The sequence below is a fragment of the Phocoena sinus genome, chromosome 6, assembly GCF_008692025.1.
Source record: "Phocoena sinus isolate mPhoSin1 chromosome 6, mPhoSin1.pri, whole genome shotgun sequence".
NCBI classification, from domain to species: domain Eukaryota; kingdom Metazoa; phylum Chordata; class Mammalia; order Artiodactyla; family Phocoenidae; genus Phocoena; species Phocoena sinus.
Window position 1 is genome coordinate 51,308,402 of NC_045768.1, and position 1,153,433 is coordinate 52,461,834.

General features: G+C 42.0%; 7 protein-coding genes, 1 long non-coding RNA gene and 2 pseudogenes across 23 annotated transcripts; 7 read left to right on the top strand and 3 right to left on the bottom strand.

The window, feature by feature from the left end:
* Positions 1-1,825: 1,825 nt before the first annotated feature.
* PGM5 (phosphoglucomutase 5) lies at positions 1,826-200,787 on the bottom strand. Its single transcript, XM_032635313.1, has 11 exons — positions 200,464-200,787; positions 175,786-175,948; positions 168,940-169,086; positions 165,446-165,571; positions 161,013-161,203; positions 151,647-151,801; positions 75,608-75,723; positions 57,884-58,019; positions 54,202-54,385; positions 37,779-37,913; positions 1,826-3,330 (listed from the first exon to the last, which is right to left on the bottom strand). Exons 1-11 carry the CDS (start codon positions 200,722-200,724, stop codon positions 3,241-3,243), a joined length of 1,704 nt encoding a protein of 567 aa, XP_032491204.1. The 5' UTR covers positions 200,725-200,787; the 3' UTR covers positions 1,826-3,240.
* Positions 200,788-250,207: 49,420 nt separating this feature from the next.
* On the bottom strand, positions 250,208-306,774 carry LOC116755611 (COBW domain-containing protein 2-like). The gene is given in 15 exon segments (XM_032635314.1): positions 250,208-255,804; positions 256,333-256,462; positions 258,577-258,642; positions 258,745-258,813; positions 273,665-273,726; positions 276,521-276,576; positions 281,612-281,656; positions 284,721-284,807; positions 286,669-286,715; positions 292,179-292,216; positions 293,407-293,466; positions 299,519-299,610; positions 300,743-300,839; positions 302,691-302,777; positions 306,506-306,774. Coding segments are annotated over 15 exon segments (1,200 nt in total). The 5' UTR covers positions 306,663-306,774; the 3' UTR covers positions 250,208-255,697.
* A 136-nt stretch (positions 306,775-306,910) lies between these two features.
* On the top strand, positions 306,911-308,902 carry LOC116756107. The gene is made up of 3 exons (XR_004350530.1): positions 306,911-307,017; positions 307,110-307,142; positions 308,199-308,902. It is a non-coding gene; the product is annotated as an uncharacterized LOC116756107 (long non-coding RNA).
* Positions 308,903-327,114: 18,212 nt separating this feature from the next.
* DOCK8 (dedicator of cytokinesis 8) lies at positions 327,115-554,215 on the top strand. 4 transcript variants are annotated; one of them, XM_032636094.1, is made up of 48 exons: positions 327,115-328,456; positions 384,551-384,653; positions 397,015-397,190; positions 400,328-400,399; positions 415,916-416,039; positions 420,564-420,776; positions 425,124-425,209; positions 428,967-429,033; positions 431,125-431,274; positions 434,745-434,825; positions 438,162-438,321; positions 440,438-440,568; positions 442,176-442,269; positions 442,994-443,156; positions 466,746-466,863; positions 468,296-468,366; positions 469,454-469,592; positions 470,196-470,297; positions 473,424-473,519; positions 474,210-474,444; positions 477,003-477,167; positions 479,569-479,738; positions 482,384-482,479; positions 486,197-486,292; positions 492,120-492,269; positions 493,551-493,664; positions 500,107-500,262; positions 502,083-502,222; positions 507,843-508,012; positions 511,460-511,602; positions 513,506-513,688; positions 514,019-514,151; positions 515,118-515,205; positions 520,066-520,162; positions 521,756-521,890; positions 522,949-523,101; positions 524,165-524,323; positions 524,975-525,075; positions 526,154-526,346; positions 531,248-531,391; positions 532,946-533,077; positions 533,546-533,680; positions 535,109-535,198; positions 539,158-539,394; positions 542,108-542,251; positions 543,476-543,582; positions 552,540-552,710; positions 553,107-553,167. In XM_032636094.1, the coding sequence occupies exons 3-48, from the start codon at positions 397,063-397,065 to the stop codon at positions 553,165-553,167; spliced, it is 6,093 nt and encodes a 2,030-aa protein (XP_032491985.1). In that variant the 5' UTR covers positions 327,115-328,456; positions 384,551-384,653; positions 397,015-397,062. The 4 variants fall into 4 exon arrangements, with proteins under 4 accessions (XP_032491985.1, XP_032491983.1, XP_032491987.1 ...); XM_032636092.1 differs by lacking the exon at positions 327,115-328,456 and adding an exon at positions 331,223-331,599 and having other exon boundaries at positions 553,107-554,215; XM_032636096.1 differs by lacking the exons at positions 327,115-328,456; positions 384,551-384,653 and adding an exon at positions 331,453-331,599.
* Positions 554,216-566,064: 11,849 nt separating this feature from the next.
* Positions 566,065-569,676, top strand: LOC116755574 (annotated as a pseudogene).
* A 171-nt stretch (positions 569,677-569,847) lies between these two features.
* Positions 569,848-782,527, top strand: KANK1 (KN motif and ankyrin repeat domains 1). 11 transcript variants are annotated; one of them, XM_032634663.1, is made up of 14 exons: positions 569,848-569,898; positions 570,935-571,056; positions 656,135-656,259; positions 722,949-723,068; positions 754,452-757,106; positions 768,098-768,295; positions 768,948-769,056; positions 770,247-770,489; positions 771,897-771,984; positions 774,990-775,209; positions 777,788-777,930; positions 778,567-778,767; positions 780,848-780,946; positions 781,520-782,527. In XM_032634663.1, exons 4-14 carry the CDS (start codon positions 723,032-723,034, stop codon positions 781,580-781,582), a joined length of 4,056 nt encoding a protein of 1,351 aa, XP_032490554.1. In that variant the 5' UTR covers positions 569,848-569,898; positions 570,935-571,056; positions 656,135-656,259; positions 722,949-723,031; the 3' UTR covers positions 781,583-782,527. The 11 variants fall into 11 exon arrangements, with proteins under 11 accessions (XP_032490554.1, XP_032490553.1, XP_032490556.1 ...); XM_032634662.1 differs by lacking the exons at positions 569,848-569,898; positions 570,935-571,056 and adding an exon at positions 584,897-584,914; XM_032634665.1 differs by lacking the exons at positions 569,848-569,898; positions 570,935-571,056 and adding an exon at positions 584,897-584,914 and having other exon boundaries at positions 754,452-757,094.
* Positions 782,528-844,219: 61,692 nt separating this feature from the next.
* Positions 844,220-951,242, top strand: DMRT1 (doublesex and mab-3 related transcription factor 1). Of its 2 annotated transcripts, XM_032633840.1 has the most exons (6): positions 844,220-845,421; positions 848,973-849,128; positions 854,369-854,410; positions 889,849-890,133; positions 909,184-909,328; positions 950,189-951,242. In XM_032633840.1, exons 1-6 carry the CDS (start codon positions 845,074-845,076, stop codon positions 950,341-950,343), a joined length of 1,131 nt encoding a protein of 376 aa, XP_032489731.1. In that variant the 5' UTR covers positions 844,220-845,073; the 3' UTR covers positions 950,344-951,242. The 2 variants fall into 2 exon arrangements, with proteins under 2 accessions (XP_032489731.1, XP_032489730.1); XM_032633839.1 differs by lacking the exon at positions 854,369-854,410 and having other exon boundaries at positions 848,973-849,162; positions 889,847-890,133.
* Positions 951,243-958,825: 7,583 nt separating this feature from the next.
* Positions 958,826-972,366, top strand: DMRT3 (doublesex and mab-3 related transcription factor 3). The gene is made up of 2 exons (XM_032636337.1): positions 958,826-959,282; positions 971,402-972,366. The coding sequence occupies exons 1-2, from the start codon at positions 958,826-958,828 to the stop codon at positions 972,364-972,366; spliced, it is 1,422 nt and encodes a 473-aa protein (XP_032492228.1).
* A 74,170-nt stretch (positions 972,367-1,046,536) lies between these two features.
* On the top strand, positions 1,046,537-1,053,388 carry DMRT2 (doublesex and mab-3 related transcription factor 2). Of its 2 annotated transcripts, XM_032633916.1 has the most exons (5): positions 1,046,537-1,046,927; positions 1,047,683-1,048,252; positions 1,049,845-1,049,947; positions 1,051,570-1,051,650; positions 1,052,040-1,053,388. In XM_032633916.1, the coding sequence occupies exons 2-4, from the start codon at positions 1,047,725-1,047,727 to the stop codon at positions 1,051,623-1,051,625; spliced, it is 687 nt and encodes a 228-aa protein (XP_032489807.1). In that variant the 5' UTR covers positions 1,046,537-1,046,927; positions 1,047,683-1,047,724; the 3' UTR covers positions 1,051,626-1,051,650; positions 1,052,040-1,053,388. The 2 variants fall into 2 exon arrangements, with proteins under 2 accessions (XP_032489807.1, XP_032489806.1); XM_032633915.1 differs by lacking the exon at positions 1,051,570-1,051,650.
* A 71,090-nt stretch (positions 1,053,389-1,124,478) lies between these two features.
* Positions 1,124,479-1,124,824, bottom strand: LOC116754999 (annotated as a pseudogene).
* Positions 1,124,825-1,153,433: the final 28,609 nt, after the last annotated feature.

Below are 1,153,433 nucleotides of genomic sequence, written 5' to 3' on the forward strand. Positions count from 1 at the left end.
GAATCACTGCATTATATACACTGGTGCTTGTCATTGCTCTGGAAGCACGCGGTGCAGTGAGTGGACACCTCAATCCCAGCCGATCACAGGAGTGGCCTGACAGCTGCCATACTCTATCCACAGTCCCTCCCACGATTCTCTCCTGTGGTCCCCACGACATTCGTGGACCTCTCCAGCCATCTACTCCTAAGAGAGACTGGTGGCTGAAGCTCTGTCTTTAAGAACCAAAGAACGTTATGTGCAGAAGGGTGACCTCCTGTCTTTCACTTCTCCCGAGGGTAAGGCAAGAGGATGTGCATGTATAGCTCAGCAAGAGAAGCTTGACTTTTATGTAAAGCGGAATTCATACCTTGGCAGTGAGATCTGAAGCAGGTTCCAGAGGCAGGCTGTGTCCTGAGCCACTAGAGGACCTTCCCTTTTGCAACCTCGCTGAGAAAAAGCTCCATAAAAATAGGTGGCTGTGCAGCTGCTTCTTTCCGCAGCTGGGCCCAAGAATTTGCTTTGTCTGATATTTATAACGTTGTGTCTGCTTCAGCCCCACTCATGCAAGCCAACCTCTCACTAGACCCAAAGCAAGCCTCTTCTCCAGCCATCCTACCCCTCCACTTCTAGTCTTTGTTCTTGCTACATTCACCCCTGGTGAAATTATAGAAATGGTTACCAGGCCCAGGAAACTCCACTCTCTGGGAAATCCCTTAGGTGCTAGTGCCTTCCATCTCTGAGTCAGTCTCTCTGTGTGTTCCCACAGCCGGTTGCTTGTGCCGCTGCTGTAACCTTCATGTCTACCTGATTCATTGTGCACGTCTGCCATAGCCTCCCGTTCCCAAACTACAAACTCACAGAAGCAGGGATAATATTTTATGCATCCGTTTGCTGCACCGAAGAAACCCAGGACTCTGCACACAGTAGTCGTTCAACTGGTGTTTGCTGAATGAATGAATTGTATTTGTGTTGCTGGACACACATGACTCCATACTGAAATGAAGAAACAGGATTTTAAAATGAGGATTAATTTACATTTGAACTTCAAAGTTCGACAGGATGAAAAGTTCAGCAACTTGAGAAAAAATATTGAAAAATAGGCTTAGCTGTCTAAGCCTGAGTGTATCTAGTTGTGCTGTCATCAACCTCCACTTTCTTTTTTTTTCTTTCTTTCTTTTTTTTTTAATACATTTGTTTATTTATTTTTGGCTGGGTTGGGTCTTCGTTGCTGAGCGCGGGCTCTCTCTGGTTGCGGTGAGCGGGGGCTACTCTTCGCTGTGGTGCGCAGGCTTCTCATTGCGATGGCTTCTCTTGTTGCAGAGCACGGGCTCTAGGCATGTGGGCTTCAGTAGTTGTGGCACGCGGGCTTAGTAGTTGTGGCACACGGGCTTCGTTGCTCCGCAGTATGTGGGATCTTCCCGGACCAGGGCTCGAATCCGCACTGGCAGGCAGATTCTTAACCACTGCGCTACCAGGGAAGTCCCATGGATCTCCACTTTAAAGATGATGAGAACCAAAGCCACAAGGCAAGTTGTATTCCATTGCTGATAAACTTCATAACTAGTTCCTTAGAATCTCAGCTCAAAGCCACCCTACTATTATTTTTAAATCAAGACACTTGTGATGAAAGAGTAGATGCCACATTCGTTTCTTCTGACGCCCAAAGGCAGTTTTGAGCACTTTGCCTTCTCTGTTCCATTTATTTACTAAGTTCCCGAGATCATAATGATGAATACCAGCCCTTGCAAGTGTTCTGCAAGGCAGACTTATCAGAAGAGTGACCACTACCGGAGTTTCTCAAATGGCAAGACAAACAAATAAGCAAAAATCCACAATTCTTGTGTAAGGTTGAAATCAGAAATTTCTTTTTTATTAGCTGCTAAAGGTCCTAGCAAGTTTCTGACAGAAGCATAGATAGAAAATGGAAACAAATACCTTGCTGGGAATGTCTCCCTGCTTGCCCTAATCTTGACTACAGCAATAATGCATTTCTGAACGGTCAAAGTGCACCATGTTATCTGTGCCAATGACATGATAAGTGGGTGCGTTCCCAAGGAAGCAAAACATATGCAAACAGGTCCTGTGCACCCAGGGTTCTGGCTGAGGACTGACGGAGGCTGCCAGGGACACAGTATCTTTTTTCTGGGCAAATAAAGCCAGCTGTGACCCTCTGCTTTCCAGCAGGGGACCCCACCCTCCCTGCCATCTCATCAGGCCCATCACTGTGCCACCAGCAAGGTTCTCTTCCAGCATCCACTTCATCTCCTACTTTTACAGCATTTCACTGTCTCCTTTTACAGCCATGACCAGTAAGATCTGAACTGTGTCCAAACAAGTGCATGAAAACAGGCCCTTATTGGGAGATAAGCTAGCAGAGTGAGAAAGTCAGAGAGACAGCCAACATGGTGGTATTTTGCCTTCTCAGCAGGAACTAGTATCAACTCATGTACCAACCCACGTGATATAATCAAGGCGGGGCCCGAAAATGTTCAGCATTCATTCTCAGAGTCCTGCTAAGAAATGACCTCCCACCTGTGTAATGAATGGCTGAATTTGAAGGAATGCAGCCTGCTTAACAGCTAGTATTGATATTATTTACAAAATAAGAGAGAAAAACACCCTTTGATATGTTTTGTTGAAAGTGTGTCATTGTGGTTTGTGGAAAGCTCTTGAAGATGTGAAGGGGGTGGCATGGGGACTTTGGAGATGGGAAGGAGGGTGAGTGGCCATCAGGTGGTTGGTGGGCATGAGGTGGGCTATTAGGAGTTCTACAACTTTCACCCATGGGAGACCTGACCTGGGATGAAAAGTTAAATCCTCCCGCTGCTGAGGAGATCCTTCTTAGGTCTGTCCGGGAGCACCTGGGGCTCAGGGTCAGCTGACTTCTGGCATTGCACGCTCTTCCGTTACTCCAGAACCTTCTCTCACCTGACACCAATGATGCACAGATGCCCTGACTATTCCCAGCCCACTGACTCTCTCTCAAAAGGGCAGGTTCCCTTGTGTGATAAAGCAAGATATCAGATGACAGTGCAGCTTTCAGAGACAACCGAAGACCCTGTTGCATTTGCAGAAACTGACTAAAACCCAAACAAAACAGACATTTGTTTCTTTCCCCACCTACCCCGCCCACCACCAAATCAACCTTTGTTTTTTTTTCAAAGTCATAAGAGGCACAAACAGGTAGCAAGAAGGCATGAGTGAAGCGTCCCCCGCCGAGCGCGTTCTTTTGGCTGTGGTGAGTGATCTGCCCTCCGTTCAGGTGATGACAGTAGGGCCCCTCCGGCCGGTTCTCTCGTGAATCTGGGATATTTTCAGCGCGATGGCTATGAGAGGGCTTAGCACTGCCTGGAAAAGGAGGAAGAAAGTCTGTGAACAACTCGAGTCAGTCACAGGAGGGCCGCAGGGATGGGTTTCTATTCCAAGCATCTGGATTCAGTTCTGGTTTGTGGATCTGGACAGCTGTTCGCTGGTCCCTGGTTTCCTCTTCCGCAAGAGGAGACTCAGTGGGCGGGGGGGGGGGCGGTTAGGGAGAGGAGAGGCAGCAGTTGATCTCCAAAGTCTTACCTGGCTCCCAAACACATTGCTCTAAGACAGGAACTTGCACAACCCAACTACGAGAGTATTGAAGCATTTCGGGAACAGAGCGCCGTGAATCAAGTAAGTTCAGAAAACCCCACAGTCTTCCTCTGCTACATTCCCTCCCCAACACATACCCGCCCCCCCCCCCCCCCCCACCACACACACGTGCGTGAACTTGAGGAAAAACACTCATTCTACATCCTAAGTCCATGGACCTGATGAACCTACTCTCCTGATGTTTTGGAGAAGACAGACCAATCCATCAGCTAGCGCTGCAGAGAATAACTGCTCATTTCTTCCCATCACATAACACAGTGGCTCATGGGGCACCTCAGCGTCCCCTAGAAGGAGGTGGGGAGGTTTGGAGGCCTAGGGAATAGATTCTTGGAAAGGTGAAGGACACGAAGGGGAGTGAGAATCACGTCTTGCCCTTTAGCTGCTCATCATTTCATGAGACTCAGACAGCGTTTTCCAAAGTGAGAGCACACACCACTCAAGATGATTTTAGGTGGTGCAGGAGATGATTTTAGATGGTGCATGGGCATGGCACCGGAACACTGAGAAAGTCAGTCTATTTTCCATTCTTCTTCAATCCTCCTACTTTCATCAAAGAGAAAATCTATTTGCTGCCAATCTTTAACACTTTTACCAGGACAGAGCATGCCTCAGGCAAGAGTTACCTAGATAGAAGGTAATATCATTGTATTTTTTATTGCATTTATTTTTTATGATGAATTTTATTTATCAAGGGATGCTGTTTTATTTATCAAGGGAGTTTACCTAGGGATACTGTTTTTTCCATGGAGAGCACTGATGTAAACTTTCTAGAATAAAAAAATTGTTTTAACTGAAAACAAACTTAAGTCCATTTAAAGACGAATACTAATATAGGGGTACTGGCAGAAAAGAAGTTTGGGAAATACTGGCATAAGGGGAAAAAAGATATCATATCGAGGAAAATAAAACCTGTATTTCTGGAGGGGAGAGAAAGATTCTATTACTTGCAGCCTTCACGTATTCCTAACAGATAGAGGGACGGAGGGAATGCATGCATTCTAATCAGACAGCAAGGGCCCAAGCAAACACCCAGGGCTCCAGAAGCACAAGTAGCCCAGTTGTCCTGAGTGGAGTGTGGACACAGGGCATTCCTGAGCCATAACCACCAGGGCCAAGTGTAAGGTTTTAATTCATTAGGTAAGGGGAGATGTTGGAGGTTTCTGAGCTAAAAGATGACACTGTCAGAACTGTGCTTTGGAAAGAATCCTCTAGCAGCAAGTCTCATAGTTTAATACATTTATGGCTAAATGTATTACATTATCTCACTCTATAAGGATGATGAGGTGAAGCAGCACAGATGTAATCTTGGAAGCCAGAAGAGAGATGAAAATCTAGAGCCTTTTCACAACTACACAAGCAAATACTGCTTCCTTCTGGTTCCACGTCCATAAACTTGATACACAGAAAACAGAAGCATTTCTTTTCCTTTTAATAACCCAACCGGTGCCCAGAAAACTTTTCCACTGGCACATTTTGCCAGGCCCTGTTCCACAGGATGCCCACAGGGCAGCATCTGGATTCTTTAAGGGCCAAGCACCCACTTTGTATAGATGTCAGAGTATTAGCTTTCCTCCTCTTCCTGTCTTCTCTCCCCTCTTTCCTTCTTCCCCCCTTTTCGGCTATCTAAGTCTACATAAAACCTATAAGAGAGGTAAAGTGAGGACAGAGAAAGAGAATAAAGCTAAAATCAATCACTTTGAGGCCCTGGAGGATGAATAAAGCTAAAATATCCTATCAATTTAAGAAAATGCAGTGAAACTGAATTTGAAACCCTAACCCTAACCCTCACTTTTTTTAAAACCGAAAATTAAGACCTATTTTGTTTGACGGCATTGTAAGTTTCAAGATTAAGGATTTTCTACTCCTTACCTTTAAGTGGTGGTACCTATTGGCAAGAGGGTAAGGGAGCACAGTTGTAACCGATACTGTAAACACTGCAGGTGTTCTGTTAACTGATCTCTGCTGAACTCTACAGATGAACCTATGGTGCCCATTTCTTCTGTAAACCATCCTGACTGAGGTCCACTGCACACTGGATGTCTGTGACCAACAGATGACTCTCTAACATGCTCACCTACTTCTGCCTCTAGCAGTTATGTGCTTATTAGGAGTCAGTTACGTTTGTTCCTAAATATGTTAATGCCTGTTGTACTTGTTATTGAAACTATGAATTTATTAAATTATATGTAAACCACGGAAATGTGAGAATAAATAGGAAGAGTTCTTTCTATGAAAATTAAGTTGAATGTTTTGGAAAGAGTTAGATAATGGTGATTAGCCATGCCTGTCCAATTAGATGTGAGTGAGATGCTGTAAAGTACTGGGGAGAATTTTTTAAAGTATAGAAAGTTTGTTTTGCAGATTGCCTCACAAGTGGCCTTAAGTTCCCACTGACAATAAAGAAATTAAAGGTGAACATTACAGATGATGAATTATGAGTGGGAATCTTTTGTAGAAAGATAATCACAACACCAAAGAGTACGCTCATATTCAAAGAAAAGGTGTTGGACCAAAATTAAAAGATTGACAAACAAACATACATTTATATGTTTTGTGCTAAAAAATAGAATGGTCAACATATGTGTACATTTAATTACCCCTTTTAACTCTCTTTTTGGAGTAGTGAATTAAGTACCTGTCCCTTATCCTGACCATGTCAGAGAAGAAGGCTTCCATGGTAATTATGCAAACTGAAAGGAAGGAAACACATTTTTGGAAATTCTCTATGAGGAAGACCTTGAACATGGGAACTCCCACCCTGAGCACAGTTCCAGGCCAGCCTGACACAGAAGCTGTGGAACAATCTGCCCTCAAGAGACCGTGAGGGTTTGGGAAGAAAAACATCAGTGATGATCACCATGGACTGAATACTACTGAGGTCCTTTCACACATTTTTCAGGAACCCAGAAAGTCTTCAGATGCTTGTAGGATCCTAGGGAATTCTGGGAGAGATCCCTAAAAGTGCCCAAGTTTGAATTTTTTGCCAGCCTTGTGAAATGGGAGCTTCAAGTCATAATTTAAGGATCATAAAGTATTTGTTTTTCTTGCTTGAGTGTGCATGTGAATGTGTGTGTGTACACAGAATGCATGGCCTAGAATGAATGGTTACACCATGAGAGCACGAGCTTTGTCTAATTTAGGGCTAGAAAAGTGCTGCTACGTCGGAGGCATTGAATAAATATTGGTGGAATAAAAGGATGCTATGTCAGTTTGATGAAAAGAAAATGATGAGGCTGATAGAGACTTTTGTGGCCATTCACGAAGGGCACTCTGGGTGAGCCGGAGGGTCAGTAGTACCGAATTTTTACCGTCACGTTTTTCTTTAGAAATCACAGCTTTGGTACGTGTGACTCCCAGATACTTTTCTCATTTCATCAACCATTCATCATGGAAAGGAGAGAGAGGGAGATTCATTTTTCTGAAGCAATTGGAAAGGCCCTCAGACTGCGGAGTGAGAAGAGGGGTGAAAAATTAGAAGCCTGCGGATGTGAAATTTCTGAGAAGAAGCTGGACACAGAGCTTAAGAAACAGAGAGGAGCACGGGATGATGTAATTTGATTCTTTCACGTGACAGATGAGGAAACTGAGCCCAGAGAGGAGATGCGATTGGCCCAGGGTCACACGTCTGTTGGGTGGTTGAGCTGGGATAAGAACACAGTGATTCTTCCTCTACTGCTCTTTCCATGACACAATTCTGAACACGAGACCCGTGAATGACAAGGAAAAACAGAGCGGATAAGATGAGCCTAAGAGGAGAGAGAAAGAAAAAGTAGGATCGTCATCCCACTGTACTAGACCAGTCCCACATCAGATGAGGGGTCAGATAGGACTGATTAGCCATCCCCACTGACCAAGAACAGGTGGACAGTGGGGAGAAGAGCATTTCCGGTTTTGTGAATGTATTAGACGTTCCAAGATGACTCTTGGTGAATGAAGCAAATAAACTAATAGAGACTATAATCTATTAGAAATACAGCATCTTTTTTCTAATTCCAGTGCTTCTTAGAGCGCTTGACATAGCTTTTCTACACTCAGGAGTAGGACACAGAGAGTGCTCATCCCGCAGCAAATGGCATCGGCAATGCCTCCATTCGAGGGTACTCACACCGCGGCTCCATTCAACCTTGGAGGTTTGGGTGGCTTTTGCTGTCATCTCAAGTTAATAAGCCTAGAGAGGGAAATGGGGTCTGTCTCTATTTCAAATTCTGATACTTAGCTCATCATGGATTTTTTTGCATTGGTTTCGATTTTTTTAAGTATTGCATTACAATATTTATCTTGAGTACTGAATTTTTTGGCACCCCCTTAAATTCTACACCCTGCTAACCTCAGCCTCGTCCTAGCCCTGTGTTAGGCTTTAACCTGTTCAGACACCCCGGAAGGAAAGAGGTTTCTTCTTTCCCTTTCTTTTTCATCTTCTCTCTTGTTCTATATTGTTGTTGTTTTTATTCACATTCATGTAAACTGGAGCCATAAAAACAAGCCCCTAACAAATGAACTTCTTACCCTGACCGGCAATAGACAGGAGAGGTGTAAATGATCTGAATGTCACAAGACTCGAAGTAAACAGTTAACTGATTTTTTTGGGAGAAAAACAAATGCTAACCAGAAACACAATCACTTATTAAGTAAAATTTGTTCGAATCTGTGGAGGGAGCCCAGGGCTTGGCTGGTGCCAATGAGGACTGTGCATTAGGAGAGTCAGAGAAGTATCCGTGTGGGAAGGAGGGCATGGGGAAGACAGTACTTATCCTAGTTCATGGTCTGAGGCAGGTAATAAAACCTGGAGAATGCAGATCATTCAACAACATAAAACACTGACATTCCAACATCCATAAAATAGGGATTTACAACAAATGCCACGTTCGCCTGACGCTTAGAGGCAACTTGCATGAACACTCCTTCTTGGGTTAAAGTTGAACCACCTTTCTCTCATGATTTCATCCAAACATTCATTCTTAGTCCGTGTGCAGTCTGCTTAGTCTAAGGCAGTGGTTCTCAAACTTGAGTGTGTAGCAGAATCACCTGGAGGGCCTGATAAAATGAAGATTGCTGGACTCCTCCCCTGGAGTTGCTCATTTAGGACATCTGGGCTGGGGCCCAAGAATCTGCATGTCTCACAAATTCCAGGTGATGCTGATATGCTGGTCCAGGAACCACACTTTGAGAACCACTGTCCTAAGGAACGCCCATGAATGTGCCTGTTAAATTCCTTGCTCCAGCTAGAGCCTAGGTTGCCTTGTTTGTTCACAGGATTCCACTCCTTGGCCACAGCTGACTGGACCAGGAGTAGGTGCCTTACCTACAGGCAGCTGACCCATAGGCTGGCCAGTGACTGAGCAATAGCCCGAGGCAGCTGATCAGATTTTTTCTGATCAATTTTTTTAAACTGGTAAGTAATGAAAGAATAAGCCAGCCAGCAGTGGGAGCTAAATTAACCACGAGGCTATAATTCACTAATCACAAGGGCATAAGGCACCAGGGTAATCCAGGATTACGAGAAAGCAGAGATTCTGAGAAATATGAAAAATTCTAAGAAATTTAGAAAAGATCTTGGAGAAATAAAAATTAAACAGAGCAGAGGGAAATAACAAAGAGTTGGTAGAGAGAAAAGGATGGCGTACGTCGCAATAATCTCGAAAGTAAAGATCCACTAACTCCTGCCGGGCGGGCCTGAATCAATAACTTGCTCGAGGTCTAGTGTCTGAGACCTGGCCCTACTCTTGGATTTCTTGAGTTACCTTTGGTCTGTTTGTGCACTAAAATAAATCAAAATTTTGAAACAACAAAATCACACTAATAAACAAACTCCGAGTATGTTTCTCTTGGATCATTTTGAGGTACCATCACTATCCAGCTTTCTACCACCAGTGAGAAAAAGCGTTTTTTCCTCCTAAAACTCAAGCTCTTGCAAATTGAAATTACCTTCCTCACCAAATCAGCTCATGGCATCACCTTCCCCTTTCTGCTACTAGCAGATCCCACCAATCTCTCCACCAGCTGGGCTGGAAGTGCACTTTGGTGAGTCTTTCTCTCTTTTCCCCACATCTAAGCAGTCACACACTCCTCATCCCATGGCTCCTCCCTTTAACACAGTCCCCTATTACCCCTGGCTTGCAGGAGTCTGCTAACTCTTCTCAGGCTCACCAGAGTGCACTTTTAGGAACCCTAATGTAAAAGTCCTGGATGGTTTCCTCAGCCTAAGGTCTGCCCTCACAGTATGGCTGTCAGCTTCTTGACAGTTGGGTCTTACCCTCTGTGGTAGGCAGAATACTATGCCTCAACCCCCAAAGATATCAGGTCCTATCCCCTGCAATCTGTGAATGTGACCTTATTTGGAAAAAGGGTCTTTGCAGATGTGGTTAAGTGAAAGATTCTGAGATGACAAGATTATCCTGGATTTTCCAGCTGGGCCCTAAATGCAATCACAAGGGTCCTTAGAGGAGAGCGGGAGATCATATGCACACACAGAGGAGAAAGTGATGTGGCGATGGGGACAGAGATGGTGGTCACCAGCCAAAGAACGCCTGCAGCCACCAGAAGATGGAAGAGGGAGGAAAAGATCCTCTCCCAGAGGCTCCAAAGGGAGTGTGTGCCTGCCGACACCTCGATTTCAGAATTCTGGCCTCTTGAACTCCGAGGGAATACATTTCTATTGTTTTAAGTAACCCAGTTTGTGGTAATTTGTTACACAGCAGCCAGAGGAAATGAACACACCCTTCCTTTCCACCATTCCTCCCCAGTCTTCTGCCTGCTCCTTGTCTCACCCCACCGCACCCCTTGAACAGTGACCTCTCAGCCCACGCTCTTCTCCACTTTTACATGAGTTGTTCTTTCATTTTGGACCGATGCTGAAATCTCAGCCATCCCTCAAGTCCTTTTTCATGAAATCTCTCTGATAGTCCCAGGAAGGATCTCTCCATTCTCTGACCCCTTCACTTGCTTCTCTGATGATTCCTTTTTATCTTGATTTACAGGAATTTGTAAGGGTTTTCTTTTCTTTCCTCTATCACATTTCAACTAAACTCTAAGTTACTAGAAGGCAAAATTTTTCTTAAATGTGTCTGTTTCCCTCCCTATACTATGTGTCTTGCCCATAAGAGATGCTGAAAGAAATGGTGGGCTTGGGATATTGTTTCGAGTGCTTAGTGCAGTGGGTGGTATACTGAGAAACTAACTTGTGCTTTGCACCCCCTTCCTCAGGAAGGTTCACCAGGACGAGATGAGACTGTCCATCCAGTCTCCCTCCTGCCTCTTCCTCAGCCCAAGGGGAAGCCAGGAGCTGCTCTGCCTGTGAAGGGTTAGCAGGTGCTTGGGTGGTTCTAATTAGCACTAACTGCTAATGTGGAGATAGGGTTGAATGAAACCTTCACAATTCAGAGTTCAAAGAAAAGGAAAGCTGTCCAATCCGAGGAAGCAGGAGAGGGAAAAGAACTCTGAGAAAAGGATGGCCTGTGGCAGTGCAAAGGACTATTAGGGAAAAGACTCTGTGCCCCTGCCCAGAGCAGTGCCCCAGACAGAGGACAGGACAACAGCAGAGGTGAAGGCAACCACAGAGACCTGCGCTCTCCCTCAGGACGGCGTGTGCCCTCCCCCTGCTCCATCCCCTCTGAGCTGTTTTATATGATCTGGAAAAGGGAAGGAGCCCCAAATGGCTACTGCTGAGCTTCTTGCCAATTCAGACGGGAGTTAGAGATCCATACAATACAGAAATGTGACATTCCTTGCATCACAGGAGTCGTGGAAATATCCATACCTGCTATAATTATAAACGTGGAGGCATCCTCTGGCTTTGTTTCCAATACATTTCAGCATTGGAGAAAGTTTCTTTCTTTTCTTTTTTTTTCTGAAGTCTTTTTGTAATTGAAGTATAGTTGATGTACAATGTTGTGTTAGTTTCAGGTGTACAGCAAAGTGATTCAGTTATATATTCAGTTATACATATATAATTCAGTTATATATATATATATATATATTCTTTTACAGATTCTTTTCCCTTATAAGTTATTACAAAATATTGAGTATAGTTCTCTGTGCTATACAGTAGGGAGAAAGTTTCTGATTACATTGCCCTTCAAATCTTGAACACTTACACAATGTAACAGAGAGAGCCAAGTATAGGAATCTGTAACTAACTGTCAGGGCAAATTTATAAGGGCCCTGCCCAAAGAGGCAAGCAGGGGTGGAAATCTATGCCGGCTTCTCTCAGCAAGCCAGGCATCCTGGCAAGGGGCTGCATTTTCCCAGAGGAAGGGTGCCTTTGTCTTTCCACAAAGATGCCATCCCCTAGCCTCACCACCCTGTACATTCCCGCTGAGGGAGCCTTTTTCTAATTTGCACAAAGGGGCCCTAGGGGCGAGATGCTGCCCTGTTTACAGAAGCCCAGATTTTGGGTAACAAAGATGACTAGCTATTTCAAATCCACCTGAGAAGTGTCTAGAAGAGAAATTGTAACAAAAAAAAATCAAATACATTTGTTGCTAATAAAAGTTAAGTGAGGGCTTCCCTGGTGGCACAGTGGTTAAGAATGTGCCCGCCAATGCAGGGGACACAGTTTCGAACTCTGGTCCGGGAAGATCCCACATGCCGCAGAGCAACTAAGCCCTTGAGCCACAACTACTGAGCCTGCTCTCTAGAGCCCGTGAGCCACAACTACTGAGCCTGTGCACCACAACTACTGAAGCCCACACGCCTAGAGCCCGTGCTCCACAACAAGAGAAGCCCCCTCTGGCTGCAACTAGAGAAGGCCCGCGCTCAGCAACGAAGACCCAATGCAGCCAAAAATAAAAATAAATAAAATAAGTGATTTTTAAAACAAAGATTAGTCCTTAAAAAAACAAACAGTTAAGTGAAAATGCTAAACACTGCAAACATTTTGCTCTTTAATATGATACATACAACCATGGTCCTAACTTTAATCCCCTTTTCATGTAATAAATCTATCTATGCATCTTGATCCAAAATGGACCTAAAATTAACCAAAATAGAGGATATGAAAAATGACTATAGATAAATCTGAATTCCGAGCCCAACCCTGAGGGAACCCATCTATTTTGTGAATGTCAGAAAACAGGCCTCCATAAAAGCTCTCTTCTTAGGGGGAGAAAGCCATTCCAGGATATAAGCGATGAGATACTCCCAAAGAAGTTCAATCAAAGCAAGAACTAAGCTAGCGTTCTGGGAATGCAGTGACGAGCCTAACAGAAACCACACTGACCCGGCCAGCTGGGCCTCCTTCTCCGTGGCCCTCCCCACCTTTGCAACTGACTTGGGACTTCAGGAAGCAAAAGGCAGTGCTTAGGTTGCAAATCCAAAATAAATCAGAGGAGTCATGAAGCCATTTTTCCTAGTTATTCCTATAAATTGGAGCTGCGTTCAGTCTCTCCTCAGAAGTATCGTGTCGGGCTGGAGAAGGAGAGAAAACAAACATGCTGGCCAGCATTTGGGGGCATAGCCAAAAGGCACTAAGCAGAATCTTGGTGGCCTTTCACTGTCCTGTCACGCAAACACAGACCAACCTGCGAGAGTTCACAGCTTCCATTTTATAGAACCGTTCCCCTGGTCACTCTTTCCCTTTTCCTCTTTCCTCTCTTCTCTCTTTCTATCCCCTCATCTGCCACGAAACACATTGCAAAAAGGTGGGAAATGGCCAAATGGTTCAGATCGTCACAATTTCTGCTTTCCTCCTCCAATGTCCCTATCGTGTCTTCACGTTTCGACTCCACAGCAGACTTCAAAGGTTTCCCTGATGTAGAATGCACTTTCCAGTTTAGAGGGAACCGGGAGTTGCCCACCTCCCTAGCGCCACTTGCAAAACTGTTACCAGAAATATAACTGCAAGACTGAAAGCAGAGGTTTAGAAAAAAAAAGAACTACTCTCCAGTTCAAGTTCTCAAAGGACTCTCCTTGTAGCCATTTGCCTCCTCTTTTGAAGCCAAGGTCTAGGTTATTAGTAGTCGTCATTTTTTAAAAACTAGGTTCCTAGGGTTGGAACAATAATGTGATTCAGCTTGGCTTTCTGCGTATAGATCCCAGAAAGCCTGGCTCCTTGGAGATGGATTAAAATCATCAACAGAAGTCTCCCAAAGATTGGTCAGCAGACTGCTACCTGAGGACGACGTAAGAATCACCTGGGGATGCTGTTGTGGGCTCCCGTCATGGAGATGCTGTTTCAGTGAATCTAGGGACCAGGAATGGAATGTGTAGCTCTACAAGCTCCCACAGTGATTCTGGTGCATACCCAGGTCTCGAAAGCACACTTATTCTAGAATCTGCAGTGAAGAATGGTGGTTATAAGCATGGACTCTGAAGCCAAACTGCCTGGCTCTACCCCTTATGAGCTGTGCAAGCTTGGGCACGCGCCTTAACCTCCCTGAACCTTCATTCTCTTGCCATGAAAGAGGGAGCACTTACCTATTGTGATGGAGCTAGACTGGGGCATGCAAACTGGAGATCCATGGCCACCAGATCCACTCAACCATCTCTTATTTTTGCTGGCACAACTTAATATATACTTTAAAAAATATGAACTGAATGCCTTTAGATGGCATGCCAGTTCTAACTAACAACTTCCTACTGTTCTATGTCCTGCTGCCCTATTCACATTGGTGAGTTATCTGCCTGTCATTTGAATTTCTGACCCCAGGGTTTGCCATGGGGTGCATACCCTGTAGTCACCCATCCCTGTCACAGGAAGCTGGCTGCTGTCAGCAATGTGGGTGGTGGGTGTGTTGGTGAGAGGATGGTACACGCCCCCAGGGCTGCTCCTAAGGGTGGCTTAGCATGGGGAAGAAGAGACCTATGGATACAGTACCAAAAAGCTCCTGACTGAGTTTCGAGGTGTCCTGACCCCAGATCTTACACCCTCTCCACCCTGGAAGAGCACCTGCAGCCAGCCTGGGTTTAGTGGCTGTACAACTTGAGGCCCAATATGGAACGTCTATCAGGACTATAGGGTATCCCTGGAGACCTGTGATTCTTAGATATAGGTGGTCATAGGTTTTTCCTCAAGGTGCACTTTAGGATCATGAAACCAAGCTTGGAACCTCAGCCAGCTTCCCTGTATCTTCCTCAATCTGCAGTGTCCACTGGACTTTTTTTTTTTTAAAGAAGATGTTGGGGGTAGGAGTTTATTAATTTATTTATTTTTGCTGTGTTGCGTCTTCGTTTCTGTGCAAGGGCTTTCTCTAGTTGTGGCAAGCGGGGCCCACTCTTCATCGCGGTGCGCGGGCCTCTCACTATTGCGGCCTCTCTTGTTGTGGAGCACAGGCTCCAGACGCGCAGGCTCAGCAATTGTGGCTCACGGGCCCAGTTGCTCCGCGGCATGTGGGATCCTCCCAGACCAGGGCTCGAACCCGCATCCCCTGCACTGGCAGGCAGATTCTCAACCACTGCGCCACCAGGGAAGCCCCCTCCACTGGACTTTTGAATTTGGTTCATTTAACAGAAATTGAACACGTTTGCACACTGTTCATATTCAACCAAACTAACTCACCTTTCCAAACTTCCAGAAGACCAGTTACAAATATTTGGTTCCAAAGCCCTCGTAGGTCTAGGCTCAGAAAGACTATTCCAAATAATACATTTAAGCTTCCTTTCTTTCATGGCATTACTGGATCACTGTGGTGTCATCAGTGCCACACACCGATACCTACTGTTTCTCTCCTCCCTGCCACAGAAGGCTGAGCTTCCAGGCCTTCTTGTGGTAAGGCGGGGGCCCTTTGACAATTTCCAGGCAGTGGGTGGTCACTTTCAGCCAAAGCTCTTCCTCTCCTTACGGTAACCAGCTGTTGGGGAGCAAATCTGCCACTCCAAAGTGTCTCTTTAGCACGTAGGTTATTTCGAGCTGAAAACAATGAAGGCCCGAAAGACTCAGGAAGAAATTTTGACTTTCCCCCTAACTGCCTAAAAAGTAAATTAGATAGAGGGCCTGTTCCCAGAATAGAGCTTTCACCAGAGACATCTGCAAAGAATATGGGCTTGGTGTCGGGGGAGAAACAGGGCCTAGAGATGCATCCACTCTAAGTCCCATTGTTTCTGCACAGCCCAGAAAACATTTATTTACCAAACCTTTGCTTTTCCATCTCCAGGTCAACTGCTTTCCCCCTTTTTGAAGTCCCAAGCCCTTACAACATCTTCTTTTATCTTTAGCTGAAGATGGTATTTAAGGTGAAGGTTTCAGCCATTTGGGCAAGTTACTCAGTTTTTCTGGGTCTCCCCAATTGTAGACATGCTATTAAAATGTTGTCTGATTTTCTCCTGTTAATCTGTCTCACGTCAGTTAGACCAGCCAGAAGAACCTAGAGGGTAGAGGACAATTTCTCCCTCCCTAACACAGCGATGTTCTAGACACCTGTTCTGTACACTTGGACCCTGGAGTAAGAACACAGAGGCAAGCACCCAACCAAGCTGTGCTGAATATATAATAGGAATTAGAAGTAAACCTTATCTTCAGTGGTGGTTTTAAGCCGGTGAGATTTTGGAGTTGTTGGTTACTATGGCACTGGTCTAGCCCATCTGGACTAATGAAAATATTATTCACTAAAACGAAGTGGGAAATGCCATTTCAAAAACATTTTCCAAATCAGAAGGTGTGAAGAAAGAGAGTATGTCTTGGAAACTCTATACTGCTGAACTATTGTTTGCCTTTAGGCCTTAGGCCATCTTTATTATATTGGATATTCTGAAGCCAATTAAAAGGATAAGAATAATGAATTAGTTTTCAAACATGGCTGCAAATTCTTTGAGATTCTTTCCATTAAGAGGTGGGTCTAGTCCCTCTTCCCTTGAAACTTGGCAGCCTTATTCAACCAATACAGTTTGACAGAAGTGCTGTTCTGTGACTTGTGAGCCTGGGTCACGAAGCCCGGCAGCTTCCCCACATTGCTCTCAGCAATGTTATATGCAAGAAGACTTACTATCTCGAGGCCAAAAAGGTAAAGAGGCCTCCAGAAGACTCCAGCTCCCAGCCATTTGAGTCACTCCCAGTTTTTCTAGTTTTCCCATCAGAGACCCCAGACATCAGGGAGCAGAGGCAAGCTTTCCCACTGTGCCACGTCCAAATATTCCTAGCCTACAGGGTCCATGAGCGGGCAGAAATCATTGTCGTAGGGTGCCACCAAGTGTTAAGGTGATTTGTGAAGCAACAATAGGCAACCAGAGTGAAAGGTGAGCCGTCTAAACAGAACTTTAGGCTGATACATTGCTTGACCATTCATGAGGTGGGGAAAGAAGTTGCGGCTTAAGTACAGTGAGAGAACTTATAGTATGTTGGTTAAATGCGTGGATCCATTAGGCTTGGGCTTAATTCCATCTCCAGCCCTCACTAGATAAGGTTCTTAATCTCTCTGTGCATCACTGTATTTTACTGCACATCAATTTTGAAACTGGGACGCTAATAATCGTTCCTGCTCCACAGGGTGATAAACATGAAATGAGATACAGCATGGCCCTCAGCAGCATCCCCAGCCCTGCACTTGTGACTCTGTCACTGAAGGCTGCCAGGAGGCCTCACCCTGCTAAATATGCAGCTTGCACATATGAACATCAGATAATTCCCGCTCTTGCCTAAGCAGTCTTGGAAGCCAGAAGATGTTATGTTTCCTGGCTGGGTTTAGGTCACAGGCAATAGAACTGGCTACACAAGAAGACAGAGAATTGATTTACTGGCTTGCAACAGTCTTGGGAAAAGGAAATTCCTTTCCTTGCTCTCATCTATAGTTTGTGCCTCGGGTTCTGAAGTTTTAATTCTTCCTCAGCAGTTTTTAATAGCTGACACTGAATATGTACCATGTGCCAAGCACTATTCCAAATTCATGGGTTGAGTTAATCTTTATAATAGATGGTTATATTTTATGTAATCTCTAACAGATATATCTATCACGTGAGGTAGGTAGTATTATCCCCATTTTACAGATGAGAAAACTGAGGCTCAGAGGCGTTACATCACTTGCTCAAAGACACACAGCTGGTAAGTGGCAGAGCTGAGCTCTGAATCCAGTTGGTGCCATGATTTTAACAGCAAAGCTGGGCTGTATCTCACTACCCTAGACTGCCCTTCTACTGAGGGAAAAGTTTCCATTTTCTGAACATTTAAAATATTTGTCTTCATGCCTTTACTGTAAAAGGTTTCTCTGTTTCAGGTACGCTATTTGAAAACTACCTTTTTAAGAACTGTGAAATGCGGCGATCACAGGGAAGTGCATAAACGTTACATACTTGAATTACATGTAAAGCTGGTGCTTGTACTTCTGAGGCCCTCGAGCATTTGAGTTCTACATGAACTCATCAAATTTTTTCCCTAGTTAGCATGACATACTGTCAGCACATATAGCCCATGTCCAAGATTTTTTCTTTAGCAATGTTCTTTATGAGATTAAAGGACTTCCTTTTGATTTCTATCTGCAGAGTTTTTATCATGAATAGATGATTTAGGAAAGCATTTTATCAAATGCTTTTCTGTATCCATTTTGTTATTATTGATACTTTCTAACTTAATTGCCCTTGTGATAATACTCTGCATTGTTTCAATGCCTAGTTAATTTTTATACATAGTTAATTTTTGTTTTGTTTTTTGTTTTTTTGCGGTACCCGGGCCTCTCACTGCTGTGGTCTCTCCCGCTGCGGAGCACAGGCTCCGGACGCTCAGGCTCAGCGGCCACGGCTCACGGGCCCAGCCACTCCGCGGCATGTGGGATCTTCCCGGACCGGGGCATGAACCCGTGTCCCCTGCATCGGCAGGCGGACCCTCAACCACTGCGCCACCAGGGAAGCCCCATAGTTAATTTTTATAGTGAATTTTCATACATGTTCCCTGTGTCATGAAAACAATTTATATGTTGATATTGTTTGCTGTAGTATCTATATGTCCATTAAATAAGGCATGTTAACAATGTTGTTCAAATATTCTACAGCCTTATTAATTTTTCTATCTCCTTGTTCTAATAATTCCTGAGAGGGCTGTTAAAATATCCCAGGGCTATTGTCAGTTTCTCTATTTCTTCTTATAGTTTTACCAATTTTTTGCTTTATAAATTTAAAATTATTAGGTCTTCCTGGGAGGAGTTAAAGTTTTGATCATTTTAAAGAGTCCCTCTTTATATTAAGCAATACTTTTGACCTTTATCTGAAACTAACAGAGTCAGATTTTTGGTTGTTAGTTGTATATATTTTTCCATTTTTTTAACTTTCAAACTTTCTGTATTTTTATGTAAAATGTGTCTCTTATAATGAGCTTGTATTTGTCTTTTTAAAAAAATCCAAACTTTGTCTTTTCCCTGGAGCACTTAGTTCATCTATATTTAAAGTAATAACAAATACATTTGTGTTTAAATCTACCATCTTATATGCTTTTTATTTGACCAACCTGTTTTTCTTTCTTCTCTTGGATTGATTTTTTAAAGTTATTCCCTGTTTTCCTCTCTTAGGTTGGAAGTTATATTCTTTCTATTTTTGTGTGTATGTCTGTGATGGTCACCTAGAAACTACAACATGAATCCTTGACCTATCAAAGTCTAATAATGATCCATAAATTTACTTTCTTCCAAAATATGCAAGGATCTTAGTATATCTTAAGTATGATTACTCTCACAGTTCTTAGAGCTATTATGGTTGTCTATTTTAGTTCTTTATAGTATTAATATGATAAAAATTTTCAGCACCATAAGACATTACTATTAATGTTTTATATAGCTAATGTTCACATAAACCAACCCCTATTTTTAATTTTTCTTTGCTTTTTGTTCCTTGATGCATCTCTGAGGTTCATGGGGGATAACTTTCCTCCTAACTGAAGAATATCTTAGAGAATTTCTTTCTGTATGGGGCTGCTCATAGCTCATTCTCTCAGTTTTTGTCTGTCTAAAAACGTCTTCATTTTGCTTTCATTTTAGAAAGACTGTTTTAGACTGTCAGCTATTTTACTTCAGCCTTCCGATTGTCAATGTTGCTGTTGAAAAATTAGTTGTCAGTCAAACAACTTGTCTTTGATCTTCTGTAGTTTTAGTCTGATGTGTCTAGATGTGCATTCATTTTTATTTACTCTGCTCAGGCTTCTAGCACCAGTGGATTGCTTTCCTTCATTCGTTCTGGGAAATCCTCAGCTATTATCTTTTCAAGTTTTACCTATACGCCAGTCTCTCTCCTCTCCTTTTGAGACTCCAATTAAATTATGCTGGACCTCAATGTATCCTCCACGTGTCTTACCCTCTATTCTATATTGTCTATTGATTCTGGTACACACTGCTTTGTCTCTTCAGGTGCTTTGTAACCTTTTACCGTTTGCTGGCCATTTTGTTTGAAAAAGTTATTATAGAAATAACTTGAGACCTAGGATATCGCTAGCATCCTTCATCACCTCCTGTGAGATGCCTGAGGGCACTAGTAGTTCAGTGCCGTGGCTTTATAACCTCTGGATCACAGTCTGTAGCCTACCTTTGGAATGATTCCCTTCAAATTTACAGTCTAGAACAGGGGTTACTGTACCAAGATCTCTGCCTTTGGCGAGTTCTTAGCTCTAACTATTTTTCCTTCGGCCACAGGAATGTGCCACACAGGTCTGCCTCTTAGCCTCCTTTGGTTTGTCCTTTGGGTGGCAGAGGCAGGTGGAAATAGACCAGGTTCTGCCTTGGACCTGATGCCTGTCACCGACACCTTGTGTAATTTGCCAAAAGCAGCTCTTCTTAGCCCTTCGCCTGGGTAGGCAGATGCCCCGGGATAGAGAGAACTCTGGCTCATTTCCCTGAGCCCCAACCTCCTTCCTATTCATGTTGCTATCTTATTAGGTCATTGGTCATTGATGCTTTTCCAAAGATACTTTTACAGATTTCTTTCAGCTTTTCTCTTTTAAGAGGGAAGGTTAGTTTGAATCATCTATCCCACCCATACTAGAAGTCCTTCACACAGACAGGGTTTTGTTTTGGTTTTGGTGATCACTTTCCTGCCAATATTAAATTTCATATGAAATCTAGATTTCTGAAAATTCAGGGGATCTGGCAACCCTGGGCTCACAGATTAACAAGGCAGTAACTGGAGAGAGCTGAGTGTCACCAGAGTTCCCACTGTGCTCTATGGTCTTAAACTAGCCCCAGTCTAGAATTGGCTGCCTGTCTTGATAGGCATCTGAATTGGCCACCACTGAATAAGCAGTAATGAAATAGAAGCAATTAGATGATTTCAGTATTAATGAGAATACATCTTACCTGGATAGTTCTATATCCAGGAATCTAGGACATTCTAACTTACATGTTTTCTTTTTCTGAAATAGGCAGTCTCACTGTGAGGGGCTTGAAGGCTGTGAGTGAGGGCCGGCAGATTGGCACGGGGAGCCAGAACAGTTTTGGGGAATGAAGGGGCTGAGGTCGTCCCCAGCCCGCGGTCTCTGAGATTCAGATTCTCCACGTGGACTGAGCTGTCTCCTCTCAGCCCAGCCCTCCCAGGGGCACTCCCGAGGCTGGCAAAGCAGCGTGCAAAGGAAGCTACAGAGAGACATGAGGAGACTCTAGGTCCACTTTGGCAGGGAGAACCCCTGGCTGAGCACAGTTCTGAGAACACAGGCTCTTTTCCTTTCCCACCTTGAGAAACCACCGAGGCCTAGGGGGATCTTCAGTGGCCTAGCCCATCATCTCCTTTCAGGCCCACCATTGGGGAGCACACCCTGGGGTGGTGACACTACTTCTCCAGGGGAAAAGTTAACAGTCTCTTTGCATGTCCCATAACTGCCACCCCCCAGCCCACTTGATGCAACTGGTCACAGGTAGCATTGTGGCATTCTCTAGCCTCTAGAAGGTACAGCCTTCTAAGAGAGGACTAGTTCTTTGGAAAGGATTTGAGGACATAAACAGGGATAGGAAGTCTAAAGGAGAAACTAGACTTCCCACTGCTCTGGAATTGTGGGGCTCAGGGGTTGCATCTGAGAATACTCTTAGAGGATGGGTTGGGAGCAACAGTGATATGCCAGACTGAAGACGGGCACCCTGATTACTCTATTTTTTCATAGCTGGGTGCACATCCCTGTGTGTGTATATGTATATATACGCGGGCCTCTCACTATTGTGGCCTCTCCTGTTGCAGAGCCCAGGCTCCGGATGCGCAGGCTCAGCGGCCATGGCTCACGTGCCCAGCCACTCCACAGCACGTGGGATCTTCCCGGACCGGGGCACGAACCCACGTCCCCTGCATCAGCAGGCAGACTCCCAACCACTGCGCCACCAGGGAAGCCCACCCTATATTTTTTGATACCACATAGCATAGCACCCTAGCTAAGACCATGGGCTCTGGGGCCAGAGCCTAGGTTCAAATACCAGCTATATCATTTAGAAATAGTAGGTTATTCAAATCCTCAGGGCCAAAGTTTTATCATTTGCATAACAAGAATGGATGAGTACGAATCCCATTGGACTGTGGTGAGAATCAGATATAACTCACACAAAACACTTAGCATTCTACCCTAACCCAATACAGGCAGGCATGTAACACAAGCTCATGAATATATTATTACTGTTGTTATTCTTGAAGCAGGAAGCCTGGCTTGCTAGGACCGCAGGGGGCGGAAGTGAGTAGACCAGCATTCCAGCCCCAGCGTGTTGACCTTTGATAGACAGACAACAACTCCTCTGCCTTGTGCTTCCTTGTCCATAAAATGAAGTTCATACGATCTTTTCTGACGGAAGATCAGATACAAAAAGATTAAGAATATCACCAGTGTTCTCAGCTCTTTGAATGAAAGACACCCAAAGTCACTCTGGTCAGAACTAAGATCTCTCTGTATCAGTCAGATGCTCTGGGCCCCAGGAAATCCCTTCCTTTTTTGTTTGTGTGCAGGGGGGACCCCTCTATCCAGCCAGAGGGAACACAGTCAGATGGCAGGTGGACAAGACAAAGCTGAAAACAGACGGAACAGGCGTGCCTACACTCGGAACACATTCCTTCAGGGTGTGTCTGTGTCTAAAGCAGTAAGTTAGCGAGGACCACCACAGGGAGAAAGGGCAGAAGCAACCGGGGAAGAAAGAGAACTTGGGCTGTGAGGCTGTCTGAGCAGGGGCGGCACAGCGGAATCCTCAGCGCCAGGCTCTAAGGCGACAGCAGCGAGCCCTCTACGTACAGCCTTCCCTGCGATATAAACACCGTGCCTGGAATTTATGGGCGATGAATATACATTTTACGAGTGCAGTGACTGAAAGTTTCTTCCACTTTTGACAAAAGAATATGTTCTTCCGTGGACTTTGCCTCTGTGACGTGGCTGCCATACTGCCCTTAAGTCCTTGAAGGATGCTGTTGGCCTTTTCATCGAAGTAGTGCTAGACTGTCTACCTACAATTTTGGCAAGGCTTCCTATCTCTGTAAAATCAAATCAGAACTTTCTTCATCCCCAGGTTATTCTGAATCTCTCAGTTTGACTAGTGTAATTGTGTGAAGAAAACACAGTCTAACACTACGGAGTTGATACTGAGGTACGGTTTCTATGGTGATGCAAAGTAAAACTGATTTTCTTGTTTTGTTAAGTTTCTGAGAAGTGGAAACAGGTCTTCAAAGGTCTCGGGACATTTGTCTGGGTTATTTTCTGCACTTTTTGTAGTCTTCCAGGAGGAGAGAATAGCAGAGGCCAGTTACCCCTATAAATGCCTCCTAGTGGTTTGGATTTAGAAGGATTTATCTGGTCTGGAGGGCAAGTCAATCCTGCCAAACAGAGGTGGAAATAAGGATGCTGAAGGTTACCAGAGCAGGAACGCTCAGACTTGAATGTGGACACAGATCCCCTGGGGAGCTTCTTAAAATGCAGAATCTGATTTGGCAGGTCTGGGGTGGGGCCTGAGATTCTGCATCTCAGAAGCAACCAGGTGATGCTGATGCTACTGAACCAAGGACTACTCTTTGGGTAGCAAGAGTTTCAGGTACTGGTAGAAACAGTATAAATTATATCTGCTTTTAAACTGCTTAGTGAATCGTATTCATTACACGGATGGTGAATTCATCAGGACTGCAAATTCTGAGCAGTATCAAAATGAAATACCCTATGTTGATGTAAGTCGGGGTTAGCAGTTAGATTCACCAACAGAGAAATGCCCAGGTGGTTAAAGACAGCACAAAATGTACAGCTGGAAAATCTTAGTCAGTTATCAAAGTACCTTAGCTTTTGTTAAATACCATACTGCCCATCCTCATTGTGATACCTGAGGCTGTAACTAAAAGCAAACCAAGAACAAAAAGCAACAATAGACTTGGCTTCCCAAGGGATGTGGGGCTTCTGTGGGTGGTGGGTTTGAGGGTCACTGAGAAAGCATCTGAAATGCAATCATGCCTTGTGAGCCACTCCCGGGAGCCCCATTCACACCAGGACACAATGTCAGGGCACTCCTGGCTTTGCACAAGTAGAAGTGGCCCACGCTTGCTGCCCATGTGTTCTAGGTACTGCCCAGGACTCTCTCTCATACCTTTCTTTTTTCACACCATTGTTCCACAAGTTCCTCCTGAACAGTTCTCCTTTGTCTTCCAACATAGTTCTAAGGCTGCTCATCTGAAAATCATTTGTAAGCAACGCTTTAAATAGAAAAAAGAAGGAATCCTTCCTATAAGAAACCAAACACCTGAAAAAGGAATTCGATCTCATGAAACAAACACACTCGAAGACATTTTCCTTTCAGGTTTTCTTGCCATCAGATGCTGGGGATTCAATCTCAGAAGGCCAATTTTGGAGATTTCCAGGGATATTTGATACTTGTTTTGAAAACATTAAAATTCATCTCTCTGTATAAACACACATGTGAATACGAATGTAATTGTACCTTTTACAAAATGTGTTGTTGAGCCAAACTCATTTGGATGTATGCTTCCCTGAATATAATCAGAAATTGTGCCTAATGTTCAAAAAGGCCAGAGTCAGCAAACTAGAATCCTTGGGCTAAGTCTGGTCTACCACCTGCTTTTTGGATAGCCTGTGAACTAAGACTTAGCTTTACGTTTTTAAATCATTGAAAAAACAATCAGAAGAATACTTTGTGACATGTGAAAGTTATATGAAATTCAAAGTTTAATACCCATAAATAAATTTACTTATTCATTTATGTATTATCTGTGGCTGCTTTTATGCTACAGTGGCAGTTGAGAAGTTGCAACATGGACAATATGACTAGTGTTATGGGTTGACTCGTGTCCCCCACTCCCACATTCAGCTGTTCCAGCCCTAATCCCCACTACCTCAGAATGTGACCTTTGGAGATAAGGTCTTGACAGAGGCAATCTAATTAAAATGAGGTCATGGGGGTGGGCGCTACTCCAATATGCCTGGTCTGCTTGCAAGGGGGGAAATTTGGACACAGGTACACACAGAGGGAAGATGATATAAAGAGACAGAGGGAGAAGACAGCTATTTACAAACCAGGGAGAGAGGCCTGGAACACATCCTTCCCTCACAGCTCTTAGAAGGAACCAACTCTGCCAACACCTTGATCTTGAACTTCTAGTCTCCAGAACTGTGAGACAATACATTTCTGCTGTCAAAGCACCCAGTCTGTTGGACTATTACATCAGCCCTAGCAAACTATTACAGCGAGCAAAACTTAAAGTATTTACTATCTGGTTTTTACAGAAAAAGCTTGCTAACACCTACTCCATGGGACTAATTTAAAAAAATTTTTTTATTGGAGTATAGATGATTTACAATGTTGTGTTAGTTTCAGGTGTACAGCAAAGTGAATCAGTTATACTATATCAATACATATATCCACTCTTTCTTATATTCTTTTCCCATATCGGCCATTACAGAGTATGGAGTAGAGTTCCCTAGGTCCTTATTAGCTATCTATTTTATATATAATATAAAATAGTATATGTCAATCCCAATCTCCCAACTCATGGGACTAATTTTTTGCATTTAATGCTTTGAAGCCAGCAAGCACATGCCTCATAACAAGCGACAGAGACTCCAGAAATCCTCTCTTTATCTCACACCTACCCTAGTCTTTAAATACTTTTTCTCTGGCAAATGAGTTGGGAACAACCAACCAATGGCACATTATCTTGGATAAAACAGAATTATTGAACAACCCCAACTCAGTACCTCTCGCTTCAAGCCAGGAGGGCAGCAAATTTGATCCACTAACTCCATGGATGTAAGAATTTTAAATAATGGGAGGAGGGAGAAAAGGAAAGGAGAATGCACAGACAGGAAGAGAATTTCAAATTCATTTTTGAACCTTTCAATATAGTATTATGTAACTAAAACATTGTGTCACAGGGCCCCGGCACCCTCTTATAAGACCAACATCTTTAAAAGCTGCCTGTTCGCTTGGGATATCTCCCATAGATCCAGTTGGCCCTCAGAGAATTTAATGGCAGATGATAAGACAAGACAAGTCAATTCCATTATAAAACAAATTGCTAGTTAGTCTGGGACTTTTTGATCCTCGCATGATCAAAACTCTGGTCTACATTGCTATTAATAAAAATAATGGCAAGAACGAAATTATTAATGACAGCAAACATTTAGTGAGCATTTTTTATGTACCAGGCATTGTCCAAAACACTTTAAATGAATTATTTCATGTAACCATCACAATAATCCTATGAAATAAGTATTTTTATCCTCATGTGACTGATAAAGTAACTGAAGTTTACAGAAATTAAGTTGCCCAAGATTACAGAACTGGAAAATGGCAGACCCAGGGCTCAAGACCAAGGATGTGGGTGGGGTTCCAAAGCCCAGCCTCTCAACGTGGGCCACGTGGCCTCAACGGTATATGAAAAAAGCAAAATCTTGGTGCCTCCACAGTTTCATTCCCCTGAAAAAGTCACTGTGTTTTCTTCCTCTTTGTATTAAGCATGTCTCCATTCTGATGCTTTGACATTTGGGACCTTGCTGACACTGGAAGGGACAGCTCCTTCAGGATTAGCTAATTTCTAGAGAGAGCAGAGAGCTCTCCTGGGGGCCCCCTCTTTTATAATTAGAGCAACGAATCCAGAGCTCACTCCCCAACCACCTGCTTTGTTGGGCTCTCACACTCAGACCACTAGCCACCTGCCCTAATCACCCCAGGGCCAAGTACCTGACAACTAGGAACGTAGGAAGCCCTATGCCCCAGAGCCTGCTGAAATTGTTCAAACTAGCTAATCCTAACCCTACGAACCCTGCCTCCCTTCTTCCTTTCCATGGAAACCACAATAAAAGCTCTTAGCTACATTTCCCCCTATTCCTTCTGCCTCATAACCAACCCTGGTTCCTCCCCCGCCCCGCCCCACCTTGGCAGTGCATGGAGTGACTTGTCTCACCTCTTGGGAATGGTGAGTAACAAGCTACCTTTTCAATGACAATCCTCTCCTCACCTACTGGCCTCACCATACCCCAATAATAATAAAACCTACATTTTAAAACACTTTTATAGCCTCATCTACCTCCCATGCCCCTATAATTAAGTTTCGAATACCAAACAATGCCTTACATGATGACTTCTACCAACAAAGGTGCTCGGAAATGAAACCAAGCAACCAACCACCCGCTCCTCCCCTAAAAAACAAACAACGAAAAACAGTGAAACAAGAGTTTCATAAACCTTTCGTTGTTTCCCCTCCTGCCTAAGGCTGAAGCATTCTGCTATTGATATGCCGCTCTCCTGAAGTTTGCGTCATACCTCCCAACTTTCCTGGGAAGCGAAAACAAAGGATGCGGAACCCCCCCCCCCCACCTGCATCTTGAATAGGGTTTCTCTTTTGGGGATTAGAGCATCAAACTTAAAATCAGCCAAGAGCAGACAGGAGAGCTAAAAACAGCCACATTCCTCACCTCTACTGCCCAGATCCCGCGTTCATCATGGGAAAAAAGCGTGATCGTGGTGGGGAAGCCAGACAATGCCGCCTCCTTCTCAGGCTGCTTCAATGCATGGTCTCGTCCTGAGCCTTCTTCTCAATGTCACAGGCAATCTCAAGGTTCACCATCAGTGTTTATTTGCCAAGGTACACTCTTAACTTATGAGTAAAGCAAAGGATTTACTCCCCACCAAAGAAGGGCACTGATTCAAAGAAAGCCTGAAAATCACCGCCAGCCTATGAGCCTTCAGTAGCTTTCTGCTGAAAGGCATGGAAACTTGGTTGTGCTGTGCGTCTGGGCTGGAACAAAGAGGATGCTGGGAAAGCCAGATTGTGCCGGCCACTGCTTGTCAAGCCCATTCACCTGGCAAGAGGAGTTATGGCCAGTGACCCTCTGTACTTGTGGGACCAAGGCAAATTCATTCATGCTCCCTTTTCAGGCTGAGTAAACAAGATCCAGCAAGAATCTAGGTTAACCAATAGCTGGTTAAGTACGTGCTTTGGGCACAATAAAGCAGAAGCACCAAAATAAATAGCCTTGTAAGGAAAAAAATACCCAAGTTTTGTTAGATTTCCTTACCTTTATTTTTAAAGCTGATTTTGTTTTTATTTTGAATGACACGCGGGGACGTGGGGAGAGGAAATCTAATTTGTTTTCAGAGCTCTGGGTCTGTAAACCTTAATTCAAAATTGACCCAGAGCCAGGATCAAGGCATGACTTTTGGCTGTTCTACTTCTTAAGACCACTAGGTTCTTGGGATAAATTAGCAATATCAAGACAGTCTGACAAGATTTGGAGCAAGGGTCTTTTCTGCATATACTGCAAAAAAAGGAGGATTTAAGATGGGCCCTATTTGTGGGATTGACATGAGTGACAGCCAGCTGTCATCAAGGCACACGCTTTCCCACAAGTCCCTGAATGTCCACAGTGTGGGGGGACAGGGTGAGTCTCGGCCCCAAGCCAGCACACACTCAGTACCTTAAAGGGAGTTGTGACCCCAGCAGAGGCCGAGGGAAAGGCGCATTGTCGTCAAAACCCTAAACAGCCCTGGATTGAGACAGTCACTAGCCCCTTCAAAACACCCGCCAAATTCCAAGCCCAAGGGAGTTTATCACACACCATCAGATGACCATCCCAGGAAAGGTCCCTCAGTTCCAGGGAAAACATTCCACAGTAATAGCAGAGCGTGAGTCCAGATTTCAATATCCAAGTGAGAAAAATAAGGACTGTTTGCCCTGTCTTTTTTTTAATGGGCAATTCACCTAAATGAGTAGAAATAAAGAAAATCCATACATGTTTGCTTCTTTCTCAATTTTAATTCAGCTCCAAGTGACTCTGATTGGTGAAAACAGTTGTACTAAATTCCTTTCTAGGCCACTAGAGGGAAATCTAACCCACCTCACCAGAATTTGTTTCTTTTCTTTCTTTTTTAAAAAGTAATAATCACAGAACCAAAATGTTTAGGCTGAAGAATACGCTGAAATGTTACCTTTCTCTGTCCCTTCCACCCTTGCCCATATTTGAAAATTATTTGAATCTTTGTGGTCATGGAGACTTCTAGAAAAGCACAAACCAGCCATCTTAAGTTGGGAAGTTGTTCTAACAGGCAATCTGAATCACTTCCAGTTCAGCTTGAATTTATTTCCTCAAATTACATATTCATCAGTTATGGAGAACAGCTGGTCATCTTTCTCTGCATCACATTATTCTTTAAATTCCTGAAGACCTCCAGGTCACGCCTTTCTTTCGAGCAAAACGAGCCAGCTCTTCAACTTGGCCATAGAGTTTACATCCCAACCCTTTAACCACGTGCCGCTCTTCTCCACTCTCTCTACATCACTCCACCCTCCCCCATACCTCCAAACTACAGCAATACAGACTAAACTCTGAGGAGAAAAATGAAGTATTTCATGGTTTTCCTTGCATGTATGGCTATTAATACATCTGTGTGCTGGTTTTCTTTTTGAATATGACATACTGTTTTTGATATATATTTATGTAGTATGATTTCAAAACCATGTGTATATATGTGTGTATATGTATATAAATATACAAACACATACATACATAAACACAGACATATGTATACATACATATACATATATTTTTTTTAATCTTGTTATGAAAATTGAATGCCTAAGTTAATGTCCATTTATGTGTCACTTTTTTTTTTTTTTTTTTTTGCAGTACACGGGCCTCTCACTGTTGTGGCCTCTCCCATTGCGGAGCACAGGCTCTGGACGCGCAGGCTCAGCGGCCATGGCTCACGGGCCCAGCCGTTCTGCGGCATGTGGGATCTTCCCGGACCAGGGCATGAACCCGTGTCTCCTGCATCGGCAGGCAGACTCTCAACCACTGCACCACCAGGGAAGCCCTATGTGTCACTTCTGAATTCCATTCTATTTCCAAGTTTTCCACAACACGCCCATTATTTCAATATCTAACTTTATTCTCCAACTGTTTAACCACTTACTTTAGATCCCTATTAGCTATAAAACATAACTGGTATGTATTTATAACATTATTCTTTTAATAATTTTTAATAACCTATTCATTGCTAATTCAAATTAAGGAGGAGAAAACTGGTTGTTCTCAAAGCACTCACCGTTATCAACATTTGTAAGTGCAGTATAATAAAGAATAGATTCGGTCTTTGTCCCTGGCACAGAACTTCTAAAATCCTTTGAATTTCCTGAGTGACAGGAGTGTCAAGCATAATAAGCCCGTTTCAACCATACCTGAGTTTATGTTAAGGAGGTGACTCTTGGTGAGCGCCCAGACAGCATCAGAATGAGGACTGTAGCCCAAGGAACCAACCAGGTGATGAGAGGATTGGAACCCTCCACCCAACCCCCCCATGTCCCAGGAAGGGGGAGGGGCTGGAGACTGAGTTCAATCAGGAACACTCAGTGATTTAATCAATTGTGCCTAGGTAATGAAACCTCCAAAAACTCCTAAACAACAGGGTTCAAAGAGCTTCTGAGCTGGCGAAGACCTCAGGGCGCTCCGGCAGCAGCATACCAGAAGAAGGCGTGGAACTCTGAACACCCTTCCCTGTGTACCTTGCCCTGTCTCTTCCATTGGGCTGTCCTCGAGTTGCATCCTTTATAAAAAATCACTGAGAGTAAGTAAAGTGCTTTTCTGGGTTCTGTGAGTCATTCTAGCAAATTATCAAGCCTAACGGGGAAATCATGGGAACCCCTGAATTTGTAGGCAAATGGGTGGAAATGTGGGGAGCCTGGGTGCCCATTTGCAGCTAGTGTCTGAAGTGGGGGCAATCTTGTGGGACTGAGCCCTTAACCTGTGGGTCTGGGCTAACTCAATGTAGTTAATCTCAACTGAATTGAACTGTTAGACACCCAGGTGGTGGCTAAGAATCAGAGAATTGGTTGTTGGTGTGAGAAAAAAGTCTCTCAGTAACACTGAACCGAGGCTCCAGGTGCAACCTTGGGTTCAAGCACAGGTAAGAAGAAATTCTCTCTCCTTGGGACCTCCTCAGGACCTCAAAACATGGGTTTTATTAAGACCTAGTATGAATCTCCAATCCAGACCTTACCTGATCCGTGGGACTGAATGTTCCCTGACTCAGTTTACTCACTTGCAAAAGCGGGACGATAATTCTACTCTGGAGGCCACTGGAACCATTAATAAAATATTGGATACATCTAAAATACTGGGTTGGCCAAAAAGTGTGTCTGGGTTTTTCCATACAATGTTTTGCCCTTTGGGCCAACCCAATATGTAGAACGCACCTTTTGGCCAACCCAATATGTAGAATGGTGCCTGGCACATTGTAGACCTTAAAAATGACAACTGGTTTTATTCAAACCCTCAATCACAGAAGAAAACCTGATGGCAGCACCAAGGTTCATACTGAGTACAGTTTCCTGTGTGATATAATCAGCGTGAGATATTGCAAAGTAATTAACACTGAATACAGATCTTCCTTGATTTACGATGGGTAACCTCCTGATAAACCCATCTTAAGCTGAAAATACCGTAAGTCAGAAATGCATTTAACACACCTAACATACGGAACACCTTAGCTTAGCCTGGCCTACCTTAAACGTGCTCAGAACACTTACATTAGCTTACAGTGGGGCAAATTCATCTAACACAAAGACTTAATAAAGTGTTGAATGGCTCATGTAATTTATTGAATACTGTACTGAAGTGAAAATCAGAATGGTTGTAGGGATACAGAGTGGTTGTAAGTGTATCCATTGGTTGTTTTCCTTTGAGATTGTGTGGCTGACGGGGAGCTGTGGCTCAGTGCTGCTGTCCAGCATCACCAGAGAGTATGGGACCACGTATCGCTAACCCAGGAAAAGATCAAAATCAGAAGTACGGTTTCTACTGAATGCTTATTACTTTCTCACCATCAAAAAGTAGAAAAATCAAGTTGGACCATGATGAGTCGGGGACTGTTTGTATTTTCGTTCATTTGGCAAAATTGTACTGGACATTTACCATATGCCAGGTGGTATTCTGTGCATTAGGGATACAGTGAAAAAAAAACTAAGCGCTGGCCTTCTGGTGTTTTATTCTACTGGGTGGAGACAGACAATAAAACAAATAAACAAGTAAATATATATGTGATGGGACTATGTACTATGGAGAAAAGTAAAGCAGGGCAAGGGAGCTAAGTCGCACTCGGGTATGAGGGCTATTTTATGTAGAGTGGCCACAGTAACCCTCATTGAGGAGTGAGGGGGAAGACCATGCAGATATCAGAGGGAAAAGCATTCCAGGCAGAGGGAACAGCCACTGTTAAGTGCCCTGAGGCAGAGTATTCTTGGCATGTTCACCAAACAATGGCTGCAGTGGAGAGAGAAACAGGATGAGAGGTAGGAGGTGAAGTCAGAGGGAGAAAAGGGGCCATTTCCAGTTGCGTCTGAGACCACAGGAAGGGTTTTGGCTCTTCTCTGAGTGAGCTGGGGACCCACTGGAGGATTTCAGAGTCATGAGGTGATCTAACATGTTTTTTAAAAGAGTCTTCTGGTTGCTGTGCTGAGACTAGGGTGTGGGCAAGGGAGTGGGCAAGACTGGAAGGAAGGATGCCAGTGAGGAGAGCACCGCAATCGTCTAGAGAGGACAGTAGTTTGGCCCAGGGTAGCAATGGTGAGGATGGGAAGTCGGGGTCAGACTCTGGTTGTGTTCTGAAGGTCAAGTTGATAGGATTTGCTCTTGGATGTGGGGTAGGAGAGAAAGAAAGGAGTCAAGGATGAATCTTAGATTTCTGGCTGAACCTACTGGAAGAATGAAACTGCCATTTACTGAGATGAAGAAGACACTGAAAGAAGCAGGGTTTGGTGGGGGAGGGGAGCAGAGCGCTGGCAGGCGTCAAGTTGGAAAGACCCACAAGACATTCACATGGAGTCCACCGGGCAACTGGGAAGTCTAGAGGACAGCGGCCCATGCCTGCAAGGGCACTAAAAACAGGTGTTGCCCCTTCGACCATTTTAAAGATTTCAAGGTCGATCAAATATACTTTAATTTTTTTAAAAAAAGTCTAATTCTGAAAATGGAAAAAGTATCTAAATAAAAATCAAATTTCCCCCTTAAAATTTTTTTTTCAAGGTCCTGTTTTTAGGGCTTCACAGTTCATGTAACTCTTAGCTGTTCAAGTGCGGCCCTTGTACCAGTAGCACAATATGCCTTGGGGTTTGTTAGAAATGCAGACTCTCCAGGCTTCCCCAAACCTGAGTCAGAATCTTCAGCTTGATAAGATCTCCAGGTGATTCATATACACCTTAAAGTCTGAGGCACTCGGCTAATCAGGATCATCTGGGTAGCTTTTTAAAACTATAAGTCCAGGCGGAATAATTAAAGTCAATCTCCGAGAGTGGGGCCAGGCGTGTTATCCTCACCAAGGCCCCCAAATGGTTCTGACGTGCAGTCCGGGTTAGAACCACTGATCTAACCCTTCCCTTCCTGGCCTGCTCTCTCTGTACTACTGGGTTTATATTGCTGACGCTCTCAGAAACCCATCTCCAAAGAGGTGTGCAGATCTCAGAGAGCAAGAAGGTGTGTAGCTAGAGTAACCAGCTGTTTATCTGGGATCAGTGCCCCCTTTCACTCTCAGAAGTACCGTGGTTTAGAAGATAAATTATATGCTCTCCCAGCATAGTGCAAAAGGGCTCTGGGCTTTATATTGCTGGATTATAAAGTCAAAATAAGAACAGCTAGGACAAAACACCAGATGGCCTTTGGTTTGACAGATGAATCCAGTGTAGAGAGACTTCTGGTGCTTAGATATTAGTTTTTAAGGTGTTCTATGTACAGCTTATCAGAAATACATACATAAATTCCCTCAATTTGTAAGGAGGGTTAGAGAAGATCAGTCCCCTTCCCGGGGCTGGATGGGGTGGAGCGCGGTTACAACCTGCAATTATAGTTCCAAAGCCAACTGCTGATTAGTAGGGAACTGATTATCAGCCTGTGATTACCCCAGGCCTTAGCTAAACTTCTCTTTCCTTTTCCTTTTGGATCTTTTATTGTTTATTAGCTATTCCACCCTCAGGCTCAAAGGGACAAGGAAAGAAGGTGAAGAAAAAGTGAATTTAGCGGTCCTGTTAATAAGCTTGGTGGGAAAGAAAATGGAAATAACTGGACTGTTTCTGGTTACCTGTGAATTTAAATTCTTTTGGCTCATCCCTTTTTCCAAATTATTCCCAGCTGGTGTGAGGGCTCATTGAAGGCCTACTGATTGCCAGTAAAATTAAAGCAATCTTGTATTTTGAAAACTGTGTAATCTCCAAGGAATAGGCCTTGGAAGCTTTCCTTCCTAATTTACCAAGGACACAGGGTGAGGGCAAGGCAAGCACCTCTGCAACTCATCAGAGCCCTCCCCACCCCCCTCCTCCCCTCACCACCAATTCTTAGGTGCACCTGAACAGAATTTTTTAAAAAATACTTTCTGATGTAGATAAGAAATTATTTTACATCAGCTTAAGACAAATAGCATAATCACTGTTAGACAAAAGGACTCAGATGGGGCTTCCCTGGTGGCGCAGTGGTTGGGAGTCCGCCTGCCGATGCAGGGGACATGGGTTCGTGTCCCGGTCCGGGAAGATCCCACATGCCGCGGCAGCGGCTGGGCCCGTGGGCCATGGCCGCTGAGCCTGCGCGTCCGGAGCCTGTGCTCCACAACGGGAGAGGCCACAGCAGTGAGAGGCCCGCATATCGCAAAAAAAAAAAAAAAAAAAAAAAAAGGACTCAGATGGAAAATCTACACTCAGGAGTAGAGACTTTTGTGCATATAGATTGTATCACAAGTTTTCCTAGTTGCATCACTAGGATAGTTATGAATACTTCCACAAGGCAACCACAGTATAAATGTTTAAAACATGTTCTGTTCACATGTGTCTAAAATGTCTGGAAAAGAAACTATCCATGTGCAAAGTAGAAGAGCCAGATGCTGATAAGCTAGTTAAAGGGAACTCTTGTTAAATAACAGTAATAAGGGAGTCTTCTTGTTAAATAACTTGTTAGCGTGGGTAAAACATCCAAAAATACCTGTTGCATTAGAATAAGATTATCAATGGAATCTCTACAGACCAGAGATGTACTTTTATGGGCTTCTGAGTGCAAGTGGGACTGTGTGTGGGGGGGGGATCTCTGCTTTCTGGGCTCTAAGTCAGAACAAGCTAAAAAGGTGGAAGAGGGACTTCCCTGGTGGCGCAGTGGTTGAGAATCCGCCTGCCAATGCAGGGGACACGGGTTCGAGCCCTGGTCCGGGAAGATGCCACATGCCGCAGAGCAACTAAGCCTGTGCACCACAACTACTGAGCCTGCGCTCTAGAGCCAGTGAGCCACAACCACTGAGCCCGCGTGCCTACAGCTCGTGCTCTGCAACAAGAGAAGCCACCGCAATGAGCAGCCCGCGCACCGCAACAAAAAGTAGCCCCTGCTCGCAGCAACTAGAGAAAGCCCGCGCACAGCAACGAAGACCCAACGCAGCCAAATATAGGTTAATTAATTAATTTAAAAAAATAATAAAAAGGTGGAAGAGGTCTCTGTAGCTAAGAAAGCACCACACGCTGGTGTTGCCCTGCCAGGCCCTGGACCAATAATAATATTAGCAGCTTGAGCAGAAGGCCTTATCTTTGATCTCTGTTAACAGTTAACCGCAGACTTTTCCTTCCAGAGCTCTTGGAAGGCAGAAGCAGGTGGTCCTGGAAAGCAGTGCTGGAAGGAGGCCCCCCAGTGGTTAAACTTAGATGCCTAGGGACAGTTCAGCAGTAATTGAGACAGGTGGGCCTGTGGAGAGATGCTGCTTCCTCTTCCTTAGGGGTTTAGATGCCTTTTAAAATCTTACTCTAAATTGTATCTTGACTGAAATATATTACACAGTACGGCTTAAGATGATGAGCCAGTGATGTCTGGTCTTTGAACAAGGCGTTCTATTTTCATCTAAAATTTTTAGCTAGATCATAAGCTCAGTATTCTGAGGCCCACCTAGCTGGGTCTGGCAAAACCCTCACTTAGGGTTACAAAGGGAAGGAATACCAGCGATCAGAAGAAGAGCCTTATCAATGAAGGGATTTCCCAACCATTCAAAGTGGCAAACTTTAAACCAACAGGATGGGAAATACACAGCAATGGCGATTATAACCAGCATTACTTATGGTTTCTTTGAAGTATATACTTACCACACAACCTTCTAGCAGCAGACCTGTGGTGGTTTTCAACTTCAAAGTAAACCTTAAAAACAAAGTGGTACCACTTGGCCTTTGGGGACCACCTCAGAGAGAGACTCATATGTGTATAGGGTATTTTTACATGTGTCTAATGGCTTGGACATACTTCTGCAGTTAGTGCAAAGGTAAATAAAAATAAGCAAACATCATAACCACTTATCCCGTGCAAATAGGGAAAGGAATGTTGAGGAAAAAATAGCCTCGAATCAGAGTGAGTCAGAGTTGATGAGGCCAGGAATATCATTCCTCACCCTATACGTAGCTCTGGACTTTCAGGCCCTTGCTTTAATCTCACTTCCCAACATGAGATGTAGAAGAGTTTTATATGGAAAGACAGTGTTAGCCTCCAATTCTTGCATGATTTGGTACTATCTTGGGTGAAATATACTCAGTAACAAATTATGCTGGCAGAGCGTGGCACATCCCTGCGTGGAGAGCCTGGAATCCTGAGAAGGAAAGGCCAAAGTCTCAATGCTGGCTTCGTGCTCTGCCCCTTCACACTCTCAGTGACCCAGACAACAGAGGCCTCCCAGGCCTCTTCTTCCCCATCTGGGGTAATTTTACTCCAGATAGATCCACTGGTTACAGAGTCAGGTGTAAGGTTCTATGGTACCATTTTCATCGAGTTCTTTGAGACCCTCCAAAGAAAGATACCATTAAAAACAAAAACAAAAACCACTAAATTACTTACAAAGAAAGATAACCCTCCCTGGTATCTTATTCCATCCATGGTGCAACTTTGGCAAATTATACCTGAAAATCCTGGGCAACTCTACACTGAGAAGCAGTGAGTTTTTCTTTGTTTCTCTACTTCTCCACAAAAGAAGCATTGCAGATGGAACCAATGGTTTCATCTCAAGGAACCATTTCCTCAAGGACTCTGCCTCAAAACCCAGGCTGAACTAGAGACCAAGGCAGGAAGGGGCAGCTAGCAGTGTAGATGGAAGTGCCCAACATTATAATGGGTACTTTCTGGTATTCAGTAATGTTGCCTGGAGCTTTAACAAATACAGGGGTGAGGATACGGTTGTGCTGTTGCTTTTCTAAGTGAGTTTTTAATTAGCTCTGTGCTGAAAACTTGAGGGGGCTCTGCCATACACAGGCCAGCCCAGCTGTGTCAGCGTCCTCCCTTCACTTTAAATTCAGACCAGCCATGGCCCCTCCTCTCCTCTCACAGTGGGCTATGCAGCAACCTCAAAGAGGAAGCCCTGGGTAGCATCTATGGCACCTCACGTGGCACCTCACGGACATGGTCCAACCCAGAGTTTTCCGAACACTTGGGAACCCATCATTTACATGAGTATAGACAAGGCTCTGAAGAGTTTGACCCGCTTGACTCTAACTCAAATTTTCCTTAACTGGTGTATACAAGGTGCCTCTCTTGAGGTTACCACAATCAACAAACTGCAGAACAGTCAAGAGAGGCAAGTGGTTTCGGAAATGCTGGTCTAAACTCATAGATGCTTGAGAGCAATTTTTCTGTTTCAAACACTGCAATAAATGAGTTAAATCTGCTTAGAGTCACTCGCAGTTTGTCCTTGATAGCTGGAGCTATCAATACACCTCTCTAGAAAGTAAAATCACCCCCACTAAAGCTCCTTAAGTTTTCCAGGAGCAGTAAGACACACAGTACTGAGAGCACAACTCTGTTCAGGTACCTGGGGCTCCTGGTCATGACCACTGGGATCCCTCTCATAGCTTTCTGCATACAGTCTGATGGTGGCCCGCACACCACTGGAGGAACTGAGCCGGAAGATGAGCCGAGATGCATCTGAGAAAATGATCCTCAGGCCCTAAGAGCAAGAATATCAAAGGATGGATCAGTGAACAAATGAATACACAGCTAAAAATGACGAACACCAACCCTGGAGATTAGCGTATTCTTAGCATCCAAAGATGCTCGGCATTGTGACAATTTATAATTGGCTCTCTACACGCACCAAACAGGACAGTGAGGTAAACCTAGAAGTTACTTAAGGTTATCTATTTGTCTCTATTCTATTTCTGTTGTCTTCTGGTTCATGTTGGGGGAGGGTTAGGAGCAAAACTATGAACAGATGCTCAAGATCCCTTGGTCTGGTGATGTAGAAATAAGAAAGCGGTAAATGTAACAAGAATGGGGTGATATTTAATAAATGTCCCAGGGGTAATACCTAGGAATAAACCTACATAATGAGACAAAAGACCTGTATGCAGAAAACTGTAAGACATTGATGAAAGAAATGAAAGATGATACAAACAGATGGAGATATATACTATGCTCTTGGATTGGAAGAATCAACATTGTGAAAATGACTATACTACCCAAAGCAATCTACAGATTCACTGCAATCCCTATCAAACTACCACTGGCATTTTTCACAGAACTAGAACAAAAAATTTCACAAATTGTATGGAAACACAAAAGACCCCAAATAGTCAAAGCAATCTTGAGAACAAAAAACGGAGTTGGAGGAATCAGGCTCCCTGACTTCAGACTATACTACAAAGCTACAGTAATCAAGACAGTATGGTACTGGCACAAAAACAGAAAGATAGATCAATGGAGCAGGATAGAAAGCCCAGAGATAAACCCATGCACCTAAGGTCACCATATCTTTGATAAAGGAGGCAGGAATGTACAGTGGAGAAAGGACAGCCTCTTCAATAAGTGGTGCTGGGAAAACTGGACAGTTACATGTAAAAGTATGAGATTAGATCACTCCCTAACATCATACACAAAAGTAAGCTCAAGATGGATTAAAGACCTAAATGTAAGGCCAGACACTATCAAACTCTTAGAGGAAAACATAGGCAGAACACTCTATGACATAAATCACAGCAAGATCCTTTTTGACCCACCTCCTAGAGAAATGGAAATAAAAATAAACAAATGGGACCTAATGAAACTTCAAAGCTTTTGCACAGCAAAGGAAACCATAAACAAGGCCAAAAGACAACCCTCAGAATGGGAGAAAATATTTGCAAATGAAGCAACTGACAAAGGATTAATCTCCAAAATTTACAAGCAGCTCATGCAGCTCAATAACAAAAAAACAAACAACCCAATCCAAAAATGGGCAGAAGACCTAAATAGACATTTCTCCAAAGAAGATATACAGATGGCCAACAAACACATGAAAGAATGCTCAACATCATTAATCATTAGGGAAATGCAAATCAAAACTACAATGAGATATCATCTCACACCAGTCAGAATGGCCATCATCAAAAAATCTAGAAACAATAAATGCTGGAGAGGATGTGGAGAAAGGGGAACCCTCTTGCACTGTTGGTGGGAATGTAAATTCATACAGCCGCTATGGAGACAGTATGGAGGTGCCCTAAAAAACTAAAAATAGAACTACCATATGACCCAGCAATCCCACTACTGGGCATATACCCTGAGAAAACCATAATTCAAAAAGAGTCATGTACCACAATGTTCATTGCAGTTCTATTTACAATAGCCAGGACATGGCAGCAACCTAAGTGTCCATCAACAGACGAATGGATAAAGAAGATGTGGCACATATACACAATGGAATATTACTCAGCCATAAAAAGAAACGAAATTGAGTTATTTGTAGTGAGGTGGATGGACCTAGAGTCTGTCATATGGAGTGAAGTAAGTCAGAAGGAGAAAAACAAATACCGTATGCTAACACATATATATAGAATCTCAAAACAAAAAACTGGCTCTGAAGAACCTAGGGGTAGGACAGAAATAAAGACGCAGACGTAGAGAATGGACTTGAGGACACAGGGAAGGGGAAGGGTAAGCTGGGAGGAAGTGAGAGAGTGGCATTGACATATATACACTACCAAATGTATAATAGATAGCTAGTGGGAAGCAGCCGCATAGCACAGGGAGATGAGCCGGTGCTTTGTGCCCACCTAGAGGGGTGGGATAGGGAGGGTGGGAGGGAGATGTAAGAGGGAAGGGATATGGGGATATACATGTGCATATGGCTGATTCACTTTGTTATACAGCGGAAACTAACACAACATTGTAAAGCAATTATACTCCAATAAAGATGTTTAAAAAAATAAATAAATGTCCCTGGGGCCAAAGTTTGTCCCTTATGAACCTGCTGAATGCAGTCAGGTAGGCAATTTATCTATTACAGTATGACAAATTACCTGTGTTAAAGCTATCCCCACATGATGTTAGACTTTGCTTAAGTTCCGCTCTGTTTCCGTCCTCATTCCCACATTCCTCTGGTAGCCATGGAAGCCTACAATGAAATGCTCAGGAGCATCTGCCAGGTTCTGAGGGTTTCTGTATACGTCCTCATCCTCTTGGTTCTCTCCTTCCTTCCTACTGGTAAGACCTGGCCACCAGGGTGGGGTCGGGGCAGAGCTGTGGCAGCACCTCACACTGCTGCCCAGGATTTGATTTTTGGCTCGGAACGTCACTATTCTCTATGCATCTCTTCTCATTAGTGGCAGCAACATTTTAAAAAGTATGACTGGGGCTTCCCTGGTGGCGCAGTGGTTGAGAGTCCGCCTGCCGATGCGGGGGACGCGAGTTCGTGCCCCGTCCAGGAAGATACCACATGCCGCGGAGCGGCTGCGCCCGTGAGCCATGGCCGCTGAGCCTGCGCGTCCGGAGCCTGAGCTCCGCAACGGGAGAGGCCACAACAGTGACAGGCCCGTGTACCGCAAAAAAAAAAAGTATGACTGTAAGATCATGTTGTGACTTCTGTTGAAGGAAATTGGTTTTCTTAAGGCAACTGTGAAAGTTATTGTTATAAATAAGCATACTGGCAGGGGCGAGAAGAAAGAGAGCCGGGAACAAAATAATATGTCTGGTCACTTGTTACTTCTGAAAAAACAGAAGTCTCAGGCAACTTTGATACCAGTCATTTTCCCTAAGAAATTTACCCTGGAAACGTCTCTGGCCTCAAATCCTGCTTGTTAAGAATGGCATTATTAAAAATATTCATACATACCACGTGAACTTGATCGCTAATCTCTTACTCCCTCCCCCATCTGGTGATATCTGCTGGGAAACACTACGATTCCATCTGTGTGGTTTTCTGCTTTTTAAGTTGTGTAGGCATGGTTTGTTCCAATGCCCAAACAAAAAGCTTAGTCTCTTTTGGAGGGTTCAATGTCTGCCACAATTTGTGTAATAAAAAGGAGCCATGTCCTTTCCTGGCAGCCCATCACTCTGTTAGCTATGCAAACAGGTTGATTTTGTCTGGGATTCATTCATTAGGCACACATTTTACAGCAACCCTTAGGGATCTGGTACGGGGCTAAGCCCTGGGTATATGAAGATAAAGACAGTATTTGCTCTCCATAAGCCTGAAATATTCTATCACAATGAGCAAAATTATTTTCTTAACCACTTTATGCTGCTGGAGAAGTGAATAGTTAGGAAATTCCCAACAGAGCAAACAAAACAATTCCCTGCTATCCAGAAAGTATGGTATACCAAATTCTGTTCAGACTGACAATGAAGCCCCAAAGGTTGGTTCCACCATTGTATTCACAGCCATGTTTTTTTATATATATATATTTTAAAAAAATTTTTAATTAACTTATTTATTTATTTTTGGCTGTGTTGGCTCGTTTCTGTGCGAGGGCTTTCTCTAGTTGCGGCAAGCAGGGACCACTCTTCATCGCGGTGCACGGGCCTCTCACTATCGTGGCCTCTCCTATTGCGGAGCACAAGCTCCAGACGTGCAGGCTCAGTAGTTGTGGCTCAGGGGCCTAGTTGCTCCGCGGGATCTTCCCAGACCAGGGCTTGAACCCGTGTCCCCTGCATTGGCAGGCAGACTCTCAACCACTGCGCCACCAGGGAAGCCCCACAGCCATGTTTTTACAGACTTTAAGGCCGAAGCCCTAAAGCACCTGTTGTTGCAGATACTAAATCACTTGAAGCCACCTCTTCGGAGGACTTCCCAGACTTAACCCTTTAAAGTAGCTCCATTACACGATTAACTTCCCAGATTAGTTTATGGCCAGTGGGGGGTACTTAAGAATTCAGGCCATGATAAACCTTCAACATGTATTATCTGCTCATAGCTAAGCCCCTTTTACAGTGAAATCATGTTTTGTTTTGTTTTGTTTTTTCTCTAAGTGTAGCCATATCTTTGGCTGTACTCATGGAAGGTTGGTTAGAATCTGTATTGGGTAGCCTGGAATAGATTTTGCACTCGAAAAGATGATAAGGGAGTGAATAGCACACTTCAGCCTGCTGGAAATAATCCAGTGTCTTCTCTCTGTCCTAAGGAACCATGAGATCTTAATAGAGAATCCATGTTGCTTTGTGAGACCTCCCAATGAAGACCATAACAATTCTCCTTCTCCACATGGAACAAAAAATGTTTAGACCCAGCCCAGCTCTCTTCTGCAACGACCCTAGTTCCATGTCTGCTGAGCGTCACTTGGATGTGTGAATAGTTGTGCTGGATTGCTTTGGGGTCTGCATGTTGTGCCAATGAGCTTAATGAATTTGTAACCTCAACATGAACCATGTTCTCTCCAGCATGTATCATCACCTGCTATCAACTAAATAATAAGGCCAAAGCACCCACTGACCAAGACTTGCCAAGTTTCGAAATGTTCCATAATTCCAACAAAAGAATACCAATAATATACCTGGCTTTAGAAAATTTTTTAGGTTAAACCAGGGGTTGGCAATATAGTTTGTCAGCCAAATTTGACCTGCCACCTGTTTTTATAAATCAGGCTTTACTGGAACACAGACATGCCCGTGCACTTCTGTGTTGTCTGTGGCTGCTCTTATGTTACAACTGCAGCACTGAATTGTTATGACAGAGATCGTCTGGCCCACAAGGGCTTAAATATTTACTATCTGGCCCTTTACAGAAAATGTTTGCTGATCCCTGGTAAAAACTATTCCATTATCCACAACATGGAACACTTACCCTTCAACTCTACCCCAGAAAATGAAAAATATAACCGTATGCCTATGGAAATCCCAGTAGAGAGAAACTATGAAGACTATTATAAGGGTATCCCCCAGGCACTTCACCTTCCAGTCATAGGTTCATCTGGACATATATTTGGCCCAAATCAACTTACTTCTGATCACCTACTCATGACAGAAACAGATTTATTAAATCGCATTTTAGTTTTATATCCTCACTTTTATTGCAGGGTCTGCAAGGCACTGTTATAAAATCCATTTTTCGCAGTCACTATAGGAGACTGTATGAAGCTCCACATTAGACATCCCCTCAAGAGCCAAGTTGTTAGGAAAGCCTTTCCTTCCCCGAGGAAATGGTATCTTTTTTTTCTTTCTGACAACAAGAACTTTATAACTAACCATAGTTTCCTTTTTAATATGCCTGCCAGGACACTTAATGCCAAATTTGAGGTTCAGCCCAAGTGGATCCTTATGACTTGCATAATTTAAAATTTTTCTTCTTCTTTTCTTGACTCTCTACTCTTATTTATATTTTCCCTAGTCTTGATTTCTGTTTCTTATTTATATTCTAACAACTTCATTATGTGTGTTTGCTGCCACAAATCCTCTTGAAGAAACAAGACCCAGTACAAATGAATAAAATAAGTTCCCTTTACACTCTTAACCCTAAAGTGTTGGAATCACTGAATTATGCCGTTGGGTCCTTCATTAGCTGATAAGCTCTGGGAGGGAAAACCCTTACGTTCCTTGTTCACCGTTTATTGATACAGCCTAGGACAAGCCTGGTACACAGTAGGCCCTCCATAGACACTTGTTGAATGAATGTCATTACATGTCCAACAGCTGGTGTGAGCATTACTGGAAGGCCTCCTTCCACATGTAACAAGGCCAACTGGAAACACACTCATATTCTTCACTAATGAACTGGGGCTACATATTCACCTTGAAGGGCAATTGTGAAAGATACTATGTCTACTCATCCTTCATTTTTAGGGCAAGGGTCGGTTTTAGCTAAAAACAGTGGAGTTGAACCATGGTAAGTTCCTGTCCCCAGCTGTGTGATCTTGGACAAATCATTAGCTAGCCTATTGACTGCAAATTTTACTGCACACTGAAATCAGCTAGGGGTCTTTAAAAAAATTAGTGGTACCTGGCTCTCACTCCAGACATTGTGATTTAATTTGTATGGGGTGTGACTTGGGCACTGGGATTGTAAAAGCTCTCCAGGTGATTCTAATGTGTAGCCAAATGAGGACAGCACTGTCGTAGCCTTTTTTTTCTAGGTCACCTCCCTCATGTACCAAGTGACTGACTATACCACACGTCAGTCTTCAGGAAGATGCCTTTAAGATCTGAGGTTTCTTGCATATACTACCATCAGACTGGGATCTTAGGAGGCCATAACGCAGGGGCCTAATAAAACATCATGTTGCTGCTGAGTCCTGAAAGCCTCCTCCTAGCGCCTTGTCAGCAGCAGAACCACTAGAAGCATCTCCTCTTGAGCATCTGACATTAATTGTTTCTAGCACAATCTCCTAAGGAATTCCTGAAGCAACAGTGAAGGAATCCACGATACCACCGTAACCATAGCAGCTATAGGAGCGGGAATTTCCAGGATGACACAACAGCCCCAAGCTCAAAGAAGGGATGAAGATGCTCTCCTCCATGAGAAGATAACGTTAAGTATGGGGTGGGGTACACAAAGGGCACTGCACTTCCAGCCCAGGGGAAACCCTTTGAGTGGCCATAGTTGTATGCCTCAGTGACCAGGGTGGGGTTTTGCCCACCTTAGCTCTGTCCCAATGAGAAAGAATTGTTAAAGAACTGCTCCACACAAAAATCCTGCAATCCGCTTCCAGTTATCTCTGTAGCATTTCTTTTCCTCCCCAGATTTGCCCCCTCTTTGGTTTGCCGTTTGCGGAGTTTGGAAACAATATAGGAATAACTAGAGAACTGGGCTAAAATTCTGGCTTGGCTTGTTAGCTGGCGGTCTTGAGTAAGTCATTTAAGCTCTCTAAGCCTTAGTTTCCTAAAAAGCGGATGAAAAATAATACACCCTGGCTTACTGGATTGTTGTGAGCAACAGATCAGAAAATGTATGTGAAAAGTGCTTTGAAAATTATAAATCACTATATAAATAAAGCCTAAATGGCGATGGTTTGTGGTGCGATGCTACATACTTATTTTTAAATTAGGCAGGATTAACATTAATTTTATTTTTAAAACTTTGCCATGTCCTCTGAAATCACTACTAAACACAAAGATCTGTTACCATTTATCTTCTCCATATCTCCCACTGAACTGGCTTCCTGGCAATAAAATTCTCTTTCCTGGATGGTCAATTTACAATCCTAAGGTCTTGAAAGGAGGACCTCAGGGTCATCCAGGCCATCTCCTCCTTTTACTGAAAAGAACAGGGAAGTCAGAAAACCTGCTCAAAGTAACACAACCAGTAAATGGAGGAGCCAGGGTTTCAGCCTATGTCTTCTCGCTGCAGGCTTATAATTTTAGGTTGAACCGTATGAAACCTCTGAGAGCCATACATTGCTTCTCATGTGAAATATTTGAACAATATCTCATATGTTTTGTATGGTCCTGCAAACTGGCACAGAGCCTTTTGTAGAGTAGGTATCTGATAAACGTTTGATAAATGAATCTTGGGTTGTTTTTCTTTTTCTTTATTTTTTTTAAGCCCTTGTGTAAATCAACGCAGGGAAATCTGCAAGTTGCTAAGTACAAGCAGAGCTGCCAGATGTGAGTTTGGAGACTATAGGACATGTTGCAGCCAGGCGGGGAAGGAGGAACTGTACATTACCAACAGTTATTTGGCAGCATCTGACCTAGTTGAATACCGACTCAGGAAGAGTTCCAGGGGAAAACAGCATATGGCCCTGAAATCTGGTACAATGTCGCATATACAGTCAGTTGGCCACCCCAGGCATATGAACCTGGAGACAGGACAGGCTTGGAAGAGAGTGACTCTGTGAGATTAACTCAGATGTTATCTCCCACAGGAAATCCCAACGATTTATCTGGAACGCTTCAAGGTGAAAATATCGCTGTGTAACATCTGAACCATATTTTGTAGAAGAAAGCACACAGCTTATAAAGCAGAAGATTTGGATTGGACAGACATTTCTTGCCACGAAAAAAATCACCTAGAATTACCCCATTTTTCTTTGTTTAAGTCACAGACTTAGCTGTGAGCATGAGTTCACAGTGGCTGAGCTGGGCAGCTGCTAGTGAATACCATGCCCTCATATAAATTACAAGCAATGCCCTCTCTGGGTGGACAAATTACAGGAGAGCATCTTTCCTCTTGGCTGGTCTGGATTTCAGCTTCTTCTCCAGCATTAGGCCCCGTGCCTTTGTGCAGTGCACTGACTACACAGCCATACCCAGCTGCCCTACCCTTGGGAGCAATTCTCATCTAGCCTTTTTTTTTACAACCAACCAGCACTCTTGGGAGCCAACAATTGCAAATAATTATCTGGGGAAATCAAGGTCAAATGGCTTCTTAAGTGCACTTTTACAACACACATCCAGCAAAAACCACATTAGGTGATGAGAAGCGAAGTGGGAAGTGAAGACATAAATTAGTCCTCACCCAGATTCTAACTATCAAGTCTGGAACAATGGAACTAGGTCACACATGTTCCATTTCCCTGGGTCTTTGGCCAAAATGGCCAAAATGGCTGCTGATGCCTGTTCGCTCAACACCAGGCCCGGTTCTGGGATATTTGGGATTCAGACATACTTCACCCAGACAACAGGGGTTGCTTCCTCCCTCAGTTCCTGTGATAGCTTGCAGCTTTTTCCTTTAATATTTATGTTTCCTGGTGATGGTTGCCCTCCGGACTACACACAGACATTAGTAGTTCAGTAGGAAGTAACTGGGATGCCATTCCAGAATGCTTAGATTCTTACCACACATCTTAGCAGGATTCTACTACCAACATTTTAGAAGATAGCCCTAAAGCAATCAATTATGTCAGGAGAAGGTAATTCATTATAACAAAACTCCAACAAATCGGAAGCAGGGGAGTCAGAACTTCCCAACTAACCAAAAACAGTGTCTCCCTCTCTCTGTTTCCAAATCAGCCAACAGGTCATTACAAAGCACTGAAAATATATTTGGTCCTTGGAAGGCAAATAGGCAAAATCACAGGAAAAGTAGCCGTTAGGAAAAAATTTTCTTAATCCATAGTTTTCAAGGTATCCTACTAAGAGGCCCAATTGTCTCTATTTCCCACAACTACAGTGTTGTAGAATGAGCACTAGAGTTGAGAATCATAATCACAGCTATTGGAACACCCCATGGGGAATGTGATTGCCCATAGGAAACCCAGCTCTTTCTCTGGAAAGCTAAACAACTGTCTAAGTACATATGATGGAAGAAAAGCATGTAGTCTGATAAGATAGTTTCGCCAGAGCCAGCTTCCAACCATTCTTCAGGACCCAGCTGAAGTATCATCTCCCCATGGAGAGCTTTCCAGAGCCCTAGTCTAGGTTTGTTCCTTCTCCTATGCACTTCCAAATAAGTGATTTCTCTGTAATATTGTTAAACAAACTCTGTAGTCGTTACAAGATTAATGTCAGTCTGCCTTGCCTGCTGTCCTGTCCTGTGTGCTGTTTTATCCTCAATGCCCAGGAAGCTGACTGCATGTGGTAGGTGTTTGGAAAATAGTCATTAAATGGATGCAGACATGAATGAATCAAACTTCTACTACCTTCACCATGTTGTACTAAGGTGGGAAAGGAAGGTGTATTTATTAAGGGAAATTTTTTTAGACATCACAACTTGCAACGTAAAAACGATTTTTTTAACCCAGGTTTGATCACAGTATACATTTAACGATTACACCTCACTCCCTAAACATTTCTGTCACTCAAGGACTGTTAATAGGTACTAACATTCAGATTTAGCTAAATGCCGTAGGTGGGATAACCAGTCTGACTGAAGTGATTTCTTAAATTCTACTTCTAGATGCCCAAAGCACACTCTAGCAAATGGCATATTATAGGACAAGGATTGTTAATATGACAGTCTCTCACTTGGTTCATTGATTGGAATGTAATAAAAGTTGAAGCTTGAAGTTAAAGGATGACCAGTTAACTCTGAGTAGAGAGCCCCTCTGGGGCCCCAGATTTTCCAGCTGAGACTGTTCAGTTGCCTTCATGTGAGGCCACCAGGGACGAGGCCTCAGTAAACTTCTCTATATCTGTTGACCAGGAGTTGGCAACACCACAGTATATACTGAAGCACCACATGTCAGACTGAAATGTGATTTCAAGATTGCCAATTCACTTTCTTTATTATTTCTAAATACCAAAATTAAGAAGTACAGACACCTTCTTGTATATTAAAATAACAACACTAAAAGCAAACTGACTTCAGAATCAGTCTTCAAAGTGTGCTTTGTCTCTGAACTAATTTCAAGTGGTTCTTTTTTCCAGGTTAAGGACAACATCAAAACTGTTTCCACACAGCCTGCATAACTTGAAGAGGTATTAATAAGCTCAAAGTTAGTCTGACATAATCAAATTGGATTTGGTTTTCCACATCAGCTAACTGGTATGCATTTATTTACATCAGTTTTTTTTTTTTTTAAATATCAGCTGAACTTTTACTTGCAAATGACTTCAGCACTCATAGAATTTAATGAGTTTTGATCTTTTAAATAGAAATAAAGGAGTTGGATGAGACATAAAGAGAGACTTGTTTGGTTAAATATTGCTCCCGAAGTATCAAGGTTTCTCATTTCAAAGCTAATCTTCAAAATACAGGTCATAGTTCTGGACTGATGCTCACCCTGGTGGCAATATGCCATCACTCAGTGCTGGTACCATTTGTGAAGTTGTCTTTCTTTCACAGCACCGGCATTGGTGCATCCGTTCTCCCAAAGCCGGAGAGTCTCATAGTCAGGGCTAGAAGGATGAGATGGGGAGGAAAACACTAACAGATAATCTGGGTATTGATAATGTTCCCGGGGAAAGTGACAGCTGAGGGAAGAGAGAGCATGCCAAGCACCATGGAAAATCTTGATATTTGCACAATGAATCCATCTTTGAGGAAAGACTGGGCCACCCTTCATGCCTTAAGGGGCCGTCTAACCTTTCCTCATCTCTCCCATCTATTTATAAGGCATAAATCAAGAACCTCTTAAATTAGTCAGCAGTTTGATCCAACTGCTCCCCTACTCTCACAGTAGCTACTGGCTATTTTTCCCACTCGTATTTGAAGAAACCATCATCATTCATTCATGTGACTAGATTTTACCAGAAAATAACAAGTGACACATCCTCATGGGACCACAGAAAGACGAGCTGCAACTGTTGAACCACGCCTCTCAATTGCTATTTCTAAATCAGAGCCTCTCTTGGGTTCTGTTTAATGGAAGACACACATCAACTTTTCTCCTGGCACCCAAGGTCACAAAAATATCAGACACTTGGAGGCAGCCATAGTAAATTCCATGAGACCCGACAGGCCACAGTGAGGCCAGTGAGGTCCCTGGGAATTCACATCAGGGGATGAGTACTTCAGGGGCTTCCTTCTTGCTCTTTGAATGACCTCCACAGGATCTCACAGGCAGAATAGATTTTTTTTTTTTTTTTTTTTTTTTTTTTTTTGAGGTACGCGGGCCTCTCACTGCTGTGGCCTCTCCCGTTGCGGAGCACAGGGTCCGGACACGCAGGCCCAGCGGCCATGGCTCACGGGCCCAGCTGCTCCGCGGCATGTGGGATCCTCCCAGACCGGGGCACGAACCCGCGTGCCCTGCATCGGCAGGTGGACTCCCAACCACTGCGCCACCAGGGAAGCCCGGCAGGATAGATTTTGCTGAACATTTCCATAGGAGTGGAGTAGATGGTGGGTGCGGGTGGGAGGGATGGCTTATCACCACAACAGGATTTTCATTTCATTTTGGATGGAGAAGCATTTCTTCTTTATCTCTAGAGATACATGTAAAACAGCTTTTTTTTTTCCCACGGTCTGTTTCCTGACTCTGACCTCAAATCAAGGACAAAGAGGGGACAGAGCTGCCTTAAAAAACCTTTTACTTTCTGAAGCAAAATGTATGTGTGATGGAGGGTGGGGGGCCATGGGGGGAGGTAGAGAAATGTGAGTTAGAATCAATTCACAGATAGCTCAGAAACTGACCGGGCCTTCCCGTATCTTCGCGTGACACCCTGCAAACTTGTTGTTGTATATGCTCTTCCCCACTGCTTTGCTTATCATTTATGGTTCATTAAATGCCAAAATCTTTCTTTCCCAAGGATGCTCTTTTAGCATAACTTATTTTAGTTAACCAGTTATTAATGTTTATTAGGTACTAGGACTTTATATCTATTATCTGATTGAATTCTCCCAATGGCCGTATGAGTTAGCCACAATTACTATTCCTATTTCCACAGACAGGAGAGAAAGGCACAGGGAGGTTGAGTAACTTGCCTAAGATCACCCAGCCAGGAGGTGGCAGAGCCGAAGCTCAAATCCAAGACAATCTGACTTTAAGCCTATACACTTAAATGCCACTCACGCCCTTTCCTCAGACCGACATGCAGTCAAGTTAAGGCTTCTGATAAGGGGGAAGGAACTGATATTTCTTGAGCATCAAATGAGTACTAGCTACTGTGCCTGGGGGCTTTATAAGTCTTTCTCCTAAAACCTTCTCCATAACCCTATATGGTAATTATCAGCATGTCCTCCCCCTCCCCTTCACTGTGTTGAGTAACATGCCCCAAGCCACAAATCTAGGCAGTGACAAAGTCAGCCTTCAAGCCTATGTCTGTCTGACTCCAACATGACAGAACACTGGAGAAACCATAGCAATCGGCCTCCGACAGCAAACAGAGGTGTTACATTATTATGTTTCCTTTCAGTTTTGCTAGGTGAAGCACACTTCTGTTTCTCCTTGTGGAGGTTAAGTCTCCTTGTATCTTAATTTTGAAATAACCCATAATATAGTAGACTATTTTTAAGTTACAGTATTCTATAATTGAAAAAACATAATAACAAGGGTTGGTGGATGTGTGCAGAAATTGGAACCCTCATACACTGCCAGTAGGAGTGTAAAATAGTACAATTGTGTTTGGAGACTATCTGGCAGCTTCTTTAAAGGTTAAACAGAGAGTTAACCATTTGATCCAGTAATTCCACTCCTAGGTATGTACCCAAGAGAATTGAAAACCTACGTCTACACAAAAACTTACATGAATATTCACAGCAGCATTATTCATAATAGTAAAAAAGTAGAAACATCTCACATGTCCATCAACTGAGTGGATAAACAAAATGTAGTTCATCTACACAGTGGAATTCTTATTCGGCAATAAAAATGAATGAAGTAGTGATATATGGTATAGCACAGACAGACCCTGAAGACATTGTGCTAGGTGAGAGCAGCCAGTCACAAAGGACCACATATTATATGATTCCACTTACGTGAAATGTCCAGAATAGGAAGATCTATAGAGACGGAAAGTAGATCATTGGTTCCCAGGGGTTAGAAGGGAGATGATAGCTAAAGAGTAGATGGTTTATTTTGGGGGAGGTTGATTTAAAAATGTGCTAAAATTGATTGTGGTAACAATTGCACAACTTTCTCTATGTACTACAAACCACTGAATGGTACACTTTAAATAGGTGAACGGTATGTTATGTGAATTATATCTCAATAGAGCAGTTATATATTTATATTAAAAAACTGCACCATGAAAAAAACCAATACTATGCATTTGATAGGCTCTCAAGAAATACCTACTGAATGAATGCACTTTATGACTATTTAAAAATAATACTAGTTTATTTAAATTCAAATATGTCTTTTAGGAATGGATAGTTTATTTTGCAACAACGTTGCATAAACTATGCCCCAGACTCAACTGTCCCCTGAGGTGAATGCTGATAATACTGACATCCCACGAGTGCTGAAACATGGTCCTCAGTGGTGAAAGATTAGCAATGGCCACACCTGTGGAGGAATTTCCCCTCTGTTCCAACAGGAACAACTGTGGTGAAAGAACCATCTGTGGCTTGCTGACAATAGGGATGCCGCTGAGTGTTAACTGATCTCCCAAAACCCTCACTGAGCCAAACCCAGACCAGCAAGAATCTCTAGTGTGACTCAGGGCCACCAGCTAATGAAGGTATCGCTTGGGTCCTGGAATCCAGGAGGATGAACAACTACCCTTCCTTTGTTACTTGAGAAACTCCCAAGAGCAGGTCCTGGTAGCACTTATCTATTTATGGTCACCTTTGAGGACAGATGAAGGAGTATGGGGAAAACGTCAATAAATGCCGGAGTAAAAATAGAAACCAATATTCAGGGTTGAAGGGGAGGAACACAGAATGAATCGAAGTCCAAACTTGAGATCCAGTTGAGGACTTAGCCTGGTGTGAATGATTAAAGAAAAGCCAAGAAAAAAAAAGCACCCAAATGCTGAGTGCATTGAAGAAGAAACAAGGTAGAGCATTAGTAGATTTAACAGCAAAACAAATGAGCTCAACAAAGAAGGTCTGCATGAGTTGATATGGTCCAGAACCTACCAATGACTAGACATTCCCTTCAAGGAATAGTTTTCAAGCCTTCCTCATCAGGGAACAAAAAACCTCTCAGGGATACTTTAGAAAGCATGTATTTTACGACTCTTAAATTCTACAGTAACAACAACAAAATAAGTCTTGGATTAGGGAAGTTTGTTCTGAGGACCCTGTGTGAAACAGAAGTGAAAATATGGTACCAAACTGGAATAGATTATCTGAGACATGGAGGCTCAAAGATGCACATGTGCTATGTGCTGGCTTCATATCTCCAGGGATTCACTGGTATTATTTTGGAGAGAATTCAATCCATTCTACAAGAAAGCATCCTTGTGCAAAACAAATCACAACTACAAAGTCTTGCGTAAAGGTTAGGAGTTTTTATGTATGCTATTTCGTTCTATTTCTTAAACAACTCTGTGAGATAGATGTTTCACAGATGAGGAAGAAACTGTGGCTCAAAGAAATCCAACAACCTTCCCAACTAATAAGTGGCAGGGATAGGATTCAATTCTGGGTCTTCGAACTTCTTAAACACTATTTTCTCCACTACCCTACACCTTTCCAAAGTAAGACTGTAATGAATTTGTCCAGCCATGGAAGGCCTTCAAGAATGAAAGACTGACATTTTGATAGAGATGAAAGATCACTACAAAACTAAGCAGACCAGAGGGAGAATATAGCAAGAGTAACAGGAGGGTAATGGGCTTTGGAACATCGGCAAGTCAGGGGACCCTAGGGCAAAGACTATGTATGAAACACTAGTCAAAATAAAAATAGCAATATCTACCGTTACCTCGAGTCCCCTAAAGCCTACAGCTTCTGATTTATTTTGTTGTCTGTACTTGGTGAAGCACGTGTAAGAAGATAAGAATTTGGGGATTTTAGAATGGAACTTCTCTTAACATTACTCGGTGTCTTATTTAGACTATAAATGTTAAAATGTGCTCCCAGAGTGGCCAACATTGCCACAGGCAATAAATAAACAAAATCGAGAAGAAAAATAATGGTAATAGCTTTCAACATCTCTCATACAATTCACAGAGATGAGATCATAATAAAAGTTGTGGTTGATTTTGCCACTTACCTTTCATTTAATATAATTCTCCACCACAAATCTTACTTTGGGGTTTGTGGGGCAAAATTTCCAATTGTTTCTTCCCCTACCAGGAGTAACAAACCCATCTGGCTAAGCTCCTATCATTGACATAAGGTAATGACATAAGGTAATAAAAGGTGAAACATCCCTGTACCTGGGGGTCCCAAAGAAAGGGATCCCTTGCTCTTGGAAACTTTTCTGAATCTGTCACCAGTCATGGCCACTATATAGAGGGACTGCAGGCTGCAAACATTTCAGAAAGAAATGTTGGGTCTAAATCTGTTTGTGGTGTTGGCCCATCAGTTACCAAGTGGAGAGAATACTGGACAGAGAGCCAGGGCCCTGTATTCTAATCCACTCCCTGCCATTAAGGAGGTAGGTAACCTTCGCCGACGGCTTTCCTCTCTCCTGGCCACAGGGCTCTCGTCTGTAAAATGAAGGGCTCGGAGCAGATCACCGCTGAAGATCTCTCCAGTTGCAGGATATTTTGCATCCCCACCGCACACCACCCCTCCTCTGCTTGATAACCTGTTCTGGCGATTTCATAGCAAGTACCTGTTTCTTGGTCACAGTGCCATCCACGGGGTCCACGTACTCAAAGCTGTCTGTCTTCGCCACACTGTAGACGTGGCTCCCCACAGCAAACTGCTGGCCGATGAAGGACTTGTCTGTGACCAAGGCCTCCAGGTCCCTCATGATGTAATAGGTCGTCTTGGGCTCTAACCCCTCGTAATCAAACCTGGTGAGGGAGGAGCAGGACACGGGATAAACACAAATCTTATCAGAGAACCAGCAGCTGGGTGGGCCTCTCAAGGTCCTTTAATCATTGGTTTTGTTTAAAGAAGAACAGCACAGAGAAGCATCTGCAGCTGGTCCCCCCTCTTCCCCCTGCCAGCCCTCCACTCATTCCCCACACAGCAGCCAGCATCATCTTGTAAACATCAAATCGTGCCAACCCTTTCCTTTAAATCCCTCCAAAAATGCCTGTCATGTTGACAGCAAGAGTCAAAACCCTAACCACAGCCTACAAGGCACCGTGGGATCTGACCTGCCCACGTTCTTGATTTGACTCTGTCCCACTCTCGCTCTGGTTCGCTATGCTCCAGCCACATGGGCCCCCTCTCCAGTCCTCAGAGACACTTTGCCCTTTCCCTTCGTTGGGCCTTTGCTCTTGCTATCTGTTTCCTTTCCCTGGTACAATCTTCCCCAGGCTACTCAAATAGCTGACACTTTCCCTTCCTTCAGCTTCCAAATTTAGTGTTACCTCTAGAAAGTGACCTCCTCTGACCAGTCATCTAAGGTAGCTTCCCTCTATCTCTCCCCCGCCTCTCATCATCCTTTATTTCTTCTTTTGGTAGTTACCCCAATCTGTATTTACTTTGTTTATATATTTGTTTCCTTATTTCTTGTCTTTGCCCCTGAGTACTGTAAGCTCCAGGAGGGTAGAGATCTTACCTGTTTTGTTCTCTGTTGCTTCTGACAAGTAATGTTTTTTGTAAGTGATGGAATGAAAGATGGGAGGATGTGAAGGAAGAAAGGAAGGAGAGAGAGGAATCAAGGCAGGGGAAGAGAGAAGGAGGAAGGGAATTCAAAGTACCATAAAACTCTCTTGGAAACTTGGAAGAAATATCACAATTGTTCCATTAAAAAGAAGGTCCCCCTAGCCAAGAACATCAAATATAACAATGGGGCTGGAAGGTGATTAGGGAAAAAAAAAAGACTAAAAATAACCCTTATCTCATTTGTTGTTGTGGAGTTTAAATATGATAATGCATACCAAGTAGTTGGCACAATGCCCGACACCAGTGCTTAAAACTATTAATTACTTTTTTTCTTAGTCACTGCCATAAGGAAGGGTCTTTCCCATTGTCAGATGGTTTTGACCAAGTCCTTATGGCACACCCACGGGGCTCTGTTTAAGAAGGAAGCCCTAGGTGGGGCAGCTGTGCTCACACAGCTGTGGTGGGATCTCACATTGGGCTCTCTGTAAACAGGAAAGAAGGTGAGTTCTCAGAGTGAACTACAGAAGGAAGATCTGAATAGTTGTTACTACTTTTTTCCACCCAAAACCTTTTGTGACTTCAGCAGACAACAGGGTATTGGCCAAAAGGAATGATACAATGGCTAACAATGGTTCCCCTGCACCTGCATCCCCCCTCTCTTCTGTTCTCTCTTACACAAGGTGTGTGTTCTAATCCTAGATTCTCTTTAAAGATTACTTTTTGGGAAGGTAAAACCTAGCGAAGCAGAGAGGGGCAGGAGGTTGGGATAAGAGGGTGTAGCAGGAGACAGAGAGGCACTGAAAGAGATTCAGAAGTTGAGAAAATACACTAATGTGACAGGTCACATCCAGTCTATGGCTGAGGTCATCAGACCAGCTGCTCATCTTCATGCACATGCAGCTTCTAGCACTACCTTCCCCTCACTACCCCAAAAAACCCCCTCTGACCATCACCACCACCAACACACTTTCGAGGAGAGAAATTTCAAAATGGAGAATTCCTTCTGGGGTCCACTCATACAAGGAAAATCATCTGGGTTCTCAGATACAACTTCAGGCTCAGTATTAGTTAAGCCAAAATTGTTTAATTATCTCCTCCCCACCAAGAAAGCAGTCAGGCTAGAAATCATTTTCTTTCACAAGCACTTTTAACCTATCTTTCCCAGAGGCTGAAGGAAATGTTTACTTTCATTCTACCTATTCCCATGCCTTTTTCTTTATCTCTGTGATCTCCTTGTACAGAAATCTGAAACATAATTCAAAGTCCTACAAGAATTTATACCTCCACTGCATTATATTCTCTAATATGGTATTTGTTATGAAAAAAGTAATTGTCATGTAACCTCTTGGCCACAAAAAAATGAACTATATTACAAATACACTTATCATAATACCATGTCTTCAAAATGCTAGCAGAAAGCTAGATAATCATTCCACAAATTACAAGGAGCACATCCCTGACTCAAAGCGATCTCACTAAGCCAGAGGTTGGCAGTCATAATATATTTTATCAGGTTGGATTTTTTGGAGCAGCTTCAGGCAATAAAACGATTCGCTGTGCCAACCGGTCCCTTTGGTATGCCAAAAAAGCCCACAGGAATCAGGATTTTTGGCACTTGTTAGAAATACTAGTGAATAAAACAAGTTCCCACCTGCCTTGAGAGTCCTTATTTTATAACACAATGAATAATTTGAGGTGATTTCCCGCCTGTCACATCCTCAGCCTTCTTAACTAAACAGGAACCAAGAATATGATGGCGCTGTCTACATTTCCCACAGTACTGCAGTCTCTTTGATTTTACTGCAAACTATCACAGGCTTCCTTATTCTCTTATATTTATCTAAGTAAATGACCTCTTAAGAGAAGAAACAATCACCTTATAAGGGAAGTCTACAGCTTTCTTTCTGTCCCTTAAGCTCTTGAAACGCAACCAAACATCCAAAGTAGTTAACTATTCATAAGCAAAGCCGATGAGGCACCGTCTCTGTTTTTAATACACAGAGAGCCGCTGAGACTACCCAAGGATTCCCTGCCCTAACCCCACATTCTCCACAGTTAACATCCTTTCCGACCACTGCTCCCCCTAAACCATGGCTTGGTACTAGCATATCTAGCAGGCAGCCACACAGCCAGAAGACTCTGCCCCCATCGCTTGCTTCAACAACAGGAAAGTGGTAGAAACCCCCAACCCTAAGCTCTTTGCCACTGACCTTTCCCCTCCCTCCTTCCCAGGGTAATATTTCTTTTTACTGTAACTCCTTTCATGCGGACAAAACTTTAGCAAAATCTGGGGCTCCTGAGCCATGTGGTCCCTTCAGAGGATGCCAGCTCAGGCATCTTGGTCACAGTTTGGACCATTAGTGGGAACTTCTGTCTTTCCCTCCCTTTCCTTGATAATTATGGGTGGAGAGCCAACAAGGAAAGCCCCCAGTATGACTGTACAACTTTCATGGCCACCAAAGGACCTTTCAAGGTTCTGTAGTTCAGATTCCCTGTGGGGATGGCTGCCCACCGTACAGGCAGGATGAAAAGATGACAGAGGGGTGTCACCAGGGGAGGGGTACTCCTTGACACCACTGTTACCACCTCTCAGGGTTATCTGGCTCTAGCGTCTGTGCTCCTCAGATCTTCCTGAAAGATGCCTCCCTCCTAAGGTTCTAGCCCACTTTTTTTAAAAAAAACCTTCTCTAAGAGCAGTTTCCCAGGGTCCATACAGAGACCCTTGCCCTTCTCACCTGCAGTAGTAGTGGCGGCCAAATTTGGCCCAGTGATCTCGGACAATTTCCTCCACACTCTGCTTCCGGGCAGCGATAATGGAGAGCCAGACCAAGACAGCCCAGAGGCCATCTTTCTCCCGGAGGTGATCAGAGCCTATGGGAGAAAGGAACAGTCTGCTGAAGATTTGTTCACGGGGGAAAAGTTAAAGCTAAATGAACTATGAAGACCAGTTAGCACTTGAGTGTTACATTGAAATGGTAGGATATATTTATCTATTGTGTGAAAAACATGTCCCACAGGACTTCCCTGGTGGCGCAGTGGTTGGGAGTCCGCCTGCCGATGCAAGGGATGCAGGTTCGTGTCCCGGTCCGGGAGGATCCCACATGCCGCGGAGCGGGTGGGCCCGTGAGCCATGGCCGCTGAGCCTGTGCGTCTGGAGCCTGTGCTCCACAACGGGGGAGGCCACAACAGTGAGAGGCCCACGTACCGCAAAAAAAAACAACAAACCATGTCCCATAATAAACTTGCATTTCTAAAAGTATGCAACCGAAATTCAAATAACATAAAACAATATCAAAAAGTAAAATAAAATCCTGGAAGTTGTTGAAAGGATCCAAGAGCCAAGCTGACATCACATTTGACTAATGGTATCGTTCATTCAGTAAATATTCGGTGATCTTTACAGTACACCAAGCATTGGTCTAGGTACTAGGGATACGGCAGTGAACAGGATAGCTCTTTATTCAACAAGTTTGAATTCAAGTAGGCGGGGAGTCAACAGAAGAGTAGATGAAAGAACAACATGCGTCAAATAAGGACAAGAGCTATGAAAAAAATTAAACTGGGTGATAACGTCACAGAGCACGATATCAGCAAAGACTTCCTTACTAGGGCAGTGCAGCTTACCTAGAGTAGGGTTGAATGGTACTCCCTGACCCCACTCTACCCGCCGAAGATATGGCCACCCAGAACCTGTGAATGTGACCTTATCTGGGGAAATAGTCCTGCAGATATAATTAAGTTAAGGATGTTGGGGTGAGATCAGCCTGGATTATCCAGGTGGGTCCAGAATCCAATGACAAGTATTCTGAGAAGAGAAGACACAGAGAGGAGAAATCCAAAGGAGCAGGTTATGTGAAGACAGAAGTGGAGATGAGAATTACGCTGCCACAAGCCAAGGAAGGCAGGGAGACACCAGAAATTGAAAGAGGCAAGGAAAGAGTCTCCCCTAAAGACTTCAGAGGAAGCATGGCTCTGCCAACACCCTGATTTTAGACTTCTGGCCTCCACAACTAGAAGAAAATTAATTTCTGCTGTTTTAAGCCACCCAGTTCTTGGTAATTTGTTATGGCAGCATTAGGAAACGAATACAGGTAGTCAGGGTCAGCCCCACTGAAGTGATGATATGTGAGCTGATACCTGAGAAGAAGGAGTCAGCCATGCAGAGATCTGGGGACAAAGCACAAAGTCCCTGAGGCAGGAAGGAACTGGGAAGCTTATTCCTCTAGCTATTTACATAGAAAGAGAGGCAGCTCATATTGTGGCACTCACACGATAAAGTGTGCAGGCTAAACAGGTAGCTTCCTGTGCAAAAAGAACCCAGAGGAATATGTTGGAGGCTCATTTAAGCATCTGTCTATTGGCCAATTGTAAGCTCTGTCCTGAATACAAAGGAATGTGTTGTAGTGTAAGAAAAGTGATATAATGGAAAAAGCATGGGGAAGGCTTTGGAATTAGGGTTTAAAACTAAACTCTTCTACTACCCCGGAATGTGAGAAGTTATCGCAAAGTTGTTAACCTTTCTGAGTCTCAGCTTCTCATCTGTAAAATGGGGACACCATCACCCATCTTGTTGGGTTGTCATATGAATTTAATCACACTCAGTGGGTAGGCTCTGGAGTCAGATTGCTCACATTCAAATTCTGGCTCAGCCACTGACCTTTGTGTGACTTGCTGTCCTCATCTGTAACATAGGGAAATAATAGCCCCTCCCTCATGGGTTACTATCATGATGAAGTAACTAAATATGCCCAGGTATCAATGACTGGGATGTCACAAGCGGTTGTCTTGTTGTCGATCTTATTGGTAATTCACATAAAGTACCAACCTGGTGCTGATTCCTCAAAACGTGCTTTGAGACAAATTGTTCTCAGTCATTCATTTAATTTTATCCTCTGACTCTAGCTACAGCAATGTCTTAAGACCAGGAGACTGGGACCAGGGGTTGGATCATTTCTTCTTGCAATAGAGCAGTAAGAATGGACAACAGTACTTGGGTTTCAGGGCTATGAAACATAGAAACTCAGAAAGGAAGACCCAATGACACAGAACTGTTTAAACTTTGAAAATGGACTGAAACAATACCTTAGTTAAGTTAGGCAGCTTTGAGAACTTCTCACCAAAGCTATGGACTATTTATACTTCTTGGTACATTTGCAGTGTTAAATGTTAAATGTTTTTCCTCAAAAAGAAAAACATACAACCTTGAGAGGACAGTGAAGATACTTAAAAGGAGAAATGATCAAGTCTTTGACTCCTCCATACACTGGTCAATGGTCTGCTGATGACACTTTTAGATGTCTGGTTGTGAGAACCAGACATCTTCTAGTTAGACATCTTCTAGCCTGAGAAGACCCTGGGCTTTTCATCATCACAGCATGTAGTGACTCTAGTCCCATCCAAGGCACTCTGCACACTGCTACAAAAATGGAAGAAATTTGGAAGATGCTGGGTTAGCTCCATGGCCTAAGTGCAAAAAAAGAAGTCTAGGAAGCCCTGCCCAGTGGGATAATTTCAAAATCCTTTGTCCTTTTACAGCTGAAAAAAAATCACTTTTATTGACTGTCTAGAGAGAAATACCTTTTTGTTTTAAAACATGGGCTTTGCATACCTTGAATCTCCAGCTGGATTACATTACCTAGAGATAGACCCATTAGATGATAAGTCTGACATCTGATAAGATGTCATAACTTAGGGGAGAGAGACATAAAGTTATTTTAGCAGAATCAAAAAAAAAAAAAAAAAAAGCCCACACAAACCCACCTCAACCCTTTGTCGCCAGCCACATAGTAAATTGTGAACTGGCTTGGATATTCTCACCTACAAGTTAAACATTGCCCAGATTCATAAGGGGCCAATGATCAAGAAAAATTAACTGTGCTCTTTACAGCTGTTTGAGGTGGGGGATAGAGACACTGAGGACTTGCAATTACACACACATGATTCCACTGAACTCTCATAATGTGCTTTAGAGGGGGTTTTGGGGAAACAACTTTCCTTTTAATAACTCTAAGGCAAGTGAACTATAATGCCGTATCCGTGACAGATAAATTCAACAGGAAGTGCAGAAAATACAAAGGCATCAAATGGTTTCCTAAAACCCCACTATAAACAGAGTGAAAATGGATGCGAGAAATGCTGACACTATATATGACAGGACTAATAGACTTTATATTAAATGCTTTTATAAGTTAATCAGAAAAAGAGGAACCCCAATAGATAACTGGGTGGATAGGCACAAATGAGCAATTTTCAAGAGAAAAACATTAACAGTCAAAAACATTTGAAAAAATGTTCAATCTCACCTCAGTCAAAGAAAAGTCCATAAAATGGAATCCCATCTGGGAACTTTCAAATTAGCAAGCGTTCATTAGGGGCAGGGGAACACCTAGTACTAGCAAAGTACCAGTGTAAATGTGTACAGTTTGGTGGAATAATTTGGCAATGATAATCAACAGCCTTAAAATAGCAACCAGCTTTGGACCCAGCTATTCTATTTCTTAAATTTTAGTCAAAGGGACATTCACTAAAGCAGCTTAAAGGAGAGAGAAAGTTGAAGAAATAATAAAAAGGAAAAAAAATTGTTTCTAAAAGAAGAGGGAAAGTTGAAAAACGAATACTAATTGTTAAAGAATAGGAAATGGTAGAAAATCCATACAAAAACTTGTGTAGATAGATAAAATATTGAATAAGAATCTTTGGTAGCACATGGAATGATGTTCATCCAATTTTAATACAAGTTAAAAAATCAGGTTACCAAAAAAGAGTATTCAGTATTTTTTTGGTAGAAGAACACATTTAGATACGTATTTATGTGTGTGCACAGGTTATCAACAGGATACACGCCCAGCTGTTAACAGTGTTATCTCTGAAGCAGTAGAACTGTGAATGTTTTGCTTCTTTTTCCTTTGCAGTATTTCCACAATAAATGTATATTATTTTCATTATAAGAAAAAAATTAAAATTTTAAAGTGGTCAACGGTGTGTACAAATTCACATTTGAAAACATGAAATCCCATCTACCAAGGGTTAGCTGGGATATTAAAGGGATCAACACGGCTGATGAACAAGTGATGAATTTTGAACCTATGGCTCATCCCATTTCTTAGATTGAGTAATAGCTATTTAGAGAATAGAGACTGGATCTGACTCCCTCGTGGGGCTCACAGGTTTGGGGATTAGGTTCAGGATGTACTGTAAGGCTTTAGGACTTGACAGAAAATGAGAACAGGGAAGGCAGTGCACTGCTGAGCTGTCAACATTAGCCTTGGGGGAAGCTGGGCTTAGGGGATGTGTTTTGTTCACCTCACAGGGAGACTCCACTAGCAAGGACAAAGCTTCAGATTCATCCCAATAGCCCCTAGGGCATTTCTACTATTGCTGACAGCCCACGAAGAGGGGCTCACTCAGCCTGTGTTTCACTCCCTATCTTCCCAGGCAAAATCTCTACACTCTGTGAACAGTTAAACAGTTGTTTGGGGGAAAACAAATAAAATAGCTCTTTTACTTCATATATTCACAGCTGCTCCATCTTTAGAACATGAGATTCCAGAAAAAAATTCTTCGGCACTAATATTTATACATGCATACTATTGCCTGTACAATTTTTAATAGATTTTATTTTTTAGAGCAGTTTTAGCTTCCTAGCAAAATTGAATGAAAAGAACGGAGAGTTCCATAAGAGTCTCTGTCTTCACACAAACACAATCTCCCCACCATCAATATCCTGCACCAGAGTGGGCTGTTTGTTACAAATGATGAACCTACACTGACACATCATCACCCAAAGTCCATAGTTCAGGTGAGGGTTCACTGATGGTGTTGTACATTCTATGGGTTTTGACAAACATATACCCACCATTACAGTATCATACAGAACAGTTTCACTGCCCTAAAGTTCCTGTGTTCTGACTATTCATCCTTCCCTCCCTCGTAGCCCCTGGCAACCACTAATCCTTTTATTATCTTTATTGTTTTGCCTTTTCCAGATTATCAAATCATTGGACTTTTTAGTTTGGCTTCTTTCACTTAGTAATATGCATTTAAGGTTCCTCCATGTCTTTTCATGTCTTAATAGCTCATTTCTCCTTAGCATTGAATAATACAGTACAATTTTTGAAGTTTGCTTCCTCTGGATTTCTGGCTGGTGGTGCAACCAGAGCTTGCCACCTGGTTCAGAACATTGCAAGAAGCTTTAACCCATATTTCCAAAGCCTGTAAGTACCACTCAACTGTCCTTCCTCTATCCAGGCTAGCCCAGCCCGAAGCCCACTCAGACTTGCTTTGACCAGCCTGGAAAAGCAGTCATCCCCACCCAGATACCAGAAGGAAGGGGCTCAGCTCTCCCTGCCACAACTCCAGGAAAAACTGACACCAAAATCAGGTCTATTTTTTTCTTATCAGAAACATCCCTACTCTTCTATTCCCTAAAACTAGACTTTGAATTTTCTCAAGCTTTAAACCATATTACTTTGAGCTAGGCAGTACACCAGTAAGTATACTGACATAAAAGAAACGGGGGAAAAAAAGAGAGTACTCAATCTCAAAGGAATTTTCCTCAAATGGAAATGCCAGCACGGGCAAATCAACTCAATAAAACACCACACATGTTACTAAAAGATCAAGTCATCTCAGCTGAAACTCAGATCAGGAAAGTCTGAATTTGTCATTTGGGAAAATATAAATCATTGTGTACCTGTTGCCAACTCCAAGCTAGAAATAAGTTAGTGGTTCTCAACCCAGGCTGCCCATTAGAATCTCCTAAAGAACTTATTAAAAATACCAATGCTCAGGCCCCACCCCGGACCAATAAAATCAGAATTTTTGGCAATGGGACCCAGGCATCAGTATATATATATTTTAATTCCTTGGGTAATTTTTATGAGCAGCGAGAGTTGAGAACCACTGCTTTAAGAGAAGCCTACTCAAAACAGTCCCATATCGGGGGCAGATTACTTAGGGGTAGTGAATTAGGCCTCTTCCTCTATTTGCTCAAATTTGGCACTAAAGGAAAGTGGTCATTGGTCTCTAGTTCGATGGATGCCCCTGGCCCTAGTCAGGGGGGCCCCTCTCACTGGAGCCAGCTTCAGTATCATGGTGTTCCCCCACCCCTTTTGTCTGGAAATCTTGTGAGGGCCTTGCCAAATGTGGGGTAACCAACTCATCCTGGTGTGCCTGGGACTTTCCCCATTTTAGCAGGAAATGAACAGTGTCCCAGGAAACCTCTCCATCCCATGCATACCAAGGTGGCCGGCCAGCGATAAGGAAGGCCACTTGCCCAAAAGGTTCCTGACGGTTTTCAGGATATGTGCATATACAGCACGTACCTAAGCACACATATTTCCTAGAGCCAGAAACGATAGGAAATATATCTGAATACTTGCTCTTGATGCAGAATTATACAGCAAGATAAATTCCATTTTTGGAAGAATAACAGCAAGGCACCAGGCACTTCACTCAGTACTTTATACATCTATTATCTAATTTTGACAATTTGATAGCTTCTCTTTACAGATAAGAGATTGAGATTAGGTCATCTGTATGAAGTCACATGGCCACTAAGGGGTGAAAAGAAGATTCACACCTGGGCAGTTTGGCTCCAACGCCTGTGGACATAACCACTGCTGGAAATGCCCAGTAAAGCCAGTGGTCCTCAGGAGCTGCAATGAGGCAGATAAAGTGCCCCAGGTGGTTAGACCTGAGGCAACCCTTCTGAAGATCTGGGTGATGGATTGGTATTTTTTCCTCCTCACACTAGACATTCAGGAAAAGTTGCCAAATTTCCCTTTACTTCTCCTCTCCTATCGATTTACCCTTTTCATTTACAGATGAAGTTTTCATTAATTTGCAGTGAAATTCTTTCCATCCTCTTTTTATCCACTCAAGGATTTGTCTTTTCAAAATAGTGAAGTCATGAGGGAACACTGGGAGGCACCCCTTACAGGGAATCGGAGATTTGAGAACATGCTATTGAACTGTGACAGGTTGTTGTTTTTGTGGCTTTTTTTCCATGTCTCAAACTGCTCATGTTCAGCTCTTTAAATCTGGCCAAAAAGCAGGGCTCATGGAAAAATTGTCACTTTTCCATGCTTAAAAAGAAATGCTTCTTGGGCTTCCCCGGTGGCGCAGTGATTGAGAGTCCGCCTGCCCATGCAGGGGACACGGGTTCGTGGTCCAGTCTGGGAAGATCCCACATGCCGTGGAGCGGCTGGGCCCGTGAGCCATGGCCGCTGAGCCTGCGCGTCCGGAGCCTGTGCTCCGCAACGGGAGGGGCCACGACAGTGAGAGGCTCGCGTACCGCAAAAAAAAAAAAAAAAGAAAAAAAAGAAATGCTTCTTAAAAAATTAATGCTCTAAAATGTTTACAATTGGAAAACAAAGCTGTCCTGCATGTAAGCGGGTCAGAGCCAGCTGTCAGCTCAGAAAGGTAGGATGGCAGTAACCGACCGTGTAGCTCATGCTGTGCTGTGGGCATCCTGGCTCCCAAAGCTATGTAACAATAAATTTGATGATGATGATGATAATAATAATAATAGTGCTTGACACAATAATGCAGCAGGGCTCTTGGCTAGTATCCTGACCGTTGCAACACCCTGTAAACTCCATGAGGGAAGGACCCGTATCTGAAATGACTCATCATTCTATCCTGGCCCTGGCTCATAGAAGGTGCACAGTAAACCTTCATTGAATGAGTAAATGAATGATTAGGTGAAACTCTAGTATGTAGTGTGATTCATCAGATTCACTCCTCACTAAAAGCTAGAAGCAACCTGAAAAGATATATGGGAAAAAACTTTATAGATCATCCCATTGAACAGATTCAGCTTACAAATTAGGAAACTGAGGCCCAGAGAAGTGATCTGTGTAAGGAAATTCAATGACAGAGAGGGGGAGTCAAGGTCTAACTGGGTCTAACTGGGACTGTCATCTCCTGGTGCTGTGCTGCTTACATGACACCATTCTTCCACATCCCCGGCATGCATTCCATCCCCATCTAAAAGAATTAACCAGATGGGAGAAAAGGACACCTTTGGCATGTCCTTAAACAGGAGCAGCAGAGTAAGACTGGGTTTGAATCCTGGCTCTGCCGTGTGAACTTGGCCAGTGGTTCGACTTTCCTCTCTAAGCCTCAATTACCTTATCTGTGGTCATTATGGTCCCTAGTTCATTTTAGAGTCCAGAAGTCTCAGTGAAATGACATATAGGAGGCCTTAAGAATGTACTTATCACTCAAAAGATGCTCAATAAATAACAAGTATTAGCACTGTTTCATTAACACAGCAGCCTACAGCAGCCAGGCCATCTATCCCATCTATCCCAGAAGAGGAGAAAGCGTTAACTACGTCAGGGCTGGTCAGCTGACACTTGTCCCTCACAGGAGCAAGCCAAGGTACGGGACAGTGGGACCTCCTGACTCGTATGTCCCATCCCATTTCTTTGTCTCCAGTGCTGATGGGAACAACACAACCCTCTAAGAATTGTTCCTTGCTTGGTCGTAAGCTGAACCAGAAATCTCTCGAGCAGGTTTAAAGCCTGCACCACAGGGTTGAGGACCTGTCACTCTTTAGGCATTGTACTTTGTTCTCAGTGGGGCTACCTGGCACCTGGGAGAGAGCAGCAGGGGAAGCCTCAAAGCACAACTTTAGGGACTGCATCTTAAATACCAAGGGATGGGCCCCCTTGTTAAAAGCCCCCTAGTAGACACTGTGAAAGGAAACCCTTAGTCTGTTTGGAATTCTTCAATCCGTGAAGATTGAAGAATGATTTCCCAGGATTCCCAGTCCCAGCATGCACGGGTAAGTGTGGACACAGCCTCAGAGGGAGGCCCCATTCCTTTCTTTCTGCTCCACACTTTGGTGTCACACAACACCCCCTCTTGCCACTTTTCATCATTGAAAGGGTCAGTGGAACGGGAACTGTGGCGACCCCAAGAAAAGGTTTTGTTTTGTTTTGTGTTTGATGGAGACATTCTTTCCACTCCAGGTGGGAGCTCTCTTTCCCAGCACAGGGGTTGAGAGTTTGTAGAGGGTCCAGAAGAGAGTTTCAGTTTTCAGAGTTTACAAGGAGGCTCTTGGGGAGTGTCAATCACAGCACCGCTGTGCTCTGGCCCAGGCCTAGATGGAACTGCACATGTGCACACAGCCTGTTTCAGCTTGCCCAGCAGAGACATTGCTCTCCTTGTGCTGATAATGCTGTCATCACAGCTTCCTCACGTCACATCTGCTACCCAGCCAAATTTACACAAATCGGCCAGAAATAAGGGAAAGAAATGTGGTAGAACCTCAATAATCTGAAACTCACAGATATATGGGCCTCCTTCTCTGGCCTAGAGACTGGACAGATGTGAAAACTGCCAAACGTAGAGTTAATGATTATCTAAATAGGGAATGAACTAAAGCTTTCCTTTATTGTACCTTAAAAAAATCTGGCATTAAATAAAAATAACTGTATAAATAAGAGACAGTTAAACCTATTCAATATTCAACAGCACTCCTGTGAACCTAATCTTGAGTTAGGATGTACATAGTTCATGTGTGAAATACAGATGAAGAAGCAGGTATGGAACTTGAAAGTGTTATATGCTGTTTAACTGTTATGGAAAATAAAATGTCCATTCACAAAGCAACCAGAGAGTAAGTCAGTAATATAAACCATAAGACAATAGAGCAGAGAATGTCTCTGCTAAAGGCTGTAAGAAGATCTTTACATACAAAAGATCACTAAAGCTGGAACCTGGCTGCTATTGAACACGGCTATTTACAGGTAACTGTCAGCAGCCTCCACTCCCCCCCCCAGGAAATAAATACGTTAATAAAATGAATTATAAATACTTAACAGGATTTAAATTTTTTAATCTGTTCATTAACACAGGTCTTGGGAATGAATTTTCCTAGAAGCACTTTGTTCGCTATTAATTTGTGCTAATAATGATGTGATAATTGAAAGTACCAAAAGTTTATTTCAAAATTTTATATAATTCCAATTTTAATATCATTCATAAAATCCTTCCTCACCGCCTTCCAACTGGTCTATATTTATGTGGTTTTGTTTTTATGAATTCTCCCAAATCTTGGGATACCCTAATGCCCAGATTTCCAGAAATATAACCACTCAAGAATGATAAAAATATAACTACTAACAATGCAAAGAAGAAATACCAAAATGGAAATTCTTTGTTTATTCCTCCCTTCTTTCCTTCCATCCATCTACCTTCCATCCATCTTTCCTCCCTTCCTCCCTTCCTCCCTCCCTCCCTCCCTCCCTCCCTCCCTCCCTCCCTCCCTCCCTCCCTTCCTTCCTTCCTTCCTTCCATCCAACCTACAATCACTCAAAGCCTATCATATATATAAGAAATAGAGCTGAGCAAGAGAGACATGGCCCCTGTCCTCAGGGCATTTACGGTTGCATGCCAAGTAGAGGGATCCAGAAAAATCTCAAAAGACTGGAAAGATACTCGAGATTTCCTGTGAATGAAACACATACATACTCTGGGCCTCTTCCTTTTGTGCTAGAGACTGGAGAGATATAAAAATAGCCACCGTCAAGAGCACCAGAGCTCACAGTGAAAAAAGTTGGTGTGACAATGGGGACAAGTCATGTTGGTGCCAGGAGACCTGGATTCAATTCCAAATTTCCAGAAAGAGATGGAGGTATACAAAAGGCTTAGCAATGCCCCCAGCGCATACTAAGTGCTCATTTAAAAAGATAACTGTTATTATTGTGAAGAACTCAACAGAGAGCACTTTCTTGGAAAGAGAAAACATTGTTGTATTGCCTGATTTTATTTGGCAAATTTATATGGCTACTGACATTAACTTTTTAAAAATACATAACAAAAGTAATAGTAATACTCAAGATGGTGATCAGCTTGGAGGTCTTCCAGGCATTCACAAACAGAGCAATTCTTTATGTTACCTGTAAAGGGACAAGCTTTGGCGTGATAATTCATACACTCCCCAGATGGCATGACTTCTTACAAAACTGATGACAATGATAGCAACCAACAGAGCATCATCAACAAATTGCCCCCAAACCTCAAAGTTTTTGGTTTTTTAGCTCTTAGTTTTAGTATTTTAGTACATCCCCTTTTGTGTATGGGAACAAGTCCAGATTCCTTCCAATTTGGAACTTGAGAAAGTTAGCCAGAATGCCATTTAGATGAACAGCTTTCTTCTGTTTAAGGATTTGTAAAATGTTCTCCTTTGTCTCGGAAAAGAGTTTTCCAAAGCCCTTCCCAGGAAGTGGATGAATATCTGGCTCTAGCACGAAAGATGATTTGGCTTCTGAAATGACCTTGGTTCTTTGACAGAGCAATAAATATAGGCTTCCTATTGTCCAGGACCTGCACCTTTCCACAGGAGAGAAGCCTGAACTCTGATCTTATCACCAGCTTGTTACCTTGGAAAGTTCTGGGAGCTCAAGATGCTGGCTGATTTTCCCCTGAGGGAAATTTCCACTCAGGGTATATCCTTCTTCTCTTGGGCAAAAAGCTTGGCATTCCTGAGCTTGAGGCAGATCCATATTTTCAAGGTTTCTTGGCACTAAACTATGCTTTCCTAGTTGGTAAACAGCTCCATGCCCCAGGGGCACTGAAAAAGGCCTCCACTAGAGAAAGCTTTGATAAGTTTTAGAAGTGTCTCCCTAGTCTCAGGTCTAAAATCTTTCCATCTCTCTGCTTTCTCCTTCCTTAATTAGCTCACTTGGTTTTGAGAACTATATCCTAAGGTAGATGGGGAGCTCCTGTGATCAGCTGACTTTTACAGGCTGGAATTGTAAGGGGTCAGAGAGACCATGTGGCTTGTCTGTAGGTGGCAGGTGAGGGTCTTGAACGTAATCATCAGCCTCACATTCCAGGCCTCTAGACTTCCTGAACCGAACTTGGGTTGGCATCTCAGACACAGTCTTTCTACCATTCCTGATGAAAAACAACTACTGGTTTTCACTAGAGTAATGTTTCCTACTCCTGACTGCACATCAGAATTACATGAGGATACTTATTTAAAATGCAGACTCTCAGGCTCTACCTTGCCAGGGATTCCAAGCAAGGGTAAGATAGAAAATCTATGTTTTTAGCAAGCTTCCCAGGTGATTCTTACACATTCAGCTCAGTGCCTCTCCAAGAAACGGCATTAATAAGGAACAGCATGAATCCACTTTTTCCTTCCAAGACTGAGTGGTCCAGTTCCTCAGGCCTTCTGGACCTTCATTCACTGTCGGGTGCTGGAGAGATGGAATTAGCCATTGCTTTCATCGGAAAGACTGATCAGCACAGTGGAAAGCAGCATACACCGTAGGGCAGGAGACCTTTTAGTTCAACTGTAATTTAATTCAAGTGGAGGCCTTTTCCAGGCTCTGGGGCCCTGGGTGAGTCACTTAACTACTTCTTGGGTTCAGGAGCTTCACCTGGCAAATCAGGCCAGTGTCACCAGAACCTGAAGAATGGTGGGGGTGGGCAATACCTTTAGAGCTCTACACATTGAAAAATCTCCTGTGCTCCTTGAAAGGAAAATGGCAAGCAAATATAACAGTGAGAGGCTTTTAAAAGTCCCTTCTAGTCCAGCCTACATGTTGCAATCAGCATAACAGTCTGAAAGCAAAGCTTGCTGGAAAGAGGCTGCAAGCAGACCTCCCCCCTGGGAAGACCATGGTTTCCTACTTCCAGTTGAGTCAAGTCTCAACGTCTAAGCTAGGCAGGCAAAGGGCTTCAGAAATGAGCCCCTCCCCACTGGTATTTCCAAGACTGTTTCTTGATACTCCCTTCTCTACCCTACGCAATACGTCAGAGGTTAGTGAACTACAGCCCATGGGCCAAATTTGGACTTAGGCCTATTTTTGTAAGTAAACTTTTATTGGCACACAGCCATACTCATTTATGCACTGTCTATGGCTGCTTTTGTGTTACAGTTACTGAGTTGAGTAATTGTGGAAGAGACCGTACATAGCCTCTCAGTTCACAAAGCCTAAAATATTTACTATCTGGCCCTTTACAGAAAAAGTTTGCCAACCCCTGATACAGACCAGTCTTTTTCAGTCTTTTGGCCATGACCCACAATAAATACATTTTACTGTGAGATCTAGCAAACACGTAGATACCTGTGCACATATTTACATATAAATATTTCTCAAAATAACATTTACCTTTCCTAAATACAATGCATTCTGATAGTTTCTAGCCTATTATATTTTCTTAAAAAGCTGTTCACGACTATACCAACCTCATGACCCCAAATTAGTCTTGATTTATGTTTGGAAAATACTTCTCTAGACAAACTGAACAGCTGGCTACTTACAACACATGGCCCCTACTCTCCCACTTCTATTCCTTTCTTGATATTGCTGCCCCCATCTGACAAGGTTCTGTCCTTTCATCTTTATGTGTGCAAATCCTTCCCATTCTTTAAGAACTATGCAAATTCCATCTCTTCCAGGAAGTCTGCTTTGAGCCTCCAGTTCCAAACCACTTTCTCCTTTTCTCATCTCCCACAGCACTTTTTCTATTCCTCTATTGTGGAACTTTAAAGTTTCTGCTTTGTAGAAAACTCACCTGTGCATCTTTCTAACTATGTACCCTAAAGATCTTGAATTTCTTAAGGCTATGATCTTTTTTGTATTCTACATACCATCCAATACAGTGCCTTGTACTCTGTAAGTACTTTATCCTTTAATTTTAAAGACTATAAATTTATGGTCTATTGTAAGCACTCAACAAATGTTTATAAAGACAGAGAGAGAGAAAGAGAGAGAGAGAGAGATAACCTGGACTTATCAGTTTCCATTCCAGTTGCTAGATTTGTGTTATTTTAATAACCAGCAGGGAGAATTATTATATACAATATACAGGGCTTCCCTGGTGGCGCAGTGGTTGAGAATCTGCCTGCCGATGCAGGGGACACGGGTTCGTGCCCCGGTCCAGGAAGATCCCACATGCCGCGGAGCCTGCGCGTCCGGAGCCTGTGCTCCGCAAAGGGAGAGGCCGCAACAGTGAGAGGCCCGCATACCGCAAAAAAAAAAAAAAAAAAACAAAAAAAAACAATATACAATCCCTGATTTTTTGAGTCACAGTCACTGGTTTAGACACACAGAACACCAAAAAGGATACACAGAACACCTATTTTTAGGGCCTCAGCAGAGAAAAAGTATAACAGTTTCAACTATCCCAAGCAGACCTGCCATCCATAAGTTCTGAGATCAAACAGTCGTGATTGAGAGAGCTTGATATGATCTCTCTTTTTCCAAGGAGAAAAAGGTGCCTGCCAACTCTTCTGCACCATTAATGCTATTAGCGTCTAGCTGATTTTGGTAAAAGGAGAAAACTTCCCAGGAGAAAATTCCTTCAGGAACCCTGACATAGCCTGAAATGCTGTCATTATGACTAGTTAGAGTGGTTTTACTGCAATCTGTTTAAGCATGACCAAATAAGACTTATTCTTAGGAATTCAAGGATGGTTTGGTATCAGGAAATCAATCGTACTTCATTACATTAACATAATAAAGGAGGAAAAACCATTAATATATCACTTGATTCTGAAAGGGCACCTTCCATCAGCCATTTATAATATGATTCTAAGAAATATTAGAATAGGAAAAAAAACTACATAAGCATGATAGGGATTTTACCAATATTAAAACGAAATCATCAAAATAGATGGTAAAATACTGAATTGATTTCCATTAAAATCATGAACTATCACAATTGTTATTTAATATTATTTTGAAGATTGCAGCTAGTGCCATAAGAATATGAAATAAAAGATCTAAATATTGGAAAACACAAAAAATCTTTAGTCCTAAATTATATGACTGTATACCTAAAAATGTAGACTTTTTAGAAAAGAAAATGTCATAATTAATGATAGAATCTGTTAAGGTGGCTGTGAACCAGAGAAAATGCATGTTAATCAATAGCTTTTCTTTATCTGTTATATGTTATGTAAACAAATTAGAAAGGAAAATGAAGATATTAACATTAAAATCAAAGCTGTTAAAAGCTCTGTAGGACATATGACCCAGTTTCTTCAATGAATAAATTAGAAAGAGAAAATGTAGAGGGGAGAAATGCAGATTAAAAGAGACTTAAGAGGTATCAATGAGTTATGATGTAAGATCTTTTGGATCCTAATTGTAAAAATTTATCGAGGGAAATGTTGAGAATAGGAGAAATTATTAAGAAATTACTTTTGGAGTTCCACTTCTGCACTTCTGTTTAGGATGTGGAAATCTATAAGAGAATGTCACTCCCATCCCAGTAATAAGAGAAGGCCAGGAAACTACAGCATAACTTTAAAAAAAAAAAAAAAAACAACCATCTGAGGTCACAGGAAATAAAGTGAATTCCAAAGAGTCTCAAGGCAAGACAGGACACAAACCATCTCACCTTTAGCAGAGCACAGAAGAAAGAGGATGCTTCCATACAAGTGAATAATAAGAAGTCACATAAGAGTTTTAAACATTCTTAAAGGCCAAGTATAGCCTATTATGATAGTTTTAAATTGCTTGGAGTCCCAGATATGAAGGACACATTCCAAGTTATTTCCCATAGGCTCCACTGGGTACTCACAAGAAAGACTGGAAAAAGAGAGAGAGAGACTTGGTGGTGCTGACATGCAGGAAATGATCAACTCCTGCCAAGAGATAAGCCTGAAACCCTTCTAGTTCCCCAAACATTTCTTTCATAGGAAACAAAAGCCTTAAGCTCCTGGATGAATGAGCTTCAAACCTTCTCATCCCTAGGATCCAGGCAGAGGTCCACTGCTTCTGAAATAGGGGTTGAAGTAAAAACTCTCTGTCCCTGGACAAAGAGTAGGAAACCTTGGGCCCAGAACCCTACACCAATACTAAACAGACCTGCTGCCACTAGAAAAGGGTCAAGTACCTAATAATAGAGGTCTATTTTGTCTCACAGACATGCAGTAACTGCTGAAACCTGTGAATGCAACAGAAACGCTGAAAAATCTCCTCCATCTCCCCATTATCACTTTCAGTACATAGTAAAAATATCCCACTACCAGAAGAATTTGAAGCCTGTGATACATTGATATACTAAAGATTATAACAGAAACAATAAAATCCAAACCCAGCTCAACTCCTGACTATATTTAATGTAACTTTGCACACTAATGCCCTGAGAGAAGAGGTATGCCCATTTCTGTGTATAAATATTATTTACCTGAGTCTCTACCGTTCTTATATACATACAGTCCAGCATTCAATGAAAAATTATGACATGAAAAAATCAAGAAAGAGTAAACCATTGCTTTATCAAAAGACAAAGCAATCAACAGAACTAGAGTTAGAAAATAACCAGTTATTGGAACTATCAGACAGAAAGTTTACAATAACTATGTTTAATATGTTAAATGATCTAATGGAAAAGATAAACAACAGACATAAACAGATCAGGAATTTCATCAAAGAGATGAAAATTATTTAAAAAGAGTCAAAGAGAAATACTAGAAATAAAAACTACAATATCAGAGATGAAGAAATCCTTCACTGGGTTCAGCAAAAGACTGGACACAGCTCAGGAAAGAATTCATGATATGCCAATAGAGATTATCTTGACTGAAACACAAAAAGAATAAAGAGTAAACAAAACCAAATAGTGCATGTAAGGGCTCTGAGACAACACATGGTCACAAATTATCTAACATTATGTAATTAGAGTCTCAGAGGAGAGGAGAGAATAAGGAAAGAGAGATATTAGAAGAGATAATGGCAGAGAATTTTCTAAAATTAATGAAAAACAACAAACAACAGATCCAAGAATCTCAAAGAACCCTAAGCAGGGTTTTAAAAAAAAATACATGTACCTATACATTTTATTAAACTGTTAAAAACAAAAGATAAAAAGAAAATGTTGAAGCCAGCCAGAGGTGGAAAGTAGGCGAAATTTAAATACAGAGCAATGGTGGTAAGAATTAGAGCCGACTTCTTGGAAACTGTGCAAGCCAGAAGACAATGGTGTGACATCTTTAAAATAGTGAAAGAAGAAATTATTTTTTAACATTTTAGGTGTGATAATGGTACTACAGTTTATATATATATATAATATATATTTTTTTCTTTTTTTCCCTCAGTACCCCTTATACTTATAAGATTCACACTAAGGATTGCTTCACAATAATCAGAGGGGAGGGCTCCTCTTGTGGATGAAGGTAGAGATAAAGTAAGATTGACCAGGAGTTGATGATGGTTGAAACTATGTGATGAACACATGGGAATCTGATATATTTCCTCTCTCTCTCTCTCTCTCTCTCTGTCTGTCTCTAAAAAGAAGAAGAAATAGGCAGAAGACGTGAAGGTGTCATAGCACATATCCCACTAGGTTTCTCTGATTTTTTTTTTTTTTTTTGCCTCTAACTCTTTCACCAGCCTTTCATTCACAGTGGACTCACAGGTCCCCAAACTAGGGTCACAGAGTTCTGCAGCCACCCTCTCCAGTAACACCAACCCAATAAAGCCTACCAGTGCCAAAGCTCTCTTCTCCACACAGAGAGCACCGGCCTGAGTCCATCAAATTTGAGAAGAATCTCCATCCAGCTGGGGTCTCATACACAGGGACCTTCATTGATTTGGCCACTCTGAAAAATGAAATTCGAGGCAACAGTTAATTCATATTTCTCCTTTCCTTTTTTTTTTTTTTGCTCAGCACATAAGGAAGTCTTTAAGATCTGTTACTGCCATAACTAGATTTTAGAACATCCTGAACAACGTGGACAGTTTTCAAGATGTCAAGCCATAAGGTAGAGAATGATAAATAGCCTATTCCAATGGTACTCAATTTTGCTTTCCCCACAATATAGAAGATGTTCAGTTAATGTATAGCATATTCTCACATTTATGTTTCACTTCTATATATATTCCTTTATCTTGGTGGTAAGATCCCAGTTGGGGAATCTCGGAATTTAAATTAAGGTGGTATTTGGGTGCAAACACTTTGGAATATTGTTTGACAGTATCTACTAAAGATGAATATACACATATCCTATGAACTAGCAATTCAACTCCTAGAAGTTAATACTAACGAAGTAGTAGACACTGTGGTACACTGCTCAGCTTCACCTCCAACACGCACACGCGCTCACACACACACACTTTAGGACTTTTAGGACTGGAACACTCTACCAGCTTCTAGGAATGTTGATGGCTTCTAGGAATGGTGACAGCTCACAGATGTGGCCCCCACTCTCTGCTAAAGAGAGATGTCTCACTCAAAATCATGCTCCCTTCCTTGGGTCAATCCACATCAAATGCCTGGCAAATGAGAGATGTATAAAGGTCTAGGCTTCTTGCCCCTATTTGGCACAACTCTGTAGGGCCATTTCAGCTCCAACTTCTCTGTCTGATCCTCCTTCCTCACTCCCCCACAGGTATTGCTCTTGAAGGAAACTTTGATCTTGATGGCAGAAAGGAATAAAGTTCCTGCAAGCGAATCTATCTCAGAGCTGCTTCCTGGGGAGCCCAGCAGGTGACATTACTCAACAGAGTATGTACACAAGATTTTTAAAAAAATGATCATAGAATCACAATTGGTAATAACTGAAACAAAAGTCCATCAAAGTAGAAGGGAGAAATGATTTGCAATATATAATGCAATAGCATAAATTTCACTGAACAAACTAGTGCTACAGGCAACAACTTGAATGAATCTCACAAACATAATATCACATGAAAGAAACCAGTATCAAAGGAATATACACTATACAGTTCCATTTAGATAAAATTAAAAAACAGCTAAAACTAAGCTTTACTGTCAAAACTCAGGCTCAGAGGGCCCAGAAGGTCAAGTATTTTGTTCAAGATCTCACAGAGAGAAGAGGCAAAGCTAGATTCTGGACCCAAGTCTGCTTAATTTCTGTCCATGTTCCATTCCACTACACCATGCTGTCTCCCCAAATGTTTTAGTGCTTCAAGACATATACAAACCTCAAAGTTGGCTGGGGAATGAGCTGCTGCCACAGACACTGGCCTGAAGAGTTTCATCAGCCCCACATGGAAGCAACCCAAAGAGAAAAACATCAAATGCCTGCCACCAGCAAGGTTTAGTCCTTTGATGACTATAGGTGCAGAAGGTGACCATGGAGAGGAACCAGTGAGGGTATCTCGGTGAAGAAGAGGAAGAAAAATACACATAGGACAAAGGACACGATGTAATAGTGATTTCTTCAGGTTTGTTTTGTGGCCACCTAGAGGAAAAAATATCTAGAACTCTTGCCAGAGGAACATAACACTTCTCTTTCCATTGAACCCAAATGTAATTAATGTGCTCACAATCTTGAAAAAACTGTGTGCCAAGTCTCTTTCAAGTTTGCTTTGAGGGACTTCCCTGGCGGCACAGTGGTTAAGAATCCACCTGCCAATGCAGGGGACACGGGTTCCATCCCTGGTCCGGGAAGATCCCACATGCCGTGGAGCAACTAAGCCCATATGCCACAACTACTGAGCCTGCGCTCTAGAGCCCACGAGCCACAACTACTGAGCTCGCGTGCTGCAGCTACTGAAGCCCGCACACCTAGAGCCCACAGAGCCCACAACAAGAGAAGCCACCGCAATGAGAAGCCCATGCACCGCAACGAAGAGTAGCCCCCGCTCGCTGAAACTAGAGAAAGCCCCCACGCAACAATGAAGACCCAACGCAGCCAATAAATAAAGAAAGAAAGAAAGAAATAAAGAAAGGTTCAACTTTAAAAAAAAAGTCTTAAAATAAAAAGTTTGCTTTGAAAACAAGCACCTTTTGGATGCTTGGGTGTTACATCAAAGGTTCTCTTTTCCTCAGTAGTCTAAGAAAGATATACAATCATGTTTACATCCTGGTAGGAATAATGAAATAAATCCTCTCCAAATTGGAGAGCAAAGGTAAGCTTTCACAGCCATTAATTTAAGGTCAGAAGTTCAAGGAAGGAGAAATCATTCACACTGAAGCCTTCTAGGGCAGAGCATAATAAAGCCGGGGTCAAAATTAATTTAGCTAAAATGAACGCATAAGATTATGAAATAGAATATGCAACATGGGGCAGAGGTGAGGGTAAGCGAGAGGCTAGAGGGTGTGGGGATATATATTCTCTGGCCAAAACATTCTTGTTGGTTCAAAGCCAAGTTGGCAGAACTGAAAGGAGGGGAGAGGATTTCCCCAGCTCCACCCTTCTCAGCTGACCACTGTCAGGAGGTCATCAGGCTGAAGGTTGAGGCTGGATTTTAAAGGACCAGATACTTTTATAACTATGAGCCACATTTGCAGCTGTACAAGCTAAGATAACAATATGGGTAATTAAATTCCCGGATCCTGAGCATGAGTTGATGTGTCCTACAGTCAGAAAGGAATGCCCCTCCCTTCTCCTTCTACTGAACTTGGGATCCATCCCAAGCATAACATTCAGCAGATACCAGGCTCTAGACTGGTTTCTGGCAGGAGGCCCCAGTGGAGTCTCTGGTACAAAAGCTAAAAATGAAGCTGCTCATGCTGAGGGTCTGCACCCCTCTCCTTGACTACCACCACCATGTGTCAGAGACAAACAAAACTCACTTTCTAGGAAAGACCAGCATATGAAGGAAAAGAAAGAAAATGAATCTGGGCCACAGTTTTCCTGCAAATGGGAGTGGCTTTGGTAGCCGAAACAAAACAAAACAAAATAAACCATACCATGGTGGGCTTCCCTGGTGGTGCAGCGGTTGAGAGTCTGCCTGCCGATGCAGGGGACGCAGGTTCATGCCCCGGTCCGGGAAGATCCCACATGCCACGGAGCGCCTAGGCCCATGAGCCATGGCCGCTGAGCCTGTGCGGCCGGAGCTTGTGCTCCGCAACGGGAGAGGCCACAACAGTGAGAGGCCCGCGTACCGCAAAAAAACCCAAAAAAACAAAACAAAAAAAACATGGTAGATATAAGCTTCTTAGTGTGGATTTTAAAACCTCTAAAAATGTGGCTTCAGGTTGGAAATAGCCTCAACCTATTCTGCCAATACTTTCTCCCATGATACTCCCCATATGCTGCTAAAAACGGAACCATCTCTTATTTCTAAATATGCTCTTGCATTATTGTTGTTGCTTTTTACAAGTCCTTCTTTATGCTTTTCATATTACCTGGATTAATCCTCCTTTCCAATCTCTCTCAAAATACTTCACTTTGCTTCAAAACCTATCTTAAATGCCCTGCCATCATGAATCCTGTGGCAAAGGCTGCTAGTGGTCAACAAAAGTATCTTTTCCTGGACACACAGCTGGACTACACTTCCCAACCTCCCACGAAGTTCACTGTGGCCACTTGCTGAGTTCTAGCCAACGGAACCCCAGTGGAGACAATGCACACGCTTTTCAAATCTGGTTATTAAAATTTCCCATCCTCCATGTTCTTTCTCCTTCTGCCAGTCTAATGTGGACAAGCCCAGCAATCCTAGAAGCCACATGTTGAAGATGGTGGACCTACAAGTTGGAAGGAACTGGATCTCTGAATCACCATTTGGAGCAGAATTAGTCACCAATCAGGAACACTTGTTTTTAACTTCTAATGACTGAGAAATAACCTCTTGCCATGTTTGAGCCATTGTACACTTTGGGATTAGTTCTGTAGTACCAGCTCCATTATCGTAACAAATACAATTCTTTTTTCATTGCCATTATCAATCCAAAGTAACCCTTCCTGCCCTAGGCCTCCTCTCTTGGTAGGGGGTTTTTATGTTCACATTGTCATTGTATATGTTGTTACCTTCTTAACACTCTCCCTCCATACACAGATACCACCACTACAACTACCAGTGTGTTAGTTCTTTGAGGGCAGGGGCTGCATCTTATATACCTTTATAGCTCTTCAATGTCTAGGATAACATAATACCTTGTCAGACTTGCCCTCAATAAATTCTGCATGATTTCAGTTGACTAATATCTATTGTTTAAGGAGTATTGTTGAATAGCAAGGGGAAAAGTAACTCTATTTTATGGTCTTTTCTCATTGTAGGTTCCTTATATTATATTAAGAAATAAGTAATTTCTGCATGTTTTATTTAAATTAGTCATTTTGAGCAAAGAGAATTTCTCCAGGTATTAATTGGCGGGGCTATCAGGATAAGACAAAGGCATTTCTTGAAAATAAAGATGTTACAGAATTAGGGCAGTGAATATATGAGAGTCAAAAGTCTGAGAAGCAGAAGGACAAATTATTTCTATTTTACCAGTCTGGTGGTCACCTTACCCTCATGTGCTCAAACAAGATAACAGATACAAAAGCATCCTGAAAGATCCCTAAAAGCTCACTACATGTAGAGGTGCTAGCACATCCACCTTTGCACCTCCCGCATCCAGCGCCGTGCATGCCCACAGTAGGTATTAAAATATGTATTAACTTAATTACACAGTACCACATCAGTGTATGTGACAATATTCTACTGGAATACCAACAGTTACTAATGACTCTCTTTTACCTTGCGAGAGAACAGCCAAATAAAAAATGACTAATTATATCAAGTACATGAGGCAGCATCAGCTACTCTTGGAATTCTACTTTAAGAAAGTTCCAGTAGATTTTAAAAAGACAAGATCCAGGTCGCTCTTCCTTCAATTATCTTCAAACACCCACTTTCTTAAGAGCTGAGCACACCCCTTGGTTCTATTTTCTACATACTGAACTCTCAGTCCCTTCTTAAAAAGCCTCCATCTACATAGATTAGGAGATATCTGCATCACATATATCCAACAAAAGACTTATACATGGTTTATATGTAAAAACTCTTACAAATCAATAAAAAAGGCAGATAACCTTTAAAACATGGGCAAAAATCTTGATTAGGCACTTTACAAAAGAGGATATTCACAACCCACAAAATGAAAAGACAACCTATGGAATGGGAAAATATATTTGCAAACCCTATATCCAATAAGGGGTTAATATCCAAAATATATAAGGAATGCTTACAACTCAATAGCAAGAAAACAAACAATCTAATTTTTAAAAAATGGTTAAAGGGTCTAAATAGGAAAATAAATTTTTCTGAAGAAGACACACAAATGACCAAGAGATACATGAAAAGATGCTCAACATCACCAATCATCAGAGAAGTGCAAATCAAAACCACAATGAGATATCACCTCACACCTATTATTGGGTTTTTAGCCAACCTGACAGAATGGCTATTATCAAAAAGACAAGAGATAAGAGAGCCAGTGTGGACGTGGAGAAAAGGGAACACTTGTGCAGTGTTGGTGGGAATGTACACTGGCACAGGTCACTATGGAAAATAACATGGAGGTCCTCTCCTCAAAAAATTAAAAAAGAACTATCATATGATCCAGTAATCACACTTCTAGATATTTATCCAAAGGAAATGACAACAGGATCTCGAAAGGATATCTGTACTCCTATGTTCATTGCATCATTATACACAATAGCCAAGATACAGAAACAACCTACATGTCCAATGACAGATAAATGGATAAAGAAGATGTGGTATATAAATACAATGAATATTACTCAGCCATAAAAAAAGAAGGAAATTCTGCTATTTGCAACAACATGAATGAAACTGGAGGCCATTCTGCTAAGTGAAATAAGCCAGAGAGAGAAAACCAAATACTGTAAGGTATCACTTAAATGTGGAGTCTAAAAACAAAATAAAGCTGAATTCATAGAAATGAAGAGTAGATTGGTGGTTGCCAGGAACTGGGGTGGGGAGGTGGAACGGGGAGATGGTGGTCAAAGGGTACAAATGTCCATTTATAAAATAAACAAGTTCTAAAGATGTCTGTATGTGTATAACTGAGTCACTCTGCTGTACAGCAGAGATTGGCACAGCATTGTAAATCAACTATTCTTCAATAAAAAATTAAAAGATAAATAAGTTCTGAAGATCTAATGTACAGCAGGGTGACTATAGTTATTAACATGTACTGTGTACCTGAAATTTGCTGAAAGCAGAATTCTCACTAAAAAAACATGTGAGGTGATGAATGAGTTAATTAACTTGACTGTGATAATCATCATTTCACAATGTCTATCAGTGTCAAATCACCACGTTGTATATTTTCAATATATTATAGCTTTATCTGCCAATTATATCTCAATAAAGCTGGAAAAAAATAACCAAAAAAGCTAGTCATTGGTGACAGAAGTCAGGATAGAGGTTATCTCTGGGGAGGAGGGGGAGGTAGTGATTGGAATGGGGATCAAGGGAGCTTCAGGAATGCTGTTCTCTTTCTTGATCCACAATGGTAGCTACACGGGTGTGTGCTCTTTGTAAAAAGTCCTTGAGCTACGCACGAGATGTGCCTTGTTAAATATACACTATGCTTCATTTAACATTCATTTATTTATTTTTAAATAGACCTTTACTGGAGTATAATTGCTTCACAATACTGTGTTAGCTTCTGTTGCACAACAAAGCGAATCAGCCACATGCATACACATGTCCACATATCTCCTCCCTCTTGAGCCTCCCTCACATCCACCCTGTCACACCCCTGTAGGTCATCGCAAAGCACTGAGCCGATCTCCCCGTGCTATGCGGCTGCTTCCCACCAGCTATCTATTTTACACTCGGTAGTGTATATATGTCCATGTTACTACTCTCACTTTGCCCCAGCTTCGCCCTCCCACGCCATGTCCTCAAGTTCATTCTCTATATCTACCGCTTTATTCCTGCCCTGCAACAAGGTTCATCAGTACCATTTTTTTTTTTTAGATTCCATATATATGCGTTAGCATACAGTATTTGTTTTTCTCTTTCTGACTTACTTCACTCTGTATGACAGACTCTGGGTCCATCCACCTCACTACAAATAACTCAATTTCGTTTCTTTTTATGGCTGAGTAATATTCCATTATATATATGTGCCACAACTTCTTTACCCATTCACCTGTCAATGGACACTTAGGTTGCTTCCATGTCCTGGCTATTGTCAATAGTTCTGCAATGAACATTGTGGTACATGTCTCTTTTTGAATTATGGTTTTCTCTGGGTATATGCCCAGTAGCGGGATTGCTGGGTCATATGATAGTTCTATTTGTAGTTTTTTTAAGGAACCTCCATACTGTTTTCCATAGTGGCTGTATAAATTTACATTCCCACTAACAGTGCAGGAGGGTTCCCTTTTCACCACACCCTTTCCAGCATTTATTGTTTCTAGATTTTTTGATAATGGCCATTCTGACCAGCATGAGGTGATATCTCATTGTAGTTTTGATTTGCATTTCTCTAATAATTAGTGATGCTGAGCATCTTTTCATGTGCCTCTTGGCCATCTATGTCTTCCTTGGTGAAATGTCTATTTAGGTCTTCGGCCCATTTTTTAACTGGATTGTTTCTTTTTTTGATATCGAGTTCCATAAGCTGTTTTATTTAAAAGAAAAAACCCTTGTAGTATTTATGACTGAGTACATGTTTAAATTAGCCTTATTTACATCATCCCAAGAAATAAACTACTGAAGATGGAGTTTAATAGCATTCTGGACATGCTGGTTAAGGTCTGGTAGACATGGAACAAAACTGCCTGCAAGTTTGTCCCCTAGTGTTTTCACATGGATGAGTTCACTCCCAGATCCCTTCTTTGATATCTGGCACTGCTGGCTGGAGCTGCTCTGAGGTAAAAGGCTTATGTGAGTTTGCACTTTAAATGCATTTCTAAGGAAGCCTACTCAGCTCACCAATAAGAATTAAGCAGAGTTCAACTAGGCCTTGTTTTCTAATACCAATCTCAAAGTTCACTCCTTCCTCATCCTTTGAATGGAGCAACTCACACTTTCAGGTAAAATAAATATAAAACATGAGGCTGTCACAATAAGATGACCACAAAAGTTTTTCAACCATATACATAAATATTAATATATGTCAACTTTAGCAGCGAGCTGCTTGTTCCTGGGGCCTGTAGTATCTCAGCCTGGTCTAAACCTCAAAACTCACATACTAAATAACACCTCCCTTGCCTGTCTTATCGGGGAAGTCATAAGGATCAAATGAGATGGTATAAAAAGAAAAGAAAGTGCTCTAACAACTGTGAAATGTCCTACAGTATTACAACACTATTACTGTTCTGGGTATTGGAACTTTCACTTAATACAAAGGGAAATGGACATATCATTTAAAGAATATTTATTAAAAAAAAAAAAGCAAAATATAGCTATGTTTCATGTTCCCTAAAAAATTCTAGATTTGGGGCAATTGTAAAACAAACAAAGGTGGACCCCAAACCCAGGGGCTTTTGCTGCTTTATCTAAAAGCTTCTGTACTTTCATTTTAGGTAAGTGTTACAGAGGAAAATAGGATCCTTCCCAATTAGATTTTAAGTTTTGTTAGGAAACATAAGGCAGGCATATTTCTGGGGATGTTCACTTAAAAAAAAATTTTGGCTTTGGACTTGCACCAAAGATCCAAGAGAAAAATACGTAAAATTGAAAGAATCACAGGTTCACTCTCTTAAGCTAGCAAATACTCGGGAACCCTATGTCTGGGAATCAACAAGTGTCTATGTTTACCATCTTGATGCTTGAGAACTTTGATGTAAATTGTTCCTGGTTCTAATTATTTTCAAAAAAGGAAAACTGTTGAGGGGCTAGGGCTGGCAAATATTAAGCCCCGAGTGTTCCAGTTAAGCTGAGAGATAAAGAGAAGACTGACTGTCAGTTGTCCTTCAGATTCCCATGAGACTGCTCCCTGAAGAGCAAAAAGTGAAGCATCTTCTTGTCTTTTTGTTTTGCTTTGAATTTTAAAGTATGTTGACACCTTACTGAAGCTTTTTTTAAAAGCCTATATAATACCCTTGGAAGATTTAGAATCAATTCCTTTACAACTGTAGACAAAAAGTAGTAAATACTAACTGATGTGACAGCTCTAACCCAGGAGATAAAACATCTCACTAAACAAAGCTTCTCTTTCTTAAAACCTTCTGTGTTTCCTCTTCTGGATTCAATCAGCATCTTTTCCTGGATGGTATTAAAAAATCTTATTGCTCTTATGTCATAAAACAGGAGAAATGGGACATCTGGGCATGGAACATTAAATAAATATACAGCGGCTGTAAAATGATACTCGTTTTTTTTTTTTTGGCAGTACGCGGGCCTCTCACTGTTGTGGCCTCTCCCGTTGCGAAGCACAGGCTCCGGACGCGCAGGCTCAGCGGCCATGGCTCACGGGCGCAGCCGCTCCGCGGCATGTGGGATCTTCCCGGACCGGGGCACGAACCCGTGTCCCCTGCATCGGCAGGCAGACTCTCAACCACTGCGCCACCAGGAAAGCCCGATACTCGTTTTAAAGGAAGAACAAAACCCAGAGAAAAGAAGTATTTGTGTAATGCTACATCACCATTCTATGGGTAATACCATGAGCAGAGGTAAACATTAAAATATCATGTCATTATCACTTTTCTCAAAGATCTGTGGCTTAATGTATGACCCAGTTTGCTGTTTCCTGGGAAGTCAGGTCAAGTCATCAGGCAGCCATCCCTAAATGGGCTCTGAGAAAACGAGTATTTATCAAGGGACACAGAAGCACCCACCCCAACTGAAAGATATCACATATTCAAGGCTGCACTTACCCTTCCAGGATGTCCATCCTTACTCAGGATTGGGTTTAATTTTGCTGATAAGTATAAAGAAAGCTCATGTCACATTAATTTATCTTTTTAAAAAGTTTTGATTTAATAAGACATAGTTATGTGGAAAGAAACTATTGAAGAAGTTGATGTCCTTTTGTGGGAAATGATGTTTACAGCACAAGGTAAAGCTGAGTGGACAGGAAAGGTAGGCAGACATGCACTGCCGTGGAATCAAGTCCAAACACCTTTGCGTGGACGAGAGGATGGACTCTGAATTCTGACTGCCTGAGTCCCCACCCAGCTCCACCCCTTCTTGGCTGAGTGACCTTGGCCAAGTTACTTAAACTCAATAAGCCCAGCTCTTTCACCTGTGAAATGTAATAACACTGAATCTCCTTATTCAGGGAGGACTAAATGGGGTGATCCTTGGGAAGCCCCAAACATTCAGAGAAGTGCACAGACAGCAGCAACAGCTGTTAGCATTGTTACCTCTCCAGCTGCTGCTCCCTGCATTTCCCTCTACCCTCCTGCCAGAGCACACTGCTATTTTGGTAGAGCCTCCTTAAAGCACTATGCAGCTTCAGATCCTGGCACACATAGTTCACATAGATGGGGATACTCTTCATATCAGTTAGAGTCCCAACAGGAATAGATGACACACTCAACTTGAGTAATTTGAGGAGAGTTTAACACAGGTGCTGGGCTTTCTCGGTGGCGCAGTGGTTAGGAGTCCACATGCCAATGCAGGGGACACAGGTTTGATCCCTGGTTCAGGAAGATACCACATGCCACAGAGCAACTAAGCCCATGCGCCACAACTACTGAGCCTGCGCTCTAGAGCCCGCGATCCACAACTACTGAGCCCACACGCTGCAACTACTGAAGCCCATGCACCTGGAGCCCGTGCTCCACAACAAGAGAAGCCACTGCAATGAGAAGCCCGCACACTGCAACCAAGAGTAGCCCCCGCTTGCCGCAATTAGAGAAAGCCCGTGTGCAGCAACGAAGACCCAACACAGCCAAAAATAAATAAATTTTAAAAACCAAAACACAGGTGCTATTTACGCAGGTGTGGGCAGTGGAGAAGGGGAGCACGACGGACAGTACAGTACCCCAGGGCAAGTAACATCAGGGCGAGCATTACGCCACCCCGTCTCATTCCTGGAACCAGAGACAGAGCTGGGTGGAGAGGGCTGCCTGGCAGGAGCCATGACCTTCAGAGGAGACATGTTGCCAGCCCATAGAAAACCGTCAAGGAGAGAAATCAATTCCTGACCCCATTCTCCTCCAGCTGCCTGACATCTGTAGTGTCCCCAATTGTCCAAACCCAACTGAAATCAGGAGGGAAGATGAGCCAGTTGATACAGTCCATAGCGGTCAGCCTGTGGGGCAGAGTGTAGGGGGAGAGTGGAGAGGCATCCCGGGGCAAATGGAAGATACCCAGCACTCTTTTCATCCAGCCCCCTACACTCAGGCTACTTCGACTATCCAGGTCAATGTGTCCAGTCCCTTCTCTGTGCTGCCACAGGAAACCCTACCAAATACACACTCAGCACAGGTTATTGCATTAGATGTTGGGACAGCTGACTGCCTCTAATCTGTGAGCCCCTGGAGGGTAAGGGCTCTGACTGGCACAGAGCAAGTACTTAATGACATTTGTTAATTCCATGCAAACATTGTGGGCTCTATTGGAACACAGACTTCTACATGGGTACAAACGTCATTTAGATTCCAGAACTAAGTCCTTCAAATACCAGAGGGAGCAAGTACATGAGACCATTGAAAGCTCAGGATAAAATTAAGTTACGGTGGACGAACTTCCACGTGGAATTAATTACAAAGAGTTGGCTGAAAAGATTGATAACCTTACTTCTAGGCAGTCCAGGGGCAGGGCCAGTGAGGGTGATTGACAGCAGGGCTCTTTGCTATCTAAATCTGGTCCTGGGGTTCTGTCCCTAGGGAGGCAGTAGGGGAAGAGGAAGGAGATGGGGAAAGCAGCTGTTTGCATTCAGGGTGACCCATGCAGTGGGACAGACTCTCTCTCAGAGGGCCTAGTGGTCTCTGGAGGATGGGGACCAAAATAGGTTGGTGAGAACACACAGTTCCTGAAATTAATTGAAGAAGTAGAGTCTCCGTGGGGAATTACAATGCCTCTCAACTGTTCTTTCCCCCTTTTCAGAGACTGAGCACGGAAATGTTTCTCTGTGTGGATCCATTCCATGTTTTTGGCTGATTGCTGGGCCTAATTGGGGACCCACAGAGGAGGGACAGAGTCAGCAGAGGACACGATGGCTTCTGGGCATTGAGAACCACTGCAGGGGCATAGTCTCCTGTGAGAGGAACAATTCTCTTCAGGTCAAGACACCACTTCCTACGGTGAAGGGATGATACAGATGAGTGGAGAGGTAGAAGCACTGCCTTTTCCATCGGCCCAGGCTGCAGCCCAAGCAGTGCCCTGGTGCTAAAGGTACTACATCATCTTTGAGACCCAATAATTTCCAGCTTTCAAAAAAGTGTGGTAGCACACTGCTTTTCTTAGAAGAGAGCACTTTAACGCCACCTGTGAAAACACTGTCATAATAAATATTTAAATGTAAGTGTCCTCAGTGTGAACACTGCCCCCTTGGAATGCGGGGCCCTTACACAATGCACAGCCTGTGCAACTGGATGCAGAATCTCTCCATCAGTTTCACCTGCGTGTAGCCAGAGCAGAAGCTATGGCTCTCAAGTCCCTTAAACACGTTCCTGGTGTAGCAAGGGGTGGATCACACGCTCCCTAATGGTCCTATGACTAAGGGTGGACCCTAAAGCCTTTTGCAGTCTTTGGACTGTTGAAGACACAGCTTTAAACAGCACATTTTCTTTTCCTCCAACCGTATGCCCTACCCAATAGCATTCAGAAGTGGTGAACTCTGTGAGTGTGTATGTGTGGGTGAGGCCTCAACCCATATCATACCAACCATATTAAAATATATCTACATCTCACATAAAAACTGACTTCTTGCTTTAAAAGAATCTTGAAAGGATTTTTATAATTTTGTTTTTGAAATGAGGCTAAAAGTCAATCAATTAACTATTGACAAGATTTCTCATCTATCATGCACACTTGGGAATCCTTTCAAAATGAGAAAATACATACTACAAATTATTTTCAAGTGTTGACTACTTGGATACTAAATTTAATAATAAAGTGACAAAATGTTAGATTTTTACATTAAACTAAGCAGTTACTCATGTCGATGTTGCAGTTTTCTTCACTTTGGAGTTAATACCGTTGACCCTTGGACAATACAGGGGTTAGGGCCACCTACCACCTGTGCAGCTGAAAATCCGCATATAACTTTACAGTCGGGCCTCTGAATCCATGGTTCTGCACCTGCAGATTCAACCCATCTCAGATCATGTATTACTGTAGTAGGTATTTAGTGGAAGAAATCTGTATATAAGTGGACCTGTTTAGTTGAAACCCATGTTGCTCAAGGATCAACTGTAATTGTTTTCAGGTCTCTATTTTTAAGGCTATGAATATCAAAGGCCCTAGGAAAGAAGCTGAGGATGCCAATGAGGGATAAAATGACCCAAGTGCATGTGGGCATGCGTGTGTATGTGTGTGCTTGTGTGTGTGTGGACATGTGGGGGGGGTGGGCATGTGTATGCATGTGTATTGTGTGTATGAGTGTGGGGGGGTTGTTGGGGGCAAGGGCAAATGGTGTAACTCTTGTCAGAATCTTAGGTAGTTTCTTGCACAATAAGGTTTCGGGGAGAATGCTTCATCTTCTCCTTCACTTTATCCCCACCACGTTCTGCATATACTATACTTATTTTCAGCAGGTCCTACAAATTTATTTCTGAACATTCCATCCCAGAATTCTCTCAGCCAGCTCCCATTTTCTCTGCCAATATCCAATGCAGTTAATAATGCCCATCTGGAAAGCCAGATATGGAGGCATGCAACCCCAGCACACTAACCTGGCACTAGGCTACTGACTGAGTTTCCTGGAAAAATCTCAAGGCAATGCTCCAAAGGTCAGAAGAAAAATATGGTCATTCACTTGTAACAGACTTTCTAGCTGGATGAAATATGACAGTTGGGGTTCTTTCCCCTAGTGAAACCAAATGTGCATATTCAACTCAAATAAAAGTAGCAAAGTGACTTCCTACGATGTAAACTTTTATAAACTTAGAGTAAGATGACATCTATTGGGTACCCAGATAGTGGTTTATTCTTTTTTTTTTTGCGGTACGCGGGCTTCTCACTGCTGTGGCCTCTCCCGTTGTGGAGCACAGGCTCCGGACGCGCAGGCTCAGCGGCCATGGCTCACGGGCCCATCCGCTCCGCGGCACATGGGATCTTCCCGGGGCGCGAACCCGTGTCCCCTGCATCGTCAGGCAGACTCTCAACCACTGCGCCACCAGGGGAGCCCCCAGATAGTGTTTTTAAAGGCCTCACCTGGCACACAGCTTGGACGAGTTTCCCTCTTCTCTTGTCTAGCTGGCGGTGCTTAATCACTCAGTTTCACAGAAGAAGCCAGTGCTACTCACACGTTCTTGATAATAACAATCATCTGGGGTACTTATTAAAGGTACAGATTGCTAGGCCCTTCCACAAGAATATCTTGAATTAGTGGGTCTTGGTGTCTATACTTATAACAAGTAGTGTTTCTTATTTCTAGAAGATTCTTATTCTAGGAGGGTTTATAAAAAGCTGTGAGTGAAGACACACGATATGCAAATGATGGTGATCCATTAAGCAATGCAACCATATATATTTGTATGTATATATATAGACTTTGGGCAAGATAAAAACCTTTATTTACAAACATTCTATTACTTTAAAGATATATACAGAGTAAAGGATCTGGATTAAATATGACAAATATATATACGATATATATATATATACATATATATGTGTGTGTGTGTGTATTCAAAATGCTAATAACCAAATTTTGCTGTACATATTGTACAATGTTTAAGAAGTCCTCATAGGATATTATTCGATTGGGAGTCCAGACTCAGACTGGCATTGAACATCAGGGTTAGCCTAGATGTGAGTCTGTCTCAAGAGAATACGGAAGCTGGCAATCAAACCCTGGCAGGCTGAGGTTCAGCCCTCGGCGCACTTGCCGCAAATGTGAGCGGGACATCTGGCCCCCTAGCCTGTAAGTACCGCACTCTCTGAAATCTGACAAGCCTGGGTTCAAAGTGCAGCTCTTATACTTTTCATCCTGTGACCCTGATAGGCCACTTATCCTCTTTTATTTGCGGTTCACATCCAAGAAACTGGAATAATAACAATACCTGCTACTGAGAGGAGTGGGTTTTACTTCCCCACTCACTTCTCCTGTAGTGCTCTAGCAGCGGTCCCCAACCTTTCTGGCACCAGGGACCGGTTTTTTGGAAGACAATTTTTCCATGGACCAGGGGTGGCGTGATGGTTTTGGGGTGATTCAAGCTCATTATACTTATTGTGCACTTTATTTCTATTATTATAGAAATGCCTCAGATGCTCAGGCATTAGACCCCGGAGGTTGGGGACCCTGCTCTAGGGAGACTGGGCAGCAGAGTGGAACAAGCTTGGGCTTCTTGGATGGAGCAACCTGGGTCAAAATCCTAACTCCATCTTTCACTAACTTTTGCTGGTAAGTCGCTGCATTTCTGTGCATCTCAGTGTCCTCACGGGAAGATGGGGGTGTTTGTGACACAGTAAACATCCCAGAAAAGCAGCACAATTTAACAGGCAGAAATCCTCACCCTCCTTGGGGTAAGTGGGTCTTCTGAAGGCTTCAAAGAAAAGTGACTCATCCATTAGCGTAGCCTGCAAGGAATCAGGGGCTGCCAGAGGGGTTTGAACCTGAGAGATGGCTGTGTGGGATCGGGACCTGCCACCACCCCGCTTCCCTCCACTGTGGACTGGCACAGAGTGTTTCCTGGGAAGGTGCTGCATGGGAACTAAAAGGGCTATGACCTTGGGGGCCCCAGGGCACTCACAGCCAAGCTTGGCCTCAAGGGAAAGAGTCTGTCCTCCCTTGAAGAAATACTCTGCAGTTTTACCTTCCAGGGACTCCAAAAGCTTGCAATTTCCAGATAAGCCATGCTTTCTGCCCCCCAGGACTCAGGAATACAGCTTCCCTCATTTCAGCTAGCTAACTCTTATATGTCCTTTAAGTCTCAGTTTCTGGGAAGAACCTCCAGACCCACAGAGGTTCCTTGAAGGCAACAAGATCACCCCATCACAGGTGTCTCTTCTGCTCTCCCACAGCCTCGTGCAAAACATCACTGTCCTGGCCCATCTCCTCCAGCAGCTTCAGGAGGACAAGGGCTGTGTCCTTCTCTGAAGACCAACTCCTAGCATAGGGCCAGGTACTGAACAGGTGCTTGAGGGATGTTTACGGATTGAAAAACAACCTCTGAGCTACATTCTAACAGGGTCAGGAGGGATTATCAGAAACTCAGAGGTGGGGAGATTCTACTAGGCAGAGCTCCACCTGCCTGAGAATCACTGCTGGGGACAACAGGTACTCCTGATGGGAGTGGGTTATGCCTGTGAACAGAAAAGCAGTTTGAGAACCTCTGACCTAACCCGAGAAGAGAAGGGAGGTCTGTTAGTGAAATTAGCAAGGGCCCCTGGGGTACTGGATAGAAGCCTCTGGATGGGACCAGGGCTCTGCCTTGAAGGCTCGGGGGCATCAAGGGACGTCCCGTGCAGGCTTCCCTAAGTGTTCTCCCCAACACCCCCCTGGCCTGGATGATGTAGCTACCTGGTTCTCCTGGCAGCATGGCTGATGCTGGACCTGCCTGAACAGAGCGGCAGGAGTTTGAAGGAGACCCACAGTCGTGTTACTGTCCTTTTGACCTATCGTGCAGGACTCTGTTTTCTGTGAAATGTAGCTCAAGCGGGTGGAATTCAAAGAAGGAAGTGAGTGTGATTAGCTGCACCGGAGGAGACAATCTATGTGCCTCCAAGTGGAAGCTCCCCCTCCTCTCAAGGCCTCTCTTTCTCTTCCCCAAAGTTAGCTATCTCTTTCCCTTTGAATTCTAACCCGGAAGTGACATCAGTGCTCTTTCCTCTCCCCATCTTTGTACCATGGCTCTAGAAGTGGAGTGTCTACTCTTGGGGAAGGGAGTTAGGGATGCGGTGGGACAGAGCGAACACTTAGCGAGCACTGACTAGTACCAGGCACCATGCTGGGTGCTTCCCTATGGTAATGCACTGACTCCTCCCAGCAATCCCACAAGGCATTATTTATCCTCCTCCTTGTGCTTCATTACTTGTTGCCTCTTCCAGAGAAAGTGCCCCAGCCCAGAGGCCCTGCGGCCGGGGTGATCTGAGCTGATGGGACCAAGGCTGAACTGGGTGTCCACCAGGTGGACAGAGCCAGACGAGACCTGAAGGAGCAGAAGGGTCTCCACCTCGCTCACTGTTGGCTCTTTTTTTTTTGGCCGTGCGGCATGTGGGATCTTAGTTCTCTGACCAGGGTTCGAACCCGTGCCCCCTGCGTTGGAAGCACAGCACCTTAACCACTGGACTGCCAGGGAAGTCCGTCCACCTTGTTTACTAACAGCACTAAAGAGCCCTCCGAACTGCAGTTTATTTCCATGAAATCTCTATAGAATTGCTATCAATCCTCTTTGTCCTGGTTCTATACTTGATTCATTTCTGCCCGGGGCAACCAAAATACCTGGATTTAAACAACCATTACCACCAGACTACACACCACAAAACTGAGGTACCAAGAGATTAAGTCGTTTGTCCAATGCTGTAACAGATAAGTGGCTGGGCAGGGATTCAGGCGCTGGCCTGCCTGATTCCAGAACCTATTCTCTGTACGATGAATTGTGCCAAGACATTCCTCAGGGCTGCTAAGAAGACTTCTGGATGTGTTTTGAATTCAAAGAAAATGTTGGTAAAAAGAGTGCTGTATCGGAGCAGCGGGAGCTATAGGAAATTCTTGCTGCAAAGAGCAGAACGGGGCTTCCCTGGTGGCACAATGGTTGAGAGTCCGCCTGCCCATGCAGGGGACGTGGGTTCGTGCCCCCGTCTGGGAAGATCCCACATGCCGCGGAGCAGCTGGGCCCATGAGCCATGGCTGCTGAGCCTGCGCGTCTGGAGCCTGTGCTCCGCAACAGGAGAGGTCACAACAGTGACAGGCCCGCGTACCGCAAAAAAAAAAAAAAAAAAAAAGAGCAGAACGATAGCTCTCTTCTGGCAGCAATAGTAATAATAGTAACAGCTAACAGGTATCAAGCATTTACTTACTATGCACCAGGCACTGTGCTCAACTTTAAAATGGATTTTACCGCCTTTATCTTCCCCATTTTTAGATAAGGATATTGGGCCTCATAGAGGTTATGTCACGTGTCCGAGTTCTCAGAGCTAGGAAGAGGAAGCTCTGTGGTTCAAGGCCAGCCTCTCTGAAGTCGGCACCTCATGCTACAGTGCAGACAAGACTCATCTGAAATCTTAAGGAAGCCGTGGTCACCTCACTGCAGCCATCATAAGAATTTGTAACAGGGAGCGGGGTGAGGGGTGTCCAAATGAACATCAGGATGTATAAGTTGTGAAGTTCTCACTACACGTCAGAAGGCCAAGTGGTGAGACAGGCTTTTAGTAAAAATGAAGAGGCCAACAGCGCTAGGCAGCGAGCGTGGTCCTCCGAGGTTTTCCTCCCCTGAGCTCAGCGCCAGCAACCCCCTGTGATTTATGTTTCCGAGTGACACAGAGCTTGCAGGCACCAGCCCTGCAGTAGCGAGGAAAATGGATGGACTGCCTGGGGATGTTTTCCCTGCACGCACCATGTTCCCTTAAAAGGCCCTGAGTGTATATACAGTTCTGACATGAGTGCAGGACCAAATAACATGGGGCCTCTCTTTCCCTTATATGGTCAAGTATGACAACAGCACCGTCCCTCCTAATTTATGAAGCGTACAAGTGGAGGAATGTCGATCAGGAGACATGGGGAAGTTTCACCAGAGAGAAGATATAAAGCTCATCTCGCTGGCAAAGGACTTCCAAGACCAAGTGGAACAGAATGCATACTTGCTGAGGTTTTGTTGTTTTTTTTTTTAACTCTGAAGAATAAACACTTTCATTCCTCTTTCAAATATCATTTCTTGAAGCCAAAGAATATGCTGAACTCCCCTCAGAATCAGATAAAGAGAAAAATAAAGCAAGAATTAAAACTTGTATAATGTATCCTTCATGCATACACCCCCTCCAGCCCTAGCCTTTGTTTCTCCATACAACACACACACACACACACACACACACACACACACACGGCATATACACAACCACTCAAGTATCTGAAAAGAAAGGACAATTTCATTTGAAACATAACACAGAAATGGGACACAGTCCTACTTAGGAACAGTCAGCTGCAAATACAGAGAGTTCTTAGCTACAAAGGGCCTTAGCCATTTTGTTAGAAGTTACAGATCAAGTTTTCCCATCCAATCTCTGTCCTAAGATAGGAACCAATGAAGACAAGAGGGTGCATCAAGTGGGAATGTATGGGAGAGTGCTTTGTACATCATAAATCATATGATATCCACAGTTAAATACTGTGTTAATGTCCTCATAGCATTGTTATTTTTAAATCACTATTATTTTGTGTATTATATAATACACAAGTAGGTTTCTTGGATACAACCAAGTATAAGTTATATCACAACTTAAAACTACTTTCACCCTGGCTATACTTCACTTTCATTTGGCCAGGACTCTGAATCTATTTGGACTACGGTCTGGTCCACATGACCAAATTCTTCCGCCTCAAAAAGCCAAGAAACCCTTGGATGTCCACTATAGGTTTTAATGGCACACTGTACAAGCCAGTAGAGAAGGATTCAGGCATTTTATACACATAAAGCATATTCCTTCACCATTTACAAATGACATGTATGCATGGAGCACCTTGAGTGAGATATTCTTAAAAAGCACTTGGAGATCCCCAGACAGAGGGTGCAGTACAAATTATAAGACTCAAGAAAACAATGGACTGTGCATCCTTCAACATAACTCCCCACATGAGATGTGTTTAATGTGCAAGTGTAGCCTGGAGGTTCAACTTCTGAAAACAGAAATTTAGAAATCAGACTCTGCTGACCCCAAACACATGTCCTCACCTAGAAAGGTCTATTTAAGAGCCTTGTAAGATTGGTACAATAAGGGAAACTCTCAAGATACTCATGGCCAACTGTCTACCCCACAGCTTTATTACATGGCTACACTGGAGGCAAACAGAGTGAGAGGCCTGAGGACAAAATGCAGGAGCCCTGGGTGGTTGTGACTCTTGTTCCCCAATGCAAAGGCAGTAGAGTCCCTGGCTACCCTGATGTCCACTGTCTTCCCAGCATGTTCACACTATCTAGTGGGCTTAACGAGGGAGCTTTCAGGGCCATGCCCGTTGCCCTACTTTGAATATTTTGTAATAACTGCAGCTCCAACTGAGAAGGTTCCCTTTCGTTTCACTGAAAACCAACCAGTAGGTATGCAAGTCTGCAGGCTTGATCAACTGCATCAGAACTACCTGACCATTTCGTTTAAAATGTGGATGCCTGGGCTCCACTCAGCATGGCTGAATCCAAATCTCTGGGGACAGGGCTTTGGAATATGCGTTGGAATAAGGACATCTCTACCCACCCAACCTCCACAAAGATTCTTATGCATGCTAGCATTTAAGAACCACTGCTATAAGCACTCAAAACATCCTGTTGAATTTAACACAGTCTTATACCCAGCTAAGGAATACAGTCATGGCCCTGGCCCCAAAATATACCTCTCTTAATATTTGTAGCAAAAAGAGATCTTAGGGAACAGCAAATCCAACCTCTTCATTCTTTAAATAAGGAGAGCAGAGGTCCAGGAAGAGTAACTAACTTGCCATGGCATCTTATTGCCACCTTACGGCAGAGTCCTTTGGGAGTTGGGATCCTGGTCCAGTTCCTAGACTACTGCTTGTTCTGCCGTAACACCTTCCCCACCCCTCCCTGCACCATACCCACACTCGGTCACACACTCTCCAGAGCTGTTTAGTTTAAAATGTAGAATGCCCGTACTCCAATAAAAATTAATTTTTAAAAATGTAGAATACCCCACCATGGTGATCTGGAAACTGTTGTTTCTGTCTGTCCAATATCCAACCCCTTCTCAAGGAAACACCTTTGGTAGACCTACCCCCTTCTCCCACTGCATGTCACTCAAGGTGACCCCCTCTTCCCTGGCCAAAGAGCAAGCATGTGATTCAACCTAGACTGAGCTCTGAGTGAAGTGACATGGGGAAAATGTATAAAGTTTCTTCCTTGATCTGGAAGGCAATTGTCTAACAAGATTGTCCATATATAATTCCTGGCACCCAGGTTCCTATTATTTTTTTTTGTTGTTGTTCTTTAATCTGTAGGTTTTTTCTTTTCCATCACAGTTTATTACAAGATATTGAATATAATTCCCTGTGCTATACAGTAAATCCTTGTTGTTTATTTTATATATGGTAGTGTGCACCTGTTAATCCCATACTCCCAATCTATCCCTTCCCCCTTCCCCTTCGGTAACTAAAAATTTGTTTTCTATGTCTGTGAGTCTGTTTCTGTTTTGCAAATAAGTTCATTTGTATTGTCTTTTAGATTCCACATATAAGTGATATCATATGATATTTGTCTCTCTGTCTGACTTCATTTAGTATGATCATCTCTAGGTCCATTCACGTCGCTGCAAATGGCATTATTTCATTCTATTTTATAACTGAGTAGTATTCCATTGTATATATGTACCACAACTTCTCTATCCTTTCATCTCTTGATGGACACTTAGGTTGCTTCCACATCTTGGCTATTGTAAACAGTGCTGCTATGAACACTGGGTGCATGTATCTTTTCAAATTAGAGCTTTTGTCTTTCTAGATATATGCTCAGGTGTGGGACTGCTGGATCATATGGCAACTTTATTCCTAGTTTCTTTAAGGAAACTTCATACTGTTTTCCATAGTGGCTGCACCAATTTACATTCCCACCAAAGGGTTCCCTTTTCTCCATACTCTCTCCAGCATTTATTATTTGTAGACTTTGTAATGATGGCCATCCTGACCTCAGGTTGCTATTATTTTTGAGACCAGCTTTTCCTTTGATTCTGAGAGTTACCCCTTATTCTTCTATTGCATTCCTTTTAAGTTGGTCTGTCACTAATATGCCAAGAACCCTACTTGACCCCTGCTTACTTAACCCAAAACCATAAATGGGCAAGCATTTGATTCAATTCTATGGAAAGGGAAGTTGGCGTTAAATATCTCTTTGCTGGAAACAGAAAGGATATGAGACTTTGCAGTTGGATGAGTGGGGATGCAATACTGAAAACCCCTGTCTCCATCAATAACCACCACTCTACTCTTTCAAAAAAGCCTAGTCTTTTGCCTTGATCCCCAAACACTCCATCTAAACTAAAGGGCTTAAGATACTATCTGTACAGCTGAAAATAGAAATAGTCATGAACCCACAACTGCAAAGTGATCTAAATGACCCTGCTAAGTAGTGCACTCAATCTCAAGATCCAGTGCCAAGAAGTTATTGGGCTCACCACATCTACACAAGTAGACAGATTCTCCTCCTTGTCAGTCTGGGTTTTATCTTTAATGTCCTCTCCCCAGGGCAGCACTATGGTCCCTGACATGCAGCACATTTGCGTGCAATTTCCACATAATAGGAGCAAGGCTTGTTATTTTAAAGCTGTAAGTGCCATTAAGAGGTCTTCCTGCCAAAACCCATATGTCTCTTTTGTTACAAAGCTATACAAATATTTGTGTTTTCCTTTTGACTTGGCAGCAAGGCAAACTTTCAGATTCTTTACTGCTCTTGCGTTGAAATGTCTTCTTGTCTCCTTTTGCAGGTTATTTACTATTTACTGTGATTCTCTAAAATGAGTTCTAAGTTTTTGAAGGAGAGTTCCAAAACTGTTGTTTAAGAGGCCCATCATTGGGTAGTTGCTCCAGAGAAGTACTGTTCAACCCAGACAGCAACTTAGCATTAGGAGAAAAGATTTTTCAATGTATTTTAATTTTTTTAATTAACCCACAATAAAATGGACTTTTTGGTGTGTTTTGAATTTTGACATGTAACTAGCACCACTATCAGGAGACAAAACATTTCCATCACCTTCAAGAAGCACCCTCATACAGTCACACCTATCACCCGCCCTGGCCGCTGGTAACCACTGCTCTGGGTTCATCTCTTTAGTTTTGTCTTTTTGAGTACCATATAAATGGATTCACACAGTATATGACATTTTGAATCAGGCTCCTTTTACTCAGCATAATCACCTGACAGTCATCCAAGTTGTGTGTACCAGTAGTTCTATTTTATTGCCAAGTGGTATTCCACTGTATGGATATATCACAATTTGTTTATCCAGTCACCTGTTGAAGGACTTTGGGTTACTTCCATTTGGAGAATATTATGAATAGAGCTGCTATAAATATTTGTGTCCAGGTTTCTGTGTGAACCTAAAGTTTCAATTCTCTAGAATAAATACACAGGAGTAAGATTACAGTCATACGATAATCATCTGTTTAACTTTATAAGCAACTGACAAACTGTTTTCCAGAGTAGCTGTATGTCCCATTTTGCATTCCTACAAACAGTGTATGAGAGCTCCAGATATGAATCCTCATCAGCACTTAGTATTAGCAGGACTTTTTATTTTAGCCTTTTTAATCATTATGTAGTGCTATCTCACCCTGGTTTTAATTTGCATCTCCTGAAGGCTAATGATGTTGAATATCTTTTAATGTGCTTATTTGGCATCTATACATTCTCTGTGGATCAAATTTTTTGCCCATTTTTAATTGGACTGACATTCTAATTCTTCCAATGTGTTTTAAAAATTATACTTTCTTCTATGAATTGCTTTAGCACTTTGGTCAAAAATCAACTGGCCATGTTTATTAGGGTCTCCTTCTGGACTCTCTATCATGTCTCATTGATCTATATGTCTGTCCCTTTACCAATGCCACGCTGCTTTATGCTAATTAGAAAATGTGATTCCTCCAGCTTCATTCTTCTTTTTCAAAATTGTTTTGCTTATTTTAGTTCCTTTGCCTTTCAATATAAATTTTAGAATTGATCTGTTTGTATCTACCAAAATCCTATGGGAACATTTACTGGAATTGTATTAAATCTAGATATTAATTTGAAAATAAATGACACCTTTGCTGTGTTGAGTTTTCCAATCCATGGACATGGTATGTCCCTCCAATTTAGGTATTTTTTCACCAATGTTTTGTAGTTTTTAGCATATAGATCCTTATGTGCTTTATTAAATTTGTAGCTAGGTATTTTATGTTCTGAGCATTGTAAATAGTACTGCTTTTTTTCATTTCGGTTTCCAACTGAACATTGATAGTATAAGGAAATATGACTGATTTTTGAGCATTGACTTTGCATCCTATGATCTTCCTTTATTAGTTCTGGGACTTTTTTGTGGCTTCCTTGGGATTTTCTATGTAGACAATCATGTCACCTGTGAATAGGAATAGCCTCATTTCTTCATTTCCACTCTCTATATGCCTTTTAATTCCTTTTCATGTCTTATCACATTGGCTAGGACTTCCAGTACAATGTTGATTAGTAGTAAGTGAGGGTGGACAACTGTGCCTTGTTCCTGATCTTGAGGGGGGAAGCATTCAGTTTTTCACCATTAACTATAGTTTTAGCTGTAGGTTATATTGTAGATGCCCTTTATTAGATTGAAGAAATTTACTAGACTGAAGATTATCAATTTTATTCATCTTTTCAAAGAACCAGCTTTTGGATGTTGATTTTTTAAATTGTTTTACTGTTTTTAATATCACTGATTTCAGCTCTTATCTTTATGATTTCCTGTCTTTTACTTGATTTATATTTATTTTGCTCCCTTTTTTCCCAGATTCTTAAGGTGAAAGCATAGATTATTGATTTGAAAACTGTCTTATTTTTTAATATAATCATTCGATGTTATAATATCCCCCTTCTGTAATGCTTTATCTGCATCCCACAAATTTTTCTGTGTTGTGTTTATTTTCATTTAGTTCACAATGCTTTAAATTTTCCTTGAAACTTTCTCTTTGACCCACAGATTATTTAGAAGCATATTGTTTAAATTCCAAATATTTACAGATTTTCCTCTTACCATTCTGTTACCAATTTTTAGTCTAATTCCTTGATGGTCAGGGAATACACAATTCTTTTACATTTTGTTATTTTTGTTTGTTTTAAATGGCCCAGGATATGGTCTACCTTGGTGAATGTTCCATGCACTTGAAAAGAATACATATTCTGCTGATGGTAAGACTGTTCTATAAATGTCAATAACACATGGTTGATGGATAGTGTTGTACAGTATTTCCATATCCTTGTGGATTTTCTGTCTAATCTATCTGATTTTGTCTGTTCTATCAGTTTCTGGGAGAAAATTGTTGATTTCTCCAACTAGAATTTTGAATTTCTCTATTTCCCCTTCTTGTTCTGTCCATTTTTGCTTCACATAATTTGAAGTTCTGTTATAGGAGCATATACACTTAGGATTATTATGTCTTTTTAGTAAATTGGTCTAACATAATTTCAGTTTTCAAAGACTCTGCAGTACTGCTGAGTTCTCAAAGCCAATGTGTACAGTGTAGGGTCAGATCCATGCATGCTCAGCTCAGAAGTGAACCCAGTAGCTCATACACATAACTTGAGGGTCATTTTTCCTGACCCCACCCTCTTTTTGATCTCCCTGATACTTTCCAGCTTTCCTGGAGTTCTTTTTGGTATTCTGACCAGAAAGCTGGCACTTTATTTACTCCATTCTGCCACACACTTCCCACGTCTGCCCCTGTTTCAGGGGATAGGGAGAGTCAAGCAGTGGGAAGACAGGGAAGAAAAACAAAGCAATGGTGTTTCTCTCTACTCTCTTGGAACTACTTCTCCAAGTGAGAGGAATGTTTCCTTCCCCCTAAGTTTTAGGTCCCTGCTGGCCACCTTACTACTATTGCTACTGCTACCCCTGAACTTCTTGGGAGCTATGGCATGAGAGAATGGGAAAAAAGGAGGAAAAAAAGAAAAATGGGGAAATTCCTCACACAAACTCTCTGTGTGTTAGGCTCCTTGAGCCAGAAGAAGAGGACTTATCCTGGAGTTCTGTCTGTGCTGATGTTCACTTCCAGGTTTTAGACTGCAATGAGTTCAAGCTGGAGGATACTAGATACACCCAAAAGGTAAACCCATTACCAGTTTGGTGGTACTTTAAGTTCTGGTCTTCCCCAATCTGTCTGCTACTATTTACTTTTTCGAGTCCTCAAACAGTCGTTCCATACTCCTGTCCAGATTTTATAAGCTACTTTCCGTGGAAGACAGGGTGTATAAAATGTGCTTACTTCATCTTACTTAAAATCAGAAACACGAGGAAAGCTTTTTAAACCTTCAGATTCCCTGGCTTCACACCAGACCTACAGGCTCTTAAAGGGGAACTGGGAAGTGGGGAACAAAATGTAGATTTTTGGAAAGCTCCACAGGAGATGTCGATGCACAACTGCTGTGGAGAGCCATTTCTCAGAATATGGTCAACCAGCTACAGATAACCTGCAGCTGCTCAGATTCTACTCCAGATCACTCTGATAATGGCTAAAGTTTAAGAACTCTGGGTCCTTAATCAAAGATTGCAAACTCAAATGCCGCCACAGGCCACACAGGTTAAGCAACCAGTTGGACCTATGACACCAGAGAATTATGGGGACTGTGGTGAACTAGAAAGTCCATGTCTGCTAGGGGTAGCCTCCAGTAAGCTCCAAACAACTACTCCTATGCGGGAATGCAGGCCCAGTAGCACCAGAACTGCAATTATTCAATAAAACAATAACAATCTGGATTTTTATACAAAATCTACCAATTTTTAAATGGTAGCAAAGTAATTCAAAAATATAACTGCAGGGCATCCATTCGGTCTAGAGAGAAACTGGTAGCATTTCTATAAAGTAATTTGGTTGTGCATTATATAGTATGTGTGTGTGTGCGTGTGTGTGTGTGTGTGTGTGTGTGTGTGTGTGTGTATTCCTTTGAAAAATTTGATGTCAGTCCTTGAATACCTGGAGATCCCCTACATGTAGCCAAACTATTCATTGTTTGGAAACTTTGTGGCGCAGCAACATGTGTAAAGTATATTTACTTTGGAAAGAGATATTTACCAATTTATAGACTGTTGCCCATGAACTGGGCTCCCTGGGGTATTACTAAGAATTCCCTTTTCTTTAAGGCATATCATTTAATGGAACTTGCCAAGCTTCCTTTTCCCCCATTAAGAATATTTTTTAGCAAAGCCTCTTCTTTCAACAAGAACCTGGAGGAAATGAAGCAAGGGGAGGAAATTAGTAAAAGAAAGAAAAATCTCAGAAATTATTGAATTTATGTTGCCAAGAATTTTTAATTTGCAAGTTACTGAAGGGTATGTGACATGTCTCATTTGATTTTAATTTCAAAGTGATGTGACCTGATAGAGAAAATGAAGTGAAATGTATGCTATAAACATTTTTGTATACAAACCAGTTCTCAGTTATTGTCACTACTAGAAAATCAGGAGTTAGTTATGCATAAATATGACACCATTTTTAATTTTAGTGAAGAAATTCATTAATAAAGATGAATTTACACTTAGTTCCAAGCTGGTTCACTTAACTGGTGAAAGCATATTGCTATCCAAACTGAAGTTAAACACCTGAATGTCAGGAAATATATCTGAGTACACAGTGTGGAGTAAAAAGATTGGGCCTTAGAGTCAAATAAAAGAGAATCCAAATTCCAGCCCCTTAACCTACTAGAATATGACCTTGAGCCTTGGTTTCTTCATCTGTAAAATGCAGTTAATAATGAAAGTTTTTAACTCGCTTTTCTGGTTTCAAGGAACAAAGTCTCAATTCAAGTTAACCTCAAATAATAGGGTAGGATTCTATGAGATGAAGTAGTCTATATACATTGCAGAATGAGAACACAGATATTTTGATCATGAGGCCAAGCTTTAAAAGAAATCCAGGAAACACTGAATAACCAGGCTTCACAAACATATGTTTTTCAAAAGCCAAGGAGGAGACATGGCTTGTCACCACCCTGACCCAGCTATTCCTTCTCACTGGCAGCATCATCTTCCATTCTATATGTTTTTTGGTTTTTGTTTTACTTTATCTTCTAGGTTCTGTTTTCTCATTACTCTGGGTCTGGCTTACCTCTAACTTCCACTCACTCATGACTGCCATAGCCCCACCAGATTCCTCTACCTTATGACCTAAAAGCTTCTGCTCCTGCTTAAGGAGGATTCCTACCTGGTTTAGTCACATTCACAGGACTAAATTCAAGATGACTAAAAAAAAGAATCTGATCGTGTTTTAATTTCCTGTTTATGAAGACCTTTTTCTCTATTTTAAGGGACACTGACCAATCTGTGAATAGGCCACATTTGAGCTGATCAGCCACCCTTGGCCTAATCTGTTATGGCTCAAATTCATTTAAAAGTCCAAGTAATATCACTCTTTGGCAAAATCTGTGATGCTCACTCACCCTGGTTAGGTTCCAACATCACAGAGAAATCAAAAATTCTAACACTACGTTTCAGACCTTTGGCTATCTAGCACATGGATTACTACAAACACTCTCTCACAGAGTAGGCGTAAATGTATCCTAGCAATGCAAATTCTAACCCATACCTGTGTTGGTCTGAACAGATTTCAAATCCACTTTGATATCTGCGGTATTAAACCAGGACTGTTTCCTTGAGGGACTCCTAAGAACTGGTGAGTAATATATTTTACAGGGGATGGTTCCAAACATCTGCAGACTTGTTCAGTTAAGTAAATAAAGAGTAAAATCCCCATCGTTCTACCTTTCCCCTTCTTTTGGCTCTGAGCCCTCAAAAAGCAGAAGGTTAAAAGAAACCAAAATAACATTTTTCCCAACCTCTTCATTTTATTTATGTATTTGATTTTTACAAGGTTCAGTGAGCAAAACATGGCCTTTAAACGAAAGATTACCATCACATGAGTGCTATATCTGACCTGGAACTTGATTCAAACCAAATCTGTTCATCGACCAACAGGTCAAATGTACCCGGTCCAAGTACTGGGGAATGTTTAAGAGCACACATAAACACACAGCCATCAAACTGACTTGAATTGGACAAAATAAACAAAATCTGGCCTAAATGGGAGTTTTTTCATACTGTCTCTCAGCTTTCAAAAAGCCCTGAAAGAAAAATTCACAGCTTGAATGTCTCAAAAGAATCCTCCAGCGGGTTAATGGATTTGTTTGCTAATCAAAGCTAAATCAGAAGGAACTTAAATTACCTTTGCTCTCGGCAATCTTTTAAAGAGGAGATTTTCATATTGGTTTGGGACTGTCCTACATAATTCTCTGAAATTGGGGAACATCAATTTATAAATGTAAAGGTTCATGAGCTACTGGAACTCAGAGATTGTCATCTGCTCCTCTTCCCTCATTTCACTGAGAGGAAGCCAACACAGAGGAGGGAAGAAGCAACTTGCTCAAAGTGCACGACTAGGGAATAGCAGCATTCAGATTAGAACCCATGCCTCTGGGGGCAAGTTTTTTCTTTGGAGAGGGGTGTTAATTCTGCAGCAGCAAGTACAACTTTGAAAGCATACTCTCTTTGACCTAGAAAGGACACTTTTAGGAGCCAATAGTATAGAAATACTAGTAAAATGTGCAACATATATATACCAGGATATCCACTGCACCATTGTTTGTAGAATGAAAAACTGAAAGCAACCTACATGTCCAACAATGAGTGAATTGTTGAGTATAAGATTCCATTATCACGCAATGGAATAAAACAGCTGTTAAAAACTGTACAGTATATTTAAATGTTCTGCCATGGATATTCGTGAAAAACTGTAAAGTGAAAAGGCAATTTTCAGATCAAAGAGCAAGTATGACCTCATTTTTTTGTTTGTTTAAAAAACAAATTAAAACTGTATGTGCATATGTGTTTTTGTGTGTGTGTGTATGTGTGTGCGTGTGTGTACAATGTCTGGAAAGCCACACACCACAGTTTAAAGTGGTTATGTATAGAGAGAGGAATTTTAAAAAACAAAAAGCAACACAACACAAAGGCTCCAACAAGAATAACAGAATAATCTGAGAATATGTTAGTAACCTGAGGCAGACTGCATTCAGGAAAGGCACCTAGGCTGCAAACAGCTAACACGTGAGCAGTGGGAACTCCTAGGGGTGGACTGGATGGAAGGGGGTGGGACGTGGGGGGCGCAGCTTTGGCACTGCATTGATCTTCAGTAGCCACCACCACCCTTGCATTCTTTGATGTGAAAAATGACGTTCTCTCCATCTTGTATAAAGTGCTTTTCAAACCTAAGTTTCATTCTCCCCAGCACTCGCCTTCCAGCCAGCTGCCTCCTTTATCTATTCCTAGAGGGAAATTCTGGAAAACCACAGCACAGAATCCTAGAAAATCCACCCTACTTATGAGATGGAACAGACTCAGACTCTTAATAGTGCATTTTGCCCCTGTATCTGTTCTTCTTCTAGAAGAAGACTGTAAATATATTATCAGGGGTTTCTCTGAGCACACATTCCATTGCCACAGGCTTGAGAACTGTGGACAAGTTGCCTGTTATGGAAAGCTTAACCTAAGCTAAGTAAAGCAAGAGCTTTAATAGCTATATTAAATCCCTGTGTCCTTTTTTAAAATGCTTTTGAGACAGAGATGAAATTTATTATTATGTGAGTATTCCTAGCCTTACTCTGAACCCTGGAGGCCTCTGTTCCCCAGTAAAGATAATATTGTCTCTGCCTGCTTAGTGTCTCCTCTTTGCCTAGCCTCTAAAGAGATTTTTTTCTTATCTTGCCAACTTAATCGCTGGGTTCCTGTGACACAGAGTAAGAAGAATGGGAAGAAAGAGGAAGGACTAGAAAGACAGAATCCAAGAGGTAAAAGAAGAGTGGAGAGCACTGGGGAGTCATGGAAAAGAGAAAGTGGAGAAGAAGGCTCCAGGGGGTCTCCAACAATAAGGAAATGGAAGAACAGGGTTATGAGAATCTTAGGCAAGATCTGTACATTGGATCCCCTTTACCATGTTCTGAGAACTGCAAGCAAAATTTAGAATCACCGTTCATTTGCTTTTGGTTGTTTCTTTGAATGTCACAGTGCTCTGAGACTTACTCACGTAAGGCCAGAATTTATTCAGGATATAATACATTCCAGAGGAACAGGCAGGTATGATATTCATAGAACTGTATTTAAAAGAACCATGGTGAGAACCAATAAGGAAACAGTGGATTGAAACAATACTATAGAGCAAATGCACTTAACAGACATATATAGAACATTCCATCCAACATCAGCAGAATACACGTTCTACTCAACTGCACATGGAACATTTTCCAGGAAAGATCATATGTTAGGCCACAAAACAAGCCTAAACAAATTTAAGAAGACAGAAATTACATAAGTATCTTTTCTGACCACAATGGTATGAAATTAGAAATCAATAACAGGAGGAAAGCTGAAAAATTCACAAATCCATGGAAATTAAACAACACACTTCTGACAAACACTAAATCCAAGGAGAAAGAAAAAGGAAATTAAAAAATTATCTTGAGACAAATGAAAATGGAAGCAGAAAAAGCATTTTTAAGAGGAAAGTTTATAAACACATACACTAAGAAAAAAGAAAGTTCTCAAATAAACAACCTAACATTATACTCCAAGGAATTAGGGAAAAAAAAAAAAAAAAGCAGCCCAAAGCTAGCAGAAGGAGGGAAATGATAAAGATTAGAGCAGAAATAAATGAAATAGAGAAAAGGAAAACAATAGAAAAGATTAACAAAACTAAGAGTTGATTCTCTGAAAAGATCAACAAAATTGATAAACCTTTAGCTAGACTCACCAAGAAAAAAGAAAGAGGAATCAAATAAATAAAATTATAAATGAAAGAGGAGACATTATCAGCTGATACCACAGAAATACAAAGGATCATAAGAGACTACTAGAAACAATTATTTGCCAGCAAATTGGACAAATTAGAAGAAGTGGATAAATTCCTAGAAGCATACAAACTACTGAGACTAAATCATGAAGAAACTGAAAACATGAACAGACCAATGAGTAAGGAGATTAAATCAGTAATCGAAAACCTCCCAACAAAGAAAAGCCCAGGACCAGATGGTTTCACTGGTGAATTCCACCAAACATTTAAAGAATTAATGTCAATCCTTTTCACATTCTTTCAAAAAGTTGAAGAGAATGGAACACTTCCAAACTCATTTTATGAGAACAGCATTATTCTGACATCAAAGCCAGATAAGGACACTACAAGAAAAGAAAACCACAAGCCAATATCCCTGATGAATATATAGATGCAAAAATTCTCAACAAAATAGTAGCAAACCAAATTCAACAGCACATTAAAAGGACCATGCACTTGATCAAGTGGGATTCATCCCTGGGACACAAGGATAGTCCAACATATGCAAATCAGTGTGATACATCCATTAATACAATGAAAGACAAAAATAATACAAACATCTCAGTTAGATGCAGAAAAAGCATTTGACAAAATTCAGCATCCATTCATAAAAAAACTCTTAACAGGGCTTCCCTGTGGTGGCGCAGTGGTTGAGAGTCTGCCTGCTGATGCAGGGGACACAGGTTCATGCCCTGGTCCAGGAAGATCCCACATGCCGCAGAGCAGCTGGGCCCGTGAGCCATGGCCGCTGAGCCTGCGCGTCCGGAGCCTGTGCTCCACAACGGGAAGAGGTCACAACAGTGAGAGGCCCACGTACCACAAAAAAAAAAAAAAAAAAACTCTTAACAAATGGGGTACAGAAGAAACGCACCTCAACGTAATAAAGGTCACATATGCAAAGCCCACAATTAACATCACACTCAACAGTGAAAGGTTGAAAGCTTTTCCTCTAAGATGAGGAACAAGACAAGGGTGCCCATTCTCGCCACTCTAATTCAGCAGAGTAGTTGAAGTCTTAACCAGAGCAGTTGGGCAAAAAAAAAAGAAATAAAAGGCATCCAAATTAGAAAGGAAGAAGTAAAATTGTCTCTGTTTGCAGATGACATTATCTTAAATATAGGAAACTCTAAAGATTCCACCAAAAGACTCTATGAACTAATCAATGAATTCAATAAATTTGCAGGATACAAAATCAACAAACAAAAATCAATTGTGTTTCTAAACACTAACAATAAATTATCTGAAAAAAAATAAAGAAAACAATCCCATTTACAATTGCATCAAAAAGAAAAAACATCCTTATTTGTCAAATCTTAAAAAAAGAAATCATTGAAAGAGAGAGTAGATTGGTGGTTCCAGGGGTGCGTGGAGGGTTGAGGGAAATGGGTGAAGATAATCAAAGGGTACAAACATCCAGTTATAAGGTAAGTAAGTTCCAAGGATGTAACATACAGCATGGTGACTATAGTTAACAATACTGTGTTGTAGACTTATAAGTTGCTAAGAGAATAGATCTTACAAGTTCTCAGCATAAAAAAAAGGTAACTATGTGTGGTGATGGATGTGTTAACTAACCTTATTGTGATAATTATTTCTCAATATATCTGTCTATCAAATCATCACATGGTGTACCTTAAACTTACACAATGTTATATGTCAATTATATCTCTATAAAGCTGGAGGGGAAAAAAAACCAGCCATGGAGTAAAATTCATTGCAAAAACTATTTACTGAGAAAATTTAAATATCTGACGCTTATGTGCATATTATGATTGATTATCCTAATTTCAAAAGACAAAGGACTTGAATTTAAGGAAAGAATTAAGTGAGAAAATAATATTCTAATTAGAAAAGAACAATCATCTAGAAGTTTTCAAACTTTCTGGCTGTCTTTATTTCTGACCATAAAAGAGACAAGATATGGAGAACTCAAGTATATACACATACAGGTATGAGAAAGGAAATCTGAGATTTCCCTTAAAATGAGAAAGTTGAAGCCATTTTTACACCTGGAAACAAGGGTTAAAAGTCCTCAAATTAGAAATAACATCCAAGGAAATTTGATTCCTGAGAAGTTGATGGATGAATTTAACGTCATTGGGTTTTGAGAAAATCAGGACTAAATAAGAATCTGTGAAGGTCAGTGAGGAAAGTATATAAATGCTCTCTTAATTTTTCTCTAAATTATTTACCTCTTATATTAATGATATGCTAGAAGAGATTAAAAACAATGAAAATATCTGTAAGTAGAATTTATTTTAATAGAGTAAACATTCTGGAAAGGAAAAGCATGAAATGTATTAATTTGATTATCCATGAGACATGGAGCAGTGCAGGCCCAGCTCAGGACTATTGCTCATACACATCCACTGCAAGCACAAGAAATGGAATAAGAAACAAAACTGTAACAGCCACTCTAATCTGGGCTGGAAAATTCAACTTGTAGAATGATGACAAATATCTCAAGGTTAAATTTCAAAACTGTAGAGAAGACAAATGGAAACTGTATATTTCCAAAAGAATTAATTTTTGAGAGTTATTTCAATAATGTATGCTTATTTTGCAGAGTATTTCTACATTTCAAATGATATATCTCAGGATAACAACAGAAGGTTTTCAATTGGGTTTTGCCTTTCAAATAAAGCCGAAGGGTGTTAAGTGAATAAAAGCAAATAATAACCAACCTCAGGTACCCAGAAACTGCTCCTCCCCCCAGCAATAACAACACTGAGTCCTATTCTAGATCACTGGCATTCTTCCCCGTGTAACAGGATCATGACGTTCAAGTCCATCCCTGGCTGTTGTTCAAAGGATGAGTGTGGAAGATAGGATAAAAAGAAACTGTCTTCAATTGCAACAACATAGATTATCTCTCAAAGAATTCAGAACTGTGATAGCCATTAAACTCTGGGATGGAGGCCTGAGTAAAACTGTGGCCTGTTCTTCTCCAGATGCTGGGACAAATAGGATGAGTACTCTTTAATCCAAGACTGTGTAATTCCTAGGAAACAATGAAAAACTGTATTTGGGGGAAATTTTTTACCATATTTCATTCCAAACATGTTTTATACTATTTCATTCCAAAATATACTTGTTTCATTTAACTTCCAAAAATACTGACCATGAACATTGTCAAGCAGTGAGTTTTGTCTTTTGTGGGATATAAGAGCAACAAATACTTCTTGAAGGGAGAGTATTAACTGGCAATTTGGATGAACTCTTTGAGGTAAGATTGTGTTTTAAGAAACTTGTGTTAGCAGGAAGTGCAGTTAAGTGTCACTCTACTGCTTTAAAATCTGAATTGATTGGTTTTATTGGCTGATTGATTGATTTTGTTGGTTGGTTTTGTTAGCTGGTTAGATGGTTGGTTGATTATTTTTAACAATTGATTGTATTTACTCTTGCAGAAATTAAGAAAATGGAAACTCCCCACAGCAGGCATGCATTTAGTTTAATTAGTGTTCTGTCTCATTTCAGAGGCAGAGCATTAATATTTTCTTGAGACCCTTAAGGTGACAATGGAAACTAATGTATACTAAAAGCCTATCATGTGCTAGGAACTATTCTAAATGTTTTTTTTTTTAACATCTTTATTGGAGTATAATTGCTTTACATTGTTGTGTTAGTTGCTGTTGTACAACAAAGTGAATCAGCTATATGTATACATATATCCCCACATCCCCTCCCTCTTGCGTCTCCCTCCCACCCTCCCTATCCCACCCCTAAGTGGTCACAAAGCACCAAGTTGATCTCCCTGTACTATGCGGCTGCTTCCCACTAGCATATATACACTTCCCATTTGGTACAAAGTGAGCCACTCTCTCACTTTGTCCCAGCTTACCCTTCCCCCTCCCCGTGTTCTCAAGTCCATTCTCTAGTAGATCTGCATCTTTATTCCCGTCCTGCCCCTAGGTTCTCCAGAACCTTTTTTTTTTTCTTTTAGATTCTAAATATATGTGTTAGCATACAGTATTTGTTTTTCTCTTTCTGACTTACTTCACTCTGTATGACAGACTCTGGGTCGATCCACCTCACTACAAATAACTCAATTTCATTTCTTTTTATGGCTGAGTAATATTACATTGTATATATGTGCCACATCTTCTTTATCCATTCATCTGTCGATGGACACTTAGGTTGCTTCCACGTCCTGGCTATTGTAAATAGAGCTGCAATGAGCATTGTGGTACATGACTCTTTTTGAATTATGGTTTTCTCAGGGTATATGCCCAGTAGTGGGATTGCTGGGTCATATAGCAGTTCTATTTTTAGTTTCTTAAGGAACCTCCATACTGTTCTCCACAGTGGCTGTATCAATCTACATTCCCACCAACAGTGCAAGAGGGTTCCCTTTTCTCCACACTCTCTCCAGCATTTATTGTTTGCAGATTTTTTGATGATGGCCATCCTGACCAGTGTCAGGTGATACCTCATTGTAGCTCTGATTTGCACTTCTCTAATGATTAGTGATGTTGAGCATCCTTTCATGTGTTTGTTGGCACTCTGTATATCTTCTTTGGAGAAATGTCTATTTAGGTCTTCTGTCCATTTTTGGATTGGGTTGTTTGGTTGTTTTTTTATATTGAGCTGCATGAGCTGCTTGTAAATTTTGGAGATTAATCCTTTCTCAGTTGCTTCATTTGCAGACATTTTCTCCCATTCTGAGGGTTGTCTTTTCGTCTTGATTATGGTTTCCTTTGCTGTCCTAAAGCTTTTAAGTTTCATTAGGTCCCATTTGTTTATTTTTGTTTTTACTTCCATTTCTCTAGGAGGTGGGTCAAAAAAGATCTTGCTGTGATTTATGTCATAGAGTGTCTGCCTACATTTTCCTCTGAGAGTTTCATAGTGTCTGGCCTTATATTTAGGTCTTTAATCCTAATTTTAATCCTAATCCTTTAATTTTGAGCTCATTTTTGTGTATGGTGTTAGGGAGTCTTCTAATTTCATTCCTTTACATGTAGCTGTCCAGTTTTCCTAGCACCGCTTGTTGAAGAGGCTGTCTTTTCTCCATTGTATATTCTTGCCTCCTTTATCAAAGATAAGGTGACCAGGGCTTCCCTGGTGGCGCAGTGGTTGGGAGTCCGCCTGCCGATGCAGGGGACACGGGTTCGGGCCCCGGTCCGGGAAGATCCCACATGCTGCAGAGCGGCTGGGCCTGTGAGCCACGGCTGCTGAGCCTGCGCGTCAGAGCCTGTGCTCCACAGTGGGAGAGGCCACAACAGTGAGAGGCCCGTGTACTGCAAAAAAAAAAGATAAGGTGACCATGTGAAACTGTGACCATAATCACAGTTTCAATTGCAGTGCTTGTGATTGGACTGTTTATATTTTCTATTTCCTCCTGGTTTAGTCTCAGAAGATTGTGCCTTTCTAAGAAACTGTCCATTTCTTCCAGGTTGTCCATTTAATTGGCATATAGTTGCTTGTAGTAATCTTTCATGATCCTTTGTATATCTGCAGTGTCAGTTGTTACTTCTTTTTCATTTCTAATTCTGTTGATTTGAGTCTTCTCCCATTTTTTCTTGATGAGTCCGGCTAATGGTTCATCAATTTTGTTTATCTTCTCAAAGAACCAGCTTTTAGTTTTATTGATCTTTGTTATAGTTTCCTTCATTTCTTTTACATTTATTTCTGATCTGATTTTTATGATTTCTTTCTTCTGCTAACTTTGGGGGGTTTTTGTTCTTCTTTCTCTAATTGCTTTAGGTAGTTTATTTGAGATTTTTCTTGTTCCTTGAGGTAGGACTGTATTGCTATGAACTTCCCTCTTAGAACTGCTTTTGCTGCATCCCATAGGTTTTGGGCCGTCGTGTTTTCATTGTCATTTGTTTCTAGGTATTTTTTGATTTCCTCTTGATTTCTTCAGTGATCTCTTGGTTATTTAGTAGCATATTGTTTAGCCTCCATGTGTTTGTATTTTTTTTACAGTTTTTTTTCCTGCAATTGATATCTAGTCTCATAGTACTGTGGTCGGAAAAGATACTTGATACGATTTCAATTTTCTTAAATTTACCAAGGCTTGATTTGTGACCCCAGATATGATCTATTCTGGAGAATCTTCCATGAGCACTTGAGAAGAAAGTGTATTCTGTTGTCTTTGGATGGAATGTCCTATAAATATCAATTAAGTCCATCTTGTTTATGTGTCATTTAAAGCTTGTGTTTCCTTATTTATTTTCATTTTGGATGATCTGTCCATTGGTGAAAGTGGGGTGTTAAAGTCCCCTACTATGATTGTGTTACTGTTGATTTCCCCTTTTATGGCTGTTAGCATTTGCCTTATGTATTGAGGTGCTCCTATGTTGGGTGCGTAAATATTTACAATTGTTATATCTTCTTCTTGGATTGATCCCTTGATCCTTATGTAGTGTCCTTCTTTGTGCCTTGTAATAGTCTTTATTTTAAAGTCTATTTTGTCTGATATGAGAATTGCTACTCTAGCTTTCTTTTGATTTCAATTTGCATGGAATATCTTTTTCCATCCCCTCATTTTCAGTCTGTATGTGTCCCTAGGTCTGAAATGGGTCTACAGTAGACTGCATATATATGGGTCTTGTTTTTGTATCCATTCAGCCAGTCTAGGTCTTTTGGTTGGAGCATTTTATCCATTTACATTTAAGGTAGTTATCGATATGTATGTTCCTATTACCATTTTCTTAATTGTTTTGGGTTTGTTATTGTAGGTCTTTTCCTTCTCTTGTGTTTCCTGCCTGGAGAAGTTCCTTTAGCATTTGTTGTAAAGCTGGTTTGGTGGTGCTGAATTCTCTTAGCTTTTGCTTGTCTGTAAAGGTTTTAATTTCTCCATCGAATCTGCATGAGATCTCTGCTGAGTAGAGTAATCTTGGTTGTAGGTTTTTCCCTTTCATCACTTTAAATATGTCCTGCCATTCCCTTCTAGCTTGCAGAGTTTCTGTTGAAAGATCAGCTGTTAACCTTAGGGGGATTCCCTTGTGTGTTATTTGTTGCTTTTTCCTTGCTGCTTTTAATATTTTTTCTTTGTATTTAATTTTTGATAGTTTGATTAATATATGTCTTGGCATGTTTCTCCTTGGATTTATCCTGTATGGGACTCTCTGTGCTTCCCGGACTTCAATGACTATTTCCTTTCCCATATTAGGAACGTTTTCAACTATAATCTCTTCAAATATTTTCTCAGTCCTTTTCTTTTTCTCTTCTTCTTCTGGGACCCCTATAATTCCAATGTTGGTACGTTTAGTGTTGTCCCAGAGGTCTCTGAGACTGTCCTCAATTCTTTTCATTCTTATATCTTTATTCTCCTCTGTGGTAGTTATTTCTACTGTTTTATCTTCCAGGTCCCTTAACTGTTCTTCTGCCTCAGTTATTATGCTATTGATCCCTTCTAGAGAATTTTTAATTTCATTTATTTTGTTGTCCATCATTGTTTGTTTGCTCTTTAGTTCTTCTAGGTCCTTGTTAAACGTTTCTTGTATCTTCTCCGTTCTATTTCCAAGATTTTGGTTCATCTTTACTATCATTACTCTGAATTTTTTTTCAGGTAGACTGCGTATTTCCTCTTCGTTTGTTTGGTCTGGTGGGTTTTTACCTTTCTCCTTCATCTGCTGCATATCTCTCTGTCTTCTCATTTTGCTTAACTTACTGTGTTTGGGGTCTCCTTTTTGCAGGCTGCAGGTTCGTAGTTCCCATTGTTTTTGGTGTCTGCCCCCAGTAGCTAAGGTTGGTTCTGTGGCTTGTGTAGGCTTCCTGGTTAAGGGGACTGGTGCCTGTGTTGTGGTGGATGAGGCTGGATCTTGTCTTTCTGGTGGGCAGGACCACGCCTGTTGGTGTGTTTTGGGGTGTCTGTGACCTTATTATGATTTTAGGCAGCCTCTCTGCTAATGGGTGTGGTTGTGTTCCTGTCTTGCTAGTCATTTGGCATGGGGTATCCAGCACTGTAGCTTGCTGGTCATTGAGTGGAGTTGGGTCTTAGCATTGAGATGGAGATCTCTGGGAGAACTCTCGCCGATTGATATTATGTGGGGCCGGGAGGTCTCTGGTGGTCCAATATCCTGAACTCGGCTCTCCTACCTCAGAGGCTCAGGCCTGACAGCCGGCCGTAGCACCAAGATCCTGTCAGCCCCACGGCTGGAGTGCCTTCAGAGTTGGAGAAGTTGCCCTGCAGTGGCTCTCCTTTTGCGCTGCGCATTAGAATCACCTGCTTCTTCCTTGTTTTGCTGCAAAGGCAGGGTTCCACAGAGAAAAACAGTAGCCTTGAAAATAGTCACAGCCCTGAGATGGCTTTCTTTTTTCCTTGGTGCTTAGTCGGGTTTCTCTTGCTCACAGGGGGGCTATGTGCAGAGGCCTCGTACCTGGCTCTTCCAACCCTAAATGTTTTAGATTATCATTTCATATAATACTTGCAGCAAGACTGGTATAATCCTTACAACAGAACAATTACTGAAGCAGACCCTAGAGTGTTTTATCCATATACCTTGAACCACTGGACAAACCTAAACTGAGACAATGTTCATCTTCATTTTGCATATGAGGAAAGCAAAGGACAGTACAGTTAGAAGATTTGTCCAAGACTACCCAGCTAGTAAGCAACGGAGTTGGCATTTGAACCCAGCCCTGCACCATGGATTCCACCTCCCCAGTTATGTGACAATGAGTCTATGCAGGAAATCTGAATTGTGGGGATCGTTCTCCAAAACACTCATACTCAGAGAAATTCCACCAGTTGCATCGGACTTCTGTGCATGTAAGGTTGCAGAATGTGAAAGACAGAGACAGCAACCTACAGGGGAAATTGGGTCTCCGGCAGCTGCTTTGAATTAACATTAAGAGCCAACATTAAGCAGTGAGAAGCACAGAGCAGAGTGTCCTCTAACAGACACTCCTGGAAATCCTGATTCCACGCAGAATCACAAACTCCAGATCTATATTTCCATACTCCTGACAGGTTGTTAGCTTGCAGCCGAAACACAAGATGTGATCCTGGCTCAGGAGAAACAGGAATTAGCACACCTGCCTGAAAGCCAGGGGCAAAGCAAAGAATACGCACAGGTACTTTTGAAATAAGAGCTGAAATCAAAAAGTTTGAAAGCATTTGCTCATTAATATAAATTTGGGATAAAGAAATCATCTATGGGTGGTCAAAAGCAAATCAAACACCCACCAAACCTCTAACTACATCTGCACATATGCAATTGCCACCCATACCCCACGCAAGACAACTGTGCTAGATCCATCTCCCTTTTGACTTTTAAAACTTGCAGATCATTAATACTGTCTGAAACATAGAAAAACTGTTTAGTCCCAATTGGTTAAGTGACAATCTTGGGCAAATAACATCTTCGTGGTCAAATTAGAACATTAATAAATATTGTCAAATTGAGTTTCATCTGTATGTGAGGTCCAGTGCATTTATTTTTACCAAACTCTACAGATGACTGTACTACAAAGCATAATCAAGTGTATAATTTTTAGCCAAATTTGGGGAGCTCTTTAACAGAATACTATAAAAGGAAAGCCCCAATGTTCTATCTCATAAAGGGAACTCCAAGTCATTGCTCAATAGTGCGGATGTCCAATATGAAACAATCTGGGGTCTGAAAACCCTATCAGAGTTCCCTGAGGGTTTCCACAGAAAACAACAGTAATTAGAATTCTGGAACAGAGCTGCTGTCTTTGACAATCTCTGCCCTCAGAGTTCAAGCTGAGCCAACACTACAAGAGGCTTCAGAGTAGACCCAAGATTGGCTTTCAGCCAGCCTTCAATAAATTACAGAGACTCCTGAGGAATCAGTTGCAAAACAACCCAGAGTCTGAGGCCAAGGCAAACTTTTCCGAACTGTTTATCAATTTCTACTCCCCTTATCAAAGTTCTCCAGCAATAGGCAAGTGGCATACACATGATATTTAGACATGGACTTATTCATATACAAGTCAAAAGCTCCGCACTCTGATCCTCCCTACATTGGCCAGAGACTCCCAGCATCCATACCCACAGCAGGTGGCCGTGTGACGCTCAATAGGATCAAACAGGGATCTTCTGCTCCAGAGGGGATTTGGATACCCTCCCTAGCCCTGCTGTGTCAAGGAACTCTGTTTTCACATCCTGGCTCTTAGAGCACAGTCTGGAGTTCTCGGACACAAGATATGGTTATCAAGCAACACAGCAGAGGTCCCTTCTGTCATCTTAACCTCTGTAACAAAATCTTGCTTACAGAATGACCGATATTAGGGGGAGATGATTAAAATATTTGACCAGAGCAAGAGCCTTCCCTGAAATCATGTTACATGGGTCAGGCCCGCTCTACCCTTTAACCCCTTCTTGGGGAATTCGCAGACTGAAGACCAAAGTCTTCCACTCCCACTGGGAATTCTGCTCTTAGGGCAATAAGGCCACCTGTGCTGCATTTGCCTCTCTAGCTCCAGTTTCTAGCACCAGTGTCTGGCATTTTTAACAACTCTTTGATGAATGAATGTTTTGGCAAGTCAGGTGACGGTAAGGAGCCTATCCTGCATTAGCCATCTGCTCGGTTTATTTCCACTGAACAATCACTCATTGAGATCTTATGACAGGCCAGGCCCCACTAGGATGCAAAGATGATTAAGGCACAGTCCTGTCCCAGAAGACCAAGTAGTCTGGGGGGAGGCCTTATAGTTGAATCGTTTTGATAGAGTTTAAATATGGAAATACGGCCACCAAATGCAGATTCTGAATCCTGCTGGCTGCTTTCAAGAGGGCATTTAAGCATTCTGACATTCTAGGAAAGTTACCAAAGGGAGGGGTATTTGGATGAAGGGAAAAGCTCAAAAGACAGGATAGAGTAAAAAATGTTCATTCACTTTGACTCCATAATCCCTCCTCTGGAACTAGTCCCAGAGCAATTGGTCAAAAAAAAAGCTTAAATGTACAAAGATGTTTTTCACCATATTATTATAATAGGGAACAACTGTAAACCATTTAAATGTCCATCACTAGAAGAAAAGCTAGTAAATTACAGCACAACATAATGTTAGATGTAAAAAGTAGAACACAAATTTGTATAAGGTACTGTGATTGGAACCATTTACACATAAACAAAGACCAGAAAGGAACTAAAAGTGATTACACAGATGTGTAAGGAACCTGAAAATTGCAAGCTGCTTTTACATATTCTCTTACTGGATACTCCCAACAACCCTGGGAAATAAGTAGTATGATTATGAAGCCACTTTTTTTTTTTAATGCCTAAGGAATGGAGATCCGGAGGATAAATGACTTGTCCAAGGTCAGAAGAGAAAACTTAAACACTAGAAAGACATCTACTCTCAAAGTCCTTCTTTCCATTATATTACTCTGTTTATGGAAAATGCAAATCATTGTTGGGCTAGTATAGGTGAAATATGTGCTAGTTTTTAATTACCAATATACATCTTTAAACAATTTAAAGTGCTTTCAGTAGTAAATTTAATTTAAAAAATATATCCAGAGTAGCATAGCGGGGTTTCCCACATCAAATAACAGCAATAAACAACTTTGTTGAGAACCAGGAGGTGTTTCTTTTTTTATCTAAAACTGAAAATCAGGAAAATGAGAATCCTAGTCTTCTTTCAATACAATTCATCTTGATCCCAGTTGCAGAAAGCCACTTTGGGCGTCCCTTGTCATTTTTTGTGTCCTGGTTTTACTGCAGTGAAAGTTAAAACTCTGCTTTAATTTATAAGTCAATAAAAGTTGCTAAGGTGTTATCTTACTGTTTGACCAAGGAATACAATTGCTTCAAGATGGTTTCCCTCCCACATGCCAAGCAGACGATCTTTTAACCTGAATCTGCAACACTGAGCTGAACTCTATCAAAAATATTTCTGGAATTTAGGTATCTTAACTGCAAAACAGGACAATGCGTAGGATAGGCTTTGATTCAACCGCAGCATTCTCTGAGAGTATGCTCTTGATTTTCTCTCTTCACTATGTATATTAAGGAGTGTAATATCAAACACACATTTGCAAAATTCCAAGCCCACTTCCCTCTAAGATACACACACCATTGAAAGCTTCCACAACTCCTTTTATCAGCAAAGTACCTTGGAATCCGAGTTACTCTACACTTCACCTCTCTCCCTTTCATGGTGGATTGGATTGTCATGACATCATTAACCATATGGGACACTGTCACCATGAGCCTTGCCTGTCACCTTTTGAAAACAATGTAGCTATTTGGATGTTTCTACCATGTCATCAAGGGAGTTGCCTCTCTTGCCTTCCTCTTGCTCTTTTTTTTTCTCACTGCTGTAGAAGTAAGTTCTGATACTCTGGATTGTTCCTAAGCTTGTCCCTTTGCCTGCCAAGGGCAGAAAACAGCATGCGGTGACCTTGACTACAAGGAGCATACAGAAAAATCCTCAAAAAACAGATCTCTCATTAAAATTTAATCATTTATTTGGAGTAAGAAACTTCATTTTTTTAATGAACAGCAAATGAAATGAGATTTATATCAAATTTGCCTTGCTAGAAATACGTTTAATCACATAATAACATTAATTTCAGATAGAGAGGGAAGAAGGTCAATTTTGGACATCAGAAGACATGTCTGAGTAGGGAGGGCAACGTGAAATCAGAGTGTCAGATTTTGGAAGGGATCTTTAAAACCAAATATTTCAACCTCCCTCCTGTAAAATGTATGACAATGGAGCTGACTAGCTTCTGTGGGTTTCAGGGCTTCCATTTCAAGCATGTCCATTTAATTCCTTTGCAGAGCAGAATTAATAATTAAAGTTTCTCTTATATTGAGTTAAATTTTGTCTCTCCCTAAAACTTCTACCAGCATCTCCCCTCTGATTAAATACAGAAACCCATTGCTTTTCCACTTAGTGGCTTAGGTTAAGATTTCTCCCAAGTGGTTCCCAAGGAACTCTAGCTCCTAAGAGATGTTAATAGGTTCACCTGGGTTGGGGGTTCTTTTCTCAAATAAGTTTGGGAAAGACTGCATTCTTTACCCCTCTACCGAAGAATCACAGCAACTTGTTAAAGGCTGTGAAAAGTTTTTTTAAAAACAAACAAAACACTCTATTCTACCTTTATTTCCTCCCTTTTCAAACTTATTTTGCCTGTGGAACCCCTCTGCCTTGCTTTGGAACACCAATTAACACTTCTCACGAGCAGTGTTGTTGAGAAACACTGTGGGAATTACAAAGCTGAGTCTTGTCTTTGCTAAACATCTCCGGTTTTGTCAAGAGCTCCACACGGGAAACATTTCAGACACTTCACACTCCTTGTTCATCATGAAGTCAGCGATGCCTGAAGGGCAGATCTGGGGAGGGAGGAGTGAGGAGTTCTGAAATGATGTTAGGAGAGAAATGGCCACAAACTGCATCTCCTTCTAATTTTGTCAAGGGACATGGCGGCAGTGATATCTGGATGAGTTTGAAAATAAAACTCAGCCTCCTCAAATTCAGCCCCATCTTCCCCATCTGGGTTAATTCTGTCTTCCCAATGCTGTCCTGTTTCCCTATCCACTTCCTCCTCCTCCCATGGCAAGGAGAGAAGAAAGAGAAGAAGGAGGTAGGATTATGTATCTGCACACCACACTTTGCCCGCTCCAAGTGTAGTGTAGAATTATTAATTATTCATGGAATGCTAATGGATCTCCAAGGACCTCAGCCCCTGAAGAAAAGGGAGAGTGAGAGAAATGGCCTGCCTGAAACTGTTACCATTCCCATATTATTCCTGATTCAAATCGTGACTGTGCAAAGCTTTGCAGCCCGGCTCCTTAGAGCCTTCTCCCTCTCAAAGAGGCTTTGCCACCCTAAGAGCTTTGCTACTCTTAAATTCAAATTATTGTGCATGTTTTTAAAATATGTTTACCTTTGCAGAATGTTTTTATACTATTACTGATTGTCCTATTAGTATGCTAATTTATTTTATTTCCTTTAATTATCTCATCTACATGTTTACTTTTTTACTCTCCTAAATGGGCAAGAGGGAGCAACAGGGAATCTTGAGGATCAGTGTGCTACCAAGGGGGGGAGTAGGGGAATTTCACCCCACTCTCATTATCTCCTTCAATCCCTCCCAATAATTTAACTAAACGTGAACAAAAACTGAGTCCTTACTGTGCAAATGGAGTTTCAAGACAATTTCTCTAGACCCCTTCCGAAAAGATTATGATGACTAAAACCCTCCTATACAGACATATTGGAACCAATTGATGTTAGTAAATACCTTGTCAAGTCATCAAATCATTATTTTATTCTTGTTGGGGATTTTTCCTCATACTTGTTCTGTCAAAAGTTAGGAGAATTACAGTAAGTTTTCTCACTTCTATGGAGTTTCTAAAAAAAATTATTGCATATTTAAGAATATTTACATATTTTGATGCTGATATTTAATACATAAATATTTATGAAAGCTATTTTAAAACTTATTGATCTTCATTACTTGAATGTTTTCTTACCTTGCTTTTTGCTCTTCTTTCTTTTTTTTCTCCTAATTTTTTATGTATCTTTGCCTCACAATTTACTTTTTTTTTTTTTTTTTTTTTTTTTATGCGTTACGCAGGCCTCTCACTGCTGTGGCCTCTCCCGCTGCGGAGGACAGGCTCCGGACGCGCAGGCTCAGCGGCCATGGCTCACGGGCCCAGCCGCTCCGCGGCATGTGGGATCCTCCCAGACCGGGGCACGAACCCGCGTCCCCCGCATCGGCAGGCGGACTCTCAACCACTGCGCCACCAGGGAAGCCCCCTCACAATTTACTTTTAAACATTTAAACTCCATTCCGAGAGTCTTTGTCCTTTAAAAAGATATATTAATTCATTTACATTTATAATCCATACATGCACACAAATCAGGGACTTCCTTCTGTCATCTTGCTCTGTACTTTCTGTACTTTACTGGTTGCTAACTCTGTCTACTGCTATAGTGCCTCAATTTTACTGCTTTATGTTTTCTTCAGTGATTTGGCAGGAGTATATCCCGTTCTTAATTCTATTTGTGGTTTATTCACTCAACACATATTTGTTGAGTACTTACAGTATGAAGGTACTGGACAACCTGCTTTAAACTTCAAAAAAATTATAATCAGTGTGCAATTTTTTAAAATAAGGTTAGGAGTAATTTCTTTTACACACTTATACTTTAAAAGTTTGGTGTTTTGGTCATTTAATCAACAGCCTTTAATTGCTCATTTTCATTCTTAATATGGATAATGTAAACTAAGTTAAAACTCATCACTTGACTCTCATACTTGTTCTGAACCTCAATACAGATGTTTAAGTCTTTTCCCAGATGTATCTGAAATGTTAAGATCTGAGGGACAAAAAACCAAATGTAGAACTGTCTAACTTTCTAAGATTCAAAGAATTCTTTACATGCTGTTTCAAGTGCCCTTTGAAATCGGAAAGCCCATTAATCACATAGTACAACACAGTACATCCCCAAGCCCTCCATGACTAAGAACCTGGGAAATTATATCCTATCCTTCATTTTTTTTTAACATCTTTATTGGGGTATAATTGCTTTACAATGGTGTGTTAGTTTCTGCTTTATAACAAAGTGAATCAGTTATACATATGTTCCCATATCTCTTCCCTCTTGCGTCTCCCTCCCTCCCACCCTCCCTATCTCACCCCTCCAGGCGGTCACAGAGCACTGAGCTGATCTCCCTGTGCTATGCGGCTGCTTCCCACTAGCTATCTACCTCACGTTTGGTAGTGTATATATGTCCATGCCTCTCTCCCGCTTTGTCACAGCTCACCCTTCCCCCTCCCCATATCCTCAAGTCCGTTCTCTAGTAGGTCTGTGTCTTTATTCCTGTCTTACCCCTAGGTTCTTCATGACATTTTTTTTCTTAAATTCCATATATATGTGTTAGCATACGGTACTTGTCTTTCTCTTTCTGACTTACTTCACTCTATATGACAGACTCTAAGTCTATCCACCTCATTACAAATAGCTCAATTTCGTTTCTTTTTATGGCTCAGTAATATTCCATTGTATATATGTGCCACATCTTCTTTATCCATTCATCCGATGATGGGCACTTAGGTTGATACCATCTCCGGGCTATTGTAAATAGAGCTGCAATGAACATTTTGGTACATGACTCTTTGAATTATGGTTTTCTCAGGATATATGCCCAGTAGTGGGATTGCTGGGTCATACAGTAGTTCTATTTGTAGTTTTTTAAGGAACCTCCATACTGTTCTCCATAGTGTCTGTACCAATTCACATTCCCACCAGCAGTGCTGGAGTGTTCCCTTTTCTCCACACCCTGTCCAGCATTTATTGTTTCTAGATTTTTTGATGATGGCCATTCTGACTGGTGTGAGATGATATCTCATTGTAGTTTTGATTTGCATTTCCCTAATGATTAATGATGTTGAGCATTCTTTCATGTGTTTGTTGGCTGTCTGTATATCTTCTTTGGAGAAATGTCTATTTAGGTCTTCTGCCCATTTTTGGATTGGGTTGTTTGTTTGTTTGTTATTGAGCTGCATGAGCTGCTTGTAAATTTTGGAAATTAATCCTTTGTCAGTTGCTTCATTTGCAAATATTTTCTCCCATTCTGAGGGTTGTCTTTTGGTCTTGTTTATGGTTTCCTTTGCTGTGCAAAAGCTTTTCCGTTTCATTAGGTCCCATTTGTTTATTTTTGTTTGTATTTCCATTTCTCTAGGAGGTGGGTCAAAAAGGATCTTGCTGTGATTTATGTCATAGAGTGTTCTGCCTATGTTTTCCTCTAAGAGTTTGATAGTTTCTGGCCTTACATTTAGGTTTTTAATCCATTCTGAGCTTATTTTTGTGTGTGGTTTTAGGGAATGATCTATCTAATCTCATACTTTTACATGTACCTGTCCAGTTTTCCCAGCACCACTTATTGAAGAGGCTGTCCTTTCTCCACTGTACATTCCTGCCTCCTTTATCAAAGATAAGGTGACCATAGGTGCATGGGTTTATCTCTGGGCTTTCTATCCTGTTCCATTGATCTATCTTTCTGTTTTTGTGCCAGTACCATACTGTCTTGATTTCTGTAGCTTTGTAGTATAGTCTGAAGTCCGGGAGCCTGATTCCTCCAGCTCCGTTTTTCGTTCTCAAGATTGCTTTGGCTATTCGGGGTCTTTTGTGTTTCCATACAAACTGTGCCTATCCTTAATTTTATACAGACACAATGACTCAAATATATAGGATAACATATAAGCAGAACTCAGAATCAATTGTATGTAAATGCAATATTGATGAACCCAGATTTAGATTACAACCTCTCTCAGCATGGTTTCTGTAAAATCAAGCTTGAGTTTTTATTTCATTCATGTTTATTACATGCCGATATAGCTCTTATCCCATTTTATAGACCCAAGCTGAGATCTGGCAAACTCAGGCAGCAGATATAAAATATCTGGTTGATTATTCTAAGTTTTAAAAAAGGATTTTAAGGGAAAAAACTTTTGTTAACTAAACTTTCAAAACATCTGCTCCAGAATATTAGATCCCAAACTTTGCTAAACTGCTTATTTTAACTAAGTCTTCAAGCAGATTCAGGGTACACTCAACACAGTACCCTGTTTTAAAATAGGGTAACCAAATTTACAGCCCTATAAGTTTGCTAAATATTCGTTTAAAATTCTATATAATCTTTCTTCGCTACAAATTGCTGGTACCCGTGTCTTAATCTAATATCCACTTATGAAGCAAATATCTTGTATCAGCCAGGGTCCAATCAGGAAAGCAGAATCAACTCTAGGTATTTCAAGCAGTAGGAATTTAATATGGAGAATCAGCTACCCAGGAGCTGGAGGAGTAAGCAACCAAACAGAAGAGAGTGAGACCACCAGAGATTTGCAATGTCAGGAAATGGTCACAACCTTCAGGGCTACAGGGGCAACAAGAGGATCCCAGACGCTGCAGCCATTCAAAAGGAACTAGCTCCTCACCTCTGGGGTGAGGTAGGAAGCTGGCAGTAGTCAGAGACCTAGGGAAACGTAGCTCCCTGAGATGTAGGGCCAAGGAGGGGAAAAGCAGTGAATGGATTTAATGCAAAAGTGAAGATGACCAGGACACAGGCACCCACATGTGTACATGTATGCACACACACACCCCCACACACACATGATTCATTCATCTATCTTTCCTCAGCTTTGCCTTCCAGAGAAGAAATCATCCATGACCAAAGCAGGAATCCCATGTTAATATAACTTCTTTCAAAGCTTCTATGATCATCATAATACCTTACACTTCTCTAACACTCCACTGTTTCATAGCACATTCAAAACCATCCATGCATTTTTATTTTAGTTTTTACAACCACCACATGAGGCAATTCATGTATTAACAGCCTCGTTTTACAAATGAGGAAATTTAGGGAGATTAAGGTATCTAACTAGTACACTGCAGAGTTAGATCTAAGTCCTGGATTCTCCAGGCACCAAGAGCAGGCTCTTTATCGTCTGCCTACTGATGAGTGCCTGAAGGTCACAGGTGAGCAAAGTAAAATCTCTAGGCTTTAAGTCACCACATCTGGCCACACACTAAGAAACGAGGCTATATTAAGCTGATCACAGGCAATAGCCTCTCTTAATCAACTTTATGCTTCAAGTTACCCATTTTAAGAAAAATTCATCATGGCAATAATTTGTATGGCGCATGACTGCTTACAAAGTGCTCCCCATTTCCCCATGTGATATAATAACATTCATGAAATACATCATGGTACCTAACCCATGTCTAATCTGCAGGCATTGTAAGTGAATAAGCTCAAGGTCAGTGAGGTGGTTTTTTTTCCTCATGGATAATATGAATCTTGTGACCTACTGCATGAATTCAAAGAGATCCATTTCCTTCATTTGTACTCAAAATCACAGTTAGAGGACTTTTCTTCAGATGTGACCTATTTCTAACTATTTCCCTGGCCCACAAAATCACAGACAACAAAGCAGCTCTGTCTCTGTTTGGAACACACCACACCTCAGAGGTTTGCTTCTGGGAGTAACAGAGTTTCAGGGTCTTCAGAGTCCCAGAGTGAGGGCTGGGCTATGCCTGCCACCAGTAAGGCAGGAATGGCCAATCCCATTAGATAGCTGGGATTCCTCCTGGTGTACCTTTGCACAAAGTGCTGGATGGTAACTTGATCTAGTCTGCAAGGCGTGACAGCTCCAAATACTGGAATCAAGGCACTTTCATGCATTTGGCAATTATTCTTAGCCGGGACTACAGATGAAAAGCAGCCGCGCCGTTCAGTACGGAGCATCACAACCTGATTGGAATCCGATTGTAACAGCAGGGCTAGCACTCGGCAGAACAAGGATTTCCAAACAATGTCAGACCCTGACAGAATGCTCACAAGAGGGGAAAGGGCCATCTCAAAAAAGACACAAAGCCTACCCTAGTTGTGACCCCCAAAATTCTCTCATTTCTACCACGAAAGTGTTCCGTTTGGGCTCTGAGAATATGCAGAGGGCATGGTTCCCTATGGGTGACGGACATTTCCAGACTGGGAGCATTTAAATGCTACATAAAAAGAGCAGCGGGTACTGGTTCCCAAGAAATGCTTCTAAACAAAGCTAAGCGTTGGAGGAGGAGATGGTTTTGCAGAGGAGCTGTGGGAGCCTCCCGGGTCCTATGTCCTCTCCCAGATCCTCTCAAGTATGGCTTCATCCACCTCAGCTTCACAATGCCCAGCTGGGTCAGAAGCAATACCCACTCTGGCCCTGGCGGAAGCCAAATCACCCCAGGCAGGGCTCCACCTACAACCACTCTTCCCAAGCAGGGCGCCCTCCTCTGTCTGGATGCCTGGCTGGTGGTAGAAATGGAGGAGAAGGAACAGAGCTGAGGTCTGAGAGCTGATCATTAAATCTACGTGTGTTCTCAGACACAGAAAACAAACTTACGGTTACAAAAAGTGGGTGGGGGCGAGGGGTAAATTAGGAGTTTGGGGTTAACATACACATACTACTGTATATAAAATAGATAACCAACAAGGACCTACTGTAGAGCACAGGGAACTATACACACTACTGTGTATAAAGATAAGCAACAGGGACCTACTGTATAGCACAGGGAACTCTACTCAATATTCTGTAATAACCTATAAGGGAAAAGAATCTGAAAAAGCATAGATATATGTATATGTATGTGAATCACTTTGCTGTACCCCCGAAACTAACACAACATTGTAAATCAACTATACTTCGATAAAAAATAAAATAAAATTTAAAGATAAATTAATTTAAAAATTAAAATGTACTAATTAAGTAAAAAAAAAAAAATCTACCTGTATTTTACTGCTTTGCCCATAAAATGTCCAGTGATGGGTGCTCCGCATATTTATGGAAAACTATGAGCAGCCACAAAGCTTGAAAACTTTAAGCAAAGCCCTCAAGACATTATCTGCTGTTCATCTTCTTCTCTCTCAGACAATTGAAAGTACACGGCATAGTGCCTGCATCTCCCTCCTAATTAAAGCAATCATAATATGCTATGGAACTGAGATCAATTGCGTGTTATAGTAAATCATACTAATTTCATAAGTCTTCTTTAATCTGATTCTTTTCTGTCAAAATCCCAAAGCAGAGGTTTATTTCTACATACACCGTGGGAGGTGGGGGGAGGCACCTGGTGAAGTATTAAGTATACAGCCATTTTAAAACAGGCCACCAAATCCTTACCACCTTTTCTTTTTTCAGTCGACTCTTAGCTCACATAAGCCTGGTTCCTCAGGCTGTATCAACCTCCCTCCTGAACTTGCATCTCCCCACACCTCCTTCCTCCCTTGGACTCACACCCAAATCAAGAGGCTGTGGGCTGGCAGGAGGGGTCCAGGCACATGACCTGGAGGGAGGGGTCCTGAAGGCAAAGAGAAGAGGGTCCTGAAAGGGGTGCCAGCCACGCCCCACTCCCACCGGCCAGTTGCTAAAACCGAGTCCCATGGGCTCAGACGGGATTAGGTGAGATGCCATCCAAGGCACGGCACCTCGCAGGGCAGGCGCGTCAGGAGCAGTGAGTCATCTGCACAAAGAGCGGCGGCAAGGCGAGAGAAACAGAAGCAGCCTGCAGCGGCCACGCAGAGCCCGGTTCTCTTCTTTCCTGAACACAAGGTATCCTTTCTTTTATCGCCCTTTCAGTTCAGGACAAGCTATCAGTGACAGGGTCTGATTTCCAAAGCGCTTCTCTCTCACACCCTCAATGCAACAGGATGCCAACTAAAAGGTCTGTAAGCTAAAAATAAGACCACTTGTCTGTCAAGTCGAGCACAGGGCCCAGTGGGTTCAGAGCCTAGGAGGCCTTTGTCTAAGCCGAGGCAGAGTGGGAGGCGGCAGAAACCTCATGGGGCAAATTCTCAGGGGACTCCTTCCTCTGAGTTCACAGAGGTAAATATAAAAGCCTTCCAGTAGGTTTGCCCAGTGGAATGGGGCACTGGGGTTTGGCAGGCAGATCCGACCTCTGGAGTTCATATAAGCCGGAGATGCCTTTGGTCAAACTCAGCAAACAAAACGTGGGACCCTGCAAGCAGGTGAGTGTGAGGAGACCATAATCCAGGGATGTGACAGAGAGAAGAACAAAGCAGAGAGAGAGGCCCTCTGTGACCCTAAGAAAAACAGCTCTGGCTCTTGTCAGGACAGAAACAGAGCAAAAAAGGAGAGATCAAAGACGGGAGAATTAATCCCCTCTCTCCAGTGGTGTCAGAGAGGGCTTTGGTAACTGTCTCAAATGAAGTGTAAAATCCCACTACTGGGCACATACCCAGAGAAAACCATAATTCAAAAAAAGACAAGCACCCCAGTGTTCATTGCAGCACTATTTACAATAGCCAGGTCATGGAAGCAACCTAAATGCCCATCGACAGACGAATGGATAAACAAGATGTGGTACATATATATACAGTGGGATAGTACTCAGCCATAAAAAGGAATGAAATTGGGTCATTTGTAGACATGTGGATGGACCTAGAGAGTGTCATACAGAGTGAAGTAAGTCAGAAAGGGAAAAGCAGATATCACATAATAACGCGTATATGTGGAATCTAGAAAAATGGTACAGAGGAACCTGTGTGCAAAGCAGAAGTAGAGACAGAGACCTAAAGAACAAATGCATGGATACCAAGGAGGAAAGGGGTGGGGTGGGAGGAATTCGGAGACTGGGATTGACACATATACACTATTGATACTATGTATAAAACAGACAACTGATGGGAACATACTGTACAGCACGGGGAACTCTACTTAATGCTCTGTGGTAACCTAAATGGAAGGGAAGTCCAAAAGGGAGGGGATATCTCTATGTGTATGGCTGATTCATTCTGTTGTGCAGTGGAGGCTAACACAACATTGTCAAGAAACCATACTCCAATAAAAATTAACAAAAAAAAGAAGTGTAACAGGCAGGGAGCAGTTACTGCCAGAGGTTCCATAACACAGAAAGTGAAGTTCAAGTCCCTAAGAAGCCAGGGGCAGTGGAGAGACATGGTTCAACTGAGGCAGAGCTAAGAGGCTTTCCCTGGCTTCCTCCAAAGTCTGGCAGACACCATCAAATCCCGGGAAATGTGGGTGTCAACACTGAAGAAAAATCTTTCCTGATGGCCAGGAAAAGAAGGCAGGCCTCAGTGGCTACAGCTGAAGTCAATAGGTTTTGAAGACAGATTCTGACCCCGAATTTAGCAGCATCTATATGCTTTCAGCTTCTTCTTGCCTGATTAGGCATATAATGTACCTTTTCCAGCATTCATTTCATTTCTCAATACACCTTTGTGGTTAAAAATGCCTATCCTCTATTTTGGATATTGCCCTGAATGATGGAAATGAGAGGATGTGTGACCCAATGGTCCATGAAAAAAGTCATCCAGGTACTTGATCAAAATTCTCCACAAATGGAGATGTAGCACAAGCATTTCACTCTCCCGCCAGGGCCCAGGAGAGTACACTCCCTCATTCTTTGACTCTCACTGCTTCTTCCCAGAGGTCCCCCAGGTTTGGCAGAAATCTCGGAGTGAGTGAAGAGCTATCACATGTGCTTCTCAGCAGAAGTAGCCTGAAAGGCATAACCCACTGTCAAAGAAGGGACTCCAAATATAGTCTGTCTCACCGTTTTTTGACAAGGAAATCCTATTTCACAGGAACCTTCTGCTAAACCTAATTTAAAAGCTGTATCTACTTTATCCATCTTTGCAGCAGACAGTATAAAGACACTAGCAGGCCTGTATCCCGTCAAGAGGGTGGTTATCTTATCAGGATGGAGGACAGCAAGAGGATGGCTACTCATGGGACCTGAGCTTGCCCAGTCTTCACACCTCCCGTTGGTATTTGATCCTGTCTTTCCAGCCAACCTGTTGAACCCCGTGAGGAAAGAAAGAATCTGTCAACATTCAGAGCTGAGGAGGAAACAGCGTTTTTGAGATAAAATTCCCTTTGTGGCAGATGTATATTTTTCTAGCTTTATCCAGTTGTCTTTCCTCAACAGAGTCGCACAGCAGTAGATTTCATAAAATAACAAAATCACATGTAATCATGAAAGCTAGAAGCACCCCGCCTTTGAGATTTCCTGCTTAGAGGGGCCTGAGATAAAGTTCTAGAGCTGGGCACATTTCTGAGTTAACTCACCATAATTGTGTAAGGTTTCTCTGTGTGCCTTAATTTTCTCATTCCCTGCTTTTCATAAGCCCGGCACAAATAATTGGATCTGCATATTCGGGGAAATTTTAGGGCTTTAAAATATATCAATACCAAATGAGAAGAAAGAGAATAAATATTCCTGACGTCCTAGTTTGTGTTCCCCAGGAGCAGGCTCGAATCCTGAAGCAAGGATTCAAGTGCACACATTGATCTGTGGGGGAAGGAAGGAAGTGGAGAGAGCACAGGTCGGGAGAAGGGAAGTAAGACACAGAAGGGAAGAAAGTTAATAAAGGTTGTGTTCTCAAGCCAGTTATCACAGGTGACTGAAACTTAATCCTGCAAAGATGCTCTAGGAACCTGTGAAAACACATGCCTCAGGATCCTGCTGAGGGGCAGGGGAGCTGGGGTATTTATACACCAACTCTCTTCGAGCACTCTTGCAGCAATCCCAACAGAGCCATGCATAACTCCCTGTGTGGACTCTGTTGGACTCAAAGTACTTCACCTAATATTTAATTTTTTCTTACTATTTCAGTGTGGGGTTTTTTGAAGACTGCGCAAAGTCACTGGCTAACCAATAATCAGATAGGCAGAGCATCTGTAGAAGGAATTCCTCAGATCTTACATCTTCCCAGAAGCATGCACAATTTATTTCAGACCTGATGGCAATTCCACTCTCTTTGAACTCTCCAGAGACAAACACCAACTTTACTCTTTTGAATGTCAGTTATTTTTGGACCGTGTCAGATACCAACTTTACTCTTTTGGATACTGAAAAATGAGGCAGTTTTCTCTGCAAACCAATTCGAATCCTACAGTAACAGCATCTTTAATTAACTCTAGGTGGTAATCCTGAAGGTGGGGGGTAGATGACAATCTCTAAAATGTTGTGAGTGTGAGTGGGTGTGAGTCTGTGTGTTTGCATTCTTGTTTCTGAGATATTTTGATATGTTTGGGGAGAATCCTCCTCCACAGGGAGCCATTCTTACTTCAGAGAGAGAAGGTGGTATAGAATGAAGGTTGAAAAGTGTGCACTCATCACTGAAACCCAGAACAGAAATGTGATGAGGGAGAGAAGACATCAAAAACGAAAGAGAGCGACAGGAAGAGAGAGCCAGACAGGTTAGAAATGGTTTGCTTTAAATAAGAAGGATTCTCTCAAACAATGTCGCTTGTTATGTCCATATTCTGACAAATGGAACCACGTGTGCTGCCTGTGTCCAAACAGTCCTGATCTCAGGCCCAGCCCTGGCTTGAGAGATGGAACCCACACAGTCACGACAGGTTTCCTACCGCATCACTCATGTTGAGGTTGGAGCAGATGAAGGCAGATGTTTCCTGTCAAACTGTGAATCTCTCCCCAAAGAACACAGCAGTGTCCTCCATCTCTTCAAGCCACACATAAGACCAGGGGCCTCCATGCAGCCGGATTTCTCCTTAACCTCACTGTTCCATTTGCTAGATCAGTTATCCCTAAACAACATGCTCTGGAATTCTGTGTTCTTCTCATAAATGGAACACGGCACCAGTTTTATAAAAGGGAGAAACTATTAAGAGAATGGCCCCCCGGAGCCAATTAGAGGAAATACAATCTCTGACACGCAGCTGCCATGACTAGTTGACACTCTTGGCTTAAAAATACCTAACACCTTTAGGGGATGGAGGGGGCACCCAGAGCATGAGCCCTGAGATCTAGAAATTCCTGTGGAAATGGGTCCAATCAACAAAGTGTGATTTCATCAATTAAGGAAAACCCGGCCACTTGTGGAGAAAATTTGGCAACTCTGCAGCAGTGCACCCTTTCCTATTTTAGGAAATAGAGAACACTGAATAAACAGAACGTAGGAAATACGAGCATGTGATATTTGTCAGAATCACACTATAAATGTCTGTTGACTCCATGACTCTCAACTAAAGTACCAGGAAGCATAATATGTGTAAGGCTCACTTTCAGTTGCCAGAAACATTCTGATTGAGGGAAAGAATTTTCTTCAACAAACAATTCAGGAAAACTGAAGATGTAGATGAGGGAGGAAAAATCAGGTAGACTATGTTACTAAGTAATAATCACAGCAGTACCCACTGAGTGCTTATTCTCTGCTGATCACTTCACATGTATCATCCCATCTGAGTTGTACAACAACCTAACACGGTTAAGTACTCTACTTTTCTTTTTCTTTTTTTTTTCTTCAGTTCCCTGACCAGGGATTGAACCAGCGCATCTTGCAGTGCGGAAGTGTGGAGTCTTAACCCCTGGACCGCCAGGGGAGTCCCAGTACTCTAATTTTCATTTAACAGATGAGAAAACAAGCAGAGAGAGGTTAGGTAACTTCCCTACATTTACACAGCTAAGTCACGGTAGATCTCTCACACTTGAATTCAGGTCTTCATGAAACTAAAGCTCTTACTCTTTATAGTCACACTGTAACACCTTTTTTGCTCACAGTGGATGGTTTGCTCCAGAATGTTTTCTGTTTTCCAGATCTGACTCATCCCTGCTTACCACCATGAGCGACTACTATGGTCAAAGCATTATACTCAGATTTAAAAAGAAAGATAAAGAATAAAATGTGGTCCCTGTGGAGCTCATTCAAGGGCTTCTCACTAGAGACATTCATAACCTAAGAGAAGAAAGTTCCATTACAGCCACAAGTCTTAATCCTGGTCCAGGCCAGCGTAAATGGTTTCCTCTCAGCACTTTCATGGCTCCTAGTATGGCATTCCTCACGTTGCATTGTAAGTGCTACTCAGGATATCTGTCTCTCTCACTTAGTCATAAATTTTTTGAGGGTAAGCATGAATTGTATTCACTTCTAACACCATCTCACCCGGAGAAGGTATTCAATAAATGTTATTGATAAGTAAGTGAACAAACTGTAACAAGCAAGTGAAATCAAAGGCATTTTCAGGAAACATCCATAATTCTACAATGTCTTTTGACACCGGGGAAACACTTTAAATGAATTAGCAGCTACTGACAGTTGCCCACCCAAAGTTATTCACAGTGATTTACTCATTAACAGAACAATGACTTTATTATTTACCCTCAGCAAAAGTGAATGTACTATAAAAAAGAAAAAATACGGCACTGGATGGTTTCCAGAAAAGTTTCCTTGACTTTCAAAAGACACATAAGTAAAAGACAGTCCCTTTTCTTCCATAAGACCACATCATATGTAGGGGAAAGATCTAGACTTGCTGGAGCCGACCCATGAGGAAAGCTCACCAAGAACAAAGACCACACCCTGAGGATGACAGAACCTAGCTCCTTAATGATGAGACCAAGGCAATGAGTTAGCCCCCTCCCCCTTGGAGCTAGTTCCTTCTAGACATTTTATTTTTATTATTATTTGTTTGTTTGTTTGTTTGTTTTGCGGTACGTGGGCCTCTCACTGTTGTGGCCTCACCCGCTGCGGAGCACAGGCTCCGGACGCGCAGGCCCAGCGGCCATGGCTCCTGGGCTCAGCCGCTCCGCGGCATGTGGGATCTTCCTGGACCGGGGCACGAACCCGTGTCCCCTGCATCGGCAGGCGGACCCTCAACCACTGCGCCACCAGGGAAGCCCCCTTCTAGACATTTTAATATGTGAGCTACACCTTTCCTTTACTGTTTATGTCATTTAGAGTTCAGGTTTCTGTTACTTACAACTAAAAATCACCTTGTTTCCTTCCCCAAAACCTTGCTTCCCAATCTTTGTTGTTATATCATAACTCCACAGGTGAGGATCAGTGTTAGTGGGCTTCTTCCATTCTGAGCATCAATTTACTTATTTATAAAATGAAGGAAATAAGACTTTTCTCATTCAGTTGTCCTTTCGGTTTATCTTTTCTTTGGTAGATTAGGAATATCATATCCTCTTCCTCCTCATCATCATTCATATCGTCATCATTTATGTCATCATCCTAACTTGTTCAGTAAAGAAAAGAATAAAAGATTTTCACCATGTCAAAGGTTAGAGAAAATAATATTTTATAACTGCATAGATTACAATGTTCTATACAGAATGTTTAGAATATCACCTAAATTAAACCCATGGCAGAGACTGCCAGTTGTCCCACTATAACTAATCTCCCCTTCCTTCTTGATAGAAAACCTTTGATTTTGAGCTGTGCACATGGCCATTCAGAGTGAAGACTCCATGTCCCAGCTTCCCTTGCAGCTAGGTGTTGCCATATCATTAAGTTCTGGCAAGTAGGATATAAGCAAAAGCATCAAATATCTAGGCTGTGAACCTCTTTAAAAAGATTGGGTATCTATCTTTGCTCTTCCTTTTGCTTGTCTTTATCCTGTACTCCAGTAGCTGCATAAAATGCAGACATGGTAGTGGGAGCTGCTGCAATCTTGAAACATGAGGGCACAAGCTACACCCACATGAGGCAGAGCAATGAGCTAGAAGGAGTGTGAGTCCCTGGGAGCTCTGTGGAGAAGGGCCGCTACACCAGCCCTGACTACTTCCCTTCTAGAAGGGGAGAGCCAGGCTTTGAGAAATGATAAGAATCAGTAGTACAGTCAGAAGTACCAACATGCTCACACACATATCTCCTTTTCTGTTTGATTCTACCATATCTCCGTGAGAGCTCCCTCTCGTCACCCCGCCCTGGCTCGATGTCATGCCCACCCAGAGCCACAACACAGCCCCTGATCTCTGATCTACTTCAGGAGTTGGTCCTCAGATGGAAATTTCCACCAAAAATCCAAATAGCCTTGTCCAAATCAACTCTCATTCTCAAATTTCTCATGCTCCTGGCACCCACCTGCTTTGATAATATTCATGTAAATATACCTCATTTGGGGAGGAATATTTACCCTTCCGCCCCCCAAGGCGCTCCCTAGTGCACCAGAGGACTTGGCTAATGAGTCTGCAAATAAATGGACTAAAGAGGAGCTTATAAACTTTTTAAAAGTCATTATAAAAGCAGGAAACAACCATTACAACAATAAATTGGGATTGAGATGCTAACTGTTAAGAAAGGAAGTAGCTAGTGGTATATTAATAACAAAGAAAGCTACCTTCACAAATCTCTCCTCTCTCCTCTCCTCCCCACACACGGGTATATCACAGAGCAATTGATTTGGTCATAATGTTTCTCTTATTTTACCTTTTTAGCTTTTGGCTGAATACTGAACAGACTGTGAAATGGGCAAGCGCTTATATTACGCACACAAACCACATTATTTATTTTAATGGGATGTATATATAACACAACACCAAAATCCCAGCATCAGAATTAGCAGAAGGAAAAAAACTTTGAACTCTGTATGGAGGTTTAATGGTTCTGGCCAAAATACAGACAGACACAGGTGTGTTTTAAAAGAAAAAAAGAAACCCTATGTTTTCCCATAAAGACAGTTTTTCTAAAGAGATGGGATTTCCAGGGTCCAACAGTTCAGGGTCCAAGTGCTTCTATGAACAAAGAACTTTTCATCTGTAACAACTTTAAAGGGTATTAATAAAAAGGGAAAAGATCAAATGGCAATGGGTCTAATCCTCGATCCCTAGTTGAAATGTTCCATTTATACACAGAGAAGAGCTAAAGAAAATTAACAATCATTACTTACAAAGTAATCTGAAAAACTACCAAATGCAGCTATTTGAGGGTCACACAGCAGTCTTCTAAAAGCTTGTTGTACTGTGAAATGTGAGGGACCCATAGAAGGAACACCACTCAATAACTGTTAGCTACATGGGGGATATGGGCTCTAAGTTTAGTCCCAGTTCCTTAGTGTGGAAGAACTGCAGACTAGTTATTAGAATCCACTGCCCATTCTTGAGTTTGTTATCTTTAAAATTCCATCATCATGATAATAATAGCTAACCTTCCTGGAGCTCTCACTGTGAATGGCACTCCTCTAAGCACTGTCCGTACATTACCTCATTTAATCCCAATGAGAATGATGCTGTTATTATCTCATTTAGCAGGGAAGACCCTGATTAGGGAACCAGCCCAAAGTCACAGAGCCAGAGAGCAGAGGATTCAAACCCAGGTAGTCTGAGTGCAGAGGCCAATGAAAGTCAAAGAGAACCACGTTCCACTCCAGGCATGCACACATCTGGGTACACCAGCAGGCAGAAATGTCTGCACTCCTTAACCTATGTCCTCTTTTTCTAGCACATGTACTCTCTTTTCTCTCCCACTCCTAAATTTAGTAGAATCTGTGTAAGGCAAGCTGCAGGATACAACGTCATGATTTGGAAACACTCTCCAAGTCTATCATTAACATTCAGACTGAAGTCATGAGCCTTTGTGAATCTAGCAGAATACCTTCCATGGAGAATATTAATAAATTTTGTTGATGGTGATGTTTGACAAAGGAGGAAAGGATGTGGAAGAGGAGATGAATTTCAGCAGCGTGTCCAGCACCTAGCAGCGTGCATGGCACATAGTAGGTGTTAAAAATGGTTTTTGAAGAATGACAAAGTGGCAGGTAGGTAAGGAGAGAGGGAGGGAATAAAGGAGGGAGAAAAGAAGGAAGCAAGGAAGGAAAGAGGGAAAGAGCAAGAGAGATGGAGGAAGGGAGACAGAAAGGAAGGAAGCGTAAAGAGAAGAGGATGGGAAAGAGGACAGATGAATCCTCAAGCATATGCTAGGATCAGGGTAAACACCACCACTCGAACACTGTTGCCAGTTACGTAAGTAGCAGAGGATCGGCTGGGGTATGAGGAGGTAACAAGAAGAAGGGCCTCTTGAGTTCTTAACCAGGTCCTGAATTCTCCCTCCAGAACTGCACCCCAATGCACTCACCCAGCTCACATCCCCTTGTCATCTATTGGGTCCTAAATTGCTACCACTACTCCTTCTGGAAAGAGAAAGAAAAGATCTTGCTTTGGAGGAAAACTGCATCCATTCTCTGTCATTTGGTACGGGAAGGAATGACTGTCCTCCCAGCTCCACTTAATAAGGGGAAAAGGCTTAAAACTTTCAGCATCTCCCACCCTTCATGGCCTCAGTGAACCGACGGATCAGAGATGATACAAACCCCAACCAAAGTCAAGACTCAAGGACATGTTCTCAGTTGCTTCTTTCTAGAAAAGCTTTGTCACACACACACACACACACACACACACACACACACACAGAGTTTCATCCTCCTAGTTTGGGATTAACATATACATAATACTATACATAAAAGAGATAACCAAAAAGGACAGGACCTACTGTATAACACAGGAAACTATACTCAATATTTTATAATAATCTATAAGGGAAAGAATTTGAAATATATATATATACACACATATATGTATATGTGTGTGTGTATGTACATATCTATCTATATATCTGAATCACTGTGCTGTACAGCTGAAACTAACACAACATTGTAAATCAACTATACTTCAATTTTAAAAAAACTCCTCTTATAGTGAGGTGGATGGACCTAGAAACTGTCATACAGAGTGAAGTAAGTCAGAAAGAGAAAAATAAATACCATATGCTAACACATATATATGGAATCTAAAAAAAAAAAAAAACGTTCTGAAGAACCTAAGGGCAGGACAGGAATAAAGACGCAGACGTAGAGAATGGACTTGAGGACACGGGGAAGGGGAAGGATAAGCTGGGACGAAGTGAGAGAGTGGCATGGACATATATACACTACCAAATGTAAAATAGATAGCTAGTGGGAAGCAGCCGCGTAGCACAGGGAGATCAGCTTGGTGCTCTGTGACCACCTAGAGGCGTGTGATAGGGAGGGTGGGAGGGAGACACAAGAGGGAGGAGATATGGGGATGTATGTATATGTATAGCTGATTCACTTTGTTATACAGCAGAAACTAACACACCATTGTAAAGCAATTATACTCCAACAAAGATGTTTTAAAAAATTAAAAATTAAAAATATTTTAAAAACTCCTCTTAGACAAGGTAGTGTAAGAGCGTGAGGCCTAGAAATCATGCAGACATTTGCTCCACCAAAGGGAGAGCCTGGAGAGCCAAAGGCAGGGAACACCTGAGGATGAAAGTAATACCTCCTAAGGCAAAGCAGAGAGGAGGGAATATTCAGGTATCACTAACCTGCTGGATCAAGGTTCACCTGAGGCCAAATCTACTTCAGTTAATGTGGACCAACACATTCCCTTTATTATTTAGGTCCCATTTCAGCTAGTTTTCTCTCATTTGCAGCACAAAGATCCTGACTGATACAATCTCTTTGTAAGTCCTGGATAGAGAACTTGCATTCTTAAATACAGGCAACAACTTACCAAACAATTTTCCTCCATGCTAGGATATAAACCACTGATGCAATCAGGGACTGTAAAAGAACTTGGAATTCCAAATGACAAACCTCAGGCAGAAACCTGATCAGAGATGAGATGAGTGGACTCCCAGGTCTGAATTCTATCCTCACCTGTTTGGGGCATACAGACAGGAGCTGACACCATTTCTTTTTCTTTTCCTTTTCTAAGCTTCGATATCTTATATACAACTGGCAGCACATCATTTACTAAAAGATCCCACTGTACTTAACTGGTATCTTTTATGTTTCTGCTCATCAGTGTTGTTTGCCTAAGATTAAAAACTCTTAGAAGGAATCATATCAGCTTCACCCACTTTACACAGAATGTTATGGAGAAAGGCTGCCGAAACCTGATAAAGGTTTTTTCGTAGAGCCACTGCTGATCTTACTACTGCAAGCAAATCCTGAGGTAAGGGTATAAAATTCAAATGCTGCCTTGAACTCCGGTCAACAGTTTCCTGGAAGTCTTAAATTAAAGCCAAGAACTGCTTCTTCCAGAGCTTTACTAAACAGCAGTGATGTTCAAGGTCAAATTACAAGACATCTTGGGGTTGAAACTAATTCTGCTTGTCTGATGTCATCCTCCACACACATAGGTCCCCCAACACAGACACACACACCAATAGACACAAATGACATTCTGATATAATCAGAATGTTCTCCTGCTCTCAACAATAAGGAACAGCAAAGAAATTAGGAGATTTGGAATTAGACAATCTGGCACCAGTCTTGACTGCTTCCTTCTTGATGGGCAACTGTAGGCAAGTTACTTAATCTCCAAATATTACATTTTTTCTATAAATAAAATGTTGATAATAGCACTTGATACAAATACTTCTGAGGGTTTGTGTGAATATCAAACAAGATACTGTAACAGAATCCACTGTAAATAAAAATGCATTCCCTCTTACTCTGTGCTGAGCAGGCAAAACTTTGGGGCAGTTTCTTGATTCCCCTGTGCATGTTTTTTCGATACTATTCTTCCCTCAGCCTGATGGGTAAGTGAAATTGAGGATATTTAGCAATTTAAGCAGCGTTCCAACAGGTTCAGCTTAACACTACCCTAACAGGTTGAGGTTTAAAATCCATTAGAAAACATTTTTTGGTGAGAGTTACAAAATTCATTTCAAACTATAAAGCGAATACAAAAAGTCCCTTTTTTTGTGTGTACAAAAAGCTCTTTCACTCCAGGAGGATCTTCAGGTCTGAGATGATTTATCATAACCTTCCATCATTTAAAAGCACTGTAAAGTGCCAAGCTTCTCTGGCTGCTTGACAAAGCATACAGTTACACTGACCAAGCAAAGAGTTACGCTGGGCTATCCTGTCTTCCTTACATATTTACGTCACTAAGAAATTTGACTAATGACCTTGAAATCTTAGAACTTTCAGCTCTAAATGGAAGTCTTTTGCAAGACAAACCTGCAGGTAGTACACTGACGTTCTGGCTCACCACAGAGAAGGAGACAGTGTACAGCGACTCCAAAGACCACTGGACTCACCTGAACCAGCCAGTATTTACTGACGGTCTGGTAAATGCAAGCCTTGATGCTGAGATCTGGGGTCATTCAAATAGAGTCACGATCCATGACCCCAATCATAAAGGAAGACCCAAGACAAGTTCTTTGTTTTGCTTTCAAATAAATAGGGTTTGATTATTTTTATCACTTTTATCAAGGTATAATTGATATAAAATAAAATTCACCAATGTTAACAGTATATAGTTCCATGAGTCTTGACAGATAAGGTAGACAGAGTTGTATTGTTACCACCATAATTATGATATAGAACATTCTTATCAGCCCAAAAAATTACCTCATGCCCCTCTGCATTAATGAATGGGATTGATTTTTAAAGTGTATAAATATTTTTAAGTCACAAAAAAGAAAGGAGGCTATTAACCAAATGCACCCGCCAAAAACCAAAATTGAGATAATAAATAAAAGCAGGTCGTAAAGTCAACATTCCCACTGGAGACCAACTGCATCCACTTAGCTCTAGACTGAATGGCATCGAAACCCCTGTTTAAAATGATCTTTAACCCCCAATCACCCAGAGTGGTGTAAAGGAACTTCTTTCAGTACTCGCAGAACCCACCAATGGTCAGACTTACTTACCAAGTGCCAACAAGTGCCAAGTCAGTGGAAGGGCTGAGAAAAGGATGCTGGACACCATTAACAATGACTATGCCTTTCTAGAAACAGAACCAAAGAGTGGCAAAGAGTCCTTGCAAATACAGCAGGCCAGAGAAAGCTGATTTCTAAAAATGGTTTGCCTGCGTTCACATGGAAGGGTGATGATGATTATATGCTTTGGAACTCAAGTCACTTAATGCTCATCCCAAATTGTTTTTCTGATCAACACGGAGAGCAAAAACCCAAGACAGCTCTGAACAACTGACAAAAGATGGTTTATCCAACATCTCCAAAGCTCTTGCAGCCTCTAGTCTTAAATGTTACCAATTTATTCCTCTCGCTTTAGCTAATTAATTTATAAGTGCCCTCTACTAAACGTAGGCATGAAATTGCTTTCTCATCTGACACCAGCTCTCAGAAATACTGACAAGCAGGCCTCAATCATTGCCAGCATCCTCTCCAATAGGTGAACACAAAAAGCATAGAGGAAGGCAATGCTAGGCATGCTCAAACTGTCCTACTTAGCTCCTCACGCCTCACCCTACTTAGCAGGGCAAGAAATAAAGAAACTTTGGACTTCCCTGGTGGCGCAGTGGTTGAGAGTCCGCCTGCCGATTCAGGGGACATGGGTTCGTGCTCCGGTCCGGGAAGATCCCGCATGCCACGAGGCGGCTGGGCCCGTGAGCCATGGCCGCTGAGCCTGCGCGTCCGGAGCCTGTGCTCCGCAACAGGAGAGGCCACAGCAGTGAGAGGCCCGCGTACCGCAAAAAAAAAAAAAAAAAGAAATAAATAAACCTGAGTTTAAGTTCAGGCTGTGGTTTTTAGTTATTGACTAGGAAATAACTGCTGTGTCGTTCCTTCCTTTTATCTCATCTTTATTGTTATAATCAGTACCCACATATCATTACTAAAATCCAACTCACTACAAACTTACCTAAATGTAAATTAAAACCATAAGTCAGGCACAGTTTTATTAGACCCAAAAAAAGACTGTGCAATTATACATCATTCATTTTCTTCTTATCATTCTTATCATACTTACTTTCCTGTGCAACCAGGTGATAGCAGCGACAAATTTAATTTGTAAAAATGTCCAAAGAAGCATGTTTGTTCGTAGAGCTGTGGCATTCTAGTTACTTTTTCTCCCAAATAAGAAGTATCCAAAACGGGAAAAAAATCTCATTCATTCATTTAATAAGTGCATACTGAGAACCTATTCTATGCCAAGCTACTGGCTAAAACCTTCACCTTTGGGGGGTTTGCAGGACATTAGGAGACAGACAAGTATATGTTTTCAATGTCTGTGACAGCTGTGATAAAAGGATCTCTAAAGAGCAAGTTCTGTGTATTGCTTTGGGGTAGAGAAACATGACATCAAAGGAATACTTACTATGAAGGTGATGCTGATTCAAGTCTTGAAAGATCAGGAAGAACAAAGTGGGGTGGGATGGGGCAAAGGGAACACATTTCAAGGAAAGAGAGCAGGATATGCAAGGGCACATCAGTGTGAGAGGCCATCAAATTTGGGAAACTGTAAGCAGCATAACACGTGTAGAGGGCAGGATAAAAATGGTAGGCAAGAGTGAGATGTAAGTAATCCAGAGATTATGCATGTTTTAGAATCAGGAGATAGGATCTCATTCTGCAGGCTTCTGAAGCCACCAAGTCTTTTTTTTTTTTTTTTTTGCAGTACGTGGGCCTCTCACTGTTGTGGCCTCTCCCATTGTGGAGCACAGGCTCCGGATGCGCAGGCTCAGCGGCCATGGCTCACGGGCCCAGCCGCTCCACGGCATGTGGGACCTTCCCGGACCAGGGCACGAACCCGTGTCCCTTGCATTGGCAGGCGGACTCTCAACCACTGCACCACCAGGGAAGCCCTCCACCAAGTCATTTTAAGCAAGGGAGGGAAGTGCATGGCTCTCTGCCTTAGAACAATCGCTCTTGAGGTGTTCTAGAATATGGAATAAAGAAGAGGAGGTCTGGGGCCAAGGAGACCAGTTCCCTGACTATTGCGATAGTGTAAGCAAAAGATTTTGAGAACCTGAAGTAGGAAAGTAAAAAACAGGGACGGAGAGGAAAGAATGATTCAGGAACTATTTAAGGGATTTTTCTAACAGAACCCAGTGACTAATGGTGTGTTGGGAATGAGGAAGAAGTAGAAATCTAGGATTATGATAGGTAATTCACTCAGATAATAAACATAAAAAAGAACAATTTTAGGGAAAAATTTTTTAAAATTGCTATTTACACATAATAAATTTGAGCTGTATATAGCAGAGCTGTCTACTGACAGCAATTTGGATATAGAACACAGGTTCATTTCTGTCTGAAGAAAAAAGATGAAAACTAGAAGTGCCTAAAATTAACAAGGGCCTAATATCCACAATATGCAATGAACTCATGCAAATCCATCAAAAAGGGGAGAAAACCCTGAACAGAAAAACGGGCAAAGGACAAGAAGAGACAATTGATAGAAAGGAAATCCCCAAGTATCTCAAGCATCTGAACAGATGCTCATTAGTAATATGAGAAATGAAAATTTAATACAGCAACGGTATACTACTCTCTATCTATTCTACTGGGGGAAAATTAGAAAGCTAGACAATAAAAGTATTGGCCTGGTCTTGAAGATGCAGGAACTGGTGGGCAAAGCAGGCTAGTGAAGCCATTCTAGAGTACAATCTAACACAGGATTTGGTCAAATTAAGTACACACACTGCCTCTGACCCAAAAACTCTGCTCTTGGATACACATGTGAAAGAAATTCTCACATAAATCCCAAGGGGCTATTCATTGTAATGGGAGGCAAGAGGCATGCTGAGTGTTCACAGCTGAGGGAACAGAGGTGACCTGTGGATACACACGATGGACTACTATGCAGCAGTTAGAAGCAACACACTAGATGCACACAGAGCCACTGAGAGGATCTTAACACAAAGTCTTTAGTGGAAAAAAGAAACCAAATACAATCTATTATACAGCACTAGTCACAATCATTTAAAATACATGCGAATAAAACAACATACACAAACAAAAGGACACCCAATAAACACACATTTGTGGTTGTCTCTGGGGGGAAAGGTAGTCAAAGAAACGAGAAATACATTAATTTTTTAATAATAAGAAATGTCTCCCACTGGACAAATTACGAAAGGATTATTCAGTGAAGAGCATGATTAACTCAACTCACTACACCCGAGTTCCAAGAAACTAGGACAAGGATAAGACTGGGAGACAAGTGGGTAGAGATTACCAGAAAGACTGGCCATTGTACTGGTTGCGCTGCTTATTCTTTGTTTGCCCCCTTCCACCTTAAGAGTCCCCATTACGTTCTATGCCCGTCTCTGCCCTATTCACTTCCCTAGGAGGCTGAGCTCTACAGGTTACCCTCTGTCTTCCACTTGGGTTTGGTCAAGAGGAGGTATCAGCAGGAAATCAGAGGGTGGGAAAAGAGAGAAGTTGGGGTATTCATACCTCCCTGACAAGCTCAGTCCCTGACAACTCCAAACCTCACCAGGCTATGGTTACCCTGATCCCTCCCTTGACCCTTTAGTCCTGGGAGAATTCATAGCTTTTTGATATTGTGAGTCCTGGGATAGCTCTCCATCACTTCTTGAGTTTTTTGGTTTCCTTCATTATCTTCACCCATACCTCTGTGGACCAGGTCATTAAGCTACTATTACGAAATTCTTTTTAGCAAACCCTTTTGAGGGTGCCGTCTCTTTTCTCCCTTGACCCTGACCTAAATACCTATGGAGAGTTTTAGGGCAATAAGTACTCCAATAAAGGGTTTTTTCCTCTCATAATTCCTATCACTCTATAGCACAAGGGATGTATGGGAGACTGAGTAATTACATATTAGCTCACAACACTATCTCTCCCCTTACTGCCGTGCATCCTGACTGACCTTGGAGACAAAATGGCACAGATCTAAAGGATGTAGCAAGGACCAAGGTCAGCGTAGATCAGTAGATACTTGCAGGATTAACACTGTTTGCATTCCAATGACCGCCTGAATATGTTTAAGATGAAGCTACAGTACACATTTCACATTGGGGATTGGCAACAAATAGCTGTAGACTACATTCTGAAAAAATAAGTATTTTCACATGTGTTATGGGCCATTTCTAATCTCAGCATCAAAGCCAGGTCCATCTGCACGTTTCCAATCTTTGATCCTACCCATAACCTCCTCAGCAAGTCCTTCCCTGGCTACCTTATCTTAGTAGGGTGTTCCACACCCGCCCATTATTACCACACCAAGTTCATTTCCCCTGAACATGCATTACAATTTGTGCTTATATTTTTTTCTTTACTTGTTATTACTCAAATTCTCCATTAGACTATAAATTCCATCAGGGCAAGGGACAGTTTTCTAGGACCTAGAAGGCCCTTAATAAATATTTCTTCAGTGAATAAATGGTGAAAAACAGGAGCGACACAAAATGCAAAAAGAGAGTAGAAAAGCACGAATTCCCTGCACCATCATGTTTATGGGTGGTGGACCTTATATGACGGACTTTGTAGTCAAAACATACTTTTCAGATCTCGCTCCCTTGTAGTGTATACAAGGATGCTCGCTGTGTTTGAGGCTCTAAATATCTCTAACGAGGAGACTTCAAGTCTGAGTGTGTTTGCCTTACTTAAAACTGCATTCAGCACAGCCCCAAACACAGATGGGCACTTCATAAATATTACTGAAGAATGATGACACTGAGGATTATTTAATACCTCCTCATGGGGTGGAGACAGACCTTGAGCCACAAACATAGCGTGAATGTGCTTTACTTCTCAAATAATCTGAAGCAAAATTATTTCATCTGCAACCACAAATCAGACACATTCAGAATGACAAAGCCCCAAAAGAATGCCATTTTCAAGACTGAAACTGTATTATTCTGCGGTAAATGGAATCCTTGTTTCAGTGATACTGTAAGAGCAGAAATTAAAGATACTAAAAGTCTTCCCTCGGGGAACAACTGTTATCTGTGAACAATGAAAGTTTGTCTGAATAATTCATCAGCTTCAACGATGCAGGCCCCCCTTATTGGGGAATTCCAGGAGTTTGGGCAAGTGCATCATTGAATGTATCTCAGCCACTCCGTTGCCATTCTGCCAGGGACTGGCATTTATGGGTATATTCCTATGATTTTATTAATTTTAAAAAATAACCTATATGGGAAACCACTGTCAAGATAAAATTTTGAGGGTGCATTTATTTTACTAAGAAGAAAGAAGCTTATAAAGCGTCCATCATGAGAATCCACCTGGGACTCCACAAGAGATCACATACCCAAAACAAATCACCACGTCAGAGCCCCACAGAATTCTGAATCCCAACCAGCAAGCATGAATAATCCTTTTAAATGGTCACTTACATATCAGAACAGGTCCTTTGTGAAATTTCTAAGCAAGGCCTCTGGTTTCTGACTGAAACAGAGATTTATTGGGAAGGGGGGATGAAGTGAAATCAAGAACTACTGGGAAATTTCCACGCGAAAAGAGGACAAATGGTTTTTGTTGTCAGAATAAAACCAGCCTCTCCTGGCCAGGGTTCAGAAAGCTGCTGACTACCCCACAGGAGAGTTGAGCAATATTTTCAACTGGTTTCTCAGGGACCATCCTGATTAAGTTGTAGTTATGGGGCAGATGCAATAGTTTCAAATCCTGGGTCGCTGTCTTATTAGCTGTGTAACCTTGCACAAGTCATTTAACCTCTCTGATAACTGGTTCAACATCTTTAATATGTTGAGAGTTAATGCCTACCCAATTACCTTACTAAATTATTGCAAAAATCAAGTGAGTTCAAATTTCTAAAAGTTCTTTCTAAATTATAAGGTTCTATATAAGTGGAAGGTGTTATTAAATATGCTCGCACAATATTAAATACCCCACATAGGACTCAGAAGACTCTATGACTCTGGGTTCTCCATTTCTAGCGATGGTCTGGTTTTTGCTTTGCTCTCTACAGTTTCACTGAATCTTTTTTTTTTTTTTTAAAGAAAGATATAAACAAAGGCAAAGGGGAAAAAATGGAATCATACATCCTACTTTTTGGTGCTGCTAGGCAAGAATTTTAGGCTGAGGCTTGGTTCATTACCATGACTTGATATCAATATCACCTGAGGGATAGAAGTAAAATAGGGAGCATCCCAAAGGCATGTGATTCATCTCCCCACTGATGGAAGAAGAAAACATCAATTTACAGGAACCAGTTATATTTCTAATTACTAGCAGCAAACAACTGGAAAACTAAATTTATAAAACTATTCCATTTACCATAGCATGAAAAGATATAAAATACTCATGAATCAATTTAACAAAAATTGTGTAAGACTTCCACACTAAACTATAAAACATACATAAGAGAAATTAACCTACAAAGTATGCAAAAGAAATTAAAGAAAACTAAATAAATTGAGAGATATATCACATTCACAGACTAGAAATCTCAATATTATTAAAATGCAATTCTTCCTAAATTTCTCTATGGATTCAACACAATCTAAATCAAAATCTCAACAGGCTCTGGTAAAAAAATGACAAGTTGATTCTAAAATGTACATAGAAATGCAAAGGACCTAAGATACATAACTTTGTCTATATGGAGAAAAAGAAAATAGAGTTGGAGGAGTCACCTGATTTAAATATCTACTTTAAAACTTCAATAATCAAGACAATGTAATATTGGCATAGGGATAGACAACAGATTAATGGGACAGAAGGGAGAATCTTGAAATAGACCCACATATATATGGTCAACTGAATTTTAACAAATGCATCAAGGGAAAAGTAAATTGTTTTCAATAACAACTGGATATGGGGAAAAAGTGAACCTCACACAAAAATTAATTCAAAATCGGGACTTCCCTGGTGGCACAGTGGTTAAGAATCTGCCTGCCAATGCAGGGGACATGGGTTCAAGCCCTGGTCCAGGAATATCCCACATGCTGTGGAGCAGCTAAGCCCGTGTGCCACAACTACTGGGCCTGTGCTCTAGAGCCCGCTGGCCACAACTACTGAGCCCGCATGCCACAACTACTGAAGCCCGTGCACCTAGAGCCCATGCTCCACAGCAAAGGGAAGCCACCACAATGAGAAGCCCACACACTACAATAAAGAGTAGCCCCCACTCACAACTAGAGAGAAAGCCTGCACGCAGCAACGAAGACCCAATGCAGCCAAAAATTAATTAATTAATTTTCAAAAATTAATTCAAAATCATCATAGACTTAAATGTAAAAATTAAAACTACAATGATTCTAGAAGAAAACATAGGAAAAACATCTTTTTGACCTTTGGGTAAGCAAAGATTTCCTATAGAGGATAAAAAAAGTATATACCAACTATATAAGAAAAAAAATTAGCCATCATCAAAATTGAAAACTTATGCTCATCAAAAGACACCATTAAGAAAAAAAAATGGTTCTGAAGAACCTAGGGGTAGGACAGGAATAAAGACACAGACATAGAGCATGGACTTGAGGACATGGGGAGGGGGAAGGGTAAGCTGGGACGAAGTGAGAGAGTGGCATGGACTTATATACATTACCAAATGTAAAATAGATAGCTAGTGGGAAGCAGCCGCATAGCACAGGGAGATCAGCTTGGTGCTTTGTGACCACCTAGAGGGGTGGGATAGGGAGGGTAGGAGGGAGACGCAAGAGGAAGGAGATGTGGGGATATACGTATATGTATAGCTGATTCACTTTGTTATAAAGCAGAAACTAACACACTATTGTAAAGCAATTATACTCCAATAAAGATGTTAAAAAAAATAAAGAATTTGAAAAGGAAAGTGACAGACAGGGAGAAAATGTTTGTAATACATATATCTGACAAAAGACTTATTATCCAGGGAAATCCCTGGTGGTCCAGTGGTTAGGACTCTGTACTCTCACTGCCAAGGGCCTGCTTTCAGTCTCTGGTCAGGGAACTAAGAAAGATCCCACAAGCCGACGGTGTGGCCAAAAGAAAAAAAAAGATGTATTATCCAGAATATATAAAGAACTTCTATAAATCAATAATAAAAAGACAAACAGTGCATTTTTAATTCAGCAAATACATTCTGAACCAGTACATAACAGAAGAGCTCACAAGTGGACAATAAGCATATGAAAATGAGCTCAACATCACTAGAACGATGTAAATCTAAACCAAAATAAGATAATATTTTGCACTCACTAGAATGGTTAAAATAAAAAAGACTGACGACACCAAATGTTGTTGAGGATATGAAGCAACTAGAACTCTCACACATTGCAAATAGGAGTACATGATGGAGAATATCTTGGCAGTTTCTTGTAAAATTAAACATACATCTACCCTACAATCAGGATTCTACTCCTAGATATTAACTAAAGAAATGTAGATGTGTCCACAAAAAGACATGTAAGAATGCTTATAATGGCATGATTCATAGTAGCTAATAAGTGGAAACAACCCAAATGTTCATCAAGAGGAGACTGGAAAAGTAAACTGTGATATATTCATACATTGGCACACTACAGTGCAACAGAGGAGGATGAACTAGTGACAGATGCAATGGATGTGGATGAATCAAAAAATATACATTAAATGAAAAAACCAGTAACAAACGAGTACATAGTATATGACTCTATTTATGTGAAGTTCAAGAACAGGCAAAACCTAAATACGGCAGCAGAAATTATGACAATGGGTGCCTAAGGGGCATTGAAAGGAGGATGGGGGAACTATAGGGGGTGATGGGAATGTTCTATATCTTATTCTGGATGGTTGTTACCCAGATGTATACATTTTTCAAAACTCATTGAATTGTAGCCTTAAGATTATTTATTTGACTGCATATAAAATGTACTTAATGAATGATTGAATGAATGGTAACACCATGGGGAGATAACCACACAAATCCAGAAGGTGGGATTCTGCAGGACAACTGGTCAGGTCTCTTAAAAAATTACTGTCATTAAGTAAGAGATAAAGGGATTGTGGTAGATTATAAAAGACTTAAGAGATGTAACAACCAGATGCAATGTATGGTGTTAGACAGGATGCTGCTTTGGGCAAACCCTCTATTAAAGACATTCTGGGGACACTTGGAGAAAATTTTAATATGATCTTGGTTTTAGATGACATAAAAATGTATTAATACAAAGTGGGAGAATGTTGATAGAAAAAAAAACAAGTTACAAGGCAGTATGTACTTTCAGATCCCCTTTTGGTTTTTACAAAAAGGCAAATATATATTATATATTGCGTATATTATATATGATTTAAAGCTAGGTATGTATATTATATATGTTTATAAAGAGATCCAATAAGGAATATCAATTAACATAAGTAAGTCAGGCAGAGAGATATGGTGTTTATATTTTCTTATTTTTCTGTCTTTTCTAACTTTCCACCATAAACAAATACTGCTTCCACAATAATATATGTTGCTTGAAAATATTAGTCTCTGAAATTCACCGTTTTATAAGACAAGGTAAAAGATGGGTGGATAGGGCCAGGAGAAAGAAACCTCAGACTGTTCTATCTACTAAGTGAGTCTCCTATTGGGCATTTTCCACGAGTATCTCATTTCATTCTCACAACAAACCTATGATGTATCTTCCCCGTTTTTACATAACTGATGATGATACAAATGAGCATTTTAACATAATATTACCTGACCTCAAGACTCATGTTCTTTCCACCTCACTTACATATTTAGTAAGTTTTCTCACTAAACATTTGTGAAGTATTTACTATGAACCAGGCATTCTGTTACATGTTTTACAAGAATCACCTCAATCCTACCTCATAACAATCCATGTAAGGATACTGTTATAACCCTCGTTTTAAAAATAAGAAAACAGAGGCACAGAAATCAAATAAGTCCCCCAAGTTCCCAACAGCTAAAAAGTAGCAGAACCAAGAATCAAGTTCAGGCCACCTGATTCTTCACACGCCTACCCAGTATACTACAGCATGTCTCTAAGTTCCCATGCTTTCAACAAGTTCCCAGTGGAGTAGGGGAGTATGAGTGACAGCTACCAGCAAAGGGAACATTGATATCAGAGGCCTGCCATGAAGGCTTTCATGGTGACATCCTTGCTTACCTGTCCAGGGCTGTGCTGGTGGGCATACTCCTCCCAAATCCTCGGACCCCCATCTGACGGAAATACGGAATGCAAGAGAGGTTGGCGGCAATGATGGCCAGGGAGTCGGAAGGGCTCACGAAGAAGCCATTTTGGCCTAGGATCATATAACGGTCCTGTGGGAAAGAATGTGTGAAAATGTTCAGGCAAAGGCATCTGTCGCCAGCAGCCCATTCCCATCATCATTACAAGCCACTTTACTGCCATTCCACATTTAAACAACATAAAACAACTTGAATGAGGCCAAAGAGGGCATGGGAAACCAACATCTCTGAATATTACAGGGCCCACGATCTTGACACGACTGGGAATATATCCCACCTGTCGAAATGTGGATGACTTCCTCAGGCTTCAGTAGCCTCTATATTCTTAATTCACACTTTCCCCCAAACATAATGGAGAACAGAGATTATTGCTAAAATAGCTCGCTTCTTAACAAGGTGATTTCAACAAAATCAGCCATAATAAAGATGTATTGCGGGGGTCGGCGGGAAGATGGCGGAAGAGTAAGACGTGGAGATTGCCTTCCTCCTCACGGATATACCAGAAATACATCTACACGTGGAACAACTCCTACAGAACACCTACTGAAGGCTGGCAGAAGACCTCAGAGCTCCCAAAAGGCAAGAAACTCCCCACGTACCTGGGTAGGGCAAAAGAAAGAAAGAAAAAACAAAGACAAAAGAATAAGGACGGCACCTGTACCAGTGGGAGGGAGCTGTGAAGGAGGAAGTTTCCACACACTAGGAAGCCCCTCCGCGGGCGGAGACTGCGGGAGGCAGAGGGGGGAGTTTCGGGACCGCGGAGTAGTGCACAGCGACGGGTGCGGAGGGCAAAGCGGGGAGATTCCTGCACAGACGATCGGTGCTGACCGGCACTCACCAGCCCGAGTGGCTTGTCTGCTCACCCGCCGGGGCGGGCGGGGCTGCGAGCTGAGGCTCGGGTTTCGGTTTTGGAAGGAGCGCAGGGAGAGGACTGGGGTTGGCGGCTTGAGCATAGCCTGAAGGGGTTGGTGCGCCACGACTAGCCGGGAGGGAGTTCGGGGAAAAGCCGGCACCGGCCGAAGAGGCAAGAGACTTTTTCTTCCCTCTTTGTTTCCTGGTGCGCGAGGAGAGGGGTTTAAGAGCGCTGCTTAAAGGATCTCCAGAGATGGGCGCGAGCCGCGGCTAAAAGCGCGAACCCCAGAGACGGGCGCGAGCCGCGGCTGAGGGCGCGAGCCCCCGAGACGGGCGCGAGCCGTGGCTGAAAGCGCGAACCCCAGAGACGGGCGCGAGCCCCCAAGACGGGCGCGAGCCGCGGCGGGAAGCGCGAGCCCCAGAGACGGGCGCGAGCCGCGGCTGAAACCGCGGACCCCAGAGACGGGCGGGAGACGCTGGGGCTGCTGCTGCCGCCACCAGGGGGGCTGTGTGCGAGCACAGGTCACTCTCCGCGCCCCTCTTCCGCGGAGCCTGTGCAGGCCGCCACTGCCAGGTTCCCGGGATCCAGGGACAACTTCCCCAGGAGTACGCACGGCGGGTCTCAGGCTGGTGCAGTGTCACGCCGGCCTCTGCCGCAGCGTCACGCCGGCCTCTGCCGCAGCGTCACACCGCCTCTGCCGCCGCAGGCCCGCCCCGCACGCAGAGCCCCTCCTTCCCCCATCCCCCAACCCCCGGCCTGAGTGAGCCGGAGCTCCCGAATCAGCGGCTCCTTTAACCCCGTCCTGTCTGAGCAAAAAAAACAGACGCCCTCCAGCGATCTGCGCGCAGGGGCAGGGCCGGGTACAAAGCTGAGCTCCTGTGAGCTGTGAGAGCAGGGAGGAGAGGGGGAGGTCTCTCCCGGCAGCCGCGGAGGCGGCGGATTGAAGCTCCACGATCAACTTGATGTGCCCTGCATTGTGGAATACCTGAATAGACAGGGAGTGATCCCAAATTGAAGAGGGGGAATTTAGGAGCGAGATCTGTGATTTTTTTCCCTTTTCCTCTTTTTGTGAATGTGTGCGTGTATGCTTCTGTGTGAGATCTTGTCTGTATACTCTGGCTTCCACCATTTGTCCTAGGGCTCTATCCATCCATGGTTTTTTTTATTTTTTTTTTAATTTTTTTTTTAATAATTAATTTTAATTGTAATAACTTTATTGAACTTTACCTTTGTTCTTTCTTTCTTTCTTTCCTTCCCTCCTTCCCTCCTTTAGACAGCGAATCACCCCAGGTTGAGGGGGTGGTCTCTGGGAGCAGGATTTATGATTTTTCCCCCTTTGCCCCTCTTTGTGAACGTGTATGTGTATGCTTCTGTGTAAGATTTTCTCTGTATAGCTTTGCTCCCAACAGTTGTCCTAGGGCTCTATCCGTCCATGGTTTTTTTTTTAAAAAAATTTTTTTTTCTTAATAATTAATTTTAATTGTAATAACGTTATTGTACTTTACCTTCGTTCTTTCTTTCTTTCTTTCCTTCCTTCCTTCCCTCCTTTAGACAACAAATCACCCCAAATTGAGGAGGTGGTCTCTGGGAGCAGGATTTATGATTTTTCCCCCTTTGCCTCTCTTTGTGAACACGTATGTGTATGCTTCTGTGTAAGATTTTCTCTGTATAGCTTTGTTTCCAACATTTGTCCTAGGGTTCTATCTGTTCTTTTTTTTTTTTTTTTTCTTTCTTTCTAAATATTTTTTAGTACAATAACTATATTATACTTTATTTTATTTTTACTGTATCTTCTTTCTTTCTGTCTTTTTTCCTTCTTTCCCTCCTTCCTTCCTCCCTTCCTCCCTCCCTCCCTCCCTCCTTTCTTTCCTTCTTTGCTTCTTTCTTCCTTCCTTCCTTTCCTCCTTTCCTTCTTTCTTTCCTCAAACTTCTACTAATTCTCTCTACATTTTCTCCTTCTTTCGCTCCTTCCTTCCTTCCTTCTCCCCTCCCTCCCTTTCTTTCCTTCTTTGCTTCTTTCTTCCTTCCTTCCTTTCCTCCTTTCCTTCTTTCTTTCCTCATACTTCTACTAATTCTCTCTACATTTTCTCCTTCTTTCCCTCCTACCTTCCTTCCTTCCTCCCTCCCTCCATCCCTCCTTTCTTTCCTTCTTTGCTTCTTTCTTCCTTCCTTCCTTTCCTCCTTTCCTTCTCTCTTTCCTCAAACTTCTAATTCTCTCTACATTTTCTCCTTCTTTCCCTCCTTCTTTCCTTCCTCCCTCCCTCCCTCCCTCCCTCCTTTCTTTCCTTCTTTGCTTCTATCTTCCTTCCTTCCTTTCCTCCTTTCGCTCTTTCTTTCCTCATACTTCTACTAATTCTCTCTACATTTTCTCCTTCTTTCCCTCCTTCCTTCCTTCCTTCCTCCCTCCCTCCTTTCTTTCCTTCTTTGCTTCTTTCTTCCTTCCTTCCTTTCCTCCTTTCCTTCTTTATTTCCTCATACTTCTAATAATTCTCTCTACTTTTCCTCCCTTTTATTCTGAGCCGTGTGGATGAAAGGCTCTTGGTGCTCCAGCCCAGGAGGCAGGGCTCTGCCTCTGAGGTAGGAGAGCCAACTTCAGGACACTGATCAACAAGAGACCTCCCAGCTCCACATAATATTAAACGGTGGAAATCTCCCAGAGACCTCCATCTTAACACCAGCACCCAGCTTCACTCAACGACCAGCAAGCCACAGTGCTGGACAACCTATGCCAAACAACTAGCAAAACAGGAACACAACCCCACCCATTAGCAGAGAGGCTGCCGAAAATCATAACAAGGCCACAGACACCCCAAAACACACCACCAGACGTGAACCTGCCCACTAGAGAGACAAGATCCAGCCTCATCCAGCACAACACAGGCACTAGTCCCCTCCACCAGGAAGCCTACACAACCCGCTGAAACAACCTTAGCCACTGGAGACAGACATCAAAAACAACGGGAACTACGAACGTGCAGCCTGAAAAAGGAGACCCCAAACACAGTAAGATAAGCAAAATGAGAAGACAGAAAAACACACAGCAGATGAAGGAGCAAGATAAAAACCCACCAGACCTAACAAATGAAGAGGAAATAGGCAATCTACCTGAAAAAGAATTCAGAATAATGATAGTAAGGATGATCCGAAATCTTGGAAGTAGAATGGACAAAATGCAAGAAACAGTTAACAAGGACCTACAAGAACTAAAGATGAAACAAGCAACGATGAACAACGCAATAAATGAAATTAAAAGTACTCTAGATAGGATCAATAGCAGAATAACTGAGGCAGAAGAACGGATAAGTGACCTGGAAGATAAAGTAGTGGAAATAACTACTGCAGAGCAGAATAAAGAAAAAAGAATGAAAAGAACTGAGGACAGTCTCAGAGACCTCTGGGACAACATGAAACGCACCAACATTCGAATTATAGGGGTTCCAGAAGAAGAAGAAAAAAAGAAAGGGACTGAGAAAATATTTGAAGAGATTATAGTTGAAAACTTCCCTAATATGGGAAAGGAAATAGTTAATCAAGTCCAGGAAGCACAGAGAGTCCCATACAGGATAAATACAAGGAGAAATACACCAAGACACATATTAATCAAACTATCAAAAATTAAATACAAAGAAAGCATATTAAAAGCAGCAAGGGAAAAACAACAAATAACACACAAGGGAATCCCCATAAGGTTAACAGCTGATCTCTCAGCAGAAACCCTACAAGCCAGAAGGGAGTGGCAGGACATACTGAAAGTGATGAAGGAGAAAAACCTGCAACCAAGACTACTCTACCCAGCAAGGATCTCATTCAGATTTGATGGAGAAATTAAAATCTTTACAGACAAGCAAAAGCTGAGAGAGTTCAGCACCACCAAACCAGCTTTACAACAAATGCTAAAGGAACTTCTCTAGATAAGAAATGCAAAAGAAGGAAACGACCTATAATAACGAACCCAAAACAATATAGAAAATGGGAATAGGAACATACATATCGATAATTACCTTAAATGTAAATGGACTAAATGCTCCCACCAAAAGACACAGATTGGCTGAATGGATACAAAAACAAGACCCTTATATATGCTGTCTACAAGAGACCCACCTCAGACCTAGAGACACATACAGACTGAAAGTAAGGGGATGGAAAAAGATATTCCATGCAAATGGAAACCAGAAGAAAGCTGGAGTAGCAATTCTCATATCAGACAAAATAGACTTTAAAATAAGGACTATTAAAAGGGATAAAGAAGGACACTACATAATGATCAAGGGATCGATCCAAGAAGAAGATATAACAATTGTAAATATTTATGCACCCAACATAGGAGCACCTCAATACGTAAGGCAAATACTAACAGCCATAAAAGGGGAAATTGACAGTAACACATTCATAGTAGGGGACTTTAACACCCCATTTTCACCCATGGACAGATCATCCAAAATGAAAATAAATAAGGAAACACAAGCTTTAAATGATACATTAAACAAGATGGACTTAATTGATATTTATAGGACACTCCATCCAAAAACAACAGAATACACATTTTTCTCAAGTGCTCATGGAACATTCTCCAGGATAGATCATATCTTGGGTCACAAATCAAGCCTTGGTAAATTTAAGAAAATTGAAATTGTATCAAGTATCTTTTCTGACCACAACGCCATGAGACTAGATATCAATTACAGGAAAAGATCTGTAAAATATACAAACACATGGAGGCTAAACAATACACTACTTAATAATGAAGTGATCACTGAAGAAATCAAAGAGGAAATAAAAAAATACCTAGAAACAAATGACAATGGAGACACAACGACCCAAAACCTATGGGATGCAGCAAAAGCGGTTCTAAGGGGGAAGTTTATAGCAATACAAGCCCACCTTAAGAAGCAGGAAACATCTCGAATAAACAACCTAACCTTGCACCTCAAGCAATTAGAGAAAGAAGAACAAAAAAGCCCCAAAGCTAGCAGAAGGAAAGAAATCATAAAAATCAGATCAGAAATAAATGAAAAAGAAATGAAGGAAACGATAGCAAAGATCAATAAAACTAAAAGCTGGTTCTTTGAGAAGATAAACAAAATAGATAAACCACTAGCCAGACTCATCAAGAAAAAAAGGGAGAAGACTCAAATCAGTAGAATTAGAAATGAGAAAGGAGAAATAACAACTGACACTGCAGAAATAAAAAAAATCATGAGAGATTACTACAAGCAACTCTATGCCAATAAAATGGACAATCTGGAAGAAATGGACAAATTCTTAGAAATGCACAACCTGCCAAGACTGAATCAGGAAGAAATAGAAAATATGAACAGACCAATCACAAGCACTGAAATTGAAACTGTGATTAAAAACCTTCCAACAAACAAAAGCCCAGGACCAGATGGCTTCACAGGTGAATTCTATCAAACGTTTAGAGAAGAGCTAACACCTATCCTTCTCGAACTCTTCCAAAATATAGCAGAGGGAGGAACACTCCCAAATTCCTTCTACGAGGCCACCATCACCTTGATACCAAAACCAGACAAGGATGTCACAAAGAAAGAAAACTACAGGCCAATATCACTGATGAACATAGATGCAAAAATCCTCAACAAAATACTAGCAAACAGAATCCAGCAGCACATTAAAAGGATCATACACCATGATCAAGTGGGGTTTATTCCAGGAATGCAAGGATTCTTCAATATACGCAAATCTATCAATGTGATAAACCATATTAACAAATTGAAGGAGAAAAACCATATGATCATCTCAATAGATGCAGAGAAAGCTTTCGACAAAATTCAACACCCATTTATGATAAAAACCCTCCAGAAAGTAGGCATAGAGGGAACTTTCCTAAACATAATAAAAGCCATATATGACAAGCCCACAGCAAACATCATCCTCAATGGTGAAAAGCTGAAGGCATTTCCACTAAGATCAGGAACAAGACAAGGTTGCCCACTCTCACCACTCTTATTCAACATAGTTTTGGAAGTTTTAGCCACAGCAATCAGAGAAGAAAAGGAAATAAAAGGAATCCACATCGGAAAAGAAGAAGTAAAGCTGTCACTGTTTGCAGATGACATGATACTATACATAGAGAATCCTAAAGATGCTACCAGAAAACTACTAGAGCTAATCAATGAATTTGGTAAAGTAGCAGGATACAAAATTAATGCACAGAAATCTCTGGCATTCCTATATACTAATGATGAAAAATCTGAAAGTGAAATCAAGAAAACACTCCCATTTACCATTGCAACAAAAAGAATAAAATATCTAGGAATAAACCTACCTAAGGATACGAAAGACCTGTATGCAGAAAATTATAAGACACTGATGAAAGAAATTAAAGATGATACAAATAGATGGAGAGATATACCATGTTCTTGGATGGGAAGAATCAACATTGTGAAAATGACTCTACTACCCAAAGCAATCTACAGATTCAATGCAATCCCTATCAAACTACCACTGGCATTTTTCACAGAACTAGAACAAAAAATTTCGCAATTTGTATGGAAACACAAAAGACCCCGAATAGCCAAAGCAATCTTGAGAACGAAAAAAGGAGCTGGAGGAATCAGGCTCCCTGACTTCAGACTATACTACAAAGCAACAGTAATCAAGACAGTATGGTACTGGCACAAAAACAGAAAGATAGATCAGTGGAACAGGATAGAAAGCCCAGAGATAAACCCACGCACATATGGACACCTTATCTTTGATAAAGGAGGCAGGAATGTACAGTGGAGAAAGGACAGCCTCTTCAATAAATGGTGCTGGGAAAACTGGACAGGTACATGTAAAAGTATGAGATTAGATCACTCCCTAACACCATACACAAAAATAAGCTCAAAATGGATTAAAGACCTAAATGTAAGGCCAGAAACTATCAAACTCTTAGAGGAAAACATAGGAAGAACACTCTATGACATAAATCACAGCAAGATCCTTTCTGACCCACCTCCTAGAGTAATGGAAATAAAAACAAAAATAAACAAATGGGACCTAATGAAACTTCAAAGCTTTTGCACAGCAAAGGAAACCATAATCAAGACCAAAAGACAACCCTCAGAATGGGAGAAAACATTTGCAAATGAAGCAACTGACAAAGGATTAATCTCCAAAATTTACAAGCAGCTCATGCAGCTCAATAACAAAAAAACAAACAACCCCATCCAAAAATGGGCAGAAGACCTAAACAGACATTTCTCCAAAGAAGATATACAGAATGCCAACAAACACATGAAAGAATGCTCAACATCATTAATCATTAGAGAAATGCAAATCAAAACTACAATGAGATATCATCTCACACCAGTCAGAATGGCCATCATCAAAAAATCTAGAAACAATAAATGCTGGAGAGGGTGTGGAGAAAAGGGGACACTCTTGCACTGCTGGTGGGAATGTGAATTGGTTCAGCCACTATGGAGAACAGTATGGAGGTTTCTTAAAAAACTACAAATAGAATTACCATATGACCCAGCAATCCCACTACTGGGCATATACCCTGAGAAAACCAAAATTCAAAAAGAGTCATGTACCAAAATGTTCATTGCAGCTCTATTTACAATAGCCCGGAGATGGAAAGAACCTAAGCGCCCATCATCGGACGAATGGATAAAGAAGATGTGGCACATATACACAATGGAATATTACTCAGCCTTAAAAAGAAATGAAATTGAGATATTTGTAATGAGATGGATAGACCTAGAGTCTGTCATACAGAGTGAAGTAAGTCAGAAAGACAAAGACAAATACCGTATGCTAACACATATATATGGAATTTAAGGGGGAAAAATGTCATGAAGAACCTAGGGATAAGACAGGAATAGAGGCGCAGACCTACTGGAGAACGGACTTGAGGATATGGGGAGGGGGAAGGGTGAGTTTTGACAGGGCGAGAGAGAGTCATGGACATATACACACTAACAAACGTAGTAAGGTAGATAGCTAGGGGGAAGCAGCCGCAAGGCACAGGGATATAAGCTCGGGGCTTTGGGACAGCCTGGAGGGGTGGGAGGGGGAGAGTGGGAGGGAGGGAGACACAAGAGGGAAGACACATGGGAGCACATGTATATGTATAGCTGATTCACTTTGTTATAAATCAGAAACTAACACACCATTGTAAAGCAATTATACCCCAATAAAGATGTTAAAAAAAAAAAAAAAAAAAAAAAAAAAAGATGTATTGCATGAATTTTTTAAAAAAAGAAATAACCTCTTTATAACATAAGCTTACTTGAAAAAAGAAAAGTAATGGCTATTTAAGCGCAATACTTGGCCATTAGATAGAAGGGCAGATGCAGAGCCAGTTAGGGCTCATATGCCCCATACATGTCAGCCCCAGAGGTATCCAATAGCTCTCTGGTTTCCAGTGCTTGGCTCATTATACAGCAAAAGGACCAGTAGGCAGAAAACTTTCCTACTTACCCCATCAGCATCAAATGCAGCTCCAAATCCATATTCCCCTCCTTTCATAGCTTCCAGAAGGGTCGTTGCATATGTCAGGTTGGGGTCAGGATGCTGCCCTCCAAAATCTTCCAGGGGAACACAGTTGATTGCAGAATTGGCTGGGGCCCCCAGCTCATCACACAGGACTTTTCTCACATAGGGTCCCATAACTGAAAAAAATACACAGCAATATGAGATCTTTGCAGAACCTCTGCCCCCACCCCACCCCCCCACAACCAAGGGTGTTTTGCTCTGCTTAGAACAAGAAGGTTACTTAATAGCTCAAGAAAAAAAAAGATAAATTCTACAAGTTTTCTCAAGACACAACACAGAATAATATTTACTTCAACTACTACTCATTGAGCATCTGCTATGTGCCAGTGACTGTGTCAGGCATATAGAAGTTGTATTCAATAATCCAGTTCCATGAAATTTCTCTCCAAAACTTATCTAAAATATTGCCAGAAATAAATCAACTACCTAACAATGATTTATTGACTGTTACTTTTTATGTACGAAAAGCTTCAGCTGAATATATGCAAAAGCACTAATAGGCCCTAGCAACATTCTTTGTCTCTACAGTCGTTTTAACTCTGCCAAGTGTATAATTAAACACTGTAAAACACGGAAGCACATAAAACTAAGCACATTTTACAAAATAAATGTTAAGGAGCTGTGTTTTCCAGTTCAACACACAGTCGTGGAGTGCCTAACACGGAACTCCTATGTGAAGAATGGAGGGCATCAAGGGACGCAAAGCACCCAATTCCGACATTACTGGGCTCTCAATCTAGCAGTGGGATGAGCCAAATCTACAGGTGAGTGACTGCAATGGTAAGACTAGTTCTATTCAATGTATATTTATGAAATAATACGATCCAATGGCTTGAAAGAAGAAATGACCACAGGCAAGGCTTCAAGAAGAAGGCAGCATTTCTGGGAGGACTTGGAAGAATATAAATTTAACAGGAGTGAGGACGCCATCCAAATGGAAAGAACACTATAAGCAAGGGAACGGAGCCTGGGGTAGAACATACAGCAAGCACACTTGGGGATCAGCACATAATCCTGTTGGCTGAAATATATCAAAGTACTGCTTTCCATTTATTTTCCACTAATATAATTCAAACCTCAAAGAGTGAACATCTTTTGATTTTTCCTGCCAGCACCCCTTTCCCCTTCCTCCGGTAGCAGCATCTGGGGTTTCCTTTGGAGAACCAATCCTTTTCCCGTCTCAGTTCATGTGATCAGGATGTGGCTAAACCCTACTGACCCTAAGGCTGGGGAGGTGACCTAGGTCTGCCACTCAGTATCTTCCATCCCTCAACCAGAGTGACTGATTCAGAGACGAACGCACAGTACAAGCTAGGCAATGAGGCTCAAATCCAAAACATCGCTCAAACTGTTTGGAAAGAGAAGCTGTCTTCCCTCTAGGCCAGATAAAGCTAAGGTAAGAAACTGAAAGAGCCTTTCCTGGGGGAAAAAACCAGCCCAATAGGAAAAAGCAAAACAGCCCAGCCAGAAGACCTCAGAGTGAAGCCCTTGGAAGATAAGTTCCACACATGGGCTCAGAGCTCCCAACAAAATTTTTAGTACCTCCCTCTTAAACATGCCAGGCAGCCAACGACCACCAAACTTTTGAGGAATGCATCTAATATGAGACCAAAACAAAGAGAGTAAAGAGCAACCTGGAGAAAGCAGAAACTACACAGAGAGAAAAAAATATTTTAAAGTATATTTCAGTCATATCCTAATAGAGATCAACAAGATGTGACAGAATGGCTAAAACTGAAGAGACTGACAATACCAAGTGTTGGCGAGGGCATGGAGAAACTGAAGCCTTCATACTCTGCTGGTATTGCAAACGGTACACTTTGGAAAACAGTTTGGCAGTTTCTTATTAAGTTAAACATATACATCATATGACCCAGCATTTCCACTCCTAGGTATTTATCCATCCAAGACAAAGGAAATCATATATCCCCATAAAGAACTTGTTCATAAATCTTTATAGCAGCTTTGTTTTGTAGTAGCCAAAACGTAAAAATAACCCTAATTGTATCAACTGGTGAATGGATAAACAATATGTAGTACATCCTTACTATGGAATACTACTCAATAGTAACAAGGAATAACTACTGATATATACAACACCATGAAGGCATCTCTAAAACATTATGAGTGAAAGTGAGTGAAAGAAGCCTGAAGAAAAAGGCTACGTATTGTATGCTTCCATTTAAATGGCTTTCTGGAAAAGGCAAAACTGGGGCAGTTGGGGGGGGCGTAGTGGACAAAAAGCAGATGATTGATTGCCAGGGACTAGGGGAAGGAGGAGGGTTAAGACTATAAAGAGCCGCAAAAGAACTTGTGGAAGTGAGAGAAATATTCCATATCTTGATTGTCAGAGTGGTTACATGACTATATGTTTGTCAATCCTCATGAAACTGTGTACCAACAAGGTATCAATTTTACTACATATAAATTATATACCTCAGTAAACCTGACTTATTAAAAAATGATATGGCATTCATGAAAGATGAATAGGAAGCTATTTTTAAAAAGAGATTATTTGGAAAACAAAACAAAAGTTTTGGGAAATTAAAAATATGATAGTGGAATGAAAAACTTAATAGAAAGACTTGGAGATAAAGCTGAGGAAATCTCCCAGAAAGTAGCAAAAAACAAAGAGAAAGAAAATGGGTGGTGGGGGAAAGAATAGGATAATTAAAGGATCAGTCAAGTAGGGCCAATATCTAAACAACAGCCATTCTGGAAAGAAAGGAAAGAGAAAATAATGGAGGAAATCATCCAAGAAGTAATGTAAGAAAATTTCCCAGAATTAAAGGACACAAGTTTCTAGATTAAGAGGATCCTCCAAGTTCTCAGCACAAGAGAGGAAAACAGTCTCACACTAAGACTCATCATTGTGAAAAGAAGGAACACTGAAGATATGTCAAAGGCCCTAAAAGCCACCAGAAAAGAACAAAGAAAGATTTCATACCATAGATTAAAAATCAGAACAGCATCAGATTTCTCAAGTTCAGTAGTAATAGCTAGAAGACAATGGAGCAATGCCCTCAAACTTCTGAAGAAAAGTAATAGCCAACCTAGATTTCTATATCCAGATAAATAGCAATTCAGAGTGAGCACAGAAAAAAGGCATTTTCAGATATGCAATGACTCAAAACAATTACCTCCCATGAGCTTTCTCTCACAGAGCTCCTGGAGAACTTGTTCCTCCAAAATGTAGGAGTAAATCAAGAAAGTGGAAGACAAAGGATCCAGAAATAGGAGCGTCAGCCTAAGAAAGGGGTAAAGGGAATTACAGGATGATGCTAAGTGGAGATTCCAGGACAACAGCAGCTCACAGAGCAACCAGTGCAGAGCAGAGGAGATCCCAGGTCTCCAGGAAAATGAAGTGAGAGAAGATTTAGACACTGGGAGAATATGAGGGTTAAGAGTGGTAAATACGCTTCACAAAACCTAAAGAGTGAGAAAACAGGACAATTACTAATTCCACAGAAGAAGTTGTATGTAAGGAAAATATAATTACAGTATTTTTCATGGCTCAGCAGTGTTATAATAATGTAGACAGTAGATACTGATCTTCCCAAAATGATGATATAATTAGTTTAAGGAAGTGTGCTTGGATTTAGTGACTGGAGAAGGTGAAAAAGAGCTGCCACCTCATCTTCCATGGTATGAAATCTGTAATGCCCCAAACTGAAAAATCAACAAGGAGCATTATATTCATAGTATTTAGTAACAGGAAGATCAATACTTTAAAAAAAAAAAAAAAAAAAAACACTGAAAGAGTTTAAAAAAAAAGGTAGCCTCTGAAAAGTAGGAAATTGGGGGAAGGAGTTGGGAATGGATTTTTTCATAATAAACTTTGAACTATTTGACCTTTTAAACTGTGTACGTATCAAAAACAATTTTAAGGGCTTCCCTGGTCGCGCAGTGGTTGGGGGTCTGCCTGCCGAGGCACGGGACACGGGCTCGTGCCCTGGTCCGGGAGGATCCCACATGCCACAGAGCGGTTGGGCCCATGAGCCATGGCCGCTGAGCCTGCGCGTCCGGAGCCTGTGCTCCGCAACGGGAGAGGCCACAACAGTGAGAGGCCCGCGTACCACACACACACAAAAAAAACAATTTTAATAACTACAGTTTTGCTATCTCCACTCTAACAGGCATAGCCTCAAAACCTTTTGTTCAAGCTTTGTTTTCATTTGCATCAAAAGAGAGAAATTAAGCCCTCAAGTTTTCCAGAGCATCCCAAATACCTGAACACACACACACACCGTATGAATATCTATAAATCCAGCCTTCCTCTTAATCCCAGAAACCCAACACACACTGAGGTCTCCTTTACCATTTCTTGCCCACCACTTGGTAGGAGAACACGCATTTACCTCCGTGCATGGCATCAATTCGGATCTTCAGTTGGCTGGGCCCAGTCAGCAAACTCTTGATGGCATTAAAGTCAAAGATGGTCCGAAGGAGGTTGAGATAGATATCCACTGGGTCCACTATCTCCACTAAGGATAGGAAAGCAAAAGGAGACACCAGTGACTACCCATGAAGGATACTTGGAAGCATAAAAATGCATGAAATTAGGATCACAATCACATCATAACCCCAGACATTTACATGGGAAGCGAAGCATCCATTTGCAGACAAAATCACAAATTAAAGCACAATCAAGATGTTGCAAAGTTTGCAGGTGATCAAAAGGTGTAAAAATTCTCAAGTTAGAAATTCTTCTTTGCAAGTGAAAAAATCAACCACAAGAATAAAGTAGTTAAGATAAAACTATGCCTATTGTCGCTACTCCCACCGTCTTTCCCTCCCCCAAACTGCAACACCTCAAATGCTAAGAGGCATCTTGGCACAGCCGGTTGCCTCTCCTGTGGGGAATGGCCAAAGAATGACTCAACTGGCCTGAAACAAATCAAGAAGTGACCTCCGCAATGACCCCTACTTTCCAAATGCCATGGTGCCAACCAGATCCAGGTTCTGAATTGGTGGTGAAGGATATTTTTCTGAGTTTGTGTGAAGTCTCCTGCATGTCCAGTCTAGTACCAGTTTCAGGGTGAGCGCCAGCTATTTAGAAATCCTAATTAAACACAAATGTTCTCCAGTGTCCTGCACCACCCAATGACCAGGCATGCAAAACAAGTCTTTTCCACTTATTTCACAGATTCATAAAGCCCAGAATACATCACATTTTTCAACCTTGGCAATCAGTACATAATTAATACTCAGAAAGTACTTTTCCTAGAAGTAATAAATATTTTATTTTAGGCACTAAAATTTGTTCACAAGCCCTGCTTTTTAAATTCGTAGTTAAATTTTGAAACTTATGTATGCTGTTCCTCAAATTTTTCAAAAAACATACTACTTTAGAATCCTGAAACACTTAAACCTGCACTAAAGATATTACCAATCCACCTTTAATAATTTTTAGTAAATCCAGGTGCAATATTTGATGGATGAAATTTTATATGTAATATGAAACTGTCCCTTCGTCTAGTCAAATACATGTCTAAAAATATTTTTTCTTGCACTTAAATCAAGGTAGTATGTGCGTCCATTCAAATATAATGTAATTACCGTTTACAGAACACAGTTTTTAATCATCTTTTGATATTTGGAGGATATTAATCTATAAGATAAATTAAAAGTTAATCTATATGAACTGTACATCTAAAAATGATTAACATGATATACTTTACGTTACATATATTTTACCATAATTAAAAAACTAATCTATAAAATAAAAGGTTATGGCTTGAAGTTTTACTCACTCTACAATTTAGGATATTTTTGGCAATTATTTCATTCTGGTTCTTTTCAGAAATTCCTGAACCATTTGTCTAAATACATTTGGTATTTATAGCAGATAACACATAGTACCAAACAGAAATGTAAAAAACAAGGAAGCAAGTAGAATTCCATGAAAACTGAAAGTTCACATCACATAGTTCATGCTCTTCACCCTTTAAGGTGAAATGTCAAAGACTGATTTGTTTCCAATTAACTCAAGCCTTGCTCAACATTTAAAACAGCAAGAACACAGTACATAAATTATCCCAAATAATTATCTCCAAATTCTTCTTGGGAGCCAGGGAATGTCTCTATCTACCTCGTGGTATCTGTAGCATTATAGAAAACTCATCAAGCTAGCAATGTGGCTGGAGCAGTGGGCCTGAATCTGAGCTCACCAAATATCTGGGTCTCTTGGACAACAAATACAATTGTGAAGACACCATAAATAAATAAATAAAATTTCTTCCTGATGGTAATACCTGCTTTTTCTTAGTCATCTTATTTGCCAGTCCTTCTAAACATATGTAATCAAGTACACTTAAATCATTTGTTTAACATAAAATATCCCTTGCGGACTTCCCTGGTGGTGCAGTGGTTAAGAATCCACCTGCCAATGCAGGGGACACTGTTTCGAGTCCTGGTGCGGGAAGATCCCACATGCTGCGGAGCAACTAAGCCCGTGTGCCACAACTACTGAGCCTGCACTCTAGAACCCGCGAGCCGCAACTAATGAGCCCGTGTGCCACAACTACTGAAGCCCGTGCACCTAGAGCCCGTGCTCCGCAACAAGAGAAGCCACTGCAATGAGAAGCCGGCGCACCGCAAGGAAGGGTAGCCCCCGCTCGCCGCAACTAGAGAAAGCCTGCGTGCAACAATGAAGACTCAACACGGACATATACATACATACATACATACATATATACATAAATAAAATTTGAAAATAAATAAAATATCCCTTGCTTTTAGTTGTCAAGCGATTGTGCAAGCGTGTGTGTGTGTGTGCGCAAACTCTCAACTAGATTAGTAAAATCAGGAACTGTTGCTTCCAATAAATATCACATGGTTTTCAATTAATTTCCGCTCACTAGCTAAGCAAGCAATTGACTCAAAATCTTCCAAGACAAATGTGGTAGAGTTGGCCCAACACTGTGACTCCAAACAGTCCATTTCAACCTCTTTTCTGTCCCTAAAATACCATGTGGCCATGAGCCAGGTATTTCACCTTTTTAACTAAATTAAATTACTTGTAAAATAAGGATACCATCTTAACACAAACTGGATTTAAGCTTATAGGGGCATTGAAGGAGTAAAAAATTGTTAGTTTTATTGCTACTTATATGCCTTCTAGGAAAAAAACAATAGGATAATATAAAGGGTGAAAAAATGATATGCATATACATGGCATTCATGTTGTTATATGGTTCAATATTAATCCACAAATTGAAAGGTTATAATGGAGGGCTTAGAGGCTTTATTCACTCTACAATACAGGGTAATATTTTTTGACAACTTCATCCCAGTTTTTCAATTCTTGAACCATTTTCCTAAATCCATTTGGTACTTTGTAAATTCCTTTGTAAAATCTCCTAACACGGAGTGTAATATAGAGCAGGTGATCATCAATTGTGCATTGAATCAACATGAACTGCGTGGTTCTGGCTTGGAAAAGAAATGCTTACCTTCCATGGGAAATTTTAATAACCCCACTACCTTTTAAGGTCTCTTCTTAATTATCTAAAGTATTTCGGTATGTTCACCTTAATTGCTTAGAAAAGCAAAGACGTTTTGGCTTCACAGCCTATTCCTGGAACACTGTAAAAGAGTCAGCCATGAAATGTTCCCTATGTCAAAAATGATAGAGTTTGGAAAGTCGTTTTTGAAAGTTTGCCAGTTCTAAATATCTTGGCGGCCTTTATTTCTCTCTGCACCACACTCACATTACATCTAATTATCAAGTGCCACTCCTGAGATTGATAATTCCATCACTTTTGTGTGTGCTTTTCCCTGAAGAAAAACCCAGAGTCACCCCCATCCACGGAGTTATTCTGATTTCTTCAAAATACAGTTTCTCTGTTACCTCTAAACGGTTTGAATTTGTTCTCCAGGTCAAACTCTTGTCTTCCTAGTCGAGACAGGTCGATTCGTAAATCAGGGCATATGGCGTATTCCTCGATTGTTTTGCTGATCTGATAGATTTTGTCTGAGACGACATCTGGCGCAGGACCTAAAATTTGAAAATAATGCACCACCGAAAATAAATCTGCTTAAAAATTAAATCAGAGAAATGTTAGTTCTTCCTCCACCAAGCAGGAGAAAGATTCATTTTTGCTCTAGACAACGGTCACCAGTGCACAGTTCGATGTACCTCGATATTTCTTATCCTTCCACTCTGGAGGAAACGTGGCCAGCCTCACCTGTTCCATGTAGGCCAATAACCCACATGTTGGTTTGTTTTAATCCACTTCTAAACAATGATATGTCTTCCCTAAAAATAGTTGCACACCTGCCAGGGAGACCTGGTTATGTCATCAGCTTTATTCAGGATATGAGACACAAACAGGATATGCATTTGACAGAACTGAGGGATTCCAGATTTTAACTGCAAACTGCAGCTTCCCAAGTGCACCTAGAGAAAGAAAATACGATTTCTACTCCCAGATCTGCTGCCTATTTGATGCATAAGCTGACCAGGGTACATGATTTTCCCCAACTCACACTCTCTAGTGACTCCCAAGTTTTTAAAGTGAGGTTTAAAATATCTGATGCACTTCCTCACAAGGTCAAGCTGACAGTTAAGGTGAAGTGATAGGCTTTAAATGAACTGAACATGAAATCAATGGTTGTCCTCCTTTAATTTTTCTTTTCTTTTTAATTTTTATATCTTCATGCAAGCAACTTTAGGTTTTTTACAACGAGTTTGGGAATCAAATAAATAAGTAGATTGAAAGATCTAAAACATAAATAATTGATAACTTTGTATATTGATCTCACTCACCAACTATATTATAACTTTCTACCGAACAGAAATTATTTCTTGATTTCTTTTATATCCCAGCGCTTAGAGCTACACTGTCCAATTCAATAGCTGCTAGCCACATGTGGGTCTTGAACATTTGAGATGTGACTAGTCAAACTGACATGTGCTGCAGTTACAAAATACACATCAAATTTTAAGAGTTAATAGAAAAATAGAATACATTACATTAATAATTTTTATAGTAACATGTTGAAGTGATAATATTTTGGATATATTAAGTTAAATAAAATATATTATTCATTTCACCTGCTTCTTTTTACTTTTTTAGGTAGCTACTAGAAAATTTTTAATTACAAATGTGGCTCACAATATATTTTTCTTTTTTTTTAACATCTTTATTGGAGTATAATAGCTTTACAATGGTGTGTTAGTTTCTGCTTTATAACAAAGTGAATCAACTATACATATACATATATCCCCATATCCCCTCCCTCTTGCGTCTCCCTCCCCCACTCCCTATCCCACCCCTCTATGTGGTCACAAAGCACCGAGTTGATCTCCCTGTGCTATGCGGCTGCTTCCCACTAGCTATCTATTTTACATTTGATAGTGTATATATGTCCATACCACTCTCTCACTTCATCCCAGCTTACCCTTCCACCTCCCCGTGTCCTCAAGTCCATTCTCTATGTCTGCATATTTATTCCTGCCCTGCCCCTAGGTTCTTCAGAACCATTTTTTTTTATTCCAGATATATATGTTAGCATGTGGTATTTGTTTTTCTCTTTCTGACTTACTTCACTCTGTATGACAGACTCTAGGTCCATCCACCTCACTACAAATAACAATTCCATTTCTTTTTATGGCTGAGTAATATTCCATTGTATATATGTACCACATCTTCTTTATCCATTCATCTGTCGATGGACACTTAGGTTGCTTCCATGTCCTGGCTATTGTAAATAGAGCTGCAATGAACATTGTGGTACATGACTCTTTTTGAATTATGGTTTTCTCAGCGTATATGCACAGTAGTGGGATTGCTGGGTTGTATGGTAGTTCTATTTTTAGTTTTTTAAGGAACCTCCATACTGTTCTCCACAGTGACTGTACCAATTTACATTCCCACCAGCAGTGCAACAGGGTTCCCTTTTTTCCACACCCTCTGCAGCATTTATTGTTTGTAGATTTTTTGATGATGGCCATTCTGACTGGTGTGAGGTGATACCTCATTGTGGTTTTGATTTGCATTTCTCTAATGATTAGTGATGTTGAGCATTCTTTCATGTGTTTGTTGGCAGTCTGTATATCTTCTTTGGAGAAATGTCTATTTAGGTCCTCTGCCCATTTTTGGATTGGGCTGTTTGTTTTTTTTGATGTTGAGCTGCATGAGCTGCTTCACAATATATTTCTATTGGACAGTGCTGCCTTAGAGCACAGCACTGCTACCGTCTCCCAAAGAAGGTTCACTGAACATATAAAAAGGAATAATGACCAAACTCATCAAGTTGCATACCTTAAATATGTGCCGGTTTTTTATATATCAATTACATCTCAACAAAGCGGGGGGGAGAGGGGGGGAAAGGAATAACAATAGCACCATTTCAGTGGATTGAAAAGAGCCTCGTAGATTTTACCCACGTTTTCTCACATAGGAAAAGTGAAGACCACAAAGAAGTAAACATAGCCCTTCTCAGCTTCACTCCTTACCATTTTGTATTCTTTTGCAAAACTTAAAAAGTAAAGAGTGCTATTTACTTTTTGCATTTGTTTATGCTTGCCAGATGATACACGTCTATCCCTCTGCCTCCCAGGCACCACACTATGTTCTTGGGATGTTTCCATCACATTTTAAAAGTCTCCGTCTGAGTTTGTTTGCCAAAGCACACTGATTTCCAAAAGCAACACTGATAACCTCTGAGTTCATGAGCATCCTCTGCATCCCTTTACATCTTCCCAGTTCTTGGCATCTTCCACTCCAGTGACTTCCCTCTTCATTTTAGTCAATTCCTAGTACAGTCATACCATAAGTATTATTGTCTTTTGATATGCTTCTTGCAAAAATATCAAATTTGAGTATCTTAATCCCACAAATTCCTAATCTTTCATCTACCCTACTTTGTACCCCTGTGAACCTGTTCCTCATTCCTATACTGATGCCCAACATCACTTGATTACTCCCAGGCCATCGGTCCATTTCATTTCACTGGTCTCTTATCCCAGAAGGATCCTATGGTCTAGCAGTTGAGCCTTGCCTTTGTTAGTACAATAAGACAAGTCAACATTTGTTGAAACTTACGCATACCACCTTTCACATGGTACGTGGAATTCAGCATTCACAAAAAGCAGATGAAGTAAGAATTATTAGTATCCTCATTTTCCAAATAAGGAAACTGAAATTGGAAGAAGTGACCTTAACAAAGGTCACATCACTCGTGTGACAGAGGCTGGGTTTGACTCCTAATAGTCTGATGTCAGCTCAGAGACTCTTAACAACTACCAGCCCACCTTATGCTCTGCCATGCCCACACTGCCATTCCCCAGTCCCGGGACATCACCATCATCTGCTCCATTGCTGCTATTCCCACACTCCCCCCATGCATTGCTGAAGGCAGTCATGAAATTACACCAACTGGCTCCCCCGAAGAATGAGACTGCTTAACTTCAACTCGGTCCTCACAACCCCTCAGGAATCCTCAACAAATTTCCCAGAGGACCTTTATGAAAACATCTCCATTTATCCCCTTCTCTATCCTTTCCCCATTATCTTAGCAAGTTACATTTCCTCTTCTTCTTTTTCAACAGATATAGGCAACTATTTCCCAAAACTTCCACTCTGTACCCTCAAAGTGCTTCTTTCCCTCATCTCTGCCTCCTTACTCAGAAGTTCTACCTACTTCTTGGAATCTAGGTTCCAAATGAGCTCCACAGATAATGAGTTCTGTGACACTGGGCAAGGTTTTTAAACCATGAGGATTAAATGAGAACATGTATGTAAAGTTCTGACTATGAAGCTTGGCACACTGTAATTATTCAAAAAAATCAGTATTTTTATTACTGATTCCTTTTGCTCTCTAGCACCTTCTCCCCTATTTAAAAACATGCTCAGAAAGGTCCTGTCCTCTAAATAATTTAAAAGCAACATAGCTTTAGATGTGTCCTATTTCCCTGGATGTGCCTACTAATTCTATAGACACTTAGCTTTTAACTTATGCCATAAGATGTATTTGTATGACACCCCATAGAAGAGATGAATGTCTGCAACTTCAGATGAAGGATAACATGGTAAAAGTCACTGTAAGTGGGAAGAAACCAACTGAATCTCTCCATGCCATCAGGAATGTTAGTCTCATTAATGATGCCAAGACATGTAAACATGAAGAATTAAATGTAAGAGGAAGGACTTTCAACAGAGTTAAAGGCTAAACGATAAGTTCAACCCCCTCCCCCTATTCAGTATATGACTGAACAGGTTCCATAACCTCCTGTAATTCGGTCTGCGAAATGGTTATTTAAATAATATCTTCCCCTTTTGTGCCTCACAAGTTATCATAGAGATGACTGAGATTCTCTTGCAAGACACGAAGTCAGGCATTAATTTAAATGCTTAAATACATTATTTAGTTTGGCAACTTATATATTACATTGCTCTACAAATTCCCATTTTCTGAGCTCATGAAATGGCCTGTGTTATCAGTGTGCAGAACACCTACGCATTGCATATTTTTTCCTGAAATATTCAGTAGCTGCTGCAAGACTAGATGTTGGCCCTAGGTGTGCTTCTTAGTGAAGCAGGGTTTCTTGAATCACACTTTCAAGAATGAGGCTCCTCATAAGGTGTTTTTTTTTTAACACGATGTGAGTAATGTTCTTTCTTTGGATAATGTCCAAAATGGCTGCAGGGAGGGGGCAATCATGTACTTCCCCTTCAGGACGTGCTATTGCCTGGGCCAGGAATGCTTCATAATGGCAACAGTTGTTGGTTAAAATTCAGCTCCCACCCACATATACACGAAGACTCAGTATTCTAGATTAAAAGAGATTTAAGAGACTTAAAAAACAAATGCAGGGGGGTGGGATGAATTGGGAGATTGGGATTGACATATTTACACTACTATGTATAAAATAGGTAACTAATGAGAACCTACTACATAGCACAGGTAACTCTACTCAGTGCTCTGTGGTGACCTAAATGGGAAGGAAATCTTAAAAAGAGGGGATATATGTATACGTATAACTAATTCACTTTGCTGTACAGCAGAAAGTAACACAACATTGTAAAGCAACTATACTCCAATAAAAATTAATTTAAAAAAACAAATGAAATGCATGGTTCTGGGATAAAACTTGGTTTGAACAAAACAGATGTAAATAACATCTGGGGGATACTTGGAAAATTCTGAATACAGATTAAGTTTTAGATGATATTAGAGAATTAGTATTATTTTTGTTTGGTGTGATCATGCAGTTATATAGGAATACGTCTTTATTTTAAAGAGATGTCAGAAATATTTGGGTGCAAAATATCTTTATGCTGTAATTTACCTTAAAATTCTTCAGAGGAAAAGAACTAAGCAAAATGGAAAAACAAAGTAATGGATACATGGTATCCACTTATTATCCTTCCTACCTTTACATATGTTCAAAAAAATTTTCAATTCACCCCTATACATGTATCCCACCCCACTAGGACTTCTAAACTATAAATTTCTATAAATATAAGAAAAAGTGAAATAATTCTAGGCATGTCAGTGAGAGAAAGTCAACACTATAGGAAAGAGAGAATGTAGGACTTATGCTAAGGAGCCATCTGTCTGACCATGGGACCTTGAGCAAACAGCCTCTCAGGGCTTTGATTTCTTCACCTATAAAATGACAGGAATGACCTAAATGATTCTGAGGGTCTGTTCCAACTTTAAAATCCAGAGTCCTTCCATGTCAGATAAGCATCAACATTCAACCGTTTCACTGTGCTGAGGAGTACAGAGGACCAAAATGGGTTTGAGACCCCCTTATGCCATTTCCTCGTCATGTCACCCTGGGCAACGTGATGCTTAATTTTATGTGTCAACTTGCTTTGGCCACAGAGAGCCCAGATGTTCATTTAAACATTGTTCTGGGTATGTCTGTGAGGGTGTTTCTGGATAAGATTAACATTTGAATCAGTAGACTGAGTAAAGCAGATTGCCCTCCCCAGTGTGGCTGGGCCTCATCCAACCCACTGAAGGCCTGGACAGAACAAAAAACTGAGAAAGGGAGAATCCACTCTCCGCCTGACTGTTTCCAGCTGACACACTGGCCCCTCCTGACTCAGACTGGACCTTACACTCTGCTGCTTCTCAGGCCTTCGGACTCAGATCAGAACCCTAACATCCATTGGCTCTCCTGGGCCTCCAGCTTGCTGACCAAAGATCTTGGGACTTCACAGCCTCCATAATCACATGAGCCAATTCCTTATAATAAATCTCTATACAGATCTTCCTCATCTTACAATGGAGTTATAGTCTGATCAACCCATTGTAAATTGAATGGGTACAGAACGGCTGTAAATGTACTGGCTGTTTACCCTTGTGATTGGGTGGGAGCTGTATTTGCTGCCCCTGCCCAGGATCACGAGAGAGAATCATACCACGCACACATTGCTAGCCCAGGAAAAGATCAAAATTCAAAATTCAAATGAAGTAGCTTCTATTGAATGCATATTGCTTTTACACCATTGTAAAGTCAAAAAATCTCTAAATCAAACCATCGTAGGTTGGAGCCCCCCTATGTGTCCTATTGGTTCTGCTTCTCTGGAAAACCCTGACTAATACAGGCACCTCACTAGATTTTTCTAAGCCATTTTCTCTCTTCCTTGCTTGTCCACCATCAGTGGGTCACTGTAAGACTATGACAATATAAAAAGAAAGAAATCATGACAATTAAGGCATATTCTGAACCACATACCTCCATTGGCAACATTAAATTTCACTCCAAACTCTCCCCCTGGTCCTCCAGGGCAGTGGCTGGCTGTCAGGATGATTCCACCAGCTGCCTTGATCTTTCTTATAATGCAGGATACAGCAGGTGTCGACAAGATGCCATTCTGTCCAATAATCAGCCGACCAATCTAGATTAGCCAAGGAAAAAAAATCAATCCAGTTACATGGGATTGAAGTGCATTTCAATGAGAAAGTGTCCCAGGCTCTATTAGCACACACTAATCACCTGGCAAAAAGAACTGAGTGGGGCTTGCCTGGTGACACAGTGGTTGAGAGTCCGCCTGCCGATGCAGGGGACATGGGTTTGTGCCCCTGTCTGGGAAGATCCCACATGCCGCGGAGTGGCTGGGCCCGTGAGCCATGGCCGCTGAGCCTGCACGTCCGGAGCCTGTGCTCCGCAACGGGAGAGGCCACAACAGTGAGAGGCCCGCATACCGCAAAAAGGAAAAAAAAAAAAAAGAACTGAGTGGGGTTAAGGTGGGGGGCATGTGTAAGGGGGTAGGGGGAAGGGTAGCTCAGGCGTTGTCTTTCCTTCCCCATGTCTTCAAGACCATTTGGGACACCCACATCTCACAGTCAGTTATTAACCTGTAAATGGGATCTGCCTCATTGATTTTCAGTAGTTTAAAACACCTGCTTTTGCTGTACACCTGAAACTAATGACATTGTTAATCACCTATACTCCAATATGAAATAAAATTTTTTTAATATATTAAAAAAAAACCCACTTCTGATGACCAAAGGGTTAGCTTGAATCACACAAGAAGTTCTTAGTTTGTTACTGGCTTAGAAACCGCACGTGTACATGCTGGAAATTAAAAGAAAAAAAAAAAAAACAGAGCACTTGTCTGCTTCACCTTCCTTCTCTGCCTCAGCACAAGCTCATACAGTGGGGACCTGATCTGCTACATCCTCATTGTCTGCAAGTGTATTTTAGCTGCACTTGGAAGGCCCAGTCTCCCAAAGGCAGAAGTCCTATTTTGGCAACGTGTGCTAGGGACATTGGAGAAATCCAGCCAAGCTAGGCAGAGATCTGGAGGTCATCCATCAGTGTGGCCAGACTCTCTATAGCTACAAAACTGATTTTTTTAAAAAAGAAAGAAAACAGCAGAGCCCTGCAGAGCATTACTCCATATGCTTTGTTTTAAAATAAGGCCCAACGTCATCCAATCCAGTGGTTCTCAAATGTTGCTACAAATCAGAATCATTAGTGAAGCCTAGAAAATTCTAGGACTAAGTAGTCTAGTAGTCTAGTCCAGTACTAAGACTGCACTCCAGACCAATTATATTGGAATCTCGGGGTGGGATCCTGAGCTCCACAGTTGTTTCCAGTATTCAGCTAAGTTTGGTGATCAAACCCCCTCGCTACTCAAAGGGCCAGAGGCATGGGCATTACCTGCGAGGCTGGGAGAAATGTTAAACCTCAAGCCCTACCCCATACCTACTGAATAAGAATCAGTATTTAGCAAGACCCCACCCCTTCTCCACATAATTCATTTGTCTATTAACGTTTGAGAAGTACCGACATAGCCCAGCAACCAAAACCAGCTCCCGTGTCCAGCTCAACAGCAGTTACCCTGGCACCAATGATAGCATTGCTGGAAGTAGGTCACTGACCAGATATGACAATGAGAAAATATACCAAAAAAAAAACCTTTAAAGGGCAAACAAAAGAGCTCCAAAAACAAAGCACTCTTGCAATAATTTAGTATAGAAAGGGCTTCCCTGGTGGCACAGTGGTTGAGAGTCCGCCTGCCGAGGCAGGGGACATGGGTTTGTGCCCTGGTCCGGGAAGATCCCACATGCTGCGGAGTGGCTGGGCCCGTGAGCCGTGGCCACAGAGCCTGCGCGTCTGGAGCCTGTGCTCCGCAACGGGAGAGGCCACAACAGTGAGAGGCCTGCGTACCGCAAAAAAATAAATAAATAAATAAATAAATAAATAAATAATTAAATAAATAAATGGAGGCAGGGTCAGAAGAAGCCTCGCTAAAACAAAAAAAATTTAGTATAGAAAGACCCACACTCTCCACAACCTCCCCAGAGTACATATTTTCAAGTGGATGAGGCAGATTATAAACAAATAAGCCTAATAGTAGTAGTGGTAGTAGTAATTACTAGTTGGGTACATATTGGAAAAAATCAGCAGGTTTTGATGATAGAGAATAATGGGGTGTCAATTTTAATAGTAACAGTAACAATTATAAGAGCTAAGGGAGCTTGGATTTTATTCTAAGTACAAGGGGAATCCATAGAAGGGTTTTAAGCAGTGGAAGTGACCTGATATCAGTTACATTTTTTAAAGATCATGGGCTGAGCAATCCAAAAGATCGTATTAAAAAGCAAGTCAGGGCTTCCCCGGTGGCGCAGTGGTTGAGAGTCCGCCTGCCGATGCAGGGGACACGGGTTCGTGCCCCGGTCCGGGAAGATCCCACATGCCGCGGAGCTGCTGGGCCCGTGAGCCACGGCCGCTGAGCCTGCGCGTCCGGAGCCTGTGCTCCGCAACGGGAAAGGCCACAACAGTGAGAGGCCTGCGTACCACAAAAAAAAAAAAAAAAAAAGCAAGTCATTCACATCAGCAAAGCATTCCAATGTCTGTCCTCGTCTCCCACCAACCCCAGGTAAAGTCAAAGTCTTCATGGTCTACCAGGTCCTACATGATCTGACTGCCATCACCTGCCATTCTCCACTTCCCTCCCTCCCTCTGCCCCGGCCACACTGGCTGGTTTGCTGTTCCTCACACATATCAAGTGTGCTCAGTGCCTTTCCATTTGCTCTTTCCTCTCCTTAGAGCACTCTTATCCAGGTATTCATAAGCCTGCCCCACCCCATCCTTTGGGTTACTGTTTCAACGTCAACTAATCAAAGATAGCACCCTTGACAGCCCTATACAGTAGGGCACCCATAAGTCCCTAATTTCTCTACTGGCCTCTATTTTCTTTATCCTGTTTAGTCTTCTGTATTACACATATTACCCCTTAATACTTTCCATTTTATTTGTTTATTTTCCCACTATATATAAGTTCTAAGGACTTTGGTTTTTTCACTGCTATACTCTGAGTATCTAAAACAAACTTAGCATATACTAAGTACACAATAAGTATACGTTGAATTAATTAATTGAAAAAAATGAATGAATGATGAGGGAGTGGCTTCAATATGCAAAATGCATTAGAGACTGACAAGAGCAAAAGGAGAAAGATCAGATGGAAGGCTCTCACGGCAGATCTGAGTGTGGACAACATCTTGGACTAGACCAGAGGCAGCAGAAATGAAGAGAAGTGATTACATTTGAATATATTTTTGGAAGGAGAATGAACAGAACATGTAGGTGGAATGAAATATGGAAGAGATATATAGTAGCCAGCCCCTAAGATGGTCCCCAATGCTCTATGCATTCTGGCATTCATGCCTCGGTGCAGGACCCTCCCACAGCGAATAAGGCAGATTTGAGTGATTAGTAGAACACTGCAGAAGTGATGGTGTGTAACTTCCAATAAATGACATTGCTGCTTCTGCCCTGCTCTCTTGGATTGTTCACTCTGGGGGAAGCAGCCACCATGTCACCAGGACACTCAAGGAGCCCTGTGTAGTCACCTGAATGGAGAGGACCTGAAGCCTCCCACCAACAGCCAGCACCCACAAGGTGAGCCACCTTGCACTAGACCCTCCAGCCCTTCAAGCCTTCATATGACAAAGCCCCCACCAATATGCAACTGTGACCGAGTCAGAACAACCTACCTCCTGTCCCAGAGAAACTGTGAGTAATAGTAAATATTTGTTTATTTTAAGCCACTAAGTTTTGTCATAATTTCTTACACAGAAATAAATAACTAAAACAGGGGCAGTGAGGAAAGGAGCCAACTCACAGCTTCTACCTTTAATAACTTGATGGATGGCGGTGCCATTGATTGAGAAGGGAAAGACAAAGGACAAAAATTTCACTCATATTTTATCCAGAGCCAAGATAAATCATGTTCCACATGCTTCTGTTAAAATTTATTTAGTCATTCAACTTATTTTATTGAGTATTACCATGAAACAGGTAATGTAGAAGACCCTGCAGGTACAGTAATGAATACAAATTAGTCACTACCCTCAAGGAGTAAACCTGCAGATTCAAGAATGTGAAAAATATTTGTAACTTTTCTTCATGATTTTCTCTCTCTCCCATTTTTCAGGATTATTCTTAAAGAAATAATCTTTAAAGGGGAAAAAGGTATTATGTGTAGACATTTCCTATAGTGGTATTCATTAGAGGTAAAAAATTTTTTAAAATCATTATAAATGTCTAATAATGAAGAACCTATAAAATAAAGTGTGATGTATCAACTTATGGAATATTCTTCAACCATCTAAAAGGATTATTATGAAGACCGAGCACCTGTGGCAGACTTGGTGTGCAGTCCACAAAAAGTTATGCTCCCCTTTCACAGGGCAGAACTGTTGCTGGGCAGCAGCTGCCCAGCCAGGGGCTACATTTTCCAGACCACCCTTTCATCTAGCTGTGGCCACATGACCAGTTCTCGCAATGAGTGATAAACTACTATGAGAATGAGAAAGAAGTAATGTGTGTTCCTTCTGGGCTAAGGATGTTAAGGAGTAGATATGTCTTCTCCTCACTGCTTATTTCCCCTGCCACAGACTCAACACAGGTGAGCACATAGCTCGAGGAGATGCCAGAGCAAGAAGATGAAAAGAACCTGGGTGCCTAACTCACAGGATGGGCAAGAGTCTTTGTTCACCAGCAAAATCCCCATTGGACTGTTACGTGAGTGAGAAATAATTTTCTATTGTTTTTAAGGGAATAAAAATTGCCGAGGAGACCTTCAAGTCTCCTGGCAGAGGAGTAAGACATGGAGATCACCTTCCTCCCCACAAATACATCAGAAATACATCTACATGTAGAACACCAGAACACCTACTGAATGATGGAAGAAGACCTGACTTCCCAAAAGCCGTGTGGCTGACAGGGTCTTCATGCTCCGGCCGGGTGTCAGGCCTGAGCCTCTGAGGTGGGAGAGCCGAGTTCAGGACATTGGTCCACCACAGACCTCCCGGCTCCACGTACTATCAAATGGCAAAAGCTCTCCCAGAGATCACCATCTCAATGCTAAGACCCAGCTCCACTCAATGACCAGCAAGCTACAGTGCTGGACACCCACAGCCAAACAATTAGCAAGACAGGAACACAACCACACCCATTAGCAGAGAGGCTGCCTAAAATCATAATAAGGTCACAGACACCCAAAACACACCACCGGACATGGTCCTGCCCACCAGAAAGACAAGATCCAGTCTCATCCACCACAACACAGGCACCAGTCCCTTCCACCAGGAAACCTACATAACCCACTGAACCAACCTTAGCCACTGGGGGCAGACACCAAAAACAACGGGAACTACGAACCTGCAGCCTGCAAAAAGGAGACCCTAAACACAGTAAGTTAAGCAAAATGAGAAGACAGAGAAACACACAGCAGATGAAGGAGGAGGGTAAAAACCCAGCAGACCAAACAAATGAAGAGGAAATAGAGATTCTACCTGAAAAAGAATTCAGAGTAATGATAGTAAAGATGATCCAAAATTTTGGAAATAGAATGGAGAAAATACAAGAAACATTTAACAAGGGCCTAGAAGAACTGAAACGCAAACAAACAATGATGGACAACAAAATAAATGAAATTAAATATTCTCTAGAAGGAATCAATAGCATAATAACTGAGGCAGAAGAACGGATAAGTGACCTGGAAGATAAAATAGTGGAAATAACTACCACAGAGCAGAATAAAGAAAAAAGAATGAAAAGAATTGAGGACAGTCTCAGAGACCTCTGGGACAACATTAAATGCACCAACATTCGAATTATAGGGGTTCCAGAAGAAGTAGAGAAAAAGAAAAGGACTGAGAAAATATTTGAAGAGATTATAGTTCAAAAGTTCCCTAATATGGGAAAGGAAAAAGTCAATCAAGTCCAGGAAGTGCAGAGAGTCCCATACAGGATAAATCCAAGGTGAAACACACCAAGACACATATTAATCAAACTATCAAAAATTAAATACAAAGAAAAAATATTAAAAGCAGCAAGGGAAAAACAACAAATAACATGCAAGGGAATCCCCATAAGGTTAACAGCTGATCTTTCAACAGAAACTCTGCAAGCCAGAAGGGAGTAGCAGGACATATTTAAAGTGATGAAGGGGAAAACCCTACAACCAAGATTACTCTACCCAGCAGGGATCTCATTCAGATTCGATGGAGAAATTAAAACCCTTACAGACAAGCAAAAGCTGAGAGAATTCAGCACCACCGAACCAGCTGTACAACAAATGCTAAAGGAACATCTCTAGCAGGAAACACAAGAGAAGGAAAAGAACTACAAAAACAAACCCAAAACAATTAAGAAAATGGTAATAGGAACATATATATCGATAACTACCTTAAATGTAAATGGATTAAATGCTCCAACCAAAAGACATAGACTGCCTGAATGAATACAACAAGACCCATATATATACTGTCCACAAGAGACCCACTTCAGACCTAGGGACACATACAGACTGAAAGTGAGGGGATGGAAAAAGATATTCCATGAAAATGGAAATCAAAAGAAAGCTAGAGTAGCAATTCTCATATCAGACAAAATAGACTTTAAAATAAATATTACAAGAGACAAAGAAGGACAATACATAATGATTAAGGGATCAATCCAAGAAGAAGATATAACAATTGTAATTATTTATGCACCCAACATAGGAACACCTCAATACATAAGGCAAATGCTAACAGCCATAAAAGGGGATATCGACAGTTACTCAATCATAGTAGGGGACTTTAGCACCCTACTTTCACCAACGGACAGACCATCCAAAATGAAAATAAATAAGGGAACACAAGCTTTAAATGATACACTAAACAAGATGGACGTAATTGATATTTAAAGGACATTCCATCCAGAATAACAGATTACATTTTCCTCTCAAGTGCTCATGGAACATTCTCCAGGATAGATCATATCTTGGATAACAAATCAAGCCTTGATAAACTTAAGAAAACTGAAATCATATCAAGTATCTTTTCCTACCACAATGCTATGAGACTAGATACCAATTACAGGAAAAAATCTGTAAAAAATACAAACACATGGAGGCTAAACAATACACTACATAATAACCAAGAGATCACTGAAGAAATCAAAGAGGAAATCAAAAAATACCTGGAAACAAATGACAATGAAATCACGATGACCCAAAACCTATGGGATGCAACAAAAGCAGTTTTAAGAGGGAAGTTTATAGCAATACAATCCTACCTCAAGAAACAAGAAACATCTCAAACAACCTAACCTTACACCTAAAGCAATTAGAGAAAGAAGAACAAAAAAACCCCAAAGTTAGCAGAAGGAAAGAAATCATAAAGATCAGATCAGAAATAAATGAAAAAGAAATAAAGGAACAATAGCAAAGATCAGTAAAACTAAAAGCTGGTTCTTTCAGAAGATAAACAAAATTGATAAACCATTAGCCAGACACATCAAGAAAAAATGGGAGAAGACTCAAATCAATAGAATTAGAAATGAAAAAGGAGAAGTAACAACTGACACTGCAGAAATACAAAGGATCATGAGAGATTACTACAAGCAACTATATGCCAATAAAATGGACAACCTGTAAGAAATGGACAAATTCTTAGAAAAGCACAACGTTCTGAGACTGAACCAGGAAGAAATAGAAAATATAAACAGACCAATCACAAGCACTGAAATTGAGACTGTGATTAAAAATCTTCCAACAGGTTTCCCTGGTGGCGCAGTGGTTGAGAGTCTGCCTGCCCATGCAGGGGACATGGGTTCATGCCCCCGTCTGGGAAGATCCCACGTGCCGCAGAGTGGCTGGGCCCATGAGCCATGGCCACTGAGCCTGCGCGTCCAGAGCCTGTGCTCTGCAACAGGAGAGGCCACAACAGTGAGAGGCCCTAGTACTGCAAAAAAAAAAAAAAAAAAAAAACCCTCCAGAACGTAGGCATAGAGGGAACTTACCTCAACATCATAAAGGCCATATATGACAAACCCACAGCCAACATCATTCTCAATGGTGAAAAACTGAAACCATTTCCACTAAAATCAGGAACGAGACAAGGTTGTCCACTCTCACCACTCTTATTTAACATAGTTTTGGAAGTTTTAGCCACAGCAGTCAGAGAAGAAAAAGGAATCCAAATCAGAAAAGAAGAAGTAAAGCTGTCACTGTTTGCAGATGACATGATACTATACATAGAGAATCCTAAAGATGCTATCAGAAAACTACTAGAGCTAATCGATGAATTTGGTAAAGTAGCAGGATACAAAATTAATGCACAGAAGTCTCTTGCATTCCTATACCCTAATGATGAAAAATTTGAAAGAGAAATTAAGGAAGCACTCCCATTTACCACTGCAGCAAAAAGAATAAAATATCTAGGAGTAAACCTACATAAGGAGACAAAAGACCCGTATGCAGAAAACTGTAAGACATTGATGAAAGAAATTAAACATGTAACAAACAGATGGAGAGATATACCATGTTCTTGGATTGGAAGAATCAACATTGTGAAAATGACTATACTACCCAAAGCAATCTACAGATTCAATGCAATCCCTATCAAACTACCACTGGCATTTTTCACAGAAACAGAACAAAAAATTTCACAATTTGTATGGAAACACAAAAGACCCCGAATAGCCAAAGCAAACTACAGAAGGAAAAATGGAGCTGGAGGAATCAGGCTCCCTGATTTCAGACTATACTACAAAGCTACAGTAATCAAGAGAGTGTGGCACTGGCACAAAAACAGAAATACAGATCAATGGAACAGGATAGAAAGCCCAGATATAAACCCATGCACCTATGGTCAACTAATCTATGACAAAGGAGGCAAGGATATACAATGGAGAAAAGACAGACTCTTTAATAGTGGTGCTGGGAAAACTGGACAGCTACATGTAAAAGAATGAAATTAGAACACTCCCTAACACCATACACAAAAATCAACTCAAAATGGATTAAAGACCTAAATGTAACCACACACTATAAAACTCTTAGAGGAAAACACAGGCAGAACACACTATGACATAAATCACAGCAAGATCCTTTCTGACCCACCTCCTAGAGAAATGAAAATAAAAACAAAAATAAACAAATGGGACCTAATGAAACTGAAAAGCTTTCGCATAGCAAAGGAAACCATAAACAAGACGAAAAGACAATCCTCAGAATGGGAGAAACTATTTGCAAATGAAGTAACTGTCAAAGGATTAATCTCCAAAATATACAAGCAGCTCATGCAGCTCAATATCAAAAAAACAGACAACCCAATCCAGAAATGGGCAGAAGACCTAAATAGACATTTCTCCAAAGAAGATATACAGATTGCCAACAAACACATGAAAGAATGCTCAACATCACTAATCATTAGAGAAATGCAAATCAAAGGTACAATGAGGTACCACCTCACACTGTCAGAATGGCCATCATCAAAAAAATCTACAAACAATAAATGCTGGAGAGGGTGTGGAGAAAAGGGAACCCTCTTGCACTGTTGGTGGGAATGTAAATTGATACAGCCACTGTGGAGAACAGTATGGAGGTTCCTTAAGAAACTAAAACTAGAACTACCATATGACCCAGCAATCCCACTACTGGGCGTATACCCTGAGAAAGCCATAATTCAAAAAGAGTCATGTACCACAATGTTCATTGCAGCCCTACTTACGATAGCCAGGACATGGAAGCAACCTAAGTGTCCATCGACAGATGAATGGATAAAGAAGATGTGACACATATATACAATGGAATATTACTCAGCCATAAAAAGAAACAAAATTGAGTTATTTGTAGTGAGCTGGATGGACCTAGAGTCTGTCATACAGAGTGAAATAAGTCAGAAAGAGAAAAACAAATACTGTATGCTAACACATATATATGGGATCTGAAAAAGAAAATGGTTCTGAAGAAACTAGGGGCAGGACAGGAATAAAGAAGAAGACGTAGAGAATGGACTTGAGGATGTGGGGAGGGGGAATGTAAATTGGGATGAAGTTAGAGAGTGGCATGGACATATATACACTACCAAACGTAAAATAAATAGCTAGTTGGAAGCAGCCGCATAGCACAGGGTGATCAGCTCAGGACTCTGAGACCACCTAGAGGGGTGGGATAAGGAGGATGGGAGGGAGGGAGGAGATATGGGGATATATGTACGCGTATAGCTGTTTCACTTTCATATAAAGCAGAAACTAATACACCATTGTAAAGTAATTATACTCCAATAAAGATGTTAAAAAAACATCAAGTTTTTTTGCTATAACAAAACATTTAAGTTTTGTTAAAACATTTAAATATTCAAGTTTATTTGCTATAACAACTTACACTTTCTTAAGTAGTACAGAAGGAACATAGACAATGCTTTAATGCTAAGTCAAAATGCAGATATCTAAATAACTTTTAAGCTATTACAACAATGTACAATTACGTACACTTTGGGGCTAGCACTTAGAAAAATACAGAAATAAATATGTACGGTTTATTTGTTAAATAGGAGAGATTATAGATACAGTTTATCTTATTAAATTTGAATTTTTTTAAAAGGTAATATCTTCTCTGTTTAACATTAAAGTGGGAAAATACACTTGAATAAAATTTCAACCTGAAACATTTTAGTTGTCAGTGGATGATTAATAGGAGATTAAATTCTAGTTATCTGGAAATTTTTGCTCTGTGGATCTGCTCATTAACCCACCAATACCAAAAAAAATGAGGTAATGCTGGACACTGTATATAACTCTAGTTGAGGGACTTCTGAGAGGAGACAACTGCTGCAGGGGATGCAGGAGAGCGGGTGATGAAGCTTCTAAGATAAGACATGGAAAATCGTGACGATATTTGTGCCCCGTGGGAATGCTCACCAAAAAGTGACCTCAGCAAAGGAGGATTTAAATAATCAAGTGGCTAGAAGGACCAGCTCTGTCAAACCAGTCTGCCTCTTTCCCCAGCCACTCCTGTCATTGCCCAATGGGCTCGTGAACAGGGTGGCCGACGGCTGCAGGGAGGTAGATCAAGTGTGGGCTCAGCACATGGACCTCCACTCATCAAGGCTGACCTGGCTGTGGCCACCGCTGAGGGCCCTATGTGCCCCCAGCAGAGACCAGCCCTCAGCCCAAACTCCACCTCTGTGTTCACATTACCCTCTCTGTGTGTCTGTTTTCTCCTCTTCTGTCAATTCTCCCTCTCCTAATTAGCCCAAGGCAAATATCATCAGAAGAGCTATGACTTTCAAGATCTAGTAATTGATCAAAGAAACATAACCTTTGGAAGCCCTGTTGTATAAAGAAAAAGCAACAGCAACTTAAAGTTAAAAGATCTAGATATGAGTCTTTGCTCCACCCCTGACCTAAGGCAAATTGCGTCACTTGTCTGAGGCACCTTGTCTTCATCTGCAAAGTTGAGAGGGTTCAGGGTCATGAAAATTCATGTAAGATGAGATTATATAAACTCTTCATGAAGCTCAACATGACCCAAATCATGCTATTGCCTTCCCCAAGCCCCCTCCCCTCCCCCAACATTTAAAATTCAATTTTAGACCTTAAATTAACCCTTAAACTACCATTTCCCTTTCTGAAAAAGTCTTAGAAGTACTATTCTCTGCCAATGTTGCAGACTGCTACCTTGCAAGAAAAAGATGGTCTACTTACATCATTGGCTTTGGTTTGGTTTACAGCATTGAAGCAGGCAACATCTGACTTCTCTTCCTGAGTGAAACCCAGACCACAGGCTGGGGAGGTCTGAGCCATGGCACTCTGCTGCTCCCTCGCTGACCCTCCCAAAGGGGCACTGGAGGAACTGTCATGCCCATACCACAGTCTGTCTTTGACTGGAGGAAAGGAAACCCCACCCAGCCCTGCAGATGGTGCACCAACCTGGGTGGGCTTTACTGCTACTGAGAAACATGTCCTTCAGTTCCCACTAGGAAAGGGGGGCAAAGTAGACCCCAGTCCAGTGTTGCTTACACACACACACACAGAAGGCACACAGATACAGACAGATATCAGGATCCACAGGTAGCCATGAGAACACTGTCACACCAGCACCTGCAGACACATACGTGAGGCACACTTCCCCAGACACCCAGATACACAGACCCAGCATTAACTTGTTCTTATCCAGTCATGACTGCTAAATGCTAGGGAAAGGGAGGATGTAGCAGGTAGCCATGTGCAATTACCATCAATCATTTCCCTCAGTGCAGTTACTTATAATCTCTCTGAGTTTATTCTTCTAACTAGATGCCAGCATCTTCCACCAACTCTTACGCCTCACCTAGATTGCATCACCATTTACTCCACCCATGAGTGGGCACAGCAAGTGCCTCAGGAATCGATATGCCCTTCCACATACCACAGACCAATGTCCTGAAATACAGAAAATTTATTTCGTGAAGCTTCTCCAAGCACATCCATACTTTACACCACGTGCCATATACGATGAATTTTTTTTAATGATTTTATTTCTGATGGCTCCCTCTTTTCAGAACACTAACAACTACTCTTCTAACTTAGATTTAGTATGAGTTCAGTTTCTAATTACCTCAGATTAAAGTCCAGAGAGCAGCAATATACAACTTAAACCCTCAGGGTAGACGTGGAATTTTGATACCAAATGATTTTCCCCAGTAACATAACACTAAAGAAAGCAGGATTGTTTTCATGTGCGAAATCACTAAAATAAGATTTCCACTTTCTGGTTTCCTTTTAACTTTAAGTAAGTCATAAAAAAAGAGTCCCACAGAGAGAAAAGAAAAAGTAAGCATGACATTCTTCAATAACCTCTGGTCACTGTGTCACATCCCTGTCATTCCCAAAGTGAATCAGAGAGAGTAAAAAGGGCACTAAACAGAAACTTCCTTGATGCTTCACAGACAAGAGTGCTGTACAGGACCACACACAGCCACCACCATGTCCCACCTACAAAGTGGCATGGAAAGCCATAAACACAAGATGCCTGTTTCTCATCTCCTTGGTTAAACAAAAAACAAAAGCCATGAAGGAAACCCAGAGCCACGCTGCTGTGGATGGCCAGGCTTCAGTCTCTCGTCCCTGCTGTCAGAGAGGAGTACCAGCCCCTGATCACTGCTGCACGTGAGTAAGCAGGAGATGGCTAAGCGGAATTTTGAGAAATAACAACTCAAGACATGGATGTAGTTATCCAAACATCAAGGGACTTCTCCATTTGCACATGGATAATTGTGCAGTTATACGCTTTGTTGCACGGAGACCAGATGGGAGCAACCGAGCTCATCCTCAGATGCGTGTTCCCCTGGAAGCCTTGACACACATACCCAGGGGCTGGAGGGTGAGACGAGAGTTCATTAGAACCAAACCAAGCCAATGTGGGTATCACATTTGATTCCCAACATCTGGACAGGTGCAGAAAAGTCACAGGCATCTGGAAGTTTGGCCCAAGTTCTATTCCTCAATCAGCCCACCGATTCTCAAGGTCTCACTGAGAAGATCAGGCCCTCTAGCTTTCCTTGGGTGCAAAATGGGGGCAATGAAATTGGAACTTATGTTCCTACTGGTAATTCAGTGCTTGGAAGATACTGAAACCTTTACCTTAAGATATAGAACTCGGCTCACTGAAAGAAGAAAGGGCTCTATCTGCTGCCATTTTATGAGGTGATCAACCCAACCAGGTACCAGGATAAGAACTATTGGCTCCATCTGGGTCAAGAAAGCAGGGCTGAGTGCCCTGAGATAAGCTGAGGATTTTGGCATTCAACGGGAAATGATGCAAAAATGGACTTGCCACCTGCCGGCTATATGACTTTGGACAAGATCCTGACCCTCTGTATTTCAGTTTTATTACCTGAAAGATAGAGGGTGAAAGAAAAGTAACACAGCCAAGCTCCAGCTCAGCATCTGACACCAATAAATCTTTGATATATTTCCCTTGCCTTCCTTGCTGGTGTCATTTCTTGATTCTTAATTATGAATTTCTAATTCATAGTAATTGAATGCAGTTGTTGTTTCACCAACCTGCAATGGTTTTCTAATTACAAATATATATATGACTTTTATATATATGATAAATATATGTATATATAGTATATGTATGACATTTAGAAAGTACTCATAAGCAAGAAGAAAGTAAAACTCATCTGTAAACCCTAAAAGTGACCACAGTAAACATTTCAGTGTCTAACCTTTGTCTATGTGTCTTGGATATCTCTCTCTCTCTCATTTACATATTTATATTTTTACAAAAAGGGATTGTCGTGTAGTCTACATCTTTCACTTAACATATCTACCCCTTCCGTGGAGTCTATCTCCTCTGTCACTGACTATTTTTTCACAACATGATTTTAGTGGCTGTATAGTCTTCCATTATTTAAATGTACCATGGTTTACTGACCAATATAAAAGTGTTCTTTTACCTAAGTTTTTATATGCGAAACTAAAAATGTTTGAGGACTAAACCCATCCTATGGAATAAAATTTAACTCAAAGTAGCTTGCCACCAATTAAACAGAAAATTAGTTGTAACACACCTACGTAAGTGCAATGTCTTCTTCTTCTTTAACCACCAGAACTGCTCATTAAGAAACTGCTGAAGTCCATGGTGATTAGTGACAGGACCTCATGTCTGTATCCTCGTCTTGGCCCGGATCTTCCTCTTTTCATTGCCCCATTTATGCCTCTGACTTGCACCGTCCACTGGTATGTCCCTGCCAGAACTGCTAACTTACCCACGTTACTGAGCTCACAGCAGAGAGCTGTCCGTACAAGATCCTGCCTGGAATGCAGGATTTATACTACTTATATTTCTTACTATTGGTCCATCCAACTCCAGCACAAGTTCTATTTATTATCATAGAAACATAGGTCATTTGGAACATTTAGTCACCTCCTTCAACTCTATGCTGTCTCAGATACTTCTGTCACCTGGGACTCTGCTCTACTCTCTTTTGAATATATCCAGGGAAGGAAGATGTATCTTCGGCGAGGGGTGTCCTGGGCACCATGTGCACACACATATGCTATTTGATAAACTATCTAAATGCTTAAGAACACTTTCCATCTGGAACCTTTATAAGTAGACAGTATAACACACACACACACAACACACACACACACACATATAAAATCCCAAAAGAAAAAAACTGACTATCTTTGGCTCTTTTATAGATAGAATACATATATAGAGATTTCATATACATATTCCTCTATATATGTGTGTGTGTATTTTTTCCCGGAAAAATCTCAGTCTCTCTTTATAGCTATGTGTTTTTCCCTGAGTAGTTGTCACAGTCAATTAAAATACATATATGCCGATCTTCAAATAAATTCCATCAGACCAATATCTGTCTGGTTGGGAAATAATTACTGTCCATTTGCTAAATGCCACCAACCCTTATACTATGTTCCAGTGAACTAAAGACCTCTGGCAATCACAGATTTACAACTCAGCACGATTAAACAATTTACTGTTATTTATGACAGCAAAGCTAGGTCTTCTGTATTATATTCCACGTTAGCATCTGTCACTTTACATTTGGAGATCCTGTCCAAAAAAAGATTATGCCATCCTAACCAAACATTCAGCAGGGCTGTAGGAACAGGCACCCTGACAAACATCCTGACAAAATGCTTTAAAGCATTGCTAGAGCTTGCAGCTGTGCATTTTCAGACTACTCAGCAGATGAGCGTGGAGTCTCTTAGCCTCTGCTTCGTCTGTTCCTCTCAGTAATCCCTCACATGGCCCAGTCCATTAGGCTTGAAAATCCGCATGAAATGAGCAGACTAAGATCTGGCCTCAGTTGGGGGCAGTGGAGCAGGTATAGAAGGGTGGGTCTGCTCCTAACATAGCCTGAGCCTCAGAAAGGTTTAAGATTGAAAAGCATGGCTTTGACTCAGCTGATCCATAATAGGAAATATTGCACAGACCATGCAAAAAGAAGTCCTTTACGTTGAGCTAAAGTCTATGCCAGAGCAGCTGCTGCCACCTCAAGTACCGTGACAGGGTGTGCACACATGTGTGTTTGTGTGTGCATGAGTGAGTGTGTGTGTGTGTGTGTGTGTGTGAGCGTTCATGCTGGGAGAGGGGAGAGTATCATGACTTCGGCAGTCACCACCCAAGCCTAGCCAGCAGCCTGCAGAAATGCCGAAAGTCTTACTAAGCAACTGTGATCACCTCATGGACGGGGCGCCTTCGATCAGTAAGGCTACTGAGAATAAAAAGCATATATGCACATGTCCTTTTATTTTAATCAGAGAAAAATAGTTTGGTAATAGTGGTGCTATATGAATCAATAAAATAATTGACAATAATCCATTACCTCATTCAATCCTCCCCAAACCCCTGGAAGATGTGGGAGGCAAGTATTACGACAGTGCCCATTTTTATAAACGAGGAAACAAACCCCAGAAAACAGGTGACTTCCCCACAGTCATACACGTTGCAAATGATAGTATAATGATTCAAATTCAGAGCTTCTCCTTTTTTTCTTAACTACTCTCTAGTGATGTGTTTAATTATGAAAGCAAGGCATATATACATGTGTAATTACTTAATAAAGAGAAGTATATGAGTAGAAAGGGAAAGGATTCCCCTCCCCCACCAAACACACCCACATACCCCAGATATATTCACTGCTAACTGTCTGGACTATGTTCCTCCAACCCTATTTTCTATGCCTAATTATATACACAAAAGTGGGATCATGCTACACATGACCCTCTACTAATTGCTTTGTTTCACTTTAACAAACTATCATCCACATCTTTCTCATGTCACATATAGATCCACCTCCTTCATTTATGGATATTAATGCATTCCTAGTGTGCTTGTGTCATAAATTATGTACCTGTTCTCTACTGCTGAACATATAAATTGTTTCCAAGTTTTTTTTTTAATAAAGCTGTTTTGTTTTTTTAAGTTTTTTTTTTTTTTTTGGGGGGGGGTGGCCCGAGCTGAGCAGCATGTGGGATCTTAGTTCCCCAGACCAGGGATTGAACCCACACCCCCTGCATTGGAAGCGTGAAGTCTTAACCACTGGACCACCAGGGAAGTCCCTCCAGGTTTTTCTTTAGCAAAATGCTGCAGTGAGTATTCTTGTACATAAATGTTTCCACATTTGTATTAGAAAATTTACAGGATATATTCTTAGAGTAAAGGATTCTTAGATTATTGGACAAGTACTCTATTAATTTAGATACATACTGCCAAATTGCCTGATCAAAAAGTTGTATCAATTTAACTTCCACCAACAGTGTACAAACATGACAATTTTCCAACACCTATGCCAGCTCTGAGTATTTTCTGTTTTTTTCAAATTAATGGATTGTTTTTATTTGTATTTCTTTGGTTACTAATGAGGCTGATCACCTTTTCATGCATTTGTGGTTGCTGTTGACAATATTTCTTTTAAACTGTTTGAATTTTCTTATTGATTTGGGAAAGCTTTTCATATATTGTAGATATTAACCATCTGCTGTAAAACTCTCCTCCTAGTATTCTGTGAGGTCTTTTGTCAAGCAGGATAAACTCTGGTCCTATGATTTCAAATTCTTTTCTATTTTTTATTATAAATGTCTAAATATAAAACTACATATCCCTAGCTACCAAACCAGACTCTTATTAGAGGAAAACAATAGAAAGGCAGTAAGTATTCTATTTGTACAAAGCATCTATTAGTAGAGACTTGGAAAGGGAAAGAAAATTGTCTGTGACTTTATGCCAAGAAAAAGAATTTCTTTGGGGATTCAGTGTTCCTAAAAATTTTTTTTCTTCAAACAAATACAGGCATTACTCCAAAATTTGACGTCACTAACAATGCAGGAGATGAAAGATATTGAAAGACTCAGAAAATGTGGATTTTAACAAGTCTTGTGTATATCCCAGATATCCTCTTATTCATAAGTAATTCGAGTCAAGTCAGATGAAAGAACCGAAAACTTTCCCTTTGGCTATGCAAGTATAAACAGTAAAGGCATACTGGCCAAATCTTGAGTGTTTGCAATTAGCTGTCAAGGCTGTAGGCTAACAAAGGACATTGCAGCCCTAGCTTTTTACCTTCAATTTAAAAATCCCTGGGAAATTCAGACCTTTTTTTTTTTTCCTGCTGCCTATTATTCCCAAATAATCCTATTACAGTGTCCATTCATGTCACTGTTGTCTAACAGAAGAGTGGCCAGAGCCCAAAAGATGAACGGTAAGGTTGGTAAAGCCAATACCTCTCCTGAGATTCCCCCCAAATAGGTTCCAACTTCTATTCCTCAAGGCTGTACAGAAACTAGCAAACTTCCAGAGTTCACAAAGGGAACAGGTGTTTTATAAAAAATTCTTAGGGCAAGTTTCAGACATAATGTTGCTGATGGGTATCTGTCTTTTCAATAAACATCATTATACTTTATCACAAGATTTAATAAAGCAGCTTAGTTAAAAATGCCATCTGGGTCTCTGGACACATTAAACAAAGCTTAAAATAACCCACCCCAGCAACTGGGAGGGCCCAGCTGTTCTCAAAACCTCTCCCACTCCTTTTACTTCCTCATAAAAAAGTGAATGAGGACTTGAGGCTAAAAGAGTCAAGAATGAACAGACCCAAACAAGGAGAAGGGTGGAACCAAGGGCTCCCTAAAATTTGCTATTTGCTCAGATAATAGATTTTCCATCTCCACAATTCAGGGGATGAGGATTTGGGAAGGGAAGCAAGATAAAGTTATGGGAGGCTCTTTAGGGTTTCCTAATATATTACAAACCAGCCCTTCCTAACATCTGGGCCATAGTAGCCCATTCCATTCACCTATTCTGTTGTGAACACCCATAGAAAATACAGAGCAATCACCACCCACTTCTTTTGCCTTCTAGAGATAGGACCTGGAGCTAGCCATGCCCAGATTTCCAGATCCATTCCAGGAAAGAAGCCTTAGTGTTAAGTACGTTTCCCTCTCTTGCTTCCTTCTTCTTTCATCACTACTGGCCACCCACCACCATATCCCACTCTGCTTCTCTTCCAAATATATGTTCCTTGTCTTTGGGACCAAACCAAAATTTGTTGCCCAGATAGTTCCCATAAATGCCAAGGCAAGTGTATTCTCATTCTTTGGAAACAGACACGTCTTTATGACCTGCTGGAATCAAATACAACCTGTGCCAGCATCTATCCAGAGGGCACGCCCAAGCCCCTCACTGATCTAGCATTCCTCATATCATTTCACTTCATTTGCTACCTCTAAAAGATTTCACAAGCCATTGAGGAGCTCTTGAATCCGGTAAGCTGCACTGTAGGCCAACATTATTATCATCAATGCTGATCATCATATGGCCAGTACAGTGCATGGCTAACTGGCAAATGGATTTTCTCTTGGCTAAAACTTGTTACAGAGCTCTAGGTTAGTCCATACATGCAGTCAAATCATTATTATCTGAGATGTATTCAGTTGACCATAGTAATACTCCCCTGCAGTTCTTAGTGCTGAGGATGTTACCAAATGCTTTCATATGCAGTGCTTCATTTGATTCTCAGGATAATTCAGAGATGCTATCATACCCAATTTATAGATGAGAAAACAAGTGGTTTCTTGGTATGTCAAGAGGCTAAAGCATTTGCACTGCAACTGGTATGTCAGAGCTAGGAAAATAAGGCAAGCCCTCCAGCTGCTGACACAGTGCTGTTTCTACCATACCTCATTGCCTCCTGGGCTAAAGTCAAAAGAGAGTGTGGTTATTGTATGAAGAAATCTGGTTTGGGTTTGCCAATTATGTACTTGTAGTATTTGTCGACCTCCCTTTATTTAACCCATAGTTGCTTTTGATTGTAACAGTCTGGCTCCATTAAACACACACACACACACACACACACACACACACACACACACATTTTAAATGTTAAATTATAGAACTGTGCTGTCCAGTAGGGTACCTACTAAGCACTTGTGGCTATCTAAGTTTCAATCTTAATTAATTAAAATTAAATAAAATGTAAAATTCAGTTCTTCAGCAGCATCAGCTACATTTCAAGTATTCAACAGTCAAGTGTCCTAGTTGGCTAGGACAGTAGAGATTACAGAACATTCCCATCATCACAATAAGTTCTGTTAGACAGTGCCAATATACAATGTCATCTCAGAAAAAGAAGACTTTAGAAAAAGTCAGAAACATCTTCAGGCAGATACAGTTCTGTCACCTGTCCAATATTAAAGGTAGTTTAGGACTAAAAAAGAAGATTTTTACAAAGAGGAGGAAGAAAGACAGATGCCCTTAGCTGCAAATGGATCTACCCAGAGAAGGGCAAAGGCATTCCTGTAGCCATTATGATGCATTTGGCTTTTCAGTTCTTTAAGACATTAGAATAAATTGATACACAGAGGATCTAAATCCCTGAGGAGGATCTAAAGCAGATGGAAATAGAAATAGGATAAAAAAATCAATTAGTTTCAAACTAAGTCTGATCTCAATTCATTTAAATGACACTATTTACTTCATATACTTAGTTTTTTGTTGTTTGTTTGTTTGTTGCTCTATATAGCATGACATAGTTTGTAACTTCAAAAGGGGATTAAAATACTTCTGGGATTTCTTAGATAAATCCACATAGCCCCATAGAAACTACTAAAAAAAAAAAAAGGTAGTTTCTTTTCATTCTTCAATAATCTATTAAATTGATTATATAAAAATCCAGGAGTCCATAGTGATATTCGAAAAAGTGAAAGCAAAACAAAACAAAATTCATGTGTCATCAATGGAGGTGGCTATTTCACCAAATTCTTACTCTGAAAATTGGTAATTAAAAAAGAGAGAGAAATAAACACATATTCTGCCTTTCCAGAAGGACCTATATTACAGAATAATCAAATAGCCTAGTAGTGAGGAAAATACCCAGTTTATAGAAAAATGCCAACTAAAACATGTAGATGGAATTAGAGAATTTGAAAATCATCATTTTGAAACCCCTAATGAAATAATCAACTCAAGCCAGTATCATTAATGGATGCTAAAACAATTGGGTAAAAATTGATAAGGAACTGAATATTCACATGGTACAAAGTACACCCCACAGCCTACTGCTAGTCCCAAAGGGGAAAATAATGGACCATACCACCATAGCGCTATAATTATCCCAGCATCACGGATGATGGAACAATCAGAGACTATGTTTCCTTGTATTATGCAACTGAATACACACCATCACCTATGAAATAATCTTATAAAAAAATACCGAACTTGACTCTAATTAAGCCTTTAGACTGATTTCTAGTTCACACACACACACAGGGAATAGAGTGAAAAGTTAAATGACACCATAAAGAAGTAATCAGAAAATTCCAGAAAGGAGGTGGAGGAGACATTCTATAGAAAAACCAACCGACCTAGTCTCGGCAACAAGTCAATTTCGTTAACAAAATAAAAATAAAAAGGGAGGTACTTTCTAGGTTAAAAGAGACTTAAGACAAATGTAATGTGTGTTCCTTGATTAGAAGAAACAAGCCTGAACAAATTAGGTATAAAAGACATTTCGGAATAATTGAGGAAATCTGAATGTGGACTGGGTCATAAATAATGTAAAGAAATAATTTTTTATTTTGTTTGGGATGTTAATGATACTGTCACTATCAAGGAAAATGTTCTTCTTTTTTAGAGATCCATACTGAAGAACTTAGGGTAAAATGTCATGTTCTTTAATATATTTTAATATACTTTAGCCCCTCGAAAAGATGAATCAAACATAGAAAAATGTCAACAATCTAGGACAAGGGCATATGGATGTCGTTAATCTATTCTCTACACTTTTCTGAAAGCTTGAAAGTTTCATAACTTTATGAGAAAGTTTTTTAAAATCTCCAATTGTACAGGTATTTGTGTAGGAATCTATTTCAAACTTTATGAGATATTAAAATATTAATAGTGTAGTTTATTGTTTTAGAAATTCCAAACTTCTGTTTTCCTCCAGCAATTTCATAAGCGAAGAGCAACAACCATTTTTTATAGAAAAACTGCTTTGTAAAATTAACTTTTTCAATCAAAACCAAGGTTTTTCAGAGAGAGAGAATGCAGCCCACCTGGTCATATTCAAGTCAGTTCAAAGAGAATAAATTCTATCTTCTACTATTTTCTTTTTTTTTTTTTTTTTACTATGAATATCCAATGGGAAATCAAAAAAAGGCCAAAGCATTTGGAATTGAAGTTCCCCATTCCTGAGTATAATCAGCAGGCCAAGTCAGGAGGCAAGTGCATCTCCATCAATTTGCAATCATGCAAGACCAATTTTGCTTACTGTGGTCCCTTTTAAACCGCTTCTCTCCTGAAGTCAGCCTTCTGATTATTCACTTTGCTTTAGCAAAAGCTCCCACGAAGCTGAACAAAATGAGGAAAAGACTGGTGAAAACTAGCTGTTTGAAATCGTTACAAGAGTCAACCATCCCTTTCCCCCATGCCCGTCCATCTTAGAATTAATACTTTCAGATTATTTAAAAGACAGTGCGGGCTTCCCTGGTGGTGCAGTGTTTGAGAGTCTGCCTGCCGATGCAGGGGACACGGGTTCGTGCCCCGGTCCGGAAGGATCCCACACGCCGCGGAGCGGCTGGGCCCGTCAGCCTGCGCGTCCGGAGCCTGTGCTCCGCAGCGGGAGAGGCCACATCAGTGAGAGGCCCGCGTGTAGAAAATAATAATAATAATAAATATATAAAAATAAAAGACGGTGCTTCTGTGTGGACTTTACTTTGTCTTTCTGTCCTTCATAACAACTGGTAGATTAAATTTGACTCTATTTTAGGTATATATTAACGTATGCTAACTATCTCCTAAAATAAACTCTACTCTTAAAGTCAATGAAATGTGTTTACAGAGAAGACCCACTGAAGTTAAGAGATTGAAGAGTCCTTAGGGTAAAATGTGCCAAGAAATAATAAAGCATAATAATAACGCGTCCATGCAAATCAACAACTGTAACTCCAAAACTTTCCTGACCCGCAATAAATATTGGACAGGCCATGTTTTTCTCACTCCTTGGAAAACCTGGCCCAGGAAGGAGTATGAAAGCTGCCACAGCTCTCCCAAGGCTCATTATTCTCCATCATTCCGTGGGAACGGCTTTGTCAGACAAGAGTAAAAGACCATTTGTTAACCTCTCTCCAAATCCCTGATTCAGGCCAACTTTCATCAATCCCAAGTGAGGAGCCAGAGAGAAATACAAGTCTTATACCTCCAGCAGCAGCATCTGCTGGGGCTGGAGATCACAGTCCCACCACCCAGCTCACCCTCACCCCAGCCAGGCCCTGTTTCACCCAACTGCTTTTTGGTTAGTAAAAAAAAATATCCTCTTTCCCTGTTCCAGAAACACTGAGAAGGGGGAGTTAGAGTAGACAAATGTGAAGCATGGACAACCCCAAAGTTGTCTTTTTAAGCAAGAAATGAGAAAATTAAAAAGGATAGGGTTGGAAAGGAGGGAAGGAGGGAATTCAAAAGCCAGATCATTGTTTAGTTTCTCTTTTTTAAATGTTCACACTCACTTATACATCTGCAGAGGTTTCACTTAAAGGGAAGTTCTATGTGTGTGGATCTGACTGCATTAACAAGGCTTAAGTTCCTCTTTTAGACAATGTTTCCCACAGAGAATTCAGGGACCCTTGAAGTCAGTATCCCTCTTGAGACGCTGCTGGCTTTGGAAAGGAGAAAATCAGGGTATGGGGATATGTCAAAAGGTGCGTCTAGTTGTAGGATAGGGAGAAAGGAAGGAGAAAGAGAAAAACTCAAGGTCTGAGAATTCACATTGCAAAAGAAGACTACTTAAGTGGTGCGGGAAAGGAGGATGAAAACTGCAGGGGAGAAGAGGCATGAAATGTTGTCAACTGCCAAAGGGCATCTTGGAGAGAAGTTGGGAATTGCTTCAAGAAAAGCATTGCAAATCTCATTTCTGACCATTTAGAGATTTGTCTCCCCGGAACCGAGAGCCCAGTCTGTATAGGTTCACACTGATTCCCGGCCCATCCTTTCCCTAATCAAATCAATTATGAAATATAACTCCATGAACCAATGATATTAAAAACCTTCAGGGTCCACGCTTGCTAAATATGTCAGTAACCAACACTGGTGTGTGTGTGTGTGTGTGTCTTCGGAGCCAACACTACTGTTAAATTTGGCAGAGCCAAGATGTGGAGTAGAAGAAGACTGCAAATGGGATACAGAAGTGGGGTGGGGAGGGGGACAACTATCAATATATTGGTAGCGGGAGGGTAGTGAAAACGGTCAGAGCAAATATTTTTAAAGGGTTGGGGAAGAGAAAGTCGAGAACAGCGAGCAGGTGCAGGACATGGTCAGAGTCCAGAGAGAGTTCAGGGCGATGTGGCAGGTCGGTCGGGATGCCCGGCTGGGCTCAAAGAAGGGCGAGCAACCCTTAAGGCCTTTCGGAGCGGCGGGCGCGACACAGCCCGGGCGTCCCGGGTGCGCCGGGGAGGCTGCGGGGAGCTGCGGTGGCGGGACGCGGGCGGAGGGGACCTGGGGGAGCGGCCGAGCCCGGGAGCAGGGTGGGGGTCTCGGCTGGGCCTGGGGCGGGCCGGCGGAGAAGGCAGGGTGAGGAGGGGGACTGCGGACGCGAGGGGCGGCATGTCACTCACCCCGTTGGCCGCGGCCATCTGCACCACGATCTCCGTGGCCGTCCTGCTGAAGTACCTGCCGTCGCTGCCCACCACCATGGTGCAGCCCTGGCGGTCGCGCAGGTCGATGGACGACAGCACGCTCTGGATGAAGTTGGGCAGGTAGTTGCGCTGACCCTCGAAGAGCCCGGTGGGCCGTCGCAGCCCCCCGCCGCCGGCCGGCCGCTGGTCCTCGTAGGGCGCCGTCGGCACCGTCAGCACCGGGATGGGGCTCCCCTCCATGGCGCCTCCTGGCCGGTCCTGCCGCGGCTCCGGGAGCCGGAGGGAATCTGCAGCCCGACGGGGCCCCCACCAGCTTGGCGGCGCGCCCGGGCTCCGCCTCGCGCCGCGGCCCCCTCTGCGGCCGGCCCGCGCCCCGCGCCCTCCTGCCGCGCCGACCGCTCCTCCCTCTGCGCGCGGCCCCTAGCTGCCCCCGCAGAGTTTGGCCTCTACCTTCCAAGAAAAGTTCGCACCCGCCCAACTTCCTCTCCGGCCGGAGCGCCCGACGTGCCCGCAGCTTCTTCTCCCAGCTGGACTCACTTTCGGGGTGTCCCAAAAGCCCCTTCCCAGTGCCAACTACCCCGATCCCGTGGACGCCTCCTCGCGCGCCTAGCCCGAGCCTTCCCCGGTGATCGCGTCTCCCCCAGCACACCCTCCGCTAGAAAACAGCCGGGGAAGGGGTGGTGAGAACTTGACCAGGATTGGGGGTCCTCTCCCCGTACCCGCGGCCCCTCTCCCCTCCAACCCGCAGCCCTGCCTCCCGGCCTCCCAGGGAGTGAGCGGTTTACAAGCACCAGTTTCTCTTTTGAACAAGGACAGGGGTGGAGTTGGGAGGGGGCTGAAACCTTTTGCCATCAGAGAACAGCCCCAGCCAAAAATAACCCTGGAAGAGCGAGCTGAGAATTGTTATCTTCTGCCAGCGCTGAAATTGGAGGCTGGGCGCTGCGAGTGTGTCTGCGTGTGTACACACACCCCACCACTACCATTTGTTGCAGGGAATCACATACTGTCAGGCCCTTCAATCCAGCAGGATCCACCCAGCCATCCACACTTTTCCCCAGGCTCTCTGAAGGCAGCACACTTCTCAGGAAGAAAACTTTTTTTTTTTTTTTTGCTTGTTTGTTGTGGTGGTCACAACAGCAGCAACACAGATGCGTGGACGCGTATTTCCTTATTCTTCTTGCCCTTTCACCCTCCCTGGCCCAGCTCCTGCTTAGAAACAGGCTGTCCCACACTGTACGTGTCCACACTGCGGAGCTCTTACCAGGATTCATCGCTTTCACTAGGAGGAGGGTAAAGCCCTTTGTAAGGCCCTACCAGGAATGAATGAACAAACCCAAATTAAACAAGGACAGGGTACCAGTAACTGGGCTTGCTCCTTTCACAAGCTTTCTGGCATCTGGGGGTGGGGTGGGGAGGGGGCTGGTGGTCAGAGATGTGCTGCCTTCTCTCCATAAAGCCCACCAAAAATCCCAAATCAAGAAATTCCCCATAGAAAATCTACAGGCAAAAAGGATAAAGCCCCAAAAGGGAAGAAACAATTCTCATTTTTGCTTCTATCTCCTTTCACCCTCAAAGCATTTTTGCACCCACTAAAGTCACTGAAATCTCCTGCTTCTTCTCCTCCTCCAAATATTGTCCACTTCCTGGGACTAAGCTGGATTTGCTGCAGGATTATAAAGTGTTTGATCATAGTAAGATGACTGTGAATAACAGCTCACACTTATATGTTGTTTTGCAGCTGACAAAAGGCTTTGCATCTGTTTTCTCTTTGGAGGCTCAAAACAACTAAAAGAAGTAGTAATGGCATTCATATCATTCCCATTTTACAGATGAGAAAAAGGAGGCTTTCTGTGAGGTTGAAGGAAGTGGCCAAGATGGCACCTACATTCAGTACAAATTCTTATGTGGCCCCTCCCCTTTTTATTAATGTCATTAAAGTGTGAAGTCATCAACTGAATCCTATTGAGACTCTAGCTTTTCTCTTCAACAGTGAAGGTTGTGTGTGTGTGTGTTGTTGTTGTTGTTTTGCCTCTACTCTCTCCATTCCCCTGTAAAGTTCCTGACTTTATGGTTGAGGGAGCCTTCTCTTAGCACCAAATAGAATGTCAACACTTCTAAGGACCTGTGCACATCTCTATGATGGGGGATTTTTTTAACCACTTTCTAATCACATTTCATTTTGCAAGGAAGGACAGTATCATTCCCAGGAGAGGGTGGTAAGTCCTCTGTCCCAGACAAGAAGAAAAGGATGCAGCCTCCAAGCCTCAGACATAACCAGAAGGTCTCCAGGACTCCATCTCTGCACTTCTAGGACCTGCCTCTCTCTTGACATCACCATCATTCTCTCCTACCACAGCCCAGCTCCTTCCCCAGGGCTGAGGACAAGTCAGGCACATCTCAGATAAGATTTTACAGCTTTATCAGCCAAAAGGAAAGTCTCTTCCCTTGGTTCTAATCCCCAAATTCCCAAAGACTCTGGTCCAGTTTGAGGCAACACAACCAACCACAAAGCAGGAACCCCACAGTGAAAGGGACAAAGTTCCTCCAAAGTCAGGGGGTGCTGGTCCCCAAAGGCAGGAGAGATGGGCAAACAAACCGTAACTGACCACCACATAATTGACACTTTTGCAGATAAAGTCTTTTGAAAATTATTTTTCTGTTTTCTGAATTCACATAGCACTTTGTACCACTCATAAGGAGTGTTTCATGTGCTGCTACACCTTTCTATATGTCTTCTCTCCTCCAGCTGTATGTGGCCTTGGAATAGTTCCTTACCCTCTCCTCACCTCAGCATCATCATTGTGAAATGGGGAATATTATAACCCCGACCTCATAAATTGTTGGGAGGATGAAAATATATCAGTACAGTGCCCGACAAACAGAAGGGCATTCAATAAATGTTAGATATTCATATTATTGCCGTCTATATAGTATTTGTCATTATTATCAATGTCTTATATACTAAGAACTACATTTTATATCTTTGTAGACCACCACTGTACGTCAACATCTTTGGGCAAAGGTAATATTATATAAAGTTTGGTTGAATTAATCTGTGGCTTTTGACAATGGAAACTCAAGGTATACAGAGTAACTTGCCCTTGAAACATACAAAAAGGGCTTATGAACTAAAGAAATCTCTTCAAAGCTGCCCCCAATTTTGATCAAGTTAATTCCAACAAATGTGTCACAGTGATGGAGAAAAGGAACCTGAGAGGGCTCCACAGGTAAGAAATGCCTGCCCAGAGTTGCTCACTGGTAAAATGAGAAGGTCGGATTAGATCAGTGTTTCCCAAAGGGTTTTCCTTGTAACACAAGTGCCTCCCAAATGCTGCATAAACGTTTCATAGTCAAGTAACTTTTTAAAATCCTGCATGCTCTATCCCATTCTTGGAGTTTCATGATACGCCTTTTCACACTGACACCTCTGAAAGTGCATCAGTTTAATGTCTTCTTGAACCAGTGCTTTTCCCAACCTAAACGCACACAACTAGTTTGCTTAGGGAAAGGGACTCAGACTAGCTTTGGAGCTACAGCTAAGACAGTCCCCTCCCCACTTCATGTGTCCTCAGTGGGCTAGGTCAGGGATAAATACATTTTCCTGATTCTAAGGGGCTGGTCATCCTTCTGTGCTGAGTTCAGAGCTTCTCTATAGCGTGGGTCACAATGAAGTGGGCCCTGTTCGCCTACAGATGCCTTCCAGGCTTCTCTGAGCCTCCAGGGAAAGGCCTCTCACTGAGAATTCTTGGCATGAAACAGGGGCAACCGATATATCCTTCCTTCCCCTTGGGATTTCCTTGCTCTTAGAAAGGTGTCAGCTGCTATCATCACGTAGAGACTACACTAGCTGGCTCACCTAGACCAGCATTTCTCAAAAAGAGAATGTGGGGTAAAATAAATCTTGAAACACTTCAGACTTTATCCACCCTCTTGGAGATTCACAAAGCACATTAGCATATGAAAGACTCCGTGAAGTTCCGCAGGAAAAATACCTGTTTAACTTGAACCCAGCATTCCCAAATTTTATTTGACCATGGGGCCCATATCCAAAACACCTATTAAGAAATCAAGGACATTAATATTCCATGAAACACTTTAGATCTCTGGGATCCCTTCGAGCCATATCATTTCTATGATTTGCTTTTTTACTTATGAGGCATTAAAAGATTAACTTCTATCAGGCTTCCATTTAGGAACTTATCAGAACGTACAAGCGGGGGCACTGGTAAAATTGCCCAGTTAAAAAAAATACCCTTGAGTGATTATGAGACTTAAAATGAATTTTATACACACACGCACGCGCGCACACACACACACACACATATACATTTACATATAATTTTATTCTCTATACTCTGTTCTTCCACACTGCCCTGCCCCCGATCCCCTGGCTGGCAGAAAAGGCTGGCACAGGTCTGGCCCATGGTAGTTTTATATTCTTGCTGAGTCGGAGTCCACTTCTGTGCACACAGGGCATGCTAAAAACACACTGTTGACTCACTGACTCTTAAGAGCAGAAGAAATGCCAAAAGTACAGGACAAGAGGCAGAAAAGCAGGTGGAAAATGTCACGGGAGAGTCCTCTAAGGAAGCGCTAGTTCCCTTTTTAATCTGCCCAAACACCTTCTGGTGGTACGGAAAGTCAGTTATATATTTCTCCTAAAACGCCACCTTCCACTAAGCCTTCTGTTCCCCAACAAATGAAATAACATATAGTAATTCCAACAGAACTTTGTTTCTCTACTTCCTGTAAGGCCTTCAGTGTAAGGCCACTAAAGTGAATGTTCAAGTGATGGAAATGTGCATGTCACATGTGTATCTTATAAATGGTTGTGAACTTGTCTCTGTGTTCTCACATCTAGGCTTCAAAACTTTGTCGCCCACCTTCATCAGTGACTACCCAGTCGGCCTTGGACAAGTCGCTTACCCTCTCTAAAGCTCACTTTCTGCATCTGTAAAATGGGCATAATGCTATCTACCTCCTAGGGTTGATGATCATATTCAGAGACCTAATATGTGAAAACTGCTTAGCACAGGACCTGGAACATAATAAGGGCTTAATAAGTGCTCGCTGTAATTATTATGATTATTATTATTACTATCACTAAAATAGTTATTATTGTTATTATAATCATTACTATAATAATTATTACTATAATTATTATTACCATAATAATTCTTAATCTTTGTATCAAATAGTATTGTCTTTGAGGCATCAATGGACTATGTCTGATTAACTTCCAGCACAATATCTAGCATAAGATCACATGCAAATTAGGGAACTAGTGTTAAGGATGAAAAAAATTATCTTTATTGACCCTTAAAGACTTCATACGTAACTGGGCAAAAAGAGTCATCCATCTCACACATGGAAAGTCCAGTTCCTCTGGAGTTTGTTTTTGGAGGTAATTACAGGATGCCTAGAAACATTGAAATGCTGTTTATAAATCTCCTGAGACCAGCACAAGGTGATGGGCACAACCAATGCAGACGTGGCCTCCTGACTGCTGCATGCACTGGCGTCAACTTTGAAAAGCACTTGATGTTAACTAACTTGTAAAAACTGTGCTTTTTGGAAAGCAAAAGGTTTCATTTTAAATCAGTTTTACCTAAACATAATAGGCCTCTGATCTGCCAAGAATGAAGATTTGATTTCCGTGGGTCCCCCACAGTATCTAGAAATATCAATGATATACAGTAACAGATTATTTAAAACTTTAGAGTCTTATCAAAGTTCTTTATTCTATAAAAGGCAAATAAAGTTTACTTTTCTAAAGGAATCTCAATACTTTTTAACAGCTGAATTTTGTTTCTAAAGGCTTCAAAAAGGAACACAATTTAGATCTTTATTAAAAAGGGAATGTGGGCTTCCCTGGTGGCGCAGTGGTTGAGAGTCCGCCTGCCGATGCAGGGGACACGGGTTCGTGCCCAGGTCGGGAGGATCCCACATGCCGTGAAGCCGCTGGGCCCGTGAGCCATGGCCGCTGAGCCTGCGTGTCTGGAGCCTGTGCTCTGCAACGGGAGAGGCCACAACAGTGAGAGGCCTGCGTACCGCAAAAAAAAAAAAAAAAAAAAAAGGAAATGTATTTTCCATGTTTTACTTAAATTATATTGCATTAGTCATTTGCAATCATAGTCTATATGGAATTTTCCTTTGGTGGTTTTTATGTTTGGGTTTTAGGAAGGGACCCCCAACATATGGCTAATCTCTGAATAAATATTTTAACATTCCTAGGTAAAGTCAATTTTTAAAAAGCTGTTTTATATCCATCTATGTCATGGAGCTAAGTAACATGGCTTGCCGTACAAGCCAGTATTCCTGCCGTATGAATGGGTTTTTTTCAACCATGAAGTCCGGGTGAATTTGCATGACTGGTAGTGAAATACTGTGTTATCAGACCCAGCCAGTTTGATGCCATCCTCAAGTCCCTCTAGCCCAGCCCAGATCCAGCTCAGGTTTTACTCACACACTTAACCAGGAACTGCTATCCCCAACAATTCTATGCACCCTACCAGGCCAATTTTCTCTGTGAGATTCTTCCAACCTTTCCCCCATTCCCTCAGAGTGCATCTACAGAGGACACACACATTTGAAAAGTAACTCAAGCAAATAGAGAAACAATGCACACAACCACTGCATTTTAACCTAGGATTTTCTGGACATGCTGTTTTAACCCAAAAATGATGCCAGTGGTTGGAGTTTCATAGATTAAACTATGGCTCCCAACTTCACAGCCATGCCCATGGGTACCTTCACTGTTTTGGCATTTTTCTTCCCCCTGTTTCTAGTTTTCTTGGAAGCCAGAAAGTAGTCACTTTTCATTTATCATGGAATTGATTTTTTCCAACTTTCCGTAGGAGCCAAAATCAACCTGGAGATTTGTATCCAACAACAGTTCTGTTTGTGCATCTGAGATCCCCAACAAGTGTGACTGACTCAGAGACATCATTCATGACAGCAGCTCAGAGCTCAACAGTAACGTTTTATCATTGACCCTGCCAGGTGTCCAACATAGGGTGTTATTCCCCTTTACTGTGTCCAAACTTCTGATAGATATTAATCATTGGGATTCAAGAATGAGGAAATGGACTTTCTGAGAATTCTCAGCAATTCCAGAATTCATGTTAGTATTCTGTAATTTTCATAAAACTTGCACTTACATGTTTTTGAAAAATAATAAGTGACCATAATAATAAGTAGAGAGGGGCTTCCCTGGTGGCGCAGTGGTTGAGAGTCCGCCTGCCGATGCAGGGGACACGGGTTTGTGCCCCAGTCCGGGAGAATCCCACATGCCGCGGAGCGGCTAGGCCCGTGAGCCAGAGCCGCTGAGCCTGTGGGTCCGGAGCCTGTGCTCCGCAACGGGAGAGGCCACAACAGTGTCAGGCCCGCGTACCGCAAAAAATAAATAAATAGCTAAATAAAAATAATAAGTAGAGAATCGTTTTTCTGTGATAGGATTACATGAAAAGTTTTCATGGTCTTTTGTTTAACAAGATATAATACCAAATGTATGATTTATTATTATGATTAACCAACAAATTGTGACAAGATTATTGAATTCAATAACCTGTAAAAATGATCTCTACCTGATAGACACAGGATCATAGAAAACATTAAAAAGAAATGAACGTTAACACAAAATAAATGCTAAATAAAAATAATTTTTAAATTGGAAGATAATTCCACAAATATTTAAAGATTCTCATTCTTTAAATGAAATTTTTAACCCCACAAAGCATCAATTGTTCTAATAGAATTCAAATAATGCAATATTTGGATCTCCTGGCAAGGTGAAGAGGACTACAGAAGTAATTGTCAGAATAGCCAATTTAAGGACATACTTTGCTTCCAAAACCTGGTATTTCTTAGAACACCACTAATACGATTTGTGAGAAGTATCCTAAGGCCTATAAACTTACTAATATTTATCTGCAGGAATTATTCACTGTCAGCAGTGGACAGAGCAATGAAGACACTTAGAGCAACAGACACAAGAGAGTCTCCCTGATGCTTCTCTTCCACTGCTCATGTCCCGGTTCCCAAAAATGCTGACCTGGACCTTTGTCTCTGTGCATCAATATTTCCTGCTCTTGCTTTCAACTTGAAGTCAGTGAATTTCTTCAAACCAGTAAGGTCTCTATACGGACTATTAAGCTTTCATTCTCACAGGAGAATTATAACACTTCTTCCAGTTTTCTGGATTTCTCAACTGATAGTTCTCAGAATCTAGAATTTGGTAGTCCATATAAATTTCCCTCAGAAATGCCAGAAGGGAATTCCCAAATGGACAAGTGTTTTTCTCTATATTCCTTTTCACAAGAAACCGTAAACACAGAGGTTTCCCTCTCATCACCAAATTTTCTCTGCTCACTATCGTTGTCACTTCTTTAGATGTCCTACTCACAGTTTCCCCTCCTCTGGAAACAGCCCCAATACCATGGGACAGGTTCTCGGTGGTTATGTCCTTTCTGCATTACCCTGCATTCTTGACCATATACCGGCAGCTGACCTAGGGAGGACACCTGGCCCAACTGGATTCTCTTACTGTCTCTGGAATTCGAATATTGGAACCCAGACATACAAAGACTGGGGGCCACTGTGGCCATATTGATATTGATATTGATGACAGGTGTGGGAGGGGTTGAATCTGTACCTACCTGTTGCTCAAATCCCAGGAGCTGTCCTGAATTCCTCTTTCCCAGTCATGGGGTACTTAAGATGCCCCAATAATCTTTATGAAATCCCTCCCTGGTTTAAGCTAGCCAGAATTAGTTTCTGTTGCCGCCAATCAAAAGCAAATACATAATTATTCCTTGGCCCTAGTTCCTTTAATTTTTCAGGAAAAGAAGTAAAAAGTGACAACATAAGATACCATTTATCTAACATTTGGAAACACACAAAGGAATACTTTGTACAGTTTATGATGCACTCATATGTAGTACGGACATAAATCATCTACAATGTGCACATGTATATCAAGATCAGGGCTGCCTTGGGGGATGGGGGAGAACATGGGCCCGGAAGAGGCACAAGGGGAGACTTCAACAGTTACAATAATGCTTGATTTCCAGGTGCCCATACGACCCAGTTAGCCTGAGGCTGTTGAATTTACATTTGTTAACCCAGCATAATTATCAACAGAAGGCCCTTCTTTCTCAAGAGTATCCCAGTTTGGATACTAAGCTCTATGACCATGCTTTAAGAACACTTTAAATAATTATAGAAAAATACTTCTGCATATTTTCCTGTATGGTTGAAATATTTTATAACAAAAATAATTCAAACTTATTACACATACAGAATGTAGCTGCCAAAGCCCCTGCTTTGATATCCCAGCCATGAATCCCTCTAGAGCACCTTCCCCATACAACACTTGTGAGGATTCAACGAGACCAGCTCTATGAAGCACTCATCAGTGACCTGAACTAAGAGACAGTCGCCATTAAGGTGACATTTCTTTATTCTAACCAAACTCCTGGTAAGTTATTTAGGGACATTTTAATTTTATTTTTTTTCTTTTAAATTAGTTTTATTAGTTATCTATTGTATACAAATTAATGTATATATGTCAATCCCAATCTCCCAATTCATCACACCACCACCCGCCCCCGACTTTCCCCCCTTGGTGTCCATGTTTGTTCTCTACATCTCCGTCTCTATTTCTGCATTGCAAACCAGTTCATCTGTACAATTTTTCTAGGTTCCACATATATGTGTTAATAAACAATATCTGTTTTTCTCTTTCTGACTTACTTCATTCTGTATGATAGTCTCTAGGTCCATCCACATCTCTACAAATGACCCAATTTCGTTCCTTTTTATGGCTGAGTAATATTCCATTGTATATATGTACCACATCTTCTTTAACCATTCATCTGTTGATGGACATTTAGGTTGCTTCCATGATCTGGCTATTGTAAATAGTGCTGCAATGAACACTGGGGTGCATGTGTCTTTTTGAATTATGGTTTTCTCTGGGTATATGCCCAGTAGTGGGATTGCTGGGTCATATTGTAATTCTATTTGCAGTTTTTTGAGGAATCTCCATACTGTTCCCCATATTTACATTCCCACCAACAGTACAAGAGGGTTCCCTTTCCTCCACGCCTTCTCCAGCATTTGTTGTTTGTAGATTTTCTGATGATGCCCATTCTAACTGGTGTGAAATGATACCTCATTGTAGTTTTGATTTGCTTTTCTCTAATAATTAGTGATGCTGAGCAGCTTTTCATGTGCCTCTTGGCCAACTGTATGTCTTCTTTGGAGAAATGTCTACTTAGGTCTTCTGCCCATTTTTTGATTGGGTTGTCTGTTTTTTTAACACTGAGCTGCATGAGCTGTTTATATATTTTGGAGATTAATCCTTTGTCTGTTGATTGGTTTGCAAATATTTTCTCCCATTCTGAGGGCTGTCTTTCATCTTGTTTATAGTTTCCTTTGCTATGTAGAAGCTTTTAAGTTTCATTAGTTCCCATTTGTTTATTTTTGTTTTTATTTCCATTTCTCTAGGAGGTGGGTCAAAAAAGATCCTGCTGTGATTTGTGTCAAAGAGTGTTCTTCCTATGTTTTCCTCTAAGTGTTCTATGTCTGGTCTTACATTTAGGTCTTTAGTCAATTTTGAGTTTATTTTTGTGTATGGTGTTAGGGAGTGTTCTAATTTCATTCTTTTACATGTAGCTGTCCAGTTTTCCCAGCACTACTTATCGAAGAGACTGTCTTTTCTCCATTGTGTATCCTTGCCTCCTTTGTCATAGATTAGTTGACCACAGGTGCATGGGTTTATCTCTGGGCTTTCTAAACTGTTCCATTGATCTATATTTCTGTTTTTGGGCCAGTACCATATTGTCTTGATTACTGTAGCTTTGTAGCATAGTCTGAAGTCAGGGAGTCTGATTCCTCCAGCTCCATTTTTTTCCCTCATGACTGCTTTGGCTATTCGGAGTCTTTTGTGTCTCCACACAAATTTTAAGATTTTTTTTGTTCTAGTTCTGTAAAAAAAATGCCATTGGTAAGCTGACAGGGATTGCATCAAATCTGTGGATTGCATCAAATCTGTAGATTGCTTTGGGTAGTATAGTCATTTTCATAATACTGATTCTTCCAATCCAAGAACATGGTATATCTCTCCATCTGTTTGTGTCACCTTTTATTTCTTTCATCAGTGTCTTATAGTTTTCTGTGTACAGGTCTTTTACCTCCTTAGGTAGATTTATTCCTAGGTATTTTATGCTTTTTGTTGCAATGGTGAATGGGATTATTTCCTTAATTTCTCTTTCTGATCTTTCATTGTTAGTGTATAGGAATGCAAGAGATTTCTGTGCATTAATTTTGCACCCTGAAACTTTACCAAATTCACTGATTGGCTCTAGTAGTTTTCTGGTGGCATTTTTAGGATTATCTATATATAGTATCATGTCATCTGTGAACAGTGACAGTTTTACTTCTTCTTTTTCAATTTGGATTCCTTTTATTTCTTTTTCTTCTCTGATTGCTGTGGCTAGGACTTCCAAAACTATGTTGAATAATAGTGGTGAGAGTGGCCATCCTTATCTTGTTCCTGATCTTAGAGGAAATGCTTTCTGTTTTTCACCATTGAGAATGATGTTTGCTTTGGGTTTATCGTATATGGCCTTTCTTATGTTGAGGTAGGTTCCCTCTATGCCCACTTTCTGGAGAGTTTTTATCAAAAATGGGTGTTGAATTTTGTCAAAAGCTTTTTCTGCATCTATTGAGATGATCATATGGTTTTTCTTCTTCAATTTGTTAATATGGTGTATCACATTGATTGATTTGCGAATATTGAAGAATCTTTGCATCCCTGGGATAAATCCCACTTGATCATGGTGTATGATCCTTTTAATGTGTTGTTGGATTCTGTTTGCTAGTATTTTGTTGAGGATTTTTGCATCTATTTTCGTCAGTGATATCGGTCTGTATTTTCTTTTTTTGTAGTACCTTTGTCTGGTTTTGGTATCAGGGCAATGGTGGCCTCATAGAATGTTTGGGAGTGTTCCTTCCTCTGCAATTTTTTGGAAGAGTTTGAGAAGGATGGGTGTTAGCTCTTCCCTAAATGTTTGATATAATTCACCTGTGAAGCTATCTGGTCCTGGACTTCTGTTTGTTGGAAGATTTTTAATCACAGTTTCAATTTCATTACTTGTGATTGGTCTGTTCATATTTTCTATTTCTTCCTGGTTTAGTCTTGGAAGGTTATACCTTTCTAGGAATTTGTCCATTTCTTCCAGGTTGTCCATTTTATTGGCATAGAGTTGCTTGTAGTAGTCTCTTAGGATGCTTTGTATTTCTGCATTGTCCATTGTAACTTGTCATTTTTCATTTCTAATTTTATTGATCTGAGTCCTCTTCTTTTTCTTGATGAGTCTGGCTAAATGTTTATCGATTTTGTTTACCTTCCCAAAGAACCAGCTTTTACTTTTATTGATCTTTTTTTTTTTTTCTGCAGTACATGGGCCTCTCACTGTTGTGGAGCACAGGCTCCGGATGCGCAGGCTCAGCGGCCATGGCTCACGGGCCCAGCCGCTCCGCAGCATGTGGGATCCTCCTGGACCAGGGCACAAACCCGTGTCCCCTGCATCGGCAGGCGGACTCTCAATCACTGCGCCACCAGGGAAGCCCAGTTTTATTGATCTTTATGATTGTTTTCTTTGTTTCTATTTCATTTATTTCTGCTCTTATATTTATGATTTCTTTCCTTCTGCTAACTTTGGGTTTTGTTTGTTCTTCTTTCCCTGGTTCCTTTAGGTGTAAGGTTAGATTACTTATTTGAGATTTTTCTTGTTTCTTGAGGTAGGCTTGTAATGCTATAAAATTCCTTCTTAGAACTGCTTTTGCTGCATCCCATAGGTTTTGGATCGTCGTGTTTTCATTGTCATTTGTCTTTAGGTATTTTTTTATTTCCTCTTTGATTTCTTCACTGATCTCTTGGTTATTTAGTAACGTATTGTTTAGCCTCCATGTGTTTGTGCTTTTTATGTTTTTTTCCCTGTAATTTATTTCTAATTTCATAGCATTGTGGTAAGAAACAATGCTTGATATGATTTCAATTTTCTTAAGTTTACCGAGGCTTGATTTGTGACCCAAGATGTGATCTATCCTGGAGAATGTTCCTTATACACTTGAGAAGAAAGTGTGATCTTCTGTTTTCAGATGGAATTTTCTATAAATATCAACTAAATCTATCTGGTCTATTGTATCATTTAAAGCCTGTGTTTCCTGATTAATTTTCTGTCTGGATGATCTGTCTTTTGGTGTAAGTGAGGTGTTAAAGTCCCCCACTATCAGTGTGTTACTATCAATTTCCTCTTTTATAGCTTTTAGCTTTTGCCTTATGCATTGAGGTGCTCCTATGTTGGGTGCATATATATTTATAATTGTGATATCTTCTTCTTAGATTGATCCCTTGATCATTATGTAGTGTCCTTTCTTGTCTCTTTTAACATTCTTAAAGTCTATTTTACCTGATATGAGTATTGCCACTCCAGCTTTCATTTGATTTCCATTTGCATGGAATATCTTTTTCCATCCCCTCACTTTCAGTCTGTATGTGTCCCTAGGTCTGAAGTGGGTCTCTTATAGATAGCATATATATTCGGTTCTTGTTTTCGTACCCATTCAGCGAGCCTGTGTCTTTTGGTTGAAGCATTTAATCCATTCATATTTAAGGTAATTATTGATATGTATGTTCCTATTACCATTTTCTTCATTGTTTTGGGTTTGTTTTTGTAGGTCCTTTTCTTCTCTTGTGTTTCCCACTTAGAGAAGTTCCCTTAGCATTTGTTGTAGGGCTGGTTTGGTGCTGCTGAATTCCCTTAGCTTTTGCTTGTCTGTAAAGCTTTTGATTTCTCCATTGAATCTGAATGAGATCTTTGCCAGGTAGAGTAATCTTGGTTGTAGGTTCTTCCCTTTCATTACTTTAAATATATCACGCCACTCCCTTCTGGCTTGTAGAGTTTCTGCTGAGAAATCAGCTGTTAACCTTATGGGAGTTCCTTGTATGTTATTTGTCGTTCTTCCCTTGTTGTTTTTAATAATTTTTCTTTGCTTTTAATTTTTGTCAATTTGATTACTATGTGTCTCATCATGTTTCTCCTTGGGTTTATCCTGTCTGGGACTCTCTGCGCTTCCTGGACTTGGGTGGCTACTTCCTCTCCCATGTTAGGGAACTTTTTGACTATAATCTCTTCAAATATTTTCTCAGGTCCTTCCTCTCTCTCTTCTCCTTCTGGGACCCCTGTAATGTGAACGTTGATGCATTTAATGCTGCCCCAGAGGTCTCTTAGGCTACCTTCATTTCTTTTCATTCTTTTTTCTTTATTCTGTTCTGTGGCAGTGAACTCCACCATTCTGTCTTCCAGGTCACTTATCCGTTCTTCTGCCTCAGTTATTCTGCTATGGATTCCTTCTAGTGTATTTTTCATTTCAGTTATTGTATTGTTCATCTCTGTTTGTTTGTTCTTTAATTCTTCTAGGTTTTTGTTCTTTAATTCTTCTAGGTCTTTGTTAAACATTTCTTGTATCTTCTCGATCTTTGCCTCCATTCTTTTTCCGAGGTCCTGGATCATCTTCACTATCATTATTCTGAATTCTTTTTCTGGAATGTTGCCTATCTCCACACCATTTAGTTGTTTTTCTGGGGTTTTATCTTATTCCTTCATCTGGTACATAGTCTTTTGCCTTTTCATTTTGTCTATCTTTCTGTGAATGTGGTTTTCATTCCACAGGCTGCAAGATTGTAGTTCTTCTTGCTTCTACTGTCTGCCCTCTGGTGGATGAGGCTATCTGTGCAAGCTTGTGCAAGCTTCCTGATGGGAGGGACTGGTGGTGGGTAGAGCTGGGTGTCGCTCTGGTGGGCAGAGCTCAGTAAAACTTTAATCTGATTGTCTGCTGATGGGTGGGGCTGAGTTCCCTCCTTGTTGGTTGTTTGGCCTGAAGCGACCCAGCAATGGAGCCTACAGGCGTTTTGGTGGGACTAATGGCAGACTCGGGACTCCAGGAGGGCTCACACCAAGGAGTACTTCCCAGAACTTCTGCTGCCACCGTCCTTGTCCCCGTGTGAGCCACAGCCACCCCCCACCTCTGCAGGAGACCCTCCAACACTAGCAGGTAGGTCTGGTTCAGTCTCCTATGTGGTCACTGCTCCTTCTCCTGGGTCCTGATGCGCACACTACTTTGTGTGTGCCCTCCAAGAGTGGAGTCTCTGTTTCCCCAAGTCCTGTCGAAGTCCTGCAATCAAATCCCACTAGTCTTCGAAGTCTGATTCTCTGGGAATTCCTCCTCCCGTTGCTGGACCCCCAGGTTGGGAAGCCTGACGTGGGGCTCAGAACCTTCACTCCAGGGGGTGAACTTCTGTGGTATAAGTGTTCTCCAGTCTGTGAGTCACCCACCTAGTGGTTATGGGACTTGATTTTATTGTGATTGCGCCCCTCCCACTGTGTCATTGAGGCTTCTCCTTTGTCTTTGGATGTGGGGTATCTGTTTTGGTGAGTTCCAGTGTCTTCCTGTCGATGACTGTTCAGCAGTTAGTTGTGATTCGGTGGTCTCGCAAGAGGGAGTGAGCACATGTCCCTCTACTCCACTATTTTGAACCCAACATCGGGACATTTTAATTTTAATTTTGTATTTAGGTTATACATTCATAGGTTCCAAATTCAAAAACTACAAAAGGGCAATGAGAAGTGTTCCAGCCCTGCCCTTGTTTATCTCCCTAAAGACAACTAAATGTTTCTAGATTTTTTAATACCCTTAAAGAATATCCTGTGAAAATAAGAAAAAAAAAAAAATATATATATATATATATATCTGTATGTGTATTACCCCATTAGAAGCGCACCAAAAACTCTTTGAAAAGATATCATTATTACTCTCATTGTACATGATGAAATTGAGGCTTGGAGCAATTAAGTGACTTATGTAAGGTCACACAGGTGGTAAATAGCAAAACTCAGGTTTAAATCGCCTAACCACTACAAGTATTGTCCCAAATTTTGAAAAAGAGGAAGTGGAATTAACCTACTAAAAAGAAGGCATATTTCAGGTATCAAAGAAGCAGGCACCCACATTCCCAGCTCATCTGGAAAGCTCAACTTGCCCCAAAATATCTCCCCTTGTCATAAGAAATTCCACCTTTTCAGATTTTTACTTAGGAGCTTAGAGTGCTCACCTCTTCTCCTAGGGCTCCCTAATTAAAACAGAAATAGAAATCCTGGAAGGCTAAATATATGCTAACACTTGGAAATTTGTTGGCTCTCCTTCCTAAGGCAAGGCACTGAAAGGGAGAGTCAGATGGGGTGGGCAGGGGGCATCCTTGAGGAGTGGGGACAGGAAACTGAAAGGCAAGACAGGACGTGACAAAGAAAACCACCTCATGGTTTCTCCTTGAACCTGCCCTAACTTAGGTTTACTAGGTTCAGCCACTGATCACCATCAGAAGACCAGTCAATCTGAGTTGTTTTTAATATGATGACGAACATCAGTTTCATCCTTTCATCCAACATTCTCATCTGGCTCTTCTTTCGACCAAGGACATGCAAATTGCCAGGAAGAGTGTGGGCAGTTAGTTCTCCCGTTCAGGAATCTGACGGTTCTGAGTTACCCAGGATCACCCACCTTAACACCTGCCAGTTTGTATCCTGAGTCCTAAGTAGCACTCCCCCTCCCCCCATGCCTCAAGTTCTGGATATAGCACAGCCTTGAACACAGCAACATCCAGCCCTCCAGCAGGAAAGCCCCAGGTATCCAGAGGCAAGAAAATGCGAAGATGAACTCAGGAACGATGAGCCGAATTGTGTTTCTGTTTGAACAAGGATATTAAGGGCTGCACTCAGGTTACATCAGAGCCAATCCTCAGAATCAAGAGGAAGCTCATCCCTAATACACAGAAGTTATAAGACGGAGGGAAAGGAGAGGTCAGGCCTCACCTTGGTAAGTGCTGATGACTGGCTCAGTATGGTATAAAATATTTGTTCTGAAGCCAGATATTTGCCTGATCATTTGGACACTGCTTGCACAACCGGAAAAATCAGTTAGGAAAATGTGTTGCTATGTGAGGCTTAGAACTCAGTTATCTAAAATTGCAAGGCAAGGCAAAATTTTCATCCAAAGTGAGTGCCTTTGTTTGTCTTGACTGATTATTCTAACATCAACAGCCTCTAAATAAAGTGTTGAAGATCATGACATAACTCCATCTTTCTCATCCCTCCCATACGGTTTCAGTTGCCCAAAGTCCACCATTAACAACTCTTCCTGCTGAAATCTGGCTCTCTGAGGAAGAGCATCCAGAAACAGAAGACACAGATCAGGGAGTTTCCTCCTACTAGAACTGCTGCTTCAGTTTAACTTGAAAAAACCCACACCCAGTTCCTAATGTAAAACATCTGAACCACCAGGTCTTCCACAAGCAAGACGGTGCTTAACGCTCTCAGCGCGCTCCATCCTACATGCAACCAACAGATTGCTTGCCGAGAAACAGAGCCTGGCTGCCAGGAGAGCAACATTCCACCAGACCCTGATTTAGCAGGACATTTCCATATCATACCCCCAACCAGCTGGAAATCTTCCACTGCTTTTGTGCAAAGATCTAACTCATCTCGCTGAATTTGCTGATTTAAAAGTCTAATTCATTGCACAAAAAGTGTGACAGAAGGAAACCAAGCATACCAGCCTTCTCCTGCCAGATTGCCCCAGACTAAAGCTCTTGCATGTTCATTCTGTAAAAAATGGTCCAAATATGCTCTGCAGGAGATGCTGGTCCATTGGTCATCCTCCTATTCTTGCTGCAGAACCTTGGCTGACGGCACTGGAGGAAAAACAAGTTTATCAATTACAAGAGCAACTAAGCTCACTCCTCCGTGAAAAATATTAACAAGCCTAATGTCTCTTAAGCTTATGAAATAAGCACTGAAAATCACAAAGGACTCACAGTTTTAAAATGTGACATACTTTCTCTAAGCAGTAAGCTACCTAGAGATGCAATGTTTACATTGCAAACCCTCCCAGAGCAGGGGTCATGAGGCTCAGCTGTCCTTCAGTGTTCAGGAATGAGCCATTAAGTGCAACGGAGCCTGCCAGGGGACAGTAACTTGGAGAAGAAGCCCAGGGAAAAAAACGAAGTGAATCCATCTGCTAATTATAAAAATAACACACACATACATGTAGCTATACACACACATTTTTTTTAAATATGGCTTTTACACACGTAATCGGCCCATAATGACTTCTCCTGGCTAATCATCAAGGCAAAAGTCTTCTCTTTTTTCCTGCACCTTTCTAGGCTCCTTTTAAAAAAAATCTTCTTCTATATATAAATGATCAATTCATTTTCTGTAATTTGTAGTCCCCTCCCCATTTCCCCCACACTATCTATTTACACCATTGTCTGCCACAGCTCCTGGGCATCCTCAAACCCCACAGCTTCTCTCTTAGGTTAGGACAGGCATGTCCGGTAGGCACCAAAACCTCATCCCTACTGCTTTAGTTTTTTTATTGCCTCTAAGAGAAATCTCAGGATTGCAAACTAGAAGGAGGCAGAGCTGTCTCCACATATCTCAGTAGGAAGAGAATATCATATGAAAAAAGATTATACTACGAGTCAAAAGGAACAATCCTTCTGATAACAAATCATCCTCTAAATGCACTTAGGTACCGATTGGAAGTGTACATGGGAAAATGATCCAACAGCACCACTTACAGTAAGAGCTGTTAAGTGCAACACTGTTGGTCCATGTCAGCAAAGAAAAGCAAGCCAGCTCATCAGAAAGGTTGACCTCCCCCATTCTCTGCAGAAAGACTGTGCATGGGACAGGAAGCCAGTGCAATTAGTTTGTCATCATTTGAAGGGAACACACAGATTCCAGCAAATCCTGGGGAGGAAATGTTCTTATCAGGCTCTGCTGAAATGACTCCCACCTGAGACAAAGTGATTTTCACCAGAGGCTCCTAGTTCCTGGAAAGATAGACCAGGGAATCCTCTATTACATCTGGTATATATAAATAAAGCATTTCTTCCTTTGTAATCAAGGCTCTCCCCAAAACTCAAACCAATCCAGACTTTATGAACTGCCTCTTCCAACTTGCTTTCAGGGTCTCCAGTTCAAAAAGAAATATAGCACAAAGATGCTTTCTCCTGAAGGATCATACATAAATTCACTCAGTCTGTTTCTTTTCCACATAGAGCAACAAAGCCATAAAGACTTCCATCCACTCTTTGGCTCCTTCTTGGTTAAGGTAAGATAAATCTTAGACCTCTGTCTGCATATGGCAGGTTACAGGCGAGTGAGGCTTGGCTAGGGAGATTTGACTTGGAAAAGTCCTCTCTAGGCCTCTGTATGCAAGCAAGCTGGCGTGGAGAGGTGCAAGCAATTATGGCTGCATTTCAATTCCCCAAACCCTACAATTAAGAAGAGGGAGGAGATATGGGGATATAGGTATATGTATAGCTGATTCACTTTGTTATAAAGCAGAAACTAACACACCATTGTAAAGCAATTTATACTCCAATAAAGATGTTAAAAAATTTTTTTAATAAAATAAAAAATCAATTTGATAAATAATAAATTATATTGTTATTCTTAAAAAAAAAAGAATGGAAAATTTTGTCTGTCCCTTCATATATGTGTGTTGATGAAAGAGAGAGTTCCAACTATCCTTTTTATTGACTACATTGTTTAAATTCACCAGACAGTGACTCCATCTTCACTTTGCCTGGATAGACCCAATTCAGGACACATTTTCAACAGCTTTAACCTCCTCAAATCAAAGAGAAGAATCAGCAGTATTATTAAGTTCAAAGTTCAGATAAGGTCTTTTCTTATCTCATTTTTATTTGTAATGCGCCCATTCCTCCAAATGCCATAATCAGGTAAGATCACAAACCCTGAATGGGCAACCATATTATTAGAAAATGCAATTCTTACAATTCAGTGTGTAACTACACTTTTAATAAGCCCTCCACTCTTCCCCATGTATTCTCCATTAGACACCCCTTCTCAAATTTAAAGTCATAGATACGAAAATGTTATGCCTTTAGAGAGTCTAGTGACTGCCCAATCCTGTAATTTGATGGGTGAGAACACTGAAGCCCAGAGGAGGTTGCCATTTGTTCCCAAAGCCTTAAATAAATAAAAGGGAAGATGATCAGTTGACAATTCCCATTTGTGTCCAAGGGCAGAGGCCTGCCCTTGGACATGAGTCCAAGGAGAGACTTAAGAAATACTGATACCTGGGCTCCACCTCCCAGAGATTCTGGCATAAGTGTCTAGGGTTTGACTTGGCCCTAGGTATTTTTTTCAAAAGTCCTCAGCTTATAAAAAGCTGGCAGGTTGGGCTTCCCTGGTGGCACAGTGGTTAAGAATCCGCCTGCCAATGCAGGGGACACGGGTTCGAGGCCTGGTCCGGGAAGATGCCACATGCCACAGAGCAAATAAGCCCGTGTGCCACAACTACTGAGCCTGCGCTCTAGAGCCCGCGAGCCACAGCTACTGAAGCCCGCATGTCTAGAGCCCATGCTCTGCAACAAGAGAAGCCACCGCAATGAGAAGACCGCGCACCGCAACAAAGAGTAGCCTCCGCTCGCCACAACTAGAGAAAGCCCACACACAGCAATGAAGACCCAACGCAGCCAAAAATAAATAAAAATAATAATTTTTAAAAAGCTGGCAGGTTATAAGCGAGCAAAGCCTGTACAGCCTGGTTTAAGAAAGAGGAGTCTAGATCAGTGGTTCTAGAACTTTAACTGCCTCAGAACTATCTGGAGGGCTTGTTAAACTACAGATGGCCTGGCCCCACCTCCAGAGTCTCTGGTTCAGGGGATCCTGGTGGGGCCTGAGTATTTGTATTTCTAACAAGCTCCATGCTAATGCTGCTGTTCCAGGGACCACATTTTGGGAATCCCTGCTAGTTAGACAGACCATACGAGATCAAAGCTCAAACTCATTCCAAGAAATTTTCTGGACCCATAAACAAGCTGGAGTTAAAGCAAGCACCTTAAATATGAAAAAAGTTTAATTATGAACACTTAAAGTATTTCGTCTGTTCCCTCATATACTCATATTTTTCTCAATGTATAATACTCCCAGCTTGCTTGTTTTCAGCCTCATAAATAACTTTTCCATCAGAACAAGTTCTAAACATAAGCTGTAAAAATATCTTGGGATACAGCCCCTGGAAAAACCCTGAGGGAGTCTGGCTCTCGGTTCCAGTCCAGATGGGCGGGTTGCAGCCATCCCTGCTTGTGTGAAGGGCGCCCCCTGGAGTTCTGCCACAGATGGTGCCCGGCATCTGACAGATGGCGGAAAACACAGCCTCTTTGCTTTCCCCTCAGGAAGCCACCCCAAACTGCTCTGAGGAATCCCTTGAAACCCATGTTACCTCTAGGACAGCAGGTTTTCCCAAAAGCACTTTGCCTTTGCATCAGAGTTATTATACGGCAACAAAGAAAAGAGCAACGCCTAAAAGATTTCTCTCTTTTTAAATTCATACTCAATTCGTAGCACACTGTCGTTATCAGTCTGTGCAAAGCCTCTCTCGTTTTATTTTTTCCCTCTTATTTCTGATCGTCACACTCATCCTCCCTAGTTTTTAGGCAACCTCTCTAATATGTTAGAGATATGTCCTTCAATATGCATGTATCCCTGTAGAAATGAGTAGGGCTGCTTTATATGTGTATGTGGCTTTAAATTACATAATGGCATCGTAATAGAAATCTCATTTCTTATCGTTACACTCAACGTCATGTTTTTAAGACCTACCCATGTTGCTTTGTGTCCACCTAAGATGCACCCAACCACATTTTGCTTATTGAGAAGTTGCCTTTACACATGTGTTTCTCACAGTGAAATCAGGATGCTGTTGAGTCCGAGCGTTTCAGACCAAGCGAGATCGTCTGCTGGGGTTAATCTAACACCAGATGCATTTATCCCTGTTTTAGGACTGTAACTAATTCCTTTCCGCTCCATGTGGTCCTGCTCTCTAGCTGGCATCACAGGTGTCTTCTTTGAAAAGAAAAAGATTGTGTCCCTTGGTTTCCTGTCAGTCTCTCACTTTTTTTTTGGACGGGGGCTCTTTTTCAAAGAGTTTACACCAAAAAGCATAGAGATGGACTCCTCCGAGGGAAACGTCTCTATCATCTACAACTTATCCTTGCTTAAACAAGATCACTCCAGCCTATGGAAATCGTTTTCTTTAAATAAGAAAAGTTGCCTCAATTTTGGATTACAGGTTTCAGATCAGAATGAAAAAAGAGTCAAATAGCTAATCAGAGAGTCTTCTGTTCTTACTCTGCTTACTTACTCCTCTTGCAGATGTAAGTAGTAAATCCAAAACCAAATTCTCTCTCTCGAGATGTGAACTCCCACCAACACCCATGAGGAGGCAACTGGGCTCACACAATAGCACTTAATTAAAGTCTATAATTTCCACATGTACGTGAGAGATTAAAAAGAACGCATCTTTGGGCCTAGTTCCAGCCCAGGCCTTCAGAATACGTGAACTTGTACTTCTTTATCAACTGGACCCCATAAAGTGATAAATATAAAGTACCAAGATTTAAAATGCCAGTAATACTTTCCTCAAGACTCTGAGATGAGCCCTTCACAAGTTTGTAGTAAAAAATATTGAAAATAACTACCCTATATTACGTGTTTATAACGTGCCAGGCACCGTACTAAACATTACTCGTGTGTTTTCCCATTTACTCCTCATAAGCCTATGACATAGATTCTTTTTAATCCCCATTTTCAAGATGAAAGACCTAAGATCCAGAGATGAAAGAAAAAGAAAACTTTAATCCCATTATGCGAGATTAACTCATTCCCCTGAGCCAAAAAATACATCTCCCTTCTCCTAAAGAAATATTGTTTAACTTGTTTCTCTCTCAAGCACCCATCCTGTCTCTCCTCCCTGACTTCAGCCAGCATCTGGAATCATTTGGGGCGCCCATCTCCTCCGTGTTCTCTCCTCCCTTGCAGTCTGGGTGCCTCTCACGCAGTGACACAGAAAACCATTTCCTTGGTCCACAACTAACTCAGACTCTGAATCTCTTTGAACCCTCGGCCGCCCCGTGTTTTCAATCCTCTCCTGCCTTGATTTCTCTGGCGCTAGATGGTCTCAGTTTCTTGTGTCTCTTTTCACATCTTCTGACCATTTTGCCAATTCTTCTTCCTTTGCCACCCTCATGCAACAAGGCACAGCACAACTCCTGCCTCTGCCTGTTTCCTTAGTCCCTGCTGGTGTCCCAGGAGCTCCCCTTGCCCCCAGACTGGAGCCTGTGTCTGGGGTAGTTCCCCTCCCCACCCAAGAACCCTCAGCCCCTGCCCGCCCGTGGTTACCCCAAGAGCCTGCCAATTCCTCAAACTCTGCCCCTTCCACAATTTCCCTGTGTTGGCCGTTTATTGCCTGTGTGAACCTAGGCCTCAGTTTCCTCCCATATAAAACAAAGAGCGTGAACTCAATGATCTCTAGTGTCCTTTCTAGGTGTGCCCTTCTTGCATAGTTCCTCTCCATAAACAGAGCAAACTCAAGCCTCTTCAGCCTGGCATTCAATGCCCTCCACTCTCTGCCCTCTCCTCACCTGTAATACCCTAAAGGTCTCTCAGCCTTTCCCTGAAACAGACCCAGAGGTGCTTCTCTGCCGGTAAGCTCCCTTCTTTATCTCCAATATCTGCTTGCCAAAGTCCCGGGTCAGCTCCAAAAATCTTCAATCCTCGAGCAGTTCTCCTGGTTGAAAACCAGTGCTCGCACTGCACCTGAGAGTCCACCGCAGCACTTGTGACGGTGTACGTAGTTTCAGAGCCCGGTGAATGCGTGCATGGCCCCGCCATCTACCTGCAAAGCTCCGAAGGCAGATTAGTCTCCAGACCTGGAGCCAGACAGCTTAGGTTTGTTTTGTATTTGCTCTTTATTTTCTGAATATTATGATGTTTTGACATCTTCAAACACCTTTCTAGTTGAGGAGAGACTGCTCCTCCCAGGGTCAGCCAGTTCTTAGAGATGACAAAGGGCCCAGCCAGAGCACACTTTTGATAGGCACACTAACCAATCCAGAGCCATCCTTTTTCTGTCTGGCCCTTACAACCCAGGAAACAATATTCCTCTGGCTTAATCATCCCAGGGCCAAGTACCAGGCAACTGGAGACCCTCTAGAGCCCAAAGCCCACCAAAACTTCTCCAAGTAGCCAGTCATAGATGGGAACCCCAATAAAAGCTGTGGCCTAAGCTCTCCCCTCGCAGCTGCCTTCTGCTTCTCTGTACTATGGAGGCCGGTGAAAGCCTCTCTCATAAGGGGATTTTTGACAGAGATTTGAAGAAAGTAAAGGAATGCCACTTGGATATCCAGGCAGAGGGATCAGCAAGTGCAAGGGTTCTGAGGAAGAAGAGAGCTTGGCATGAATGAGGGACAGCAAGGATAGCCTGGAGTCTTAAGAGATGAGGTTTCTGGTGCCCTTTGACTGCTGCAGAGAGCCGTGCCCTCTACCACACAGCCCCGGCAATGCTAAAACATACCTATGCTAGGGATTTGTCCCCAGATTTCCTTTCATCACGACTTATCTTCCGGTATCCTACCTCAGAAAGCAAACATTTCCTGCTTTCTCCTAGTAATTACTAATCCAGCTCCTTCCCAAAATGTAAGGCTAGTGAGGACACAGACTACAGCTCCTATTTCAGGGCTGGAAACCAAACAGGCCCTCAATAAATATTTATTATACAGATGAACTGGAAAACCTAGCCCTGTGACATGGTAAGGAGGCAGCTGACCCTCTTGAAGGCAGGAGATTTAAGTTCTAGACGTGTTGACACAAAGCAATAAGGAGACGACCTCTAAAAATCACACATGTCTCTGAGCCTCACTTTCCCCCGTAGAACTAGAACTGGGCCTGGCAAAATCCTGCTGCAGGTATGACCACGCCCATCCATGTGCCCTCCCATGCCCAGCAGACTCTCCAGTGGACCATGGCTCTCTCTCTGTCTAGACAAGACATCGGAGTCTTTTCTAACCCAATGCTCTTAGCAGCCACTACCAATTGGCCAGAGACGATCCTTACAATGAACCCAATTTGCCATCCTTCATAAGATTCCTTTCAGCTTTAACATCCTATGATTCACATTTAAGCAAGTCCCTTTCTTTGGCCACACGGAGGCACACGTTACTGCAAACACAACCAGTCCTGTACTGCAAGAAATCACACTGCTCAGGGTCAGGTGAGCCCTGCTGGCTCCCTACCAAGGCTCTTCTCAAGCAGAAGCAACCAACTGGTAGTGCTTGCTTTAATTCTAGCAAATATTTTTCACCCAAAAATTCATTCAATGCTAGCTTTTTCAGACTCTTTCAAGGCTGCCAGGGTTGATCCTTTGAGTAAACTGAGCGCTGTGGTTCCCCTCAAATCCTATCCGATAGGGATTCATAAATACTCCACTCATAAATACTCAAGCCCTAAGGCTGAAAACCGGAATAGCCATCTTTGAGCCTTTAAATAACTCTGTATCTCTGGCCAATAAGAGGGAGTTGCTGGGCTTCCCTGGTGGCGCAGTGGTTGAGAGTCCGCCTGCCGATGCGGGGCACGCGGGTTCGTGCCCCGGTCTGGGAGGATCCCACATGCCGCGGAGCGGCTGGGCCCGTGAGCCGTGGCTGCTGAGCCTGCACGTCCGGAGCCTGTGCTCCGCAACGAGAGAGGCCACAACAGTGAGAGGCCCGCGTACCGCAAAAAAAAAGAGGGAGTTGCTGAGGTCCTTGATTTGGTTGTGATCTTCTGGGTCCCAAACCCTTTGGCCTGACCTCTCCTCCTCAGGCATCCATTCCTGACCTGCCCCTGACCTCTCTTCCTGTGCCCTAAGTTTCCTCGCCTCTCATCTGACTTGGATGTTCCTCTTTCTTACAGCATGCACTTGCCTCTCAGGATATGTCATCTTTCAGCCACTCCGGGTGACAAGTCCAGCCCAATCCATCCTGACCTCATGCAGACCCGTGACGATGGCATTTCTGCTGAGGGAGAGAAATACACAAATATCCAGATACAGAGCAGGACCATGAAGGTCCCCAAAGTCACATAGAGGAACGTGGAAGGCAGAGCACACCTCTTTGTCTCAACTTCCTCCCAAAACCACCGAGGAAAGTGTTTTAATGACTCAGACCCATAAGGACAAAGAAAATTGGAGAAGAATCAGCAGCAGAGACATTAACAAAATTTTAAAAGCTGAAGATGGATGAACGATAGCTGTCTTAGTCAGCCAGAGAACATCAGGTAAAATAAAGCTTTATTACATGGGCCCTGTAACAGGGGACTTATAAACATTATGGAAAATGTCTTCAACTCTGTTTTCTAAAAAGTCACCAAGACCTTGGTCAGATACTTGTTATCAAAACAACTTCCTTTTCATTTGTTCTACCAAAATGTCTCCATGTCATCATCAATGACTCTATACTCTTCTTCTTACTCCATTTCTCACAATGAGGGTGCCTTGGGTGCCTGAGGGGCTCTAAACCCCTATAAACTCCAGGGACCCACTGCCAAAGCCATCTCAAATAAACACACAATGGAAATGAAAATGGTGTGCTTGCTTTGCAAGCACTGCTCCAAGACAACTCCCAACCCTCCAACCCTTCACCCCAAATCACCATCCTAAACATTTCTTCCTTCTGTACAAGTTTTGAGCTGACTGCTGGGGCCTCAGCCACTGATTCTTACCCCTTATTATTCTGCCTCAAGATTGCATTCTTTCCTCCTTTGAAAATAATTCTCATGCCTATTCTGAGGAATCATGCTTTCATTCTTTTTTTTTTGTCCCTGGACCTTGTTAAAAGCTGTTCCTCAAGCTCCCAGCCCTTTGTGCTACTTGCTGCTACCTGGTAATACACTTTCAGAGCTAGCTCTCGATAAAATGGAGGGCGTAACCATAATAGTTATTCTTATGAAGGCTTTTCTGGAGTAATACGTAAGATAACCTCAGCAGAGATACAACTTCTGAGGCTATAGTTTAGCAGAGACAGGGTTTAGGGAAGCTTGAGCCCTTGAAAGTTAATATACCCATGAGAGGGTCTTTCTCAAGAGAGTGGTGGCTGAGGGCTTGATGCCATCAAAAAGCCTAAATGCTGCTGCTGTAGGGTAAAGAGGAAGCCATGAACATTATTCTCAGATACGTATATGTCACAGCTGATATTTTGGGAGTAAAGTCTTGACTCCAAATTGTACTGATTGCCCTGAGTTTATGCTGTGTGATGTAATAAAAAGAGCAAGAGTTGTGAATTTTTGATAGGGGTTTGAAGCCCAAGTTTACAAATTACAACTTGTGTGATCGTCCTTAGTCTTTCTGGACCTCAGTCTCCTCAGCTGCAAAAGAGAGGTGATGGTAATACCAGCCTCACATGCTCGTGTCAAGAACTGCAAGTTCTCATCAGGAGAAAAAAGAATTGGTAACTACGTGTGGTGATGGATGTTAACTGGACTTACTGTGGCGATCATTTTGCAATATATACAAATATCAAATCATTATGTTGTACACCTGAAACTAATATAATGTTATGTCTCAATAAAAAATCTAAAATAAATTAAAAATGGAAAATATATATTGGTCTTAGGGGAAAAAATGTTCCACATTTAATAGCAAGGTAAAATAAAAGCTTTCTCTTACTTTTATGTGGCTTCCATGTAAATTGTCACACTGATAATGGGTTCAAACTGAAACTTTAAAGAAAAGAATTTTAAATAATATACGTAAAAGTGTTTCCTATGATGCTCATTACACAGTTGCCCTTCAGTAAGTGATGAGTATTGTTTTTATTCTCAGTTGGACAAAGGCCCATTTCATTTCCACGTGGATGTGAGTCTCAAGAGCACCTCTGCTAAGGGCAAGGTTTTCCTCATAATTAGTTTAAAATCTTCCCATACACTTGAGTAAATTTTGATTCAATTGAGGTCCTCTGTTATAACAGAGAAAAGACAAAAAAGTTTTAAGAACAGGAGTCACTAATCAATGCCTTATCAGATCAGAGAATCTGATTTCTATGTCTTCATGGGACCAACCAGGATGAGTTTCATGCAAAATGTGCTCCAACAGAAAAGATAAAACGATGATTTTTCAATCCTGGCTGCACATAAAAAATCCAAACAATTAATTTAGAATTGCTTGAAATGGAGCCTGGCCTCAGAGTATTTTCAAGAGCCCTCCAGTGACTCTAGTGTATAGCCAGGATGAAAAACCACCAGGATTTTTTTTTTAATGACCTATTGGATGGAGGGCAAGAGTTTACTCATGTAAATATTTGAAATGTTTTCCAAACCACCTGAGTCTCAGCATAGTTGCCGTTAATCATTTTCTGAAAAGTGGCCAACAACCTGGAAGCAACCAAGATGTACTTCAGTAGGATGGAGGAATAAACTGTGGTACATCCAGACGATAGAATATTATTCAGCACTGAAAAGAAATGAGCTATCAAGCCATGAATGCATATTACTAAGTGAAAGAAGCCAATCTGAAAAGGCTATTTACTGTATGATTCTAACTATATGATATTCTGGGGAAGGCAAAACCATGGAGACAGTAAAAAGATTAGTGGTTGCCAGGGTTTAGGGGGAGGGAGAGATGAACAGGCAGAACACAGAGATTTTCGGGCAGTGAAACTACTCTGCATTACACTATTGATATAATGGTGGATACATGTCATTATAGAGTTGTCCAAAACTATAAAATATACAACACCAAGAGTGACCCCTAATGTAAACTATGGACTTTAGGAGACAATAATGTGTCAATGTAGGTTTGTCAGTTGTAACACAGGTACCTCTCTGGTGGGGATGTTGATAATGGAGGAGGCTATGCATGGGGAGGGGAGGGGGTATGTGAGAAATATATGTACTTTCCACTCAATTTAGCTGAGACCCTAAAACTGCTCTTAAAAAATAAAGTCTGTTAAAAAAAAAGAAAGAAGAAACCAACAGTCCGATGCAAGAGCCTTTAGGTCAAAGTCATGAAGATTGAGATCCCAGGAAGTACCAGGATGCCCCAGGCATAGTTGCTCATTACCTGAGCCCAAAAGAAGAAGTGGGTTTGCAGGTGAAGAAGCAGGTAGACTAAAGCTCCAAAAAGGAGATGGAGGAGAAGCAACAGGAAATCTGGAAGTGGAGCAGCAGCCAATGTGACAGCAAGACTTGAAGATGCAGAGCAAGGTCGTCACCGCATGACCCTAGTGGGTGCACGTGCAGCCACAGCTTCCCTTGACCTTCAGCCTGAGCCCTCCTGCTGGAAGGCTTGCTCTGGATACCAGCACGTCAAGCAGATGCTGACACCATGAGGGTTATTTTTTTTTTAACATCTTTATCGGAGTATAATTGCTTTACGATGCTGTGTTAGTTTCTGCTTTATAACAAAGTGAATCAGCTATACATATACATATGTCCCCATATCTCTTCCCTCTTGTGTCTCCCTCCCACCCTCCCTATCCCACCCCTCTAGGTGGTCACAAAGCACCGAGCTGATCTCCCTGTGCTATGCGGCTGCTTCCCACAAGCTATCTACTTTACATTTGGTAGTGTATATATGTCCACGCCACTCTCTCACTTCGTCCCAGCTTACCCTTCCCCCTCCCCGTGTCCTCAAGTCCATGCTCTATGTCTGTGTCTTTATTCCTGTCCTGCCATTAGGTTCTTCAGAACCAATTTTTTTAGATTCTATGTATGTGTGTTAGCATACGGTATTTGTTTTTCTCTTTCTGACTTACTTCATTCTGTATGACAGACTCTAGGCCCATCCACCTCACTACAAATAACTCAGTTTCGTTTCTTTCTATGGCTGAGTAATATTCCATTGTATATATGTGCCACATCTTCTTTATCCATTCATCTGTCAATGGACACTTAGGTTGCTTCCATGTCCTGGCTATTGTAAATAGAGCTGCAATGAACATTGTGGTACATGACTCTCTTTGAATTATGGTTTTCTCAGGGTATATGCCCAGTAGTGGGATTGCTGGGTCATATGGTAGTTCTATTTTTAGTTTTTTAAGGAACCTCCATACTGTTCTCCATAGTGGCTGTATCAATTTACATTCCCACCAACAGTGCAAGAGGGTTCCTTCCTTCTTGAGGGTTTTTTGGGTTTTTTGGGGGTTTTTTTTTGCGGTACGCGGGCCTCTCACTGTTGTGGCCTCTCCCATTGCGGACGCGCAGGCTCAGCGGCCATGACTCACGGTCCCAGCCGCTCCATGGCATGTGGGATCTTCCCGGACTGGGGCACGAACCCATGTCCCCTGCATCAGCAGGCAGACTCTCAACCACTGCGCCACCAGGGAAGCCCCATGAGGGTTATTTTTAATTGCTATGTGTTGGTTGCCTTTCTAACAGGCATAGAGGACAAAGGTACTTCCTCACTCCCTTTGAAGTGAGGCATGGGCATGTGATTTGATCCGGGCAATAAGATGTAAATGAAAGTGAGTGGGCTCTTCCAATGGAAGCTTTCAAAGCCATCACACACTTACCATGCCTCAGTCAGTGACTAAGGGTACCTCGTGTTAGAGTTAAAATTAAACTTTTTTAGATTAAATCACAGAGATTTGGAGGTTGGTTATTACTGTGGTATGACCTGTATCTATTGATTAATATGCCACAGTTTGGGTTTATGAACGCAGCTCTTCCAGCTCAGGATTTCTCAACCTCAGCACAATTGATGCTTGGGGTTGGATGGTGTATTGTGGGGGTTATTCTGTGCACTGTAGGGTGTTGAGCAGCACCCCTGGCGCCCCATCCCCAGCTGTGACAATCCAAAATGCCCCCAGACAGTGTGACTCCACTTCGGGAGGTACCTAGTCAGATACATAGAGACAGACAGTAGAATGGTGGTTGTCAGGGGCTGGAGGGAGGAAGGCATGGGGAGTCATCGTTTAATGGGTACAGAGTTCCAGTTTTACAAGATGAAAAGAGCGCTGGAGCTGGATGGTGTGGCTTTAACCACAACAGTGTGAATGTACTTAAAGCCACTCAACTGTACACTTAAAAATGGTACCTTTATGTGTGTTTTGCCACAATTTTTTTAAAATGTCTCCGGATATTGCCACATGTCCCCTTGAGGGCAAAATCACCCCTGGTTGAGAACCACTGTTCTAGCTGCAGGGGCACCTCATTGAAATGTCTGTGTGAAAACGCAGGGCTAGGGCTCGGCTTGGTTTTACACCATAAAGGGTTAGAATTTCAGCCCTCCTCAACTGGCTTTTATCTGCTCTGATTTTCAGCCAGGATCTCCACAACAATTAAATAGTTTGATCCAGAAAAGGCTCCTACCTATAGACCCAAAAGTGATGTGAAAGAAATAAGCCCTGTGAAAACTCTTACACTGTTTTAAGCTTTCCCCTCCGTTTGATAAATCCTAGGGATTTTATTTGGACTAATTCTTCCTAAAACCTACTGGTTCCTCACGCAGACTCTAAGGTTAAAGGGCAAAGGGACATCGAAGCAAAAGAATGGGGAGACTGGAGGGCCTCCCCAGCAGGTGTGTGACTGTCATTCGGAAGTGCTCATGGGTTTCCCTTCTCGAGTTCACCTTGAGCAGTAGTCCTCACATCTGAGAATAAACTAAGGCCAACACAGGGGTCCAAATGGTGATTGGCTCTGCTCTCCGTGAACTGAATTCCATCTGACACTGAAGCAGCAGAGGGCTTCTTATGTCCACCCGCACTGCCACCACCCTGCCTGATTACCACGGAGAATCCTCTTTGTATCTCAGCACTGGGGACTTCATTCTTACCCCTCCATCCTTTTCCATAATGACTCCCCCCCACATTGCTACAGTCTAGAGCCATGACATAGAGGGCAGCCTCAGGGCCGGGCGAAGACTTCATGTCAAAGTCAGGCATGGGCACCCTTGATGGCAGGGCTTCTCTCTCCGGCCCTCAAGGACATTGTTCCAGGTTGACACTGAAACTGCTCCCCCAAAGCTCTCTAATAGGCATGAACAGATTACCCTCCTCTTCTTGGTTCCCATGGCCAGAATCCTTAACTAATCCTCTACCCACAAAGTAGGGCTAGTTTCACAAGCTGTTGTTTCAGCTGCTTACTTCGACATCTGCTCCTCGTTTGCTTACTGAACACCTCCTACACGCACGGAGCCACAGCGTCCCGCTGCGTCCCGCTCAGCTTTTTGCCCCCTCCATCCTCGAACACATCTGCATGTGCACACGCCTGCCCCACTCGCTCCCACCCCAGGGCTGCACACCATTGATCCATCCCCTCAGGAGCTTGCACCATCAACTCCTTGCTCTCAGTCCGGAAGCTAACCTTCCCATCCCCAGGGCGCCTTCATTTATTCAACACAGGTACATGTTTAAGCCTCTCTCATCTTGGAAAAAAAAACATCCTCCCTTTATCGCCATCTCTCTCTCTCCAGCTTTTTTTAAAATTGTTTTATTTCATTCATTTTATTAAAAATATTGAAGCAATCATAAGAAAGTGTAAACTATCAATAAAGTAGTAATCGAATTTTTTCATTTCTCAAAATAAAAGAAAAAACTTTCATTAAGAATGCTTCAACATGCCGTTCCTAGCTATATTACATCATTTTTATAGGGAAAACCCATAAAATTCATTTCTTCATTACTTCCACGGAATACAAAAGTCCCGAAGGACTTTGTCTAAGTTCATGCTAAACATCAGAGAAACAGTTCCCTCTCTAGCTTCTGAAAGCAGAGTCTGTAATATTCTTTGCTACTCATTTACCCCTGTACTGAGTTGATCAGTGCCCCCCACAAAATTCATGTCCTTCCCAGGAACCTCAGAATGTGATCTCAGTTGGAAATAGGGTTGCTACAGATTTAATTAGTTAAGTAAAGGATCCAGTGTGACCAGTGTTTTTATGAGAAGAGTCGTCACAGACAGCACACAGGGAGAAAGTTGCACGACAGTGGAGGCACAGATTGGGGTGATGTGCCCCCAAGCCAAGGAAGGCCAAGGGTTGCGGGCAGCACTGAAAGCTAAGAGAACGGCATGGAACAGATCCTTTCTCAGAGCCTTCAGAGAGAGCACGGCCCTTCTGACACCTTGACTTCAGACTTCTAGCCTCCAGAACTAGAGAAGGTAAATGTCTGCTGTTTTAAGCCACTCAGTTTGAGGCACTTTGTTAATGGCAGTCCTAGGAAACGAAAACACCCCTTAAGTCACCGTGGTTTTCCTTCTGGCTTCAGGATTCTTCTGCACGTGACCTGCTAGGGCCAAATCCAGTCTTCATTGTATGTGACCTTCCTGGACTCAGGCTACTCATTTATCCCCTGCCGGTGCTCTTCCGCATCTGTAACATCGCTGGCCCTTGGCTCTCCGCTGCATCCTTCTCAGTCCCTCGCTGCCTCCTACTCACTGACGAGGGGCATCCCTGGGTTCACCCCCTCTCTCTTCCACTCACCCCCTGTTGCGATCTCATCCAAATGCCAGCTCTCCTCCCGCCTACAAGCTGAGGACGCTGCACCCCTGCCTGCCAAACCGCTCTCCTGAGATCTAGCTTTTAATTTCCTACTGCCTCCTGGACATTTCCACCTGGCACTTGTACACGTACCTCAAATACTACACAGCTAAGATGGAAGTCATCGTCTAGAACTCCCTTCTCAAACAAGTCTGTTTCTCCTCCTCCAATGTGTCCACGCAGGGGCACAGGTCGGACATCAGACGTCTTCCTGGACCCCTACTGCACCCTTCACTGTGGTCATCAAGGCCAAAGGATGTTGCCCGTGAGGGTTTGGGGACTCCATGCCCTCTGTCCATCCCTGCCGCTGCTTCGGCTCTAGCTCAGACTGTCACCATCTCTGTGACCAAATCCCCCTTTAAGGCTGCTCACCGGAACTGCTTTCTTATGCCACCTTGAGGTAAGTCACTTCCCTGGTCAAATGCTTCAGAGGCTCCTGGTTACCTGCAGGACAATGCCTTCAGCACACCTCGGCTTGGAAAAATAAGGCCTCTTAGCGCTTGGCTCTCAGAAGTTTAGAGTGAAAGGACTCTAGATTCAATTCCAAAATGCACCACGTGCTTGCTGTGTGGCCTTGGGCAAGGTATTTAACCTCTTTGTGCCTCAGATTAGATTTCTCATCTGTAAAATGGGTATAATAATAGTACCTATCTCATTGCGTTGTCGTTGTCGTAAAGATTAAATGAGTTATGCTTAAAGTGCCAGAACTGTTTCCAGTGAGCACTGAACATTAACTGCTGTTGCTATGGAAACTGCGTTCTTCCTCCTTTCCTCCCAGCTCCGCATGTACCTTGTTCTCCAGCCAATCAGAATCACTCCCTCATCAGTTCCTCATGTGTTCCTCTGTCAGAGCACAGATCATACTCAATCATAACAAACTGTCTCCTGCCTCTCGGTTAAGTCCTCAGGCAAGGCCTGTGCCTTATTGATCTTGGCAATGCCAGCACCAGGCATAAAGCAGCTCGATAAAAGCTGTAGAATTAAGTAATGAGTAGTACAAGGCGGAGTAGAGGTGCGGTACACATATGTCCTAGGCCTCCTGGGATGGTCCAATTTAGGCGATGGTCCTGACATAATTATTAAAGCACCCCCTTTAATGCTTAACAGTGTCTCCACATGCATAATAAATTATAAAGTCATTCTAGGTATTAGAGCTGAGATTCTCTATCTGACCCAATACTCCCTTTGTCTAACGACTATTCTGGAATGCCCCACGTACTATCCTTAAATAAAATTGATAGATAATAGAATCTGAATAGAATTTCCAAATAATTGATGCAATGCCCTAGATAGCAGGTAAAGAAGACTTAAAATGAAAGTAGCTTAAAATAAAATTATATGTATTTTGATGTAATGTAATGATATATGTAATGATATAATTTTATATGTATTTATAAAGTACATACAAATATGTATTTATAAAATACATAAATAAATATGTATTTTATACATATAAATATGTATTTTATTTATACATATAAATATGTATTTTATTTATACATATTTGGGTAAATGACTTGCTTCTGGCCAAGACAGTAACAGAGACCAAAATTACCCTCCCACCTCAAAAAACTAAAAAACTGGACAAAAGGCATGAAACAATGGTCTTCAAGACACTGGAATTAAGCAACAAAGGACACTAATCCCCCAGATTCAGTAAACAAATGAGGTGAGCTCTTCCATTGTCCCCGTTTACTGCCTTGTGGGGCTCCCTGGCCACAACACAGGGAGGGGGATGCAGACAGAGCCCAGGGGTCTCCCTGAGGGCGGAGGGCAGACCTGGGGATCTGGGAAGGCCAAGGTGGCTAGAATTCACAGAGCAGGGTACTGTGGAGAGAGCGCTGCACAGAACTGCAGGGAACACTCATCCCCCTGTGTACCTAGCAGAGTACTGACTAGAGCATCCATGGGAGAAAACTACCTGAAACTGGAGAAAGAATGACCCATGAGGGAAAAGCACTGAGTGCTCACATGCGGCCATGAAGAGTGCCTGGTGCCATCAGTTAGAGTAGGAAACCTCAATTCATGAGGCAAGAGTAGAGGATGCAGATGGGTTTTGCCTCAGTAGGGGGCAAACAAGCCCTAGACTAAATGCTGTTCTTACCACCTAATAAAGCCAGATCTGAAAGGATCACACCCTTTCCAATTAGCTTAACGCTGTGACAGAACAAAGCTTAAGAATATTTATAGGAATACACATTTATCACATACCCAACAAGGTAAAATTCACGATGTCTGTTATCCAATCAAAAATTCTCAGGGCTGTGAAGAGGCAAGAAACTATGACACACAAAGATCAATCAAAACCAATCCAGAAATGACACAAATGATACAATTAGTATACAAATATATTTGAACAGTTACTGTAACTGGATTCTATATGTTCTAGAAGCTAAAGATTTAGCATTTTAACCAGAGAAATGGAAGATATAGGAAAAGACTCAAATTGACTTCTAAAGATGAAGACTATAATGTATGAGATTTTAAAAAATACACTGGATGGGATTAATAGCGGATTAGACACTGCAGAACAAAAGACAGGTAAATTTTAAAACACAGCAACAGAAATTACCCAAAATGAAACAGAGAGAAAAAAATACTAAAATAAATTAACAGAGCAGCAGTGAGCTGTGGACAACTTTAAGTAGCCTAATATATGTGTATCTGGAATCTCTGGGGGGGAGAAAGGACAGAAAGAATAGTTACAGAAATAAAGGTTAATAATTGTCCAAATGCTCAGGTAAGACCGTGAACTAGTTACACGCTTACGTTTAAACACGTAGATTACCATGACAGCAACAGCTACAAATGCAGACCATTGCAGAAGGTGATTCAAACTCAAATACCATGAATGGTTTTTTGCCTTGGGTGGGACCCTCCGGTATATTTCAGGATGTTCCTCAACCCTAAACCTCACCCGAAAAAATGTCAGTAATGCCTCCCAATCACTGCACCCAAAACACAAGAATCCCTCCCTAGAGTGAGGTGCCACTTCTCTGAGGGCCATTGGGCTACAGTAGACAAGGACCAGCAAACTATGGGCTGCATTTGTATGGCCTGTGACCTAAGAATGATTTCACATTTTTTAAAGATTGTGAAGAGAAGGAGAAGTACGAACAATAGTAGAAGGAGGAAGAGATGAAATAAAGGGAAAGAGACAGATTATAAGTGGCCCAAGAAGCCAAATATAAGATTTTGCTGACCCCTGGTCTAGACTCCAGAGGGAAAAGGACATCACGTGGCCCATTCCTGCAAGGCGTTTATAACCTAATGGGGAACGCATCTGTTAGGATTCAATCCAAGAAGCAGAACCATGATAAGCAATATGCAATAAGGGATTTAGTACAAGGATTAGACTTTGTGCAACTGTGGGAGCTGGTGAAGAAGCCCATAGCAGGCTGATGCCTTCGTGCCCAGTGAAGGCAGGAGATCACTGCAGGTAGACAATGCATCCATCTGGAAGAAAAGCTACATGCGATGTTGGGGAAAGCAAGGACAAACGGGAACCCACCAGAGCCAACTGCAACCGATGCAGACAAACTAGAATCTGCGTCTGTCTCTCTACATGTGCTAATTCTATTTTTTTTTTTTTTTTTTTTTTGCGGTACGCGGGCCTCTCACTGTTGTGGCCTCTCCCGTTGCGAGGCACAGGCTCCGGACGCGCAGGCTCAGCGGCCATGGCTCACGGGCCCAGCCGCTCCGCGGCATGTGGGATCTTCCTGGACCGGGTCACGAACCCGCGTCCCCTGCATCAGCAGGCGGACTCTCAACCACTGCACCACCAGGGAAGCCCGCTAATTCTAATTTTTAACGTGTTGTGGTGACGCCGTGTTATTATGCGGGGCTTCATTGACAGGCAAGAGCATTTCTCGTTGTAAACAAGGAGAGTTTGCCCAAAGGCTATGTACTTCACTATGCTGGTCCTTGGGAAGCAATGGTGTACATGCTTTTCCCTCACACCAGAAGGCTGAGCTAAGCTAGCAGGAGACCTACACTGGGAACCTTCCAGCAGGAAAGAAACCGCATGCCTTGTACATCACCCATATGAGGCAGGAACTACAGGACGCCCACCATGTAAAGACTGACCAGGACTCAAGAAAGAGGGTATCAGGGAAGGTTCCACCGATACTTAGGGACACATTACAGTTATTATCATCACTAAATAATAGCTGACATTTATAGAGCATTTAGCCCGTGCCAGGCTAACCATTCACATGCATTATTTCATGTAGTCTTTACAATGAAATCTATAATTATCACCATTGGATAGATGGGGAAATCGAGACTTTGAGAGGTTGTTTGTCCAAGATTGCAGCATTAGTAAGAGACAGAACTGGAATGCAAACCAACACACTTTTCATCCAGAGACCCAATTCCTCACTACCATCTATCCTTGGAAACTGGGCTAGTCCCTGAGAAAACTTGAGTCTAAGTTTTATTTTAACAAACAGAAGCTGTTTCCCTACAGTAGGTACTTTTTTTAAATTGGGGTATAGTTGCTTTACAATGTTGTGTAGGTTCTGCTGTACAATGAAGTGGATCAGCTATATGTGTACATATATCCCCTCCCTCTGGGACCTCCCTCCCACCCCACCCTCATCCCACCCATCTAGGTCATCACAGAGCACCGAACTGAGCTCCCTGTGCTATACAGCAGGTTCCCACTAGCTATCTATTTCATGCATGCGGGTGTATATATGTCAATACCAATCTCCCAATTCATCCCACCTGCCACCGCCCGTGTCCACATGTCCATTCTCTCCCTACAGTAGGTGTTTAAATGGTTTTAGTAAACATGGGAAATCAACTCCAGGATTAAAGTTTCAAAGCTATTGAATATAAAATATATACATATATTTGTATATGTCATATACAGATATGATATGTGATATCATATTAATTAAGTGCTGAATGCTGTGAATCTGGAAATTCAGACAAACAAGAAATACCTAACAGCATCATATAAAACACCAGCTGCTTACCAAACAGGTGTTGAATGGTTAAGAATGTGACCTATTCACAGGGATATCGGCTGGGTGCTTTGTGACCGCCTGGAGGGGTGGGATAGGGAGGGTGGGAGGGAGGGAGACGCAAGAGGGAAGAGATATGGGAACATATGTATATGTATAACTGATTCACTTTGTTATAAAGCAGAAACTAACACACCATTGTAAAGCAATTATACCCCAATAAAGATGTTAAAAAAAAAAAGAATGTGACCTATTAATTAAGGTATTAGAATATCCAAATCTAGTTCTACCTAAAATCTCTATTTGTTCTAGGCAAATAATACTTTTTGAACAACTATAATTTGAATAATATTTACATCAATCTAAACTTAAAGCAGAGCCCAATATATGTACCCCCCTTTTACCCACATCAATATTATAGATACAATAGATTCAAATTAATTTCACGTGTAGTTTTGAAAACGTGCTGGGAATTGTTTGAGATACAAAGATGACTAGAATTTGGTCTCTACCTACATAGGATTCCAGAGATTGGGGGACACGGAAACTTCTGCAAAGAACTGCAGAAGGAGACAAATGGTAATAAAAGCCCAATGTACAATGGAAGAATGGAAATGGAAATTGAATTTAGTACGCATACTCATTAAAAAAATAAGGAGCCCCCAAAGTCGGCTACTTTTAATTTTTATTAAACATGGTTCTTACATTAAAGTGAATTTTTTTCTGTTCAGTCTAATTTCTTTCATATCCTAAGTCTGTGCGATTTAGCGTTATCCTAAAATGAATTTTCTTCTCATGAGCACATTTATGAGATTTAATGTTACCACTTTTCGTTCTCAAATACGTAACAATATAAAACATAAATTTTTTTTTTTTTTTTCTTGGCCATGCGGTATGCAGGATTTTAGTTCCCCGACCGGGGTTTGACCAGGCATCAAACCCGTGCCCCCTGCATTGGGACCACAGAGTCTTAACCACTGGAGCACCACGGAAGTTCCTAAAACATAAAATTTTGCAACATAAAATGTCTTTGGAACTTCAATTAATATTTTAAAGGTGTAAAGAGCTTCATTCATGCCAAAATAAGACTAGATTTAAATTTTTAGATGAAGTATTTGATTGGTAATTTTATATTTCTATAGATACATGGGAAATAATCTCATTTTTAAAGTTGTAAGAAAATGTGATCTCTACATTTAGGAAAAAATTACAAAGCTTTCCCAGATCCATGCTTACCCTAATAATATAATATTTTCTCAACAGCTGACTCTTAAAGGTATCTTAACTAAGCCCTGCCCCTCTACAAACAATATTATTATCAATATTTGCTAGTATTCAGAAGTCTAAATAAATTATCCCCGGTAATATCTTTAAATATCATAAAAATATTGCTTGTAACCACAAGATCAAGAAAGTCAAATTCTTCCACCTAGAGGGGTGGGATACCGAGGGTGGGAGGGAGACACAAGAGGGAGGAGATATAGGGATGTAGGTATATGTATGGCTGATTCACTTTGTTATAGATATAGTTATATAACACACCATTGTAAAGCAATTATACTCCAATAAAGATGTTTTAAAAAAAAGTCAAATTCTTGAAGATAGTCCAGTTTCTTCAACAAAAACAAAAATACAATTTTAAAAAGAGGATTGATGAAACCTAAAAGGAAGAGACTATAAGAGACTATATCAGCCAAATATAATGTGTACCCCTTATTTTCATCTTAATTCAAACAAGCCAACTAATCAAAAACAGTTTTGAGAGAATTGAGGATATTTAAGTATAGCCTGGATAACTTGATCCTATTAATGAATTACTTAGGCGTGGTGATTACTTAGGTATGGTGATATTGTGGTTACATCAATGGAATTCTTATCTTTTAGAGAATTGTTCAAAAATATTTGTGGATGGAATGATAAGATATCTGGGATTTGATTCAAAATAATCCAGTGGGAGAGGACTGTCAGAGGGTAAAGATGAAACAAGATTGGCCTAACCAAGGGGTACACAGAGGTTAATTATATTAATCTCTTTACCTGTATATATGTTTGGAAGTTTCCATTAGAGTAAACTTTTTAATAAAGGAAAAAATAATCATTGCTTGAAATATAGCACAATATCTCTTATACAACAGATACCTTGAATAACATAATAATACAGTCACCGTCATTTTAAGAACAAATGGTCGTAAGCATGGCTTTGAATACAAACATAGCTATAGGTATCAAAATGACAGTACCTGAAGAAAAGGAACTCTCTCATGCTTAATTTAATCTCATTGTTCTCTTTGCCTGGAATTGGGAATAGAAACTGCTTCGCTGGCTGAATAAATCATAACTATCCCCAAATAGTCTTCATTACTGATTTCAATAAGCATACCCCTGCATTCTAAGGACAAACAAGTAAAGGAAGTTTATAACCAAGTACTTCTTTTATAAGCATTCATTTTAACATATAAATCTTGATTATGTTAAGGTAGCTGAGCAGCAGGAAACCGGTGTTAAACTGATTTTCAGACTGAGTCTTCAAAACCTTTTTTTCTGTCACCTAATTTTCCTGGGTTTTTATTGGGGGGGCAAATTTTGGTATTAATAGATAAAAGCTATTTAAGTTCTTTGCACCTAGTGATGTATATGACATCAATGAATGTTTAAACCAGAGAATAATTTCAGTGCTGATATGAAAATTAGGCCATTAAGACTAACCAATTTTTGTAGAAATTACAAGAAGGTGACATTAGCAATTAGAGTAGGATTACAGTTTAGACTGGAATAATATGTTAACGTGGGAAGACATTTCTGAACATTCTTACTAAGTGCTGGGGGGAATGAGAGCTAGGAGTTCCCCACACAATAAAATGTGAAGGACGGGTGCAAATTCTTAGAAAACAAAACTTGCTCTACCTCCCTCCCCCAGCCTTAGTTAAATCTTATCATCGTTTTGATTCTATTTATCCTAGCGTCTGCTGTGTCTCTAGATTTTCTGCTGTCAGTTATGGCATCCAAGTCAAAATGAAAGACAGGGGGTGTCCGGTTTAGGCAGACAGGAGATGAGAGAGGTTCCTGAATCACTGGCTACACTCCAATGAATACACAAGAACCATACAGCCGATGTACGCAGGAACAGGGCCAAAGTCGTGTTACCGCGGTGCCAGATCGCACCTGCGCGGGGCGTGCAAGCCACCGACAAGCGCCCAGGCTTGCAGCCTTCGACCACCTCGGGGGACTCCAGTCCGCCCGACCCACAGACGCCCTCCCGTCTTCTCTGCGAGGGTCCGCACCTGCACTCCAATTCCTGCCGGCTGGGACCTTCTAACCAGATGGTGACTGAGGGCTGGTCGTTCCTCAGTCCGGCGTCCCCCACCCCTCCCTCGCCTCTCCCCAGGCCGGTGGCGCCCAACAACCTGGGCACATCAGGGCCCCTTTCGCGCCGCCAGGATCCAGTGCCCTCACGGGGCGCGAAGCAGAGCGCAGGGTCCAGATTCCGGAGAGGAACTGTGGTTGGGCGCTTCGCGGGGCAGGAGGGAGCCCACCTCCACCGCCAAGGGCGGACGGCAGGGAGGAGGCAGCGGCTCTGGGCCTGCAGGCGGTCGGGGTTCGTGGTACCGCCGACGCCTATGCGCAGGGGTGCCTGGGCTGCTGGCGACCACGAGGGGAAAGAGCGAAAGAGGGAGGAAAAACTCACTCTCAGGACTCTGCTGACTCCTCACGGGCGACCTTGGGTTAAGCGAAGTCCTCGAGTTTGGCGAGGGCCGGTGCACTTGCCAGGGCCGGGCCGGCCGTGACCTTCCCGTCGCTCCGCTCAGGCGCTTCCTAGGGAAACGCAGAGCGGAGCCGGAGCGCTGGGCTGAGGATATGACCGTGCGCGACCTTGGGGCGTCCGAGTCTTGCGGAGAGAAACGCGCTTCCTGGCGCGCGAGGCTGGATCCGGGAGCCCGGATGTACGATCTGTGACCGCGGCCCTCTTCCTGCCTCAGCCTCGGCGACCCACTGGAAGCCCAGGCATAAGAAGGTTGCTGACGCCCAGGGGGCTAGTAGTTGAGAAACCCGACAGAGCCCGGTGCCACCGCCCAAGGTCCTCGGGCGAGTTTCTTAATTTCTCCAAATCGCAAATTTCTTATCTGTGTAATGGAGATTCCATAGTGTCTTCTTCATTGGGTGCTGGGAGGGTTAAAGGGGAATCCATTGCCCCGCAGAGAGCAGGAGATAAGGATTAGCCGCTATTGTTACTATTATTAGTGTTATTATTAGCGGGCTGGACCTGAGGGACAGTCACTGTTCTTTGTTTCTCCTTCTGCCCTCGCCCGGCCTGTCTGCGCCTCCCAGCTCCTTCGCACTCCGCTCGAGCCCTTTAGCTCCACTACTCAGGCAGCTCTGGACGCTTCCAGTCAACCCGTCCTCAGGAAGACGATCCCGAGCGTAGGAGACGACCCCTGACCCTCTAGTCCTTTGCGTAACTCGGAAGCGCCGTGCACGCGGGGGTTTAAAATGGACCAGCGTTCTTATCCAAGCCTGGGGCCGAGGCCAACCGCGGGGCGGACAGAAGCCCCAGACCCGGAAGGTGTCCTGACGCCCCTACTCCGACCCCCCGGGGCCTGGGAACCAGAGCTGCGACCTCGAGCTCGACGCGGTACAGGACGCGGCCCGACCTGCTCACCGTGCCGAGCACCACGCGCCCTCGGCCCATTCCCGCTCCCGGCCGCCCCTGACCCGGGCGCTGCGCCGCCACAAGGCCGGCCTGAACGCGCTAGCCCGGCCCCGTAGTAGCAGCGGCACCAGGCGCCGGTCCGTTCGGGCGAGCCCCAGTGAAGGCCGGAGCCCTCGGCGCGGTCGCGGCGCTTCGTGCAGGTGGACCCGAGCGCCACGTGCGCTAGGAGAAGAACGTTTAATTTATTCTTCGACGGAATCGATATTTTTCTTGAAGATTGATCGTTCGATATGGTTTCATTCGGTAATAATTAGGAGCTTAGGGGCCGGCTGGGGCCGGATTCCGGGCCGCAGTCACCCACGTTTGTGGCTTCGCTGGTCTGGCCTGGGATCAAGGGAAGGAAGTAAACGGCGTCTCCTGCAGGGGGCGCGGGAGAGAGAGCCTCAGGGTCGGCTCTGGGCTCATCCGCGGCTGTACCCGGCGCTCAGACGTTTGTTGATCGAATAAATGAACGAATGTAGGCCTGGAGAGTTTCCACACAAAGGGCAAGAGGAAATTGGAATGTGAACGGGTGTGTTGTTGGCATGAAATAGGCTCCCGTTATATTATCCCTTGTTTCCAAACTCTTAGGTGAGCCCCAACCCGCAGAATTTGCTAAAAGGATCTTAAAGCTGAGGTGATGAGGGCGAGACAGACTGAGTTCACGATTTGGCAAAGCCTAAGGAGGGAGAGGGGGATGAAGGAGATGAAGGGGGTTTGGAGGATAGCCTACAAGCCGAGGATAGGGGTCGACGTAGTCAACCGGTGGTGCTTGCCCTGCGGGCGAAGGCTGCAGGTGCAGAGCGAGGACAATTGAATCGGAAGCTCGAGAATGGCGGCTACCAAGGGTTGGGCTTGGGAACTTTCCAGAACACCCTCGGAACGAACTACTGCAAGCCAGGAGTCAGTGGGGGTCGTAGGCAGAAGTTCCGAGTGATGGGATGGAGGTGAGAAGCTGGAATAAAAATGGGCCAATTAAACGGCTGTAAAAATGTGTGTCTCTATATGTTCCCTCCCTCCTGGAATGAGAAATTCAAAACTGGGGCTGAAGAGTAGATGAGGGGGCACGAGCTTCTTACACTCACGGGGGCGGGGGGACTTCCTCCAAACCCGTGCGGAATACAGTTCTTTTGAAACGTGAGCCCTGGTCAGGACCTTGAGAGCTGCAGGGTCTCTAGAAATTTGCGTTCTCTGGCAGGAGTATTTCTTGATGGACATCTTCGTCTTGTTTGCCTCCCACCCAGTCACCTGAAACCGAATACAGTGAAACCTTTCTGGTTGCAAAGTCTTTTCAGAAATTTTTTTGAAAGAGAGAGAAAGTTCTTTCTGTTCTAAAGAAAAGGAATAGAAGTTCCTAGAAGGTACCTGACCTGGGAGTTTTTAAATTGCAAATGTCCGGGATCCGAGTGCTTCATTTGATATTCGCCTTTTCTCTGGGCCCTAGTTTTGACATTTCTAATTTTTTAAATTGCCTTTTATTTTTCCCGAATAAACTTTGGCCATTACATCTAAGATTCATGTCAAATCGCCCTTCAGCTTATTCAGGAGAAAAATCAACGCTTTAGAAAGATGGAAAGTAAATGGAGGATATATTTAGATGACCTCTAATTATTTTTCACTTATAGATTTCATACATACTAAATCCCATATTTTAAAAGCCAGAATTTTTTCAACTTCAAATATTCGGAAGTTTTAAAAAACATTTTGAAAATGGATTGTTTCTGACGTCTATAATAAATATGAATTGTAAAACAATTGTTTAACTGGGAGGAAAAAACTAAGTTTTAAAATAAGTTCCATTTAGAAGGCGAAATAATATAAAATAAACAATGTTGTGTAATGATTTAGCACTTTATTTAGTCCATATAGTTAGCTTTAATTTTAACACCTCTCCACGGAAGATGGCACATCAGACATACAGATCAGAAATAAATCCTCTGAAATTAAAATTCTACTCATATTACACATTGATTTCAGGAAGACAAAAAGGGCACAAGGATTCTGCACTGGATTTGGGAATAATACTTGCAGTTCCTAGGGAGTGAAGATGGGGGAAACGTTGTGCATTGGACGATTTATTTTCTTTGTTTTTCTTTTAACAACAGAACAAAATGCCCCACTCACGTTCATAGTTCCTCTGGAAATGTGCAAATCGGAAAAGCCTTGGAAGTCACGACTGGAGGCTGGAAAAGAAATGTTCGACGCTGACGCCATCGAACATTTACGTTCAGGTTGTCTTAAGGGAACAATAACCACTTTTCCTTTGTAAGTATTTCGCTGCGAACCGAAATTAGTGGTTGCTCCGCTGTAGGATGCAGGTACACACTCTTGGTCCCGGCTGTGGAAGGTGGAGTGCGCCAGGGCAGGCGGCAAGGAAAGCGTGACCCCGGGTGGCTCCGCCCTCCAGGATGGCTCCCTGTCCGCCCCAAGGAGTCGGGTCCAGGGCAGGTGTGGGTGCTATTCAAAAGGCCGGTGAGGTCCCCTCTCCGCCCGAAAGGGCGACCAGCGACGTCAGCCTAGAGCCCTCTACTCCAGGCTGACACCCCAGGAGCGCCGCGGTGGAGGACAGGTGCCGGCCCAGCAGAGCGCCCTTGCTGGGAGCGCAGCCGCTGGCAGAGTCCTGCTGCTGCTCCTGCTGCTGCTGCTGCTGCTGCTGCTGCAAAATCGTCCGGGCAGCGGATGCGGCGGCGGCGGAGACATGGAGCAAGGGGGCAGCGGCCTGAGGATGCAACAGGCACGACGGGCGCTGCAGCAGGTGGCGGTAACCCCACGGGGTCGGGGGCAGACTCTGAGCGGCGCCTGTACCAGCTCCCCGGACCCCTTGCAGGATACTCTCGATGCTAAAGGAGGTGCATCCGCCTGCTGGCCGCGACGCCGGCCCCTTGCCCTCCTCCCAAGGCTGGGAGCCTAGCGTGGGCTGCAGCGCCGGAAGGGCGCTGGGGGTCACCAGATCCGCGCCTTGCGCTTTCCTGGGCACCTCAGCGTAGGCCGGGGCAGAGAACAGCAGGTAGCGGAGGGGATGAGGATGCAGCAGCGCGCACGGGCGGCTCCCGGGAGTGGAGGCGGGATAGGCCCCCGGGACAGGCTGCGGCGGGGCCGGGGGCCCGAGCAGCATGCCCGGGTAGGGGACATGCAGGGCGGCGGGCGCAGCGGGCAGGGGGAAGGGGTGGTGCAGGTGGGCTCCCGGAGGCGGGTGGTGGCGCTTGAAGCGCTTCCTGCGCCGAAGGAAGCTGCCGTTGTCGAACATGTCCTGGGAGGCGGGGTCCAGGCTCCAGTAGTTGCCCTTGCCAGGGTGTCCCGGCTCCCGGGGGATTTTGACGAAGCAGTCGTTGAGCGAGAGGTTGTGGCGGATGCTGTTTTGCCAGGCGGGGAACTTGCGACGGTAGTAAGGGAAGCGGCCACTGATGAAGGCGCAGATGCCGCTGAGCGTGAGGCGCTTGTGTGGGCTCTGCAGAATGGCCATGGTGATGAGCGCGATGTATGAGTACGGGGGCTTCGCCGGCTGCGGGGCGCCCGCAGAGGCCGCCGCAGACCCCATCGGTGCCCCGAACTTGGGGCCAAACTCGGAGGAGTCGCTTGGGCCGCCGCCGCCGCTCTCGGTGCGCTCTCCGGGAAGCGCACCCGCGCCCGCGCCCCGCCGCGCCTTCTGCGGCTCCGGCTGGTGCAGCGGCTCTAGGAGCCGCTGGCTTCCCTCGGGTTCCTCGTCTTCCTCTTCCTCCTCCTCTTCTTCATCTTCCTCCTCTCCCAGGATATCGATCGCACCGTCTTCCCTATCGGAGCCCCGGAGGCTGCGCGGAGGTGTGGAGCGAAGGCGCTCCGCTCTTGGCAAGTTCATGAAGGAGCAGGTCTTGCAGATGCCGGAGAGGTGGCGGCCGCTCACCTGGCTCTGGGTGGGTTGGGCTGGAAGCCTGTGTTAAGAGCGTTCCAAGAAGCAGAGACGCTCGAGGTTACCCTTTTAGGTGGTGTTCTTTTTCTTCTGCCGATTTCTCCTTTCCTATACCATCCGGCAAAGATGCACTTTGCCTTTTATTGAGGCTTCTTCTGAGTCCTTGTGTGGTGGACTCCCCCGTCCCCCTTTATACCCTTTCTTGCCCTACCTCAGAGCGCTCTTCCTTCCTCCCGACGCCGTCCAGTGATGAGGGTCCTTTGAGCATTACCCGACGCGGCAAGAGCCTTCAGCTGGCCCCCTCCTTAGCCAGCAAGGAAGGTGCTTCACTCCTCAGGCTCAGCCAGCCAATTGCGCCAGGGGTTGCATAGGCTCTGTTAACGCACTTTGAAAACCGCGCAGATGAAAAAGGGGGTAGGAAAATATGTACCCGACAATCTAAGGCCACCTCCATATTCAGGCCTCTCTCCTGAAGGATAAAAATAGGAGGTGGGAGAGGGCACTAAAATATACACGGTGTTTGGCTGTAAAAGAATGTGTAACAGTAAATATGTTTTTGTGTTTCATAGCTGGTTAGTTACCCACTTTCACTGGCGGATTGTGTCCTCCACTCAGAATGAGGGGCTGAAATATTTTTAATGTTCTCACTACTTTCCCGAGCTCAGAGTGGAGTGTGAGAGGGTGTGGCCTTGTCCCTCCTACCCGCCACCTCAGCTTCCCAAAATGCTTTCCCTGACCCAAGTTTTCAGAAAAGACTGAAATGTCCTGTCATGAGGTTGTGGAAGTTCAGGGTGGAGAGAAAGCAGGAGGGCTAGAGAGAAGTCCCCTTCCGGCAGTGATTCCCAACTTCTTTGAACATTTAACCTCAGTATGAAGTAAATTTTACACCACGATCTTGCATAGACTTATGTAACTAAAATGAGTTTCATAAAACAAGTGATCACTGATATTCTTTCATTTCTTTTTTAATGGCCATGACCAACTAAACTGATTTTGCTGCATACCAACCAGTACAAACCCAGTTTGAAATATCCTTTTCACAAAAATGGCCCAACAACTCCAAAGTATACACCCAGTCTGAGACTCCATCTTTCTCTCTCTCCCTTCTTCCTTCTTAAAAAAAAAAAGCCAACATTAAGCATTTTTTCCTATAATAATAAATTCTAATCTTGAAACTTATAGGAGGCAAAAAAGGGCTGCAGTTTCAGTGTCTTAAACTAATTCACCAGGTCATCATTCCTTTCTCACACTAGAGAAGAACAAGATGACAGAGACGCTCTGTGTAAGTCACTTGACATCCTTGGAAGTAACATGATTTTTAGATTGGCTTCAGTTAAATTAGTTCAGAGAATAAAGTAGCAGTGCAGTGCAATATCATTTAATGTGTGTTATATCACTAGGTATCCTATGGTAAAATACTAACAGTATATACTCATAATTTAGTACCTACCTACTTGTGAAAAGAATTTGAGGTGGCATCTAATAAAAATTCAGCATAAAAATATTGTATTATGCCATTGATTGTTACATAGTAAATCTTCTATTAGAGTTTGTAAAATGACAACAAATTTTCAGTGAGAAATCAGAAGCCAGCTAATATAACAAAAAATAGCTTAAAGGAGTTAGTTTCTTCAGGATAAAATTTTGAAAACAGCTTTCTTACAAGTCTTTTTAAAGTCTTATCCTCTATTTCTGAGGTGTTTACCCGCTAAGGCTTCTCAGTTGTATGTAGTTTGTTGAAGTAGAACAAATAACAGAAGTTTTCGAGCCTAACAGATTTGTGTTTGAATCCCAAATTAACCAATTACTACTTGTGTGACCTATTAAACTAAGCTTCAGGAGGGCTGGGACAGGTGTCTTATTCAGCCTTAGATTCCCAGATGCCTCCCCCTCAACCCCCTGTAGGTAAGGCACATTTCTTCCATCAGCATAGGAATCCGATTACCTGGGAAAGGGAGCATTGTTAGTTTTCCTGCAGTCAACTTCTATGGGGATTTGGGTTATTTAAAAATGAAAGGAGAAAAGTAAGGGCACTAAATAAAAAAAAAAAAAAAAAGGCAAAACCACCCCCAATGATGGAAGTATGTCAAAGAGGGCACTGGGAGACAAGAAAAAGCTGCCAATGGCCAAAGCTGGGGCAATTAGAGCATCAAAATATAGTATTAGATTATTAACCAAAGCATAAAATATTCATGTGTCTATATTGATAAAAAATAGATGACTGAGTAAATTAATACATGGGGGAAAGAGGCAAATCTCCCTTGCAGAAAACTTCCAAATACATTATGTAGATATTCCACCCGCTAGGAGGTAGAGCATAACCCCCCAGTCTCTTACTGTGGGCAATGCACAATGACTTCCTTCCAAAGAGAACCATATGAAGTGGGGGAAGGGGGAATAAGTTACCGTGGAGAAGCCTGACAAAGGTTTCAGCCAGGTGTCAGGTAATCAATGTCAACATCAACAGTCATAAATCAGGTTGATAGTATGTACCCTTGATATGAGGTGATAAAAATGGGAGACATGACTACCCATGTAGTCATGGTGGGGGGGTGGAGGAGGGTGGATGGATATGGGAATTCCCTTCTACTATCTGCTCTGCTCCATTTTTCTGTAAATGTAAAACTGTTCTGAAAATTCTATTTTATCAAAAAATTAAATGGGAGAAAAAGGGCCTAGTAGCCAAAAAGTAGAAACTCAAATGTCTATCAACTGATGAGTAGATGAACAAAATGTGGTATATAAATAGAATTTTATTCAGCAATAAAAAGAAACAAAATGCTGATACATGCAACAACATGGATGAACCTTGAAAACATTACAGTAGAAGAAAGGAGTCCAAATAGGCAAATCTAGAGACAGAAAGTAGACAAGTAGCTGCTGGGGAACAGGGGCAGGGAGAAATGGGGGTTAACTGCTAATGGGTACAGAGTTTGAGAGCTATGAAAATGTTCTGGAATTACTGATAGATAGTGGTACTGGTTGCCACTACCTGTGGATATACTAAAGCCATGAATTGTATACTTTAAAGGGTAAATTTTTTTGCTAATTATATCTAAATAATATTAATATACAAAATATATCAATGTAAAAATAAATAGCTGTATCAAGGAAAACTAAGTTGAGTTCTTTGGAGATACTCCATTATGGCAAGTAATTCCTTAAGGAAAAAAAAAGGGTGGGGGGACTCTTTCTGTCCCACCTGATTAATTCTTTAATGTTGTGTTACTTTGTGCTCATGAAACACTAAAACATTTAACATGGGGTCCGGTGCATAGTGGGCACTCAATAATATTTGGAGATTACTTCTTTCCTAACACTGAATAGGTTTTTTTTTCCTGAACAAATCTATCAGGGGGTCATAAATGCCATCCATCCCACTTTGAAAAACCAACCTCTCTAAACTACTGTACAGTAAAGAGGATGTCTGATCTCTCTCCATTTTGCTCTGAAAGTTAAAGGCAATTCAGTTATCAACCAAGTTGATTCTAATTTTAAATAAGTTGATTCTAATATTAAGACTAATTCTGAGAAAAAAGTCTAGTTCTTCTTTCTCATCAAAGTAGGGCAAGTTGCTAGACATTCAAAGACAGAATTCACTTCTTTCAGTATCACCTCCACAATGTATGGCATTTCTAGAACTGGGAAAGTCCTTTCAAAGAAATCTTAAAATATAATTTTCCACCTATATTACTAATCCAAAGGAGACATTTATTCAATTTGTAGCAAGCAACCAAGCCCACAAATGTTTAAAAGCCTTTTAGCTTTATTTTGTTGATAATTCCCTTCAAACTTCATAATCTATTAGGAATTAGAGACCCTTTCAATCCCTGGCCTTCCCTCACCCCCTGGGCTGACCCTTCCCACAGCTATCTCACACTCAGTACTAATGTTCTTGCCCCTTTCACTAAAAGCTGGAAAAGCCTAGGAAAGAATCATGTAAGAAGCTGTGCAGAAGCTTGAATGTATTATCAAGTCTTGCTGGAAAAGGAGAATTTACATTTACTGAAACTCGATAGTCAGGGTACTTTAAATTTAATCCCTGAGAGATTTGCACCTGAACTTTATGAATAAGGAAGCAAAGGTTTAGAGAGACTTAGTAATTTATCCTACATATTACTCAGTAAACTATAAACTTACAGATGAACTATGCCTAAACCCTGATTATCATCATTACCATAATCATAATACCCTGAAAATTTTCTATGCTTAGCAGAATAATGGCCCATGTTATTTATTTGTTAGTGATCTCCATTATAAAAATAAAATCTTCTCTCGAGGATATCTATTGGAGGTTCCAAACCCCTCTGAAGTACAGGTTAAACTGGTAATGTCTCTGATCACTGAAAAATACTTCATTTTGGGAAAAATAAGAACGAAGAACAGGGCAATGCATATTTAAAAGAACTTATAAATAACATAAAAATACAGTAAAAAAAAATCTAAATTAAAACAGTGAGATGCCATTCCATCCAGAATGGCAAAGGTTAAAATGTGTTAGCTGGGTTTGGAAAAAAGGGTACTTTCATACACTCCTGTTTTACGGCAAGAAGGTACAGCCATTTGGGAAGGCAATTTATCAGTATCTGTTAAGAACTTTAAATGTGCATATCCTGGAAGCCAGTGATTCCACCCTTACATATCTCTTCCAGAGAAACATTCTCACATAAAAACAAAGAGGCGCACATAATGATGTTCACTGCAGCACTGTCTGCAATTTCAAAAACAGGAAACAACTAGTTCATCTGCCACGGTGATCACAACCACATCACTTGTCCAGCTCAAAGCCCTTCAGCCACTTCCCAGGGCTTTCAGAATAAACCAAATATTTTGCTCTGTCCTGTAAGCAAAAAGCCCGGCCCTGGCTCACAACTCCAATCCCACCTCCTACCCTGGCTTTCAAACCTTCCACCACACTTGCCTTCTTCCTGGTCTTCCAGCACACTATACGGGTTCCCACCTAAAGGCCCTCTCCACTGCTTGCTCCCTCTGTGTAGAATCTTCTCCCTGACTTTGCATCAATGACTCCTTTTAACTCTGTTCTCAACTTAAAAGCCACCTCTGGCAACCTGGATGAACCTTGAGGTTCATTATGCTAAGTGAAATAAGTTAGAGAAAGACAAATACTGTAGGATTTCACTCATCTGTGGAATATAAAAAAACAAACTAACAAAACAAATAAATGAGCAAAACAAAACAAACCAAAACACATGGATACAGAGAGCAGAGCAATGGTTACCAGAGGGGAAGGGGAAGGAAACTAAACTGTATGAAGAAGGATGGAAACTAAATTTTTGGTGGTGAGCACACTGTAGTGTATACAGAAGTAAAAATATAATGTTGTACACATGAAACCTATATAATGTTAAAAGCTAACGTCACCTCAATAAGAAATAAAGTTTTTTTAAAAATGACAATTTTCACCAAATTGTACTATAGATTGAATTCAATTCAGTTAAAATCCTAGCAGCCTTTTTGAAGAAACTGACATGTTTAATGATAAAAATTTATATTGAAAACAAAAAGACCTAAAATAGCTGTAACAACTCTGAAAAAGATAAACAAGATTGGAATATTTACACTACCTAATTTCAAAACTTACTCTAAGGCTAAAGTTATCAGGACAGTGTGGTAGTGCCATAAGGACAGACAAATGAAAATAATGTCCATGAAAACACACACACACACACACACACACACAACACACACACACACGCCACGTGATTTTCAGCAAAGGTGCAAAAAGCTCATTCAAAGGGCAAAAGAGTTTTCAAGACATAACGATGGAACAATTAACTTGAAATGGATCATGATGCTAAATGTTAAGAGCTAAAATTATTAAGTTCCTAAAAGAAAACATAGGAAAGATCTTTGTGACATTGGGATTATCAAAAAGTTCTACAACAGCCCCAACCCACCAAAAACAAAAAAGCCACTTCTCCTCAGAAAGGCTTTTCATGCCCACTCATTCTAAACTCAGTTTTGATTTTTATCAGCCTTCTTCAGGCACCTCGTATTTTCTCACTTATTTATATCCCTCCATTAGAATGTAAGCAATACAAACCTGGCTTTTAACCATCATGTGCAGTTTCAGCCCCAGCACTAATACTGGGCAAACTTGGAAGCTCTCAATGAATGTTTTTTTAAAGAAATGTATTCTATGCTATACTATGAATTTCTGTCCAGCAGTTAAAGACATATTTATATGCATTGTCATGGAAAGATCTAAGAGTAATAGTTTTTTTTAAAGAGCAAACTGCATTATAATATGTAAAGAATGATTTTTTATTTAAAACACACACTATAAAAATCTTTCCTTGAGGATATTTATGGCAAATTTGTAAGTTTCCCAAAGAAATTCTTTAAATGATAGCTTTATTATTGGAATATAATTCACTTTGGGAAACAATGTAAACCATAATGTGTGCATAAGTGAAAAGAACCTCTAAAAGGATAGACATTAAACTGACAACACTGCTTACCCAGAAGGTGACAGTGACTGAAGGAGAAAGGTCAGGAGAGACTGACTTCATCTGTAATGCTTGTGTTTTTACAACACAAATGTAGTCATGCAATACTTTTGTAAAGACAAAATATTTAAAGATTAATACATTATAAAGAAAAAAAAAAACCAAATATTTATCAGTTTAAAACAGATTTTTAGGAGTTTAAGATAATATTACTTCAAACATGTCTCCACAACAGTACCATTAATTATAAGCCCTTTCTCGATGGCCTAGAACAGAGTGAATCTAAATACTTATTATTTGCCAATAAACATTATGAAGTATTATCGTGACTACATTAATTATAAAACAAATTGAAAATTGTTAGGAAGGAGAAAACATTTTATGCTCTGTTGTGGGCCAGGAGCTGAGCTGGGTGTATTACAAACCTATTTAACCGTCACAACAAGCTTGAATGTTTGATATTATCACTGTCCACTTTAAAGTAAGAAAACTAATCTCAGAGAAATACTTTGCCCAAGATCATACAGCCAAGAAGCAGCAGAGCTGGAATTAAAGCCCTAGAATTAAAGATCTGACTCAAAAATCATCTGACTTTCTATCAGGCAATTGGCTGCCACAAATAAGCGTATTCTCTCAACCACAAGTTAAGAGAATAGATTCAGGAGGCGAAATGGATGAACATAGGAGAAGTTATATTAAAAAGGTACAGAACACAGGGGACGGGAGATAGATAATCTAATCAATTAGCCTGCCTCCAACTACTGAACCATTCAAGATACATAGATGTAATTTTGACTTAAAGTTCTGAAAAAAATATATTCCAAAAGCCATTCTGACAGCCTTCTGATATTTAACAACCATTAACTCTTCTTTAAATTCCATTTAATGCCTTTCTCTTACAATCTGAATATAGTTAAGCTGACCTGGCCTTTAGCAGGAAGAAGAGAAAAGTAATCCATTGTATACTTACACACCTACCATTTATATAAAGATTGTTAAATTATCAAAAGTTAAATGCATTTACATCTGAAGTTTTATACCTTGTCACTTTTTAGTTTATATTGAAAAATAAAGAAGTTTAAAAAAAAAGATGAATTTAATACCAGTAGTAAAATCTACTTTAAAACTAAAATCTACTCTAAAATTAAAAAGCTCTACAATTGAAATCTTTGAAATATATTACAAAGTGAATGGCTGAAGTTCCATTACACTGACTACCAGTAAGGCTTAGAATCTGACTAAGAATAAGAGAAAGTTTCAGTTAATTTCTTTGATTTAGGTTTCTTCCACTTATAAGTCTCTACCACTGTAAACCCTTTATTTCCTTTAATAAAAATGGCGACATTGTTTTTAAAAATGTTTGTTATTAACAATAAAATTACATCCACGCAATCAGCTGAAGTTCTAAGGGAAAATGACAATGTTGAAGTAAGTTTTCCCATTATTATTATTATAACTTCCATGAGTGAGAAATTCAGCATATGTAAACTCCAAAGCCAATTCTGCAAGATATGTTTATGAATCATCTGTCCACAAAAAAAAGTCAGAGGACAGTGTATTTTATTGTATGAATAACAAATGTTTTATAATACTGATTTACTATGTTGTATGTATTCTATAAAATAAATACTATTTTAAAGTTTACACTGGAATTCGTAAGAGAAGTAATGCAAAGAACAGATGCTTGAAATACATCCAATAGGAAACTTATTCCCAATTTTATCATCCAATCCTTTTGGTGATGCTTCTTGTGTTAAGGACAAACTTGATCTTCTTTGAAATGTGTTGTTCATTGATTTTCTGTTTCAGTCACAGTGGCTATAAATAGTTGTTTAAGAATATCCTTATCTAAATTCCTGCCTGCAAACAGAACAAAACATGGTATGAGTATATGATGCTTATTAAAATGACACAGTTTACCTATCAAGTCCAGATCATTAAATGCTTCATGAGCTTCAGAAATGTATAAAAACAACAGTAATTAATGATTCCTTCCTTAACTTTCTAATTAAGTCCCCTAGAACCAAGTTGGCATTTGGATTAATCACTTTTCTAAAATTATTTGAAGAAGAGTAAAAGGCTTAACAAGTTCTTATGATGTTATCTCATAATTAAGACAAATACATTAACCACAAGCTTATTCAGATTTACAAAAGAGGTTCAGATTGGTTAGTACTGCTTACGTAGCACATTATATCCCTTTCTCTCTCTCTCTCTCTCTCTCTCTTTTGCTTTAGAAATTTAACTGTCTATAAGGGAAAAGAATCTGAAAAAAATAGATATATATGTATGTATAACTAAATCACTTTGCTGTACACCTGAAAATAACACAACATTGTAAATCAACTATACTTCAATTAAAAAAAAAGTTAACTGTTTGTCACTTACCAATAAGGACCAATCGATTTGTTCTCTCACTGTCATCTTCCCAGCTCACTGGTGTCTCCTCCAGATCATACAGCTCATGGACACCCTGGACAATCACTTGTTGTGGTTTGTCTTTGATTGACACCAGCCCCTGCTCAGAGGAGAATGAGCAGTCAGCCACAGTTTGAATTTAAAAGCAGAAACCGAGCATCAATGTTCATGGATTAATTACTCCCATTTCTTTTTAAAATACAAACTCATAAAGGAGATGCTGTTAAAATTACTTAATTCCAGTTATTTGTGCATTAAAGTGTTTCCTAAATCCTCCAATTTTTGAAAAAGGCTTCTGCACACATTTTTTTAAAACAATCCCTATTTCTAATGCTAAAATTAATATATGTAATTAGGATGTTTATTCAGTGTTACCACAATGAAAACTGAAACAACCAAATGATAAAACATGTTATATCTCAAATTCTACCAATTATTCTACTTTTAAGGATTTTATACTTGTTTCACAGTTTTAGTGGGAAAATTTGAGAAGTTAAAGGATTTTGGTGATAATCTGTTTTTGAATGGGTTGTAATAAATGGAGTAGATAATGATGAAATAAAGGTAAAGAAAAACTATTATATTTATCTGAATAAAATTCATTTAACATTGCTTTGCAGAAATGAGGAACAAATTATCTGATGAACTGGCCTATGGGGATGAAATAATTTCTCTGAAATAATGTTTGTTATACATATTTATTATAAAAATAATATATATATTGAAAAATAGTAAGAGACAAACCACTGTCATTCCCACCACATAATTTTTGATGTATTCATGTATTGGGGGTACATGTTCTTCCAGTTTTCTTTTCTTGTGCAGAGTTTTGTTTTCTGCTTTTCAAATCTGAGTTTTAATATGTAACAACAAACTCCATGGACAGAATTACCTAAGCATCAATTTTATACTTGTATAAAGACTTTGAAGTTGTCAGCTGTTATTAGAGTTAACAGTTTAAACATGTTGATTATTTTCAGACTAGTATAATACTTTGTAACAGCAAAGAGAAGGAGGTCTATGAAGAGAAAGGCTGTGGTGCCTCAGATGTCCCAGCGTTGCTGTGATGAGAGGAAGGCCAAAAGAAGAACCAAGGAGGACAGCTGCAGAACAACTGTCATACACGAAGGACAAAATCCAGACTGGGATGGTGCAAGATGAGCCACTGAACTCTATACAGAGGTCTCGTTGCTGCATTAGTATAAACGCCCAAAGGGTTGCTTTTCTAGGTAACCACCCCCCATTCAGTACTAGGGGATAAAAGCAGTTACAGAATGAAATATGATCTTCCAATTAGGATCACAGATGTAGATGGGGACACAGTCATAAAGAAGCAGCAGGATCTGGCTTAGTTCCTCTGCGGGGAACGACTGGGGAATAGATTCAGCTGTGCTGCTCTGCAGCAACCAATCCCAGGTGGAACCAGCACAGGGAGTGAAGAAATCTAAGCCAAAATAGTTTCCCGGTCACTCTAGTGGCCCTAGGAAGTCGGCTGCTAGCCAGAGAATCTAGCTACTAACAGTAATGATAATAAACAGTAATAATAAAACCTTATGCACACTTCTGGAAACACAGGAGTAGACACTCAAATGACTGTTGATTCATTAAGCACACAGCCTAGAACCCACTGCTCCATGGAAAAAAACACCTTTTGTGACATAATACCCAAATATCAAGTAATATGAAGGGATTTCCAAACAGAGCAAGAATTCTTCTAGTCCTCTGTAACACTGTCTCACAGTATAACAAATGTTTAGTGTCCGCTAAATTCATCAAGAAACATAAGGTTCAGCTGCGGCAAGATTTCTAATATTACTCCTCTGTTAGATGAAGCTCTCTTAGAAAAATCAACACAAGAAAACTTTCCGTTTTCCTCTGACTAACCAAGCTGTGTGCCAAGGGGAGGAGAGTTTTAACAAGTCAAGCTCATTAGCCAGATAACTGCTCTGAGCACCGGCAGTAGGAGAGCAGGGGGTAACGTTTCAAAGCACACAGGTTGTTTTAGCTGCAACATTCAATGAAGCTGTGCAAATAAATCATGCTTTATGCAATGACTTCCAAAGCTTCTTTTCAGAAATGGAAATAAGGAAAAACAGACAAAGGTTATTTGGACTAAAACTAGTCCTTGTGTTTAAGGACTAAATATGGTTTTTGTGTAACAGCAAAGAAAGGGACTTTGTCCAAAAGTATAAAGCTGTAAGCTATGTACTGCACCTTTAGTCGTATGACCTCCATGCAGTCGTCATCCCTGTTTCTCACATTCTTTTCCCACAGAAGATTCTGTATCAAGTGACATATTTTAATAAGATCAACCACTGCTCATAGGAACAACTACATAACAAAACAATTGATAAATCATTAATCAGTTAAAATTGCATTCACCTGAATATAGACATTTAGACTTTCTTCCTTTGCATTTCCTGGTACTTCGAATGTGACTGTAATAATACTCTGTAAATCAAGAGATAGTCAATAATGATTTTTTTATAGCAATGTCAAAATATTTTTTTAAATCACAAGTTTTAAGATGAAAAGTAAGGAAACATTCATGGGCATTTGTGTTGCCTTAACAACTATATTAGGTATATCTTTTCCACTATATTTGCTGATTTTTGGTATCAGCAACTCCATGTTCTATATTCTGCAGAGTTAGTCAATGGCTTAGTATTTACACAGAGAAACTCTTATGAAAGGATACTCATTGTTTAATTCATTCTTTACAAGATTCTCAGCACTAAGAGGGAGGGTAATATAGAGAGCGTATCAACTATGTACTGGACGAGGTACTTTTGCCTGGGTCACTTTATTTCATCTTTTCATTTACTCATGACAGCAATCCTGTGGATTAAAGAGAACTATTTCCATTTTATAAATTGGGGAAGATGAGGCTTAGAAAAAATAAACTACAAAATGCAAACGAATTATGTTTGGGGGGGGACCCTGAAGATGGCGGAAGAGTAAGAGGCGGAGATCGCCTTCCTCCCCACGGATACACCAGAAATACATCCACACGTGGAACAACTCCTACAGAACTCCTACTGAAGGCTGGCAGAAGACCTCAGACCTCCCAAAAGGCAAGAAACTCCCCACGTAACTGGGTAGGGCAAAAGAAAAAACAGAGACAAAAGAATAAGGACGGCACCTGCACCAGTGGGAGGGGAGCTGTGAAGGAGGAAAAGTTTCCACACACTAGGAAGCCCCTCCGCGGGCGGAGACTGCGGGAGGCAGAGGGGGGAGTTTCGGGACCGCGGAGTAGTGCACAGCGACGGGTGCGGAGGGCAAAGCGGGGAGATTCCTGCACAGACGATCGGTGCTGACCGGCACTCACCAGCCCGAGTGGCTTGTCTGCTCACCCGCCGGGGCGGGCGGGGCTGCGAGCTGAGGCTCGGGTTTTGGTTTTGGACGGAGCTCAGGGAGAGGACTGGGGTTGGCGGCTTGAACATAGCCTGAAGGGGTTAGTGCACCACGACTAGCCGGGAGGGAGTTCGGGGAAAAGCCTGCACCGGCCGAAGGAGGCAAGAGACTTTTTCTTCCCTCTTTGTCTCCTGGTGCGCGAGGAGAGGGGTTTAAGAGCGCTGCTTAAAGGAACTCCAGAGACGGGCGCGAGCCGCGGCTAAAAGCGCGAACCCCAGAGACGGGCGCGAGCCGCGGCTGAGGGCGCGAGCCCCCGAGACGGGCGCGAGCCGCGGCGGGAAGCGCGAACCCCAGAGACGGGTGCGAGCCGCGGCTAAAACCGCGGACCCCAGAGACGGGCGGGAGACGCTAAGGCTGCTGCTGCCGCCACCAAGGGGCCTGTGTGCGAGCACAGGTCACTCTCCACACCCCTCTTCCGCGGAGCCTGTGCAGCCCGCCACTGCCGGGTTCCCGGGATCCAGGGACAACTTCCCCGGGAGTACGCACGGCGGGTCTCAGGCTGGTGCAACATCACGCCGGCCTCTGCCGCAACGTCACGGTGCCTCTGCAGCCGCAGGCCCGCCCCGCACGTAGTGCCCCTCCTACCCCCATCCCCCAACCCCCGGCCTGAGTGAGCCGGAGGCCCCGAATCAGCGGTTCCTTTAACCCCGTCCTGTCTGAGCGAAAAAACAGACGCCCTCCAGCGACCTACACGCAGAGGCAGGGCCAAATCCAAAGCTGAGCTCCTGTGAGCTGTGAGAACAAAGAAGAGAAAGGGAAATCTCTCCCAGCAGCCACAGAAGCAGCGGATTAAAGCTCCACAATCAACTTGATATACCCTGCATCTGTGGAATACCTGAATAGACAAGGAATGATCCCAAATTGAAGAGGTGGAATTTAGGAGCGAGATCTATGATTTTTTTCCCTTTTCCTCTTTTTGTGAATGTGTACGTGTATGCTTCTGTGTGAGATCCTGTCTGTATACTCTTTCTTCCACCATTTGTCCTAGGGCTCTATCCGTCCATGACTTTTTTTTAAAAATTCTTTTTCTTAATAATTAAGTTTAATTGTAATAACTTTATTATACTTTACCTTCGTTCTTTCTTTCTTTCCTTCCTTCCTTCCCTCCTTTAGACAACGAATCACCCAAATTGAGGAGGTGGTCTCAGGGAGCAGGATTTATGATTTTTCCCCCTTTACCTCTTTTTGTGAAGGTGTATGTGTATGCTTCTGTGTAAGATTTTCTCTGTATAGCTTTGCTTCCAACATTTGTCCTAAGGTTCTATCCGTCCCTTTTTTTTTTTTTCTAAATATTTTTTAATTCAATAACTATATTATACTTTATTTTATTTTTACTGTATCATCTTTCTTTCTGTCTTTTTCCTTCTTTCCTCCTTCCTTCCTTCCTCCCTCCCTCCCTCCCTCCCTCCTTTCTTTCCTTCTTTGCTTCTTTCTTCCTTCCTTCCTTTCCTCCTTTCCCTCTTTCTTTACTCATACTTCTACTAATTCTCCCTACTTTTTCTCCCTTTTATTCTGAGCTGTGTGGATGAAAGGCTCTTGGTGCTCCAGCCAGGAGTCAGGGCTCTGCCTCTGAGGTAGGAGAGCCAACTTCAGGACACTGGTCAACAAGAGACCTCCCAGCTCCACATAATATTAAACGGTGGAAATATCCCAGAGACCTCCATCTTAACACCAGCACCCAGCTTCACTCAACGACCAGCAAGCCACAGTGCTGGACAACCTATGCCAAACAACTAGCAAAACAGGAACACAACCCCACCCATTAGCAGAGAGGCTGCCTAAAATCATAATAAGGTCACAGACACCCCAAAACACACCACCAGACGTGAACCTGCCCACTAGAGAGACAAGATCCAGCCTCATCCAGCACAACACAGGCACTAGTCCCCTCCACCAGGAAGCCTACACAACCCACTGAAACAACCTTAGCCACTGGAGACAGACATCAAAAACAATGGGAACTACGAAAGTGCAGCCTGCAAAAAGGAGACCCCAAACACAGTAAGATAAGCAAAATGAGAAGACAGAAAAAACACACAGCAGATGAAGGAGCAAGATAAAAAACCCACCAGACCTAACAAATGAAGAGGAAATAGGCAATCTACCTGAAAAAGAATTCAGAATAATGATAGTAAGGATGATCCGAAATCTTGGAAGTAGAATGGACAAAATGCAAGAAACAGTTAACAAGGACCTACAAGAACTAAAGATGAAACAAGCAACGATGAACAATGCAATAAATGAAATTAAAATCACTCTAGATAGGATCAATAGCAGAATAACTGAGGCAGAAGAACGGATAATTGACCTGGAAGATAAAGTAGTGGAAATAACTACTGCAGAGCAGAATAAAGAAAAAAGAATGAAAAGAACTGAGGACAGTCTCAGAGACCTCTGGGACAACATGAAACGCACCAACATTCGAATTATAGGGGTTCCAGAAGAAGAAAGAAAGAAAGAAAGGGACTGAGAAAAATATTTGAAGAGATTATAGTTGAAAACTTCCCTAATATGGGAAAGGAAATAGTTAATCAAGTCCAGGAAGCACAGAGGGTCCCATACAGGATAAATACAAGGAGAAAACACGCCAAGACACATATTAATCAAACTGTCAAAAATTAAATACAAAGAAAGCATATTAAAAGCAGCAAGGGAAAAACAACAAATAACACACAAGGGAATCCCCATAAGGTTAACAGCTGATCTCTCAGCAGAAACCCTACACGCCAGAAGGGAGTGGCAGGACATACTGAAAGTGATGAAGGAGAATAGCCTGCAACCAAGACTACTCTACCCAGCAAGGATCTCATTCACATTTGATGGAGAAATTAAAACCTTTACAGACAAGCAAAGCTGAGAGAGTTCAGCACCACCAAACCAGCTTTACAACAAATGCTAAAGGAACTTCTCTAGACACGAAACACAAGAGAAGGAAATGACCTATAGTAGCGAACCCAAAACAATATATAAAATGGGAAATAGGAACATACATATCAATAATTACCTTAAATGTAAATGGACTAAATGCTCCCACCAAAAGACACAGATTGGCTGAATGGATACAAAAACAAGACCCTTATATATGCTGTCTACAAGAGACCCACTTCAGAACTAGAGACACATACAGACTGAAAGTAAGGGGATGGAAAAAGATATTCCATGCAAATGGAAACCAGAAGAAAGCTGGAGTAGCAATTCTCATATCAGACAAAATAGACTTTAAAATAAGGACTATTAAAAGGGACAAAGAAGGACACTACATAATGATCAAGGGATCGATCCAAGAAGAAGATATAACAATTGTAAATATTTATGCACCCAACATAGGAGCACCTCAATACATAAGGCAAATACTAACAACCATAAAAGGGGAGATCAATAGTAACACATTCATAGTAGGGGACTTTAACACCCCACTTTCACCCATGGACAGATCATCCAAAATGAAAATAAATAAGGAAACACAAGCTTTAAATGATACATTAAACAAGATGGACTTAATTGATATTTATAGGACACTCCATCCAAAAACAACAGAATACACATTTTTCTCAAGTGCTCATGGAACATTCTCCAGGATAGATCATATCTTGGGTCACAAATCAAGCCTTGGTAAATTTAAGAAAAACTGAAATTGTATCAAGTATCTTTTCCGACCACACGCCATGAGAACTAGATATCAATTACAGGAAAAGATCTTTAAAAAAATACAAACACATGGAGGCTAAACAATACACTACTTAATAATGAAGTGATCACTGAAGAAATCAAAGGGGAAATCAAAAATACCTAGAAACAAATGACAATGGAGACACAACGACCCAAAACCTATGGGATGCAGCAAAAGCAGTTCTAAGGGGGAAGTTTATAGCAATACAAGCCCACCTTAAGAGCAGGAAACATCTCGAATAAACAACCTAACCTTGCACCTCAAGCATTAGAGAAAGAAGAACAAAAAACCCCAAAGCTAGCAGAAGGAAAGAAATCATAAAAATCAGATCAGAATAAATGAAAAAGAAATGAAGGAAACAATAGCAAAGATCATAAAACTAAAAGCTGGTTCTTTGAGAAGATAAAAAAAAAAATAGATAAACCACTAGCCAGACTCATCAAGAAAAAAAGGGAGAAGACTCAAATCAATAGATTAGAAATGAAAAAGAAGTAACAACTGACACTGCAGAAATAAAAAAAATCATGAGAGATTACTACAAGCAACTCTATGCCAATAAAATGGACAATCTGGAAGAAATGGACAAATTCTTAGAAATGCACAACCTGCCAAGACTGAATCAGGAGAAATAGAAAATATGAACAGACCAATCACAAGCACTGAAATTGAAACTGTGATTAAAAACCTTCCAACAAACAAAAGCCCAGGACCAGATGGCTTCACAGGTGAATTCTATCAAACGTTTAGAGAAGAGCTAACACCTATCCTTCTCAAACTCTTCCAAAATATAGCAGAGGGAGGAACACTCCCAAATGCCTTCTACGAAGCCACCATCACCTTGATACCAAAACCAGACAAGGATGTCACAAAGAAAGAAAACTACAGGCCAATATCACTGATGAACATAGATGCAAAAATCCTCAACAAAATACTAGCAAACAGAATCCAACAGCACATTAAAAGGATCATACACCATGATCAAGTGGGGTTTATTCCAGGAATGCAAGGATTCTTCAATATACAGCAAATCTATCAATGTGATAAACCATATTAACAAATTGAAGGAGAAAAACCATATGATCATCTCAATAGATGCAGAGAAAAGCTTTCGACAAAATTCAACACCCATTTATGATAAAAACCCTCCAGAAAGTAGGCATAGAGGGAACTTTCCTAAACATAATAAAAGCCATATATGACAAGCCCACAGCAAACATCATCCTCAATGGTGAAAAACTGAAAGCATTTCCACTAAGATCAGGAACAAGACAAGGTTGCCCACTCTCACCACTCTTATTCAACATAGTTTTGGAAGTTTTAGCCACAGCAATCAGAGAAGAAAAGGAAATAAAAGGAATCCAAATCGGAAAAGAAGAAGTAAAGCTGTCACTGTTTGCAGATGACATGATACTATACATAGAGAATCCTAAAGATGCTACCAGAAACTACTAGAGCTAATCAATGAATTTGGTAAAGTAGCAGGATACAAAATTAATGCACAGAAATCTCTGGCATTCCTATATACTAATGATGAAAAATCTGAAAGTGAAATCAAGAAAACACTCCCATTTACCATTGCAACAAAAAGAATAAAATATCTAGGAATAAACCTACCTAAGGATACGAAAGACCTGTATGCAGAAAATTATAAGACACTGATGAAAGAATTAAAGATGATACAAATAGATGGAGAGATATACCATGTTCTTGGATGGGAAGAATCAACATTGTGAAAATGACTCTACTACCCAAAGCAATCTACAGATTCAATGCAATCCCTATCAACTACCACTGGCATTTTTCACAGAACTAGAACAAAAAATTTCGCAATTTGTATGGAAACACAAAAGACCCCGATAGCAAAGCAATCTTGAGAACGAAAAAAGGAGCTGGAGGAATCAGGCTCCCTGACTTCAGACTATATTACAAAGCAACAGTAATCAAGACAGTATGGTACTGGCACAAAAACAGAAAGATAGATCAGTGGAACAGGATAGAAAGCCCAGAGATAAACCCACGCACATATGACACCTTATCTTTGATAAAGGAGGCAGGAATGTACAGTGGAGAAAGGACAGCCTCTTCAATAAATGGTGCTGGAAAACTGGACAGGTACATGTAAAAGTATGAGATTAGATCACTCCCTAACACCATACACAAAAATAAGCTCAAAATGGATTAAAGACCTAAATGTAAGGCCAGAAACTATCAAACTCTTAGAAGAAAACATAGGAAGAACACTCTATGACATAAATCACAGCAAGATCCTTTCTGACCCACCTCCTAGAGTAATGGAAATAAAAACAAAAATAAACAAATGGGACCTAATGAAACTTCAAAGCTTTTGCACAGCAAAGGAAACCATAACCAAGACCAAAGACAACCCTCAGAATGGGAGAAAACATTTGCAAATGAAGCAACTGACAAAGGATTAATCTCCAAAATTTACAAGCAGCTCATGCAGCTCAATAACAAAAAAACAAACAACCCCATCCAAAAATGGGCAGAAGACCTAATAGACATTTCTCCAAAGAAGATATACAGAATGCCAACAAACACATGAAAGAATGCTCAACATCATTAATCATTAGAGAAATGCAAATCAAAACTACAATGAGATATCATCTCACACCCAGTCAGAATGGCCATCATCAAAAAATCCTAGAAACAATAAATGCTGGAGAGGGTGTGGAGAAAGGGGACACTCTTGCACTGCTGGTGGGAATGTGAATTGGTTCAGCCACTGTGGAGAACAGTATGGAGGTTCCTTAAAAAACTACAAATAGAATTACCATATGACCCAGCAATCCCACTACTTGGCATATACCCTGAAAAACCAAAATTCAAAAAGAGTCATGTACCAAAATGTTCATTGCAGCTCTATTTACAATAGCCAGGACATGGAAACAACCTAAGCGCCCATCATCGGATGAATGGATAAAGAAGATGTGGCACATATACACAATGGAATATTACTCAGCCTTAAAAAGAAATGAAATTGAGCTATTTGTAATGAGATGGATAGACCTAGAGTCTGTCATACAGAGTGAAGTAAGTCAGAAAGAAAAAGACAAATACCGTATGCTAACACATATATATGGAATTTAAGGGAAAAAAATGTCATGAAGAACCTAGGGGTAAGATAGGAATAAAGACGCAGACCTACTGGAGAACGGACTTGAGGGTATGGGGAGGGGGAGGGGGTGAGTTTTGACAGGGCGAGAGAGAGTCATGGACATATACACACTAACAAACGTAGTAAGGTAGATAGCTGGGGGGAAGCAGCCGCAAGGCACAGGGATATTAGCTCGGTGCTTTGTGACAGCCTGGAAGGGTGGGATGGGGAGAGTGGGAGGGAGGGAGACGCAAGAGGGAAGACATATGGGAACATATGTATATGTATAGCTGATTCACTTTGTTTTAAAGCAGAAACTAACACACCATTGTAAAGCAATTATACCCCAATAAAGATGTTTAAAAAAAAAAAAAAAAATGCAAACATTTTCTGGGAAAAATAAATATAAGTTAAAAGATTCAGTTTCTCTCTGACCAAACATGTACCATGGGAAGAAGAGTTCCTAGAGATGAGAATGATAATATAATGTCATCTTTGGTTTAGAAGGTTGACATCAACATTTATAGAATGTTAACTCTGAGATTTATTTTCCTCCTGAACTTGATAAAACCTCTCACTGTCCACTCTAAGGAATCAGAAGCTTAAGATTTCCTCTAGCTGAGCACATAATTAAAATCCAAACCTCCGTTTGCCACAGTAACCCAAAATTTCAAAATTAATGATAAAAATACACAAGGGCTAAGCATAACACAATAAAAGCGCAAACACCACCTTGGATAATAACATGCTGAAACCAAGCTTTAAAACAGGCAGGACGAACACACTAATGCACAGCTTTGCATAACTGTCCAGAACCACATATCTTAACAAATAATACTTAAAATTCCATACAAAATGTATAGCAAGTCATACAGCATATCAAAATATACAGCAAAAGGTTGCCAAATGAAACATAAGTTGTCAGTTTCAAAAAGACAGTAGTAATTCAACTTTCAAAAATGCTTAAAATGTATTTTATTCAAGTTGGATAACTTGGCTTTTAACGTTGGGAATGTCTCAGTATAGGACTCAATATAGTCTTATTCTTAGCTTAAAGAATTTTGTATCAGGAATGATTTTTGCTTTTGGCAAGTTAGAGATATGACAATATCTCTAAGGGGTACAATTAACTGCAATGTGAAATTTTAAAAATGGTTTTAAAAATTAAGACAATGCATCCTGGGGCTCAAGGAGGCAGAGATACTTTTAGAACAAGATGTTTTTCTGTACCAATAAACTCTTCTCATATTAGACAAACCCTAAAGAAAACGAAACCCATAAATGCCCAGTGCATAAGATAAGGGTCACAATGCATAGTTCACAACTGGCTCTACTAATAAGTATACATAGAATTCCACCTGGGTTTTCTCATCTACCTTACCACCTTCCAAACCCAGGTCCTCTTTATCAGGATGACCAAGAAAACCATGAAAAATAGAGAAATGCATTAAACATCACTCAGTGATAAAACTGTAATGACATACATAATATGTCCTAGGTATTACCCATTTCAAACTTCTTTTTGAACCTAAAAAATGTTTATTTTGAACCTAAAATTAACTCTCCTTTCCCCAGACACAGAAAGAAGCAGAAACCTGAGGCAATAATTCAGAAAACTGAAGCAAAATAAGGTACTGCACCTAAAATAAAATTTAGGAATAACTCCCAAATTTTTGTAGTTTGCTGTGTTTTTTCTCTAACCTACCAGGTTATTTCCCTCAGTTTTCTACTCTTTTACAAACAATACCTAATATGCAATAATTTCTATATATTTTTTCATCTGGAAAACTAAGCCCACTAACACGCTTGAACACAAAACCTCTGTCACCACACTCCACTCCTCTGCTCCTCTTTCCCTGTATCACCTCTGCTGTGATATCTTGCCATCAGGTACATAGCTAAATATTTGGTGTTTTCATCCAAATCAGTTTACCTTCTAAATTTCCCTATTTCTAGTAGGTTCCTCTTGTCTATCTAGGCTTGTTTCCCATCACTTCTCTCTCTCCTTACTGCTCACCATCAGTTACTCAGGCTATTCATGCAAGCCTGCCTGTGCTCGTTTTATACCATTTCCATTCTCACTGTAACCAGCATGGATCAGGCCCTAATCACAGGGTATCTGGACTTCTGCAATATCTTCCTGCTTGGTCTCCTGACTCCACACTCCAATCCAGCTCACCGGACACTGTCCAATAGCAGAGCATGAGTTCTCTTTGTCTGGCAAATCAAAGCCTAATACCTTAGGTCAGGATTCCAATACCAAGCATTCACCAGGACTTCTGCACTAGAATACTGCTCTTCTAGAGCACTGTCACTTTCCCACTTTTAAAGATCTGGATTGCTCTTTCCAGTCTAAAAAAACACAAAAAACAAAAAACCTCCTAGTTTAAGGCTACTTTTTAGTGTATAAATCAGAATAGCAGTTACATCTTTGGAAGAAGAAGGGTTACCAACTGGGAAGGGACACAAGGGAACTCTCTTAACAATTTTGGAAATCTTTATCTTGATCTGAGTGAGAATTACAGAGATATGTGTTCATGTGTACATATGGACAGCTATATAGGCACAAATGTAAGTAAAGATACATTGACTTGTACTCTAAAACCCTGTATGCTTTATGTTAAAAAGAAAAAAGAAAAAACTATCTTTCATGAAGCTTCAGATCCACTAAACCAAATGAGACTGTTCATGCTTCTGAAACCCATAGTCCTTGATCTGCAATATTATATTATACTCTGCCCTAGGTTTATATATCTAAAGCAGGAAAGTGCATCAGAATCTCCTGCAGAGCTTTTTTTAAAAAAATAGACATGCCCTATTTACTGGTAAAATAACTTGGTAAAATAACTTAATGTCTGGGATTTGCTTTAATACATACCAGCAAAGGTGATGGGTATTTGCAGGTTCATTATACTATTCCACTTTTATTTATGCTTGAAATTTTCCATTAAAATTTTTTTTAAAACACTCCAGCAAAAGAAATGTTAGGAAGATGGATAAAATAAAATCGGCAAAATGGTAAAAGCCATTGCAACTGGGTCATCTGCACAGGGGATTGATTCATTTTAATATTCTCTCTACTTTTGTATATCTTTGAAAGTTTCCATAGTAAAATGTTAAAAATATACATACACATTAATTTGCACATACCCAAGGTCTACTCCTGGAGATGTGAGAGATGGGGGCCACTGAATGTCCAATATTTTTTAAAAGCCTACAAGTGATTCTGACCTACATCTCCATTTGAGAATCACAGCTTTTCATTCTTCACTGAGCACCCACCATATACCACATCCTGTGCTAAGCAATGAGGAATGTATATTTAGGAATTTATAGACTACCATAAGGGAAAAGCACTTCAACCCAAACTACAAGACATTATAAATGCCACGACAGGGGTACATTCAAGATACTGTGGGTATAGATAATGGCCATGATACAGGTTCTTGAAAGTAAATACTACATATTCTTCATCTTCTACTCCTATGACTCCTAGTATGATGTCCTTCACCTAGAAGAATGTGATGTGCTTCAATTTCTTCTTTATGACTAATACTGAGTATCATAAAGAATTTTTCTAAAAATTCTACCTCTAGGGACTTGTAACTTCTCTCGTTCACTCATTTGAAAGATAAGTAAGATATACTGTGCTCACGGATTTGAAGAATTAATATTGTTAAAATGTCCATACCACCCAAAGCAATCTACAGATTCAATGCAATCCCTATCAAAATACCCTTGGCATTTTTTTTACAAAACTAGAACAAATGACCCTAAAATTTGTATAGAACCAGAAAAGACCCAAAAAGCCAAAGCAATCTTCGCCTTGATTTCAAACTATATTATAAAGCTATAGCAATCTAAACAGTATGGTACTGGCACATAAACAGACACACAGATCATTGAAATAGGATACAGGGCCAAGAAATAAACCCACACTCATATGGTCAATTAATCTATGACAAAGGAGGCAAGAATATACAATGAGGAAAAGACAGTCTCTTCAGTAAATGGTACTAGGAAAACAGGACAGCTACATGGAAAAGAATGAAACTAGACCACTTTCTTAAACCGTATAAAAAATAAACCTGAAATGGATTAAAGACTTAAATGTAAGAACTGAAACCAAAAAACTCCTAGAAGAAAACAGAAGCACTACACTCTTTGACACAGGTCTTAGCAATATTTTCTTGGATCTGTTTCCTCAGATAAGAGCAACTAAAGCAAAAATAAACTACTGTGACTACATCAAACCAAAAAGCTTTTGCACAGCAAATGAAACCATCAGTAAAATGAAAAGGCAACCTACTGAATGGGAGAAGATATTTGCAACTGAGTTGTCTAATACATGATTAATATCCAAAATATACAAAGAAATCACACAATTCAGTATCACAAAAAACCCAAACAATCTGATTAAAAAATGGGCAGAAGGTATGAAGAGACATTTTTCTAAGACATACAGATGGCCAACAGACACATGAAAAGATGCTCAATATCACTAAGCATCAGGGAAAAGCAAATCAATCACAATGAGATATGACCTCACACCTGTCAAAATGGCTATTCTCAAAAAGACAACAAATAAAAAGTGTTGCTGGAGATGTAGAGAAAAGGGAACTCTCATGCACTGTTGGTAGGAATGAAAATTGGTACAGCCACTATGGAAAACAATAATGAAGCTTCCTCAAAAAATTCAAAATAGGACTACCATACAATCCAACAATTCCACTTCTGGGCATTTATCCAAAGAAAATGAAAACACTAAATTGAAAATATATATGCCCCCCAATGTTCATTGAAGCATTATGTATTTACAATAGCCACGATATGGAAACAGTAAGTGTTCACCGACTGATGAATGCATAAAGAAGATGTGGTATATGTGTTGTGTGTGTGTGTATGTATGTATGTGTGTGTGTGTGTGTGTGTGTATGTATACACACAATGATTACTCAGCCATAAAAAGACTGAAATCTTGCCATTTGTGACAGTATGGATGGGCCTAGAAGTATTATGCTAAGTAAAATAAATCACACAGAGAAAGACAAGTATCTTATGATTTCACTTATATGTAAAAACTAAAAAGCACAACAACAAGCATACATAGCAAAACAGAAACAGACTCATAGATAACAGAACAAACTGGTAGTTGCCAAAGGGAAGGGGCAGGGGGATAGGCAAAACAGGTGAAGGAGACTAAGAGATACAAAGTTCCAAACTGTAAAATAAATAAGTCACAGGGATGTAATGTACAGCAGAGGGAATATAGTCAACAATACTGAAGTAACTTTGTATGGTGACAGATGGTAACTAGACTTACTATGGTGATCATTTCGTAATGTATAAAAATACTGAATCATTACGTTGTACACCTGAAACTAGTAATATCTTATTCTGTAATAACACTGTAGGTCAATTACACTTCAATAAAATAGATAAATGAAGATGAATATTCTATTAAAAGTTTTGCAGAGAAAAATGCCACAAACATGGTAGTATAGTTTCCATAAATATGAGCCAAAATGAAGACAAATGAACAAGTATGCTATTATCTTGGCCCTATTACAATTAATGACTCAAAAAATAAGTAACAGTCTCAAGATAAAGGAGAGAATGCCAGGCACACTGCTCACTCATATGCCCCTTTTTCACCGTGTTTTAAGAAGTTACCCTTTTTTTTTTCCTTCGATTCCACATATATGTGTTAGCATACGATATTTGTTTTCCTCTTTCTTCTTTTGCGGTACGCAGGCCTCTCACTGTTGTGGCCTCTCCCATTGCGGAGCACAGGCTCCGGACGGACAGGCTCAGCAGCCATGGCTCACGGGACTAGCCGCTCCACGGCATGTGGGATATTCCCGGACCAGGGCACGAACCCGTGTCCCCTGCATCGGCAGGCGGACTCTCAACAACTGCGCCACCAGGGAAGCCCTGTTTTCCTCTTTCTGACTTACTTCACTCTGTATGACAGACTCTAGGTCCATATACCTCACTACAAATAACTCAATTTCGTTTCTTTTTATGGCCGAGTAATATTCCATTGTATATATGTGCCACATCTTCTTTATCCATTCATCTGTTGATGGACACTTAGGTTGCTTCCATGTCCTGGCTATTGTAAATAGAGCTGCAATGAACATTTTGGTACATGACTCTTTTTGAATTATGGTTTTCTCAGGGTATATGCCCAGTAGTGGGATTGCTGGGTCGTGAAGAACCTAGGGGTAAGACAGGAATGAAGACACAGACCTACTAGAGCATGGACTTGAGGATATGGGGAGAGGGAAGGGTAAGCTGTGACAAAGTGAGAGAGTGGCATGGACATATATACACTACCAAACGTAAAACAGATAGCTAGTGGGAAGGAGCTGCATAGCACAGGGAGATCAGCTAGGTGGTTTGTGACCACCTAGAGGAGTGGGATAGGGAGGGTGGGAGGGAGGGAGACACAAGAGGGAAGAGATATGGGAACATATGTATAACTGATTCACTTTGTTATAAAGCAGAAACTAACACACTATTGTAAAGCAATTATACTCCAATAAAGATGTTAAAAAAAAAAAAAGTTACACTTAAGCTCCACCATCCACAACTTGCTTAAAAGAAAGATGGTTACAGTGAAAATATACTTTCTTTGTTCCCAGCATCTGCAATATCTACCTCAGGAATTATAGTGTTAGAACATGAAGAACACCTTAAAGAGTTCAAATTTACAGTGCTACCTGAAGGTGAAATCAAAGTCAATTTTTATTTAAATTAGCCATGGATGCCCGTACTAGACTTTTCCTTAATCAGTTAGTTAAATATAGTTAAAAATAGGCTGCATAAAGAACCCCCAGGCTGCTTTTATATAGTAATTCCCTTCAGAAGAACTAATCAAAATATGTTGACTGACCTGTGGAATGGAGAAGCTAAAAAGCACGACTTTCTAAGATTCTAAATAACTCTGGTTTGATGAACTCCTATTACGCATTTAAATTCTGAAAACTGTCAAAATAGTTCAAAAATGCTTTATAAAAAAGAATTCTAATAAAACAATCCTAAACAGAACAATTTAGTTAAAGAGATACTTTTAAAACATTTTTTAAAGATTTTTTTACCTGATCAAGGTGAGGTTGTGTTGTTGGCACATTCTGAAGTTTTCTCTGCAAACTAAGAATAACTGATTATAAATTCAGAGCTCAATACACTTCTGATTTAACCTTATATATTACTGAGAGATACAAAGCTAAGCAAGGGAGAGACTTTCCACAACTGAATCTATTACACAGCTCTAATTTTACATGCTGTTTACATATTCTAATAGACAAACACTGGCAGACTGTTTAAAAACTTTTCTTAAAAATGTATATACATTTACATACATATATATACACATAATAGAGATAAAAACTAACCTTTAGCAACACTATTTGGTGTGGTTAAATATGTTAAATAAATTTCTTTTTTATTTCCAAAAGATCTAATACAGGCCTAGGAAAATATATATAAGCATTTTACAATTGCTCAAAATTTCATCAACTCTCCACATGCTTCCTCAGATGAAAATAATGCTGAACCTAAAGAAAATTAGAAGGGTAAATTTTTCCTTTATCAATGTTTTCCCTTGAATATACCTACTTAAAAAAAAAACAAAAAACAGTATCCGTAAATGTAAGCCTTCTATACTGTTACCAGTAGTTGAGAGAAAACAAAAGGTCAGAATCCTAAAAATGCATTGTTCTGATCTGGAAAGAGCAAAAGATCAATATGCCATAGATTATAACTATAACAACTGCAGCATACCTTTAGAGACTGATGGGGGTAGGTCGGGAGGAGGAAAAGGACTTAAAACCTTGCAGATGTTTTGCCTTGAAGAACAGTGAGGGGTAAATTAGTAACAGCAAGTTTAGGAAAGAGAAAAGGCTCGTAGGAACTGTTGGAGGGAATGAGTCTCCTTGGGGGGTCTTAATAGGGAAAGTGTCAAATTAAATCCTTCCCAGCTGGTTGCTCAGGAAAGGATTCTCTTGTTGAGCATCTAAGCACAAAGAAAAGTTATGCAGAGGCGTTATCCAGAACAAGGCTTCACCTTAAACAGCTGCTTCTTTAAGTGTCACTAATGCACTAAGTGTGGAATGAAATGACCTTAGAAAATGTTTGAAAAATTCTATGTTCTTTCCCTGTGTTCAATATTTAATGTTGGACAGTGACTGCCTACAACTTCCACAGGGAAGGAAAAAGTTTTCCTCTACCTCTTGAGTCCCTGGCTGGGTCTGAAAATTAGACTGACGAAGATTAACAACAGAAAAGCATATACATTTATTTAATAAAGGTTTTATTTGACAAAGGAACCTTCATAGGGAAATGAAGACCTGAAGAAATGGTTAAACCTGAGTGTTTTTGTGCTAGGTTTGATGAAGAGTGAAAAGTCACAGAAAGATATGACAGGACAGAGGATGAGCCAAGTGTAGCAAACTAGGGGAAACTCAGAGAGGCCTATGCCTTCAGATTCCTCGTGTCTCCCTTTGTCTTCAGAGATAGGATGCTCTTTTCCTCTGGGTGGAGAGAGGTTACCTTTCACATAAGGGTGTTATGACTCATCTTACTTCAGAGGAAATGGGAGAACATATTTGCAAATCATATATCTGATGAGGGGTTAATACCTAGATTATTTAAGAACACCTACAATTCAGCCACAACAACAAAAAAAACCAAATAATCCAACTAAAATATGGGGAAAGTACTTGAACAGACATTTCTCCAAAGATAATATACAAATGGCCAACAAGTAAATGAAAAGATGCACAATATCTAATTGTTAGAGAAATGCAAATCAAAACCACAGTGAGCTATCACCTCACATCCGTTGGGACAGCTACTACCAAAAACAACAGAAAATGGCAAGGATGTGGAAAAACTGGAACACTTGTGCACTGTTTGTGGGAATGTAAAATGGTGCAGCTGCTATGGAAAACAATATGGTGATTCCTCAAAATATTAAAAACAGAATTACCATATGATCCAGCAATCTCACTTCTGGGCATATATCCAGAAGAATTTAAAGCAGGATCTTGAAGAGAGATTTGCACACCCAACCCATGTTCATAGCAGAATTATTCACAATAGCCAAGAGGAAGAAGCAACCTAAATGTCCATCAATGAATAAACAGATAAAGAAAAAATGGTATATACATAAAATGGAATATTATTTAGCCTTTAAAAAGACAATGTTGTCACATGCTACAAAATGGATGAAACTTGAGAACTATGTGAAATAAGCCAGTCATGATAAGACCAAAAATGTATGATTTCACTTATTTGAGGTACCTAAAGTAGTCAAATTCTTAGAAACGGATAACAGAATGGTGGTTCCCAGGGGCTGCAGGGAGGGGAACACCAGGAGTTGTGATCTGATTGGTATAGGGTTACAGTTTTGCAAGATGAGAAAGTTCTGTAGATCCACTGCAAACAATGTGAATATACTTAACACTACTGAACTGTACACTTAAAAATGGGTAAGGATGATTAAAAAAGATATCAATGTCCAGGGAAAAACCATTTGTTCTTCTTTCCCTATCAAAAGGATTCTCTCTGGGGAAAGAGGCAGGAAACTGATCCATCACTACAGGAAAGGGAGTATCTGTGGGAACATGCCGAACTAAAATTTTCTATGTATTTCATACATTTTCTCATGGAAAGAATTACACATAGTGGTTGGTAAAGAAATATTAACAATAAGTTTCTAAAGTTAACTACCATTTACACTATAATTTCTGTAGGAGAATACACGTGATTTCCGAACATACATTTAGCAAAACTTTCAAGAATGTAATCATTAGGAATGGTCGTGTATGCCAAAGAAATGACAGGAAGCATAAATCAAATGTGCATCTGTGTAAATCATTCCTGTAACTACCTATAACTGTGAAATAAAAAGTACATTATAATAAAAGTGACCAAAATAACAGGAAACATACCTTATTCAGAGAGACTGTCAAAGGCATGAAGATCTAATATACTTGAGAGATCAACTCTATAAGAAAGAAAAACCATTTTGAAGTGTTAATTTCTGTAAAATATGTTCAATTAATCAAGAAAGAAATCTCTATTCTGCTAGAAATGCAGACATAAATGTTAATCAGTATATACATTTTGGGAAAAATAAAATGACAGGCAAGGAACAAAACAGCTGTTGTAAAAAAATTTTTATGCAATTTATAAAATTTTAAAAATTGAATAAATGGTTTAGAGACCAAGGCAGAAAAATTACTTGGTTATTGCTTCAATAAATTGTAGTGGTTTTTTGGTTTGTTTTTACCTTCAATTATCTTTTCATCCTGAAAATTTGAGCTTTTCAAACTATATTTTATAAACCAAAAAAAAAAATCAGTTAAAGAACTGAAATTTTTTCAAAAGTAGCAGTTTATTACTCAAAAGATGAAATGAGGGAAAATTGAACAAATGGAAATACACAGTAGTATAGGTACATTGGAATTTCTGTATTTCTTTTACTCCACCTCCCTGCTTTCATGATACAACAGGTAGTATCATAAGAATATGAGGAGTCAAACAATCAATGTATAAAATATTCACTCTAGGACCCTTATCTACATCTAAAGAATGTGGTTTGATTTTATTTCCTTCAGATGGGGTTGCATATAGACTGAAACTTCTCAGTTAGTGCTCTCGTCTGAATAACATTATTTCTATTATAATTATTTGGTGGTAATTAAGCCTAATTTATTAGGAAAGCAGAGGATTAAATCAGAAGAGATTATATCACAATTAGCATTAGGTTTGGTTTAAATACATAAAAGTAAATTTATAAAGACTAGTGATTTGAGTTTCCAAATTTTACGTCAGCCTATGAAAACAGTAAAGGACAGTGATTTCTCCATAATCAAAGCTATAACGAAGGATGTTTGAAGAAAATGACAACTATAATTAAGTCTCAAAATCATACTCCAGGGATTTGCCAAACATTTATTAAATTTTCTCACAAGGAAAACAAAACCTTGCAAATTCAAAACTTTTTCAAATACAAAAACATGTAAAAGCCATCCCCTTTAACTTAGGGCTGACCAGCTGTGTCTGCTTTGTTCATTCTCAACAGGCTGCCATATATTCATACTTGTGGCAACGATACTGTTAGATTGTGAACACCTCTCCTGGCACAAGGCAGACAAATTCCCATCTTATTAAAAGAAGAATACTCCAGAGTTCTATATTAACAGACTGTAACATTTCAAATTCTGGACATTCTAGATGAACAGAATTAGGAAAATAATCAAGCAAAGAAGTAAATGTTCCATGAAGAAATTTTTGAATATCAATTTACATAAGAGACCAAAGCCTTAACATTAAACCTATTTCCTTTCACACCATCACAGTTGAGCAAATATTTATACTGACAGGTGCCAAATGGATGAAGTTTTCCACCAAGTTTATCACCTTTAACTTAGGAAATAGCTTAAAGTTTAAAAAGTTTACACATGCTAATTGTGTAAATACCAAAATTCAGGTCAACTGTGTGAATACCAAAAGTCAGTTTGAAACACAAGTTTCTAAATACACTACAATTTTCACTGCAACAGTGTCCTTGAGAATACATATCATAGATTTAGAAATAATTCTGCTCTGTACCCAGATTCTTTTGATATTTTCAAAACAGATAGGATCAACAAAAGACCTATACAGGTTAAATTCTACAGAGAATAATAAAATAGCAAAGTCTCTCAGTGTATCTCACCAGATTCTCAATGGAGAATAAAAGAGGAAAAAGTCTAAGGTTCCAGATAAAAGTTGCCATGGGGGCTTCCCTGGTGGCGCAGTGGTTGGGAGTCTGCCTGCCGATGCGGGGGACACGGGTTCGTGCCCCGGTCTGGGAGGATCCCACGTGCCGCGGAGCGGCTGGGCCCGTGAGCCATGGCCGCTGGGCCTGCGCGTCCGGAGCCTGTCCTCCGCAACGGGAGGGGCCACAGCAGTGAGAGGCCCGCGTAACGCATAAAAAAAAAAAAAAAAAAAAAAAAAAAAGTTGCCATGGACTTTAGTACCACCATCAAAAATAAATTCCTTCACTCATGCAAGGCATATAACTAGAAAACTAATTTTCATGGCATCAAATTTTATTTAACTTCCCCCTTCAGAGATAAAAACATCATGTAAAAACTGAATGGGAGAATGAAGCAAACAGAGGGGAAGGAAAAAAGTTCCAAAGCTCATCTTTTCTTCTAATTTCTTGAACTATCCATGCCAGGAGTATCTAATCTTTTCTCTATGAGGAGCTTTCAATTATCCGTATGTCTAAAGACTGCTTTAAGTCGCTTAAGACCAAGGACAGGAGAATGAAAAAGGAAGAGGGCTCTGGCTGTCTCAGGGGAGGGGAGTTCAGCTACTACTCCAGAGATATAGTCGTCTTTTCAAAGTTCAGTGAGTCTCAGAAACAGGGGCCACCAGACCACCCCAGACCTACGAGTTGTTGATACCATCCAATAGTAAGTCTTGAACTCTAGAGCTAAATTTCCAAATGCCCTCCCTAGTGGCATCTCAAACTCAATGTTTACAAAACGGAACTAATCCCCTTTACCAAACCCACTGCTATCACTACCCTACCCCAAAGTTGCCCCTCCTTCCTGTAGTTCCTAACTTGGAGATAGCACCACATTCAATCCACCTCCCAAAGAGTCATACTGCTTTTTTTTTTTTTTCTGGTACGCGGGCCTCACTGTTGTGGCCTCTCCCGTTGCGGAGCACAAGCTCCGACGCGCAGGCTCAGTGGCCATGGCTCATGGGCCAAGCCGCTCCACGACATGTGGGATCTTCCCGGACCAGGGCACAAACCCGTGTCCCCTGCATCGGCAGGCGGACTCTCAACCACTGCGCCACCGAGGGAAGCCTTCATACTGCTTTAAAATCCTTCATTAATTCCTTGCTGCCTACAGGAGAAAATCCAAAACCACATGTCATGGTGTTCAAGACCCTTTGTGTAATTTCTCCATCTCCACAGTCATACCTCTTTTTCTCTCCACAATATAACACAATGTGTTCTAGCCATTCTAAAACATTCACAGGTTCTGGAATACAAAATCTTCCTTATGTCAAGAAAGCCACTGCTACTCTTGTCCATCTGAAAAACTCCTATTCATTCTTCAAGATTCAAGTCAATGATAACCTTACCAGTCAAAATAGTCTGACTCTTTCATCAAGAAGAGTTGAACAGTTGTTCCTCTATCTTCCTGATCTTATAGGATCCTGTGCATTTAATGTTACTGTTATATTGATAATATTTAATATATTGATTTTTGCTTGTTTTCTTGTCTCTCCCAAATGAGTAATTTTAAAGGCAGAGTTTTTTACCTTATACATTGCTTAAATCCTCAACATTCCATGAAATTCCTAGCAACTAGTAGAATGATCAGTAAACTGTTGAATTGATTAACTTATTATTGATCAACTGGACTTTGGTTTTCCTCTATCCAGTCCACTTAATCTCCAAGATTCAAAAAAAAAAGTCTGGAAAAGATAAGAATGGCACTTCTTCTAATCTTCTACTCCTGAAGTCCATCAGAACTTCCATTTGCCTCAAAATCAACTTAAGTCTCACCAATGAGACCATACTACGCCATTCTTATTTCTTAACTTAAATACTCAAGGTAAGCCTTTTCTACACGTTTATAGCAGTTTTATGACTGTCATTTTACTATTGTAAGCGTTTGCCAAACACAAGATGCTTAAGAGATTAAAATTTTTTTAAGAAAGAAAATTAAAATTTTTTCTTTATTTAAGAAAGCTCCTAGATTCTCAGATGTACTGGCAAGAAAACTGATTTACAATATTTGTAAATACAAACTGAACAAATGCTATTACAACAAAACCACAGCTATTTATGGGTATGATTTTTAAAAACTTAATTAAGCATTATGTGGCTGTCTTTGTGTCATTTTGTAAAAAGCAGAAAATTTAAGAAGAAAGAAAATGGTAACGCAACAGGAAGAAGACAGATACCAAGGAATGGCTCATGGTATGAGTTAGGTTATCACAGGCCTTCTACACTGGAATTTGAAATGAAGGGAGCACATGTGGTATATGCTTATAGAGGACTTAACACTAAGGCATTCTTCTGCTACCTCTACCAGCAGAGTGGCTTCTGAGAATGCATGCCAAATTAATTCCCCAGCTGTTCACATGCATATAAGCAGCTGCTGCTGTTACTGCCTAACATCATGGTAGTCTGTCAGCACCTCTAATCTCTACCATGGCAGACAAGCCACTCAACTAAGGCCTTTGCTGTACTTCCGAGGACAGAATCTCTGAATTGAGAACTGGGTGGCACTAGACTGCCAGCTGTGAGCCTCAGAGCTTCTAGCTGCATGTTGCTGGGTCTATCAGCTGCTAAGCCATTCTTGCTAAAAAATAAGGTTAATAAAAATACCTCTGTACAGAAATCTTCTGAAATCATGATAGCACTCAATGCAAAATAGAGTTCAATCTACAGAAATTCACTTACAGATGTTTTAAGAACACATCTGTTTTATAAAGTAAGGCACATCTGTACGAACAAAATTAAAAAGAGAGAAGGACCTATAGGAAATCAAAATCAAAATATTTAAAAAGAATGCATCAGGAACTTAAATGTAAAGGTTCCATGTATTTTTAAATGACATTATTTTTGCAACTATTAAACACTCAGAAAGTTTTTAAAATATTAAAAAGCCATCTAAATATCTCAAATTAAGATAAGATTCCTAATAGTATACTTTTTCAGATTTCTATATTAATTACTTCCTTGAGTGGTTCAAAATCCTATGTTTTCTTCCTCATTAAAGCAAAAGCACAGTTACAGTGTAATCATGGCTCTGAGGTCTTAGTTACAAGACCTCAGTTACAATATATTAACTAAATATGCCAAACTAATTTATAAAGAGCATTCAAAACAACCTTTTTGGGCCTAGTTTTTTTAAATGCACATGTATCTTCCTTATATTAGAATCAAACATAGTTATCAATTACTTAATATTTATTAACTAAAATTATTTATTGTTAATATTAGTAACCTCTTTTAAAATTACCTTGATTTTTGTGTTTCTAAAATTTTTCCCAGTCCATTTGTTGATCTGAAATAAATATAAAAATGAGGAAAGTAAAAAAATGTTAACTTTTTAAAAAACCATTCTATCACATTATTTCTAAAACATGAAGTAAACATATACAAATATATCCTAAAGCTAGAGAACAATAAACAATAAAAAAACAACTTACATTTTTCATAGTTTAGTTTTTCCTTCTAATCATAAATCAGGTACATTCCACTTATGCATTAAAACATGATATGCAAAAATCTACTGCACAACTGAAAGATTAGGGGCTACTTTGTGATTTATATAAGGACCCTTCACTTTAGAAAAAATGATTTATAAATAGCCAGTAATTCTAATATTCTTAAAATGAGTAGATAAACTTTTAACTGACACCTAATTGTCCTCAACACACACTGTGGAAATGGCTATACACACACCAGATATAAAAACCTAGTTACGAGTGGCTTTGACCCCAGCCTGTCCTCAGTATTCAGCCATACATCCAGTTTTTTTTGGTTTGGTTTTGTTTTGTTTCTGCGGTACGCGGGCCTCTCACTGTTGTGGCCTCTCCCGTTGCGGAGCACAGGCTCCGGACGCGCAGGCTCAGCGGCCATGGCTCACGGGCCTAGCCGCTCCACGGCATGTGGGATCTTCCCGGACCAGGGCACGAACCCGTGTCCCCTGCATCGGCAGGTGGACTCTCAACAACTGCGACACCAGGGAAGCCCCACATCCAGTTTTTTAATAGAATACCTCTTCAGTTCTCTCGCTAGGATCTCTACCTACTCTGCCAGGCCTCCCCTTTCTGATACAAAGATAATGAAATACGGCTCCCTTTTGTATGGCGCCAAAAATACTTATTAAATCCTTTGCAGTAAACTGTACACCTCATCTATTTATATCATCAGTTCCATTGCCTTTAGGGTTACTTGATGAAGATATGTGCTATTTGTTCAAGCTTGTTCTCATGGGTAAGGCTTCCCAATGATTCTGAGGCAAGTCTCTCTATTAATTCACAAAACTCTTAAATCTTCTCTTTTGAATATACTCTATAACCTGAAGGCTATTTCCTCTCAAACATGTTTATCTTCTTCCAACTCTTCAAATCTAGTTCTGAGTAAGTCGCAAGTCTGAGGTACAATGGAGGGTAAAAAGCCCAAAGGGTCTGTAATTTATCAAAGTGCTTTGTCAAATTCTTTTCTGGTATTGCTATACAGTACAGGCTGGCAACAAGCTGGCTAATGTCAATACTGCTCGTGTTAGAGATCCAGCTTACATAGTCAGTATGGGGATAGAAATGTCCAGTAGTAACAATTTCTCTTTTTATGCCAGAAATGTTTGTGACATAGATTATGTTCCCCGTTCGACATAGATTATGTTCCCCGTTCAACAATCACAATGATGCATAGGATTTTGAAAAGAGAAACAAAATTTAGGAGACTAGTGTCAAAAGGGGTAAAAGAAATAATCTCCATTCACCACTTTCATCTTTCTAGACTTTTCAAAAATATCAACCATCTTTCTATTTCTTTCATTTTTTTATTCACTGTAATGGAAATTACTATGTAAACTAAGAAAAAAATCTACAATCTAATAATGATAATAATAGCTAACAGAGCACTTACTATGTATCAGGCACTGTGTGAAGCTTACCAACAACGCCTCAAACCAAAGGCAGATTCCGAAGTCCATGATTTTAAACATTATTCAATACTACACAGCACTACCTACCCTCCACATGGAGACATTCTTACAGCTTTTTATAGTAAAATCTAAGAGGATATTACTACTAAAATAAGCCAAATAAGAAGAAAAATATGAATTCTTTCTTCTGCAATCATTAACCACTGCAGCCAAAATCCTAATGAGCTTTACCTTTACTGATTCAATTCATAACATATATTATATGAACTGGCACTGACAAACTCAAAATCTGATGTCAGCAGATTGTACGCACTGAAGATGACCAATAATAAAAGCTATCAAACGTTTCTCTGTAGATGGCTTTTATCAGTTTAGGTCTTACAAAATAATTAAAAGTCCCTGAACTCTAACCTCATTTGAAAAGTCCAAATGACTGTTGGATCTTTTAACACATATCTGAGTACCATTCATATTGTCCTATGTTGATTGGCCTTGGCCACGGACACTGAAGACATTAAAGCTAGCTGGAAAACAGGCATGGTTAGATGACAGTTAAGGAAGACCAAAGTCAATGAGGGTTCAGGGAAAAGTGAAACCACCTGAGACAGGGAAGACTTCGCAGGAAGGAGAGAGAAAGAGGTGGGAGGAAGGGATAAGTTCCAGAGAATGGCTAAAATAGCTTAAAAAAAAAAAGAAAAACAGAGAAAAAGAAGGAATTCAAGGACTGACAGAGTGAGAGTTGAGAATACATTAAGAGTAAAGAAAGGATTTGGTAACATACCTCCATGAGAAAATAAGTAAACCGTCCTGGGTAAAGTTAGGGCACTTCATGTAGGGAAAGAGTCAAAGAGAAGACAGGAAAATGAGGAGGGAGTCAGAAGACCCTGAATATCAGTCATGAACTTTGAACTGTAGTTGACCATGGAACAACTTAGGGGTTAGAGGCACCAAGCCCCCTCACCATCGAAAATCCTCATACTGCTATCTCTGCCTCAAAAACAAAGGAATTGATAAATGACTTACCCAAGGGCAAGAAGCTGAAAGGGTTTGAACAGAATCAGGACTCAAACCCTAGTTCTTTTAATTCCACATATTATGATCTCTAATTGAACACAAACTTTTCCCCATACTTAGTTAACTTAAAGATCTGTACAATGAAAACACGGATACTATGTTTATTGGAAAAAAAATCCACGTATAAGTGGACCTGGGCAGTTCAAACCCTGTGTTGTTCAAGGTTCAACTGTATATTCTGTAAGCAATGGGGAACAATTTTATATATCACTATTTACATAACAGCCAATTAGGGAACAACAAAATATGTGATTCCCTAATGATACCTGAAGCAAGTCAACCTTGAACCTTAAATTTCTACAGGGCAATAGTCATGGTAAAAATATTCCGTACAGCACATTTTGAATTTGTAGGTACTTAACAAACATTTCTAATTTTGTACCTAACAGTTGTTCTTAATTTGCTTAAATCCTCTTCTGAAACCAAGTCTGTTTTATTGAGGATGATGATATCCGCCAAAGCAACTTGCCTAAAGTAGCAAACAAATAACAGATGTCAAGAGAAATGTTAAGAAATTAAAAATAAATAAGAAACACCTCCTCAAGATCAATTAGCAGCTAAGAAGGATATAGTACTCTATGTAATGATTTAATTTACTCCTAAACTATTTATCATCCTTCAAATAGTAAGGATGAATTATATTCATCACTATATAAACTCAGATTTCAAATTATTCATTCAAAAAATATTTACTAAGTGCTCTTACTTGCTACTCTGAAACTACAAAGATAAGCCTCAAAAAGTTTACAATCAAGGATAGTTTACAATTAGGATGATTTTCAACTCATGATTTTCTTTGTAAAGAAATGCATAAAATTCTGATATCCAATGTGGTACGAACAAAGACACTCTACTTACTAAAATATTCCACGTAATAATTACCATAATTTTCAAAGAAATACAAAGAACAAGTTCACTTAACATTAATACTACATTGAACAGTTTTTTTAAAAAAACTACACTTGGATCTTGAACAATTATCTTCATCACTACGAATATTTATTTTCTCTGTAAAACAGATAAACTACAGAAATTCAAGTTAAAGAATCCAGTTGACACGATGCTGGATAACAAAATAGCTTACTATAATTAGAAACTCTATTTTCTATTAACAGGAGTAGTAAAGCTGAGGATTCTTTAAAATTTCCTCAATTCTTCAGGAAAGTTTAATCACCAGACTATTTGTTCCCAATACTGGTTTTATGCTACCTGAAGGTATAGCTAATTATTTCAAAGAACAACCAAATTCTCAAAAATAAATCAACTTCAGTTCACTGAAAAGCGGGTTTCAACAGTATGTACATCACAATCCCATTTTTATTTAAGTAAATTTCGTAAGAATAAAGATTGAATGTGCACATCTCAAAATATAGACAGTTGCAATCTTCAAATTGGAGGGCTCCTATATTTAACTTTTTTTTGGCTTTTATAACATTTTGCTCTTTTCTATTTGGCTTATATTTTCTGTAACAAACATATTTTAATAAGGAAAAAGTTACAAAAATATTTAAGTTCAGTCTAATGTGAATCATAGCTAAATATCAAATGAAGTGTTCAGGCAGGATTACAAAACAACAGAGTACCATATTCTAAAATGATAGGGAATCAATCACCTCCTTGCAGTCTATTGTTTACGTCAAGATCATCTGTAGCAAATCTTGGAGTGGAGGGAGACCTCCCTTTTAAACCCAAGAGCATATTTAGTGACTGTTGTCTATCCCAAAACTCTTTTCCCATTAGCAAGAATATGCTTAGGGTAGGCAAACCAATTTAAATATTCATAAGTCTAAAGAGAACCCAATTAGGAACATATAGGTATTTAAACAAAAAATGTTCTAAATGCCAAATTGCAACTATTTCCATATTTATTCCTCTGTTGCTCTGAGTAACAGTGAACAGTTGAATCAACTGAATTACTGTTAAAGAAGACAGGAAGTGAATAAACTCTTTTTTTTTTTTTTTTTGCGGTACGTGGGCCTCTCACTGCTGTGGCCCGGACCGGGGCACGAAACTGCATCCCCTGCATCGGCAGGCGGACTCTCAACCACTGTGCCACCAGGGAAGCCCTCAACTCTTTTTTAATAATCATTTTCAATCCCAAAGAAATTGTATGAGAACAAGAAAATATTTTTAAACGTGAACATCTTCCAAGTTCCTCACAAAAAACTCCTGTGCTCAGCACTCACTTTATGCTATAATATAGTTTTAAATAGAGAAAAGATCTTCCTTGACTATGTTTTTATGTTTCTCAGCTTGTTTTGTTTTTCATATCAATCATTTTCTTTTTCCATTTAGCCAGTAATCAATATATACTTTAAATAAATGAATACCTAGAAGCTTCATTGATAAGGCCATCAGGTTTTTCTTCTGCTAAATGCTAAATAAAAACAAAGTTTGAACAAAAGTTACTGTGGTGTAACACATAACCTAATGTCAACACAAAGAATTTTACTTTAGGGACTCCTTGCTTGCCTCTAATAAAAACTTAAACAAGTTCTATTACTGAATACCCAAATTCAGGACTAACTTTTCTATCTGAACGCATTTTCCTCCTCATTTGTAATTTTCTCCCTACAGTGAACCTGTGAGGTGTGAGGGCTTAAACTTTGTCCCCTGACCTCTTTTTTTTCGTAAATGGAAAACCCTCCAGATTTAAATAATGTCATAAAAACACAGCACATTATAGTTCAGATTCTAGGCAATTTCCTTTTTACAAAACTGTCTTTGTTCTAAATATTCATTATTACTTATTTTAAAAAAAGAGATAACCACTGAAATTGTACTTTTAAAAAGTCTACTAGACTTTCCTTCATCCTACCCCACCCCCCAGCCCCCACCGCAGAACCATACACACCATGAACTCATACTGGGCCCTTCCAATTCCCTAGAAACAAATTAGCTGTGGGAAGGACACAGCCCTATATCCAGCATAAAGCAGGTTATCATTTTGAAACCCACACTTGAATGATTTGGCCTCTCTGGGCAACTGTTTAGTTTGCACCCTGCCAGAGTCAAGGTAGTGCCAAAAAATACTTTGATGTTGGCTTAGAAGCCCACGAGGTCATTTTGATCTCTCTGGAAGTAGTTATTATTTTTCCATAATCTTATTTATATCCCTAAAGTCACCAGTGTCATAAGGTTCTTCTCTGAAAAATGTTCCATCTTCATTACCTTAACCCTCAATAGATGTTTCCTGTCACAATAAAAAGCTGCCTACTGATGTCAGAGGCAATTTGATTATATAATACTTTTTGTATTTGAATTGAACTCCACAAATTATTAAATCCTTTTAAAAACATTATCTCATTTAGCCTTCATAACGATTATGGGAAATGGCTATTCTCAATTTATAAAAAAGAAGCTAAATCTAACACTGTCACCATCATGGGATACCTTACCATAGGGTGATTTTTCAAAAATGAAAATGGCCTCAATAGAAGGAAAATGAATATAATTTTAAAATCTTTGTGAAAGCTTTTTTTTTTTTTGCAGTACGTGGGTCTCTCACTGTTGTGGCCTCTCCCGTTGCGGAGCAAAGGCTCCGGACACGCAGGCTCAGCAGCCACGGCTCACGGGCCCAGCCGCTCTGCGGCATGTGGGATCTTCCCAGACCAGGGCATGAACCCGTGTCCCCTGCATCGGCAGGCGGACTCTCAACCACTGCGCCACCAGGGAAGCCCTGAGAGCTTTTGATGTCATATAAAATCAGTCTTGCAAACAGCATTACACAAATGTTAATAACTGCATAAAAGTATATGTATAAAGATTACCTAAAAGTTATATTCAAAATTATTTCATCAAATCAGTTTTACAATTCATGAAGAGGTAGATCATTAAGGTATTTGGATAGTTTGGGACCTAAGAGCAAGTTGGTAATCATTTTATTTAGTAGTCTTGGTAAAATCCATAGAGAAAACCTTTTTTCTTCTAAAAGTTTGCCAAATTTTATTTTTGGGGAAGCTAGCAGTAATGTTTTAGTTTAAACTAAATGTTTTAGTAAAACTAAAACTAGAGTAATGATGTACTGATCTCCACTTTAGGTACAACCTTATAAATTCAACTGCAGACCCACTCTGAAATTATGGAAATCACAGAACTTTAAGAATATTGTATTAAAAATTGTTTCTTATCAAAAGACCAAGTTTACTATTTTTGCTAATTACTGTTGGCCTGAGGCTATAACAAATCCTTTCATTACATCCTCTAGAGAATAAGGGCTATTACCATCCCAGGAATAGTACCTGGCACCCAGGTTCAACAAATACTTATTGAATGAATTCTAGTTAACACCTCCTATTTGTTGACATAGATACATGGATGTTGTTATCTGAAAAGTTCTACATAATGTGCAGCAACAACTCCCTTTCTTTTCAGCAGTAAATCTGTTTAGTAAAGATGGATTTTTAGCAAGGTATCTGTCTCTGAATGATCCTATAATATGGAAGTTCTTTTACATTTTTGAAATATTTGCAAAATATTGTATTTTTGACCTTTTGGAAGATTTATTTATATATGAATTTGGGACTTTTTGGCTGTGAGCTGGAGATGTATAAAAAGATATGGTAAGAAAATTAGAGATTTGTTTTTGAATATCCATACCTAAATGTAACTAATAAAATAGTATTAATATTTCACAAAGTAACTCATGTTTTTAATGCATCTAATCTAATCTCCAGAAGATTAGAAATTTTCACTCAAAGCTAACGGGGATGGACTAACATTTCATGACCTCTAGGAAGTCAAGAAGTATCAAATATAAAAACACATTAAAAGTCCCCATAATAAAAACCTGCCAATAGGTACAACTCTATTAAGAACATGATATGTAATAAACATATAAAAAAGCAGAAGAGATAAATGTCCCTGGTTCTATGCACATATGAAGGCTATACAAACATAAACAAATAATAAATGCACACTAACATTTATTTTCTCTGGATATCAGCCCATTTCCCTTATGCAACTTCTTACCTTCCCAAATCAAACTTTGCAAAAAGACTAAAACCAATGTCTTCTATTCAAAAGGACATTCTCCAGTAGCACATTATACACCATTAGTCATTAAGTCAGATGACTCCCATTTACAAAGTGAAAAAATGGAAATTGTGACATTCTATTTTACCTGTACAGGCAATGAAGGAAAAAATTTTTTCAAAATAGTGTGTGTGTGTGTGTTGTGTGTGCGTGTGTGTGTATATGTGTGTATCCCCAACGGATTCCTCATCTCTGCTTAGAGACTGTGGCTTTTGCTTATATATCAAGAAAAAGACCAGAAAAATTTTGGTACTAATTAATCCAACGTATCAAAAAGCTTAAGGTTCCACCCTCTAACTTAGCACAGCATAAGAAAGAAAGGAATCCTTTGAAATAACACCATCATATGACACAACTTCATTAAGGGCTTTTCTGCAGAAACAGAAACAAGCTGGAAAGAAAGAAAGAAAGAAAGAAAGGAAGAAAGAAAGAAAGAAAAAAACACTGTTGTTGACCAAAGTGGAAAGAAATCTAGTGTCAAAGATGTCAGTGACATTTTAAAAAAAAGAAGCAGCAGCTATTTCTTTCCAATGGATTGGTTATAGATCTAACACTATTTTAGCTTTTAAGAAAAGATTATTGCATAATGTCAGTCTATTTATTTTCTTGTCTTTTCCAAGCCAAACTGTTTTCTGACTGAACTGTTTCAACAGCTTGTGCAATATAACAGAAGAACCAAAAAGAAACCTCTGACTTGACCTTTTCTATTGACCTATTCATTGATTCTATTGCATTAAATGCTGTCACTTTTGTAGAACTGAAAAGGACAATGTCAGTAGCCTGGGTGTCAAGTCCTGAGAATAGAGAGCTGTCATTTGAAGTTGTCCAATTATTTGCCCATGATTAAAAAATGAATATTTCAGATCAATGGGTGACAATCCCATTAGAGTGATAGCCCATGATATCAATTACCACTTCAGTTTCAATTTGGCTGGCTGGCCACAAGGTACCATTTCTCAGCTTTACTTCTGATGGGCTGGCTCTGTGAAGCATGACACCCTTAAATTGCTGCCCATTATCCAAGTGTCATTACTTGTACTGCCTCAGAATTCTCTGAATCACAAGCAGCTACTGAGGCCAAGCTTTGCAACCAGAGGAATTAGACAAGTTGGCAAATCCTTTATATAAAGGAAAAGTTATTTATTTGGCACCTGACTTAGAAAATCTAAAGTTTCCATTATCCTGACAGTATGTCAGTTTTGTGTAGGTATATTGATTTAATAATTTAAGATGTTTTATCAAGGTGGGAGGGGGTTAAACGTTTGCTGTGTCTGCATTATTCAGAATGTTGGTTTGGGTTTTTTTTGGCCTCTATCACACTCATGGTAGATTCTATTTAACTCCTTTCCACATCCAAATATACATATAAAATTATTCCCATAATCATAAATACATAGAGTTTGATTTTGGGTCTGGTACTGTAAGTCTATCAAAAAAAAAAGATCCTACTATCCATCCTGAAGATATCCCAAATTTGGCAATAAATCTATATAGGAGATGGATTCAAACATGCCCTTTAATAAACATTCAGAGTAGAGAATTTGACTTTTTTTTTTTTTTGCTTCCTTTGTAAACATTTTGCTAGAAATATCATGATTTCAGAACAGTTGGAATATTTCTGAGTAAAAACTGTAACATCTGGGGTCTTTCTTTGGTTCTTAAGACTATTAATAAATTTTGACTTAAAAATCTAAAAAGGAATCATCTCCCAAACTTCTCAAATTAGGGTGCTCTATCCCTGAGGGAACTGAAGGGCCAATGAAGGGGTATTGGTAACCATTTGACAAGCTTGCCATACTAATTAAAGGTTTGGAAGAAAAACAAACTTGTTCAAATTAAGAAATTCAGATATATTGTCAGGTAGAATACAAAATGGACATGAATTTTTAAACATTAAATTTAAACTTCTAAGAAATGATTACTTTGGGCACTATTCATATCGCCAGACTAGTTCAGGAGATGGAGGATAATTTCACTCTTCTGCCTCTAGTAATTTTTCACTTGGAAAGTTGAGAAACACCACTTTACTTTATGCGGCAACATGCATTTTAAAATCTTACTAAGTGCATTTTGTGAACTGAAATTCATTTAAATGCATTTCAGGACCTTGCTAGTCGCAAAACATTCACAGCAAGATGCCTTTTAAAGGAGAGTTTCTCCTCCCTAAACCTAGGCATAAATCCTGATTTCTTCAAAATATGGGAAAGCAATATATTTTTTAAAAACTCAATCATCTGCAGCTTGTGTCTGACAGCAGTTTAACAAGAAAAATAAGCTCTCATATGCTTTATCAAGCTCAATTTCCTCTATCAAACAGTAAAACTTATCAACATTGGGGCTGAATCCTAGTGAGGGGTTACACATACCCAAACTTTATCCTGTATTACCCTTATTACAAAATATTACACTTCAAACTTTTATCACATCAAGCCAGAGAAGCAGAAAATAAACATTTAACTTAGAAACACAAAATAATAATTAACACACACAAATTTCATCTATTGATCAGGATACTTTAAAAAAAACTTTTTTTTTTAACCGTAAGTATTTGCTTTATTATTCTTCATGCTTTTTAAACTTCCAAAATATGATATATTAAATTAAAAATGTAACTCACTGGCATAAGACACACAGTTTCTGACAATATTACTGCCACTTTAAAAAGTACTATCTTTTACATTTACAGTAGAAAAATATTTTTGTTAAGGATATTTCAAACAGACACAAACATAGAAAAACTAATATAATCAATCCCCATACAACCAGCTCTTAACAATTAGTAACTCATAGCAATCTTTCAACTTACATTTAATCCATATTTTGCATCCACAACAGTTATGATACCTACAAAGGAATAAATCTTTTAATCATCTTTATTTTTAAGAATTAAAACTAGTCTATTTCAGTTCACAAATGTCGCTCAATAAAATACTGTTTTTTTTCCTCTTGCCAGCACAGCAATTTAATTCAATTCCATTAGTAAGCAGATGCATTTCAAACATGAACCTAGCACTATTTTAAGGCACTAGATGGGACATAATAAAAACAAATATTTAAAATTAAACAAACAAATAAAAAGGAAAATAAGATTTCTCTGGCCTTTAAAAAGCTTACAATCCAAAACATGAGACAAATTTCATAATATAAAGTGGAATGTGATAAATTACACAAGACAGCTTATCTTTATTTTCACATAATCAAAATCGAGACTTTTCTTATTTAAATTATTGCTTAACAAATCTGAGGCACCTTAGAATATCTCTCACCAATCTAACTCACACAACTGTTTTATCTAAGGTGTACCTAAGTTTCCAAATGATCAATTCGTTTGGCAATCTCCGAATTTATATGCTAAATAATTTTTTCGAAGGACAACAGCAGAATGAGTTTGATGACGCCTAAGGAATTTAACCAGCTACATTCCATATATATTAGGGCAAAATGATGAGGCCCAGCTTCAAACATTCTTAAAGTTCACCCCTTAGTCTATGAAAAATGTGATCTACAGAAAGGTGAAGAATCAGGTGTGGGGTGTTGCAGGGAACATATTTGCCTAATCCAGAAGGTTTCTAATGTGTCTTAAATGAAGTCTACGAATAAGATTGCCCAAAAGTGTTATGGTAAAGAGAGCAAGGGGTAGGGGGCTTTGTTTCATTCTTATTTTTAATGGAAAATGAAAGCAGAAATTTGATCCTCATACTACATATGTTATTTAAAATAAAAAGCTCTAATATATACTAAGCACATAAATTAAACAACAGGGAATATAGAAAATCTACATAGTATTTTAAAAGGAAAACCTTAATGGAAGCACTAAACTGGTAGTTGAGATTATGACTGATATCTAGTTCTACTACTGTCTGGGGCTTTAGAATCAGTATGAACAAAGACTTATTTCATCATCAAACTAAACAAGCTTAAAAAGAGTACCAATACAAGGAATTAAAAGTATAATATGAATAAACAAAAATGATCTTAACCATAACATTAACATTTTACTTGAAAATTTTTTAAAAATTCATTTCTAAACTTACCATCAAGATAAATATCAACCCCTAATTCAGCATCAACCCAAAACATAGAAGCTACAGCACCTGAAAATATATGATAATATTCATCAAATAAAAATATTTCTTCAAACTAGGAAACAAAATTCTATCCATAATGTTTTAATTTGCCCCAATGGAATTAGCAGGCAAACACATATATGAATTAAATATGGGTTTTCAATCTTAAGGAAATTACAGTGATAGAACCATTTACTATTTTATACCCATTTCTTCCCCTCTCTCTACTTCAATAAACAAAAAAAAAACAACTCTTATTACATACAAACCCAATATCAAGCTTTCACCAATGCCATAATAATTTACCAATAAATAATATCAAATAATTTGGGCAGAATGGCTGTGTGCACACAGGTCTTATTTTTATTTTCTCCCTCCTGAATATAATAATCATACAGTTCACAAATAATTATCTCCCTAAAGTAAAGCAAAGCAAAACATAAATCCAAAATCACTTGTCCAAAAATTTTTTTAATTTTTTAAAATTTACTTGTAAGTTTTACAGAAGAATAAAAGTAAAATTATACACTCTACGTCCTTACTAATAAATCCTTATACTATTTATTAGTACTGATATAAAATTTGGAAATTTTTTTAACTGAGGAAAAATAATTTCTAAATAAGATATTAAAACTTGTTTTTGACAAAAACTGGTTCAATACCAAACCACACACCCTGATTAATATGCCACAACACAAGAAAAAAGAAAACTGACAGTAAAGAAAGAATTTGATTTTTCAAAGCATCACAGGTCCAGTTAGTGACAGAGCTGTCTAAAAGGATGAGTCCTGGGGAAAAACAAGGATAACTGAACTCATTCCAATGTCTAAAGCTGTCCACCTACCCTGATGAGATGTGGTCTCCCAAGCATCACTCTGTGTCAACAATGAAATACCTGTCAGCAGTTTACAGTGATTACTCATGCAGGATATAGCAAGGGCCACAAGATCTAATGGTTTCCTGATATGTATTGATTTTTTTCCCAAAAACTTAATAGTTTTCCAATTTGACTGAAATAGGATTTGTGAGTAACAGGGGCTGAATCAATGCCTGTCCTTTTCAAGGAAATTACTTTACCATGACAATTATTTAGCTTAGAACTGGAGAGTGTCAGTCTTCTAAACAGGAAACAACTGAATTGTCAATAAGAATTTTCTTCACTTACTTGGCTAACAACATGATTTTAATTAATGGAGAAGAGTAAATCTATTGTGAGTATCATTACTCCAAACAATAAGTTATTTTTAAAAAGTATTAATTTTTTTCACTCAGTAAAATTCCCAGCACTGTACATAAATCTTTTTTAAAATTCATTGATTTCTATTCGGAGAGCTTATAAGTCCGATAGTTAACATTTGCCTAGCATTAAGTTGAACTGTAAGAGTGTATTAGAGCTTTTATTCTAAATCTGATGTGTATCTTTGGCTTAATACTTACTTACCAGACTACAAAAGAAAGAACTACTTAAAATTTGGATGCAGGTGTTTAACAGGGGGAGTAAAGACGAGAGAATGAAGTTAATTAGTGATTCTAAACCCAGGGTAATTTTTCTCCCCAGGGAATATTTGGCAATGCCTGGAGAAATTTCTGGTCATCTAAACTACACGAATGCTACTGGCCTGTAGTAGGTAGAAGCCAGGGATTCTCTTAAACATCCTACAATACACAAGACGGCCTCCTAAAATAAAGAATTATTCAACCCAAAATGTCATTTGTACCAAGGTTAAAAAACCCTGAGCTAAATTATAGAATCTCCCTTCTTCAAAACCTAACAAAACAAAAAATAAAAATAAACAAAATAAAAATTTGAAAGCCAAATTTTATCAGCAGCAACCAAATATACAGCTTCCTGCCATAATTTCTGAATGATAGTAAAAAGAAAAAAACACAAAGTTCTATGTGATGTATGACAGTTGTTAATTCTACCCCAATATTCAACAAGAGGTTATAGATAAGTAGTTTACAAAATCCTAATATTTATCAGAAATAGCTTTCAAAATGGTGAGAAGTAGAACTGAGGGAGAAATAAGCAATACAGGAGAAAGCCAACAAAGAAACTTCAAGGGTAAAATTTTCTAACCATCTCCACACTTTCACGGGAGGGGGTCACTTTCTAGGGCTCAGAGCAAAATGAAGAGAGAAGTATGAAGCTCAAGGATGTCCCTGCAAAAGGTACGGGAAATCTATTCATGAGTAGTTTGAGCTAAAACAGGAGGGGAACACTTGGTATTGTAGGAGAGCAGAGCCTAAAAATCATATTGCCCATCTGGCTCTCTCAATCACTTCATTTCTCTCTGCTTCCCCATCCCCGCTCCCAGCTATACCCAGCTTTCAAACTAAGGCTCAAGAGAAAAACAAGTTTAGGTAACATGGGTAGGGTATTTAAAAAATTCATGAACACCACATCTAAGTAGACAGTTCTCTGAGCCTCCTACATCAAGCATAAACATGGTGAAAAAACTATGCACGTTACTACAGATTAAAAGAAGCAAAAAGCAGATAAAAGGAGGGACAGAATAAAATGAACAAATGAATGGGGAATACAGATGGCAAAGAACCTGTTCTGGAAGGAAACATAATTGAAGAAACCAAAGAAAATTCCTAAGGGCTTCTTTATAATAAGAAAGATAAAAACAATATAATCTTAATTAAAAACAAGCTTTAGGGAATTCCATAGCAGTCCAGTGGTTAGGACTTGGCGCTTTCACTGCTGTGGCCCAGGTTCAATCCCTGGTCAGGGAACTAAGATCCCGCACGATGTGGCCAATAAATAAATAAAAATTTTTTAAAAAGATGAAAAAGAAACAAGTAAAACTATTTTTTTAAAAAAAGGAAAGAGCTTAAAAAAAAGTCTCCAAAGCAAAATAAAACAGAATAATATGAAAAGGTAGTTTATAATGCTGAAGAAATAAAACTTAGGGCCAATGTACCATTACTTAATCAATTAATTCATTTAAAACATCAACAGACATTGGTGGAAACAATTACAGGCAAAAAGGAAGATTTGAGATGATTACAGTAAATGCAGAGGCAAAAGACATATCAAAACAATTAGAAGATAATAAATATGGAGAACAAAAGAAAATTCAATATATGAAAAATTCGTGTCATAAAGAAGAGAACCCAATAATTTGACAGAAAAATTCTTCATGGTAATAAATAAGGAAAATATCCCTAAATGAAGCACTAACCCTACAGACTAAAGAGTATATTGTAATCCAGGAAAACATGATTATGAATGACACCTAGATGTATCTTGGTTATATTACTGAACTTTAAAAAGAAAGAAAATTTTTTTCAGGCATTTTAGATGAAAAAGCAAGTCACTTTCAAGGAGGCAGGAAAAAAATCAGATTTTTCTCTAGTAAAATTCATTGCTCCAATATAATAAAATGACCACAAAGTTCTAACAAAGGTGTTCTCTGAGGATATTATGTCCTGCCAAGTTGTTTTTCAAGAATGAAAACCACAGGCAGACATTCTCAAACACTAAAGGAAACAACAGCATTGAAACTCAAAGAATAAAGCACTCAACAAATCCTTCCCGATGAAAAGAGAAAAATACTGCACAAGGAAATCCAGCCAATCAAAAATACTATGAAATCATGATGCAACATTTTCAAAGTTCTGAAGGAAAGAAATTGTGATACGAAAATTTTATACCTAGCCAAGTAATCCTTCAAGTATAAAAAAAAAAAAAAAAGACAAGCATTCTCAAGCAATGAAATATGTGAGATCTAAAGGAATACAGCACTGAAAGCTTGAAAAGATTACCTGACCATGAAATTCAGTCAATCAAGAGATTGATCAACTCAGGAACGGAGGAGCCATAGTGCTGGTAAAACAGTTTAAACACAGGACTAAACAAAGTATGACAGAATATAAACGTAGAAACCTTGACAACATAGCAAAGAATACAATGAACCAAAACCAAATGGGAGAAGGCGGAAGTGTTTTAATTCCCTCATCCTTTATGCCAGAGAGTCAATAGGTACTACCCTGAAAATTTAAACACGTAATTTAAAAAATAACTTGTCCAATTTACGTTCTTTATAATTTTTTTTCCTTAACTCATATCTCTTACAGTGAAGAAGCATTTATCTGACATTCAGCAATTCTTTCACTTCTTTCAAGTTCTCTTCTTTTAGGTTCAAGTAGAACTACATTAATAATTATTTAGAATAGCACAAAGAATGTGATCCTATTTTATAAAATTACTTCTGCATATTTACACATGGAGTGGGGTTTCCCAAACTTATGTATGTGTAAGAATCACCTGGGGGGCTTATTAAAACAGATTGCTGGGTCCCACCCTTAGAGATTCTGATTCCATAGATCTCAGATGAGGCCCAAGAATCTGTATTTTTCCCAAGCTACCAGCTGAGGCTGATGCTGTCATTCAACATACCACAGCAAGTAGCCCTGGCACGGAGAAATCCTTGGAATAAAATTTACCTGCTTGTATTTTACAGTAGTGAGATATAGGACAACATTTTTTTTAACTTTCTTCTTTGTATTTTCTTAGTTACTGTTTAAATTTTTTTTAATGATCAATGTTTCATTTCTACCCAAACAACAAAAATCATTATTCTAAAGAAAGAAGAAACATCAAACTGTTTATACCACAAAAGCTTTTTGTACAAAAGCTTTCTCTGAGATTTTTAATTTTTACTTCCTCTGAAAAGCTACACTGTGTTTTAGTAAATTCACCTACTCTCAAAATTACAAGAATTTTTCTCTATGCAGTGGCTACAATGAAAGAAACTGATATTTTCTCTTTCAAAAAGAGGCACACAATATCCTTTCCCATCTTACCAGATTTAAATTAATATTTAACATCAATGTAATGGTCCAAGTCCTATCATCAGTCAGACCTCTTGGAAATGTACGAAAATGTATGAAAAATTCATGCCTACTGTAAGGACCAAAAGAGCCTAACTCAATCCTAATCTGAAAACATAGGGACAATGTTATTACATAATACTTCAAAATAAAGTAACAATTGATTACATTTGAACCTTCAGTACACTCCAATATTTCTTTTAAACAATTATGACCCCTTCAATAAATTATTCCCAAACAGTTCTTTAATACGGTTTTATGGTGCAATGCCATAGACCCAGATCAAAAAACAAATAATGGTATGGGTCAGCCTTACAAAACTAAATGTTCTGCATACTTGGAATAAAGATGTTAAGGAACAGAAACCCATTGTTAGAAACAGGTAGACTTTGTGTAGCTTTCAACAGGGAAGTTTGGATGTAATTCCATTCAGAGGTAAAAATTTCATAATCATTATTAATTGCACACCAGAAAAAAAGGCTTGATTTAACTCTCTACCTTATGACAATATTTACAAACAAAATTATTTCAAGTTTAATAGTAGAAAAACAAAATGCTAACAATTAATTTAAAGGGAATAAGTATTTCTGGGATTTAACTCCAAAAGTCCTTAGATATCTCTAAATGACCCTCTATGAAAACTGGATTAAAAAGCAATCAGGGGCTTCCCTGGTGGTGCAGTGGTTGAGAGTCCGCCTGCCAATGCAGGGGACACGGGTTCATGCCCCGGTCCGAGAAGATCCCACATGCTGCGGAGCGGCTGGGCCCGTAAGCCATGGCCACTGAGCCTGCGCGTCCGGAGCCTGTGCTCCGCAATGGGAGAGGCCACGACAGTGAGAGGCCCACGTACAGAAAAAAAAAAAAAAAAAAGGCAATCAGAATTAAGATCTCTGTAGAGCAGAACCAACCAAATATATACTAGAGGTAGAATGTCTCCTTTTTCCCTAAATTTTATTAGATTTTCCTAATATTTTTAACAACTTTTGTTCATGCCAATAACCCTAAATTAATCGATAGAACCTCAAATTTTATTAGCACGTTAAAATTACCAAACACTTTGATCATCATTCATCTGCCAAAGAAACATGACAACTCAGTATTTTTTCTCCTTTAAAGCAAAATAACAAATTTTTAATCTAGAGTAAAGCTTTAATACTCATTTTAGATATTCCTCTAGTCCATTTATTTTTAAATGTTTAAGAACTATATTCTGGTTATTAATAATGACATTTCTTACCAGGATCTGCTAATCCAGTGGTCTCTAACAGTATGTAATCAAATTTCCCTTTCTTCTGCATCAAATTCTCAATAGCTTTAAGGCCACTGTCCCTGGAGAATGCCAAAACATGATATACATTGATTGCCTGAATATTTTTAAGTGATCATCACAAACATTTAAAAATATATTTAGCAACCAGGGATAAAGATCTCTTTAGGCATGTGGAAATTTACCTCAGTCCCAAGCTTCTAACATGTCCATCCAGTATTTACCAGTCTGGGGGAGGGGAGGGAAATGGATGCATATATGCTGACAGGTAACAAGAAGTCAGATACTTGATGAGTTAATACTTTAATATTATTAAAATTAAAAGCAGAGGGAATTTTAATATACCTGACTAAAGTAAATCAGAACCTGTTATTTTTATAGCTTTATGAAAGAAAAAATCCATACAGAAAACGACAAAATTTAGGAATTACAGTAGCTTAATACAACAGCTAAAGGGACACTATAATTAAATACCTTTCAATTCTGTTCTGAATTAGAGTAGCAGGCTTTAATTTCCTTTTTTTCTTAATAATATCAAAAGTGCAAGAAAATATTTAATTTTAATTGTCTAAGAAAATCTGTTAAGTTTTAGCCTTGTTAATACACTTGACTCAAACACCTAAGATAGTAAATGATGTAGAAGAAATTTAATTCACTAGAATATACAAAATCAACCATATGGGTATTAATTTTCCTAATTTGCTCAACAAACATTTGAGTGACTACTATGTGTCAACTCCTTTTCTAAGAGCTGTTATATTGGTGAATAAAACACTGCCCTTGGAAACAACTGTAACTGGTGGAACAGGATGTGAGGTTTTTCTCTTTTTTCATGGTCATTTATTTTTGTTTTTAGAGGTTGAATTCTTGGAAATAAGACCAATGACTTATTAAATTCAGAATCATTTTTTACACATTAAATGAGACTTTCGTTCATCACAGGGATTATTAATTAAACCCTGACATCAAAAACAACAACAAAAAACTCAATAAAAGGAACCACAGCATTAGAGCAGATAGAAAAACAAGGCATCAAGAAATGCTTTAAGAAAATGCATACTAATAAGTTGTTTACTTGAAAATACAGTGAAGATTATGTAGATTCAGTTAATTTACATAAGGAAATCAAAGCTAGAAATATAACCAATAAACATTTCCAGAAGCCAACAAGCACACAGTAAAAACATTCCTCACTTTACGGAACAGCAGAGGCAACCGTTTCTAAGTTCCAGCCATTCTTCGTAGAGTTCTCCATCTTGGCTGACAGCTAAGGATTTCTCCAATGCACTTCCTAGAATGATTAACAAGAAGCACTCTTTAGATTATGTCCACTAGTCAACCAAAAACAAAGATGAATATACTCAATAATGGAGCAGATTTCAAAGCAGACAATACACTTCGTAACTTTTATTCTTTTATTCTATTCAGGCTGCCTCAATATTTTAAACTATACTACTCTAGATTATTTTAGCTTTTCTTTCTTTTAGAGAATTTAAACCCCTAAAGAGGCAAATGTAAAATCTACTTCCTCTTTAGGCCTCTTACTAGCCTGCTCCCATTTCCTAATAAAGTAGCTATTTTAAAGGTGTTCTTTCTTGTCCATGGCCAACTCTCTAGATAGACCAGTATGTTTATATATTGGTTTTTATATGCCCTTCAATCTCTTACCTATGTTTTCTTTTCATTCTTCCTCTGAATTGTTTCTGTGTCTACTAGACAGACTGTTCAGTATTCCCCATGAGTTATACCCTTAGTTCATTTTGAGGAAATTTTGCTTGGCCATGGTACCAATGTGCTCACTTAAAAATTAAATTTTAATCAAATACACATACGTTTCCTAGCAATGCTTACTTGAGAAAGGATAAAGTATATTTGAGAGCCTGAGACGCTTGTTATCAAATAAGAATTATTTAAAAGTCTTACTTTTCCTCCAGTAAAGAAACATACCCAAGCCGGGAAAGAGTTCTAAATATCCAGTAAAGCAAATGACCAACAACAACAACAAAAACCTGAATAATTTTTCACTTACATATATTTTTTGTTTATACTTCAGTTAGGCAATGATAAAGAGTTTTGAAAGGGGCTGCTACAGAATTCAGGGTGTAGAGAACGTTAATAAAATGAAAAGGAAAGTATTACAAATGCTGTAAAGGACAAAGTTGTGAAAAAGGTCCAGAAAGAGTGAAGAAAGATAGTAAGAAATAATAATAAATGTAATCAGTGTCCAACAGAAGATCAGTTAATAAGAAGTTAGAATTAAAATCTATGATTAAAAAAATCTTAGGATTTTTATTTTTGTCTAACAAGACTCTTTGGTTTACTGAAACTATCTTCAGTTTACTAAAACCAGAAATAAAGTTCAACTAACAGGCCTCCCATCCTGTTAATAATCCTAGCTCCTTTACCAATTTGTAACTGAAAAAAAAGTATAATTTAAGAAATACCCTAACTGAAGTTATATTTTTTGGCTAAACATGAGATTTATTAAAATTCACACTTGAGCAGAAAAGCTTATAAAAGAAATCAGAGAATTGTGTCTAACACTGCTGTATACATTTTTTTTAAACACAGTTCAATATTAAAGACAAAAAAACTGGAATGTTAAATATACACGTTTTCACAGATAAAGGAAGTTGCTTGAGGATGGAGACCACATGTTTAACTTATTTTTTAAATCTTCTGTTTTAACTGTTTTGCAGAATAATAAACGTTCAACAGGATAAACTTATAAGCCTGAAGCATTTTCAAATATATTTCAAAAGTTGCAATTATACAATACAATCAGTACAAAAGGACCTTCCTAGTTGGTACAAAAATCTTCCTGAAAGATATTCTTTCATACCCTTAGATTTTTATTTCTGGAGATATTTATTTTATGCAAAAATCTAATTTAATTCTGTTGGTATGAATTCTAAAGTTAAACAAAATAAAATTTTAAAGAAATTATCTTACTTCAGTATCTTGAATCCACACAAAATAAAGCTTAACATAAATGAATCTAATTTTTCCAAAATTATCTACAGCAATGTGTTCACATTATCATGTCTTGCCTTTTCATTTTAAAATATGGAATATCAATTCACCAGTTGAATTAACTGTCCAATAAATTCTAGCAGCATGGCATTTACTGAACTTTACTTACCTTCCCCGAATTCATTTAAAATCACTGCTATTCTTTTACTATGTTGCTCTGTCAGAATATAGTTCAGAAGTGTTGTCTTCCCAGCACCTATAAAATATGTTTTAAATAACAAAATTCAAAGACTAATTTTAGAGACACAAAAAAAGATATAAAGGGACTTCCCTGGTGGTCCAGTGGTAAAGAATCCGCCTTACAATGCAGGGGACGCAGGTTTGATCCCTGGTCAGGGAACTGACCCATGTGCCGCGGGGCAACTAAGCCCGAGTGCCACAACTACTGAGCTTGCGGGCCTCAACTAGAGAGCCTGCGTGCTGCAAACTACAGAGCCCACGCGCCCTGGAGGCCGCGTGCCACAACCAGAGAGAGAAAACCCGCACACCACAACTAGAGAGAAGCCCGAGCGCTGCAATGAAGAGCCCATGCACCGCAAAGAAAGATCCCGCGTGCCTCAACAAAGATCCCACATGCCACAACTAAGACCCGATGCAGCCAAAATAAATTAATAAATTAAAGTCTTAAAAAAAAGATATAAAGAGTCCTAACACTCTTTAAAATTTGCATGCTATTCAAATATTATTTAACAATGGTAAAAGAAGATTCTAGAGGAAAAGATTAAAGTATCCTTTGAAAGCTATTAAAAATGCTTTATGCTAACATAAAATTTTATAAATATTTACAAATACTCCAACAAGGTGCGTCACATAGATTTCTTTGACCTCATATGACAAAAAAATATACCTTCTATATAACTTACACAACTAATGTAAGGGCATCTAAATTTTCTATTAAATAAGGAATTATTGAAGTAAGGGCTCCTAAGGAATAAAGTATTTGTGTAGTTTATAAAACATAAAATATTTAAATCCCTTCACACGATGACAATGTTTCTTAGTCAAGAATATATGGTTTACCTCCCCAGAATTTACACATAAAGACCTTTCTTTTATTTTGACATTTACCATTAACCAGACACAAATTCAGAATATCTATATGGCTACTTTTAGTATGCTTAAAGCAATCTATAAAATTGATTACACACACACACACACACACAAAATGGAGAATGGATCTAGGAAATGTTAACAAAAGACACAATAATCAGTATTGGGAAAGAAAAGTTCATAAAGCTATGCTAACTCTATCCAGTAGGTGGCATATTACACCTAATACATTCAGCTCAAGCAGAAGAAAAACTTGTCTTGTGAACCATACATACCAAAGTCCATGGAGGGGAAAACAAACAAACAAACAAAAAACCCTAACTGCATGCACATACTAGTGCAGTTCAACTGTATAAATATGTCATTTATTTACCTATTTTTCTGCTGGTGCGCATTTGGGTTGTTTCTAGTGTTTTGCTATTACAAATAATGGTGCTAAGAACTTTTATAGGTAAGCTTGTACACATCTTCTGAAGTACATTTACAAGATTTCTAGGGTATAACTAGGAGGGATTTCCTGAGTAATAGGGTATTAATATCTTCAACTTTTTTGGGTCACATTCGTATAAAGCTATCAAAGGGATGGAAGGCTTGTATTTAGCGGGCTTTAGGAAGCTCAGTATCACTAAAGGTTGACATTTAGAATGGAAGGGACAGACCTTAAGGACACAGGGCAATGAGAAAATTCTTAAAACCAGTCCAAGTGTGAGACAGGTGCCCTGAGCATGAGTGCTGCACTAAGCAGTAGCAGTGAAAATGGAAAGGAAGGGGTGGCTGTAGGAGACCTAACAGAATTACTAGAGCTTCATAATTAACCATATTATGAAGCAAAAGACCTTAAGACACAGTTCCGTCACTCAAAAGTCTCCTATGGACCAGATTTTATACTGAGCCTTGGTGAAAAGTGTACAAGACACAGACAAACTCTCTCTACCTTCAGGAAGCTTAGAAACATTAAAGGAAGTGGGAGAAGGAGGGGAATTCAGAGCAATAAAGAAGCAATTATGTCACGGGATGACACATTCAATAGATATACAAGATGTCAGGGAGCACCTAAAAGGGACATCTAGCCAGAGGACTAACAGAAGAAAGAATTCCTGGGGCCAAGACACTTGGCACATTGTAGAAGTAAAAGTCGTTCAGTGTGGCTGGGCCACAGTTTCGCAGGCTAAAGAGGTGGTCAAGAACCAGATTGTAAAGCTCTTGTAATTCATGTTAAGGAATTTGAACTTTAACCCAAATAGAAACCACTGAAGGGTGTGACAAAATTGATTGACATTCATAAAGATCATTAAGGCTCAAATACAGAGAATATATCAAAGGGCAGCATGACTCAAGACCAGTTAGGAAGCTTTTAGAATATTCCAGATGGTTGGGCTCACAGAAGCAACCATCATTCATGATGGGATGGTAACATGAAGTTTTAGACATGCTGAGTTTGACATGTCTGTGGGACATCAAAATAGAAACCAGCTGGGTATGAAGTTAAAAGGATGGACAGAGAGGGAAAAAAATAAACTTTATAGGAGAAGCCAGAGAAGTAGGTGGAAAATCTGATGAAAAATGTGATGGAAACCAAGGGAACAAGAGTTCAAGAAAGAGAAAATGGTCAAGAATAAGTAAGGAAACTATCCCCTAGATTCAGCAACAAAGTTGCTGGCATTAGTCCTCACTCCTAAGCTTCAGACCATTATCTCCAATGCTCTTCTGATCTACCAGTGAGCAAAATGGGGAAAGACAGGAGGGCAAGTCTAAACTATACTGTTTCAGAAAAGAAATCTGCTCAACTTCGCAGTAGAGCAGCCTCTGAATAACAGTGGGAAATTCCTTTATTAATAAATAAACTCCTTTATAAAATTAATCCTGAGTAAAAATGAAAATAAACTTAGTCTACAAAGCAACAAAAGAGAAATGCCAGTGATTTAATTCCTATTTTTATATAAAAGGCCCTCAGGTGCACCAAGTTTGTACTTGTCTGCAGCAGCATCTAGAAGTGGTACTATTTTCCCCAGATCGTTTCACTTTATCTACATTTCTTAACTTTTTCCACACTTTTAATATGGTATTTATTCTAGCGTTTCTAGTTAACTGTAAAGTTTTAAAATAATACTTCTCAAACTTTTCCAGGAAAGTACCTCTAGTGTAAGGGCATAAACTGTCCTTCAGGAAATTGTACTATGTTTATAAAGCTATGAATTCAAGTGATCCCATGAACTCCTGAAAGTCCTCACTTTGAGAAATATAGCCTTTGAGGGCACAGTAATTTTATTCTTACTCTTTCTCCTACAGTACTTTACAAATAGACCTCAAAAAAAAAAGTTTGAGATAGGAGTACTTTACACGAAAGGCTGGAAGAGACTGGCTCATGAGGAAGAGAAATATACTGAGGAATGGTCCTCCGGTGTCGGGCATTTTCAGAAAGGTCACACTTTAATTGGAACAGGGTTATACGGTAGGTATTTCTTGCCCCACTAAGCAGAAGAGAAAAGCAAAGTCAGACAGGTGACTGAAACTATTTCCGTTTTCAAGTGAGGCAGGTGAACTTTAGAAATACAAGGTAACTTGTTAGAGGTCACATGCATAATGAGGGGTGGGTCCGTGCTTCACACTGCAAAGCCAGAACTAGTTTCAAAAATGCGAGGCGAGGCTAATTTTCAATCTCACTTGATAAATGTGACCCTAACTTAGAGGGGTCTGAGCATAACCTCTGAGATGAAAAGCAACCCAGCCGGAGAGCAAGTGACCCAGCCCCCACCTCAGAGACATTTGCTGTCGGCCAGAAGGCCCCGATGCCTAAGGAGAACAGGCACCGTCAGCCTCAAACTCACAGGACAGCAGCATTCACTGCATTTTCTGACCGGGACTGCTAGTTACCTAAATACCCGGTGATAACTGTGACTGGGATCTTAGCGCCGGGACGAGACGTTTCCTCCTTCTCCTCTCTTTGCTTCGTCTTAATGGGGACCAATTCAGGACAATCCTCCTCCGCCTTCTCCTCTTCCCCATCCGCAGAGCCAATAGCATGAAACATCCTGGCAAACAGCACAGCACACCTCTACCTAAGAGAAACACCTGGAATCAAGACGCCGGCCCACAGCTGCGCAGGGTAAGCGCGCGGCGCGTGCTTGACGTCATCATGCCGCGACGCGTGGCGCCTCCTGATGCCGCCCACGGTTATCACCTGGTCTCCGGCTGAGGACCGCCTCCCCTCTTAGACACGCCCCCAGGGGAACTGGGCAGGTCCCTGGGGCGTGTTCTCTGAACCGCACCCAAGCGAGGCGGATTTGTTGGGCCCAGACCTGACGTCGTCTCTGTGTGCGCCTTTATCCTTAAAAGCTAATGGCTGGTTGATGGTAGAGTTGAGTCACGGGTGGTTGGAACCTGGAGTGAGTAGCCTGTCCTAAACAGCTCTCATGAGGAATAGGCTTTATCAACTTGACATTTCTTAGTATCATTAAAAATTTTTTTTAATTCATAGGAGAAAGAATGGGAAGCTGTTAACACTGCAAAGGTAATTGTAATTTTTCTGCCTGAACTAGTGAAACTTTTTTCTTTTTTATAACTGCAGATTTTACATGTATATCCAAATTTTTACTACGTACATGCATTATTTTTATTTATTTTGTCTTCTCATTTTTTTATTTGGACTCAGGTACCCTGAGTTCATTTATTATATTCTTTAGTGCACGACACTCTCATCAATAATCCATGGATAGTCTGGACAAAGAATGTCACCTGCCATATCAGTAAACAAAGGCTGTTGCAGCCATCAAGCCGTTAGCCTCTGCAGCCAAACCAACAGTGCACCCTGAGGGGACTCAGGATGGAGAAAAACAGGATATGGGCCCTAGATAGTTAAGGTGCATATCAAAGGAATGATTTCATTAAGCCCAGACTCTTTCATCTTCCCATACACAGAAGAGCACTAAATTCATTAACTTGAGATGTCTGGCTTTCTTTAATTAACAGTAATCTTTTGACGTTCTAACTACCTGGTTTCGGTTTTTTGGTTTGTTTTTTTCTTTGTTTTGCAAAAACTCCTAGATCCTGGCTCCTCCCTTACATCTTCGGAACAGTCCCTTAGAGCTATCGGAGAGGCTGCTCCTGGGCTTAATTCCTCATGAATAAAACATAATTCTCAACTTTTAGTTTGTGCACTTTTTTTAGTCTACGGTAGTTCTCCTTTATATTTACATATATATTTATGTATATTTACAATGAACTCCTTTGACCTCACCTCTAACCCAAGAACATTACCAATAAGTTACACCTATTCATGTGGCTGTCTCCTATTCCAACCCTCTGCCTCTCCTCTGAGATAGTAAGCACTCTCATAGTGGTTGATCATAGGTGACTTACTTCCTCTTTTCTTTTTAGTTCTATCACACTTATATATGAACTTAGACAACATGATGTTTAATTTTGCTTGTCTTTGAATTTCATAAAAAGAGTATCGTACAATATATAATCTCCTAGGGTTAGCTAGTTTTCCAACTCCACTGTTGTATTTTATCATTATATGACTCTGCAGCAACTTATTTATCCATTTCCTGTCAATCATTTTCAGGTTTTGCTCTTATGAACAGCATTGAGTGACGCTTCAGCATTACTGCCTGAACAGAAGCTGTTACAGCTGTGACTTCCTTCTCTTACATACTTCTCAGGCAAGTTCTTGCAGATTCCCTTACATGACTCTGGCTGAACATTATACTAACATCTCTTATCTCTCACCAGGAACAACGTGTGCCCTTTAGCAGCTCAGTCAAGAGGATGGACAAGTACTGCTGTAACAGTGTGTAGCCTCAGTCAGGAGCAAAAAGAGTTTTATACAGTGGTCAAAAGTTAAAGGCACCCCAAATGTCCATCAGCTGATGAATGGATGAACAAAATATGGTATAATGGAAAAGTATCTCACAATAAACAGAAATAGAGTACTGATACCTGCTACAAGATGAATGAACCTCAAAAGCATTATGCTGAATGAAAGAAGGCGTTCACAGAACACCACATATTGTATGATTCCATTTACATGAAATGTCCAGAATAGGCCGATCTATAGAAACAAAGTAGATTATTTATTATCAGGGACTAGGGGACTGAAGAGTGACTGTAAATGGGTACATTTGGGGGGTGACGAAAATCTTCTAAAACTGACTGTTGATCATGGTAGCACAACTCTCTGAACACACTAAAAACCACTCAACTGTACACTCTAAATAGGTGTATTGTACCGTATGTGAATTTTATCCCAAAAGAGCTGCTATTTAAAAAAGCCTCCCAGGAGTTCCCTGGTGGTCCAGTGGTTAAGACTCCAAGCTTCCACTGCAGGGGTCCCAGGTTCAATCCCTGATCAGGGAACTAAGATAAATAAATTAAATAAATAAACATTAAAAAAAAAATAAAATAAAAGAGTCTCCTCTGTGCATCAAAATGTGGTGGTGACAGTGTGCATTTGCATAGAAACACTGCCTTCAGGTCTTGCCTCCAGCAGTTTCAAGTTCTGGCCTTCTGAGTAGAGTTATCATTTGTGGTAATTTCCTAATTGAGACATACCTAGGTATGAGTATAAAGATTAGAGCTTAAAATTTTTCCTTTAGTCTTTTTCCATAGTATTCTTCAGCAAGATGTCTATCCATGAATTCTATGGAGTTCTACCATTTTCTTTTCTGACTCTAGTAACTGGACAGAATTTAGGAAGCACGTGTCTGAAGAGGTGAGGGATTTGATTTATTTAGTTATATGGCTTTCAATCTCAGCTCTTCTTGCATGTCTGAGTATGACCGTTTTTACTTCTATCTTAACACAGGACACCAATTTTATCCATTCTATTCTGAGTGAGACGTTGTTGTTGTTTTTATTTAATCCAAAATGCCTTTTAAAGTAAGTTTTTAAATGTCCTAAGTATAATATTGTAGAATTTATCACAATCTCTTCTATTCTATTCTGCAATCTATTACAATCTATTCCAATGTAACTTTAACATTTCCTCATTTTTGCGTTTTATTTAATCACAGTTGCTTTAGGGTAAAATGATAACAATAATAATAATGTGTGGATCCCTTACTAAGTGATAGGCATTATGTTGAACATATTAAATGCATTATCTCATTTAACTCTGCAAGATAAATATTATTTGTATACCCATTTATAAGCAAGGAAACTGAGGCTTAGAAAAGTTAGATATCTTGCTCAAAGTTGTACATTCAGTAAATTCAGCCCTGCAGCTCAATGCAGATCTTCCTGACACTAAGTCCCACGCACTTCTAAACCAGAGATCTGCAAACTTTTTCTGTAAAGGGCCAGGCAGTAAGTACTTTAGTCAATAGGAAAATTCAAGGATTTTATGTAGGTACTCGTAAGAGAGAAAACAAATGTCCACACGTTTTGAAATTTGAGCCTCATATAATTTTCATGTCATGAAATATTATTCTTTTAATTTTTTTCAACCTACAAAAAAATATAAAAATCATTCTGAGCTTGCAGGCTGTACAGAAAGAAGCAGCAAGCCATAGTTGGCCAACTACTGATCTAATAATGCACTGCCTTGTTACGCTGAATTTTGCAAAAACAGATCACCCTTGCTATTTTAAACTCAGTTTGTAAATCATTCACCATTGCAACCACTCCCCATCCTCAAAGGGTTAGGTACCATAGTATACTACCATACTAATATTCAGAGGAAGGTAGGTCTGAAACTGAGAAGTCTAAACTATTTCTCCAAGGACACTGATACCCAATTTAAAGAGCACCTGACTCTTTGCATTGTGGTAAGAGCCCTCTGTTGGCGCAGAGCTGGATTCCAGCAGCTCAGCTTTGTGGCAATAACCCTGCTATATGTCCTTTGGCATAATTCCCTGCTCCTCCCTTTTGCCTCATTTTTCTCCTTTGAATAATTATGATAGTTGCCACGAGAAAAAGTAAGGACTGTAGCTACATCCAAATCAGGGGAAAGCTAAAAATAATGCCAACTTGGTATTGTTTTTTTCTCTCAATTTTGCAACTTCCTGCAAAGGAAAGAACAACACATCAGTGACCAGCAATAACTATTGGCTTAGAGAAAAGGAAACTGAGGGTTTCAAAATTAACCCAGTTCCTCTTATCTAGCTGTAGTTGGTAAATAAATAAATATTTCTTAAATGCTAATATTTATTGATTTATTTGCTATTTTTCATTAGATGCACATGAACTTAGTGGGAATATCTCTGAAAGGCCAGAGGCCAGTAGTTTTTATTCTTGTAACTGCCTTAGTTAAGACAGAATAACAATATTCAAGTATCATATAGTCCTCTGTTAAGATATAAAACCATTTTATGCACATGAAATAATATTCCTTCCCCAAAATATTGAAGGTGACTGGCAGGTGAAATAAGTACATTTCTGTGTTTTTAGGGAGCGTGACTTTCATTTAAGGCTGTCAGTAATATTATTTGAATTCATTATCTTAGGCCGTTAAACTATGCTACTTATAAGGCTTAGTTTATAGTCCAGTCACTTTTAAATCAGCTTCCCACAAAATCTTTAAAAAAAAGAAAAGCACCATTCAAAGCCTGCAGGCTGGCCAACTTGAGTGGTGCACTATTCTCTCTAAAATATACTATTGGGCAAAGAGTGGGTGTTGAGCAAAACTAGAAAAATGTTGTGCAATGATTTATATTGTAATGGTTTAGGAGACAGTCTAAATAATATCCTCTTCTACTGTCGATAGAAATTTAGAAGTGACATTTGTGGCTTTATTTAAGTTTCACTTTCTAACTTCTATGGTTTTAAAGAAGTGTATGCCAAAATCCATAGGCACCTGCTCGTGATTGCTTAAATGTAAATAAAAGACACAGAAACAAAAGTGAAAGATCTCCATTCTTCCTTCCTCTTACTAATACTCCAAATTTCCTCAAAGACTGTTTAATTGCACTTAACTGAAATACTGTGCTATCAGCAAAGCCAGGGCTTCCTGGTTTCAAGACCAGTGTCTTTGGAGTCCCATAGCTCTGTCTCTCAATTAAGCATTATGACTTCACTTATGGAGGAAGATTCATGAACTTTCTTCAGATTGACTTACTTACTTTCTTCTTATTTTAATGTTTTTGTTCTGCCCTTGAGTCTCAGTGTAGGCTGCTCCAAATACATAGCAGCAAATATTTTCAAGCCACGCAGCCACTTCCGTATCTCTGTCTCAATCACATAATCTTTCTATGGGAACTTCCTTCACATCAGCACCCTTACTCCTTCTGCAAGCTACCTTTATTTTAGTGGTCCTTCCAAACTTATGTGCATAATAATTTGAAATTTCCTGAATTAGGTACTGTATGTTAGGTACATCCCCCTCTTCTTTAATAATAGCAGACCCCCTGAATTTTAAGCTAGGTACATGGCCTCTTAGGATAAAGATTACCCTTCCTAGTCTACCTTGCAACTAAGAATGGTCATGTGATGAAGTTCTGGCTCATGGACCAGATGAGAAGTGGTGTGTGGCAGTTTTGTAGAACCTAGTGTCCTTCATTTCTTCTTTCTCTTGCTGCCTGGGATACAGAAGTGATGGCTGGAGCGATTCTTGGTTACTAAGAATGGGAGCCACACCCCAGAGATGTGGGAGCAGAGACCTGGAAGCAGCCCACACCCTGGCGTGGAGCTGCAAGAGAGGAAAATGAACTTTTGTGCTGTTTAAATTTCTGTTCATGCTACTGAAACCAACTCTAACCAATAGAAGGTTTTACTTGTTTGTCTTTAAAATAATATAAATAACACCTGAATGTATTCTAATTAGAAAAAATTCAGTGCCTGTATATATGAGATTGTACTTATTTACAGGTGTGTGTATGATGACATTCATGCAGTATGTTTGAAAGGATACACATCACTGTACTAATAGACAGGGGCAATGGGGGAAGAGGAGAAATGGTTACATTTTATTTTTTAATACATCTTTGTATCATATTACTGGTTACAAAAGACAAAAGGCATCTATAATTTTTAACACAAATACTAAACATTTTTAAATAAATAAGATATATATCAACAACCTTTTTATGGAAGGCAAAATTTTAAATAGCTATCAAACTCTTACTTTTATATGCCTTTTGACCTAGGAATTCTATGGCTAGAAATTTGTCCTACATATATACATATGCAGACATTTATGACATTTATAGTAGGTGTGTTGTAGGTAAAATGTTGGAAAAATCCTAACTATCCACCTGTAGGGGAGTAGCTAAATAAATTTGGCACATCCATACATTGGAATACTATGGTAAAGCTTTGCGTTGTATTTACATATGAAACTGCTAGAAGCATCTTTGTTTTGGACAGCCCCCAAGAAAAAGACAGGAAGAAGAGTCTGAATGAAGCTTTCTGAATAACAAGAGAATCTATACTATACACGATGGATTTCTTTCTGATCACAGGTGTGGTAAATTCGTGTACAGCTTAATTGAACAAATTTAATCTCCCATAACACTTGTATTCTATAGATTAAATAACCAAATATGATTTCCTTTAACAAACGTGTTTATAAGCTTTATGGTCATTACACGCTTTAAAGTTGAAGGTGACATTCCTAGGAGATTAAATAAAAACTTTGAAGCTAACAATTGACTCACCTGGAGAGCTACTTGCTCTTTTTCAGTAAACATTGAAGAGAAAAATTAATATAACAGGGATTAACATATACACACTACTATATATAAAACAGATAACCAACAAGGACTTATTGTGTAACACAGAGAGCTATACTCAATATTTTGTAATAACCTATAAGGGAAAAGAGTCTGAAAAAGTATATATATATGACCGAATCACTTTACTATACACCTGATACTAACACAACATTGTAAATCAATGATACTTCAATAAAAAATTAAAATTAATTTAAAATTAAAAAAGAAAGACCATACTCATAAGCACACATATGATAAATATGTCACAATAGCCATAGCGCACACATAGACCTTTGCCCTACCTGGCCAGTGCTCCTTGTTTCCTTGTTCATTGTGCTTCTGTGGTCACCAGAATACAAAACATTCACTTTATTATCTTAACTGAACAGAATAGTAACCAGATGAGTACTTCGAATTCTAAAAACTCTTGTGTCGATAAGATTCTGCCTTTCCAAGTTTTGCATCAAGTATCATTGTGACCCATAATTTCTCTTTTAATATTAAGCAAAGCAGAATCAAGTTTTTAGTTTAAAATGTTTTCTTTTGGGCTTCCCTGGTGGCGCGGTGGTTGAGAGTCCGCCTGCCAATGCAGGGGACACGGGTTCGTGCCCCGGTCTGGGAAGATCCCACATGCTGCGGAGCGGCTGGGCCTGTGAGCCATGGCCGCTGAGCCTGCGCATCCGGAGCCTGTGCTCCGCAGCGGGAGAGGCCACAATAGTGAGAGGCCCGCGTACCGGAAAAAAAAAAAGTTTTCTTTCACTAGTACAAGAGTCACTAAAAAGATATATTCTTAAGAAGGAAAAGAAAAGTACAGAATAGTGCAGTTCCACTGGGAAGGGAAGAGCAGGAAAGAGAATGGTTAATATAATAATATTTAGTTTTAGTACTTCATTTAAAAATGTCTCTACCTCACCTTGTTTTCCTGCTTACCGCTTTCTGAGCAATGGGTAAAATTCTGGTCACTACTTCACCATTAATTTCTTATCAATCCATTGCCACTTTCCCAGCTGAAAGGTAAAACATCTTTTTAACCTTTAACTTTTCATTTTGAAACTACTTCAAAATAACTTACAAAAGTTACAAAAATAGTACAGAGATTCCCACATATACCCTTCATCCTGTTTCCCCTAATTTTAATATCTCACACAATCGCACCACAGTTATCAAAAGCAGGAAATTAACATTGACACAATGCTGTTAACTAATCTACAGACCTTATTCAAATGTTGCTCGCTGTCTTCTGTTTGCCCGCTAACATCTGTTTTCTGGACCGGGATCCAGCGTATGATCTCACGTTGCACTTAACTGTCACATGCCCTACCTTAATCAGGAGTATTTCTCCGTCTGTCATTCCTGAACTTGACAGTTTTGAAGAGTGTTTGTCAGTAATTTTGTAGAATGTCCCTCAACTTGGGGTTGTCATATGCTTCCTCAGGATTAAATTCAGGTTATGCATTTTGGGCAGGAGTACCACAAGCCGATGGTATATTCTTCTCTGTGTATCACTTCAGAAGGCATGTGATATCCATCCATCCCTTTACTGGTGATGTTAACTCTGGTCATTTAAAAGTACTGTCTGCCAGGTTTCTCCACCATAAAGTTACTGTTTTCCCCATTGCAGTTAATAAGTATCTAGTGGGAGATACTTTGAGACTATGTAAATATCTTGTTTTTCATCATACTTGTACTTTAGCCCACTAATTTTATCATCCATTATTCTTTTTTTTTAATTACAGCCTTTTTAGGGTATAATTTACCTAGCACAAAATTCACCCATTTTAAGTGTACAATTCAAGAGTTTTAATACATTTATCCAGTTGTACAACAATCACCACAATCTAGTTTTAGAACGCTTCCATCATCCCCTAAAGTTCCTTTGTGTCTGTTTACAATCAGTCTTCTCTCCACCTTGGGCCCCAGGTAACCATTGATCTGCTTTGCGTCTTTGTTTATACAATACACTAATCTTTTTCTCATTATTCATTTGCTTGACTTTCTACCCTGTTCATCTGCATAGGAGCAGATATAGGTAGTTTACGAATGAGAAAACTTCAATCTAACACATTGTTTGGTATTTGACACGGGACATTGATCAGCCTGAAAGTCAAGAGAAATGATGAATCATTCACTGACGTCAAACTAAACATGGCCTTTGGAAATTCTATATATTAGTAGGAGCTGAATGATCCAGATGCTTTAGATCTTCAATTAATTCATAAGTCTTCTCAATTAAGTTCCCTTTCTGAATATGCTAAGTCAAAGGCACAACATTTGATATCTTACAAGTGTTCAGTAATTCTGATTTTATCACATCAGCGTGACTTGGAAAAATATTAAGGTCCGGAGGTTTTGTTTCTTCGTTTTGTTTTGTTTGGCTTTGGTTTCTTAGTGTTATAGGTCTTCACTCCTTGGTTTGCTGTTTAAAAGTGTTTTCATCAGAGCCAGTTTAACTAACTCGATGCAATATAATTTCTGGGCTAGTATGTCTTTCCCACACCCTCCAAGTGAGTATGAAAAAGCTTCATCATTTTAGAACTGCCAGCTTGAACTATATAGACCAAATGTAGCTCACAGTTTTTGTTTTTTTTTTGTATTAAGCAATGTTTAAAAAATCAGGACATTTCCATTTGTAAACATTTACATATTTGGCTTTTCTCGAGAAATCCTTAAATCTTGTGATACAAGGCTCATGTTTCCATAGCTAGAGCTAAGCAGTAGCAGTCCACTTGAGGAACAGAGCACGTGTTCAGAGCACATGCTCTTCAGTTTGTCACATACCACCAGTTCCTTATTCAAACTTACCAAGACTGCTTCCCTCAGTTAAGCTCCTTGCCCAACCCCATTCAGCATTTGAGTTTGCAATCCTAGGTTGAAACCTGAACAATAATTGTTGGATTTTTTTTTAATTGAGCCAAAACAGACAGAATAAAGCTCACTAATCTTTTTTTTGTTTGTTTGTTTGTGGTATGCGGGCCTCTCACCGCTGTGGCCTCTCCTGTTGTGGAGCACAGGCTCCGGATGCGCAGGCTCAGCGGCCATGGCTCACGGGCCCAGCAGCTCGGCGGCATGTGGGATCTTCCCGGACCGGGACACAAACCCGTGTCCCCTGCATCGACAGGCGGACTCTCAACCACTGCGCCACCAGGGAAGCCCAAAGCTCACTAATCTTAAGTGTACAGATTAATGATTTTTTTTTTCATATAACCACAGATATTGGAAAATTTAACTTTTTTTTCATCCTTCACCTACACCTACACCTAGTACAAACACTATTTCTATCTCCCCACACTTTCAATATGTTTATGGTGGCTAAATTAATATTTATTTTAACATTGTTATGACTGTGTACATGATATCACAGTTGAGCCTCAGGGTGTCCTATGAATATATTTTTCTTTCTTACTCAACTTTTTGTTTTCCCTGAAATTAATAGCTTTTTTGTTTTAGTTCTTGTAGTTTTGTTTGTTTGCTTACTATTATGTACTTATCACTAATTTATCTCAAACTCTTAAACACTTTAAATATCCTTTTCATATGTTCAAAAGGATCAGGTATTCCTTTAATTTCACATTCTTTACAAAATCTATCCTGGGGTCATATGACACCTTGATCTTGGACTTCCAACCTCTAAAACTGTGAGAATAAATTTCTGTAGTCTAAGCTACCTAGTCTGTTTTATCTTTTTATGGCAGACGTAGCAAATGAATACACCAGTGTTTTGAAATTGCACAATAATATACCTTGAAGTGCGTCTAATTTCACTTATTATCTAGGCACTCAGTAGCTCTTACAGTATGTAAATGCATGTCCTCTCCTTGAACTTTCTAGAATTATTTTATTGATGATTTCCTTTCTTTCATTTTTCTCTGTCTCTCTCTTTGTGGGACTGCTCTAATGCAGCTTTTGAACTTCTTATTCTGGTCCTATCACTTTTTTTTTAAACTCTTATTTTCCACCCCTTTGTCTTTTTGCTCTACTTTCTGGGAGATTTGCTCAACTTTATCATTCAAACTTTCTTTGAATTTTTTATTCTGCTAATCCCCAGGTCCCCTTTTTTATTCCCTTAATGTTCCTTTAAAAAATAACATAATATTCTTGTTTCATGGGTTCAAAATCACCTCTTATCCCTCTGTGGATATTTATAATAGTTTTCTGATCATAGGCTTGGTTTCTTCCAGTTGCTTTTTTGTTTGTTTGTTTTGGTCTCTACCTTTCAAGTTGGTTCTCCTTAGGTGTCTGACAATCTTTGGTTGTCTACTCAAATCTAGGAATGAGGTACTGAAAAAGCTTCTTGGAAGTTCTGACCCCATGGGTAAGCCTTGTTGACTGTCAGCTTCAGTTTTGAGTCATCTGGCTAGGTCATTTATTGGGGGCACTCTTGATGTCTTTCCTCTCAAGGTGGTCAGATACCGGAGAGAAATTACCACAGTGCTCTGAAATTAGAACAGAGGTAAAAGACTTGGGATTTTATTGGGTTGTAAATGTTTCCAAAAATGTGTCTGTTTATGGTATTGAATCTCATCTCCAAATATGCCAAGTGTTCCCTGAAAGTAATTCTATTTTACCATATGCAGCCTCTGACAGGCTGGGAGAGGGACAGTTATCTGGCTATACAGGGTTGAATAGAAGGTCTATGGATCTAACCACTTCTTAAACACACTTACAAACCAATTCCACTGTTTTTAACCCAACCTTTATCCACATTTCCAGAGGTACTTGATATTCCCAGTCTTTTGGGAGGTCTTTGATGTAATCAGGTACTTCCTAGCTTTTTCCAAGGCAAGGTAAGGGATCATCTTTCTCAGGTCTATTAAATTGGATACCTCTTGTCTACATGGCTTCTAAATCCCAAAATCTTGTTGTTCTTATCTTCCCTCCTAATCTCATTGTCATTGTGGATTTCTGCCTTAAAAAGCAATTCCTTTACTGTCATTTTACTTGGGTTTCAAGTAAAACCCAAAGTAAATGCATATATTCAATGGATCACCCCAAATCAGAAGTCAGTTTTGCATTTTTACAAGGGAACTAAAAGATGGCTCAGGAGTGTTTGAAGACAAACAGGCCTGCTTTATAATTTTGCTACTGGCCATCCCCACATTCAGTGTATCTGGTTGACAACTGTATCCACAGAGCAGAAACTACAACTCTGACTCATGCTTTTATCTGAGCAGCCACAAGTTCATTCACTTTTATAGTTCACTTGTCAATTGAAAAGGAAACTCTAATTCTAGTAGCCTTAATTTTGGCCAAAGGAATCCTGCAAAATTTCAGATCTTCCTGGCTTTAGTCAAAAGTATTAATCTTCCCCCAATCCCTGGTTTTCTTCTGAAATAACACAGCCTCCAATTTTTGAGTGCTCAGTATGTGATAGGCACTGGGCTAGCATGCATAATTATCCCATAAATGGGATAATTTACATGCATTATTCCATTTAATCGTCCCTACAACCCTGCAATGTCCACATTATTGTCCCCATTTTGCACAGTGGGAAATTGAGGCTCTGAAAAGTTAAAGGGTTTGTTCAGCTTCACACGTCTGTTAAGTGATGAAACGAGGGTTTAAATTCAAGTCAGCCTGAGTCCTGACCCCCTTTCACTCCACTATGCTATCTTAATGATGATTTCTTTCTGGGATTCTTGTGGGTTCATTTTCATGTCACCAGGTCATTTAATTATGTTCCCTTCTCCTTTTCCAATCCAATTCCCATACTATATGCCCTATGTCAGTGAATGGCATCCAGCTGCTTCTGTTTTTCCAAATGTCTAGACCACTCTTCTAACCTGTATCTGGCTACCTTCTTACCCACCTTACACATCACTTCCTTGGGAAAGATTTCATGACTTTCCAAGGATCGATTTGGTGTCTTTCGTGTGCTTCTGTGACACATACAGAATCCTGTTTGCCTGATTAAAGCAGTGAGTATCCTGTCTAGAAATTATTTATTTACTTATCTATATCTCAACTCCACTAAACTATAGGCTCCTGAGGACAGCGGCAACATCATCTTATTTGTGTGACATGTCTATAGCCTAGTGCAATGCCTGGCACATAGCAGGTGCTCATTAAATATCTTGTTGAATGAATAAACAAATGAAGTTATACATACACCTCAGTCTGAATGAAAAAAACATTTTCATTTAAAATAATGTTCTAATGACATTTTAACATATGTCAAACAGGATTTCATAAAACACACATCTTTAACACTTTACATTTACTATTCAGAATACAGATAATATTTCAACTCCCACATTTAAAACTGTAGTGTGGATGTTAATCCATGAAGTAAATGCTAACAAGTTTGCAAAATACTTATTGAATTTCATTGTAGAATTTTAAAATGTGAATTTTAATTTATATATAAATTAAATGTCATCTTATTCTCAGATAGAAATCTGTCACGCTTTGAAGCCTTCTGTTTTTTTTTTGTTTTTTTTTTTGAAGCCTTCTGTTTTAATTGGGGGAAAAAAATTCCATTATATAATGGTAAAGTAAAATGCAAGGAATAATCAGAAAAGTATTTATGATCTCCAGTTGTTACTGTGAATGGATCTGTTGTTATTTTTCTTGAGGCCTATGTGATAAACCTCTTATCATAATTCCTGAGGAAATAGAAATTCATACAACTGTTATCAGAATTCATGCAAAATGTTTCTCAGAAGATGTGATTTTCCAGCTTAGATATTCTATGATTCAAAATCAGCCAAATTAAAAGAGCAGATTGATGGGATAAAATACAAAGAATGGGGAGAAGCAATAAACTCTTTCCCTGAAAGAATATAACCTTTTACACAGTCTTTTAAAAATTGTAAAGGGGCTTCCCTGGTGGCACAGTGGTTGAGAGTCCACCTGCCGATTCAGGGGACACGGGTGCCCCGGTCCGGGAGCATCCCACATGCTGCGAAGCGGCTGGGCCCATGAGCATGGCCGCTGAGCCTGCGCGTCCCAAGCCTGTGCTCCGCAACGGGAGAGGCCACAGCAGTGAGAGGCCCGCATACCGCAAAAAAAAAAAAAAAAAAATTGTAAACAATTCAACTGCTTTGTCATGGCACCCCATACAAATCTTTACAGTGATTTTGAGAATCCACCTGTGGATTCTATTTAGAATCCGGGAAGGTCTAGGAAGCCACAGTCAACCTCTAAGCTACCCTTGAGGGAAAAGAGTCATTGACCAAATATTAACTGTCCAGATATATTCATAGCATGGCCACACAGTAATGAGAATGAATGGTCTCCAACTGAAGACAACAGTATGGATGAATCCACAAACAAAATGTTGACCAGGCAGAAAAGCTTCCATTTACACAAACTTCAAAAGCAGATAAAACTGATATATGGTGTTAATAGGATATTAGTTGCCCTTGTGAGAACTCAGCTAGGAAAGGGTAAGATGGGCGCTTCTGGAAGCTAGTAATATTCTCTTTCTTGAGCTGGGTGATTATTACATGAATGTGTTTACTTTGTACATTTATTGCTGTGTACTTATCTCTACATCTATTATACATTGAAAAAATTACTAGCAAAATAAAGCATCATCTGTAGCATTTTCCAGTAATCTACTGCAGTCTCCAAGAGCTCCTAATCTAGGGAAGAGAATGCCCTGAACTATGGCCTTCCTAAATGTGGCTTAATGGCAGGATATCTAAGACTATAGTAACAATATGCTGAAATGTAAGTTCCACTGCGATAAACAAATACAACAAATAAGATATTCCACAACCAGATCAGATGGTAATATGCAGAATTTACCAAGGAAGTTCTGAGAACCATTTCCATGATTCTTGGATCCCACAGGATTTCTAAAGTGTTTTTGTTTGTTTGTTTGTTTGTTTTGTTTTTGAGAAGATTTTGCCAAGGAGAGTTCCCATTTCTGCCTGTGGGGACAGGAGACATAAATGAGGGAGGGCTGCAGCTTCCTTCCAAGGCTTCCAAGACACATTTTAGAGCTTGAAATGACAATTTTATTGCATCTGGGAGACACACAAGTATGCTGCCTGATGCCTGACTAAGGATGTTAAAGTGGCCTGGGACACAAAGGTAGAGGTTGTGTTGGGATCAGCCAGCCAGGATTGTCAAGCCAAGGAGTTGATGAGCAGTTTCAATGAATCGGGTGTGGGTCACATGGAAAAGATCCAACCAAGGGTCATTTGGGGACCCATCAAGTAGGGTCACTTAAGAGAGTGGAGGACCCTAGCAGCAGGAAATTGGAGGGGAGCTGCAAAGGAGTCACAAGTAAACAGGAGGCATAGAAATGAACAAAGTAAAATGACTTATAGGAGAGAAGTCTCTAGGAAAACAATTTTCCAAAAGACCTAAAAAGATCCAAGGAAAGAGTCAGCTTTGAATAATAAGAGCTTTCTTATACTCACCATTCCTCCAACCCCAAGAGGTCAGAAACTAGCTAGCCAGCTGTGGTGGGAGAAGAAAAGAAAGGAAAAATAGTACAAAGCGGAGGGAAGAAGGCAACCATGCATGCTTCCCCTCCTTTGCCTCTGCAGGCTGCCAGGCTCAAGCATTCCCCAGCTGGGGGAATATTTGCCATTAAATTTAAGGTGGAGTTTTGATCAGTATCGGGCTGGACATTCTGGTCTCAGACTTGAAACTATGTTTGCAGCCAAGAAATTTGACCTAAGAGTAAGAGAAAAGTCATGGGACCTGCCCACATTCCCATATGGGATTGGCAAGGATTATCCCTGCTGAATGCACTTTTGAAGAGGCAGTGGGAAACCATAATAAAGATGTGTTTTGTTTCCACTTATCAGTCATATATTCACTGGATGGGTTACATGGACATTTACATTAGTATACTCAGTTTTTATTTTTTTAATGTTTTTTAATTTTTTAATGAGGTATAGTTGATGTACACTATTATATAAGTTTCAGGTGTACAACATAGTGATTCACAATTTTTAAAAGTGTACTGAATTTTTTAAAAGTTTATTGCTGAATGATGATCTGGTACTGTACAGAGAACCATGTCAGGATTCTAAATTCACGGTATGCCTGCTCATACAGGTTGCCTATACTAACTGATGTTTCTTCAAGCTATCCCTCTCAACAATGTTAAAATAATCCAAGCTAAAACTTCATCTGATCATGGTTTTTAATCTTATACCCTTTGAGGATATTTGCATTTTATTTGGTAAGTCTCAAGCAGCTTTGGTATATAACAGAATCATCTGGAGACCTTGGCAGACTTATAGAGGTCTATGCTTCATCCTATTTCAATGAGTCTGGGCCCCTGTGTTTGTTCTTAGCTCTCCAGGTGATTCTAATCTTCTCAAAGTTTGAGAACTTTTGTCTTAAAAGACATAAATTGTTAGCGGTTGGGACATAGGTTTGCGGGCATGGCAGACATAGCACCTGAATTTAACATCTATATTCTGCATATTACTCTCCACCAGCACCGTGCTGCTACGCTGTTATAAGAATTGCAAAGATCACATGGTTGAATTGTACCATAGTATGGCATCCAGTCTGTGGTCCTGCCCAGTCAGTGGTGTGCGAGGACCAGGGGACACTGAGTCAGGAAAATTTGGACAAAGAATCACCAAAAAAATTTTCCATCTTTTGAAAGTGTCCTGGTGCTTGTCATGCTACCTGAATCCTTCTGGTAATATGTGGGGCTATAGGGTGGAGTGAAGTGACTGGGAGGATATTGAAGAACACTGAAATGGGAAAAAAGCATTTCAAAAATGCATATTAAATTCGGTTTCATGTTGACAGTCACCCAGGGCCAACAAAATTTCTAAAATTCTGTAAACTTGTCTGGTTTCCATTTTTCTCCAAATAGCTCAAGGTATTTAGGGAGATCATAGTTCCTTAAAGAGAGATAACCTACAATGATAACATATTACTCAAAAGGGTGGACACAAACCAACAAGAAAAACTCTAAGGCTTTAACAGGCAAGTGGGACAAGATACAAATAGACACACAAGAAAAATACAACTCTATAATGAAATAACATGGAAAAATATTCAACTCGTTTAACTAATAAACACATAATTTAAAATTTATTTTTAGTTGAGTAAACTTGCAAAAATTAAAAATGAATGCCAGTGTTAGTGAGCGTATAATGAAAGAGCCTCTTATACATTGCTTATAAGTTGCCACAAACTTACAAAAGCCAAAATTATGTTTGTAATTTTTATATCTTTAACTTTTTTTTTTTTTTGCTGTACGCGGGCCTCTCACTGCTGTGGCCTCTCCCGTTGCGGAGCACAGGCTCCGGACGCGCAGGCTCAGCGGCCATGGCTCACGGGACCAGCCGCTCCCCGGCACGTGGGATCTTCCCGGACCGGGGCACGAACCCGTGTCCCCTACATCGGCAGGCAGACTCTCAACCACTGCGCCACCAGGGAAGCCCTATCTTTAACTTTTTATTTTGAAATTTTTTCAAATTTACAGAGCAGAAACTTCTACATACTCTTCATCTAGATTGATTTAGTTAATTTATTATTATTTACAATTTTATTTTAGTATTAAAAACATTATTATCATTATCATTGTCATCATCATTGATGACCATCTGAGAGTAAGTTGCAGACATCATACCATTCTGCCCTTTAGCATAAATACTTCAGTGTACATCTCCTAAGAATAAAGCTATTGTCTTTATTTTCTTATGCAACCACGATGTAAGTATCAAATTTAGAAAATGTAATTTTGGTAGAGTCAAATACAGAGTCAATTGGCACATCTTGCCAATTGCCTCAGTAATTTTCTTTATGATGTTCTTTTCTTGATCCACGATCCGCTCCAGCATCCCTCATTGCCTTTAGTTGCTCGGGCTGTTTAGTTAACTTTTAAGCTGTACCAGTTCCTCAGCCTTTCTTTGTCTTTCATGGCACTGACATTTTTTAAAAGATCGGCGGTTGTTCAGCAGAATGTCCCTCAATTTAAGTTTGTCTACTATTTCCTCATGATTACATGCAGGCATTTCTGGCATGAGATTATAACTTTGACCTAACAATTTCCACTTCTGGGACTCTGTTATGAGGAAATAATAGTAAATATGTAAAAAACAATTTAAAAAACAATTTTAATGTTGTATCTACATGAGATGATGGATGTCCTCCATCCCCTAAACCTGTTCTGGTAATCATTTTGTGATGAGTGTAAGTCAAATCATTACGTTGTACACCTTGAATGTATACAGTTCTGTATGTCAATTATCTTGCAATAAAACTGGGGGAAAACCCCAATTTATATGGCTCCAGAGCAATACAATGTCAAATAATAATAAAATCACAGCCCACATGTTCTGAGAGTGCATACTCGATAACCAGCAGTATGTTCTGTCCTTTATGTGCTTCGTCTTATTTAATCTCAATGAAATGAGTCTGGCAGCCTCTGTTCACTGCCTATCCTACAGCTACTCTCCCCTTTGTCCCTCTTCTGTTTTTGCAGCTCAAGAGAATGAATCAGAGTAATTCTAAGCCAAACATGATCACCCACTTCTGTTTCTAGGTACTCTTTCCCCGCTTCCCATGCAGTTGAGGAGCAGCCTCTGAGCCATCTCTGGCTAGTGAGTTCTCAGGGCAGATTTCCTGGAGGACTTCTGGGAAAGGCAGAGTTTCTCATGGAGAAAGCCAACTCTTTCTTTCTCTCTTCTTGGGGTGATGGTGTGTGCTGTGGCTGATCGGAGTCCTGACCTCATGGCTACAAGTCCAGCTTGTAGCCATGAGGTCATAAGCGGGATGACCAACATGACGAATGGACTGAGTATGGCAGAGTGCAGGGATGGAAAGAACCTGGGCGCTTGATGGTGTTGTTGAGTTGCTGACCTAGTTCCTTCCTCCGGTTTACTAGGGTAATAAACTTAAACATTAAACTACTTTTATTTAGACTTTTAGTAATCTGCTTCTGTAGACATTTCAAATAGTGATAATAATAGGAATAATTATATGTCACTTATTATGAGCGCTTTAGATTATTTAATCTTTGTAACAATCCTGGAATTGGTACCACTATTAACCACATTTTACACATGAATAATGTCAGCTGCAGCCTAGAATAGAAGCCTACCACTAAACCCCCCCAGGCGTGGATCAGAACCCAACTTTTCCCCTGTAGGGACAGTGGAAACTAGGGGAAGGAGAAAGTGCAACATTTAGTGGATGCCTGGGAAATTGCCCAGACATAACAACAAACCAAGGGATGGGTAACTGATTCTTTAGGGAGAAGATGGTAGATTGATGGGAAAGTGGCTAAATAAAGAGGCAGTAACCATACACATGTGGGGCACTCCAGTGAGGGGCAGAGGTAACCAGACCAGAGGACCAGCACCTGACTTTCTGTCCCCCATAAATCCTCCCTCTCTCCATGCGATATGACTTTGGGAAAATTGCCTAAATCCTGCTGTAAAGAGCAATTTATTTCTTCATTAGTGTCCAGTGTATGTGTGCTCAGGCTGAGGAAGACGGGGATGGCAATGCCAGATCTGGGAGACATAATCCTTACCACCCTGTGTCTATACTCCATGGGACAGTCCTTATCATGGATTGCCAGGTGGCAATGACCTTTATAGAAACAGCAGTCCCTTTCTGGTGGTTTTCACAGCCTTTGGGATAATGTCTGAATTCTTTAACAGGACCCTCACATTCAGGTCCCGCCCACCTTCCAAGCTTCATTTCTCGCCACTTCTCTCTGCACCGCTGGACTCCATCCTACTTTTGACTCCTGGGATGGGCACTGGTGTCTCCTGGCTCCCTGCCTTTGCATGTAGTGCTCCTTCTGCCTGGAATATCCTGAATGAGCTCTTCTCTGCCTGGTGAATGCTTACTTGTCATTTAAGACCAGTTTCCATGTCACTGGGTCAGTAAAGTCATTCTTCCTCAGCGTCAATTTCTCTGCCAACACCCTGTCCACAAGAATAAATCATTTCCTGTCTGTGCTTCCTCACTCTCACAGAGTTCTGTGCAGGAAAACATTCCTGCATTGTCCCACGGAATAAGTCTCTTCTTTCCTTGGTAACGTGTATCTTGTACCTAGATCGTGAATTCTGGGAAGTCAGGGAACAAGTATTGTTAATGATTTTGCCCCTAGTATCATTTAGTTCAGAACCTGACATATGGGAACCACTTGGTAAATGTTTGGGGGATTAATGGAAGGCACATAAATGATAATGAGAGAATTTATTCATTCATTCATGAATTAATCCAAGGTCCTTCTAGGTATAAAATGCTATAGTATGAATATTCCTATTGAATATGAAATAGCATTGTACATTAGAATATGGCCTAACTCCTACATTTAAAATACTAATATACATACTAAAGTAACCATATAAGATACATGTATATAATATGTGTGTATACAGTAGCACCCCGTTATCCAAAGGGGATATGTTCCAAGACCCTCAGCGGATGCCTGAAACTGTGGATAGTATTGAAGCATATACATACTATTTTTCCTAAACATACATACCTGTGGTACAGTTTAATTTATAAATTAGGCCCAGTAAGAGATTAACAATGACTAACAATAAAATAGGACAATTATAACAATATACTGTAATAAGTTATGTGAATGCAGTCTCTCTCTCTCTCTCTAAATATCTTATTGCACAAATTCAATGCCTTTTCCATATTAATAAGCACATATCACATACCGTGGTCATAACTTTTGCAGTCTGAAGTGTGATAGCAAAACTAGTATGAATTTCTTTGTCCTTCTTCACAATTTCATGGAGAGAAGATTCATTCTCACCATAGATCTTAGCAAACTCAACATACGATATTTTTTCTTTCCTTATTAATTTAGGAACTTTCATCTTTTCCCTTAAAAGAAGCACTTTACAGCTTCTCTTTGGCATATCCGGATTCCAGATCACTACTGTTGCACTTTGTGGCCATTATTAAGTAAAAAACATTGCTTGAACACAAGCACTGTGATACTGCATGTATAACCAAGATGGTTATATATATGCATATATATAACTGACTACTGGGCAGATACACTGGACAAAGGGATGATTCATGTCTGTGGTGGGATGGAGCAGGACAGCGGGAGATTTCATCACGCTACTCAGAACAGTGTGCATTTTAAAACTTACGTTTATTTCTTGAGTTTTTCATTTCATATTTTCAGACTGGTTGACCGAGGGTAACTGAAACCGTGGAAAGTGAAACCATGAATAAGGGGGACTAATATATACATATTAAGGGAAAGTTTCTTAGTTTTATTCTTTTCATATTTACAGATCTCTTATGACAATATGAGGAATGAAGTGGAGAAAACTAGAAACTCCAAATTCTAATATCTGAGCTATGGCTGGATTTAAATACTAGCAAACAAATCTTTCTATATCTGTCCTCAATTACAAGATGATAATAAAGAGATCTACTTGCTAGTAGTAACCTATGTGCTAGTTTGATTTCTCAACCCGAGACGTAACTACAAAACAGTGCTGGAAGATATTCATAAAAAGGCACAACTGAAAAACTCAAGAGAGTAAAAAAGGCTCTAACTTCCTTCTGAAAGACGCATGAACTTGGCCACTCCCATTCAAGTTCAATTTAACAAATATTTATTGTCTGCTTTTTTTTCATTCATTTATTCAACAAGAACTTATTGAACACTTACTTTGTACCAGGCATTACTCTAGGTAATAGAGATAGAGAAAGGAATAAAACAAAAATCCCTGCACTCATGGAACTTATAGTCTAGAAGCATGAGCGATAATAAACTTGCAAATAAATAAAATATGTAGTATGTCAGATAGTGACAAGTGCTATGGAGAAAAACTATGCTATGAAAGTTGGAAAAGGAGCTAGGGAGGGTCAGGATTAGGGAAAGGGGCATTGCAATGTTAAGTAGATGGTCATGGAAGGTGACATTTGAGTGAAAGCTGATGGAGGCCGGCTTGCAAAATAAGGAAGGAAATGCACAAATGTCACCCTTTTCTCTATAGTCCTATGGACCTTGCATTCCACTAGGCTGTGTTTATTGGTAACGACCTATTTAACTAAACAAAGGGTGCTGTCAGACTGAATGAGACACTCCTTTATGTAGAGGTGGAAACTGACAACTTGACTCAAACTTTAAAGGATGGGGAGGGACTGGATGTGATGTCTGGTGGGGATGGCAGAAGAATGACATAAGCAAAGGAGGCCCCAGGCAGGAAGAACACAGATTTCTCTAGCTGCAGATCTTCCTTGCTTCCACAAAGAGGTAAGGGATAGAGTTACTTACATGACACGGAGAAGCCACTATAAGCCAGTTGGAGAAGGTCACACTTGGTCATAGAGGCTATAGGAAGCCACCAAAGTTAATTGAGCAGGGAAGTAACATGATGAGACGGTATTTTAGTAAAATTAATACAGTGGTAGAGTCAGAGTGGATTGGAATAAGGAGAAGTTATGGGCAGGGAGCCATTTAAAATCCTATTTTTGTCATCCACACATTAATTTATAAGGGCTGGGCCAGAATGGAAGCAGTGAGAACAGTGATATTTATGAAGGAGTGATGTTTATATAGAATAAATGACAGGCCTTGTTAGCTGATTAGATCTGAAGGGTAAAGAAGAGGAAGAAGTAGAGCTGACACATTATAAAGAGAAGAGCAGATGGGGTCATTCTATGACTGAGAATTTTGTGGTCCAAACAGGGTGTGACTCGCTCAGGATCACATAGTTAGTGAAAACCTGAAGCCAGAACCCAGATTTCCTGCTTTCCCCTCCATTAAATGATTCCAAAGCTTTTAACTGGCAAGTGGGAAATAGTGCCACCAACAGAAATGAGTGATTATGGAAGGACAGCAAGCTTATACAACTGGGTAGAGGAGATGGAGAGTTTCGGTTTTTTGTTTGTGAAGTTTGAAGATATTTAAGTGGAAATATCTGGGGGGTTGGAAATGCCCCGTACTAGTCTGTGATCTTGGGCCAGTCACTTAACCTCTCTGAGCCTTGGTTTCCCCAGCTGCAAAGTGAGGATAATGTTATTACTTAAGGGTTGTTATTAATTAATTAATATTTGAAAAGGGCTTGATACAGGCCGTGGTACAAGGTAAGTGTTATTTGTCTGTTGTAAAAAATAAGTAAGATGCAATGTAAAGAAAGAGATTGGCTTTCTGAAGAGGTAAGAAGAAGATATGGAGAAAACTACAGGAGAATTTGGGATAATTGATATAAGGTCTGTCATAGAAGGGAGGAATTTTATAAAGGTGAGAAACAAAATCAAATGATACAAAGATGCAGAGAAAGAGGAAGGCCTAGAGATGTCACATGGTGTGGAAAGAAGGAAGCCTTTCAGAGTGGGCTTTGGACAGAGTGGCAATTAGGAAAGAAGCCCTAGAGGGAAATAGGAGGGAGTGAGAAATGAAGCAAGGCACTTAGCTATTTTTGAAGTTTGCCAGAGATCTGTGACTGTACCCAAGAGCAGATAGAATATTTAAAAATAGGCATTTGCCTAATTTAGTGGATAACACACTCATGGTGAATTACCAAAAGGCTGTTAAGGAAATCTGGAGTCATTTCTAACCATCATTTCTAACTAAGGAATTGATGGGATGGAGGATAATGATGCTGGCTTTACTTTCATAGTTACGTACCAAATGCTAAGGTGAATGTGTTGAATGCAGCATGAGCTGACATAAGATGGGAGATTTTAAGATTCCTCCCCCCTCCCCCCCCACAAAAGTTTTCCTTAATTGCAAATTCTGAAATTTTGAGGTACTCTCATTACATTTTATTTATGTTTGTGTGGACAACAATATATTTTGCTCTATATGAAAGTGTATGTCACCATCATTCAGAAACTAAGAGAAGCCCATCCGAAAGGCTGACTTAGTAGACGGTAGACTGAAGATTCTACTGTAAAACAATTTTCTACAAATCATCTATTTGTTCCCAGTTTGAAGAGGTATTGAATTGTTGTTATTGAATTGTTCTCTTAGTATTTTTCTATGTACATCTTTGCTTATAAATTCCAATGTGGTAAACATACCTGGGAGAATTTTGAAAGTCAGAAACTCCACATTTCGAAAAGTTTTCTTTTCTTTGGGTCTCGTTTCATAGTCTATGTAATGTCTCACTTATGACCTGTGTCTTATACTATGCTTAAAGCCATTGATATTTGAAGTGGGGAGGGGGAGGAGAGTTACCTAACCAGCTCTGAAGAATTACTAAACTACCTGAGCTAGCTGAAACCAGAGAAAGAAAGGCAGTCTGTACTGTGTTCAAAGTTCGGTACGAATTTTACACAGCACATCTCAATTCTGACTAACTATAATTTCAAGTGGGCCATAGCCACATGTGGGTAGTGGCTACCTACTGGACAGTAATGCAGCTTTGAACCAAACGTATCTCGATTTCGTATTTTTTTTAAGGGTCAGTTGACAAACAGAGGCATTACATACGGAGTGCTCTAGCAGAGTAAAACTTAGAGCAAGTCGGTAAACACAGACTTTTCCACTCCAGTGAGCACTGGGACTTTACCGATATTTTTCTTGAATTTGGGGCTGGACTTCTTCATACACTTCTCGGTCTGAAGCTGAAATAAACAGGGTTGCAGCATATGCTTGAATCACAGGAAAGTGCTGTGCACTGCTTCTCCAGAGAAAAGCATTTATCTCCAGGTTTTAAAAAACTGTTTATTCCTTGCATGGATTCGTATTTATTTAAAGTCACCCCAATAGGGATGACGGACATACCGTTTGCGAAAGTTGGTATGTCTCCTGAAGTTTCCACCAACGTTTTTCTTCTTCTTCTTGTTAAATTTAAGCTGCCTGCTCCAGGGTATGGTGCGAACACTTAACAAGGCCTGGCGCAAAGAATTCCAGGGTTGGTTTCCCGACCTCGCGCCAGCTGTGCGGGGCGGGCGGAAGGCGCGCGTTCCCAGCTCTTGCCCACAGGCCTTTGGCAGCCTCGCAGCTTCGGGCAGATGGAGTTTCCGGCCTCGCTCAGTGGTCGCCGGGTCATCCGCCCGAGCTCCTTTCTGCCTGAGGTCAGGGCCCCGGGAAGAAGCGCGCCGGCGGTCCGAGCATCCGGAGGGCAATTCCGCGGTGGGTCCACACCCTCCTCGCGCTCCGCTCCCTGCGCGCCGGGCCGGGCGCCGGGTGGCAGGGCTGGCCGCCGCAGCTCTGAGGTTGGGCCCTCCCCCGGGGTGATTTCAGCGCTGAAGGTGGAAATGCGGAAGTTTCCAGCTGCGACTGACAGATGAGGCTCGCGTCCCGCTCGGCACGTGCTGCTGCAGCCCTGCGGCGCACCGGGCCCCCGCTGGGCGCCTCACGAGACCCTAAAGGCCGAAGAGCCGCCGGCGCGCCATGGCCACGCTGCCGAGCGCAGAGCGCCGCGCGTTCGCGCTCAAGATCAACAGGTAAGAGGCGCCCCGCGGCGGACTCGCGGCCGCACCGCCCCAGCTGGTGGAGTGCGGCGCCTGGGCAGCTCCAAGGGGTGGGGGTGGAGGTTGCCGCCGCCAGAGTCCCAGGGAGTCCGCGGGGAGGGGTGGCGCCCGAGACACGGCGGGGGGCCCGGGGCCCCGAGGCGGCTGCGGTGGGGCCGTTGAGCGCGGGATGGCCCCGAGAATCCCAGTCCCCCTGATGGTCCTGTCACCAGTGCCTCTTCCCAGAGCCACGTCCCCAGCCCCGCCTCGCCCGCGCCGCCCTCGGGGTTGACAGGTGGCCGGACCCGGGTAGTGGGAAGGACGCCCGGTTAGCAGTGCTGGGCACTCCACGGAGTTTCTCATAAACTGCACCTTGCTTTGAGGCTGCTCCGAGAAGGGGCGAGAGAAGAAGTGGTTGAAATGAGGAGAGTTTTGCTTTGAGGCAGCTGCTTCAAGATTTCGGTTGTTCTGAGGAGGACGCTTTCCCCTCTCGTTTTATTTTTCCAGAAAAAAGTTTGGCTCCTACTGACATCGCTATTTTTATTCTCTGGTCCAAAGGAGCCATGAAGTGGAAAAAGTGATTTTTTAAATTCTCCGTTTAAATAAACAAAAAGGAATGGCCTGTGGCTGACATTTTTACATTTCTAGCACTCCAGCAAAGAACTAAGGACATAGATCCAACCCACCATCCAATGCATAATCAAAATTGCACAAACTAAATGCAAGCACGTCTACTGCTCTCACTAAAGGTGCTTTAACTGCAGTTTTTCCTCCACTGAAAACTGCCGAGAAGTGTTTGGAGACATTTTTGTCGTGCCCTGAGAAATCTAGACTGTCTGGTTAAAAGATAATATGAAATTCATCCTGAAGGGTCAACTTATTATTTTACTTCCCTCATTGCTCTAGGATTAGTTAGTCTTCTTTTAGCTGAGCCTGTGAAAGGCTAGTTCCACAGTCCATTTTTGTGCTGCTAGACTGTGAAGAGGTTTCAGCCACGGGGAATTAGAAGCCCAGAATAATAAGGTGGTAAGGTCTTGCAGAGGGCATATTGAGCTTTACTGGCCTTTTTATTTCCATCTGTTGTGTAGCTGTGAGCAAACCACTTCTCTTACCTTACTATTTCTTCATCTTTAAAATGAGTTTAATTATTATTGTGTACTGTGTGTTAATGTTGGAGGCCGAAAGGTAGTAGTCAAAAGGCATAAAGTATATCAGGGATTTCCCTATGGGGATTTTTTTCTGCATCGGGTTTTTTGCCTGTTGCCATGCAGGAGGGGCAGTTCGTTTTGGGGGCTGAGGGAAATCAAACTGAAGTTCCTGATGGATGTACCACTTGTCATAGCTGCTGCTCTTCTGTCTCTCTGAATTTCAGGTCAGGTGGTATGACTGACAGAAATATGTTAGAGCCTTGGGGTTGGGTGGAATTAATCTGAGGAGAGCAGTAGAACCTGCACTGACCCTACAAGGCAGTTTTGAAAGCAGCAGTGGGGTTGGTGTAGCCTGGGGTTTCAGAATAAAGGCCCTTTCTGACTTACTTAAAATGGTATGGATGATCCTATTTGCAAAGCAGAAATAGAGACACATAGAGAACAAATGTATGGATACCGAGGGGTAAGTGGGAGGGTGGGAGGAATTGGGAGATTGGGATTGACACATATACACTGTTGATACTATATATAAAATAGATAACGAACGAGGACATACTGTATAGCACAGGGAACTCTACTTAGTGCTCTGTGGTGACCTGGATGGGAAGGAAGTCCAAAAAAGGGGGGATATATGTGTATGTATGGCTGATTCATTTTGCTGTACAGTAGAAACTAACACAACATTGTAAAGCAGCTATACTCCAATAAAAATTAATTTAAAAAACCAATAATACCTGTGTAACCATGACAAATACTAGTCTATTAATCCAACGAAAGAAGATAATAAAAACAAAGATTCTAAAAAAAAAAAAAAAAAGAATAAAGGCCCTGGCTGGAATCACATCTGCTTACCGATTGGCTCTCTGCACCAGACTAACTGTGTGACACTGGGCATGCTATTTAACCCCTCTAAACTTTGAGTTTTTATATGTTGAATGGAGATATTCATCGTATCAATACCTACCTTGTATGACTGTTGAGAGGATTAAGTGAAATAATATATACAAAGTGCTTAGAGTGCCTGGCTCAGAATAAGTGTTAAATAAATGCTAGCTGGCTTCATCCGCATTACTATCAGCTTCATCATTGTTGTCGTCATCTCCATTGCCACCAACTTGAAGATTCTAAGAAAGAAAGGTAGGAAGGAGAGCTGAAGCTGGAGAACTTCCTGTGCAGGGACCAATGGGCTGGGAACAATGATGCCAGTAGCAGATTGGATCCCCCTTGGGGTTGAAGTTCTTGCTCATACGTCTTCCATCTCTGTGCTGAGGATACCAGACACACCCAGTGGAACAGAATGCATGATGCAATCTGACCAAGAAAGGCCCCCCTCAAGTTAAATAAAATTTAAAATGTTCCCTAATCCTCAGGCAAAAATAAGGATTGGATATTCCTGTTTAGGGGGTTCTGTTTTCCCTTTGGAAGCGTTTTGTGTACTGGGTAGAGAGTTATGCAGAGGAGCTTGGCAGAAATTATTGTTCAAAGGAATGGATTAATAAGGGCATACCTAGTATTAAGATAATATCAAAATGCACCATTTATTGATCATTTAGTATGTCCCAGACACTGTATTATGTGCTTAACAGATTATATTGTTAGATTCTTACAAAAACCCTATGAGACTCACCTGATGTCTCATACAGAAGAAGAAAATGAAGCTTGGAGATGTAGTTGCACAGGCCATGTAATTTGTTCAAGGCCATGCAAACATCAGAGGCAGAGCTGGGATTACAAACTGCTCCAAAGACTGTTCTTAATTGGGCATGTGCTATTTTGATCCACATTTCTTAAGAATTTCCTTTAAAAATAAGTAAGTAATTAAAAAAAAAAACCTTTCAGTAGCAGCATTGCAGATTGTTCTGATCAGTGTTTAACATGTAAACAAACTGTGATGTTTTGCAGTTTTGAAGTTGGAAAATAAAATATTTTGCCTTGCATGCCTATGTACTATTCTTTTTTTAAAATAGATCAACTTAAAAAAGTAAGGCAATGTTGCAAATATGGCCATCAGGACATTCAGCATATTTTTCACCTTTCTACCCTGAATGATACAAACTATCATTAAAAAATGTTTGTGGGGTTAAATCCATGTGTTCCCTATAAAGGAAATACTCATATCTGATATATTAAAAATTTTACTTGTAAAAAGCTGAGTTCTGCCCATACCAGCCTAAAGAAAGAGTGAGCAGACTACCTCACAGTAGGAAAAGAATGTTCCTCATTGTTCCCAAATTCTTTGGCTTCCTGCAAGCAGCTTTGCCCAGTCTAGGGGCAGGACCAAAGTGAAGGAGGAACCTGGGAATGCCCACCAGTGCCCATTCCCCCATGATTGCCCTGGCTCTTTCATATTCTTATGAAACCTAAATTTCCATGTGTTGGAAATCATCATAGGATTTTTTTGTTGTTGCATTTTGACCACCAAGTGTAATTGTATGATGTGATCGTATGATGTGTTACAGTTGAACATCTCTCTAGAGCCCACAGCTTGGGGAGATACAAGAGAAAAGATCTACCACTGAATTTTTCTAAGCTGGAAGAGTAAAGTTTAATTTCTTATAAGCGTTAGATATTTGTCTTCATTTCAGTTTAATTGTCACTAACTTCCTGTGCGCAAAGGAAAGACTACATCTGAATTAAGCAGTTCATAATTATGTTTGCATTGGGGAATTCAGGCACTGCTGCATTGTGTCATAATACATTCCTTGTATGAGCGCCAAGTCTTATCAACTACCTTTCTTTCTTAGTAGCATTTAGGGCTTTCGTGTGTTATAAAAATTATTATTACTATTCTGGAAATTCGTTAAACAGAATCTTAGTTTCTTTCAAACACAGGATATAGAACTAGATCAAATATTAATGTAAGGACGTTGGGTAAAGAGAGGAAAAATGCACAATGTAGAAAAAATATTAATGAACCTCTGGACATTAAGGATTGAAAGGGGTAAATAATAATGACTTATGCTTGTATAATTCTTACTGTATGGCAGGTATGGGTCTATGCATATCATAACTCATTCACCCCTGTGATGTAGGAACAATTACTATCTCCATTTTACAGATGGAAAAACTGGGCACTAAGGACTTATGAAAATTGTCCAAAGTCACAAACAGCTAAGACCAGAGCTGTTATTCAAATGCAGGCAGCCTTGCTTCAGAATCCTCTCCCTAAACCACTATACACCATGCTACTGTCTCAGTTTTTTTTTTTGCGGTACGCGGGCCTCTCACTGTTGTGGCCTCTCCCGTTGCGGAGCACAGGCTCCGGATGCGCAGGCTCAGCGGCCATGGCTCACGGGCCCAGCCGCTCCGCGCGGCATGTGGAATCTTCCCAGGCCAGGGCACGAACCCGCGTCTCCAATGTACAAAGTGACATTGACATTGACAATGTAATGAGATCATAACATGACATTGTAAATCAAGTATACTTCAATAAAAAAAGAACAATCCCAATAATTTTCGGCATAAAGACCATAACAAGAAGAAGGCACTGAGCTGTTCCTGAGACGTGTTTGCTAATTTTGTCTGCAAAAATGATGCAAGCATAAAATATATGTATTCATATGTCTAAATGCACGTCTGCAGTGAAACGGTGCTATTCTTCAGTAGTGACGGCAGAGCAGGTGTGGTTGCTTTCAGAAATGGCTTCATTCATCGGACGTGTTCTAGACCAAAAACCACAAGAAGAGGCTTCAGGCAATCGAACTCAGAATTTTGGTCTTTCACACTCAGAATCATTTTATTTTTGGATTCTTGGAAAAGCTCCACTTGAACTTCAGTCATCTAGTACAATAGAAGGAACCTTCTGCCAGGGTGAGCTTTTCAGTTGGAGTTCTTTGAGCTCTGACAATTCACATGTACGTGTAAAGTCAGTGTTTACTTCTGCATGGCAAAGAAAATATAATTATGTCATGTGGTTACCTAGGGAGAGAGGAAGAGTTCAGGGGACCAGGTCTCACATCTTCACTCCCCACACAGAGCTAGTGATGGAATGAGATGATGTTAAAAACACCTCAACCTTCCATCCTCTGTAACAGACAGGGATGTGACTACTCAGACTTCTTGCTGGAGGAAGCTAAGAAAAAAGAGTGCTTAGTGCTTTTCAGTGGTAAACACCAGGTGCTTATTCATGTTTTGGTCAATAATCAGTGGCTAAAGCAACAGGAATGTGCTATTCCTTTTCCCAAGAATGTTCAGTCTAATTTATTACCAATCAGCAGCTATAAAGGTTCTCTAGGCTCTCGGAAATTACAACAGAGTTTATGCAGTTGTGGTTAAGTGTGGTCCCTGTGCTTCTAGAGTTTGCACTTTTGTAGTATAGTTTGCTATATTGACAACTTGGGGGTACGCAGAATAAAAACAGAATGATATCTCTGAAAGTATATAGGAAGGCATCTGTATGCAGGGTGTGCTGAAATCAAACAAACTGGCAAAGCTGGCCTAGGGTATAAGACCATTATGTTATGTCCCACTGTGTTTAAATCAGATGCAGTATCAGAAATGGCAATGGCAGAACCAGTGTTTCATCCACATTCTGTTCTTTCATCCATGTTCATCATTAAAAGTAGGAAAGTACAACAAGCAAAAATTTCTGTTACCCATAAGTTATAGCTCTTAATATTTGGATGTACATCTTTCCACTTTTAGAAAAATGAGATCACATTGCACATGTTTTATGCTGTATTTTTTAAATTTAAAAATATGAACTCTCCATGTTCATCCATGTAGAGCTACATTATAATTTACATAGGCTGTATAAAATTGTGTTGATTAGATATACAGTGATTTATTGAATTAATTCTCTATGATTGGGCCTTAAGATAGTTTCTAATATTTTTATAATAATATACAGAGCTTGATGAACAGTTTTATGTATATATCTTTATGTGTTAGTGCAAATACTCCCTTAAAATTTCTAGAAGTGGCATTGCTTGCTTAAAGGAAAGAAACATTTTTCAGGCTTTTGCTACACATGGCCAAGTTGCTTCCCAGAAAAGTTATACCTATTTACACTCCTGCCAGTGGCCCTACGAGTTCTCATTTCCTCACATTCACACCCCCGCCTGGTTTTATCATTCTTTTAAGACTGTATTAGAAATCTTGACCCCTTCTCTTCAATGTCTCTTACCTCTTCCTATTCAGCTTCTCTCCCAGATCCCTGTATGACCTCTGAAGTCATTCTTTAGGGATTAAAATAGTTGTGCAATATATACACTACCAAATGTAAAATCCTATGGGGATATTTGGGACTCGGTAAAACTGAATGGTTGGGCTGATTCTCCCCTGTTTGATCAGGGAGATGTTGTTCCTCTATTGTACCATACCTCAAATTAGACAAACTGGGAAGAAAGGCCATGGATAGAAATGTTTTTCCCCAAATCTCTGCTTTGCCTTGTTGCTACACAGGGCAATACTCAGCACACAGCAGACGTCTTCTTTGTTGGAGTTGTTTGAGTTCTCCGTAGTCAGTTCTGTGCTGTGTCCTCTGAACACTCAAGAGAACTTGGGGTCTCATCAAGAAGTTACCCCCCTCAGGCCCTGGGTTGTTAGGGTTAGGGGTGCTTTTTGTCCTCATGCAGTAATTTACACCAGAATGACCATCCCCTTTCCCTTTTGCTCATAGAAAAACTTGGGTTCAAAGTCCACTAAAAATGCACTTTAACCTACTATTTACCGTAAACGTTGTTTCAAGGCAATGCTGGCCGTCTGTTCTCTATGGGAACAGGATTGCCTCTGGTTTGCTTTACCTACTGGTATTTTACTCTTTCATTCTAAATCACTACCTGTTCTCACAGTGTCCCTTTAGAAGGGGTATCCAATTTGCCTATTTTTTAAAATTAATCTTTATTGGAATATAGTTGATTTACAATGTTGTATTAGTTTCTGCTGTACGGCAAAGTGAATCAGTTATACGTATACATATATCCACCCTTTTCTGGATTCTTTTCCCATATAGGCCATTACAGAGTATTGGGTAGAGTTCCCTATGTTCTGCAATAGGTTATTATTAGTTATCTATTTTATATATAGTAGTGTGTATATGTCTCCAATTTGCCTACTGTATCTTGTTCTCTACCCAATAATTTCATTCAACTCACATGAATTTTTTGATTGCCTGTGATTCTCTCTAGGCATTATAAGAAACAAACAAAAAAACCCAAACCCCCCAAACAACAAGTTTATGCCCCCAGAATTCAGCTGGAGTGAGCAGATTCACATAAGTGAACGCAAGAGATGGTGTTTGGTTGCATGGCCAGGTGAGGGTTAAGGGCAGGAATGAAATGTTGACATAACTCGGAGGGGAAGAAAGGAGTAGCAGCCCTAGAGGGTGAGGGGGTGAGGCCTCAGCCAGGCCTGAAGGACAGGGAGGTGATTGACAGATGAAACTGGTATAGTGCGAAGAATGGGTTGGAAGGGGCTCCACGAGACGGGTAAGGAGGCAGCTGCAGTCATTCCGATGTGAGGTGATGTCTGGGATTAGGCTGGCGTAATGAGCATGGAAAGCAAAGGGTCTGCGTCAACAGATACTTCAAGGGGAATCAGCTGGACTTGAGAAACAACTAAATATTTATTCATTGGCTCATTTCACGAATATTGATTGTAGTCATCTATGTGCCTGGCAGTGTGTGTTCTAAAAGGTGAGGATAGAGCAGTGAATAAGCAGACAAGGTTCTTGTCCTGAAAGAAGTCATTTTTCCAATGGGAAGACAATAAAGAAATAAACCAGGAAATGAAAAGGAAATAGCAGGTAAGATATGGTGCTATGTATTTAGAGAATGTAAAAAGGGCCATGTCAGGTGTGTGGATACTTTAAGATGGAATGGTCAAGGAAGGCATCCCTAAGGAGATGAGCTCTGGCCAGGACCAGGCAGGGGAGTTAGTTAGCAAGTGCCATACCCAGGGCAAAAGTAAGGCTGATGTGTTGGAAGAAAAGAGAGCCAGTGTGTCTGGATAGAGTGAGTGAGGGGGCTTGGGGGTGGGGAGTGGTAGAGATGAAGAGAAAAGTAGGCAGAAACGAAATCATAAAAAGTCCTTAGGGCTTCCCTGGTGGCTGTTGCTCCGCAACGGGAGAGGCCACAACAGTGAGAGGCCCGCGTACCGCAAAAAAAAAAAAGTCCTTAGAAGCCGAGGAAAATGTTCAAATGTTATTCCAAGTGCAATGGGAGGGTTTTGAGAGCAGAGGCATGATGTGATTGACCTCTGTGTTTAGAAGATCACTCTGGCTCCGCTATGGAGAAGAAAAGAGCAGAAGCAAGGCCAGGTGAGAGGTAGTACAGGGTCCAGGGGAAAGGTGACAGTGGCAGGACTGTAGAGCCGAGAATAGAGGGAGAGAAGCCGTCAGCTCTGAGACATATTTGGAAATTGGGTTGATGGATTAGATGTGGCATGGAGGACAATGAGAGAAAAAGAGGAATCAAAATGTCTCTCAGGTTAGAGTTATGTGTGGATGTTGATGCTTTTAACAGATAAAAAAGGCTGGATGAAGAATAGGCTTTCAGGCTGAATCAGGAGTTTAATTGGGGACATACTAAGATGCATATTAGAAATTCAACTGGAATTACCTATTACATAGTTTTGTTTTTTTGCGGTACGCGGGCCTCTCACTGCTGTGGCCTCTCCCGTTGCGGAGCACAGGCTCCGGCCGCGCAGACTCAGCGGCCATGGCTCACGGGCGCAGCCACTCCGCGACATGTGGGATCTTCCCGGACCGGGGCACGAACCCGTGTCCCCTGCATCGGCAGGCGGACTCTCAACCACTGCGCCACCAGGGAAGCCCTGGAATTACCTACTACGTAGTTTTATTTGGGAATCTGGGGCTCAGGGGAGAGGTCAAAGCTGGATATTTAAATTTGCACATCATTACCACATAGAGGATATTTTAAAATAATGGGGAGAAAGAAACTATTAGAGTAATCTTGGTAAGTTTTCTAACAGCCACAAACCTATTTGTATAGTATGGTATCATTTTTATGGAAAAGTAAATATGTGTGTGTCTCCCTACAGAGATTAAATAGATTGATACATGTGGATAGGGAGGTGAGCAGAGGGACATGTGCTAACATGTGATAAGTGTTGGATAATACCTGGGTGTTAGGATTATTGGTGATTTTTTGTTTCCTTGTATGCGACGTGTGTGGATGTATGTTTGACAAGTTTTCTTCAAAGAGTGTTTTTGTAATTGGGAAAACTAAAGTTTATAAAAGAGGTAACACAAAGATTTCCCTCCTGGGGAAATTGGATAAAGAGGATGCCAATGAGAAATTATGAAAATTAGGACCTTGAGTTGGTTTAAGGAGGATGATTTTGTACTTCTCTTGTAGAGTTTTGTTTAAGAGAATATAGTAGATTTCACATTTCCACATATTTGCTCTCCCTCCCTGTCAGAGGAATTTACTTTTCACCTTGTTGAAAGTGATGTGGTCACTTTGAGGTGGGCTTTCAGAGCTGGCCTGCCCTTTGTCATATCATTGCTTCCTATTCTATACAACCAGCAATGTTCCAGACAGAGGCTGATCTGTCAACCTGTGTCCTAGAGTAGAGACAGAGCAGAGCCACAATTGCTCTCTGGAAGTCTTTGTTTTTATAAGCCACTAAGATTTTTGGATTATTTGTTATCACAGCAAAACCAAGCCTACCCTGACTAGTACAGATGAGCATAAAATATACAACATTTCTAGTGGGCAGTTTGAGATACAAGCTTGCGGCTTAAATGATAGGTCAGGATGGAAAATATTGATTAGGAAGTCATCGATAAGATGGGGCTGGGAATGAAGAATGGACACATTTTCTAAGTAGGGACATAGCCTGGGAAGAGAAAAGGAATGGGCCTAGAGGGTCACTGCTAGTTGGTGCAAGAGAAGAGCTATACGGAGAGGAGGAAGAATTTGACTAAGATGTGGCAGACTGGGGTGGTATCAGAAAAGGGAGGTAACAGGGCAGTTAAACAGGTCAGATGCAAAATTATGAGGACAAAGAAAGAGGCATCCGATTTGACTCGATGGTGATCAGTGTGAACCTCTGAGACAGCAGTTTTAGTGGAGCTGTGGGGAAGGAAGTCAGATTTCACAGGTTATGAAGGGAGTCAATGCAGAGGAAATGGAGGAAGTTGGTAGAGACCACTCCTTTCAAAAGTTTGGATCAAGCAGAGGAGAAGTGGGGCAGCGGTAACCAGAGGCTCTAACAAGGCTTTGACTTTCACACGAATATCACACGTGATGCTAACAGAGGATTCTTTCATCTCAGGGAGAAAGCACGCAGTTGGTTTTTTTTTCCCCCTATAAAATAAGTCTTACATGTGACTAAAGATATTTAAAATACCTGATACTGTCTAATATGTCATAAATTTTGCTTGGCACTAACAGTAATTAAGATAGTCAACTTAGATATTTTCTTCCTGGGAGGTTTTGAAACTCAGTGGCACTGTCATATATTATCCTTAAGAACATGGTTATCCTTTCTGTTTTATTTTCTTTACATTTATCTTCATACGTTTGAAGTACAAAAATGATAGGAAAGAGTACAAATATTAGCTACATGTTAAACAAACCACATGTTTTGCGTTGAGTTGTGTCCCCTCGAAAAGATTCCTAAGTCTTTGTGAACGTCATCTTATTTTGTAAATAAGGTTTTTGCAAATGTAATCAAGTTAAGATGAGGTCACACTGGATTAGGGTGGACCCTAAATCCAATCACTGGTGTCCTTATGAGAAGAGACACAGAGCCACACAGAGAGGAGGCCATGTGAAGACAGGCAGAGAATGCAGTTATGTCACCACAAGCCAAGGAACACAGAGGTCTGCCAGCAACCACCAGAAGCTAGAAGAGGCAAGGAAAGATTCTTCCCTAGAGCCTTTAGAGGGAGCAGGTCCTGCTGACACCTTGATTTTGGACCTCTGGCTTCCAGAACAGCGTGAGAATAAATTTCTGTTGTTTTAGGCCACCAGGCTCATGACAATTTGTTATGGCATCCCTAGGAAACTAATAGAGTACCTCAAAGTTTATTCACTTAAAGCAACAGCAGTTCAGTGTCTCTCATGATTCTGTGGGTTGGCAGTTTGGGTTGGGCTCAGCAGTTTGGTTCTGCTGGTCCTGCTGTGGGCATCACGTGGCTGCAATTCCCTGGTGGCTGGACTGAAGCTGGAGCATCTACGATGGCCTTAATCACAAGTCCAGGGCCCTGGGGGGCTGGCTGTCTCTCTGCACATGGTCTCTTTTCCTTCAGAAGTCAGCTCCATATTCCTTACATGGTAGAGAGGACATTCTAAGAGGATGAAAATGGAAGCTGCAAGGCTCCTTGAAGCTTAGTCTAGAGCTCCTACAACATTACTTACACCACATTCCTTGGTCAAAGCAAGTCACAAGGCAACCCAGCTTCAAGGGATAGGGAAGTAGACTAAGTCTCTTGATGGGAGGAGCTGCAAAATATTTGTCCATTTTAATCTATTACAGCCCCCAGCAAAAAAAACTGATCATATCCCATTTCAAATTACACGTATTTAAGCCAAAGGTCTTGTCATTCTCTGTTCAGATCACAATACCCATTTCACTGGCAGAGAAACTGAGAACAGATTAAATCAACTCCTTCAAAGTTACCAATGAGTCATGCTTTGTGAGAGACTTTTTTGGCCCGTGGAAGACAGCTATATATCCGCAAGAGCTAATCACAGTCCTGCCTGGAGGCAAGTGAATAAACAATAACTTCTTGGGTTTCTCTTAAATCCCATAATGACGTTGATGGAGCCCAGATTGCAGAGCTCTCTAGTCCAGAGATGAAGCAGCAGTTTGAGGATATCAGAGAAGGAAGGTGCTTGAAAATTGCTATGTGTCATTCAAAGGAGCAGGATTTGAGACTAAATTAAATGACTAGGAAAAGGGCCAGTGAGCTCTTTATCCTCAAGAGTGTCCAAATGGGCTTAGAAATTCAGTGACTGCCCTGGTTCAGTGTATGTTCTGGGCTGGGAAGAATTAATGAGAGTAGAAGAAAAGAATGGTGCAGAGAAGCAGAGAGATCAACCTGTTAGGAAGGTATGTGCTGTGGTCTCTTAGAAGGTTCTCCCTTTTATGAGTTAGGATTGCTTTTAGCTGCTGCAAGGAACAGACAATCCTACTAAACAGTGGCTTAAATAAATCAGGGGTTTACTTCTTTTTCTTGAGTAGGAAGAATTCCAGTGGTTGGCAGTCTAGGCTTGGTGTGATAGTCCAAAATACCACTGGAGACCCAGGCTCCTTGTGTCTTTGTGTTCCACCATCTTTAGTCTGTAGCTCTCATCCTCATGGTCAGAAGATGGCTCTTGAAATTATATGCATTGAAAGAATATTGAAGACAGAAAGAAGAGGAAAGGCCAAAGAGGCGTGTCAGCTAACTTTGCTCTCTTTTCAGGAATTTTCCCAGAAACTCCCACAGTGACATTTGCTATATACCTCATTGATCAGGTCTGTTACTCTACCTATAAGAGAGGTTGGCAAATGTAGTTTTTATTAGCCAGGCACATTGCCACCTCCAACAGAACTAGGGTTGAGTTAGAAGGAAGGGGATAATGTCTATTGATGGGCAACTTAATGGTCTTTGCCATTGCTCCCAACAGTTGCTCTGGGGACAAATTAGTGACAGAACTTCCATTGTGGCAACATGGTGTTTCCATCCTGTTAATATTTATAGCAGATTCAAGCTCATCTAATTCCAGGACCCTGGCCTAATGAGGAGGGATATCCAGGCTTATAAGTCTAGTATTAAATTAGCTGTTGTAACAAATAATCCCAAGATCTCAGTGGATTAACCCAACAAAATCTTATTTCATATTCATGTCACAGTCTGATGCGGGTCAGGTGGCTCTCCTCCAAGCAGTGTCTCAGGAACCCAGGCTGCTTCCACCTTATGGCTCTGCCATCAGAAAAACTTTCAGGTTTTTCTGATAACATTCAGCTGTTGGCCAGGAGGAAAAGAGAGTGAAAGATTGTGCCTCCAGTTCTTAAATACCTCAACTCAAAAGTGGTACACATCACTTCCACTCACATCCCATTGATAAGGACTACTTACAAATCCATTGATGTGCAAGGAAGACTGGGGAAGAGAGTTCTTGTCCAGCAGCTGCTTTCCAGCAACAAATCTTCACTGCAAAAGGGGAGCATGAATCTTTGGGGGTCAACTAGCCATCTCTGCTACAGGGTCCCAATCACAAAGGAGGAGCCATTAACAAAATATCAATAAATGTATGTGTAGCCCTGGTTTGCTGTGTGTTTGGTGGATAGATAAAAGCCATTTAAGCAAATGCTGAAAGCACCTGAGATTCTAGGAGGAGATAATAAGGATACAAGGCATAATTATCATTTTAAGGCAGGTGACTGATAGTTAAAAAAAACTATTTTAAATCTAATTGCAGTCAAGGACACCAGAAGTGCTATGTACAGCTGTACACTTATTGGAAACTCTGCAGATTGACAAGGAGCCAAGTTGCTCAGCCATTTTTTTTTTCCTGAGAACAATCAGTTTTAACACACTTTAGGAAAAACCACAAGATGAAGATATTTTAAAAGCTTTTGAGTGGTTAACTTAGAATTAATATTTCACTTGACAGGAAATAAGATGTTTCGGATGTCAGAGAAAGAAGCATTCTAAAACTTTGCATTCCCACTGAGGAGTAACAATGTCATAGTCCAATCTTCCCTCTGTGACAGGAGAGCTTTGATGAAAAGCTGAGTCACTTTACTTTCCGTGACTGGTTCCCTTTGGGTCGGTTGAATTCTCTTGTTTTTTTTGCCTTTTAATCGTTTTAATAATCTGTGAAATCAGTCTTCCTTATTCATGTTAACAGTTGTAGTGATAATAATAATAACAACAACCCACAGAGCTCTCACCGCAGAGAGAAAACGGGTTAAACCTTTGAGTCAGGCTAGGAGGAGGCAAACAAGTCAGATTCCTGTCCCAACCCCACTGATTCCCAACAGGAGCATTTTTCAGAAGTTCTTTAACTTCCCCGAGTCTTAGTTTTCTCATCTGTAAGACAGAAATATGAATAATACCAACATCAACAGGGTCAAATGAAATAGTATCTGTGAAAATGCCACATAAATCAGAGAGCACTGCGCGCATTTTAATAAAACATCTGTAAAATGGGAATAAGTGTCGTGTTTCTGTGATCAGTCGATGAGGTGACGTATGTCATACGCCTGGCACAGGGTCTCACACTTGGTCACACAGGGCCCCAGAAAAGGAAAATAAAACACATATGGACGAAGTAAAATACACTGGAAACGAGAGATGGAGAAATGTTAAAAACAGCCGCAACAACATAAAGTAAGGGTTCAACTCATTTACATGTACTTTTCCCCAAAAAAGTAACTCTTTATAGAAAATCTTGGAAGTTGTATAAGACTGTAGAGGGAATTTGGTAGAGTCACTTAGGTAAAGCATGTCATGTGATCACCAGGAATGTTTATATGAGAGATGGGAAAGAAATAAAATGTTGAAAAATCAGAACCATTGAGGAGAAGTGATTCATCCTGAAGAGTAGCAACGGCAGTTAGAGACTGGAGACCTACAGACATGCTTCCTATCCTTTCCTAAAATGAAAAATGGCTTTTTATTACAAAAGCTATATTTGTGAATTATGGAAAAAGCAGAAGTGCACATAGCAAACAATTTTTTTTAAAAAAAAATTAATTAATTTATTTTTTGGCTGCATTGGGTCTTCGTTGCTGCGCGCGGGCTTTTCTAGCTGCGGTGAGCAGGGGGCTACTCCTCGCTGCGGTGCGTGGACTTCTCATTGCAGTGGCTTCTCTTGTTGCGGAGCACGGGCTCTAGGTGCACGGGCTCAGTATTTGTGGCTCTCAGGCTCTAGAGCGCAGGCTCAGCAGTTGTGGCGCACGGGCCTAGTTGCTCCGTGGCATGTGGGATATTCCCGGACCAGGGCTTGAACCCGTGTCCCCTGCATTGGCAGGCGGATTCTTAACCACTGCGCCACCAGGGAAGTCCCACAAACAATTCTTAAATGAAAATTATTTCTAGATTTTTAATCTAAAGTTAATCACTTTTAATAGCTTGATATATGTAGTTTTCAGATACACACAAATACATGCATCTTTTTTACGGAGTTGGAAGCATGCTTATATACTGCTTTTTTATTTAAAAATATATAATGAACAACTTTTCGTGTCACTAAATATTTTTTGCATTACACTTCTAAATGAATGCATAATATTCCATTGTGAGGCTAGTTCATAATTTATTTAACTAATTCTCTTTTGATCTACATTTATTTCCAGTTATTCACCACTAGAAACAGCACTTCAATAAATAAATTTATGCATTCAAATTTACTTACAACTGTAATTATTCCTCAGGATAAATGCTAGCAATCAAATCACAGACTCACAGGTATCCATTTATATATATATATATATATAGAGAGAGAGAGAGAGAGAGAGAGAGAGAGAGAGAGAGAAATATTTCCCTTTATATTGTTATCCTTCTGGAAGGTTTTGTGTGACATCTGTCTTTAAAATGAAGTTTAAAAATATTTGAAAAACATAGCATCCCTGAACTTTGCCTTAATTCGTGGGGAAAGTTATTGAAAGATGGTTTGTTTTCAAATAAGTATAACTGGTAAGGTCAGTCTTTTATAGATGACATAAAAAAAAATCAACCTTGAAAGATTGAACTGAAGCCATTATTATGGTTGAGTCAGTGAACCTGCAGGTAAATCTGATTTGGACAAATACTATTAATTCATTAGGTTTCCCTGTGGCCTCAGTTTTTAAAAATAAATGCTTTTCTGGATAATCTTAATCCTATTTGAGGCTCTCCTCATAATAAATACCAACATTTCCAGCTATAACCAGGAATCTATAAACTATCCCTTTTAAGGCAGTTAAATGTATATTTTCTCATAGAGAGTAAAGTTATATAGAAGTGTAAGTTCACCTAGAAAAACTATTAATTTATTACGTACAAATTCTTTCTTATTGCCAGAGTTATGTACTATTTACATTTATCTATTTAATTTTCTATTGTGTCCCCTTATTAAGTCATTAATAACTAATTCATCCATTCATCCATCCATTCATATGAAAAATATTTCTTGAGCACTTACTATGTGCCAGACTCTATTTTAGACTTTGGGGCTGTTGAAAGACCCTACCCTCATAGAAGTTAGGTTCTAATGGTGGAAACAGATAATAAATGCTCAGATCAATACATAATATAACGTCAGGTGGTGTTAATTGCTGTTAAGAAGAATAACACAAGGTGAGGGTTTATGAAGACACTAAGTCATTTTGAAACGAACCTGAATATTTGAGTCACACCAGCCTCCAAATGCCCATTTTACCACTTCCTAACTAGTGTGAGCAAGCTACTTAACTTCTCTGGGCCTCAACTTCTTTATCTGTTACAAATAAAGATAATGTACTATCCTATAGGGTTGTTATGAGAATTGAATGAGACTATGCAGAAATTACCATAGAGTTGTTTGATAAATGTTAATTTCTCTTTCCTCTTCTCCTTTGGAAAAGGAAAGTGATTTGGTATAAATAGTTGAATTCTCATTTGTGATTAAGAAATAAGCAAATTATTTATTCCATATTAAAGGAATTGTTTTGTTTTCTGAGCAAAGTTAAATAGCAACTGCTCCTCTGCAGTTTAAAAAAAATTTTTTAACATTTAAAAATAATTGTTTTGTTTTGTTTTCTGAGCAAACTTAAATAGCAACTGCTCCTCTGCAGAGAAAGGCAGCCTGAGCCTTCATATCAAGTAGTCCTGATGATTCAGGTTTTCTTTTGCCTGAACACAGCTGTCCTGGGCTGCTACACACACCCCACACGGCCTTAGAAGAATTCATACATTTCAACTTTCTGGGTCTCAGTTTCTTCAAGATGGAGTTATAATAGATGATTTCTAAAATCCCTTTCAGAGCTAACATGACTTTGTTTGTTTATAAATGCTTCCCCCACTAAATCCACTCAAAAAGATGAATGCCAGGTCCCAGACTGTCCTTGAGAAGAAATTTGGGACCCAAGCCAATAACAAATAAAGCAACTTAACTATGACTTTTTCAAAATTCTGTTTTACTGAGAAGTAGACAGATCAACTGTATAATTTGTCTTCACTGACAGAGGAAGACTGTCAATGAGAAACTGAGAAATCAGTGGTATATTTCTTGTCACATCAGAAGGAAAGAGATAGACACAATATGATCAATGACTATTATTTTTAAAAATGAATTCTTGCATTTTTTGAGCACTTCTACCATGTCCTTCACATGTGTTACCTTGTATAATTCTCATAACAGCCTAAAAGGTTCAGGGTGTTCTTATTATCCCCAGGATGTAGATTTGGAAACTGAGGCTGTGAGGTTATACAGTTTTCCCAAGGATATAAATAGTAAAGCTGTGGTGGAAACACAGGTCTAGCTGAGACCAAACCCATGTTCTTCACCGCTTGCTTCTTGTTACTGCCAAGCATTGTTGCCAGCAAGCCAACTTTCTTGCTGAAATAAGTTTTCATTGTGACCTTGCCGTGGAATTTGTCAAGATTGTTTTTTCCATATGCCATAATGTGTTTCGTTTCGCCTCAGACGAGTCAGAGGATTAACTTCCAAGAGAGACGGACTGTGTCCACTCCAAACACAACTAGAGGTAGCCTTACAGCGTCTGAAAATCCTGTGCTGGTGTCTCTTCATCACAACTTGAATACAATTTTATGGACTTTTTTCTATCTTTCCATTAGCGTGGACCAAAATAGACTTGATTTTTTTTCTCTGAAATTAGCTATGAACAAAGGTGCATTTTCAAACTGAAGAGTCTTTTTTATTTTTTCCTTCTCCATGTTATCAAAACTAGAAACAGGGCTTCCCTGGTGGCGCAGTGGTTGAGAGTCCACCTGCCAATGCAGGGGACACGGGTTCATACCCCGGTCCGGGAAGATCCCATGTGCCGTGGAGCGGCTGGGCCCGTGAGCCATGGCCGCTGAGCCTGCGCGTCCAGAGCCTGTGCTCCGCAACGGGAGACGCCACGACAGTGAGAGGCCCGCGTACCGCAAAAAAAACCCAAAAAAAACCCAACTGGAAACAATCCACTAAAAGCACTGCCCAGACTCAGGGGCTTAATTAGCTCAGTGGTATAATGGATGAAACTTGACTTTTAGATGGAGGAGAGAACGTCTGGGGTGTTGGGAGGTGTGGGGAGACCTCTTTATGTTTCGGTGTAACAAACACAGCTCCATTCACATCTGGCCCCTTCAAACCAGTGCCCATTCCCATCCCCAGGTGCTGCTGACGTATGAACTGCACCACACCCACAGATGGAGAGTCAACTGCTGTGTTCATTCTCTGGGAAAATGTCATAGTGTGGAGAAAGAGATGCCACCCTGGGGATCAGACTTGGGTTCTAGTCTCTACTACCAGTGAAATTCAAGTTTCAGATACAAAGAAGAAAGATCTGATTGATCCCCTGACAATTCAATATTTACTAGTTGATGTGTGCTTTGTTTAATGTCAAGATTCTCAGGGTGCCCTAGTTTGAACAACAGCTGTGTTCCCAACTGCAGAGCTATTTTTCTTTCTTCCCTACCCTTCCCCAGAGGCCTCAAGTGGCTCCAGATGAAATGGGGTGTGTGGAGGGAGCAGGGGAGGGGGATGGAGTTATTTCATTTATCTCATTGCCCAAATCTAGACGACTCTGACAGCAAAAGTATTTTCCATCTTACCCTCTGGAAGAGTATGTCAGTGAAAGGGACTGCTTGGTCCACAGCCCTCCTTTCTCTCCAGAACTCCATCATCCATCCTCAAAGATGATCTGTGGTACCTACTACTCCAAAATCTTAACTTGGTCTTTAATGTTAGCTTTCAAAGTTTTTTCCTCACCGTCCACAGATAGAAATACATGGGGGCTTCCCTTGTGGCCCAGTGGTTGAGAGTCCGCCTGCCGACGCAGGGGACACGGGTTCGTGCCCCGGTCCGGGAAGATCCCACATGCCACGGAGTGGCTGGGCCCGTGAGCCATGGCCGCTGAGCCTGCGCGTCCGGAGCCTGTGCTCCGCAACAGGAGAGGCCACAACACTGAGAGGCCCGCGTACCACCAAAAAAAAAAAAAAAAAAGAGAAAGAAATACACGGTACATCACAATCTCCCCCTTTCATACACACAGAACACTCTCTTCTTTCTAGCATTTGTAATCCTAAATTTGTATGATTGTTTATTTCGTGCCCCTGCTGCCCCACCTGCCCCTAGTAGACTGGAGGCTTCAGAAAGGTAGGTTTTGCTAACTTTCCAACGTTTAGAGCTTAGCATAACTCCTAGCATATAGTAGATGTTTAATAAATATTTATTAAAGAATTAATAAACTAATTTATGTGGCCAGCCGTTCCCAGGTCTTCAGGGTTCCTCCACAGAATTCCATCACTCCTCTCAAGTCTAATGTTAGCTACTAGCTGTGGAGGTTTGAAGTTCAAAATTATTGGAGGTGCTTCCCCACCACAGCCCCTGAAGGCCCTACTCGTGTTTTCTTCCCAGTCCATCTATGGTCACTTATGACAGGTGGGCCAGTGAATTTTGAAGATGGCTGGCTGCTGCCTCACTGAGTTCTTGGGGGCAGGTGCATCCCTCCAAGGGAGCTGATGGAAGGGCTGTCCAGGGGCAGGGCAGACCTCTGGATCCAAGTCATAAGACACCTGGGTTTTCTGACTGCTGACCATTTGTTTTGCCCACATCAGATTATCATTCTAGGTCACCCACCTTCTAAGGCTGCTTTGCTGATGGCTGACTTCAGGTCCTAGGCCCCTAAGGCCTCACTCAGCCTGCTGTGTACAGCGTAGTAGGCCATCTTCAGCTAACAGCATGGGTAATTTAGCCTTCCAGGGTACTTGCTTTTTTAAAAAAGGTGGCTCTCAAAGTATTTATAATACATCTCTAATGATGAAATCATTAGGCATCTTGAAAAACAGTGAAGAAACTGAAGGGTTCTCTCCATAGGACCCCAGTGAGGCTGACCCTACCCTACTCCCTACCATAGGTTGGCTCCATTTGCTGTACTGCGGTGACTAAAGAAAGAAACTGATATCTTGAAGCATCTACTCCATTGCAAAGTATGAGGCATTTCCCCAAATATCTCTGATACCTACACAATTCCAGGTCATTGGCAGAGAAGCCAATATTCGTTGGCTAGCACCAAGATGTGGATGTTAAAACTTCAAACTCACTAGACCAAGGGATATGGGACTTTGAGATGATTTTTCAGACAATTTAGGCAAGCAAACAAAACAACTAAAAAGGGCACACACAAAAATGTGGTTTCTTGACCTACTTTTTATCTGACAGAGGCAGGAGAGGCAGAGGAAATGGACTGTAGGAATACTTAAGGGATTCTTTCTTATGGTGGAAGAAAGGACAAATATATATTTGAAACATTTAGAATATACCTATAAAATGATTCCACTTTTCTAAGTGGTCTTGCTGTGGAATCCCAAGATTGTGGACATGTAATTCACAGGTAATTTACCAGTTTTAAAATAAGACCTTCAACAAGTCCAAGTAAGTTAGATAAACTAGATGGAGGTGCCACAGAAAAAAATGAAATTTACCAGTATTTTTTCTCTTTGAGCATTCAATTTAGTGTCTCCTAATTGGCATTGAAGATCACATGTGAATATTGAGTGTTTAAAAGGTTTTATATGACCTGAATATTTTCCTTTTGATGCTTAATAAAAATATTTTTATACTTACAACCAAAATAGAATATAATACTGCATAAATTGTCATTCACACCTGATGTATAGAAAGAAGTACATTTCCTTATTTATCATACTGTTAATTTGAATTTGCTGTTTGTTTTATATTTTCTCTCTTTCTTTCTTTCTTTCTTTTTAACATCTTTATCAGAGTATAATTGCTTTACAATGGTATGTTAGTTTCTGCTTTATAACAAAGTAAATCAGCTATACATATACATATATCCCCATATCTCTTCCCTCTTGCATCTCCCTCCCTCTCACCCTCCCTATCCCATCCCTTTAGGTGGTCACAAAGCTGATCTCCCTGTGCTATGCAGCTGCTTCCCACTAGCTATCGGTTTTACATTTGGTAGTGTATATATGTACATGCCACTCTCTCACTTTGTCTCAGCTTACCCTTCCCCCTCCCTGTGTCCTCAAGTCCATTCTCTAGTAGGTCTGCGTCTTTATTCCTGTTCTTCATGATCATTTTTTTTTTAGATTCCATATGTATGTGTTAGCATACGGTATTTGTTTTTCTCTTTCTGACTTACTTTACTCTGTATGACAGACTCTAGGTCCATCCACCTCACTACAAATAACTCAATTTCGTTTCTTTTTATGGCTGAGTAATATTCCATTGTATATATGTGCCACATCTTCTTTATCCATTCATCTGTCGATGGACACTTGGGTTGCTTCCATGTCCTGGCTATGCTGTTTGTTTTTTAATGTCTCTTTGTCAGCTGGAGAAACATTATGAATTGCTATTTTATGTCTTTTCACTGCTTCCACAATTTGAAAATTAATCAAATACGGCAAGTTAATGAGCCTGTAGAATTTACATGAATTTTTTAATCTTTTAATCAAGAAGGGTATTTTTAAAAAATTTATTTAATTAATTTATTTTTGGCTGCTTTGGTTCTTCGTTGCTACACGCAGGGTTTCTCTAGTTGCAGCGAGCGGGGGCTACTCTTCGTTGCAGTGCGCGGGCTTCTCATTGCAGTGACTTCTCTTGTTTTGGAGCTCGGGCTCTAGGCACATGGGCTTCAGTACTTGTGGCACACGGGCTCAGTAGTTGTGCCTTGTGGGCTCTAGAGCGCAGGCTCAGTAGTTACGGTGCATGGGCTTAGTTGCTCCACGGCATGTGGGATCTTCCCGGACCAGGGCTTGAACCCGTGTCCCCTGCACTGGCAGGCGGATTCTTAACCACTGTGCCACCAGGGAAGCCCAAGAAGGGTATTTTTGACAGGGGATCTTTTATGGTGCCTATTTGTCATTTTTAAAATATTCAAATTTGTTTTATGGCAGAGAAATCGTTGTTTCAAAAGTGTGGCAGTCTCTGGGGAAATAAATATTTCCAAGCTTAACTTCTGTTGATAGTATTATTGTTTATAAATAAACTGAAATATTTCTAATTCCATTCTGTCGCCTCCATGTAAAGTATATCAAAAAGTTATTTTCTGTTCCTCTATAAATTAAAAAAAGAAACAGAGTTGAACAAGCAATCTGTGCAAACTTTGTGTTGAAGTTCTTCCATACCTTCAAGAAAGAGAGTCTTGTGTTTGGTATAGTAATCTGGTGGGCTGGGGCCTCACGTGAGGTGGCTTTTCTGGGGGACACTGACACTGAGGTGTTACATGCTGCCACACTCACTCTCCCCTCTGGACTTGTGTCCCTAGAGCCCCAGAGGGAGCCCTTGGTTCTCTTGCTTGGCTATTTTTCCCCATGCTTTCCTTGACCTGTGCCTTTTATACAAAACACTAGCATTGCCCCTTCTGTCATCTTATGGCCTGACTCATTACCAGATTTACTTGGTCAATTTTATATTTCTTCCTTTCAAAGAAATACCATTCACTTACATCGGGTGCTCTTTTTTCCCCCTTTTCTCTGATTCAGTTATCAAGGGCCTGGGGAAAATTGAGACATAAGTGATGTTGGTTTAGATTCTCCAGCTTCCTATTCCATCTGTCCCTGGCTCCACCCACTTCTAGCATGTTCTGAGATTCTGATCCAGACATGGTCTGCAAGGGCTCTCTCTATCTGTACCTGTCTTTCTTCTTCTCCCCCAGCCACCTTCAAAACCTCCCCTTACCTGATCCGTCCTTCAATGTGAATTGGTTTGTGGCTGGTAAGCATGCAGTGGGTTATTGCTCATAGAGCTAGTTGCATTTTTACTGAGATAAAGTTATTACCAAATGCAGGGTCACTGCCTGGGGAAGCAGAACTAACTCTGGAAAATGGGACTTTCCAGAAACATTATAATCTTATGGATGGGCATTTGTAGCCTGATACTGTTACTTCATTCTAAAGGACAGAATGAGGTGAGGGCAGAACTGAATGCAGTTTATACCTCCACTCTAGGCAGGTAGCAGGGAGGTCATGCCTTCCCAGGTTGGACCCAATGCCCCATCTTCTCATTTCTCTCTTTGTACCTGGTTGTGTTTGTAACTGTTGTCACTGCTGTATACACTTCTGTTACCTGGGACCTCACAGGATGAGGTGAAGCTGGAGGCAAAGGACTGCTGGGAAGTTGCCCAGGATCTTGGGCCAGTGCCAGGAAATGGCAAGCTTTCATGTCCAGAAATAGCTCTATGGCATGACTTTGGGGGATAGAACTGCCTACACCAGAGTATTCACATCCCAAATTTGTCACGCTGAGTTTTACTCTCCGACAGTAGCCTCTTTAAAGCAGTACAAAGATAAGTCACCATCCAAGTCTTAGCCTGCCTCTGACTGCCATCTATTTTTCCAGGCAGGTAAATGAAAAAAGAGCAGTCAGTGATGTTTTATATACTGTCAGCACCAATCTGACAGCCTCAATAAACATCCCTTCAAAAACAATATATAACATCAAACCTTTCTTCTCTGTTCCTGGCTGGTTACAGTGTATCACATCTGCCATGCCATTTTTGGCCTTTCTACGTATATTCTGTTACTTTTAATTATAGCATCAAAACAATTCATAACACCCTGAAAGCTTCATAAAGTTGCCATTGGCCCAAAGGCCCTCTTTCTTATTTTAGAACATCGGCTTTGTAAGGAGAAACCACAGCTTGTCATCATCTGATCTTCCTGACTGTATTCCACACACTAAGGATCTTTTAAGTTGTCATTATGTCCTGACACAAGCATTTACCATATCTTTACGAGCATGTGCGGTTCAAGATGAGAGGGCAAGAGAGGGCTGGGTTGTTTATTATTAAACTGACAGGAAACAGTCAAGGCTCATGCGCTGCTGCTTTCAGTTGGGCAAAAGAGGATAAATTGATTGCTTTATAGAAATTCCATTCTGCATTCTTTAGGGAAAAATTTTCCATGTGGGCCAAATGATCAAACTGGGCAATTTTGAGCTCAACAACTTTGACATTGGCTCTTGAAGGAATGAAACAATTAACTGATTTCCTTTGAGAAAAGACCATTTAGTATAATTTATCTGCTCTGCAGAAAATATTCCCAATAGACTCATCACAGCAGGACCCTCTAATACCACATAACATTGGGGTTTTCACTGCTGGGATTCTCCCCTGTTTTTCTTCAATTTAATGCTTCCCCGTATTTGAGGAATAAGATTTACTTACCTGGATCAGCTGCTGATCCTTTTCCTCTCAATCCCAAATTTATTCAAGTACTACCAGTTGGGAATTAAAAACATCTAAAGGACAGAAAGGGGGAGGAAAACCAGTTTAAAAAACTAAGGACATTTGACTCGGAGAGTTGGTAGTATGTGTATAATTCCAGGGAGGGTTTTCATGAAGGATGGAGAAGGTCAACAGTGTGTGATGCAACTGAAAGGTCAAGTTAGAACAGGACTGGAAAGAGGTCACTGGCTGCCCAGTGTATCAAGGGCAGCTTCTGCACGGAAGCCTGAGAGCACTGGATTAAGGATGGGAGGGGGTGGCGGAAGGGGAGGCTGGGTGGTCAGGGGAAGGGGAGAGATAGGCAGCTTGAGGATGAAGGGAAGGTTTCTTTTCTGATGGAACTGAGTTGAGCAAGTTTCTAGGAAGTAGTGAGGAGTCTGGAGATGGAGAGTGCTGGTTAAGATCATATATGAATCACTGATGAGGAAAGATCTTGAATAACATCTCTGTTCCAGGTACCTTTTCTGCCTTCTCCATTCCACATCCCCCACAATATTTAGTGCATTAACAGATTTTGGATTTCAAAGGGCTTCACTTTTCATGTGTTTGAGATTTGTTCCTTGGTGAAACATGAAGAGACAAAACTCTACACAAAAAAAGAGAATCATAGTTGATGAAAAATCAACCTTCAGTAGTTGATCTTAAATCTTTTACCATTGCTAAATGTATTTGAATTACCTTTGGAACGTATTCCAAGACTGCTTACTGTGGAAGGATTAATGATGTTGGAGCTGGGTTCAAAGTCTCAATGACAAGCTAAAACCTGTTCTCTTCCATAGTCAGGTGTAAGGTTTAATATTCCTTCTTCAGAAAGCTTTCACATGCTGGGCTTTCCATTGCTAAGCTGCTGGAACAGGAAAATGCCAGAAATTTAACTCTTAGAGCAATTATATTATGCAAGTTTCTTAACCTTTGTTGGCCTCAGTTTTCTAATTTGTAAGGTGAAGATAATACCTATCTCATAGGGTTGTTGTGAGGATTAAGTGGGTTAATTAAAGCAGTTCCTGTCAAACAGTAAGCACTCAATAAGTGTGAGCTAGCCTTATAATTGTAGCAATTGTAAGCTTTTCTAGGTTACAAGGATTATGGATACTAATTACCTCTGGTAATGGTAAATGACCAAGTTACCTGTTAATAGTGAATTATTTTAAGGATACGACACAAAGTAAGGAGAACAGGAAACTACTTAGCACATTAGGTCAGCAGATCCAAGGGAAATGTTTTGTTTTTTTTCTCTTGCCAATACTTACAAACTGTAGATTTCATATGAAAATTCAGATTTCCAGTAACACTAGGCATGTTACTCCGATGATGGCCTGGAGCAAAGTAGTCCCTCACTTCTCCAGATGGGTCTGCGATCTCAGGTTTGCCAAGGTTAGTGCCAATCCCTACTACTAGTTACGGGCCCAGGGCCTCCGTGTAAGGCTGTTCAGGTTGCTCACTGCACAAGGCACCCAGCTATGGAGCCAAATAGGGGCTGAATTCCTACAACCTGCAAATGGCATTTCTTGTAGCCTGACAGATTTGGGACTCAGGGTATCCCTCTTTCCTTCTTTTCTTTATCCACTCCTCCTTCCTTCTCTACTAGAACCATTGACATCTTTTCATTTCATGGCTTCTGCTCACCTATGGCTTCTACTGCTTTACAATTTCTGCTTTTGGCGTCCTCTTTGTCTCTATACGTCTGCCGACACCACCATGTTTAGAAGGTCAACTAATTTGCCCCAAATCACACAATTAATAGGTGATGCAGCAGGATTTGATCCAAGGTTATCACTTGTTAGAAAATGATTACTATATAAGTTAGCATCAGGATATTGAAGGTAAATTTCTTATTTGATTTTTTTTATTTAAAAAAATCCTGGGCTTCCCTGGTGGCGCAGTGGTTGAGAGTCCGCCTGCCGATGCAGGGAACACAGGTTCATGCCCCGGTCCGGGAAGATCCCACATGTCGCAGAGCGACTGGGCCCGTGAGCCATGGCCACTGAGCCTGCGCGTCCGGAGCCTGTGCTCCGCAACGGGAGAGGCCACAACAGTGAGAGGCCCGCGTACTGCAAAAAAAAAAAAAAAAAATCCTATGTAGACTTACTTGCAAAAATTAGGGCAAGGCTTATCATTGACTTTTATTCCTAGCCAACATGCATTTAAACTACCTTGTTATTTCCTAATCTAAGGAAAACTGGAAAATGGACAAAGTTGATCCTAGAGTGCCCCCAAGGTCTTAGAGTGTCCCTGTGTGCTTTGTTCTGTCGCTGGGATGAGGGTTTGATTTAAAATGCATTAGTCTGAGACTAGCCTTGAAAACCTGATTTTTACCTTCTTTACTCTCCATCCCTCCTGGAAGAGGACTGGACCCCCCAGTCCCACCATTGCTTTTTGGGACTCGTTATCTTCCTCAGTCCCCTAGGCCAGCGGTCCCCAACCTTTTTGGCACCAGGGACTGGTTTCCTAGAAGACAGTTTTTCCGCAGGCGGGAGATAGGGGGGAAGATGGTTCAGGCGGGAATGCGAGCGATAGTTCAGGTGGTCACGCGAGCGGTGGGGAGTGCTGGGGAGCGGCAGATGAAGCTTCGCTGGCACTCCTGCTTTGCGGCCCGGTTCCTAACGGCCCTGGGGCTGGGGACCACTGCCCTAGGCCCCCGTGGGATGGTCTGGGCTCCATTTCCTCAGTGTCCCTGTATGAGAGTAGAGGAAATAGATTAAGCCAATATAGGGACCTGACGTAATAGTAGGTTTCATTGATATATCATTCTCTCAAGTGACTAATCAGTTCAACCCAATGAAACACTTCCTATAATGCTTTAGAAGTGGCGGAAGTTACAAGTACAGCAAGTTACAGTTAGTTGGTCAGGTATTTTTGCCCCCTTTAAATCATAACACATTGATGTATGCCCGTTGTGCCTCCTTAAAGCAACTTTCTTAAGAAGAAAACGACCGCAGCTGACTTTCTTGAGCACTAAGAGAACTGAATTCCCGTCCCAGCTTTGCTGCTTGCAAGGCTTGTTAGCTTTAGCCAGTGGATCAACCTCGCTGCTTGCTGACTTGTCCCTTGACTCCCTGAGTGTTGTCGACTGCTCGTGCCTATAGGCAGTGAGGCTTTGGACAGGGAAGGTGAGCCTTAGTAAGGCTCTAAAAGTTGTGCCAAAATAAGATATTAGCGGAGCTGGAGACATGTTCAGCAGCCTTCTTGTGGGAACACCTTGCCCTTGACTAAAAGGATGGGCTGTGTGAATTTGGCTACAGGATGGGCTGTGTGAATTTGGCTCTGTGCCCATTACGTGGCCTCTCCGCTAGGTATGGTGGCTTCATGTCAGAAACTTGTTTTAGATTTTTTTGTTTCCGAAATCTCATTCATGTTAATACCATGTAGTAACTTCCCCCCTACCATGTTTTGTGCAGTCACCTAGTACAAAGGCATTTGAACATTTTCAGGAATTATAACTGCATACTCATGCTTTGAACAAAGAGGGTGAGTGTGGCCAAGATTTTGAGATGTGTTCAAATGCAAGAGACTTTTTTTTTTTGGCTGCGTTAGGTCTTCGTTGCTGTGCACGGGCTTTCTCTAGTTGCGGCGCGCGGGGGTTACTCTTCTTTGGGGTGTACGGGCTTCTCATTGCGGTGGCTTCTCTTGTTGCGGAGCACAGGCTCTAGGTGCACGGGCTTCAGTAGTTGTGGCACGCGGGCTCAGTAGTTGTGGCTCATGGGCTCTAGAGTGCAGGCTCAGTAGTTGTGGCGCACGGGGATAGTTGCTCCGCGGCATGTGGGATCTTCCCAGACCAGGGCTCAAACCTGTGTCCCCTGCATCGGCAGGCAGATGCTTAACCACTGCGCCACCAGGGAAGCCGCAAGAGACTTTTAAAACACAAAGTGTTCTAGAACTGTAGGAAGTTAAAGCTAAGAGTTATTCCTTTGTCAAAGTTCAAAAATAAAGCTATTTTCAGGAAAATGCTTTTCCTTGTGTGTTTAATCACTGGGAACTGCATAGGATAGCAGTTTAATAGGAACCATGGCATCAACAGTAAGATACTTCTTAATGTAATAGCCACACCCAGAGTAGAATTTGCAAACCCTTGGCAGACATAGGGGTGACTGAAGAAGAATTTGGTCCTCAGGAATCTCACTGGAACATGCAATTCCATGCCATCACTTGGTGTGGATTGAGATTTCTGAGCAAGATCGTCCTTTTAAATGCTCATGGACTCTGCAGAAAATATGAGGCCAGAAAATGAATAATTCCCAACTCTTACTGTTTGATTACTGGCCAATATTCTGGCTTAGCTGAGTACATGCCTTCTGAAGCAGACCCTATAATTATGCAGCATTTACACTGCAGTCCATCCCCTTATGTGAGCCATATAAACTTTCTGGGTTTTTTTTCCTGTAAAAAATCCTCCTTTTCCATCGTTCCTCCTTTCTCTTTTCTCTTTCTTAACTTTTGTAATCTAAAGCCCTGAACTTGTTTACATAGAGTGAGGAGGAAAATATTTACGTAGGTTATCCTGGGAACCTTGACCTTATTGCCTTGTGGATAAAATCATTCCCCTGCTGGAGGAAGTGGGAAATTACAGATTGGACCACAGAGACACACATTCTCCTCCTAGTTCTGTCTGAGTGAGCACCAAGTATGAATTATTACCTGAGATTTAGTGGTTGGTCTAATAGCAAGCTAAGTTTCTCTGTCAGGTTTTCCATTGGCTTTGAGGTCATGAGGCAGTCCTTCCTGTTCTCAAAGTGTGCCTAGAGGGACAGCATCTGAACCCCTGAGGCTGTTGAAAGCGCAGATTCTGGCGTTGCTCAGACTCATGAATCGGAATCTCTGGAGGTGGAGCCCAGACACCTGCACTGTTTACCAGTTTCCTAGCTGATTCTTATGTACACTTAAGTTTGAGGCTCACAGCTGGAAGAAAAAGGATTTCAGGACAGAGGCAGCAAAGGAGGTGTTCAGTTTGGTCAAGTTAGCCTTGTTTTTATGTTATTAACTTGAATACCAGAAGATTTTTTATTAAAGTTTTCTAAAAAAAGAAAAAGAAAAAAGTCTCAATACATAAAAGGAAAGATTGTCACACATGTGCCCAATTATAAATATTTTGCATAATTTTCTAGGCATCTAGACAGAATGTCTTTAGGTCATCCTTATTATTTTGAGACTCTTTGGACTGTTTTGATTTTAAGACAAGTAATAAGAAAGAATCATCAATTAATGGAGGAAGAAAGAAATTTCTTTATATACAATCCTTACTTTTCCCATTTGTCTCTTTAAAAAAAGTTCATGTAACTTTACTATGCATGTCCTCTGGTCTCTTCTTATTTCTCAGTATTAAGAATATACCCAGTAGTATAAATTTTGCTATACTTTTATACAGTAATTATAGTATCATTGTTCTAATATTGCACATGGGGGAAACAGCACATAAGAAGCTTCTTCCCGGGAATTTCCTGGCCATCCAGTGGTTAGGACTCCATGATTCCTGGTTGGGGAACTAAGATCCTGCATGCCGCGTAGCGTGGCCAAAAAAAATAAAAGAAATCTCTTCCCCCCAAAATTAGATGAGCTAGTGTTTTTAGCCAGTGTTCTTGACTTAAAATACTTCTTGGTCCCTAACTCAGGCTTTGAGATTTTGACAAAGCAAATACTCTAATAACTGTCATCTTAAATAACTCTTTAGTGCACAGAATATGCTCGCAGTTATTAGGAAGTAATTTTTTTTTGAGGGTGAATACGAATATTTATTTATTTTTGTAATAACTTTTTTTTAAACATCTTTATTGGAGTGTAATTGCTTTACAGTGGTGTGTTAGTTTCTGCTTTATAACAAAGCGAATCAGCTATACATATACATACATCCCCAATTAGGAAGTAATTTAAGGGACTTTTACTTCTGCATATATCACACTAACATGACCAAGACTTTAGTAAGGGATGAATAAAAACTTATTTTTCTAACTACATAGAAATTTTATTAAGGATACAGCCTCAGGATTTTTATGGCAAATAGTGGATGGAACACAAGAACGAGGCTCTTTCTACCCGAGGCCAGCAGGAAAGAATATTTGCAAATTGATAAAGGGCATGGTGGTTTCCTGGAAAATGATGGCGGAAGACTGGGCCTTGCTTCCAGAATAGGGTGACTGCTAAAGCTAAGTGAGTGTAAATATGCCCATTCAGCAAGAAAAAAAAAAAACCTGGGAGAGGAAGACTTGACTTTTTAGGTCAGAACAGGCTCTGCATCAGAACTTGACCCAGTCAGCCAATTCTTCTCTATTTCAGTGTCCTTTTCTGTAAAATGGGGGTATTACTTATCCCATGGGAGATGTGTTATGAGGATGGATTTGGCTTTATAGAATATGCACGATACTAGGAACTTACAGAGAAATAAAATTTAGAAGCCTCCTTTGCTTTCTGAGTGGCTAGATTTGCTTAGTTGAGATGAGATTGGTTGCCTTCCCTTTTTGAACAATTTCCCCTCATTTTGGTCATCTCCTCCCCTCCCATGAAGGCACCCAAAGATTCCCTTGCCTCAGACACCTACTGTCATGAAACCCATGAGCTGAAAAATCACTGAACAGGGCAATGCTTGGTACCCACTAATGGTGCAGAAGCTCAGGTATCACTGTACATTCAAATATCAGCTTCTCAAGGGCAGGGACTTTTGTCTGCTTCCCTCACTGTAGAACCTTGAACAGGTAGGTGCTCAATAAATATTTGTTGAAAGAATAAATCAATGTCGGACTTCTGGGCTTACATCTCATCTTTCCTTTCTACTCTTCTCAACTAAGAGATTCTCTTCATTCTGCATCTTTCCTCACCTTGCTCTTTCTCCAAAACATTCCCCCTTCTAGTCTCCACTGCCCCTCGATTCAGAGCTTTTTCCTAAAGTAAACAATAGTTCACTATTAGTAGCTTAATAACTTAGAAATGGTGCAGTTTCTTTGGTTTAAGAAGCACTGTTCCCATCCTCCAATCTAAAATAATTTTTTTTTTGTGGTACGCGGGCCTCTCACTATTGTGGCCTCTCCCGTTGAGGAGCACAGGCTCTAGATGCGCAGGCTCAGCGGCCATGGCTCATGGGCCCAGCCGCTCCGCGGCATGTGGGATCTTCCCGGACAGGGGCACGAACCCGTATCCCCTGCATCGGCAGGCGAACTCTCAACCACTGCACCACCAGAGAAGCCCTAAAGTAAAATTTGAGGAGATGGTTTGGGACTGGGGAAGAGGGATTGGGGAAGGTGATTATTTTGGGGTGCGTTAACAATTTGTATAAAGTGGCATGTTTTAGTTAAATCTGGCTATGTAGGAATTTAAGCATCATTAAATGAATGTTTGTTAGAATCTCGATCTTCAAATTAACTAGCTAGGCAGAGTTAGTTAGACTGAGGAAGGGTGATCAGATGGCAAAGTCCAAAGTCTGAGGGAGGGTGAGTACAAGGCAAGGGAAGGCTGGCAGGTAGAGCTGGGATTTGTCTGCTACAAGAGACCTGCGGTTCTCAGACCTGAGGGTGCATCAGAATTACCTGGAGGGCTTGTTAAAACACAGATTGCTGGGCCCCACCCCGGAGTTTAGGATTCAGTAGGTCTGGGATGAGGTCCAAGAATTTGCATTTCTAACAAATTCCCAGGGGAATGTTGTTGGTCTGGGGACCACACTTTGAGAACCATTGCAATGTAGGGCACACAAGAAGATACAACCAATCTTACAGTCCATTTGTCCAGCACAGATTGAGGCTGTGTTCAAGGGCAAACCAAAACTTTCTCTTTCAGTCACCTCAATAAATTAAACTAAATTCCACTTAATGTAGGAAACTCACAAAAATGTAGGGAGTTAAAATCGCCCCATTTTATCTTATGGTAAAAGGCATTTGAACTTCACAGCTGCAATTACCTTGGGTAGCAGAGGCCAGGGGGCTCTCAGGATCTTTCTGAAGGAACTGGGACAAATAACTTAGATAAATCACAGATCAGAGTGGAGAAATGAGGTGCTGTTTTAAACCAGTGGCACCCAAAAAGGTTTGTTGAGTTTAACTGAATCCAGATAGATCAGGAAGTGGATACAAGGGCTTAAACAAAGTGTACTGAGAACACAGTTTTATTTATAAATTGCAGGAGACTTAGAAACAAAATAATAATTGTGAAGGGGGCCCTCAAGAGACTCTTAAGATATTCAGGTTCATTCTTGTGTGTCTCAGCAGAAGAATTTATATTACTCAGTAAGTTGACACATGGGAGGTTAAAAGTGTGTGTGTGTGTACATGATTTGTTATAAGATTATGGCAACTACAGTACAGACACATTGGAAAAAGAAAAGAGAATAGAGGGGAAAAACCTTTATTATCCTGCCTCTCTAACACAACTGTAAATAGTATTTCCTTCTAGTGGTTTTTCTTCTGTATGTTTTTTAATAGTGCACTTAAATTTAAATACACTTTTTGAGCTTACATAATCATAGTGACTAAGAGCACAGTCTTTGCCGTCAGATAGCCTTGGTTTCAAATCCTGACTCCAGACATTTCTAGCCCTGAGTTTTGCGTTTGTTAAATTTGAGAAGATAAATTCAGCTTAGAGTGTTGCTGTGTGGATTCAGTGGGATGGTATGCATCAGTGCTCAGCACAAGGCCAGGCATCATGCAAACACTTGATAAATAGTGGCATGGTTTTCTGTTCTCACTAAAAGGCAGTGTCAACTTTCCACAGTCCTAATAACTGGGAAGTTTTTCTCAACATTTAGAACCGTATCTATTTTTATTTCATGAGTTTGGCAAAATTTTATTCCATAAATTCTTCTGTGGTTCAGACACTGCTTTGAGGATCTTTTATGAACAGCTTGTTGAGAGCCCTTATTACCTGGGTTTTCTCAAAGAGTAGAGTCATCAAAGAGGACTCAAAGCTAAAACATAAGGATGACTGTGCTTGAACTGAGAGGTTGGTTCAGTTGCTCTTTAGTTAGGTTATGTGGCTTCGCTCCAGGACCACAGATTCTGACCACACCATTGCAGGTACCACATACCGCCATCTAGGTGATGGGTTGCTAGGGAGATGGGTGAGAAACCGTAGGTGGAGAGGTATTGATCTCTCACTCCTACTGGAAAGACAACCCCTAGCTCAAACCTGGCTAAATTTACATCTGCAACCTGACCTATCATTCTGCTCCAACCTGATTATCCAGCTGCCAACTTGACCACCACTTGGAGTCCTTTTCCTTGGGACCACAAACTCAGTATATCTAGACCAAATCTTCAGCCTGATGGAAGTTAACCAACCATATAGTCCTGAGTTTTACAGTTGCCCTGTAAACGAAGGGATTAACTTTGTTAGATGACACCTTCCTGTCCACAAAAGGCAAAAAAGCTCCTCATTGAAGACCTTGGTTTTCTTTATCACATAAACAGATCTTGACTCTACAGGATAGTTGCAGATAACAATAGGCAGAATAGCCAATTCATTCATTAATTCCTTAAATTTGATGGAACCATTCTGTACGTTCTCTTATATTGCTGGCTAGAGAATTAATGGGTAAAATACTATGTAGGACAAACACACAAACCCTTTGACCCAGCAACTCCACTTCTAGGACTATATTCCACAGATATATTTATAAATGTATGAATTAACACGTACAATTTACTGAACGTCATTTGTGTTGGCAAAAATATAGGAACAACACAGGAATGTAAATTGGTGTGGCCAATTTGGAACACAGTATGGAAGTCCCTCAAAAATTTTTTAAATGTTGCCATTTGCGACTACATAGATAGGTCTCGAGGGCATTATGTTAAGTGAAATAAGTCAGAGAAGGACAAATACCATATGATCTCACCTATATGTGCAATCTAAACAAAACAAACCATAGATACAGAGAACAGATTGGTGATTGTCAGAGGCAGTGGGTGGGGAGTGAGCAAAACTGGTGAAGGGGGTCCAAAAGTACAAACTTCCAGTTATAAGATAAATAAGTCATGGGGATATAATGTACAGTATGGTGACTATAGTTAATAATGCTGTGTTGCATATTTGAACGTTTCTGAGAGAGTAGATCTTAAAAGTTCTCATCACAAGAAAAAACTTTTTGTAACTACGTATGTTGACATGTTAACTAGACTTATTGTGGTGATCATTTTGCAGTATATACAAATACTGAATCATTATGTTGTATACCCGAAACTAATATAATTTTATATGTCAATTATACCTCAATTAAAAAATTGGAAACAACAAAAATATGTAAAAGAGACTAGTTGAGAAATTATTGCCAATCTATATAATAGAATACATAGGCAACTGTAGAAAGAATGAGGTATTCTTATGTCCTTACCTATTAAATGAAAAAAGGCAAATGCAGATCACCAGTGGAGGATAAACAGATGATGGATAAACAAACAGATTGTGGTGTGAATGGATAAACCATGAATGGATAAACAGATTGTAGTATATCCATACACAATGTAATGCTCCATAAAAAGAAGAATGAACTATTGGTCCACACTACAACATAGATGAATCTCAAGTATTGTGTTCTCATTTGTGTAAAGAAAATGGAGGAAAGAATATATACATGTATTTGTGTGTATACTCTATATGCACAAAAGGTACACAGGAAACTGTTATGTGGATTGTCTATGGGGAGGGCACCTGCATAACTGGCAAACAAAATTATGAGGGAGACATTTTACAGTGTTCTTTTTTAATACTTTTTATATTTAAAAATACAAAAATATTATATACTCAAAATAAAAATGGAATAGTTTATAACTATTGCTATGTCTAGGTATTATATATAATTTTTCTCTCTTTTTCTTTTAGTTTTTAATCAGTTTTGAAAAATCCATTTATTCAGCCTATGTGCAGAAACATAAAGGAGATGAAGCTTAATATTATGCCATTGGCAAAAATAGCAAATATTTAGAAAGCTAGTTTGTTTTCATTGATTTCTAGTTTAATTCCACTCTGGTGTCAGACTACCTGCTCTATATGATTTCTGACCTTTGAAATTTGTTGAGATTTGTTTATGGCCCAGTATGTGGTCAATTTTGCTAAATGGTTCACTGTGCACAAAAAGAATGTGTACTTTGTCATAAGATGTTGTGTTTTCTATATAAGTCAATTAGATCAAGTTTATCATGTTCAAATCCTATATATCTCTAATTTTTTTTAATCTACATGTTCTGTTGCTTACTGAATTAGGTATGTTAAAATCTTTCACTATAATTGTGAATTTGATATTTCTCCTCTTCTACAGTTTTTGTTTTATACATTTTGAGCCTTTATTACTTGGTATATACATATTTATAATTGCTATATCTTTCTGGTGAATTGATCCTTGAACATTTATAGTCATGTGTCTGCCTTAAAGTCGTTTTTGTCTGGTATTACTATAGCTACACAAGCTCTCTCTTGGCTCTTTTTGCATAACTTTTTCCCACGACTTTGTAAACAGTTCATCTAGGCATTTACCCAAGAGAAATGAAAGACTATGTCCATATAAAGACTTACACGTGAATGTTCATAGCAGCTTTATTTGTAATAGCCAAAACCTGGAAATAACTCAAATGTGCATCAACAGGTGAATGGATAAACAAATTTTGGTATAGTTATGCAATGAAATACTCCTCTGTAATGAAAGGGAATGAACTACTGACATACACTACAGCATAGATGGATCTTAAAATAATTATGCTAGGTGAAAGAAGCCAGACAAAAAAGACATATATCGTCTGATTCCATTTATATAAAATTCTAGAAAATGCAAGCTAGTCTATAGTGACCAAATGCAAATAGGTTACCTAGGGGAAGCGAGTGGGAAAGAGTAAGAAGAAGCATGAGGAAACTGTGATAGTTTCATGGGTGTATATCTACATTAAACTTACAAATAGTACACCTTAAATATGTGCAGTATATTGCTTGTCAAATATACCTCAATAAATCTGTTAAAAATAAAGTATGACTCTTGTTAAGTAGCATATGGTTTTTTTTTTTAATTGACATATAGTTGGTTTACAATGTTGTGTTAGTTTCTGGTGTACAGCAAAGTGATTCAGTTTATATACTGTTGTTTATCTAGTTTATATATAGTAGTTTGTATCTGCTAATCCCAAACTCCTAATTTATCCCTTCCCAACTCCCTTTCCCCTTTGGTAAACATAAACCTGCTTTCTATGTCTGTGAGTCTGTTTCTGTTTTGTAAAGAAGTTCATTTGTATCATATTTTAGATTCCACGTGTAAGTGATATCATATATTTACCTTTCTCTGTCTGGAGTACTTCACTTAGTATGATAATGTCTATCCATGTTGCTGCAAATGGCATTATTTCATTCTTTTTTTATGGCTGAGTAATATTCCATTGTATATATGTACCACATCTTCTTTATCCATTCATCTGTCAGTGGACACTTAGGTTGCTTCCATGTCTTGGCTATTGTAAATAGTGCTGCAGTGAACATTGCAGTGCATGTATTTTTTCTAATTAGAGTTTTCTCTTGCTCTGTAGCGGATAGTTCTTTTTAATGTAATTTGACGGTGTTTGTCTTTTAATTGGAGAATGTAACCTAGTTATATTTAATGTAATCACTGATATATTTGAATTATTTTCTTTTTCTTGAGCCTTTTCCTACCTAAAACTTACATAACTTATCTCAAATATGAGGGTGATAAAGCTTATCTACCTATTTCCCTAGGTTATTTTGAGGAGTAAGTGAGATCATTATACATAAAAGTCTCAGTATGTTATAAATCATTACAGTTTTCAGTTTCTTTTCTGGTTTTCAGAAATGAGCAAGATGAATCCCAGGTAAAATTCTGAAGTGGACGTCCATTTCTATTAAGAACACAAAGGTTTATACTTAGGCAAATCACCTGGCACTGACCTAACAACATTGCTATACTTTGAAACTGCGTATGATGTCCTATTTCTTCAACCGTTTGACCCCCTTCACCCATTTCTTTCACCCCACACCCATCACTGGCAGCCACTAATCTGTTCTCTGTATCTATGAACTTGGTTGTTTGGTTTGTTTTAGATTCTACATATAAGGGAGATCCTGTGGTCTTTCTTTAGATTCTACATATAAGGGAGATCCTGTGGTCTTTTCTTCTTTTTCTTTCTGACTTATTTCATCTAGCATGATGCCCTTGAAATCTATCCATGTTGTAACAAATGGCAAAATTTCATTCTTTTTTATGGCTGAATAATATTCCTCTGTGTGTATATGTGTGTGTGTATAATTTCTTTTTATTAAACAGCTTTATGGCAGTATAATTGCTTCACAATGTTGTTAGTTTCTGCTGTATAACAAAGTGAATCAGCTATGTGTATACATATATCCCCATATCCTCTCCCTCTTGTGTCTCCCTCCCATCCTCCCTCTCCCACCCCTCTAGGTGGTCACAGAGCACCAAGCTGATCTCCCTGTGCTATGCAGCTGCTTCCCACTAGCTATCTATTTTACATTTGGTAATGTATATATGTCAATGCCACTCTCTTACTTCATCCCAGCTTACCCTTCCCCCTCCCCGTGTCCTCAAGTCCATTATCTACGTCTGCGTCTTTATCCCTGTCTTGCCCCTAGCTTCATGAGAACCTCTTTTTTTTTTTAGATTCCATATATATGTGTTAGCATACGGTATTTGTTTTTCTCTTTCTGACTTACTTCACTCTGTATGACAGACTCTAGGTCCATCCACCTCACTACAAAAAACTCAATTTCGTTTCTTTTTATGGCTGAGTAATATTCCATTGTATATATGTGCCACATCTTCTTTATCCATTCATCTGTCGATGGACACTTAGGTTACTTCCATTTCCTGATTATTGTTAATAGTGCTGCATTGAACATTGTGATACATGTATCTTTTTGAATTATGGTTTTCTCAGGGTGTATGCCCAGTAGTGGGATTGCTGGGTCATATGGTAGTTCTATTTGTAGTTTTTTAAGGAAGCTGCATACTGTTCTCCATAGTGGCTGTATCAACTTACATTCCCACAAACAGTGCAAAAGGGTTCCCTTTTCTCCACGCCCTCTGCAGCATTTATTGTTTGTAGATTTTTTGATGATGGCCATTCTGACCGGTGCGAGGTGATACCTCATTGTAGTCTTTTTTTTTCTTTTTTTTTTTTTTTTTGGCTGTGTTGGGTCTTCGTTTCTGTGCAAGGGCTTTCTCTAGTTGTGGCAAGCAGGGGCCACTCTTCATCACGGTGCACGGGCCTCTCACTGTCATGGCCTCTCTTGTTGCGGAGCACAGGCTCCAGACACGCAGGCTCAGTAGTTGTGGCTCACGGGCCTAGTTGCTTCACAGCATGTGGGATCTTCCCAGACTAGGGCTCGAACCCATGTCCCCTGCATTAGCAGGCAGACCCAATTCACATTCCCACCAGCAGTGCAAGAGTGTCCCCTTTTCTCCACACCCTCTCCAGCATTTATTGTTTGTAGATTTTTTGATGATGGCCATTCTGAGTGGTGTGACATGATACCTCATTGTAGTTTTGATTTGCATTTCTCTATGACTAGTGATGTTGAGCATCCTTTCATGTGTTTGTTGGCAATCTGTATATCTTCCTTGGAGAAATGTTTATTTAGATCTTCTGCCCATTTTTGGATTGGGTTGTTTTTTTTTTGCTATTGAGCTGCTTGTATATTTTGGAGATTAATCCTTTGTCAGTTGCTTCGTTTGCAAATATTTTCTCCCATCCTGAGGTTTGTCTTTTCACCTTGTTTATGGTTTCCTTTGATGTGCAAAAGCTTTTAAGTTTCATTAGTGCCCATTTGTTTATTTTTGTTTTTATTTCCATTACTCTAGGAGGTGGGTCAAAAAGGATCTTGCTGTGATTTATGTCATAGAGTGTTCTGCCTGTGTTTTCCTCTAAGAGTTTTATAGTGTCTGGCCTTACATTTAGGTCTTTAATCTATTTTGAGTTTATTTCTGTGTATGGTGTTAGGGAGTGTTCTAATTTCATTCTTTTACATGTAGCTGTCCAGTTTTCCCAGCACCACTTATTGAAGAGGCTGTCTTTTCTCCATTGTATATTCTTGCCTCTTTTATCAAAGATAAGGTGACTATAGGTGCATGGGTTTATCTCTGGGCTTTCTATCCTGTCTCTTGATTGATATTTCTGTTTTTGTGCCAGTACCATACTGTCTTGATTACTGTAGCTTCGTAGTATAGTCTGAAGTCAGGGAGCCTGATTCCTCCGGCTCCGTTTTTCTTTCCCAAGATTGCTTTGGCTATTCGGGGTCTTTTGTGTTTCCATACAAATTGTGAAATTTTTTGTTCTAGTTCTGTGAAAAATACCACTGCTTGTTTCATAGGGATTGCACTGAATCTGTAGATTGCTTTGGGTAGTATAGTCATTTTCACAACGTTGATTCTTCCAATCCAAGAACATGGTATATCTCTCCATCTGTTTGTACCATCTATAATTTCTTTCATCAGTGTCTTATAGTTTTCAGCATACAGGTCTTTTGTCTCTTTAGGTAGGTTTATTCCTAAGTATTTTATTCTTTTTGTTGCAGTGGTAAACGGGAGTGTTTCCTTAATTTCCTTTCAGATTTTTAGTCATTAGTGTATAGGAATGCAAGAGATTTATGTACATTAATTTAGTATCCTGCTACTTTACCAGATTCATTGATTAGGTCTAGTAGTTTTCTGGTAGCATCTTTAGGATTCTCTATGTGTAGTATCATGTCATCTGCAAACAGTGACAGTTTTACTTCTTTTCCATTTTGGATTCCTTTTATTTCTTTTTATTCTCTGATTGCCATAGCTAAAACATCCAAAACTATGTTGAATAATAGTGGTGAGAGTGGGCACCCTTGTCTTTTTCAGGAAAATGGTTTCAGGAAATGGTTTCAGTTTTTCACCATTTAGAACGATGTTGGCTGTGGGTTTGTCATATATGGCCTTTATTATGTTGAGGTAGGTTCCCTCTATGCCCACGTTCTGGAGAGCTTTTATCATAAATGTGTGTTGAATTTTGTCGAAAGATTTTTCTGCATCTATTGAGATTATCGTATGGTCTTTATCCTTCAATTTGTTAATATGGTGTATCACATTGATTGATTTGCATATATTGAAGAATCCTTGCATGCCTGGGAGAAACCCCATTTCATCATGGTGTATGATCCTTTTAATGTGCTGTTGGATTCTGTTCGCTACTATTTTGTTGAGGATTTTTGCATCTATGTTCATCAGTGATATTGACTTGTAGTTTTCTTTTTTTGTGACATCTTTTTCTGGTTTTGGTATCAGGGTGATGGTGGCATCGTAGAATGAGTTTGGGAGTGTTCCTCTCTCTGCTATATTTTGGAAGAGTTTGAGAAGGATAGGTGTTAGCTCTTCTCTAAATGTTTGATAGAATTTGCCTGTGAAGCCAACTGGCCCTGGGCTTTTGTTTGTTGGAAGATTTTTAATCCCAGTTTCAGTGCTTGTGACTGGTCTCTTTATATTTTCTGTTTCTTCCTGGTTCAGTCTCGGAAGGCTGTGCTTTTCTAAGAATTTGTCCATTTCTTCCAGGTTGTCTATTTTATTGGCATATAGTTGCTTGTAGTGATCTCTCATGATCCTTTGTATTTCTGCAGTGTCAGTTGTTACTTCTCCTTTTTCATTTCTAACTCTGTTGGTTTGATTCTTCTCCCTTTTTTTCTTGATGAGTCTGGCTAATGGTTTATCAATTTTGTTTATCTTCTCAAAGAACCAGCTTTTAGTTTTATTGTTCTTTGCTATAATTTCCTTCATTTCTTTTTCATTTATTTCTGATCTGATCTTTATGATTTCTTTCTTTCTGCTAACTTTGGGGTTATTTTTGTTCTTCTTTCTCTAATTGCTTTAGATGTAGGGTTAAGTTGTTTATATGAGATTTTTCTTGTTTCTTTTTTTTTTTTTTTTTTTTTGGTACGTGGGCCTCTCACTGTTGTGGCCTCTCCCGTTGCGGAGCACAGGCTCCGGACGTGCAGGCTCAGCGGCCATAGCTCACGGGCCCAGCCGCTCCGTGGCATGCGGGATCCTCCCAGACCGGGGCACGAACCCGTGTCCCCTGCATCGGCAGGCGGACTCTCAACCACTGCGCCACCAGGGAAGCCCCTTTTCTTGTTTCTTGAGGTAGGATTGTATTGCTATAAACTTCCCTCTTAGAACTGCTTTTGCTGCATCAGGTAGCTTTTGGGCCTTTGTGTTTTCACTGTCATTTGCTTCTAGGTATTTTTTGATTTCCTCTTTGATTTCTTCAGTGATCTCTCGGTTATTTAGTAGCATATTGTTTAGCATCCATGTATTTGTATTTTTTACAGTTTTTTTTTCTATAATTGATATCTAGTCTCATAGCGTTGTGGTTGGAAAAGATACTTGACATGACTTCAATTTTCTTAAGTTTACCAAGGCCTGATTTGTAACCCAAGATATGATCTATCCTGGAGAGTGTTCCATGAGTACTTCAGAAGAATGTGTATTCTGTTGTTTTTGGATGGAATGTCCTATAAATATCAATTAAGTCCATCTTAATGGACTTTATTGTATCATTTAAAGCTTTGTTTCCTTATTTGGTTTCATTTTGGATGATCTGTCCATTGGTGAAAGTGGGGTGTTAAAGTCCCCTACTATGATTGTGTTACTGTCGATTTCCCCTTTTATGGCTGTTAGCATTTGCCTTAAGTATTGAGGAGCTCCTATGTTGGGTGAATCTATATTTACAATTGTTATATCTTCTTCTTGGATTGATCCCTTGATCATTATGTAGTGTCCTTCTTTGTCTCTTGTAATAGTCTTTATTTTAAGGTCTCTTTTGTCTGATATGATATAAGAATTGCTACTCTAGCTTTATTTTGATTTCATTTGCATGGAATATCTTTTTCCATCCCCTCACTTTCAGTGTGTATGTGTCCCTAGATCTGAAGTGGGTCTCTTGTAGATAGCATATATATTCAGTTCTTGTTTTCGTATCCATTCAGGCAGTTTATGTATTTTGGTTGGAGCATTTAATCCATTTATATTTAAGGTAATTATAGATATGTATGTTCCTATTACCATTTTCTTAATTGTTTTGGGTTTGTTTTTGTAGGTTTTTTCCTTCTATTGTGTTTCCTGCCTAGAAGAGTTCCTTTAGCATTTGCTGTAAAGCTGGTTTTGTGGTGCTGAATTCTCTTGCCTGTAAAGGTTTTAATATCTCCATAGAATCTGAACGAGATTCTTGCTGGGTAGAGCAATCTTGGTTGTAGGTTTTTCCCTTTCATCACTTTAAATATGTCCTGCCACTCTCTTCTGGCTAGCAGGGTTTCTGCTGAGAGATCAACTGTTAACCTTGTGGGGATTCCCTTGTATGTTATTTGTCACTTTTTCCTTGCTGCTTTTAATATTTTTTTTGTATTTAATTTTTGATAGTTTGATTAATATGTGTCTTGGTGTGTTTTTTCTTGGATTTACCCTGTATGGGACTCTGTGCTTCCTGGACTTATTTCCTTGCCCATGTTAGGGAAGTTTTCAACTATAAACTTTTCAAATATTTTCTCAGACCCTTTCTTTTTCTCTTCTTCTGGGACCCCTATAATTCGAATGTTGGTACGTTTAATGTTGTCCCAGTGGTCTCTGAGACTGTCCTCAATTCTTTTCATTCTTTTTTCTTTATTCTCCTCTGTGGTAGTTATTTCCACTATTTTATTTTCCAGGTCATTTATCCGTTCTTCTGCCTCAGTTATTCTGTTATTGATCCCTTCTAGAGAATTTTTAATTTCATTTATTGTGGTGTTCACCATTGTTGTTTGCTCTTTAGTTCTTCTAGGTCCTTGTTAAACGTTTCTTGTATTTTCTCCATTCTATTTCCAAGATTGGGATATCTTTACTATCATTACGGTGAATTCTTTTTCAGGTAGACTGCCTATTTCCTCTTCATTTGTTTGGTCTGGTGGGTTTTTACCTTGCTCCTTCATCTGCTGCATATTTCTCTATTTTCTCATTTTGTTTAACTTACTGCATTTGGGGTCTCGTTTTCGCAGGCTCTAGGTTCGTAGTTCCCCTTGTTTTTGGTGTCTGCCCCCAGTGGGTGAGGTTTGTTCAGTGTCTTGGGTAGGCTTTCTGGTGGAGGGGTCCGGTGCCTGTGTTCTGGTGGTTGGGGCTGGACCTTGACTTTCTGGTGGGCAGGACCGCATCTCGTGGTGTGTTTTGGGGTGTCTGTGAACTTAGTATGATTTTAGGCAGTGTGATTCTTTGCTAATTATACTGCTAATTAGGCAGTGTAATTCTCTTAGTATGATTCTCTGCTAATGGATGTGGCTGTGTTCCTGTCTTGCTCTTTGTTTGGTATGGGGTGTCCAGCACTGGAGTTTGCAGGCCATTGGGTGGAGCTGGGTCTTAGTGTTGAGACAGAGATCTCTGGGAGAGCTCATATTAATTGATATTACGTGGGGCCGGGAGGTCTCTGGTGGTCCAATGTCCTGAACTCGGCTCTCCGACCTCAGAGGCTTAGGCCTGACACCAGGCTGGAGCAGCAAGACCCTGGGCTGTGTGACTTAGGATAGTTGTTAAATAATTCTGCATTTCAGTTTTCTCACCTGAATAAAGAATATCTGATATGCTTTCAGGGTGCAGTTCTGGGTATCTGTATAATTGCTTTATCCATTCAGTCATTGATAGGCACTTAGGTTGTTTCCATATCTTGGCTATTGTAAATAGTGCTGTGGTGAAAATGGGGTTACATATATCCTTTTGAAGTAGTGTTTTCATTTTCTTTGGATAAATATCCAGAAGTGGGATTGCCGGGTCATATGGAAGCTCTATTCATAATTTTTTGAGGAAACTCCATACTGCTTTCCATAGTGGCTGCACGAATTTTCATTCTTACCAACAGTGCACAAGGGTTCTCTTTTCTCCACATCCTTGACAACACTTATTTGTTGTCTTTTTGATAACAGCCATTCTAACAGATCTGAGATGCTATCTCATTGTGGTTTTGATATGCGTTTCCCTGATGACTAAGGATGTTGAGCATCTTTTCATGTACCTTCCTTTTTTTGGGAAAATGTCTATTCAGATCTTCTGCCCATTTTAAAATCAGATTTTTTTTTTTTTTTTTTTTGCTGTTGAGTTGTATGAGTTCTTTATATATTTTTGGATATTAGCCCCTTATCAGATATATGATTTGCAAATATTTTCTTCCATTCATCAGGTTGCCTTTTCATTTTGTTGATAGTTTCCTTTACTGTTCAAAGACTTTTTGGTTTGATGTAGTCCCACTTGTTTATTTTTGCTTTTGTTGCTTAGGCTTTTGGAGTCAGATTAAAAAAATCATTGCCAAGGCCTATGTCCAGGAGCTCATTACCTGTGTTTTCTTCAGGACTTTTATGGTTTCAGGTCCTGTGTTCAAGGCTTTATTTGAGTTTAAATGTACGCTTCTACTTTTTTTTTCTATTTTTCAATCTGTCTCTTCTTTCCATAGAGGTTACAATCCATACTTGACTTACAAAAATTCTAATATTAGTGTTTTTTATCATTTCATAGACAATGCAGGAACTTTAGAATATATGAACTCCATTTACCCCTCCCACCTTTTATATAATCGTTGATGTGTATTTTAAGTCTATGTATATTTTAAATTCCACATTATTATCATTATTTTTTACAGTCATTATCATTTAGATTTACTCACATATTTACCCTTTTGAGGCACTTCATTGCTTTCAGCACTTCTGTGCTTCCAACTGGGATCACTTTCCTTCTGCCTGAAGAACTCTCTTTACTATTTCTTTTAGTATGGCTCTGTTGGTAATAAATTCTCTCAGTTTTTGTTTATCTGACGAAATCTTTATCCTTTATTTATGAAGGATATTTTCACTGGGTAGAAAATTCTATATTGGTAGTTGTTTTCTTTCAACCCTTTAAAGATTGACATTGCATTGGTTTTGGACTTTACTTTTTCAGTTGAGAATTCAGTTATTACTCTTACTGTTCCACTTCCAAGGTAGTGTGTGTTTTCCCCAAATGTTTTTTAAGAGCATTAAAATTTCTCTTTGGGGAACTTCCCTGGTGGCACAGTCATTAAAGAATCCACCTGCCAATGCAGGAGACACAGGTTCGAGCCCTGGTCTGGGTAGATCCCACATGCCACAGAGCAACTAAACCCATGCAGCACAACTACTGAGCCTGCACTCTAGAGCCTGCGAGCCAAACTGCTGAACCCGTGGGCCACAACTAGTGAGCCCATGCACCACAACTACTGAAGCCCATGCACTCTAGGGCCCGTGTGCCACAACTACTGAACCCGCGTGCTGCAACTACTGAAGCCTGTGCACCTAGAGCCTGTGCTCTGCAACAAGAGAAGCCACCACAATGAGAAACCCACACCCCACAATGAAGAGTAGCCTCCACTTGCTGCAAGTGGAGAAAGCCTGCACACAGCATAGAAGACCCAACACAGCCAAAAATAAATAAATAAGTAAATAAATTAGTTAATTATAATTTCTCTTTGATTTTCAGCAGTTTTACTATGATGGGTGTAGGTTTGATTTTATCTGTATTGATTCTTTTTTTTTAACATCTTTATTGGAGTATAATTGCTTTACAATGGTGTGTTAGTTTCTGCTTTATTCTGTATTGATTCTGATTGGTGTTTGTAGAGCTTTACAAACGTTGGTCTTGGTTATTTTTGTCAGCAAGTTTTCTTTAAATGTTACTTCTGCTCCTGTTATGTCTCTCTTCTTCTTTCGGGACTTCAGTTTATGTATGTTAGATCTTTTTCTTTATGTCTCAACACACATTTCTGGAGAACCCCTTTTTAACAACCAGTTACAAATAAAAAGCACTCAGTATTTACAGGTGTTCTTTTAGGTGATTATGCTGCCTCACTAGTAGGTGGTGATAATGGCAGGAGAAAAACTAACTTACAAGGTGATATCTGGGGGCTGTGGGGAGGAGATCCCTTAGAGAATCACTGAAGACGCTCAGTAACCCTTCTTCTCTAGGCTTGCTGCAGAAATCCTCAAATACTGCAGTCATCTAATAAATATTCTTCTGTATGCAGAGGAATTTTCCAAGTGAAAGGGATCTGGGACTCCCCTGTGAGGGAGAAACAAGTTCCACAGCTTGTTAATAGGGGCAAACTTCTGTTTGTAGTCATGTTTCCACCTGTTGAGTCATCTTTACAGAAGTTGTACATTTATGGCATGTCTGTTTATGAGAAGAGATGGAAAATATGAGAAACTCTAAAACTTGAAATATTTATTTTGAAACCTCAGCATGATGAACTTCTGAGGAATTCATTGCTCAAAACGTATGCATGTATGTATATGCAAGGATGGAGAGAGATAGATATAGATATATAAATAATAGATAATATTATTTATAGATATATAAATAATGTATATTGTTAATACATATATAATATGATATATATCTATAGCTGTATATACATAACATTGTATATTATATACATATAGATTTTGCTACAGAAATTCATTTTGTAGCCTTTTAAAGTTAAAGATGTACTTCACTAAAAGTATCTGAGGATGCATCTCAGGAAAAGCCTTAGATCATTTTTATATGGTCAACTCCAGGAACTACTCACTCTTGAGCCAGTTCTGTGTTTTCAGACGTTATCCATGCCCCAAACTGTGATCCAACCCTGTGTTATTTACATCATTCAGAGCTAGTTTTTCTACATACATACAGCACATTTTAAAAGCTTTATTATTGTTTTTATACAGCACTGCCCTAAACTTATAATTCAGAAAGTTTGGGGGGTAACATTCTTTCACCATTTACTTGGTGTAAATCATTTCTAGTTCTGAACAGTGCCTCTTTGGCAAGGTTTAATTATACAGTGTGCTTGTGGCTACATCCATATATATGCCATCCACAAATCTCTATTATTTGTTACCAGCTGGGTACTTTACACTGCAGTTGTTGAGTGTTTTATAGTCAGTTGTTAGTTACTAAGAGTAACTATATGTAAACTAAGAGTAAATTATACATTTGCTTTTTTTTATTCCCCTCCTTTCACTATTGTTTAAAACATGTCAGATTCAGGAAGACCCTAAACCTCTTTAAACTCTTATAGACAAGGTTTTTTTCTTGAATCAGTTTTAAAATCCTCCCAACCATTTTGGCTGCTGGCCATACCAGCATACAGTGTGAAAGAATTTTCTTTTAGGGATGACAGCCAGAGAGAAGCCTTCTGGGGCTGTTCGGTTTCCTAGCAGAGCTGCTGGTGTAGATGACGGTGCTGATCGTTCCACTTGGAGAGGCTTAAGCATCTTTGCCAGTTAGAGCTGGAAAGGTGCCCAGGAGATCGTATAGCCCAGCCCCTTCATTTTACATGTAATGAAACTAAAACCCAGCTTGGTTAACTGATGTACTTGAATTCAAAACAGCTGGCAAATGGCAAAGCTCAGGGCTAGGTCACCGAGTTCACACTCTTTTTCTTTGCTCTTCTAGCTATGTCTGTTGTAAAGAAACAGGGCAGCCCAAATACTGCCCTATTAAAATGTAGGGTTAAAATACTTGAAGTAGGAGTATAGAAACCTAATGTCTAGATGTCATGAAATGGTTTAAAAAATGCTTGAAATGCATTTTTTTTCCAATCAGGCCTGTTCCTACTGATTTTTTTCTTTTTTTTTCCAAAATATGGTTCCAAAGTCCCCTTTTCCTGGAAGCCTCCTAAGCATTCTGAGACTGAGTTGGTAACTCCCTCCTCTTTGCTCACAAGGCACTGTGCACATTCCTGTGTATAATACATGCTTATCATGTTGTATTATAATTATTCAATTATCCATCTGCCCTCTGCCCTCCCACCTACTGGACTGAACTTCCAGGAGCAGCAGCAGTGTTTTCTTGGACTTCAAGTCCCTAGCACTTGGCAGAGAGGCTGGCACTGTGTGTGCCCTCAGTGTTTTTATGAATGAATGAATCAACCAACCACTCTCTCATAGACTTGCCCCATCAGTGAATCTTATGCTTTCTTGGACATGAAAATCACCTGGAGGTGCTGGTTAAAAATGCATTTTTTCCAGGCCGCACCACAAGAGTGGGGCAGGGTCTAAGAATCTGCCTTTTTACTAAGCAGCTGATGATTTGATGCAAATGACCCATAGGCCACGCTTAGCAAGCTCTGCCCAATCATTAATTCCACTGATACTTAGTTCCAACTGTATATATCACAACAATCTGTCCATCTGAATAAAAATATAGAGCTTTGCTACCCATCCCATTCTACCATTTCTGACCCCAGAGTAGGGGTATTGACATTTGCAGAAATAAAGAAGATAATATTTATAAAGCGTTTCAAGTTATTAGAAGAAGGCTATCTTGGCTCATCAGGGAAATATGATATAAATCTAGCATCATAAAAATTATCTTAGACATGTTGAATTTGATCTGAGACTCAAATGCAGAGAAAATAAAACCCCCATGTAATACCTGCATGGACACCACACCTATAGGAGCTCTTTCCCTGGTTGGGTTCTCTTATTTGTGTTCCATATCAGTAAATTTAATAGCTGATATTTACATGATTTTTAAAAATCCCTAGTAGTGCATCTGTGCCTGCATGGCACTTTATAGGTACACACTATTTTTTAAATGATGACTTTAAGCAACTTTATAGGAGAAAGAGCTGAATTGGGTAGTTATTAAACTCCCTCTATATAATTACCAGAAACATTTCTGAACCTTCTGGTATATTTATTTATACATATATTGTTGAATATTTGTATTCAATTCATCATATTACTTTTTACTTTTAACTTCTTTATGTACATTTCCATACAAATATTTAAATGGTAAAATCATATTTCATGTATTTTATGCTGTTATGTACTTAGTGTTCTCCCTAATGTTGGATGCATTGGTTATTTTCAATTATTTGCTATCATATGCAGAGTTCTTATGTTCATCTTTGTTCAAATTATATTCTTGTCTGTATAAATTCCATGCGGTATATTCCCATGAAAGAGTAACGACAGTTTTAGAGTTCTTGTCATATGTTACAGTATTATTTTCCAAAGACACGACACCAATATACAACCCCACAGGGGTCTTCCCACAGCTTGACCAACATGTAATTTTATCATTCCAGTCTGTTTTTGCTAGTTTAAATGTGCGTAGGGCCTCTCCAGAGCTATTTTATTTTGAAGTTCTTTTAAGTGAATACAAAGCAATTCATTCCACGTGTGATGATTCAGTGTTTTCATTTTAAGGACAAACAATTCATCTCCTTATTTGACGGTTTTGAAGGGACAGGTTTAATTGCCTTTTGTAGGATTGATTCTGTAGGGATAGGAAATAGGCTTGGGGCAGGCTTGACATGTCAGGGAAAAAGATGAGTTATATAGCTCTGAATCAGGAAGCTTATGTGAAGGGTTGAAACAGGAACTCCAGCTGTTTATGCAGGGCTGGGGAGCAGGAACATTCTGATGGCATTTGATGACAAACGTATTGCAGGGCTTCCTTGGTGGCGCAGTGGTTGGGAGTCCGCCTGCCGATGCAGGGGGCGCGGGCTCGTGCCCGGGTCCGGGAAGATCCCACGTGCCGCGGAGCGGCTGGGCCCTTGAGCCATGGCCGCTGAGCCTGCGCGTCCGGAGCCTGTGCTCCGTAACAGAAGAGGCCACAACAGTGAGAGGCCCGCGTACCGCAAAAAAAAAAAAAAAAAAAAAAAAAAAAAACGTATTGCAGCTTTGTTAGACAGCCAACTGTACTTCAAAATGAAAGCAAGAACCTGTACCTCCCGCCGTTCTGTGATTCTCTCACGATGCCACTTCATGTTGGCGTGTTCACTTTCATGAACGTTTTCAGATATTCCCAATTCAGGTAGACCCCTCTGGTCTATGACAGGAAAGGCTTGAGAATGGCCAGAAAACTAAAACTCATTATTTGAGAGGCCCTGGGGGGAAGACCTGGAAGCAGAAATCACAGGAGCCGTCAATCTTGTCTGTGAAAAGTCAGCCCAGTCACAGAAAAGGACTTTGCTTGGATGTCTCTGCCCTTCGTGACTGTGGTCACCTTCTGAAATAAGCAGATAAGTGATTGCTCTGCTGGCTTGGGTTTCTGTGATGCCAGAAACAAGATACAATGTGGTTTATGCAAGATGGGCCTTTTGTTTTGGATAGTTGCCTAGGCTGTTGATTTTTTTAGAAATGGTGACTGCCAAACTTGTAATGAAAATGAACCTATTGAGCACCGGGGATCAAAATCTGCAAGTTTTCCTCCATTCTTGGTCATGCTAAATTCTTGCCTTCACTCTCGTCTCTGTAGAGTACTTACACACACACACACACACACACACACACACACACAGAGCACACATTTATATCTCTATCAGCTTTATTTAGAAATAATTCAGGTACCACACAATTCACACATGTACACAATTCAGTGTTTTTTAGTATATTCACAGAGTTGTGCACGCATCAGAACAATTAATTTTAGAACATTTTCATTACCCCTAAAAGAAACCTCAGTCCCATTACTCTATAGATTTGCTTATTCTGGACATTTCATATAAGGAATTATACAACATGTGGTCTCTTGGTTTAGCTTCTTCGACTGAATGTAATGTTTTCAGGGTTCATCCATGTTGTGGTATGTATCAGTACTTCTTTCACTTTTTTATTGCTGAATGTAGTCCATGTATGATATACCACATGTTGTTTATCCATTCATCAGGTGATGGACATTTAGGTTGTTTCCACATTTTGGCTACCGTAAATAATGCTGCTATGAGCATTTATGTATAAGCTTTGTGTGGAAGTATGTTCTCCTTTTTGTTGGATATAAACCTAGGGGTGGGTTTGCTGGGATATATGGGAGCTCTATGTTTACCTTTCTGAGGAACCACCAGACTGTTTTCCAAAGCAGGTACACAATTTTACATTCCCACCAACAATGTATGACTGCTTCAATTTCTTCATGTCCTCACCAATACTCATTACTGCCCATCTTTTTTCTGGTTTATCCACCCTAGTGGTTGTGAAGTGGTATCTCATTGTGATTTTGATTTGCATTTCCTTGATGGATAATAGACTACTTACTCCTTATCCTAGTATTTTCTCGTACTTTAAAAAAATAGAGAAAGAAAGTACTTCGGGAAATGAAGGCGTACAATCACTACGGGCCGCTGTAACTTCTCTGGGGGTTCACATCTCATTGCATCATAGTGTAAAGGGGCCACTGCTGACAAGAATGTGCTCCAGCCGTTTTCTTCCTTTCTCATGTCCATTCATCATTCAGGATCCTGGAAAGGAGAGAGAATTGTCTTACGTTGGGCTGTGTGCCCATCCCTTTGATTTGTGGTTATACCTGTACAACATGAGTGTGCCAATCCTGAAAGGAGATTGAGGTGCTCTTGGGTTGGGAGAATGGATGCCACAGGTGCGGCCAGGACAGGTTTCCTGCCTCTTTCCTGGATGCACCACATTACTAAGACTGGGAGCCAAGCAGGTCATGTCAGAAACCTCATCATGCAGAAAAATTAATAATGATGCCCTAGCATACTTTAAAATGGAGAAAATATAATAAGATTTATTTATAATATTTAAATATTTTATTTTAAGTTATAATTTTAAAAACGTGTATATCTCTTTGTTGGACATGCAGCATGTTTCAAATAGGGTCTCATTTGATCCTCAATAATGCCAGTTTCTAGTTATTTTCTGTAGTGGCCTCATTGTGGTTTAAGTACACTTTTGTGAAGTAGGCTAAGAATCCAGATACCAAAGACTGACTTAATGAGAAAATGTGTTCTGAGTTACAAACAAATGACCAACAAGTGAGCGCACAAAAGTCAACCTGCTCATAATCGGGATATCTAACTTGTCGGTAACTCCTGTCAGCAGGTGTGTGTAGACAGTGGAGAGCGACTCTTCTCTGCTTGGTTCCCGGCTACAGGGATGTTGTCTGAGGGCTCAGCAGTGTCACTGCGGCTGACTCAGAGGATCACTCATTAGGAGTGGTTTGGAACGAATACAGTCCTTGGAATTCCAGGCAGCATCTTAGGTGCCTGTGGGGAGGTGGAAGTGTTCATTTAACAGGTCGCTGGCATTTTCTGTGAAAGCAGGCAGCGACCATAAGGGCTCAGCTGCTTGAAAGGAGAGTGACTGGTTCAAGATGACGGCTTGGGGTTTAAAGGACTCTCATCAGAGGCCAGATGTCCTCACGTGGAGAAAATGCCTTTGAATGGCCTGGGAAGAAAGAGCCAAGTGCCCTGGATTTTTTCCTTGGGCTGCAAACTCTTCTTCCTCCTCATGCTGTCATCCTTCCAGTATTGGGCAAGAGCCATAACTGCAGGCATCCTGGCTTCTGTGAACTTCTCAAGAGCGTATATTATCACCCTAAAGCTCTAGTGTCTACCCACAGGCCAGTGAGGACATTTTAGTCAGTTCTGCCAGTCACCCGGCTAAGGAATAAGTTTTATAACATGGTATCAAAGATTGTATCTATAATTGTGATGGTGTTTTAAAATTACCACTTCATTTAGATTTTTCTGTTTTAACCCAAGGTATTCTTCTGCGGAAATAAGGAAGCAGTTTACCCTCCCACCCAACCTTGGCCAGTACCATCGACAAAGCATAAGTACCTCTGGCTTTCCCTCTCTTCAACTAGTAAGTATGAGTTACAGGTTTGCTTAGAGAATGGTCAAGGGCAGAAGTGCACAGCGTATACTTTTGCTTCCTGAGTCTTAGATTTTCCCACCGATCCCTTACATCACCAACCACCAGTTCCTGGCTCTGCACTGCTTTTTGACATCAATTCCCCTCTCTCCGTCCACTAGGGCTGGGAATACAAAGCGGATCTCCAGGGACTATGATTCTGAAGTCTCTGGACTCAGTGGACTTCCGGGCTATTTGATTTCACCCAAATTATGATTCACATCTTGGGGAGGGGAAGGATTAGCCTGGAAACTTAAAACCATTTGTAACATGCTTTTATTGGAAAAAAATGTATTCCCAAATCTGAAAAGTCATGAACCTTAAGATTTTTAAATATTGTTTTTGGAAGTGTAATTTACATACAATAAAATTTCACTCATTTGTAGGTGTTTGAGGAATTTAGCCAATTTATAGTTAACCTGTACTCAGACAAGATATAGAACTGTTTACCCTAAAAAAGCCCCGTCATGCCCTTTTGCAGTGGGTCTCCTCTCCCAACCCTCAGCTAGCAGCCCTAGGCAATCACCAATACACCTCTGTCATCATAATTTTGCCCTCTCTGGAACTTCATGTCCATGGAATCAGACAGTACAAACCTTCATTTTTAAAACACACTCCCCCTTTTAAGTTGAAGATTGCCTACATTTTTATATTAACACCAATTGTTGAGTGTGTATACATATGTTATGTTATTTGAGGACTAAATGCGAGGCGTGTGCCCAGTGGGTTAAATCTGACTTAAATGAGATAGTTTATAAAACCAGAAGTGAGTCTTCACTTCCTTTGTAAGGGAGCTGCAGCCTCCACTGTACTCACTTCCCCTCACAGCACAGCCCCACTTTCTTGCTCGTTCTCTTGGTTATCTTAAGGAGGTTAGGTTATTTTTTTCTTTCTCACTTATTACTTCAAAACCACTTCTGCTCTTAGAAATTTTGTAACCTTCCACTCGGTTTCCTGTAGCCGCCATTTTGTCTCCTGTAACAGTTTCCACGCCGTGTAACTGTGTATCTTTTAAAGGTATGTTTACTGGAGTGATTTGTGGTTCTTTCAGTAGAATAATTTGTGTGTTGTGTCACTGATAAATAGTAGTACTAAAAAATGTATAGCACCTTTTACTGCAAGAGGTAACTTTCGATGACAGTTCTTTAAAAAATCTACTTATGACTTCGGTGGCTTGTTCAACTGCCCTTTTTAGTTGTACTTTTCCTGTCTGTTTCAGATCACAGATTATAATAAAAGCACACCAAGGGCATAATGTCCGTGCTTTCAGATGTATTAGATATGCTTTAATCCAAGATAAAATAGATATGCTTTTTGGTTTCATGTGGTGCTGGTATAGATTTCATTGAAAACCAAAAAAAATTTTTTTTTAATTTCTGACTCAAATTGTCTTTCAAAATATGCGAAATGCACTTAAAAAGTGACTGGAGGGCTTCCCTGGCGGCGCAGTGGTTGAGAGTCCACCTACCGATGCAGGGGACACGGGTTCGTGCCCCGGTCCGGGAAGATCCCACATGCCGCGGAGCGGCTGGGCCCGTGAGCCATGGCCGCTGAGCCTGCGCGTCCGGAGCCTGTGCTCCGCAACGGGAGAGGCCACAACAGTGAGAAGCCCGCGTACCGCAAAAAAAAAAAAAAAAAAAAAAAGTGACTGGATACATTTTAAAATCCTAAACAAGGTGCGGGAGGTGGGATTTGGTGCTTTGCTTCTTTGTAAATTCAGACTGCAGCTTTCTGCAATAGTTGTCTTGAGAAATAGTGTGGACCTCACTATTAAGAGGCTTTAAGGAAGTTTAACTCAGAGGCTTTAACCCCTTAGCTACACACCAGCTGCAGCCTGAAATTTCTTCAGGAGAAATCTTTTTTATTTAAAGTCACAAATTTTAAAAATTGTTTCTTATTTTTGCAGGCGTTCTTTTGGTAGTTATGCTGCGTCATCAGGTTTTGAGAAAAGTGAATTTGGATGAATTATTTCATTAGCTAGGTGGTAGAGTTAACATGTGGCTTAACTTCTAATAGAATATGTCAAAGAAATAAGCAAAAATGTTTAACTATACATGAATCATGTGGTACTGTCATAATTTCTACCCGGTTCTATTTGCGAATAAATAGCCTTTAAAATGTATTTCTCCTGGTTAATTCCAGTTTAGTCTTCTGAATATTTTCCCCCAGCACGGTGTGCTGACCCTGCTTCTTCTTGTTAACCGCCTGAAGGGCAGGTGGCATGAGGGAGCAAAAGTCTGCATTTGATTCCTCTTTTGTTTTTTAAATGCAAGGACTGCTCAGGAAATCCCAGCACCCTAATGTTTACCTGCTGGTCTTGTTGTAATGTCAGAATGAAGTGGCTGTTCTTTCCCTTGAGTCATCTTCCCGAATGAAGGTTCCTCCAGCAAAAACTCATCCACTTACATGGTGATTTCCCTTTCCCTTAAAAAAAATATTTTGTTTCATAGAAAGATAATGGGACATTTCAGGAAGATTTATTTCTGGCAAGGCAGAGGAGTAGTTTATCACCTAGACTCTCACCCTGAAGCACCTTTAAAAAAACTTTTCTTAAATGAGAAGCCATAGGCTATTCATTGTATGATTTTAGACAATTGGAAAATTTGATTAAGTGCGTTTTGACCTTTATTTCCCTTACCTTTGTTTATAGAACCACCATTTCAACAACCCCACACGCTGATATAAATGTTTAATTTTTAAAAGTATTTAATTGGCACCACGTTATTTATTTATTTTAATTTAATTTTTATTTTATATTAGAGTTGATTTACAATGCTGTGCTAGTTTCAGGTGTACAGCAAAGAGATTCCGTTACATATATACATATATGCATTCTTTTTCAGATTCTTTTCCCATATAGGTTATTAAAGCATATTGAGTAGAGTTTCCTGTGGTGTATAGTAGGTCCTTGTCGACTTTCTATTTTATATATAGTAGTGTGTATCTGTTAATACCAAATTCCTAATTTATCCCCCCACCCCCCTTCCCCTTTAGTAAGCATAAGTTTGTTTCCGAAGTCTGTGAGTCTGTTTCTGATTTGTAAATAAGTTCATTTGTATCATTTTTTAAGATTCCACATATAAGTGATATCATAGGATATTTGCCTTTCTCTGACTTCACTTAGTATGATAATCTCTGGGTCCATCCATGTCACTGCAAATGGCATTATTTCATTCATTTTATGGCTGAATAGTATTCCATTGTATATATGTACCACATCTTCTTTATCCATTCATCTGTTGATGGACATTTAAGTTGCTTCCATGTCTTGGTTATTGTAAATTGTGATGCAATGAACATTGGGGTGCTTGTATCTTTTTGAAGTATGGTTTTCTCCAGATATATGCCCAGGAGTGGGATTGCTGGATCGTATGGTAGTTCTATTTTTAGTTTCTTAAGGAACCTCCATACCGTTCTCCATAGTGGCTGCACCAATTTACATTCCCAACAACAGTGTAGGAGGGTTCCCTTTTCTCCACGCCCTCTCCAGCAATTTACTGTTTGTAGACGTTTTGATGATGGTCTTTCTGACCAATGTGAGGTGAAACCTCATTGTAGTTTTGATTTGAATTTTTCTAATAATTAGCAATGTTGAACATCTTTTCATGTGCTTTTTGGAAACTGGCACCAAGTTATTTAAAACCCAGTCAATTATACCTTGTTGTTGTTTTGCAAGAGGCTGGAACTTGCAGTCAGATGGATCTGGGGTGGAGCATAACTGTCACTTATTAGTTACATAATTTGGGGCAAGTTAAGTAGCCTTGATGAAGGCTTCAGTTTCTTCATGTGCACTACGGGCATAGTAATGCTACCCCTGTTAGGGTTAACATAGAATGATAAAATAGATGCTGTGTACGTAGAGGCTAATGTTGCTGTCTGTTTATTTGGCACTGTGGAGACACTGTGGGAGATTTCAAGAAGATGAATAGGAGATGATTTTGCCTCTTAAGGGCCTTATAATATATTTGGGAAGGCAGATAATACGGAGAATCCATGCTGGCTTTGGGTGTGGTGGGTGTTCAGAGGAGAGAAGATCCAAGATAAAATAGGAGGTAAAGGCTTAAAGGGGGAGGTTGAGAAGATTTAGAGGAAGGTTCTCAGACCTGGCTCTCATTAGAATCACCTGAGACCATTAGAAACATACCTGTGGCCTGTCGTAGAACAATTACATCAAAATCCCTAGAGTTGGGGTCCAGGAATCAGTATTTTAAAGTTCCATGGGTCCAGGTTGAGGGTCATTTAAAGAACCTATGTGTTGATAGATAGAAGTAGTCCAAATAGGAGGAAGAACATAAAAAAAGTAAAGTTTCTTTTGTTGTCCTGGTGGCTCTGAATTTCAGAAAATGTAGTAAGCGAGGACTACTTGCTAATCCTGTGAATATATTTTTATATAAATATAGCAGATTCTGTCATAAATCTGATAAATCAAGTGAGAGGAAGGTTGCGTTTGATTTTGTGGGTATGTGTGTGCATGTGTGTATGTGTGGTGTTACTGGGTTTTTGTTTTTTTAACCCTAATTGTAAATGTTAACTGTGGTGATTGTGTAAACATGCATTTTAGAAGTAGATAAAGTATTTTAAAATTTTGCATTTTTGAATACGAAGAGGATTCACCATTTAGAGTTGGTTTTATAAAACAAAATGCAATGATTACAGACTTGCCCTGGCTCTTTTTGACACTCCTAATACTGCCATCAGAGTCCTTTGTGGCCAGCACCAAAGAGGGGCTTGTGAATAGAATCACCTGTGCATCACCCATTGGCCTTGGAATTCTCCATTGCCACAGCTATGTGAATAGGTTGGCCAGACCCCCTCTGATGCCAGTCATCTATAAAGGCAAACAACTGTATATTAGTTGTCTTCATTAAGATGAAACTGTAAAATAGTAAAACTATCTTTCTGATTATTCAAAGTAGAAAGGAGAGTAAAGCATACAAGAGAAGAAAGGTAGGTCTTCTTTGCCCTAAGTTAGAAAGGATTTGAGATACTGTGTGCATGGTTAATAACTTAACTTACATTTTTATAGAGGAAAAGTGTTATTTTTAAAAGTGAGAAGAGAAAAACTTTGAAGTAAAATGGAAGGAATCAGCTGGATCATAACAGCTCTGGCTGAAGAGAAGGATGTAGAAAGCCACATCCTGGATATAAATCAAAACACTATGGTTACACGACATGTTTGTATATAACAGTTACAGGGGAAAGAAAAAAGAAGGTCTCATACCTTGGAAAGCATTCTTTTTTGTTTCGTGTTTAAGCTTCTCTGCAATAAAACAACCTTTTTTTTTTTAACCACTAAGGATGATCTAAATGGTGGATCACTCGATAAACGTGGTCTTTTTTGTTTTTCTTTTGTGCTTCATCTTTCAAAGAAGTTGGACTATCTTTAGGTTTCATTGATTTCACTGGAGGGGACATGATGGAAAATGAAGATTTCATTACAATTTTCATGCAGATTCACAGTGGAAGGCAAAATGAAAGAGTGCCACCCTGCACGCAGAGCGTGAATTTCATTACTGTCACTGTAAAGCAGAGGAATCAAGTCAGTCTTGGTAAGATTAGGTTGATGTCCATCATGGCATGTCAGTATCTTCCATGCAGTGGCATCAGTGGAAGATTGCCATTGGTGGAAACAGGGAAGTATTCCTTAATCTAAGCCATGAAGTACTTTGAAATATTGAAGCCAGAGGAACTTTACTGCCTTCTGCTCTGTTTACTTAAAGATAGTAGAGAGCCAAGAGGCTTGCTTTCCATATTCATTTACTCAGGAAACATGTATTGGATCTCACTCTGTGCCAGGAATTGCTCTAGGAGCTGGGGACACAGTAGTGAATGTAACAGAGTGTCTGTCTTCATGAGCTTACATTCTGGAATGAGAGACGTAGACAAATAAGTGAATGTAGACTCTCTCAAGGGGTAGTAAGTGCTTTGAAGAATGAAACGTGGATAGGGAATAGAGAGTGACACAGAAGAGAGCACTATATTTTAGATCGAGTGGTCTGTGGAGGCTTGGAGGTCTGGAAAGGAGACACTTGGGAAGAATTCTGAATGAACTTAACAGGCATTTGAAGGAAGAATATTCGATTTAGAAGGAACAGCAAGAGCCAAGTCCCCAGAGCAAGAGCATATGGCATGCTCCAGAAACAGGAAGGATGCAGACTGTGAGCTGAGCAGAGTGGGCAATAGGAGATGAGATCGAAGAGGAATCAAGGCTGAGTCATCGGCCTCAGAGGCCATGGGAGAACTTTGTCTCTTACTTGGATTAAGATGGGAAGTCACTGGAAGCACAGACTCAGCACCATCAGAATTTTTATTAAAGAGGTTGCTTATAGGGTTCATTTTATAAAGATCGCTCTGGCTGCTAAGTGAAGAATAGACCGGGGTGGGGAGGGCAGTTAGGACATTGTCACAGTAACTCAACAAAACAATGGTGGTGCTTTGGAATAGGGTGGTGGCAGTAGAAAAGGTGAGAAGCGGTTGGATTCTGGATATATTTCAGAAGTAAAGTGGATAGGATTTTCTGATAGATAATATGCAGGATGTAAGAAAAAGAGACAAATCAACGTTGACTCCAAAGATTTTGCCCTGGGCAGCTGGTGGAGTGGAATCACCACTTGCTGAGATGCACAGACCTGGAAAATACGGGAAGAGCAGATCCACAGGAAAGTTAAGTAATTTTGAATTTGTGACGTTTGAGAGGCCTGTTAGATCACCAAGGTGCAATGCTGAGACGTAATTGGAAAAATCAACCTGACTATCCGGGCAAAGGTAGAGGCTACAGATATATAGCTATAATTTTAAAAAGAAAGAAAAAGAAGGTATTTAAAGTCATGCGCATAGATGAGATCATACGGGAGTAGATTCAGATTGGGGAGAGAAGCTCTTTTAGGACTGAACCCTAGGGCTCTGCAAAGGAGAAGGAGAACCTAGGAAAAGTCATGTCCTAAAGGTAGAGTGACCAAGTGTCTGTTCCAGTTTGCTGGACTGAGGGGTTTCCTGGTCCATAGACTTTCAGAGATTGGGACACACTAGGACAGTTGGTCCCTCTCCACGTGAAGAAAGTGTTTCAAGAAGGAAAGAGTGATTAACTGTCCAGTGCTATAGATAAACCAGGAATGAGCGACAGCCACTGAATTTGGCAACATGGAAGTCTTGGGTGACTTTGACCAAGACTCGTCTCTCATGAACAGCCAAGTTGATTTGAAGACCACCCACCACAGGGATAGACATGCATGAGGGCACAAGGCCAGGGCATTTGGAAGCATCATGCCTCTTCCCCTAGCCCCACCCAAAGCGGCATGAAGCTTCCCCAGTGTTGTAACAAAGGACCCAGGTCTTTTGTGATTACCTGTGTGATTTGGACCAAGTTATGTAACTTCTCTGCTTTTCGGTATCCTTATTTGTGAAATACTGTGCAGATTTGTTATTTTAATCATCTATCAGTGTGATGGCGGCATACTATGCTATGCTAAGGCTACATAGATTAATTTTAAACAGACATGGTTCTGATGCTGTAGAAGTTTTCAGCTTCAAAACAAATTGAATCCTACCCCGTGTCAGGAGAACTAGCCCTTGATGTGCATTAGGGGACAAGGAAAAACTTGAACCCTCTTCATTAAAAATGAATATTTGTCTCTGAATAATTTAAGCTTTTAGAGTATTTATACTTTTGTGTATTTCTAGTCTTCTATGGATCAGACATCTGAAGAAAATAGCTAGAAAGAAAGACTGCACGAATCTTCACTAGAGGAGTGTTGAAAATTGATGGAGGTCGTTGACTATGTCTCCTTGGCCTAGTGCTGGACTGTTTAGGACCCCAGCGAGTATTTGTTGAATGAGTGAAAGTTGGTGTATTATTCTAGATTCAACCAGAGCAGTGGAACTGGTAGGACATGCATCTTCATGTTTATTAAGGAATTGATTACAGGAAATTGGTTTACCCACTGGTGGTGGCTAAGCAAGCCTGAAGTCCACAGGACATTCCGGAAGGCAAGATCACAGCAAGCTGGAACTCCACGGGCATGAGCTGAAGCCTGGAGCCCTGAACTTCCAGAGAGCCTCCACTCTCTGTGAAAAGACATCCAACTGATTGAGTCAGGCCACCCAGGCTAATCTCCCTTTTGATTATCTTAAAGTCAACTGGTTAGAGACTTTAGTTACATGGGTAATATCACTTCACACCTAACTTAGTGTTTGATTGTATCAGTAGGTGTGTGTATGCTACAGAATAGCTGCAGTCTCCCTTCTGTCCTCCAGTTCTGGCAAGAGAAAACCCCGGTAGCCAACCACGACTGGAAGAATACTAGGAAGGGAATTTGGAAGAATGTAGCTCTGCTGAGCCAAGTTGACACATCACAAAGCCATCACAATCAAAGCCTGATTTAGGATAATTTGCAGTCTTAAGTTGCTTTGTTTTTAAAAATAGGTTTTTTGTGTTTGTTTTTATTTTGATTATTTAGGGTTTTTTCTTATATTATTGTAACAAATGATAGACATGATATGATAATTCCTTGTATAAGATGACCTTGAAATTACTTTGGATCATACCATTTAAACTAGTCTTGAGTCTCCACTGACTAGGAGGCCACATATAACTCAGTAGCAGAGAAAACAGAAATAGTAAATTTTCACATTTGGCTTTTATGCTCCCAAGAGCCCAAGGGACTGACCTCAGAACATCCCCCTCCGGCACCATTCCCAAACTTCAGCCCCCAATGAAATGCAAAACCACTGTAAATCTCTTCAATATTTGTTTACCCCTAAATGTGTGTATGTGTTAATTGCTTAATAATAAAACCTACTCTTCTTTTTTTCTTTTTTAAAACTTACTCTTGAGATTGACTTCAGATAGTTTAGAGAACAGAAATCTCTTTTGGTTCCTGGTTATTTGAATATGCAAGAGGAACAACTTGCTTGGAGGCCTAGATAACTGTAGTTGGCCTCTCTACCCACTTGCCAAGAGCAGGACCAGTTTACATCTCTTTTGCAATGAACAGTTTCCTCCCTTGTTAGTTGCAGCATAGAAAGCGTAGTGGTGACTCGTTATTACATGCCAGCTTATGTGTAGTGCTAGAATGATACTCAAGAATTCTATCATTATGGCTTATTCTTATCGTCTGTTCAGTCCTGAAGTAGATTCAGACCGTAAGAGTTTATGACTTTATGATCAACTGTGTTTATTGCTTTTGGCACATTGCTGCATAGTTAGTGCTCAGTGATGACACTGTATTCTTTGTCATAGCTCCCCCCTCCAAAGATAGCATTATTTTGTATGTGAGAGGGTGGCAAGCTTCCCCTTCTCACAGTTGACTCAAGGTCTGGGGAAAGAGGCGTGAGAGTAGCTTCCTGTATTCACCTTTATCCCTAAGGGCCAACTCAGTGACTTGCATTTAATAGATGTTCAGCAAGTAATTGAACTTGCCGATGAAGTTCAAAAACGGAGTCAGCTATCCTTTGCGGGGGGGGGGGGGGCCCCCAGCTCGTCGGCAGCCTGTCCTGTAGGTAACAGGTGCCAGTATCAGCCAGGTTTTTCTTATCCCTTGTGGCTTTGAATTTTAGGGACGTGATAAGTATAATACTTTGGCTGGACCTAAATTTTTTTCTCTCTGATGATTTCACACAAATGCCATTTCTCTGTGGAAGCTTCTACCTGCTATTGGTTGGCCAAAAAGTTCCTTCGGGTTTTTTTTCCATTAAGACGTTACAGAAAAACCCGAAGGAACTTTTTGGCCAACCCAATAGTTATTAGTGCTAGTGTCACATTGTTTCAAATGTGCTTCAGTATAATTTTTCAGTATATCTCTTCAACGCCTCTGCTCGAATAATTGATACTCTTCATGATAAATTTACGTTTAGTATCACTTTAATCAGTTAATTACTTCACTATTATTACTTTGAGAAGCCAATCTCATGAGAAGTGCAGGGTGGAGCGTGTGTGTGGTGGCAGATGGATTTATTTTACTCTCTTCTGAACACACTTACCACTGCCTTGTGTTTAATTATTTCTGGAAATCCAGATTCCCTGGAAAGCCTGCAAGAGAACAGAATTAGGAGCCTGCCTAGGTTTGAATTCCAGATGGGCTCCTTCCCAGCTATGTAAACATGGGCAGACTCTTAAATCTCTAGCCTTCGAAGTCCTCATCTGTAAAATGAGGGTAATAAAAGAGTGTACTTTACAGAGTTCTGGTGAGGATTAAATGAGATACTGTCTAGAGTGACCTAGCACAACTTCTCGGCACATCATGCTGAACAGTTTTTAATTCAAGGGTATAAACTTTACAGTAATAAGGTTGAGTATGCAAACAGTGCAATCTCTTCGTTTCGAGTTGAAGTCATTTCAGTCCCTGCCCCTGAACTCTGTGCCGTGTTGTGATAAGGAGTGGAAAGTCTGCTTTCTCCTTCGGGGTTGGTCTTATGTAAGTCTGCAGTATATTGTGTTTTGTTCTGTGCGTGGATAATGCCTGTTGTTACCTCTGGCAGAGGTCAACAATGTCTTTTTGCAAACTGTCCCCACCTGGCTTCTGCATAGCCTGATCTGCAGTTCTCTGAGCCCCTGGTGGTCCCAGCTGCTTCATCTTGAGAGGCCCCTCTAAGGACGGTGGTCCTCTCCTTAGCTGACTTCCAGGTCCCCAGTCAGAACCCAGGGAAAGAAACTTCCTTGTCCTCAGTCACACTTTGTGGGAGCCTTGGGGAACCAGGGGAGTGTCTGTGCTCTCTCCTACTGAAGAACGTCCTGCTGCCTTCTCTTCTGCCCCTTTTGGTCCTGCTGGCATAGGGCATTATGTAAGTCAGCCACTTCAGGAATCTCAGACAAGGAGGGCGTGTTTGCTCACTTCTCAGCTTCGTCCTCACTCTTTCACGTGTCAGTCAGGTCTCCACCACCACCAGGGACACAAAGGTGGGAGGAGACGGGGCAAGCCACACTTACCTTCTCTAATCTTCTTGCCTCTTCCATGGCACTTTTTTCCTCTTCTCTAACCTGGAGCCTTACATCTAGCCTGGTGTATGGTTTCAGGGTGATGAAAAACCGGTTTGGTCAGCATTTCCTTTAGATCTGTCCTTGTTTCAGAGCGAGGCAGTACAAGTCAAGAATCTGGGGTGTTTGTTGGAGTGATGACTCCAAAGAGTCTGCCAAAAATGAACACCACAGAGCTGCTGTTATTATTATTATTATTACTACTACCACTACTACACACGTCAACTTGATCTAAGTGATTCTTTTACTCCGTTAAGGCAGTGGTTTCCTAAGTCTAAGTGGACTTCACAAGCTAGAAAAAAATATTTGTTGAATTGCCAACTTGCACCTGAGGAAAATTATTTTTTAAATTACCACCTACTTCTATCATTTCTTTTATACCCCCACTATGGAAGGATATGATTGAAGAGACAAAATAAAAAAAGGCAATCCTTTCCAAGCAAGTACAGTCAGCCTTATGAAAACTCAGCCAGTTGCCCTTAGTTTGCTCATTTAACTGCAGTCAGTGAAAATTCTTCCCAACCAGCACCAGGCAGTGCAGCAGCGTTTGGAAATCACTGCCTTGGAGTGTCCCAGACACCCAGCCTGGTTCACTGTGGGCTGTGATTACGAATGAAGTGCCTTCAAGAATCAATGTATAGGATAACTCAGGCCAAAGAAAGCACTGTACCTAAATACTCAGACAGAAGGACTGTCGAGTTTGCCTGAATCTCTAGAAAATTGCCTCCGATTCGCCGCTTCGCTGTATTTGGGTAAACGTGGCCTCAGAGAGCTTTTGCGTGAGAAATTATAAAAATGCAGCAAAGCCTAGTGATCTCATTTTGGATCTTCTCAGGAATCCTCATCAAGATGCAATTAGGGCTTCCCCGGTGGCGCAGTGGTTGGGGGTCCGCCTGCCGATGCAGGGGACACGGGTTCGTGCCCTGGTCCGGGAAGATCCCATATGCTGTGGAGCGGCTGGGCCCGTGAGCCATGGCCGCTGAGCCTGCGCGTCCAGAGCCTGTGCTCCGCAAAGGGAGAGGCCACAGCAGTGAGAGGCCCGCCTACCCCCGCCCCACACACACACAAAAAGATGCAATTAAGCAGAGAAAAATTCTACCTTGGGGTGTGATTTTAATTACTCACTGTGTTCTGACTTGACTTTCCATGCTGTGTTTCTTTTCCTTTGCATATCACCACTTCTGTGTTTGACAGCTTCTCTAAAGACAGCCCCACTTAGTTGTACATGAGGAGCGAAGCACTTACTGGGAGGAGAGGGAGGACAGAGCACACATCTCCTGTCGCCTTAGTGCTTTTACCCTAAACAGTGTGGGAACCTCTTTTTCCTTTCCCTGCCCCCAGCCTCAGTTTTATGACCCAGTGGAGCCAGTGGACATTGAAGGACTTCTGATGACACACCTGAACAGCCTGGATGTGGAGCTTGCCCAAGAGCTGGGAGACTTCTCCGAAGATGACTTGGACGTGGTGTTCACGCCGAAGGAATGTCGAACTTTGCAGCCCTCTTTGCCGGAGGAAGGGTAAATTCCTTTCTTAAAATGTGGATGGGATTATGATGATTATGCCTGTTCTTGGTTAGGGAGAGATGCCCTAATTCTGGACTTCTCTTACAAGTAACATGACTCAGATCTATCAAGATGTGCAGGATGACTACTGTGGCACTGTCACCTACATGTAGATAGATTTTGAACTGGTTTGACCAGAGGCTTTGAAAAGCCATGTGGGGACTAAACCAGTTAAAGCGCTGCAGTGGAACAAAATCGACTGCTTAAGAAGAGGTGAAGAGTGCAGGCTCTGGACCCAGACTGCCCGGGTCAGCTCAGTGACTGTGGGTGAGTCATGTGACCTCAGGAGGCCTCAGTTTTTCCATTTGTAAAAATAATGATCATTGAAATGCCTCCGTTCAGGAGCATTTTAATTCTTTCCATATATGAGACTGGATCAAGTCACAGAAGTAAGTCCGATCCACATTTCTTGAGCATCTACTATGTGCTGAGAACTGGGATAAAAAGATGAATAAGGCAAAGTTCTTTCTTGTGAAGCAAGTCTTGTCAAGCGGAAAAACAATGGGGAAAGCTCTGTAGTGTGAATATGTGAATAGCTGCTTAGGGTTGAGTTTCTACAGTTGGTTAATGGATGTGTTTACAGGTGTCAGCATTAGCCCTCAGTATCAAATGATGGAATTATATTTAGATGAAACTCCTGTTATTTCCATAGTGTAACAAGCAATGTCTCTTTGGAGATTTAGGATGAACTTTTATTTGCATTCATCTTCAAAACCAAAGATTCACATCCTCCTGAGATTTTCAACCTTCTCCTCTTCCCCAAAAAGTCCTGGAAATGAGATCATGAAACACGGCCCCTGCCCTCATTATTCGGGGATATTCCAGTTCTATTTTGGATTTTATTTCATCACAGTTTAAGAAGGTTAGATGACAGTGATAGGGTAGTATTTGACCCTGTGCTCTTTGTTTAGACAGTTCTCATTCATATAGAAGAGCTGACCATATGCTCTGCTCTAACATTTTGAAGATACTCACTCCCCAGAAAACAAGATCATAGTGATTCTTGGGAAACATTTTTCCCTGTTGTCAGTCCATTTATTCAGATGTGACTTTCATATAGGTAACATCTATTATTGTTCCCTTTGGTAGAGAATAATTTAATTTCTTTGTGTAAAATATATGGTTAATTGTCTTCAAATGAGATCAGAATCTTGGAAAATCCTGTTTAAAATACTTAAAATAGGGCTTCCCTGGGAGCGCAGTGGTTGAGAGTCCGCCTGCCGATGCAGGGGACACGGGTTCGTGCCCCGGTCCGGGAAGATCCCACATGCCGCGGAGCGGCTGGGCCCGTGAGTCATGGCCCTGAGCCTCTGTGTCCGGAGCCTGTGCTCCACAATGGGAGAGGCCACGACAGTGAGAGGCCCGCATACCGCAAAAAAAAAAAAAAAAATACTTACAATAAGTTTACAGGTAGGAGGATTTTGATTTTTTTTTTTTGAAATTTGATAGAAAAGGTACTTTTTTTCTTAACATCAGGTTTTTTTTGTTTTTTGCGATACGCGGGCCTCTCACTGTTGTGGCCTCTCCCGTTGCGGAGCATAGGTTCCAGACGCACAGGCTCAGCGACCATGGCTCACGGGCCCAGCCGCTCCGCGGCATGTGGGATCTTCCCGGACCGGGGCACAAACCTGCGTCCCCTGCATCGGCAGGCGGACTCTCAACCACTGCGCCACCAGGGAAGCCCTTAACATCAGTTTTTGAGCATAATATTGCCTCGTCACCAGAATTGGTAACTAACACGTTATGTGTCTGATGGCTTTCAGATACCCTCTACTGTTTCAATCGTTGCCCAAAAGTCTTGTGTATAATTACAGGAAAGTATCATCATCATCAGAGTAAACGACAGGTGACTCCTGTTGAACCCCAGTGCCTATCCGAGAACATGATATTGAGCTGTGATAGTGCAGTGGGTGTAAACCTGCGCTCCCAGGCGAGTGGCCTGGGGTCAGTTCCCTGCTCTTCCACTTGCTGAGTGTCTTTGAGAAAGATCTTTTCATCTCATCCCTCTGCAAAATGAAAATAGTAATAGCGTCTGTTCTATGGAGCTGATTGACATTAACTGAATTCATACATGTAGAGGGATTGCATCAGTGCCTAGTGCAGAATGAATGGCACACAAGTGTGAACTATCACACGTAGGTCTTATTATGTGCCAGACGCTTTTCTAAGCACTTCACACACTGACTGCATCACAGCTCTCCAAGGGAGCCCTGCACGATTACTATCACCACTTACAGTGAGGAAACGGAGCCACAGAAGGGTTGAGTGACTGGCCCAAGGTCTCGTAAGGAATGGGGCCGGGATTTGAGTAGTCAGGGCCCAGGGACCACATGTCTGACTTCTACAGTATTCCATCTGAAACTAACAGCCAGTCCACGAGGTGGGTACTGTTCTTACCCTCTTTCTACAAACCAGAAAATTAAAACTTAGACCTATCTATCTATAGTACCAACACATTTGGGAGAACAGCAAAAAAAACCCAAAACAAACAAACAAACAAAAATAACCTTTGCTACTGTGAGGAAGTAGTGATTTCTAAATTTCCAGACTCCGAAGCACTCTAAGAGTTTCTCTCATGACCCACTCTATGCAGTAGACAAGAGCTGCCCAAATTAATACTCACCAACCAAAGCCAGGGCCTGCCAGCTCCTCAAAGTACAACTCCTCTTCTTCATGGCTTTCAAAGAGGAAAACATGCATGTCCTAACAGGGTTACACGTGAGCAAAAATTATGCCCAGGTTACCCCAGAAGAGACTGGTATTTATACTTATTCTTCTTGTTTCGTATGTGATTACAGCTAGTTCTACCTGTCTTGTGTCGGAATGCCTTCAGGGATAGATAATAATCTAATACGATTCTATGTAATAAAGAAAATCCACAAAGCATAAAATGCCAACGTTTGTCTCATCAAAGTAAAAATGTTACTGCCTCAGGAATACTTCAGACACTTGAGAGGATTGGATAACCATGCCCTTCCCATTCTCAGTTGATACGGATTTGAAATCACCCTGCTGTCCTTGGTTATGATAAAGGATTGCTTTGTTGTGTTTACCTGGTAATAACTTTTTTATGTTGTTTTCCACCTCATTAGGGTTGAACTGGACCCTCACGTCCGGGACTGCGTTCAGACCTATATTCGGGAGTGGCTAATTGTGAATCGGAAGTAAGTTCGTTTTTTTCCCTCTTTACGTATATACTTACTTTATATCGTTACCGTTTTATAACTTTTTTAAAAAAAATTAATAAACTTTTTTTAGAACAGTTTAGGCTTACAAGAAAATTGATTAGAAGGAAGTACTGAGAGTTCTCATATACTACCTCCCACACACATTTCCCTCTATTATTAATGTATTGGGTTTTTTGGTGTGTGTGAGGTTTTTATGTCCTTGAATGACTATGAATATTGATTTTGGGGATTCCAAATAAATTTTAGCAAGTAGGCAAATTTGCAAATGCAAAATCCATGAATAATGAGCATTGAGTGTATCTTGTATCACTCTCGGGCTCAAACACCTTCTAAGGCTCTCTATTTCCTACTATATCAGATATAAACACCACCTGCTTGCCTTTCAAGGGCTTTAATAATCTGGCCCAACTCTTATCTATTAAAACGTATTTCCCTTAACTCCTGGAGCCCCTTCCTTTCTCTGAGCCTGCGTCTCTTCCTCACTGTTGCACCACATGACTGATTCAGTCCTCCCTCCACACCTTTGCTCTTGCTGTCTCCCCTCTGGGCATGCTCTCCCTTCTTTCGTCTGTCTACCCAATCCTACCCGTGGATAAAAGATCATATCAAATTTCTTTTTTCTTCGTGCAGCTTTCTCTGACTAATTTATCCTTCCTTGGATGAGTCTTACTTAAGTGTGGAATATTTGGTACAATTGATGAGCCAGTGTTGATCCATTATTTTTTTTTTTTTTTTTTTGCGGTACGCGGGCCTCTCACTGTTGTGGCCTCTCCCGTTGTGAGGCACAGGCTCCGGACGCACAGGCTCAGCGGCCATGGCTCACGGGCCCAGCTGCTCCGTGGCATGTGGGATCTTTCCGGACCGGCGCATGAACCCGTGTCCCCTGCATCAGCAGGCGGACTCTCAACCACTGCGCCACCAGGAAAGCCCAATCCATTATTATTAACTAAAGTCCATAGTTTACAGTAGGGCTTTTTTGTGTTTACATTCTGTGGTTTTGACAAATGTAAAATGACATTTATCTACCACTGGAGTGTCATACCGAATAGTTTCACTGCCCTAAAAATCCCCTCTGTGCCCTCTGGTCCTCCCTCCCTGGCAACCGCTTATCTTTTTACTGTCTCCATAGTTTTGCCTTCTTTCTCTGTGTGTTTTTGTGGCTTGATAGCTCATTTCTTTCTTCGCTGAATAATATTCCACTGCATGGATTTACTATAGTTTGTTCATTCATTCACCTACTGAAGGAGAAAGTTACATTTTAAACACAAAGAATAGAGCCCTTTTACTTCTATTCTGATGAATTCCTGGGGGGTGGGGGTGGGGATTAATGAATGGAAATTTGGCCTCAGATTCAAAGGGCACATTTAAATTTATGACCAAGAAATAAATTACTTGCTTGCCTTCTAGTCAAAAAGGCCCTTCTCTCCTGGGTTAATTAAATGTTCTATGACATTGTCCTGAGCTTTTTGTCTCCATGCCAATGACCTGGAGAGTACCCTCTAATGAGAAGCATCTACCCACACTGGAATTCGCAACCTGTATGTGTGTACGTGTTGGGGAGCTGTCTGGGGAGAGTCTGCAATCAGGGGCACTCCCCACTAGAGAAACATCAGAGAACCTGTGACAACACACAAGTAGTTTGAAATTCTGATATCCTCACCTCTCCTATACTCCAGTCTGTGGGATAAATGATGAAAGACTTTGGAGGTTGGGTTTTATCCAGCTCCTGGAAGGGTACCATTGAATTTGTGGTGATGTGTTTTGGAGTAATGTCAGTATGCATACTATTTTCAGTAACTGAGAAAGAGAAAGCTTCACTTGTATAAAGTAATTAAGAGAAAGTTAGATGCTAATCCATCATCTGTTCTAACTTGAATAGAAAACCAAGTTTGCTGGGCAGTCAAATAAGATTATACTTTGCTGGTAATAAATAAAAGATTTCAGAACAAGTTGTTCTCATGCTTTTAAATGTTATAATTAGAGGTACTTTCTGGATATGAAGGTTTGAAAGAAATCTGAGAAGGGGCAATAAATAGAAAGGTCCATTTTACTACATTTGGTTTTTATTTTCTATTTGGGACACTGCACTTTTTCATTCTTCATGGCAATTCCCAATGGAATTTTTTTCCTCTATCTTGAACAAACTTAAAGGACTCTTTTTAGAATACTCATTGTAAAAATTTTGGAGATCATAGCGAAACAAAAAGAGAAAACAAAAATCACTCCATTTCACTATAGACACATAACCACCATTAACATTTGATGTGTTGCCTTTGAATCATATTTCTTTGTATATATTTGCATAAAAATTAAGTCCGATTATGATACTATTTGGCAGCATGCTTTTTCAGTCTTCACACTAAGTGGTAACTATCTCCTTGCTATTAAATATTATTCCTCAAGACAATTTTTAATGGTTGTATAATGTATTTATACAAAAATTTATTTAAACAATTTTAATGTTTAGATGATCCCCTGTTTTTCAGTGTTATACCCAGTATAGCCACATTCTTGTGTATAGTTATGGTTTTTTTCCTTTTGGAATAAATTCCTACAAGAGGAGTTTCTGTGTGTTTAAATGTATGCACAAATTTAAGGATTTGGGAATAATATATCAGAAAGATTATTAGCAAGATATGCGTGAATCCTCAAGAATATTGGATGTTATCTTTTAATAAATTTCCAATTTTATTTGTAAAATGGCTGTCTTTTATTTGCATTTTCTTTGTTTCAATTTGGTATCTTTTTTTCCATAAATTTATCGTCCGTTTGTAAGTTTTTCTTGGTGCTCTGCTTATTCATTAAATTTGTGCATCTCTATTACTGTATTTGTCTGGTCTTGTTTATCTTTAGGGCTGCTTTCATTCGGTAAGGATATTATCCCTTTGTATGTCATATAATACAAATTCCTTACCCAGGATACTCTTTGTCTTTTAAATTTGTTTATAGTTTTTTAACATTCAAAATTATTTATTAGTAAAATCTATATTGACAGTTTTCCTTATGATTTATAGTTTTGCTGTCATGCTTAAAATTTAATCCATAAACCTAGTATTATGTACTAGGAATTTAGGATTAAAATGTTAAACTAGACCATTAGCCACTTTGATTATTGCTTCCGTTCCCTCATGTGTCTCCATTTGTTTTTATCTCTTCTGTAGGAACAGTGGTTTTTCGTATATTTATTCTGTGCAAGTTTTGTATCTTTTTATTTTCACAAAACAAAGCAATGTCTGTTTTAACTTTATGTTTGGCAACATACTGAGGATGGGGATTGTCATTGGCCCCGTTATCTGCGCACTTGGGTAACGGACCAGCTTGTTTCCCAGAAATTAGCTAATGGACAGGTAGATGTGTGAAACATCGAAACTCGTTGTCAGTTTCTGGCAAGCTTTGACTAGTGTTCAACTGAGGAAGCACCTTTTCCAACCCCACTGTTTGACCTTTTGGTACTCTAAATCTGATACTCTAACATAAAGGCTATAATTCCTATTGAACAGTCCTCCCAGGATCATTCTGCCCTCACGTGCATCCATAGTATTTTATTTGTGGGGAGAATCCAATACACTCTTCCAGGTGCCCTTCATCTCCTAACCCTACATACATATTCAGCTAGTTGTTTTCTATGAGTTGTTTCTATATGGTTGCAGAGTGATGGTAGAAAGAGAAAGGCAAGGAAGGTAGTGGTTCTGGTGGTAGTTCATTTCAGTAAAACCAGGTGGAACCTGTGAATGGCTTCATAGATAAGCCACTACTATGAAGAAGGAGAATTTAGATTCCTGACTATTATAGACATTGACTGTTCGGGGACTGGCAGGAAGGAAAATACATAGTGCCTTCCTCTGCATTGCCCTTTGGGGAGGCAAAGTATGGTACATCCTTCTCTTTCCAGCTGCATCTGATCCACAGAGATTCTGTCTAGACTTCGGCATTAAGTTATCTGTTTTGGTGAGTTTCCATTTTTTCTGTGTCTTCATAGGCAGGGAAGTTGGAGAAAGTCACAATAGTGTTGCTGACCAGTTGTTAATTAGCAATTAATGAGCTCTCCTTTGAATTTGTTATTTTATGTGCTAAATAATGTAAGCTTGTGTTTTGTTTTGTTTTGTTTTGTTTTGCGGTACGCGGGCCTCTCACTGTTGTGGCCTCTCCCGTTGCGGAGCACAGGCTCCGGACGCGCAGGCTCAGCAGCCATGGCTCACGGGCCTAGCCGCTCCACGGCATGTGGGATCTTCCCGGACCGGGGCACGAACCCGTGTCCCCTGCATCGGCAGGCGGACTCTCAACCACTGCGCCACCAGGCAAGCCCTGAAGTTGGTTTTTGTTCTGTGCGGAAGACACCAGACTCATTGAGGTGGCTAAAGTCAGGGCTGTGCCCTTCTGTGTACTTGGCCAGAGGCAGCCCTGTTGAGGGAAGGAGTGAGGAACAAATATGTGTTTTGCATCAACTGCGGGTCTGGCCTGCCCTAGGCACTGGGGATGCAGCTGTGAACAAGACAGAGGCAGCGCCCTTTACAGAGCTCAGGATCTAGGAGGGCAGAAAGCACTAGATAAGAGTTGGAAGGGGAGCACCCCGCAGCGCTGTAGATGTCTTTAATGAGATGGTTTAACTTGGTTGGGGGCATCAGGGAGGGTGTCCCCAGGGAATAATAATGATAATAAACAGCCTTTATTGTGAAAAATGTGTATATGTATTCTTTTTCATATTCTTTTCCATTATGGTTTATTATAGGATATTGAGTATAGTTAGCTGTGCAATACGGTAGGACCTCGTTGTTTATCTATTTTGTATATAGTAGTTTGTATCTGCTAATCCCAAACTTCTAATTTATCCCTACCCCCTCTTCCCCTTTGGTAACAATAAGTTTGTTTTCTATGTCTGTGAGTCTGTTTCTTCTGTAAATAAGTTCATTTGTATCACATTTTAGATTCCACATGTAGGTGATGTCATATGATATTTGTCTTTCTCTGTCTGACTTCACTTAGTGTGATAATCCTCTGGGTCCATCCATGTTGCTGCAAATGGCATTCTGTTCTTTTTTGTTTGTTTTTTTGGCTGCGTTGGGTCTTCGTTGCTGCGCGTGGGCTTTCTCTAGTTGTGTTGAGCAGGGGCTACTCTTCGTTGCAGTGTGCGGGCTTCTCATTGTGGTGGCTTCTCTTGTTGTGGAGCACGGGCTCTAAGCACACAGGCTTCAGTAGTTGTGGCGTGCGAGCTCAGTAGTTGCGGCTTGTGGGCTCTAGAGCGCAGGCTCAGTAGTTGTGGTACACGGGCTTACTCGCTCTGCGGCATGTGGGATCTTCCCAGGCAAGGGATCAAACCAATGTCCCCTGCATTGGTAGGCGGATTCTTAACCACTCTGCCACCAGGGAATTCCCTTCATTTTTTTTTTTATGGCTGAATAATACTCCAGTGTGTGTGTGTGTGTGTGTGTGTGTGTGTGTGTATACCACATCTTCTTTATCCATTCATCTGTAGACGGAAGTTTAGGTTACTTCCATGTCTTGTCTATTGTAAATAGTGCTGTAATGAACATACGGGTGCATGTATCTTTTCGAATTATGGTTTTGTCCAGATATATGCCCAGGAATGGGATTGCTGGATTGTATGGTAGTTCTATTTTTAGTTTTTTAAGGAAACTCCATACTGTTTTTCATAGTGGCTGCACCAATTTATATTTCTACCAACAGTATAGGAGGGTTTGGGGGGACCTTTTCGAACAATTCCTCAGAAGAAATAACTATTTAAAATATTTACGAAAGTGATTTTGGTTCCAGTTGCTCTAAGTGTGCAAATCATAGTGGTAAAAAAAAAAAGTAGATCCACATGTGACCAAACTTCATTTTATCTTATAATATTTATTTTCTACTTTCTAACAGAGATCTTTGAGAGAGAGCCTCACATGGGCATTCATAAACTTGCTAGCTTCTTCAAAGTTATTCTCACCAGTATTCATTAAGCAACATGTATGTGTATGCCAAATGGGTAAGCTTTTCTAGTGTATAAAATCCTTAGGGGGCTTTCCCTAAGGATTCAAATAAAAAGCTTCATGTGATCTAATGTCCTGGCAAAAAAACCACCCAACTCAAAGTAATGGAAAATATAGGCAAACATTAAGTTGCTTCCTAAGATTACACTACCCTAAATGACAACACACTGAATTAGCGAGTGTTTTTCCTGAGAAATCCAATTTTAAGGGGAAAAGTTCCCAAAGGAATTAACTAACGTTAATTTGTTCTAAGATGGAAAGAAAACAGTGAATTAAAACTCAAAATTCACACTTGCCCTTTGCCTTTCTTAGGATGTGTACACTCCAGAGGATGTTGACGTAACAGGTTCAGTGTCACATACTTCTTCATAAGGAAACCGGTGTGGGCCACAGGAATAAAAATCCAGAAACAACCTAGCTTAAGACCTTATGTGTGGTAGCCTTGGAGACCAGAACTATTTCTGGTCTTTAGCTTTCTTCCTTGTGTCATAAAATGCACTTATTTCCAAGAGTGTTTACTTACAAGTGAATCCCCCCCCCCCCGCCAATTACAGCCACGTGCCTGCTTCCATTTTCCTCAAGTCACTTCTCTCTACGCCTCTTTCTCCATCGGGTATGGCATGGACATGAGCTGAATTCTAGGACATTTCCCCCAGCTTTAAGATTTTAAGATAAAGAGTTCATACACCATATCTGAAAAATTTTGTATCAGATTTTCTCCTCAAAAGAAACTTAAATCTGGGAGAAATGAAACTTATTTGGTTATTGTTCTTTTGCTATTTTATGCAAGCAGATGCTTTCTTTTTTGTCCTCCGTTTTGTTAGAATGTTTTCTGAAGTCATTTACCCGGACTGCCCAAAGACACTAACAAATGGGCATTTAAAAAAAAACTGAGTTACAGAATACTGTTAAAAGTTCATTTCACAACATGTATACTCTAACCATATATCTGTGTCACCCTCAGGATTTGGGGGATGGAAAGCATTAAGACTAAATGTATTCCATGGCTGTGGATTTGAAACCAGAGCAAACTGTGTTCCCCTTCCTCATTCTAGATTTAGCATCTACTTCCCCATTTTGAAATCTCAGAAAGTTGCAAAGCTACCTTGTGACAGCAAGGGTAAAGCTGGCTGGAGAGGAGAGGCCAAGGGTTGGCAAGCATGTAAAGATGACTCATTTCAGAAGTGCCAGCCACAGAAGTCAGAAACCACCATGGGGTAGGTAGTGAGACTGCTGGCTGAGTGCCATCAGCTACCAGAGTCCCAGCCTCCTTACCCAACCCGGGATCTAAGCCAAATAAAGCCATGCTCCTGTGGAGCCTATTTGCAGACAAGAGAGAGATGGGCAAGTAGCCAAATGGTAGAAAGACTATTTCTCATGAAATAAACACAACCTATTGCTTCTCCAGAGAACTGTGTTCCTTTTCTTCAAACACTACCGTTGCCCATTTGGGGACAGTCCAAAGACCAAACATATCTTGAGAGCGTTCTCTTTAGAGGCAGTGTCATGGAGTAGATAGAGTCTAGACTTGGGTCCCGATGCTGGCTTCTTATGTAATGTCTATGAGACCCTGGGCAAGTGACTTCATCTCTCTGAACCAGCATTTCCTCAAGTGTGAAATGGGGGGAAATGTTGCTCATTTTGAAGGCTTATTGTGAAGACTGGAAAATAATACATGTTCCTCTTCTTCTTTTTCCTCTTCCCCTTCCTATACGCTTTTCTCTTTCTTTCCTCTCCCTTCTTGTACAATTTGGTGTGGAAGCCATCAGAACAAGCTAGCCATCCATGACTCAGGGTGGGGAGTAGCTGAAGAGGGCCAGAATGAGGAGTGGAAGGCCAAACACGCTGAGGAGGACACACGTTTAGAAGGGCCGCCTGGCATGGAGAAGCAGAACCTATGTGGTGTGAGGGGGGTATCTGAGCCTGGGGCAGCCTGGCATGTGATAACAGAGCAGACATTCTGAGTAGAATGAGGGGGTGTTACATGGGGAGAAGCCTACCACGAGGTGTCAGAGCCCAGGCAAGGGACAAGGATGTCCTTGTGGGAGGGTGGCCTGGCACTAACTGTCAGTGCAGACTGAAGAAGATGTCGAGCCAGAGGGCAAGCCTAGTGCAGGGTGTCAGAGTCAGAATATAAGGAGGGCAACATGTGTGGGCATGGAGGGGTGCTGTTAGCAAGGGTTACATTGAGGGGATTAATCAAGTAAGCAAGTATATTAAGGACAGTAGGTTTTAGATTTTTCACTATCTGAGAAGGAAGTTAATATGGAAAGGAAGAAAACTAGAATGGATACTGTGATGTCAGATTGGGATTGCAAGGATCAACATGAACTCCTGGCTTTCAAAACACACACACACACAAACACACACACACGCACACACACACTCCCTACCTAACTCTGTTCACTGAGAAGACATAGGAGGAGCAACACCTTAATAGCAATGAGCACACCCAACACCTACATCTTGGCTTCTAAGAACCATTTTCCACTAAAAAGAATCAGAGCTTCTTGGAGAAATGACTGATTCCAGGGTTGAGGAAAGGAAAGTATAAGATCAGCCTGAATATCTTGTGGCAGAAAGCAGGATGTGATCAGTGACTGCTGGGGACATGTAAAAAGTTGTAAGAGCCAGCTGAAGGGATTCACACTGGTCAAATTGAGGATAATTATAGCACCAAAATAAATAATAGAGATGGATTAAGATATGTTGAATAAAATAGGAAACTGTGAATCCATATTGATACAAATCAAACTGAAAGCTTGATGAGGAATGGGGCATTTACAACAATCAAACCCAAATGGAGGGACTTTCTAAATAATAACTGGCCTATAATCTTAAGGTCATGAAAGTCAAGGAAACACTGAGGAACTGTTCCAGAGTGAATAAGAGTAAAGAAATGTGACATATAAATGCAATGCATGACTTTGGACTAGATCCTTTTGCTCTAAAAGGCATTTGGGGGACATTTGGTGAAAGCTGAAAGGGGTCAGAGGATTAGATGGTAATAATGTATCAGTGTTAATTTCCAGAATGTGACGGTTGAATACTAATTACCATGGAGAATGTCCTTGTTTGTAGAAGTTACACACTGAAGTATTCAGGGATAATGGAGAATTAGGTCAGCAACTTACTCTCAAATAGTTTGAGAGGGGGAAAGATCTTTGTACTATATTTGCAAGTTTTCTGTAAATTTGAGTTTGTTTCAAAATAAAAGGAAAATAATATATGTTAGGTGCCTGGCATTGTAATAAAGACTGTTAGTGGGTCCCCTTTACTGTCCCATGTGTTTATCTTGCAGCTGCCGTGAGTGTAGGAGCTATTGTGCCCAGAGACATTTGAGCAATTCGCTCTACCTCCCAGCCCCTTAACCTCCCACTTCGGATTGGTGGTGGTGACCAGTGCCTGACCGGCACAATAGCACTGGTGCAATGGGTACCATAGTCCCACCTCTTGTCTCAGAGTGGGACAGTGGGACAACTTTGCAATGTGATCCTTCCAGAGCACCCTGCGTATCAGGCCAAGAATTTATCTGAGCTCTCATCCTTAGTTGACTCCTTCTGCTTCCCTATCTCTCTTACAGGCTTTTCTTCAAGAACACACAATCAAAAACCACATGCACCTGAGTCCCTGCCTCAGGCTCAGCTTCTAGGGAATCTCAACTAAGACAATCAGGTAGACAATCACTAAGACAATTACCAGTCCAAGAAATGATAGCTATATTATCATCAATGATAATACCATTAGATGCAATACCAGTACATGTATTATAGATCTAGATACCCTTATTTTGTGGATATGTTGAATTTAAAATCTCCTAACATCCCTGTTTCTGCTAAACTATATAATAATTTCTATATGAGAAATTTACTTTCTACCAAAACCAAAAGTAGAACTCTGAAAAGTGCTCACTTTAGGATTTTCCACTAGTAGAATTCTCCCCCCAAACAATAAACACGTGAATGATGCTGTGGTCCCGGTTAAACTTGCTGCATTTCACCCCTTCCAGGAAGTCTTGGTGGATATCCTTTCCCAGATGTGCTGCTAAAACTATGGTTTAGATTGGATTTGGGGATTCCAGTTTTCTAATATCTTAGTAGCAATGGTTCTCAATGAGGGTAATTAATGTTTCTGTTTTTAATTGTCTCAATGGCTGGCGTGGGCTACTGCATTTCACACCCTGCAATGCATGGGGCATCACATACAATGAAGGATCATCCCCAATTCAACATCCAACACAACTATCAAATGTCCTGCTGGACATTCAGGGTGGTGAAACACCAGTCTGTAAATATCTGAGCCAAGCCTCTATGCCATCTTACAAATATTTTTGCACTGAATTTTTCAGGAAAACAACTATCATGTAAATATAGGGGAAGTTAAACTTTGTGCTGATTAGAGCTCTACAAGAGTTTTCCCCCATTTTGGAAAATCACATTTCTGACAGCAGTGCTGCTTTGTGGTGTTTGAGTCACCCATACAACACATCTGTTGCAGTCTGCTTTTGTAGGTGTTATATTTACAACGATTCTTCCTACAGGTGCAAACAGCTATTTCATTATGTCCTCTGGTGTAGTTGTGTCCAAGCATTTGCATATTTACATACATGCTATTTTAGGTATTATGTTTCTTTTATTTCTCATTTCTGTAACAGCTGGGACATTTTATTGACTTCTAAAAATGAGTAAGTTGATGGGTTTTAAAGGTGGCATTATAAAACATTTGTTACAGAGAAAGACAGTGTTGGATCTGACAGATTTGAGAATACTTGTGTGAGAGGAAAACGATATAGATATTTGCTTGTTAGAGTTGCATTCGTTATCCCATTCAACAAATGTTTAGAAAATATCTCCTGAGAATAAGGCACCAAAGAAGATGCAAAGAGGAATACACAGGAAACCTATCGCTAAAGGAGGCCCTGTCCTCAGCGAAGTCATAGTCTAGTGAGAGAGAGCACATATTTAGCAGAGGAGATAACAATTTAGACAAGTAATTAGACTGTAACATAGAATATTATAAAAGCTTCTAAGAGAAATACAAACAACATGCTTTGAAAATTCAGAGAAGGGAGCAGTTACTTCTGGCCAGGTTAGGGAAGGCTTGGTGCAAGTGCTGGCCTTTGAATTGGGCTTTCGTGGGAGTGGATTTATGGAGATGGGGAGTCTGCGTGTAAGAAGTCAAGAGTGGCACAGTGATTTCCACAGCTGGATTGCTCTTTGTCACTGCATAGGCTGATGAGCCTGGCTTGCCTTCCATACTTTCAGAAAGCAGATAGCTAAGCACCTTGACAGCCAGAGCAACAAATGCATGTCATAATAAGCAGTTATTGATCAGGGAGACATTTTTATGGTGTTTTGGGAGTAACTGAATTATATGCACTGATGTGTTTGAATTTTAATTGTTTACCAGTTCACTGGGAGTAAAATATGGAGTAATAAAACAGATGATACCCCATTCCTTGATATCCCAGCTCTCCTTGAGCATGACCTTCCTTCAGAATTACCTTAATCACCCAGGATGAAAGACAAAGTCTAAGGGCTTTTATGTGCTGCTCAAAACACCCGTGAAATGTTTCACTGTCACTATGGGTAATACACCAAGAATAAATAGCATGTCAACAAGTTTAATTACTTCAGAGTTTTACTCTCCACCAAGACACCAAACACATTCTTAAGTTATTCTCTCTTTAGTTCATTAAAGAAAATTACAGAGAAAATAATGCTTATAGTATTTACCATCACCCAAAGGATGCCAGTAAACAGCAATACATACAAAATTGTCAAAAGTATATGGAAATAAGATGAGATAAACAAGCAACCGTGGCACCGTTCTATTCATTAGATTAACGGTCATTTGCAAAAGGCATGAAGGAGAAAGTGCTATGATTTTTAGAGCAAGGACACAAAACTTTGTGCTATAGACATGAAAAAGATAAAGTGAAATTAATTCAAGGCATCTTCCAGTCTAAGTAACAGAGGCAAACAGTTCAAGTTGGAAAATACATTTCTCCCAAAAGGAGAACAGTACTTTGTTCTTCTGTGTAGTTTTAATCTTTCCCTACTAAGTTAAAATCTAAAACTTTCCTCTGTCCTGCATGAGCGGCACTATTTGTCTGATTTAAAAGTCTCAATTATAGGATCTGAGTGGCAGATGTCCTATAGAATTATGAGAGTGGGAGGGAACACAAGTGGCCATTACTCTACTCCTCTGCCCCCTAAGTGGGATTCAAAGCCATTATCACACATACCAAGGACATAAAAGACTATTCCTAGGTATTACAGAGAAATGTAATATCAGCAAGGAGATAATTGAGGAATAAAAGAGCTAACTAAATCAGTGTTTGACTGTATGGTTATGGATGACAAAGACATGCCCATAGACCAAGGGGGGAAAGCAGAGGTGCGGGGGGGCTGGTGGTGGTGGTGGGATGAATTTGGAGATTGGGATTGACATATATACACTAATATGTATAAAATAGATAACTAATAAGAACCTGCTGTATATATATAAAAAAAAGACATCCATAGAAAGCAAAGCGGCTTCATTAAGCATGGTCCTCCAGAGGAAAGTAGTTTTTTTTTCCCCTGTGATGCATTAAAATATATGAGATAGAGTTTGGGGTTCATTCCTCTGACATACTAAGATAAGTGCATTTTCTGAAGTCCTCAGAAAATCTTATTTCACTTGAAAGGAATATTTTGCATAGGATGAATTGGAACTAGAATAGCCCTAAGGTATAATTCTTATGATTTTTCAAATCTTATCCTTATTCCATGAATACATACATTTTAGTGCCTATGATGTGAAATCTATCCTGGACCATTGCATTAAAAGAAATCTTCAACAATACTGAGTTGTACCTTTTTTTATTTTTCCTTTGCTTGTAGTATCTTATTCATTGGTCTAATTTGGATTACTTGTCCACTGACAGGGACAATTGGCATATAATTGAGCCATATTCTCTAATACTATTTAATAAACATCATTAAGTAGTGGCAGATATTTACTGAATTATGGCCATAAGGCAAGAAATCTTCTAAGTATTTTACATATGAGAATTTATTTATTGCATGCAGTAGAACTGATGACCTAGGTATTATTCTAATTCTTATTATCTTGATAAGGAAATTGAGGCACAAAGAAGTAGACTAATTTGCCTTAAGTCACACAGCTTGTAAGCTGTGGAGCCAGGACTTAAATCCATTCACTCCTGCTTCAGTGAGACCACCATCCTATAATAAACCGCAGCGAAGTATCAGCCCTTATGTTGAATGACTATTAAATGTACATACTACCCTAATTAATGCCAGGCATAATCCGAAACTGTCCATTGATTTGGAGGTAATTGTAATTCATTCTTTTTAGACTAAAGTTCTGTGAGTTTTGACAAATGCATACAGTTGTGTAACCACTATTACAATCAAGATACAGAACGGTTCCACGCCCCACCCACCCCCCAAATTCCCCCAGGCCTCTTGGTGGTCAACCCCTTTCTCTACCCCCAGACCCTGGCAAGCCACTGATCTCTTTTCTGTCTCTATAGCTTTTCCTTTTCCAGAACGTCATATAAATGGAATCATGCAGTTATCTTTTTATTTTTTTCCTGGCCTCTTTTACTTAGTATTGAATACTTGCTCTGTGCCACTGTGTATAACCCAACACTTCGCCCCTCCCAAAGAGTTATAAACAGTATTTGGATCATTGCTAGTAGCTCTCCTACATTTCCTGCTTTACCTGTCTTCCATCTGATCTGCCTAATAAATCCTAACCTCATTTCACGTCCCTTTACCAGCTTGCTCAGTGGTTTCCTAATAGTGTGGGAAATCAAACAAAACAGGTGCATGTTTGTGTGGTTGAGTCTGCAGCATGTTTTCCAGGAGGCCTTTGAGTCATAACAATGGGGAATACACATGTTGGTTTCTATAGTTATTATTTGACAGCGTATATCTGTTGCCTTTTTTGTGATGGTCTCACTTCTTTCTCCAGTGACAGTGCTAGACATCATATTAAACCCTTTCCATAGCAACACATTTCTTAAAATTGAAGTATAGCTGGTTTACAATAGTGTGTTAGCTTCAAGTGCATAGCAAAGTGATTCAGTTATATATGTATATGTGTATATATATATATATATATATATATATATATATATGTTTTCAGAATATTTTCCATTATAGGTTATTATAAGATATTAAGTATAGTTCCCTGTGCTATACAGTAAATCCTTGTTGCTTATCTATTTTATTTTATTTTTTTGAATTTTTGATTTATTTTTTATACAGCAGGTTCTTATTAATTATCTGTTTTATACACATTAGTGTATATACGTCAATCCCAATGACTATACTACCCAAAGCAATCTGCAGATTCAATGCAATCCCTATCAAATTACCAGTGCAATTTTTACAGAGCTAGAACAAAAAATCTTAAAATTTGTATGGAGACACAAAAGACCCCGAATAGCTAAAGCAGTCTTGAGGGGAAAAAATGGAGCTGGAGGAATCAGACTCCCTGACTTCAGACTATACCACAAAGCTACAGTAATCAAGACAATATGGTACTGGCACAAAAACAGAAATATAGGTCAATGGAACAGGATAGAAAGCCCGGAGATAAACACACGCACCTATGGTCAACTAATCTATGACAAAGGAGGCAGGGATACACAATGGAGAAAAATGTCTCTTCAATAAGTGGTGCCGGGAAAACTGGACAGCTACATGTAAAAGAATGAAATTATCCCTAACACCATACACAAAAATAAGCTTATCTATTTTATGTGTAGTAGTTTGTATCTGTTAATCCCATATTCCTAATTCATGACCCCCCCTTTCTGCTTTGGTAACCGTAACTTTGTTTTCTATGTCTGTGAGTCTGTTTCTGTTTTGTATAGATTCATTTGAATTATTTTTTAGATTCTACATATAAGTGATATATAATATTTGCAACATTTTTTAAACACAAGTTTAATGGCGTGCATGGAGTGGCGACTGAGAATAGCAGCAAAGACTTTCGGTACATAAATCATTTATTTCTATTTTTTTCTTAGCCATGTCCTGCCTTTTTTATTCATTACTAAGAACATTGATTTGGAGATTAAATGTTTTCCTCTATTTTTATCTTCAAACGACCTTTATTCGCTGCGTCTGCCCTTTGCTAGATTTATTCCAGCCTCTTACACTAGGGTCATAGTTTAGCTTCAGCTTGGAGCCAAATGCCCCACAGCTGAAATGGCCGCACTGCTGAAGTGGCATTTTCCCAGGCCACTCCTGCCTTTAATAGTGAGCCAGCCAGGAGGCAAGTTTGTATGTCATTACAACAGAGCCTTGTGTTGGGCCTGGTGCATAATTAGATGTGAAGAATTACAAATGGTCCTCTCTTTGCAAGATCTTTCAGCACCATGTCTGCACTTAAGCCATTACTTTTATTTTAATCTAATGATTTTGCCTCTCTCTCTCTCTCCCTCTCCCTCCTTCCACACTCTCTTATTTAATAACAACAATGAAAGAAACCAAGGAAGTTCGGAGATTTGCGGCTTTAAAAAGACTGGATCCCGAAAAGATTTTCACAAGACGCTTCAGAAACAGATGTTTGAGTCAGAAACCTTGGAGTGCAGTGAACCCAGCTCTCAGGTATTTCCTATCAACAAACACGGTTGCCAGGTTACTGGACGTTCTTCCATGGCACGCTGTCGATCTTTTTTTTAAACTAATAAAAAGGCTAGACTCATAGAATATTGGAATAGGAGGAGTTCTACCATTTGAGTCAGTGATATTGTTTTTCAAACTTGTTTGTAGCTATAGACATTGGTGTTCAAATGAAAATAGATAAAAGTGGAGGGGCTCTAACTGGGGAGGGGGGGAATTGGGCCCATCCCTATAATGATTCCTGCAGAGACTCAGAGGTGTCCCCAGGCCTAAGGCAGGCTGCAGTATGATTGGAAGGTCCACACTGAGGCAGACTGTCTATCACATACCAACTCTATAACCTCAGACAGGATAACTCAACTCTCTGGGCTTCAGTTTCCTCTCCTGGAAAACAAGGATGATAAAAGTACCCAACTCATGAAGTTGTTTGAGTATTAAATGCGTTAATGTGTGTAAAGTATTTAAGACAACGCCAGCTCACACGTTGCACCCTATAAATGTTGGCAGCTCCTGCTGCTGTTGTCATTATTATTATTACTATTACAGAGTAGTTACAGTTTAGAAGTCAGTGCTCTATACACCTGTGTTCATAGAGCGTTATTCACAGTAGCCAAAAGGGGGAAACAGCCCAGTGTCCATGGGCATATGAATGGATAAACTAAATGTGGCATATACATACAATGGAATACTATTCAGCCTTAAAAAGGGGGGAAATTCTGACACATACTACAACATGGGGATGAACCTTGAAGACATTATGCTGAGTGAAATAAGCCAGTTACAAAAGAACCAATACTGTATGATTCCATTTATATGAGGTACCTAGAGTAGTCAGATTCATAGATATATAAAGGTAAAACGGTGGTTGCCAGGGGCTGGGGAGGGGTGGGAATGAGGAGTTATAGTTTAATGGGTATAGAGTTTCAGTTTTACAGAATGAAAAGAGTTCTGGAGACTGGTTGAACAACAGTGTGAATGTAATGAACATTACTGAGCTGTACATTAAAAAATGATGAAATGGTAAATTTTATGTTGCATATATACTTGACACAATTTTAAAAAGATTCTAAAAACCAGTGCTCTGGTCCAATCTGTCCATTTTATAGGTAAGAAAAATAAAACATAGAGGAAGAAATGTGTCCAAGTTTGCACAGGACTTCTTCTAAACCAGTATAGTTTTCAGCTTCCAGGTGCCCTCATAACACAAGCATCTCGCCATGCTGAATATGACTAGAGGTTTTAAATAATACCTATTTTTCAGACTACAGTCAGGCTGACTACTTATCTCTGCAGAGGAATCCGCCATCAATTCCAGTGCTGAACCTGGTGGGCTTACTGAGGAATGGGATATCTGTATGCTGTCCTCTGTGGGAAATTTCAGGGGTTTTTCATTGGTAATTTTGACTAAATTCAGCTTTCATCATGTAGCTGACCAACTAAATTGTTCCTTGTATCAGTCAGACAGAAGAAACACTAGGTATTTCCACAGAAGAAATTCAACATAGGGAAATGGTTAAACACATTTTGGAGGACTGCGAGAACCAAAAAGGAAAATTGAAGTCATACAGAAATTGTAACTACAAGAAACAGCGCGCCACCCTAAGCCTGGGGTCTATGGCAGTGGTTCTCAAACCTAAGCTTCATCAGAACCCCCTGAAGGGCTTGTCGGAACACAGATGGCTGGGCCCCACTCCAGAGTTTCTGATTCACTGGGTCTGGAGTGGGGCTTGAGAATTTGCATTTCTTCTTTTTTTTTTTTTTCTCGGTACATGGGCCTCTCACTGTTGTGGCCTCTCCAGCTGCGGAGCACAGGCTCCGGATGCGCAGGCTCAACAGCCATGGCTCATGGGCCCAGCCGCTCTGCGGCACGTGGGATCCTCCCGGACCGGGGCATGAACCCGTGTCCCCTGCATCGGCAGGCGGACTCTCAACCACTGCGCCACCAGGAAAGCCCGAGAATTTGCATTTCTAAATAGCATTTCCCAGGAGTTGCTGATACTGCTGGTCCCAGGACCATGTTTGAGAACCATGGGTCTAGTGGGAGGAGCTTGGAGTTATCAGAACCTAGCAGCTCAGAAGAGGGGCCTCAGAGCTAGGACTCAAATATCTGAGGAGGGGGCGCAGCCTAGTCAGTGGTGTCGTCAGAGGAGAGACCTCACAGGGGCTGGGAGTCTGGACTTAGACCTCCTGGGAGAAGGAATTGCCCAGTTGGTGCTGATACCTCCAAGGAAGGTAAGATGAGGGCTGTTCTGGAAGTGCCAGAGAAACGGAAGACTAGGACCAATGGCCACAACCAAGGTGAGAGAAACTGCAGGCAGAGAGGAAAGGGTCAGTCCCTTCTCCCTCCCCCAGCCATCCAGTCTCCCTGGAGTGCTCCCTGTTTGCAGAACCTAAAGGGAGAAGGAGCAAAGCAGAAATGTGATTTGCTGAGTTGCAGACCCAGCACCACAGAGCAGAGCAGAAAAGGGTAAATTCAAAAGGTGAGTGTCCAGCGCAGCCATAAAGCACACTCATTTCTTCAGCACACTAACACAGCACTCAAGTCATCGGCTGGGTTTCAGAGCCAAGTTATACAAGAGAGGTGTGGTTTTAAGTATCAGACTAATACTCATCGTGGAGAGAGGCTCAGTCCAGCAACATCCTCCCTTTCGATCATTTGTTTTAAATTTATTTATTTTTGTCTGCGTTGGGTCTTCGTTGCTGCGCACGGGCTTTCTCCATTTGCGGTGAGCGGGGGCTACTCTTCGTTGCGGTGCGCGGGCTTCTCATTGCAGTGGCTTCTCTTGTTGTGGAGCACGGGCTCTAGGCGTGCGGGCTTCAGTAGTTGTGGCACGCGGGATCAGTAGTTGTGGCTCACGGGCTCTAGAGCGCAGGCTCAGTAGTTGTGGCACACGGGCTTAGTTGCTCCGCGACATGTGGGATCTTCCCGGACCAGGGATCGAACCTGTGTCCCCTGCATTGGCAGGCGGATTCTTAACTGCTGCACCACCAGGGAAGCCCTTTTCAATCATTTTTATGCACCTTATTGAGTGGAATTGCGAGGCCAAATGCCTGAATTTCATAAGTTAAATATATATATGATGTGAATCCATGATACACATAATATTTCATAAAAATTATATACAATATTGTATAATTTCCTTTTTTATTAACAAGACAATATACTATGATCATCTTTCTCTTCCAATGGCAGCACATTTTTCTGTTTTTTAATGGCTGCCTAATGTTCCACTGTATGAGAGTTCCAACATCTCTTAATCAGAATAGTTTCTTCTTGAGGGGGGCATTTAGGTTGTTTCTATTATTTTGTTATTACAGAGTTCCAGAGATACTCTTGTCCTCACATCTTTGCTCACTTGTCCAGTTGTGGCCTTAGAATAAATTCTGAAGATAGATAAAGACATCAATAGCTATCTATCTATCTATCTATCTACATCTTTACATCCTTTTAAAGAGTGTTGGGAAATCCAATTCAGTTTCCCAAGCATCTTACAAATTCTAAGATGAACAAAAGTATTAATAATTAAAGTATTACCATTGATTATTGTTAACACATTCAGTTTAGATAAAATTTATGATCTAGGAGAGTAACACTTTTATGAGGTAGACAGATGTCACCAAAAATATGTATTATGGAGATATTGTACAGTAGTATGTCCATGTAATAGTACTTTGAGAATAACATTTTACTGTAAATTTTACAGGAGTTTATAACAGATCCATCTATTATTCTTACAACATATTCTTGATTATGATTGTATGTTTTTTGCCAAGTCTGTAGTTAGGTATCCATTTCCCAATTTCCAGGACATTTATAGTGGAATGAAGTGGCCACTTTGTGACTGAAATAGGACAGTTTTTTTCAAACACACTGCAGCTGAGTGAATACTGCTGGAATAGCAAACACTCTTTTTTTTTTTTTCCTGGTGTTTATTCCTGTAACTGTTACTACAGTCCTGTAGGAAACTGTTCCCATGCCCACATCTCTGTCTTCGGAAACATACTATTCAGCTTTGGAGTTTATATAAAATTTAGTTTTGAAGGCTTCTCATAGATCGTCTCATTTTCCAGTTTCGAAAGCCAAGCTCTGGAGTTGGGATTAGGATGAGGTCCCTTTATTCCCCAGTCCAGTCTCTGCTTTTTTTAAACACCTTGTTCCAGTTCTGTTCTGGTTGAGCACAAGACATGAGTAGGGTTCATAAGAGGTTTGGCTCCCAATCTCCAGAAAAGAACATGCCCCAAACTAACAGCAATACAGAACTGTTTCCAAACTTTTCCTCAAGAACAGGTGTATCTACATCTGATGAGTTAATTACCTGCTTCCAGGCAGGAAGGATACATTTAATTTTAGGATACCCAGTCCAGGAAGTTACGATGTGATTCTTGTCAGAAATTCTTTGAGGCCCAACTCTGCAATCTCACATTGGAGCAGTCTTGAGACATTCCAGAGCCTTTAGTTCTCATTTTAGACCCACGATCTCTCTCACCAAGACACGTCTTTTTTCACAGGCAGGCCCCTGCCACTTGAACGTGCTGTGCGATGTATCTGGGAAAGGCCCCATCACTGCCTGTGACTTTGACCTCCGCAGCCTGCAGCCTGACTTGCGGCTGAAAAACCTCGTGCAACAAGTGAGTGCCGAGGACTTTGAGAAGCAGAATGAGGAGGCCCGGAGGACCAATCGGCAGGCCGAGCTCTTTGCCCTTTACCCATCAGTGGATGAGGTGGGTGTGACCATCTTTATGCTGGGGAATTTCAGTGAAGACACAGGGAGGCTCCAGGAAAATATTATTGTTTGTCATTACTGTATAGTAATGTCAGGATGCTTACTTGTGTGATTTCTGGGCTGTTCTTTTCACTAAGGCAAGCCTGTGTAACAGCAGAGCAAATTATTGATCAATCATACAGACGAGGTTCCTTAATAACAACTAGGATTTTCATAGCGCTTTACAAAACACTTTCACTGATACTGTCTCATTTAATCCTCAGAACATTCCAAGGGTCTACATGCAGTCAGCCCACTCAGCCAGTCAAACCACTGAGTTACTTGAAGGTGTGTTTTGCGGCTAATCTATCAATACATGTATTACTTAATCCTTGATGCTCGTTAGTGCTTTGTTAAGATTTTTTGTTTTTTGTTGGATGGTCTCTGTGAACAACTAGAGAGACCTGCTTTGAAAGCATTCCAGTCGAAAATAATCATAGTGAGGTTCCCAATGCATAGAACACCCAGGTCTTGATTGTCTACTCTGTATAGTGGAGCTGACCTGAAACAATTCGATTTAGGCTCTGCCTGTGGTCGCTCCTGGGGGCACTTTGGATGGGATGGCGGATGACCGTTATTCAGGCCTGTTCAGGCTCCTTTATAAGAGGCTCATAGTCTCCCGTTCTGCATGTCAGAATATCTTCATTTCTGCGTCTTGCCAGAAACAGATTACCACAATATATCTTTGCTGTCCAAATTTTATTAAAAACTGAGTTGCAAGAAATAAGATTTAGGGAAATTTTGCAGAAAAGGTATGCCATCCTTCCATGCCTCTATGTATTTGAAATGGGATCTTAGGATCAATCAAAACCATCAGGGAGCCTCATTCTCACACCTTGTGAATCCCCCACCCCTGTGAATTGTTTGCTTATTTGCCCTTCGATGAGCTTACTAGTGGTCAGCAAAAAAAGACAATAAGGGAAACAGCAGTTGTTTGATAAGATATGTCCACTGTGCAGATATTATTGAGGATATTGACCTACTCATCATGCAGCACCCGCCTCAATGAGGATCTAAAAAAAATGGTCCCTCAAGCCTTCGGACAAAGAAGAATTATGCTCCCACTGAGAAAACGTGTATGCTTAGAGATTGTCACATCTTGTAATCAGCTCCACAGAATTCGTTACTTGGAGTCAAATTTCTGTTCACCTCTACTAAATCTGGTGGCTTACTTATTGGTGTCCTGAATTTACTTCAGCTTTCCTTTTTTCTCATCCTTATTTTCCAACCACCTTGGTTTTCTCGTCTATTTATTTTATTTGCAATGGCCTCAAATCCTTTTTTTTAATTGTCAGGGACCTCGAATCCTCTTCTGAATGAGGCAGATTAAAAATAAATATGAATTATGTGGGCAGTGTTATCATCTCCATCTTCAGATTACAAAGTAAGAATCAGAGAGGTTAAATAACTTGTTCAAGATACAGCAGGTAGATTGAATTATAGAATGGGGAATCCAAACCCATTAACTCCAAATTTTATGTTTAACTGTTTATTTATCTATACATGGCTACCTGGTATATTAGCACACCTAATGGAAATCCAAAGATGACATAAACAATCACATCTTGTAACTTTTCAGTTTCCATCTACAGCTTTAAAACTTCTTACCAGATTTGTCAAGAAATATTATGTCTGACTGATATGACCTTCACTTGCATTCCTCTTCCTCCCAGTTCCATGATGGAGGAGCCAAAAGGTAATAAAGACCCAAAATGGACACAAGTAGAGAGAAAACAGTTAAAGAGTGAGGAGAAGACTTCCAGTGAGACATCAGCTCATTAAAGTCTCCTTCATGAGGTTAAATGGGAGGATATCCAGGCTTGATTACAAGGATGAATCATAGACTATTTTGAAGGAATTTTGTTTTATGGTCTTTAAACAATGCAGAAACTCAATTGAGACTAACAGTTATGATCTAGCAGATGTCCTAATGGGGCCTGCCATACTAAGTGGAGAGGAATGCTTTGTGATTAGTGTATAGGTTATTTGGAAATTGCTAAGTCTAAAATGTTAGAGGGCTTCTATACCAGCCCTTTAATGTGTTGGAGTTGTACACACAGAAATTGCATCTGTTCTTCTAACTTGTACTTTCTCCAGAGAAAGTCCTGTAGAAAAAAGGGTAACTTTCTGGCCTACCATGAAATGATTACAAGTGCTGAATTTTTTGACACATTAGTGAAATTATTTTATATTATTATTACTTTATTTCCTGACGAAAAAAAGTTAGAAGAGAGATGAACTCTTACATCCAAATTATGACTGAGTATACAGGGGAGGCAAAAGTAGAATTCAACCACCAAGCTTCTATGAGGTGAGTGTTTTCCCTGATTCACTCTGATTCTATAAAAGGCATCCTATATGTTGATCCATAAGAAGGGTGCCACTATACTCCAAATTGTGGAGGAGTTGGCATTAGGACTCTTTTGGTTGCAAGTGATGGGACCCAACTAAAAACCAATTTTGAAAAAAAGGTAGGGACTTATTGGCTCACATAATGAAATCACAAGTAGGCAGATGTAGAGTTGGCCTCAGGATCCTTGGGTCAGCTGATGGAAGAGCATCATCTCTCATATTATCGCTTTCTCTCTTACGATCTCTCTCTCTCTCTCTCTCTCTCTGCCTTTCTCCCTCTCTCTCTTTCTCTCTCTCTCATTGTAAATATCTATCTGTTTCCTCCTAGGAAGAGGAAAACAACGGGTATCCAGTACAACTTCACATTTCCTCTTCTGCTTTATTGGCATTTCATTCTCATTTCAGATAACTGTAAAGGTGCAAGAAATTCATATAGATTAGAGTTAGGAAATATATGAATATGTAGACTTTGTTTGGAACCTGAATTAACAAACTAACTGTAAAAAAAACTGAGACAGCTGGGGAAGTTTGGAACTGACTACATATTTCGTGACAATAGGAAATTATTTTTAATTTTTAAAAAGTAATAATAGTATTATGGTACATGTTTTTAAAAAGTCCTTATCTTTTAGAGATCTGTACTGAAATATTCACAGATGAAAATATATGATATGTGGGGCCTTGCTTCTAAGCTTCCAACACTGAATGGGGGAAGGTAGTAAGAGGGAGTATAGATGAAACCAAGTTGCCCATGAGTCGAAACTGTTAAAGCTAGGTGATAGGTAAATGTGGTTCGTTACATTCTTCTCTCTACCTTTGTATATGTTTACAATTCTCCAAGTGAAAAGCTTTTTAAAAAGGATCCCAAAGTTCTGAATCCAGACCAAAGGCAGTCTTGGAAACCCACGAGTGTCTTTACGGTGAGGTTGTTTTCCAGTAAGGGGCCCCTTCCCTTTCAGATGTGTCTGTTCTGATCACCCTGAAAATTCCAGCTTGCTCTGAGAAACTTCAGCTCAGTGTAGGCATCAGAACAGAATTTAAAAATTCTTCTGGTTGCTGTGGGGTATTTGGGATATCATTTATAGCCCAGGAAAATACAATTAGACATGGCTTTATTCGTTGCACCCTTGTGAGCTGCAGACCACTCATCAGAGTTTGCATAGCTTACTACAAGAGCAAGAATTAAAGTTCTCAGGGAAACTGGCACTGTTGATCTTTGCATGCATGACTATACTTAAGATACTGTGATAGTTCACATTTGAATGTTGAAAGTTACAACAGGAACTTGATACTTCCCTTTAAGTCCCTTGGTCCCTATGTAGTAAAATAGACAGACGTATCTCTTAAATTTGTCATTACTAAGCTTCTCTATACTTAGAACTTTAGCAAGTTCTAGCTGGGCATGTCTATTTAGAACCTACCAATTCAACCCCAAATCTCTGTCATCTGTTTAAGAAAACAGTAAACCGAGAAAGACACTGTATTATAGTTTTAATGGTTTATAGCCTCAGGTGAACTGTTCTGACTCAGATCTCAAATCTGAAACTCACATATTTACTAGTAAAGCCTTTGGCAGGAGAAATATTCTGTGTCCTTAGAACCGGCCAAAAAAAAAAAGTCAACAATAGGTATAAGATTTTGCATTGCCATCTGGTGGATGTTACTAAGCCATATCCATGTTCACATTTCCTTCCTTCCTCCCTCGGTCTCTTTGTCTTAAATGCTTGGCTTTCTGAAAGGAGAAAATGCTTGCTGTAAATGCTGACTTTGAAGCATAGGGGTTGGATAATAAACTGTCTTGTAAAAGTCAATGTGTTATTCTGCAACTAGAAATAAAGCGAATGCAAGCTGTCTTGCATGGTGGCTAGCAGCCTTCCCTTCCCCGAGTTAACTTCAACTGGAACTCTTCATGGGAATTCACTACTGATTTCTTTTACAATGTGATTAACAATAGGAGGATGCTGTGGAAATACGTCCGGTACCAGACTGTCCTAAGGAACATCTGGGCAACAGAATATTGGTCAAGTTGCTGACCCTGAAGTAAGTATGAGCAGACACTAATCACTACATTGAGGTGTCTCTTGCCTTTCAAATACAGACTGTGTCTTTAGCCTCAGAGCTTGAATCGGGGAGGACCCCCAACACACTTTTAACAGTGCCCTGTGAGGTAGTAGAAAGAGCAGAGTTTGGAGTCAGCTAGTCCCAGATTCTAATCCTGCCAAGCCTTTGACAGTCATTCTTCTATGACAGGGAAGGCAAAACACTAAGGTTAGGCACGTAGGTAATTAATTGAGTGAAGTGGCCTACATTAAGAAAAATAACAGTAAAAGCCACTGGCGTGCTGGAGTCCGCTCTAACTCCTGAGAGCTGATTGCATACTTCTCTTCCCAACTCTTTATTCAGTGAAGTCACGTTGGTAGCTTGAAATTGGCCATGGTGAAATGGTGGAAATATTTACAACTCTGAACTCAGAAAATGCTACAAATTAGAGCCTTTTTTTTTTTTTTTTAGAGGCTTGTTTGTTAAACATTTACCAGCACACCACTGTTAAAGCACAATGAAAAATGCAACTAAAATTCAGTCTCAGTGCCAGTGGACAATATAGAGTAGTGGGGACTGCAGCAAACTATCTCAACGGGGCACCCACTACTAGCTAGGGCCAATTCTTGCCATCCAAGTAAACAAGCCCATTTTGGTCAATTGTCTGATTTTTTTTTTAAGAGAAACTAGAAATCCAGATTTTTCTGCATAATTTCCTGACTTCTTAAATATTTTCTCATTCTTAAGTACCACACATTTCAAAAAGAACATGTCTGAAATCTGGATTCATCTCATGGGCCGCATTTGCTTTAAAGCAATTGTTTCCATATTTTTTGATTGTATTTAGAAGTCACACATCCTCTGCACGTGTGTATTCATTTTGTACTTGTTTATTAAATATTATATATATTATAAAACATACATAAATGAGGCATTTTGAAGGATGAACTCAATAAATAAAAATAAATGATAGTATTTTCTTCCTGCATTTCAGTGGATTGTCTTGCCTACCCCCTGGAGTGCTTGCCTGCCTCCCTCTCCTCTTTGCAGACTGCTGCTTTAGAGAATCAGTTCTTCCACTTCTTCATAGGCTCTTTTGAAGATATTAAGTTGTGAATGCTCTACCAAGGCAAAAGTTCATAAGCATAACATCTCTTGACGTCAATTCATGGACCCCTTAGGCAGCACCTGGTTTGCAATTAGAGCCTTTGGATTCTGGATTCAAGACTATGTTTCAGCCCTGGGGACTTCTCTGGGATTTTGAGTTCTTGTAAATGAAGTAGTGAGACCAGATCTCAAAGTTCCTGTGTGCCATAAATTTCTGATTCTGTTGTGGAGCCTCCCGAATTCTCTGCTCAGAACACAAGCCAGCATGACTGCTTACACAGGTGTGGAGATCTCTTGATGTTGTAACACCCTCCTTAAGCCAGTTTTACCAGTAGGATCGGGGGAGGAGTTCGGACATTTTGTCTTGTACGCGGAGATGAGCGGCCAATAAGTGAGCTCTGTATCAAGCAACGGGTACAGAAAGGCAAACTCTAGCCCTTGCGAGCTGACCCGGAAGGGGGAACCTCCTAGCCCTTCAGCAGGAGGACTGAGTGGAAGTGGCTGATCGGTCCCCCTCTGCATTCATTGTTCAGGAAATCCACCCTATTGTCTGAGGCACTCACCCACCCACCACAGGAAGCTCATCCGACACAGCAACTGTGCCCTTTGGGATTGGAGGAATTCTTCCCTGTGATGCATGACACTAAGTCTTCTAGATGTTTTCCATAAATAAATGGTAGCTCTTCTCACAGGTGGGAACACATGGTCCCTAATATAGTCATGTAATATTATTAAAAAAACAAATTGAGTCACTTGGATTTCTCTTGATGAAAATTGTGAAGTGTAGTTTCTAGTTATTTTTCCCCCAAACTGCCAAAGCAGAAATTAAGTAGAATCGCAGTGTTTGCTCAACGTATACTTGACCTACTCCACCAGTATCTTAAATAGTATTCATACCAACATATGCCTGCAATAGGGGAGATGAACCAAGGAGATCATCCTGTCTTTCACTACTTTAAATAAACTGGATAAAAGAAAGCAAGTTCTTATAGGTAAACCTAGAATGTTTAAATATGAACAGTAAAAATTTAATGATAATGTTAAATTTTATTTGTGGTGAAATATGCATAATGTAAAATTTGCCATCACAACCATTTTGAGTGGTGTTTCAGTGGCATTAAGTACATTCACACTGTTGTACAACTATCACCACCATCCATCTCCAGAACTCTTTTCACCTTCCCAAATTGGAATTTTGTACCCACTAAACAATAATTCCCATTTCTTTCTCCCACCATTCCCTCATAAAAGTGGAATTATGTAATGCGTGTCCTTTTGTGACTGGTTTATTTCACTTATACAGTGTCTTCAACATTTTTCCATATGGTAGGATGTGTCAGAATGTCCTTTCTTTTCAAGACTGACTAATATGCCATTGTATGCATATACCACATTCTATTGATCCATTCATCCCTTGATGGACACCTGAGTTTGCTTCCACCTTTTGGCTACTGTGGATCATGGTGTTCTTGACATTGTTTATAAGGCATATTCACACACATTATCTTTCACAATGCTTACAACAGTCCTAGGAAATGGGAAGAGCAGATGTCCTTTCCTCATGTGACAGATAAATAAATGCAACTGGGAAAAGTAAGTAACCTGATTAAGATCCCAGAGTTAGCAGGCAGCGGGAGAGGGAACAGAGCCCAGGTCTGTCTGACTCAGTGCCCTCCTTTGCCATCATGCCTTACTGCCTCATTTCCAAAAGTGCCATTTGACCGACTCACTCTTGTCTGTGGTTACCTCTGCCCAAATATTCTACTTCAAAAGTCCTATTTTTAGACAAAGCTATCCAATGATAAGGCCATCCTCTCACATAGGCCTTGAAACAAAATTTGACCTAATTTACCTGACTTCTGCAATAACGGTGATCCAGGGCCTGATTACTAGGGCTCTTAGCTGGCAGTATCATGGATTGTTAACCTGAGAAATTTGGAAGGTGAACATCTCTGCTCCATGTGCATCCTATAACGTGTGGCAGGATTATGCTTTGGGGATGCCCTCTCTTCAAACCCACCATTTCTGGGGGAATTGGCAATTAGGGCCGTATTTCCAGCTCTCATTGGATCCACACACCTCAGTGTTTATCAGCAGTGCTCAATCCCCTCCCTCCACCTCAGGTCAGCAGCTACCCTGGCAGTGGAGGTAGGAAGGGCCAGATATTCACACACATCATAACCTAACCTAAAGAAAAGCAACTGAACTTTCTTTTTGTACTAGCTGAAAAGCCCCAGCCCTTAAAATTGAATAATAGAGCTTTCTAGTCTAGCAGTAATCTGTAAACTGTAAACAAGACCTTTAGCTAAGGCAGAGACTCAATCCTCTGAAAACACAGCAGCTACAATGGTAAGAAGTGCCATACTGGATCAGACCAAGGGTCTGTTCCACCCGCTCTCTATTGCAGTGACACCAGCAAGCACTTTTGGGGAGAACGTACCATCCACCGTGATCTCAAATGATTAGGAATTTTCCATGAACCTCCCATATTTCTCCATTAACATTCCAGTGTGATTCTCACATGCATAGAGCTACCCAAATACTTCTGAAAACAACTTACATTTTTAACCAGATTATATATCCAGGCACTTTCAGAAAATTCAGAATTATCTAAGTTGAAACTATATGTTTTTCTCTCTTTCTCTGACAGGTTTGAGATTGAAATTGAGCCTCTGTTTGCCAGCATTGCCCTCTATGATGTTAAAGAAAGGAAAAAGGTAAGACAGCAAAAAATAGCCCAACCCTGAGGACATTGCATGTTGTTCGTTGTCTTGGGGTTCATGTTTTTAAGTCTCACTTCTATGTAGGAAAACCACATCAGATTTGAAAGCAAATGACCTTTGATATGTCCAGTTCTGTTGCCTTTGCAGTTTTTAAAGAAGTGACCTGGGAATTTATGTTCTTTGAAGAACCTTTACGAGAAAGTGGGCTGGAGGTGGTAGCCTGGCTGAGATAGAGAAGTGAAATAGTGACATATGGGGTTACACATAAAACAAAGCAATGTAAACATGGCTATAACAAGCCCAGTGCATATAATGTTTCCTCAGTTTGGGGATTTTTTGCATTGTGAGACAGGCTTATCATGAATGGAAGGCATCTCGTGCAATGAAAGTCTAAATTTGCCATCAGGTAGAGACCTCACCAAGTATATTGTGCTTTTAATTGAAAAGATTTCTCCATGAATGTCTTAATGTTTTGTCGTTTTGTAACTCCCAGAGGAGGGCACAAATAGCAAAACCAGAGGAGACGTTTCTGCCCCTCTACCCATAACCATTCAGTAGCTAAGGAAGTGTGTATAGTTTGAATAAATATTAATAATCACTAAGATTTGTATTGGTCAGGGTAGGTAAACTGCTAAAACAAGGAGACCTCCCCCACACACATTCAGTGGTTTAAAGCTGAATGGTTTAATGGTTTAAGTGGTTTAAATGGTTTACAGTGGTTTAAAGCTCAGATTTGCACAGGCAGAATCACCCGGAGGGCTTGTTAAAAGAGACGGTGGGCCCACCCCCAGAGTTTCTGATTCAGTAAATCTGGATGGGGCCTAAGAATTTGCATTTCGAACAGGTCCCCAGGTGATGCTGAAGCTGCTGGTCAGGGGACCACGTATGGAGAACCCTTGGCTAGAAGAAGGAGAATTTTCTGCCTTTGTCTCTTTGTCCAGAGTAGGGAGGTGCAGGGTCAACAGTGGTCTCCTCCACTCAGGCATTCGGGAACCCAAGTGGCAGTGTCTCCTCCGTACATCTTCAGTATGTGCCCTCCCCAGTCACTCTTGTCACTGCCACTACGGCCCCCGGAAAAAGGGGAAAAGATGGTGGGGGTGTGGGGTGGTGTTGGAGCCTGGAAGTTAGACACACCGTCACTTGTGCTCACGATTCACTGGAAAGAATCTAGTCACGTGCTCACTCCTAACTCTGCAGGGGCGGCTGGTAAATGTAGTCTCTGCCCGGGAGCCACTTCTTGGCTGTAAATCTATTAGTGGTGGAGGGGAAACCCAGCTCTACATGGTTCCTAAGTAACACCGCACCGCTGAGCTCGGGAGCATTCATCGTGACATGCTGTTGCTCGAAATCTGTAATGGATCCTCACTACCTGCAGCATCGAAAACAAACTCCTCAGCTTCCATGCCCGGCTTTCTTCAGGATGGCTCTCATCTGCTTTCTTTCCCTCGAGAGCCTAGGCAGAGTCAAGCCAGGCTCCTTGATGTGAACTAAAGTCACTCCCTGTGTTCCAGCCTCTGAGATATCTGTGCTGCACTCTCCCTGGTACACAGTCCCCCTCCAGCTCTGCTTGGCGGAACCTTCTTCCAAGGCCTGTCCATCTCACATGCCTCCCCCATGGAAAGCATTCCCCATCCCCCCAACTGGATGTGACCTCTCACCCTCGAGAACTTCCACAGCGCTTTTTTGTATGACTGTGGTCACTTATATTTTGCTCTTACCGTAGTTAGTATGCATTTGCCTTTTCCCTCATTCTCAATTGTAAACTAATTGAGAGCCAAAGTAATGCCTTGCTTTTCTTCAATGCAGGACCTAGCACATCACTGAAATTCAGGAGATACTGGTGGGTTAATACAAATTTTAATGTTTCAAAGAACATCTCTCAAATGACTCAGAAATACCTAGAGACTGTGACAAAATACGTATCAGATTTTCCAGCAGCCGCTAGTCATAAAACATGTCTACGGTTATACTTATTTGTTTGGTGAAACCTGGTGGGTTTTTCTTTTCCACTTTTTTTTTTTTAACATGTTTAGACCATGAGAACAATAGGTATAACTCATTTTTCATTTTGCCACTCATTTACAGATCTCAGAAAATTTTCACTGTGACCTGAACTCTGACCAATTCAAAGGATTTCTGCGTGCTCACACGCCCTCTGTTGCCACGTCCAGTCAGGCAAGATCTGCGGTATTCTCAGTCACCTATCCATCCTCAGACATCTACCTAGTAGTCAAGGTAGTTCAACACAATCTGATTGGCACAGTCTGATGTTCTCATTGTTGCATTACTCCCAGTGCATGTTTAGAGTGAAAGAGGTATCAGAAAATATTACATGTCCTCTGTGAGATTCGCTTTGTTTCCCTCTCAACTTTACTCCTTTTCCTTTATGAGCAAATTGTGTTGGGTACTAGAATGACTATGGGTTTTGGAGTCAAACGGTCCTAGGTTTGAGTCCTGGCTTTGCAACTTAGTAGCTATATGACTTTCGGCAATTACCTAACCTTTCTGAGACTCAGTTTCTTCATCTGTAAAGTGGAGATAATAACACCTCCCTCAATGAGTAGTTGTGATTACAGAATAAAGTCTGGCATGTATAGACACCCTTCCTTCTAACAAGGAAAACACCCTCAGCTATCCAGCTCTGGGATGCTGCTGTGGAGAAAAATCTCAGATAGGGTCTCCTAATCATGTTCACATTTTTCTAAAGACCCAGAGTTAAATGTCCGAAAATACAGGCTCTGACAGTTTGAGGTGTGGGTTATAGTGTCCAAGCTTCACTCTCCCTTTTCATCACCATCTCACAGACTGAGTATGTCTAGTGAGAGTCAAAATCTGTGGGCAGTTCTAAGCGGAAAGACCTTTCATTCTAGATTGTACTCTTTGCTGACGTAAGAAAACCAGAGACTTCCTCTACACACCAAAATGGCTGGTTAGAAGTTAACAGCAAACATTGAGTATTTTATCTACTTTAAGCCAAGTAATTAGTCTCATTGACTCTTTACCCTCAAATTAAAAAAAAGTCCTGTTGTTTTAATTTCATGTACACCCAGCATTCTAGGATTGGGACATTTTCTAGTTAGCACAGTGTTTTATGTCTATAATCTCATTGATTCCCCCACGATCCCATGAGAGTAGCATACAGGTTCCAAAAACTTCAGGTGATGTGGAGGTCACTTAACAAGAGGCAGATGTCCTTCCATTCTAGCTCCTTTTACACCGTTTTACAAAATTTCTGAAAGGCCATTATAGCTTGAAGGGAACTTATTGAAGTTTCTGGAAAACAGAGTTAAAATCCTATTGCTAAAAAGACACATCTCTTGTTGTCACACTTAATGTGTGTCCTTTTCATTGCAATATTACTTAGACATACAGGAAAATTAGCTTAAAGTCCACTCTAGCAAACTGTAGCAGCTTGCAGTTACTTTTAAAATTCACTCCAGCCTGGGAAATCAAAGAAGCCAATACCAGTTCCATAGATCCAAATTTTATTTCCAATTCCAGTTCTCAGTGGATGACTTTATTTTGGGTAACCCATGGTAGTCTGCTAAATATCAGTGGTTACCTACGGGTGACTATTACTAAGTATATTCCAAAATTTTCAGATGTATAAATGCATTCATTTGGCAGTGATAAACATTCTCTAAATTGTCTGGATAGAGTTAAGAAATTTAAATCTACTCAGTAAGACAGTCCCTGGTTTGCTTCTGATTTGTTTTTCTTTATTGTAATGCCACAGTTGTTGCTTCTTTCCCTCTAAATAGGGCTGAGGGTAGCCTCTTTACCTTAAAGAAATTCCCAGGCAATTCTGATATGCCCCTTTCCCCTGCCTGCCGTGGTTACGAGGACTCAGGCGTTTCTTTTACGTATCAATGCTGAAGGACCACATAATAGGCTCTCATAGCAGCCGGCAGCTCCTTCTCGCAAAGTACCTGAAGTTAGCCTTGTCCAACTCAGTGAAGGGAATCGTATCTGCTGATCTGGTCGAATCTGGATCCTCCTTCCAAATTCTGGAGATCCCTCTCCTGTGGGTTCCATGCTCTAGATGCAAAGTCATGGCATTCCCATTCTTCGCTTCCGGATTCTAATGAGAAGGTTCTTTATCTCGGTTCAAAGTTCATTTTAAAGGCCACCTTTCTGTCCACTGACCTCATGGAAAAATTAGCTTCTTTCCAATTTGCTGTATAAACTCCCGACCATCAATTTCAGGAGGATAGGGACCAGGCCTATCATGTTCACCACCTTGTCTCCCCAACAGTTACCCTACAGAAAGGACTCAACAAATGTTTTCTGAACAAATGAGTAGGTGAATGATCGCTGACTAACAGGAAAATGGGTTAGTCTCTACCTCGCGTGTTATGTGTCCATGGCCTCAACCTGGTGCATCTCTCAGGAGGATCAGCCTCCTCTTCAGGCTATGGCAGTGGGAAGGGGTTTTTAAGTTCCTCTGTGAGACGAGAGACTTAATGCTTGCAGTCTCCTTGAGACAGATGTTCATTGAGCAGCCCCATGCCATTTCCTTTGAAACTCCATGAATCACCCTCCATCACTTGGGTATTTCTGATTTAAATACTTGGTGCCTAATTGATAGTGCCTGTTAAGAATGTGTGCCTTTTAGGATATGTTGACCCAAACTTCTTTTTTTTTTTTTTTTTTTTTTTTGGCGGTACGCGGGCCTCTCACTGTTGTGGCCTCTCCCGTTGTGGAGCACAGGCTCCGGACGCGCAGGCTCAGCGGCCATGGCTCACGGGCCCAGCCGCTCTGCGGCATGTGGGATCTTCCCGGACCGGGGCACGAACCCGTGTCCCCTGCATCAGCAGGCGGACTCTCAACCACTGCGCCACCAGGGAAGCCCCCAAACTTCTTCTTCAAGGATTATCTCAACTACTAACACAGACTAATGGGACTAAATCCATTTGTTTTTCTCTTCCACATATAAGTTAAATTAAATTTTCTTTGAGCAGAGGGTTAGACAATTTTAAATTTCTGCTGTTTTTCTCTTAAACATGGTGCCTAGATTTATGGCCAGCCAGGTCCTTCACTTGCAGCAAGATGGAAGACGATGCTTGACAGTAGTAATTCATATTACCAGCCAGTTAGCAGAGTGAAAAGCTGTACCATCCTACTGCTTTCAAGTTCCTTTCCAAGTCTGTTAAATTCAGAAAAGCAGCCCTAATAGGAAATACAAGGGAGACAATTACAGATAATTTATTCTGTTCATTTATTCATTTTGTGGAAGATTTTAGTCCCCAACCTGACTTTCACAGAGGTCATATCTCTTTTTTTACATTGTAAGCAATAATAAACAAAATGAGCTATTAACATCCTACATATATCTCGTGGGTTTTGTATTAAAAAATAACTTTTATTGTATTTTTTATTGTAGGCATAATACATGTTTATTGTTTAAAAACAGAAAATACACGTAAGCAATAGGAAGAAAATAAAGACAGTACATAATCCCACCATACAAAGATAACTACTATTAACATTTACTGTATATCTATCATCCTTTTAATATGCCTTTATGATTTTTTTTTACAAAACTGTGTGATACTCTTCGTACTAATTTTTTTAATCAAAAAACATATATTATGGATATCTGATGTCATCAAATATTGTCATAAGACACTATTTTGATGGTTGCATAGATTCCATTATACAAATATAATTCACATGCTTTGTTTTAATATTATTTTTGTTGGTAGATTGAAAAAGTCCTTCAGCAGGGAGAGATTGGAGACTGTGCAGAACCCTACATGGTTATCAAAGAAAGTGATGGTGGAAAGGTATGTTATTTTGAGTATTGCTAAATGGTAACATTTTAGAATAAGCAGGTATTTTTCAGAAGTCTCCCATAAAATAGTTAATGGAGTTTAGTCCATAATGTGTCCCCATATGAAGCACTAGTAAATTATATTCAAACAAAATAAGGAAGGGAAACTTCACTGATGACAACTTTTTAAAGAAATAAACTATTAAACTCAGCAAACGATGATGTACACACCAATGTCTAATTACAAAACTTGACTAGGGCAAAAACGCGTCCTGTTTTCTTGGTTCTGAGGCCCGGACTCGGTTGGGAGGGCCACAGACACCCCATGAAACGGAACAGTGCCACAGCTCCCCTAGCTTTCTGATTTGGATATTTGGACATTAGCTGAGACTGCTGTACATCGTAAATTTATTAGTACAACATAGGTACTGAGCCATGAAAAGGACGTCTCTTCTAAGCACCCATTTGCAAAAGTTTCCAACATAATTTTTAAAACACGGCCTTTTTGGAATAAGACTTGCCTAACAGCATCCTACTGCAGACTCATAAACTTCAAGTAAGATTTATTGAACTCAAGATAACTTGCTTTTTTTAATATACCTTTTATCCTGAACTTAGAATGATTACTTTGGAAGTGTTGTCAACCTAATAGGGAGGTTGTTAGGAACCCTTATAGATCTTTCTGGAATCTTCCAAGACAACTATGGAAAAACAGACTCTCTTAAGAGCTTAATAGATGATGTACAAAACTTTTCATCCCAAGATTCTCTCTTGCGAATCCAGTGTAGCTAGCACCTAAAAGAGGTACTTGTTGATTAGGTAGTATAACAAGCCCCAATACTTTTGGGTTTTTTGTTTGCTTGTTTGTTTGTTTGTTTAGCTGAAGGTATATTTAATAATTGAATGTAGGCTTTCTTTAATTCTTTAAATTCCTCCTTTTCTATTCTGTACTTCCTTATCAGTTGGACTTCTGGCCTGAGATGTGTTGTTTTTCTGCCTATTCCCTCTTTTTAATCAGTAGAGTAGGGATTTTGGAGATGGCTGTCATATCCATGGCAGAGGCAGTTGACTTGGTGCTGGTGCCATATTGGTTTTTTTTTTTTTATATCTTTATTGGAGTATAATTGCTTTAAAATGTTGTACTAGTTTCTACTGTACAACAAAATGAATCAGCTATATGTATACATATATCCCCATATCTCCTCCCCTCCTCCCTATCCCACCCCTCTAGGTCGTCACAAAGCATTGAGCTGATTTCCCTGTGCTACGAGCAGCTTCCCACTAGCCATCCATTTTACATTTGGTAGTGTATATATGTAAGTGCTACTCTGTCACTTTGTCCCAGCTTCCCCTATCCCCCTATGTCCTCAAGTCCATTCTCTACATCTGTGTCTTTATTCTTGCCCTACCACTGGGTTCATCAGTACTGTTTTCTTAGATTCCATATTTGTACGTGAGCATACAGTATTTGTTTTTCTCTTTCTGACTTACTTCACTCTGTATGACACACTCTAGGTCCATCCACCTCATTACAAATAAGTCAATTTCGTTCCTTTTTACAGCTAAGTAATATTCCATTGAATATATGTGCCACATCTTCTTTATCCATTCATCTGTTGATGGACATTTAGGTTGGTTCCATGTCCTGACTATTGTAAATAGTGCTGCAATGAACATTGTGGTACATGTATCTTTTTGAATTATGGTTCTCTCAGGGTATATGCCCAGTAGTTGGGTCATATGGTAGCTCTGTTTTTAGTTTTTTAAGTAACCTCCATACTGTTCTCCATAGTGGTTCTATCAATTTTCATTCCCACTAACAGTGCAGGAGGGTTCCCTTTTCTCCACACCCTCTCCAGCATTTATTGTTTGTAGATTTGTTGATGAGGGCCATTCTGACTGGTGTGAGGTGATATTTCATTGTGGTTTTGATTTGCGTTTCTCTAATGAATAGTGATGTTGAGCATCTTTTCATGTGTTTGTTGGAAATCTGTATGTCTTCTTTGGAGAAATGTCTGTTTAGGTCTTAAGCCCATTTTTTGACTGAGTCGTTTTTTTGTTATTGAGCTGCATGAGCTGCTTGTAAATTTTGGAGATTAATCCTTTGTCAATTGCTTCGTTTGCAAATCTTTTCTCCCATTCTGAGGGTTGTTTCTTCATCTTGTTTATGGTTTCCTTTGCTCTGCAAAAGCTTTTAAGTTTCATTAGGTCCCATTTGTTTATTTTTGATTTTATTTCCATTACTCTAGGAGGTGGGTCAAAAAGGATCTTGCTGTGATTTATGTCATAGAGTGTTCTGCCTATGTTTTCCTCTAAGAGTTTTATAGTGTCTGGCCTTACATTTAGGTCTTTAATCCACTTGGAGTTTGTTTTTGTGTATGGTGTTAGGAAGTGTTCTAATTTCATTCGTTTACATGTAGCTGTCCAGTTTTCCCAGCACCACTTATTGAAGAGGCTGTCTTTTCTCCACTGTATATTCTTGCCTCCTTGTCAAAGATAAGGTGACTTTATGTGCGTGGGTTTATCTCTAGGCTTTCTATCATGTTCCATTGATCTATATTTCTGTTTTTGTGCCAGTACAACAGTGTCTTAATTACTGTAGCTTTGTAGTATAGTCTGAAGTCAGGGAGACTGATTCCTCCAACTCTGTCTTTCTTTCTCAAGATTGCTTTGGCTATTCGGGGTCTTTTGTGTTTCCATACAAATTGTAAACTTTTTTGTTCTAGTTCTGTGAAATATGCCATTGGTAATTTGATAGGGATTGCATTGAATCTGTAGATTGCTTTGGGCAGTGTAGTCATTTTCACAATGTTGATTCTTCCAATCCAAGAACATGGTATATCTCTCCATCTGTTTGTATCTGATTTCTTTCATCAGTGTCTTATAGTTTCCTGCACAGGTCTTTTGCCTACTTAGGTAGGTTTATTCTGTTTGTTGCAGTGGTAAATGGGAGTGGTTCCTTAATCTCTGTTTCTGATTTTTTGTTGTTAGTGTATAGGAATGCAAGAGATTTCCGTGCATTAATTTTGTATCCTGCTACTTTACCAGATTCATTGATTAGGTCTAGTAGTTTTCTGGTGGCATCTTCAGGATTTCCTAAGTATAGAATCATGTCGTCTGCAAACAGTGACAGTTTTACTTCTTCTTTTCTGCTTTGGATTCCTTTTATTTCTTTTTCTTCTCTGATTGCCATGGCTAAAACTTCCAAAACTCTCTTGAATAATAGTGGTGAGAATGGCCACCCTTGTCTTGTTCCTGATCTTAGAGGAAATGCTTTCAGTTTTTCACCATTGAGAATGATGTTGTGCCATATTGTTTGTTTCTGCTGTCTCTTTCCATTTTCCTCTAGAGTAAAGAAAAGATTGAAAAACTAAAACTTCAAGCTGAATCCTTCTGCCAACGTTTGGGGAAATACCGGATGCCCTTTGCCTGGGCTCCCATAAGCTTAGCAAGTTTCTTCAATGTCTCTACCCTCGACAGGGAGGTAACTGATGTGGAGTCCACGGTTGGTAAGCTTTTCAACTGTGGTGTGAAGGGAAGGGCTCCCCAATGTACCAATTCTGAGGTTAGCTACTGATTGGTGGGGGATTGGGGGTGCAGTAAGGTGGGGGGAGTGGGCAGGAAGAAGGAGGTGAATAGAATGAAACATGATTAAGACTGGAATACAAATGCTTGAATGGACAGCGATCCCCAAGACAATTACAATGAACTTTGTGGAGTTTAAATATAGTAAGATTTTTGGTTGGAATTTTCTGTACAGTTTGACACTTTAAAGAGTTAATTTTTAGTGGCCATCTCTTCTTAAAAGTAAAATTCTTGAAAATAACAAGAAGATATAATAATACAATAATATAGTTTGTAGTGTGTTCAACAAAGACACCATGGTTGGCTCCTAAATATAAGAAAAGCAAGGGCTTCAAAATGAAAAACTCTGGTTTCTAGCAAAATTTCCAGTTCCTTAAAGTTTATTTTGCCAAGGGCAAATGAAAAAAGTGGATGCCAAAAGAATATTTAGTTACTGTTCTGATTTATTTAGCATATTTCTCTTTTTCATTACCTAACCCTTGATCTGAGTTATTAATTCCCTCAACAGTTTGGGTATGGAACTATCCAAGAGGGTTACAGAGTTTGCAAGAATAGCACCCCTCACCTGTGGCAGAGTTTCTGTTTTTTAAAATGTCTTTGTATCCAGCAAATATTTATGTCTCCAGTCACATTTCTTGGGAAGTTTCTCATGCATTCCTTAGCTCTGCCACTTCTGAAATGTTGCCTTTACCAGAGGAGTGGAGGAAAAGGTATTTTGTTATTGCTGCTGCTATCCTGGAGTTATTGATGCATAATTACCAGTCAGAACTCCCGGGTTATTGCTGATTTATCAAAAACAAATCTCAGGGCTTCCCTGGTGGCGCAGTGGTTGAGAGTCCGCCTGCCGATGCAGGGGACACGGGTTCGTGCTCCAGTCCGGGAAGATCCCACGTGCCGCGGAGAGGCTGGGCCCGTGAGCCATGGCCGCTGAGCCTGCGCGTCTGGAGCCTGTGCTCCGCAATGGGAAAGGCTGCAACAGTGAGAGGCCCGTGTACTGCAAAAAAAGAAAAAAATCTCATTTTAGTGCATCCCAACATTCACACCACAATATGTGTGTGTGGGTTTTTTTTAATGCTAATTTCTATGTAGACCCAGGTAGCCTTATTTGAAAGAGTTCTGCATAGAGCTTAAAGGACACATAAACTAGGTAGTTAAGGCATAGAGCTTGCTGGGTCCTCAGTCATCTCTGGGTCAAGGAGAAATTAACCTGACTACAGAGGCTGATTTTTAAGAAGCAACCAAAAGATGTAGTGTATTATACTGAGGCAGCATGGCAAGTTTAGGTGGCTCAGTGGTAGCAGGAAGTTCCATTTCAGCATTATGACAAGAATTAAGGGTAAGAGAATGTTCAAAGACAGGGTTGAAATATTACAGTTCTATGCAATTTGACCATTCACTACAGAACCCCTGAGTTTTGCAGTACAAAGTAACAAAATCCTCACCTAAATCTCAAAAGGGGTAAGAAATAACTAAGCAGAGTATCAGGGTTCAGGTTTGGGTGTGACTCAGTTCTAATTACCATTAGGCAGGTTGGCCAAGGCAGAAACTCAGTTCTGCTGCCTGGTCCACACAGCAAGAGCAGAAGAAAGCTCAGATCCAGGATGGACTCAGGCTGACCTGTACGTAGCATGTTCGGGCCAGAATCCCAAATGCCTGCAGGGGCATTTGAGTACATGCCTCTCCCAATGGAATGTAAATATAAAAATAAAACAAAACTAAACACTGTTGACTAAATAAAGCTTATTATTTAGCCAGACCCTGCTCTGGCTGCAGTTCTGGCCTCCTGCTCCTTGATCGCCACGTGGGAGGGCACTGTGGTTGCTCCTGGGCTCTCACTATGATCAGAGGAGGATTAGGGGCTCCAACAGGGGGGTCTAAGAACAGGGATCGGGGAGGGAAATTGTCATGCAAAACAAGAATGGCCGTGTTCACTGTTCTCCTTCAGTGCGCTTCAACATATCTTACATACGGTAAAGTTAATAACTGCTATATATTCAAACAGAAAGGCAAACTTTAGAATGACAATTGTTTTCCTTAAAGGGAAAGGCTCTGTGAGTGAGCGGAAAACTTTGTCCCAATCTCGAAGACTTTCTGAAAGAGCCTTCTCCTTGGAGGAAAATGGGGTTGGATCCAACTTCAAGACCTTGACCATTAACAGCTTTTTCAAGCAGGTATCTCTTCATGTTACAGTGTGTCTGGCTTTGTCCCCTCACAATGGCATGAGTGCTGGAGCCCAGAGGGGGAGTATATGTAGTGACTAGGAGAACAAGTTAGTCAACCTCACCAAGCCTCGGTTTCATTATCTACAAAACAGGGATGATGGCACTTGCTTGATGTAGCTTTTGGGAGGGTTCGATGACATGAGACGTGTAAAGCTCTTCTCAGAGTGCCTGGGATATAACAAGTGCTAAATGAACGTTAGCCCTTTTAATTGAGAGAAGGACTGGTTCCCATTAATACAAACTATCCTATTTGAACTATCACGGTCAATTCATTTATTAGGCTATGAAAACAGTCTGGCTAAAATATCCATTTCCCCTCTGGCTTGGGGTTTCTTGGCCTAGGTGTTGTCCATCTCACCCCTTTTCCACGTGCGGGCTTTCCAGAGCTGCCTACTTCCTCACAGGGTGTGACCATTACAGACGGTGCTCTTTATTAGCTCAGAAATCATTGAGACTACTTAGAGAATGAAGAATTTCCTAGCGTAATCAAATTCTTAGAGACAGAAGGTGGAATGACAGAAAGTAGAATGATGGTGGCTAGGGGCTGCAGGAAGTGGGGAATGGGGAGTTGTTTCATGGGTATAGAGTTTCAGTTTTGCAAACTGAAAGTATTCTGGAGATCGTTTGCACAACAAAGTGAATGTACTTAACACTACTGAATGGTATACTCAAAAATGGTTAAGATGGTAAATTTTACGTGATATGTATTTTACTACCAAAAAAACCAACTTGACTTATACTTGGTTTGACTCTGTTTTGGAAAATTTTCTGCAGCTCAAGCAGTTCTCATGGGGTATGTCAAGGGGTTATGTTAACAAACTGAAATGCAGAAGAGATACTAAGGGTTCTGTGTGCCATGCCTCATGATGGAGATTGCAGGGGACTGAAAGGGTTTCTATTTGGGAAATAACAACTCCCAACTGTATTGCCTTGGGGAGCAAGGCCCTTGACTAAATAAGCCAAAGTTTTCTCATCTGTACTTAGGAATAGGACACACCTATCTACCTACCTACCTACCTACCTACCTTCCTTACTGGGCTGCTGTAAGGATCAGAGCTCATGCACACGTATCCCTCAGCAGCATGCCTGTCCCACATACACGCATGGAGCGTAGTATGTGTGCTTAGCCTTCTTAGTCAAGACAAATGTGAAGAATATGAGGACAGGAAAAAGATGGAAAGCTGCTTTCTCCATCTTCAAATGTTTGAAGAAAACTTTTCTTCTGTTTTGTTTCAGGGAGTAAACAAGTATCAGTGGGTTCAAGTTATAGGGGGAGGACCTTTTGGCCTGGATTACTAATGGTCAAACAGCCTTCCTCAGGAAGGCAGTAAAATCCCCATCTCCAGGAGGATTGAAGAGGCTGAGAGAGTCAGAGTGGTAGAGGAAGAATATTTGACAAGAGGTTGACTAAAAGATTTCAGAGTTGTTGCCTCGTATCTATGAAAGGCACGTTACGATAATACTTAAAGATAAAAATCTTCTGAGAAATAAATCTTTGGTCCCGACCCCAGGATTGTATGGTGAATCTACACTAACCCTGACTTCTCTCTTGGCAGGAGGGAGATCGCCTTAGTGATGAAGACTTATTCAAGTTTTTAGCTGACTACAAAAGATCTTCATCCCTACAGAGAAGAGTCAAGTCAGTTCCAGGTGTGGATGGCTTGTCTTTATCCTCTTTGTTGTGCCAAAGCCATTTATGATTAGACACATTATTCATGTAACGGTGCAATTTTTTGTCAAGGGAAATGTAGAATTTTGTATTAGGAGTTAAGGTCTGGGTTTTTTTGGCCAAGCTGTTAATGTTTTCTATTTTTATTAAAGGACTGATTCTGGAAATAAACATCATGCTTTATATTTGATTGCTCACTCAGAAAATCAGATAATTGTTTGAAGGGAGGAGCCTCTTATATCATATTGTATGGAACTCTTAACATGAGAAAAAGTGAAAGTGCAATGCTTTGGTAGAAGGTGAGGGCGCACCCTCCTTATCCTCAGCTTAACAGCCCCTGAGGCACTTCTGCAGCCCCCTGGGGTACCAGGGAACCTAGTTTGAAAACCACCAATTTTTAGTGCTTGTAATGAGAGAAGCTACTGAACTATATACTTATGGTGTGGTAGTTCTGGAAGGGACTTCAAAGATCTTCTAATGTGTTCTTACTCATTTTACAGTTTCTTGCTTTTTAAGTTCTAGAAACTAAATCTCAAAAATTGTCACGATATGCTTTTTCTCAAACTATGGGAAATTAACTGGGTATTCCAAAGTGCTTATGCTCACACAACTTATCCTCATTTCCATAAAAGAAATATAGTACGGCAGTCTTTCTTGACTCCCTCGTATATAACGTCTTTACTAAGTCCTATTTTCTTTCTTTAGGCTTGCTCAAACTGGAGATTTCTCTGGCTCCAGAGATGACCAGTTGCTGTCTGACTCCTGAAATGCTGCCAGTGAGACCCTTTCCTGAAAACCGGGGACGCCCACACAAAGAGATTTTGGAATTTCCAATCCGAGAAGTGTATGTCCCTCATACTGTGTACAGGTAAGAAACAAAAGCTCTTGGAAAATTATTGAACCAAAAATTTGAGCCTTGTTTGGGTAATGCTTTCATCATCCTTTGACCTATTTTGCTACTTCCTAAGTTTTGGGGAAAATGAAATATGACGTTTACAAAACTATAGATAATTACTTTTTAAGATCAATTTGTTCTCTCTTTTTTTTGTGGTACGCGAGCCTCTCACTATTGTGACCTCTCCTGTTGTGGAGCACAGGCTCCAGACGCACAGGCTCAGCAACCGTGGCTCACGGGCCCAGCCGCATGTGGGATCCTCCCGGACCGGGGCACGAACCCGCGTCCCCTGTATCGGCAGGCGGACTCTCAACCACTGCGCCACCAGGGAAGCCCTTAAGATCAATTTTTAAAGATGATTTATCTCATTTTTTTCACAAGAAAATGTTACTTCAGTCAAAACTGGAATGTAGAATTATAGTGGACATATTCCTTCTAGAAACAAAAAAATCCTCCTAGTCATTACCTTGGTTTTCCTATGGGCAGAAGGACATATTAGGGAAAGAGCAATGACTAAAAGTGTTCTGGTTGTCTAAAAGACAGGTTTTCAGCTCAAGACCAGCTCTGTCAATAGAATTTAGAGGAATGAAAGAAATGTTCTGTATATGTGCTGCCCAATAAAATAGACACTAGCCACATGTGGCCCTTCAGCCTTGGAAATGTGGCTAGTACAGTGTAGGGACTGAAATTTTCATTTTATTTAACTTTAATTAATTTGAATTCAAATTCAGGTAGCTGTATGTGGCTGGTGGCTACCATATCGGATAGCATGGAACTATACAGTAAAGACCTAAAAGGTTAGGTTGCCTCAGTTTCTTGGAGGTCCTTTGCATGGGGGCTCAGAGGGAGCTTGTCAACACCCGTCCGCCGAAATCATTGCTGATCATACACTTTTCTTTTTTATTTTGAGAAGATTTTTTTTAATGCAGAGAAGAAAGTTATAATAAGCACCTTTTCTCCAGCATCTAGAAATGACATTTTGTTGTTATGTGTGTGTGTGTATATAAATATATATATATATATATATATATATATATATATATATATATATATACACACACAAACAATCATACTGGTTAAGTTGAAGTCTCCTTTATCCCCAGTCTCCAATTACAGACCCCTACCCTGCCTCTCACATCACATTGTCATGAACTTACATAGTTCCTTTCTATGTTCCCTGGTTTTACACACACACACACACACACACACACACACACACAGAGTCATGTATTATGAATCTGAACACTGAGTGGTATTATTTTTATATTCATTTAAAATGTATGTAAATGGCTTCATACTCTACGTATTATACTGTACTACTGTACTTTGCATCCAGCAGTATGATTTTTTTCTTTTTTGTTTGAGTATTATTGTGGACTCATGAATTTTATTGATTCAGTGTGTTACACTCAGTAGCAGTCATTATTCTTTTCTAGTTACTCAGATTTTCACAAATGTAACCAATGGGAATTCCTTAATAGCTTGTATTTTAGAAATATTGATTTATAGAGAGCTTTGTCATTCTTTTAAACTGTTATTTAGTGTTCCTTTCTGTGAAGAGGCCATATTTTATTTATCTATTTCCTATTTTTCTATTGATAGATATTTATATTTTTTCAGTGTTGGGCTTTTATAAAGACTGTGCAGTGAGAATTTTTGTCTTTGTCTCTCTGTGCACATATGTGAAAGTCTCCCTAAGCAATATGCCTAGAAATAAAATTATTGGGTCACAGTGATACATATTTTCAGTTTTATTTATACCACCACTTATTTCCAAAATTGTGTCAGTGTGCAGTCCTCCCAGCAGTGTAAGAGAGTTCTGATTCCCCCAGATCCTCACTCATACTTTCCATTGTGATGTTTGGGTATGTGGGACTGAAATGCAAAGAATTTCAGAACTCACCTAATCTAAGTACCTCTACCCCTCACGTTTTCAGATGTATAAATTTGAGACCCAGACAGGATAAGTGAGTGGTTTGTTGATGTCAAAAATGGCAGTGGGTAAAACAACAAGGTTTTACTGTGTAGCACAGGGAACTATATTCAATATCTTGTAATAAACTATAATGGAAAAGAATCATAGAAAAAGAACGTAGAATGTAAAAAATGGGAACTTATTTACAAAACAGAAGTAGAGTCACAGATGTAGAAAACAAACCTATGGTTAACCAGAGGATTGGGGGGAGGGATAAATCTGGAGATTGGGATTGACATATACACACTACTATATGTAAAATAGATAACTAATAAGGGCCTACTGTATAGCACACTTTGCTGTATACCTGAAACTAACACAATATTGTAAATCAACTATACTTCAATTTTTAAAAATGGCAGTGAGAATTACAACCAACCATTCATACAGTTAGAAGTGCACCTCTTCCTTTCAAAATTGAAGTACACATGCATTTCCCCCATTTAATCCTTTCTGAAGCAGTTCTTGGTTTTCTCTTCTCATTCCTAAATACAAAGTCAGCCAAGTCTCCCTCCTAGATAAGTAAGCATTCCTAGGATGCAGTAGTTTCCATTCTCCATTCCCTAGAGGGAGATGAAGACATGAAAATGTTTGCTTATGGATGCTGTGTATCTTTTTAGAAACCCTATCCTATAATTGGAAAAAAGAGTGCTCTTGGTATTGGAATAAACTTGCACCAAATGAATTCTATAGTTATTCAACTTCCCCTAGCTTTTAATCACCCATGGGAGACATTTACAACTCTCTCTACTCCTTGCTGCAAACATTATCCCTTAATTACATCACAGCTGGACTCAATGCGTTAGTGCACCTACTGATTCAGAAATGTAGGAGTGCTGAGGAGGACAAGTTTGAACAGATTACTATGGACCCAACTTGGCATCATGAGAAACAGACCCACAAGTGCAAAGTGAATATTCTTTAGCTGTTCTGTACACTGTGGAAATGCCAAGGCCACCCCATTAAAAATCAGGTCTCTTAGGAATGATAGAAGACAATACTTCCCTCCAGCTTTGGTCTTCTGTCTTCTCTTGGTTCCCAGGCCACCATATTTTATAGCTTGTTTGAGGGAGGAGAGTTGTGGTGAACTTGGTTCAGAATCTTACTATGTGAAAATGTCAAGGAATTGAGAGAACATTTTGTCTAAATTTCTCACGCTGTTGTTAAATTTTTAAGTGTTTCGTCTCCAGGCCACATATGCTTCGTAGTGGTTTTGATTAGGTTGGTCTGGACAGTAACCCAGTCCTAGACTAATTCTCCCCTTTTCTCCACCACCACTCCCATTTCGCAAAACGGAAGACTCAAGTCAGGTCCGAACCCCAGGTCAAATTGGGAAGTTGACTCAGTTTACCCTTGGTGACCTCATCTTCTCATTTTTGTCAAAACTTGTAACCTCTTGACTCTTCTGTCCTCCCCTCTCCAAATCAAAGTCTCCTTTCAAGCAAAGGTCTCTAAACCTCTTTACATTATGGTACCAATAACAGGTGAGGTCTAAAGTCTTATCTCTCCCAAGAATATTATTTCAGTAGGGACAGCAGTTCCTGTTTCTTTTAGAAAAGTTTTCCTTTGACTGAGTTGAATTCTGGACATCATTCTAAGGGTTTGGCATGTAGGGTAACTCTTCATGTTGACCTTGCTATTTCCATGTCTCTAATTCTGGCTGTATCCCTTTAAGGAAATCAAATAAATGAAAATTAAGATTTACAGAGCAGATAAATTTAGGGATAATTCTTTGCTTGATAGCAGACTCACCTCATAAATTTGACATATGGCTTGACATAATAAATTGATCTACCTGGAACTTGTGGAGAATATATCTATTGGGCCAAGCAAGGAATACCTACAGTGACAAAGCCAGGGTTCAGATTTCCAATTTGTGTATCTTTCACATAAACTTCAGAGCTCCCTTGAGTGGAGGGAACTATTACATGGACGAATGGCAGGTGTTTTCTGGCCTTGAGTGTCAGTTGTGGCCAGAGCCATGCTTTACAGGATTGTCATATGGGTGGGGTTTCAGTTTAATACCATATGAATAGCACTCAGGTTCTTTACCTCTCTTAAAGAGCAGCTGCCATGGAGTCTCAGATAAAATTGGCCTGGGATAGGCTGAGCTGCCTTCCTGCCCTCAGTCTCTCCGTCCTCCAATCTCTTCAGGTGCCTCCTTTGACAGCCTTGCCCCTTCAGGTGCCCTCAGTTGGGGTCACTGTGTTGCCCACAGGGGCACCATTCCTACTGTATTCTCTGTGGATGCTCCCTGATGCCTCTACCTTAATTCAGCTCACTTTGAGGAGTGATCTAGATCGGTTATAAAAGAACTGGGCCTGGCTGAGGAAGTATCCCCATGAACCAATGAGAGTGTTGGTCACCCATAAGACAGACACTCACTTTGAGGGAAGAGACGAACTTCTAGAGCCAGAAGTACTCATTCTAGGAATGGCGAGCATCTCCCCAACCAGGGTCTTGGGCCTCTGCAGTGCTGTTGGCAGCCTCTATGTGTGAGAGGCATGGGGTCAGACAAGTACACCGAAGCAGACCCAGGCAAGAGCTATTTCAAAATCACAAGCAGAAGGACGGTCATTCCGAAAGCGGAGCAGAACAGCTGGAAAAATTAGGTCGATAAACAGGATTATCCGACTCTGAGTATGGCATTCTTTTCTCCATGCCCAGATTAAAAGAATACTGGTTGTTAGCCCAAGAACACGTTTGAACCAACTCCTGGCTGATTTTCCATGTGGCCCAGCAGCTGGTAATGGAGACTCCAGCTGCCTTCTGGTGGGGGCAGAATGAAAACAATGCGGCCTGGGGCCAAGGCCCAGCGAGACCTTTAAGGGCGTTTTATCCTGTGGCAGTTACTGGAGTTTGCCCGGAGATCACAGGCGCTGAGGTTGTAATGAGCTTGTTAAGCTCCTTGCCGTCCCTGTAACTGGTGATTACATTAGAGAAATCCACATCAAGTGCGTTTTCATCTCTCATCCCAGCCCCCAATAGCCTCTGAGGTCGTTTTATCCAATTATCAGACTCGCTGTGGACGACTGTGCTTGCCGTGAACAAGCATATCACTTAGAACATGATTTCTTTGATGGATAATTAGCTGTTTTCAGGCTGCCTCCTATTTAGCTGAATGTTCTCAGACCAGAAGTCTGCATTCTGGTCTAACAGGGAGGTGCCTTTCGTATCACAATGGCGTTTTGAGGAACACTGCGGGGCTTGCATCCTACAGGGGCAGAAAGCACAGCACAGGATAAATGTGCAAGCTGGTCTTGAATGACTGTCTGGAGGTTATAATTTAGTGAATAGCATTTCTAAGGAATAAACCAGAAATAATTCTGGGTGACGTGTTTAGGAAGGAGTCAGGGCATAGAGAATGGAAGGTATCCTTGAGAGGAACTTTCTTTTGTCCAATCTGAGCCCAGTTGTCTCTCCATCCAGAGTGGATCTGTTCAGTGTTGGGGGTGGGATGGGGGAGGGGAAGAAGGGTAGTGTGCCTCAGAGTTCATTGTAGAGCTTTGTAAAAATGCAAGGGTCCAGTCCTACCTGGAGACTCCCATTCAGGAGGCCTGGGGTAGGGTCTTAAGGGTACAACATGCTTCTTTGAGGATCAAAGCCTCTCCCTCCCTTTCATGGTCCCTCTTAATGAGTTCCTCTACTCATTGGAGTCATCCAAAGTCCACAGTGACGCAAGCCACGGGAAACTCAGGGGAAAGAGCCTTGCGACTTAATCCCTCTGACCTGGAAAGCAATCCTATCGTATGCCAGGATACCAGGTGAAATGGATACGGCGAAGAGCAAGTATTCAATACTTGTCTATCAGGAATCTACAACACCCAGAAAACCTCTCCATGTGAGGACGATGTTTTTTTAATGGTGTAATGCTCCTCAATGCTGTTAGTACTCCAGGCTTATTGCTAATTAATGGTTAGTAGTTTATGATGTGATTGACCCTGGTCTAAATCACCACAAAACAATGCCTTACTTAAATAACTATTCCAAATAATAACTCCCCATTCTTATTTGTTTCTTTGGTTGTTTGAATTTTATTTATTTTGGAATAGGTATCCTATTCTAATATTTCCATATTTTAAAAGTACGTAGGTGCACAGTGAAAATTCTCTCTACCATGCCTGACCTCGAACTGTAGATTCCCTTCCTTGGAGACAGTCTTAAAAAATATATATATTTACACACACACACACACACACACACACACACACACACATACACGCATTTTATTTTCTTCATTTTATTCTACAAATATTGAGTGCCTGCAACATGCCAGGCCCTTTTCTAGACACTGGAGAAATACTAGTGAACAAAACAGATGAAAGTCATGTATATTTCACAGCTCAATCCTATTTTTGACAATTGGAAACAGCCATTTTTTCAGTTTCTTATTTATCCTTCCAGAAATAAACTATGTTTGTACAAACCAGTACAACCTTGCACTTTTCCTTTCAGAGTGCAAGTATAGCATAATCCTCGCACTGTTCTGCACTTTGATTTCTCATTGAACACTGTGTTATGGAGAGCATTTCTATATGAATACAGAGTGGCCTCGTGCTTTTTTACACCTGCACTGAATCTCATTATATGGCTGTATCATAATTCATTTAACCCCAGACTAATGAGCATCTAAGATGTTGCCAATCTTTTAACATTACAAATGATGTTAAAATGAAGAATCTTATATAACCTTTCACACATGTACAAGCATGTGGTATAAATTCCTACTTTTCACCCTTTAAAGGAGTGTTTAAATAACTGTTGTAAGTATAAGACAGCCCTGAAGCTCAGTCATTGGTCTTCCTAGACTCAGTGAGCAGTTGTTTGTGGAACATGAAGCTTATTATAAACAAACACTTTATTTAGGAATAGCAATGACAGCCCAGGCAAAATCTAATCATTTAAATTAGCTGAGTAATGGAGACAAAGGCAAAGTGAATTCCTGGTGCCAAAGTTACCCAGATAGTTAAGCTCCTGTACTTGACTTTGCTCTGGCAAGTTGGCCTCAATAATAAATCAGGAACACAATCCTCACTTTCCTCCAAAATTCAGTCATCCTTCCTCTTTTTAGAAGAATGAAAAAACTCAGGAGGGAACAAGTTACCTAAGATTTCTTAGCAGCAAGGGCAGGTTTTGCGAAGCTCCCCTTCCAGTACAACATTTAGCCACTTGAGGGCACAATTTGCTCATTTTTTCAGAAGCGGCTAGGTACCTTTCCGTTTCTAAGCAGATGGCGTCGTGATTTATTAAAGGCAAACATGCATTGTATTTTTTTGGCCTTGAAGTGCAGGACCAAGAAAAACTGGGAAAGTATTCCAGTGTCCCAAGAGATCACTGTTGGCACTTTTTGCAAAGGATTTTTTTTTACCCTGTCAGCTTCTGCCTTCTTTCATCAGTTAAGTCAGGAACTTAGAAATCTGTCACTTTGTTGAAAGATGTGGTGGAGAGGAGGATGGAGAAATGTATCCTGTGGTCTAGAGAGACAGCAAAATCTCGTTTTGGGGGTGTACTGCTCACTATACATTTTTACACATTCACCAAACCTGCCTCAAATACAAAAGTAAAAGAACGTGGTTTGGCAGTAATGAAATAGTGTTAAGGAGGCTCTGTGTACATTAAGTACAAGTCACAACCCCTCACTAGTCTCTATTTTATACTCATTCCCTTTGAGGCCATCATGCTTTAGGGTTACTGCCTGTAAACAACTGTCCTAACCAAAAATCCTGCTCTGTCCACGTATTGGGGGTGAATGTCATTTTTTTCCCCAGAGATCCTTTATGTAGATTTCAGCAGTAAGGTTCCTGAAGCATCCTGTTTTTACATGGGGTGGGACTGTAAGGTTGGTGGGGGCAGAAGCAACAGAGAAATGGTAATGAAAATGCGGCAAATCTGGGCCTGCATTTGATGATGGTGATGAATAGTTTGCCTAGATTAGAAGGAGCTTCCTAACATTCAAAAAGCCTTCTTTCTTTGACTTCTCTACTTCTGTTAGTTTTTTAAATTGTTATCTTAAAATTAGTTCTTTGAAGTGGCTTTGTCTTCTGATGAGATATCCTTCGGGGAATTGTTCCCTCTTATTTCTTTGACCATTTAGGGGGAAAAAAATCTTCTCTACTTTTTAGCTTCTCATTCTTTGTTCTGACTTTACTGTATACTTTAAAGATCCACTCTTCCCATGAAGTGTTTGGCCATCTCTAAAGGAGAAGTGTTTTAATAACTCTCCAGTAATGGGTGTCCTGTGGTTTTAAGGACTCAGATACGCTGCCCTTTGCCCCTCCCTGCTGAAGTCAGAATGCCCTGGGTCGAAATATTAGGTGCTGTGTCAGTCTTCCCAGGGCAAAAGTGGGTTTTGGGATGAGGACAATGCAGGCTAGCCCAACAGCACAAAGTAAAATAGAACTAGGAGTGGGGGGGGACTGAGGTTTGACTCAGTGTAAGAAGGTAATTTTTAAAAAGCCATGGCTTATCAGTCACATATCATGTACCTTTTATAATTAAAAAATGAATTTCATTTATCCACTGGCCTAAACTATAACTTCCAAAACTGTGCTGTTCCACCTCACTTGTTTAATGTTCTTTGTTTGACAACGTTCAGAATGTAAGCTGAGGGCTTCCCTGGTGGCGCAGTGGTTGAGAGTCCGCCTGCCGATGCGGGGGACACGGGTTCGTGCCCCGGTCCGGGAAGATCCCACATGCCGCGGAGCGGCTGGGCCCGTGAGCCATGGCCGCTGAGCCTGTGCGTCCAGAGCCTGTGCTCTGCAATGGGAGAGGCCACAACAGTAAGAGGCCTGCGTACCGCAAAAAAAAAAAAAAAAAAAAAAAAAAGAAATGTAAACTGAGATCCATGCAGTGGTTCAGAAATAGAAATATTACAGTTTAATAAAGATAAAAGTAGAGGAGCTCAATTTAATGGCTCATTTTAATGATTTAAAAGAGATTTCCATGCCTAGACTAATAATTATATATTTAGCAATAAGAGCATCTCAAAGCCCATTTCTCATCTTTTCCTGGAGTTACATTTTTTATTTTTATTTATTAATTTATTTAAAGGGAACATGCTTTTTTATTGAAGTATAGGTGATTTACATATTATATTAGTTTCAGGCTCTGGGCACAAGAGTCCAGAGAGAGATACACTTCTTTTATATGCTCTCTAATGTCTTCTCCAGAGTTGAGTTGAAACGAAACTAACTCTAGCACAAAAATCCAAAATCCCTATCCCAGCCAGCAGCCAACAAAGAACTGCCTCTTTGTGTTTCTAGGTCAGGCAGAAGTAAAGTCCGTAACAATGACTGTTACTCAACCTTCCAAATGGTCTGGGGATGGCACAGCCCTTTGTGGACTTGTCACTCCGGTGTGAGTGTGGGCAGCGAGAACTCTTCCCTCTCCTCCTTCCTCACCCTCTGTCACAGAGCAGGATACCTGTCCTTTGTTTGTTTTTTTGTTTTTGGCCAATGTTACAGCACCGGGATCTTAGTTCCCCGACCAGGGATCGAATCCATGCCCCCTGCAGTGGAAGCACAGAGTCCTAACCACTGGACCACCAGGGAAGTCCCAGATACCTGTCCTTTGAAAATCTCACCAACTGAGCAATACTTGTCACCCTATGAATAAAGTTCATGCAATCACCTAATGTATTTTTGATCCCCGACCGTGTGCCAGGCACAATGCTTGGTGCTGAGAGAGACAAAGAGAAGGACTGCCTCTCCTTGGAGGTAAACCCCAGTCTCCTGGAGACACTGGAACCCCTCATAATCATGCTGATCTACAGAAAGACACACATGAAACTTTGTCCTGCAGTCACTTGAGATCTTTGCAGGTTCTCCTGCCTCCAAAACCCAGACAAGCCTTCTCTCTCACCAAGTACCCAAAGCAGGCATATGTTTCTAGAAGTTGTTGGGGACATCTGAACAGTTTATTTCTTAGTGGGCCTGCTGTTTCCTCCAATTCCAATATTTTCTTCCTCAACCCGAACCAAGACATCTGCCAATATTAAAATCATCAGGAATGTTAAAGCAAGCATTTTTATCAATAGTATTGATTTATTCATTGGCTGTTATTTTATTTTTTTTAATGGGTAGGGGACTAGTAAAAGTTCTGCCCCAAACCCAAAGAAAAAAGTCAGCTTCAACAACAGCAAAACTTGGAAATTTTCTGGTATGTGTATGAGGTTTTGTCAGTTGGCAGATTTGTTTTAGGAAACTATTTGCAAAGCCTGGAAAAAATGTGCTCCCTCCGTCTCTCAAAAGAACATGCAGGTTGGTTCGTGTTAGTCCTTCACGTGACAATTCTGCCTGGTGGCCTTTTGAAAAACGTTGCCCAGATTTGGCATCAAAATGGTGTCTTTAAACTTGAATTTTAGGTCTTTCACAAAACCAAATATTGTTGAAATGTTTGAATATTTACCAAGCATTTGTTTGGCAAAGCCAAATATGTTGAAATTGTTGTTTTGTTTGGGGGAAACTTTCATTAAAAATTTGATGTTTTAAGGGAGGAAGAAGGTATTTGTGGTCGGTACTTTAAAGCATTCTTCTCCTCTTTTATCTGACCTGTCACAGCCTCTTTAAGAAACATTAATTCAGTGAATAGAATCAAAACTAGAACCAAAGAAAATTTAGTTATTCATATACTTTTAAATTCTCAAGTTTTTATACTTAGTTGGTGATTGGATGGACTCCATGAGGCTATTTTGATGTTGACTCTTTTCCTCTAGGTAGTCATGATATTATACTCCTTAGAGCAGGAATAATAACCCTGAGATACAGTTAAGAGGCAGAAATGTTACAAGGTAAAGGATTTTTAAAGGAATCACCTGTTTAAATATCAGCAAATACCTAACATATACTTTTTTAAAATGTATCTACTCGTATCAGTTACCTATTGTTGCATAACCAAAACTTTGCAGCATGAAACAACAGTTGTTATCTCACAGATTATGTGGGTTATCCAGGTGTGGCTTGGCTGAGTGCCTCTGACTCAGGGCTCGCCAAAGGCCACAGTCAAGATGTCAGCCAAGGCTGGGATCACCCCAAGGGTCAACGAGGGGAGAATTCACTTCCAAGCTCACTCCTGAAGTTGTTGACAGTGTTCAGTTCCTCTCTCGTTGTTAAACTAAGGGCCTTAGCTCCTCTCTAGCTGTTGGCAAGACATCCCCTCGAATTCCTTGCTATATTGGTTTCTCTGTAGGGCAGCTCACAACATGGCAACTGGGGTCTTCAGAATAAGCGAGAAAGAGAGAGAGAGAAAGCAAGATAGCAGCCAGGGTCTTTTTGTAACCTAATCTTGCTGTATCCTATTGGGTAGAAATGAGTCACTAGGTCCAGCCCACACTTGAGGGGAGGGAATTACAGAGAGTGAGAACACCAGGAGGCAGCCATCATTGGGAGCCTTAGAAGCTGCTACCGTAGTTCTTAACCAAGCTACCAAAAGTTGGGGCACTCCAGCTGTGTGAATTTGAAGGAGTGTGGGGAGGTGGGAAGGAGAGTGAGGGAGGGTGGATTACTTCCGCTGATGCGGAGGACCAGGCTTCTTGTGGAGAGTGTTCCCATCAGCCTGGTATATTTTTAGGACAATACACCTCTCCCTAATAGAAAATTAACAGCTTCTTGACAGATCCTCTAAGGTGAGAAGAGTCCGTCCCTGCCCCTGCCCCCAGCCCAGCCCTCCTCACGAACCCACACTCCAAAGAAACAAGCCTACCACGCGGGGGAACAGTTTTTCACCTAGGTTAAAGGAGATTTCCCAAGTTTTCTTAGATTCATAGTAGTAGGAAAAAACCCTAAGCTGTACATATTAAGGAATGGGGTCTTTTATCCCATTGCCCAGCATGTAGCACCTTACCCACCCCGCTCCCCCCTTATACCCTATCATAGACTCACCTCCCAAGCATCTGTTCATCTATATACATATACAAAACCTATATAAATCCTCTGAGTGAAATGCAAAATGTACTTGTGGAAGGGTGAGTTTTATAGGATGTCTGAAATGTATATTGCTAAAGTAGTTCCAATCTCTGCTCATGTAAAATAAAATACATTCTTATTAAATATTTTCTAGTCATCCATAAAAACCCACTGAAAATAGGCTAATAAACCAACTGAGAGCTTGACCTATTTAACAAATATCTGAGCCCTCCCTAAGTCAGAATCACAAAGAATATCCAAATAACTTAGACCGTAAAACCACATCATGGGTTCCATGATGGTAGCTGGGAGTTGAAAGAGCTGAAGTTATCCAGTGAATATTTTGACTGTGTTGTCAGTGTCAAATTTAAGAGAGTTATAGAAAAAAAATTGTGGAATAAAAAGTCTGGATTTGGGTACTTTTCCAACTTTTCCTCTTACTTTGTCACTCTCCCTGACACCCTAGGCAACTGGGGAATCTTCCTCAAAGCAGTGCCTCATGGTTAACAATTACCAGGTCATCCTTTTTATTTCCTTTCACCACTCACACCTAACAGCCCCTAAATCTAACCTCTTTGTAAGAAGGAAAAAACTGGGTAAACTAATTCATACTAAGGTGGGAGTGAATGATACATAAACTACTTAATAGGTTCAATCTGCTAAGCAGAGTTTCAAAAGAATATATAGTAACGTGAATATCTTAACTGGTAAAATTTCAGCCAGTTCAACAAAGTATCTTTAAAAAAACGTTTCAAGCAAGGTTAGAGATTTATTTTTTTCTTGAAGCAGTCAGTTTTCCCCAGCACGTTTCAAATGCTTATGTATTTGCGATTCTTTTCAATGGGAATCTGATCTAGATAAAGCCTAGGATCATAAACATCCCAACTTTCCCTTTGGGTCTTTTGCTACTGAAAACTAGCTGGACTTTTCCTAAACAAGTAAGTGGGTTTTAAGGAGAGCTAGGGTGCTTTCACTTGTTTCTAAAACGTAACATCTTCTTTGCCCCAGCTTGAGGTCCTGCATTATTTCATAGGAATGCTGGCTTTTCAAGCTCTCACTTAAGAGGAACTTTTTATCTATCTCATAAAAAGAAGGGATAGGGATTGATGTAACAGAAAAGGTACTCTGCAAATATAGGAGCTGTGAGCATTTAGTTAGTTCATGTTCAAAGACAGATTCTTAGTACTTATAATAGCTGTCCTATGTAAAGTCACTGTATTTGATGTTCAAACTGTAGTTCATCAGTTGAGAAAGCATAGACCATTTTCCCTGCAAAAGTCTTGAAAATGGTGTAATAACAAGTATTAGAGTTTGCTGTTGTTTTTTGTTTTTCCCTCTCTCATTTGATTTCTGTTTTTGAGTGCATTATTTTAACATAACAAGACTATGGAGAGAGCATATTGGGTCACTGTAGTGTTTCTAAACAACATGGTAACATTTTGTCTCTGGCTTCTTAACCGTGTTTGCTTTTTGTGGGGGCAGAGGGTAGAGGTCCGCAATGTTCAGGATACAGTACCAGCATTTATACAAAGCATTGTAGCCTAGCCTACAGAGCACAGAGGTTACTAAGGGTCAAGCTGCTGCTTGTGACAGCATCCCCGGTGCCTCCTTCCATTCTTGTGCCACTTCGCAGGGCAGGCAGCCTTGTGAGGATCCTGACTGGTGTCCTAGAACGAGTCTCACATTCCGTTTTTCTTGCTCTGATTTCTGAAGATGGAATGTTCTCTTCACCCTACACGTTAGGTGTTTTCTTCCCATTTCCGTTTTTCACTGATTCCTTTATGAGTTTGTGATTTGATCTAACCTTAAGTATTAGAAATAGGAATAAACACAAATAATGGCATGAGACCATGGAACGACAAGACAGGAGGTAGCAAATATTTTATTTTTATGCATTTATTTATAAACATTCCCATTCTAAGAAAAGTATGTGAGGCAGCTTATGGAGATTGTGTAACAAGGAATAAAATTTCTGGGTGAAAGGAAAATAAGGAGAAGGAAATCGGTAAAAATCTGGGTAAGGTTAAGGTCCTCTACACTTTCTTACAAAGTCAGCTGCAAATTTGACTTTGAGCTTCCTAGCAACCAAAAACAAAAACAAAACAAAACCAAAAAAACCCCTGAACTACAGGATTCATACATCTGTCAAATTAAAAAACAGACCAGTTCCCTTAGATCAGTGCTTGTCAAACCTGAACGTGCATTTGAATCACCTGGGGTATTGTTAAAACGCATGTTCTGATTCAGCAGGTCTGCAGTGCATCCGAACTGGCTCCCAGGTGATGCTGCTCCTCTCTGGATGTCCTCTGAGTAGCAAAGTCAGCTCATCCAAAAGCATTTACAAAGCATGATCCCACTTAAAAATACGTAGCCAGGGGGCTTCCCTGGTGGCGCAGTGGTTGAGAATCCGCCTGCCGATGCAGGGGACGTGGGTTCGTGACCCGGTCCGGGAGGATCCCACTATGCCACGGAGCGGCTAGGCCTGTGAGCTATAGCCGTTGAGCCTGCGCGTCTGGAGCCTGTGCTCCGCAGCGAGAGAGGCCACAACAGTGAGAGGCCCGCGTACCGCAAAAAAAATAAAAAAATAAGAAAAATAAAATATATAGCCACCTTAGGCTTGCAGGTTTCGTATTTCCAGAATATACCAAATATTAAACTCTGAGATTTCTAACTTCATTTGCACTTGATGTATTTAAAACACCAAAACTTCTGACACTGAGGGACAGTACTCACTCTCATCTTCTCAGTTATTTTAAACTTTGTTATTTTAAACTTTAAAAAAAAAAAACTCTTATAGTTTGCTTGGTGAAATCCTTTAGCCCTTGAACAATTTAATAAAAGACCACATCATGATAAAGTTCTGGTGAGTCTGATTGTTGACCAAAGAAACTGTTTACTGTTCTTAGAAGCAGCAAAGGTTATGGGCAGTGGGTCTAGTATGAGTTTCAGGGCACCCGCATTTGAATTGCCCTGTGCCATTTGCCAGCTGTGTTACCTTGTGCAAGTTATGCAACCTCTCTGTGCCTCAGTTTTATCATCTGCCTAATGAGGCTAAATAGTAGTACCTGTCATTGGTACGATTAGCTGTTATTAGAATGGTGCCTGCACATGGTAAAAAAATAAATATTATTAGCTACTTTTACTATTACATTTAAAATAAATTTTCCTGGAAGTGAAATGTGACTGAAAAATAAAACCACCTCCTCAGCTTCTTACCATGCATAGGCACCTCAAGATAGTATCTCTAGGTTTGCAATTTTCTTTGGAATGCTTGAGTAAACGACATCAGATAACTATAAGATATTACTGTTATTTGAATTTCATTCTGCTCAAATTGAAGTCTGTTGCTAAAAGGAAGTAAGAGACACCAACCTTTTCCTGTAGTTTTTGAATGAGGGCATCCCGTTCTTACAATTGGTTTTGCTACATTTCTGCTTCAGCAAAGAGTTCATCAGCTCTTTGGCTCTGTCTTTGTAAAAAGGGCTGGAGAGGGAAGGTTTTAAAGCACAAGGAAAGAAAAAGAAATTACTTTGAAATTGCCAAGATAGTTAGGTTGAGAGTGTTTGTTTAGAAACCTGGAGAGCTTTTTATATAGAAAGCTGTTTCAATAGTTTTGTATCAGGAGAGGTGGGTACTAATTTACTACCCCATCTACTTCAATCCAGTGCCTCTTGCTAGTGGCCTGCTATTAAACCAACATTTGCTATAGCTATAAGAAAACTAATAAAACAGAAAAAACAGTTTCTCTGGTATTTTATTCTTCCCCTCTCCCATATCAATAGCCAAGTTCCTTTTAAAACCTCCCTAAACCGACTTTGCTGGTGGCGCAGTGGTTAAGAATCCGCCTGCCAGTGCAGGGGACACGGGTTCGAGCCCTGGTCTGGGAAGATCCCACATGCCGCGGAGCAACTAAGCTCGTGCGCCACAACTACGGAGCCTGTGCTCTAGAGCCCGCGAGCCACAACTACTGAGCCCATGCACCACAACTACTGAAGCCCATGCGCCTAAAGCCCGTGCTCTGCAACAAGAGAAGCCACCCAATGAGAAGCCCGTGAACCGCAGCGAAGAGTAGCCCACGCTCGCCGCAACTAGAGAAAGCCCGCACGCAGCAACAAAGACCCAAGGCAGCCAAAAAAATAAATAAATAAATTTTTTAAAAATTAAAAAAAAAAAACCTCCCTAAAACCGAAGTACCAGACCACATGTTAACTAAAGCATATTAAGATGCACCCACTTCCTTATTAATTACATATACCCTATGTATAATTTTATAGCAATCTGCAAAGTAGGGGGGAAATTTTTTCACCTGTAGGTTAAACTCAATAGAGTTACTGTTGACTAATTGACCAAATGTTGCATTTGGTAAGCATTTAATTTAAAATTCATTAATTTTGATTTTGAGGTTTTACTTTTCATATTTTGGAGCTAATCATTTTTGAGGGTCTCAGGCATTTTTTTTGGAATCCTGAGACATTCATAGATCTTGGGCTCTGTGCCTGTCATCCTGAGAGAAAGAAACAGTTCTGCCTGTAACCCAGGCCCGGCTCAGGGTGGGAAATCATCAAACGCTTGTGAACTTGTAAGGAAATGGATTTCAGTGACTAGATGAAACTGAAGGAGTGCCCCCGCAAAAAGAGCATTTTGCCTTTCTGAGAGGCCATGGGAGAGAGAAAAAGATGGTAGAGGCTGTATCAGAAAGACAGAAAGAGAGAAACTGAGCGATACTGAAAGAGACGCAGACACACACACACACGCACACACACACACGGATTAAAGACAGGGGGTGGGTGAGAGAGAGGGAGAGAGAGAGAGAGGGAAAGAGAGAGAGAGAGGGAGAGAGAGAACGCCACCAAGAGATATACGAGAGACGTAGATAAATTGAAAGGTGGAGAGAGAAACCCAGAGAAATTGATCCATTCTGTAAGTAATATGTTTTAAGATCTCACAGTCCTGCAGACTGTTTAAAGTTGCATTATAAAGTCCACTCAGCTGTTTTACAATTTTGATAGGAAGAGAATCTTCATTTGTGTCATATATTGCAGTTTACTAAGCACTTTTGGAGTATCATTGCATTTGAGACTTAACTCCAACCTTTCTATTACAGGTGAGGAAATTGACTTGTCTACCTTCTATTTGTAGAACATTTTGCAGTTTTTTAAAGGACATTCTCACCCAATTTCTTGCCTGGTGAGGGTCACTAATCATAGGTCTCCATACAAGCCCATCTTCCCTGGTATAAAAGAAGCTTAGGTTACAGGCATTACTGATACTCAAAAGACAGTGAAGATAACCCAGGCCACAAGACCTGCAATTCTTTTTTTTCTCCTTTTTTTCTTTTTCTTTTTTTTGAACATGTATTTGATATTATTACTTTGTTACAGGTTCTATAGTGAAATAACAGAAAGAAAACCAAAATTGACACCAATTCTTCTCAAAATCACATTACCTTTTTCATTTCCCCAGATCATCTTTTAGCCCTTATCCTTTATGCATATTCAACTTCTGAATATTTACAGCCCTTTCGTACAGAATGTTTTATATTCTAAATTTTCACTCCACATTATGCAATGAGTATAAGCCATTTAACTCACTTCAGTCTCACTTTCAAAGAGATACATAAGTAGCACCAAGTAGCATCCATTACCCTAGTCAAAGAGAGCCCACCTGCCTTGAATAACACAGCTTCCCGCAGCTTCTGCTCTAGCGATTTCAGCTTCTCGTTGAAGTTCTCCCTGGGCTTCATCCCTGCAACCAGCCGATGGAGGCCTTCTGTCCTCTTGTCAGGCTGGGGCTGCTCAGCTCTCCTCTCAAGGCCTCCTTTCATCCTCTCCTGCTGACTGAGTTGTGTTACAAGCTCAGCTAAAGAGGTGTTCAGAGCATCCAGTTGTTTAATCAGGTGGCCAGGATGCTTTTTGCTCTAGCTCACTTGCTCCTTGAGCTCCACTCCGAGCTGGAGAAGCCTCTGGGGGAAACACTGAATCTGTGACAGGGCAGCTTTTTTTTTTTTTTTTTTTTTTTTTTGGGTCAGCAATATTTTTATTAATATGTATACTCACACTTTTTTAAAATTGAAGTATAGTTGATTTACAATATCGAGTTAGTTTCAGGTGTACAGCAATTCAGTTATACCTACACATATATATGTATATATATATTATATATATACCTATAAGAGAAAATAATCTGAAATGTATATATACATAATATATATTATATATAATGTATATTATATATATAGTAGTGTTTATATGTTAATCCCAGCCTCCTAATTTATCCCTCCCCCCACCCCCCTATCCTCTTTGGTAACCATAAGTTTGTTTTCTAGGTCTGTGAGTCTCTTTCTGTTTTGGAAATAAGTTCATTTGTATCTTTTTTTTTTTAGATTCCACATATAAGCGGTATCATGATATTTATCTTTGTCTGGCTTACTTCACTTAGTATGATAATCTCTAGGTCCATCCATGTTGCTTCAAATCGCATTATTTCATTCTTTTTTATGGCTGAGTAGTATTCCATTCCATACATACATATATATAAATATATATATATATATATATATATATAATATATATACCCCACATTTTTATCCATTCATCTGTTGATGGACATTTAGGTTGCTTCCATGTCTTGGCTATTGTAAATAGTGCTGCATTGAACATTGGGGTACATGTATCTTTTTTTTTTTTTTTTTTTTTGCAGTACAGGGGCCTCTCACTGTTGTGGCCTCTCCCGTTGTGGAGCACAGGCTCCGGATGCACAGGCTCAGCGGCCATGGCTCATGGGCCCAGCCACTCCGGCATGTGGGATCCTCCCGGACCAGGGCACGAACCCACACCCCCTGCATTGGCAGGTGGACTCTCAACCACTGCGCCACCAGGGAAGACCGCATGTATCTTTTTGAAGTATGGTTTTCTCCAGATACTTGCCCAGGAGTGGGATTGCAGGATCATATGATAGCTCTCTTTTTAGATTTTTAAAGAACTTCCATGGTGTTCTCTACAGTGGCTATACCAATTTACATTCCTACCAACAGTATAGGAGGGTTCCTTTTTCGCCACGCCCCTTCCAGCATTTGTTATTTGTAAATTTTTGATGATGGCCATTCTGACCGGGGTGAGGTGATACCTCATTGTAGTTTTGATTTGCATTTCCCTAATAATTAGCGACTTGGAGCATCTTTTCATAGGCCTGTTGGCCATCTGTATGTCTTCTTTGGAGAAGTGTCTATTTAGATCTTCTGCCCATTTTTTGATCGGGTTGTTTGTGTTTTTTTGATGTTGAGTTGTATGAGCTGTTTGTATATTTTGGAGATAATTCCCTTGTCAGTTGTATTGTTTGCAAAGATTTTCTTCCATTCTGTAGGTTGTCTTTCTGTTTTGTAGGGCAGCTTTTCTCTTTGTTTCCTTGCACTGGATAAAGAATAGGAGAAGCCAAACTGATGTTTTTGGCATTGTGGCTTTGAAAGATTTCAAGGTCCCTTGAGTTAACCTGTTTTCAGCAAAAGAAGTAGAGGATAGTCCCAAGACAGCAAAGAGCAGAGAGAGCTTGGTCAACAATTGGATCTAATAATGACCAAATTCTACAAGTTAACCTCTAACTTTCTGGAGCTGCTCAATCCCAGCAGTTTAAAAATAAGTTGAGGGGCTGTTGCTGAATCAGTGGAAAGAATTTTAAATTTCTAAAATAATTTTTAATCAAGAGAAGCCATCTGAAGTGGCTTTGGAAAGAAAATTGTTGATGAATACCAAATGTCCTGCTCAATGTTGTGATGCATATGACTGAAGAGAAGCATTTTTGCCTGTATTTGGGGAAAGATGAAATTATACTAAATGAACTGCACTTACACTGGACCTGTAGTTACTGGAGAAACTTTCAAAATAACTTTGCTTTAACAAGGGATTCCTATTTCAGTTACGGGTGAGCTTCTCAAAACTCATTAGATAATATAATTCTTAGGATTTTTCTCTAGCTAATATGACACTTAATTTACCATATATAAAACATATGAGGCTGTTTATCAGTTTTTGATCATTACTCTTATCTGGTTGAGCCTCTGTGTATCACTGATCCTGCAGGTAGATCTTCCCTTCCAAGAGAAAACACTATTATTTTCTTATATTCATTTCTTAAAAATCATACAGATTTAACAAAGCATGTCACCTGGCATTCTTGCCAGTAAGAACTATGATGATCCTTGGGAAATGCAGCTTCTTAAAAAAATTCGTAAGCAAAGTCATTTAATGTCTCTGGGAGCCGGCTTGTGGCCTGCAAAAAGGGACGTTGGACTAAATTCTTTGATGTTTCCTTCCTGCTCTGTACTGTGTGGAAAGTGCATTCAGTACGGGCAGAACACTGTATGCCCGTGGTGATGATGTTTGAATATAGGGGGTCAGCAAACCCTTTGGAAGCCGTGTGCAAAATTGTTGGCCGGTGTTGGGGGATGTGTGGGATAAGTCAGTGGTGCCCATGTGTTGGGATGTAGGAGAGGAGTGTGGTGACAGCTGACTTGCTTATCCATTCTGGCAGGGCTGCTACCATTGTGATCTACACAGACCCTTTCATCTGGCTACTTCAAAGCATTTTTACAAACTGTAGCTCATTATTTCTTCAAGCACAGCATAAAGAAAGGTTGACTGGTGTCTTTTCAATTAACTCAAAGATGAAGAAACTGAACTATATAGAACTAAAAGGTATTCTCCCAGAAGAATACTGCATTGCAGAGGGGCAAGATAGAGAAAGTGTTCATCCCAGCTTCGTAACTGACAAAAAAGGAAAAAATCTTAGTGCTTATTTTTGGAGACTGTGTACATTATGGCACCCTCATAATATGGAAGATCATGCAGCCATTATACTCCCCTCTCTGCATGCAGCCTCTCTCATGCAGAGAGGGGAGTATACCCCACACAGATCCCCGCATCCCAACCGTGAACTGCCTTCTGCCATTGTTTCTACGTCCATGGCCTCTCCTGACAGTATCTGAGGTTCAACTCTATCTGCCTGCCTTGAGACTGGGGTCCCTCAGTGTGACAGAGAAAGATTTGGAAAGCAGCACTGAGACATCCATGTTGTAGAGTCAGAACAGCGCTGAACTGGACGCTGTGCCCAACTGGTGGCTAATTCACGGAGTGAACTGTTACTTCACCTCTCAGGGCCTCAGTTTCTCATCTGTATGACCATCAGATGCAGGTCCACTAGGCCATTCATTGGGACTTGTCCAGGGTTGTGGTTATGAGTGTTGTCACTCTTGATATTGTTGTAGCAAGGAAGATCCATGGGGTAAATTCACGGATTTATGCAAATACTGGTCCAGAAAGACCATTTGCGTACACGCACGCACATACACACATGCACACACACAGGATGGAGGATCATTCTGGTTATGACAATGCAGAGGTTAGAGTTGGTCAGCCTAGTCTTTCTCTTTTGGTTTTTCAGTTCCTGACTGCCCCAGACTTCATAAATCAGACTAAAATTTTCCTTCTCCTCCCTCGTACTTGAGTATTGACTTTTTACCCTTTTCCAATGGAACAAACCTTACATATGCGTATGGACCCCGTAGGTGGCACTGACTACATCTATTAAAGACAGGAAATTTGCCAGGTATAGTTGTATAGATCCATAATGCAAAATTCACATGCATAGCTCAGTGGTTCTCAGATGGGGGTGACTTTGCCCCACCTGGGGACATCTGGCAATATCTGGAGGCATTTTTAGTTGTCACAACTGAGTAAGGGGGAGATACTACTAACATCTAGTGGGTAGAGGCCAGGGATGCTGCTGAACAGCCTACAGTGCACAGGATGGCCCCTCAACAAAGAATTGTCCAGTCCAAAATGTCTATAGTGCTGAGGCTGAAACCCTGGTATCAATTAATATGCAAATCCTTGTAAAGTATTATGAGAGCCTATATTCACAGAGGGAAAATCTGGTCACCTGGCCCTCCTTCTTGGTCACTGCTCTCCTGGTGTCTAGGTCACACAAAGGCTGTTTTGTCCTCTTGAAGCCTTTGGGGAGAATGTGTTACCTAGGAGTTAGAATAGTGGACCAAGGGTGAGGAAGACAAGACATTTTCCCAGAGAACATGACACAGTTGAGTCAGCCTTTGGTGTACTGTTGACACTCAACTGTTAATAAGATCCAGAGAATTAAGGCAAGCTTGCCTCTGAGAGATGTCATGAATAACATAGTCTGAAAAGGCCATTCTTATTCTTTTATTTAATGGCAGTCTTATATGAGGGGATATAACTTAGATAAGGCTAAGAGCATGGCTCTGGAACCAGAGTGCTTGACTTTAATTCTTGATTGCCATTCACTAACTGTATGTCATTGTTTCCCTCATTTGTGATGTGGGGGTGATGCCATCAAAATAGTATCTACCTATAGAATAATTATGAGAATTAAACTAATAAATATGAAGTATTTGAAACATTGCCCAACTTAGGATAAGTACCTTATAAATATTAGTATCACTATTGTTTCTTTAAGTCAGGAATATGATTCAAACTCTATACATTCATTCTTTTATTCAACAAGTATGTTTTTTTTTAGCACCTACTATGTCCCAGGCACTGTTCTAGCTGCTGAAGATACATCAGTGAATCAAAAACATCAGATAAAAATCCCTGCCTTCATGGAGCTTACCTTTTAGTGGATTATAGTAGTAATAATGCAAACAGAAAGAAAAAATATACAAAATTATAGTCAGCCTGGTACTTGTCCTATAGTTTTTGAATGGATGGATATATTATTCATAGTTTCGTATTATGTTACGTAGCTAATTGGGCTTGGAAGTTTGAACTGTCATCTTATGTAAGGAAAGAAAGTTAGGGACTTCCCTGGTGGTCCAGTGGTAAAGAATCCGCCTTCCAATGCAGGGGACGCAGGTTCGATCCCCGGTCGGGGAACTAAGATCCCACATGACGTGGGACACAGCCCGCGTGACACAACTACTGAGCCCGTGCGCCTCAACTAGAGATAGAAAATCTGCACGCCACAACTAGAGAGAAGCCCGTGCGCCACGACAAAGAGCTGGCACGTCACAACAGAAGATCCTGCATGCCACAACTAAGACCCAAGGCAGCCGAAAAAAGAAAGTTAAACCAATACAGAAAGTCATGCCAATAAAAAATGGAAACTACTGGGACTTCCGTGGTGGTCCACTGGTTAAGACTCTGCGCTCCCACTGCAGGGGGCGCAGGTTCAATCCCTGGTCGGGGAACTAAGATCCTGCATGCCGCACAGCGTGGCCAAACTAAGATTAAAAAAAAAAAATTGAACTACTACATAACATTAGAAAGGAGAAAGAGGAGAACTGAAATTAGGCCACTGTCTATGGCCATGAGTTTTGTTTAAAATGAACTGAACATTTTGCCTTCTCATCTTTGTATCAGACATATAGTTACCGCTAGGCAGATTTGCACATTCCAAGACATTCCAAGACTTTCTCAGCTGCAGCAGGCACCTCCGTCTGTGTAGCAAAACAGAGAACAATGTTGGTTATTATCAGATCACTGCAGCTGAAGAGGAAGAATCAACAGTAACTCACTCTCCAAAAGTAATTCGCTTCTGAAAGGAAAAACTCAGAGAACAGTCATCTCATGAGTGCAGGCTTTAGCATTCCCTGAAGAACTTGGTTAAAAGAAACTCTAGACCTTACTGATTGGTTCCTCATCTTTTGTTTTCCAGAAACCTTCTCTATGTCTACCCACAGAGGCTGAACTTTGCTAACAAACTAGCGTCTGCCCGGAACATCACAATCAAGATCCAGTTTATGTGTGGAGAGGATGCCAGCAATGCTATGCCGGTAATGAGGGAGATAAACATTTGCCTCGAACCAGGGTGGGCTGAACTTCCCTTGCTGGTTCACACAGACAAAATCAAGGGCTGATCAGCGTAGAGTGCGTGTTGATTCAGGCCAGTACCACTGATCATGTGCAGGGGCCTCTGTGGCTGGTCCAGTATTGCTCCCAGGATGCTGATGGGGAAGCAGGGTCAGCCTAAAGCGAGAGTCTCTTTCCCAACTTATTCCACAGTGAGCTGGGAGATTTAGAAATGCAGATCATTTTAGAAGACTGAAAAATATCATGAATTCTTTCCGTGCCACCCTAACAGCATAAGAAGTAGAAAGACAGGCCCAAGGTGTCAGCCATGTTTGCTGTACTTTCAGATGTGCACTGCGGTACACGTCTACCTAAGCCTCAGTCCACATCTAAAGATAAATATAATAGAAAGTACTGCCTAGTCATAATAAACATACACCATCTCAACACCTTCTAGGAATGGATCTTCATCCTGAGGTAAAATGTAAATCAAATAATAAATACAATGCAGTGTTCCCTAAGGAACCCAAGATGCCAGAATTTGTACTTTTTTAACCATCTGCCAACAAACAAGATGGTGGTTAGCTATTACTATTTTATTTAAGGTGTAGAATTCAGTTAATACACCTTTCTACTGAAGTCACTTTTTTCCGGTGCTTCCATTCTTCAAATATCCACTTTTTTTAAAAAAAACATCTTTTTAATGTCCCACCTACCTTCCCAATGCAAGGCATCCTTTTGCAATTGTTGTGGGAAAGAAATCCTAGAGGAAGACTCCCCTGGTTCTCCCCACTCTCGCCCCTGGCAAATCCATCAGGGCTGCCAGGTACAGCTGTGGTAGCCAAGGTCCCCAGCCGGGGATGAGTGGGGGCCAGACTCCAGCCTGTTCACCACTCACCAAGCCTGGGACCTTGCATGGGCATTAGTGCATCTAGTAGGAAGGGCTCTTTTTTAATTTACCCAAAGGTGAGTCCACGTGTGAAGTCATGTGCCTTTAGGGCTGACCCAGGCCCAAAGAGGTGTCTTTTTCTAAACACCATAAATGTGTGGCCAGTGATGGTCCTGGTGACCCAAGTGACCAGGCAAAAGAGCCTCGACCAGGGATCTCTCACGGAGGGCAAAACTCTGTAATATTGCCCTGTAGTATAGACCTCCAGGGGAAGAGGCAGATCGAGAGAGCACTGGTTTTCTAGTCTCACAAGCCTGTGGCCCTTGGTCACTGATGTAGCCACTGGAGTCTCCGTTTATCCTTCATAGCCAGTTCTTCTGCATCAGTTGGGCCGCTTGTAGAACTCAGCACTCTTAATTTACAAAATGCAGCTCTATGAGACCAGAACCTCCTACTGGGCTGATGATCGTTTATTTGATTTAACCAAATATCACAGTTAATTTGGCCCTTTCTATACTGGTGAACAGGTCATCTTTGGAAGATCCAATGGGCCTGAATTTCTGCAGGAAGTTTACACAGCTGTGACATACCACAACAAGTACGTATGTTTCAGAGTTCTAAACATATTATGCCAAGATTGTTTTATGATGTCCTGGCTTTTCTGAATCCCCTAGGTGATTCCTTCTACCAGTATTTATAATTCAGGGACTAAGGGACAGAGGAAATCCATGCCAGTTCCCTGTTTCTATGCTGGAGAACCACAATTTTTGCCATTAACTGTGTTTGGGAGAAGAACATATCTTCAAGAACCTAATATTGTTTTGAGTTTTCTGGAGCCTTCTACTCTTGTGTGATATAGAGAGGTCTTATGGTGTTCCATAAAGAAATAAATTTCTTGCCTTGCTTTGAGGTACTGGAGGGGCCAGAAACAAAATCCAGCCCTCCTTGGTCTGTCTCCTTGTCTTCTATCCGTACCTGCACCACTACCTACTTTAAGAAGATTTAAGTTGACCAAAGGAGAAATGAAACACTCATTTTTATGTGGGCAAATTGAGTCAGAGAATAATGTCTAAACTGTTATTCACATTTCCAGGTAGGACATCTGTATAGGGTCAGACAAACTAGGGTTTGAACCCGGCCTGATAACCTTGGCCCATTTAAGTATTGAATACTTCTCTGAACCCACCCTCCTGGACTGGAATGAGGCTTAAATGAGTAATGTATGTGAAGCCCTTAGTAAACCGCCTGGGACATCATAATTCAGTAAAATCAGATTCCCTTTCCTTCCTGCATCCTTCATTTGTTTCCCCCAAATCCTTTGATGAGTGCCGGCTGTGCACCAGTCCCTGTTCTTGGGGTAGAGATAGAAAAGGAGGTCACAGCAGGACTCCAAACCTCATCCTCTGTCCAAATTAAGTTGTTGGATTTTTCCATTGTGTGCAGGGATTTTTTTTTTTCTGGCAAAGCTTTTCGTTTGTGAGCAGCCTTATATAAGTGAAGTGTATCCAGTGACATAAGCTTGGTCTCAGGACTTTTAGCTTAGGAGGAGACTGATGTAAAATGAAAAGTAAAACACCAAGCAGGCGAATTCTGAGGGGCAAAGGGTCCGTGGTGTTACAATTTATAGTCAGGGAAGCCATCACTCTTGCTAAAAGTTATTTGTGTATAATGTGCTTTTGAAACAGGTCTCCTGACTTCTATGAAGAAGTGAAAATTAAGCTCCCTGCTAAGCTAACAGTAAATCACCACCTCCTGTTCACCTTCTACCATATCAGCTGTCAGCAGAAGCAAGGAAACTCCGTAGAAAGTCTCCTGGGATATTCAGTGAGTTGTTTTCAACTTGCAGATTCACTCTGCAGTTGTTGGTGCCTCCAAGGTTCCTGCAGAGATAAACAACTAAATTCTATTCACTTGCTTTTTTCCTGTCAGGAGTAGCAAAATGTGCCAAACCAGATTGCAGCAAAGAGCAGAGATGACTTGACTTAGCAAATGACTATTTCAGGAATGAAAGGTAGTGGGTGAGAGATAGTGAAAGAATACTCGCATTACAATGTCCATTATTTCCAAATTTTATATATATGCTTCACATATAAAAATAGCTCTTTTTTCCCCAAAGGGAAAAAGTTATTTCTTTAAAATATATAAAAGGTAAAATAAATATTGATGTTTTCCAGATATACACACACATTGGCTATAAAGAAAAATGCTACTACTTTGGCTCCGAAAACAGTGAATCATCGATATTACCATCTCAGGAGCTCTCAGGGAATTTAAAATCTAAAGAACTTGACAGAAATTACTGCCCCAAAGAGCTCTGGTCAATATCTAATCATCATTTAGTTGCATTTGATTATTGTGAGCTAGATAAATTGCCAGAATTATATGCGGTAATAAATCCCATTTTATTCTTTACATCATCTATTTCAGTGGCTGCCAATTCTCTTAAATGAACGTCTTCAAACTGGCTCCTACTGTCTCCCAGTTGCCTTGGAGAAGCTGCCACCCAACTACTCTATGCATTCTGCAGAGGTAACCAGCAAGCTGGCCATCACCTGTTTCCGGTCCAGCCATGGTCTTGGACCACCTTTCCAGAGCCACTTCCCATTCCTTTATACATGACTAAGGATGCTCAGCGTGTTTTGGGGAGCAGTCATCTGTCAGCACAGGGTGTTTTCTGAGAGCACGTTGTTCTGATAGGATGGGAGAAATAACTGGTTTTAAGACCTCATTAATTTAGATTGTCACCAATTCAGAATGTTGGGTCAATACAACCCATACCCAGGCAGCATTACCTTGTATTATCTATAACAAAGGGGTTTACAGAATGGGGTATTTTAAAAAGGAAGGCAGGGCTTCCCTGGTGGCGCAGTGGTTGAGAGTCCGCCTGCTGATGCAGGGGACACGGGTTCGTGCCCTGGTCTGGGAAGATCCCATGTGCCGCGGAGCGGCTGGGCCCGTGAGCCATGGCCGCTGAGCCTGCGCGTCCGGAGCCTGTGCTCCGTAACAGAAGAGGCCACAACAGTGAGAGGCCCGCGTACCCCCCCACAAAAAAAGGCAAATAGAGCTCACCTGTGATAACAACTGCTCTCAGCTCCCATCCTTACAAAAGGTTCCCATGCCAGATTCCATTGGTTTCCCCTCTGGGTTAGTTGTCACAGTCCCCAGGTGGATATTGGGGCTTTTATTCCTCTAAAGAGCCCAATGTCAATATTCTTTCTCTCCTCACGTTCCCTGTCCCGCCTTTTTCCCCATACATTCTGCTGCAATCCACTAGTTTAAAGGGAGCCCAGTGAACCCTCTGTTCTGATTGCACCAGCACCAGCTCTCATGCTTCTCAGTCTGGTTGGTGTAGGTTTATATCAATAAGATTTATTTTGAAGCAAATACCAGACATCATATCATTTCATTTATAAATAGTTCAGTATTTTATCTTAAAAGATAAGGGCTCCTTTTTTAACCATCACGATACCATTGTCATACCTTAAAAATTAATAATAGTTCCTTAATATCTTCATATATCCAGTGATCAAATTTCCAATTATATCATTAATGTCTTTTTTTTTTTACAGTTGTTTGTTGCATGTGAGGATCCAAATAAGCTCTATACATTGCTATTGCTTGACATGTCTTTTAAGGCTCTTAATCTGTAGGTCCCCCTTCATCTCTTTTGTTTTGCTTGCATATTTCAAGTTGAATTTCCCAGGAATTTGAATTTTGTTCCAACTTTTATAGTCAACTTTCTTTCCTACTCTGACTACCCACCCCCACTGCCCCAGGCTATTCCATTTTCTATTTCCTTTTTTTTTTTCCCCTGGAGAGAGAAGCTTCCTTTGCCCTGGGCCACAGGCATATGCCTGAATTTAGATCAAAACTATTCTCCTCAAAACCACCTAAGTGGTTTTGTGAGTATGTTCACAGATACTCCCTGTTTTATGATTTGGACACACAGCCCCTTGCTGAAGCCCGCAAAACTACCTTTTCAACATCAAGCTGCACATTCTAATTTCCTAGAACACCCAGTAAACAAACCTGGCTTTGGAGACAAATACATCTTGATCCAAAATCCAGATTCTGCCATGCCCTTGCTGTGTGAACATGGGTGAATTGCTTACCCTCTCTGAGTCTCAAAGAGGAAACCTAGCCCAGACCTGCCTACAAGGTAGCTGTGAACATTGAATGAGATAATACATATCAAGCAACAAACTCGATGCTTAAGTAAATATTAGTTCCTTTTTCCTACTTGCCTTAAGCTATCTTTATCAATATGCCCTCAGCTTCTCCTAATATGCTTTAGGCCTACCCTGTCCAATATAGTTGCCACTAGCCACATGAGGCTATTTAAAATGTGGCTAGTCCAAACTGAGATGTGCTGTCAGTATAAAACACAAACTGGGTTTCAAAGACTTAGTAGCAGGAAAAAAAAATGTAAAATATCTTATTCATAATTTTCTGTATTGATTACATGTTGAAATAATAATCTTTAGGCTATATTGGGTTCAATGAAACATAGTATTAAAATTATTATCACATTAAAAAAATTTTAATGTGGCTACTAGAAAATTTTAAATGACATAGATGGCTCACATTATATTTTTAGTGGTCAGTGTTGCTTTAGATTACTGCAAACTCCAGTGACCGCACAGGTCGGACTCATTAATAATGAGTGCAAGGTCCTGGTGGAATTTGTTCACACTGGAGACTGTCTTCCCACCCAAGGTCATAGCTACTCCTCTGCTCTGCACATTGGTGCCATGCTGGGATGCAAGATCAACGTCTTCATATCTTCAGATTCTCAAAAGACGATAGAAAAGCAGGCTTTCATGTGAAATTTTCTGACATTCTAATGTTTGGCAACTAATTCGACAGTTTCTAACACTGGGCCAAACAGCACTTGTCTGTGGGCTGGATCCAGCTTTGTGCCCCAGTTTGTAACTCTGTCTGAGATAGTTCCAAAGGTCCCCACCCCGTGCACACATCCTACCCTTGCAAGTACAGTATGTTTCCTTCCATTAAAATGCAAGAGACACAATACCCACACTCACATGGCCAAGTCTGCCAAGGCCCTCCTTACTCAACACTGTAGGATGACAATTCCCTTGAGATTTTAAGGCAAGAAGTGGTCTCTGAGGACTACAGGGCTATTGATATATAAATATTATAAAAGTCATTTTGAGTAATTAAAGCAGGAGCCTAGAAGGACTGCTACTTGGAAACATTTTGTTAAAAGGGAACAAAACTGTAGTCTCTCAAAAGCATTAAAATTTCATGTCTTCTAAAGATATTCTACACTTTGTCCTGACATTCCTGATTAATGGAGAAATCATTAGGATATGACTTTATTTTAATTCCTAGAATCAAGGATTACCAGTGCTGGATGGAAGCTTAAATTAGATAGATAACTCGATTCAAACCCCTTCTTTCAGCATGAGAAAATGAAGGCCCAGAAAGTTTCATTGACCTGTCGAAGTGAAAATAATTAATTTGGTGTAAAACTGAACTTGAACCCAGGGCTCCTAACTCTAAGGCCAGTTATATTAGTTTTCCAGGGAGATTTATATTTGTATAACCCTGACATCTACTGTCAAGTTGCTTTACTCTGCTTGTTAGTACTGAGAAAAGGGAATTGAATTGCTAATTTGTTTTCTTTTAACACAGAAAGTCCCTTTGCAGAATCCTCCCATTAAATGGGCTGAAGGACATAAGGGAGTATTCAATATTGAAGTGCAAGCTGTTTCTTCTGTTCACACCCAGGTAAGGAGTATCCAGGTCAAGTTTAAATCAGAACAGCAGGCTAATAATGAAGATGGGGTGCAGCAGAGAAACTTCTAAGGACAGTTCAATAAAAGATCAGTGAAGATCTTTGTGCCTGGATAAAACAACACCAAAAAACCCTTTCAGTTCTGTGTGGGAAATTGCAAGCCTGTTAGGTTTTATTTGTTGGTTTCATAGAAAGACCTTATAAAAATGTTGAAGCAGCTTGGCACCTGCACTGTTGGTTGAGAAGTTTCGTGGGGAGACTTCATTTAAACATTTTCCTGCTGTTGCTATCTCATTTCCCTCTGTAATTCTGCCATTTCTCTTCCAGATTTTTTGTTGTTGTTGTTCTACTTTCTCTCCTTTTCCTGCCACTGTCTTGAGTTTTGCATCTGCTTAGACCCCTGTCTCGGCAGTGTGTTTGCCTGGTATCCCTGCCTCTGACAGAACATGTCAGAGTCCAAATTATTTTTTCTTCAGCTAATAATTATTGAGAGGTTCTATTTTGTGCACAACACTCTACAAAGAAATTCATAACCTGGTCTGAAACACCCGTGTCTTAGAACTTCTGCTCTGAAACACTGGGTAAGAAGTTTTGCCTAGAAAGAGCTACGTGATTGTGTTTATGAATCCACTGGTGAGCGTTGAGGGGATGAGACCCATGAGGCCTGCCATCTGCCTTCCCAGGACAACCACCTGGAGAAGTTCTTCACGCTCTGCCATTCCCTGGAAAGCCAGGTGACCTTCCCCATCCGCGTGCTGGACCAGAAGATCAGTGAAGCGGCTCTGGAGCACGAGCTGAAGCTCAGCATCATTTGCCTCAACTCCTCCCGCCTGGAGCCCCTTGTGCTCTTCCTGCACCTGGTGCTGGACAAGCTCTTCCAGCTGTTCGTGCAGCCCATGGTCATCGCTGGCCAGACAGGTAGGAGGCCTGGGGGCCTGGGAGGAGGCAGGCAGTGCCTTGTTTTATGAAACACGATTTTCCAGAAGTTCCGGGAGGAGGGCCAATGTGATCTTTCTGTTGAGGATGTGAGTCCAAGGGAAACCAAGTCCACTGCTATTTTTTTTTTTTTTTGGAGATTCCCTGTATGTTTTAAAAAAAGAAACATTAATATAGGATGCTTAAAATTATCTGGGTTTTTTTACATTAATGTGTTGAATGACTGAAGCCAGTCCTTTAAATTCCATTCCTAGTAATTGATGGTTTTCTTTTACCTCGAAGATATTTTTTGTTGACTTGACCAACAAGGGAATCCAACGTTTTAAAGAAATAAGACAACCCATATTCAATGGAAGGAAAGGAACTGTCTAAATTGAAATTCCTTTTTTATTGAGATAAAATGCACATACCATAAAATTCACTAAAGTGTACAATTCAGTGGTTTTTAGTATATTCATGACGTAATGCAACTGTCAGTACTTTCTAATTCCAGACCATTTTTATCAGCCTCAAATGAAACCCCATACTCCTGAACAGTCACCCCATTCTCCCCTCCCCTCAGCACGCAGCAAACACCCATCTTAAATGCTTACTTTTAACAAATGAACACTAAATACGATGTGTAAGACTTCCTTTGGAAATAATGTCATGTAGGGCCTGGGTCCAGTGGTTCTTCCAACTCCTGCAGGGGTAGACTGGCTGCTGTAGGCCATCTTTGTTTGACACTATTTTCAGCTGGGCTTGTATTAGTCTGTGCTCTCCAGCCCAGCAGATATCTTTGGGTACCATCCATGCTGCCAGTACTGTGCTTAGAGTTGTAGGTTTTGCAATAATAATCAAGAGCATATTGAACCTCAGAGGACTTACGATAAAATATAGCAAAGATCAGCAGCACAGGACACAAGTCCTCAAATGGACACAGCTGAATGCTGTTGGGGTGATGGCGAAGACATCCATCTGGGAGGATGAGGAAGGCCCCCAGAAAGAAGACTGCAACTGAGATGGCTTTGAAGTGGGCTTAGAGGGAAAGAGGCCAAAATGGGGACAGAGACTGGCAAAAGCAGAGGACCAGAGTGTCTGGATCAGAAAAAAAGTAGTTCAGAAAAAAGTGTCAAAACCACTTTTCTGGGAGTGTCAGAAAAGAAGGAGATAACACTGTTGGGCCATGGAATATGAGTAAGTTGGTGGGGAGGGAGAAATGAACTTGTAGCCTAGGACACGTGGGGGAGCTTTCAGAGCTAGGGAAGAGCGTGACCTCTGAATCCCTCAGTTTGCAGTGTATCCTGGGATGCATCTGCTGTGGCTCCACAGATAAGGCGTCCTACATTGTCGGCTAACTTTTCACACGTGTAGCTGTTGCCTCTCCAGCTAGATGCCTGTGGAGTGGCCATCTGTACCCTCCCTGGATTTCCTTCTGCGCCCTCCACATATGTGGTGCACTGCTTTGTAGGCCCAGCTATGGAGTGTAGACTTGTTCACTAGACAGAACGTTCATTCACACATTTTGAGCCAATATTTGGGACTCCAGGGTGTTGGGACAGGCAGAATAGGTGGAGGCACTTGGTCTCCAAGCATGTCTTCAGAACTTATCTGTGTCAGGCACCATGGAAGGCATGGTGGGGAGAGAAGAAAGTATGAGAAATGCACTTTGCTTCCAGCCTATCAGAGAGACAGAATTTCCCACTGGAAACAGCCCAAGAACCTTGTGATTTGGTGTCACTTAAGCCCTGTACTGAGTGGTGTCAGAGGCTTCATTGAGGAGGTGGGATGGTGCTTAGCATCGAAAGGTTAGTATGATTTTGTGGGTGGGAGCAAGGAGGGCTTTCTAGGTGAGGACAGCAGCGCGAGCAGAATTGCAGAAGTGAGAAGCAGACGCGTGATGGGGACAGTATAAAGATTGCCTTATTTTAAGGAAGTTGAATTTGAGCAGAAGAGGGTACCAAGTGGGATAAGTAGGGTGGAGCCAGACTGTGGAGGGTTTGGAGCTCCTCAACAAGAGAGTGTACATGGTGAAGCATTGTTTGTACAGGTCCAGGGACTGACATGATACACATACGTCTTTAGATTAATCTGTACACCAAGAATCCATATTGTTCAACAGCCCATCTCAAACCATAGTGTGCGTAAGGATGACCTGGGCATCTGGTTAAAATGCAGATTCTGACTCAGTCGGTCCTGGGCGGGGCCTGAGATTCTGCATTTCTAATAAGATCCTAGGTGATACTGATGATGTCAGGACAGACCCCACTGAGTAGCACCACTTTACAGTGTGGTTTAGAGAGGGGAGGAGGTCTGGACAGGCTCGCATCTTCGTCCTGAAAAACCACAGTGCTGGCAGAAGGAGGAAATGTGAAGTCCTTTGCAGTAAGCAGAGCTGGCATGCTGGAGCTTACTAAAACCACTCACCCTGCCCCAGGGGGTTCAGCCTGGTTCAGCCGGGTCAGTGGTCAGGACTCCTTGTCACTGCCCCAAAGAATGTTCCACCTCAGGCTCATTAAGGACTCACTGCAGGGCCGCCCATTTTTCTCTTGGTTCCTCAGCCAACTTCTCCCAGTTTGCCTTCGAGTCTGTGGTGGCCACCGCCAACAGTCTGCACAACAGCAAGGGCCTGGGCAAGGACCAGCATGGGAGGAACTGCCTGCTGGCCTCCTATGTGCACTACATCTTCCGCCTGCCCGAGCCGCAGAGGGACGTACCCAAGTCAGGTAACATCCCCCTGTCCCACCCACCACCCCACACCAGAGTATGGGAGCCTGGCGGGCAGCACACCCTCACCCCCACCCCACAGAATTCACAATAAAATTAAAAGCCCGAAAGTTAAATTTTTATCTTTCAGAATAAACAAAACTTACATGAATGCTGAAATTAAAAGTTCATGTCTCGGGCTTCCCTGGTGGCGCAGTGGTTGAGAGTCCGCCTGCCGATGCAGGGGACTCGGGTTCGTGCCCCGGTCTGGGAGGATCCCACATGCCGCGGAGCGGCTGCGCCCGTGAGCCATGGCTGCTGAGCCTGTGCGTCCAGAGCCTGTGCTCCGCAACGGGAGAGGCCACAGCAGTGAGCGGCCCGCATACCGCAAAAAAAAAAAAAGTTCACGTCTAGATTTTTCTCTCTTGCTTTCTATCTACCTTCCTCCCTATTTTTATATTCTAAACACTTGTTTTTTCTGCCTATTTGATAATCCCTCACTGATCTTCACCCAGTCGGTACTTTTTTTTTTTAACATCTTTATTGGAGTATAATTGCTTTACAGTGGTGTATTAGTTTCTGCTTTATAACAAAGTGAATCAGTTATACATATACATATGTTCCCATATCTCTTCCCTCTTGCGTCTCCCTCCCTCCCAGCCCTCTAGGTGGTCACAAAGCACCGAGCTGATCTCCCTGTGCTATGCGGCTACTTCCCACTAGCTATCTATTTTACATTTGGTAGTGTATATATGTCCATGCCACTCTCTCACTTTGTCACAGCTTACCCTTCCCCCTCCCCATATCCTCAAGTCCATGCTCTAGTAGGTTTGTGTCTTTATTCCCGTCTTACCCCTAGGTTCTTCATGACATTTTTTTTTTTCCTTAGATTCCATATGTATGTGTTAGCATACGGTATTTGTTTTTCTCCTTCTGACTTACTTCACTCTGTATGACAGACTCTAGGTCTATCCACCTCACTACAAAATTTACAAGCAGCTCATGCAGCTCAATAACAAAAAAACAAACAGCCCAATCCGAAAATGGGCAGAAGACCTAAATAGACATTTCTCCAAAGATGTACAGGTGGCCAACAAACACATGAAAGAATGCTCAACATCATTAATCATTAGAGAAATGCAAATCAAAACTATAATGAGATATCATCTCACACCAGTCAGAATGGCCATCATCAAAAAATCTACAAACAGTAAATGCTGGAGAGGGTGTGGAGAAAAGGGAACCCTCTTGCACTGTTGGTGGGAATGTAAATTGATACAGCCACTATGGAGAACAGTATGGAGGTTCCTTAAAAAACTACAAATAGAACTACCATACAACCCAGCAATCCCACTACTGGGCATATACCCTGAGAAAACCATAATTCAAAAAGAGTCATGTACCACAATGTTCATTGCAGGTCTATTTACAATAGCCAGGACATGGAAGCAACCTAAGTGTCCATCAACAGATGAATGGGTAAAGAAGATGTGGCACATATATACAATGGAATATTACTCAGCCATAAAAAGAAAGGAAATTGATTCAGTTGCAAATCCCTTCTTTTAAAAGCTGGAGAAGTGACAACAGATGCCTAGGATTATAATGATAAGGAAAATAATATATATTTGATAGCTGTGGTAAGCAGTGGCCCCTAAACTTTTCATTATGAAAAAATAAATCCCTTTTCTCATTTCCCCCAAACTAAACTTCTGAAATAATATTTCTCCAGTCTTTTTATAATACTCAACCAGAACGTCTGGTCAGCATGATATAAAAAGTAGCATCAATAAGTTAACAAAATTCCAGTCTCTGACAAAGGAACTTGGGCATACTTATTACTCCATGCAGCCTCATTTCAAGTAAACCTGTAATTTTAAATGTTTTTTAAAAATACTCATAATATTCATAGACTCACATAATCACCTTTGAACACATGTAAATACTCAAAGGTGAGAAACATTGCTATACAGTGTATACTTATTCTCATAAGATTCAGATGATTCCTTGGATTCTCAAATCTCAGAAATGCAAGACTCATAAAGCCGTCATCATTTAAATACTAAGAAATAAAAAATATCCACATTTCGAGCTTGTCTTCAGAAATCAGAACCTCGTGGGCTGTTTCCCCATGGCAAGAAGAAGCTGGAGATGAGGAGCAGCCCCTGTCTTTGGATGAGGCATGTGTTTCCAGTTTACCACAGTCCTCACCCCTCCCTACTGCCTCACACCCTATCTTTCCACCAAAACATTGCCTCCCTGGCCTCTCCTAGGCATTTGCTAATAAGACCCTAATTCCAAGACCTAATCTAGTGGGTTTCTGCTCTACTATCTACCCCATCCCTCCTCAGTTCCTTCTCAAGTCCAATAAGTGACTCTGATCCGCTTTCTATTGACATGTCTATACCTGGTGGGGTGCAGGCAGCCCCACTTCCTTCCCAGACCCTCGCTACCACACATACGGACGCACGTCTGCTGCCGCTGTGAGTTCAAAGCTGATGCAGGCCCGAGTGATGAGCAGCAGTAACCCAGACCTCGTGGGGACACACTCTGCAGCAGACGAGGAGGTTAAGAACATCATGTCTTCAAAGGTAAGGAAGATGTCAAACCCTGGAAAGAGACATGGGCTTTTTTATTTTTAACTAACACTTGGAGAGACAACACGAAATCAACCACTGCTGCTGCCCACTGGCTTGGTCAAATGCTCAGCTTTCAAGTTATTAATATTCTTTTCTTTTGAAGTGACTGAGATCATTCTGATGCCAGGCAAGACTGGCATTTGAAGGTATGCGCGGAGTTAGTGAACTCTGGTGGGAAGTTTCTCGGGCATAGCTGGTTTAGCTCCGTGGAGTTGATGAATACCATGAATTTTATCTTCCAGGAAAAAAATTTGGCTTTAACTGTTTTTGATGCCTAGAAAGACTGTTTTTTGTTTTATTTTTTAATAACTTGCCTTTTAGATTCATTAACATCCATAGATGGATTGATTATCCCATGTAAGAATCCCAAAGATCAAAGCCAAATTTATAAACAAAAACCGAGATCCTGGGAGGGTTGGTGACTTGCCCTAGATAGTTTCCCTCCATGAATTCTTTATGTTTTCTCATAAACTTTTTATTTTATAAAAGTTTTAGATTTATAGAATTATTGTCAATATATGACAGAAAATTTTTGTGTACTCAACGCATAGTTTCCCTGTTACTAACGTTTTACATTAGAACGGCACATTTGTCACAATTAATGAACCAATATTGATATATTATTATTATTAACTAAAGTTTATATTTTATTCAGATTTCCTCAGTTTTTTGCTAATGTCTGTTTTCTGTTCTAGGATCCCACCCAGGATACCACATTAGATTTTGTAGTGACATTTCCTTAGCTCCTCTGGGTTGTGACAATTTCTTAGACTTTCCTTGTTTTTGAGGACTTTGACAGTCTTGAGGCATACTGGTCAGGTATTCTGTAAAACGTCTCTCGTTTGAAATTTGTAAAAATTGTGATATAATTCACATACCATAAAATTCACCCTTTTGAAGTGTATAATTCAGTGGTTTTTCATATATGTACAAAGCTACCATGAATTCTTAATCTGAATTTTCTTTCCAGTTATCTGTGGCCTCAGGGTGGCTGAGCTTTTGGAATAATGTCATTTCCTCTAATGAAGATAAATCATACTCTCTAGGTTTTGACATCATTCCCCTAACACAAACCACCTACTTGAGACAGTACGCTGTGAGACAGGAAATCTGGAGACCAGGGTTGGGTCTCGATCTGATACCACCCAGGCCTGTGGTCATGGACAAGTCAATTCCTGCCCTGAGCCTTATTTTCCTCATCTCTGTAGAAGTTCTGAACCCTGGATGAATGTAAGAATCATCTATAGATCCACTCCTAGAGATTCTGATGATCTATAGGTTGTATCATATGAAATTGTTGATATTCTATCCTTTTTGACTTACAGAATCAACCCAGGGATGTGCTGGAGCTGGTTCATACCAGTTTCTGAGAGCTGATTGTTAAATTTTCAGGAACTTTCTGAACCAGGTGTTAAACGCAGACATTATTAAAAATTAAATTATATAAACTAACAAATAAGTTATATGGAAAACAAAGGTAATCTAAATGCAGTGTTCTGGAGCAGACTAGGACATTAGTGGAAAAATTGGTGACATTCAAATAAAGTCTGGTTTAGTTAATGTGCCAATTTCTTAGTTTTGACAAATGTACCATATTTATGTAAGATATTAACATTAAGAGGAACTTGGTAAAGCGTATCCAAGAACCACCTTTGCAGCTTGTCCATAAATCTAAAAAATTATTCCCTTTTTAAGGGAGTACTCAAACCTCATCCCTTCTTAATTACTTTACTACATTTTACTGTTATCTATGTTCTTGAGGTTATTTATGCCTACTGTACAGTGGTTTGCTACTGCACATCTCTTTGCAACACCATATTCGGTAATGTCATGTTAACTTGAAATCAGCTATGATGGAAGCCTTCACAAGCACAGAAATTGGCAGGTTCTACCAATCAGCCCCACCCCTCCGAGAGCTGGTTGTTAAGCATTTGCCAGCACAGCCTGGTTCAATTTTGCATCTAAGTCCTCTTTAAGCAGGATCTTTGCGGATCGCGGAGGGGCGAAGTGGTCAGCAGCTGTTATCCACAGACTTGATTATTACGGTTTCCTTTAATGAAAGTGAAAATATTAACTTTTCTCTGTGGACTAGGTTAAGAATTTTTAAATTATTCTGTAGTGAGGGGAAATATTTTTGTCTAATTAGAAGTATCAAGCATGATCTTCCTGTCAGAAGTGGTTTTTTGACAATTTATTAAAGACTGTTTAGGAGACTGGGTAAAGTACCATGCTAACCCACAGAGAGGCACTGTTCCCACACATTTTTTTTTCCTGCTCTTCCAATTAAGTCAGAGACTTAGAAAAGTTGAAGGGACTGTTCAGCACCCGTTGGTTCTTAACTAGGATTTGACTATAGGTGGCTACACACCAACTAACAGTGAATATCTCAGGAGCAAGTAGAGTTCGGTGTAACTTTACCTTGTTTGCTTTGTTTATTTTTGGCAGTTGTTTTACCTTTGTAACCAGAAAAAAAAAAAAAAAGAAAGAAAAAGAAATATGTTAACAATGAATTCTAAGCTTGGGATTTCCAGGCCGTTGGCTCATCTTTCTGGGGACCACTGTTGGTTGACTGCTGAGTCATGGTTTGTGTATTTCAGATGGCTGATCGTAGCTGCATCCGGATGTCTTATTATTGCTCTGGCAATAATGATGCTCCAAGTTCAACAACAACCCCAAGGCCAGTCAGCAAAAAGGTACTGAACAGGCAGTGTGAGAATAATTTGCCCGGCCTCTCACTATGATTGAAAATAGATGCCATCAAGTACTCTCCTATCTTGTTCCTGCCCTCCTAACACACACACACACACACACACACACACACACACACACACACACTCACTTTTGCAGCCCTGTCCCAGGTGCCCCATTTTTTGACCACCTAATTACCTACTAAGTGGTTCTCCAACTTACCATGCATCAGAAGTACCTGGGTGGCTTGTTAAAACTGACTGCTGGCCCTACCCCTAGAGGTTCTGATTCAATAGATTCGAAGTAGGGCCCAAGGATTTGTATTTCTGATAAGTTCCCAGCTGATGCCAATCCAGGAACCACACTTTGAGAACCTGAGAACTGCTGTATTAGCTTCTTTTTTGGTAAAAGGAGAGCTGGGGACAATTCATCCTCAAAAAGAGAATGGCAATAATTAGGTATCATTTATTTCAATACGATATCAGACATGAAAAGCCTTGTAATTCTTTCCAATCAGCCTTACCTCTGAGTTCAGAGACTTGACAAGCTGTTAAACTGCTCATCAGAAAGAATTCTTCATATTAAGAGGATTCTCCAGTTGTCTTCATATTAAGAGGATTCTCCAGTTGTCACGTCATGTGTGGTCCAAGGGGTGGAGGATAAAGAAACTGTCTGCCCCAAGTTTTCTCCTCCGCCAGGCACCCAAGAGTCTCACAATTTTAGTAGCTACTTAAGGTCTTGAGTGTCTTTCAAGACCTCTATTAAAATGTAAATATGCTGATTGGAAGGATAACACAGGAAGCTCTTTGCAACAGCTAACACCGCTGGGAAAGATGTGTTACACAGGCATGGAGGGAATGAGCTTCAGCACAGCTCACTTTGGACTGGCTGAGGGAAAGATCAGGCATGAGGAGGCCCTAGTAGGGTCCAGCGCCTGCAGACTTGGCAGCAATACGGGCTCCATTTGTCTGGAAAGAGGTACCAGGAGTTAATTCTAACAGGAGGAGTAAAAGAAGATGTCATGAGGTGCTGAAAATAAATATTTCACCTACTTTAAATCTTAGCTTTGGGCTTCGCAGGGACTGGTTACAAGTACCATTTTCCTTCTTAAAAACCATGATTTGCTTACAGCCTGGCTTGCTTCAGGCAGGGCCTGATTTCTTCTGGGCACATTTGCCTTGTTTTGATTTTGTTTCTGGTCATTTCAATGACCAGAAGAGAATCATTTCATTTCAGAGGGAGGTTTAACCAGTGTGTTTCCTTAATAGCTCAGCAAACTGGGTTTAGCTGCTTGGCTATTTTCTGTACCCCCCGGAGCAAGGTGTTCTTGTAATAATGTTGCCCGGTAAGCAACATAAATTACTTTAAGAAGCGGCTTATCCTCCTCTAATCTCCTCTTGCCTTAAGATTCTGACAGTCAAACTGACCTATTTTCCAGAGGTTACCTTTGAAGCTTGTGGAGCGTGTCTTCCCTACAATGGGAAGATCCTGGTGTAGCTGAGTTACATCAGGGCAAGCTTAGACCATCTGCTAGATTAACACGCAGCCCTGCACCTCTCCCAGGTGGGAGAGCTTCCCTCGTGTCTCGCAACAGCACACAACTGTGTTCACGTGTATTGAGATTATAAAGGTTTGACTCGCCTGACAGAATGAAGCGGGACCAATGAGAAGCTGAAACACTTCAGCATTCTCCATTCATCCCCATTAACTGTCAGGGGATGTAAATAGTTTGAATGCCCAGACATCTGCACAGAGATTTTTCCATTTGTCTCCTTTTAGTTTAGCTGAGTAACTCTCCAATTTTACTGTACATAAGAATCAGTAAATTGTGTGGCGTGCCTACTGTACACTGTGGGTAATTTAAAGGTTTGTCAAGGGTAAGCTTTGTTCTAATAAATTTTTGCTTTGGGTGTTGACTTTAAAACTTTATTTCCACATACACCAGTACTCTAGGATGTGATATTAGGTTGTTCAAGTAGTTTCAGCTTTCTTATCCACTGAGGAATAAAAAATGAGTTCATCTGTATTTATTCTAGATTTTATGGTTGTAAAATGAATGGAATCCACAGAAAATGCCCAGACATCATTTCTGCCATCAGTTAGGGTGACCAGCTATCCCAGTTTCTCCGGGGCTTAGAGGGTCCTTGGGATGTAGGACTTTCCATTTTAAGACCAGGACGGTATTGACTGAAAAGAACGCACATCCTAAACGTTGAGAATTATGTTTTATTCGGGGACATTACCGAGAACTGTAGCCCAGGATACAGTCTCTCAGATATCTGAGGGACTGTTCCAAAGAGGTAAGGGAAGAGCTAGGATATATAGGGATTTTTGCTGAAAAAAAACATGCAGTTGAACATCAAAAGATGTTCATGAAAAACAGACATCTCAAGTTAATGATTTTAGTGTTTTTTCTGTGTATGGGAAGATGCGAGAGTCTGAGCTCGTTGAAATTGTTCCTTAGATATGCATCTTAACTGTCTAGGGCCAAGTATCCTGTTTTTGTTCATCCCGAATTCCCCCCAGGGTGCGCCGTCTGGGTCTCAGTGGCTGATGGCTTGATGGTCTGGAAACATTTGTTGTTCACTGGAATAAGCAGGCAACATTGTTTACTGAGATGACAGGCGACATTGTTTTTGTCCACAGCAGTCTCAGGCAAACTGAGATGAGTTGGTTGCCCTACCTTTAGTCTTAAACTTGTTCCCCAGATAAAGCAGGGAATGGGAAGGATGCAAAAGGTGTAAAAAAAATCACTGTCTGCTACATCTGTAGTCAGATGACTTGACAGGCAGTGTAGACATAAAGTGGAGCAACTGACCCTGGGACAAAGAAGTATAGAAGTTGGATGAGTTCAAGCTGCTACCCCTATGCCTTTTAATGCAGACAATCTACTGATAAACCCAAACCTCATTCCCCACAAAGCCATAGCAGGATTATAAAAACAAAAAGGAGTTGAAATACCATCTAGACAGTGGTTCTTTGATTGAGGTCCCTGGACCAGCAGTGACAGCATCACCCGGGAACTTGTTAGAGATGCAGATTCTCAGGCCCCACCCCAGACCTACTGAATCTGAAACTCTGGAGGTGGGCTCAGCAGTCTGTTCCTTAACAAGCTCTCCAAGGGATTCTGACGCACATTCAAGTTTGAGAACCACTGCTACCAACTGAGCTTATAGATGAGAACATTGAGGGTAAGGGGAGGAACAGCTAACACGTGGTCACACAGAGGGTTTACGGTGGGACCTGGAAGGAAAAGAACAGAGTCTCAGTTCCGACTGCTACCCAGGAATGCTTCCCCCATAGAATGTATTAGCTTCACTCCCCTGCCGAGGCCAGTCCTTCAAACCCAGCTGTCCAGTAAGGTTTAGAAGCCCCATGTGCCCAGGTTTCCAGTGACTCAGAATGCTCTACTGCCTTTTCTTTTCAGGAAAGGATTAAAAATACACTCCTGCCGTGTCCCCTTCCTCCCTCGAAACTCCTGCCTGTGTTTGTGTGGCTCCGGGGATTTGGGATCCACACAGCCTTCTCCTACCTACTGAAAAGGCCTTCCAGTCTCAGATTGTGTCAGCATTGACTCTGCCATCCACTGTGGTCTAAGACATCTAGGACACATAGTAACAAGCTATTACAGTTGGGAAAAAAGAAAAGTGGGGTTGGCGAATAAAGCACCTAGTACAGACCATCATTATGTAAGTGTAATGTTTTTGTGTTTGTGTGTCCAGCATTTCCATGAGGAGCTTGCCCTGCAGATGGTGGTCAGCACTGGAATGGTGAAAGAAACAGTCTTCAAGTACTCCTGGTTCTTCTTTGAGCTTCTGGTGAGATTCTTGCATGTTTATATCTGTGCTCGGTAGGGCACGAAAAGCAGACAGGCAGTGAGGTTTCCCATGGTAAGAACTGACATCTTATCTACTGAATTGCTCCTGCAGAAAACCTGGGATCATTCCTTCAGTTTTAACTCTCCCTCACCCCTTCATCCATCTTCCACCAAATCTTACTGATTCCACCTTGAAAATCTACTTCTACCTGCCGTTTCTCACCAATCTTCACTGCGCCCCGCCTAGTCAAGTTGCCATCATGTCTGCATTCACTTCCTCTTTGCCCACCTGCATTCATTTGTGCCCTCAGCCCATCCAATCTGCACAGGGCAACTCAAAATTAAGCAGATAATGACACTCCCCTATTTAAAACCTTTCAGTGATTTCCAGTGTACTGGAAATAAAGCACACATTTTTCTCACGGCCTAAAAAGCCCCTGGATGATTCTGTTTCCATTCATCTCTAACTTTATCTTAGACCCTATTCCCCCCCTCATTCAGCCACATTGTTTCCAGTTTGGTCCTTTGAAGATGCTGAGACCTTTTCAGCCTCAGAGCCTTCTTAAGATTCTTTCCCCTGTCCGTACCTTTCGTGCCCCCCACATACATACACACTTTGGGAGTTCTCTTTAGGTTTCAGCTTTAGTGTCACCACTTCTGAGAGTCCTTTTCTGACCACCTTCTACCATAATATATCTTCCACTCTATTCCTCTCCTTTTAAACACCTTCTTTATTTCCTTCCTAGCACTTATCACAATTTGTAATTGTTTTTCTCTTTTGCCTATTGGATTTCTAGGATTGGGGTCTATCTTCTTCATTATCTTATCTCTAGCCCCAGAACATGGCTTGGCATCGTACAAGCACCAACTAATATTTGTTGGGGGGAAAAAAATGAAACTTGTAAAACTGTTTACCTGCAACTTCTATCTGTTCTCTAGCAGAAAAGCAAAAGGTACAGCATAGTCTTTAATTTAAAATTAAAGAGAATAATAGTAATACCTATTTTATACTAGAAGTGAAAGGATTTTGCCATAAAGCCACTAGAATAAGCATTTTGTCAATGTTGATAAATTGAGATGCATTGCGAAATGAGGTGAAATGAGAAAGGTGTGAAAGCACAGACACTAACTACGTAAAAATGCACATAGAAACAATCCAGAGGATAGAGTGGACTGAGATTTAGTGATAGAATTAGCTTTATATTGACTGGGTTCTTTGCTCTGTGGCACTGTTAAAGTGGATAATTATTTTTGAGAGAGATGGTAGGATTTTCACCTGAGCTCTAGTTTATCTATGTAAGTTCAAGCCCAAGTAAAAGAGAACAATACTGAACAATAAGGCATAAAGGACAAGAGGGTCAAAGGAAAGAAAAATAAACATACATTGGGGAGGAAATGGGAAGTAGCGTGCAACAGAGTTAAAAAGAAGTGAGGCCCATGCCACAGAAGCACATCCAGGATGCAAATCCCTTAGAGTTTCACCAAGTTCCCACCTCTCGTTTGAGAAAGGTATTGCTAGCGAGATGTCTTTTCCCAACACAGTCCCAGATGCCTGCAGCAGAATCACCTAGGGTGCTTAGTGAGAATAAAGCAGATCTGGAGCCCCTCCCTAGAATACTGAGTGCAATGAGGAGGGGGAAGCCGGCGGTGCATGAACCTGTCTGCCCAGGTGCCTTCCAAGCATGCTGAAGATCCACTAGTCCACACCACCTCTGCTCTGTGAGGCCCAAACAGAGCTAAGGGTCTCTATATGCAGCCAGCACCAGGAGTTTGCATTCTAAAAGCCAAGCTGATTCAGGTGGGTGGCTGCAGCTCACAAGTCTTGGAGCAACCGCATTAGCAGTGAGACATGAGCTTTGCAATCCGGCAGGAAGAGGCTGGCCACAAACTCTGTCTTGAGGCAAGAGAAGGATCAAAACCACCACTGTGTGCCCAGTACATCCTGTTTCTATGTACCCATCCCCCCACCATCAAGTTTCTCCATAAAGAAGATTTACTCAGGTGGTAATCCGTCTATAGATAATTCATACAAATAATCTTCAACTGAGTTGATCTGCCATATTGCAAATTTTAAAGGACATGATGCAAAAACTCACTTTGACATTGTGGAATCTCTTAGAAGAGAGTCCCAAAGGAAAGCAGTATCTCAGTTCAAAGATGTTTCATGTCATTTACTCACACACATGCACACATATGCACACACTTCACCTAATCATTCTTAGATCTTACTTAGTAGCTATGTATTATAAGCTCTATTGTGAGCAGTTATCCCCGGTGCAAACACAGGACCCTGAGGCTAAGGAGGGGTTTGCCCAGCCCTCTCAGCCAGGGAGGGGCAGGCCCTCAGTTCCACCATGCTCTGGTCCAAATTCTGTTCCTCTGCCATTTTGCTTCTCCTTGGAAGCATAACGTGACAAAACATTTTCTTAGCCTAACGTATTAACAACATGCGAAACCTTTGTAGTCTGAAGTCAGCTTGAATGGAGTGCTGCAATCACTATCCCATTCTCAGTAGGCATGAACTCAGCATTGCTTGCCCTAAATGGCTCCTCGTGGCATCTTAGAGCTCTCTTTCAAAGGCAAGTTCGCATTCTCTGCAAATGTAATGATACTCTGTCCTTCATATAATACCAGTGACAGCTGGCATCCCCAAGGAAGGAAAAATAATAACACCTAAAATGTGTTGAGCATCTCTATACACGCTAGGCACCCTTGTAAGCACTGTAAGCATCATCTGGTTGAATCCTCAGACGACCCTCAGGCAGGAGCTTTCCATCATCCCCAGTTTACAGATGGGGTTGGAGGAAGGGTGGAGGTCACAAGGAGAAGTCTCCAGGTCCGCCAAAGACTTCATCAGTACCACTTCAGTGCCCCTAACTGCAGGGATCTGAGAACCGTGGAACAGGTGAAAATTGCTCTTGGTCTTGCACATTTATTTACTAGGACTCAGTAGGCTCAGGGAAGAAAGCAAAAGCTAAAGCTGATAGCCCTCCTTCCTCTAGGAGTCCTTTATGGTAAACAGCTGCAGAAGCTGGAAAGAAAGTCCTACTGATACGAGCGCTTGGAGGGGGCTGGTCAACATGCAGATCACCCAGGGCTCTGCAGGTTATAACTAAGTCTGTCAGGGTCCTCGTGAGACAGCGTTGGCATTGTTCAAAAGAGTTAACTGAAAAGCATTTATCAAAGGGACTTTGCCCAGGGTATGTGCCAGGTTACAGGAGCAGATAAGGGTTGGTGAGGCACCCTGGGAGCAGAAGGCGCTGGAAGCATTTCTCTCTCCTAGCTCTAAAGAAGCAAGGGTATGGAATAGTGTAACTGGGGGCAAGAGAAAGCTGAGGCAGAGAAGAGGGTCCACGTGACAAGAAGCTGGCATCTTAGAGAAACACTGCCACTGCCAGAAGCACGCTGCACGGGGATGAGGGCAGTGGAGTGGATGCGTACCCGGACCACTCTTCTCCCGCCCACTGGTCCCCTGATGGTGCCTCCCATTTGCCAGGTCCAAACAGAAGCCTAAGTTCAAGGAGTCCTGAATGATGTTGTCTATAGGGATCAGCTTCCCAGGGCTCAGAGGTAGATGGAGAAGGGCAAGAAAGGGAGCTGGAGTTTGCATATGGAGGCAAATGGAGACCATCAGCCCCAGCCAGAACTTTGCAAGGAAACCAATCTTGGACCCAGACAGGACGCCCAGTCCTCCACGCATTGCTTTTGCATTTGCCTTACAGATGCCTAGGAAGTTGTTGCAAAACCAAAAGTTTTCTTCCCAAGAAGCTTGAGGAGAAAGGAGCGACAGCCTCCTTGGGCTTAGCCAACAACCTGGGCAATTTAACATCCTTTAGTTGTATTAATGCCCACGTGCTAATGAACAACCACTTTGGCATCGGAGCTGTTGAACACAATCCTTGGGCAGATTTCACACTTGCTAATGAATAAATTCCCATGCTTCTAGAAACTGCTGAGCCAGACTTTGGGTAAATGGTGACCCAGTTTACCCAGGACATGAAGTTCTACACCAAGGGGTTCTTGGTATCCCAGCTTTGAATGGGTCACAGAGGCCAATGTGGAGGAAAATATTTTCCTGCCTTATCCCACCCTACAGATAACGGGCCAAGTCTCCACTACTATTTCCACTGGGTGTTCCTCTCTTGAGATGCAAAGAACATAGTAGTTGGCAAGTAGCTGACAGTCTGGCAAGAGGCCAGTGGTTGGAAGTATGGTATTGTGAGGATTATCTGTTTGTTTGTAGGATGGCCACACTCAGCAGGCAGGAGGCAAACACAAGAGTGAGTTCTAAAAGCCGGGTGCTGGAGTTAGGCAGCAGGGAATTAGGAGCAGGTAGCTCTAAACAAAGGGGCCTCGTCTGCCTCGGTCCTTTGTTAGGATCATAGTGAGAGAGGCGTTTTGTCAGACAAATATTGGGTCCAGTTCCCACCTCTCATTCAGGTCTTCCATCAAGTACATGTGACTCTGCGGGGTACAGACACTTTAGTGTGTCCTGAGCCAAGGGGGACTCTACTGTGAAGAGAAACTGTGGTTCTTACCCTGGGCTTCAGGATTTTATGTTCTTAGATCTTCCCCAAACTGGCTATGGCATTATCTGAACACAGAAAACACATTTACCTATCTGTATGTTTTCACTTCTTAACTTACCTCTTCTGTGTTTTGTTTTGTTTTGGTTAATCTCTGTTTATCTCAGTGCTAAAAATATTGCTACCCCTGCATTCTTAGAAACAGATGTCTGCGGTTAGCGCTCTTGGGAGTGAAAGTCATTTTCCCCTCTTCTTCCAGCCCTGACCTAGTGGGTCACCTTCAGGCCAGTGTGGGTGGTTTAAGTTCCAGGGCCATTTCTTTATGCAGTGACTCTCAGACTAGTGTGGACACATTTATGGAAAGGGTAGGCACCTGACCACAGCCTCTCCCAGCCTTTCCCATCAGACTGTTCCTCCTAGCTCTGAGCAGCTTCCAGCAAGACGCAACCTCAGGCTGTATCAAAAGGGGGTGTATTGACCCATAATCTCCTGGCCCAGGAAGAAGTCCAAAATAATAAGCACGATTTTGACTTAAAATTGTGGTAGGCATTGAGCTGGTATTGTACTAGTCATAATACAGAGAATCACTGATGGATATATAGGTTTTTATTTAAACTACATATACATTAAATATGTATTTTAAATATATAATTATATAATATAAATATATACATAGATATGTATATTTAGCAAGCTAGTCGTATAAAACTCAGAACATAATTTCTCCTAGAGGTAATGTTCCAAGCAGTGGTTAAGTTTCCAGCTAGCACACTATAGAATTGTTTCTGGAAAAACTGTCCTGTTCAACTGGAAACTTGACATAAGATTACCATTTCTCTCTTCTTCTCCTTGCTGTAGTTTCAGAGACAGAAATTACTTCAGTGCACATCAAAAACAGTCTCATAAACACTTCCTCTTTCTGGAATGTGTTGTGTGCCATGATAGGGTGGTGCCTCAGTGGCCCTAGGGGCCCAGTCTAGGTCTGCCTTCCCAGTTGAGAGAAAGGGAGTCTTGTGACACCGCAGCTAAAGAATTAAGCTCCCTGGCTTTGTCAGCAGCAAGAAGGGAGCCCCTTGACTTGGGGTCAAGAAGGGGGCACCCTTCCCACCTCCTGCCACCATGGTAACCATCCGGGTGTCAGGAGTGTTTTTCAGATCAGAGCCTGCTTGGGCAACCACCAGCACAGATAGAGTGTTAGAAAGTCCATTGTTAATGAGCTTTTCTTCCAGGCTTTTCCCCTTTTCCACAGTGTACAAGCAGTCACCAGTTTCCACATTGACATTTCCCCTATCTTCTCTGCAGGTGAAAAGCATGGCCCAGTATGTACACAACATGGACAAACGGGACAATTTTCGGAGGACTCGTTTTTCCGACCGTTTCAAAGATGACATAACTACTATTGTTAATGTGGTCACCTCGGAGATTGCAGCCCTTTTAGTAAAACCTCAGAGGGTAACTGTGTCATTTTTACTTTCTGAAATTTTTTACCTTGGGCATATGTTATTTTCACAATCAAAGAAAAATAAGCATCGTCTTAAAACAGTAATTAAAATGGAACTAACACACTGCATAACAACTAAAAGCAGTATGTTATACTGGACAGGAGCCTGGGGTGGGGCTGGGGACTGCTAGCAAGAAATTACAATATGGAATTGCAATAGTTTAAATTATTGTATCAATGTAGCTACGAGAGATAATATTCTTATTCTTAGGAAATATACCCTGAAGTATTATGAGGTAAATGGGCATGATATTTGCAACCTACTCTCAAATGGTTCAGAAAAAAAATTGTATATGCAGAGAGAATGATAAAGCAAATGTAGCAAAATGTCAAGTATTGATGCGTCTAGTTAAAGGAGTCCTTCTTACTATTCTTGCACCTTTTCCTTAAGTTTGAAATTATTTCAAAGTAGAAAATAAAAAAAATATGGAAAATGAAATAAAACAAAATTCTAAAATTTGAAGCAGAATTTAAAATTCTAGGGGCTTCCCTGGTGGCGCAGTAGTTGAGAGTCCGCCTGCCGATGCAGGGGATGCTGGTTCGTGCCCCGGTCCGGGAGGATCCCACATGCCGCGGAGCGGCTGGGCCCGTGAGCCATGGCCGCTGAGCCTGCGCGTCCGGAGCCTGTGCTCCGCAGCGGGAGAGGCCACAACAGTGAGAGGCCTGCGTACTGCAAAAACAATATCCTTAAGTAAAAACGGGTTTTTTTTATCCTGATTAGATTTTCTGCAACAGTCCTTACAAATTGAGTCTATCTCATTGAAGATAGTGAATACATTTCAAGTTACTTTTGCCAAAACAATAGTTACCAGAATTAAATAAATTATAGTAGAGGAATATAAAGAAATATAAGAAACATGAGAAACCAGAATGTGGGAAAATGTTCATAGTATAATGTTGAATGAATAAATTCAGGACCCTGTTGTAGATAGAGAATGAGCTCAATTATATACAAATAAATATGCACGTAGGAAAAAAAGCCTAGAAGGAAATGTATCTAAATATTTACAGTAGATAAGGAATTACTTCATTCAACACTCATGGCATCAATTAAGTTCTAAATTATATTTGCTATAGTTTTGCAGGGTTGCCTGCTTTGCTCAGTATCTTCCAGAGGGACACTGGCTAAAAACATAGGACCTGCCTGTCCCAACTTTCCCATCAGAGACCTGGGAGTTTATGACCAGGGTTTACCACCAAATGATGTGGGTGTTTGTATGTTTGTTTTTAAGGAAATTGAACAGGCGGAAAAGATCAACATCAGCCTGGCTTTCTTCTTGTATGACCTCCTCTCACTCATGGATCGTGGCTTTGTGTTTAACCTCATCAAACATTATTGCAACCAGGTGAGTGTTCCCTCAGACCCAGCCCTGTTGTTCTGGTTCCTTTCCATCTGATGTGATGCTCATTGCTGTGGCACGCTCTTTTGTTCATTGCCAAGTTAGGCAACTTGACTCTTGTACATTCTGGGTTTTGTGGTATATTCTTCAAGTCATTTGTTTTGTGCCATGGACGTCTGTAGACACACTGGTTTGTGTGAATTCCTAAAGCATTTACCAACCCAGCACAGAAGAGCCAACAAGTTAATCTACGGGAATTGAAATTTGTTAGTGATATGAGCTGCTTTCTTCAATTTAACAGAAATTACATGACTGTAGCATTCAGTCTTTGACCAGGTATAGAACTGAAAATATGAGGTCTCTTTTCTCCTATCAGGGTAATTAATTAAATTATAGTTGTGAAATTCTGACATTAAAGGACCCTGGTAAAATCAAAGAGACTGAATTTGACCTGGCATGAAGCAAATACTGTCCTCTGGTGTATCTGTAGGGGATTGGTTCCAAGACCCCTCCCCAGCTCCCCCAAGGATACCAAAATTCATGGATGCTCAAGTCCCTTCTATAAAATAGCATAGTATTTGCAAATAATTTACACACATCCTCCCACATACTTTAACTCATCTCTGGATAACTTATAATATCAAGTATAATGTAAATTCTATAAACTAGTTGCCAGTACACATTCAAGGTTTGCTTTTGGGAATTTTCTGGATTTTTTTTTTCTGAATAGTTTTCAATTCTCAGTTGGTTGTACGCATGGATACAGAAACTGTGGATACAGAGGGCCGACCGTATTTTATAAGCCAGGAGCATCTTATCAGTGCCCCAGATTTTTCAAATGGAATTCTTCTTTTGTCCTCTATCCTCCTCAAACTGTCCCAACAATAGAAATGTAAGTAGCAGTTATTATTGCTGCTGCTCCTTTCCTTCCATATTCCTACTTTAGGACCACCACCACTATCCTTGCCACTAACATCACTACCCGCCACCACTGTCTTCACTGCCACCAGTATCACCACCCACCACCTCCACCATCACCATCACTGTCACCACCCCTGGTTTCTTCCAACCCTGGACAAAGCACTGTGTTAAGCACTTTATAGAAATTGTATCATTTGATCCTTGCAAGGTGTCATTGTCAACATTTTGCAGATTATAAGGCTGAAATTTAGAGGAGTTATGTAACTTCTCCAGGGAAGAAAGAGCCATGGCTACCTAACTCGAGGTACAGTAGGTTAATTACTGTGTACCTTAGATAAGTCATTAAATTTCTTATCTAGGAAATTAGTGACCTTAGATAAGTCATTACATTTCTATGGGTCTCATTTCCTCATCTGTAAAATAAAAGGATCTCCTCTCCGCAGTAAAAAGACCATGACTATTCTAAAGAGACTCCTAATACGGAAGATGACTTATAAAAAGCGGATCCTAAGGAAACATCAGAAGTCCCAGAGCACCAACATCTTGTGCAGCCTGACGTCCTGACCCTGCATTGATCTTCTGTCCCTATCCCACCAGATTGGAGTGGTGGAGGAATGTGCCATTTCTCTTTGCAATCTCCCTCAGGTGTTTAGGATGGCAGGTCACTGGATGAATTGCAAATATAAATTAATATGTTTTTCAAAACTTGAAGTTGAATATATGGAAAGGAGATACTGGAACACCACTATAAGCCCAGGGTTAGCCTCTGTTAAAGAAAAAATTTATGCATGACACGTGGTAATCTGTAAGGCAGACTTTATTCAGGACCATCGTGAGAGGTGTAGGGACCACTGCACCACAGTTTTTCAGTAGGGGAGAGAGATTGTGTTCAACTCTGAATACAACAGGAAAAATGCCAATTTATAGCCAAGGAACAGGGTAGGAATTGTCAGTGGATGAAAAATTACTAAGAGGAAACATCAGGGGTAAAGGAAGAATTCTGGCCAAATTAACCTAACAGGATTTTGCTGAAGGCAGGCCAGGTGATCATATACCACCTGGGGGATGGTGAGGGATGAGGAATTTGGTCAGATCTCAAGAGTGATCAGATATCAAGGGTGAGGGATTCTGGCTAAACTGACTTAGCAAGATCCTTGTGAAAACTGGGCCACCGAGGCTACTGCTTTGGGTCCTGACCTTTGCAAAGGATGTTTTGGGAACTGCACTTTACTCTTTCCTAAACATTGCTAAAATTATTTTTGAAATTTCTGTCTTCATGGAAGTTTCAAGGGACCTATGAAAGATGGCCACAATGTGGTCTTCTTTCAAATGCAAATATCTTGTGCTTTCATAGAAAATATAAACAGACCAATCACAAGCACTGAAATTGAAACTGTGATTAGAAATCTTCCAACAAACAAAAGCCCAGGACCAGATGGCTTCACAGGCAAATTCTATCAAACATTTAGAGAAGAGCTAACACCTATCCTTCTCAAACTCTTCCAAAATATAGCAGAGGGAGGAACACTCCCAAACTCATTCTACGAGGCCACCATCACCCTGATACGGAAACCAGACAGAGATGTCACAAAAAAAGAAAACTGCAGACCAATATAACCGATGAACATAGATGCAAAAATCCTCAACAAAATTCTAGCAAACAGAATCCAGCAGCACATTAGAAGGATCATACACCATGATCAAGTGGAGTTTATCCCAGGAATGCAAGGATTCTTCAATATACGCAGATCAATCAATGTGATACACCATATTAACGAACTGAAGACTAAAAACCATATGATCATCTCAATAGATGCAGAAAAAGCTTTCGACAAAATTCAACACCCATTTATGATAAAAACCCTCCAGAAAGTAAGAATAGAGAGAACTTACCTCAACATAATAAAGGCCATATATGACAAGGCCATATATGACAAACCCACAGCCAACATCATTGTCAATGGTGAAAAACTGAAACCATTTCCACTAAGATCAGGAATAAGACAAGGTTTCCCACTCTCACCACTATTATTCAACATAGTTTTGGAAGTTTTAGCCACAGCAATCAGAGAATAAAAAGAAATAAAAGGAATCCAAATTGGAAAAGAAGACGTAAAACTGTCACTGTTTGCAGATGACATGATACTATACATAGAGAATCCTAAAGATGCTACCAGAAAACTACTAGAGCTAATCAATGAATTTGGTAAAGTAGCAGGATAGAAAATTAATGCACAGAAGTCTCTTGCATTCCTATACACTAATGATGAAAAATCTGAAAGTGAAATTAAGGAAACACTCCCATTTACCATAGCAACAAAATGAATAACACACCTAGGAATAAACCTACCTAAGGAGACAAAAGGCCTGTATGCAGAAAACTGTAAGACACTGATGAAAGAAATTATAGATGTTACAAACAGATGGAGAGATATACCATGTTCTTGGATTGGAAGAATCAACACTGTGAAAATGACTATACTGCCCAAAGCAATCTACAGATTCTGTGCAATCCCTCTCAAACTACCAATGTCATTTTTCACAGAACTAGAACAAAAAATTTCACAATTTGTATGGAAACACAAAAGACCCCGAATAGCCAAAGCAATCTTGAGAAAGAAAAACGTAGCTGTGGGAATCAGGCTCTCTGACTTCAGATTCTACTACAAAGCTACAATAATCAAGACAGTATGGTACTGGCACAAAAACAGAAAGATAGATCAATGGATAGAAGTAAGATAGAAAGCCCAGAGAGAAACCCATGCACATATGATCACGTTATCTTTGATAAAGGAGGCAAGAATATACAATGGAGAAAAGACAGCCTCTTCAATAAGTGGTGCTGGAAACACTGGACAGCTACATGTAAAAGAATAAAATTAGAGCACTCTCTAACACCATACACAAAAATAAACTCAAAATGGATTAAAGACCTAAGTGTAAGGCCAGACACTATAAAACTCTTAGAGGAAAGCATAGACAGAACACTCTATGACATATATCACAGCAAGATCCTTTTTGACCCACCTCCTAGAGAAATGGAAATAAAAACAAAAATAAACAAATGGGACCTAATGAAAGTTAAAAGCTTTTGCACAGCAAAAGAAACCATAAACAAGACGAAAAGACAACCCTCAGATGGGAGAAAATATTTGCAAACGAAGCAACTGACAAAGGATTAATCTCCAAAATATACAAGCAGCTTATACAGCTCAATATCAAAAAAACAAACAACCCAATCCAGAAATCGTCAGAAGACCTAAATAGACGTTTCTCCAAAGAAGATATATAGATTGCCAACAAACACATGAAAGAATGCTCAACATCACTAGTCATTAAAGAAATGCAAATCAAAACTACAATGAGGTATCATGTCACACCACTCAGAATGGCCATCATCAAAAAATCTACAAACAATAAATGCTGGAGAGGGTGTGGAGAAAAGGGAACCCTCTTGCACTGTTGGTGGGAATGTAAATTGATACAGCCACTATGGAGAACAGTATGGAGGTTCCTCAAAAAACTAAAAATAGAACTACCATATGACCCAGCAATCCCACTGCTGGCAATATATCCTGAGAAAACCATAATTCAAAAAGAGTCATGTACCAGAATGTTCATTGCAGCTGTATAGCCAGGACAATAGCCAGGACATGGAAGCAACCTAAGTGCCCATCGACAGATGAATGGATAAAGAAGATGTGGCACATATATACAATGGAATATTGCTCAGCCATAAAAAGAAACGAAATTGAGTTATTTGTAGTGAGGTGGATGGACCTAGAAACTGTCATACAGAGTGAAGTCAGAAAGAGAAAAACAAATACCGTATGCTAACACATATATATGGAATCTAAAAAAAAAAAAAGGTCATGAAAAACCTAGGGGAAGGATGGGAATAAAGATGCAGACCTACTAGAGAATGGACTTGAGGACACGGGGAAGGGGAAGGGGAAGCTGGGACAAAGTGAGCGAGTGGCATGGACATATATCCACTACCAAATAGAAAACAGATAGCTAGTGGGAAGCAGCCACATAGCATAGGGAGATCAGCTTGGCGCTTTGTGTCCACCTAGAGGGGTGGGATAGGGAGGGTGGGAGGGAGATACAAGAGGGAGGAAATATGGGGATGTATGTATATGTATAGCTGATTCACTGTTAAACAGCAGAAACTAACACACCATTGTAAAGCAATTATACTCCAATAAAGATGTTAAAAAAAAGAATAATTTAAATAAAAGATCTAAAACAGGCTTATTCAAATGTAAAAGAAAAAAAAAATCTTGTGCTTTCAAATTCTATTAGCTGGCTTGACCCAACAACTTTGTGAGTGGCCATTAAGTGATGGGCATAAGACCGAGTTGTAATCAGTTCAATTTGCTGGTGTTCCCATTGGTCCAAAACCAGCCAGTAATGCACATTGACAAGAGTACGGGTTCTGGTAAATGTTCTTACACAGAAGTCATATATTCTGTTTTTTTCTATAATACATAATGGTATTCATTTGTTTCCACTAACTGTCTAACTACAGATTCTATAGGCAAAATGCCATATCACAATGGGTTTTCCTAAAATGACTGAAAATATGTGCTCATTTAAATTGTATAGTTTATAAAACTGCTCTTAAAGTGCATGAAGGGGAAGCATGGCCATGTGTAAGGATGAGATGCTTGGTTTCCTGTGCTGCAGCAGCAGAGTATTTATAATGATATATTGAGAGGTAGAAGGTCCATCAAGACCCTCCTTTCCTTACTTTGCCTTAAGAGAAGCTGTCTCTGAGTCACAGCCAATAGAGTCTCGGTCCTTCAATTGTCAACCTGACTGAGGGAAGCAAGAGATCTCTTCCAGACTGTCACCTTTGCCAGCTTTTCATTGCTTATTTCAGGGTTGGTTTGTTTAAGGGAAGATTTTTCTTGGAAACTCTTCCAGCTTTCTCTTTCTTTCTCCTCCACTTCCTCCTCTCCCACTCTGGGGCAAACTCCTTGGCTGTTATGCAGGGACTACATACTTAGATTCTAAGTAATTTGATGCCTTCATCTAGGGAACTGGTTTGAGAACTTCCCAGGGGGACCTTTAATTAGAAACCACAAAAGAACACTTGTGGCGTTGAAGTCATCCAGTCCTATTCCATTAGTTTTGTGTGGCCCCATGTAGGGTCAACTCCTTTCATTTAGTTTCTCAGACACAGTGGGATTTTTGTGAAATTATATCGTGTTACACTGAAGACATACCTCCAGATTATTTTTAACACAGGCTTGCCATGGTCTTAGAGATTTGACAGGGGTGGGAGTTGCAGTAAGCATCCTCATTTCAGACAGCTGTTAGACTAGAATCACTAAAGGGAACAGTAATGGATGAAAATTTACTGGGCCTCCCGGTAATGCAGACCTTGCCATCTGTTGCCCTGTCCCATTCGTTTTTATTCGATTGATTGCCTTAATCTGGGGAGAAAGGATATTTTTGTGTCTGTCAACCTCAACTCCATTCACCTTAAACACCTCTTTTCTCTTCTCATTTTTCTTCCCAGCTGTCAGCCAAGCTCAACAACCTTCCAATGCTCATTTCCATGCGGCTAGAGTTCCTGAGAATTCTCTGCAGCCACGAACATTACCTCAATCTGAACCTCTTCTTTATGAATACTGATACTGCTCCAGCGTCTCCCTGTCCCTCCGTATCTTCCCAGGTAATCGGCTAACCGGAAAAATTGTTTAAGCTATTTCATTGAAATAGCTTAGTTTAGTCATTTATTCCTGCAGAGATTGGTCTTCTTAATTAGAAGAAAAATTGAGCTATTCAAGCCAGATCAATTGATCCAGATACACACAAGTATGCCCATAGTTGTGCCTTCTAACTAATCATTTACAAGCTACGTGATTGCTTTCTTCCTAGGTCCAAGGATCCCTGCTGAGGTCAAGTAGAGCAAAAGGAATCCATATGCACTACGAAAAATGTGTAATTCATAGAAAAGTCACAGATCTTCCTTTTGTCTGAAAGTCATCTTTCCACTCTAGCTTGACAGTCTCCTTTGCTCACTTCCCTTTTCCTAAACCTCAACACCATAAAATTTAAGAAATGACAGCTTCCTTTATATTGATTCCCAAATGATCTAGTAGTGGTTTTTAACATGGATATTATATCTTTGAACGATCCTAGAACTTTCTGCTGATTCTGCTTTAGAATGGAATTCGGCACGAGATGATTCCTCCTTGAATCATATTCCAGATAATTTAGCTCTTGAAACACTAAAAAGATCTCATTGTAAACTAATCAAATGTTCCGTTTTATAGAGAGCGTATTTCCAACAAGTCTTCTTCTTCATCAGCCCAGAAGAGTAACAGTTATATTAAAATTTAGAGATGAGGCTTTGACTGACATGGCCAATCTTTTTTTGTAGAACAATATTTTGCAGGTTGAGTTTGGTGGGCCCCAGATTCTACAGGATGTTAAGAGGTATTATGCAAATACAGAATTCCAAAGACAAATCCATTTTGAAAACGCTGTGTTAACAGGTTTCTTTGCAGTAGGACATCCAAGTGTCTCTAACTTGTTCATATAAATTATAAATGCCTGTGGGGTAGGAGAGGAAATGGGAGGCTGTGTATGATAAGCAGTGATTCCCAATATGACTGGACTCTGGAAATCTTTTTTTTTCCTCCATGGATGATTCGGGGGACTAGTGTCCTCTAGAAAGACTTTAAAGAAATGCTGTTTAATAGTCACATTCCATTTATAGGGAACAAATCAGTAGCTCAGAGCAGCAGACAAGATTTCTTCTTCTTAGGTTTTCTTTCTGATGCATATTCCTTGAATACTAGCCCAAAGGAGAAGGCTTGTCTTAATAATTTTTTAAAACTCTTAGCTATTCATGCCAAATGACATGATCCAGATGTGCACTGCATGACCATCTTCCTGTGAACTGGGAAAGAGCTCACTGACAAGCAGCTGTTCCAGACGTGCCAGCTCTGCCCTGGGTCCTCTCCCACATTCCCCTTCTGACTGCCCCAGCCTCACCAGACTGGAAAGGCTTTCCAGAGACATTTTGGATTCTCCTAGTGACATATAAAGTATGCCCCCAAGATAAGAACACAGGAATTGCCCAGGACTGGTCAATCTGACACTTCCCTGCCTGACGCTGCTTCTGGTTTCCAGGCCAGCAAAATTCAGAGAATGTATGTAAGCCATCTTCAGAAGTGTAACAGGAGCCTTAAATAAAGGGGGCAGTTTGTTACAGAGGAATCACCTGCTCACAACCATAGCAGTGGATAGAGTCCCCATTTCCCTGTCCAGATGTGATCCTAGGATTTCAATCCTCTTTGCTGGGAACGCAGAGTGAACACTCTAAGTCTCAGTTTCTTCATCTGTCACATGGGGACACAAGTGGTACCTGCTTCACTGCATCGTGCCTACAGAGCCTGGCCATAGCATGTGCTCAATAAACACTAGCCATCATGATTTTAATTCCAGTTCTTGTCACTCATAGAACTGCTCCTTGCATTTCTGTAGAACTCCAGCTCCTGCTCCAGTTTCCAGGACCAGAAGATTGCCAGCATGTTTGATCTGACACCAGAGTACCGCCAGCAGCACTTCCTCGCTGGGCTTCTCTTTACCGAGTTGGCCGCTGCCCTGGATGCAGAAGGGGAAGGGTATGTTTCAGACATTTATAATGGAACACAAAGAAAAAAAAAAGCTGCTCCTTATTGAAGTTTGCAGTTCAGCCTCTCTTGCTACGCGAAAATCTCCGCCATTCACCAGTTCCAAAGAGTAGAAGCAGACACGTTTAGAGAAAATGCTGCTATAGGAATGTGGAAAGGCATGGGGTAGGGAGAGAAACCATAAAATAGCTCTTTTCAACCTCCTATTCTTTGAGAGGAAGTTTCCAATTCTACCAGGTTTCCCAGGGATGCTGATTCGTAAGCTCCTTAGAAGCAGGAGCACTGTTTTTAGTGCATGCCTTGGGTGATGTGTGCACACAGAGGCAGCAGCCAGGTGCCGTTTGCATCAGTGCTAACAAAGGAAGTGGCCACTGATGAGAAGGTAGTTGCCCCGTGTCCAGATTAGGTTTCTTGCAAAAAGACCTTCCCAGTCTAAGAGAGATGCCACAGGTCCAGGGCTTACACGTTCTTTCACTGCTTATAAACCTGATCGCCTATAGGCACGTGGCAAAATCTGGACTTGAAGTCAATGAACTGACACTTCTGTTCTTTCCTTCTTTTCCTCTGCTCCATAAGCCCAAAGGATCAGACCTGACTGGACAGAAGCAGACAATGCCTTCCACAATACTACACGTTCCATTCAGCAATTACTGAATGCCTACCATGGGGCAGACATAGTTGAGTGTTGGAATATATCAGAGATATTTCAATGCACAAAACAGACAAAATCCCTTGCCCCCAGAGAGCTCACCATTCAGGGGGTCAAATCCAAGAAGGCTTAGGATTGGAAAATAATTTAGGTTCAGCCCTTTTGGTGTTCACATGAGGCCCACAGAACTGAAGGAACTTGCCAAAAGTTACATAGCACAGCCAAGTCTAGAGCCATGGTCTTGAGAGTCCCTCCTCAGGGCCCACCCTCCTATACCACATCATCTCCCTGCCTGGGAACCTACTCCTACAATGCCTACGTTCTTCCTTCCTCTGCTAATAGAGGACACTGGAATAGAGTACGCTGACTAATGGCAGCATGGCTGTATGTTATAGATTCTTGTCTGATTGGAAACTCTCAAGTTCTCTCGAAGTGCTTATAATTTTGTGGCAAAAACAGGACATCCTTGTATGAAACAATTGCAGGAGCACAAGATTGTGTAACTTCAATAACAAATGTGTCCTAAGCGCTTTGCCCATACTGATATTGCCTAAGTGAATGTAGGTCTCTGTCGCCCAGCAGGTCATTGTGGGGAGTCTGATGTTCTTAGCTCTGAATTCTGCCTCCTTCCAGAAATTCAGGTGTCAAGTGTATCCTTAGAGAGCTTCATTTTCCAAGGTTTCAATTTCATCGTCTTCTCTCAACCCTAACTAAACTCCTCTCAGTTTTCTCAATAGAACTTTTTACTCTGTAGCTAATATAAATTTCCACAGCAACACAAAGTGCCCTGACAAATATGCTGAAAGGCGCTGAGAAGGAGGCTTATGCACAGAGAAAACTGCCTTCATACACACACACACACACACACACACACACACACACACACACACGCACATGCTTTGTCTTAATTGTCCTTTAATAGCATGGATTTACGTGATTTCTAAAAGTGCTCTTTAGTATTTACATAAACGGTACTTTCTATTTTCCATTTCTCTTCTAGTGAAATGTCTAAGGAAAAAGCCTTTACATCTGTTTTGATTCCTCCTAAAATTGTTGCTGTTATTTTAAATACTAGCAGCAGAGTAGAGTATGTTCAGAAGCCATGATGTGATTATGTTCAGTCAGGTAGGTACATTCTTCACACGTGTACACACACACAAATACACACAAGGTACCTTTTCTACGCCCCCAGAGGAAACTAATTAAGAGTGCCACTCCTTTGGCAACACAGTAATCCCTGATCGCGGTGTTGTCAGTTACTCTCCTGGAGAGTCATTAAAAATACCATCACGGACTTTACCATGTGGGTGAAAATCTCAGAAACATCTTATCCTTTGACAATATTTCCTTTTGATCAGTACTTCCTTTTGCTGCCAATGTAATTAGTAGACTCACCAACACCTGCCCATATGAGGCGCAAGGCCAGTGGGACACATCTCAGTACCTGAACTCCTGAAAAGGAGCCACAGGTCTAGTTTCTAAAGGATCTCTCTGGAACCCCCCTTACCTGGTGGCATCCACAAACATCCACATATCATTAAATCCGTAGTGGTTTTCAAGAATGTGGAAATTATCTAGCATCTTTGTGTTATGCTACCAAATGTTTAAAGAATTAATTCCAATCCTTCACACACTCTTCCAAAAAATTAGAAGAGGAGAGAACACGTCCCAGCTCATCCTATAAAACCAGCATTACCCTGATGGCAAAAGCAGACAAAGACATCAGGAGAGAACTGCAGACAGATATGAATATTGATATAAATATCCTCAAAAAATACTGGCAGACTGTACCCAACAACATACAAAAAGGATTGTACACCATGGCTAGGTAGGATTTATCCCAGGAATGCAAGATTGGTTTAGCATCTGAAAATCAATTGATGCAATACATTATATGAGGAGAATAAAGGATAAAACCCACTCAGTCATCTCAATAGGTGAATAAATACTGAGTGAAGTAAGTCAGACAGAGAAAGAGAAATATCGTATGATATCGCTTATATGCAAAATCTAAAAAGAAATGATACAAATGAACTTATTTACAAAACAGAAACAGACTCCCTGACTTAGAGAACCAACTTGTGGTTACTAGGGGGGAAGGGTGGGGGGAAGGGATAGCTGGGGAGTTTGGGATTGACATGTACACACTGCTATATTTAAAATGTATAACCAACAAGGACCTACTATAGAGCACAGGGAACTCTGCTCAATATTATATAATAACCTAAATGGGAAGAGAATTTGAAAAAGAATAGATACATGTGTAAGTATAACTGAATCACTTTGCTGTACACCTGAAACTATCACAACATTGTTAATCAACTATACTCCAATATAAAATTAAAAGTTTATAAAAAAGGATTTGACAAAATCCATTAACTCTTCCTGAAAAAAGACACTTCACACACCCTTTAGAAATATATGAGAATTTCCCCAACCTGATAAAGGCATCTGTGAAAAACCCACAGCAAACATCATACTTATTGATGAAAAACTGAATACTTCCCTTCTAAGGTCAGGAGCAAGACAAGAATGTCCACTCTTCTTCTATTCAACATTGTACTGGAAGTTCTACTCAGAGAAGTTAGACAAAAAAATGAAATAAAAGGCATCCATATCAGAAAGGAAGAAGTAAAGCTATCTCTATTCACAGATGACATGATTTGTTTATAGAAAATCCTAAAGAACCCACTAAAAGAACTATTACAGGTAATAGGCGACTCACGGACTTAGAGAATGAACTTATGGTTACTTGGGGGGAAGGGTGGGAGGGAGGGATAGACTGGGAGTTTGGGATTGACATGTACATACTGCTATATTTAAAATAACCAACAAGAACCTACTGTTAAAAAAAAAAAAGAGTAGTAAGTGAGTTCAGCAGGGTTGCAGGGTATAAGATCAATATACAAAAACTAACTGCATTTCTCTACTCCTGAAATGAACAGTATGAAATTAAAAGAAAAATTGCACTTAAAGTAGCATCAAAAGAGTAAAATTCTTAGGAATAAATTTAACAAAAGAAGTGCAAGACTTGTACACTGAAAACTACAAAACATTAGAAAGAAATAGATCTAAATAAATTGAGAGGCATGACGTATTCATGGATCAGAAAATTTAATATTGTTAAGATGGCAATACTCCCTAAATTGATCTACAGATTCAGTGCAATTCCTCTCAACATTCCAGCTGGCCCTTACAGAAATTGACAGGCTGATACTAAAATTCATGTGGAAATTCGAGGGACTCCAATATAGCCAAAACAATCTTGCAAAAGAAGAACAAAATTGGAGGACTCACACGTCCCAATTTCAAAACTTACTACAAAGCAAAAGTAGTCAAGACTGTGGTTCTGACATAAAGATAGACCTATGTAAATTAATGAAATTGAATTGAGTCTATAAATGAATCCTTACATTTATAGTCAACTGACTTTTCAACAAGAGTGCGAAAAAAATCAATGGCGAAAAAATTGTGTTTTCAACAAATGGTGCTGGGAAAACTGGATATCCATATCCAAAAGAATGAAGTTGGACCCCTATCTCACACCATATACAAAAGTTAACTCAAAATGGATGAAAGACCTAATTATAAGTGTTAAAACTATAAAACTCTTAGATGAAATCTTAAGGGTAATCTTCATGAAATTTAATTAGGCAGTAGTTTCTTAGATCTGACATAAAAAATACACCCAGCAAAAAAGTTAGACTTCATTAAAATGGAAACTTCTATGCTTTATAGGACATTAAGAAAGTGAAAAGACACCAAATAGAATGGGAGAAAATATTTGCAAATCATAGATCTAATAAGGGATTTGTATCTAAAATATATTTTTAAAATCTTACAACTCAATAATAAAAGAACAAATAACTCAGTTTTTTAAAGGGCAAAGGATCAGAATAGACATTTCTCCAACGAAGCTGTGACCAATAAGTATGTGAAAAGGTTTTCAACGTAATTAGCCATCAGGGAAATGTATATCAAAACTAGTTAAATACCCCTTCTGTCTTAGTTCCTTTTGGCTGCTATAACAAAAATATTATAGAATATTTTTAGAATAGGTGGCTTATAAACCACAGAAATTTATTTCTCACAGTTCTGGAGGCTGGGAAGTTCAAGATCAAGGAGCTGGCAGATACAGTGTCTTGTGAGGACCCACGCCCTAGTTCACAGATGGCCATCTTCTTGCTGTGTCACCCCCATGGCAGAAGGGGGCAAGGAAGCTCTCTGGGGTCTCTTTTTTAAAGGCACTAATCTCATTCATGAGGGCTCTGCTGTCATGACCTAAAGCCCTCCCAAAGGCCCCACCTCCAAACACCATCACATTAGGGCTTAGGTTTCAACATATGAATTTGGGAGGCAGGTCACAAACATTCAGTTCCTAGCACCTTCATACCCACTAGGATGGCTGTAATACAAAAGATAGATAATAACAAGTGTTGGCAAAGAGAAAATAGAACCTTCCTATACTGCTAGTGGGAATGTAAAGTGATGTAGCCACTGTTGAGAACAGTTTGGTGGTTCCTCTAAAGGTTAAATATAGAGTTACCAGATGATCCAGTAATTCCACCCTCAGGTAGATACCCAAGAGAAATAAAAAACCTATAACCACACAAAAACTTATACACAAATATTCATAGCAGCATTCATAATTCATAATAGCCCCAAAATAGAAACAACCCAAATGTCCATCAATTGATGAATGCATAAATAAAATGTGATCTGACTATGCGATGGAATATTATTCAACAATAAAAAGGAATGAAGTACTGATCCTACAACATGGTGAGCTTTAAAGATCATGCTAACAGCAGAGCCAGGACTAGAACACAGGCAGTTTGTCTCTGGATTCTGTATGCCTCTACCCTGCTTTGCTTGGTTTTCACGTCGTCACCCCATTGTTTAGGAGCATTCTGGTCAACCTCGCTTCACTCTAACCTTTGGCTTTTTGTGTGGTGCCAATAGGATCAGCAAAGTGCAAAGGAAAGCTGTCAGTGCCATCCACAGCCTGCTCAGTTCTCACGACCTGGACCCGCGTTGTGTCAAACCAGAGGTGAAGGTCAAAGTTGCTGCCCTCTACCTGCCTTTGGTTGGTATCATTTTGGATGCTTTGCCTCAGCTCTGTGACTTTACAGGTAACAATGCCTTCTGTTTCCTTCTTTAGATTGTTGAGAGCTCTTGCCAAATGCCCCACTAAAATGAGGTTTCTGTTACTAGCTCCAGTGTTGACATGCTTGTGTGAGCAATTCCCAACACCGGTGCTCTCCAGACTTTTTTAACATAGGCCCCAATAAGTGTATTTTTTTTTTAAGGCACATAGACCTGTATATGTTTTTCATTTAGAAATTGTTTGTTTATTCATTCACTCATTGGTCTGCTGGTATATGATGAACATTATAGACCATACACCACAAAGGATAAGATAATAACAGAATTATTTCTTTTGGAGATCCGTGATCTAATGCCTCGAAATAAAGTTGTTCCTTTTTTTTTTCTTGTATGAGCTTTTAAGGAAAGAAGCAGACTCAAATGAGTCTAAACAAATGCCTTGAAATAAAGTTTTTCCTTTTTTTTTTTTATGAGCTTTTAAGGAAAGAAGCAGACTCAAATGAGTCTAAACACTTGTACCACGCCAAAAAAAAAAAAAAAAAGGCATTGTATCTGACACTCTTAGGAGTTTCTGCCACGACAGAGGAATTTTGCCTTTGGCACTAAGAGGCTCATTCTAAGGTTGAAAGTCAGTATCTCCCACTTGGCCACAAGAGGAAAGGATAGATTGTCTGAAAGGCCTTTGTGTACCTCCTGGGTTTATTTGCATGTTACTGTGTGGATTAGGGAATGTAGACAAACAAAACTACCCTCTCCCAAAAAAGAGCATCTTACCTGAGACCTTAGAAAGACAAGCCAATCTGCCCACCCTCCCCACAACACACACTCACACACACACAATTCTGGCCACTTCAGAGTGGTTCTTGCTTTTTCTTCAGCAAAGGGAAGTTCTTAAAAATTACCTTGCTTGTTCTCTCAACTGAAGAAGGATCCCAAGGAATGCTTATTGAGCCCAGCATCCTCGGAAGCAATCATGCTCGGAATCTTAGAACCATCCATGTTTTCTTGCTTCCTGCAAATGCAAAGTGTCCTATGTGACTAAATTATTTCTAAAATCCTTGCGGTGACAATTCTTTAGCTCATAGAATGAGGAAGAAATGGGCAGGGAAATTACAGAAGCAAGCTTGGCACAAGAGATGAGCCGGCTGCAGGGTGAGGTGCGTGGAACTTCCTGTAGCAGTGCCTGACTGGAGGGCAAACAGAGAACAGAGTTGTCTTCAAGATTTAAAGATGCAATTCAGAGCAGGCAGGTGACTTGCAGACCATTTCTAGGATTTTGCCTGGACCTTTCAAGAAAGTTTCACTTGAAGACCTGTGATTTGTTTGTTCCCAAAGCAGGGAATCACATTAGCATGCATGATCCTAAGCTTCCTTGTTGATTAGAATTTTCCAAATCAGTGACTTGGGATCAAAACTTTTCAGCACTTGGTCTTTGAGCCTTTTAAGTCTCAATGGTTTCTTTACGTGAGCACTGAACTTTATAGTCATGATGTAGCTGACAAGTGGGAAAACAGTATAAGTATTCTATTATTAGAGGTAATATAGTGCATCTGTTACATATGAAATCTTTCGATTGATAAACTAATAAGAATACAGTATATTTTTTTAAAAAGATACAACTGAATTCAACTTCCAGCCTATTTATTACTATATATGACCTTTGGAAAGTTCCTCAGCCTTTTAATGCCTTCCCTTCCGTTCCTCGGTTGTAAAAATGTGATAACAATGCCTATATCTTAGGGTTGTGATAAAGATGAAAGGAGAGAACTTCTATAAAAGCATTTTGGCAGCAAACGTTTCTATCCTCTCCTCTCCTTGTCTTGTAACCATGACCCTATGCACATTTAGGGGAAATGAGAACGTATGCTCACGTTAATCCTGATAAAGTTATCAGGTCTTGAATAATTGCCACATCTCTTCATTTCACCATTGGTTTAAAAACTCAACTGACTTAAAAACAACAGTGAATTATTATTTTTAAAAATTGAGTTCTGTTTTTATAAGTTTGGCAGGTGAAAATACTGTTGACACTAGTTTTTATGAAAAATTGAAAGTCAAAATACTATAATGTTGACAGGTCTAATAAAATTACAGGTTTTTAATGGATCAGTCATACGTGTCTTAACACACTTTTCTCAAAACTGCTTAAACAAATATTAATACTTTCTGTGTGTATGATTCATAATGGTCTTAAAACGAGCCTTTTAAATGGTGGGTCCTTATTTTGTTTGCATACATCTAGACCTATGTATAAATATAGATACATCTATATTACATGGATACAATAAATTAACATTTATTTCAGACATTCAAATTTTAATAAATTATTGCTGAATTTGTGATAATAGCTTGTTATTCTATAAGGTACTGTTTAATTCTGTAATTATAGGTTCCTTTCTATTTGGTCATTATTTGAAATATACGAATGAAGTAAAAATATCATATTATAGAAAAGTGTTATGAAAGCTTTGAAATTTTTTTTCAGTTTGAAAAATTAATTTCTAGCCTAATCTTGTGCTGGACATGTTCTCTCTTTTATTAGACTGCCTGCTTTTTCCTATAGATGCTAAACAGGAATAAATAGATGATAAATAGATGCTATTTTCCTGTAGCAGATAAATAATGCTAAATTTCAGGTTTAAAATTACTGTGCTGACCTTAGTAACTAAGTATCAGTCACACATGGGGCAGTGGGTAGGGAACATAGGGTAATACCATCTTTGGCTTGATGGCAAGAAAGATTTTTTTTTAAGACTTTATTTTTTAGAGCAGTTTTGGGTTTATAGCAAAATTGAGAGGAAGGTACAGAGGTTTCCCATACACCCCCTGCCTGCACACATGCACAGCCTCCCCATTATCAGCATCCCCCACCAGAGGGGTGCCTTTGTTACAATAGATAAACCTACATTGAGACATCATAATCACCCAAAATTCATAATTTACATTAGCTTTCACTCTTGGTGTTGTACATTCTAAGGGTTTGGACAAATGTATAATGATATGTATCCAGCATTGTAGTATCATACAAATTAGTTTCTCTGCCCTAAAATTCTTCTGTGCTCTGCCTATTCATCCCTCCCTTCCCCCAGCCCCTGGCAACCACTGAACTTTTTACTGTCTCTATAGTCTTGCCTTTTCCAGAATGTCGTGTAGTTGGAATCACACAGTATGTAGCCTTTTCAGATGGGCTTCTTTCACTTATTAATATGCGTTTAAGTTTCCTCCTCGCCTTGTCATGGCTTAATAGCTCATTTCTTTTTAGCACATTGTCTGGATGTGTCACAGTTTATTCAGCCACTTACCTACTGAAGGACATCCTGGTTGCTTCCAAGTTGTGGCAATTATGAATAAAGCTGCTAGAAGCATCCATGTGCAGATTTTTGTGTGGACATAAGTTTTCAAGTCCTTTGGGTAAATACCAAGGAACATGATTGCTGGATCATATGGTAAGACCAATAGTATTTTAATTGCAGCTGCAGATGCCCGCAGTGGAAAAAATCGTACCAATGGCTCAGATGAAGAGCAAGAAGGGACCAGTGCAATTAACCAGAATGTGGCACTAGCCATAGCTGGGAATTTTACTTTGAAGACAAGTGGAACAATGCTGTCTTCCCTGGTATGTTGGTGCACAATTTCTCCCGTTTGTTTTTCATTTTGTGTCTTTTCCCATCCTTGAATGGGCTTGTTCCTAAATCCACCCACCAGAACCCAGCATAGAGCAGGCAGTGAGATTTCTGCCTCATTGCTTGACGCTAGAAGGAATCATTGTGAGGCTAGCAGTTGCAAAGGGAAATGGCACAGCTGAGGCGGCACTCAGTCAGGCAGCGTTCTGACAACAGCAAGAGACTCACAGATCAAATTCAGGCAGTTTCAATGGTGCCAAGTTCAAGGCTCAGAAAACCAAGAAAGGTGAACTTGGAAAACCTGAGATATTGCAAAGCAGATCAAACCTAGGCTCCCTCAGGTGGGAGGCTGACACTGTGTTTATTCTATGCTTATATTATTCATTCTGTGTCTGCCTTAAAAAAAAAGATTGAAGGAGGCCGGTCACTTGGTAGGGTGTGTCTTAAGCTTCTTCAGCTTTTCTAGGTCCCCAGAGAGCCTAAGCAGAGTTGTTTGGCTCTGTTCTTTTGCACAGACGCTATGGGCTTGAAGAGGGGCTCGTGCAGGAATACAACCTCTGATTCACTTGAGGTGGGATCTACCTCTGTTCCTTGCTGAGCTCTGACAATCCTTTTGTCAAGACAGCGCTGCATCCTCCAGCTTAATTTAACTTTGCATTTCAGTGTAGCGTTCGTATCTGCAGAGAACTCAGCTCAGTTCTTTCCCGGGAAGGCAGCCTCTCAACCTAATTCTGCTTTGCTGGGTGACTTTCTTCTCTTCCCTCCAGCACTCCCCCATTCCCCACACACCCCCATGAGAGTTGAAGGACAGGAGGTAAAAAAAGAGAAAAAGAAACACTGGAGAGTTGACATCAGTCATCCTACAGTTGAATAAATATGGTGTGCTTTATGACCTCCTCCACCTTCCTACCTTCTTACCAAAGTTAGCTGCCTGAGGTGGTGTGTGCCTTTTACATTGTTGTCTCCAGCAGAGAAACTCAAAAGCCCAAGAACCTTCACCTCTTACAAGTTATTTCCTATGAAGTTATAATATTGTGTGTATACTCAACACATCTAAAGATTTCACTTCTTCTTGTGGCCAGACTCAGAAAAACTAAAGTTAAAATAATTTCGTAAGCCCTATAATTCCCATCCAGACCTACCATTCCCCTCACATATGAACTAATACCTCACTGCAGCTTCACCACTACATTCCGTTGGATGTTAGCTATGCCACGTGAATCACATATTGTCCTTTGTGTTGATTGGATGAGTGACAGAAAGTGTGCTCAGCACTCCGAAATGAACACTGCAGCCAAAGTATGAAAGCAAACAGCCTGAGCCCCTACACCTCCCCCCCGCCAGGAGAGCATAAATTGTGGTTAAAGTCCCATTACAGAGGCCTCCACTGAATCATGCACTTGATTAATCTGCTGAGCAGTTCACGACCCTTATACTTTGGACTCTGACAAAGAAGCTAAGTCTGGAACAGTTAGGGTATTTCGGGAAACCAGCCAGGGTAGTTCTCGGCTATAAGTCCAACCCTGCAGTCGCCAGCTTGAAGGAGAAATATAATACTTGAAGATCTCACAGCTGGGAAAGCCCTGTGTACCACTGAGATTGGGTTGGGGGAGGGCATGGTCAAGGTCCAGGGCAGACCATCAGACCACAGTGCTCCTGCAACAGAGGGTGCCCTGGCTGAAAGCCTGGTTAGAATACTGCCCCGGGCCAGCCCCTTTGCAGAGCCCCCCAGCTCAAAAGACCACGGCCTGCCCGGCTGGAGGAGGGCAGAGCTCCCGGAAACATCCCCGTCTAGGAAAAGTACCATTACTGTGTCTTAGGAAATAGCATCCCTTTCAATGTGTCTGCTGCTCGGCCTCTTGCCCTACTTCGATCTCCCAATCTGCCTGCTTCCAGCCCTACAAGCAGTACAACATGCTGAATGCCGACACGACCCGAAACCTCATGATTTGCTTCCTCTGGATCATGAAAAATGCCGATCAGAGCCTCCTTAGGAAGTGGATTGCTGACCTGCCATCAATACAACTAAACAGGATTTTAGATCTCCTTTTCATCTGTGTCTCATGTTTTGAATACAAGGTATTGCTCAAGTTCTATCCTGTCTTGTCACTGTTCCCCTCTGTTTGGGCAGTGGGGGCACCCTTAACTTTGTCTTATTTCTGTATGAAAGTCCATAGCCTATTTGTATATCCATAACCTATCTAGCTATGATAATTCCACCGGCAAAGGATCTCTTCCTTCTGCAGAGAGAACCTCATTCCCATTACCAGGATTTCAGCCTTCGGGGCATGTCTGTGTAGCACATGTCCAAACTGGCCGATGTCACCATGAAGTGTTCTGTCTTTAGGATTCTCCCCGTGAACAGAGATCTAACCAAACTTAATGTCCTTCTGCTGCTGTCCGATCCAGGGAAAACAGAGTTCTGACAAAGTCAGTACCCAAGTTCTGCAGAAGTCGAGGGATGTCAAGGCCAGGCTGGAAGAGGCTTTGCTCCGTGGGGAAGGGGCCAGAGGGGAGATGATGCGGCGCTGCCGGGCTCCAGGTGTGTTGGATCGGCCCTTCCCTGCTATCAGCAGAGCTTTGTACCCTTTGTGGGGAGGAGTGTCCTCCCCACATGATGAGTAGACACCATCACTTTCTGAAGACGTTATGGTAATAGAGACAAGCAGCTTCTGGGATTCTGTGCAAGATGTACTTGATGTTAGCCCCATTCCTCTCAGGGAAAGCTCCTTTCCTGAGATCACAAGAACCCTGGAAATGTCCTCAAATGGCATCTTCTGTTTCAAACTTGGTGGTGGTAAAAGGTCCCGTCCAAGAATGTGAGTCATAGGATGAGATTAAGGGTGTCTCCCTCAAGGCTGACACTTCTCCCCGGGATATTTGAATAGTCTATGTAGATAGTTCTACTGGATAGTTCTGGTTCCAAGATCATCTTCCCAAATCATGCAGGGCACTATTAGAATGGATCCAGTCCTCGCAACGGTCTCAGAGTGTGCCAGTCCTTCAGGGATCTCACCACATTAGGAATGATCTCCAGAAAGCTGAGCTCTTCTCTGTAGGATAGAGTGAAGTGTTCAGGCACCCTCAGTCTTATTCACTGTGCTCAAGAAAAACAGAGTGACAGCTCCTTCTAGCAGTGGGACACCATGGTAGGGAACTTGGAAGGAGACGAGCTTTTTCAGTGGTGGTTGGACACCGTCTTTCAACACAAACACTCTCCTTTTCAATAATTCAGGGAGAAGCCCCAATTTCACCGGAACCCCGGGTTCATGAGAAATGTGCTTGCTGACACTCCAGAAGGGCAGGTGTACTTTTAAGCTCTAGCCTGTCACTCAAAGAGCAGGTCAGCCCAGACTTGGTTGTGGGCTTTGTCTCCCACCAGCACCCAGCATGGATTCTAATTAGCCAGAGAAGTGATGCTGAGTCCTCTCAGTTGAGCTTGTTACGGAACTTCTGGTTATCTTGCTACTGCTAATCAAATTCCTGTCGTGCATTTCTTAACTCCTAGGGAATGACCGATTTCCAGGCCTAAATGAAAATTTGAGATGGAGGAAAGAGCAGACACATTGGCGGCAAGCTAATGAGAAGCTAGATAAGTAAGTCACTCAGCAACTTTGTGCTACTTTTACCTAAAGTTCAGAACTATTTTTCCCAGGCTACTTGTATTACTGAAACAACTACATCCTTCCAAGGGTAAGAAAATGAAACATCATTATCTGTGTAAATTCAGTTCATCCAGGGACCCGGGATAATCAAAGGTATAAAGAGTTATGATTTCCAGCCCTTAAATATTTATCACACTGATAAGCATTTAAAGAAAACTAATATTTAGCAATCTCAGCTAGCTTAAGAAAAGCCGCTGATGGGGCAGGACGGGGTACCCAGGACCACATCATTTCAGTCCATATTTACACTCCAGAAATGTGTACAAAGATGTATATTCAGGGACATTTATGTCAGCATTACATAAAATTGTAAAAAAACTGGAACGTTCTTAATGCTTAAGAATAGGGAAATATGTAATGAAATATTAGGTTGGCATTTAAATGTTTTCAAATCATTTTAATGATATGGGAAATGCTTATGATATAATGTTAAGTGAACAAAGCAGAACAGATACTTGTTTTTAGAGTACAATCTTAAACCTCCAGCTACACATAGTAAATACATTTTTAAAAGACTGGAGGGAAATTTACCAAAACATTAACCATGGTTTTCTTTGGGTGTTGAGAATATGTGTAAATGATGTTTTCCTTTTTATACTTTGCTGTGTGTCCTACAATCGATCTGTATTATGATGTATTATCAGAAAACAATGCTAAAATGAAATGAAAGAAGAAAAATCCTGCTTGGATTGCAGTATATGCTATATACCTATTGCTATATGTGCAACAATTTGGACAGATGAGTGCTAAAATGAAATTGAATGGATAGCACATATCAGCTGCTCCTCTTAGCAACAGGTAGCCTAATGAATCCTAGCGTTCACTGGCAAAACATTATACGGCTGAAGACACCCCCCCCCCCCCCCCACACACACACACTTGACAAGGCATAGGTAGGGTATCCCCATGGTGTATAAAGCACCCATCATAAGGAGGGATGGGAGATGGGGCAGACTTGAGTAGCAGTGTTGTTTTGTAAATAAATATGTTACTATCTTGGTTGTTACCACAAGAATGAATCAATCTGGCTCACTTATGGGACTTCTGGGAGTCAAATTTATTTTAAAACATTAAGGAGGTAAATATTTTTATTGTATGTGTTACTTGCACAGCCCAGTTGTTGGTCTTATGAATAATATCCATTTGGTTTGGGTATTTTATGCTTGTTCTAAGTTCCCTGAACTGATTTATAAGATATTGGTTCTGAGAGTGCATAAGTTCTAGTTCAGGCAATGAAACCCGCCCCCTGCCCCCCCAAAATTAAAGAAATATTGTATGTAGTTAGTTGCCACAGAACTGCTTGGGTGGTTAGGCCATGAGATTAAAAGAAGAGCTTAACAAAGCATGTTTGCCTGGGCTGTGTGAGTGGATGTTTGGAGAAACCTTTCCCTTTTGCGGCAGAAACAACACAATACTGAGACTTTCCATGCAGGGTGCACCAAACCGCTCCAGGTCAAGTCTCAGCCCTGAGCTACAGGATGGACTGCTCATAATCAGAGCTAATGATTCTCCTCTGATCATCTTCAGGGGTGATTTTTTAAAAAGAGAAAACATGGTAAAATTGTAACTGCTAAATTAAGCTATTTGGAAAACTTTTGTAATTATAATAGTGGTGTCTTTCACCTTTTTTCTTTCGGATCACTTTTCAATTATTTTGGCTCTGTTTCTTTTAGAGCAGTCATTTTCAACCTGGGCTGTACATTAAAATCACCTGGGGAGCTTTTACAATCTCCCAGTGCCCAGGTGTACCCCAGGACAGTTAGCTTGGAATCTCCAGCAGCAGAACTCAGAAATCAGTATGTGGTGAAACTCGCTAGGTGTTTCTTGTGTAGTCAAATTTGAGAGCCATCGTTTTAAAAAAATGGCTTTTTAAACATCAAATTAGTAGTGGTGATGGTTGCACAACAAGTATGAATGTACTTAACTGTACACTTAAAAATGGTTAAGGTGGTAAATTTTGTGTTATGTGTATTTTACCACAATTTAAAAATTTGGAAAAACAAATCCAGATTAGGTCACTCTGGATCTGCACTGTCCAGTACAATAGCCAAGGTAGTACTATAAGTGAAAAATACATGCCAGATTTTGAACGTAGCACAAGTAAAAGAATGTAAAATATCTCATTAGTAAGTTTCATTGTGATTACACATTGACTATTTTTTGATATATTGGGTTAAATAAAATATATTAACATTAATTTCACCTGTTTCTTTTGGCGTTTTCTGGTGTGGCTACTACAAAACAGAAAATGACACATGTGGCCCCCATTATGTTTCTTTTGGATAGCTTTGCTCTAAATCTAAACCTCCAGTAAATTAATAAAAAGTAGCCTTTAAATTTCACTTATTTTACACAAATATTATCATTTGGAGAATGAGGAAAAAATGTAGAGCAGCTTGGGACCACAGAGCCTATCCTAAGCGTGAAAACATTTTCTTTTAATTAAAAAAAAATTTTTTTAACATCTTTATTGGAGTATAATTGCGTTACAATGGTGTGTTAGTTTCTGCTTTATAACAAAGTGAATCAGCTATACATATACATATGTCCCCATATCTCTTCCCTCTTGCGTCTCCCTCCCTCCCACCCTCCCTATCCCACCCCTCTAGGTGGTCACAAAGCACCAAGTTGATCTCCCTGTGCTATGCGGTTGCTTCCCACTAGCTATCTATTTTATGTTTGGTAGTGTATATATGTCCATGCCACTCTCTCACTTTGTCCCAGCTTACCCTTCCCCCTCCCCGTGTCCTCAAGTCCATTCTCTAGTAGGTCTGCATCTTTATTCCCATCCTTCCCCTAGGTTCTTCATGACTTTTTTTTTTTTTTTAGATTCCATATATATGTGTTAGCATACGGTATTTGTTTTTCTCTTTCTGACTTACTTCACTCTGTATGACAGTCTCTAGGTCCATCCACCTCACTACAAATAACTCAATTTTGTTTCTTTTTATGGCTAATATCCCATTGTATATATGTGCCACATCTTCTTTATCCATTCATCTGTCGATGGACACCTAGGTTGCTTCCATGTCCTGGCTATTGTAAATAGAGCTACAATGAGCATTGTGATACATGACTCTTTTTGAATTATGGTTTTCTCAGGGTATATGCCCAGTAGTGGGATTGCTGGGTTGTATGGTAGTTCTATTTTTAGTCTTTTAAGGAACCTCCATGCTGTTCTCCATAGTGAAAACATTTAAAACGCAGGGAAGGGACTTCCCTTGTGGCCCAGCAGATAAGAATCCGCTTGCCAGTGCAGGGGACACGAGTTCAATCCCTTGTCTGGGAATATCCCATGTGCCGAGGAGCAGCTAAGCCCGTGCACCACAACTACTGAGCCTGCGCTCTAGAGCCCGCGAGCCACAACTACTGAGCCCACACGCCACAACTATTGAAGCCCGCACGCCTAGAGCCCGTGCTCTGCAACAAGAGAAGCCACCACAATGAAAAGCCCGTGCACTGCAATGAAGAGTTGCCCCCGCTCGCCACAACTAGAGAAAGCCCACACAGAGCAGCAAAGACCCAACACAACCAAAAGTAAACATTAAAATTAAATTAAAATAAAATAAATAAAATTATGCAGGGAAATATTTATTCTGAGCCTTTGATGGTATGTAAGCCATAGCAATGCCCCCATCATTGGGTGAAGGGGACTCAAGCACAGCTAAGTGATTATCCTGGACCAAGAGTTTTGAGCTCATATCAGGATGCCCCAACCCCTATGGCAACATGTTGGCCACTGGGACATCTTGGGAAAGTTAATTCTTCACACTTTCCTTTCCTGGCCACTATATTTAGGAGATACAAAATGTCTCTTTCCATCTTCACTTGGATTTTATGAGAATGGATAAATTAATGCATAAAATGTTCTGATTCTTTAAAAAGGAACCTAATAGAGAAGCAGCACCAGGTAATTTCCCATTCCCTCGTGGGTAATAATCACTGACGTCCAGCAGGATGTTAGATGGCCTGCCCCACAGGAATGCAACCTTGCTTCCCATTGGAAAAGGACAAAAGGCCCATACTTGACTGTGCAACCCCAAGGCAGTCTTTGGAAAGTCAAGACACTGACTCTTCCCTGACCCAGTTCTGAAACATCATCCTTTCCTAATCAAGCAGCATCGCGATTAGCCAAATTCACATCACACCCAGTCTCACCTCCTCTGGCTTGTTGCCGAGGCTTGTTGGCTCAGATCAGGAGATGGTTCTCATGGGTGAAATGCAAGAATGACCCTGAAGCTTTTTTTTTTTTTTTTTTTTTTTTTGCAGTACGCGGACCTCTCACTGTTGTGGCCTCTCCTGTTGCAGAGCACAGGCTCTGGATGCGCAGGTTTACCGGCCATGGCTCACGGGCCCAGCCGCTCCGCGGCATGTGGGATCTTCCCGGACCAGGGCACAAACCTGTGTCCCCTGCATCGGCAGGCAGACTCTCAACCACTGCGCCACCAGGGAAGCCCAACCCTGAAGCTTTAAGCACCAATCTGATTGGCTGACCTAATTGCTAGTAATAACCAGTAATTGCTTTTTTACCCTTTTTGTTATTTTTTTAATTATCATTATTCATAATGGGGGGATGGGGATGGCCTGGAGACTTTACCTAGAAAGCCTTTTTAACCAGACACCAATTACAGAAGGCACCTATATTCCTTAGTTACCAGTAACCGGCTGCTTTGTTTTCACTTCAAGATTGACTCTTCAGAAGATTTCTTTACACTTGGAATATAGATTACCATCATTGGGAAATGGCCAGATTTGATAGGCACTTTAATTTGACCTCTTTTTGTTTCTTAGAACAAAAGCAGAGTTAGATCAAGAAGCCTTGATCAGTGGCAATCTAGCTACCGAAGCAAATTTAATCATCCTGGATATGCAGGAAAACATTATCCAGGTGAGGACAACAAACAACTGATCTATTCAACATGAATATGTTTACTAGAATTTAATAAGGAATTCTTTATAGAAAATTGTGAAAGAAATAAGATATGAAATGCTTTTTGTTTAAATGAAGTTGGGAAGTTTACCATTTACAATAGTGTCCACCTTACAAGTTCCAGAGATACTTACCAAACATCCTTCTGGATTCATTGACTTGAAGCTTGCTTGGAAAGAGTTAGGTGCTTGAAAGACTGACTCTCGTAGTTAAATCTGCCTGCGCATGTGCAAAGTTTATAATGTGGGTGGTGGGCTTATAGTTCAGTATCTAGAATAGGGGTGGTAGGGTTTTTTTTTTTTGATAGGTCAACTCCATTTGAATTATAGTTGATGTCTGTATGGGAGCTAAGATTATGACCGGGCTAGGTAAAAGGAGTGCTAAGTGTGATTAATGATGTCTGTTTTGGACACAAATTAGTGAAGAAAAATCATTTGTACCATGAATTTGCCATCCCTGCTGTAGAAAAGTGTTATATCAATGTGAATTTTATAGTAATACAATTCACCATACTAATTTCATTTTCTAAGTGAATGCTTCCAGAAATTCTCAAGACATCTAGGTGATAATGGGTTTTTAGTTAACCTGAAAAATGAGTCCTTACATGTTTCCAATGAAAAATCACTCATTAGAGGGCTAGAAGAAGAAATATTGTCGAAACATATTTGAACTTAGTAATCCAACTTTTAAGTTATCTTTTAAAAAGTGATTATTGTACAAAAGTATATGGTACCTTTGATAAATACTTGTTATCAAATACTTGGCATCGGGCTTCCCTGGTGGCTCAGTGGTTGAGAGTCCGCCTGCCAATGCAGGGGACACAGGTTCGTGCCCTGGTCCGGGAGGATACCACATGCCGCGGAGCGGCTGGGCCCGTGAGCCACGGCCGCTGAGCCTGCACGTCTGGAGCCTGTGCTCCACAACGGGAGAGGCCACAACAGTGAGAGGCCCGTGTACCGCAAAAAAAAAAAAAAAAAATACTTGGCATCATGTTGATTATATCTTTATACAATACTGCTTTGAGTGCTATATTCTTAACTCCAGTCCTCAAAATGTATTTACAGTTTTCAAAGGAAGCTGAAACTTATTTATCATTGATCTTGGGGACATTAGTCCTGCTGCAGATGATAAATAAGCTTCTATTTAGAAACATCACTGCCACAAGCAGCCCCTAGTGTAATGGGAAGCCCACAATTGTGGTTTGAAAGCCCACAAGAAAAGCTGTGCCTTGTATACAAGGAAAGAACATTCCAGAAGCTGTTGCCCAGGATTGGGGGAAGGTGTACCTTATAACTTGGTTTAGCAGCCCAGAATTAGGCATAAATCCCAAATCAATTGGGAGTTTTGGAATAAAGTCATGTGGAAATAGGTCTTCAGCTCGCCTGGTAGTGGACGATATACGGGGTGCTTACCCAAACCCTTAAGATCATAGACGGAGAGAGATGAAACATCAGCATCCCTGTGCTAATTGCCAAGAGCACCCACCTGTGTCTTCCCCCTCAGTTCATGGGCACAGCACAGGGATTCATTGATGCTGTTCTGTTCCCCCAGGCAAGTTCGGCTCTGGACTGTAAAGACAACCTGCTGGGAGGTGTGCTAAGGGTCCTGGTGAATTCTCTGAGCTGTGATCAGAGCACCACCTACCTGACTCACTGCTTTGCGACACTCCGTGCTCTCATTGCCAAGGTAAACATGGGACACTTGCTTTCTTACTCTTAATTAAGAGTTAAGATTCTCATCGATCTAGCTTCACGTTTCTTGCTTCAGGTGCACCAAAACCCACAGACCACTGTGTTAAGTGACACTGCGGTAAAAGTCTTAAGTCTCATTAGGAAGGAAGCAGATACACTGATTCTACAGGACTCACCATAAAGAGGAAAAACAGTGCCTCTCACACTAGAAATGTGGGCCCAACTATAGAAATTTGAAATGGCTACTTACTGAAGACATGAGAGTGGAAATCAGTTGAGCAACTTTGTTTTTCACCCTTTTTCTTTAGTACCTTATCTGAGTGAGACTCAATTCCTATACATGGCTCCCATTTGTAAATCTTACAAAATATCATGTCATAAAATGCAGAAGGTTTAGAAATACATTTCTCATAGCCTGAAGAATATAAATTTTCCTGAGGTAAAACAGTCTATTGCAGATTCCTATCTCCCCCTTTATTGAAAATCTCGGTTGATGCCTTCTATCTGGGATCTTTTACATTTAGAAAGTGGAATCCCAGGACTTTCCCTGGCGGTCCAGTGGTTAAGACTCTGCGCTTCCACCGCAGGGGTGCGTGTTCGATCCCTGGTCGGGGAACTAAGATCTGCAAGCCGTGCAGCGTGGCCATGGAGGGTGGGTGGGAAAGAAAAAGAAAATAAAGTGGAATCCCTCTGCTCTCACCCGTCAGGATCATTTGGTCTTTCTCAGTCACCAGTAATTTCCAGGGAGCCCAGTAAACTCAGGCTAATTCCTTCAGAGTTGGGACTTCAGCAGGGAAGGCAGCCTGGCTAACCGTGCAGCTAATTACACAGCCCTGATCTTAGCTGAGCAGCTCATAATGAGATCTTAAGTCGACTCCGTTGCTTCACTTCATCTTCTGATTCAAGGACCTCATCATCTGTATGGAGCAGCGCATTAATTCTTGTGGGCTTTTTGCTTGTCCAAGCAGCCATTTCCATATTTCAACAGGCATCCAGTCCAGAAAGCGTACGATCCTGCCAAGTGACATCTTATGGCCCCTGTGTCTCTCCTAGTTCGGCGACTTGCTGTTTGAGGAGGAAGTGGATCAGTGCGCGGACCTGTGTCAGCGAGTGCTGCATCACTGCGGCAGCAGCATGGACGTCGCCCGGAGCCAAGCCTGCGCCACTCTCTACCTCCTCATGAGGTTCAGCTTTGGAGCCACCAGCGTAAGCGCCCAGGGCGACCCAGAATCAGCAGAGAGAGTCAGTGCGAAGCCCTGGGGGAGGAAGAGTGTGCACTATTGCAGTTGACTTCTGCCACGTGGGAAGGAAACAGTTGGGCATGTAGATGGATAGCAGCTTTTGTTCGACTTTGCTTCTAGAAGTAAATTATTAAGATTGATGAATGCAGTGGTTTCCATCTGTGTGTTTCAATAAGAAATGAACAAATATGTGTAGATTCAAGTTTGTCATCTGTGGGAAAAAAGATACAACAGAATTAGGACGTCAGAAGAGTTTGTCCTGTTTCTAAAATCTGATTGGTACCAGAATGACCTGTGGAAGAGAATTTGCAATGATCGCTCTCATCCACACCTGAGTGTTAATTGAAACTTAGCAGCCTTTGGAATTCAGCTTTATTATAGCACCGTCTTAGTTTGTCTAGATTTTAGTATGTTCTTTTGGAATTTACATCTGTAGTCACGTTAATGAGTGTGCTCAGCTGATATGAAAAGATAACTTGGCCCATGGAAGAAAGGCAGGGCCCTCAGAATGTATTAGGTATAACTATTTAAAAGCCTTTAGGACATTCCTCAGAGGCCAGAGGCCCTTGGAATAGCCACAGTTTTCCATGGGCCTAGAAGGAAAGGAGAAACAAAGTTGCTGCCTACCCAGAATTCAGAAATCTCAGAAATCTTGCCCACATAGATCCTGTTCCTCTTTACAGTTTAAATAAAGTTCCAAGAAGAGGAATCTTGACACAAAGGGAGACATCCTGTGACCCAACTCTGTAGGAACCTTCCAGCCTTGCTGCACGGAGCTGGCCAGGTCCTCAATGAAAACTTAAAGGGAACTGAAAGATTTATGTCAGGGCAATAGCCACTTAAACCAGTTAAACAACAGTATGAGTCTTGAGCGAAGTATAACTCATATTTCATTGGGAAAAAAAGGAAATGATTGAGACTGGGTTAAAGAAACACCGGAGAGTTATTGGTATCTGGCTCTACTGCCTTCAGCTATCTACTAGCTGAGTGCCTCTTATTTGTTCCATCATTATTTTTTCCTGACTCAGAACTTTGCAAGAGTAAAGATGCAAGTCACCATGTCTCTGGCATCTTTGGTGGGAAAAGCACCAGACTTTAATGAGGAGTACCTGAGAAGATCCTTGAGGACAATTTTGGCCTACGCGGAAGAGGACACAGACATGCAGACCACTCCTTTCCCCATGCAGGTAGACTGAAGAGCATGCCTTGTCTGTGATCAGCCAGCTATAAACTCGTGTGTGTATGTATGTGTGTATATACACACACACACACACATATACGTACTTATACATACATATATATGTGCATGTGTATATGTAGGTAATATATAATTCCATATAATATATTATATAACGTATATAGTTATGGATTATATAATTTTTGTGAAATATATATATTATAATTATGTCATATGGTACAGATAATTATATAACATATTATGATATATATTAGATGGAATCTAAGCTGAGGTCCTAAGCTGCCTCCTACTTGGTATAAAAAGCTCTGATGTTCCAGAGTACAGTTGAGGGCTTTCAGGTTGCAGATAACTGGAACTAGTTCAAATTAATTTAACCAAGAAGGTGTTTGAGAGGGAAGATAATATAACAATTCAGGACTAATTCATGGATCCCAAGGGCCAACTCACATCTGGGCCTCGAAAGTGCCTGGACCTGCAAAGGTGAGGTCAAAGAGGATCCAGTCTAGACTCCTCTCACCTGTGCTCTCTCCTGTCTTAGCGAAGCCTGTCCATGGCTGCCCCTTGGACTTTCAGTGCATCCTAACTTGTTACCATGGACTCCAAAGCTGAGACTGTTTGGGGCGTACACTTTTTTTTGCAGGTGGAAGAACTTCTCTGCAATCTGAATAGCATCTTATATGACACAGTGAAAATGAGGGAATTTCAGGAAGATCCTGAGATGCTTATGGATCTCATGTACAGGTAAACTTTTCTGGTAAAATCAAAAGGGTGTCACTTGAGGATCTAGGATTTGTCACTATGAAGTTCTTATGAATATAATGATCACAGGAAATGTGGGTACACTGTTTTGGCTGACATCCAAAACTGTACTTAGAAATCGGTAGAAAATCACCATTCAGAGGGTGTTGATTCATGTACACGTTTTCAGAAAGATCTCCCTAATTTAAAGGGAGGTGCTTATTTTTTGAAATTATTTTCTACTTACCATAGAATGAGAGAAAAGAACTATCACCTGTTACATGAATTATTTCTGAAATGTTTTTCCACTTATATTCAGACATACATGTAAGTTTTATTTAGAAATCATATTTTACTCTGTGATTTAAATTTTTGTCTTATAGTCCTTGTTTTAGGAGAAACTACTTACAAAGGCAAAATTGTTCTGATGCGATGTCATAAGCAGGATAGTACATTTTTTTTTTTTTTTTTTGGCTGTGTTGGGTCTTCGTTGCTGCACGCGGGCTTTCTCTAGTTGCGGCGAGCGGGGGCTACTCTTCGTTGCGGTGCGCGGGCTTCTCATCACAGTGGCTTCTCTTCTTGCGGAGCACGGCCTCTAGGCACGCGGGTTTCAGTAGTTGTGTCACGCGGGCTCTAGAGCGCAGGCTCAGTGGTTGCGGCGCACGGGCTTAGTTGCTCCGCGGCATGTGGGATCTTCCTGGACCAGGGCTCGAACCCGTGTCCCCTGCATTGGCGGGTGGATCCTTAACCACTGCGCCACCAGGGAAGCACAAGGATAGTACTTTCGTCTTCTGTTATTTTTTTGCGAGAAAAGAAGAAAATTGCTAGAGCTCCATTCAAATAGACATCATTTTGTCAGGGTTTTTTTCCCCCCCATAAATCTTTAACTAAATCATAGCATTCTTGGCATCCTGCACACCCCAAACATGGAATGAAAAAAGCTGGACTGATAGATGTTTGCCTCTTCTCTCATTCTCTGAACATGTAGGCAAAACTCTTAATGGGAAAAAAACTGGCCATGCACAATAGAAAAACACTGTCACTAACCGTTGTCCTTGAAACTTTCTCAACCCATCTTTAGAATTGCCAAGAGTTACCAGACATCTCCTGACCTGCGGCTGACCTGGCTCCAGAACATGGCGGAGAAGCACACCAAGGGAAAGTGCTACACAGAGGCTGCCATGTGCCTGGTGCACGCAGCTGCCTTAGTGGCTGAATATCTGAGCATGTTGGAGGACCACAGCTACCTGCCCGTGGGCAGCGTCAGCTTTCAGGTGGGCGGGACAAGTTTAGCTTTTCCTTTAGCGCAGTGGTTCTCAACTGGGGGCATTTGACAGTCTCTGAAGACATTTTAGGTTGTTACAACTGAGGGTGGGAAGGTGGGTGCTACTGACAGTTAATAGGTATAAACCAGGGATGCTGCTGAACACCCTACAATGCATAGGATAGCTCCCACCACAAAGAATTATCTGGCCCCAAACATCAATAATGCCAAGGTTGAAAAACCCTGCTTTAGTGTATTAAATTTGCCTCTTCTAATTGCTTTACCATCTTGGGTTTTTAAAAAAAATTTTTTTTAATTTATTTATTTGTTTTTATTTTTGGCTGTGTTGGGCCTTCGTTGCTGCGTGCCAGCTTTCTCCAGTTGTGGTGAGCAGAGGCTACTCTTCGTTGCGGTGCACGGGCTTCTCATTGCAGTGGCTTCTCTTGTTGTGGAGCACGGGCTCTAGGCACGCGGGCTTCAGTAGTTGTGGCACGTGGGCTCAGTAGTTGTGGCTCACGGGCTGTAGAGCACAGGCTCAGTAGTTGTGGTGCATGGGCTTAGTTGCTCTGCGGCACGTGGGATCCTCCCGGACCAGGGCTCGAACCCGTGTCCCCTGCATTGGCAGGCGGATTCCCAACCACTGCGCCATCAGGGAAGCCCCCCCCAGAATTATTGTTTACAATAAATGTAGAGTCGATAGGCACTTTAGACATTCCCAAACACTTTCACATCCATGATTTCATTTGGCCTTCCCCATAAACCAGTGAAACAGACAGAGAAGGTATTATTACTCCCACTTCACAGATAAACTGAGAGAGCAACTTTTCTAAGGTTATTTAAACCCTTTCTCAAAGACTTGTAGTTGGCACAGTATACTGACAACTGTGAAAGTATTTTTTCTAAATATTGGAGAAATTATTTCCCTCAGGGCCCATTCCTTTTATTACACTCCCTAACTCTGTAGTATCCTCCTCGCTAATGTAAAATCAAGGAAGAACCAAATTGGGACTTCCCTGGTGGCGCAGTGGTTAAGAATCCACCTGCCAATGCAGGGGGCACGGGTTCGAGCCCTGGTCCGGGAAGATCATGCCACAGAGCAACTGAGCCCGTGCGCCACAACTACTGAGCCTGCATTCTCGAGCCCGCGAGCCACAACTGCTGAAGCCCGCGCACCTAAAGCCTGTGCTCCGCAACAAGAGAAGCCACCACAATTAGAAGCACACTTCAACAAAGGGTAGCCCCCTCGCTACAACTAGAGAAAGCCCGCACGCAGCAATGAAGACCCAACGCAGCCAAAAACAAATAAATAAAATAAATAAATTTATTTTAAAAAAAAGAAAGAAAGAACCAAATTGACCTGGGAAGGGAAAAAAAGGGCTGAATCAATACTGTCTTAGGATAAGTTGAATATTACCCATAGTTAGCAGAAGGAAATTGTCTGCTAGGCCTGAAAGTTGGTTCAGGCTGGGATGCTCAGTGGCCACTTGGACTGTTTTGGCTGAGTAGTTTAAAACAGTCTTTAGAGGAAACAAAAAATTTTACGAGTACTTTTAGAGGCATAATCTGTAGAAATGACAATCCCTGAAACCTGTAACAATATAGTACCGTAAGAGAGCCCTTTTCAAGCCAGACTCACAGAGTCATTTACAAGTGTTTGGATTATTCTTGTTTGAATTTTCATGACTGATTTTTATAAGAGGCTCTGTTCTCATTGTTGCTCTTCAACACAATTTTGTGATGCTGTGTGAACCAGAAAGAGAGGACAGTTCAAAGTAGCTTTCCCAGGCTTATAGAGTAAGACACAAAAACTGTTGCTGCTAGAGCCAGGAGCTTCTGACTTCCTGAATACTGTTCACCAGGAAATCTGGGTATTGCCTCATACTACTAATTCCTCCTTTCTTATGGTCTTCAGTAACAATAGTATTTATTCTATCATTTTATTCTCAGCAAACGAATTTTATTCTCAATTCAGGAATGTTCATTATAAAGCCAAAAATTTAATTCTTATCCCAAAAGCATAAAAAATCATATCTGATTTTGAATCACATAAAAGTGAAGAAAGGTATAAAAATCAATTTTAGACATATTTGCTTTTTTGTAAAATTTATTTTGGCCGTACGATATTAGCAAGGATAAATATTATAAGTGCTACTCTTTCAATTACCAGAAATCTCTGGGTTTAACACTTAATGTGGAATTATATCAACCTCTTGTCTTGTTTCATTACTATTGCTTATAAATTCTTTTTAATTTGCCTATAGTAAGTCATGCCAAGGTGAGTAGAATAGTTCTTCTAGAAACAACAGAAAAACTCCACATTGTCCCTACACGGGAGCATGTAGCTCTATTTTTTCATAGACCTTTATCCACATATTCATTCTTTTAGGTGATATTTATTGAGCACTTATTCTGTCCTCATGAACTTTACATTCCAGACAGGGAGAGTGGCATCATACAGCTAATTCTTCCGTTTCTTATTCAATTTCAATTATGATAAATGCTGTAATAAAGAGGTACAAGACGCTGTGAGTGTTTAGCACGTGACTCAGCCTGTGGGTCATGGAACGCTCAGAAAGACGAGGAACGGGAGGGGGAAGCAGAAGGAACTGTGAAGAATGAGGTCTTCAGAATACACAGAACATGGTGAGTTAGGTGATCTCAGCTACAGAAGAGAAGCCAAATTACACTGACACTTATGAGCCAATTCTCTTTTCTCTCAAATGAGACATACCAAATCTTTCTGGAAATGTGTGCTTGCAAGTGACAGAATACCTAACCCAGACGGACCTAAGGTAAAAATGGAATTTATCAGCTTGCATGAGAGAGATGAGTCTGGAGTAGCACCTGCCAAACTGGACCTAGGGGTCCAAACAATGTCATCAGACCTCAGTGTCATCATCACTTCCTGTCTCTGCTTTCTGTTATGTCAGCTTCATTCTTCATAGGCTTCCCACACTCATTGAGAGATATTTATGTTTACATCTTCCCAGGTGCAAGTCCAGGAGAATAGAGAAATGCCTCAGTTGTAGCAGTTGCAGAGACAGTCTCAGTGCATCTTATTGGTTCTGATGGGGTCATATGCTCATCTCTGAACCAATCATAGTGGCCAGAGACATGGAATGCTGTGATTGGCTGAGCCAGAGCCAGAGTTGAGGTCCACACATGGAGTTATGGATGGTTTCTCAGGAGGCTATACTTTATAGAAGGATGAAGGAATTCTGGGCAGCATTAACTACAGATGTCTGGTGTTGATTTCTTAAATGCTGTGTGCTTTAGTTTTCAACCTTGTTCTGCTCCAGTAAAATTGAATTTTTTGAAAAGAATTATAAACTGGAGATAAATGAATCTGTGCAAGGAAAATAACTCTGAGGCCGCAGAATTCCAAGGAACTGAGATCGTTGAAATTCTATGCCCCAGAGTACAATATTTATTCCACAAATGTAGATATGGATACATTCTCACATAACTGCTGTTACTTTCACCTCCCTAATTCTGAAGCCAGGAAAGTCTGCCTGGAATCTTTTCCCTCTGATGACAGCTTATAAGGCTGCATAACTGCAAATATATTCCTCTACATGTGGAAAATTGCATATACAATACTAATAGTATTCGTTTCTTGGGTTATTAGATTCTTTCAACTGAATCTCTTGGACCTTTTACCATTTCCAATTCAGAAACATCATAATAGAAAGACCAGGTTTGAAAGAAAGGCTGGCCACGAAAGGTTCTGAAGGCCTCCTCTATTCCTAAAACTACCTTATAATTTTGGATATGAAGGTACAGGACTGTAAAACTCTCTCTTCCTTGACTGCTAAGGATGAGTCACTTGATCTTGCGAGCCAGGCCGGCGAGAGGCAGACAGATTTTACTTCACTAGCCAACTCTGGTCAGTTGGTAGTGGCTGAATGGGGTACCATGCTGAGACCATATCCAAGCTTCAGGGAAACGAGTACTATAATTAATTAGTTCTGTCTGCCATGAGTGTAGGCATAAAAGGAATGGCAAATGTGCTACCTGTATACAAGTCCTAAGCTACAAAGGTTTCCAGTTTCTTTTATGTTCCATGTGCACTTCTTCTATATCCATGAGACAGGTTGAAGAAAATGATTCTTGACCTGTCAAAAGTATGAGAGTCACTGCCAGAGCCAGAACTGGGGTGAGGTGAGTGAGGCACATGAAGTGCAGAATGTAAGGAAGCACTCACTCTTGGGGTCAAGCAAGTTCAGGGTCACGACTTACAGGACCCTGAGAGTGAGTGTTCCCTAAATTTTGTTTTCACCTCGTTCACCCTAATCCTGGCCCTGATCACTGCATTCTCTATGAGACTCTAAACTCTATGGTTTATGTAAAAGAAAAGTGTGTAGAAAGGAGCAAAATGTTTGGGGGGGGAGAAAAAAAATAGTAACTGCTACATTGCCATAAAGAAGACCTTCTCATCTGCAATTGTCATATGATATTATGGCCGTTCACCTAAAAGCCAAGTCAGTCATAGCAAGTACTTCAGAGGGTCACTCAGCTGGTGAAACAAAGAGTCTAGTTAACTGTTTGTTGGCCTTTGGCTTTTAAAAACCACGACCCCTGCTGGACGTCCCTTAGGGTCCTTTCTCTAAAGCAACTCAACTATTGTTACACTGAGGTAAGTTTCCTTTCTGTATCTCCCAATAGTTAAAAAGAAAAGAAAATCTTGAGTTTCGAAGGCCAGTTGTTCTGTGCATTCTTTCAAAATGAGTGGCAGCCAAAGGCTTTTCTGGGTGGAATTGCAGACCTTGTATGATCAGGGATGGTGAGGACCTTGGAGCCACGGCTTCCTCCTCCGTGTGAGTCGATTCCTGTGGTGCCACCACGGGTTCCTGTGGTGCCTTTGTTGTCAGATTCCCCTGTTCTCCTGGCTCATACTGTGATCTCTTTCAGAATATTTCTTCCAACGTGCTGGAGGAGTCTGCGGTCTCTGATGACACCCTGTCGCCGGACGAGGACGGGGTGTGCTCCGGCCGGTACTTCACCGAGAGCGGCCTGGTGGGCCTCCTGGAGCAGGCGGCCGAGCTCTTCAGCACGGTCAGTGCACACAGCTGTCCGGGCTTCCACAGTCAGCCTGAACTCTGGCGTCGGTGCCCTGAGTGCCGGTCTTAACGTCCAGCCAGTCCCACTTCATGATGACACCACGTGCAGGAGCGTGCAGGGCAGGCGAGGGGCTGGAGGACTTTGACGTATGTAGATTGCCTCAGCTCTCAGGGAGGCGGGAAGGCCCTTCATCACTGCAGTATTCTGGTTTTCACTGCACGCTCATTGGCTGCACAGCAGTTTCACAGTATTATTTCCATTTAACAGAGGTGGAAACTAAGCCACACAGAGGGAAATGGCTTGCCCAGGGTTACACAATAAATCACGAGGCATGTTCTCACTCTCTTATTTTCCCTCTTTGAGAGAGGGACTCAGCTGACAGCTGAGTAATCCTCAGGATCGGCACAGACCAGGGACAGCCCAGAGAAATGTGAGGGTGGAAGCCATGGAGACTCCCCACATTAACCTAATCTGGGTCTAAACACTCCTACTAAGAGAAAAATACATAGAGATTAAAAATATATAGATTAAGTCATTGAGATTCAGGGCAGGGAAGAAAGTATGTTGTTCATTTTCATAGTTTCCCTACTCCCTCAATTTTTTTTTTTAAATAAATTTATTTTATTTATTTATTTTTGGCTGCACTGGGTCTCCGTTGCTGCTCGTGGGCTTTCTCTAGTTGCAGCAAGTGGGGGCTACTCTTCATTGTGGTGCACGGGCTTCTCACTGCTGTGGCTTCTCTTGTTGTGGAGCATGGGCTCTAGGCACGCGGGCTTCGGTAGTTGTGGCTCATGGGCTCAGAAGTTGTGGCTCGTAGGCTCAGCGGCCATGGCTCACGGGCCCAGCCGCTCCACGGCATGTGGGATCTTCCTGGACCAGGGCTTGAACCCACGTCCCCTGCATTGGCAGGCGGGCTCTCAATCACTGCGCCACCAGAGAAGCCCTCCCTCAAATTTTAAGCCAAGCAAATATTTAATACTTCACTCTGTTTAGCTGATCCAGTTTTGTTTTCATCTTGATATTTTTCTTTCTTCTCTACTTTTCATTCCCAAGTTTCCATCCTACAATCTATGTATTTTAATTATTATTTTGACTGTCTTCTCTTTTTCCAGCTTTCCCTTTCAGAATTCACATAAAGTCCAAGATACTCTTGTTTTTCCCGGAATTCTAGAAAACCAGGTAGTTAGACCCCTAACTCTTTTCAGGAATGCAATGAATATCTGGCTACAGGAGGACCCCTGGTGACATTTAAATATGCTAAAGCTGCCTTCCTGAATTGTTCTTAGTTCCTGCTGCCAGTCTCCTGTCCTATTTTTTTTCCCCAGGAAACCCCTTTTCCAACTTAACATTATCAAATAGGACCATTTAGTGTGTCTAGTTCAGTTTGAATGCTACAGCCATCCCAGAGATGCTCAGACTTTATTCCTGCTCTATAAAATATTGTGGTGCCCCTAATAAATCCATTCTCCAATGCCTAATGCACTCTGGTTGCTCTTTTAAGTTTCCAGTGGATTAAATTCTCTTTGATTTTTTTCTCCTCTTTGCAAGGGAGGACTGTACGAGACGGTCAATGAGGTCTACAAGCTGGTCATCCCCATCCTGGAAGCTCATCGAGACTTTCGGAAGCTGACCTCCACCCACGAAAAGCTGCAGAAGGCCTTTGACAGCATCATTAGCAAGGTAGCGGGGGCATCCTGGCTAACAGGCCCTATAATATGGCGGCAGGTGACCCTGTCTCAGAGATGCTTAGCCCTCCTTCCTCTCTAGGGAGTGATTTACCTTAAGGACGTCATTACTGTAGCTCTCTCCTATCAAACGGAAGAGGGCTGAGAATAGACAGAGGACCATGATTCAAACTGTGAAAGTAGGCAGCTTGAATTACTTTACAACCAGGAATGTGAAAATCTTAAATTCACTTAAGAGAAGTCCTAGAAATCTTTCATGGGATTTTTTTTTTTTTTTTGCCATTATCTCCCAAGTTTATTCCATAAACATTAAAAAAACTTTTTAAAGGAGTGAATTCTGTTTGTATTAGCCACAGGAATAGAATGCTTTATAACCCAACAACAGAAGACTCCTGCCCTCTCATCTCAATGGATCCTCATGAAATACATAACTAAGGAGAGGTTTTCTTATTTTGTTCATCAGGGTCATAAGAGAATGTTTGGAACCTACTTTCGAGTTGGTTTCTATGGATCCAGATTTGGGGACTTGGATGAGAAGGAATTCGTTTACAAAGAGCCTGCAATTACCAAGCTTCCTGAGATTTCTCATAGACTAGAGGTAAGACAAGTGATTCCGGGTGATTGACATTGTGTGCTTTACACAAACAGGTTAGAGTGGGTCATTACAACCAAACCAAGAGTCATGGATTCCTCATTGATCCATATATAAAGTTTCCCCCATTGCTTGTATAGTATCAAGATATTAGGTGAGATCATGAGGTAAAGCAAGATAAGGATAGCTTTCCCCTAAGATTCTGTACATACTTTTCAAACTTTGTAAGTGTATATGGTGAATATTTATTTTCAGGAGCATCCACATTCAATCAATGTCATGTGCTTTCTTATAAACCTTTCCAAATTTTAGTAATAGTTGTTCAGCTTGAAGTTTATCATCTTGACTTTGAAGTCATTGGGCCAGATTATCAAATTACCCCTAGAAAATGCTGTGGTCATCCTTCTGGTGTCACCAGACAACACTTCCCACTTCTGACACGGAGATGCTTGACTAGAGGCCCGCTGTGACCTGGAACAAATGAACTCTCCCTGCTGACCAAGGAGCACCCCTCTTTGGATAATCAGAGTCAGTGTCCCATTACATGGGCTGGCAGCCCCAATCCAACCTGCTGTTTATATTTGATCCGTAACATAGCAGAAGAAAGCAGCATGTTCTTAGAGGAAAGGCTGGAGAAAAGGAGAAACAACATAGAGAAAAGTGAGAAAAAAAGAAGCAGACGTTGAAAGGGCCAAGCACTAAGAGCTCAGGAGGAAAGTCAAGGGGTGCCCTCAAAACAAAACCATCTCAGACTGAATAACTGGGGTCCCCTGAACTGCTGACAACAACCAGAGATTCACTTCTTTGCTTTCTTGCTATTACTTTGAATTTATGCCCTTTCGTGGCTGTCAAACTTAAAACACTTTCATTGTCAGATTGCTCCATCCATGCCAAATGAGACAAGAGACTTTAATCCTTACTTGACCCAAAGAAGCCATGGCTCAGAGTGGTTGGGTGACTTGCCCAAAGTTGTTCAGCTCATGAGAGGAATTAGCAATTGACCCCAGGCCACTTGGTTCCCTAATATGTTTCCCCAGTTTAGTACTAGAAGCATATATTTTATCTTCCTGTGTGCTGTGGTTTGTCCCATTATGGGAAGCCTGGTGACCTCCAAAACCCTAGAGTACAAAAGGCAAGAAATAAATAGTTCCATGCCCCTGGAGCATCTTTAGGAAATATGATGATGTTGGTTGAATTAGATGTCAAGCATACAGTTTGTAGGGAAGCATATATCAGTTTGCAATGATGGACTTCCTTATGTTTCTATTTTTGTCTCAGGAAATGCTGAACTTGCCTCATTAGCTCAGAGGGACTTTCAGTAATCAAAGAGCATATTCTCCCTTACACTTGTTCCAAACGTATTCCACTTCTGAGAGACAAAGAGTTGCAATATATTAAAATAACCTTTATAATCTGTTGGTTTCTCTTGCCTAGGGATTTTATAGTCAATGTTTTGGTGCAGAATTTGTGGAAGTGATAAAAGACTCTGCTCCTGTGGACAAAACCAAGTTGGACCCTAACAAGGTATGGGAAGATTGCAAAAAACAACCATCAGGCTCTGATTCCCTTTGTTCTACACCCAAAAACATGACATGACCTCCTCTGTCTGGACTCTTCAAGTCATTTCAATGCAGCCAAATATTTTTTGTCTACGGTTTAACTACTATTTGGTTAGGTCTTAAAGAAACAATACTCAAAGGCAGGGATCATAATAGGAGCTACCAGTTATTAAAGATCATCTGTGTGCCTGACACTACATTAGATCCTTTACATACATCATTTCATTTCATCCTCCTAAAGCCCTTTGCAATAAGTGTTGTTATTCCTACTTTACAGATGAGAAAAGAAAGGGTAAGCAACTGTCCAAGATCATGCAAGTGTCAGAACCAGTATTCAAACTCAGGGTCTGTCATCCTCAAACCTGCACTTTTTTTTTAAAGAAGATTCTTTTTAAAAAATAATTTATTTAATTTATTTATTTTTGGCTGTGTTGGGTCTTCATTGCTGCGTGTGGGCTTTCTCTAGTTGCAGTGAGCGGGGGCTACTCTTCATTGCAGTGCGCGGGCTTCTCATTGTGGAGGCTTTTCTTGTTGTGGAGCACAGGCTCTAGGCGCAGGCTTCAGTAGTTGTGGCTCGCAGGCTCTAGAGCACAGGCAGTTGTGGCCTACGGGCTTAGTTGCTCTGCGGCATGCGGGATCTTCCCGGAGCAGGGCTGGAACCCATGTCCCCTGCATTGGCAGGTGGATTCTTAACCACTGCGCCACCAGGGAAGTCCCAAACCTGCACTTTTAATCACTTCTCTTTATTGCCCTTCTATTAAAACCTTGAATCCTCAATTTAAAATATGTTGAAAAGATACAAAACTCTCACTGACAGCATTTGGTGGAGGCCTTCTTTTCAGCCAAGTGCAGGGTCCTTGTGCTGTTGGAGGAATGATGCAAAGGGCTTGGACTTCAGTTTCCTCACTTTTCAAGTGAGGGTGTATTCTGTCTCACCCCCAGTTGGGTGTACTGCAATACAATTCTGATGCTCACCACCCAGAGTTAGGGTCAGACTCCACCAGTTACAGGCACATCCTGCAGGAGATTGCCCTAACTTCAGACACCAGCCTCAAGTGGGACCCCAGGCCACTTGCACTTCTGACCAGACAAATATAAATTTGTGGGTTCCCATAGCACCTCTCAGTAGATAAACCACTAGAATGCCTCCCAGAACTCAGAAAAGGGCTACACTGACGATTATAGTTTCATGATAAAGGGTACATATAGGGCAAGATCTGGGATGTATCCCAGAGTTGCTATGCCCTCTCCTTGTGGAATCCAGGCATGTCACCCTCCTGGTATGTCAGTGTGTTCACCAACCAGGAAGGTCTACCAAGCCTTGGTGTCCAGGGTTTTTATTGGGGTCTCATTACATAGGCATGATTGATTAAATCATCAACTACATTACTGAACTCAATCTCCAGCCCTCTCCTACCCCAGCAGTCAGGCTGGCCCAGAGTCTCAGATCTCTAATCAGAAGTTCATTCTTTTCGATGACCAGCCACCATCCTGAAGCCATCTAGGGACCCACCAAGAATTACGTCATGAGAATAACAAAGACACTTCTATCACTCAGAAAATTCCAAGGGTTTTTGAAGCTCTGTGCCAGGAAAGAAGAACAAAGACCAGATACTTTTTTTTTTTTTGTGGTACAGGGGCCTCTCACTCTTGTGGCCTCTTCCGCTGCGGAGCACAGGCTCCAGACGCGCAGGCTCAGAGGCAATGGCTCACAGGCCCAGCCACTCCGTGGCATGTGGGATCTTCCTGGACCGGGGCACGAACCCGTGTCCCTTGCATCGGCAGGCGGACTCTCAACCACTGCGCCACCAGGGAAGCCCCAGATACATTCTTTATTATACCACAGGGTGATGCCTACCCGCTCAGCCCAGCTCACAGACAGATATGCACATGAGAGAGCTTTCTAAGCTGCTGGAAATAATGCAAGTTCAAGGTATTTTTAAGGGCTGAGGGACAGAGGAGCAGTCATCATCTGGCAGGCCTATAAGATGAAGAGTTCAAACTCTTCTCTCAGTTCTGTCCTCCAGGATATTATGAAGATGATGCAAGTAGGGAGAAGTGTCCAAATCTAAGAGTTTGTTTTTCTACACATTTCAAAGGACTCACTCACTTCAGATACACTCCCTAATCTAGCCTGGAAGCAATAACTGTGGTAAGTAGCTGAGCTAAGCTTCACACAGAAATGTTTGACATCTTTGAAAGACAGGATTGGCTGTGTGCCCACGGTGACCTGTGCACAGCACATGCCACGTAGAGTTACCAGTGACATCCCTGACACGGTGCTCTTTTCCCCTCTGTTAAAACGCCCAAAGTTGGTTGTGAGAGTTTTAAATGAGAATCTGCAGCCAGAATTACAACCAGATTTCATCACGCTCAATAGTGATTTATGGTCTGAGATCAGTGACCTCATCCATCCATTTCAGTGGGTGGGTATTGCAGTGACTATAGTCATTGGTATTTTTTTAAAAAATAAATTTATTTATTTTTGGCTGAGTTGGGTCCTCGTTGCTGTGCGTGGGCTTTCTCTACTTGCGGCAAGCAGGGGCCACTCCCCGCTGCGGTGCACAGGCCTCTCACCGCGGTGCCTTCCACCCTTGCAGAGCACAGGCTCCAGGCTCACCGGCTCCCGGAGTTGTGGCACATGGGCTCAGCAGCCATGGCTCACGGGTTCTAGAGCACAGGCCCAGCAGGTGTGGCGCTCGGGCCCAGCCGCTCCGCGGCATGTGGGATCTTCCCGGACCAGGGCTTGAACCCGTGTCCCCTGCATTGGCAGGTGGACCCTCAACCACTGCGCCACCAGGGAAGCCCAAGGCCTTCTTTTTAAATAAGTGCTCTTCTTCATAGTATGTTTGTGTGGGTTCGTGTGTATGTGTGTACATTTTTTAAATGAAATACATGCAGTAAAATTCACTTTTTTGGTGTTTCTTTCTATGAGTTTTGACAAGCACACGGAGCCACCACCAAAATCAGACATAGAAGAGTTCCATCACCGCAAAATATTTCCCCATGCCTCTTTGTAGGCATTCCCTCCCTCTGTTTTCAGCCCCTGACGGTCACTAATCTGTAGTCTGTCTTTGTAGTTTTGCTTTTTCCAGAATGCCACATAAATGGAATGATACAGTAAGTCAGTGGAATCGTAGGGCCTTTTGAGTCCGGCTTCTTTCACTTAGCACAATGCATTTACGATTCATCCATCTTGTAGTGGTTCATTCCTTTTTACTGCTGAGTAGTATTCTGCTGTAAGGATGTACCACCGTTTGTTTATCCATTCCGCACTTGAGGGGCATTTGGGTTGTTCCTATTTTTTGTCTATTTTGAATAATGCTGCTGTAGACATCTGTGTACAGGGTTTAGTGTAAACACAAGTTTTCATGTCTATTGGGCACGTGCACCAGAGTGGGATTGCTGGGTCATACGGTCAGTATAATTTAACTCTATAAGAAACTGCGACCTGTTTCCTAAGGTGGCTGTACCACCGTGCATTCCCGCCGTCAGTGTGTGAACACTCCAGCTGCTCCCCATCCTTCTCAGCCCTTGGTGTTGTCAGTTGCTTTAGTTTGGCCATTCTAATAAACCTGCAGTGGTCATAGCTGTTCTGAAAAGGAAAGCTTTGCTTCTTCTGAATAGCCGTTTGCAAACTCTCATACCAAGTTTCAGTTGGATCAGCAGCTCTGCTAGGAGGGGCAGCTTGTGGACCTGACTTCACACGGGCGCACTCCCGTCCCTTCTTCCAGTTCTGTCTCTCATATCCCTAGGGTGGAGAGGAAGGATGGCCGATGGCTGATGTCTCGCCTGATGCTTTCAGCTTCCATGGCTTTTGTGAGCACAGAGGGGTGGTGCTGCCCCTCTGTGTTCCGCGTGCCCCCCAGTGCATCCTGGGTGGAAGTTTTCAGACCAGCTCATCCCTTACCTTTCCCCCCTCAGGCCTACATACAGATCACTTTTGTGGAGCCCTACTTTGATGAGTATGAGATGAAAGACAGGCTAACCTACTTTGAGAAGAATTTCAATCTGCGGAGGTTTATGTACACCACCCCCTTCACCCTGGAGGGCCGGCCTCGGGGAGAACTGCACGAGCAGTACCGGCGGAACACTGTCCTGACCACCATGCACGCCTTCCCCTACATCAAGACCAGGATCAGCGTCATCCAGAAGGAGGAGGTAAAGGCACTGGAGGGAATGGGCTCTGGACAGAGGCCACCACTGAGGGAGTGGGCCTGGGTCACCTCCCAGGATGACACACAAACCTCCTTCATGCTCCTTCATGGCAGACTCAGGTGCAAATCTAAAAAGGGATGCCTTTGAAATATTATTTATGCTGGTTATCCTCTCACTCTCGTGGTGCCAGGGAATCCCATTTAGGCAGCTACATGTTTTATAGCACACTTTATGTATTTTCTACTTTAAAGTTATATCTTTAACATAAATATATGTACACAATTATAATACTTACTGTGTCTTTATATGTTAATGTTAAATTTACATGAAATATCAAAGTTTACAATATTTTTTATTAGATTTTTATATATTTAAAAGCTTACATGTGATTCAGGCAACGTTCTGTTGTTCATCGTCAGAGGCAGGAACAGCAAGTGAGCAGCCCCAAGGAGTCTGTGTTGAGCTGGAAGAGGGCACCATGCCAGTCAGACAGGAGACCAGTTGTCTTCTAGTCCCAGCATCCTCCTGTGACATTGCACAAGGCTCTTATCTTCATTCAGTTTCCTTATCTAAATGTTGATACAGGGAAGACCTCTTTCTTTTTTCTGGTTCCATGTGTAGCAGAAGTCTTCAAGTTCATTGTAATGGCACTGATGGAGAAAATGTCTCAAGCTACAAAACTGCTCAAAATTAGACATAATGTAAACATTTTCCTTTACAATATATACATGTGCACTTATTTGTCATTCATTTTGTGTAGAGCCACAGCCTTGTCTGTGATTTAGGGTTGGCTGATCACGATTCAGCACTGTCTTTCTTGTATAAACCATATGCAATGTCTACCCATATGCAATGTCCAGGATGTTCAGTTTGGGTTTCTGTAAAGCAGAGTGAGAGCTTAAAGATCCTTGTTAAACAATATAAGAGCAGAATGCTTCTGGATTTTTATGACTTTTTTCCCCCTAGCCTTTTACCATTGTCTTGTGCACACCTAATAAGACAGGAATCTTTCTTTTTAATTTTTATCGCGGTACACGGGCCTCTCACTGTTGTGGCCCCTCGTGTTGCCAGAGCACAGGCTCCGGACACGCAGGCTCAGCGGCCATGGCTCACGGGCCCAGCCGCTCCGCAGCATGTGGGATCTTCCCGGACTGGGGCACGAACCCGTGTCCCCTGCATCGGCAGGCGGACTCTCAACCACCGTGCCACCAGGGAAGCCCCAACAGGAATCTTTTATAGCAACTTGCTTTCATAACATCTTGCCCAAGCATTAGCTTGTTTTTCATAGAAACAACTCTTCTTCTTTCTACAGCCATAGTTCACCAGTTTATGCATTATTGAATTAGATTAGCTCATTAAAATAACAAGTGTAACAGGCATAAGCAAATTGGTAAACAAACACTGATGAGTTGTGGTGAATACACACCTCCCTGGCAGGAGCACGGGGGCTGAGGTTACTGGAGAGCCACCCACCAGCTCAGGTGTTCAGCAGCCACATCAGAGAGTGGTTTTCACAGAGGGCAAAGGAAGCCAGAACTGATGGCTCAGCTAAGGGAAGGTTTGCTTAGAAGGCATCTGCTGTATTTCTTACTGTTTTAGACTCTTGAGCACTAGGGCATGTCAGCACAGCACAGAAATAAACTCACGGTCCCAGTAAGAGTCCTCACAATTTTTCTGGGCCATTTGTAGTTCCCTAAGAACCTCAGTGTGTTAGTTTGTTAGAGCTGTTGTAACCAAGTACCACAGACTGGGTGGCTTCAACAATAGAAATTTCTTGTTTTATAGTTCCAGAGGCCAGAAGTCAAAAATCAAGGTGTTGGCAGGGTTGGTTCCTTCTGAAAGACGTGAGGGAAGGATCTATTCTGGGCCTCTTTCCTTGGCTTGTAGATGGCTGCCTTCTCCCTGTGTTTCTTCACGTCATCTTCCCTCTGTGCATGTCCCTATGTCCAGATTTCCTCTTCTTGTAGGGACATATAGGTCATATTGGATGAGGGCCCATCCTAATGACCCCCTTTGAACTTGGTTACCTCTGTAAAGACCCTGTCTCAAATAAAGTCACATTCCGAGGTACTGGGGTTTAGGAATTAAATACTTGAATTTGGAGGGGACATGACTCCATCAATAAAATTCAGAAAAGGTCATACTCCAAGCCAACAGAACTTAGCAACTAGCAGATTGACCCTTAAGAGAATTCTCTTTACTAAGAATTCACCTTCAGGGTGAGTTAGAAAAGGCACACATGACACCAAAATCTTGTGTTATGGTGGAGAAGAAAATCTTGAATGCTGTGCTTCTAACAGCTTTCCCAATTATAAGTCAAGTAACTTCTTCCACAATAGGAAAGGAAACCTAACAGTGTAGAAAAAAACATGGATTTTGAATGTGAACATTATTGTGGTCAAAATCTGACCTCCCCACTTACGACCTGTGTCACTTACTTAACCTTACAAATCCCTCTTTGACTGCAAGGTGGAGAGAATAGGAAGTTGTTTAAAGAAGTAAATCATAAATGCATGTAAAGTTCCCGGAACATAATAAGTACTCAAGAAATGTTAGGCTCTTCCTTCCTCTTAACCTGTCCTGATTATTCTAAATTTCTCTGAAAGCCTTCTTAGCTGCTGCTTCAAACCCAGTGTCCTCTTTGTCATAGCTCCAGGTTTGTCCATGGCTTATAAGACCTGACAATGACTTTCCTACATTTATGTCTTACGTTCAGTTTGTTTTGACACCAATTGAAGTTGCCATTGAAGATATGAAGAAGAAAACCCTGCAGTTAGCAGTTGCCATTAACCAGGAGCCTCCTGATGCCAAGATGCTTCAGATGGTGCTGCAAGGCTCCGTTGGAGCTACTGTCAATCAGGTAAGCGAAACCAGCTGGTGGCAACTCCTCTGGTTCTTGTTATTTTGATTCGTGTTACTATATGTCTGCACCCTTCTTTCTTGAGGTCAATGAGGAGTCTGATCAACATACAAATGATGTTCCTAAACTTAGACTGAACACTTGAGGAGGTCCCTTCTGCTTCATGTAACAACCCAAGGTAGACAAGAAATCCTAGAGATGAGCGGACCGTGTCTAAGGAGTAGCATTTTTTGGAGAAGTTGGGGCCAGTCCTGGCAATATGATCCAGATGGAGAGCTTAGTCATGCCCAATTTAGGCAGAGTTGTTGCAAGGCTTGAGATAAATCTGAGAAGGCCTGTAGGAGAGAAGGGAAAGGGTCTGGGACATTTCACCTGGGTCAGTCACCAGATGAAACCAGTATGCCAGGAGCGTTGCTAAGCAGGCATGACCTGGAAGCGGCTTCTTGGGCCACTTCAAAACAGACCGGATCTTCTCAGATCCATTAGAATTCTAACTCCGATCTCAGCATGGAACTAATCCGGCCTCAGATGGAGGGCATACTAGCTTAGTTCTCTCTGTCCAGTGTGCTTCCTTAATTTCAGAACTAGATCTGCACACCTCCACACCCAAAAACTCAATGAGTGCCGTGACCCTTTCCTCATTTGGCACAACTGGACTCCCCAGCAAAAATCCTCTGTCCACATAATATCAAGGGGACGGAAATAGTATTTATTACATTTCTATGATCAGAAAATATTAGGAGGCTTTTGCTTTTGTAAGTCCCAATCTTTTAATGAAAATGGAAGACTTTATAAGCCCACAACCATAGATTACACATGTACTATGCATATCTCTGACTCAAGCCAGCAATTACGCAAAAGGGTGCTTGCCACTAGGGCAACTAGACGAATATGAATGGCTGGATCAAGAGAATATTTGCAGAAAAGCAACTCGAATCACATACCCTTTGATGTAGTATATTACCTTTCTATATGAAGGAAAATCTGTAATTAGTAGTATTTGATTAAGGAAATACATTTATACTTTTGAATATTCTCCTAAAACTGCAAACTCCTCCTAAGGGATCAGCATTTTCCTGAGAAGTTCAAGACCTTCCTTGATTTTTTGTTTTGGTCAAACTAACAAAATTAAATGTTCAAACTATGACCTCACTCCCAACATTTCCTCCCAAGTAATTTCACTTTCTTTCCAACATCAGTAATGTTTTTCACTTTTCCCATCAGGGACCACTGGAAGTAGCCCAAGTATTTTTGGCTGAAATTCCAGCTGACCCAAAACTCTATCGACATCACAACAAGTTGAGATTATGCTTTAAAGAATTCATAATGCGGTAAGAGGGGAAATGGCTGGGATTTCAGTAGAGCAGTGGTTTTCAAATTGTGGTCCCCAGGCGAGCAGCTTCAGCATCACTTGAGAAATTTGCTAGAGAGGAAAATTCTCAGATACCAGTCAGACCTACTGAGTAAGACTCTCCAGAGGTGGGACCCAGCAACCCATATTTTAACAAGTCCTCCAGGGGATTCGGATGCGTGCTCAAGTTTGAGAAGCCTGCATAGAGCAACACTGCTTGCACTAGTAGCTCACAAACTGTATGGTGCTTTCATATTTCTCATCTCACACTGTAAAATAAATCTTCATTTTACAAAAGAGGAAATGGAGGTTCAGAGATGGGAAATGATTTTACTTAAGGTCACACAGCAAGTTAGTAGCAGAGTTGAGTTCAAACCAGGTCTTCTGAATCCAAGTAGCGAATACTTCCTTCAACGTGCTGATGTTCCACTGATGAATTAGAGCCTGAGAGGTTCTTGGCATTGGCAGTCTTTGTAATTTCCCATATCATACAATAACTTATTTTTATCAATGTAAAAGACACTGCCTCAAATTGAGAGATAGAGGCGAGATTCTAAAACTGGAATTTTACAAAGGTATCAGTCATCTCTACGGCAATTCCCACTGGCAGACAAGCGTCCTCTCTGCTCCTGAATTCTGCAGTAGAGCTGGCTCCAAGAGCAGCCTGTTCAGGCTGGATAGGAAGTGAATCTTGGGACAAGGTCTTGCAAGTTGCTGCAATGCACACAGGTATACTGGGACTCCTGTGGCCCTAAAAGGAATGATTATGAAGGATGTGGATGGCACCTCACCCATAAGAGAGAAGGACATCAGAAATACATGTACTAATATTTCTTTTCACCCCGGGTCTTAGAGCAGCATATAAAGTATAGGAATATCTTCACTTGGCAGATGGGGATAAAGGAGGCTAAAAGTTAAAGTTTGCTAAATTCAGTGAAAACTCACCAGAATGCTAGTGTCAGGTGAGGTTCTCCTCCTTCACAGGCTTTGGTGAGACATATGTAAATTTGCTACGTATAAAGGAGACATTCTTTGTCCTGCAGTGAATCTCAGCTGCTTAGTAATAGGGGTGTGTGTGTGTGTGTGTGTGTGTGTGTGTGTGTGTGTGTGTGTGTGTGCGTGTGCGTGCGTGCACACTATACATATGCACATACATACACATGCACAGACAGAAATTATATTTATTAATGTTTTGTATTTGAATTGTTTCCTGTATTTCATAACAATTTTGACATTACACAAAATCTAGATATTCTTCAGTAAAGAGTGCATTTTCATAAAACAAAAGGCTAGAAAAGTATTGGGGGAATTTTTAAAGATCAATTTACTTTCCACGTATCTTCATATAAAATGAAGTTATTGTGAAAGGCCCATGAAGGTGGCAGTGGCCCGGGCCTCTCTGGACCTCTGCAAGGACCTGTGAAGTGTTTAATGAGCACACACTAGGACCCAGGTATGATATTCGTTATAGGAATACAGGAGCTGGGTATTCCTCTGCTCCTGACAATAGGACTTTTACCTGGCTAAATAACAAAGCAATGCAGCATGTTCTAAGAACTGTGGAGAGTACACAAAATATAGGGCTAAGAGTTCAGAAAAGAACGGTCAGTTGCAGTCTGCAGTGGCTAGGGAAAGCTTTGTGGGAAAACATCACTTAAACCTCGTCTTGGGTATGTAGGTGGTAAGAAGGGGGCAGTGGGAAGACAGAGGCATTACTGGTAAAGGGACCAACAGTTGCACAAGACACAGAGGCAGGGCCGTCCTTGATACGTCTGGGCTCCTCTGTGTTGGCAAGAGCAGTACAATCTGTGGGCATGCCAGCACAGGGAGGGGAGCCTGGGAAGACAGCACTATTGACAAGTGGGGCTCTGAATAGAATATAGATGTAAAAGGAAGCTTGCTAAGAGAAGTGATTTTTTAGTTAAAATGTCCTTATAAAATCCCTGTCGAGGGCTTCCTTGGTAGCGCAGTGGTTGAGAGTCCGCCTGCCGTTGGCTGCGGACCTTCCCCCTGCTGGGTAGGCTGCCGCCCTGTTCTAGGAATGCCACAAGAATATCTGTCAGCGCTTCTCAAACTTCACTGTGCAAAACAAATGACCTGGGGATCTTGTCAAAATGCAGATTCTGATTCAGTAGTTCTGGGGTGGGCCTGAGACTCTGCATTTCTAACAAGCTCCCAGGTGCTGCTGAAGCTGCCAGATGGGACCGATCTTTGAGCAGAGGCTGCAAAGCTGTAGAGGTTGCTTGATTGCCGCCATCTCACATTTTCTCCTCCCTGCCCCCTCCCCGAGGGCTTCACGCGTCAGGTCCTGCCTACTGTCACTCACCCTTTTTCCTCCCCTTTCCTCCCTTCACAGGAGGAAATGTGCCATTACTATTAACACCTTTGAACAACTATAGATGCCGGTTCATTGAGCAAACATTTATTGAGCCCATACTTTGTGCCAGGCACCCTGCTACCTGTGTGCAAAGATGAAGTTCCAGTACAAATGAGACGAGGCTACAGGCAAAACAGTACTTCTGCTCACTACTTCATTGTCAAAGTCCAAGTCCAGTGACTTTCATTCCACTTTATTTCACATGCATCAAAAGTAGTGGGTGGGGGCTTCCCTGGTGGCGCAGTGGTTGAGAGTCCGCCTGCCGATGCAGGGGACACGGGTTCGTGCCCCGGTCCGGGAAGATCCCACATGCCGCGGAGCGGCTGGGCCCGTGAGCCGTGGCCGCTGAGCCTGCGCATCCGGAGCCTGTGCTCCGCAACGGGAGAGGCCACAGCAGTGAGAGGCCCGCAGACCACAAAAAAAAAAAAAAGTAGTGGGTGAGATTGTGGTGAAGGTTGCATGACTGTATTAATCTACTAAAACTAATCAAACTGTATATTTACAAGGGTAAATGTGATGATCTGTAACTTATACCCTCAGTACAGGTAGTAGGTGAGGAAACCTTCCTTTCCTCCATTGCTTAATTGCTTCTCAGGTCCAATCAGCAAGTCACAGCTTTGTAATGAATAGAGGAATTGTTTGGTCAAGTTGTTTGCGCCCCTGTGTTTTCTCCCTGGAACCTGCTATCAGCAGAGATGATGCAGGAGGGGAAAATGTTTGGGTGTGAAATGGTTCCCGGTTTTGCCTTGAGTGAGCTCCAGCTTCTCAGCAGACTTGGGCTGTAGGTCGATAAGCCCAGGTTTCCAAGGTGAACATAAGTGAGCCTTCCAAGGCTGATTGCTAATAACGGAAATGTACACTTGCTGGGTACACTGTAGCTGGGTCCTGCCACTGGGCAGTGGCCTGTCTGACTCAGCTGTAGCGGGCCTGGATGAAGCCATAAAGAACCTGGCAGGCTGACCTGCTGCAACTGACACCTGATCCAGCCAGTCCTGCGGCTCTTCAGATGGTTGCCAGGTTGGGGCCTGGATCCCCTTCTGAAACATCTCAGGGTTTCAAAAGCCAAGATGGAGAGGTACAACATACTGTTTCCCTCCTCTGCTCCCCAGAGCACCCAGACCATTTTAAACACTGCAATCTGTGCCAGTCTGTGGTTTTAAATTTTCCTCTTATATTTCTGTCTTAGGCAGCTTGGGCCACTATAGCAAAATACCACAGACTGAGTAGCTGAATAACAGACATTTATTTCTCGCAGTGCTGGAGGCTGGGAAGTCCAAGCTTAAAGTGTCAGCAGATTCAGTTCCTAGGGAGAACCCTCTTGCTGGCTTGTAAATGGCCACCTTCTCACTGTATCTTCACCTGGTAGAGAGATGAAGAAGATAGCTCTCTGGTCTCTTTCTACAAGGGCACTAATCCCATCATGTGGGTCCCACTCTCATGGCCTAATTTAAACCTTCATTCTTCCTAAAGGCCCCACCTCCAAATCCCATCACATGGAGGTCACATGTGAATTTTGGGAGGGACACAAACCTTCATTCCATAACATGTGAACTTTCTCATTCTTATAAAGACTAAGTGATTTTTAAATTCATTTTTATATTTAAAGAAAAGAGAGCAGGACTCAATGGCACCAGGTCCAGGTTGCCTTTAAGGGACATAGTTTCAGATACATCAGTAGAGTTCCACCGCATAAATGGTCAAAGAGTCTTAACGGGAGTTAACGTCTGTGAAGAGAAAGGAGAGGGAATTTACCCAAGTGGCCAAAGGAAAACCAACTGTGTGTAGTGTGGGTGGAAACAGAAGCAGTAGGTGAAAAGAGATCTGAGTATTTGGTGGGAAAGCAAAGCCTGAAACATTACGAGAGGTTGCTCGAGAGCAGGTCCGTAGCAGGGACATATGAAGGACGTCTGTCCCTTTTCCAGGTCACAGGGACCTGTCTCAGTGGGCCTAGGAGGCTGGGTGGAAAACTGAGAGCCTAGTGGAGCAGCACACACACACACACACACACACACACACACACACACACACACGTGCGCGTGGCTTCCCCCTCCCAGCCATTCTGCAACCATTCCCAAGAGGAAAAAAATCCACTTCAGTTACAGTGCTATCCTGTCCTCCTCTCTTAGCACATCTCCACCCCCGGTTCTCTTGAACAAGGTCTCGGTCCTCAGGGCTTGACGGTGCTCTCACTTCAGGGCCAGGGCACCGCGTGGGAGGGTGTTTGGGCTGACTGTGAAATCGAGAATAGTGTGTGATCGTCAGAACCACAGGCCTCTGTAACTCCTCAGGACAGAAGCCCAGGGCCCAAGGAGGCGGAAGACAGTGTAATGTGAGTCAGGCCCTAGAGACTAGCCTAGAGTCTGATCTAGGCGGACCCCACCCCCCGCTGGGTTCTGGGGTGTTCAGCAGGTCCTCAGAACCTGCTTCCAGGTGTCAGACTCGAGACTGGACACCTTCCCAAGGCCGTAGTCCCAATCTCGCCCCCTTAGGAGGAGGAAGCAGGGCCACTGTGACTTCCCCAAGGCAGGGAGCCACACCAGCCCCTCTGGGGCCGCCCAGCCAAGGGAATTAGAGGGGGCTCAGGGCGACAGCCAGAGGATCCAGCCACGGCTGCTCCTGTCTGCCCTGGGCTGCGGTCCCTGCCCCCGTGGTGCCCTGCTCCTTCGGCCTCAGGCGCCTCCCCACAGGCAGCCGCGGGGCACCCAGGACAGTGCTCCTGGTGGGCTGTCTCCCCCGCTTCGCTCCAGGAGAGGCAGGCCACGCCGCCTGCACAGCACTCCTCCCGCAGCCGCTTGGTCAGGTCCTCACACACCCGACACCATTTCATCCTCATAAACCCACTTTATAGATGAAGAAGCGCGGTTGAAGGAGACCACGATTAGCCCAAGGTCACACAGCAAGTAAGTGGCAGAACCAGGAATTAGACTAGCCTTCCACTGAGACCGGCTGCCCTTGGGATCTGGGGTTTGGTAGAGGTCGGGCTGGGAGGGAGGAAATGCAGGGACAGTGCTGGAGGTGCCAGCCGAGGTGGCTCTGACCAGGGGACCCTCACATCCACTGCAGCCCTTCCTGTGGAAAGGCCAGATGTTCCTTTGGTGCCCTGCCCCCAAATAATCCTTCCTCAACTTCAAGGGCCTGGACCACATGTATCACTCCAGTCACGGGAGGGGGTGGGGAGCCAATCCCTCAGTTTCTCCAGTATCTCTCCTCTCACTCCGGCAGCTGTATTTTTTCACTGGACCTTAGCTGGAGACTTGCTGAAGTGTTACCAGGAAGAAGATGAGAAACGCCGAATACTACAAATTGGGACTCGGGAGAGAATAGTTCCAACTTGAGACCAAGGCCGTATGCCTTGGATTCTAGCTGGAAGGGTCAGGGTCTTTCCTAGGCAGCATTTGTGGTGTTGGGGTTATGAGTGTGGGCTCTCGGGCCTAGTTGCCTGGCTTCACATATTCTCTCTGAGACTTCCCTGGTGGCACAGTAGTTAGGAGTCAGCCTGCCACTGCAGGGGACACGGGTTTGATCCCTGGTCCGGGAAGATGCCACATGCCACAGAGCAACTGAGCCCATGTGCCACAACTACTGAGCCTGCGTGCCACAACTACTAAAGCCCGTGCACCTAGAGCCTGTGCTCCGCAACAAGGGAAGCCACCACAATGAGAAGCCCGCACACCGCAGCAAAGAGTAATCCCCGCTCGCTGCAACTAGAGAAAGCCCGTGTGCAGCAATGAAGACCCAACGCAGCCAAAGATAAAACAATAAGTAAATAAATAAATAATATCTACTCTGCCTTAACTAGCTGTGTGACCTTGGGCTAGTTACCCAACCTTAGTTTCCCCAACTGTAAAATGGGGATAAAATAGTAACTACCTCTTAAAGTTAGTATCGAAAGAGTCAATTCAGAGAACTTAGAATAGGACTTGGCACATATGAAGTGATTGATGACTATAACAGTATGGGGCAAATAGAAACCAGATTGATTTACATAGGAAAGAGACGTAATCTGATTTAAATATAGACATTGTCTGCCCGTGACTTGTGTGCCTCTGTAAGGTTTGTAACATAACACACAGTGGGGCTAATGAGACATCGGCCTGGGAGCAACAGGATCCTGGATTTACATCCACCTTTCCTGTTCCCAAAGGTGTATGACTCTGGACAGGGCACTTCATCTCTTTGCATCTTAGTTTCATCAACTATGAAAAAAAAGGGACTGGAATATAAAATCTCTGACATCCCATCATCATTCTTATATAGAACAAATAGTTTCTGCACTCAGACTGGGTCTATCAGGAATAGTAACAATAATAATAAAACAATAAGTGTTCTAGGTTTTAGCTATGTAACAGTACTATTCTAAGCATTTTATATATTTAATTCATTTAATCTTTACAAAAATTTATGAGGTAGGCTATTTTCACCATCATGTCACAGGTGAAGAAACTAAGGCATGGAAAGCTTAAGTAACTTGCCTAATGTCACAAAGCCAATAAGTAGCAAAGCAGGATTCAGAGGTGAGCACTCCAGCTCCAGAGCCTGTTCTCTCTAGGAAGTACATTCAGTTGCCAGTAACAGAATGGAATTAAGAGTGGCTTAAATAAGATAGAAAATTATTTTTCTCTCATATGAAACAAGATCAGAGATAGGCATCCCAGAGCTGTGTGGTGGTCACATAAAGTCATCAGGGACCCTGACTCTTTCCATTCTTTTGCTCTGCTATCCTGGTTATAGTATATCCATCCTCATAGTCACAGAACGGCTGCTAAGGCTCTGGCCATCACAACTACATCCTAGGCAGGTATCAGGAATAGAAATGAGGAAAGAGCAAAAGGCTACACCCCTTTAAAGAGCTTTCCTAGTGACTTCATCTTATAGCTCTTCAGCCGTCCCTATTTATAAGGGAGGCTAGGGAATGTAATTTTCCAGGTGGGTATACCACCTGGAGTTCTGCTACTAAGCAAGAGAGGGAATGGTTGTTGATGAAGCAACCAGCAATTTTTTGGCCATACTGAGAGACTGATATGTGAGCTGTGCTGAAGGAGCATCACAGAGAAGGGAGGGCAAGAGATGCAGAGGGTGAGGGCTGCATGTCCACCCTCTCTGTAGAAAAGACACCTTAGATAGAGGACTATGAAAGTTACCCCCAGCAAAACCGGGAACCATGTTCTGGAAGCACAACTTCCCACCCTTTCTAGTCCCCATCAATCTGGTTTCTGTAGGACTCTGCTGAAAAATCCCAGCACATCGACTGTAAGAAAATGCTTGTGTTCAGTGAACTTATCAACAAAGGGAGCAGCCAAGGAGGGGGCTGTCTGGAATGGTGGTGTCACTGAGTGAAAGTTGCACAGTTCAGCTGTTTGTGGACCTAATGAAAATGTTACAGATAGGACCATTTTTAAAAAATGATTTGCAGTGTAGTTATATGATCCTGTATACATTTCCCAAGAGATATGGCTCTTCTCTAGGAGGGAAACATAATGCATGGCTCTCTTTAGTTTATGGATTTAAATTAACATAGTGGAAGTTATTTTAACTTTAATAAGAAAATCTAGAGAATATAATCTAAATGGAAGGAAGAAATACAGAAAATGTCTATGAAACAATTTTATAAGGTATAAAATTTGTTAAAATATAAAGTTACAAAAATTTACTCCACCTATTAATATATTTGTCTTTTTAAAACACTATATAAAAATTAAAACATTTTTTAAGTAATAAAAAAAAAGAAAGAACAACGAGAGCAACCAAACCAAAAAACCAAATCCACCAATGAACAAGAGCTAAAAACTATACGAAAAAAAAAACCAAAACACTATATATATTTATAGCTACTATGTCTTCTGATAACAAAGATCACAGAGAGTATAATTGCTTCTTCCAAAGTTTGCAGAGTAGCCATCCCCAAGTTAGCAGTTCACTCCTGCAGGTCTCTTGTCTGCCAGTGTTACAAAACTGGTCCTTGAAGTCTCGTTGAAGAAACTGATTTCATTTTACACATTGTGGTAGCTCATAACTGTTAGTTTAAGAGGCAATAGAAAAATAATAAGGGGTGATGTAGATTTCTCAGGATTCAAAGGGTATATACCTCCCCTTCCTACCTCTTCCCTGAAACCTTGATATGTAACCTTTGGTATCCTACAGTTTGCTTCAATTAATGTCAAACTTAAAAGATAAGTAAAAATCCAGTTAAGGGCGTGGTTTTGGCTTCCAGGGTGAATTAAATCAATCCATTCTGGGCTTCCCTGGTGGCGCAGTGGTTGAGAGTCCGCCTGCCGATGCAGGGGACACGGGTTCGTGCCCCAGTCCCGGAAGATCCCACATGCCGCAGAGCGGCTGGGCCCGTGAGCCATGGCTGCTGAGCCTGCGCATCCGGAGCCTGTGCTCCGCAACGGGAGAGGCCACAATAGTGAGAGGCCCGCGTACTGCCAAATATATATATATATATATATATATATATACATATACATATATATATATATATATATAAATAATTTGTAAGCACTTCAAACTTGTATGAAACGCAACCTCATTTTCTCCCCACCCTCATATTTGCATCTCAGATGCGGTGAAGCCGTAGAGAAAAACAAGCGTCTCATCACGGCAGACCAGAGGGAGTACCAGATGGAACTCAAAAAGAACTACAACAAGCTGAGAGAGAACCTCAGGCCAATGATAGAGCGGAAAATTCCAGAACTCTACAAGCCGATATTCAGAGTTGACAGTCATAAGAGGTAAGAAGAGGGCAGGGGAGGCCTCTTCCCAGAGGATAAAGGATAGCGCTTGAGGCCCAGCAATCAGAACTGCAGAACCTCTGGGTGTGGGAGCGGGCCCTGGAATCAGAGAAGCCACCCGAGCGTGATCTGCTCTGCTTGCATCCCGCTGCCCCTGTGCCTTCTCCTTGACCTCTCCGGGGCCCCTCCATGCGGCCTTCTGCCAGCCGTCTTCCCAGGGCCAAGTTACCGCCTGTATTTCTTCCGGCACAGCGCGAAGGCATGGCCGCACTTTCCCATACTTACTTACTTTACTGAGTTCTCCATGATTGATGTGCTTTTCGAGTGAGTGATTTTCCTCTTTAAAAGGCTAACTGATGTTTCTTACTTCTGTTCTCTCCCCCTGCTTAATTTCAGAGACTCCTTCCACAGATCTAGTTTCAGGAAATGTGAAACCCAGTTGTCACAGGGCAGCTAAGAAAGGCTATCTTCACGCATGAAGACTGGAGGCCCTGTGACCCTGGAGAAGGACCCGCTGGAACTTAAAACAGGACATTTGCCGCACAGGACATGCCACATGCTCCCTGGCCAGACAGCACTCTGGAAGCTTTGGGATCCAAGTGATAATGGGAATTACACCCAAATGGGGTCTGAGCAGATCTGGGGCATTTGGGGGATGGAGGTGGTGGAGGATGGTTAATCAGGGGTGCCTGTATATTTATTAAGCCATGTTTTTTCGCATAATTGTGCAAAACAAAGCATAAACAGCATCTCCTGCTGAGTGGTCAGGAACTGATGACTTCCTCCCGCCTGTATTTGAATTTAACCTGAATTTAGATAAACCCAAATTGCCCAAGGGAAAATGGACAAGTTGTCCACCAACTATTCAGAGTGAACTTCTCTCCTCCCCTCTTTATCAGAAAGGAAGGTGACCTTGCTGGAGTACAAAACATTTCCAATAAAACTGTGAGGGGAGGCCTTACTAGAAATCCGAAGATCCTGAAGGCTGGAAATGTGGGGATCGATTAATTATTTGTGAACTTGTTACCCTTTTGGTAACGGTGGACTAATCGTTGTATAGTTATTTTTGCTTTATTGTTCTGTTAGGTGGTTAATTTAACATGCATTTACAGAGGAGCACACTCGAAGCACTGAGTTAGGAGGTAATGGTACTCTGAGTGACCCGCCCAAAGTCGCAGATGCTGCAGTTACGTAAATTGAAACAATTCTCCTCCAAAGCTTTGTGTTTTTTCTTATGCTCGCTCCTGCTCGCTCTTTTTCTCATCCTCTCTGGGACCAAGTTTATTTTTATAAAAGGGTAATATTTCTACTTTCATTTCTGAACCTTGTGCTGTCCGTCGGCATGTGTACATCAACTAAAGAATATATTCAGGATTCTTCGGACAGTGTACTTTAGGAGAAAGAGGAACAAAGTTATTATTTGAGAATTAAATTATATATTTTTTAATATGACTGGTTACCTTGACTGGTACTAAAAATGTAATAAGAATTGCAAGCAAAATGTTTCCCTTTGCAACTCGTGTTTTTTATTTCGACAACTCATGACTTCTGTAAAGCTTTTCAGAGAAGAAGAAGGATGCATGATCATGGCCTTGGTCAAACAGTGCCATCCAGGGTCACCCCTCGTACATAATATTTAATCTTGGTGGTCATGAGAGAGAATTTAATTTGGATATCCCAGAACTTTTTGCTTACACCATCAGGTATGCATGAATTTATATTCTGAAAGAGGACTGTTTTGTTTTGTTTTTAAATTACTAAAGCTTACTAGTTTAAGGGGCAAACTTTTTGTTTTTTAGGCATTTGGGGCAGAACTCTTTCGAAAGTATATGATATGTTTGTTTTCTTAAATGAGTACGCATGACATATTTTAATCCCACGTGTTGTTAAGTATCTTCTGCATGGGAGACACTGGGTGAGACCAAGGGAGACACTGTTGTCTTCTGCGTGGGAGACACTGGGTGAGACCAAGGGAGACACGTGTTGTTAAGTATCTTCTGCGTGGGAGACACTGGGTGAGACCAAGGGAGACACTGTTGTCTTCTGCGTGGGAGACACTGGGTGAGACCAAGGGAGACACGTGTTGTTAAGTATCTTCTGCGTGGGAGACACTGGGTGAGACCAAGGTCAAACCACATTGTCACTGCCCTCCAAAGCCTCTTAGTTTAGTGAGGAAGAGCATCTGTATGGCTGTAGCCATAATACACAGCAGACTAGAATAGGCCTTGTGGAAGGTAACCTTTCCTGAGTGACTCCAGGGTGGCCATTATTATCAACACCTATTATATTTTGCCTTCAAACAATAAGCCTTAGGTGGTAAGTAATGTAGGCCTGGCTTTGAACTCTAAAAGCCCTAATAATCCTATGACCTAAAATATTCCGGATCAAATGTCCCCTGCTTTTAGATACGTGTTGTCACTTTTGATTTCAGTCTCTCTTGTACCGCAGTGGGTACCACTAGCTTCACAAGTGCAAGGGCTGTGTCCGCTGTTGCATTTCTATCCCCTAGCCCAGAACTCAACACACAGAAGACATTTAAGAAGCATAAGCTGAATAATTAAATGAATGAATGAGTGTGAATAGGCCTGCTTCTAGAGCAGCACAGTGCAGTAGAAACATAATACAAGCCACATATGTCACTTTAAATTTTCTAGTATGCACGTTAAAGAAAATCGGGAAAAGAAACAGGTGACGGTAATTTTAATAATACATTTCATTTAACCCGACGTATACGAAATATTATCAATTCAACATGTAATTAATATGAAAAATTATTAATGAGGTATTTTACATTCTTTTTTTCATACTGTGTCTTCAAAATCTGTATGTATGTGTTTTATATTTAGAGATTTTACACTTAATCTCAAATCCAGCCACATTTCAGGTGTTCAATAGCCACATGTGGCTAGTGGCTACTGTATTGGATGGTACAATTCTAGAAGCTTCCAACTTTTATAACATGATGCCTCTGATCTGTGGGCTCAGACTATAGATAACCAATGTAGGAAGAATACTGTCTAGAGTAAGAAAGAACTCTGACTGAGAGCCCATGGGCTCACCTAGAAGTGAAGCTGGTGGAGTTGGCAAGTGTGGACTGGTCAACACTGGTTTAGCTCATACTCTTTCTAGGCTAACCCTGGCTCTTTTCTCAATTCCAGATAGTTTAGTTGTTCTTTATGTAACAGTTATAAATGAAGTGGAGGCTTTGCTGCACTTACATAAGTAATGGCATAAACAGAGTACCTGGGCATTGGTCCTCTGATTATGTATCCTAAATACGGGGTTAAGAAAGAAGCATTTCGGGGCTTCCCTGGTGGCGCAGTGGTTGAGGGTCCGCCTGCCGATGCAGGGGACGCGGGTTCGTGCCCCGGTCTGGGAGGATCCCACGTGCCGCGGAGCGGCTGGGCCCGTGGGCCATGGCCGCTGAGCCTGCGCGTCCGGAGCCTGTCCTCCGCGGCGGGAGAGGCCACAGCAGTGAGAGGCCCGCGTAACGCATAAAAAAAAAAAAAAAAAAAAAAAAAAAAAAAAAAAAAAAGAAAGAAGCATTTCAAACATTGCTAAGAGTTAAGCACATGAGGCCTTTTGAATCCTGAAGGTTGGAGAAACCTCTGTGCCATGGTAGGCCTCTTGATTTTACTTTGGAAAACTCTTCAATGAAAGTTTATGGGAGAAATCTTCTGATTAGCTTCTTGCCTCTTTTCCTTTAGCAAGGTCAAGGGTGCAACTGTCACCAGCTCTTAAGAATCTCATGAAAGTGAAAGATGAATATCCTGCATAGACCTGTTTGGGTTTTTCTTGCCACACATTGTCTTAAACTCCATAATTCTATTCAGTAAGAAGTCCTTTCCATGACAATAGATTAGTTGTAAAACAAAAAACTTTTAGAGCTGTCACTGGTAATTGTGGTTTGCAAGCATGTTTTCAAACACAGGGAGCTTTTGTTTTGCTTTGAATGTATTTCTAAATGCTTGTTGTCTCAAACGTTGTAAAGCTGCTATTGACTAAGTATCATTTAAAAAAAAAACCAAAAACTAAAACTAAAGGTTCTATTATATTCCAGAATGCTGGGTATGTCCACAGTGTTTCCCAACCTTTTTCACGGTATAAATGTTATCTATCGAGGCATACCAAATAGCCCTATTAGCTTAACACAATAAACAATATCTCACCCAGTTCCTGTGGATTAGGATTAGTTTAGTTGGGCAGTCTGACTTGAGGTCTTGCATGAGGTTGCAATCAAGATATTGGCCAAAGCTGAAGCCATCATCTGAAGGCTTGACTGAAGCTGGAGGATTCTATTCCAAGGTGGCTCATTCATAACATTGGAAAGTTGGTGCTGGTCATTGATGGGAGGCCTCATTTCTTCTGCTTGTGGACCTCAGCCCCTACTCTGCATGAGTGCTCACTGACTTCCCCTTTGATGAGCAGTCCAAGAGAAGCAAGGCAAAAGTGGCAGTGTCTTTTTATGACCTAGTCTCAGAAGTCATACCCTCTCTTTTCTGCCATATGCTATTTTTCAGAAGCAAGTCACTAAATTCAGTCCACATTCAAGGAGAGGAGAAGTAGGCTCTACCTTTGGAATGGAGGAGTGTTAAAGAATTTTTGAACACATTTTAAAATCACCATAATGGGGCACATTAAAATTTTGCATTTGTTGTCTCACTGGGATAAATGGACAAAGCTACTTGCTCCTAGAGATGACCAGCCCTGGCACTCTGGCTGCCCTGAGTCCCTCCCAAAGGCTAGGGCCGTCAAGCTCAGGTATATCTATAAGCAAGCTCACAGGTGCACCACGGCACACCATTTGGGAAGCCTTAGCCTAAGGGTAGTTCTTAGCTGGCAATTTTTGGTAAGGAACAGAAAACCAAACTCAAATTAGTGTTTTCCAAGGGGGTAGTGGAGTTAATTGGTTCACTTAACAGATTAACCCAGAGGTAGAATTGGTTCCGACCCAGCTCCGTTCAGGGCCTACCCACCATGTCCTGGGCCCATTTTTCTTCTCTGCTTTCTCTTGTTTGGCTCCGTCCCCAGGCTTTCAACAGTGGTCCCTGGAAATTCCAGGCTCATCCGTCATGACAGAGGCAATCCTGAGCCTCACAACTTCATACCACCAAGCTCCACAAAGAAAAGAGAGTCTGTGTTCCAGAATTCCCAGGCAAATTCTTTGGGTTCACTCTGATTGGAATGGCTCAAGCTAAACAAGGTTCTCCCCTCTAAGGAGAAGCAGGATGAATATCAACTCAAACCACAGGGCTAGCGATAGAGGGGCCGGTGGTTCCCCAGGGAACCAGGAAGAAAGGGAAAAAGAAGCGTAACAAACCATGGGGGCACCCTGCAGAACATTGCTTTAAAGGAAATGCATTCAGAAGAAGGGACTTCTATGGAGATCAGGATTACAGTTTATTCTTATCATGTACACAACCATTGACCTGGAAGCATCTTCCCTAGAAGGGGAGACGAAAGGGATATACAGTACATGAAGGAGGACTTAGGGCTTATCCTAAAAGAGTGGGGACTGGGACAGATGGGAGTGGAAGGTTTTGCTGTACCAGTAATACATCCTCTGGAGTGTCTTGCCAAAAATGACACAAATGATCAGGCATCAGAACTCAGCTGGGAAGGGCACTGGGAGAAAAGTGAGCAACAGGGAAATAGAATAAGTTACGGTAGGTTTGAGGGGAAAAAGTCAAGCATCAAAATTGTGTCTCTCATCATGGCATCCTTAGGGCCTGGGCCATAGTGGGCACTCAATGAATGTTTGTAAATGACCAAAGTACTGAATGAAGGTGGCCATCCGTGATGACTTCTGTCAGACTGTGCCTCTTCTGTATCTCTCGGCTAAAAGCACCTAACAGAGGACAGACGATTAAGGTCAACTAGCCCCGGAGGAACGGCCTTCTATTCCCTCTCGACTTTACCTATTATGAATGCATGGGCAAGAATTAAGAGGATTTTCCCCCCTTTTCTGCTGTTTTCCCTTGAATCACCCTAGACCTTATCCTTAATAAGAATCACAGAGCCTGATTAAAAAGCCAAAGCTCTGATGGTCACTACGTTTTCTGCCATGGGATTACTGAAGGAAATGTAGCACAGCCTTGGTTGAAAACTGTTTGGAGAGCTGTCCACGTTCCTTATCCTTAAGGCCTTAATGCTGCAGCACATCTTGGGGGAGCAGTGCTCTCTCTGGAATGATGCTACTGAGTCCAACCCAGTTCCTGGTCTGATGATGATCTTTGTGGTATAAGCTTGGCAGCTAAATGGCTTTCACCTTTACTATTTTCCCCACACGTTTGGAAGATGGCAAATCACTGGTATCCAGGATAAGCGATTAGCAAGGTGGCAGAGCTCTAAAGGTTACAGCTGAGAAATCAGCTCTCTTGTCCCTTATCATTTCCTTTATGCAATAAGAGAACATGACATGGATGAACAAATTGTTCTGTTATCCAACAGGATTATCAGGGTAATTAGTAAGATTAAAAAAACAAACAAACAAAAAAGACTATGTGACTGCCAAAAGTTTCTAGACCACGGATCAAAAGTCCTGGTTTCTTATTCTTCTATTGTACTTTCTAGTCCTGCAACTGTGCCCAAGTCACTCTACCTCTCTGAGCTTCAGGTTTTTTCACTGCAGAATAGGGATGAGTTGCCCCATCTTCTCCCAACCTGCTGAGGAAATCCAATGAGACAATTACTGCATGGAACATGTTTTGGAAACTCGAAAGTGCTGCCCCAAATGTAAGGAAACACTATTTACAATTGACACCTCCAGAAAGTTTAGCCAGAACCCCACAGGTCGTATTCACTGCCGGCAACATTTATCAAAAGCAGGCCAAAGGTGCAGGCAGGACAGAGGCCTGATTTATCAGAAAATAAATGCCTGGTCTATTCAACTTGCAGTGTCAATTTCCATGGTCTGGCCAAGGCCAAAAGCAAGGGCCTTCAGGGTAGAAGAAGAAAGGGAATCGGTGGAACGGAGAGGGCACACAGGGGCGCCTGGAAAGCCAATCTGACCTGGCTTCCCTTCTCCTCTAGCGCAGCGTGTCTCCAGTGCATTCCCCTAGAAGGTAAATACACGGATTCCAACAGCCCACCTGTGTCCCCGCTTGTAAATGCTCCCGGAGGGTATCAAAGCACACCGACTTCCACTTGAAAGAAAGCTACTGAGCGGCAAGTTTCCCTTATAGTAAGAAAGAAGAAAAAGAGGACTTGGCAGCCAAGACAGATCTGGAATAACTAAGCTGACGTTGCTCGTTGAGAAGCCCAGGCTCTGTCTGCCTGCTCCAGCCACTCCATAGGCTCCAGCTTTGCAGCCTGGACGCGAATGTCTCCAGACGCATATCAAGAAAAAGTTTCTAAAAAGGATTGCGTGGAGCCCAGAAATTGATTAGGAAACTCAATGGTCCTAACCCACCGATAACTGAGCACAGAACGCCCCAGCAAACGTCCCAATTTAAAAGCGGCTTAGAGAAATCAAGCAACCCGCCACGCCCACGCCCCCCCCGGGGGGGGGGGAGGGTGGCTACTGCGTGGTTAATGCGCATGCGCGCGCATTGAGTCGTGGGAGGGGGTGGTTTGTTGTTGTAGTAGTCAGGAGCGGAAAGGTGCTTCAGTCTGGCGGTGAGTAGCCGGAAGTTGGGAAAGGGAGTTGCTGCACAGCGTCAAGGAGGGCTTCGGGGAGGCTCGGGGGCCATTCGTCTCAGGAATTGTGAAGCTGCCTTATAATGGAGTCGAAATGGGAAGCAAGTAAAGTAATATCATGGGAAATAGGTACAGTGCTAAAATCTCCTTCCTGGGTTCCCTCCAACTGGAGGAACCCAGAAGGTGCAGCTAAATGTGTATCTGGAGTGAAGAGTGAGAGGAAGTGGGGCGGGGGCCGTGTCTAGTAAAGTCTCCTGAGAGGAACCTCCACCTGTGCCCAGGCTTGGTTTTCACCTGCCTGAACCCTGAATCTCACGGCAAGCCCACACAGTGGCGAGGGCAAGCCGGGCAGGCTTTCCTGCAGATGAGGAAACAAGACCCAGCCCCCTGCCCGGAGAGGACACCTCCACTCCAGTGGGGTCATCTGTGTGCACACAGCTATGGCTGCAGGTTGAAAGGGTCCCCGCCCTCCTTTACACCTGAGCTCCCACTTGGAACCTAGCTGCAAGCTAATCCCCATCTCACTCTTGCTTCTTGAAACTTTCCCGCCCATCTCTCATCGGCCCCTCACTCTTTGGTTTTATCTGAGTGTAAGACTGTCCGCTCCACTTGATTGGAAGTTCCTTGAGGCCAGGAGCTATCCTTTTTTATCAGTGGAGAGATTGACGATCCGGAAGTTCTTATCCAAGTAGACACTAGCCGTCCTGGGTAATTAAGACAGACCTGTTCCTAGTTCTTGTGGTGATTCTTATCATGTAGACTAGACACCAGAAAATTTTAATTCTCCAACTAAGTAATGCCAAGTTTACTGCTAACAAGGAGCTAGTCAAAGTCAGATTAATAAAGAAAAATATCATTTCTTCAAATAAAACTAGATTGTGTTGTCACTGGGAAATATGAACGTTCACTTGGTTGAAGTTGCTTGTGTTTTAGGTAATGAATGAAAATGAATGAAAATACTCTCCCACAGCTGTCACTGGCGGGAAACTGCATTGGGATCTGATCCCTCACCAATGTCTCTTTCACTCGCTGGATGGAACCTTGTCTTTCAGAGCCAACGAAACTGGGCATAGGAGAACCCCAGCACCAGCGGAGACTGTAAATGTTGGAGTTTACAAGAAAGCACCAAGAGAGGAACAAGGAAGGGCAGTATGTATGGGGGGAAGTAGGTGGGGTTTCCTGAGAAAGGGATGAGTACACTGGATGAGGGTGTGAAGGAAGGAACTGTAAGGGGCTGAAATGGGAGAGGTGGGGTGAGGATCACACTGAGGAGAGCTGTGTGAGAGAGATGGGGCTCTCAGTGTAGGAATCCCTCCTTCTGAGAGCCTAAGTTGGCCATCTTCCCTGGAGTGGGATAGAGTCGACTCAGATGAAGTCACAATTTCTGGTTCTTCATCACTCAGCCGTTCTGTGAGGCTAATTGACATTTTAGTAAGAGAATGCATTCTCCTAAACCTCCATTGTAGGGGGGTGTTGCCATTTGAAGTCAGGTGAGCCATCCAGCAAGAACCAGAACTGACTCTCTGGGCCCAAGGAACAATAAAAAGAAAGCTGATCCCCACACCCACCCCTCCCTTTGCTTCAATAAGAGGTAGCCAGGGGCTTCCCTGGTGGCACAGTGGTTGAGAGTCTGCCTGCCGATGCATGGGACATGGGTTCGTGCCCCGGTCCGGGAGGATCCCGCATGCCGCGGAGCGGCTGGGCCCGTGAGCCATGGCCGCTGAGCCTGCGCGTCCGGAGCCTGTTGCTCTGCAACGGGAGAGGCCACAACAGTGAGAGGCCTGCGTACCGCACACACACAAAAAAGAGGTAGCCAAAAATGCCTTTATGTGACTGAGAAGAAGGGGCGCTGGTCCTCTAGGGCCAAATTATATCCCCATAGGCCCAGACATGGTCTTGCTCATAATTATTGGCCCTTCATAAATAGTTGATAAATAAAGACAAGCATTCCATCAGGTTATATGGCCCACCTTATCCACAGCCCCTTGTTGAGAGCCCATCCAGCCTACAGTCCCTGGAAGGGGCAGTTGTCTCTTCTGAGTGACCAAGTTCCTGCTCCCCCGCCACCCACCCCGGCCCCCAGATCCCGGCTGACTCACCAAGGAAACCAACGTGATCCCTGAGAGGCAAGGCATAGCCTCAGGCTCTGAGTTTCTAACTCTCATTTCCACTTTCCTAAAGTGTGGCTACCCTTCTTTCTGGGAGATTTCTGACTCTCTACTGTCATTCCCTCTTTTTATGAGGAAGCTTAGGTGGGTTTCTGCCTCTTAGCACCAAACAAGCTCTGTCAGAACCTGACTGTTCATGGGAATGCTGGAGGAAGGAAACGGCCGTGAGGTGGATGGCCGCAGAGACTTTACTCCTCCTCCCCTTGAGTCAGCATGGCCTTGTGAGTTGCTTTGGCCCATGGAATGCCGTGAAGTGATACTGTGTGAGTCCTGGCCTAAGTCTTAAGAAGCCTTCCACCTTCTTCTTTCACCCTCTTGGAGCCTGGAGCCTTTGGGGAAAGAGATGTGGCTACAAGTACTGGCTACATAATTTGCAGGACCCAGTGTAAAAATGAAAATGCAGGGTCTCTTATTTAAAAAGTATTAAGCGGGCTTCCCTGGTGGCGCAGCGGTTGGGAGTCCGCCTGCCGATGAGGGGGTCGCGGGTTCGTGCCCCGGTCCAGGAGGGTCCCATATGCCGTGGAGCAGCTGGGCCCGCGGTCCATGGCCGCTGAGCCTGCTCATCTGGAGCCTGTGCTCCGAAGCGGGAGAGGCCACAACAGTGAGAGGCCCGCATGCCGCTAAAAAAAAAAAAGTATTAAGAATTTCAAGGCAGTAGCAGTGGTAACAGAGCATTAAACCAAGCAGGCGCCCTTCTGGGTACGGGGCCCTGTGTGACTACACATGTTGCACCCTATGAAGCTGGCCCTGCTAACCACTGTGCTGGAGTCACCTCGTGGAAGGAGAGGACCCTGGCCAGGTCCTAGCTGTTCTAGCCATCCTAGCAAAGGTGCCTGATATGAGAGTGAAGCCATATTGGATATCTGAGACCAACTGAGCCTCCTGAGGGGATGCAGGAGTGCATTAGTGACTCCAGGTGAGCCCAACCCTGATGGCTGAACCATAGCAAACACCTGGCTGTTATTCAAGTAAGTTAGCTAAAGCTCTCACGGCAAATGGGCATGCATAGTCCTAGGGCCACTTCCTCAGGATGGTTTGTTATACGGTAATACATACTGAAACAGGAAGAAAGAGAATTCACAGTGACTGAACACCTGCTGTGCTGCAGGTCCTATGCTGGTGTGTTTTGTGTGCGGGCTCACCTGATCCATAAAATAACCTGGGCTGTGATTCCTGTTGACAGAAGCTACTGCAGTTCCATGGGCAAGGGATTGGCCTCCCCTGCCTCACAGTCAGTAAATGACAGAGGCAGAATTTGAACCTGAGTCTCAGTGGTTCCAAGATCTGTATAATATCCCTACAGCGAAACAAAGAAAGATCCAGGGAAAGTGTATGGACCTCAGAGACTTTTGGGTAGGGATCTGATGCAGACTTCCCCAAGTTTCCTCACAAATCCCACAGTTGAAATGTTAGGGAAATGATCACATGTGAAAGACCCCTAATGAGACACTATCACATCACAGCTCTATTTTTTTTTTTTTTTTTTTTTTTTTTTGCGGTACGCGGGCCTCTCACTGTTGTGGCCTCTCCCGTTGCGGAGCACAGGCTCCGGACGCGCAGGCTCAGCAGCCATGGCTCACGGGCCCAGCCGCTCCGCGGCACGTGGGATCTTCCCGGACCAGGGCACGAACCCGTGTCCCCTGCATCGGCAGGCAGACTCTCAACCACTGTGCCACCAGGGAAGCCCACAGATCTATCTTTTACTGTAATTCTTATGGTCCTTGGTGAGCTTAGAAGTACCCTAAAATGAGGCTTACTCTGGTTTTCTGATAGGGATGATACTAAGAAAATTTGATGTGGTTAGCTAGGGGTAGTCACCACTTATTTATATGTATATTATCCCCCAACAAACCTCAGGCATCTGTGGTCATCTGAGAATGATCTGGGAATGTGTCCAGGCAATGGACTTACATCTGAAGGAACAAGAGTTAATTTCAACATTCAGTTAAGCTAGAGTTAATTAAGAAGCTGAAACAGTTGTCCCTATACGATGGCATCTAATAAAAAAAGACTTTATATTTTTCACTGTTTTGAATTTTCTTTGCTGAGCCTTCTTGAGTGTCATCAAGGGGTGAGTGAGTGTGTAGGTAGGTGCCTGACTGTCTGTCTGCCTCTGGGTGGTGAACTCATCATGCTAGGTCAGCCATGACATCAAGATTAAATGCTAAGTCAGCCTTAAGTGACATAGCGACATTCCCTAGCACAGAGGAGAGCAGTGTGGGCTGGTGTTTATGAGTACAGCCCTACAATCAAAGACACTGAGGTTCAATTCCTAGTCCTGCCTCTTACTCATTAGTGATTGCAGTGGACTGAATGTTTGTGACCCCCAAAATTCATACGTTGAAACCCTAACCCCTAATGTAATAATGTTTGGAGGTGGGGCACTTGGGAGCTGATTAGATCATGAGGGTGAAGCTGTCACAAATGGGATTAGTATCCTTCTAAAAGGGGCCCCAGAGAGAGCTCTCTCACTGTCTTTCAGTAGTGTGACGATACAGTGAGAATAGGCAGTCTGCAACCGGAAGAGAGTCTTCATCAAACATAGTCTGTCCTGAACCTTGATAGCAGACTTCTAGCCTCCAAATTGTGAGAAACCGATCTCTGTTGTTTATAAACTACCCAGTCTATGGTACTTTGGTATAGTAGCCTGAATGGTCTAAGATAGAGATGTGGGGCACATTGATGAACTTTGTAAGCCTTAGTTCTCACCTGTCTAGAAAATGAGATGTGTGAGGACTAAATGAGATAAGATAACCCACGTGACACATTCAACAAGGTGCCAGGCCTGCAATGAGGGCTTCATACGTTTCAGCTGTTGTTTTATTTGCTGAGCAAAAGAAGGTAAATGGTCATTCTTTGACTCCTCCTCTCTTTTCCCCCATGTCCTTTCTCTAAAAGTGTATGTGTGTAATTTTTGTCTTGCCCACACTCTCCATCATCTGCATTTTGTTGTCCCCCTTGTTACCCTTCCCCCCTTTCTCTCTCTATCGCCACATTCCTTCAGCTTCCTCCCCTGAATTGGGGTTGAGCACAGGAGAGATCAGAGGAGGACAAAAGGTAGAGAGACATTGGTGTTCGGGTAACAAGGGTAACAATGCAGCACTCTGGGGCTGTCTAGACTTTCCCAACTCTGAGGGTGTCATTTCCCCAGGATTCCTAATATTAGGAGAAACCTCAGCAACCATTTGGTGATTTCCAAACCCCTCATTTTATTTATTTTTCTTTTTTAATTTTTTTCTTTTCTATTTTATTTTGCTATTTTTGGCTGTGTCGGGTCTTTTGTGGCACGCTGGATCTTTGTTGCAACATGTGGTCTCTTCGTTGTGGTGTGTGGGCTTCTCTCTAGTTGTGACTCACAGGCTCCCGAGCGCGTGGGTTCTGTAGTTGTGGCACGTGGGCTCCAGAGCATGTGGGCTCCGTAGTTTGCGGCACACGGGCTCTCTAGCTGAAGCGTGTGGGCTCAGTAGTTGGCGCTCACGGGTTTAGTTGCCCCACGGCATGTGGGATCTTAGTTCCCCGACCAGGGGTCAAACCTGCATCCCCTGCATTGGAAGGCGAATTCTTTACCACTGGGCCACCAGGGAAGTCCCCAAACCCCTCATTTTATGGATGAGGAAACTAAACCATAAAGAGGACCTTCCGTGGCCTCCCCACATTGTTGGCCAAGCTTGAGCAATAGCCCAGGTCTCTCGGATTCCTAGCCTAAAGAAAAGGAGAAGGCCAACCGCATGTTCCCAACTCAACCAGGAGCTTCTGCCTTCCCAAAGTACTTTACCGACTTTCTTGCTCAGCTGTGGAAATATCAAATTGTACCAACATTTTGACCACGATGAACTTTCATCTGTATATACTAAGATGCTCATCTCCTGGGACATCAATAGAAATAATATTATTAAATAATAACTGTTGCCTTCCTTTTGAGAGCTTACTATTTTCTAAGCAGTGTGTTAAGGACCAACTTATTTAATGGATTTTTTCTTTTTTGTCTTTTTAAGTTTTACATTTGCCGTATTGGAGTAAATGCTTGACTTGAGCCAAAGTAAGCAAAAGCAAAAAAGATAGAAATGTATTTTCTAAAGTTTTTTTCCTGCAAATTAGCTCTGTTACATCGTACAAGCCACCTTTCTAAGCCCCAGTTTCTCATCTCTTCAGTGGAGATATGAACAGCTATAGGGTTATTGGCTGACACTAAGCATTCAATAAACAATAATTAGTATTATTCCATTTTGCAATTTGGGCAGGGGTTGTCAGGGAGTTTGGGTGATAGGTAAAAAGGTAAAAGACATCATGGAAAGTCTGAAAAAATTGTAATAAGGATAATATATTTTAAATATATTATTCTCTTTTATACTCTGTGAATGACTTTTCCCCTGATCAATTGGTGGTATCTCTATGCCTTGGGGAGGTTTGAGATTCTTATAGCAGGAATGCAAAAAGAAAAAAATGTACTGCATCCAGCTTTTGACTTTCAATTTTCAGCTTCTATGAAAACAGTCTTTAGAAGTCAGAGGTTGTAGAAAAACAAAAGGATTTTGTAAATTCCTGTCACTCCCATTAACATATCAAAGGTCAGAAGATCAGACCTGAGCTCTAAGCCAAGGGTACAGAGAACTGAGGTTTGACATAAGGGGTGTCCTTGCTGCACAGAAAAGATGGGTTGTTTTACCTTTCCAAACTAAGAGAGTGCTATCAGAAGACAAGACAGAGGTTGGAGGAGAAAAAGTGACTTATGTGTATCCTGGCTTCTCCGTTCAAGGCTGAGATCATGGGTGGTAGATAAACTGAGGGAAAGGAGCCCTGAAAGGACAGGGAAACTGTAACCTGCTCCTCATGAGACTCAGCCAAGGAACTGTCACACAAGTGGCCCCTGCCAACACGTACAAAGGAGGAGAATGAAAGTACAGCATGGGCCTTTCAGCATTCAGAGGATGCCAAGACGCAACTTTCTCCAGTTGTCCCACGTTGGGGTCATCAGACACCAGTCGCCTCCACTGTGCTGCCAAGTTCGACCTCAGTGAGATCAACGTCATAAACCTGGAGTGCACTGATGGGGACGTTGGTGTCACATCTGCTCTGGACCCCAAGAGTGGCCCCCTGGGTCTGTCTCCAAAAACTGTAGGTAAAGACATTGCCAAGGCAGCCAGTACCTGGAAGGGTCTGAGGATTACAGTGAAACTGACCATTCAGAACAGACAGTCCAGACCTTTTCTGCCTCTTCCCTGATCATCAAAGCCCTCAAGGGACCACGAGGGACAGAAAGAAGCAGAAGAACATTAAACACAGTGGAAATAGTACTGCAGATGGAATTGTCAACATTGCCAGACAGATGTAGCACCAATCATTAGCCAAAGAGCTCTCTGGAACCATTAAGGAGATCCAGGGGCCTGTTGTGTTGATGGCCACCACACTCATGGCATCATAGATAAACCTCAACAGTGGTACAGTGGAATGCCCAGCTACTTAAGAGCTGCAAAGGGAGTTATTTCAATAAAGGATCATTCGGCAACTAAAACAACACCACTACAGCATGGTTATCAGGCAGAGGGTCTGCATGAGTGCCTCTGGGCCTCTCCAGCCCCAGAGTGGCAGAAGAGGGACCAAGACATCTCCACACATCCTCCAGAATGTGGGTACAGCGGAGTTGAGAGTTGGCTGCCATAGTAAGGGACGGGCTGGCTGACTAACCTAAGCCAGTGACCAGATGAGGGATGTGGCTGAGACACAGGGTGGTCTGCAGGGCCACCAAAGCCAAGGTAGGGGCAATGTCAACTGAAGAAAAACACACATCCTAAAAGTTGCAAGTTATGCTTTATTCAGGGACCTTACTGAGGACTGTAGCCCAGGAGATGGCCTCTCAGATAGCTCTGAGGAACTACTCTGAAGAGGTAAGGGAGGAGCCAGGATATATAGGAGTTTTTGCTGAAAACAAAACAAAACAAAACAAAAAAACATGTACTTGAACATTAAAAGATTACTGCTAATCACAAAAAAATGACATCTCACGTTAATGATGTTAGGCTTTTCTAGGGGAAGATGGAAGAGTCTGGGCTCATGAAATTATTCCTTAGATATGCATCTTAAATAACTAGAACCAGTATCCTGTTTTTCTCCATCCTGATTGCCCCCAGGATGCGCCTTCAGGGCGGCTGAAGTGGCTGATGACTTGATGGCCTGGAAACGTGTTGTTCACCGGAATAGCAGGCAACATTCTTTGTTTACTGAAATGACAGGCAACGTTTTTTTTTTGTCTGCAGCTGGGAGCAATTCACAAGGGAAGACCCTCCAGCTCTGACTGAGCTAGAAAGAGCCACAGTTTCTCCAAGCACAGAGGTCAATAGTGCAAGCAGCCAGGTACCCAGAGACATTGCTAAAAACGTCAGCACCAACGGTCTTAGCTCAGGCTGCCATAACAAAAGATCACAGACTGGGTGGCTTGCACAGCAGATATTTATTTTCTCACAGTTCTAGAGTTGGGAAGAATCAGCTGACTGGGTTCTTGGTGAGAGCTCTCTTCCGGGCTTGTAGATAGCAAACTTCTCGCTTTGTATTCACATGGCCTTTCCTTGTTTTTGTGTATGCAGAGAGAGAGTGAATGAGTTCTCTCTTTTTCTTATAAGGCAGCTAATCCCATGATTGGTGGGATTAGCCACACCCGTGTGACCTCAGCTAACCCTAATTACCTTTCAAAGGCTCCATGTCACATACCGTCACATTGTGGGAGTTAGGTCTTCAACCTATGAATTTGGGGTAGGGGGCACAAATATGCAGTCCATGACACCAACCCTGATAACAGGTGTACAAATCTAAAGCTCACTCTCTCCTGTTGCCTCAAGCACCTGCCTCTGCAATGAACCAAGGCACCATATTGGAAAGGAGGGCAGGAAACAATACAAGATTCACCATTTACCTTAAAACAAAAACAAAAACAAAGCAACTCTTTTAAACTAAAACCTTTTTCCTCTCCAAAGAGACTAAGATACAGTTAATGGTCGGTATGAAGGAAGTTGATGAGGAAGATTTGGTCAGTTGTAGAAAAACAATAAGCCACATTTAGCTTTGCATACTGAACGTAGTTTGATAAATTTTTTACCCCATTATATGAAAGGGAAAAAAAATCACCCATAACTCTACCATGCTAAACATTCATTACATCTTTTTTTGTGTGTGTGTGTGTGTGGTACACGAGCCTCTCACTGTTGTGGCCTCTCCCGTTGTGGAGCACAAGCTCCGGACGCGCAGGCTCAGCGGCCATGGCTCACGGGCCCAGCCACTCTGCGGCATGTGGGATCTTCCCGGACGAGGGCACAAACCCGTGTCCCCTGCATCGGCAGGCAGACTCTCAACCACCGCGCCACCAGGGAAGCCCCCATTACATTTTTAAGGTACTTCTTTTCCACTTATTTTGCACGTGAATGATTAAATAGCTGTAATGATATCATTCATATAATTTTATATGGTGCTGTTTGTAAAATTCATCAAAATCACTTTGCATGCTGCTGTGTGGTCCTCCTAATCATCAACGTTAATGAATGCGTAAGCTGTTAGTTAAAACCCTTGCAGCTGCAAGTAACAGGAAGCCAACTCCAACTAGCGTAAGGAAAAGGAAAATTTAATGAGAAAATACTGGGATTGCTCACTGAACTGCAAGAACCAGGCAGCCCTGAGGATTTAAGTGTTAGGGGCCAGGGGCTTGATGTCACCAGAGTTCTCCGCTGTTCCTTCTCCTTCCTGAGTTCTCCACGTGATGAGGGCCATGCCACCTGCAAATGTGGGACTCAGTCATACAACTCTCCTCCAGAAAGGGAGGACAAAGTCTTTTCAACAGAAAAATCTCAGGGAAAACCTTTGACCTGGATTAGATCATGTGTGCATCGTGGACCAACCACTGTGACAAAAAAGAAGGGACACAGAGGTCCTTTCTGAGTTTGATTTTCCACTCCTTTAGTGGGGAAAAGGGAGAAGGTGGAATCTGTTCACAGAAGAAGGGTAATTAATATCTCCAACACATAAATAATTTAAACAGCCTATTGTTTTAACATTTAGATTGTTTCTAATTATTTTTCTGTTTGAAATCTCGCTAGTTAAAATCATTTGCATGTAGACGCCCTTTTCTTTGGGATTTTTTGCTTGCAAGAGAATGGAATTCATGTGTGCCAGGAGGCTAGACACACAAATACATTTCCATTGGCCACATTTTCCAAGTGGGAAGGAGAGGCTTAAGGTGATTCAGCTACTAAGTGATACTGACTTGAAAGCGTGCGTCCTGATTAAGATCAATGGATCAGTACAAATTGCAAAGGACAGTACTTTCTAAAAGTATGTAAGGAAAGCTACACAGGATAAGACCGTATTAGATTTTTGTGATGACTACAGTTGAAGGAAAAAGGAAAAATTCTAATAGTCTTCCGTTTCCCCTAGTGTAGCAACTCTTTTCTTCCTGACCTTTGGCTCTCCCACAAGGAAGTTCATGACGACATTGTTTTCAGAAGCCAATACCATGTCCTCCTGTCTCTACTTGCAAGAAAATAACTGGGCTTCCAGTAAGTATAATTGGTGTTAACAGTGATTTATTATACACCTAGTTCTCCAGATGGCCCTTCATGTAGAAATTATTTTTCCTGAAAATAGAAAAATATGGAATTTCTTCCTGCTCATCAGGTTATAACAGGTCTACAATCCACTCTGTCAAAAACTAGAACCAAAAATTTTGACAGAGTTCCCTTAAGACAGAGAGATACAGAAAAAAGCACATTCCATCTGGTAAATAATTGCTGGGGTTGCATTCCTGTGCATTCAGGCAGGAGCTAACCTCTGTGCAGCATGAGGACTTGAAAACCTCTTGGCCTAACAGGGCCACAGGAGGTAAGATCTACTTAGATCTATCCCATCCTCAGATTGCAGCCTCTGGGGTGCTGGTGCAGCCTAGACTTTCAGCTCACCCACAGTCATGAGCTAGACGCACGGTTATTGAGAAAGTTCACTCTTAAGTACAAAAGTTTGGACGGACACACAAAGCCAGTATTCTGCAAGAGTGAAGAGGGATATTTGCCAAGGTCATTTTAAGGTGACCAGGGTTGCAGAGCAGAGTTAAATATAGTTCTAAGTTACCTGTCATCTTCCTGAAAAACAAGCTGGAAAATGTATCTAAAAGGCTGTATCAGTCTGGTGATGGAATGCTTGGGAATGGGAAAAGCATTCAGCAGTAAACAGTGAGCTATCAAAAGGATTTAAAGTAGTTAATTTGTAGCAGGTTAATTTCAGGTGGCTACTCTAGTAATGATTTTTATTCAGGAAGAATTCTGGAAGCATAGGCAGGAGGGCCACATATTAGGGATGTTATGGGCAAGAAGGTCCAAGAATTTGGGGATCTGGGCTCAGATTAGGGGTCACAGGCTCACATGCCTTTAAGGATCGGGCTGATAAATTGTGTGAAATGTTAAAGCATTGGCCTGGCCAAATAACACATATCTGTAGGGTTTAGCCTGTGGGTCAAGAGGACAGGTTGCTGCTCCTGGACTAAAAGATCTTTGAGCCTTCTTTGACTTCTGGGTTTTGTTTTATGTGGAAAGAATGCCCTTTTATCTATTAAGAGCCAAAAACTTGTGTTAACCTTTGTGGTAAGAGGAGGCGGGGTTGCCTAGTAGTATAAAACATGGTCTCCAACCTCTAGAACTCAAAAATATTTTAAAACAAGATATCCTCATACAAAGGCAACTAACAATTCCAGGCAAAATTACATAAAGTCCTAGAGCCACTCAGGGCAAGTATTGCTAACTTTCATCTAGATTGGTCCTCCAAGAGGCACAGAATAGCCAAGGCTTGATTTGGGCATAAAAGGATAAACCACATTGAGATAATGGGAAGTAGAGTTGTTAGGTGGTGAGAACGGTACCCCACCACCACCAAAAAAAAAGCCAAAAGGCAACCGGGCTTGGGGTGTAGAAGGGAGGTCCTTGGATCCTAGAAAAAGACCCCTATTCCGTTCTGAGACTGGGTCCTGCTCCTCCTTACTGGGAGCTGAAGGTTTTTCCTGGGGCCCCAGTTCCCCTAGCTGGGCCCCACCACCTGCAGTCAGAGCCCTTAGAGCTCTCCTTCTATTGCCTGTTCCGCACCCCAGCCCGACTGCCTGTTTGCAGACTGTCAACAGACTGCTAATCGGCCACCTGTAGGACAGTTCCCCCTGATGCTAAACCAAGGCAAATGAGTTCAGAGGATAAGTCTAAAATCTTGACAATCAGAAGTGAGGAGGCAGAAATCCTTCTGAGAGTTTAAATTTGTCTTTGAAACCACTTAGTATTTATAACATGCGCTTGGGGCTGTATTCTTTGCCATCAGTAACTAACAGTGACTAATTGCCCGCAAGGTACCCAAATCTGTGCTGAGCTCAGTAGATGCACGCTGATACTTGCCTCCTCACAGCAACCTCTAAGGTGGAGTCCTTTATTACCCCCTCTTCAGTGATGAGTAGACTGAGCCTCATAGGAGTAAAACAACACGCCCAAAGTCATCCAGTCAATGAGGGGCACAGATTCCAACCCAAGACTCCTGTCTCCAGAAACTGACTACAACTGTTAACCATTACACAATACAACTTCCTGTTCCTGTACCAGTCCTGTGGATGTGTCAACACACAGTCCACTGCCAGAGGCAGCTGCCAGGCCTGTCCGTTTGATAGAAGCATCCCCCACTTCCCAAACAAAGCACCCATTTGATGTGGGTGCTTGTATCACCTGCTCTCCAAATCGTGCTGCCTTCTCACCACGTTAGAATCACCTGGGGCACTTAAAAAAATCCAACCCCCACTGAGGCCTCAGCTGCAGCCCCTAGAGATTCAGATTTAATTGGTTTGGGTTTGAATCAGACATTGGTATCCTACAAGATTCCCCCCAGGTGATCCTAATGTGCTGGGAGGGTTGAGAACACAGGCAGTGAATGAGATTGAGGGCTTGGACCTGATTTCTGTCACCATGGATCAGTTATGGCACCGGGGTGAACCTTAGTTTTCTCACTAGTGAAATGGGAATTACAGAAGTCTGTACTTTATAGGATTGATACAGGATTAGGTTAGATGGAAAAAGTGGTATGCAATGAAGTTTAGGTCCCTGGTCCTACCCTTAAAAGCCTCATTGATCCAGAACGAGACTGAAGTTTATAGTTTCTCAGGCAAAGAGAAAAGGTATTCTTCCTGCTTTCCACTCAGACCTGCTAACACCACAGGGTAGAAGAGGGGCCTGGGCAGGCATTTCTGACAACTTGCTAGCTCTTTCCAAGGTGTAAAGGCAAATGCCTTTCAGAGCCAGACAGCTAACCTATAGGTGTGAAGTAACTGGTTTACTGCTATAAGGAGTGCTGAAATCAGGTGTGAATTGGACCTGCCCCATGAAGGTCATCGAATCCATTAAAACAACAAGACTAACAACATGCTGTTGGGCAAACAGATCCACCTGTGCCCATTTGCAGCTGGTGGGCTGTCAGTTTGCACCCCTAGGGGCTCCCCGCCGCTTCTGTACAGGTGAGCTGCCAGCAGCCACTTCCCCTTCCAAGGGTTTCAAGGACACTGGCCGTGACAGTGAAGGGGACTGCAGACCACAGCCAGACTGGTTAGAAGCAGACAGGCAGCTAGCGGTTAAAAATGCCCACCTTACAGACAGCCCCTACTCCAAGCCCAACTCTCCTCCCACTACCTGTGAGGTCTAAATTCACTGCTCTGAGCCAGTTTGCTCACATCTAAATGTGGCTAAAATGATCTTCCCTTTGAGGTCGTTGTGAGGATTAAAAGAACAATGGATGTAGAGCGAGCGCTCAGCTCAGTGCCTCCGCCCGGAGTAAAGGCTCCTGATGTGTCGGCTTTTGTTGGACTTTGCCGTTCTTCCAACAAAGTAAGAAGAGCCTCAAGCACTACCTGCCCCTGTGCCCTGGAAGATCACTTAAACTAGAGCCATCCAGTTCATTCTAATCCATTACCTCATCCCTCCTTTGGACCTACAGTCACAAGCACTGAGAATCAAGTCTGAAAGAGATAGTGAGAGGTGAGATAAAGGGTATAAAATGACAAAAAAAAAAAAGGAAGTGGAGGGTTTGTTCCTGGTTGTTCCCAGGGAGCCTGGGGCAGGTGGCTCACCGAGTGGGGCACAGAGAAGTGACACAGGACTCCTCCCACATCTCCGGCTTTGCGGTGGGCCCCCGTGAGTGCTGGGAAGCGCCCAAACTTGGTCAGCATGGCAGGAAATGATGGATGTGTTTGAGCCTCGAGAGAAGGACTTTCTGGGTTTAACTGGGGACATCTCTTGTTTCCGAGAATGAGAATCTAGCATGTGTGGTTCACCCCACCTTGGCATTTGCCATGGAAAAGCCAAGAAAAACAAAAGTCAGGCCTCACAAGACAGGCATGTATCTGTGGTTTGGCTCATGACAGGCCCAAGTTTGAGTTCAGAGAGGCCCTGAAAGCATGGACGGCTGCTAGATCAGCTTTGGTCCCTGGGCCTTAGGGAACAAAAGCCATTAACCCAGTTTTCAACTGGGAAACCACTCTCTCCATAGTCTCAGTCCCTGTGCTTTGGATGAAACTGACTTTATCCCTATCTCCAGGGTGTGGGTGTGGTATTAGGGCAGGCCACGCTGAGCATCACATTCCTCTGACCTGGTGATAGGTTCAGAAATGGGCATGTGACCCTATCAGAGCCAGAGAGATAGAAGGAAAATCTGTTTATATTAACATTGACTTTATTGAAGTATAACTTCCATACCATAAAATTCACCCTTTGAAGAGTATAGTTCAATGATTTTTAGTAAACTTACAGAGTAACCATCACAACAGTCAAGTTTTAGAACATTTCCATAATCCCCAAAATATCTCATGCCCATCTGCAATCATAAGGAGACTTCATCTGAGGTGTTGGTAGAGGTTCCCACATTCCTTTGGGCTGGGCCTGTTTGCAGTACTGATGACCAGAGCCAGGAGCTACAAGGTGCCACATCACAAAGAACCTGAGAGTAAAGCAATCACTGCAGAAGGGAGAAATAAGAGATGTTGAGAGACTGGGGCCTGAGGTCACTGGTTGACACTGATCAAGCCAAACATGAAGCCAGTCCCTCTCCTGGACTTTTCAGTCACGTGAGCCAACAAGTTCCCTTTTGTCTTAAGCCAGTTTGACTTGGGGTTTTCCATCTTTTGCAACGGGAAGACTCAACTGACTCCAAAAATTATTGACCAGACTCTAATGACTAAAGTTGAAACCTGTAGTAAGTGGATATTCAGATAGGAATGCCCACCTTCAGATCTGTTGTAATTCTAGAATTGTTTTACCTATGACCAAAGAGCCATTTTTCAGATGAAGATTCAGGCCTGCAAAGGTAAATTGCTTAACCAGGATACATACCGGAACCTGAACAAGTCCTTGACTCTGTGTAACTCTGAATTTCATCCTGTCTTTCTTCCTCAAATCATCACCATCACCATCATCATCATCGTCATCATCGTCATCATCATCATTGCATTACCTTTTTTTTTGCGGTACGCGGGCCTCTCACTGTTGTGGCCTCTCCCATTGAGGAACACGGGCTCTGGACGCACAGGCTCAGTGGCCAAGGCTCACGGGCCTAGCTGCTCCGCAGCATGTGGGATCTTCCCGGACCGGGGCACGAACCCATGTCCCCTGCATTGGCAGGCGGACTCTCAACCACTGCGCCACTAGGGAAGCCCTGCATTACCTTTTGTAAGATGTTTAACGTGTATTCTAAGTATTGTGCAACAAATAAGTCACTTAATCTTCACAAGCACCCTATGGGTAGGTACTATTATTATTCCCATTTTATAGGTGAGGAAACTGAGGTCTAAAGAGGTTAATTAACTTGTTCAAGGCCATACAGCTTGTGAGTGAGTAGCAGAAGCAGGATTTGAATGCAGCCACACTGGTGACAGAAGCCATGCTCTTAACCAGTGCACTATACTGTCTCTTGTAAATTAAAATTAACCTAACATCAGCTTTTAATCAGTTACATTGGTTTTTCATGCAGAGGCACTGCCTTTTTTTAACTTATATTTTATTTGTTATAAAAATAAAATGCAAACAAAGCACCCACATTTTTTCTGTATTTTATATGCTGTTCAATTATATAAAACAATTTTTATCCACCTGATTTCAAGGAGCCATAAACTTTTGCGCTTCTTACAACTTTGTTCTGTGCTTCTCAATACATATTGCAAATAAGGATTAATTGTGGCAAAAGTCTTATTCTGAGGTCTTCTTGTGATGAAAAACTAAGTGCTCTGCTTTATTAATTTTCATTGGTATTTAATGATATAGTAATTGATATTTGATATCGTAATTTAACATGAAATATTACATTTCATATCAGTCAACTAACAAAAAAGTGAAAGACTTGGAATTTAACAGCCCACTTCTAGAAACAAAATATACACATGAAAAATGACATAAACCTGTCTTCTCTGTTTTCCTGAAACCACATGAAACATGTAAAGTACTTCAAAAGCCCTGAAATGCTATAACATACGATATTCTTTAACATTTTCACACACATTGTCTCAGTTGATCCTTACCTAACGCATGTGATCAGACAAGGATTATTGGTGGATAGGCATTGTTGTTTTTAACGCAGTGCCATGGAAGGCTTTTATTTTTACGTAGGAGAGTGAATTTATTTTTATGTAGGAGAGTGCCAGGATAAAGGTGGTCTTTTAGAGAATTCAGCCGGTAGATGCATATAGGAAGGTTGGGAGGAAGGGTGGGGATTGAAGGCACGAAGAGCAGTTTAGGAGGCTGCTCTTGCAGAAAGCTCAGATGCATAGGGGGTCTGTACCAGTACTTGAGACTGATTTGGATCCCAGGGGCAACAGAACTTCGTTCCAAGTTTTAATATCATTGTTAAAATCAGTGAGTCATCAATAGGGCACTGGAGAGCATAAAGGGAGTGGTAGGTAACTGGAAAACAATGGTATGCGTGTGCTGGAGGGTGCGAGTGAGGATAGGAGGAACTGATGGTGGAACCTGGGCGATTATCCTCGGCAAGTCTGATCAGTCTTCAAATGATGGAGGTGGGTTAGAGTCAGGCTTCTAAACCCTCAGCTAGTGATCCCTCATTGCAAAAGGCAGCCTGGTACCAACATGAGGCTCGGGGCACAGATGTCAGTAGTTTTATTTTTCTAATTCTTGTGGAATTTGCATTTTATTCCGTAATAAAGGGTGTGCCTGCCTTGGGGATTCATGCAAATTTCACAAGAAATCAACATCTTCCCCGTCAAACCTAGGCCCCACTTTCCTAAGCTCTCGTCTCCAGGTTTCTTCTTCTGTGGCCCAACATGATTTCATAGTCATCTTATAAGGAAATGGTCCAGTGTGGCCACTAACTCCCTATGAACTCAATACTAAACTAGTCATTCTGTTCCACGAACGCCTACAAGTATGGGGGCACTCTGGGGCACAGTTCCTGGGTAACTTGTGTGCATTTTGGTTGAGGTTTTTTTCTGCCATCACTGGTCTGCGCTCACACTGTCCAGTGTAGTGGGGATGTGGACCCTGAGAGGAGAGGAGGGCAGTGCTCCTGGGGAGAGAGAGGCTTTGGAGCAGGCAAGGAGGTTAGTGCCTCACCAGTAACAGCAGGCTTCTTCCGCCTTCGCTGCCCGTTCGTGCTGGAAGAGGAAGAAATGAAACAAGCTCAAGTTGTCATTCACCCTCAGATTATTTTATTCTTACTTGGAGAGAGAAAAACCTGCATTTGAGCCCTGCGTCTGTCCCCTTAGGAGTTGTTTGAACTTGGATATGTGAACAGTTATGATAACATCTTTCCTGTCTCAATCCCAGGATTATTGGGAGGATGCATAAGTCAATGCACAGGAAAAATGCTGCACACAGTGTCCAGTGAAGCGCCAATAAGCACAGCCACTTTCAGTTGGGGTCAGGATTCTCTATTACTGCTGTCTGTTGACATCCATCATCTTGATGTTATGGTTTCAAGTGAGAGCCTCAAGCAGTATTAAGTGTATTATTTTAAGGATGATGTAGCTTCTGGGATCATATTTTACTTTCTGAAGATTGTAATTTTAGGGATAACGGAACACTGAAAAGGGAGTATTCTGGAAAATTGAGATCATATGGGCAGCAGAGAGATATTTTTTAAAAAGTACTAGACTGGGAGTTAGGAGGCTTGATCCCTAGTCCCTCCTCTGTCAGTGATCTTGAACCACTGTAGCACCATTCTGGGCCTCTGTTCCCCTAATCTGTAAAATGAGGGTGCTTGACCCATTGTTTCCTAACTGGGATGAGTTGTGGAGTCACCTGGGAAGATCCCCAACGGTGGAGCTTTTGGTTTTTGTTTTGTTTCTTGCTGTGTTTCCAAAACTTAAAAATGTCATTGGCACAGGGTAGGTACTCAATCAATACATTTTTATTGAACAAATAAAACTTTTTGAAAATTCACAGGCCTGGGTCCACTCTAGAATCCTTGCAGTATGGGGTAGAACCTGTGTATATATATATTGAAAAAGCCCTCCAGATCATTTTGTCAAGCACTCCTGGCTACGAACCATGAAACTCAACAATCCCCAAGGTTCCTTCCACATAGTTGCCGGATTTAGCAAATAAAAATACAAGACATCCAGTTACATTTGAATTTCAGATAAACATGAAAAAAATTTTAGTGTAAGTGTACGCCCTGCAATATTTGGTTGTTACATCTTAGGCTCATGGTTAGGGCAAAAGAGTGGCACCTTGAAACTGGCCCAGATTTGGGAATCAGGCAGATAATCTTGGTTTGACTCTTTGCCCTGACTGTGCGATCTTAACAAATTGCTTAACTTCACTGGGCTTTATAACTATAATATCTCTCCTGTAGAGTTGCTGCAAGTGTTAGAGATCATATAGGCATGATGGCTGGCACTTGGCGAGTATCTAATAAAGTTTAGCTTTATTACTACGGTTGATAGGTTTAGTTGGTTTGAAGAAACAAAACTCAGTGTCAATGAGACCTTTATTGAATATACTGTCAACTAGTAAATAGGCATTCTGAAATGACCAAGATTATAGTTCATAGTTCTAGGACTTCCTTGGTGGCGCAGTGGTTAAGAATCCACCTGCCAGTGCAGGGGATACAGGTTCGATCCCTGGTCCAGGAAGATGCCACATGCCCCGGAGCAAGTAAGCCCGTGCGCCACAACTACTGAGCCTGTGCCCTAGAGCCCACGAGCCACAACTACTGAGCTCACGTGACACAACTACTGAGCCTGTGTGCTGCAACTACTGAAGCCTGTGTGCCTAGAGCCCGTGCTGTGCAACAAGAGAAGCCACCGCAATGAGAAGCCCACGCAACTCAACGAAGAGTAGCCCCTGCTCGCCACAACTAGAGAAAGCCTGCGCACAGTAATGAAGACCCAACGCAGCCAAAATAAATAAATAAATTTAAAAAATCATTCATTCAACTAATACTGAATTAAAAAAAAAATAGTTCTAGGTAGACCTGGGAAAAGTTAGAATGAATGCTGACCTTCTATCAAACAATACCTCTATGTCTGGGGGAACAAAACATACTAAAAATTAATAGATTATCCAGAATAAATAAAGGAAGGAAGTTCTTTCATTTCATTCATTATGAAATGTCATTTTCTTAGCTGACTTTTTCTAACGTCAAAGGTAAATATTTGCTGAGGTTTTATAGGGTCATTAGACAGAGGGATAGGCTATTACTTGGGCAGTGGAAATACTTCAGTCCTAACCTAGCTTATCTGTCTTCTAGGTTAAAAGCATCTTCTCTTTCTAGAACTTTTTTGTTTCCAGAAACTTCTAACATATCTCCTCTGGTTAAAAATTAAACACACATGGCAATAAAAGTAAAATGTCCATTCAAAGAAAGCAGTTTTCTCTAGAAACATCTATCTGGACAAAATCTGTAGATAATTTCAAAATGAAATTTAAAGAGGTATGGCTGGAAAGTAAATTGACTGTTACAGTTTCACCTGAGCTACTCTGATATCAACTACACACTTTAAGTCTGCCAATTGTTATTTCATCGTTTATCCAACACATATTTATTATTGAGCATATGCTAGGTACCAGATACTGTTGTACTAGGAATCCTCACTGAACAAAACAGGGGTCAGTGAACATAATAGACCCCAATCCTTGCCTTTGAGGAGCTTGTATTCTGGGGTCGGGAGAGAAGTATAAGCTTGCTCCATAAGTGAATTCTGTAGGCTGTAGATGGTGATAAGTGCTGTAGGAAAAGGAGAACGGGCAGGAAGATGGGACTAAGTGATAGGGGTGGAGTGGCAATTTAAACAGCACGGTAACAGTGGGCCTCTCTGGGAAGGTGACATTTGAGGAAAGGAGGTGATGGCAGGAGCCACAGTGCTCCAGGGATGAAAAGAGGAACGTCAAGCACAAAGGACCTGAAGGGGGAGTATGCCTGGAGTGCTCCAAGAATGGGCCAGGAGGCCAGTGTGGCTGGAGTGGAGAGAGGGAAAGGGGGAAGAGAAGGGAAGAGGACTAAGTAACTATTATCGTCTTAATCATGATTAAGGGCTCCATGAACCCAACTTCCAATTCTGAGTCTTAGTTTATCTACTCTATGACTGCAGGGAAATCCTAAACTGCTTACGTGGAATGATGGTTCCTGTAAAGCATGGGTGGGTAGATTAGGATTTATTTCACAAAACTGTGACTGGAGAAAATCAGTATAACTTGGTGGTGATGTATGTGCTTTAACTGATCTGAGTTTATATTCTGGTTTCCTTACTTGCTAGATGTGTGCCCTAGGGCAAATTACTTAACCTCTCTGTGCTTCACGTTCCACCTCTGCAAAATGAGGCAACTAAAAGTGGCTACTTTTGAGTTGTGAGGGTTATAGGAGAGGGTCCACATAAAATGCTTAGCACAGAGCTTGGCACATAAAATGTACTAAATAAACATCATGAATATTTCTTGAGAAGTATAATTAGGAGGATTAGGCATTTCAAAATATCTATTTCAGTGTACATTTGAAATGTATATTTAATAACCAAAACATGCTCTTGCACAAAAATGTCTTATTATTGTTATGAATCGTTGTGACAGCCAGCCTCCAGGATGATCCCCAATGATCCCTGTCTCTGAGTATTTACACCCTTGTATCGTCCCCTCTCACATTGTACCAGGGTTGGTCTATGGGACCAAAGAATATGGCAGAAGTGATGGCATGCCATTTTTGAGAATAGGTTATAAAACACATTGCAGCTGTGATCTTGATCATTCTCTCTCTTTCTCTCTCTCTCTCAATCATCACTTGTTCTGGGGAACCAGCTGCTATGTCATGAGTAGCACTGTGGAGGGGCCCTCTCTATGAGGTCCACATGACAAGGAACTGAGGCCTTTTGCCAACAACCGTAAGAGTCAGACCCTTCTTGGAAGTGGACCCACCAGCCCTGGTCAAAACTTCAGATGACAAAAGCTCTCACTGGCATTTTGACTCTAACTTCATGAGATACCCTGAGTCAGAACCATCTAGCTAAGCAGATCCCAGATTACTGACCCTCAGAAACTCTGTGAGATGATAAACTTTTATACTCTCAAGCTTCTAAGTTTTGGGGTAATTTGTTTATGCAGCAACAAATAACTAACACTCTGTGTGTGTATATTCAACAGTTAATTAAAATTTATATACATATATGCATATGTATATGTTTTAATTAACTTTTGAAAATATAGAATATATTGGATCTAATCCAATTTCTATCATTTTTCTATCACCTTTGGTCTTTAAAGATCACCATTGATCCTTGGTAGTTTATAAGCATTTATTCAGTTATTTTTTACATACTTGTTATCATTGCATACACTCCTTTTTGTATTTGATTTTCCCCCTTAGAATCATTTCACATGTACCAACAGATTGCAACATTCTTAGCATTTTTACTGGCTATATAGCATTCCTCCCTGTGGCTTTGTCACATCATCTCAAACATTCCCTATTGCAGGACATTCGAGTTACTTTCAGTTTTTAAAATAATAACAAAATAATAGCTGGCACAATAAAAATAGTGCCAATTAGCTGGGCAATGTACTGAGAGTTAAACAGACTAAGTCCCTGCTCTTAGATACATAAAAGACAACACAGAGGGAGCAAGCCCTCCTAAGGTACACACAGACTACAAGCAGATATTGGACACAAACGTTAGCTAAATAAGTAAGCTGCCCTTTAGGCTGGTCTACGATGGTGAGTACAAAGGAGCCGAGTCAACCTGTTTATGAAGATAATAATAATAATAGTCTTCTAGAATTCAGTGTTCCCTGCTGAAATATAGGAATGACAGTAGACAATAAAACTTTTGCTCCAAGTCTCAAAGTAGAGTTTCAGAGAGGGTAGCCTTGAACGAAAGCCACTGTCCCCAGACTCTGTGTGTCTGTCTCCTCCCATTTCACCATTCTCCTCCCCTCCTTTGGCTGTGCTTTGTCAGGGTCTACAATTGTGACTGGAAGAAAGAAGTTGATTAAGCCCTTCTTTGCTGAAATCCAGCATGACGATATATGTACCAAGTCTCCTTTTGAACATAGCATTCATTAGAAGGCTCTTACGTAACCAGATCCTGTAAGAGAGGAGCCATCATTTCTCCAGCTTGGTTGGTTCTGGTGCTCAAGCTCTGACTTTACTCACGTTCCTTACAGGGTTTTGAGGACCACCGGGTAAGCAAGCCATCTTTAACATTTAAAAAATAATTTGTGATTGAAGGGAGCTACACTTAATATATTAAGAAACATTAAACATGACTAATTCTAAAACCTCATCAGTCTCATGCCCATCAACTAGATTGACGGGCACGAACCTGATGAGGTGGTTTTATTTTTTTTCTGATGAGGTTTTAGGTGCAGCCCTGCCAGTGGCAGGGAGGGGGAATTAACACTTCTTTAAAGACAAGACTGAGGTTGTGTTGACATCAGCGTTCCTTACTGAGTTTCAGCTGTGATCATCCTCAACTGAATGTGGGGCAGCCTCCTTCCTTTCCCCTCCTCCCCACTCAGTGCCCCTACCACCCACGGAAGACTCCCCTCCCTGTCAGCTTCACTAAGAGAAACTTTGTTTTTATCTTCCGTTAAAAGTTTGTCTGATGAAAAGGCTCCAAGGCTCAAAAGACAGCTCAGTTGTTTGAAAACTCCTGGGTTAGAGAATGGTGCTATGAGGTCAAGGTCGAAAGGTCACTGGGTCGGGGTTTCCTTGCCAAAGGAGGAAAAGCTTCAGTGACAATGACTCAGCTCAAAGTTATCGCTAACATGGTTGCAAAAGCAAAACAAAACAATGTAATGCACATGCTGTCCTAGCTGGAATGATCAGAGCTGAGTTCTGGCTCTGCACTCCTGCAACGTGGGTTTGCATCCTACCTCCACCACTTAGCACTGTGGCTTTCTGCAGATATTTGAACCTCTTTAAAGCTCCATCTTCATTGCTCCAAACTGTGGATATAATCATGTCTACCTCACGGGAGAAGCAAGTTCTCAATAAGTGCTATCAATTACTAAAATTATATTGTTAATTATAATAATGCTCATATTATTATAAATATTATATAACTAAGCCTATTATTATCAGATTATAATAGTTATAATAATACTTATATCTTTCAAGTCAAAGTCTATTATATTACAGTTAATTTAGTGTATGTATTAACTCCCCTAAAAGTCAGGTGATTTCCCGGGATTCTTCATCTTTGTGTCCTTTATAAAAATTAACTGAATGCTTTGGACACAGTAGACCCTCAATAAGTATTTGTTAAATAAATAAATGTTCTAAATATAGTGGGTCTTCAGGGATAGGCTTGTACACATAATCCCTCCACTTAGCATCCTTAGGAGAATGTCATACACCTTTAAATGCTCTATAAATATTTTATAAGAGTAACAATGATGTAATGGAGATTATAATTATGAATAAAGATTACTCTTAGCTTAAATTTCCTGAACTAGGGTTAAGTCCTTCAGCAGCATATAAGACATATTCACACAGGGTTTCAGCCTAATGCAAACTGAACCCTAACTTACTTTGTTAAATAACTAAAGCAAATGAATTGCTGAGTCCTTTACCTTTCAAACAATCGTTTCCAGGAACCAGAAGTGTGGGGCTATAGATTGAAATAAATTAGGCCTTCTTTTTTTTCTAGATTTAGGTAATCATTATCTTACGTGTTTTCTGACAACAGTCAGCAACTAGATTATTTTACATTCATTTCCTAAGCTTTGTGATGCTTCTAACTAAATGGCAAACCAGCTAGTGAAATGTGAGTTATGAGCTTTGGGATATAGAAAGTAGCAGAGATGGCCCTATGGGCCATTCCCTTCTGCTTCTCTATCTTAGATTTCTCCAACCAGGGAAGCTGAAGCTCTCTTTTGGAAGAGGAAACCACAGAGCCACTGGCAGAAGGTAAGTCTTCCAGACTGTGAGTCATAGACTAGCATTTTGTAATATTAATAAATGTTCCTTAAAAAGAAGATTCCTTAGCGGTAGTAAGACCTTGGGCAAGGGTGAGGGAACACACGGCTTCCCTTAATAAACTTCCAAGGTTGGCACTGGAAAAGGATCTGCAGGTGGTGGACATCCAGCTGTCTCAACTGCACAATCCCCCTGCCCCCCAGTTCACCTTCCCTTTGATGGAGACTCCCTTGTGCTGTGCTCAGGTTTGCACCCACACTCTCTCTCTCTTACACACACGTACACATTCTTGCCACTGTGATTTCCCTTTAACACTCTGGCATGAAGACAGCTAAAACCCCTTGCCTCACATCTCTGTAAAAGATTTGAGAATGACAAAACTTAAAATCTCAATGATAACTATGGTATACATCCACTGTAAACAAAGAAACAAACAAAAAGGCGGGAGGGTGGAGGAGATGAAGAAGAGTAGAGTATTAGGAAGGAAATTGCTTCCAGGGCCTGCCCCAATTTTACCTGTCCCAAAGGTCTGCTACAACTTTGGTGGCCTCCTGCCTGTGTCTTCCTTGCTCTCTCCTGATTTCTCTCCTTGCTATCATGTACCTTATTGGGCCTGAGTGTATGGGACACTCTCAAGGTGCCAGATTCTTACCTGCAGTATATCCAAGGCCCATTCTCGTGCAACTCACCCTGTGAGGTTTGATCCTTACTGTAACTTGATGAAGCAGGCGCAGTAGGTATTCCTTCCATTTTACAGACAGGGCGCTTGAGGCTCAGGGAGGTTAAAGAGTTGGCTGCTGGTGTTTGCACACAGTTCCTAGTATATGACAGATGACTGATTGCATTACACGAAGGGCCGCAATGCAAATGGTCTGGTAGAATGTACCAGTGCAGATACTCTTTAACTGCAAAGTGTGTATAACTTATGGCCATGTTCATTATTAATGTACTAGATTACCTTAAGTGAATCCTGAGGGAATGGGCACAGGACAAATTGGTTTTGACAGGAAAGGAGGGAGAGGAAGAGGTTCTGAACATGGGGATGCTGCCAGTAATACGGTCCTCGATATGACCACAAGTGTAGAGCGCTGGGCCACATGGTGCCATTGGGGGTGATATCAAATAAATAAATAATGTATGTTAAAAAGTGCCTGAAGGAAATTTGCTGTAATCTTAACAGTGGCTATATCTAGGTGATGGAGCCATAAGCAATTGTTATTTTCTTTATTCTTTCTTATATTTTTCCAAAATTTTTTTCTTATAATGGTCATACATCACTTTTTTTTTTTTTTTTTAAGTGGTACGCGGGCCTCTCACTGTTGTGGCGTCTCCCGGTGCGGAGCACAGGCTCTGGGTGAGCAGGCCCAGCGGCCGTGGCCCACGGGTCCAGCCGCTCCGTGGCATGTGGGATCTTCCCGGACCAGGGCACAAACCCGTGTCCCCTGCATCGGCAGGCGGACTCTCAACCACTGCGCCACCAGGGAAGCCCCCATACATCACTTTTATAGTCTAGAAAAATGTTAAGTGTTACTTATGTGCTAGCTTATGTTATTTTGTAAAAATATATGACTCTAGGGACTTCCCTGGTGGTCCAGTGGTTAAGAATCTGCCTTCCAGTGTAGGGGATGTGGGTTCGATCCCTGGTCGGGGAACTAAGATCCCACATGCCGGGGGTGGGGGGCGCGGGGAACTAAGCCCGAGCGCTGCAACTACTGAGCCTGTGTACTCTGGAGCCGGCGCACCACAACTAGAGAGAAGCCCGAGTGCCGCAACGAAGAACCCTCACACCACAATAAAAGATGCCATGTTCCGCAACTAAGACCTGACGCAGACAAAAATAAATTAAAAAAATATATATATAGATGACTATCAAATGAAAAACATATGTGCTTCAAAGGACACTATCAAGAAAGTGAAAAAGACAAGCCACATAATGGGAGAAAATATTTACAAATATATACCACATAAAGGACTAGTATCACTTATCAGATATAAGTAAAGTTCTCTTATAAAGACCAATAATAAAAAGACACATAACCAATTTTAAAATGGGCAAATTATTTGAATAGACATTTCTGCAAAGGAGATATACAAATGGCCGGTAAGGATATGAAAAGATGCTCAACATTAGCCATTAGGGAAATGCAAATTAAAACCATGAGCTACCACTTACTATCTATATATGAGATGACAATAACAACGGTCAGCAAGGATATGGAGAAATTAGAACCCTCATAATGGGAATGTAAAATATTACAGCCACTTTGGAAAAGTATATGAGTTCCTCAAAAAAGTAATCATAGAGTTACTGTATAGCCAAGAAGTTCTACTCCTAGACATACACCCAAGAGAAATGAACAGATGTGTTTATACAAACACTTGTACATGAATGTCTTAGCAGCATTATTCTTAAGAGCCAAGAAGTGGAAACAATCCAAAATGCCCATCAATGTATGAATGGATAAACGAAATGTGATCTTATCCATAGTGGAATATTATTCAGCTATAAAAAGGAATGAAGTACTGATACACACTACAACATGGATGAACCCTGCAAATAAATGTTAAGTTTAAGAAGCCAAACCCAAAAGCTATATGTTACATGTTTCTATTTATATGAAATGTCCAGAATAGGCAAATTCATAGAGACATAACGTAGATTAGTGGTTGTCTGGGGCTATGGCGGGGGGGCTGGCGAGTGACTGTTAATGAGTATGGGGTTTCTTATCGGAATGATATGATGAAAGTGTTCTGGAATTAGTGGTGATGGTTGCATAACTGAAAATATATTCAAAATCACTAAATTATACTTTAAGAGTAAATTTATGCTATGTGAATTGTATCTCAGTAGGAAAATGACTAGGAAATAAAACTTCAAATATAAATCCACTAAAAATTCAGAACCTGCCACACTTTTGATTAGGTTTTTCTCCTTTTGAGGACCTACAAAATAAATGTGTACTGACTAAATGTAAGGAAGGAGAAATAAAGGATGGAGGGCACTTTGTGTATGCAGGAGCCCCCTTGGGAATAAGTATTCTTTTCACAGAATCATAGACATTTGGGGGAGGAGGGATTTTAAAGAAGATCCATTGAATCCATATAGCCTATTCTACAGGTAAAGAAACTGAGGCCAAGAAGGAGGAAAGAGTTTATTTACTGTCACCCGGTGAGCTGGCAAAGGAATGAGGCTAAAAGTGAGATTTCCTGCCCCTGTGTATCTGTGAGCTGCCCTTTGCTTGTCTTCTTCACAGACAGGGGCCATCAGTTTCAGGATTTTGCAGGTGTGCTTTGCTGTGAACATGTAGGGATTTCACAGCCTCTTCTCCCCAGAGGCTAGCATCTTGTGAGGTTTGGTGACTCTTCATTGTAACCTACTTGCAAAAACACTGTGACTGCCTAAAGCCCCTCTGGGTGTGTGCTCTGCTGGAGAGCTCTGGAGGTGAATCCCCTCCCCGCTCCCCGCGCTTAAGAAAATCAGTGATTGGAGAGCTGGCATTAGTGTTTCTTATCTTGGTCATATTTGTCGGTCCTCCCGTCTTTTTCATTCAAACCATCTTAAATTTGAAAGAAGCCTCAAGTCGCAGCCTCACTTGCACCCAGCTAGGTTGCTCTGAATCGAGTGTCTGACTTCCTAGCTCGGTTCTAAGCTCCCCAGGCAGGCACTGCGTCCTCTTTGGGGGTCCCCCGAACACCTGCACCCTTCTGGACACGCATTCTCTCCTTTTCACCGAGGACTCCGTCCTGCATCCGAGCCGGCGCGAGCGCACGGAGGACACAAGGCCGGCCCACAGACTGTCCCGCTCAGGCACCTGCAGGAAACCAGATCCCTGAATGCTCCAGAGTCCCGCTCTCACCAGGGGCCAGGAAACAAGCCGACACCCACTGAACAATTTCTTAGTGGAGGGAGGGGGCAGTAAATGGTGCTAGGCGGGGGTGTTAACCGTGCCAGCCTCCCGCGTCCAGGTACTACTCCTCTGGGCCAGAGATGATAGAATCGATCTGACGCAAGTCTCACTGGGGATGGATTTTTTTTTCCCTCCCTCGGGGAAAGAAAGTAAACACGCGTAGGCAGCAGGAGCGTGCCGGGACTGAGGGAGCGGCTCTGCTTGCTTCTCGCGGTGCCGAAGCCAGTGGTCCTGGGTGAGGCGGCGGAGGTGCGCGAAGGTGCCTCGTGGGCCTGGTGGAGTCGGAGCGGCGCGCAGGCGCACTGGAGTCTGCCCGCCGGCCGGCTCCGGGGTACAAAGAGAGTGCCGCCGACAGTCGGGGTTCCTTGAGGTCTCGGGAGCCGCCTGGGGTTTCGCAGGCCTGAGCTGTGCCTCCGTCCCGCTCCGGGACGCAGCCACAGTCGTTTCCCACCCGGAGTCGGAGGCTTGTGGGTCTCCGACTTTCTCGCCTCTGCGGTAGCAGCGGGGCCCAGGTGCTTCCAGTACGTCTCGGGGTTTAATTCTGGCGCTTGCGAGCTGGGGCAGGCTCCGCCCTCCCCCGCCCCGCCCCCTCCTCCGAGGTCCAGGAGCCGCGAGCGAGGAAAAGAGGGGCTGGCCGGGTGCCGCAGGTTGAGAGGAGCTACTGGAGGTGAGTGGAGATGAGGGCTACGCTGCGCCCCCTTTCCCTTGCGGGTCAGTGCGGGGGCTCGGGTCTCCGACCCCTGTCCCGGGCCGGTCTCCGCGCTCAGCCAGGCCAGCTTGGCGCGCGCCGGTGGCGGAGGGCAGCCCCCGCGGGCTCCCGCTCGCCCGGTTACCTTGGCGGCCTCAGGACGGGCCTAGGGACGGGGTCCGAGAGGTTGCTGCGGCCCCGCGGTCCGCCGTCTTCGGTGCACTGCGGCGGCGGGGCTCGAGGGTTTGGAAGGGGAGCGCGGCGCGCGCGGCTTTGGGGCAGCGGGAAAGTCCGGGCCGGGCTGAGAGGCGGGAGGGTGCGGGCGCCTCTCAGGCCGGGACGCACGGCCCTTGGGTGTCCCCGGGCCCTTTATTAGCCCGGGTAGGCTGAGAGAGCTCTCCGAGGCGTCTCCCCTGGTAGTTTTCGGCTCCGCTCCGCAGGAGGGAGTGGCGGTCGACCCCTTTCTTCCTCGGTCGCGGAGCGGCAGGTGGCCTCGGGTCGCCCTCAGCCGACTCCGAGATGGCTCCGGCCAGGGTTGAAGGGCCCGGGCGGTGGGGGAGGAGTTCGGGAGCTCTGGGCCTCCGGGGCCATTCGAACCCGGCCGGGACAGCGTGGGCTTCTGGTGGTCGTGTCGAGGCAGGGTGCGAGCGCCCTTAAGCAGACTTGTTCCCTCAACGCCCCCCCCCTTCCAAGCCTCTTCCATGCCCACGGCAGTCTCCTCCCTTTGACCATTCTTCTCCACCTGGGTCCGCGGGGAACTTTCAGAGGCAACTCTTCGCGGCGGGTCCTGCAAGTCAGCAAGAACTTGTGCTGCGCGGGGGTGACTTGACGAGGGCTTTGGCGAGTTAGCGTTAAAAACAATCTATGGCGTCCCCCAGCGCCCTCTCTCTGCACATCGTCTCTACGGAGGTTCGTCGAATTAATGAAACACTATATGAAGACGGGAGCCCTGAGACTAACAAGGAAGGTTAATCATCCAGATCTATAGTTGTGCACTTTCTTGCCCCAGCTTCATCCCATCCACCTCTGAGCTGGATGGAAATCAGGGCCAGTTTCCTCGTTTTTAATTCATGAGTGTATTCACCTTGCTTTTTAGGTGGTAGTTAGCTGTCCATCTGCTAGTTGCTTCTTTCATCCAACTTTGTCTACAAAAAAGTTGGGCACTCCCACATGTTATTTATTTTAAAAGTTGAGATATGATAAACGTTCCATAAATTTACCCACTTAAAGAGTATAATTCGGTGGTTTTTTCTTTTTAGTATATTCACAGTTGTGCAGTCGTCCCTACTGTCTAATTCCAGAACATTTTCATCACCCCCAAAAGTAACCTAGTGCCCATTAAGCAGTTATTCCCCATTTCCCCTTCCCCCAGCCTCTCACTCCCTCATTATAAAGTGAAGCTTTCCCAAGATAGAAATTGAATGAGAAAACTGAGATTATTAACTTCGGCCCTTTTTCAGTTAGTAGATTTGGGGAAAGGTGCTGGTGCTGAGCAATGGAAGAAGAGTTAAGAATGGGCTGTCCTCTGCTGAGAGTACAGTGTCTAAGAAGGGAGGAGAAGCTGCCAGTAGAGGAATAATTGCCTCCTTTAAAAATACAGAAGTTAGGGACTTCCCTGGTGGCGCGCTGGTTAAGAAGCCGTCTGCCAATGCAGGGGACACGGGTTCGATGCCTAGTCCAGGAGGATCCCACATGCCGCAGAGCAGCTAAGCCCGTGTGCCACAACTACTGAGCCTGCGCTTTAGAGCCCGCGAGTGACAGCTACTGATCCCCACATGCAACTGCTGAAGCCTGCACGCCTAGAGTCCGTGTTCCGCAACAAGAGAAGCCACAGCGATGAGAAGCCCCCGCTCGCTGCAACTAGAGAAAGCCCACACGCAGCGACGAAGATCCAACGCAACCAAAAAATAAATAAATGAATAAATAAGTTAATTAATAATAAAAAAATACACAAGTTAGGAATGCATTTTATCCCCGTAGGTAGGGCACGCCAGTGCTTTGGGGCACTTTCAGCACTTTAGATTTGCCAAGTCCACGAATCATTCCAGTTGAGGTTCTGCCTCAGCAAATGCGAGTTCTATTTTGTGTATGTGTTTTGGGGGGAGGTGTTAGTTTTGTTTTAAAGTATCCGCTGTCCCCAAAGAAAGAAACCACAGATAAATGGCCGCTAGAATGGATACATTCAAGACTTGGGTCCATTTCATGAGTATCAGCACCTGCTCTCAGATAGCCCTATGAGCTGTTGTGCTCATGCATTAACCCTTGGTCTGAGGTGGAGGAGGAGGATGGGAAAGGGTCTAGTTGGAGGAAATTCAAGAAACTGGGGAAAGGAGTTGGAGAAAGGCTGAAAGGGGAGTACTTGTGGGAGCTGAGGTCTGTTAAAATGGAGAAGGGTGAGCAGATTCAGAAGCAGCAAAGGGGAATCTCAGAAATTTCAGACGCTTAAGCATTTTGTTGGACTATTTGTGCACGCTCTGAAGATCGTGTTTTTGTTTTGTTTTGTTTTGTTTTTTTCCCGTACGCGGGCCTCTCACTGTTGTGGCTTCTCCCGTTGCGGAGCACAGGCTCTGGACGCGCAGGCTCAGCAGCCATGACTCACGGGCCCAGCCGCTCCGCGGCATGTGGGATCTTCCCGGACCGGGGCACGTGTCCCGTGTCCCCTGCATCGGCAGGCGGACTCTCAACCACTGCGCCACCAGGGAAGCCCTGAAAATCACGTTTTAGTGAGCAGAGCTGAAGCTATCCAAATTACACAACAACCACCGTGCTTCTCTTCTGCCCTCCAATCAGGTGAAGTCAAGTTGGTTTCAAATGTTACAGGATATTTTATGCCTGTTGCATGGGTGGCTTGGCTTATGCATCTTTTTAAAAAAAGTAATTTTAAAGTTGAACTATAACATACATATAAATCTTAAGTGTACAATTTGACGAATTTTCACAAAGTGAGCGTAAACTTATAACCAGCACTGAGATCAGGAAACAGCATTGCCTTGCCTTTTTCCAGTCACACTGTCTCCCCAGAGGCGACCACTGTCCCAACTATAGGTTAGTTTTGCCTGTCTTCATGGTCTGTTTACACATGGGATCATACAGTATGTTTTCGTGGGGGGTTTTGTTTTGTTTTCATTTTGGTTTTGGTATCTGGCTTCCTTTAGTCAAAATTATGTTTGTGATATTTAGCCGTGTTGTTGCCTGTGGCTGTATTTCGCCCGTTATCATTGCTGTCCAATGTTTCATTGTGTGACTGTGCCACAGTTCATCCATTCTAGAGTTGATGGGCATCTGAGTAGTTTCCGAATTTTGTCTGTGGGGAATAGTGTGACTGTGAACATTCTAGTACGTGGCTTGATACACATTTGTGTAGGGGATGTAGTCAGGAGTAGAATTGTGCGTAACTCCTCTCCTCCCTCTTTCCTCTCAAATAAAATTCAGTGAAAATTCCTCTAAGGTGAAGGCTGCTCCACCAACTTTCATTTAGAATAAACCAATATCAATGAACTTTAATAAATAGTAATTACATTTCTATTTTATGCCAGGCCCTGGTGGGGGGAATTCAGAGACTAAGACCCTCATATGGTTCATAGCAGATGGGGAGATGTAAGGATACAGAATTGAATAGGAGGCAGAAGGATGGAAATATCTGATATAAATGGCTCATTGGAAATGTAGGGAAAATTAACACCGAGTAGAGAGATCTGGTTGATGTTTAGGGAGATTGGGCCTTGAATGTGTTCAGGTGGGGGTTAGAGTAAAAGGCATTGCAGTTTAGGCCATGGCTTTTGAAGCAGCAAGGAAGTCCAGCAGTGCTTGACACATGATAGCACTGTCAGTCACTCACATGCTTAGAGATCCAGGTGAATGGCAATTTGAGATTGTGCCCTTCATCCAGTGGTTTGTGATTATGGACCAGCCTGGTGATCTCTTTGGAAATGTTGTAGCTCTGAATCCAGACTGGCTAGTTTGAATCTAGGTGCTGCTGCTTGCTGTGTGACCTTTCATATAGTTACTGAACCTTTCTGTGTCTCAACTTACCATCTATAAAAAGGGGATCATAAAAAGCACTCCCCTAACAGGGTTATTATGAGGATTAAATGAGTTAAAACACATAGAGAGCACGTTGAAGATTGCCTGGTACACAGAAAGTGCTAAACATGTTTGCTGTTGTTTCTTTAATTTATAATTGTTTAAATTTCTATAGTAATATTTGTACATAGTAAGAATAATGAAAATAACAAAGAAGGGTTTAAAATGAAAGCTAAAACCCATTACTCTTTTCTGATCCTAGCTCACCTATGTCTGTTTTTAGTACTTTTGGTGGTTATCATTGAACAAATTAACTTAACATTGAGTGGCTTGAACAACTGTTTCATGGTATTATGTGTCCTGTGGGTCAAGGATTCAGGCAGGGCTTGGCCGCTTCTCCTCCTTGTGGTGTTGACTGAGGTCTCTCTATTGCACACACCTGGTGAATGGGCTGGTCTGGAGGGTCCAGGAAGGCTTTGCTTCCATGCCATGCGCCTTGGCAGGGTTGGCTGACAGACTGGGCTCAGCATTAACTGTTGACTAGAGTGCCTACACATGGCAGCTTCAGCATGTTGGCCCCAGGTAGTTGCACTGCTTACATGGCCATCACCTGCCCCCAGGCATTAATCAGGGTCTGTAGAGAAACAGAAGAGTAGAATGTATATATGTTTATAGAAAGATTTATCATAAGGAATTGGCTTACACATTTGTGGAAGTTGGTGATTTCAAAGCCTGCAGCGTGGGCCAGCGGACTGGACACCCAGGAGAGCTGGTGTTACAGATGAAGACTAAAGGCAGTCTGCTGGAGAATTCCCCCTTGCTCCGGGAGGCCAATCTTTTTGCCCTATTCAGGCCTTCAACTGATTGGATGAGGACCACATGTTGTGGAGAGCAATCTGCTTTACCCAGAGTTTACCAATTAAAATGCTAATCTCATCCCAGAACACCCTCCAAGAGGACACACACAATTAACTTGAGCTATGAGTGCCTCAAGTGAAGGAGTTGGAAGCTTCTTGCCCTTTTATGACCCAGCCTCAGAAGTTACATAACTTCCTTTTCACCAAGCTCTGTTGATTGGGTCAGTCACAAAGCCTGCTCAGACTCAAGGGGAGAGGACATAGACTGGCCACTTGGTGGGAAGAGTGTCAAAGCATGTGCAGCCTTCTTTTTAAACCTGCCACAGTCTACACTTGTTTCACAAATTTGACAATAGCTCTAACTCCCTGCTAAGGAAGAACTGGAATTTGTATTACCTCCCACCTCTCTTTTCTTCCTCTCCCCTTTGCCTCCCAATATTTATTAGATATCCTATTATTTTTATTTTATTAATTTTAGTTCTCTTTTCAGTTACCTTTATAATTGTTTGAAAATTAATTATTTATTTGGCTGCATTGGTTCTTCGTTGCTGCGCGCTGGCTTTCTCTAGTTGTGGCGAGTGGGGGCTACTCTTCGTTGCAGTGTGCAGGCTTCTCATTGCGGTAGCTTCTCTTGTTGTGGAGCACGGGCTCCAGGCGCACAGGCTGCAGTAGTTGCAGCCCCCGGGCTCATTAGTTGTGGCTCATGGGCTCTAGAGTGCAGGTTCCGTAGTTGTGGTGCACGGGCTTCATTGCTCCACAGCATGTGGGATCTTCCAGGACCAGGGCTTGAACCCATGTACCCTGCACTGGCAGGCGAATTCGTATCTACTGCGCCACCAGGGAAGTCCCTACCTTTATAATTTTAAATAACATGTTCCACACTTGACAAGGCCATGGCAGGTGGAACGCTCACATTTGTTGGAGTGTTTGTGTGTGTGTGTGTGTGTTTGGGAGGGGCAGTGAAGGAGAATAACAGAACTGTCTTCAATGGGGGACATCTGACAATGAGGCTCTTACTAAAACACTGCAGCCTCTAGGCGTGTGAATTGCCTTGAGCATGTACTCTGTGTGAGCAGAGCAGGTGACATAATCCAGCAGTTTTTATTTTCTCTCTTTGGCTTCTAAACTCAGGTACTTGTTTGCCTTTTCCTTTCTTCAGCTTTGCATTTGAAGTATGAATGCTGGAAGCAAATGATATTCTCACTGATGAAGAAGCTTAAAACATATACTGTTGAGCTGGATATTTGTGTATGGACGTATACATCAGGAAAACCTGTCAGAAATAAGTATCCTTATGTTTCTTTTGTTACAGAAGCAATCAGTTAATTGGAGAGAGTTATATATTTCAGGAACCCTGTAGCTCTGTTTTAGGGTGTTTCTTTAAAAAATTCATTTAGGGAACTCCCTGGTGGTCCAGTGGTAGGACTTGGCGCTTTCACTGCTGGGGCCCGGGTTCAATCCCTGGTCAGGGAACTAAGATCCTGCAAGCCACTTGGCACAGCCAAAAAAAATAAATAAATAAAATTCATTTAGTTAATGGAATTGACCAATGGGGCATAGTTTAAGTCTCAGGAGACATACTAATACATTTTTATAATTATCTAATCCCCTGAGAAGCACACAAGAAGAACCTCTATTCTTGTTGGTTTACATTTATTGCATATTGCAGTTAAAACTCCTTTTGATATTTATTTTATCTAATTTTTGGCTTGATTAGAGGCAAGAATGTAAATTTGTTGATATTTGTATTACATTTTTGGCTACATTTGTTCAGATTTCTGTTGGTAATTCTGACTTGTTCACCCTTTGACCTTGGGGAAAATATGAAAAAATAATTAGGTAGAAATAGGTAGAAATCAAGCCTGAATTTATTCATCCTTCCTCCTTTCCTTCCTCTCCCTTCCTCTTCCCTTCTCCTTCTCTTTTGTATTATTCTTAACAGAACTGCTCTTTCCTCTAAAAAATACGTGTTTAAGAGTAGCCCTGGGGCTTCCCTGGTGGCGCAGTGGTTGAGAGTCCGCCTGCCGATGCAGGGCACATGGGTTCGTGCCCCGGTCCGGGAAGATCCCACATGCCGCGGAGCGGCTGGGCCCGTGAGCCATGGCCGCTGAGCCTGCGCGTCCGGAGCCTGTGCTCCGCAATGGGAGAGGCCACAGCAGTGAGAGGCCCGCGTACAGAAAAAAAAAAAAAAAAAGAGTAGCCCTTTTTAGGGGCTGGAATTGTCCCTATTATGTGATGTTATGACTCACTTTTCTATGAAATACTCCCTCATCTCCCTTCCCCAAAATAGAACCACAGACCCAAGCTGATCATCTTTGTATTATACCCCATTCCAGTCACTACTGTAGCCCAAAGGATATCCTTCTAATATCATTGATTACTTTTGTCAGATTTTTGAGCTTTATAGAATCACAGAGTGTGTACTTTCTTGTGTCTGGCTTCTCTCACTCCATGTCCTATTTGTAAGATTGATCTACTGTTGTTTTATGTGGCTATGGGTTGTTGATTTTCATTGCTTATTGTATTCCATTGTGTGAATATACTACTGTTTATCCATCCTACTGGAGATGTACATTGGGTTGTTTCCAGTTTTGGACCAATAATGAACAGTGTTGTTATAAACAATTTTGTGCATGTTTTCTCATGAACCTATGTATACATTTCTGTTGGATAAGTATCTAGGAGTGGAATTGCTGGGCCACACAGTTCACCTGTAGTAGGGACTGCCAGAATGGTTTTATTAATTTATGTTGCCAACAGTGGTATGTGAGTTCTAGTTGCTCTACATTCTTGTCAATGCTTGTTAGTGTCTGTTGTCTTATTTTAGCCATTTGGGTAAATGTGTGTTGTTGAATTCCCCAGATGACTAATGAAGATGAGCACCTCAGAGAGCTCGTATTCTTTTTGTTTTATGGCACAGTGAGATAGGAAAGGTAGGCCAGTTAAAGAATTCATTGAGACTTTATATCAGTTTCTTAACTAGTCTAGCTTTTCTGTTTTTCCATGCTGTATAATTCATTTCTTGTGAGTTTTTTTTCTTTTAATTGGTGGGAGACGCATCTCAAGAGATTTACTACTAATAAAAGTTTAAAGAGTGGAAATTTGTGAATAAACTCTACTGGTTCTGAGAATTAAAGTATTCAGTATATTTAAAGACTGAAATTTTGCTCATGCTGTCTTACTTTCAACTTTTCTAATTTGTTAAATCAATCTATTGATTTTTGCTATTCACTGTGAAATTTTTATAGGGGAATTTGCATGGGTCATGCTCTGTAGTTGGCCAGGAATTAGATTTCCACATGAAAATGTAAAAGAAGAGTTGAGTTCTTGGTGCATATATTTTTTTTAAGATTTATTTTATATATTTATTTAATTTATTTTTGGCTGCGTCGGGTCTTAGTTGCAGCACGTGGGATCTTGGTTGAGGCATGCGGGATCTTTCACTGCAGCGCACGGGCTTCTCTGTAGTGGCATGCGGGTTTTCTCTTCTCTAGCTGTGGGGCGGGCTCCAGGGCGCATGGGCTCTGTAGTTTGCGGTACGTGGGCTCTAGTTGAGGTGCGCGAGCTCAGTAGCTGTGGCATGCAGGCTTAGTTGCCCTGCTGCATGTGGGATCTTAGTTCCCTGACCAGGGATTGAACCCACGTCCCCTGCATTGTGAGGCGGATTCCTTACCACTGGACCGCCAGAGAAGTCCCTTGGTGCATAATTTTTTAAAGGAAAAACAGGGGTTGTCCACACAGGGATAAGCTGGATATTGTGAAGCTTCAGTGTCCATGCTGAAAGTTTTTGCCATTTCTTAGAAAATGAAATAAGTAGTTTTGATGAAACTTAACATATGATTTGGTGGGCTTGAGTTTATTTTGATTTATTTTCTGTTGGCCTTTTGTAATTCATCCTTCTGCTTCTCTTTAGGGCACCTGTTTTATCTTCTCAATTGTTTCTTCTTAAGGATTGTATGCTTCTTTAAGAATGCAACCTGGCTCTGTACTTCCTCAGTGAGTATGTTCTGTCTTCCCTTAAATATTTCTAGGGGTATTACTGACCAAGGGATAGACACTATTTAGACACTATTGGTCTTAAATACTTCTAAGGTATTTGTGGCTACTGTTTGGTTTCTTGGCGGCAAGATTAAATCCTGTGAGGCATAACCTGAAGGGTATTTGGAGAATCCAGGCTTCTGACCTTGAGGGCAGAATAAGACTTCTCTGTCTTCGGAGACATCACCCTTTGCTCTCCTTTAGAATTATGACTCAGGAGTGGGAGGAGAGTTGGCTGAATCCTTATCATGGAGAGAAGGCTGGGAGAGAAATGATTGAGGTTTACTTACTACAACTCAGAATTTCTCAGCCCTGGCAGGGTTTCAGTCACAATTGGGAGAAGCAACTCAAATAGTTCACTGTGATGAAAGTTTGTGTATATTTAATTTTTTTTAATGTTGAGAGAATTCAAGGCTAGTTCTCTAATGAAAGTCATATGAACTTACTCGTGTTCTGATATGTTTTTATTTGGGGGAGGTTGGAAAGGGGAGCAGTTGCAGCTGTCGACTGGGGTCTGAGAATCGTTCACCATGTTGAGAATGACAGCCATGTGGGAGGGGGACACAGTGTGGAGACACTGCCTTGAGGAACACAAGGGGCATTTTGTGGAGTGGCCAAGTGGGAGGGGAGTGACTAAGTTACACTTTGTAGGCATTCAACAGTATTTGTTGAATGAATGTGTATACTTTCATCAGTGGCATACTAAGGCTGCCAGATCTGCATGAGGGTTATCAGTTCATCAGTTTTTATAGTGGTTTAGGTGCCCACTGAATGGTAACCTATCCTGCAGGCGATCAGGAATTTCATGCTTCCATCAGTTGAAGTTTAAACATTTTGGTTGTAAAGAGATTTGTCCTAACAAGATTTGACCCCAGCTGCCAGGTGTGTGTGTGAGTCAGGTGTTGATTCTTAGCAGTCTTCTTCACACACACCTTCTTCTGTATGTAGGAACTTAGAGGCCTGAGAGTACTATAAGTTATCCTCCCCACATTCAGTAGACTCTTTTTTTTCCAGGAAAGTTTTAATCAATTTTAGGCTATTAGAGAAAGAGAACTGTTTCTTTCATTTGTTTATTATAAGCAACTTCAGGAAACAAAAGGCTACTCTTTGGAAACCAGGAAAAGCTAACTGGAAGGACTTGGTTTTCCTTTGGTGAAATCCCTTGTGCTCACATAGCTTTTTCACACCTTCTAGAGAACCAAAGTATCTCTCACTCAAAAATAGAGGGCTGCTATGTTTGGACTCATTTCTGCCTTTTGTTGGGAGTGGTGTGCCAGTGGTTCACCTGTCGAAGTCAAGAATGAGTAAGAAGTCCTTGAGGACTCTTAGCCAGCCCAGAAAGATTCAGTAAAGTACCTTTAGTACAATGGGAAAAAACTGTCACTTTCCTGCTCTTTTCACCTTTGCCAGTAAAAGGAGGAAATACTGCTTAAGGGCTTGAAGTTTATATAGTTTATTAATCATTTTCTTGGGAACTTTCTCTTTCAAAGAGAAGGTGTTGTGAACCTCTGGCATCACATCCAAGTTGACCAGATCACCTGCTTATCAGTTGACCTCATTTGAGTCCTGACTTCAAGCTGTTCATCACATGTCAATGTCTGTATTTTAGCCTAGGTCCCAGGTAGGGTTGTGAGTGCTGAATTCATGGAAACTGTATCATTCTAAGCATCTCCTTTTCTCTACTTGACCCTCAATGACCCAGGGCAGTTTTTCCTTTCCCATCTCTTCCCCATTTCCTAACCTTTATTTTTGGATGGGTTACATTGAAGGGACTTGATTCAGTAAGGGCAGTGGTTAGGAGCTTGGGCTGTAGGGTCTCAAGTCTACTGCTTCCTGCCAGGCATGTTTTTTGCTTTTGTTTGTTTGTTTTTTTTGCCTCTGTGTGTCTGAAAAGGAAGAGTAATATAATCATGCCATGGTGTTTACGTGTGTTTTGGTGTGGGGGGGAGGGAGGGAGAGAGAAGAGGGAGAAGAGAGGTAAGATAAAGGAAGGAACATTTAGGATATAGTATTTCCTGACTGTAAATCTCCCTGGCACCAAAAATCTCAAAAGAGCTATCTTGTTTGCTTATGGCCAGAGAAGCAGAGAAAGCGCCGTGATCCCAGTTGGCACACAGTAGATCAAAGAAGAACCCTGGGAGCAAGTAAGAAGGCAGAGGCAGACTCAGGGACCTGGGTCCAGTAGGAAACCCCAACTGCATGTAGCGCCACCGCTCTTCTCCCTTCTCTGCATGCTCTTCCACAGTTCTGGCTGAGCAGAATAACCTCTCTGCTTGTAACATGGGGATAATGAGAGGTGCCATACAGAGGAGCTGTGAGGATCAATGAGGTAATAGACGTGTGAGCCCTACCCAAGCTTCCTTGAAATCTGATGGTTGGAGAAGCCTGTTGCACCTTCTGCTGCCCCAGGCCAAGGAAACTTTCACAGACTGTTGAGGATAATAGGATTCCTGGTAACTCTGGGGGCTGTTGAGGTTGGGATATTTTTCTCGGGGGGTACTGGGATGGGGAGAAAAATGTTCTTGGTACCATAAGTTTGTGCTCTGAACATCTCTTCTGGGGAATACTCTGGGGAACTCTGGACCGTTGATTGTGCTGAGCTCTGCTGGAAGCATGCTGTGGGACTTTTAAGGGCTGGTGGTGCAAACCATTCACCATTTATAACAATGTTTCCAGGGTATGATATGTAAATACCCTCAATAAACTGTGGGCATACTACCCGGTGAGTTGGTGATTCCTTGTAGCTGAAGTTTTGGGGGAAGTGAGGATAGTAACACTGTATTTATAGTACAGGGCCTATGCAAAGGCTGGGTCCCATTCAGTTAACTAGTCAACTTTCCTTAAATCAGTGTATTTGTAGACCCAGAGAGTTGGATCTGTTTCTCACAGCAACATGTACTATTTTGTCTGTTCTCATGTTCATTAAAATAAAGAACTTCCATTCAGCAGTACAAATTAAGAGTGCAAAGAAAGGCAAGTCACAAAGTAGAGGATATTTGTCATAACATATATCCAACAAGAAACTTGTCCAGAATATGTAAAGAACAGCTACAAATCAGTAAGAAAAACAAAAAATAATTTTTAAAATGAGCAAAAGGGCATTCAGTATCATCAGTCATCAGGAAAATGCAAATTAAAACTATTATAAAATACCAATACATACCCACCCAAATGGCTAATATTAAAAAAATAATCCTGATAACCAAATGGAGATATAGAAAAGCTCAAACTCTCATACACTGCTGATAGATATGTAAATTGGTTTAACTACTTTGGAAAGCTATTTGTACTTACCCATAAAACTTAACAACCTTACATCCTATGATTCAGTAATTATACTCCTAGATACGTATACCCAACAGGAATGAGTGCATATGCGCACCAGAAACATTTACAAGCATTTCCGTTTCTATAATGGAATAATAGAAACATAATAGAAACAATCCAAATATCTATGATTGAGTAAATGAATTGTGGTATGATTATGCAATGAAATACTACACAGCAGTAAAAACAAACTACTGGTACACAGAACATGATGAATCTCATTATATTGAGTAAAAGAATTCAGAAGTAAGTGTATATGTAGTATGATTTCATTTATATGAAACTCAAAAAGAGGTAAAAATACTTGATGGTGACAGAAGTCAGAATAGGACAGGAAGTGGCACAGGGATGTATTTACTAGGAAGGGGCTTGGGGGCACTTCTGGGGCCTTGATGATGTCCTCTATCTTTGATCTAGGTGCTGGTGACTTGGATATGTTCATTTGTAAAAAAAAAAGATTCATCATGATATTTAAGATTTATGTACTTTACTGTATGTGTGTTTTTCTTTAATTTAAAAAGTTTATTAAGATCAAGCATTTAAAAATAAATAAGCCCCAAATTAAAACAAACTAATAAGGCTTATTGGCTGCATAAAAGAGAAGCTTATTTCAACTGGCTTAAACTAACATCAACAATAAGAAATTTGACCAAAACAAATAAACAAATGAAAAACAACCAACCCAATAAGGACTTGTTGGAAGGAAGGAATCCAGTGGAAACCCAAGGGCATGGTAGCCCTGCCAGTCTTCCTGGGAACTGGGGAGTTAGGGCTGGAAGTTATGGTTTCTTTTGGACACTCATGGTATCTTGTTTCTAGCATTTGCACCATTCTTTGGTGTTTCTCTACAGACCACCTTTCTCTGTTTCAGCTCACACGCGGTAGAAAATGGAAGCACAGTCCTTGCTTATCATGACCTCCCATTTCAAGCCTAAGTTTTTTGTACCATATGGTTATTAACTCTTTCTAGCCCTCTCTCATTCCCTGCTGATCAGCTTAGCCTATGCCTCCTTTTTCCCTCTTAGAATGGGAACCATTGTGTTGTTCCAGTCAGCTGTGGTCAGAGTCTGGGATCGAATAGAAAACACAGGGCTTCCCTGGTGGCACAGTGGTTGAGAGTCCGCCTGCCGATGCAGGGGACGCGGGTTTGTGCCCCGGTCCGGGAAGATCCCACGTGCCGGCTGGGCCCGTGAGCCATGGCCGCTGAGCCTGCGTGTCCGGAGCCTGTGCTCTGCGACGGGAGAGGCCACAACAGTGAGAGGCCCACGTACCGCAAAAAAAACACAGAGCAGCCAAGACTAAGGATGGATGGATTTTTCTAAAAAGGGCAATGTATGTGGGAAGAAAATGGTTGCCATCCTACCACATGTTCTGCAGAACATCTGCTTCCTCCATCTTTTCAAACCACTATTTGGAGCAGGGAAAAGAGTCCCCAGGAAATTCTTTCTTCCTGCCCAACCAAATCAGACTGTCATGGTCTGCCTCCAAACAGGATACCCCTGCAGCTTGGCCCTAATTTCTTGTGGAGCCTTCTCTACCACAAACTAGTCTTACAGAAGGAGCTGTTGTTACCTTGTACTATTTTGCGATTATGGAATAATTTCCCAAATGCACGCTGGTGTACACCTTCTGGGTGTAGCTTTGTATCAAATATTTTTCCTAACTTGATTTGAACTTAGCAATGCAGACAGCCTTTCTGATTATCTATTATGGGTTTGCTAACCCTAGAGGAGGGAACCGTGGGCTGCCAGATTTAGGACTTTTGAAGGCAGAGTATAGCACTGTCTCTCTCCTAGTCCTTTGGATAAGCTGCAGATTGTTTGTAAACCTTGACTTAGTGTATGCCTGAGTGGAGTTCTTTAGAATTGCTCTTGACCTTCCCCTGGGCACCTTCTCACTCTGCCTTGTTTTCACTGTTCCCTCCTAATTAAACAGACTCTTACCACAGCCTCTGGATATGACAACCTGTCAGCTTAGTCTTAGTAAGTGTTCTGAGTTTCTCTGGACTTCTAGCTTGCCAAGACCTCATCGCAAATTTGCAAGAGGTGGTGTTGAATATTTTTCCTTCAGAAATTAAGTTTTTAAGTGAATTCATGTATATTTTTTTATCAGAGTAGCTATGAGAGGAGTATTAACTTTGGGCATTGTTTTTCTTCACCTTCTAGGAAAATATTTGAGAGATCTAATAATTTTCCTGAAGTTCTGTTCTAATTGATCATTTGAAAGACTATTTGCATCATCAGATCTTATACCTGGTGAGTTAAGATTTCCAGGCAGGGACTAATACTAAAAGTTGAAAATAAACCTAACCTAGACTTTTAAAAGAATGATTTCTACATCCCATAAAATCTCAGGCAGTTACATTTCCTTGTTTTGCTAGGAGACTGTTATGCCAGTTAGATTTGTAACCTTGTTTCTTGTTTTATCCCCACATCAGTTAGAGATTAATTAATTACATGCCAGTGGAAGGGTGAGCTGTTGAACCTTATCTTCTTTGAACCTACTATTGTTCTCAACAAGGTCTTCTAAAAGTCAGTCAAACAAGTAACTTAAGTTTTCCCCTTCCCCCAAAGCACATATTTATAAAAGTAAAAACTTTAATTAGAAAAAGGCAGATGTTATTTTCAGTTTATTATATTCTTATGCAGATGGTTAGTGTGAAAATTCACTGGCACTAAGACCTACACATTCATCCACCCTTATTAGGATGCTCTGGGTATTAATTATTCCATTGAGCATTGAAACATTTTTTGAAACAAAACATTGGCTTCATTTCCCAGCTTAGACTAGATGATGCTAAGTGGATTAAAACCACATATTTTGATTTTTTGTTCACATTCCATGACAGCTATGGCTCTGCTCCAAGGGTCTTCTTTGCTCTAGATCCAGGCTGAATGAGCCACCCAGTCTGGGACAGAATCTCATGGGGGTAAGAAAGGGTAAGAAAAGAAATGACCAATCCATTCATGGCTATTACTGCTTCTGCTTATATGATACTTCCACTCACATCCAGTTTGTTGAAGCAAGTCACATGGCTAAGCCTACTAACAAAAGAGTAGGAAAGTATAATTAATACTTCCATCTGGAGACTCTATAAGTCACATGGTATATGAGATAAAATCCTCTTATGGGGAGGGCGGCAAATAATTGAAACAACAACATAATCTACCATAGTGGAAAACTATTTAATTCAAAGAAGTTTAATGGCTTGTATGCTGATTCAGAAACAGCTTTCGGAATTGATTAAATCTGTATTTCAGGGTTTATTTTGGAAATGTTATGCTTCAGAAATCTGCCTAGATATGGAAAACAGTGTCTAATTTTTGTACAGGACCGATTAATCTTTTATGAGCTGCAGAGCTGTACCCACAATTCGTTAACTTTCCACTCATGGTTTTTCAAGGGTCTAGATCTGTATTTTAATCAAGAATTGACTCTTCTTACTCTCTGGACTTTTATTTCTTGATTTTCCATGTGTTAGTGCTGTCTTATTGGTCATTGTCTTTTGTTTAATTGTCTGAATTTAATATGGTCTTGCAGTCAATTAAAGGCAGATGGTACTGTCAAGAGAAGGGTAGAGATGGGGCCTTTTGGCAAAACTAAAATTTATTAGGGCCTAGTAAATATTCCCTGGTATTTTTCTTTCACAAGTGAAATTTCTGAGCTTTTGCTAATATTCTTACTGGGAAATTTCTGTCTTATCATTTAAAAAATACAACATGAGAATCCTTTAAAGAAAGATGGCAGATTATAATTATACTTACGGAGAGATGTGGAACTTCAGTGCCTTGGTTATTCACCATCTACATGGTGGAGAGATTCAGAACTCTGTCGGGGTGGGGGCAGCTTGGTCATTCCTACATGTTTACCCTCACACCCTTTGTATAAACTTGGGGGCCATCTGTTTAGGCAAGAGAGTCTGGATAGTTTCTGTAATTTTTATGAGAATGCTGAGATTTGTTCTGCAAGTGGACCCTTGATTGGTGACATTGAATGTTTCAATCTAGGTTCTTCCTGAGCACTTGCCTGCCCCAGCTGTTAATGAAAACAGAGAAATAGTGCTCATTCATGAAATTCTAAAGGATCTTACACACCATTTCCATCAGAATATTGGGTACTTGGAATGTTGTACTTTCTTTAACTTCTATTTTCTTTTAACGAATTAGATGTATGATGTCTTCAGCTTACATTGTTGAGGGACAGTAAAGAGTTTAAGAAAACCCACAGGAGAGGCTTCCCTGGTGGTGCCGTGGTTAAGAATCCGCCTGCCAATGCAGCGGACACGGGTTCGAGCCCTGGTCCAGGAAGATCCCACATGCCACGGAGCAACTAAGCCCGTGCGCCACAATTACTGAGCCTGCGCTCTAGACCCCACGAGCCACAACTACCGAAGCCCGCATGCCTAGAGCCCATGCTCCGCAACAAGAGAAGCCACTGCAGTGAGAAGCCTATGCACCACAACAAAGAGTGGCCCCCACTCGCCACAACTGGAGAAAGCCCGCATACAGCAACGAAGACCCAATGCAGCCAAAAATAAATTAATTTAAAACAAAAAGAAAACCCACAGGAAACTCTCACACATTGTGATCCCTTTTATGTCTCTCAGCAGCCTTTTAATTTTTAACATCTTTATTGGAGTATAATTGCTTTATCATGGTGTGTTAGTTCCTGCTGTATAACAAAGTGAATCAGCTATACATATACATATATCCCCATATCTCCTCTCTCTTGCGTTTCCCACCCCCTCTCCCTATCCCACCCCTGTAGGTGGTCACAAAGCACCAAGCTGATTTCCCTGTGCTATGTGGCTGCTTCCTACTAGCTGTCTGTTTTACATTTGGTAGTGTATATATGTCCATGCCACTCTCTCACTTCGTCCCAGCTTACCCTACCCCCTCCCCATGTCCTCAAGTCCATTCTCAACGTCTCTGTCTTTATTCCTGTCCTGCCCCTAAGTTCTTCAGAACCTTTTTTTTTTTTTAGATTTCATATATATGTGTTAGCATACAGTATTTGTTTTTCTCTTTCTGACTTACTTCACTCTGTAGGACAGACTCTAGGTCCATCCACCTCACTACAAATAACTCAATTTCGTTTCCTTTTATGGCTGAGTAATATTCCATTGTATGTATGTGCCACATCTTCTTTATCCATTCATCTGTCGACGGACACTTAGGTTGCTTCCATGTCCTGGCTATTGTAAATAGAGCTTCAATGAACATTCTGGTACATGACTCTTTCTGAATTATGGTTTTCTCAGGGTATATGCCCAGTAGTGGGATTGTTGGGTCATATGGTAGTTCTATTTGTAGTTTTTTAAGGAACCTCCATACTGTTCTCCATAGTGGCTGTATCAATTTACATTCCCACCAACAGTGCGAGAGGGTCCCCTTTTCTCCACACCCTCTCCAGCATTTATTGTTTGTGGATTTTTTTTTTTTTTTTTTTTTTTTTTGCGGTACGTGGGCCTCTCACTGTTGTAGCCTCTCCCGTTGTGGAGTACAGGCTCCAGACGCGCAGGCTCAGCGGCCATGGCTCACGGGCCCAGCCGCTCCGCGGCATGTGGGATCTTCCCGGACCGGGACACGAACCCGCGTCCCCTGCATCGGCAGGCGGACTCTCAACCACTGCGCCACCAGGGAAGCCCATTTGTGGATTTTTTGATGATGGCCATTCTGACTGGTGTGAGGTGATACCTCATTGTAGTTTTGATTTGCACTTCTCTAATGATTCGTGATGTTGAGCATCCTTTCATGTGTTTTTGGGCAATCTGTATACCTTCTTTGGAGAAATGTCTATTTAGGTCTCCTGCCCATTTTTGGATTGGGTTGTTTGTTTTTCTGATATTGAGCTGCATGAGCTGCTTGTAACTTTTGGAGATGAATCCTTTGTCAGTTGCTTCATTTGCAAATATTTTCTCCCATTCTGAGGGTTGTCTTTTCATCTTGTTTATGGTTTCCTTGGCTGTGCAAAAGCTTTGAAGTTTCATTAGGTCCCCACTGTTTATTTTTGTTTTTATTTCTGTTACTTTAAGAGGTGGATCAAAAAGGATCTTGCTGTGATTTATGTCATAGAGTGTTCTGCCTGTGTTTTCCTCTAAGAGTTTTATAGTGTCTGGCCTTACATTTAGGTCTTTAATCCATTTTGTGTATGGTGTTAAGGAGTGTTCTAATTTCATTCTTTTACATGTAGCTGTCCAGTTTTCCCAGCACCACTTATTGAAGAGGCTGTCTTTGCTCCATTGTATATTCTTGCCTCCTTTATCAAAAATAAGGTGACCATATGTGCGTGGGTTTATCTCTGGGCTTTCTGTCTTGTTCCATTGATCTATATTTCTGTTTTTGTGCCAGTACCATACTGTCTTGATTACTGTAGCTTTGTAGTATAGTCTGAAGTCTGGGAGCCTGATTCCTCCAGCTCTGTTTTTCTTTTTCTTTCTCAGGATTGCTTTGACTATTCGGGGTCTTTTGTGTTTCCATACAAATTGTGAAATTTTTTGTTCTAGTTCTGTGAAAAATGCGGTTGGTAGTTTGATAGGGATTGCATTGAATCTGTAGATTGCTTTGGGTAATAGAGTCATTTTCACAGTGTTGGTTCTTCCAGTCCAAGAACATGGTATATCTTTCCATCTGTTTGTATCATCTATAATTTCTTTCATCAGTGTCTTATAGTTTTCTGCATACAGGCCTTTTGTCTCCTTAGGTAGGTTTATTCCTAGGTATTTTATTCTTTTTATTGCAATGGTAAATGGGAGTGTTTCCTTAATTTCACTTTCAGAATTTTCATCATTAGTGTATAGGAATGGTGGAGATTTCTGTGCATTAATTTTGTATCCTGCTACTTTACCAAATTCATTGATTAGCTCTAGTAGTTTTCTGGTAGCATCTTTAGGATTCTCTATGTATAGTATCATGTCGTCTGCAAACAGTGACAGTTTTACTTCTTCTTTTCCGATTTGGATTCCTTTTATTTCTTTTTCTTCTCTGATTGCTGTGGCTAAAGCTTCCAAAACTATGTTGAACAATAGTGGTGAGAGTGGAAAATCTTGTCTTGTTCCTGATCTTAGAGGAAATGGTTTCAGTTTTTCACCATTGAGAACGATGTTGGCTGTGGGTTTGTCATATATAGCTTTTATCATGTTGAGGTAAGTTCCCTCTATGCCTACTTTCTAGAGGGTTTTTATCATAAATGTGTGTTTCCTTCTCTTGATAGATGGCAGAACCCCCAAACTGTGGCTGTCTCCACTCTCCTTTCTCTCACACTCCACCTCGAATCCATTAGCAAATCCTGTTGACCCTACCTTAGAAAAATATCCAGAATCTGTCACCTCTTCCTCCTTTCCCCCAACCCTCCCACACCTGGATTATTGCAGTAGCCTCATAACTGGTTTCCCTGCTTCTGCCCTTACAGTCCCTTCTCACCAGTGGTCCTTTAAAAACAAAAGTCAGATGTGACACTTCTCTGCTCAGACCCTCTCTTGGCTTCCTGTTTATATAAGAGGAGAAGTTTTTACAGTGAACCCCATGGCTTTCTTGACCTGGTTGGTCCCTTGTTAACTCTCTAATGTCCTCTCCTGTGCTTGCCTTGCTCCCGTGCTTGGCAGCACTGGCCCCTTGTTATTCCTCAGACGTGCCTGTGTGCTTCCTCTCAGGGTCTTTGCACGGACTGCTCTTCTTATCTCCGTGCTTGCTCATCCTGTGTCCTTGCTCACATGTCACCATCTCCGTGCCTCAACTGTCTGTCCAGTATTATCATCTGCTTTCTCTTGGTCCCCTTTGCCCACCACTTCCTTTTCTTTTCCCCATAACGTAATAACATATGTAATTTACCTACTATGATTATTGTCCATCTACTCCAGTAGAGTATGGGCTTCTCCAGGGCACGGACCTTTATCTGGTTTGTTGGCTGATATTTATCAAGCTCCTAGAACAGAGCCTGGAAAAGTAGAAGGCATTTAATAGATCTTTGTTGTTGAATAAACTACTGATGAGTATTTGCTGTGCCATTCAGAATCCCTCATAGGAGGAAGTGTATGTTTCAGTTCACTGTTAGAAAAACATTTACAGAGACTTCCCTGATGGCGCAGTGGTTAAGAATCCACCTGCCAGTGCAGGGGACATGGGTTTGATCCCTGGTCCAGGAAGATCCCACATGCCACAGAGCAACTAAGCCCGTGTGCCACAACTACTGAGCCTGCCTGCCACAACTACTGAAGCCCTCGCGCCTAGAGCCTGTGCTCCATGACAAGAGAAGCCACCGCAATGAGAAGTTCATGCACAGCAATGATGAGTAGCCCCCACTCACCCCAGCTAGAGAAAGCCCGTGTGTAGCAACAAAGACCTAACACAGCCCAAAATAAATGAATAAAATAAATTTATTTAAAAAGAAAAAGAAAAACATTTACAGTATTTCCCTGATAAAGTGGGACTTCTTTTCCTCAGCTATGAAAGTTGTGTACCTCATTGTATTTCCTTTTTTTATTTGCCATATGCGGGCCTCTCACTGTTGTGGCCTCTCCCGTTGCGGAGCACAGGCTCCAGATGCGCAGGCTCAGCGGCCATGGCTCACGGGCCCAGCCGCTCTGCGGCATGTAGGATCTTCCCGGACCGGGGCACGAACTCTTAAGAGTCCGGGGCAGGCGGACTCTTAACCACTGCGCCACCAGGGAGGCCCTGTATTTCCTTTTATGCTTTGGCTACCAGGATGCCAGGAACTAAGTTTCATGCTCAGCTTTCATAGTGATTCTGTGTTTCAGTATGTAGGTAAAATAATATGGTCATTCCCTTCCTTTCCTGTCTCCCCAGCCTTCATTTGCTGAAAGGTTGCTCTGTCGTTCTTCTTGTTTGTTTTTAGACAAGAACTATGCCTTTTATTATTAGACCCTTCAAGTAACCTTTAGGAGTGAGTGATGTATAAGAATTCACAGTTTGTCCAGGAGATTTGTTTGTCTTAGCTTATAGCTGGTTTTCTTTTGACCTTTCAGCTAGGTCAGCACCATTGTTTCAGGTAGTATGCCACTTACTAGTTTGATCAGTGTTCTGAAACAGCAACTTTGGATATGCCATCTCTCTGTAGGCTTTTATTTGAATTACAAGTACATTAATACTTGTAAACTATTGATACTATTGTCTACCTCTTAGGCTAGTCAATTCCAAATTCTTGCTTCTTAAACCCAAGGACCTTAATTTCTAACAGAATGGGCTTTGAAAAATTTCTTGCCACAGTTCAATAAAAGGAACTGTTGGCTAAAACCAGAAAGGATTAAATTAATGGGAGGATGTTCAGTCTGGACACATAACTAATGTCCTAGTGCATGCTTTTCAAATGGGAGTAGTTTTAGGGGGTATCCAAAGCCATAGGCCTAAATGTCTTCCTGGAACTTCAGTTTTGCTTGAAAGTTTTTGGAGAAAACCCTTTTCAGTTTGGGCAAGTTCTTTCACAAAGATGCTTAGAAAAATCTGTGGAATTTCATTATTTATGAGTTGGCAAAATTTGAGTTAATGATTCTAATAAGTGGTGTACTTTCATTTAATCAGGCATATGGTGATGTTAGTTAGCACTGTGACCTAGGAGAGTAAGCCTTAAAGGCTTGTGCCAGTTTCCCTGCTCCTGGGGCTGCTGCTTATGCATTAGAGCTGGAAATGGGGATTTCGCAGTGACTCCTTAGTAACCATGCAACTAGTTTTTTTTAACAAATTGAATTTGTCCCTCAGAGGATAAGTAGTTTCAGTTTGTTTTAAAAATCTGGTTACCCAAAGCCATTGGTTCTACAGATCACCTCAGTTTCCTATTCAAGTTACTTTTAATCAAGTTCTGCATCCAAACCCACACAAATCCCTAACCACCTCTCATGAGAATGGGGTACTGGAAAACACAACAGTACTGGGAATTCTAATTTTAATGAGAAAACCTGACAGATGCCGAACCTTCAAGGACTTTGGCCATCCTGGCATTGTGTCTGAGGTGCTTCTCCTAATGAATGGGTCAGCCAGATGATGCCTGTGTCCCCAACTCTCAGGTAGGAGTTGGTGGGCAGTACCAGCACCAGTAACTTAAAAACCATAGAGTGTTCTTAGATGGTATTTGAAATACGGCTTTTATTGTATTGGCAGTGCAGATTAGCCCATCATTGATTCTCATGTGTAAAAAACCTTGAATATCGGCTCTATGAAAAATGTTAACATTTTGTATGTATGTGTTTGTATACTTTAAAAAGTCAAGTTGTTCTATAAGGCCTGTAAATGAAAATAGTACGTCTCTGCCCTACTTTCCTCTCCCTGATTCCTTTCCCTTAAAGGAAACTACTTAGAAATTTATTTTTCTTCTAATGTTGTTGAGTCATAAGAAAATGCTGATATCTGACTGGCTTAGACTGTGAAAATGGCAGTATTTTGAGAAAAATATGCTTGTTCTGTCATTTCTTGATTTTTTAAAAAATCAGACTTTGGATGTTATTTCCTGTCTTCATACTGTGGAAGATGAGACTATAAAACATATAACTTCTCCCATACACTCTTTTCTAAAATTCTCCTAATGTAAATATAGTTTTTTTAAATTGGATTAATATATAACATTTAGATTATAGTTACTGAAAATCATTCATAGCTGAGGTGTGTAATTTAAATGACATTTCCTTCCTCATACACCTTTTTCTTTTCTTTTTTTTTTTTGCGGTACGCGGGCCGCTCTCTGTTGCAGCCTCTCCCGTTGCGGAGGACAGGCTCCGGACGCGCAGGCTCAGCGGCCATGGCTCACGGGCCCAGCCGCTCTGCGGCATGTGGGATCCTCCCGGACTGGGGCACGAACCCATGTCCCCTGCATCGGCAGGTGGACTCTCAACCACTGCGCCACCAGGGAAGCCCAATACACCTTTTTCTTACCCAGAGTTAAGAATTGTTTTTTTAGCTTTATGCACCTGTTACTGATTCACCCCAAATTGAAGCCTAACCTTCCTCTCTTTATGTTTAAAAACCTCAGGGTTGCCGTTTGATCCTTTCCTCCTGAAGACATCCCTTGTGAAAGTGTGTCCATCACCCCAGAGATGCCCTTCATTTCTCTTTCCTGGATCCCGTGGTGTTTCCTTTCCTTGTGGTCTCTCTTGATCGCTTATCTCAGTGGAGGGCATTAGCCAGCAGCTTCTGAGAAAGAGTGCATGGGAGATATATTTTCTTGAGGTTTGGCATGTCTAAGTTGTACCCCAGCCCCCCACTGCCATACTCTCTATAGTTTAGCTAAACATACAGTTCTAGGTTGGAAATCCTTTTTCTTCAGAACTTTGAAGATATTGCTTCCTAAAATTCCAGCCTTTTATGAAAGCTGGAACTTTCCCCCCTTCTCTTTGAAAGCTTTTAGTATCTTTTATTTGTCCCAAGTAGTCTAACTGATCTATTTTCATTGATTTTTCTGGACACAGAGTGGCCTGGCCTTCCCAGTGTAGAAACTTAATGTTTTTCACTTATTGGAAAATTTCTTGAATTATCTTTGATAATTTTCTTTTCTCTTGATTGAATCACTGTTTTCAAATGTTGATCCTTCTGGAGCAATCCTCTGATTTTCTTACCATTTCCCCTTCTCCTTTCTAGGTCTTTGTCTCTTTTTTTCAATTTTGGGTTGAATTCTTCAGCTTTACTCACAACCCTTTTACTGCATTAAAAAGTAATTTTCATTTTGAATTATGGTTTTCTCAGGGTATATGCCCAGTAGTGGGATTGCTGGGTCATGTGGCAGCTCTACTTTTAGTTTTTTTTAATTTTTATTTATTTTATTTTATTTATTTTTTTTTTTGCGGTACATGGGCTTCTCACTGTTGTGGCCCCTCCCGCTGCAGAGCACAGGCTCCGGAGCGCAGGCTCAGCGGCCATGGCTCACAGGCCCAGCCACTCCGGGGCACGAACCCATGTCCCCTGCATCGGCAGGCTGACCCTTAACCACTGTGCCACCAGGGAAGTCCCTACTTTTAGTTTTTAAAGTAACCTCCATAATGTTCTCCAGAGTGGCTGTATGAATTTACATTCCCACCAACAGTACAAGAGGGTTCCCTTTTCTCCACACCCTCTCCAGCATTTATTGTTTGTAGATTTTTTGATGAGGGCCATTCTGACCGGTGTGAGGTGATACCTCATTGTAGGATGGACACATATACACTATTATGTGTAAAACAGATAGCTAGTGGGAACAAGCTGTAAAGCACAGGAAGCTCAGCTTGGTGCTCTGTGATATGCTGGATGGGTGGGATGGTGGGGGATGGGAAGGAGGTCCAAGAGGGAGGGGATATAGGTATACATATAGCTGATTCACTTCATTGTACAGCAGAAACTAACACAACATTGTAAAGCAATTATATTCCAATAAAAAAAATATATATATAGGAAATTTTTAAAAAGTAATTTTCAAATGAATAATACATTGTTTGAATATAAAAATATAAAAGAGCAAAATAAAAAGCCTCTCAATTCCTGCCACTGGCCACCACATTCCCTCCTCAGAGGCAATCAGTGCCCTTCCTTCCAAAAATACTCTGTTTTTGTATAAAAAGCAAATGTGGGTATATTCTCATATTCTTCCCCCCTTTAAAATCACAAATTATAACATACTTTACATTTTGTTATGCACCTTGCTTTTTCATGTAATCATGTCTCAAGATTCCTCCATGTAGGTACAGTTCCTCCTATATTTTTATAATTTTAAACACAACAGCATAGTATTTCTTTTTACAGATACTCCCATGTTTTGTTCAGGCTATTATATTTCCTATTGATTTTGCTGTTTGCAACAATGGTACAAGGGATAATTTTGTACAAACATTATTTTGCTCACATGTGACAAAATTCTAAATATGGAATTACCAAGTGAAAGGATATGTATTCATTTGTACTTGTAATAGATATTGCCCCAAATGTCTTCCATAAAAGCTGTGCTAATATATATAATTGTCACCAGCAAGGTATGAAAGTACATTTTTCTGCATCCTTGCCAACATGGTATGTTATGAAACTTCTTAATCTTTGGCAATCTGATAAGTGACAAATGGATCGCCTGTGGTTTTAATTTGCATTTGTCTTAGGAGGTTGAATATCTTTTCGTGAGTCTATAAGAGCCAGTTGTACAATATTTACGTTTCTATGAACTATTGTATATTTTTTTTTTTTTTTTTTTTTTTTTTGGTGGTACGCGGGCCTCTCACTGTTGTGGCCCCTCCCCTTGCGGAGCGCAGGCTCAGCGGCCATGGCTCACGGGCCCAGCCGCTCCGCGGCATGTGGGATCTTCCCGGACTGGGGCACGAACCCGTGTCCCCTGCATCGGCAGGCAGACTCTCAACCACTGCGCCACCAGGGAAGCCCTGAACTATTGTATCTTTTGCTATTGGGCTATTAGTTTTCAAGTTGTGTCACTTTATATATAAATGAAATAGGTCCCTTATCATTGGTAAGAATTGGAGTTGTTCCCACTTTATTATTCATTTTTTTTACTTGGATTACGTTGCATTTCTCCATGTAGGTAAATTTACCAACTGCTTCTTTTAAGGCCTTTGAATTGAATTCCATAAAGGAAAAAAGATCTTCTCCACCCTAAAATATATATTTTTAATTGACCAGACCAGGTTTTCTTCTGGTACTTTTATAGTTTCCATTTTTATAATTAAATTATTAATCCATCTTAAATTTATTTTAGGAAGTAGGGATCTCAGTTTACTTTTTTCAGATGACTGCTGGTTTTCCCAACCATTTATTAATAATTCATTTTTCTTTTTCTTTTTTGATTGGAAATGCCACCTTTATCATATATTAAATCCCATGTTTTTGTGTTCATTTCTGTTCTGTTGATCTGCTGAGCTATTCATATTTTAATTGTAACACTATTCTAATTGTTAAAAGTTTTCCAACCTATTTTTGTGTAGGGAAATTAGGTTTTTATTTTTTTGTTGATATTAATCATCAATTTTGCACTGACACTTAAAAATTAATTATGTAAATTTTAAATGAAACCAATCAGAATTTTATATAATGCAAAAAAAGTACACCACCCTAGGTAAAGGTCATAGTTTTCTAACTCAAGGCTTGCTTTCTTTTTTCCAATGGGAGAAAACAAGGTGCCCAAAGGAGGGTAAGTCGTACCTTTGGTGTGAAGATTGGCTTACACATCAGAACATTTAGCCTTGAGGGAGGGGGGAAAAATGATTACATCGGTCAGCAATTGCACAGCAAAACTCTTTGAGAGTTGATGAGACTTTATTGTAGGAGCTCCAAGTCATTTGAGAAGCAACTCTTAGTTCATTCTCAGGTGATGAAAATACAGCATCAGTAGTCAACTGGAGTGCAAGCAGCATTGGTGATTTTCCTTCAGTGAAAAGCCTTTGTTCATCTGAGATGAAAAAAGAGACTCACTGAACCGGAGACCATTTCATTCCGAACCATGACAGCTTGTTGGCATCTCTCCTCAGTGTAACTCCGAAATAGCCCATAAAGTGGAAAAAACAGTTGCCACTTCTGTGTGTGTGTGTGTGTGTGTGTGTGTGTGTGAGTGTGTGTGTGTGAGAGAGAGAGAGAGAGAGAGAGAGAGAGAGTGCCAGACTGTTACCATATTAATATTGTGACAACGAGAAAGAAAAGAACTTGTCTAGGTGGCTGCCTGAGCTGTGGTGCCCCGAAACCATGCTCATGAGTGAGGCATTTCAGAAACTGTTTTGATGAGTTTAAAACATTAAGGAAGCACAGATACATTAGGGAGTAGACTTGTCTTAGCTCAGGCTGTTGTAACAAAATACTACAGATTGGGTGACTTAAACAACAGGTATTGCTCACAGGTCTGGAAGCTGGGGAATCCAAGCAAGGTGCCTCATGGTTGGGTGCTGGTGAGAGCCCACTTCCTGGCTTGTGGAAGGATGCCTTCTTGCTGTGTCCTCACGTATGGAGAGAGTAAGGGCTCTGGCCTCTTCCTCTTCTTACAGGGACACTAATCCCATCATGGGTGTTCCCCCCACATGACTGCATCTAAACCTAATTACCTCCCAAAGGTCCCACCTCCAGATGCAGTCACATTGGAGAGTAGGGCTTCAACATATGAATTTGGAGGGGACACAAACATTCAGTCTATAACAAGACTGTAAAATGATGGGTGGGCTGTTCTGAGCCCCCGTGGTCAGTCCTCTCCTCAGAGGACTCTGAGGAAACTTCGGCTCCATTTAGACATTACAGCATATATAGATTGGAAAGTAATTTGAGAGTATTCATCTTTCTTTAGGAACTCCGGGACTAAAACTTGTGTATAAAGTCTTCCCTGTAATGCCTAGAAAGGGCCCAAGGTCTTTCAGTGGTTTGTTTTAAAAGGTGCTGTGGCCTCATTTCCCTTCGTAAGTGAGAGGTTTCAAAAAAGAAGCATTCACTTGAATGGTAGATAAGTTTTCTTGTTTGTTTTTTGTTTTTACCATATTTAAGTGTACAATCCAGTGGTATTAAGTCTATTCACATTGCTGTGCAGCCATCTCCAGCATCCATCTCCAGAACGTTTTCATCTTCCCAAACAGAAACTCTGTACCCACTAAACACTAACTCCTCATTTCCCCATCCCGTTCCTCCCTGACAACTACTATTCTGCTTTCCAATTGTTTCATTTTTATGTTTAGATATATAGTTGATACTCAGAAGCTAAACATTCCTTATTTGAAAGTCTTCACCAAGCTCCTTTGCTTGAGCATACAATTTGCTGGTTAAGCCTGGGATTAAAATGTAAAATGTCTTAATGTTTGGAACGTTAAGATGTTCCAAAACCAGGCTTAATCACTGGTTTTGGAACATCTTGGAAGTGGGTAAAACTGCCTGAGTTTATTATGAAGAAATGCACTTGCAGATTTCTATAGAGTAGATCAAAGATTTCCTTACCAACAGTAGCATCTCAATCAACTGTGCATATCTTCTCTCTTGGCCAGAAGACAAAACTGGCCATTGTGGTATAATAAACATTGTGTACACAGCTGCAGGAGGGAGCAGGGAGGTAGCTGTGATCAGAGACCGTAGGTAACTTTCTGAAGATGGTGGTGCATCTGGCACCATGTAGTTGCTGGTCAGAACAGTTTTGGAATTGGATTTTGTCCTGCAGTGATGGTGACTCTTTGAAGAGGAAGGCACTTTTGAATATTTGCATTGCTTTGAAGCCAGTGCCAAGGAGATGCTGTGACTTATTGCCAGTCAGAGGCAAAGGTGGGTGTGTAAGGTTTTCATAATGTAGGAACAAAGATGGTTGAAAAAAGGAGATAATCATTAATATTGTCAGTAAAATTTGTTGACCCCCCCAGGGCAATTTGGAGGAGTCATAGCTGTTTTTAGAACCTGGGGCTAATCACTGTATATCAAAGATTAGTTAATCCTGGGTTGAGGGCATGAATTTGGGGTCAGAGTTTAGGTGTGCCGATTTGTGACTTCGGGCGTGTTCAACCTTGCTAAGCCTCAGTTTCTTCATCTGAAGAATGAACAAACACGGAAACAGTTTGTTGCTCAGTTCTTTGTAAGGAACAGATGAAATAATGCACAATGCATTTAAAGTGGTATATGAAATCTCTTGCCTCTGAAAGAGACATAAAATGGAAAGTTTTATATATAAAGTTTATATATTTTTTTATCCTTCAAAATACTTACGATCTTCCAGTCTAAATTATTTGACTTATTTGAATCCCAAATAGTTTTTCCTAGATCATGTTTGGATTTCTAGACTATCCTGGTTGAAGGCAAACACTGACTACTAAGAAGTCAGGGATAGGGCTTGCCTGGTGGTGCAGTGGTTAAGAATCTGACTGCTAATGCAGGGGATGCGGGTTCGAGCCCTGGTCCGGGAGGATCCCACATGCTGCGGAGCAACTAGGCCCAGGCGCCACAACTACTGAGCCTGTGCTCTGGAGCCTGAGAGCCACAACTACTGAAGCCCACTTGCCTAGAGCCCATGCTCCACAAGAAGAGAAGCCACTGCAGTGAGAAGCCCGTGCACTGCAATGAAGAGTAGCCCCTGCTCACCACAGCTAGAGAAAGCCCGCGTACAGAAACGAAGACCCAATGCAGCCAAAAATAAATAAATATTAAAAAGAAGAAGTCAGGGATAACAGGTTGGTTTTTGGCACTGTCCATCAAAACTGGGGTGGCATTTCTAGAGTGAGTGAGGCAAAGGTCATGTGAACTTGGGACAGTTCCCACCCATTATGTTGTTTTCCTCTTCAAAAAGTAGTCTGGAATTTGTTTTCAGTAGCTAAGTTCATTATCTAACTGTCTCCAAGCCATACCTCCCTTCTCCAGCTTTATGAAAAGCAAAACAAAATCACTAGGCGCTCACATCATCCTTTCAGGAGGATCTGGAGATTGACTAGCTGACAATCCCAGAGTCTACAGATTTGGGTTCAGTTAAGGAGGAGAATATGCCACCCACTCCTTTTACCACTCTTTTTTATCCACAAGGGTTAGGAGAGGTTTGCAGCATGGGGAGCAGAAAAAGGGGTGGGCAGAAATAAGATCCAGCTTTGTTGTCATATGTACCCAAATAATACATCTGCCTTGATAACTGCCTATCTGGGTTTACTGGGAAAGGGCATGAATAATAATAGTGGGAGTATGAAGAATTAGCCTTTAGACCTACCCAGCTTGTGGAAATTCAGAAAATGGAATTCAGAAATGTACGTTTTTCCAGCTTGTAAATCCAAAAACAATGGGCTTGTTGGAAGAACTTTTGAAACTTGTTCTTTTTTGAAAGCATTATTGTGTTCAGTGGGTACATGTGCTTTGCTCATAAAAATGAGTGCCTTAATCACATTGCCAGGGAAGCTGTGGATTTTACTGTCAACAAAGTAATGTAAGATGTGATATCTTTTCTGCAGGCATCAGATTTTCTTAAAGAAAGGAGGAAAATGCTGCTGTTAAGCAGAAAATGCTGTGTTGGCAGAAGTATATATCTTATAAACATACTAGTGGAGAATGATTTAATTCTTTGCCACTTGGGTTTATCGTAATCATTCCTAAGGTGTTTTTCTTCCCCTCTTAGTTATGCAGTAGCCTGCTGGCTAACATTTAACTATTGACTGTTAATCTTGGGGAATGGACTACCGTAATTTACCGTCAAGGGTACAGAGACAGAAAGGATATTCAAATGCTTTTAGTGCCTTTTTACTTCCCGGTGATGTCTTATCCCAGAAACCTTATGAAAGCTCCAAAACTAAAAAAATTTGGCAATAGGAAAAAAAGGAAAACTTTCTTAAGTAGAAAATTCTATGAGTTTCTGTAAAATTTTGCTATCTTACCCATATATGAATAACTGTGGTCTTTTAATTTTCGTTGTGTTTTATAAATTCCATGGATGGTGATGGGTAGAGGCAGGGGAGAGGGGAAGCTGAGGTAGGAAGCCAGGCTGGAGAATTAAAAATGATGTCTTTCTTTGCGGGTACCCCCTTCACCCCCTTCTGCTGGCTTCTTGACCGTGGGACCCAGCCACATCACTTCCTGTCCAAGTTGGCACTGGCGGTGGCACAGTATCTCTGCCCAGTGTTCTCAAACTGCAGCTGGCAAGTTTCCAGTAATAGAGTCAACCAGAGGAACAACTCAGCCTCCTTTTTGTCTCTCTGTGCCGCCTTGGGCAGCTTCCCCAGCCCCCAGTCTATCTGTCCCTTGCCTTTTGGAATAGCCCCATTGAGTCCCCAAACCTTGCCTTTGATTTGTAGAGTGCTGGCTTCCTGAACATCCAAGTTTGCTTCTGTTTTCTTCTTTTATGCTTAGGCCCTAAGTCTTCCCTAGGGAAGATTTTCCTGGGGGAGAAAGGAAGGATATATTCCTCTCCACTTATTTTTCCCTCTAGAGTGGGTCAAAAAAATAGCTCACACTTTTGAGTGCCTACTCTGTACTCAGCACCACACTGTGGACTTTCTGTGCATGACCTCATTTAATCCGCAGAATAGTCCTGCGAGATGGGTGCTACTGATAACATCATCTCTGTGTGCAGGTCAGAGAGGTTGTTTGCCCTGGGTCACATGGCTGGGAGGTAGCAGCGTTCCAAGGACAGCCCCTTTGCTCATTGCCAAGTGAGACAGTCTGTACAATGAGGCTGCTGTGTAGCAGAGGTGTTCCCAATTTGTCAGGGGCCTTCCCCCACTCTGGGGTTTTACTTTCTGAGCGCACAGTAGGCAGCATGGTAGAATGGTAATGTGTGTGATTTCCTCTGCTCTTGACCATTTAGCTGTATTCTCTAAGGCAGTTTATGTTTTCTCTCCCATGTTCTTCACTTCCTTCTGAGTCCTCCCTAGCAATCCGTAACATCCATATGTCTATGAACAGGTCTGTTCAAGGCCATCTAGACTTTTTCTACCATCCTCCTCAGAAGTCTTCCAGGCTCCACTCACTGCCAAATTCTAAAGCCACTTCCATATTTCTTGGAATCTGTTATAGCAGCACCCCACTTCCAGGTACCAAAGTCTGTATTAGTTTTCTATCCCTGCTGTAACAAAATCCACAAATTTAATGCTTAAAACGACACAAATGTATTACCTTACAGTTCTGTAGGTCACAAGGTCAACGCAGGTCTCACATGGAATCAAATCAAGGTGTAGGTAGGGCTGGTTCTGGGAGGGAATCTGTTGTTTCCAACTCGTGGAGGCCACACCTACGTTCCTTGGCTCATGGCCCCCTCCTCCGTCTTCATAGCCACCATCAGTGAATTGCGTCCCTTTCACGCTTTGCGTTTTTCCTGCTGCAACTTCTATCGTCCTGTCTCTCTCTGACCACAGCCAGAAAAGGCTCTCGGCTTTCAGGTACTCATGATTATATTGGACCCATCTGGATAACCCAGAGAGATCTCACCTCAAAGTTCCTTAACTATAATCGCATCTTCAAAGTCCTTTTTGCCACATAATATAACATAGAGGTTTGGAAACGAGGACTTGGACATCTTTGGGGGTGGGGTGCATTATTCTGCCTACCATACAAGGCAAGGTATGAACATATTACACAATTAACTCTCCTGTCTTAGTTTGCAGCCAGCATTCCTATAGGTCAAGCGTGTGGTTTCTGATACAACAAGCATTTTATTCAGGGCTCATGAGTTCCTTCTGGCTGGCAGCATGCATCTAGCAGGACAGGTGTGAGATGAGCAAACGTTGTTGGAAGACTGGAAGCTTCCTGCTTCCCTCTTTTAGGGAAAAGGAGGGATAGAAGCAAGGAGACCACTTGGGTTTTGACTGTCTTCCTTATTGTGAAATTAAGAACTAAAACTAAAACAACAACAAAAAGCCTTTCATAACGGAAATACTAGTACTGGTATATAAAATTGACCCACCTCCTAAAAGGCTTTCTTCTTTGAAGACAAAGCTCAGCTGCATTGTAGTTTGAACCTCTAATCTTCCATGGGAAAATCGGACGCCTCTGAGGCATTGGGTGTGTTTCTGAGCAGGGTCCCCTTGGGGAGACGGGAAGCCCCCTCTCTGCTTGCCACCTGGAATTTGATGCCGCTTCCCCTCTCACAGCCGCTTAGCCTGTAGGGCCCTCACAAGTTAAATCTTGTCTCAGGAAATAATTTGTTAGAAGATCAAAGCATGGATGGGGTAAATTAATTTTTGAGCAAACCACAGGTCTGGGAGAATGTAAACATTGTCTCTTAAGTGCTGCTAATGTCCTTTATGAAGGAGTAATTTGGGGGGTTCTTTTTTTTCTTCTAAGATTATAGTTCTGCATTTGATTGGTTCATGTCTTAATATATTGAAAAAGAGCTCTGAAGACTTGCACTTGAGGCAGATAAGGCCCTGAAGTAGCCAGTTATGTCTATGGATTTCAGCACCTATCTCATTTAGAGCAGTGGTTTTCAAGGGGTTTGGGGTGAGTGAATTTTCCCCATAGCGGGCATTTGGCAATGTCTGAACGTTTTTGATTTTCATGATTCAGGGGAATCTAGTGGGTAGAGGCCAGGGATGCTACTAAATACCCTACAATGTACAGGACAGCCCTCACTACAGACAATTATTCACCCCAAAATGTCAGTTGTGCTGAGGCTTGAGAGACCTTTAGAGGGATCGTTTTCTGTTTTTCACTGGTTTGGCTGTGTCTTTAACACTGCACATAGACAATTTCTGTTAGGTTTCCAATCCTTTTAGTTTCTCCCTCAACACAGCCTCTTACCCCTAGTAGGCTCAAACACTTACCTATTGAGTTGATTTCTTCCCCTACCCTTGTTAAGGTAGTCCTCCTTTTTCGTCTCAGAGCAGAGCTTTTGGGGGCAGCATTGACAAGCAGATAGTGGCAAAGTCCGCGTGGTAGGGAGAATGGAAAGAACACAGCTTTGGACTTCTCTCAGCCTCTGCTTTCCCATCTGTAAAGTGGAGGTGACAATAGCACCCAATTTAGGGTGACTGAATTTAAGAAAGATGGTGTTACAGCATGTTTGGCATGTAATACCGCTCAATAGATGTCTTCTTTTGAGGCATGTTCAAAGTCCAAGGAGCCTAGGACCTCTTTTTTTTTTAAGTTGCATATAAAGGAGAGGCACAAATTCTTAAGTATTCAGCGTTGTTCTCAGCTCTCCAGAAAGGAGGAGAATTTACAGCTTTTCAGTAAAGTTTACTCCATGATTGACAAAACAGTCTGAAAAGTACCTAAGAGGCATGTTTTGCCTCAGGCCAGAGCTATTTTAAAAACTAAAATGACAGAAACTAGTTTAAGTTGGAACATTCCTGACTTAATTATAGATGCCTGTAAAGGTTCCTTTGGAACAGATGGGTTTCTGCCATCGGGTACTATTTGGAGAAAGCTATTTCTTGCTCAGGTACTTGTTTTGAGAGTAAGCTTAGAACATAGGCTTAGGAGTAAGATTTTAAGAAAATTCTGTCTGTTCCAATCACAGCCTCATTTTCCCATTCGTAAGATGGGCATAATACTACTCCTCTCAGAAGATAGCCATAAGAATCAAATGAAGGCATGTTTGTAAGACATCTGGCTTCATAAATGATACCTGTTAAGGTTACAGGTTGAAAATTTTAAAAAGTCATGTAAGTAAGTGTGTTGAGAGGTAACAAGAAGTTAGTTTTTACCCAACCTATTTATTAGTATTTCTATCCAATTATGTATTTGAGAAAATTGGGCTCACTGCTCCTTCTGTGGAGGCAGAGTCAGCACAGATCTCCGTGCCTTACAGTTCTCATGCCACCAAAGAGTGACTGTCCCATGTTGTGCTGTCAGTGCCACCGGAAACTAGCTGGGAGCAGTTTACAACACGGTAAATCCAACTGATTTTACAAAGTTGTTGATGGTCGCAAAATTTGACATTTCTCTAGTTAACTTCTATGCCTGTCAGTTTGCCTCTCACCACCTTCAAAATCTAAGTCCAAATCTTTCTAGAAGGAGGCTACAGACTGTCTCTGCTTCATCCTGATAATTTCCCCATTTCACATCTCCTAACTACCTATTTTCTCAGGCTGCCTTTACTAATTTGCAATTGTAGACCTGTTGCTTAGTAAGTAGAACATTTCATGTTATGCTGTTTCCCCACCTGGATATTTTTCTCGAGGACTAGTTGTGTTTCATATATTTATATGTATGTGTTGATATCTCTATAGCTTCTGGTGCAGAGAGGGGTATTCTGTAGTTTTGCTGCCTATATTCGCTTTTGATGATGAGCCATAACAGATTTGAGATTAGCAGTTAACAGAGGGACCAGCCAACACTGTATGGAGAACTAAGCAAGGTTGAAGCTGATGGGTGGTGAAAAGAGGAGAAGCAGCATGTTTAGTTGGGCAGTCAAGCAAATAAGCAGAGTAAGTGCTCTGATAGGGGAGTTACAGGCTATTATGGGCACATAAAACTGGGAACAGGGCTTCCCTGGTGGCGCAGTGGTTGAAGATCCACCTGCCAATGCAGCGGACGCGGGTTTGAGCCCTGGTCTGGGAAGATCCCACATGCCGCGGAGCAACTAAGCCCATGCGCCACAACTACTGAGACCGCGTGCCGCAACTCCTGAAGCCTGTCCTCTGCAACAAGAGAAGCCACCGCAATGAGAAGCCTGTGCACTGCAATGAAGAGTAGCCCCTGCTCGGCACAGCTAGAGAAAGCCTGTGCGCAGCAACGAAGACCCAATGCAGCCAAAGATAAATAAATAAATTAATTAATTAAAAAAAACCTGGGAACATTAGTGGGAAGTGGGGTGTCAGAGAAGTTTGAGCTGAAACCTGTTGGGTGAGGTGGAATTAGCCAGGTGAAGCGGTAGATTTGGAGAGGCTACTCCAGTTAGAGGAGGAAGAGCATCCTGTGTTCAGAATCAAAGAGAGTTTAGCTTGTGATTTCAACTCAGAGCGTGCAGTTGGCTGGGGGTTGGGTGTGGCATGGGGAGGAAGGTCATAAAGGGCCTGGTAGACCACGTTAAGAAATGTGAAATTTTATCTCAAGGGTGGTAGGAAATCATTGTAGAGTTTTAAGCTGTTGAATGATGCAATTAGAAGTGCAGGTTGGAAAATTCCCTCCGGCTTGGGGGATGTGAGGGTGGCCGGAGAACTGAGGCAGCCGCAGTGATACCCAGGTGGGAGAAGCCTTAGTCTGGACGAGGGCAGGGGCCAAGGGGCTAGAACAAGGTGGACGGAGTGGAGGTTTAGGAGTAGGGGCTCTGAGCTGATTGAATGGGGAGGGAAGCGTGGAGCACAGTGCCCGGCTTTCTGGGAAGGCTGGCTGCTACTAGGTGAGATGAATCCTGGAAGGTTTGTGCTGCGGGACGATGATCTTATTAGGTTGAGTTCTAGGGTCTGCAGGACAGCAAAAGGGAGATGTCAGCTGGAAACCTGCATTTAAAGCAGATTTAAGAGCACAGTGAGTTGAATTCTGTGAGTCTCCCCCATATGGATGGTCATTGCAGCTGTGAGGTAATAAGACCACCAAGTTGGGGTGGCGTTGTAGAGTGGGAGAAGAGGGCTGAGGGCTGAACCCTGAAGGGCAGCCTGCAAAGGACACCAAGGAGGCATGGCCACCAAGGTTGGAGGGTGCATTTCAAGGAGGCAATAGTTACCAGTGTCTGATCGTGTGGAGCCCTGAGAATTGAGTTGTATCTGCTGGATTTGGCAGCAGGAGCAGTTTCAGAGGCTTGATGGCTGCTGGGCCCAGAGCAGAGGGTGGAAGAGTGGGTGGGAAGTGAGGAGGGAGAGGGCAGCCTGGGTAGATGTAGTGCTTCTGTTGGCCTGGGTGCCTGGGTAGATGTAGTGCTTCTGTTGGCCTGGGTGGAGCCTTTGAGGGCATTAGGAAAAGGTGTGCCCCCTGTGGGTGGAGACAGTCCGGGGGGTGTATGACTTGGTGAGTGGGCCATGGGTGGACTTTAGTTCCCATGTGCCGCCTTAGCTGGTGCCTGTGTTTAGTGTGCAGACTACACCCCCATCCCCCATTGCATGGTGGCCTAGGGTAGATTGGCAGTTCTCAATCCAGGGCAGTTTTGCCCCACCCCCAGGGCATGTTTGGCAACGTCTGAGGACATTTTTGGTTGTTACAACTGAACCAGGAAGGGTGGGTGCTACTATCACCCAGTAGGCAGAGGCCAGGGATGCTGCTAAACACCCTATGGTGCACAGGACAGTCCACACCAGATGTCCATTGTGCAAAGGTTAAGAAACTTGGATGTAGATGAACCTTTCAAGATCTTTGTAAAGAGGAGGAGGGTGTGGGAGGGTGGTAGCTGAGGGTGGAGCTGAGAACAGTATCCTTATGTACTTTGGCACAGACTCATTTGTGGCACTTTTCATCTTGCCTCCCCGCCTCTGTACCATATAATTCTTATTCAGCAAGTTGCAGCTTTTCAGCTGTGTTTTCTCCTTTAGCCATTTTCACTATCCACCCCTACCCTCCCAATAAAGAGTAATGCGAGGTAACCTTGTGTCCTAATTTCTGTTTCTGGGCGTATTGTAAGACATCTGTATTTTAATACCATTGGTCAGGAAATTCTGTTTTGGCAGCCCAGAGACGGATGTTGCTTTGGCTAATCTAAAGTAGCCCATAATTCAGTGTCAGGTTGATAAGACTTTAATGCACGGTCTGTCAGCCCCTTGACTGTCAGGCTTGGAAAAAAGACAGGAAGTATTTCTTGTCTTTAGAAGCAAGCTTTGCTTCTGGCTTTGGGAAGAAGAGAGTACAAATGGTTCTCACCAGATAGGGTTGCAGCAGCTCTCCCAGCGTTTTGGGAACAAATCAAGTCATTATCTCGACCATGTCAAAACTGTGTTCCCAGACCAGTTGTTGTCTGAAACATTTGGGGCTGATGAGGAGAAGAATTAATTAGCAGCTCCCTCTCTTGGTGTCCTTTTTCAGCCTTCTCAGGTTGCAGTGTGAGAGTCCCTCAGACATGCGGGCTGCTTATTTGATAATCTGTGTTTTGCACGGTACAAAAGGTTGCTGGCGAAACATTGTGAGCCCCTCTAACCTGGAGCTGCCAGTGTCCTGGGTCCAATGAACAGGGAAATCTACTGTAACGTGTTGTCAATGGGGAAGCACTTGAATTCACAGAACAGCCTTGGAGAGTCCTGGGTAAGTTGGACGAGCTAAGTTTTTTTTGCTTTTTCTGTTTTCAGGAATATTTTACCCTGCAACAGTGGGTAAATCTAAAGCCCTTGAAAGAATGAAGACAAGCTTAATATTAAGTTTTGTCAAAGAGTGTGCAAGACAGTGAGAATGTGTGGGTTAAGAACAGGAAGCATCTTAATTTTAAAATGGTGGTAGTGGAGGTGGATTAAAATGAGATATGCATGCTGAATGCAAGATATGCCTCGGTTTTGGGCATGTTGTTTCCAAATTAATTATTGTATATAAAGGCATATTTTAGGCCCCTTCCTATTAAATTGATTTTTCATATAATTTAAAGATAGGGCTGATGATAAGAATTATTTTCCTGCATGGTGAGTGTCAATATACAAATGGTGTAACGATGCCTTTTGTGTATCTGCATGTATAGCCCTAACCCAGTCTATAATGTCACAAAATAGTGAAACACACTGTAACTTTTAAATTTCTGTAGTGGACCAGCCCATGCTGTGAAAGGGGAAAGTGGTGGTGGGCAGGAAATGGGAAGATTTAGGCTAAAGAATATTGATGTAAAATCTTATCCCCAGTATGGCAGATTCATTGAACATATAGTTAAGAAACAGTTTGAGATCGCTTCACATTTAAAAATTTTCCCCTAGTCAGGACTGTAGGAAATATTGATAAACATTTATCCTGTTTTTAAAGTTCTCCGTACTATGAAATTCATAATCTATCTTTATAACTACAATAGCATGTGGTTATGTATAGTTGAGAAAACTATTTCTCATGTGTCTTTGGTTTTGCCATATTCTTTTATTAAGGTACTAAAAATTCGTTATGATGATTCCTTGAGGAAAGAATATTTTTTCTTTCAGTTTTCTTGAGATATAATTGACACACGGCATTTTATAAGTTTAAGGTGTACAGCATAATGGTTTGACTTACATGTATCATGAAATGATGACCACAGTAAGTTTAGTGAACATCTGTCATCTCATATGGATTAAAGAAAGAGGGGAAAAATGTATTTTTTTCCTTGTGAGGAGAACTCTTAGGGTTTACTGTGTTAGCAACTTTCATATGTAACGTACAGCACTGTTCATTGTATTCATCATGATGTACATTACATCCCTCATTCTTATTTCTCTTACAACTGGAAATTTGTACCTTCTGACTGCCTTCATCTAATTTCCTCTCCCCTCCACCGGTAGCCACAAGTCTGATCTCTTTTTCTATGAATTTGTTTGCTTTTGAAGTATAATTGACCTATATCGCTATGCTTGTTCCTGATATACAACATAGTGATTTGATACTTCTTTTTCAGAATGATCACCATAAGCCTAATTATCTGTTACCATACAAAGATATTATGATATTATGTGCTATATTCCCCACACTGTACATTTTACACCTGTGACTCATTTATTTTGTAACTGAAAATTTGTACCTCTTAATCTCCCTCCCCACTACCTCCCTCTGGCAACCACATGTTTGTTCTCTGTATCTATGACTTTCGGTTTAGTTAAGTTTGTTCATTTTTGTTTTTTAGATAAGTGAAATCATACAGTATCTGTCTTTCTCTGACTTATTTCATTTAGCATAATACCCTCTAGATCTATCCATGTTGTCGCAAATGGCAACATTTCGTTCTTTTTTTTCATGGCTGAGCAATAGTCCATTGTATATATATATATACACACCACGTCTTCTTTAGCCATTCATCTGTTGATGGGCACGTAGGTTGCTTCCATATCTTGGCTATCGTACATAATGCTGCAGTGAACATAGGGGTGCATATATCTTTTCTATAATGTGTTTGTTTTCTTTGGATAAATACCCAACAGTGGAATTCCTGGATCATACGATAGTTATGTTTTTAATTTTTTGAGGAATCTCTGTAGTGTTTTCCATAGTGGTTGGGCTGCATCAATTTACATTTCCACTAACAATGTGCAAGGGTTCCCTTTTCTCCACATCTTCGCCAGCACTTCTTATTTGTTGTCTTTTTGGTAATAGCCATTCTGACAGGTGTGAGATGATAGCTCATTGTGGTTTTGATTTGCATTTCACTGATGATTAGTGTTGTTGAGCATCTTTCCACATGTCTGTTGGCCATCTGTATGTTTTCTTTGGAAAAAAGTCTATTTAGATCCTCTGCCTATTTTTTAATTGGGTTGTTTGTTGTTGTGTTTTATGTTGAGTTCTTTGTATATTTTGGACATTAACCCCTTGTCAGATATATTCTTGGCAAATATCTTCTCCCATTCAAATAGCCTTTTCATTTTATTGATAGTTTCCTTTGCCATGCAAAAGCTAAGTTTCATGTAGTCTCACTTGTTTATTTTTGTTTTTGTTTCCCTTGCCTGAGGAGATATATCCAAACAAATATGCCAAGGCCGATGTCAAAGAGCAGATTGCCTGTGTTTTCTTTTACAGATTTTATGGTTTCAGGGCTTATGTATAAGTCTTTAATGCATTTTGAGTTTATTTTTGTAGATGGTATGAGAAAGTAGTCCAATTTGATTCCTCTGCATGTAGCTGTCCAATTTTCCCAACACCATTTATTGACGAGGCTGTCTTTTCCCCATCGTATATTCTTGGCTCCTTTGTTGTAGATTAATTGCCTATATAATTGTGTGCTCATTTCTGGGCTCTTTATTCTGTTTCATTGATCTACGTGTCTGTTTTTGTGTCAGTACCATACTGCTTTGATGACTGTAGGTTTGTAGTATAGTTTTAAATCAGGGCGTGTGATCTCTCCAGCTTTATGCCTAAGATTGTATTGGCTATTTGGGGTCTTTTGTATTTCCTTACAAAATATAGAATTATTTGTTCTAGTACTGTGAAAAATGCCATTGGTATTTTGATAGAGGAAAGAATATTTTTATGGATAAATAAGGGAAAGTAATAAAGATAATCCTTATACCTTGATAATGTCGACAGTCTTTCTATCATATTGCAAGCCTCAGTGAAAATAATTAATAAAGGTTTTTTTTTTGTTTGTTTGTTTGTTTGTTTTTTTTTGTTTTGCGGTATGCGGGCCTCTCACTGTTGTGGCCTCTCCCATTGCAGAGCACAGGCTCCGGACGCGCAGGCTCAGCGGCCATGGCTCACGGGCCCAGCCGCTCCACGGCATGTGGAATCTTCCCGGACCGGGGCACGAACCGGTAGTCCCCTGCATCAGCAGGCGGACTCTCAACCACTGCGCCACCAGGGAAGCCCAAGGTTTTTTTTTTTTTTTACTTCAGGCAACCAGCAGAAGATTCTCTGGGGAAGAATCCCAGCTCCTTCTTAGTGTTATTTAATTATTAACCCAGGAGGGCTTTCTAAAGCTTTGTCAATGATACATGGTGGATCCCTGCTTTTGTGATTACTGCAGGTGAACTTGGTACTTCCTAGGCTGTTATGCCCTCAGCAGGATGTATAGATGTTCCTGTTTGCTTTCTAGGACTACTTTCACAATAAATAGCAAGGATATTTGCCAAGGATGTTTGAAAAGAAAATGCAAACAAACCTATAAGTATTTGAACAAACAGATTATTCATGACTTATGTGGAAAAATCCAATAGGTGTAGTATGAGGAAGTTTTTATAAATATCCTCCACCAACTGACTCACATGTATTTATATATTATATATACATTTGCATAAAAATAAACAGAATGGATATACTAAAATGTTAACAGTGGTAATTTGGAATTATAATTTAAAATTTCTTTCTGATTAGGATATTTTTAAGTTTTATGATGAACATTTTATATTTATGCAATAAAAATAAAATGGGGGAGGTAAGCATAAATATATAAATGGCAGGAATTGTATAGTCTGGTTAAAAAACTATACATTGCATGAAATTATAGATGAGATTGTATAAATTGTGTAAAATTAATTTTTTATTTTAATTCCATTAATAATCCCAAAGAAGTTTCTTTTCTTTAAAAAATTTTTTTGTATTGCTTCCACAGGAAAGCAGAGGGAAAGGAGGCATATTTGAATTTTTGGTGTTCCATCTTTTCTTCTGATTTTATTTCTTCTCTATTACTTCGATAGTTCTTCTTCCAGGCCTGTTCCACAGCCTTCTGTAGGGAGTGGAGAATGCCCCATTGAAACCGTTGTGCAAGATCTTCCCCCAGCTTCCTATAGTGGCTATGACTCTGGGCCACTTGTCTCCCCGACACCCCACTCAGCCCTGTGGGAAAAGCATGCTTTACTTAGTACATGGTGATCATGCCTCATTCTGTGGCCAACTTAGTTCAGTTCAAAGTACTTCAGTTGATTAGTGAAGAGAATTACCAAGAAGTTGTTTATAGCAGAATTGAACTAGACTGATAGAGGAAAGCCCTACAGTTTTTCAAGGCAGGCTCTGTTTCACGTTTAGCAGTTTCTCATTCCTTTAGAATAAAAGACTGTTTTTTCCTTCCTTTTCCTATTACCACGCAAACAGCTGTCTCAAAACACAGCTTGAGATGGGGAGCAACCTGGCTTCCACAAGCCCCAGGCTGCATGCGGCAGTTTGACTTTTCTCTCTGCCCCAGCCACCTGGCTTGTTTGTTTCTTTCTTCTCCTTGTACTCTGAGGCACAAGCGGCAGTGACTCCATGACATAGGAACTCGGAAGCTGGCGAATAAATCCCCGAGCAGGTGGCTGCCTGTTGTCCGTCTGGAGGAAGTGAACAGCGTTCTTCCTGGGACTGCATTCATCTTCTCATAGCTTCTAGAGGGCAGAATGATCCTTAATTGGGGTTGGGAAATTGCACACATGAAGTCCTGGGGTCAAGAGGTTCCCTAGGGAAAACCACCTTGGTGGGTTTTGGTCTTTTCCCTCCACAGTAACCGAGCCCTTTCGGAGCAAGGACTTGCTTTCTGATGTGGGCATGTCTGGAACATCATTGGTCTCAATACCATTAGATTAGATGAGGATTCCAACAGTTTACTATGGGGGGAAAAGAAAACACATTGCCGGTGGGATAAATAAGTAGACTTAATCTGTGGTAGGATCCTTCCTGAGGTTGTAATATGTAGTATCTTTTAGATAGTGGTAATTCTAAAGAGAAACTCTGATCTTTAACTAGGTTTTATGATAGTCATTAGGGTGTTTATTATCAAAAATCACTCGTTATTTAAAAACGTGGTGCAAGCCACCCTTTCCTCCCCATGTCTGTGCACAAGCCTGAATGTGGATCTTTAACAATATATACCTTCAGGCTAAGCAGCAAGAAACAGATAAGCGATCTCCCACCCTGCCCTGACAGAAAGTATCCTGGACTCCTTTTAGGATTAAATCCTCTCAGAGGTGGGAGGCAATGGCTAGCAGCCTGAGGGGACATACGAGCTCTCAACTCTAGGTCTTTGGGTTTATGGCAGGGAGGGGGTTAATTACTTAAAAAAAAAAAAAAAAAAAAAAAAAAAAAAAGGCCTTGTAGTCTTCTCTCCCTAACCCTTCCATTTTATCCACTTTCTTTTTCCATCCTTTTCCTGAGCTGTCTTTTGATTTTCTTTAGCCCTTCTTCCTTTTCCCACAGTCCAGAATAATCTGCCATATGTTTAGCAGTTTCTCCAAAATAATGTAGCTCCAGGAGTCTTTACTTTAAATCTAGCCCTCTTTCTGCCATATCACCGTGTTTCACATCTTGAGAAAGTTGAGTGGGAGAGATTAAAGGAAAGCTGGAAAAGCGATGAGGGGCCAGAGAGGAGAGCAAAGTAGGAAACTGAAGGAAATAAAGGGACCTGACATGAATCAGGTGGCGGGTTCCTGATTGATACCACATGTACAGCTGGGTATAACCAACACTGTGGTGAGGAGACCAGGAGGCTTCTCTTCACCCCCCAGGGTTTTTCCCGGGTAAAATAAAGGCAGAAAGATAAGGGGAGACCACACTGACTAGATGGGAGATATAGTCCTTACCCATGATGGCATTTAATACCAGATCCAGTATTCTAGATTATTTGGTATTATCAGCGTGATTCCCAGAATTCTTTCTTGAATCTGAAGTTAGCTGTCTCTTTAAATGCAGAAGATCCAGAGTTGTTTCTCACCTTTTACTTGATGCTGCTTTTGGAAACCAGAAAGATATTGAAAGAATTTACTTTCTCATATGACAATATTGCATGTCTGAAAACCCAACTGATCCAAAAGTGTGTTTACCTCTTAACTCTACAGAATTAGATGGTCACTCTGATTTATTGAAACAATGCACAGAGAACTGTTTATAATGATCACTCTCACTTGTGCTCGGTGCTAGAAATACAGCAGGGAGCAGACATAATCCCTGCTTGCACAGATAGACTGACATTAAATAGAAAATTACAAAAGAACAATGAAGTTATAACTGTGAGAAGAGTTACCAAAAAATAAGTAGAGGGAGCCTATAAGGGGAGAATTTAGCCTATACTGATAAGGCATTCCTAATGGAATTGGCTGGGCAGAGGTTGGGAGCGGATGCTCTGAGGTAGGAATAACGTATGCAAAGGTCCTGAGGTAGGAAGGGGTTTTAGCCTGCTTCGGGGACAGATTAGGATCCTTTGACTGCTGTAGGAGAATGGACAGGAAGAGGACAAAAGTAGAGACAGGAAGATCAATTAGGAAGCTCAGGGACTTGGCCAAGGTCAATTAGCTGGTGAATAGCTGAGCCAGGACTCAAACCCAGGTTTGTAAGAAGATAAAGGCATCATCATTGCTTGTTAAATAATAATTGGTAACGATGTTCATGTCATCCCAGAACATATTTAAAAGATTCTTAGGTAACATTTCTTTTGACATGGATTATTGATCTTTTAATTATAATATAAAATGTGTTTTAATATTAAGTTATCAGCTGCAAAAAGCAAGGGGAGTACTCGTTTGAATGAACCAGCAGAAACTTGGAATTTTGCCTGCCTTTTACTTTAGCCTTGCCAAAAATGTAATTTCTTTAATTCATTCTTAACTAATCTGCTCAAGCCTGTACTATGCCTTGGCTTTTTTCCCTATAACAGCTTAGGGATCTCAAAAGAAAATATTTTGAAAGGTCTTCTCTTGATCAGGGTATTTGCATTTAGATATTGTGTACACTCCTTTTATTGCAGAATGAGCTGTTTTTCTATCATGGGATCCTTTGTTAGGAATGAAATGCTGTTGTAATTTTATCATCTTTATTTAAAAAAATCACTTATCAGGTGTTTATAGAAAGTAATTTAGATGTTTACATCCTCTTCTTTCTAGAGACTTAAGCATGTTCAGAAGTATTTAAAGTTGAATAATTCTGTTAGCTAATAATGACAAAATTACTATCATGTGTTGAGAGCTGCTTTGTGCCAGGCGATATGCTTTAAACATCTTTGATTCTCACTGCTTCCCTGTGATGAAGGTTGTACTATAATTTTCATTTTACATTTGGGGAAACTGAGGCTTAAAGCAACTAAGTGAATTTTTCCAAGAGCACCCAGGTGGGAAGTGACAGCCTAGACGAACTCAGGCCCTTTCAGGTCCTTGCTCTTCAGCCGCATGCAGTTCTGGATTCAGTGTCAAGTTTGTTTTAGGCTGCAGTTGGGAGTCGGAACCAGAGTAATAATATAGGGAGTCGAGTAAATTTGTAATGAAATATTTTCTTATAAACTATTGTGAAGATTTTGTTCCAGAGACCACATGAGAAAAAAATAGAAGCAAATTTCACATTCATCACTCTTACCCTGAACTTTTGGTAAATTGAAAGCTTCCCTCCATTTGAATTTATTTCATAGGAATATTGGAAGATCAGTAGATTACTCTTAATGGGTATAATGGAAATTAAACCCAAGTGTCATAATGGTGGTCTCTGTGAATGATCACTTTAAGATATCATTTATAACAGTGGTTCTCAAACTTTAATGCCCGTCTGTATCTCCTAAGGACTGTATTGGAACTTGGATTGCTGGGCCCCATCCCTAGACGGTCTGATTCAAGAGGTCTGGGACTGGTCTGAGACAAGTTCCCAGGTGACGCTGCTACTGCTGATCTGGGGGCCACACTTCGAGAATCACTGGTATGGGGACAGTAATAATGCTCATGAAATTAGACGGGCCAGTAGCTTGTCCCTGAGAAGGCCATTTCCTAGTCTCAGACTATATCCACAACCCAAAGCAGAGTGGTATCCAGATGTCCACCAGGGTCAGGAGTGGTACCGTGGCTCCATGGAGTCATTCCCACTCTGGGAAAAATGGTAGGTCATCTGCCTCTCCTCCTGCCAATACCGTGTCATGACAACACATAACTTAGATGTGCCAGATGCACACATTGTGAACTCTGCAGTGATTGAACTCTCCCATTGTGCTAGGTGTATGACATAATTGCCCACACTGCTAAATTAAATGAGTCAAAGGAACAAACACAAATCAGGCTTCCAAAACCAATTAGAGAAAATATTCTAATTTGTATATGATGGGGATTGTCCTTACTCTGGGATGTTTTGGTGCCAGAAGCTTTGCTGGATTTCTCCTTTCCTTGCAGTGACTGAGAATTAGCTGCAGTAACCCAAAGAGTTTAAGATTCCTATTTGGCTGGAAATTAAATCACATAGGCTGTTTGGAAAGCCTTCAGAAGTTCTTACAGATTTGATGCGTCCAGACTTGTACTGGAATATAAAATATTTGATTTAACAAGATCTGTGGGTTCCCAGTGCATAACAGTTTTCGAAAATGTGTTTCTCAGAATACAATTAGGAAAAAATTCCTTTGAAATGCTAAAATTACCTTGTAGTGGTGATAAAGGATGCTGACAAGCCCTTCTAAAAAAACCAAAACTTTTAACCTTCATGTTGCTATAATATCACTAATTTGTGTGTAGACAAATATCACTGGTCATATTTAAAGTAATCATTAAACTTTTTCAGAGCTATACTTAAGAAAACTACTTTTTAATCTTTCTACTCTAAGGAAAATATTACTTCAAGGTTGATGGCGGAAAGGGGGTGGCTGGGTTGCAATTCTTATTTCTTCTTGCTCTGGAGTCTTTTTTGGCTTAGTTTGGAGGAAGAAACCAAAAGGTTGCAACTGAATACAGAAGCATTTTTTTTAAGTTTTATTTTAAGGAGGAGGGGAAATTTTGGAGCCACTTCTCATAATGAACCTCAAAAAAATCTTGAGACCTATGAGAACTTATTCTTTAGTTTATCTTGTTTAATATTCTTATTTTTAAATTAAGAATGTATATTGCCCATATAAAAATTCTCTTGTTTGTGCATGTATGTATGTATCTGCTGCAGAGAGAGAAGTTCAGTGTGCATTTAGTAATTCCCAGCAAAGCATATGGGAACCTTAATGTCTTAATTGTGCTCTCCTCTGATTGAGTGTGGGTTGAGTCTTAGTCTCTAGGGTCAGCCAGGCCAGTTTTAGAGTCCCAGTGCTGCCAGTTACTAAATGTGACCCTAACAATATCATTCAACCATGAAGTCTGTTTCCACATCTGTGAAGTAGGTATAATCATATTATCAACTTCATGTTGTTGTAGGGTGCTTAGTAAGTAATCTGTGATGTTAGCTTTCATTCTCATAAATTGCACTACCATATTCATTTTCTTTTTGCAAGAAAAATAAAGTAAGGATTCTGAATATGTTGAGTGATCTGGATAAGAATGCAAGAGGTAGAAATAGTCAGTTGCACCAGTGTTATTTACCTTACATGGTATTTCATGCTTATTTGGTCTCTTTGATAAGATAAAATATAAATGTATACCCAAGATCACTTTAAAGTAATAGTATAATTATTAAGGTGCCATGATGTATAAAAAGGTACTTAGAAAACTAAGGTTTGGACAATGAAATAAATTATACACAGTGACTATAAGCTTTTCCTTTTTAATAGCTGTTTTTTCATTACTCCATTGATCCAAAGAGGGATTTTAAAATTTAATGTCCTTGTTCCATTAAGATAATTCAATCATTTATCCTATTACTTGACTTATTCAACTTAAGTTTTTAGCCCCTCTGTTGCTTTCTCTTTGGCTGGTTCCCTGTTTCATGACTTTCTAGCACAGTTTTAGTTTTACTTGTTTATTTTTCTACTTTTGTGACCTAGGCTTTAAATTTAGCTCTTTTCCTTGAAAGTGCTCTTCCTCTCTTTTTTCATGTCTTTTCACAAAGATGAATCCACTTTGTATTTCATATTTTACCCATTTTGTTTTAATATAAAAATATTTTAAAGTCTTATAAAATAAAATGGTTTGAATAGCCCTTCCAAAATGACATGGTGTTCTGGTTTGAGAAAGTGATCTTTGATAAAGAAAGGTGTATCAAATGTATGTCTTTTCCAACGTTGGGAGGGAAGCTAAGCAATGGAATGTCAGAAATCGGGATAGAAAAAGGCTCCCAAAAGCTGAAGACAAAATGAACAAATGTACAACTAAGCTCTACTGAATGCAACTTTGTGATACCTGGGATAGGAGGGAAAAAAGTTGTGTGCCTGTGGGTTGGAGAGACCTGGATCAATAGCAGCTCTTGTTAAAGAGATTTAAGATTTTAGCCAGCCATTTGACATTGTTGGCCATCTCCAATAGCATTAATGTCACAGCTCTCAGAACAAAGGAGATAATCATCCCGTTGTTTTCTGCCTTGGTTGGGCTGCCTTTGAGGGCTTGCGTTCAGTTCTGAGCTCCACATTTTCAGAGGGCAAACCAGGGAGGTAAATGGACGAGAAACATCTTTGGGAGATTCTCATCACTGTGTGGCTTGTCAGGTTATATCCTTAGGACAAATTCCCAGAAGTGGAATAGATGGGTCAAAGTTAGTCTTTTTTTTTTTTTTTAAAGACTTCGGATACTTATTGCCAAATTGTCTTACCAAGTAGAACTGGACATGTTAAAGAAGTTGGATTACCCACCCCCAAGTCAGAGATGTTGTAGAAGGGATTTTGGCAATGGGTTGTATGTTGGACCATGATCTGAGATCCCTTCAAAAATACCATGAGAGTTTTTACATAGGACCAGATGATTATTTTATCTAGAGAGGTGATGTTTCAGTCTTATCATGTCAGTCATACTGTTGTAGCAAACTAATTGTTAAGAATCTGTAAGGAAAATATTGCAGAAGATTCCTGCAATCAAAAAGGACTGTAGAGAAAAGAAAAAAGTAAAGGGGGTTCTTTGGGCAGAAGGAAAGTGATCACAGATGGAAGCAGAAAGTTGCAGGAAGATGCAATAGAAAGGGTAAATATGTGAATAAGGTTAAAAGAATACTGATTTGATAATTCAAAAATAAAAACAAATACACACACACACACAGAGGCATATCTCAGACATATTGCAGGTTCAGTTCCAGACCACCACAATAAAGCAACTATTGCAATAAAACAAGACACACACACACACACACACACACACACACACACACACACAGAACTGTAGAAATTAATCAGTGAAGGGAGATGTAATTCAGGCTGCAACTCAGTCCTGAGTCTCCATGGCTGGTAACTGCTGGCAAATTAACCATTTTTAATGACCTAGATAAGTTGGGCTTTTCCAAACTAAGTGAATTGCATTTTCTACACTCTACCAGAGCTGGTTACTTCTGCTTCTGGAGAGGATGGGAACAGGTAAAAAGTTGCTCTAGATCATGTTCCTAATAGAGAGCTTAAAATGATTTAGCACATGTTTTATCCTCATCACCCAAAGCCTAACTCCAGTGAGATGAGGTAGTGTTTTGATACCATCAGGGCAGTGGATTCCAGCTGCACTGCTGGGGTAAGCAACTTGAACTCCTAAGCCTTAGTTTCTTAACCTGTAAAATGTGATGAATAATTATTGATTATCAATTCTTCTCAAAGAGTTATCATGAAGATTACATGAGATGATATATAGGATGGTACTTTATAATCTAAAATTCTATACAAATATTAGCTGTCACTATCACCTAATGGAACTTTCAGCCTAAATCTTTCTAATGGATGAATCTTTCTAACCTTCATCAAAGAAGAAATGGGGGCTGATTTTGTTTACTTTTGTCTTCTTAATGTTTGACTCATAGTTGCAACTCACTAAATATTTAGTGAATGAATGCAAGACAATATTTGTGAAATATAGGCTGAACTGGCATAGAGTAACATTTTTTTCCTTGAAAAGGTGTACTTCTCATCTTTGCGGAATAAGTACTATTATTCATATCTTACAAATGGGGAAAGTGAGATTCACTGATTCTCAAATCATTCTGACAGCCAGATGCTACAATTTCAGGTAATTTCTAATCACATGTAAAAGGGATTACAGCAAGTACTTTTTTGGTTGTTTAAGAGAAAAAATGAAACAAGTCTGTATAGTATAGTTCTGTTGTATAAAACCATTCAAAGCAAATTGATGAAATATTTTGTCAGACTTTATTTTTATTTATTGACCATTAATAGAAACTAATTTTATTTTATATATAGCCCTCACTGAAGTCTCTGTTGCCAGGAAACTACTTCTGTTATCCATGCCCCTAATATAGCAACTTTGTCTATGTTTCTATTCTTTGTGCATTGTGTTCAGTCTTAAACTGTGGATATTCCATTAACTGAGAGTTCTGAATAGCCGTCGTGTAACTGGAGTGATATTCTGTCTGTGTCAGTTCCATGCATTGTTTGGGAATGTGCTGTTTTATTTCTGATGGGACATCTCTCATTACCACTAATAATATGTTATTGAAAAGATAAGCATATGAATAAACCTCGTAAGTGTGCATTGTTGAAACATATAATCTTTCATTTTAGGATTGCTTGATTATACATATATTTCTGTATTTTCAAATGGAAAGTAAAACCACCAGTGTCTAATCCTTGGGCTTTAGGTGAGAAGTATCAGTGAAATTGAATCCAGAATTATCTGTTTATGAGTGCTTTGTTTGGGAGAAGTTCCCCCCACTCCCACTGCTTTTTTTCCCATCAGAATCTCAAATTCGTCTGTGGTCCAGAAATGTTGAGGGACTCTGACCTAACAAATTCATTTCAGCCCTGGTAGCTTGTTTGATCTCTGGAAAGTGATATAAAACACCTAGACTGGTATGGGGTACTCATAGGTGCTAAACAGGTATATGTTGGAGACCTGATCAAAATAACAGGTTTTCTTCTTATCTATAACATCATGGTTGGTGAGCCCCTAGAGGACACAGTATATGCTTTACTCATTCCTTGGCATCCTGACTTCTCACCTCTGTCTCCCCATGTAATAAAATATGCACGTTCTGTGTCAGAGTAGAAGTCTTTTTTTGATTAGAATTCCCCATTCATACAAAATTGTTTCAGCACATGTCCTCCAAATAGACACTTATTTATAAATTATATACTTATGCATGTCTATATTGAGGATACGTTGTTTTTGCTCAGATTGTTTTATGCTGATGATATAAAACACATAATAGCAATGTTAAAATAAGGAAGATGAAAAGCAGTGTTTTAAAATGCATTGATAACCTTGCTGGCTTCATATTAAGTAATATCTAAAAAGGTACACCATATACTTACTTCTTCTCATTCCTACTTTTGGTCCCCTCGTGATCTGGGCTTGTACACAGCTCTGGCTTTTCATGGCTCCCCTCCCACTTCCTAATATCCTTTCAGCAGATGTCCTCACTGGTAACTGCTTATTCTCTATGCTTAATTCAAATTCCTGAGAGTCAGACTCTCATTTAGCTAGTTCACCTAATCATGTCAGGTCAACTCATGTGAATCTCTTTGATAGCCTTATTTTTGGCTTCTCCTGGAAAGTCACTCTGTTCCCCACAGGTGGCTTGAGCAAGTGAGAGACAGAGTCACTGGGCACAAGTGTGGCTGCTCAGACAGCTTCAATGAAAAGGGGCCTGGTGAGGCTGGAATGGTGACTGGCCTCACCTTTACACAAATATGCCTGTAGGTCTAAAAGAGACACCAAAATCTGACTTCCTCTGTTTTTCCTTTGCAAATCCATGCCTATATCCTTTTGAAGAACACTAGGCATATTAGGCAAAGTTTTTATAACTTAAGTAAACCGGAGGGCTGGAGACCATTTAATCCTGTAAAGTTCTTCCCCATCCATCCACCTATCCATCCACCTTTCCTGTCTAGTTACTACTGGGGAGAAAATGATAGCGGCTCCATCTTTAAGAATTAACCTGTAGTTCTTGGATTGGGAAATAATGGTTTCATGATTGCTTCCATTCAGCCTCATGCAGACAGGAGTTTAAAGATTTCTTCTACAGAACACAACTCATTTCTTCTAAGTCCCTTCTGAGTAGGTTGGAGTCAACAAGAAAAATTTTTGCAGGATTTCCTAGTTTGGAAGTGCCATATAAATGAAGCCATGGTTGGGAATGTGAAACCTATTTATACCTGCATGGGAATGTTTTCTTTTGAAAAGCAGCATGCTGGGTCCCTTCCTTGCAGAACTTTAGGTCAGTGTTGCCCCATTTTAAAGCCTGTTTGCCATCTGGAGCAATGCATGAGCTTGTCAGAGTCAGACCTTCTCATTTGAGTATGTTTCTGCATATGTTTTATAACTTTAAGTGGCCAAATGTTATTGAATTTAGAGTCAATTTTTTATACTGCATCAGAACTGTACAGCATACCAAAGTTTATAGTCTCCAAAAAAGAGAGAGGAAGAGAGAGTACTAACATTTATTGAATGCCTAAGTTCAGCACTTTGTGTTCTCTGTTTCGTTTAATCTTCATGCTCCCATCAGGTAACTATGATTGTTCCCACTTTGCAGAGGGAAACAAAGATCAGGAGTTAAGCAGTTTGACTAAAGTCACAAACTAGTCAGCTGTGAGGTAGAAGGTGACCCTGTATGAAGATAGCTTGCATTTCTTTTCACGAACTCTATGCCAGGTATGGTGATAAGCATTTGAACATGCATTATCTTATTCACTTTCACCACATTTAAGCCTAAGAGGTTTTAAAAATCAGTCTCTCAAGACTATTTTTAGATCAGGGACAAACACTATTAAAATGTTGATGTATTTTCCTTCCAGTCATTTGTACATATTTTTGTATAATCTCTTCAACCTTCATTCCCATTTTCATGTAACATTATAAATGACGCATTTCCTCATAATAATATTTTCATAAATATGTTAAAGTCTATAATAATAATAGTTTAAGTTTCTGATGCTTTGCTGTTATAATAGTGGGGCAGTGAATGTATTTGTGCCTAAATCTGTGGGTGGTTTTATTTTTAAACAGTTTCTTAGAGTGTATTATTAGAAGCAAAATTATAGGGTCAGAAGTTAGAAACATTTATTTTTAAAACTTTTACTGCTTTCAAGGCCCTTGATACATTTTGCCCAACTGATTTTTTAAAAATGAGACCACTGTCCACTGCCATGGCAGTGTGTGGGTGCCTGTCTCCCTGTAGACCTATAGGCCCTGGGGGAGGGACACATGGTTCCAATGCTCCTCTCTCCAGCTGTGGTGCTCCATCCTGGATCCACTGCACTGTGGGGTGTTGGGAGGCTGTCAGGGCAGAGATCTCGTCTCAGTCTGCCTGACACCAAGCGTTTGCAACTGTTTGACGCACTCTCTGCCAGTCCTCCTGCTGTGCCTCCATTCTGTCCACTGCATTTTGCAAAGCATTGTCTTACTTATATCCACTCAGAATGGCACAGTACTTACCTTCTTTCTACTTGTATTCACTTTTACGTAGACTTACAAGAGATTTATCTCTTTGATTGGATTTTTTTTTGTGTGTGTGTGGTACACTGTTGTGGCTTCTCCCGTTGCGGAGCACAGGCTCTGGATGTGCAGGCTCAGCGGCCATGGCTCATGGGCCCAGCCGCTCCACGGCATGCGGGATCTTCCCGGACCGGGGCACGAACCCGTGTCCCCTGCATCAGCAGGCGGACTCTCAACCACTGCGCCACCAGGGACGCCCTCTTTGATTGGATTTTAAAACAAGCTCTGGATTTACCATTTCTGTTTTTTTCTGTTGTTTAATGCATTCATTGTTGCTGAAGTATTTTGTTTTGTCATAATTTTTTTCAAACAAATGAGTGTTTTTGCTCCTTTGGAGCTGTAGTCCACTTATTTTGATTACTTAGGGCTTGCATTTATCTCTGTGCTCGCCTTGACCAGATCCCATAAGATTTGATAATTAGGGCTTCTGTTTTTATTCATTTTATGCCTTTCCAATTCTAATTCATTTCGCTATTTTCAAAACAGTCTCATATTAGGGTTTATATTTCTTTGAAACAGTAATTATTTGGGAGAATAATTTCTTTTTCTTCATGTATTGAGTTTTTGTTTAAATGCCTGTTATTTATTTCTGTGATGGTTTTGTTGTAATATGCTTAGAGTATGGCCTATCCTTGCTGCTTTGCAGAATGTATTGAATTTTTCATATATATATACTTATATATCTATAAATATATGTGTGTGTCTATGGGCATTTGGGAAAGATGTATCTCTGTAAAGTTAACTTAGACTTAATTTTAAAAATTTGTACTGTATCTTCCTTACCATGACAAGATGATATCTTTAGCATGCCCTGAATATGAAGCCTTGGCTTGTTTTCTTATCATGGTTAACAGTTATGGGATAACCGAGTCTCACTATCCGGCTGCACTGTTGCCCAGTGGGCCCAACTGGGTGTACAGCCTGTGATATGGAAAGAAATCAAGACTCAGGTCCCTAGAAACCTAATCTATGACCTAGACCTTGTCCCTGCGTACTCTGACTAGAAAGTTAATCTGTTAGAGGAACTTTCATCATCATAAAAGGCAGGAATAATTTTCTTAATGCTGTTGATAAAATCTGGGCACATCCTGCTTCACACTAGTTATTATAGAAACTGAGCATTTGAGACTTACTTTCCTTTTTAAAACCATCTGCCTCCATTAACTTATATTAATTTTCATATATACTAAGCATTTGAACATTTGTTTTTTGGAAGTTTTGGGGATATAGTCAATATATATGTGTGAATTTAATAGTTATTTGAGACTCCTTGTATTAGTTCTTCATGAGACTTCGTAAATATGTTTAATGTCTGCATAATAGTTGAACAGTAATTTAAGTTTCTGACTTTTTGCTGTTACAGTAGTAGGGCAATGAATGTATGTGTGCCTAAATCTGTGGGATTTTCTTGAACATTGTTTCCTTAGCGTATATTAGTAGAAGGGAAGTGAATGGGTCAGAAATTACACGTGTGTGTGTGTGTGTGTGTGTGTGTGTATATGTGAGTAAAATAACTGGAACCACATGAAAGACCCTTGATGCATTTTATCCAATTGCTTTCTTTTCAAAATGGAAAACTTTCCACTCCCACGGTGGCGGCGTGTGAGTGCCTGTCTGCCTGTAGACCTAGCCCCAGGGTGGGATGGATGGTCTGGGCCCCTCCACCCAGCTGTGGTGCTCCATTCCAGACCAACTCTGCTGCAGGGTGTTTTGTGTGACAGGGTGGTGTCATGTGTCTTCTCCACAAGAAAAGGCATTGTTACCAAGGCAAACAGTGACACTTGATACAGCTATGTACACACCAGAGCCAGAGAAAAGCTTCACCTGAGGGATTGTTGACAATTGCTAGAGGTTGTGCCAGTGCAGAAGTTACATAGTTTTCCTTTGGCAACACGTGTTAATGGGTTTGTTGTAATGTTGGAGCCCTACTTAAATGAAAATTCTGAACACTTACACTGGAAAAATATAAAATAAAAAACCTTAGTTGGGAATGCATTGTTTAAAATTTAGCAAATGAGGTAACAAGTTGTTAAAGTAGGTTGCTTAAAAAAAGAAAAAGGTAAGGAAATAGCTATGATTTGCTTTTAAATAAAAAAAATATTTATAAGAACACATTTTTAACAAGAAACAATGACCAAGATATGTTCTCTGGTCCCTGGGCACTTATAATCTCATGTAATTTTACATTTAGTGACTTAACACAATTCTGTTTTTTTTGAATGGATGCCGAAATGCCATTGGAGCAGAGTCTCAGCTGAGAAACTTAGATACATAGAGATTAATTAAATGGAAATAATTTTGTTTACAAGGCAGTGCATGGATTCTTCAGGGAAAAAGAAATATGGAAAATTTTATAGGAAAATGCTTAATAAGTATCTAGTAAAGATTCAGATTTTGTTCTTTAGCTTCTTGTCTCATAAAATTAAGTCCTAAATTCACCAAGCAATGTTCTTTCCAGTTTACCTTTGGGTCTATGTATGGAAGAACTTGGAATTTCAGTTAGCTTCGTAATTTCAGTTAGCTTTTAATGAGAGGCTCAGAGTAGAGAGCTAGGAGGAGTTGCCTATAGGGGTCAGGCAGGGAGATTAATGGGGCTGTGCCCATCCACTTCTGCTCTGTGCTACCAGGATGTTTGCCAGGGTAACCTGGTTTGTCTTCATAGTGAAAGGAGTCATCTTATCCTACGGAAGTATGAATCACTGATGCATCACCAGCAGCATCTTGCCTTGGTCCTTGGGCTGCAAATATTTGAAAGGCCCACCTCAGACCCACTCCTCCCTTGGGAAAGGTAACAGAAGTTCTATGCCTGTAACATCCCATAAAGGCTAAGGAGCAGGAGGAGGGTGAGTGGGCAGGCCGCCAGCTGTCTGTGCTGAAATACCAGAGCCTGGGCTCTGATAATTAATGAGGTTTGAGAGAACATTTCCTTGGCGTATTCTACTGCCTGACCCAGTTGACTGGGTCACTCTGGGGAAATGGGCCTCCATTCCAGCTCTTTCCTCCCAAGATTGCAGTCTGGCATTTATGTGATTGTTAGTATTGAAATGAACACCTGTACCATCCTATTCTCGACAGGAGGAAGCCTTTATATTTTGTAATTCTTTATTGAATGTACTCTCTTTTTTTAAGCATATATGTTTTAAAAATTTGAAACCTGTGTATATTTGCTCTGTCATTATACACATAGTGGAACTTGATTGGAAAATAATTTTTTTTCACGAGGAAGAATCAAAAGCATCTTCTCAGGGTATTCTGGATTTTGAGAAGGCTCACATTTGCTAGGCTTTATCTGTTTTCACGGATAAAGATTTCTTCTGTCTTTTCTGGTGAATGTGGGAAATCAGATACTTGTCTTAAATGTTACAAACTATTTCAGTTAAAGCCAACAGTATTATAAAAGACAAGGCAACAACTGATACTTGGTAACATCTTTAAAATTACATGTTAATAACTTTGAATCAGATTTACAATACTATGGATGTAGGTAGTCTCAACTTACATATGGAAAGTTAAAGCACAAGTTACTTCAGTACTTGCCTGAGATGTCACATGATTGATGACAGAATCTATATTCTTAGTCCTTTATGTAAGAAGAGACTTCTGTTTTTATATAATAAATTAATTGGGTAAGATAGTGTTCTAGTTAATAGCAAGGAATAAGTTTAACAAATGGTTCTCAAAGTATGATCCTGAACCAGCATCGTTCGCATCATCTGAGAGCTTGTTAGTTACTTAAATTTTTAGGGTTTGCCCCAGACCTCATGAATTAATCCCTGGAGGTGGGAGTCCTGCATTTTGTGTTTTTAAAAGGCCTTCCTCACACTTGCGATGCACTCTATAAAGTTTGAGAACCACTGGCTTCATGTAGTCTTTCCATAATTGTTTGTATAGTTTAAATGCTTGGGGTTGCTGAGGTGATGCACCTGAGGCAGGAAGCAGTGGGGCAGCCAGCCTCCCTAGCGGCACCAGCATAGATGACCTTAGCAGGCCCTCAGAACCTGACTTTTCAAGGTACAGAGAGAAGGTAGGTCAGGAGATGGAAGAGGAACTAGTACTTGGGCTGCCGGTGCTATGCCAGGCACGAAGGTGGCCTTCCACGAGGTCTCTTGCATTCAGTCCTCACCCCAGTCATGTGTGCCATTAGGATGTTCCTCATACTTCATTGGTACTTAGCATCTTCTAGTTGTAATCTCATTGTCATCCATTTGCTTTGGTTCTTTGATGAGAGAGTTGATATTCTGTTTCATTTTGGGAGCTGTGCGTTGGCTCATAGGGCATGCAGTTTGTGTTTGAGAAATAGAAAGCTTCCTGCTAAACTTGGTGCTTCTTCCTGGAACAGCTGTTTTACTTCAGGCATGTCGGGAGAAGGGGAGGAAGGACTTTGTTTCTCTTGTAAAGTATTGTGTTCCCTGTATCTAAGGTAGGGTGCTTAGTAAACAACCGTTGATATTGTACTTGGTTGTATCATCTCCTAAAGAGCTTGTGTCCCCTTCCAACTCACTTCTGTTTGTTTAAGGCAGTGGTTCTCAAGTTGTCATTCCCCGTTTCAGCAGCAGCTGTCCCGCTCCAGACCTACTGAATCAGAAACTCTGAGGTGGGGCCAGTAATCTGTACTTTAATAAGCCCCCAAAGTGATTGCCATTTATGCTAACATTTGAGAACCGCTCGTTTTAGGCAAGAGGCTTAGGTGTTTGGTCTGTTTAGATGGTACCTTCTCTTATAATTTTACAGGAAAGTAAAGATGATTCACATTTAAACTTTGGAATTAAGGGCACACTGAAGATAATATGGCACCCTCCAAAGCAGCTGACCAAGAGGAGACTACCGATGGATACCTGCTCACACACCCTTCCCTTGCTCAGAGTCCCAGCGAGGGGGACTTCCTGCCACCTCATCCCCAGGTCACCCCCAGATGTGGTCCCTTCCTCCACAGAGAACTAAAAGACGAGAGAGAAGTGCTAGAGGGTATAGAGCTTTCCATCCTGGGGCTTACTGTTGAAAGGGCAGAACTGAGCCAAGTGGTAACCCCATCAGAGAGGAAATCACTTTCTGATCTGATCATTAAAAAAAAAAAAAAATCAAACTTTTGCTTTCTTTGCTTTAAGTGGAAATATTCTTCCTACTTTATGTATCTAGATACCAAGTAAGGAAGTTGCTTTGGTTGACTGAATGCTCCTTATTCCATATGCAGTCTCTCAAGTGTAACTTTTTGGGGTTTTTTTTGGCCTGTGCCAAACAATGGAGGGTAAACAATTACGTATATTAACGATATAGTTTACACAGATAGCAGTTAGATATTTCATTTCTGATTGATTAATCCTAAAAGAGAAAAGTGTTTTTCTTGAGCCCTCTATACAATACTTTAAAAATTTAATATACATATCTATTTTATTTTTTTCTCTAGGATTGTATCACAGTTTGAGGATATCTCATTGGTGATTTAAAAAATGCATCCATAAACAGCTAGGTTTATACATTGTCACAACATCGATGCAAGTTCTTAAGAAAAAATCAAGGGTGACAATTGAAAATAAAATACCCATTGCCAAGTAGGACCATTCTTTACCATTTCAAGAACTTGTGCTTGCATGTTTATGGGAGAAATTATTCCAGACCCTACCAGTTCTGTGTCAGAAAACAATATTCTGACAACCGTTTTCTCCTACCTATGTGTAATATTTAACTTCTATTTGAAAATGTTGACCCAAGCTACTTGGGCTTGCATAGGCTTGATATCTTAAAATGCAAGGGGTGGGCACTGAGAGCAGAGCATATTCATAAGTCCTGGAGTTTTACTATTATGTCTTGATTTAATAAAATGTCCGCAGCTGAAAGTAGCAGGAGAAATTGACTATACACAGGTTTGAATATGTTGTTTTTTGTTTTTTGTTTTGCGGTACGTGGGCTTCTCACTGTTGGTGGCCTTTCCCGTTGCGGAGCACAGGCTCCGGACGCACAGGCTCAGCTGCCATGGCTCACAGGCCCAGCCACTCCACGGCCTGTGGAATCTTCCCAGACCGGGGCACGAACCCGTGTCCCCTGCATCGGCAGGCGGACTCTCAACCACTGTGCCACCAGGGAAGCCCTGAATATGTATTTTTTAATATATTCAGGTAGTGTATTCAGCCTGCAAGCCTAGGAAAATGGGTTTCAGTGAGGCAGAGTTTGGCAGGGAGGCACACAGAAATGGAGGGACGAGAGAGTCTAGCCAGTGGGGAGCTGTTTGTAGTTGAGGGCGTGAACTATGCTGTACATAGTGTGGGGTGGGGGGAGTCCTTCCCCGCTCCACACCCCACCCCGGGTCTACCTCCCTCTGGTCTGATTCAGCACTCGCCCAGTACACCCCGTTATTAGCTTGATAACATGGTAACAGGGAAAGAATGGTATTCAGTTGGGAATCTTTGACTGCAAGGAATAAAACCAACTTAAGGAGCATTTTGTCAGGATACTGAAGTGCTCCAAAGAATCCAGGATCCTCAGAGACAACCTAGAATCAAAAACGGGAAAGCGCAAGGAATTGGAAAGACTCTGTGTGTAGGCCCTGCTGCCCTCAGCTTTATCCTCACCTTTCTGCTGCAGACCAGCTCTGTCTGCGGAGCTGTTCCCAGGTGCACCTGCACCCAGAGCCTGGCTGGCAGCTCCTCAGCCCCCATTTGCCCAGCCTGGATCTGAGGTCTTTAAGTGGTCCAGTGAGCCATGGTGGGCGAGATGTGTGTGCTCTGAGAGGCGGCATGGGAGGCCCACCTCTGACCCTGTGGCTGGCTCAGAAAATTCCAAAGAAGGGAGTAGTTTGCATAGAGGGGACAAAAGCCCTGTCGTCCCCACCCCCCAACACACATACCATTAACATGCTGCTGTGTGTTTATGCATTAGCCCCACTCTGGGGGAGTAATCATCTTTGGCTCCTAGAAAATCTGGATGTTAGATCTGAAAAACTTTGGGCCAGACTAAATCAGGGTCTTGAATTGTGGTGAATTTTCCAGAGTGACTCCACTGCATGAGGCCTTGTGGCTATCAGCCTCAGATGCCTCCAGAGACCCCTGTCTCTGTTAGTGCAGACCCTTTAAATAGCAGTGGTGATGAGCGAGGCTGGGTGTTCCTGGGGAAATGCCTGCATAACGCAAAAGCCTCATGAATCTCTGCTCTAAAAGCTTTCTTTATTCTGAATGACATTCTGACCCACTGATAGAAGCCGATGAACTAAACTAATGAACTAAACAAAACTAATTTTGCCAGAAAAATATGTAGGTTACTAGATCTTAACCCTTCTGCCTTCATTTGTTCGCTCAGTTGTTAATTTGAATTGGGAATGACTGTTAGTCCACAAACTGAGGAGTGCAAGAAATAGTGCATTTTCCTGAATCAAATTAGTTTTGACTGTAAGCTTCTGCTCCCCTGGGGTAGTAGGAAAGTAACCTTGGTCAGGCTTGGATCTCTTTCCTACACCACTCTCCCAGGGGGTCATGCCAAGGTTCCAGACTCTGACTACGTGTCACGAGGGCAGGAAAGCGCCCTGGGTCATCTGTTCACACCGGTCCCTGCTGCTTCTGGGCCATGTTTGAGGCTGGGGAAGATGCTTTGTCACAGCCAGGAGACGAAGCTCAGCATCTGGCCATTGTCTTGGGGCTCTGGCACACATCTGGGGGTGCTGCCAGGGAGCAGGTATGGCCTTCAGCTGCTCTGAGTCTCACACTCACTCTCCTCTAAGAATCTCCTCTTAGTATGTAGGGGGGTGGGGGTGGGATGGTGTTTCTTCTCAAACCCTTTCCTCCTTAAGGAAGCCCAACCACAGCCTCCCTGAAGCAGGGAAGCCAGAACCCTCTCCCCACGTGCATGAGGAGAGTTCAGAGAGAAAACATCGAGGAAGCCTCCTAGCCAGTAACTCTCCAAGTGCTGGCTGCAGCAGGCGGTGTGCATGGCCCTGCCTCCTGTGCGGTCACCCAGCAGCGGTCGCCTGTGGGCAGAGCCCCGCTTTGAGGCATCACCTGCTCTTCCTCGTGGCTGCTGATTTATGGGTGGCTGTACTTGCCCCTAACTGGCAGGAGTTTGAGGCATTTGTTGTTTGGATGTTTCCAAAGCCAGTTTGTAAACCTGTTTACTCCAGAAGAGTAGCCTTCAAACTCGTAAGCATTTCTATAAATCCTATTGAATTTATAAAAGTATGGGGGAAAGATTTCCTTTTCCCTTTTCTGGCGGTGGATAATTTAGTTCTGCTAATATTCCTGCCGAGAAAGTTACCTACCTGGCCCATACGCATGCACTTTTACCCTCAGAATTCTCAGTGACTAGACTAATTGTGAGTGCATCCAGTTTCAATGCTTCCTTTTGCCATTGTTTTAGATGCTACCTTGGCCACAGCACAACTAATGCATTAAAAAATAAAAACATTTTGGAAGTATATATTTAGGATTAAATCAAGGGGAATGCTATAGAAGATGGCAAAGCTTGCACAAAGCATTAATAAAAAAATATGTGGTCTAGGGCAATCAGCATATTACGTAGGAACGGTGAATGCCTCTTCATCTAGAATTTCAGTACCAGCTGTGCATTTTGGAAGTACATATTTAGGATTAAATCAAGGGGAATGCTATAGAAGATGGCAAAGCTTGCACAAAGCATTAATAAAAAAATATGTGGTCTAGGGCAATCAGCATATTACGTAGGAACGGTAAATGCCTCTTCATCTAGAATTTCAGTACCAGCTGTGCATTTTGGAAGTACATATTTAGGATTAAATCAAGGGGAATGCTATAGAAGATGGCAAAGCTTGCACAAAGCATTAATAAAAAGATATGTGGTCTAGGGCAATCAGCATATTACGTAGGAACTGTGAATGCCTCTTCATCTAGAATTTCAGTACCAGCTGTGCATTTTGGAAGTACATATTTAGGATTAAATCAAGGGGAATGCTATAGAAGATGGCAAAGCTTGCACAAAGCATTAATAAAAAGATATGTGGTCTAGGGCAATCAGCATATTACGTAGGAACTGTGAATGCCTCTTCATCTAGAATTTCAGTACCAGCTGTGCATAAAATATTTACACAGCACAGTGCTGCTTCACGCCTGACGAAAGCATAGGTTCGGGTGTACGCTGTTACTACAGACATCACTATGCGTAAGCAGCTGAAGCACCTTTAAGGGTATTTGGAATGTTAGTAACGTGTCTGTCACGGGGTTCAGTTAATAGTGACTGATGAAGTGGCCTTGGTTCCTAAACAGAAATGTGTATCTTGTTGCCAGAATGGCACTTAATAGTAAAGCCACATCATAGAGGAGGGAGAAGAGAGGTCACTAATGTGAAATTTAAAGGAATGGATGGTGTAGAAGCTAGTAACCTGGTTTATTGTTGGTGCAAGGGCTGGAGCAGTCCCCGTGATGACTTTTAAGAAAGAAGTATCACTAAAAACACAGCTGAGAATAATTCTGTTACCAAGCCTTTTTTAGGATCAATGCAGAGCTCATTTGTAAAATAAAAATCTAATTGTTACTTTACTAACTATGCATGCGTATTACATCTCATCTGTAAAAGAGGACTGATAACACCTGCCTAATGGGCTCATTGTAAGGATCAAAAGAATAAGGCACCTTAGTAAGTACTGAATAAGAAACAGCATTTTTAGTTTGTTTTTTGAGTTTTTGCTTGCTTTAACAATAATGACTTCCATTCATGATTTACCTGTATTTTCTTTAATCCTCTAAGTAGACCAGTGAAGTAGTGGTATTTCCATTTTAGAGATAAAATTAAAAATTGGAACTATTTGCAACACGTGTCAAAGTTCATACATAGTATCCTTATATAAGGATGCCTCTGTATCCTTGTGGTAGAGGTCCTTTCTGGCTCTAATAGGCTGGAATTGGTTGGTTTTGTTTCTGATAACCAAAGGTTCCCAATTAGTATACCATCTTCTTTGCATTATTAGGGTACCAAGTTAATAATATCCTTCATAGATGAAGAGATGCTACAAATGAATAATATGAACACTGTAGCAGAAAAACAAAGGGCATATACAATAAGTGCAGAAAAGTAAAAAAATGTTCAACCTCAGAGATATGCTAATAAAAGTGAACTTTTGGAATCTATAAGATAGGATAATTTAAAAATTAATACTACCCAGTTTTAGAGGGAATATGGAGAAGTGTACCACTTATATACCACTCATATACCACTAGAGCACAAATTGGGTGAAACATCCTATAGGACAAGCTGTCAACAATATCAAATGCATATTTTTTTCATACGTTTGACCCATGACTTTATCCCTAGCAAATACTTAATGGTGTGTTTGAGGATATCCATCTCAGCTTTATCTACATAATCAAAAATTGGAAGTGACTTAAATGCTTCAGGGGGGTTTATTAAAATTGATTATTGTACATTCATTAAAAATAAAGGCATAGAAGGCTAATAAGTGACACAACACTTCCATCAAAATAAAAATAAATGGGAAAAGTAGGTTACAAATAATGCCTAGAATTCACTTTTAGTAAAAATGACATATGCTTACACATTTGTTTATTATGTCTGTGGATGTGTGATGCAAGCATACCAAAGTAGAAGGAAAAGTCAAAAATGCTAATGATGCTTATCATTTTTTTCTTTGTTCATATTGGATTGTTGTAAACTTTTGGTAAAGAACAAGCACTACTTTGAAGGAAGAAAAAGCACTTAAAGTTATCTTTTGACAATTCGGATCTATTATGTAGGTTACCCAGAGGTGGTAATATGGTATCTGACCTGAATCTGGATTTTTGCTCTGTTGATCGGATACATTTCAGTGTCTATTTTCTTTTTCTTTGTTAAATAAATAACTGTCATTTACCTAGAGCAGGAAAATATAATTTAGATGTTCACACTTGATAGCATATAGCTGTTGAATGGTTCCACAAGGTCACTTAGAGAACCAAAACCAGGCACACAAGGGTGGTGTCAGGAGAGAGAGGTTGGAAGGGTTTCCATTAAATTATTTTCAGTAGTCAAGCTCTGTGCATATGGAAAGGCAAGGAGCAAGGGAATAATAGAGTTTTTACCAGGCTGGTAAGTAAACTTCAGGGTAGAGAATGACCAGCATTTGGCTTGATAACCACAGTTCTTAACAGGAAAGTCTCTGCTTGTCTCCATTTGCCCTCCTGGCTTCTTTTCAGTCCCCTGCAGTCCACATCCTGGACCAGCCCTATGGAAAATTGTCCTCAGGGGTCACCAGTGACCTCCTTACTAATTGTTACATCTAGTGACACCTTGTTAGTTCCCATCCACAGCGCTTGAAGTCCCTTATCTTACTTTGGGTTGATGTGCCTCTCCACCCCCATGGTTATCCTCCTGCCTCTGTAACCACTCTCGGTCTCCTTCATTGGTTCTTCTTCCTCCATCTCCCTGAACCTTCACTGTGTCTTCTACTAACTCCCCTTAGAACCTTGGTTTAGTCCTAGTGGTTCAACCATCATCTTTTTTGAGGTAAAAGTCTAGCAGCCGGTCTTTCCTTACTGTGAGTCATTCCTGCTGCTGCTTGGAGTTTGGTCATAAAATGGTTTTTGGAATTAGAATGTGTTGGCTTTGACTCAAAATCTACAGATATTGGACTTAGAAGTCATCTCTTGCTCTAGGAGAAGGCCCCTGGATTGTCTATGAATGGCCTACTTAGTGATGATGGAATAAGCTCCTTGTGTGAGCCTCTCCATACAAACAAAAATAGTGGAGTTAACAACGGAATCTTGGGTCAAGGCACAAAGGCTTATGAATTTCAAAGAGCATTTGTAGAGCTGATGCAAAAAATACCAGGTTTGTAAAAACTTTGATGTAGTCCGTGCCAAAATGACAAACTAAAAATAATCAGAATAGTCGCTTTACAGCTGGAGAGCTAAGCTCAGTAAACTAAAAACAATGGCCAGTACCATTGAGACACTGTGTGAGTTAAATTATCTGGAAGGTGTGATCGCCGAGTCTGTGAACTCGAGATGGGCCTTGACAGAGGGGTTAAGAAAAGCTGTATCTTGCACGGGGAATAATAGTTGCAAAATCAGGGTGTAGGAGTATGTGTTCTTTGGAACATAATAAGACGTACCTGACTAAGACAGAAGGTGTTCGTTGGAAGCCGGAGGAAGATAAGATAAAGTAGGGCCAGATTATGGAAGAGCCTGAAAGTCAGCAAAGGCGTTCACATTTAATGGAAGAGAAATGTATTACCACTGTGGATATGGATGTAGGAGAATGCTAGATTTGGAGATGAGAAGAGCAAAGAACTTTAGAGCTGGAGGTATCCTGTATGGTGGGGTTGGAATGACTGATGTTTGTTGTACATGCTATATGTCAGGTGCAAGATCTCATAGTTCTTATTTTAACAGCAACCTTAGAGGTAGATGATATCATTCGCATTTTACGTATAATAAATGAGCTCTGAGGAAATATAATTTGTCAGAGTTTTTGGAGTGATTGGGCCAGGATTCAGCACATCTGACTTCAAAGCACAATGAGGATGGAGAACACTGAAATCAGTTCTTGATTTTACACTTAAGAAAACTGAGACCCAGGAGATAGGGGACCACCCAAGGTTACCCACGTAATGGAATGAAAGCCATTGGATGGGTAGTGTTCTGCAGAGAGAGGCCAGGTTAGAGGCTGCTGTTGTACACAGGTGGGGGTACCAGAGAATTTGGTACTATTGGAGACATAGGAGTGTGAAAAAAAAAGTAGAGAGCAGTAGGACGGACATTCAAGGGAAAATGGCAGTGGACTGATGTTGGAATGGGCAATGATGGAGAAGGCTGACGTGAAAACAATCCCAAAGTTTTAATCCAGGGGAACTGCCACTCACAAAGAAAACCCTCCGTGGAGCTAGTTTTCAGAGAAAGGCCATGTATTTCTTATGGGCTTGTCTGATTCTGAAATGACAAAGATACCAAATATAAAAATTGATGGTATTCATGAGCTGACTTAAGTACATATTGATGGATACATGGAGAGCAGTAATGGAAGTGAAGGTGAAAGGATGTGAGGAACCAGCCCTTTTCTTTGAACTGGTGGTGAGACACCCTAGAGCTAATGAGTAACTTTTACCTAAAGCAAAGGAGACTCACGTTTGTATGATATCCTAGGTTCTTTTTTATTCTGGTCTGCACCTTCCACCCCCAACTGGAGAATGACTTAACCATAATAAACTGCATAGCTGTCTCTAGTAATTGATTCCCCCTCTCCTGTTGGAAAGGAGTATTGCCCCATCACATTTCCCTCAATGAGACTCTTTTTTTCTTTCAGGATGATTGTCACTGTACTGGATGGACTGCTGAGCTATTGAATTACTTCTGTCTTTTGACCACACTAGGAAATTGTCCATGGAGTTGAGATATTTATTGCAGTAATTTCTGGCCTTACATACTTAGGTAAGGTATACTTTTTTCCATATAACTATCATGAAGTTGTCATGCTTTTCTTCTTTAACTTTGCTTTTTAAGAGACATTAATCTGTGCTTTTCTTCTACCTTTTATGCTCTGTTAATCACTTCAGAGTGCTCTTAATCTTCAAGTATATGAGTGCAGAAAAGACTTTTATATAATGAAATATGAGCAAGCTGTTTGAAGAATAAAGGGGGAAATGTATTACTCTTCAGATTAAATCAATAAAAGTACCCCATTTCCTTAAACACAAGATGCATAGACTGGATTATACTAGAGAAACTTAATAAATTGAAAGGAGTATTTATTATTAAGTCTACCTGAAAAAATGAAGATACTTAAGTATTAATATATTGCTGGCTTTATTCAAGTAAAGAAAATTTGGAAAATACAGGGAATTTAAAAGAAAAAAATGTGTTATTTCACTTCCAGAGATAACCAGTGTTAAAATTTTACTGCATTGTTTATAATAACTTGTTTTTACAAATATTTGTAATGGGGTGTGTGTGTCGTGTGTGTTAACTTGCTATATTTTTGGAAATGAGAAACATTTATCACATGCTTGCTACATGCCAGGCTCTGTACCAGCTTTGTACCAACCCCTTTACATACATTAATTTATTAATTCTCACAACTCTGTGAGGTTGGTGCTTTCTTATCCCCGTCTGTACACAAGAAAACTGAAGCTCAGAAAAATTAAATAACTTGCCCATGCTCACATAGCTGGTAAACCCACTCAGAACTTGAACCAGTCAGATGCCAAAGCCCATACCAACAGGCTTTTTTACATACTTCTTTTCCTTGACAATGTGCTTATACCTTTTTTCCTGAAGCATCATTTTACATGACTATATGGTGTTCACTCATGTGGGTATGCAATTGTTTCTCTACCCCATCTCCTTTTGTTGGACATGTATTTGTTTTTCTTGATTTAGTTTTAGAAACAGCATTGTAATAATACCTTTTGTGCACATCTCTGATGATCTCTCTAGGGCAGATTGCGAGTGGCACTGCTGAGTCAGCCACGGTTCTAATTGCCTTTTCGAAAGGTTGTACCAGTTTGTATTCCCACTAGCAGAATATGGAAGTGCCTGATGACCCTAAGCCTTCAGTGACATTGGTAGTTGGCAATTGAATAATTTTGTTTGCCTTCTTAAAAGAGTCCAGGTGTCCTTGGTCAGGTCCATCTTCTTGCCTCTAACCCTCTAGAGCCATAGCCTCCTGACTGGTTTCTGTGTCTCCACTCTAGACCTCATTTTGTCACTAAAGGAACTGCAGGACAATGGATAAGAGCATGGGCTCTAGAGGTAGTTGCCTGGGTTCAAATCATGGCAGTACTGCTCTGCCTTAGTTTCCCCATCAATAAAATGGAAATAATAATAAAGCCATTTCCTGTGGTGGTGCTAGGTGATAGTTGATATAAAGGATTCTAGAACAAGTGCATGACTCCTGGTATGTGCTCAGTAATTGTTGTCTACCGCTGTTGTCTTCCAGAAGTCCATGCTCATATAATTAAAAAACCATAGCTTATATGCAGTTGACCCTTGAACCACATGGGTTTGAACTGCGCGGGTCCACTTATGCACAGATTTTTTTCAGTAGTAAATACTACAGTACTACACGATCTGTGGCTGGTTGAATCTGTGGATGTGGAACTCTGGATACTGAGGAAGCCAGACATGGATGGAGGGCCGACTATAGATTTTTGACTGTGTGGAGGGTTGGCACCCCTAACTCCCGCGTTGTTCAGGGGTCAGCTATACTTGTTTTAAATTAAATATGATTATTACCAAATCAGTAATTCACAGCAGAAACTACATGGTGTTATTATATGTTAACACTGTGAGCAGTCTGAAGGTCATGAATAACCATCCCTGTCTCTGTTGATGATGCAAGGTCAGGGTACCGAGGGGAGAGTAGTAACAGGAATAACTAAAGTGTTAAAGAGCTTTATAAGCTCACAGAGAGAGCACTTTCACATGCATTATCTCCCTTGATCCTCACAACATAACTGTGAGGGAGGTGGAGCCAGGTATCATTAACCTCTTTTTACAGAGGAGGAAACTGACTTGGAAGAATTAAGTGACTTGTTCACTTGAGGTCATGGAAATGGTCACTGGCAGAGCTGAATGTGCATTCTAGGCCTTCCGACTGTAAATCCTTACTCTTGATACTTCGTGACGTAACGATAGACTGAAGAGGTGCAGGTGTAGATACCAAGGTGTAGAAATGTACCAGAAAAGGAAGGAGCAAAGAGGGATGCCGCCTGGGAGGAGGAAGCAGATTTGGGATAAGGAACTTGGACATATTGAAAAGAAGGCAGGGACCCAGTGGGGAGGGAAGAGGGAAGGAAAGAGGGAGAGGGAAGGAGTGGGATCAGAAAGAGAAGGGAAAACTGAAGAGGCCAGGACTGCAGGACCCATAGGGCTGGCTGAGGAGCTGGAGGGAGGGGGGCTCCTTCTTTGCAGCAAGCAGGGAGGAGGGAAGGAAGAGATGGAGGATAGAGACTCAGGTGCCTGGAGGTAGAAAGGAATATTTGAAAGGGCTGAAGACTTATGGCCTGAATATACCTCCTAAATAAAGAAGAAAGTATTCATTGAGAATAAGAATGGTGGGTTTGGGGGTTTTGATTTGAGAAAGAGGAACTACTTAGAGTAGCCAAGGTGTGAAGTGGGCCAGGGAATTAGTAAAGGGGCACCAAAGACCTTTGCAGCACAAGAGACAGGACCCAGATAATGTTTAGGCACCAACTTGGCAGATTCTAGGACCCCCAGCAACCCTGCTCTAGGGGTGCTGAGAATGTACACTTGCCAGACAAGGATGTTTCTTTGTGAGCAAAGGGTAAGACAGGCACTGGCTCGACATTAGGAAAGGTAAATTCCTCAGTTGCCTATGGAATGAGAGGAAATCACACTCTACAATAATCCTCTTGTTTCCAAATACCACAATGGCTATCAGGCTGTGCTCTAGTCCTGGGGTACCCTTTGCTCAGAAGTTAAGTACTGCAGTGATAATATTTGTACACAGTTGTCCTTGGTGTAGGGTGTTTAATCAGTGGAGAAAGAAGAAGCACTAGTTCAGTTTTTGGTTCTGGAAACCTTTGTTAGGACTGTGCTTATAGTCAGAAAGGTGAAGTAGGGAGATTAGATGGTTTCTTAATCTGTGAAATGAGGAGTTAGACTAGATAGATGCCTCCCAGTGTCCCTTTCTGCCACACCATTTTCTGATTCAACTTCAGTCTACACTGAGTCTTCTATCTATGACCTCCTTTACAAGACAGTTTAGCATTTCTATATTTTTATTTTATGGTGTCCTAGATATTTTTTTGCTTGGATACTTTGCTTAATATTAAAAGTAATGTATACTGACTGGTAGATAAATGAAAGATATATAGATAAAATAAAAGGACCTGTTGAAAATGCACAATCCTAGAGAGCCCAGAAATGAACCCACACACTTATGGTCAATTAATCTATGACAAAAGAGGCAAGAATATATAATGGAGAAAAGACAGTCTCTTCAATAAGTGGTGCTGAGAAAACTGGACAGCCACATGTAAAAGGATGAAATTAGAGTATTCTCTAACACCATATAAAAAAATATAAACTCAAAATGGCTTAAAGATCTAAATGTAAGATTGGATACTATAAAACTCCTAGAGGAAAACATAGAACACTCTTTGACATAAATCATGGCAGTATCTTTTTGGATCCATCTTCTAAAGTAAAGGAAATAAAAGCAAAAGTAAACAAATGGGACCTAATTAAACTTAAGCTTTTGCACAGCAAAGGAAACCATTGACAAAACAAAAAGACAACTTACTGAATAGGAGAAAATATTTGCAAATGCTATGACCTATAAGGGATTAATATCCAGCATATATAAACAGCTCATACAACTCACCATCAAAAAAACAACCTAATTAAAAAATGAGCAGAGGAACTGAATAGACATTTTTCCAAAGAGGAATGCAGTTGGCCATCAGGCACATGAAAAGATGCTCAACCTTGGTAATCATCAGAGAAATGCAGATCAAAACCACAGTGAGGGCTTCCCTGGTGGTGCAGTGGTTGAGAGTCTGCCTGCTGATGCAGGGGACACAGGTTCATGCCCTGGTCCGGGAAGATCCCACATGCCGCAGAGCGGCTGGGCCCATGTGCCACAGCCGCTGAGCCTGCGCGTCCAGAGCCTGTGCTCCGCAACAGGAGAGGCCACAACAGTGAGAGGCCTGCATACCGCAAAAAAAAAAAAAAACAACAAAAAAACCCCACAGTGAGCTGTCACCTCACACCTGTCAGAATGACTGTCATCAAAAAGAAGACAAATAACAAATGTTGGCGAGGATGTGGAAAAATGGGAACCCTCTTACACTGTTGATGGGGATGTAAGTTGATGCAGCCACTGTGGAAAACAGTATGGAAGTTTCTCAAAGAATAAAACTACCATATGACCCAGCAATTTCACTCCTGGGTATAGATCTGAAAAACAAAACAAAACAAAACACAAATTCGAAAAGATACTTGCACCCCAATGTTCATAGCAGCATTATTTACAATTGCCAAGATATGGAAGCAACCTATGTGTGCATCAACAGATGAATGGGTAAAGAAGATGTGACATATATACACAGTGGAATACTACTCAGTCATAAAAAAGAATGAAATTTTGCCATTTGCAGCAACATGGATGGATTTGGAGGGCATTATGCTAAGTAAAGTAAGTCAGGCAGGGAATGATAAATACTATATCACTTATATGTAGAATCTAAAAAAAATACAACAACCTAGTGAATATAACAGAAAAGAAGCAGACTCACAGATAAAGAGAGCAAACTAGTGGTTACTGGTTGGGGGAGGAGGGGCAATATCGAGGTGGGGGAGTGGGAGGTACAAACTATTGGGTGTAATGTAGGCTACAAGGATGTATTGTACAACATGGAGAATATAGCCAATATTTTGTAATAACTGTAAATAGAGCGTAACCTTTAAAACTTGTATAAAAAATTAGAAAATAAAAATATTTTAAAACAAAGTGCACAGTCCTACCGCCGTTACATCACCGCTGTTAATATTCTTCCAGAGGTTCTTCTATGTATATATGCTTAAATAAGATTTTTAAATATAAATATGCAACCTACTTTTCTCAGTTGGTATGTTGTAAACTTCTCTCCATGTCACTATCATTGCTGCATAATTATTAAAGGTAGATAAAGAGTCTATTTTAGGAATGTATGTACTTAACAAATCTCCCTCTAGACACGTGTGTCAGTGCCTATGAGGATAACTATAATTTTGAGGCTACTCTTAATTATTCTTACTATAAAATCAGGAAAAAGGTCTCTGATCTATGTTACCTGAAAGACAACCAATTTACAATCCCACTGATATTATGCAAGGTTTTCTTTTCCCACACTCTTTTTAACATTAGATCATAGAATTTAAAAAACTTTATCCAGTTTTATGCACAGGTGAACATTTATCTTATGTTTATAAGGCATTTGTATTTCTTCTTTTGTGAATATTGTGTTATGTTCTTTTTTTAAAAATTTTATCTTTATTTTTGGCAGTGTTGGGTCTTCGTTGCTGTGCGTGGGCTTTCTCTAGTTGCGGTGAGCGGGGGCTACTCTTCATTGCGGTGTGCGGGCTTCTCATTGCGGTGGCTTCTCTTGGTGCAGAGCACGGGCTCTAGGCACGCGGGCTTCAGTAGTTGTGGCTTGAAGCCTCAGTAGTTGTGCCTTGCGGGCTCTAGAGCACAAGCTCAGTAGTTGTGGCGCATGGGCTTAGTTGCTCCACGGCATGTGGGATCTTCCCCGGACCAGGGCTCGAACCCGTGTCCCCTGCATTGGCAGGCGGATTCTTAACCACTGCGCAACCAGGGAAGTCCTGTACAGTGTTTTTAAAAGTAGGTAATATTTAATTTTAGGTGATTGAATCTTTTTTCTATGGCTCCACATAGAGTAATTACGAAGCAAGAATGCCTTGGTATTATTCCCCCAAAGTCTGTTCTTCACATAACAGAATGATCTCTTTCAAGTATAATCACATCTTGGCACACCCCTGCCTGAGCTGGTCATGGCATTCTCCTTACCGTGGCCTGCAAGGCCCGGCATGATCCATCTTTGCCTGCTCTCTGACCTCACCTCTGTCACACTCGAACACTTTGTTCCAGCCCCACTGGCCTCCTTTCAATTCATGGAACCCGTCAGCCTCTTGCGCTCGTGTACTTTTCTTATGGCTGACTCCTCGTCCAGAGAGCCAGTTCCCGAGAGAGAGTGCTCTGGAGCAGGCTGCTTGGGTTCACCTGGCTTCCCTGTTCACTAGCTCTGCTTTCTTGGGCAAGTTACTTCACCTCTTCCTCACCTGTAATATGGGAATCATCATCGTCATAGTACCTAACTCACCTTGTTGAGAGGATTAAGGGGGTTAATTCATGCACAGCTCTTAGAAAACTATCCTTTTCACAGGGTGCACATGGGTGGTTTGCTGTTATCATACTCCTCGTTCTTCAGGCTTCACCCTAAACTTCACCTCAGACAGAGTGCCTTCCTGTTCAGCATTGGTCTTTCCCTCTAGTATTCTCTATCTCATAATCCTGGGGTTTTTCCCCCTTTGAGCATATATCAATATGTGATTATTTTTTATTTGTTTTCTATTTCCTATTTCCTCCTCTAGCCTCTGATTCCATAGGGACAGGGGTTGTGTCTGTGTGGTCCACAGCCAGGTCTGTAATGCTTAGTACATAGTGTTTGCAGAATGAATGAATGAATAGCAACATCTCTAACCACAAGATTGCATAGAAATCTACCTATATTCTCTAAATGTAGTTTTATGGCTTTGTTCCACATTTTAAAATATTTCATCTGTATGAAACTTAGTTTGAAGTATGACTTGAGATATGAATGAAAATTAATTTTTTCCCTAATGAGTAGCCAATTGCTCTTTTTGTAATTCTTTTAAAGAGAACTCCAACCCAAACTACAGTCCTTAGGGACTCTGATGTTGTTTTCTGTTTCCTTCATTTGTTTTTCTCTCCTTGGGTAGTCCTTTTGCAAAAAGTAAATGCAGAAACTGTTCATAGACTTGAGCCAAATTCCTCATGAGAATACTGGCCCAGTATCAGGAAAGATTCTCCTGGGGTCACCTACCATAGCCTAGCTTCCAAGAGGAAGGAAGACATAATGTTACCAATTTAGGGACTTGTGCTATTTGCTCAATATCTAATGTTGTGAAACCTGCTAGAAATTTTGACAATCTTGTTTTAGATATTGTGTCTGCCTTTAAAAAAAAAAAAACTATTGAAACCTGGAAACTTCAACTTTCCAATGACTAAATTACTTTTCCTTAGCTGTCTCTTGCATTTAGATGAGGGACGAAAATGCTTTGGCAGCACATGTATTTTGATTTTTGGTTTTGAAAGATTAGTCACCATTCTTTTCCATATTTTAGCTCTTAAAATTAATTACAAAAATAATACATATCCATTGTCACATATTCAAGCCATAAAACATGTGTACAGAAAAAAAAGACTCGCATCCCACCTTCTGATCCCACACCTTAATATAACCACTGCTGAGTTTATTGTATGCCTTTTCAGCCTTTTTTATACTTAGTAAATATATTAGATCTTTGCACACACACACACGCACACACCCCACACACTCATATACTTGTATGCTTTTTCTGAACAATGTCTTAAAACCACTTTCTTATATACATCAGTGGGCTTTAAAAACACTTGAAGCCTTTGTTTTCTGGCTGGCAGCATCTTAGAGAAGTTACTCATTGATATTTTCCCAAGGCTTTAAACACCAAGCCTTTCTTAGTTTGTGGGAATCACTGGATGTAATCTTCCAGAGAGCAGGGGCTCGGGCACATTCAGGAATGTAATATAATCTGATAATAATTTCCATCTCACTACAGAGGAAGAAATGGAGACTTATAAGGGAAGCCAGTAGAGTGGGAAAGGAAAAAATTGTTCCAAGTTCATGAAGGTGAACATGTAGCTAAATGTTTCACTGGGTTATATAACAAGTAGTTTGATTTCCAGGGAAAAAGGATGGCAGATGGCGTGCTGTCAGGTTGCGAAAATTTTCACAACTTTCTCTCTCTTCATTCTCTTCTGCCCCCACCCGTTTTTTTGGTCCATGAGAACAGAAGATAAATTTGGGGTGGAGTAGGGTAGAGAGCAGAGTGACTCACCAGGCTGTGCCCTTCACACTGGCATTCGAAAGCATGCAGTTGGCTGCCCCAGGTTCTGATCTATGGCACTGCAGTCCACAGAACTGTAAGGGTTTCTGTAAGTGATGGGGGCTCTGGACTTAGGCAGAATTGCACTTGTCAGGGTTTTTCACAGTGCCCACCTTATTACTCTAGAGAGGCAAGTTTCATTGCTTAAGGGGACAATTTACGGCAATGGGCTTATCTCCTTGTTTTAGCTCTTTATGTTTTTCTGCCTCTTAATAAAATGTGAAGTCACAAAGCAATTAAATAGTGGTATAGTTTTCTGGCAGGAGGTGGAGAATGGCTAACCAGGGGAAAAGGCTAACATGATTGACAGAGGCTGACTGTAGATTTACATTAGGAATAACTCGTTCTTCAAAACTTTATTCACTTTCTTGTGGGAATTATGGGGTAAATCATACACCAGGAGGATGGATGATTAAAAATGTAGGAGTTATGATTTCTTTTTTGCCTTTGTAAGTCTCTAAATCCTCCACCTTAACATAGAGTTCTCATTTCAGGAACTCTTGATGAAATGATGGGAACCAGTCCTGCCAAGGATTAAAGAGAAGCAGAAACGCTTTAAAATCTTAAATTGTTAATAAGCTTGAGATTGTTTATATTTTGTAAAATATCTTAAGATCCAACAAACTGAAGTAGAAAATTAATCAAATCTACAAGTGTAGATATTTTTGAATATTCACATATATTGAATGGGGTTTTAACAGTTTCTGTAATTTTCGAAATAGCATTAGTAATGTTTAATAATGACACTTAAAATGAGGAAAATTTTGAAAAAAATTGAATGTAAAATTCTGGAGAGTTAAGATTCCCTGTCACTCTTACTCCAGCCTCCTCTAACATATAAAAGAACTTCTTTTGATTTAGCCATGTTGTATTGATGATGATCTGTTTATTCCAATTAAGAGAATTGACAAAGATATAATAGTTCTTCATATCACCCTTTCTTGTTACAGAAACAGTTTGATTTTAAGAAGTTTTGAAAAGCTCCCTTTTGATTTGAAGTTCTCTTGTTTCCTAATAATCACGATGAAATGGCCAAAGCAAATAGCTTAAAGTAAAATGCAATTGTTGGTGCCTGTCGAGAAGGATTAACTAAGAGTTAATTTATGTGACCCAGAAAACAAGTAACTAAAAGGACAGTGCTTTTTCTGGTGTGAATTTCTATTGCTGTGAAAGCACTCTGGAGGGGACTTCCCACCACAAAAAGAAGAACCATCAAAGAATCAATTGTAAAGTGATTCTACTGCTGTTTAGGGTGTCTTTCCAAATATAATAGATTACTAGTGAGAAGATTTGTGCTGAGAGAATAGGAGAAATGCTAATTTTTAGAACTTGGTAAAATGGTAACAAGCAGCTTTTATACCAAATCAGTAAGTCTTTTGCAAGTTCCTCCCCAGGGTCCTGTGTATGAGCCATGGTTCAGTTTCCTCACCTGTAAAGGAGGGTGGGAATTCGTTAGATGTTCATTGCTGTAGATTAAGTTTGGAGAGAAAGGAGACTAAAGGCAACCAGGGCCATCTGTCCTCTCAGCCCTTATCCTAAAGCTGAACTAGGGTGTGTCTCAGGCAATGGATCATTTTGCTGCCTTGGGGACAGTGCTTACTTACAGTCCCTGGTTTTTAGTAGGTTTTCTTTTCCCCTGGTGACAGTCTTTTATCTGGAGTGTTCCACAGAGAGGCATCTGGATGCGGAAGATGCCCATCCACACTGGTATCAGTCTCACTCTTCTGGGGTAAAGTAACTCAGTGGCAGTTGGTGTTTTGGTCTTACCTACATATTATTAATTTTTTAAAAATAAATAAGTAAATTATTTATTTATTTATGGTTGCGTTGGGTCTTCATTGCTGCACGCGATCTTTCTCTAGTTGTGGCGAGTGGGGGCTACTCTTCGTTGTGGTGCGGTGGCTTCTCGTTGCAGAGCATAGGTTCTAGGCACGCGGGCTTCAGTAGTTGCAGCATGCGGGCTCAGCAGTTGTGGCTCACAGGCTCTAGAGCGCAGGCTCAGTAGTTATGGCGCACGGGCTGAGTTGCTCTGCGGCATGCGGGATCTTCCTGGACCAGGGCTTGAACCCGTGTCCCCTGCACTGGCAGGAGGATTCTTAACCACTGTGCCACCAGGGAAGTCCCTTACCTACATATTGTTTTTAAAGTTGTATATATCGTTAATGAGAGAAAACTCAAATGACAAAAAAATGAACAATTTAAAAATGAACAATTCGGTGGCATTTATTACATTCACAGTGTTGTTCAGCAGCCACCTCTGTCTAGTTCCAAAACACTTTCATTACCTCAAAAGATAACCCTCTACCCATTAAGCAGTAACTCCCTGTTCCCTCCTACCACTGCCCCTGGCAACCACTTATATGCTTTCTGTCTCTATTAATTTACTGATTCTGGATATATCATGTAAATGGAACCATATAATATGTGACCTTTTGTGTCTGGCTTTCTTCACTTAGCATGTTTTTGAGGTTCATCCATGTTGTAGCAGGTCAGCCATTTTATGGCTGAATAATGTATTCTATTGTACGGATATACCACAATTTGTTTATCCATTAATCCGTTGATGGACATTTGATTTCTTTCCACCTTTTGATTATTGTGAACAACACTGCTGTGAACATGGATGCATAAGTATTGGAGTCCATGTTTTCAATTTTTTGGGAGTATATACCTAGGGATAGAATTGCTGGGTCATACGGTAATTCCATTTAACTTTTTGAGAAACTGCCCAGCTGTTGTCCATAGCAGCGGAACCATTTATATTCCCACCAGCAATGCTTAAAGGTTGCAATTTCTCCACATCCTTGCCAACACTTATTTTTCCTTTTATTTTTCAGATTGTTCATTCTAGGTGTATAGAAACACAACTACTTATACATTATTTTACTTTTTAAAAAATTTAAAGTTAAAAAAATAATCTCTTCTGGTTATTTTAAAAATTAGTTGAGAACCCCACTGTTTCTCCAGATATTTCCTATGGTGGCTCCTCTTAAGTTTGATATATATCCTTCTATATATTTTCTATACATATATGTACAAATATGCTTTCTTCCTTTGGATAGACTCATATACTTTGTCTATGTCTTAACTTATTTTTACTTAATTATAGATTATGAATACTTTGTCAGTACATCTAGATTGACCTTATTCCTCTTAAATGCTGCTGAGTACCCTTTTGTACAAATGTACTATTTAGTTTAAAATTCTTCTTTTAATGAGCATTTAGTGTGTTTTCAGTTTCTTCTGTTATAAACATTGCAACAATTAACAATCTTGTACCTTTGTCAATATATACTTCTATGAGTATGTCTCTAAGGTAAATTCCTGTGAGTAAAATTGCTTAGGCAAAAAATGTGTGCATATTATCTTTTGATGGACAGTAAGAGATTTTGTTTTTGTTTTTAATAGCCTGTCTACTATGGGCATAGATGCTACCCACTGTTATCTAAGAACATCACAATGAGTAATTAAATGCTTGGAAAAAAAGGAGAAAAGAAGGGTGTGACTCACCCTTTTTATTCCCATATAATGTAGTAACATATGTAGTAATCAAAATAGAATGTTAAGTAATAAAATCCTTTTGGGTATGTTTGTGAGCTATGTAAACAAGATATTTTAAAATGCATCTTTAGTCTAGTTTACTATTGTCAGGTGTGGAAGCAGCTAGTAGCATGGAGGCGCCTCTTGGGCTTTTCTCTCTCTTACCTTTTGTATGCCCCACCCCACTCCTAACATATCTTTCATTATCCCCCCACCCATTGCTGGCAGTCATTTTTAGATAGCTTTGGATTTATGCCAAAAGATCTTTTGCTTGTTGACAGATTCTGTGACTACCCAGTGTTTTCTTGTTTAGCACCATCCAAGAAAGACCAGTTTGGGAATTTGCTAACATGTTCTAAAGTTAAAGACGTTGTTTTGTTCAGGACTAACTGAAAAGCTTAGCTAAACTCCAGAAGGAAGACCATATTCATTTGGGGGGAAGGTCACTGTGATATTCTTTGTGTCTGAGTCTCATCTCATACCTTTCTATGCTTGTCCATGGTTAACTCAATAAAGCAGAAGAAGATGCTTTCATAAAATACTCAAAGTAAAGAAAGCCAAACGGAAGTGAGGAATAAGGATACCACAGTTGCTTTCCTCATCCATCTGTTTTTTTAAACTTTTTATTTTGAAATAATTTTTGACTTGGAGAAAAGTTGCAAAAGATAGTACAGAGTTTATATATACCCTTCAACCAGATTCCCCTGATGTTAACATTTTACATAACCACAGTGTTCTTACCAGTATCAGGAAACTTAAATTGATACGATACTTTTAGCTCAACTACAGACCTTATTAACATTACATCCAGTTTTCTACTAATGTCCTTTTTCTGTTCCGGGATCCACATTGCATTTAGTTGTTCTGTCTCTTTAGATTCATATAATTTGTGACAGTACCTCAGTTTTTCCTCGTCTTTTGTGATCTTCCTACTTTTGAGCAGTACTGGTCAGTTACTTTGTTCAATAATTCCGAGGTTTTCTGATGTTTACTTTGAGGTTACGTATGGATTTTGGGGAAGAATACCACAAAAGTGATTGTGGTTTTCTGGTGAGTGGTTATCTGATGTCAGTTTCTCTTATTACTGGTGATGCTAACCTTAATAATTTGATTCAGGTAGTATCTCTTGTCACTATAAAATGATTATCATTCCCTTTGTAATTAATAAATATCTTGTGGGGAGATACTTTGAGACTATGCAGATATCCTGTTTCTCTGCAAGCTTTTGCCCACTGATTTAAGCATCCATTGGTAGATCTTGCCTACAGTAATTATTACTGTACTATTTGTGTAATAGTGATTTTATCTCCTTTGTTACTTGTACGCTTATTTATTGGAATTCTTTAAGGAAGAGCTGTCCATGGGTATGTGTGTGTGTATATGTATCTCAGTATGGATTCATGGATAGTTATTTTATTCTGTGGGTTATAATCCAATACTATAATTATTTTGTTGCTCAAATTCTTGCAGCTTTGGCCATTGGGGGTTCCTTCAGATTAGCCCTAACGTTCTTTTGACATGTTCCTAGACTTTTTCAAGCACTTCCTTACTTTGCGGCATCTCCAGATGTTCCAGGTTCATCTTGTATTTTCCTAGCTCTGGAATCAATCAATCACTTCTTCAAGGAGTCTGGGTCCTTTTATTGGAGAATGGTGTTTAGAAAGCAATGTCTGTTAGGTGTGCACATTGCAGCTGGGGTGTCAGTGCATCTATATTCCATCAATTTTAAAGTAGACTCTTCCCTGTGAGCCTAGGTGTGTAGCAGGTCTGAAACTCACTCTTGTCACTGGTGGGTAGTAAATCATTTTAACGTAAAATCATTTTGATCACACCACTTAATGGTGGGTTGTTAAAATTAGTGCACATAGGCCTGTAGACAAGTAGGCATTTTGACTATAAATGGAATGGAAAAATACTTTTTGTGGAAAAATACTTTTACATTCAAAGGCTAGGGCTAGCATCTAGACATCCCTAATATTCTTTCATTAACCTTTCATGTATTTTTGACTCTCATTTTTAGTCTATTCCATATTTATAGTAATCAGAACAACTTTTGGTCTTCTGTTAGTTATAGAAGGTAAATACTACCTGAAGTATTCCTATTTAGAGTGTTTTACAATTCAGTGTTTAGGTACAGGTTGATGATCCTATAATAAAATAATTTCATTTTTTGCTTAATTATATGGCACAAAACTTTTGACACATTATTTGTGTCCTTAAAACTTTACTTATGAAGTCTTACAGTCAGAGGACATTCATAAAATATTATTAGTTATAAGCATTGAGGACCTCTTTTCTTTGGAGATCCAATGTAATTTCTTTTGACTACTGCTTTTACTTCTTACAAAATAGTTCCTGCCTAGATGAGATTCCAGTGTGACTCCCTTTTTCCTCTGTAATTTTTTATATTTCTGTTATTATATCTCAGCTCTTTTGGCTAGCAGTTTCTGTGAAAACAAAGCATGAATTCAAGGCAGTTTCGTGTGTGATGATTGGCATATTGTAATGTTACAAATTGTATCATCTACAGTGATAATGATCTTCCTAAGTATTTTGCTCTGTTTTAAAACTCATTCTTGGGTCTTACCATGTATTTCTTACATACGGAGAAAGTGTCTCTTGTTACTTGTTCAAGAAGAAGCAGGTTTATATCAGAATTTTAAAAGATGACTTTTTTCAGGGAAATTTTCCTCTCGGCTTTGGCATTTTGTAAGAAATTTTCATATTCTGGTACATGTTAATTTGGGGGTGGGGTTAGGTACAATACAGTACAATCCCTAGCTTGTAAATAAAGCCTGGTGTTGTAATGTTTTGAAAATACGCCTGGCTAGCTCTCACATTTAAATGTGTAAATTATCTTTGCAGCAGTAAGTGAGCTTGAAGTAGCTTTGATAACTAATCATTGTATGATCACTCAGCCAAAAGAATTTACTAAGAATAGCTTGTGTGTCTTGCATCCGATTTAAAGGTTAGTAGTGTAAGACTTGTTTCTGGTGCCTGTAACTCTAGTTATGTGGAGAGACACCACGTTAATATTTAGTATTTCTTTTACTGTTAATAATTCCTACATCAGTCATCATCATCTTTACCTTTCCCTTGTCTAGAACAGAGAAATATTTTACTTACTATATTAGTATTAATGTGTTCTGTTTTTAATTAAAAAGAATAAATGCACTTGTTTAAATTTTTCTCTTTTAAAATTTCCAAAATTGTTTTAAACTTCCTGTGCTTGATTTTTGTTTCACCTTAAGTCGTGGTTGAGGTGGCGGGTGGAGTGCCAATGGCCCTTGATTTCAGCAAGAAGCCTTCTCATACTATGGAATCTTGACTTCAGGGTACCAGTTCATAGATGCATTAGTGTTTAGGGTAAAAGTTAGAGGTAATATATTCAAAGCACTAAACAAGTATTATTCTGATTATTCGGGTTTTTTATTCCATTTCTTTCCTGGAGACATGGTAAATAATGACGATGATGCTAATAAAAATCATTTATTAAATGGTCACTATGTGCCAGACATTGTGCTGGGCAGTTTGTAAATACCATCTCATTTAATCCTAATAGAAACCTCCTAATTTTTCAGAAATGGAAACTAGTGCTTAGAAGGTTAAATGACTTATCCAAGATTGCACAGCTAATAAGCCAGAGAACTGTCTGAATTTTGTCTGAGTTCACTGCTCATTCCATATAATATATACTGTGGCTGTCTTCGTGTCAGTAAAGATGAGAATGCCTTTAGGATTGCCTTTCCTTCAAAGTATTTTTAAATTTTAAGATACTTCAAAGTATTTTTTAAATGATTTTTTAATGTTAGGTTTTTTTTTATTTTGGCTTAGCTGTTGTCAGGCCTTTGGTTTCTAGATATAAAATACTGGATATGAGGAAAGGTATATTGCTCCCAGATTGTACAATCATGCCTTTTCTTGAACCTGAATATAACTTTTCTCTTAGACTTTTTCTTTCCTATGAGTAGACTGCAGCTTCAGGCTGGAAGAGTATTGGATTTAACGGCAGAGAAAGTGAAGCACTAAACACGACACTATAGTCTATAGTGTAGACTATAAATATGAGTCAGTTGTGACTGCCTTGACCTTTGGTATGAATGCCCCTGGCTTCACCCTGCACCCAGCAATGCTGTACAGAGTTTGGGTTCAGGAAGCCTGGCAAAATGATGCAACTGGGAACTTGCCTTGGATAAATAAAAAGCCCTGACTTCAGCCCCATGTACATTTATTCTTCCTAAATTGCTAAGGTGTGAGCTTCTGGTGAAGCTGGGCTCATGTTGAGATCTTCTTTTGGAAGAAGGTAGTCTTGAGAAAAGGAGGAGGATGGGTTTTTATCTGGCATACAATTAAAAACCTGCCTTATTGGTTCTGGACAAGTAGGGTCGTAGGTGTTGGGCTTAGTAAAAAGGTTTTGCTGTGATGGATGATTTGGGATGTAAAGGAGGTATTCAGCTTATATAGTCTGAAAGTTCTCTTCTTAGGCTAAGAAAAGAAATGGAGGATATCATAAACACATCAATCACAAATAAACGCTAAAAGACTCTGTTTTTCTATTGGGTTTGTGTATAAAAATCACGTGACTTTCACATGAGTGATGCTTATACTAGGAGATGGAAATTGTTAGAGCATTTTGTGTTTACTTATAAGTGCATCTGAGGTGGATAACAGAACGACCCACTTACAACTAATCTTTCAGAGAAAGTTACTGTTATTGTACTAACAAACTATTGAAGACACTGCCATGTTGGTAAGAAGAAGTTAGTCCTGGTCTGGTTTTTATTGGTGATGGGAAGTATCTTATTACTGCCGTGTATCTTAAGGGAAACCTAAGGAAGTGACTAGAAAATGAAATAGCAGGAAAAAGATTGTTAAAATAGAATATGTGCCATTTGTAGACTCTTAAAAATGGGGGAAGAACTGGCATAAGCAGAACACATTGAAGTCCAATTTCCTGAAGTCAAATACGTGATGACATGGAACATCTCTTGTCATTAGAATTTCCTTGTTTTAGGGCATTTGGACTTGTGACCCAGTGCAGTGAGAAATTCAGGTGTACATGGAAGGAGAGTGAGTCCTGCCCTCCTTGCTGCATGCAGGCCCTGGGAGGGGAAGGCCCCAGATTAAAGGCAGTGATAGAATGACAGAAACCCTCCCCCACACTCTTTTGGTTCTCATCCTTCCTTTGGTTTGTTTGCTCTCGGTGGCTTGGCCTAACACTGCTTCTCACTGAATCCCTTGCTCTTAACACACCCAGGGGTGCAGAGGTCAGCTTCGAGTTTGCTTTTTGTATGACTTGGTTTGATGGTTTCAGGTAGGGTATGTTTCGAAGCCGGTATGGAATAGCAAGTAAAGCTTCTCTAAGTCTGTTGAGAATCTGGACTTGAAACAATGCTAAGTAAAGCACTTAAGAGGATTCCCAGCCATTGGTCACTGGGGATGCTTTTGATAATTTCTAAGGTGGTAAGGCTACTCTGGCTACATATTAAATGCAGGAGAATTTAAGATGAGTGTCATGTGATATAGTATGAATGTAAGCTAAAAAAAATGAGAATTAATGTCACGTTTATTTAACTTCAAATTGCCTGGTCAATGTGCATTCAGAAAATTTAAAAAATTGGGCCACAGTTCATATTCTGTTTGTATATTTTTTCCACACAGCATTATTTTATATGAGTGTTTTCATAAATGGACAGAAGTCATATAATGGTCATTTTATTAGGAACATAATATCCTATTGTGTTACGTGCCATGGTTCTTGCTGAGTTGTCCCCCTGATGTCAAATATTTAGTCTGTTTCTAGTTTTTCTCTATTATAAATACTAAGCACTGAAAAGGGCCATTCTTGCTATGGTCGTTGTTGAGCATATGCTGTATATGTTCATATACATGCATGACATCAGATGCTGTGGTGGACGATACAAAGATGATTGAGGCACAGAGTGCTGTAGGAGACTGGAGGAATGAGGGATGCTTTCTGTCTAGTGTGATCAAGGAAGGCTCCATGGAAGAGTGGCATTTGATTCGGGGTCTTGAAGAATGAGTAGCAGTGAGAATGGCAAATATGGGAAAATTGAGCTCCACGCAGTGAAGTAAGCAATTTCAGAGTATTGTGGCTGGAGTACGTCAGGTGCATCTGCTGAAGAGTCTAAAATGCATTTCACCACAAAATATCATGCTATAAGGATATGTCTTAAATATGTTTTAGAAAGAGTATGTACTGTAAGTGTATGGTAAGAATATTGTCAAAGGGATGCTAGATATAGAAAGTATGTGACTAGAGGTTTAACTCCTCCTATTTGTCAATCACTTTTTGATCTTTCCTATCAGTGATTCTATAGGCCAGTCTTATGAGGGAGATAATACGTGATTTACAAGTGATGAAAGGGAGGCATTTAAGTATGCCAGTTTGCATAAATACAAGAGGTTATCAATATCGTATGTACAAGCAAACTCTAGCTCATTCGTGCATGGATCAAGGATTTTTAGGTAGTTATTATGTGCTAGGTGGGTCAGTGCTGGAGTAAAGACATAGAAGATTCCATCTCCCAAATAAACTAATGGATTAATTGAAGAACCAAAATAAACAATGACAGCAATAAAAACAAAACCTCGACAGTATGTTAAGCCCTTTGAAGTTATGCATAGGGTACTGTGAAGGCACAGGAAAGGGGCATTTATCACTGGTGGGGGTGGGGCGGGAATCAGGGAAGGCTTCCTGGAGGAGGAAATGTCTACACTGGGTTTTAAAGAGTTGGGAGGAAAACAAGTGAAGCCCTCCTATGGTAGGCAAGGTGATCAGCCTGGGCAAAGGCACAAAGAAGTGAAAGAAAATTAACACTAGGAAATATATATGTGTGTGTGTGTGTGTGTGTGTATGTGTGTGTGTATGTATTTATATTTATATAATAAATATATATTATACACACACACACACACACACACACACACACACACACACACACACACACCCCTACACCCCTTCTCTGTAGCTAGAGAGGTGGGGAGACCAAATCATGAATGGCTGTGAATGACATGCTGTAAGAATATTCTGAGTTAAAAAAAAAAAAGGCACAATCAAATTTACCCAGGAAGTGAATGGGTTGGTCCAGGCTCACGATGTTGAGCAGAGGACTAAGAAGGGGATATGGAAGGAGACCTCCATGGTGGCCCGCTCTTCCTTAGTGCTTTGCAATATGATGAAATGAATAGCAACTCAAGGAAGCCAGTGTACCCAGAATGCTGTGCAAATGTGGTTCTGTAAGTTGATGAATACTTGGTGAGAATTATTTTACTATGGATTAGGCAGTGACCAGGATGGGAAAGAGAATGGTAGCAGGATGAATTTGTCTCCGTACTCCCTGTGCCATGTGGGGAGAGCACTAGGTCTGTGCTATGTTCTGGCCCTGTGTCCTGTTTCCTTTCCCCCTAGAGTGGTGGGGGTTAGGCAATATTGGCCACACAGTGTGTCCTGGGTCTGGGTTTCATTTCACCGTGCAGCCCATTTTACCAAATTAGGATGATTTGATAAAGGACCATAGGGGGAGAAAAACCACGGAGCTGTCCCCTACTTATAGCATTGAATGTTATATAAAGTATATATAATTTATATATAATAAATAAAAATATTTTAAATTTAAGGTAAAATATGTAATATAAGTCACTGCACTCATATGACCACTACAGTTGGAAAAGAGGACCAGAATTAATGAGCTCTTACATATATCTGTGGAGTATTCGTCCACTCCACAGATATATACTGAGCCCCTACTGTGTGCCAGGCACTGTTCTCACTACTGTGTACAAGCAGAGAACAAAGACAAAGTCCCTATTCTCTTGGAGTGTATATCCTAGTGGATTTGGATGAGGTAAGACAGGCAACTGAGCTGTTTTAAAAACTAAGAAGAAACTGGTAAAGCATACTCATCCATTCATATTTTTACTTATTTATTTATCTATCTATTTTGTTGTTTTTTTGGGGGGGTAGGAGCTTTTTAAAAAATTTTTATTGGGAGTATAGTTGATTTACAATGTTGTGTTTCAGTTGTACAGCAGAGTCAATCAGTTACACATATACATATATCCATTCTTTTTTCTTTTAGATTCTTTTCTCATATAGGCCATTACAGTGTTGAGTAGAGTTCCCTGTGCTATACAGCAGATTCTTATTAGTTATCTATTTTAGATATAGTAGTGTGTATATGTCAATCCCAATCTCCCAATTTATTCCTCCGCCACTGCTTACTCCTGGTAACCATAAGTTTGTTTTCTGGAATCTAAAAAAGGGGTACAAATGAACTTATTTACAAAACAGGAGTCAAAGATGTAGAAAACAAACTCAGATTTTTATTTTTAAGTGTTTTATCTTTAGGGAAAACTTTGGAGCTGGGACTTAAATTCCAGTTGATGAGTTTTCGTGTGTCATTCTTTAAAACTGGCTCTTAGACTGGTCATTAGTAAATGATACCCTCTTTCACCTTCCTTAATCCCTTTGCGTGCTGTTGGATCATTCAGGATGGCACTAAGGTTAAATTTGGCATATCATAATCCACTTGCAAACAGATGGTTAAGTCTGCTAAACACAGGTTCAGTCGGTGCCTCTCCTGTGAGCTTGTTGGTTCTTGTGCAGATTCCTGCTTCCACCCAGTTCCAGAATCAGCTTCACATACCTGCCTCACCCCAATCCAAGAGAGCCAGGCTTATTTTCTTCACCCAACCCAGAAGGAGAGTTCTAGAACATTTGCTTCCAGGGCTGGGAGAACCTCTGTAACTCCTTCTCCCTTTCCTTGTTCTTGTAACTTACTGTGCTGGGAGGGTCTATCATGGTCAGGTGGCAAGGACTTTTAGGCAAAGAAAAAACAGTGGAACGGATGTGGTATTGAAATCAGGCTGATCTCTGGGAAGCACCATAGCAACCCTCTTTCATGATTCTGCTACCCTTACCTAGTTGTCTATAGTATGTATCATTTGTTTTTCCTTTTGAAAATTTCCGTGTGTGTGTATGTGTGTGACTTACCTAATACCATGGGATCTTTCAAATAAAGAGTATAAAACTTTCAGAATTATAACATTAATGACTCATTTGATGTGTATCACATTCTACATGTCAATAAATAGACCAGTTCTCCTTATTAATATCTGTGTATTCACTTAAAGACCTAAAAGAAATATTTTGGCTTTTTAAGAAATCTCTATTGAGCAGTGTTATATTAGAAAAATGTCATTGTCTTAGAGCATCTGAGATGAAGGTGGTTAACCTGAGTGTATTTGCCTTTGGAAACTATAAAGAGAGTTGAGGTTTACAAGGGTGGGCTAATCTGCAGTCTCTACTTCAGGAATAGTGCGGTCATCACCCAGGCTGATGTGGTCAGTCAGTCTGTCTTCAAACCAAGGGATTAAACAGACTTGACAAATTGTTCACAAAAGGTTGTCAGTTTTTTGGGTGTGGCCATTGAACCACACCTGAGAAGCTACCTAGATGAAGTCAACTCATATAAAGTTACTTATGAGCCTCCACCCCAGTTGATGGTACAGATTGTCTCCAAGAGAGGTGAACTAAGCCAGCGTTAAGACTTTGAGTGGGGTAAGGCAGCGGTGATAATACATAATGGATGCATTCATACACATCATTTCCATACAGCTTTTTCTTGGATGGAAGCATGGGAAATAACACATGAGCGCGCACTCACGCTTCTTGGTAGTTCTCTGGGTCACCGCTGGCCTCCTGTTCTTCTTCTTGCCCAGCTACCCATTGGGACTTGAGCTTTTGAAAGATCATTGAAAATCCTTATGTTCTGAGAGCCCAAAGGGAAGAAAACCTGACCCCTAAGGCTTTGGAAAGTTGGTTGAAACAATAAAATTGTTTTAAAAAGACTGTCTACACATAGCAGTTGGCTTTGACCAGAAAACATTCACATGTTACTAAACTGATCATTGTGGTATTACTGTGATGCCATTGCAGTATTTTAATTGAGAAAGTACTTTGATTGGTTTATGGCTTATGTGTTAAATGGATTTGTTTGTAGATTCTTGGGGAATTCCTTAAACTTCTGATTGCTACCTCAAAAAAAAAAGTCCATTTTAAATAGATCCAGTAGACCTTGATCCTGCTGCTGTGTTTTATCTTTTAACCCATTGGTACATCCTTCATTTCCTTTAGTGAACTTCAGTAAAATTTAGGAATGCTATAAATTCCAATAAAGTTAACTCTAAGTAAAGGAGAGGTAGGTCAGTATCTTAATTTGGAACTATGGCAAAACCATTGTTTAGCAAGTATTTTATATTTCTTTATTAAAGAAAATCAACAAAATATTTTAGATTACATGTAAATTCTACCACTCTAACATAATACATTTTCATCTTTCTTATATATATTTAGCTTACATTTTAGTTATGTGGTATACTTGGAATACTACTTTTACTTAAGTTGTCACAGTTTTCCACTCATTTACAAAGCCTTTACAATTATAATATTGAATCATATTAATGGACCATGATCTATAAACCATCTTTCTAAAGTTAAAAATGTAGATTGTGTGTAATTCTTTGCTACTTTAGACATCATTGCAGCAAAATCTTCATCCTAATAAATTAGAATGGTATAGAAATATGTAAAATATAAATTCTCTATGGGACCTCAGGCCCACTCTCCAAGTGAGCCCTTAAGCAAAGGTTGTATAGAATGAGAAAAGATAGTTCTGATGAGTGGAATGATATGGAAGTAGTGATGGTGTACTACATAGTTTAAAAATAAAGTACTGGTTTATTTGTATGATTTGAAAAATGGAATCTAAGCAGTTCCTTCTTCGGACAAGACATAGAAGTATCCACTGTTGGTCTACTATAGCAGCTGGTTTGACAAAGTGCAGTCTCCTGTATCAGGTAATGTTAAGTGATATCCTGCCCCCTTGACTCTGATCAAGAGGTGGCTGGAACCAGCAGGCCCCAGCTTTCCTGGGTTTAAGGGTCATTGAAGAATCCTTGTAGATAAAAGAGGAATTGTGTATTCCAGGCCCTGGATTGATGACTAGGCCTGAAAAGCCAGGAGGGCCAGTGGAGACAGTTCAAGTATGCTAAGGGGAAAACGTGCTTTTGGCTGCATGTCTGTGACCTGAGTATCTGTTTGATTTGATCTTCTAGACCCACCAGCAGAAATCAAGTTTGTGACCTTTCCCACTTTTCTGGAATTGTGGCTGAGCAAAGGGAAAGAAGCCCATACATAAGACCACTCTTTACAGAAGTGTTCATTTCTTCCATGAGCCCATGGAAGAATAATGCAGTGGTAGTCTCCCACTTGGTTGTTTCCTTGAATTATTTAGAATTATTTTTCTCTGAAAGATGTCTTCGGTGTCCTGTGTGTGCTCATTTTGCTACTCTAGCCTGAGTATAATTAGGTTACCTTATCACTCTGCCTGTCAGCTCTGTCTCCATCCTCACATCTGTAGGGAAGGTTGGCCTGACATGCATGATGGTTTTTGGCCTTTGGGGGTGTTAGCTGTTAGTGCCCAGTGTTCCATTTGCTAGTATTGTGCCCAGTCCAAGCTTACTACCTGTAAAAACAATAGGCAAACTAAGGAATCTTTTAGTAAGTCACAGATAATTGTCACTGAACGGAGAGCCCTGCTTACTGGGCCAAGTTTCTCATAGACTCTATACTTTAGTTTCCAGTTTGTAAAATTGGGTGTCTGGACTTATCTCCAAGATTCTGTCTGGGACATAGATGGGAAGAGGTGGAGGCCTCACGTGATGACTGAAATTGGAATAAAAATTATGAGACCCATTTCCCCTCTCTGTCATGCTTTTCAGACATATCTTAGCACTTGCTCCCTGCAAGGAAGCTGAATTCCAAACAAAGAAGCCACTGAGGAAGTTGTGCTTCACTTCGCTTTTTAATAAAAGTGTCTATCTCATTAGATAGGAATATGTCTAAAGTTCAGAACCTCGGACACTAGTTTTCTGACCTTCAGATGATACCATCATTCAGTTTCCCTGGCATTTTTTGATAGTTTATCTTCCTAGCAATTTTTCAGTTATCTTCATCACCTTGACCACCAAGTTTCGTGTGCACTTGCCGGTATACATAAAAATTTGATGTTTAAAATAAAACCTGTTTTCGTTTACATAATGAACGAACACAGTACCTATAACACCTCCCACGCCAACCCACCCACAGTTCCTACACTCTTGACTTGCTAATCAGAAATTATTAGTTATTTTGTGCTTTTGGAAGTTCTGGAGAAAATATGGAGCCAAGAATTGTCACTCTTGGGAATAGGATTAAGAATGTAATTTTTACAATCTGTATTGTTTAATAGATAATTATGGGTGATAAGAAGGGGTGTTTTGACATGAAGTCTAAGACGCCCCAGTGATGTACGGTCACTTGGCATCATCATCTAAACAACACTGACTGAATGCAGTACCGCAGTATGTAGGCAGGACATATTAGATAAGCATAATGCGTGCTAAAGTGGTGATAAGGTACCTAGCATTGCCCTGTGTGCGTCTGGAGGGAGAAGGGAGAGCCTTAGGGATTTCAGTGTTGTTGTCCTCATGCGTGCCTTTGAATAAGACTTTATTTTTTAAAAAACCTTTTATATGAAAAATTTTATAATTTGGAATACATGGATTACTTCTATAGGAATAGAACAAAGTGTAAAAGCAATGAGACCCAGTGGATTTGTCAGATGGAAAATGAAGAAGCAGTCCCTTCAGTTGAAGAAGCTGTAGGAATTTAACCTGAAATCCTAAGGGTGAATTTAACCTTCACCCTAAGATGATGGTGTCTTAATGAGGCCATACTGGAATGTGAAGAATACAGTGATTATAAGTGAGAAATATCTCTGAATCCTAGTTTTGACCATCAGCTGTTCTTCTAATGAGGCGTTAACAAGTGGAAAGTGGGGCTTCCCTGGTGGCGCAGTGGTTGAGAGTCCACCTGCCGATGCAGGGGACACGGGTTCGTGCCCCCATCTGGGAAGATCCCACATGCCGCGGAGTGGCTGGGCCCGTGAGCCATGGCCGCTGAGCCTGTGCATCCGGAGCCTGTGCTCTGCAACGGGAGAGTCCACAACGGTGAGAGGCCCGCGTACCGCAAACAAACAAACAAACAAACAAACAAAAAACAAGTGGAACGTGGACCCAAGAGTCACACAAGGCAGCAATCACCAAGGCCCATGACACTTGCCTTCCATATGCTTATGGTTACGTGACCAGGGTCCCAGTGGTGGTATCATACACACAACAAATGACAGGAATGGATTTTGTTTGTATGTATGCAGTCTTTCAGAAAGAAATTTAAGGTGGCTTAAAAGAGTATACAAAGTGAAATTAATGTGAGGATATTTGGGCAAAGGGAGATAGCCAGAAGAGGACATGAGGAGCAAAGCTAGACTGTGTATTGTGTAAGGTCTTGTAAGGATGCTGGAAATAGGCTGATTTGGGTCCATGCTCTCCAGCAGCCAAGGCAAGGAGAGAATTGTGACCAGATTCCATAGCTCACAGGGTCTTTAAGTTTCAATAAACTAGTTACTCAAAAAAAGCGCTAGTACTCACCACACAGGGACAAGTGGGCTGGGCTGTCAACAGCGTGCTCATAGTTAAGTACAGCCATAGCCATAGCCAGTAAGTACAGTCATTGTTGGAGGAAAGAGCAGGGCTTCCATGCTTTACAGGCAAGTAGAATTTGCATATAGGGCCCTATTGTGCTGATAATACAAAGAATAATACATAGACTGCAAACTTTTAGTACCTTTTTTCCCTCTTCTAAAATGTAAAATAATTGATACTTCAAGTGAGATTAAAACAGGAGACTTACAATACTTCCTGAACTCTACGTGAGAAATAATGGGCCCATGAGTACACATTTTTGTCTTTCTGGTATAGAAAGGACTGTATTCACTAGATGGCAGTATCATCAGCCTTTTGGAAAGTTAAATGTGGTCTCGAATCTCTTAAGTACTGGAAATGCAGAAAAGTAGGAAAAATCATTTAACCGAACATGTGGGATCTCATTTCTACACCTCACACGAAAGAGAGTTTTTCTGTTTCCTCTTTCCCTTTTCTTCCGGTCCAGGGAGAAGGTGCTGTCCATAGTAGCTGCAGCTGCAAGCACGTCTGGGTGGCACTGGAGGGGCACTTTTCATAAGAAACAAACAGGCAGGAGTGACTGACAATGGTTCTGGACCAGCTATGGGATAATAGTGAAATGATAGGGGGAAAAATGTGTTTAATAAGTGAGGATAATTTTTACACTCTCAGTATTTGCTCAGTTATCATTTCTAGCATCAAAGCAGTATTAATTCTCAGGAAATGAGGAGATTTTATTTTTTTATTTATGTAAAAATCTTTTGTCCATTTCCCTCTTCGAGGAGAGACTACATTCTTTTTGAGAGCTTTATTTTTTTTAAGTGAGAAAGTTAGACTTCTTTAAAAATCATAATGTTATAAAAGTAACGGTATTTGGTTGAATTTTAGGGTTTTTCCAGTGTATCTTGGGTAGCCCTGGTCTTTGTCCTCTTCCTCTTGGCATTTTGTTATTAGCATTGCTGCTGGTGTCCTGAGTAAAACAGCTCTTCGTTGTGTGTGACTGTCCCATGTGCTGTAGGGTATTCTGCATCCCTGACCCTTGTCCACTAAATGCCAGAAGTGTCCCTCAGTCATTATGATGACCCATGACACAAATTCCCATGTACCTTCTTAAGGGGGCAAAGGAGGGGTGGTGGTATTTGCCCAGGGTTGAAAACTGCTGCATTAGAGGTTTTGGTGTAAGTAAAAGAACTTGTGGAATGTACAGGGCATAATCTCTTAAACAAATGTACATTAATAAGTTCATATTTTAAAAAATCACAACCACAACCCTGTCACCTTAAACTTTTACTCATTTTCATTTATTAATGGGTTGGGATTCCAATTAATTCTACATAAACACAATTTTTACATAGTAAAACATTGTGCATATATCATTTTGTTATACTTTTTGTATAATCTCATCATGTACTTTTTCTTGTACTCCTTATTGTCTTTCTATTTAATTTACACATCATCCAGATAGTTCATTCTCCTCCACCCTTTTCCCCCCTCCCCCTTTTAAAGTTACAACAATTATTTTTTCACAAATGAGTTTTAGTATCATTTTCTTGAGAGCTATAAAGTGTCTTTTGTTTGCATTTTAATTGAAATTTAATATATAAATAAGTTGGGGATGAATTCTTTGCTATTTTTAGTCCTTCTGGCATCATATATTCTTCCTTTTTGCTAGACTTCCCCTTTTCCTCCCTTAAAAGTTTCATTGGGTGGGAGGAAGCCTTGCCTGTGTTGTGTTCTCCAACCCTTACTGATCCCACCTACCCCTGAGTTACGGTTTGTGTACCCGCGTACTATTAATTTTTGAATTGTGCTAGTTGAGAAGCAGAGGAGTAATCTTGTTTTCTTCCTCTCTTCATTTTTCATCAACTAGGCTAATCCACTTGAGCTTAAGGCCTGGACCCTAGGATTCCTGTTTGTTCTCATGGTACCTAGCTCAAGGCCAGTCCATAGTATATCCTCCTGGTAGAGACTAGATTAGTTGGCATATCCCAAATTACCTTCCTTGGTTGGTCGTTGCATTAGTGCAGTTAAGACCAGCTTCTAGATATAGGTTGGGTCACCATAAAGTATGCCCAAGGCATTAGGAGCAAATTTTATATCTTCCCTTTGGTATCTAAAGACAGAAGATAGTGGTAGAGGGGATCCTGGGTGGCACCTGATCTAACAAAAGATCCATGGGTAATGAAAGAGGGAAGAGGAACAACAAATGCTGAATCCATCTGGAAGAATGCTGACCTACCCTGGTCCCTGGTATGCCAAGGTCCAGAGGTATGCCCGCTGATAACATATGCTCTCCACCTGAGTCGATGCCGTTTGCCCACCTAGCCAAGCCTCTGAAGGCACAAAAGCCTTAGGGAAGTCTCTGCTATTAAGGAGCAACAGGGACTCTTCTGCAATCATCATACTAGTGTTACCTCCCCACCCAGAATCAGCCTAGAACCAGACCCCTGACTGAAGCTGAATAAAGAAATGCTGCTTAATGCTAGAAGATACCAGTCCACAAAATGGAATTTCAAGGTTTGGGCACTTGCTTGGCTTACTAGGCTTTTAACTTTTATCCAATCCCTAGAACTACCTTATTACAAGATGTATCCATGGGGACTAAAGAGAAGCTGTCTTGGCAATTACTTCCTTCAGTGACTCTTCAGGGCCTAGTTGATACTCTTTCTTCTCACACTGGAGCAACTGGATTAAAGATGGCAGGTCTTATGCTGATTGTCACAGTAGACACTATAGATGCTGATTAAATTGCTATCAAACTGTGTAACCCAGGTCTTTATTTTAATGTACAAAACCTTACTTGCCACTTCTCTAAACTGTCATTTAACCTAAAAGCTGCGTGTCTCCACCCCCTCCAAAGAAATATTTGATTTAGATTCAGTTGATTCAACCTACCAAATTTCACCAGTGAATTTATGAATACTTCCTGTTATCTCTCCATCTATCCATCTGTCCATCCAAGCTTTTTAAAGTGCCCTAGGTAAGATACTTAATATCAGTCATGATAGTAATTATTCCTACGTGATCCCAATCTCAGTGGCTTTCCCAACAAAGATTGATTTCTCAGTTGTCCTACATGTCCCTTGTGGGTCAGCTGCAGGTCTGCTCTGTGTTGCCCTTTATCTATGGATGGAGCAGTCTCAGTCTGCATCACTGCTGTTCTTCAGAGCAAAGGAGGATAAGAGAGCAAGGTGAAGTTCATGCTAGCTCTTCAAGCTTCCTCCTGGAAGTGATATGTGGTCACTGCCCAAAGCCAGTCACATGGCCACACAGGGGAGGAGGCATATAATTCCCCCTTGGGAAGGGACAGGAAATTCTGGTGAATAGTAATGTAATCTACCACCTGTCTAAAGATCTTAATATTCTGAAAGAGTAATTCTTGTTCAGCTTTCTAAAATATAGTACTATAAATGAATGGTGGGTCAGTCAGGTTGATTTTCGTTTTTTATTCTTGCAAGGAGTCTACTATTATGACTAATAAAGTATAATAAAGAGTTAATGATATGTTTGAACTATCTTTAAAATTTTACTGTGACCTAATTTATCAATTATCAGTGGCTTAATTTAACAATTTGTATTCAACAACTTTCACTTGTCGGCTTGGCTGTTAGATATTTATATTTCAAAACCAGACGTGTCTTTTGTCTTCAGAAGGGAAGTGGAGTCAGTTGGGGAAGGTAAGAAGGAATGAGGGATGGCAAATGTCTAATATCCTGGGTTTTACTTTCTTATTAATTTTTTTAGAAACGGCAGCCCATGCTCACCTGGGTGTATCTGTTTAGTCTGAGAAGTTTCGCTCTTGGCCAGAAGCCCGCCTGGCAGGAAGAGCCCAGTGTCACCTTTACAGCTACTCGATGGTGATAAGGAGCCAGCTACTCTTCTTTCGTCTGGCCGTGAGAAGAGACACTTGCAAAATGGGCTGGGAGGAAAAGTTGCTTCTCAGACTGAATTTTTCCCACTGTCAGTTTAGGCAGATAGGGTGCTGCTCTGCACCTATCTTCTTTGGCATAAACTCAGATCAGCGGGCCAGTTCCTGACACACCTATACACACTTTGAATTGCTTGTTCTGTGTTCCTCTTTCCTGCTCAGGTTTCTCCCAGGAGTAGGCTTCAGCTAAGGCTTATCACTTTGGTCAAAAAGAAAACATTTATAGGATGAAATAGCTCACGGAAAGAGGGTGTGGGCAGAGTGGAGGAAGAAGTGAATCCTGGGTGTTGTCAGTCAGCAGTATTTATGGAACCACCCTCCGGATGCCACGCTTATGGTGGGCAGTTACCAAAGAAATACGTTTGGCCCACCTGCTTCCTGTTACCCACCCTGCACACAAGACTTCATCCTGAAGATTATTTCTACTAATACTACCCATGGAATTCAGCTTCCTTTGGATAAAGAACAATATTTCCAAGAATAAGTTAGATCTAGATCTAGACCCCATGTGGTGTAGAACTGAGGCATTCATTGAGAAAGGTATAGTGTTCTCAGTTCCAGATCACATTTTTAATGCAAGAAGGGGGTATTGTCTCATAGTCAAAATATTTATCAGGACATAATTTCTTTATAAGCAAAGACTGCAGTTTTTTTTTTAAGTTCACTTTTAGATACCTAATTCACTTCTTCACATCCATGAAATAATTTTTTAAATGATGATGAATAAGGGAGCTTGATCAATTAAAAATCTCCAACCACAACACTCAAATTTGTCACCTGGGAAGAGATGCTCTGATTCAGTCGGAGAGCCTTGTACACACTGGGTAGGGAGGCGGCCTTTTCCCTTCTGGCTTCTAACATCTCATGTCTGTCCTAAGGTAGAATTGGTTCCACCCTATTATCCCAAGTACAATCTGCTGCTTCTAGTAGGTTGAACAAACTTACCTGCAACCTTAAAATGGAGAATAAACTTGTTGGAGGAGAGAAGTAGGGAATTAATGACTCAACTTTGCTTATTTGGGTAAGTTGTGAATTAAGAAAATGTTTTTAAATGTGGACTTAACATTTTCTGAACTTACATTCACTATCTGTTGGTGAAGATCCACAGCACCCTTAGGAGGAGAAAACTATAAGCCATAACTAAGTGTAAGCCGCTCTTTTTAAAGAAGTGCATACCTAGGTCATTTAAGAGCCCCCTTGTAGGGCTGAATCTTCATTTCTTTCTTTCAGAGTCCATACTTGTCTTAAAGGAGTAGGGGAGGTTTAGGGGCCTGGGGTAGGTATCTTATGAATAGTTTTTATAAATGTTATTTTTCAAGCCATACAGTACTTAGAGGCATCTCGATGCTTAATCTTTTTTATCTAGTTGAGTGGAAGGTGGGGCAGGAGGGAACAGGTAGAATGAAATCAAAGCTGTGGCATCAGCAATGAGCTGGTATCCTAGCAACTTCTTCCTCAGGACAGATGCTAGACATAATTTACCCTTTGCATAGCATCAGATTTGGGTTGACCCAGTTGCTTTAAACTTTGAAAATGTGTAAGTATTTACACAAAGAAGAGCTGACATTGTCAGAATAACTAAATATGCCATTCTTCTAGAATCAGATGAGCTGCTGTATAATCGTAATGGCTTTCCAGCATTCAGCTAGGGACAGAGTGGATAAAGATATTTGATGAACCACAAGTAATCTTGCCTTCAAATTGTTAGGTACATACAGATTACAGAACACAGATGTCCTCAAGTTAGTGTTACTGTAATTTTCAGGGGATTTATATATAATATATTCCCGTATTTAAAATGCTAAAATTAATTAAAATATTAGTTCTTTGTTATAATTTAAAAATACTTTAAAATCTAGATTTTCCTCCGGTGGGAGTGTTTCTCCAAGTACATTTAGCTAGTTTAAATTCTTTTGTTACATTCTCAGTTGTCTGGTTCAGGTCTAGGCAAGCCACAAGACTTCGTTCAGACTCTGGTGTCTTCTGAAATGCTCTTACTCTGTATTACTCAGTGTCACTAAACACATCCCATTCTTTTCCCACCCTTTCTTGGAAGAGGATATTAACTCTTAACAATCTATCACCTGAAACCTGATTTCGTGGGTCAATGTGAGCAACAGGTAATTCTTTGCAAAAAAAGCAAAAAAGTAGAGTAGAATTAGCAATATAAAGTTTGAAGGAATAAAAAGTAGCATTTCTTTTTTCAGTGACTACAGTCCTCTTAACAGTGTCACTCTTTACCTAAATATAAGGCACCAGTTTGCTAATTGAATTGATCATATTCCAGATTGGAAAGTGGTAATGATTTGATTTATCAGAAAGACTCTTGGGTTAACTTCTCTAATTTGTTTTCTCCCATCTGGCCTATGTAAACTTTCATTTAAGGGCTAAACTACTGAAATATTTTCAGAATGCTTGATACCAGAAATCTAAGGTATTTAATTGTCTCTCTAGTTTTCAGGCTCCTTCTCTGAAGTCCATTTTCACCCTTTGGGGAAACTGATGTATTTAGCTAAGAATTGTACTTTTGGGCCTCATCTGATAAGAGTAACTGAACAATTGATGGCTATCAGATAACGTTAGTAGGGTAAATGGTTAATAAGTGCAATCAAAGATAAATTAATTTTGAACTCTTTATATTAGCTCTGCCAAAATTAGAGCATTATATGTGAGCTTTATGAAGCATCACTGGCCATAGTAAACAAGTATGAGGAAAGCCCCCATGTGCACTCAAGACAGGTTTGAGTGCCATACTGACTTGGCGAGTGTAGAGATTCTCAAGGCATCATATCAAGAAACAGTCTGAATCCACACAGGGTTTTCTAACCTCATGGCCCATTAACAAAAAAAAGACTTAAAGCCTTAAACCTGAACCATTTCATACTGGTGAAACTATTCTTAAATCTTCAAGGAACACAGATTCTGGGCAATTAGAGATGAAAAGTCTGAAACTTCATAATCATCCATTTCTTCCTTTCCCATGACTAATAGACATTCCTCCAGCCTGCGCACCTAGAGCCCATGCTCCACAGCAAGAGAAGCCACTGCAATGAGAAGCCCATGCACCGCAACAAAGAGCAGCCCCCCTCTCACGTCAATTAGAGAAAGCCCGTGCGCGACAGCGAAGACCGAACGCAGCCAAAAATAAATAAATTAAATAATTAATTAACAAAACAAAACTTCCTCAATAAATCACCAAAGAGAGCCCGCCTCTGAGTACAAGAGGTGTACATCCAGACAGTCTTTGGTTTAAACCTTAGATCTTGATGTGGACTCTTCGCTTTATGCCCTTGAGCAAACTATCTAACCTTTTCATTCCTTAATTTCTAAATTATAAAATGGCAGTGAAACCTAACATGAGTGTCAAAAACATCGACATTTATAAGATGCTCTGGGGTCCGAAAGGTGCTACTAAGGGTATACAGCTACTGGGATTGTTAATGTCCAGGGCAGCCCCCTCAGCCCCCTAGGGTGTCCCCTCTTCAGTAGCAGATTCCTGCAGTAAGAGCCAGATTTCCTCCAGGAGGAAAAAGACCAGCACGGTCATGAGAAAGGTTTGTTAGGACATATTTTTAGTACATTTTCCCAAGTTCTTATCAAGTAGGGCCCCCAGATAGGAACCGGTAAGTATTTAGCTGTAAGCCAAAGGTTGAGAATAGGAAACATTTAAATCGTTAAGAACTTGGGCCCAGCAAAAATGCTGGCTGACAGTCTGTCCTAGGTAAAATAAACCTTATTTCAAAGTTTCCCAGAAAAATTGTTTATTTCTGGGAAAATTTCAGGCCTCCATGTTTTTGTCTTTTCTCTTTTTATCCATGTGTGGATAAACGTGTGGATATGTGGATATGAAGACTCAAACACATGTTTGAGCCTGTGATAGTTACCCATTATTAAAAGTTCTATATTTCTATATACCTGCTTCTGCCCGGAATGTCTAGAAAAGACCAGAACTCAAAATTGTTTAGTCACTTTTTAAAAATTAGCATTTTGGACAGGTCTTTGCCTTTCCCTGATTTATCAACTAAATAACCCCCACAGAAATATCCTGAAATAGAGATACTTAAACAAGTGTTCGGAATAAAACAAATGGAAAGAAGTTTCAGGCCTCCTTTGCCAAACGTGGACCCATGCTTTGAAATGATCAGTCTCCTGAGTGGGTTGGCTTGGGGGACACACTGTATATTTGAAGGCAGAATTTGGCCCTCTTTCTGGACTGCTTATCTCTCCCATCACTCAGTTCATTTCCCAATTTCAGCCACTCTCCATTGTCCCAAATTATCAATTTCATCCTGAGCTCACCCTTAAGTTACTTCAGAAACTTCCTTACATTCCATTCAACTTTTTGAACCTCCCCTTTAATTTCTTGTATTCTCTGTGTGTACACCAGTATTTCCCAGTATCTTTTCTTTCCAACTTACTCTTTCTACTGTTCTGTGTAGTCAGGTTGCCTTTGTTTGTTATTTATTTGATTTGTTCTCCCCTTAGTCCCCATCCCTTATTCCCAGCCAAAAAGTGGAGTGAGCAACAGAGAGTTCTTAACTACTGCCATCCTTAAATATCTAAAATCACAAAGTGTGAGAGACAGATTGTGCCTTAGATCATCCTGTCCTATTCCTCATTTTATGGCCAGTTCCAGAGTCATGTGGTAGACGAGGACAGAGCCTGGGTAAACCCAAGTCTCCCTTCCCTCCTGTTCTCCCTCATCCACAGCATCCGCTTAGAATACCCAGCACCACTCAGGGTGGAAAGGGAAGCCCTCATCTTTGACCTCCAGTTTCTTACTCCCAGCCTAGTACTTTCTCTCCCCTCCCAATTCAAGCATGTGCCTTGGCAAGGACCTCCTTTCCCTATTGATCCTTGTTAATAAGCTTGACCGCAGATGCCAGGATATTGCAGGAGATCTAGACATTGGTCTCTTTTGCCAAAGATGCTCTTTGGTGATGCCAAGGGTCTTTTTGTCAGTAATGAACAACCCTCCCATTTTGAAGCTGCCCATCTTCTATCCTGTTTGAGTCCATTGTAAAGTTGCCTCCTGGAATCTGCCTTCAATCCATTGCTGTGAAAGGATCACGTCATCCCAGCTAATATTTTGGTTTTGTGGTAGGTGTGAGTTTCAGGGAGACCAAGGGTGGATGCGTGGGATCTGTGTACTTGTTGAAGCATAAATACATCACGTTCTGGACTGGAGAGGGGGGAGTGTTTTGTCTTTTCCCCCCTTTCTCTTTTCAGCAGTGGTGTTTACCAGCCCTCAGGAATTTAGGGCCGAGTAGGGTTCAGGCCAGAGGTTAGCGGTGTTTATTTACTTACTTAATAAGGATTTATTAAGTGCTTGACTTAAGCACAGCCCTCTGCTAAATGAAAATTATATTAAAAAATGGAAATCACAAGATCTGACTAAAGGAGCATTTAGAATATTTATATCAAGAAAAATAAGTATAGTTGTTATTGGCACAGTGTTTTTTAATAGTATACAAAACACTTTTAAAATACAGTTGCTTGTTCCATTTCCTCAGTAATCCTAGAGATAGTATTTTCTGCATTTTATCGATAAGGAATTGAAACTGGGAAAGATACTGTCTTGGCTCTTGGAGCCAGAAAAACAAGTGGACAGAGGCTTAGCCCCAAGCCCAGCCTGCTTGTCAGGACCTGCTCCTGGCTTTGGAATCCTGGGTGCCCCGCCTATCTTCTGTGTGCTTTCATTCCCTGCATTTGGTTGCCTGTTGGATCCCTTTCTGTCTTTTTTGAACTTCGGTTTCTATCTTCCCCCTCTTCCTGGGTTTTGTTATTGTCAGCTCCAGACCCTGAATAACACCTGGGATGGGCCTCACAGTGAGTGAGAGTTCCTGTATTTCTGTTCCCCAATATACACATTTTTATGTATTAATGTATCTGAAATTGGGATGCATTTTATAGTTGCTATTGAGGTTCACGTCTTTTTGAGAGTTTGCCTCTGTCAGTCACCTGGGGCACTGCCAAACTGAGACCAGGCATAAAAGTCCCTGCCTCAGGGTGTTTAGACCACACTGGTGGTGGGAATTCAGAATGCAAACCCAGCCACCAAATCCTCGGAAGAGTCCCTCTTCCCTCCACCCAGTTCCAAGGTCTCATTGCCATCTCCTTCTGTGGCTTTTGGTGGCCCACGTTCACGTAGGGCTCCTCTGTCCAATTCCCCGTGTTAGTGCTTTCGATTTCTCAGTGGTACATAAAATTACTGTCCATCTTGTAATGGTGACATCTCAGATTTGATGAAATGTAGCCTTACGTGTTGAGAGTAGCTCTGGATGGCTGTTGGTGTTGCCTTGCTTAGCTGTTTTTGACTTCAGGGGAATTAGTGGGCGTTGCCTGCTCCCCAGCCCCCAGGTGAGGCTTGCTCACCTGCTCAGACAAAAGCCAGAGTGTATCACCATTCACTCTCCCTTCCCCCAGCCTTCCTGGCAGCTGCCTAACTTGGTTGCACACGTGCAACGGAAATACAGTGTTAATAAATATTTCTACACGTAATAGAGAAACAAGCCGTAAAAATAGTCATTTGTCATCTGCTCAGATGAGTTGCTAGGAAAAGCAGTGACATTTTATGATTGAGTAACTTAACTATCCTTGTGCCTCCTGTAAGGCATATCATAGACAAACAGATTATAAACATCCAGACACATGTCCTGAGAGAAAATGTATTGGGCTCTGAAGCAAATATAAATAACAAACACTACCTGATTCTTCTCCCTTCTCCCAGTGAAGGTCCAAAACAGCGCTACTGAATTCTCACTCAGTTACAGTGTGTCACAGTTGCAATCTACAGTACAAACGTGATGAAGATACATCTCCTATGCCTGTATGGAGAGAATGGGTATAACAAAGTGGAGAGAACTGGGCTAAGGGACTCCCAAGGCTTATGTTGGAAAAGTGCAGTAAACAGCGGACAATAATAGTTTATTTACTCCATGCCCTCTATATGCCAGGCCCTGTACTAGGTACTTTGCATATATTAGCTCATTTCTTAGTGGAGTATGAGTGCTCCTTTTAAGAACAAAGGGGATAATGATAGGAATAAAGATAATTAATCAAAAGCGTAGACAAGTTTCAGGTGGAAGGTGAGTAAAGGGAAGTGAGAGAGGCTGCAGAAATCTTAGCCAAGACCTGGTTCAAGGTTGTCTAACAAAAAGGCAGGGTCCGTGTGTGACTGGTTGGTGGGAACAGATATCTTGGTATAAGCAGTTCTAAGAGGATATGTATCTGTTGTTGCTGTTTCTGTTTGGTGTTAACATGTTTGCATCCCACCCACCCATCCACAAATACTTTCTTACTCCTTTGCTTTTGAGACAAAGGGCTTGAATTCACAAGTTGAGTTAAAAACAGGTTAAGTATACAGTACAGTTTATGTCCAGCAAACAGAATGATCTATGAAAGTTATACTGCCCACAAAAAAAGGAAATGCTCTATGGCCTCTTTAGCACTCCAGAATTCATGGCACTTCCTCCTGGGTAGCCTTACTGGGAGAGTCCCGTGGTCCCCACAGCATTCCACCCCAAGATTCAAGATCCTTTCCTCTTTCTCGGAGTACTGTCCTCTATACCTTTGAGTTCAACCGTCCCAACCCTGCTAGGCTCCATGTCTGTGCCTCCAGCCCAGACGTCCCTTCTGGTCCCTCACTGTTGTACACTTCCAGTATGGAACAACTCCTAAGACGTCTCCCTGCTTTCACATTCCTCCTCCACTCACCAAGTCATTTTCCTCATGTCAGCCAGAGTAGCAGTTCCGAAAAACTAACCTAATCCTGTGGCTTTGGAGCTCAGGTGACTTTCAGTGACTTCCACTGCTTTTGAAATAAAGTACAAGCTCCTTAGCTTGGCATACAAAGCCCTTAGTCATCCAGCCCTTCCATATTTACTTTCCCACATCTCCCTCATACACACCCCATCCTTTGGTATCTTCTTGCCTTTGCATCTTCTGCATGTCTTCTTTGAAGTCTACACATCCTCCCCTTTAGGGCCAACATACTCATCTTTAAAATTCTTTTCAAGAGTGATGTCCTCTGATAACCCTTTGCCACATCCCAGTTGGGGTTATCTGCCATTCCTTTGTGTTTCTCTGCCTCTCAGTTCACATTAATAGGATAAGTGTTTAACATACAGTTAAATTACAGTATGTTATAATAATTTCCTTCCATCATTTTGTGTTCCATGAGTTCAAAGGCTATATCACTGATCCCTGTCTCCCTAGGACCAGCACCTTAATAGTCACTTAATAAAGATTTGAATGAAAAGGAGGGACACATGGACCTCAACTTAGGATGACAAGTCAGTCATTGGTCAAACCTTAGAAAATAGCATCAAACTTCTGTTGAAGTCAGATTTCATGTTTTCCTTTAACATCAGATATCAGCAGCCAGATTTTCTAGACTTTCTTGGCCAAAAATGTTACTGAAATTCCATACTGCAGCACTTTGATCTCTGGGGTGACACATCCACAGCATGTAATTATTTGTCTGGATAATTTTGCTTTCCCTGAGGTTCTAAGAGAAGAGGTTAAAGGAATCAATGGTTTAGTAATTGTATTGTTCATCTTAAAAGGAAAGTTGAATGGAAAATATTTTAAAACTGTTTAGAGAAGTTAATTATTGGGAGCATGGAGAAGGTAATTATTTGTTACATATACTGTAACTGGTACAGATGGAGGTTTCATGCAAAATAAAGCAGTTTGTAATTTTTTTTTTTTAACAACTTCTACTCTCAAATGCAGGTTTAGCAGCCTTCAGGGCACAAAGCACATCCTTCCTTTTGGATGGGATTTTTCATAATTCTGTAGCTGCACATTGACTGTCCCTGTAATGTGTGAGGAGGGTGAGGGATATTTCCATTCTCATGAGCTACCTTGAGGGTTTAACTTAGAATTGATTATCACAGGGAAGTTGCCTGGGTGCCTCATTGAAGAAGATAATGAAAGTGAGTGTTTTAGCAAAGCAAACAGGATGAGGCAAAAGAGACTTTTCCCTCCATGTGTTATGAGCTTCTATACCATTTTCTGCCCAGTCTTGACTTTTTTACACGCTCATTTTTTTGTGTCCCATAAGAAAACAAGGGAGTGAAAAATTTTATGGGTATTAATAAGTAATAATACTTAACTACTCTTTTTCCTGCCATTCAGGTTACTACCAACACTGCTAATTAATTAATTAATTATTTTAATTATTATGGAGCAATGTAAGCACTGACGCTTACAATGTAAGCACCGCTCCTAATTAATAAATTCTCTTTGCCCATGATGCAAAATCCATATTGCTGAACCTGGTCTAAGAGCCCCCAAGAATTCATTCCAACTCCTCTTTCTAGTGTTAATGTTTGAATATGTTTTAGGTGCAAGTAAAACCCAAGAAAACCCCAAATCAAATTGCCTTACACAATAAGAAAAGTTAATCTTTTTGCATAACTTAAGAGAGCAGCTTTTGAGGTTGATTCATTGGCCCAATGATATCAGAAGCCCAGGTCGTTACTGTCATTTCACTCTGCTATTCACCATCTGCTGGTGCATCCTCTGCATGGTGGCAGAATGGCTGCAGAAGTGGCAAGCATCACATCCGGACCAGGCACTGTGTATCTCTTTGAGGTTTGAGGAAACTTCTCAGAAGTGTCCTAGAGAATGTCTCCTTAAATCTCACTGACCAGAATTGAGTCACATGTCCTTTCCTAAACCAATCACTGCCAAGGGGAATGAGGTTACTATGGTAACCAACCTAGGTCATGTTCAACCATCAGGACTACAGGCCTTCCCTATTTCTCACTATGGATGCCTCTTCCCCACCTCCACTGCCAGCTACCTTGACCTCCCTATGGTGGCCCTTACAAAGCCTGTGCCTGCCTGTCAGTAAACCTCCTCTCCTTCTCTCCAGACCCCTTCTCCCAAGTCCTCTGCTCCATGGAACTTTCCTTGCCCACCCTCTGTTCTGCTCGTTTGGCACCTTTGTGAAGGTCACATCTCTCTGATGGAATTTTGAGGTCCTTGGGCATGTCTGTGCTTCTCTCTGTTCCCTAGTGTACTTTTCAGAGAGCCATAGATCCTGACTTTATATGTGCAAACCCTTTCCCCAACATGTTAAGACCAATATAACCCACAGAAGGAAATGTTGTTACATCTTTTTCATAATAAGCCCCTTTGGAACTAGAGCCAGTCCTTAAAATAGAATATTCATCTTTTCTATTATTAGAAAAGTAAAGATTCCATATTAGTCGAACAAGGAAAAGTAAAAATGGCATTCACAGTTTATTAATATTCTCTTCATCCATTCACTCACATCCCTTTTTATCCCTTTTATAAGGGATCATAAACTCAGTTTCTGTATGGTACATGGAGGCTTTAGATTTTCTTAGTTTGACTGTTTTTCTAATACTCCCAGACAGTGAATCAGTCCTCATTGTACATCAGAATTATTGGAGGAGCTTTTTAAAAATATGCATATCCAAGCATCATATTTAAGTGTCAATTGGTCTGGAAGAGGGCCAAGTTTATTTTCATAAGATGAGATCTAGGAGTTTCCCAGGAGCCAGTGAGCACTCTGCTCTTAGATACCCATATGCCAAACCCTTCTTGGTGAGAATTATCGGAATATTTTCAAACTTTTCGGGGTTCTTGTCCAGATGGTGGCCATGTCTTCTTCTTTCTTGTCTAACCATGCTAGGTAGATGCTTTTTTCTGTGTGTTTAGTATCTGCTTCCCTCTTCCCTTTCCCCACCCGGATCATAAGCATGTCCTCACTTCCCTTCTGCTCCACAGCATTCAGGGCAGTAGTGGGGAAGTCGTGGAGCTCAGTCACTTTCCATCATGAGAGTAGTTTTGTCCAGATCCTGAGCATTGCTTGTCAGCTTCATAACTCTGTCAGCCCGTATGGAATGTCCGCCTCCCTTTAGGCCCAGAAAGCCAACTGCTCTCTCAGAGCCTCTACTACATCATTTCAGACATCCCCAGCCCTTCTCAAGTCCCCTGTTCAAAACTTTATACCTTTCAGGAATATTTTATCTAGTGCTTTGTTTCATCCAGTTATGTGTCCCTTTTGGACAATTTCTGCTTTATTCCACTTCTCTAACAACTCCTTAATTTCACTTTCATCAGAAAAAAGCTTAACTGGTAAATTGGAATAGTTGTGCTTCTCTCAACTCTGTTCTTTCTCAGGCCTGCTGTTCCCAAGTCTTTTGTTTCCTTTAGACACTGCCAAATAATCTTACTACATATAATCACTACACAACGATGATGTGAAAGTTTTTGTTTAAGACTTTGTTGAATGTTCATTTGTCCCTCTTGCCTTTCTTCATCTATTGATAATACTTTCTTTGTTTAGAGCGTGGATGGTACCTGTTTAACCCATTTTGTATGTTTCAACATTCATTTGATTGTGACTAGTGATGACTAATACCTGATGTCATAAGTAGTATTTCCTACAGCAGTGGTTTATAACTATAGAGTGCATCAGAATCACTAGGGGCGCTTATTCAAACACAGACTGCTGGGCCCTACTCCCAAGGATTTTTTTTTTTTTTTTTTTTTTTTTTTTTTTTTTTTTTTTTGCTGTACGCGGGCCTCTCACTGTTGTGGCCTCTCCCGTTGCGGAGCACAGGCTCTGGACGTGCAGGCTCAGTGACCATGGCTCACGGGCCCAGCCACTCCACGGCATGTGGGATCTTCCCGGACCGGGGCATGAACCCGTGTCCCCTGCATCGGCAGGCGGACTCTCAACCACTGCGCCACCAGGGAAGCCCTCCCAAGGATTTTTGATTCAACAAGTCTGGGGTGAGGCTTGAAAACTTGCATTTCTATTAAATTCCCAAGTGATGGTGATATTGCTTACCTGGGGGCTGTACTTTGAAAACCACTGCCCTGTGGGACCAAAAAACAAACCAGGAATGAGTGTATATGTTTTCAGGTTAAATATTTAATGTTTAGAATTTTTATATGTGTTTTTCAGATACTTCTCTTAATAGTGGATACTCAGAGTATTTCATTTGGGATCCCCAATATATCATAGATTTTTAAAAGGAACTCTTTGGGCTTCCCTGGTGGCGCAGTGGTTGAGAGTCTGCCTGCCGATGCAGGGGACACGGGTTCGTGCCCCGGTCCGGGAGGATCCCACATGCCGCGGAGTGGCTGGGCCCGTGAGCCATGGCCGCTGGGCCTGTGCGTCCGGAGCCTGTGTTCCGCAGTGGGAGAGGCCACAACGGTGAGAGGCCCGTGTACCACAGAAAAAAAAAAAAGGAACTCTTTAATTGAGACAGGTGTGAAATTGCCGTAAGCATAAAGGAAGTTAATGGTTTTCATAACTGAAGTCCAGAGAACAGCTTTTGGGGATGATGATTCAGTAGCCCAATGATATCATCAAAGACCTAGGTTCTTATTGTCATTAACTCTGCCATCCACCATATGTGGATGTGTCCTCAACTGGCTCTGCATGGTGGCAAAATGGCTGCAGAAGTGCCAAACGTCATATCCAGATCACATACAAATACACACTTTTATATCCTAGCTTATATAGCAGCAGTCGCTGTTGGGGAAACTGAAATTGAAGATCCAGAGGTTCTTATCAAAGATAGTGATTAAGAGACTTTGCTGGTGGCGCAGTGGTTAAGAATCTGCCTGCCAATGCAGGGGACATGGGTTTGAGCCCTGGTCCAGGAAGATCCCACATGCCACGGAGCAACTAAGCCTGTGTGCCACAACTACTGAGCCCGTGTGCCACAACTACTGAGCCTGCACTCTAGAGCCTGCGAGCCACAACTTCTGAACCCGTGTGCCACAACTACTGAAGCCCGCGTGCCACAACTACTGAAGCCTCTGCACCTAGAGCAAGGGAAGCCACTGCGATGAGAAGCCCGCACACCACAATGAAAAGTAGCCCCCACTCACTTCAACTAGAGAAAGCCCGCGCGCAGCAACGAAGACCCAATGGAGCCAAAAATAAAATAAACAAATTTATTTAAAAAAAAATAGTGATTAAGGTATGAGTAGAGCAGTCATTAAGAGGCAAGTTAATTTAGCTGTGTGCTCTCCATCCTTAGTGGTAGATTAAGACATTCCTCATACAAGAAGTGTACTGTTCTTTTTCACCTACGCTATAATTATCTGAGGCTTTTCATCAACTTCTAAAACATCTTAATACTTTCAGCGTATATCATAGAATCTTGCAGTTCCAGGGATTCTTTTGGCAGACCAGTACCATGAAGAAAGATATCAGTCTTATCTCACTGTGTGGAACCCTGGCCTATCCAGCATGACGTGAAATGTAGACAAATACAACTTCTGTGTCAGAGGCGGGTTGCAGACAGGATTCAACTGAGTGAATGGGAGAGGCAAGGCAGGGCAGTGAGTTCACCCGCGTAGGCCCCCTGATCCTGCTATTTTTCTTACCTACGGTGTTATCAATATAATGCCTCCTTGGCTGAAGTCTCACCTGCACCGAATTAGCCACCTCTGTTCTCTCCTCTTATACCTTCCTGAGGTTTTGCTCTCTGGACCACCGTATTGCATTTCCAGAAGCTAACTGTAGCTTGGCCCCCTCTGCTGTGTCAGGAATATCCTGATTTGTTCAGAATACGCATATCAATGGAGTCTCAGATAACTATTTCCTCACCATCGGTGCTCAAATTACATTGTTGGCACCAGCTCTGTAAAGTGTCCCAGTGTGTCTTGTCAACTTGAGGCAGAATATTTGGCAAAGAATGAGTTAGTTTTCTGCTCCCAGGTTCTGGGCAAACAAAAAGTCGTCCATTCTTTGGAGAAAGACTGGCTTTGTTGTCTTCAACTTGTTGAGTTTGACTTCTGCCGTTGAAGCACTTGGTTCCCTACAGTTCTCTTCTGAAGATCCCTCTGATCCTTGAATCCATGTGAGTGTTGAAATTTCCTTCTGACTCTTCCACAGAATGAGTCTTCTCTCTGCCATTCAGTTTGTGCCACTGCCAAGGTCAGAGAGCAAAGGGACATAACAAGGTCCGCAGTTTAGGAGCAGTTTACTCTTTTTAACCTAAGGTGGCACAGATGGATTTGATTACATTTATTTTTGTGTGTACTTTAATACATTCATCTAAACAAGGTTGATGACTTAGAAGCTTCATAAAATGAATAGTACATAAAAAGACATATCTCAGTCTGAGTGCTACATTCCTGAAGGCGCCCCATAAGAACACTCTAAAAGATGCACTTTTCCCCCAGAGATCTGATGCTAAACAGGTTGTTTCACCAGTCTTCAAAGGTCTTTCCAAGCTCTATTTTGCTTTATCTAGGATTATATTCCACTCTATTTTACTTAAATATGTATCTCCATTTTAATTTTCTCTCATTGTTATCATTGGCAGTAATCAGTTCCTCAAGAACCCATCTTCTTTCCATATGCTGATCTTGGATGATTTTACCAAGCAGTGCCACACCCTTCTGCCTTTGTGTGTGTTTGTGTCTGTGTGTGTGTGTGTGTGTCTCTCTCTCTGTCTGTCTGTCTGCCTGCCTGTTTCAGGCTCTAGGTAATGTCTCCAGATCTCATTGTACATAGCTTCATTTTAGAGTAACTCCACACCTGAGTTAGGGACCCAAAAGCTCTCATCCCCAATCCTATGCTTTGTAAAATATTAGACTCTTGCCTGCTCGGCTTTGTCCTAAGTGCTCAGGCAGGTGAAGTCTGTTTTAATGGGAATCCTTTTTTTGGAACACGCATCAACATTTTAAAATGTCTGCCTGTGTTGCAGTGAAATTTTAAAAGAGAGTTCTTGATTTTGATATCAGTTTTTAAATAGATGTAGCCAACAGCCATGTTGATAGCCCTAACCAATTTTTCATTTACCATCAATGATACTCCAAGCCTGAAAAACGTAGTCCTGTGTGGGAAAAAGCCATGTAATGGTGAGAAATTCAGCTGTAAGAAATGAGGTTCCCCATGAAAGTGATAATTAATGCAATTAGATGTGTGCAATATGGTTAGAGGTAGTCTGGTCTTGTATGTGTGTACGGTGTCTTTATCAGATAAACAAATGAAAGTCCTTTACCTAATTGTTTCCTGTGTTAAAATCTGCCTTATCACACGTTTACTTTGGTCATTGGAAGTAAAGAAGAACATCCATCTTGGTAATCTACTTGTTTTGTTAGTACTCTTTCCATCCTTTCCAAACCAGTATTGTTTTGTGAAACAGCTAATAAGATCATTACCACCACTATCATTAACACATAAATGGAGCAATGTACAGGGTGTTCTAAGCATTGGGATTCCAAAGAATTTTAAGGAAAATGGCTGTGCACCTAAGGAACTTTGAAGGAGGCATCCTCAAGCCACTGTTCTCTCCCACTGCTTCACAGAAGTAGTGGGAGAGAACAGCCTTTCTCTGAGGGTAACATTCAAAGGTCCATTTCCTTATCCTCTCAAACCTGAAAAAATAGACATTATTTTCACAGTAATGTCTCTGAATTGACTTACATTTCAACAAACTGAAAATTGGAGAGTGGAATTTAGTAGCAGGTCTGGTTTTGAACAAGTGTTTGATTTTACTGATCTCAGCAGTGCTTAAGCTTACTTTTGTAAATTTCCTACCCCTAATTCCTGGCTCTTGGGCACACTCCGCCACCAGAAAACTGAGAGATGGTTTGTGGCTCCATGAGTGACCAGCCAATAGAATTCGCTGTCTTTGAGGGGGAGAAAAATTCAAGCTAGACAAGAAGTTATGTGGCAGGTAATTCTTATTTGAAATGTAATTGAATTTCTAAAGGCAAATTAATTTCTTGTGTCCTTCACAGTACATAGGTCCTTGTCACCATCTTTTTTTTTCCTCTTCCCTCTGATGAGCTTCTACTGTGGATGGAAGAAATTTGGTATTTTGAGAGTTTTATTTCTGCGCCTTTTCTTGGCAGCCTTTTCCTCTTGTAAGCCGGTGTTGGAGTGATGGTGAGAGTAAGTATCCCTAGTGTTCTGGAAGATTTTTTTAATGCATGTTTACAACTGAGTAAATTTGTCATTTTTTCACCTACTTTATAGCTCCATATTTAATATGTATGAGGCTTTTCATAAACAAAACAAAAAAAAAAGGAAAGCCTATTTGGAAACATAAACATAGCAAAGCGAAAGTCATTTTAAAGTATCTGGTTAGATCACAATTTGAAAAGATCTTATACTTTAAAACAAAAGTTTTAAACCATGGATCTGTTGAGAGGATGGTGACAGTCCTCCATTTCCATCTCCTTTTGCATTTAGATTTGTGTGTCTCTGTGTGTGTACATATCTGCGTTTTCTGATGAAAAAGTCCATAACTTTCACAGACTTTTCAAAGCCACTGCCTTTAAATATCTACTTGATAACTTTTACTGTAGTTGTTTTAAGGTCTTCTCTTTGCTATTTTCAAAACAACTCTCAATATTGGTTAACTCTTTAAATGCTTCTTTTTTGGCAGCATAAGATCCTTTCTGTAATACATTTTTTTGTTTGTTTATTGTCCACTCAAAATTTTGGTTCAAATTCTAGGGAGCTTCTCTCATGAGAATTCGGTTTAAAAGCAAAGGATTTAGCATAAATTAACTAGGCTTAGTTTTGATTTGTTTTGTATGTGGGAAAATGTATATTTTAGTGCAGTCTGTGATGTGTAATTACATAAAGCACGTGTCGTTCTTTACCATGATTGCATTGGTTTTTCTCCATTTGATGTCTGTGGTAAGGCCAGTCTTTTTAACCTCTGTAACAGAAGTGGAGTGGATCCTAGCCTGTTCGATCTGGAGACTGAAGTATATATTATCTTCTGGGAAAGTAGTTAAACATAGCACAGATTGTTTTTTTAACATCTTTATTGGAGTATAATTGGTTTACAATGGTGTGTTAGTTTCTGCTGTATGACAAAGTGAATCAGCTATATGTATACATATATCCCCATATCCCCTCCCTCTTGTGTCTCCCTCCCACACTCCCTATTCCACCCCTCTATGGGGATACAAAGCACCGAGTTGATCTTGTAGCACAGATTTTTTTTTTTTTTTTTTTTTTTGTAGCACAGATTTTTAATCAATGTGCACTCACTGTGATTTCAGTCAAGATGATAAGTACCTATGATTTTTGTGTTTGTACTGCTGCTTTGAGAAGAAGTATTACCATTAACCTGGGTAAAAAGGACAACTCTGAAATTTTTAGGAGTTTAAGAATTAGGCCTTAAGTTAATAATCAGTGAAATAAGAGAGGTCACATTTTTAAAAAAGGAAATCTCTAATGTTTAAAAACTAATAATATACACATTGGTTTATGTAACAAAAACAAGGTAAAGTATTAAATTATTTTGTGATTTGATCACAAATTCATTTTTGGCCTCAATGCTCTGACTTAATGCTTGTTGAAAAAAATTAAATATTTTTTTCAACAGGAGTTATTTTTAGAAGGTTTTCTTTTATTTTTAAATTTTTTGGCCTTGCAGTGTGGCATGCAGAATCTTAGTTCCGTGACGAGTTATTGAACCTGTGCCCCCTGCAGTGGAAGCGCAGAGTCTTAACCACTGGACCACAAGGGAAGTCCCCCTCAAACAGCATTTACTGAATGTTTACCACATGCTCAGTGTAGATTAGACTACGTGCAGGAATAACAAGAGACCCAAAGCACGATGGTAGATCCCTGGAGCTAACAGTTCAGGGCAGAGCAGCATCTAATACTGTCCCTTGACCCTTTGTTTTACTTTTATGTTTTTCTAAGTTTGTTTAGGATACCTAATTAGACAGTAATACACACCTTTGGAAAATATAAATATCACCAGGCATCATTTTAAAATATTTTTTAAATATTTGAAAATAAATGTTAGTAAAAATGTAGGCTGTATTCTCCATCAGAGACTATGCTGTTCTGGATAGCTGAGCTTTCCCAATGGCACAGGATTTGTCCCTCATCTAATTATGTCTTCTCTGTCCCTCTCACTTGAACCATTTTGGTTTGAAAAATTTCTGAAATTGATTATATCCTTACAGACTTTTTAAAAAAAATAATTCACAATTCCATTTATATGACATTCTGGGAAAGCCAAAACCATAGGAACTGAAAAACATCAGTTGTTGCCAGAGGATGGGGGGTGGAAGGAAGGGTTAAATGCAGATGGGTATAGAGGAGATTGTTGGGGTGATAGTATCCTGTATCTTGATTGTGGCAGAGATTAAATAACTGCATGTTTGTCCAAACTTGCAAAGCTGTATACAGAAATTTAGAGTGAATTTTACTGTGTGTGAATTATACCTTAATTTTTTCTAATGGAAAAACATAGCCATAGAACTTAGAGCATTTCTTACAGACTTTTTAAAACAATATATTGAACACAATTTAAGCTTCTTGTAGAAAGTTAGGTCTATCTTTGTAATAACAGCAATGTCCCTCAGGAAACATGCAGCTCATAGGGCTGTTTGCTCCCAACATTTCATTTTTTTAAACATTATTTTAAAATCTCTTCCTGTGCTATAGGAATTTGCCTTTGAGTTACTATGACTTCTCAAGCAATCCCCATGATTTTATAATCTGACCAGGGCTATTGGGGAGAGGGGTGTACCCCATACAACCAAATTTTTTTTTTTTTGGTACGCGGACCTCTCACTGCTGTGGCCTCTCCTGCTGCGGAGCACAGGCTCCGGACGCGCAGGCTCAGCGGCCATGGCTCATGGGCCCAGCCGCTCCGCGGCATGTGGGATCCTCCTGGACCAGGGCACGAACCCGTGTCCCCTGCATCGGCAGGTGGACTCTCACCACTGCGCCACCAGGGAAGCCCCAACCAAATTTAATAGAACCATATGCGAAAGAAGAATAAATTGGTCATGGGTATGGGATTTCTATGTAAGCTAAGTTCATAGATACTATTTTTCTTGTAGTTTATTTATTTGGTTCTTTTCTTTTCTCATTCGTTTTCCAAACAGAGTGGCTAGGCAACTAAGTTCTGGGTAGATATGTCACTATCAAATAATGATATTTTATGATATTTCTTGGCATTATAATAAGTATGCTGTTGTACTTTTATTATATTGATGAAATATGAGAAATAAGCAATTACAGAAGCCTAAATTTATGAAGACTATCATTTTATACCTCTGTTTTTTTCTCTGCCTTCCCATGAAATTTATCCACTCTATTATAATTGTTTATCTTTAGCACTGACCAGGTCTCAAAGTAGTGAAAACTACAGAAAAAACAGTATAGTGTTTTCTTGTTTTTTTGTGTTTTACATCTTTATTAGAGTATAATTGCTTTACAGTGGTGTGTTAGTTTCTGCTTTATAACAAAGTGAATCAGTTATATATATACATATGTTCCCATATCTCTTCCCTCTTGCATCTCCCTCCCTCGCACCCTCCCTATCCCACCCCTCTAGGTGGTCACAAAGCACCGAGCTGATCTCCCTGTGCTATGCGGCTGCTTCCCACTAGCTATCTATTTTACGTTTGGTAGTGTATATATGTCCAAGCCACTCTCTCACTTTGTCAGAGCTTACCCTTCCCCCTCCCCATGTCCTCAAGTCCATGCTCTAGTAGGTCTGTGTCTTTATTCCCATCTTACCCCTAGGTTCTTCATGACATTTTTTTTTCTTAGATTCCATATATATGCAGTATAGTGTTTTAATGTCTATACTCTTTCCCCGTTAAATGTGTATTTACTCCCCACTCTTTTTTTTTTTTTTTTAATCATTCCAGTTTGCTTTAAGGGAGTGGTTTTGAGGGGAAAACGAGTTGTGTGCACCCATGTATCAAGTGAGGAGAAGACCTGAAAGGGAAGTGTTAGGAGCAGAAGTTCTTGCCAGGGTCTCATGAAGTGTTCCAAGCTATGTTTTCCTCGTTGACTCAGAAGAACAAATAGTAAAGAAAGAACAAATAGTAAAGCACTGGCCAACCTCACTTCTTTTGGCCCATACTTATATATAGCAGAGACATGAAACACCAGCCCCAATCCAAGACTTTCAGTGGGTAGTTTGGGGAAGGTGTTATTCACAGAGCTGATATTGAAGTCCAAGGAAATCAGGTGGAAAACTAAAGGATCTAGTTGCTCTAGTATCTTTCAACCTTCTGCTTTCATACACACCTTACTCAGCTCATCTACTACCTATTAGAGACCACCATTTCTGCATGTTCCTTCTCCTTTAAGCTGTATTAGCTCTACTTAGTAGTAAATTCCTTGTTTATTTCACCTTTATTTAGTAGGATCCTGTCAATATATTTTTTTAAAATTCTGTATATATATAGAAGATTTGCCTTCCCTGGGTCATAAAGTGAGACCATAGACACAGGAATAGAAATGTACCAATTCCTTTCTTATGGAATTCATTCACTCATTCAAAAAAGAGTTTTAATTAATTAAAAATAATTTTGATCACTGGCTGTCCTAGGCTCTGAGTGCTAGATACTTAGAAAACTAGGGTGACATAATCATTGCACTTGCAAAGCTAAAAGCCCAGTGGGGAAGAGCCGCACAGTAAGTGATGTTGCGGAGTCACGCACGCAGCTCACTTCTCTGAATGTTAGTCTCTTTATCTGTTACAGGGGAAGGTATCTTCCAAAGCTGTTTGGAAGCTTAGCTAAGATAATGCATGTGAAAACATTGTAAAATTGTTAAGTTGTGGACGTGTCTGTTGCCATGTTTGGTTTAAAATAGAAGCTGGGAGAATTTTAATCCTGAAACCATTTAGATAACCCAGTTATGAGACTGTGGGTAAAGTGAGAGAAACAACATGTGTCAGTGTCAAATGCAGTTCCCAGGAGAATGTTTGAGATTGTACTGTTAGGAGCCTTGCATTCTAGAAATTATTTTACTGGTGTTTATGCTAAGTGGTGATGACATTGGGAATGGCACAGCTGCGTTTGATATCACACGTTACTGTTAGCCTTAGCGTTCACAATGCATTTTTACGGTATCTTGTTAATAAGAATGTATTGAATGAACCTCGTGGCATTGGGCTATATGTTAAGATGTCTTTTTTTATAGTTGGTTTCTAGAGTGTCTTTATATCAATCTCCCAGTGTTTCTGTTTATTGTTATTCCCTTCCCTCCCCTTTTTTCTATTAGTTCTTTAAAGGTAGGGATATTATACATCCAGGTTTGCCTGGGACAGTCCTAGTGTATGTCTGTTTTCCCAGCATCTCATCTATTTAGCATTTTAGTGTTCTCAAAGATGTCCCAGTCTGAACCATAAGTTATATGGCCACCCAGGCTCAAGGCATAGAAGGAAATGAGGAGACAGCAAATTAGTGGAATTGTAAAGATCTGTGGTAACTGACCTTAGCCACTGAACTGACTGATGGAGTATGGATTTGGTCCAGTAATATCATGAAATTCAACTCAGAGATTTAAGTCCATGTATTGTGTCTGATTATCAGTTCACATCACAGCAGGGTTCTAATGAGCTGTTAAGACTAGAGCATGTGTTTGTCCACCCCGGCTCAGAACAGCAGCTTTGCCACTTGAAAGATTCTCACTCAAGCATCGTTTGTTGGAGCTTGAAGGCTGACATTCCTTCTAAAGGCCCCTCAAGGTTTTCCTTCATTGTGAGCATATGCGTTATGATGGTATTGATCCTGTTTTTGACCATCACTCACCCACGGCAGCCAACCAAGGGGGTTGTAAAACATGTCTATCACCCCTTCCCCACCTGTATGGCTCTCATGGTGTGACTGAAGTGGATGAGTAAGATGCAGTTTATAGGGATGGGCCTACGTTGCAGCATCTCTGCCACAGCCTCCTCCCGTTTTAGAGTGAAAAGACTGGAGTGAAAGGTCCAAAAAATAGAGAGAATTCTGCAAGGAGGAAGGTGCCACATTGTGTGTCTGCTTACAATCCCTAGTACAATGGAATAATAAATCTTCTTGTCCCCTCCTGCCAGCGTTAATAAAGGTCAAGGGGAGATAGACAACAAGGACCTACTGTATAGCCCAGGGAACTATATTCACTATCTTGTAATAACCTATAATGGAAAAGAATCTGAAAAAGTACACCTGAAACTAATACAACATTGTAAGTCAACTCTACTTCAATTTTTAAAAAAAGGTCAAGGGGTTACTTTACTGTTTTAGTATATGCAATCCCAGTATTTTCTTTCTTTCTTTTTTTTTTTTGCTGTACGCGGGCCTCTCACCATTGTGGCCTCTCCCGTTGCGGAGCACAGGCTCCCGACACGCAGGCTCAGCGGCCATGGCTCATGGGCCTAGCCGCTCCGCAGCATGTGGGATCTTCCCGGACCGGGGCACGAACCCATGTCCCCTGCATTGGCAGGCGGACTCTCAACCACTGTGCCACCAGGGAAGCCCCCAGTATTTTCAAAACATGGCAGTTTGAGAAAGTTCACTGCAAATTTGCTTGTTTAAAAGCAAATGCAGAACTCTGCTGTTCTCTGTTGACAGCTGTATTAGAGTTTGGGGTTGTTCTCTGCACTCATGAGCCATGAAGAAATGTGTGTGACTTAAATCTTGCAAAGTGAAGGTGGAAATACAGAAAATAAAGAAAAATCAATGGAATGGGCCCTTTTACTGCTGTCCCCATTTTACTTTCCAGAGAGGCAAAAGTGGTATAAAGATCTTCCTTGAAACAGTGCTTCTCACGCTTTAATGTGGGGCTCTTGTTGAAATGCAGATTCTGAGACAGTAGGTCTGGGCTGAGGGCCCAAGATTCTGCATTTGTGAACAGCTCCAGAGGATACTGGTACTGCTGGACCACGGGCCACTGCTTGTCTAGTGAGTTGTTGGAAAATGAGTGCCCTGATGGGTTCTGACTCTGGATTTCACTCTAGCACCACAGGCAAGTTATAGTGACAAAGACGTTAGAGTCTCTCCTCTGTCCGGAGTTGTGTGTTTTAGTGGGAGGTGAGAGTGAGAGGAACTGTCCAGACAGTTCCCTGTCTTTAAAAATCTTAAGGTATCCCCTACAGAGGCCCAACATTCCTGCTAATGAGAAGAATAAAGAAATATACATTCCATGGGCTTGGAATTCCAGTCATGGGCTCCCCCCCTTTTTCTTTTAATTAACTGGCTCCTTTTACATCTATTAAGGGTTATGAGGAAAGGAGTGGGGAGCAAAAGATTAAGAAAATAAATAGGAAATTCAGAAAAGGAAAGTTCCATTCCCTCCTGCTTCCATAGTAGGAAAGAAACTGTGATGTGCCTTCCTCTCCTCATACCTCTATATAAAGAAAAGGACCTCTGCTAACTAGTTTGTGTGACTGTATTCTGGCTATTCAACCTCTGTTATTTCACAAAATGTCCTTCATCTACAAAAGAAGGAATTGGATTTAGGTGGTTTTCAGAGCCCTTTTGATTGTAATGCATACAACTAAGAGCTTTATGATCATGAGATACTGTATATAATATATACATATGTCTTTAACAGTATGGTTTTATTTCTATAAGGGCACCTCCAAAATAAGTTAGTATATATAAATTTTGTATTTCCCCCTATATTCCTGGTTCTTTCTTAAAAAAAACCAATCTACTTTGTTTCATAGCTTCAAAAATTTTTTTATGTTATGTGTAATTGGCTGTATTAATTTCTGCTCCACAATATTAATTTAAGGAATCTGGTCTCAGAGTTCTAGCAAAGGCTAGAACTTTCTTCTGTGGTTTACCAGTATTCTCTCTAAGCATCTGCGTGTTTTGGGGGTGTGTGTACATTAGATACCTGTTCTGAGAGGATGAAGGAGTACTTGTTTCAGAAGGTACTTTGGGTCCAGCTGTGAGTACTGAACTAAGTGTGTTCTCTCAACACCATGACCTCTTCGGTCTTAGGACAGAAGTCTGGGATTTATTCACATCTCTGTTCTCACTAATTGGTTACACATCAAGCCCCGTTATCATGTAGTAGGTCAAGAAGCACTCTCAGTCAGTCAGGGATTTCTCATCCTCAGACTTCTGGATGAGAGAATTAATTTTTTCTATACATTTACCCCCAAAGACATTGTTACATACAGGAGTTGAGTTTTATAGACTATAAATTACTCTGAGCCGAGGATGAAGAATGCGCATAGAATCCCATGTTGAGCAACTAAAATTGCTGTATTAAATACAAACAACGAAAACATATTGTTTACAGAGAGATTTTCAGTACATTGTTTTGAGGGTGTATGTGCTGTATTAAAAACAATAAACGTACATAGGCATGGAGTCCAGTTTCATTGGCCCTCCCACGTGGTTTTGGTGAGAGTTTAAATTGGCACCTTTCTGCAGGGCAACCTGACATTACCCATCAGAATGTACAGGCTCAGGCTTTTCCTCTCACAAATCCACTTCTTGGAATTGATCCACAGCAAATTATTGGATACGTACACAAAGCTGTTTTTAAAAATATGTTTCTCAAAGAGTTTATAATGAGAAAAAATTTAAATACTCAAAAATAAAGGTCAATGAAGTACCTAGGGATAAGACAGGAAACAAGACACAGACCTACTAGAGCATGGACTTGAGGACACGGGGAGGGGGAAGGGTAAGCTGTGACAAAGTGAGAGAGTGGCATGGACATATATACACTACCAAACGTAAAATAGATAGCTAGTGGGAAGCAGCCGCATAGCACAGGGAGATCAGCTCGGTGCTTTGTGACCACCTAGAGTGGTGGGATAGGGAGGGTGGGAGGGAGGGAGACGTAAGAGGGAAGAGATATGGGAACATATGTATAACTGATTCACTTTGTTATAAAGCAGAAACTAACACACCATTGTAAAGCAATTATACTCCAATAAAGATGTCAAGAAAAAAAGGTCAAATAAAATATAGCACAAATATGAAAGGGGACACTACGCAGGTATCAAAAGGAGATATAGGTATTATCTTCAAAAGATGGCTATAGTGCTTCCCTGGTGGCACAGTGGTTGAGAGTCCGCCTGCCGATGCAGGGGACACGGGTTCGGGCCCCGGTCTGGGAAGATCCCACATGCCGCGGAGCAGCTGGGCCCGTGAGCCATGGCCACTGAGCCTGCACGTCCGGAGCCTGTGCTCCGCAACGGGAAAGGCCACAACAGTGAGAGGCCCATGTACAGCAAAAGAAAAAAAAAAAAAAGATGGCTACAATGTTAAAAGAAATAAAATATTTGGAGAAAAATATATACTTATACACATGTGTATATAAGCCCAGGGAAGAATTGGGAAGCTACATAGCAAAATGTTGATAGTAGTGGAATTATAGCTGATTTTTCACTTTCTCTCTTAAAAATTTAGTATTTTTTTAAACTTTTTATTTTATATTGGAGTATAGTTAATTAACAATGTTGTGTTAGTTTCAGGTGTACAGCAAAGTGATTCAGTTATACGTATACATGTATCTATTCTTTTTCAAATTCTTTTCCCATTTAGGTTGTTACATAATCTTGAGCAGAGTTCCCTGTGCTATGCAGTAGGTCCTTGTTGGTTATCCATTTTAAATATAGCGTGTGTACATGTCAATTTTGTTGAAAATTTCGTACTAGTACATTGAAGGGGGGAAAGATAATTTGGAAGGTTCAGAAAAAAAGCGGTCACCCTGGGAGCTGAGTTGGAGAAGAAACAGGAGCCCTGCTGTTTCAGCGTCCCTTTTATGTTGACTGGTGGGAATTCTCTGACTGGTCATTGCTGTGCCAGGAGGAGCTTCAGAGACAGTGGGGGCCTGTGGGGCACGACCCCTGTCCTGCTGACCTATACACAAGGTTCCCTAAGGCCTGACTTTATTTGGCAGTATCAGCCCCAGGGAGCCGTGTGTACCTGTTAGGCCCAGGATTTAGATGAAGAGAATTACTGAATGTTTGTCAGGCCTGGAAGTGTCATTAGGGCTGAGCTAGTCCAGCTGCGAAGAATGGGAAGCCCCGTTTAAGTAACTTTCCCAGAGCCCGGGAGGTAGTTCCAGGTCAAGTTGAAATGAAAATGTGGTTCCCAGGTTCCTGGTCTTGGGCTGCTAGTTTGCTTCACCCCGAGTTCTGCTGTTGTGGATGAGCCCCCCAGTTCTCACAAGCAGCTTTAAAGGCCAGAGAGAAAGGTTTCCAGGTAAGGGAATGGATTTCCTCTTGTAACTTAGAACATTAAATTGTTAGACCTTTTGTCCAAATCTGTGTCCTGTGAAATATGTGGAAATTCAGAGGTTCCTGACTTACCTTGGGTCCCGGCCTCTTTGGGATAATTCATAAAGCAGCAAAACCTCTCCCTTGAACAATGTGGGTTTCCTAGAAACCACAGAACTTTGCATTTGGTTTGGGGGTTTCAAGAACCCTGAGACCTGTCACTCTGTTGTAAATATTCTTTGTCTAGTGTTCCCTAAGTTTGCAAGTAGTTCTCTTGCATTTGGGCGTAATGAAACTGTGAACTGGTTTTCAAACCTTTGTGGTAAACATGTTTCTTGACAGAACAATAGTATGGGAAGAGAGAAAGAAAGGCTGGGAACTAGAAAGACCCAGACATCTCACCACATTAGCCACTTGTTTTCTTTGTTTCCTGTTGCTGTTGGATTGTCTTTCCAATTAAAGTAAAATGTTAGGATATTTTTTTAAAAATCCTACCGCAGTAGCACAATGGCTTTCATTTCGGCAGTGCACTCCACTCTGTTGCTGTCCACGTGAATAATTTATGATTACACCCCAAAACTGTCTTCAATATATTCTTTCATGCTGTTCTTTGGAAGAGGACAGTCCCCTCCATAAGAAAGACACAGGCAAGGCCCAAGATGAGGCCAGAATTCCTTTGTACTTCTCACCGAAAACTAGGTGTTTGAATAAGAGCAGGTAGTTTCCACTTATAATATGTAAGAGTTTTGAAAATAGCCTAGTGCCATAGTTTTCAAATCAGCAGGAGGACTTGTGAACACGCTGACCGCTGGGCCCACCTGAAGAGTTTCTGATTCGGTGGTCTAGGGTGGGGCCCAAGGATATGCATTTCTAGTCTCCAGGTGATGCTGGCACAACTGGTCCCGGGCCACACTTTGAGAAACAGTGACTTAGGGAGTAGAAGTCCTATAAAGCAACGTGTTTTCTAAACTTTTCTGATAACAAGAATCACGTGGGGATCTGTGTGAAAAATACAAATTTCAACTCCGTGCCAGACTCATTGAATCAGAATCTGTGGGGAAAGTCTTGGGATGCTGCATTATCAGATTTCGGGAAATACTATTGCTATCAGGTAAACCCTGCAAATCACTGTGGGACAGAAGAATTTACCTACTTCTCTGAGCCACAGTTTTTTCATCCATTGCATGCTTTGACCCTATGACCCACTTAGCCCCTAGACACGTATCTACCTGGCTTCATCCTCGTTTTAAAATGAATTTTATGCCATCTTTACAAAGCATACATGTTTTTATTTCAGGTGCTAAATAAATTGTGTAAAGGAGACACCAGAATACCTGCCTTCTGAGAACTTCCTGAGGTTTTGCTGAGTTCTCTTTTTATAAAGATAGTCCCAGTCTGTGTGTGTGTGTGAGTGAGAGAGAGAGAGAGAGACAGAGACAGAGAAGGCTGGAAGGAGGGAAGAGGGGAAGGAGGGAAGGAAGAAAGAAATGTGCATTTCTGTCGAGTTCTCTGGTAGTGCAGCTGGACCAGGACCACACTTCGAGAATCACTGGAATCGGCCAATGACTCAAGCATAGCACATTGGCATCTCCTAAGGGCGTCTTAAAAAATACTTCTGGGGCTTCCCTGGTGGCGCAGTGGTTGAGAGTCCGCCTGCCGATGCAGGGGACACGACTTCGTGCCCCGGTTCGGGAAGATCCCACATGCCGCGGAGTGGCTGGGCCCGTGAGCCATGGCCTCTGAGCCTGCGCGTCCGGAGCCTGTGCTCTTCAATGGGAGAGGCCACAACAGTGAGAGGCCCGTGTACCGCAAAAAAAACAAAAACAAAAAACAGAAAACTTCTGCCTGGGCCCCAACCCCAGAGAGTAATTTAATTGGTCTGTGGTTGGACCTGGACAGTAATTCCAATAATCGGCCAAGGTTGTGAACCGCTGCTATGGGTCCCTCAGGATAGAAGATAACCTGTTAAGAAGCATAAGCCCTGATGGGGAAACTAGGGCTAAGCCAGCGCCTCCCCCACTTCAGTGTGTGTACGATCCCCCTGGGCTTCTTGTTAGGATGCAGGTTCTGATCCAGTAGTCTGTAGTGGGGCCCAAGATTCTACTTTTTTTAACAAGTCACACAGATGCTGCTGCTGTTTACAGGGTACCATGCTTGGAGTAGCGAGGGGCTTAGAAGGTGTTAACCAACACATGTAAATGCCTATCAACCCAAACTTATTTTTTTATTTTTGTTTTTTGCGGTACGTGGGCCTCTCACTGTCGTGGCCTCTCCCATTGCAGAGCACAGGCTCCGGACGTGCAGGCTCAGCGGCCATGGCTCACGGGCCCAGCCGCTCTGTGGCATGTGGGATCTTCCCGGACCGGGGCACGAACCCGTGTCCCCTGCATCGGCAGGCGGACTCTCAACCACTGTGCCACCAGGGAAGCCCCAAACTTAATTTTTTAAAAGAACAGTGTAGAACAAATAAAAGCACAGCTGTCAGACATTTGAAATTAGAAATAATAGCTATTTTGCCATTAATGAACATTCCTCTTCCCTTGATGGCTAGAAATTTTTGTTTTTGCTTCTCTTTACCCCCACCTGGAGTTTCAAACAAATGTTTGTGAATTAACATTGCTTCAGTGTGATAGAAATGTACTAACAGGCCTTTGATCGCCCTCTGTCTAGATCTCACTGTTCACGGTCTTTCTGAGTTTGGGGATCTTGCTCTGTAGCTTCCTCATTGCCTCGGACCCTGCCCGTTAGGTGTTATCACCCAGGAGGCTAAATGTTCATTAATGCCCCAAGGCCCTCATCTCAGGAGCTGATTGCATTTGGCTCCATAGCACTGCCAGATTGCATGCTCTGTGAGTCTACTTGGGACATGGCTTCAGACTATGTTTCTGGCTTGAGCCCAACCTTTCTGCCCCTGGGTGAGGGGTGAAGCCTTTTCTCTGGCAGGTTCCATGCTCTGGCACTTTTCCTAGTGTGGTGGAGTTGAGACGTAGCTGTCAGAGCCTTTTAGAAGGGGGAACAGAGAAGCGGGGCAAGGAAGAGGCAGACCTCAGGTGAGGAAGAAGGAATTTAAATCCTACCTGTGGAGGAAGCTTCCCTTGGCCTATTGCATTTCCCAGCTGGACATGACAGAAGTGTTGGGTGATTGATTGATGGCTTTTGATTTGGCCCTCAGAGGATGCATCTATGGCCTCTGCCCATTTGAAATTGGTGGGAATGACCCCAGGGGTCTGCTGACAAGAGGACAAAGATCTCTCTCCTGGGCGTGGCCTGTCACTGGTCAGGCTGGCGCCATACTGCTATTATCCAGAGCATCCCTCAGTGGAATGGGACACCGGCAGGAAACAAGTGTTCTCAGTCATTTCCCATTTTTAAATGAAATCTACATAGCAGATAACAACTCCCCCACCCTGCACCCTAGTGTTTGCCGCCTCGCATGTGTAGATGAACATGAGCTGGATTTTTGCACAGTCATGAAAGCAGTGTGCTTGTCCCAGCTGGAAAGCCCGAGACAACAGAATAGCAGAGAATGTTCTGAGTCTTTATTAATAAAGTATAAAAGCATAAATCAGATTTATTTCAGCTGAAGGAAGGCAGCATTCAAGACACTGAAATAGCTTGTATCGCATGTTAAGGGCAACTTGAACTTGACTGTGGCTGGGGCACAGGAGATGCTAGTTCTTTCTTTTTTTTTTTTTTTTTGCGGTACGCGGGCCTCTCACTGCTGTGGCCTCTCCCGTTGCGGAGCACAGGCTCCGGACGCGCAGGCTCAGCGGCCATGGCTCACGGGCCCAGCCGCTCCGCGGCATGTGGGATCTTCCCAGACCGGGGCACGAACCCGTGTCCCCTGCATCGACAGGCAGACTCTCAACCACTGCGCCACCAGGGAAGCCCGCTAGTTCTTTTTAAATCGCTGGATTTGGTTTCTGGTTCCAGCTTTTCCCGTAACCATTTTCAGTTGAAGTGCATATGCCATATTGATAACACAGTTTAACATTCTGGGAACTTTTGTCAGGCAGCAAATTATAAAGTACCTTGTGATCTAGGCACTTGACCAACTCTTTAGTTTCTCCTAAATAAGAACTTGTATCTTCTGGGGAAAACACAAGAACATCTGGGAAGTTCCTGTTTAGCATGACTGAGCCTTTCTGCTCTAAAGAGTAGAAAATAAAATGTTTGTGGAAAGTCAAATTAAAGGACTGGTCTGAATAAACCATTCCTGCAAGATCCAGCGTCCTTTCACCATGATAATATAACTAAAGAAGCCCTGACCTACCTCTCCCTAAAGAAAGCCTAATAAGCAAACTACTTGAAAATAAGATCATTTATATTATGTTACTCATTGGCTTTAAAACCTTCAATGACTTTACTTTGCAGTTAGAATAAAACTCATTTTCCTTACCATGGCCAGCAAGGTCCGGCAAATCTTATAATCTAGCCTCTGCTCACGTCTCCTCTCAGCCCAGTCTGCTCTCTTGCTCTCTGAATAAACTCAGTTGCTCAGCTGATAAAACTTTCCCTGCCCCAGAGCCTTTGGGCCATTCTTTTACAGAAAAAAAAACTTTTAATTTTGATGAAGTCCACTTTATCAACTTTTGGTGTCACATCTAGAACTCTTCTCCAAACCCTAGGTCTGCAAGGGTTTGCAAGGGTCTTCTACATTTTCTTCTGAAAGCTTTATAGTTGTTTTGGTTTTACACTCAAAGCTATGATTCATTTTGAATTAATTTTTGTATATGGTGAAAGAGTAAGATGAAGCTTTGTTATTTTGCCTAAACATAGCAAATTGCTCTAGCACCATTTTTTTCAAGGACTTCCTTCCTTTATTGAGTTTATTGAGTTTCATATACCACTGGGGAAAAGCAGGTGAGAGCATTGTGTCAGTCTGTTTATGAGCTCCATTCTGTTCTCTGGACCATTCTTATCTTTCATACACCCCCCAGCTAACTCCTACCCATCCCTCAGGTTTCACCTACAGTGTCATTTCCCTAGAGAAGCCTCCAAGGACCACCCATTTTCATCCATCTCCATACTCTCAACTTTAATCCTAAGAAGTTCAGCCTCTATTAGTCTCACTCTACACCTGTATTATACATTTCGCATAATTTGTTAAAAATTTGCTGGTATGTGTGTAAGTATGTGTGTAATTCCTGCCTAAAAGCCCCCAAAAGTCAGGAACTGAGTCTATTTTGTTTACCATTTTAGTGCCCAGCAGCATGCCTCTTATATGCTGAATGCCCAATCAGTATTTTTTGAGTAAGTGAATGGAGAAAGGTCAGGCATTCTGGGGGATGTTTTCTAAATCCCTGGGTATCATTTTCTTTTCTTTTAAAAATTTTTTTATTATTTATTTATGGCTGCACTGGGTCTTTGTTGCTGCACGCAGGGTTTCTCTAGTTGAGGCAGGCAGGGGCTACTCTTCATTGCGGTGCGTGGGCTTCTTATTGCAGTGGCTTCTCTTGTTGTGGAGCATGGGCTCTAGGCACGTGGACTTCAGTAGTTGTGGCATGTAGGCTCAGTAGTTGTGGCTCCCGGGCTCTAGAGTGCAGGCTCAGTAGTTGTGGTGCACGGGCTTAGTTGCTCCACGGCATGTGGGATCTTCCTGGACCAGGGCTCAAACCCATGTCCCCTGCCTTGGCAGGCGGATTCCCAACCACTGCACCACCAGGGAAGTCCCTGGGTATCATTTTCTTAAAATCAGAGGGCATTCCTGGCTCTTGGAGCCTTAGGGCATAACTTTTCCCCAATTAACCCATCTTTTAAGTCAGTGATTTTGAGAACCTTTGGCCTACACTGGAGGACTTGTTAACATACAAACTACTGGGGTCCATCCCCAAAGTTTCAATAGGTCTGGGGCAGCCTGAGAATTTGCATTTCGAAGAAGTTCCCAGAAGATCATGATGATGATGCTGGTCTGGGAACCACACTTTGAGACCTCCACTTTCTCGTCTCCTGCCTTTGCATGTGCTGTTCCTTCTGCCTAGAATGCCCTTCCACATTTCTTGCCCTGAAAAGCATGCATTCATCCTTTAAGACTTAGGCCAAGTGATTTCTTCTGAATACATTTTTCAGCTACTCCCACCCTTTTTGGGCAAAGTAAGACCACCTTACTATGGATTGGAGTTGAACTGTGTATACACTGCTGTTTCAGTGCTTTCTCCTTTAATTGTGTCTATTTCTGCTTCCAGCACTAGTGTGTGAGCTTCTGGGAATGGCATAATAATTTAGTTTATCTTATTTCTCTAAAATGGAAACAAAATAGTGGCTGGTACAAATTCTAGGATGATGTAGTCTTTAAAACATGTTAAAGTAATTAAAATATACATATAGTCAATATATTCAAAAGAAATAGCCTCAGGTGGTAACAATGGAACATTAGGACTGTGAGATAGTAAGTGATTATTTTTTGCATGTTTTGTCTTTTCCGTATTTTGTCCAATTCTTTTTAAAATTATTTATTTATTTTTGGCTGCGTTGGGTCTTTGTTGCTGCACGCAGACTTTCTCTAGTTATGGCGAGCGGGGGCTACTTTAGTTGCAGTGTACGGGCTTCTCATTGCGGTGGCTTCTCTTGTTTCAGAGCACGGACTCTAGGCACGTGGGCTCAGTAGTTGTGGCTCACGAGCTCTAGAGCACAGGCTCAGCAGTTGTGACGCACGGGCTTAGTTGCTCCGCAGCATGTGGGATCTTCCTGGACCAGGGCTCGAACCTGTGTCCCCTGCATTGGCAGGCAGATTCTTAACCACTGGGCCACCAGGGAAGCCTAGATTTTGTCAAATTCTTTATATTGCTTCTTCTTTTTTTTTTTTTTTTTTTGTGGTACGTGGGCCTCTCCCGTTGCGGAGCACAGGCGGCCGTGGCTCACGGGCCTAGCCGCTCCACAGCATGTGGGATCTTCCCGGACCGGGGCATGAACCCGTGTCCCCTGCATCGGCAGGCGGACTCTCAACCACTGTGCCACCAGGGAAGCCCTATATTGCTTCTTTAATTTAGGAAAAATACTATATGCTATAAAAGACATTCTAGAACTTACACATCAAAATGGTTGTTTCCCCTTTCATAGTTGTCATTTTGAGCAGCAAGGTTCTTATTCCAGTTATGCTGCACTGATCCTATCCATTTTTTAAACTCCTGCAGTGCCACTGAGAATCTCTCACCTGTCCTCGGTGGCAGAAAAATTTTTAAGTATACTTAATTTTTTGAAAGAGTCAAATGACATTCATGGCAAAGTCTAAGGAACAAGATTGATAACCAAGCTGATTAATATCATGTGGAGTCTGGAAGAGAGTATGACCAATAAGTGCTAAGATATACCCTGTGTGTCATATAAGTAGCTCCTCAGCTCTTAAACATTTAATCTCAAAGAGTAAAGCTGGAAATACAATTGCTTTAAAACCAATATTACATAAAACTTTGAAACATAACTTTCTACCTAAAAGGGATTTGAACAGAGCATCCTTGCAATAGGCATATACATCCCTTAGGTGACCCCTTGAAAGGGACCTTACTATGCGCATATACGTTGCTATTTGTTCAAGAAATAGTGCCCTCACTCTAAATCACTAATCACAGGGGCTGGAGCATGAGCTGTAGGGCCGAATTGCTTAGCTTTAATTGTAGCTCTTTCACTTACCAGCTGTGTGACTTCGGCACATTTTAAACCTCCCAGTGCCTCAGCTTCCTATCTGTAAAATGGGAAGAGAGGATTTTTGTACTTCATAGGGTTGTTGTGAGGTTTAATTAAGGTAATAACTGTTAAGCGCTTTTAAAAGTGCTTTTAAAGGTAACATCATTTTGCCAATTCCAAGATGCACATTTTTCACATTTTAACACTTGTGAAATGAGGATATGTCTTACAATTAATGTAATTTTAAGAAGCAGTTTATTACCATTTAATTAGCAATATATTTTTTAAAATCAAAGGTACTTAAAATAATGGTGCAGCTTGGAGTAGATGATGTTTTAGATTTCGATAACATAGCGGTAAGAGCTTGATAAACACTGGCTGTCATCAGCATTGTCATCAGTGTTGTGGCTATCATCATCATTATCTTGGTTCTAACCAAGGCAATGCCATTTGATTGGTTGGCAGTGCTGGCCTAGAGTGCACATCAAATTTCTGTTTCATTTATTTGTTTTCATTCATGTGTTCTTAGAAAAGGTCTAGTGCGCTCTTTTTCATATCTGTTTCATATTAAGCTAATGTATCTATGGGGTTAATTCGTGCAATGTCTACGTTATTCTCTGCACCATACTTGGAGAGCTGCTAAAATGTTCTTCAATGCAGATCAGTCTCTTAAAATAAACAGACGAGAAGACAAATTCTTTATTTTCTCTGTTGATGTATTTTCCTAAATCTTTTTGAGGCACTTTTTCTTAGTGAGCAAAACCAAGCCACTGTTGTACCACTTAAGATTTACTGGTTTGCAGTCTTCTCTGACAGTGAAAAGAAGCAGTTTATTGATCTGTAACAGAATGGATCACGGCCAAATCTTTTCTGGTTTATACAATTCACTGACATAAGAATCTGCATATCATTAAGAAGACTGAGTCCTCACAATTTGAGGCCACCTGTCAGGCATGAACAATAACTGGGAAAAATCAATACACAATATAAAACTGTTGTTTCTGCACAGACACTGCCAGGATCCACACCCAGTGACAGGCATATTTTGTTATTTTACCAGTGATATGCCTGTGATTCCTAATTTTAGGCTTCCTCCTCATTTTGATTTTATTGTTCAGTTTGGGGGAGGGTGGGAGAGACCAAATTCAATCTGAGATAAAAATCTTCTGCCAGGTTGAAAGAGGTTCAATAACAGGAGAGAACCTTGGACCAAAGTTTATGAAGCTTGACTAGGAAGATTCTGGGCACATCTCCATCCAAATACCTTGACACATACTTCATTCACCCATAACACAAGAAGCTTGTTTCTTCTGGCCTTCTGTTTGCCCTCAAGAATTTAAATGGTGGTATTTACAAGCCATTATGAAGCAAGAATACAAACACATAGGGCTAGATTGAGGCCAGTAAACAGTTTTGCTTAGGTTTTGTTGTTGTTGCTTTTAGAAGTATAATTAGTTGAGTAATTCCAGAAGCTGGGCTTCTTTCTTTTGCCCCCTCATCAGCTCACTCATCCTTCTTCAGTTTACCCAGTCCCCACCTTTTTTTCTTAACAAAGCTACATTTGTCAGACATAATGCTCACTCTACCCCTAAAGTCTGCCTTTTGATTCAGCTAGCTCTGACTCTCCAAGTTCAATGCCATGGACCTGAACCAGTGTCTGTTTCCAACAGAATGTCAGGTGATTGCCACATAGAGAGATTAGAGTCATCCTGCCCTCCTGGTGGGCTGCCAGACAGAAACTGGGGACCAGCAGGGAGCTGGGAGGCCTTCAGTGGGAGGCTGAGAATTAGGTCTCTGTGGGTAAGCTCAGCAGTAGTCACCGCAGCTGGAAAAGCCATGCAAGGAGCACAGCTGTCAGAAGCAGCCTGTAGAAACCGGTCCTTTAGAGTTTGCACTGAGCTGCTTTCAGTAGTCAGCCTTGAACCATAGTGCAAACCCATTCAAACAGTGAAGAAAATTTCCCTAGCTAAGCAGCAAGAAGCTCTCACCCTGTGTGATCAAAGCAATCAGCTGGTTCCTCTTCCTTCCTATTTGTTTATATTTCTAATCTCTTATGATCTCCATGACTGTGGCCTGATAGTTTTCTTCTGCATAGTGTTTTTTTTTTTTTTTTTTTTTGCATAGTGTTTTAAAATACTTTTTTCTTTCTTCAGGGCCTTTTAAAGCAGATAAAACCAAGTTGACAGGAAGTATCTAATGTTTCTTTTTAAAATAATTGTTATTACAAAAGTAATGAAGGAGCTAAAATCATCCATAATTGCATCACTGAAGGGCAACCACAATGAACATTTTGGCGTATTTACTTCTAATTATTTTAAATAGATGTGTAAATATGTACATATGTATTTTTAACAAAATAGGTTATGACAGAATAGTTTTTTTTAATCATTAAAAGCTCTTAAATGACATCAATGGCTACATTAGAATCCAGGATAAATGGATATGTTATTTTAGCATTCTGTTTTGAGAAGCTCATGTGGGTTTCTAAATTGACACTTTATTTCTCAGCTTGGAATTCGTTAAGCTCAATTTCTTCGGATTTTGTTGGTTTAGAGTGAGAATTTGAACACAGTGGAAATGGAATATTTCTGTCTGTACCATTGTTTGCTTTCCTTGCCAACATTTTTAAAAATTAAATTATTTATTTTGGGCTGTGTTGGGTCTTCGTGGCTTTGCGCTGGCGGCGAGCGGGGGCTGCTCTTCATTGTGGTGTGCCCTGGCTTCTCATTGTGGTGGCTGCGAGCGGGGGCTGCTCTTCATTGTGGTGCGCCCTGGCTTCTCATTGTGGTGGCTGGCTTCTCTTGTTGCGAAGCACGGGCTTTAGGCGCACGGGCTTCAGTAGTTGCAGCTTGCGGGCTCTAGAAAGCGCAGGCTCAGCAGTTGTGGTGCACGGGCTTAATTGCTCCACGGCACGTGGGATCTTCCCGGACCAGGGCTCGAACCTGTGTCCCCTGCATTGGCAGGCAGATTCTTAACCACTGCGCCACGAGGGAAGCCCTTGCCAACATTTCTCAAAAGGCATTTTGAAGAAGCAAAGATTGGAGCAGTGGGTTTTTTTGTGTGTGTTTTGTTTTAAATTTTGTGATTGGAATATGTCTTGTAATCTCAGTTAACTTTTAAGCAGAGAATCGATATAAAATAAGAAAAATGTTGCCTAACAAACCCTAAATGTTTCAAAACCACATGTCGTGCTGTGTCATTTGAAGTTTATCCAACAGGAAAATGGGAGATTTTGAAGATTTTTTTTTTTTTTTTTAAGACAGGGACTGCCTGGGTCAGATTTATGTTTTAAAAAGACTAGGTCAGTGAAAAACTTGAGCTATCAAGGAAGAATTAACATGAAGTTTAACCTTTTAAAAAAATGAGCATTTGGTGTAACAGCTGCTTTGGTTCAATTGAGAAAATGAAACTATTGAACCAACATTTGGAAAGGAGGATAAGTGTCAAAATGAAAAATAGTTTGTGAAATGATACAGAATGATACATATTTGTATTTGAAGGCCACCTTCCTTAAAAAGTCACGTTTCTGGAGAACATATTTTATCTCCCATAAGAGTACTGTGTCTAGAGACCTGCTTTCAGCACCTGTCCACAGGTGCATCTGTGGGTGTGTCACTCTCAACACCCAGTGGCCGGGTCCGGGGCAGTCACCACCTTGTTCCACAGGCTGTCTCTCCCCCCTTCCAATTTGCTCTCTCCATTAGCAGTCATCTTTGTAAACAGAAGTCTAAGATATAGTGTTGTGCATATTTTTAAATGACCCATTTTGATGGGGCTCTTTATTGTTTCAGGTTGAGTGCACTTGGGAACTTGATGCATAAAATTTGCATGACTCCTCACTCCTTTCTGTATCTGTCTTTGGATTCAAGCCAGCATGGCTCACACCACAAAGGTTAACGGCTGTGCCTCAGGTAACTCCATGTTCTGGAGTGTGTGTGTGTGTGTGTGTGTGTGTGTGTATTAGTGTGTGTCTTTGCTCAAACTAATTTATTTCTTTTTAAATAATGGGTAAATAATAAGTTGCCTAGATAACTAGGATTTCAAACAATTTCTGTCCATTGAAGTTTTTTGTTGTTTCGTTTAATCTCTTAGAGAATTTGCTTTTATCTTTAGAGTCTTTATGTACAAAAATCAGCTAGGTAAATTATTACCTACGTCAATTCTATCGGAGTGTTGAAAGATAAATGTAAAATACTGAATGCTGATGCAAGAATAATGTACACTCCTCTTGCGCTTCTTTATGAGGGATTGAACGATGAAAGAGGAAATGAGTTTGAATGCTTAGAACCAATTCCTAGTATCCACTCCCAAGCAACTTTTGTTTGTTTAAAGTAACTTTCCCAGAGGGGAATGTGCAGCAAACCAAATATATTATGAATCATAAAGACTTGTATTCTGATTATTGCTTTGGTTATGTTAGAGACCTATAGAGTTTGCATATCTATTCCAATATTGCTTATATAAGATTTTGGAGAAATTTATAGAACAAATGCTGAGAAAAGCCTCCTAAGAGACAGTGTATGACAGGAGATGACAACCTGTCCAAAATGGTACTCTAAGTGTTCATTCCTCTTTTGAGCTATCTGCCAAATAGCAGAACGTGTGAGAGCAGTAACTGTGTATGTGGGAATTCTTGTGGAGCGCTTGAGTCCAAGGTCTTCGCTCTGCTGGCTCTGAGCACTGGGTAATGGAGAGAATGTGGGATTGGAATCGGGAGACCCATCTGCTGCATTAACCATGAATTATTGGGCAGGACTGTTTCTCCATGTGTAAGACATCAGTAAGTATATCCACCTGCAGGGTTAGAACCAATGAGAGCACCAGGAATGTGCACACAAGTGCCGTGTAAGTTGTAAAACAACAGCAGAAGGAGGAGACCTCTGAATTGGGCCCACCCAGCCCGTGTGTGGCTTTCTGTTTCAGCAATCCCAGCTGCAAGTATCCCCTCTGGAAAGATGCTCTAGCTTGGCCCAAACCAAACCCAAATAAACTCAGTTGTTTATTATGGAACAACTGATCTTACTCTGTTCATTCTTTTTCCTATCCTTTCTACTGCTCAGCTTCTCAGGACTATTACAGATTCTGCTCAGGACTGCTGTCATTAATAAAATAGGAATGACAATACCTAACATTTAATGAACACTTAGTGTTACCATGGTGCCCAAGATGTTTTGCCTGCATTATCATACTTAATAGTCATAGTAATCCTAGGAGAGTATGCTGTTATCATCACCACCACCACTGTCATCCCTATATGATAGCACAGAAAAGCTCAGTAACTTACCTAAGTGAAGAAAGGAAAGTCAGGATTATTACTTGTTTCTCTAGTCGAATATTTGATAAGGGAAGAGATTGAAACATTGTGAAATTTCTTGAGAGTTGTGGGTGGGTTTCCACCCCCGTGGTACTATGATCTCCCTTCCCTCTGCTGCCCTCAGTTCTTCTCACACACTCAGAGAGAGCGGGCTCGAAGTTGTTGGTGCCTTGGAACGCTATGGTATCTCTGGCAGAATCAATATATTCCAGGGTTTAGATACTTGGCCCAAGTGACCCTAATTCCCTTTCCAACTTGACTTGTCCTGGAGTATCCCTTTTCCTTTGTTCCTGAAGTCTGATGATACAGTTATAACCTTTCTTCCTCACCTGGTGTCCTGCCTAACAGGTCTGGGGACTGAGTCTGAAAGTGAAGAAAAGCTGTCTGATTTGTGACTTCTGGGGTGTCAGGGTATGAATTGTTATTGCACAAAGGTGCCTGGACAAGGCAAGGGAAGGTTTTTGTTTATTCTAATCACCATGACCTCTGTAAGCCTGTAAGCAAATCTGATTAGAGGCTTAGTCATACACAATTACTTTAATTTTATATATGCATATATGTGTATAAATATATGTGTGTATGTACATACACAGGTACATATACATGTATACATTATGTATACATACACATATGTATATATGAAACTCATTAGAGAAAATTTTATAATACACAAGTTTAGTGTTTTCCAAAAAAATAAAGCAAGAATTACTGGCAATACCACCACCCTATAATAAACTTTTTGCTCATTTTCCATATGGCCTTTAAAGTTTTTTTCTTAATTTATTTATTTTTAAAATTTTTATTGGAGCATAGTTGATTTACAGTGTGGTGTTAGTTTCAGGTGTACAGCAAAATGAATCAGTTATACATACACATATATCAACTCTTCTTTTAGATTCTTTTCCCATATAGGTCATTACAGAGTCCAAGTAGAGTTCCCTGTGCTCTACAATAGGTCCTTATTAGTTACCTATTTTATATCAATATATAGTAGTGTGTATATGTCAATCCCAATCTACCAGTTTATCCCTCCCCCGCTTCCCCCTGGTAACCATAAGTTTGTTTTTTTTACATCCATGACTCTTTGTGTTTCGTAAATAAGTTCATTTGTACCATTATTTTTAGATTCCACACATAAGCGATATCATATGATATTTGTCTTTCTGTGTCTGACTTCACTCAGTATGACAATCTCTAGGTCCATCCATGTTGCTGCAAATGGCATTATTTCCTTCTTTAAATTTTATGCATTTCACATAGTGGAGATTATAGTTATAAAAATCTGTATTTTACATTTTCTTTTCTCACTTTGTATTACAAAAGAAATACCTGCCCGTTGTTAAAAAAAAAAAAAGCCAAACTCAAACAATGCGAAAGTGTTTGTGAGTTATAAATATACTTTTTGAAATGTAATTAACATAAGAACATTTACAAACCCAGATTAAGATGAGATAAAGAGAGCTTTATGGCAGCTAATGAAGGCTGGTTACTGATCTTTCCCATGAGAAAAAGTTACATTATTTGGATAGTTTAGTGGAAGTTTTAAATGTGGAGTAAATTATATGGTTTTCTTTCATTTTCCAAAAATAAAGTATAATATTAAATATGCTTTTTTAAACTGTACTTCCCCTAGATGTGTTATGCCCGAAAGGGGTCTCCCTCCCTACCCCTACCCCTACCCCTACCCCTGAAAAATCACTGCTTTGGGCTCCGTAGAATATGAGGAGAAATCCTGTGTGACGGTGCAGTCAGAGCACTGGCAAAAGAAACACTTTCCACGGTCTTAGGAATAAAGCAGATGCAAAAGAAGACAGATGAGAAAAGTACCACCTAGTTAAACTGTGCCCTTGGCTGCAAAACACACCTGAAGACTGATCATCCCATGTTCACGTCCCTGTTTAGAGTTTAAACTGGGTAGGGGACTATTCCAAGTCTTTTTTATACTCTGACTTCCCCATTGAGTCCTTCAGTTAGATTGGGTAAAAGGTACTGATTATTTTTTTTTTTTTTGAAATATAGTTGATTTACAGTGTTGTGTTAATTTCTGCTGTATAGCAAAGTGATTCAGTTATATATACATTCTTTTTTCATATTATTTTCCATTATGGTTTATCACAGGATTTTTTTTTAATATTTATTTATTTATTTTGGCTGTGCTGGGTCTTAGTTGCAGCATGCAGGATCTTCGTTGAGGCATGCGGGATCTTTAGTTGCGGCATGCGGACTCCTTAGTTGCAGCATGCAGACTCTTAATTGCTGCATGTGGACTCTTAGTTGCAACATGCATGCAGGATCTAGTTTCCCGACCAGGGGTTGAACCCGGGCCCCCTGCATTGGGAGCGTGGAGTCTTACCCACTGAGCCACCAGGGAAGTCCCTATCACAAGATATTGAATATAGTTCTCTGTGCTATACTGTAGGACCTTGTTGTTTATCCATTCTATATGTAATAGCTTACATCCGCTGACCCCAACCTCCCAATCCATTCCTCCCCCCACCCCCTCCCCCTTATAAGAGCAGTTAGTTAATGCTGTAATTTGTAAATTTATTACTGTACATTTCAGACATACAAAATACGTAAAGTTTATATAACAAGCACCCATGTACATACCATCACAGCTTAAGAAATAAACTTAACTAGTACATGGCAAATATTACTGAGCACCTACAACGTGCCAAACATCGTTCTGGGCCCTGGGAATAGAACAGTGAACAAAACAGGCAAAAATCCCTACTTGCAGGAATCTTACATTCTAGTGGAAGTTAAAGTCTCCTTGTGGACAGAGTATGCAGCTAAAATAGAGGTCATTCTTATACTATAAAAGTATTCTTTGTTTATCTGAAATTCAGATTTAACTGGGTGTCCTGTATTTTTATTTGCTAAACCTGGCAACCTTACCTGTGAACCCCTTCCAGACTGCATCTTCCTTCTTACTGGCAACCCCCTCATTATCAATTGTTTGTCATAGTTTTATCTGTTTTTCACCAGATCCTTTATCCTACTTCTATTGACTGGTCCAGTTTTGTTTTCATTAATTTAAAACATTTTATTATGGTATTATTAAGAATACCCTAATGTCATTAGTTAATGTAATGACTTATGAACATCATAAATTGCTTATGGCTGACTGTTCTCTTTTTATATAGCCAAGTAGTAAGTAAATGGGGGTCATTGGTTAGGTAAATTGCTGTATTTCTGAAGAATTTAGAGATAGGGACAGTGTGCTTTTCCCCAAGTTTTTGCATCATGTTGTAAACTGAGTGTACTGATCGATGCCTCTGTAAACACTAATTAATGTTGTGAAACTTTAATTAGAGCCTAGAATCTCTTTAGAAGCCAAGTAACAAGTGGCTTATTTGTCAGATGAAGATAATCATACCTGTCCTACCTTCTTCACAGGATTGTTGTGAATAAAAAATAAAACAATAACCGTAAAAACACAATGTAAAGTGCTGGTCAGATGTCAGGAGAAATCACCATCCTTCTTGTTTCGCTATCTCTGTTATAAGTTCCTGATCTAATAAACACCGGCTCAGGTGCCATTGTGCCAGGCTCTGTAGGATGCTGTGATGCTGGGGAAAGAATTGAATTACTGTCCTTTGACAGTTAAGTGAAATGGATAGATGAGCATTAGGGAGTGACTTTTTATGCTTGCCATCACCATTTTTATTTCTGTGAATACTTGCCTTTGCTAGTTTATTACAGTTTTTCCCTCTCTTGCTGTTCTCTTTCACAGCCCAAATACATGTGAATTTTTCCAGACAGATGCATACTTACTCATTTAATATACTTTATTGAACTACATTAAACATTTGGTTGTTATTTTTTTTTTTTTTTTGTGGTACACGGGCCTCTCACTGTTGTGGCCTCTCCCATTGCAGAGCACAGGCTCCGGACATGCAGGCTCAGCGGCCATGGCTCACGGGCCCAGCCGCTCCGCGGCATGTGGGATCTTCCCAGACCAGGGCACGAACCCATGTCCCCTACATCGGCAGGCGGACTCTCAACCACTGCGCCACCAGGGAAGCCCTGGTTGTCATTTTAAATTAATATAATAACTTTCATAAAATCTTGTTACCCTGGTCAGTTATTTGGCTCCAGGTTTTTTCTCCATGCTGATCTTAAATGAGGTACAAAGGCCACTGATAAGAACTGGCCAATCAGAGAAAGCCAAAGACTCATGGCCGAGCAGGCAGAAGGCTGCAGTGCAGTGCAGCCCACTCTCCATTGTGTAAATATTTTTTCTGGGCAGGAGGATTTCTCTAACAGAACTCTGAGCCCACTGCGGTGAACCTGACAGCAGGGATTGCATGCTGTTTGTCAAGTACAAGACAAGACCAATTTGCACTGACTGGTTTGGCTAGAGTCGACCTGGTGTTTTCTGAGACCATCTGTAAAGAATGTCACAGAGCATGGCAGAGGTGCTGTGTTCATGGTGGTGAGTCTTAGACCTGACCTCTGTGTTTGTATTACTCCAAAGACAGAGAGTAAGCTGATTAGAAACTGGGGCTGCTTTAATTCATGGGTACCCTTCTTGACCTTCCAGGGTCTCCTGATACAATCTGCAAGAGGATTAAATGAGTGTTCCTATTTGTACTTTGCATTTTCCCCTAAGTGGTGTGTTCAGTGGTTATCAGAAGAGCTGAGAGGGTAACACAGAGTTGCCTAACATAAAAACATACGTAAGAGCTAGCCAGGGTTTTGATTTCTCCTGTTCAGTCTCCCTTCCTTATTTTCAGGTGGCAAAACACGACTTGCCACCATGGCTAAGCCAGAAGTTGAATATGGAAAGTAATTTTCCTTTGTTTGAGGCATTCTGTTGACATTAAAAATCAGAAGTATAGTGTCTGTGAAGATCCGATCAAGGGGAAACAGGTCAAGGGGAAAGTAGGTATTTAAGAAAACTACAAAAAAACCAAAAGTAGAATGATTACAAATAACATGTCCTTCCTGACAGGGGTTATTTTTTTTCTTCGTGTGACGTGTTTCATAGAGCCAAATTAACAAACGTATTCTAATACCATATATATATATATAAAATATTTGTATATTTAGTATATTGTGCAGTTTCATCCTGTTATTCGATGTATTTACTAATTGGATTTAATTAGATTATGCATTTCAACTTCAAATGAAACTTCGTTGTTAGTTATTTGAAGGCTAATTTCACACTGAAGTTTATAAATGAAATAATTTACTTTCTTATAGTGATGGTGTTTGGTAAGATAGTTATTTTTTTAAGTAAGAAGTATTTGTATTTGAATTTCATTACTGTTAAAATGCCAAGACCACCTACAAACAGGGACCCTGGGTTTTAGAATCGTGCTTGTCTGGTTAATCAGAACCCCAGAATTTGTCCCGCCCCCAAGAGGCTCTGAAGAGTCCCTCCCTTGTCAGGGCTTGCCTGTTTTATAAACTTTCAAGGCTTTGGTTTAAGCTGTAGCCAGCTTCGCCTTATAAGATTTTTGCTTCAAACCATGAGCGAGTCATAATGGGTTAAGCATCAGATTTCAGACAGGCGATTAGCTCTCCAGCTAAGCCGAGGAAGGATGACTTATCTCCCAGCAAGTACCAGCTGACTTGGGTGTAAGAAGGATAAAATCCAGGCTCTTGCTAGTCCTGAGTGCTGGGCAAAGTACCCTTCAGTTGTCGATTGCTGCCCTGATACACCGTGGGTGCCAACAAAAAAGAAAAAACACAAAATAAAAGCCCAACAGGGAGATTGGCTATGTTAAGAACTTGAGCTGTTGCTATCATTAGGAGACTGCATAGTGAGGCAAAGGATTACAACAACCCTTCCTACAAGGACTTGAATGTTTTGTGCCCTGCTCACCCGCAGACTTCCCATCGTGAGTATTGACATTTGTTTCTGATTATACACTTCCCCTCTTTCTGGAAGAACTTTGGGTGGGCTAGTTGAGCCCATTAGCTTCCTTCTTCCTGTGTCCCGGATAATTCCTGTTCATCTCCTTTGTGCAATTTCTGAGAAAGGTTTGAATGGGTTTGGAGGAGAATCAGTGACTAAAGCTCACAGTTTCTGCTTTGGGGACCTTTTCTATAAAAGGCTCTTTGATCTGGCATGAAAAATAGTTAGCATAGTTCTCAAATTCACAGAGATAATGAATTCTTGCTCTTTTCTGGCAACATATTTTAAAATGGCATTGAGTAGACTTCTCTAATAAAAAACCTCAAATAAGACCCAACCAGGGAATCAGACTTGGTAAGATTCATTCATACAGTCGTAGAAGTTCTAAGTCAAAAAAAATCATGATTCTATCTTTCCTCCCTTGGCTGCCTTATTAGATATTTTTGGAGTGTACTCTATTCCCATATGCTTTAGGAAAAGTATGTTCATGTTTTAGAGGATAAAACCTGGCTCTGCTTTTGGGTTGCAGTTCATTAGGAAGCCTGAAAACAAGAGAAGTGTTTAAAATATGCAGCCACTTACATATACAGCATTAGTGATCTCAGCTGGCAGCTCTATATGGACAAGTGATCTCACAGCTTAAAAATAAGTATGTAGCTATATTGAGGATTTTTAAAAATAGTGACCAGATTTCTAGTCCTAGTAGTTTTTGGAGCAAGCCATGGCTGAAAATTCAGATTGAATAATATTCTATAATATTCAGAAGGCTTTTCTAACCAACAGAATGAAAAGCAGAACTACAGACATGAGGGAGAACTGGACCAAGAGAAAAAAATTATTGGATTCCTGGGATTTTTGTTCTTATCCTGAAATTTAAATCTTTGTACTCTTACTTTGTCTTGTTTGTGACAAGCCAGATTTGAGTGGTTCGTGACATTTCCACCAGCTGGATCAGAGGTTGTGGACATGGCTACATTTCATCATATAAACCTTTACTTAAAGGAGCTGGTGCTAGAGTAATAGTTTATGGAAGCAATTTGCTATTAATAGTCACAAGTACTAAATTTATTTTAGCTCCTTTTTCTGTGATTTTATTAATTGGAACAGTTCTCTCTCCAAAGGATCTTTTGCATTTTGGACATGATCTCTGTTGGATAGAATCAAGTGATAGTCATGGGATTTTCTGAATTTGATCTCACAGTATCTGGTTTAGTTGATAAATTCCATCAGCTTTGCAAACATTGATTCAGCTTGTCCTGCCAAATTTTCCCTTCCCTGTCCACTTTCTGAGTGCCTTTTTCTTGCATCAACTATCTGTTAGGCAAAGGCATTTCGAGTGTTTTTGTACAGCAGGCACATTTCAGAGTCTCCTGAAAGGGGACTTCTGTTGTGGCGCAGTGGTTAACAATCCGCCTGCCAATGCAGGGGACACGGGTTCGAGCCCTGATCCGGGAAGATCCCGCATGCCTCAGAGCAGCTAAGCCCGTGCACCACAACTACTGAGCCTGCACTCTAGAGCCCGCGAGCCACAACTACTGAGCCTGCGCACCACAGCTACTGAGCCCACGAGCCACGACTACTGAAGCCCACGCGTCTAGAGCCCGTGCTCCGCAACAAGAGAAGCCACCGCAATAAGAAGCCCGTGCACCGCAACGAAGAGTAGCCCCTGCTCACCGCAACTAGAGAAAGCCCGTGAGCAGCAACGAAGACCCAACACAGCCACAAATAAAAAAAAGTCTCCTGAAATAAAGGGAGAGAATATGCCAAGATTAGAAATATAACAGAGGGAGAGAGGGGTGACATTTCTAATAATTCATAAGCCCAACTGCTTAATCTCTTTAAATCGTTAGTCATGTGCATCAGTTCTTACATTCTTCTAACTAAAACAGAAAAAAGTTCACTCTTCCTCTGCTCTCAGGATTCCCCTCATGTAAGACAGCGTACCCAGCAAGTGACGGCTGGTTAATTTCCTTTTCCCTAGCATTTCAGATTGATTGACTGGGATTTTTTATTCAAATCAGGGCCACCCCATGGCAGTGTTTTTTGAGGCAGCCCATTTGGCATGTTCCCTCCAACTGTGAGGACAAAGCCTGATTTGTCTTCCCATGACCTGGCAGAGGAGGTAGAAGTACCTGCTGGCTTGATGCAGCACGTCCCCTAGCCAGTATTCCACTTCTTCACGTGGTGAGTCAGCCCGATGGTATACTGACTTCTATAGCACAGCAGGGTGGAGACCTGGAAGTCCATAAGCCGGTCGGGGAGGAGGGAATGGTTTGCGTGTCAAACCATTCAAGCAATGCAGCTTACAGGGAAAAATTGCAAAATACTGAAGCCCTTTGCCGCCAATTTTTCCATTAGCACCACACTTTACACAGTTTTCAAATCTGCCTCAGGGACAGCTGTTTGGCAATGGGAGGGGAAAAGGTCACGTCACATCATAAGCTCTGTGGTTGGCTACCTGTCAGCCTGTCCTGTAAGGAATCTCAGCAGGCCCTGAGCAATGCCTTCTAAATGCTCATTCATCACACACACACACACACACACACACACACACACACACACACACACACACACACACACACGAGGAGCCGTGGATTCTCCAAAGGGGGTGCTCGGAAATTATTTGAGAACTGGAAGACAGTGCTGGAACTTACACCACCTCAGGATACTGATTTTAAATGAAGAAATCCAAGACAGAAAAGCTTCCGGAAAGGTAAAGAGGGCTTAGAGCTGGGGGCTTTTCCTCTGGGACGTTATCCCTCCGTTTTCTGTCCTCTGGACAGAAAAAGTAGGCTTTCCAAATAGTGGTAAATTTAAGTGAGGGTATAGTTTTTGGACTACCAGAAAGAATGATACAAAACTCAGTAGGAATAATTCAGTTCAGTGAGTTCATTCATTCAGTAGCTCACTTTTAAAAGACTGCACAGAAATTTACTAGGCAGAGGGCACCTGTTTCCCTTCTTTGTGGAAGGACCAACCCTGAGGTTCTGTGAAAGTGGGTCTGTCTTTGCCTTATTCTCACTACTTTGTGATTTTGTTTTGTTAAGGATGGCTGGCAAGATTAAGGGTCATTGAGCTTTCTATACTTTTGTTATTTTCTCTGTCTCTCCAAACATTTTAGCTTTCATGAACTTTAATCTCTGTTTTCTGCTCTTTATTCTGAGCCTTTGTTTTGGGCCTTATTTTGACAGAAATCATAGTCTATTTCTGTTTCTTCAGTCATAATGCCTGCAAAAATCACAGTTGGCCTTCCCAGTTCTCCATGGCTCCAGGTGGTAAGAGACCTGCTCTGTCCAAAGAGGTGTGAAAGAAGCAGGGGCTTCTCCACCACCCCAGCTGCTGCTCCCCCACTCCTACCTGCCCTTGTAGGCTTTGTGCAAAGCGCTGTTCTCTTTACTTGGATGTCTTTCCTGTATCTGTTTATATGAGCCCTTCTTATGCTTCAAGTCCTGCTTCCTCTCTTACCTCTTCCAACACGTGTTCTCAGATACTCCCAGTGGGAATTCGCCCATTCCTCTTGTTTATTCCTGGAGAGCTTTGTATTCTGTTAAATAGTTGCCATCACTTGCTTTTATGTAAGAGTTGTAGTTGTGTGTCTCATTAATCTGTAATCTCTGAGGTCTTAAGAGGCCGGATTCATGTCGTCTTCATCTTGGTATGCCCATTGTGGCTTGTGTAGTACCCAGCATAGCCAACAGGCTCAGTGTTCAACCAACAAATGTTTGCAGCCCACCTCCTTGGTGCTGCCTTAACTCTGGGCATCTAATACAGAGCAAGATGCAGGCACAGTGCCTGCTTAGGAATCTGTGGGGTTGAATTGAGCCCTACCAGTTGCCAATCTTAAATTGTCATACTCTTGGCAATTTTCTCCCAGCCTGTTCACCCGGATATTTCCCCTGCATGAACAGGTGGCTTTCACTCTGTCACACATACTTGGATTCTTCCTCCTCATACCTCACATCTAAGTGGAAGTTGTAGTGTATACTTTCTATCACGTGCTCTAAGGTAGGCTTAAAATGGTGTTGTCTGTTAAATGCCTTGAGTTCCAGGGAGAGGAGACCAGGTACAATGTGGTTATCCAGAGAGGAGCATTATTGGAGGCCATTTGGAAAGCTCTTTCTAGCTCCCATGGCCTCTTTGCTCCTTTCCCAGCTTGTTAACAATCCAAGCAGAGAGAGGTGGGGGAGCTCCAATCAGTTCCTCTTGCTTATTATCTAGTCTGGTTTGGTGGACTGGTTGAACCTGTGGATGAGAACCTGAGCTGGTGACCTCTAAGGCAGGAGTATGGCCATTGGTCTACCTTCCTTCTCACCCACAGTTTTTTGGGGAAGGTCTCTACAGATCTATCACCCCTTTTAGATGGAAGGAAATCAACTGTCCTTACTGCTTCATCATTTACAGCCTTTATAGTCTCTGTGGTGATCTCATTTAAAGTTTTAAATCCTTTAGTTTCATGCCCCAGTTCATTTTGTCATTTGGCTTTTTTAAATGTTGATTTCAAATCTCAGATGTAAATATATTGTGAGAAAGTCTTTAGTTTAAACTTAATGAAAGGAATAATCATGAGGCAACCCAGACCATGAAAAAAACCCAAAACCCACAGAAATTCAGTGTGACTCCAGTGTTAAACCTTAAATGTGTCTGGGGGAAATGCACTTTGTTGAGCAAGGTTTAACAAAGACAGAGGATTCTCTTCTGGCCTTCTAAGATAGGCCCATCGTCCATAGCACCCTCTTCCCGATTTCAGTTTCCAGCTGGAACCTCACACCTCCGCTGGGGCACACCCTTTTGGTGTTGGTTGTGGCCTCTCCTTGGAAAATCTCCCTGATGTTCAGTTTTAGGCGCAGATCCTTCTAATCCAGGCAGGTAAAGAGGAGTGCTCTTCCAGCACCCAATGCTGTCCACACCTAACAGGATGGGAAAGAACTGTAAGCCCTTGCTGGACCTGTCCTGTCCTTCTAATCCCCTTCAAGTCCTGTCAGCCTCCTTGGGCTGTGAGGGAGGTGGATAGAGAAGGAGCCCTGGTGGTGAGGAAGGGAACTGTGCCCACTTTTCTCCGTCACTGCAGTTCCCTTAGACATCCAGGTTTTGGTGTCATATCCTATCTGAGAGGAGAGGATGGGTGACGTAGCGTGATAAGGTATTTGAATTCTTTAAGGGTTGAGGGGAAGTCTCAACGCAGGTCCTTCATGAGCATGACAGCAGAGCATCTTGCTTTCAACCTGTCTCTTTTCAGGATGAAGACTTACAGGTAGGGTTTTTGCTATCAAGATTACCTGCTAGAGAAATGGTCATGGTAGGGATCCTAGGCTGTTGTTTTGGTTGTTGTCTTTGTCTTCAATTTGTTTCAACAAGGACTCTAGCCATTTTAAATGAGAAGAAAAAAAAGCTGGCCACCTGGAAAATAGGAAAAGGAAAGGGATGGAAACAGGAATGAAATTACATCCCAAATGGATACCATGAAGTCCTTGCTTGGTGTCATACCGAGACCTGGGAGTGTGTTCAGTTTGACCAACCCAAGGTTTTGTTTTAATTTGAATTAATTGCCAAGATTTTTTATATTAGATAATTTCATATAAAAATACCAATTTCTAAAAAATATACCAATTTCTGCAGCTTATCTTGAAAAGTCAAAAGATCTGGATCACTGGATGTGTACTTTCACAGGGCCACAGTCATCTGGAGAGGACAGGTGCCTTCTGGTCGCCCCCAAATCCCTCTGAACCCCTTCCTTTCCATCATTAACCTGGACTCTGAAGGTAGTTGAACTTGTGATCTGAACCTTACTTGGTTACTTGAATTGCTTAAGGGGCTGCCCCCAGTTTGGCTCTCAGCTTCCTTGAAGCCAAGATGAAGAGCACACTTAAGAGTTGCAGAGTTTGCTTGGTTTAGAGCCGAGGTTCTCATCCCTGGCTGTGGCAGAGACTCATCTGGGAAGCTTGTAAAGATGCTGATGCCCCTGTCCCCACCACAAGAGGGGTGGGGATGGGGGGATGAGTCAGCAGAACTGTGGCTACTGATACGCTTGGTTGCCATCTCAAAGTCCTGCAGCCACCGTCCAGGGAAGAAGGACCGTTGGGGCACTGTCTGCCAGCCTGGTGTCACAGAAGCCTTTGCCTACAGCCCATTTCCCCTCTCACAAGGAGTCACCTTTCCTGGCTACTCCCCACCTATCTGAGGAAAGGTCTTGAACACACATCTTCATCCTCCCAGATCTCATTTGGTGGCTTCTTCTGTACATAAATTAAAGAAGAGTAGAGGCAGAGAGGTGTGTCTTTCTCCCAACAGTGGGAACCGTTGTGACTGACACTCTCCAGTCAGAGGAAGCTCCTTTATTTAATTCTTCTCCCATGCCAACTTTTGTCATCCTTGATAAAGGACTAGACATTTACTTGCATACAGTGACTTTTTCTGTTAGACCTTGCCTTCATAGAAGCACACAGACAAAATAACGACCATCACCCTTTTTGTAGAACAACTATATTCATATTTATAAAATAAAAATTTAGCAGAATTTTTTTCCAGGATTAAGGAACACTACATTCAGTTGCTTTCCTCAGTTTAATTCTTAAGAACGAGTCTTTTGATATTGATACTTAGTTTGGAATATAATAATGTGACTAAATAATACCAGAATATTCTCAGAAGTACAGAGGAGAAAATTTCTCTCTTAAAAGCAAATGATAAAACAAGCCTAAGGGGCTTCATTGGTGGTGCAGTGGTTGAGAGTCCGCCTGCCGATGCAGGGGACACGGGTTCGTGCCCCGGTCCGGGAAGATCCCACATGCCGCGGAGCGGCTGGGCCCGTGAGCCATGGCCCCTGAGCCTGCGCATCTGGAGCCTGTGCTCTGCAACGGGAGAGGCCACAACAGTGAGAGGCCCGCGTACCGCAAAAAAAACAAAACAAAACAAAACAAAAAAAACAAGCCTAAGGAAGTTTTTTGAATGATGGATGTTTTCTAAAACTGGATTGTGGGGATGGATGCACAACGATATACATTAACTAAAACTCATCAAAATGTACACTTAAAATGGGTGAATTTTATGGGACATAAATATCTCAAAAAAGTTTTTCTTAAGTCCAAAAACAAGGAAAAAATTGATCTAACTCAAATCTCTTATCTAATGTGGTGTCGTTGGGTAAAATAACTTGGAAGTTTTTGGATCCTATATTTCAAAGTATCTGGCACTTGAAGCTTTGTTCTTTATTAGTTTGTTATTTCTCTCTGAATCAGTTTATTTGGCGTAAAACAAGCCCAAATGAATTCCACGTCATCTTAAAAAGTTTGATCTTTGTAGCTTCACGCAGGAAAATGTCTGTTTCAAAGATAGTCACTTTTAAAGCACTCAGCCACGAGAATGTGAGTGGAGTGAGATAGGGTGTGTGCCAGCACTAAGGTGGACCAGTTAGACTCTGCAAATCCAGGGGTTCTTGTAAAACTCTGCCTCTCTCCACATAGCTGTCCCATTTTGAATTTTACAAAACAGGCCATTTAGAGTCATCCTTACTCTTTGTTAATCTCTGTTTTACCGTTTAGAACTAGCTTTTCTTACTTGCCCTGTAGAAGAGTTCAATTAAACTTTATTCCACTAGAGTCAGTCACATTGACCCAATATACTTAGGCACAAGTGAAGAACAGATTTAAAAGAACCCTTTTTTCCCTCTTTTTCTTTGGTGGTGAATTTAAACCATTAGAGGGACATCTCATTCTTAGTAAACGTTTAAAACAGAAACAAAATGTCGCTCAAAAATGTTATCCCCCTAAAACAGAATGCACTTGTTTGGGAACTAATTCTGTGTCTTTGAAAGTCATATGATCTAATTGGAATAAAATGTTTAAGGAACTATGAAAAAAAAACAGGTTTGGGTCTGTGGTTTACAAATGGGAGTGTTTTTAGCCTTCAAATTACATGTTGCATTAAATAAGAATAAACCAAGAAAAGAAATCACTCGCCTCAAGCCCAGCCTGGGTTCAGCATAACACTGAATCATTTCCTTCATAGAACAGCCCTGCGCTATGGCTCAGATTGTGACCGGGAGCTTTTCTCAGCACTGGAGGGTTTGGGGGAGGGACTAAGTCAGCAGGAAGAATAAGGACACATTTGTCACCTTTCAGTCTGTGTTCTTCCTAGAATTAGCAGATTTATAGCTGTATTTCTAGGTTAGCACTTCATGTGTCAGAAGGATATGAGCAGAGTTTGTTTGAAAAATTGGAAGGGGCATGGGAGAGGTCTGTCTTTACCTCTGGGTTAAGATCCTTGCTAGCAGTTTCGTTCATTGGTAGTTTTTGCTGTCTCACTGACGCCGAGAGTCCTGGAATTAAACCCCGTGGCCAGCAGGCTGTTAGTTGGTCAGGAAATTCCAAATGGGTATAAATAAATGCTCTGCAGCAGCTCCTGGGCTCTTTGCCTGCTAACGTGTGCAGGCCCTTTAATGCTGAGGGAAGTGGGCCTGAGACTTGGCTTCCTGCTTGCTGAAAATTACAGTTATTTTGTTTCTGGGTGGGTAAGTAAGAAAGCCCAAAAAAAGAAAAATAGAGGAGAGTGTGACATTTGGATGGGGGTTGGTGAAATATAAACTCAAGCTCTGTATGTTATAAAAAATATTTGCTTTTCTTACAGGCTGGAAAGAATAACTTAGTCCTGGATTTTTGGTTCAGTGACAGTTTCAGCTTTAGCCCGTGGCTCTAACATAAAGATGTCATTGTCGTGGGAGTGAGAGGTTGTATGTATATGTTAAGGTCTGAGTTGTTGAGTTTATGGCTTACTTAAATCACAGAATTTCCTTTCTTGTTGGTAAATCCATTTTTGGTCGTTTGTTTTGAGCTCTGTTTTTCTAATAGGGAGCTGCTCAGTGTGCCTTAAAGCCGGTTTCTTTTTCTTATGTAAATACTGTAAAACAAAATAAGGGCTGGGATTCATATAATTACTTTAGCCCCACCCCCCAGAAAAGAAAAAAAAAGCTTTAATGCTTTGTTAGAAAAGCCTTTCTGTCCCAAAGTCCTAGCTTGTGCTGCTTCTCTGCTTTTCACAAAATTACTCTTTGGCACATTTCCTATGTATGCTTAGAGCAACATGTTATTTTTTTTTTTTTTGGTTTTGGTTTTTTGTTTTTGCGGTACGCGGGCCTCTCACTGTTGTGGCCTCTCCTGTTGCGGAGCACAGGCTCTGGACGTGCAGGCCCAGCGGCCATGACTCACGGGCCCAGCCACTCTGCGGCATGTGGGATCTTCCCGGACTGGGGCACGAACCCATGTCCCCTGCATTGGCAGGCAGACTCTCAACCACTGCGCCACCAGGGAAGCCCTCAACGTGTTATTTTTGAAGAAAGTTTGGAAAACAGCATTTAGTCCCCAAGCTGTGTCCCATCTGTGCGTGCATGGCAAATTTAGGCTCTAGTTCATCAGTAAGTCTTTAAATTAGACAGTGGACATTAGAAGGCAGCACTGCTGAGGCTGGTGAGAACAAGTACTGAAGTGCCCGTGGTATCTTGACTATTACGAGACAGATTTTGGGTAGAGTCGCTGCATCTTCTAGTTGGCACTGAACACTGGAGAAGAGGGCCATTATGTGACCCTCCTGGCCTCTGTAATGTCACGTCCTCCTTACTACAATGTGTCCTTTATTAACACATCGCCCATTCCATTCCCTGGAACTGTAACCCTTTCCACTTTCTTCCCTCTCACCGCTCACCTGCAGCCTGGCTTCTGGACTTCTAAGGCCTGCCCAGGATAGGACTGATGATACAGCAAAAGGAAGCTGCATTTGGGGATTGTTAAGTTGTGCCACTTGTTACCATGCAGCTGGAAAGTGCTGCCCAATGGAGTGGGCAGGGAGCAAGGCCCCGGGCTCTGTATGAGTTCCTCTAGTCTGACAACTGCTCTAATTAATTTCTTCCTTCACTTGCTCACATAGCATGCGATGTTATGGAATTTTGTGTGAAGTATAGTGAAAGGGTCATGGTCTGGAAGCAACCTTTGGAAATCATCGAGTTTCACCAGTCTCCTCATTTTATGTGTACAAACCTTGTCACTGAGTGTGCAATTCCAGACCCTTGCCCATTGCTTGTCTGTGAACTAGGAAGTATTTATGGCTCCTGTACTTGTTTTATGAAAAAATTATACTGCCCCCCGCCCCCAAGTTAAGGCAAGCCATTCTGGATGACTGCATGGAAATGCAGTCAGTGGTTCTAAAGCACACGTCTCTGCACAGTGTGTTAAAGAATGCTGTACTCTTATGACTTCAGTAGAGATAGAAGAATGAGATTGTTGATAAAAATTAGTGCCTACCTTTGTCCTCTTATTGTGAGAAGAAAATATCTTAACTTGGTCGTAATATACTTTTAAAGATTGGGGAAGTTTTTCCGCTTTTACTTTTCATTTTACTTCCTTCCTATGCATAATTGATGCTGGACTAGGGCTCCCTGTATACCTAACCAGCACCCATACTCCACTCCCCTGAGCCCTAGTGTGCACACACATACACATGAACAGCAAACTCGATTTTGAAAAGCATCACAAATACCTCAAACCCTAGCTTTGTGGGGTAGGGGGAGAAAAAACAGGGTGGAGGGAGAGGAGTTCTGGACTATCTGGATGCCAGGGCTATGTGGTTCACCAAACAACAGAGGGTGGTCCAATAATAGTAAATAATAATAGTAGTCTGCCGACATAGCTCTAAGTACTCCACAAAAACACTGAAGCAGGTCTCCTATTTTCCCAATTATACAGCTGGAACAGAATCTGACTTGCCAGTGGCTGGAAAGTGGCAGTGGCAGGATTCGAACCCAGGCAGTCTGGTCCCAGAGTGCCTGATTTTAATCACTAGAGCTCTTCCTCCACCATACTTAAGTAACTGGCACATGCCTAGACATGGGGTATTTCATTTCACCGAATACCGAGCATGCTGTGTGCCAAGCACCATGCTGTGCACTGAAAGATAGAAAAGTACTACTTGGCTCCTGCCCCGCAGCACACCTGCAGTCTGCTGGGGGAAGACAGGCATGCGCCTGGCAGTCACAGCACAGGTCAGTACGCATTAGCAAAGAGGGCTAGGAGAATGGAGGGAAGAAGGTGACCAGTTCTTTCCAGGACAGAGCAGTTAGGGATAAGGGAAGACTCTACAAAGGATGGGATATTTGGGTTGGGCCCCTAAGGGGAAAGCAGCTAATTCTGACAGACGGAAGAAGCTGGGGAAGGGCATGCCAGGTAGAGGGAACAAAGTGAGCAAAGGCAGATAGGCTTAAAGTTGCTTGGTTGGTTGAGATTCGGGGTGGGGGTGGTGGGCGGAGGGAGGAAACTGGGAAGTGCTGGATTGGGGCAAAATTGTTGAAGACTTTTAATGCAACAGAAAGGAACTTTTGGACTTTATTTTCTATAATGGGGCTTCTGGCAACCAATCTGCAAAATTAATATTTGAGGAGCTCTATAAGTTTCCAGGGATACCTCAAACAAATGTAAAATTCCACAAAGAATATGTAATATAGGAGAGCAGAGACATTAGGCTTGATAAAAACAGGCCGCTTAAGTTGCATATGAGCAACAGCAGAGTGTTGGCTGTGCTCCCTGGTGACGCACACCGACTGCTCTCATGTACCCCGAAGATACTGGAGGCACAAGTAGAGGAGGTTATTATCATCTATATCTATGTAATTTATTTTGAAATAATTTCAAACTTAGAGAAAATTTATAAAAGAACTCTCCAGATTCAGATTCCCCAGTGGTTAATATTTTGCCACATTTGCTGTCTTTTTGCATGTATATATGTGCTTGTGTGTGTGTGTGTGTATGTATATAAAGACATGCATTTGTCATGTCTCTTTAATCGCCTTCAACCTGAAACAGTTCTTAGCCTTTCCTTTCTTTGATGACCTTGACAGATTTAAAAAAATATATATGGAATCTAAAAAAAAAAAAAGTACTGATGAACCTAGTTTCAGGGCAGGAATAAAGATGCAGACCTAGAGGACAGACTTGAGGACACAGGGTGGGAGTGGGAAGCTGGGGCAAAGTGAGAGAGTGGCGTGGACCTATATACACCACCAAATGTTAAATAGATAGTGGGAAGCAGCCGCATAGCACAGGGAGATCAGCTTGGTGCTTTGCGATGACCTAGAGGGGTGGGATAGGGAGGGTGGGAGGGAGACTCAAGAGGGAGGGGATTTCTGTGCATTAATTTTGTATCCTGCTACTTTACCAAATTCATTCATTAGCTCTCGTAGTTTTCTGGTAGCATCTTTAGGATTCTCTACGTATAGTATCATGTCGTCTGCAAACAGTGACAGCTTTACTTCTTCTTTTCTGATTTGGATTCCTTTTATTTCTTTTTCTTATCTGATTGCTGTGGCTAAAACTTCCAAAACTATGTTGAATAACAGTGGTGAGAGTGGGCATCCTTGTCTTGTTCCTGATCTTTGTGGAAATGGTTTCAGTTTTTCACCACTGAGGACAGTGTTGGCTGTGGGTTTGTCATATATGGCCTGTATTATGTTGAGGAAAGTTCCCTCTATGCCGACTTTCTGCAGGTTTTTTTTTTATCATAAATGGGTGTTGAATTTTGTCTAAAGCTTTCTCTGCATCTATTGAGATGATCGTATGGTTTTTCTCCTTCAATTTGTTAATATGGTGTATCACATTGATTGATTTGCGTATATTGAAGAATCCTTGCATTCCTGGAATAAACCCAACTTGATCATGGTGTATGAATGGGAGAAAATATTTGCAAATGAAGCAACTGACAAAGGATCAATCTCCAAAATTTACAAGCAGCTCATGCAGCTCAGTAACAAAAAAACAACCCAATCCAAAAATGGGCAGAAGACCTAAATAGACATTTCTCCAAAGAAGATATACAGATTGCTAACAAACACATGAAAGAATGCTCAACATCATTAATCATTAGAGAAATGCATATCAAAACTACAATGAGTTATCATCTCACACCAGTCAGAATGGCCATCATCAAAAAATCTAGAAACCATAAATGCTGGAGAGGGTGTGGAGAAAAGAGAACACTCTTGCACCGCTGGTGGGAATGTGAATTAGTACAGCCACTATGGAGAACAGTATGGAGGTTCCTTAAAAAACTACAAATAGAACTACCATATGACCCAGCAATCCCACTACTGGGCATATACCCTGAGAAAACCATAATTCAAAAAGAGTCATGTACCACAATGTTCATTGCAGCTCTGTTTACAATAGCCAGGGCATGGAAGCAACCTAAGTGTCCATCAACAGATGAATGGATAAAGAAGATGTGGCACATATATACAATGGAATATTACTCAGCCATAAAAATAAACGAAATTGAGTTATTTGTAGTGAGGTGGATGGACCTAGAGTCTGTCATACAGAGTGAAGTAAGTCAGAAAGAGAAAAACAAATACCATATGCTAACATATGTATGGAATCTAAGAGAAAAAAAAAAAGGTCATGAAGTATCTAGGGGTAACATGGGAGTAAAGACACAGACCTACTAGAGAATGGACTTGAGGATATGGGGAGGGGGAAGGGTAAGCTGTGACAAAGTGAGAAAGTGGCATGGACATATATACACTACCAAATGTAAGGTATATAGCTAGTGGCAAGCAGCCGCATAGCACAGGGAGATCAGCTCGGTGCTTTGTGACCGCCTAGAGGGGTGGGATAGGGGGGTGGGATAGGAGGGTGGGAGGGAGGGAGACGCAAGAGGGAAGAGATATGGGAACATATGTATATGTATAACTGATTCACTTTGTTATAAAGCAGAAACTAACACACCATTGTAAAGCAATTATGCTCCAATAAAGATGTTTAAAAGAAAAAAAGAGGGAGGGGATATGGGGACATGTGTATGCATGTGGCTGATTCACTTTGGTGTACAACAGAAACTAACACAGTATTGTGAAGCAATTATACTCCAATAAAGACCTATTAAAAAAATAAAATAAAAATAGAGACCTGGGAATTCCCTGGCGGTCCAGTGATGAGGACTCCACGCTTCAACTGCCGGCGGCCTGGGTTCGATCCCTGGTCAGGGAACTAAGATCCTACAAGCCACATGGTGCAGCCTAAAAAAAAAGAGAGACCTGTCCTTCTGTAGGATGTCTTTCAGGTAGGATCCATGAACATTTCCAGATTCAGGCATGCCTTCCGGGTGGAAACCTAACAGAAATGAAACTGTGCTCTTCTCAGAATATGACCTCAGACCTCAGGGGCACGTGTTGGTAGCCTTGATCACCGGGTCCACGTGGTTCTTGGTCAGCTTTCTGCACCATACCATCACCATTTTTCTCTTTGTGATTGACACGTATTTTGTGGGAGGCGTTCTGAGGCCACACCAATATCCTGTTCTTCAGTAGGAAATCTCTACACACTAGACCTAGCAGCCGTTGATGATTCCTGCCTGAGTCAGCTACTATTAATAATCGTTGTTAAATGGTGATTTTCTGTTTCCATGATTCTTTCTTTCTTTATTGAACTATAAATTGGCACTGTATTATATATTTCTTACAGCATTATGGACTCACAGATACCTGATTTATTCAGTGGATTGAAATCTGCTGCTATCATTAATCATATTATTTTGATGCCCAAATTATCCCAGATTTGGACAGTGGAACCTAAGAGAGTTTTGGAGCCAACTAGACCCCTGACACTTATTAAATAGCTCATCTGATGTGTGCTGACACTTGAGGTTAATAACTAGTAGGTAGCACCTGTTATCTGAGTTGCCTGAGTATGCACCTCAGGCAACAGGGGTCACCTGCCGCAAGATCCTTGTCAGGCAGGTAGAGCACTCAGGTGACTAGAGGCAAGCCGATCTGAAGTTCAGCTTGTCAGAGACCATGTAGTAGGTAGAAGTCTTGAATTTTCAGAGTGTATTGCTTACATTCTCCCAGACCCTCTCCTTTGTCTTTAGCCTTCCCTTGGGTAACTCAGGCCTTGGTCAGCATGGGCAGAGAAGTAGGGGCTGGGGCTGGGAGCACACTATGGGTTGGCAATAGCATGCCACCCATTCTTCCCTCTCTCCTCCACGAAGACACTTGCTGGCTGCCAGGGTCAACATTGTCTTTGCTACACAGAGATTTTCAGTGCCTGCTGTGCCCATTCGAGTTTCAAATATGGAGCAAGTTTGTGCTCTGCATCTCAACGTGCTAAATCAGAGCCTGCATTCCCTGAAATATCCTCTCTTCTTTCTTCCTGCCCTCACTCGTGCCACCCCTGTTCCTCCCAGATTAGATTTATCATACTTCTCAAAAGGAAATCCCATCATTTTTCTCTGCAGTGAGTCATCCATTGGTTTAAAGAAAAATATTTTCTTTTTTATTAGCAGAATGAGGTCCTAGATAGAGCCCCAGAGGATGAGTACAAAGACTGATTCCTGTCTCTAGCTCTGCCCAGAGGAGCTGAGATTTGTCAGGCCTTCTCAGTTTCCTCTTGAATAGTTTAGGGGGGAAGATGTGGGCCACAGGCTGCCGCCAAATGCAGGCAGGCTCTAAGTTCTGGTGGTTTTAACACTATGGCTAGCACTTACCTAGTTGAGTAAGTAAAACTCACACAGTGCAAAGGAATTTGTAATACCACAAGAAAAATTCACAGGGACTTGAACAGTCCATGGAAAACCTAATGGAGGCTGCCGAAGAGAATTTTAATACATACTCTAGCATCTAGCCAGATCAGCCTTGCTAAGATGCAAATCTCATCATTTCACTCCCGTGTTTAGACCCTTCAGCAGCTACCTGATGCGCCTGAGAACCACAGACCTGACTCCCAGGGCCCTGTGTGATTGGGGCTTCGTCCCTTCTCTGCCTCGGTTCGTCTTTTCTTTATCATGCAAAGCTCTTTTCAGTTCCTAAAAGTGGCAGGTTTCACATATGCTGTTTTCTCTGCCTAGAATTTCTGCCATCCCAGTCTCCCTGCCAAACACCCACCCGCCCTTAGCCCAGTGGACTCCTCAAATACAGCACCCTGGCAGAACACTCCCTGCACTCAGCCCAGGTGGGATCCCTGCTCTGCCCTGGCATAATCCTGTCTTCTACTCTCACAGCACTTTTCACAGTTGCTTTTATTTATGCATCCTTGGTCTGTCTCCTATAGTTCACAAGTTCTACCCAGGTAGGCTCTCTGTCCATTTTGATTTGCCCCTAGCAGTGTTTGCCACATGGTAGGTTCGTAATAAATAGTTACTGAATGAAAGAATAAATCCATCTTTCAGTCTGACAGTTTGCATCTTCCCTAGGTCAAATTCCCTCTCTGGGGTGTGGGAACAGGTAGACCTGGAATGTGGGACCAGTATGAAGAGGAGTAGTGATGGGAGACAGTGGAAGAATGTGCAGGTTAATGTCTGTGGGGACAGGTTACAAAAGCAGAGATAAGATCAGCTGTGAGACGAAATCTGACTATTTAGGGGGAGAAGCCAGAAGGAGTTATGAAGAGTTTCGGATTATGAGGAAAAAAAACACATTATAACTTAGCCACGTCAACAAACCAAGCCTGTAAAATTGAGTTATGCTACGTACGACGTGTCAGTTGGCCTGGTATTTCGCATGAACTCTGGCATGCACTTTGCTTTTCTTCATGTTGTCATTTTATTTGAACAAAGCATTTGGGTAGCTGTTTAAAACAGCTGCAACCTGAAAAGAAGTCTAGGTGAAATCAGGTAGGTAGTATAAACTCCATGGGACAGGGATTCAGGCTTTATAGAACAGGCCCTAACATCTAATAGGTGCTCATCATTCGAATGAATGATCGGATGGATTTGTTAGCTAGGAGGGGAAAAGAGCAGATATAGGAATAACTCTTTGGTAAATGAAAAAGCAAGAAAAAGTCTCATCTGCCATACATTCTTGGAAAACAGAATGAGGAACACTCACGTTGTTATCCTTTTCTTTGTGTGTTCTCTAACAAATGGTATTTCTCAATAGATTTGGTACGAGAAGCTCCTTGGGTCTCCGTCTTAACGCTGACAGTGTCATCAGGAGAGCTTTCCAGTTAAACCTGTCCAGAAGGACCTGTTCCACTTCACTGTCTTCTTCTTCCCCTGCTCCATGCCGGGAAATGTTGATTTGCTGGCTCAATTACTTTCATACTCTGAGTAACTTCATGAGAACTTCTCTCTCTTAAAGTTCATCTCTGAGCTGATCCTACTGCTTTTCTCTCCTGCCTCTCAGCCTTAGCTGATGTTGAATCTTTTTGACTGCTTCAGACAGCAGGACGCTTACCCTCTGCTGCTTTTAAGTATGGGAATCTGTGTTTAATTATGTGCTTCTAGGGGATCGACTCAGCTCTTAAGGCAAAAACTTCATGCTTCATGTGAGAGGGGGTAATACGGTAATGGGAATTAGCAGAGTTCTTCAGTTTCAATAGTCAGGTAGACTATCTATCTGGTGAAGGAAAACACATAGTGTGTGGAAGTCTTGGCACATGGGTGCAATTATTTTTCACGGCACCATTAGTCAGTAATTGGGCCTAGAGTTTGCAGCAGTGAAACCAGAACAAAGAAGTCATTGTAGCCTAATTAATAGATAGAGTAGTAATATCAAAGTTTTGTCCATTTAGAAGTTCACCGGGACACGTTATTTCAGAAACCTCCAGTGTTTTTTTGCTCATAGTAAAGAATGGCTCACTGTGATGGTGTATGTAGAAAAGTATTTAGTGGTTTCTGGCTCAGAAATGGCATCTTTATTACCCTGTCACTTAAGCATGATGGTGTGGTTCCACTGAGAAGAGGAAGACTTCGAGACCGCAGCTTACATGGCCAGATTCTCAATTGCTATATGTGAATTTTTACTCTGCTCACTGCCTTTAGCGTAGGTACTGTCAGCCTCAACACCACAGTCTGCACTCAGTATCCACAGGGGATTGATTCCAGGACCCCTCAGGGGTACCAAAATCCGTGGATGCTCAAGCCCCTTACGTAAAATGACGTAGTACAGTTGACCCTCTGTATCTGTGGGTTCCACAGATAAAGAGGGCCCATTGTATTGACATTTTGGACTGGATAATTCTTTGTTGGGAAAGGTAAGACCCTCCTGAGCATTGTAGGATGTTTAGCAGCATTCCTGGCGTCTACCTACTAGATGCCAGTAGCACCACTTCTTCTAGTTGTGGCAAGCAAAAATGTCTCCAGAATTTGCTAAATATCCCCTGGGGGCAAAATCACCCCCAGTTGAGAAACACTACTAGCAGGTTAGTACTCCCAGACTAGTTTCTTCTAATCTTCTACCTCCTGGCCAGTACATTACTTTTTATGTTTTCCCAGACCAAATGTTTGGATATTAAGTTTACTTTCTTGAAAAGTTAAAACCATATAATGCTTTATGAATCTGAATGAAATGACTTTTGAAATATCCATATCCCCATTGCACTTTGTTAATGCAGAAAAATTGCAAGGAAAATTTCAAATTGTTCTTGAGTCTATACACTTGCCTTGTCACAGAGCACTAGTTTTACAGGTAGCAAACATATAAATAAAGAGTAGAATTAACCATCAGTTTGTTGATTTTAGCTTTTCTCTGAACACATGGGAATTTGGTCTGGACTTGGGGAGTTGTCTCTAGTTGGTGCTCTCACATTTGGTGTTTGGTTACCCCAAATTGCTAACTGCACAAACTGGGTTGGGGGAGAGAAGAGGGAAGAGGGACTCTGACCCTTGGTGTCTAGGAAGTTGGTCGACCCAGAGATGATGGCAACCTGAGAAGCCAGGTGGAGCACTGTTAGTAGAAGCCCATCCACTTAGCCTGGCACACAGATATAAATTCTGGTGGTTCCGCCTCTTCGCTTCACTTCTGCCTTGCCTTTTATTTATTTATTTTTCTATGCACTACCTACCCCCCTCCCACTAGACTGTGAGCCTTGTGAGAACAAGGGCCTTGTCTCCTTTGTTCATACTGTGTCCCCAGCTCCTACAATAATAGTACCTGGAAAATAGTAATAAGAGAGAGAGGTGTTACCAAAATTGTTTTTCTTTAATCAATATTGATTATAAATATAAGTTAAATATATGAATCATTTTTTTATTTGGTCCTCTCGTCACACTTGGGTACTATAACATTTTAACTGGTCCCCTTGAATTTAATCTCTTTCCCTATCTCAGTTTAATCCACACACAGCTATGAAGACCATCCTTGTTGAGCCTTTTAACCCCCTAGCACAGGGCCCAGTATGCAGTCTATCAGTGACTAAATGGATGAGATTCCCCTGCTCCGGGACCCAGTGTGGTGTCCTCTTCTGTACTTGGTCACCCCCCTCTCTTCTAGCCTCGTCTTTCCTTGAGCTGCCTGGCTCTTCTCCACCACCTACCTGTCTTTCCATTTTACTCTGTCATCACTTACCTTGTCTTCAGAACTCATCTCCTGGTTAACTCCATTCTGTTTTGATCATTTATTCATACATCATCAGATTGTGCTTGTTGATAATATACCTTTGTAACTGACCTAACTTAGTGTTATGTTTAGGGTGTTTGGCATTTATCTCACAGCTAGACTGTACCTCATTTTATTTCTTATAAATCCTTCCTCCTACTCTTTCCATTGAATAGGACCATTTTCTGCACCCAATTAAGCTTTCAATAAATGCTATATAATGAAGGTAGAGGTGGTGCCAGGAGCAATCTCTACCACTGGATTTCCAGACATTCAGAAAATTCTTGTAAACACCAGGGACAGCCCTCTGATTCCAGACTATTTCGTTAGAAGCTGTTACTTTCCGGATTCCAGTTGCAGATAACAGCCAGTGGTTTTTGGCTTTGTATAAGCAGGCATAGCTCTGTTCGTCCAAAAAGGCTTTTTAGGAAGTTAAGGGTCTCCTTTATAACCCATTCAGAGATTTTTTTTTTTAACTGTTGTTTTTTTTACACATCCTTAATTATTCTTGAATTTATCAAATTTTTTGTGATGAAAATGTTTTAATGTAACATCTCCCCCAGTTTATCATTAAACATTTTTCTTTTCAAGATCTGGTCTTAATTTTTTTTTTTTTTTGTGAGAGGGAGAAGACACTGAGGAGAGAGTACTGTATCCATTAGAGTTCAGTTTAGCTCTAAGTAACAGAGACCCCAAACAAACAATAGCTAAACAAAATAAAAGTTTATCTTACACATAAATGTGTAGAGGTAGGCTTTCCAGGAGTAGTGTAGTGCTCTGATCCACAAAGCTCTTAGAGACCCAGGTTCCTTCTAGCACCTTGTTCCTCCATTCCTAAGTATGATCTCATAGTCCAAGCTAGCAGTGCTATTGTTCCAGTTGTCACATCTGCATTCCAGGCCGCAGGATGGAGGAAGGAACAAAGAGAAAGGCTGTCAGAGAACAATTCCTGTGTCTTTTAGGGGAGGCTTTTGGGAGTTGCTACATGACATATCTGCTTATGGCCATACTAACAGCAAAGGAGGCTAGGGAAATATAGTGTTTATATTTGACCAGCTGAACAAAGAGAGTCCTATTAGTGTAGAAGAACGAGGTAACACATACTGAGGAACATCTAGTTATCTTTGCTATGGCTGCCCCATACATCCCTCTGTCAAATGAGCTTTCTTGGAGTTTATTTCGATACATTCCTCTTGCTTCAAAACAGTGACTTCTTGTAATCATATTTTTTTAGAAGATAAATGCCTATGCGTTGTAAAAATTTGTAAGAGCAACGTTAAAGTCACCATGATTCCACAACCTAATCACTGAAACAGCATCATGTAAGAAATGTCCTTAACACTAATATAGAACAAGCAACTTCAGAGTACAAAGTATTTAGATGTTTTTCTAAACCTTTCTAAAGGTTCTCTGCTATACTGTATATGCAGTTATTCCTTCAGTAAACATTATAAAACATCTTAGTCCCCAGCATCTTGTTAATTCATGTGTGTGGTTGGAAGGGAGAGCAAAGAAAGAACTTTTAAAAATTAAATTTGTTGCTCTCAAGATACTTACAGTCTAGTACTGAGAGACAAGACAAACATATATGAAAAAGTTGGTAAATCAATCAGGGCATATAAGTGCTGTATTTGTGTTAATGTATGTAAAGGTACACTAGAAAGCAGAAGATAAAATAATCATGACACTAGGTGTCTTTATTTAATGGTAGAATAATTTGTACCGTGGACAACTGTTTGGGAAAATAACACCTTGAGAATACATCATGCTTTTTAGTTGCTGGAGAATGAAATTTGGATTACAAGTCCTTAGAACAGTCTGATCAAGCTTAACGTGGTTAAATTCTAACCTCTCCTGATTCCCAGATTTAGAAGTCTGAAGTTCATTTAGAGATAATTCAGCATGACCTGTGCCTTTTGTGAACTTCAGAAATAACTAAAGATGGGCCAGTTGAATTTCGCTGAAAAATGGGATGTGCTTTTTTTTTTAATCCTGACGTTAGTGCATTAAAAAAGTTTTTGAGGAGAAATCAGTGAAAATTAACCTTTCCTAATGAAAATGCCTAAGTGGGAAAATTAACGATGTTAAAAAGACATACACAGAAAAACCTAAGCGCTATACCAAAATACTAACAATTGCCACTAGATGGTGAGATATGAGTGACTTTTTTTACTTTAGATGGTCCGTACATAACATTCTTTTTTTGTATTCCTCATCGCGTTCTTTTTTTTTTGTAGTATAATTGCTTTACAATATTGTAGTAGTGTACAATATTATATATAGGTGTAACAGCATAGTGATTTTTTTTAACAAGCAAAGTGGCTTTTAAAAAGTTATTTTATTTTATTTATTTTATTTTCTAAGAAACCTTCACTCGTGGCAAAGGCACAGTGGAGATGACTGTTAAAGGATAACTCCTTGATCCCTGTCCTGAGCCGAGCGCTGGGAAGCTTTCCGCCCGCCCGCTCTGGAACCCATGCCGCGGCGGGTGCTCTCGGAACCCACAGAGAACAGTGGGGCCCATTGTGCCTCCGGCTTCCTCAGGTGGCCCAGGGCCGAGGCCGCCGGTTTCCACACCAGAACACACACTCTTTCATGAAGAAGGGACCTGTGCGGCAAAGACAGAGCCTCTCTGTGGAGACATTGAAACTGCTGGCTTTCTTTTGACTCCTGGCAAAACTGGCCAGAAGAACACACGTTTTCAAAAGCTCCGGGCTTCCTGTTTGCATTCAGAAAGCGGGGGCCGCCGAGTAGCTGAGGGCGCCCGGGGGTGGGGTCGGCGAGCCGCTGCGACCTCATTGGTGAGGACCCGGCCTATGGCGTGTGCGCCCGGTCCGCCGGCCGAGTTCCCCCAGTGTCCACCCTCCTGCGCTGACGGGGTGGAGAGCCTGGGCCCCCGAGCTGGAGTGCGGGCGGCGGGCCGGCGGGAGCGCAGCGGGCGCCCGGTAGGTGTGCGGCCAGCGGGCGGGCGACAGGGCCTCCCCCGGGGCGCAGTCCCCGCCGGCCCGGGAGCGGGGCGGGCGGCAGCGGGCACCCGGCCTGGAGGGTCTAGGCCGGCCCAGCTTAGAATCAACGCGTGCGGTGAGATCTGTCTGACACCCAAGCCTGCCGTTTTTCTTTGCTGATGGAATTTCAGACAGCACTGGAAACAGGTCTGGCTGCATACTTTGAGTGAGCATGTTGTCCTTTGTGAAGTTAAAAAGGAAAGAAGACACGTTCTGTTAGCCTGAGCACAAGTTTCCGGGCGCAGAGCTCCCCATCAGCTTACCCTTCCTTAGGCTAGAAAATGATTGGTGTTGAACACCTCTTTCAAATAGAATCCTTTTTCCACGTGGTTTAAAACTGAAATCTAATGGCCAGATTCTAACAGCCAGAACAATTTAATGTTGTTTTAAATGAGGACACGAAGAGAACATAACCTTTTTATTCCTCTTCTTGGCATTTTTCTTTTCTGTACTTTGCTTTCCAGCGTTTCAGAGGGAAGCGGGGGAGTGGAGGTAAAAGGTTTACTCAGAGCTTTCACACTGTCGGGTGTTACATTCAGCACTGTCAAGGGTGGGAATTTGGACTGCTGAGTCCAAATTGCTGGAAGTACCTGGACCTTGACAGCAGTTAGGTGGGCTTTTACACCCAAGGAGAAGGGCAGGGGTACAGATGGCTTGCATTTTTACTCATCACTTTGGGATCCTTCCCATAGCTCTCAAATGCAGATCTTGGTATTATGACTCTAGGAAAACACATTACTTAATCCTGCAATTTAAACAAAAATGGCCTTGGTTTTCAGTTTGAAATGCGTAGCTCAGGTCAGCAGCAAGGTCTGTGCCTTGAAAGATTCCTGTTTCCTTTTCTAAATGGTTTAGCCAGAAGTAGCATTTATCAAATGCCACACGATCCAGTGTTTGGAGTATAGGTTTGTCCTTATTTTCATTCTCCTTTGCATCTGTTTGGATCCATCACAAATGCAAAACAAGGTATTCTTGGAATAGTGAATGTTTTGTCCAAAAGAAGTCAAAGAGGAAAACACATTTGGGGTTTGGTTTTGTTTTTAAATGGGAAGACACACAACATAGGTAAAGTGAAGTCTGTCCTCCAACTGTTCTTGCCCCCATGCTGCTGGAGTTAATCACTCAGTGTCCCCTGTGTCCCCGCTTTCTCTGCAAGGAAGGTGTCAAGGCAAATTGTGACCTTGTGGGGGTGGTCAGGCACTGGGGTACGCTGGCCGCCAGTTAGAAAGGCTGTATGGTCTGCAAAAGAGTAGTAGGTGGGAGAACTCAGGTCCAGGCTTCCTGGATCTGAACTGACTTGGTCTGTTACTTTAAGACTTCTCACTTTTTGTGCCTCAGAGTACACTTTGTAAAATAGGCATCATAACGACTGCTGTCTATACTCCAAAGGGACTGTAGACGGCAAAAGAAATGATCAACTTGAAAATGCTTTCCAGTCTTTTTAATGCATTCTTTTTTAAAAAATCGAGTATTTAGTAAGGACTTACTGTGTGCTTGGCTCTTAAAAATCATTTTCTCATTACATTCTTTTAACAACCTTATGATTTAAATACTTGTTTGCATTTTTACTCAGGGGGAAACTGAAGTTCTGAGAAGTTTGTTAACTCTCTCACCCAGTTGATAAGCTGTAGATTCAGGGTTAGAGCATAGATTTGTCAACTCTTAAATCATACTAGCTTACCACACTGCAACATATGACAAATGTTAGTTTTTACCATTATGAGTATTACGTGGCGTTATAATAGTTTCTTCTTTCTCTCTTAGGAAAAGCAGATGATGTTCTGAATGGAGATCATGACAGGGGACAAAAAGGTCCTTATTTTGTGGAGACCCCCTATGGTTATCAACTAGACTTAGATTTCCTCAAATACGTAGATGACATACAGAAAGGAAACACCATCAAGAAAGTGAACATCCAGAAGAGGCGGAAGCCATCTGTGCCACGCCCAGAAACCAGGGCCGCACCTGGCCATCAAGGTGTGTGGACTTCCACCGAGTCCCTCTCATCCTCCAGCAGTGATGGCAACAAGCAGTTAGCCCAAAGTGAAGTTACATCAGCTCCAGTCCCAAGGCCACCTGCCCCTCTGGAGACCTCACCCACTTTTCTTACCATCCCAGAAAGCCGACAGCTGCCACCACCATCCCCGCAACTCCCAAAGCACAACCTTCATGTCACCAAGACACTGATGGAGACCCGGAGAAGACTCGAACAGGAGAGAGTCACCATGCAGGTGGCACCTGGTGAGTTCCGAAGGCCCAGGCTGGCCAGTTTTGGAGGCGTGGGCTCCACGAGCTCCCTCTCCTCATTTATGGGTTCTGGAAACCACAATCCCGCCATGCAGCAGCATCAGAATGGATACCAAGGCAACGGGGATTATGGTGGCTATGCCCCAGCTGCTGCCACCACCTCTTCCATGGGGAGTTCCATCCGCCACAGCCCTCTGAGCTCAGGGATCTCCACTCCGGTGACCAACGTGAGCCCCGTGCACCTGCAGCACATCCGTGAGCAGATGGCCATTGCCCTGAAACGCCTGAAAGAGCTAGAAGAGCAGGTGCGAACCATCCCTGTGCTCCAGGTGAAGATCTCTGTCTTGCAAGAGGAGAAAAGGCAGTTGGCTTCACAGCTGAAAGACCACAGAGCTGCATCCCAGAACGATGTCTGTGGTGTGAGAAAGAGGTCCTACAGTGCTGGGAACGCATCCCAGCTGGAACACCTCTCCAGGACCCAGAGAAGTGGCGGGGAATTATACATTGACTATGAGGAGGGAGAAATGGAGGGGGCGGAGCAGAGCACCCAGAGGATAAAGGAATTCCGGCAGCTCACAGCAGACATGCAGGCCCTGGAGCAGAAGATCCAGGACAGCAGCTCTGAGGCCTCCTCAGAGCTCAGGGAGAACGGGAAGTGTCGGCCTCGAGAGTGCCAGTCTGTGGCTGTGGGTGCTGATGAGAACATGGACAGCATTGTCGTGCACCACAGGGGCGCCAGGTCCTGTAAGGATGTTGCTGTAGGCACGGTCACCGCGACGAGGAATTCTGGGGTCAGCGTGACAGAAGCCATGCTTGGAGTGACTACTGAAGCTGACAAAGAAATTGAGCTGCAACAGCAGACCATAGAAGCCTTAAAGGAAAAGATCTATCGCCTGGAAGTACAGCTTAAAGAAACCACCCATGACCGGGAGATGACTAAACTCAAGCAAGAGCTGCAAGCTGCTGGCTCGAGAAAAAAAGTTGACAAAGCTATGATGGCCCAGCCGCTCGTTTTCAGCAAGGTGGTGGAGGCAGTGATACCCACAAGAGACCAAATAGCTGGCAGTCACGTGGACGTGGTTGACACCTGTGTCGGGACCTGTGTGCAGACAAATAGCGTAGGCATCTCCTGCCAGCCTGATCGTGAGAATAAAATGGTGGGGCCTGAGCTGCCCATGAATTGGTGGATTGTTAAGGAAAGGGTGGAAATGCATGACCGATGTACTGGGCGGTCTGTGGGGACGTGTGACAAGAGCGTGGGTGTGGACATCAGCGTCTGTGAAACAGGCAGCAACACGGAGGAGTCTGTGAGCGACCTGACACTCCTCAAGACCAACCTGAATCTCAAAGAAGTCCGCTCCATCGGCTGTGGAGATTGCTCTGTCGATGTGATCGTCCGTTCCCCAAGGGAGTGCATCTCCCGGAGTGTGAACACGGAGGCCGTCAGCCAGGTGGAAGCTGCTGTCATGGCAGTGCCTCGAACCACGAGCCAGCACAGCAGCACGGTTCTAGAACAGGTGTCCCAGTTCACCAACACCGAGACAGCTACCCTCACAGAGTCCTGCACCAACACTTCCCTCAGCACCATGGACAAGCACACCAGCACCTGGACTGTGGAGATGCGGACTGTGGCGGTCGGAGAAGGCCGCGTCAAGGACGTCAGCTCCGCTAAGATGCGGTCCGTCGGAGTTGGAACGGTGCTCTCCGGCGCCTCTGGGTTCGACAGGCCATCCTCTGTGAAGACCAAAGAGTCAGGCGTGGGGCACATCAGTATTAACGACAACTGTCTGGTTGGTCTGAAAATGAGGACCATAGCTTGTGGCCCTCCGCAGTTGACAGTGGGGCCGACCGGCAGTCGGAGGAGTGTAGGGGTTGGGGACGAGCCCGTAGGAGAGTTCGTGGAGAGCCCCCAGCCCCAGGCTCCGTCCAGAATGGTGACAGGCTTGGATCACTACATTGAGCGTGTCCAGAAGCTGCTGGCAGAGCAGCAGGCGCTGCTGGCTGAGAACTACAGTGAACTGGCAGAAGCTTTTGGGGAACCTCACTCACAGATTGGCTCCCTCAACTCCCAGCTCATCAACGCCTTATCGTCAATCAACTCTGTCGTGAAGTCTGCAAGCGCTGAAGAGCTGAGGCCTGACTTCCTGAAAACCAGCCTGGGTAAGGTCACAGGTAGGTGGTGCTCCTGAGGGTCCTGGGAGTGAGAGAGGATGGGGGACAGTGGAAATCCAGGAGGTAGGGATTTTTTTTTTTTTTCGCCTGGTGGAGCTATTTTTTGGAACCATGGAGAAAGCTTCAGAATGGTAATGGGTAGAATGAAAACCAAGAATCTAAATCCATAAGCAGCTCTGCTGATTCTCATTATCTGATAGTTTCATTAAGGCTAGAAGAAGAAAAGCATACTAGTGTTGGCTGGCTTAGGGGCTGTCTTGGGGGGCTGCTGGTTTGCTAGATGCCTTTCCGTTATGTACTTGCTCATTTTATACAGGGTGGCCTGAAAAAGAGTCCTGCCCTGTTTGTATCCACAATTACCAGTGTATGATCAATGAAAAAATACTGGTATGAAGTGTTTTTAATTAAAACTTTTTATGAGGGGACAGAGATTCCATTAATTCATGTATCAGTTCAACAAATAATGATTACATACCTGCTTTGTTTCAAACATAGGCTCTTGTTTTCATGGTGCTTACATTTCCAGTTGGGGGCACAGGCAATAAACAATATACCTAAATATGTCAGGAGGTGGTACGTGCTATGAAGGAAGGAACTCCACTTAGAGAAACAGTGAGTGGTGGCAGAGAGGTGAGGGCAGTTGGGGATGGCGTGGTCCAGGAAGGCCTCTCTGACAAGGAGCCCCTGAGCCAGAACCCTGAGACAAGGGAGGCCTTTCCCACTGTTCATTGTGTTAGGTGCTTACATTTTTGTCTTTCTCATACTTTCCCTTATTCATTGGGATTCCTGCTCACCCCGGCTTTTCTTTTTTCTTTTAATAAATTTATTTATTTATTTTTCGGTGCATTGGGTCTTCTTTGCTGAGCGTGGGCTTTCTCTAGTTGCGGCGAGCGGGGGCTGCTCTTCGTTGTGGTGCGTGGGCTTCTCGTTGCGGTGGCTTCTCTTGTTGCGCAGCATAGGCTCTAGGTGTGCGGGCTTCGGTAGTTGTGGCACGTGGGCTTCAGTAGTTGTGGCTCACGGGTTCTAGAGCTCAGGCTCAGTAGTTGTGGCGCATGGGCCTAGTTGCTTCGTGGCATGTGGGGTCTTCCCGGACCACGGCTCGAATCCGTGTCCCCTGCATTGACAGGTGGATTCTTAACTGCTGCGCCACCAGGGAAGGCCCTGGCTCTTCCTTAAATTGAAGCTAATAATGGAGAAATTACCCTGGAAGATTTGGTGACATGCTATTTCCCTGTGAGCCTCACTAAAATAAGTTCCCCTGTTGTCAGCTGCATGTGGTTCTGATAGTACATATTATCATCCTACCACTGGGTTCCATTCCTGGCTCTCGAGCTGTCACAAAGCAGCATGACCTGGGGAAGGAAAGTCATCCTTCTTTATACTTCCTTGTGAAATGGGCAGTCAAAGGGCATCCATCCTGTAAGGTTGTCAGTGTGTTCATCCCTGGCTCTCAGTGAGCACAGGGTGGCCTTTGTCGTCCTGGGGGTGGTGCTGCTAGCACGTCCAGTGTGGTTTCTTTTGTTGATGTGCCAAAGTGTAGCTGAGGTTTGGGAAGTACTAAAGAAACACACTCTCTCCTCTGGCCCAGTGCTACACATAAAATGAATTAAAGTGCTTCAAATGATTGGTGTAGTGTGCATTAAATTTAATTTTATGTGGAAACGTGCAGTAGAGACTTAAATGTAACTTAATAAACAAAAAGTTCAAATTCTTTGTTTTCCCTCTATAACCAAAAGAGCAATGGTTAAAATAGACTGAAATAGATTATTTTTATATCTTCTGAGGTTTCACCTCCAAACCTGAATTAGTTTTTAGTAGCTGTGCTGTGGACCAGATAGCTTATTGTGGAAGAAAATTGAACATGACAGTGACAGCTGATGTATGACAGATTTTTGCCTTTTGGAGTTAAAGGAGTCTAATAAGTTTATAGGGAGTCATTTTAGAGTCAAGAGATTAAAATGATGTTTGAACCGAAGCAAGGTCTTAAGTAACTAATAATATGTCTGTTTCTACTTCTTTTTAAAAATCATGATGTCAGATGTTGAAGTCAAAATGAAACTCTTAAATACCTCCAGACACACATGGTACACTGCATCATCCGTTGTAAGAGCATTTTCCTGCCAGCCTTCCTCCCTCCTCCCGAAACTGGGGTTTCTATTTCACATTCCTGCCAAAAATATTCAGGTGAATCGTTGGGGTAATCTGCCTGGCACCCAGAGCATCAAGACCCAGGGAGGAGGTTTTGTCTGGCTGTGTTACAGTGTTTTTTGGTCTATTTCCAGTCACACTGACATTCCAGACATCACTATTTTGATCTGACCCTACACATGTACACCCGATTAATCAGCTAAAATGCAGGAGACCTACAACATTTGTGAACAAAAGTATAAATATTCTTCATAGAACTTACTTGATCATAGGGGCAGCTCCCTCTCAGAGCATGCAAGAACAACTTTAAATTATTTCTGTAATTCCCATCACATTTATATTTTGCTTTAAAGTTCTAATGAAGGAATTAGGTTAGGAACTCAATCCAGAGAATTACATTTTTGTTATCTCGTGCGTGTTGTATGGGCTGGAAATGAAAGCAGTTCAGTGTAGTAGAGATCTCAACGTCTGCAGGCTGTGAAGAGTGAAGGTGTGTCAAATGTACTCCAGCTTATTGTTCACACCGAACACTACAGAATATTGCTCACATACAGTCTAGAATACATTTCTTGACCTTGGGGAAGATGGCGGAAGAGTAAGATGCAGAGATGACCTTCCTCCCCACAGGTACACTAGAATACATTTCTGTACCAAAAGGAAAATGGAGTATAGAAAGGTAGTCATCTCAAACTTTCTTCCCCAAATCAAATGATAAGAAGTTTGAGTTTGACATCACCAAAAAGAGCATATAAATGATCACTTATGTGAACCTAGTACTTTAGTTTAAAGAATTTAAGTTTGGGCTCCAAAGCCAGGTATTCTGGGTTCGAATTCCTTCTGGGCACTAGGACAGGTTGTCTTTGTTCCCCTACAGGGTTGAAATGAAGATTTAGTGTTGTCAGTGTGAGTAAAGCATTTGGGATAGTCTGCACCACAGAGGATAAATGCTGGCTCTCATTGCTGTTAACTGTTTTCTGTACTTCCAGAAATGGAAATGTAGATCTAGAACAAATTGCCAAGCAAATGCGCTACAAATAATCTTTTGTGTTTAATGCAAATTATTGTCTTCGTAATTCTGGCTGGCCATCGCCTTCCCCCACCCCCCAATGGTTACACCTCCCCAGCTAACAATTTTATCAAGATAAAGATATCAATAACAATGGGAAAACACAAAATGAGTAGAATAAATTTTCAATTCAGATTCTTTCAGAATCTATGTCAAAGCTCAAAATGAAGCCTAAAATTAAATTAGGTGTATATTAGTACCAAACCCAGAGAATTCTCTTCAGTTTTCCTAGCGTTGAAGATTTGAGGGTATTGCTTTTTAGTATGCAAAAGAGCATTATTTTTATCAGCAAAATAATAATGCCTAACACTCCTATTCAATTTCTTGAAGTTATAACTGGAGTATGTGCTCGTAAGACACTAACAGTTCAGAAGAGCATAAAATACTGAGAGCCTCCCACATGCTCTCATGGGTTGTGTGTTTGGTGTGTACAAGTGTGCAGGTCTGTATTTTAGACACATTCTGTTTTGACAGCATTTGAATCGTACATATTCTCCTATGTTATTTTTCACGTGAAACATCACAAACAGTTTTTCAGGATTTAAGAGACAATGTCACAGTTTTGATGCAGCTGGAATTTGGTGGTAATCAAAGATGATCTGTAAAGTACTTTTAATTACTAGTAGTATGAGTTTCATGTATTTAATATTTTCTTTCATGGAATTAAAAGGTTAAGAGGAAATAAGTTTCTCAGAAACCTCAGGGAAAAAAATGTTTATTCTTTCTGTAAATCAGTTGGATTGTTTTGGTTTGAGGAGTGGGTTACTTTTTTTTTTCCTTTTCCTTTTTCCCTCTGGAGAGAGGAGGAGGAGAGAGAAAATTCTAGACAAATGACTTGCAGTTACAAATACTTGAAAAATATGTAACTGTCTCTGAGCAGATAACAAACAGAACTATCTATAACAGTGGAACTTAACTGCCTGCCACATGATTTATAGAAAATTCATCTCTCATACTGGAATAAAAGAACTGCTTTTAAAATCAGCTTCCATATTTGCACTCTTAGTTATCTTGGGCTTGCTAAAAAAATGTATGAACTTGAAGTCATTCCCATAACTGTGAAAGCAATTTTGTAGACAGAGATCTGAGCCAAAGCAAAAGCAGGGAAAATTAAGTCATTACAAAATACCATTTCTAGTTAGTTTTCTTAGTTCAAATCATATACCATTTACTTGTCCCAGTACCTTTCTTTAAAATCACAATTTTCTTTTAGTAAATGCTACAAGCATTGAATAATCCAAACCAAATGTTTCTGGAACCCTGCGGTGTGTGGTAGCATGATGTGAAAGTCCATTGACCCGGAGGTCAGAGGGCTGACATCTGGTTCTGGCTGCCCAAGAACTTGGAATAACACTTTAGGGGGGGTTGGGCTGCCGTGTCCTCCTGTGTCATGAGAGGGTAGGATTAGATTTTTCTTGCTTGGGCCCTTTCAGCAGAATTATTCTGTAAAAGTAGCTCTTCACCAGGCTGCCCATCAGATTCATCTGAAGAACTTTTTTCCCCCAAATTCATGAGTTTTCTGCTGCAACCCACTGCTACCACCAGCCACTCAATAGGCACACTTGGGCCCTATTTCAGGGAAATACTGTTGGAATAAACAGACTTAAAGGGAGTCTTATTAATCTGGGCTCCATAGCTTCATGAATAGTTTTGTGTTTGGAATTTTTGTGAAGAAAGTGTATGATTTTTTTTTTAACTTTTTTTTTTTTTTTTTTTTTTTTTTGCGGTACGCGGGCCTCTCACTGTCATGGCCTCTCCCGCTGCGGAGCACGGGCTCCGGACGCGCAGGCTCAGCGGCCATGGCTCACGGGCCCAACTGCTCCGCGGCATGTGGGATCCTTCCGGACCGGGGCACGAACCCACGTCCCCTGCATCGGCAGGCGGACCCTCAACCACTGCGCCACCAGGGAAGCCCCAAAAGTGCATGATTTTTATCAGATTCTCAGAAGGGATAGTTGACCCTCAGAGACTGAAATTACAGATCTAGGACATCTGTTACAGACCTTGGTTAAAAGCACTTCAGCCCTGAGGAAAATCTTTTACAAAGATTTAAAATCCACCACCTTTGTGAGCCCTTCAGCTGACACTTGTTTGAAAATCTTCTTCTTTTAAACTGATGCGTTATCGTTTTAAATGGGTATTAGTGAAATGTATGCACTCTGGAAAAAGATGCATGTCTACTTTGACACTTCTACTCTGAATGAATCTGTAAAGTATATAGTTCATTTCTGGCTAATGCATGGAGATTGGTGTTTTTTAAGAACAGAAATGGCTTTAAGTTCCTGGATGTCCAGTCATAAACGATGAAAGAATTGTTGGTACTGGGTGATGGTTACAACTGTTTGTTCTTCGTCCAATCAGCGAGGCGTTTGTATCTCAGTAAAGATGTTTAAAGTCTGCTCTGTTCCCATCTCTATTCAGGTCAATTGATAGCTATGCATTCAGTGTCAACTATATGCAAAGTGTGGTACTTAAGCAGAGAGAGAGAGAAAGTGGTCAAAGCCTGGAACTTGCAATTCAGTTGGGAAGCCAAGACACATATACCAGAAATATGAATGATAACCTATGGGGGGTATATGTTAGCCACCAAATAATGTGAAAATAAAAGTGCTTGAAGAACTCAGCTGCAATTAAGCTCTCTGAGGTTTAGGGAAGAGATGAGTTTAGTGTGGAGAGGACGACGACGTTAGCTGCATCTGGAAGAACACAGAGCACATCTTGTTTAACCCAACAGTTAATGCAGCCTGTCAGCGTGGGTTTTCTGGGTCAGGTCTTGGGTTGGTGTGTAATTAAATGTGGGTGGCGTTGTGGTGAGGGAGAATCTGATTCTGAATCCACTCAGCATTTTAATTTCTAAGTACCCACTTTTAGATACGTTCATGACAGCTGTCTGGTATGTTCTCAGGAAAATACTAAAGTGGCCCTAGAAATTATTACACTGCGGCTCTTATCATTTAGTGGCTTTATGTTGGTGGCCACACGCATTGGTATTCAGGCAGAGTTCTGAGCGATGGGCCTGCAAACAAAGGGATTGTCCTTTCTCCTCCATCAAAGCTACATACTTTCCCCTTACAGGTAATGTGTACCAAATAAAGAAGGTGATACTTCATGAATAATCTCTATTGTCTATTCCCCAAACCAACATGTGGGTGAAAAGGGTGAATTTGTGCTCACGCCCTTTTCCTTATGGAAAAGCTAGAAGTGTTATTTTAGACCTCTTTGAATTCTTAATTACACTTCGGGAAAATGCCTAAATGATTGAACGGCCTCCATTATGACTCAGAAATTTCAGTCCTACCTTTTTGACAAGTAATCTAGATGTTCTTTAAAAATCAAATCAGAATGTTTAAATGAAAATTTGGCACAATAACATGGTCAGTTAGTTGGCGGCACTGTTCATAATTGTGCTTTTAGAAGGCACTTGGCATTATAAATAAAAATATGAGTCAGCGTGCCGGAAGAACTACAGTATGTGAGCGGGGCAACTTTTAAGATCCATTTAAATATATTTTAAAATATCAATTTTCTAACAGATTTCTATATACCAACAACTAATACCCATTCCGGATGGATAAATATCACAGAGGAAACTGGAGAAGGTGATCTCTTTAAAAACTTCTCCATCTCTAGTTTTCATTGCTTTTTTAAAAAATATCAAGTACTTTGCTTTAACTTTTCTAAAGTCAAAAACGTAAAAAAAGTTTTCCTTTTAAGTTACTTATTTTTCATTACAGTTTGCCTTAGCTAGTAGTATAATTATCCATGTATTAAATGCTAAGCGTACTTTAGAATTAGAATTAATACTTCGAGGATGCTTTTATTTTCCAGAGCACTGAGATTTCTGTCATTTGCTGTCTTTTAGTTATCACTAATCTGGTCAAGTCATAAAATGAAGCTCATGCTTTATTGGCATTTATGGCCATTATAAGTTTGAGTTAACGACTGAAGACCACACAGTTGCCCACTCCCCTGTTCACTAACTCCCCCGTGGTGCCTTCAGAAACTCTTGAGCCCTGGGGGGAATTTTGAGCAGCTAGGCCATAGTACCAGACTTAGGAAGGTGTTTGGTGATTACTCCTGTTGTTTTACCCTTATTGTTTGCATAGCATTTACTTTTGGTCATGGACTTCTACCATTAGTGGTCCAGGGCTGCTAACTAAACCAACAATAATTCCTAATAATTCACATGGTCCAAGTTGATGGAGTGAAACCGGAGGGAAGTCTAAACTCTTGTTTTTGGCAGTCAAGTTTTACACTTTTCAGCAAATTTTTGATTGGTTAATTTAATTCACTGGTTCTCAATCCTAGCTGTACGTTAGAATCGTTTGCAGAGCTTTTAAAAACTGCTAATACTTGGGCCCACCTGCAGATATTTCATTGTATCTGTATTTTTAAAAGCTTTGCCCCCAACTCAGGTGACTCTAAAGGGCAGCCAGGGTTGAGACCATTGAATTTTGCTGGCCACTTTATTTTTGGCTTTCTTGGCTGCACTCTTCCTGTGTTTTATTGAAACACAGCAGTCATTTGTCAGTCTTAGGCTGGTGCGTGTGTCATCTTATGTGTGCCTGCTAACCACAATGGGTCTTTATGAAGTTCAGATAATTGTTTCTGGGTCACTCAAGAGAGCCAGAGTTTCAACACCATCTAAAAAACATTTTCTGGCAATAAAGGTGACAAATTTCCTCTGATCCAGCTAATGAGAACTAGTTTAACGGTTAGCGTTGTTCTTTGCCTTGCTAGTTAGTCTTAACAGAATCCCTGTGACTTTCCATTGAATGACACAGGCATTTATTTAAGGCTTTCCATTGTCCAGCACTGTTCAGAGCACTGAAGAGGACCCCAGGTATGAATGTAGCGTGGAGGGACTCAGGGACTTCCATTCTCACAGAGCGAACACGTGTGAGACCAAGGAAACGGAGGGCAGGGTATATTCTGGTCTGGACAGTAAGTACTGCAGAACAGTGAGGGGAAAAGGTCTTTGTAGAATGGTATCATAGGAGGAAGACTAGAGGAAATAGAAGTGAAGAGTATGGGTAGAATTCTGCTGGTAAAGAAAGCTGAAATTCTAGGCCAGTAGGACAGTCTAGTAAGGAAGGGCACAGAGGAGGGAGTAAATAAGTCACCAGACCACTCTGAATGAGTAGAGGGTAGGAGTTGTTGAGCAGTTAAACTACCCCAGGAAAGAAGAAGCTGTCCATGTTCACTGTGAAGGATACTCAGATGCCTGCTTGAGAGGGTGGACCTTGATTGGAGAAGCTTTAAAAAGCCCTAGTTTACAAAACTAAGTTCTGGAGAAGAGGAGTATTTGCCTCCAGTGGGAAGATTGTCTGGAAAAGGGCAGCACGTGGGAAGTGTGGATTTACTGGGTTGTTAGAAATGTTCTATTTCTGAATTAGGGAGGTGCTAACACAGGCACGTACATTTCCGAAAATTCATCAAACTCTGCACTGAAATTCTGTGCGTTTTACTGTATATAAATTATACCTCAATTTAAAAATATTTTTTAAAGCCGTGTTTAGAAGGAAAGAGAACCTATGGATTAAAAGACTTAAAAACCATAGCAGCCAGTGGAAGTATAGGACTGAGGTTCTGATTCAAGCACTCTATAAAAAAAATTTTAAGAGATTGGAGAAATGTGAATACTGACCAGATATGTGATCATTTTAAATTCTCTTTTTTTTAAGATTTGATAGTTTTATACTTACTTTTTGAGAACTGTGTTAGGAATATATACTAAAATATTTATGAATGAAAGTGGTAGGGTCTTCAGCTTGTGCTTCAGAGGAATCCAGTGTGAGTGGTTGGAGGAGGTGTAGATGAGCCCAGATAGCTGATCATTATTGAAACTAGTGCTGGGGACAGAGGGGTTTATTATACTGTTGTCTACTTTTGTGGCTGTTTAAGGTTTCAATAACAATAAAAACTGTTTATGTATTTGCATTTTAAAAATCATTGTTGGTCCTTGAATGGAGAAGTGGTTAGTGAAAGTGTTTCTCTAGGAAGTATTCTGGTACTTGAGGATTAACATACTGAGACTCTTTGGAGGTTACTGCGTAATGATGAATGAAGTTGGAAAAGGAGGAATGAAGACAAATGCCCTGCTTTGTTTACTTCAAGTAAGACAAAGGAACTTGAGACGTTTCTTATTTGCTGTTAGGGAGACACATCAGGTCGTGGGGGCAACTGAATATTATTTGGAGGACTACAGTTAGTACTGTCTGTGTGTGCTGAGGAGGGAGGTGGATTTGTGAAGGAATCACCAGGGAGCGCCCCGTGCCTCCGGAGGTAGAGGAGGGAGCATTGTGAGTGGACAGAGTACCATTTGCAGAATTAGGAAATGTCAGCCACACTAAAAATTCTGTGATATACTTGTATGTGTGTGTGTGTGTGTGTGTGTGTGTGTGTGTGTATAAATTACATAATAATAATCCAATTTTTCTGCTTCACCAGTAAACAAATATTTTTTAAAATGTAGTTTAATTTTTGTTTTTTTAGAAATTTATTTATTTTTTATTTGTTTATTTTTGGCTGCGTTGGGTCTTCGTTGCCACGCATGAACTTTCTCTAGTTGTGGCAAGCAGGGGCTACTCTTCGTTGCGGTGTGGGCTTCTCATTGTGGTGGCTTCTCTTGTTGAGGAGCACGGCCTCTAGGCACGCGAGCTTCAGTAGTTGCGGCACGCAGGCTGAGTAGTTGTGGCTTGCGGGCTCTAGAACGCAGGCTCAGTAGTTGTGGTGCACAGTCTTAGTTGCTCCGCAGCATGTGGAGTCTTCCCGGACCAGGGATCGAACCCGTGTCCCTTGCACTGGCGGGTGGATTCTTAACCTCTGTGCCACCAGGGAAGTCCAGTAAACAAATATTAAGTACCTAACATATGTAAAAGCAACCTAGAAGATGTGGTGAGAGAAACAAAGTTGATTAGAACCATGTGGCACCCTCAAAATATTTACAGACAAGAAGGGAGTCTAAGACAATCAAGCGAATCAACTACTACGTTGTATTATAGATCCTATAAGAGAGTCTGAAAGATGGGCCATGAGAGTTCAGAGAAAGGAGAGTTAATTTCCGGTAGGGAGATGAGGGAAGGCTCGGAAGAGGAAGCGATGGGAAGGTTGGCCATGTGAGGGAGGGTGGGGAAGGAACATCACCAGGTAGAAGAAAATAAGCTAAGGCAGGTGTGCTCTTAGGAGAAAAAGAGACCCCACTTTCTACACTGGGAGGAGTTCCATCTACTGGGGTGCAGTTCACACCCCAAAAAGGACTACAGGTATAGTGGGAAATAAACTTGGAGAGGTAAGTTGGTGCCGAGTGGCAGATGGTGTAGAATCTGGCTAAAGAGTATGGACTACGTTTCCTGAGTGGTGGGGAGCTTTTTAGGTTTCGTTTTAGCTGGAGTTAGGATGGGATTTGAGCTGAGTGGGAGTTCTACTCTGCAGCAGTGCGGGAGAGGGGGAAATGTGAAGGAAAGGGGACAGTCATGATGCTACACTGGTGGCCCAGGCCAAAGTTAGGTGGTAGCACCAGAACAGAGAGAAGAGAGGCACTGTGGAGTTTGACCAATCCAGATATGGTCATAAAGGGAAGGGATCATGGTCAAGAAGGCCTTGGGGGTTTGATTTTGGATGGCTTGGCCATTAATGCCAATTATGCAAAAAGAAAACACCAGAAAAGCACTTGAGAAAAGGATGAGTTGCAAGAATTTTTTTTTTTTTATACCATTTAGCCCATTTTATTTGGTCCCAGCATCACACACTTCTACAACCTTCTCCTTCCTGACAGGCAGTAATTTGGAATACACCTGTAAGTGTGGAAGTCTTCAATCAGGAGGGCCATTAAACTCCCAGACATCCCGGCATGAGCAAGAGGTGGGGACCACAGAAGGGAAGCCCATCAGCAGCCAGGATACCTTCCCCACTCAGGAAAGCACGCTGTCTCCAGTGAACCTGACAGACGACCAGATAGCCGCTGGCCTCTATGGTAACTTTCCTCACTCACGGCCCCTCTCGGCATCAGGGTTCTAGGACCAGAGTTGTCAGCATTCCAATCTAATGTCAGTGTGCCTTATAAATTGACCTGGAAGAATGATTACACAGTTGTTAGGAAGGTAGGCCTAGATTATCTTTAAGATTATCAAAGAAAGCCATGCAGTCCCCTTAAGAAAACTCATCTGATGTTGCAAATTACAAAATATTTTAAACAGCATTTCACTCTTTCATAGTTCGGCAGGTATAAATTTTTTTCCAGGTTATCTCAACTGAAAAAAAAAAGGACTAATAATCCCTATCTTAGTGCCTAGATGGTTTCTGAGAATCAAGTGAGACGTGACATCACTTTATAAACAATAAAGCCTGATACAGATGCTAGTTGTCACTGCTTTTGTTATGTCTGGAAGGACGAATGGATTTTTTTTTTCCATTTAAAGAACATTATTAATGGAACTTTGAAGTATTTTCTTTGCATGCACACAATTTTCCAGTGAATTTTGGGCAAGTTTCTCATATATACATGCCAAGATCTATATTAACATGCATAAAATAATAAATGTACATGAAGAAAGCATACCTGTTCACTTAACTTGCATGGGTATGAGTTGTATTAATTTTGATCACCATGATTCACTTTTCCACAGTATGTACAAATAATGAAAGTACACTGAAGTCCATCATGAAGAAGAAAGATGCCAACAAAGATTCAAATGGAGCGAAAAAGAATCTTCAGTTTGTTGGCATTAATGGAGGGTAAGGAAAGATGGTGGTACTGGTGTTTATACGCGGTCTGTCTGTTTCCTTTGCCTCCTGCCTACTCCAGTCATATTTAAAGGTGCCTGGTCTGGAATGCTACCACATCTGGGTGACGGAAGATTCCCTCCTCAGAAAGGTGCATTTGGGCTTCTCTTCTCTCTTCTTGCTATCTTTAAGGATATTTCACTCTTGAAAGGATACGTGATGAAGCTGAGTAATTTACATCTTCTCACCTCTGATCTGAAACAAACGGTCTTCAACAAAAGCAACAGGCAGCAGGTTCCCTGTTGGACAGCGTGTACTTAACTGTATCAGAACTGAGCAACAACCAGAGACTGAGAAGATCACTCCATGGTCCAGGGATAGTCATCCACTCCTTCAGAATGGGTTGTTTTGCTTAGCTCTCCATGTTTACAGACAAAATATTAGGGCCTTTCACCTGAAGAGTAACCTCGCCACGCCATCAGTTCTTTGCTTTCTAAATAGAATGTGTTTTAGTTGTTTATTCCTTCTCCTTTGATTGGCCCAGATCAATAGTTAAGTCTGTTTGTCCTCCTACAGTTGAATCAAAGCAATTAATCTATTAATCCATTCATGGCCTTGACAAGAAAGCAATAGTGCAGAGTTAGTTGAGATAATATTTATAGTAGTGCGTACCACAAAGATATAACAGTGCTGTCTGTTTTCCAAATCTTTAACGTTTTATTGGGTAATGTGTCCCACAGTTTGGGGAGTGTGTACCAGAGAAACTATTGGTAACTTGCATAATATGTTCACCTTGGACACTGGGAAAATTAACGGTACAAAATAAGAAGAATGAAAGGGGGAAAGAAAAGGAACAGCAAAGATGAAAACCTACAGACTTGGTTTCCATAAAATGAATTTCCTTTGATTTATATTAAGCCAGAGATGCTATATATATATATATATATATATATATACATATTTTTTTTTCTGCAAGTGGTATGTGATACCACTTGGCAACCTAGGTTATTCCTTGTTAAGTGAGAACCCATTCAAAACCACCAGACTTCTAAATAGACCTTACTCTGCACTTCTAAGTACAGGGTCTAAAACCACTGATGAAATTTCTGGAGTCAGTTAGCAGGTTTCCCTTCATAAACATTTCTGTCACTGGGTCTTTATGGGCACACCTTGCATCTCCTGAACTCCCAATTGCCACCTAGGTATGAAACCACTTCAAGTGATGATTCCAGCTCAGATGAAAGCTCTTCTTCCGAGTCAGATGACGAGTGTGATGTCCCCGAGTATCCTCCTGAGGAAGTGGAGGACGAAGAGGAGGACCAAGACACTCGGGGGATGGCAGAAGGCCACCACGCAGTTAATGTGGAAGGTCTCACGTCCAGCAGGGTGGAAGATGAAATGCAGGTTCCAGAATGTGAACCTGAGAAGGTGGAAATCAGAGAGAGGTGTGGTACACTCCCCCCCCTCCCCTCACCCTTCCCATGTTTGATGTACTTTGGCAGTAGGATTGGCCGATGAGGAGACTGTGCAGTTGAATCTATGAGTTTGGTCTTTCCACTCACCAAAGGAGGGCTGAACTTTACCTGTGCCTCAGAGGTGTGTACCTCTTGTCATGATGCTAATAAATACAAGTGCAAAAATGATAACTGCTAGATCTCTTATAGTAGCAGAGAGAAGGGCTTGATATCTGTTCACCTTTGTTTCTTTAACTATTTGCTGTCTAATATTACATGTGGAGTCACCATCCGCATAATTGTTAAGCACCACTAAAGCTTCCATTGTTTGAACAACCCACCTTATACTTAAAGGTATGTTAGAATTTTTTGTGACCAACACATTTCACATTTTAAAGTTTCAGATTTTATCATTAGCCATTTATCCTCATACAGGTGTCAGTACTGTTATTACAGGATCACTGTGTGTGAGAGGAACAGTTTTTGGCCTCAACCAAAGATCACAGTTACCATAAAGATGATGTAATCAGTCACATGCCCATATTTTGTTGCTCATTGAGTGATTGGGAACACCACAAGAATGGGTTTGGGAATGTCGTAAACAGCAGCTGAAATATCAAATAAACACTCTGGTTGGCTGAAACATGTACCTAAAAGTGTAGACAATTTTAAAGACTTAACAAATATGGAATTGATGCTTATAAAACAGGAGAGAGTAGAACAGTTGGAAATTTCAGTATGGTGTTTCACCACGTGAAGTGTAACTAGAACATTTCAGAAAACTTATCTCTGATTTGGCAAATGAATGTTTAACTGCGTTAACACAAGGTAAGTGTCTTTAGTTTATATTTCCAAGTATTTTCAAATGGCTCAATAACTTGACATCTGTTGGTTTTTTTCTGAACAGCTTTATTGAGGTATAATTTATATACCATATGTCATCTGACTTTTAAGTTTATATTTTCATGTGGGTTAAACAAACACTTCCTGAGTCACCAAATGTGATTTCAGATGTGTGGTCCACTGGTCAGCATAATGGGTAGGTGGTAATTCAGACCTCTTCAGCCCCTCAAGAGTAAAAATATTTTTAAGAATTTAGAACAAAAGGAGCAAAAAATATCCAAGTGTTATTCCATAATGTCACACAGGCCAGAGTGGCGAAGCCGAAAGCTACCCTCATGAAAAGATCCAAGCTCTGGCTGGAGGCCTTGGCTCTGTGTGGTAACGTCAGTCCTCGGACGCCTAGACTCCACCAGGCAAGCACTAGCGGCACCACAACCTGCCAGGGTTGACTTGGGGCCTCCGGTCTTGTAAAGGGTTATAGAGTTTCAGGTAAAAATGCCTTTCCTTTTGTGGCCAGTCATGAGCTCTCTTTCTTTTATTTTTTTCCCCTTTTAGATATGAACTAAGTGAAAAGATGTTGTCTGCATGCAACTTACTGAAAAATAACATAAATGACCCCAAAGCTTTGACCAGCAAGGATATGGTGAGTCTGACCTACAGACACTGTCCCCAGTCTGTACAAAGTGCCCGAGTGGACACCACAGATGAGGCCTCTCTAGCCTGCCCCTGAGCTGTTGTTGCCTGCATGCTTTTCCCCCAGACTATTCCTAGTGTGTGTGGGCAGAGTGAATATCCCGCTGCCCTGCTCACCAGACCACCCTGTGAACGTTTCCCTCAGGCCTGATTTCAGATCTCCTTTCTCCACCCTGTACTTTGCTTGGGAGCTGAGCATCTGCGAGGCATATAGTTGCACATGGAAAGGAGGGCTAATTTCAGTCACTCGTCACCTTTCTGCATGTTCTGTTGCTTACAGAACTTGTGATCTAGGCAGCAGAATCCCAGAATTTTTTAAGTTAGCCTTTGTTTTTAAGAGAAACCTATCTAGACCGAGGTCAGCATTCCTTTCAATTATGAAACTGCATATTATGTTCTGATGTGGAATGCAGGCAGTCACTATTTTTAAACCTAGAAATAACTGCACTTATCTTCTCGCAGCTTGAGATTCAGAAGCAAAGAGGTTGGTGGTTGCCTTAGGGAGCACGAATAGCATAACATAGGACAGATAAATGTTTCCGTGGCAATGGTGAATCTGATATCCTTTACAAGTATTGCTCTCCCATGCATTGGTGACATTTAGATGTGTGGCTTCTTTCATAGGTTAGACCAGCCTTCTGGTTGACAGCTCTATTCAGTGCACTGAGAAAGTGTAGCATCTCATGTTATTTTAGATAGTAATGTGCATTTGAATCTTTGCATATTAGCAGTAGATTTAATATGAAAGTTTTATGCTAAATAACTTAAGTCCGCAGCCGGTGAGAAAGTTGTTTCATAGGTCTCACGGGTTTATAGAATTACGAAACCAAAATGTTAAGCCTAGAAGGGATTTATGGAATTATCTAACGCTGGAAAGGCAAATAGTCTTCCTCATACAACAAACACAATCTGAAGAAGAATTGGTGATGGCTGGCACAGGCATGAGAAGTACATGGGTGCGTGTGTCTATGAGGCCACTCTATTCTGGTCCATCCTGCTTTAACTGAGGCCCTAAAGATTACGAGTCTTGCCTGGAGTGTCAACTGCTAGTTAATGCTGGGACTAGATTATACCTGTCTTAAGTACTGGTCCATGTTTTGTTTATCCCAGCTAAAGCATATTACCTTATTATATGGCATCTTTTTTTTTTAAATTATGGTATCTTCTCCTATTTGTTTATATTGCTATAGAAACTCAAATTTATCAGAGCCAGCTGAATCTTGACATTCAGATGCTGTGCTGAAAAAGGAGCATGGCAGTGATGTTTATAGAAGGAAATACTAAACGAAGTCCCTGGCCTGGACATGGATCTACATGTTGAACTCATCAGTATAGACTAAGTGCCTGTCTATGCCTTGGTCACAAATAGTAAAACCAGGAAAAGTCACTGCAGTGTTAATGTTTCCCACTAGGTTTAACCTGAGCTTAAAACTGGTGCTTTCGGACCCCAGATTTTATAGCTTTAATACACTTTTTCTTTCACCCTCCCCAAAATACTAGGTTATGTGGTCCTCAGGGAGGACTTTACATTTTTGTAGCCCCAATTGTCAAGCATTTTGTCGGGCACATACTCCAGGATTGCTACATTTTTTTTGTTGATTGGATATTCATTCAGTAAAGAAGTGTTTAAAGTGCTGTGCTGTGAAAAGTCTTGGACATGTGAATGATCACAATGCCAGGGCCATGTAACCATGTCAGGACACTGACTATGTAGCTGTAACTGAGTTCGACACCCAGACGCCATAATTTCCCTTCCTTCTGTGTGAGGCATCCAAAAAATGAAATCTGAATATGTGAAAGAGTGAGCAGAAGAAAAGAAAAATTAAGTGAATTATTTCCTGGCCAGGACCCTTTTCCTCCAGTGACCCAAACTATGATTGAATTGGGTACACCTGAATAATTAGTAGCAGGAAGATAAAGAGATGGGTGTGTTCTGTAATCCCAGTTGCACCTTTTCTATAGAAAGAAGACTACATGGGTTCTGGTGCTTTTGACATAAGCTTTCCATCTTTCTTGATTTATTTTTAAACTTTTAAAGAACAAGCAAAGCACAAATGAATGATAAACTCATATGAAAGAGGGCCCATGAAAAAAGCGTTGTGGTTTTCCCCATCTCCAGCACTGGCTCTGCCCAGTCTACATTGAACTTCATGTCCAAGTTTGACTTGATTATCCGTGAAACAAATGCCACGTTCATGTGTCTACAGCCTAAGGGAAAGCAAGTGGGGCTGATGACCAGATACAGATGATCATAATGGGAAAAAGTAATTTGTTTCAGACTTGCTTTTTATTCCCTTTCTGTGGTTGAACATTTGTATTTGGGATGGAGTAGGAATTGGGTTGCCTGCACGGTTATGGTCTCCTAGCCTAGTGCTGTGGAGATGCTGAAGGAGTTGAAGTTGGTCTGGACAGGAAGGAGGTAGCATAATTGTGTTAAGTAATTTCTCCTGTCCTGATTACTATGAAAATCATTTGCAAGGCCAGCATACCTACATAATATTAATAGTTCAATAATAAATGGAGCCTGGCCTAAGTGGTTTACATGTGTTGCCTCATTTGTCCTCATCACAAACACTGTGAAGGAAAGGTATTTTTACTATCCCCATTTTGCAGATGAGGAAACTGAGGCACAGAATAAGTATCTTCCCCGGCGTCGAACAGCTCGTCAGTAGCAGAGTCAGAATTTGAGCCTTGGTGGTATAATTCTTGCACAGTGCTATAGGCCTGTTTTATAGAAGTTACAATATGTGTGTGTGTTAAAATCAGGAAGGATACTTCAGTTTGGAATTTGAGGCTTCTCTGAGAGCTCTGGGTTTCATTAGTTGTTTTTTGAGAGCAAATTCTGTTTGCACACACTTTTGACTATAAAAGGCCTGCTTTCTTAGGCTTTCAGCTAGGTCTCAGAAATGTCTATAAATAGAAGAACTAATGGCCGATGGCTCGGTGTTTTGGCAGCGGTTCTGTCTGAACACTCTCCAGCACGAGTGGTTCCGCGTGTCCAGTCAGAAGTCAGCCATCCCAGCCATGGTGGGGGACTACATAGCCGCTTTTGAGGCCATCTCCCCAGACGTCCTGCGTCATATCATCAACATGGCAGACGGGAACGGCAACACCGCCCTCCATTACAGTGTGTCCCACTCCAACTTCGAGATTGTGAAGCTGCTCTTGGACGCTGGTACGTTGGTTGTCCCTGTCTCTTCTCTAACAGACTCGGGCTGTGACCCATTTAGAAGGAGCTGGTTGATCCAGCTGATCTCCAGTTCTGTGACCATCCTAAAAAGCCTTTTCATTGCTTTCCCCTGTGATGTGGCAAGAATCGTCCTTGAGTCATTCATGGGAGGCTTGAGGTTTAAACAAAACGGGGTGACACAGACTCCAGATCTGTTTTGAAAGGAGGTGTTGAGGGTGTTCTTGCTGCAGTTTAGCTGTGTTCAGATGAGTTGTATCCCTGGTAACACACATGACTCATGTTCCTGCCTGAGCTGAATCATGCAGGCTTGGTGGGTTCACTCTCAAGAGGCAGAATGCGGCACCTGGGGCCAGAGTCAAAGCTTTAGTGTTTGTGAGCTGCTCTCTTTGTCCTTGTTCCATGCCCCGCTCCAGCCGCCTTGCAGAGCTGTGCAGTTAGTCAAGATGGGGGCCAAGCAAAGCCACTGTAACAGATTGTGGTAGAATCGACACCATTCCCGCCAAAATACACCCTGTTCCTGGGGAATCGGCATAGAGAAAAGAAAATGCTATTCTTACATCTGAACCATAGTAACGAGAGCAGTGAAAATTTTTGTCTGTAATTGGAATTTGCCATTCCAGAATATAGCCAGTGGATGTATTCAACATGGAGTGAGGCGGTGGCACATAGAAGGGTCCCCTTGCGACATAGTGAGCTTTCAACTTTTTGTTCAAATGGAACAGCCCTGTGATACACTGAGTCTCTAAATCACTTTTATTTATTTTTGAAATACATATTTTTACTTCTAGTATAACTGATACAGAATTCACAGTACCTCAGTCTAATTAATGAGAACACAATGTGAACATCTGATTTAGAATATGCAATACAATTGTTCAATTTTCCCATTCTGCTTCTTGACCCAACTGTCCAATTTTTTTCTACTCTGTTTTGGGGATGTTGGATTAAGGCACAGAAGAAACCAAACAGATTTATCTTTTTTTTTCTCTTCTAAGTTTGCTTGTCCCCAGTTTAGGGGCCATGTTAGGATAAAACTGTTTCCAGCTGAAAGGAAGGAATTCCAAGCCTCCTTCCTTTCAGACTTGCCAGACTATAAACAGAGCTGGTGATACTGTCAGCCAGAGTTACTGTTTAAACAGAGAAGTGGATGATATCCAGGAAAGCTAAGAACACGATTTCAGGATTGCCCCTGAAAGTAACAGCTTAATCCACCCTTAGAAAATTTGCATGGACAAGATATTTTGGTAAATTAAACTATTTTAATTCCATTGTTGGATGGCTTTGGTTAATCACTTTTCTGGATTTACTTCACTTTTTACTGCTCACCATGATAGACTGAGATTGTGGCTTCGTAAAGCATGTTTGTGAATCTAGGATACTAGCAGCAACAGAGAAGAGGCGAACGCCAAAGAAACTGAGGAGCCTCAAAGACCATGTCTGCTCACCCGCTTCTCCATCAGACAACTTTTTTCTTTTCTTTTTCCTTTTCTACGTTAAAAAATACGCACTACTATTGGGCTTCCCTGGTGGCGCAGTGGTTGAGAGTCCGCCTGCCGATGCAGGGGACCCGGGTTCGTGACCCGGTCCGGGAGGATCCCACATGCCGCGGAGCAGCTGGGCCCGCGAGCCATGGCCAGTTGCAGAGCACACAACAGTGAGAGGCCCGTGTACTGCAAAAAAAGAAAAAAAAAATAATGCACTACTGTAAATGCCCTTATGTCCCTAGTATGCTATTGTTTTAGAACTCAAGAACGTTTTCACGGTACCTTCTCTTCTCACTCCCAATGATGGAAACATCCTAAGCATTTTAATTATATCTGGTCACACATAAAAAGCTTCTTTCCTGCACTCTCCATTCCTTTCATTTTATTAGAAAGTGCTGAAGGAATTTTAAAAAGCCTGGAGGATAATTTAGGCCCTGAAGACTCCTTAAGAATTATAGGACTAGAAAAGGTCTGGGTTATTGGATCTGGGAGTCCCTGACAGTCTCTAAGGGACTTAACTGCAGTTGCTGTCAGACCACGATTCCTAGAGCTGGGTGTCGTGTGATTGGAATTCGGCTTCCAAGGGCCCCAAACGAGTCAGAGCAGCAAACTCAGGGTCTCAGAGTGAACAGAGGTTTATGAGTGGGGAATGCCATATTCAGTGTTCCCTGTGTGAGCGTTTACAAATCCTTCTGTCCTTTGTAGCTCTCACCGCCTTCTTCACTCCAAAATGGTGATTTTCTAGACGCAGATTAGTATCTAGATCCCATGTTATTGTTTATTCTTCAAAGCAACCATTACTTAGAATAGCCTCCCAGACCTCCAGGCTGTTGTAGTTCAACCACCAGTGGCAAACAAGAGGTGCTGTGAGAGCTTGCTGTCATTTGTTGAAACAGAAAAAAATTTTTTTCTTCGGTTTGGTATGAAACATCTCTCACATTTCCTTCTGAGTCACTCCGGGACTTTGACTACCTAAGGCCATTTCACTGGGCTTTTCTAAACTCCATACCTTTAGTTCATGGGGACAACTGACGCTTTTAGGAGATGGCTCCTCCCTAAAGAGACTCGTGTCTTTGCAGATGTATGTAACGTGGATCACCAGAACAAGGCGGGGTATACCCCCATCATGCTGGCAGCCCTTGCCGCTGTGGAAGCAGAGAAGGACATGCGAGTTGTGGAGGAACTCTTTGCCTGTGGGGACGTGAACGCCAAAGCCAGCCAGGTGAACGCGCTTGCTTCCGGGGTTTGTGCTGGCTGATGCAGCTCTGACCTGCCCGGGTGCTTCTGCCGTGCTCTCGCCACTCAGCACAGCCCATGCGGCTGCCCGGTGGTCCTTATGACCAAACACACCGAGGAAACACTGGCTTAACTTCACACTGGAAACTTCTCCCTCCATTACCTTGCGTCCTCCCTGGAGTAGTGTGCGTGTGGATCATGGGTCAGCCTGCCTGTAAGGGACTAGGGATCCCCACCATGTACCTGGTGACCACTGTTTCCTGGCTGTCTCCATGTTATAGCATCCTCATGCCCGGTACAGAGCGCCTCTCATCCAGATGTGTTCACAGTTGCCTTGTGACCATCTTCTGCACTTTCCAGCTCCTAGCTGTCATAAGACAGATCCTCCAAGCTAAAGGGAAAAATTAACTCATTACTTTATGGTCTTACTTATTAGCTCATAGCTCACGAGAAACTAGTTTTTCCAATGCCTTTCCACCACTGGGCCCCAAGTAATTCCATGTCCACGTTTTCCCCTGTCATCCCTCTCCCTCCTCCCCTTCCCCTGGCACAGCCCCACTGCAGGTCACACGCTGCCAGCCCAGCATGTGCTTCTGAAGTCCGCTGTCATTTCTTCCCACAGGCAGGACAAACAGCCCTCATGCTGGCCGTCAGTCATGGGCGGATAGACATGGTGAAGGGCCTGCTGGCCTGTGGGGCTGACGTCAACATTCAGGACGACGAGGGCTCCACCGCCCTGATGTGTGCCAGCGAGCACGGGCACGTGGAGCTCGTCAAGCTGCTGCTGGCCCAGCCAGGCTGCAGTGGCCACCTGGAGGACAATGTAAGCTGCCTCCAACGGTCCTGCAGGCCCCTGGCCTGGACGCAGTTGTGGGGGGGTGGGGGGGCGGTTCTGTGAGCGTTGCTTGACCAGGGGAGAGAACAAATCCTCCTTTATTCTCCTCAGGGATTTGTGTTGCCATCCAGGCAACTTCCCTTCACGGCCCAGCATGGTAGCATCTACTGTTTGCAAACTAATACTCCCATTAACTAAAGCCAAAGGCAGAAAGATAAATAGGCCTCACCCCAAACATTTATAAAAGGAAGAAGGTGATGGGCATGTACGAGAACCAGTATACTGAAGTGGAATAAACAGATTTACAATACAGAATCAAATGTAGTAGGCAGTGTAGGCAACTAATGGGTACACTACGAAGAGAGGACCAGGCCCCTGGTCCATTTGGAAACCCTTCACCAGGGCCCATCAGAGTAAATAATTTGTGACATTTTATCAGCTAGGGAATCCGGACCATCTTGGCTTCTTTTCAGCCCATCTTCGCACTCCTCCTTGGGCTGTTCCCATCATCGTCACTCTCATCTCCTTCCTCTCTCCGTTCCCAAGCTGTCCCATTCCCAGATAACCCCTTGACTGGAAAACATTCCAAGGAAACCTGCTGCTCTGGATGTCTCCAGACCAAAGGGGAGGAGTACCGATAGGTCACAGCACAGGAACTAACATTTAGGTGGCGACATGGTTCAAAGGTCCAAAGGTCCCAGAGGTCTGGCTGGGTTGCTTCTGTTTTTGAAAGTTTATCTCTGTGGAGCCCAGGTTTGGACCAGAGCTTTCATCAGCCCCAAACACTAAAAAGGCTAGAGGGAAAACATCCCCCTTTGCACTAAACTTGAGATCCTCGTGGGCTCACGCCAACAGGAAGAGCAAATCAGTGCAGGTATTTACTGGCAGGAAAGACTGACTGGTTTCTGCAGTTGCAGTGACCTCCCCAGGAGCACGTGAGCTGCGGTTGCACCAGATTCCCTTTACTTCCACTGCAGCAGAGGGCCAGTTTCCAACTTCTCTTTCCTTAAGAACAGTCTGTGTTTCGTGTGCCTTGTTTTTGTTTGTTTGCTTTTACTTCTACTCTTAGCAAAGAACAGCTGGTAGATCTAATAATAAGAGACCATTGCACCACAGTAACTTCCAGAAATCCTGGTTCCCTCTGCCCGTTGTCTACTTCCGTATCCTTAAAGGAACGGGAGGGCATCCAGCTGGCCTCCAGAAGAAAAGTAACTCCCAGAATTCAGAGTGGGACGGAGGACCATAAGGTTCAAAGCACACACAAATTGTTTCCAGCTGCTGGTGACCAGAAGGGCATCCTTATTCCAAGACTAGACAGAAAATAAGTTGTGCTGTTTTTTGTCTTTTTATTGTTACTACTTTTGATTGAGGTAGAGTTGACGTCCAGAACGCTCTTTTTGTCTTGATGCATCTTTATATCCATCTGAGTTCCTGCATCTTAATGGAAAGCAGACATTTAACTGAACATTTTTCTTACCCACATTTAGTGTTTCCCCTCGTATTTCCATAAGATACATTTCTGCAAGGCATCAGGATGTGGTGCTTACATGTAGATGTGACTCGGAGCATTCTCCAGGGGTGGTTAGGGCTGTAGGATCAGCTCCCCCTGCAAGAGGAAAGTTAAGAGATGCTTGGCAGATTGCAGGGCGTCAAAACAGACACCACGCTACTTGACCGTTCGTTTGTAATTATAAGGGAAAAAAACAACAACACTAAATTATGTTTCTACCCCCTACCTTCACCTCCTGCCCCCTGCTGGTGGGCAGCCTGCTTTTGTTGAGTCTCCATGGTGTGCATGGAGTCTCCATGGTACTAAGTACCATGAGGCAACAACAAAGGCAATAACGGGGTGATTCTTGTCTGAGGGCAGGGTAGGGGGCTGTGCCTCTGTCATCCTTGTATCCTTCAGGGCTAGCACCTAGAGGTCCGGAAAAGTTTCCTAAAAGACTGAACAGATGGCTAGATTGGGGAACCTTATCTAATGGAAAGAGTTTTGTGTTGTTACCCTTTGGGCTACCTGGAAGTTTGAGAAATCCAACCTAGCTTGTTCTTTTCATCTCCTCTTAAGGATGGCAGCACCGCGCTCTCAATAGCCCTGGAGGCAGGACACAAGGACATCGCCGTTCTGCTGTATGCCCACGTCAACTTCGCGAAAGCCCAGTCTCCGGTCAGTGTTGTGCACTTGGCATTTGTAAACAGGCTAAAAGCTACCAGACTAGTGGGCCCCCTTCCTCGGGGAGTTGACAGGAGATACAGGTTTTATAATGATTCTGAAAATCAAGGTTTTAGTCCAGAGCTGAAGAATTCATCAATTTTGCCTCACCCAGAAGGCCAGGAGTGCTAATGGTTAGCACAGCACAGGCTGGATGCCTGCTTGTCCTCACGCCCTCACAGGAAGAGTTTATTCTGGACAGAATTATCCAAATGGCACATCTTGAGCCCATAAATACATATCGCCGTCCTGGCATTTTTCTTAAAGCAGACAGGGAGCTGCAGCCTGTGGTCCCAGAGCTCACTCTGAGAGGGAAGTTGACTTCCCAGGACAACTGGACGTGGCACTGCCGAGCCCGCTGGCCCCAGAGCTGCGCCCGCTAGTGGACTGTGTGCTGTGTTCCAGCTCTCCTCGCTCTGGCTTATAGGTGGTGCTCAGCTGTGGCTGACAGAGTTCCTGTGTCACAGAGGACACATCTACCTGAGGTCACTAATTAACCCCCAGTTTTTTTCCTTTCCTGGTCTCTAGGGCACCCCTAGGCTTGGAAGGAAGACATCTCCTGGTCCCACCCACCGAGGTTCATTTGATTGATTATGTGCAAATACCGTCCATTTACATGCCACCACTAAGCTGCTAATTCCTGTTGGGCTGACAGATACTGAATGTATTTTGTGCCTGAGCTCACCAGCAAACAGAACGCATAAAGCCAAGGGCTGAAGGCTGGAGCTGCCACAGTGGAAGCTGAGCCAGCAGGAGATTGCTGGCCAGGCACACACGCCTCCCTTCTGGCCATCTTCCGTCTGTGTAGGGCACACTTGCTGTTGAGTCTCTGCTCCGTTATGTACAGTTGTAGGAAATAGCAACCTGATCTGAGTGGGCAACTTCTGTTCCTTCTTTCCACCCCCTACCAGTGCTGAGAAGTGTCAGGTTCTCACTGGAATGGTGTTTTTAAACTTTCCCACAAGTATTTATATTTACCAAACGTGGAACCATTGGAAAGCTCTTTGAAAATTCCATTCCAGGATGGTTTTGTTGATTTTTCTTTTGTCTTTATTATTTTAAAGTAAGGAAGTTGAGATGACTTTGATCATCAGTGAATTGGGCCTGGGCTGGTTTCTGGTTTAAAAATAAAAGTTGAAACTCTCAAAAAGTTTAGAACTTAACAAAAGGAAGTCTTTTCAGTTGGTTTTATCTAGGTCGATGCATTACATGACGTTTTATTTAAAGGGTATCCATATAAAATTGATGCAGTATTTTCAACTTTTATATTCCATAGTAATTAAAGACCTGAAGAACGACATGTAACATTACCATATTTTTATTAATAATTGCACAACTCTGTATCTAATGATAAAATTTGAATTGTGTTAGAGAAATTGGCTATATATTTGCCTCTAGAGAAGCATAGTATAGTTCTCCACATATTTATGGATTCTTTTATCCCATGCCACATTTGCTTTGGTCTTGTATGTATTTAAATGTTTGAAGTGCCTTAGACTCTTGCCATATTTTCAAAATAAAATTTCATTAAGCTCTTTTGCTTGTCCCTGCTTCATCTCTGACAGCCGTCTGCCCCGATCCTATTGACTTACAGCAGTGGCAGCAAAAGCTGATGGATGGAGCGCATGGGTAGGGTGAGTGCCCAGTCCACTGGTCCAGGGCTCCGACAAGAGGAGACGTCTTCTGAGAGAACCACTCCGTTTCCAGCTCTGCTCATTACTCAGGTTGCACGTCATGAGTCTGAAATTTAAGACCTAATTAGGCAAACAGTTCATCAGACAGGTAACCTCCAAGTTAACTCCTGAGCTAACTCTTCTCAGGTGCAGAAGCACTGGTCCTTGACTCTAATTTGGGGGCAGCTGCTGGGTGACTGGTTGAAACCGGAAGTGATGAGAAAGGAAAGATGAAGCCAGACAGACTTCTTTTTTTTTAAATTAATTTTTATTGGAGTATAGTTGCTTTATAGTATTGTGTTAGTTTCTGCTGTACAGCAAAGTGAATCAGTTATATGTATACAGATATCCCCTCTTTTTTAGATTTCCTTCCCATTTAGGTCACCAAAGGGCATTAAGTAGAGTTCCCTGTGCTATACAGTAGGTTCTCATTAGTTATCTAGTTTATACATAGTAGTGTATATGTGTCAATCCCAATCTCCCATTTATCCCATCCCACTCCCGGAGAGACTTTTTTTTTTTTTTTTTTTTTTTTGCGGTACGCGGGCCTCTTACTGCTGTGGCCTCTCCCGTTGCGGGGCACAGGCTCCGGACGCGCAGGCTCAGCGGCCATGGCTCACGGGCCCAGCCGCTCCGCGGCATGTGGGATCTTCCCGGACCGGGGCACGAACCCGTGCCCCCTGCATTGGCAGGCGGACTCTCAACCACTGCGCCACCAGAGAAGCCCCTGGAGAGACTTTTTTATTTCAGCATGCTGTTGGCCCAACAGCACCTGTTTTCAAGTCCTTTTTAAAAAGTAAAGGGGATTGATTCCTTCTCATTTAAAATGAAGAAGCATGACAGCCAAAATGCAAGCCAGGTGTTTTGGCACAGTTGCTGGTGGTGAACTTTAACCTGGGCCATTTGTGAGAGCCAGGTGCATTGGAGAAATATCACTGAGGCTTTTCTTAATCCTCTCTTTCCTTTCTTCCTCTCCTTCCTTCTTTCATTTATTCACTCATTATTGAGTTTGAGAAAGAGGCCAGAGAATAGATTTTTCCAACAGATGTGTCATCACAGTGCTGGCTCAGGAACTCCTGTTTCATGGGCTCAGAGGTTTGCATCTTTAGAGAACCTGGAACTGTGAAAAGAGTGCTGGCAATTCAGGCCAACCTTGGGTGGTAACAGATGCTCTCCCAGTACGGTTCCAGGGCCTCTGGGGCAGAGGGGCCATCCGCCTTCATGACCCATCAAAGTGAGGTCACAGCTACCTGGAGTCATGAGTGTCTCTTTCCCTCCCAGAGCAGATCTGCTAGTTCTGGGATCTGGGCTAAATTTCAGTTCAGATAGTTATGCAAACCCGAGTTCCTTCAGACCTGAAATAGCACAATAAATTAAAGCAGAAGAGTTTGTGTTTGAAGAAAAGTGGGGCTGTGAGTTTTCTGCCCCTTAACGAAATGCACGCCTTTTCAGCAAGGAGGACTGTATCTCAGGTGGTTTGCAGTCCTGGGAATTTTCTTTGTTCCATTTGAGAAAAGAAGGCATTCATATCATCCGTGCATGAGAAAATGAATTCCTACATCTGCGTGGTGCATTTCGGATTTCTTGTGCTAAGTTTTGCAAAAGAAAATAAGTGCTTGTTTTATTGTGGAATGAGGAATTTAAGGAGCTAACTTCTGGATAGCACATGCTGGCTTGTGCCTTGTTTGCTCTGCTAACTCTGGGCACTTAGAATGCTTTTTATCTTGGGATCTTGGCACACTGTAAAAACCAGTCTGACTCTCCCCATCGGTACAGCTGTGATTTATTGAGGCACAAGTCCTTAAAGGGATTTGTGGTAGGAGGCTTGGGCAAGGTCCCCAAGTGAGGCTGGCATAGGGCTGGAGACTCCTGAGTTTATTTTCCAGCTTAAGTGAAGAGAAGGCTAAACCTTTAAGTGACAGAGAGCCAATTTCCCAGACACCCTTGCCCTGGAAATTTGGAAGCTGAAGGCCAGAATCCTCCCCGAGACAAAAGGAATAGAGCAGTGGGAACTTGGAGACTTCAGTGTTAAAGAAAGTAAAACTGACCACTTGTCCTGCTACCATTATGACTAAATGGACTAAACCCTGTATTTACCCTGGGGGAGGAGGCCTTGCTCTTGGCCGCAGTCCCCCCAATACATGAAGTGTTGGGTCCTTACCTGTAAGCTGCCAATACGCTAATGAGAAGAACAGTGTTATCCCAGACTTTTGTAATACTGAAATACTGCAGATACGTAACAGCCCTTGCAGATAGAATCAGGGAAGAAAACGGCTATTTTTTCCCTCAAAGGAAATACCATTTCTAGTGAGTCCTTTCGGTGCGCGCGGAGCCTGCTGCAAGCAGAGATAGTTTTGTTTCTGTGAGGCCTTTGTGTGAGCGATCCTCTTCACAGCATGGGTAAGAATTTCATGAGGGAGCTGCTGAAAAGGAAAATTCTCAGCCCCACCCTGAGGATTCTGATTCTTAAGGTCTGGGAATCTGCATTGTTAACAAGCATCCTGGGTGTTTCTTAATGTGGCCTTTGGTCCACACAGAGAATGTCATTATTCCTGAATTACGAGATGCCATTCCTATGTTCTTTTCCAAACAAGTTAGGTGGGGTGGGGAGAGCTACGACGAAAGAGGAAACATGACATTTAATCATTTATCTTTGCGTGTGTATAGTCTTTGTGTGGCATTTGTCCGTGGTCAGTGACGTTTCTGCGTCTCCTGGAGTGGTCATTTCCAGAAGGCCAGGAGTCAGGGCTGCCCTGGATCCATTTTCTGTGTTTATGGGACAGAAGGAGGAGTGGGCGGCTCCGTACGTGAGTGACAGCAGTTAAGCAGGCAGCCGGTTCTTGGAGTATTTTCCTAAGTTAATCTTTTCCTTCCCCACTTCCTCGTGAAGCAAGACTATTACCGCACAGGAAGAAGAAGGTCATGGCCTGTTGCTTTGGCTTTGGAATAAGGACCATTTTCTGTTTTCTTTTTTACTGAAAGCACAGTTCTTTCTGAGCCCTGGGCCTTAGCCGGAGACTATTTGGTGCTACTTTCTGCCATAAGGAAATTACTAATCATATGTTTACTCTGTACTTACTCAGCATGGCTGTAATTTAGAAGCCAACTGATCATAAAAATATATTTAAAGTACATTCTGTTAAAGACGATCACCGCAAAGGGATGTCACTGAACCGCTGGTCACAGTGTTCCCGAGCTTACACACACTTGCCCTCCCTCCCCCACAGAGTCATGGCTCTTTCCCATGGGGAGGAGTCGGGAGGTCACATCAGCTCTTTAAGGGTGAAAGATGGGGTTAGTCAGCACTTGTATTGGTGTCCCTGAGATACCTGGGGGCCCGAGTTCCGGCTTTTGTAGAGAAGCTGGAAAGCAAAGTACCATGTTTTACGGGTGCATGCTTGTACAGATATGTCTGAGGATTTTGAGGACATTTGGGGGAAGAGCTGGCATTTAGGAAACCAGCTGCCCCACTGCCTCTCCATTAAGACCTTTGATGATTTCACAGGCAAGGGAATGGAAAAAATCTCCCTAATTTTCAGATAGTGGAAGCTGCATAAGAAATATTCCTAAGACCAAATGGCAATCTTGTATCTTGGACAAAATAAGTTTCACACTTGTTCCCCATTCCCTAACCCAGAAAGATCCACTTAGCCCAGCCCTAGAGCTACTTGGAAGGGTGAGGCTGCATGATGGGGAAGAAGAGAAAACACCTGAACTGCAGGTGGGCAAGAGCTGCTTTGCCCAGTGGTATCAGGCCGCTCAACGCTGGAAAGGGTGGCTGTCGGGAACCCCATGCCAGCAGGGCGGGCCACTTATTTTTCACGTGCCAGGCAGCAGAGATTCCGGCCCTGATTCCATCTGCTCTGTTACGAAATACTGAATGTGCTTAAATAAACAGATAATAAAGACAATACTCATTAATTAGAGTGGGTCCCTGAGAGTTCACCCCCCGACGCACCCCAGAAGAGCCAGCCCCCTGACAGGAAGCTTAGTAAGATCGGCGAAGTTCCAGTCCCTGGCTGATAAATCCTAGTTGAGTGAGTGAGTGTGAAATGGATGAGCGTTGGAAGTCAGGGGAGGGTTCCCATTAGGAACAGGGAAGGAGGTGCCTGGGAGGGAGCCTGAGCGGGGCTGGGCACCCCTGACAGCAGTCCCTCTCCTAGCCTTGTAGCTGCCCTGTTACAGTCATTCATCTGGCTGTATACTCATGATCTGTGCACTTGCCTGTGGGTATTTTAACTTCAATATTTTTTCATTTAAAAAAATGAAAACGTTTGTGGAAAAGGTGTCAGTTTTGTTGACCTGAAGGTCAGCAGGAACAAAGAGAGAGTGAATGTAAGGCCGAGAGCTCTCGGCCCTGCCAGTTCTTTAATGTAAATACACAGCTTTGCACACGACGAGTATTGTGGCCCAAGCATAACCTGGAATAGGAATCATCCAGGTTGTTTTCAGATCCTCCAGTTGTTTTTCTGGGTACTGCCCGTCCACTTTTGAAGTTAGGCTTGACCATGTGACTTGCTTTGCCTATGAAACACTAGTGGAAGTGACATGACATGTGTCCGTTCCAGATGGGAGCTTTCAAGGCCAGTGTGCAGTTCACCAGGTCCTCTTCCCCCTTCATGGTGATCATGGAACCAAGTGTTGAGATGGAAGTCATCCTGGCTCCCCGAGGGACTGCATGGAATAGGGTTCCACTGCTGACCTGTGTTACAGGCGTGTTATGTACAATACAATACACCTTTACTACATTGAGTTAGGGAAGTTAGGCTGTGGTTTGTGACCACAGCGTAACTTAGATTTCCTATATTGATATAGAAATTGCTTCCAGGAAGTGATGCTGCTGTAACCAAAGGGCTTAGTAGCTGATGTGTTGACAGCAAGGTTACTGTCATTGGAGAATCAGTCACAGAACACAGGAAACTATTTGAATGGCTCTTTCTTAGTTTTCCCAAGAATGATAAGTACCAGTACCATCCTAGATGCACAGGAGAGAAGGTAATCCACTGCATAGATGCCTTTGGGTGCTAAGGACTAAATCTCTTTGGGAAGGAAAGCCCTTTCTTGTGTATCTTGAAAGGCAGATGGCATCTTATAAACTTGTAGTTCTCAAACTTGAGCATGCATCAGAATCCCCAGGACGGATGGTGACGACACATTGCTGGGCCCTACCGAGAGTTTCTGAGGCAGTATGTCTTGGAAGAGGCCCATGAATTGGCATTTCCAGCAAGTTCCCAGGTGATGCTGTTGCCGCTGGCCTGGAGACCACGCTTTTGAGAACCACTGCTCAAGGGAAGGAGTATTATAAGTGGACTTCCCCTTATCTCAACCACAAGTACCTGCTGATGGGACTCCTAAGTGTTTGTAGCTCTCTAATCTTTGTAGGGTTTTCTTTGTTTGTTTGTTTGCGGTTTCCAGTGACTAAGCCTTGCAGTTAAGCTGCTCCCTGTGGAACTTTTGCTCCCCAATTTAAAAACTGAATTTTGCAAAGCTGTTACTGTCTAGTGGCAACTCTTTCTTTCTACAGCTTGTATAATAATATCAAGTGTTTATAAATCCTGTATTCATCCAGAGTTGGGCTTTAGAATTTGGTCAGAGGACTTCACTTGAATCACAGCAGTCTTGTAAGAAAAAATGACCCACACATTACGCTTAGAAAGAAATCTTTATTTATGTTAATGCCACTGAGTGTCTCTTTGTGTTGGCTCACTCCCTCATGAATGCTCCTTGAAAAATCACTGTCTCCTCCCAAAACCCCAGTGAGGCAGGGAAGAGCGGGTGTGCCCTGTTGCCACCTCTCAGCTGCTGCCTCTGAATTCCAGCTCTGTGTTCTTCTGCCATCAGGCAGACGCATACAATGGTTTCCCTTTACAGAGCCAGGACAGTGGTCATCTAGACACTCATGCCATGGTCTGAGAGACAGTGGCAGTGCTTAGCTTCTCTCATTTCAGTATGGATCAGAAGCACAGATAAGAATCTGGCAAAGCAAATTAATGAATCCAAGTCTGCTGTGCTCTAGCAATTGCAGGATTATTGGCCTCCTGAGATGGGGGTCCAGAAACTCTGACACATGAAGATAAGTAGAAGTACTCTGTTCTACCTTTTAAAATATTACACAGACTAGAAACATATAGCAGGGTTTTAAGATAGACACCAAACTTCTGACTATTTGGTTACACATTTGGTCATATATTCTGACAGTGACTGAGTGAGGCTTATGGAGGAACTTCATTAGTATTCTTTGGTCATTCAAGGCCTGCCATCAATCAGCGTCAGCAAGTGTACTTTCTGAAAGTGAGTCTTGTCTCTCAGAGATTAATTTATAGATGGGGGAGGATATAAACAAGTTGCCCCCTTTCCCGTGAAACACGGATTTCTCCTCCCTCTTCTTACTCATCTCAATTCAGTCTCTGACCCCAGAGCTATGGACATGCACTAGGTGCCTTTATAGGCAGGGAGATCCTTCAGGTTGGTTCCTGGTCCAATGGGCCCCTGTGGCCTTCCTTCACAGGCACTGCCACTACCCACCTGTAAGTCTTACAAAGATGACTTTTCAGTGATCTGTACACATGCTGGCCTCTACATGAAGATGCCAAAATAAGAAATACTGACTGCTACAAACATCCCACCCCATCTGGGTAGGAAAGTCCCATATTATCCAAAGTCTATGGAAATGTAGATAGGTGTCACTTTTCTTGTCTTTGCTGCTCCACCTCTGTTCTTTGGAGGCTTAATGAAGAATGACTTTTCACTTCTCGTGCTCATTCTCTGGCTTCTACCAAGATGTAAATGCATCTAGAGTTGAAGACCAGTGAAGGATATTCACCGTGGGGTAATCAGTGCAAGTGAAGAAGCAAATCTACAGGAACTCATTTTATTTGAAGGTGAAAGCTGCTTCTAATAATTCTTCAAGGGGTGCATCATTCTCTCATTCCTAAGTTGTTGTGTCAGTTATTTATGGCAACTGTAATGCTGTGTAACACACAGCTCTCAGAGCCTCAGTGGCATACAACAAGAAGCAGTTACTGCTCACATATCCAGGCAGATGGTTCTGTTGACCTTGGCCAGTCTCACTCACTGCTGTCAGCGGATCAAGACTGGCTTTGGCCAGGCAGCTGAGGCAATTCAGGTCTGTTGCACATGCCTCTGATCTTCCAGCTGGATAGCCCAAGCTTGTTCTCATGGCTGCAGCAAAGATACAAGAAGAACACGTGGACAAGGCTCCTTGAGGCTTAGGCTCAGAACTGGCACGTCATCATTTCCATGGCATTCTTTCAGGCCAAGAAAGTCACAAGGCCAGCCCAGATTCAAGGAGATCGGGAAACAAGTCCTGCCTCTTCTGTGAGATGAACCGAAAAGCCACATGTCAGAGTGTTTGGCTGTCGACAGAAGTAAAGGATTTGGAGCCATAAAATGCAATAAATCTTTCACAGTGAGATCCTCCCCCAGTAATAGTTCTGGCCAGGATTTGGGGGTTGCTTAAGAGACGTACTTCTATTACCCTCCTTTTAAATACCTGCAGTAAAGGGTGGAGAGGGTCAACCAGGTCTTCTCTTGAGGCCTTGTGTAAGTCCTCACCATACCATTATCACTGTCATGATTGTCGCCACAGGGGAGCTCCTAACTAGACTTATTTGCCGCAGAGCATCCAGTGACTGTGAACTTCAGTCGTGGACAGATAACGGTAGCTTGTTGGAAATCATGCTGGGGGTGAGGGGGTGGCCTAAAAGCAGCTGGAAGAGAAGAGTGTTGTCATATAAGAGTCTTGGGAGGGCTTCCCTGGTGGCGCAGTGGTTGAGAGTCCGCCTGCCGATGCAGGGGACACGGGTTCGTGCCCCGGTCCGGGAAGATCCCACATGCCGTGGAGCGGCTGGGCCCGTGAGCCATGGCCGCTGAGCCTGCGCGTCCGGAGCCTGTGCTCCGCAACGGGAGAGGCCACAACAGTGAGAGGCCCACGTACCGACAAAAAAAAAAAAAAAAAGAGTCTTGGGAGCTAATTGTAAGTATTTTTGAGAAGGATCAGGGTGAGGCACAATTGAGGGAGCAGCTAGTTATCTCCAGTCTGTTCTTACTGGGGAGCCTACACCAGAAAGCAGGATGGGGAGTTTGATCTCCACAGCCTCTGGCTTCCTCCTGGTACAATCAGAGAGGTGACTAGCGTCAGTCATGTTGGAGTCCTTAAGCGCTTAGCTGGCGAGCTTTATTTTCACCACAGGCCTTGGCTACTTCCCGTGGCCAACAGGGAACGGCTCCATAATCATTTCTGAATTCTTGTCCATGGGATTGCTCTGAGGCAGTCTTAACCAAGTAAGTCTGGCTCAGTCTCTGGGCACTTACTAAAAGGCATGGCCCTTACCCCTTGATAGCTGATCCCAGCCTAACGTGTCACGTGGAGCGTGGATGTGGGTTGTGCCGCGCCGGGGGTGTGAATGTTGAGGTTGGGAGTGAGGCCGTTGGCAGAGACCGGAGCTTGACCACTTGCTAAAGAAGTGAAAGGAACTCCTCATTGCTTAATGGTATATTAACCCTCTGGCTTGCTCTGGATATAAGCTGTCTACTGAATCTACTCAAAATACCGAGGCATTCATTCCTGGTCCCACTGGAAAGGTGGAGCAGACTGCGGTCATCACCGTAACAGTGCTTCTCACACTTGACTGTAGAAGAACAAGGATAAGAAACTATGTTAACTATCAAATACATCGAGAGCCACTGAAGATGATGCGGTTAACCAGCCTGAGGCCTGACCCTCCCGGCGCTCCCAGAGGAAGGCTGAAACACCTGTTGGCCCCTGGCTTCAGACAGACACAGGAGCTGTGCTGGAGCTGAGGTGGATGTCTTCTCGCACCTGAATCAGGGAGGGAGCCCAGGCCAGGCCGGCTGTCCTCACTGCAGCTGGCTTCACATGCCATGGAGATTTTTCTCTGTGCGTGGGTTCCAGGATCACCAGGGCCAGGCTGCTACTTCCCTTCTAGGGACCCCACTTTCCTCACAACCAAAATGGCAAGCAGAACCAGTCTCGTTTGCTGAGGCTATGAGGCGGGTGCCTGGCACAGTGTACAGTTTCGAACCTGCCCAGTGTGACAGATTCTACAAGGCGTTCACGCGAGGCGGTCGGTGACACATCTGAAGGGCAGTTGCGCAGAAAGGGAAGGGAGGAGCTCTGTGCTGCCCCAGGAGGAAGGGCGTCTGAGTACTAAGCCAGAACTCCAAAAACCAGCACACCACACGTTTAAACGGCACCCCCAGGAGAGAGGGAAGAGTTCATTCAATTAAATCGACAAAACAGGTGTTTGTTCAACTAAATAAGGCCTGAGCGAGCACTGCTGATCCTTCTTTGAGGGGGCTTGTTAAGGGGTATGAGAGCTCATGTAGGCATCCTGAGGTCCCCGCCAAGGCTGAGACTGCTTCCTCCACTTCCTCCGAACAACCTGGCCTAGCAGCTCCCCCTAGAGGCCAGTGCTGGACACACCCAAGCAGGAGCCAGTCTCCTAAGTGTGTTTTTCAAGCAAGTCATGGATTCCAAAATCAATGTAGCCACAAGCACTTTTTAAAAATTTTAATTTGTTTATTTATTTATTTATGGCTGTGTTGGGGTCTTCGTTTCTGTGCGGGGGCCTTCACCAGTTGTGGCAAGTGGGGGGGCCACTCTTCATTGCGGTGCGCGGGCCTCTCACTGTTGTGGCCTCTCCCGTTGCGGAGCACAGGCTCCGGACGTGCAGGCTCAGCGGCCATGGCTCATGGGCCCAGTTGCTCCGCGGCATGTGGGATCTTCCCAGACCAGGGCTGGAACCCGTGTCCCCTGCATTGGCAGGTAGATTCTCAACGACTGCGCCACCAGGGAAGCCCCTGCAAGCACTTTTTAAAGTCAAATAAATCAGAAATCTCAGGTTGTACCACGTATAGTAATGGTCACTATTATTTCATGAACTTTACATATGTATTTGTGTGTGTGTGTGTGTGTGTGTGTGTGTGTGTGTGTGTGTGTGTGCTGGGTCACAAGGTAAGCTGTATTTGTTAGTTGGTAGAGTAGAAGTTTAAAAAGTTTTCAAACATGGTGCAACCAGGTCCTCCATAGTTGTGGTTCCTCATGGCAAGGAACACTGGGAGGAATCATCCTCAAACACCCATTTTGACTCATTCTGAGTCAGGGACTTGTGGGTAGGGAGGAGGTAGCACAAAAGCTGGAGAGGGCACAGTCCTTCCTCATTGAGGAGATAATAACATAGATGACAAGTAAAAAACAAGCAAGTTATGGTGCAACAGGCACTTGAGAAAGTAGAACCAAGGGGAGGTAGGAAGCCTGGGAAGATTTGTCCAGAGCTGTATAATGAAGAAAACAAAGGGCATGAAAGTGCTAGAGGAAAAGGGATGTTTACCTCATAGCAGGCTGTAGCTGGAAGCCTGGACTAATGTCATCACCACCTTATTTTTTTCCTGGTAACCCATATTTATAGCCTCATGAACTATAAAAGTTTCAAAGTTTAATAGCACGTGTCTGACTCCTTCAAAGTCAGCTTATTTCTCCCACTCTTGATTTTTTTTATTGTGGTAAAATACACATAACATGAAGTTTTCCATTTAACTATTTTTAAGTGTACGATTCAGTGGCATTAAGTTCATTCATGATGTTGAATAATCAGCCCCATCATCCATTACTAAAATGTTTCATCACCCGAAACAGAAACTGTAACCATCAAGAAACAACTACTCATTTCCTATTCACCCTCCCCCTGGTTGCCTCAGTTCTACTTTCTGTCTCTGAATTTGCCTTTCTAGATATCTCATATTAGTGAAATCATGTAATATTTGTCTTTTTGTGGTGGTACATTTATACTTGGAAAAGCAGGTGTGGTACATTTCACTGAGCATAATGTCTTCAAGGTTAATCCATGTTGTAGCCTGTGTTAGAACTTCATTCCTGTTATGGCTGAATAATGGTCCATTGTATGTGATATTTTATTTATTCATTCATCTGTTGATGGACACTTGGGTTGTTAGCATCTCATTTTCAGTGAAGGAACGGAAGCTCTGAGTGGCTCAGGGTTACCCCATTACTTAGTGGGAAGCCTGATCAGGGAGACCGGGTCTTCTGTCTCCCAGGCCAAGACTGTTTATCACTACTCCAAGCTACTGAGCATGACACCCTTTTACTTCACATTCTGCTCTGGTTTCACATAGTGAAAAATAACAACAAACCCTTATATAGCGCTTAACTACATACCAGGCACTGTTCTGACTGCTTTATGCATGTTAACTCGTTTTCCTCACCGTAGACCTGAGAGGTAGTTGTACAACATTACTTTATGCTCTTTACAGATGAGGAAACAGCATATAGAGATTAAGGAACTTGCCCAATATCACACAGCTATTAAGTGACAAAGCCAGGCCAGGAACCAGTGCAGCTCCAGAGTCCCTGCACTTAATCACTGTACCACACTGCCCCCCTTGTAGAGAGAAAAGCAGTCTTCACCGAAGCCTCATATCCCAGTGGGATTATATTTCTAGTGTTAGAGACTCGATTCCAGAGAAGAAATCAATCAAGGTGCCCTTTATCTGAGATTAATTCAGTAAGAAAGTTTATCCCAGAGAAAAGACTGCAAGTTGAGTTACACCCGCCTTTTACACAATGTCCGTGGCTCCAAACTCTGCCTGGGTCTCGTGGGACAGAGTCTCTTTCCCTGACCAGGATGATCTGGGAACTACAGAGCAAATGAAAATCCTTCAGGCCGAGAACTGGTTTCCTAAAACATCCTAGACTCTGCTTATTTAAAGGCACAGAAGTCTGATTCTGGGGATGCCCTGGCTACTGAGAGCGCAGTTAGTTTGCCATGTGCCTCTGAGTGTCACTCTCCAGCCTACCACCACCACTAGAGTTAGGGTCAGGCCAGTAATCTGCAGACCCCAGAAGAGTCACACAAGTACCTGACAGCCCTGCCCAGGTATATTTGTCGTGTGACTCGTTGACTAGGAAGATGGAAGCTTCTAGAAAGAAAACCAAAGAGAATCCATAGCTGCTTTCTCCAAGCCTGTTATACTTGGAAAAGCAAGTGATGAAGAAATCACTCCCATCCTAAGGAGGAGGAAAACTGGAGGGAGTCCTGCTGTCTCCAGTAAAACAAACAAGGATGCTTAATTTCCAGGCACTGCCGCGAAGATGTATTATTAGAAAGTCTGAGCCCCAAGGGACTCTGTGTCTGTCTTTGCAGTGTGGCTGTCTAAGTTCTCTAGGCTGTGGTCTCAGCCAGGAAGTGGAAGGACTTCAGCTGATGGGCCAACAAGAACAGAACTTACCTGCCACAGCACATGGGGCTGTAGCTTTGGTAAGACTCCATCCAGGTGCCCTCCCAAGGCAACCAGTGGCTGGCTTCTGCCATTTCCTTTGGGGAAGCTACAAATTGCTAAGCAGCAGGGAAGGGCAAAAGGCACTGCTATTTTATGTCTGGCCATTTTGAACATTTTCTCTTCAACCTTACCCACCCGCCAGTTTTAACCACCTTCTTCTATATCAGAAGTCAGGTGATACAGTCAAGGAGGGGGAACTGTTTTTCTTGGCCCAGATTGGAGACTACAGCTCCAGAACTGTTCTCTGGATCTCAATAAAACACCTTCCAACCCCGGCTCTGTAAATAACTCCTGTGATCCCCCTCTTGCCCAGAAGTCTTCACAGATGGGCACCCTTGGGTTCTAATGAAGCCGAAGACCCTGTCCAGAGCTGGAGCAAGAAGGAATCCATGGCAGTAGGAAACCAGCAAAACCTGCAGGCTACAGCCCCCTACCAGAAATGGGCAGACCCCAGAAAAGTCACACAAGCACCCACCCCTTCTGCCCTAGTTACAGTCAGGTCACGTGACCCGTTGACCAGGAGGAGAGAAACCTCGAGAACAAAAGCCAAAGAGAACCCACAGCTGCTTTGTCCAAGCCTCTTCTACTTGGAACAGCAAATGATGAGGAAATCATATGAGATCATGCTTGTGAAAGCATTTTGTAAACTTGCACAGGTGCTCTAGAAGCGTTAGCTGTTTTGCTAAAGGTAAGGGAATTTTTTCTTGAGACCAGGTGGTTTTTCATCATTCCAGGTTTCACTCCCAGAGCACACAGGCACTCACACAGAAACAGCATCTTCAGAGTTACCCCAGGAGCATGGACAACAGCTGGGTGGGTGGGAACGGATCAAGCTGTGGATGTCCATGTTCAGATTGGATTGTCCACTGCAGCACTGAACCCAGGCAGGCTGCTCTGACGGAGAAGAGCAAGAAGGTTTTTCTGAGGAATCTGCAACCTGTCTTTGTTGGGTGTGAGGGCGAGGGAATTAGGATCTGCTGTGAGGCAGCGCTGGGGCTCCCTTAGTTCAGGGCACCACCACCACCACTCCTGGCTTGCCGTGAGGGTGTCTGAATTGGTCTGCCCACCGCCAGCCTTGTCCCTCTGCAGTGTGGTCCTATTATTCCCTGTTTAAAGCCACTGGATGGCTCCCTCACTTCCTGCTTGGTCTGGCTTGATGAAAGTTCCTCAGTAATTTGGGTTCAGCCCCATCACATTCCCCCCACACCCTCCAACTGAGCCAAACCAAACCGCCACAGGGGTTCCTAAACTTAAGCCCTCATGCCATCTACTTTCTTACTCATAACCTCTCCCCAATGTGTCCAACAAAGAGCTGAGGCTCCTTGAGTTCTCTCACTTCTGAACATCAAACGCTGGTCTCTGTTTCAAGGAAATGTGTCTGCATGATGCACAGAAGCATGGCCCCAACAAGGGTTATAATGTGTGGCGTCGTCCACAGCAGGACAGTACACTCCTAATATATCTATTCATCTGGAGGGAAAGGAAAATGGTCAATGTGGAGGCTTAATCCAGCTTAGTTAAGGGATTCAACACAGGCAAACATCGGCCTCCCTCACTGGTTCTGAGTTATGGGGCAGGAAGGTGTTTCACTTTCCCAGTCCCTCTTCTCTCCATTCTGTGGCTGACATCTTCAGTCCCTCCATTCTCACTAGACCAGAAGTTTGCCTCTTGCTCTGCTGAGTATTTCTTTTCACTAATGAAACTTAAATGACCAGTAATGTTAGCACACAAAGTAGAATGCTTCAGACTTCATTGTGGTTCATGCTTTGAAAGCATGAGAAAGGCAAAATGGTTTTGTCTCGTAGGTTACCAGACATACCATACTAAATGCCGAGTAAGGTGAGGGCCCAAAGAGGGCTCTCTGGACCAACTAAACTAGATCTAGCTCTTGCTTTGACTTCATTCACTCTGTGTGCAATATCAAGAGATGAGCCTATTGTTGCCTGTAGTTGTAGAAACACAACAAAATTTTGTCTTTGTACTAACATTCTAAAATACTATAAAATTAGAATAAAACATCATCAAAGTAAAGTTCTTTCCTATAAAATGAGGTTATATACCTTTCCTGTTCTACAATTAGAAAGATGTTTTTCACTCCAGTAAAAATAAGGAACAGAGAATTTAAACAGGTCTAATTTCTTTCAAAAGTTAAGTGGGTATTAAAATACTGTTTAATGATAAACTCTTGCAGTGTTTCATCTAAATGACAATACTCTTTTTTTAAAAAAGCAAATGTAATTGAATCTTGACCTCCTACAGTGTTCACACACGTCACTACTCTCATTTTTTTCTCTCCACATTTGTTTTTTATTCTTCAGTTCTCCCTCTATTTCCTGTAGTGAATTATGAAATATTTATAGTTTGGGTATTTATTTAATAGTTGTACATATTCTTTTGCAAATGTAAAAGAATAAAGGGCTTGTGGCAGTACATATCCTTTCTTAGTTTAAGAGAATGCAGGAAGCAAGAAGCAACACCCATGCCCAGCCCAGGCCAGGGGACCTGGATGTCCTGTGGTTCTCTGCCACCTTGTGTCTGCATCTGGATACTGCACTGTCCTTAGTATCGTCTGAGAAGGATGGAGACCACCCTCCCTTCTGCCATGTGGCCACCACCGTCACCCACCACCATCACCGTACATCTGTTCCCCAGAGAAACCTCAGTTCTGTGGGATGGGAGAACAGGTGCTCCCAGGCTCCAGGAGGAAAATGCAAGAGCTCTGCAATCAGACCTCACTTAGACTCCTGCTTTCCCCTTCACAGCAGAGACTGTGGACAAGTCAGTTCACCTTTTTGAGCCTTAGTTTCTACATCTATAGAATGTAGGTGATAATATACACCTGCCTCCTGACTTGTGGCTACTGAACTTCTAGCAAGCCAAATGGATGTAATGTTGTAAAGATTAAATGAAAAGTTATAAAATTCCTACAGATCACAGACCAATGAATACTTCTGGAACAAATGAAAGAATGAGTAAATAGGTGATGGACAGACCTGGGAAGAAGCTTGAAGCCATCAGTCCAACTTCCTTCCTGATGCTTAAGTCCCCTCTTCTGAGGAACCCAGTGAGATGAGGAATAAGTATGCTAGTTGCTAAGGGTGAGGATGTCTTTCTGACAGTTGCTCTTGGAATCCCACTTCCAAATTCCTAAAGACGAGAAACTGATTGGCCTAGCTGGGTTGGGGTCTGCCCCTGGTCCAGGCAGTTGGCCAGGGGTCTGCTATGTTAGTTAAGGGATACCAAGAAGGGGTGGGTCCTTGTGAGCTGGGTTGACGTTCTGGGGTGTGTTTACTAAACCACAGGCGAGCCTGAGCCAAGTAGCAGTGGCAGCAGGACATTTGTGGGGAAAACCCTCCTGAGACCCAGAGGTAGGTCTTAGAAGCGAAGCACTGTGAGAGTTAAGAAAGCCCACATGGCTAGACTTCATACCGTGACCTTCTAGAAAGCCAGACGGGTGTAGATTGATTTATCTCATCCATCTGCTTCTAAAGAATCACCTGATGCCTGTTTCGCTTTTATTCCTACTTCAAATATACAAAAATCGAAACCAGAGACGTTAGATTCCTTGCTTGATGTTACAGAAAGTTTTTTCTAAGCCAGAATCTAATTTCTCCACTTTCTGGCCGAGGTTTCTTCCATCACAGCACCATAGCCCTAGGCAAAGGACAGGCTCCAGAGGAAACTTGGTTTTTCTGGGAAGGGCAACCCCCAGGAGGACCTAATGAGCTGGACAGAAGGCATCGTTTTCTAGACAGAGCCCTCAGAGACAATGAGTATGTATTTCCACGCTCTTTAATCCTTGATGACCCCTCACCTATTTGAGATAAGGATTCCGGGGTCTTTTTGAAAAAAAAAAAATTGGTCCTATCTTTCCTATTAGCTGTATTGAACACATTTCAACTTTAGGAAACAATTAGAACAGAGCCTAACTTAAGAAATTCTTTTTGTAGAGAAATTCATGCCTCTTAGTCTTTATAAATAATCTTTTTCTCTGTTGTTTTTCAAAGTTTTGAAATATTTTTCAGGTAGTACATTGTCACAGAAACTCTATGTGGACTGTAAATTATTAGCAGAAAGTTAGTGAGGCAGACAGACTCTGTGGCTGCCCCCGTCATCTCTGCTTCCGGACGTTCATGCCTCTGTGATGTCCATTTCCCTGCAAGTGGGTGGCACCTGTGACTTGCTTCCACCCATACAAGGGCAAAGGTGATAAGGATGTCATCTCTGTGATGATGTTCCATAAGATTATAATGGCTGTCTTGCAAAGAGACTCACTTCCTGGTAGGCTTTGAGGAAGTAAGTGATCATGTTGGGAAGACCCACAGGGCAAGGAGCTGAGGGTGGTCTCTGGCTGACAGCCCGTCTTCTGATCCCACCCACCTCTCCAGCCTTGTCCTTTCCTGCTCACTCACTGCTCTCCTGCCCGTTTCCCCTCGGAGCCTTTGCACACGTGGCCATTCTCTCTCATTTTTGCATGTTTAAATCCTACTTATTCCCCCCAAACCGTTCACATCTTAAGCTAAATATTCATCAGTCTATCAGCATCCATTGATGAGCCCCAGGGATAAGGTAACCCCTGTGTCCCTGAGCACTTTCTCTTCCGTCTATAATCACTTTGAGTTATTCCTGCAACAGCTTACCCCTTTTTGCTATTAGCCACAATGCTGTACTGATTGGCTATGTTCTCTGAAATATTTTCCTTAATTAAGATCATTATAAAAAAACAATCCATTCCAGTACACTGCTCCATATTCCACAGGATACAGGCTCTTCTCCGCCAGGGAGTAACCATATTGTAAATGCTCTCAGCCAAGAGAGCTCGCACTGCACAGTGAGATGAAAGTGCTTTGCAGTATATGTTACTTACTCTGTTGAAGCCTCTCTTTCTGCCAGTTACTTTTGTTTGTGCCTATCATGGCTGAGAAACTATTTGCAAGTATGGCACTGGACCCGCCAGAGAGGGAAGCAGAAGAAGAAGATGTTAAAGTGCAAATTTGACAGTGACTCTAGGTAACTATATGGAAATGGTTGAGAGAGCAGAGGAAAAAAGATCAACAGGCAATTACAGATTAGTGGAATGGCTTTGACATTGTTAAGAACACTGTAAATTTCGCTGCAGTCCAGAAACACTAACCAGCAACTAGAGGGGTGGCAGGTGACAGCAATCATGACTGGGAGCTTATCAATTGTTTGTGGACAAAGCCCCGCCAATGTGCATGGCTGAGTTTGCATCTCCTTAAGGATGAGGCCATGTGGACCACTCATAGGCTGATTAAAACAGCACTCCTATATCGAGGAATGCATCCTTTATGCAAAATAGTAGTACGTATATAATACTTTCATTTCTATTGTTTTATTTTCCTTTATCAAATTGTAAGTGTCTTAAAATCTGAATATGTTCTAGATTTACATACTGCTTTGAACATGGTAGACACTGAGAAAGACTTCTTTCAGCAACTGAATTCTAAAATACCTAGATTGGGTACCTTGCTCTGGATACAGAAGGTGCTTGCAAAACAGTTTTCTTTAAAAGTTTTCTCTTACCCACCGAGGATAACTCCCACAGCTTCTTGTGTTATAGCTCTTGTCACAATATAGTATACATATTGTTTTCTTGTCTGTCTTTTCCACTGTCCTGATTGGGCAGAGCTGTAGGTCAGTCAGGGTCTCAGCAGGAAACAGACGCCACACCCAAACTGGTAAACTCCAGAAAGTTAATAAGGGCCAGTTTATCAAGTTAGAGGCTGGGTATTGGGACACCACAGGGGATGCTCTAGCATCCAGAGCTAGTAAAGCCAGAGGAGTCATGTGCCAGGGCCTCTTGCATTTGAGAGACATGGACAGCCTGACACGCTCATGGGCAGGGGATCAATACCCCTACCTCAGTCCCCTCCCATTCTCCAGTCTCTGCCAGGGCTCCCTATTGGCTGAACCAATGCCAGAGGATGAGGAGCCCGTGGGTGTGGTCCACAGAGTCACCCTTCTGGGCAGAGACCGGGGTAGAGAGGGTGAAGAGTGGATCTGGCTGGGCAAATGGGAGATATCAAGACAGTGTGCGTCCTATATAATATTTATGTCCCTTGGGCCTAGAACAACCCTCACTGAAGATTTACATCCCTAGTGCCCAGGAAAATCCTTGATACTAGGGCAGAAATTATAGTTATATTTCAACGATATAGTCAGGCACTAGAGATATAAACATAAATGTCAATAACCATTTGGCTGGAAGCAGAGCACAAAGGATAAATTAGAGATGAAGGAAGAAAACTTTTCTGAGACAGGTGTGTCTGGTTAACGGAAGGGTGCATGTTTGCCGGGCTTCAAACCTCCTCCTGGGGACCGAGTCAGGTGCCCCAAAGGTGAGGGTTGGTTCAGGTGACTCCGGAAGAATATTTAACTCATCATTGTTTTTAAAAAATAGCAGTACGAGTAAAGTCCATCTTCAACTGTCCATGGGTATCAAGGTAGAATGAGTTTCTCCAGGTCCTGCACACTTAGCTAGTTAATAGCAGTATCTGTCAGGATAGAATCAGTTATGCTATACCAATAAACAATAAACATAAAAATTTCAGAGGCTTCTTCTGGGTATATACTCACAGAGATAGTTGTATACTCGTGTTCATAGCAGCATGACTCGCAATTGCCAAAGGAAGAATCAACGTAAATGTCCATCAGTGGATAAACAGATAAACAAAATGTGGCATATGGATACAGTGGAATATTATTCAGCCTTAAAAAGGAAGAAAATGCTATCATGTGCTACAACATGGATGAACCTGGAGGATTCACACAAATTTTGTGTGATACTACTTTTATGAGGCACCTAGCGTAGTCATATGTATAGGTGCATAAAGTTAAATGGTGGTTGTCAAGGGCAGGGGGAAGGGGAGGCTGAGGTATTGTTGTTTCATGGGTAGAGAGTTTCCGTTTTACAAGATGAAAAGAGTTCTGGAGGTTGGTTGCACAAATGTGAGTATACTTAACACTACTGAACTATACACTTAAAAATGGTTGATGGTAAATTTTATGTGTATATATTTTACCACAATTAAGAAAATTTTTAATTAAAATGATTAAGTGACTTTGGGCTTCCCTGGTGGCGCAGTGGTTGAGAGTCCGCCTGCCGCTGCAGGGGACGCGGGTTCGTGCCCCGGTCCGAGAAGATCCCACATGCCGCAGAGCGGCTGGGCCCGTGAGCCGTGGCCGCTGAGCCTGCGCGTCCGGAGCCTGTGCTCCACAACGGGAGAGGCCACAACAGTGAGGGGCCCGCGTACCGCAAAAAAAAAAAAAAAAAAATTAAGTGACTTAAACCACAAAAATTTATTTCTCACTCCACTACATTTTCATTGAGGGTTAGCTAAGGGCTCTACTCCATGTTAATACTGTCCTCCCTCTGGACCCAGATAATGGAGGAACTACTTTCTGGAACACTGCTGGTTTCCATGGCTAAGGAAAGAGACTAAGGGTGAGTCTTCCCACCCAAACCTAATAAACTCAAGGTACCCACAGATACATGAGGTCAGAGACATGGGGGCAAGAAACCCAAGAACAAATGAAAATCAAGAAGTATGTCTAGGGCTTCCCTGGTGGCGCAGTGGTTGAGAGTCCGCCTGCCGATGCAGGGGACACGGGTTCGTGCCCCAGTCCGGGAAGATCCCACATGCCGCGGAGTGGCTGGGCCCGTGAGCCGTGGCCGCTGAGCCTGCGCGTCCAGAGCCTGTGCTCCGCAATGGGAGAGGCCACAGCAGTGAGGGGACCGCGTACCGCAAAAAAAAAAAAAAAGAAGTATGTCTAGAAAAAAACCATGGCCATGGCTCCTGGCACGAGTAGCTGAGTAGACTCAAATAGATAAAAAGTTGACCATGGTTTTAGAAGAACCACTAGCCTGGCCTAAAAAGGCCTGTGACTTCTTTTTTTTTTTTTTTTTTTTTTTTTTTTTTTGCTCTTCTTTTTTTTTTTTTTTTAAACATCTTTATTGGGGTATAATTGCTTTACAATGGTGTGTTAGTTTCTGATTTACAACAAAGTGAATCAGCTATACATATACATATGTTCCCATATGTCTTCCCTCTTGCGTCTCCCTCCCTCCCACTCTCCCCATCCCACCCTTCCAGGCTGTCACAAAGCACCGAGCTAATATCCCCGTGCCTTGCGGCTGCTTCCCCCCAGCTATCTACCTTACTACGTTTGTTAGTGTGTATATGTCCATGACTCTCTCTCGCCCTGTCAAAACTCACCCTTCCCCCTCCCCATATCCTTAAGTCCGTTCTCCAGTAGGTCTGCGTCTTTATTCCTATCTTACCCCTAGGTCCTTCATGACATTTTTTTCCCTTAAATTCCATATATATGTGTTAGCATACGGTATTTGTCTTTTTCTTTCTGACTTACTTCACTCTGTATGACAGATTCTAGGTCTATCCATCTCATTACAAATAGCTCAATTTCATTTCTTTTTAAGGCTGAGTAATATTCCATTGTGTATATGTGCCACATCTTCTTTATCCATTCATCCGATGATGGGCGCTTAGGTTGTTTCCATGTCCTGGCTATTGTAAATAGAGCTGCAATGAACACTTTGGTACATGACTCTCTTTGAATTTTGGTTTTCTCAGGGTATATGCCAAGTAGTGGGATTGCTGGGTCATATGGTAATTCTATTTGTAGTTTTTTAAGGAACCTCCATACTGTTCTCCACAGTGGCTGAACCAATTCACATTCCCACCAGCAGTGCAAGAGTGTCCCCTTTTCTCCACACCCTCTCCAGCATTTATTGTTTCTTGATTTTTTGATGATGGCCATTCTGACTGGTGTGAGATGATATCTCATTGTAGTTTTGATTTGCATTTCTCTAATGATTAATGATGTTGAGCATTCTTTCATGTGTTTGTTGGCATTCTGTATATCTTCTTTGGAGAAATGTCTATTTAGGTCTTCTGCCCATTTTTGGATGGGGTTGTTTGTATTTTTGTTATTGAGCTGCATGAGCTGCTTGTAAATTTTGGAGATTAATCCTTTGTCAGTTGCTTCATTTGCAAATGTTTTCTCCCATTCTGAGGGTTGTCTTTTGGTCTTGGTTATGGTTTCCTTTGCTGTGCAAAAGCTTTGAAGTTTCATTAGGTCCCATTTGTTTATTTTTGTTTTTATTTCCATTACTCTAGGAGGTGGGTCAGAAAGGATCTTGCTGTGATTTATGTCATAGAGTGTTCTTCCTATGTTTTCTTCTAAGAGTTTGATAGTTTCTGGCCTTACATTTAGGTCTTTAATCCATTTTGAGCTTATTTTTGTGTATGGTGTTAGGGAGTGATCTAATCTCATACTTTTACATGTACCTGTCCAGTTTTCCCAGCACCATTTATTGAAGAGGCTGTCCTTTCTCCACTGTACATTCCTGCCTCCTTTATCAAAGATAAGGTGTCCATATGTGCGTGGGTTTATCTCTGGGCTTTCTATCCTGTTCCACTGATCTATCTTTCTGTTTTTGTGCCAGTACCATACTGTCTTGATTACTGTTGCTTTGTAATATAGTCTGAAGTCAGGGAGCCTTATTCCTCCAGCTCCTTTTTTCGTTCTCAAGATTGCTTTGGCTATTCGGGGTCTTTTGTGTTTCCATACAAATTGTGAAATTTTTTGTTCTAGTTCTGTGAAAAATGCCAGTGGTAGTTTGATAGGGATTGCATTGAATCTGTAGATTGCTTTGGGTAGTAGAGTCATTTTCACAATGTTGATTCTTCCCATAGGCCTGTGACTTCTTGAGATTTTAAATGATCTTTGTTTTCCTCAGCCACCTTTGGGCAACAAGCAGGCCGAGAAAGCTGTTCATCTCCGAGGAGGTCGTTTACTAAGTAAATCCTAGATTTACTAAGTAAATCCTACATTTACTTAATTCTAAATTATCCTATTCAGATAATACTAAGGAAAGTGATGAAAAAGCAAAGTAGAGCCAATGGCCATAGAAAACACAGACAAGGAAACTAAATACCTCTGGGGAGCTGAATCAGGGCCGATTCAAGAAACATACCCTCCCTGCGGGAGTGGAGAAGTGGAGGCCTCTCAGAGAGTCTTCCCACCTTTGGTGTGTTTCAGAACTACTATGGACCCGTCACTGCTGTGTATCTCCTATTTCTCTCTTTCCCAGCGGGAGTGTTTAGCCATTGCATATTGGGGGAGAGGGAAGAGACACGAATAGCTCATTTTCTAGTTCACTGGTTTCCAGATCAAGAGGAGTCATACTCCAGATTGACGAGACTGCACCTCATTCATTAAAGTAGACACTGTCATGAGATCCTGAACTTTGAGCTTGATACTGAAAATGGATGGGACTTCAGGACTCTAAGGGGACTTGAGAGAGGGGTGAGTATGTTTTATGTACAGGAGGAGGGCGAACTGAATGCAGGGTTACCAGACGGGTAGACTGTTGCAGTCTTTAGTGATGTTCACCAAGTATCTCATTCTCTCCTACTCTGGGTACACAGTAAGGTGGCACTTCCTGCCCACGCTGTAGTTGGAAGAGACTGAGAGAGACTAATTCAGTTCTTTGCCTTTTGTTTTCATTGGCACACATGTGTACCAAGAAAGTGGTCTGTGGATCAGCATCTTATTTTTTATTTTTATTTTATTTTATTTTGGCCACGCTGCGTGGCCGTGCGATGTTAGATCCCTGACCAGGGATTGAATGCAGGCCCACGGCAGTGAAAGTGCTGAATCCTAACCACTGGACACCAAGGAACTCCTGGATCAGCATTTTAGAAACTAAAAATATAGTTTTTGATTAAATGCTCAGAAAAGAAGAGGTAAACAGTAAAAAAAATAAAATAAAATAAAATAAAATTTTAAAAAAGAAGAGGTAAACAGAGAGAGATTATTGGTGTAATAAAGGCCTGGAGCAGACAGGAGAGGATATTAAAAGAACGGGGGCCAGAGTTGGCACCAAACAGGAAGAGAGCCACTGTGGCCTCCATGGTTGGTGACAGACTGAAGGCTGGTGGCCTGAGATGTTTTGGTTCATTTGTCTCCTCAGTATTGCTGACTCCAGCCCATCACTGACTCTCCAGCAACTAGCATGCAGATTATAGAGCAATTACAGCAACAGCTAAGTGCGTTCTTGGGCATGATATTAAGGCTAAGACTTTATGTTTTCCATAACACACGTCTGGTCGCTAACTCCAATCTAGCAAGGAATCCCAGACCTGACAGCCTTTCCTAGACCAAAAGTTCCATTAGAAAAATCCATTGGCCAGCACTCAGATTTAATAGACTATGTTGATCCAAACTGTGACAAAAACATTTTATAGGATTTTATAGGAAATCGTTTTGAAGCCATTTTAGTCGGGTGGGGAAGGAGGGAGGAAGAGGGAATTATGATAACTTAAGACGGTGGTGACAGCTCCACAGTCACCAAGGATCCCAAAGGAATCTGTCAGGCCACCACCTTGACCCAGAAAGGCAATAACACTCTCTTCAAGGCCACCCTGCTTCTTCCCTTCGGCAGGTGCCCTGGTTTTCAAGGCGCCATGGAATTCAAAGAGAAAAGGTCTTTGTAATCCAAGAGCCAGAGACCTTAGCAGAGCCCAGAACGAGGCAGCTGGCCTTCTGGATAGGTGCACTTCTTCCTTTCCAGTAAAATGTATCAGCTCAGAGGGTAAGCCTGACGTGAGTCTCGAAAAACAGGAAGTGCTTGGCTTTTCATCTTTGAGTTTCTCCAGTCACACTCTTGTCGAGTCTGTCTCCTTCTCATCTATGACTCTCTCTATCCCCGCAACACCTGCCTCTCAAGCGTACTTTCAGAAGCTGATCTTATTCCAAATGTGATGCCACCACTGAGCAGTACTTATTAGCTGTGTGGCAGCAAATAAATGAATGCGCAGACACCTCGAGATGCTGGTGACCAGCAAGGCTGCCATGGTAGGGGCGCTGGCTCTGTGGCCCGTGCATATGCCCTACAGGCCAGGGCACAGGGCCTAACGTGGGACGACAGATGTGGCTGGTCCCCTCGGCTCCACACTGCGGGGTGCTGGCTTTTCGTGGGCTTTCCGTTGATGAGCACTTTGTGCAGTGGAGGAGCCTCATGGCACAGTGCTACTCTGACGTCTGTGAGTCACGGGAAAAGCAGCTGCTCGGGCTGCCGCAGCTGCTGAAAGAGATTTCTGAGTCCAAGAGTGATTGACGCATTTTCTTTTTTATTTCTTTTTAAATTAAATTAAATTAATTTATTTATCTTGGCCACGTGGCATGTGGGATCTTAGTTCCCCAACCAGGGATCAAACCGGCACCCCCAGAAGTGGAAGTGCAGAGTCTTAACCACTGGACCGCCAGGGGAAGTCCCAATGCATTTTCTCTTTTCTTTTTTTAAAAAATTAATTAATTTATTTATTGGCTGCATTGGGTCTTCGTTGCTGTGCGTGGGCTTTCTCTAGTTGTGTAGGGCGGGGGCCACTCTTTGCTGCGGTACGCGGGCTTCTCACTGCAGTGGCTTCTCTCTGTTGCGGAGCACAGGCTCTAGGCACGCGGGCTGCAGTAGTTGTGGCTCGCGGGCTCTAGGGCGCAGGCTTAGTAGTTGTGGCGCACGGGCTTAGTTGCTCCGCGGCATGTGGGATCTTCCTGGACCAGGGATCGAACCCATGTCCCCTGCATTGGCAGGTGGATTCTTAACCACTGCGCCACCAGGGAGGTCCCCCAATGCATTTTATATTGTCCTTAATCTTCTCTCATGCCTAGTAACCTGATAAGACATCAGCTACAGACAATTTTTCAAAACTCTAAAGTCTTGTTCTCCTAATCTCACTTATGTTAAAATTCCAAGGAAGCAGGAGAATTTCCCTGAAGGCAGGGAATAAGGCCCACCCAATATGGTGTGGTCTCTGCAAAGTGCCTTTATTAGTTTGCTAGGGCTGCCTTAACAAATGACCACTAGCTGGATGCCTTAAAACAAAAGAACTTTATTCTCTCACTCTTCTGGAGGCTGCAAGTCCAAAATCAAGGTGTTGGTGAGGCCATGCTCTCTCTGAAGGCTCTAGGGGAGGATCCTTTCCCATCTCTTCTGGCTTCTGGTGGTTGCCAGCAATCCCTGGATTTCCTTGGCCTGTAGACATGTCACTCCAATCTTTGCCTCTGTCTTCACGTGTTCATCTCCCCTCTGCATCTGTGTCATCACAAGGTATTCTCTCTGTGTGTTGGTGTCCACATTTCCCTCTTCTTATAAGGACACCAGTCATTGAATTAGGGCTCTCCCTAACCCAATATGACCTCACTTAATTAATTACACCCACAAAGACCCTCTTTCCAAATAAGGTCACATTCCGAGGTTTTGGGCGAACGTATATTTGTGGGGGGGGGAGCTATAAGTCAACCCAGGACAGTGACAAAACACAGGAATGGAAGTCTTTCTGTCTGGGAGTTGGAAGCATGTTCCAGTGTGGCTAGTGAGTCCCCTCTGTCAAGCATACCTTTACCTTAGCTTCTGGTCTGTGACTAGGTAGCAGTAATAGTTGAGCACTTACTCTGGGCCAGGCCTTAAATACTTTTACATGCTCCTTACATTGCTGCAAAAATCCCAAGAGGCCACACTCCCACCATCTTCATTTGACTGACAAGGACACTAAAGGAGCTGAGAGGGTAAGTGAACTGCAGGCAGAACCCCACAGACGCACCAGACCACCTCTGCCCCTGTATCTTTAACCAGGATACTCTGCTGCTCTCGGCGGTAGAACAGATGTATCAGAGCCTTTACGTCTGGACGGGGTTTGCTTTTGTCTGTTTATTTTGCTTTTTGTGGTTCTTGGAAATGTAAAACTGTGATGCAGGGAGAAATACTATATCAAAGTCTGTATTTTTTTAAATAATAAAAATATTTGAAAAGTGAATTAACCAAGATAATTCAAACAACCATCTAGCAATGAGAAAACAAAAGCTACTTATGAAAGAAAGACAGTCAAATCTCTTTAAATTGGCCACACACAGCTAATTTAAACCAAGTCCCAGAGTTAGATACCTTAGGGCTCTGAGTTGGACACCATGTCAAGAAGGCAGTAGATGGACCTTCTCCTTGACTGTGAGAGCAGCCAGTCTCCACGTTCAGGAGCAACCTAGAGGAAGCAACAATGCTGTTGGCCCAAATGACATCCTCTCTAACTGAACATCTGAAATGAATCTTCCATGGGTTGCCTCCCTCCCAGCTGTGCCTGGTGCGTTTGCTCGGGCTATCTCTGGAGAGGCTAAACAACCAGACACTGTAGAGGACCCACATTTACCAACATCACCTCTCACTGCCAGGTAAGCCATAGCTTCCCACCACACCCTAGTGTCCTCGGCACTGCGGCCCTGGGGCCACCCAAACTACTTAGTCATTCGTTCCACAATATTTATTGAGGGCCTACTAGACACTAGGTAGGGAAGGCATGTAGATGTCATGGTGATAAGATGCACAAGTCACTCTCCTCATTCCGGCGGGGAGACAGGCATTAAACAAATTGATGAGCTCACTTCAGAGAGTGAGAAGTACTGAGAAGATAGTAAGGCAGGGTGATGTGATGGGCAGTGGCTTCTAGGTGGGCTTCATGAGTTTGGGGCACTCAAGGAGAGCCTCTTTAAGGAGATGGTGTTTGAACTGCGAGTGGAATCACGAGAAGATAAGTCTTTTTCAGGTTGAGGCAGGCTGAAGACACAGGAAACTGGTTCATCCATCCTCCCAGCAAACCTAGACCCTGGGGTCTGGCAGATCCCGCCAAGAAAGCAAACTTCTGCTATCGGTATTCAGTGCCCTGATATGCCTTTCAATCAGTGCTGTTGTAGCAGTGTCATTTAATAGGACAAGTGTAAATTCAATATAACAATTTATTTACAAAGATCTCTCTTTGATTGTAAACAAATGTGTGCAAATAGTTGGATCTCATTTTGTTAACTATTTAGCATTGGGAGGCAAAGTACTCCATCAAGGGAGTGGAGTGGTTTCCTTTAGGAACAACTTCTATTTCAAATTACAATTAAATAATGGGAGCTAGGAAGGAAAATATTCTCTTTAAACCAAAGGCCACTTCTGTCATTCTTCTGTAACAGTTACAGTGAGCCCAGACTGTCCCCGAATTAAGGCTCCCTGAACCCGGGAAAAGTCTGGATTCCAGGCAATGGCTGGGATGGAGTTCCCAGAACTGGGGTTCCTGTGGGGTGTTGTCTATCCTATGTTACTGTAGGACTGGGTGATCAGCCTCAACAGTTCTCGTTTTCTACCCCCTCTGCTGTAAAAGGCTGGCTAATGTGTAGAGTCTTTGGGTATCCATAAAGGGACATCAAGTTGATGGCGGATACAAAGGTTGGCTCTCCCAGCATCCATTCCAGTCACCTCTAGCTTACTCCCGTGCTATAGATAGTCTGGAAAGCTAAATTACATTTCTTGGTGTCCTTTGCAGCTAGGGTGCTAGAATGTAATGTGGTTCTACCTAGAGGATCTCTTACAGGAGTTCCTGAGCTGGCAGTGAGCAGTGTGAGGCAGCAGCCATGTGCAAGGGAATGAGTTCTTCTGGTAAACACACTAGCAGATGCATCTGGTTCTTCTGGGGCTGCTGCAGCAGTTTCAGGCATCCAGTTCCCAATTTCACAAGTGCCAAAGAATGGGAAGCAGCAGCCATGGTACTTCTGTTCGAAACATAGTAAGTCAGTGGTTTTCAAACTTCACTGTACATCAGAATCACCTGGAAAACTGGTTAAAACACGATTGCTGGGCCTCATTCCCAGAGTTTCTTCAGTGGGTCTGGGAAGAGGCCTGAGAATTTGCATTTCTACCAAATGCCCAGGTGATGCCGATGCTACTGGTCTGGGAACACACTTTGAGAAGCACTCTTTTAAGGGCTGATTCCTCATTTCTCCTGGCTGTATTGGTCCTAAGTATAACTTCCAAGCCTGTGTGGCGTTCCGGGAGATTCTGTGAACCAATTAACACCCTTTGGTAAACTCCTTTCTGCATAATCTAGCTTAAGTGGACTCTGTTGTCTGCAACTAAGAACCTCAATCCATATAAGGTCCTTGGTCTTACCTACCAATGCTCTAAATATTCTTGTCATTTTCTGCAAATCCTCCTCTCTCCTCAGTTGGGATCTCCATGTCAATTCTCTATCCTTGGCTCTATTTCTTATAGAAGTCACATGACTCATGCTGACACAAACCCTGTCCTACCAGATGTTCTTCTGTTTCGCGACCATATCTAAATAACTCCTCCTTGTTCTACAATGTTCTGCATCTCCCACCTTCTCCAAAAATAGTCAAACCAGGAATGTTCACGGAAGAACGATGTTAGGGTCTATTGCCTCAAAGGCAAAAATATCTTGAAATTAGCACTGAAGTAGTCCCAGAGAAGAAAAAGTATATAAGAAAGTCTTTTTATCTGCCACAGGAAAAAAAAGCCAGATGCCATATGTCTGCTTCATACTCAGTTTTTTTTTAAATTAATTAAAGAATTAATTTTGGGCTGCATTGGGTCTCCGTTGCTTCTCTGTTGCTTCAGGCTTTCTCTAGTTGCGGCGAGCGGAGGCTACTCTTCTTTGCAGTACACGGGCTTCTCATTGTAGTGGCTTCTCTTGTTGCAGAGCACGGGCTCTAGGTGCACTGGCTTCAGTAGTTGTGGAATGCAGGCTCAGTAGTTGTGGCTCGTGGGCTGTAGAGCACAGGTTCAGTAGTTGTGGCACACGGGCTTAGTTGCTCCGTGGCATGTGGGATCATCCCCAACCAGGGCTCGAACCCATGTCCCCTGCATTGGCAGGTGGATTTTTAACCACTACGCCACCAGGGAAGTCCCACACTCAGTTTTTTAATATTTGATCTTTTTTGGTAAAGTATCTTAATGTGAAATTTAAAATAAGAACAACCTAAAAGAGCCCTCTTTGAAGAGTATAAGAGTGGATAAGATTGATAAAATGGCATCTTGCTGGACACGTCTATTTAAAAATTGGTTAAAAGATATTATTTACCCAATGAACCATAAGGGCTCAGGGGAAAAAAAGAAACCCAATCACAATAACAGTCTCTCAGGTAAATGCCCCTTCAGACAGTTTTTTAAATGTGTATCATTTATTTGATAAAGCAGAGCAGCCTATCCAGAGAGGAGTTATGGTCTGCTGCATAAATAGGCATTTGGACAGCTTTAAAAATGCATACTCTTTACACCCAAATGCCGAGCAAAAATCACAAAGGGAAGTGGTTATTACGAGCAAAGAGCAACCACTTTTCAAAACCAAGAGGTGATCCAGCCAAACGGTGAATTTAAACTTTTCTTCTCTAAGAGCTACATAAACATCTACTTATTTACGTACTTAAATGACCACTAGTCACTTCTGGGCCTGGATGGAGAGACTTCCCAGTAAGAGTGAACGGACCCTCCCTGAGCTTTAGGCTTTCTCAATTTTCTCACCTTGTCTGCTCACCAGAATCACCCATCCTAGAGAGGCCTGGACACACAGTGTTCTAAATGCTCCCCAGGCGATTCTGATGTAGTCAGGATTGAGAGCCTCCAGGCTGGATAAAGAATCTGAAGCCCAGAGAGGCCAAGCGACTTGCCCAAGATCACACAGTAAGCCTAGGGTAGTACCCAGGTACCTGGATCCTAGGTTTCACTCTTATTCCTCATATTTTCTCCTTTCCTTTCAGAGTTGTCTTTTTGGTTTACTTTTAATACGATATCATGCTTTCTTTCACTACATCTACTTTTAAAGTATGTAAATTGTATGCAGTAGTTATACAATTAAGTTAGCAAACATTTAGAAAACACAAGGGGAAAAATATATTTCCATTCCCCGAATACCAGTTCAATTAGTACTTTTGTACTAATTGTACTTGATTCCCTTAGATCCTACTTTTTCTCTATATATTTTTCCTATTTGTAAAAACAAGTTTATGTTTTTGTATATTCTTAAATTTTATACTCTAAGCAGTCTATTTTACTATAAAATCTCTGTTGGCTTTATGTTAATTTTAAAAGTAATAGATGTTCACTGAATGTAAACATGCAAATGATGGAAAATGGAAGGCCCTAAAACCTTCCCATCCCATTCCAGTTTCTAGAGGAAATCTCTTTTTCTTTCTATACATATTCTGAAATGGGATTGTATGATGGGTGCAGTTCTGTAATATGTTCTTTTTTTTTTTTTTTCCTTTTTCTACTTAGGAGAATGCTTTGGGCATCTTTCCACATCAGTAAATACTGATCTACCTCATTCATACTACTCCACTGAATGTATAGTCCACAATTCAGTTAACCAATGTCATACAAAATATTTAAAAGCCTTTTCTATCAAAAACAAACACACAAACAACTAACCGAATGAATCTCTGGGCTTCCTAGTCCAGGCTGCCCCTCCAGGGGCACCTCCCCGATGCCAGCATCCCAGTGCACACACTGTTCTCTGAAGATAGAGGGCTGGGGAGGAATCCTGTCATTGACTCCCCGACCCGTGGTAAAAAATGCAGCCCACAAGGAGTGACACTGATAATTCGCCTCATATCCAAGGCAACTCAGGGAACAGGGAGGCCAGGCCCAGGATGCACCTGATCTAAATGTGCTTTCAGAAATCCCCAGAGCCGCCATAATTCAAGGACTTCAGGGCTCCCATGCAGACTAACCTTTCTTTCTCAGGTCCCTCCTCCTGCTGGCAGCTCAGGATGGGAGACAAAGTGAAAATAGAGCCATTCAGCTACAGCAACACAGGTGTCTCGGGTTTTGTTTTTAAACGTCCAGGAAGGAAAGGAAACAGAAATTCATTGCCCAAAAGTGTAATTTTTACAGAAAGCAATTCAGCAACCTAGCCTTTTTAAGGCTCTTGAACCTTTGACCCAGAGCTGCTACTCCTAGGCAACCTAGCCTAATAAAATGATCGGATTCGTACAGAAATACTAAGAGCTCAGACCCTGGAGGCAAAACACTGGGCTTGGAATCCTGAATTTACTCTTACTACCTCTCAGTGCCTGTTCTGTCATCTTTTACATACAAGTAATACCTGTACCACCTCAGTGGGCTCTTGTGAAGAGGAAGTGAATTAACCAACATAAGCCATTTAGGAAAGAACCTAGAAAGTTTTGTAAATGCTGGTTATTATCATTTGTAACAGCAAAGATTGATGGGGAACTGGTTAAATAAATAAGGGAATACTATGTAGCCATGAAAAATCACCATGAGCAAATTCACATAACATAATGTTAATTGAGAAAAACAGAAGAAAGAACAACTTTATATAAAGTATGATATCAATTGCATAAAAGTGCAGCAAAAGATTAGATATGTCAAGACTGTAAGATTATGTGTATTTTTATGTTTTCATATTAATGATTTATGATCAGGAATAGGTTTTTTAAAAATAAAAAGCATCTTGGGGATATATATAGTATATTAGTATGGTTTGAAATATATATATATATAATATATATATAAAATTATATTAGTATACTAATCCAGTTAGAGGGCTAAGGGTTGTCTGCTCTCTGGGTCTGTCCAGTGTGTGTGGCCCTCCTCCACCACTGCTCCCCGCAGTCTTCTCACTTCACTCTTCTCTCCCTTACATGGCTTCCTTTCAAAATAGGATTCTATGAACTTATTCAGGCACAACTTAACTCTAAAAGACCGTTAATGCTTAAAGTGTTATGCTTCCCACGAAAATATGTTTTACCAGGGAACAAAGGAATGAAATCCCGAATAGTGGGATTTTAGGCCACATCAACACAATGGAGGAGGGACTTCCCTGGTGGCGCAGTGGTTAGGAATCCGCCTGCCATGCAGGGGACACGGGGAAGATTGCACATGCAATCTTGTCTGGGAAGATTGCACATGCCGTGGAGCAACTAAGCCCGTGTGCCACAAATACTGAGCCTGTGCTCTAGAGCCCATGTGCCACAACTACTGAGCCTGCACGTCACAACTACTGAAGCCAGTGCGCCTAGAGCCCGTGCTCTGCAACGAGAGAAGCCACCACAATGAGAAGCCCACGCACCGCAATGAAGAGTAGACCCCGCTCGCCGCAACTAGAGAAAGCCTGCATGCAGCAATGAAGACCCAACACAGCCAAAAATAAATAAATAAATAAATAAATAAATAAATAAATAAAAAGACAATGGAGGAAGCTATTGTATAAGCGGAAAGGAAATAGTTTCCTGATGCCCCTGAAATCAAATCCTGTTGATTCATGAGGCTGGCTCAGCTCAAAACCACAGACAGTTCAAAGTGAAAAATCTTTATCTCTGAGACCTTGATCAAATAAGCAGAAATGGAAAAACCAAGTTGGGGGCAGTATAGAATGGAGCTATAGAAAGGGCTGATTCACCCTGGGGAGTCTTTTACTATTTTAAATACAATACAGGTCTTTAATGAGCCTTTATGGTGTCAGGAAGGAGTCCCAGGGTATTATGCCAACTCCTTAGTAATAGCAAGAAAAATACCGGTGACCTCCAAACTAGACATGTCTGACTTTCTGCCCACCACAGGTAGAAGGAAGGAAAAATGGATGCCCTTCCCAAGTTCAGAGGGCACTGTACTGGGAAAAAGAAATGATTAGAATTTACATTGTCTGAGCCCAGATTTGTAACAAAGAAATTGCTTCATAATTTAAAAATTATTCATTCCTGCCTATGCTGTGGCCTCATCCCAGGAAGTAGCAAGTCAACTGTATCCAATGAGGGATTAAAGATAATAAATAAAAGAGTAGCAATTAATTGTGCATCCTCATTTAAGAGGGTGGGCTGCCTGAGTCATGCTTGAGTGGCTTATCAAATTTAGCTCTATTATGACTGTCTTATATTTCAATTGACGTTTGTGCTCACGTCTGAAGGCACTTGTACCGTGAGGCTTTTCACATATAAAAGAACTTAAATGTATAGATTGTTATAGGATTCTATCATTCTTCCAGCATGAGGGAAAAGTGTTGAAAATGGCAGTTTAATGAGTCATGCAGAGTGGCTTGGTATTCAAAGTCCTGATTCAATTATTTTTCCCCCTGCAAAGGCCATTCGAGGCAGAGTAATATGGCTGTTTTCTAAATGCCATGGTTCTGACTTGCCTTTTTGTAATTCTTGGTAATTTCCTTGCTTATTGAAAAGCAAAGACATTCTAAGAGCCAAAACCTGAGACCAAATTCTGATAACCAGAATCATTTTTGGAGCCCAACAAGAAAAAAAAATAAAGCCCAAGGCGAGGAAATGGGCATGGGGACTTTAGATGCAGTGCTCACAGTGAATCCCACCCCTTCCTGAACTATTGCCAGAGCAGGAGGTGTCAGTGAGTGCAGGAAGGGTCCTTGCTGAAATGCAGGAAACATTCCCTCTTTTCCAGCCAGGTTGGCGTCCTTGGCCGGAGACCTCTGAAGGTGCCCTCAATAGCCCAAACAGGCAATGGCTTCCCTGCTTGGATGACAAATCTAATTTTAACAGTGCTCTAATTCTTTCATTTGCTGCCCTCCGTGTTTTCATCTCCAGGCCATAATTTTATATACCTGCCAGCTCAAGTAAATAGTCTTTAATAGGACAAGGGCTTTGAAAGGTTATACTGTACTTGATTTTGTGCTGAGACTTTATACTTCCATGTTGAGTCCTCAGGAGAGATTTTGTCATGTAAGCCAAGCAGCAGTCTCCCCTGTGGGTCACCTCCTTGTAGTGGTTGGGAAGGGAAGAGTGGTTAGGTCGGCTCCTTTAAACCATGCCTTCATCCAGATGTGAGTGGACCACAGGGAGATGAATGTCCTCCTTGCTGTCCACCTCTCGTCTCCCTCTGTAATGTCACTGTACCGGGTGATGCAGTGACAGGCTGGGGACAACCAAAGGAAAAGACAACTTAGGAGAGAAGGATTTAAAATTGAACAGGGGGACTTCCCTGGCAGTCCAGTCGTGAGGACTCCACACTTGCACTGCAGGGGCCCCGGGTTCAATCCCTGGTCAGGGGACTAAGATCCCACATGCCACACAGTGCGGCCAGATAAATGAATGAATGAATAAATAAATAAAATAGAACAGGAATATGACTTTTCCCATTAAAGAAAGGAATAACTCAAGAAAGAAAAGGAACAAAAATTCAAAATCATTATCATGCACTGTACCACATAGAAGTCAAGTGAGAGCATGAAAAACCTATCAAAATACAAAGAATTAACCAGGAGCTTAAATTCAGTCTCTGGCTTCATCCAACAGCATTAGACGGGGTGGCGTGACTTGTCTATAATACACCATGGTTGGATCAGGTCAGACCATTTGAGGTCTCAGAAACCCCCCCGGGCTTTAAGAGTTGGATTTTAGGAAATCTGTAATTTTTTTGTTTGGCAATTTGTAACACTCAGGTCCACAGCCACAAATTGGTTTCATATTAATATTATGTATTTGTGGGCTTAGTAAGGGTTCTTATACATTTCCGAAAGGCACAATTACATTATTTTTGGACTCCTAAACTCATTAGTTAATCAGCAGTCATGGGTATTTGTATTACTTTGCAGGGCTGCATATAAAGTACAACAAAGTGGGTGGCTTAAACAGCAGAACCGTATTGTCTCATGGTTCTGGAGGCTGGAAGTCCAAGATCAAGAGAGGACACACAGAGGCAGGCTTGGCTTCTCCTGAGGGCTGTGAGGGAAGGGGCTGTCCCATTTACTTACCTTCTGGTGGTTTTCTGGAGATCCTTGCTGTACTTTGGTTTATAGAAGTACCACCTGATCTCTGCTTTCATCTTCATACAGCATTCTCCTTGTGTGCATCTGTATCCTAATTTCCCTTTTTGATAAAGACACCAGTCATATTGGACTAGGGGCCCACCCTACTCCAGTGTGATCTCATCTTAACTAATTACACCTGCAATGACCCCACTTCCACAGAAGGCCACATTTAGAAGCAGTGAGGGTTAGGAATTCAACACATGAATTCTGGAGGGATACAATTCAACTTAGAGTAGATATCTTTGCTCTATTTTGAGGACATGTGGCTGGATAGCTCATTGAAATCTGTCATTATGAACCCGGTCTTTGTTCAACACAAAGCTGACTTATAAATAAAGAAAAATAATGTTGGATTTGTTTTTTTTAAAAAAAAACTCTAAATACTAACTAGCTGAGTGACCTTGGGTGAATCCTTTAATCTCTTTGGATTCTGCTTCCTTATCTTTAAAAATGAGGAGTTTGGGATAAGCTTTAAAGTATTAGAAATCCAGTATTAGAAATCCAAGCCCAAACAGCACAGAGGAGAATTTATAATTTGTATTAACAGTAAAATGCAAAATATAGTTTTACAATGGGCTTATGGTCAGATAATAAAGGTATGTCCAAAAAATTTAAAATAGGTGCTATGCAGCTGCTAATACAAGCAGACCTGCTTCTGCAAGTGTTGTGTGCACACAATTATTCAGTGAGTGATCCTAAGTATGCAAAAAATTTTGGCTCCCGTGATGGACACACTTGTTCCCCTGGGCCCTTAGGCATAGCTACCGTGTCAACCAAGCAGCCCCATGGTGACCATGGTCAGGAGTAACAAATATATCAAAGCTAATAATAAATGTGCAGGTCACCTCTGGAGATGGGGGTCAGCTCTCTCACAGGGTGCAAATACTTAGATGATTGCTAAAAATCAGGTTCTTTCTTACAGGTCACATAGTAAGCTCTCTAATAAAATGGTTCTCTAAAACAATCATGTCCACAGGACCATAAAAATAGCGGCATCTGTAGCAGCATTATTTTAAATCATATAACAAAACATGGGCAGACGAGAAAAAGAGCTCTTTACTCTTTTCTTCTATTTTTAAGCAAAGCACTGCTAGATTTCCTTGGTTTCCGATGCTCAGTACAGATCAAAGCTCACTAGCTTCAAAATGTTATTCTTCCTGATTCTGTGGTAATAGGGTTCCTGATTTTAGCCTTTTTTGAATAAATATAATCCCAGATGGGGAGAAGTTGAGAGACTAGATTACTATGAATGTCTTGCTTAGCTCCCTCATCACTAGTCTTGGTCTTAAAATGACAGAATTGTCTAAGCTTGCTTCTCTTTTACCTCATTAAAATGTAAACATACTGTCTGCAAATGAACTTCCTTAAGAGAAGCGAGAAAGTCTATCTTAACGAATTCAAATCAATAAGAACTGGCACCAATAACAATCAAGCAACTTGTTTAAAAGAAGATACTTTTGCCTTAAGTACGTATTGCCACCTGGGGATATTTATTAAGAGGATGCCTTTCATAGGGAAAAGAGTTAAGTAAATTATTAAAGATCAACTTGATGGAATTTTAGTATTGATTTTAAATTATGGTTTTGAAGTCTATGTAATGACACGAGGAAAAGTATATTAATAACGTCACAGGGAAAAATCAGGATGATAAATGTGTTCTTATAAATGTATATACAATGATTAAGAGAATAAAGTCCCATGTGCTTGCCCAGGCCTGCATGATCTGGCCCCCAGCCTGGCTCTCTGACCACATCTCCTCTTTCTGCCCTGGTCCTGTGCTGTGTGCTACAGTCACCCAGCACCTCTTTTGGTTCCTCATACCTCAGTTTGTTTGCACCACAGGGCCTTTGCACATGCTCTTTTCCTGGAATGCTCCTTTCTGTCTCTTTACATGCTAGCTCCTTCCTGGCAATTCAAGTCATGGCTCAACATCACCTTCTTGTGAGGCTTTTCCTGAACACTTAATCTAATGAAGAGACCTCATGTCTCCTTATCATCTTGTTCCATTTTCTCCATAGTGCAGGTGATGGACTGAAGTTATCCTTAGTTATTCATTAATTATTTTTCTTTTTACTCTATGATATCAGGAGTTTTGCTTACTGTTTACAATTAGTTCCCCAGATCCCAGGATAGAAGTTTGTCAGGTAATGTCTATTCTATGAATGAATAAAAATATGCATAAGAAAAAGGAAGGCAATACATCAGATTGCCAGCACTTTCAAAAAAAGTACTGGGGTTAAGGGTGATTTTTTTCCCCTACTTTTTTACATTTTTAATGTTTTCTCTAATGTTATTCTATTTTATAATGAAAAAAAGAAAAAAATTATTTGCCTTCCAAAATGCCCACGTGAATGTAAAAAGGACCGTCCATTGTATACTCCAAACTATGATAAATTCATAATTTGTTCCCTTAGTAAACCAACTCCATAGATCCCAAAGAAAGTAAGAACACTTGCATCTGCTTTTGGAAAATTTAGATCTAACTCACAGAGAAACTGATCACATGAAATCATTCAAGAGCATTCTATTTTTTATCTTTCTTCTGGAAAACTGTATAATGAAAATTGTGTTTCGAAAGTTTGCCTCAACATAAATCAACCTTTCTGTATATGCTGTAGGCTCATACTTGCATTCAGCTTTCTGGAAAGTGCTTAGTTATTACATCAGTCATACGTAGCTTGTCTTAATTAAAAAAAAAGAATCTAACCTCATTAAATAAAGATCATATAAAACTTCCAATCACTATACTGGTGAAATGGGCAGCATATATTTGGTAAAATGGATGGTAGGTGCACATAGAAATGTCTGGAAACCATGAATTTTGACCAGAAATTTTTGAGGGAGAAAAAAATAACGTATTTGAATTGTTCAGTAGGTCTTCTATTAAGGATTTTCCTGGTTCTGTAGTTAAATAATAGGAGGAGGGTTTAAGGAAAGAAAGGACTCCTCAGATCTCAAAAACAATGACGAATAGAAGTTCCTCCTAATGAATGGCCTGTTTATGCCACCTACTGGATTCTTGGTGCACTGCTTAGTCATGTCCTGATTTCAAGGCCCGTTGAGTCTTGTCCTCCGACCATCTATGAATTCTTTAATCTTTTAAATCCCCAGTTAGACTTCCTTACTTCTTTAAAGGCCTGAGACCGTCAACTGATGTTCACTGGATATGAGTTCTGGCTCTATTAGTGAAAAGGACCTTCTGAAAATGGACTCTTCTGAAAGAACTTGCTCAAGGCTCCTGCTCTGCAAAGCCGTATGGGAAGCATTGCAGGTGCAACCCATCCTGCTGAGTCCTTGCCAGCAAGACAGCTCACTTCACCTTGTGTTGTAAGGGCAGGTGTGTCTGTCTCCCCCTAGCGTGTGGTCCCTGGGGCACACTGTTTCTTCCCACCTGGAGTGCGATAAGCATAGTGCTTATTGAAGCAGAGTTTGTTCAGTGATATGCTCATGTAATCCTCGCGACAACCCTGGGAGTAGATACTATTATCTCTATTTCATAGACGAGGAAACTAAGGCGCAGAAAGGTTAAGTAACTTGTCCAAGGCCACCAAGGGAAGAAGTGGCAGGCAATCAGCTCCATGGCCTGTGCCCGTCTTTGCTATTCTGTCAGCCACTCCATGGACACTGAGGTGTCTTGTCTGCTTCATTTGTGAAACTGGCCCTGTGTTGACCTGTGCTGGGGTTAGCACTGCCCTCCAGGCCCCCGTCTTCTCTTCCTCACTCCACTCTGTGCCTGGGATTCTGGCCTCTATGGACTTTCCTCTACATGTCTTCAGAGATGACATTGCCCCAGAGTAGCTTTCCCCAAACACCTTGTGCAAAATATCACAGCTCCATTTTCTAGATTCTTCCCTCCTTTCGTTTTCTTCTTAACATGACTTCCTGAAATTATCTCATGTATGTAGTTTGATTGTCTCCTGCTGGCCTCCTCAGTAGAAGGTGCCTCTTCTACCATCTGCCTCCAGTTTGGGTGTGGTCAAGGGGAAGCACTCACACAACCTGGGAGAGCAGAAGGGTGAGGAGTATTTCTTCCCTTGGTTTGCGCCCTGTTGGGTGGAGGTGCTGGCTTTGGGTCTCTGCCAGGAGGCCCTCTCCAAAGCTGCAGCAAATCTCTTTGGTTCCCAGGACCATTCCTCTCTGTGCCCCTTCAGGCCAGGGTGGCAATGGCTCCCTGCTTATGCCAGCCCTGTGGTGCTGCACCATCCCATACTGGCTTCTCTTAACCCTCCTCACACATCTGTAAACTGTCCTTTTCTTCAGTTCTCCTCCATTCCCCACCTGAGGGTGCCATCCACTTCCTGTTGGTACCCTGACTAATTCAGCCTCCATCACCTTCTCCACCCACTGAAATTCTTCCCACCCGCAGAATCCACCATTCAGTCTTGTGAGTTAAGGCTTTATGTCTCCAGGTGTCCTTGTTAACGGGCAAATGCTAGGAATCCCAACCAATAATGACGGTTTATCGGATTGCTTCCCAGCCCTGACCCGTGATAAATAAGTTTTGAAGTGAGGAAGAGGAACAAGGGAGCTGGGAAGAGCAGGGGGAGAGAAAGGGAAAGGGAGATGACATGGTCCCAAGACAAGCTCTGCCCAGGTCCTAAGGACAAATTCAGAGAAGGCTGTCCACTGCAGTGGTTACAGCCAGGCCCTGGAGGAGACGAAGATGGGTAGGAGTCACAGCTCTCTACTTAAAAGCTAGGAGACTTAACCTTCCAGAGCCTCATTTTTTTTTTTTTTTTTTTTTTTGCGATACGCGGGCCTCTCACTGTTGTGGCCTCTCCCGTTGCGGAGCGCAGGCTCCAGACGCGTAGGCTCAGCGGCCATGGCTCATGGTCCCAGTTGCTCCACAGCATGTGGGATCTTCCCGGACCGGGGCACGAACCCGCGTCCCCTGCATCGGCAGGCGGACTCTCAACCACTGCGCCACCAGGGAAGCCTCTTTATTTATAAAAAGGTGAGTAGTAGTAGTATATGCTTCATAAGGTTGTTCTGAGGATTAGATGAATAATTCAAGGAAAACTGGCTGCAAACTGATGCAGCATCAGCCCAGCGTTCTGTAAACATTAGCAGTTATGGACTCTATTACGGAAGCATTTGGTGTTCCCAGTGGTTTGTGAGGCTTAGCTGAAACCATTTACTTAGTGATCAGTGAGCTACGGGAAGTCCACTGAGGGGAGGTAAGTGCTGTCTGGAAAGCAGAGAGCTCTGAAGTCAGGAAGTCCTGGATTCAAATGTTGATCTTGTCAATTCACAGTTCCCTGACCTTGGGCAAGTTTTACTTAAACTTTGTGTCTCAAGTTTCCTCATCCGTGAAATGGAGGTGATTATACCTACCTCACAGCGTTACTATGAGGGTTAAATGATAGCAGAATGACTATCACATGAGATACTCAATTTCGTTTTCCTCCTTTTACAGCAAGATGATTTTGGAGATTTAAATATAGATGTCAGAGAGAGAGAGAGAGAGAGAGAGAGAGAGAGAGAGAGAGAGAGAGAGAGAGAGAGAGAGAGAGAGAAATAGATTTGTTTTGTTTTTGGCCACACAACTTGTGGGATCTTAGTTCCCCAACCAGGGATTGAACTCGGGCCCTCAGCAGTGAAAGCAGAGTCATAACCACTGGACCCCTGGGTAATTCCAGGAGAAATAGATTTACTTTAAGGAAGTGGCTAAGGCAACTATGGGGGTTGGTGAGTCTGAAATCTGTAGGGCAGGCCAGCAGACTGGCACTTCCACAGGATTTTTTTTTTTTAATTAATTTTTATTTTTGGCTGTGTTGGGTCTTCGTTTCTGTGTGAGGGCTTTCTCTAGTTGCGGCGAGCGGGGGCCACTCTTCACTGCAGTGCACGGGCCTCTCACTGTCGTGGCCTTTCTTGTTGCAGAGCACAGGCTCCAGACGCACAGGCTCAGTCAGTAGTTGTGGCTCACAGGCCCAGTTGCTCCGCGGCATGTGGGATCTTCCCATACCAGGGCTCGAACCTGTATCCTCTGCATTGGCAGGCAGCTTCTCAACCACTGCGCCACCAGGGAAGCCCCCACAGGATTTCTATGTTACAGACTTTAGGCAGAATGCCTTCTTTTTTTTTAATATTTATTTATTTTTAATTAATTTTTTTTGGCTGCGTTGGGTCTTTGTTGCTGTGCGTGGGCTTTCTCTAGCTGTGGCAAACGTGGGCTACTCTTCGTTGCAGTGCGCGGGCTTCTCATTGTGGTGGCTTCTCTTGTTGCGGAGCATGGGCTCTAGGTGTGTGGGCTTCAGTAGTTGCAGCATGCGTGCTCAGTAGTTGCAGCACATGGGCTCAGTAGTTGCGGCACGCAGGCCCTAGAGTTTGTGGGCTTGAGTAGTTGTGGCATGTGGGCTCAGTAGTTGTGGTGCGTGGGCTCTAGGACACGTGGGCTTTAGTAGTTGTGGCACAGGGGCTCAGTAGTTGTGGCACACGGGCTTAGTTGCTCCATGGCATGTGGGATCTTCCCGGACCAGGGCTAGAACCCATGTCCCCTGCATTGGCAGGCAGATTCTTAACCCCCGCACCACCAGGGAAGTCCCTTTAATATTTATTTAATTATTTTATTTATTTGGCTGTGCCGGGTCTCAGTTGCAATACTGGGAATCTTTAGTTGCAGCACGCGGGCTCTAGTTCCCTTACCAGGGATTGAACCCCGGTCCCCTGCATTGGGACGATGGAGTCTTAACCACTGGACCACAAGAGAAGTCCCAGAATGCCTTCTGAGGGAAACCTGTTTGCTTTTATGGCCCTCAACTGACTGGATGAGTCCCATCTACGTTAAGGAGAGCAGTCTGAAATTTACAATCAGTTGTGATTATAATTAATCACAGCTACAAAATACTTTCATAGCAACATATAGACTAGTGTTTGACCAAGCAACTGGGCACCATAGCCTAGCCAAGTTGACACAAAATTAACCAGCACAGTGACCATTTCAGTTCCATTCAGTACAAGCCTTTAAAGACCATAGGATGACATATCTCTATGATGTGTGTGTGTGTGTGTGTGTGTGTGTGTGTGTGTGTGTGTGTGTGTTTTCTCTGCTTCTCATTTAGATAATGAATTCTCAATAGGAGGAGAGATGAAAATTGGTCCTTGGGGGACAAAAAAATCATAGATATTACAATGGTCTGTGGCCCTCCCAAAGTCAAACCCTATCTGACAAAATCTTATTCCTTAGGATTTAATTTCTTTCATTAGGAAGAAATGAAATGAAATTATGTATTATACATTTCATATTATAGAATTTAACTTCATTTAGGCTTAATTAACTGGTTTAAATATATTAAAATATTTTCCTGAGTGGGTGATAATGAACAAAAAAGGTGAACACTGGCAGAACATGTTTAAACAACTCTAGCAAGGAAAGGAAGGGCATAAGAATGGTGCTTTTTGTTGCTGTTCCATCTTTAATTTTATGAGTGATAAGAGGAGTTCGTGTTCTTTGATTTAGCCAATCTTTAAAAAAATGTGGCCATTCAGTTGTAGTAACTCAATATTAAAAGTAATTTCCATAGAAATTTGTCCTGTTGTCAATAGCTGGGGCACTAAGGCAGCATTACTCAATTTCTGACAGCAGAACCTGCACATTCCACAGCGGTGCCTTCGTTTACGTCGCACAGAAGAACCTTATTACAGGTCTCATGAAACAAGTTATATTTATGATGATGACTTACAGTTAAATCTACAGCCAGGACCTCTTCCTCCTGAGCTTCTGTCCTCTTCAAAACGCCATTTATTTTGAGAAACCACTAGTTATTTCTGTTGAGTATCAGATGAGCTGCCAGGCTGCTGCCTAAAATAGAACTGCTTGTTTCTGGGGACCTTTCAAAGTTTCCTTTAAATGTGAGCTACTTAAATAACCAGAGCACAGCGTGCAGCTCCATTCCTCTTTAAACTGTGTGACTTGGGCATGTAACTTGACAACTCAGAGACTTGGTTCCTTCATTGTTTCATATATACTTGTATATATGTATCTATATAATGTAAATATAGTGTGTGTATATATAGTTGATATATAGCATTGTATTAGTTTCAGGTATATAACAATGATTTAATATTTCTATTTATAGCAATGTATATTTCTATATGTTGCAAAACGATCAGTACAATAAGTCTAGTTAACATCCATCACCAAACATATTCACACAATTTTTTTCTTGTGATGAAAACTTTTAAGATCTATTCTCTTAGCAACTTTCAAATAAACAATACAGTATTGTTAACTATAGTCTCCATGCTGTCCATTACCTCCCCACGACTTACTTATTTATAGTTGGTAGCTTGTACTTTTCAACCCCCTTCTCCTCTTTTTCCCACCCTGCTACCCCCTGCCTCTGGCATCCACGAGCTTGGGTTTTTTTGTTTGCTTGGTTGGTTGGTTAGTTTGTTGTTGTTTAGATTCCACATATAAGTGAGATCATGTGGTATTTGTCTTTCTCTGTCTGACGTATTTCACTTAGCATAATGTCCTCAAGGTCCATCCATGTTGTTGCAGTTAGCAAGGTTTCCTTCTTTTTTATGGCTTAATATTCCCCTGAATGTATGTACCACATTTTCCTTATCCATTCATGTATTGATGGACACTCAGGTTGCTTCCATGGTTCCTTCATCTTGAATGTGGAAATAATGATGCCAGCCTGCCCCACTCCAGGAAATAGTCAATGACAAAGTGCTACCAAATGTCAGGTCTTATCGTGATGAAGCAAAAGCTCCAGTATTTTTTATAAATAGGTTTATTACTAATGAGAAACTGCACACAAGCTGTTCCCTCCAGTTGTCTGTTCTTCTGCACACTCTCAGCCTGACTACTTGGGCCCATCCTTCAGATCTCTGCAGAAAGTTACCTCCTCAGAGAAATCCTCCTTGATCCCCAGCCAGATCAGCCCCTGGTTATCATCTGTCACAGCACCTTTCAATGCACTTCCATTTATAACACTCCTCCACCATCTGTATATATACATTTATTTCTGTGATTACGTGTAAAATGTCTGTCTCCGCTCCTGGAACAAAAGTTTCTGAGAGCAAGGTCTTCATCTGCCATGTTCACAGCCATCGCTCTAGTGTTCTGCACAGGGCCCGGCCCTCAGTGGGCATTCCACAAATATTTATTAAAAGTGAATAAGTATGGCTATCCCTCTGAAGGCTCTCTTTCTCAAAATTTGAAGAAAAAATTTGAAGGGAAAAGCTGGGGTTTATTTTCTCTTCCTCACTTTCCCCAAAGAACTGTTTTTTCTTAAAAAAAAAAAAAAATAGAGGAAAGAGAGCTTAACTTGTATTCAGGCATTGTTAAATCTTCTTATCAAACCTTTAGAGACTTCATCAGTGGAAAAGTAATACTCAAGGAACTACCCTCCATATAATAATTTGCAAAAGTTGGGGAAGGGTTGACAGAAGCCCCTCTCTTAAACTACAGTGACCTTGCACTTGGTGACCTGTCTCCTGACAACGGTATCCCTTACCCAGGGCAGGGTGTAGTTTTCCTGAGCATCTCCCCTTGTTCGTGAGTCTTGCTGTTCCTCCTTTTCTTCCCTATTCCCTATTACAACTCCCCTGTCAGGCATTGATCCCTTAGGAGAATGAATTTGGCATCAGTTCAAAACTAAAATATGATACACAAATCCATTTTCATGGGATGATATATTTTCCCTTGGGAATAGCGTGGACAATCACACAACCATTACCTATGATTAAGCCTCCAGTCTCTGTACAGTACTGTGTTGGGTATTGAGGAAAATGCAGGGGCTGATTAAAAACATGGTTCTTGGCTGACTCCCACTTCCAAAAAATATGGCGGGATAGATACTTTGAACAACTTCCCACAACAAAAGACTTAACAAATTCTGGATTAAAATAATATGAATGTCCTATAAATTAATAGGTGACAAGAAAATATGGGAAATCCCCAAAGGTCAAAAAGAAGAAGCTAAAAAGCTGAGAGGAAGAGAACAGACTCTGTGGGTGCTCTGGTGTGGGCTTCATGTATTTTTAGTGCTGAGAGGCTTGGCTTTTAAGACCCTCACAGGGCCAGGAGACAAGACCTATGGCTCCCCCTAAAACTGAATTGGAATTGATACCCCAATACAAAGCTGGGGCTTTCCAAGGGGATACACCTTGAATGAAAGAGTGGACTAGAAAGTCACACACCTTGGCCAATTTGACAAAGAAGCTTGTCTGCCTGGGCCTTAGTTCTGGGTGCAGGGGTAGAGTGTAGGGAGGAGATCATCCATGAGAATTTCTAACCACAAGCCTGTCCTCACAGAGTCTCAGAGTTTACACTACCTGTGAGGGCTGGGAACCCCTCTGCAGAGTTATTAATATCAAAAGTGGTTCTGGGCTGGTAACACCCTTGGGGGTGTCTGGCAGAAGCAAAGGCAAGCATTTCTGGAAGAACATATTCTCAACCCAGGTTGCCTTTCCCACAGAGAGAGCCCCACAAACCTTGAGCCCAGAAACCCAAATTCTAAAACACATGCAAAAACGAAACACGATTTCAGCCATCTTGGAGTTTACAATCATTTAGAAAGACAAGGCACACATTCAACAAAATATTATGCTGAGATCAGTTTCACCATGGACTTTGCAGAGCTGTTGCTTCAGAATTTCTCAAAGGCAAAACTCTCAGATACCATAGAGGCTAGAGAAGAAAACTTTTGTATTGGCAAGACGTTTTCTATGCCCCTAAAAACCACTTAGAACTTGTAGATCCCACCGCTAGCTCCCAGCAAGCACCTGAGAACCAAGAGGCTTGTACTTGCACAATCAGACAAGGCTTGCTGGAATTCCAGAACCAGATGTTTAAGTATTGCCCACCATGGAGCGATTGAGTGTGGGCTCTCAACCAGACTACCAGGGTTACAACCCCTGCTTTACCATTTCACTTATCCACTCAGTGCCTCAGTTTCCCCATTTTAAAAACCATGAGAGTAACAGGGCTGACTTCACAGGTGTGATGTGAGGATTAAGTGAGATTCATTCATTGAAACAATTTAGCCAAGTGCCTGGCATTGAGTGTTCAATTAACGTTAGCTGCTATTATTCTCATTATAAACTGATTACCAAATCTAAATGATTTCTCATCAGATTATTTGAATAGATATTTCATCAAAGATGGTTAGGCATCATTAATAAACACATTAAAAGATGCTTAACATCATTAGTCATAGGGAAATGCAAATTAAAATCGCAATGAGATACACTTCACACCCACTAGTGTTGATTTAAAGGAAAGGCTTTTTTGTATTCGCTGGGCAATCCTGTCCCATTCCTTCTAATTGTTTACTTACCTTGCTTTCTTTTATTTTTAATAGGCACATAATTGACATATAACATTAGTTTCATGTATACAATACAATGATCCAATATATGTATATATTGCAAAATAATCACATTAGGTCTAGTTAATATCCATCACCACACATGGTTACACGCTTGTGTGTGTGTGTGTTTTATTAAAATGAAAATTTTCCTTAAGGTTTATTTCCTTCTTTTCCCACACACCTACACTGGGACGCGCCAGCACTAGTACGTGTCACTCTGAATAGGTGATCATTTCCCTCGTGACCCTTCCTCCTTGCCTCCCACTCTCCCTGCCGTGACCATCTTCTCCAGTTAGAAAAGGGCCTTTCTAGCTGGTTCCTCTGTCCTTTGCTTCCTGGTTCTTGACTCTTTGCCACATGCCAGGCATCTGTGTTGAGCTTTGGAGAGACGGTGGTGAACAAAACACGTGGGCTTTCTCAGGGCTTCGGTTAAGGTAAAAATTACAGAGAACCAAATTTGCAGGTAATAATGTTGGAGTTGAAGATAAGCAGGGGTTTTTTGTTTTTGCCTTCTTCTGGATTTCCTGATCAGAACTGTGAAATCTTTTTCTCTCTCTGGGGTTGATTTGATCCTTTTCCAATTCTTCCTTCTTCAAGTTTCCTTCATTATCTATTTTCCTTAGTTTCCTATTGGCTTCTTTCTTAGTTCTTAGTCTGATAAATTATATTCTAATTTCCTGCTTCTTACGTCACCCACACCAGTCCAGATTTAAATACTGAAAAAAAAAATGTGTGAAGGTGGTCAAAAGAGACAAGCTTCCACTTAGGAAATAAATAAGTCCTGGGTATGTAATATACAGCATGGGGACTATAGTTAACAATACTATATTGTATATTTGAAAGTTGCCAAGAGAGTAGATCCTGAAAGTTCTCATCACAAGAAAAAAAAATTGTGGCGATGAATGTTAGCTAGACTTATTATAGTGATCATTTTGCAATATACAATACGTATAACAGATCATTATGTTGTACACCTGAAACTAATATAATGTTATTTGTTAATTATATCTCAAAAAATTTAAATTAAATTAGTTTTTAAATCCGAAGGAAAAAATCATAGGCTAATCTACAGAATGAAAAAGTGGGCTAGGCTATGTCACTTTTAGTTCAGCTACAGAACCAGCAAACTTGACGTCACTGATGGGACACACATTTGGATGCTTTAACCAACAAATTACCTGGCAGCAAGTAGAAAATATCTCCTCATTATGTTTAACAGAAAGGTGGTCACCTTTGTCCTATCTGCAGTGAGAATTTAGAGCACGTACCAATGAGAACTTTTCAATACATGAACGGGCCCTGGGCTGTGCGACAAAGGGATTCCGGCCGCTGGAGGAGAGGGGACCTTTTGTGGAGCAACATGTTCACGGTCTTAGCACAGTGCCTTCCCAGCCCAGTACACTGGGACTTGAACGTCTAGAAATGAAACATTGAGATACAGACTATGCAGTATGCAAAACCACCTAAGTTGTTTGCAAAAGACCTTTTTTTTTTTTCTTTTCCCCAAGCAAAGAGATAAATTTAGCAAAAACAAATTTAAAATACAATTGATGGGAGGGGGCAAGAGGGAGCCCTGTGGAGCTCTATAAATGGTCTGTATCTTGATCTGGATGACAGTTATAAGGGTCTAGACAAACTTACAAAATTCACGGAGGGGAGCGCTTAGGATTCTTGCACTTTCTATTTTTTATACTTCAATATAAACATTTAAAAATAGAGGTGGGTGGTGGTGATGGTTGAACAACACTGTAAAGGTACTTAATGCCACTGAGCTGTACACTTAAAAACGGTTAAAATGGTCCATTTTATGTACATTTTACCACAATTAAAAATGCACATATTGGGGCTTCCCTGGTGGCGCAGTGATTGAGAGTCTGCCTGCCGATGCAGAGGACACGGGTTCGTGCCCCGGTCTGGGAAGATCCCACATGCCGTGGAGCAGCTGGGCCCGTGAGCCATGGCTGCTGAGCCTGCGCGTCCGGAGCCTGTGCTCCGCAACGGGAGGGCCCACAATAGTGAGAGGCCCGCGTACCACAAAAAAAAAAAAAAAAAAAATCCACATATTTACTTCAGTGCAGCTCACCATTGTATCTTAAAGGATGATAATTAACCTTAGTGGTGGCCAAGTTATCCTTGTAAGTAGCTGGAAAACCACCTCTCTGCTTGGAGAATTTGCTTTGGCTCTATGTTCATCTTTCCAAATTGCTTCCTTCCCAAGGAGTATAATCTCAAGTAGAAAATGGGGTGATATCTGTGAGTGTGAGGCTCCTGTCCGGGCCTCCTCATGACCCTGACCCGACCCCACCCTCATACTCTCCCCTGCATGCATGAACTTCCAGGGTGGGGGAAGCTGAACAAAGGCCTCGGGTTCAAGGGGAGAGCAGGGTACAGAGCAGGGCGAAGAGACAAGGGAGGAGCCTGCCAGTATCTCTGCTGTCTTCATAACTCTGGCTTCCCCTCACCTCTCCTCCCCCAGCCCGAGGCAAGAGTCCAACTGTAGACTTAGATGGGAAAGAGACCCTAGGTCATCAAGTTCCACCTCCTTATTTTTATTCATTTTATTTTAATTTTTAATGAAACAAAGCACAGAGAGGTGAAGGGGCTTCTCTAAGGTCACACAGCAGGTTGGAGGCTGTGCCAGGACTAAAGTTGAGGCCCTTTGGTGCCCATTGCTGTACTAGACCTGCGCCTAGAATGCAGCTCTCTATCTGCTGCTCGGGAGCCCTTCTGTCCCTTCTTCCTCCTTTACCTCGCCTTCCCGCCAAGGCATTTTTAAATAACAATTTTATTGAGGTATAATTCACATATCAAAACATTTGCCCATTTAAAGTATAGAACGTTTTTGGTATACTGAGTTGTGCAACTACAGCAACTTCAGAACAATTTCATCACCCCAAAAAGAAACCCTGTACCCAGTAGCAGCCATTCCCCATTTCCCCCCAATCCCCCAGCCCTAGGAAACCATCAGCCTAGATCTGCTTTTTCTGCATATTTCATATAAATGGAATCATACAATAGGTGGCCCTTTGTGACTGGCTTCTTTCACTTAGCATAATGTTTTCAAGGCCCATCCATGTTCTAGCCCTAGAGTTCACTGAGCTGTTCTGGTCACAGTAGGTGGAAAAAAAGAGGCAGAAGGAAGAATGGGAAAGAGAATTTGCAGGGTCACAGCACAGCAGCACAATGAAATGAAGGTGAGAATCCCTCCCATGTACCACACACCCAGGCAGGCTGCATCTGCTCATTACTTCATCTCATTTAACCTTCATAGCCTGGGAGCATCACCATCCCCAGCTCAGATGTGAAAACTGAAGAGGATTTCAGTAGCTTTTCCAAGGGAATGCAAGTCATAAGGGGCAGAACCAGACCATTGTCTTTCATTCCACCAGATCCCATCTGGAGCTGTCATATTCTGAAGGTGGGGATTTTACAACCATTGTGGTGGATGGCTTCTGGCCAATCTTTAAAAGGTGGTGGTCACTTTCTAAAGTCATTAAAAACGTGCTCTTAAGTCATTTCACTTCCTTATCCCCGAGCTTCCGCATTCAACACCCATACATTCCTCACTGCACTGCTACCTGTAAGAGCAAAGGAAGAAAAAGACCTACGTGTCCAGTGTAGGGGACTGGATAAAGTGTGGCACGTCGATGCCTCAGCTACGGCTGGAAAATAAACTATCAGGGAGTAATCTCAAGATACATGCAGTGAACAAAAACCATGAACAGGACAGTGTGTATGCTATGCTACCATTTGTATGAAAAGTAGGTGTGTGGGGAGGGAGTGGAGAATAAACACACACACACACACACACATATTTGCCAGAAATCTCAAAAAATCATACAACCTGGTTGCCTGTGTGGAGGGGAATTGTGTGACTGAGGCCAGTCGTGGGAAGAAACTTCCTTCTTCATCTTTTTGAATCTTTTAACTTTTGAACCATGTAACCGTATTACCTATTCAAACACACCTGTATATTTTAAAACCCACTCCTGCATTCAACAAGTATTAATGAGCCACTAGGCATGGCAGGTGCTGGTCTAGGTGCTGGAATACAGCTATGAACAAGACCAAACAAAATAATGGAAAAGGCTCTTGTAGATTCACACCCCCTTGTTTCTGAGTGTCTAAAGGACCAGTGCAAAGGCCAGCTTCTCTGACACCAGTCATAACTACTTTGTGAACAGGAATCTTCCTCTCCTTGCTCTGATTTTCTTCAGCATTTATAGCCTGCATCACACTTCACAATGAATTACCTGCCCCTTTGTTTTGCTTGCTGTTGCTTCAGGAGTGCTCAACGTTGATCACCTTAATTCAGTTGCTATCACCATTCACATAATTATCCAAGATAGTCCTGGAACCCAAGAAATATCCCACCTCTCCATTCCCATCACCCACTTGTTCCCACTGCCACTATCTGGGGGACAAGAGAAACGCAACCCTACCTGTCTTAGCTGGTTAAGAAAATGAGCCTGGGTCTACCTCCTGCTGTTCTTTTTTTATTTTTCAGATTGGGCAAATCACTTAACTTGGGTGTGTACCTCAAATTTCTCATCTGTAAAGTGGGGAAATGACAGGACTATGTCAAGGGCAGTTGTGATAATTAAATGAATTAGTATAGAAAGCACTTCTAACAGTGTTAGGCACATAGAAAGCTCTGCTGAATTTTGTTAAATGTTGCTATTATCTTGAGTCATTCCTTCCCCACCTGCCATCCCCTGCCCCTCAGGTTCAGCCAAACTTAAGTCCTTCATTTCTGGAATACATCATATACTCACAAGCATCTGTACCTTTATCCTCAGGCTGGTCTGAAATAGATGCTCTTGCCTTTCCTGCCTGCTTGGTAAGGCTGGGCTGTCCACATAACTCTCCTGTCCTCCCCAGGCTTAATACACTTCCAGCAAAACACTTTATTTACATGGCTGTCTCCCCTGGTAATCATGAGCTCTGCCAAGAGAGGGCCTATGTCACCTTCATTCTTTAACCCATCAGCCGGAGGGAGGGGGAGTCTGAAGGGGAGAGACAGGACCACCATTTAATTTATTTTTTAAATTAATTAATTATATTCTGGCTCTGTTGGGTCTTCGTTGCTGTGCATGGGCTTTCTCTAGTTGTGGCGAGTGGGGGCTACCTTCGTTGCAGTGTGTGGGCTTCTCATTGCACGGGCTCTAGGCATGCAGGCTTCAGTAGTTGCAGCATGTGGGCTCAGTAGTTGTGGCTCACGGGCTCTAGAGTGCAGGCTCAGTTGTGGTGCAGGGCCTTAGTTGCTCCAAGGCATGTGGGATCTTCCTGGAACAGGGCTCGTGCCCATGTGCCCTGCATTGGCAGGCGGATTCTTAACCACTGCGCCACCAGGGTAGTCGGGACCACCATTTTAGAACAAGCCTGCCATTCACAAATGACCTTGGACATACCTCCAAGTGCATTATCCCATTCTGACATATCTTCGTTTAAAAATATATATATATACTGGGGGCCTCAAAAAAATGGAAGTCTACAGCAGGGATCCACATACTTTTAAAAAAAACTGAAGTATAGTTGCTTTATAATATTGTGTTAGTTTCAGATGTACAGTAAAGTGAGTCAGTTGTACATATTTTTTTTTCAGATTCTTTTCCACTAGAGTTTATCACAAGATATTATTTCCCTGTGCTATACAGGAAATCCTTGTGGTTTATTTTATATATAGTGGTGTGTATCTGTTAATCCCATACTCCTAATTTATTCCTCCTACCCCCTTCCCCTTTGGTATCCATAAGTTTGTTTTCTACATACTTTTTAGGTAAAGGACCATATAGTAACTATTTTAGACTGTGTGGGCCTTATGGCCTCTGTTGCAGCTCCTGAACTCTGCCCTTGTATCTCTAACGCAGCTACAAACAGTGCGTAAAGGACTGGTGTCTCCAGCCAAAGCGCGAGGCCAGGTAGGAATCAGGGGACTGTGAAGGCACAAACGGCGACCGGGCCAATTGTAGAAGATCAAATCCCTCGGGTTACTGCACTCAGTGCGCTCCGATTAATCACACACAATACTAAAGGGAAGAAAGGACTTCACGAACAGCTCCGAGGAGAGACGCAGGAAGGTAGGTGTCCTCCAGGCAGGCGGCAGGCACCGGTTCTGGACCTTGGCTTCAGCAAGGATCGTGGGGCCGGCTCTCTCGGCAATCGCCTTCTGCTCTGCCAGCCCCCAGGGAAGCTTCCAACACCAGCAGAGTCTGCAGCGCAGGGTGCGCTCCGAAGAGACCCCTCTCGAGCAAGTGCGATCTGACCCCATCTCTGATGAGGTACAGTCCCTACGGGGTAGCGGTTACAGCCCAAGAACGTGCCTCACCGGCCAGGTGCACCATCTGAACCCTGAGTCTTTCCACGGACCTTTCAAACCAACTTACCTACCTAATTTCACACCCATTACCTTAAGTTACAGACATTTAGAAACAATCCAGACGGGCGCCACGTGGGCCACTGTGACTCCGTCTTGCCTTTCCTATTTCTAACAGGTCATACATTCTATTCTAAACTCTACGAGCAGGAATCATAATATCACATCACAACAACTGGGGGTAGATGTACTCCATTAAAACTTCATTTATGGACACCGAAATTTGCATTTCATGAAAATTTCATATGTCACCAAAAGTCTGCTTTTGACTTTTGATTCACTTTCAACCATTTAAAAATGTAAAACCCATTCTTAGCTCACAGGCCATACAAAAACATATGGTCGGCTGAGTTTGACCTACAGGCCTGTAGCTGAAGGACTTCTGGTGCAAAGGGTTTTCTTCCTGCTTCTAAGGGGACTTGGGGAAATGGTGTTTCTAAGGACCCATAAAATTAGGGTAACCCTTTTTAGCAAGTAAAAGTACAAAACACCTAGTTAAATTTGAATTTCAGATAAATAAGGAATAATCTTTTTAAGTGTATGTTCTGTGTGTATTTTATCTGGCACTCCTACTTCAAAGAGCATAGTACAGTTGTCCCCTGGTATCCCCAGGGAACTGGTTCCTGGAGCCCCCGTGGATACCGAAATCCCAGGATGCTCAAGTCCCTTCCATAAAATGGTGCAGTCCAGTGAATACAGGAGGCCCTCCGAATACCTGGATGCCAAACCCACAGGTACAGGGGCCGGACTATACTTTCCAGGTGTAAGAATACCAATCTCACCCTCTACCCCCGCCCCCTCCAGCCTACGGAAGCCAGCCGTAAGAGTACGCATATTCCCGCCTGGAGATGCCTTTGAGCTCGCCGAATGCGTTGGAGAGCGCAGACACTGCCTGTCAATCAGAGGAAGGGGGCGGGTTTTCCGGGTAGGAAATGGGCCTTGAAAGGGGGAAGGGAGAAGACTCCTTGCCCGGCCCAGGGCCCCTCCCACCGGCGCAAAAGGGTAGGATGGCGCCAGTCACTGTGGGGCAAACTTACTGGCTGGCCGGGAAAGGGAGGCAGTGGGTAAGGATGGCGTCTACGGTGGTGGGGCAAGCCTGTCTGTGGGATGGGAGGGCCCCAGCACCCTTTTTCTTGAGGTGTCTAGGAAGAGGAATAGGTGATTATACTTGGCAAGCCAGAGCGTGTAGATTCGTGGCAGTCTGATTATTTCCTTGTTGGGTTTCCCCAGCTTTTATTAGTGTTTGTAAACAATAATAAAAATACCCTTGTCTCATTAAGGTTCCTGGAAGCAAGAAAGGGCTTCGTATTCCTCCTGAGCCCATGAAAGCAGGAGGAAGGCTTCCACTAAGGACAGTGTAGGGCAGCAAGCATGATGGGGATGGAGGAAATGGGCACCCCAGGGATGAACATTTAAGGACAGAATCGAGGCTGCATTAGAGTGTCCCCTTAATGAGACGGTCCCAGTCCCCCCTTGGGAGATTTAATTCTAGTTTGTATCAGTTTATCGCCCCTTCATGATTTGGTTAATTATTCCAAATACTGCTTTCCTGAAAGCGTGCTTCTTCCAGGAAGCTTCCCTCCCCACTCTCTTCTAAACTCTTGATCTCACTCTTAATGTCACCTTTCAATGGGCAATGAATCCTGAACTCGAGACATCGGTTGAACTGAACTGTTACTGATGTTTTCTCTGGCGAAATAGGTAACTCCTTTGTCTTGTTTTCCCAGCACTAGGAGCATATGCTTTGTAGTGTTCCTGAAGTCATGTTTGGTTAAGGGTATTGTAGCCCTTCACTTCACATCAGCCGGCTCTAGCAATAACCGTATTATCAACTTGAAGCAATATTTATCAACAGTAGTACAGAAATATATAAATGAATGTAATTGTTTTGTCATTTTATGCTTGCGGGTGGTTTTTCAATAACTTGTGTCAGAAATGGCTATGATTACAGTTAGTCTAATTCTTGGCATCAAATACCATAGTCATCCTCACTGTTTGCTTCTTGACTCATCATTCTTTCTTCTGGAATTAGATGAATTTTTGTTTTCATAATAGATCTCTAAAACCCAGTGTAGTTTTCTTCCTTACCTTGGTAGTAACCTGACAAGGGCTTCTTTAACTTTGAATCAGCCACAGAATGTTCATTTTACTATTCCCAACTCTCTACCTCATGTAGATGGCCTATGGTAAATATACAAGCCTACTTACGTTGTTATTTATCCCAGGAGTATTAACACTGCTAAACTATCTGTTTGTCTTGTGTTTGTTTTGTTGACCAACCGAGAAATCAGCAAGTTAGTGGCTGTTGAACCCAATGGGAGATGTATCTGAGCTCCTTTGTTGACATACAGTTTAGCTTCCAATTAATTTGAAACTTTTGAATGAAATTTTGTTTCAGAATTTGTTTTCACTCTTTCCTCTGTCCTTTTTTATCTATTACAGCACAAGTCACGGGGAAACTCTGGCAAGAGCCTCAGTTTACAAGAGCATCAATTGTATAAGTACTTAAATAAATAGATGGTAATTTGGGTGAATTGTTAAATTTAAAAAGTAATCATCTTTGCTTTTAAATGGCCAGTTAAAATAAGGTATTTGTAAATTATAATCTGAAATAGCAAGCTGACACTTGTTGGCTCTTTACAAATATCAAACAGTAAATGTATGTTGTTACTTTTTCCCCATCAAATTAAACTTTGTAAAACAAACATTTTTTAACCAGATTTATCGTTGAAATTTTAAGCAGTTGAGCCTACAAGAAAAACTCATGATGGTAAGTCATTTCTTTTTTTTTTTTAGGGTAATGGAAAAGGGTCAGTATGCTGCTGATAATTTCTGAACAGCAGTTAATACTGAAAAGTCATCTACAATTATCTTCAAAATACATTTAAAATTTTTCTGGATTATGAGTGCATTTTCTCTAGATCACTTCATTTCACTGGTATCATGTTCAATGATTTTTCTAAATAACTTAAGCTTTCCTCTTTAAATGTCAGAACTTACATTTTAACCATTTTTATTGGGAAAAATTCTAGCATATGTATACTCTTCTTAAACAGAGAGTAAGGAGCTGAACATGATTTAATCTTTTGCTGATAACTCACTGAGCATTACTTGTGAAAATCAATCATTGTGTAGTCGTAAAACAGTGACGCTCCCAAGGCCAGCTGTAGGCAGCAGACCTGTGCCCTGAGTAACACAGACCAGCCTTCCCTGCCTATGTCTGTGCTGTCTCCTCCCTCCCATCAGCTCTAACCATTGCTGTTCTGCCCACGTGCTGCTTGTGATGTGCCCCCTTATTGTGTCCTTTGGTCTTCCTAAGAGCCTGAGACTGGCTCCAGATACTCAAATAGTGCGAGGATCATATGCTTTGTGACAGATGTTTGCTACTCAGAGGTTCTGTCACTTATTTCCAGGCTCCAGACTGGGCTCCTAATTACTGTTGTTGGGAACAGTTTACTTGGGAGGAACTAGCAAACTGCCCAGATTCTCAAACCTGCCTCTTTGTTCCCCTCATCTTCTATCTGTGCTTCAAAATTCCTCTGATAGAATTCCAAATCAACAATAGTTCACTCTTAGATGGTGCTTATTCTCTTGCAGGCACTCACCTAAGCCCTTTACGTATATCAATCATTGCATCTTTACAACACTTCTCAGGTTATTTGCAATTTCCAGATGAAGAAAGGGAGGCACAGAGAGGGTAAGTGACTTGCCCACGGCACACAGCTGGTAAGTGACCAAGCTAGGACTCTATCCAGGCAGCCTGACTGCGAGGCCTGCATTCCTTTATACCACACTTTCCAGGATTCTGACTGCCTTCGTCTGTCTGTGTGGATGTTGGTGGGAACTGGAATGTGTAGAGGAAGGTTGTCTTGTAATGAGGTTTCACTGCCACAGCCTCAGGCACAGCCATCTTCCTGAACAACTAGGTCCTTGCCAGCATTATCTGCTTTCAGATTTCTCCCTCTCTGCCTATCCAAACTGTAGTTAGAATCAGCTGCGAACAATGATCCAGTATTTTCTGTGTGGCAGGCATGGTTCTAGGCATCTTACAAACAGCTCTGATCGCTGTGGTATTGTCAGCTCCTCACAAAGATGGAAGGCTCAGAGACCTTAAGCGGCTTGTTCAAGTCCCACAGTGATTGGCGCGCCTGCCACTTTCATTCTTCCAGCACCTCAAGGACAAAAGCCTCCATCATTCTCCATTTGCCTATAGGATAGAAGCCAAATTCCTCACTGGCAGGCAAGGTGCCATGCTATCTTTCCAACCTTATCTCCCACTGGGCTCCGGCTTGACTCCTCTGTTCCAGACTGGCATGTCTGTGCCCTCTCCCCCAACTCACAACCTCACTCCCCATACCCCCGTCATCCATCCTTTGTTCCCACAACTTAGAATGTCTTATTTTCTCCTTTGTGCCTACTCAAGTCCTGTTCAGTCTTCCCTCTCACTGAGGGTCCTCCTATCATGAAATGCTTCAGGCCCTACGAGTCTCACTTCTCCCTGATTCCTGCTGTTCAGACCAGCACCCCCGGGAGGGGCGGCAGATCATTCATCCAGGCCAGCTGACTCTCGGGCTGCACACTTGGCAGGCACCTGAGCTAAATATTTTGACTCTATAGTGTCTCGCTTCGTATATACAGTTAGAAGCCCCACGGGGAATTTTCCCCGTGACCTGTTGTACCAAGAACTGGGGCAAAAACTGCTTTGCATGGACAAAATGCAAACTAGATGAAATTTATCCTTGGTGTTTTCTAGTATAGGTCTCCCTCCCTGTAAGTTCTTCTAGTATTCTAGTAGGTGGAAGGTTATATGTAGATGTACCCTGCTTTCTCACTACTCTTAAAATTTCAAATATGTAAATAATGAAAATGGCATACATACTACTGTGTGCTAGATACTTTTCTAAGCACATCATGAGTATTAACTAAGTTAGTTTTCCCAACAATCCTTTGAGGTGGTTATTATTATTACCCTCCTTTTACAGATGAACTGAGTCACAGAGAGGTTAAGAAAATTGCCTAAGATCACACGGCTGGCGTTCAAAGCCAGGCATTTAATTATGGTGCTATACTACCTCACCAAGAAAATAATGTACTCTTTATTTCTGGTGACAGTAATGCCCAAGTGTTTTTAAAAACTCAGATAATAAACCAAGTGTATATGCACCACAGAGCTATGGTAACTGGAAAGCAAAGCACATAATAATTTGTTGTGAAACCAGCTTGGGTTCCAATTCTAATGCCAAGAATGCTGGTGGTCTGGGGTTGATCACAGGGCTGACACTGAGTCTGCTAGGCCCAAACTCAGATGTCATTTCTTACCACCCAGCTACAGGGGACGAAACAGGAGGGAGGGCACCAGAACATGGGCCTGCTCCCAAACACACATACAAAGTATAAGGAGAAGGGCTTCCCTGGTGGCGCAGTGGTTGAGAGTCCGCCCGCCGATGCAGGGGACACGGGTTCGTGCCCCGGTCCGGGAAGATCCCACATGCCGCGGAGCGGCTGGGCCTGTGAGCCATGGCCGCTGAGCCTGCACGTCTGGAGCCTGTGCTCCGCAGTGGGAGAGGCCACAACAGTGAGAGGCCCGTGTACCGCAAAAAAAAAAAAAAAAAAAAAAAAAAAATAAGGAGAAGATCACCCATAATCCTATAACTCATAGAGAATTAAATAACCTACTCAAGCAGATATTAATACACATTAGTTCCTATTTCAGAAATGGAACCATGTTGTACATCCTGAGTTTTTTTTTCCTTTTAGTTCAAAATTTTAAGTAGCTTCATTGAGGTATAATATATAAACTATAACATTCTCTTGTTTTAATCATACCAATAATTTTAGTAAATTTACAGAGTTTTGCAACCATTACCACGATCCAATTTTAGACCATTGCATCACCCCTTCCAAAGATCCCTTAAACACATTTGTACTTACTCTCTATTCCCACCCCAACCCTGGCACCTGCTGTTTTCTCTCTATATTAATTTGCCTATTCTGAACATTTCATATGAATGGGAACATAGGAAAGAATCTGGCTTCTTTTACTTTGTATAATGTTTTCAAGTTTCATCCTTACTGTAGCATGTGTCAGTACATCATCCCTTTAATGACTGAATAATACTCCATTTTATGAATATACCATTTTTGTTTATTCATTCAACCATTAGTGGACATTTGCATTGTTTCAAACGGAAAATGCTGCTATGACATTCGCATACAAGTCTTCGTGTGGACATAAAAGTTTTCATTTCTCTGTGGTAGGTATCTAGGAATGAAACTGTTTGGTCAGATGGTAAAGTTTTCCAAAATGGCTGTGCCATTTTGCGTTCCTACCACCAATACATGAGAATTCTAGTTTTTGCACATCCTAGCCAATACTTGCTACTGTCTTTGTTTTTGAGTATAGCCATCCTAGTGAGTGTGAAGTGATATCTAATTGTTTTGATTTGCATTTTCCTGATGACTAATGATATCAAGCATCTTTGCATGTGCTTTCTGGCCATCCGAACACTTTCTTTGGTGCACGACCATTAAAAAATTTGCCCATTTTTAGGGGCTTCCCTGGTGGCGCAGCGGTTGAGAGTCCGCCTGCCGATGCAGGGGACTCGGGTTCGCGCCCCGGTCCGGGAAGATCCCACATGCCGCGGAGCGGCTGGGCCTGCGCGTCCGGAGCCTGTGCTCCGCAACGGGAGAGGCCACAGCAGAGAGAGGCCCGCGTACCAAAAAAAAAAAAAAAAAAAAAAAAAAAAAAAAAAAAAAAATTTGCCCATTTTTCAATTGGGTTATTTGTCTTTTTATTATTGTATCACAAAAGTTCTTTATGTATTCCAGATAAAAATCCTTTATCAGATATATGTCTTGTATTTTCACTTTCTTAATGGTGTCTTTAGAAGCACAAAGGTTTTGAATTTTGATGAAGTCAGTTTATCAATTTTTTTCTTTCATTGCTTGTGCTTTTGGTGTCATATCGAAGAAGTCTTTGCCTAACCCCGCTGTGTTCTAGAACTGGACTCCCTTCCTCCTCCCTTATCAGTATGCACTGAACATCTTTCTCCCTCAGTAAATACAGATCTGCATCATCATCCTTCATAGCTTTGTTTTGGAAAGAAGGGAGGGAAGAAAGGAGACAACAGAGCCAAACTACTCAAAATATCCGGGACCACTCTGTTCACCCTGGAGGTCTTCCCACTTTTCCTTTTCGATTGTCTCGTGTCTGGTACTTCCTCTGTGGTTTGTGAATAAAAAGTTGGTTAGGCTATTAACTTCATTACAACATTTTATGTTTTGATATGTTGGTCACACAGTTTCCTAGCCTCACATTTTCTGTAGGCTTAAGTCCCTCCATCACAGATTCTAGTGAGGGGATGCTCATAAGAAACACGTGTTCCCCTGTAAGTTGGGATTTGACAGCTGCTGCTTCTGGCATTGACTTCATTCTCTGAAACTGGACTTGGCTTTGGGAATGATGCAGATTTAGTTAATGTATTAAAATGTAAATATGGAAAAAGAAAAGTCAATAGTAGATAACAGCAATTGATTGGTATGTGTGTTTTCATGAAAGTCTTATGGATATTCCTGAACAAAATAGTGGTTCTCATTTAACAAGCTCCAGATTGAGATGAATCGTTGCATCCTGGCCTCTGTCCTAGGTAAAGCTTCGCTGGCTTGATGGGTAGGATATGAGGTACCGTGAAAAGCTAGAAGCTTCTTTAGTAAATAATTTTCAGACTGAGAACACTAATGGAGAAAATCCAGGCTGAGGGAAAGAGCCTGTGAGAGGGGCCTCAGAATAAGAATGGGAAAGGCAGGTTAGAAGATTTTCAGTGCTGAAAATGCTAATCTGCGGAAAGAGAGGGTCAATGGGCAACCGTTTTGCTGAGAAGCCGAGTGGGGTGGCCAGGATCCTTTGGGGACCTAACCCCTAGGGTTGGGGCCAAGAATTTGGAACCAGAGTACACTGGGGAAAAGCAAGGAGAGTGAGGGAGAGATGTGAGGGCAGCCCCCTTGGCTGGACAGTGGCCATTGCAAGGTTAGGGACGTGGCACCGAGCAAAGAGGTATGTAAAAGGTCAACAAAGAGCTCCTCCAAGCTAGTAAATAACGATATGAGGCTGAGAAATGCAGAGGGAGATCATTCAAAGTCCTTTTAAGATGCACCCTCAGGTCCTTAACTTTTGTTTTTCACATGGAAAACAATACCAAGCCACTGCAGGGCGCCAGCTGCTGTGTGCATGGAATATGGAATATACTGGAAGACTAAGAATCAGTGAGACCAGCTGGACGCTACTGCAGAGATTCAGATGTGAGACGGGTTGGCCTTAGAGGCACACTTGGGTGTGTAGGAAGAAATGATCAGCAGGCCTTAGGGCTGGATTGGCCGTGCGAGTGCAAAGACAGAAGACAAACATGGTTGGGGGTAGAGGTGCAGGGAAGGCTGTAAGAGGATTTGGGTTTTTGGAGGAATAATTAAAATGCACAGATCTTGGGCTTCCCTGATGGCGCAGTGGTTGAGAGTCCGCCTGCCGATGCAGGCGGGTTCGTGCTCCGGTCCGGGAAGACCCCACATGCCGCGGAGCGGCTGGGCCCGTGAGCCGTGGCCGCTGAGCCTGCGCGTCCGGAGCCTGTGCTCCGCAATGGGAGAGGCCACAACAGTGAGAGTCTCGCGTACCACAAAAAACAAAAACAAAAAAACCCCCACAGATCTTAAGTATGGAATGAATTTCTGATAAATGTCTATATCCCACCCCCACCCCCACCCCAACAGAGGTTTTTAGAAGACCGAGTTTCCAGCGCCTGCAGGTCCTAAGCGAAGTTGCCTCAAAGGCAAGAAGCTGCATGTCCCTGAAGTAAGAAGCAAGAAGGACTGGAACTCCAGATTTGAAAGTTATCTGGAGCCAGCGGGTGGCAATCTTGTGAGCAAACGAGCACAGGTGCAGGAAGAGGTAACTGGAGAACAGAAAGGCCCAATGTGGGGCGCGCTTAACCCCCGCACACTGAGGAGCTTATTTGCTGTTATAAGCGCAGAGACTTTTCTCAGGCCTTCCACCTCATACTTAATTCTCTTAAATGAGAAAGAAACCACTTTCTGGCTGGCTTCTTTCAAAGTCTGCCCTATCGAGCTTGGAAAATGGCGTCACTGGGGGGAAGGGAGCTGGAGGATCCCACAGGGTGGTCTGCCCCTCCTCCAAGCAGCCTTCACGACTAAGATGCACAGCAACCTTCTTGAGCTGGGAAGCCCAGCTTCCTCCGTGCAGCGTGCTAGGGCAGCCCGGCCTGGGCACGCTGAGCGTACGGGGATCACACAATCCCCGAGCACCTCTGCTCCGGGTGTGCGTTTGCAGTGGCTCTGCAGCAATGCCCTCGGTGTTTGCAGCCTGTGCAAGCTTGCACGCAGCGGGAGCTCGGTGCCTAGAATTGGGGGGCGGTGGGCGTGGCCGCGCTTCCTCGCGCCTTCTCCCGCGCAGGCAATCCCGGGAACGTTCTGAAAAGTATCCAAAAGTTCTGCGCCGCGCGCGCGCAAAAAGGAAAAAAAAAGCAACGGGCACAACCCCCCACCACTCTGGGAGTTGCGAGTCCCGACCTCGCCATTCCAGCTGCACCTCCGGCTGCAGCGCGTACGCCTCCAGCGCCTCCTTCTCGGGAGCCTTGCCGTCGGCTGGGTGCTCCCCTTGCAGCCACCGGAGAGTCCCTGCGCATCCCCTTGGGGCACCATGCCCAACGACGACGCATACAGCAAGGCTTCGCCACCGTCGGAGGACCCGCACGCCCCTGGGTCACCACCGCAGGGCAAGGCCGGGGGCTTCGGCAAAGCGGCCGGGGCGCTGCTCGGGACCACGGGCGGCGCGGTCGCCGGGGGCAGCGGCGGCTCAGGCTCGGGGGCGTCGGGCATGGACGCCGCCGCGAGCAAGAAGTCCCCGCGGCTGCCCAAGTGCGCGCGGTGCAGGAACCACGGCTACGCGTCGGCGCTCAAGGGCCACAAACGCTTCTGCATGTGGCGGGAATGCCAGTGCAAGAAATGCAACCTGATCGCAGAGAGACAGCGCGTGATGGCCGCGCAGGTGAGTGCGGGCGCCCCGGAACCGGGGTTCAGCCCTTAACTTTTTGGGTAAAGGCCCTCGGACCAGGCGGGCGCCATGCGGGGCGCGGGTTCGGCGGTGCTTCCCGACAGCCGCGGCGCGCTCGGGGCCCGGGCTCCCAGCCACGCGCCGACGCCGCTCTCGGAGGGCCGCTCTCGGAGGGCCGCTCTCGGAGGGCCGCTCTCGGAGGGCCGCTCTCGGAGGGCCGCTCTCGGAGGGCCGATGGAGCAGGGAGGTGCGGGGTTTACTCTGCTCCGGCGGCTCCGGATCCTTGACCCCTCCCTCCAATAGGAGTTGTGGGGATCTCCCCCTCGTGGGTCTCGGCGGTCCCGGGGGTCCCGAGGATCCCCAGGATGTCTGATTTCCCTTTCAGAGCTGGGAGTTGCGGGGTTCGCACTGCTGGGGAAGGCTCCCCGGGATCTTCGACCCCGCTTCGGGCAGAGAGTTTCGGGGTTTGCGCCTTCGGGGGCCCCCGGGATCTCTGACCTCGCTCTCTGAGCAGAGTTGGGGGGTTTGCCCCCTCGTGGTTCAATGGGATCCCTGACTCCGCCTCGAGCAGGGAGGTGCGCTTATATTAAGGAGGGTGCCCGCTCTGGCTACTGGTTAGGGCGAAGCGGAGACCCGGCTGGCTGCTGCTTATCCGCAAAACGCGTCGAGAGGCTTTGTTTTTCTGGAAAAGGCGCTGTAACGGACGCCAGGGTGGCGTGGTCCTCGTTGTGCTCTTGGCGCACTTTTCGTATTCGCCCGGGTGGATCCAGGTTGAGTGTCTCAGCCATTTTGAGCACTACGGAAATTTCATAAGCCTTTTAAAATTTGCTGTCTCCACCGAAGTTATTAAAGTACAAATTACTTTGAGTGTGTTTTAAAACACACCTAAGAATTTTTAAAAATCTACGCAGAGGAGTAGATGCAAGAGGTTGAGGTTTTGTCTACCGTTCATGGAGTGTGTTAGTTTTTTAAAGCATCCTAAGCTGGGCAGTAATTTAGCACCTTCACGGAAATGGTTAAAGTCGTTGGTATCCTAAAATGATTTTTAGAAGAGAATAATATACATTCTTTCCCGCTGAAAGTTGTTTCATCCTTTTAAAACAGGTTATTTAAAATGAAAAGATACCAAAGAAATGCTTACTATGTGCTACTTTCGGTTAGGAATGGGTAAATAGCCCCCGTTGAAAATGATTTAGGATCCTTGAACAGGAGTGCACAAATGCTTAGAGATTATACTTTTTATGTACATCCAATTTTGAAATGTTTTAAACTAGATATATTTTGGCTTCAGAGATTGCGAGCGCACTCATGGAAATACAGGTTGTTTTACTGAGTTTCTTTATAGACTTTTATCTTAATCTGTAATGGATGAAAAGAATACACTGAGTGTAGCATTAAAATGCATCATAATGAGTTTACTGAAAAAAAAAAAACCTTATGAACATTTAAATTGTATTTGTAGGTAGAAAAGTTTTCTGAACATTTACCTGTTGGTTTTAATATTTAATATGGAGAGTATGCTTGGGAGGGGAATTGTCCTCAAAATAATAAAAAGATATATCCAAGTAGGGCCATTAATTTTGAATAAGCTGTATTAATAGGCGTAGTAACTTGGAAGGAGGATGTTTGCTTTGTTAAAAGCAACTCAAGATTACTTTTTTTTTTTTTTTTTTTTTTTGCGGTACGCGGGCCTCTCACCGCTGTGGCCTCTCCCGCTGCGGAGCACGGGCTCCGGACGCGCAGGCTCAGCGGCCATGGCTCACGGGCCCAGCCGCTCCAGGGCACGTGGGATCCTCCCGGACCAGGGCACGAACCCGTGTCCCCTGCATCGGCAGGCGGACGCCCAACCACTGCGCCACCAGAGAAGCCCCCAAGATTACTTTTATAGTATGAAACGTCACTACTTTCCACACCAGAAGGCTTGTGCTGTGCTGAATGAAATCCTTTGACATTCATGTAACAGGCATTCTTAGTCATTCTAAAATAGTTTGAAATTGATCTTAGATCTGACTCTAAAACAATTGCATTTTAAATCAATTGCCCCACCTTCCCCATTTAAATAACATTTCCTAAGAATGCTTGAGAGGTCTTTGTAAAAGTGTTTTCAGTTTGTGGACTATGTAATACCCTGTACGTTTTGTGCATGCATGGGATCCGTGTAAACCAGGGTCTAAGTTTGCATTGACATACTTCACAAGTTCATGGGTATTCTTTTAAAAAATTTGTGGTCAAATCTTTAATATTCTGTTCCTAAACTTCTTGGTTAATAAGAGAAAATTCAAGAATTAAGCTTAATTATTTAATCTTAATGGATTATTCAAAGATATTTTTAAAGTTGAAGACTCCTCTTGTTATGAGTAAAATTACTTCCAAATTAATCATTTTTCTAAATTTGGACTACGGTATTCTTAAGACAATGTGTACATTGTAGTTGTGTTTCTGGTTTACCGTTTTGATTTCAACTTTCAGCTTGTATTTGGGCCTCTGAGGTACAGGTGCTTCCCTTTCTCATTTCATTATTACCAATGGTCAGTTTCAACAGAAAGTCTCCAGTTTTGTTATCTGTAGTAAGCCACAGTACAATTTATTTTCTTGACACCTCTTTTTTCAACCTTAAACAATGTTATTTAAAAGAAGAGGGACGATGAGGAGTGTCTTAGGTACGCTGCGTCCTTTCCAGCCCCCACTTGAATCTCCTTCCCTCCTGCCTGGAATATGGCACGTGTCCTCTCCCTTTCTCTCCACCTCCAGCCTCTCTCTCCTGAGACTTCAGCGCTGTATGCCAGCCCCCTTTTCCCCATTACTTCTGTATGTGCTCCCTCCCCCACAGAGAACAGGGCTCTGCAAGGTTTCCTGAGCAGCCCCTGCCTTCCCTGCCTACCCTGCTCCCTTATTCCGGGTCGTTCTGCCCCTTCATCCTTGCCCGTCAAGCCCCACTCATCCTATTCTTCAAGGCCCTGTTCCAGTACCACCTGCAGCTTATACTTAAAGCCGTTTTTGCCCCAGTTTCTTCGGGAGGATCTGTGTATGCCTGTCCTGTGGTGTTTACCACGTTTTGTCTTGAGTTGCAGTTGCATGTTTGCCTGTTTCCTGCTTCTCCTTTTAAACAGTGAGTACCTTGGGAACTAATCTAACCTTGCTGTATCTTGCTGGTCGCTGTTCCCGGTACAGCAGCCTTTGACACATCTGTGGAAGGAAAGAGTGAGTGACCCCATTCTCCTTCCTTCCTAGTCTCTCCGTGCTGGCTTCTCCTCACGCTGAATGCCTCTGCTAACTCCGCAGCTTCTCATCCAGCCTTTCCCGCTGCTCTACATACTCACTTGTTTAAGGGACATTTTAGGAGTGCTTTTACTGTGGGCCAGGGACTCTGGCTGGAAACCATTTCTCTGCTTTGGCTGCATCTCAGAGTTACCTGGGTAGCTTTAAAAAGCAAGGAGGGATTCTCAGGCCTCACCCTGGGGTGGGTGGGGCTTCCGTGGCTTTGGCAAAGCTGTACTGAGTGACTCTGGGGTGCTGGAGGGTGACCCACTGCCCTGTGCTTCCAGGTGGCCCTGAGACGGCAGCAGGCCCAGGAGGAGGAATTGGGCATCAGCCACCCCATCCCGCTGCCCAGCGCGGCCGAGCTGCTCGTCAAGAGGGAGAACGACAGCAGCACCCCATGCCTGATGACTGAGGGCAGCAGCCCCTCGCAGCCCCCGCCGGCCAGCACCCCGACCCCGCCCGCGGCAGCGGCAGGTAAGCCTGTGGCTGGGATGGAGGGATGAAAGGCGTGGCCACAGAAACAGAGTCTCGGGAAGGTCCTGAGCCCCAGAGCACATTCAGAGCTTAGAGGTTTCTTAAAAGATCCTCCCTCCTGAAGGTCTGTTTTTGACGGCCTCACAAAGGAGGTGGGCCTGAATTCTAAAACCAGAAGTTTGATGGCTTCACTTTTCTGTTGGTTATTTGTCAAGGCTGAATCTGGGCAGGGTCAGCATCACAGAATCCCCGAGAAGTGAGAGTCCAGATTTCATCTCGGTCAGCCCCTTCCATTTGTGGGTCCTCTTGGTGGGAGCTAAAGATCCTTGTTTCCTAGAATGAAAGTCCATTTCTCTGGAAAGGACTGAAGTCCATCTGGGGAGACTGTCTAAAAAAGCCAAATCCTATGTGTCAGCTATCAGTGGATACTGGAATTGAGGCAAGGCGTGTCCATTGGCTTCAATTCTCTCCCAGGTACTAAGATTATACCAGTGGCTGCATGTATGCTGATTCATTTCATTTCATTCTTAGAAGAAGGAAGTATTAATCCTATTTTACACCATGGGAAAATTGAGATATAAAAATTTTAAGTGACTGGCTACATCTGAAGAACTAGAAAGTATCTGAATTGGTCCATCTGTCTTCAAAGCTCACTATGCCTACTGCACTGGGTCTCCAAATTACCTCAAGAATTATGGTATTCTAGAGCTGCACTGTCCAGTATGGAAACCCTTAGCCACATTTTGCTATTTAATTTGATTACAGTGAAATAAAATTAAAATATTCATCGAAAGAAGATATACAAATGGTCAAAAGCCCAAGGAAAGATGCTGGATATCATTAGTCATTAGAGAAGTGCAAATCAAAACTATAATGAGATGTCACCTCACACCCATGAGGGTGACTACTATCAAAAAAACAGAAAATAACAATATTGGTGGGGATGTGGAGAAATTGGAACCTTTGTGCACAGTTGGTAGGAATGTAAAATGCTGCAGCTGCTGTGGAAAACAGTATGGTGGTTTCTCAAAAATTGAAAATAGAATTATCACGTGATCCAGCCATTCCACTTCTGAGTACATACCCAAAAGGATTGCAAACAGCGTCTTAAAGAGATATTTGTATATCCATGTTCATAGCAGCATTATTCACAATAGCTAAAATGTGGAAGCAACTCAAGTGTCCACTGACAGATGAGTGGTAAGCAAAATGTGGTAAAAAACATTACTTAGCCTTGAAAAGGACGGAAATTTTGACACATGCTACAATGTGGATGAACCTTGAGGACATTATGCTAAGTGAAACAAGTCAGTCACAGACACACAAATACTGTATGATTCCACTCATACTTAGAGTAGTCAGAATCAGAGAGACAGAAGGTAGAATGGTGGTTGTCAGGGGCTGGGGGCAGGGGGGAATAGAGAGTTATTGTTTAATGAGTACAGGGTTTCAGTTTTCCAAGAGGGAAAGAGCTATGGAGACGGATGGTGGTGGTGGTGGCACAGCATTATGAATGTATTTAATGCCACTGAGCTGTGCACTTAAAGACGGTTAAGATGGTAAATTTCATGTTGCGTGTAGTTTAACCACAATAAAACATAAAATTTAAAAAAGTAAACATTTAATTCCTCAGTTGCACTAACCGTATTTCAGATGCTCAACAGGCACATATATAGTGGAGGCCTGCCCTGCTGGCAAGTGTGCGTTTCCCTTTCTCACAAAGCTCTATTTAATGGCACTGGTCTAGAACGCAGGGGCTCTAAGAAATCCACCAGACAAAGATCTGTGACATCCTCTTGGCAAATGCAGGCATATATTTCATGTTAAACACATGTGCCGAGGTTCACAGAACCTTTTGAGCCTTCTAAGCCTCCATGAAATGGAGCCTTGCAGTGCGGTTCCTCTTAAGTAAGCTTTTCATGAGTTACTCAGTCTGCTGCGCTTAACCACCAGGGTAAAGTTGTCAGCTGCCTAGTTGTCATTTAACGAGCTGTGCAACTTTAGACAAGTCACTTTAGCTCTCTGGTCCTATTGCTTCCTCTTCTCAAAAATGAGGGATGAGGTCTTTGAGGCTTTTGAAGATTCTAGGAGCCTTGACCATTATAAAGAAGAAGGTTAGCGGGCATCAAAGAAGGCAGGTGAGAGATAGACTTGTAATCTCTGCTGCAGGTCGGTGTGTCTGTGTATCTGTCCCTGTGTGTGTTACTGGGGCTACAGATTCTGTAGCTAACAAAGGGAATGGTATTATTTTCTTTAGCTCAGTTGCTCATAATATATATTTACAGCAGTTTCTAAACTTTCCTTTTCTTAAGAAGGAAGGAGTATATCTGTCAGAAATATGATTCCTGCACTTTGGGATTTTAAGCTGTGTGTAAGGTTAATTACCAAATACTACCAGGTCAGGGCAGACCTGGTGGATTCAGCTGGAGGGACTGATAGGGGATGTTCCAGAGGAGTAAAGAGGGGAGTAACTCATTTGATGTTCACACACATCTTATAAAGTAGGAATTATTATTCCTATTTACAGATAAGGAAGCCAGTGGTAAGGAAACTGCCCCAGAATAAAGCTCAATTAAGCTGGGATTCAGCCTAGGTCTGTCTGGTCCCAAAGCCCGTGAATTTCTTCACCTGCCTGTGAAGTGAGGCTGTGGGAATAGTTGCCGTGTTTCCTTGGAAAATGGACAGTTACAATTAGAGGTTATGGTTTAATCCTCAGAAGGGATTTAGGGCTGATGGGCAAATAGGAACACTGTTAGGGGCAGCGCCATTCTTGGCTGGCATGGAAGGTTGCAGCCACTGGTCTTCACGGGGAGAAATACAGGGACAGGCCCGTGATGGATAAATGTCAATGCTGGGCATTTGGTAGGGAACCACAGGTGAACTTGGTGTAGCCTGCTGTCCCGCATTGCACCTCAGTGGAAGGGGTGTCCGAGTTTGATAGCATACCCCAAGATAGCGAAGCCTTAGAGAAGGATTTCAGGCTAGATGGAGTTCAGAATGACAAAGAAGTTCTCGCAGGGCATTTCAGAGTGGTGATAGGGAAAGTTACAAATAGAAGCAGCAGGGAAGCATGATAGAAAGTTCAGGGTCAAGGAGGATGTGACCAGATTCCCTTCTTTGCTTCTGGAGCTGATAGACCTTGGAGTCCTTTTGGAGTCTTGAACCAACAGTCCAAGGGAGCGCGGAGTGTGGAAGCCAGCAGTATGTATCGCTCCTGTGCTCACGTATGGGCGGGGAGGCTATGCCTGCCCAAGAAAGATGGGCCAGCTCATCTTGGTGGGGCAGGAGCCTCATCCATCATCATTACTCAGGACTTCCACCAAAGCTCTTGAGTTGGGATCATTAACTTCCGGACTGGGCTGGGACTTGAACAGGAGAAAACCAGAAATGCCAGTAGAATTAAACTGTGTAAGGTAAAGAGGGAGAAAGACAGAAAGGGCAGTGAAGGGGAGGGAGGGAGGGGGGAAGAGAGGGGGAGAGAGAGAGAAGCAGTGACAAGACAGATTGACTGAAGAGTGTTCCTCACGTTGTATGCAGCGCAGTGGGCCCAACTTCCTGCATAGTGCGTTGCTAACAAATATGTAGCTTGTATTAAGTTTCCAGAGATAAGGATTTCTTTAAAATAACATTGACCGGGCTTCCCTGGTGGCGCAGTGGTTGAGAGTCTGCCTGCCGATGCAGGGGACACGGGTTCGTGCCCCGGTCCGGGAAGATCCCACATGCAGCGGAGCGGCTGGGCCTGTGAGCCATGGCCGCTGAGCCTACACATCCGGAGCCTGTGCTCCGCAACGAGAGAGGCCACAACAGTGAGAGGCCCGCGTACCACAAAAAAATAAAATAAAATAAAATAACATTGACCTTTATGCAGGTAAACGGTAAACATTTATAGAGGACAAAACGTATTCAACGAATATATTCCAATCCCAACCTGTAGGGTCTTCTTTTTGTTATCCCAGGGTTGATTACAAGCTGCATGTGCAAGCTTGCGTGTCTGTTTATCGTTTTCATACGTGTGTATGTGTATATATAATTTATATATTTAACATAATGGGAGTGTGTATTGTTCCCACCCGTGTGTAGTTTTTATTTCTTTCATTTAAAACTGGAATTTTTTAGTGGCCTAGTATTCCATTATATCGACGTGGAAGGCTTGGATTTGCAGTTACCTCGTGAGAAGTGGAAGTTGTAGCAGTTGTCATGGGATAGAGCAGCCCACCAACCTGGCTTCCACGGGGGCGGGTTGCTCACCTTCTCTTTCACATACCTGATGTTGAGTGTCTGCAAGGGCAGTGGTTTAGTGAAATCCAGCAGATGTTTATGTCCTTGAGGCTTCTTCGTTATCTCCTTTTGGCTCCTGAAAGTGCCAAAAGGGAGAGTGAGAAATGCCCGAGAATTATTGCTGAGATTACTGGCTGAGTTCTAAGGCCTCTGCGAAGGAAATTGGGTTTACCAAGCTGTTGTTTGATCTCTTGGAGAGCTGATCCCTCTGAGTAGGATAACACCTTAGAAGAAAGTCTCTACGATCCTTAGCCAAAGATTGGCCAAGATGGATCAAAACACTGCCTGACGATTCCTCCCACCATAGGTATAAAATATTTTTGTTGTTATTTTCATCTATGATCACTATGATCATCTATGATCTATTTCTTTTGAAGAAATGCCCTATTCATTGCTGTCTGTTACACTGGTAGGATCAGATACTCTAATCAGGTGCTCTATCGATTAGCAGATGGTTTCTTCCCAGCCATTTTGGGTCACCTCGAAAAAAGGGTGAGCACTTCCGGTTATAAATGACGGTGAATTAATAGCAACTTCAGCATTATTTCCGTGGTTTTACTTTTAAAATTTTAGCTTCCTAGATATATATTTTTTATTTTGAAAGTTATCAACTGACTTAAAAAATCTCATAGGCATTCCTCCTCTTTGAAATGTGGGCTCCTCGTTTTATTTTATATTCTGCTTTTCCTTCAGCCTCCTATGCAGCAAGTAGAATGCCATTTTATCCAGAGCTCACGCCGAGGTCCGCATAGTTCTCTGCCTCTCCTTTTCTGTGCAGGGCTGTCAGATGAAGGGCTGCATTGTAGAGAATTCGGTTCTGCATACGTGTCCTTTGTAAGTAAGGACCTGAATGTTATCTCCTGGGGCCTCCCTTCTGGAGCACCCTGGGCTTCCACACACACGGACGTTCGCACTCCTCCACATCAAGCCGCCTCCTGCCATCTCAGGCCTCCCCACTCCAGCGCCCACGGCCTGCTTTCACTCACCTTTCCCCCGTTGGAAGGGTCGGCCAGGTCTGCATCTGATAATGGCGGGACCCCCTCCTTCACTTCTCTTCTTTATCAGTAATTCCACTTCAGCACAGAGAGAGAGCTCATGCCGGTAGGGCACACACGCCATCCTGGTTATGTGCCTTCGAAGGGCTTAAGTGCTTTACAAACATGCAGTGTGGTAATTTGAAAATGGAATAATGTCCCCATGCAGTTTTTACCAGTAAGAAATGTGACTGAGGAGCTAACAATTGAAGATGTTGACTTAAGTTTCTTAAAAATAAACTTTAGGGCTTCCCTGGTGGCGCAGTGGTTGAGAGTCTGCCTGCCGATGCAGTGGACGTGGGTTCGTGCCCCGGTCCGGGAGGATCCCACATGCTGTGGATCGGCTGGGCCCGTGAGCCATGGCCGCTGAGCCTGCGCGTCCGGAGCCTGTGCTCCGCAACGGGAGAGGCCACAACAGTGAGAGGCCCGCATACCACAAAAAAAATTAAAAAAAAAAAAAATAATAAATAAACTTTATTCATTGGAGAAGTTACAGATTTACAGCAAAATTGAGAGTAAGGTACGGAGATTTCCCATACACCCCTGCCCGCACACATGCACACCTCCCCCATTATCAGCATCCCCCGCCAGAGGTACATTTGTTACAATTGATGACCCACATGGACACAGCGTAATCACCCAGAGTCCATAGTTTACATTAGGGTTCACTGTTGGCGTTGTACATTCTGTGAGTTTAGAGAAATTAATGATGACGTGTGTCCATCGTTATAGTAGCATACAGAGTAGTTTTGCTGCCCTGGAATCTTCTGTGGAGTTATTTAAATTTGAAATATTTCAATTTTTATCTTTGCAGTTTTCCATGTTGTACAGAAAGAAGCATTTCAAATGAAACACCAAAACATTTTATCCAGGTTAGTTTGAGAGTTGATATTTGGAGGATCCTAGCTACTTACATGAGATGAGCTCCATTTGATTTTAGACAGAGCTCTCAATTTCAAGTAGAATAGAGGATGTGGAGATTAGGTTTAAAAAGGCATTCAGATAAAAGCATTCCCCAATTTTACATTCAGAGTCAAAGAAATTTCCAGGGTGTTTAACAAAACAAATCTTAAACTGAAGCAAGAGTTGGAGGCTTAAATGAAAGGAAACACTTAAGATTGATAGTACTGACCATTTTGATAGCCTAGTGTTTTTTTTTTTTTTTTTGTCGTACGTGGGCCTCTAACTGTTGCGGCCTCTCCCATTGCGGAGCACAGGCTCTGGATGCGCAGGCTCAGCGGCCATGGCTCACGGGCCCAGCCGCTCAGCAGCATGTGGGATCTTCCCGGACCAGGGCACGAACCCATGTCCCCTGCATCGGCAGGTGGACTCTCAACCACTGCGCCACCAGGGAAGCCCGATAGCCTAGTGTTTTAAATAGCGTCTCAGTCAATTTTATTTATTCCAAGGGAAGTCTCTGCTTATGTGTCAAATATAACAGTTAACCGACCTGATAGAAATTCTCTGTAGACAGTATTCAGAAGTTAAAACGACAAAGTACGTAGGAAGTAGCCTACTGGTCTACCTTGGCTAGAAAGGAAATTTGGAAAACATCTAGACCCACAAAAAAAGGTAAATACAGGGTTTAAAGTCACAAATTAGTTTTTTTAATTGAAGTATTGTTGACTTACAATGTATATATGTGTGTATGTATGTATTTATTTATTTATTTTTGGCTGCTTTGGGTCTTCGTTGCTGTGCATGGCTTTCTCTAGTTGCGGCGAGTGGGGGCTACTCTTCGTTGCAGTGCACAGGCTTCTCATTGCAGTGGCTTCTCTTGTTGTGGAGCACGGGCTCTAAGTGCACGGGCTTCAGTAGTTGCGGCACGCAGGCTCAGTAGTTGTGGCTTACAGGCTCCAGAGCACAGGCTCAGTAGTTGTGGTGCATGGGCCCAGTTGCTCCGCGGCATGTGGGATCTTCCCGGACCAGGTCTTGAACCTGTGTCCCCTGCATTGGCAGGCGGTTTCCTAACCACTGCGCCACCAGGGAAGCCCTTGACTTACAATATTATTAATTTCAGGTGTACAACATATTTTTATAGATTATACTCCATTTAAAGTCGTTACAAAATAATGGCTATATTTTCCTGTGCTGTACAATAACAAGTTAGTTTTATAACAGCATATGTAAAGGACAAAGAAACATTTGCTTGGTTTACACTGCTGTCTGCTTTGTGAAAGTGTAATCTTAAGGGCAGGGATTGCATTTTTTATTCATCATGTACTCATGTGCATAGTACAGTACCTGGCTTTGTAGCATGTGGTCTGTAAACCTTTGCTGAATAAATGAATAGTGATGGTTAAATTTGAAGTTGTGTTTTAAAACACTCTGTTAGTGATCATGAACCCACTTGCAGATATCAGAGTAAAATCATTGATGTTCAATCTGCATTTTTTGTGACATTTTTAAAATGTATCTGAATTTTTTAAATGACTAAAATTTCAAATGTAGTTTAACAGCCTAAGGTGAAATTCACATGCTATACACTTCATCTACTTAAAGTGTACAATTCAGTGTTTTCTGGTAAGTTCACAGAGCTGTGCCACCGTCCCTGGAATCTAGCTGTGGAACATTTTTATCTCCTCCTAAAAGAAACTCTGTACCATTAGTAGTCACTCTCCGTCTGCTCCCACACTGGGGTCATAGGCGACCTCTTTAACTTAGCCTCAGGTTTGCAAGGTGTAAACCTGTTGTAGTATGTATTTATTAGTCCTTTTTTAAAACTAAATAATATTCCACTCCATGGATAAATCGTATTTTGGTTTTTCTCAGATGATGGAGTTTTGGGTTGCTTATGCTTTTTGGATGGAGTTTTGGAGTAATGCTTCCATCACATTTTTATACCAGTTTTTATATGGATATATGTTTTATTCTCGGGTATATATTAAAGAGTGGAATTGCTGAGTCATACAGTAACACTATGTTTAACCTTTTGAGGAACTGTCACAGTATTTTCCAAAGAGGCTGCACTATTTTACTACATTCCCACCAGCAGTGTGTGAGGGCTCCAGAAGATTCGTACTGAAATTTTTTAGAATTAAAAGGTAAGATGCGGGCTTCCCTGGTGGCGCAGTGGTTCAGAGTCTGCCTGCCAGTGCGAGGGACACAGGTTCGAGCCCTGGTCTCGGAAGATCCCACATGCCGCGGAGCAGCTGGGCCCGCGAGCCACAATTACTGAGCCTGCGCGTCTGAAGCCTGTGCTCCACAACAACAGAGGCCACGATAGTGAGACGCCCACGCACAGCGATGAAGAGTGGCCCCCGCTTGCCACAACTAGAGAAAGCCCATGCACAGAAACGAAGACCCAACACAGCCATAAATAAATAAATACATTAAAAAAAAAAAAAGGTAAGATGCCTTCATCCTGTGAAGTTTTTAAAAATTGAACAGTAAGATGCCTTCACGCTGGCAAACACTAAAGATATAAAACCCAGTCAGTGTCTCTTTGATGATCAGAAGTTTAGATCATGGAGGGTTTTCTAGGTTTGCGTTTTATTATCACTAGAAATATGTTAATATTCAGTCTTTTAAAAATTTCCTCTTTTCCCTCATTATCACATACACTTTGTAATGAAAGGAATAGTGTTTGAGGAATTAAACCATAGAGGGAACCGGTGACAGATTTTCTTTGTTGTGTTTTTGGTCCGTAGAAACGTTGGTTTGTTTCTCAAGGGCTTAAGCAACTTTTTAGACCTCGGGTGACAAGCATTTCCTCAGAACAAGGGAGAAGGAATTCTCTTGCCCTAGAAACTTGGCAAGAATAGTTTTTATCTTTGGATTTCTGAAAATGGAAAACCGCCGTCACTCTTGTGGAAAGTAGAAGAGAACACCCGCGAGCTGATGAGACTAGACAGCTGTTCTTCACGTTGCCAGTTGGAAGAGGGTAGTTCATAGACTGTCTCAGAATTTACTGCCATAGTTATTCATAGCGTTGGAAAACTTTTATAGGTGGTGGGGGACACTAGGTATCATTGTAGTGCTGTTCGGCCTTGTGTTTGCTGCTGTAGGAGACTTTTGGAATGTCAGAAGGCTCATCTGTGTCGCCAGTTTCTCCTGCCTGCCGCACCGTGTCCCCCTGGAGTCCTTGACCCTTGGGTTCCTGGTTATCTGCTGGTTCAGGGATCCTGTCCATTGACGACCTCCTCAGCCACCCACTACTCTTTGGATCTCGTGGATGCCCTTCTGTCCTATCTGTTGTTTTATTAGCTATCTTATTTTTAAAAGATTTTATTGTGGTAAAATATGCCTAACGTCAAATGGACCATTTTAACCGTTTTTAAGTGTACAGCTCAGTGGCATTAAGTACCTTTACAGTTTTGTGCAGCCATCACCACCTTCCATCTCCGGGACTTGTTTCATCTTCCCAAACTGAAACACTAAACCCACTGAGTGATAACTCCCCGTTCTCTCCCTCTCATTAACTTTTGGCTAAGGACAGCCTCTTCTGCTAACCCGCCTTTCTTGGCCTTCGGAATCACCTGTAGACTCGCATGAGATGATTCCTTTTATCTCGTCAACATCTTGTTTTTTTCCTCTTCTTCCCCCAGGGCCGCAATTTTTGCTTCATTGCTGACTTCTCTCTTTGTTCTATAGGCTGGTCTAATTTGTGCCTCTGAGGACTCTGAAGTTGCTTAAAGGGCTGAGGTTAGTAGGGAAGGGGGCCCAGGGTAAGGCCAGCTGCCACCTGATGTGGGATACTGTGAATTCTGTACCTCTGCCAGGTGATCTGGACTCTGGGCCTAGGAGTGCTCTGTGTTGTGCCATGAAGCCAAGGGAGTGGAGTGAGGGTACCTCTGGGCCCCCTGGGGCTCTGACTGCAGTCTCACTGGTTCTTGACTTGTCAGGGTTCCTTTCGCCTTGGTCACAAGCAACTCTGTAAGTGCAGGTCTGAACTTCTGTCTCAGCCTCAAGGTGTCTTACTTTTCAACTGATAAAAAAATTCCCCCTAAGAAAATTCACATAAATATTGCTCCCTGTTGCTGAACCAGATTACGTTGCAAACCCAGTTTCCTCTGGTTTCTTACATCTGTTAGTAGACTTCACAATCACTAACCCAGTCTTAGTGTACAGTACCACTGAGCATGCATTTCAGAAAAAATGCACAAGAAACTCTTAAAGTAGACTATAAACAGCTGGTTTGTAGTCAGAAGAAGATACTGATTCCGTATTCTAGTAATAGCACATTTTCTGATGTTTATTGGCAGTGAGAATTCAGCCACCCAATGTCAGCTCAGTCCAGTGTATACTAACAGCTGACTCTTCGGTACTGATCTCAGCACTTATAAAACTACTCCCTATTTTTACAGCACCCTTTAACTCTGATCCTGAGGTTGGGGAGTTTATCTGAAATGCAGTATATACATTAATTTAGGGAAGCAGATTGGATTCATCAAACACTAATAACTGTTTGCTGAACTGAGTTGAATTCATCTTTGCTGGTGAGTCTGCTATCTGGGCCAGAGTCCCTCCCTCCCTTTTTCCCTTTCTTCCATCTGTGTTTCTATTTTATTTTTTGTTTATTCAACAAATATTCATTGTGTGACTGCATTGGGTCAGACCCTTTTCCAGGCATGAGGTATACAGCAGTGCCTAAAACATCTGTCTCATGGATCTTATATGTCCAACAGGGGAGACAGTGGATAATCAGGTACACCAGTGAGTAAGATGCTTTCAGAAAGTGATGAGCACTGTGGAGACAGAGTGATAAGATACATGTTCTGGAGGGGTCGCGGCTGTTGACATGGAGGTTAGGGAAAGAGGGCCTCTCTAAGGAGATTAAATCTGAGCTAGTCCCAAGGGACAGTGAGCCATTGCAGTCAAGGTCTGGGGGAAGAGCCTTCCAGGCAGGAGGCGCAGCAAGGTGAGACAGTGCTTAGAGCAGGAAGCAGACCAGTGTGATCGGTGCTGTGAGCAAGGGTGACATCACTGGGGGCTGCGACTTGCTGCCTTGCAGGCCAGGGAAGGAGTTGGAATTTTATGGTGAGTGCGAGGGGAAGTCATTGGAGTATTGAAGCAGTGAATGCTGTGATCTGATTTACTCTCTTCAAATGTCTCTGCTGCTATGTGGAGTGTAGTTTCAAGGGGGAGCAAAGCAAAGACCATGCATTTGCCCAGGCAGAGGGGTGCTGCTTGCACTGGGGTGGTGACAGTAGAGATGGAAAGAACTGGTAGGACAGGAGGTCTATCTTAAGGTAATTTGGGTAGATGGTGTCCATGGCACTTTCTCCAGAGAGCTGCTGCCACGGCATTGCCAGTGCTATGGGGGTTGCCATGGGGACTTTACCAGTCTGAAAGGTAAAGCGCTGTATGTGGGTGCAGTCAGCAGAACAATGGCCCCCAGAGAGGGCTACACCCTGGCTCCTGGGGCCTGTGAAGGTGTTACTTTCGTGGCAAAAGGGACTCTGCAGATGTGGTGAAGTCAGGCATCTGGAGGTGGGGAGGTGATCCTGGATTCCACGTGGGCCCATTCTAATGGCCTGAATCCTTGGACGTGGAGAACCTTTCCCAGCTGCCCCAGAGATGTCACAGCAGAAGATGCTGGGAAGTTTCAAAGCTGGAATGACCTGATCACTGTTGCTGGCTTCGAAGATGGAGGAAGGGGGTGCTGAGGCAAAGATTTCAGGAGTTCTCTAGAAGCTTAGAACAGCCCTCCGCCCAGTTAAGCACCTTGATTTTAGCCTGGAGAGACCTGGGTCAGACGATGGGCCAACAAAACTGTAAGATAATAAATTTGCCTTGTTTTAAGCCGCTGGATTTATGGCAATTTGTCATACAGCAATAGAAAACAAATATGGTTGATATAGTTTATAATCCCCTTTTCCTTTGTTAGTGAGACTGAAATCTTTTCATACGTTAAAGGACCATTTTTTTTTTTCTGTGAGCCTTCTGTGTTTGTCCTTTGCTCATTTTTTTTATTCAATCCCCTCCCCCTATCTTGAAGTTCCTTATTTACTGTGGAGATTGGCCCTTTGTGATATGAGCTGCAGTTCCCCCCCTCACTATTTGGTATTTCAAGCCAGGAGACTAGCTGAGACTAGCTGGAGACAGGCTGCAGAGACCAGGAGCCCGAGAACTGGCCCTGGTCACTGTCCTCTGTGGACAGGCGGAGGAGCCTGTGGCTTGTCTGGTCCCCCATCAGCAGACCGGAGCCAAGTGGACCTGATGTGTTCTTCACACTCTTCCAACCTCTGTCCTCATTCCAGTATAACCGTGGGCAGAGCTCAGGTTAAGCTAATGGCCTCAATGATTGAACCATTTCACACTCATGTCTGGTGCTGTGGTCTAGAGGTTCCAGTATTACTGTTTGGTATATGATAAGCCAGGTGAGGAATGGGATACACTCTCCATTCAGATATTCTGGTTACTAGAGACTAATCTTATTCTTACCAGTGTTACATGAAATTATCGATAGAATGCACATTACCCATCAACTCTTTCAAAATGATTTTAGTGCTTCTTTGGTAGATGTTGAACACATTCAGGGTTGTGCTTCCGCCAGGGTGAGGGTTAGTTGTTAGTACCGATTTCCAGATTGGTGCCAGATTAGTTAACAGATCAACCAGTCTTATTAGTGCCAAATTTCCCCCTGAGAGAATGGTATGTAATAGTAGAAGCTTGATCAAAGATCTTGAAGATCGAAGACACCTGGAAACAGTTTTGCTTTTATCTGGTTAACTTTATGCCTGGGGAGGAAGCTCCATGTCACTGAAAGAACCTAAAATCTAGAGTCCAAATACCTGCCTGTTACTCATCACCTCTCCGATTTTGAGCAGTTCACTTAATTTCTGTGTCTGTTTCCTCATTTGTGAAATGGATAAAATAATATTGCCTGCTCAGTTTATCTTGCAGAATCAGTGTGGTGCTCAACTAAGTTTTTTTTTTTTTTTTCGGTACGTGGGCCTATCACTGTTGTGGCATCTCCCGTTGCGGAGCACAGGCTCCAGACGCGCAGGCTCAGCAGCCATGGCTCACGGACCGGGGCACAAACCCATGTCCCCTGCATCGGCAGGCAGACTCTCAATCACTGCGCCAACAGGGAAGCCCTCAACTAAGATTTTAACGTGAAAATTCTTTGTAAACCATGACGAAGAACAGAAACATGCCATGAAACTCAAGTTTCAGATACTAAAATGAGGAACAGAGGAATGAGTCTGGATATGATCTACCCTATAGCCATAAACTAGGTGTTTTTTTTGTTGTTTCTTTCCTTTTTTTTTTCACCTCAAAAATCAAGCTACCTGACGTAAGAATTGCGTCTCTGGGTAAGGAGTACATAACCCATCACAGTTCCCCTACCCCAGGCCACACTCCAGCAGCCAGGAATCTCCAAGACACATCTTAACACTGACACGTCAGAGTATGAGTAAGCTTTCCCCTTCTTTTCTCAGCCTTGCTTTTCTTTTTGTTTTATTAATTGTACTGACATGTGTCTTTAGTGTTAGCCATCTCTTATCCTTTCTAAAGGGAGTAGGAAGTGTTGGATAACCACACAGTTACCCAGGACTCCAAGATGAGGAAGTTACCTTCAGCAAAACAGGTAACACACTGTCTGTATCTTGTTGCCCCTCACAGTTTGGACAGAAGGCACACGATTTAGAGACCTTGGGCCCTGCGTGTCGGATGAAGAAGCAGGTGCGTCAGCCCAGACCTGGTGGGGGAGGGGAGGGGAGTCCCAAGGACACGGTTCTAATACCTTCATATCGAATGCAGTGGATGGGGAAGGAATTAACAAGCAGGAGCAATGTGCATGGTGCAGAATTCCTCATTAGCAAGTTGGAGCGTGTCAGTGGCTGTCCCATGGTATCCTACCCCAGGAGCTGCTGCCTCGTGGAGCCCCGGCCTACACTGGGAGAGGCTGGTGGTCACCTCCCTTATCCCTCTCTCCCTTGTTTTTATCTGAGAGATGGAATTACTGAGTTAGAGGGGAAGAGGAGGAAGAAGCACATCAAAGAATTTTCTGGTGGCTTTTGAATAAGGGGCCTTATTCGCTTTAGGGCTGTTAGCTTTGGGTGTGCTGTTTTCATCATGAAGCACCTGGGGTTTGTTTTTCTCTAAAAGACGTAGATAAACTAGAGAGAATCTAGGGGAAGGACAACAAAAATGATGTATGGCTTGGAGAGAAGGAGAATAACAGTCTATAAATATTTGAAAGGTAATATACAAAGAGGGAGAGAGATTAGTTACAGCAATGGAGAGGAGTTTGACAGGGAACAAAAGCTTGCATCTAGGAGCAGGGGAGAATTGGGAAGAAACAGGGCATATAGTAAGGGTGATTAAGCAAAGAAATGTAATTCTCACATTAGTTTGCGTTGCCAGGAGCTAGTGTGGCAGGAGTAAGGGATGTTTCTCAAACTGAGGATCCACGCACGATTGTGAATAATATTTTCTAATTCCTGTGCGTGAAGGGAGAGAGCAGGCAGTGCTTTATCCTTTGCCATCTGTGTGTGTAGTTTGTTTAATTCCCAGTTCTTTGGCATTATGTTTTCAGAGGAGGTAATGATTGCAGTACTGCTAGCTCTCATTTACTGAGTGTCTGCCTCATGCCAGGTATTGCCTTAGCTGCTTTGTTATTTATATTCTCATTTAATCTCTACAACAACTCTGTAAAATAGGAACTATTTTTCCACTTATAAGGAAGCAGGTTTAATAACATGCTTAAGATCACACGTATTTTAAGTGGTGGAGTTGGGATTCCAACTCGAGTCTGTGACTCACAGCCCATGCTCATGTCCTGTATTGGGCTCCATTACTCTGGTCATGATAATAAGTTGGGACCCACTAGGTAGCCAGGTTACTAAGCTAGGTGAGCAGTTTGTATCCAGTTACAGAGGTAAGTAAAATAGTTGATGTCCAGAGTTCCTCTTTTTTTTCTTTCCTTGAGATATATTTTCTCAGTGTCAGTAAGTGCTATGTTATTAATAAACTGCATTTGGTCATTCTGTACTTTCAGTTATACCGTAGGCTTTAACCAGCCTCACAGTTATATAGTGATCTGTTGAATCTCTTGTAAGAAAGAAAATTTGGTAAGTCAGGCATTACGCTTGATCTTAAATGCTGGTTGTAGCGGGGTTTCCTTGGCAGTGTGGTGCACTTCCCTTGGCTTTCTGACTCTGATACTTTATAGCGTCCAGTGTATTGATGATTACTAAAAAACAAAACAAAATACACAGAATTAGCTACTCGGAATCTAGGTGAAGAGCTAGGTGTCTGGGTTCTTCCTGTCATTTGCAAGAAGACACCAGACCTGGACTGAGAAGACCTGGGTTTACTCGGGACTCCAGCTCCTACCGTGTTCCTCGGTGTGCAGGGCACCTTTCTAAGCCACAGCCGGCTCCTCTTTCTGGGTCTCAGCCTTGTAGAGTTATTATCGGTAGCCACTGAAAAGTCTATGTAAACTGCGGAATACATGAGATATTACAGTGAAAAGTGAACATCATTTGCATTCACAGCTCTTTTCTTGGCTCTGCTCCTCTTGGTTAAAATCTAGGACAGCTGGTAACAGTTAGGACTTTTCAGGAGGTTGACCTTATTTAAAGGGGGCAATCTCAGATTTTTTTGGAGGGTGAAACAGAAAGTGTCAAGTGAGTTTCTGCTAATTCCACAACGGTTGCCTCTCCCTTTTGCCCACGGTGCCATGGAATGGAGACCACACCGAGGTTCCTAGCCAGAGGTGGACAGTATGGGATTCAAAATGTGGCTCAAGCCACTAGCATTTTTCGTTTGTACTCTTCGCCTTGCCCATCCTAGCCCTTGTTCTCTGCAGCAAGCACCTTCCCTCCGGAGTTGTGTGCCTTCTGGAAATAAAGAGCTTTTTGCTCTCTGTGCCCATGCTGTTCTCCCAGGAGTGGTCCCTAGTGAATTTTTCTCTGGAGTCATCCCTAGATTACTTTCACTGTAAACTGTAATGATTTTACCCTGGTCATATTTCTCCCAAGGTCTCCTATCTCGGTTACTTGTAAGGCTACTCCTCCCCTCTCTTGTTCCCTTTGATCTTTTATAATTGGCTTAAAACTCTCCATATTTAATCTGCGGTGACTTTGTTTCTCCTCCCTATTTTGGTGTTTTCAGTCCCCGAGAATTTAATAATCTGTTGCTTATTATTTTCTTAGTTTTTCTTAGGGTGTCGTATTTCCAGTTGTACTGTTTAATTGTCTTTTCCCCGTGTCTACATATTTGTTTGATTTTAGCTAGTAATGCAAGTCTGCAGGCTGTCTGTATTTTGACTTGCAATAAATAAAGTCCTACACATTCTGGGGCGTTGGTTGGCTTCCTGGTTTCAGACTCAGCTAAACCTGAAGGCACCTCTGTATGGTAATGTCATGAAAAGATGACTCTTCCTACTTTGGAATTAAACAGTTGAGCACCCAGTTAATATAGAATGAATGAATGAATGAATGAATTTGTCGAGTTTTTGAGAGCTTTCCCTCACAAATTGGCCTCCTAGGACAAATGGCTGTGACTGCTCAACATGTATGAAAGAACAGCTCTGTCACCTGCTCCGTGGTTGACTCTTTGGTGAGTCCTTCCTGTGACAGCATCTGCAGTTATCTTTTCAGTAAGCTCAGTTCTTCAGCTCTGAAATCCTTTTAGTCACAGCACTGTAGTCTCTGCTCAGAAGGTCAACTTTACTACCACTTTTGGGCTGGGTCTAGTCCAGAGATGGAAGAGAACCCCCAGGTGAGTCTCCAGGCTCTGCCTATGTTGTTGTTTCCCTTCTGGGTGTGCGGGGTGGGGACAGACAACTTTATCTTAAAACTTGTGCGTTCATGGGAGTATATGCTTTTTTGTTGGTGGTGTTCAGATAATTACTCTTGCTTTATTGTTGATTAAAAAAAATCTTTATTCTCTGACTTGTCAATACAGTATTGTTTCTGTGATGGAAGAAACCTTGAGAAGCACGGGTGAGGCTGGTGGTTGATGCAGCCACAGATGATACCCAGTGTTTCCCACAGAGTGGGCCGGCTCCTTTGTCACAGACAGAGGCCCCGTGTTTTAGAGTTTATGTAGTCCCCCCTGTGTGCCACAGGCTGTACCCACGCAGAGATGTTCCTGGGTTCTGTGTTTACTTGGAGAATTGCCAAACAGTTCTTAATACTGGTGACCTTTCTGTGAAATGGAGTTTCTGAGAGCATGTTAGATTTCCAGAGACCCGATGGACAATATCTTCATGACACAGGCCACTGGATGAGGAAAATAAAGATGCACGTGGTGCAGCTATGATTGTAGTTGTAGGAAGCTGGCCACTCATATAGCTTCTGTCATGCTCTTTCTTAGTCACCATGATAACATTTTGGTTGACAGGCCCAGATTGGCTCTTGGTAATCATTTCTTTCAGTTAAGATACAGCTTTCTTTGTGGTTAGGGTGTTGATTGATATGTAGATACAGATATATCTGTGTGTGTGTATGTGTATGTATGTATATGCATGTGTGTCTGCACATACACGTGTGTATCCCAAGTTGTCAGAGCCTTCAGGGCCTTACCTGTTGCTTCTGCCACTCTCAAAAGCCACAGGTTTCTTGGGACTTCCCTGGTGGTCCAGTGGGTAAGACTCTGCACTCCCAGTGCAGGGGGCCTGGGTTCGATCCCTGGTCAGGGAACTAGATCCCGCAAGCATGCCACAACTAAGAAGAAGTCTGCATGCTGCAACTAAAAGACCCCATATGCCACAACGAAGATCCTGTGTGCTGCAACTAAGACCCGGTGCAGCCAAAATAAATAAATAATCAATCAGTCAATCCATCTTTTTTAAAAAAAGCCACAGGTTTCTGGCTCTAGCCCCCGCCAAAAGGAAAGGGCATTGTTGCAGTTGGAATCTCACTTGGGAGACCTCATTGGCAGCACTTTTTTCACATGCCTAGGCCTTGACTGCACAGAGGCTGGGAATTCGGGTTCTGGCCCTACATTGGGAGGCAGGAATCATCGCAAGTATGACATATTTTGCTATGCCTTCCTGTCCCTGTGGCTAGTGACATGTTTGGTGGAGCAGTTAGCTGTGAATAGAAGACAAAGCTTGGAGGCGATCACCTCACCTGGTATGTAGTGACTTGTGTACACACTTTGAGAACAGCACGGCAGCAGCTAGCAACGAGACCACAGTTGCAGAGCTAAACCAGGACCCAGGGTTGGAGCGAGCTGCTTCAAGGATGAGTCAGAAGAGCCACAAGTTAGGGGCTTTGGGACAGTATGGTGTGCCTTTGGACCAAATCACAACTCACAGCCCCTGCCCTGCCTGACATCTCCCAATGGAAATGTCACCTCCCGTCCCGGTCTCTGTCGTTGGAGTCTGAGAACTGTCTTGACCTTGGTGTTTGATTCACCTCCACGCCAGCATATGCATAGTTAGTAGTCATTTATATTCTTCTCCAGGAAACCATCAGTAGGAACAGATGTCTTTTAACTTAAGCTGTTCATTGGCCACATTTAAGCTGCTTCCTTTACCCTTAATGACACAGCTTGGCAGTGCCGTGTGAGGTCCCTGATGGGGTTCTGCTGCCAGTTGCACACACATCCTTAGATTTACCACCTGAACTTCTCCAGGTATCGGAACAATGGATAACGTTACTTCTTAGGCCTTCCCTGTTGTCGGATTTGGTGAAAACTGCTAGGTTTGCTTCTCTGTCGTTTCCCCTACCTGACTTTGGTAAAAATGATTGAAAGGTTGGACAAGTGATTAGTTTTAGAATCGACTTCTTTTCGTTTCAGAGGAGCTTTACTCAAAAGGAAGCGAGGCAGAAGGGAAATCAAGATGGCACACGTGAAAGGTGTCACCCATCGAGGAGATTCTGGTGGGCGGTCTTGGGTGCAGTGGTAGTTAGTGACTACACAAAAGTGGGTTGGTTTCATTCCCAGCTTTTTGTGTGTGGACATGATAACAGCTTAGAGGCACATCTCCCACCCTCACACCTGAGTGGCGCAGCAGAGAAGACACAGAAATGCCCCCAGATGGCTAAGCATTTCAGCGATCTGCGTGTATAGCTAGCAATCCCCGGCCCCTCTCCTCTTTCCCTGCTAATGTTGAAAAGTGAGGTAAATGTAGGGGGACACTTTGGGCTATGTCACCAAATGTCAGTTCTAGAATTAGTATTTCCAATGCACCTGGAATCCCGAAATCTCATCTTAATAACTGATTTGAACACAGTTCCTCTTCCCACTCAAAAAACACTAAAAGTGGGAGCATATATATTGAATTTAAAAGTTTAAAATTTTTGTAAGTTTTACCCTTTCTCTCTCTTCCCTCTCCTATCTCCACCTTCTCCCAGTAGCAGTCTTTAAAAAGCATGATATAGTTAAACGGCCAAATCCAAGAAAAGGGAGGATAAAGGGCTCCAGATAATTCCCAGTTTGGGTTATCAGCCCTCACATAATGGAGAGTTGATTGTGCTTTATTTTCTTGTTATTTGAGGGGAGGGAAAACTCCATAGAGATGGGAAAGGTACATCTGAAGGAGATCTGAAATACTCCTGATTCGAGATAAGTTTGCCTGTAAACCGTTCTAATGTCGGCTTTGGAATATACCATGCGAAGTACTAAAGGTCAGTAAAGCTTCCTTCACAAATTTAGAAAGAGGGAGCAGTTAGCTGTAACAGTGTGCAGCCCTGGAGGTCATAGACCAAGCTAGGAGAAATAATTATGCATGGTAATGGGCAATTACAGATAATGGCCTTTTGCGGGTGGCAGAAAATACATAGCCCCACAGTCTTGCCTGGAATGAACACTGAAGAGCACATTAACTTTATAGCGAGCTAAAAGTTCAGCCCTGGAACTGCAGCACTCCTGCCGCCCCCCTCCCCAAATAAATAAAATCCCCGTCTCACTTAAGGGAAGCACTGTAGCAGCTACACTTATCAACAGCAGAATTGAATACACGAGGAGGCGGGGATTTGCGGTCGGAAAGGAAGGTCAGTTCTTCTCCACCTGCTGGCTTTGTCTCACAAGTAGAGATGGCTCGGGGCTCAAGGCAGGTACGCGAGTGAAGGGGTTGTTTGCTTTCCGGGCGCCAGGTTTGTGTTTGACGTTTAAAATAGCCTGTCATGATTGCCTTGTGGGAGAAACAGATTGTTCCCGCATTTCCTGATTATGACTCTGGGGAGTGATATCACACCGACTGCATTCAAGGCTACTGTCTGACCTCAGAGAAGGCCAGGAGCGGAGGATTCCGCTCCTTTCCAAGTTCACTTGTACTCAGGAAGCCCTGCCAGGTGCAGCCCAGGCCTCCTGCGGTCCCTCAAAGATGAGCATTGAGAGCAAGGATACCTTTTTTGGGCAGATAATTTAGTGGCTCTCTTGCTCGATGGCAGAGAATGCTCTCGCTGTGTTGTGACAGTGATAACAACAACAGCTAACATTTCTCGAACACTGACCCTGTCAGAGCCTCTTTCGCCCTCTGTGGTGTAAGTAGCAGTATTAACCCCATGTTATATATAGACTCTGGGGCAACGGAGACTTAAGTATTAACGGATCCAAGGTCCCAGGGCTGTGGATTCCAGATCTGATCAAGAATTTGACCGGGGAGCCCGAGGTGGTGCTCTCAACCCAGGGCTCTGTTGCCTGGCCGCATCGTGTAGTGGTGAATGCCTGTTGTACTGAAAGAAATGTCCCTGGCTTAGGGGTGAAGCCAGAGGCGTCCAGTTGGGCCTTTCCTGCTGACTGCTAACTAAGCAGCTCAGTGTGCCAGCTCAGGATGAGACACTGACACCAATTGCTCTGAAATCCGCCCTCCTGGAAAGAGAAGAGCCTGCGATACGGAGGTTCTCAAATTTCTTACACTCTTAAAAAAATTCTTGAGGACCTCAAAGAGCTTTTGTTTGTGTGAATTACATCTATCAGTATTTATTGAATTAGAAACTAAAACTGAGAAATTAAGAATACATTTGTTAATTCCTTGAAAATAATAAATCTATTATTTGTTAACCTAAGTAACATATTTTAATGAAAAATAACTATATTTTCCAAAACAGATTAGTGAGGGACGGTGGAATTGTTTTACATTTTTACAAATATCTTTTATATGTCTGCCTTATTAATAGAACACAGCTGAGTTCCCATGTGTACTTCATTCAGTCTTTTTTTTTTTTTTTTTTTTTTTTTTTCCGCGGTACGCGGGCCTCTCACTGTTGTGGCCTCTCCTGTTGCGGAGTACAGACTCCGGACGCGCAGGCTCAGCGGCCATGGCTCACAGGCCCAGCTGCTCCGCGGCATGTGGGATCTTCCTGGACCGGGGCACGAACCCGCGTCCCCTGCATCGGCAGGCAGACTCTCAACCACTGGACTGCCAGGGAAGTCCCCAGTCTGTTGTTTTGACTGAAATACATGAAGACAGTTCAGCTTCACATAGATAAATAGTTGGAAAAGGAAGATAAGTGCTTGAAGAGTCTTTTGAGATCACTGTGACTATTCTTTGATACTAGACCAAAACTTGACAAGTGATAATTTCTTAAAGATTAGTTGCAGTGTGGATCTGAAGCCATGCTAATGAGGTTTTTGTACTCAGTTAAATTAAAATCCATCTTGCACTTTAAATGGATCTGTCAACCATTCATTATTTTGTAATGTCATGCATGGGTCATTTCGAAAATATTTGTTCACTGAATTGTGCAGGTCTTCCAAATGTTGACATTTCATTACAAAATATCAGAGAATCCCACTCATTAATATCACTGATGATTTTGTCAGAATGCTCTTTAAGTTTGGAAAGCTGTCAAGCACATGATGGTGGATGTAAGTTTTCCAAAATTCTGGTTTTTACTCTAAAGCTGAACGTTTTGGCAGTAAATACTTTCAGTTGTTTTCCTTGAAGTGATAGGCTCACTTTTTTCATTTTAAAGAAAATGTCTGCCAAATACCCAAGCCTCAGTAACTGTAGTTTGTTATCAGTCATTCTTTCAAGTAAATGGTGTTCCATTTAAAAAAAAAAAAAAAGCAGTGAGCCTGGCTCTTCATTCAAACATTTACACAAGCGCCTCCTCCAAGGAAAACCTCAGCACAAAGCAGCAGAAGTGCTTTGTGAGTCCTTCCCACTTGGTCACCATGATAATAAGATGCAGTCAAAGGTAAAGATTTAATCAGTTTTTTTTCCTGCTTCATCAAGGGCATCTTAAGCAAAATTGACGTAAAAATTTAAAACTGTTTTACTTCATAGCAGTAGGGAATACAGTGACTCTCAGTACAGTTTGGTGGGACTGCCTTGATTCCTGCTAAGAAACCACGTTTTCCCCACCATTGCTTCTGCATCGTCAGTGCAACTGTCAACACAGAGAGAAAGGCCAAGAGCAGCTTTACGGTATTGTGGAAATACTTTTGACCTCATGGACACTCGAAAAGGCGGTGTGGGCAGGGGGCCTCAATCACATTTTCGGAGCTGCTGCCGTAGGGTATAAGAGTGGGAGTTCCTGGTGCTGAAACACCAACCTCTGGTGGGTTTAAAGCAGTTGTCACCCTGCTGGTGGAGTCACCCTGGAGGCTCTGAAGACTTCTGATGCCTGGGTCCCCACAGCCAGAGGCTCTAATGTAAAGGGTCTGGGGGGTGGCCTGGTCCTGAGGGATTTTACCCTCCATGCTACCCCGTGCAGCCCAGGGTGTGAGCTGCTGTTTTGGAGGCAGGTTCTGTTCCTGGGGGACCCAGTCCTTCTCAGCAGTTGGTTAAGGTACTGTTCTTGATGACTTGAAACATTTTATAGGAGAAATACCCAACTGAAAACCAGGGGTATTAAACTGATCTGGGTATATAATCTTGGCTTGAACAAAAGCCATGTGAAATAATACCAGACACAATGTGGCTTTTTATCTCTTCACATTTACTTAAGGGTCTAGTCCTTCTCTTCAGATCACCACTGGGGACCTGCAGAAGCAAAGACAAACATCAACAATCTTATTTTTATTTTATTTATTTATTTATTTTTAACATCTTTATTGGAGTATAATTGCTTTACAATGGTGTGTTACTTTCTGCTTTATAACACAGTGAATCAGTTATACATATACATATATACCCATATAGCCTCCCTCTTGCGTCTCCCTCCCCCCCACCCTCCCTATCCCACCCCCCTAGGTGGTCACAAAGCACCGAGCTGATCTCCCTGTGCTATGCGGCTGCTTCCCACTAGCTATCTGTTTTACATTTGGTAGTGTATATATGTCCACGCCACTCTCTCACTTCATCCCAGCTTACCCTTCCTCCCCACACCCCATGTCCTCAAGTCCATTCTCTACGTCTGTGTCTTTATTCCTGTCCTGCCTCTAGATTCTTCAGAACCATTTTTTGTTTTGTTTTTTTTAGATTCCATATATATGTGTTAGCATACGGTATTTGTCTTTCTCTTCTTGACTTACTTCACTCTGTATGACAGACTCTAGGTCCATCCACCTCACTAGAAATAACTCAATTTTGTTTCTTTTTATGGCTGAGTAATATTCCATTGTATATATGTGCCACATCTTCTTTATCCATTCATCTATCGATGGACACTTAGGTTGCTTCCATGTCCTGGCTATTGTAAATAGACCTGCAGTGAACATTGTGGTACATGACTCTTTTTGAATTATGGTTTTCTCAGGGTATATGCCCAGTAGTGGGATTGCTGGGTCGTATGGTAGTTCTATTTTTAGTTTTTTAAGGAACCTCCATACTGTTCTCCATAGTGGCTGTATCAATTTACATTCCCACCAACAGTGCAAGAGGGTTCCTTTTTCTCCACACCCTCTCCAGCATTTATTGTTCGTAGATATTAAAAAAAAATTTTTTAACATGTTTATTGGAGTATAATTTCTTTACAATGTGTTTGTAGATGTTTTGATGATAGCCATTCGAACTGGTGTGAGATGATACTCACTGTAGTTTTGATTTGCATTTCTCTAATGATTAATGATGTTGAGCATTCTTTCATGTGTTTGTTGGCAATCTGTATATCTTCTTTGGAGAAATGTCTATTTAGGTCTTCAGCCCATTTTTGGATTGGGTTGTTTGTTTTGATATTGAGCTGAATGAGCTGCTTGTAACTTTTGGAGATTAATCCTTTGTCAGTTGCTTCATTTGCAAACATTTTCTCCCATTCTGAGGGTTGTCTTTTCGTCTCGCTTATGGTTTCCTTTGCTGTGCTAAAGCTTTTAAGTTTCATTAGGTCCCATTTGTTTATTTTTATTTCCATTTCTCTAGGAGGTGGGTCAAAAAGGATCTTGCTGTGATTTATGTCATAGAGTGTTCTGCCTATGTTTTCTTCTAAGAGTTTGATAGTGTCTGGCCTTACATCTGGGTCTCTTTAATCCATTTGGATTTATTTTTGTGTATGGTGTTAGGGAGTGTTTTAATTTCATTCTTTTACATGTAGATGTCCAGTTTTCCCAGCACCACTTATTGAAGAGGCTGTCTTTTCTCCACTGTATATTCTTGCCTCCTTTATCAAAGATAAGGTGACCATATGTGCGTGGGTTTATCTCTGGTCTTCCTATCCTGTTCCATTGATCTATCTTTCTGTTTTTGTGCCAGTACCATACTGTCTTTGATTACTGTAGCTTTGTAGTATAGTCTGAAGTCAGGGAGCCTGATTCCTCCACCTCCGTTTTTCTTTTTCAATATTGCTTTGGCTATTCGGGGTCTTTTGTGTTTCCATACAAACTGTGAAATTTTTTGTTCTACTTCTGTGAAAAACGCCATTGGTAGTTTGATAGGGATTGCATTGAATCTGTAGATTGCTTTGGGTAGTATAGTCATTTTCACAATGTTGATTCTTCCAATCCAAGAACATGGTATTATCTCACCATCTATTTGTATCATCTTTAATTTCTTTCATCAGTGTCTTATAGTTTTCTGCATACAGGTCTTTTGTCTCCTTAGGTAGGTTTATTCCTAGATATTTTATTCTTTCTGTTACAATGGTAAATGGGAGTGTTATCTTAATTTCACTTTCAGATTTTTCATCATTAGTGTATAGGAATGCAAGAGATTTCTGTGCATTAATTTTGTATCCTGCTACTTTACCAAATTCATTGATTAGCTTTAGTAGTTTTCTGTAGCATCTTTAGGATTCTCTATGTATAGTATCATATCATCTGCCTAGAGTGACAGCTTTACTTCTTCTTTTCTGATTTGGATTCCTTTTATTTCTTTTTCTTCTCTGATTGCTGTGGCTAAAACTTCCAAAATGATGTTGAATAAGAGTGGTGAGAGTGGACAACCTTGTCTTGTTCCTGATCTTGGTGGAAATGGTTTCAGTTTTTCACCATTGAGGACGATGTTTACTGTGGGTTTGTCATATATGACCTGTATTATGTTGAGGAACGTTCCTCTATGCCTACTTTCTGGAGGGTTTTTATCATAAATGGGTGTTGAATTTTTTCAAAAGCTTTCTCTGCATCTATTGAGATGATCATATGGTTTTTCTCCTTCAATTTGTTAATATGGTGTATCACATTGATTGATTTGCGTATATTGAAGAATCCTTGCATTCCTGGGCCAAAGCCCACTTGATCATGGTGTATGATCTTTTTAATGTGCTATAGGATTCTGTTTGCTAGTATTTTGTTGAGGATTTTTGCATCTATGTTCATCAGTGATATTGGCCTGTAGTTTTCTTTGTGACATCTTTGTCTGGTTTTGGTATCAGGGTGATGGTGGCCTCGTAGAATGAGTTGGGAGTGTTCCTCCCTCTGCTACATTTTGAAAGAGTTTGAGAAGGATACGTGTTAGCACTTCTCTAAATGTTCGATAGAATTTGCCTGTGAAGCCATCTGGTCCTGGGCTTCTGTTTGTTGGACGATTTTTAATCACAGTTTCAATTTCTGTGCTTGTGATTGGTCTGTTCATATTTTCTATTTCTTCCTGGTTCAGTCTTGGAGGGTTGTGCATTTTTAAGGATTTGTCCATTTCTTCCAGGTTGTCCATTTTATTGGCATAGAGTTGCTTGTAGTAATCTCTCATGATCCTTTGTATTTCTGCAGTGTCAGTTGTTACTTCTCCTTTTTCATTTCTAATTCTATTGATTTGAGTCTTCTCCTGTTTTTTCTTGATGAGTCCGGCTAATGGTTTTTCAATTTTGTTTATCTTCTCAAAGAACCACCTTTTAGTTTTATTGATCTTTGCTATCGTTTCCTTCATTTCTTTTTCACTTATTTCTTTTTTTTTTTTTTTTTTTTTTTTTTTTTTTTGCGGTACGCGGGCCTCTCACTGCTGTGGCCTCTCCCGCCGCGGAGCAACAGGCTCCGGATGCGCAGGCCCAGCGGCCATGGCCCACGGGCCCAGCCGCTCCGCGGCACGCGGGATCCTCCCACACCGGGGCACGAACCCACGTCCCCTGCATCGGCAGGCGGACTCTCAACCACTGCGCCACCAGAGAAGCCCTTTTTCACTTATTTCTGATCTGATCTTTATGATTTCTTTACTTCTAACTTTGGGGGTTTTTTGTTCTTCTTTCTCTAATTGCTTTGGGTGTAAGTTTAGGTTGTTTATTTGAGATATTTCTTGTTTCTTAAGGTAGGGTTGTATTGCTATAAACTTTCCTCTTAGAACTGCTTTTGCTGCATCCCATAGGTTTTGGGTCGTCATGTTTTCATTGTCATTTGTTTCTAGGTACTTTTTGATTTCCTCTTTGATTTCTTCAGTGATCTCTTGGTTATTAAGTAGTGTATTGTTTAACCTCCATGTGTTTGTATTTTTTACAGAATTTTTCCTGTAATTGATATCTAGTCTCATAGCGTTGTGGTCGGAAAAGATATTTGATACGATTTCAGTTTTCTTAAATTTACCAAGGCTTGATTTGTGACCCACATATGATCTATCCTGGAGAATATTCTGTGAGCACTTGAGAAGAATGTGTGTTCTGTTGTTTTTGGATGGAATGTCCTGTATATATCAATTAAGTCCATCTTGTTTAATGTATCAATTAAAGCTTGTGTTTCCTTATGTATTTTCATTTTGGATGATCTGTCCATTGGTGAAAGTGGGGTGTTAAAGTCCCCTACTGTGATTGTGTTACTGTCGATTTCCCCTTTTATGGCTGTTGGTATTTGCCTTATGTATTGAGGTGCTCCTATGTTGGGTGCATAAATATGTAAAATTGTTGTATCTTCTTCTTGGATTGATCCCTTGATCATTAAGTAGTGTCCTTCTTTGTCTCTTGTAATAGTCTTTGTTTTAAAGTCTATTTTGTCTGATATGAGAATTACCACTCTAGCTTTGGTTTTTTTTTTTTTTTTTGCAGTACGCGGGCCTCTCACTGCTGTGGCCTCTCCCGTTGCGGAGCACAGGCTCTGGACGCGCAGGCTCAGTGGCCATGACTCATGAGCCCAGCCGCTCCGCGGCATGTGGGATCTTCCCGGACCGGGGCACGAACCCATGTGCCCTGCATCGGCAGGTGGACTCTCAACCACTGCTTCACCAGGGAAGCCCCCAGCTTTGTTCTGATTTCCATTTGCATGGACTATCTTTTTCCATCCCCTCACTTTCAGTTTGTATGTGTCCCTAGGTCTGAAGTGGGTCTCTTGTAGACAGCATCTGTACGGGTCTTGCTTTTGTATCCATTTACCCAGTCTGTGTCTTTTGGTTGGAGCATTTAATCCATTTCCATTTAAGGTAGTTATTGATATGTATGTTCCTATTACCATTTTCTTAATTGTTTTGGGTTTGTTATTGTAGGTCTTTTCCTTCTCTTGTGTTTCCTGCCTAAAGAAGTTCCTTTAGCATTTGTTATAAAGCTGATTTGGTTGTGTTGAATTCTCTTAGCTTTTGCTTGTCTGTAAAGGTTTTAATTTCTCCGTCAAATCTGAATGAGATCCTTTCTGAGTAGAGTAATCTTGGTTGCAGGTTTTTCTCTGTCATCACTTTAAATATGTCCTGCCACTCCCTTCTGGCTTGCAGAGTTTCTGCTGAAAGATCAGCTGTTAACCATATGGGCATTCCCTTGTGTGTTATTTGTTGTTTTCCCTTGTTGCTTTTAATATTTTTTCTTTGTACTTAATTTTTGATAGTTCGATTAGTATGTGTCTTGGCGTGTTTCTCCTTGGATTTATCCTATATGGGACTCTTTGTGCTTCCTGGACTTGATTATTTCCTTTCGCATATTAGGGAAGTTTTCAACTATAATCTCTTCAAATATTTTATCAGTCCCTTTCTTTTTCTCTTCTTCTTCTGGGACCCCTAAAATTCGAATATTGGTGCGTTTAATGTTGTCCCAGAGGTCTCTGCAACTGTCCTCAGTTCTTTTCATTCTTTTTTCTTTATTCTGCTCTGCAGTAGTTATTTCCACTATTTTATCTTCCAGGTCACTTATCCGTTGTTCTGCCTCAGTTATTCTGCTATTGATCCCTTCCAGAGAGTTTTTAGTTTCATTTATTGTGTTGTTCATCAGTGTTTGTTTGCTCTTGAGTTCTTCTAGGTCCTTGTTAAACGTTTCTTGTATTTTCTCCTATCTATTTCCAAGATTTTGGATCATCTTTACTATCATTATTCTGAATTCTTTTTCAGGTAGACTGCCTATTTCCTCTTCATTTGTTAGGTCTGATGGGTTTTTACCTTGCTCCTTCATCTGCTGTGTGTTGTTCTGTCTTCTAATTTTGCTTAACTTACTGTGTTTGGGGTCTCCTTTTTGCAGGCTGCAAGTTTGTAGTTCCCGTTGTTTTTGGTGTCTGCCTCCAGTGGGTAAGGTTGGTTCAGTGGGTTGTGTAGGCTTTCTGGTGGAGGGGACTGGTGCCTGTGCTCTGGTGGATGAGGCTGGATCTTGTTTTTCTGGTGGACAGGACTGCATCCGGTCGTGTGTTTTGGCGTGTCTATGGCCTTATTATGATTTTATGCAGCCTCTTTGCTAATGGGTGGGTTTGTGTTCCTGTTTTGCTAGTTGTTTGGCATGGGGTGTCCAGCACTGTAGCTTGCTGGTTGCTGAGTGGAGCTGGGTCTTGGCATTGAGCTGGGGATCTCTGGGACATTATCGCCGTTTAATATTATGTGGAGCTGGGAGGTCTCTTGTGGATCAGTGTCTTGAACTTGGCTCTCCTACCTCAGAGGCACAGCCCTGACGCCTGGCTGGAGAACCAAGAGCCTGTCATCCACACGGCTCAGAATAAAAGGGAGAAGAGAAGGAAAGAAAGAAAGAAGAAGATAAAATAAAATAAAATAAAATAAAATAATTAAAATAAATAATAATTATTAAAATACTTTTTTGTAAAGTAATAAAAAAAGAAAGAAGAGAGCAACCAAACCAAAAAACAAATCCACCAATGATAACAAGTGCTAAGAACTGTACTAAAACAAACAAAACAGAAACAGACAGACAGACCCTAGGACAAATCGTAAATGCAAAGCTGTACAGACAAAATCTCACACAGAAGCATACACATACACACTCACAAAAAGAGGAAAAGGGAAAAATATCTATATATCGTTGCTCCCAAAGTCCGTCTCCTCAATTTGGGATGATTGGTTGTCTATTCAGGTATTCCACAGATGTAGGGTACATCAAGTTGACTGTGGAGGTTTAATCCGCTGCTCCTGAGGCTGCCCGGAGAATTTTTCTTCTTTGTTCGCACAGCTCCTGGGGTTCAGCTTTGGATTTGGCCCCGCCTCTGTGTGTAGGTCACTTGAGGGTGTCTGTTCTTTGCTCAGACAGGACGGGGTTAAAGGAGCAGGTGATTCGGGGGCTCTGGCTCACTCAGGCCAGGGGGAGGGAGGGTTACGGATGCGGGGTGAGCCTGCGGCAGCAGAGGCCAGTATGACGTTGCACCAGCCTGAGGTGCGCCGTGCATTCTCCTGGGTGAGTTGTCCCTGGATCACAGGACCCTGGCAGTGGCGGGCTGCACAGGCTCCCAGGAGGGGAGGTGTGGACAGTGACCTGTGCTCGCACACAGGCTTCTTGGTGGCGGCAGCAGCAGCCTTAGCGTCTCATGCCTGTCTCTGGGGTCTGCGCTGATAGCCGCGGCCCATGCCCGTCTCTGGAGCTCCTTTAAGCAGCGCTCTTAATCCCCTCTCTTCGCGCACCAGGAAACAAAGAGGCAAGAAAAAGTCTCTTGCCTCTTCGGCAGGTCCAGACTTTTTCCCGGACTCCCTCCTGGCTAGCTGTGGCACACTAACCCCCTTCAGTCTGTGTTCACGCAGCCAACCCCAGTCCTCTCCCTGGGATCTGACCTCCGAAGCCTGAGCGTCAGCTCCCAGCCCCTCCCGCCCTGGCGGGTGAGCAGACAAGCCTCTCGGGCTGGTGAGTGCCGGTCAGCCCTGATCCTCTGTGCGGGAATCTCTCCGCTTTGTCCTCCGCACCCCTGTTGCTGTGCGCTCCTCCGCGACTCTGAAGCCTCCTGCCTCCGCCACCCACAGCCTCCGCCACCCACAGTCTCCGCCCGTGAAGGGGCTTCCTAGTGTGTGGAAACCTTTCCTCCTTCACAGCTCCCTCCCACTGGTGCAGGTCCTGTCCATATTCTTTTGTCTCTGTTTTATCTTTTTTCTTTTGCCCTACCCAGGTTCGTGGGGAGTTTCTTGCCTTTTGAGAGGTCTGAGGTCTTCTGCTAGCGTTCAGTAGGTGTTCTGTAGCGGTTGTTCCAGATGTAGATGTATTTCTGATGTATTTCTTGGGAGGAAGGTGATCTCCATGTCTTACTCTTCTGCCATCTTGAAGCCGTATCTTCTACAATCTTATTTTTAAAAGAAAGTTATAAAAGCAGAATCTAAGTCCCAAATCTAAAGGGGGCTGGCCTTGAGCACACTTAAAAACTGACACCCCTCTGTTCAGCACCCTTCCTGCCAAGAAAAAGACCGTGATAAAGGAAGCCCCTACCTTTTAAGTTGTTGGAATACAGTTCAGACCAGACTTCTTTTTTTTTATGTTTTATTGGAGTATAGTTGATTTACAAAGTTGTGTTACTTTCTGCTGTACAGCACAGTGAACAGAGCAGAGCTTTTCTGTGGAGACCTAAGTATATGGACACAGTCTATCAAAAATGCTCCTAAAGTAAAATTTTCTCAGTGTGAAAAATACTAAGAAGATTGGAGAAGGGATTCCCCGTAAGATCTCTTAGAATAGAACACTGGGTGGAGAGGAAACTCATTGGGCATCATGTCTCTTCTTCCCTCATCCACTCCCAGCAGGAGCTCTGCCACTGGCCTGTGTGGCCCTGCCCACCCCTCCAGAGTGCCAGGCAGTGTGGACAGAGCCTCCGAGTGACTCTGGCATCTTGCCAATGACAGGAAATTCTGAACTGGCCTGCAGAGAGAAAACCTCTTTCTTGGCCACGAGATCAGCCTTCATGGCCATGAGACATTTTCTGGTAAAGTCAGAGATGTTGCATTTTCTCCATATCTGGCGAACCCTTTCCCTCCCGGGTGTTGGGGGAATTCTGCAGCACACAGTGGGGGAGGCAGGGAACTGGGAGCAGAAACTGTGACCAGGAACAATGGCAGGTGCCACATGTGCGAGGTGGGAGCTGCCGGGATGCCATCAGCTGCTCCCAGGGACCGCACAGCGAAGCCTGTGCTTTACGTGGCAATCTTCAGATCCAGTTAAGATCTTTCCTTGGAGGAGAGTCTAAATTCCATAAGTACTGTGCCAGCAGCACCCTCATTTTCATCCTGTTGGGACCCTCTGCTCCTTCTCTGGTCTGCAGGCTGCTCTGACTTCCCAGAAACTTTTTTCTGTCTCCTTTCGTTGCTTGGAATTCCTTTCTCTCTCCTTCGCTCTCTCCTCCTTGGTTTAAAAGCCTTCTGCCAGGAAAACCTTCTCTGATCCCTTAAATTCTCCCTTGCTCATCAACACAGAGAGGAAGCTAATTGAGGGCAGGGTCAGGCTTTTGCTTATATTCTGGGCATTCCCTACCCAGCACTTTGGGAGCTGCTGCACACAATAGATGTGCTTGTTACTCACCGAGCTTCTCAGTGGCCGCGGGGCAGCATGTTTCAAATCTCAGCAGCTCCCTTGGGAGGCCTGAATTGTTTCACTTTCTCCATCGTCCTCAGTATCTCTTGCTTGTTTTCTTTGATCTGGTCATGCTCATCTCTCTTTGTCTCTCTCCCTCCCCACCCCCTTTTGGTCTCCCCCAGATCCCTCTGCATCCCACACTGACTTTCACAGGCCTTTGAAACAAGCCTCTCTGAGTTTTAAAGGCCAACCTCAGGTTCACTTTGTTATGCAAAGCCTTCACCCTACAAAGAAAAGTGACATTGACGCATTCCTCCAGGACCAAATTCCATTAAAAAAAATATTCCTTGGGAAAGAAGAGAAATGGGCTGTAACATATTCCCGCCTTGTGGTTGAGAGTGGAGAGTGATGTTAATGAGCCAGCATCAGCAGAACTTGTACTTTGAAGGCTGGACTTAATTTCGCCCTCCTGGCCACACAGTTTTTGTGTTTTCCCATAGCCTTTCTCAGTCTATGTCAGTCTCCTTCTGTGTGTGTGTTTCAGAATCCCCCCTTACTGCTGGGCCTTGCAGCATCAAGGAGTATGTCTTTGTCCCCCAAAGTACGGCAGGTTGCCTCGCACACATAGGCGCTAAGTTTAGTGCTCTGAGCGTGAGTTGTTTCTCCGGAATCAGGGGAAGGTGGCAGCTGTGATGATGCCCCTCGTCCACCATCACGGTCGACACTTAGTGGTGTGAACAGTAGGCACTCTGTCACTTCAGTCATCAGGCCTCTCCTGCGCTAGCTCTGTTTTAGCTCGGAAAACCCACCCAATCCCTCGGTCAGGATGGTGAGCTTTTCTTCTTGGAGTTGGACGAATGCTCCGAGGGGCCAGGCATCAGCTCACAGACCGACTTTTCTCCCCATGTATCAACGTCTCCCTTTGGGTTCTTTCCCTTGTAGGGGAAGAGTCCTGAGGCTGATTTCTCAGTTTTCCCTAAATCTAGGAAATGTCAGGAGCTGGTTAGTCTGGACACAGGGTTGCCCTTTGGTGAAGACTGCTTAAAAACAGGGAGCTGAGGAAGCCGCCTTGTTCCAGCTTGTTCCAGCGAGCGGCACCCCACTGCCTCCTCCAGATTCCATGACATGTCATCAAACAACATTGTCTTTTCTTAAGACCTTAATTTTCCTTAAAAAAAAAAAAAAGAATGGAGACAGTGACTTGTACTTTTGCTGTACCTTCCTACCACTCAGCACAACATGTTAGTAGATGGCGGGTAATTTTGAGATCTTGGTTAACATTCTGCCTGGTTAACACTTAAAACTAGAAGCTAAGTAGGACAGGCACCACGCAAGGGATGGGGTTATGAAGAAAACTAAAATCCGGTACACATAAATCTACCACTTACTTGAGATGGCTGTGAATCATAAATTTTGGTTTCCTATGTGATCTTTCATATAGAAAACTGTGGGGTTTGGTTTTGTCGTTGAAAAGGGAGTATGGCTTCAGGTTTGCACATAAAGGACACAAAGTGCAACAACTCTGGGAATCTTGACACCAGACAAGAGTGGGAGAAAAAACCTTCACATGCCTTAAAATGAATTACTGGTTAACTACTATTAATATGCCATGGGCCCGGAGACCAGCATATAACACTGCAGGATCAATAAGGGTATTTATCATGTGTGGGTATTGATCTCTCAGGAAGGAGTGAATCATATTTCACGCTGCATATGTTAGCGCAAAAAAAAAAAGTAGCAGAGGGATTGGGAAGCCTTATCAAAGAATCGGACGTGTTGAAGGTAAATAAATGTACAGAGCCACAAATCAGACCATTGCAATAAGAAGACATCGATTCTATAGGCAACGTCTCTGCAAACGTCTCTGTTGGATGATTGCTGCTGGTCATTTTTCCAGATAACATACTTCTCTGGGCACTGCTTCCTTTCTTAGCTGTTGAATCCAGACCTGCTGATCTTTCTTCCTTACAGCAGACATTAGGACTATTCCAGTCATAAGTAACAACACTTAAAACAGCTGGCTTCGTGCTTTCATTTGCATCTTGGCAGAGGACTTACGGGTTGATAATTCCTATTAAGGAGCAACCCCATTTTCTTGGAACAGTGCCACTGTACTTTCTCTTATTATGAATATCATTGTTAAGTCACCTTGACCAGTTTTTTTTTTTTCCGGTACGCGGGCCTCTCACTGTTCTGGCCTCTCCCCTTGCGGAGCACAGGCTCTGGATGCGCAGGCCCAGCGGCCATGGCTCACGGGCCCAGCCGCTCCGCGGCATGTGGGATCTTCCCGGACCGAGGTACGAACCCGTGTCCCCTGCATCGGCAGGCAGACTCTCAACCACTGCGCCACCAGGGAAGCCCAGACCAGTTTTTATTCTAAAAAAATAAAGAGTGAGATCCAGCTTAAGAATTTTCAGCAGACTCATTAAGGTGTTTGCTTTTCAGTATACTGCTCTGGTCTTTGTAGTTAGTCATACTGGCCTTGTGGTTTAAAGCACACACACACACACACATCCTATTTCAAATTTTGCATGCTTTATATATTTTGTGGCTTGTGAGTTGGAAATCTTTCAGGTTTATAGTCAGTTAATAGTGACACTTAGCGTGACTTACCAGCTCAGTGGTGAAGAGACTGTCTCCAGTTACTCTTTGGGGAATTCTGCTGTAGCAGAGGTTGGAGAGATGGCACATCCTGCTTGTATTCTTACTCTGGGCGAGGGCTACATGTTCCTTCTCAAACTGGAGTGAGTAAAGCATGATCACTCAGCAGTGGAGCAAGGACCTGGAAGGGGAGCTGGGCGGCATCCCTGGTCCCTGGATGACAGGTGTTAGTAGTGTAATGTGGTTGTTTGAAGGGAATTCCCGGAAAACCAGACACGCCAGTAATTTTCATGTAGTTCCTTTTTTCTCTTTACTGCAGCCTCCCTGTGCGAGCTTATAGTTACCTCATCTGGCCTGGAGAATTTAAAGAGCCTTTCCATTGTAGTCTATAGACCCCGTACATATCTAGAAGAGACTGTTCTAGCCTAGTCTGTTCTTCTGCCTCCTTATTCTAGATCCTTCTTTTGTGCTTGCATCAGACCGATTTTCCTAAAACATTTTTTATGTTACTCCCTTGCCCTGAAAACTCATCGACCCCCTAGAGCTTGAGGGGCAACCAGAAGCCCTTGGCTGGGATTCACATGCAAGACATTCCACAGTTTGTCCCAAAAGTAAGTTTCCAGTCTCAGCATCCGCTGTCCCCTGACGTGACCTCTACACTCCAGCCAGGCTCATCTGGTCACTGTCCCTGGAACACATCTTGTCCTTTTCCTCCTGCATTATCCTGTTGATATTATTCTCCTCTCTTGATTGCCTTGCCACCCTCACCATCTCTGAATCACCTCCATCCTGACTCACGTCTCCACTGCCTTTGCTGATGGTGACATCTGCCTATACTGTCATCGTGGCCATTGGATCATTACTTGTAGGATTCTCGGTCTACACCTAATTTTCCCGAGTAGATGGGACCCTCTTAAGAAGAAATGAAACATTTTGAATATTTCTTTGTGCCTTTTACAATGTCTAGAGCAAAGCTTTGGACAGTTGTTACATGATAACTAATGAATTAATCAAATATAAGTACCAAAGTACACCTTAAGGGGATTTCCCTGGCGGTCCAGGCCTTCCAATGCAGGGGGTGTGGGTTCGATCCCTGGTTGGGGAGCTAAGATCTCACATGCCTCGAGGCCAAAAAAAAACCAAAACATATTTAAAACAGGAGCAATACTGTAACAAATTCAATAAAGACTTAAAAAAAAATGGTCCACATAAACAAAAAATTTTTTTAAAAATCGGCCACACCAAACAAAAAAACACCCTAAGATCAAGAGTAAATGATTTGTGCATTACCTGCTCCTCTTGATAGTCCAGAAGCCTTATGCGGAATAGTATAGTTTGTCACTATACTAGCACTTGAAAGGGTGACTTAAGCTTTTGTGGTTAGAATAAATGAAGAAAGCCTGGGTGTGAGCCGTGAAAATCAGAACCATCTGGCAGCAGTATACACACAGTACCCACAGCTTGTGATCCAAGCTCTGCAGTGATTTCTGTAGAAGCCCGACGTCTTTATTCAGTGGAATCCATTTGTGTGCTCTTACTTGGTAGCCAGTCAGGGCTGTTCACAATAATGCAGCCAGGAGTCACATATTTTTAGGGATAATTTATAGAGCAGTTGCTTTGAATCATTAAACTAGTGGTTCTCCATCTTTTGAGCGCATCAGAACCTACCGAAGGCTTTGTTGTAACTCAGGTTGCTGGGCCAGCCCTCAGGGTTTCTGATTCAGTGGGTCTGCGGTGGGGCCGAGAATGCCCATTGCTACAAATTCCCAGGTGATGCCAATGCTGCTGATTCAGGGACCACACTCCGAGCACCGCTGGATTAGACACATAATTTGATGCATGTTTATCTCAGCCTTGGGAAATTTCCACTTATGTAGCACACACATAAAGTCTGGGAGGCATAAAGATGTTTTGAACATTGACCGGGCATTTTAATTTGGAACTTTTTTTTTTTTTCTGCGGTACGCGGGCCTCTCACTGTTGTGGCCTCTCCCGTTGCAGAGCACAGGCTCCGGACGCACAGGCTCAGCAGCCAAGGCTCACGGGCCCAGCCGCTCTGCGGCATGTGGGATCTTCCCAGACCGGGGCACGAACCCACGTCCCCTGCAGTGGCAGGCAGACTCTCAACCACTGCGCCACCAGGGAAACCCTTTAATTTGGAACTTTAAAATACGGTTTGGTGGTTTATAAAATAAGAATTTGGTAGTTCCACATGTCCCTGGAATGGATGCCCTCTCCTAGTGCTTTTTAAAATGTCACTGAGAGTGCTTAAACATTTTAAGAGTCTAAAATATTTAGGCATTTACTCTCATAAAGCTCACATGATTTTTATTGTTTATTTAAATGCTAGTGTGGATCGAAACTTTCCCAGCATATATCTTAATTTATTCTTAAAGGTCATTATTATTTGAAAGAGGGAGTAAAATATGGGTAAGTAGAAAAGTGATCGCATTTTAATTAATTACAGTCATCTGTAGCAAAACAAATCCTTGCTTTGACCTGATGTAGCATTTTATTTGAGGTTTACTCCGAAATGTATTGAAGCCATGCTCTTGGTACTTTGAGGATTATCACTGACAACATTTTTTTTCTGGGTAAACTGAGGCCTGATTAATGGTCCTAACTAAAGTTATGATGTAGAAATTCATGAACCTGTACCCTGATCTGAGAATGCTCGTGTCTTTGGGTTTCTGTTTAATTCTTTGCCTCCTACTGTATTTTGTTTTCTTTATCAAGAAGCTTGCTTTTGAAGGGCAGGCCCTAGGGGTATCCAGTGTTTTTCAACAGCAGGGATGGGGATGAACGTCTAAAATGCCTTCCTAAATGCCTATGAGATTGTATACGGATGTCCCACTAATGCTTATGACTGGGTGGTAAGAGTATGTCATTCATTCCTTTTCTGATTTAAATAACTATATAATTTATCATTTTTTGTGAAACTCGTATTGCTTTTGTAATCAGGTTAACATACAGACATGACATTGAAAACAAAAGAGTTAGATACAGAAAACCATCTATTTTGCCACTACATTGGTGTTTAAAATAAGAGATAGACCAGTGGGAAAGTTCAGGAGGAAAGAATTGCAGGTGCCTTCTCCAGACACAGGTAGAGTGATGGAATTGGAACTTCTCATCTCGTTAGCTGGGAAGAGGAGGAGAGAAGAAAGGAAAGAGATGTATAATAAGAGAGTGGCCCTGACAATGCATCGCCAGGAGCCTGAGGTGGATGGACTTGCTATCCTGTCAGAGAAAAGGGACTTCAGTGCTGACTGTAAAATGAGGCTGTAGAAACACATTTTGTTGTAGATCTCTCCCAAACCTTCCAGAGCATGCACGTTTAGTCATGCCTTCCCCGCATTCAGTCAGAGGACACTTCCTGAGCACCTGCTCTGGGTCACGTGTTGCTAGTCCTGGGAATTTCTCTCCACAGGCTTCTCCCTGCCTACGTGTGTTCAGCCCTTCTCTGTGTTTTGTTTTTTTTTTTTTTTGCGGTACGCAGGCCTCTCACTGTTGTGGCCTCTCCCGTTGCGGAGCACAGGCTCTGGACGCGCAGGCTCAGCGGCCATGGCTCACGGGCCCAGCCACTCCGTGGCATGTGGGATCTTCTCGGACCGGGGCACGAACCCATGTCCCCTGCATCGGCAGGCGGACTCCCAACCACTGTGCCACCAGGGAAGCCCCTTCTCTGTGTTTTAAAAATGAAATAACAATATCTTATTACTCCCTGGAGCTTCTAGTTTTTCCTTGTATTTATTTTGAGGACAGGCTACTTGAAAAAACACTGTTCATTGATCCCTTCTGCAAATATTTACCCCCAGGTGTCTGGCAGTGTGCTCAGCACGGGGGGGGGGGGGGGGGGGGGGGGGGGGGCGGGTGGCGCATGGTGGCGCTGCTCGCTGGGTCATCCCTTCTGACCAGAGAGCAGGCTCTTCATTGTATTCATCTGTTTCCTCATAGCTCACTTGCTCCTTTATCTTGTGAAGGCTTCTGCTTCTCCAACACTGTGCTAGAAGCACAGGGCCCTAAAGACCCAGCCCTCTATGGGTCTTTTCCAGAACAAATTTTGCTTGATCTCTTAGCAGGGTCGACACTGCAGCCTGCCCCTCTGCCATCCCTGTCGAATTTGTCCCCTGTGGCCTTGCATTCTCTCCTCTATCCTCCAGGGTTCTGGCCTTGGCGCTCTTTTCTCCTTTCAGAACATACTCTTCCGTAACAGCTCCCTCCTCTTCCCGGATGCAGCCAGCATCTCCCTGAGGTGACTTCTGAATCTCAGCTTCCAACCTCAGCCTCTCCCATGAGTGCAGGTGTCGACTTTCTCGGCCTGGCTCCTCTCCCCCTTGTCCGTGCCCCTCTGGCCCCTTGCGTGATGAAGCCGACTTACCACCTGCATCTCTGCTGCCACCCCAGGCCTCCTGCTCTTCCTCTTTGCCTTTTCCTGCGTCTCGAGTCCTGATGCCCCTCAGTCCTGCAGTTCTCTTGAGCTCATCTCCCCCGTGTCTCTGGTATTTGCAGTCTGCTGAGTCTCTCCCTGACGGCTTCAGTGGCTGCCTGGTGGCTCTCCCTGCCTCTGGGCTCTCTTCCCTTTGCTTGTCTTAAGAATTGCCATCAGTTGAATCACTCCAAAACACAGCTCTGATCCTCTGTGCTCCTTGCTCAGATATCCTCAGTGGTTCCCACCACAGCCTGGAAAGAGTTCAGAGAGCTGGTCTGAGGCTTCCCCTCGCCTGGCTGCAGTCCGCCTGTCAGACTGGCCCTCTTTTGCCCTTTTCGCAATTCTTAACCCGACAGCCCTGTCCATCACTCCCAAGGTCCCCTCCCACGTTCCTGCTTCCATCCCTTTGTCTTTGCTGCCCTGTTCTCAGTACTCTCTTTTTCTCATTTTCACCTGTTTCCTGCTCCTCTTTTAAAGTACAATGCAGGTGCAGTTTTTTTCTATGACGGTCTCTGTAATTCCTTTCTAGGTTGCATGTCATCTTTCCAGCCTTTGAGTTTCCATAAAAGTTTATGGGTATTCCTGTATGAGAGTCCTTGTTATAATTTGTAATCCCATCGTCCATCCTGTACTGTAGACTCCCAGTGGGCAGGGGCAACCTGATACCTTGCAGCCATTTTAGGCACTTGGCCAACTCTTAGAACATTGTTTAATAAATGTCTGTTGGAGAGATGACTTAGGAGTCCATTCAGTTGTTTATTGGAATTGACAGCTTAACATCTAGACCCTGGGTCGGCAAACTTCAGCCTGCGGATCACTTTGGCCCACTGCCTGTGTTTGTGAATAAAGTTTTATTGCAACACAACCACGCAGCAGCCTGTACATTCTGCAGAGGAATGGCCACAAAGCCTAAAAGAGTTACTACCTTTTACAGAAGTTTGTCTCCTGGGGTCTATACCATTGTCCAGACTTCAGGATTCGGTATCAGCAGTTAGAAGGAAGTGAAGGAAACGATGTTTTCTTAAACTCTTAGCCTCTTGCTTTGGCTCTCGGATATATCTGTGTGGACATACACATAGAAAGGGCACTAGGATTTTTTATTACTTTATTTAAAGTGAAATACAGTTAATTTTGTTGTAAGACTGTTGCAGGCAGCCAAATTAACTAGATTTGATCTCTAATTTCTTGACATTAGGGTAGGAATGTCTAGGTAGAAGTTACACCTGGTCAGGCTTTATGGGATTAAAATGACCCCTGCCTAAAATGTTTTTGGTATTCTCAGTAAAAATAATCACCAAGGGTCTGCCAGCTGTGCCCAGAGTTACGCCAGCCTCAGGAACCCTGCTGTATTCCGACCCCAGGAGCAGTAGCGTGCCCAGGTGCCTTGGTCTAAAGCTCTGCAGATCTTGAGGAGGAAGGCCATACGCTGGCAAGGTTTAGAGGTAAAGTTCTGTAGGCCCCCATATTAATACCATGTTGTGTTTTTCTTTCTTTCTGTTTTTTCTTAGTAGAGGGCCGGGTGGCCGTTCAGGATATCCCTGCTGCCACCAGCAGAGGGCACGTGGAGAACACACCTGACCTCGTTTCCGACTCCACCTACTACAGCAGCTTTTACCAGCCGTCTCTGTTCCCTTACTACAACAACCTGTACAACTACCCGCAGTACTCCATGGCCTTAGCCGCTGACTCCCCCTCCGGGGACATGGGAAACCCTCTCGGGGGCTCCCCTGTGAAGAACAGCCTTCGGAGCCTCCCAGCCCCTTATATGCCCGGTCAAGCGACAGGAAACCAGTGGCAGGTAAGATGTTAGCAGAGCGTGAACTGGGTATGTGAAAAACACACACGTAAGCACACGCTCACAGACGCACACGCCCAACTCAGCACACATGTGTGCCATTATGCAAAACGTGTAGAAAGTTTTCACTCTACCCATAACATCATTTAACCCCAGAGGTTGACTGCAAGGAATTGTAAAGAAATCTGGATATATTTGTTTCTGTTTTCAAATTTTACCTTTCTCATCCTTCGATGTCATTTTGCATAAATACCCAGTTGGCCAGAATCAGCTTCACAAGTGGCTTATGTAATAGGCCACATCTCTTCTAGGCTTATCCCCACTCTTTAGAGCCGCTTAGAAAATGCTGGCTGTGGTCTTCTGGGTGGCAGTAATCCCAGTGATGAATTTTGACCCTGGAAGGGAGATGTGTTCTGATCTGTATGTTTGCATGGAAGGAAGGTGAGAGAAGAACTAGGTCACTGCTGTGCTGGGCCAACTTGAGAGCATTTTCAGCTGGGAATGGAGGTCAGTCTTTCATATGCTAAGTATGTGCTTCTGAAATAGTGTGCCATCAAGAGCTTTTAATATTTGGGATAAAACAAAGCATTTTGCATTATCAGGGAATGTTTATTCAGCACTGTTCTGCTTCCTCAGTTTTCACCGTTTCTATCATGCCAATGTATCAGCAGCAGATTCAAGGCCTGGAAAGCATTCACAGGCTGGATTACCATGTTGTGGGAGTGTGCATGCATGAGCACCTAGACTCTGCTCCTCCAAGCACCCCTCCAGCTGTAAGATACCAATTCTGAGAGAACTGTTCTCATTTCGGATGCATTTACTGTGCTTGGGCTTTCCCAGCTAGGCTTTGATTCCAGCACAATGCAACGTATGTATGTGGGAGTTTAGGGTAATTGACCTTCTTATACTCACTTTTAAAAAATGTGCATTGACGTTTTCTTTAGAGCAATTCTATTCCATTTTGCATTTGTAGATGTGGGGAAGTTGTGGATATTCACATCGCCCCATTTTTTGGACTCTCACACTAGCCTTAGGGATCTGACTTCCTCGGCGTGTTAACGTGTCAGCTTTAATTCCCTGGGCTAATCATCTTCATAAGTTTTCTATACATTTTAATTTTAGAATCAGACTTTTAAAAAAGGCGTTGGAATTGAGAGGTGATATGAGTATAAAGGAAATGCGATGATTTATGGATCTTCCGGCTGGACCCCTACAGGCCTTTCAGAGTGCCAGTTGGATTTTATGATTTGGGGCAGGTTTTAGGTTAATTTCTGTTAGAGACTGTCCTCTAAAAAAGGAGAAAGAAGTAGCTTATAGTTCTTAAAAACCAGCTCATCCTACAGACTCCCATGAGCCAGGGACTACTGCTGGAGTATCCTGGTTTTCTGGCTACTTCCAGGCTTTAAGGAGAAATTAGGGAAGGTCTCTGAACCTGTTGGCTTATGAGGAAAAGGATGAGAAAGAAAATTCTTAAGTGTCTTCCGAAAGAAAAAGAGCTCACGATCAGAAGCATCAGAAATCTTCTAAGTTAATTTACCCCCCACTCTGTCAAGGTCTTTCCAATGGCGTAAGATGGCTGACACACTAATGTTTGTTCTTAACTCCACCTGGAAGACGTGGGGAGGGTGTAGCAGAAGTCTTGGATTTCCTTGGAGGTCTCTTGCCAAGGTCCACCCTCTGGGGGACCAGGGATAGCCAAGAGGAGACATTCTCTTGGGCAGCAGCATTGCCTGGTTTTGGAGCGCTGCCTCAGCCTCTGTGTACAAGGAGAGATCCCCCTAAGGGCAAGTTCTTGTACCCCTGCTGCCAAGGGTGAGAGGAAAGATGTTACCCAGACTTTCTTAGTCATGTGGGGGGCCTGCAGTTTTGATGCTGTTGGCGCCTTCTCTAGAACCACCACTTACTAGATTGGAGAGAGGGGCCTCTGGTTAGAGAGAGGCCCAGGAGAGAAGCCAAGGCCTCATTTAACATAAGAGCTTGTTTTCAAGGAGGTCTGGGCTCAATCTATTTCCTAGCCAGTTTTCACCATTGGTAATGTATTCCCATCTTAACAGATTATTTTGCAGACATTTTACGAGTCTGTGGATTAATCTTGTAACCAGACCTGATCCCGAGCTTGACTTACAACCTTATAGCCACACCCACAAAAATTATTTCTCTTGGAAATAAACTCTAACGTTAAAAATAGAAGAGCCAACATCCATATAAGCCATCATTTTGCAAAAGGACAGGTGAAAGTCAGTCCAGTGATGGTCAGTCAGTCCAGTGATGGTCAGAGCCGAAATGGATCTTAACAGAGGTCCCTTTCACTGAGATCTGGAGCTGGGGTATCTGCTCAGCACCCAGAGCACCCACAGCTAGTTTATGACAGAGCCTTGTCCAGAAACCAGGCCTGTAGATTTAGGGAAACAGCACTGTGTGTTTTGAGACACATGGAGTCTGGCGCTTGGAGTTCTATATTCAAGTCTAACTTGTGATTAACTGTTGTGTAGCCTTGAGGAAAATACTTAACCCTCTGAAACTCAGTTGTTTTGTCTGTCAAGTGGGCATAGTACCGCCTTCACAGAACTGTTGCATGAATATATAAGGCAGCAGAATGACTGAAGTGTATGTGGAAGTTTCTGTGTGTACCAGCAAATGCTATGCTGATATTAACTTCTTGTGAATTTATTTCATTAACCATTATTTTCTCTTGGCCCTACTCTTTTCTGAAATCTGTTTAATTCTCAGCCTTTTGTTCATATGTATTTTAGTTAGCTACCTCCGATTCCCTTTGTAATAAGATGGGGTATACATAATGCACATTTTTGTTACTGTTGAAAGACCATGACGTGTGAATATGGACCAAGTATGAATGTATAGGGAATAATTTTTATCAGGGATGGGGAAGAATTTGATCTACTTAGGAAATTGAAAACTGGAAGCATAGACAAAGATTATGGCATAAAATATGTTTATTAAGGTGTATGTATTATAAAGAAGTATTAAATAGAAAACACCTACAAATAATACTTATAACCAATGTTTAAGGGATAGGAACTGTACAGCTCACTTTTTCACCAAGTCACTATGGCAGAGGTATAGGGAACAGTGATCTGGGGCAGGGCCTCCCCGTGACCTTGCTACTCCTATTGTTTCAGGAGGACACCCTGGCTCTGCTCTTCAGACAGTGCCTTGCCTCCTTCTGGTGGAAGCCTCCTGGGGAGGGTAGGGGAGGAATCCCCTCTTGGCTGTAGCCATGCTTTCCTGTCTCCTTTTGGAAGGTGCCCCATAGTGCGCCTGGAGGGCACTGAGCTGGTCTCTCTCACTGGACCTTCCCTGCAACCCGGTCTGACCCCAGCTCTACCTGAAGGGCCTGAATCTTAGGCAACATCTCCTCTATCTACTGTCTTGACTCTGTTGCTAGGACCCGACTTCCCTTCTAACTCTTCACCAGAGCGATAACTTTCATGTTATCCTCCTTCCCTTGGTGCTCTGGGTAACAGTGTGTTTGGGGGGAGCAGCGTGAAAAGTTTTCAGAACAAAGAGCTCCTTTGTGATTCCTAGAAAAAATCGACTCTTGGGGCTTCCCTGGTGGTACAGTGGTTGAGAGTCCGCCTGCCGATGCAGGGGACACGGGTTCGTGCCCCGGTCCGGGAAGATCCCACATGCCGTGGAGCGGCTGGGCCCGTGAGCCATGGCCACTGAGCCTGCACGTCCGCAGCCTGTGCTCCGCAGCGGGGGAGGCCGCAGCCGCGTACCGCAAAAAAACAAACAAACAAAAAAATCGACTCTAGTGGAGATTGTTATAATTTTTTAAAGCCAGACTTCTTAGAGATTAGCGGGGAGGGTACTGAATTATTTACAAAAAGAAATCATTGACTTTTTATTGTCGAGTTGAGATTTCCTGTAAGTCTCCCCATAAAGTCATGCAAGCCACAGATAATTATTGAGCACCTACTAAGTACAAAACCTAGTTAAAGAAAAAGAAACAGCTAGAGCAGTCAACTGGGCCAGCATCCCAGAATCCCAAGGCTCTTTCGTGTTTATGCCCTGCGTGCATGCTGAGAGCTGCTTTAATTGCTCTGGGTCTGTCTCCAGCCTCTGGAGATTTGTGGCCCAATCACAGATGCCTGTCATGTTGTGAAACAGGAATAACATTTGTGACACTGGAACAAACTCACGACGAATGGCTGGTTCCACTGACCAGCAGCTCAATTTCACTTCTGCATTTAATTGCCTGCAAAAGCTGTTTATTGCCTGGTGCACTCCTTCAAGGCAACATTATCTCTTAAATAAACATGTTGTACCAGGTTGACAAGGGAGAGGTACATATCAAGTGAGCAGAAATAAATATGGGAGGACTCCGAGCTGTATCTGGGATCTCCTTTCAGTCCCCCTGGTGGGCACCCCCTTGATTGGCTTTTCTGAAGCTTGTGCCACCAGAGGTGGAGACAGCCGTTCCAGCCACAGTTGGGGTGTGGTCACATGGCAGCAGAGGTGATTCCTTCCTTCTGGTCATTCTTTGGGGCTCAGTCTGAAGTGTCTCAAGATACAGTGGCCCATTTATGATTATGCACCTCACTGGAATGCATTCGATTGTTAGATAAACATGCATCCAGGTCCCACCATGTGCTAGGGATCTACCACTGAACCAAATGGACAAAAATGCAAAAAGTAGGTGTTGGGGGAAGGCTGTTATCACCTGGTACATGAGAAGGAGGTTGGGGATCATCTAAGTGCCCTGGCTTTGAAACTGAGACACAGGCAGGCAGGAAGTCAGAATCTGACCTAGGCCTTGGAGCCCAGAGAACGGCGCCCCTTGTGGGCATTACTGGGATGCGGCCCGTCAGGGCACTTGGAAACGCCGCCCCTGTTGACTGTGCTGCCTGCCCACTGTTGTTCTCCATCCTGTACGAGCAGCCTGCGGGAGCCCTGGTTTTCACACTGCCTCCTCTTTTTATGAGCATGGTTCAGTCGAGCCTGTTAGCTCGAAGAGCTAAGAAGTGACTTCTGGCGCGTGTGCAGTGTGGGCCCAGCTGCAGCGCCTCCACGTCTGTGCCCTAGGTTCTCTCAGGAGAGTCCAGAGGTGGGGTGGGGGGATAGGAAGCCAAGGCTTAAACCGGGCTCCCACTCCCAGGGACACAATTATAATAGCCAACTATTAATTAGTTCGTCCATTAGTTTTTAATATTTCTAAATTTTAAAAAACGGTACGTCAGGGAGAAGGTAGTAGAATGCAAAATCCACACCAATTTTGATGATGAAGTAGGGGACTTCAGATAAATTTTGTGCTCACCTCAGGCCCGTAAGCTGCACCACCAGGCCCCCGGGGTAATGTGCATATGGTCACCTCAGACTACTGGGTGATGCTGGCTGAGAAAGAACAAGTGACTCCTTGAGGACCTGGGGCCTTTCTTCTCTGGGTGAGGTGCTCTCTCTACAAACACTCAGGTGATCCACCAGGCTGCCCCTCCAATCCCATCGCCCTCTTTGTCGGCTGAATAAACTAGCCCTGGCTTCCCTTCTTAGAGCAAACTGGTTGTTGGCCACTATTTGTTGGTGAACAGACACTGACAGGCTTTTTCCTCTGGAAAGAAAAAGTTTTCAAGCATGTAGAAGAGGAATTTGTAAGGCTGCATTCAGTTTAAAGCATGTAAAGGAATCTCTTCCCTCAGGAAAAGGAAATTAAATTAGATGTGGTATTTGCCTTGGGCTATTAAGGCTAACCCTCCCCCCGCAATTTGTTTTTTAAAAGGGAATTACAGAGACATACATTTCTTTTGATGTTGCTATAATGTGGTGTATTTATTTTGTATCCGTCTACTTTTGTGAACTCTGTTAATTCTAATAATTTTATAGGTGCTTATTTTAGGGTTTCTAGATTAGATGGTCATTTCATAGAAAAATATTGATACTGACATTTTTCTTCCGCCTAAATACCTCCAAGTTCTAATTTATGTTCTTAGTGAATTATTCAGTTTAGATACCAGTGGTGGACAGCTGGTGTCATCTTGTTTCTTATTTTATTGGGAATGTGTTTTGCACTTCACTGTCCTGAATGCAGGCTGTTACCTGTGCTGGTTTACAGAGAAATGAGGAAAAAAAGGACAAGGGTTTTTTTCTTACAGCTAAATTATTCAATTCAAAAAATTGTTTTTATTGGACGTGTCCCTTTCCAACACTTTTTTAATGAACCGAGGATTTTTTTTTCATAAATGCCCTTACTTGGCAATATAAAAAGTTGGCGACTCTGTTCCTGTCTCCCCTGCCTCCTTTTTAAAAAGTTGTACTAGTGGGCTTCCCTGGTGGCACAGTGGTTGAGAGTCTGCCTGCTGATGCAGGGGACATGGGTTCGTGCCCCGGTCCGGGAAGAGCCCACATGCCGTGGAGTGGCTGGGCCCGTGAGCCATGGCCTCTGAGCCTGCGCATCCGTAGCCTGTGCTCCGCAACGGGAAAGGCCACACCAGTGAGAGGTCCGTGTACGGCCAAAAAAAAAAAAAAAAAAAAAAAAGTTGTACTAGTTCGAAGACCAGAGAGAGTCTGCAAACCAAGGCACTGGCATTGTGTCACCATGACAACAGCAGAATTCTCTGGGGTCTTCAGTGTGCTGTCTTTAGCAGCTGTCTCAACCTCACTCTTTACAGACAGGGTGTTGTGGTCTTTTCCTATCTTTTAATCTCAGCCCTGTTAACACCTTTATGCTAGTTCAGCATTTTGTGGGGCTCCCTCACATGCACCCCAAGTAGATCCTGCTTTCTGGGACAGTGAGGATACAGGAATTGGGCTTCCCAGCTCAGAAGACCAGTCTTGGAGAATCTTCCATTTAAATGTAAAAGTCATTACAGACCACGGGAAGTTTAAAGACAGTGAAGTGAAGGTGTCAGGCTTCCCAAAGTTTGGGATTGCGTTGCCTCTACTATAAACTTTCCCTTAAACGGCCTGTCAAGTCTTAGCCACATCTGTAATTTTCTCTTCTGAAACATAATTCCTCATTAGGTTCGTCTCGTTTAAGAAGAGATAATAAACCCAGTTCTCTTGGGCCTTTACATCATATTCCTACACCTGCAGGAGACAAGCTTTGTTGGCCAGGGCACCAGTGGACCTGGGCATCCTGGGAAGCCCCTGGAGCTGTGCAGCACAGGAATGCAGTCCTCTCTTTCTGTTTCTAAACGACCTCCTTGTTGACACGCACTGTCACAGAGGAATTGCTATTTTGTCACGTTCTAGATGAGTACAAGCCATGGGCACCACAGGCATCATGTGGTTTTTATTACACCTTTCCTGGAAGGAATGGTGGTTTTCTTGCACAGATTATGAAAGTGGAACGATTTGCATGCTTTGATCCTGCAAGAGGGCTGTTGTTTGCAAGAACTGGTGCCAGCGATAACAATATTCTTGGTGACTCTTGGTCTGGAACCAAAACTAAGGGAAGTGGTGGGTATTTTAGAAGCTGAACACAGATGGTAAGAGGTGGGGCTGAGGAATGCTCCTTCACTGCAGCAGTGCACACGAGAGTCATTTTTGCAGAGGATTTTGGTTAAAAATGTGTGGATTACAGAAGAAAATGGAACTGGCCTCTGGAAACCTGGGCACTGGCAGAGGCAGCTCTGACTCAGAGAGGATCTCGGGGAGGGGTTGGGCCCTGGCCCTCCTAAGGGATTCTCAGCCCAACTGAAGCAGTCCAGTAGCATCCCAGGAAATCCAAATGGAGGGTAACCTCGGGTCTTAGGACCCTTTGGGAGACTCCAGTGATTCCTGGGCCGTCCTGCGGGGTCATTTCTATTCTTGCATGAGTTCAGTTTAATCTGGACTGAGTTGGGAAACCCTGGAAAGGGCTGGTCTACTCCAGGGACTACTCCATGATTCAGCTGAAGGCAGAAGGAAGGACATTATCAGTCTCCTGTGAGGTCGTTACACAATCCGATCTCTGACACAGTAGCATCAGGTTAGTAAATGATACAGTCATTTGGGGATTCTGTAATCTGCTTGAAAATTAGATAATTAGGTCACAGTTTTTAAAAGCTTTCAGATTTGATTTAGTTAGGCTGCTGGCCAAAATCTGATCTATTTCCACTTGCCTTTTTAGTTTACTTTTTTTCCTAAGTAGATGTGAATATGATATAAAATTCGTTGCTTTTCAGAATGCTTATATGTGTGTATGAGTGAGTCTCAGATTTCTTGGACGTCCATATTTGTGTGGCCTGGTAAGTGGCCCTCATTAGTTGGATAAAGACCAAAATCAAGGGAATGCATAATAGAGGCGGATTTGCCCTATATTTGGAGATATATTAGGAATATGGGAGTAGAAAAACAAAAAGAATAGGGTTATGAAAATTTTCCATATTACAGAGTGTGCATAAGAAACTCTTCGTGTATTTATCATTCATACCTCGAGTGCCAGCTCTGTGCCTAGCCCTGCGCTAGACTGTCCCCTCCAGTGCCAGCTCACAGTGGGTGGATGAGAGAAAGGACACATGTAATTCTCTGATCGCTCCTGTGGTCAGAGTCTGGAGGCGAGGCGGGGTGAGGACAAGTATTTTATCATTACTGTCGTTTACAATTGCCACTGCTTGTGACAATTAGAAGCAGGTTGACTTGGTGAGTTTTATTATTTTAAAAAGTGCTCTCTCTACTCCCTTACGGCCTGCACACCCAGGACAGGTTGCTGTCAGTGCCCCCTTCTTGGGAGACCCCTGATCCCGAGGGCATCTCCTTGAGATGCACAACCTCCTGGTGGGGGGAGTTCGTAAGAAGATTGAGGAACAGGGAAAAGGGGATTATTTCCTCATTTCATTTTTCATTCCTTTTCACAAACACTCTTTTTGGCAGTTCTTAGCCAATACTGAGAGAAGGAGGGCAGACATAAAAATTCTATGTATTGGGTAGTGGTATGCAACCAAAAAGGGGGAGGAGTGTTTTCTCTGTCTCTGTCTCTGTCTGTCTCTGTTTGATGGTGTCAATGTAGTTTCTTGAGTTGGTTTTTCAACTTATTTAAATGTGAAAAGTAGAAACAATTCAGACAATGGATTTTTCTTTCAAATATCAAACATTTATATACTTAAAATAATTTTTGAAGTATATAACGGACAGATTTTTCTGTCTCCCTCTCTATTACTAGGTCCCTGACATACCTGTAAAAGGGCTCAGAGTCATGTGGTAACAAACCCAAAAGAGGGTTCCTTGGGTGTGACCACCGCCCTGCACTGAGGCCACACAGCGGGAAACCCGTAGGGGAGGGAGGGGTGTGTCAGGACAGTTACTGGACAGCCTGGTGCTGGGCCTTTCATACCAGCTGCTCCGCTCAGCCCTGAAACACGGCCGTGTCGGGGATTGGTATCCACTTCTGCGGGTGAGGAAACTGAGGCTCAGGGAGGTGAAGTAACCTGCCATATCACAGGCCTGCAAGTGGGGGGCTGGAGCTGGAGCCCGGGTTTACTTGGCTGACTACAGAGGGGGCACGTTTGCCCCCGTCTCTCTGCCCTCCTCGTGGGGCAGCGCACATTTCTTGGTTTTCCTGGTCTGAAGCCCTGAGAGGTGTTATATAGTGTTTTCTTACATCTTATGATATTGTAAGATATGACATCTTACAAAATGTTTTCAGAGACTTGACATATTAGATAGGAGGAGAGCCCTAGTCCTGATAGCATTAACCACGTTTAAGTCACACACCCATGCACTCCTGTGTGCTTTAAGGCAACAGATTTTTGTCATTCTTGTGTCATTTGGTTACTTTGAGGTGGGCTCTCCATCATGGTTTTGGAGTGGGAAGCACCTTTCCATGCTACTAACACACCGTGAATTGAGTGTGATGTGCCCATCAACGGTCCCCAGGCTGCATTCCAGTTTTTGATGCCAGTTTGGGTCAAGTACATGTGCGCATGTGCTTACACTTAGCAGGTGGCCCCAGACAGGCTCACCTTGCCCTCCAAGCAGTCTGTCATGTTCAGTACTCATAAGATACCCTTCACACTGCTGATTTATGCTAAAAGTATCCTAATGTTTCTGACAGCTCATGTGTGACATGAATATAATCCATATTTCTTCGAGCGGCTAATCCAAGTGGCTTATTTCCTGATACTGCTGATAGAGCTATATCTCTTGGTGTCTCCGCCATTGAGATTCTGATGGTAACATATTGTTTGTGGGTCACTAGTTTTGTCTAAAACAGTAGGTTGGAACAGCGTAGCAAAGGTTAATTAAATTTGTCCATCAAGATGGGAACAAAAGTGGATGCCTCTGATACTTCTGGTTCTAAAATCAAAGTTCCTGAATGTGTGGTTGCAGGCATCTTTTCTTCTCATTTTCAGACCCCCAATTTGATCTTGGAACAGTGAAAACGTGAAGAGTTGTTAAAATCCAAAAGCAGGGCTTCCCTGGTGGCGCAGTGGTTGAGAGTCCGCCTGCCGATGCAGGGGACGCGGGTTCGTGCCCCGGTCCGGGAAGATCCCACGTGCCCGGAGCGGCTGGGCCCGTGAGCCATGGCTGCTGAGCCTGCGTGTCCGGAGCCTGTGCTCCGCAACGGGAGAGGCCGCAGCAGTGGGAGTCCCACGTACCGCAAAAAAAAAAAAAAAAAAAAAAAAAATCCAAAAGCAATGACTAGGTCTTTATAATAGGCAGGTGCCTTAACTTAAAATGGGAAAGGTGGCCTGGTTTAGTAGAGAGAAGCTTCTGAGGCTGACTTGCCTTGGCATCCTGCCTTCTCTGCTTAATCCCTTGTGAGCTGAACCAAGGTTTTGATGTCTTGCAGCAGGTTTTTCCTGTGTTCATGATGATTACATTATGAGGACTCAAGTATCTACAGTTTCCTGTCCACCTCCCGCCCCCCGACCCCCCTTAGATGTGAGATGTGCAAGGTACATTTTCTCTGGAAAGTGACATTAAGAATGTCACCATTCCCAAAGCTCCCTCCACCTTTCTGCAGAGGTGTAATGTCATGCTCTTAGAGACTTGCACGCTAGAGTGGAGAGTACTATGTCTTGATAGTTATTAACCCAATTTTAACAATACAAACCAGCTCTTTCACCAAAGCTGTTTCCTGTTGGCTTTTACGTGAATCATGCTTGCATTTCTGCCTGGCTCTGTGTGACTTCAGGTGGGAAGTCAGTCACACAGTTGGGTTTGCGTTTCAGATTTGTGAATGAGACAGTGGGCTAGTCCCAGAGGCTGTTTCCACATGAACTGCCGCCCTCTCTTTTGTGAACCCGGAAAATGCATAAAACCCTCCCAGGTTCCGGGAAAAGGAACCATTTTCAGAGTTTGGCTTTTTCTTACTGTGTACCTTTTTTTTTTTGCGGTACGTGGGCCTCTCACTGCTGTGGCCTCTCCCGTCGCGGAGCACAGGCTCCAGACACGCAGGCTTAGTGGCCATGGCTCACGGGCCCAGCCACTCCGCAGCATGTGGGATCTTCCCGGACCGGGGCACGAACCTGCGTCCCCTGCGTTGGCAGGCGGACTCTCAACCACTGCACCACCAGGGAAGCCCCCTGCGTACCTAGTTTTGAAGGTCCTTACTTCCCTTCACTTGATCCTTACACCAGTGTCTTTCAGACATTTTAGACCAAGACCCACAATGAGAAATATTTTATATTGTGATCCAGTATATTTTATACCTACACATAAACACAAAATTAAAGTTTCATAAAACCGCTCTTACCGTATTGTATACAGTGAATTCTCATATTTCTGTTGAACTCTATTCAGTTTCATTTCATTCATTTCCATACTGTTCTTAAAGGTATATATATTTGCTGATTGCAGCCGCTGAATTACTTTGGGGCCCACTAAAGGGTCACAGTGCTGCATATTGTAAAACACTGGCTAGAGGAGTAAGCTGTTCTGTCTGTGCCAGTGATGCCGATGGCAAGAGAACAACCAAGTGACAGAAGTTTTAGGAAGTTAGTTTGGGTTTTTTAAAATGTGGGGCTAGGGCTTCCCTGGTGGCGCAGTGGTTGGGAGCCCGCCTGCCGATGCAGGGGACGCGGGTTCGTGCCCCGGTCCGGGAGGATCCCACGTGCTGCGGAGCGGCTGGGCCCGTGAGCCATGGCCGCTGGGCCTGTGCGTCCGGGGCCTGTGCTCCGCGACGGGAGAGGCCACAGCAGTGAGAGGCCTGTGTACCGCAAAAAAAAAAAAAAAAAAAAAAACAAAATGTGGGGCTATTCGCATCTTTTTTTTTTTTTAACATTTTATTTGTTTACTTTTGGCTGCGTTGGGTCTTAGTTGTGGCGCACGGGCTCCAGAGTGCATGGGCTCTGTAGTTTGTGGCACGCAGACTCTCTAGTTGAGGTGCGTGGGCTCAGTAGTTGTGGTGCGCGGGCTGGGTTGCCCAGTGGCATGTAGGATCTTAGTTCCCCGACCAGGGATGGAACCTGCGTCCTCTGCCCTGGAAGGCAGATTCTTAACCACTGGACCACCAGGGAAGTCCCTATTTGCATCTTAATTTTTACTAAGGACAAGCGAAATGGACCACTAATAAATGCAAGTGCAATCCTGGTATCATATGCCATTTCCATATTTTAAAGTTTATAAAGTGATGTGAACTCCTGTATTATGCCTTCTCCAGGGTCTATGTTTTTTCCCATGGTTCATCTTACAGTGTATTTTATGTTTTAAAAATCTACTCTGGTATTAGTCCAGCCTGGAATTGAGCTGCTTTTCTTCTGTCATTTTGGAAAAGCTCACCCACACAAGTTTTGTTTTGCTTTCACTTGTGTCACAGGCTCTGAAGCTCTGGGAAACATGGGGCTTGTAATTTTAAACATCTTCGATGTATCATTTCTTAAATTGTTTGTCCTCTCTGCCATACTGCATGCACATCGTCTTTCTGTCTCCTTTTTCCCCCTCCCACTTCCTCTCAGGAGGAAGAGCACCTCTTGCATTTCTGGACAAACAGCTCCTATGTTCTCCAGCATCTAAGTGCTGACCCTCAAACACAGTTCTTTCCCCCATTGAAGGAGTCCCCCTGGCTCTTCAGGAATCCCTTCCAAGGGCCTGAGTCCTCACAGGCCAGTCTCCCTCTGTTTCCTTTTTCTGGCTCTAGGGAGGGGAGTGGAAGACATTCCATAATATAGCACCTAAGAGAAAGTAAGGTGGGCCCAGCGGAGGAAGTTAACTCCTAACGAAGTTAGGGGAGAAAAAAATAACCTCCAGGGGAACAGAGGGACAGGGAAGGAAGAAGGGAGGGATGGATTGTAGCTGTCGGGAGCCTGCTTGTGGCACATGACTCAGCATTGGGTCTGTTGATGTTTCAGTAATCTCTGAAATGTGTGTATAACAGCAGTCATTAAAAATAACTCCTTCCAGCTGCGATATGTGGAATCCCAGAGGATGAATGAGGTGCCTATTTAATGAGGGGGGATTGGCACTTGCCTTTTAGGGAAAGCACCTTGCCCAGGTCTAAGGTCCCTGGGCTAGGAGCATTCTCAGTTGTGCCATCAGGTGAGCGTGGGAACAGGCATCCCATTCAAATAGTTTGAAAAGAAGCTTCTTTTAAAACTAAAGAAATTCTTTAATAGGAGTTTTAAAAAGTCAGCTCTAACCTCCACTTTTAAGCTCACCAGAAGATCTAGAATTCCACAGCATGCGAAGAGCCCTGCTTTGTTTTATAAAAAGGTTTCTGGGCTTCCCTGGTGGCGCAGTGGTTGGGAGTCCGCCTGCCGATGCGGGGGACGCGGGTTCGTGCCCCGGTCCGGGAGGATCACGCATGCCGCAGAGCGGCTGGGCCCGTGAGCCATGGCCGCTGAGCCTGCGTGTCTGGAGCCTGTGCTCTGCCACGGCAGAGGCCACAACAGTGAGAGGCCCGCGTACCGCAAAAAAAAAAAAAAAGTTTCTGCCCTTAAAACCAAAGTTTTATCCCACATGTGGCTTTTGCAGTTAAAAGCCCGTAAGTCACATGTCAGTGCCAGCGGGATCTTCATGCTGTTTGTTTAAACATCAGAGTTTGCAATTAGGAATTTTAGCCTATACAGTCAGCCTTCTTATGAAGACCATCCCCTTTCTTCGCCGACTCTAATTCTGTGGAGCTGAGCTCCGCTTGGTATAAACGAGACCAGGACTTGGTTTTCAGGAATATCTTTTAGCTGTTCCCCGGATGGAGTGTCTGATTCAGTGTGAGACCAGACTCTTCCTATCTGAACTGTTAATAGACCACCAGTGAGTAGTGTTTAGGAATTTTTCTTTAAAGGAAGTGGGGTCTAACATTTTTACATTCTGTTGGGGTTTCCTCGTTATTATAAAAAAGGGTGACTGTGGTATATAAGAAGGAAACCTGTGGTTCAGATTCATTGCGCTGTATGTTCTCAACAGTTTAATAAAATAAAACCCAGAGCTCTTAGGTTTTCCTCCAGGGTTAATACTGACACCGCGCATGTTCTCCGCCAGCCCATCTCCCACGTAGGTCATACTCTGGTTCAGAGACTTGGGGTGGGTAATAAGGTATAAAGCATGCCTCTTGCTTGCCAGCTACCACATGCTAATAATAATAGTAGCCGTAATGCACTGGAATCCTGGGCTTTTAGGTTTTACTTGGTTTGTTTAATTTAAAGGAATAAAAAATAAAATCTTGAGAAGAAGCAAGGCAGCATTGCATAAAGGAGAGAGAAGTTGTATCCTTTCAGCAGAACTGAACAGTCCCCTCCATTTAGGAGCACCTTTTATCCTTCAGTAGAGCTTTGCTGTTTTAGCTGGAAGTGAGGAGCTGAGCACAAGGGGGTGGTTAGTATTCGGTTGGTTTATAGCAGGTTTTCTCAAGCTTGGCGCCATCAGAATGTTGGGCTGGACAGTTCCGTGTGGGGCCACCCTGCGCATTGGAGGATGCTTAGCAGTGTCCCTGGTCTCTGCTCACCAGATGCCAGTAGCGCCCACCATACACACCTAGTGTGACAACTAAAAGTGTCTGCAGACTTTGCTAAATGTCCCCAGGGGACAAATTACCCCAAGCTGAGTACTACTGGTTTAAAATATCATACAACAGGACATTTCAAAGGTTTCCTTATTTACCCGTTTTTGTCTCAGCCCAATGTCACAGGCTGTGATTTTTTTTTTAAAGTTAGAAGGGAGTAAGAAGTGATCTAGAGTTTTAAATCGCATTTTTCCACACCTCTTTCTGGGTGAATCACGATTGAGTTTTGTTTTTTGTTTTTTTTTTTTTTTTGCGGTACGCGGGCCTCTCACTGCCGTGGCCTCTCCTGTCGCGGAGCACAGGCTCCGGACACGCAGGCCCAGCGGCCATGGCTCACGGGCTCAGCTGCTCCGCGGCATGTGGGATCTTCCCGGACCAGGGCACAAACCCGTGTCCCCTGCGTTGGCAGGCGGACTCTCAACCACTGCGCCACCAGGGAAGCGCACGATTCAGTTTTAACTTCATGTTTCAGAGGTTTACACGTGCACTTTGAAATGCATCAAACCGGCCTTCTTTCTTATTTCCAAGTCGTTGTGCAGATGGTTATTTGTAGATTATTCTTCTAGTTGGGAGCCGGTGAAGCGATTGGGGGCCTCAGTAAATTCACGTTTTAATAATCTCAGGTGGAGTCTGACCCTTTATATCTTTTTCTTCTTTTGCTGGAGGTCTTCTTTTGCTATAGCTCAGTCATCTAGGGATTCATTAGAGAAATCGAAAGTCTGAGTTCAGTTAACTCAGTATCTGTTTCCAAATAATCCTTGTTATTTGATGCTTTCTGAAAACAGAAAAGGAATTAAGGAAAAACAAACGTATACATGGATTTGAAATTGTGCTTATTTTCCGGTAAGCTTTAGTTGAAAGACAAAAAAGAACTCTACAGTTTATCTGAATCTCTTTTTAAGTATTATACATATTGGGATTAGCAGCAGTTGACTAGTCTGTTTCTCAGACGTAACCTTTTGCATTTTTTAGTTGATACTGGGGATTTCACACTTCTCCGGGTATGGGAAATATGTAGGTAATCCTAGAACACTGGTTCTTAATCTTGGTGTGACACTGGAATTACCTGGGGAGCTTTGAAAAAACCCAGGGCCCAGGCCACATCCCTGAGCAGTGAAGTCTGATGCTCTAGGGGTGGAGCCCAGGCATCAGTGCTGGGTCCCCACCTCCCTGTATTCTAGTGAGAGTGAAGGTTGAGAACCAGGGTGCATTGTTTTTTTTTTTTTAAATATTGCCATGTTTTATTTATGTATTTATTTATTTATTTATGGCTGTGTTGGGTCTTCGTTTCTGTGCGAGGGCTTTCTCTCGTTGCGGCAAGTGGGTGCCACTCTTCATCGCGGTGCGCGGGCCTCTCACTATCGCGGCCTCTCTTGGTGCGGAGCACAGGCTCCAGACGCGCAGGCTCAGTAGTTGTGGCTCACGGGCCTAGGTGCTCCGCGGCATGTGGGACCCTCCCAGATCAGGACTCGAACCCGTGTCCCCTGCATTGGCAGGCAGATTCTCAACCACTAGGGTGCATTTTTATAAATAAAGTTTTATTGGGACATAGCTATGTCCATTCATTTTCTGATTTGTCTAGAGACCCTGCGGCTTGTAAAGCCTAAGATAATTATTCTTTGGCCATTTACCAAAACATGTTTGCCAATTCCTACTCTAGACTCACAGTGAAAACTTTTAAAAAGAGGTTTTACATAAAATTTATAGTAAAAGAAAAAAATCCAGTATTTTGCAGAGGCTTGCAGGGTCAGTCCTGTCAGTTTTCTCGTACGTGGGCAAAACGGAAAAGCATTTTTCCTGAAGAACTTACTGGAAGATACTGTCAAACTGAAAGGAGAAGGGCCCAACTCACCACCTAGAGCAGGGAGGCTCCTTGGGTTACATCACGGCGCTTTGTACTTAAAAGTCGACACTTAGCCTCTAGTTCAGCGTTCATTACTTAGACTGTGTGTTTGACTTGACAGAGGTCAAGTCAGAGGTTTGACAAGACAGAGGCAGAAGTGGCTCTTTAATGCCAAGTGTGGCTGAGTTTGTTAGTCCCGCTGCAGCCATGTTAGATGGCAGCAGACCCCTGGAGGAAATCCTTTCGCTCGGGGGAATCTCATATATAGAAAGAAAAAGAATGAAAAAAATTCAAATGTTTTTTACACCATTTCCACCTTCCCTCAGTTCCGGTGGAAAGTTGATGGTTGTAAAACAGTTGTTCAAAAGAGTTTTTTTAGAAGGTCCTCCTTTGGTCATGGCCCTTAAAGGCTCCAAGTATGGGAGAAAGGATCATTTATTCTAGTCCCTTGAGCAGAATCAGCATCTCCTGATTGAGATGCTGATTGAGAGCATGTCACACTGTGAGGTCCCCACCCCAGACTTGCTGAATCAGGGTCTACTTTTTAACAGGATCCCCTGGCTATTTGAATACACATTAAGAGAGCCCTGGGAAGCACTGGGCTAATTGATAACTGGGTCTGTGCAGTAAACTGACCATTGATCCTCACTTTAAATGATTTCACGGCTCCTTAATGGCTTCTGACTTGGGCTCACTCATTAAAGGCAGACGGTTTTTCCCCTTTGGCTATTTCCAAGTACAGCTTGCCTGCCCTCTTATTTAGTAAAGATTTATATAGTGGTAGAAAATGAAAGCGGGGTGATTGAGTTAGAAGGGATAACATTTTATATGCGTCAGAAAAACAAACTAGAAAGGATAAAGGGAACTTGCCAGATAAACTTAACTTGTAAGGAAATAAGTGGAATGGAGTCTTCTTTGCTTCTGCAAGAAGAAATAATCCACCCATTAGAACAGACATCTGTGCTGGGGAGCAGTTGGGAGGGTCAAAAAGAAATCCCTTGAGCTTCTCAGATTAGCACAGAGAAATCAGGGAGTTAGGCCTTTCCACCAAGCAAAGCCATATTACTTAGGCCTATATCACTTGGGAAATTGTCCAGAATTTAGATGTTCATAGTAAATCTCGAGGAAGCCCAGTACCTACTTTTATCCTGCCAGGATCTGTCAAGTTGCTACTATTTTCTTTATCAGGTAGTATTCTAAAGATTTGATTGAAAAACGTGATTTTGAAATTATGCCTTAATTCTTAAACAGAGTTGGTTTATCCTTGAACATTCCCTTATGTTGACTTTTTAAATAAAGTTAATGCCACCTGAATTTAGTTTTTAAAAGGCAGTATACGTATTTGAAGTCTAGCTGTTAGTTGAGCTGTTCTTGCTGTGGAGATCTACCTGATCATGTGTTTAGTGCTCACTGTTGTACCAGGGTCCGTGCAGGACTCAGAACAATTCTCATGTTCGTGGAAGTGGCCAGGAAGAGCCAGGAAAGCAAGAGTGGGGACCCCTTTCAAGCCTGGAGTTTCCGTCTCCTTAGCCTTGAATGAGAGGTCGGGAAGCTGCGGGAACTGCTCCTTACCTAAAAGCTGCCTGATGGTCCCAAAGCCACGGTCTGATTGCCAGAAAAAGGCATGACTGCCAAATGTCAGCTGCCACTACTGCTGGAGAAGCAGCGTGTGCCTCCCTCCTGCCTACCAGATATCATTCTATGTCCTGTTAGCAGAATCCAAATCGCCTCCAGAAGCCTGGTGACAGGGGCATCTGGAAGAAGCAGATACCAGATTTCCGTTCCTTGCTACAGGGAAAAGCATAGGAGGGGGTGGGAACGGGCTCTGAGTGCCAGTATCCAGCTTGGTCTCATGCTGACGACAACAACGACCCTCACACAAGGCTTGCGTGTTTTTTTTTTAAAAAATATTCTCTTGATGTGAACGCTGTAAGGTAACCAAGGTGTAAGATGCTCGTTTTACCCAGGAGGAAAGGTGAGGAAGTTAAATAACTTGCTCCTGGTCAAATGTGCTGGTCAGTGTTTCAGGGGATTGTGTTGGCTCCTAAGCAGCACTCTCTGGTCTTTACTGCCCTGTTCTCTTTTGTACTTACTAGTCAAGCATCCTGTGACCAGATGGAATTAGAGGGGTACTTTAGAGGGGCCTCCAGCATCGAAAAGGCACCTCAGGCTGCACAGTTCTAGTATTTCCAGGGTCTGTGCACTGGAGGGGCATATTCGTGGGTGAGGATACTTCCAACTTTAATAAGCTATTCCCTTAATTTAAAGAATTAGGTAATTCTTATAATAGGCAACTTTGGTTTCAACATATTCCTTCTTTTTTCTTAAGCAGATGAAAAACTCGGAGAGCCTCCACGCAGTGAGTTCCCAGTACAGGATGCATTCTTACTACCCGCCTTCCTCCTACCTGGGCCAGAGCATGTCCCAGATCTTCACCTTTGAGGACGGCCTCTCTTACTCGGAAGCCAAAGCGAGTGGTAGGTTCCTGGTTACGCAGCCTGGATTTGAGGTGGAGAGAGGCTACCTGCCCAGCACTGGGTCTCTGGTCCTCTCTAATAGCTTACCAGATAGCAGCTGTTGGAAAGGTTGTATAGTATCCTTTAAAGTATTCAGTTATGGAATGATTTTGCTTTGCTAGATTCTTAATATCATGTTTCTCTTTTCTGGACACCTGGAGTGATAAGAATAAGATAGAGACTACCATCAGAAGCCAAAGATGTATTTTCTGGAGGATCAATATGTAATATCAGGAGCACTTTAAATGTGGTTCAAGTCCTGATATTTTTGGTGAAATGAATCTCTGTCTATTGAAGAATCGTTTTCCAAAACTTCTCCAATTTAAAATTGAAGGTGTATTCATCTTTTGCGGGAGGAAATAGAATAACACAATAAAACATTTTTGAATATAATAGATCTCAGAGTTTATGCAGTAGCAATGCAAATAACTCTGATATAATGGCTTTAAAATAAAAAATGACTGTTTAATGAACCAGAGCACTTTGAAATACACAATTCCTCAACTTCAATTTTAACTTTCTCCCCAATGTTTACACTGCGATGATAGGCTGGTCTTTTATGGCTGCTGTGTTTCCAGGCCCTGTTTTTAAGTTCTTTGTGTTTAAGCATCATCTTTTGATCTAGGAAAGTGAGAAGCATACACAATTGAGTGAAAATCAGGGCAATAGTGAGTGAGTTGGTAGAGAAATCGACTACTAGAACTGACTCCACTAGACAAAAGAAGCTGGTTTTCTCAATAACGTGATTCTCTATAAAGAACTGGCCTCTTGGTAAAACGAGTGCTTAGAGAGTGAGAATCAGAACCATGCTTTGATTTCCAAATTCAGAACAGTGAAGTCTAAAAAAGCTTTATTTACCATACTAAAATAAACTAAAGGATTTTGTTAATATGGAATACATAGGTCGAGGGAACCTGACCAGTTTGAACTATGGAGAGACTGACGTACACATTATTGATTGCACTTTGACCCATTCATAATCACTTTTTGCCAGGAACGGACAAACACAATTCTTTATGTAAATATTCATACCATATAATGTTTGCCCACGTGGTCCTTCTTTCATACTGCCTTTGATTCTATATATTTATGTGAATTATAAGCTCCTTAAGGACAGAGAACACATTTTATGTACCTTTTTAGCTGCTGTGATGCCTATTTGTTTTTCATCAGCTGAGTGGATGAATGAAGGAGTGAATGAACAAAGGAATAAATGAGTCAGGTATGATTTTTAAGTAAACTTGCTCTATAAGAAAACACAATCCCGGAAGGTCACACTCCTAACTCATTGTCTCATGGAGCCACAGTTTAGGGATGGAGCAGTTAAAAAAAACATTTGCTCATACAGAAAATTAGGACTGAAACTTACTTTCAGGAAGAAATTGTGTGAGCTCCTTGCTCTAGGAATAGTGGAATATTTTTAGAAGCATTGGCATTCTTGAGACAGAGGTGTAAATTCAGAGCAAGGCCGTGCGACAAAAAGGTAAGAGGAAATTTACTAGAGCAGAGAGGAAGGAATTTGGAGAGGACCAATAGGCATTTGAATTTATGGCAGAAAAGGAAAGATCAACTTTTCAGAAGGAGAGACGTTACAGTCCAGGAAAAGAAAGACCAGCCACCCCAGCGTCCATGGTGAGAGACGGGGTGAATAACACCTAGGATTTCCTAAAACTTTTCTGGTGATATGTATGTTTGAAAGAGTGTGTTTGAAAGTGTGGTGTGAGGAGACCTCAGGCTTAACCTTCTGATCCTTCTCTAGCTCACTTCAGACATGAGGGAGTGAGCTAGGAAGAAACATAGTGGAATCTCAGTAATATCTACTTTGGAATTGCCATGGAGAAGGAGGATATGGATTAATAGGAAATCCAAACCTTAGCTTATTTTTTAAAGAAATGCGGCTTTACGGCTTCCAAATATATGGTGTCTTGGGCTCCTACACTGCATGACATTTTTACGGAGCAGGTGGGAAGGGGTGGGGAAAGAGAAAGTTGGGGGTCAATAGGAACACCTCAGGGTCACCTCCTGGGGCATTGGATCCTCATCTTTATCATCAGCATCGACACAAGTGGGGGCCATTTAGGCCCTCTGGTAAATGGGGCTGAGGCTAGTGGCAGGATGCGGCGATGGGGATGGGGGCATCTGTATAGTCATTTGTGAGAAGGTGGTAGAGGCTGGCTGATAACCAGTTACATTTATCAGTTCTATCAAGTTTGAGTTGAGGTCCTTTGGTTGGTTGCATTAATAAATAAATTACAATTTGTAAGTAGTATATCAGTTATTTTAGGTGGGGATTTGTAAGTAAGTTGAAAAATAGTTTTTTCAGTAGGTTTAATGTTTTCGTTAAAGTCTTACTTAAGTATAAATTTGTCTATTAAGTTCATTTTTCTTCAGTTTCTTTAAAGATAAACCGTTCTTTACCATCCAAAGAAATGAGTCCAAGTTCAAGGTTTTCCTCTGGTTTTGCTGAAGATTACAACATGAAAATAGAATCTAGGGGGAAAAAGAATTACAGGGAAAGTTTTCCTTTTGCTGTGTTGCTACTGTTTAATGTGTTTCTTTGTAAAAAGGCTAGGAGCCTTTCTCTCACTTTTTTTTATGTCTTGAAAAGTGTTAGGACATAGATCAGAGATGGTGGGGCCTGGTTGTGTAAGACTTTGTGAGCCACTGCAAGCACTTTGGCTCTTATCTCAAGTAGGTGGGAAGCCACTGGAGGGTTTCCAGCAAAGGGGTGACATGTCTGCTTGTGGTTTTTAAAGATCACTCTGGCTGCTGTTTAGGAACAGACTGTAGGGGTGCAAGGCGGGGGCAGGGAGACCAGTTAGAAGGCTGTGGCCGTAATGCTTGCAAAAGATGGCAGTGGCTTAGTCGGGGTGGGAGTGTGGGAGTGATGGCAGTGTGGGAGGGTTGGATTCTAGATACATTTTGAAGATAGAACCAACAAGATTTGGTGATGAATTTGGGATGGGATGGAAAGGGAGGAGTGAAGGATGACTCCATCATTTTTGATCTGATCAAGTAGAAACATGGAGTTTCCACTTATTCAGATAAAGAAGACCATGAGAAAAACAGGTTTGCAGGAATTGGGAGTTTAATTTTGCATGTGTTAAGTGTGAGATGTACGTGAGCCATCCAAATGGATCGTCAAGTAGGAGTTGGATGTACGAAGTCTGAAGTTGAGGGGCGATTTCCCTGCTGGAAATAGAAACTTGAGCGTTCAGTGCGTAGATGTCATTTGAAGTTAATGTGGTGGGATCACCTGGAGAGGTGAGTATAGACGGAGAAGAATAAAGGACCAAGGATTGAGCTCTGAGGCCTTCTAATGTTTAGAAGTTTGGTAGATGAGGAAGACCAGCAGGGGAGAGTCAGGTAGGTACCTTCTCCTACCTGTGAGGCAGGAAGAAAACTAAGGAAGGGAAGTACAGAAAGCATTTCAATGAACTAAGCCAAATAATGCTGAGAGGTCAGAGGAGCTGAGGACTGGAATTGACCATGGGCTGTTGAAAGGTAGAAGTGATCAGCGGCTTGACGAGCGGCCCCTGTGGTGGGGACGTGGGGGCCATACCCTGACTGTGTGTCCAGGAGCATGTGGGAGAGAAGCGTTGGGGCAGTGAGTGTAGACAGCTCTTGAAGGGGTTTTGCTGTAAGGGGAGTAATGAAATGGGGCAGTACCTGGAGGAGGGGGTGAGTTCAAGGAAGCTCCTTTTCTCTTCTTTAAAGAAGGGGTTATCATAATAGGTTATTATAAAGATTAGCTAATGCGAGGTATGTGTGGGAGCATAATTGTCAGGGACGATAGCATGTCTCTGAGTAAGCGAGGTGGGGTGGGATCCCCTAGGGCACCCGTTATAGGGCAGTGGTCCCCAGAGTGGGGCTGTGCATGCTTTGTTACTGGTCTAAGAGGAGATAAGCAGAGGAATTCAGAGTAAACAGCAGTTTGACAGAGCAATTCTCTGTTGAATCAATAAAAACTTGGGGCTCGTAGTTTTTGTCTTTCACTTTCCTAGCAATTCATTTTTCTATTGAAGTAAAATCCACCTGACATAAGATTAACCATTAACTACTTTAAAGTGTACAATTCAGTGGCATTTAGTAGGTCACAGTGTTCGGCAGCCATCACCTCTATCTAGTTCCAAGTCATTTCCGTCGCGCCACAAGGAAACCCCATACCCGTGAAGCAGTCACTTTCCGTTCTCCCTTCCACCAGCCCCTGGTAACCACTAATCTGCTTTCTTGTTTCGATGGATTTGCCTAGTGTAGATGTTTTGTGTAAATGGGATCATATAATATGTGGCCTTTTGGACTGTCTTCTTTCAGTTAGCATAATATTTTCAAGGTTCATACAAGTTGTAGCATGTAATCAGTGCTTCATTCCTTATTATAGCCTAATAAGATTGCATGTATGGATATACATTTTGTTTATCTGTTCATTAGTTGATGGACATTTGGGTTCTTTCCACCCTTTTTTGACATTGTTAGTTGTACTACTATGAATATTAATGTACTAGTCTTTGTTTGAATACCTGTTTTTAGTTCTTCTGGGGCATACTTAGGAGTGGAATTGCTGGATCATGTGGTAATTCTGTGTTTAACTTTTTGAAGAGCCTCCAAACTGTTACCCACAGTGGCTGTACCACTTTACATTCCACTACAGTGTATGAGCGTTCCAATTTCTCTAGCCAACACTTGTTATTTTCCATTTTTTGGATTATGATTCTAGTAATTCATTTTTATTGTATTTTATAAAAGCATCAGACTGTGGTGGACTGAAAACTGAAAAAAAAATTTAAACAAAACAGGCCCTTCCTTGCAGATAGTTTGAGAAACACTGACCTAGTGCCCAAGTGGAAGGCTGGTTTATGTGTGAGTGTGGCCAGGTCACAGTAACAGGTGCAGGCGTTTCAGGAAGTGGTGGTAGGAGCATTCTGGAAAGGATGCTTCCTCAACTTGGGATAAGCAGGCAGACTGCACAGCAACACCTCTGTGTCAGTAGATGCACACATGTCTACAGGGAGGTGGCATTTCATGCCTGTAAACAGGCATTTTCTCTACAGGTGAATTCTTGAATAAGTTCTCAGTGTATATAGCTGGACAACACTTGCAAAGAGGTTTAGATTTAAAATGGTAAAGGTGAACATGCTTCGATCTTTTTGTCTCTTTATAACATTTTGTGATCTCAGTTTGAAAGTTAGAAATGGTGCCTCCTGTTTCTTCTGGATCTTTCGCCGCTTCCAGCTCAGATAAATGGCAGGCTCCTGTGCAAACTCACCCTTCCTTTACATTCAAACTCTGCTGTTTTTAGGAGACAGAAACACACATCTGGATGCCTATTACCTATCACGAGCTATTTACGTATTAGTCATCTGACACACTAGGATGTGAGCAGCTCTGAGGCCAGGTGCAGAGTGTTTACATTTTTCCCAAAGGTCAGATGGCAAGGTCAGCAGAAGGGTCTCCCTGAGTTGAAGCCCTCATGTTTCTCTTTAATGTCTGGGCAGCTTGTAGAGGCCTCTGCGTTCCCAAATAGGATTTTATGAATGCATTCAGCATTGGCAATTTTGTAAGCCGATGAATCTAGAAGTGGCTGATTTCACTGATGGCATATGCTACCTTCCCCACGGTTGTCACAACTAAATGCAAAGTGGTTGAGCTTTCACCCGTGGAATGGAGTTGCTTAATGCTGGGCGTTAGAGTTGGATTTTAGCAAAAGATGATGAGGTCGGACCTCCCAGTTTTGCAGGCGAGAACAGTGAGGTAGTGCTGCCTGTTGGAAGCACCCTCAGGTCTCCTCACTCATGATCCAGGACCCCAAAGCTGCCTTTAATGTGAGGTGATGTGATAGCTGTCCTGAGCAGCTGCGGGGGGCAGGGGTAGGAAAGGGGTAGCTCTGTGCTCAGCACCTGAATGGGAGACATGACTGAGCAGCTGTAGCCCTGGGGGTTTCAGGCTCTTCTCTGGGAGCCTGAGTCTTATCAACTGTTAAAGAAGCGGGAGGAGCTTGGCCCTGTCAGCCCACACAGGTGTTGTGAGGATGAGCTCGCGTCCGGGGTGTAGACAAGCTCTTTAAATCACACATGCAGCAAGAGGGGCAGGGTGATCTTCCTTCCACCATTCCTTTCTGCAAGGGCTGTGTTGATGTTTCAGGCAGTTCTTCTTGTCAGGGAGAAAGCTCTTCTGGAAATGTTTTAGTCTTCCTCAGACAGGTGGGAGAGCAGGCCAAGGAATCTGAGGGCTGCTTCTGGTGTGTATGTTCTGCTTTGAATTGTATGGCAAGCCTGTAGGAGAGAAGAACATTGACCCCTTGCTTTCCCTGCTTTTTAAAGAAAGCTGAATGGGTTTTATGCATCAGTTAGAAAGTGTTGAGTTTAAGCTTTGGCGCTTTAGGAAATGACTTATCTTTTGCTGAATTTCAAAGAAAAGGGCACTTGGCTGGTAAACCGCTTTTCCTTATGTGACCTTCTTATTCTCAGCTTTAGCTTTGAACAGAGAGGTAAATGCACCATTCATTGGCAGTGACTGTGGAGGCTGATGCGTGCAAAGGAATGGACCCCCCAGGAGGGAAGATCTGGCTCAGATCCCCAGCTCTGAGCTGGATTGTAAGATGCTTGTTTAATCTCTTAGAGCTTTAGATCCCTCGTCTGGAAGGTTGAAAAGGGTAATAAGAGCTTTATCTATTTTTATATATGGATCACAAAAAACTTATGTGAAAGCATGGCAGCAGCTATCAATTCCCTTAATCTCACGTGAAGACCCATCACCATGTCTTATATATCTTTTGATTTCAGCAAGTGCCTGGCACTGGGCCGTACAAATGAGGGTGATCACAGTCATCAAGGAGGCTGTGTTTTTAGCCCTGCCGGGACCCTGCTTGAAATGAACCATATGTGTATTGTGATTCTCGAAACTGGCTAGACGTGATGGCCTGCTGAGTGAGGAACATGAAGTACACAACTAATTTTAAGCATATGATAAACATGGAGAAATGGCAGCTTTGAAGACTTATTTTTAATATATCACATATACAATATGTTTCCAAAGAAACAACCAGGGAAGAGGAATATATAAGGACACCAGCAGGTCCCTTTATACCTAAAGAATAGTATAGAAGGCAAGCTGAAATGCTGTTGGATGAGGACACACAGGCTTCTGTCTTCTTTTCAAACTTTTTTTCTCCCTCCACGAAAACAGAGAGAGCTGATGGGACTCTAACATGTACTCTGTGTAACATACTGCCTTTTGACAAGGCCACCATCAGTCTAGAAATAGCAGGCACTTCCCAGGGCCTACCTGAAGGATGTCAGACTCACTCATGGAAGGAAGAAGTTCACTCACTGCAGCATTTCAGCAAGAATTTCCAGGGTGTATTCTCACACATGAAGGGCAGGGATCTCATTCATTCATCTCTGTAGTCTTCCAGGTGCCTAGCGTGACACCATGTTCTCAGGGGACTCCTGGGATGTTTCATGGTTTCTTGTATGAATAAGAAACTGGCCTCTGGATTCTTTCTGCTGGTGCCTCCCTGGCCCAGAGTTAGGCATTCCGATAAAGCACTTGATGAAATAAATCGGTCATGGAAAAACGTGGGGTGCAACCCCCAGGCTGCAACGTATCCTGGATTTATATCATGTAGAATCTTCCCTTTGAAAAGCTCGAATTTTAAAGACTTAAATCTTTGCCTGTGACGGGTTTTTGATTGATAACACAGCCCTGCATGAGAAGTCAGGAGAAGCTTGATCACTGTTCACGCTAAGAGAGACCAGGTGGAGTTGCAGGCAGGATGCCGTGCCATCTCTGAGCCTGTTTCTAGAGTTGAGGAAGAGGGGCCAGTGTAGGAGCTCAGGTCTCTGAACTGCTTCCCTGGTGTTCTTTCTGCTGGTAAATCCTGTGGTTTCTTCTTCCCTCCCTTTCCTTTTCCTTTTCTCACAAACATGTACTTCTCACACTGTAAGACAATGCCCTGTGCACATTGTGGGGATAGCTCGTTTGAGTCTTGTCATCATAGTATCATCCGCATTTTGCACACGAGGACACTGAGGTATGGAGACAATGCCTGTGAAGTAGGGAAGAGAAGGGGGTCCTGGTTTCCTCGTGGCAGAGAGACAGTGTTTTACATTCTACTTAGTCTGTCAGTGGCTTATCATGAGGTTGCTTTTACATCTTTAACTTGTTTTGAAAAACAGGGCACCTTTGCTGGGGTTTTCCTTTGGGCTAAAGATTGCAATCGGGAGGGGACACGGAAAGGGCAGAGCTCTGGAAAGCACACTTTTAGGAACTCCCAAGTGTCCTGAAAGAACCAGATTGAACACAATGACTAGACACTGCTGGCCTGTGTTTTCGGGGCTAATTTTATCTTGATGGGATGCAGGTGTGACGTTAGGCCCCTACCTGCCTGCTCAGTGGAGGGAACCCCATCTATTGTGGACACATGACACACCATCAAATCTGCTTATTCTGTTACTCATTCCATGACCCCTTGTCTTTAAAAATCCTGAAGAGGCAGCACTCACATGGGCATGAACTTGGATGGACAGTGGCCGCTCTGGGCAGAGCGTCCAACATGATCACGCGTGAGATTTCCTCGCTTGATTCTGACTTGAGCCCACAGAGCCTCAGCAGTTTTTCTCAGGCACGGTGCGGAGTAACTCCGGAGTTTATGTTCCCTCCTTGGTTCCTCAGAGGCCCGGCCCAGGCCAAGTACAACTTGAATAACCTTCAGGAAAGCTGTGCTGTCCTTCTGTCTGCCGCTGTCTTTGAAAATTGCCTTCAGAGTTAGTGAGCGGGAACAGTTAAGATTTACAAACAAGGATGAAGCTTGTCATGCATCTTTCACCATCCATCATCCAGGTGCCGTGCCTGGGCGGTGAAGTGTTCTTCATAAAAACCAGCTCAGTGTGAAATACACCTCGCTGCAGTGTTTACTGCTCTGAAGCTCGTCAGTGGCCCTTTATAGTAAATCCAGATTGCGAGGTGACATTACAGTATATCATTGCCCGGCGCAGCGGGGCTTACGCTGAGAATGAGTGCAGTACACACCAGATGAGGTGTCCAAACTGAGTTATGTCAGAATTTGGCTGTTATATGGGGATAGCTTTTGTTTTCCGAGCACTGAAAGTTAGCTTTATATGTATTTATATTTATATATAGGCATATACTTCCCATCCTGCACATATACATGGGTATACAATATATGCTGGGGTTAGGTTCCAATTTGGCTTCTGTGTCAAGAATGGTGGCCAGCTTTTATGTCCCTTCCAACTGTCGTTCACTAAAATTGGCGTCAACGGAATCTTTGGGGGCAACTAGAGTAGATGGTTATTTCATCATAGAAGTGGGTTTGATTTTGCTGTGTGTAACATGGTCATATTTACCATTCTTTCTTACAAAAGAAAGGGCCCCTCTTTCCTGGGGTTACTGTGGTACTGGAATGGTCTCTTGGCAGGAGGGCAAAGAGAGGAGACCCCACAGGACTGGCCTCACCTGCTTTTGAGCACCTGGCCTGTTGAGCTGAATACATGCCCTTGTGGGGAGGGCTCAAAAGTCAGTTGCTTATTTATTATTTTTTTAGTGGGTATCAAAAGCCTAGTGCTGCCTCTGTTATCTTGAAAGATGCTGCTTCTAAGAGAACATTGATGGTGTTTTAGCTTAAATCGGCAAAAAAAAAAAGAACACACTGAGTTTATTGCATGATCAGGTTTATTTACATTCACCCTAAAAGTACCGATATTAAAAATGAGCTCCATAAAAAAATAATATTCAGAGATAACAGCAGGCCCTGCAATCCCATGATCATCTTCTTAACACACGTATTTTTAAATTCTCTTTTCAGTGTAGCAGGGTTATTTGTGGTCTTCACACATCTGGCACTGCACAGAATCCAGGATCTGTCCCCCGTTTACACCAAGTCTAGGGTAGGGGTTCCCCCCCACTTTAGCTGCAGAGGTGAATATAGCTTTCCCGCCAGTGCCCTCTGCTCTTTTTCCTGGCTGTGTTTCCTCTTAGTCACAGTGTCTTCTTACCGGAGGTTGACTGACTGTGCCACGTCTGAGCTTTTGGAAGCGGCACAGGACACTGTTGCAGGTGTGCGGTGCTGGCCTCGGGGGTGGGGGGTGGGACAGGGGCCAGAAGCCTCCCATTGGCCGTGGTGCCCGAGGAGGGAGAATAGCCGTTAGTCAGCCCAACACGATCACTTCCTTAGTGTTGTAAGATCAACACAGGATGGCCAGTTAAAGTTAAATGTCACATAAACCACAAACGTTATTTTAATGTTTAATAAGCATGTTCACGGTATTTTATTATATTAAAAATTATTTGTTTCTGAACTTTAATTCAGCACCTTGGGTTTTTTTGTTGTTGTTTTTTTTTTTTTTTGCGGTACGCGGACCTCTCACTGTTGTGGCCTCTCCCATTGCGGAGCACAGGCTCTGGACGCACAGGCTCAGTGGCCATGGCTCACGGGCCCAGCCGCTCCGCGGCATGTGGGATCCTCCCGGACCGGGGCACAAACCCGTGTCCCCTGCATCGGCAGGCGGACTCTCAACCACTGCGTCACCAGGGAAGCCCCAGCACCTCGTATTTTTATTTGCTAAATCTGGCAGCCTCGGGCTTCATCCAAGTCTTCTCTGAACCACCATTTTCGGGCACTGGGGTAGAAGGCAGAAATGAACAGTGGGTGGAGGAGAGCAGTACTTTCGCTAAGCATATTCGGCAGTTTAAGAGTTGCTTCATTGATATCTCTACAAACATGGTACAAGAGGCAGTGCTGATCGTGCTTGGATTGGTTTCCTGTTCTGGTTGAAGCTATTCATGGGTTTCTCTGTGAAAATTTTCTGGCTTATAATTTCTCCTTGCACATGTTAACTCTACTGTGTCTTCCTCTGTTTAGGTAATTTGTAGGTGCAAACATTTCTTTTATCATATAGGTTAACTCCATTAATATAACAGCATGTAAAAGCTAACCCACTGTTGCTTAGACTCAAAATGGAAACTTACAGTTTTCGTGCATTTGGTTCAGTTGTTCCCTTGTAGCTTCTCCAGGCATTACAGTGACTCCTGAAGCTCTTGGGCAAGACCAGCTCCTCTGTCTCTTTCCTGAAGCCTCCCCACCCCCTACCAGGATAGGAACTGATGGCTCAGTCAATAAACAAGAAATTCATTGAGTGCCAATTATGTGTCTGTGGCCCTAGCATTATGCCCAGGAGATGAACCATGGCAGAGAACATGCTGCAGTGATCCCAATGTTAGCAGATCTTAGGGACACAAGCCCTTCCCTTCCTGCCACAGGAGAACAGCCTTGCCTCTAAGCCTCTGCAGCGTGTGTGTGAGGGAGTAGCCACGTGCCCCACTGTCTTGCTCTTATTCCAGACTTGGTTGAAGTCTCCGCCATAAACCTAAGGGAGAGTTTCCATCTCCAGTTAGAGAAGTCAGGATCACCAGAGTCTGTGAATAGGTGTTCCAAATTTGCAGCCCTTGTCAGGCATGTTTCCCCTCTGTTACTATATGGCTATAGAGGTGGGATGGCCTTGGTTTGTTTGTTCATAACAACTTTATTGATATATAATTCACATACCATAAAGTTCACCACTTTAAAGTATGCAGTGCAGTTGTCTTTAGTATGTTGACTAAGTTGTGCAACCATTATCATTGTCTAGTTCCAGAATATTTCCATCATCTCCCAAAGAATCCCCATATGCAGTCATTCCTCATTTCCACCTCCCTCTCAGCCCCTGGAAACTACTATTCTCCTTGCTGTCTCTATGGATTTGCCTATTTCTGGACAGTTCATATGAATGGAATCATATGATATGTAGCCTTTTTACATGTGACTTCTTTCACTTAGCATAATGTTTTCGAGGTTCATTCAAACTGAGGCTTGTAACAGGGCTTCATTCTTTTTTATGGCCAAATAAGATTTCATTATATGAAAAGGCTTGGTTTATTTTTTATTTTTATTTTTTTTGAGGTACGCGGGCCTCTCACTGCCGCGGCCTCTCCTGTTGCAGACGGGCCCAGCCGCTCCGCGGCACGCGGGATCTTCCCGGACCAGGGCACGAACCCGTGTCCCCTGCATCGGCAGGCGGACTCTCAACCACTGCGCCACCAGGGAAGCCCAGGCTTGGTTTATTTTGAGTTCAAAAACTATCGCAGGGGCCAGCAAAACTATTAAGATTAGAACCCTAAGATTCTCAGGGGAAATACAGATTTATCTCATTTTATTAAGTCTTCCATACATGAATGTCTGTAACAAGTAGAACCTACTATATGAAATGAAATGACACCCATAATTGTGGTGCCGAGGCTCCCCACATTCAGCAAGCCAGGGTGTGTGATTTTCCTGTTTTATGCTAAGACTATTTACATTAGTTTGCCAGGGCTTCCATAACAAAATAGCACAGGCTGGGAGGCTTAAGAAACAGAAATTCACAGTTCTGGGGTTTAGAAGTCTGAGATCAGGGTGTTGCCAGGTTTGGTTTCCAGTGAGACCCCTTTTCTTTGGCCTTTCCTCTGTATGGTAAGAACACTAGTCCTACCAGGCTAGGACCCTACCCTTAAGACCTCATGTAACCTCATTTATCTGCCTAAAGGCACTGTCTCTACGTACAGTCACATTGGAGGCTGGGGCTTCAACTTATTAATTAGGGGTGGGGCGGGGTATAACAGTTCAGTTCAGTGACACTGTTGAAGAGCTTAGTGTCTCTGTTTGGCCCCTCTTCTTGCTGAGGTTCTTGGGAAGTAGAAGAAGGATGCTGAGGTCGGTCGGGTGGGCCAGTGTGTATATAATGAATGGAGTATCTTGCCTGGTCTTACTGCCAACTGTCTGGCGTTTGCTGCCCGTTCACTCACATCCCAAGCTCTCCGACACGCTGAGCCCAGCCTGTGGCAGGCCCTCATCTGCAGGCTGGATCCCCAAAACACGGAGGTTTTTAGAGATGGAAAACTCCACGGCCAGGTGCACATCACTCCCCCGGACCACTTCTTTTCCAGATTGTTGCCTTTCTTTTTCTCATCCCCACTCCCCCCACCTCCCCCAAATTTGGATTCTTCTTTTTTTCTCTCTCTCTCTCTGAATTTTGGGGAAGAATTTCCGATTTCTCGCCATCTTTGCCCTCGAAGTGCTCCATGTAACCATAAACAATTAAACCCTGATGTACTGCTACCAATTAGAATCTGCCACTTTTCCTGGCAAATAAAGCAGGTAAGAATTAGGGCCTTCCCCCACAGGGAAGTGAGTGAGAAAGCAGTGCGTTGTTTCCCAATGTTACTATGAACTAATGCAAAGGTTACTTCACCGTTAACTTATGGTTAGCCTTCATGAACTAGCTAATGTCCCTTACAGATCAACCAAACAGGAAAAATAATATCTTACTTTGAAGCACTCTGACATACATCATCTTGTTTAATCCCAACAACAGTCTTATTAGGTAATGAGCCTTTTTCCTCCTGACACCAATTCTGACACCAACTGGGTGTCCTACAATTCAGTTCAGTTTTAATACTGACTGTCCAAACTTAGCCCAGACCCCATGGGTTAAGGTCTCAGTCTCACAAGACTGCCCCTATCTCAGTCACCAGCCATAAATGGGGTGATCAGGTTACCCACATTTCTGCCTGGCCCATTACAAATTTGGGAGTTCCCACAGCCTCTCCTCAGGTTTGATAATTCACTAGAATGACTCACAGAACTCAGGAAAGCACTTTACTTACTATTACTATTACGGGTTTATTATAAAGGAATAGCCCAATGGAAGGGATGCATAAGGCAGAGTATGGTGAGAGAGTGGAGCGCTTCCAAGTCCTCTTCAGGGCCCCCGCCCTCCTGGCACCTTGATGTGCTCACCAGCCCGGAAGCTCTGAGAACCCCAATTGCTAACGGGTTTTTAGGGAGGTTTCATTACCAGGTATGACTGATTAAATCATTGGCTATCGGTGATGAGCTCACTCTCCAGCCCTTCCCTCTCCCTGGAGGTTCGGGGTAAGGCTAGAAGTTCCAAGCTTCTAATCAGGGCCGGGTCTTTCTGGTGCTCAGCCCCTACCCTGCGTCTGTGACTAGCCCCCATCCTGAAACCATCTAGCCCACCAAGAGTCACCTGCTTAGAACAAAGAGGCTCCTATCATCCCACTCAGGAAATTCCAAGGGTTTTAGGAGCTCTGTGACAGGAACAGGGACAAAGTCCAAATATCTTTCCGTGATACCACAGGTTGGTAGAGCAGAAATCCCTGACCCTATTTTAGGGAAAAGGAAATCACTGAATAGAGAGAACAGGTGGCAGCTGGGAGTGGAGCTGGACGGTCTTCCCTCTCCGACTCGATGTCTCTCTGGGACACTCTCCAACCTCAGACTGTCACACGGTATTGAAACCCTTGTCTTCAGCCTGCTGTCTTAGACCTGCACCATCTAGTACAGGAGCGACTGGGCACATGGGGCTATTTATGTTTAATTAAAATAAAAAATCCAGTTCCTCTGTTAAACCGGCCACATTTCAAGCACTCAGTAGCCACATGGGGCTGGTGACTACCGTACTGGGTAGAGCAGAAATAGGATGTTTCCATTCTCAGGCAGTTCGTTGGACAGCACTGTCTTGGACGGTTAGGTGAAGGCTGTTTTGTTGTGGACTTTTCGAGTGATGGGGTGGGTAGCACAGCGTTTAAACCTGAGACATAGGAGTACCTCAAGCTCAATAGACACCACTTGAAAAGTCTTTTGTGGGTGCAGCAGCCCTTATTCAAATGGCCTGTCAGGTTGAGGAGGCCTCACTGACTTGGACTCATTGAACACTGGCAAGTGTTAGGTCGATCTTTGGGTCTAACTGTGGTGCACGCTTTTTTTTTTTTTTTTTTTTTTTTTACTAGCAGATGGAAGTGAGTAAACTAGAACCTGGTTGGTCTCAGTCCAAGAATGATAGTACTTGCCCAGGGTGGAAAACTTGTCTTACGGTCAAGGGGCAGCATGTCAGTCTTGGGCACTTGCTAACGATTGCTTACATTAAAACCAAGAGGGAAAAGTGGCATTGATCCCTCTTCAGATATAGGATTTGCAGATATTTTCCCCATTCTTTGGGTTGTGTTTTCACTCTGTGCCTCGTGTGCTCTGATGAACAAATTTTTAATTGTGATGAAGTCCAGTTAGTATATTTTTTCTCCCGTCATCTGTGCTTTTGATGTCGTATCTAAGAAATCATTGCCAAATCCAGTGTCATGAAGCTTTTTCCCTGTGTTTTCTTCTAAGAGTTTTCTAGTTTTCCCTCTAACATTGAAGGCTTTGATCCGCTTTGAGTTAATTTTTATATGTGGTGTAAGGTAAGGGTCCAACTTCATTCTTTTGCATGTGGATATCCAGTTTTCCCAACACCATTTATTGAAAAGGCTGCCCTTTCCCCATTGAATAGTCTTGGTACCAGAAGGGGAAAATGGTGGAAGAGTCAAAGTTTGACACTTGCCTGTGGCTTATTTCTGTGATCATCAGAGAACACTAGACATTGAATATTGAATCTGTAGCACAAGCCTACCCTTGGCAGTTGGTCCACCTGGATCTCTGTGGTGAGTAGATTTCCTAGGGTTGTTTCTTTGTTTACTTGTCTTTCCCTCCTATTTCAACTGTATCTTTTTCCACTCCTTACAGTTCTGAGATAAAGGAGAATAGGATAACAAGGGAAGGGAATCCTTCCACAGTCCAGATCATAGTAGGTAGAGCTGTGAGGGCAGAAGTGCATGTAAAAGACTGGCTGATTTTCCATTTTTCTGATTGGAAGTACTAGAGTTTTTCTAATAGAAAGGGACAAATGTTAATTTTTAAAATACTCCTTTTTTTTTTTTTTTTTTTTTTTTTTGCGGTACGCGGGCATCTCACCGTCGTGGCCTCTCCCGTTGCGGAGCACAGGCTCCAGACGCGCAGGCTCAGCGTCCACGGCTCACGGGCCCAGCCGCTCCACGGCATGTGGGATCTTCCCGGATCTGGGCACGAACCCGTGTCCCCTGCACCGGCAGGCAGATTCTCAACCACTGTGCCACCAGGGAAGCCCTAAAATACTCCATTTTTAAGGGTCCTCTGAAGCTGCTTATCCATGAGAGATGGCAGAACCTCTTTGGGTGAGCCCCAGTACTTTTGTGTCCTGTAGGAATATTCCTAACGCAACACGTCTAGAGCTGAGAGCAGATAAGCAAAGACGGTGGATAAGGATGCCTGGCCGGCTGGCTGCAGCCCAAAGTTGTCAATCACCCCTTAATGTTTACAGAAGCGAAAAGTCAATGTGTAGTTGTTTTAATTTGACACACTCTTGGGTTGAGAGAGTGTAATCGCTGGAGGGGACAGTTAAGTGGCTGTGCTCCTTGTCTGCTCGTCTGGGTCTGACTCCTGTGCTGAGCCCTTTTCTGATGAGTAATGAATTGGGTTAAATACCGGCGTAATTGCTTGCTTCTGCATACCAGTCCAGTGATGCCTTGTACTACATTTCTCTCTGCGCTTGCCTGAGGCTGTTAGGGTTTATGCTGCAGAGAGTCCGTATGTTCATTTTCATGAATCAGTGTCGGTTTTTGAAAAGCAGTTGTTACAGCGCTAAGTGGACTGTAATAAATTGCACCCCCTCCAGACCCGCTGGAGTAAATCAGAATTGCTTATATCCATGCAAGTGGTCTTTTTAGTGTAAATGACTTTCTGTTTACTTATCAAACCGAATGTTTGTCTCCAAGAAATGGAGGCAAATGATTTGCTCGTCTTGTAATCCTGTGAATTACATTTTGCTTCTGTTAAACCAGAGAGGAAACTCTGTGTATACTTAGCTAGGAAAAATGTCTCCCCACACAGTAAGTGAAGTTATTCCAAAGTCGTTTTCAGGGCTGGAGACACTTTATTGCAGGAAGTAAACCAACTCTGGGTGTCAACCTTGTCTCCAGCCGCTACTTAAAATGTGCCAGAAATGCACTGAGCTCTGAGAAGAGCATGGTTTCTTGCCCAAGAAGTTTCTAAGCAAAGAAACTAACTTTGGGGTCGTGTATTTCTCTCTTATGTACTTCGACTGCTGAGAGGACACTGTGGACATGGCTGTATTCATTCCTTTTGAGAGTTAAAGTGACCAGAGGTCTGAGCCTCCATGGTTGGTAGGCAGACGTTACAGAGTGTGACTCTCGTGGCTCTATTATCGTGAAATCTGTTTCACATTTAGTGCTAGTTGGAAGAAATATCTCATGATTTTCTTTTTTTTTTCCTTTGGTTGGACCATTGTCTTCTTTCACTTAATTTCCCACGGGGCTTGCCAGGGCACCTTAATGATGTCTCAGTGACGCACTAATAATCTTTTATTTTTATTATACTTTCTCTTTATGCTTAACACATGCAAAACTTGCCATTTTAACCACTTCTAAGTGTAGGATTCAGTGTCAGTAATGACATTTACAGTGCCATGCAGCCACCTGAGGTTTCTCTAGGGTTGAAGGCAGTCACTGGTCGAGGAGGTGGTGGGGTGGCAGGGTTGCCAACCCCAGGGTGCCCTTCTAACCCACCCACCCCTTCACTTACCATTGCCTCACCCACAGCATTCTAGGGCTACCTCCAAGGTACCAGTGACACCCCGTTCATCCCTTACGTATCTTTTCCCCAAAGAATCCTCTTTGTTTACGTGATGCCTGGATCCTGACCTCACCCCTGCCCATCTTCTGTGTGACCTGGCTAGTTCAGCGTCTTCCTTTCCAAAGTGACCCTGGTGCCCAGCCCTCTCTGCTCCAGGGACCACTCACCAGGCCACTGAGGACCTCTTTTTTAACTGTCTGCCCGTTCTCTTGAGCTTACTCCCAAGTGGAACAGTATTCCAGAAATAATCTTAACTCCCTGCCTGGTCCCCACAATGTCCCTCATTCATCAAGTCCTCTTCTGTAATCAGCCAGCTCTCAACTCCTCTATCGCCATGTTTTCCAAAATGAATGACAAGAACAGGGTGATTTTTCCCTGGTCCTATTTTGAAATTTGAATCTTCTCCACAAATACTGAGAACAGTTACTTCTATTTTCGGTTGCATATTCTTTCTCCTCATTCATCCTTTGACCTTTACTTTTTTCTTTATTGGCACTCAGCAGACACCACGGTGGCTGAAGAGGGCTTTGCAGTATGCTCTGTGTAACTCCTAGTTCAGTGCTTCATACAGGGTTATTGTTATTATTTTTACAAAAACCAATATACGCTCATTGGGGAAAAATCAAATAAGATAGAAATATATTAAAACCAGAAGTTTCATAGTAAAGTTTTATAATTTCTTTCATATAGATACTACACATTTTGTATTCCTCCCCTCCCCAGTGTACGTTATGCTGATATACATTAATACCTACAAGAATGGTTATCACATTCTTGTCAAATGCCTCTTTTGGCATCTATCAAAATAACCATGTGGTTTTTCTCTTTTTAATGTAGTAAGTCACATTAATGGATTTCCTAATGTCGAACCATCCTTATATCCCTGGAATAAATCCTACTTGGTCATGAGGCGTTATCTTTTTAATACATTGCAGGATTCAGTTTACCTGTATTTATTTAGGACTTTTGTATTTACTCATAAGTGAGTAATGGCCTTTTTTTTCCTATTTTGTGGTATCTTTATCATGTTTTTTGTCTCATGGTTATAAGCTCATAGGATGAAACAGACGTTGTTCATCTTTATTCTCTGAAGAAGTTTAAATGACATAGGAATAATCATGTCTTTGTGTTTGAAAGAAATTACTCATAACACCATCTAGGCCTGGGTCTTTTTCAAAATGGGGAATGTCTTGATTAACTCTTCTCTTTTATGGTAATCTATTGGTATCTAATGAACTCTTTTCCTCACTTAATGTTGGCAGTTTTCTTTCTTTGGAGAGAACTATACATTTCACTTTTATTTTCAAACAGTGATATAAAATTGCTATAACTGTGGTTGGAACACTATACCTGTGGTTATATCCACTTTCTCATGTTTAATGCTTTTCTCTTTGTATGCTTATTTTCTGTGTTCATCGTTAGATTTTCCCAAAGGTTGGTTTGTTTTATTGGTCATTTCATATCACCATCATATGAGTTTGTTCATGTATAGATTTTTTTTTTTTTTCTTTTTGCGGTACGGGGGCCTCACACCGTTGTGGCCTCTCCCGTTGCAGAGCACAGGCTCCGGACGCGCAGGCTCAGCGGCCATGGCTCACGGGCCCAGCCGCTCCGCGGCATGTGGGATCTTCCCGGACTGGGGCACGAACCCGTGTCCCCTGCATCGGCAGGTGGACTCTAAACCACTACGCCACCAGGGAGGCCCCATGTATAGATTTTGATTGGCATAACTTAATCTGTTCTTTAAGAGATTTTTGAAATTCTTTATTTCTACATATTTCTTTCAATACCCACTGAAAAAAGTGGATATTTGTGGTAGTAGAGCCAACTGGCTTAAAGAAGTTACTCCCCCAGTATAGTAAGTAAATGGCAGAACTGGGATTCACACTGAGATCTATCACTTCCTCCCACCCCCCATATTATGCTGCTTCTTGAGGTATAAAGGATGTCTGTGTATTAGCTTGGGGTCTGCTTAGAAGCAGAACTCAAGACAGGACGGACTTGTGTGCTGTAGTGTATTGAATGGTAATTCCAAGTAGGAAGAGTGAGGGCAGGAGGAAAATCCAACATCCAGCTGTGTTACAGGAGTCATGGTGAGCAGCAACAGGTGTTAGATCTGGGACCTTCTGGGGAGCTCCTAGAGAGCCTCTCAGAGTCCTCTACCTGAGGATACTACAGCAGGAGAGGCATTTATCCACAGGCTCCCACTGCCATTGGCTGAGGCATTAAGCCCCCTCACTTCTGATTTGCACATGTGCTTGAAGGAGCATAGTGTCTGTGGCATCAGAGAAGCCTGGGGGCAGGAAGTAAGTGGCCCACGGTCCACTCTGTACAAGGTGCCGCCACAGGGAGGTGAGTTGAAACTTACATGGAGGATGCCAATAGGATGTTCCTTGGGCGCAAAAGGCATCTTTTACAGTCTGTTTATAGGAATATCATTGGAACTCACCTGTGACAGTGTGTTTCCCCAACTCTGTTTTCCATGGATGTTAACACACATAGCCACCTACCACTTATACCTTGGATTTGGGGTACTATGAGTTATTTTTATTTACTTAAAGTCTGAAATTCATTGGGAGAGTGGGATATTATATGATCCATTTCCAAATGGACTTCCTTTTCATCTGAAACATCTACCAGGGGAAAAGGGGGCCTGGGAGGATTAGTTAAAACTAATGTGTTGAAGATTTTCCAGCAGATTCCAATTTACTGATGAAGTTCCCCATTCTAGAGAAGATTTATTTTGGTTAGGAAAGGCAGAAAAATCACCATGAGAAAGAAGCTGTTTTTACCTTTCTTAACTGAAATATATCTATTTAAAGAAAAGGTGAATTTAAAGGTATGAAAGACTGTGGTTTGCTTTGGGGCCTAAGCACTGATTTGTGTTCAGATTATTTCGTTTTCCTTTGTATATTTGCATAATGGTTCAGAGCATTGAGTTTGGTGTTTCCCAAACTTGGGCTGTCACTTAGTGCCACATGACCTTGGGCAGGTGTCATCATCTCTCTAAACCTTAGTTTTTCCATCTGTAAGTTGGAGGTGATAGTATGCATTTCATGAAGTTTCTTTTTAGTGTGAATTAAGTAATGTATATAATGGGCATAGCACTGCATATGGCACATGGTTAGGGCTTAATGAATTGTAGTAACTTGTATCGGTTTTTCATTAATTCCATGGTCTTCTTAATTGAATGTTCCGGATTGGTTTTGAGCCTGCCAGAATTCTTAGAAAGGTTACGGTTGAAAGTGTTCCAGGCAGGACCAATTCCAGGAGTGAAAGGGAATGATCAGTAGTGTTGCACTTTTGTCATTTCTCCTCCAGTATCCTCGCAGTAAGTACACATATACATGTGGACTTTTTCTTACTTCTGTAGCCTACTCCCCTCTTGCCCGTGCCTCTTTTTTTTTTTTTTTTTGCAGTACGGCGGGCCTCTCACTGCTGTGGCCTCTCCCGTTGCAGAGCACAGGCTCCGGACGCGCAGGCTCAGCGGCCATGGCTCACGGGCCCAGCCGCTCCGCGGCATGTGGGATCTTCCCGGACCGGGGCACGAATCCGTGTCCCCTGCATCGACAGGGGGACTCTTAACCACTGCGCCACCAGGGAAGCCCTGCCCGTGCCTCTTTTGAGAAAAAACAATTTGATAAATAACATGGTAAAATAATACTGATTTTATGTCTTAGTCCTCCTCAGTATTTGAATTTTAAAAGGACATCAGTTTTTATTCTGAAGAAATGAATCTTAATGGTGGAATTTCAGATATTTTGGTCCTTGGGTGGCAGGCATATTTTAGGGACAGGATCTCTTTTCCCCTGATTCTCAAATCACTCTTTTGTAAGTAACCACCTCTTTTGTATACATGGAACCAAGTCTGCTTCAAGCACCTTGGTTGTTACTGAAGTGCTTTAAATTTGGCTTTATTCCAAATACCATATTTGTGACCCTCTCATAATATCACACACTTATAATAACATGGTATGTGTCACAAAACGTTGCTATTTTATAATGTTTCAAACATAGACATTATAGTATATTTTTATTCTAGTTGTCAGTTGTTTGCTTTGGAAGGTGTATGACTACTTATTAACAAGATAAGTTAGTAAACTAGTGGCCTAAGGTACATACCCGAAAATGACTAACTTAACCTAAGGAATTGTCCTCTGACAAAGACCTGCTGTATTAAAACAAATTGGGAATAGTAATGATACCCGCTGCACATTTTATCAGTGAGTTAGATCTTTTGCAAAGTAAAAGTTTCAAAAATCAAAATAGTTTAATTAGTTTATATGAACAATATAACTACTGTAGTTAATGTGTGTTTTTTCTTTCACTCTAGTTTGCAGTCAGCCATTTCATACTCCCATCAAGATGAAACTTGCTATACAGCTGTCTTTTGTACTTTGTTCATCTAAAAAGCACTCTTTAAGTCAGAGATTTAAAAGAGATCGGTCAAAAATAACTTTGGAAAACTGGTTTTTAAGAACATGATTCTGAATGTACAGTTAAAATAATTTTTTTTTTTCTTAACTGGATAGAGCATTGCTGTTTTGATTTTCTCTGTAATTCCTGACAAGGTTTATTTTTTGAATACACATGCGTATTTTTCCACCAGTTGTAATCTTGGTGTGTGAACTGTGCTATGGCCTACTCTTCCCTTATCTCACTTATTTTAACAATTACATCAAGAGCTAAACTCTTAATATGTCATTTCAGACTTTTTGCTATGAGGATATGTGTTTTTGTAGAAATACATAGTTTGCTTGGCTTTTTAACGTGGGGGGGGGTCATCATAGTGAACAGATCGTTGTTCAAATCTACTTTTTTCAATCAACAGTTGGTCTTAGAGACCTTTCATGTTGGTGCATGTAGATCTACTTTATTCTTTTTAACTGGTATGTACTATTTCAAAGTTTGGAAGGATCATAGTTTATTGGTTAATTTCCTTCTTTATTGACAGTCATGTTTTAAATGCTGCAGTCTCCTTGTACACAGGTGCTGGTGTTTTTCTGGGGAGATGCTAGGAAGGGACATTTCAAAGAAGCCTGCATTTTAGATTGTGTTAAATACTGCCAAATTACCGCCCAAGACTGGCTGGACTGGTTTACGTTCCTGGCGGCAGTGCATGAAAGTACCACTTTCTCCCAAACCTCTGCTACTGTGATATTTGAATATATACATTGTTGTCTATCTGGTGGGTGGACCGTGGCGTCCAGTGCGTCTTATTTCCATCAGGAAGCCAGAGTACCTCTTGAGAGGCCTTGCAGTAAGGGAGGTACCCTCAGCCAGCATCTGGACAGTGCCTGAGATGCCTAGTGGCTGGACCGTTTCGTCCACCACTTCTCCCTCGTCTCCCCACAAACGGAGTACAAGAGCAGGTCACAGGGGTCGCAAGACAAGCCCCTCCAGTGTAGTCCATCCTCCCTAACAGCCAACTTGGGCTGAATCCCGGTCAGTCTCCCTATAAAAACAACGGCTCATATGCACGAGCAGAGGTGCTTGGAAAGACTAACAGTTTTCATCTCTTGTAGCTGAGTTCTCCTTACTAGAGGATCTCGTCTTGGAGAAAACAGACCAAAAAACAGGAGAAGGCAATTCTGCCTGCTTTCTTGTTGACATAGCGTGGGGGACAGTTATATTTCCACTGCTGTCTCCTTTGTAAGAAAAGTTGAAGATGTGTCCTCTGTCTGTAATAGGCGTGTGTCCAGGTCTGCGAGGTCGTATTGGTCAATAGTTCAGATTCACACAAAAGAGCAGTGATTGACACTCTTCTAAGGACTGGATTCATAGACTGAGCCGATCGAGATATCAAATAAGTTATAGTGTTAGGAAATTCATTGTGAAAAGTTAGCTAATGATCAGATTTCAGCCAAGTCTCCCAACAAACTCAGCGATTGATGTGAGGCAGAGGCTGTCACATGTCACCGGAAGGTCCTCTTCTGTATCAGCACAGAGACGGAGGAGGTGAACCTCCTGTTCAGTGGCTGAATCCCAGTGACTGGGAAAAGCTTAGTACATTATTGACAGAGAGAATGTTAATGTCTCCACTAGGGAAGAAAGGTCTCCATATCTTCAGGAGTAATCACTTGATACTGAATTAGTTCTGTTTTGTATTTGATTAATTCTGACTTTAAGTAGGCACTTAAGCCTTTGAGCTTAAAAGAAACGGAGATTTCAGAAGTCGTTAACACAAAGAATTTTAGTTCTGAGAGAGCAGTTTGAAGCCACTGAGCTCAACCCCCTCGCTTTATAGATGTGGAAACTGAGGCCCCAAACATGACTCGCCCAAGGGACTGTATAGTTTTACAAATTCCGTAGAATCCAGGAGTGTATTACTGACTGCTAGCCGTCCCGACGCTCTGGTTTTAGATTTGAGCCTGAACTGGACTGTGTTAGCTTTGCTGATGGATAGGTTTTCCCGCTGGTGGCCCCACCCAGTCAGGCCCTGTGGCGTTTCTGTTAGATGTATCAGGAGCCCTTGATACTGCTGACCGGGAGGTGCTGGAGCTTGCTGGGGTGACTGGTTCATTTTTCACTGTCTCTATCCTGCCTTCATGGAAGGTCATAGGAGGTGGAATTGGGTAATTACTTATCTACTCTGAAAACTCTCCTGTATGGTTCGGCCCAGAATTCAGCCCTCTTGTGCCCCTTTGTGCTTAGTGAACGTGAGGCCTATGGGAAGGATCCACCTTGGAGCCCACCTACACCCTGCTGTCCTTCCTCCAGGTGTGCACTTTGCTGAACTCGTCATCATTATCTTAAATCAGATGAAGGGAAAAGTAACACTTTTATATTAGTAGGGGTCTTCTGTGCCCCTTTCTTCTCCTCAGGCCAATGTAACTTGGGAAAAGTAAGACCCCCTTTTAAAAAAACGTTTATTTATTTATTTATTTGGCCACGTCGGGTCTTAGTTGCGGCACATGGGATCTTCATTGTGGCATTGGGATCTTTCAGTTGTGGCATGCGGGATCTTTAGTTGCAGCATGCGGGATCTGGTTCCCTGACCAGGGACCGAACCTGGGCCCCCTGCCTTGGGAGCATGGAGTCTTAGCCACTGGACTACCAGGGAAGTCCCTAAGACCCCTTTTATTGATATCACTCTTTTTGATACCTTGGTGTCTGGTTGCTCTCAGATTCCCAGATCCTATGGTTCTGTTTCCGACTCTCCTAGCAGAGGCCTGGGGGTCTTGGTAGAAGTCAGCATCCCCCCACGGCCCCTGGCAGCCTCCCTGCTGGCCCAGGAGAGAACATCCCTCCTCTGTGCTCTGCTGTTTCGGAGCTCAGAAGGCTCTGCAACAGGGGGTCGCCTTTGAAGAGGCTGCAGGGCTCTCCCTAGTGTCTCCTACTTTACTTTCTGAAACACCTGATAGGCAGCAAATGGATACCTTTCCCCGGCCCTTCACTCCACCGAATTACATGTTGGGTCCCTGAAATCTCTTTTGCTCGGAAAGTAGATTGAAAAGATGTGGGAGTTGGGACCCCCTGGGTCCTTTCCTTTCCTTTCCTGGATTCATTTTCAAAAGGCAAACCTGCAGCTCAGGTGATGCTTGGGTCAAAGCTGTCTTCTTCAGCAAAATCATGGCTTTCTGGAGGGGAGCTTGGGCAGCAACTTTGTGAATATGAAGAAGTGGAGGGCTCATGGCAGAGGGCTCTCTGGGTCGTGTCAGCAGAGTAGGCTGCGTGAGAAATCAAACCGGTAAACCCATCGTAATGTACCGCGGCCTTGTGGTGGATGGTCCCAGGTTCCAATCCTGAGTACAGAGTCTGGCTCTGACTCTCAGCACTTGTGTGACCTTGGATGTGAATCACCCTCTCTGAGCCTCAACTTTTTAAATTTGCCAAATGAGGATATTAATGCCCACCTCCCCAAAGGGTTTTTGTGGAGATGATAAATACAATGCCTGGAACATGATAGGGGCTCAGTGAATGATAGCGATGATTATTAATAATTATGCTAATAAATAATGTGGGCTGAACCTCATTTCACAGGCCTGCTTACCTAAGTCAGCACTTAGCAGCTCCTGCTGGGGCCGGTAGTCCGTCCTTCCTAAGGAGTCCTGTTTCATTGCCCCAGGGTCTGCCAGCCTGCACTCAATAAAGAAAGCAGTTTACTCCTACAGTGCAGGAGCACAGAGCGGTGCTCCTGGCGGTGGCCTGTTTTCTTTGATTTCCTTTTATCCTTGCTTTCTGTCTTTTATATCACTTTTTATTACTATGAAAACAGTACATGTTTATTAAAGCAAATGAAAACCTGTGATACCTGATAGTCTGTTTTTTCACAAAAGGTTCTAAGGACTTTTTAAATAAATGGATGACCTTGGTTTAGCACTATAAAAAATTTCCCCCTTAACTACCAACCACATTCATTAGCTAATGCTAATGTTTGTGTCTTTTTTCTCACCATTTTATCTGGTTCAGTGTTACAAATAGCAATATTTCCTAACGAAAATAATCAGAAGTTCATTTTATTCTCTGCTCTGACACATACAATCCTGGAGCCTCACTGAAGCACTAGAAAACATGAGACTTACTGTTAGCCGAAAATAACTGTCTTATAATGTCAGTTCTTTAAATACCAGTCGTTTTCTGGTTAGCCACAGGACTACATTCTAATTAAGCTCCTGGAAAGCAAGTGGGGGGGAAGCTGATTATCAGCTTGAGATTCTCATACTGGTAGATACTTTGAAAGGCTGTGACACCATTCTAGGGTGGGGATGCAGACCAGGCTGGGACCAGAACCTTACTCAGCAAGGATGCGTCTTTTCTCTAAATTATGGAAACCTGACATAGTAAAAGTAAAACTCCAGGATCCACCCACTTAATAGCAGTACCTTCTGTATACTGAGCGGTATAGGCAACACTTTAGAAATTTGCTCTGCCCCAAAAGGTGACATCTCTGCAATGTCTAGAAGCCACCGCTTTGAAATGAGGATACCAACAGGAGGTTAGAGCCCGAAGCCTGAGTTCACCTCTTGAGTGAAGTAGTTTAACCGGATGCCTTTCATCAAGAGTAAACTCTTGAGAGAGTAAGCAGTAAACTGAGAGACTAGAACTGTGTCTGGAGGGGTTGGGGGGAGGGGTAAGGTGTCATTTGACAGAGAGGAGACCAGGGGAGAGGATCAGGGAGCACCGGATACCTAAGAACAGAAAAGAAGTGCACAGAGGTGAGGGAGGCGCAAAGGGTCAGGTAAAAGGGTAACTGAGAAACAATTCACCTTCCTCCTGATTTTGGTTCAGATGGTGCCTGGTGTACCTGTGAAGTACTTAACTGCTCCCTTATTATGGAAAGGGAAAAGCAGAGGAAGGCATAGTGTTGACTGAATATATTTTAGCTGTAATGACTACAGCCCTTAACATTATTGTTGTCCATGAACGAATGTCCAGAACTGAGGTGTACAGTGTCCAGTTATTGCCCACAGTCACATCACCAGTAAGAATCTGCTCCCAGGTGTCTCTGATTACAGGTGTCCCTGGTTTTTTCCCTATGAGAACAGAGACTTGTTTTATTCATGGCTGTGTTCGCTTCATCTACGATAGCGCTGGGCACAGAGCAGATGCTCAAGACATAGTCCATGAATTAAGTAACCAGTTGGCGCCACACTGCCTCCTTTAATGCTTGAGAAGAGCGTTAAGACATGAAGTGGACCAGCGGTAGTCACTGTGTTCCTGGGCACTCAGCTCCCTAAGAGGTCTCTTCCCACACCTTGAATATGAAACAAAGCATGTTCTGAAACTTATGCTTTAAAAATTATGGTGTAATCAAAAGGCTAGGCAGCACATAAACTTGACAGTTGATGTAATTTAAATAATGTTTCTGATCCCCAGGAAGCTTGCAGATAACTGTGGAAAGCATTTCCACATGTAAATTTGTCACTTTTGAGATGAGCTGGTGCCTTCTGAAACGAGCAGATTCCTTGAGCTTGAAGGAGCAGAGGTCGCCATTTGGTACTTGATTGCCCTTTGCTCTAAGCTTTGAGGGCGGCCAATAACGCTGTGAGTGCCGGACTTTCGCTCTTGTTTTCAAATTAAAGATTTAATTACAGTCTTCACTGAAGATGAACCAAGTGTGAAAATACCTGATCTACTTGGAATGTGGGATCGAGGAGGAGTGTGTGGGTTGGAATCAGTGCCTGGGCTCTTAACTGCTTTCAACAGTAGCACTAAGGGTGCAATCAATTATGTTGTGGCCAAATGCTGGCCTGTTGGTTAGTCAGAGTCAGTGAAATTTATATTCTTCTTTATCATTTTTTTAAAGCTGAAAGGTTTTTTTTCTTAGTAGTTACTCTGATAAACTACAGACTTGAATCTGCAAGACTTCAAAGGTTTGAAAGATACGCATCTTTGAAATTTGTGGAGACTTGGCTTTGTAGATCAGTACATGGTCATTTTGTATTAATGTTTCAGGTGTGCTTGAGAAGAATGTGGATTGGCTCATTGTTGGGGCCAGAGTTCTATGTCCATCTGTAGAATCAACCTTATTTATTGTGCTGTCACATCTTCAGTCAGTCAGTCATCAACCAATCAACAATAATGAAAGCCATCTATGCAAAAACCTGTCCAACGACACCATATTACCTATTTTTTTTTAAGGTCACAGTTTTATAAGCTTCTTTTGTTCTGGAGAAAAAAATGTCTGTATACTGTTCAGTCTTCCAGCTTCTGTCCTTCTGGTATTTCTGTTAGTGTCCAGAGTGAAGTTACATCCATCCAAGGACTGGGTTTAAGGATAGATTCATGAGGTCACATTAACTTGCCATCACTGAACAATGATCTCTTTTGCATAAATGAATTTTCCAAACAACTCATAATTCCTCCCGTGATTGCCAAAGTTCTCTGCCTCCCACTCTCTGATGACAAACGTTTACAAAATGGATTCCCTTCTTTCTCGCCTTCTGTATGCTGAACCTTTCTTGAGGGTTCAGGTTCATTGTCACAGAGATCTATTTTTGTACTCTCAGCTCTTCAGAAGTCTCCATAGGTGTTTGTTTATTTATTTATTTAATTTATTTATTATTTTTTTTGCGGTACGCGGGCCTCTCACTGCTGTGGCCCCTCCCGTCGCGGAGCACAGGCTCCGGACGCGCAGGTTCAGCGGCCATGGCTCACGGGCCCAGCCGCTCCACGGCATGTGGGATCCTCCCAGACCGGGGCACAAACCCGTGTCCCCTGCATCGGCAGGCGGACTCTCAACCACTGCGCCACCAGGGAAGCCCCATAGGTGTTTATTTAGAAAGAAACATCTTGTTAGAGATATGCTTCTGGAAGAATAACTGGCCATACTGGGATAAATTAAGATGAAGTAGAAAAGACTGGACAGGGCAACCAGATGCTAGCAGATGAGGGTAACCAGAAGGGAGGGATTTGCAGGAGGGCTCTGTGCAGTTCAAGAGAGCGGGACAGAGCAGTGGCTTAGGTTGGGGGGTGGGTCTGAGAGAGCCTGAGCTGCAGGTGATGTGGGCACGCTCAGGACCCAAGAGAGGAGAAGATGGTGGGTTCAGTTCTAAACAGGTGAGGTTCCATTGCAGGAAACTCATCCAGGTGGAGATGTTCAGCCAATATTTCATATACAGAAGTGGTTCTCAGTGAGAACTCGGGGCAAGAGAGAGGAATCGTGAAGTCATTTGCAAGGAGGTGATGTTTAAAGCTTATGTGGATGAGAGGACCAAGTGGAGTAGTTCGGAGAGTCTGTGTCTAGGGCTGGTGTTGGGGAAGGATGGTCCAGGGGGGCAGAAAGCCTGGAGGGCAGCTGAGGGGGATGAAGGGGAGAGGACATGTTAGGTGTCAGTGCTTTTGAGCAAAGAGGGAAAGACTGCAACAGGCCATTGGCTTTGGGGAGCAGCAGGCTATGGGTGACCTTGAGAAAGCTTTTCTGGGAGTGAAACAGCTACCAGTTTGCCGGCCATAACCCAGTGAGGAGTGGGCAGTGGGCCAGTTCTTCAGTTAAGTTTGGTGATGATAAAACAGAGACTGGGTGGTAGGTCAGGGTTGGGGAAGAGAGGACGACGCAGTGCAGGAAAGGATTAGTGTAAAAGGATCAAAAGACAAAATCCCACACTTCACACCCCTTAGGATGGCTGTTATTAAAAAACAAACAAACAAACAAACAAAAACCCCAGAAAATAACCAGTGTTGCTGAAGAGGTGGAGAATCGGAACCCTTTTACATTGCTGGTGGGAATGTAAAATGGTGCCCCTGCTGTGGAGAACTGTATGGTGGTTCCTCAAAAACTTGAAAATAGAATTAACATACGATCCAGCAATTCCACTTCTGGGTATACACACAAAAAAAGCGAAAAGAGGGACTTGAGCAGATATTTGAACACCAGGGTTCATAACCAGCATTATCCACAAGAGCCAAAAGGCAGACACAGCCCACATGTCCACTGATAAATGCCTGAGTGAACAACATGTGGGCTGTGCTTAGAATGAAATGTTATTCAGCCTGAAGAAGGAGTGAAGTTTTGTCCATGCTGCAACATGGATGAACCTTGGAGACATTATGCTAAGTGTAATAAACCAGACACAGAAAGACAAATACTGTATGCTTCCACTTTATATGAGGTACCTAGAGTAGTCAGCTTCATAGAACCAGAAAGTAAAAGGGTGGTTACCAGGGGCCGGGCAGAGGGAATGGGGGGAGTTATTGTTGAATAGGTTTGGAAAGGTGACAAAGTTCCGGAGATGGTTGGGTAGTTACGGTTGCACAGCATCGTGAATATATTTAATACTGCTGAACTGTACACTTCACAGTGGTTCAGATGGTAAATTTTACATGATGTGTATTTTACCACAATAAAAAAAAGTTTCCTTAAGCAGAAAACAAAATCCTGAAAGGAGACCAATTTTTTTGACCATTGGGAGGAAGAATTAAATGAAAGTTGTCTTATACTTTGATAAATACCTGCCAGTGTTGGTTTCCTTCATTTAGTTCAGAACTGAGCTTGGTTGACCAGCACCAGCAGGTCCTGCCCAGAAGCTTCTCGCTCAGAGAGAACATGGGTTGTTCTGAGAAGTCCCTAAAAGAAGGCTACAGTTAAGTTTAGTTTCAGACAGGATGTAGTTGGGGGGAAGAAAGAAAATCTTTTCTTGAAAGCAAACTAAAATACTTGCCAAGGCGTGAGGTCTTCTCTCCTGAAACAATTAAAAAATATCATAAACCCCTGGAGAGGGGAGGGCACACTCACATTCCCTGAATGCCTTATATCACCCCCAGATTAAACCTCTTTAGCACTGAAGTCCTTTCTTGGGATCCAGTTGAACAGAAGGCATTTTAAACAAATAGAAAAATGTTTTACGAAAGACATATATGATTTGTTTTTTTAGCAGTTGGGGTCTTATGCAAAGTGTGTAAATACTCTTTAGGAAAAACATAGTTTGTGCTACTTTCTTGTTTCTCTTCACCCTTAACGTGGGCCGTTCCAAAAGAGCGTATTCTTGAGCCTGTAATCTGAACTATCTTACCCACCCATGATGGCTGTGTTGTAATTAGGACGTAAAACAACCTGTGTGACTGAGTAAGCATGTATTCTCCTGTCTGGAAATGCCTGGAATTTTCTATCCTGATTGATTTCATCTGGTATATGTTATTTAAATGTGTCCTGGTGTTTGCTTCCTTCTTCTGTACCAGAGAAAAATACTAATAATTACTCATTTTAAATTTCCTGTAACCCTAGTTAGAAAGAAAGAGAAGGAAAAGTTGGCATAGTATTAATAGCCAATAGTGGTGGAGTTTTGCGTTTGATTTTTTTTTTTTTGAAGAAGGCATCATCTCCTGATAGTAAAGGTAAAATAATTTACTGGACACAGTCTTCTACCTTGCTACTATAGCATATCATTTGGGGCACAGTATTTCTTTTCAAATTATAAGCTGCAACTTTTACACAAGTTCTACTTGTGAAATGGCTTGTGAACTTTCTCTTTTATTCATTTCATTGCAAAGTATCTGAATATTTTTTTAACATCTTTATTGGAGTATAATTGCTTTACAGTGGTGTGTTAGTTTCTGCTTTATAACAAAGTGAATCAGTTATACATATACATATGTTCCCATATCTCCTCCTTCTTGCGTCTCCCTCCCTCCCACCCTCCCTATCCCACCCCTCTAGGCGGTCACAAAGCACCGAGCTGATCTCCCTGTGCTATGCTGCTGCTTCCCACTAGCTATCTGTTTTACATTTGGTAGTGTATATATGTCCAAGCCACTCTCTCACTGTGTCACAGCTTACCCTTCCCCCTCCCCATATCCTCAAGTCCATGCTCTAGTAGGTCTGTGTCTTTATTCCCGTCCTGCCTCTAGGTTCTTCATAACCTTTTTTTTTTTTTTTAAGATTCCATATATATGTGTTAGCATACGGTATTTGTTTTTCTCTTTCTGACTTACTTCACTCTGTATGACAGACTCTAAGTCCATCCACCTCACTACCAATAACTCAATTTCATTTCTTTTTATGGCTGAGTAATATTCCATTGTATATATGTGTCACATCTTTATCCATTCATCTGTCGATGGACAGTTAGGTTGCTTCCATGAAAGAGTTCCTCAAAGCCATACGGCTGAAGCTGCACATCTTACATATTTTGTTAAGCGGCATGTTTTATCAGAGATGATGTAATTCCACAGTGAAAGGCTGACTGCAGGCTGGTGGATTAGCCGGAAACCGAGTTCATTTCAGGCCCCAGGTGAGAAAGCAGCTGCATTCCCTCTCCTCATGCCTGGCTCTCCTGGCAGTGGTGTTGACTCCAAAACTTTAATCTTTTTTCTTAGTCTTAACTAGAGTCCCACGAAGGTGGAGATTTTCATTACATATTACCCTTTAAGGTTGAAGCATCTGTGATTCTTTCTTCTCAGTGTGAAGGAAGCTCTCAGCAAAGCTACTTTAAAAATGTCTCTTGTTGCAAAATACCTGGACAGAGCCAACCTAGTTTCTAGGCTGGCGAATGCCGCGGCAGGCTTTGTGGGTTTGATTTCTTTTGTATCTGAGAAAACCGCTTTCCCAGAATCAAATGGGAACTCTCTTCCAGAGGTGACTTGTGGAGCCTCTTGTTAGCCTGGTCTGCCTTGGTTTCTGAGATGATCACACACCTGTTTAAACTCTGTTTTCAAATGCAGTTGCACCTGTGACCACCCAGCCGTGGTACCATATGTGGTTTGCGTTGCAGAGTCCCCAAGGAACGTGGTCCTGCAGGCTCGTCCAGAGCCAGGCTCTCTGGCTGAGGTCACGCCTCAGGGTGTGTTTGATGTGGCTTTTCTCCTTGTGTCGGTGCCCAGAGTCCTTCCAATAAACACAGACAAAATGAGACAAAGCCTTTGCACTTTAAAATCGTCAAAACTGGTTTTAGACTTGAGACTCTCTTTGCCAGTGTGTGGGTTAGCCCTGTTTTGTGGTGGCAGCATGTCTTGTGAAGACCACATTCCATGGGCTTTCTCACTCCCCTATCCATTATTAAGCACTTGCTGGGTACACTGCACCGTGCTTGGTAGTGTACGGTAGATGTTCTTGGCCGAATTTCAGTTTACCAGGTGTTAGTGTTTTATCTAATAGACTTTCTGTTTCTTTCTCGAGGAGGTTCCCCTTGCTCTGCTGGTTTAGCCAAGTCCCTTCCCCTTTGGCCCGGCCTCAGGTAATGTCATGTGTACCTGAAGTCCCGGGAGAAAACACAATATAACAGGCTTGGGTTTCAGTTTGGAATTCATCTTTACTTTTAGCCTTCTGCTGTGTAAAGAAGGACGGATAAAGTAAAAGTCACCTTTCTCTGAACACTGAAATTGAAATTTGTCTGAAAACATTCAGGGAGGTTTGAGCTGTGTTGACACTAACTCTTTTTTTTTTTCTTTCCCAACCAGTGTTTAATAAAAGTCTTACTAATTTCTTGGTCCTGTCTTAGGCAGTGGAGGACAGAGACTAAATCACACTCCTTCCTTAGGGAAGTGCACAGACTCAGGCCAGGGGAGAGGAGTCTTCACGTTTACAAATGATTTTGTCATTTATCATCTCTTCTATCCTCGGAGCAACTTTATGAAATGCATCATTATTACCTCCTTTTACAGTGAAAGAAATTGATGCTCAGAGGTGTTTACTGAGGTGCCATGTCTGACGGCAGAGCTCATGGTCTTTTCACACTTGTTCTCAGGTGGCCACTGTTGGGAGCTGGGCCCGGGAGCAGGACCCCCTCAGCCTTCCTGCCCTTGTCAGTACACATATGTGGTGGGAAAATGGTCTGCCTCTTCAGAGAGGAGAAGGTGGACCAGAGATGACAAGTACTCAAGAAAGACTAAGCAGGGCAGGATGAGTATAGATGGGGGCAGCTGAGGGGAGTGATGGTAGGAATAGAGCTCAATTCGGACCACATCCAGTGCTGAGGTGCTGCGTCTGTGGGACACACATGTGGGTGACCAAATGGTACAGCTGTGTACAATGGTAGTGTGGGCTTTTCAGATGCATCGGGCTTAATGGGGCCCCAAAGCTCTGTGTGGAACCATCCTAAGTGCTGTACTGTGTCCCCATTGTACAGCTGAGGAGATAGAGGCGTGGAGAGGGTAAGGCACTTGCCCAAGGTCTTCGGATAGTAAGAGAGGGTCTTCTGGCAACACCCATACTCCTTGCCCTAGCCCTGCTTTGTTGCCTTGTGACTGAAGGTCAGCTTCTGGTACCCCAGCAAGCCTCATCCCATCAGGGCTCCAGGTACCCAATAGTTGTAGATTAGGAACAATGAGACCCCTACTTCTTTGGGGACATTGAAGCCTGTACCTAGTACTTCCCAGAGTTTTCAACCTTTAGGACAAACTTTAGGCTCAAAAGAAAGATTCTTCCTGCTTTCAAATACTGCTGCCTGAAGGAATGGTTGGCTTGATCATTGGATAACAACACTATTTTTGGTCTGGTATGTCCAGAGGTATTCTGCTGCTTCACTTTGATTGGACACCTCTTCTCAAAAAATGAAAAAGCCAGAGCTTATGTAACGAGGGACCTGTTGTCCAAATGAGGACCAGGTCATTTGTCTCCTAGATTTGACACTCTGGCTGTCATGTAGGCCCCAAGTGAAGTAAAATGTGTATCCCTGGTTCCTGGCTCTCTCAAGGCACATTATGTGTGGCCTGGAGGGAACAGATCTTGTACTAAATACCGATTGGATTCTGGCACCTTCAAAGGCAAGGATCTTCTAACGTGAAGACACTGAAATTGAAGACAAAGGAAGTAAAGAAACTACTATGTACTCAGTGATGATCACAGTGACCTGTTGTTAGCCTCATTTTACAGATGAGGAAACTGGTGTTTAAGTTCATTGCCCAGGTAGTTTAGGGGATTTCTTCAAGGTCGGTGTTGTGGTTATTTCAGTGATGAGGAAAATAGAGCAGAATTAGTCAGTGTGAGGATTTATCTCAGAATGTTGTCATGAAAGCGAAGAAAAGGCCACACTCTGTTTAGGTTTTGTTACTGAGTATATTTTGGTTAAAACACAGTGAATTAGAGGATCTTTGAATCTGTGGATTGTGTGTTTCATCCAGTGCTGCCTTCATGGATGACACACGTCAGCTGAGCCGGTCATAATGAATTACCCGTCACATACGCACTTGCTCAGTTCAGAAGGAGTGCAAGAAGAAATATCAGTGAGAAAAGGCTCCACAGCTCACGGTGCCACTTTGGGCGTGAGGGAGCACCCAGGAGCATTACCACTGCCAGTAGACAAGAGGGTTCTGGGGAGGTGAGGATTGACGACATGCTCAGGGTGTGAGTCCCTGCCAGGGTAGGGCCGCTGTCACAGGCACATCACTTATTCACGTGCTTGCTTTGAGACTCGAGTAGTTTTGGGGACCCGCCCCCGCCCCCCATGGAATAAACAGGGAGTGTGGGATCCCAGCAGCTGCCCTGCCGTGGTCCAGAAGAATCTGTCGTGGAGGGTGGGGGTGGGGGGAAGAGGAGGAATGCCTGCACCCGAGGTAATCCTGCCCGCGTCCCAGGTGAGGTGGAAGGCTGAACGGGGTCCCTTCTCTTTTCCCTTTTTGTGTGCATTCTTCCCTTCGTGTGTCCGTTGAACTCCGTAGGTGGTAAGGTGGTAGGTGGGGTGCGTTATTCCCTCGTTCCTTGAGCAGCAGGGTAGCAGTCTGCAGTGCCAGCAGGGCCAGCCTGTGAGCCCCGGTCCTCACACTGTCTCCCAGGGGCTGCCAAAGGAAGCTTGATAGGCTGCTGTTTGTTTTGAGAATTAAGAAGTTCTAGTGTTATCTTGTGTTGCATCCGTGTTACACATGAAATTTAGAGAGAATGAGGCAGTGTTGATAGTGGTTAAATATGTGCTTTCTGTTATCGGTTCACCTTGTCTGTAAGATGGCTTTTCCTAGAGCTTGCCAAGGCTGTGGCAGCAGGATCAAGGAGGAAGCACCGATCACGCGCCTCTTTCCATCCACAGGAACTCTCCTTTACAATGGCTTGGCCACTTCTCCCTACACTGTGCACAGGGCTGAGCTGGCCCCTCTCAAAACTGCTGTTAGATTTCAGACTGGCAATTAAGGTAATGTTTTCAGGGAAAGCGTAATCCTAACCAGACTCTCTCTCTAGCCACTACTCTTTTGATTACACACAGGTGGAAAAAAACACATTTAATTGTTTCAAAGATTATTATATTTTTGGTAAATTTATAGTAAATGGGGGCGATTAATAAAGGGCTATTTTATTCTCAGCTTGTGGTTTCTAATTACATCAGTTACAGCTTAGCCTTCCTCTTCACTAGCGTGCAGGCATGGACTGGAAAAGAATGAGCTAATCCTTGATAGATCAGGTGGAATAAAGATCTCCATTCATATCTTTACCTTTTATCCCTTCTTCTGAGTGCCAAGAATTAATGCTGTTTGAAAGTACAAGCTGAACCTGCCAAGCTTCGGACAGCTAAGATAATCCTAGTTATTTTAAATGTTAGTGAGAAGAGTAGCAGTTCTACTCTGGAAAAGAGTCCTATTGTGAAACATCAAATATCTGCTAAGTGGTATTGATTGGACATGATTTTATTTCCAAACACTATGGTTATCATGAAGCGGAAGAATTCATTGTTTAAGACATTTTCATCAGCCTTTCATCAGACTCTTAGGCTTGCAAACTCGAGGAAACCAAAGAGACCTGTCAGTGTCTAGGTGAAGAGTTGCTAACAGTTGAAGAATGCCACTTGCATTTTTTATTTTCAAAATGGTTTCTTAGTGGGAGCTTAATAGTGTTTAACATCTAGAGGAAGAACAATTTTTTCTCAAGCACGAATATCCTGTTTCTCACATCACTGGAAGAGAATTGTTCGTTCCGGTCCACCGACTCCCAACAGATCATTCAAGTTAAAAGTCAGGGGTCTTTGCAGTGTCAAAAGATTTAGCAGTTAGATTGGGCTTTGTTTTGTTTTTTAGAGAGGTGGGTTTGGGGGGTGGGCGCAGTCTATAATATTTTCCAAAAAGAATATTGGTGGTTAGATGGCATCACTGAAATCAGCTTTTTTTCCCCCTCAGCACTGGTAAGAGTGATTATGTGTAAGGTTTCTTTGTTTGTTTTAAAATAATAATGAAAGACCGTTTAGCTGCTGTAGACAAATAGGCTAGTAGAGAGAAAACAGATAACAGGGTCTGCTGGTTCAAACCAGGGTCAGCCTCAGAGGTTTACCCACCTTTCGTTGTAACAAGAAAAAAGATCAGATGGGCACTTTTTCCTTTTTTTTTTTCATTTTCTTGCTTTTAAATCTCTACTTCGGTCTCCAGGAGTCATTTCTTCCATTTCTGTAAATGCTGGGAGCCTAGTGATGATTACAGGGTAGCATAATCCTGAATTGTCTGTTGCCTGTGAAAGCTTCCTGTCCCCCGTCCCCAAACCCCACCCCCCAGCGCCGGAGCAAAGCACTCACGTCTTCGCTCATGCAAATAGTGGTGTGCTGAGCATCGCCCGGCCAATTATTCTTTCTTTCTTTGGGTTTATTCCCCAGAGTGGAATTACCAGGTCAGAGGGTATGAACAGTTTTACGGTTCTTATTACATGTCACTAGGCTGCTGTCCAGAAAGATTGAACCAATTTCTAGTGCTACCAACAGCGTATCTTTCCCCACAGTCCCGTGGACAGTAGGCATTAGCATTTTTACAAAATAATGAAGAGGAACCTTTTGAGTTGAAATTAGCCCTTCTGCAGAGCTCATTAGAATCAACACACAAAAAAAGAGAATTTTGGCTTTTTAATTTTTAATTGGTATAAAGTGATTTAAAATGATCGGTTGTTATTCTTCCCCCCAGTAAAGTTTAATGAAACTGCATTTAAATGAAGAGGGTACCTTCATCTTTAAGGATGATAGTAAAATAAATTTTGGACATTAGTCACTAAGATAAACACTAAATCTTTGATGCACTTGGAACTACTTTTATGAGGTGCTACACAAAATGAGTTAAACAGATACTGTCCCTAACTTCAACATTCAGAGACAATGCTAAGCCTTTAACAAAAGTGAAATGAACATGGATTTAAACTTTGAGTGGAGAAAAGCTTTAAGAAATACAGGTATTTTGCAAAACAGGTTGAGTTCATTTATTTGGATCTTCTCTGGAGTGCAGTCATGCATTAAGTATGCTTGGAGCCTCCCTAGTCTATGCAGGTGACACCCTCTGCACATCTTCACACCCTCAGGTCAGAGGAATATTTTCCAAGAAAGTACCCACAAGGCAAGTGAGAGCAGAAGGGGGGCTCTCCCCAAGTCCTTTCTTTTGCAGAATTCCCACCCCTTGCTTTTTCAGTCACAAGTCTGGCCGAATGGGGGAGGCAGGGTGTTTGTGGCTGGGCTGGGAGCATCCCTAGGTCAGCTGTTAACTGTAGGCAGAAGCTCAGAACATGTCTGGAGAACGCTTTGCCTATTCCTTTATAGCCTCTGCATGAAGTTGACAAGGGTCAGTTATTTTACCTCCTCAAACTAACACAGAGATTAGGACGGTTCAGTGGCCAGTGACTAAATGTGACACCCAAGGGTGGGGATGGTGCAGGGGTGAGAACAAGCCAGGAGGTGGGGCTGACCAATGTTGCACTGCCCTTGGCAGCTTCCACAGGGCCTCCTTTGTAAAAAACGGGAGAACAATTCTCTCAGTGAATGGTTTGAGGGTTAAATTTACATACGCATTAAAGTAGGTGACATACAAGAAGTAGTAAATGTTCACTCCCTTCTCCATCTCTTCTGTACAGAGAACCTTCTGTCACTGGCTTGAGATGGGGATGAGGGTGGGCAGATGAACTCAGACTCTGGTTGGCCCTTAGTTGGCTCTCCATATCCTTGTATGGTCACAAGATGTCAGAGCAGAGTCTGCTCTCTGTGTAGATACAACATCCTTGGGCATGTAACACAGTTCATAAATTATCTTGGATTTGCAGGGAAATTTAAATCCATATAACAGCTCAAATTTAGTAAGAAGCCTTAATGAACAGTGAGAAAATGAAAGCTTCAGGTTTTCTAGGTTCAAATTAGTACTCTTTTTGTTTAACTTAGTAAATCTAAACACATATTGCCAATATCAAAAGTAAATTGTGGGCTTCCCTGGTGGCGCAGTGGTTGGGCGTCCGCCTGCCGATGCAGGGGACACGGGTTCGTGCCCCGGTCGGGGAAGATCCCACATGCCGCGGAGCGGCTGGGCCCGTGAGCCATGGCCGCTGAGCCTGCGCGTCTGGAGCCTGTGCTCCGCAACAGGAGAGGCCACAGCAGTGAGAGGCCCGCGTACTGGAAAAAAAAAAAAAAAAGTAAATTGCTTGTCAGGAAATTACCTACACTGTTTTCCAAATTTTTTAACTTACTAAGTTTTCAGAACATTCCTTTCCTAATTGGATATTGAGGTAGGTATCCCAAACTGTCCATCTGTCTGTCCATATGTCACATTAGAAGAACGGGGCTTTCTCAGATAATTTGGTCCAGTGGAGTGGTTAAAGGTCCGCTTCTTAAATTCCAGCTCTGTTCTTTTATTTCTGTGTGGTTCCACTAGCTGCAGCAAACCTCGAAACCCATAACAAGCGTAAATAGTGTTGTGTTGTAAAAAGGTCTCTTTTCAGCATGGTAATATACCTTATTAAATTCCAAACATAATAAGTATTGATGGCAAACACATCAGGACCCAGTACAGCTTCTACTATGATTTAGTTCTCTACAAATGACTTCAGCACTCAGCTCCCAATGCATTTTGCTAATTACATCATAGATTTCCCTATTGATGAACACAAGCTGAATTAACACAGGGGCACTAATGTACCCTTTCACCATTATTGTTGTACAAGAAGCCGTGGCAGATGCTGGCAGTTAGTTACACAAACATTAGTATTAACGATTGGCCATTTGGAATTGGTGACAAACTACTGCCCTGCGGAATCCTGAGGCTGAAACCAATCAGGAAGTTAATGAGGAGAGAAATTACCACTGCAGCTTCCCCTTAATTACATTCACACTAGGCAGGAAGGGAGTTCTGGGGGTGGATCTAAACTCAGCTAAGGTTAAGAAGGTCAGAGACCCTTTTGCTTAAATTTTGTATCTACTGTGGCTTGTAAGGTTGCAAAAATTGTTCAACACATTATTACTTTTGCATCCTTCATATTTAATGTCAGATTCCTAGTGGAGTTTTATGTTTATAGGTTTGCTGTTAAAACCTTTACCTGACTTCTGTTTTAGTGTTGTATAATTCAGTTTGTTTTAATTTTTGGATTTTTTAAAGTTTCCTTCCCATTTACTGCTTTTGACTTTTTAAAAGTTAGGTATGCTTTTTAAAAGGTATGTACACCTTCCCCCAAGTGTTTGTTTCCCTCTGTCCAAGAGAACTAACAGGAAAATTGATAAGCTATTGCTTTCACTTGCTAGCTACTGAGAAACTAAGGTTACCTGTCAAATGGTGGAAATACAGGGGTGGGGTCTTGCTTGGGGTAATTTGTCAGATGGATCATTTGACAAGACTCGTCAAACTATTAGCATCGTTTACATAAAGGGGTGGGGCTCAGTGAAGGGTGGAAATAGTATCCCCAAAGAGGGGGGAGAAGACTGTTTTTTGTTTTTAATGAACATAAAATTGAAACTCTGCTACTTAACTTGCCTCTTCAATTAAATAATACTGTGCAGAAATACTATTTTTTATTCTAAAGAAGCACTGGGGATTTTAATGAGTGTCTATGAAAACACTTTCAACTCCGAATAGAAATTGCAGAGCGCCTTTTTCTTTGTTGGAACCTAATTGCACGGTGAATGTAGAAAGACTAGCCACTTTTAACGCACTCTTCTCCGTCTCTCCCCACTTCCCAGTATTCTCGCCACCCAGCAGTCAGGATTGTGGCTTGGTTTCCCTCTCCACCAGCTCTTCTGTTAGTAACGACAGCTCAAAGGGAGTGCTCGAATGTGAGTCTGCCTCGGAGCCCAGCAGTTTTGCGGTCACTCCCGTCATCGAGGACGACGAATAATCCGGCACCCTGATGCCTTTGGCCATTCACCTGGAGTGGCAGGTTTATTCCGTTTATACACAGGGTTTGTTGTTAACATTTTGCCTTGACTCACACCAACTTAACTGTTGAGAAGATGTTTGGTTTATCGCCTTAGAGCTTAGCCCAGAGGCTAGAAGACATTTGGAATAGTTTACTATCTGTGTCTACTATCTGCACCAATTAAGTGCTTTGCTCACAAAGTTAAATATTAGTGTCCCTCATTTTTTTTATGACACTGGTTTACATGTAGTTTTCAAGAAATACAATAATTCACTCAAGTAAAGCAGTACATTTGCACCTAAATGTGTCAACTACTTTCAGTTTTAAAATGAAATCTTAGGTGCCTCAGATCTTTTTTTGAATTTTAGTATTTTAATAAAAGTGCTAAACCATAAATTTAGCCACGTTCCTGACTGGTGAGAAGAATAGAGTTAGTGATTATGTTAGAAATCTGCAGAAGGTTAAATAGAAATAGTGTGTGTGTTTGTGTTGCTGTTAGAAAAGCCTAGCCCCGACCCCATCCCCTCAAATCCAAAACGTGACTGAAACAGTCAGAAGAAAAAAATTAATGACTTTAAGAATTGCTACCTTTTCTAAAGGGTAGTTTGAAAACAATACAATTTAAAGTAACCCTGGTAATGCAGAGTTCCTGAGTGTTGTTTCTAGAAAAATATAAGAGTTTATGATGCACATTCTACTATTTAAAAAAATGGATGCAATCTAGATTATTTTGTAACCTTAGGTTGTAATCTGATTTGAAGATAAGTACATCTTTAAAAGTTACTATAGATTTCTGAGTTCATTTTTTGTTAAAAATTGCTAGTGCTGTACTCCTTATGTAACAGAAGCCATCCTGAAATAAAACTAGTCTAAAAAAATTCATTGTTCTGTGTAGTTGCGGCTGTACCTGAAATAAAAATGTTATTGATGACTGAATTTTCTTGTGTGTATATTTGATGAGCGGTATTAAACAGGAAAAAAGAAATTACTTGTATTTTCTTCGCTCTGTGCTTTGAAAACATCTATTTGATTTCACCCCCATCTGTTGTAATCAATAACCTGACCATCTTGTTTTTTATTAAATGCACTTACTCTTAATTTCATCCACCAGTGGTTTTAGAGAGAATAATGTGGAGTTACCTATATAGGTTTGACATTATAAATCACTTCTTGGGGCTGAATCGTATAGCGGTATCGATTGATCCTGATATATCACAGAAATTTACTGTCACTTCTGTTTTCAATTAAAGATACAATCAGTCAGATAATGACTTAATTGGATTTTACAGAAGATTGAGTTTTATTGCCCAGTGCTTTACGAGTTTAGTTAAGGAAGATCATTTTATCACACTTGTCAGGCTGCTGCTACTGCAGCCGTGTGCCCTTCGGGGCGGCTGTAGCTGTAGGTATTGTGACGGCGACTCCGGAGGCTGCCGGGCGCGCCAGGAAGGACTGGGCCGCAGACTCGCCACCTTCAAGGCGTCAGTGGTGGCTTTTTGGAGATGAAGATTCCTTGCTCACCTGCGCACTCGCTGCCCACTGCCCAGGCCCCCTCTATTTCTTTGAATAATCCTGGCTTCTGCGGATCCAGGAGCCTTCCAGTTCCTACTGTTCCAAGATGACCCCAACACACAAATTTTGCCGGGTGCGTTTGATGGAGAAGCTCGGCACGCCCCTTCAACGGGTGTGTGTGCGTGTGTGCCCTCCCCCAGCACAGCTCCCTTCAGTGCCCCTGCGTTTCTGGAAAGCCAGGCGGAGCCCGGAAAAGCGCCCGTGTGTGCTCTCAGAGCCCTGACCGAGCACCCCCTGGGTCCCTGGTGAGCCCGGGCTCCAGTTTCGAAGGCCCTGCGCCTCCCGGCCTCCTACTGCGGCCCGGAGCTCCACTGTGGGCCGTCGGAGCCCTGGGAACCAGGCTTGTTTAGTGGGCCTCCTACGCCCCGAGGGTCCACTGCTTCTCCTGACGCCGAGTTTGGTTCTGAATTCGGGCGCCCGCCGCGCGGGGACTCTTATCGAAGATTCTGCCCAAGAAGGGCTACTCCCAGCGCGAGGACACAGACCCCAGGACTTCAACGGGCCCAGGCGGAGTTGAGGGAAGCTTCGGCTGCTTCTCTCTTCTCCGCCGAATGGCTCCGTTAAAGAGGGACCTGCGGTCTTCCTCGAGGCCGCGCCTGGTGGGGTGGAGTGGCCCTGCGACGCTCAGGTTTCCAACAGGAGGCTTATTCTTGACCGCTAGGGAGGAGAGCGGCAGGCAGGCCAGGCCCAAGCGGACTGCGTAAGGAACTTAAAATTCTGAACACAAGGAAGAGCACAGACAGCAAGTCTTGTCTGCTGAATGTTAACACCCGCGTTTGAGGGGCTATAAGTTTCTCAGCTCTGCGCCTTTGAACGGACACCTGTAACAAGGCCGCGTCCCCCTGCGGGCGGCACCCGCAGTGTGTGTAATGTGGAGTGCGCACCACAAGTGTGTGCAGGTGTGGGCGTGTCGGGCGCCCAGTGCTCGTCTCTTGCGGGCGCCGTGCGAGAGACCGAGGAGGGCTCGCCGGGTCTTCTCCCGGACTCCGGGCAAACTTCCGCCACGCGACTTGGAGCTGTGGGCAGACGAAGCTCCCCAAGACCGCCTGCGACTCCCGCAGTGGCTGGGGGTGAGGGCGAGTTTTCCCCGCTTCCAGCGGACGCGGCTCCCGGGACCTGCGCTCACTCGGGTGTCCCCTTCACCCCACTAGTGTGCTGCAGACCCCGCGCTGCGTAACTAGGGTCTCGGGGAAAGCCGCCTGCGGGGCCCAGGGCGCTCTTGGTGACACTCGCTTACCCCCAGAGCCCACGCAGGGAACCGCCATTCCGGGCAGGGGCGGGAGCCGGCACTGCCGTCTCCCGGGCACCTCGTGCAAATTAAACTCTCGCCCACGTGTAGAAATCGAGCTCCCGCCCCTCGCTTCACGGTAACCGCAGTGCTGAACTGGCTTCACGTGCACACAGACTGCACCGCACCTGACACTTGGCACCAAGTGGTGGTAAAAGCGCTTTACAGAACGCGCTTCGTGTCACAAAGAAATACAGAGGGCAGCCCGTGGAAGGCAGGGGATTTTCCTCGGCTCCCGGACTTGGCCCTGTCCGTCCCGCCGGCTGGGGCCGCCACTGCCTGCCTACGCGCCGCCGCCGCCCCTTTGGGAGGTTTGCTCCGGCAACTTGCACGGGGCCTCGGCCTCCTTTCTCCCTCCGCGCATACGCACGCGGAGGAGGCCTGAGACCTGTGCTGCTCGCCGGACTCCCGTAAGTTCAGTCGCCACTCTTGATTCTCGCCTTTAGAAGACGCCTTTCCCCCGTACCCCTCAAAAAACGCAAACGGCCTTTAGTCAGCCAGTTGTTCGTTGAGTACCTTCCCCCACCCTCCGCAAAAGAGCCTGCAAACTTTTCAGCAGCCCTAAGCTGCGGTCGGGACAGCTGGGGAGGGTCGTGGGCGAAGGGGCGGGTCGTGGGCGAAGGGGCGGGGCGAGCAGGGCTTGGGGGCGGGGCGCAGAGTGGGCGCGGCCTAACTGCTCCGGAAGTCGCCCCGCCCGGGAGGCTCTGGCTTGGGCGTAGTGAGCTGAGTCTTGGCCTGGCTCCCCGGGGTGGGGTGCTTTAGAGTGCCCGCGCAGCGCCTTGGCGTTGTTGCGTCACTGTCTTGCCGGTCTGGTCTCGGTACAAGGAGTTCGCACCCAACTTTCCCTGGGGTGTGGGCAGCGCTGGCCGTTTCCCGCCTTCATTCCCGGGCCCGTCGAATCGAGAAGGGACTTCTTCCTTGGAAGTCCCCACCTCCGCCCACATTCTCCCCAGCAGAGCTTTTTTCCGGGACTGCAGAGGAGCGGGGAGGCGGAAGAGAGTTCCGGAAAGGGGGCTTGTCCTGCGAACTGCACCAGCGCCCCCAGAGCAAACACTTTGGGGAACAGAAACTCTTGTTTCTAGAATGTTTCTCTAAATTACCTGGAATTATTTCCTCGGCCTTTTTTGGTTTTTAAAGTCACAGGAGAAAGATTACGTTAAAACTATTTTAAAGGCAGCGCTGCTCTCATTTCATCTCGGAGGGTACATGTTTTACTTTTTCCTTTGGCACCGAAGGTAGACGGGGTCTGCAGGCCGCCCAGGCGACCCTCTTCTAAAACAGTGTAGGGACTTGCCCGCCGCCTGCAGTCCCCCATGCCCGGCGGGGTGTGCGCGACTCGGCCCAGGAAGCCCCGGGCGCTTGCGGGCCCCGCGGCCCTGGCCCAGTGGGAGCGCTCCGAGGGCGCCCTTTCCCAGTTCCTCCCTTCGACAGCGCGGGGCGGAGGTCGCCGTTCAGGGGCCCCCTCAGATGTTGCAGTGCGGGAGCGACACCCTTGCAGCCACAGCAAAGGATGGGGGCGGGCGCGACCTTGTGTCTAGTCTAGGTCTGAGTAATCTGCACCCGTGGGAGTGCCTACCTTCAGGGTGAGCTGTTGCTGGTCTCGAGAGTTCTAGAATATGAGCGACCGCGCAGCCGCGTCTGCAGGGGGCCGCCGGGGTCGAAGGCCGTTTTAGGTCCCGTTTGCTCCGAAAAGCCTCGGCCCCGATGCCAAAATGGTGTGGGGACGTTACCGTCCCCCCGGCCGCCAGACGCAGGTTCAGTAACTCCCCGGTCGCAAGGTCTCTACCCTCTGTCCTGAGCCCCAGAGGGCGGCTTCGGGGATGCCATGGGGGTGCACACGAGTCTCTCCCAAATGTGGAAGGGCATTATTGTCACCCCAAAAAATCGATTTCTGGTGGCCCCAACGCCTCGCTAGACATTTGTTCCCCCCTTTCGATGTGAAGTTGGGCAATGAGTGATGCCGAAGAGGCACGGACAGGGTAACAGCTGAAAAATTCATGCGTGGGGAGAGGGAGCTCGTTTTCCTGCTTTAAAAGGGCTTTCTAAAAAATAAGTAAAATAAAAGGGCTTTCTGCATGCCCCGGCCTCCCATGTCACCGTGGTCGCGTTTTAAACAGCAGAATAGGAACCTTGACCTCCCCACCATGAGAATCCAGCAAAGCAGAAATTTTCCTGATGTATTATACATCCGGGACAATATGAAACTGTCCTTTTGATTAAGTGTTGATTGCGGTCATGAGCGTCCAGTCAGGACATCTTCGGTTTCTCAGCACCGGCACCTGCACTCCGACTTATACGTACGTACATATATAGATTGTGTGTGCGTCAAGAGAAAGAGAACCACACATGCACACTATCTTTCACCCTTTCGCTGTTAATACCTATCACAATTCTATCCAGTTAATTGTGGTTTGAACACACACGTGCACATACAGACACACACACCCCACCCAGAGCAGAACGAGAGAGTGGATCCGGTCTAGTGAGGTTACACTTACTTGTAATCCTCCCCCCTCCCTTTCCAGTTTCTTTGATGATTTTTCCCATAAGTGTACAAGCCGCTGGGACTTAGTAGAAGCAGGCTGTTCCTCCTAAATGTGATTCGGACCATATGCTTTCTACATTCATCCCCGCTCCGGCTTTTCTTCTCCGCACTAACTGCTAACACGTTATAGTCACCTTGAAATTTCCTCTGCTATTTTCCAATTAAAAGCTTAATAGCCCTGGAAACGGAGTTCATGTGGTGAAGTTTACCATAGCCCCTTGTTCTGAAAGGCTTTCTGCTGGGATCCCATTATGTGCTTGAATAAACCCTTTCTGCAAACAGAAATGGGACTCTGGGTTGTCAGGTGTTGGGTTACAATAGACTTTGAGGCAGGGGACATTTTACCAACATAAATACAAACCTGTCCCTATAGGGAGATGTTGTCAAATACTGGGTTATGGAAAACATTCCCATCAAATATGAGAAAAGGATTATTACGCTATATCAAATGAATATTTAGATCTCAGCCCCCAATGTGCACTGGACTGAAACGGGGCCCTGGGACCAAATAATGCAAGACTGCTTGAGTGGCAAAGGGATAGGGTGGCTAGGTGACTGAGGGAGGAGAGTGGGTCGCCTTGGTAGTGGAAATATCCCCCAAACCTGGTGCAGAGCTCTGCTGCTTTCCTTTAAAAAAATACTCCCAAGTTCCTTATACTCCCCGGTTTCCCTGACCATTTGGAGAAAATCGGGAGAAATTTGGCTTTGAAAACAGTCTGTGGTCCCCGCATTCCCAAGAGACCTGGAGATTTCAGCGCGAAAGTTCCCAGATTCAGTGTCTTTCTAGGCCCTCTAAGTCTCTCAAGTGAAGTGACTCGCTGTCAACTCCCCACTTCAGGGCCTCTGGCCCGCGGGGCTGCAGGTCACCTGGGCCTCCAGTTTGGAGAGTTTATGAAGTTCCTCACAGTTGTAGTGTTTTTAAGGCTTGTTTTCTTCTTGACGCTTGGGAGGAGAGATCCATGAGGCGGTGGGTTAGGGGCAAGACTAAGGGGTCTGTTCCCGAAGCAGCTTTGGAGGCAGGCCTCCCAGGGTTAGCCCTCTCGGGCTAGGGTTTCCTTATCGCGCCCTACCAGGTCCGCAGGTCTGAAACGGGGGAGGTGGGGGGCAGTCAAGGGCTTCAAGGGAAACACACACAAGGTGGGGGGCAGTCAAGGGCTTCAAGGGAAACACACACAAGCTCCCCTCCCGGAATCACCCTTCTAAACGGAGGGTTGGCTGCTAGAACGCCTGGTGCTACTTGAATTCACAGCAAACACAGTGGGACGTTTTCGGGTTGCTTGTTTGCTTCCAGGGCAGTGCAGAGAAAAGCTGAGAGGACATGGGCAGCTGTGCCGCCAAACGGTTGGTCATTGCAGCAAACTCGTATACGCCCCGGTTTCGCATTCGATTCGCCCAGACCGCCAAGAGCTGAGTTCAGAGTGCGCTGTCTGGAGCTTGCCGGCAGACGGCTCCGGGACTGCATTCTACCCCGCTTCGCACTGAGCCATTGTGCTACCCTGCGTCGCTGTAACCACCTGCTTTTTATTTTTGTTTTCTTGCATTGCAGGAGAGACTCCGTGCATTTGTGGTGGTAGTCTGCCTTAGGCCAAATCGGTACTCTTAGGGGTCTAGAAACACGCAAATAACTGTTTCAACAAAGTTTTATGCTGTCATCTTGTGCAAGGGCTCTCCCCCACCCCTACCCAAAGACACTGGGGGGGGGGGTGTGTGTGTGGCCCCATCCCTTTCCATAACTAGATTGCTGAGTCCATGGGCATTTGAATTGGGGCACGCGAGACCTCCGTTTATCGCTCAAATGCCGTTGGGCAGGGAGGAGATCATATGCGGTAACTTTGGGGGCGCTAGCGTGATTCCTGAGTCCGCTCTCTGAAAGTTTATAGACCCAATACTTAAGCAAATCCCCCATAAGAGCGCTTCCCGGCTTTTCAGGACAGAGACTTTTTAAAATTAAAACGTGGGGAGGAGGGTAGAGAAATAAACTCTGCACCAGAGAGAGAGGACAGTTTTTTCCTTTGAAATAGCCTGCAAAATGGGTCGTCATCCTTGGGCCAGCAGGTTTTCAAAATCAATCATTTTCTTCTATAGCAGCAAAAGAAAAAAATGTTGCAAAAGGAAATAAAGCCATTTCTCGAACCAATTCCAGTGCCCTGCCCCCAACTCCTCCCGCCAGTGGCCGCGGGGCCTGGCTCCCCCCAACTTAAAACCCTCTCGGCTCACTCCGGCAACCAAGTGCACCCGCAGGGCTCTGGTAGGCTCCGGTTCTCGCGGAGCTGTGTTTCTGTGGCCAAGGGTGGGAATGAAAGCGGCCTTGGGCTCGGTACCGCCAAATCAGGCCTGGAGGGAAGGGAAGAGAGCGAAGGGCACCTCCACCCTCACCCGCGCTGGTCCTCCCTTCCCCGCCCCGCGTGCACCGCCGCGTCCCGGAGCGCCGCAGTCCCGCCCGCCGCGGGCAGGGAAAGCGCAGAGAGCTTGGAGGAGGGGGCCTTGAGCGCCCCCGTGAGAGTGGCCCGACGGCGGATGGCAAGGAAGGTGAAGTGCAGGGACTCGAAGGGCCCGAGCGGAAAGGAAGGAGGCAGGCGTGGAGTGGGGTGGGGAGTGCAAGGAGACCTGGACCTCGAGGGTGGGGGTGGGGGTGGCGGTGGGAGGGAGGAGGAGTAGGGGGAGGGCGGCGGAGGAAGTGCCGGGCCCGGCCTGCGCGCGCGGGAGCTGCAGACGAGCTGGCTCAGACCATAATCAGAGCTCTCGCCGGCCCCTGGCAGCCGCCGCAGCGCCTCGGCGAGGGAGGACGTGCTGGCCAAAGCAGCGGCAGGCGGAGACGCGACCGGCGTGAGATTGGTGGGGCGCCAGTCCGGTGGCTGAGGCTGTGAGCGCCGCGGGAGCCGTAAACACGGCTGCAGCCCCTCCGGCCATCCCGGAGCGCACGCGGCCGCGGGGACTGCTGGACCAAAGACTGCGCCGCCCGGAGGCCGCCCCTGAGCGGGCCTCCCAACCCGTCGTCCAGCGCCCCCTGACTCGCTCTCGCCGCCAGCCCGCCAGCTCTTCCGGGAGCCCGGGGCATGAACGGCTACGGCTCTCCCTACCTGTACATGGGCGGCCCCGTGTCGCAGCCGCCGCGGGCGCCCTTGCAGCGCACGCCCAAGTGCGCGCGCTGCCGCAACCACGGCGTGCTGTCCTGGCTCAAGGGCCACAAACGCTACTGCCGCTTCAAAGACTGCACCTGTGAGAAGTGCATCCTTATCATCGAGCGGCAGCGGGTTATGGCGGCGCAGGTGGCGCTGCGCAGGCAGCAGGCCAACGAGAGCCTCGAGAGCCTCATCCCCGACTCGCTGCGCTCCCTGCCGGGACCCCCGCCGCCGGGAGACGCCACCTCTGCCCCGCCGCCGCCGGCCTCGCAGCCGTCTCAGCCACCGCCGCCGCCGCCGCGCCCCGCTGTGGAGTTGGCTGCTGCCGCCGCGCTGCGCTGGGCCGCGGAGCCCCAGCTTGGGGCGCTGCAGGCGCAGCTCGCCAAGCCAGGTAAGAGCAGCCGCGGGGCCGGACTGGGCCCTGCGCGTGGGCGAAAACACTTCCAAGCGGCTATTGCTGCTTTGGTTGGGAGGCTCGGAGGCGAATTTTTGGGAAGATGGCCCGGCCTTCCGCCCCAACTCCAGCCGAGCCGGTCCTTACTCTCTCGGCAGAAGCGATCTTCGGTCTGGACCCGGCGAGGTAGGAGGTGAACCCAGGCGCCCACGGGAAAGGCGCCTCGGGCTCGCCAATTGCCTTCCCCAGGTTAAAGGGGGACGGGTAAATAAAGAGGTCGAGGCAGGACCAAATTAAAATCCGCGTGGGCACACACCATCGTGCGGCCAGGCTTTCTTGCCGCAGGCTTTAGAGGGCCTCGCATTTGCAGGTTGGGATGGGTAGGTGCAAGGAAGGAGCCAAGGCCCAAGGCTTGGATGACTCTGGGTGTTTTTCTCGGCCCCCGGGGAATTTGAGCGAACCCGAAGCCTTTCAAGTAGCCTACTGTGGCCTCCAGCCTCTTGCAGTCTGTTGAAAGAAGCCCTATTTAGAAGCAGTAGTAAACAAGGCCCAGAAAGGCCCCCGCACTGATAGCGGGGACTCAGAATCTAGTGCGCCCAGAGTCAACCAACTCCTTTTGCAGAATTGCTCAGGTCCTTTAACACCATTCCGCAGGCAGCAGTCACCGTGGTCTTAAAGAAACAAACAAAACGACCTACAGTGAGGAAGGCCAGCCCTGGAGAGTCCTTTCCCCAGTTCTAGGTGGGCCTGGGCCTCCTCCTGTCCTCTCCTCTCCTCTCCCCTCTCCTCCTCTGCTGTGGGCAGATTCCTCCCCTCACCTCTCCATCCGGTTCCCTCCTTCAGGCCTCCAAAGCCTTGCAAACCCCAGTGGAGCCTTTCCTCCTGGAGAACGTCTAGTTTACCATCCTGCCCAGCCCAAGTGCTCCTTTGATTTTAAGCTCGTAGAATTCTGTGGACAGGTGTTTGGTCTTTCCCTTTCACTGGGGCAGATGTACAAAGGAAAAAAGCCCATCTTCTCAGGGAGGGGGTTGAGGGGTATGCTGGAATTCAGAGATGGAAGGCCCTGGAAGGCCCAAAGCCCTTCTGTGGGCAGAACTAATAGTAGAGCTTCTGCCTTCCCCCAGTCTCCCCCCACCCCGAAAAAGACTGTACCTCTGGCTCTTGGAGAGAGGCTTTCAGCAGCACTGCACTGCTGTGTGGAGCCAGGGAAACATTTAGGGTGAGCTGGTAGGCAGCCTGGCAGGTGCAGTCCTGCTGCCCTGTTGCTCCGTTATGCTCTCCAGACCTGAAGCTCTGAGAACATCTTATGGGAAGAGCAGAACTGGGTGTTTTAAGGACAGAAGTGAGTTTACTGGACATGGATTTTGTGGATGTTTAATCCAAGGTAGAATATAAGCATTTCTCTGAGTAATGTCCGCCCACTCCCAGTTGACTCTCGTTTGTCAGTGTGATCTCTTCATACTTATAGGTTTGTCACAGAGGAATAGGAGGGGGGCGGGGAAAGGACATTCTTTTTGTTTTTCTCCTTTAAGTTAGAGCAGGTAACTAGGAGAGTTTTGTCTCAGTTCTCCATGCCAGTAACTTTCCTTAACCTTTCCATTTACAGTTTCTGTGTCTCCATTTCCCCCAACACTAGGTCGGGAGTTTTGAGTTTGTGACAGTGGTAGCATCTTGCAGTGGCCACCTGCCCAAGCAGCACCCGTGTAATAGTGCTTTGGGTTCTGGGGGTCCCTGTCCAAGAGGGGATTCCTTTCACATTGTGTGCTGTTCTAACCATTCTTTGGGATAGCCAGAGTTCATGCTTTCTATAGAGTCACAAAACCAAAAATAACCCTGGGAGGCGGGGAGGGAGGGGCAGGCAGAAAGGCCAAGCAGCAGCCTCGGTAGCAGAAGGATACATGCTTGGGGAGAATAGGAGAGGGAGACGGCAACTGGACAAACCAGACCTGGTGCTCTCTCTTTTACTCAGAACTAAGTGTTCTGGGATGACCTGAGCCTTTCAAAATGAAAACAAGTAATTGCAAAGGAGAATAGGATTTACCACTAGAAAAGGTCAGAGTGATGGCTTTGGGGGCCTAAACTATCAGGGATCAAATGCTCAGGTCCTAATGCATACCTTGCACGTTTATTATGTAACTTTTGTTTTCTGCTTTCGATTGGTTCGGGCCCCATAATTCCATTCAACACCAACAAAAAGCCAGTCACCAATCCGATGATGGCGAGAGAGGGCAGGAAAGGAATAGATAATTGTTTTCCATTAGGAAGGCAAGTATACAAGTGGATCGGTTCTATGCAATGCTTTGTACAGAGAAAGCCCATTTGGGTTTTAAGTTAGGGAAAACTGCCTGAATGGGACTGTATGGATTTTTCCTTTTTTGGCAGTTGTTCTTATGATGCATTTGTATGTAACATACCATGCATATTGAGAAGCTTGTCAGATATGGTCCTGGGCAAGTAGCTCACTATGTAGAGAAGTAAATGAAGCTCTGTTTGAATGGTAGTAAGTTACATGTACAGTAAGTTCACAGACCATTAGGAATCTCTAAATATCTCCTGGTGATTTATGGAGATTTGTTTCTTTGTGATTTCAGTGTCAAAAACATGGTTGGTCTCTTTAGTACATAGCTGTGGAGACATTTGCTTTTTTTGTTGGCTCCAAATGCAAGTGCACAAACACACAGAGTCTTTCCCCCTCTCCAGAAATCCTTGTGAAAAGTACACGCCCTAGAGAAGGGAATGTTTGGGGGGCACCGCTGGAGAAAAAAACACCCAGTTCAGGGAGCCACATTAATACCAAGACTCAGTTTTGTAGGTGGAAGAAATTTCTTTCCCAAATTCTCCTTCCGATTCTTTAAAGGAACAGGGATTGTTTTATCTAACGGTGTATCATGTTTAACATCCCTTTTAATGTGGAGGTGGTTGTAAGGAGAATTTTCATATTCTCAGGTTATTACTTCTAGCAATGGATTAAAGCTTTTTTTTTTTTTTTTTTTTTTTCCGTTTTGGGTGTACATTTCCCCTGCTTCTAGATTATCATCTACGACTGGCCTGGAATTACTAGATTTTGATTGAGCCCCAAATTATAGTCTAAGCTTCTTTAAATCTATCCTATTGATGCGTTTCTCTTTCATTTCCTCTTCACTCCCCCCTCCTTTCTGTCAGGAAAATACCTGGGGAAGCTTGAACACCTTTCAGCTCTTAGAGTATCTGAGTCAGCAGCCTCAACCAGCCAAGCCAGCCTTTCAGGGCCTGGGCTGTAGAGCTGAGGAAAGTTAGGGGTCACGACCAAGGTGAGAGGCTGAAGTTACATTCCTCTGTTTGGCTTCCTCCCCCACACCCTACCCTTGCTCCAGGAGAATGGCCTGGGTCTCCTCAGGCTGCCAGAGGAAAGGGCTGTGGCTACAGATTCTTCCTAGGTTTACATCTGCCATCAAAATAAATACGTAAACAAGTTGTTAAAAAATTTCTTAAAGGAAAAGAAATCTAAAACATCCTATTTGATTAGGAGTAAGAGAGCAGGATTAACTAGGAAAGTAGGGTCTCCTTTCTTGTTTATTTCTCCTGAAATGGAGAGAACAAGAGACCTATAGGAAGGGAAGTTGGGAGATTTTGGAAAACTGCCTTTATTTGATTTGACCTCCTGTCCGGCACCTCCTAGCATCTTTATGCTTGCTCTGGGCTTTTCAGCTCCAGCTTGATTAGGTCCTGTCTGGTCAGCTTCCTAGTTTTAAATTTTACTTTAATTTTTTAAAAAAAGAGACACGCACCTGCATGGATGAATGTTGCCAGAACACCGGTCCAGGCCAGGATGGGAAATTCTCCACGGCTAGAGGCTGAAGCAAAGGAAAAGTGGGAGAGACCTCAGAGTCACTCGTGAAGGGTAGCTACGAATTTAAAACAGGGTCTGGGTATTTCAGACGCTTTGATTTGGGCCGAGGGGCCTGACTCAGAGTTGCATTTTAAAAAGCAAAAACCAACCAAACGAAAAGGAAGAAGCGAGACCGCACTGGTCTTCTCCTAAACCTTACCCACGTCTGGCTCTGGAGGGCGGACGCAGGGCTGCTCACGGCTCCGGGCCTTTCCCACCGGCGCCCAGCGAGTTGCCGAGTTACGGACCGGCTTCTTGGGCCCCGGCGCAGCCGAGAGCGCAGCGAGTGGAAGTGCGGGGCGGCGGCTCAGGGACCCCGGGCCGGGTCAGGGATGGATGGGACGCCGGGAGAGGCCCGTGCGGTGGCAGCAGCGCGCTCGCGGCTCCCCTGCGGCCGCCCTGGACCACTGTTCTCTTGCACCCGATCCTCGCGGCACCACCTTCCACTCGCGCTCAGCCCCGTGGGCTGGGTTAGACCCCGCCTGTTCGGTTGGTTGCCCGATTTAGCAAAAAACCTGCAAATAAACACAAAAAAGGGATATCAAATATTGTATGGGGCACACTTGTACTGAAACATCGTGATTTTTGCTAAGTGCAGGTTTAACTGGGCATCCTGCTATTTTATCTGGCAACCCTAGGCCTCCGGGGCGGGCCCAGCCCTAAAGTCCTCGGGGACGCCCCTCGGGGTGGGCGTAGCTCTGGCGGGTCTCCCAGCCTCTTTCTCCCTGTGGAGCCCGAGCTGCCCCCCCGGCCGGCTCGGAGAGGCGCTGGTGTCCATCTTGTGGATCTGAGCACAGGGTGGACAGGAAAACGGGAGCGTTTTCCACGTCTGGGAACCACAGAGTTCCACTGCCATCCAGGACAGAACCTCCCCCCACCTAACACACCCCTCTGGGTTATAAATCTGGCGGGATAGCCGTGCTCTCGATTGACACAACCAACTCCTCTTTTCCCTGAGGGATGAACTCCCGGGTGTAAAAGATTACGGTAATCACAGGAGGACAGTGTCAATCGAATCTGATAGCAATAACTTTCGGGGAAGGTCAGGCTCAAGTGAAAGGTTACCAAGCAACAGGCATTTTGTTTGCGAAATACAATCAAAGAGCATTGATGAGAAATTCTTGGCTGCAGCGAGTCAGCGCTCTCAGCTAACAGCTTTACAGAGGGAAAGGGAGTGAATCTTCATAAATCAACGTCCCCGGAAGACTTGGAGCCCCTTTCTGGAAATGTTGGACGTTTTCCTGACGGGAAGGCAGGCAGAACCCAGTGGACACCTACGTGCCTGCCTGCCTCTCCTTTCCCTTTCTTTGCCTCTTCCGTTTCTCCAGCTTCCCTCCTTTCTTCAGCTTTTTAACCTGTTGCGGCCCCTCAGCCATTAGTCACTCGGGTCCCTGGACCCCCGTGTCTAGTGTGATGGGACTCTGGTGGCACAGTGGGCCTTGCACCGGGGTTTACATGGGCGCTGGTGGCAGAGGTTGGGGCCTGAGTGGTGGAACATTGGTCATCGCGGGGCCCATCACCTTGGGATCCTGTCACATCACTTCCAAGAGTCCCCCATGGCTTTAGTGAGTCACTGCAAACTACTGTTCTCTGAAGAAACTGGGGGAAACTAAAACATAACTAGGAGTGGTTTTTTTTTTTGCATTTTATTATACAGTTAAACAGCTATAAAAAATAAGCACAATCAACTACTGAGTAACAATATTATGGAAAACTTAACATTCAGAACATCGGTTTTCTACCGAATCTCTCATCTCTTTTGATTGCAGTGACTGGGCAGACTTAAATTTTACAAAGGTGGGATCGGTGTTCTGCTTGTTTCCGCCCACTAAGTATCACTTGTTTCGTTCAGTAAATGTTCCACTTATAGTCTTTATATGTGAATGTTTACAGCAACATTCCCTCCCATGAATACAGCAGTCTGCCCAGCTGCTGGCCTTTGGGTTACTTGCTGTGTTTCAATATAAAATACAACTCACTGCACAGATAACTTGGAATTTTTGCAAAATATCCTTTAGTAAACTGTAAGCCTCTCAGTAGCCAAGAGGCAAATGCTTTGATCATCTCTGTGTAATCTTACCTAGCACAGTGCCTGGGCACATAGTGAAAGATTTAATGATATTCGTTAAATAGGTGGACGAATAAGTAGCCAGTTGCATTTTTATAACTACAAACACACTTGTAGATTTATAGGTAATTTCCCTCCTGCTTCTTGAAAAGTGCTCCTTTCAGAGTCAAGAAAGAGGTCAAAACTAAATTGTTGCAGGACTTACAAAGTCCACAGTTGCAATCCGCACTTCCTTAAGTCTAGCCCTTTCTATATCAATGTCCGCCAAAATATTGGTCCCCAGGAATCATCTTGATTTCTTCATATGTTATTAAGCCAGTGTCATTAATGATTTTAAAAAAGCAAACATGACTATGTATTTTTAGTTTTCATAAGGTCCCACCCCCCAGCCCCCGGAAGAAAAGGGAAGATTTTAGACTGACATTCATTCCCTGCTGTATGTTGGGTTTTCACCCATTCACTTTTTTACGATTCAGCATTTCTAGTGGGAGATAAGGATAACAGAAAATGTAAAAAGCGCGTCTCCTGTTTGAATTCTGACCGGGCAGGGGTCTTTTCTGGAAGCCCCATCCAGCTGGGGCTCTTCCTGGCCATTGCTCTAAGATTTGTGTACTTTGAAAATGACCCATCAGGGAACAGTTATTGAGAGGTATGTTCCCCAAAGCTCAAGTGAACAGATGAGGGTGTGACAGTCCATGTTTGAAAATGCGTGACATGATTTCAAAAGGAAACAAAAAAGTCCAGTGACTTTTGCGCTAGGAAGCAGCACTCTTTATGCCAGTGCTTTGGTGTTTTTATTCTGGATGTATGCTCTATTTTATTTTCGTAGATAGAAAGAATGGATAAGACCCCCACACCTAAGTGAGGAAGATACTCATCTTCATGTCATGAGCAGAATGTTTTGCATATGTGGCAGGCTTCCTCAACATCTTTCAAATAAATACTTAGGACTTTTTTTTTTAAACTGCATCTTCATATGAAAAAAAATCCACTGAAGAAAGTTAAAATTTGCAAACTGTAATTTTAGATTGGAAGTCACTTTTCTGTGGGTGTTCATTCTCTCTCCTTAAAGTCTTGTAGCTATCTCATGGCATAGATATATTGTGAAGTTGGAGCACTGTTTTCCATAGCAACAGTGTCCTTCTCAATGGAGCATCTACTTTTTCAAAAAAAAAATCTTTACCCTTGTGAAGAGTTTATTTCAGGGATGGCTGTGAGTGTTTCTACATCGTGAAAAATGTGAAATTGAAGAGTGAACATTTGGTAAGATTTTTTAAAATATCTAGATGTTTAGCTTTAAACATAGAAGATTATGTCACTTTCAGTAACTGGTTTGTAATATCAGATGAGAGTGATTTCTTTCTACTTTTAGTCTAGTAGTTTTTGGCTTTTAGCACCTATATACTAGGAGTAAAAATATTATCCATTGAAATATATTCTTACTCTTTAATGTTCTAGGAATTAGGGTGTCAGTTTCAAGGAGAAAGAGGTTAAAGCATTAGGGGAGTATTTCCTTTCCTTTTTCATTTTGATACTGGGCAGCTTCACATTTCTATATCTGGAAAGGCCTTTGTGTTTTAAACCAACCGGAACAATTTGTAAAGTTCATTTAGGGAAAAATCTACAGATGTAAAGAAACACCCGTTATTAAATTACGCTTTATCACTGGGCCCAAAACTCACCCTCTATAATTACTTGTGAAAGTCTGTATTTATGACAGTAATTTACAATACTTCTAGTTTAGGCACAACAATACAACCAGTACTTGACACCGTAAATTTGCAGGGCTCGTATGTTCCGACCTTCAGAAATTATCGCTGGGTAAGGAGTTATTCTTGGTACAAGGTGAGAGGCTAGTCTTCCCTTGCCCGGTTCTGTATCCCCAGCAGTCTTGGATGTTGTCTGGGTGTCTGCTTACCTGGCACCCCTTAGCAGGACGTTATGCGTTGCTCAGGGATGTGGGCACCACGGGTGTGTCCCACTCACTGCTTCATTCAATGGCTTCCGTCTCCCCTTTGAGTACAGTATAAACAGTGCTGAGCTCAGTTGGTTGGAATGTTCTGAATTTGTAGATTTGATTCCTGTGACATCCGGTTAGATTTTCTCACTTTTTGGCCATAGCCTGCCCACCCCTTTGGAGAGGCTGATCAGCCCAGAAATCTTCAGAGAGAGAGTGTGGATGAATGGGCACAATCCACCACACTCTGAGAAGTCACCAGAAGCTCTTGCTGCACTGGGGATGTCACAGTGGCAGGTGCAAAGGGTAGCACAAAAAATATGAAAGAGGCCTCATGCAGTCTAGGGGTTCACAATTGGTAAACAAGCTGCCAATCATAGAGGATTCTACTGTGGCCTGTTCTGCAGATCCGGAAACTAGCTTCAAAAGTTAAATTTTGTATTGCCTGATTTAGAGTCCTGCCGTCCAATATCCAGTTGATTGGGACAGTATGTCCTTTACCATCTTGAAAAAAATACTACGTTTTCATAATGTTAGATATGTCAGATTAGCCAGAACATCATTTCTTAGTTCCCTTTTGGCTAAACTTCTGCCATTTGAATCACTTTCTTCTGGCGTCTAAAGCATTCTGTGGAAGACTAAGCTTGGTAATAGAGCTCGAAGCATTTTCCCCAAATGTCTCCGGTGTTTGCCGCTCATCCAGAGTGGGGAAAAGTTACCTTTTAAAGTGGGAAGGTATTTTTAGGTTCACACATTTCTTTTAAAAATATCACAATCAGAGCTTTTTAGCTGTATTTACATACCTTTTTGTTTCCTAGAAGAACCAGTTGTTCCTTGCTTTAAAAAAAAAAAAAACCCAACAACCCACTATCCCCTGTATTGCTATGACACTGTGTATCATATTTCTTTCACTTTTTCATTGTGGTAAAATATACATAACAAAATTTACTATTTTAACCTTTTTTTAGGGACACAATGTAGTGGCTTTAAGTATTTTCACAATGTTGTGTGGCCATCACCACTTTCCATTTTCAGAACTTTTCCATCATCCCTAACTGAAACTCAGTACCCATTAGACAGTAAGTCCCCCTTACCCCCTGCCCTAGCCCCTGGTAATACCATTTTACTTTCTGTCACTATGAGTTTGCCTATTCTAGGTACGTTATATAAGTGGAATCATAGATACTTGTCCTTTTGTGTCTGCCTTACTTCACTTAGCGTGATTCATCCACATTGTAGCATGTGTGACAATTTCATTCCTTTTTGAGGCTGAATAATATTCCATTATATGAATGGACCACATGTTGTTTATCCATCTTTTTTTTTTTTTTTTTTTTTTTTTGGTGGTATGTGGGCCTCTCACTGTGTGGCCTCTCCCGTTGCGGAGCACAGGCTCCAGACGCGCAGGCCCAGCGGCCATGGCTCACGGGCCCAGCGGCTCCGCGGCATGTGGGATCTTCCCGGACCGGGGCACGAACCCGTGTCCCCTGCATCGGCAGGCGGACTCTCAACCACTGCGCCACCAGGGAAGCCCCCGTCATCCATCTTTGATGGACACTTGGTTGCTTCCACTCTTTGGCTCTTGTGGATAATGCTGCTATGAACATTCGTGTTCCATGTGTGCAGATTTGCTGCTTAGCAATTTCTGCCTGGTTGTGTTTGCTTTCCCCCTTGCACATGCGTCTTATTTCCCCAACTTGGTAATAAATTCCACAAGTTAGGGGCCAGTCTTATACATCCTGGTATTTTCCACCCTTTATTCTGTTTTCCTCAGTGGCTTGCAGGTTACAGCAATACAAGTACTTGATGCTGACAATAATAGATAATGAAAGCGAAAGAAATAAGAAAACTGTTTAGAGGAGCACAGTATTGAAAACACTATTTTATGTTCATATTTTCCCCACGAGAGTATTTGACTTGTTTTCCCAAGCTCCGCTGAGCAGGGGCCAAGATCCAATTGTGTGTTGAGTTCAGTGCTGAGTTAGCATGCTGTCACCGTCCGCTTACTGTCAAGTGTTTAACGATAGCGTAACACCGAGAGGTAGGCGTGGGGTCCTGAGTCAGGAAAATGTAGGCAGGTCTAGCTGATTAGAATATGAAGATATGGAAGCTTTTCTGTTGCTGTTTTTCTCGTTGGGATCAAGGACAAATACCACATTAACCCAGGGGGTGAAAACTGGGATTCCAGTCCTAGGAAGTTGCAGGAGAGGATATGTCAAATTTCTCTTGCAAAAAATAGGTGTTTTGTGCATATCCCAGAGTTGTTACAGAAAGCAGAAATGGCTTCATGTGTGTGGGCTGCAAACGATCCCCACGTGGACACTTGATGTTTTGTACCGGAAAAAAGAAGCAGTGTAAATAAAATGCAAATTTGGGACAACTACGAATTTGTATCAGATTTATAATTGAAAGTTTCACTGATACAGTTTAAGAATTTCTTAAAGTATTTATTTATGCCTAGGACATATTTATTGCTTTGTGAAGAATCAAAGTTTTGTTTTTCAATTATAATTAAGGTACATCCCATATTAGAAGAATGCTCATAAATGGGCCTTTGTTTAAGGCTTTTTATTTACTTTTAAAAATAAATTAATTTTCTTTATTTCTGGCTGCGTTGGGTCTTTGTTGCTGCGTGTGGGCTTTCTCTAGTTGTGGCGAGCGGGGGCTACTCTTCATTGCGGTGCGCAGGCTTCTCATTGCGGAGGCTTCTCTTGTTGCGGAGCACGGGCTCTAGGCACGCAGGCTTCAGTAGTTGTGGTTCACGGGCTCCAGAGCGCAGGCTCAATGGTTGTGGCGCACGGGCTTAGTTGTTCCACAGCGCGTGGGATCTTCCCGGACCGGGGATCGAACTCAGGTCCCCTGCATTGGCAGGTGGATTCTTAACCACTGCGCCACCAGGAAAGTCCCTGTTTAAGCGTTTTAAAATAAACAACAACAAATAGGAGGAGATGGATTTTAGAAGCTGCTTTGATGAAATTTCACCAGCTGGCTATCTACACATAATCAGGTGTGCCCACTGAGAAGGCGACAATGAGGCTATTCAGGCAGGGCAGTGGATAAAAATCCACTCGCATATAGCTTGTTAATAAAGAATATGTTTCTTTATTATGAAGAGCTCTTAGAACCTACTTCTGCAAGCAGACCAATCTTACTTATTTACTTCTTCCTTCCTTCCTTCCTTTCTGCCTGTTTAGCACCGTAATACTAGCCCTTGTTGGGGGGTGATGTCTTAAGTCAAAATGTTAAATTTGCAACTCGTTTACTTCACGGCAAATCTCTGCTTTATTTGGGAAGCTTTTTGTTTTGTTTTGTTTCTCTCTTCTTTTAATATAGTTCAGGAAGGTATCTTGAAGTTCTCTCCATGAACTTTACTAATGAAACAGTTCATGAAAACCTGTCTGCTTCTTGCAGCCCAGGTCCTGGAGTTATGGACGCACTGCTTCACTGGTGGATCTTGCTCCCTGGCAGTTTCACAAGCCTTCTCCAGCCATTTCCTTCTTTCTCTCTGTAGCCTGTCCCACATCCAGATTTCACAGCTGGTTTTGCTTACCCTGTAGTGTGGGTTATAGGCAACCAAGTCTGCCAGGACCTTGAGTGGGCTTTTAAGAAAGATTTCAATGTATAGAGGCTGCCTGTTTCACTTTGGCAATCATATCGACTAGTTATTGTACATGGTATCCTGATGAAACATACTGACGACTAGTTCACAGGACATTTGACACAAAATCTGCCTATGGGAAAATGGATTTAAAATATTAAAATTTCCCATATATGACGGTATATGCGTCGTGCACCGGCTGTTAATGTCCTTGAATGACACCGGCCACCTCATTTGCAGAAGAGGGACCAAAAGACAAGCCTGAGTTCATTTTCCTTTTCTTCCCTGGATGGTGTTTATCCCCAGCCTGGCCCCTATTTAGATTGTTAGCGCTAGACAGCCACATCTGTGGTTGTAGGTATCGTGTTTCCATTCTGTGTTGAAGGCAAGCTTCCCTGCACACACCATTCTGAGAAATCACTCCGATTTCTAGATCTTTATTTTCAGGTATTTTTTCCCCATTTGCCAGTGACACACTGGATATTTTTAAGGCTTGCAGTATGTTATAACCCACGAGGAAGCAGTTCCCCTTGCAGAAAGCCCATGTAGGGCCCTCTCCTGAGCACATCTGTTCCCCTTTACACACACCAGGAAAGGATTAACCCAGCTGTTCTCTGCTTTTCAGATTTGACTGAAGAACGACTGGGGGACAGCAGCACAGCGGACACCACTGAGACCTTCAGTGACAAAGACACGGACCAGAGGAGCTCCCCGGACGTGGCCAAAAGTAAGGGCTGCTTCACGCCAGAGAGCCCCGAGATAGTGTCGGTGGACGAAGGGGGGTATGCGGTCCAGAAGAACGGAGGCAGCTCCGAGAGCCGACCCGACAGCCCCAAGTACCCCGGGGAGCAGAATCACCTCCTGATCGAGGGCCCCACGGGGACCGTGTCTCTGCCCTTCAGCTTGAAAGCCAATAGACCGCCCCTGGAAGTGTTAAAAAAAATATTCCCCAACCAGAAGCCCACGGTGCTGGAGCTGATCCTGAAGGGCTGCGGGGGCGACCTGGTGAGCGCCGTGGAGGTCCTGCTCTCCAGCCGCACCTCCAGCTTGGCCGCGGACCGAACTGCGGCAGAGCCCGAGGGCCTGGTGCTGCCCTCCAGCGGGCACATCTTTGAACACACCTTGAGCTCCTACCCCATCTCTTCTTCCAAATGGTCCGTGGGCTCGGCCTTCAGAGTCCCAGACACGTTGAGGTTTTCCGCCGACTCCAGTAACGTGGTCCCCAACCCCCTGGCCGTGCCCCTGCAGCACCCGTTCCCCCAGCCCCCCCGGTACCCTCTGATGCTGAGGAATACTTTGGCAAGAAACCAGTCGAGCCCCTTTCTTCCCAACGATGTCACCCTGTGGAACACCATGACATTGCAGCAACAGTACCAGCTGAGGTCCCAGTACGTCAGCCCTTTCCCCACTAACTCTACCAGCGTCTTCAGAAGCTCACCTGTCCTCCCCGCCCGCGTCCCCGAAGACCCTCGGATACCCATCCCTGACGATGGGTGTTCCATCGTGTCAAAGCAGTCCATTTACGCTGAGGACGACTATGACGAGAGGTCTGACTCCTCAGACTCTAGAATACTCAACACTTCATCTTAAAGTGCTACCCGATGGGTGGTGACCAGGTGACATTGTCTGTGCATTTGAACCCTGGCCCCCCCTTGAGGAGAGGCCACATCCTGTGTATACCTTTTCCTTCTGTTTTACAAAGTGACTGTGCTTGATTCTATACCTTAGCAATAAAAACATAACTTATTTAATTTCTTGCACTTCACTGGAAAATGCCAAATAGCTCTGCTCTGTGGCTTTAGTGCTGAATGTTCGTTGTAAAAGAGAATAGTCTTGGGAAAGCCTGGGGCCCATGGAAGATTTATTTGGGGATGTAGAGCTGAAGGTCAGCCTTGCCCCTAAACTCAGCCTGGAATGTTCAATAAAATAGTATACTTGAATGAAATTTTTTTTTTTTTTTGCGGTACACGGGCCTCTCCCGTTGCGGAGCACAGGCTGTGGACGCGCAGGCTCAGCGGCCATGGCTCACGGGCCCAGCCGCTCCGCGGCATGTGGGATCTTCCCGGACCGGGGCACGAACCCGTGTCCCCTGCATCGGCAGGCGGACTCTCAACCACTGCGCCACCAGAGATACCCCTTGAATGAAATTTTGTAAAAGAGGATTCCTTAGGATACGTGAAACCTAAAGGCAGTGGTTCGGTTGCAAACGGACTATAAACAGGGACCTTATACTCCTATGCTAAAAATCCTTGCATTTTAAAGAGAGACTGCACTTAATAGAGTGAACTGCTCACATGCTTATTTAAGCTTGGACAGTTTTCAGAGACAAACTCCATTAAGAATTATTCTTTTCACATGGCTGAATCGAAACGTGTAATGTCGATGTCAGTGTAAAGCCAATCACAGCTGTGAACTGCATGAAATGTATTGTGAAATGAACACAAGATTAAGCTTTGTGAGGTTCATGTAGCATGCTGAGGACTCTAGAAAAAATAAACTAAGGAGATGATCTTGGTTGATGTCATTTCTACTTGTGGAAAGAGGATCTCTAAAAATAGAAACTTGATATAAAAGCTACTTACCAGTGCATGGATTAAGGCTTCAGTTAAATGCGATGTCCCTTGAGAAATATGAATGGCAAAGTTTGGGGGCTGCGTTCAGAAAGACAGAATTTATTTTTCAAGAATAGACTTAATTCAGCCCCTCCATCCGTTTATTTGTTTCTTCAACAGATAAGTATTGAGTGCCTATTACGTGTAAGAGGATGCTCTTTGTATGTTATGGTCCGAGTTACCTGCCCGTTGAGTCCAAGACAGCAGGGATTATACGATGGAGAATCTCATTAAAAACAAAGTAAAAATGAAAACATCTACAGTGTGGAAAGTAAGCAAAGTGCATAGCACGGTACCTGACACAGAGAAAGTACTCCATCCGTGAGAGCAGTTACTCCTGTTAAGTTCAGTATATACTCCCTATTTGCATTCAGGATGAAGAAGTGGATTCCCTCATTCTCACTTGGAGAAGATGCCATTCTGGCTTTGGGGGATGACCACAGCAAAACTTCAGGGCTTTTCCCCTTCATTTAAAAAGCATTTTGGGGGGGCTACTGTATATGGCAAACTTCTTGCTCAGGTATTTTTAACAGTGAGTTTTAGAACAACAATGTGCACTGGTGCCCACACCAACCACTTCTTACTCCTTTCTTCAGAATGCTGGAGAGGAAAGATGACTGCCCAGGTCAGACAATAAACTTATGAATGTGGAAGGGAGAGAAAATAAGTGAAAGCCTCTACATGACAAGGATGCAGAGAGAGCTCCCAGCACAAGAATAAGTCTTGAAGGGATCTTCATCCTGGGAGGAAGAAGGGCAAATCCTCTCGGCCTGAGATGCTCCTCCCTCAGTGGGAACAGGAGCTGATGTCAGCTGCCCACCACCCTTGCATGGGTCCCAGGAGGAAAACATATTTCAAACAAACAAACAAAATCTCATTTTTATTTCTACTGGGCACCTTTGGAAGGAGAAATCATTGAGGGGAAAAATTCCTTATATTAGTTGGACTAATGTGTATTTAGTTGACATGGTTACATACCAGAGTGTTTAAAAGTAAATATGATTTGTTGTTAAGGTTATATTTTAGTGAGGGGCTGGAGAGCAGAATAATGTGACCCCTGATTCTAAAAATACATGTGCAGGACATTTTATATGGTAGTGATGGGCTAATGTCTGGCCCTACCTAGCAAAAATGTATTTTCAAAGGTATCTTCAAAAGTTTATATTTATCTAACAACAATGATAACAGATTCTATATGAGATGACAGTGCTATAAAATCTGTCATATCTTCAGGTTGAGTGACCTGGATTGAGCAAAACGGCTTAAGACACGGTATCCTGACAGTTTGATTTTGCCCACAGATCATCAAAGTCCTTGCCCTCTTTTCCCAATGGCCAGCAAAATGGAACTGCCTATAAGACAGCTTATTTCTGGGCTACTGCAGGTATGTTTGATCCTCAGTGTACTTCTGAAGCAAGATATGTTTGTTCCGGTGCGGTAAGTGTGGTACGGGGTCGGAGGGAAAAATTGTGCGTTAAGATCCTATGTCCTGCTTCCTGCATTCAGTTTTGCTTCGTCTGCAGTCCTGACAGCTGAGGCCCCTCTGGTTAAAGTGGCAAAACCTCTTAGATTCTAGCTCAGCTCTCAAAGACCATCCTGCTACGGTTGGCATGTAAGAATTCAAGGGCAATGGACACTCCTCTGCCCATGGGTGCTCAGTCACTCTTTCACAGGAAACTCAACACCTGGATGAAAAGAGGAAAACAACATCAACCGGTTCCTAGTTAAATCCCATCTGTCACGCACAATATCTGGGTCCTCGGCTGTACACTTGCGGTTGAGTCAGGCCAGGCTTATAGAGAGTTAATTCCTATTAAACCACGGTGCCCCTTTCCCCCTGCTAGTCTTACAGTAAATGCTTTGTTCGTCTTTGATGTGATGGCGGGTGGGCTGCTCGTGTTGTCCTGCAGCAGTTTGTCTCAAAGTGTGGTCCAGGCACCTGATACTTAGTCTCTAGTTTAGATTCCTGGGCCCCAGTTGTTGAGTGCAGAATCCCTGTAGCCTAAGCTCCTACATTTTTACCATCCTTTCCAGGTAATTCTTTTTTATTTATTTATTTGTTTATTTTTGGCTGCGTTGGGTCTTTGTTGCTGCGTGCGCTCTTTCTCTAGTTGTGGTGAGTGGGGGCTACTCTCATTGCGGTACGCGGGCTTCTCATTGCAGTGGCTTCTCTTGTTGCAGAGCACGGGCTCTAGGCTTCAGTAGTTGTGGCACACGGGCTCAGTAGTTGTGGCGCACGGGCTTAGTTGCTCCACGGCATGTGGGATCTTCCCGGACCAGGGCTCGAACCCGCGTCCCCTGCATTGGCAGGCGGATTCTTAACCACTGCGCCACCGGGGAAGTCCCTCCATGTAATTCTTTTTTTTTTTTTTTTTTTTTTTTGTGGTACACAGGCCTCTCACTGTTGTGGCCTCTCCCATTGCGGGGCACAGGCTCCGGACGCACAGGCTCAGCGGCCATGGCTCACGGGCCCAGCTGCTCCGCGGCATGTGGGATCTTCCCGGACCGGGACACGAACCCGTGTCCCCTGCATCGGCAGGCAGACTCTCAACCACTGTGCCACTAGGGAAGCCCCCTCCACGTAATTCTTAAACTCACTAAGATTTGAGATCTGCCTCACTCTGCATCACATCCTTAGGTTTCCTTCTTAGATCTATGCCAAGTAAAAGGGCTGAGGGATACAAACTGTGATGCTGGGGGTTTCAAGATCCCCATTCCACTCACATCTACTTTCCTACGGCAAGAGTAAAGTTCACTGTGTACGCAGTCTTAATTCACGCCCTAGAGCCAGTTCAAATAATGGTAATGTCAGTGTTAATGATTAGATCGAGTACACGTTTGGGATCAGAAATGCCTGTTTCTGGAAACTTGGGTTTGGTAAAGGACCAGATATTAGCATAAACATGCTATCCTTTCCCCTAAGGGGACTGCTGCCAGTTTTTCAGTTGTTCCGTGATTCCTGGCTTACTCGTGACACCTGGAAATAGGTTTTGCCCTGGAGCTTGAAATATCAACAAACCTTCCCCTTTCTCCAGCTTTATTGAGATATAATTGACATGTAGCATTGTTAAAGATGTATAATGTGGTGATTTGATATGTGTATATGTTGCAAAATGATTTCCATAATAAGGTTAGTTAACACATCTATCACCTCACATAATTACTTCTTTTTGTGGTTTAAATCTGTTCTCTCAGCAACTTTCAAGTATACAATACAGTATTGTTAACCATAATTACCATACATTAGATCCCCAGGACTTATTCATCTTGTAATTGGAAGTTTGTACACTTTGACCAACATCTCCTCATTTCCCCCACGCTTTAGCCCCTGGCAGCCACCAGTCTACTTTCTGTTTCTGTGAGTTTGGCTTTTTTAGATTCCACATATAAGTGAGATCATATAGTACTTGTCTTTTTGTGGCTGGCTTATTTCACTTAGGATGTAACATTTTCTTTATCTATTTACGCATTGATGGACACTTAGGTTGTTTCCATATGTTGTGAATAATGCTGCAGTGTACATGGAGTGCAGTTATCTCTTTGAGATAGTATTTTCATTTTCTTCGGATATATTCCCAGAATTGGAATTGTTGATCATATGGTAGTTCTATTTTTAGGTTTTTGAGGAACCTCCATACTGTTCTCCATAGTGGCCGCCCCAATTTACATTCCCAACAACAGTGCAAGAGGGTTCCCTTTTCTCCACACCCTCTCCAGCACTTACCTCTTGTCTTTTTGGTGATAGCCATTCTAACAGGTGTGAGGCGATATCTCACTGTGAAATATCAACAGTTTTCTTTTCTGTTTCTTGTTTTTATTTTTGGTTTTGTTTTGTCCTTTTTAGATCACTTGATTTTATTCTGCTGTCCATGTTTAACATTAGCTGTTTGGTGATAATATAATCTGAGTATAAAGCAGTAAGTTTTTCAAAAGAGATGTTGCTCTTAACTGAAGTTTAGTGAATAAGAGTGAGTTTAAAATAGACTTACAAACATGCCAGTCCTGCAGAAGAAAAAAATTAACATAGTAATTTGCTGTATACTTCCATAATTCCATAGTGGAATCTCCAGAAATAATATGTAGAAACAGAAGTTAATTGTAAGTGAATTTCAGTTGCTGGCTCCCAAATGTGTTTTAAAGTTGCTGTATAGCATCTGGGCTAGATTGCAGGAAATACACAGTGAAAAGTAGAAGCATTTCTATTACATCTGTATTATCTCAACACTCTTGATGATGGGAAAACCAGAAGTAGTTTCACAAACGTCTTGAGAAGCAAGGCATTTGTTAGCCAGGTGTATGGCTGTCGTTGAAATGAATAGAAGAGCAACCTGAAAAGGGGACAGGTACCAGGGAAAAGGGGCAGTGATTGTAGACCTCTGGTCTAGGCTCTTACAGTTAATTGGCCAGCTTCTAAGAGCCTAAGAACATTTAAAATTTATGAAAAGAATAGGACCAGAGGAGGGGATCCTATTCAGTGCAGTGTAGCAGTCATATATTATGGGGTTTGCTCTTCAGGGACTCATCTTCCAGGGTCCCCAGGTTGCCCTGTGGCTGGATCTGTGGGAGACGATGGTAGGCGAGGCATCCTGGGAACATTTGTTGGGTGCCCAGAAAACAGGCACTGACTGCATTTGAACTGACGTATTTGAAAAATGAACTTGATTTCATTGCATTACTGTTTCAGTGATTCCTTCTTTATATGTGCGTTTACTCAGCAGAAGTGAGTTCAAAATAAGATGGATGTTACATTTATATGTTGATTTTAATATTGAAGCTATCCTGTATTTGAAGAATAAGATCAATGCTTCAGTTTCACTTCTTATGTGGTACTGAATGTTGTCATTCCCGGGGAAAAAAATCATTTCCGAAGGCATCTTGCCCAAATCCCAATCTTAGAGGGCAAGAGGAGTCTTAGAAGAGGCAATTTTCCCTTTTGCTCATGTTCTTTTCAGTGATATCCTTCATTGTTCCCACAGTATCATTTACTATTTCGGTGTGAAGGGTAAATAGCAAGGGCAGTGTTTTTTTCTTACATTACAATGGAGTTTATTTACTAACTGGATTCTGAGAGTTTGCTGGGGTTGTTTGGCTGTGTCAAGCGTTTCATATATCCCACGGGCAAAGCTACTGGACTTAACCGAAAGTAAACTCAGCAGTTGTTCAGAAAAGTCCCTCCAGAGGACTTGAGTCACTGCTTAGTGGTTTTAGATATGACCTCATACTTGCACTGTGGTTTGAATGAAAGACTCCAAATGTCTGTGGAAAACAAAGCTGATGAATGAATGAAAATACCAGCAAACACTGAGGCACTATGAACCAGCCTGCCAAAGCATCTCCACTACAGTAATAGCTGTGGTTCACCGCAGACCCTGAACCTTCAAGAAACATTATATCTAATGTGGTTTAGTGTTAGAGATATTTTATTCTATAGAGATTTTTGAAAATTGGCAATTGGGTATGATGCACACGTAGCTCCCTATTACATGGAGTATTTGATTTGCCAAAGGCCCTGTATGTATCTGTCAGGAACATGTTCTATATATTCCTGTTTATACCTACCCTAGACAAAATCTTGTTAATCCAACACTGACTTATTCAAATCAGCAATTCCAGGCACCTGTTAGATATTATTAATTATTTTAAAAGATCTGTCTGGGTCCAACCCAAATGAAAATTATTAAAAATCAGCGCTATCCCGAATCTGGCATTTTCCAAAAATGGTTTGGAGTTATTTGTGACTCAAGGAGCAGTCATTTAGAAAGCACTTACTCTGTGCTAGCCGTTCTTATACACGATTTACACCTAGTAACTCATTTCATCTCTCCTCAGTCACTTAAGGTGGGTAGTATTACTCTTCCCCTTTGATAGATAAGGAAGCAAAGAAGTAACCTACCCAGAGGCAATCCCTGGAGGTGGTGGATGTGGGTTTCCATCTCAGCAGTTTGGGTCATCGTATGGGCTTAGAGTTCACAGGGTGTTTTAGAAGTCCTGTGCCTTTGTTTGCCCAGACCCCTGGTTTTCTCCGAGGTCCGGAGATGCCTCCATCAGAAGTGGGAAATGCGGCCATGGTTGTAGAATCCTGAGCATTCAGAGCTCTCCCTGTCTTCCCTTTCCATCAGCGAGCCAGTCACTACAGACGGACAGACGTTAATGAATGTTTCTCCTGGCTCTGCTGCCCCCTAGAGGTCGGTAGGGGTAAAGTGGATGAAGTCAGCATTTTCCCTCGGCTCCTTGGTCATAGTTAATCCCTTGACTAAACAAGAAAGGTGTGAGTCTTTCAAAGGCATATTTGCTACGTTCTGTTTCACTCAAGTTCTAGGATTTCTCCTCCAGGACAGTTGTGGCTGTGGACCAAGACGTTCACACCCACCAGCCCTGTGACACTGGACCTGTCGGGGACTCCTGAGAAGCCCCAGCCTACCAAGGAATGAATTCCCACTGAGCAAGTATTGGTGTCACAGATGGCTGTGCTGTTGACCACAGATTCCCGAAGAAGGGGTCTTGGGTAAATGGACAATACTGTGGCTCCCAGATTAAACTCAAATATGAATTGTCTAAAACCACCAGGAAGGAAATAAAACTTTAGGTCGCAACTTTATTAAATCTACTAGACAAATAATAGAAAACAAGGAAGATCATTGAATCCAAAGTTTCTCCAAGTGTTGTCTGCGAATCACTGGATTTGGAAGACCCTGAGATGTCAGTTAACAATCTAGATCCTGGATCCCTCTCAAACCGTCTAAATCAAAACCTCTGGGAGGAGACATTCCCCCTCTTCCACAAGAATCTACAGTGGCAACAAGAACCACCAAATCTACTCCTGTCTGGAGAACAGTCTTCTAGAGCCCAATCCAGCCCTCTAGTAAGGGAGGAAAAGACAGATCTACTGGTCATAATATTTGAGAAGAGATTGCTCATCCTTTTTTTTTTGCCATACGCGGGCCTCTCACTGTTGTGGCCTCTGACGTTGCGGAGCACAGGCTCCGGACGCGCAGGCTCAGCGGCCATGGCTCACAGGCCCAGCCGCTCCGCAGCATAGTGGGATCTTCCCGGACCGGGGCATGAACCCGTGTCCCCTGCATCGGCAGGCGGACTCTCAACCACTGCGCCACCAGGGAAGCCCGAGATTGCTCATCTTTACGTTACCCACTCAGGTGAATAAAAGACTCTCTCAGGGTCCAAATCACTGTAAGGAGGCTCCCAGGTTGGAGGTGGTTAACACCAGTGTTCAGAAGTAACTAGTGACATTAAGTAAATCACCTCCATAGGGCTGGGGGTGAGAGGACAATTCTTTACCCTTCACAGTTATGGATTGGTTTGATTAATTACAAGAAAAATTACTCAAGGAGAATTTTTCCCCCTAAACTTTGGGTTCGACGCAGTCAGTAAGGGTTTTGAAATGTAGGTGAAGGAGCCAGTGCCTTACAGGAGGGGCTCCTTGTGAGTGGGCTGAAGGAGCACAGAAAGAGGCGGTGAAGGTGGAGATGCTCTCGGGGGCAGAGCAGGGCTTCCGCCAGGCCTAGTTGTGTAGGTCAGCACCTGCTCGATTTTGGGAGGTCCACAGGCTGTGCATGAGTTTGGGGATGGTGGTGGTAGTGTCTGGGCCTCCGCATGGCTTCCTGGCCAACAGGAATATCCACCACAGCCCCACCTGAAGCAGCGTGGGGAAGCGGATCAGAATATGTTACCCCACAATAGGCCACTTTGGCACAAAGACTGTTCTGAGTTGAAGGAAACTGACTCAGCAGATGCAGGAAGAGTTCTCTGCCCTCCTCATATCTGCCTAAAAGCAGGGCATAAATTTCCCTTTGAAGAAGGTACCAGCCCTGTACCAGGGAGAGAAGAGCGAGTCTTATCATTGCAGATGGGGAGTCAACACGAAGACAAGTTTGCATAAACAGACCTTACTAAAATAGCCCTATCTTCCATTAGTTCCTCCCCATATATTTCCTAGTCACTTCCCCACAATTTATCACCTTTTGAAGCTCAAGCCCTTTTCTTTGTTAAAAAGATAGAGAGGACCTTCAAGATGGCAGAGGAGTAAGACGTGATCACCTTCCTCCCTACGAATACATCAAAAATACATCGACGTGGGCTTCCCTGGTGGCGCAGTGGTTGAGAGTCTGCCTGCCGATGCAGGGGACGCGGGTTCGTGCCCCGGTCCGGGAAGATCCCACATGCTGCGGAGCCGCTGGGCCCGTGAGCCATGGCCGCTGAGCCTGTGCGTCCGGAGCCTGTGCTCCGCAACGGGAGAGGCCACAACAGTGAGAGGCCCACGTACTGCACAAAAAAACAAAACAAACAAACAAAAAAAAAAACAGCGACGTGTGGAACAACTGCTACAGAACACCTACTGAATGCTGGCAGAAGACCTCAGACCTCCCAAAAGGCAATAAACTCACCACGTACTTGGGTAGGGCAAAAGAGAAAAGAACAAACAGAGACAAAAGAATAGGGACAGGACCTGCACCTCTAGGAGGGAGCTGTGAAGGAGGAAAGGTTTCCACATACTAGGAAGCCCCTTCGCGGGCGGAGACTGTGGGTGGCGGAGGGGGGAAGCTTCGGAGCCGCGGAGGAGAGCACAGCAACAGGGGTGCAGAGGGCAAAGGGGAGAGATTCCCGCACAGAGAATCGGTGCTGACCAGCACTCACCAGCCCGAGAGGCTTGTCTGCTCACCCGCCGGGGTGGGCGGGGCTGGGAGCTGAGGCTCGGGCTTCGGTCGGATCCCAGGGAGAGGACTGGGGTTGGCAGCGTGAACACAGCCTGAAGGGGCTAGTGCGCCACAGCTACCCGGGAGGGAGTCCGGGAAAAAGTCTGGAACTGCCTAAGAGGCAAGAGACCATTGTTTCGGGGTGCGCGAGGAGAGGGGATTCAGAGGACCGCCTAAACGAGCTCCAAAGATGGGCGCGAGCCGCGGCTATCAGCGCGGACCCCAGAGACGGGCATGAGACGCTAAGGCCGCTGCTGCAGCTAAGAAGAAGCCTGTGTGCAAGCACAGGTCACTGTCCACACCTCCCCTCCCGGGAGCCTGTGCAGCCCGCCACTGCCAGGGCTCCGGGTTCCAGGGACAACTCCCCCCGGGAGAACGCACGGCGCGCCTCAGGCTGGTGCAACATCATGCCAGCCTCTGTCGCCGCAGGCTCGACCCGCATCCGTGCTGCTCCCTCGCCCCGGCCTGAGTGAGCCAGAGCTCGCGAATCAGCAGCTCCTTTAACCCCGTCCTGTCTGAGCGAAGAACAGACGCCCTCAGGCGACCTACACGCAGAGGCGGGTCCAAATCCAAAGCTGAACCCCGGGAGCTGTGAGCACAGAGAAGAGAAAGGGAAATCTCTCCCAGCAGCCTCAGGAGCAGTGGATTAAATCTCCACAATCAACTTGATGTACCCTGCATCTGTGGAATACCTGAATAGACAACGAATCATCCCAAATTGAGGAGGTGGACTTTGGGAGCAACTGTAGACTTGGGGTTTGTGTATGCTACTGACCAGTTTCTGATTTTTATGTTTATCTTAGTTTAGTTTTTAACGCTTGTTATCATTGGTGGATTTGTTTATTGGTTTTGTTGTTCTCTCTTTTTTTTAATTACTTAAAAAATTTTAATTTAATAACTCTTTAAAATTTTTATTTTAATAACTATATTTATTTTAATTTATTTATTTTAATTTCTTTTTGTTTCTCCCTTTTCTTCTGAGCCGTGTGGGTGACAGGGTCTTGGTGCTCTGGCTGGGTGTCAGGCCTGTGCCTCTGAGATGGGAGAGCCAAGTTCAGGATATTGGTCCAGCAGAGACCTCCCCGCTCCACGTAAGATCAAATGACGAAAATCTCCCAGAGATCTCCATCTCAGTGCTAAGACCCAGCTCCACTCAGTGACCAGCAAGCTACAGTGCTGGACACCCTATGCCAAACAACTAGCAAGACAGGAACACAACCCCACCCATTAGCAGAGAGGCTGCCTAAAATCATAAGGTTGTAGACAACCAAAACCACACCACTGGACGCAGTCCTGCCCACCAGAAAGACAAGATCCAGCCTCATCCACCAGAACACAGACACCAGTCCCCTCCACCAGGAAGCGTACACAACCCATTGAACCAACCTTACCCACTGGGGGCAGACACCAAAAACAAAAGGAAGTACGAATCTGCAGCCTGTGAAAACCAGACCCCAAGCACAGTAAGTTAAGCAAAATGGGAAGACACAGAAACACGCAGCAGATGATGGAGCGAGGGAAAGACCCACCAGACCAAACAAATGGAGAGGAAATAGGCAGTCTACCTGAAAAAGAATTCAGAATAATGATAGTAAAGATGATCCAAAATCTTGGAAATAGAATGGAGAAAATACAAGAAACGTTTAACAAGGACCTAGAAGAACTAAAGAGCAAACAATGATGAACAACACAATAAATGAAATTAAAAATTCTCTAGAAGGGATCAATAGCAGAATAACTGAGGCAGAAGAACGGATAAGTGACCTGGAAGATAAAATAGTGGAAATAACTCCCACAGAGCAGAATAAAGAAAAAGGAATAAAAAGAATTGAGGACAGTCTCAGAGACCTCTGGGACAACATTAAACACACCAACATTTGAATTATAGGCGTCCCAGAAGAAGAAGAGAAAAAGAAAGGGACTGAGAAAATATTTGAAGAGATTATAGTTGAAAATTTCCCTAATATGGGAAAGGAAATAGTCAATCAAGTCCAGGAAGTACGGAGAGTCCCATACAGGATAAATGCAATGAGAAACATGCCAAGACACATATTAATCAAACTATCAAAAATTAAATACAAAGAAAAAATATTGAAAGCAGCAGGGAAAGCAACAAATAACATACAAGGGAATCCCCATAAGGTTAACAGCTGATCTTTCAGCAGAAACTCTGCAAGCCATAAGGGAGTGGCAGGACATATTTAAAGTGATGAAAGGGAAAAACCTACAACCAAGATTACCCAGCAAGGATCTCATTCAGATTCGATGGAGAAATTAGAAATTTTTTTTTTTTTTGCGGTATGTGGGCCTCTCACTGTTGTAGCCTCTCCCGTTGTGGAGCACAGGCTCCGGACGCGCAGGCTCAGCAGCCATGGCTCACGGGCCCAGCCGCTCCGTGGCGTGTGGGATCTTCCCGTGCCGGGGCACGAACCCACGTCCCTTGCATCGGCAGGCAGACTCTCAACCACTGCACCACCAGGGAAGCCCCGAGAAATTAGAACTTTTACAGACAGGCAAAAGCTAAGAGAATTCACCACCACCAAACCAGCTTTACAATGAATGCTAAAGGAACTTCTCTAGGCAGGAAACACAAGGGAAGGAAAATCCCTGCAATAACAAGCCCAAAACAATTAAGAAAATGGTAATAGGAACATACATATCGATCATTACCTTAAATGTAGATGGATTAAATGCTCCAACCAAAAGACATAGACTGTCTGAATGGATTCAAAAACAAGACCCATATATATGCTGTCTACAAGAGACCCACTTCAGACCTAGGTACACATACAGACTGAAAGTGAGGGTACGGAAAAAGATATTCCGTGGAAATGCAAATCAAAAGAAAGCTGGAGTAGCAATTCTCATATCAGAGAAAATAGACTTTAAATAAAGATTATTACAGAGGCAAAGAAGGACACTACAGAATGATCAAATTATCAATCCACGAAGATAAAACAATTGTAAATATTTTTGCACCCAACATAGGAGCACCTCAATACATAAGGCAAATGCTAACAGCCATAAAAGGGGAAATTGACAGTAACACAATCATAGTAGGGGACTTTAACAACCCACTTTCACCAATGGACAGATCATCCAAAATGAAAATACATAAGGAAACACAAGCTTTAAATGACACATTCAACAAGATGGAGTTAAATGATATTTATAGGACATTCCATCCAAAAACAACAGAATACACTTTCTTCTCAAGTGCTCATGGAACATTCTCCAGTATAGATCATATCTTGGGTCACAAATCAAGCCTTGGTAAATTTAACAAAACTGAAATCGTATCAAATATCTTTTCTGACTGCAATGCTATGAGAATAGATACCAATTACAGGAAAAAAACTGGAAAAAATACAAACACATGTAGGCCAAACTATACGCTACTAAATAAGCAAGAAATCACTGAAGAAATCAAAGAGGAAATCAAAAGATACCTAGAAACAAATGACAATGAAAACACGACGACCCAAAACCTATGGGATGCAGCAAAAGCAGTTCTAAGAGGGAAGTTTATATCAATACAATCCTACCTCAAGAAACAAGAAACATCTCAAATAAACAACCTAACCTTACATCTAAAGCAATTAGAGAAAGAAGAACAAAAAATCCCCAAATTTAGCAGATGGAAAGTAATCATAAAGATCAGATCAGAAATAAATGAAGGAAACAATAGCAAAGATCAATTAAACTAAAAGCTGGTTCTTTGAGAAGATAAACAAAATAGATAAACCATTAGTCAAACTTATCAAGAAAGAAAGAAGAGCACTCAAATCAACAGAATTAGAAATGAAAAAGGAGAAGTAACATCACACACTGCAGAAATACAAAGGATCGTGAGAGATTACTACAAGCAACTATATGCTAATAAAATGGACAACCTGGAAGAAATGGACAAATTCTTAGAAAAGCACAACATTCTGAGACTGAACCAGGAAGAAATAGAAAATATAAACAGACCAATCACAAGCACTGAAATTGAAACTGTGATTAGAAATCTTCCAACAAACAAAAGCCAAGGACCAACTGGCTTCACAGGTGAATTCTATCAAACATTTAGAGAAGAGCTAACACCTATTCTTCTCAAATTCTTCCAAAATATACCAGAGGGAGGAACATTCCCAAACTCATTCTACGAGGCCACCATCCCCCTGATACGAAAACCAAAGATGTCACAAAAAAGAAAACTACAGGCCAATATCACTGATGAACATAGATGCAAAAATCCTCAACAAAATACTAGCAAACAGAATCCAACAGCACGTTAAAAGGATTATACACCATGATGAGTGGGATTTATCCCAGGCATGCAAGGATTCTTCAGTATATGCAAATCAACCAATGTGATACACCATATTAACAAATTGAAGGATACAGTCCATATGATCATCTCAATAGATGCAGAAAAAGCTTTTGACAAAATTCAACGTCCATTTTTGATAAAAACACTCCAGAAAATAGACATAGAGGGGACTTACCTCAACATAGTAAAGGCCATGTATGACAAACTCACAGCCAACATCGTTCTCAATGGTGAAAAACTGAAACCATTTCCACTAAGATAAGGAACAAGACAAGGTAGCCCACTCTCATCACTATTATTCAACGTAGTTTTGGAAGTTTTAGCTACAGCAGTCAGAGAAGAAAAAGAAATAAAAGAAATCCAAATTGGAAAAGAAGTAAAACTGTCACTGTTTGCAGATGACATGATACTACACATAGAGAATCCTAAAGATGCTATCAGAAAACTACTAGAGCAATGAATTGGGTAAAGTAGCAGGATACAAAATTAATGCACAGAAATCTCTTGCTTTCCTATACACTAATGATGAAAAATCTGAAAGAGAAATTAAGGAAACACTCCCATTTACCATTGCAACAAAATGAATAAAATACCTAGGAATAAACCTACGTATGGAGAGAAAAGACCTGTATGCAGAAAACTATAAGACACTGATGAAAGAAATTAAAGGTGATACAAACAGATAGAGAGATATACCATGTTCTTTGATTGGAAGAATCAACATTGTGAAATAACTATACTACCCAAAGCAATCTACAGATTCAATGCAATCCCAATCAAAACTACCAATGGCATTTTTCACAGAACTAGAACAAAACGTCACAGTTTGAATGGAAACACAGAAGACACCAAATAGCCAAAGCAATCTTGAGAAAGAAAGACGGAGCTGGGGGAATCAGGCTCCCAGACTTCAGACTATATTACAGAGCTACAGTAGTGAAGACAGTATGGTACTGGCATAAAAACAGAAATATAGATCAATGGAATAGGTTAGAAAGCCCAGAGATAAACCCACACACATATGATTACCTTATCTTTTTTTTTTTTTGCGGTATGCGGGCCTCTCACTGTTGTGGCCTCTCCCGTTGCGGAGCACAGGCTCTGGACACGCAGGCTCAGTGGCCATGGCTCACGGGCCCAGCCGCTCCACGGCATGTGGGATCCTCCTGGACCGGGGCACGAAACCGTGTCCCCTGCATCGGCAGGTGGACTCTCAACCACTGCACCACCAGGGAAGTCCTGATTACCTTATCTTTGATAAAGGAGGCAAGAATATACAATGGAGAAAAGACTGCCTCTTCTATAAGTAACGCTGGGAAAACTGGACAGGTACATGTAAAAGAAGGAAATTAGAACACTCTCTAACACCATACAGAAAAATAAACTCAAAAGGGATTAAAGACGTAAATGTAAGGCCAGACACTATAAAACTTTTAGAGGAAAATGTAGGCAGAACACTCTATGACATGAATCACAGCGAGATCCTTTTTGACTCACCTCCTAGAGAAAGGGAAATCAAAACAAAAATACACAAATGGGACCTAATGAAACAAAAGCTTTTGCACAGCAGGGGAAACCATAAACAAGACCAAAAGACAACCCTCAGAATGGGAGAAAATATTTGCAAGCGAAGCAACTGACAAAGGATTAATCTCCAAAATATACAAGCAGCTCATGCAGCTCAATATCAAAAAAATGACCCAATCCAAAAATGGGCAGGGGACCTAAATAGACATTTCTTCAAAGCAGAAATACAGATTGGCAGCAAACACATGAAAGAATGGTCAACATTCTAATCAGTAGAGAAATGCAAATCAAAACTACAATGATGTATTACCTCACCCCAGTCAGAATGGCCATCATCAAAAAATCTACACACAAAAAAAATGCTGGAGAGGGTGTGGAGAAAAGGGAACCCTCTTGCACTGTTGGTGGGAATGTAAATTGTTACAGCCACTATGGAGAACAGTATGGAGGTTCCTTAAAAAACTAAAAATAGAACTACCATATGACCCAGCAATCCCACTACTGGGCATATACCCTGAGAAAACCATAATTCAAAAAGAGTCATGTACCACAATGTTCACTGCAGGTCTATTTACAATAGCCAGGACATGGAAGCAACCTAAGTGTCCGTCGACAGATGAATGGATAAAGAAGATGTGGCACATATATACAATGGAATATTACTCAGCCATAAAAAGAAATGAAATTAAGTTTTTTGTAGTGAGGTGGATGGACCTAGAGTCTGTCATACAGAGTGATGTAAGTCAGAAAGAGAAAAACAAATACCGTATGCTAACACATATATCTGGAGTCTAAAAAAAAAGGTTCTGATGAACCTAGGGGCAGGACAGGAATAAAGACGCAGACATAAAGAATGGACTTGAGGACACAGGGAGAGGGAAGGGTAAGCTGGGAAGAAGTGAGAAAGTGGCATGGACATATATACACTATCAAATGTAAAATAGATAGCTAGTGGGAAGCAGCCACATAGCACAGGGAGATCAGTTCCGTGCTTTTTGTTCACCTAGACGGGTTGGATAGGGAGGGTGGGAGGGAGACGCAAGAGGGAGGGGACATGGGAATATACGTATGCATATAGCTGATTCACTTTGTTATAGAGCAGAAACTAACACAATATTGTAAAGCAATTATACTCCAATAAAGATGTTGAAAAAAAAAGAGATATATAAGCCCCTGAGTGTAACTACTTCTTTGAGTTTCACTTCTTTTCTGTAAACCCATACGCCTATAAATATTAATGAAAATTGTGTGCCTTTTCTCCTGTTCATCTGTCTTTTGTTAGTTTAATTTGCAGGTCCCCAGGTACTTAACATAAGAGCATAGAGGAAAAGCTGTTCCTTCCTGACACGGACAATGTCGCACAGTGAAGTCCACCACCGTAAGGAGGATGGTTGTGTCTGGGCTGGCCTCCTCTCACAGGGGGTGGGTGGGGGACACCCAGCAGAGCTCCACAAGCCCCCAGTCCCCAGGACCCACGGGCAGGATGAGTGTTCAGAGGGCGGTGGAGGTGAGCTAACCTGTGCCCTGGGATGCCGACCATCCTGCTGAGTCCTCACGGCAGAGACAGCAATGGCTATGGTTGCCAGTGCCGCCTGCAGAGTCAACCCCTGGGCAGTGGGCCGCGCCCCAGGGGGGCAAAGGGATGGGGAACGTAACGTGTATTCCCACTGTGGCCTGAGGACTGCCCCCGGGGTAACCAGCCTGCATAGGGGTACCTGAACTGACAGCCGCTTCCGTGGCTCCGAGCCCCCTTGCCCATGGAGTGCCTCTCTCTGTGGGTGGGATGAAGTTTACTCCTTCCTGCACTGCCCCAGGCAGTCATTCACACTACAGAGCTTTGATGAGTTGCTCTGAGCCTGCTTGGCTTCAAACACCCCTGGTTTCCAGATTTCTTGGCTAACTGAGGCTGAAGAAAGAAGAGCTCACTAATGAGCTGCCTTGGTCAGGAGCCAGATACAATACACCAGCTGAACTTGAATTTCAGATAAACAGTGAATAATTTTTTAGTGTATGTCCCAGGAAATATTTATATCAGCATCTGTGTATATACGTATATATGTATAAGTATTTATACAGTATGTATAAGTATAACCCAGGCAATATTTATAAAAGTATTCATTACTTCAATATAAGTATTTATATAAGTATAATACTTCAATATAAGTATTACCTATACATACTTATACTGAAAAAAATTACTCATTGTTTACCTGAATTTAACTGGGTATCCTGTGCTTTAATTTGCTAAATCTGGCAACTCTACCAGAACAATGCTTTTGTGGCCTGACTGGCCATGGCTGTGGTCATACCCCTATAGTCAAGGAAACAGGAGAGCTGAAGTTTTATATTGGGCTGAAGGACTCATCCAGCCCTCAGATGTATTTTGTTTGCCCAGTATGGAGTTTTAATTTTCATTTTCAAATGATTGCCAACATTTAAAAATTGGGAGGCCTCACGTATAACAAGGTTTTGGTGCTATTCTAGAAAAAGTGGGATATCTGGCAGTATTGCACGGAGACAGATTGGTTGGTGCCTGCCTTGGTCTCACTCATTTGTGCCTGGTTCCTGCAGCTGAGTTTGGGACCGGCTTACCCAGAGCATTTAGTTTCCTAAATCTTGCCCTCGAGCAGGGAGGCATTTTCTTTGGTCCTGAAAGCCCAGGGTGACTGCTGACCCTGACCAGGTGGATCTAAGTTGTGAGGGCTCCGTATCTCCTACTCTCTGCTCTGACCTGGGAACTCGCTCCTCGTGAGGGCTTAGGTGTGATGTGGGACTAGTCCCCACAATTCCCTCTGAGTCTGTTATTATCTCTAAAAGGAGAGGGAAGCAAATCTATGTTTCCCAACATTATGTTTTTCGTTTTTGGTGCCAAAAGTTGTGGGTTTTTTTCTCTGTTTTTGCGGTACACGGGCCTCTCACTGTTGTGGCCTCTCCCATTGCTGAGCACAGGCTCCGGACGCGCAGGCTGAGCGGCCATGGCTCACGGGCCCAGCCGCTCCGTGGCATGTGGGATCTTCCCGGACCGGGGCACGAACCCGTGTCCCCTGCTTCGGCAGGTGGACTCTCAACCACTGCGCCACCAGGGAAGCCCCAAAAGTTGTGTTTTAACAACCTTATGTCACTGTGGAGCTAATATCTTGAAAGATCTTGTGTACCTGAGCAGATGACATATACTACAAGCAGCCTGTGAATTCTGGGCAGCCTGAAAGCTAACCAGTGTCACCACACCTCATTGATCAAATTCCCTGTAAAAGCAAAAACATTCCGTGAGCTCATGTAACCTGACTGAAAATACATGTAGGTGCCCCAGGCTACCTTTAGAGCCCCTAGGGGTTGGGGGCCATATCAGTCAGCTTAGTCTAAGCCATGCTGAAGTAAGAGACAAACTCCAACATGTTGGTGGCTTACCACATAAAAGTTCAAGCCCATGCAGTTGTGCCAGGGATTCAGCAGCTCTGTAGGTTCTGACAGGAGGATTCCGTTTCCTCCTCCCCTGTGGCTCTGCCATCTCAACACGGGGCTTTTGTGTTGGGAGAAGAGAGAGCTTTTTAGGGCCCCTCCTCTGCTCGTATTTCATTGGCAGGATCTGGTCTCATGGCCTCACTTAAGGACAAGGGGCTGGGAATTACAGTTTTCTGTGTGCCTGGGAAGCAGCAGAGACATGCATATAGTGAGCTAAAAGGGACTACCCCAGGGACATCTGGTGACCCAGGGGGCCACTTTCAGCCCCCAGGTCCTACATCCTGTCCTTCAGAGTGGTCACAGGGTGTGGTGTAGTATACATATACACCTGTTCGCCCTTTATGGTGCCTGACAGCCAGCAAGCAGAACAGATGCTACAGATACTCTGATCTTTATGTGTTTCCAAGTCCCATCTTTTTCTTCCTGATAATGATAGCTAAGCTTTATTTTAACTCTTACTATATGCGTGTATTGACCCGTTTATCTTCACAACAGCCCTACCAGGTAGATACTTTTTTTTTCTATTTCTATTTCTTTCTTTCTTTCTTTTTTTTTTACTGGTACATGTTTTATGGATTTAAAAAACACGTGCTGTCTGTATTTGAACTGTCATGTTTGAAAAATGACCTGGATTCCACCGCACACTGTTTCATTGTTTCCTTCTTTGTATGTGCATTTACTCAGCAGAAGGGTCTACAGTCACTGGAATCACTTGCTGGAGGGTCACACAGCTGGCTGGGGGGGTAGGGCTGGGCTTCCTGAGAGCTGCGTTGCAGAGCCTGGACCCTAGCAGCTTTGCTGGCACTCAGATCGTTAGGCTTTGGGCCTTGGGCAAGCCCAGCTAGCTTCCACAGCCCCTTCCCCAGGATTTCAGAGACCTTCATCCTTGGAGACTCCATCCTGAGCACAAGATGAAACTGGCATTCGTTTGACCAACTATCGTGACTTGGCTTTAATTTGATTTAAAATGGATTATACATTACCCCTATAGGGGCTTGAAATGGGTTTTGTTCTTTACACTGCCTGGTGGCCCATGTTCCAGCAGGGATGTTTTCCAGCTCTCTGGGGCTCTAGTCCAGCCCAGCCCTGAATCTAAATAACTATTGTTTCTCTATAAGCTTGGTCTCAGAGTCAACTGAAGCCTTTTTGTTTGTTATTAGGAAATTATTATCTTTACTTTTTGAACAGGTGATACATTTACAGAGTTTAAAAGTCAAGAGAGGGCTTCCCTGGTGGCGCAGGGGTTGAGAATCCGCCAGCCAATGCAGGGGACACAGGTTCGATCCCCGGTCCAGGGAGATCCCACATGCCACAGAGTAACTAAGCCCGTGCGCCACAACTACTGAGCCTGTGCTCTAGAGCCTGCAAGCCACGATTACTGAGCCCATGTGCCGCAACTACTGAAGCCCGTGCACTTAGAGCCCGTGCTCCGCAACAAGAGAAGCCACCACAATGAGAAGCTGGCACACCACAACTACTGAGCCTGTGCTCTAGAACCTGCAAGCCACAACTGCTGAGCCCATGTGCCGCAACTACTGAAGCCCGTGCACTTAGAGCTCTGCTCTGCAACAAGAGAAGCCACCACAATGAGAAGCCCGTGCACTGCAACTACTGAGCCTGCGCTCTAGAGCCCGTGAGCCACAACTACTGAAGACTGTGCACCTAGAACCCGTGCTCTGCAACAAGAGCAGCCACTGCAGTGAGAAGCCTGCGCACCACAATGAAGGGTAGCCCCACTCGCCACAACTAGAAAAAGCCTGTGTGCAGCAACAAAGACCCGACACAGCCAAAAATAAATAAAATAAATAAATTTATTAAAAAAAAAAGGTCAAGAGAAAATTCTCCCTCCTCTCAGCTACATGAAGGTGACCAGTCTTAATACAGTTTAATGTGTTTTGGGCATCCTCCCAGAAGTATTTTATGCACATGTGAACAGAGGTATTCTTTATTTCCTGTTCTACAGAAATGATTGCATACTATATACACAGTTGTTTTATCTAGCTTTTTTTCTCACTTAATATGTCTTGTAGACAGTTTGATATGATTTCTTCATTTTAAAAAAGTTACATAGTATTCCATTGTGTGTAACTGTTCTATAATTTATTTAGCGGTCCTCTTCTGATAGGTATTTACAGTTTCCAGTCATCTATTACGTGCAATGCTGTAATGCGTAACTTTAGACAAATGTGGATTGAGTTGGTGGCAAGTGTAAAGTGGATAAATTCATAGAAGAGGAATTCCTGGGCCAAAGGGCATATGCATTTGTAATTTTACTAGGTGCTGCAAATTGTCCCCCATAGGTATTGTTCCAGTTTATACTCCCACTACTGCAGTCTGAGAATATCCATTTCCCTGTATCTTTGGCAAGTGTGTTTTCAATGGTCCTGATTTTCCACAACCTGAACATCTCAGTGTGTTTAACTCGTATTCTCTTATTATGAGTGGGAGTGAGCCTCTTTCATGTTTTAGAGCCGTCAGCATCAGTGAGCATTTCTTTCTCGGAGTTCTGGGGGTACAGGTGGCTTTGAGCAGGTTCCTGACCTAAGCTCAAAGCTGGCAGAACTCGCTGCCAACCACCCAGATTCATAGGTGAATGCCTTAGGGAGCAAGTTGCTTGCAGTGCGTTCCGCTGAAGTGCTTGGAGGTGCAGAATCTAGTGCTAACCAGGCTGAGGGCGCCATTTGTTCTGAGATGGATAAATGCGATGCAGTTTGATAAGGGGGACATTTGGGTTCTGGCTTAACACAGATGGAGCTCTATTGTCGGCCCTGGGTGTGTCCCATCAAAGCTGAAAATGACCTCACTGATCTACTGAATTTTCTTTTGTCCCACCCAATATCATGGAAGTGGGCATGCCTTTTTACGTTTTGATTATTAAAAAATCTTTTTATTATGAAACAAAAAAACATGTATAGAGAATAGTAAAGTGAACCCCAGTACACACATCACCAAAATTAAGCCATGATGAAGATTATACCACACTTGATTCATATATCCCATTTCGTCCTCCTTTTGATTCAGATTTTAAGGCAAATTATGTCATTTTACTCTTATATACTTCAGTCAACATCTCTAAAAGATGGATGTTTTCATACATCAGATACATCAGTGGAATGCCATTACCATATCTGACGAAATTAACGGTAATTCCTTGGTATCATCAGATACCTAGATCTTGTAAAAATTCCCCAATTTGTCTCACATCTCTCTCTCCCTTTACTGTCAGTTTGTTTGATTCAGAGTCCACATACTTCATTTGGTTCATGTTTCTTAAAGACTCTGTTCTAGAGCAGACCCTTTCTCCCTTTGCGAGGAAACTGAGTCCACTGCCAGCCATTATTCAGCAGAGTGCCTCCGTTCTAAATCTGCATATTTGCTTCCTGTGGAGTCATTACTTTGTTCCTGTATCCTCTATATTTCCTGCAGAGTAGAAGTGACGTCTAGAAGCTAATTTGATATGGGTTCAGATATTTGGGTGAGAGTCCGGAGGACATACTGGGTACCTCTTCCTGCATCATCTCAGAAAACACACAGTGGGTCTTTCATCCCACTAAGCAAGGTCAGTGGGGTCAAGTGATGCCCGCCAGGCCTCTCCACTGCAAACGTCTCCTTCAGTCTTTCCCCTCAACCTTTCACAGTGTTTTCCTCTACCAACTGTGTTGCCTGAATCAGGTATTTCATTAGGGGTTGAAAAATGGAGGTTTTCAAGTTATATCATTCCTTTCACATTTATTAGCTAGTTTTTTTCTTCTTCTTTTCTTAATATGAAGAAAACTAGGGCTATTTGGTCACCCTGGAATAGTTTATACCAGTCTTAAAATGGCCAATGATTTTCTCAGGTTTTTCTTTCTTTTTTTTTTGGTAACAAGTATTTATTTCAATAAAGAATTCACCATAGGATAACATTAAATAACTAGCTTTCCAAGTGCACTTACATAAAATATCTTTAAGAACACTGCCATTATGTCAATAGAAAGTGAGCTAATATTTAAGCTGAATATACAATGACTCTGTAGGGGAAAGAGTGCTTGGCTATTCTCAGGTGTCTTTGCTTCTTAATTAGTCTGTCCTTTCCCACTTGAGAAATAAATAAATAAATAAATAAATAAATAAATAGGATCATATCATGTTCAGACCATGAAACGAGCCTAGGAGAGAGCTTTCTTCTTAGCTTTTCTCATTATCATTGAATGTTCAGCACCAAGTGTGTGTGTAATTTCATAATTCCTAATTGATTCTTTTTAATCGCTGGTCTTATCCTTTCTTCTTGCCTTTTGTTTTCTCCTCAGGGTCTGTCTCCTTGAATAGGCAAAGTATTGTGATATAAGCAAGCATGAAGTCTGAAATATCATCACTGAATATCCCTTTAGACCCAAAGCCAAACACTTCTTGTTTAGATAATATACCACAGTGACCATCAGTCATATATACTTTAGTGAGAATGAATGCAACCAGCTTGCTTTCCATTTCACAGATTAGTTTACTGAGGGAAAGTAAATTGATTTGGGAGTTGGTGAGGAGAAATAGGCCTGGGAAGGAAGCAGAGGGAGTTTAGTTACTGGTTGCCTAGGTGGTTGTGAGAAGGCTGAGCTTGGGGGTAATAGAGGCAGCTGAGGACATTTCATGCTATAAAGAAGCACTAGGAAGGAGAGAAAGGTAAAGATGTGCCAGGGAATTTTTACTGCTCAAGAACAGGTTAGGTGCCTCTGTTATGGGCAGCTAGAGTACCTATTCTTCCCCTATCACACTGTGTCATGAAAGGTGCTTTTTGCTGAAAGTCAATAATACCAGACTAAGAAAGACCACTGTGTGGACATGTTCATTTGTGAATGAATATTGATTGGGAAGTTAATATAGCACAGTGGTTAGGTTCACAGGATTTGGGGACAGATCAAACTGAGTTCAAGTCTTAGCTTCATCATTTGGACAAGCTGCTTTAATAGCTTCAACCCTCAGTTTCCCCACCTGTAAAATGGGGATAATAATAAGGCCATAGGGCTGTTAGAAAGATAAGTGAAAAATGACTTCAAGCACTAAACACATTTCCACTTACACAAGCCCTCAATACATAACTTTGAAAAGCAGTTTAAAATCAAAAAAAGTTTTGTTTTTCACTTCACGAAAGGATTCTACTACTGTTTGTAGAAAAAGATTTCATTTTCACTAATCCAGTGGGCACACAACTCCTCCAGGGATCTTTCTGTCGTGTAAACAAGAGTGACCCGGATGCCCCTTAGACATTGCTAGATTGTTTCGGATGCAAAGGTTCCTGGCTGGATGAAAAGCAGCTTCTAGCAGCCCTGATTTTGCACTGCTATCGTTTTCAATCCACCTGTTTAAGGATTAGTCCCTGAAGTAGGGCTGAAATAAAATCCACACCGCACCGTTACGGACATCTTATGTTCCTCGAGCCAATGGCGCCATCTTCTGGTGGAAATCCGCTAACACAGTTTGGCACCGATCCCAGGTTTTGCATCCACTCTCAGCTTTACCACAAGCGTTCCCAAGAATCCCTGTTTTTGTGATCTCACCTTGTCTTTCACACTTAATAAAGTGCAGTCAGGTGCCTCGGTTCCATCGGCTCCGGAGATGATGGCAACGTTGCTCACTGTTCCTCACTCTCTGGCTTCACCTCTGGCTTCACCTCGCCCCTGTGCCTCTCATTGCAGCTCACTGGGGCCACATGGGCAATGCTGTTTCTACTTGTGTGGCCCTATACATGCTTGAGAGAAGTGATGACAAATGCCAGGTACCCGGGTAAAAACAACTTAAGTCTGTTCTGAGGTAGGATTTAAGGGGATGCTTCTAACTCTTTTTTTAAAAAAATTTATTTTTGGCTGCATTGGGTCTTCGCTGCTGCGCGTGGGCTTTCTCTAGTTGCAGAGAGCCGGGACTACTCATCGTTGTGGTGCGTGGGCTTCTCATTGCGGTGGCTTCTCTTGTTGCGGATCACAGGCTCTAGGTGCACAGGCTTCAGTAGTTATGGCAAGAGGGCTCAGTAGTTGTGGTTTGCGGGCTCTAGAGTGCAGGCTCAGTAGTTGTGGTGCACGGGCTTAGTTGCTCTGCGGCATGTGGGATCTTCCCGGACCAGGGCTCAAACCCATGTCCCCTGCATTGGCAGGTGGATTCTTAACCACTGCGCCACCAGGGAAGTCCCGCTTCTAACTCTTATACGTCCTTCTTTGAACCCTAAGTATTTGAGAACTTAGTCTCTGAAATTAGAACTCACTGCCACCCAAGTCTGGAGCACTTTCAAAAAGGAACAGTCTATATACATGACTGTATGTTGCTTCAGGCAGGGTGTCTGTGCACTGAGAGGGTGGACGAGGCCACTGTGTGTCTGAGGACATGAGGGGCCAAGACTGTCCAGGCAAGATTATTAGCTGAGTTAATTCCAGAAGCTTGCTACAAGGTGTGGTCCAAGGACCACCACCAGCAGGAGCACTGGAAGCTCGTTAGTAGTGCAGACTGTTGAGTGACAACCCAGACCTTTTGATTCAGACTCCGAATTTTAAGTAGACCCTCAGTAATGTGTATGCACTTTAAAATTGGAAAAGCACTGAGTTATAGCAGCCGTTCTCAACTTTTGCTCATGTTAGAATAACCCGGGAGTTTTTAAAGATCCTGATACGCCGGGCTCACCCCAGACTAATTTCATTAGATTCTCTGGGAGTAAGACACAAATTTAGAAAGAGGTTGACCACTTAAAATAGGTCCATACAGGGCTTCCCTGGTGGCACAGTGGTTGAGAGTCCGCCTGCCGATGCAGGGGACACGGGTTCGTGCCCCGGTCCGGGAAGATCCCATATGCCGCGGAGCGGCTGGGCCCGTGAGCCATGGCCACTGAGCCTGTGCGTCCGGAGCCTGTGCTCTGCAACTGGAGAGGCCACAACAGTGAGAGACCTGTGTACCGCAAAATAATAAATAAATAAAAAATAAATAAAAAACATTAAAATAGGTCCATACAATTATCCAGAGCTGGACTTCCCCATAAATACGGTTCAAGGAAGCTGGACCACAGACTCTTCCTTCTTGAAGGCCTCACAAAAAAGTGTCAAAACCAAGCAAAAATGCTCCATAGCAAACAAGCTAAGGAAGAGGTACAAATTCTAGCAAGAGTCTTTAAAACTTGAAAATGTGGTTGACAAGAAAATAGAAGACTCTGGTGTAGAAAAGAGAAGACCTACCTACCCAAACTTCTGCCAGACGGTGTTTCAAGGAAAGGAGGCTGGTAAGAAAATCCTGAGAATTCTCACTACTATCCACCAGTATAAAGGGGAAAAAAAAGCCCTGGAGAGTAAGTAGGCAGCGTAAAGGAAAAGTGAAGAGTATTGTGAGTTCTTGAGACCTCAGCAGAGGCAAGAAAACCAGCAGATCGGCTGTTTCCTAGTGACCCATCGAAACCTGGTGAGTGCCCCCCTGCAGGTACCCGCTCACGGAAGTAAGATTCATCTCCTGGTACAGGATGTGTATAAAACCTCACGTCGACAGGGGAGCCGAGGACCTTCAGTAAAAACCTCCATGGCCCTATCAGAACTCTCTGTGCCTTTAGGCTGGGAAAATTGGGTAGTACATACTCTGCAGCCTTCCAACAGCGGTTTGGACTATGGACAACCAGATCACAGGTGTTATAAATATAACTGCCTACAGGGGCCAGGCAGGTGCTATAAATAAGTGATGGTGGTTAGGTGTAAGGCCATAGAGAGCGGTGTGGTCCACGGTAAACTAGAGAGCAGAAGCTTCACCTTAATCAGCGGGTCTTAAAGTGTGGGCCCCAGCAACATCAGCATCAGCTGGAAACTTGTTAGAAATACAAATTTCTTAAACTCTGTGGGTGGAAAAACTGTTTTAACAAGCTCCCTAGAAGGGTCTGATGCTCACTAAAGATTAAGAGCTGCCAGTGTAAAGAGTCTCTGGCTGATTGTTGCTACCTGAGAAGGTAAGTCCAGTGTTGTCATATCTTATGTTTTTTTTTCAAGAGAAACTAAAACTGTGGAATTTCATGTGGAACCTCCTAATTTTTAAATGTTGGTAACAGATTTGCATTTTGTAGAAATACCAAGTGGACCAAACAAAATACATGATTGTTTCACAGGGTGCAAGTCTGTTTGATGTAGAACATCTGGATGAAATTGCCCATGTTAAGCATGGAAAAGATGAAAAGAAATGACATGGTAAATGTATAAAATACTACAGGAAAGGAAAGGAAAGGAATGAGAGAGACAGAGCATGTAAAGATAAATGAACAACTCAGTCTAGAAGGAAAAAATACCCAAAGGAAAAGGGAACTCAAAACTGAGATGATAAAATGGCAAGAAAATGGATCCATTATACTTTGAGGAGATTTGAGATATATCCCCGATCCTACACCCATCAATGGATCAACAACACGGGAATTCAGGGAACAGGCTTTTACAAGCCAACCATTGGGTGGGTGCTGTCGCCTGCCTTTGGAAAGTTGGCTAAGCAGAGAGGGACTCGCTCCAATAAACACACCTCTGGGGGCTTCCCTGGTGGTGCAGTGGTTAAGAATCCACCTGCCAATGCAGGGGACACAGGTTCGAGCCCTGGTCCGGGAAGATCCCACATGCTGCGGAGCAACTAAACCCGTGAGCCACAATCCTTGAGCCTGCGCTCTAGAGCCTGCGAGCCGCAACTACTGAGCCTTCGAGCCACAACTACCGAGTCCGCACACCACAGCTACTGAAGCCCGCGCGCCTAGAGCCTGTCCTCAGCAACAAGAGAAGCTAGTGCAATGAGAAGCCCGCGCACGACAAGGGAGAATAGCCCCTGCTCACTGCAACTAGAGAAAGCCCACGTGCAGCGATGAAGACCCAAAGCAGCCAAAAATAAATAAATACATACATTTATTAAAAAAAAACACACCTCTGAGTGCCAACCAATCAACAACTGTCTCACCCAATGATGTCATCCAGGTATGTCCCTAAGCTCCACCTTCCCCCAACCCCTAGGTGAGATCAAGGGTCTGGTCTGCTGGGAGAGACCCTAATACAGTGATCGCTCCAGGTATGTCTTTTTTATTTCAGATATTGAATGATGATCTCATGCTTTGACGGATTCAGGAATGAAAAAGTTGAATGAAAATGAAATCGGTGGTGAGGAGTGAATGATTCAAACTGGAACAAATAGGACAACCGTGAAGTTGTGATTATTGAATAGGATGTAAATGCTATAAAATGACAAAGTAAAATATAACTAACAACAACAACAAAAACAGAAGGTTGGGGGAGGGAGGTGGAGGAAATTTAAGATGTTTAATTTCCTGAACGTTTTACTTGTATCATTTGGCTGTAATATCTAAAATTCAACCAGTGTTAAAAAATGATTCCAATATATTAACCTTCCCACCAATGTCTTTAAAATTATTTTTATTATAACATAATTTAAATATGTATTAACATGACTAGATATTATCGTCCTATTCTCATAGTTCTTTTTTCTTTTTAACATCTTTATTAGTGTATAATTGCTTTACAGTGGTGTGGTAATTTCTGCTTTATAACAAAGTGAATCAGCTATACATATACATATATCCCCATATATCCTCCCTCTTGCATCTCCCTCCCACCCTCCCTATCCCACCCCTCTAGGTGGTCACAAAGCCCTGAGCTGGTCTCCCTGTGCTTTGCGGTTGCTTCCCACTAACTATTTTACATTTGGTAGTGTATATATGTCCATGCCACTCTGTCACTTCGTCCCAGCTTACCCTTCCCCCTCCCCATGTCCTCAAGTCCATTCTCTACTTCTGTGTCTTTATTCCTGTCCTGCCCCTAGGTTCACGAGAACCATTTTTTTAGATTCCATATATATGTGTTAGCATACAGTATTTGTTTTTCTCTTTCTGGCTTACTTCACTCTGTATGACAGACTCTAGGTCCATCCACCTCACTACAAATAACTTAGTTTTGTTTCTTTTTATGGCTGAGTAATATTCCATTGTATATATGTGCCACATCTTCTTTATCCATTCATCTGTCGATGGACACTTAGGTTGCTTCCATGTCCTGGCTATTGTAAATAGACCTGCAATGAACATTGTGGTACATGACTCTTTTTGAATTATGGTTTTCTCAGGGTATACGCCCAGTAATGGGATTGCTGGGTCGTATGGTAGTTCTATTTTTAGTGTTTTAAGGAACCTCTATACTGTCCTCCATAGTGGCTGTATCAATTTACATTCCCACCAACAGTGCAAGAGGGTTCCCTTTTCTCCACACCCTCTCCAGCATTTATTGTGTGTAGATTTTTTGATGATAGCCATTCTGACTGGTGTGAGATGATATCTCATTGTAGTTTTGATTTGCATTTCTCTAATGATTAATGATGTTGAGCATTCTTTTTCTTTCTTTTTTTTTTTTTTTGTGGTACACGGGCCTCTCATTGTTGTGGCCTCTCCTGTTGCAGAGCACAGGCTCCAGACACGCAGGCTCAGTGGCCATGGCTTACGGGCCCAGCTGCTCCGCGGCATGTGGGATCTTCCTGGACCGGGGCACGAACCCGTGTCCCCTGCATCGGCAGGCGGACTCTCAACCACTGAAGCCCCGAGCATTCTTTCATGTGTTTATTGGCAATCTGTATATCTTCTTTGGAGAAATGGCTACTTAGGTGTTCTGCCCATTTTTGGATTGGGTTGTTTTTTTTTTGATATTGAGCTGCATGAACTGCTTCTATATTTTGGAGATTAATCCTTTGTCAGTTGCTTCGCTTGCAAATATTTTCTCCCATTCTGAGGGTTGTCTTTTCGTCTTGTTTATGGTTTCCTCTGTGATGCAAAAGCTTTTAAGTTTCATTAGGTCTCATCTGTTTATTTTTTTTTAATTTCCATTTCTCTAGGAGGTGGGTCAAAAAGGACCTTGCTGTGATTTATGTCATAGAGTGTTCTGCCTACGTTTTCCTCTAAGAGTTTAATAGTGTCTGGCCTTACATTTACATCTTTAATCCATTTTGAGTTTATTTTTGTGTATGGTATTAGAGAGTGTTCTAAATTCATTCTTTTACATGTAGCTGTCCAGCACCACTTATTGAAGAGGCTGTCTTTTCTCCATTGTATATTCTTGCCTCCTTTATCAAAGATAAGGTGACCATATGTGCGAAGGTTTATCTCTGGGCTTTCTAACCTGTTCCATTGATCTATATTTCTTTTTTTGTGCCAGTACCATACAGTCTTGATTACTGTAGCTTTGTAGTATAGTCTGAAGTCTGGGAGCCTGATGCCTCCAGCTCCGTTTTTCTTTCTCAAGATTGCTTTGGCTATTCGGGGTCTTTTGTGTTTCCAAATTGAGAAATTTTTTGTTCTGTGAAAAATGATATTGGTAGTTTGATAGAGATTGCACTGAATCTGTAGATTGCTTTGGGTAGTATAGTCATTTTCACAATGTTGATTCTTCCAATCGAAGAACATGGTGTATCTCTCCATGTGTTTATTTCATCTTTAATTTCTTTCATCAGTGTCTTATAGTTTTCTGCATACAGATCTTTTGTCTCCCTAGGTAGGTTTATTCCTAGGTATTTTATTCTTTTTGTTGCAATGGTAAATGGGAGTGTTTCCTTAATTTCTCTTTCAGATTTTTCATCATTAATGTATAGGAATGCAAGATATTTCTGTGCATTAATTTGGTATCCTGCAGCTTTACCAAATTCATTGATTAGCTCTAGTAGTTTTCTGATAGCATTTTTAGGATTCTCTATGTATGGTATCATGTCATCTGCAAACAGTGACAGCGTTACTTCTTTTACAATTTGGATTCCTCTTATTTCTTTTTCTTCTCTGATTGCTAAAACTTCCAAAACTATGTTGAATAATAGTGGTGAGAGTGGACAACCTTGTCTTGTTCCTGATTTTAGAGGAAATGGTTTCAGTTTTTCACCATTGAGAATGATGTTGGCTGTGGGATTGTCATGTATGGCCTTTATTATGTTAAGGTAAGTTCCCTCTATGCCTACTTTTTGGAGGGTTTTTATCATAAACCGGTGTTGAATTTTGTCGAAAGCTTTTTCTGCACCTATTGAGCTTATCATATGGATTTTATCATTCAGTTTGTTAATGTGGTTTATCACATTGATTGATTTGCATATACTGAAGAATCCTTGCATTCCTGGAATAAACCCCACTTAATCATGGTGTATGATCCTTTTAATGTGCTGTTGGATTCCGTTTGCTAGTATTTTGTTGAGGATTTTTGCATCTATGTTCATCAGTGATATTGGCCTGTAGTTTTCTTTCTTTGTGACATCTTTGTCTGGTTTTGGTATCAGGGTGATTGTGGCCTCCTAGAATGTATTTGGGAGTGTTTATCCCTCTGCTATATTTTGGAAGAGTCTGAGAAGGATAGGTGTTAGCTCTTCTCTAAATGTTTGATAGAATTCACCTGTGAAGCCATCTGGTCCTGGGGTTTTGTTTACAGGAAGATTTCTAATTACAGTCTCAATTTCAGTGCCTGTGATTGGTCTGTTTATATTTTCTATTTCTCCCTTGTTCAGTTTTGGAAGATTGTGCTTTTCTAAGAATTTGTTCATTTCTTCCAGGTTGTCCATTTTATTGGCATATAGTTTCTTGTAGTAGTCTCTCATGATCCTTTGTATTACTAGTGTCAGTTGTTACTTCTCCTATTTCATTTCTAATACTATTGATTTGAGTCTTCTTTTTTTTCTTGATGAGTCTGGCTAATGGTTTATCAATTTTGTTTATCTGCTCAAAGAACCAGCTTTTAGTTTTATTGATCTTTGCTATTGTTTCCTTCATTTCTTTTTCATTTATTTCTGATCTGATCTTTATGATTTCTTTCCCTCTGCTAACTTTGGGTTTTTTATTTTTTGTTGTTGTTGTTCTTTCTCTAATTGCTTTAAGTGTAAGTTTAGGTTTATTTGAGATGTTTCTTATTTCTTGAGGTAAGATTGTATTGCTATAAACTTCCTTTTTAGAACTGCTTTTGCTGCATCCCATAGGTTTGGGGTCGTCATGTTTTCATTGTCATTTGGTTCTAGGTATCTTTTGATTTCCTCTTAGATATATTCAGTCATCTGTTGGTTATTTAGTAGTGTATTGTTTAGCCTCCATGTGTTTGTATTTTTTACAGACATTTTCCTGTAGTTGATATCTAGTCTCATAGCACTGTGGTCGGAAAAGATACTTGATACGATTTCAGTTTTCTTAAATTTACCAAGGCTTGATTTGTGACACAAGATGTGATCTATCCTGGAGAATATTCCATGAGAACTTGAGAAGAATGTGTATTCTGTTGTTTGGGGATGGAATGTCCTATAAATATCAATTAAGTCCATCTTGTTTAATGTGTCATTTAAAGCTTGTGTTTCCTTATTTCTTTTCATTTTGGATGATGCGTCCATTGGCGAAAGTGGGGTGTTAAAGTCCCCTACTATGATTGTGTTATTGTCAATTTCCCCTTCTATGGCTGTTAGCATTTGCCTTATGTATCAAGGTGTTCCTATGTTGGGGGCATAAATATTTACATTTGTTATATCTTCTTCTTGAATTGATCCCTTGATCATTACGTACTGTCCTTCTTTGTCTCTTGTAATAGTCTTTATTTTAAAGTCTCTTTTGTCTGATATGAGAATTGCTACTCCAGCTTTCTTTTGATTTCCATTTGCATGGAATATCTTTTTCCATCCACTCACTTTCAGTCTGTATGTGTCCCTAAGTCTGAAGTGGGTCTCTTGTAGACAGCATATATATGGGTCTTCTTTTTGTATCCATTCAGCCAGTCTGTGTCTTTTGGTTGGAACATTTAATCCATTTCCATTTAAGGTAGTTATTGATATGTATGTTCCTATTACCATTTTCTTAATTGTTTTGGGTTTGTTATTGTAGGTCTTTTCCTTCTCTTGTGTTTCCTGCCTAGAGAAGTTCCTTTAGTATTTGTTGTAGCTGGTTTGGTGGTGGTGAATTCTCTTAGCTTTTGCTTGTCTGTAAAGGTTCTTATTTCTCTGTCGAATCTGAATGAAATACTTGCTGGGTAGAGTATTCTTGGTTGTAGGTTTTTCCCTTTCATCACTTTAAATATGTCCTGCCACTCCCTTATGGCTTGCAGAGTTTCTGCTGAAAGATCAGCTGTTAACCTTATGGGGATTCCCTTGTATGTTATTTGTTGTTTTTCCCTTGCTGCTTTTAATATTCTTTCTTTGTATTTAATTTTTGATAGTTTGATTAATATGTGTCTTGGCATGTTTCTCCTTGGATTTATCCTGTATGGGACTCTCTGCATTTCCTGAACTTGATTGACTTATTCCTTTCCCATATTAGGGAAGTTTTCAACTATAATCTCTTCAAATATTTTCTCAGTCCCTTCCTTTTTCTCTTCTTCTTCTGGGATGCCTATAATTTGAATGTTGGTGCATTTAATGTTGTCCCAGAGGTCTCTGAGACTGTCCTCAGTTCTTTTCATTCTTTTTTCTTTATTCTGCTCTGCAGTAGTTATTTCCACTATTTTATCTTCCAGGTCATTTATCCGTTCTTCTGCCTCAGTTATTCTGCTATTGATTCCTTCTAGAGTGTTTTTAATTTCATTTATTGTGTTGTTCATCATTGTTTGTTTCCTCTTTAGTTCTTCTAGGTCCTTGTTAAACATTTCTTGTATTTTCTCCTATCTATTTCCAAGATTTTGGATCAGCTTTACTGTCATTACTCTGAATTCTTTTTCAGGTAGACTGCCTATTTCCTCTTCATTTGTTAGGTCTGGTGGGTTTTTACCTTGCTCCTTCATCTGCTGTGTGTTTCTCTGTCTTCTCATTTTGCTTAGCATACTATGTTTGGGGTCTCCTTTTTGCAGGCTGCAGGTTCGAAGTTACTGTTGTTTTTGATGTCTGCCTCCAGTGGGTAAGGTTGGTTCAATGGGTTGTGTAGGCTTTTTAGTGGAGGGGTCTGGTGCCTGTGTTCTGGTGGATGAGGGTGGATCTTGTCTTTCTGGTGGGCAGGACTGCGTCCGGTGGTGTGTTTTGGGGTGTGTTTGACCTTATTATGATTTTAGGCAGCCTCTCTGCTGATGGGTGGGTTGTGTTTTTGTCTTGCTAGTTAGTTGGCTTGTGGTGTCCAGCACTGTAGCTTGCTGGCTGTTGTGTGGAGCTGGGTCTTAGCACTGAGATGGAGATCTCTGGGAGAGCTTTTGCCTTTTGATGTTACATGGAGCCGGGAGGTTTCTGGTGGACCAATGTCCTGAACTTGGGTCTCCCATCTCAGAGGCACAGGCCTGACACCCAGCCAGAGCACCAAGACCCTATCTGCCACACGGCTCAGAAGAAAAGGGAGAAAAAAAAGAGAAAAAATTAATTAATTAAAATAAATAAAGTTATTAAAATTAAAAAATGTATTAAAATAAAATTTTTTTAAAGTAATAAAAAAGAAAAAAAAAGAGAGCAACCAAACCAATAAACAAATCCACCAATGATAATAAGCGTTAAAAACTAAACTAAGATAAACATAAAAATCAGAAACTGGTCAGTAGCATACAGCAAACCCCAAGTCTACAGTTGCTCCCAAAGTCCACCTCCTCAATTTGGGATGATTCGTTGTCTATTCAGGTATTCCACAGATGCAGGGTACATCAAGTTGATTGTGGAGATTTAATCCACTGCTCCTGAGGCTGCTGGGAGAGATTTCCCTTTCTCTTATTAGTTCGCTCAGCTCCCAGGGGCTCAGCTTTGGATTTGGACCCGCCTCTGCGTGTAGGTCGCCTGAGGGCATCTGTTCTTGGCTCAGACAGGACGGGGTTAACGGAGCTGCTGATTCGGGGGCTCCGGCTCACTCAGGCCGCGGGGAGGGAGGGGTACGGATGTGGGCCGAGCCTGCGGCGGCAGAGGCTGGCATGACGTTGCACCAGCCTGAGGCGCGCCATGCGTTCTCCTGGGGGAGTTGTCCCTGGATCCCGGGACCCTGGCAGTGGCAGGCTGCACAGGCTCCCTGGAAGGGGGGGTGGATAGTGACCTGTGCTCGCACACAGGCTTCTTGGAGGCGGCAGCAGCAGCCTTAGCGTCCCATGCCCATCTCTGGGGTCCACGCTAATAGCCGCGGCTCACGCCCGTCTCTGGAGCTCCTTTAAGCGGCACTGTTAATCACCTCTTCTCGCGCACCAGGAAACAAAGAGGCAAGAAAAAGCCTCTTGCCTCTTCGGCAGCTCCGGACTTTTTCCCGGACTCCCTCCCGGCTATCCGTGGCGCACTAGCCCCCTGCAGGCTGTGTTCACGCTGCCAACCCCTCCCTGGGATCCGATCTCCGAAGCCCGAGCCTCAGCTCCCAGCCCCGCCCGTCCCGGCGGGTGAGCAGACAAGCCTCTCGGGCTGGTGAGTGCCGGTCGGCCCTGATCCTCTGTGCGGGAATCTCCCTGCTTTGTCCTCCGCACCCGTGTTGCTGTGCTCTCCTCCGTGGCCCCGAAGCTTCCCCGCCCCGCCACCCGCAGTCTCCACCCGCGAAGGGGCTTCCTAGTGTGTGGAAACTTCCTCCTTCACAGCTCCCTCCCACTGGTGCAGGTCCTGTCTGTATTCTTTTGTCTCTGTTTATTCTTTATTCTTTTGCCCTACCCAGGTACGTGGGGAGTTTCTTGCCTTTTGGGAGGTCTGAGGTCTTCTGCCAGCGTTCAGTAAGTGTTCTGTAGCAGTTGTTCCACACGTCGATGTATTTCTGATGTATTTGTGGGGAGGAAGGTGATCTCCACGTCTAACTGCTCTGCCATCTTGAAGGTCTCCGTTCCTCATAGTTCTTATACAAAGTAAACACAGACAAAACTAGTAAAATCTAGCAACAATAAGTTAAAAATAGATTTTGAGTATAACATCTCTACAGAAAAGAGCACAGATCCCTGTATAGCAAAATGAATTTTCACAAGATGAACACACTCATTGTCGGCACCTGGATCAAGACCTAAAACATTTTTCGTCCGTACGATCATCAGCTCCCCCAGCAAAGGTAACTCCAAGTCTGACTTCTAACACTAGCTTCGTTTTGCCTTTTTTGAACTTTATAAAGATGGAACCATAACAGTGTGCTCTCTTTTGTGACTGGCTTACTCAATGTTAGACTCTGTGACGTTCATCCATGTTGTTAGTTTATTTTACGTAGTATTCTATTGTATGAATATACCCTAGTTTATCTATTCTATGGTTAATGGACTTTGAGCTATTTCTGGATTTTGGCTACTAGGAACAGGGCTTCTGTGAACATTCTTACATATGTCTTTTGGTGAACATATGTGCATTTATCTGTTACATATATTCCTAGAAGTGGAGTTGCTCGGGCAGAGTATACATATGTTCAGTTTAAGCAGATGCTGCCAAACAGTTATCCAAAGGAGTTGTAGCAATTTATAGTTCCACCAGCAGTGCATGGAACTTGCAGATGTTCCGTATACTTGCCAACAGTTGGTACTGTCAGTCTTTCTAATTTTAGCCATTCTGTTGGGTGTTCAGCGATTATCTCACTGCAATTTTATGTGCATTTTGCTGACAACTAATGATGCTGAGCACTTTTTCACATGTTTATTAACCATCTGGATATTCCTTTTTATGTAGTGCCTATTCACAGTTTTTTCCATTACAATTGGATTATCTGTCGTTTTCCTTACTGATTTGTAGAAGTTTTTATATGTTGTGAATTCAAGTCTATTATTGGATGTACTATATAACAGAAGTTTTTAATTTTAGTGAAGTCTAAGGTGATGTAGGTATTCTATGTTTTCATCTAGGAGCTTTATTGTTTTACATTTACAATTCATCTGGAACTGATTTTTGTGTATGGGATGAGGTAGGGGTCAAGATTCATTTTGTTTCTTCATATAGGTTTCCAGTTGACCCAGCACCACTTATTGAAAAGGCTGTCTTTTCTTTTTTTCTTGTTTTTGCTGTACGCAGGCCTCTCACTGTTGGGGCCCCTCCCGTTGCGGAGCAGAGACTCCGGACGCGCAGGCTCAGTGGCCATGGCTCACGGGCCCTGCCGCTCCGTGGCATGTGGGATCTTCCCAAACCGGGGCACGAACCCGCGTCTTCTGCATCGGCAGGCGGACTCTCAGCCACTGTGCCACCAGGGAAGCCTGAAAAGGCTGTCTTCTTCCTTGCATTACCATTCGACCACGAATCACGTGACTGTGTGAACGTTTGTTTCTGGACTACTTTTAGGTCCTTTGGTCAATCTGTTTATCCCTTTGTCAGTATTACATTGTCTTAATTACTATAGCTTTACAGTCTTGATATCTTGCCATAGAATTCCTTTAGTTTTATTCTTCAAGATTTTATTGTTTTTTCATGGTCATTTGTATTTCCATATAAATTTTAGCTTTAGATTGTCAACTTCTTCAGGGGGAAAAAAAAAGCCTGTTGGGGTTTTGATTGGGAATAAATTGAATCTATAGATCATGTTGGGGGGAATTGATATCTTTACAACCTTGAGTCTTCCCACTCAGGATGTATCCCTCCATTTATTTAAGTCTTTTCTAGTTACGCTCAGTAGTATTTTGTAGTTTTCTGTATAGAGGTCTCACATATATTTTGATGGATTTATTCCCAGACATTTGATATTGTGATGCTATTACAAATGGTCAAGTAATAAATATTTCATGAAAAATTTTTTTCTAAGTGATATATAGAAATACAATTGGCTTTTGTACCTTGGTCTTTTATCCATGTACCTGGCTAACTAAATTCACCTATTAATTCTAATAGTTTATCTGTTGATTCTTCTGTTTTTTGTTTGTCCGTTTGTTTTTTAACTACAACGATCATGTGATCTTATTCTGTCAGACAGATGGGCTAGGGGTGCATTACGATATCCAATCTGGACTTGAGCTAATTAGAAGCTCCATTTCTGTATGTGTGAGAGCTGGCTTATTCCCATTGTCCTTAATCCTAGAGTAGATGCTTTCAGGGGTCCTAACAAAAGCTGGGGTGTTTCACAGGGCCTCTCCTCCGAAACCCCAGTTTTGTCTCCCCAGCTCCAGAAACCCTGTTTAGCTTCTCAGCCTCTTGGTCACCAATTATGTACTGGAAAATGCCTGAGGGGAGAAGTGGAGCTGAATGTCAGGCTCACTTCTCCATGCCTCTCTTCCTTCTGGGAACTTGGCTCCAGAAGTCTCCATTTCCTTTCCATTATTATTTTTTAAATTATAGCCATCATAGTGGATGTGAAGTGGTATTTTATTGTGACTTTGATTTTCATTTATTTAATGGCTAATCACACTGAGCATCTTTTCATGTGCTTTTTGGTCATTTGTATATCTCCTTTGAAGAAATGACCACTCAGAGCCTTTGTTTATTTATTTATTTTGAATTTTATTTTATTTTTTTATACAGCAGGTTCTTGTTAGTTATCTATTTTATACATATTAGTGTATACATGTCAATCCCAATCTCCCAATTCATCCCACCCCACCCCCCACTGCTCTCCCTCCTTGGTGTCCACACATTTGTTCTCTACATCTGTGTCTCTATTTCTGCCTTGCAAACTGGTTCATCTGTACCATTTTTCTAGATTCCACATATATGCATTAATATATGATATTTGTTTTTCTTTTTCTGACTTACTTCACGCCATATGACAGTCCCTAGGTCCATCCACGTTTCTACAAATGACCCAATTTTGTTCCTTTTTATGGCTGAGTAATATTCCATTCTATATATGCACCACATCTTCTTTATCCATTCATCTGTTGATGGGCATTTAAGTTGTTTCCATGACCTGGCTATTGTAAATAGTGCTGTAATGAACACTGGGGTGCATGTGTCTTTTTGAATTATGGTTTTCTCTGGGTATATGCCTTTGTTTATATTAAAATTATGTCATCTTTTTATTATTGAGTTGTAAGAGCTCTTCATGTATTCTGGGTACCGGTCTCTTATCAGATATACAATTTGCAAATATCTTCTCCCATCCTGTGGGCTGTCTTTTCAAGTTCTTGATGGTATTGTTTGCAGCACATAAGTTTTTAATTTTGATGAAGTCCAATATATTTATCTTTCCTTTTATTGCTTGTGCTTTTGGTGTTGTATCTAAGAAGGCTTGGCCTAATGCAAGGTCACAGAGGTTTTCTCCTCAGGGTTTTATAGTCTTAGCTCTTACATTTCATTCTCCATTTAGGTCTGTGATTCATTTTGCGTTAATATTGGTGTGTGGTGTAAGGAAGGGGCCCACCTTCATTCTTCTGCACGTGGTTATCCAGTTGTCCCAGCACTGTTTGTCCCACATCCTTCTAAATAGTCCCTTCCCTTCATCAAGTTCTTCTCAATCACCCCAGGACCCTCAGTTCTACATGCCCTCATGCCTACCCATGGCCTGCTGATTCCTGGGACATTTCCTTTGTGTTGGTATTGGTATCTTACCCCTTTCTTCCCCAGGACCTGGATTAGGTTAGAGGTGACTTCAAGAATGTTAGGCTTTGCTGTCTTCATGACTTAGTACAGAGGAAGGAGTGTAAGAGTTTGGTGTGATATACGTATAATTTCGTGGAAGACTGGGGTGGGCAGTGGTCAGGCTACTGCATTAGTACAGAGGAAGGAGTGTAAGAGTTTGGTGTGATATACGTATAATTTCGTGGAAGACTGGGGTGGGCAGTGGTCAGGCTACTGCATTACAAAAGAGACCCACCCCAGTTTTCTACGGTGGAAGGAAGCACCTGGTCTGGCAGTTAGAGACTGCTCTGCTCCAACACCTGCAGTGTTGCTCTTCCTACTGAAGCCTTGCCATCCAAACCAGTTCCCTCCTGGGGGGCTCTGATGGGGTGCTGACTCTTGCCACTATGGCCATTAAAGCAAAATGACTTCTTCTTTCCCGAAAAGGAACATCATAAATGCAACTGAATGCCTGACAATTTCCTGGGTGTCCAATGCTCGTCCACCACTCGGCCTGCTTTTTAATACTCTTTAGAACTTAGCATGTCACCTTGGGCATGCCACTTCTATTTCTTCTTCTGGAAAATGGGGGTTTGTAATCTCTGTCTTTAAGCATAAAGACAAAAATACTACTACCCTCCTGAAATTTGGGATGAATCCTTAAATCTGGACACTGTTCATGAAGTGCATCGAGATATCTGGATGATAACCTGATGAATATAAAGGACTATGTACCTGTGGTTTTTGGTCTTGTCCCAGTGTTCAACATCACTTACAATTTGTAAATGGCTTTTCCTCTGGAAAATTTACAGAAACTCCTGACTTAATCCACCTTCTTACCATACTCTCCCCACGTTAAAAAGCAGAAAGCAGAACCAGCGCTAGGAGGGAGTGTTTAGCCAGCAGAGGGAAGACTTTCCGGCAAGAATCCCTGGTATTCTGAAGGCTCAGAGCTGCATCAGACGTGTCAGCTGAGTAGTGGAGCCGATGATCACATGTTTCTATGTCTCTGAAGAATACAAAAGGAAAAATAAGAAATTGAGAGAAATCATGTGTAACAAGTTGAGAAAATGTGGCTGAATTGTCCCTTTCACTGAATGATTCCGTATCAAGCATCTTAACTGGTCTTGAGCTGCCAGCGAAGGTTTGTACTTATTCAGTTACTGATTCACTCAACAAGTATTTATTGCATACCCACTGTATACCAGGCATGGTGCTTGGGCTAGCAAGGAACAAAAGAGTTCAGCTGCCATGGAATTTATAGTCCAGTGGAGGAAGTCTGGAAATAGATAGAAATCTGGAAATAAATATAAATACATAAACTACAAACTGCTAACTATTACGCAGAAAGAAAATTAAAGGGTCCAACAAGATAGGATAGCAAAGAGCCTGATTAATTGGGGGAGGGCTTTTCTGAGTGTGATGGTTAATTTTTCTGTGTCAACTTAACTGGGCTAAGGGATGCCCAGGTAGTTGGTAAAACAGTATTTCTGGGTGTGTCTGTGAGGGTGTTTCTGGAAGAGATTAACATTTGAATTGGTGAACTGAGCCCTCCAGGAGGTGGATAGACATATCCCAGTCCCTTGAGGTCATGAATAGAACAAAAAGGCAGAGAAAGATGTTGGCTGTGGGTTTGTTATATATGGCCTTTATTATGTTGAGGAAAGTTCCCTCTATGCCTACTTTCTGGAGGATTTTTATCATAAATGGGTGTTAAATTTTGTCGAGAGCTTTCTCTGCATCTATTGAGATGACCATATGGTTTTTCTCCTTCAATTTGTTAATATGGTGTATCACGTTGATTGATTTGCGTATACTGAAGAATCCTTGCCTTCCTGGAATAAACCCCACTTGATCATGGCGTATGATCCTTTTAATGTGCTGTTGGATTCTGTTTGCTAGTATTTTGTGGAGGATTTTTGCATCAATGTTGATCAGTAATATTGGCCTGTAGTTTTCTTTCTTTGTGACATCCTTGTCTGGTTTTGGTATCAGGGTGATGGTGGCCTCGTAGAATGTGTTTGGAAGTGTTCCTCCCTCTGCTGTATTTTGGAAGAGTTTGAGAAGGATAGGTGTTAGCTCTTCTCTAAATGTTTGATAGAATTCGCCTGTGAAGCCATCCGGTCCTGGGCTTTTGTTTGTTGGACGATTTTTAATCACAGTTTCAATTTCAGTGCTTGTGATTGGTCTGTTCATATTTTCTATTTCTTCCTGATTCAGTCTTGGCAGGTTGTGCATTTCTAAGAATTTGTCCATTTCTTCCAGGTTGTCCATTTTATTGGCATAGAGTTGCCTATAGTAATCTCTCACGATGCTTTGTATTTCTGCAGTGTCAGTTGTTACTTCTCCTTTTTCATTTCTAATTCTATTGATTTGAGTCTTCTCCCTTTTTTTCTTGATGAGTCTGGCTAAACAACTGACAAAGGATTAATCTCCAAAATTTACAAGCAGCTCATGCAGCTCAATAACAAAAAAACAAACAACCCAATCCAAAAATGGGCAGAAGACCTAAATAGACATTTCTCTAAAGAAGATATACAGACTGCCAACAAACACATGAAAGAATGCTCAACATCATTAATCATTAGAGAAACGCAAATCAAAACTACAATGAGATATCATCTCACACCAGTCAGAATGGCTATCATCAAAAAATCTAGAAACAATAAATGCTGGAGAGGGTGTGGAGAAAAGGGAACCCTCTTGCACTGTTGGTGGGAATGTAAATTGATACAGCCACTATGGAGAACAGTATGGAGGTTCCTTAAAAAACTACAAATGGAACTACCATATGACCCAGCAATCCCACTACTGGGCATATACCCTGAGAAAACCATAATTCAAAAAGAGTCATGTACCAAAATGTTCATTGCAGCAATATTTACAATAGCCCGGAGATGGAAACAACCTAAGTGTCCATCATCGGATGAATGGATAAAGAAGATGTGGCACATACATACAATGGAATATCACTCAGCCATAAAAAGAAACGAAATTGAGCTATTTGTACTGAGGTGGATGGACCTAGAGCCTGTCATACAGAGTGAAATAAGTCAGAAAGAGAAAGACAAATACTGTATGCTAACACATATGTATGGAATTTAAGGAAAAAAAAATGTCATGAGGAACCTAGGGGTAAGACAGGAATAAAGACACAGACCTACTAGAAAATGGACTTGAGGATACGGGGAGGGGGAAAGTTGAGCTGTGACAAAGTGAGAGAGTGGCATGGACATATATACACTACCAAATGTAAAAGAGATAGCTAGTGGGAAGCAGCCGCATGGCACAGGGATATCAACTAGGTGGTTTGTGACCACCTAGAAGGGTGGGATAGGGAGGGTGGGAGGGAGGGAGACACAAGAGGGAAGAGATATGGGGACATATGTATATGTATAACTGATTCACCTTGTTATAAAGCAGAAACTAACACACCATTGTAAAGCAATTATACTCCAATAAAGATGTAAAAAAAAAAAAAAAGGTAGAGGAAGGGTGAATTCACACTTTTCTCTGCTTGATCTCAGGCATCCATCTACTGCTTTTGGACAGGAGTGATGGTGGTTCTCGAGCTTTTGGACTCAGGCATAGGCTATCAGCCCTTGGCTCTGAGGCTCTAGGACTCAGACTGAATTACACCACCTTTCTGGCTCCCCCAGCTCAGCAGACAGCAGTTCATGGGACTCTGGCCTCTGTAACCTTGAGAGCCAATTCCTGTAATAAATCTTATATGGTTCTGTTCCTCTGGATAACTCTAATACACTGACTATGTGACAGACTTGAAGGAGGAATAGTGGGAGGAAGAAGGTTCTAGGAAGAGGGAACAGCAGATGCTAAGGGCCTGGGGTCGGAATGAACTTGGTATATTTGAGGAAGTGAAGAAGCCCTCCCTGCCCCTGCCCCATGTGCCTGGGTGAACATGCAGAGAGTGATGGATGAGATGAGACTAAAAGACTTAGTGGGATGTGCTACATGTTTTGACTTTCTATCCTGAGTGCAGTGGGAAACCGTTCTAGGGCTTTCAGAAGGGGACTGATATAATCAGATTTATATGCACATTTTGAGTGTCTCTATGAAGACAGTAAGCTCTTCAAAGCAGGGCCAGAGTCTTATGTTTGTTTGTCTGCTTCAGTGCCAGCATTGTGCTGTGCACGTCACCAGGGCCTGGCAGGGTGAGTTGTGATACTGATTCACGTAGGATTGCCTTTAACTTGAAGTTTAAAAGTTTGTTTGTTGCACTACATAAAAGAATATCTGTGTTCCCTGTAACGCAGTCAGGGAAAACTAGGGTTATTTTAGTGTACTAAAAGAATAGATGCCCTTCTCTACATATGTACACACACACATATATGTAGTCATATATATAAATATGTATATATATATGTGTGTGTATATATATATAATTTTTTTCAAGTGAAACCATTTCTTACCTGGAAATCCATAAACGATTTATTTTCCTAACTCCTCTCTATTTCTAGTTAGAGACTGTTGCTTTTTTAAGTTCGCCTAAAAATATTGTCCAGCTAATAAATAGGTTCAAAGGCAGACAAAAGGAGCTTCCACAGGTTATGAGAAAATGCTGGGCTCTTGAAAGACCTCCACGGATACAAAAGCGTAAATCTCAGAAAGCTCTTTTGAAATGTCATTCAGCTTCCTGTCTCATAGGAAATCAGGGCCCAGAGAGAAATTAACTAACGTTACAGTTCATCTGGACCGAGTTACTCAAACCAGGATAAGGATGGTAGAAGAGGATGGACCCAGCAGAAGCAAATCCATTTGGAGTTTTATAGTTTCCCATTAAAAAAAAAACCCCAAACCTCTTGAGCTTTCTGGTAAGACAAATGTATTTATCCAACATTCAGCACCTGGAAAATATCATTCATTGATGACAATCCAAAGAGTTATCTATTAACCAGTGTTAGAATGGCAGAGCAACAATATAGGAAAAAAAGTCTTCATTTGGTGCTGAAGCAGCAGGGCCTCTAAGAAGATGTAAAGGCATCAAGGATGTTTTAACATCGTGAAGCGTGAGGTCTTAGCAGGCTGCGGAAGTTTGCTTCTAAATATCATTTCTGGTTACTGTCATTAGTATTTTTTTTTATTGGGGTATAGTTGCTTGACATTAGTATTTTAAGAAAATATGGATTCATTCATTTCTTCACTCATTTTCTCCCTCCCTCCTTCCCTTCCTCCTTCTCTTCCTTCTTTCTTTCCTTCTTTTCATCCATCAAATATGTTCTGTTACTAATGTATAGTAGATGCTGAGGTGGATACACAGAGGTTTAAGCAGGGTCCCTGCCTTCATGGAGTTTTCATTCTAGTGGGAAACAAAAAATACACAATGTGTGCATGACTGTGTCTGAAAAGTACCCCAGGACTGTAAACCTCAGGTTGGAGGGAAGGAGGCTGTTAAGGGTAATTAGGTAGCTGTGATTCAAGTTGTGTAATGATGCCTGGCACTGAGGTTAACCTCCCTTGGTCCTGCCCTTAGGGATTAGCTGAGGAGGAGCTTCGAATGCTCCTGCAAAAGTGAGCACCAAGTTTCTTTTCTCATTTTCCTGCTTAGTTCCTCTGCACACAAAGGAGTCGCCAGTTGCCACCTCTATCACGTGGGCTGTTTTCTGCACCCTGGGCATGTGGTAGACCTTTCCTTTCTCACAGTTTGTTCTCGAGTGTTTTTTAATGCCCCTTGTTGGATGAACTAGTTTGGAGCTCAATATGTGGTCCAGGTATGTGTTGCCTTTACCAGACACACAAATCCACTTTCTTATGACCTCCAGCCAGGCAAGGGATGGGGAGGGGCTTTCAGAGGTTATTTGAATCCATTCTCCTGTTCCTGTGAGCAGAGTTGCCCATTCTTTTTCAGAAACTCTTCTCAGCAGGAAAATCTATTTATCCCTGTTGGGCGGTGTCCCTGCTCTACCACCTAGAGCTACTCAGTGCTGCTTCTGTCCCTAGGAGATCTTTTTAATTCTGGGAACTTAAAGTCTCTGGGACCAAAACATGATCTGCTCCAAGAGGCAGTACCGCAAGATGGTTAAGGAAGCAGGATTCCTGGAGGCACACTGCCTGTGTCCAAATCCTCGTTCTGCCACTTACCAGCTGAGATGCTTACTAGGCGAGGCATCCTCTCTGCACCTCAGTTTCCTCAACTACGAGGGTAATACTAGTATGTACCTCACAGGCTCCTGAGAGGATTAAATACCTGAAGTGTCCAGAAAGGGCACTGGCAAAGAATAAACATCATATAACTTTTCTCTATTATTATTTCACCTTGGGTAATAGGAAAAAAATCTATTCTTAGACTAAATTCTCATTAGCTACATTTTTTTTGTCTTTCTTATTCGGTAAGAAGTGTTTGATAAGGAATATCGATGCATATTTCTGCAGCTAAAGAGATAAATAGATTGAGACTCACTGACTTTAAAAAAAATTTTTAATTTATTTGTTTATTTCTTTTTTGGCTGTGTTGGGTCTTCGTTGCTGTGTGCAGTCTTTCTCTAGTTGCGGCGAGCGGGGGTTACTCTTCGTGGCAGTACGTGGGCTTCTCATTTTGGTGCTTGTTGCGGAGCATGGGCTCTAGGCGCGTAGGCTTCATTTGTTGTGGCACATGGGCTCAGTAGTTGTGGCTCATGGGCTCAGTAGTTGTGGCTTATGGGCTCTAGAGCACAGGCTCAGTAGCTGTGGTGCACGGGCTTAGTTGCTCTACAGCATGTGGGATCTTCCCGGACCAGGGCTCGAACCTATGTCTCCTGCATTGGCAGGCGCATTCTTAACCACTGCACCACCAGGGAAGCCCAGGAATCACTGACTTTCTTATGTCCCTTCCCAGTCAATCACTCCCAAGCCCAACCCCATGCAACCACTATCCTGCCTCTGTCGCTGTACATTCCATTTGTCTTTCTAGCGTCATGTAAATAGAAGCATATGGTATGGAGTCTTCTGTGTCTGACTTAGTTTATTGGTCACAATGTTTTTCAGGTTCAACTATGTTGTCCTGTGTATTAGTTCATTTCTTTGCACTGCTGAGCAGTATTCCATGGTGGAGACATATCCATATCACACTTTGTTTATCCATCCGCCTATTGTTGAACGTTTGTTTTATTTCCAATTTGGGCTATTATGAATAAGGTTGCTACGAGCATTCATGTAGATGTCTTTATGTAGACACATGTTTTCATTTTTCTTGAGTAAATACCCAGAAGTAGAATTGCTGGGTGCTATGGCCAGTAGATGATTTACTTTATAAGCAACTTCCAAAATGATTTCCAAAATGTTACCATTTTTCATCCTTACCGGTGAGAGTTTCAGTTACTCCACATCACCAACACTTGGTATTGTCAAATTTAAAAAATTAGCTACTCTAATAGGTATATGATAATATTTCATTATGGTTTTCATTTTCATTTCACTCATGACTAACCACAGTAAGCATCATTTCAAGTGCTCATTAGGAATTTGTATATCTTCTTTGGTGACGTGTCTGTTAAAATCTTTTACTCATTTTTCTTTAAATTGAATTACTTGTCTTTTTATTACTGAGTTGTAAGAGTTCTTTACATATTTTAGTTACAAGTCCATTGTCAAATATTTGTCTTATGATTATTTTCTTCCAAGCTCATTTTTAAAACTTTTGCTCCTTCCAAGCTATATCAGGTATTGTTCAAGAGTTAACTTACCCTCAAGTAGTCCCAAACCAGGGCATCTCTTAAAGAAGCACCAAGTAATTGCTTGCCACTGGAACCTGGTATTTCTTCCATTCTTGGAGCTAAATGTTTACATTTAGAGTTGAAAAGACACCCTGTGTGAGCCTAGAAACAGCATTCCATCTAATGCTGTCAGAAAAAACAGCTCTCAGACCCAGCATTCCCAAATTTGCAAGATGGAACAAACAGATGTTTTGTTCATCACAGGAGGGGGTCTATCACATTTCTGAAAAGTTGTCTCTTTCTTCTGCACCATCCTGGCTTTTATTAGTGAGCAGTCTGACCAGATGGGCCATCTCTGGCCTCTTCGATTCCCTTCTGACAGAGTGAAGTTACCCAAGATGGGCAAAGTATGTCCTCTAGGCTTAGAGGATGGCTGCTGGAGGCCACTCTGACCCCACAGGAGAAGGACCCAGGAGGCCAGGAAAATAACCTCTAAGCCGAAAGCAAGTGAAGGAGAAAATGGTGGTTTAGGCAGTCAGGAAACTTCTAATTTCCATCATTCTCTAACAGATAGTAAAATAACAAAAATACCGTCTAATGTTAATCAGGTGTTTGCTAGCTGCCAGACACCGTGCTAAGCAGTTCACACAGATCTTCTCCTTGAATCTTCATAAGGACCCAAAGAGGAAGGCACTTTTGTTATCCCCATTTCAGATAAGGAATCTGAGGCTTAGAGAGATTACATAACCAATAACGGCAGAGCTGGGACATTAACTCATGTCTGACACCAAACTGTGCCTTGAGATACCTCAGAAAATGTTATCCCTCACAGACAAGGGGTTGGTCTTTGTTGTTAGCTTACACTTTCCTTTTCCTTTCTGGCTGCCTTTTCTTTGCTGATCCCACAAGTTCCCAGAGGAAGGCATGGGGCCCATTGCTTTTCTGACTCCTTTGCTTAGGACAGAATTCCTGACTTGGTGGGACCTCTGCATGCTGACTTACTGACTGATCCCTGCAGACTGCACTGTGAACACAGCTCCTAGAACCAAATCTATTATTCCCAGCTGTGCTAAAGATATAGTTCCTGGTTGCTTTATGATAGTGAGAGAGAAGGCTGACCCATGACATTCTGCAGATTCATTCCAAGACCTTCACGAGAGGCCCATGTGTATCAGTTTGCTTCCTTCTTCCATAAAACACATTCTAGATTTTGAGAAGAGAGCCACACGGCTGAGCTGAGGTGCCCCACTGGGTGCTCAGCTGAGTCCACTCACCATAATTAAGGGGCTCGCTTCCATACCAGCTGTGCAGTGAGTCTGATTCAAGTTGCCCACCCCGCAAACACAATTGTCCACAAGTCCTGACCTTCAAGATTCCTTAGAGAGCTGGAACCGTGAATGACAAAACTGGGAATGCCAGCAGTCCACAGTATTTAATCCAGGATAGCCCTTGATTTCTGTGCCAAATAGCTTTGTCCACATCCTTGGATATTAAATTAAGGAATTAGGCAAGTTCTTTTCAAAAGTAAAAGGGAAAAATGCCCAAAGTCATATGGGAGCAGAAGCTCAGGAAGACCTCACCATATCCGTAGACACGTCTCAGCAGAACCTTTAGGGGAGGCTGGGCTTTTCAGCAGTGAGGACCACGGAGGAGGTAAGACAGAGACAAACCAGAGAAGGAGAGTGCACGTCTGTGCCCGCAGGCTCACGCTCCAGCCGGGCGGGCGGGAGGAGTGGCTGAGGGCACTGCAGATGACACGTCAGTCCTCTCTGTGCTCTGTGACCCTGCCGGGCCCTGGCATGACTGAAGGGGTTTGGAATATGAGGAAACCCACTTCAGGAGCACTGCTCAGTGGCCTGGAATAGTGGGAAGCTGCTACGCTGTGGCATAGCTCAGCCTGACAATGTTTTTTTTTTAATTGAAGTACAGTTGATTTACAATGTTGTGTTAGTTTCAGGTATACAGCAAAGTGATTTAGTTATATATATAAGTAGTTACATATATATATAAAATCTGAAAAGGTATGTATGTATATATATATATACATACATACCTTTTCAGATTCTTTTCCCTCATAGGTTATTATAAAATATTGAGTATAGTTCCCTGTGCTATACAGTAGGACCTTGCTGGTTATCTATTGATGTTTTATATATAGTCATGTGTATCTCTTGATCCCAAACTCCTAATTTATCCTGCTCACCTTTCTCATTTGGTCACCATGAGTTTGTTTTCTATGTCTGTGAATCTGTTTCCGTTTTATAAATAAGTTCACTTGTATCAGTTTTTTTTTTCTTTTTTAGATTCCACATATAGGCGATATCATATGATATTTGCCTTTCTCTGTCTGGTTTACTTCACTTAGCATGTTGAAGCTTTTGATCAGTGGCCACACCAAAAGCTGTTAACAAGTTCTTTTACCAACGCTGAGCAGTGGATAGAAGTTTCGTTTTGGTTTAGATTGGCTTAGTGGTTCTGAGGCTTTGGGGGAGGACAAAAACACAATTATTTTCTTAAAAAAATTAGGTCAGTACCTAGATTAGTACCTGTTTGTTTTTGATTTTGAAGAAGAGGAGGAGGGAGAGGTAAGGAGTTTGATGCTGGGAAGGAACGTGGCACCTGGACCCAGTATAGCAAAATGTGAAGTCAGCGCAAAAATGTGTTGCCTGAGCCCTGTTCCTAATCGTCACCACAACATCCCCCATCCTTCAGGCATTAGTTTCTCCCTCATTTTCTTTTTCTTTTTTTTGGTACGCCGTCCTCTCACTGCTGTGGCCTCTCCCGTTGCGGAACACAGGCTCTGGATGGACAGGCTCAGCGGCCACGGCTCACGGGCCCAGCCGCCCTGCGGCATGTGGGATCTTCCCGGACTGGGGTACGAACCTGTGTCCCCTGCATCGGCAGGCGGACCCTCATTTTCAAATTGCTTCCAGGAAGGGCTCTGTATACCAGCCATCTATCCATGTGTAGATTTTGGTGGTTAGTCTCTTTCTAAGGAGGCAGGGTGGTGTAGTGGTTAATATGCTAGAGCCAGCCTGCCTGTGTCCAAATCCCATAATAAATGAATGCATTTACTTAGCTTTTCTTGCCTTGTTACTCGTTTTAGTTTGCTTCCAACTTCTTCCCATGTTACACGATGACACCACACATATATTTGTATATAGAATTTTTCATTCCTGCAGGTTCATTTATTCCTAGAAGTGGGATCGCTGGGTCAAAAGGCAACCCATTAATGTGTAAACTTGAGAAGTGACTTGATATCTCTCTGTTTAAGTTTCCTCATGTGTAAAGTGGGATTGAGCATAATAGTACTTTCCTCACAGGTTTGTTGTGAGAATTAAATGAGTTACCGTACGAAGAACACTTAGAATAATATCTGGCACGTAGCAAGTAGTATAGTAATACTTAATTTAGTGTTATTATGTCTGCCAGGGGTATCAATTTTAAGCCTTACCTCTAATTGTGAAATGAAGGGTTATCTCCTATTGAAAAAATATCTTAGCTCTTAGGGAGTGTTGGGGAAGTGGCTTCTTTAGAGGGGGGCATCTTAACTGATTCCTTCATTCACAGCCAGGAGCAGCCCTCTCTGCCAGGGAGATGGGTGCTGCTCTCAGAGGCCAGTGGCAAGTGGTGTACCCGGAAGAGCTCTCTTTGGCCAGCTCAGGGAACCCAGCAGCCCAGGGTCCCCAGGTGGGTCGTCTTCCTTGCCCACGGCTTGCTTCCCTCCCACCACACTCAATGTTCCCTGACTTTCTTCCTGGACAGTGAGTGGGGCCTCCAAAGACCTGAGGGTGCAGTGATGGGCACTTAATAAGGGAATGCGTTTGAGGAAAGGAGTCCCATTGGGGGGCAAAGTCATTTCATTGGTTTCTGCCTGTCACTTCTGTTGCCCCCCAAGACCCAGGTGTCATGTAAACATTTATAAGGGCTCTCTGAAGGCAAGTGGTTGCTTAGGTCCAGGGGCTCCATACACTTAAGTTCAAGTTCTTAAAGCAGTAGACTGTGAATTCTGCGCTAATGGGAGCCCTTCACATAGCTGTCTCCCGTGATTTTCCCAAGGCTCACATCCAGATGCCCTAAATAGTTAAGTAGACCTCAAGGACAATTGCCATCAGTTTCCTTGATAGTCACACTGGGCACTTTATTTTAAAGTTTCTTTTATTTCATTTTATTTTTATTTATTTCCAGCTTTATTGAGATATAATTCACATATAACACTGTGTAAGTTTAAAGTGTACAATGCATTGATTTGAAAACACTTAATATTTTGCAAAATAATCACCATCATAGCATTTGCTCACACCTCCAACACATCACGTCTTTTTTTGTGGTGAGAGTATTGAAGATCTACTCTCTTAGCAACTCTCAAGTATATAATACAGTATTATTAACTATAATCACCATGCTGTACATCAGATCCCCAGAACTTGTTCATCTTCTAACTGCAAGTTGGTACCCTTTCACCAGCATCTCCCCATTTCCCTCACTCCCCACCCCGGTAACCATCATTGTACTCTCTATTTCAATGAGTTCAGCTTTTTTAGATTCTACATGTGAGATCGTACAGTATTTGTCTTTCTCTGTCTTGTTTCACTTAGCCTAATGCCCTCAAGGTTCATCCATGTCATCACAAACAGCAGAATTTCCTTCTTTCTCATGGCTGAATAATATTCCACTGTGTGCATATACCACATAATCTTTATCCATTCATCTGTTGAGGGGCAGTTAGGTTGTTCCCGTATCTTGGTTACAGTGAATAATGCTGCAATGAATGTGGGGGTGCAGATACCTTTTCGAGTTAGTGTTTTCATTTTCTTCAGATAAATACCCAGAAGTGGAATTGTTGGATCATATAGTATTTCTACTTTTAACTTTTTGAGGAACCTCCGTACTGTTTTCCATAGTGGCTGTATCAATTTACATTCCCAATAACAGTGCACAGTGGTTCCTTTTCCTCTACATTCTGGCCAACATGTGTTATCTGTTATCTTTTTGATGATAGCCTTTCTAACTGTACACTGGGCATTTTATTCCCTGATGATTTGGGAGTGATATATCAATACATGCCTATACATGGTCCAGGCTATACATGGTCCACCAAAGACTGACATTTCTTGATTTAAAGGGAGCAAATCTAAATGTATATTCTATCTCTCTTATCTGTTATTGATTATCCTTAGAATTTAACACTGGGAAAGGATTCACTAGCACATCGAGGGTGATTAATAAATGCTTGTTGAATAAATGAATGGATGAACATACTATGGTTTTCTTAGCTGTTTCCTATCGTTGGGCTTTTAGGTTGCTTCCTTTTAAAAAAAATTATAAATGTTACTTTGAGTATATTTGTGTGTATATAGCTTTTCCTTTCTTTTGGGTTATTTACTCTTTTAGAAGTGAGATTTCTGTATCAATGCGAATGAATAATTTTATGGCATTTGATGTGTAATTCTAAACTTCTTTGCCCAAGATTTGTACCGATTTCTAATGCTCCCAGCAATGTTTGAGTGCCAGTTTCACACTACCCTTACTGGCTTTGGGTGCTAACATAAAATTTTTTTTGCTACTTTACCAGATAAATATGGTATCTTGATATTTTAATTTTGCATTTTTTTGGATTTCCAGTGACTATTTTTCTGTTTTTGATTACTGGTTGAATTTATTATTTTGTGAGTTTGTTCCCTACTGTGTTCTATTGTCAATGAAATGACACTTATATCTTACAAAGTTATTAGCCCTTTATCCTATTTGCTGTAAATGTTTTCCCTAGTCTGTTATTTTTAAGAATTTCCTCTTTCTTTCTCCTTCCTGCCTACCCTCCTTCCTTTTTCCCTTCTATTGTTTTATTTTTAAAAATAGATTTATTTTATTTATTTATTTTTGCCTGTGTTGGGCCTTTCTTGCTGCGCGCGGGGTTTCTCTAGTTGCCACGAGCAGGGGCTACTCTTTGTTGCGGTGCGCGGGCTTCTTACTGCGGTGGCTTCTCTTGTTGCAGAGCACAGGCTCTAGGCATGCGGGCTTCAGTAGTTGCAGCACACGGGCTCAGTAGTTGTGGCTCACGGGCTCTAGAGCGCAGGCTCAGTAGTTGTGGTGCACGGGCTTAGCTGCTCCACAGCATGTGGGATCTTCCCGGACCAGGGCTTGAACCCCTGTCCCCTGCATTGGCAGGCAGATTCTTAACCACTGCACCACAAGGGAAACCCCCTTCTATTTTAATATCCAGGTGGTCAAATCTGTTGAACTTTCCTTTGACTTTTAAATTTATAAGCCATAAGAACGTGAATACTAGTAACAGAGGGGAAAGACAGGCACCTCATACACGAGGTGGGAAGATTTCTCCTGTTTTGTGTTGCTGGCTAGTTTACACTTCTCTCCATATTTACTTTAGAGAATTTTTCAGTCATATGATTAGTTCATAGTGTGAAGGGTATGATATAGTTCCAACACTTTTGGTGTCGCACCTTTGTCCTATGGGATTGAGCAACAAACAGGCAGAAGGCTCACTCTGCTTCTTCCTCCCTCCATGCTCCCTCTGTGAAGACTCTGAGGACAGTAGGGGAGGAGAAAGGTAGCTGATGTGAATGCCGGAGGAAGAAGGGGTTGTTACGATAGTGAAATGCGCTTCACTGCCTTCTCAGTGAAAAGTGTGGGAAAGAGAAGGCCGGAGTCAGTGTATTTTGGCTCGTGCAAAGCCGGCTCTCAGGGTTGAATTAGGGGGCCTGTGCAGTGGGAATGTTTGTGCTGGCCCCGGTGTGCAACTGCATTACACCAAAGGGAATAAAATTAGCCCTTAAGTGAGATGGAAATGTTAGGTCAGGCCTCCTCTGGGTATATCCGAAAATCAGAATATTGAGGCTTCAAAAGACTAGTTCCATGGAAGATCTGAAGGGCCTCCCTCTCCAGGGTTTCCCATCTGGGTTTTCAATATCTTCTGTGTTTCCCGTGGTGGCTGTGTGTGGGGCAGGGATGGTGCTAGTTGTTACATAACCAAACAGAGCATGTGTCCCAACTTGCCAGTGCTGGGAACTACTGTCCGGACAGTTCACGTGGGAATGAGGGGGGCCATAAACATCCTCTTTCTCAGTGGGCGAGTCCTACTTTTCCATGTGTAGTTTAAGCATTAAGCTTTCATTGCCCTGTGGCCTGACCATAGCATGTGGCTTGTGTGCTGTATTTTAGCAAAAAACAATTACTTGATAAACTAACATAATTGACCTAAAAAGCCTTTGAGATTTAACCATTCGTACTTCCCCCCTTAGTTATGCAGTGAACACAGTGCACTTAGAGCAATTAGTAATTGTAATGAGAGGTGAGTATAAGAAGTTACATAATTTTGATCTCAGTGTAGTGTGAAACTCAAAATGGGAGATTTATGAAGGATTAATGACACAACAGAGGAATTCTGTGCTTCATGTACGATTCAGTAACGTCTGATTCTAAGGGGGCCCCTATCAGCCCCCGTCATTACCAATAAATATTAGTGCTCTCCAGGCATACATATGATCAACTACTGAAAAACAAGCCACTAGGCAAACTTGAATGCCTGACGGAAGGACAGCTGCCTTTCAGGGGATTCTCCTTTTGGCTGGTGACGTCAGGAGGTAATTGTCTTTGCTTCCTGCCTCTCTAACGTATGTGTCATTTAGCCCTACCTGATCTCCCTCTGTCCGAGCTGGCCCACAGTAGACCCTCGGGGTGGGGGGCTGGCGCTTGCCTTGCTGACTGAAAGAGGGAGCGGCAAGGGAAGAGTGGGTGCTCTCCTGCTATTCCTTGCTTGAGGGCAGCTGAGGTTGCTCATAGATCCGGAGAACCCCCTCTGAGATAGTATGTTCATTTAGGAAGCGCCTGGGGTCTTCCTGGTATGGTCTTTATTTAGAAGCAATTGCTCTGACCTCTTAGAACTGACAATACAACAGCCAATATTTAATGGATTCTAGGCACCATACTGAAATCCTTAGGGTACTGCTTCTCCAAGTGTGAGCTCTGAACCAACCATATCATCACCACCTAGGAATTTGCTAGAAATGCAAACTCAGGCCTCACCCGGAAACTTGTTAGAAATGTACATTCTCAGACCCCAACTGAGACCTATTGAATTGGAAACTTTGGGGATAAGGCCCAGCCATCTATGCCTTAGCAAGCCCTGTAGGGGACCCTGATGCTCACGGAAGAGTGTCACTGTTGTAGAGAGTACTAAGTAAGTTAATCCACACGATAGCCCTATGGAGTAGAATCTCTTTTTTTTTTTTCTTTTGCGGTACGTGGGCCTCTCACTGTTGTGGCCTCTCCCGTTGTGGAGCACAGGCTCCGGACGCGCAGGCTCAGCGGCCACGGCTCACGGGCCCAGCCGCTCTGTGGCATGTGGGATCCTCCCGGACTGGGGCATGAACCCGTGTCCCCTGGATCGGCAGGCGGACTCTCAACCACTGCGCCACCAGGGAAGCCCTAGAACCTCTTTGAAAATGTCTCAATTTTGTAGACAAGGAAAGACAAAGGAATTCACCCAGGATTTCATACTAGCAGAGCTAGGATTTGAGCCAGATATGCTGACTTAGGGTCCCAGATCTTCACCACTACCCTGAGATGTGGGGACAGTAACAGAAAGGAGAGGAGGAGAACAAACTTTGCAGATAATAAGAAACAGGGGTGATTTTTATTTAGTTGTATTTATCCAGCTTCTAACGGTGTGCTGGCACCTGTTCCTACCAGCTTGTGAGAACCAGTTGTGAACATCTCTTCCCAACTTGGAGTTCAGTGATATCAGATTGGTTGCTCGAAATTCGTTTATGGTGGGAATATTTACACCCCAGAAACTATCAGGCATTGCAAATCGGGGCTCCCCCCACCCCAGCCAGTTGTTAAACCTTTGCCAGCACACCACTGCCCAAATGTGTGTGTGTATAGTCTATATTCTTAGTAGATATTACATACCAATTATACAGCATAATTTAAAGCCAGCACCATTCATGGATTCATTGATATTTTAGCCACAGCTGTATTTTCCTCATGTCTACAAAATTGCTTTGACAACATTAAGACGCTGGAAACTTAGAGTGAGAAGGGAACTTGGCATTTATCTTCTCAAAGTACTCTACATTTAAAAAAAAAAAAAAAGGACAGTAATGTCACCTGCTTCAGAGGAGCTCGAGGATTTGAGACATCCTTTCTGGGCCCTTTTGGTACCTATTGGGCTGAGGTGGGAGTAGATACAGCTGGTCCAGGCCTGAGAGGTAGCAGCTGGTGGAAAAAATGGTGAGATGGAGGGCAGAGTGGGAGTTCCGTTCTCTGTGGCCTGGCAAGGGTGTGGGAGAGAGGGCGTTGAGGGTTCCCTGCTTCTGGAACAGGGTAATGAATTGAAATGTCAACACAGAGCCTTCTGTGAACTTCTGTCCCGGAGGGGTTCATGTAGGAACAACTGAGGATCTGAGATTTCAGGGTTTCCAGGCCGGGGGGAGCTGGGGCTTTCTGTAGCTTCCCGCCAGCCCCTCACTGCACCTCTGTCTTGGATGACGGGTTACACCACTCCCTGGCTGATGGGGTGTCCCTCTCCCCAGACGGTATCAGGAATGAATTAGCATGTTTTCCTCTGGTAAGTGATCCTCTTTTTTGAGTAAACATCCCCTGGGTTTCTGTGATGTGTAACTAATAGAGTGCTAAACTCTCAGGGCTGGTTTAAGACTCAGAGCACACACGTGTTGCCAATCCATCACACTCCTAATACTAATGAACATAGCAGGGACACAAGAAAGCCACAGATCCTACACACATTACCCGGCTCAGGTTACACTCTCATAACAACCCCACTATTGACCCAAGGAGAGCACACGTTGGGAAAAGGAGCTCCGGCCCCTTCTCCCTGGGCTCGGCCTGCCCCACGGCATACAGAATGCCGTCGCGCATCATTGTAACTGTGGTGCCCACTGTCCCCTTGGTGTTTAGGCCTCAGGGATGGTGCCTGAGTTCACAGAGCTGGGGTGGGGCTCCCCAGCTGTGCCTGACTGGGACTGTTTCTCTAACACATGGGGCTACTGTTCAGACTGGGATTGGGGGCCCTGCCTGGTTCACAGCTCTTAAGCAGTCCTCTCAGGATGATTTTCTGACTGAAGACTGGCTTACCTGCATACTGCCAAAGGCATTTATCCCTCACCCCAAAGTCAGCCGCACAGATAGGCGTCTATATCTTGATTGGGGTGTTAGTTACACGGGTACACACCTTTATAAAAAATCATTGGATTGTACACTTAATGCTTATGCATTTCACTGTATATAAATTCTCCCTCAATTAAAAAGTTCTAAAAATTACTCTTGGCAGCTACCTGTCTGAATGGATCAGGAGTTTCTGAGTGTCTTATAGTCAAAACAAGTTATAGAAACAGATGCTGAAGTTAATATAATAGGCGTCCATCACCTTGTCACATCTTGTGATCATTATTCTCTAATGACATTATTCTCATTAATTTAAGTGACTTTGGATGTAAACTTAAAAAATAAATTATTCAAAGAAATAAAAAGAAGGGCATGTTCAAAGCCCATCATGGTGGAGCCTCATAAAATAATTCCTGCTTTAGAAGCCTCTCATAAAGGGGCGATTGATCCAAGGGAAACATGATAAAGCATTTGTAGTCTGGTGTTGAAATGCTCAGCAAACAAATCCTGCATAATATAGCATCCAGCTAAGCCTCCCTTTCCTCAGTTTCTGTGATTTAGGGACTGCCACGCTGGGCTGGGCTGGGGGAACTGGAGAAGAAGAGACACACAGGGTCCCCATTCCAGTTTCAATGAGGGTAGCTCAGGATTTAACTGTTTCATGTTGGGGCCTTGTAGGGTGCTTTCTTTTGCAGAAAGGTTCGTAAGCTAAAGTATGTTTGAAAATCATGAGCAAATGATTCCAGCTGTCAATTTAATATATTTATCATTCTGTAGCATAATTAGAGGAGCTATTTGCATAAGCATACATGGTCACGTGAGATGTTCTTTGTTCTCTTTCCAGAGTCAGCAAATCTTTTATGTTGAAGTATGTCTAACATGTAATGTGCAAAAGTAATAGTTATGTATAATGTAAGATATTATATGTACTTAAGAGTTCCATGAAATCACATACATATATATATGTGTGATATATACATATACTTACTAGTTCCATGAAATAGAAAATAACTACGCATAATCTAGGATATTGTAATATTTAAAATATTATATGTCAGAAATTGTTCCATAAAAATAGGAGGAAAAGCAAAAGTAACTTTAAGAGTTGTATTGCATGGAGAGAGAAAGATGACCTAAAAATAGTTTGTTTGTGCCCCTCCCTGCCTAAATACTTTTAAAGATCAGGTTGTTGGTAGATGATAACTTCTATTTCACATGTTCTTAGCCTAGGGATTTGCTTATATAAATGTTGAACAAGTAGGCACATGATGAGAATAATATAAGTCAACATAAACCTTGGGAAAAAAGACAAAAACAATCAAACAATGTCACATTGTCAGGCTCAAGAAAAATCACAGGAAGAAGCTAAAAGCTCATAAAGGAGGCAGTAGACAGCAGTTAAATAAACCATTAGATTAGGAAGAAGAGTAGTGTCAGCACAGCTGTACATTAGCTAACTGTTGATGACTTTGCTCCACCTGCAGGATTACCCTAAAATATAACTGCATTAACCATGATAGCTTGATAAACCACCTGGTAAATTAAATGTGTGCTTCCTTTTAAATATTAGCATTATTAGGGAAGTTAATAAATGTTATAAATACTGGGCTTTTTCTGTTGAGATCTCATTTTGAATATTCCGATGGTTAAGTGGAGACTAGATGGATTTTTACCTGCTAACTATCAATTTTGATGTTTCTTGCAATTTCATTTCTTTTTTGGATGAGGTAGGATGTCTTTCTCTAGCACGATATTCTCCCACTTAACTCTCATGTAAAGTGTGCTGTTTCATCTGCACATCCGTGGTAGTCATTGCTAATTGAACTCTGCTCTTTGCTGCCCAGCCTCAGACTCCTTTGCCTGGTGCAATGCTCTTGGCAGCTGCAAATTGGCAATCTGAGTTGGTTCTAGAACTGAAGCCCATTTGCCATCCTGCCTCTGCCCACCCCTGCTTTCTGATTTGAGGATCCACTGGGCCAGTGGGTCTCTCTCTTTGTAGTAACAACACTTCCTGCACACTTTTTGCTTGTTAGAGTACCCCTCAATAGCTCCTCCTTTTACATATGCAGGTCCAAATCCAGAGTCTAGAAGTGTATCTGACTGACACATGTTTTATGATTCTGAGATAGAAAAAAAGAGAATTTGTTGGCTAGATATTTGCCAAGTAAGCCTTTCAGTTACTAAGTCGGAGCTGGACCAAGTCCCTGGATATCATGGGTCTAACAGACTATTTGAGACCCTGGGTCAGTGATTCTTAATTTTGATGGCCATAAAAGTGCCTGGTTCCTGATTCAGCACCTGCAGGGGTGCTGGCCTGGGCACTTTTTTGGGGATGAGGGAAAGCCAAAATTTCGCAGGTGGTTTCCATCTATTCTGGGAGTTGAGAGCTTCTACCGTCAGGATAGGTGCAGCATTTGCCCCTTTGGGTGTTGTTGAGGCCAATGGAGAGGCTTCATTCAGTAAGAGGACACTGGGGCCTGGATGCTGAGGAGTTCGAAGTACTGGACTTTAGCTCTCAAGCCTCCATGCACTGTAGTCCCATGAGAGAATTGCTAGTAATAATGTTAATGGCAGTTAACTTATCATTTATTTATGTAGTATCACTTGCCAAGAGTCTATATCCAGATTCTCAAATGTTAGCAATACTAAAAGCACTCATATAGATGACATTGACCATTTATATACAAGTCATCTGTATTCAAGTATAATGTATATTTGAGACTTCTTCAGTTTCCACCAACAATGGTTAAAGGAATGGGCTCTGGAGTTAGATCTATCTGGAGTTGAATTCTAGGCCCACCGATAATTGATCAGATGTGTGACCATGGGAAAGTTTCTTAAACTCTGTATGTCTACAAAATGGACATATTGCTCAACTCAGAGGAATTAATTAGATAATCTGTTAATGCACCTGGCCTTAGGTGGGTGCTCTATAAATGTAGCAGCGATTTTATTTTACACAAATAGCCTGAGTGTTGGTCTGATTTTAGACACTGGCATTCATGCTTAAATGACACAAACTGCTTTAATGCTTTACACTTCTGTTTATTTAAGTTCCCCATCTTCCTCACAGTGAAAGCCCAGGTTCTATATGATCTGTCCCTCCCCACTTCTCAAACACTCCGTTCACCATCACTGTCTCCCTTACTCTGATACAGTTGCATTTGTGCCGCTTCTTGTTCATTGAACACGCCAAGCATGTTCCTACCTCAGGGCCGTTGTCATTTTCTCTGGCTGGAATGTTCTTCCATCAGATAGCAACACCTCTTTAGGTCTCTGTTCAAATGTCCCTTATCAGTGAAGCCACTCTGTATAAAATAGCACCCCTTCCAGACACTCCTTATTCCTCTTACTTGGGGTTTTTTGTTTGTTTGTTTTGTTTTTGCTTAAACAACAGACATTCATTTTCTCACAGTTCTGGAGTCTGGAGGTCCTTGATCAGGGTGCCAGAATGGTTAGGTTCTGGTGAGGGCTCTCGTCCTGGTTTGCAGACAGTCACCTTCTCCCTGTGTCCTTGCTGTGTCCCTCAGAGCATGTGTGCAGAGAGACAGTGATCAATCTCACTTCTTATAAGTCTACCAATCCTATCAGCTAGGACCCTACCCTCATGATCTCATTTAACCTTCATCACCTCCTAAAAGCCCTGTCTCCAAGTACAGTCACATTGGGGGTTAGCGCTTCAATATATGAATTTTGAGAGGACTTTTTTTTTTCATGGCACTTATCACCATCTGACATATTATATACTTTCTTATATGTTTGTAATTGTCTGTCTTCCTTCCATAAGGCCAGGGGATTTTGTCTGTTTTGTTCACTGCTGTGTCTCCAGAGCTTAGAACTGGGCTTAACACATAAGTACTCAATAAGTATCTGTTATATTAATGAATGAAAGACCTTTATTTTCCACTCACAAACTAGTGACCTAATCATTTAATCAGCAAATATCCACTGACCACGTATGTTCTTTAAGGTGTTGTTCTAGGTGATATTGGGAACACGAGTTTTAAGAAATGGTCCCTATTCTTAAGGAGCCTGCAGCCTAGATTTAGAAAAATGACTTACCAAAATGATAAAAAGTAAATAAAACAATATAAAAATAACTAAAAATACAAGGTAGAGGATAAAGAGCATAGATGTTGAGATAAATCAGAGGTCAAAGGATGGGGTAGGCAGAGAAGGTTTCATAAAATGTGAACCAATCCTTAAGAGATGGTGGATTGTGATTGGTGGAGTACTGAGGGGCTGGTAGCAGTGGACAGATAGAGAGGAGGTGTCAGTAAAGACCTGTGGGTACAATAGAGGGTATATTGGGCAGCCCAGTGTGGGTGGGCTCTCATAGACAGAAGCGGAAATTGAGGTTGTGGATGGCTTTGCGTGCTAGACGAGAGCTAGGGCTGGTGGCACTGGCCTGGGGCACTGAGCAGGGAGTGATACGGTTGGAGGATGGACCACAGTGATGTCTTCAGATGATGCACCTGCTGCTGTAAAGGAGGACTGAATTTGGAGAGGCTTGCCAACAGGGGAGGCTGTGGAGACAGGCCAGGCTGAGGGCATGGGAGACTGAGCCACACACCAGACAGGAAGGCTGGCCTTGAAAATAAACTCTTGATTACACAGAGGCTGGTTAGAGAGCATGGGGATTATCCAGGCCTATTGTCCCATTTTATTTTTCTTATATTAACACTTAGTTTTTTGGTCATTTCATAGCTCATTGGCCCCAGATAATAAGGGTGAGACTTAGCTGTTTAAAACTTTTCTCAACCTCAGTTTCAAAATTAGTTTGCAGAGGGCCGGAGACTGGGGTCCAGGGCTTTTATGAATATTTAAAAAATAAACATTACAGGGGAATTCCCTGGCGATCCAGTGGTTAGGACTCCGTGCTTTCACTGACGAGGGCGCCGGTTCAATCCCCGGTCAGGGAACTAAGATTCCACCAGCCGTGCAACGTGTCCAGGAAAAAAAAAAAAAAAACCATTATGAGCGTTAAATTTAATGTTTTACAAAGATTAATTACATCAGGCTGCTTGTTTATCAAGATAGTTACCATCCCCTGCCCATCCCCAGTCCCACAAGCCCAAGATGGCAATGAGGACTCTCTCCTATAAACTGTTTCGGCTGTCTTACCACAGTGCTCACAAGTGGGTTTTGCTTAGAAACTGCTTCACTGGCAAGGCGTACCACTCTGACACTTGTCAGCGTCAGACAAGGGTTTTGCTGGTCTCTGAGGCCCTGTCAGGTCAATGGACTGCTGCTTATGCCTGTAAGAATTATCTGCTCATTTCTATTTGGAGACATGGTCTGCTCCCCCTTCCCCAAACCCAAATGATCGAGGCAGAGCAGTTTCAGTCTCAGAATTACTTAGCTTGTTGCCACTACTGTCTTCTGGGTGTTCTTTTGCTAACAGCCTATGTGATGGATGTGAATTTAACTTCTCAAACACATTAGAATGATCTAATTATGACTTGGAATCTTGGAGAGTCATCAAATATGGACTTATAATTCTTCTTACAATTTCATTGACAGTTGAATTAAAAAGAAAAAAACCTCATTGCCTACAGAGGAAGGAAGCTCCTTCAATGTTTTGAACCTAAGTAAGAGTGAAAAAAATGCATTCATAGAAATGCCTTTTAAAGCCCATTAAGATCTGCTTTCCCAGAGGCAGTGAATGGTACAAAGAAAGCTATTACGTGTAGCTTTCCCCTCCATTCTGGGTTTTCTGTAAGTGGCTGCCCCAAACTTCAGCATGGCTCTACTGAAACTTAGTAGGACTGACTCAGATTGAGATTAATTGTCTCTTGACTGGATGAGATTCAAACTGAAGATAGGACTGGGACCCAGGTCCCTGGGGATGGTTATCAAATAACACAGCAGCATAAAGGAAGCAGCATTGCATGAAAAATCCCTCGCCTGTCACTCCTGAGCAACTCTATTGCACATGATAAATCCCAAATTCTTTCGTTAGAATATTGTAATTATTGAGTAATTTAAAAGTAGCCTATTCTGGCTGTTTTCATTTCAAGATGTGCAAGCAGTTAACAAGAAATAGAAATGAAATGGTTGGCCCTACTGAGTTGTCTCCTTTCCTAAACTAGGCAGCACAGACTTTGGATTTTTCATATCAGTTAAATTAGTTTTATAGTTTTTAGAGAAACTAATTTTACAACAGAAGTAAAAGCTAAATTGTACTTTTAGAAAGCTTTTAAATTCTATTTCTAATTTGTATCAAGTATGAGAAATTTGGTTAATGAAACTATAACAGACACACAGACAAAAACAAACTCGGGTTAATCTCATTATGATGTAAATTTATCAATATTTCTAGATAAAATTCCACACTTAATATCCTCGCAGAAAGTGTATAGACAAAGTAGATTTTTAAGTGAACATTCTAAATTTCCTGAAACTTATTTTGTTCTTCTGTGTACCATACAGAATAATCAGTTTCTTTTGCTTTTTTTTTTAATAGAGGAGTTGTTAAAAGCTTTTTGCTTTTTTTCCCTTTGCTTTGTTTTTTAGATCGAGTAGTTGTTTAAAAAGACCAACAAAAACCTTTCCTGTAGCAGTGATAACAAAATTACCGTTATTTATCTGAGCCTACCAAATATGTGTACTCATGTAGCACTGAATGCTCATAATTATGGAACTTTAGAAAAATAGAAACCATTCTGTCCTGCTGTAGAATCTGTAATGTAAAATAGTTATAAAAACATTTTTGCTTTTACTAAGAATTTGGTAACTTCCAAAAGACTCAAGAGTCTTTCTCCTCACAGGCTAAATGCATGGGTTTTTCTCTTTAAATTTTTAATTATCAACATGCTCAAAGCTAGGTTTAAAAACTAGTGTATATGTTACCTCCCTAAAATAATTAAGAATTGGTTTTCTCAAATTTTGTTTGAAAAAAGTCACTGGTTGAGCTGAGTTTATGCATGAAAAATTTCTCCCCAGAAGGATAATATTTTTGGAAAGGAGAGAAAACAGGGCTTTGAATGGAAGCGTGTGTGTAACTGGAAGAGGAGGGAAAAAGGTTGTAAGTGACAGTTCCCTCCCGTGGTGCAGAAGTCACCGTTACAGTAACATTAAGCTACACTCAATGAGGCAGTTACTCTACTTGTGTCTTGCCTTGAAAACCATTTGAAATTCAGAAACCATGATCTTGTAGCCAGAAAGGAAAATTAGAACATGTTAATTGAAGAAGTTCGTTGATTTTTAAAATGTTTTATCTTCAGTCAGGAACAGACATGTTAGAAAGACTTTTAAAAAATGTCTTAAAACACAACAAGCCACAGGGACAAATTCAAAAAAAAAAAAAAGGAAAACACTACAGTGAAATTCTGCATCTGGTTGACATTTAAATAAAGCTGCCAGAGTACAAACAAATTTCAGGACAACAAATTTAGCAACACATTTTTAAAAGACAGTGCAGAAAAAAAAATATTTGGCTGGGCAGATCTTAACACCACATGTAAGGGAACCATCAATATTTATTACATTATAGATTTGCCAAATGACAGGGAGCATCTGGGAATACTATAGGGAATGCTGTAACTGGAACTTGATTACGTGTTTTCATACACTGGACTGTGTACTGAGGCCAGTTCTAGTGCTTTTGGAAAAGATAAGCCAAGTCTACTGACTTGTAACTCTTAAGTAGATGAAAGTTAAGTGTACAGATGTCTGCATGCACTGTGCAAACCAGGATAAAGAAAAACCATAGAAAAGAAAACAGTGACAACAAAACTCCTGTTCTTTGAGCTCCGGGGAGGTTTTAATGTAAATGTGAGACAGTTGAAGATGTCCTAGGCTGGGCTCAAGGTGTGTCTTGGGCAAAAAGTAAAATTCTCTCGAGTGTAGGGAGTCCAACAGGTTCATAGAGCTACACCCAGGGCTGAGGTAAACTCTGCTAAAGGAACTAATTCCAGGCCTGTACAGTATAAGAATCCTAAACCTTTTGAAGGAGTAATTAATTACTGTGTGTTTTGGTTAGAAAAGGCTGCACTAGAAAAGAAGGAATTCAGTTTCTAGAATCTAGAGCCATGATTCACTTCTGCCACCTGTGTCTCTGGTTCCAGTCCATTGGCATATAAAGCCAATTGCTCAAACAATGAGTATTTTGCTGGAATGATTTATCACAAGGTTGTGAATTCAAAGAGATATCAGATCTGAGGCCCAAGAAATTCTATCCAATTACTGTAATTAAATCTTACCAACTCAGTCAGTGGGGCTGCAGCTTTAATCGACAGAAATGCAGTAGACCTTCTAAAGTATTCTTCTGAGAAAGGAGGGACAGAAAGAATGGCCCAGGACAACTGTTAAATCTGGCTAACGGTTATATAGATATTGTGTATCCATATGGATATATGAATAGCATGGATATTATACTATTGGATTATGCTAATGGACATTACACTATTTGGCCTGCTTTTGTATATTGTTTAACATTTCCATTATTAAAAGTATAAGAAAAAGAAAAGGCTGGAAACCAGCCTTAGCAGACTGAGGTAAGAGAGTTAAAGATGCATCTGTTCTACCCTGCATAATGACACAAAGTTATTTTTTGGAGGAGAAATGGAAAGCCTTTTGGTCGATCCGTTTATGTAGCAAGGTCTTTTGTTAACTTTCTGCATCCCTCTTGCTTTTCAAAGTGAGAATAATATTTCCTTCTCAATGCTTCCACAGGGTTAAAGAAATCTATGTAAGCATTCCAAAGCTTTAAGCACTGAAGTTTTAATTTGGCTAATGAAGGAACATAATGGCAGCTTCACTTCTGAGAAGGGTATTGCTTGAACAATCATTAATAAAACAGCACAGTATTCCCCTCTGTGGCCTTTCACAGCCATCATTTTATTTGATCTTATCAACTTGCTACCAGGGCATGATGTTCCTGATTTGTCAAAATAAGACAAGGGGGACCTCATTAATACCTTATGTTCAGAATGCTTTATAATTTCCAAAGAATTCTAGTTTTTTTTTTTTCTATTTTGAACTTAGGAAACCACTGGTATTGGCAAGGAAAAGTATTTATTATCCTCATCTTACAAATGAGTAACTGAAACATAGAGAGGTCACGTGACTTGCCCAAAACTTCTCAGGAGCCTCAGAAATGATTTGGGGTCTTCTATGCTTTCAGAGCCCAGGCTGGTTTACACAGTTTCCTGTAATCTTTGCATTGTGCGGATTTGTTTTGGGTCATTTCCTAACTTCGGGGTTTGGGGGATTGGTTTCCTGCAGAAGCAGCTGGGACTTAGGTCTAAGTAACTACTGGTGGGAAGCATGCTGGAATGGGAGGCTTCAAATTCGGATCTGGTTTCTGTTGTCCTAGCCCTGTACCCTGGACAGCACAGCCTCTTGGAACCTGCATCTTGAACTGTAAAATGAAAAGCTGTGAAGAGTTGATAACACCAAGTTGGAAGGGTCTGGCATGGAATCTGACAAACGAATCTGACAAACGGTGGGCCGTCAATAACTGTGATTCCTTCTTCTCCTTTCCGTCCCGGGAAAAGTAATCCAAGAATCAGCGCAAGAAAGCCCCCTCTCCAAGTAGACGCTTAAAAGACTAGAAGGAGTAGGATTCAGAAGCCCCCAGACAAGCAAATGACCCCTACAGTCTCTCCCTCCTTCGCCGATGACCCTTCAGACTTCCAATCGATCACTGTTCACCACTGACCGCCGACCCCACCTAGAAAAGAGGACGGGAGGGCGCGAGGATTTCACGCGGCTGGTGCGCGGTGCCGCTCGGGTTCCGAGGCCGCGGGACCCCGGCGCCTCTGGGTCTCCGCCGTGTCTATCGAGTGCTGGTTGGCGCGCCCCCACGCGGCTTCTTGCCGCAGGGAGGATGCACCCACCGCTGGTTTTGGGGAAGCTGGATCCTTGGGCAGTGGCCCCGCCCAGGGGGTCCCTGGCATTTGGCAATGCAATCCGCTGGGGACCACTAGACACTGTGGGAGGATCAAAGCATTCTTGCGGGGTCCGAAGCACCCAGGGTTGCAGTTTTGTTAGCCTGGCCTCACCTCGCCAATAAATCTTCTGCAAAAGAAGGGGTAGGGGTGGAGGGCTGGGGGCGGGGGCGGGGGGTTGGTGGCCAGGAGGTGAGGACAGGAGTTTCTTGCACCTGCACTCTCACCCCGTTAAATCAGTTTGAACCAAGTGACATCTCCCCTTTGCCTGCCCCCTTCGAACTCCTCATCTTTTCTCCCTTAGAACACCCTCCTGCTGGCTGGGGTCAGCGTTTTCAAAGAGAATATTTCCTCATGGCTCTTAAAGTTTATGTAGCACTTTGTTATAAGGGGTGCGCCCTCAAGCTGGGCTTTCTTCTTTCCCTGTCCCCTCTTCTCTCCTTCCCACACACCTCCATGGAGAAACCTTCACACAAGCCTTTTTCATTTTCTCACTCCACCCAAAAGTATTTTTAAAAATATGGGAAAGACCTTTAGAGGTAATTTGGTTCGTCTTTCATTTTGCAGAGTAGCCAATTGAAGCCTCAAGGAGTGATGGTGAGTAAATTGGCCCAAGGTCAAGGGTTACTTTAGTTGGCAAAACAAGGGCTAGAACAGAATCCCTGGAGAGTCTTCTACTTTTCTTCACTAATTATTTCATAGAGGGAGAGAATCTCAAAACTCAGGCAGGTCAAGTACTATGTATACAGAAGTGTCTGTGTTTTGGCCGATTGGCTTCCAGACCTGTGATCACACTTCAGTCGCTTGGATATATGGACGGTCGCTTGCTATCCAGGTGAAAGCAAAGACAGAGCCCAGTATGGTTTGATCTTCTCTTCTTAGCCATTCCTTCCCTCCCCCCAATCCATCATGATGGACATCGTGGAGCATCTGTGTTGTGCATATCTTCTACTAGGTTGGGGTAAAGCTTGACCATAGGGATGCTTCTGGTGGAAATTGAGAGTTATTCCTCTGGCTGGCAAGGACACATTTCAGGGAGACTTCTGGGCTAACAGCAAAGGAAATGTTTGGCCTTCTCCGGAGCCCAAACTCAGACCCCAGAGGGGGCATATCACACAGGACAGGGCTAGGGAGGCCTGTTTGAGTGGTCTGGTAGCTTTTTTGCTTAAAATCCGGCCATACGGACCTAATCTAGAAGTCACAAGATCATAGAACCTTGATGACATGTGAGAACCCTCTAAGAGTCACTTGAATGAGTCTGCATTAGATCTGGGCTTTGGGGACCTGCATCTTTTGTGAAACTATTCCATGTCCCCATCTTTCACTAGTTGACATTTTTGGGTTTCATTATCACATTTTTAACTAGGATTTTGATTAGGATCAACAACGGAAGTATGGAGGAGCAGAATTGTCACCAAAATCAACACCGAAGTTGGTTTGTTTCTAATTCTTTTTCCTCCCTCCTCCTCTTCTTGTCCTTCTTGGACTTGCTTCATGCCTCGAACTTATTATCTGAATCATGATAACCATCACATGGTAGTTAGCATTTCTTATTGATGTTAATGTTTAAGAAAGAACTTGGAAACCACTGAAATTTACTGCTCACTTTCGTCAAGGAACCTGAGGCCCAGGAAGGTGAAGAGGTTTGCCCAATGGCTCCTGCCATGGATAAGTTAAATTTTCACCATAGTGCCTGCCCCGCAAACACCTTGCTTTCCTCCTCCTTTCTACGTGGTAGTTGGATTGTTGGGAAAATATGGAAAGTCATTTGAGTGTGGTTAAAATCTGCCCCCTAGAAACATGAAGGCCCCATATGGGATGGGAGTAGGGGTGGACAGTTCTCAGGGTTAAGGGTTCACCGTTAGGTGATCATGAGGCCTCCTAGGGGCTGCAGAGAGGCCCCAAGCAGGAGCTCTTTGTGCCTCCTGATGTGGTAACAAGCAAGGACACCGCCCCTGCGATGGAACCCAGGCCTCAGCTACAACCCTGAGTCTCTACCTCCCCTGACGACCATTTGGACCGGGTACTAAGAAGTCAAGGAGGTCTGCGGTTGCTTCATCTCCTAGCTGCTACTTGACCCCCAAGTGAATTGAGCCACATTTCCCAGCACGGAGGATGGAAGCTGCCTGGGGGTTGGGGCGGGTTGGCTGGCAGATGCTTGAATGTTCTAGGATTGCTTCACACAGCCGGCATCTGACTCCGCATCCCGCCGCAAAGGGCACATTTTTGTTTGAATGGTGTGAAGACATTGAGGTGGAGGGGGGGAGTTACTTGGCCTCTTTGGTCCCACACAGTCACTATGGAGCTATGCGTCTCCCTGGCAAGTGCCATGAACTTCTGTAAACTCAATTTTCCTTTCCGTTTGTAAAACAAGGAGGCGTGGACTAAGCGCGTCCCTTTCTGTCATAAATACCGGTGATTTAAACCTTGCTTCCACGGAGAAGGGATGAGAGCCCAGATCGCATTGTCCTTTTTTATTAAGTTTTTTTTTTTTTTTTTTGGACACACCGAGCAGGGAAAGGGAGAGTTCTCGGAGAACGGTTATCTTCCGCAAGCTGCCTCATCCCCCAACGCGCCCCCCGGCCCCCCCCCCCCACTCCCCCATTGCTTGTGACAGGTCGTATATTTGATTACGCAAAGCAGATTGGGAAATCGTATCTCCGCAATCGCATCTGGGATTATTTATTTAGCCCGGTCCACAGCCGGTCAAAGTTGTGAGACGATACAACATGAAGAGTAACTTTCCGCGAGAGGCGGTGGATTCGAGGTTGCCTTCTGGAAAGAAAACAGAGCCGTAGCCAGCCCCAGCAAAGCACTCCTGCCATGCCCAGGTGTTTCCAAAAACCATTCACCTCCCCGGGCGCTCGCGGCAGGTTGATGTAGGGAGGCCACTCAGCCTGGCGGTGCGGCGCAGGCCTCACAGGGCCTCGGAGGCTGGGAAGTCGGGCGAGGTCCAAGGAAATCGGCCTCGAATTTCCCGGCCTCGGGCTCTCCGCAGGCCAGTTCCTTGAGTTACAATGATACAACTAATACAAAAAAAAAAAAAAACAAAAAACCCCCCAAAAAACCAAACAACTCCTAAGTACTGAGTGCTCAGTCTGGGCGGGTCACCGTGCCAGGGGGGTCTACACACATCACCTCCAGTAGGGTTAACTTCATTTTGCAGTTGTGGAGTGAGGTGCCGAGGCAGTTTAGGATACTCCTCGCTCTCCCCCAGCCGAGGAGCAGCAGATCTGGCATCTTAACCCCCGTGAGCCTGCTCCGAAACCCTGACGCTCAGCCTCCAAGCCGGATTGCCTGCGTGGAGCCTGGGCCCAGAAACCCCGCTGCATTCCCGCGGCCCGGCCCTCAGAGATCGGGTGGGAGGTGGCCGGGCCAGGTTGGGAAGCTAGACGCCCTGGAGTCAGATCCCAGCCGGCGTGGCCACTCAGAGGAAGGCGGCGGCCGGACCCGCTGGGATTCGTAGCAAGAATTGATGGGTGAGCGGGGGCCAATCTGAAACACGCTTCTCCCCCCCCCTCTTTTTTTGAGAGTAGAAAAGAACCGCCACACACACACATTTAGAATGAGGAGAGAGGGAGACTCCCCGTCCCCCTTTTCCTGCTTTTTTCCTTCAGGTTCCCTTGCTTGACTCGGTGGGGGAGGCGGGCGCTTAGGACCGCGAGTGTCCGAGCTGCATGAGAAGGTGAAGGGGTGCGGGGTGAGAGAGAATTGGGGGAAAGGGAGAGGGAAGAGAGGGGGTCCCTCAGCGACGGCCAGCTCTGAGAGGCGCAACCCCCGAAGCCGCCCCCACCAGGGGGGACTGGCAGAGTCAGTGGCGGCCCGCTGCTTTGTAATTTACAAGCAGGAAGCCCCAATTGCACTTCGTAATTTGGTGTCGGTTTACAAGCCCAAAGGACTTCTGTTTCCTCACCTAACAGGTCCTCAGTCACGGCCTGACCCCTTTTAAGACAGGGACGTAGAGGAAGGAGCTGGATTCTTTGCGCCCTTGCCTTTCAGTCAAGCTTGGGAGGCATGCCGTGGCCCGGCCCTCCTGGGGCTGCATGGGCTACCACAGCGGGCTAAGCAAACGTTTACTGAGCTCTTACGATGTGAAGACTATCCTCATTATTACCGTCTTCACAGCCACGACAGGCCAAAGAAGGGCATTCTTCCCATTTTGCAGATGAGGCAACTGAGGCCCAGGGAGTTAATCAACCAAATCAGGTAGTGGGTGGAACAACCAACAACCAGCCTGGAGCCCAGGCTCTCTGACTCCTATTGCCTCTGAATATTTAGTTTACTAATCAGTTTGTGCAGTCATAAATCCCCCTCCCCAGATTATCCAGACAATTTCTTATTTAATATTAGAGTTCCTCAGGCTTCCTGAGACTCGTCCCAATAGAAAAACCTCTCTTTCCCCACCCGACTCCCACGCCATTTCACCTCTCAGCAATTGGTGGGATTGTGATTTTCTGGAGCGTTCAGGGCCAGGGAATGGAGTGTTAATTCAACTGGATCACGATTACGGCTGCATGCCCGCAAGTACCGCAGATGGGGTGCAAGGAGAATAGGACGAGATGGGGGGGGTATCTGGAGGTGGGCAGGGAAGCCTGGGGGAAGCAGTGAGGCTGTAGTGTAGATTTTTGATGGGGGGGATGAGTGTGCAGTGGAGGGATTGGTCCTGGGCCCACCCACCTGGAGCCAGGGAGCCCCACCCCTCCAGTAAGTTCCTGGGCACTGCTTTCCCTAAGTCCAGCCGGACACTGCGCAGGGGAAGGCACAACTGGCTCTGACTTCTGAGGGCCTTGCTCTCGCCACAGGCTTCCAGGAGCCGCCCTCCCCCCAACTCCTATCCCCTGTCCTGTCTTCAGCCCGCACAGTTTACTGTACGCAAATCCCACTTGTTTTCTCCTTATGTGGCAGCTTTTATCACTCGAAGTAGTTCAAGGGCTGGCCGTCTTGTTTATTTTCTGTTTAGGAAACAGCTTCTTTCCCCTCCCATTCCCTCCTGGTTCCCGTTCCCCTCAATCTAGCGACCCCAAATTTGCTCACCTACTTTTTTGTGCCCCTCCCCCTTCCATCTCCCCTAGGGTAACCACTAGTTTAACAAACTTACTTTCTTGATTTTGTTTCTTAATATTCAAAATAACTAGTGAAGGGCTAACGATTTCCTGTCCTCCGCCCCTCCGTGCCCCTCCCCCCGCCGTAAAAACAATAAATAAAATAAAAACCCAGCCTGCCAACAGCTTGCACACGCAGCGGCAGTGGAGGGGGTTTGTAGTTTTCTTGCGTGTCGCGGGGGTAGAAGCATTGAGATGCCTGTTTGCAAAGGTAAAAAAGCTACAGGGGGAGACGCAGAAGGGGAGGTCATGATGCCAGGTACCAAAATCAGAAAAAGGTGCAGGGGAATAAAATAAAAAACACGAACCCATTGTGAGTTTTTCTGGCGTGGAGCGAAGGGGTCGTCAAAGTTTGAGACTTCAGAGCAGAGGCCGACCTAGGACCTGGGTGCTCACCAGTCCATTGCCCTCCCATTTCGTGACCCAGGGCTCCTCTTTCAATTTCAGTTTCATCGTTGGAAAACGGGGGAAAATAACACACTTCTGCTGCGCTCAAGAATTCAAATGCTCTAACATAGGTGAACAAATGCACATTGATGAATATAAGAAACTACGCAAAAGGTAAAACTCACTGGTGTTATTAGGTGGTGCCAAACGGGAGGCACGAACAAGTCTGCTTGATTCTTTGTCCTGTGTTTGAGGGCACACAGCTCCCAAGCCACCCTCCCAGACGCCCAGAGCCACTGAGCATCCAACAGGAGTATAAAGAACTGTTTCTCCACTTCCTTCGCTGGTCATCGAAAGCGGCTCTGGCGAGAAGAACCCGCACAAAGGGAAATCCCAGTGCCTGGTAACTAGGGAAGAACTTTCCACATCGCCAAAGGATTTGTAATACCTGTGCCTCCGGCACATCGCGTTAATTTCACAGTAGTAATTCCTAAGCTTCCTCGTTCCCGCCGCTCCGAGCCTGGTTAATTTCTAACTTTCAGTAATTTCCTTCGTTTAACAAATATATAGGGGGCCTACTATGTGCTCAGTGCATTGGCACTCAATTTTCTAATCTGTCTCCTAAACAGATCTTAAGAGGCACTGATTATTTAAAGGTGTAAGTAGAAAAGCGTCTAAGTAACTTTAAATTTAGTTCAAGAAATAAAATGCAGCGTTGAACTAGAAGACTAATTTCCTCTTTCAGGATATTGGAAACATAACTGTTACTAAACATTTATGTAAGAGATTAATGAAGAAACCCCCTTTCCCCCTTATAAATACATTCATGAATACCAAAAAGTTCTCTTTAAAAAAGAGCTTCGTTTTAAAAAATGCTTAGAGTGAATATATTGTACTTAAATCTCTTAATGGCATGTATTTCCGTTCTCCCCCAAATCAACTCATAGGAATTCATATAGAAAAATATAAGTGACGTAGGTGACTTGGTGACCTGCCTGTCTCACGGGCGTGGTGAAAATGAACGAGGAACCACTTTGCACCTTGAAGATGAGTGGCGATAGCCACAAAAGTATCTACAGTTCGTAAGTCCTCTAAGCCGGTGCTGTGGTGCAAGGTAACCATTGATTTATTCTCGCAGGAGAAAGTAGGATGCCGCCGTGCACTTCTCTTATTTCCGCATCTAGCTTTGGGTTAATGATTGAGTCCCAGATACACCGGTGATGCTGATGACGTAGCTTTTCCGATCTCTGCCTTGTCGTCTGTTACTTTCTCTTGAGGACAACGCGATTCGTAAGAGTGTGTCTCTGCTATTTTTTTAGCCCGCGAGATAAATGGCGACTCCCGCCGGCGCCGTCACACTTCGGTTTTAACCTCGGGACAGCCTTCCCGGCTGCACCGAAGGCCGCGCGGCAGGATTCTGGCGGAGCGCGGCAGGAGGGGCCCGGCGGACGCGAGGAGGCGGGGAGCGCCGGGCCAAAGCGCCTCAGCCAGTCAGCGTGCACACCGCCTGACACCCGGCCAATCAGCGGGCGCAGAGCTCGGGGGCCCGAGCGGATAATACTAGGAAAGGGAGCGGAGGCTGGCGACTGCTGTGAGGGGCGCTGCGTCGCACGCTACTGCGTACGCCCGCCTGCCACGGGAGCTTGCGACCTGAACCTGGTCAAGGCGGCCCAACGTTCCCGCCCAGCTAGGGACAGAGGAAGACAAAAGCAGCCTCAGCGAGGTGAAGCGCCCGGGGCTGCTGAGGACAGATCAGAACTTTGCAGAGTCCGGGATGTGCGGGGCGAGGTCGCTGAGGATTTGACTCACCTTCTCCATGCCCCTTCTCCTCTACTCCTCATCCACTGGGCTCCGGGCCTCCAGCTGTCAACCCCCGATTTCGTGACAGGGTGTGGCAACCCCGATTTCTGTTTGCAAGCACAGCCAGCAGCCCAAGAGCAAGGTCCCAAGGCTGGATATCTTTTGCCTCGGCTGCTTAGCCGGGGCCTCAGAGTCTTGGTGAGTGCTGTGATGTAGCTGGGGTGTCAGAGAGGGCGAAGGGCGTGAATCACCTTTCCTATTTTAGTTGTATGTCTTGCTTTAAAGTGCAAACCGTGTCCGATGTACAAGAGAGCCCACGTGGCTTAGCTCTGCGGGGCTGAAACACTGCCCATGCTGGACGGGGGCGTTTGCAGCTCCGTGCCCAGTGTCCCTATGGGGCTCTATTGGCAGCAGAACAATTTTGGCTTTTAGTTGACTAAAACTGCGGTGTGCTGGGGTGGGGGGATTGGGGGAGGATGAGAGAACCTCTCCAAGCCCAAGAGGGGCTCCTTGTAGTGGTGCAGGAGCATGAGAGGCGTGTGGGAGTTGTAGGGTGGTACCTCGCAGGGTCCGAAGGGCCCTTGTGATCAGAAGGAAAACAGTTCTTCCATTGACATTTTTATATTCAGCATGACCATACTAGTTGGGTATGGGTAAACCTGATAAGTGGCCAAGGCCGGCCTAGTTGGACACAATACTTCTGTGTGTGGTCAGTGCGTTTACCGAGGGCCTTGTCCCCAAAGCGTGTGTAAAGCCAAAGAGGGCTGTGGTTAAAGGTCAGGCCTAAAGATTCAAGAAATGCACGTGTGGTCTGGATGTGAAAGACATGTAGAGAAGTGGGCTCCTCGAGGGGTCGGAGGCGGGCAGACCAGGAGCTCTGGGCCCAAGGCCCGGGAACGGTGCCTGACGGCAGCGGTCGGTGGGTCTCTGGTTCTTTTCCTGTCTCTCCATAGCGCAGGGGACTCAGCGTAGGCCCGGGCGAAGCGTGCTGCGCCATGGCGGTCCGGCAGCCGGTTCCCGCAGTGGACTGGGAGATCGACGTGGAGAGCCTGGGGCTGGAGGAGGACGGCCGCGAGGCGCCGCCGCCCACGCCGCCCGGGCCCAGCCCGCCGCCGGCCGACAGGGACGGCGAGGATGACGACGACGCGGAGGACGAGGACGACGACGACGCGGAGGACGAGGGCGATGGCGAGGAGGCGGGCGCGTCCCCGGGCGTGCCGGGCCGGCCGGAGCAGCAGGATACCCTGGCGCCGAGGCAGCCTCCGGCGCCGCAGGCCTCGTTGGCGCCGGCCGGGCCCCCAGAGCGCGGCGCGAACGCGGGCGGCGGCGGCGCGGAGCCGCGCAAGCTCAGTCGCACGCCCAAGTGCGCGCGCTGCCGCAACCACGGTGTGGTGTCCTGCCTCAAGGGCCACAAGCGCTTCTGCCGCTGGCGTGACTGCCAGTGTGCCAACTGTCTGCTGGTGGTAGAGCGGCAGCGCGTCATGGCCGCCCAGGTGGCGCTCCGGAGGCAGCAGGCCACCGAGGTGCGTACCTGCCGGCCCGGCTCGCCCCCGCCGGGCTGTCTGGGGACGCCGTGGGGGTCGGGAGTCGGAGGGGCGCGCTCCGCACACACCCGGGCCCGGGGACTCGAGGCTTCTGGCACTTTCTCAGAAGGATGGTGAAGACACCTCTGCCAACGCTGGCCTGCAGGGTCGGGAGGGAGGAAGCCGTGGCCATCGTTGGGGAACTTGGCAGAGAAGATTTTGTATTAAGAAGCAGGCAGAGAGGCCTTTAAAGTGGTTAGTCCCGTTCGGTACATTATGGGAAAGGTATTTTATTTCGATTTTTTATATTTTAACGTTTACTCTGATGGTGTTGGGGGGAAGAGGACAGAGGTTGATGCAGTGCACGACGTCCATTGCCGTATTACCCGTGCTGATCGCGAAAAAGAACCACTTAGCACGTAGTGCTCACGGCGCTTCCGCAGTCACGGGCCATTTAGGAGAGAGAGAGAACGTGTCCTGCCCATTTTCCAGAGGAGACCAAAAGTGACGTGGGAATTTAGAAGAAACTTTTGGCCTCGAGAACTACCTAAGAACCAGTTGACGGTTCTCTGTCGCCTCTCACCGCGGGTCTACGGCTGTGAGGAGAGCCTGAATCTTCTTTAAGAGAGAGGTTTTTCTTGAACCTGGCACTGAATGTTTCCTTGTGTCCCTGCACAAGCGCGCTCACAGGAGGGAGGCTGCGCGGGCCTGCTCGCACTCGGGGCGCGGGAGGAGTTTTGATTTTTACTTTTTGTCGAGAAGGTGCTGGGGAGTGGATCATCGTGCCCGCCGCAGGCAGTGAGTGACCCTCATGGGAAACCTCCCAAGGGCCTCGGAGAGCGCAGCGCGCTGGACGCCTGAGGTGCCCCGACCCTGGGCTGGGGCGCGGCCCCCTCTCGTGTACCCGCGTGTGTTGCACCGAGGGCTCTGAGTTCCCTCGCGCTCCCTGCGACCTGCTGGGCGGGACGCGGGTGTAGAAGGGCCCAGAATTCCACCGACCGGGCGGTGACAGAGCGTGCGCCCGTCTCCTGCGGACTCTGAAGGTTTTGTTCGCCTTCAGGCGTCCCAGTCCCCCAGTGAAGCAATCCGGAGTTTTGGCCAGGCCCGAAAACTTCTGAGTTTTCTCCGTCAACCCCCTGTTCCCGGTCCCATCCGCCCTACTGCGGGGAGAAACCGGCCCCACATCTCTGGCCAATGTCAGGTCCCTGGCGTCTTCGGCCCCGAGTCTGGGCTCCGAGGATGCAGCGGCCCGCCGCAGCTCTCTCAGGGCCAGGCTCCTAGCATCTCATCCACTGTGGATTTCACTTCCTCCCAGGGTGGGACCCCACTTCTCGCTGCAGGCTGAGTCTGGGCCGACTCTAGCAACGCGGTCCCAGGGAAAGCCGGGGCCCTGCTCACCAGTTGGAGGCTTCGGACAGAGCTTTTAGCTCCTTGTCCTGGACTTAAGCGGTGCTGATATTAATTCCTTTAGAATTAATTTCACATGGGATGGGAAAATAAATACATTTAGAATGAGGAGAGTTGCTGATGCCTGTCCCTTGTCTCCCACGTTTTTTTCAGGGCATTATTGATTATGTTTCTTGTGTTTACAGGACAAGAAGGGGCTTTCCGGGAAACAGAATAATTTCGAGCGCAAAGCCATGTATCAGAGGCAAGTCAGGGCACCCAGTTTGCTGGCCAAAAGCATTTTAGAAGGTAAAGAAAGCAACGCAAATTATTCTTTAGCCTTTTAAGCCATGTTCTGAGTGATTCTCATTATTCAGGCACATGGCATTTCCATTTACATGTGAAGGAGCATTCTGAGGGGGAAATGCTTTTTTATTGGAAACTTTTGGAAGGATATCAGGATGTGAGAAAATGAATCTCACATACCTCCTGAGGTTTTTATCACTGATAATTTTTTCTGCTTAGTAGTTAATGGGTTAACATGGAGTGCATATGATATTTGCCCTAATGTGAGGGAGGTACAGATACACTGCCAAATGATCCCAGAGCAGATGTCCTGAAAGGAAATAAATTTTTAAAAAAGAAATCTTTAGTTGTATTTGGAGCTAAATAGAGTGAGTCAAGTGAAGAGTTTAACAGCTACCCACACCAATAAAGGCCTTTAGTCTGGGTGATCCAGCCTTTAATCCCACTCTTTTTAATTGTATTCTTTTCCTCTCTGGATTATCTACTTAAATTGCAGTTATTCCACACTTCATTTTACTGTTTTGACAGTCGAGATCATAGAATCTGGAAGAGGTTTTGAATACACAAGAGAAATGGAGGTTGAATTTGAATAGAGTGAAGTCTTCATGTGTTCACTTTCTCTAAAGCCTGGGAATACATTAATTTTTCTTAAAATATTACTGATTTTTTAAAAGCATCTCTGTTGGGGTATGGAATTTATTTATTGACATAATAAATAACATTGACTATCTTTCACCGTTTAGAGAAAAGGAAAGTTTATATTTGCTCTAATCACTGCCATTTTATGCGTCAGGTTGAAAAGCAGATTTTTTTTGGTTTGTTTTGAAGTAGACATTTGTATTCTGTCTTTTCTTATGTGGCTTCTGAATTGAGTTGTTTCTGGACAGGTTTAAAAGTTTGTTCATGTCTTACCCTGTGCTGTATACTTCTGACCTTAGAATGGCTTCTCGTGCATTCAGAATGAGTTTGGTTACAAACTGGGTAAACAGATTTATAACCATAGGGACCACACTGATAAATTGAAATTGTGCCAAAGCAACTTGAGAAGTGAGAGGACTAAGTGGAATAGAACATTCAAGTAAATAACTTCCTGGCAAAAACTTACCATAGAAGTGTACACATTAATTTTCAAATTTTATTTTATTTGCAAATGAGTATGATGGGTTTGTCACTCTGTAAACACAAATATCACAGTGGATCCTTCAAACAAATTTGATAGTGGTGAGTGCTTGGGGATGGTGAAATAAAGTATTTTATGCTGCCAGGAATTCTATTTATGTTATACTAATCTTTGTTTCTGACTTTGTCCCTATTTATAAAATGTATAATGACTTAATCTAGGTTCTAGTGATTGCTTGTTCAACCATTTTGGTATCTGGCCAACGTGATTGGTACTGGTGAAAAATGTTTTAGACCAGTTATTTTCAGTATAGCAGGGGATCCCCCCCACTTTGTTTGTTTGTACTGATAGTCAGAGGTAGGGGTAGGGGCCTGGTTAAATTGTTCACTGTAGAGTCTGTTTAACTAGTTATCAGCTCTTTTCAGTTTTCTGTGCTTTTCTGTTTCCTGAAGTCTTTCCTCTTTATCTCTTCACTAATCTGCTTTAACTTTCTCTTTTTTCCTAGTTCTCCTTGGATTATTCTACAACTGTAACAATGTGTACATAATGATCCAACTTTAGAAAATAAAAGTGACATCAGCTCTAGGTATAGATATCTTTTTTTAATAATTGAAAAAGGTGACATGGATAGTAATAAAGCATTGATTGAAGCGACATGAGCAGCCTTGTCTCTTAATGTATAGGAGCTTGGGGAGAATATTAAAATTTCAGCCAGCAAAGTATGCCTGTCAAAGTAAACAAACCTATCACAACAAAAACAACAACAATAAAAAGTTACAGTATGGATATCCTTCCCTGTGAAGGGATCTATTCTAAATTGAACCCATACTTTTGCTTTCTGTATAAAAATACTAGTGATGTGGAACTGTAAATAACTGTCCTGCTGATTTGCAGTGTTTCTGTTACCTTCTGGATTCCCAGATTTTTCCTCATCAGATGTTAATGTCTTTCATGTGCAATGCTTGCTTATTTTAGGCTACCGCCCCATTCCATCAGAGACTTATGTGGGAGGGAGTTTACCTCTACCTCCCCCAGTAAGTGACCGGATGAGGAAAAGGCGGGCCTTTGCTGATAAAGAGTTGGAGAACATTATGCTGGAGAGAGAATATAAAGAGAGGGAGATGTTGGAAGCTTCCCAAGCTGCTGCCTTATTCCTGCCCAATCGCATGGTACATGGTTCTGAGTACAACTCCTACAAAAGTGGCTACAGTCCCACGCCAGTGGAACCACCAAGCAAAGACTTCTGCAACTTTTTGCCCACCTGCCTTGACCTCACCATGCAGTATTCAGGGTCTGGGAATATGGAACTAATTTCTTCCAATGTCAGCGTGGCCACGACCTACAGGCAGTATCCCCTGTCCTCGAGATTTTTAGTTTGGCCCAAGTGTGGCCCCATTAGTGACACCCTCCTCTACCAGCAATGCCTGCTGAATGCTACCACGTCAGTTCAGGCCCTGAAGCCTGGGGCCAGCTGGGACCTGAAGGGAGTACGACTGCACGATGGACTCGGAACAGATCATGATATAATGCCACCGAAATTGGAAGGCTCTCTGGTGCCGCCTCACACTCCTGAGGGCCAGATCTCAAGAAGTGACCTTCAGGGTCACCAGGCCGTCCCCGAGAGGTCTGCGTTCTCTCCACCCCGACGGAATTTTTTGCCCGTTGTTGACACGGACTCCGTGGCAGCTCAAGGGCACGTCTTAACCAAGATCAGCAAAGAAAGCACCAGGCACCCTCTGCCACTTAAACATAATCCATTCCACTCATTATTCCAGCAAACTCTTAATGACAAATCAGGTCCCGAGTTGAAAACATCATCTGTCAAAGAGGCCTTTGAAGAGGCCCCTAAGAAACCCAGAGAGTGTTTAGTCAAGGAGAACCAGAAGTACACATTTACAATAGATAGATGTGCAAAAGACCTTTTCGTAGCCAAACAAGTTGGAACAAGACTCTCAGTGAATGAACCGCTGTCATTTTCTGTTGAGTCTATTCTTAAGAGGCCTTCGTCTGCCATCACTCATGTCTCTCAGTGAAAGGCTGCTTAAATGGGAAGCTGGATTTTCTGCAGTCTCAGAGGATTCTTACCAGTCACTAATTTTTTTTCAAAGAAAAAAGTTGAGATGCTTGTATAAAGAAATTTCTAATGTAAATGATGATGATTTTAAAAAATTCTATATATTCTTAATGCATGTACTTTCCCTTACCACATAAATATATTTAAACTTAAAGATGGATATTGCTGATGTGCAAATTGTGAAGTTTCAGGCTTTACATAGCATTTCAAAAAGCAATAAAATTGACACTGTCTTCTAAAAGACCCAGAATTTGCTGAAGTAAATAGTTTCTCTGTCTAGGTGAAAAAGCTAGTGTCCATGAAATGTGTTCTTTATTTTTCTACGATTCTGTGTATTTTCAAGTGCTCTTAATGGTTGCTGGGGGCCATAGGAGAACACTTATAATGCCTTAGTTGTGCATTTTGGAGGACATGTAAATGTAGGTATTCAAGACTGAGGCAAAAATAGCTGTAAGGAGAACATAGGGAAGATTTTTATGTTTATAGAATCTTCATTTCATGTGGTTGGACAAAGTTGAATTGAAGAGCAATCAAGTTTAATATCTCATTTATTCGACGACATGGGTTCTTGGAATGAGTCCCAGTTTCCTTCCCTGATGGGGATGTGTACGTGGGGCCTCAGGCTTCCTTTCTAGGTTGAACATTCATTCTGTGATTTTCAGGTTGCTGGGGGCCACAGAGCAGCTTCCCCAGCACATGGTTGAACCCCCTCTCAGTTCTGTGTTACTTTGCTCTTCCCTGGGGTCTGGTGACAGCAGGCAGTTAGCAGCAGGCCGAGTCACGACTCTCAGCTGGTCTGGGAGTCTCAGCTTTATGTGTCCCACATTTTCACCAGTGTCAAAGGTTATCAATGTAACTCTCTTCTGAGATAAAAACATTTACTCTTCAAACTGCTTCAGCAGACAGTTGCCGAAGCCTGCAGATGTTTATCACAGCGTAAGGGTGGCTTCTTTTTTAAGTTCATTATTACCCCCTCGTTTTGCTCAACAAAATGTTAACTGTTGTTCTATATGATTGATAAAACAAGAGTAAGACATTTATGAAGGTATGAAATTCCTCCCTGAAGATCTCACCTGTGGACCTCAAATCAAGTTCTGAGATGTTATGGTCATTTCAACACAGGAAATCACGAGCCAGATATCCCACCCACCTCTAATTTTGCCATGGAGTGAGGTTTTACTTCCAACTCTGCTCTCATTTGGGTAACAAGAACACGAGGTGGCCGTGTGGGGTGTGCCAAGACATTCGGCAGTTTTAAAGAGTTTCTTTCTTCCTCTGGAAAACATTAACAATTATTTTTAAAATGACTTTTTTTGCTACTGATGAGCTCATGTAAGCCTCAAGGGGTTCCTGTGAATTGTTGCTTAAAATTAGCATCAATTGCAAAAACACCAAGCCAAACCTTAGATTGATTTTCAGTTTGTACTTGTAAAATAATACTTGGTTTTGTTGAGTCAGATTTACTTATTTTTACTATTGTAAAAGCCAGAGCGAATGGAAGTTTGCCAGAGAAAAAGAAAATGAAAGTGGGCAGAGATCCCAATAACTGTTGAAGATTCTCATTAAGTGGAAAAATGTTTTCCAGCCATGAAGCCCTGGTGTCAGAGACTGCAGTTGCCCCTCTGTCCCCAACCCCCAGTCATCTTTGTTTTATCTATACAGCTATTAATTTTTATCTTCTTACTAGGAATTTATTTTTTGTGTTAAGTGTAAACTTGGCATTGAAACTAACTGCTGCAAAGGTATCAGGGGAGAGCACATTAGAGTAAACCCACATTAAAAAATCCCATTGAGAAGGCCTTCTCAATCCAAACATGGATTTTTCTCTTTCTTACTCTATTTTAGTATTTGGAATACATACATTAGTCAAATGTCTTACCCTTTTGTGTTCAGTGGACGTTTGGGGATATCTTTTCTGTCCTCTCTGTATATCATTTTAATCTCATTAAGTGAATCCAGTTGGCTGTGGGTATTAAGTGGTTTTTCTCACATTACCAGTGACCAAAATTTTATTGTTCTTGAACATTTATGCGGGTCAGTACTCTCCCTGGCGAATGTATTATACCATGCATTAGTTCTTCTGTAATGATGAGTTCTTCTTGGAATTTCAAACCTACCAAATCTACCATCAGCCGGTCAGGGAGAGCTCTGTGCTTGGCACTTTGCTTCTTTTAATCATTTCACTTGCATAAAAGCTACTATTTGGCTATATACAGTCTTCAGAGAACACTGTCATCTACATATTGAATTACAATTGTGGTTTAAGCATCTTTTATGTTCAAGACAATAAATGGATTTGGCTTTAATCATTTTTAAGAACTTAAGGAATAGTAAAACATGGACCCTTCCCTCAATTTCACTCACAGTACAATAATACAACTTTAATAACCTGTTTTCCTTCCATCTCAACTGATCAAGCAGTTCTGAATAGTTTGCAACAGTGCTTCTCAAGCTTTGAGAATGGACAGTGAACCACCTGGGAATCTTGATAAATGCACATTCTGATTCTGCAGGTATGGGATGGGCCTGAGCTTCTGCATTTCTAACAAACTCCTCCCAGGGCATGCCGATGCTGCTGGTCTTCAGACCACACTTTAAGTAGCAAATATTTACAACATTTCTGTTATTTTAATACACATTTAATACACTCTTTCGTGGATTTTGGGTTCTAATGCAATAGAGTTATCATGAATAATTTAATGTATATTAATAATTAAAAAAACCCATTTCCCTCCAAACCCATAGAAAGTACACCACCAAGAGTGAGCCATAGTGTAAACTCTGGACTTTGGGTGATTATGATGTGACAGTGAGGATTCATCAGTTATGACAAATGGACCAGTCTAGTGGGAGGGTCCACTAGAGGCTATGCATGTGTCAGGTAGGGGGACATGGGAAATCTCTGTACTCTGTACTGTGTCCCCTCAATTTTGCTGTGAACCTAAAACTATTCTAAAAAAATAAAGTCAGTTAAAAAAGTTCGCTTTCTTTCTAAACCTTTAGTGGCAGGAGTAGAAGACCTAGGCAAAGTCATGAAGTAAACAAGTTGCTTCTGTTCTCTCTTTTTTTAAGCCTAGAAGTTCTTCCAATTTGGTATTTTTAGTTATGATAAAATACACATAGCATAAAATTCACGATTTAAAGTGTACAGGGGTATTTAAGTATGTTCACATTATGTACAGCTGTAACCACCATCCCTCTCCAGAACTCTTTTCATCTTGCAAAACTGAAACTCTGTTACCCATTAAACAATGACTCCTTGCTCCTCCCAGCCTTGGCAACCACCATCGTACTGTCTGTTTCTATGAATCTGACTACTCTAGGTACCTCATACGAGTGGAATCATACTGTATTTGTCCCATTGTGACTGGCTTGTTTCACTTAGAATATTGCCTCCAAGGTTCATTTCATGTTGTAGTATACGTCAGAATTTCCTTCTTTTATAAGACAGTAATGTTCCATTGTATGCATATGCCACATCTTGCTTATCCATTCATCTGTTGATGGACACCTGGGTTGCTTCTACCTTTTGGCTATTGTGAATAATGCTGCTGTGAGCATGTGTGTATAACTATCTCTTTACCCTGTCCTCACTTCCTGATTTCACCTTCTTCGCATCTTCAGGAACTCAGTTTTCTCAAGTGTTACAGCCATCCCACATTGCCCCTCCGCTAGCACGTGAACCATCTCCATTCTTCACCAACACTGCTCTGCCCAGAGAGGCTCCAATGTCAGTCGTGCACCTTTCAATGTGAGTTTAAGTGAGTGTGTTATCACATCATCTTCATTTAAAAGCTTAATTCTAATTGTGGAATCAAAGACTTGCATTAACTTGTATTAAGAAATTTTCTGGAATGTCTTCTGGGACGTCTCAGCAGTGCCAAAGAGCAAAGAAATGGCGGAAGGTCAAGATGAAGTAAGAAGGAAAGTTCACCATTCCCTGTAGAATAGTAAAGACATCACTTAGTATTGAGTGATGGATTTTCAATTGGGACTAGAATTCTTGCCCTCCTGATTTTACTTATTTTTGGATTAACATTCTTTTTTTCCTATTCTAGGTCTGTAAGCTTAGGCTTATTTCCTTCTGGGGTCGAATTTGTAAGGCTGTTAGTTCTTGAGATGGCTGGATTCTACAGTTTATAAACTTTGATTTGTGGCACTAATATTTAATGATTGTACCAAGCTTTTATCATACTCCACCACCCTTAGTTATGTTGTTTTTTTAGCTTGCTATATCTCAACATGTTTAGAGCAGTTTTCTTTCACTCTCTATCTCTCTATTTTTTGTTTCAATCAGAGCTTTTAAAATGAAACTTATAGATTCAGGAGTTCCCTGCAGGCAAGCAGAATAGGCTTAGCCTCAGTTCCCCCAGTTTGCTGTGAAACTCAGGCTTGATGACAGTAACCATGAAATCAACAAATGACCATCATTCTCCAACCCACACACTAAAACAATGAAGAACCCAGTGCGATCCACAAGCCAGAAAGCACCTAAACATTTGCCATTGAATGATGACTTTGCGTGAACGATGGGCAAAATCTCAGTGAAAAACAAACACAAAATACCCAGCACTGTCTTCTGAGATAATGCATCTGCAGACTTAGGGCAGGCAGAGAACAGATGATAGAGCTATGTGGTTTTGTGATTGTTTATGAAATTAAGTTCAGTTTAATGAACATCTATTGAGAACTTTCTCTGTGCTAGATACATGCTGGTAAGTGAGCCTATGTTATTTAGGTTCTTTTAAGTAGAAAACAAGAAACCAGAGGACTACTCAAGTTATTTACAAAAAAAGATTTTATTTTAAGGTGAGATAAGGAAATAAGGAAGATGGAAATCTCGACACTTAGCAGGTCTCCCAAAGACTGGAATGTGGTCTGGGTACTAGAAGGTTGTTCAGCTCAGGTCTAGCAACCTTACTTCCTTGTTGTTCCCTTGGCAACTAGATGCATGACCTAGGAAAAGTACCAGAAACTGGTAGTTGTCTCTGCAATAGCTATTCTCCTCTTCTTTAGTAGCAGAGCCCTGGATTTATTTGGACTGGCGACATGCCCAGCTAAAAGGCTGCATTTCCAGCCTGGTTTGCATCTAGATGTGGCCATGATGAGGTGGGTGGACTTCAGGACATCTCTCTAACAGGGACTGAAACAACAAGGATGAGCACATTTGGATTTTTTCTCTTTTGCGTTCTTTCTTCCTGGAATTTGGAAGCATCCTGTAGCATTTTATGACGTTGAGGTTGGCAGCCATGTTCAAAGGAGGTTGGAGCAGAGAAATCAGAAAAGCCTAGATGCCTGTTCACTTTGAGGATCTGCTATAGCAGCCCTGGATTGCTTTCCTCTGTTCGTTCATCTTTTATGGGAGATAATGACTATTTATGCACATGAGCCATTGTCACTGGCTCTTGGTTACAAACAGCTACATGTAATTCCTCCTGATAAAGGGGGGGCTCCTCTGTTGAAGCATCTTCTGGTTGTGTCTGCTTTTCCTCTAGTTCCCACTCTTTTTTCTCTGTTTTCCTTCACGTGGGGGCTTCTCTTTACTATTATGTCTACGTGCATCTTTTGGCTTCTTTCTCTACCATCTATTGTTCCGTCCTACTGTAAGTCCTTCCTTCAAACCTAAGAGTGGGATCTGATGAGTTCAGTTAATTCTTGTTGTCTTCTTTCAGCCAGGCCTTATGGGTAAGGTACCTGTACTTGGTCTCTGTGAGGAGTCAAGTGGTATAAGCCATGGTGATCTTCCTTAGGAACCCCTCACTGCACGCCTGGATGTAGTGGGCTCTGACACTTTGCAAGCATTATTTCATTTAATCCACACAAAGTTTAACTTGTGAAGTAGGTATAATTGTTATCCTCCTTTTACATATAAAAACACAGGCTTAGAGAAGTGAAGCAACTTGCCCAGGATCATACATTAGGGACATGACTGTGTAGGGAAGAATCCTAGGTCATTGGAATTTCAGAGACTGTACTCCTAACCACTGTCTTACACGACCTCACAGAAATGAAAAATGGCTCCTTTCCCACTTCCACATCTTGGTGTAGGAGGAAGGATAGAGAGGTGGAAGACCTGAGTTCTGATTCAGTGCTTCCTCTTTCTGTCCTTTTGCTTCTCCGGGTCTCAGATTTTTTTCCATCTGTAAAACAAGAGTTGATAAAATGGGCCTGAAAGACTTGGCTGTTGAAAGGCAGAGTGTGAATCTTGGCTGAACCACATGCTTTGCACGTGGCAGGAAGACTCAACAGGACCACTGAGCTCTGGTGGCTCTGGCCGATCTGTTAAGCCTGAGCTCTATCTGTAGCATTAATCCTCTGGAAAGAGACTCTTTAAAATCCACTTTATGTGGAATAAAGCTAAATTGTCCAGGGGGACATCTGAGGCATGAAGCAGAGGATGTGTTTAAGCTTACCCTGATGCCGAAAAGCCTCCAACAGGAAGCAGACATGGCTCATAGTCACTAAGTCAGCTCTAGTCTGCCTTTTATATGGCATTTCCCTTCCTTTCCCCACTCACTTAAATGACCAATATTCTTAATATGAACCTGTTCCCTTCGATTACTTCCAGGAGGCAGCATGGCAAACTGGAATGCATACAGGCTTGGAGTCAGGTTAAAGCTGGGTTTAAAATTTAGGTCTTCCTTGGCAAGTCATCTCACTTCTCTGAGCTTCCTTTTTTTCTTCTGTGCAATGGAGACAGTAACAGCACAGAGAACTGTTAAGAGGATTAAGTAGTATAATGTATATAAAGGGCCTGATCCATAATCAAGTTGCTCTCCCCACCTTTGACCCATGATATTCCCTAGAAGGTATTTCCCTTCACCAAGAGCCTGTAACTTCACACAGCCTACAAGGAGAACTGCATGGTTTTAAAGACTAATTATTAACATGGAAAAATGTAGCCTCAAGATTCTACAGAACTGCAGACTGTGTCATTTAATTTTATAACATTATAGTAAACATAAAATTATTATAAAAGCAAACACATGCAGGTGGAAATACACTATAATAAAAACTAGCCATTTTTGTACCCACTCGTAATATGGACCTCTTTTCTAGATTTTAAATTATTAAAAAAATAGGTGAAGAATGCACATGGTACAAGACCGTGAAGAGTATACAAGTGCAAGGTAAGCTCCTATATCCCCTCTGCGGAGTCAACTACTATTGCTAATTCATCACATATTTTTCCAGAGATAGTCTGTGAATACGACGCCTGGATGGGAGATTACACGTGCATAGTTCTTCACCTTGCCTTTTCACTTAGTACTGTATCTTGGGACACATTCCATGCCAATTCATATTGAGCTGCCGTAATGTTGACTTAATGTGGACTCTGTCTTGGACTAGGTTCTTAGAGATGCCCTAATACAGTCAGCTCTCTGTATCCATGGATTTTGCATTCACAGATTCAACCAGTGATCTGCTGTTTGGTTGAATTTGGAACCCGTGGATACGAGGGCCAGCTGGACTCATTGTACTGCACCATTTTATATAAAGGACTTGAGCTCCACGGATTCTGGTATCTGCCGGGGTTCCTGGAACCAATCTCTCCATCCTGCCCCTTGGATACAGAGTGAGGACTGTATAAGATTTCACTGTGCAGATGCGGACACTGTGGCTTACAAGAGTGTGAATTGTTCAAGGTTGCAGATCCCTTGATTTTCATTCCAGTGAGCTTTCCTTGTCACCAGGCTGTGTATGAGTGTAGGTGTATGCACACACATGTGTGAGCATATTGGCCTGTGAGTTAGCTGGTATCTACTACTTATGGTGTGCTAACTTTCATTTAAAAGTCATAATAAGAGTTATAGATACAAAACGGAGAGTGAGGCTTGAGTAGTTAAAGAATCTGCCCAAGGTTTTTGGTTCTCTCAGGCTCTAAAATCCATACCCTTAGGCACTGTTCCTGACTGTCTCTCTCCCTCTTGGAAGTGACAGGATCGGGAAAGTAGGGACAAAGGATGCAAAGTGGTGTCAAGTGGTTAGACATTGATTAAACATAAAGTACTTCCAAAAAACCAAATGACTGCATTGAATCTTGAGGGAAAAGCACATTGTGTTGTATTGGCAGAGGCAAGGGTGGCTGGTCTTTAGGAAATATGGGTCAAAGCTGCAGATGTGGTAAGGACATTATAGCTTCATGATGCCGGCCCAGTCATGTAGGTGTTCTCAAAATGACACTGCTAACTGACTTCGCATCCATAAGAACCAAACCTGTCAGCCAACCTGGCCAGCATCCCACTTCCTTTTTTTTAAACTGTGGAATGTGCCTCCCAGTTTCAATTGTGGCTTCTCAGCTTGTTGTGAAACCTTCCCCCTTCCCTCTGGAAAGTGCTCCCTTGTCAGACTTGCAGGAGAAAGTCATCTGAGCCGTCCTCACTCACAGTGAAAACATCACTGTATTTCTCATCTATGTTATAGGTTCTGACTCCTGCAGGGGCTGGTTGCAAGACTGAATGCACAGTGGATCCTAAGGCTGTGTCCATGACAGAGTAGATTATGAACAGTAGATGACGTAGTAATGTGGCCACGGCCACGGCGGCCGGCTACCTCTGGCTGGGATCTCCCTTTTTCTGACAAGTTGAAAAGCCCTCCCTGCTCACAGGTAGTGTCATGAATATTTCCCCCCTATTTTGCAGTGAATATGTGTGCCTATGTGAGTGTGTGTGTATAATCTGTTTCCTTTCCTCTCTCGTTCCCTCATCATGTAACATAAGATGTATTAATTTTATTTTTATTTATTTTTAAAACTTTTTTTCTTTAGTGGTTTGAGAGATGACAATTTTTAAAAAATTAATTTATTTTTGGCTGCATTGGGTCTTCGTTGCTGTGCTCAGGCTTTCTCTAGTTGTGGCGAGATGGGGCTACTCTTAATTGTGGTGCACGGGCTTCTCATTACGATGGCTTCTTTTGTTGTGGAGCACAGGTGGTTCTAGGCGCAAGGGCTTCAGTAGTTGTGGCACGTTGGCTCTAGAGTGCAGGCTCAGTAGTTATGGCTCATGGGCTTAGTTGCTCAGAGGCATGTGAGATCTTCCTGGACCAGGGATTGAACCCGTGTCCCCTGCATTGGCAGGCAGATTCTTAACCACTGTGCCACTAGGGCAGTCCTAGATGTATTAATTTTATATCACAGTATTTAAGTTTTGTTCAGTTTACATCATAGTCTATAAGTTATGGGATATCAAGAAGAGTAAACATGACTCGAGGACTTTACCTCCTGTTCTGAGGAAGGGGTTAGTGTGATTTCAGCATACACAAGGTGGTGATATCACGTTAGGCAGAATTATGACCTTATTACTGTTTTATTTAAAGATTATGTATGGTTTAAGAAAATCATGTGGATGTCAGATTGACAGGGGGTTAATCTTATGTGTCAACTTGGCCAGGCCACAGGGTGCCCAGTTTAAACATGATTTCTGGGTGGTCTGAGAGGGTGTTTCCCAATGAGATCAGCATTTGAATTGGTGGACTCTGTAAAGTAGACTGTCCTCCCCAGTGTGGGTGGGCATCATCCAGTCCACTGAGGGCCTGAATAGAACAAAAGGCAGAGGAAGGAGAAATGTGCCCCTTTTTCCTGCCTCACTGTGTGACCTGAGACATCTTATCTCATCTTCTGCCTTTGGACTGAGATTTACACTTGGCTCCCCTGGTTCTCAGGCCTTTGGACTCAGACTAATTTACACCACTGGCTATCCTGGGTCTTCAGCTGGCAGCTGGCAGATGGCAGATGGCAGATGGCAGGACTTTTCAACCTCCATAATCTCATGAACCAATTCCTCGTCACTCACAACTCTTGCTGCATTCCCGCTGAAAAGTCATTGGGTTGGAGTTTATAAATTTAACTTCAGAGCTCTGCTTGCCTTTTGGTTCATTTGCTACCAGATCGTAGTGATTAGTTATGGTCTCATGGATCAGATAGCTCCTGAGAAAGCATGGATTAACATACTTTTCCATCCATCTAAGGGAACATTTTTCATAAACCTCTCGTTGGGATGTACACAGTTTCTATATAATTTTGTATAAGCTACAAATATTCTATGCCTTTTTGTTCCTGTCTATAAAGTGGAAATACTTATATACACGTTACTGGGATGTCACGCAGATTTAAATTAGGTCCTATATTGTGTGCACTCAATAAATATAAGTTAACTTTGAATAGTTGTTATTTTCCATGTTTGTAGTTTTCCAAAAATGGATTTCCCTGGTAGCTATATTCTATGTTCTAACCTGCCTTTTTTATTTGTGGAAAATCCTTTTAGCTTGCAACCCACCTTTGTGATCAAGGAAGATTTTTTATAATGTGGATGTCCATAGCCAGTAGGCTCACAGCTCACTCCCAAACACACTGCTGACCTTTAAACAAGCCATATTTTCCTAGACTATACTATTTTGAAACACTTAACCAGAACCCAACACTCTTTCTGAGAAAATATAGGAAGCAAAATTTTCATAATTCATCACTAGAAAACCTTGGATATTTAGAAGCAAAGAATAACTCAATTTTTTTCAGTACCTAACTTTCTGCTAATGAATTAATGATTGAAAATGGATTATACTCAAGGTGAAGCCTACTGAGGAAGAGAATGCCAGGTATTAGGTGTTGCCAAATGGGGACAGGATAGAAATGTTCCTCTTTCCAGACTCCTACTGTAATCCTTAGGTCTTCTATACATAGGAGACCTAAACACTAAATAATACAGAATAAAGGACACTGAAATGCAGGTAGGGGCAGGGGTATGAGGAAGGCATATTCATGATTCATTCATGCTTGTTCTCAAAATTCAGTCGATCTTGAATAACTTTGACTATGTATTCTGCAGATTTAGGGCAACTTTACTCACTACCATGGTATAGATTGGATTTCAGGTTTGCAGAAATACCACTGGCCTCCATAAACTGATATGTGCTTGGGAGAAGAATATCCACTCACCAACTCCTGCTTATAGGATTGTGTATTGGGTGATGTGTTAGAATACTTTGTGTTGCAAGTGACAGAAATCTAACCCTTAAGCATTTAGTTTAAGCAGGAATGGAGACTTTTTGGAATACAAGGGTTTATTATATAATTGAAGGATTTATAAATAAAATCTCAGAAAAAGCAAGGAAGCATTCAGGCTTTAGGAACAACTGGAACTGGGACATTTATCTCTGTGCAGGATTCTCTCATGTCCGTCATCTGTCATGGCTTCTTCTTGCTGCATTTCTCCTCCATTCTCTCTCTTTGCAGACCAGGTCCCTTCCAAGCATCATATTTCATAGCTCTCACCCCTGAGAATACTGAATTCCTGCCTTTGTTCCAGTTAAAAGTCCTGGGAAAAACTCTGATTGGTCAGGCTTGGGTAAAGTACCATCCTTGGACCAATCAACCCTAGCCAGGAAGATGAAGACATAGGCCTAGGCACTGCTACCGGAGACCAGAAAAGAGACTCCTGAGTCAAGTAGACCCTCATTTGGTACCCACCACAGTTTGCTAGTCCTAGGTCTCTTTAGGTGCCCAGGCATCTCTGCATTTCCTGAAGAAATCCTGTACACCTGATAGGCTCCTGTGCTGATATCCAGGTACAGAAATCTGGAGGAACTCTGGGTGAGGTACCTGGAGACCACATAAAAATCTCTGGCCCAGGGGAAAAGATCCTCTTGGCCATAGGATAAAGGTGTAGAGAAATGTCTTGCACCACACATCCTAAAGGAACACGTATTTCTTAGAGCCAGGGGTGGACATGAGCACTTTGACATTTTCTTTTCCCCATGAAAAGACATGTCAAACCACTAACTCATTCATTTACCTTATTACCTTTGAAAAGACTCATCCTACCTCCCCATCTTTGAGATACTCGATAGAGATACTCACTGGTTTTGATATCACAAATAATTTGTTCTTTTGGATGAAAGTGTTTGCTGAGGCAGCAGATTCCCCTGATTGATTCTTTATTTGTGCATTAAAAATATAATAGGTCTTCAGTTTTAATCCTGGACCAGAAAGAACGTAAAACATGTTTGATCTCCAGTTCATGATGGAGCTCCTCAGGTCTTGGATAGATTATTTCTGAATAGGTCCCCTTTGCCCAGAATTCCAGTGAGTACTCCAGGGTCAAAGATAAACTGTGTATCCAGAGATGAAAGGACAGTTGTTTCCCTACAAAGCCTCATAAATCAGTTTTGATATTGTTCCTGTTTGATTTGATTTGATTTTTTTCTGGCACAACATTAGGGCTGTTTGATGCATTTAACTGAAAATATGCCTATAGGGCCCTGGGTTTTCTTTTGTGATGAAAAGTGTTACCTCAAAAAACGAGCTGATAAATTGCAAGGCAAAGTGAAGTGAACATCCACCCAGCATCGGGCTCTGAGAGTCCAACATCTGATTGTACTTAGTGGGGAGGGAACTTGAAAAAAAAAATCAACCCAACTTTCATTTATTGCTTCTTTTATCCTTAAGCTCAGCAATAAACTAGCACTCTTTGGTTAAAAAGTCAAGGGAGCAGATGTATAATACTGGTGCTTCAGCAAGTATATTTCAAACGGAGCACGTAAAGTATGCAAACACCTCTCAGCACTCAGTGGGGAGAGCCTCAAGGAGCATGCGCTGTGCTGCTGTCAATCATTTGGGCACATCCGGGAAATGGAGGCTTCTCTAGGTGGCTGGAGCTTGGTGCAAACGCATCCTCCTGAGGAGGGTGGCTGTTCATGTCACAGAGAAGAAGTAAGCGGTTGAACTGCACAGAACTGAAACGCCAAGATTTGACAGCTGATAGGTCACAGGCAGGGCCTGGAAACGCTACTGTTGAAAACTAGGGGCAAACATCAGAGGCAGTTTTAAAAGGCAGTGACAGTGCAAGGTCTCCAGTTCTGTCCCAGATGACCTGGGTTGTGTTACAGCCGGCCCTTGCTAGTTATATGATCTTAGGGAAGGTACTTAGTTTTCTGCTCCGAAAACTGGGCTTACATGTGTCTACTTTGGAGGACTTTTGGGAGATGAATGACAGTAGTGTGTGTAAAATGCTTTTCTAATGCTCCAGTGTAGGCTGTCCTTTTTTTTTTTTTTTTAAATTAGAATTCATTACCTATAAGAAAGGTGGTAAAGTATCTATTAAAGTTTCATTCAACTTTTTAAATTCAAAAGCTGGAAAGGACCTTTGAAACGTTTCCTCATTTCCGACTTCCTCATTTTGAGAGGGGCAGTAGTTTTTCTCAGGAAATGACGGGCAGAAAAGGCTGGGAAAGGCACATGTTTCAGCCCTAGCACGGTGGTTCTAGCCCTGCTAAACCACGCTACTGCCAGACTCTAAGTGCCACCAGGGCAGGGCCCCCAGAGAGTATTCAACACCTGCTGTGGTGCCTGGCACTCAGGGACGGTCAGTTCATTTGGCACATGAAACTCAGGGAGGCTAGGCTTGTCATCAGAAGAGATCTTTTTTGCTTTGTGTTTCAGCTTCTAGGTCTTTCTGAAGAGTCAGCGAGCAAAATATTGTGAACTGCTTAATGCAAAACGCAACTTACTAAACAGCGTAATATATGAACTGAACAAAAAAATGGGATATTTGAAGGAAAACTGCTAATCGATGTATGACAATACAGTTCAAACTGTAATGCATGCTTAGGCCGTCAGGAAATACTTTTTTAGATGCCTGCTTTACACCTTGGATTATGATGTGTTAAAATAAATTGAGGGGCTTCCCTGGTGGTGCAGTGGTTGGGAGTCCGCCTGCCGATGCAGGGGACACGGGTTTGTGCCCCGGTCCGGGAGGATACCGCGAGCCATGGAGCGGCTGGGCCCGTGAGCCGTGGCCGCTGAGCTTGCGCGTCCGGAGCATGTGCTCCACAGCGGGAGAGGCCACAGCAGTGAGAGGCCCGCGTAACGCAAAAAAATAAAAAAATAAAAATAAATAAATAAATTGAGAACAGTGGTTAAAGGATTGCGGTTACCAAACATCCCACAGAATATGTTCAAACAAACAAACAAATGAAAATACTGTTCTCTCGATATTCCCAAAATACCTTTAAGAGCTAGTAGTGGTTCACCTCCCTTTTCTGAGAATTAGGATCAAATAAAGATGCCTGTCCATCTTCTCAAAAACACCCTTTTGTAGGCTCAGGCCAAGATTCTTGGCCTGGTTTTATGCATGGCCATGCTAGCATTGCTCAGTTTGCAAATGGAGTCCACAGAGAACCTCTTGACTACTACTGGCCATGTGCCATCCACTACTCTTGCCTATTCCTGCCATGTAAGGAAGGATGGCCAGATGAAGGGCACAGTTAGATTCTGAAGGTCTGACACATGATGGGAGGGACAGTTGGGCTTCAGTGTTCTAAAATGGAGGAGCCTCTGTTAAGTCTGTTCTTCTTTGTTTGGAAGCAGAGCCAGACAGGAGTAGGTGGCTTCCCAGACAGTCTAATAACTTGGTACCTTGATAGTCTGTAAATATGCATCCCATTTTATTTAGGCTGCATGGGGGAAGTATGGCTGGGACTCTGCTTGTCCTCTCTTTTTCCAAACAATTCAACTCCAGCCCCAAACATGCTTATCCCATGTGTGAATCAAAAGCCTTGCATTCTGGGAGAGATTGGTTCAAGATGGTGGAGTAGAAGGACGTGTGCTCACTCCGTCTTGTGAGAGCACCAGAATCACTAACTGCTCAACAGTCATCGACAGGAAGACACTGGAACTCACCAAAAAGATACCCCACATCCAAAGACAAAGGAGAAGCCACAATGAGACGATAGGAGGGGCGCAATCACAATAAAATCAAATCAAACTGGAGAACACTTATACCACAGAAGTCCACTCACTGGAGTGGAGGTTCTGAGCCCCACGTCAGGCTTCCCAACCTGGGGGTCCAGCAACAGGAGGAGAAATTCCTAGAGAATCAGACTTTGAAGGCGAGCGGGATTTGATTGCAAGACTTCGACAGGACTGGGGGAAACAGAGACTCCACTCTTGGAGGGCACACACAAAATAGTGTGTGCATCGGGACCCAGGGGAAGGAGCAGTGACCCCAGGGGAGACTGAACCAGACCTACCTGCTAGTGTTGGAGGCTCTCCTGCAGAGGCGGGGGGTGGCTTTGTCTCACTGTGAGGACAAGGACACTGGCAGCAGAAGTTCTGGGAAGTACTCTTTGGTGTGAGCCCTCCCAGAGTCCGCCATTAGCCCCACCAAAGAGCCAGGTAGACTCCAGTGTTGGGTTGCCTCAGGCCAAACAGCCAACAGGGAGGGAACCCAGCCCCACCCATCAGCAGGCAAGCAGATTAAAGTTTTACTGATCTCTGCCCACCATAGCAACACCCAGCTTTACCCACCACGGGTCCCTTCCATCAGGAAACTAGCACAAGTCTCTTAGCCTCAGCCACCAGAGGGCAGACAGCAGAAGCAAGAAGAACTACAATCCTGTAGCCTGTGGAACAAAAACCGCATTCACAGAAAGATAGACAAGATGAAAAGGCAGAGGGCTATGTACCAGATGAAGGAACAAGATAAAACCCCAGAAAAACAACTAAATGAAGGGGAAATAGGCAATCTTCTAGAAAAAGAATTCAGAATAATGATAGTGAAGATGATACAGGACTTCAGAAAAAGAACGGAGGCAAAGATCGAGAAGATGCAAGAAATGTTTAACAAAGACCTAGAAGAATTAAAGAACAAACAAACAGAGATGAACAATACAATAACTGAAATGAAAAATACACTAGAAGGAATCAGTAGCAGAATAACTGAAGCAGAAGAACGGATAAGTGACCTGGAAGACAGAATGGTGGAATTCACTGCCATGGAACAGAATAAAGAGAAAAGAATGAAAAGAAATGAAGACAACCTAAGAGACCTCTAGGACAACATTAAACACAACAACATTTGCATTTTAGGGGTCCCAGAAGGAGAAGAGAGGGAGGAACCGAGAAAATATTTGAAGAGATTATAGTTGAAAACTTCCCTAACGTGGGAAAGGAAATAGCCACCCAAGTCCAGGAAGCGCAGAGAGTCCTAGGCAGGATAAACCCAAGGAGAAACATGCCAAGACAGATAGTAATCAAACTGACAAAAATTAAAGACAAAGAAAAATTATTGAAAGCAGCAAGGGAAAAATGACAAATAACATACAAGAGAACTCCCATGAGGTTAACAGCTGATTTATCAGCAGAAACTCTACAAGCCAGAAGGGAGTGGCATGATATATTTAAAGTGATGAAAGGGAAGAACCTACAGCCAAGATTACTCTACCTGGCAAGGGTCTCGCTCAGATTCGACGGAGAAATCAGAAGCTTTACAGACAAGCAAAAGCTAGGAGAATTCAGCACCACCAAACCAGCTCTACAGCAAATGCTAAAGGAACTTCTCTAAGTGGGAAACACAAGAGAAGAAAAGGACCTACAAAAACAAACCCCAAACAATTAAGAAAATGGTAATCGGAACATACATATCAATAATTGCCTTAAATGTGAATGGATTAAATGCTCCAACCAAAAGACACAGGCTGGCTGAATGGATACAAAAACAAGACCCATATATATGCTGTCTACAAGCGACCCACTTCAGACCTAGGGACACATACAGACTGAAAGTGAGGAGATGGAAAGAGATATTCCGTACAAATGGAAATCAAAAGAAAGCTGGAGTAGCAATACTCATATCAGATAAAATAGACTTTAAAATAAAGAATGTTACAAGAGATAAGGAAGGATCCTACATAATGATCAAGGGATCAATCCAAGAAGAAGATAGAGCAATTATAAATATATATGCAGCCAATATAGGAGGACCTCAATACATAAGGCAACTGCTGACCTCTAAAAGAGGAAATCGACAGTAACACAATAATAGTGGGGGACTTTAACACCTCACTTACACCAATAGACAGATCATCCAAACAGAAAATTTATAAGGAAACACAAGCTTTAAATGACACAATAGACCAGATAGATTTGATTGATATTTATAGGGCATTCCATCCAAAAACAGCAGATTACATTTTCTTCTCAAGTGCACATGGAACGTTCTCCAGCATAGATCACACCTTGGGTCACAAATCACACCTCAGTAAATTTAAGAAAATTGAAATCATATCAGGCATATTTTCTGACCACAATGCTATGAGATTAGAAATCAATTACAGAGAAAAAAACGTAAAAAAACAAACACATGGAGGCTAAACAGTATGTTACTAAAGAACCAAGAGATCACTAAAGAAATCAAAGAGGAAATCAGAAGATACCTAGAGAGAAATTACAAGGAAAACACGATGATCCAAAACCTATGAGATACAGCAAAAGCAGTTCTAAGAGGGAAGTTTATAGCAATACAAGCCTACCTCAAGAAACAAGAAAAATCTCAAATAAACAATCTAACCTTATACCTAAAGGAACTAGAGAACAAAGAACAAACAAAGCCCAAAGTTAGTAGAAGGAAAGAAATCGTAAAGATCAGAGCAGAAATAAATGAAATAGAAGTAAATAAAACAATAGCAAAGATCAATAAAACTAAAAGCTGGTTCTTTGAGAAGATAAACAAATTGATAAACCATTAGCTAGACTCATCAAGAAAAAGAGGGAGAGGACTCAGATCAATAGAATTAGAAATGAAAAAGGAGAATTCACAACAGACACCACAGAAATACTAAGCATCCTAAGAGACTACTGCAAGCAACTCTATGCCAATAAAATGGACAACCTGGAAGAAATGGACAAATTCTTAGAAAGGTATAACCTTCCAAGACTGAACTAGGAAGAAATAGAAAATATGAACAGACCAGTCACAGGTAATGAAATTGAAACTGTGATTAAAAATCTTCCAACAAACAAAAGTCCAGGACCAGATGGCTTCACAGGTGAATTCTATCAAACATTTAGAGAAGAGCTAACACCCATCCTTCTCAGACTCTTCCAAAAAACTGCAGAGGAAGGAACACTCCCCAACTTATTCTATGAGGCCCCCATCACCCTGATACCAAAACCAGACAAAGATACTACAAAGAAAGAAAATTACAGACCAATATCACTGATGAATATAGATGCAGAAATCCTCCACAAAATACTAGCAAACAGAATCCAACAACACATGTAAAGGATCATACACCATGATCAAGTGGGATTTATCCCCGGGATGCAAGGACTCTTCAAAATACACAATCAATGTGATACACCATATTAACAAACTGAAGAATGAAGACCATGTTATCATCTCAATAGATGCAGAAGAAGCTTTTGACAAAATTCAAAACCCATTTATGATAAAAACTCTCCAGAAAGTGGGCATAGAGGGAACCTACCTCAACATAATAAGGGCCGTATACAACAAACCCACAGCAAACATCATTCTCAATGATAAAAAACTGAAAGCATGTCCTCTAAGATCAGGAACAAGATAAGGATGTCCACTCTAGCCACTATTATTCAACATAGTTTTGGAAGTCCTAGCCACAGCAATCAGAGAAGAAAAAGAAATAAAAGGAATACGAATTGGAAAAGAAGAAGTAAAACTGTAACTGTTTGCAGATGACATGATACTATACATAGAGAATCCTAAAGATGCCACCAGAAAACTACTGGAGCTAATCAATGAATTTGGTAAAGTTGCAGGATACAAAATTAATGCACAGAAATCTCTTGCATTCCTATACACTAATGATGAAAAATCTGCAAGAGAAATTAAGGAAACACTCCCATTTACCATTGCAAGAAAAATAATAAAATACCTAGGAATAAACCTACCTAGGGAGACAAAAGACCTGTATGCAGAAAACTATAAGACACTGATGAAATAAATTAAAGATGATACAAACAGATGGAGAGAGATACCATGTTCTTGGATTGGAAGAATCAATATTGTGAAAATGACTATACTACCCAAAGCGATCTACAGATTCAATGCAATCCCTATCAGACTACCAGTGGCATTGTTTTTACAGAACTAGAACAAAAAATTTCACAATTTGTGTGGAAACACTAAAGACCCCGAATAGCCAAAGCAGTCTTGAGGGAAAAAAATGGAGCTGGAGGAATCAGACTCCCTGAATTCAGACTATACTACAAAGCTACAGTAATCAAGACAATATGGTATTGGCACAAAAACAGAAATATAGATCAATGGAACAGGATAGAAAGCCCAGAGATAAACCCATGCACCTGTGGTCAATTAATCTATGACAACTTAGGCAAGGATATACAAAAAAGACAGTCTCTTCAGTAAGTGGTGCTGGGAAAAGTGGAGAGCTCCATGTAAAAGAATGAAATTAGAACATTCCCTAACACCATACACAAAAATAAACCCAAAATGGATGAGAGACCTAAATGTAAGAGTGGACACTATAAAACTCTTAGGGGAAAACATAGGAAGAACACTCTTTTACATAAATTACAGCAAGATCTTTTTGATCCACCTCCTAGAGTAATGGAAATAAAAACACAATTAAACACTTGGGACCTAATGAGACTTAAAAGCTTTTGCAAAGCAAAGGAAACTACAAACAAGACCAAAAGACTACCCTCAGAATGGGAGGAAATGTTTGCAAACGAATCAACAGACAAAGGATTAATCTCCAAATGTATATATATAAACAGCTCATGCAGCTCAATATTCAAAAAACTAAAAAACCCAATCCAAAAATGGGCAGAAGACCTAAATAGACATTTCTCCAAAGAAGACATACAGATGGCCAAGAAGCACGTGAAAACCTGCTCAACATCACTAGTTATTAGAGAAATGCAAATCAAAACTACAATGAGGTATCACTTCACACCAGTTAGAATGGACATCATCAGAAAATTTGCAAACAACATTGCTGGAGAAGGTGTGGAGAAAAGGGAACCGTCTTGCACTGTTGGTGGAATGTAAATTGATACAACCACTATGGAGAACAGTATGGAAGTGCCTTAAAAAAGTAAAAATAGAATTACTGTATGACCCAGCAATCCCACTACTGGGCATATACCTAGAGAAAAGCATAATTCAAAAAGACACGTGCATCCAATGTTCATTGCAGCACTATTTACAATAGCCAGGTCATGGAAGCAACTTAAATGCCCATCGACAGACAAATAGATAAAGAAGATGTGGTACATATATACAATGGAATAGTACTCAGCCATAAAAAGGAACGAAACTGGGTCATTTGTAGAGACGTGGATGGATCTAGAGACTGTCATACAGAGTGAAGTAGTCAGAAAGAGAAAAACAAATATCGTATATTAACGCATATATGTGGAGCCTAGAAAAATGGTACAATGAACCGGTTTGCAGTGCAGAAATAGAGGCACAGATGTAGAGAACAAACATATGGACAGCAAGGGGGGAAAGTGGTGGTGAGGGGGCGTGGTGGGATGAACTGGGAGATTGGGATTGACATGTATACACTAAGATGTATAAAATGGATAACTAATAAGAAGCTGCTGTATAAAAAAATAAATAAAATAAAATTCAAAAATTCACACACAAAAAGCCTTGCATTCTGATTGAGTGGGGTTATTTGTTCACTGAAATGATTAAGCAACCCTCCTATGGAGGCAGTTTAAACAAGGCCACCATGGACAGTGTTGCAGGTAGTATGTAAATGACATCTGCTGGAGTTGTGCAACTCTGCACTGTGACCTTGTGACCCTAAGCTTAAATAATTCCTATTATTATTCGTGTATTTCCCTGGGAGAGCGGCCACCCACAGCCCCACCCCACACATTTATTACTGATTTCTTTCTAACCTTGCAAAGTGCTTTTGGTAACACGAGTGCTAGGGAAAATATTTTTTTCCATCTTGCTATACTTGGAGAGATATTTTTAGCACCTCTTAAGTACTAGCACCCCAGACAACTCCTGCCTGACCCACCCTTTAATCTGGCTCAGCATGGAACAGAACATAAAGAAGAGGAAAGAAGAAATCTGTGGTAATAAGAGATCACTGGAGATATTTAAAAGCTCATAAAATACAGATGAACTTCCAATGTGTGATGCTTAGCTAATGTGTAAATCACCATTTTTCAAAATTCACTGAAGATCCAAAAAATTAGGAGTCAAATCTATTTTGGTTCATTTCACCGTTCTTCAATGAAGGAAAGAACAAACTATAAGCTGTAAAACTTTATATCCTTTCACAAGGTTTTCATGTGTATGATGTCATTTCTTTTTAAGGTGCAAACTTCTCAGTTCATAATACCTTATTGTCATTTATCATTGGTCCATGTAAACCCCTTTCATTTTATTATTTTTTCCCTAATTCCCCAACCTCCATTCCAAGTTCCCTCTCCCCAGTAAATTTTCAAGTAATATGTTGATAATGAGTCTTTAAAGATGTGTGTGTCCTAGTAAAATATGGAGTGCTGTTTGTAACATGTTTGTGTTTTTAATTTGTCATTCAGTCCTGTGTTTAATATCGTGTCGCTGTAACTAGTTAGCTCAGTATTTTTTTTTTTTTTTTGCGGTACGCGGGCCTCTCACTGTTGTGGCCTCTGCCGTTGCGCAGCACAGGCTCCGGATGCGCAGGCTCAGCGGCCACGGCTTACGGGCCCAGCTGCTCCGCGGCATGTGGGATCTTCCCAGACCGGGGCACAAACCTGTGTCCCCTGCATCGGCAGGCGGACTCTCAACCACTGCGCCACCAGGGAAGCCCCAGCTCAGTATTTTTAACTCCTGCAAGGTATTGCATAGTGAGCATCCACTGTATTTAAAAAACATTTAAAAAATTGTGGTAAAATATACATAACATAAAATTTACCATTTTAATTATTTTTAAGTGTACAGTTCTTTGGCATTAGGTACATTCACATTATTCTACAACCATCACCACTGTCTTTCTGCAGAACTTTTCCATTTTACCAAACCAAAACTCTGTAACTATTAAACACTAACTCCACACTCCCCTTGCCCCTTAGCCCCTGGCAACCACCACTGCATCTACTGTGCTTTATTATTCCCCTACTGATGGACACTTAGGTTGTTTCCAAGTCCCAGTACCACAAACCACACCACAACCCGTGACCTCATATAGATCCCCTGTGAAGCTGTGCGAGAATTTCTCTGCCTTACGGAACAGGAAGGGGATTTTGGAGTCACAGAGGATACATTGTTTTCTAGAAAGACTGTACTAGTTTACAGTTTCCCCAAAGATATCTCAGAGTTTCCATTTTGCTATATCCTGCCTTCTCTGGAATTATCTACTTTTAATATTTTTCCATTTTAATAGTCTTATTTTCACTTAAATTTCTTTGTTTACTGAAGAGTCTGAGCATTTCTTAGTATTCTTTTTAGTTACTCGGGCTTCCCTTTCTGAGAATTGTTTATAATACTTTGCTCATTTTAAAACTGGGTTTCCCATTTTTTTCCTTATGGGTTTTCAGGAGTTGTTTGCCTATTTTAGGCACTAAGTTCTTGCTGGTTTTGTATGTTACAAATATTTTCCCCTAAACTCTCATCTCTTACTTTGTCTATGTGTTCTTTATTTTGACAGAATCAAATTCATCAATTTTTTTTATGTTAGCATATGTGTTTTTAGGGTCTTGTTCCAGAAGTCTTTCCTCTACCCCTATATGAAAATCATACTGCTGTACATTTCCTTTACAGTTCTTTGTTCTCTTATATTTCTTCTATATTTTCTTCATAAATTTACCTTTCACATTCATGTCTTTAATCCGTCTGAAGTACACCTTTTTTATAGTTTCGTATAAGTTCTAAGGTCCAGCCTTATTTTGCCTCATCATAGTGATCCACTTTCCCATCAGAGTTTTTAAGCAATTCGTCCTTTCCTTATTGTTTTGTGGTGCCAACTTTATCTGATATAAGCTCCCATATATGTGTGGTACTACTTCTAAGAACTCTGTTCTTTTCTAATGGTCTATTTGCCTGTTACTGGTTCAGTACCATGCTGTTTGTATAGCTTTGTAATATGTCTCAATATCTGGTGGGTTGAGTGTTTCCTCCTTGCTTATCTATTTCAAAATGGCCTTAGCTATTTGTGGAATTTTACTTTCCCTTATAAATTTTAGAATGAGTTCATGGAATTCTTTAAAAAAAATCCCCTTGTAAATTTGATGAGATTGCCTTGAATGTATAGATTAATTTGGGAAGCATTGACATCATTACAATATTTCTCTATTTATTCAGACTTCGCTTTATGTACTTTAATAGAATATTTTTAGTGTTTATTCTATAAAGGTCGTATACATTTTTGTTAGTTCCTAGATACATTGTCATTTTTGTGACTACTGTAAATGTCGTCTTATTTTCTAGTTCATCATTGCTAGCATAGAGGTATATTATTGTTTTGGTAAATTTGTCTTATAACACAATTAGCTTGCTAAACTCTTATAAGTTCTAATAGTCCATTGATGCTCTTGAGTTTTCTATGTGGATAATACTATTACCTGAAAACATTAAGTTTTACCTTCTTCATCTAATCCTTGCCTTTCTTATGTCTTTTTTTTTTTTTTTTGCCTTATAGCATTGATTAGTTTCTCTTGTTAAATGAAGAAATGATATGCATTCTTGTTTGGTGTCCAGTATTAGTAGAAATAAATAAAATATTTCTCCATTATATGTGATGTTTAATATAGGTTTGTGGTATGTAGCTTATTTAAAGACAGGGAAATTACCTTATATTCATAATTCTCTCTGGGATCACTGACATTTATTGAATGCTTTGTCTGCATGTTTTTAGATAATCATATGATTTTTTTCCTTCCATACCATATTGCCTCTGATTCTGAGGAACAAAAAGAAGGAAAGAGAAGGGGTAATTGTTAAGCATCTGTCCTATGACAAGGAATCCTGAAAGGCTAAAGTGAGAAATGGAGATTATCGGCAGATTTTTGGAGAGAATGAATAGTACCAGGGGCAGGTAATCTGTGGCTCTGTAGGGCTTCATAGGAAGCAATTGACAGGGTTGTGAGAGAAAAAAAAAATCTCATTAAAATTGTATAATACAGTGATTAAAAGTAACTTAAACTTAATGAGTATTTACTATTTGTCAGGATCTGAGTTGGCACTTTTAATGCTGTTATGTCTCCTTAAGCCTCATAATAACCCTGTGAGGTAGACATTATTTCTCACATTTTAAAGTTAAAGAAACAAAGGCTTAGAGAAGTTAAATTACTTCAGTTATTTAGTTTACGGTTAGCAAGTTTTTCAGTTAGCAAGTGATAGAGCCAGTGTTCAAACTCAGATCTCTTTCCAAAGCTCACATCTTTCCCACACACCATATCGTATTTCTTAAAAGATCGCTAATGACAATATGAAAGAGATACAGAAATGAAGCCCAGTCAGTCATCACAAACAAAACAAAACAATTCCATCTCAATATGTCATAAATTTGGGGAAAAAGGGAAATGAACTAGAGCTCCTTTGAGACATGAGCAATTCCAGGACTGGGACAGTGAAGGTACAAGATGAACTTGGAACATGTTATTATGCCAGAAAGTAAAGAAGTCATCATAAAAATGGTAGGGACTTGTCAAAAGGGTACAGGAACCAGCTTGAAGGGGCTCCTGCTGGCCAAATCTGGGAAAATTTGAGCATCAAAAGAAGCAAGAACAGTAATTAATTGTAATCCATCGAATAAAGTAAGAATCCATGAGTCCATACTAACAAATCGATAAAATAGAGGAAAAAAGAGGATTCTTCCTTTGGAAACATGATAAACATGGAGGGAATGGTGTAGTTGGGAAAATCACTATTTTGCAATCATCATAGCAAAGATTGTTTTAGGCATGAATCATCAATGGATGCTAAATTCCGATGTGAAGCAGGATGTTTGCATGGTCTCAAAATGTCTGTCCAAAGATTATTAAGTGCCAGGGAGGAAGGTAGTAAATATACAGTGGAGCAACTGGACAGCACCTTAACCTAGCAATAAAAATCATTAGCACCAATGACGGGCTTGTGGGCTCTAGATACGATACTTTGAGGATACAACATCACATTAGTATTCTGGCTGAGCATATGTAACCAAATCTAATCACAAGGAACCATCAGCCAAACCCACACTGAGGAATATTCTGTATGATAGCTGACCTCTACTGAAGGACTGAGGAACTGTTTCAGATTTAAAGAGATTAAAAGGACATGACACATAAAATTCAATACTGTATGTGATCCTTAACTATATCCTGTACTGGAGAAGGAAATGTTATAAAAGGCATTATAGGTACAATGGACAAAACTGACTTATGGACTGTAGCTGAGACAAAACTGTTGTATGTATGTTAAATTTCCTGAATTAGGTAACGATTATAGCACTGTAAAAAAAAAATCCTTGTTCTTAAGAAATATATACTGAAATATTAAGGGGAAATGGGGCATTCTCAAATGGTTCAGAAAAGAAATAAATAATAAAATGTATATAGGTAGAAGAATGAGAAAGAAAATGTAGCAGTATTGTAAAAATTAGTGAATCTCAGTAAAGGGATTATGGAAGTTCTCTGTACGATTTTCATATCTTTTCAAAAAGTATGAAATTATTTCAGAATTGAAAAAAAATTGAGGAAACATTAGTAAGGCCCTTTGTCAAAAATACTGACAGATTCTGACAATCAACATTTGACCCAAGCCATGTCTGTTTTCCCACTAGAATGGATTAATAGCACTCCTAAAGGACATATTTGTCCCCAAGATGGACTTGTTAGCAGAGAGCTCCTCGTTGGTTTAACTGCCTTCTCTTGCTTGTAAATTTAGTAGCATTATCACAAGGAAAAGAGGCATTTGTTGGTGAATAGAGGGTTTTATCTTTTTCCGTTACTCAAAATGGTGGATGCCAAGCCTAATAGTTTCAACCTTGCCAAGACTCTATTTCCCAACTTGATTTATTGATAACAATCTTGAAGACATCACCCCTCGGTGACACCCTGCACCTGAGTTCAGAGTCACTTTGGGGATGTGGTTTGCGTGGTACCAAGGAAATCACCTGATTGTATTATCACCAGTACTTTATCGGAAGTGAACAGGAATTTTACAAGTTCAATTGTACTTCTCTTTTTCTTTTCTTTAAAATAAATTTAGGGGCTTCCCTGGTGGTGCAGTGGTTAAGCATCTGCCTGCCAATGCAGGGGACATGGGTTTGAGCCCTGGTCTGGGAAGATCCCACATGGTGCGGAGTAAGAAAGCCCATGCGCCACAACTACTGAGCCTGTGCTCTAGAGCCCGCGAGCCACAGCTACTGAGCCTGCGTGTCACAGCTACTGAAGCCTGCATGCCTAGAGCCCGTGCTCTGCAACAGGAGAAGCCACTGCAATGAGAAGCCCGTGCACTGCAATGAAGAGTAGCCCCTGCTCGTGGCAGCTAGAAAAAGCTTGTGCGCAGCAATGAAGACCCAATGCAGCAAAGAAAGAAAGAAAGAAAGGAAGGGAGGAAGAAAAGAAGGGAAAGAAAGAAGAAAGAAAAAATAAATTTTAAAATTGTGCTAAAATACATATAATATAAAATTTAGCGCTGTAACCATTTTTGAGTGTACAGCTCAGTGGCATTAACTACATTCATATTGCTGTGCTACCGTCATCACCATCCATCCACGGAGTTCTTTTTATCTTGAAAAACTGAAACTCTGTTTGTATTATAACTTCCTATTTCCCTCTCCCCCCAGACCTTGGCAACCACCATTCTATTTTCAGTCTCTATGAATTTGACTGCTCTAGGTACCACATGTAAGTGGAATGATACTATATTTGTCCTTTTGCAACTGGCTTGTTTCACTTAGCGTAATGTCTGCAAATTTCATCCATGCTGTAGCATGTGTCAAAATTTCTTTGCTTCAAGACTGAATATTATTCCACCGTGTATATGCCACATTTTGTTTATCCATTCATCTGTTGATGAACATTTGGGTTTCGTCCACCTTTTGGCTTTTGTGAATAATGCCAGTGTGAACATTGCTGTACACATTTATGTTCAAATCCCTCTTTGCAATTCTTTTGGGTATATATCCAGAAGTGGAATTGCTGGATCATATAGTAATTTTATTTTTAAGATTTTGAGGAACCGCCATACTTTTTCTATAGTGGATGCACTATTTTACATTCCCATCAGCAGTACACAAGGGCTCCAATTTCTCCACAGCCTCTGTAACACTTGTTATTTTGTTTTGTTTTACTAGCAGTCATCCTAATGGGTGTAGCTCGTGATCTGAGTTGTATTTCTTTTAAAAGCCAACTCCCTTGAGAAGGAAAAACAGAAATATTATCAGGTTATCTGTATTCTAGAGTGAATTAGTTTATAAGGTTTTACTTTTTTCTCAAAATGACAACTGCCTCTAGAATGACATGTATCTGGCTGGAAAAATACTTGTATGTGGTAAAAACAACCCCGAGATTAGAGCCAGAAGGCCTTTTTCTAACACATTACTCTGAGGTCTTTGATAAATAAATATAATCCACAAAGGCCTCAATTTCTTTATCTGAAAAATGTGCATAATACTCTATAGCAATGGTCCTCAGGCTTTAGCACACATCTGAATCCCCTGGAGGGCTTGCTAAACCACAGATTGCTGCACCCACCCTCAAAGTTTCTGATTCAGTGGGTCTTGGGTGTGTCCCAAGGATTTACATTTCTATGGGTGGTGCTGATGTTGCTTAGACCAGGGAGCACACTTGAAAATCATGGCTCTAAGGACTTTTTGTTTTTAATTTATTTTTTTATTTGTTTTTATTTTTGGCTGTGTTCGGTCTTCGTTGTTGTGTGTGGGCTTTCTCAAGTTGCAGCGAGTGGGGGCTACTCTTCGTTGCGGTGCGCGGACTTCTCATTGTCGTGGCTTCTCTTGTTGCAGAGCACGGGCTCTAGGCGCGCAGGCTTCAGTCATTGTAGCATGCGGGCTCAGTAGTTGTGGCTCCTGGGCTCTAGACCGCAGGCTCAGTAGTTGTGGCGCATGGGCTTAGTTGCACCACAGCATGTGGGATCTTCCCGGACCAGGGCTCAACCCTGTGTCCCCTGCATTGGCAGGCGGATTCTTAACCACTGTGTCACCAGGGAAACCCCAACTTATTATTTTTTTAAATTGGGGTATAGTTGCTTTACAGTGTTGTGTTAGTTTCTGCTGTACAGAGAGGTGAATCGGCTGTATGGATACATATATCTCCTCTTTTTTTGGATTTCCTTCCCATTTAGGTCACCACAGAGCACTGAGTAGAGTTCCGTGTGCTATACAGTAGGTTCTCATTAGTTGTCTATTTTTTTTTTTTTTTTTTTTTTTTGCGGTAGGCGGGCCTCTCACTGTTGTGGCCTCTCCCGCTGCGGAGCACAGGCTCCGGACGCGCAGGCTCAGCGGCCATGGCTCACGGGCCCAGCCGCTCCGCGGCATGTGGGATCCTCCTGGACCGGGGCACGAACCCGTGTCCCCTGCATCGGCAGGCAGACTCTCAACCACTGCGCCAGCAGGGAAGCCCCTAGTTGTCTATTTTATACATATTAGTGTATATATGTCAATTCCAGTCTCCCAATTCATCCCACCCCCCTCCCTCACTTGGTGGGGAGTGAGATAATGTAAGTAAAATAATTTCCTATTATTATTATTTATTATTATTATTTTGTGTTTCACAGGCCTCTCACTGTTGTGGCCTCTCCCCCTGTGGAGTACAGGCTCCGGATGCGCAGGCCCAGCGGCCATGGCTCACGGGCTTGGTTGGTTGCTCTGCGGCATGTGGGATCTTCTTGGACCAGGGATCGAACTCATGTCCTCTGCGTTGTCAGGTGGATTCTTAACCACTGTGCCACCAGGGAAGTCCCAATTTCCTACAGATATTAAGCACTGTGAAATGCCAGAGATTCATTTAATCACACAAGGATAGAAAGGTCTCATGAGATAGGCAGTGGAATCTAATAGAGTGATACTTTTCAGGACTGCACTAAAATCTATGAGACTTGAGCCTTCTGAGAAGTGGGCCAGTGAGGAGAGGATATCATGAAGGAGATGGACTTAGGGAGTGAAGCTGGGAAGGTGTCAAAAGCACATTTTACCAAAGGCACAAGTTTGCCCAGGACCAGTTCTAGCTCTTCTTTGAGGCTTCTGTATATGTAAAGAATTCTGTTTGGCTGCAAAGATGAGAAAAAATGAATGGGCATAATAGCTGCTTAAACAATTAAGGGCTTACTTTTTCCTCATGCAACAAGAACTCTAGATATAGAAAGTTATTTGTATTGATTCAGTGGCTCAAGGATTTCAGTACTGAGGTCTGTCATTTTTTTGCCTTTTCTGTCATGTGCACAATATAGCTGCTGCAGTTCCAGCCATTACATCTGCTTGCCACACAGGTATAAGTAGAAGAAGATAAAGAGGAAAGGTCAGTATCTATGACAGGAAAGCAATACTTTCCCAGAGATTCTCGTCTGGTTTCTGTTTATTCCTCAACGTCCAGAGCTGTCCCTTGGCCGTTCATATCTTCAGGTGTGGCTGAGGAATGTTTCAGTTGAGTACATAGCTACCCAAAACTAAATTAGGTTTGTGTCAGTAAGGTGGAATGAGTCTGCCCCAGCTTCATAATTTTTTCTGCCCCTAGTGAGTTTAGACTAAGATGGTGAGGCCACCGTGGGCAAAGCTGTTAGAGTTCTCTTATTCTTCTTATATAACTTAATGTACTTCTTCGTGGTTATTCTCATCATTAGTACTTTAATATGTATGGCAGATTGAAGCCCGAGAGTACTTTCACTCATGTTAGCTCAGCTGTTTCTCCGTGTCACCTTGTGAGGTCTTTTGAGCCCTGTTTTGTAGGTATGAGAATAGCGGCTCCTTTTTCATTTTTATCTCTCTGAATCCTACCACTTTACCCCTAACTTTCTGTAGCTTGTCATCCTGCTTTGGTCTCTCCCACAATGTGGTATGCTTTCCAAATTCCCCAAATCCTAGCCTTTTTCTGTGTCCCATTACCCCTGGGAACTCTGTGGTGATCAAGCTAATCAGATGGACTGATTCATGGGAAAAACACATTTAACAGGTGAAACCTGCAAGTGAACATTGGCTGTCTCTGTTTAAAAATTTTTTCAGTCTGTGTTCTCAACCAGAGGTTAATGATTTTCTTAATCTCCTAATCTATTCACCGTGGTGTAGAGGCAATAATGAAGTCCAGCTCATGCAGTTTTGAGAATCTCCTTGGAAATGTGCTTTGTAAACATGAACTAGTATATTTATTTGTGGTTTCTCACTTTCATTTTTTCTTGTGAGCTTGAGTGGGGAGTAAATAAAGAAAGAAATGACGTCTTACCAGGAAGGTAACATTGTGAATATTCGGGGAAATTTGGAAGAGGAAAGGCTGGTAGCTGGGCCAGCATGCTACTGGTAGGAAGGCAGCCTCAGTCACAGGTGTCATGGGGAAGACAGTGGAAAGAAGGGAGAAAAAGAAGGAGATACAGGCAGTGGCTCACGAACAAGCCTGGGCAGGTGAGATGAGAGTGGGAGCAGAGGAGCGCTGATACTGATAGTCTTGCTAAAGATGCAATTGAAAGATGTGAGTGGCAGGCAGGATAAGGCGGCCAGGTCAAGGTTCTGTGGTGCAGACAGGAAAGTGGAAAAGGAGGCAAGGAGGTAGATTGACTTGCAGGAAGCACCCGAGTGCCTAGAAAGGAGATATATTCCCAAGAAAGTAGGAGTCTGGGGAGAAGTGAGCCACCATAGATCATTTAGCTCATTTGAGTCCAGTTCAGCAAACATTTATTTTAAAATTTTTAAAAATTTATTTACTTTTAAAATTAGTTAATTTTAATTGAAGTATAGTTGATATACAAAATTATGTTACAGGTGTACAATATACTGATTCACAATTTTTAAAGGTTATATTCCATTTATAGTTATTATAAAATATTGGCTATATTTTCTGTTATACAATGTATCCTTTTAACTTTTTTTTTTTTTTTTTTTTTTTTTTTTGCTATACGCGGGCCTCTCACTGTTGTGGCCTCTCCCGTTGCGGAGCACAGGCTCCGGACGCGCAGGCTCAGCGGCCATGGCTCACGGGCCCAGCCGCTCCGCGGCATGTGGGATCTTCCCAGACCGGGGCACGAACCCGTGTCCCCTGCATCGGCAGGCAGGCTCTCAACCCCTGCGCCACCAGGGAAGCCCTTAACTTATTTTATACCTAATAATTTGTACCTCTTAATCCTCTATCCCTATATTGCCCCTCCCCACTTCCCTCTCCTCACTGGTAACCACTAGTTTGTTCTCTATATCTATGTCTGCTTCTTTTTTTGTTATATTCATTCATTTTATTTTTTAGATTCCACATATAAGTGACATCATACAGTATTTTTTTCTCTGACTTATTTGACTTAGCATAATGCCTTTAAGTCCATTCATGTTGCTGCAAATGGCTAAATTTCATTCTTTTTTATGGCTGAGTATCATTCCATTATATACCCCACATCTTCTTTATCCATTCATCTATTGATGGACACTTAGGCTGCTTTCATATCTTAGCAATTTAAAATAATGCTGCTATGAACATTAGGTTGCATGTGTCTTTTGGAATTAGTGCTTTTGTTTTTTTCAGATATATACCCAGGAGTGGAATTGCTGGGTCATAGGGTAGTTCTATTTTTAGTTCTTTGAGAAACCTCCATACTGTTTTCCACAGTGTCTGCACCAATTTACATTCCCACCAACAGTGTACAAGTGTTCCCTTTTCTCCACATCTTCACCAACATTTGTTCAGCAAACATTTATTGCCTGTCATAGAATGGAATCATCCCTGTGTCCTCAAAAAAAATCTGTCCATGTCCTAATCTGTAGAACCTGTGAATATGCTACTTTATACTTTGCAGATGTAATTAAGTTAATGAGTTTGAGATGGGGAGAGTATTTTTGGATTATCCAGGTGGGCTCAATGTAATCACAAGCGTCCTTGTAAGTGAAAGGGGGAGGAGAAAGAGTGATTTGAATACTCTGCTAGCTTTGAAATTGGAGAAGAGAGCCCCATAAGCCAAGGAAGACAGGTAGCCTCTAGAAGCTAAAAAGCAAAGGGAACGGATTGTCTTCTACAGCCTCCAGAAGGAAGCCACCCTTACAACACCTTGATGTTGGCCCAGTGAAACCCGTTTTGGATGACCTCCGGAACTGTAAGCCAATATATATTTATTTATTTTTTGCTTGAATCGAGTAAACTCCTGGTAATTTATCGCAGCAATAAAAAACTTACCCATTGAGCAAATACCAAATGGTGCTATGGATTGGGGAATACGAAGATGAATAATATATTAATACTAGCCTTTAAATGACTACCAGCTCACTGGTCCAAGTCAGTGATGGCCAAATTTAATGTGCGTAGAAATCACCAGAAGGATTTTGCTAAAATGCAGATTCTGATTGCCTAGGTCTGAAGTGACCCTAAGATTCTACATTGCAAACACCTCTCAGGTGATGCCAGTGCTGTTTGGAGATTGCTTTGTTTAGTAAGAATCTAGGCTGTAAGTCTGTTCTAGGGCCTGGGAAACCAAGAACAGTAAAGCTTTTTAGTTATGATGGAGAAAATGGTTGGAATTGTCATTTGACTTTAAAGTTTAACGATCTGAAACTTACTAGTAGAGGGAACTTGGGGCTTCAGACTCTTTAAAGGATTGTTGTGATAATCAAGATGATGTATATGAAAGCAGTAGGTAATTTATAAAGCATTGTGTACAAATGTTATTTATCCCTTTATATGTCAGATGAGAGCATATTTGGCAAGAAAATGCAAGTGTCATTCTGGACTTATAAACTGAAGTGAAGGAAGAAATAGGTGGATTAAAAAAATCCGAGTGTTTAGCCCAGGCATTTTTATTTCTTTTAAATCCTCTGTTCTACTATGATTATAATACACATATGGGATGCAACACTCAAAAGAAAACAAACTTAGAATAAAATAATAGTTACCTGTAACAGCATAATTCGGAGATTACCAAGAATTGGAACTTTTCCAGGAGGTTGATTGACTTGATATTATTTGAGTCTTTGCAGACTTTTGTCTCCCTTAAATATTTTAGAAAAGAATAACCGTATGTTTTTGTGTTGTGCACAAAAGTATAATACCCTGTAACTTACTGTCTTTAATAATTCTAATCGCACCAGGGAACATTTTAGCATAAAGCAGTAGTTCTCAACTGGGGCAATTTTGTCCTTCAGGAACATTTCACAATGACTGGAGACTTTTTTTTTTTATTGTCCCAACTGGGGGTAGGTTGCTACTGGCATCTAGTGGAGATGCCGCCCAACATCCTACAGTGCGTAGAACAGCATCCATGACAATAATTATCTGGCTCAAAATGTCAGTAGTGCCAAGTTTGAGAAACTCAGGCTATAGAGCAGTTGGGTTCCAAATTTTACTGGTCATCAGAATCATCTGGAAGGCTTGTTAAATCAATGATCGCCCCCTACCAAAGATCTAGTAGGCCTTGGAGGAGGCCGAGAGTTTGTAGTTCTAACAAGTTCTTGGGTGATACCGATGCTGCTGGTCTGAGAGCTGCACTTTGCGAACCATTACCATAGGGCTTAATAGCTACACAACTGTAATTGAATTCATGTGATGTATTAGCTCCGTAATTTGTGTCTTCACTCATATTTAGTAGTCAGGTTTATCGTATCACTGGTATGTTGCAAACATCTCTTGGTCACAGGCCAGGTCTCGTCCTTCCTCTGGCAGGTCCTGGGATGCTGAGAACAGGTCTCTCGTTACTGTGGAACAGATGGTTTCATTTGGCTGTGTGGACTTGGCACCATATTAAATGGCTTCAAGGACATATGAATGAGTTGTTGGCTTGGGAGAGATTGATGGAGAGAGGGGAGAGACGGGGCAAATGAATGTGGAAAGGAAAGAAACAGCCATTTTTTATTGTGCTTAAGACACTCCCTCACGGTATCCTGAAAGCTCAACACACCTGTGCATAGCCTTGCACTTTCTTATGAAAAACAGTCTTTTAGTGTGGAAAGGTAGACTCTCAGCCTGACACTGTCTTATTGGTATTGCAGTCAGGTTAACTTTTCACTGTCATCACACCAGCAGGATCTCAAGAGGGGAGATTTATCGCCTACGCCCCTGGGTTCATAATCTCTTCTTCAAGGATCCTTTTTCCGGCCCTGCTTCCCGTCATCCCTAGTCCATTCAGCATGATCAGAGCTCACCCACCTCTGATACGGGTCATACTGAGAGCTTGCACAGAGGTGTCGACTGAATTCAGGGTGGGGGAAACTGAGACAAGTTGGAAATGAAAAGGCTGCCGGTCAGGCCTTGGTTGGACCAGGAAAAGCCCAGAAGCCGTGGGTCAGAAGCCAAGGAACACATTAACTCTTGTGCAAGAGTTAATGAGGCAGTAGGTCAGAAACTAGGTGAAACGTTAGAAAAACATGGGGGACAAAGCATGCAGGAATGGGAGAGCTCACAATTGAAGTGGGGCCTCTTTTTGAAGCGTCTTATGATTTCTGCTGGGCCAGTGGATTAAATAGGTGCTGGTCTGTAAAGTGCTACGCCGGTTCACCTGGCTGATGGAGCGGACTTCAGAGCATAAGAACAGCTGGTAACTTTCTAGGTAGAGGATGGAGACAGGCACACAGGGCACTTCACAGGTACTGCTAATGTTCCTTTCCTTCGGCCGTGAATGCAAGTGGTTATTTTATTGCTATTTTAATACCTAGAATAATTTATATTCTATAATATTCAGTGTTTAACAGTTAAAGGGTAGCAGATGACATTAATTAAGCACCTACTCTTCCTCTAAACAGTGCAGCAAGATGATTTTCTCCCCCTTTCAGAAAGGAGGAAATGGAAACTGGGAGAGGGAAGGTCATTTGTTCAAGGAAGTGTGGAGCTGGAATTGGCACCCAGTCCCCTCTGTCAAGGCCTGCACTCTTCTCACTGAAGTGTGAGGCAGTTTGGGTCACAGGCTGTTTCCCAGGTTTCCTCCTGGTCATTCTGCAGTTCTCTCCATGCAGGGGGTCACCCCCTTGCCCAATCTTGGGTATTCACAGCTCCAGTATTCCAGCCTGCTGAAATTTAGCTACCTCTTTAGGAGAGCTTTTTACTGGTTTCCCTTCAACTGCTAAACAATTCTCAAGCCATAAAGATAGCAACTCAATTCCATTCTCGCCTGCAAATTGAGGGACAGAGAGTGGACTTTTGCAGCACTGAAAATTAAACTTGGTAGTTTCAGAAGTCTTCCTTATATTCGACACAACCATCCCTGATGAAATGAGCTGCACTGCACACAGAAAACCTGCCATTTAATCAGGCACACATTTGGCCGCGTAGAAGCCCCATCCTCACGTCGGTGAGAGTCACTCCAGAATTTCCTCTAAGACAGCGCTGCGTCACTCAACAGTGCTCCGCCCTCATTCATGTGACTTGAGTAGGGTCTGAGTGGCACTGCAAAACCAAGTTTATAGCACCGATGAGTCACGGTGAAGGAGAGCTGGGCAGTGGCTGGAGCCAGAGCGGAACCAAAGAGGCAGAGGTGGGGACCACGGTTGAGGGGTCGTGAGGGCCTGGGAGTCATGGATTAGTATCCACATCAGGGCACCGCGGGGAATCATAGTATCCTAAAACGTCCAGAACAAAGTAGACAGCCCAATCCAGCAGTTTTTACAGGACACACCCTGATAGAAAACCAGGGCTGTGTCATTCGTCTAGAGCCAAGCCAGAGATGCGTGTCTTTATTCTCATAGTCCTTGCTTCTGAAACCCAAAAGCTGGGATGTGATAAACTTCTCAGATCTTGCTTTTTAATAAGGTATTTTAAATATGTTTTTTAAACATACTTTTTCATCTTCACAGTTGACATTGGAACAACTTAGCACAGTGTGATTAGAAACCGCCGCCGCCCTCCGTAGCCTGCTTGGCCTGTCCTCCCTGCCCGAGTCATTTTGCTGCAAAGTGAGGTCTCAGTGGTTGCAGCCAGGTCGCCAGACGTCAGGTGTCAGGCCTCTGGTGAGCGCCTCCAAGGCCACTTCCCTCTCAGCAATGCCCACTAGGTGACGCCTGTGGATGGAAGAGGCTTTCCAGAGTGCAGGCTTCCCTGCTTTCTTCCTTCCCAGGCTCACATCTTGCCTAGAAGATGCTTACATGGCAAGATCCTGAAGAATTTATTCTGGGCTTACTGCTCAGAGAGGGGGCCTGTGAGGATTTCGGTCAGCTCCCTTTTCTGAGGGATACTGGTATCTTTGCCAAGTATATGTGATGGTCTAATTATAAAAGAAGGAAAAACCCAAAAACCTTGCATAACCCAAACAGCTTTAAGTTTCTGGGTAGGTTTATAACTGCTTTACCAGTGAAAACAAAAATCCCCAAACTAAGGTGGCTTGTGATGGTCCTGGGGTAGTAAGCTTAGCTGTGAGAGCCGGAAAGAAGATTGGAGACTGGTGTGATTGGAGCAGGTGTGAGTACTTGATACTATAGCAGTGGTTCTCAGACGGGATAGCAGCAGCATCACCTGGAGTGATTGGTGGGCCGCAGATTTCTCGGTCTCACTCAGAGTTCCCAATTTAGAACGTCTTGGGTGGGGCCTGAGAATTTGCACTTCTAAATCTCTGACATGTTCCCAGGTGATGCTGACACTGCTGGTCCAGGGACCTCACTTAAAGAACCACTGCATGACAGCATTTTGTTCTCAGTATGTGTGGGAGGGGAGAAAATGGGTGAAGAGAGGGCTGGGGGCTAGGAGCTGGGACATTGTGGAGGGGCAGGGGGACAGTGAACTGTGAATCCGTGTAAACAGATGGCCTCTTAGTCACAGCAAAGTCACTCCCCCCTTTTCTTGTACAGCTTTTCAGATGTTCCGTTCTCCTTATTCCAAAGAATGCCAACAACACATTGTGCTTTTGTTGATAAATCTTCTGGGCAGGGATCACTTAAAACTAATGGCAACTCAGGGACAAATAACCAGGCAGCTGGGCCCTTGCTGGAGATACATTGAGGTGATTTATTTAAATTCGCTTGATTGTTTTTGTAGTAGGGAAATGAAATTGTCTTTGTATATCACAGGTGTTCAAGTGCTTTTTTAAATGGCTAAATGTTTAAAGTGACAGTCAAGCTTAAGATGGTTGTATGAAAGCACATTCATAGCTGGTGGTTTTTGAATGTCCTGAGACTCTTTTAGTTCTTTCTAAAAGGTGAGAGTGGGTGTGTAGGTGTATATGAAACTAGTTATTCCTATTACACCCCAAACTCCTCTTGAAGTGTGTGTTTGCACTGTTTAAAGCATCTTTGTGTGACATAGCCTCTTTCTACAGATTTTCGGATGTTTATGCTGTTTCTTTTTTTCTAAATTAATGGTTCTATGCAACACAAGATAGGTTAGTTTGATGATCTCCATTTTGTAAGTGAGGACTGTGGTCCAGGGCAGCTAAATGATAAGCCAAAAGTTACTCGTTTTAGCATCAAAACTGGAAACAAGAAGTCCTAGACTTTAGTTTCCAGGCTCCATCTCCATTTTTCACCCCTGCTTTTCCACCTGGACTCCCTCTATCAAAGCACCTCTTGTGAAAATTTCCATGAAGTTTGTTGTAGTGTCTTGTCCCCAGCTATAATTGGGGTTCCCTTAAGATCTGGTATTTCCCTCCCATAGTGAAATATTTAGCCCTCGGGTGGATAGCAAGGCAGGCAAACATTTTCCTCTCTATCTTTCATATAATGACAGTAAAATCCCTTCCACAAGAACATAGAGGTTTTGTTCTGTTCCTAATTTCAGAACAATAAGTTTGCAATGCACCACCACCCACCGGAAAAAGAGCACACACTGACTGACAAGGTGAGGTCTTTGTTTGGTTGTATTTTAAGTCTTGCGCTTTCTGAAATCCCTAACACTTTGGTTATAAATCACTAAAAGGTGGCTGTTCTCTAAAATGAATTTTGCATGAAATGTCAGCCAGAGTCTAGGGGACAGCTACAATATTTACGACCGGTGGTATTTCTTAGGAGAGGTAAAAGAAAATGAAGCCTATATAGTTTAGCTTAGTACTGTTGGCAGGGAAGAAAGGAGGGGGAGAGAGCAAATTTCACTCACCCAGATACTTTGTTTCTGCCATTTTCAGCGCACACAAAACTTATGTTGCTCAAAGCGAAGGGATCAAGGGTATTGATCCATATGGTAAAGAATGGGTTGGAAGAACGTGGGCAACTGTGTAAGGGGAACATAAACAAACCTGAAACTACTATGGGAATGTGCTTGTTAGTAGGGAGATTGTGTTACCAAGTCCTCTATTTCTGAAAGACAGTTTGATCCCAGTCACAGCTCAAGGTGGTTTGCCTTCAAAAGCAAACGGCTCTGCTTATTTGGGGGAGGAAATGTTGCAGAGACAGTGCAACATTCACGTGTACCCCTTCATTGTCAGGAAAACAGAACATCTCTGCCTGCCATTCGAGGGCCACCAAGTCTGACACGAACTTATATTTTCAATGTGTTCTCCCATTAAGTCTTCCTTGCTAACTATTCTCCAGTCCCATGGGCCTCTTGGGTATTTCTGTCCCGTGTCTTTGCTTGAAAACTACCTCTAGATGGTACATTGTCTTCCTCTATCTCTTTACTCAAGTGGTTCTTCATTAAAAAAGAAAAAAATCTTTATTGAGGTAACTTGTTGTCTTAGCTCAGGCTGCAATAACAAAATACTGTAGACTGGGGGGCTTAAACAACAAATATTTGTATCTTGAAGTTCTGGAGTCTGGAAAGTCCAAGATCAAGGTGCCAGCAGATTGGGTGTCTGGTGAGAGCTCTCTTCCTGGCTGGCAAAAGGCAGCTTTTTTGGCTGTCCTCATGTAGCAGAGAGCCTGCATGTTCTGTTATCTCTTCTTATATGTACATGAATCCCATCATGGAGGCCTCACCCTCATGACCTCATCTAAACCTAATTCCCTCACAAAGGCTCCACCTCCAAATACCATCATATGAGGGGTTAGGGCTTCAACATAGGAATTTGGAGGGGACCGTCCATAACATTCATGTACCATACACCCATTTAAAATTTGTAATTCTGTAGCTTTTTAGTATATTCAGTGTGTAACCAACACCACAATTTAAGTTCAGAACATTTTCATGACCTCTTAAAAAAAATCCTGGGCGTCCCTGCCGGCGCAGTGGTTGAGAGTCCGCCTGCCGATGCAGGGGACACGGGTTCGTGCCCCGGTCCGGGAAGATCCCACATGCCGCGGAGCAGCTGGGCCCGTGAGCCATGGCCACTGAGCCTGCGCGCCCGGAGCCTGTTCTCCGCAACCGGGGAGGCCACAACAGTGAGAGGCCCACGTACCGCAAAAAAAAAAAAAAAAAAAAAAAAAAAAAAAAATCCTGTACCTGTTAGCAGGCTCTATCTAAATAGATCTACATCTAGATATATAATTCCTCTATAGGTTGGCCTATTTAGGGCATTTCATAAAAATGGATTCATATAATGTGTAACCTGTTGTGACAGGCTTATTTCACTAAGTATAATTTTTCAAGGTTCATCCAAGTTGTAGCTTGTGTTAAAACTTTCATTTAGGGCTTTCCTGGTGGCTCAGTGGTTAAGAATCTGCCTGCCAGTGCAGGGGGTATGGGTTCGAGCCCTGGTCCAGGGAGATTCTGCATGCCATGGAGCAACTAAGCCTGTGCACCATAACTACTGAGGCTGTGCTCTAGAGCCACGAGCCACAACTACTGAAGCCCGTGTGCCTTGAGCCCGTGCTTCGCAACAAGAGAAGCCACCGCAATGAGAAGCCTGCACACCACAATGAAGAGTAGCCCCCACTCACTGCAACTGGAGAAAGTCCGTGCACAGCAATGAAGACCCAACACAGCCAAAAATAAATAAATAAAAATGTATAAAAAAAACCCCTTTCATTTATTATTGCCAAGTAATATTGCATTTTGTGGATATACCACATTTTATTTATCTATTCATCAAGTGATGGACATGGTTTTTTCTTTCTTTTGGCTATCATGAATAATACTGCCATAAATATTGATGTACAAGTTTTTATGTGAATAAAGGTTTTCATTTTTCTTGGATGTGTACCTAGGAGTGAAATCGCTGGCTCATATGATAACACTGTTTAACCATCTGTAGAACTGCCAGACTGTCTTTCAAAATGACTCTACTGTTTTACTTTCCCACCAACAATGAATGTGAGTTCTAATTTCTCTGCATCTTTGCCAACATGTACTATTGTTGTCTTTTAAATTTTAGCCATCCTAATGGGTGTGAAATGGTTTTGATTTACATTTCCCTTAAGGGTTAATAAAATGACTGAAGACATTTTCTAACTGGATGTATTTTATTTATATGGTGTGAAATAATGGTCCAATGTTTTTTCTCATATTTTCCTAGCATTATTTGTTGAAGATTTTCCGTTCTCAGTCACATTGACTTGGCACCTTTGTCTAAGATCAGTTGACCTTAAACATGAGCACTTATTTCTGGACTCTTAGTTCTATTCCACTGAAATATATGTGCCACACTATCTTGCTTATTGTAGCTTAGTAGTAAGTTTTGGAATTGGAAAGTGTGAGTCTCCCAACTTTGTTCAAGATTGTTTTGGCTATTCTGGGTCCCATTTCCATATGAATTTTAGAATTAGTTGTCAATTTGTGCAAAGAAGCCAGCTGAGATTTTGGTAGAGGTTGTATTGAGTTTGTTCATCAATTTGTATCAAGTATTGCCATCTTAACAATATTATGTCTCGTGATCTATAAACATGAAATGTCTTCATTTATTGAGGTCTTCTTAAATTTCCTTCAACAATGTTGAAGTTTCTGGAATATAAGTTTTGTATTTTGTTTATTATCTTTGATACTATTATAAATGGAATTCTCTTCATGTTTGGGTTGCTTATTGCTACTATGTAGAAATACAACTGATTTTTGTATGTTCTTGTATCCTGCAATCTTGTTTAACTCATTAGTTAGTTCTAAAGCCTTTTTAGCAGATTAGATAGGATTTTTCCGTAGACAATATTATGTTCTTGGTGAATAGAGAGTTTTATTTCTTCCTTTTCAATATGGATGCCTTTTACTTCACTTTATTGACTAATTGCCCTGGTTAGAATCTCCAGTACAATGTTGAATAGAAGTTGTTTGCCATTTTTGTTTTGTCTGTAATCTTAGGGGGAAAGCATTCAGAATAAATTTATTTATTCTGCCGGTAATGGTCTTACCTCTTTAATTTCTCATTTTAGTGACTTAAGTCTTCATTTTTATCATGGTTAGTCTAGTTAAAGGTACGTAAATTCTGTCTTTTTCAAAACCCAACTTTTAGTGTCATTAATTTTTTTTCTCTATTAAAATTTTTTTATTCATTTCTATACTAATTTTTCTTATTCATTCTTCTGGATTTGGGTTTATTTGCACTATTTCCAGTTTCTTGAGGTGGAAGGTTACATTGTGTTGATTTGAGATCTTTTCTTTTTCAGTTATAGTCTATTATTTCAGCTACATATTTCCTTCTAAGCACTGGTAGTGTTCAATAAAATTTGGTATGTTGTATTTTTTCGTTCATCTCAATACTCTATAATTTTCTTTGTGATTTCTTCTTTGAACCATTGGTGATTTAGGAGTGTATTGTTTAATTTCCACATTTGTGAATTTTTCAAGCTTTTTGTTGTTGATTTCTAATTCCATTGTGGCTGAAGGAGATACTTCGTATGACTTTAATCCTTTTAAATTTATTGAGGATTGTTTTACAGATTAGCACGTTTCAGTGTTTCAGGTAGACTTGAGAATAATACATATCTTGCAGTGGTCGGGTGTAGTGCTGTGGACGTCTCTAGATGTTGGTCTAGTTGCTTTCTAATGACTTTGAAGTCTAATTCCACGTCGATCTTCTGATTACGTGTTCTATTTATTAAAAGTGGAGTATTAAACTCCAACTCTTAATGTCTATTTCTCCCTTCATTTCTCTTTTTTGCTTCATGTACTTTGGGGTCTCTGTTAGGTGAATATGTTTGTTATATCTTCCTTACGGATTAGCTCTTAGCATTATGAAATGTTCTGTATCTCTTGTAAAAATTTTAAACTTTTTGTCTGGTAATAGTATGTCTACTTCAATCCTCTTATGGTTTCTGTTAGCATGGTATCTTTTTCCATCATTTAACTTTTGTCCTATTTGTATCTTTGAAAGTAAAGTGTGTCTCCTGTAGACATCATATAGTTGGATCTTAATTCTTAAAAAACAATCCAATCTGGTTTTTCTGCCTTCTGATTTTATTGTTTAATGCAATTCCATTTAATGTTATTAACACGGTTAGATTTACACCTGCTATTTTCCTTTTGTTTTCTAAGTGCATGATGTTCTTTGTTCTTCATGCTTTACTTCTTTTGTATTAAGTTGATTTTTATCTAGTGTAACATTGTAATTCATTTAATTTTTTAATTACAGTTTTTTTAAATTGTTTTTCTATTTGGGGCTCTATGGCTTACCATATACATATTAAGCTATCTAAATCTACTTTATACTAACTTAATTCCAGTAAAATACAGAAACTTTATTCCTAATACAGTTTCATTCCTTCTTCCTCTAATGCTATTGTTATATGTATTATTCTATGTATGTTAAAAACTGAATGATATGCTGTTAAAATTATTATTTTAAACTTATGTCTTTTAAAACTGAGAGGAGAACAAATACATATATGAGTTTGTTATAACTTTTTAAAAAACTTTCTGGTTTTCTTCACTTCTTTTTCTCAATTTGAGTTACCATCTGGTATCATTTCCTTGCTACAATACAGCTTTGGTGACATTCACTTTCTTGTGCTATTATTATCTTCATCAGGGATTCCTAAGCTTTTGGGTTTCATAGATCTATTTTGGGATTTATTTTAGGATTTCAAATTTATTTCAGTGATTGACCTAGGGCTGCCCACTTTTACATTGTAAGTATGGATATCAAAAAATATATCCAACCATCATTTACTATCATCATCATTTTTTAGAGGAAAGGTTATTTTTACCACCCCTCCTTTGACCAATTAGGAAGACTATAATCCCAGAGACAGGATAATACTCCCCAAATGAAAGATAGTTGGAAATGTTAAACTAACAATTTTGCAGCAGACAGAAACTTTGTCACAGATCAGCGTTTGGGAACTTTGGGTTTACGTAAGTAATAGTTTTATCAAAGTGACTAATTTTATTTAGTCCATCTTATGTGTGAGTCAGGCATTGTTCAAAGCACTGTTTTACTAACATAATTGCTGAGGTGGATACGATTATCATCATTTTATAGTGGAGGGAACTGAGGCGCAAAGAGGTTGGGTAACTTGCCCAAGGTCCTACAGTGGCAGAGCCAGGTCTCAAAAGCTGAGTTCTGGCTCTAGCATCTGTACCCTAAATGCTGCAGTGTGTTATGGCAGGTAGGCTGAACGTGGTCCTGGACTGTGATACTGGTTTTGTTAGGGATAGTGAAAAATGAGGTTCAGTAGAGCGTCCCAGAGAGGGAAACTTGGACCTTGATGGTGTGAGTGATAGGTTGAGTCAGGCAATAGTGATGATCTCTTGACGTGCATCGAATCAGAGAGCATACAAGGCAGGTTTGCTACCCAACCGACTGCAAAACCCAGAAGTTTGAATATCATTTTTAACTCCCTGTCACCCTCATGACCCGTCAGTCACTGAGTTTTGTTAATTAAACCTCCTAAATATATTTCATGGTTATCTACTTCTCATTTCCTTTGGTTCCATCCTGTCTAGGCCATCATCATGGATGGCCTAGTTCATTTTAACAGTCTCCTAACTGGCCTTCCTGACTGTAGTCTTGTTTCTCTTGAATCTATTCATCCTGCACTCTGAATGGATTTTCTGATACACAAATCTAATGAGGTCATACTTCTTCTTATAATCTCTAAATGGTTTTCTTCTGCCTTCAAAACACTCCTAATACACACTATAAGACTTTCTGGTCTTCCTCTTTCCCTGCACGTATGCCCTTTCTTTCTCTAATCTCCAGCTGTAATAAACATTGTTTTCTCAAAATGCCTTTTTAATAGCTATTTGTTGAATAAGTAAAGAAAACCTCATCTTTACCAAGATTTAAATATTTTAATCATGAAAGTTATAACAGTTTCCTAGGGTGCCGTAAAAATCTGCGTGGCTTGGAACAGCAGAAACTCATTTCACAGTTCTGGAGGCTAGGAGTCCTAAATCGAAATATAGGTAGGGTTGCTTCTTAGGGCTGTGAGGGAGAATCGGTTCCATGCCCTTCTCCTAGCTTCCGGCATCCTCAGGCATTCCTTATTCTCCCTGTCTTCTCTCTATGTCTATCTGTGTTCAAACTTCCCCTTTTTATAAGGACAAAGTCATATTGGCTTGGAGCCCATCCTAATGACCTCATCTTAACTTGATTATCTGCAAAGACTCTATTATCAAATAAGGTCACATTTATAGGTATTGGGGGTTAGGTCTGCAAAATCTTTTCCGAGGACACAATTCAACCCATAAAGTATCTTTTCAGATAGAATTTATTTCAGAAAAATTGAACACAGATAAAGGTATTATCATGAATAATTTTGTCATCCTAAATAGCTGTTGTTGGCATTTTGGTGTATTACCTTTCATTTGTGTAAACACTTCAGGAATCTTTATTAGGAATGTCACTGGAACAGCTATCCCTTCTCTAGCAAATCTGTCAAGAGCTTTTGACTTGGCAGCCTTTGCCTCCAGTACCTGGAACAGTGCTGGGAACCCAGAATGCTCTCATCACATAAATGCTCTTTGAACGAACGGCTGTAGACACATCACCAGAGAAGTGGAAGTGTAGCTTCACTCTGGCTAGGAAATTCTCTCACAGTGGGCAACAGAGTAGGAGAAAAATGCCAAGTGACAGGGATACACAGCTTTTTTTCACATCGCTTCTTCCAGATACCACCCCGATGACTTTTATGAAAGTCGTATACTCTTCCAAGAAAGTTCTATTGATGTTTCCATCACTTTATCAAGAGGCTGTTAGTTTTGGCTCTAAATGGAAATGAAAATTCAAGAAAAGTTAAAGTCTAGTTGGGACGGGCGCAAGGACGACTAGATTTTTCTTGTCTCACTTTCTTTTCAAGCCAAGCTTTTAAATTCTTTGGCCTCTTTTCTATTCTTTCCCCGTCCCGTTATTTCTTCTTTCCCTTTTGTGTATAGATGAGACAGTCTTTCCTGATCATAATTTCAAACCCCCCAGGACCAGCAGATGAAAATGCAGTAGGATTTCTGAGAGGGCTGGATTTGCTTGGAGCAAATGGGGGCAGTTGTGCAGAGTCCTGATTCTTGAGGTGGGGGGAGTCCTTGGCACTGGGAAGTAGATAACGCACAGGAGGCAGCAAGTGTGTGTGGGGTGCAGATGGCTTTTCCCATTCCTACTCAAAATGACCTAAAGTACGTATCTGTGATAGTACTTTAACTTTCTGTGGCTGATCTTTTAATGAATGTATTGGAACCCCTATGCTCATGGGAAATCCTATACTTATTATAACATGAAATGGCTTTTCAGTGTTTTTGGTTATCCAGCACTGCACATTCCTGTGTGCTGTCACCACTCTTCCCCCACCCCAATTAAAAAAAGCTCTCAGAGCCAGACCTTGCTTTGCTGTGTGTGGTAGCTGTTCTCCAAGAATGAGTGCCAGTGAGCCAGGCCTCCCAGCCTTCCCACCCTCATGTGGTTCCCTCCCTTTGAATGTAGAGGGCTGGACACATGGCTTGCTTGAAACCAACAGAATATGGTAGAAATTATACTGTGTGACATCAAAGGCTATAATGACAGGCCTTACCTTTCTTGGAAAACTTGCTTTGGGGATGCTTCCTCTGAGAACCCAGCTATCATGCTGTGAGAAGCCCAGGCTGCATGAATAGGCCACGTATGGTTATTCTGGTTGATAGCCAGGGTCACCTGCCAGCATGTGACGGGGCCACTCGAGGTGTCCATCCAGTCCACCCTTCAGATGATGGCAGCTCTAACTGGCGTCTGATTACAGGACACAGCGAGGCCCCGAGTGAGAAGTGCATTGCTGAGCCCAGTCAACCCCTGGAGTCGGAAGAGAGAAGATGTTTTTAAGCCACTGAGTTGGGGCATCATCTGTAGGCAGCAATTGGTAACATGAGCGCCTCTCCTTCTGGCCATTAGGCCTGGGTATGTGACTTAACAAGTATACCCAGGCTTGGCCAATAAGACATTCCACCCAGACTTTAAATCTAGAACAAATGATGTAGAGATGGAGGGGCAGTGGAGAACTTCTCATGGAAGCAGTGGTGGCTGGAGCAACATCCAGCGTCCAGGGCAGCAGCAGCAGTGAAGTCAGCTGCAATGGGCAGTGGCTGGTGCCGGCAGCAGGGTCCTTCCCCAGTGCTCTCTGCTCCCCTCCCCGCCCCCCCCCCCCCCGCGCCAGTGTTCTTATGGTGTGATATTTTGGCTCCTTTCTGGCTGCCCAGTCTCCCTGGTTTCTACCTGCTTTCTGAGCCTGATTCTTCAGCTTTCCTGGGAGTTCTCTGAAATTCCCTCTGTCCTCTCAATTAATTCCTTATCTGCTCAAATGATGAGGCAGGGTTGGTTCCTGTCACATACAGCTGGTAACCCTAATTGATAGATAACCGTATTATTCTTTGTCCTTTTTGGAAGTGACTGAAGAATTGGAGGCACACTCTTTTAAATCTTGTACTATCATCCTGTAAGGGCAGATTTGATATTTAGAAGTGGCTCAAAACTATTGGGAGGGGGTATCGTGGTGCAGTGGTTGGCGGGGGGAACCACTGAACCTGGTAGGAGTCGGGATTTGTGTTGTAGCCTCAGAACTGCACCTGGTTCACTGTATGGATCATCAGAATGTTGTCTCCTCTCTGCGGGCCCCAGTTTCCTTATCTTTATAGATGAGAGTTGAACAGCTCTAGGTGATTCCTAATATTCTTTTCAGCTGTGAAACTGTGCAAGATTGCTTGTGTTGTTAATTTTAAGCAGATGTTCCCTCCCAACATTGTCAAGAAGAGGAGATCCATGTGATCACTGTGGACCCCGTCACCCTCAGGATGACTCTAGGGTACTGGGTAGGAGATATTACAGATGCTCAGTAAATGTTTTTCAGTGAACGGTTGAGTGGTGCTTTACTAGGTGCTGGGGCTTAAAGATAAACTATTTCTGGAGAGGCACAGAAAAATCCTTACAACAGTGTGACCGATACTTGTATTGGAGATTTGAGCTAAGAGCTTTGGTGACCCTGAGGGGGACACTCTAGTGAACTGCCTGAGAGGGGTGTGTGTGTGTGTGTGTACACAGTGTGTAAGAACTAGAAAGGGAAGTCATTACAGAGGAGGTCACCTTTTTGCTGAAGAAGTAGAGGAAGGGAATTCTAGACAAAGAGGACAACAAGAGTGAGATGGCCCCAAAGCCGTGGAGATGTTTGCGGAACAACAAGCATCTCATTGTGGCTGGGATTCAGTCCTCCTCGTTGGACTGGGGATGAGAAGCAGTGGGAGGTGAAGCAGGGCTGGATCAGAAGGGGCCTTCTAGAACATGTTAAGGAGGGTTAGACCTTCTCCTGTGGGCACATGGGAGCCATAAAAGTTTTTAATACTAAATAGTGTTGGGTCAGATCAAAACTGCAAGGCTGACTTTTTTGGTCAAGATTCTGGCAGCTAAGGGAAGTGTCATCTTGTCTGTAGCTAGAATAAGGAGATACTTTTTTGTGTTACATCTGGACAGAAGTTTGTAAAATGACCCAGATCTGCCTCTTCAGGAGCCAGAGTACAATTTCTGAAGCTCCAAGGGATTAAGGAACTTCTAGGTGTAAGATAACCAATTTCTGTTGGTACAGGTACATATTTTACTGGCTCTTTGAGAAGGTGCGACTAAGGAAGAACATGAATCAAAGTATCAAATATTCTAAAGCACATGTAGATTAAGTTGGTGAACGGTGAATTTTCTCTCCTTCCTGAGTTAATGTCGTTTTTTAAAAAATGAGAAACTTTACCAGGAGGTTTTCGAATTCTTAAACATCCACATGCACATGGTCACAGTTGATAAAAGAGGTGTTTTCTTATCTGAATGCAGTGACATCTTAAAAGGTTTCCTTTGTTATAGTTAAACTTGCATGTCAAAAAATTATTCTCTGCCTACAATTTATTCTCTATTTATTCAATGTTACTTTACAGTGATGTTGATATAAAGCGAGACAGCACACTTTTAAATTCTAAACTACAATTGTTGGACAAGAATCTCGACAATGCCAGACTAATCTCTTCTGATTGGTGCTGTATTGATAGGGGTTGACAACATAAACCCATGCTGGAATATTCTAATCCATCACCTGGCATAAGTTGTATTTTACCTTGGGCTTTGTGGGAAGGTAATCCGTTTGCATCTGTGTTTCAAAGTGAGTGTTTCTGGGGGCATGAATGTCCCAACTTGCTACCGTCTCTTTATAAGGAAGGATTACAACAGGCAATCTGGAAATTAGAGAAATAGCAACATGTCTCTATAGAGGTGTCTGTACTTTCATTCAGAACCACATTTACCCTTGTTGTTATTGAAATCTGTCCTTTGTATTATGTTTCACAACGTGATCTGCATCACATGGAAAAATCTGGGCCTAGATAAAAATCTTCACACAGTGACCCGTACCAGACTATTTTTCCTCTTTACCAGTCCTTTATATCTTTGTGGAAATGGAAGAAACCAGACATCATGAAGTAGAGACGAGTCATCCCACATGTGTCCTGTCAGAGGTTGTGACCTGCTGAATCCATGAGCGAAACACAGTGGTGGTGGTTTCATGCCACTAAGTGTGGGGAGGTTTGTTATGCAGCAACAGAGAAGTAGAACAGGTATGACAGTGGGTACCTGGACAGTCTTGGATAAGGGATCTAACATTATGAAGCTTATTTTTTTCATCTTTAAGTGGGGTTAATGATATTGATCATATGTTGACTACCTTTTACTTGCCAGATATTTGTATACACATATGCACATATAGTTACATACAGTGGGCCCTTGAACAACATTGGTTTGAACTGCATGGGTTTGAAATCCACTTTCATGGGAACTTTTTTTTTTCTTCACTAAATATGTACTACAGTGCTACTTGACCTGTGGCTGGATGAATCTGCAGTTGCAGAACCCCATGTACAGAGGGCTGGCTGTTAAGTTATACGTGGATTTTCAACTATGTAAATGGTGCATGCCCTTAACCCCAATGTTGTTTAAGGGCCAACTGTACAATGTGTATCCATATCCATATATGCATATATACCCATACATTATGGATATGTAGTCGATTCTCATTTTTCATGGCAGTTCTATAAAGTTGCTGAGAGCACTGAATTAGCAAATAGTAAAGCATTGTTGCTAGAGGGTTGGGTTTCTGTGAGTCTCTAGTCAAAAATATTTTCACCAACCAATCAACATACACTCTGTTTCTGTTTAAAGACCCCTTATTTAATATATATATAGTTGGTTTATCAACATTGAACTCACAGCCAATGGTACTGTAACTCATGCCTGAATGATGCTTATCTAACACGTATTTCTGTGTAAGGCACACCGTGGCCTTCCTGAACTTAGGAATACACGAGATAGCACTGCCGTGCTATGGTTTGGGGTGGGGGTGTGTGCCCATTTTAAACAGCAAAATCACAAACAAAAATGAGACAAGGCTGGCACTAAGTAACCCTGAAAAGACACTTGTTTCCAGTATGAGAGCTGAAATAAGGTGGAGTGTGGCCTTGTTTGGCTTCAGCTGGGTCTGTGTGCTTGCGGTGGCTCATATTTTTCATCACTCTGTAAATGTGCGTGAATGACCGTGGAAGTGCCATAAGTGTTGACTTTTCGGTTACGGATTCTAGAGCAGGAGAATCCGCAAATACGGGATCTGCGATAATGGGGACTGACAGTATGTATAATCTCGTTTAATTCTCAGAATAGCTGTGTTCTTTTTTTTCTTTTGCAGTGTCTCTGCCAGACTGATAAAGACTGTCAGTGGAGTAGGCTCTTGATGGAGAGAGAGAGAGAGAACGAGAGAGATAGAAGGGGGGAGAAACTGAGGAGGAGGGAAGGGAAAGGAAGAGAGTTTTGACAATCATATTTTTGTTAACTTTTATCTTATATTGGAGTATAGTTGATTAACAACGTTGTGTTAATCTCAGGTGAGCAGAGTGATTCAGTTATACATATATCTATTCTTTTTCAAATTCTTTTCCCATTTAGGTTATTACAGAGTATTGAGCAAAGCTCCCTATGCTGTACGATATACTTGCTGGTTATCTGTTTTAAATATAGTAGTGTATATATGTCAATCCCAAACTCCCAATTTATCCCTCCCCGCTCCCACCTTTTCCCTTTCGTAACCATAAGTTTGTTTTCCAAGTCTGAGAGTCTATTTCTGTTTTGTAAATAAGTTCATTTGTGTCTCTTTTCTAGATTCCACATATAATTGGTATCATATGATACTTGTCTTTCTCTCTCTGGCTTACTTCACTTAGTATGGTAATCTGTGGGTTCATCCATGTTGCTACAAATTAGATGCCTGTGTCCTCAGTTATTCCATCAGGCTGCTCCACCACTGACTTTTAACTTTTGAATGTTAAATGAAATGCGTGTAACAGAGAGATACTATTTGAAATATCCAATGCTCTTTTGCATTGTTTTGGGCATGGCTTCCCTCTGTTGTGCCAGAGGCATTCATTTGCCTCAGATGATAGGGAAGTTATAGCAGAGACGCTATGTAGAGAAGAAAAAGCTGATGCAGGCATATTTCAGGGATATTACAGCTTTGGTTCCAGACCACAGCAATAAAGCAAGAATCACAATAAAGCGAGTTACACAATTTTTTTGGTTTCCCACTGCATATAAAAGTTATGTTTACACTATACTACAGTCTATTAATTATGTGATAGCATTATGTCTAAAAAAATCTATTATCTTAATTAAAAAATAGTTTATTGCTAAAAAATGTTACCTATAATCTGGCAGTGCAGGGTTGCCACAAACCTTCCATTTGTAAAAACTATGATGTCTGCAAAGCGTAATAAAGCAAAGCATAATCAAAGTCTGAGGTAGCAGCCACCACTTTTATAGTGCATAGCAGTTGGGAGGTACCGTTCTGGGTTTTATCTATGTTAATTCTGTCCTCACAATAGCTCTACAAGGTTGTACAATTATAAGAACCCTGGAAGGCAGGCCATGGTGTACTGCTCACCCTTATGCCTTAGGGTACCTTCCCACAGTCAGTTTTTGACAATGCAGAGTAAGATTTTATTAGTCCAGAGCAAAACAATATGCTTAAATGAGGCAACCTTAGAGAAGGAATTCCTCAATTTCCTTACTCTAAGAATAAGGTCTAAGCCTGATGATCATAGATTTCCTTTGTAATGTAGAAAAGCCACCTCTTTACTTTAAGACTTAGTGTCTCCATGAAGAAATAGGATGCAAGGTAGCAGGGGAGTGCAGGCACATTGGAAGAAATAAAAAGCTTGTCCCTTCTTCCTTGCTGGTCTGTGGGGAAGGGAGACAGAAGGAGGCAGAAGCAGAACGGCATTTAATCACTTGGGTTATGGCTCTATGCTTATTGCCTCATTAGCAATCTAGGTCAAAATCCTGAAGAAGGGCCATGTTATGTACTTTGAGAGGAAAATGGAAAGGAGGAGACTTGTAGGAAGCTGACATACATACAGAGTGTATGCAAAGGAAAGGGGATATGAGAGAATCTGGGCTCTCCAGGAATGAGTAGGATCCATTTCCTAGACGTAAAAGCAGTGCAGGAGTACTTGGAGTTTGATGCTCTGTGGTCAGTGGTCTAGATATGCTTAGTAATCTTATCTTTGAATTTGTGTTTGGGAAGTGACATTGATGGGACAATTGAGCGTTTGCTAGGGGCTTGGAGGTGGCTTGCTGTTGGTCTCGCCTCCTACAGCCTCCCTAGAAGGGAATCTTGATCACCTGTTCCCCTTCTCTTGGCTCACAAGGCCCTGCCTTGTCTCCTTCTCCACTTCCTTCCTCTAGCCGATGACCGCTGTTTCCATTTGCCCCAGTGGGGGCCTCGGTGTTGGTGCCCAGAGGATTGGGGTAGATGCACGTGTCCCACCACATCTTGGAGTAGAGCATGCTGGTGGTCATCCCTGTCCTGGGCTGGCAGCACCACAGGGCATTTTGCAGGTTACATGGTGGTGGGGGAACCTCTTGACCATACCTGATCCAGATTCCCATTATATTTTAGCCATGCCCACCTACCAGGGATGGAGGTAGCAGGTCCTGGGAAGGAGAAATGTCTGGCTTGACTTCTGAGACCAGTGCCAACACATAACATCTCCATCCTGCTCTGGTGGAAGGGGAAACTGACAGCCAGGGGCTGTGCATGCTCCAAGTCATCGTAACACCTGTGAGGGTTTGAATTCCCTGAAAGTATTCCCCTGCCTGAGGGAGTACAACACTAAATAACAAAAAAAACTCCAGGCAGATCAAGAGAGATTGTGGGACACAAAATACCTTTTATTCCAGAACTTTTAATAATATCCCCCCCCAACTCCCACCTTTTTTTTTTAAACAAGGGACCTGGCATTTTCACTTTGCACTAGGTTCCAGAAAGTCCTGGGTATAGGGGAATGAATGAGTGAATGAATGAATGGGAGGGGGCAGCTCTGAGTATGGTTCCCCAGCCACCACATCTTACTGTCCCCCATTTGGGTTTTAGGTGCTACTACTTCACAGGAACCCTCATTTCTCACTTTACAAATGAATAAGCTTCAGAACAATGATTCCAGTTCACCTGGAAAACTGATGAGAGAGCCAGTGTTAGAGGTCCCAGCTCCAGGATTAACCCTGCTTTTAACCCTGGAGGCACCTGCTCTTTCATAATCCTCCATGGCCAGAGTGACGTAAAATAAAAAAAAACAAACACAACAACAACCAAAACCAAACCAAAACAAAAAAACACAAGTTTAATGCAAAGGGAAAGGAGTACTATTGATTTATTGCATCAAGAATGTGTTAAATCATACCCTAGCGGCCTAATAGTTAATACATCTTCCCAAGCAGGCAACTGAGAGAAAAATATGTGGGATCATAAGACATCAGCACAGGGGCCAGTGGTGGAGGTGAGGAGTCTTTGAGCATACATAGCCCAACTGTTAACAAACAGTGAAACTGAGACTCAAGAGGTGAAATGACTCACCCAGAGTCACAAAGCTACTTCCTTCCAGGGCTGGACTTGACTCAGGTTCCCTGACCTCCAAGCCAATGCTTGTCTAGCTCCCCTGCCTTTGAGCCCAATAACTAATAAAGGCAACCAGAAGTCTTACGGCAGTGAATTCATTTGGCATTTGTATAACACTTTTGTAACTTCAGAGTGGTGTTTCTTTTTTCTTTTTTTCTTTTGTACAAGCAACTTCAGTGGCTTCGTATCTAGGTAGACTAATGTTTTGAGGATGAAATTTATTATAAAGCATATAAAATTGGCCCCTATCAGGAGGGATTCCTAGCCTGCAACCGAACACAGCTAATAAGAAATCCAGCCTGCTCATCTTGAAGTGTGACTGTCTCAATGTTGCAGAGGCAGCAGTACATTGACACAATGAGTCTGCTGTTGGCTTGAAGTAGGATGCAAGGGGTCAGCTGGTATGGGCCAGGTAAGAGCTGAGAAAATAGCATGGCTTCCTGGAATAACAGTGCAACGAAAAAGATGTTCTAGCAACTAGTTCCCTCCCAATATGGTATATTTATTATAATGTGGGGTACTTTTGTTTGCTGTCTGGGGCCAGTGTTTTCTCCCAGTAGGTCAAAGTAAATCTTTGACACTATGAGAACAGTCTCAGAAACCCCAACTGGAAAGAGTGGATGAATGATATGGCGGTAGCTCAGCACACTTGGCTAGGTGCTAAAGTGAGAAGTAACGTAGAATACATAATTTTTCCAAAAGAGTGGTTTTCTGCCTGACATCTGTGTCAGTTAATAAAGCCCCAACTACTTCTGGGATCTCAAATGAGGTGGACACACTTGCTTACACCTAAGAATATTCTTTCATTGTTGGACTAATTTCTGGGATGAGACTTGGAAGGAGTTACGTGTCATGCCCCCAGTATGCTGACTTGGAGTTTTGGGGTTGGCTAGTTTCACTCTCAGCCCCAGCCGCGCTCCCTTGATCACTTTCTATCATTTAACATTCTGTGCTGACTGTATGGATTGCACCCTAGATAGAAGTTTTTTGACTTGGAGGAGACTTTGGGTCCTGTCAATCAAGCTCCTCATTTTATAGATGGGGAAATAGGGAACCAGAGAAGTTCAGTCACTTATTCCAAATGACCAAGTTTGTTAGTGGCAGGTCTGGGAGTAGAACCCATATTTCTTTACACTATGCCATGCTACCTGGACAATGCCGAAAACATAATAATTTCAGGAGAAACTCTTGAAACAGTAAACTGGGATTTCAGGAATAGGATTTTAAATAATGTTTCGGAAGACTCTTTGCAATGGTTTCTCATTAACTGTGGTACCAGATATCCATAGTACCCTTTGGATCCATGTATGCTGTGATTATGAAAAGGACCAGTGGCTTGGCTTACGAATTCTTCAGTTAACAGGAAGAAGACAAATCTTCTCAAGGGCAGGACCTTGTCTTATTCATTATTAATATCCCAGTGCCTAGAACAGTGCCCAGCATAAAACAGCTACTCACAGGGTTCATGGAGTTCTGGGGTGGGTCAGCAGAAACTTTTATCTATCACATTTTCACTAACTACTTAAATGCTATTGACTAGAGGGCATGCTTTTGATCAGAGTATTTCAGAGTAAAGAGAACATCAGAGGAAAGATGGGTTTATTGCTTTTTGTTCTAGCAGAATTCATCTAACTCTTCTGAACCTCAGTTTCCTTATAAAAAAGAGTCGGACTAGATCACCAAATTTTCTTCCTGTGCTAACATTACTTGATCTCCCCCAACCCTCCCACAAAAGTATAAACTTTTCAACAATGCTTTTTAAAAAAATTTTTTTTTAAATTTATTTTTGTCTGTGTTGGGTCTTTGCTGCTGCCTGCGGGCTTTCTCTAGTTGCGGCGAGCAGGGCGGACTCTTCGCTGCAGTGCACGGGCTTCTCATTGCGGTGGCTTCTCACTGCAGAGCATGGGCTCTAGGTGCGCGGGCTTCAGTAGTTGTGGTGCATGGGCTTAGTTGCTCCACGGCATGTGGTATCTTCCCGGCCCAGGGATTGAACCCATGTCCCGTGCATTGGCAGGTGGATTCTCAACCACTGCGCCACCAGGGGAGCCCTTAATAATGCTTCTGATTGAGACATTGTGTGTCTGTTTGTGTGTTAAGCTTGCTCTACTGTAGACATATTATATGGGAATGTGGTTTTTAGTTCTGAAAATCAAATGCACATGGGCTTAAATGAATCTCCAGTTCATTTAAGACTAATCATAGACTAATGATTAGTTCATAGACTAATCATTTCTTCTTGGTTTATTGAATAACAGTAATAATTACAGCATAAAAAAATCAAAAGTTTTTAGTAGCTTATAGAAAAAAAAACCCAAATTAACCCTCAGTTAAATTAAAATGAAATTAGAGGGTGGTATTTATTTAGCTTTAAAGACACATTGCATCTATCTGTTTGGAAACCCCACCACCTATTCCTCTGTCTGCCATAAACCATTGTACAGTGACAAACAAGATACCATATTGCTTATTGTGCTAACTTGCATTCAGGGTGTTGGATTGGGCTCAGGCTCCAGGAGTTGATTTATAACTTGAGGTGAAACCATGAAACCACATGGACTGTTGTCTGGGAATAAGTATGGCCAATTGCACCTGTGTTCCTCAAAGCAAAAGCTACTAAAATCTCAACTCGGCATTCTTTTACTCTCAGTAGTATTCAGAAGATATTTATCATGTACTGCTCCAAGGAAAGAATTCATTTAAGGAAAATTGACAACATTTTGATATATTTCTCCAAAGTATAAGCAGTAGGGGTCCAGGAATCAGACTTTTAGGAGTGGGAAGAGACCATTTAGTTCAACCTTCGTATTTGGTAGGTAAGAACGTTGAGAACTAGGGAGGTTAAGGGACTTGCTTAAGGGCACACAGCTAGTTTGAAACACAGTCAGAAATAAAACACGTCTCCTAACTCCCTAGTCCAGTACCGTTTACACCCCTGAACTCCCGAGGGTAACCATTACTTAAATCCTAAGGTTCATCTGCCATTTATTGTTTTCTATGTGCTGAGGGATATGCTGAGCATTTTACATGCTTCAAGTCATTTAATCCTCAAAATAACTCATTTTAACATTGAGGAAACTGGTTTTAGAGTGGTTCCTAACATTTAGTGGTCACATGGCTAATAAGCAGTGGGACCAGGATAGAAATACAGGCAAATTATTTTGGAGCCCAAACTAGGGTATATAGGACCCTAAGCTAAATTTGAATTTCAGATGAGTAACACTGAACTTTTTTTAGTGCAAGTGATATGTCCCATATATTGCATGGGGCAATTGAAATTTAACTGATCATCCTATGTTTTCATTTGTTAAATATGGCAACTTTAGCTTAAGCTATCCCAGGGTTCTCTATCTCATGCTTGTTTCATCTCCTTGGCTTTGAGAAGTATACTAGGGTCATTTTCGTGCTGCCATTTCTCTGACGTTATCATATCTTGAAATTAAAAGCATGCTTTGTAACTAGTTTGTATTTTGATTTCTTACAGTTAGAATTTGACCTAAGTCCATTGGGAGGTTGGGCTGAGAAGAGATTTCATTGGGAGTAAGATGGGGTAGAATGTTTCTGGGTGTAGGATTTCACAGGTACTGGTAGCAATACCGAGGGCAGCTGTGCAAGCAGTGTTCTAGGTTGGATGGTTTCTTTTCCTGGATAGGATTTGTTTAAGTTTTCCACTGGCTTTACTCTTCCCATTGTTTCCCCAAGATAACACCATTTAATGGTAAACTAGGCACGTGACCTATTATGTCACTCAGTTTTACTCTGGGACATGGAGCTGGGAGTGTTAGTATAATAGAAATGTTTAGGTCAGGCAGTTGAAGACTCTGATTCTTTATTGTGTCCTGAGGAATGCATTTTCCCAAAGTGGGGAGAAGAATTTTCTCCTGATCTCTTTTTTTCAAGTCTACCTTTTACTGACATCTACATTGAGTCAGAAACCAATGAAAGCATATCCCGGGAATGCAGGGAAGGTTCACCATTAGGAAACTTCTTGACGGAATTCACTGTGTTTCCCGCTGCGAGATCATCTCAGTAGACATAAATAAGCATTTGTTAAGATTTAACACCCACTCCTATTAAAACAAACACTCAGTAATCTAAGAGCAGAAGGAAGTTTTCTTAACATGGAAAAGAATATATAAGAAACCTGTAATCAGCAACATACTTATTAATGAAATATTAGAAACATTCCAATTAAAGTTAAAAATAAAGCAAAGTTTCAACATTTTTCTGGAGGTACCAGTCAAGGTATTGAGTCGAGGGGTAACGGTAATGAGAGAAAACTATGTTTACATATCAGCTAATTGTTTACCAAGAAAATCCTGGACAATCAATTGGAAATTGTTAGAATTAATAAAAGGGAGTTCAGGGCTGTGTCCAGCAATAAGATTAATATGTGTAAAAGGATAGCATTCTTATTTTTAAACAATTAACAGGAGAAAAGACCCGTTCAAAATGGAAAAAAAAAAAGCTCAAATATCTTGGAATAAACTGGAGAGAGAATATAAGACTTTATATGAAGAAAATAGTAACTTTCCAGAAAAACAGCTGTAACAACAAAAGGCCTGAACGAAAGCAGACCCACTTCCAGATGAGAATACTATATAGATATAAATATTCATTCTATACAAAGTAAACTTTCAAATCCCAACAAAAATCCTAACAGAGTTCTTTATGTAACATCATGAGCTGATATGAAAAACAAACTCCTACAAACCAATCTGTTTATCCACTGACAGACTTATAAGTTGTTTCCATGTCTTAGCTATTGTGAATAATGGTGCCATGAACTTGGGGGTGCAGATACCTCTTGAGGTTCCTGTTTTCATTTCCTTTGGAGATATATACACACACACACACACACACCTTGAAATGGAACTGCAAGGTCATATAGTAGTAGTAGTTTTAGTTTTTAAATTTTTTGAGCAATAAAGACGTGTATGTATGTGTGTATATTTATATATTAAGTAATTGAATATATATGTTTATGTACATATTATGAATATATGTAATGGAACATAAATGTGTGTGTATGTATATGTGTATACACACACATATATATAATGGAATATTATTTAATCATTTTGCAATATTTATGTATGTATCACACCACCACATTGTACACCGTAAACTTAAACAACATAGGCCAATCATATCTTAATAAAGCTGGGGAAAAAACGTTCAACATAAAAATTCTTGTTTTAAAATTTTATAAAAGATTTAAATGTGTGAGAGAAAACATAATACAGATGACAAGCATAGGAGCATCTGAAAAATAAGCATGCATATATTGTGTACAGTGTATGATAATGTATACATGCACACACAGGTACATGTGTAGAAAAAATATGGAAGAATACATTCTGAACTGTTTATCATGGTTATTCTAAGAGTTTAGGAGACCAGAGTGATGAGACCCAGGGTTTTCTTCCTACATACTTCTACATTGTCGGAATTTTTTGTCATAAAAATATTTAAAAAAATGGAATTCAAAATGAACTTGTATTTTAACATCTGTATTTGTGGTTTCAAGGATTGGACTGAAATCAGGGGAATAGAATTAACACATGGCTAGTTTCTTTTAATACCTGTTGTCCTTGAACAATGAGGGAAGTATGAAGAACAGACCTGTTTTTAAATAATGACCATCCATTTGATATCACATACGTCTCTTAAGTGATAACTTCTTGCCAGAGCCTGGTAAACAAATGGGGGCTTCATGGATTCTTCTAGAAGCAGAGGAAGAAGGATCAGAGTTTCCCACAAACTCTTGGTGAACCTTGTAAAATTTTGTCTCTTCTGCAGGTTGAGAAAGTTGTGACTTCCATTTGTCTTTCATATTCTAAATATTTTCTGTGATTTAAAGCATTCATTGCTTCCCTTTGCTGTCAGGGAAATGAAGGAAATGCATTTCAGTAGCACTTTCCTGAATGCACTTATCTCTAGCTACTGCTATAAATATGTAGTGATCAGATTCTCCTAGTGCCCAATAAATCAAGATCTTTGGCCAGAACTTTACTGTGAAGAAATAGTCTCCTCCCCCTGTTATATTGTGAATTCTATAGTAACTTCTTTTCCCAGGGACAGAAAGGCACGAAAGGTAAATGTGGGTTTAAAAAATGCTAATTTCGTGGCTTGATTTACAACAGACTGTGGAATATCTGTGTGAACTGGAGGTTGGAGGATGCAATTATGTTTGAGAGTCACTGACTGAGCAGCAATTATGAGACAGGCTCTGTCTTTGATACAAAGATACGTGGAGTAACAAGTCACAGTTTTTGTTCTCAGGGAGATCAAAGTCTTGAGAGAAAAAAGACATATTTGGGTCAAGTCAGGGGTGGCAATGAGTAGGCTTAAATGGAGGAAATCAAGCTGATTAAGAGAACAAAAACTTGATTTAAAAATTTTGACTATTTCATGGCTTTCTCCAATTAAGATGGTAGAATGATGTTGCTGTTGATGTTTTATTCCCTTTGAGATTTTGTTGACTTGAACTGTAGGCACCATATAAGGTCCTTGAACACTGATGGGTACTGAGCTTCAGTTGAAGCATTCTAGAAGACAGAGTACAGTAACTCCTGAACACTGATGGGTACTGAGCTTCAGTTGCAAGCATTGTAGAAGACAGAGTACAGTAACTCCCTTTCTACATCCATCCCAAAGATTTCCATAGAAAATCCCTCTTAAACAGAATACGAGTCAGTTAAAAAAAAAAAAAAAGTGTTCTCAGAAACAATGAGATAAGGGTACAAGTCTAGACATTTTTTTTTTTTTTTTTTTTTTTTTGTGCGGTACGTGGGCCTCTCACTGTTGTGGCCTCTCGTGTTGCGGAGCTCAGGCTCCAGACGCACAGGCTCAGTGGCCATGGCTCATGGGCCCAGCCGCTCCGCAGGATGTGGGATCTTCCCGGACCGGGGCACGAACCCGTGTCCCCTGTATCGGCAGGCGGACTCTCAACCACTGTGCCACCAGGGAAGCCCAAACCATACATTTTAACATGAGTGGGAAATCTACTCTTATAGAACCTTTCTGTCCCAATATACATTGTGGAGCCACAAGACCACTGGTATTCTTGAGGGGCCATGTCTGTAAACCTTTTTTTTTTTTTTTAGTTTTTATTCATTTATTTACTTATTTTTTATTATTTTAATTTTTCTGCAAACCTTTCTAAAACTAAATTCACACTCGGGAGCAGGTTTTATAGATTCTCCATTTTTGGGGAATTGTCTTTCTGTTGAGAATCATTTGTTTTTTATGTATCTCCTCAGAGTCCAAGGAACTGATTTGCCAACTTTAACTGATGTTTAAAAGTTTCTAACTTATTGGCCGTTTTCTACAATAATGAAAACATTATTTTTCCTATTTTTTAATCACTACAGGGAGTTCTCTGAACACCCGTAAGTGGAGAGTGTTTTAAAATGTAGGTTTTGTTATTACTCAGGTATTGTGAGAGCAACAGATCAGGGGACAGTTGAAAAGATACGCACAGTTCCCAAGAGGAGGGGGCACACCACTCCGTGAAGGGCTACATTGGGAAGCACCAGGGTTGGTCAGGAGGCAGAAGGAACAAGGAGAAACTGTGAGCTGCAGTTTCTCTTGAAAAGCAAGGCAGTGTAAGCAGGTTCAGGGTTACCTAGTTTGAATAATTTTAGTGGGCTGTTGTGCAGAGGGGCTGTCTCTAGTAATCTGATACCTGGCCCCAGGGTAATTAGGGCAGGTGGATAGTGGCTTGACTGTGAGAGCCCTAAAGGAGGTGGTTGGGGTTTGTGCTTTGGATGGGTTGGTTTGCATATGAAAGGTGTGCGCCCTGGTAAGCCGTTGGCTATCTCGAGGTATTACCTAACCCTGGGAGGGTTGGTCTCTCCCGAGTCACTGAGGCCCAAGAGCATCAAGTATACAGAAAATAAGAATATATAGTCAGTACAAAGAAGGAGTGGCAAAGCCACTTTGAGATGAGGCTGTTTGTGGGTGTCCCTCACTGGCTGGGTGACTCACACCTGCTCACCAGTATCTCAGGATCCACTCACTTGGTTCTTTGCCATTAGAGTCCTTCATGCCATGGACCTCTGGAATAACTCAAATTCATATGAAACTGATAATGTTTCTTTACTAAGATCTATGAGGAAAGGGAGAGTATCTGTCCTTCCATTCCTCTTGTCAAGGATTGCTGAGTAAAATAGAGGATGCTCAGTTAACTTTGAATTTCAGATAAACAGTGAAAAAAATTTAGGCTAAGCATGTTCCAAATACTGAAAAAATATTTCTTGTTTATGTGAAGTTCAAATTTAACTAGACCTCCTATATATTTAGTTGCTAAATAGGGCAAGCCTACTCTCCTATTCTACCACCTATTCAGAGCTTGAAATACTTGTTGAATTGATCCAAAAATCCCATCTTGGATTGAATAATTGTTTCACCTGTGCCTCAGTTGCATTCTCATGAAATGTTGACCATTAATACCAATTTGCGTATTTGTTCTTTTCTTCTGTTGACTTGTAGTCTTGTAGTCTTCCTTCTCTTATTTGAGTCTACTCCCCAACTTCCATATCCCAATCCCAAGCCCAGATAGGACTGGGGAGTTTAAGGAGATGTCGGGACTACATAGAAGTCTTGGCACTAAGTCAGGCTTGCAGCCCAAGTTTGTTAATTAAGATGATCTTAATAACCCTCCCCAAACCCCAGATTGTCTAAAGCTGATAACTGAAATTCTCCTTGCAGAAGTTATCATAAACATTCATGTTTCCAAATCCAATAGCCATTTCTCCAACCTCATTTTTTTTTTTTTTTAGAGCAATTGGTTGGGACTTTAATGCATTTGTAGGAATTCACAGTTAGACAGCAATGACTGAGTGTTATCAAAAGAGGGCACTGACGGGGCTTCCCTGGTGGCGCAGTGGTTGAGAGTCCGCCTGCCGATGCAGGGGACGCGGGTTCGTGCCCCGGTCTGGGAGGATCCCACATGCCGCGGAGCGGCTGGGCCCGTGAGCCATGGCCGCTGGGCCTGCGCGTCTGGAGCCTGTCCTCCGCAGCGGGAGAGGCCACGACAGTGAGAGGCCCGCGTAACGCAAAAAAAAAAAAAAAAAAAAAAAAGAGGGCACTGACGGCTGCAGAGCCATTTCACAGGCATTCCTATGTGATTCTAGTGTGAAGCCAGGTTGAGAACTTTGCTTTACCTTATGGGACTCCTTACAGATTGATCCTTAACTATATATTTTCCCCTCTTACTTCTCTCACCATGGTGGTCTTGTCTGTACCATTTTAGACTAATACTAACATTTATATCATTAGCCAGACCTCTTATCTTAGCTCCAGATTCACAAATCTATTTCATATCTCTAGTTGGAGGCCTTATACTTATCTCAAAGGTAGCATATATGTTTTGCCCTTCAAATTTCTCTCATCCTTCTGGTGTTCTCCAACATGGAAATTGATAGTAACAATTTTCTAGTTTTTCTGGCTTGAAATCTGGAACTCATCCCTAATTCTCCAACTCCCTAAGTCCTTACCTTCTATCCAGCAATAAGGGCTCAATTCAAACTCCAAAATATATCTTAAATTCATCCCTTTATCTCCATCTCCACCATTTCACTGGTTCTAATCTCCCACCATCTTTCTCCTAATTTGTTTTCCCACTTTTCTTCTTGCCTTCCTTTAATCACTTCTCTTCCTAACAGCCGAAGTGATACTCTCGTATTATAGGTTACATTGTATCCTTTTTATTCCATAAAAGGAATACCATTGAATGAATTTGGAATAAAATCCAAGCTTCTTACCATGCTTTACAAGACCCTTCATGAGCTGGTCTCTGCTGAACTAGCCAAACCACTTTTCCAATTTTCAGCCTGCCTGTCTATACTGATCTTATTTTATCTCTTCACACACCGACTACTTTCCTACCTCGGTGCCTTTGCACATGCTGCACCTCTGTCAAGAATGCTGTCCTTTCTCATGGCTAGCTCTTTCTCATCCTTTGCATTGCATCTTAAATGACACTGCCCCAGAGAACACGCCCTGACCATCAGTTCTAAATTAGGATCCTTTCCCATCACATTCTCTACCTCAGTGCCTTATTTGATGTTTTTCATAACACTAATGACAATTTATACTTATTTTGTCTTTTTACTTACTTTTGTTTCCCTTAATGAGTATACATTCCTTAAAGGGAAGGGATCAATGCTTGTTTTGTTCACTGCAGTACTTCAGGTCCTGGTACATAGCCCTGTACAGAATTGGCTCCAAAAATATTTTTGAATGAATGAATGATTTGGGACCTACTTTTACCACACCCTACCCAAAACCTGGAGTTTTGTCACTTAGCCAAACTTCGGCGCCTAGGTCCTTTATCTGCTTGCAGAACCTACCTGCTTACCTGCCTGCTTACCTAGATCTTTGCAGAGCGAGGACAGTAGTTCCTTCTCTGTGTTTAACCTGCTTACCTGTCAGATTGAGAGATTACTATATTCTGCTTACCAAGCTGAACTTTGTGAAACTAGATCTGCTCCCATTACCGAGACGTTTTTCCTCTAAAATATTTTTTCTCTTGGCCCTGCGCTGCTGCAATTCACTTTTCATGTGACTCATGTCACAGTTGAGTCAGTGACAGATGAGATTCCTTTATTTTCCTGATACATTTGAAATTCATCTTCAAATGTCTAGGGCTGTAGGTTAACTGTCACCCTCCTTTTCCAGCTGGGCAAAGTGGTAGAATTATCGATAGAGTAGAACTTGAGGTCCCTTGTTATTGAGATGTTAACCTATATTCTTCTTAGTGACACTTTTTTAAACCAAAAAATTATCGTGAGTGTCAACTGTGGCACAATGCGAGCCAGTTTGGACAGGACAACATGAAGCTGTTTAATAGGAAAGCAAGAAAAGTATGCCTTTGTGTTTATGCTGCCTTGAATTGTTCAATCCTTGCTGGGATTTTTGTCATGCCTTCCCAGTGAGACCATAAACTTGAGAGTAAAAGCTGTATTACATAATTTGTTTTTCTAGAGCATTGACAGCAATGCACTGGTACATTCTTATCCCCTTGACAGATATTTGAGGAGAGACTCCAGTCAATAAGAGATGCAGGCCATGTGTTAGAACAGATTATTGAAATAGCAAATTGTGGTGGGGGAGGGGCCTTACGGGGTGCCCAAAGTATGAATGGTACACTACTAATCTGTTGGTTTATGACAAGTTCTTTAATAGGCAGATAAAATAATTACTTCCCCAAGAAGGATCAAGAATAACATAGAAGTGCTTCAAATCAATGATGGGACCTGCCGTTCGTAAAAATAATGCAGAAAAGACAGCCTTGTCATAAACCAACAGATGAAAGTTGGGAAGAGATATAAATAATAAAAATGTAAAAAATAAAAAATGGTTTGTATTCTTCATTTATACTACTCTTCCATGCCATTGTCCATTACTCTTTTGCCTGAAATGTTCTCCCCAGCTTGGATCTGCCTTGTGAACTCTTATTTATTCTTAATCCCCATCCAAGAAAACTCGTCTCTCATAACCTTTAATGACCCTTTCTCCTCCCACAGATTTAGTTCTTTCTTCTCTGTATGTCCTTGTAGGGTACAAATATTAGGATATATACTGACAGAGAAAATCTGAGCCAGTTAACTTGGGTCTGTTTAAATCTGCCCAGCCTCAGGGACCCACTCAAAGGTGTGAGGGCAGAAATTACCTTCGGAAGTCCCTGCCCTAAAAAACCTTTTGTCTCTGTCTTCAGGAGCATCCAATGTTCCCTTTTTGATGATGGATCGGTAGAGGGGGCAGTAAAAAGCATCTTAATGATAGCCATTTGGGGGTTACCGGATATAGGAAAAGAAGGCAGTTAAATATATATCTTATGAGACATCTGTGGTGGGTCAAACCTCCCGCTGGGCCTGTTTCTTGCTTGGAGGGTTCCAACAGGAAATTGGTTACTGTAGACTCATATAGCTGGAGAGCTTAAGGAGAGTATTTAGTGCAGCTCCTTGACATGTGGTCGGAGGGCTCCGGACCTCAGGTATTGCTCTGAGTCTCCCATTTCAGTGGCTCTTACGGTGTTAAATGCAGCACTGGGTTTCCCCAAATTTAGAAGGCAACCTGCGGCTGCTTTCTTGGTGTTTGAAGGCAGTCAGCTGCTTCCGTATAATGGGAAGCAAAATGCTGTCAGCAGTAAGGGTATATCTGTCTCCTAAGCTCTCTGCAGGCTATCATTGTAGCACAGATCACATTCGTTTATAACTTTTATACTCAAGCTTCGTATTAAGTCTGTGTGCTCCTGGGTCTCTAGTACCAAAAGAATTCCTAACAAATAGTAAGCATTCAGTATACATTTGTTGCCTTAAACATATAAATGATTGATAATGACTTATAGTGGAATTGTAATATATATTGTGGGGTATGGTGTTAAAGTGAGCAAAAATTGCTTAAATCACCATTGGCACCATAAAGAATAACAGAGTATCTGCTATATAAACAGATACATATCAATACATATCTTTCAGAAAAGTCTAGCACAGATATTTTTTTTCCTACATGTTTTAGACCAGTTCTACAAGTTGACAAAATGAAGTAGTTTGCTTATATTTTAGGGATATTTTACAGGACGCATATGTTGTATTTTTAAACATGACGGTTGAACTTTGTGTGATAAGTTAACTCAAGGAGAAATACATAGGAACTAAGAGAGGAGTTCTCATCCTCATTGTACTCTTATTCTAGGACAACTCTTCAATGAAAGAAATTGTGGACAGAAGTGAACTTGAAAAATTGTTTCTCTTTTTCTCTCTTTAGCAAGTAAGTTGAAGTAGTGTAAGCAAGAATGCACATAGATCTGCTATACCTTTCCTGAGGTATTTGCATTTCAAATTGCTCAAAATTTTGAGCTGAAAGAATTATCTTCTAATCATGGAATTGGGCTAGTTCCTTATAAAATGCATTTATTTATTTTTGAATAGACAGGATAGATGCTTGATTCAAAATTTGTAAGGTATAAAAAGGGAAAAGGGGGAGATACCAACAGTGACAAATGTGGCTGAGAAGTTGAAGGAGAAGATGGCTGAAAAGGATCATGTTGACTTAGCAAAATAGAGGTCATCGATGACTTTTGCCTTAGAGTTTTTGGTGGATCATTGAGGGAAAAGACGAGAGTGAGTCGAATTGTGAGTATGAGGTGAAGAAATGGACACCATAAATCTTTTAAAAGATAAGTGGTATCTAAAAGAATATTGAGAGATTTGAGCTTCAAAAAATTCAGTGGAGAGACTTCTGGTAATGATGTACAATCTGCTTTAGCCCTATATTCCCACTTAGGACAACTGGAAAAGCTGTTCAGATCTTTAAAAATTCTTTTTTTTTTTTTTTTTTTTTTTTTTTTTTTTTTTTTTGTGGTACGCGGGCCTCTCACTGCCGTGGCCTCTCGCGTTGCGGAGCACAGGCTCGGGACGCGCAGGCCCAGCGGCCATGGCCCACGGGCCCAGCCGCTCCGCGGCACGCGGGATCCTCCCGGACCGGGGCACAAACCCGCGTCCCCTGCATCGGCAGGCGGACCCCCAACCACTGCACCACCAGGGAAGCCCAAAAAAATTCTTTTTTAAAGGCCTTTCAAATCTATAAGAAAGGCACTGAGATATTCCAGGGCCAGGATCTGGGAAAGAAGGCATTGAGGAAGAGTGAGCATTTGGGACTGGTTTTACCCTGAAGGTATTTGCTTGTTTCACTTGATGATAAAGAGCTGAACAGAATTTTCAACAGGCTCATGTGTTTGTAATGCCAAAAGTTGGATTTCAGTGCCCTTCAGAGAGAAGGGGGCCAAGTAAACTGCAATCTTTGGGTCAAAACCACAGAGAGTTTAATATCACTATATGATTAAGGGTATCCAAGAAGTAGACCAGCCCTTGCAGAAACTGAAGTTCAGTTTTTGAATAATCTCAAGCCCTACTTGGATTATGGTGATCTGGATTGCTAGTGCCCCAATCTCCTTGCCTGCCAGTAGAAAATTAAATCCTCTATAGAAAGCTAACATATTCAAAGGTTCAGATCATCTCTACAGTTTTTAATAATATTAAAATTCCAACAAAAACATCCAGGCATAAAAGTAGACAAGACTTGACCATAAATCAAAGGAGACAATAAGAAAATAGAAACAGCCTCCTAGGGCATCAGACAATGGGATTATCAGACATCTACTTATAAATAACCATGCATAAGGAATTAAGAGAGAGAATTAAAAATTTCAGCAGAAAACCAGAACCTATGAAAAAGAACCAAATAGAAATTCTAGGGATAAAAAGTAATAATTGAAATTAAGCATGCAGTGGATTGAATTTAACAGCAGTTTAAAGCAAGCTGAGGAAGAACTTCAGTGAACTGGATGATAGGTCAGGAAGATCTTTTAGACAAAACATGGAGAGACAAAAAGATGGAAAATAGATAAAAGAAACTAAACATTACATGGATCATCATGAGAAGCTGTAACACATCTGAAGCTAGAATTCCAAAAGGAGAAGAGAGTAGATGCAGCAGGAGCAATATTTGAAGAGATAATGGCTGTGAACTTTCCAACTGTGATAAAACATGTGACATCACAGATTTAAGAAATAATATAAACACCAAGCAGGATAAATAAAAATAAAACCACATCTTGGTACATTAGAGAGAAACTGCTAGAAACCAAAGAAAAACATTTGAAAGACAGGCAAAGGGGGGGAAAAACGTTATATTACCATTAAAGGAGCAACCATGATCCCAACAGTTAATTTCTCAACAGAAGTGGAAAAATCAGAGAAGGGAATGATATCTTTAAAGTGCTGAAGGAAAATAACTGACCACTTAGAATTTTATGTTCTTTTTTTTTTTTTTTTTTTTTTTTTTTTTTTTTTTGTGGCGATATGCAGGCCTCTCACTGTTGTGGCCTCTCCTGTTGCGGAGCACAGGCTCCGGACGCGCAGGCTCAGCGGCCATGGCTCACGGGCCCAGCCGCTCTGCGGCATGTGGGATCTTCCCGGACCGGGGCACGAACCTGTGTCCCCTGCATCGGCAGGCAGACTCTCAACCACTGCGCCACCAGGGAAGCCCCAGAATTTTATGTTCTTAAAAATTCTTTCAAAATTGAAGAAGAAATAAAGATGCATATGCTATTAAAATACCTGCCAAGTGAGTAGTAAATAGAGTTGAAGTGTTCTAAAGGCCTTGCATTGAGAAGTGGTAAAATATTTTAAGACGTCAAAGATGTAGTTGCTAAGGTAATCATTAAACAAATGACAAAAGAATGTATGTATGTAAAATTACATAATGGAGAGAAAAAGATGGAATAATATAAACCACTTAATCTAATAGAGGCAAGAAAGGATAGAAACCAGAACACAGAACAGGTGAACTAATAAAGTACAAATAGAAAAAGTTTATTTTAAAGCAAAAAGTATACTACAGATAAGAATATTGATAATGATAAAAGGTTTATTCACCAGGATATAATTCTAAATATATATGTAACTAATAATTTAGCTTCAAAATAGCACAAGCAAAAAATGACAGAATTAAGAGAAATAGTCAAATTCACCATCATAGTGGGAGATTTTTAATGTACTTTTTTCTTAGTAACTGATAGAACAATTAGAAAATTCAGTACAGATATAAAAGGTTTGAGCAACACAATGAAAGACGACGAAATAGGCATACCCTTCATTGTACCCAGTGGCTGCAAAATCCGTTTTTTCTAAACACACTTGAAAAATTCATCAAAGTTGAACATATGTTGTGTCATAAAATAAATGGGTCTCAACAAATTTTAAAGATTAAAATTATAGAAACTGTGTTATTTAAACCAGTGGAAAGAAATCATTAAGCAAAAGAAAAGTAGAAAATCCCCAAATGTATGAAAGTTAAGTAGTACACTTCTAAAGATCTATGGGGCAAAGGCGAAATCACAGTATAAATTTGAATGTAACCACAATGTTCACGGCAGCTCTATTTACAATTGCCAGGACATGGAAGCAACCTAAGTGTCCATTGACAGATGAATGGATAAAGAAGATGTGACACATAAATACAATGGAATATTACTCAGCCATAAAAAGAAACGAAATTGAGTTATTTGTAGTGAGGTGGATGGACCTAGAGTCTGTCATACAGAGTGCAGTAAGTCAGAAAGAGAAAAACAAATACTGTATGCTAACACATATATATGGAATCTAAAAAGAAAAAAAAAAGTCATGAAGAACCTAGGGGCAGGACGGGAATAAAGATGCAGACCTACTAGAGATGGACTTGAGGACACGGGGAGGGGGAAGGGTAAGATGGGACAAAGTGAGAGAGTGGCATGGACATATGTACACTACCAAATGTAAAATAGATAGCTAGTGGGAAGCAGCTGCATAGCATAGGGAGATCAGCTCGGTGCTTTGTGACCACCTAGAGGGGTGGGATAGGGAGGGTGGGAGAGAGGGAGACGCAAGAGGGAAGAGATATGGGGATATATGTATATGTATAGCTGATTCACTTTGTTATAAAGCAGAAACTAACACATCATGGTAAAGCAATTATACTCCAATAAAGATGTTAAAAAATGTATTTTCAACTGAATTAAAATGAAAATAGGACATTTTCATATGATGTATTGTGGAATACAGCTAAAGCTCTGCACAAAGAAGTTTATGGCCTTAGATGCATATATTATAAAAGAAAAATGTAAACGTAAATGATCTAAGCATCTATTAAAGTAAATGATTTAAGCATAAAAAGTTAGAGGAAAAAACAAGAAACCCAAAGATAAAAGAAAAAATAATAAAAATTGGAGCAGATATTAATGAAAACATTTCCTAATGTACAATAGAGAAGATTATTGAAGCCCAAAGCTGGTTTGAATAATTAGTAATAAACACATTGGCCAAATTGAGCAACAATAAGGTAGTTATGAAAATGAGACTTTACTGTGTATCCTACAGACATTAAATGACATAAAAATATTATGAACAATATTAGCACAATGCATTAGAAAACTTAGATGAAATGGACAATTTACTAGAAATGCGGAAGTACCAAATTTAGATGAAATGGAAAACCTACTAGAAAAACGCAACTTAACAAGACAAGAAGAAGACTGCTACAAGAATTAAAAAAAAAAAAAAATCAGTAATTTAAAACCTTCACTCAAAGAAAGCTCCAGGCTCAGGTGGCTTCTCTGAGTTTTACTAATTACTTGAGAAAGAAACAATACCAGTTTTACACAGTCTCTTCTAGTAGGTAGGAAAGCGAAAACTTCCCAACTCAGTTTTTAAAAAAATCCACAAAGCAAATATCAATTCACTTAAATTTAAAACCTATCTTGTAGCTTTAACCTTCTGAAAAAATTTTAAAATAAAGTCTGGGGTATTTAATTTTCCTTTTGGTTCTAGCACCTTTGATTTGCAAAACTAATTATTCTTCAAGTAAATTGATAGTAGACTAGGAACTCTTCATTGAACCAGTCATAAAATAATCTACTGATGTATAAGTTACTGCTTCCATTAAAGGTACAATTTTCCAATTTCAATAACTGAACAAGAGATAAATATTTCTTTAATAATGAATGCATCTTTATGTAGGAAGCCATTTATAACAACTAGTTCACTTGCTTTTTAGATAAGATACCTCATTGCTTAAAGAGACAAGATATTAACATTAGACACATTTCTCCATTAACCTATATAAAGTTGTGAGCTTCTCTGTTTTTGAGCAAAAGTAAAAACACTGATATATAAACTTAGTGACACATTCTGGAAGGTACTTAATTGAGCGCTATAACTTAGCAATTAATCTCCAAAATGAATACCCATTTAATTTACAGTGTTGGCAGTTTTTTTGTAGTATGAACTACAGCACTCCCTTGCCTTCACTCTAATAAAGGTCAGTGGTGAGACATTTTTATATAACAGATACTCCATTCCTATATTCTTTAGAAATTATCATTTTATCTACTGAACACGAGTAAAGGCATTTACCTGCATAACTAAATTCTGCATTAAAAACATAGCTTAAAAGAAGAAAGTTGATAGTTGAAGCATCAGTTAGTTCATTCTTTCTCTAAAACGTGGGATTGTTTAAAGAAGTTCATTAAGAACTTCAGAAATAACTTAAAGATGAGGAGATATATACAAGAAGGGGCTATCTTCTCCAAGAATAACCAGAGAAATCATAGAGTGTCATGAGCTTTGCAGCTAGTCTGTGAGGTTAAAGTTCAAGAAATATTGTCATCCATGGGGCTCCTTTGTTTCTATCTTGTTTACAGTCTCTTTCACAAAAATGGATTCAAAATAGAATGGAAAGTTTTCACTCTCAACAATTGTCTCTGAACACATGACCAAGTTCAGTAATAAACTTTCATCTCTTATCGCTGTTGCTCTCAAAGGCAAGTTCATATTTCCAACCAAGAGTAATTTTATAATTTTCACAATAGATATCCACTACAGCTTGTTCACCAGGGAGAGGGCCTGTCCTCTGCTGGGTCACAGCCCACATTCACCCAGAATTAAAGAGGTGGGCTTGATGTTGACTAACACGAAAGGACTTGGATATCAAGACAGCATGATGCTAAATGAGATTTGCAGTGGATATAGCAGTAAATTCAGTGACAGTTTGGCAGGTAACCTTGGAAAGTTACGGAGTTTGTCATTTTCATCATCTCTGCTGGAAGTTTTTTACTCAGAACTGCAACTCTGTTGGATTCTGTGAGGAAAGAAACCGTGGAATACTGAGGCAAAAGCTGTTATTTTGAAGGATGTATACAGATGAGCAGAGTAGAAGATGTCACAGTGCATGCTCAACTGTCTGTGGCCTGGCCAGCTCCCCTGCCCACAGTCCTAGCCCACAGCACCCATCTGGCCAGGTATGCACTGCCACCAGCTAGATCAACAGTCAGTCAGTTCACTGCATGTCTGGGTACTGCTTGCTCAGGCCATCAGGCAGCCGGTGGCTGACGGCTCCTACATGTGGCATGAAGCATTCTCCCTGTCATGGACCAAGCTCATTTGATAAGACCTGCTTAATCTTGATAACATCATCTGATGCGACCGTTATGGAAAAGTTAAATTACAGGCCAATCTCACTTATGAATATAGATTAAAAAATCCAAAATTAGTGTTAGAAAACTGAATCCAGCAATATATAAAAAGGATACTATATCAGGGCCAAGTTTTTTTTTTGGGGGGGGGGAGAGGTGGGTTTTTTTTGTTTTTTGGTGCCAGAAATGTAAGGCTGGTTCAGAATTCAAATATCAAACAATGTAATACACTGTATGAAAGAACAAAGGAGGAAAATCATAAGATTATCTCCATAGATGCAGAAAGCCCATTAAAATTAATATTTATGATAATAAACTCATGGAAAGCTGGCAATAGAATGAAACTTCCTTAATTTGATAGAGTACTCACAAGTAACCTCCAAGAAACATTACCCTCATGTTGAAATACTGAAAGCTACGTCTCCTTTTTGAAATAAGAAACAAGACAAATATATCCACTATCACCATTGTCTATTCAACATTTGCATTAAAGAGCCTAGGCAGCCAGCACAATAAAGAACAAAGAAAAGAATAATGTCTATAAAAGAAGAAATCAAACACTTGATACATCATAGAAAATCCAAATTACTTTATAGATAAATTATTTAGAATAGGCTAATTTAGCAAGCTTGCCAAATATATGGTCAATATACAAAATTATACATTGTATATATCAGCAATAATTTATTAGAAAATTATTCAATTTTCAAAAAATCAACTATATGGAACTATATCTAGCAAAAATTTGTGAGCTCTCCTCAGAAAATGAAAAATATTGAGAGAAATTAAAGAAAGCCCAAATAAATACCTATATCATATTTCTGGATTGGAAGACTCAACAGTTTAAAGATGTAATTCCTATCAGTATGCCAGGTTTCTGTGTGTATGTGTGTGTGTGTGTGTGTTTGTGTGTGTGTAGAAATTGACAAACTAATTGGAAAAAGTATATGGAAATGCAAAGGTCTAAGAATAGCCAAGACTTTCTTTAAGAATAAGGTTAGGAGATATCAAGGTTTGTTACAGTACATAGCTACAGAATTAAAGCAGTATGATATTGGTGTCACGATAGACATGTATCACGAACAGAATAGAACACCCAAAAAATACTCATGTGGTCATTTGATTTAGGGCAAAGGTGGCACTGAAGAGCAGGAGGGATAAGATAATCTTTTCATTAGCGCTTTTTTATTCTTTGATGCTTCTCTGGTTCCATATACAAAAGTTTTAGGTGCATCAAAGTCCTAAGTACAAAAAGTAAAGCAAAATGTCCACTAGAAGTTAACATCAGGAGAAGGTATTCTTGACTTTGGAGAATTATGTGACTTACCTGATAGATAAACTGAAAAGAATAACAGGTTCAGATTCTCCATTCTCTTTTTTCCCTTTTCCTGTCTTCTATTGGATAGTTGGAATTTGCTTGTTGAAAAGATATTCTATATTTTTTACTTCAGGTAGTTGCCTTCATCATAAGACTTATGTTTATTTATCTCCACTGATTCTTTAAACATGTCAATATTTATATACTGCCCTTAACAAGAGAACACTCACATTCTTTCTTACACTTCTTGTCTCCCCCACCAGCTCCATCATATTGATATTTTCTAGAATTTTATTTCTAGTTTATTAGAGTTATACATTCTCTTCTTCTTTGTCCTTTAAAATTGCTTGGATAGTAATATATCTTACCAAGAAATTTGATACACATTATTTCCCATATTTCTTGTACTTCTGAATGTGTTTCAGAAGTACACAATCTTACTATTATGTTTGTGTGTAGCAAAAAAAAAAACTAGTGAAGACTGTGTGCCCAAGAATATTTTATTATGTCTTCATATTTGAATGACAATTTGGTTGCTTGGAAAAAATCTAGTTTTGAATGTATCTTTCTTCAGTACTTTAACTGCTCCATTAATTTCTTGTACCTTGTATTAGGGTTAATAGGTGTAATTACGATATGATTCTTATTCTTTTATAGGTGATCTTCTTCAATCCAGATGCTTTTAGAATTTTTGCTTTGTCTTTGCTAATCTTAAATTACACTTCTAGATAGAGGTGTACTTTACCTTATATCTTCTGTTTGAATTCTGTGGGTCTTTTAAATTTCAGATCTTTGATCTAGCTTTATTTCTAGGAAATTTATCCTCATTATTTCTTCAAACATTTTCTCCTCTTTATTTTTTGTGTTTCTTTCTAAGTCCCATTATCCAGATATAGACAGTTTTCCCTTCTTCCACAGATCTAAAATGCTCTTACATATTTTCTATCTCTTTATTCTTCTGCCTCCTGGGAGAGTTGCTCAATTTGTACATTACGAATTTGTTCTGCAGCAGTACCTGTGAGCTCATATTTCCCTTGAGGTATAAGATACCCTGTCTGATGATGTGTCAGATAATATGTGTTGGGAGAGTTAAGGTAAAAGAAGAGGATGAATCCCAGGGCACTGAGACTCAGCCCAGTAGAACCATTGCCTAACACCCTTTTCTAAAAGACATCTTTTGTGTGTTATTTATTATTTTTTTAAAAAAAATTTATTTACTGAAATATAGTTTGTACAATATTATGTTAGTTTCAGATGTACTACATAATGATTTGACATTTGCATACATTGTGAAATAACCACCACGATAAGTAACCATCTGTCCCCATACAAAATTATTGCAGTATTATTGACCATATTCCTTATGCTGTATATTACATTCCTGTGGTTTATTTATTTTATAACAGGAGGTTTTTACCTCTTAATCCCCTTTACCTATTTCTCATGCTTTCCAACCGTCTCCCTTGTGGCAACCACCTGTTTGTTCTCTGTATCTGTGAGTTTGTTTTGTTTATCCTGTTTTTTAGGTTGCACATAAAATTGAGATCATATGGCATTTGTCTTTTTCTTTTACAGTTGGTTTATTTAAATCAATAACCTTACAAGCTCCGCTCACTGTATTTTATTGTTTAGACCTAAAAGGTTTTTTTAATTAAAAAAACTTTATTTTTTAATTGAAGTATAGTTGATTTACAATATTATATTAATTTCAGGGGTACAACATAGTGATTTTTATAGATTATACTCCATTTAAAATTATGATAAAATATTAGCCGTATTCCCTGTGCTGTACAATATATCCTTGTAGCTTATGTATTTTATACATAGAGTTTATACTTCTTATATAAACTTATATACTTCTTATATACCCTACCCCTATCTTGCCCTTCCTCTCTTCCATTTCCACACTGGTAACCACTAGTTTGTTCTCTGTTCATTTCAAGTTCGTTTCAAGTTCGTTTCTGTCTTGTTACATTCATTTGTTTCATATTTTATATTCCACATGTAGTGATAATATACAGTGTTTGTCTTTCTCTGTCAGACTAATTTCACTGAGCATAATACCCTCTAGATCATCCATGTTGTCGCAAATGGCAAGATATCATGTTTTTAAATGGCTGAGTAATATTCCTGTGTGTGTGTGTTGTATCTTGATCCATTTGTCTGTCAATGGACACTTAGCTTGCTTCCATATCTTGGCTATTGTAAATAATGCAATGAATATTGCTGTGCAAATACCTTTTCAAATTAGTGTTTTTGCTTTCTTCGGGTAAATGCTCAGAAGTGAAATTTTTGGATTCTGTGGCAGTTCTATTTTCAAATCTTAAGGAATCTCCATACTATTTTCCATAGTGGCTGTATCAATTTACAATCCCACCGACAGTGTACTAGGGTTCCCTTTTCTCCACACCCTCACCAACACTTGTTATTTGTTGTCTTTTTGATGATAGCCATTCTGACAGTTGTGAGGTGGTATCTCATTGTGGTTTTGATTTGCATTTTCCTGATGATTAGTGATGTTGAACATCTTTTCATGTGTTGGCCTTCTGTATATTCTCTTTGGAAAAAGGTCTATTCAGGTCCTCTGCCCATTTTTATTATCAGGTTGTTTTTTTTTTTGTTTTGTTTTTGACGTTGAATTGTATGAGTTCTTTGTTTTGTTTTTTTTAAAAAAGTAGACATTATTTATTTATTTATGGCTGCATTGGGTCATCTTTGCTGCGCACGGGCTTTCTCTAGTTGCAGCCAGCAGGGACTACTCTTTGTTGCGGTGTCCAGGCTTCTTATTGTGGTGGCTTCTCTTTGTTGCAAAGCACGGGCTCTAGGCACATGGGCTTCCATAGTTGTGGCATGCGGGCTCAGTAGTTGTGGCTCGTGGGCTCCAGAGCACAGGCTCAGTAGTTGTGGTGCACAGGCTTAGTTGCTCCATGGCATGTGGGATCTTCCTGGACCAGGGATCGAACCCGTGTCCCCTGCATTGGCAGGGAGATTCTTAACCACTGCATCACCAGGGAGGTCCTATAGTTTGCTTTTATTCTTTATTTTTTATTGGAATAAAGTTGATTTACAACGTTGTGTTTCAGGTGTACAGCAAAGTGAATCAGTTATATACATACAGATATCTGCTTTTTTTTTAGATTCTTTTCCCATATAGGTCGTTACAGAGTATTGAGTAGAGTTCCCTGTACTATACAGTAGGTCCTTATTAGTTATCTATTTTATATATAGTGTGTATATGTCAATTCCAATCTCCCAAGTTATCCATCCCCTTTCTTCTCCCCTAGTAATCATAAGTTCGTTTTCTACATTTGTGACTATATTTCTGTTTTGTAAATAAGTTCATTTGTACCATTTTTTTAGATTCCACATATAAGTGATATCATATGATATTTGTCTTTCTCTGACTTACTTCACTCAGTATGACTATCTCTAGGTCCATCCATATTGCTGCAAATGGATTATTTTGTTCTTTTTTTTTTTATAGCTGAGTAACATTCCATCGTATATATGAACCACATCTTCTTTATCCACTGCTCTGTTGATGGACATTTAGGTTGCGTCCATGTCTTGGCTATTGTAAATAATGCTGCTATGAACATTAGGGTGCATGTATCCTTTTGAATTATGGTATTCTCTGGATATATGCCCAGGAATGGGATTGCTGGATCATATTGTAGTTCTATATTTAGTTTTTTAAAGAACCCCCATACTGTTCTCCATAGTGGCTCTACCAATTTACATTCTCATCAACAGTGTAGGAGGGTTCCCTTTTCTCCACACCCTCGCCAGTTATTGTTTGTAGATTTTTTGATGACCATTCTGACTGGTGTGAAGTGGTACCTCATTGTATTGACAGTTTTGATTTGCATTTCTCTAATAATTAATGATGTTGAGCATCTTTTCATGTGCCTCTTGGCCATCTGTGTGTCATCTTTGGAGAAATGCCTATTTAGGTCTTTTGCCCATTTTTTGATTGGGTTGTTTGGGGTTTTTTTTGATATTGAGCTACATGAGCTGTTTGTATATTTTAGAGATTAATCTTGTTGGTTGCTTAATTTGTAAATATTTTCTCCCATTCTGTGGGTTGTCTTCTCATTTTGTTTATGGTTTCCTTTGCTGTGAAAAAGCTTTTAAGTTTAATTAGGTCCCATTTGTTTATTTTTGTTTTTATTTTCATTACTTTAAGAGGTGGATCAAAAAAATATTGCTGTGATTTGTGTCAGAGTGTTCTGCCTGTGTTTTCCTTTAAGAGTTTTATGGCCTTACATTTAGGGCTTTAATCCATTTTGAGTTTATTTTTGTGTATGAGGTTAGGGAGTGTTCTAATTTCATTCTTTTACATGTAGCTGTCTAGTTTTCCCAGCACCACTTATTGAAGACACTGCCTTTTCTCCATTATATATTCTTGCCTCCTTTGTCATAGATTAGTTGATCATAAGTGCTTGGGTTTATCTCTGGACTTTCTGTCCTGTTCCATTGATCTATATTTCTGTTTTTCTGCCAGTACCATACTGTTTTGATGACTGTAGCTTTGTAGTATAGTCTGAAGCCAGGGAGCCTGATTCCTCCAGCTCCGTTTTTCTCTCTCAAGATTGCTTTGGCTATTTGTGTTCTTTGGTGTTTCCATACAAATTTTAAACTTTTTCTTGTAATTCTGTGTAAAATGCCATTGGTAATTTGATAGGTATTGCATTGAATCTGTAGATTGCTTTGAGTAGTATAGTCATTTTGACAGTAGTGATTCTTCCAATCCAAGAACATGGTATATCTTTGAATCTGTTTGTATTGTCTTTGATTTCTTTCATCAGTGTCTTATAGTTTTCTGCATACAGGTCTTTTGCCTCCTTAGGTATTTTATTCTTTTTGATGCCATGATTAATGGGATTGTTTCCTTAATTTCTTTCTGAACTTTTGTTGTTAGTGTATAGAAATGCAAGAGATTTCTGTGTATTAATTCTGCATCCTGCAACTTTACTGAATTTATTGATGCGCTCTAGAAGTTCTCTGGTAGTGTCTTTAGAATTTTCTATGTATAGTATCGTCAGCTGAAAACAATGACAGTTTTACTTCTTTTCCAATTTGGATTCCTTTCATTTCTTTTTCTTCTCTGATTGCTGTGGCTAGAACATGTAAAACTATGTTGAATAAAAGTGGTAAGAGTGGACATTCTTATCTTGTTCTTGATCTTAGAGGAAATGCTTTCACTTTTTCACCATTGAGAATGATGTTTGTCGTGGATTTTTCATACATGGATTTTATTATGTTGAGGTAGCTTCCCTCTATGCCCACTTCCTGGAGAGTTTTTGTCATAAATGGGTGTTGAGTTTGTCAAACACTTTTTCTGCATCTATTGAGATGATCATATGGTTTTTATTCTTCAGTTTATTAATATGGTGTATCACATTGTTTGATTTGCCTATATTGAAGAATCCTGCATCCCTGGCATAAATCCCACTTGACCATGCTGTCTGTTTGGCCTGAGGGTGGGGCTTTTGGCTGCTGCTAGTTTACTGGTGTGTGAGTAAACCCCCAGAGCTAATGGTTAGAGGGAGGATTCCAAGATGGTGCTTGCCAGTGCTAGTTTTATTGTGGTAGAATGAGGTCCCAGAAATGGCTACCACCAATGTCTCCATTACAGTTGCCTCCTGCCTCCCTAGGGGGCTCGCCAGCAAGTGGGTCTGATCCAGGCTCCTTTCAAACTACTCCTCCACAGTGGGACTTGGAGCCTGTGAGATTTTGCACCCACCCTTTAAGAGCATATCTCTCTTTCCCACAGCCCTTCAACCCTCCTGAACATAAGCCCCCTTGGTCTTCAAAGTCAGACATTCTGGGGCCTTGTCTTCCCAGTGCAGGATCTCTGAGCTGTGGAGCCCAGTGTGGGGCTCAGACCACTTGCTCCTTGGGGAGAACCTCTGCAGTTGTAATTATCCTCTTGTTTGTGGGTCACCCAGCTGGGGGTATGGGTCTTGACTCTACTGCAAATCCACCCCTCCTACCCATCTTGTTGTGGTTATTTCTTTATGTCTTTAGCTGTGGAAGATCTTTTATGCTAGATTTTGGTCTTTCTCATCAATAGTTGCTCTGTAAATAGTTATAATTTTGGTGTGCCCATGAGAGGAGATGAGATCAGGGTCTTCCTACTCCACTATCTTGCCCACTTCTCCCGCCTGCCTAACACTCTTGTTGGCTGTCTTCTCACCAGGCAACTCCTTGTGCTAAGGTTTCACTTTTAAACCCTGGAGATGAAGCAGTTCTTGGAGGAAGGAGATTTCCTAGGTTGTAATTCGTAGCCTTCAGAGATGGGCAAGGCTGTGTGTTTCTTCCCTCTCTCAGGTCACCATACTTACCACAGGGCGTTTCTTCAAAAACACTCCAATAAAAAATAACTACATCAAAATCAAACATAAAACACATGAAAAGCTGCAAGTTACTCAAAATGTTCAAACAAAAATTTGAACACACACATTCCTGGAATCTCAAACCAGTTGCAACATGAGAATTCTTTTACCATAAGCTGAATGTGTACAAGTTTGTGTCTGGCGCAGAAATCTTCCAAGAACAGTACATCCTTGAGTATGTACTTTACTGGTCTTGTTTCCAAGATCCAGAGCAGTGCCGTTTGCCACGCTGGGTATGTGTTTAAGTTGCTGGGGGATACCTGGCTATGTAAAATGGGTGGGTTTTGCCATTTAGGAGGATATATTCTAGGCTGGTTAGTCTTATACGCCCTATCCCCACTTCTTGCTTCTTCCCCATCCTCTTAAAGAAAAACTAAACAACTCCCCTCCAAACAAAGAAACAATCAATCTCTAAATTCTAGAACTACTTGACGCACAATAGGCACTTTAGGATTTTTACAAAGGTAGTTTTTTTTTTTTTTAAAGAAGATGTTGGGGGTGGGAGTTTTTTATTTATTTATTTTTGCTGTATTGGGTCTTCGTTTCTGTGCAAGGGCTTTCTCTAGTTGTGGCAACTGGGGGCCACTCTTCATCTCAGTGCGCAGGCCTCTCATTATCGCGGCCTCTCATTGCGGAGCAAGGCTCCAGACGCACAGGCTCAGCAGTTGTGGCTCACAGGCCTAGTTGCTCCGCGGCATGTGGCATTCTCCCAGGCCAGGGCTCGAACCCGTGTCCCCTGCATTAGCAGGCAGATTCTCAACCACTGCACCACCAGGGAAGCCCTACAAAGGTAGTTTTTGATTCCAGTGGGCTTTTCCCACATTTCCACATTCCTGGTAATAAACATCCATCAAATCTTTCTATGACTCTAAGACTCAACTTACTAAATAGAGTTAAAAGCCTCAAAAATCAATGAAATCAAACCGCAATAACAGAAGCAACAACAGTAAAAACACAAGAGACCAGACATGCAAAGATCTAAGAATGGTAGAAGTCTGCAGAGGTCTCTCCAAGGGTTGAACCACAAACAAATGTCCCAGGGGCCTTCAGCTCAAGGTCATGGGTGCCATTTGGAAAAGTCTTGAGTATGTTCATCTTTGGTATCACTTGCAAGTAAGGGCTTTGCAGTCGGGTGGAGTAGCCCTTCTGTCTTCATAGTATACTCCATCCTGTACAGCCCCGGGTGTTTCCTCTGTATGTTGCTCTATAACAATGGTTTGATCTGTGGTTCTCCTGGCCCAGCCAGAGAGCCCTGTAGACACTGAACAGTTCTTTTGAAGGCAGTGTGGCAGACTGGAAAAAGTCAGACGTGCTGGGCTAGAGATGTGTCTGACTTCCCGTAGGAAATTCATCAGGCTCAAGGCCTTGTGGAAAATTGCTGAGTAGTGACTTAGTGAAAGGCAGATTCTCTCTCTAGTAGAAGTTGGCAAACTTTTTCTGTAAAGGGCCAGATAATAAATAATTTTGGCTTTGTGGACCATATGGTCTCTGTCCAAAATATTCAACTCTGGAATCATAGCTAAAGCAGCCATTAAAAATATGTAAAGGAATGGATACCACTGTGTTTCAATAAAACTTTATTTATAAAACAGGTGCAGGGGGCTGACTTTGGCCTGTGGACCATAGTTTGGCTACTTGTGTCTTTGAGCCTTGGGGAATCTTGTGTAAAATGGGGAGATGGATAGTAGTCCCTACCTAAGGTAATATGTTAGAATCCAGTTAGAATATAGAGATGAATATTTTATTTTTAAATAAACTATACGTGTAAGTGGTTGTGTCTGGGAGTTGATTTTTCATGTGAAATTCAAATACCTTGAGAGATACAATGGCCTTTCTATAGCTTAGGCAAGTCCAGTTTTCTGGGTGAGAGTAAAAATATTCATATATATTTTTTTCTGTCTATCCAATAGTCCTGATGGAAAGAGGCTTGCATGAGTCAACTGTCAATGAGTAAGAAACTTGCAGACTAAATTTCTCCAGGAATGTGTGAGAAGTGGGAGTGGAGAGAACTGAGAGGTGGGAGAAAGGAAAGGTCTTTGGCCATATATGCCTGGACTTTGCTAAACTGCCTCTCTTAGCATAATGATTTGCACAAAGCCATTTGGCTTGGGAAATATCCTTCAGTTTCTCTGTCTCAAAGTGTGCACAGTAGCCTTTGGCTAGCTGTTAGGGAGGAGGGCTTAGCTAAGAATTAATTTCTCAGGAAGGCAAGAGAGAAGAGAACCTTACAGGAGGCTTGACCTGGGAAGTGGCAGAACTTCCAGGAGGGGAAGCTTGGCATGTGATAGTGCTGTCAGTCAAGGCTGTGCAGGGTGAGTGTGGGTGTCTGGGAGCAGCTGTGCTGTCTCCTGGGCTCAAATCCAGGAGACCTTCCTCATCCTGGGACCTACCCACAGAAAGAGAACCAGCAGCTGGTATCGACTGATTGGCTAGTCTTGTGTTGATTTGTCAGATTTAAATGAGAAATCTTTTTTTTTTTAAAATGGCTGGTCAGCTTTTCCTTTTAAAGTAGGAAATAACAGTGCAGGACCAGAGGGTCACAAGCAGCTGGCTTCATTTTACTTACAACCCACGATCTAATTTTAGGAAGAAAGATTAGAAAGCTGCTTCTTTGCTTCTGTGTTTCACATATGTCCAGATATTAGCATTTAAGTGGTCAAAATGTGGTATCTCTCTTAAAAGCTGTGGCTAACATTTTTAAAAATTGGAGTGTAGTTGATTTACAATGTTGTTAGTTTCTGGTGTACAGCAAAGTGAATCAGTTTTATATATATATGCCTTATATATGTGTGTATATATATATGTATATTCTTTTTCTTATTCTTTTTCATTATGGTTTATTACAGGATATTGACTATAATTCCCTGTGCTATACAGTAGGACCTTGCTGTTTATTCATTCTATATATAATAGTTCACATCTGCTAGTCTGAAACTCCCAATCCAACCCTCCTCATCTCCCCTCCCCCCAATGGCAACCACAAGTCTGTGAGTCTGTTTCTTTTCGTAGATAAGTTCATTTGTACCATTTTTTTAGATTTTACATATAAGTGATATCATATGGTATTTGTCTTTCTGATTTCACTTAGTACAATAATCTCTAGGTCCACCCATGTAGCTGCAAATGGCATTATTTCATTCTTTTTATGGCTGAGTGGTGTTCTATTGTGTATATGTAGCACATCTTCTTTATTCATTTATCTGTCAATGGACATTTAGGTTGTTTCCATGTCTCAGCTATTGTCCATGTCTTAGCTATGAACATAGGGGTGCATGTATCTCTTCAAATTATAGTTTTGTCCAGATATATGCCCAGGAGTGGGATTGCATATGGCAACTCTATTTTTAGCTTTTTGAGGAACCTCCATACTGTTCTCCATAGTGGCTGCACCAATTTACATTTCCACCAACAGTGTAGGAAGGTTCCCTTTTCTCCACACCCTCTCCAGCATTTGTTATTTGTAGACTTTTTGATGATGGCCATTTTGACTGGTGTGAGGTGGTACCTCATTGTAGTTTTGATTTGCATTTCTCTCATAATTAGCAATGTTGAGCATCTTTTCATGCATATGTTGGCCATCTGTATGTCTTCTTTGAAGAAATGTCAATTTAGGTCTTTTGCCCATTTTTTGATTGGGTTGTTTGTTTTTTTGTTATTGAGTTGTATGAGCTGTTTGTATATTTTGGAAACTAAGCCCTTATTGGTTATATCATTTGCAGATATTTTCTCCCAGTCTGCAGGTTGTGCTTTCATTTTGTTTATGGTTTCCTTTGCTGTGCAATAGGTTATAAGTTTGATTAGGTCCCATTTGTTTATTTTTGCTTTAATTTCTATTGCGTGGCTAACATTTTTATATTGTTAAATGGCTCTACTAGAGTAAAGCAAATTGGCCTGATCTCAGAATATTAGACACAGGTTCCCTAGAGATGTGTTTAGAGGATGTGAGAACATTTTTTTCTTTTTCTGTGACTTCAAAAGTCTACAACTTTAAATTGCTTTGTGCGTATCATACTTTATCTATTTAATAGACAGCCCAGTTGAAAGACACATCTCTTAGGTCTTGGGAACGAGTGTAAAGAATCTGAATGCTGCTTTCAATGGCGAGGAAATGATTGTGTGATGTCTACAGAATGTGTAGACACATCCAGACAAGCATGGGCACCGATATAGGGAATCCCATTTATTACTGAAATGTATGCCACTTGGAAATGGTCTTTATTATTAATAATGATAAGTGGTTCAGAGACTTCTAATTTTCTCATTATCAAAAGCAAACAGAAGTAGTATCTTTCAAATAAGAGCCCTGACTTGAGCTGGGTGGGTGCTTCTGCTCCATTTGGTCATTTAGTTTTCCTCTATGCTGTTGCTGTACCTTCACCATCCTGTGATGTAGCCCTCATCTGCTTGATGTAATCCTCATCTGTTTGGTGTGTGTTGTTTGTGTATGCATCATTATAAGAATATGCATTTATTCCATGGGGCTCTATAAAGCTATGTTAATTGTAAGTGGAAAAAAATGCAGCTCTATAACATTCTTTCCTGATATCTTTTCCAGGACAAACCTCTGATTTACACTGTCCTTTTTTAAGGGGTAAATCTTTTGCAGGCCCATCCTTCCTGAGTCCTCACTTCCTCACAGCAAGCTACAAAGCTGGTGTTACAGAGGTTGGCGTTCTAAGGGGCTCAATGATGAGCCCACAATGCAGGGAAGGAGCTGGAAGTTGCTACGAATAATGAGAAAAGCAAATGGGATGAGAGTACCAGTGACAACAGATAGCTTGGTCTTCTGTAAATTAGGTTTGTCCAGAGCAACAGAAGCTAGAATAAACTCAAAGTGAAATTCCATCTTCAGGCTCATGTTACCTTCAGAAGCAATTGAAAAGGCTAAAAAGTAACCTAAGCCACTTTCTAATCAGGAATATTCTTTATGGGTAATGTCACCAGCGAGAGCTAAGACCTAAGCTGTTCCCTTTTCGATGGTAGTAGTTGGCTTTGATCATGGGTACACCCACAGCCTGCCACCTCCTCATTTCTGGGTACCTTGGCTAGAGAAACTATCCATGATATTTTTCTATTTTTCTAGCAGAACCTCTGTGCTCTCTACTGTGCACATCTTTTTTTTTTTTTTTAACATCTTTATTGGACAGTAATTGCTTTACAGTGGTGTTAGTTTCTGCTTTATAACAAAGTGAATCAGCTATACATATACATATTTCCCCATATCTCCTCCCTCTTGCATCTCCCTCCCACCCTCCCTATCCCACCCCTCTAGGTGGTCAAAAAGCATCAAGCTGATCTCCCTGTGCTATGTGGCTGCTTCCCACTAGCTAGCTATTTTACATTTGGTAGTGTATATATGTCCATGCCACTCTCTCACTTTGTCCCAGCTTACTGTTCCCCTTCCCCGTGTCCTCAAGTCCATTCTCTTCTTCTGCGTGTTTATTGCTGTCCTGCCCCTAGGTTCTTCAGAACTTTTTCTTTCTTTCTTTCTTTCTTTTTTTTTTTGCGGTACATGGGCCTCTCACTGTTGTGGCCTCTCCCCTTGCGGAGCACAGGCTCCAGACGCGCAGGCTCAGCGGCCATGGCTCACGGGCCCAGCCGCTCTGCGGCATGTGGGATCTTCCCGGACCACGGCACGAACCCATGTCCCCTGCATCGGCAGGTGGACTCTCAACCACTGCGCCACCAGGAAAACCCCATTTTTTTTTTTTAAGATTCTGTATATATGTGCTAGCATATGGTATTTGTTTTTCTCTTTCTGACTTACTTCACTCTGTAGGACAGACTCTAGGTCCATCCACCTCACCACAAATGACTCAATTTCGCTTCTTTTTATGGCTGAGTAATATTCATTGTACATATGTGCCACATCTTCTTTATCCATTCATCTGTCGATGGACACTTAGGTTGCTTCCATGTTCTGGCTATTGTAAATGGTGCTGCAATGAACATTGTGGTGCATGTCTCTTTTTGAATTATGGTTTTCTCAGGGTATATGCTGAGTAGTGGGATTGCTGGATCATATGGTAGTTCTATTTTTAGTTTTTCAAGGCACCTCCATACTGTTCTCCATAGTGGCTGTATCAATTTACATTCCCACCAACAGTGCAAGAGGGTTCCCTTTTCTCTACACCCTCTCCAGCAATTATTGTTTGTAGATTTTTTGATAATTGTTTGTAGATTTTTTGATAATGGCTATTCCGAATGAGGTGCTACCTCGTTGTGGTTTTGATTTGTATTTCTCTAATGATTGGTGATGTTGAGCATCCTTTCATGTGTTTGTTGGCAATCTGTATATCTTCTTTGCAGAAATGTCTGTTTAGGTCTTCTGCCCATTTTTGCATTGGGTTGTTTGTTTTTCTTGATATTGAGCTGCAGGAGCTGATTGTAAACTTTGGAGATTAATCCTTTATCAGTTGCTTCATTGGCAAATATTTTGTCCCATTCTGAGGGTTGTCTTTTCGTCTTGTTTATGGTTTCCTTTGCTGTGCAAAAGCTTTGAAGTTTCATTAGGTCCCATTTGTTTATTTTCGTTTTTATTTCTATTTCTCTAGGAGGTGGGTCAAAAAGGACCTTGCTGTGATTCATATCATAGAATTTTCTGCCTATGTTTTCCTCTAAGAGTTTTATAGTGTCTGGCCATACATTTAGGTCCTTAATCCACTTGGAGTTCATTTTTGTGTATGGTGTTAGGGAGTGTTCTAATTTCATTCTTTTACATGTAGCTGTCCAGTTTTCCCAGCACCACTTATTGAAGAGGCTGTCTTTTCTCCATTGTATATGCTTGCCTCCTTTATCAAAAATAGGGTGACTGTCTGTGCATGGGTTTATCTCTGGGATTTCTATCCTGTTCCATTGATCTATATTTGTTTTTGTGCCAGTACCATACTGTCTTGATTACTATAGCTTTGTAGTATAGTCTGAAGTCCAGGAGCTTGATTCCTCCAGCTCTGTTTTTCTCAAGATTGCTTTGGTTATTTGGGGTCTTTTGTGTTTCCATACAAATTGTGAAATTTTTTGTTCTAGTTCTGTGAAAAATGCCGTTGGTAGTTTGAAAGGGATTGCATCGAATCTGTAGATTGCTTTGGGTGTATAGTTATTTTCACAATGTTGATTCTTCCAATCCAAGAACATGGTATATCTCTCCATCTGTTTGTTTCATCTTTAATGTCTTTCATCAGTGTCTTATAGTTTTCTGCATACAGGTCTTTTATCCCCTTGGGTGGGTTTATTCCTAGGTATTTTATTCTTTTTGTTGCAATGGTAAATGGGAGTGTTTCCTTAATTTCTCTTTGTATAAACATCACTATCTGAAGTTGACAGGCCTTGGGCTTCACTTCATACTCAAGAGGCACAACTCTCTCAGATTTTAAGTGAAAGGGTATAGTTTGTTTAAGCCTTATTCAGGATAAGTTGGAAGAAAAGGTGGTCTCTGGGTGTTTAAAATGGCTTGTTTTCCCTAAGATAAGCTCTGAGAAGCGTTTTCATTGGCTGACATATTTCCTGGCAAAACAACACCAAAAAAAAAAATTAGTTCTAGGGGTGGGTAGCAAGGCATGGGGGGATAAGTGTGGTCTTTAGAATCAGACAGAATTGGGTTCTGATCCTAACAGTTCCAAACACCAGCTATTCAATCGCTGGAGACAACGAAGTGTACCCAAGTATGCATTTCTCCTACCTTCTTTTGAAAATAGAGAATGGGACATCACTTTTCAGGTTGGGACTCTATTTCCCAAGCCCTTTGAATTTAGCTGTGGGCAAATAATTATGTACTCCCAAAGGAATGTGAGTGGAAGTGGTATATGAAATATCAGTATCCCCTCCTTAAAGGAAATCACCAGTCCTTCATGACTTGTCTCTATTCATTCTGATGGGTTGATACACTGATGTGACCCTGAAGAGCCAACTCTCATCAGGCCAATGAGCACTGCAATGTAGAGAAGCATAGAGCAACAATGTAGGAGGAACCTGGGTCCCTGAATGATCACATGGAACAGAGCTGATCACTGATTGTAGCCCACCTATCTCTGTACTGTTTGTTAACCAAGAGAGAATAGAACGGTCTTATCTTTGAGTCACTGTATTATTTAGTCTAGCTTATGTTCTAATGAATAATTTGACTGAGAAAGTTACTTGTCTGCCTCTCAGTTTTTTCATTTGCAAAATGAGGAAACTATATTGCTCATCTTATTTACAAGCTTATTGTGGGGATTACACAAATAAATGACTAGTAGTGTGTTTGTTGTATGTTCTGTGTTTGCCTAGTACTATTATTGTTTACACGTGCATGTAAGTCTACCAGGAAAGCATAGAGTTTCAAGATGGATGAAATATAGGTCTATACTGTTTTTACTTTTTGTGCCATGACTAGGTTGACCAACCAACCGTTCTTATTTTCCTAGGACTGATGAGGTTTCTGGGAGGTGGGACTTTCAGTGCTAAAACAAAGGCAGTCCTAAGGAAAACCATAAAAAACTGGTTACTCTATTCACAACACACCAACTGGAGAAGTTCTTTGCAGTAAATCTGATTTTGAAGTAGCATGCATCCAAACTCTCTCTCTGGATCTGATGGGAATTTAACCCACTGATGCTGATTCTACAGTTTATATAATTTCTTTTCTTTGAAACACTCATTATCATAGATAAGAAGTGCTTTGTACATACCTTTGACATTACTAAGTAGTGCATTGCCACCCTGAAGAAGTAGATGTTGTCATCCTTTTGTATTTAGGAAAGGTAGTGTGTAGCAAAAGGCAAATGGTGACACAGTCATTGAGTCCTTTGGGGAACTTTATGACCAAATCTAATTGACTACTAGGTGATCACATTGATGGTTCCACACATTGAGAAGATAATAGAAATACTGATTTGCTTTGCTAGGGTAAATTTGGTTCCCTTATTATGAATGTAGTTTCATTTAGAGGAGGAGAGGCCACAGTATAGCTTACTTATCCTTAAGACCGAGCTCACTGGTCCACTGTGCTTTGCTTATGCTGTATCTTAAATTGGAATTTAAATTTGCCTACTAATAAATTGACTTTGTGAGCTTTGACTTGTGAGAGCCTAGAGGACAAAATCTAGGTTATTTTTTCTTGATGGGATTTCCTTCATATTTTACTCATTTCCCCCCCCTCTTCCTGAGTATGAAGAAAATTATAGTTATATCCTAGGTCAGGTCTGAGCTCGTTCCTCCAAGCATGACTCAGTGTCTCCAGCAGTCATTTGAATACCAAGCACTTACATCTTACATTCTGGAAGGGAGTGCACTGGGGCAGTGTGATGAACCAGGACTGTGTGTCCTCTGGAATTGCTATTCACCTTTACTTCTGGAACTTTTTTTGTTGGTCTTTCTAACTGTTATAATAACTTGATAGTGATATTTTCCAGGATTTACTGGCATTATTTCTAGAAGTACCTGGAAGAAATCTTCATCTTAAGTGCAATCCTATGGGAACAATAGCCCCTTTGGCAGCAGAAATGAATACTATGAAATCAACAGCAAGTGCAAGGCCAGTGTCACTGTGGGGTTGTGATGGTCACTGTTGTTCATTTCATTGGACTGGTCAGCTATCGGGGTGTCCCCCACCCCTCAACTTTCCCAAGCTTCGTGCTGGACCAAAAAGAATGCTATTTGCCAAATATAAGACAACCATGATTTGCCAAGGATATGAGTGCTGTACGTAGGGAGGCAGTTCATTTCTGTCTAGGGAAGGAGTTATCTGGCTTCACAAACTAAATTGCATTTTCATTGCCGAAAGCTATCACTTCCTTATCAAACAGATATTTGGGCTGTCTTTGCCAGAAAATCAACCTGATAAATGTTGCATACTTTTATAATGTTTCCTTCTGGCACCATAATGTTGTGACTTTAGCTTGTGCAATATTTATGTGAGGTGAAGTACAGGTCTGGGAACTAACTTTTTGGGTCAACAATCAGAGGACTGTTATTAACTAGAAAAAGAGAATGTAGTTCCTCATAAACTTGCCTTCTCCATTTTCGATGGCAAGAAAAAGCTCTTACTGTACTAATGGAATCTTAAACTATACACACACACATACATATAGTTTATGATTTATAAAGATCCCTATATGGCTAGAGACATGTTTTTCTTAAATTTGGGAGCTTAGGGCATTTCTGTTAAGTTTCCTGTATCAGAGAATTTGAAGTGAGATGAATCCCTTTGCTTCTAGCACTCTGATAATTTTGTAAAATTATTGAGAAGAAATATCTTAGAGGGTTGCATGTATTACCTTTGAGAATCTGAAAGAAAAATAGGTATTTTAACTTCATTGCAAAAGTTTATTAAGTAGATTTAAATATCTTGTCAGCGTTGTTTTCTATTGGAACTCAGTTTTCTTGTCTCCTGTATGTTTTATATGGTATTAATGCTATCATTGTTATCACTACACTGTGTAAAAACTGGGATGGAGCATAAAGAAAGAGCTACTATCAAAGAATTTATAATCTAGTTGGTAAGACAGGGCTTAAACTTGCAGCTTTTCCCGTAATATATATTGGTAACATATGGGCCAAATTTCTGGTTCTATGTGAACTGTTAATATTGGACTGGGAAAGTCACATTTTAGCCTAGTGTATGGACCAGAGAGCAGAGATTGAGAGATTAGGGGTAGAAGCTGACTACTCAGAAAGCAAATATGGATATTCGCAACCAGATTAAGCAATTGCGAGACCCAAAATTGAGGGAGCAGTCTATGGGGAAAACTGATAGAAGAAAATGAACAGCCTAGTCGGGGAACAAGACAGATTTACTGGAAAATTTAAATTGGACAGCTGTTTTTTTTTCCCCCTTTTTGTGTTGCCTTTCTCCCTTCACAGATCTAGAGATCCCCTTTTGGTCTTTGTCTTGTTGGCTACTGATAGCAAGTATATTGTGTGATTGGGAAAGGTTCCATAGAGGAAATGGGACTCTAACTTGAGTTTGATAGATTGGAAGAATTTAGACAGGAAGAAGAAGAAACAGGGCTGCATATCAGATGGGAGGCAAGTGGGGACTAAGTGAAGGTGGGAAGAACATGTGCCTGGGGCCCAGTGATGAGGTTATATTGGAGCAGCAGGGGATTTATATAAGGGGGGTGGTGGGATAGGTGGGCTGGAGCCACATCGTGGTCAGCTTAAACAGTCAAGGCTGGATTTCATCACTCAGGCAGTGCAGAGCGTGGCTAAGTGTGAAGATTGACATGGTTCCTAGTTCATGTCTTTTATTAACTCTTATACTGTTACTTGCTTTCTGGTTTGTTGAAGCAGTAGCTCAGACAACATTTGACACAATAACGTCTGTCAAAGTGGCTGACCATAAAAACTGCAGACCACCTTCATCTGAAGGACACTCCCAACAAAGGTGACCGATGTTGCCAGCCTACTCATTTCTTTTATGCTTATTCTTTTAGGGAGCGGTATAAGAGCTATTCTTCCTTTTCTTTGTACCACCACGAAGTCTCAACACAAGATGAAGGGTGCACTCATTTTGAAGGCTGTAGTCAAAGTATGTCCAGTTGCCTGTTGCTTGCCAGCAAACTTTCAAATATGTAGTATGGAATTGTTAGTCACCATGCTGTACATTACATCTCCATGATTTTATAATGGGAAGTTTATGCCTTTTGACCCCCTTGTATCCCCCTGCCTGTGGCAACAACCTATCTGTTCTCTATGAGCTTGTTGTGTTTTTTTAAAAAAATCTACATACAAGTGAGATTATATGGTATTTGTCTTTGTCTGACTGATTTCACTTATCATAATGCTCTCAATGTCCATCTATGTTGTTGCAAATGGCAAAATTTCATTCTTTTTCATGGCCAAATAATATAATATTCCTCTGTGTGTATATTACATTTTATTTCTTTATTCATCTTTTGATAGACAGTTTGTTTTTGTTTTCATATCCTGGCTATTGTAAACATTGCTGCAATGAACATGGGGGTGCATATGTCTTTTTTTTAAACATCTTTATTGGAGCATAATTGGTTTACAATGTTGTGTTAGTTTCTGCTGTACAACAACGTGAATCAGCTATATGTATACATATATCCCCATATCTCTTCCCTCTTGTGTCTCCCTCCCACCCGCCTTATCCCACCCCTCTAGGTGGTCACAAAGCACTGAGCTGATCTCCCTGTGCTATGTGGCTGCTTCCCACTAGCTATCTGTTTTACATTTGGTAGTGTATATATGTCCATGCCACTCTCTTCATCCCAGCTTACGCTTCCCCCTCCCTGTGTCCTCAAGCCCTTTCTCTACGTCTTTGTCTTTATTCCTGTCCCGCCCACAGGTTCATCAGAACATTTTTTTTTTAAGATTCCATATATATGTGTTAGCATATAGTATTTGTTTTTCTCTTTCTGACTTACTTCACTCTGTATGACAGAGTCTAGGTCTGTCCACCTCACTACAAATCACTCAATTTCGTTCCTTTTTATGGCTAATATTCCATAGTATATATGTGCCACATCTTCTTTATCCATTCATCTGTCGATGGACACTTAGGTTGCTTCCATGTCCTGGCTATTGTAAATAGTGCTGCAATGAACATTGTGATACATGACTCTTTTTGAATTATGGTTTTCTCAGGGTATATGCCCAGTAGTGGGATTGCTGGGTCATATGGTAGTTTTATCTTTAGTTTTTTAAGGAACCTCCATACTGTTCTCCATAGTGGCTGTATCAATTTACATTCCCACCGACAGTGCAAGAGGGTTCCCTTTTCTCCACACTCTCTACAGCATTTATTGTTTGTAGACTTTTTGTTGATAGCCTTTCTGACTGGTGTGAGGTGATACCTCATTGCAGTTTTGATTTGCATTTCTCTAATGATTAGTGATATTGAGCATCCTTTCATCTGTTTGTTGGCAATCTGTATGTCGTCTTTGGAGAAATGTCTATTTAGGTCTTCTGCCCAATTTTGGATTGGGTTGTTTGTGTTTTTGATACTGAGCTGCATGAGCTGCTTGTATATTTTGGAGATTAATCCTTTGTCGGTTGCTTCATTGGCAAATATTTTGTCCCATTCTGAGGGTTGTCTTTTTGTCTTGTTTATGGTTTCCTTTGCTGTGCAAAAGCTTTGAAGTTTCATTAGGTCCCATTTGTTTATTTTTGTTTTTATTTCCATTTCTCTAGGAGGTGGGGCAAAAAGGATCTTGCTGTGATTTATGTTAGAGTGTTCTGCCTATGTTTTCCTCTAAGAGCAACATGTATCTTTTTAAGTTAGTGTTTTTGTTTTCTTCAGATAAATACCCAGAAATGGAATTGCTGATTCACATGGTAGTTCTACTTTTGAGCAACCTCCATATTGTTCTCCCCAGTGGCTGCACCAATTTACATTCCCACCAACAGTGCAAAAGGGTCCATTTTCTCCACATCCTCACCAACACTTGTTATTTGTTGCCTTTTTGATAATAGCCTTTCTGACCGGCGCAAGGTGATATCTCGTAGTTTTGATTTGCATTTCCTTGATGATTAGTGATACTGAGCATCTTTTCATGTAACTGTTGGCCATCCATATGTCTTCTTTGGAAAAATATTCAGATTTCCCACTTTTTTTTAAGTCGAATTGATTGTTTTGTGGCTAATGAGTTGTTTGAGTTCTTTATATATCTTGGATATTAACTCCTTATTAGATACCTGATTTGCAAATATTTTCTTCCATTCTGTAGGTTGTGTTTTCATTTTGTTGATGATTTCCTTTGCTGTGCAGAAGCACGTTAATTTGATGTAGTCCGACTTGTTTATTTTTTCTTTTGTTGCCTTTGTTTTTGTTGTCAGATCCAAAAAATTATCACCAAGACCAAAATCAAGGAGCTTATTACCTACGTTTCCTTCTAGGAATTTTATGGTTGCAGGTCTGACATTCAAGTCTTTAATCCATTTTGAGTTTTTTTCCTGTGTGTGGTGTAAGACAGTGATCCAGTTTCATTCTTTTCCATGTGGCTGTCCAGTTTTCCCAACATGATTTGTTGAAAAGACTGTCCCTTTTCTATTGTAAATTCTTGGCTCCTTTGTCATAAACTAATTGACCATATATGTGTAGGTATTTTTCTGGACTCTCTATTCTCTTCTGTTGATTTATGTGTTTGTTTTTATGCCCGTACTGTACTGTCTTGATTATTATAGTTTTGTAATATAGTGTGAGATAAGGGAGTGTAATACCTGTAGCTGTGTTATTCTTTCTCAAGTTGGCATTGGCTCTTTGAGGTCTTTTGTAGTTCCATATGAGTTTTAGGATTGTTTGTCCTATTTCTGTGAAAAATGCCGTTGGAATTTTGATGGGGATGGCATTGTGTATCAATAGATGGCTTTGGGGAGTGTGGACATTTTAATAGTGTTCTTCCAGTCTATGAGCATGGAATATCTTTCCATTTATTTGTGTCTTCTTCAGCTTCTTCCATTAACGTCATACAGTTTTCAGTAACACGTGTATTTCTTTCCCACGATGTACATCGCAACCTTAGGGACACTAAGCAGCACTTCAGCGCTGTGGTTGGGGGGCATTTTAAACAGCGAGATCACCAAAGAAAAAGCACAGAAATAGAATGTGAAAAGAATACTTGTCTGAAGTATGACAGATGAAACAAGAAGGCAGAGCACTGTTTTGTTTAACCTCCGGTAAGAACATGTGCTTTGAGTGACTCACAGTTTTCACTGGTCTGCACGTCTGTTAATGACCGTAAAGGCCCTGTGAGTATTGATTTTGAGGTTACAAATAAATTTTATTGAGTAGGTGAATTCACAAATACAGAACCCACAAATAGTGAGAACCAATTGTATAACATTTATTGAGTACTTACTTGTAAGTCAAATACTGGGTTAAGAAACTAATTTTAGGTAAGCCCCATAATAAACTCATTTTATAGATAAGGAAGCTGACTAAAGGAAACACTGCTGGTAGGTGGTAGATTATGTACCCACACCTGTGGCTCTAGAGTGTGCTTATAAGCAATATGTTAGATGGAGGAGACTGAGACTAGAGGTGAAGTTATTCAAGCTGTCTCAAATAGGAAATGATAGGGCGAGGACTTAAATCCTTCCTCTAACTCAAAATCATGTTCATAACAGACTGTATCATGGAGGGGATGGTGAATGGGAAGAAAGGAAAGGTTGTAAATATCAGAACACAGGGCTTATGCCAGTTGGAGTTTTGTCCCTGGAACTATGAGATGTAATCTAGCAGTTCTGCAGTTTGGCTTCTGGGTGTTGCTTTGTCAAGACTCTAATACACAAAGGTAAAAACATTCATCTTGAGTTTTTAAAGTCAAAAGACATCTAATTTGAGTTGGTGTCTGAAGACATAGTGAAGTAGAACTGGGCATCTTGTTTTAAAATTTTTCTTTTTTAAAAAATTTTATTTATTTATGTTATACAGCAGGTTCTTGGTATTTAGCTATTTTATACATGTTAGTGTATATATTGTCAACCCCAATCTCCCAATTTATCCCACCGCCACCCCTGCTGCCCCCACTTTCCCCCTCTGGTGTCCATATGTTTGTTCTCTACATCTGTGTCTCTATTTCTGCCTTGCAAACTGGTTCATCTGTACCATTTTTCTAAGTTCCACATACATGCGTTAATAAACGATATTTGTTTTTCTCTTTCTGACTTACTTCACTCTGTATGACAGTCTCTAGGTCCAACCACATCTTTACAAATGACCCAATTTTGTTCCTTTTTATGGCTGAGTAATATTCTATTGTATATATGTACCACATCTTCTTTATCCATTCATCTGTTGATGGGCATTTAGGTTGCTTCCATGACCTGGCTTAAAATTTTTCTTGAAGGAGGAGGGGGTTTTACTCTTTTCTGTCCGTTCTGTTGTGTCTCTTACTTTTGACTCTTAAAAGTTTGGAGATACTAGAAGGGTTAAGTAAATCTGGTGACCTAGAAAATTCTCTGGACTTCCTCTTTAATTTGTGGACTCTCTCTTTCATTTGTGAACAATGTTAAGGAAAATAATAACCTCTCCCTTTGAACAAGGAAAAATGGACACCTTTCTTGTGGAAGAGCACGTTTTTGTAGATATTTTGGGGGGGTGATCTTGAAATAGGCATTAGATGTATTATATATACTAGGAAATGTAGCCCACGTACATAATCAAGGATATTCACCAATATTTGGCTCTAAGAATGTTCTTTGAAGAGAAAGGTCATCTACATATCTGTATCTTAATATATCTCAAACATTGGAAACAACCAAAATGTCCAACAATAGTAGACTTGTTAAATAAACTATAAATGAAGCACCGTACACATGATGTAATAGCAAATGCAAAGGCTTTTGTATTTACTTTACATATATTATCTCATTAATCTTCATTGCAACTTTTGAGAACGTTTTAATGATATTAAAATATATTCATGACGTTTTTAAGAGAAAAAAGTTGCAAAACATGTACATGTATTACAATTTTTATATAAAAATGTGTCTTTGCCTTTCTAAAAAAACTAAAATATAAACAAATATTTAGTATGGTTTTCTCTGAGAAGTATGATCATAGATGAATTTTAGTTTTTCTTTTTACTAATATAATGGGTGAAAAATATAATTGCTTTCTTATCTTTTGCTTTAAAATCTAGTCTGCTAATCTTTGTCTTTTAATAGGAGCATATAGTTCATTTATTCAAATATTTGAATTTATTTGAATTTATATCATTTGAATTTATATCATATTTTATAGCCTTTATTTGGTCTATTAGTCTGATCTTTTATGTTTTTCTTCTTTATTTACTTTTTTCAGTTGATATTTTCATTTCTTTTTTCTTTTACTGGACTGTTTCTACTCCTTCAGTGATTACTTGTGAAATTAGTACATATACATCTCACTTATCAAAGTCTAAAATCAATCAGTGTCTTCTTTTTAAACAAGACAAGGCCTTTAGAGATAATTTACTCCAGTTACCCTACTCTTGAATTATATAGTGTCATTGTCATGTATTTTATTTTTATAACAAGACATTATCATTTTTATTTAATGTGGTCCATGTATGTTTTATTTTACTCATGTATTTTTCATGTTCTTTGTTCTTCATTCTTTCTGTATCTTTAACCTGCTATCTATAATTATCCTTCCTCTGCTTGAAAGACATCCTTTAGGACTTCCTTCTGCTGGTGGCACACTATCTTAGTTTTTATTTGGGTCGAAGTATCTTTATTTCACTTTCATTCTTGAAGGATATTTTGCCAAGTATGGATCTTGAGGTTACCAGCTTTCTTTGAGCGCATTGAAGATATGGTACATTTTTCTGGCTTCCATTATATCTTTCAGTCTAACAGACACCCCCTTGAATATAATTGTTTTGTTTGTCTCTGGTTACTTTCAAGATGTTCTTTTAGATTTAAGTGTTCTGCGGTATCTGTGTGATTTTCTTTTTAATTATCCTGCTTGGGATTTGTTAACCTTCAACATATGGATGACCTAAAAATAAACCTTTTCCCCAACGTACTTCCATTCTTCCAATCAGGACTGGAAGCAAAATGCTCAGCTGTTGAGTGGAGGAAGAAAAATAAAAGCTCTGAAAAAAAAAAAAAAAAGGGCATGATCATGGCACCCTTGAATCATGTTTGCAGCCAAACTACACACTACTTGAGTGGTCTGACAAAAACTAAGAAGCGAGTTTAAAGTAGTAGTAGACTGGTATCTCCCTCCTGCCCCCAGGCTTCTGACAGAAGCAAATGCAAATGCAGATCCCTTCTGGAGGAAACCACTTTCATTCTATTCAGGAAATTAGGCAACTTACTGTCATGGTTCTCTAAACATTTTAGGGCAAAAAGTCATCCTAAGTGAGAACCAACAGAAACAACATGTAACAGAAATGGGTCCATAAAGACTACAGATACTGGCATTCTTAGGCATAAAATATAACATTTATCGTATTTAAAGAAATAAAAGACAAATTTTAAAATTCGTGGAGGGAGACCATAAAGAATATTAATCAGCCTTGTATTGAATCTGAAAGATGAATCATTTAAAAAAATTAATGTGTTTAACACATTAAAGATCTGATGAGCACATATGCGCTCTTCTGTCTGCTTGGATTCTAATTATATGGGAGTGGTGGTATTTGAGCCTACTTTCTATGAATGCCACTTAAAGAAAACTCATTGTATGTTACTTTGAAGAATGATAAACCATTTCACCCTTTTTCTGATATAATTCTAGAAATTGGGAGTCTTATATCGGCAAAGCAATGTGCTAGGTACTTTAAGGGAATAAGTGAATATGTGGTTTGCCCTTTCAAGAAAACTCGAAACAATGAAAGAATAAGACACATATAAAAAGCTCAGATAAAAAATAGACTATATGTTATATGAGAATCAATGGCATGTAGGTATACAACATGGGGATTTTGGAGGGATATTAATTCCAAAGGCAATGCAATCGATAATAATGGTTTTTAGAGGAATTTTTTTTCAGGGTGAGTGCTGTTACTTTTTCAAAAGAAATTTCTTGACAGATCATTGCAAGTGGAAGCTAAGATCCCAAGTGTCCTGAATGAATTGCCCTACTCAGGACAAAGCAAGAAAAAAAAATTTTTTTTTTTTGGTTGTAAGAGGGACAAAGAGAGAGAGAGGGAAGGAGGGAGCGGGGGAGGGAGAGCTTGACATGGAGCCAGGAGGTGATGCAAGGTTGCATATTTCTCAGTGTAATTCCTCCCTAAGAACTGCTAAATCTTCAGTAATGCCCAAAAAGATTCTTAAATGCTTAATATAAATACATTTCCCTAGACTGAGTTGTATGTTCTGGCTCCAGTGAGGCAGAATGGAAATGTTTTTCCTACAGTGAAATGGGAAAATAAGTGACAGGGACTCATGGATATCAGTAGGTTAACTTCTCTGAGGAGAAGGAGATGCCAGATGACATCTGTGTGATTTTAAGAAAGCTCTTGGGAGAGAGATGGTTTGAACTGGGACCTTGAAAGATGGGTTAGACTTCAGCAGGAAGCTTACGGGGAGCAGTGGGGGATATTCCAGGAGGAAGAATGAGCATAAGCAAAGGCACCAAGGATGGAAGATGCAGGGAGTCGTTACCATAGTCAGCAGCATGCCTACTGTGTTATACAAATCAGTCTAAGGGAAAAGCAGAGACTGGCCAAACTTGACATGGGCTGGTTAGGACAGAACCCAGGACTCCAGTTCCCCTGCAGTCCACCTGTTACCGAGTCTAAGCTTATACTTCTTGCCACACGACAGGCCAATAAATTGCGAGATGAATTGTTGGGGCAAGGAATAGTGACTTTATTTGGAAAGCAAGCAGACCAAGAAGATGATGGACTAGTGTCCTAAAGAACCATCTTGCTTGGGTTTGGATGCTAGTTTCTTCTATAGAGCAAAGAGGGGGAGGTGAGGAGGTATAGAGTAAAAAAGGTAGTCAGGTGTTGCAATATTTCCTGGTTCTGGCCAGACTCTGGAGGGGATGTGTTAATTTCCTTTTTCCTGCAACCATTCACAAGTGGGCCTGGTCAGGATGTTTCCTGTGAGCTAAACTAAAGTATTTCACATTAAGCTCAGGCATGGGAGGCAGGGTTCCTAGAGATAAGCCATTATCTATACTTTAAGCTATAGGCAACATCCCTTTAGTGATTACCTTGTAGCAAAAGTGATAGAATACAAAGGTTAAAGTAAAAGAAAAAATCCAATATGGTGTCAGATTTGTTCTTCCCTTTTACACTCCTGGTGTGTAGGTGGTTCTTACCTTGCTGTTACACTTGGAACCTGGATCTTTGTGGCTTCTTCTTGTTAGGGCTGCTCCTAAAGGATTGCTTTCTGCCTCCTGCAAACAATAGCGACAGCAGACTGGGTTTCAGGAATGGGGTACCCACAGTGGCCCACCATGCCATGCCCCATCTCCTGGTTACGATTAAGTTATCGTTTGGCACATTTTTGCTTGGATATGGCTTTCTGGAGCACCTTGGGAGATGTCAAACTCCATAACTGAGCCCTGGAACCAAAGCACTCATGCACAAATAAGTGAAAGCAGACCCGTCACTGGAGCCTGCCCCCTGAAATATGGCAGCCCACATCTATGAAAGTTACAAACCCCACTGTCTATCACCCGCCATAGACTCTCCATTGCTGCTGCTTGTCAGCTCATATGCAACCTGAATCACTTGACACTGGGGAAAAGGTGAAGTAAAAGTGCAATAAAACCTTCTGTCCACTGGCATTGCCCTTGAACGTGATACTCCCTTTCAAAGAACAATGTTTGAAACAGCCTACAGTTTCTGACAAACATGTAATTAATGACCATCAAATGCTTTTGATTAAAAAGAGCATGAATCTAAAGCCACATGGAAGGTGAATTTCTCTAGTTTTTTTCCTTTTTAAGGCGAGGAAGTTGCTTGTATCTTTGAGGGTTATTTAATAACCCTAGAACTTTGGTTCAGGGCATTGGAAATTTTTCCAATGCTACATTGCAATCTATGTTTGATTTGCAAACATAGTTGCTCCTTCACCAAGTGGCCACTCAACTGAAGTCAAAAGTTATCTGATTACAGGAAACTAACTT

Coding starts and splice junctions, on each gene's coding strand:
- DMRT2 (XM_032633915.1), top strand. CDS start 1,047,725: ATGGCGGTCCGGCAGCCGGTTCCCGCAGTGGACTGGGAGATCGACGTG. Junction 1,048,253..1,049,844: donor GGAGGCAGCAGGCCACCGAG/GTGCGTACCTGC, acceptor TTGTGTTTACAG/GACAAGAAGGGGCTTTCCGG. Junction 1,049,948..1,052,039: donor GGCCAAAAGCATTTTAGAAG/GTAAAGAAAGCA, acceptor TGCTTATTTTAG/GCTACCGCCCCATTCCATCA.
- PGM5 (XM_032635313.1), bottom strand. CDS start 200,724: ATGGAGGGGAGCCCCATCCCGGTGCTGACGGTGCCGACGGCGCCCTAC. Junction 161,204..165,445: donor AATTGATGCCATGCACGGAG/GTAAATGCGTGT, acceptor TATTTTTTTCAG/TTATGGGACCCTATGTGAGA. Junction 37,914..54,201: donor GCACTGTGACCAAGAAACAG/GTACTTGCTATG, acceptor TCTTGCTCTTAG/GGCCTGAGGATCATTTTCTC.
- KANK1 (XM_032634663.1), top strand. CDS start 723,032: ATGGCTCACACCACAAAGGTTAACGGCTGTGCCTCAG. Junction 723,069..754,451: donor GGTTAACGGCTGTGCCTCAG/GTAACTCCATGT, acceptor TTTCTCTCTTAG/GAAAAGCAGATGATGTTCTG. Junction 770,490..771,896: donor AAGGTGGAAATCAGAGAGAG/GTGTGGTACACT, acceptor TTCCCCTTTTAG/ATATGAACTAAGTGAAAAGA.
- DMRT1 (XM_032633840.1), top strand. CDS start 845,074: ATGCCCAACGACGACGCATACAGCAAGGCTTCGCCACCGTCGGAGGAC. Junction 854,411..889,848: donor TCCCCACTCCAGCGCCCACG/GCCTGCTTTCAC, acceptor TTCTTAGTAGAG/GGCCGGGTGGCCGTTCAGGA. Junction 909,329..950,188: donor CTCGGAAGCCAAAGCGAGTG/GTAGGTTCCTGG, acceptor CCCACTTCCCAG/TATTCTCGCCACCCAGCAGT.
- DOCK8 (XM_032636092.1), top strand. CDS start 331,547: ATGGCCACGCTGCCGAGCGCAGAGCGCCGCGCGTTCGCGCTCAAGATC. Junction 486,293..492,119: donor GGTTCTTCTTTGAGCTTCTG/GTGAGATTCTTG, acceptor TCTTCTCTGCAG/GTGAAAAGCATGGCCCAGTA. Junction 508,013..511,459: donor TCAGCTCTGTGACTTTACAG/GTAACAATGCCT, acceptor TTTTAATTGCAG/CTGCAGATGCCCGCAGTGGA.
- DMRT3 (XM_032636337.1), top strand. CDS start 958,826: ATGAACGGCTACGGCTCTCCCTACCTGTACATGGGCGGCCCCGTGTCG. Junction 959,283..971,401: donor GGCGCAGCTCGCCAAGCCAG/GTAAGAGCAGCC, acceptor TCTGCTTTTCAG/ATTTGACTGAAGAACGACTG.